This window comes from Neofelis nebulosa, chromosome 5, assembly GCF_028018385.1.
Source record: "Neofelis nebulosa isolate mNeoNeb1 chromosome 5, mNeoNeb1.pri, whole genome shotgun sequence".
NCBI classification, from domain to species: Eukaryota; Metazoa; Chordata; class Mammalia; order Carnivora; family Felidae; genus Neofelis; species Neofelis nebulosa.
Genome location: NC_080786.1, coordinates 96425905 through 97544642, shown reverse-complemented (window position 1 = coordinate 97544642; position 1118738 = coordinate 96425905). Strand labels below are relative to the sequence as shown.

At 37.4% G+C, this 1118738-nt stretch overlaps 5 protein-coding genes, 1 long non-coding RNA gene and 2 pseudogenes across 11 annotated transcripts in view; 7 read left to right on the top strand and 1 right to left on the bottom strand.

Moving 5' to 3' along the window:
- Positions 1–89805, top strand: part of GAP43 (growth associated protein 43) — a 127179-nt gene extending 37374 nt beyond the window's left edge. For both annotated transcript variants that reach the window (XM_058732466.1, XM_058732465.1), the window contains exons 2-3: positions 45208–45817; positions 89098–89805. In XM_058732466.1, coding sequence (XP_058588449.1) covers positions 45208–45817; positions 89098–89186 — 699 coding nt within the window. In that variant the 3' untranslated portion in view covers positions 89187–89805. The remainder of the gene's footprint in view (positions 1–45207; positions 45818–89097) is intronic.
- Positions 89806–93064: 3259 nt separating this feature from the next.
- LOC131511404 (large ribosomal subunit protein eL33-like) lies at positions 93065–93469 on the top strand (annotated as a pseudogene).
- Positions 93470–152026: 58557 nt separating this feature from the next.
- On the bottom strand, positions 152027–805873 carry LSAMP (limbic system associated membrane protein). 5 transcript variants are annotated; one of them, XM_058731340.1, is made up of 9 exons: positions 805279–805873; positions 462276–462508; positions 389264–389389; positions 202423–202557; positions 191938–192058; positions 191300–191448; positions 184235–184270; positions 166051–166083; positions 152027–159934 (listed from the first exon to the last, which is right to left on the bottom strand). In XM_058731340.1, the coding sequence occupies exons 1-9, from the start codon at positions 805431–805433 to the stop codon at positions 159837–159839; spliced, it is 1086 nt and encodes a 361-aa protein (XP_058587323.1). In that variant the 5' UTR covers positions 805434–805873; the 3' UTR covers positions 152027–159836. The 5 variants fall into 5 exon arrangements, with proteins under 5 accessions (XP_058587323.1, XP_058587324.1, XP_058587326.1 ...); XM_058731341.1 differs by lacking the exon at positions 166051–166083; XM_058731342.1 differs by lacking the exons at positions 152027–159934; positions 166051–166083 and adding an exon at positions 180741–181257.
- LOC131512521 (uncharacterized) lies at positions 174010–176456 on the top strand. Its single transcript, XR_009262165.1, has 2 exons — positions 174010–174043; positions 176324–176456. It is a non-coding gene; the product is annotated as an uncharacterized LOC131512521 (long non-coding RNA).
- On the top strand, positions 365381–366485 carry LOC131512519 (heterogeneous nuclear ribonucleoprotein A1-like). The gene has a single exon (XM_058731345.1). It carries the CDS (start codon positions 365435–365437, stop codon positions 366395–366397), a length of 963 nt encoding a protein of 320 aa, XP_058587328.1. The 5' UTR covers positions 365381–365434; the 3' UTR covers positions 366398–366485.
- On the top strand, positions 403189–404259 carry LOC131512520 (glyceraldehyde-3-phosphate dehydrogenase-like; annotated as a pseudogene).
- A 33466-nt stretch (positions 805874–839339) lies between the features above and the next one.
- LOC131513159 (small ubiquitin-related modifier 2-like) lies at positions 839340–906187 on the top strand. The gene is made up of 3 exons (XM_058732527.1): positions 839340–839490; positions 839572–839684; positions 906035–906187. Exons 1-3 carry the CDS (start codon positions 839340–839342, stop codon positions 906185–906187), a joined length of 417 nt encoding a protein of 138 aa, XP_058588510.1.
- A 182656-nt stretch (positions 906188–1088843) lies between these two features.
- LOC131512517 (polyadenylate-binding protein 2) lies at positions 1088844–1089862 on the top strand. The gene has a single exon (XM_058731339.1). It carries the CDS (start codon positions 1088851–1088853, stop codon positions 1089769–1089771), a length of 921 nt encoding a protein of 306 aa, XP_058587322.1. The 5' UTR covers positions 1088844–1088850; the 3' UTR covers positions 1089772–1089862.
- The last annotated feature ends 28876 nt before the right edge of the window (positions 1089863–1118738 follow it).

Sequence of the window (1118738 nt, the reverse complement as noted above, 5' to 3'; positions counted from 1 at the left end):
CTCAGTTTGGCTATCCAGACTCTTACATAAATAGGTATTGGGTATTATTTGGTGGACATTGCACTTGCAAATTCTTTCTCTTCAAATCATGTTTAAAAAGGTATTATTTTATTTGATAGATGTAAAGCAGTAGTGAGACTTTCTAAGTAGTCCATTGTAAACCTACCCCATTTCTAGGCATTTGGAGAATTTTTCTTCTAAAGTTTTATCTGACTAATATTTCTAAGAACTTCAGAGATTTTCAAAAGGAAGGAGAGAATTATATTATCTCACTTAAAAAATGTTGGCTTTTTCTTTAGTCAGATCTGACCTGGGGTTTTGATATATTCAAACTTTTTTTTTTTTTTTTTCTGAAGAGTACCTTTTGCAATCTTTCATTAACTCTTGAATCTCAAGGACTTGTTTACTCTGATCACCTGGGAAAGCTACTCTGGAGAAATCAGGTTGGTATTTAGTATTCATTTGAATAAGTCTTTAATGTTAATATAAATTCAATGTTCCTCTACACTTTGATTGCTTTTGATTGAAAGATACAGGGTGGGGGTGCCTGGGTGGCTCAGTTGGTTGAACATCAGACTCTTGATTTTGACTCAGGTCTTGATCCATGATTGTGGGATGGAGCCCCTTATTGGGCTCTGCACTGAGTGTGGAGCCTGTTTAAGATTCTCTCTCCCTCCTTCTGCCGCCACCCCCCACCCCCAGCTTGCACTCTCTCGAAAGAAAGAAAGAAAGAAAGAAAGAAAGAGAAAGAAAGACACAGGGTGGTAGCTTTTGATAACTCAGCCAGATTTGTGTTCAATACTGAGAGCTGTATGGAAAACATGAAGACCTAGTTTCTTGCATGTTCTTTCTTCCATTTTGAACTTCACACCTTACACCTCTGGGGTGAAACCAGTATAGAAGAGGAAATGAAGATGACTATAAATGAAAAGGGAGGAGGAGTTGTAAAATAGAATTACTCAGTTTGGAATTGGGCCATAACCTTCTAGTAAAAACTGTCATGGGAACTTTAATGACCACAGATGGCTCTGACTTCACTTCTGAACATCAGCTGAAAGATGCAGTAAGCCCATAATAAGCCCAAGAATATGTGTATTCAGGAAAGAATCTAAGAAGTTTGGGCTCTAGTATACTTTAAGTATACTCAAGCATCCTCATGACCAAATTCAGGTTTATCCTCACTTAAGTGTGAAGAAATTATCAATCCTTGGCTTAAAAAAGAAATGCAGTTTTGTCATCACACATATTGTCCCATTTTATGTAAGACTATATCTTTCAATACTTAAGCGTTTTTCTGCAGGCCTCTACAATTCTGCATTACCATTCTAGCAACATTGGAATCTGGCCCAGGTACAAACCAAAGTTTATTTTATTAAATATATTTTATCAATATTGTTACTTTTACTGAATCTGGGTATACTGTAAAAATCCATCCATAAAGATCCAAACTGCAAGAACTATAGGTAAACCGAAAGAAAATTTAATTTTCCCATAATCCAAGATTTCCAGGTACTAAAAATATTTTTTTCCTTTTATTTTTTGTTGGTACCTCAGAAAGTCCCGTGTTAAACTAATTATCTTCTCCCTAGATTAGAACTCCAACTCCTTTACTATATATTTTAGTGATACCAGAACATTCCCAGTTTCCCAGCTCATAACATGGGAATATTCTTCTTTCCCTCACAAAGGCCATATCAGTTACCAAATTCTATTTGCAGTATCCTTCACATCTGTCCTTTCCTTCTTCTGCCAGCCTTTTTCAACCAACCATCTAAAAGACAACCAAGCCCTAAGACCTATGATTGTACATAATGAATTAACCTCTTTCCTGTGCATCTGGACTGACACAAGTTACATACCATCCTTGTGAGAATGGAGAAAATCATCACTCAGATCATTTATTTGTGTTCTGTGGTTCAGATGAGAAGATCCAGGTGAGAGGCTGGAGAGTCACCAAAATTCCTTGCATTTGGCATTGCCTTTGCACTCTGCCTGTTGGTTAATCTTACATTTCACACACCCCCCCCCCTTTTTCTCAAAATGTCAATGGTATTTCTTTGTTTACAGGGTTAATTCCAATTTATTTATTTATGATTGTTTTTTGGGGCTCCTCAGAATCTGGTACCAATCTCCTATTCTTGCCTTGCCTTTTAAAGGCTCTGCCATTGACTAGGCTTGTGAATTTATTTTTTTTATTTATTTTTTTTATTTATTTATTTTTGGGACAGAGAGAGACAGAGCATGAACGGGGGAGGGGCAGAGAGAGAGGGAGACACAGAATCGGAAACAGGCTCCAGGCTCCGAGCCATCAGCCCAGAGCCTGACGCGGGGCTCGAACTCACGGACCGCGAGATCGTGACCTGGCTGAAGTCGGATGCTCAACCGACTGCGCCACCCAGGCGCCCCTAGGCTTGTGAATTTAAACAAATTTAATCTCTCTGGGTTGTCATCTCCTTTATAAAACAAGAGTATTAGACTAAGTTGTGTCTAAGGCCTTCCGGCTTAGGAAGTAACATGTTCCATAGCTAAGCTCCTCCTCCACTTTTGCATCCTAGCCCAGCCAGACTTAATATGAATTTAAGTGTTACTTCCCCTATACTTTTGTTCATTGTCGTTCCCACTATTTGCAAAGTCCTCTTTCTGCCTAGCTCAGTCTCTCACCCAACCTGAGTCCTGAACCAAGAGTTCTCTTATTTGTGAAGACTTTTCTGACTACTACAGTTCTCTGTGACTTCTTCCCTGCTTAGATCTTCAGTAGCATATATTACCTGTCCCATTTCTTCAGCATTCATTTAAACAGAGTCTTACTTAATTGACCATGTATATTTATATGTACCTGATTTCTCCAAACTGGTTGTAAACTGTTTGAAGTTATCACATCCAGTGGCTGGCTCAAGAAACACATATTGATTGATATCTGGGTATCTATTCTGTAATAGCTCTGCATTCGACTCTGAGGTAATATATAATTCAAATAGAAGTCTCAGTAAACTCTCAGAAAGACAAGTATAGCTATCTTGAGTGAACTCTCTGGGACATTTGAAACCATGAAATATATCTTCTGTCTTGAATCTCTTTACTTTCTTGGCTTCCATAACACCTATTTTAGCTGATTTTTCTCTACTGCATCTCTGGTTACATACTCTTTCCCCCCCTCCTCTGAGTACCTTTTTCTCTACTGACTGAAAATTTGATATTACCCAGGTGTTTACCCTTATTCTTGCATGTTCTTCCTCAGCAGAAACTCCAGCAGTTTCTAATTCATCCCCACAACTCCTACATGGACTAGTGGGTCTCAAATTCTCCACGCTTTCTAGCCAAAACTACCTCATGTGCCCTAGAGCTTTATAAATCTAACTGTCCACTGAAAATCTTTGTCTCATGACCAACAGGATCCCCGATCTCCACATACCTTAAAAATCGGTCATTTCTTGTTCCAATGTCTTCTTTCTTATCCCGTCATTTAAATGGAAACAGAATCCTGCTTCATTCCCCCCATCTTTCTTGTATCACTAGATACTACTACTTTTCCCAGTTTCTATAAGTAAAAAGCAAAATATCCTTTCATTCCTCCTTTCCCTCACTCTCTACCTCAAAAATATGTCTTGGCTCTTTCCGCTTTTCTCCATCTCCTCTGTCATCTCTAACACACTCCTCTTTCATGGAGACAAGTGCAATAACTTTCCTTTCTAATTTCTTTTCTTTTAACCTCAGTACCTTATAATTTTCTCCCCTCAATAGCCAGAGTAGTCGTTTTTAAAGTGCCTATAAGATCATGTGACTCTCCCACTTAAAAACTTTTCATAGCTTTCCATTCCATTTAGAATCAAAACCAAATTCATTATCACCAAGACTTATAAAATATACGCTTCGTTGCCAAGACTATTGGCCTTTTAGTTTTTTAAAACTTTCCCCTATGTTCATCTGTTGTGTTTCTTAAATTCCACATATGAGGGAAATCATATGATATTTGTGCTTCTCTGACTGACTTATTTTGCTTAGCATAATATACTCTAGTTCCATCCACATTGTTGCAAATGGCAAGATTTCATTCTTTTTGATTGCCGAGTAGTATTCCATTGTGTGTGTGTGTGTGTGTGTGTGTGTGTGTGTGTGTGTGCATCTCACATCTTCTTAATCCATTCATCAGCCAATGGACATTTGATAAAAAACAGAGATGGAGACAAACCATAAGAGACTCTAAATACAGAGAACAAACTGAAGGTTGCCAGAGGTAGGTGGTAGGGGGATGGGCTAAATGGGTGATGGGCATTAAGAAGGGCACTTGTTGGGATGAGTGTTATATGTAAGTGATGAATCACAGGATTCTACTCCTGAAACCAATACTATACTGTATGTTAACTAACTTGAATTTAAATAAATACATTTAAATTAAAAAAAAAAATTCATCATGCATATTCCTTTTTCAAGGCCTTTCTCTGGCCTTCACTTGAGAGGCCTTCTGTGGCAAATCCATCTGAGTGGTGTCTGGAAAATCACTTTCTCTCTTGCTTTTTTTTTTTAATGTTTATTTTATTTTTGAGAGAGAGAGACAGAGTGGTGGAGGGGCAGAGAGAGAGGGAGACACAGAATCCAAAGCAGACTCTAGGCTCTAAGCTGCCAGCACAGAGCCCAATGCGGGGCTAGAACTCATGAACTGTGAGATCATGACCTGAGCCTAAGTCAGATGCTTAACTGACTGAGCCACCCAGACATCCCTCGGAAAGTCACCTTCTAACACATCACCCCACCTCTTTTATTTTCTTTTAGTATTGCTCTTAATTTGATTCTTTTAAAAATATTTGTTAAGTTTCTGGTTCTTGTGTATCTCTTTGAACTTCAACATCCACCCCTCTTCACAACCTACACTCCATTGCAGTTGTATAATTTCATGGAATAACCTATATTGTTTCGTCTTTCCCTCCCTTCTAAACACCGTTCCTTTTGTCTGGAATGTCTTCCTTTCTCTTCTTTTTATATAACACATTTCTAATTTATTTACATAATGTGGCTAGAGTGGTTTTGTGGAGATTCCCTCATCCTCCAGGCAGATATGATGATCTTCTCCTTTCTGCATTATTATGTTAGTATATACCTCTGCTACAACTTTCAACAGATTCTATTATAAATATTCATTTACATGAATATCTGGCTCTTTTGCTATATGAGGAGCTCCATTAAAGTAGTAATCATGTTTCATTTATTGCCTATGTGTAGCTGTAGTTCAATGCTTTGCACATACTAGGCTCCCATTAAATAAAAGTTGAGTAAATGGAGCCTACACAAATGAGCAAATATCAGGGTCTAGTGAGTAGTAAGTGAGAGCAAAATTTGGTTAGATCTAAGGCAAAAGTCACCCAGTTTCACTGATCAATCATGGAATCTGCTCACTCTGGCACAGTTTATAATTGGGCACCTAATAGATATCTCACAGAGCTAAGACTACACAGACTTGGATTTCACCCAAGTGGTGCCAGCTGGTTGCTTCAGCAAATAACAGTCACCATTTTGTAGAGAGATACTTCAACATAGACAGAAAGATAACCATACTTGACACTATGAACTTCTTATGATCTGGGCTAAGGGTAAGTAGCCATTTAAAATATACTGCTGTAGTCTTTTTAACCCATTCATCTGCCTCCTAAGCCTAGTGCTAAACATCCAGCCCTTTCCTAGTACCTAAAACTGATGTCTTCTGGTACTGTACCCACAGGAATCTTGGTGAGGTTTTATATCCTTCGTCTTTGTTAATGATATGACCTATATCTGTATATTCATGTAGGCCCTCTCCCTCTCCTTTCATTCTTTTAAATTTCTAGTTAGAGGGGCATCTGGGTGACTCTGTCAATTAAGAGTCCTACTTTTGGTTTCTGCTCAGATCATAATGATCTTGCAGTTCATGGGTTTGAGACCCACACTGGGCTGACAGTATAGAGCCTGCTTGGGATTTTCTCTCTTCTTCTCTCTCTGCCTCTACTCCACTTAAGCAGTCATGTACACTCTCTCTAAATAAACAAACAAACAAACAAATAAATAAATATATTAAAAATAAATTTCTAGTTAGAAAAAATGTGCATGTTTAATTGTTGTTTTTCCTGGTCCCTGTATGTGTGCTATAGAAGCATCCATCTGTCTGATGTTGCTGTACCTATCCCCAAACTGATAAACAAACAGAAAGATACTAGTAGATTTACTTACAGGGGAATGAAGAAACAAATGGCCAGGTAATCATTGAGTTATCAACATCTAACTTACATCTCTTACACACAAAAATAGGATTCCTTCTGGGGAATGAAACTGAGAAGGAATGGGCTCTTCTTTAGAATTCTGGAGAGGGAGAAATATTCTTCAATTTAGTCTGCCTCCTTTGTAAGTATACTTATGAGATTCAAGAAGGGAGAAGAATGAACCATGGTCATTAGTAGCCAAGTCCCTTTAAACCAAAGCTAAATAACATAGAGAGATTAAATATACATTTTTGGTCTGGAAAACTTAAACGCTCTTTCAAACGCTCTTTCAATATCAGGAAATGATATTCTAAGTTTCAAGCTGCTAACTTGCAAAACAAACTTTGGAAACACATCTCATTTATAGTTTGGGGTAATGCTCACTCTAAAATCAAAATTGGGAAGGACCAAAGAAATATAATTTGTCTGCTTAGGGAATGGATGAACATAAGGAAGGCAAGATGAAGCAGACTTCAGCTGAAAAAAAAAAAAATGAGTCACTTTTCTCAGTTGTACATTTTTTATTTCGGTAATGATGTGGGAGGTGGAGAAGATTCATGCGTAGTTTGGGTGGCTGAGAGAGTAGATGAGAGAAGCAAGTATTCAACATAAGAGAGGTTGGTTTGGTGGGATATGGTGTAACATTGGAAGACCCACCAGACATAGGTGGAACCACTTGGAACCATTTTTAGATGAGGATTTGCATTCCATCCCAGTGATCTAGCCATATAGTTTTTGCTTCCACTTTCCACAGACTTTTCCATAGGCTGCTCGAGAGAGAGAACCCTCAACAGGGTGGAAAACCATTTGTGCATCAAGGCTCTGGGTTCTCGATTGATATATACCCAGAAACCTGCAGTGTCAGGCCACTGTAAATTTTTAAGTTGCCAATAACTTATTTTATCATACTCCAGGAAGAGCTAATCAATCTGGGTTGTTCGATTAAACCAATTTCAGCCAAATTCTCTGAAACTAAGGGAATTTCTCTGGATTCCAGTGGGGGGTCCACAGGTCAGGCCTATGTAGGTACAAGAAGATTAGAGGATAGAATAGATGAGGGGCTAACAAAATATTCTAGGCATTCTACACACACAAGCTTTTATTACCTCCTAACCATAAGTGGTGCTATTTTTTCCACCTGAAATGCTTTCTTTCTCCTCCATTCTGCCAAACCATGTTTTGCTTCCAAAAATTCTTTTGAAAATCCCCTCCTTAATAAATCATTTCAGACTTTTCTTCATTCCCCATCTGGTCCCATACTGCAATCACTATAGTAACCTCCCTAATAATTCCTCCTCCCCCAGGTTGTTTGTGTGTATGGGTATATGTCGCATATATATACATATGCACACATACATAGTCAGAGAAAGAGAGCATTCATATATGTTTTATAAGTGTACTTGTGTATTGTCCTTTCCTATTTCCCTAGATGCTGCTTCAATGCCATTCATGAGTGCTCTTCTTCGATTTCACAAGGCACTGTCCAGTGCTTGCACATCCTGGGTCTGCAGTTTACCTTACTACCTTTTTATTTAATCTCCCAGGGAAAAGTTTTCATCCTTTTTCATGCTATGCCTGATGGTGATAATTATCATTGACTAGAGGGCTAAGGGGATTTTACAATTTTTGTAGCCTTTTTGTTTATTTAATTTCTCTTTAGCCACAGAAACTTTTTGTCCCAGGTATTTCTTGGAATCCCAAATATATAAAACAGATGAAGTTGCCATTGTGGCCAAACAGCTTGGAGGCTCAGAGATCTGTCTGGTCAACGACGTCCTCCTTCCCCAGAGGCCCCTCTGAGGAAGCCTAGGGAGCAGAGTTTTGGCAACACTGATCTACATCCAGTCTTTCATGGTGCCAGTGTTGGCATTTGTGTGATCAAGGTCATTCAGTGCAGGAAGGGCTGACCAGGAAGGAACTGGTCATCAGTACTACTTCTTTCAGAGGATGAGAGAGCATCATACTCTCAATTTCCAGATGTACAAATTCCTAAATATTGTAAACCTGTGATGTCAGCATTTATGTGGTTCAGCAGTAGACAGGACTCTTTTACAAATGAAGACTAAAAGTTATTTTTCCTTTTTCTACCTTTTGACTCATTCATCTTATTTTTCAATTAGTCTTTTTTACCAGAATGAATTTGGGGAGATATTTTCTTCAAATATTATATGGAAGTCATTTATTCATTCAACAGACATTTGTTAATCATGTCCTATGCCAGAAACTATGTAAGATACAGGAAACATAGAAGTAATTTTTAAAAAAGAAACACTCTTGGGGGTTCCAGTGTGGCTCAGTCAATTAAGTGTCCGACTCTTCATTTCAGCTCAGGTCATGGTCTCACAGTTTGTGGGATTGAGCCTCACATTGGACTCTGCACTGATAACGTGGAGCCTGTGTGGGATTCTCTCCCTTTCCCTCTCTCTCTGCCCCTCCCCTGCGCTCTCTCTTTCTCAAAATAAATGAGTAAACTTTTTTTTTTAATTTAGAAAAAAAAACAAAACACTCTTCACCCTTTAGTATGGCAGACCTATGTGTGACTATTTTAAAGTCTGTGTTCTAGAAACTGCTCCTAGATAATTATTAATTTCAGTTGTATTTTCCTAATTGTTCAAGGAAGCTTCCCATTATAGGAATAAACAAGTGTTTTTTTTTTCTCATTATGTATAACTACCCAACTTGCCTTGGAGGCCTGGAGGTTGAGTTTTGTGAATATAAGAACATTCACAAGTATTAAGGCTTAAATGCCATGACTCTAAAAGATTTTTAAGGATTAAATGTGTTAATATGTATAAAATACTTAGAACTATATATAAGCACTGGCATATATAAGGACTTAATGTTAGCTATGGCTTTTTATAGTTGATGCTGTTGATAATGGTGTTGTATCTATGTTAAATGAATCTTATGTCTAGGTATCTTTTTGTAGGAATCCTTCAAGGATTAGTTTCTGGACTTTGGTGCGTGTGTGTGTGTGTGTGTGTGTACGTGTATGCATGTCTGAGGTTTAGTGAACATACAACTAGCTAACTGAAAAATGAGTTATTAATGTCATTGATTTAGATTTTGTACACCTTGCACTCTCAATGCTCTTTAGGGCTAATCTGTATTGGTTCTTAGAGTCTAGAACCCAGAGATATAATTAGCTATCTTGCAGATGTGGCCAATAAGATAGGAATAGAACTTTGAGCCTGGCATACAGTTAGAAGCTAAAGCAGCCCATCATTTCCAGGTGACTGGAATGTGAGCATCTCAGGATCTAGACTCAGCCATTTTGAATCTTCAAGGAGCAATGCAAACATGCAGTGACAATTAGAAATTATCCTCAGCAGTGGGGGCATCCAGGATCTGGTGGTGGTGGTGTCCACAGACTGATGTCCTAACCAATTGGTGGTCTTGGCTTGCCTGTGTTTCCTGGGTTCAGGTTGCTTTTCTTGCTTCCTGCCTGTTTTTCCAGCCACATTCCTGGCTTTCCCATTAACACTGTGAGCTCTGATATTGTCCTAATGCAGTCTAGCTTCTATTGCTTGCAGCCAAGAATTTGACTGATGCAACCCAATACTCAAGAAATCAGGCCCAAGCTACTCTTTTTCACCTGGATTACTGCAACAGCCTCAGGACTTTGCACTTGCTGTTCCTTCTGCCTGAAATGCTTTGTTTACACCTATTCTCTTGACTCGCTTCCTGACTTTCTTAGGGCTCTGCTAGAATCTCAGCTGTGTAGATCTCATCAAGGAGGCTTTCTCTCCTCACTCCATATAAAGCAACTCCCACCCCTATACTCCCTTTCTGGCCCCTTTTATTCTTTTCATTTTTCTCTCTAGACTTTATATCCACCCAAGATATTTATTTATTATTATCTGTTCACACCAGTGGCATGTAAACTTCCTGACTCTTAGCTACTGATATTTTCTGACACCTCGTACAGGGCCTGGCACTTATTAGATGCTCAATGAATCTTTCTTGAATGAATAATGAATTTAAATTCTGCTCAGATGCAGTAACAACAATAAGCTAAAAATGTGCTATAGCTAATACACCCATTCCTCTGTCCTCCACGTCTTTCTTGAGTTCTATCCCTTACTCTTGACCAGTAGCATTCTGTATATTTCTTTCTGCTGATTTGTCAGTCCCAGATACATGGTTAGATTACCTAAGAATAATTAAAGAGAAATTTTGCCCTGCCTACCACTACAAAATGCTTACTCATTTCTTCTTTTACATTTTAATTGTTTAAATATTTGGGGAGGATTTTCCTGCTGTGGTAAATTTATACTCATTAAGTTGTCAAATGTGACGGTATTAGTTATTTATGTATGGTGGGTGCTGTAAGGGGAAATGCTTGCTTTTGCCACTGGCACCATCTGGCTTTGACTGATTATTGTATTTTACCTGATAGTCTTTGGACAGGACTATCAGGGTGATGAATGGGTGAGAGTGGGAGGGGTTCAAACACTGGTTGAGAAAGGATAACAAACCTGTAGCAGAACGTCAGACACCATGAGGCATTCTAAACACTGAGTAAGATAGAACACCCATCGCATGTCCTATTTGCATTCCAGGTTAATCTTCCAAGAGCCAACATGGCAAAAACATTCCAAGATAAAAATAGCAAGATCTTCTAGAAAAGATTCAAGTGGCAAAGAAAAAGAAAAATCCTTTATGGTTGCTGAGTATGCCATGACTCCACATGATTGTGGTTGCAGCTAGAATTCTGTGTATATCTTTTAACAGCATTAGTGACTTATAAATGGATATATATATTTTTTTAAATGAATCTTTTAATGACATCCCAAGACTTTGTAAGAAGAAATTTGATTCGTAGGAATTGAAGATTAAAATGTATAATGGCAAATGGCACCATGTCAGGCACTGAATTCTGTGGTTATAAGCTGATCTTGAATCAAAATCTAGTCCCCCACTGGCATTCTCAAAGTCCAATTTTCATCAGAGGCTTTATTCTAGGCAGAAGTGTGATGATAACTCTGCTAATGTAAGGTGTGTTCAGCATGCCTAGGTCCATCTGACAGTCTTGTTGGAGCAGGAAGCCTAATGAAGCTATTATTCAATCTTATATCTTTCCCCAGAGAAAGATAACTTTAAGGTACATGTGTGGCTGGCCCTTACATTATTTTAGTTTATCAGTAGATCACTTACCTCTTTCATAGTATCTCAATGCTAGAAGAGATTTTAGAAGTCAACTAAACCATGCATCATTCATTTATTCATCAGGAAATGTTTATTGAGTACCTACTATAAACTAAAAGATGTAGGCTAAAAATATGAATCAGATATGGTTGTCCCCTCTACAGGATTCATTAATTCCTTTTCATGATATCCTTGTGAGGCTGGAGTTCGGCGTTTGCTGGAGTATCTCTGATATTTCATGTGTTGCTATATATTTACAACATTCTTCAAATGAGAGAAATTAGATTAACCTCACTCACAAGGGTACAGAGGCCCAAACAAAATTTTGCTTACCCGTCATCATTCAAAAAGTCAGATACAGAGACCAAAGTAGAGTCCTTGAAGCTCTGAGCAGTTAATTTAGTGACCCCTTTTGCCTTTGTATTCTTGTCTTGATCCTGTCAACTGTCACTGTGCCTGACCATTCTCTATGCTTACCAAGAGATGGGAGCTAAATACTCAATTTGGATATTTGTAATCCAATGAGTATTAGTCCCTTGTTGCCACAAAGAATGTCCCCAACCCCCTTAATGTATTTCAGACACTTTCTCTTATTGAATGAAGCCTCAGTAATTCAATTTAGTTTTATTCCTCTCAAGTCATGATCTCATGGTTTGTGAGTTTGAGCCCTGCGTCGGGGTCTCCACTGACAGTGTGGAGCCTGCTTGGAATTTTCTCTTTCTCCTTCTCTCTCTGCACCTCCCAAGTGCACTCTCTCTCTCTCTCTCTCTCTCAATGAATAAATACTTAAGAAAAAGAGTTCCCAAAAAATGAAAAATAAAATGGCATGCAAACACATACATAAACACACCAACCCAAACTATGGAATTTTACTGAGAATTTACTGAGAATTACTGAGATTTCTAGTTTGTGTCTAAGGCTATGGTCAATTATCACTTGTCAGCATTCTGGTTTAACAATAATTTAGAAAAATTAAGCATTGGACTAACTTTTAAGGTTTAAAATTTGATACTAAAACTAAAGATATTAGATTATGTTTCTTGATGAGCTTAAGCCATGATTTCAGATTCTCCTAATATTTCCTCACTGTCAGGGTCCAGAAACTCAGGGCCAAGGGTAAGTCAGCCTTAGATAAACAGATTGTCTGGCCTAGGCCACCAATCTGTCCAACATTTGTGACCTATAAAGATTTTTCCTGCAAGCAGCTCTGCTTATGCCAACTGTTTATAGGCACAGTGGAAACTTCCAAAACTGTCATTCCCAGGTTTGCTTTGCTTATACAACTAATTACTACTGTGCTGGGTCATTCTTTCTGTCTTGTCTTTCTTTCTTTACCTTTTTTTTTTTTTTTTTCCTATGTATTGGAGCCAAGAAGGGCTCAGTTAACCCATGCATTTTGGTCAAGGATAGAAGTCAAAGAAGCCATCAAGATTATAGTGTTCAATGGGGCACTCAGGTGGCTCAGTTGGTTAAGTGTCTGACTTTGGCTCAGGTCATGTTCTCTCTGTTCGTGGGTTCGAGCCCCGCATCAGGCTCTGTGCTGACAGCTCAGAGCCTGGAGCCTGCTTCGGATTCTGTGTCTTCCTCTCTCTCTGCCCCTCCCCCACTCATGTTCTGTCTCTTTCTGTCTCTCAAAAATAAATAAACATTAAAAAAATCTTTTTTAAAGATTATAGTGTTCAAGCTTTGTATCATGTGCCTTGATCATGTAGCAAGGACTTAGGGATGGTTGCTGCCAATGGAGGTTCAGAAAGGGTATAATGAGAGAGGGAAAGAGAGTGAGCACATGCTTCAAATCATTCTGCAGAAATGGAAAACACTAGAAATAATTCAAGACAAAGGAGGGAAAGCTCAATAGGTATCCTGAATTAAACATAAGCCCTCAGAAATATTTGCAGTGCCCTAACTAGATTATCATTTCTTACAGTGAAGATATAATCAGGAAATATCCCAATCACAGAGACCCCTCCACTGGGACTTATTGCCATTTGATACTATATTATATTTTAGAAATCCACTTCTCATATTTTTTTTATATATCAAGTATCTTTTTCCAGGAAAATAGCAACCAGCTTGTATTTCCTGAGCTTGTACTGTGGGGCTAACTCTGAGGACATATTGTGACAACTGCGAGAATGTAAACCCCACCATTTAGGAGAGAAAAGACTTATGTTTAAGGAATCCGCACAAACTGTGGAATGGCACTCATGAAAATAATGAAATAAGGTAGTCTGTAATAAAAGGATACAGGGGCCATGACAGATGTGCACTGGAGGAGGCAGGGAAGCATGAGGACTTTAGGGATGAGAAAAGTAGAATGTGGTCAAGAGGAGAGGAGAAGTGGCATTCTGGCTACACGGAGTGATAAAGAACAAATTGTGCAGCTTTGAGGGGAACATCCTGAGAAAAGTGCAGAGTGTTTAATGGTGAGAATTAGGGAGGAAATCGGTGTGTAGATGAGGCCTAGCCAAAAAAAACCCCCAAAAAACAAAAAACAAAAAAAACAAAACTGGTTTGCCCTGGTAAGAAATTTGTGTCATTAGCAGCTTTTGGCTAAAGGTGTGACATGATAGAAGAGGTATTTAGGGCACATATGCATGAGAGGGATTGCCTAGGGAGACTGGAGACTGGAAGATGAGTTAAGAGGTTATTGTTACTTGGGGCGTCTGGGTGGCTCAGTTGGTTAAGCATCATACTCTTGATATCAGCTGAGATCATGATCCCAGGGTCATGGGACTGAGCCCATGTCAGGCCATGTGCTGACAGAGCCTACTTAGGATTCTCTCTCTCTCTCTCTCTCTCTCTCTCTGCCCCTCCCCCTAACATGTGCACTCTCTCTCTCTCTCTCCCTCACTCTCAAAACTAAATAAATAAACACATTTTTAAAAAGAAGTTATTATTACTTTTGTAAATATGAGTGATGAAATGGTGTTCACAACTAGAGGAATTGAAATATAAAGCTAGTTGTGGCCCTTTTGAGGAAAATGGACCAATTTCAGAGGCTAGAGGGCATGAAGCAAAGTCTCTGTCAATACATGTGGCCTGTGATTCTTCCCATTCTTCGGACCAGGTGACATGTGGCATAGGTTGTATGACAAAGCAAGTTATAAGAACAGCCCTTGTTTTAGGCATTTACTCTTCTACAGATAGACCTTTCTACAGATGTACTTGCTCCCCATTTTCAATTCCCTAGTTCTTGGATTGCTAGCTCTACTTCCCACACTTTCTGATTCTGACTCCTTCATGTGGACTCTATCAGGAATTCCTTCCCTTGCCTGAGACTGGGGATTCTCTTCTACTGGCCTCTTAGTCCTGCTGTCTTCTCTAGCCTTGGACAATATTTCTAACGTTGAACTGCATCGCCCATTTCAAACCCACTGAACCCGATAAGCCATGCCAATGCCCCTAAGTTGTCCTGGGATGGGTAGAGAAATAAAATATGATTGTAAGATTTCCAGCTTAGATAAATAGAGTTGAAATACTATTGGCAAAATTGATAAACTTGAAAGTAAGAGCTAGTTTGGTAAGGAAGATCATGGTTTTGATTTCCAGCATGGGTTATATGAGTGAGGTGTCCAGAAAACAATGCTTAGTTGAAGATTCGGAAGTGGTGGGGAAGGAGTCAGGAGCGAGTGACTCAAAGGGTGATTGAAAGTGTATTCATTTCCATAGGCTTCAGATAAGGGAGAGTTAGAAAAAGAAGAGCTGAGGGAAAGGCTTACTCTCCCTTCAGTGGCAGAAAATATTTCATTGAAAGAAAAGAAACATTGGTCAATAAAAATCTAGCATACAGAATCAAAGAAGCCAGTAAGGAGAAAACTCCAAAACAGAAAGGTCAACACTATTAAATCCGAGTGATCAAGAAGGGATTAAAATGGAGAATAGATCATTGCATGTGGGAGGACCATTGATAGCCTCCAAGCGGGTGATTTAGTAGAATGATGAAGACGAAAGCCAGATTGTAGGGGTGTAGGAGGGGACTGAGGTGGAAGAAATACAGGCAACTGGCAGAGACCACACATTCAAGAAATTTGGCACTGAAAAGAGGGAGAGAAATGAGATTGTAGTAAAAGGGTGCTATTTTTAGCTAGGGAGAGACCTATGGTAAAGCAGAGAAAATAGGGAAGGAGAGACAGAAAGGCTAAGTAAAGCGGGAAACAAATGTGATATCAATGACCAGATGGGTCCAAGTTCCTAAATTTTACGAGAGGTTCTTTGTGGAGAAATTTCCTTTGAAATAAAAAGGAGAAAGAAGAGGATGAGAGATTTGTTGGACTGGGTGGGTGTGTATTCAGCAGATCCTGTCAAGATTCTAATGCTCCTTCTTTTTTTTCCTGGTGAAAAACTGGTCAGTGGCTCAGAGTGAAAAGGAGAAACACTGCCAGAAGAGCTTACTAAGCAACAAGAGTGAGTTAAGCAGCACGCTCCCCAGTGACTTACAGATCACCTGACTTTGCCTCACCTAGAGATTTTTAAAATGAAGTTTTCTGGAGGGAGAGAGACTTCATTTATGAGCTCCTCAGATGATGTTTAATGCATGAGAATTCAGGAGCCGTCCCTTACCGAGAGGTGAAGCCATCTTGAAAGCACTATGAATTTAGGAAGCTACAATGTCTCTTACCCTGTGGCCATTTTAATCTTCACATCCTTTAGAATGCTTCCTTCCCTAGGTGTATTTCCATGAGAAAGAGAGTGAAACTCATCCCAGCATAAACTGGCAAGAGCTCTTGGTTAGGTCCATAATATCTGGGAGAGTGCTAAGGTATCTCTACAACCAAGAAGAAAACCTAATATCAATTACGAACACATCTATGGTTTAGAGGGTGATGTAAACCACTTATTTTTTCCATTGAATTTCCTTTTAGTTCATTAGGAGTTTATTTCAGGTAGGCTTCTGGGAGTCCCTTTCTCTCTCTAGCCTCCCTTATTTATTTATTTTTTTTTCTTTCACTCATTCCCATTTTCTAGCCCTTTGTCCCTCCTCCTCCCCCACCCCAGTTCCATCCCAGACTTGAGGTGCCTGTTCTGTGCCTGTTCTATTCTAGGGGGTGAGCATTAGAATCTTCAGACATTTGGTCCCTAAAATTTTCGAAGCTGCACATGTAGATCAACTGACATTTGCTTTGGTAACCTTGATCCTTTCTCTGTAGCATAACTCTGATGTATTATTTCATGTTTAAGAAGTCAGTGTTTCTTAATCTAGCCTTAACTCCTCATAAACTGTAAAAAAAAAGAAAAAGTGGGTGGAAGAAAGTAAAATTCAATTCTGCCACACTGGGATACCTTTAATTATGTGGAACCCATATGCCAGGAGGCCCACAAAAGGAGGAGCATAGGATTTGTGGTGGAGTTCTGTGAGTTGTAGCATTATTAGTTTCTTAGCAAGTGAAGTCTTAGTCACTCTCTCTCTCTCTCTCTCTCTCTCTCTCTCCCTCTCCCTCTCCTCTCCCTCTCCTCTCCCTCTCCTCTCCCTCTCCTCTCCCTCTTTCTCTTTCTCACACACACCATGCACATGAGCTGTGATTTTATTTTGCTTGAAAATTTAGGCTTAGTGTTTGAAGATTATCTCATTTGTTTTTAGTTTGGTTGGTTGGTTGGCTGGGTTTTTTATTTATTTGGTAGAAAAAAATTTACTACTGGGGTGCCTGGGTGGCTCAGTGGGTTGAGCGTCAGACTTCAACTCAGGTCTCATGGTTCATGGATTCAAGCCTTGCATGGGCTTCCTGCTGTCAGTGTGGAGCCTGTGTCGGATCATCTGTCCCTGCCTCTCTCTGCCCCTCCCTCGCTAGTGTGCTCTTTCTCTCCCTGTCTCTCTCTCTCTCAAAAACAAATAAACATAGAAAGAGAAGAAAAGAAAAGAAAAGAAAAGAAAAGAAAAGAAAAGAAAAGAAAAGAAAAGAAGAAAAGAAAAGAAGAAAAGAAAGAAAAGAAGAAAGAAAAGAAAAGAAAAAAGAAAAGAAAAGAAAAGAGAAAAGAAATTACTACCAATTACCTAGGGTGAGAGAACATCAACACTGAATGCTGGAAAATTGAATTGGACCCTGTCATCAAGAGTAAACATATCCTACATTCATTTCATATGTAAATTCTATATTTCCTTACAATGCATTCCATTTTACTTACCAACGCAGAAATGGGAAGTTTTAGTTTCTCAATTTTCTTCAACCCATATACCCATATCCTTAAAAGAGTATAGTAATTTCCTCCATTTTTATCTGGCCCATGCTTCTCTTAAACACATGTAATTGCCACCCTCTTCCCCTGTTCTAAAATCCCTTTCCGAGGTCCTTAGTGGCCTCTGCATTCCCATTTCCGAAGACTTTTTCTCAGGCTTCACTTAACATTTTCATTACATTAGACTCTTCTGGACACTCCTTTTTAGGATTCTCTCTTGGCTCCTATTCTGGTTCCTTTCAATGCTTAATGAGACTGACTTTCACTGGATCAACTTTCTCCTTCTGTCTTCTATATACAGATATCCCCCCAGAACAAGATCTTAGTCTTTCTAACCTTTAATCTCTAATTTCTTTGTTAGAAATCTCATTCACCTTTTTAGCTTCATTGACTACCTTTTCATAAAGGGCTCTCAAGTTTATATTTCCTGTATTAAAATGCTTCTTATCTCTAGGTATCTCTGGGTATCTCTAGTTGAACTCCCCTTCCAAATCTTTATGATTGAAACTGAATCCATCATCTTTCTCCAAAACCCATTTTCCCCTTTGAATTCCCCCCTATCTGTTGTTATTTCTTGCAGACTCAGTGATGATTTTCTCATCTGAATTTCTAAAGCACAAACTAACTGTGCCACCCACTTAATTCTGAGTGTATGCTACTTTGTGTTATTTAATTCTTTCATTTTATTTCTTGTTAGCATTTTATTGCTTGTTTACATAAATAGTAAATATTTTGAGGGCAAGAATTGCATTTTCTACATCTCTATATTCCTGATTCTAATCTAGTGTTCAATAAATAATTTTTATTGTTGACATGTTTCAGCTAAGTTGCTAATATTTTGTATATATCTCTTTCATTGTGGTCACTTTTGAAAGGTTAATAGATTTTGATAAAAATTAGTAGACATAAAGATGCAATTATGGTTCAGACCACCATCTTGAGACAAAATGGCAGCTAATAAATTTACTTAGAGGAGAATTTCTGTAACATTATTAACAGTGGATTCGTTACAATTTTATACATGTTTACAGTGACTGTGTCCTGCGGTTCATAACCTCTGATAGAGGGAAGCTATGAGTCAAAACATTAATGAGTCAAGTTGAAGGATCTAGAGTTAGGTTAGGTTAAGCAGATAGCCAAATGAGAGGTGAAGCTGAACTAAAAACTGGCGACTGGATTTCTATACCTCATGTGAAAAAATACTGACATCAGGTATGCATTTTCTTATTTTTTTCCTTGACCAAATTATGGTATCGTTTTTCCAGTGTCAAAGGAGGCTAAGAAGGTTTTGAGGAATGGTTTCTGTTCTTACTTTGTGTCTACCCCTTAAACTCCTATTTCTCACAGGGGTAGGTTTAGAGATTCTTTAGAATTATCGAGCTGGAAAAAACTTGACCGTCTACTTCAAATCCCTTTTTTACAGATATGCAACCTGTTTCTTCTGGGCCTCATCTCTGAAGCCCCAACTTTGTACTAGTCCTAGAGTGTGGGTAATTCCATCCAAAATATTGCTATTATATTAAAAACAGCATTTAAAATTTTAAATGCCCTGTTTGTGTTTAATGGATTTTTCCATGAAAAAGTAGATCCCCTCCTCACTTCAGATACTTAACATTTGAAATTTAAAAAGTACTCCTAAAAAATATTTCCCCAAATATATGGAACAACAGTAGGAAGGAAATACTACTCTCTGTCTTTCTCTTGTCCACTCCTCCCTCTACCCCAAATCCACTGTATATAAGCATTTATGCATCACCTCTGTGTTAAGATAATTCTGCCATTCTTAAAGCTGGGAAACTTAGCTCAGTTGACTCTCACTGGTTTGAAGTTTTCTGCTCTCTTGTGAAATAGCTTATATTTCAAGTTTTCCATTGTTTTCATTTTAATTTTTCAGTTGGCCACTATATGTATGAAACAGAATCGGTACTCAGAGGAAAGAACCAAGTGATTCAAATATTGACTATTCTATCTACTTTCAGTATGACTGTAAGCAAATCACAAACTTGTCCGCTTAGCCACCTACAGTGAATGAAACAGCAAATTACACAAGTTTACCTGAAAAGTTCTTCTCTGGAGAAAGAGACTTAGGAAATACAAACTGTCTCTTTATTGAAGAGCTCAGCTCTTCCCAGGAAAATCTGAGGAAATGGTGAGCAAACCCAGTACTACTTCAGCACACCTCTCTCACAGTCTTTTTTTAAAAGCCCTATTTCATTTGAACACTGTGTTCCTGAGCCAAAAGAGTGCTTCAGCAAAGTCTGCCTTCCTGGGGGCAAAGCAATATCACACAGTAACACTCCCAGGAAAACAGATACTGCTGAACATAGACTGAACAAAAGAAATTTTTTTGTTTTTTTATCTCCAGCAAAAATTACTCAAATTGCTTGAGAGTGAGACACAATATGATGTTTATCCCTGTTTACAGATGTTTAACCAGTGCCCCTTCAGAGGGTCATGTGCCTACAAACAGCATTGTGGTAATTATATCCGTTGCTGCAAAGAACAGATGTGTGAATTGGTGGTTTCTTGGGGGAAAATAATACCAAGTCCACTTTCCAGAAATGTACATAGTGCAGTGCAGCTGTAACACTCTGTATGGAGGTCTCTTTAGTGTCTATTACTGAATGTGCCTAAAGAGTAGGAAATTTCAGTGGGGCATCTAGCAGGGAAGTCCAGGAGCATCCAGAAAATGGTTCAGATTATTTGGTGTGTTTAAAAATTCCTAGTGATATTGGACAAATTTCCACATCCAGAGAAGGTAATAACACATCTCGGATTCTAAAGTTTTCAGGCAAGAAATATGTATTGAATAGAAAGTGGAATTAGGAAACCTCTGTGCATTTAAGATATAAAAACCAGATGTCAGTGAGGCCAGATTGCATTAAGGTGATCATACTTTTGACCTGTGAACACCAGAATATTCCTAAACTTACCACTGCAGGGGCTGGCAAGGATTGGGGGTCCCCAGATCCTCCCCTGAAAACTAGGATTCTATGGTTCCTTATTTTAAAAGCCTATGTTACCTTGGATATAACAAGAAGAATTCGATGAAACTATTTCTACTAATGAATTCATTGTATTGAAAATACTTTCTTTCCCTAAGGATGTATATTTATGTTATTATATGAAAATTAGTGTTATCCCTAAAAATTAAAACAAAACACTAACCAAACAAGGTAAGCTTATTGCACTGGTAGAGCTTACTGAACAGGTCTGTTATCACAGATATGTATATTACTATAAGCTTTGCTACCTTCTTTCTGTATAAATTCTCTTTTCCTTTTAAACTATGTCAAATTTTGTGTGTAGAATGTTATACAGTGATTCAGTGTGTACCTAAAGTATGAGCTTTCTCTTGAATGCAGGCTATCTGTACCTTTGCATGTACCAAAATTTTGCAGAAGATCACTATGTATCCCATGATTTAGTAAATGTGCTAAAACATTGTTAGTTAATTTGCTCACGTTACAAACTATAATATGCAAAGATATCACGCCTACCTTTGGGAATTTTGCTTCTGGGGCAGAAGCATAATCTTTTTTTTCAGGCTATGCTTTTCTGCATTCATGATTCCATACTAACTACCCAGCAGCCCCAAACCATGGCTCTGTGATTGAAATGTAACAGGAACAATCTAGTCTGCTAATCTGGATCATTCAGGCCCAGAATGAAAGGATTATAAAGAGACCTGCCAGTTGCCTTAGGCCAAAGCATGCCTTTTGACAGCAATGATCTAATTCAATTCTCTACTTTGTCCCAAATTCAGCCTTCTCATTCTCTGTGACCTTGGGGACTCAAAACAAAAACACAGGAGGTGATGAAGGTTAGCCCCAGCTCTACCAGTGACTGCTTCACCTCTAGGCCTCAGTTCCTATGGCTGTGAAATGACATGGTTTGATGACCTCTTCTAGGTTTCATGTCTGTGTTCAGTGTGTCCGTGATGCTGGAATTTAGAATAGGAATTCCTGGTCATGTGTGTGGGTGAGTGCCAATTGTCTCCCAAATCAGCAGGCAATGGGAGTAGGAATAGAAAATTCTGACTGTCGCTTACTACCGACATTTTCAATAAAATCAAGGGAACTATTTCCAAACAGGAGTGTGGTCAGATTATAGTCCTTATTGTGGTCAAAGCCCACTAGGGGACTTATTAAAATGCATTTCAGGTGCTCTACAGCTGGTTCTACACCAGACTCCCTCTGTGAGCATGGTGGGAGGTGGGGCCATGAATCTGATTTACACAAACATCCTGCTGGTAATATGTATGCTGAGATTTGGAAACCCTAATCTCGATGAAAGAGCACTTTTTTGGGGGTAATCTGACATTGTCTTTGGGGCAAAATCATTGAATTTACCCTAAACCCCAGTTTTGTAATAATGGAAACAGTATCAGTCTTTCCCAACTCCCCAAAAAGTAAAAGTATTAGTGTCTTAGTGGAAAGCCTTTTGGATAACGGCTTCTTGGAAAAAGCAAGCAATTTCCTAGTTACAAATGGAGAATATTCCTGGGGCACCTGGGTGGCTCAGTCGGTTGAGCGTGACTTCGGCTCAGGTCATGATCTCGCGGTCTGTGAGTTCGAGCCCCGCGTGGGGCTCTGCGCTGACAGCTCAGAGCCTGGAGCCTGTTTCAGATTCTGTGTCTCCCTCTCTCTCTGCCCTTCCCCCGCTCATGTCTCTCTCTCTCTGTCAAAAATAAACATTAAAAAAAATGTCCTTAAAAAAAAAAACAAATGGAGTATATTCCAAAAATACAATGTTGAATTTGAAACTTAAAATGCTTTTGCACAGAAATAAAATCATCTGAAGATTTCTAGACCTGTCTATAAAATTCAGGTTAAGCCAATGTAGCTGAGATTCTGTACATGTGTAATGGAAGCAGAGGAGAAAACAATAATGTTACTGCATTTTGGAAGGGAACAGAAACAGTTTTTATATTTAATTTCATTTAAAAAAAAACATGTACAAACACACAACTTTTCTGGTAAGGTGTTTTGCTACCCCACTCAACAGTCGTGAGAATGAAAATTATAGCAAAATTCTTGTTTATCAAACAACTTTGGGTCATAGTGGGATTCTCTTGAGGAATGAGAAGAGGGGTGGATAAAAAGGATATTTCTCATGCTGATTGGGCAAAAACTAGAAGAAATGCCGTTGGGGGCGGGGAGAGTTTAGGGCAGGGACAAACAGCGAAAAAGAAGCTCAAGGAGGAAATGAGTGGTTTATGTGAGCAGATGGTGACCTGAAGTGAAAGCATAGGAAAGGTGAGTTACTTAGGTCTACGGAGAAACACTTACCGGGTGTCTGTTCACCAACCCCAGACAAAAGGAACAGGGGGTAAGAGATTTTGTCAATTACCCAGATTTACCACCAGATGGCAAAATTGATCCAAGGCCTCTTGGGTACTGGTCAGTTTGTAGGGAAGAGGGGAGATTATGTGGTATGATTGTGGCAATTCATTTATTTACTTCACAAATATTTATGGAGCTCCCACTATGTCCTATCAACTATGCTAGGAACTGATGTTGAAGTGGCCAACCAAAGCCCCTGCCCTCAGTGAACTTACTGTTGGGTATCAGGTTAACCAAGTGCAAGAGTGGCCTAGAATGGTAGTTGGTACATAATGAGGTGCACACTTGCTCCTTTGATGACCTGCCTCAATGTTAGCCCAGACAAAACCAAAGATAGGTCAATAATTCTTCTCCACTCAGCTCCCCACACCTGGGTGGCAATGCCTCCTGAGAGTTCTGTTCCAACCCCATCTCTTGGTCGTTCAGAACCACGCCTTCAGCCTTCTTTTAAAAAAATCTTACTAACCTTTTGCCTCTTGTCTTCAAAATATTTATCCTGGCTAGAGTGATGGGTATTAACCTGATTAACGAAAGAGAAGAGGTGTTACAGAATTCCTCAACCGTGGCACCATTTGCATGTTAGGTGTTTCTTTTCTTTCTCTTTTTTTCCTACAATGCCGCAGTCTAGTAACATTTAATCTCTTGCAGGGTAATGGTCACCTCTTACATTCTTAGTAAAGCTATGGACATTTAACAGAATAATCATATAAACATAATCATATAAACAAACTGCATTGCATACTGCTTCAGATTCAGGAATCCATCCTTAGAGCACCCCAGGCTTTTTCTAATTATTTTATTTTTTAATATTTATTTTTGGGGGGAGCGCAAGCGGGGAAGGGACAGAGAAAGGGGGACAGATGATTTGAAGCGGGCTCCCCGCTAACAGGCTGAAGGCAGTGATCCCCATGAGGGGCTCGAACTCACAAACCCAGAGATCCGGACCTGAGCCGAGGTGGGGTGCTCAACATACTCAACCGACTGAGCCACCCAGGTGCCCCACCCCAGACTTAAAAAAATATCATGCAATTCAAAGAACTGGCAAAAATCGTGGGAATTTGCGGAACAGCAGAGTGGGGAGCACCGGGCAGGGTTTAAGCAAACTTTTAAAATTTTTCCTCAGGAGAGCTGCTCCTATCTGGTCTCTCGGCACTCCGTTTCTCCCAGCACCTACAACCGTGCGCCGGTTCTCCCTTCCCCAAGTGGGGCGTCGTAGCTCAGCCTTTGTCTTCCGGCCCCTCCCCCCAGCACTTGGACTCGGGTTTCCGTCCCACGGCCTTGCTCCGCTACTCCTCCTCCGCACCCTTTAGGCGTTCCCTCCGGCCTCTGTTCAGGGTGACCTCATCCCTTTGTTTCTCCCCGGCTACCGCCGCCGGCCCCACCCCGCGCCCCCGCCCTGAGCCTCCGCCTTCGGGCAGGGCTGCGGGCGCGGCGGGCGGGGCCTGGCTACGGGGCGTGGCTAGGACCGCACCACCTCTCCCCAACGCCCCGCCCTCGGGGGAGGTGTACTGCTCCTGGCTTCGCCGCGGATCGCTGTTCTAACCAACCTCCGCAAACTCCTGTTTGCGCGGTAATTGCTTCTTTCGGTGGCTCGGAGAACAAAAGCCCCGGGCCTGTCCACGGTGGAGGAGCAGCCAGGGGCGCCGCGTGGGCTCCCTCCCTCGCCCTTCATTAGTCTGTTGGCCTCCACTCCCGCCTGCCGCAGGAGCGGCAGCAGCCTGCTTGCGGGGACTGGGCCCTCTGTCACGTCAAGGTTACTCAGTGGGTGGGGAAGGACGGGAGAGAAAGCTGGGTCAACTGGAAGGCATTCTTGTCCCTCCCAGTTTTTCCTTGCTTGGAGGCAGCCAAGAGCATATTAGCATTCCTCGGGCGCGCAGCACCGGAAGAGGAGGAAGGCTTGTCAGCAGGCAAAGACCTTTGGAAAGTAAATAGGAATGCCTTGATTGGAGTGTAGCAGACGTGAGAAAACCAGCTAGGTCAGGGCCAGAGACGATGATCCTAAATTATTAAAAAAGAAAAAAAAAGTGTCTTAGGCTTCTTCATTTGAACTTTCCATTTCAGACCGCGATGAAATGCGGACTCCGTAGACAATTAAGGGAAGGAGGGTACCTGAAGCAGGTGGGAGGAAATGAGATGACTTCTGGAGGTGTGGCCAAGTTTAGACTTGGTGTGAGATTTTGTCTTAACCTGGAAATGCATGGTGCCGGCCGGTATTCATTCATTCATTCATTCATTCATTCAATAATACTGTTAAAAATGGTTGAAGAAGTCATTTAGGTGTTACAAACAGACTTTATTGAACCCTTCATGAGGCCAGCAGTCTCTGGTCTCAAGGATTCCAGGTAACTGCAAAATGGGGAGGAAAGCGGGAAGCTTTTACAGGATAAGGAATGAGGAACAAGGAAATAGACATGGATACCAGGCTTCGCTTTACGTTCGGAGATGGGCTGACTGGATACACTGTTTCTGGTCAAGTGGAGCGTTTACAGGGCCATGAAAACTGTTTGCTGACATGGCTCCAAGGGCAGGAGCGCCGCCATCTTGAGCCTAGAAATTTACTTTAACAATATGTATTGAACATTGAACACTTACTCTGTGATGGACTTTGTCTTTGGCTGTAAGTGACCACAGATCCACTTGACTCGAGAGCTGCAGGGAAGAGAAAGGGAGAGCTGAGGTGGTTATTAGCTACTCTAGGGCCTGAATGGGCCCCGCCCTGGAGTCAGAGACTGTGAAGGGACCTGGAGAATAGAAGAGCTGCAGAAGACGAGCTGCACTAGTGAGGAGTGTAGGAAGCTGATGGGACTTAGAGTTCTCTCTTTCTCTGTTTTTCTGACCTCTTTTTCTTGGTTAAAAAGGTTGAACCCACTGTGGCAGAGGATGAGTAAACTGCATTTGTTTATTTTTAGCAGCGTTGGTTCCCCTCCACCCCACTAGTAAATTTCATTCAGATTTTCCACACGGACTGACAATGAGGCTTTGAAAATTGTAAAGTAAGGTGTTCCTTTAGAATGGCTTCACTCTCCTGCAAAAAGGCTTTAGGGAAGGTGGGGAAGAGGCAGTTTTTTGCTGACTGAGGAATGATATGTTCCTGCATTCTCAAAGGGTTGGAATTCGGTGCCTAAAGGAAGGTGGTGTCTGTTTTGATGAGGTGCATTGTTACTAGTTCGTAGAAGCATGTAAGGAAAGTCATCCTGAATTGTACAGTTAAGAGTCTTGGTGCATGGGAGACTGGTCAGTGGACAAACTCTGTGCTCCCCTAGGTTGGTGATCCCCTCTGGGGATTAGCACATTTGAGAATGAACTTAGTCTCATGATATGTTCAATGTATATAACTAACTTTAGAAAGTAAGTGACAGTGTGTGGTGGAGACCTTGTCCATTGCAGGTAGTAGGATTGGATGATAGTCAATTCTCTGAAGGCTTTCTTTTCTAGGGAAATAGGAAAATGGAACATGTATACATGTGTACACAACTAGGACGCTGAGACTTTGAATGTTTGAGTCTTAAATCTCCCTGTCAACTCCCTTAATGTACAGACACAGAAACTGAGGTCCAGAGAAGTGAAAAGACTTCCAGGAGGTTGCAAGGTTGCGATGTATCATGTTTATAGTCCTTGTCTCCTGATAGCTAAGCCATGGCTTCTGCTGCTCTACCTGCTGCTTCTTATTTCTATGGGCTTCATAATAGAAGCACCTCTGAAATTATACTTTTGTGTAAAGAAATATTCAAAAGGAACTGTGGATTTCCTGGGACAGGTACGTTTAGTCTGGATGTCGTAGGCCAGTACCTTTCACACTGTGATGCGCAGAGAATTGGTGAAAATGCAGATCCTGATTGGCAGGTCTGGGGCGGGGATGAACACTGCCACCCAGCTCTTGGTGGTCAAAGTTGAGCAGCAGAACTGAGAACAGCATTTCCTCCTTGTCTTTTCTTTCTCACTGATAGAACAGCCCTGGGGATTTAAAGAGCCCTTTCCCCTCCCCCTACCAAGTCGCAGTGTTCCCTCAGCTAATCCAGATGTCTTTCACTTCCTTGTCCTCACTGAGACCTGAGACTTGTTAGAAACAGTCCCTGGAGGCAGGTATCTCGAGCTGGAGGGTGTGATCTTTTGTCTAGTGACTTAGCACCTTCTTACTTGGTTCCACAAAAGCTTTCACACATAAGCAACCTGCTCAGTTCTGATGGTTAAAAAAAAAAAGTCTTTTTTTCTCTCCCACAAATGTCCTCCCAGCTGTAGCTCATTTCTCTTCTTCTGGGAGTGCAGCTGGTTTGCTGCTGGCTCCCAGGCGAGGCCCTTCCCCTGGGGCTCAGCAGTTCTCCGTGCAGTGCATTTGCCCACCGCTCACTTCTGCCCTGTATTTCTGCTCAAGCCGCGTGTGATACCTGGATTCAGGTCTGAGTGTCTTTGTGCACCCTTTGAGTTGAGCAGGCAGCTATGGGATAGCAGGACAGAAACCCTTCTAAGGTAGGCAAGCTTCAGTGCCACACATTTCTCAGTTCTCTGAAACTCACCTGCCCAGGAAGTGCCTCTGCCTTTGCGCTCTAAGTTGCCCTGTGAGCTCATTTTCAGTCTATGATTTTCCTCACTGTGAAAATAATACTATAGTGTCCTCACTAAAAAGTAATAAAACCTGCCTTATCAAATTATTATGGTATTTTCCAGGTAAAACATTTGGCTCAGTGCCTGCAACAAAGTGACCAATAAATATTAGCCTCTTAAAGGGTCTTGAACCCAATTCCACTGTGGGGGTGGGGCTTCCCTATTGCAACCCCAGTTCTCTGGACACCAGCTGAGCGTCCTACAATTCAACTCAATTCTGACACTATGTATCCGGAGAGAGCATGGATTCCACAGGTAAAAGTTTCAGTCCCAAGAAATTGGCTCCCACTTCAGACACCAATGACAAGCTCAGGTTGTTACCTGCACTTCTCACCAGCTGCCTGCAAGTCAGAGGTTCCCTGACCCCCTCCTTGGGTTCAATTAATTTGCTAGAGTGGCTGGTAGAACTCAAGAAAACTGTTTACTCACTGGATCATTGGTTTATTATAAAAGGATGTAACTCAGGAACAGCCAGAAGGAAGAAACCCACAAGGCAAGGTTTGGGGAAAGGGCACAGGGCTTCCATGCCCTTTCTTAATGTGCCTCTCTCTGCAAACCTCCACACACTCAGCAACCTAGAAGAAACTCTTGAAACTCTGATCTTTTGCATTTTTATGGAGGCCTCATTCCCTAAGCACAATTGATCAAATCTTTGGCCATTGGTGCTGGATTCAACCTCCAGCCTTGCCTCTTCTCCCCAGAGGTCAGGGGGCATGGAACTCAAAGTTCCAACCCTCAAATCACTTGGTGGTTCTCCAGGCAACCAGCCCCATCTTTAGGTGCTCTCCAAAAGTCATCTCTGTAACATAACAAAAAGACACCTTTATTGCAGTCATTGCAGGAAATTTACAAGGTTTTAGGAACTCAGTGCCAGAAATGGGACAAAGACCAAATATATATTTCTTAATTTTTTTTTTAACGTTTATTTATTTTTGAGACAGAGAGAGACAGAGCGTGAACAGAGGAGGAGCAGAGAGAGAGGGAGACAGAGAATCCAAAACAGGCTCCAGGCTCTGAGCTGTCAGCACAGAGCCCGACACGGGGCTCGAACCCACAGACCGCGAGATCATGACCTGAGCCGAAGTCGGACGCTTAACCGACCGAGCCACCCAGGCGCCCCTATATTTCTTAATAGAAGTCACCATATCACAGCCTCTACTAATAAGACAATCTTCCTGCCCTCGAAAAGCTTATAAAATAATGGAGTTTGGGGAACAAGTACTCCAATAACTGCAATACAAAAAAAAAAAAAAAAATAATAATAATAATAAAAATACAACCAAGGATGATGTGGGAGCTTAATGTAATGGTATATCTTGCCCCAGAGATTGGCAAACTACAGCTTATGGGCTAAGAGTGTGTTTTTCCTACATTTTTAAGTGGTTGAGAGAAAATCAAGAGTAACATTTTGTGACACTTTAAAATTATATGCAATTCAAATTCCAGTGTCCATAAATAAAGTTTTATTGGAGCACAGCCATGCTCATTCATTTACGTAGCACCTATTGTTTTTTCACACTACAATGACAGACTGAAGAGTTGAGACAGACTCAACTGTCTCAGAAAGCCAAAAAAAAAAAAAAAGAAAAGAAAGAAAAAAATTACTATCTGTCCCTTTGCAGAAAAAGATCTGGACTGTTCATTTAGGATGGTGCAAGGAAATTCTCCTCCTGCCAAGGAGGTGAGGATTGGGATGAGTCATGAAGGGTGTGCAAGGTTTCAGCAGACACAGGACAGAAATGTTTGAGGGGGGCTACATCATATGTGAAGTCAGGGAACTCAGGGAGTGAGGTGAGTGTTCAGTAAGCAGCATGTGAATTAATTGGCTAAAGTAAAGGGTGTATTCATGGGAGAAGCTGGAAGGGCAGACTGGGTCCATTGCACAAATTTCTTATGCTATAACAATGCATGACTTTCTAGTGTGATAAGCAACAGGAATAGTTAATGTGTTTTGGGAGGGGCATAGGGAGGTTCAGACTGGTGGAAGTGGGCAAATGGTAAGACCTAATTCTATTTCTGCTTAATCTGCTAAAAGGTGTGGTAGAGAGTGGAAGGCAGACCAGTTAAGAGGGTGTCTATAGTGTTAGCTTTCAGCGCATAATAATAAGGGAATAAGGGAATAATGTTTCAAGGTGGAATTTCAGACTTTCGATAAAAGGAGAATCTTTGTCTAGGTTCTCCTTGGGTACCCCCTCTGCTCCTGCTGCCAGCACCCCCATCGTTACCTTAATTCTCCACAGGCTGATGACAACACACAGAGGCTGCAGAGGTACTAGCATTACCGTTTTGAGCTCAACGGGCTTTCTTTTCCCTTAAGATTTTATTTTTAATTGATCTCTACACCCAACGCGGGGCTCAAATTTACAACCCTGAGAACAAGAGTCTCACACTCTACTGACTGAGCCAGCCGGGGTCCCCAAGATCACTGGGCTTTTATATGTGACTTAACTGTGAGTTCAGCCTGGATAGAAAGTAGGGAATTGTTCTAGCCTGGAGCTATTGAGCTGCCCCAGCCACAAGGGAAAGATGCTTACTGGACTGCCCTGGAATATTTTATTCCTAGTCTTGGGTCTTGTCCTGAGCAGACACAGGAATATGGGGAATCACTGACTTCCGATGGGTCTATGGGAACTGAGGGAAGAGTGGTGACATCCCCCTTCCTTCCGGGGAGCCTCAAGCTCAGGACCTTCTCCAAGGCTGCTCCAGGTTGTGACACATCTGTAAAGCTCTCTGTTTTAAAGCTCTCAGTTTCACACTGCCAGGCAGACCTGTTGCCCTGGGTGGCTCTTTGGGTCATGTGATATCACTTATGAGAGGATTATGGCACATCTCATCATTGTCTATGCCTCAAAAGGAAAGTAATTTTCATATACCTCAAGATCAGAGTCAGACTTAATATTTCCTTATTTTTACCCAAGTCAGCCTAATTATTCTGGCTCGAAGATCAGATTATCATAAATCCCCAGACAGCTCATACAGATTAATTCAGAAGTTGTAGAATTTGCCTGCTCAGTTTCAAAAACAAAGAGGGAACTTTCTTTCTTTGGTGGCTCCAAATGGTGCAGTGTTTCACCCTTCAGAACCACAAAGCGGGAGGTGTGCTGGTTCTTTGTACCATGATGAGCACTGTCACTAAATTCCTCCAGTGAACTACGTGGCATAAATAGTATGACATGTTTTTAGAATATAACCAAAACAACTAGTATGACATCCATGGAACATTCTAGATGGATTTCCCTGTTTCCCTACAATTGTGAGAAAAATAACAAGAATAGTTGGTTTGAGGAAAAGGCAATGTCCAATTCAGGAATGCTGGCTGGATTAAATCCTTAGATTTGGGAATAAGTCATAGAACCTGCTCTTTACCACCTGTTCAAGCCCTTCCTCCTGACAAGAATGCATATGGTTACTAGTTCATTCATCTGCTTTTCTTATGTCATTAAATAGCCCTAATTTATCCTAACCTGGGGCCCTCCCTTGCCACTTTCCCCAGTATTTCTTTCTCTGATCTCTGATATTTTCCCTCTCCTGTTTTCAGAATTAATATGGAACCTAGTCTCTGGGCTGTTCTCAAAATCTCAAGTGTGAATCTTCCCTGTCAACATCTTCACAAGGAAAATGAGTCATGGCATCACCTGGTGATGAGGTCATGATACCACAGCCCCTGCTTTGAAAATGTATTTGTACTTTTCTACTGTAAAGGAAATCTGAAAGGGGAAGATGAAATTGTAGTACAAGCTCTAAACCCTGGTCCTTTAGACACTAGGAGCTATAGCCCAGCCCTAACAGGCACTGGCCCTGAGAAAGTCCTGCTGTGGGTTTTTCCATCTCCCTCTCCACGTTTCACTTTGCCTGGGAGCCTAAAGGGAAAACCTGTAGAGAGTAGATCAGCCCTGTCTCCCTGGGATGATCTTATCTCACATGCAACCTATGTAAGTAGTTTGAGTTCAAATCCTGGCTCTGTCGCTTACTAGCTATGTGATTTTGAGCAGTTATTTAATGTCCTTGTGCCTCAGTTCCTTTATCTGTAAAATAATAGTACCCATTGTATAGCCTTGTTAGAATTAAACTAGTTAATATATATATTTAATAAATATATTTGTATGTTTCTTTATAAAATATATATAAAGTACTTGGAAGAGTACTAGGCACATAGTAATATATACTTTTTTCAATTTATTATTAGTATTATTTCCTCCAAGGATCTGATGGTATTTTATAGTCTTTACCTTTATTATTTATTTATTTATTTATTAATTATGTGTGTATAGTCTTTACCTTAAAGGGTTTTCTTTGTTCAGAGGGGGTATATTTTTATGAAATGTGCATAGCCCTGAAAAAAAATTCCTTCATGAGATATCAAAGAGAAAATCGTAAAATGTTTGTCAAATAATATACTCAATCCCTAGTCTCCAGAAAGTAGTAATTTTCACTTCACTCATATTGTTTTCTTCCAAACAATTATTTATTGAGTTCTCAAGTATCAGGCACTTTGTGAATACCATTTTCTTTCATCCTAAAGAAAATTCTGCACAGTAGGTATTAATATTCCAATCTGAAGTTTAAGAAACTGTATTCTAAAGAAATTAGGTAGTTTACTCCAGGTCATGTATTTAACTAGTGGCCAAGGCAGGATTTGAACTCAAATCACTCGCCCCCAAAACCACACCAGGGAACATGTAATCAGTGAGTGTCAGTGACTGACAATCAAGAGAGAACAGGATGCCAAAAACAGAGCAAATGATAGGAAGAATGAGAAAGACAAAAAAAACATCATGAGCAAATTTTGACTCAGTTATGATTTACAGATTTTTCTAGGGTCTATATATTTGTTCTTAAACTGTCTAGTAGCTTGGGAATAGAAACCCTTTAAAAAAATTTTTTTTTAATGTTTATTTTTGAGAGAGAGAGAGAGAAAAAGTGCGAGTAGAGTAGGGGCAGAGAGAGAGGGAGACACAAAATCCGAAGCAGGCTCCAGGCTCTGAGCTGTCAGCTAGAACCCACGAACTGCGAGATCATGACCTGAGCCGAAGTCAGATGCTTAACCAACTGAGCCACCCAGGTGCCTCTAGAAACCCTGTTAAATGGAAGTCTATTTGTCCTCAAACTGTATGCCCTTTACCTGACATCCCTGCTCCACCCCTAACAAAAACACTCCATCATTTTTTCCACACATGGAAGAACACAACAACATATCTTCTAGAATCAGAGAGAAAACATACTAGGCTTTTTAAAAGATTTCTCAGGTACTGCTGTAAATGTGCAATCACTTATGTGGTGATTGATAATAGTACATCAAGTCATGTGCAAATTATTGCTGATAGATAGTAGTGTCTGCAAAATCATCCCACCAGCCTCCGCAGATAAATAAGACTACTGTAAGAAGCTTGCCATGTTGGTGCAGTTTCTGGCAAAATCACCTAGCTCCCCCTTCCAAACATATCTCTGCCCCTAATCCCTCCTACATAGAGATTCCGGAGCCACCTCCCTTTTAAGATCTGAAATACAGACCAATTCTGTTAAGTAAAAAGTATTTCAGGTAGTCTTGGTGCTCATTGAGGATTGCTACTTATTTGATGATACCTTCTGAGTGTCTAGTGTTAAATTCTTAGATTGAATTCTTGGTTAAGTTCCTTGAAATGTGGGAGATTGGAGGCCTAGGGTTAAGACCCATTCTACCATTTGTGGGGCTTTCCATTTGGTTTTAATTTCTTTATTTTGCAAAAGGGATAGCACATTTACTCAGCCTATAGGAACAGTTTTATGAAGTTGAAAGTACTTCATAACCTGTAATATGAAAATTCAAGCTATTGTCTTTTTTTTTTTTTTCTTAGCAAATGGAATCCCAGTTTTTTTCCATCTCCCATCAGCGAGGCTTTATAATGACATGCACTCTGACACATTCTGTACCCTCACTAGGTATTAAATACAGTGACATTCAGGAGGAGTTTTACTAACTATCCAGTGGGGGTGTGTTGGATAGAGTTGGAAATCCCAAATCATGAAGCCCTCCCTCCTCAGGACCAGAGGTTCCTAAGCTAACCCCCCACAAAATGTCTGGCAGCTGCATCCACAGTTTTACCAGGTATGAGTATTACCAAACACGAGTAACCAGAGTACTCTCAGAACCTATACAGACAGTTGTGTTCTCTGGATGTATACGGTCTATCGCTTGATCCATGGGGTAGGGGTAAGTGAAATAGTAGCTGAATGAGATTTTTGTGTGTGTGTGGGAGGGCTGGTGTCAAGTGAAGGCTATATGTTTTGAAAATGAGTAGACGTGTAGTTTAAGTGAACTTTCATCACCAGATGCTGGACCATGTGGAGGTTTAGGGCTGGATATGGTTAGGAAGGATTGGTTCATGTTAGTTGGCAGAGGAGAGGGATTATGGTTCATTCTTGACACTATGAACAGATCCTCCCCCTTCCCTAGGATGGAAAGAAGTGGATTGACTATTGTATACATTTTAGACAGACTTCTGCTTATCTCTTTGAGGATAGATAGCTCTGTAACACTGTAAAGTTAAGGAAATGGATTCTTCCCCTCCCTGGGTAGGGATACCAGCAATTGTGGAGATGAATAAGGTCTTAGGGTCAAACCTCATTTGTACTATAGGGAGGGAAAAATTCTTCCTCTACCCTTCAAGGTCTGCCAGCTGGACTAAGCATTAAATTTACATGAGACTGGAGAAAAAAAAAAAAAAGGTTTAGTACATGTGCATGGAGGCCCAATAATGAAACCGAGATCCAAAGAAATGACCAGGGCAGGAAGTTTTCATTACATTTTAAACAAAAAGACAATAAATTTGTGATTAATTGACAGGAAAAAGAAAACAAGCACTTGGAAACTTTAATTAATAAGGAATTCTAAGCAGAATTGAGGCTGACAAATTGAAAAAAAAAAAACAACAAGATTTGTTTCTATAGCTTTCTCAATTTTAAAGTCACTATGGTGATAAGGATATCATTTTACTTCTTAATGCAGGGAAGGCATTTCTTATTTTTTAAATGTTATTTTTGAGAGAGAGAATGCACAAAAGCAGGGGAGGCTCAGAAAAGAGGGAGACAGAGAGAATCCCAAGCAGGCTCCATATTCAGCACAAAGCCTAACACAGGGCTTGGGGCTCGATCTCAGGATCTCACCACCATGAGATCATCGTCTGAGCTGAAATCAAGTGAGATGCTTAGCCAACGGAGAGATGCTCCGGGAGGGTATTTCTCATATGGGAAATTTGTTTCCCACTTTTAAGGGGACAGAGTGTCCTTGAATTGGTTGTTTCCCAAGTAGCTTCAATTCAAAATAATATGCCAATGTGCTATGTTTTGGGGTGACCTGTCCTTGGCCCCTACAGATTCTATCTTATTAATATGTCTAAACTTAGTCTAATGATAATGTATAAGTTACTCTGGGATGATAGTGATGAGGACAGTGATTAAGATGAGAAAAAGTGGCAGCTAGCCCTTTTTGAACATGTGTACCACGACAGGGACTGTGCTAAGAACTCTATAGACACTCACTCATATAATCCTCATGATAATCTAGTGCGAGAGCCTTGTTCTCCCCCTGTCCTATAGGTAAGGAAACTGAAGCTGACTAGCCAAATTCGAGAGCTGGTGATTCAGTGGCAGGGTCTAGGTCCAGCCCAGCTATCTAACTCCATAGCCCATGCTCTTAAATGTCAGGGAATACTGACTTGTTGCGTTCTTTAAAATGCATTGGGTGGGAAGTAGGATTGAGAAAGGGTCCTGCCATCTAGAAGCTGGATAACACGGGCCACTTTCTGTTTTCTCAGTTACCTAGATTATAAAACAGGCACAGTGATGTGTTCCTCACATGGTCCTGATGAGGACTGAATTGAAATACCACCTGTACATGCTATAAACTCATTATACATGTAAGAGGATAGATACACCCTGAGCATTCATTTCCCAGAGTGGAGAGAGGACATCTGGCCAGTTAGCTGGCTGCTGCTTACTGACATGCCGTCTGGTCACTGACACAGTGTGGCAGAGTCATTTGACAACAACTACAAATACATGTTTTTGGAGCATCAACTATGAACCAGCACTATTTTAGCTATGGAGGTTTTGAGGGTTGTATAAAACTGACAAGGTCCTGCTCTCAGAAAGTTTATAGTCCAAGGAAAGATTTAGTTAATAATGAAATAAAAATATGTCAGGTAACCATAAGCGCAAAGAAGGAAAAGCAAGTTAGGTAGACCAAGAGGAAGGGTGCGTATTACAGTGGATGAGGAAGGTCTTTCTCATTTATGTATTCATCGAACAAAACACATCAAGTACTGCTGACTTAGAAAGTAATTTATGAAAGAGCCTCAATCAAGAAATAAATCAATAATCACTATTCAGTGTAATAGGAAGAATATTTATTTAAATACTTATTGTGTCTTGTGCTCCTGAGTGTCCAACAAGAGACATTTTGTAGTATCTTCTTCAGCAGCTTGGGCTGTGATTTGCTCTTGGGAAATCACACCTGGGAGGAATTCACCTGTGATGGTGGTACAAGGGACTGTCTGCTGGGAGACTGCTTTTCTATCTTTTCCCAGATGGATCGGCTGCGTGCTGTTCTCCTTCTTTGTCCAGTTGTTAGCAGAAGCCTCACAGTCCCTCTCACAGTCTCCTGTGTGATTCCAGCCTTTTCATCACTTGATGGGGAGTCCCTCCCTTTTGTTTCCTGCTCAGTGGCCTCTCCAAGATCAGAATATAGTGTCTCCCTCACCTTTCCTCCATTCAGTGTGTGCCACTTGTAGAGGCAGTGAGCACTTGTAGAGACAGTGAACTGCATTGGACAACACTTATCAGAGGGGCTGGTCCCATTGCTCAAGAATGGCACCCCTTTTCCCCAGACCTGACTCTTAGTAAGTACTTGCTTGGGCATCAATGACTTCAACCCTTGATTCAGTCAGGCGACTTACACTCAAAGGTTTTCTAAAAGAGTTTTGTCAAATTCTGGCCAGCACATGCGCTGATAGATGGACCAGCATAAGTATGTGCTTCATCTCAACTTTAGGCTCTCCCCAGCTCCATTGTGTGGAGGCAGAACTTTCTTCTTTGAGTAACTAAAGGACTAGTTATCCCCAGCTCAAAATCATAAGCCCTAGGGCTCAGTATACAGATTAAGTATAAATGGAGGGATGTGGGAGGGGTCTCCAACAATCCTCAATAAATATTTTCACCTGTTTTACAAATGGAGAAGCAGAGATTTGTATTTGAAAAATAATTTGATTGATATGACTTTAGCCAATTCATAGATAAGATAAATATAAGTCAGTTGTCTACCTTAGATTTATTTCCATTTTCAAGTGCCTTTTGAAATTATCAATGCCATTCTATAGGTTTGTGACTTCTCTTGTCTGATTTCTCCTCTTCCATTTCTGATTGGTTTTTGTGTTCAACCTCACCATATGAGGTCAGTCACTTAGGTATTGGGGAATATATATATACCAGTTTTAGTCAGAAACTATTGAATTCCGTCCCTGGGAAAGGAAATATTTTTTAAAAAATTTTTTTTAATGTTTATTTTTGAGAGAAACAGAGCATGAGCAGGGGAGGGGCAGAGAGAGGGAGACACAGAATCTGAAGCAGGCTCCAGGCTCTGAGCTGTCAGTACAGAGCCCAAAGTGGGGATTGAACTCATGAACCATGAGATCATAACTTGAGCAAAAAGTCAGACCCTCAACCAACTGAGCCACCCAGGCACCCTGGGAAAGGAAAGATTTTAATGAAAGTTGATAAAATGGAATGCTGGACTTCCTTGTCTGTCATCATCTTTCTGAAATGACACTAATAGATATGTTCAAAGTTTGGATTTTTTCAATAAGCATTAATCAAACATCTATCATGTGCCAGACACCATTCTAGAAACTGGAAATTCAGCTGTAAGCAAAATGGACAAAGTCTTTCATATGCCGATTTAGGTCTGTTAGAAGCCACCAAGTACCATATGCCCTTTACCTCTTCTCTGTGTCTTTGTGGGACAAAAATAGTTACAAATATATAATACAAAATGGAAGGTAACTCTTTTGAAAGGAAACTGTGTCCTCTTCCACTAGGATACATATGCCACCTTGTATTCTTTTGGAAGCAGGTGGGCTGTACATGTTAAATAAATAATATATGAAAGTGGGCTAAAGACCCATATTTTGATAACCAGCTCTTATCTGAAAAGTTAACATTACTATTCCAGTTTCCAAAATGGGATATTTGGTTTTCTTATGTAGTCTGTCAACCAATGGACATGTCTTTCTCCTTCTCCTTCTCCTTCTCCTTCTCCTTCTCCTTCTCCTTCTCCTTCTCCTTCTCCTTCTCCTTCTCCTTCCCCTTCCCCTTCCCCTTCCCCTTCCCCTTCCCCTTCCCCTTCCCCTTCCCCTTCTTCTTCTTCTTCTTCTTCTTCTTCTTCTTCTTCTTCTTCTTCTTCTTTTAATATAATTTATTGTCAAGTTGGCTATCGTATAGTGTGTACCGTGTGCTCTTGGTTTTGGGGGTAGATTCCCATGATTCATCGCTTATTCGTTTAGTATAACTCTGAAGTTGCAGCAATATGCTGCATCGTTTACTTGAAGGGAGAAAGAGAGTTGCCTCACTACCACTCTTCCAGGCTTTGCAAAATCACTCAATGTCCCACATTCCCCTGGAGATGTTCTTGGTCATTATATATTTGCTGTGCTCCCACCTGACCAGGAACTAAAAAAGGATTTTGTACTGGACTGAAAATCAGAGTTTAAAAGTGTGATGTCAGGGGCACCTGGGTGGTTCAGTCAGTTAATCATTCGACTCTTGATTTCAGCTCCGGTCATCATCTCAGGGTCCTGAGATTGAGCCCTGCCTCTGGCTCCATGCAGGGCGTGGAGCCTGTTCAAGACTTTTTCTCTCTTCCTCTCTCTGCCCCTCCCCTGTTCGTGCATGTGCTCTCTCTCTCAAAAAAATAAAAATTTTTAAGTTAAAAGAAATTAAAATGTGATGACACTTGTTGGCAAAGGCACAGTTTCACTGCTTTCACCTCCATCTTGCTCCACCCCACCCACACCCTTAGTTAGATCTTCAAACCAGATTGAGTGTTGAGGGAACCATGTGTAGCATAGCTGTGTCAATTCATCCTTTATTATTATTATTTTCTTTACATTTATTCATTTTTGAGAGACAGAGCACAAGCGGGGGAGGGGCAGAGAGAAAGGGAGACACAGAATGAGAAGCAGGCTCTAGGCTCTGAGCTGTGGGCACAGAGCCCAACCCAGGGCTCCAACTGACGAGCTGTGAGATCATGACCTGAGCCGAAGTCCGATGCCTAACTGACTGAGCCACCCAGGTGCCCCTTCCTTTATTAATTTTTGCATTTGTTTATTTATTTTGAGGGAGAGAGAGAGAGAGATCAGGGGAGGGGCAAAGAGAGAGGGACAGAAAGAGTCCCAAGCAGTCTCCACATGTCGAACCCCATACCGCGCTTAATCTCATGAACCTGGAGACCATGACCGGAGCCAAGATCAAGAAGCAGAGGCTTGATGCACTGAGCCACCCAGGCACGCCATTCATCTTTTAAAAAAGACACTTTCTTCCTTATAACTGCCCAGAAAGAAACCCGAAGACATTTTATCTTCAGAACTGGAGGAGGTTGGTGCATCCTCCTTTTTTTCCTCCATAAGGGGCATTTCACTGAATTTCTGATCTTTTTTTTTTTTAATTTTTTTTAACGTTTATTTATTTTTGAGATAGAGACAGAGCATGAATGGGGGGAGGGTGAGAGAGAGAGGGAGACACAGAATCGGAAGCAGGCTCCAGGCTCCGAGCTGTCAGCACAGAGCCCGACGCGGGGCTCGAACTCGTGAACCACGAGATCATGACCTGAGCCAAAGTCAGACACTTAACGGACTGAGCCACCCAGGCGTCCCTGAATTTCTGATCTTTGACTGGGTTTAAAGAAATACAGAAGCTTCAGTATGACATCCTTTAATGCTTGGACATTTTTTCTAAAGTATATGCTATCAATATATTTAAAATAAACTGCTTAAAAATAGAGTGAAATTTTCTATGTGAATTTTACCTCAATAAATTATTAATAAAACTAGAGTGAGCCATAGGTAGATGTCTGCCAAATTTTATATATATCATCACTACTTTATTTTGGTTCCTTTATGGATTGCATAAGATCCTGATAGGCATGAAAACTAGTATGAGAAAGAAAGGGTGGCTTAAGATATTTCTGGTCCTTCAATTTTGCTTCTCAGAAATATCTTTTGCTCAATCAGAAAATATTTTGATTAACTAAAGATGTTCTTAGAAGAATTGGTCACACCAATGAATTTTTAAAAGCATTTATAGTTCAATCTTGTTTAAGAGAAAATTTGAAATATTATAATAGTAGTATTTATGGCTGGCAGAAGTAGATATAGGGCCAAGTTTTTTGTGTTTGGAAGGTTGAGGCAGTCCTATGATAATTGGAAAACATTGAATGAATTGTGGTGTCCCAGTTGAACAGATGATGTTATTTTAGTTCTGGAAGTCAGGCATTCATAGAGTTTTGCCTAAAGTTTTTTTGTGACATAATTAATGCAAATGTTTGGACATCTTAGACTGGCTCCTAAGTTATACACTCCCCCTTCCCCAGAAGGAAAGGAAAATATTAACCAGAGCAACAATGTTGGATATTAAATAGCTACATCTTATATTTGGCTTTCTTACTTGTGATTTTTAAATACTGTTGAAAATTATTCCCCTTTCATCTAATCCATTTAGAAATTTGACTAGTTTCTAACAAGTTAGCAAAGTGGTATCCATCTTTTTCAGACCAGTATTCATCCAAGGTTTTAGCATTGGTTGAAAAGTAAAGATTTCACATACTTTGGATTCCTTTAAGACTTTAGAGCTCCCGAACAAATTTGTCAATAAAGACAATAAGCTATAGAAGTGAAGATTCCTGAAAAAGTGATTGTAACTTATAATGAGATTCTTCCTACATGTAAGGCACTGCATTGGAATGTCCTCCTCAATTAATTCACAGATAGCAACAATCCCATGTAAAAATTTAAGAGTTTTGAAATGATCTCAGAAAACATCAGAGGTCAGCCCAAAGCTTATTTGTTATAGGACTGAGCTGAAAAAGTAATTTTTTTTTTTTAATTAAAAAAAAAATTTAAGTAATCTCCACACCCAATGTGGGGCTTGAACTCAAGACTCTGAAATCAAGAGTCACATGCTCTTCCAACTAAGCCAGCCAGGTATCCCAAAAGTAAATCTTTTTTTTTTTTTTTTTTTAAGAATTTTAATTAGGGGCGCCTGGGTGGCGCAGTCGGTTAAGCGTCCGACTTCAGCCAGGTCACGATCTCGCGGTCCGTGAGTTCGAGCCCCGCGTCAGGCTCTGGGCTGATGGCTCGGAGCCTGGAGCCTGTTTCCACTTCTGTGCCTCCCTCTCTCTCTGTCCCTCCCCCGTTCATGCTCTGTCTCTCTCTGTCCCAAAAATAAATAAAAAACGTTGAAAAAAAAAAAAAAATTAAAAAAAGAATTTTAATTAAAAAAAATTTTTTAATGTTTATTTTTGAGAGAGAGCACACGCAGGGAGGGGGCAAAGAGAGAGGGAGACACAGAATGCGAAGCAGGCTCCAGGTTCTGAGCTGTCAATGCAGAGCTGGATGCAGGGCTCGATGCAGGGCTCAAACTCATGAACCACGAGATCATGACCTGAGCTGAAGTCAGACGCTTAACTGACTGAGCCACCCAGGCACCCTAAAAGTAAATCTATCTTGATGAGACTTATGAACTGACTCTTTAGCTATTAAATACCAAGATCCCCTTTTTCCAGACCTTCTGCACCTGTAACACTACATAGATTGTTGGCCTAACTTCTTTACAAAATGGGTGTAAGATCCGGCATCTACTGTGAATTCCTGAGAAATTAATGGTTGTTAAAGCACCATGAGGTTTTTTTCTCTCCCAAAAGCATACTTACAAAAGAATTTTATGGGGGCACCTGGGTGGCTCAGTCGGTTAAGTGTTCGACTTTGGCTCAGGTCATGATCTCACGGTTTGTGAGTTTGAGCCCCGCGTTGGGCTCTGTGCTGACAGCTCAGAGCCTGGAGCCTGCCTCAGATTCTGTGTCTCCTTCTCTCTCTGACCCTACCCCACTTGTGCTCTCTCTCTCTCTCTTAAAAATAAATAAGTGTAAAAAAGAAAAAAAAAAAAAAAAGAATCTTATGTGGGTAGATACAGTACCATCTGTTCAGTAGTGTGTCTGTAGTACCTAGCATAGGCACTCTGTATTGTTAAATGAATAAATGAATGAGAATGTTGACGTGATGCTTAATGGATTATCTGCCAGAAGAAAGGCTAAGATATTGCAAGTCACTAATGCAATAAAATTGGACTTGGGGTTGGGTGGGAGGAAAGAGGACCTGAGTCAAGTATAACCTGGGCCACTGACTTAATCACTCTATAAATTTAGGCAAGTCACTTAACTTCTCGGGGCCATTTTTAGAAACTGAAGGAGCCGTGCTGCTTTTACTGAGTGATCTCTGGTTTCTCTGGGCTCAAATAGCCTTTGTCTTGGGTAAGTTATTATATTTCCAATTAGGAAAAGGTCTATGTGGCTTGACACATTAGGTTACCCCGTAGCCGGTCTTGGGAAACGTCCTCTTCTTGTTTTCTCTCTCACCAAAATGTACTTCTAGTCCAATTACCTCTAGTACTGTGAAAGGAATTTTACCAGAAAATAACCTGTAGTTTAAGCCATATTAATAGAATCAATTAAAGGTACAAAAAAAAAAAAAAAAGGATATACACACTTACAATCCAACACTGTCTAGCATAAGACCCAGTTTTTACTTAAAATATTTTTGTCTTTGGATGTTTCTATTCAGTCATTTAAGTCTGACCTTATGTTAGGCTCGTTTTTTTCCCTTGCCTCCCTTCCTTCCTCCCCTTCCCTTATTCCCCTCTCCTTTCATCTCAATCTGTCTCTTTCCCTCTATCTGAAACATATATTAGTTGTCTTTTTTCAACCAATCTCTAAAATCCAGTTTCCCTAAATTTCTAATGATGTTAAGTGGTCCAGCAGTTTCTCCAGAATGTGCTGCATGCCCATGGAACACTTTGATTATCTCTTTAGGTACACCTGCCTATTTGTTTGCCTAGCTCTTACAAGATTGCCTTCATCTCTCTCCCCTAACTTTGGTCTTACATGATTCTCTCCCTTCCTAGTACCCCTTCTTCTCTTGTGTGCCTTATACTCTTGGATTGTTCAGTTGAGGCTGGTCCCACAATCTTGGCACTCAAGCCCAGTCTGAGCCCTCTAAATAGATATTGTAACATAGATGCTATGTATAGAAACTTAAGTCCTGATCATTTGGAAAGCTAAAGTGGCAGATAATCTGAAAAATTGGAAGAGAGAGAGAGAAAGGGGGAGAAAGAGAAAGAGAGATGGGTGGGGTGGGGGGGAGAGTACAGAGGAGCCTTGATTTATCCATGTAAAGTTTCTTTCTTTATAGCATGCAGAGTCTCAGCTTTCTTCTTTTTATGTTTTCCAGATTTTTAAAAGAAGTTTCATCCCCTTTGCTTTGTGTTCTTGAAGAGAAAAGGGAGGCTGTAAAATTGTAGTTTTTTTGAATCATCAGAGGGTATTTTCTGCACACCTGCCCACTCTGAAATAATTGGTTTGTCTACTTTCACAAGAAGCAGTATTTGTATTAAAGGATCACTTGGCATCAATGCCCAAGTACAGATGTCCTATCATATAAGACTGTGCCTCATTCAGAAAACTCAAGATAGAGTAAAATAAATTAACAACATCTTGGCTCTGTGCTCCATTCACAACTGTTAATTTAACAGGGTTATGCTTCCATCTCTGAGCAGAGAGTTCCTGGCAGGGACAGCTGCTCCCGTGCCCCAGATTGTGCTGTGTGCATCCCAGTAGGAGTTATCAAGGGCAGCAGGATGGAGGGAAGGTGGTATTGCCTTAGAGAACTGAACAGTGTCGCAGCATGGCATTGGGGGGAGGGAGCCCAATGGGCTCTCCAAAGTGCTTTTCATCCACTCTTTTGTTCTTTGTGTGGATACATGCACAGTTAACTGAGGAAGAAGAACTTGTCTTAAAAATTTTAATGGAAAATTGTTAACCCTGCTTTTACTCTCACATGTAGTTAATTTTCAAAACTACCATCCACTAGCATGTTGATGAACCTACATAGCAACAGGCCCATATGCCTGTCCAAAGAATGTCAAATAGACCTACATTATGATTAGCAAGATCTGGGTCACTGGGACAGAGCTGGTATGACAGATAGAAAATATACTCCTGTGTTGGTCTGCTGTGGTTTACCTCCTAAACTGGAGTAGAGGCCAAGATCAGGCCAAAGTCAAGATTGGGCCAAACACAGGATGTAGTATATGATAAGCACTCTTCTATTATTAGTCTTTAGAAGGACATTGGCTGCATTGTTCACTGTTGTATTTCCCCATTGCCTAGAACAGTGTTCACAAAAGTGAACAAAAGTTAAATGTTCAAAAGTTAAAGGAAGAATGAATGGAGACTATATCTAACCATATGAGGGCACATTGGCGAGCAATGGAGCTATGTAGAATTTTGTGTACTTGCTTATACATTTCTTTTCATGACTATACTTTTTTTGCCTATCTTATGATTTAATTTCCTTATGGGAAAAAAGTTATTTGCAGCATATTTTATTCTATAAATGTTACAACCAAATGGTAAAAAAAAATTTTTTCTGTTCTAGTCTCTTGCCTTCAGTACCAGGATGACTCTATTAATGATAATATCAAACTAATTTTAGTTTTAAATTGCTTTGGGAATAAGAAATTGTGATTTAGTGAATATATGCTACTCTTTCAAAAGTGGAAACAGTGTTTTCCATTCTTTTTTTGTTTTTCACTAAAAAAAAAAAAAGGCCATTTTCAGTATTCAAATATTGAAGGTCTCTGTGTTGACTATTGATATTAGACCACATACAGATCAAAGTAGACATCATTTTGTGACCAGCATTCTGAGTTGTCACGTTCCGAACAAATCCCTCGAAGCCCTGAAACTCATCTGCATTTTGCACTAAGCTCTGATGGATTTGTTGTCTAAACCTGATACTCTTTGCCTCAGTCCTACTGGTTTCCTGACCAGACTTGAAATCTTGGGGAAACAAATAGACTTTTCCATGATATGTGTGTGTATCTATCTATCTATCTATCTATCTATCTATAATGAAATTTATTGTCAAATTGGTTTCCATATAACACCCAGTGCTCATCCATGATATTTTTTTAAGCCATCACGTTTTTCACAGAGTCCCCTTTCCGGAACTTTGAAAAACCAGTATCTTTCCCAGCTGTTTGATGAAAACCTAGGATGAATGTAATTTGAATTATCAAGGGACATCTTTAAAAAGGCTGGTTTAAGTTTGGTAATGAAGAGACATTGATCTGGGGAAAGAAATACATATAAAATAATGCCAGTCATTCTGGAAGGTCAAAAGGACATTGGTTTTCCCATCGGATAATGTGTTCTCTACTTAATTCTCCATCATGGAGAGAAAAAAGGCTTGATTTGAATTTCCAGGGTATTGTTGACCTCTTCACTTCAACTATGGAGCCTGAGTGAAACTAAATCATTTGATGAATATTTGTTGAATGCTGTGATTTGAAGGAAAAGAATATCACTCCATCTCTTCTGTTTTTTTTTAAACCCCCTTTTCTCCACAAAGGTTGAAAAAAATGATGAGGACCAAAAGATCGAACAAGATGGCATCAAACCAGAAGATAAAGCTCATAAGGCCGCGACCAAAATTCAGGCTAGCTTCCGTGGACACATAACAAGGAAAAAGCTCAAAGGAGAGAAGAAGGGTGATGCCCAAGCTGCTGAGGCTGAAGGGAATGAGAAGGATGAAGCCCCTGTTGCTGACGGTGTGGAGAAGAAGGAGGGAGAAGGTCCCACTCCCACTGACGGGGCCCCTGCCTCTGGCCCCAAGCCTGAGGAAACCGGCAAGGCAGGCGAAACTCCTTCCGAGGAGAAGAAGGGGGAGGGTACCCCTGATGCTGCCACAGAGCAGGCAGCCCCCCAGGCTCCTGTCCCCTCAGAGGAGAAGGCCGGCTCTGCTGAGACAGAAAGTGCCACTAAAGCTTCCACTGACAACTCGCCGTCCTCCAAGGCCGAAGACGCCCCAGCCAAGGAGGAGCCTAAACAAGCCGACGTGCCTGCTGCTGTCACTGCTGCTGCTGCCGCCACCACCCCTGCTGCAGAGGATGCTGCTGCCAAGGCAACAGCCCAGCCTCCAACGGATGCTGTGGAGAGCAGCCAAGCCGAGGAGAAGATAGGTGAGCAACCTCGAGGGTCCCACGCCACGGGTGGGTGGGCCAGAGGGGGCCTACTGGAAAGGCCAGGCCACCAGGGTCATTGAGGGAGAGGGGAAAAGTCTAGAAGGGTTTTCAAGAAATGAAGGGAAGCTGTGCTTAATTCCCCAAAGTGGCAAGACTACGAGCTAAGTCTGGCCACTTACATTCCCAAGTATCTCCAAGCCTTCGAGAGAACGCTGGCAGGTCTGTGTAGCTGCTGGTACTAGCGAGATGTGGCAATTATCTTGTTAACTGCATTGACATAAATAGTAAAACTAGGTAATCCTGGTTTAAAAAAAAAAAAGATTCTGTGTGCTGGATACACTTAGTTTAATAAGTAATTACTGAGGCTACATATATTTTATAGATGGGAATTAGCTAATGTGATTATTTGGCTCTAGGAAGTGCCTGGTTATAAGTACAGCCAACTCCCTATTGATCCAAATGATCTAGTTTGTGAACTGCTGGCAGCAAAAACATAATCTCAGACCACCTTTGCCTATCCCACAGTATGTTTCTGGGCATTCTCCCCACCATCAATTGGTGAGTAGCGTGAGTATGTGTGTGTACGCTCAGAGAATGTTAATTGTAACATTGAATCAGGGTCAAACTAATTAGGAAAATAAGTCTGTTGACGTTGCCAAAAACAAAAGAAAAACCCCAAATATAGAACATGGCTGTGAAGTCAAACATAAATTATCATTTTATTATTGAAGATGCGACTTTCTACCATATGCATAAATAATTGAGGATTGACTGTGATTATAAAAAGGAACTGGATTCTCTTTGGTTTGGAGCTCTTACTTGAAAGCTGGAGTGTTTTCACTATTATGGCCCAAAAAGCCTGTGCAGAATTGGAGTAGAGCATTCTCAGAGCAAGATCGATTTAACAGAACTTCACCTCTGGAGACTAGACCCATCTCTCACCCTAACCATCTGTAGTGGTGAAGGAGGTCAACAGTCTCCAAGATTTTTCTCTAGCCTAATATGACCCATGAATACCTTTCAGCCTCAAAGATTTTAAAGATAAAGTTGCTTCTGTGCCAATTTAAAAGTTTGGGTTTACTTCTTTCAAACTTTGTGAACTTAACCCATGATGTGTCCAAGGACCCACATTTGGACCGGACCACATTGTGCCCTTGAGAAAGGACCTCCTCCAAGAGGGAAATATCTTGGCATCTGACGATTATATTGAGAAAGTAATCATTGGACATTCGCCTTGATATTCATTTTAGATACAAAATTAGATACTACAATATGGCAGATGTTTATTTTAGATATTTTCAAGTCAACTTCTTTCACCTTAACCCCTAAATTCTGTAAGAAGCCAGACTATATTAATTATTATTGTTATTAGCATTCCCTAGCCCCAGACAGATCACACAACTCTTTTTACCAGTGACTCATTTTAAATCTTTATTCTAACTACATACCTGCCCCAGGGGTCAGACCTTGTGGTTAAGAAGATGGGGATATTTCCCTAGAAAAGGTAAGGCACATGATGAAGAATGGTGTGTTGATTTTAATTTACTCAGCAGAACAAACCTCGTTAACTACTTTTTTGGTTGTTTTGTTTTGTTTTGTTTTGTTTTTTATTGTAATTGCAGTCAGTTAACATATAGTGTTATATTAGTTTCAGGTGTACAATATAGTGATTCAACAATTCCATATGTCACCTGGTGCTCATCATGATAATAATAAATGTCTGCTGTTTATAAGCCACCTGGACTATGGTATTTTCTTAATCCCCATCACCTATTACACCCATCCCCCCCACTCACCTCCCCTCTGATAGCCATCAGTTTGTTCCTTATAATTAAGAGAGTTAACTGTTTTTCTTTAGGTTTAAGGTTATAGTCTCAGATATGATGGCTGGAAATCACTTTATGTATGACGCACCACCTATTATGTTATTTTCGTAAATTTAAAAATTAATCATGATTTTAAAAACAAAATATTTGACATTGCCAAAGTCATATTTTTTAAGTTGCAATTTCTAACATTATGAGAATAAACACAGATGTGATGTGATTTTAGGTTTGTGCTCATGATTTGGATCAATAGAAAGAGGGACTGCTTGAATCAATGAGAAGTCTAAAATTTTTAAGGAAATTCGGTTTCATTATTTTGCACATTATGGTGATTCCAAATGAATTAATAAAGTATTTTATCTAGTACGTGCTCAGTAAATGTCTAGTGATGGATGAATGAATGAAATTGACTAGGTTTAATTTGTAGATAATAATTTGTTCACTCACTCTTATTCCTCCTGCAACCTGGCTTACTCTATTCACTATATTTGATTAAAAATGTGTTGGGTTTTTGTAAGCAAACAAAAACCTCAATTTTACAAATTCCAACTGAAAAATGTCTCAATTAGTCTGAGTTTAAAATGTACATTGAAAGGTAATTGAAACTGTGGATGAAGTACTTGAAAGTAATTACAAAGGACACTTTATTTTACACTGCTTCTGAGTTTGGGGTAGGCATTGTCATTTTGGTTACATTCTGAAATGCTGCCTGTAGTTTCTATCCCGACTGATGTGTCTATTAGCCTTGCCTGCTGTTTGTGACAAGCACAAATTACCCAGATATGTGAATCTCAAGAATCACGGAAACTAGAGGTGACAGGGAGATCTATCACGGCATAGCAGGCCTCAATTCCCAGGAGCCCTGTACCACGTTTTCCTCTATCTCCCATTGGATTTCATTCTAATCCAGGTTAAAATAACAGTATTTCCAATTGAGCTCCACTGTCTGGAAACAGATGGCTACCCTGGGTTGCTGTAGGATTCCACGGTTGTCTGGATGGGTATAGAGAGACAAACAGAGAGGGTGGAGTGGGGTTCGGGGCAGAACAAGTCACTCAGTAGAATTCAGGACAATAATTTCTGTCAACAAGAGAGTCAAACAATTTGGACTAAATCTCATCACTGCTTTAATACAAATGGAAATGCTTTGTAAATTATAAATATGTTGTTTCACTTCTTTTACTATTTATGGGTTTATTACAGGTGGATGCTGTTTACATTAACCTTTGGAGTTGGTTAGGTTTTTTTTTCTTTCCTTTTTTTTTTTTTTTTTTAAATCACCCAACTATATCTCCCTGTCTCTGCTTTGCCACTCTCCCTGCCCATCTCTTGATATGCCTATGACCAAGAGACTTCAGTGCTTTTCTGATGATGATTCTTTTATAGGAGGAGTATTTAGGCATATCTAGGACCCTGCTCCCCTTTAGCCATGAGGAGAGAACTTTCAAGCTGCCTTTAATGATAATGTTCTTGGTGTCTCCTGCTGAGCAATGTCACACTGTGTTCATTGGGCTCTCAGTGAAAGAATTTTGCTGTGTCTCTTCTCCATGATATCGTATTGACTTTCCCCAATAGGGGACTCCAGAATTTCTACGTGGCCATATGCAGTGATGCAACACTACCAGAGTAACCCATCCAGGTGGCTGGAAATCAGAGAGCTTGACTAGGTGGTTGCCACAGGGTACTTGACTGATACTACTAACAGGTATAACTCTGAGTTACCCTAGGTTTTCTTTAGGTTGAACTTGGCTGCATTTTATTTTCATAATCTCATTGCCTCTTTCTATCTGGGATCGTCAATAATGATCTTAGAAACAGGGGAGTTTTATTTGTCTGAACAGAAAAATTAACTACCTCTTTTTTCTTCCCTTTTTTGCTTCCTTCCTCCTTCCCCCTCTCCCTCTTTCTTTTTCTTCCTTCTTTCTTTTTTTTTCTTCCATTTATGTCAACTTTTTACTGTGTGTGGCGTTAGGATCACAAAGACGAGTAGATATGGCCACTGATCTTAAAGAGTCCTGATCCAGTAGTGGGTGTGGGATGAAATTCAGAGAATGGTGTTGAAAACAATCACAGTAATAATATCGACTCCATTAAATTCTGCAAGAGGTATGGAGGATGCCAAAGGTATGGCAAGGCACTGTGGAGCAAAATATGAATGAGACAGTGCTTCGTGCAGTTTGAAGCATGATAAAAAAAAGTTTTTATGTAATGTGTGTCTCAATTGCCAAACTGTTAGCAAAAATAATGGATGCAAAAGTTATAGTTTCTGGAATCATAATTAAGTGTAAGAAAATGAAATACCCAGCCTGTGTTTCTGGATTTGGGGCAATTCTTTATGTTCTTCCAAACAAAATTTTCCTAAGGCCCAGGGTAACCATCCATAATATTTTTAGCTCTCCAAAAGACAGATCCTCATCCACGAAGCTCTGTGTTAGATGTGAGATTTCCAGAGGATATTTACACTTACTTGGCAGGGCAACTCATAAGCAGTTCTGATTTGAGATGTGGTTTCAACCACGTCCCAAATTTATACACAACTCATAAAGAGTGAAAATTTGGGTTGTGAAAGCCCATAAATGTTGTCTATAAAACGTGGGCACTCCGTCAGATACTCAGTGGCATCCTGCTTAAAAACTGTTGATTATTAAGTTTTTATGGAGCATTTTTATACTGCTAGAGTAATCATTTTTATTGGCTTTTCTTGACAGCAATCCACTGACGTTCAGTAATATTTTCCTTTCTGCCTTTACATTCTGAGAATAGAGGCAAAGTAAATGCATATTCTGCCCACAGACACATTCAGTGACAAACCAAGGGGTCAAACTGATAGAACTCTAAATCCTCACCTTAGTTTTAGCCCTGGAGTTCTTTACATCTCTTTCAAGGTGCTGTTGTATCTCAGTTCCTGCATTTTCTCTTTTGCTTAGCAGTTGCAACCACTTTCTGATTATTGTTGGGCAATCCCAACCAGGACTTTCCTGGGCCATCCTATATCCTGTGTGCCCAGTAAGGTAATGTGGAGGAAAGAACTCTGGACTGGGATAAGGACACCAGGGTTCTATGTCAATGTTTCTACTAACCAGCTGTTAGATTTTAGGCAAGTCATTGCTTTTTGCCTGGCTTGAGTTGGCTCATCTTTGAAAGGAGGGTCTGGGAGAGTTGGTTTTTAAGGTTTTTTTTCGAGATTTGAAATACATAGTTTTTATCATGGGTAGCACTTAATGAGGATTTATCAAGTGCCTGACCATATGCTGAGTGCTGTCTGTGGATTATCCCATTTAGCCATCAGAAACACTCTGTGTGTAAGTACTTTTACAGATGAGGAATCTGAAGTTCAGAGAGATTGCAGCACCTGATGGTTGTCAACAGCCAGCAAGTGGCTGAACCAGGGGCTGAGCCCTGACGGCCTGATTACAGAGGTCATGCGTTGAACCCTGACACTCCTGCAAGTATTATTCTGAAAGAAACGAAGATGAGAGGGATATCTAAGAGCCGCCTTCTCATTTGTATAATTAGACCTATAAGACCCTTGTCTAGGAATCATGAGTGATTACTTTTACAGATGAGTAACCAATAATTAACCATACTACCTGATCATAATTCCCTCACAGCTCCATCACCCCCCAAATTATTGGGAATAGTAAACTAGTTCTGAATCTTGGGTTCCTAGTGTGAAAATCCTTCAAGTACTGTTTTATTAGGCCCAAGAGAGCTATAAAGATCAGTCAAAATTGGCTATTCTTGACAGAAGTGCTACTAACTCCATTTCATATGCTGGGAGAGCTGAACATTGGAAAGTGAAATTTTCAGATCTCAATCAGACAGAAGCGATTTCATGTGTTCCAGGTGATCCCTCCTCTGAATTTGGCTTATCAAAATTAGTATCTTTTAAAATTCTTATTTACATCTTTTTCCTCCCTTTTGGCAAGTACATTTCTAAAGGACCCTGATACCTTTCTATTTATGATTAAAATAATATAAAGAACTTAATGGAGATTAATAGATTGAAGAGCCATCACTCTCTCTTCATTTAAAAAAAATGTAAGCTGACAAAAGACAAGACATGCTTTAGAGTCAAGAAACTCATACTACGAAGGCTTTTACGTATTCTATGACCTATTTTATTAGCTCGTATCAAATAGCTACTATTGCCTCATAAACAAAGCTAATAATCAGAAAGGCATGTAAGTAACTCTGCTAATTTTAAAGTGATAAAACTATATTTGGAGCTGAAAATGAAGCCGTATTTCTTAAAATACAGAATATTTTCAGATGCTAATGTATATTCATCAAATATATTTTCTTTTGTCTGCACATATACCCATGCACACAGATTCCCAGAAGGATTAAAAGGAGGAGGAGACAGAACTAAAAGCCCCAAGGCTTACACAGTCAGTCCATTTGGCTAAACATGGAGAGAAAGCAGAGCACTCAATCTAATGGACTAGAAAGCACTGAGTGGTCATTACTCTTATTTCCTTTTCACAATCATAGCTTCGTTAAATAAAGAAAGGAAGGCTTTCTATAACCAGACATAAAAGGGAAGAAAGAAGGAAACCAATGGTGCTCCTTCAAGCTACAGGACCTGAGCCCTTAAAGATCCCCCAAGATGATGTTTTTGCAACATGCATAAAGAGGAGGGAGAGGTTTGAAAGGATGTGTAAGTTTTGCCAGCCCTCTTAGTCCTGGGTGAATTTTGCGTCATAACAAAATGACTGAATCAGGTGCTGAACCTCGTATCAATACCTATCATCAGGAAAACTTGAATGTCTGCCTTCTTCTAAATAGCTTTAGTCAGTTACTGATCTCACAGCAATAAAGCTTGGCTCCCTAAGCTAATAATTTATTTCTGGGCTTATTTAAAAGAATTGCCCATAAATTTTTTTCATAAGGCTGATGAATAGAATCCATGTTTTTAATAGATCTAATATCTTATAGGAAGTATCTGGTGCCAACGCTCTGTATTTTCAGCATAATAGGCTAAACACCCCCTAAAATCAAGGGACCTGGGTTTGTGTTCAGGTCCTGCTGTGCTTCCAGGCCAGCCCTTCTACCCGCTGGGCTTAGTTCCAACACCCACAAAGTAAGTGTTGCTCAACTAGGTTTTCTCTGCCTCTTAGCTCCCAAAGGCAAGTATGCAATGATTGACTAAAGAGGAATCTTTGAAGTGTGGGCACATGACCTCTTATTCAACCACGCTTGATTTCCTGCAGGGCCTTATTTTCTAAACTATTAGCCAAGTGGGTTTAGGGGACAGAGCAGTAATAAACAGCTCTAAAAAGAGGGGCAAAGAATCCAGGAAGAGTCAACTCTAAGAAAGCTTATGGTTATACTGGAGGCCCAGGAGACTGCAAAACAAACTCAGTGAAATTTTCTAACCCACCTTATACTTGAGATTGAAAATGAGGAGTTGACAATGATGTTTTCTGACATGGTTAGACTCTTGCTTATACCCCTACTGACTCTGTCTCTGAGATGAAAATCTACAGCTATCGTGGCCATAATTTACTGTCAGTAGTTTCACTGTCTTCTTAGACGTAATTCACTATTTATTTTGATACCCATCTTATTTATTAAAATAATTAAAACCACTTCAAGAGTATGTAAAGCCTTGGATTCCTGTGTACAGCAATGGTTGCATCTGATAGGCAATTGTGGTTGATAATTTTAAAAATTTTGTCTGTAGAGTGTCACTAAAACATAAGAATTATATGGATGGGCCTAATACAACTTTCCTCCAATTCTTTTATGTATTCTACAATCACAGTAATTGGATCTTACACCATTAGTGAAATTAGCTAACAGGCCTAAGTGGTTAGAATTGGGCTATCATATATTCCAAGAAAAAAACAGTTTAGATGACACACAACTTAGTTGTGATTACTTAGCAGTTCTCACACATATTTTCAATCCTCAGATCACAAATTATAGGAATGTAGAAGATAAAACATTCCAGTTTGATCATCTCATACTATTCTATTTGGAATAGAGACTACCATTCCTAAATATCTTCAAGGGGAAAAAATACCGTAGGAAGGCTAGGTGCCTTTTCTTGTAAGTCATGTATAGTATTCTTTCCTGGAAGTGTCTATATAGTCAAGTAAGTCCTGAGGCTAGCTTTTTTTTTTTTTTAATATATTTTTTCCAGTATTACATAGTAGAATAGTTTGGATTTTGTAATAGAAACCAGAAACCATTCACCTAAAGTGATCCCTTCTTGCTGGTGCATGGTGGATGTGTGCATTTCTCAGATAGAGTGGGGATGAACATTTTTATAGCCCTGCCAGAATATTCTCTTTGGGATATGAAAAGGTGAAAGATTTAACTTATATATGCTTAAGCATTGTATCTATGCTTGTAGCATACTCTTCTGCCAACGCACTAGCACATGTGTGTACACTCATGCACACACACACACACACACACACACACACACACACACAGATCTGACATGTAGGGAAGGCCTGCCGGTGAGTTCAGGCTGTCAGAGAAAATCTGGAAAAATAATAAACTACATACATGTGTTTTCACTCTTATGACCATCAAGAAGTCAGGGGTGAGGGGAGGAGGTAGATGGATGGCTCCTGGAACACTGTCTTTCCGAAGATATGTGTAGAGAGCACCTCTCCTTTCTCTGCCGGTTGTGTTATTGGAATGTACAGAGAGGTGGGGAGAGCTAGGAGTCAGGACTAAGGCTATCTATGATGAAATTTATAGTGTGTGAAAATTAAACTTCTGTATAAGCTAAATAGGAGGAAATAGTCCAGGAAGACTTCTTGGTGTAGAGGTTACCTCTGCTGAGTCTTGAAGGACAACATGTATCTACTAAAAAGGGGGTATTTTTTATTTAAAAAAAAAAAAGCAACTTGAGAAACTACCTTTCATTCAAACTCACACAAAAATCACAATAACTTAATTCAAGTCATAATTCAGCAGCAGCTATTGAAGATTAATCCTTAGTGGGAAAGGTAGCTCCATGGTATGTTCTGTTTATTGTCGAGTCCCTGACACCTATAACAATGATTGGGAAATAGAAGGCAGCCAGTAAATACTTGATGAATGAGCTAAGAATGAGTGAACAATGTTATTACAGTAGAGAAAGTCCTAAACTGCCCTAAGAGACTGGATTCTAACCTTAACACTCTGGGCAGGCAAATTCCTTGCATTCTTTGGGAGTAAGTTTACCCTTTCCTAGAACAAAAGTGTTGGACAGAGGATCTCAGGATCACCACTATTTCTAAAATAGCTCAACAGTGCCCATGTTATGACACATCCCAACCTCTATGCAGATTCTAAGTGACAAGGGGAGGCAGACACTGGCTTAAACAGAAAGCTGTGCTGCTGTCAACCTTTCTTGCTATTTTGGAAGCTGAATACAGAGCTTGCTGGAAATTTCGCTGTTACTCAGAGGCATACGTCATCCCTGAGGTAGCTAGATTTCAAACTGTTCAGAGACCAGAGTGAGCATTTTGCATTGTGTTCAGAAGCATATTGAGAACTAGAGGAAACCAAAGTGGCTCCCTTCTGAAAGCAGGTGATTAATTTCGTTCCAGCCCCATGAGTGACCTGTGTGGGGCTTGTGCCAGCGTGTGACAGGTACAGCCGGAGAAGGAGTGATCTGCCAGGTTCTTTGGCTCCTTTTCTTCATCTGACATGTTTAAGTAATTTTCACAGGGTGTTAAGAGTCTCCTGAACCTGCTGTGCCCCCACGATAGGATGAATTGTTAATATGTTCCCAAACCCACAGTGTTGGGACAGAGACCAGAAGACAGGCTTCCGCACTCCTGTTGCTTCTTTTCCTTCCCCACGGTGCTATAAACATAATTATGTATAGCTTGTGAGCCATTCAGGCTATAGGCCATGAAGGATGTTGGAGTGGGAGTCTGAATAGATTTTTTCCCCACATATAAACTCAAACTTGAAGTAACTGTCATGTATTTGATAAAAAGAAGGCAGGCCCCCACTGTATGAAACTGTCTCTAGTCCATTCGAAAGGGCTGAGAAAGCCCAGAGTTTAGCCATGAGTTTGCAGTATTTTCCCACTGGTGTAATTAGATTGTTTTGGAAAGAAAAGCAGCAGTGGAAGATGTTTGTTTCCCTCCTTCCTTCTCTTTGAACATGGAGGGCTTACCTATACTCGGTGGAGAACAGAACCTGGCTTCTGTTAGAAAATACACGTCAGTTTCCTCTTTCTTACCAGTTTTTAAAAAAGGAAAAGCAGAGGGTAAAAATGAAGCAAAATCTTGTCACTTTCTGGTTTGCTATTTATGCATGTTTTTCACCCCAGCAGAAAGGTAGACCTTTAAGATGTAACACTATTTGGGGGCTATGCTGAGAGCCGTCTGGATACAAGGTTCATGCAGTTGTCAGATTACACATTGCTTTTGAACTTCTTTAAAGGGAAAGCCTTCTCTACTTCCCTAACATCCTGATAAAGCAGGCTTTTGCAAGAGTACCTCACAATAAATGAAGAAATTGGTTTTCATGTTCAAAAGTCTGGAACTCTGGGTGTGTCTATCACATCAGAAGTCACCATCATAGGATTTGTTTGGTATATGAGCTAGAATGAGCATTTATCATATTTTAAGGTATTAAAGAATAATCTTTCTCCTTCCCACTCTCTCTCTATCTGCATTTTAGTCACTGTCTGGCCATTGCCATCTGAGTTTCCTGCTGATTGTGCATGGATATATATATAACAGTGTAAAAAACAAACAAACAAAACAAAACAAACCCAAAACATGTATCATTCGGGATTCACGGCTCTATCAGATATCTGCAGTGATATGCTGGTCAGCTGGCTCTCCAAAACAAAACAAAACAAAAACAAAAACCCAAACTCAAAAAGCCTTGATTTGTAGTATTTGCCAATTTCTGTGGTACAAATACCCTGATTGTAGCTGATTTCAGGCTACCAATGTGTTGTCATTGAACACACAAATGGGCAGCGATGCTAACAGCTTACTTTCAGTAGCCAATGTGAGCCAGCTCTATCATACCCCAAATCAATATATTCTAATAATGTAATAAACTTTACTTTTGGTGACTCTAAAATACTGGGACAGTAGTTATCAGCTCCCAGAGAATGTGTCAGTATAGAAGCACATAAATATCTGTTTATAACACTCACAAACATATATAGGTATGCATATATATATGTGTGTGTGTATGTGTATATATATATATATATATATATATACACACACACACACACACATACATACATACACATATATATGTATATATATATCACATACATGGATGCCTTGAGAACTAGTTTTAACATTTGCAGTAATTTCTGTTATGCATTGTACATTTATCAAAGGTTAAGGAAAAGGGTAAAGTTTAGAATTGTACCTGCTATACAGCTAGAAAAATAGTTGTTACTGAAAAGATAGATATATTGCCCTCAAAAGTGTGATCTGAGCTGCATCCTTTTAATGAATTGAGAGATTTTTATCTTTTCAGAGGTGAATTCGCGGTTTGGATTGAGTTGTGATCATTGCTGACATTTCCAGCCCTTAATGGAGAGGAGGGGTTGCCTCTTTCCTTTTTAGTGAGCATGATGCTTTTAATTCTAGGCAAAGCTCTGTGAAACAGTGAAGTCATAGAAGGTAGGATCAGATTAGTGAGTAATTATTGAAGACAGATGTTTTCAAAATTTTTAGCCAGGGTATCATTTGTTCAAATGAGTTTCAAATATATCTGTAGGAAACCCCCACACAGAGCTGAGCCAGTTGACAATGGCAGGGGGAAATGATGGCTGGAGAGACCCAGGGCTCCTTTTACTTTGCATCTTTCCTTCCCCTCTAAATAGACCTCCGGGCTCTGAAGTGTAAGTTTGAAAAATACATGAAGAAATCTCTCTCTTATTGGCTTTCTACACATGTCCAGCAAAATGGTCGATGTCAGGTTCAAAACTGTTGATCTCACTCATGGCAGCTGGTCTTCACAAGTATGGATAACTGGAGCCATATTGATTAAGTAGTAGATTATGTGTATTATTTAGAAGGTCAACATAACTCTCCCCATTCCCACCCCCCATATTATAGTCCAATTGTTTAGGCACAGATAGAATTGGTCTGAGTAACCTCTCAGCATGGTGTTGGGTACATTAAACAATGTCCTATTTTATTTTGATTCCAAACAGTGTTGAAGTCATTCAAAACTTATTTTATAAATAACAAACCCAAGGAGAATTTATTTTCTAAAATCTTGTTTTAAAACCTTAAATCGGTGAATTTTGAATTGTGTTCTTTGGAGCCCTGAAATTCCATGGAGTAGCACCTCAGAAATGGTTTCTGAAAATTGGGTTGTTTTGCGGGGCCAGGCTGGCACAAAGATCTGGGTCCTCCACTATTCCATAATCTCCTTTACCTCCACTAATGGTCTCTGGATCTTGGTAAAATTTTGACATTCTAACTAATAATACCTGAAAATTACTGGTCTAAACTTAGGGCCAATTTCAAAAGTCTTTGAATTTTGGCATGATTCAAACTCAGTTGATTTTAATCAGAACTCCTCTTTTCAGTCAGGCACCCACTCTATATGTAGCCTGAATTCTTTATTTTACCAACATATGATCTTCCCAGATATATTATGGGAATTGCTCAAATTCTAATTGTTCACATTCAAATAGGAGTTGTTGAGATTGTTCAAATTCTATAAGAATTTGCTCACGTTGCAAATTCTACACAAATGGAAGTTAGGTGACTCACCTAGGGTTACTAACCAAGGCTAAGTAAAATTACTGCATCTATAACTTCTGGATCTTATTTAAGGGGACAGACTAACAATGCTGTAATATTTTTTCGTTCTTCAATTTATAACATAATTTTATAAACAAAACATTCTCTCTGGTGAGAAACCACTTAAGGAACTCCATATATGTAGTTTTGAAATATCTACCAAAAAAAAGATTTCTAGAAAGCCAAAGTCTGTCTCAAAAATTCTAAAACAATCTGCCACCCTTCTTTCTTCCACTTCTCAGCCCTAGTGTATAATAACTGTTTGTGCCTCTGTCTAAAAGGATGCCTGAAATGGAAAACACCCATGGGTAGTCAGGCCAGTTCTTATTTTACTCCAGAGATTAACGTCCTAAATGTCACCTGAATGATGAAAATCACAATGTGAAATAACCCACCTGGATAAAAGGAGTAGATCCAATCATGGAATGATAATCTTAGGCTTAGGGTTTCAGGGTTTGATTTCTTCTTAGAATTTCTAATAGATTACTCTGAAAACCACTCGTACAAAGCTACAAATGTATACCTATCCATATAAATACCCTATAGAAAGCCTTCCAGTGTGTACCTTTAGAATGAAATCTAAAGGATTACCATGGCCTACAAGGCCCCGTATGATTTGACTTCCGCTTATTTCACTGATCTGATGTCTTTCTACTCTGCCCTTCTTCACTCTTCTTTAGCCACACTACATTTTTAATGTCTCTAGGACACACTTCTTGTTCCTATGTCAGGGACTTTGCACTTGCTTTCTCCTTTGATCTTCCCTAGCTGTCTCTTAGCACTTAAGTCTCCATTTGGATAACCCTTGCTCAGAGAAGACTTCCCTGACCATTTGACCAGAGCAGCACCACCCTGGCCAGCCCCATCAATTCTACCACATTACCCAATTTGTTTTTTCCATATCACTTTCAGTGCCTAATAAGATGTATTTATCTATCTAAAATGAGTTATTTAACTCTCTCTAGACTTCCTATTCCTTGAAAGCAGGGACTTGGCATTTTTCAACACTGTAGTCCCAGTACTCAGGATGGAGCCTGGCACATAGATAGCCCTTGATGGACATCACTGATGAACTAATAAGACAAATTTCACCTATGGAGGGATTTCTCTTTGTAAACAGCTTGAGAAAGAGAAAGAATTATTTCAGTTTTCAAATTTGAAGACCCACAATAAAAGTTAAGAATTTTTAAGGCAAGAGTCCAGTTGTATTGCCTATAGGCCGACTTGTTTAGGCTTTATAAATCAGGAACCTCCTTTTGATGACCTATTTCTGAATATCAGCCAGTCACCCAAGCAGTTTGCATCTGGATGAGGGTGTTTGGCTCAGAAGGGAAATTGATTCAAGTATGAGAAGAAGTTTGGGCCCCAGAAAAACCAGATGAGGTGTGGGTGACGATCCTTCATGGAACAAAGAAGAAGAGGCAGAAGGGATGAATAGGAGAGGCTAGAAAATAGGAGAGGAGAAAAGAATAAGAAAAGTCAATGAGGACCAGAAATGGAAGTATCAGGGGACCAGAAAGAATAAGAAAGGAACTAGAGGAAGAAGAGAAGGTGGAAAAGAGAAAGAGGAAAGTTTGAAGCATGGTAGATGCAGGACTTGGGCAGAGAAGAGCAGAGGAAGGGCACTGAGCTAAGGCACAAGAGATGGGGGTCCTGTAGCAATGGACTGAACATGTTTGCTGAATAGGCAGGCCACATTTACCTTCCTCTCTGATAAAAGGATATGGTTTTGAAGGTGTCTTCCATCTCTAGCTCTCTCTATTCCGATGTCACAAATAACAGGCCTAAAGAGCTCCTTAGCAAATGGATTTTCTGTCTCTGAGCAGATCTAAGTGGCAGATGGGGCCAGCTCCCCAAGGAGAACCCGCCCCCACCCAGCCTGGGCTCACTATTGTTAGAGCCCTTCTACGGCAGAGTCAGTCCCCAGCCAGTGCAGGCTCCGCCACCAAGAAACACTGCCTCCACTTGCTGCCAGGCAGCAGAAGGAAAGAGGAGTTGAGAGCTTCATTACTCCGCAAGTTTAAATGGATGGCTACTTTCATACTGACCCATTATGGTTTCCAAGGCATATTTCTGAAAAATTTTTTATGTAGAATGCCCCATAGGCAAACAGTATTGAGTCCTGGGTTCATTTCCAGGTTTCTCACAATGTGGCTTTCATGATTTGTTTAACCCCCAGTCTATTCATTCATAAGATGGAGATAATGCTACCCTCAAACCATTGTTGTGAGGATTTGGTAATGTAACATATTTAAAGAACCTGGTAGAGTGTAAGTCCTCAGTGAACATCGCTTTGCCTTCCCTCTCTTCTGATAATCTGAAATAAATCGTTCTCATGCTCCCCTCTCCCCATAGGGACATCCCCTGGGCAGATCTTCAAATAGAAGCAAGGATTGTCTGTCATCTGTCCATAGGTAAAATAGTGGAAGAGATTCTTTCATCCAGAAAATAAAATCTTTTTTTTTTTTTGGCAACCCGAAATAAATTATCTCAGAGTATAAAGTACTACAAAAAAGTGTACTGCTTCATAGATACTGCAACAGTAGACAGACAATTGCAACAGCCATGAATTTAGCCAACTCTCTTCCTTAGAGACTTGGCAGTGCAAGGGAAAATCACAGGTGTTAGAATTGGACTTGAATGAAAGGCCCAGTCTCTAACTCGCTTTATGCCACTAGCTCAGTATCAGTTTTGTCAGCTCCAAAATAATATAATACCCTCATTGCTGAACTTTGTGGTTGTTAACATTAAATAGATCACATGTAAAGTGCCTATTATGGTATTTTATTGAACACATAGTAAGTACCTAATGGAAAGTCACCATCGTTTGCTTTCAGCTAAAGCTATCAGGAAACTTTTTTTTCCCATGGCATTACATTTCCGATTTTATAAAGGAAATTAATGGACAAATAGGACATGTTTTATGGCCAGCAAGAGAGACACATAATGATTTGCAGTCTCTTCTGGGAGTCAGAGACTATTCTATTTGGTCTACCTTTTAGCTCAGCAAGATTACTGAGTCCTTACATTATCAGTAATGATTGAGCCTGGAAGTCAGCCAAGGCCACAGGTAGTGATGTTAGGATTAATTTAGGCTCTATGTAATTGGTCCCTTAGAAACTGTGATCTAGGGATTCAATAGAAACTGTTGGGGTCCCTTAAGGGAAATCGCTAATACACTCTTTCTAGGTAGATACCAGCTATAAACTGTGACATCTTGGATTTCAGTCTTATAATAATTCTTAGACCTAAAAGGAAACTTAAAAAATCGCCTAGACCTGGCAAATGAGTGGGCTTCATGAGGGTCTTTTAATCCCCTGAAATCATTTGCAACATGTTATATTAAGTGTATATATGGATGACATTCTTGTGTCCTTGTCTTTCATCAGATACTCAGCTGGGACCATCACACAAAAACATTAAGATCCACTGTACTCAAACAATCTTCAGGAGAGGTTGTGTAGATGTGTGTTTTAATGAAAGATGAAACATGCTAAGGGATTCAGATTGCATGGTCTACCCACGGTCACAAAATGAGTATCAGAATAGAGGCTATAAACACAGATGTCCCAACAATTGAATTTCCCTGTCATTCAATTAATTTTTATTTTTAGTATGTATAATTTCCATACTGCACTAGGCACAATGGGGGATATAAGTGTATAAAGGGAATAGTTGCTGTCAAAGAAAGTTACAGTCTGATTGAAAAAAAAGGTAAGGATCAGTAAAGAGCAATGTGTCTGCCTGCAAGCTGCAGTCTGTAATTGAAGAGAAGGAATTCAGAGGTCAGATTGGTGAGTAGGGTCCAAAGGAAAGAAATGAACGTCACTATGGAGTATTGGTGAGGATATTGTCCCTAGTAGTTTGTGTCCGTGTGGGGAAGGTGGATATGCTGGACCTGCTTATTAAAAAACCTTAAAGTGCTCAAAGGACTTGACAGTGCAAATGAATGGAGGGTGCATTGAAGGTTCCGTCTTACTATTATTATTTTTCACCAAGAATGACCCTGATGTTTCTCTACAAGAGCATCTACACAAAGCACAATCTACACTTACTAGTTCACTTCAAAGACTAGTAATAATTTTAGTTTATTCCTTAAAGCAGGTTAAATGAACAGTCTTTAGTCTGAGTGTTTAATCATTAAAGAAGGACTGAAAAATAAAAATTAATTCAGGACAGCTTAAAAGTAGGACCCAGTCACAATAGGTTGTACCCACCCTACTGACAGCATTGCTGTCACTTGCCGGGAGTCATTTCTTCCTGGAGAGGAACTCCTGACTTAGCATTCCACCCAGGCTCCAAGTCTGGTAACGGAATTACACTGGTGCCCTCTGCTGGGCAGAGATGGGAAGTTCAGCAGGAAACAATGGTGTCCTGGTCTTTGCAGTGTAGAGACTGAGTCCCTGATTCTGAGCCCAAGGCAGCCTCCCGGCTGGACCCATTTAGTGTTCCTTACAGCCATCCCAGTCAGGTATGCTCTGGCATCATGCCTGAATTCATTAACCAAAAACAGTAATCGGATTTTTATTGTAAGGAGGTTGTCAGCTAATTTTTAAAAGTAGTCCAAGAAAACTGTCCCCTTTTCCTTGATAGTTTGAGAGCTGGACTCTCCTTTCATTGCACACAATACCATGACTCATTGTGGGTGGTGGCCATCTTGCTACAGAACAATACCTCCTGAGAGGCCAGTGAGAGACTCTGAGGCCATTTTTTTTTTTATCCTGTTCAATTATTGTGTTTTTGTTTTGTTTTGTTTTGTTTTGTTTGTTTTTTTAACGGTGGGTAAAGCACATTGATATTCATCACTGATTTCTTGGCTCAAATAATTAGAATTAATGCCATGGTGTTAAATTAAATTTAGAGTGTCTACTCTGGTGTTCCTGTAGTACCCTGCTCAGCTGATTTTTCGCTAGAGGTGAAAACACATTCAGTTGTAATTAAGAAAGGGGTGGGGAAGTGCTGAGAAGGGAAGCAAAAGAGAGAAGAGTTGTGAATTCTCATGTGTGCAAATTGGAGGTGAACTTCTAAAATAACACGATGGGGGGAGTGGAATGAAATGATCACTTCTAACCCTCCACTTTTATTTTATTTTATTTAGGATCAATAGCAGGGACATGGAGGCCTGCCTCCGGTTTCCATAACAACCTGGCTATTGAAAGACTGCAGGCTCCACAAATCCCCAATTATCAGCCTTGCAGGGCTTATTAATGGAGCTGAGGATCTCAGTGAGGCAGGCAGCTCATTGCTGGCACGTGCCTGGTGGGCTGGCGGGAGGGTGGAGGCGATAGGAAGGGGAGATGTGTGGTGAGACAGCAGCCATTTGTCCCCCTGTCACTTGGGGGGGGGGGGGCAGTCATTCAGGAGGCTGTGTGAGCATCCCTGATGCCTTGAGTGGCCGAGGCTGCTGCTGCAGGCAGCCCAGAAATCAAAGTGGAGACAGTTTTTTTTCCAGCCCCACCCTGAAAGCCATCCATCTGGAGTAAATCCATATGAATATATCATATGCCCCGTATGTTTATTGAGCTCCTATAATTAATTGAGGCTTCCTCAATGGTGACTCTATTTTTCTAATATTAATACAAGCCTTAATTAGCATGTGAAGCCAATGTGTATTTGCTTCGAATGCATATTTGGTAGCTCTGAATTACTCAATCTTTGGTCTGACGCTCGCTTATTAGGCCCTCACCAAAGAACAACTGCGATAGCAACAATAATAGTGACAGCAATAACAGTGTAGATAACATTTATGTGTTTTGTACCAGGCTGTCTGCTGTGACCCTCTGATGAGCGGTATCACTGTCCCTTTTTAGGAAGAGAATTTAAACATCTCATCTCAGACACATGGCTAGTGAGTGTGAATACATCAGGGTCTCATTTCTGCTTTCTCTATATAATTACTTTTATTTTCCCCTTACTGTTAAACTTGGGTGTCCTCAAGATAGAAAAGGAACAACACGTTTATAGTAAATTCTGTGTTCTCCATTGTGATTGGGGAATGGAACATTCTGATTAATCAAATGTTTTGATTAATAATTGCCATCTGAGTCATAATTGGATTTTCAATTGGGAAAGGTTTGGGACATAATAAAATACACACAACATTAGAAGTGTAGTAATTATAGTCATAAAATGCTTCAGGATCATTATACAAATGTCAATTTTTATTGTAATGCAGAAGTCTTAGTTGATAAAGATGTCTATTTGACAGAATACCAGATGAGCTGTTTTTGTAGCATAGACATATCAATGCCTCAACACTTTTGAGTTTTATATATTTAGAAGTACTTTATGAGAATCACCACTGAAGCCTAATGTGATCAGAAAAAAAAATATTTGGGGATCTTTCAAAGTTAAAGAGTAGTAGTGCTTGGAAAAGCTCAAACTCATTAAACATTCTGGATCACTGTGTATTTTATTAAACTGTTTTTATTGCACCAAAACGTTACACTATGTGTATGACACATATAAAATATGTGACACATATGAAATATGACATTCCCTTGAGGTAGTTTGATCCAAATCTGTCATAAAGCACTATAAGTAGATCAAGGTTAGCAGAGTTTCCCTCATAGCTGCTCAAACAACAATTTTTATTATTTTAGGTTCCAGAACTGATGATAGAACAAGGACCCTATCTTACTGAGAATTGTAAGAAGTGACGATAAGGACTATTTTAATTAATACTTAGTATATCATCTATGCATTTTATATGTCTCATACACTTTACAGCAACCCTATGAGGTAGGTACCGTATCCCCATTTTATAGACAGAGAAATCAAGGCACAGAATGGTTGGGAAGCAGTAGTTACCAAGGGCTGTTTATCCCTTGAGTCTGTATTCTTAACCAGAGTTATCTATACTGACTGTCTACAAATTTCTTCTTAATCTCTCTTGAGTGCACAACAACCACACCTACCCTCCCACCCTCCACTGAAACAACTTTTACCAAAGTCACGAATGACCTCTACTTTGCTAAAATCCAGTGGTGAATTCTAAGGCCTCACCTTCTTTGGCCTACCAAAAGCATTTGGTAGTTGATCACTCTCTACTCTTTGAAGTAAGTACTTCATTTGTTATTTCTCTTCCAGCATATTACCTCTTCCCAATTTTTCTCCTAACACGTTGTCTATTCCCTTCCAGTTTCCTTTGCCTTCCTTCTTCGTCCCCTGGCTTCTAAATGTTGGAGTACCCCACAACTCAGTCTTGGACCTCCTCTTCTCCATTCACATTTAGTCCTTTGGTCATCTCTCCTGGTTCATGGCTGTAAATACTGTCTATAATCTAATAAATCCCAGTGTTCCATCTGCAGCCCAGACCTCTGTCCCCACTCCAGATAATCGCTTACTCTACATCTCAACTTGTATATCTAATAGACACCCCAAACTAAACATTTCTGAAAACCAAACCCTTGCCTTTTCTCCCTGAACCTACTCTTTCTCAAGTCTTCCCCATCTCAGGAAATGGCAGGCCCATCTTTTCCTGAGGCTCAGACCATGTATCTTGGAATTATCCCTGATTTTTTTTTTTTTATGACATTAAATCTGCCACCAAATCTTCTTGGCTCCACGTTCAGAATATGTCTAGAAACTGAGCCCATCTCAATTTCTCTAACACAAATCTGGCTTCAACAAAAGCCCACTGTCTTAAAATGGCCTCAAAGCCCTTGACAATTAACATCCCCTTAGGTCACTGCTCGGATTTCCTGTTCTTTTACTCTCCCTTTCTTGCTCTATTCTAGCAATACTAATGCCCTTGCCACATCTCCAGCAGCTTCATGTGCCCATAGCTAGGGGATGGGTGCACCTCCTGTTCCCTCTGCCTGGAAATCTCCCTCCTCTAGACGCTCATATAGTTCACTCCCTAACTTTCCTTGGCTTCTGTTAACATGTCACCTCCTCAGAGAGACTTTCCTTGTTTGATATTGTCACCTCACCCTCATCCCAGCATACTGTATTCTTACCCTCTTTATTGCCTCTCACTGCCACCTGACATGCTATACATTTAACTTATTTATTTGTAGTATAATATAAGCTCCATTGGGGGGGGGGATTGTTTGTCTCATTATTGTTTTGTATACTACTGTATCTCCAGCAACTGGAGCAGGTTGTGAGTGCTCAATAGGTGTGCTTAATTCAACAAGTGGGGAAGAAGATACCTACTTAGTAGGAAAGAGTAGCTGAGTAATCCCGATGGTCAGTGCATAGGTAACAAAGGTGACCCCAAATCACTCTCTTATTCAGTTGGTTCACTCCTTATTGCCACTAAAGAAACTTTTCTTCTGCCACCTGGGCAGATGCTCCCCCATCTTCCTTTGTTCCTAAAAGTTCTTTGGTGGCTCAAATAGTTCTGACGTGCGATGTCATCCCTCCTATTGACAGCTGGACAGCGGACTATAACTGGGCTGTGCTAGAGGTAGCAGAGGACCAGCCCCAAGTCCTAGTCTCACTGCTTCTGTCACTGCCTACATGGTGCACAGGTCACAGGGAATAAACTGGTTTTATCTCCCCATGCAAAGTACATCTCTAAAAGCAGAGGAACCATTTTAGCAATTCAAAACCATTGGAAATTCTGCCCTGACTGGAAATAGATGACAAAAACACACCTTTACTTAGGAGTGAGCTGCCTTTTCTCATAGGACATCATCCAATCAAATCCAGGGAAGCTTTTATGTCTAATAAAGAGTCCCTGGTGGATTAAAATGTTCTACTTGTCATAAATTATAGTTAAGTAAGCATTTACCTCTTAGTGGCCCTTTTCCGAGTATGTTGAATTTGCCTAATGTTGATTACAGCTCAATATGATAATGAATGGGGCATTTCTTTTTCACTTGGGAGCATTTCTCCAGAATAACCACTGCATAAAAACCTGCAGACTGTATCTTGTATATGTATATATGTATATAGTTTAGGTATCTCTATTAGTTTTGATTAAAGTGACAAGGATTAATTCTCATAACATCTATTATCTTTGCAAAATTGGAAAACAGTATTGTGACCTGATAACTCTACTAAAACCAGCAGGTCTTATATTAGATTCTAACTATAGTGGGTAAGGATGCCTGAGTAAAGGAAAACCCTGGGAGACAAGAAAATCGAGTCTGTATAGTCTCAATGAACTTTGGTGAGAAAGGACTGTTCTGTACTAGCAAAAAGCCTGGAGGTCCCCAGGGGTATGTTTGTATGTGGTGGCACTCAGTCAAGGAAGTGAAGTGGAGACATGTGGGTAGAGGGTGGCACTGGGAAAAAATTAGGTGATGAGACTTGTTGGGGATATTGCTGCCTAAGAATCCCAATCCAAAAGGAATGTGTGGTAGATGGGACCAGTATTATAGCATACAACTGCAAAGCTTTAAAATCTATGGATTGGAAACCTCTGATGATAGGAATCTGTTTATGAAGAAAAGAACAAAATATATTTGTATGATTGATGATTTTGTCCCAGACTGGTAGCTCTTCATTTCTTACTCATTCCTTCAAGATCCTTCTTTATTTGAACAGCAGCCCAACCCTTGCATATAACAAGGCAAAATGGGGCAGCAAAAAAGGAGGACAGTTCAGGTATAAAAAGCTGTGATCAATCTTCGTTGCTGAGTGCTTATAAAAGCGGCATCTAGTCTTGGGGATTGGAATTTCCTACTCCTGAGACTCCCACTGGCAATTGTTGATCATGTCTGTTTACTGTGGAAAGCTTTAGTTTACTGAGGAAGTACTTTGGCATGACAGGAGATTGATGGGAATATAATCATTCCAGCTCAGCTATTCATCTTTAGCAACCTGTGTCCTGACACCTGCTGGGTATGGCAGATTTCTACTTGTCGCCATGTGTGGAATGCACATGAGAAAAACGGTAACAAGGTTAATGCCACCCTTTCTCAAAGAGAGTTTTGTTTGCTCTTGCTTTCTCTGATATTACTCTCACTCTCTGCCATTACTCCCACCTTCCTTCTTCCACTCCCACCACCATGTTCTCACTGGGTCTCCTGAGAGCTGTTACTCCTCAGCCCATCAGCCAAAGTTAGTGGGTTTCCATGGATACTAGGCAGCTGGTGTCTAGACACTGAGAGATGCCTTGCAATTGAGCTGCAAATGTAGCTTCTATCATACACACCCCTCTCTTCCCTCCTCCTCTTTCCTCCCATTTCTTCTGTATTTACAGCAGGCATTAACGCCAACACAGGATGGAAGTTCCTCTTGACAGGCCATTAAAGGAAGGAGGAGAAGAGAGAGAGGGTGGTAAAGCCAAACTTGCTGTCTTATCATATCAGTGATGTGAGAGAACACTGAGGTGACAGATCCTGATCTGACTCTTCTTTCTTCCTCACCAAGGATTTTATATAGTTAAAATATTTTAATTTAGAAAACAGTGCCATTAGTCCACTGGGAGCCATAAGCATCTTTAAGAGCCAGTAAAAGCATTTCAGGATCAGCATCAGCTGATGGCACTGGACCGAGGTAGAATCTTTCACTGTTTCTGGACAATCAATGTTATTTCTCTTTCTCTGATTCTTGAGGGAATCATACGTCCCTAAGTATTACCAGATGGACAACTTTGGAGTGGGATACGGGCAAATACAAGGAAGGGCCTTAACAGCTACACATCAGATCTGGAAATGTCAAATTTAATCTCCCTTATTTCTTGTTAGAAAGAGAAACCAGCTCCTGACAATCAGGTGCTGGCCTGGCACTCACAGGTGGGCCTTGGTATTCTCTTGCTGACATAATCAATTTTATAGAACACCAATATCAGACTTTGTGTGATGGCTCAAGACAAGACCACCATAATTGTGTCTGAATGCACATTAATTGTGGGCATTATCTAAGCCATAAAATGGCCAGATATTTCCCCAGCCTGGCTAATGTGAGTGCTGATACTTACCTCATTCTTTCTTCCTCCTAGATAATGTTTGTTGAGATGACCAGTCATAAAATGACCCCTGTCTCATGTAAGCATTCGATTCAGACCAAAGCTCTGATTCCTTGAATCCTACTCCAAATTGACTAGCACAGGCCCAGATAAGTCTTTTCTAACCCTGTCTTACTGCAATGCCACATGGCTATGTTCTCTCTAGGAGCAACATGTCAATAAATCCAACTTTGTTTAACTGCAGGTGTGTTCCTGGTAGTCCTTGGCTAGAAGTGTTGATAATTCATAGAATTTCTATATTACAATTTATAGTAAAATTGAGTTAAAAATCTTTTTTTTCATTTTCTCCCATATCTTCTGAATATTTTCAATGCTATCTTTATCCCCAAATTATTGCTACATCTCCATGAGTTCACCAATTCTTCTAAGGTCTCATAAAAATCTAACTTAAAAAACAAAATTAACTCCTAATTTATTTTTCCTATCCCTAATATTTTCTTGCTTTTGGTCTCAACATGAGACATGATGGCCTGGGCCGCTGGATGAGTTTAAAAACCTCTTTGGAAATTTTGTAACCTGAGTCAGTAGTGATGGCAAAGACATGTGGGTCAGACAGAGTGCAAACATCAAACATGTCTAAGCAAAATTATAGTGAGACTGTGACAAAAAAAAAAAAAATGTGATTTTAGTACATTCTCATTAAAACATGAGGAAAGTCATGTCCCCTACTTTAAACTCCATGATGTCGAGAATTTGTTGCGGTATGATTCTGGAATCGATGTTGTTCTCATTCCTAGGCTAGGTAAATTTAAAGAGCACTATACACAATTAACTCGGCATCAAGTCAAGTTTGCCCAAACACCAATAATTGATCTCCTAGTTAGGAACAGTGCCACTAACTAGACTTCTGCTTCGTTTGCTTTACCTAGGTCCCTGTCTCATTCATCTCATTTGTACACTGGTTTCCTGAGACTAAGTCTCTGCCTTATTCTCATTCATTCTGTTAGAGATGAGAATCTTGTTCTTGGATCTATGATTGGAGGGCCTATTTCTGGCTAATAAACTTCCCCAAATGTCCATGGTCTATCTATACTGGCCTCCAACACTTGTTGACTACTCCTGTTGTTGACCTTCTACTGACTATTGCCCTTAACCATTTACTCTACATACCGTGTTATTCTTACCTACTTATACTCCCTTTCATTGCTTACTACTGGATCCATGCCAAGGCAGTAGTAGTATGGCTAGCCTCTATTCCCTTTGAGTTTGGCACATATTTCAACAAGAGAATCAATACAATTCTTTATTTTTTCTTTCCATTTCATGGTCTCAGAGAGATGTGTTGCTGAGAAAGAAGAATCAACAGATTATTTATATCTGTATATTTGGAGAGAGAGGATTTTAAGGAATGATAAGGCCAACGTGGTTATATTTGTAGTGATAGTGATTGTATGATGTCCAGTAGAGATTGAGATATAAGATTGGAGCCAGGAGTAGAGTCAAGGATATAGAGAAATATTTGGCTGTAGAAATTGGAATTTAATGTGTATGAGGGCAGGAGTCATTAAAGTTTTGTGATAAAGAAAGTAATATGCTTACAATAATGTATAAGTATTAACAATAAGACAGTGATGATATAGATAGGGTGGTTACCTGGTTATGAGGTCAGGATTGAAGTCATTAGAGAGAATGCATTTTCTGTTGCAGGGTCTACAAAAAATGTAGAATTGAGTCTTGGATTACAGTCATGTTAGGGGACAGGGAATAAAAACTAGACCCATAATGGCAAGAGAAAATCTGGGAAACAGCAGAAATAAATCCAGAACATAGTTTCCATTAAAATTAGGAAAGAAGGAATATTTTAAGAAACAAAAATGCACCAACAATTAAAGAGATTATTTTATTCAAGCTATTGCAATAGAGACCCCCAGCTCCCAAGATTATGGTGTCTTGGTAGGGGGGGTTTCCTTTAGATTTATGGGGAGGAATGGTCAAGCTATATGTGGGGTGACTTACAACCAGGGTTGTTGTGTAGTCAGAGGAGGAAGTGTAGTCAGTTATCTGAACAGGATTTGTTTATCTCCATGTCTAGCTTGTTTCAAAGGGATAAACAATTGTAATCTCAGCTACTCAATTATGAGACAAAGAATGGGAAATTTGAGGGTCTGTGTCTGGCTTTGTCAACAGGTGCAGGCAAAGTGGGGAAAGAACCAGGTTTGGCCTTGTTACAGGTAAACAAGGAATCACCCACAAGTCTGGGTATCATGAGAAAGAGTGGATAGCGAATCATGTGAAGAGTGTTTTGCAGTAAGACATTTTCTGGAGCACAAAAAAGGTGCAGAGACTTCAGAAAACAAAAGATTGGGGAAATTCCTTAACTGACACTGTATTCTGGAGCATAAAGCTCAATACTGTCAAAAGAAGTTGTCAAAAAAAGATCAAGAACAATGGTAAATGATAAAAGGCCTTACCATTTGGATTTTTTTCTTTTTTGGTGAATTTGACGAGAATACTGTTAGAAAAATAACAGTTAAAGTCAGCTTATAGAGAAATAAAAGAGGTGAAGAAACGATAGCATAGCTACAATTTAGCTTTTCATGCAGTTTGAAGAAGAAAAGAACAGATTTGTAAACTTCTTGAAGAAAGAGTCTGTTATCTTTGTGTTTAGGGATTTCTTGTACAAAAAAATACATATTTAGGATATAGTTTGTTCCATGTTATTCTAGAAAAAGCTCCATGAAAGCTTAGAGGAGATAGATTTTGACTAAATATTAGGAATAAGTTACTGTTAAAATTGGAATGGCCCATTGAAACAGAGGCTGTCCATCCGCTAGGAGTGTTCTAGGGGAATCCAGTATATAAGGTGAGGCATTGCTGGAGGGTCTCCAAAACCCCTTTCTACTCGAAGGTTTCTGTATGTATATAGTTTGATTATTTTCAAATAAATAGGGGTTTGAAAGAAGGAAGATAGTAGAATGTAGATTTTAGACAGAAAATGTGCCTTGAAAAATGACTTTATTAGAGAATGACACTGGGTGGAGAAAAGAGAGAAAGCCTTCAGTGGGATGATCTTTCAAGTGGGAGTATTATACGACAGGCAGAACATATATGATTCTATAGTTCTATCCCAGGCAAGCTTCAGACTCACTGTGAATCTTTATTCTTTAATTGCTTATTGTCCCAATGTCCTCAAGAGCCAAAGCTATTACATTCTTTGCCACTAAGTAAAGAACTTTCATCTCTTTGACTAAAGAGAAAAATCAGTACAAATACAAATACTACTTTTTCGATACAGTTCTGGTTGTGTTCCAGTGAGTGCTATTGATTTTTAAAGCAATTTTTTCATTCAAAGACAGTGCCATAATGTGACAGGCTCCAGGAAGCCAAAACACACAATGAGTGCAAAATGAATTGTCCCGGTAAGAGATGGGGATTGCATTTATTTATCCACATGCAAGCATATAACACAAACATCTTTTGTAGGACTTTCTTATTACAATAATATTTTTAAAATTAATTTCAAAATTGAGTTAAACCTTCTCAGTTGGCTTGTTAACACTCTGCTTCCATTGGGAAGTGAAGGAGGTGGTCAATGGGGAACTGGCATGCATTTTCATTCTCTCTTCTTCAGGACATAGTAATGGTCTTTTACAGATTCCTAGATATGACAGCACTTGTAGTAACTTTAGCAATTCTGGACTTTCATTATCTGGTAGCTAGTCATTTAGTTTATGAAGCCTACCCTAGTTGACTATAACTTTTCAACCCAAGTTACTAATTTTAGATGTCCTCATTTTCCCCCTGTCTGCGTAGAATTTCTGCTTCACCCCTCACAATGTGCACAATATATTGAAGTTTGATGCAACAATAATCCATAGCCTGGTTCTGAAAACATCCAGAGTATCTAAAAGTACTTCTGTTAACCCTTAAAGCAAAATTATGTTAGGTTTACCTTTCATTTCACAAAGGAAAGAAGGAATGGGGGGAGGGAAGGAGTGGAGGAGGGAGGTTAGAGAGAGTAAAGGGGGAAAGGATGAGGGAAAGAGACTTATGCAGTACACTTAGGACCACTGGAGAGAGATGCAAGTTAAAATCAAGCAGTAGAATCCACTCATCCCCAAAGGCTATGGGAGGTATTATGGTATTGTGGGAGCTCTGAATTCTTTTTTTTTTTTTTTTAAGTTTATTTATTTATTTATTTATTTATTTATTTATTTATTTAGAGCACTAGCAGGGGAGGGGCAGAGAGAGAGGGAGGAGAAAGAATCCCAAGCAGGCTCCACACTGTCAGAGCAGAGACCAATACAGGGATTGATCTCATGGTGCTTGGCTCCATTTCCACTGTGGGATCATGATCTGAGCCAAAATCAAGAGTCAGGCATTCAACCGTCTGAGCCACCCAGGTGCCCCAGGAGGATCTGAATTATCTGTTGTGACTTTGGGCAAGTCATGGAGACTCTCCATCCTCAGTTTTTGTGGGAAGGAATGAGGGGCTGAGATCTGATAATTTCTAAGACCTCCTTCAGCTTCCACTATGCTGTATTTTTATAGTCATAAGCCAACTCTATGACCATATATACAAATTTTGTATTTTTGTCCTGACTCATGTGTTTTATCCATTTGCATTGATAAAATTAGCAAGACAACTGCCACATCTTTAGTTTTCTTTGTGCTGTATAGATATAGCCATAAGGGAAAAATTAAACAACAAAGATAAATAATAGACAAGTACCACCCAAACACATCATAACGAGTCATGGCAAGGCACAAGCTGAACATGATTCATAAGTGTAGTGCTTTTATTTAAAAATCTGAATGTTACCTAAACAATAGATATTCACAAGTAGGAAGCATTTTTAGGCAGCCATAGTCATTATTGGAGTGACTCTTATAGAGTTACAGTTATGTCTAATTTGGGTTTCTGTATTTTAATCCTGGAGTCAGATAATCAAATCATTTACTCAAATATCAGATCTTGGGATTTGACAACCCAGGATCTGTTTTTGCCTTTAAAAAAATTTTTTTTTAATGTTTATTTATTTTTGAGAGAAAGAGAGAGACAGAGCACAAGTGGGGGAGGGGCAGAAAGAGAAGGAGACACGGAATCCGAAGCAGGTTCTATGCTCTGAGCTGTCAGCACAGATCCTGACTCAGGGCTTGAGCCTGTGAACTGTGAGATCATGACCTGAGCCGAAGTCAGATGCTTAACTGACTAAGCCACCCAGGCGCCCCTGTTTTTGCCTTTAAAGACAAATGTTGAAAATATGTAATAAGCATATTAACTGACTCTGTATTAAAACATTACTGATGATTAGTTGAAATTTTTTATTTCTTTTTTTATTTTTTTTGAATGTCTACTTATTTTTGAGAGAGAGTGAGAGAGATGGATGGACAGAGAAAGGGAAACAGGATGTGAAGCGGGCTCTAAGCCTACAGCAGAAACCTGATGGAGGGCTCAACCTCACAAACCATGAGATCATTACCTGAGCCAAAGTCAGACATTTAACCCATTGAGCCACCCAGGCACTATGATTAGCTGAATTTTTAAATGAAAACCAGTATAGCTTAGAAGATTGTTCTTTAGATTTCTTAAGGTCTGAGAGACATTGATCATTAAACGGGACTTAGGGTGACTACAATAGAAACACCTAAGGAAAAGGCTGGTATAATGCCTAAGCAGCTTGTTTGAATGAAATTGGAAAATTGCAATAAAGGAAAGCTAAAAAGTAGTCTCAATGAAAAATGAGCAACAAACATAACAAGCCTGTTTAATTTTTCCCATTTCCTAAATACAGACCTCATTAATTAATATCAAATACCTAAGGTCTGATTTTGTTTTTTGGGTTTTTTTTTTTTTTTGAAAATTATTAACTTCCTCCAAAATACAGCAGGAGAAACTATAGGCAAATTTTGGGGGTGGGGAATGCTAATTTAACAATATTAACAAGATTCCAAAAAGTATGGTATTTCTTTGCCTGGAATTTTTAAAAGAGAACAGTCCTTCTTACTCCATCTTTATACTATCCTTCAAAGTCTGTTGGAATTCCTTTCTTCAGGAGGCCCAGAAATGAGAGAGTGTTGTGTACAGGTAAGAAAAATAAGCCATCAGAGCAGTCCTCGACACAGCTCCAAGGACTTCTCCCCCAACATATGCCCTGTCCCCAGATGACAGCAAGTCTACTTGGAAATGAAAAGATCTTTCTCATAATGAAGTTGAAAATTTTCAGTGTATCTACTTGTTTTCCTTAAGGTTAAAGGATGGGAAGTCTTAGGTCTCTTTCAAGTCTTGGATTTGGTGATTATCAAATAAGGAAATTTTTCTTAAAATTGGAAATAATTCCTTTTTTTTAAAGTGTATTTATATGTTTAGAGAGAGAGAGAGAGAGAGAGAGAGAGAGAGAGAGGAGAAGGGGAAAGGAAAAAGAAAGAGGGAAAGAGAAAATCCCAAGCAGGCTCTGCACTGTCAGCATGGAACCCAACATGGGGCTTGATTCCATGACTGAAAGATCTTGACCTGAGCTGAAATCAAGAGTCCAGTGCTCAACCAAATGAGCTATGCAGGCGCCCCAGATATGATGTCTTATGCCTGGAGAATTGCCATCCCCTCTGTAACTTGCCTACTGGATGCAAGATTTACTATACATCTGGGATGGGGGTGACTTAGTTCTTGTTCATTCAGTGTGGTACATTTTTGCTACAACATTTATGGAATCAAATGACCAAAGATAAAGGACGAAGATAAAGTTATTTCCTTTTGAAACCAATAGGCTGCTATTCTTTGGGTATAAAATAGAGGAGATTGTTCTGTTCTTAAGTAGAGGCAATAGCAGAGAAGCTCCTGCCTTTTGAAATATTACTGTTTAGCAGCCTTGATTTTTGCATCCTACATCATAGAATCATGCCCCTTAAGTTTGGCCAGTTATCATCTTTGCTGATGTCATTTCTGGACTTTGGCCTTTGACTTCAAAGCCTTTTTCAAAGAATGATGTTTTTTTTCCATTTTATAAGCAAAAAACTAAATAAGTCACAGGTTTTTCTCTCTCCGTTTCTTGGGATATTGAAAAAAAAAGGGAGGGCTGTGCATTAAGATTGGATAAGCATGAATGTATCATTTATTAGATACACAGGCAAGCAAGGTAGTGGCAGGGAGTTAGGTTTTGTTTCCTCTCATTTAATGCTCTTTACAAATCTATGAGATAGATATTATTATTATTTCCACTGATGGAGAAATAGAAAAACAAGGAAGATGCATATTGAATGCCTTTATCTGAATCTCCTTAATACAATGCTTGACACATAGTAAACATTAAGCCAGTATTAGTTCCAATTCAGTCACTAATACTATAGCCAACACTTAATGAGCACTTACTGAAATATACCATTCAGTATTAAATATCTTAAATAATTAACATACTTAAATCTTATAACCACTCCATAAGGTGAGTAACAATACTGCCATCAATTACAGATAAGGAAAATGAAGCAGTAGGAATTTAAGTAACTCACTCAAAGTCATGGTAAGTGTCAGAGATAGAATTTAAATGCAAATAGTCTGACTCTAGAACCAGCTTTCTTATTCATTACTCTACGCCATCTAAAAATAGTTATGCTTTTAGTAAATATCTATTTTTTACATTTGTTTTTTTTAATCTGAGTAATTTGTTATAAACTTAGAAGATAGACATAAAATTCAAATCAGCCAAAAGAAAAAAAAAAGAAAAAAAAAAAGGAGGGTGATGGCATAATGCTTTCCATGGCTCTGAGCCAGAATAATGTTTCGGTTCCTTTTTATTATCCAACATTTTGAAATTCAGAACATCATTACAAGTTCACCATTCATCATTACAAGTTTTTCTGCTTGAGGTTTAAAATTAAGGTTTTATCTACATGTCACAAAGCATTTTTGGGATTTTCCATTTTTCCATACTTTCTTTCCCTTAAAAATACCAAATGCTCATCTTGTGATAAGCATGATACTAGGAGTTGGGGTTAATATAAATGCATTGAGGGGAGCCTGGGTGGCTCAGTCGGTTGAGCGTCCGACTTTGGCTCAGGTCATGATCTCATGGTCTGTGGGTCTGAGCCCCGTGTCAGGCTCTGTGCTGACAGATTAGAGCCTGGAGCCTGCTTCTGATCCTGTGTCTCCATCTCTCTCTGCCCCTCCCCCACTCTCACTTTGTCTTGCTCTGTCTCTCAAAAATACATAAGTGTAAAAAAATAAATAAATAAATAAATGAATTGATTCATGAAAGTAATAAATTCGTATGAATATGAATATGAATATAAATATGAATATACATATAAATATTTGCCAGGCACTTTTCTAGGCATTTGGGATTTATTAGTGAACAAAATAAATTTAAAATAATCTCTGCCTGAGGATCATGATGGAGGAACTGGTCTAAAGGATCATGGATGACTTTCTTGAGAAATTAACCTGGATGCTAAAACCTACAAGCAGTAGCATACTAAGAATGATGTGGGTGGGTGGGTGTGCACTTCCCTGATGGTGGGGAAATGCTTTATTACTTACATTATCTATGATTGTCAGTGCATGGTTTTAATAAAAGGTAGACCAACTTAAAAAAAAAAAGTCTCTTCCTTAGAGAAGTTTGAAATCTAGCAAATGGATCCTTTTCCTTTGAAAAGTTAGTTTACAGTCAAGAAGACACAAAAGGATACCACAAACTAATGTATAATGCAAGAGATATAATTTCCATATAAACAAAAAGGAACTGACTAATTATGCCTGGGATAGCTTTGGAGGTATGGAAACAATATTTGAGCTGCGTCATGAGAGACAATTAAGCAGCAAACCCAAATGATTCAAACCCTGAAGATTTGTTACACACATTGACTGAGGTAATTGAGTGGCCTCCCTTCCAACTCCAGTCCTTAATTTTTGGTTAAAGGAATAACTTTGGTCCCATTCTCTAAAATCTGAACCTGAGATGAGACCCTTACGTGAATACTTTATTGGTGGAAATCTGTAAGGGGTGAGAAAGAGGACAGACCAGGGGAAAAAGACAGTCCAAGATGTGGGTTCTGGAAAAGTGAAGTCTCAACCTGATCCCACAGAGAACTTTGAAGTACAAACTGCACCACCAATAGACGGTTTTGCCCAAAAACAAGGGCCCTGGAGTCTTGTGGGGCAGGCAACGCATCACTTTTCAGACACTTCTGGTTGAGGTAATTCACAATTCACATCCCCATTCCAGGGGCAGAAGTGGGCCATTGGCAGCCAACACCTCCGGTGGCTGGAAGATGGCAATGGGGACCTGAGTGGGTACCAACAGCATCTGAGACAAAGAACGTAGGACATCTCATCTGCAAGGCATAAGTAGGGATGTAGAGATGTAGTGAAAACTTGACTGACGAGCAAAGGGAGAGCCAATATTGTGAACTAATTTTTTTGCTACCTCTTTTTGCTTTGGTAGGCCATGTATAAAATCTGAAATAGATATCACTTTTTTTTACTTCATTCACTAAAAAAATCTTGAAATATGAATACAGATGATGCCTGACTTAATAATGATTTGGCTTACTATTTTTTGACTTTATAATGGTGTGAAGGCGATATGCATTCAGTAGAAACTGTAATTTGAAGTTTGATCTCTCCTTAGGCTAGCAGTATGTGGTACGATCCTCTCATGATGCTGGGCAGTGGCAGAGAGCTGAAGTTCCCAGTCAGCCAGACGATCACAGAGGTGAACAACCGATACACCTGAGACAATTCTGCACCCATACAGTCATCTGTATTCATACAAGCATTCTGTTTGTCACTTTCAGGACAGCATCCAATAAATTACATGAGATATCCAACACTTTTATTATAAAATAGACTTTGCATGAGATGATTTTTGCCCAACTACAGGCTAGTGTAAGTATTCTGAGCACGTTTTAGATAGGCAAGACTGATTTATGATGTTCAGTAGGTTAGATGTATTACATGCATTTTGACTTATGATTCTTTTTTTTTTTTTTAATTTTTTAAACGTTTATTTATTATTGAGAGACAGAGAGACACAGAGCATGAGCAGGGGAGGGGCCGAGAGATGGAGAGACACAGAATCTGAAGCAGGCTCCAGACTCTGAGCTGTCAGCACAGAGCCTGACGCGGAGCTCAAACCCACAAACCGCGAGATCACCGACTGAGCCACCCAGGCGCCCCAACTTATGATACTTTAAAATTACAATGGGGTTTCGGGGATATAACCCCATTGTAAGTTGAGGAAGATCTGTAATATAAAATTAGCAAAATGGAAAAGGCAATACTATTATTCAGGGCTCCTGATTTGAAGTTGGTTCTTGAAGATGAATATGACTTTTATTCTGATTAAAAGGAACCTCTTCCATTTTGAAATCAGAGTCCACAAATGTATCTTCTCAGTACAATTAAAGAGTCTTACTCCAGATATCATGCTCCCTTTTATTTTTCCAGTGAGAGTGTTTTAACATTTTTAAAATGCCTTTTGACCTTACCACTGGTTTTATCTATTGTCAGATTGTTCACATTAATGTTATCTTCTTAGCCTCTAAGACAATGGAGTTTATAAAGGCTAGAGACATGCAGCTAAGCCTTTCTCCCAGCTAGGATTCTCCTCACCTGAAAAGGGGGCAATGCAGAGTTGAACTCCTATTAGATGGCATTTTGAACTATTTAAAAAATTCCCCACAAAAAAAAGGGGAAAAACTTAATTTCTAGGCTGAACTGTTTCTGATCATCATTATTAGCAACACTCAATATCACAGCATCACTTTTCTATCCCTAATGTGACCTTTCTCCATATTTCTCAGTGTCTGAGGAGCCACAGATTGTTCATGCTGACTCCCAATCTTCTATTCCTCCTGCAGACTAACAGAAAGCTGTGTCTCACTAGATCTCCAGCTTCCACTGCCCACTTGGCACGTAGTTTAGCTGAGGGGAAGAATGAGGTGGTGAATTGCCTTGACTGTTATGCTAGAGTAAAACTCCTCCAATTTTGTTGTCATTTTTAACCTTTAAAAGTTGACTTATTCATTATGAGAATGGTAAGAAATGCTAACACTGTTTAATTTTATTCATTTATACCATCTTTTTCCAAAAATGATTTAGGGCAACTATGCAAGACACATAAATTGCAATTTTTAAAATCTTTCTGCATGTTTTTTTTTTTAATTTTTTTTAATGTTTTTTATTTATTTTTGAGACAGAGAGAGACAGAGCATGAACAGGGGAGGGTCAGCGAGAGGGAGACACAGAATCTGAAACAGGCTCCAGGCTCTGAGCTGTCAGCACAGAGCCCGACGCGGGGCTTGAACTCACGGACCGCGAGATCATGACCTGAGCCGAAGTCGGCCGCCTAACCGACTGAGCCACCCAGGCGCCCCTCTTTCTGCATGTTTCTAATGGGGGCAGAAGCTAGAACACTAATTTTTGATGGTTTGGCAGACATTTTCCTTTTTTTCAAATTTTTTAACTTTTTAAATTTACATCCAAGTTAGTTAGCATATAGTGCAACAATAATTTCAGGAGTAGATTCCTTAATGCCCTTTACCCATTTAGCCCATCCTCCTTACCACAACCCCTCCAGTTTAAGAGTCTCTTAGGTTGTGTCCCCTCCCTATTTTTATATTATTTTTGTTTCCCTTCCCTTACGTTCATCTGTTTTGTCTCTTAAATTCCTCATATGAGTGAAGTCGTATGATTTTTGTCTTTCTCTGACTAATTTCACTCAGCATAATACCCTCTAGTTCCATCCACGTAATTGCAAATGGCAAGATTTCATTCTTTTTGATTTGGCAGACATTTTCTACTGAGATTGTTTAAGAAGTTTTCAAGGCCAGTCAACTTGTATGTTCTTTGGCTTTTGTTTTAATTTTTTCAAAACAAAAATCTCTGGGTCATTTTTCTTTCAGAAAAGAAAGAACGCAGGGAAGAAAGGAAGGAAGGAAGGAAGGAAGGAAGGAAGGAAGGAAGGAAGGAAGGAAAGAGAGAGACCAAAAAAACACTGACTTTCATTTCAAACGTTAGAGATCCTAGATTCTTTCCCAACTTCTGTAACTGAGTTTATTATTATTTATTAACACATCTAATAAATTTAACTAAATGTATTATTATTTATTAACACATCACGTGTATCCTTATTTTCTGATCAGAGTCAGAGACTACAGGAATATTCTAGTGGAGAAGTCCTCTTAATCAATTATCTGAGAAAGAAGTTTTGTTTTTTGTTTTCCTTTGGGAAATGGTTCTTATCTTCCTGGGATAAGAATATTAAACTTGATGGGTCTTTTTTACCCAAATCTCACAGGTTGGATTTAAGTCTCAATGTACTTCATTCTGCATTTAAAATTTTATGAAGTCCTTTCAGATTTCTTGTTTCAACCTCCAAACAATCTGCAATAAGATGGAATAGTCACTATTCATGTTTTTATAGAATTTGTATAGATTTTATAGAAAGGAAAAATAACTTCTCTGAGATCATATGACTAACTGGTGACAAAGTCAAGGCTAGAATACAAATCAGCTTGGTTCTAGGCCTAAACTTTTAAGAAAAGTAAACATGTGTATGTAGTTTCAGATATCATTGGGACCCCACCATCATGCTGCCTTTGAGTTTTCTCTTTGGTTAAATTTTTGCTTGCTACTCTTTAAAATCCTCAAGTGAATAGTGTTAGAAGCAATAGAATTATTCTGTCTTTCGAAGGCTCAAAAAGCAAGAGGTGGGGGGCATAGGTAATATTTGCATCATTCTGCTGACATGATAATGGTGTATCCTGGCTCAATGCTTTGAAAGAAATTTAAAATGTAAAACAAGATTTAAAAAGTGGCCAAAAGTGGAGGTCAAAATGTGGATCCCAGTGCCCACCAAAAGCCATGATCCAGGCTCCAGATTGACATCTGGCACACAGCTCCAGCGGAAGACCATGTAAGTGACAAAGGGATATGTTTGAGTTAGCTTCAGAATTTTTTTGTTACTTTCCTTCGAGCCTTTGAGGTGATAACGTTTAATATTTAAGAAAAGTGAAAATAAAAAGGGAAAGCAAACACCCCAGCCTGGAGTGGTTGGTAGAGTAATTGTAGGCATGGCCCCAGGATGATAGCAGCTTCTATTTAATCAATGTTGACAAGGCTGGGGAGAGCTGGGCAGGTCCCAAGAGATAATGTTTTACTCGGAAATCCACTCAACCTAATTTCAGTAATGTAGGGCTGAGGAGGGGCCTGGACTGGAGCCAGTAAACAGGGCCATTAGAGCTCAGGGTAGGCGATAGCAGCTGGGAACACCGCCATCCCTCCAGCAGCACTGCAGCCGAACTGCCCGACTGAGCACGCGAGCAGCCGCTGCTGCATATGCTCCTGGTATCTGCTCCCGACAGAATGTGCAGACGTGCTATTCTCACCCTTTCGAGGAAATGAATGGGATGCATCAAGTCAAGAGCTGCTTCTAGACTCTATTTCAGTAAGGATCAGAGAGCCAATTTACATACATCTTTCAAGCACCACTGTGAAATCATCCACCTGGGTCCCCTTACTGTTTTAAGGCTACCACCACAGTATTTCAAATACATAAAGAAATGACTTCCATCTTTATTGCTGTTTTTTTTTTTTAATGTTTATTTATTTTAGGGAGAGAGAGTGGGAGGAGGAGCAGAAAGAGAGAGGGAGACAGAGGGTCTGAAGTGGGCTCTGCACTAAGAGCAAAGAGCCTGATGCAGGGGTCAAACTCATGAGATCATGACCTGAGCTGGAGTCAGATGGTCAACCACCTAAGCCACCCAGGTGCCCCTTTATTGCTGTTTTAATGTGGTCTTGATCTTCCTTAGGAATGATGGTTGTGGATTGAGAATGTGAAAGTTACCAGGGTTTTCCGTATTTAGAAACTTATTAAAGATACTCAACTTTACAAATCCAGGAGAAATTATGCCCCTTTGGGCTGAGTGCTTCTTGTCCAGCTACCACTTTTTCCTTTACCACTCCTTCTCCAACAAACAATACACTGCCATATAAATGTGCTAGTGATTAACTGGTGTATAATTTCCACGAAGGTAGGGATTCTTATCTTACTTGGTGTTTTCATTGCTATAGCACCACTGCTGTATTTGAAACATGTAGAATGCACATTGGCTCAGGACCTTTCACTGAATAAATAAATGAATAAATGAGCAGCACACTTTTTCTTCCCTTTTTTAGTGTGTTTAACTCCAGAACATTAAGAATACATAACTTTACTTTCTATGATGCTAACTTTCTTTTTAAGTTAACACAGAAATGATAAAATTCATGGAGACTTCTAATGAACATGGTCGTTTCTAAGAGGTCTTTGGGTCTGAAAGAAGTAATGTTTTTGTCAAGGTTAAAATGCTAGTGCCAGAGAATTTTATAGGTCTTTACCAGAAGCTAACATCACCTGTTCAAAGTGACTGTATATAGTTTTTGAGAATTTAAGTATTTAATAATTAAATATATATAATTATAAAACACTGCCCAATTTCATTAAAAAAAAAATACTCCCTCCCCCCCCCCCCCCCCTTTAGACCAAACTACTAAAATGCATCATCAGTTTTTGGATTTGGGTGTTTTGGTTTTTTTATTTGTTTGGGAGGATACATTATGCCTCATAATAAAACTGGATTTGTGGGGCTGATTTCCCTTGGTGAAGACTGATTTGGGGGGGAGAAACCATTACAGGTATTGAATAGTAATGACTGTTAATGAAAATACGTTCACTGGTCATCTGGTACCTGCATAACCTATGATTCATTTAATCTTGCCTTTCTTGTAATGTCTTAATAATATTAGGTTTCCATGTTTAATATGAGCAAAATTGCTATTCAGAGCTAAACTGAAAAAGAAAAAGCACTTTCTACTCTTTAACTTGCTGACTTTCAACAATCACATCAATGACTTCAGGCTTACCCCTTTTGCCAGTTCTGGGCCCATTTACTTGCACTCACTTGTTCTGTGTCACTTGGTCTGAAAATCTCATTCAGTCTTTAGCTTCCACCGCCTCTTCGCCTCTTCGTAAGCAATAACTGTCTCAGAGGGAGGTTGATCCTCTAGATGGGGAATGTGATTATTTACCCTAATTGGATCATGATAATTGGAGTGACCAGCTGGCCTCAGCCATTCATTTATCTCTGACACTCACCATGGTGATCAAAGTTTTTGCACAAAATACTAAAGATTACATATTAACTCATCTCTAGCATTTATAATTATGTAATTAGTGCCAGAGAGTGCCAAGACCAGATTTCATATTGTTCAAGACTAATCAAGATTCTTCCCTCCATTCTGAGCTGCTTGTATTAAGACCAGTTTTTGAACTGTGTGGGCTGCAGGCCTAGGCACCTGTGGACCCCCTGCTCTGGTTCCCTCTCTGAGCCCATCCTTCTTGGGCAAAGATAAGGGCAGGGAGAGGAATCTAAATTAGAAGCTGCCTAGATGTCTCTGTCCTAGTTTGAAATTCACTGCTGCCATTTACAAACAGTACAGACTTAGGTAAGTAACTTCATCTCACTAAGTACCTCAGCTTCCCCAACTGTAAAATGGACTGATTAAAGAGCTGTAAGGATTAAATGAAATGACACAAATACATGTAGAATTGTTGTGAGCTTATAGGAGGTGGTCAACTATGTTAGCTATAGCTAAACACTTTATACAAAGGGCCAGGAAAGTTGTCATTTGTGATTCTTTCCAGGGAGTGAGGTTGCTGAATAGAACAGGTAAGAAATTGTAGATATATAAGTATATGGTCAACATCATTTATTAACTACAGTGACTTGTTTAGAATTGGCATTCGAGGGAGAAGGAACAAGTTAGCAATATCCAGAAGTTCTCTCTGGCATTCACGCTCAAATGGACCCATTTATACATAACTTGGATTCTGTTTCCAATAACTTCACTTTGTCTAAGGTTAAAACTTTTCACAAACTCATACACAGTCTCCCTTCCAAGTGGATCTGGTTAGAGCAGGCATGTGCTTCATATTTGATCGCCATTTCCTTCACTTGCATGTAGGTTTATTGTTGTTTGCTTGTTTCTGTTTTTGTGTATGTTTTAAAAAATATATCATTATGAGTTCTTGTTCTGCTTTTGTGGTTGTGGAAGATTCTTACTTTATATTGTTTTCTTCCTCCATATTTTTCTCTCCATAATTTCCTGGTGGCCTATAAAAATGTAGCTGAATCCACTGACTTGACACATATTATTTCTACCAGCTAGTCATCCCTACATCTAACACAGAGATGACTCCTTTGTTCAGTATTCAGTAATATCAAGTAAATAAAAAACTAATCTTACCTCGTATAAAATATAATGTGTATATAATTATATGTATTCAGTTGAGTTCCAGCTAGTTGACTGACATGGTCCCTTTTGTAGTCAACTAATTGAACTTCATCAGTTTTAATCTTATGTTTTTTACTTTAAATTTTGGAGCCAACAGTTTGTTTTTAATCTCAGAAGTTTTTTAGATCACTAAAAGCCTGTGGGCCCTAGCTACCTGTTTTTAGTGCTGAATAAAACTGATTTGATCTTGACCCTCTCTGGTCGAGTTTGACCACCTGATGTAATGGGAAACTGAGACTAGTAGAAGTTCTAGGTTTTTGTTCTGGCTAGGTCATGAGAAAACCGTATGATTTAGGGAAACATCTGGACTTTTGCTTCTTCATCTATGAAGTGAGGATGTCTATCCATTCTTTCATTCAACAAATGTTTATTGAGGGCCTTCCCTGCACTAGGTTCTGTGCTAGACACAGGGGGTTCAAAGTTGAGCAAAATGAAATTGCTGTTACCCTTAAAGAGTTGTGTCTGGTGACTGGATGTTCTTTGAGGCCTCTCTCCCTACCATTCTATGATTATGGATTTCCTTGTCTGTTAAAGGTATATTGTGAAAGACTTAAATGAGTCTTAAATGTTTTTTCCACCTCTTCTCAATATCTAGAAAAATGTCTGGCACATTACAGGTGTTCAATAACAACTTATTGAACAAGTAAATGAATAAATAAGTATATTTCAAATATTTTGAAGCATTTAAAGGAAAGAATATATAGATATTGAAGCTCTCTTAACAGGGAGTGGACAGCAGCACTTCCTGCCAGAATAAAGAGATGGGTGCCATTTTCACTCTTTCCCCCAGGCCCAGGCAAAGGATGACAAGAGAAAGTACAGGCATTTGGGAGAATTTAACCTGATTCCACTCTGACAGAAGACAGAAAGTGTGGCTGCTTTTCAGAATTACCTGAATCTTTGTTCTTTTGTTTTTCCTTTTGGAATGTTCTTTCCTTTTCTACAAACAGACATTCTGCTTCCACCTTTTCTCTCAAGTTCCCCAGCCTCCCTTAAATCTACCTCATAGCTCCCAAGTTTTTACTTCAGGTAGAAAGGCTTAAAGTCTTGTCTTGTTCCTACACCTGAAACTTCTATATGCTTCAGGCCAGTTTAAATTAATGTTCTGTTTTTTTTGCAGTTTGAAGAGGGCACTAAATTCATTGTTTCCTGGGTGATACGGATAGTAAACCACCTTGGGGATACCTGTAGTATCCAAAAGTTTGAGTAGAGCTAAGGAACTAAGTAAATTCTCTGAGCAAATTCCAGATTGCTATAAAAAACAAACAAACAAAAAACCAAAACCAAAAACAAAAAACTCACTGAAATAAACCTGAAAGCTTTCTTCTGGCAGAAAATTAGCTGATTCATTAGTTCACCAGAGTTCTATAATCCACAAGGGACAATGCTGGTACATAGAGTATTACAATGATCAGAACTGAGTTAGTTTTATACAAAAATTTTTCCTGAAAAATATGATTGGTATCCCAGTTCTTTAAGAGTAATAATGGTCACTTAAGAAGGCTAGGCCCAATAAAATGGCTTTATGAGTAATAGTAGGTAGCCTTACTATAATAATTACATTTGGAAAGTGACTGATAGTCAGCTACAAATTCCCAAAATAAATCAGACTTAAAAATTTTGGTCAAAAATTAGTCGTCGTAACATTAAAATGAACCATCATAGCTGCTACCTTATTTACCAGTCCAGCCTCATTTGATTCTAAAACTCAAATTTATTTTCAAGGAGATAAACATTTTCTGCTACTGACAGATTTAAAAGAATATTATTAGATGGTTGTTCCAAAGAAAGAATTCCAAAAATATATTTCCAGCAGTTGTCTTATTTGTATGTAGATGTTGAACTTCATCTGAATATAAATATAGAGTTGACTGATTTGAAAGAAACATACACTTATGTGAACTGTTCTATCGGTCTCCTAAAAGGCCTCGATTTCTTTAGTCTCAACATCTCTCACTTCTTAGGATGCCTGTAAAGTTGATCCTTGGCTGGAATCTAGGAACTTGAATTTTGAGAAGGGTCTCACCATTTCCTAACTAAGAGTCTTTATTGTGCCTAAACACTTGTTGCAAACAACGTGGTTTATGCTGGACATCCATTTTCCTTCTGGGAGTCTGGAATTGGTACATGCTAGGCAGAGGGTGCCTACATGACCAGCCCCCAGTAAGAACTCTGGACTTGTGAGCTCAGATGAGCTTCCCTGGTGGCTGACATCTCATACATGTTGCAGTTTATTGCCGGAGGAATTAAGCACATTCTGTATGACTCCATAGGGAAAGGGCTCTTGGAAGTTTGTGCATGGTTTCCTCCAAACTTCACCCCATACAACTTTCCCTTTGATGATTTTGTTTTGTGTCCTTTCACTGTAGCAAATTATAGCCATGAATAGGACTATATACTGAGTCTTGTGTGTCCTTCTAGCAAATTATTGAAACCAGGGATAATCTGGGGGACACCCAACACAAGGAATTTAGGTTAGCAATATGGGTGATTTCAGGGCAAAGGAATTCTCTTTCCACTAGCTGGCGTCTTAGTGAACCATCTGTCACATGAAATCAATTGACTGAGTTCTATCAGGAAACCAGGCAGAAAAGTTAGAAAATTTACCTGCTTCCTGAGGAAGAAACTATCCTTTAAAAAGACACAGTCTTCCATGTTAAACAAAGCACACTGCCTTATGGATAAGTATATTCAGTTGGAATATTCTTGACTACAAGAAACTAAAAGCTACTATAATGGTTTAGTTTAAAGTTTATTTATCTCACATAACAAGAAAAAGTCTGAGGTAAAGTTGTCTGAGACTGATAGGTCACTCAATGATAGTTTTTTCTCCTTTCTGCTCCACCATCCTTAGTGTATAGTCTTTGTCCTCATGGTCACAAGATAGCTGCTATACTACCAGGTATCGTTTGACGTCTCAGTTATCAGGAATAACAGAAAGTAAAGCAAAGACCTTCTCTGGGGTCCTCCTCAAGGAATTCTGTCTCTATCTAATTGGCCATCACTGTGTTACACGGATACCTCTAGCTTCAAGGGGATCTGGAAACGCAATTATTTTACTTTCCAGCCTTTATGACACCACTAATAAGAGGTGAGAGAGTTGGAATGGCTGTTCAACGATCCACAGAAACTATCTGTCACAATCAGTTTGCCATGGATTGAAAAGAGATACAAGCTTGTTGTCAATTCCTTATTTGAAGAGCCTGTGTATGGATATCTTGATTGCAAGGCTGAGAGATTAAAGACTGTGGTAATTTCTGTTTAGTGGCTCCTTCCCCCAATATCACAGCTTTGTTCCTGAGCTCTTCCATACATGTCACTGAAGAGCCTCCTGGAGGTAAACCCTTCTGAACTTGGAAATTGTATTACTGAGATAACAATAATCTCTTTTTATCTTAAATCTCTTATGAAATAGTATGAAAAAGAGACATGCATTGCACTATCATATGAAGAGATGAGACAAAATACTAACCCCTTTCTCCCCTCCCCGCTCTTGTTTTCTTCCTCAGAAGCTGTAGATGAAACCAAACCTAAGGAAAGTGCCCGGCAGGATGAGGGTAAAGGAGAAGAACGTGAGGCGGACCAAGAACATGCCTGAACTTTAAGAAATGGCTTTCCACGTCCCCACTCTCCCCTCTCCTGAACCCTGTCTCTCCCCATCCCTCTTCTCAACTCCACTCTGAAGTTCCCCTTCCTGTCCTGCTCACGTCCGTGAGTCTGTCCTCTCCTACCCACTAGCCCTCTTTCTCTCTGTGTGGCAAACATTTAAAAAAAAAAAAAAGCAGGAAAGATCCCAAGTCAAACAGTGTGGCTTAAACATTTTTTGTTTCTTGGTGTTGTTATGGCGAGTTTTTGGTAATGATGATCCAATCATTTCGGGAAATTCTTGCACTGTATCCAAGTTTTTTGATCTGGTGCGTGTGGCCCTGTGGGAGTCCACTTTCCTCTCTATCTCTCTCTGTTCCAAGTGTGTGTGCAATGTTCCGTTCATCTGAGGAGTCCAAAATATCGAGTGAATTCAAAACCATTTTTCTTTTCCTCCTTTTAATGTGATGGAATGAACAAAAAGGAAAAAAATCAAAAACCCAGTTTGTTTTGAAAATAAATAAATAAATAAATACATAAATAAAATAAAGCAAATGTGCCAATTAGCGTAACTTGCGGCTCTAAGGCTCCTTTTTCAATCTGAATATTAATAAATCATGAGAGTAATCAAACTCCAGTGGCTCTGTGTTTCTTTTCCTCATTAGTTGATTTGACATAGTGCCGTCTCACATTTCATCTCTCTGGCTTCCCAGTCTGACATCAGTGACCCTGATAAGGGAAAGAAGGATGAAGCCTAAGCCTCCAGTCAGGACCAATTGCTTTGGTCCTTGATGGGATTGTTGTGTGCTGTATTAGTTTGCTGAGGCATTATAGCGAAGTACCACAGCCTGGGTAGCTTAACCAACACAAATTTATTTTCTCACAGTTTTGGAAGCCAGAAGTCCGAAATCAAGGTGTTGGCAGAGTGGGTTCCTTCTGAGGGCTGGGAGGGAAGGATCTGTTTCACACCTCTCTCCTCAATGTGTAAATGACCACCTTCTCCCTGTGTCTCTTTACATCACCAGTGGATATCTCTATGTTCAAAGTCCATCCCCTCCTCTGCCTTTTTTAAACACTTTATTTATTTATTTTGAAAGAGAGAAAGCACAAGTTGGGGAAAGGCAGAGAGAGGGAGAGAGAATCCTAAACAGTTTCCTTGCTGTCAGTGCAGAGCCCGGTGTGGGGCTCAAGGTCACAAACTGAGATTGGTAAAGATTCCAATCTTATTGAGTTCGACCCCATAATGACCTCATCTTAACTTTATTAACTCTGTCAAAAGCCTATCTCCAAATAAGGTCACATATGCATTTGGGGAGGAGGGGCACAATTCAACTCATAACAGGCACTAAGACTTAAATCACCTCAGAATATTTTCATGACTCTGGAGAAGTATCCAATGGAAAGCTATTCTGGGTTTTGCTAAGTTAAATATTATAGAGACATACATAATTCCTAGAAACTGCTGGCTTTTTTTTATGTTTATTTATTCTTAGAGAGAGACAGACAGACAGACAGACAGAATATGAGTGGGGGAGGGACAGAGCAAGAGAGGGACACAGTATCTGAAACAGGCTCCAGGCTCTGAGCTGTCAGTACAGAGCCTGATGCAGGACTTGAACTCATGAGCCATGAGATCATGACCTGAGCCAAAGTCGGATGCTTAACCTTAACTGACTGAGCCACCAGGCACCCTGTCCCTGGCTTTTATTTTAATACATGTATTGATGCAGTACATTCTATCTTTTTCAGTTTTAATAAGTTAATATTTCTATTGGATGTATCTCCACACAAGTCAGCTATCAGATTCTTGATTATTCATAATCATTGTTCCTGCAATGGTGATACTATATTTTAAAAAGTTGTACATTAGCACCCATCCTTTTCAAATTTCCTTCTAATTCCATTTTCTAAGTACCCTGTATTAGAAGGTAAACAGCTCCCATGAGAAACAGCAATGTTCTTAAATCCTGAAGTGTCTGATTCTGTTCTTTTTTACTCTAAATTTCCTAGATCAATCCTGGTGCAAATTCCTAACAAGTCATACTTTGCCCTGACCCTGAGTCCCCACCATAGACAAACATGGCCAGTGGACTCCCTTCAGCTTCTGACACTCATCTGCACATAGAATTCCCTAGCAAGGAAAAGAAAATTATGTCAAAGCCTTCATGATAATGAAGATCATGGAAATAAGTGATCTGAGGAGGAACAACTTATACCTTAGGAACTCTACTCGGCTCTGTGTGGAGCTGGTGCCTATTTAACGTTTTGAAGAAAGCTGATGTCACATAAGGATGAGTCCTTACCGAATCAAAGGGTCTTTCCTTGCCACTGACACTGAGTGAAACTTTTAATTGGGAGAAAAAAACACACAGAAAAGGGTCAGGAAGCATCATTAATATAACCAATTTAAAAGAGTTTTTTACTTCATTCTGAGTTGGTGTGATTTCCACAGAAGACTTTGGAGTAAGTATCCGGGACTTAACCATATTCCGATTAGGGTCTCAACAGGTGTGGGATATGATGTTGATAAAGGTCTTTCATGGGTTGGAGCCATATTGGCAGTATATTGTTTAGGCATTCTTTTACCTTAAAGTTTTTTTTGGTAGGATAAATGCTTTTACTTACCTCCCAAATCTATACCTCAAAATAACATCCTTGTAACTTAGCACAGAGGCAAACCATAGGAAATTCCTAAATACAGAGAAACAAACTGAGGGTTGCCGGAGGAGTGTTAAGTCAGGGGATGGGCTAAATGGGTGATGGGCACTGAGGAGGGCACTTGTTGGGATAAGCACTGGGTGTTATATTTAAGGGATAAATCACTAAATTCTACTCAAACGATTCTTATACTATGTTAACTAACTTGGATTTAAATAAAAGTAAAACAAAAATTAAAAAATCACTTCTTTTTCAAATGATAATTCTAAACTTCTTCCACTGAATTCATGGTCACACTGAAAACAATAGCATTGTAAGTCTATATTAATATACACTGTTTAGTGGTCTTCCTGGTCAAAGTTGGGATTCTGGTTTTTTTACATGTGAATATCTGTTTGTTTTTTTAATTTTTTTTTTTACATTTTATTTATTTTTGATAGAAAGATACAGAACACAAGTGGGGGAGGGGCAGACAGAGACGGAGACACAGAATCCAAAGCAGTTTCCAGGCTCTGAGCTGTCAGCACAGAGCCCGACATGGGGCTCGAACTCACAAATCAAGAGATCATGACCTGAGCCGAAGTTGGACACTTAACCAACTGAGCCACCCAGGTGCCCCTGTGAATATCTGTTTTTATTTGCTTTGTAAACTCTTGGCTCCTTAATAGAATTTTTAAGGTGGAGAAGGACACATCAGAGAAGCTCATAATAATCCTAAAAGACATCTAAGGCTAATTGCAGCTTCACATTGATACAAAACAGTGTGATTCTAACTTATACATAACACACACAAAGTCAATGTGATACTAGGAAGTATAGACCATTCAAGATATGGAAATAAATAGATTCTAAATTCTGTGCAGAAAGCAACATAATTTGTTGATTCTAAAATATCTACATCTGGGGGAGCCTGGGTGGCTCAGTCAGTTAAGCAGATGACTCTTGATTTCAGCTCAGGTCATGATCTCAAGGTTCATGAGTTTGAGTCCTGTGATGAGCTCCATGAGAGTATGGAGTGTGTTTGACATTTTCTCCCTCTCCCTCTCTCTATGCCCTTCCCTGACTCTCTCCCTCTCTCAAAAATAAATAGTATATTAAAAAAAAAAAAAAAAGAGCAGAAATCTTTAAAACATCTACATCTGGAGTACTTTAATAAAAATTAAAACTAAGGTGGTCTTTCTCTTTCCACCATCTTGGAGCCTGTGGATGCCTTTTGGGAACAGGACCCCTAAAATGACAAATATGTTTGGAAGGCTGTGGTCCAAGGCCACTTTTGTTGGCCATAAGCAGGGTCTCTGGAACCAGAGGGAGTGCACACAGTTCTTCTTAAAATTGAAGGTGTTTATGCTGTAGATGAAACTGAATTCTGTCTAGGCAGGAGATGTGCCTATGTGTACAAAGCAAGGAACAACACAGTGACTCCTGGTGGCAAACTGAACAAAACCAGAGTAATCTGGGGAAAAGTAACTCATGCTCATGGAAACAGTGGCATGGTTCATGCCAAATTCCAAAGCAAGCTTCCTGCTAAAGCCATTGGCCACAGAACCTGTGAGATGCTGTATCCCTCAAGGATTTAAACTTACTGAAAAGTAAATAAGTAAAGGTGTAGATTTGTTCTCTTGTATTTCTGTTAAAAAAAAAAAATTAAAACTACATTGAGGACAAGTAAAAAAGGCCTCAACACCAACAGGTGAATCTTTCAAATGGTAATAAAATCATATTCTGGGCACTATTCCTGATATTCTATTGATAGAAAAACTATGGCCATGTCTGCATGAAGTAGTCTTTTGGGTCTAAAATGTTCAGTTATGACATAATACAATTCCTATCATTCTGCTCACACTCTGCTCATCCTTCAATCTTTTCCACCATCATCCATCCAGTGACTCAGTTCAGAAACTTGGAAAGTAGGCTGTTTCTCTTTCCTCATAAAACATTTAATTATAAGCAAACATGCTAATGTGGATTCCAGAAGAAAATTAAGATAAACTTGTGCCTGCTGCTCTGACCAAACCTTCACTTCCCTTGGTCAGTTTGAGAGGTGCTATGGGTCTTTCACAGAGGTACCTGCCCATATTCAGCTCATAGAGAGATCAGGGAGGGATTATCAAACTCTCCTTCTCAACTCCTCAGGAAAAAGGCACAGTGAAGCTCTCAGAAATGCATTATTTCCAACATCAGTCAGCCCCAGAAAATCCAGTTCTGCAGTTGGCAGGGAAGCCTGAGAAATAGGAAAATCAAATTAATGAGTGATTTCCATAGAGCATTACTGAGATCACCACAAATCCCATTAACTTTTTTTTAACCTTTCCATACATTGTCTGTTGTCATGGAAACACAGCTTCTGCTAAGCTGCCTATAAAAATAATTTAACGATTGGTGACCCTTCCAGCTAAATGTTAGCTAATAAGCATTAGAAATGTGGGCTTGCTTTATTTAACAACAACTCACCTAACTTTTTTCCTAGGGGATTAAAACTCATGCCTGCCTATCATGTAGGTAAGGCTGGCATCCACACCCACTACCTCTTTCAGTCACATATTTACTCCTGTGTAATTGCAGTTTTGTTCTGTTTTCCTGGAAACAAATTTGTAGTCATCAGGAAGGAGGGCAAGGTTATAGCTATGAGATGACGAGTTAGTAAATGCTCTTGGAGAATTCTATTAAAGTGGCAAACACATGTTGAATGTACATTTTCCAGCAGACTGGCTATTTGATTTGTTTTTTTTTTACAGGTATGTGTTATTGGTAATTACAGTATATTTAGTGTTTCCGAGATGGCACCAAACCAAGAAAAACGTCTCTGGTTAACATCTTATCGCATGTGATCAGGCTATGAAAGCACATAGGGTTGTCAAAAGAATCTTAAAATAACTTTATTGTTTAATTACCCAAATAATGTGGGTTCATTGTAGAGAGGTAAACAATATAAATAAGAAAAGGAAGATAAAAATAATCCACAATTTGCTACCCACAATTGAACATTTTAACATTTAGAGATACAGTTTTTTATAGTTTGTCTGCTTGTTTATCTGCCTTCTTCTCTTCCTAAAGGCCATCTGCTTATCTATTTATCTACATCTGTATCAATATATAGGTAGATATTTAAAATGGGCTCATGCTGAATATATTTTGTAAACTATTCCACACAAGACAGACATTTTCATACAGACTGCTAAATTATAGACAGAAGACTTTAAATTTGCTTCCCTGGGGGGTGCCAGGGTGGTTCAATCGGTTAAGCATTCAACTCTTTTTGGCTCATGTCATGATCTCATGGTCGGTGAGTTCGAGCCCCACATCAGGCTCTGCGCTGACAGTGTGGAGCCTACTTGGGATTCTTTCTCTTTCCCTCTCTCTGCCCCTTCCGCATACTCTCTCTCAAAATAAATAAATAAACTTAAAGAAAAAATAAAACTTCTTCCCTGTGCCTTAGTGAAGCCTGAGGTAAAGGGGAAAGTGTGCAATTTTATGCATATATACTTACTTAAACATTATCCTACATCCTGAACCAAGTGGGAAGGTTAATGAAAGGTCTAGACATGAGTCTATAGAAAGCCCCACGTTCGTTGCCCAACCTGTTGGCACACCATTGTCACCCATCATAAACCTGCCTGTTGGTGGCCATGGGTTTCTTTGCCTTGTTGGGTCAGGGAATGGAGGCTGATTGAAAAGGACTGATGTTATTGTGCAGTAATGCAGAGTCACAGACATGCAGACAGAAACCTGTCTTTATTTGAAATTTTGATATTTTGATTATCACAGATATTTTTGCATTAACTTTGATTTTGCAAGTACTGCATTACTATTTATCTCAGGGTGCCTGGGTGGCTCAGTTAAGCATCTGACTCTTGATTTTGGCTCACAGGTCATGACCTCACAGTTTGTGAGGTGTGCACGTTGGGCTCTGCACAGACAGCTTGGAGCCTGCTTGGGATTTCCTCTCTCTCACTTCCTCTCTGCCCCTCCCCCACTTGCGTTTTGTCTCTTTCTCTCAAAAATAAATAAATAAACTTTTAAAAAAATATGTCGTTTGTCTCAATTACTGATTTTTTTTGATGTGACCTTAAATTTCACCCTTGAGGCGAGCACCCACCCTAATCCTGTCCTTGAGACTCCCAAAGAGAATGCTAGAATTGTTGTTTTCTAGGCAGACATTTTCTGATGACTGGCAAAACTGTCACTATCTGGGCTCTTAGTGATACCCAGGGACTATAAGGCTTGAGAGCATGCGGGCCCATGAGGACTTCAGAATTAAATGTCTAATATTCCTAGGAAGTTAATAGAATTACGATAAGATGTTTCCCTGCTTTCAAGAGAAGGTACAGATGGTGAGACATGTGGATATAGACAATAGGGAGTGGTTCAAAACTGGTCCGTGCTGTGGCAAACTGAAAGATTCATGCCCTACCTAGACACTCTGGAAATAAACTGAAGAGTAAAGGAGAATAACACTGGCCTGCCAAATCAAACCACCAATTTGTGATGCCCCCTGGGCTTTCACTACTCCTCACGGCTATGTTTGCCCGGGAAGCCTACAGCCCTGAAACTACTTTGGTCACTTCAAAACTCATGTTCGTGAAAAAGCTGATCAACCAGGGCCTCTTATAACCTGGAGCTAATGGTTACTAAGTGCTATGAGAACCAAGCATTCATTTAATTCATCATGAGTGCAAATTTATGTTTAAACTATAGATAAGATGAATATTTCATTTTATACTTGGGGTAAAAAAGAAGGTATCTTTCTTGCATCGAATTTTATAAGCAAAAGAGGTAGAATTATGTTTTCTAAAAATTTCTTTTCCAACATGTTGGGAAAAGAAGATGCAGGGTGGAAACAAAAGGAGACATTTTGTGTCCAACTGTCTTTGTTTTCTACCCTCTATAGCCCTCCTCCGCCACCTTTAGTAAGTAGAGGCAGGGAAGAGCCTGGAGACCTTGGGATGTTTCATCAACAAGGGGAAATGCCAAGCGGCAGCCAGAGGGAGGCAACGCCTGTGTGCCGACCTCAGCAGTGGCAAGAGTCATCTCCCACCCTCACAGGGTAGGCAGCCTCTGTCTTCGCATGGGAGGTCACTGACATTGCTCCCCTTGCTGACTTTCTGACCTCCTACCGGCCTAGGCCTATGAATCCTGCCTCCTTCCCACTCCTCCTGCCAGTGTAGCCCACCCAGTCTTGTTAGATGACTCCTGCTAGACTGTAAAACCACTTAGGTGAGCAAGTTTTGTCCTACTGTTTCGTGCTCTGGTTACCTGAGTGTTTGAAAATAGCAAGTGGATATCAAATAACACTTCAAGAATGCACGAATGGATGAAGGAATAAATGAATGATGGACTTTGATTCTTGACTGTCAGTCTCTACCTCCTTTTCCCTTCCTTTGGCTTTGTAAACTACCCACGGGAGCTCCAAGTTACAACTCAGGCTCCTATCCAAGAAGAGGGAGAATTCAGCACTCTCACATATCATACCTGGTGATGAACTTGGGGCAGCAATGGCCTTGTGACTCTCACAGGTTGTGATTCAGTCACTAAATGATGGCTAAGAGATTCCAGCAATGGCCTCCTCATCATCCCTGCTTGCTCACACCTGACGGCATCTTGGCCCTCGGTTACTTCATTGTCTCCTTTGCATGTGCCGTTCCCTCTGCTTGGAATGCTCTTCTCCTAAATACCTCCGTGGCTCTTTCAGGTCTTTTCTCAAACAGCATCTTCTCACCAAAGCCTTGCATGCCCAGCTGACTCAGTATTTTCTATCACAACAGCAAGTGAATGAATCCCTCTCAAAACTGCAACCACAAATTTTACTTAAGTCTTTTATTTGCTCCTTAAATTTAGCACATACTTTTTGACCTTCTCACTTTTAAAACTGGTTTCTCCTAACTATAGCATTCATCCATGAGCTACTTTCTCACAACGTTACTTAGCAGTGGACATGTGTTCACTGCATCTTTTCACAGTCCACTGGTAATAGACTACCTCTTTCTTGTGTTGACTCTATGCCATTTAATTTGAATACAGCTGACTCTGAATCTTTTTTCTTCTCAACAGAGACTAGATGTAGGAACCAGGCCTGGCCCGTCAGCCCAATACATGTCCTGGCTTTGGCAATTAGCTTAGGCACCAGTAAGTGACTAAACCAGGTCCTTCCCTGGAATTTTCTTCTATAATGGCTGCTCACCATCTGGAAAGAGCCTGCCCAAGAAACGGCAAGAGACAGAGTCCTGGTAACATTGTCTGGTCACCTAGTTCCAGCAATGCTTGAAACAAGTACTGTTCTTGGACTTTTCAATTCTCTGTGTCAATACCTTTCGTTGCCTAAGCAAGTTTGAATTGTATTTCTGCCATGTGCAACTTAAAAAACTCCTGATATATCATCCCCTCCATGCTTGCCCCAGCCCCAGTAACCTCCTACACATAAGTAAGCCCCTGGGTGATGCTTCCACCCTACTGGTCCTGGTTTTTGGCCCCTGGACATTTTCACAACATGTGTGGCATACATTTTCACAACATGTGTGGCATAAGCATGGCGATTTGTTATCCACTGTATATAGCATATCTCTTTGCCCACATGTTGATCGCATATTTTCAAGATTTAATGCCTAAACTAAAAATACTGAGAGATAACACCATTATGTCTACGGAGGAGGAAAACATGAGGTTGGAAGGTTGGAAGTGGGGTTGTGGGTTGTGATGCCAATAACACTTTTCCCATCCCCAAACTCTGAGTGAAAGTCATAAAGCATGTTATATGCTTACAAGAAAAGGTTATTGAGTGTGATCTAATCTTGGAATCATAGGTGTCTCTTTCAAATATCAAACCTTAATTTATATCAGAACAGCATATGGTATGAAAGTAATTATACATCTTAATGAACATGAATCCTTTGCAATTGGCAAACTATGTTGAACAAATATTTAAAAATATTTACTCTGGGTATATTACTGTTATGCTACAATAGAGTGGGTGTTGAATGAAATAAAAATTATATAGTTTTGTTACCTAGGGTAGAAAACACTGCATATGTGTTAGTATGTATGTATGTATATACACACAAACATATAATATGAATGTGTGTATATATATACATGTATATGATAATTTGATAAGATGCAGAAAGTGGGACAAGAAATAAAAAATTGAAAACAAAAATAAAACAAAAACAGGAAACTCACCTTAATAGCTATAACATAGAATCAATTGTCACTACTGTCTATCCTGGAACTCTTCTGAAGATATTAGGAAATAAAAAAGAGCTCATTTTGCCAAAGTTTCACCTAAAACAGGGATAATTAGCCAGCACCCTGGAAGGGGATTTATTATATATATTTTTAAGTTTATTCATTTATTTTGAGAGAGAGAGAGAGAGAGAGCATGCATGAATGAGGGAGGGGAAGAGAGAGAGGGAGAGACAGAATGAGAGAGAGGGAGAAAGAATCCAGAGCAGGGTCCACACCATCAGCACAGAGCCCGATGTAGGGCCTGAACCATGAACCGTGAGATCATGACCTGAGCTGAAACCAAGAGTTGGACTCTTAACTGACTGAGACACCCGGGCACCCCTATTCTATTTTTGAACAAAGTCAAGTTTCTTTCTTTTTCCCCTTTGCTTACCTTCTCTTCAAATAGTCTTTGTGAGGCTCAAGTTGGAGTTACTACATCATGTTGTGTATTATTAAGCAAGTCCTCATCTGCTACTTTAAAGCTGTTACCAGGGCAATTCACATGGGATGATTTCTTCTATTTATCCATGCTCAGTCTTTGTTTTCTGACTATTCCACAGGAGCCTCGAAGCTACCCTGGGTTCAAGTCATTATCAGTTGATTACACAGAAATGTATTAAACACTTGTGCCCTAAGCACAGGAGATAACACAAGAAATAAGAAGCCATCCAGATAATTAAAGGTTGCCAACATAAAACAAGAGTCGTGCATTGTTGTGATGGCTGCTGTATAGGAATGTTTCTGTGAGAACCAGGTGGAGGTATACTCGAACTGTTCAGAGAATAGGGAAGGCTTCCTGGAGGAGGGGGAGAAATTAGAGACACTTAGTCTTTAGTAACGTGAAAGTTTGTTGGGTGAAGAAGTAGGAGAAAGAAATCCCACACAGAGAGACATTTACAGACCTAAACATACAAGAGAGCTGGAAATGGCAAAAAGTCTGCACATCTATAGAGTGCAAAGGGATGCACGGTTTTTGTACACATAAAAGGCTTGGAAAAGTGTTGGAGATAGTTGTAAAGAGTTTAGAAAACTAAGGAGTTTGGACTCTTGTATAAATTATAGTATATAAGCACTCAACCACTAGAATTCGTCTGGGATAGAATTGAATGGGTTTGTAAACTTAGATGAAAAATACAATAAATCTTTATTTTTGCTGATCATGTAAAACATAGTGTCTCCTTCTGTCTTAGTTGGCTTGGATTGCTATAACAAAATACCATGGACTGTGTGGCTTCAAAAACAACATTTATTTCTCCTAGGTCTGGAGGTTGAGAAGTCCCAGATGAGAGCAGATTATTTGATTCTTAGTGAAGGCTCTCTTCCTTGCTTTAGATGGCCACCTTTTTGCTGTATCCTCACCTGGCAGTGAGAGAAGGCACTCTGCTGTCTCTTCCTCTTCTTATGAGGGCACTGATCCTATCATGGGGTCCACCTTCATGACCACATCCAAATCTACTTGCTTCTCAACCCCCACCCCTCTTAACACCATAATGTTGAGGGTTAGGGCTTCAGCATAAGAATTTTGGAAGGAGACAAGGATTCAGTTATAACACCTTCAGTTATGAAGGTAGCTAGCAAAACATTATATTATTATTTTCAGACAGTATTCTGAGAAGGATAATGGATGTATATGTTTAGTCAGCTGTCAAAGGATCTAGGGAACAAAAAAGGTTAAGAACCTTATATTACAGAAATTTTAGAGACTGGATTTGTGATTTAAAAATAAACTGCCGATAATGCAGAGTACGAAGAAGTTGTAAAGGTGAAGATTGGTCAGGAGGCTAAAGTTACTGTTTAGATGGGAGATGAAGAGGAATAAGCAGAAACACTGGAAAAAGGAGTTGAGGAAAAGGGAGCTGTGGGAAGAAGGGAGGAGAAGATGAGGCAGCAGAAACAACAAGTTCAAGCCCAGTGGGTAAGAGCTGGCTGTGTTCCAGCAAACAAATGAGTGGCTGGGAGGTGGTAAGTAAGGGAAAGTGGGACAGTTTGAGACTGTCAAGTAGAAGGGCCACGTCATTAAGTCACTGTAGCCTTGATAAGGAGATTGTACCATCTGTACAATGTGAAGCCATTTAAGAACTTTAAGCAAGAGAGTCAATGTATTTGATATATCTTATAAAAAGGGAACTCTGATTTTCTGCAAAGTCAGGATAGAGGGCAAAAATAGACAGAAGTGGGAGACCACTGAGTGGCTGGGACAGGAGAAATGGTGGTGAAGGAGGGGAGAGATTTAATATGGTATAGTGGTTAATTTAATTTGTCAACTTGGCTGGGCCATGGTGTCTGGATAATTGATCAAACGTTACGGTTTCTGTGAGGGTATTTTTGGATCAGATTAACACATAAATTGGAAGACTTTGAATAAAGCAGATCAATTTGAATAACAAGGTTGGGTTTCATCCAAACACTTGAAGGTCTAAAAGCATAAACCATCCCCAAGTAAGAGCGAATTCTCCAGTAGACAGACTGGACTCAAACTGGAAAATTGGCTCTTCCTTGTTCTCCAGCCTGATGGCTCTCAGACTCAAACTAGAATACTGGCCATTTGGAGTCTCCAGGCTGCCAGCCCACCCTGCAGATTTTGGACTGGTCAGCCTCCACAATCATGCGAGTCAATTCTTTATAATCAATCTCTTCCTCTCTATGTACATACCCTATTGGTTCTACTTCTCTGGAGAACAGTGACTAATATGTAAGATATGTTTAAGTGTTGATTCAACAAAACTTACTGACAGACTAGCTGGAGAGTGAGGAAAAGGAAGATATAAAATATATTTCTCAAACTTTTGTCATGAACAACTGGGCATACAATGATACCATTTAATTCATTTTCTTGGAAAGCAAAGAGTGAGGGAGGAGCAGGTTTGAAAGTAAATGAGTTTAGCTTGCATTGGTTAATTTTGAGATGCCTATGATACATTTAATTGGAGATGTCAAGTAGGAAGATGCATTTACGAGTCTCCAACACAAAAGAAAGAGCTAAGCTGGTGGTATTAAAGTTAAATATTATAGAGACTATTTCTGAGAGAGAGAAGAGAGAGAAAGGCTGAGGATCAAGCCTCAGGACACTCACAGGAACCAATAAAGGAAACTAAGAGGCAGCAACCAGAAAGGCAGGGGAAAGACCATAAAAGTGTAAAATTCTTGAGAAAGAAAAGTGTTTCAAGAAGGAAATAGGAATCAACTTTATTAACTATAAAATCAATTTTATGTATTTATTTATTTATTTATTTAGAGAATCTTAAGCAGACTCTATGCCCAGCATGGAGCCCTACTCAGGGCTCCATCTTACAACTGTGAGATCATGACCTGAGCCGAAATTGAGAGTCAGATGCTTGACTGAGCCACCTAGGTGCCCCTAAAATCAATTTTATTGATGTATACTATACATGTAATTAAATGAACATATTTTAACTGTGCTGTTCAATAGGCTCTGGAAAATGCATACGTTTGTGTAACCCTCATCACAAGGTATAGAACATCTCCATTATTCCCCAAAAGATTCCTTTTTTGTATTTTCCCAGTCTAGTTCCAACCTTACCCCAACTCTCCACCACCAATGAATCTTCCTTCTATCACTACATATTTGATCTTTTCTAGATTTTCATATAAACTGCATTGCATGGTGTCTGGCTTCTTTCAAGAAGCATCTTTTAAAAATTCATCTACGTTGTTTAATGTACCAAATGTACCAGTAGTTCAGGCTTTTCTGTTGCTGAATATTATTCCACTGTATGGATACAGTATAATTTGTTTATCCACTCACCTGTTATTGGACATTTGGGTTATTTCCTATTTGAGGCTATTATGAATTAAATTGCTATTAACATTTATGTACATATCTTTGTGTTAACATATGTTTTTATTTCTCTTGAGCAAATAACTAAGAGTAAGATGGCTGGGTCACATAGTAAGTGGATATTTCATTTCTTAAGAAGCTGCTGACCTGTTTTCTAAAGTGGTTATACCATTTTTCATTCTAATCAGCAACACAGCAGAGTTCCATTTGTTCCCTCACCAGCACCAGGTGTTGTCAGTTTTTATAATTTTAGCCATTTTAGTGGATATGTAGAGGTATCTTATTGTGCTTTTAATTTACCTTTCACAGATTATTAATGATTAAAATTCCAGCAAGCTTTTTCCTTTTTTGGAAAAATTGGCAAGCTGATTTTAAAATTTATTGGAAAGGCAAAGGACCTAAAACAGGCAATGTAATTTTGAGAAAGAACTAGCTTGTACTATTTGATTTTAAAATTCACTATAAAGCTATAGTAATAAAGGCAGTATGGTGTTGCCACATCTCAAAGGAAAAGAATAGAGAGTTTAGAAATACACCTACGGTTATATATTTAATAGAGTTTTGATAAAAAGCCAAGGTCATTCAATGCAGAAAAGATAGTTGTTTCAAAAAAGGGCACTAGACCAATGGATATCTATATAGAATAAAATAAACCTCAACTCTTACATCCAATTATATACAAAATTTAATTCAGACTGCATCATAGACTTAAATGTAAAAACTAAAACTATAATATGCCTAAAAATATAGGAGAAAATCTTTGTAATCATAGGATAGGCAAAGATTTCTTATATAAGATAAAAGCATGATTTATAAAAGAAAAAAAATCAATAAATGAATGCCAACAAAACATTTGATCTTTGAAAGACAATATAAAGAAAATGAATACACATGCTACATATTGTGAAACAGTTTATATATATATTTATATATTTCATATGTATACACTTCTATTGAGTTGTAAGAATTCTTTGATATATTCTGGACATACACAAATATAATCTGATAAAAGACTGTATCCAGAATATATGAAAAAATTCTTACAACTCAACAGTAAGAATATATATATGTATATATACATATATATGTAATATTATATATAATATATATGTGATTCAATTAAACATTGGCCAAAAGATTTGAACAGGCATTTCACACAAATGGCTAATAAAATAGTTATAAACAATTGCTCCTTTTAGAAAAAAATAATAAAATTAACTTTATCATATTAAGTATATACATCATTGAAGATGAATCTCATTTTAGAAATATTAACATATGAAAAAATCCACATTTTAAGATTCAGGAAACATATACTATGTTCCTGCCAAATTCTCTACCTCCAGAGTACTACTGTCCTACTACTCAAGGATCCCCAATCCTCAGTTTCTCCATAAATCTTTTAAAAATAAAAGAGGACCTTTTTTCCTCACTAGCTATGTGGATTCAGAATCAATAATATTCCTTCCCTTAAGACTTTTCCAAATCTCATATTGGAGAATCTTCCAAACATCTCCAACACAATTTAGAGGCCATCTTTCAGTTTTATTATAACTACTTTATAGTCAGTTAAAATGAAATTGCTTAGAAATTTTAAATAAGTATAATGCTACCTGCAGAATGTCACCTCCCTCCACATCTTTGGCCTCCTGCTGGCTAAATCTTAACATAGTAAGCCCTTTTTGAAGAGATTTTCAAGTCATACAAAGTACTAGCAAACTAAACAATGCATCATTGACAAATTTCCAGATCATTTCTAATTGTTTGTTTAGTCCATATTTCATCATAAGTAAAAGAAAGAATCGTTGGATTTTCTGTTGATGATAAAATTTATAATGCTGACCCCTGGGAAAAAGAAAAGAAGATGTCCTGATTTGGTATAACCAGGTAAAATAGTTAAGAGACTGAGTAGTATAGGGGTGCCTTGGTGGCTCAGTCGGTTAAGCGTCTGACTTCAGGTCATGGTCTCACAGTTTGAGAATTCAAGCCCCATGTCAGGATCTGTGCTAACAGCTCAGAGCCTGGAGCCTGCTTCAGATTCTGTGTCTCTCTCTCTCTCTCTTTCTCTGCCCCCCACCCCCCAGCTCGTGCTCTGCTCTCTCTTTCTCAAAAATAAATAAAAAACATTTTAAAAAGAGAGGCTGAGTAGAACATAAATCCAGAGTCTTCAAAATATATATTAATATTCTTCACTTATTCTTTCTCATTCTCTTCTATATTAAGTTGGCTCATTTAGCAAATGAAAATGGAATTTTCTTAAAAACCAGAAAACTCTTCTCTTACATTTTTGTAAGGAGCTAAAAGAGGGAAACATCTGCAGGGAAAATCTGAAGTAGGGTTCCCTTTACTATTACTCCAGCTTTAGCTTACACCTTCAGAAACAATCACATTTCACTCTTCCTTCTTCCTTTGCCAGCACCAGGCAGAGCTAAACTGGCACTTGCTGAAGCTGGGTGAGAAAAATGGCTTTGCCCTATTCCCACGACATTGACTTCAGATTTGCTGACAGTGGAGAAACATGTCTATTTCAGCAATGTAAGCAGATAGGAGATCTGTGATTACACCAGGAAACATTCCTGTCCTCCAGACAGCCACCCTCTTGGAGATTTGGTTATTTAGTGCACTCTTCGGAAATAACACAAGGAAGAATTTGTCAGAAGTTGGTGATAGATTGCCAATGGGATGGAAAGGGTGAAAAAGAGAGGGAAATGGAGGGTGGCTGTAGGGTTATGAATCTGACAATTTAGAAGGATGCTGGTGGCAAGGAAGACAGATGGAAATGTGTGATCATGGGGACATTTGACGTTAGATAAACAACTTGGCTGTTTGCCTCTTTAAGCCCCATTTATTACTACTTAGACTGAATTGATTTCTGCATGGCAAATATTGACTCATCTTTCAAAAGCCCCAGCTAAAATGTCACCTCCGTGGAGAAGCCTTTCAGATACTCCCCAGGCATTTAGTTGCCTCTCCAGGGTGCACAGAATACACACTGAACACACTGTTCATGCTGTTATATTTCCCATGCTGTAATTTGCTGCATATACATTTTCTCTCTCTGACCAAAGAGTTGGCATGCCATGGTAAAAGAGCACTGCTTTTGGAACAGACAGATCTGGTTCCAATTCCAGCTCCATCACCATAACATAGGGACCTTGGAGATGATCGGGTTTCATGTAACATGGGGACACTGGCAATTTTGTAGAATTGTAATGAGGATTAAATACATCCCTGAGCTTGGCACAAGGGTGACAATTCATGCTCTTCTTTTCTCTTTCTTTATTTCATCAAGGCCATGTGATCCTTGAAAGCAGGAATTGGGTTCTTGGGATCCCTGGTTCCTAGCATAATATAGGTGTTCAATAAGTGTTTCTTGAATGAATGAATGAGTCTACTATTTATGTCCCTTAGCTCCATGAGGTCACCTTTTCTTATAGTCACTCTGCAGTTTTTATTTGTCCATCTTCTTTACTCCACTGTGAGCTACTCAAAGGCAGCAGACCATTAATACCCAGTACCACCAGAACGCTCCTGCTGTTCATCAACTCCCTAGGACTCTATGGATTGCACGTCTTATGGCTGTGTGTGTATCATACGACTATCTCTAGTTATTGAGTTGTAAACAGTAGTGACCTCCTGGCAGAAGCATGTGTGTGCTCATGTGAGATTCTCAAATTCTTTCTTTCTGTCTTTGCAACTGGGAGTACTAAAGAAGGTATTTGGCCACTTCCTTGTGTCCCTGAGTGACTATAAGAGCAGATATCCCATCCTCCACACATTAGGGGGACAAGTTAAATAACTAAGGATACACCTTAGTTGATTTCAGTCACTGAGATTTGAGGGATGTTCATTACTGCAGCCTAATCTCACCTATCCTGACTGATGCAGATACCAAAGTACAGAATGTCCAGCATTATATTCAGTAAAAGGCAATTATCAGGGGGTATATTCAGTAAACTAATTTTAGAGTATTTTAAGAAGTATTTACAAGAAGCATTTTAGAAGTATTCTATCATTAACATCATATCATCCCATGTAATGACTGAAAGAGGGATATTATCCCTACTTTATGGATTGGGCAATTGAAATTAGGAATTGTTATTCATGAAAACTTCAGCAAATCATGCAAACAGTTTCAGAGTCAGGAGTAGAATCCATGGTCTTTGTCTTCGATAGATGACCTTTGACAAAACCTCACATGAAATATTGGAAATGTAAAATTCACATTGCTAAAACCGTTACCGTCAAGAAGCCTACAATTTTGCTGGGAGTGAGACTTGAAATAGTTGTAAAACAGTTTAAATTCTAAATTACAGATATAAGTGGGTCAGCTATAGAAGATAAAAAATAGGTGAGATTAATTTTCAGTAGAATAGCTGGGGGGAGTCATCACAAAAAAGATGAGATATGAGATCAAGTATGTGGCATTTTATTTGAATTTTCTCTAGTTTCATACCAGAAAATTGTGTCTTGTGCCAAGCAATTGGTTAATTCTTACACTTCAGGACTCAATTCACCCACCACCACCTTCGAGAGGTCTTTCTTGATTTCCCCACCACCCCCCCCCACCGACTCCCGCAGCCATCCACTTATAGGCGTCCTCCCACATGTGTCTTGCTATGGAGTTTAACTTCTATGTTAGACATCCACTGCATTATATTCACCTATTTAGTTGTCTACCCAATTAGTTGCCTATTTAATGCAAATTCAGTTGTCTATTAGACTCTAAGACACTAAGGGCAGGGACCACTAAAATGTTCTTTGCATTGCCAGCTTCTAATACTGAGACTGACTATTAAGTAGTCATGCAATAATTATTTATACTGTGGACTGTGTTTGTGCCCCCCTCTCCCCACCACAAAAAAATTCACATATTGAAATCCTAACCCCTTATGTTATGGAATTAGGAGGTAGGGCCTTCGGGAGTTGGTTAGGTCATGATGGTAGAGCCCTTATGAATGGGATCAGCGCTATTACAAAAAAGGCCCCGCAGAGCTCCCCTGCCACATGAGGACACAACAAGAAGTCAACAGTCTTAAACCTGGAAGAGCATCTTCTCCAGAATCTTATACTGCTGGTGCCTTGACCTTGAACTTGACCTTGAACAGCCTCCAGAACTGTGAGAAACAAATTTCTGTTGTTCATAAGCCACCCAGGCTATGGTATTCTGGTATAGAAAACTGAACAGAGACAGTTTGTGAGCAGAAACTGCAGTATTTTTCAATGACTCAGAGAATTCTGTAATCTTTAGGAGGATGCTTTACTGATGAACTGATTCCAAAACATCTTGGTCAGTGTCTCCACCATCTCTGCCCTCAGGGAGTTTACACAGAGCTCATCACTGGGAAAATAGTTCCCGTTCCTCCTACTCTAGCAATGCCAGAGTTCAAGAGATACCTGCTTGGGCTCTGAGTTGATAGTGGCAAATATGGAAGGTTGGACAATTCAAAAGTGATTTTTATATTGTGCGGACGTAGCTAAAGAAAGGGAACGAAAAGAGGCATACTTTCCTGCCAGACTAGAAAGCAGAAGGTATTGCCTTACTGACTTAACTGATCTTGACAGCACAGGGGCCATTAAGGAAGGCTTTCTAGCCTGTTGCATGCCTGTGTGGGCTTAAAAGCCTTGTTCCCCCAGGGCCATTAGACAGAGGACTGAGTCTGCTGCGTCTGTCAGGCAGATGGGCTGCTTGCCCTGGAAATGCCAGAACCAGCTGCTGACCCGCAACGGGTAGAGGCCTTGCACAGCTGTGGTCTGGTGAGAAGCTGGAAGAAGATAGTTTCCAGGCATGTAAGAAAAGAATGTGGAGGAGGAATACATAAAAAAAGGAACATTTCCTAGGCAAGTAATCTGCTCTGAGATTTATGTGTTTTGCCACACTTGATTCTCATCACACTATTCTAATGTGGGCACTGTATCATTAGCTCCCCGATCCTGAATTTCTTCATCTTGACATGTAGGTAAAGTACCTTCCAGAGTAATGCAGCCAGTCCCTATGAGAAACCAGATTCCAACTGGGACTCTTGGACTGGGAAGACTTGTGTTTAGCCATTGTGCTATTTGGCCTCCCATGCCCTTTTGTGGCGATAGGCACAAAAATGTTGGAGGTTTGAAAAGAACTGGCTGAGGGAGAAGGCTGGAGAGGAAATGGAGTTTTTATCATGGTGAGAAGCATTTTATTTTATATCTGCCTGTTTTGCTCTGGCATTGCCTTAGCAGCTCTGAGCATTTCATTATTCAGTCTCTTTCCCCATTTACGGAAGAGTGTACGAGGTTTAATGGAGTCCCTTGGCTTTTCCCTTTGAAATATTCATGGGCCTTTAGCAGTTTCTTTCATGCTCACCTTCTCCTCAATTAGGGAAGAGACGTTGAGGAGACAAGGAGAGGAAGAGAGTCTGGAAGACATGGGCGGGTATGGTGGGTACGGCGGGTGCTTACTCCCAGCTTCAGGGGGGGGAGGGGAAGTGCTCATCTCCCAGGAAGCATGCCTGTTCTCCCCAGATCTGAAAGAAAGGAAGTGTAGAAACAATCCATTCTGGGACACGGGATTTGACTGTGTCATTTCTCTGCCTGTGTCTGCTGTCTCCACTAGATAAGAGTTTTCCAAGGCTCAAAAGAACATTGAGAAACCGCCTCCGTGGAACGACTTGGTGAAGGGTGGCAAACAAGAATAAAGCATGAACTGACTTCACACTTCTCACAATAGCACCTTCACCTGTGGCCTCAGGGCTCCTGCTCAACCATCACACCCACGCACCCAGATCCCTTCTCTGCTTCTATCCATCTGCCCTTCTCAGTCACAGAAGTGATATAGCAATCACAAAGGAGCATATCAGGGCCACCAATGATCTTTAAAAAAAAAAGGTTTATTTATTTATTTTGAGAGAAAGAGAGCACAATCAGGGGAGGAGCAGAGAGAGAAGGGGAGAGAGACAGAATCCCAAGTAGGCTGTGCGCTGTCAGCACAGACCCTGATTCGGGGCTCAAACTAGCCAGTGGTGAGATCATGATCTGAGCCAAAATCAAGAGTTGGCACTTAACTGACTGAGCCACCCAGGTGCCCTGGTACCTCAATGGTTTTAATCCTGGTTTATGAAAGTGGAAACAGAAAAAAAAAGATAGCTAGATCTATATTGATACAAAGATTGATTTATAATGCTTTTAGTTAACAATTACTGCCTCTCTACCAAACCCGACTCCCTTTTTAGACCAAAGGCTACCCCCCTTAATAGGTATCCTTTACAAAGTATCTATTATGTGCCAGGTACCATAACAGTCTTGAGATTGTCAAGTATATACAACCCCCTTTAGACAGAAGGAGATGGAGGCTCAGAGAAATCAAATAATTTTAAGCCTCTCCTGGAAGAGCTGAGATTTGAACCCTATTCTCATTCCAAAGCCCAAGCTCTTTTTATTTTTCTGCCCCTTTGCTAAAGGTGGTTTCAGAGTTCCAGCGCTTAATATCACTTTTTAAAAAAATAAACCAAAAAAAGTGTATTGCAAGCAGAACATAGATACTCTGATATTAAGCTTGGAGAATCCACAAATAGCCCCCAATTACATGAGTACATTAAAAATAAATTAAAAGCATAAATTAGGTAAAAACTATAATAATTGCTCACTGTAAGCTTATATAAATATCATGTAATCAGACTATAAATCATATGATATGGGAGAATTTCTGTGGGAAAGAAAGGAACTGAAACCGGATTTATGTGCACAAAGGGAAATCTACATAAAATGTAAAGTTGCAGTACTAGGAAAGATAGAAAAACAATATCTAGTAAAAAAAAAAAAAACTAGATTATTTGTTTAATTGTTTTTTTTAGTTTACTTTTTAGAGAGAGAGATAGTGCATGCAAGCATGCACACATGTGCACTGGAGAGGGGCGGGAGAGAGGGAGAGAGAGAATCCCAAGCAGGCTCTGCTCTGTCAGCATAGAGCCTGACATGGGGCTCGAAACCATGAACTGTGAGATCATGCCCTGAGCCGAAACCAAGAGCCGGATGCTCAACCGACTGAGCCACCCAGGTGTCCATAAATTATTAATACTGTTTCTTTAGGTCCTAAAAATTATACTCCTTTTCCCTAGGAATTCTTCCATTTAATATAATCTATAGTCAGATTATATAATACTAATATAACATTTCTTTCTACTTACTGAATGTATATTTATTAAGGAATGATAATATTTGTTAAGTACCTAGGGCACTCATTTCAGTCTTTTATGTGTATTGCCAAATTTAATCCTCATTATGATATAATGATATGAAATAGACATTACTTGTGTCGCCATTTAGAGATGAATACACAGAGGCACAGAGATGTTATGTAACTTGCCTGAAGTCCTCAGCATGTGGCAGATACGAAAAACAAACTCAGGAAGTCCATGCTCAGATGCCAGTCTCCGATCTCCTGTCCTACACTTCTCGCCTAAGTGTCAGGCACTGAACTAGGCCACAGGATGACAAAGGGAAACACAGCTCTTTTTTAAGGCTCGCACACTCTCATAGGTGATAAATCCTGCCACCAGGCCTCTCACCTATGACCTCTGACCCAAGCCCCCCAAATATCCAGTGCTCTGTTGATACGTCACTGAAAGCAGGCCCAGAAGCCCAGGAAAAAAAATAAGTTCACTCCCCAATAAGAAGCTAACACGGAGTTGCTACAAAATTGTGTAAGAGATGTCAAATAAGTACAAAAGAACATTAAATTATCTTACTCCATTCTCCTGTAACGTATCTCCCAAGGTAGAAAAGTAAAAATTGACATTAGGCCTAAAAATGAGCTGTGATTTTATCTGAGAAACCATTTTGTTCGCTTGCCCTGATATGCTGAAAAGGCAGTTCTACTTGGCCACATAAAAATAGAGCTTTCCCCTGTCTGTCCTGTAAGGAGGGGGTAGAGCTCCTGCTTTAACCACTGAGATAAGAGAGGCAGATGAGAAATAGCACAGCAGGTTAAATGGGGCTGGTGCAGGGCCAGAAGCATAGTTCTTGTCCCTCATTGCTATGCATTCCGTTCCCTTTATACAAGTTAACTTTTCTTGCAGAGCTTTTAAAACACAAAACGATATTACATAATCATCCCAGCTGGGATAGAGGTTTGATAGTTTTCCTTGCAACCTCAATTAACTAGATCACCAGGCAATTTCTCCCCAAAGGTCAAATGAATATAATCCTCCAGTTTCCCATTGCTGAGGCCTGAGATGGAGCTGAATGTAAGTGCCAGCCATCGCTGCATCAACTGCATATGCCCCACTGTGTCAGAATCTGATAAAATAAATCAGGATTAGGGTTCAAAAGAGAGCCGTGAAATCTAAATGAAACAGAATCTTGAATGCCACCACTTCTTTCATAAAATACCTCCATCTCACAATATCAGCACATTTGTACTTTAATCCAGTATGCCTGCCAAACTGGTAATGATCTCATCTTCTGCTGCTCATTTAAGTTAAAATATTTATCTGCAAATTGTACCTGAAACCTGTCCCTACACATCATTAGCAATTGTTTTATCATCCCCTGGGATCCCTATGGTCCCTTGTTTTCAGCAAAACTTGGCTAATACTACACATTTCATCAGATTATTGTGACAATTTTATGAAATACCATATGTAATAATGATAAAGAAATAGATGCCTGGATTTGTTCTGTCTGTTGCAAAAATGGCTGCAGTTCTTGACCTCTTTTCGTGTCCATGTTCTTTGTAAAATGACTTTAGAACTGCTTCTTATAAGAGGTAGAGTCTATTTTCCAATCTGGGCATCTGGACTGGCCTTGTACTTGCTTTGGCTAACAGAATATGAGAAAAGAGATGGTATGTCTTGTAGGCTTCTGCTTTCTCTATTGCTCTGTCTCTGGGCCATGAGAAAACCTGGGCCAGCCTCATAGAGAGACGTGAGGGAAACATGGAGAAGACCCAAGGCTGTCTCAAACCGAGTAACAGAAAGCCAGCCCCCAACACTTGACAGACTCCAGCCAACTTCAGCAAAGCCAATACTCAGATCACCACAGATGCATGAGTGAGGCCAGTTGTGACCAGAAGAAGCATCCCTACACTTGTGAACAACAATAAATGGCTGCTGTTTCAAGCCATTATGTTTTCAGGTAATTTGCTATGAAGCAAGAACTTAACAATATATTAAGCCTTACCTAGATTCTCTGGATCAGAAAACCCAGGAATGGAGCTCAGGCCTCTGTAAATTTATAATATCCCAACCCCAAACCTGTCATGTTGGTTAAAAAATGCACATTTCTAGGAGCTATCCCAGGCAAGAATCAGAAATTAGGGATAAAGGAACCTGGAATTGGCCTATTTAACAAGCTCATCAAATGATTTTTTTTAAAATTCTTAATGTTTATTTATTTTTGAGAGAGAGAGAGACAGAGTATGAGAGGGAGAGGGGCGGAGAGAGAGGGAGACATAGAATCCGAAGGAGGATCCAGGCTCTGAGCTGTGAGCACAGAGCCCAATGCAGGGCTCAAACTCACAAATGGTGAGATCATGACCTGAGCCAGCCAGGCGCCCCTCAAATGATTCTTAATTACTAGTAGCCAAAGCCCTAAGGCAGCCCTTTCATCTTGGAAGTACATACCACACTTTGAGTGAACTCATCTCTATTTAGCTAGGGTCATGGAACTTAGAGTTTCAAACTTAAAAACATGGTCCCTTTTAATTGAGTTTGGAAGAAAAAACTTTACAGCTAAAACTATGCCATAGTTCACGAACCTATGCCTTTACATAAAAAAATTGATGAATCCAATTTGGCAAGCTTGAGTAGCAGTGTTGGAAGGCCCTGGTTCTGAAGCGTGGCTGCACATTACATCATTTGGGTGGCCTTAAAAACTATTGAGCTTGAGTCCAAACTCCAGAAATTCTCATGTAATTGGCATATGGAATGGCCTGGGCACATCATATTTTAAAAACATCCCCAGATGCTTTTAATGTGCAGCCAAGTTTGAGAACCACAACTCATAATTTTTCTCTGCAGTACAATTTCCAGTTAAATGAGAAAAAAATATAAAAATAAATTAAACGAAATTGGTGTATATGATGTGGTCATTAAGATTCCCTGTGATGGTCCAAATGGCCTACTCTTCAGGAAGCCTGTAGCTCAGCTGACATCATTTATTAGCAGCCTGCCTTTATCCTACTACAGATTTAGATTGGAAAGGATCATGGGACACAGAAATCCGGGCAGATCCTTCTTACATTACAAACACATTAAATTCTCCCTCCAGGTTGGATGATTTGGTGTTTGGATATTCTACACATATTTTTTAAAAACATGCAGTTATCCTGGAAGTAGTTTTCACAGTACAGGTGCTTCACATTAAGCTTACGGTTCAATAACTGGAGCACATATTTGATGACAAACCTTTGATTGAACAAAGAGCAACCTTGCCATAGCCTTGAATGGTTTTAGCCAGGGTTGACAATGGCCCAACTTTACAAACATCATGATGAGTAGAAGCCTTGATCAAAGTGTCAACACTGTCACTGGTACAGTATGTTGATGTAATGCACTGGCCTTTACTACCTCCTTTTCTTATTACTTGAAATCCAGATTAATTCCTCAACAAAAGCAAGGATAGGAAAAGAAGGAACATGGCACAAAAGTTGATGCTTAAAAATTTTGCCTATTCATTGGCTCTTAACTAAGCAGTTTTAAAGCTATGATTTTAATTACTCAATCAAGCACAGTCTGAAGCAGCTCTTCTTCTACTGGACTGGCTCTTTCCTGCTGAGTCCTGATTGTGAAATCAGAATCTAAAGATATCAATGCTCATAATTGCCTTATCTGTGATGATTATGATAATATCACCTTCAACAAATACAAAAACAATTATTGAGCACTTACAATGTTCTAGGAACTGTGCTAAGTTCTTGATAAGCATCAGCTTCTTTAATTCTTCCAATTGCCTTGTAAGGCTGGAGATATTATTATCCGTATTTTATACATGAACATACTAAAAGCACAGAAAAGTTTGATAATCTCCATAAGGCCCTTCAACAAATAAGTAAATAAATGCACTGGAGTCTGGATTGGATCTTTTGCTGATGAATTCATTAACCACTAGACTATATTTCTGTGTGTAGCATGCAATGTTCTATAAGGGCACTTAACCGAATCAATGTACATAGAGTTGGGTAGAAACCTAGAGATATTTCCAAACCCTCTGTTTTATTTTATGGATGACAAAATAAAATCCCCACGAAGATGAAGTGCTTTGTTCCAGGTCATTGTACAAGTTTCTGGCAGCAATAAATTAAGGGCCACAATTCCTCAGGAAATGTACATTTAGCTCCACATTTCCATAAAGAGCTCAAATCTTGAATTATTATCCATAAAACCCAAATTCAGGAATGTTTTCATGTTCCAACACATATGCAAAATGATTACCTCAGTGCCTGGTACACAGGGAGTACTCAAAAAATATTAGTATCTCCCTTGGCATTTTTATTGAGATGCTTTTTTCTCTTTATTAATTATTTAGAAGAATAAAAAATATATTTGCTCTCTACCATGCACCCTCTTAACACCCTATCTATTTTGGCTTCTCCTGATTATGTCTCACCTCCAAAAAGATCATTTCAGTGATATTGCCTTCCTGGTCTGTACATCCTCCCTAGGCATCTTCCTCTTTTTCTATTGCTTCATCTATTTCCTGTGTGCCAATGAGTTCAAAAACTGTAACTTGAGGTTAGATAACTGCCTAATATATGCCTAAATGTCATCCTTGCTGATGATTAGGGACAATATGACTTAACACAGAATACTTGAGGGGATGGTGATGGTGACAGATATTTGTTTGGGACAACTAAAGTTCCCATCCAGTTGTCTGAAATGGATCACCTGTTCTCCATGACATTTATCAGCAAAAGCAGAATAATTCTAATCTGCAGAGATGTCTAGTGGGTAGGCCTGCCCTGCTTGCAGGTTGCGTCCAGAACTCACCATTTCACATATTTATCTCAAAGCCTCTATTTTAAGATATAAAAGTTTCTTTTTTTTCTTCATTTTTTTCTTAGGCACAACTATATATTTTTACATATGTGGAAGTGTGTGCATATTAACATGCATATCTGTATACACACATATACATTTATATGCATATGCAAGCATATATAAATACATATATACAAACCTATGTATTTCCCCCTCCCTTTCTCTTAGTATGGTTGAAAGGGAGTGGGGTGGTAGGCGGAAGAAGCCATAGCACTCACACATTTATTTGTAGCATGAAAATATTCATCGGACCTCCTACACACTCTCCAGGAGTGAAATTTTCATCAAAATGTTCACAGATTGTGCCATGCTGCCATGAAATCATACTAATGTGCCCAGAATTGTCCCAATTACCAGGTATTCATATGCTTCCCACAGATCTTTCTACAGGGGCATGTCATTGACTTAGGCATGTTGTTTCTGTCCGCTTGCCTTCCACAGACACAGAGCCAACCAGAAGCCAAATCATGTGAGCAGTTATCCAGAGAAGTGGTAATCAGGCGGAAGGATGCATTTTCCTGGTGAAGGCTGGAGTAAACTCCCACCTGCTGCCATAGTGCCTTAGTTCACAGAGATGGAAATGGCCACTTGCGGGTGGCATCTAGTACCTATCTTATAAAGGTATGATTTCTCAGTTAGGTTTTCATTTTCACTCTGTGGTGACACACATTCCTAAATTCAATTTCCTATAGGCATAAGATACATTACCTTTGTTTTACCATACTCTGGATATGGAAACACATACAGAGAAGGGAGACATGTTTTATTTCTACTTACTACCTCAGTTTATCAACCAGCTATCCCACCCTAAAATAGAATTGTCTTAATATTAGTATTATTTCAAATTCCCCCTGAATATGGATCATTACCTATACAATTGAGTGCTTAATTAGCACTATTATTTCGTAAAATTGAGAAAACTCCACGTATAAATTCTATAATTAAAGATCTCCGTGAATTAGCATTTGTTATATGTATATAATTAAAACTTATCCCTTCATCAGGTTTTCAATTTTTACATATAAAATTTTACATTAATTTTAAAAGCTTGAAATCAGTGTAGCATAGTAGAAAGGGTATGAATCATGCACGGCCTGGATATTAAGCTTCTTTCCCATTCAGGAGCTGTGTAACCTTGGCCAAGTTACTTTCCAACTTTTAACTTTATTCCCGTCTGTAAATTGGTAAGAACAATGCCTACATCTCAGGTTGTTTCTAAGATTACCTTAAACGTCTCTCAGAGGTTAGTTCAGAGCCTAAAGTTAGTTCACTTTCCCCAGGACATGGGAGAAAGGGTAAAGGGAATCCTCACTGTGTTGTGCACAAATAGACGTTAGAGGCAGACACGGACAGCTGAGGGACAGAGATGGCTTTTGTGCCCATGCGCCAGGACCTCTGCCAGTAACAGTAAGAGTCATTTGCTTCATCCTCAATTGTTCATGTGCTCGCAGCACTCAGAATCTCTCCTTTGCTAATCTCTGGAGCTCTCACGTGGGCTGACCCCTTCATCACGGTACCTGGCTAATTTCTATGAATGGCTCTGGATGGTGGTGCAGAACCACCTCTTTACTTTTTCTCCATCCCCCACACCAGGAGGATGTGATGATACAGGGAAACGCAATTGGTAAGAAACTCTTCAAAACACTGGTGTTGTTTTCTTACAAAAGAATTTTGTTAATGTGGACACTTTGGAAGCAAACATGCTCTTAGACTATAGCAAGAACAGGGGGACCGGGAGTCACCTCAGGTTTTGCTCTTGTCAGGTAGAGTTGGAGGGTGATTTACATGGGAGCAAGATGGAAGAAGTGTAAAGAGCTCAGCTTATGGCTTAGCTCATCTCTCCTTCTTGTCCACAGGGCACAAAAACAGTAGATTCTTCAAAGAGTTAGAAGGACCAGACAAGGAAAATATGCAAAGGAAAGTCTTCAAAAAGGATTTGGCATAGTAACGGGCTGTACAAAGCTGATTGTCCCTGGTTTAAAATATCCTCGTGGCACAAGGCTTTTTATTCTGGATAAAGTGGGCTCTAGAGAAGCTGATGTATGATTCACCCACCCTGACAGATTGGAGCTGATGACGATACCCTGAAGTAAACCAGAAAAGATAAAAAGATGGGAAAAGGTGTGGCCACTGTTAATTCACTGCAGGGGCTTAGGGAGAGGATGGAAGGGGCCAAGGTCTCAGTGAATTCTTTTTCTCACGGTAACCACTGGTGTTCACATTGAGCCCCAAGAGCGAGAAGCAGACAGATCAGAAAAGTGATTTCTCATCCCACTCTATTCAGCATTAATGGCATAAAATCCCATTAGTGCACTCTAGGGGTTCATTTCAAAAACAGACAATGGCCTCTGAATCAGCCTGCCATGCATAATCATCTGGCAATAGGGAAATTACACAATCAAAAATTTAGCGAGAGACCATGAAAGGCAGCTATGTGAGGTCATGCCCATTCCTTCCTCTTTTGTGCAGAGGAGAGGAATCATTTTTAAGGCCAGCAAGACAGAGTTCTTTTTCCCAGTCCTAGCTGAAATCTCATGATCAGGCCAGCAAAGGTACCCTATACTCTTTCGGAAGAGAAAGTAAGAAGAAGGAGTCTTATAATTATATGTTTTAAATTAATATGTGAAAATAAATTTTCCCACCTTAGACATTCCTATGTTCCCTACCAGTTTTTAAAGGAAACTCACTCTCATTCCCTTTTATTATGATCCAGTCCGGGAGGACTACCCTTTGTCCCTGTCTTTGGCTTGTACTCTCCCCTGAGCTCCAGATCGGCTTTTCCACTAGTTTGTCAGACTTTTTCACATGGATTTCCTGCAAAGGCAAATCTGGTATCAAAATAGCATCATCATGCTTCTCATTCTTTATTTTCAGACATGTTTGTTGCTACATTTATACAGTTCCTTTCTGTTCTTAACATGCATCCATACACATTATCTTGGTTCCCACAACTAGGGTGTAACAAATTCTGTCAGGATTCTCTCAAATCCTTCTCTCTGTTTCTATTTTCACTGCCATCAGCCAGCTTAAAATCTTATTGTGCCAAGCAAAGGTTATTGCCATCTTTACTCTGGTCTTTGTCTCTTCAATCATTCCCTTCTTCAGTTTCTCCTGCTGCTGGAGTAATTGTATAATAGCAATTCTTTGTTTAATTCTCTTTGCTTAAATGGCTTAAAGGATGGTTTAAATAAATGCATTAAATTATTTGCCATATAAGAATAAAAACCCTTCAGTCTAACATTTAAGGCCTTCATTGAGAAAGAACTTACTTTTTTTTCTTTTTTAACTTTAATTTTGTTCACCATTTCCTACCTGCTTCTATACTCCCTTCTGTAAAAGGTCTTTAAAGAGTTCACTGTGCCAGATCTTCCTGATTAGCCCTGCGGTCCCACCCGTCTGACCACAGATTATTGAACAAGGGGTGGACCACTGACTCAGCTGGACCAATCACATCTTCTGTTTAAGGAATTTGGATTTGGTAACCAACAGCTCAGTTGGTTACCTAATATTACCGGGCTTGGATGGTAATGTTGACCAAGGCTGTGTGGCTATCATTTCACCTCAGCTCTATAGGGCTCATGGGTGCTGAGCATTGGACAACAGGAGCACTCTGCACAGAGGAGCAGAGAGAAGCAGGCAAATGGAACCAATGTGCAGAAAAGTGCTTTAGGCACAGCCGGATCAGCCTTCTTGCCAGGCCTGAAATACATCCTGCCATTTCTCACACCATCTGTCAGAAAGGCCCTAGACTTTGATTTTCTCAACATTCTTCAGCATTCACTTCAATGCCATTTCTTTTATCCTCACTTTTATAACCACCCTCCTCCCAAAGATAAAACAACTTTCAGCAATTCTGTGATCTGAAAGTGCCAACAGAATTTCAGGAATTGACTTCTGATCTATTGGATCTTTTCATACATTCTTCAGGAGAAAAAAATGAGTATAATCCTGTTTTGTTTCAGAAGAAGAAGGAAAATCCTCTTTCACTTACACTGAGGGGCAAACCAACTTAAGTTAAGAGACTTTGGGGCCGTTGAGCAAAATCTTCTGTCTTCAGTCCCCAATTGCTGATGCCTTGCCTGTACCCACTGTCTCTAGACCAGAATTTTAATGAGGTAATTCCATGATCTCACTTCAGTGGTATTAAAGGTCTGGTGAGAGTACACTTTCCCAAATACAACCTCCCAGGGTTGACTGGAAGGAGCCACACGGTTCCCTCACCTCTCCAGTTATGCAGCCCAAACTGGCTACTTTTGATTGTCGACTCACACTTCACACCTCACACTGAATTTGCTGTCCACTGTCACCTTAAGGTTTCTTTCATTATTATCATTGTTACATGTGCTCCTGATCATTGACTATGTGGTGCTTTGGATATTTCCCCCAGATAATTTAGTTAGCATTCATTCAAACTGAAACTCATTTTCCTCCTATTTTCACGGATCTTGTTTCATACTGTACAACGATTTCTTTGTATTTTTCTTTATACCTTTTATCTTGTGTGTTAGAGAAGCCTACTGAATTATGTGCATAAAGGTTTTGGCCCTAGCTTTGCCCTGACAGATTTGCAGTTATAATCTGAACCAGTTTGAAACTGATTGTTGTAATTTCTCCTTTACTGGGGGACTCCACTGAAGAAATTTTTTTTAATTAATTAATTAATTAATTTAAATTTACATCCAAGTTAGTTAGTATATAGTGCAATAATGATTTCAGGAGTAGATTCCAGTGATTCATCCCCTATGTTAACACCCACCATTCATGCCAACAAGTGTCTTCCTTAATGCCCCTTACCCATTTAAGCCATCCCTCCACCCACAGTCCCTCCAGAAACCCTCAGTTTGTTCTCTATATTTAAAAGTCTCTTATGTTTTGTCCCCCTCCTTGTTTTTATATTATTTTTTCTTCCCTTTCCATATGTTCATCTATTTTTTATCTTAAATTCCTCATATGAGTGAAGTCATATGATATTTGTCTTTCTCTGACTGGCTAATTTTGCTTAGCATAATACCTTCTAGTTCCATCCACGTAGTTGCAAATGGCAAGATTTCACTCTTTTTGATTGCCGAGTAATATTCCATTGTATATATATACCACATCTTCTTTATCCATTCATCCATTGGTGGACATTTGGGCTCTTTCTATACTTTGGCTATTGTTGATAGTGCTGCTATAAACATTGGGGTGCATGTGTCCCTTCAAAACAGCACAACTCTATCCATTGGTAAAATACCTAGTAGTGCAATTGCTGCGTTGTTGGGTAGTTCTATTTTTATTTTGTTGAGGAACCTCCATACCCTTTTCTAAAATGGCTGCACCAGTTTGCATCAGCACCAGCAGTGCAAAAGAGATCCTCTTTCTCCACATCCTCGCCAACATCTGTTGTTGCCTGAGTTGTTAATTTTAGCCATTCTGACTGGTGTGAGGTGGTATCTCATTGTGATTTTAATTTGTATTTCCCTGATGATGAGTGATGTTGAGCATTTTTTTCCTGTGTCGGTTGGCCATCTGGAAGTCTTCTTTGGAGAAGTGTCTATTCATGTCTTTTGCCTGTTTCTTCACTGGATTATTTGTTTTTGGGTGTTGAGTTTGTTAAGTTCTTTATAGATTTTGGATACTAACCCTTTATCTGATATGTCATTTACAAATATCTTCTCCCATTCCATCAGTTGCCTTTTAGTTTTGCTGATTACACTGAAGAAATCTTATTTGATAGCTAAAATTATTCTAAGATTCATGATGTTTAGAACTTACTTTTAAAGATTTCTTTTTATCTTTCTTTTCCAGCTAAGTCTTTCATTCTATAAAAATCCTATTAAAGATTTCCAATACGATTCTACCACATGTTCTGTTTGGGGGTTGTTCCTGACCCTCACAGATCCTGACTTTTGCCAATCAGAGTTGATATGTCTTTCCTAAACACTTCTCTTTGATTCTCTGGACTTGAGAACCTACATTTCTAGCCCTGTGGTACCCTTGTTTTTATCGAAGCTCCCCTTTCTGCTTCTTCCTAGTCATCCTGTTTCTGAAACTTCCCATACTTTGTTAAGTTGAATTCTTTCTGAAAAGTAGTCATGTAATACATGTAGGAATGGCATGTAAGCACACTTTTTTCCCTAGTCTTCTGGAAGCCATATTTTTATTCTGTGACCTTGTTCCTTTCACCATAGCAGAGACAATCAGTCCAAGCTCAACCATTTATTTTTGTTCTTTTGGGAGTTTGAACTGAGAGACACAGGAGAAGGAGCATCGTGTTTATATGGCTATGGGAACAATTCAGAAGAGACCAAATACTTGATGAATTAAGAGAGGAAAGAGGACTTACTAGATCAATGTCTTGAGTAGACAAGAGTGAATAGAATCCAGTCCACAGAAAGGAGACATTAGCTTTGTATAAGAGTATGGACATGCCATCCACTGTAACAGGAAGGGAAGTGGTATATGTAGGTACATATGCTGGTAGATGGGTATGTGATAGTGTACTGGGAATGTTTGGATATTTCTCTATTGATTCAACTTTTTCAGAAAAATGGGAAATTAAATAACCAGTTAAGGGTAAGTATGAGAGAGGGGATGTTGGAAGTTAGAGAAGAAAAAATCTGAATAGTTGTGCATGAGATTGGGAAAGAGATGTGAATCATACAGTTTGACTGCCTGCCAGTAGTAGGGGCCCACTTGGGATTTGAGATCATAAATTTTAAGTTAATGAGGTTTTGTGTTTTTCCCTAATTATGTTCAGGGGCACAGGTGCAGTTTGGAGTAAGCAAAGAGTTAGAGTCCAGCATGGAATTTAGCTAAGCATGTACAAGGAAGCAAAAAAGTGAAGATTTAAGAGGGTGATTTTAGTGAAGTGACTGACTACAGAACTTAGCTGGGTAAGGAGAAGAGTGAGGGTATCAATGGAGCAAGAAACAATAGCAGGGTAGTAGGATCAAAGTTTGGAGATCCCCCTAGAGTCAAAACATAGTGCAGATTGACCCAGAAATTAATAAAATGATGCACCATGGGAGGCAAGGAGATAAGATTATAGAAGGTCTGTAGTTATTGGTAATGTAATGTAGGAGTAAGTGACTGAGGCTGGGTAAGAACAGGATATCTGGAAGAAAGGAGCTAAAAAAGCTGAGAGGTGAAGGTATTGGAAGGATCATTTCATGTATATAAAAATCATAAAGAATAAAGGCAATCAGGTTATCAGAGAGGATTATGATGTAAAAAGTGTAAATCATTGAGAAACGAGGAAAAATGGCTTAGGTGTTGGTAGAAGGGATGTAATCTAGTATCATGGGATTCAAAGTTGTGTGAGTTTCAGGGAGGATAGTCTAAAAATAGCAACAGGGAGCAGCTACTCAGATTCAGCTCAGTGGTACCAGCTCTGTGAGGAAACGAACAATTTATCACCTGACAGTGCAGCAGAGGAAGCAGAATCCTTGAGAAAGGTTTACATCAGAGGAGAAAGGGAAGGGATCATTCACAGAACAGGTTTATGGTAAGGAGACTTCTGTTAACTTAACCAGCATTTCCAGAAGACCTGTGAGAGGATTTCAGAAGTTAGAGGGGTGGTATAATGATTAATTTTGTGTCAATTTGAAGGTATTCTTGGACAAGATTAATATTTATATCTGAACTTTAAGTAAAGTAGATTGCCCTCCATATGGGTGGGCCTCATCTAATCAGCTGAAGACCTGAATAGAACAAAAAGACTGACCTTCTCCAGCAAGAGGGAATTTTCTAGCAGACTCCCTTCAGTTTTCATTGGACCTATTGGTACTTTTGGGTCTCTAGGTACATCTCCTAGATAGATAGATAGATAGATAGATTGTTTGATAGATATCTCCTATGTCTGTTTCCCTGAAGAAAGCTGACTACTACAGGTGGGGAGAGTCAAGGGAATAAGTACAGAGTCTAATATGGATTAGTGTTCAGGAGATGAGGAGTGACCTGAATGTCTGGAAATTTCTTGTTCTCACAGACATAAAGAAACATGAAGGGCCTAAGGAGATTAACCCCAGAGGTGACAAGCCTCTCTGTGTGTGTGGAGTAGGGAAGAATATGTTTCTGGGGTCCATTCTTCCCCCTGTGATGATGGGATTAGAAGATCTAAAACGGTCATGAGTTTAGTTTGAATTCACATTTCTCCAGATGCTGGGATGGAGAGTTCAGGGAAGTTTTGATTGTAGACCTCCTGTTTAAATTCACTGTTGATTCCTTGTTGGTGGAGAGATTAATTTTCTCTGAGTGTATGTGTCCAGTTATGAACTCTGTTGATAGGAACTCTGTGGAAGCTGAGTGCAACCTCAAGAGCAAGAGACCCTCCTCCACCTTTAATGATATAGGGAAAGGGCCAGGGAAGGCTTGGTCTCAGACTTGGTACACAACTACCATTCTAAGGTCCCAGGGGAAAATATGGTAGGCAAGACCTTTGCCTTCATAAAGCTTACATTTTAGTGGAGGGAGATAGAAAATAAGTAAGCATACCAAATTTTAACACTTTTGGATAACATTAAAAACTATGAAGTAAATAAAATAGGTAGATTTTCTAGTCAAAGGGTAGTTAAGAAAAGACCTTTGAAAATCCTATATTTGATCCAAGATAATTGGGATGTTCAAATATGCATTATACCTCTTTTTGTGGAGATATGTGAATGTTAAGAAGAAGAAAAATGCAATGAAATTGAGAATTTTATTCACTAGGTATTTCTTGTGAAATATCACCCAGAGAAACTAAATGCATCAAGGGTACTGGTAGCCTTTTTTGTCAAGAAGCAAGGGAGGAATGGGTGCAGGCAGAGGTTGTGTCCTCCAGATTCTCTAGGCTGGCTTGATACAGGTCAGGGCAGAAGTCTCTGCAGCAACTCCTCGCAGGGACTGGTGGTAGCAGAGTGCAGGGGATGGGTGTGTGTGGGGGGGAGGGGGGTAAAAGGAGCATGGCGGGGAGAGGCAGCTGACCAAGAGTAAGAGGCTTCTATCAGTTTGGAGACTTGGGGAAAGGAAAACATGACTAAATGGAACATTTGAGAAGGGGTCTCTGTGTTAGATGCCATAAAGCTAGGATGACCATCTATCTAGGTTTGCTTGAGTTAGTCATGGTTTATGCCTGTTGACCCAACATGATTTTTAAGAGAAGTTTCTCTCTTTCAAAAGCATCCCAGTTTGGACAGTAGTTTACATGGTCATGGTATTATATAAAACTCTTCACTGGGCCCTATATGAAAACCCATAGTAAAAATCTGCCTCATTTTTCAAGACTTGTAGAGTTAGATTTATGGTTCTTTTGAATACCACTCCACATAAGGCTGAATTCGGGGCCCTGATTCATATGTGGATTATAAAAGCACTTACTGTAACATTTTAAAATTGGAATTTGTCAATCTTTATATGATTTTTATAGAAGTAGTTTATGATCTTCCTGCAATAGAGTAAAGGTGAAACAGGTCTAGACACAAAATAAATGCATTTTTATGCTATACTGAAAGTTGGATATTTAAGGAAAGCTATTACTTGAACTTTTATCTTAGTCTGGGATATTAGGTTAGAAAGAATTGAAGCTCACTCAAACCAGCTTAAGGAAAAGGAAAGAATGTATTGGATTTCCTTATATTTCCCTATGTCCTAACAAGGCAGAATGTGAAGCCAGGCTTTTCCCTGCATATGTAGAACTATAACGTCTCAGGGACCAAAAAAGTGATGCTTGCTTTCTCTCTCTCTTTTTTGCTGGGGACTCAGTCTCTCACTTCTACTGCACTCTTCTGTTCCTGCAGACTGGCTCTTCTCTGCTCTATTTATGATTTATGATCACTGTTCTAAAAAGGGGCTCTCAGTCTGAGTAACACTGTACTCCAGATCCAGCTTCTAGAGTTAATTGACCCAATCTCTTTATTTCCATATTGTAAATTATTGCAAGAGCTTGTGTGACGGCCCCATCTTAGCCTTGGCATTGCCTTCCCCTCTATTAATGTAGAACCATAACTTGGAGGGGGTGAAAATCATATTGTTGGTAGAGCTGAAACCTTTGGGACTGTGGGCCACATTCCCGGAAAAAAAAAAAAAAGCATAGGTTTAGCGATCAAATACAACTTCTGGTATACTTACTCATTTTAAAAAGAATGAATTTAACATTTACTATGTACGTACTGTTGTGCTAGTCAATGTGTGTGTGTGTGTGTGTGTGTGTGTGTGTCTGTGTGTGTTATCTATATATGAGTGTATGGTACGTCTGTGTGTTTGTGTGTGTATCAGAAGTGAAGGTTCTAGGGTGAGTGAGGCCTGTCAAGACACAATAAGATATATTAATAGCTTAATAGAAGGAGGGGAAGTAGAAATATAGCTAACATGTATTAAATGCCTTCTATGAGTCAGTGGGCTTTGCTAGACACTTCAAGTGCATTATATCACAATCTCACAAAGCCATATGAACATTGTATTAATATCCATTTTTATATGCAACTTGCCTAAACTCATGTTCAAGCATAAAGCTGAACTCAGGTAAGCTTGTTTCTAAAAACTAGGATGAATCTTCAATGTAAGGCCAACTATGTGTTAAATGATCTTATAAAGACAGGAAGCATGATGGAAGCATGAAGGAAGGCAGATATAATAGAGGAAAATGATAAAAATAACTAGTGCTTATTGAGTTTATTAAGTACCAGGCACTGTCTTAAGGCACTAATATGTTTTTTTAATTAAAAAAATTTTTTTTGGCATTTATTTATTTTGAGAGACAGAGAGAAACAGCATGAGCAGGGGAGGGGCAGAGAGAGAGGAAGACACAGAATCAGAAGCAGGCTCCAGGCTCCGTGCTGTTGGCACAGAGCCCGACACGGGGCTCGAACCCATGAACCGTGAGTTCATGACCTGAGCCGAAGTCGGACACTTAGCCGACTGAGCCACCCAGGCGCTCCATTAAGGCACTAATATGTTTTCACTCATTTAATCCTCATAAGCATTCAATAAGGTAAGTACTATTATTATCCCTGTTTTAAGTGTAAGAAAAACGAGACATAGAAATATAACTTGCCCAAAGTCATACACTTAATAAATGGTAAACCAGGATTTAGGTCCAGGCCGACTGACCCCAGGAGATGTGCTTTCTGTGTTTTTTTCCCTTAAAAAAAATTTTAAAAACCTTTTCACTTATGAATAATTTTAGACTTACAGAAAAGATGCAAAAATAGTACAAAGCGTCCCCATATTCACCTCACTCAGCTTATTCTGATGTTAACATCTTGCATAACCACAGTGCTCTTATGAGAAACCAGGACATGGATGTTGGTGCAATATTATTAACTAAACTACAGATTTCATTAGAACTTCTCCAGTTTTAACCTAATGTCTTTTTCTGGTCCAGGATTGAATCTGTTTAGTTTTTGTGTTTCCTTAGTCTCCCCCAGTTTGTGAGAGATCCTCATTCTTTTTTTTCATGAACTTAACACTTTTAAAGAGTACTGGTACTTTTTGGTACTTTTGCAAGATGCCTCCCAATTTTGGTCTATCTGATGTTTCCTCACAATTAGATGGAAGTGATGCATTTTTGACATGAATATCACACAAGTGATTGTGTGTCCTTCTCCGTGCCTCACTTCAAGGGGTTTACAATGCCAACATGTCTTATTATTGTGAACACTCGCACCTTGAACACTTGGTTAAGGTGGTGCCTTAGAATTACTATATATTTCCTTTATAATTAATTAAGTAATTAATACACTGGGACATATACTTTAAGGGTATAAAAATATCCCATTTCCTCTCAACAAAGGATCTGGTCTTACCTACCGTTCTATGTTTTCCTTAATCTGAATAATCTTATTGGGAAATCAAGGATGTGTCTATAGGGGAGAAAAAAAAGACATTTCTTCTGGATCAAAAACTAGATTTTAATAGGCAGAAATGAGAGGAAAGAATGTTCCCAGATAAAGGAACAGAATCAGCAAAGTCTCAGAAGTCCGAATATGCATACTACATTCAGTGAGACTGTGTGTGGAGAAAGTGATAAATAAAGTTTAGAAGATACAGGAGAATAGATCATCCATGCCTAGAATTCTATGCTCAAGTGCTTGGGCCTTTTCCCACGTGGCTCATATTCCTCAGTTTCCAGCAAATTGTGTGTATGGGGGGAGGGGTTACCCCATGTCTTAGAGTCTGTATCTGAATCTGTAAAAGGACATAAGTAGTCTCTAATGTCCCTCTCTTTCAGGAAGATTTATGAATTGGTAATATATATATTCTTTCCATGCCCTTGTATATAGAAGACTCAAACATTCATAACTTAGTGGTTTTTAAAAATCTATCCCATGAGGCCAATTTCTCTTTTCCTCTCAGGAAATCATACTCATAATCTGAGCTGCCTCTGTTGAAGAAGATGCAGGAACTTACTGCCCAGACTCTCCTTCCACCCTCCCTCATTGTCTCTGATCAAAAATAGGGAAAGAGAAGGAAGGGAGTTGTTATATCAGAGAAAATGATGGGCTCAAATTTGGACATAGTTGCATTGAAGGGATAACAGAGTTTGTTCTTTAATCAGATGCACAATGAAAGATTAGTCAGGATCCATCACCTTACAGTCTGCCATGCGTAGTTGACAATAAAGCTAGAGGCCAGGAACAGCTTCCTTTTCCTTGTCCCATGAACTGAAATAACTCAAAGATAGTTGTAGACAGAAAAATGAGAAAAATTCAGATAGGAAAATTGGAAAAGCACAGGAGGATGTTAATTAATTGATAGGAAATATAAAAAGTATTGATTCTGCCATGAATTTAGAGAGCCTTCAGAAAGGTCACCTTGACCCTTCCCTTAGGCATTGGAAAGAAAAATAAAAGGGTGTTCACATTAGCATTTAACAAGGCTTCCTAAATTCACTCAATTCTATTAGCAAATATGGCTTTGTAGCAGACCATATTGATAAAGATAATTTTACATTGTCTTCCTTATAGTATTGAATGTCACCCTGGTTTTTAAGAGAGTCCCAGACCTATGTTAAAATTGCAGGTCAATGAGACACAAACTATGATGCATTGTCACTGGGTTCTTGATGTTCTCCATGAGTTTATTCTGTAATGACTCTCTGTGTACTGGATGGTGCCTTTGATAGCACTCTGATGTAGAAATAAAAAATTCTGAAACCTAGCCAACTCATGGGACTGGTTACCTTAGATGATCATCTCATTTTAAGAATTATTTAATAGTTCGTGTGATGTTAACCATTCTAGTTTTTTCAAGTGCATTATCATAAATAATATCACAGGTTTTGCTTTCTGGGTTATTAGTATTGGGGATATTTTATTTTATATCTCCATTACTCCAAAAAAGATTTAAGATGGCTTCATGAATACATGCCATACATCAAGATAACATAAATTAGAAGCAAATGAGAAAGAAAAAAGTTAAGCAGTGGGTCAAGACATAAATCAGAATTAGAAATGAAACTAATGCAAAAATAGATTCCTATTCTAAGCTTTCCAGCATCAATTTATATAAATTCTAGGACTTTAAGGTCTTAGCAAACAAGTTTTTCTCAGCAAGGAACAGATTTATTTCTTAGACTATAAAGACATTTTTCCTGAGGGCTTTTATAAAAAAGATATAGAGTCATGAACAAATTCCTCAACAACATCGTATGTTTGAAGTAATGCATTTCTTAGGGCTGCTTCTTGAAGAGTCCTTCAAAAAAATGGCCAGTGGTATTACACCAGACATGACTCAGAAAACACTATTCTACAGGGCTTGGAAGGGTTTGACAATGCAAAACCTGTCCAGTTAGCAGCATTCTGCTGGCTTGACTTAATCCAGAGGCAGATTTCTACAGTATCTGGAGAAATGAACGTACTGAAAACCTATCAGGCTTCACTTGTTCTCTGAGCCAAGCTTATGACAGATACTAGGTAGCAACCATGCTTTAGTCAAGGGCATTGTTCATTGGAACAAACAGACAACCACATATATTGGTAAAAGAAAAAAGATGTAGGGGTACAGAGAGGACTCCCATAATTAAAATATGAGAAATAAAGAATAGCTGAGCTTTTTGGGAAATGTGTCTGGAAACTGCAAAGAAACAAAGGCAACTGATTTATCTGTCGCTCTCTGGGCTTACCCTGGTGTCTCTACACCTCTCTCACTTTGTGTCTGCATTTTTCTTCTCCCTCTAGAGGCTTTGCCACCATGGCATCCACTTTAGCCCTCAGGATTAACAACTAAGCACTCACAGACGATAAACATCATTCATTTAAATTGCCCAAACCGAAATTTCCAGGAAAGGAACCTGACCCAGCTTTTCTTTTTGATCTGCCTTAGGCAGCTGTCCAGTCAGTGTTGGAGAAATGGCCTTTGAATCAAAAGTGCCCTTTGGTCCAAAGAGTATGGCTAGAGGTGTGGGGACACTTGATACAGATCTTAGGTGGGATGCTTCAGCATAAGAGCTGTAAGTGAGGGGAAGTCCAGATCATCACTCCAAATTGGCATGTTACTGAGCTAGCCACACTGCTTAAGAATAGACACTTTTCCAAAGAAGACATCCAGATGGCCGACATGTGAAAAGATGCTCAACATTACTCATCATCAGGGAAATACAAATCAAAACCACATTGAGATACCACCTCACACTGGTCAGAGTGGCTAAAATCAACAGCCCAGGAAGCAACAGATGTTGGCGAGGATGTGGAGAAATGGGAACCCTCTTGCACTGTTGGTGGGAATGAAAACTGGTACATTGCTCTGGAAAAGTGTGGATGTTCCTAAAAAAATTAAAAACAGAATTACCCTACAATCCAGTAATAGCACTACTAGGAATTTATCCAAAGGATACAGGAGTGCTGATTCATAGAAACACCTGCACCCCAATGTTTATAGCAACACCATCAACAATAGCCAAATTATGGAAAGAGCCCCAAGGTCCATCAACTGATGAATGGATAAAGAAGATGTAGTTTATAAATACAATGGAATACTACTTGGCAATGAGAAAGAATGAAATCTTGCCATTTGCGACAATGTGGGTGGAGCTGGAGGGTATTATGCTAAATGAAATAAGTCAGAGACAGATACCATGTTTTCACTCATATGTGAAATTTGAGAAACGTAACAGAGGACCATGGGGAAGGGAAGGGGAGAAAATAGTTTCAAACAGAGAGGGAGGCAAACCATAAGAGACTCTTAAATACAAAGAATAAACTGAAGATTGATGGGGGTGGGGGGAGGGAGGAAGGGATAATGGGTGATGGGCATTGAGGAGGGCACTTGTTGGGATGAGCACTGGGTGTTATATGTAAGTGATGAATCATGGGGATCTACTCCTGAAGCCAAGAGCACACCGTATACACTATATGTCAGCTAACTTGACGATAAATTGTATTTAAAAATAATAAAATAGAATTTCTTATTAAAAAAAAGATCCCTGCAGATTTTTGTACAACTTATATTTTAGTGGTTTCACTAGTGCTGAATTCTATTTCTACTAAAATGCTTCTCAGTCTCCCCTCCTAAAAAAAAAAAAAAAGAAAGAAAAGGAAAGGAAAGGAAAAAAAAAAAGAAAACAGCCTATTGCTTGGTTGTGTGGGATGTCTTCTAGACAGGGCAGATTGGTCCAAACGAATTCAGAATAGTCTTTTTAGGGGAAGAAAAGAGATTTACCTACTGGCACCTTTCCATCTTCTGAGTGTCCTTCGTCAAAATTAGCCCCATAGAGTATTAATTACCCCACACTTCCAATTCATGTTACTCAGGTGTTTGGTGTGGCTGCTGGAAACCGGATCGCATGCTCTGTGGCTTCACATAAGCCCAAAAGCGATGAGAGTAGTCATAGTCCTAACTGATAACAGCTTTTTATCATAACTCAGTCCTTAGCCCTTTTTCCAAACTTGGAATCCCTTTTCATTGTATACTTATGTAAAGAGGAAATGCCTTATATCCAAAAGGAATTAGTGTACCGTTTTGCAGTCTTTTTTTGTGGGGTAGAGGAGAGGGGCGGGGAGAGTGCAAGCTGGGGTGGGGCAGAGAAAGGGGAATAGGGCATTGTAGTGGGCTCCAACTCCCAAATCGAGATCATGACCTGAGCTGAAGTCAGTTGCTCAACTGACTGAGCCACCCAGGTGCCCCAAGTGATTTTTAATGTGATCTATGGGTCTACAACGAGACACAATTTTCATTGTTTGTAGTCATATGAGGATATATAATACCTTTTTGCAGGACTTTCCAAACCCCCCCCCCCCCCCCATTAACTAGAGCGGGTAATTGGAGCAGGGGTGGGGTGAAAGGTCACACATCCACTGTTCCTTTCTCATCCTTTCTCCTTGGTCATACCAGAATCCAAGATAAGTTACTTGTTTAATTGCATAATTTGTAACATTTAGGGTTAATCTATCTATTAAAATATTAAAAAAAATAAATAGGTCTGTTCATTTAATCAGTGGTCTCTAAAGTAGGCCATGTGTAAGCTGATCCAACAGAGTGCAAAAGGAAAATATTAGAATTTTTATGTATATGTTTTTATTTCACCCTTTAAAATATTTGTTATTTGTGTATGTTTTTAAATATATATAGCACATTCATATAGAAATGGAACTATATACTTTGCAAATAAGTCTACATGTTTGAGGGTCCATGCTCAAATGATTTTTTCAAGATTGGGTATGTGATCTCAAGTTTGGGGCCCATTGGTACTGACGTCTCAATGAATGGATATAATAGTTTTCATATCTATAGAAAGATTAATAGTTCCCATTTTGGGCCTGTAGCCAGTTCTGACTCTTGACTTCCTCGTGAGGACCTGGTCCCCTAACACATTACATTATTCAGCATGTTATGCTTTCAAACCACTCACTCTTTATTTAATCATTTATTTAGTATGAAACCTAGCAGACAGATTGGACTGTGGTATTTTATTTATGCGTTTAATTTTGAATCAGCAAATTTGAAGTAAGTCCATGATCACCACAGAGGGAGCATCAGCTTATATCAAGTTAGAGTTCTCTGAGATCCTTATCAAAACAGTGAAGTTTTGACCAGGGAGACAGAAATACAGGCATCTGTTCCTTGGGACTGTTCTATTAGCTAATATGTGTTCCATGACCTGGAATTTTAGCATATAGGTCCTCCATGTGTATTACATTTCCTAGGACATGTAGATAGTCAAGGATTGTTGAACTGTGTGGGGCTGAAGATCAAAGAGTACTCAAGGAATGACTCTTCTCATGGTTAGTGAGGGGAATGGAAGGTAGAGAGCAATGGATATGGGAAGAAGAGAAGGGCACTAACCTTTGGGTAAGTACTTTGCATTTTATTCTTACAAAAATCCTAGAAGACTGGTGTTATTTATTGTCCACATTAGACAAGTTGCCCTTCTCTAAGACCTTAAGATTTCTTGTCTTTTTCAGGTCACTCTGCAATTAAGTGGTAGATGTACAATTTGAACCCATGACTCTGACTCCAAAGCCCATGCACTTTCCACTATGGCTCCTTTCTCCTCTGATACTTTAGCTCTGCCCCAGAAATGTCATGTTGACATCCAGGATAATAGTAATAAATATAGATATTATAAGCTTAATATGTAGTATGTTTCATTTTTATTAGCATTCTGGATATTGTATGGAGAATGGATTAGAAAAGGAAAAATGGAAGCAAGAAACCAATGAGAAAGTTATAGCAGTAGATTAGGCTTGTATTATGATGGTGGCAGTAGAATTGAAAATATTCACAATGTATTTTGGTGATTGAGTTGACAAAGGTAGTTGGTGGGTTGAGGGAAAGAAAGGAGTCAGCGTTGACGCCTAGATTTTTGCCTTAACAAATTGGGTACATGGTGGCTCAGTGGGTTGAGTGTCCAACTCTTGATTTCAGCTTGGGTCATGATCCCAGGGTTGAGGGATTGAGCCCCATGTCAGGCTCCTCACTGAATGTGGAGCCTGCTTAAGATTCTCTCTCTCTCTCTCTCTCTCTCTCTCTATCTTTCTGCCCACTCTCCCACCCTCTCTCTCTCTCTCTCTGTCTCTCAAATAAATAAAATGAAAAAAAAATTAAATAAGAAATAAATAGAGGGGCACCTGGGTGCCTCAGTCAGTTGAGTGTCGACTTTGCTTCAGGTCATTATCTCATGGTTTGTGAGTTCGAGACCCACGAGGTACTCTGAGCTGACGGTACAGAGCCTGGAGCCTGCTTCGGATTCTGTGTCTCCCTTCCTCTCTGCCCTTCCCCTCCTCGCCCTCTCTCTCTCTCTCTCTCTCTCTGTCCCTCTGTCTCTCTTAAAAATAAACATTAGAAAATTTTTTTAAAAAAGAAAGAGAGACATTTGGAGGAAAGGCAAGCTGGGAAGGTCAGAATTGAAAGTATAGTTTTCAACATGTTAAGTATCATCCAGCATCACTGTTGGTGGCTGTCCTTTTCTGTATTGCCACTTATGCCAAACAGATGGGAATAGGTATTTTTACTCGTCTTTATTTATTTTTTTGTAACTCCTGAAGCTGCTTTTTTTTATTTATCCTTTAGGACCTTGCTGAATCCCTTTATCTTAATTTTTGTAAAAAGGTCTGGACTATGTGGTTGTATCCAAGGTGACCTATCACCTCCTCTGGAATCTGTGCTCTAGAATCACCCACAGGACCTTCCTCCTTCCTGATCATGATCCTATTGAATTTCCATGGCCCCAAAATTGGCAAAGTAATCTGATAAGTATCCAAGAAGATATTATTGGGTTCTATAGACCTGTAATTTATTTTTTAATATTCAAAGGACACTGTGTTCTCTTACATAATACAGTGACCTTTACGCTACATTCATAAAGATTCCTGTATACGTGTGGTGACTTTGTGCTATGTCTACTTAGCTAAACTGAAACCACATTTCTAAGAATTCCCTTTGCTTCCAGACTAGGGCTGGCCACCAGAGAAGTGTGTATGAGATCTGGAAAGCAGAAGAGAAGCACCAGCCATCTTTATGCTTTGAAGGTGGGTGTGGAACCAAATGTTCCTGAATGGCTACAGTCCATTCAGGTTGTTGCTGATCTTCTGACTCACCTTGTTATCCTAGAACTCCAGCAGCTCCTGCCAGCAACCTGAGCTAAGTGAAACAGAGCAGCTTATCCTGCAGGTCACTCCATGTAGGCCATAAGAAACAGGCAAGAGTCCCAGCTTGTCCTTGTCCACCCATTTAATATCCACCATCCCTTCTTCACTACTGGTCCTGCTGACTCAAACCCAAGTGCACACCCAGAGGCGGTGGACTTATATAGACTACTTAGCCCCTGCACATAATTGAATACATGGGAGTAATAACAATTACTCCTAAAGTAACTCCTAAATGATTCTGCATCATTCACAGTGGTTCTGCTTCTCTGATACAACCATAACCTACAAATATGCAATGCACAGTACATAGCTAGGGTTTTCTTTTTTTTTTTTTTTTAAGTTTTTATTTATTTTGAGAAAGACAGACCAAGCAGAGAAGGGGCAAAAAGAGAGGAAGAGAGAGAATCCCTAGCAGGCTTCTCGCTGTCAACACAGAGCCGATGCAGGGCTCAATCTCACGAACTGTGAGATCATGACTTGAGCCAAAACCGAGAGACTGAGCCACCAGGCACTCCAGGGGTTTCTACATAGTATAAAAGAATATTAATTTTTTTACACTACCGTTTTGATTCATATATCAGATCTCATTTTTTTTTCAACTCTATGGCTAGGCCTAAATTTTTCTAGGGATTTAAATAATTATAAAAGGGGTATTTCTCAGATTATTACTATGTCTGATTACCAAGAAATAAAATGTTTACTTTTATAATTAAGTACACATACATTAATCTTGTTGTATGTTTTATTTGCTTTCATCATCTGATTCTGTTATACCTGTGTGCCTGCATAGTACAGACGGTATGCTTTGTATTAATGTTTCCTTAACCCTTAAAAAATAATAAAGCCAATCTTTGTGGTAGTCTGACACTTGAAATAATACCCCACTGCCCATTTCACTCAGTACATTTCCATTTGACAGTATTTACTGAATTACTACATATGTCTGGATTTATGAATTTCTAAGAAGGATTCAAAAGACGTATAAGGTATAATGCTTATTCTTATGTAATTTATAACCTGTTACTTTTCTTTTAATGATTAATATGCATATTCAATTTTTAAACAATTTTAAGTTTCCACAAAGTGTGAGAGTTCATTACAGATATTTTTTTCCTCCTGAGCCATTTGAGAACAATGCTTCATCATCCCTGAGTGCTTTATTGTGTACTGTATTCCCCAATCCCCCCAAAAGTCACAACAATCATCAAAATTAGGAATTCACATTGATAATTTACTTCTATTCTGTTTCCAGATACTCATCATTTCACCAATTATCCCGATGATGGTTTTTATAGAAAAGGATTTAGTTCAGAACATGAGTTGCATTTAGTAGTCATGTCCCATCAAGTTTCCTTCAATCTGGAAGAGTTCATTTCAGAAGTAATGCTGTGCTTCCCTCACTGTGTTCTCTCAGGTGCCCATGATTTTGATTTGCCCCATTACTTATGATGCTCACTTTGATCCCTTGGTTAAAGTAGTGTCTTCTAGACTTCTCCACTGCATCTCTCTCTCTTTCCCCTGTAAATAACGAGCATTCACTGCGTGAGTGTGTGTGTGTGTGAGTGTGTGTGTGTGTGTGTGTGTGTGGGGTGGGGTGGGTGGGGGTTATTCGGAAACTGTGTAAATATCTCCTTCATTAAACTTTCCATTCATTCATTCACTTATTTATATCAATATGGATTCACTTATTCAACAATTTGTAATCTATTGCTATTATGATTTATTTATTTTTTAATTTTTAAAAAATGTTTATTTATTCATTTAAGAGAAAGAGAGAGAGTGCGAGAGACTGAAGAAGGAGAGAGAGAGAATCCCAAACAGGCTCCATGCTGACAGTGCAGAGCCCCACGTGGGGCTAAATCTCACCAACTGTGAGATCATGACCTGAGCCAAAATCAAGAGTCAGATGCTTAACTGACTGAGCCACCCAGATGCCCAATATTGCTATCATGATTTAGTTTAATGTTTAAATTATCTCAGATTTGGCCAGTTAAACTCTTTTAAGCTTGCTTCTGTGTCCTTTTCACATCTCTCTCTCTCTCATTCTTTGAGCTTTTTATTATTTTTTAAAACTTTTGACACAATAAGATGTTCCAGACTTATTTATACTTTCTTTTTCCCAGCCCTGGAATCAGTTATTTTTCCAAGGACCCTGGTTTCTTTTGGTGGAAATAAACCAAGTTAGATATTTTAAAAAAGAAGATCTGGGAACTAAGTGTGCTCATTACTTTTGGGTTATTGCTGTTCTTAGTGGATAGTACTAAGATTATGTATGTGTGCACACACATATATGTGCATCCAGTGACATCTATATTTATCTACTGTCATTTATCTATCACCTCTTTGTATTTGTCTGTATTAAAAATTATGAGTTCGCACTAATACCTCTTATTTTACCCCACACTATCGAGTTCATTCTTTTCTTTTTTTTTTTTTTTTGATGTTTCTCCCTCCCTTCTCTGACAATAAGAAACATAGTTCCAATTTTCTTTAATATATGTATTTATTTTATCAATTCCCCTCTGTGTTACCACTTTGCCACTCTGCTGCCACACTGTGACACTAAACTTCAGGGCCCTTGACTTGCATGGACCCCTGTGAATGCTCTGAGTTGCTGGGAGTTCTAGCATGTCCTTGATGAGGAAGAAAAGCCAGGTCATAAACAGGATGATTTTGCAGGTAAGCATTTTTGGTAAACTTCCTGGAGAAATATTATAAGAAAACTACCTGAATTTCTAAGGCTCCAATATTTGTTGGGATTTTTTTTCTCATTCTAAATAAATGCTTACTTTCAGCAGTTAGTCTTTAATAGAAATTTTGTATTCTTTTTCTTAAGTAGGGTCCCCTAAATTGAATAAATTTTAGGCATCCAAATTCTGAATTTGTCTGTCTATGCTATATATTTTACGTGCTTTGCTTGATCTAATGCCATAGTTAACCTTTGAGGTAAGCACTGTGATTAATAAATGAAGACACTGAACCACTGACAACCTAGGTCATGTGCTCAAAATCACACAGTTTGGAATTTGAAGCCAATTTTTCTAAGGTCAAGCCCACTGATCTTCTAATACATCATACTCTCTCATGGAATATAACCTTGATGTAATCATGACTTGGTGTTCAAGATCTACCTCTTTAGGAAGTGGATAGTTTTTTAAGCTTCTTGAAACATTAGTAGGCAAAATGTCTTTGATTTTTTTTTCTACTAGGGCTGGCTAGTTTAGCTCCAGAGGCAGGAAGTACCTACCTGCGTACCTACAAAGCGTACAGATTAGTGTAGACACTAAAGCAGGAGTTGACAAACTATCACCCACAAGTGAAATCTGGTCCTTCGCATGTAGTTTTTTTTTTTTTTTTCTGCCTGTTTTTTTTACAGCCTGTGAGCTAAGAATGGCTTTTACATTTTTAAATTTGTTGAAAAAAATTTAAAGAATAATATTTTGTGACACGTAGAAATTACAAAAATTTCACCCTTTGCTATTCAAAAATAAAGTTTTATTTGGACACATATATGCTCTTTTATTTATGTATTGCTTTATACAATAATAGAGTTGAGTAGGTGCAACAGAGACTATACGGCCAACAAAGCCTAAAGTAGATTTACTATTTGGCTCTTTCCAGAAAAAGTTTGTTGACCTCTGAACTGGAGTCACACACATACTTGCATTTGAACCTTGGCTCCACCATTGGCTAGTTATATGATTGTAAGCATTGTATCTAAGTCTTATTTTCCTCAGATAGAGTGGAGATAACAACGGTGTCCACTTTTTAGCTTATGAAGCTTTCTATAAATGTTTGTGTGACAAATATTTGTATGCTAAAAAAAATTGCATTTCTTAACTTGTCTAAAACAAAACAAATGATGGTTCAGCTCTTATATATCAGGATTGGCAGGTAAACTTACCTCTGTCATAGTTGGGGGTGGGGGGTCCCTCCCACCTCCGTTAGGATCATACACAATTCTAAGGGTTCAGGAGTACCCCTAAAGAAGTTTTTTGTAGGCGATCCCTGTTTGTCTCCTTGACCAGATCTGCGTAGGTTGCAGGCAGTTAATTTCTCAAGCAACATTACTTTCGCACATCGCTATTATTATTGTTTTACTACTGATCATGTAAAAACAGTACATGTCTGGCCCATAGCACTCAATAAACGTTTATTAGTGTTATTATCCCTCTCCACCCTATTCTGGAATATGTTAGAAAGAGTGGATCCTAGGGGACACCAGGACCCTGACTGTGCGTGCGCACGCGCGGTGTGTAGGTGTGTTCCTTGGGGCCTCCAGGGAGCTGGCCTATGACAAACATTCGCAGAGCTCCATTCCAGCTACGAGGAGGTTGCAGGTTGACAGGTAGCGTTACCGCCATCTGCCGCCGGGTCCGCCAAACTGTCACTTGGTACAGTAGCACCCGCAGGGGAGGGCTGCTCGCCGGGCTGACCCTTTGAGCTGCAAATCAACCTTCTTCCCGCAACAAGCACACACTCTGCGGGCCGTCTCCATTATTGCCGGTTCCCCACGTGACCAAAAGACTCTGCCTTTTAGATGTCCCCAGATCTGGCGATAGGGGGGACCGGTCCAGCTCCCAGGGGAGGGGGACTAGGATGATCGCGAGCGGGCGCGGGAGCGGGTGCAGTGCCGGGCTGTGCAGACCACGGGGGCCAAGACTGGGGGCAGTGAGCCAGAGCGTCGGGAAAACGCAAGGCTGCAGGGGACCCAGCGGGCTCGCCCAGCTTTGCCTCTTTTCCTTCCCTAATCAGAGGCAGCATGACTCACTCCTTTGTTTCTGGAAAAGATGTATCTGTACTAGCCGGAGGCGGAATTCACCCTCCCGCACTCACCAGGAATTGCTTGCTTATTCGCCGCGCCCCTTCGCTCCCGCCCAGGACGCGGGCAGAATCCTTACACGGGCTGTCAGTGGCTGTGATGGGTGACAGCCAACCAGCAACCTTGCGATCCCGCCTTCTGAGCGCTGGAGATGTGCTTTGCCGGCGCGCTCGCCCGCCAGCGCGCACCTCTGCCCCCTCGCGGCGGGTGCGGGCATCACAGCGGCCCCCAAGCCACCGCCCACCCCCCCTCCCCCGCAGCATCACTTCTGGGTGTTTTCCAAAGAGAGCATTTTTACGGCTCCATTCAACTGCTGGGGGGTAGATGTGGTTCTCAGGTTAATTACTAATGAATGAAGTGTGTGTGCTCGCGCGCGCGCGCGCGCGCGCGCGCGCGTGTGTGTGTGTGTGTGTGTGTGTGAGAGAGAGAGAGAAAGAGAGGGAGAGAGAGAAAGAGACAGAGAAAGAGTAGGGGGAGAATAGCTATAAGAGCATGTTTGTGACATGATAATGGAGAGGAGAGAAAGGAATAGGAGAAATGAAGGAAATTCAGAAGCAAGAGAGGCAAAATGACAGTGATGAGAGAATACAGTGACAGCAAAGGATGCAGAAAGAAGGCAGAGAGCAACAGTTTGATGGGAAATGGGAGGGGACTTATTCGTGAAAGAGAGGGTTGGATTTGACATCCGACATCCACGAGAGGTAAAGTTTCATTTCGGTGAAGTGAACCTTGTGAACATTTCAATATACGCTCTCCTATTTTGCATCCCATTGTGTTTGGCAGCTGCTAGAAATGAGTTTCCATTCTTCTGTCTTGTTTTAATATTCTCATGTCTCCCACATCACTAGATCATTAGAGGCAGAAACAATTATGCCATGCATTCCGAGTGTCTGACAGAACCCTGGCTGATTACCTTCCCCTCGCCTGGGGCCATCAGCTGAATCTGCTTTCCTTATCTGATCCAAGTTTTACACTGGCTCTCTCTCCACTGACCTCTGCGGGCTAGCTTGTCCTTTGAGAAACAGACCAGGAGCTGCTCAGAATCCCAATGTATGTGACAAACACTCTCACAAAGGCTTCTGCCACCTACTCATCAACAAACAAACAAAGCAAAGCCTAACAGCAACATATAGCCTCAAAAATGGGTTCTTTTGAATCACATTTGTAGCTCCTGACCTAATCTCTTTCACCTCTAGAAGAACAAAAGCCAGGGAGATTTTGCAAGGTCTCCGTTAGCTATAGCTGGGTACAAACGGTGAAAAGGTTGAAAGGGATTTTCTATATCTCAGTCTCAGCTACTATTTTGCCAACACTACCCAATCTTGTTCCAAATTTGAAGGAGGGGGGTCACATTTAGAAAGCCTGGACAAGATGATAAAAACTGTTTTGGCAGGAGATAAATCAATGCATATGGGCGTGGGCAGTAATGCCCAAGCTCACTTACCACAACAAATGGTTTTATGAAAATGTTTTGGCCAATACAGTTTATTTTGCCAATGAGGAGTGGTTGCCTATCTGTGTGATTGGATGGAGGGGATGAGCATCTGATGGGTCACTCAGAGGGAGCTCTCAGATTAGTGGACATCCTTGGTGTCTGACTTTTATTCTGGTAGTTGCCAAGGATATTCAAAGAATGCAGTTTGGAAAGAAACCATTTCCCATTGTGGTTAATGGACTATGACTCAGATAGTAATAAGAAGAGAAAAATACATTGGTTCCTCAAAATGCAAAATCTTTTTGTAACATGGTTATTATCAAATAAGGAGAGTTACGTTTTTCTTGTCTCAATACGTTGTTGTGAGGTTAAAAAGATAATGTATGTGGACATGTTTTGCAAAGTCGGAGGAAGCTCCCCAGAGCCAGGGAGGAACAATGCTTGGGGGAAAAGCATGTTTGCCACAGGTTTTCAAAACCAATTAACGCTGTATCTCCAAATCATTAAATAATTGTTTAATTAATCCCCTAACATTCAAGCACTTACATTTTATTTCCTGTTTCCTTTTCACTCTGATTATCTCTTTCTGCTTGGATCTGTTTCGTGCATTTTCTTAAGCTCCTCCACGAGGGTTTCAGCCAAGGAAACCCTCGTTTTCCTGTGCAAAGGTTAGTCTCCTATAGTGGTCAGTGAGTGCGTCTCAGTTCCACACTCCACATCTGTGCCCTAAAGAGAGCTCATGACAGAGAATTCAGATGAACCCCTGAATCTATACTGCAGAGTGGGGTGGGAAACTCTCTAACTGTATTTTCTTTTTCTTTTTTATTTTTTTCAATGTTTATTCATTTTTGAGAGACAGAGAGAGACAGAGCATGAGTGGGGAAAGGGCAGAGAGAGAGGGAGACACAGAATTTGAAGCAGGCTCCAGGCTCCGAACTGTCAGCACAGAGTGGGGCTCAAACTCACGAACTGCGAGATCATGACCTGAGCCGAAGTCAGACGCTCAACCGACTGAGCCACCCAGGCACCCCTCTAAATGTATTTTCTGTTGTATGTATTTCTATTTTCTATTTTCTCTCTCTCTCTGTCTCTCTCTCTCTAAAATCTTTACCTTTTACGTATAATACCTTCCCCTCCCACATACATACACACATCTATTTTTTTCACCCCTACCCACAAGATTTACTACTTTATGGGACTCAGTGGTTTGCCTTTAGATGTGGAGTGAAAGTAGAAATACATGTCCCTATATACTAACTTCACCCTAAGTTTGAAAAGTAAAAACATTTAGCAAAACTTGATACGGGCCAATGAATTTGCTCTGTATTACAGTGTTGGGACTGCTATAAAACAGCACACACTTGTGGCTCAATTAACAGAAATTAATTTTCTCACAGTTCTAGAGGCTGTAGGTACAAGATCAAGATGCTGGCAAAGTTGATTTCTCCTGAGCTCTCTCTTTTTGTCTCACAAATGACCTCTAAATGGGAGTGTGATGCCCAGTTTCCAATGTGTGTGTGTGTGTGTGTGTGTGTGTGTGTGTGAGAGAGAGAGAGAGAGAGAGAGAGAGGGAGAGGAGAGCATTCCCATACCAACAAGCAATTCTTGGACACCAGCTGGAAGTCTTACAATTCAATTCAATTCCGACATGATCTACCTGGAGATAGTGTCAAGATCCCACAGGTTAAAGGCACAGGTCCACAGACTGCCTCTCCTTTTCAGGTGCCAATCACGAGCCCAGGTTTTTACTGATGCTTCTGAGCAACAAGCTACAGATCCGAAGTTCCTACGACTCCTCCCAACCTTGGGTTCAATTAATTTGCTAGATCAGCTCACAGAACCCGGAGAAACATTTTACTTACTAGATCATCCATTTATTATAAAAGGACTTAACTCAGGAACAGCCAGATGGGAGATGCATGGGGCAAGGTGTGGAGAAAGGGCACAGAGCTTTTTCATGCTCTCTCAGAGAGCACAAATCTCCGTATGTTCACCAACCCAAAATCTTTCTGAACCCAGGCCTTTAGGGTTTTTGTGGAGGCCTCATTACATAGGCATAATTGATTAAATCACTGGCCCTTGGTGATCAATTCAACCTTCAGCCCTTCTCCCATACCCAGAAATCAGGGGATGTGACCAATTGATACCCCACTCTGGCAACCAGTCCCCTCCTTAGGCGCTCTCCAAATTACCTTATTAAAATAAACCCAGTTGTGGTGTGAAGAGACTAGTTATGAATAACGAGACACCCATTTCACCTTTATGGCCCTGAAGCCATTTTAGGAAAGGAGGACAAGAAACTGAATGTTATGACAAAAGATATTTACTCAGTAAATTCCAAGGGCTTTGAGAGCTGTGAGCCAAGAACCATGAGCAAAGACCAAATATGTATGTATGAGAAATATATTTTAGTCATCTGAATGAGAAAATACATGTTCTAATAAATTACAATATTACAGCCACCTTCTTGCTGTGTCCTCACATGGTCTTGTCTCTGTATAAAACCCTTCCTGGTGTCTTTTCCCCTTCTTATAAGGATGCCGGTCATACTGGATCAGGGCCCCACCTTTATGACCTTGTTTAACCTTGAGTATGTCTTTGTAGGCTCCATCTCCCTATTCAGTCACATTCTAAAGCACTAGGGGCTTAGAGCCTCAACTGTGAATTTTGAGGGGATACAATTCAGCCCATAACCCTCTCCCAGCATATTCACATGGGCTACTGAAGCTGACAACTGAGCGTTCTTTTTTGGGTTCCACAAAGAAAGAGATCTGTGGTGGAAACTACCGTAACGTTAGACCAAAAAGGCCCAGAAATGGGGTTCTGGGGCCCCACTCTTCAGCTGGATGTGTGACCCTGAGACAGGCAGCTAATTTTTTGAAGCCCAGTTACCTTATCTATGAAACATGTACTGTTAGTTCTTCACCACTATTACTGCATGCATTATTATGTGGTGCTTTATTGTAATATTTTGATGGTACATCTTTGGACAGGTGGTTCTTTGCACTAGAAGGTAGTACAGTGGTTAAGAGCAAAGCCTGTGGAAACATAGAGATCTGAATTTAGATTCCAGTCTCTTTACTTTCTTCGGGCCATCATTTAACTTTGAAAGATTCAGTTTCTTCCTATGTAAAATGGGACTCATAATATTAACAATCATACAAATTCATGTAAAGGTTAGCAAAAATAGTACATATAAAATTTGAGGACTTGAAAATAGTTTATCCTCATCATCAATAGTTTATTTCTAGGGCACCTGGGTGGCTCAGTTGGTTGGGCATCCAAACCTCAGCTCAGGTCATGATCTCACAGTTCACGGGTTTGAGTCCCATATCGGGCTCTGTGCTGACAGCTCAGAGCCTGGAGCCTGCTTTGGATTCTGTGTGTGTCTCTCTCTCTCTGCCCCTCCGCCCCACTCTCTCTCTTTCTCTCAAAAATAAATAAACACTTAAAAAATAGTTTATTTCTATAAAGTCTTTCTCTTGCCCTTTCCCACACGACCTTAACCTCCAAATGGAGTTCAGCCCTACTTCTGATCTGGGCTACCTGAATAATCTTTGTGATATTCTTTTGTGCTAATGACTACTTATTCTTCAGGAGGTTCTCTCTTTTCTTCCTCCTTTTCCCACACCAGCCTTCAGTGGTGTGCACCTCTGCACAGCGTTCATGTATTCCCATCATCTCATCTCTGTGAAAGCAAGCCCTTGACAATCACACACACAAGTGTCACAGCCATCTTTCAATGTGCAATGCTGATGTGCTGCCACAATTTCACTTCACTCAAAATATTCTTCTCAACTTGAAGCTTGAGTAAGCAGGTAGAGGTAAGGATCAAAATACAGCATTCATCTTCACTTGCAAGGGCATCCCGGCTCCTCGCACAGAGCCCGGCAAATAGTCAGGACCCACAAATATCTGGGTAATGGATGAATAAATGCATCGTGCGTTGACAAGAGTGTAGCCAAAACACTAAACTTGTTTTTCAGTGATAGATCATAAATGGGGAAAAGTCCAGACGGGATAATGGTGCAGGACAGATGTGAAGCTTAAAGTTGAAGAAATATTGATATGGAGGCAGGTGTGCGAGTGTGTGTGTGTGTGTGTGTGTGTGTGTGACATATTCTGACAGAAGTAAGTTCAGAATCAAATAGTTTAAAGGAAAAGGAGGAATTAGGACATTGCATATGGTCAAGAGTTCTGAAAAGTCACCCCTTCCATTCATAAAGAGTGTTCACAGCCCCATTTTTAGTGATCCCAATTTCACCTAGACACAGATCTAGGCATACATAGTCTGTTTGACCAAATGGCAAGACAGTGAAAGGGTTATTAAAATATTTTATTTGTATCATGAAAGGATTGACTTATAAATCTTTGTTAAATGTCTGTCTCCCTGGGGGAACCCGGCTGGCTCAGTTGGTAGAGCATGCAACTTTTAATCTTGGGGTTGTGGGTTCGAGCCCCACGCTGCGTGTAGAGATTACTTAAAAATAAGATCCTAAAACAAAACAAAAGAAAACAAAACAAGAAAAACAAAGAACAAAGTCTGTCTTCCCAGCTAGACATAGACTTCAGAGGACAGGAGCTTGCCCTCAGGGAACAGGTGAATAATTACACAGGTGCCTGGCTCACACTAGTCTCTTCATGGAGATTTGTGAATGAACAAGTGAATGAATGAATGCACAAACCTTGGCATCTGTGTATTCACACCACTCTAGAGGATTTTTCCACCACTACCATTGAACAATTTGTTAAATAGTGAGTAGTGACCTTATATTTGCAGTTGCTGTATCCCTCTATGTGAACCCTTTGCAGGTTGACCTTGTCAGGCCATGTCATCAGTGTCAGGTCACAGAGGTATCGTTAGCTCTCCTTTCTTCTCATCATTACATTGCCCATGCTGATTTTGAATTAGCTTCCTTGTTATTTATGTGATAATATTTTAGGGCATATTTATTTCGAGAAGAATAACGTATTTAGCAAATGCTATATATACAGGAGGTTTTAAGTGAGACAAAATGCAGCAATTAATGCTAATGAGTCTGCTGTTAGCATGTAATATTCCTGGTGTTATAATCATGCATCACCGAACATGGGCCTCAGTTTGTTCAACAGATGCCAATCTTAATGGCCACATTCTCTTCCCATGGATAAGTTAGCTTTAGTTAAATGTACCATTAAAAATAACCATTTAAAATGTTAATGAAAACGGTGACTGTATCCACCAGGAATTTTTGTTTTAACCTCTGCTCTATTCTTATTTTCAAAGGGCTTTTGGGAAGATGAAGACCCTATTGCCTATTTACAGTGCTTTACACAGGAAAAGAGAGAGAGAGAGAGAGAGAGAGCAGCTCAGTTCATTACAATTAAGATCTAATGTGACCCTTTGCAGCAGCTGCAGGCTGCAGGCCTGCGTCCTTAACGCTAACCACAACGGGAAACTACTGTGTTTTCATCTCTTGTTTCTTCTCAATATTAATTTAGAATGTGAGGCAGAATTAGGTAATTGGGGTCCTTGCTAGTCCAAGTAGTTAATATCCAAATATCTTGTCTTCCTGGAAGTACCATTATTTTATCACAAATTAGTATTAAAGAAGGGAAAGTACCAAAATATTGCTACTTAGGTATAAGGATATGATCCTTCCAGAACAAAAGAAAGCCTAAGGCAGGCTTTTTTTTTTTTTTAATTGAAATATAGAGTTTGTAAAACAAAGGTTTAATAGATGCAGAGGGAGAGCTGTGCATCTTTCCACATTTTGCCACTGGTCATGCATGCCCTGAGACAGATTCTTTAGGTCCTAGAATGTGTCTACATGGTATGTGAGCATAGGGCAGAGAAATGTATATGTGTATGCCTATGTGTATTTAATTGGCATGACCCAGGCCTCCTCTGGGCTCATTTCTTTCTGGCTGGGCTACATAAGCCTTTAGGCCTGGCTAAATTGGTCCAGGGCAGTGTAGATGGGCCAGGCTGCTGAGAGGCAAAGAAGGGAAGGGTCAGCCAGACCTGAGGAACATGTTTCTTAAGAGCTTTTTCAAATACACAACCCAACTGTCTTGCGAGTAGGAAGTGTCTCCATTCAGGTGCTCCCAATCCTTTCTTTGGTGAGTCCTCTTGGTTCTGGGAGGTTTTGTTTTCTTCTTTCTTTCAGAATTTACTGAAGTATTTATGTATCTGGGTGAATTGATGCTACTTAAAGGCTTTTCCATCTCAAGACTTGCTGATGATATAGAGCCTGGGAGTTCACATATTAAGAATAAGGCAAAAACTCAGCAATGCAAGTTACACTAATTATCTAGGACCCAGGAAAGACTAAAAGGACAGAGAGGTTTATTTAAAATCCAGGGATTTGGAATCAAAATGTTATTGCAGTAGAGGCCTGTGGATGGGGTGGAGAGGGTCCACCGACAACTGCCTGGGATCTTCTAAAGATTCTTTAGCTGGAGCTTCATGGGGCCATAACCACACCATTTCTCTTGACGTGACCAGTGTCCTTCCCCATTCCTGAGTTTCTGATCAGGGTCTGTAACCAGAGTTCACTCCTTATTGATTACACGTAGACACTACACCAGGGGGAGTTATCACACAGAGTAATCTTTATTTGCGTCAAATAAGGAGATGGTGAAGAAGAACTTCCAAAGTGGTGACTCCCCGAGCAAGGTGAGTAGATTCTTTTTATTTAGGGTTTCATATGCGGTACCCAGAAAGGAGAGTTTTGTCATCTTGTATAAAGGCAGGCATATTTGGAAAGCTTGCCTGCAAGAGCACCCTATGTGGTGTTAATGAAGCTTGGGCTCCTCCTCAGGAAGAGACTTTCACAGTATGATGAAGCAGAGATAACTGCCAGATGAGAAGGGGCTATGGGCATGCTCCAAGAACCCTTATAAATGGGATGGGGTTTGGGGCTTATTATCTCTGGTAAGAAATACAGGGTTTAGCTTGTTCATAGGCTGGAATCATTTCAGTTGACCTTGAGTCCAGGCTTCTGTTAAAACAGCTAGTGTAGGGGCGCCTGGGTGGCGCAGTCGGTTAAGCGTCCGACTTCAGCCAGGTCACGATCTCGCGGTCCGTGAGTTCGAGCCCCGCGTCAGGCTCTGGGCTGATGGCTCGGAGCCTGGAGCCTGTTTCCGATTCTGTGTCTCCCTCTCTCTCTGCCCCTCCCCCGTTCATGCTCTGTCTCTCTCTGTCCCAAAAAAAATAAATAAAATCTTTAAAAAAAAAAAAACAGCTAGTGTATATTTGTTAGTAGTGTTTGAAGACCCAATAGCTGATGAGGGAGAAACTGTTCTCTGAAAAAAATAAGGTTTAAATTTTTTGCTAGTGTTAACTTATTAACCCTATGTGTCACGATTTTAATCCTACAAAAACAATTCAAGAATGTACATTGGGTAAATCTTTACTTTTGAAACAGCGCTAGGAGTTTTACCATTGATTTATTATCTCTGATATGGTTAGCTATTTCCTGGCTTGGTAGAGACTGCTAGTTTTTGCATTCCATTTGTTCTTTTAAATCCTTAACTGTTGAGGTTTTTGCATTTCTTTGTAATTCTAACACTTCCTAGGAAATTCTGTGAGAAGTGTGCTTGGGCAAGAAGACCTGGTAGGGCTCTTCTCTGGTGTCCTGAAAGTTTTGTCTTGTCTTTCTTTTTTCCAGGGATCCTGACTCTTTCTGCTGACAGGTCCATTTCTGGTGTTTGCTTGCACTGTTAGGAGCATCCTCTCCATGCAGACAGACTGGAGGTGGAAGTTCTTTGGACCAGTATGTCTCTAATTGGATCTGGGAGGCCAGACAGGGGCAGGCAGGGTGAGCAGGTAGAATGACACAAAGTAAAGATAACATGGCCAGTCCCAATTTCACACTACCTTATACTACAAATTGTCTTGTTTTAAAAGCCCTTGAGAAGTCACCCAGCACCTTCTCATTGAGAATGTTTGGGTCTGTAAGAAGTGACTAAGTTAGAATACTTCCCCTCTCCAGTGTTCTCAAACACAGTTCCCAAGGTTTGCTAAAGATCCTCAACAGTTTGAGATTTTGGGGCCAGGAAGTAGAGCTGACTAATGAAAGTCTACCCCAATGTGCCAGTCCAGGGAGTAGAAGAGAGTAAGTTAGCAGGGAGAGTGGAGAAAGGGCCTTTTCCTCTTCATACTGAAGACCCTTAATTCTCCAGTCTTGGGCTTACAGGCAGCCAAGTGTTCCATGTTTGTGTAACAATTGTGTGTGTGTGTGTGTGTGTGTGTGTGGGAGGGTTCTGCCTTTTGTTCCATAGACTTGAGTTTAGAAATCTTCCACCAGTGTCATGAGATTACAGTGATTGGTAGAAAAAAATCCCACATGTAGTGTATTGTTATTTGCATTGAACATAATTCAATTCTATTTTGACAAATGTTGATAAATTATCAGCCTTTCACTGTGCTAGGTCTGAAAAGATCACAAGGCTGAAAAAGTCATGGCCCTTTAATTAAGAGGTTAACCTGGGTGGCTCAAGTCGGTTGAGCATCCCACTCTTGATTTCAGCTCAGGTCATGATCCCAGGGTCATGGGATCAAGCCCTGTGTTGGGCTCCATGCTGAGTGTGGAGCCTGCTTAAGATTCTCTCTCCTCTCTCCCTCTGCCCATTTCCCCTGCTGGTGCTTCTCTCGCTCCCTAAAATAAATTAAAAAAAAAATAAATAAAATAATTAAAAAAAAAAGGAGTTTAGATTCACAGACTCACCTTCTTCCCAGCTCTCAGGTGTTGCTTTGAACATGTTTTTAAATAAATGGATATAAAGGGAGTAGAAAATGGGGTATACAACAAAGAATTTCTTCTGAAGCACTCAGAAGGCAAAGCCTCCAGGTGGTATTAACTTTCTAACCCTGTAGCTTTCGTGGCTAAAAGGAAATAAAATCTCAAGCCAGTTAAGGACAATGCTATTAAAGACTCCAAATAGTTTTTTTTATAAGATTGGAATTGGGAGGCATATGATAAAGACTGGCTATCCTTTGCCCCAGGTTCCTGAGAGGTAACCTTTAGTTCCTTAAAATTTTCCAAGTGGTAGGAGAGTTTCTTTGTTATTCATGTTGGGTCCCTGGAGCCACACCTGATATTTCATGCTAATGAGGTAAATTATGATGGGCCCCTAGACAGTTTATGCCAATGAGGGATGGGGGCTGGCCATGCCACAAAGACCAGTCCTGTAGTTAGAGTACAGGGGCTTTGAGTCTTGTGGTCGTGACATCAGTCTGACCTCCTGGCAAGAGAGGGGTCCTGGAGATGGAGTTTGGCTGTTCATACAATAATTCAATCAATCGTGCCTAAGTAATGAAGCTCTAATAAAAACTCTGTGCACCAAAGCTTGGATGAGCTTATCTGGTTGGCCACACTCTGGGCATTGTCACACATCAGTATGCTGGGAGGGTAACGTGTCCTGATTCCAGAGGGGAGAGGACAAAAGAAACTTCACGTTTGGGATTCTCTCAGACTTTGCCTGAAGTGTCTCTCCTATTGGCTGGTTCCAATTTACATCCTTTTGCTATGATAAAACTGTAATCATAAAGGTAATACTTCCCTGAGTTCTGTGTCATTCTAGAAATTATTAAATACAAGAGGATAGTGGGAACTGAATTTGAGGCGAGCTGATCAGAAATAAAGGTGGCTTGAGGTCCCTGAACTTGTGGCTCGCATCTGATGTGAGAGCTATTTTGTTTGAGAACTGTGTCTTTAACTTCGAGTTTGGCAAACTCATTGAAGAAGGGCATTTTTAGAGTTTTACATAAAATCAGTGGTGCCTGGGTGGCTCCGTTGGTTATGTGTCCAACTTTGGTTCAGGTCATGATCTTGTGGTCCGTGGGTTCAAGCCCCACATCGGGCTCTGTGCTGACAGCTCAGAGCCTGGAGCCTGCTTCGGATTCTGTGTCTCCCTCTCTCTCTCTGCCCCTCCCTCCCTCCCTCTCTGTCTTTCTCAAAAAATAAACGCTAAAAATTGTTTTAAGTTTATTAAAAAAATAATTTTATATAAAATTCAAATTTGGGGAGATTAGGCCCTTAAACTGTCTCTTTAAAACAGAGGGGTTGCAGGGGTTTTGTTTCTGTCTGAGACCCGTTGCTGATTATTGAAGCTGATCACTAATGCTTACTCACCCTCTCCCCAGCCACCCGCCCTGATTCTTGTTTTTTCTGACCTATTTTGCCTACTAAGAGTCAAACTTCAGACCCTCCCCATCACCTTCCCCATGTATACAATTAGCCAATCTCACCTCTTTGGATTGTGGATTGCTTATTTCACATTTTCTCTTGCCATCTCCTGTCTGTCCTGTGCAATGCTATAGGAATTCTATGGAGATTTGGAAGCATTTTGTGAAGGGAATAGCTCTCAGTAGGAATAGAAAACAAACTTTCTTTTTCATAAGTAGAAAAAGATAGGTGACTTTAAAAGTAATTTTATGCCTTCCACTGTTATCAGGTAGGATCTTATTAAAGTGAATCCTTAAAGATACCCCCTGCTATGGAGACTTTAAAGAAAGAATATAAACTCCCTAATGGTTTTTGGGGACCATGTCCTAAGATCTCTTTCAAATCTAACAATCTGGAACTTCTTAATGCTTTGTCTGTAGCTTCCCAATGGTAATTTATATTCATTCTTATGATCCCTTAAGGGAGAAAGAGAAACCCGCAGAGAATCTCTTTGCTTAGATGAGGACAATTTTTGTAAATACCACATTCCTATCTGTGATAAAAGAGATTTGATAGCCTTCCAGTGATTCTTCAGTATTTTGTCCACCCCTTCCTCACATGACTTGCACCATCATTGGCTTCATTTCCTGTCTTATTCATGAAAACCTCCAAGGGGCAGTGCAGTCAACCACAAGATCACTGACTCAGTTCAATGAAGACACATCTCCTTTTCACGTTTATTTCATTTTGCTTTAAGATCACAGAAGAGCAGAGCATTCATACGTGTAAAGTAACAGAAGAGAGAAACAGAATTTAAATACATTTTAAAAGAAAGGAAAAAAAAGCTTTTTTTAATTTTAATTTTTTTTTTTTTTACACACACTGCGCTTTTTATTTTCCTTCACAGAGCTAGTATCCAGGGAAAAAATCCATCCAATAAACAAAAATAAACTTTGAACAACAAAAAGCCCAAATAAAAAATGGCCATGTGTTTGTATCATCAAGGAAAATTTCTGTTTATGTCTACAGGGCTGAAAAAAAGGAATATATTTATATATATATATATATATTTATATGTATATAACATTGTTAATAAGGAGAATTCTAACCAAGAGCAGGATTTATACACCCTTCAGTAGAGCAGTGAGAAGGAAGGGGTGGAGGAGTGTGGGGGGAGAGAAGGTGGAGGTTTTGTCCCGTGCTTCTCTCCCCCTACATTTTTTTTCCCTTTAACCTTCCCCAATCCCAGTGAATACTTAGGGAGCAGGACCTGGCCATAATCACCAGGATGAACCATTTACATTCTCTGGTGAAGAGCAAAGACTTAGGGAAGTGGGTCCAGAAAAGGCTACAGATAGCTTAGAATTACTGCCACGTGCCATGAAGCTAACAGTTTCGTATATTTTCTTCATTTTGCAAGAAGCAGATTTTTACTCTGTGCCTGGCTTTACATAGAGAAGGCTTGTGCAGAGAAGAATGTAGCTGTAAGAGTAGATCCAGGAGCACCACTCAAATAGACACCTCTGAAACAACCATGGAAATGGGGAGTTGTCCTATGGGCAGGCCATTCATCCATTTTAAAAAAGCTTCCTAAGTAGTCTAAGCACATCACATACCCTCATCTACATCAAGTGATATTAATGCTGGGAAGTCATGGATAATCCCTGGTCCTCAGTACATAAGAGACTCAGAGTCTTTCTGTTCTCCTAGGCAATGAATGAAAAGCTACCATTGGACAGATGCTAAGTTGAGCCTCCAGGATAGTGTGGGGCTACACTTTGATGGGTTAAAACAAGTGGGCTTGTGCTGAATCCATCCAGAACATGGCACAAGAAAGCAATTCCTCATTAACCGCCTGAGAAACATCATTTCTGTATGCCTTCTTCTCAGAGAACCTTAACAGAGAACTTGCACATTTGATTCTGGCCTTCACAACAACTCTTACTATATTCAATTCTGTAACCTCCTCAAGTGTGTTTATTTTTGTCCTATTTTCAACTTGTCATCTTTAAATGGTATCGACTTGTACTTTTTAAAAATGAGGCTTATTTTCTCTCCATCTTCTTGCTTGACTTCATAGGCTATAAAGTCAAGTTTAGGGAAAACTTTTGCCATAAGAAATTCCTTCCAAAAACAAAATGTATTGTCTTGCCTGTTTCTCACAGAACAGCCTTTTAAACCTGCCTGAGACCACATGCTTACTACCATCAGCACAAGCAAAAAGTTTTCAACGACACACATTTACTGTAATGAGGCACTTGGCCCAGGATGAGAAAAAAAACTGACGTTTCCTGTCATATGCACAACATCCTCACTTGTTCCACGCATAACACTCAATCTGGTTATTTTCCTTCCTCTGAAAGGTTATTAGAAGAGAATTCAAACGTTAGATTATATATTATAAGGAAACAACTCCAGCTATTTCAGTGCCTTCAGTATAATCTGGATGTGTCCTTTCTCTACATTGCTAAGAAGTTTTGATCAGAGGAGAATTTTAGAACCAGTCCAGGGACCCTGTATTCTAGAAGGTTTGGCTTTTGAAATGGAGATGATGGAATGATGGTTCTGAGAAAGGAAGCTGGTATAGAGGCCTACGTGGAGGTGATACACAGCTGCTTGGAATAATCAGCTGAATGATTATTAAATTCTTATATGATTATTAAATTCTTATTCAGGATCAGAGTTTAGAGATGACAGAGGTCTTAGAGATGTCATCCAAATTCCTTACTTTCGGGATGAGAACACCAAGTCTCAGGAAGGCAAAATGGCTTGCTTGAGGTCACCTAAGCTTGTTTGTGGCCAGACCCAAGGCTACAGTCCAATTCTTTTAACTTTCTGCTTGACCTTAAAGTTGCCATTTATCTTGGGTAGAGGAGTGTAATGTTTAAGTGTAATGTTAATTTGACCTAAATTTCTTTCTATAACTGTCCATGCAGAAAGTTCATGTGATCCCCAAAGTCATCTCTTTGATGACTTTTTGTGGTTGCTCAAATTGTAGAAACTCTCTCTCTCTCTCTCTTAAACACATCAGACCCTTCAGAAAGACCCTTCAGAATAGGTAGGTCTATTAGATTAAGTAAAAGTAGTTATTTCCTAGGGTAACTTGGCAAGATGTTTCTCAAGGATAGAACATATTTCTCATATCCCACGATTTCTTAGAATCAAGATGGCAAAGAAGATTTCCCAATGTCTTTGCTCGATGAGAAATAAAAACAGTAATATTTTGCTCACCACGCTGTGGGTGACTTGGACTTATTTAAAGAAGCCATCTTAGATGATCGGTAAGAAGTAACAAGAAGACACTGGGAATCAATGCAACAGACACATGAGCCCTTAAAACTCCTTCCTCTTTATTTCCTCATTTCCCTTGCTTTGGGGTCAGGTGAGACAACTATGGCTGCAGTTGGGGGAAACTCCACTTAGTTCCTGTAGGAACAAAGAGGTGGCTTCCTGAGGCTTGAGCAGGATGTGAACCTTTAATAGTTCCTGTGGGTCTACTTCCTTTCGCTGAGGCAACCTTCTTGTTTGGGACATTAGTCATCCTCCTTCCCATTCTGACCTGTGAAATGCTTCAGTTTTTATTTATTTTTATTTGATTTTTTTTCTTTAAGATTCACAGATTTAGCTGAACTTGGGCACTGCATGAAAAATGAAGTTTACATCGTTTATATTATGTACATAAACTAGTGATTTACATTGATTTACACATGATTGGTGCCTAATTTATTAATCAGCACACAGTATGTAAATGCACTGAAAGGAAATCAAGATTTTAAAATAAGTTTTCCATAATATCCATAAACATTTGCACTGGTGTAAATGTTAAACCTAAACCTAACGTTAACACCAGCTTCCTTGCCAAGAGGAAAGTGATGTACGTTGCTGCGTGAAAACAAATTCTCTCTTGAATTTCAGTTGGCCACATTTGACAACACAGCTACATGCAAATGAGAATAGTTTACTTCTCTTCTGCTAGTATGCACATAAATGTAAACTCCATTTTGCATTTAGTGAGATGTTTACAGATATAATGTCAACTATGACGGAAAATTTACATCACTGGGGCAAATGTAGTCTTTGGAAGAGAAATATTTTAAGTATGTAAGAAAGAAGAAGGCTTCCTGAACTGAATTTACATTTCTTAATTTAGGGTCCTATCTCACTATTTTTGTGGTATGTTTCACATTTGTCTTCAAAATATTAATAATTTTCATAGGTCAGATATAGCACTGCACTTATATTTCTATAAAAAACGATAGTTATTGGTGACCAAGACTAAATCCAGGCAAATAAGTTATGAAGATGAAGAGAAAAATAAGGCCATGGTTAATCCCATGGAACTTGGTCCACAAACAAATTCCTTTTAAACAAATAATTACAAAGTGGAAAAAAAATGGGGCTCTCTATCTTTCTAAATGAAGCATAGCTCTCTTTTTTTGACCAGATTCAGTTCTTTTCTTCCTTTTAAGTTTAAACCATCATTCTAGATTTGTCTTATAATACATACAATATTGTAAATATAGCATCTGTAAAGATAAGATTAAAAAAAATACATACACATATATATTATTTTTCCACAAATAATTCAAGGCCTGCAAAAAACAAAAGGAGGGATTCTGGGAGACAAGTCAATAGAAACAGTCAAACCACAACCAACCTGGGGATGGAAAATGTGACTCTGGAGTAGTTAAGAAGCTAACAACTTGGTAGGTAATAACTCAAATAATTTCATGCTGAGGAGTTTAGTTTTTGTGTGCAAAGGAGGTAAGTCCATTTTTGGAGGAGAAACAGATTTTTGTTTCTCTCCCCAAGAACATGAAAATCACGAGTACTTTTACAAGGTCTCTATGAATAGCCCCAGTTGACTGAATATGTAGTAAAAAATGCCCATGGCAAGGGAGAAGTCTGTCTGACTTGGAAGAGAAGGCAAAGGTCAATAGGACATTTCTTCCCCATGAGAAAGCACAATGTTTTCCCTAAGCCTTAGTTCTTTTAAGGGCAGAGGGATTTGATGTCTCAAAACAAGTAAGACTTTCCTCCAACAAGGCAACACCTTCTGATGAACGATTGCACAGAGGATATAATTCTGCAGTTGTAAAACCTAGGATAGTTCTCATTCTTCAGGAAGTGCCCTTGGTCAAGGTCATTTCTGCATTTGTTAACTGAAGGTCAGATCTAAGGATTTTAAGAATGGTGGAGTGTCGTTTTGCATACAAAGGACATGAAAGATATTAGTCATTCAGATTAATTGATGAATTTCGCTCCTCTCATGGTATTGTTTTCAACCAGTTGGTTCTTTTCAGTGCAGGGTTTCAAGTTTTGACTACCAACGGATAAGATTCTTGAAGGGATTTATAGCAATATGATGAACTAAATTCCAAGAAGTCCCACGTTCAGACTCAATTTCTTGGTGTCAGTCCTCTGGCTCCTGCCTTTTTTCTGACCTTCCTCCAAACTATGTTCTCCATTCTTCACATTGCTTAGAGACATTCTCAAACCTAGGAGATTTCTGGGGCCAATGTTTGCTCTGAAACAGGAGCCAGGACAAATGTTTTTAAATTCCCAGATCCTGCCAGAGATATATGCAAACACCACAATATTCAATAAATGTTTAATTATGTTTAATATATGTTCCATTATATTAAAACTCAGGGAACAAATGGTGCTGACAAGGCAGACATTCCTTTCAGTGGAGAATCTCCTTCCATAAAACCAAGACCTTGTCCTTATGATAGGGTGGAGACAATAAGAAATCTAGGTATATGATTAAAATGTGTCACATGCCACAAGGATCTGTTCCTGAAACTGATACTAAACTGAACTCCTACTACTTTTCTTTTCTTGTATAACTTTAAATTAGCGTGAGTTCCTCTTAAGCTTCCACTTAGGGATGTGACTGGCTTTTCAATATATGGGGAACATTTATCATCAAGGATGATAAACTTATATTCCTGTACTAAGACCAAAATGTTAGAGAAATCTCCGATTGTCAATAAATTGATGCTGGATAGGAATATGGCTCACCTTCCCTATATTTTAGTAGCTACTTTCTTGGATAAGAATTTCTGTCCTATGCCAGGATCTTCCACAAATACTCTTATCCATCCTCAAGCCCAATTTGTTTGCCCTTCTGTTTCATGTCTAAGCTGCAAAATCACAAAAGAAGCCTGGTAATAAGCTTTCTAAAACAAACAATAGAATCCCCTAGAACAGATTTAAAATGTTGCTCATCAAAGAGATCATTACCTTCAAAGACAAGGCTCATTGCCAAGAGCCTTTAATTAATAAATTCTATCAGAAATTTCAAATCCTCCCATTTCTTTCCTTCCCTCTTTCCTGTCTCCTGTCTTTGCCTCTCCCTTCCTCCCTTCCTTTCTCTTTCTCTTCCTTTTTCTATTTGCAGTTAGGAAGTTTCCTGTTTTATAACATGTGACAGCTATTTTTCAGGTTCCAAAACTAGGTGAGGTACCATATTTGGCTTTTCTGAAATACATTCAGTTATGACCTCAGCAATAATCTTCTGTCTTTTCATAAGTTGAGCCACTTCCAATGCCTCCTATAGTCTAAGCGAAAGCAATGGTTGGTTTCCTGACAAAGATATTTACAGCCAGCTCTCTCTGCAAACCTTTCCTAAGAACATCCTGGTGCTGCAGTGATACCAAACTTTGTGGTATGCATACAGTTTCTGCCTAAATTATTACAGGTTTCCCAGATCTTTTGATTAAGGAACTAACATTTCAGATGACTCTTGCTGATGTAAACTTAGACATCATATCCCCCATAGTATCTTTCAGGAACTAGAAGCCAAAAGTGAGCAGGGAAGGTGGAATATATCCCAGTGGCCTGGCCTAGGATAATGATGGACCAGTATGAACAATGGTACTGCAAACATTACCAGTGGGGCAGAAGGGAGATCGTGCAAGCCACCAAGTAAAGTATTAGCTTGCAACATCAGGACAAAAATCTGCAAAGGAGCACAAGGAATGGATTCTTTCTTGTTATGGTCAATGCTCTGTACAGAGCTCTGCCCACATCTCCGCAAGATGAGTAGGGATGTGGGCATCTGTCTACTTTTCGTGCCTTGCTCACTCTCCATATAGGAAACAATCTCTGCTCAGGGGAATCCATGGGCCAAATGCAGTGTTAGGTGAAGCTCAGGGAGGGGGCAAAACAGAGCTGCTTAGTATCTCCATGTGGCTCATCATCCTTTCATTGGGAGTTAACACTTGGAGACCTTTCTGCTTCTTGGGATTTACTCAACACATGCTACTCACTCCTGCAGCAAAGCAGGTCCAAGCCTGCAAAAAGCCAGGAAATATATGAATTCCTCAGACTCATGAAACAAGAGTGAAATCAGAAACCTTCTCTCCTAGGTCACCTCATTGACGTCACTGATTCTTTCTACTGTTTGCTCACCCCATCAATAGTAGGCACTTTCATTTACAGTGATATTCTGAGTGACTCTCGACTGGGTTCTGATGATTAGACTAGGAGGAATATGAGGTTCTGCCCTTAAAAGGGGCACAGCTTGGTGTGAATACACACTGATGTCATGTGACAGCCATGGGGGGGTGCTGGGGGGCTCTGCTCCATGCCTTCTTCTCCACCATGTCCCCCAGCAACTTGTCACAGCCGCGTCTCACAATTACAATGCGGGACAGTATCTACAGCACAATGAGTCTATGTACACATGGACCATTCCCTTGGCATGCTTTAGAGAGAGACACACACGCTCACATACTTGTATACCCACGTGAGAGCGAGAGGCTTGAGCACGCACGCACAGTGGAGAAAATTAAAATGGCACTTCCTAGCATTTGCGGCATGACTAGTGCTGGGGGGGCTGTGAAAAGAAGCAGCAGCCAGGGGGTTCGGGGGAGGGAATAAAACGGAGTATCTGGGATGGATGTGGAGGAGATAGAACACACTGAAGGGGGAGGAAATGGTCTTAAAAGTTGGGGAGATAGTGGAGGCAGGAAAGCCAGATAAAGGCTCAACACGGATTCCAGCATGGATTCCACTGATAGTCTGAAATGGCTACAAGTCAGCTCAAATGAAAAACAGAATAAAAAGATGATGGAAATATAGACACCAAAGGCAAGACCTTAGTTTTTCTTTCCCCACAGATGAAAAAGAATGAAGGAAGGATAAAGTGTGTGTGTGTGTGTGTAGAGGGCGGTTAACATCCATCTGATACTTCTTCACTTGTCTTATTTTTACAACATCCGGGTGTCCTTAGCATGATGTAGTCTTTATGTAGAATACATTTGCATCGATATACACATATCCTTGTAGAACTTTTCCCACCCTGATTTACTGAAATTTTTATTGATGGACTTAAAATGGTTTTAAATGTATTTTCTTCTTCGTTTTCTTATTTCCCCCTCCATTTATAAACACACAAAGTTGTGAAATAAACAGTCTCCCCCCATCTTGCTCTCTCTCTCTCTCTCTCTCTCTGTATCCTGTGTAACGCATTTTTGTGTGTTTTTTAAATTATTTTAAAATTTTTATTCTATTAACATTTGCTGAGAAGGCAGAGCAGAGATGCTGCCAGCAGCCACAGTGGTACGGCCAGACTGATGGATCCATTTATTCCTCTCACCGACCCAGGCCCTGCAGTGCAAAAGAGAAAGAAAAGAGAAGTTACATTCAGCCCGCTCTATGTTACAGCTGACTGCTGACAGTATCAGAGGTAAGAATGGGCTGCGCCTCAAAGTCAGTGCTTGTGTACAGGCCAGGAAGGGCTCACAGTCTTTCCTAAATCCTTCTCCTTGAGTTCTAAGTATCTCAAGGGGTATCAGTGGTTGAAATACATTTGAATACAAACTACTCTTGCTGGAGAAGGCTATCGCTGATGTGTCTGCTGGTGCAGCGGGCTCCTCTTCACCCAACCTCTTCTTGCATGCTGTGCCCTGCATAGCACTGTGATGCCAGAACTCATTAAGATTCCAAGCACTGGTGAGGGTCCTTCAGCAGCCAGACACGGGCTCCTCCAGCTGATTCATCACAGGATCTCCATCAATAAAACATACAGCCAATCCGAAACTCTCATTTCTCAGGGGGAAGCAGTAATTATTTATTTGTTAATGGGGAGGGGAACTGTTTCCAAGGAACATTTATGGCTGGATGGCACCTTAGCTGTATGCTAGAAAATAAGTCAACTCCTTGTAGAGTCTTAAGAGGTTGCAGGAGATCATCTGGTCCAAATTCTTCATGTGACACTTTAAAAACTCAAAAGCAAAAGCAACCACAAAAACCACCACCACCACCAGCAGCAAACCTAGAGAGGTTGAGAGGCAAGTCCAAACCAGAAGCAGAACTGAGATTTGAACGTGCCCAGAATTCACCCTGGAATGGCAGTCTATGTTGTTTCCCACTGTCACCCAAGTTTTCCCAACATGGATACGATTTTGGGGACGTGGGTCTGGATCTAAGAGGGAGATGGGAATGGAGAGGAAAGTGGAGAAGGGATTTGTATAGACAGAGAGAAGAGAATTGGGGCAGAAAATGTGGGTCCCATGAGCTTGTCCCCTATGCTTTGCTTGCTCCATTTTCTCCTTTTGTATAGTTCTGTTTGTATAGATCCATTACAAGAAGAAAATCTCGGTGTTTTTCACAACAGAGATTTTTAGATTTAAGGTTGTATGCTTAGACAATGATGTTCAAAAGAGAAATCAACGTGACTAATTATGGGTCACTTTGCAGTTCTGAGGTCACATATGCAGATCAGTGTGTGTGAATGAAGGTGCATGTGAGTGTGCTGTGTGCCCATGCGTGTTTAAACCTATGATGGTTTTCAAGTGCAATAGAAGCATCCTCTGGTGTGCACATGTTTCCAAAATTGTCTACAACTATATCAGATCAGATGTAAGATAACAGGGAAAATGTTGAATTCAAGAATGTTCTAATCTGTGTTCTATATAAATAATAGCAACATCAACCGAACAAAACCAACAATTACACAGCACTTGTTACCAGGTACTGTCAGAAATGCTCTACCAATCTAAGCATATAACCATGCTACGAGGTAGGTATTATAATGGACCCTTTTTCACAGTGAGATAATAAGAGGCACAGAGAGGTTAAATCTACTGCACAAATTCACACAGCTGGTGAGCAGAGGAGCTGAGGCTTTTACCCGGGCAGCTGGCTCCCGTCTTTGCCCATCACCACTACAGAGTGGTTACACGGGGAAGGAGTGCCAGTGAGTCTCCTGTCAAATCAATTTTGGGTTCGTTTAAAACAAGAGCCAGAACAAACAAAACAACACGGAGCAACCATTATCTTGGAACAAGTGATTTTCGATAGAATATTTTTTACTAGAATGTCTTCTTGAGAATATTAAAGACATTACTTAATATAAATATATGAAGATATACAAACTGTGAACAGCATAGTTATAAAGTAAGTATAAAATAAGTATAAAATATAAAGTATAAAACATAGTATAAAATAAGCTTTATTATCTGGAAAGCTATGGAAATGCAGAGTAAACAATTTAAATATTCAATCAGTCAATTCTGCAGTTTTCTGAATGGCTGTAGGATCATATTAAGAAAAGACACTTTTGCTACCTTCATGTTTTTCATGAGGAATTTAGGCTCAAGAAGATTATGTGCGTGCATAAAGTACCTGATGGTAATTGTTGCCCGGGCACTGGAATACAAACATTTGGAGTCTCAGCTCAATGCCTTTCCTTAACCTACCCTCCATGCCCTTCACCACCACCATTTTTGGCCTTTGTGACCTTTAAGCTCTCTCAGTGGGCACTCTCCAGGCCTTCTGGCCAGATGGCAATGCATTTCCCCATCATTTTAATTCCTCTGTATGCTTTAAATGACATGAACTCTATGGCACATTTGTTTGGATTAGTGTTGTCAGTACAGCTTCCAAAACAGAGAAAGACTATACACAAATTGAGGCCATACGGGACTAAACAAAAATGATTTTTGTTTTGCCTTAGGGATAGGGTGAAACAGAAGGATTTTACAAAGAGTTTAATTTTGCTTATTTCCTTAATCTCATTTTTAGTGCTGCGACAGGCCAGATTATCTCTCAGACATGGAGATACAGACAACTTGGAGTTGAGTAGTAACTGGGGAAGTCTAAAAACCCTAGTCTTAACACTTTATTTGAAGGGCAGTAAATATTTGAGAAAGCAAAAATTCCACCATTGAAAAACATGATATATACATATATGGACCTAAATGAACATGGTCACATATAACATTCTTGCTAATGTATGTACACACATATATATGCAGATACAAAGAGAAGTATATATGTTATGTGCGTACTCATATATACACATATGATATAATGTACACGCGTATTATTGGTCTTTTAATACATGTAATTGAGAATTGGCTGTTACTTTCACATGCTAGTCTATGATATATATAGGAATCCCAGTATGACTGTGTTAATCATCTTTAATTTTATCCTTAGTAGAATTATTATTATATATTTGAAATGCATTTTGTGGATCTATTAAAGATATCTTCATCTCTATCAATTATTATTTACTAAGTGCTCTCATATAGCTGTTTGATGTGCTTATATGACATGCTCTTTTCATAATTGGTTTTGAGAGTAAATAAATAGCTTGAAAAAAATGCACGGGTAAATGAATGAGAGTTGGAGAACCATCACAAGTGTGTATGCAATTATAGATATATATGACTGCATAGGAGACTACTTCAGTTAATGGCTATTTCAGGGAAGAATAATCAGCAAAATCATTAATTACATTTTAGTTCATAGTTATGAAATTTCTGCTTATTTGTGAAAATGCAAATGATAAATCTTATTTCCCACACCAGATGGCCAGGCTCAGCAAGTGCTTTTATATACTGACAGATATAATGAAAGCAAGAGTCTGTAAACATAAATTAGCCTTAAGAATAGATGAGCAAATAGAACCACAATTCAAAAATTGCTACATGTTTTTCATACAACAGACAAAAATCATGTCTTGGCAGTTAGGCACATTCTATATGTGTTTATGTATGTGTGCATACACTTATATGCGTGGTATCCCGTAAACATGCAATAAATGGTAGCATCATCATTATTGCTATTAACTGTAGAAGGTTGGATTACAGAAAGGCATGAAATACCTCTGAACCAAAGGTATTGGTTTGTGAATTGGGTCAAGGCTTTTAAAGTTTGACCTGATGGGGCAAAATTCAGCTATAGCAAGATTGAGAATCTTGAGTCAACACACCAGGTCAAGGTTCTTGACCCCAGGACAGGATGATAAGTGAGACTCTGTATCAGCGTGAATGCTGGACTGCACTTTGTCACAGCAATATTTTTAAAAGGGAATTTGTGATTAAGGATAAGGTTGATAAAACATCCTGAAATTGCAGGATATGTGGATTTTTGGCAAGTCTCTACGATACAGATCTGATGCAGGATACTCTGCCAATTGATTTGTCTTTCAGTAAAATCTCAAAGAAAGTACAAGGTGATTTTCCAACACCTGCTTTAGAGGGCATACACTTGGAGACACTTTATGATTCAAATCTAGCCAGTGCATTTCTGTTGCTTCTCCTGAGTACTTAGGGCTCATTTTCCTGAATGTAGGACTAGATTTATTCAAAATAATCATTCTTAAAAAATTAATCATTAATCACAGCCTCAGTGATCCTTGGGCATTCCTTTCAGCCACTAAGGCATCAAGGTCTATAATGATTTTATTCCTGTTTTCAGCCACACAAGAAAAGAAGAAAGAAGACTAGGTGAGTTTAAGTTTGAATTCTACTTAGAATTATTAAGGGCTGACCGAGTGACTGAGAATAAAACAAAAACTCAGACAAAATACAAGACAACTGTTAAGCAAAGGAGAAAAATAATCTACATCTCTCTTAGATATTATCCGGATATGCAGGCTAAGGCACTTCCCCGTCCTGGGAAGCCATGTTTAAAGGAAAGCCTGATAAGATTGACTCTGGCGCCACCTGCTCTCCACGTTCAGCCAGTACAGCTTCCTCTGGGTGAATGAATTGGGGGATTAAAGTTTATAATCTCCAGGCTGGAGACTTGAAGAGGGGATATACTGATGTTTAATTTGAACAGTGTACCTTAGAATTAAATTTGGGCTTCTCCTACAAATGAGTCTTGGATAAGCCTGAAGTATTTTCACAGTAACGTCCATCACATCTTTTCCATCACAACAGCATCAAATATTTTGGCATGCAAAATTTTGAAATTTTAGGCTAATGCTTAGAATCCCTTTGGGTGACACTAGGAATTTATCTCAATGGTCTTTGAAATAAAACCCTATGCCCAATTTCTCCATCCATACCAACCCCCTGAGGAATCATATGTTCATTCCATTAACACTAACCACTTAAAATTCAAATGTAATTGATAATCATGGCATTGGGGAAAGAATAAGGTCTGAAGGGGACAGGAGTTTACACTTTCTTGCACCAAATGATCTTGGTACAATGTATGTACTTCTGATGTCCTCTTCCCTGCTGCCTTCTGTGAAGATTTGTTAGAGCTGGCCATACACAAGGTGCTGAACCTTTCCTGGGAGTAAGCAACAAAGGCTCCATAATTTTTAATGTTTATTTATTTTTGAGAGAGAGAGAGACAGAGACAGAGAGAGAGAGAGAGAGAGAGAGAGAGAGAGAGACAGAGTGTGAGCAGGGGAGGGGCAGAGAGAGAGGGAGACACAGAATCCAAAGCAGGCTCTGGGCTCTGAGCTGTCAGCACAGAGTCCAATTCAGGGCTCGAACTCACAAACCATGAGATCATGACCTGAGCCAAAGTCAGACGCTCAGCTGACTGAGCCACTCAAGTTCCCCAAAGGGCCCATAATTTCTGTGGCTGTTGGTCACTAGTAGGGTCTAAGTCCCACAATAATAGGCTTTCACTATTGAGAAGGACCTTGGCTATCTCATAGCCTTTGAGACTCAGAGAAGAAAACATTTTCGGGTGAGACAATTACCAATCCAAGTGAGTGGTCATGAGAACTTAAGAAGGGTAATGTCTGGCCATGCAGCTTTCTCTGTGACTCTGGTCTGAGGATAGACTCTGTAAGGATTTCTGTTGGATTTCTAAGGAGGGTGCCTCAGAATTGGTAGTTGTTTGCATTTCATGAAGCTTTAACTTGATTGCATTGTCTTTGTAGGGAGACCTGGGTGATTTTTGTGCCACGAGGCTGGCTGATGGAGGCATGTGGAGTAGTTCCTGGGAGACTGCAGCAGTCTGGGTGTACTGAAGAAAGGGGAGGTTATCTGAAGACCTGGGAGAACACTGAGGCAGGAGAGAATATTAAGTGTTCAAGAGCTTCATATTAGGAAACACTACTCTATTTCCTTTAGCAATGTATCCATTTTAATAGCCAACAAGACACAGTAAAGTAGGCTCTATATTTTTTCTGAGAGCCCAGTCATTGGACAGTGAACATTGCCAAAAGTGCAGATCTGCAAGAATTAACCACGGCCACACATGGAAAGTGGGAGAGGGAATAACTTGTTCAGTTCCAGAGATTTAAAAATGAATAGCTATCAAGAGCAATATATGGGTTATGGGTTTTTTGTGAACGAGAAAGTTTGCAATTTGGGAAACATAGTGGCAAATACGTTATGAAAATTATTATCACAAATTATTGAGATGAAATGAATTCAAGTGTATAAGACCCCAATATATGGCTATGAAATCTTAATTTTAACATATAGAAGATAGTCTTTAACATATAGAAATAAGAGCCATACCTTTTTGCTTGAAGTGCACGGTGGTGCCAATTTCTAAAAAAGAAACATTTAACAAAACAAAAAACAGATAAAAAAAATTTTTTTTTATCAACTGAAAATAAGCACAAAGGTAATCTGGTACTCTCCACTGAAAGGAGAATGGGACAAAAGGTAGAAAGAACATTCTAATAGAAACACATACTGGTAGAGATTGAAAGAAAGGCTCATGGAAAGAGATTGTTTTGTTGGAACAAATGTGCAGTTGGAGGTGGCAAAAACAATTTCCAACTACAAATATTTGATGTTACATGTTATGTGTATAGACAAGTACAAGAACTCTGACAATGGCAGGTAAAAGTACTCTTGACTGCAACTTAATGGAACGATGGAATGTGTCCAGCCTCCAATCCCATCCTGGCATTTTGTCCCTGGTTGGTTCCTCTCAGGCCAATTGACCTTCATATTTTTCTTCTAACTAAATCCATTCCAACTTTAGAACTTGTGCACATGCTGTTTCTTCTGCTTGGAATGTTTCTCCCTCAGATCTCTGCATCGCCCAGGCAGTCACTTCAGATTTCTGCTGAAATGACCCAACTCGGGAAGGACTTCTCCCATCACCTTATCAAAATGGTACCCTCCGTCACTTTCCATTCTTTTACCCTGATTTATTAGTGTTATTAACACTTATCCCTACTTGGTATCATTGTATACATTTCCTTATTTGCTTGGTTAGAGTTTATCTCCTCCACTAGAATATATGTTCCATGAACGCAGAAGCAGTGTATGTCTTGTCAATTATTGTCTCCCTGTGCCTGCATTAGAGTCTGACATGCAGTATGTGTGCAATAAATACTTGTTGAATGTGTAAATCTCAGGGTTGGAAGAGCTCATACAAGTCAAATACTTGAATTCCCTTTTGACTATCTTTATCAACTAAACTAGAATACTGTTTGATCTTTAGAAGTAAATATGGAAAATTTCCATAGGATACCACATTGACTCACAGGACCAACTGAATGGTTAATTAGATACAGGAGTCCAAACCATGGCTGTGGGATATGGATTGTCTTCTCTGAAGATCAGGATGTAGCCCTGCACCCCTCAATGACACACTTTCATGAAGGAAGTAAATTGACTGAACTCTGAAGCTAAAGAGAGCCTTTTGAACTGGACATCCATTTACCTCATTTTCCTGCTTAAAACTTTTTCATGCTTTCTTGTGTCTTCCAGGATAAGGACCCACATCCTTAGCATGGCATCTAGGACTCTACCCCTTCATCTCTCCAGCCTCATCGATGTCTGTCATCTCTGGATCCTAGCCCACATGCCTTCCTTCATCCTCCAGGGTATAATGTTTTTTTCTGTTGTAGGGCTGATGGCCCAATGTTATCACTACTAGAAATCCCACTTCTCCTGTAGAATTCATTTATAACTTCCATAGGGAAGGCTTCCTTAGTCCCCTTAGTAAAATTCAGTCCCTTTTTTTATAAGCTCTGCTCTCCTTCATCACACTCATCTCAGTTTTAATTTTAAATACATTTGTCTGAGGTTTTGAGTAATGCTTGTCTTCATCACTGGACTGTGAGTTCCATGGAGCAGGGGCTGTCTCTGCTACTGTCCCTTGTTGTAGTTTAGCCGATGCATGAAGGCACTCTGCATGCACAATGGGCCAAAACAGATTTAGAATTACTGAAATATGAGAAAAATAAATATATGCCAGGCAACCTCCTAACAGAGTCTCTGTTAAAACAACAGAGAGTCTGAGTAGCTAAATTATTACCCGATTTAACACAAAGGGGTCAGAACTTTAGAATTAGGTCTTCACAGTTCCTTGGGGTTCAGTGCAGTCTATTTCCTTCACAGATTTTCCATTTGTTTATCCAAAGGAGGTCATAAGGAGAAGTCCTCAAACAGCATACTGTTTTCTGGTTTTCTTATGATGGCTATAAGAAGGGCACAATTTTCCTAGAGTCTGAGATCTTGAAAGTGTTTGGCTACAATTCAGCATTAGTGAAACTAGTATAAGCCAGGCTGCTCCTAACAGCAAGCTATGTCTACGTGTAAGAACGGCTTTCCTAAACTCATCAGATGTGGGTGGAGGGATCCTAGTGTGAATGTTCTTTTGTATTATGATCGCTGGTGGACCTCCAGATGTACTTCTGAAGATGCTCAAAGCTATTGGCGCCTGTCTTTCTGTCTTTGAAGAGTTAGTCTATTACTTGCACAAGTAATTGAAGTCTTCTGTATGGAAGCCCATACAGAAGGATGTAGAGAGAATTCTGCCCCTCTCCTAGCAGAATCCAGGAACTGTTGTCATTTTTACTCCAGAAGTGAAGCTAGATTTCATCAAGATATTAAGACAGTAGTCTCTACCTGTTGACCACACTGATCATCTGACCACTGATGTTTCAATTGTGTATTAAACATACTGCCACCAATTTTTCTAATATTCTTTGAAATAAATGCTTTGGCTTAAAAATTGTTGAAGAGGCACTGTAGAGAATGTACTTAATATAATGTGAGAAAACTGAGGCCCAGAGAGGCTAATTGGTTACCAAGGCTCACACAGAACAGAGCTGAGACTGAAATCCAGGGCTCCCACTTCTCCAGCCATAACCCTGTCCCTTATTCTACAATTTCCCTCTGGTACTTTTGTGAAGGCAAGGCTATGTAACTATATAGCCTATATAACTCTAGGTTTATCATAGGATATTTACATGACTCACTCCCGACTGGGGACAGTTTGGCTCTGCTCTTGTGCAAAGTGAACTTCCCTTCTTTCTTTGGTCAAGCCTTCTAGTTTCTCATTCTTTAGAATTTGTAAGTATGCTGCAAGGTCATAGAGTGATTGCTTCTTGCCCAAAGAGGCCTAGATCCTTAATGGAGCCATCTTTATATAAAGAACACTTGGTTCCCCCTGCTCTATCCCTGATCCACAGGCCTTCTGGGATAATTCCAAGCAACTGTTCAGGAGCCTGGGTGGGCAGGAAGACCAACAGTCCTGCTCAAGCTAGAAAATATCACTAAACCTCTCTGTGCCTCAGTTTCATTATCTGTAAAATAAATTTAATTAACATGCTCCTTATAAATTTGTGCTATGGGTTAGATAAATTAATTATCATACTGTACTTGGAATGCTGCCAGATACATAGTAAGAGTTATTGTTATCAGATTTGTGGTAAAATCCCTTCTAGGGAGGACTTTCAGTGAAAGTTTGGTGGAAAAGAGAGAAATATATCTTAACAAGTAGGCCATGCCAGTGCAGATTCAAAGAACAACAACAACAAAAGTCTACTGCACCAATACGGATGAACAAAACATTAACAGGTGTTAGCACACTGCAGTGATAGGGAAGCAGAATGACTAGGCAGCGTGTTGGTCTGGAGAACTCCAGCAATATGCCTGGTTAACCAGTCAGTGACTCAGGCCTGGATAAGAGTCTACATGTCCTAAATATTTCTCTTAGGGATCAGAAACTCCCCTACTAATTGAAAAGAGTTATTAAAAGAAGGATTTGAAAACGTTGCTCCAATATTATACTCTATGAAGAAAAGCTCACAAAAAAATCAGATAAAAAATATGCATTTGCTTGAAACACCTTTAAAAAGCAAACCAGCTTAACAATTAAATTTTAGGAAGCACTCCCTATTGCAATAGATAAACTGGTTTGTGAAATGCTAATGATCTTAAGACTTGGAATTCCATTTATCTTTAGGAAAAGAGAACAGAGTGCTTATTCTGTACTATTATTTCTTATTCACTCTCTTCTGTTGGAATAGAACCTTCCTTTTTGAGGAGCAAAACCCTGCACGTTTTGAGCCTGGCACTTTGAAATCCTAGTTGTGTGCTGCCATCTTGTGGTAATATAAAGACATATTCCTATGTTCTGCCTAAAGGCATTGCCTTTGTCCACCAGGTGGCAGTAGTGGGAAAAAATAAAAACTTTATCACTCAGAGCCAGCATGAAAGGTTACATTTCAAAAAGGAGTATTTCTTATTCTTACGGAAGAGAAAAAAATATATTTTTTTTTGTTGTCCTTAACAACTGAAAATGATTCTTCTTTTTGTAGTGCTAAGGTGATTCCAAATTCTTAAGTAAAACTGCCTTGACGGGCATATTATTTCTGTAGGGATTCCCTGGAGACACTCATTAGAATACACTTGAAACCTATGATTTTTATACCTTTCAGGAAAACATCTTACCACACATCGACCCTGCTTTAGCAAATACACTTAACAAGTAAGCATGACAACGCAGGTACAAAGAATAAAATAAAAAGATAAATCTACTGCAGCAATACAATGGACAAAACTTTGGGGGAGTTTAGTACAGAGAAAGTTCTAGAATTCTCTGGAAGCATTATTGCTACATGCTTAGACTTTAGCTCTGGCTGATGGAGTACAAGGAGACCGTGGGGGGAAAGAATTTAATACTAGAGAAGGCAAGTGTTATGACACATTTATTTATGCTCATCCGTCTTTGACTTTTAATTTTCAGATTTTTAAAAAGTTTATTTATTTATTTTGAGAGAAAGAAAGAGAGATCAAGCAGGGGAAGGGCAGAGACGGAGGGAGAGAGAGAATCCCAAGCAGTCTGTGTGCTGTCAGTGCAGAGGCCAACATAGGACTCGAACTCACGTGGGGCTTGAACTCATGAACCCTGAGTTCATGAGCTGAAACCAAGAGTCTGACACTTAACCAACTGAGCCACCCAGATGCCCCTAACTTTACACCTAGCCATGTTAGACAAGCCTGCAACATTGGAAAGAGCCGATTCAGTCTCTCTAATTGGCATAGACCATGTCTTCCTTGTTTACTACTGTAGTCTCAGCTCACTATTTCTCTAGCATGGAGTAGTGTCCAACAGATTTGCTGAATAAATGCCCATGCATAAATGAATGGATAGATGAATGAACAAATGAATGAGTGATTCAATCAATTAATACCTGAAGATCTATCCTAGCTGGGATTCTAGGTAAAGGAAGATTCTATTCTGCTTTAGGAACCATCATGCCCTAGTGGCAAGGCAAAATTATTGCTGAGAATTCAGGCATTTGAAGAGCCAGATGGGGCCAGGAGTTACTTTCATCAGTCCCCAAATTCAGGCAGGTAGAAAAATTTTTGGAGTGTTGAACTTTATTTAAGAGTATCTTCCCAACTAATGAAAATTTAAATCTTGGAAGATAAAAACCCAGGCTTCTTTTTTTGTCCAAAGGCCAGAAGACTTATTCTTACCTCTTACCTTCTCATCTTCCATTATGTGGTAGGATTCATTTATTCATTCTCTCTCTCTCTCTTTTTCCCTTTTTCTCTCCCTTTCTTTCTCTCTCATTCTCTTCAGGAATTGAAGTCAGTGATATGAAGGTGAGAGAGATGTGTCATTGGAAACTCTAGAGTTTATACTTTGGAAAAATCCCTTATTGTCCTAGGTAACGTACAAGTCTGTGTTTATGAACAACTTTGGCATTTTTCCTTCTTTGAGTTCTATCTGGAAGAGAAGATGAGGGTACAACCAATCCATAAAGGGAAGAATTGATTTTCAGTGCTTTGACTCTCTGGACTCTTTTTTTTTTTTTTTTAAATTTTTTTTTCAACGTTTTTTATTTATTTTTGGGACAGAGAGAGACAGAGCATGAACGGGGGAGGGGCAGAGAGAGAGGGAGACACAGAATCGGAAACAGGCTCCAGGCTCCGAGCCATCAGCCCAGAGCCTGACGCGGGGCTCGAACTCACGGACCGCGAGATCGTGACCTGGCTGAAGTCGGACGCTTAACCGACTGCGCCACCCAGGCGCCCCTTGACTCTCTGGACTCTTAACCACTTACCTCGAACCCGCTGCTTCTAAGCACTCATTCATTCCCAGCCATGTGTAGGATATACAGAACTTTGGGAGGTCTATGTTGTTTGTGCGGTTGTTCTAATTCCATGATTACTTGAACATAAATGGCTCACTTTTTAACCTGCCACAGCCATTTGAACAAGGAAACATTCTCTCCTCTGCTGTGCACAACTCTTTGTAGAAGGCCAGTCATCTGATATGCCTTAGGTTTTGAAAATGACATATGAGTTTGAAGATGTAAAATGATTAATTGCCCTCCCCCACCCCTGGTTCCCCACCATTCTGGGCCATCTAGTAAGACTGTATGTTCAGGAGACAGGGAAGGTCCAAATTCAATGGGGATCTTGCCCTCCAGTTGCCTGGAGAAAGTGAGAGAGACATGGGGTTAAAATCCTTAAGGGATTTAATAAAAGAAATGAAGAAGATTCGATGCACTGTCTCATCTTCCTTCACTGATGCTGAACACCTGAAGCATAACATTTATAAGGTTCCTCGATGGGCACTTATGCTTTATGTGCTCTTTTACTTTTTGTCACTGTTTTGAAAAACAAAACCCTTATTATTATAGTGGCTTAAAAGGGGGATGTTTATTAATTCAATTTTCAAATACACTTTCAAGCTTAGACAGTTATTAATTTCTTTCTCGCAGGTTTCTCCACTCAGAGGCTTTAGGCAACAGCAGCATCTACTTGCAAGTATTATTATTATTGGTTTTTTTTGACATAGAAAAAGATATGTCTGTGATTTCTGTTTAGGTTGTTGGAGTTTTTGATTATTTCCCACTTACTGAATTCATGTTGTACAACCCTTCATGCTTAATACCTCTGGAGTGATGTTCTCTGAGAACCACAGCAATGATTCTGGGTGTAGTTCAGGGGGAAAGGCCAAAATAGAGAAACAGGGCTAAACCTCAACCTTAAGGCTATTCCCATTTTTTTAAATTTGTTCATTTTTTAAGTAAGCTCTACACCCAATGTGGGGCTTGAACTCATGATCCTGAGATCAAGAGTCATATACTGTACTGACTGAGCCAGCCAGGCATCCTGATTCCTGTTTTCTTAGTTCATAGGTGGACTATTATCCTAACTACTAAGAGAACATATCAAACTACCTGGAAACTAGGGAGTTTTAGTATGTCATCAGTATTTGAGAAAGGAAGATGGCTTCCCTTAACTAGCTTCAGGTCATGAAAGGAATCCTACACTTTACTTTCAAATACTTGTAAGGGCTTTCCTCTTCACATTTGAACAGAAATGGACCTCACATGTTTCGTGCTATTTAGGAGTGAGTCGGAGCCCTAAATGTTTGAGCAGAATATTTGCCACCCTGGACATAGGGTAATAACTCCTTGTTAAATGAATACGTAAACGCAAACCAAATTAAGGCTGATGTAATTTCTAATTGTATAATGTGAATAAAATATTTGAGAGTCATTTTTTATTCTCATCAATTAGTGAACAATTCTCTATAACCAAATGTTCTACAGTAAAGAGGATCAGAAAAATTTTTTAAAGGTTATTACATTAAAAAAGACAAATTTATAAAAGGGGAATATTACTACACCAATTTAGAGAGAGAATTGGTAAGCGCTCCCATATCTGAAAGGGGGGGGCTATTACTGGAAATCCTGGAGGTGACACAAAGGAAATTTCTTATAGGATGAGTCAGGGTGGACTTGGATCTGGAAGAGATGTGAGTGAGCTGGCAGCTGTGGAGACAGCCCTGGCCCTGGGCAGGAGGGCTGGTCCTGAGCCTGCCCACGCTGTGAGCTTGAGCAAGTCAAGAAACACACTCAGCCTCAGAAAGGGCAGAAAACAGAGAATGGCCTAGGTGTTTTAACTTAAACATATTATAGTCTACTGACAGCTCACACCTCAGATGAAACATTTGTCTGTATCATATTAATGATATTATCTCTGAGGAGAGAGATATATGTGATCTTTATTTTCTTCTCTATAGTTTCATATATTTTCAAAACCTTCCATAATGAGAATGCATAACACTTATTATCAGAATAGAAAATTATTTATAAAAACAAAGAATTGCATGAAAAGAGAAACCTCGAAATCTGGGGAAAAGACAATAATAGTTGGCTTTGGGTTGACATAACAAGGAGATTGAATTCTTTTTCTCTTTTTTAGTTGGCTGGCATCATAGAGCAAAACCAAACAGAAGGTAAGATAGGTAATGTCTAATTTCTATAAGGAATATAGTCTTAACAACATGAAATGACAAGGCAATAAAAAATGCTTTTATGGGTTTATGAGGTCCTTCTGACTGTAGGCTTGATATAATTGCTCTGTAGAGTAGTATACGTGCGCGATTTGACTCTAACTGCTATGGACCCTGCTCAATGGCAATATGGATTGTTATAGAAAGTGCAGATTGGCCAAGCATTCCCACCACAAAGAGAGGGCTTCATTAAGTCTGTTATAGCAAGTCAGCTTTCTCAAATCCTACAGGTTTCTTATATAGCCTGAGAAATTTAAATTTTAATAATCAATGAATTAAAATGTTAGAGAATGCCCAAGGGTCTAAGTTTAATAAAGGGGTTTCCCAGGGCCACTCCACCTAAAAAACATATGAGATTAAAAAACTCCACAAGTAAATGTATTTGAATCAGCTGTCAGTAACGTATTGGGGCCAGACAGGCAGCTTCTGCCTTCTAGAAGAAACAACTGCTTCTGCCCTTGTATCTAGAATGCACCTGTTGTACCTGTGGGTACAATTCTGGCCTTTTGCCCTTGTTAGAATTTAAAGACCAGTCATCTCATTTAATAAAGAACTACCTCCCAACCCCAAATCTGCTTAGTTGTTGGTACAAAATAGATTATATTTTCCATGTTTAAAAACATACGTTTTATGTATATTTTAAAGCCTTTTGTGCCTTCATTTATTTGACTTGCTAAAAAGGGTTAAAAGCACAGGTTTGTGTAGGTCTCTAGAGATTGTCATTCTTTCTGGTTTTCTTCCTCTCTTTTCATTTCCCAGACCTAAATTGTGAACTGCAGATCCATTTTAGAATACATTTTAGATTTAAATTCTAAGATTCAAGACTGTCTTTAATCCATGTAATGTGTGTTTTCATTTTGTATGTTTCAAAATAAAAAAAAAACATTCAAATACCATAAAACAAAGTAACTGGCCTGCAGAATTGAATGTTGAGATAACAAATGAATTTGTGAGGTTTTGGGGACCAAAGCTCTTGGAACTAAGATAAGGGATTAAAGAACGTGGTACGCTCTGGACCTATATCCCTTGGACCTGTGTCTACGGCACTAAGCATCACAGTTCAGGACTTGGTAAAGGCAGTCGTGCTTTGGACCTTTGCCAAGTGACTTTATTACTCACAGTGCCAGGATGCCTCAGTGATTCATACTCCTGCTGCGTCACTGGCTCCAAATATAACATCACCACCAGGTTCTGGAGCAGATCCTTGAAAATATTGATGGCCCCTTACAACCTGACCCTTCCTACAACTAAAATTGAAATTCACCATCAAACCTCCCTGTTGAGAGGCTCAAAGTTTTCCCTAGATGTTCTGCCAAATAGGCTCTCAGTATTTTTTTTTCCCAAAAACCTCACCCAGCACAGTGCTACCTACCATACAGACAGTATACAGTATTGGTACATGTCTGTACAAATAAGCCAACAGATATTTCTTGTCTCCAAAGTATAACAGAGGTATAAATGCAAATTCCCTTGCCTTTAAACCCCACTGGTTTGTCACATGTCTTTTCTTTTTAAAACAGGCCAGATGCAAATGAGAAGGAATAAGAAACTATTAGGGAAACGTCATTTTTCAGATTTTAAGAATTAATTAGACTTAATATTGTTTAACTCTCTCCGGATTCTAAACTTTTGTATGTACTGGAATGTTTGCTCCTCTCTTTCCTCATTTCTGCCTTTTAAACTTCATTTTCACCTGGAAGCCTTCTCTGACCAGTCCAGGCTCCCTTTTCTGTGCTCTATACAGGTATACAGGTATCCTAAACTTAGTAACCTTTCTTATGATTGCTTAACTCCTCATCCACTGTCCCATCTGGTCTGTAAGCTCTGTTAGTGCAGAGGCTGTGTCCTGCTTATTTTCCACAGTCATTCTCAAGACCAAGCTCAGAGTTTGCCCTAGTACTAGGGTAGGTTTTTTGCTTTGTTTTGTGTGAATGAATGGTGTGGTCCACATATTGTCCATTGTCAGATAAGCTGGGCCAGAAATTACTTGCACTGGCCATCAAGAATGAAGTCTCTTTCTTGTGTTCCTAATGGTTAGAAATCTCAAGAAAAAGAAAACATGAACTCTAAAAGAAACCGTAAAAAGCACAAGAAAGTGGAGAGTACATCCAAGTGGAGAACAACAAGTCACACTATTAATTGAATGACTTAGGATGGGAGGGTTGATACTCTAAGGGAAGACCAACCTCCAATGAGTGAGATTGTTCTGTTTTTTTCTTTTAGCACTGCAACACTGAGCACCTTTCAACGATGAACTTACCTGTGTTCTGGAGCTCCGGCGAGGAAAACAGAACACATCTCCCAAGTTATTTTCTAACTTGCAGTTCAACAAAGAGAACTGCAAGCTACTGCTTGATTTTTCTTTCTTTCTCTCTTTTTCTTTCTTTTTTTCTCTTTATTTTTATAGTTGTTTCTGTGCTCCAAACATCCCTTGCTTCCAAGTCATACAAACTCCACACACATAATCGAGAAAAACACTTTAGAATGGCCAAGCAACTTTCCGACAGAGAACATGGCTGGGAAGGCCTGGTGCTGTGTGGCCGAAAGAGGACTGAATGGTACACAGGATGGACAGTTAACCAGGACACAGCTATTTCATTTTTTTTTTAAACCACAGGATGCTACTCTTGCCCCAAACAATGTCTCTTAGGCAGTTAAAAAAGTCCCACTGGAACTGCAAAGTTTGGAAGGTGAGTGGTTAATTTAGAACCATTGTTACAAGTGTAGGGCAGAGAAAATAGAATGGACTGACAGCTGTGATATATAGTAAAGATACTCTGTTAGTGGTAATGCCTAGGTGTTAAAACATACATATGTGTTACAGAGATGTGGGAAGCATTTTCTTTTACAATCAGCATGGTAATAAGCAAAACAGTGCCATAAACTATGGTGGTGCTGGGCTCCCCAGGGTCCAATTAGGAAGCATGATAAATGACTTGTAAAGTCTCTCCCCCCCACTGATTTGTGGTGGATATAAGCTGACAATTCTCAGTGGAGTCCTAGTGAGTGGTCTGCCTACTCCCATCATACATCTGGGTACATAGGAACACCTTAAATTGGAATTCCAAACTCATTATGTCATGCTGTGTTCTTACTTGGCAGGTGTGTTTCCTCACAGCAGTAGACAAGGGGAGATATAAGGTGGGACCACTTAAGCTGATTTTTTCCCCCTGACTGAGGTGCTTGTTTAATTTAATACCTAAAAATGACTTGTGATGATGAAAGACCACTGTGAGGAAAGAGTGACTATATACAGGAAGTTGTTACTAAGGTTAATTTGTATCTTGCCTCTTCAGAAGTAGATGCATCCTCCAGATAGATGAGATAATGGCTTTGGTTGCATGGCTGCTAACCAGTGTTTACAAGTGAATGCTAATACTATCAAAACATTTTCTTTGGTTTTATTTGAAGGATGTCAAAGAAAAAGTATATATGTAAAGTGAGGTGACTATGGTATAAAATATAGAGAGAAAGAAAACCACGAAATACAGGTAGCAGGAATACAAATTTCAGGTAAAGAAGAATGAAAGAGCCAAGGACCAGACAAAAATTCATGTTTATACTTTGGGGGGCTATCACAGGACACTTGTCAGGAGCTGAGACTCTATTGATGATTGAACTCCAGAAGGAGTATGTATTCTTTCTTTTTAAGCAGTGCCACTTCTTCCTTCAAGGACTCTTGCTCCATATAATGTCTCTGAACCTAGAGCAGAGCTCCCAGGGCAAGAACCTTCTTCCTGGCTACACCCAGAAATGCTCCTCACAACACAATGCTACCCTCCTGCTAAATGGCACACTGATGCAGACGCCAGGGCATGCTCTGTTGGGGATGCACTCTAAAGACCAGGGAGACCTGCATCAGCATTTTCTGTCCATTCCAGATCCTGGTCTTCTCACCCTTTGGGGCATCATGCCAACATTTTCCGCTGCAAATCTCACTGAGCTCTTCTCAGGGAGCTTTATTCCTTTTAATTAAAAAGACAAGACTGTCAATTACTTAAACTTAATCCCCAAATGTAATTGTTACTTTGAAAGATTTTTTCCCCCATAAAGCTCATAGAAGAGAAATATTTCCATCAAATTAAAATTTAGTGGGAGCTGGGATTTTCAAAAAAAAATTTTCATCTTCAAATCCCTGCTGGCTCTAGAAATCTACATAGCACAGCAAAGCCTAAGTACAGGAAGATCACCAGGCAAGGCTGACTGGTGTAGGCAGAAACAGACTAGGGAAGTAGGAAAAAGCATTAGAAAAGAGTCCCAGCACTAAAATTTCTCCTACCTTTAAACTGACGCCGTAGGATTTTTAGCCATTTAGCTTGAAGCTAAATGTAAATTCTGAGACAGGTAACACTTCCAAGCCACCGTTGGACATTTAAATAATAGTGTGAATACATTTCAGGTTTATTCTCGCTGGCAAATTTTAACAGGGAGAGAACCAGTATTGTTTAGGAATCAGAACAGAAGCAAGAACGCAGAGCTGAGAAGAATAAGGCACCGAAATGGATTCGACAAAGAGAAGCGCCTGGTACAGCTGGGTCTGAATCACTGGGTTGGCAAGAGAAGTACTGATTCTAGGTGAGGTTTCAGCACAGCTATCCCACTTGGTTCCCAGCCACTGAAGAAAATCAGCCTGTTGCTTCCAGTAAGGGAATCAGACATGGTCATCAGGTATTAGTGTCAGTTCTTAATTATCTTCGTGTGTATTAGTCAGGACCCATGATTTTGCTGTAAACTTGTGTTACCCCTTATCAAGTACTATCAGTAACAGCAAGGCCTTTTCCCCACCAGCTAATGGGAAAGGAGAGATGTATGAGATGTATTTAAAAATTAAAACCCTCCTTGGGACATGCTTGACATTTTTTTTTTTTTAATTTTTTTTCAACGTTTTTTATTTATTTTTGGGACAGAGAGAGACAGAGCATGAACGGGGGAGGGGCAGAGAGAGAGGGAGACACAGAATCGGAAACAGGCTTCAGGCTCCGAGCCATCAGCCCAGAGCCTGACGCGGGCTCGAACTCATGGACCGCGAGATCGTGACCTGGCTGAAGTCAGATGCTTAACCGACTGCGCCACCCAGGCGCCCCCATGCTTGACATTTTTTACCAGAAAAAAGGATAGGTTCTTTAGAGTGATGACTTTGGATCAGTCTGACAGGTGGTAACATGCATGATGGGCGCTCACTGAAAGTTTAAGAGTGTGTGTGTGTGTGTGTGTGCGCGTGTGTGTGCACGCATGTGTGTCAGACAATAGAGAACCGTGCAGTGTGAAGCTTCTCTAAGTGTACTATGATATTGGTGAAAAATAATAATGTTTGTTATTTGGCCTTGGGTTACTTCCATATTTAAACTTGTTAGCAGTGGGCATTTCAGAAATCTCTAGAATTTGTAATATGTCAAACTGTAATGAAGCCACAATGAACTTGTAGCTAGCTAATATCCAGGCAATCTGATACAAGTATGTCTTTAAATATAGTACTTCTAGAAATTATAAGAAGTATGTGCATCTGAGTATGATTATTTTAAATTCAATATGCTTGCTTTCTGGGAACTTGAAGCTCTCCTTTATTTATTATTTAAAAAACCACTCTGAGCTTGTAGGCATGAAAGATATAATTTCTTTCCCATTTCACAGTTGGAAAAACTGAATTAAAGAGAACAATGCTAGTAATTATCCATGATTAATAGAGGTGTGTATGTAAATCAGCCTGAATAAGTGTGTGAAATTAGATGTGCTGATGCCAGATAGCTCTGCTCATGTTTTTTAAAGATGAATGCTTTCATATAAATCTCTGTGTGAGTTGGGCATACATCTCTGTGTTGAGTATATCTCGAAATAGACTTTGTAAAAGTGTATGGATATTAAGGTAACAGCATTATGTATTACAACCATTATAATACATATTATAATACATATAATTATTCATATAATTATAATACATGTATTATAATACATAAAATAAACTAGATGAGTGTTTAAAATTCATTAGACAGATACATACCTAATGAACACAAATGCATACATAGTGGTTATTTATAATGTACTATAGATTTATATATGTGCCTGGATGCTGTGAGGCATAGACTGGAATTTGGGTGTACTTTGATGATTAAAAATTCCGGGAGATGGTGCATGTTAGTTTTTTAGGATTGTGGGGATTAATTGAGTTAATACATGCCACAGCCTTCAGAACTCTATCGGTATATGAGAAGCCCACTTTCTATGTTAGTTGTTGTTATTATTATTATTATTACTAGAGATGAAACTGCTATTATAATGAAGAGCTAAAAAGAGACATTTCTCATTGATACCTGGGATAATATCCCACAGAAGATACATAAAGCTATAGGGATTGTCCAGTTATCTTTATAGCATGGTGTGGTTTTAGGATTTTTCTCCCAGTTTTCCTTCCATCCCAGTGGCATCTGATCTTGAGAACCCATTTCTGGGAGTGCCAGGTGAGGGCAGGTATGTCGCCTCCTCCTACTGGAGATGGAATCTGGCTGTTCTGATGCCAGGCCTGCCCAGAACAACACCAGTTGCCCTTCGGGAGAAAACATGCCAGGTGGACTTCAGATTTCTGCAAGCCTGGTTTGTTTGTGGGTTGGATTTTAATTTTTTTTTAAACTTTAATTTTGGGGGGTTTTGTTTTGTTTTCTGAGAAAGCTTTAGACAGCTGTATTAATCATGCAAACCCAGCCATGTGCAATGTGTTTTATCAATGGAAAAACAGGAACTGAATGGCAAGCAGCTGTGAACAAACCCAGTGCAAAGCCTGAACCTGGAAGATAATCTTGACATTTCCCAAACCCGCTAGCCACACGGGGTTAGTGAATGGAAAGGCTGTTCACTTGGGATAAATAATCAGATGGGAGGCAAGCAAGTGAGACACATTCCAGGGTTATTAATTTTTTTTTAAAGTACCAGTGATGGAAGAAGGAGGGGCTGATTGAGCCCAGAGAGTCCCACACTCAAGGGGATTCCTCACTTGAGGGTGATAAAAGTAAAACAATGGTAGTTTGTCCTTGTCCTTTTTCTTCTTGTACTTCACTTTAACTTTCGGAAGCTGGTTTTGTCACTTTATTTTGAAACTGCAGTCCTTCTAAGTGTGAGGGCATCTCTAGGTGAGCTTCCATCTTGAGAGGTTATGCACAAGAAAGCTTATGGGGAGGAGACGAGCAGTATTATCATTTCCCAGTATTCAGAATCCTCAGGAAATGATCTGAGCCTAACAAAGTGAGAAAAGTTCCCTCAGACATTTAGAGCCGACTCTTCCCTCATTTTACAATTCAGTGGATTTTCTGCAGTGATATAGTCAGGAGTAGTTATGCAAATATATGCAATTCAGGACTCATTTCAGAATAAATAAACCTAAATTAAAATTAATGGGAAAAAACACCTATCAGAAACAGATCAAGGATGGAACACTTATTTATTTATATATATCTTCTAAATTAAGAAGCAGGGAAGCACACTGATTTTTTTGTTTTGTTTTGTTTGTGGCAGAATAGGAAAGGACATTTGAAAATTCCTGATTGGCCACAGACAATACAAATTATCCTTTGGTGTAATTCCAGTATTATTATTATCACTGCAGAAAATCAAGCAATATGATGAAGGAAACCCAAGAGAAATACATTTGATTTATTGAGCCTTGTTTTTGTTTAATCACAGCTTGAAGGGGTTTAGGACTGCATTCCTGCTGCGACTCTGATGTTTATCCCCCGTCAGCTTGATGAGCCATGTAGAGTGGGGGTGGGGGAGACCCTCCAATGAAAAACATTAACAACGAAGCAGCTAAAATTAAACATGTATTTCTGTTATCGGAAAATAGGAGAGAAAGTTCTCTTTTTTTGTGATGGGCGGACAAAAAAGGACCTTTGGAACTTTCTCATATTTTCAAAACCCCTGAAGGAAACTGATTGGTTTCATATCCTTCTGGCCATTTGTATCAACAAACTGCTAATAGATACATTAACACTTTAGGGCTGAAATGTAGGATTGTACCTAGATGATGACAATATACAGTATTTAATTAAACAAAGGTATTTTGTGTTATAGATATGACCAACCTGAGGTAGGTAGGCTTTTCATAGATATTTTGGTACTTAAGTGGCACTATAAAAAAGAGTTAAGGATCCTATACATCAATATTTTTTTTCCCATGGGATACTGCATTTCACATGGGTTGCCATCTTGCCTGGGCAGAAGAGGAGAAAAGGGGCTGATTTCTACAAGTTAAAGCCCTTGTAAGAGACAGGGAACTTAAAGGGCATTATCTTTCCATACCCACCTCACACATCAGCTATCCCAAGTCTCGATGAACAGCTTTTCAATTTCTACCAGCAGAAGCCCAAAGTATTAGTAGTAAAATAAACTATATTCTCTAGAACTATTGGATCTAAAGAAGCTATCTATTGTCTATCTACAACGTAAAATCAAACTAGGGTCATTCTCCAATCAACAGTTCAGTTTGTGGGAAAATATCAAGTTCAACTTGCTTCATTCCTGGCCCAAACTGTTTTTCAATATCCAACAGCTGTCTTTTGTGAATCGTGTCTGACTTTCATTTTGTTCCATGTTATATACATCATAAAGCATGATCAGATAAAATATTTGAGTCTGTGGCTGCAGAACCGCTCCTAGAGAGGATACCTAGAGGCTTAGTGACAGTTTACAAAGCTCATCTTGGATGTAGCATGACCTCTTTGAAGATATTATCCATTGGGACAAATGTGTATGTATGTGTTTGTCACATCAAGATATTTGCAAGATGTCAACATGATAAAATGGTGTCAGTCTCTGCAGCAACACTCGAAGATAAATGTCTTAAAATAATTGTGTCATGTCAGGAATTCAAAATGGGATATTTTCCATGAACACTAAGTTTCATGTCAAGTCTAAAAAACAGGCACATTTTAAGTCTTATCTTTAGTAGTTGGGATAAGAAACAGATTTCATTAATGTTTTAAGGAAGGATTTTATTCAACAGAGTTCTTCTATAAATAGTCTGGACCCTTCTTAAAATTTAAGAGCAACTTTTTTATTAAGCTGTCTAGTTGATCCTTGAAACCCTGCAATTCTCATTGCAAATATAATTAAAATAAGTTTGCATATATGTGAATACATACATATGCAAAACATAACATTATTGACACTCTGAATATCCTCACCCAATTTTGGCCTAATTTTTAGTTTGGATGAGTGTTAATGAAACATGATCTGTCTTCAAACTTATAAAACAGCAGCTTTCTACCTTTAATTCTGAGCACATTTCTTTTATAGTGTATACAATAATCTTGTTTAATTGGATTTATTTTTTCCACACGAGGCCCCGCATGGCCTACTTTCCATTTTTTCTCAGGTCTTTGAGTGTTATTTGCAAATCACTTTTCTGGAATTTAATTTCAATGGTAGGTTGGTTTCATTTCAGATTTTTTTGTATTGTTTTAATTTTATTTGCCAATTTGCCTTTAAATAGCCTTAAGCTAGAAGGCTGGGGCTGCAACTTGCATCTAAATGTGATGTAGGAGGCAAAATTTAATTTGGGTGTGGAGAAAGTTTTATGAAAAGGAATACAGAATGACTACCTTATTTTTTCATTTGTGCTTTCTAAAATAGTTATGTTTAAAAGGAAAAGTCCCCGCACTGGCCACAATTTTAAGAAAAGTTAATGTCCTTGTAATCTGGTTGAGTTCAAACTTTGGCAGTAGTAGATAAATTCATTTTTTAAGTAATACCAATGACTTGAGATTCGGATTGTATAAGCCTCTAAATGTGTGGGTGGTCAGTTAGAGGATTCATATTTTTATGAGCTACAGAACTTAACTGGCTGTGTTCCAAATATGTGAGTTCATAGTTACCTGTAATACATATTAATTGAAGAGAGAATTGCTTTCTGAGCTTAGCATCTCCCTAGCTACTCACCTACTTAAGTCAGATAAAGAATCTGTTACATGTCTATCAACTGGCATGGGGACAATTGATCAACTTTCTTTTGAAGGTTTAAAGAAAAAAAAAAAGGTTTCTATTGTATGTGAATGTTGTGAATATGTATCCCCCTTTGTGTGTTTTGCACATTATGGATGATGGAGAATGACCCAGCAACAGAACTACAGTCATAAAAATCATACTGACCTTGAATGGGATGGGGGATTGTGGGTGAAACACGCTCTAAAGGGGAAAAAATAGTAAGCATCATGGAGAGTTTATAGAGATTTATCATGGAGTTTATAGAGATCTATCTGTATATTTATATCTTACTCATGCTTAGCTACTCAGATAACTATAGAGCAGATAAATTTCCATGCCTATAGGATAGTATCTCCTATAAAGCATTTGTCTGTTCTTCCTGCCAACACTAAATTATCAGAAAGTTATTGCTAAAATTTTAAATCCAAAGCTTTAAAAAAATTAGAGTAGGAAACGACATCTTACTGTGGTAACCCTACAAACAGGATCCTACCCTACACTGAAAAAAAACTCACTACCAAAATTACAATTTTTCTGGAGGGCTGGGTTGAAGGTATTTAAATTAGCAGTGATCACAGTCAGTCATGCATCTTCACGTCCTGGTTCTGGTCTCTTTAACTCAGGACAGATGGACCCATGATAGCTAAGAACTCCTTTCCTCTCCCTAAGCCCTACAGCTCATATCAGCTTTAGCCAAGTATGTGGAAAATTTATTTGGGAAATACTAATTCAACTTTTCCCTCAGGTTTTTATTTCCACACTTCTAATACCAGTGCACAAGTAATGCCAAGGAAATAAGCAAATTGGCATGGTATTATTTCATTCTGTCTTTTCTTTAATACCACTCTCTTGCAATAATACAATCTCACCTGAAATTTGATCAACCAATCAAATTTACTTGATGATACATCCCGTGGAGTAAGAAAAGTGTTCTTTTGGACACATAGGTTTGAGCTTATGTGTCCCTCACAGTCCCATCCCCAAGCTGCTGATCATAAGTTGAATGTGCTGACAGAGCTCAGGCTTTAGGCATCCTGTATTTGTCTTATCAAAACCCCAGGTTTAACTCTAAATCCTCCTCTCAGGCTCTTTCAGAAAGGTAGAATGGTGTATTAGGACTAGGATGCATTACTACTGCCCCTAAACCCTATAATGCAACATAATTAGCACACACTTTACATTCCTCCTAGCCATTTGGTTAAATAAAGACTAATGATAAATTGAAGTAAACAAAAACCAAAACCATAAAGAGAAAAGCATATGTGCATATTCAAACTTGACCTGACTGCCATCTTGTACCATATGTCTAGAAAGAGTAGATTTTGCCTGGAATTTGGACACGCAATACATCTGGATGCCAAGAAAACCCTGACTCCCTGTAGAGTGAGCCTTTCTCTAGCTTGCCTGAAAGTTGTAACTTAAATGCCAAAGTTTGCTAAGTGCATTAAGATAGAACAGGTCAATAGTAGCGCGGCAAACAACTGTGCCTTAGTTACACAAGTGTCAAGTAGAAAAATGGTTTAAACCTCCACTGGTTATTTGGTATTAAGTTTTCAGCTTTGAAATTAAATAGCTAAACTGCTTTCCGCATTTATGTAGCAGTTGGAGACTACTGTCCCATACTATACTCTATCCACTGTACTTTATTTTTTATTATCACTATTATTATTCAGACTGTTTAAATGACTCAGCTTAATATTTTCTCATCACACTGTTCACAGCTGGGTAAATGCACTCTGCCCTCCTTTCCACAAGACCATTTGTATTGCTAAAATCATCTCACCCACCCTCCTTGGTTCCCAGCTTATTATCATCTTAGCTCCACCCTGTTATCATCATCTTATCCCTATCACGCCCCATTAGTTACTCTTATTCTTGAATTCCACCCTACTGACTTATTCTTTAGATGCTTCCCAGTCCCAGCTTTTTATCCTTATTCCTCCCCCATCACTCTGCTGCATTTTATAATTTTGCCATGGTTTGTAGGCTCTTGTTCGAGTGTAAAGTGAAGCGACATCACTTAAAATGAAGAAGAAATTCTTTGACTTTTGATAATCAAAAGTAGGGGAGGACAGAAACTTTGGTGCTATGTGCATTGTCTTTTGGTTGCTAATATTTGGGGGAGGTCAGCATCGCTAAGCAGCTATTTTGGAAGGTTTGAGGAACAGAGCCCTAAGGCTGACCCCAGAACTAGAGGCTGTGGCTCTTAGTAAGTCCCTTAACTCTGATCCTTGGGTTCTTATCTGCCAAATGTACGTGTGTGTGCATATGTGTGTGTATGTATGTGTGTGTTATTGGTCGATTCTGTTGGGACACCAATGAGAAACTGTTAAGTGGGGGCATTACACTTCACAAGGAAAACCTTTGATATAAAAGCACTTAAATGGCAAAGGCTAGAGCTGATTGTAAGGTGTATATAGAGTGGTAATTTGTTAACCCAAATATGATTTTCTTTTCTTTTCCAATGGGTATTGCAGATGTTCAGTAAACTTTCTGGAAGTCAGCATATGCCATGCCTATTCTTGAAACTAAATCTAGTCCCAGTGCCCATCTATTTCCTATAGTAGCCACAGAGAGCCCTTTTAAAGTTTGCAGCCGGTGTTTCAAACTACATGAGGGTAGTGCTCAAATGGCTGCTCACACTGTTTTATTATGTGGCATCTAGAAGTAGCTGCTTAAGAGGCTTTGCCAAGTCTTAACTAACTTCATCAAGTGGTATATATTTAAACTCCAGGCCCCCAAGATAACAACTTAAAATGGTTTCTAAACAAGCGGGGGAGGCGCTCATTTTAAGGGCTCTCTCCAGTGCTGGGTTGCTTAGGTAATACTTGGGATTTAATCAAGTATAGGTTTACAAGTTAATTATCTTTTAAAATAAAAAGAGAATTTGAAAACCTCCTACACACTGATGTGGTATGGCTCAATGTAGATTTCTTTGCATTTTTAATTTTTTTTGTACTTAATAGCTTCAATACTTTACCAATCGATACATTTCTCTAAAATAGAAGGTAATTGATCAGTACAGTAGGAGTATTCTTTAACATGTGGGAATATTCCTAGGGTCAAAAGCTGACCACGAGGCTGGAATATGAGTTAGGAATCTCACTGTGACAAAGATTAACCAATGATCTAACTACTCCAGTGGACCCATTCCATGGGGGTCAATGGAAATGGAAATGAGAGGTGGCAGAAACAGTGAGGTGGGAAGGGATATGACAATATCTAGTCATGGAGAGACCTCATTAAGTGAAAAAAGGAGAAAGAAATTAGATGTCTCCTCACTTCCAGACTACAAAAGATACATCTCCTAACATTTTCTCCACATACACCAATCTAGGTAACACATTGATCTAGAGCCTGGATTTGAGAGTTAAATGAGATCATGTATGTTAAGGGTTTAGCACATGTTCAGAGTACCTTGTTAAGCATTCACTTCATCAGAAGTGATGACATTAAAATCATCACCCCATCCTCCCTCCCCATCCATTGCTTTAAAAGTAACTCAACATAAACACGGAAACAAGATAGGTTTCCCTTGTGGGTGCATTGTAGTCATCAGTGTGGAAATACAGAATCTGCTATGTTACATATGCTGACAATGGACGTTCTCTTGGCATCAATAGAAGCCAAAGTCTTCCTCTAGGCGCTGCATGTCCCCATAGCTGATGAGGACTAAGAGGCTGAATCTTTGCCTGTACACACTGTCCCATGGGATGAATGTGTTCAGAAAAAAATATACAATGTAACGCTTTGCCCAGGATGAAGAAAAACATCTAAGCTTGGATATAATATAGGCTGAGGTGGTACAGATCCTTGACAAACAATGCTAGAATGTGTGGAGAACAGAACAAATGAGAAAAGAATGCTTCCACTAGCTTAGGAAAAACTTACTAGGCATACAATGTATTCTTGCACTTTCCTTCAATTATTTTGACCCCCTTGGAGATCAATATTTGAATAAAGTGGAGAAGTATATGTACGCATGTGGTGGAGGACAAGATGGATCAGTGACCGCAAATTGACACTGCGCAAAGAGTCAGCACGTGTCACTGTGGTGGACACTGAAAATGTGCTGACGCACCAATGAAGACCGATCATCGCGAACTCTTCAGGGGCTCCAGTTGTACGTGCTGCCTCTTTCTGGCGGGCAGTAGCTCACCACCTGCCTGGTCTGCTCTGGACTGGCTGGTCAGCACAGCACCCCGCTGCCCACACAGTGCTCTCTGTCAGGGTTGCGGCAGCCGCCCCCCCTCCCCTCCCAGGCCTCGCTCCCCTCCTCCCCTCCCAGGCCTCGGCCCCCTCCTGACCCTGTTCCGTGCAAAAGTGCCACTGCCAGCGGCGTCTTCCTTCTACCCATTAAACCCATCTACCTTGAGTCTAAGTAATGAGCAGTCTGTTCACATAGGTACTTTTTTTTTTTTCCCCTTTCCCCACCTCCTCCCTCTCTCTCTCTTGCTTGTGTGAAATAGGCTGCGGTACAGCTGTATTCCCAAGGAATGAAGGATGTAGCAATGCGCCTCCCAAAGCTAAATGGTCATGGAGGGGTGGCCAAGGCAGAAGTGCCCTTCCCGTATGTAAGAAGCACAGCTTCCCCTTTGGAATGTCCACACTTAGGGGCGCCTGGGTGGCTCAGCCGGTTAAGCATTCGACTTCCGTTCAGATCATGATCTCCTGGCTTATGGCTCCTGAGTTCGAGCCCCCCACGGGGCTCTGTGTCTGTACTGACGGCGCTGAGCCTGGAGCCTGCTTCGAATTCCGTGTCTCCCTCTCTCTCTTCTTCTCCCCTGCTTGAGCTTTCTCTCTCTCTCTCTCTCTCTCTCTCTCTCTCTCTCTCTCTCAACTCTCTCTTTCTCTCTCTCTCAAAAATAAAATGAACATTAAAACAAACCCGAAATGTCCACATTTAGGCCTTGGGTCTAAGAAAGCGGGCAGTAGGTTCACTAATTTTTAGCATTATGCCTCCTAACTTCCCCATTAGGTGGGAGATCAGCTCTGAACTCCACGCTGATGCACATGCTGCTAAATGCAGAGCTAGTGCCTGGGGGTAGGGGGGGGGGTGCGGTGTTCTGTGGAGGGCAGTGTGGGCCCGCGGGGAAGTAGAGCCCCGTTAATCACTGTGCTGTGCACTTCTCAAACGTGTAATTGAAAGTGACTTCTGTGAAGTCATCGGGACAATATGATTATGATACACATGCATAATTAGGCGATTCCAGCTTACAAACAGAAATTCTCTAAGATTCTTGTCTTGGCATTTCTTAATTTTACTGGGTTGAGTCCTTTAAATGGACTTTGATGCATAGGGCAAGGGTATGAAAGGCCTTGAGGTTACCATGGGCACCAGCAGACAAACAGTATCTCCATTATCTCTGACCTAGTCCATGCCTCCTGGAGTATTCCACCCTTCCATCCTCTTTACCCTCCTCTCTCTCAGTCAGTAGGTGTCATTTTATTTATCATTTGAAATATATCATTAGCACATTTCTTCCTCTGGATGGGATACAACGAGAAGATGCTTTAATGCAAATTATAGTTGCTTACTTTCTCTAACTAATCCAGTTGTCCCACTTTCTCTTTTCGAACCCCTATAAAACTTATTAAGTGTATGCTGTTCTACTTAACCAGGTTACCTTAGATATGTCAGAATCCCAAATTCATGGTTGAGGCTGTTTGCACCACCACCCCCACTTACGGAATCCCTGATGTCAAGAGTGAAACAGGTAACTACATTTCTTAATAATTGTCTTCTCAAGTGTTTTGAGATATTGGTGCCTCTAGCTGAAGTAAAGAACACTGATGTTTGGTCCTTGGAGACAAGTAAACAGCAATATGAATTTTAAACTTCATATTAAAATTCATATGAATTTTAAACTTAAGCACTTGTATAGCTGTATCCCATCAAACTGTTATAGACTGAAGTCAATGGCAGTTATGGGTGAGAAATTGAAGGCCAAATTTATCATAGTTTGTGGTGTTTTTTTTTTTTTAAAGAGTTGGGTCTTGAGCAGTTAGAAAATGGCTTTAATACTGCATCATAAGAGAACTCTCACTTAAATTGATTTTTCTCATATATATATTATATATATATTATACATATAATATATATATATTTTTTTCCTTGAAGGCTCATCTAAGATAAAGAAAGATAGAGACATCTCTCTTAGTCATAATATTTCTAGATTTTCCAACTGAATCTGTGCGGAAGAAAAATTCCTAGTGGATTGTTATTCCAAAATCATACTAGTAAAGTTTTTGGACTTTGTCTTTTAGTCCAAATAAACTTTCTGGTCCAGCATGTGCTAACTAACTCTTGTGTTTGTTTTACTTATCCTTATAAACATCTCTCTAATCCAAATGTATCGTCTTCTCCTAATTTCACCCATCCGTTTCTCAGGGGCCTTTGTGTCTATGCTTGTAGCCATCAGGCAGGGGGTCAGATACCCGAAGGTTAACAGCTGCTAAAGGGCAAGGGTCCAAGGTGCGCTCTCCTAGTAACACCAGTAAGCTAAAACAACTGAGTCCTCCTCAGTCAGCCTGAGGATCTTCTCTGCTCTGTGGATGCTCCTCTCTCCCACCATTTTATCTCTTCCAAAAATATGTGAGACAAGTAATGTTTCCTGCTGTCATATGGAAACTTTTTGCAACCATTTTTCCTCTTTTAGATTTTATATGATGTTTTAATCATTCATTCCACCTTTCTCTTGTGTTGTTAAAAATACGCTTCCTTTTCCCAGCCTCTCCCTTCCCCCAGCACCTTATCCATCCTCACGGACTATATCTTCTTCAATCACTCTCACCAGTGCCATTTTTTAACTGCCATCTATTTTCCAGGATCTTACATCACCTCTGTTCCTTAAAAGATCATCACCAAAGAGATTTCTGTTCTCTGAGTATTCTTACAGTTAAATCAACCAGGCAAAAACAAAACTAAAAAACAAACAAAAAACAAAATAAACAAAAACCCCCAAAAACCAGCAACAACAAAAAAAACCACAAGGCAGTTATCAAAAGGAAGCCAGGAAATAGAAACGTTATTTGATTTGTAAATCTTGCCCTATGCATAGGGATTGAAGTCCTGTGTTTTTGTTTCAGTGACTGGATTCTTATTTTTGTGTATGTTTACCTTTAATAGGTAAGGTTGAAGGTGAGGTAAAGGAATGCTTTTCAAGCTTTCCACGGGAGCACTCACTTGACTGAATTCTCCCGAGTCAGGCCCTACTTTGGCATACTTACTGAAAAGGACTAGGCTGGCATTGGTGACCCCCAGATTGTTGGCAGCCACGCAGGTATAGTTGCCATAGTGCTCCTCAGTGACGTTGGTCACCGTCAGGGAGGACTGGCCCTCCGTGCTCTTAATCTCAAGGCCATTAGCACTGTTTATCCTAAGAGTTCAAAAACAGAAGAGTAAAAAGAAACACTGATGAAGACTTGGTGTAGCAATCCCTTTTTCATCATGATATTGGAGGACATGGAGAGAAATGTAATAACAGCTTGTTCCCTGCTCAATTTCTCATTTTAATCGTGCAACTCCGTATTATCAGAACCGATGTCTACCGACAGAGAAGACTTAAGAATGGATGAGTTTCACTGAGCTTTGGCTTCTGCTCCAGGCAAGAAAGACATACAGGTGGAGACATACAGAAAGACATACAGGTGGCTTAATACCCATTAAGCCAGCTACTTCATTCTTTGCATGTAACTTGAATGCTCTGGGGCTTCAGGTTAAGAACTACAGGCCTCTAAGCACTTGATAAACAGATTTAGAAAATGAAGACTCTAATAGTATAGACTCACATAATTACAGCGGGGCTAGGTTCTGTCCCTAGGACCACCTAGTGGAACAACGGGGGCATGGCACGTTTGGCACATACCTGGTGTCATCCCGGTACCACTCAAAGTCAGGCGCAGGCACTGCTGAGGCCTCGCATTTGAGTGAAGCTTTCCGTCCTGTGGTGGCTTCATTGCTCTTGGATTCTGTGATAGTAGGAGGATCTGGAGAAAAGACGGGCACACAGTTTACATGAAAGAGGGTGCTGTGGAATTTCCATGCAAGAAGGAATCAGAAAGGACAATGTGATTGGAGAGCTGCACAAAAGGAAGTCTTAAAATCCTCATTTACAAGAATTTTGTGATCACCTGAATGAATGGGACTGATCACTAGAAAACTAAATAAAATGAGAGATGATTAATGAAACTGTGGACTTGCTTTTCCTAAATGGGATGCTTAACAGGGTTTTATGGCAATGGAATAGGATTTCTGTCTCCCTCCTTCAATAGACCAACAATTATTTCAACCATGGATTATAATACATCATTTTTTTCTTTTCATAAGTTAAGTGGTAATACTAAAGGTCTTGGGATTTCAAACATATAATTTGAGTGTTTTTCTTGTTCATCATCATTATTATTGTCATTATTGTCACAGTTTGAGATGGTGGTAAGAAGTTTGGTGAAAGTAATAGGGGGCTAAAATTCTCCCAACCCAAGCTTAGCCTGATAATCATTGCAGGAATTCAGAAAAACAAACACACGAATGAACAAATTTGTGTTAGATGATTACCTTTTTTTCTCCTAAGAGTTCCCTTATCGCCATGACCCAAGTAAATTGTGCTTTTGTGTGTGAGTGTGCAGTTTGAGGTCTACCCTGCCGCATGTCCGTTTTCTGTGCTCTCTGGCAGTTGTACACTTGATATGTGCTGCTTCGAACTGGGTCTGCAAAACGTGTAGCGGGCTTGAAATAAACTCAGAAGCACATCTGATATCCTAATTTGCCACGATTCTTTCAAACAGTCCTTCAGAGGGCGGAATGAGTGTTTACAGGGATGTGTGACCGAGCTGGGATGGTAGGCTCAAGCTCCGGGCTTGATGACGTTGTATTTGTGCAGGTTATGGACCTTCAAGGAGAAAAGTAGTTTTCGGTCCAAAGGTCATCTGCCAGAAAATGGTAGGCTGGCTGTGCACACAAGTCAAAAATAGAGCCGAACAATCTGTTTAGACTTTGTAGAGGAAAAAGCTTACTTAGGGAAATTAGCAAAGAAAACTCTAGTAACACAAAATTCATTTAAATTTCTGCTCTTTAGCACTTGGTTCAGCTTGCTCATTTCTGAATTTTGTCTTCATATTCAAAATTATTTTCCAAGTTTCCCGTCTATGGAAGACTCTGCTCTTCTTAGTTAAAAAGGATGCACAAAAGCATCAGGTTAGTGTGCAGTTTTCTCTCCCAGTTCATTTTTACATCAGCTTGGACATCTTTAAATCACTGCCAGAGAGAGGAGGAGTTAAAGCATGGTTAGACAAGCACCTCCAGCCCATGTGCAGACAGGTGTGCCAGAGTGGCTGGTAGTGGCTGTTCTGTTTTAGACTTACCTGCTCAATTTTGTTTGGCACAAAAAAGCAGTCTGATGAGCAGAAAAGAACCTTGGATTGGAAACTAGGGGTCCTGGAATTTAATTTCAGTTTGGTTGTGTGGCCCTCCCATCACACAATTTATCTTACTGAGCCTTGGTTTTATTACCTATAAAATGAGGGAACCACACTTTAATGACCTATAGTATCCCTTCCAGCTTAAAAACAAAAACAAAAACAAAAACAAAAACAAAAAACCCCAATTCTAGTGAAAACTGCCTATCCTTCACAAATGGGCAGTTGGTATCATTACGACCTAAGTCTATTTTCCTACCCATAACTCATTTAGCCCTTAAATTACTAACTTTCAAAATTGTAACTCATTTATCTGTTCCATGGGTTAGGAGTCAGGATGAACAGTCAGAAACAGGAAACCTGAGGTCTGATTTTGACTCTTCTCTTAAATAGAACTGTGGTCTGGACAAGTGTCTGCACCAGTTTGAGCTTTTTCTTTCTCATCTTTTAAAAGAAGGAGTTAGCTTAAAAGGATCCCCAAGATTCCACTTACAATTCTTTCATTCTATGTTTGGTTATATAGATCATTAGAGTCCATTAGTTCAAAAGAAAATGGAGGGACGCCTGGGTGGCTCAGTGGGTTAAGTAAGCATCTGACTTTAGCTCAGGTCATGATCTCGTGGTCTGTGGGTTTGAACCCCACGTTGGGCTCTGTGCTGACAGCTTACAGCCTGCTTTGGATTCTGTGTCTCCCTCTCTGTCTGCCCCTCCCCCACTGGCTCTCTCTCTCTCTCTCAAAAATAAATAAACATTTAAAAAAGACAATGGAATAATTAGTGGTAGTTGTATTGGTGGGGGAGGTATTTGTATAGAGATGGGGCATAGAATAGAGGTTAAGAGTTTAGATTTAGAGTTTGATAGATGTGAGCCCAAATCCAGGTTCTATCCCTCACTGTCCTTCCTCCTTATAGAAGATAGTACTTTATCTAGAGTTACATTTCTTCAATTTCCTCATCTATATAATGCTGGAACCAGAGGCAGGGAGGTCCACTTCGAGATTACTGAAGGAAGCCAAGATAGCCTGCGCTAGGTTTGTGATAAAGGGGCTGGACGAGAATGGGCAGATTTGCGATGGAAAGGTATGGAGCCTCAGAACTTACAAGAATAGGGGTGCCTGGGTGGCTCAGTCAGTTAAGTGTCTGACTCTTGATTTCGGCTCAGGTCGTGATCTCATGGTTGTGAGATCACGCCCTACGTCAGGCTCTGTGCTGAACCTACAGCCTGTTTAAAATTTTTTTTTTTTTTTTTTACATTTATTTATTTTTGAGAGACAGAGAGAGACACAGCACAAGTTGGCGGAGGGGCAGAGAGAGAAGGAGACACAGAAGCCGAAGCAGGCTCCAGGCTCTGAGCCATCAGCACAGAGCCCGATGGCATGGCTCGAACCCACAAACTGTGAGATCAGGACCTGAGCAGAAGTCGGATGCTTATCCGACTGAGCCACCCAGGCACCCCATGTACAGCCTGTTTAAAATTCTCTTCCTCTGGCCCTCCTTCCCCTCCCAAAAAAAAAAAAAATGACAAGAACCTATGTAAAGGAGGAGTGTCAAAGGTAACACCCAAGTTTCTGGCTTGGGCATCTAAGTGATGCCATTTTCTGAGAAAGGATATGTCAGAAGAGACATAGATGGCCACGAATGAATGCTAGTTTCTCATCCTCACCTCTTCACGGAAGCAGGTTGTTAAGCTGCCAGTGACTCCCTCCACAGTTTGCAGCATGCTGGCCAGAGAGATAATCTTGCTTGTAATTCTACTGCTTTAATTTCTCAGTTTGTAAAATGAGTTTGAACCAGTGTTTGTGAGTTTCTGGAGCCACATTGCTATGAGTGACAAACCCTTGATGATGACTACCTTTTTGCTAAACCAGCATAATCTGGGCCCGATTACATGCTGTCCATCCCCTCCGCCTCTGGCACTCATAGCTGTGGCACCTCAATGTAATAATGCCATGATAAATGGCTTCCAGACCTTCCACCATGGGACCAGGGATGCAGGTCCCAGCTGTACAGTTTTGTGGGAGAGTTCTTCCTTGCTCTGGATGTTTCCTTCTGTGTGGTGGGAGCTTATTTCACTTCTTGCTCTGGGACCCAGAAGGAAGAAATGATTCTGAGTGAAAAATTTGGGAAGAATAAATGAGGTTTCTTTAGCTCCTCTCCTTCCTTGCTTCCTTTGCAACCAAGCTTCTGGCAGGGAACAGGGCTTCCCCTCTGCTTCTCCACAAGAAAGTCTTACCAGGACTGTATCCTTCCCACTCTCAGGTGAGTAAGCCTGCACCATTCCAGGGCTGCTGCCATGACTGGGGAAATAAGTTGTCCACACTAAGTACTACATCTTCCCATCTTGATCTCTAACAATGGGGGCCATTGAGTCTTCCATACATCTTTACTTATTTCTCAATTTGTTCAGAAACTGAATAACTAAGTAGTAAGTTATTTATTAGCCCCTCAGAGATGCCAGCATGGGAAAAGTGGCAGCAAATTAAGGTTGAACACTTTTAAGTGCACTAATTTTGGGATAGGATGACATTGGTCAATTACAAAGGCCGAACACTCGCTTCTCTCCTTGAAAATCTAGGAAATTTCTCCTACCAAGAAAACTTCACAGATAATGATAAATGTATGAAGAACTCATTGTTCCTAATATTTCTCAGATGACACAATGGTACAGGTCTGTTCACTCACGGCTTATTGGAATGAACATTTCAAATTCATTTGTAATGAATCCTGTATAGGTGAGACTAAGAAAAATTGTTATAAATCACATTGCAGCATGCCTGGTGTAGTTAAAATAATAGATGTCCATGCTCAAAATATCATTATAATAAAAATTAAATGTGGCTTAATAAAAATGCTGCACAGAGGTCCATTGTAATCCTTTATGTGATTTTAGAGTAGCCTACAATTTTCAAAGGACTCTTCCAGTTTTCATTACTTAAAAATTCTGGGTTCTGAATATATTAATAAGGACTTTCTTTTTCTTTTTTTAATGTTTATTTATTTTGAGAGAAAGAGAGAGCACACGTGCAAGTGTGAAAGGGGCAGGGAGAGAGGGAGAGAGAGAATCCTAGGCAGGTTCTATGCTGTCAGCACAGAGCCAGACATGGGGCTCGATCTCATGAACTATGAGATCATGACCTGAGTTGACACCAAGAGTTGACACTTAACTGACTGAGCCACCCAGGTGCCCCAGGACTTTCTTCTTCTTATATCACTAATAACAAGAGTCTTTCGATTAGAATGATAGGATGACAATGACAATGGCTTGGCAAACAGAGTATCATTTATTTAATCATCCTAAATTTTGGAATAATAATATAAAAAGAACAAAATTCTTAGTAAAGATCTCAATTTGTGGGCATTTACCATGTGTTAGCACTTTCTAGGCTTTAGATGTTCTTTTTATCCAAATAGTAGCTGTTGGAAGTAAGGATTATTAACCCTAGTTTATAAATGAGAAGACAGATATACAGAGGGTTAATAACTTGTCCAAATTCACATAGCCAGAATTTGATGGAGTCTAGATTTGAACCAACGTTTTGAAGCTCATGCTTTGACCTCTCTGGGCTTCCATTTGAATGAGTTCCTTTAAAAAGAAATGACTTCCTGGGGCACCTGGGTGGCTCAGTCAGTTAAGTGTCTGACTTTGGCTCAGGTCATGATCTCATGGTTTGTGAGTTTGAGCCCCGCATAAGGCTTTCTGCTGTCAGTGCAGAGCCTGCTTTGGATCTTCTGTCCCCCTGTTTCTCTGCCCCCTCCCCGCTCATGTGCTCATTAGCTCTTTCAAAAACAAATAAACATTAAAAAAAAGAAAACACTGATTAAAAAAATAAATAAATAAATAAAAAGAAATGAATTCCTAATAAGGAAAAATACCACTTAGGGGAGCATAATGGTAGCTTAAAAAGTAAATGTTCTATATCTGCTTAATATTAAAGGGTACCAAAAATAGCAGAACATGCAGTACATAGTAGGTATAAACCTGCATTAGAAATTAGGAGTTGTGGGCTCAATTTCTGCCTGTGCCACTTAGGTTGTCATCTCCTAGAGATGACATATTGATCTCGTGGAGCCCCTTACCTCTGAATGTAGATGATGGCCCCTGTGATCTGTCTCACAGGTTTGACATAAAGATCAAATGAAATCATGTATATGAGAGCATGCTTAATACTTGAGGTGATTACATTTATTATTATTATTATTATTATTATTATTGAGAGAGAGAGGGTGCAAGTGAGTGAAGGGCAGAGAGAGAGAGAGAAGTGGGGCTCACCTAAAGTGGGGCTCGTGTTCACTCAGTGTGGGGCTCCTGTTCACCCAAAGTGGGGTTGCGTGACTTGAACTCACAATCTGTGAGATCATGACCTGAGCCGAAGTCAGTTGTTTAACCAACTGAGCCACCCAGGGGCCCTACATTTATTATTTTTATTACTATTATTCACATGGTAGTTTGGAAGGAAAGAGGGCTTTGGAGTTAGATCTTGGTTAGAATCCCAACTCTATCTACTATTCACAAGTTCTTTGATTTTGTGGCCAAGAATGCTTATATTCTCTAAACTCTGTTTTTGTCCTCTCTGCAGAGGGATAATCTGATTGTCTTCCCGGGTTGGTGGGCAATGGTAGACCAAGGGGGGAGGAGCAGAAAATGTAGGCAATAAGAAAGGTACTGTCTCCAAAGAATTTAGAAACAATAATAGAACTAACCAAAAGTTGTCTTTTTTTGTTGTTGTTAAATCACCTTGATCCAGTAATACTAAACCAAACATACTAAACAATGTCAGTGATAAAGTAAATACTCCTCTTTGCTGGGGCAGGTCAGGCCCAATATACCTCCCTCCTTGGTTAGCCACTGTTTATGTGATGATTACAGTGAATCATACAAAATTTCTAACAGTCTTGGTACACTGAAGGAATTCAGAAAATTATGATTCCTGTTCACATTGCAAAATTATGGTGGAAGATTGCAGTACTCTGGATTCTTACTGAATATTTCCTCTGAAGGTCCCATAATAGAGTCATGAACATTAGGACACGTGCTTACTGAAACTATCCCAAATATAAGAATAAACATTTCCATTGGCATGGAAAATGAATAGCTGTAGCTATGAATATGCAGAGAAAGTAGCCAGTCTGGTTCCATGTTGAGCAGTTATTTTCCTAAAGTCTCATCATTAGGTGATTTTTGAATCAAAGCACTGAAGAGTTCAGTTAAAATACATATATATTACCTGGAGACAATGGATGTCTGCAATCCCAACTGTGGGCTCTATGGTAGATAACCTCTGCCCCTCTAATAAATGGCTATCAAACATAAGGGTGAGCTTTAGAAATGCCAGCATCCATGTCCCCCAGCATCTGTGTTGGGTAGCTCTGGATACCAGTGTGGAGGCAGAGCTGAGTTCAAAGAGAAGTAAGTAGAGGAAAAAGAAGTTATAGCATGATAGTGTGAACCTGATTGGAGACATAGTTGTGGGAAAGTGGAAAGTAGGAATATTAGCTGGTTAATGGGATGGAAGGAAGGTTTGAGAGCTAGGGGCAGCTTTGGAGAAGAATTTCTGCAGAAGTAGGAAAAGATTTCAGTACAAGAAAAGTCCAATAAACTTAACAGTCTGCATTTATTGAACATTTACTATGCACAAGATGTTATCCTCAGGACATTGGGCACTAAGATGAGGTAAACCCATAAGTAGGTACTTTTAATACACTGTGAGAACTGATATTGAAGGCTTACACATAGAATCTGTTAGGAGAGGCTAGTTGTCCCTAGGGCTGGTGTCTGGAAGAAATTGCAGCTGTACTGTGAGTAAGATACAAGAAGCCAGAAGTCCTGTCTATTGTACTAGTAATAAGCCTATTTAGTTGAAGAGATTTCAGGTCAATAATTTAGCTGCTGAAACTCCAGGACCTCTTACTACTTAGAAAATAGATTTTGCATGTCAAATGGCTATATGTAATGCTATAAACCAACTGTGGAGAAGGATTATCCAAGAGAAGGAAAAAGGAAAGACGGCAGAATCCAGCTTATGAGGTAAACAGAACAAACTGTTGTTGTCTACAGCTCTTGTTTAGTGCTCTAGGATTTCAGTGCCCTGCAACAAATATCTGTTGGCAACTGAGTAAATGAATCAATGAAATGCTCATAGAAGAAAATTGTCAACATTGGGATTTTTTTTTGCAGTGGTACTCAGGGTCTGTTTCATTACAATAATCTATTCAGCCACTATTTATCTTAGCCGTCCTGATCCCCTGAACTAATTCCAAGCCCTGTGTTTTGAAAAGGAAGAGGAATCCATTTAAATAATGGGACACTTTCATACTAGGTAGGCTCAGATCAAGTGATGAAGGTAAACACTGGATTTTTCACAGTAGGAACAAGTTCTGCTAGCCAGACCTGATTCTGTAATTTAATCTTGGGAGTCTTCATCTACTTAATACAACTACATTTAAATAGGACAAATTGTATGAACAGACCAACAGGTACAATGGCTAGTTGTTTTAATGTAATATAAACATAGCTTATGAAGTGTTGGTAAAAAGGTGATCACAAAGGAAATCGATACTAAATATATTTTCTAATATGTGACTGATATCATTCGCAAAGTTTGGAGAAATGTGACAAAAGCAGAGTTTACCTATGAGTTTTTTACCTACTCACTCAGTAAACGTTCACTTAGCAATTTTTATAAGGTCAGGCATGTGCCAGGTGCTGCTGGTTAGGACATACAGGATGTTTAAGCTCATTATAAATCTCCGTGTGATTTGTTATTAGGTATATTTTCAGAATCTTAAGGTTCTGCCTATATTCTTCCATGGTTCACTCAACACTAGGAAAAGCTCACATCTTCATAAAAGCCTTTCTTGAAAATTATCCGTATTTTCTGCTGCTCTAAGTTACACTATGGGGACAGTCAAAAAGGAGCAATGTCAGACTAATTGCGCTAATAATAATAGGGCCCAGGCGGCTGGCTTTGATCTTGGGAACCATCTGCAATGCAGACCACTTTGATGTTTCACACAATGGAAGCATAAATATTTTCTATGTACTCCATGATTGGACTTTCAGAAATCTAATTAAGATGAAGGTCAATTAAGAGAAAATGAAATCTTAACTCTAAAAGTCAGAGAAGAGGTGGAAGATGATGGCACGGCTATGTGTACATAAAAGAACCTAACTAACCTAATTATAAACTTATATAAACACCCAGAGAAATTGCCTTTCATGTGAAAAAAAGGTCCTAAAGCATTTTATAACATTGAGATCATTAATGCGTCTTTGAAACACACCCAGCACTGAAAAAGAATGGTAACACTGGCATTTCAAAACTCTATTACTAAAAAAAATCGCAGACAGCTACAGGATAAAAGCACTTCAGAGCTCATCAGATGTACCCCTTGCTTCTTGGAAATGATTTCCATAAGTGTCTATGGCAGAGTCCTAGGTATTGGATTCTTCTAGGTATGGTGTGAAGGAGATTTCACTGTCTGTCTCAGAAGGCTGCAAGGTTAAAACGGGGCATTGGGAAATGGTGCAGCCCAGTGTGGACCAGGTCACCTTAGGCAAGTTTCCTCACCTCTTTATGCCTCAGTTCCCAGAATTTTAAAGTCAACCTAATGATATTTTTCTCAGGAGTTTACTGTGTGAATTAAATGACAAATGTAAACCCATTAGTCCAGTGCTGCACGTGGTAGGTATTAAGAATTGAAAACTCCTTCTCTTCCTCTTTCTCCTGAGAGCATGAGCTTTAGAATCAAATGGGCCAGAGTCTGAATCCCTTTTCTTACACTTGCTTTCACACTGGAAAGGCAATTTTTACCTCCTGGGGCTTCTGTGTCTCAAACCCTAAAATGGAGTCTATTATGTACACCATGACAGGGACTTAATTTGGATCACTGGTATATAGGTAACTGCAAGGAGGACTTAAGATAATGGAAGGTAACTTGTCATGGTCTGAAGTGTATCTTCAAATGTGGGTCAGTGTGATTGTGCATGTGTCTCTGTATGCCTTTGTGCCTGCATGTGCATGTATGTGTGTTATATGTGGATATGTATATATGGGTGTGTAGGGTATGTATTTGTGTGTGTGTGTGTGTGTGTGTGTGTGTGTGTGTGTGTGTAAGTATGCTAAATGCATAGGAGGGAAGAAATGTTAGGACATCCCTTTGTTCCTGTCACTAGCCACAATTGTGTGATGTGGGAACTTGAATTTGAGTGATGTGAAAAGTCACTCTTAACTGAACAGGGTAAACGAATTCTCTTTATTCCTTTGCTGGGTGACACACATCATATGGATCCACCCCCACCCCCTGTCTTTTGAACTACATCTAAGGATCCTTTCATCTGAGAAGTTCAAAGTATGCCCATTACCTATGCATCTTAGTGAAATCTTCGTTTCTAATGCCCATACTTTGGGACAAATAGATAACCAAATTAATTTATCAGGTATCCCTAGTAGCCATCAGGGACACGTGATATCTGACCAGTGACTTGAATTTATTCTCAAGGCCAATTAGCTAAACAGCAGAGGATAGGTTATTCCCTTCTGACAAACAATGCAATAAGATAGAAATTCCAGTTTAAGCAGATATGAATTGTTTCTTTTTCCAAGGTGGTATGACCTTGTTCTCCACAAAGACCAGAATAGTGATTGCCAGATATGCTAGTGCTGTCTGATCATGTTTTCTTAATTCTGTAGTCTGAGTAAAAGACAGACTGCATTGTTAAATGCATTATGGGTTATATTTAGAGTTGGTAGAGTTGATTTATCAAATTCAAAGGCCACGTCCTGCCCTTGGATATGTCCAATGTATAAATGTGTATCCCTGACCAGAGGCGCGTCTGCTTGAAATGCAATGTTCTTTTGCTAATGGGATCTTTAGAGCTTGCTAGTGGTGGAGGTGGGCCCTGGGCACACTGCACCTGCTGGCTTTTGCCATACTCACAGTTCACAGTGACCTTGACTTGTTTGACATCCGCTGAAGAGACTTCATTGGCAGCTTTGCACTCATATTTGCCTGACTGCTCCCTGGTGATACCGAGGATCTCCAGATATTCTTCTTCTCCTTCAAATTCTCTCCCTGAAAAACAGAGATTAGCATGACTGTTTTTTAGGTTTACAATGTGCAGCAGAACACCTATTTTTTTTTCCAGAAACAGAAAATACACATGGATTTTTAATACTTTGACAGTGTATTTGTCGGAGGTAACGTTCCACAGAAGCAGACCCTACCCAAGACAAAGAGTCACATGAAAGTGATTCTGGAGGAAGTGTTCTCAGGAAAAACCAGTAGGGAAGTAGGAAAATGGGACCTGGATGAGAAAGAAGCCACGAGAGGGTAGAGGTCACATCCCATACAGAACAACTTGGCTTAATCCCTCAGGGAGCTCTGGGGAGAGCACAAGCCCCACTTAAAGTTGTCCTGACCAAAAGTCAAGAAGCTGGAGTGTTAGTGCATCTACACCCATGAGAGTGACAGACATCCACCCATCAGTCATTGGTTAAGGGCTCAGAACAAAGTGGGAGTTGGGGCAGGTGCACATGGTTGTAAGGGCTCAGAGGCACTACTGTTGAAGCACTGATATCATCAATTACACCATGCAGCAAAGCACTCTTCCCACCAGTTGTTATTAGGACAAGTGGCTTCCTTTTGAGAAACTGTCACTCTTCTCCCTTAGATTATGAGGAATTCTGTTCACAAAGGTCATGTTCAAAACCCTGTCTTGCAGTTATGGTTTCCTTGCTCAGTATCAAACTACAACATTACTGAGGCTTTCAGGCTATGGACCAGATCCATAAGAATACACTGCTGATGCTGTGCTTTGTGACAGACTGTGTCACATGGGCGTGAGTTGTACGGAGCTCAATATCGTTGGCTTAATCAGTTAGGATTAGGGGTCTGGAGGCCTTTTTGGACAGTCCCACAAAGTTAGATGTGTCCATTTAGTAATGAAATTTCAAGATAGGCAGCCTTCTTTAACTCCCCTTATTTGGAGCATAATTGATTAAATGAGTTTCTTCCTGGAGAGGGATGGGGTGGGGAGAAGAGGAAGGGGAGGGGAGGAAAGGGAAAGGGAGGAAAAGAAGGTGAAGAAGAAAGGGGATTGAGCAGGGAAAGAGGTTGGCCAAAAAAGCCAATGGACTTTAACTCTGGCTAAATTGAACCCTCCTCACCCTAGATTACAAATCCCACTGCTGTTGGGTTAAGATGGAACACCCTGGGAGCCTGCTAAAGGACACCGTCCTGCCCCTGTGAAGAAATCTTGCTCCCGGTCATCCTACACTAAATGGTACCAATTAATAGCTTTGCACAAATGCCACAAGCTGTTTTCCTTTTCTGGAAATTCCCCAATGGCCAAATCAACATAACAGACAGCTAGCACAGAGACAAATTCACTGTCTAAATATGTCAGCCAAACCTGTTAACTACACTCCCAATAGAACATAGGGCTTCTTTGATAACATCCTATAACACAACTGTCAGCCAAGCTTCGAGTCTTCTGTCAATTGTCATTATCACTAGTACTGAGGAAACTATGCAATCTCAACAATAAAGGACAGTAGTTATATAGAAATATCTGGTTCTGGTCCTGCACATTATCTAGCACATGTTTCTACTGAAAATGTTTTAGAATTAGTCTATTAAGTAAATAGCTGCGTATTATCTGTAAAAGATTTTTTTCCTCTGTGTTTTCACCTTTCTTCTTCTCCACATTCAGGCAAGCAGTCAGATGTGACTTCACATGCTACAGAAGTAGAATATGGTAGGAAAGAAAACAGAAATCTTAGGAAGGGTAATAGTCCACTCTATTGGATAAGCCAGTAAGAATTTGGACTTGGAGGAAAAAAAATTCATTTCTACGTACTTGCAACTATGGACTTGAGAGTCACGCCAGCTAATTGATGCTAAAATCTTGTAGCCAAATACAAATACCCTGAAGACAAATGGTAATGTTGACAACTGCAGGCCAAAATAGGTGTAAACTCATTAAAAAATCTGGAGTGCAGAAGTGGGATTGACAGTAAGACAACATTACTGATTTTGAGAATCATGGTGGATCGTAATGAAAGGAGGGTTCAAAACGATATCGGAATGGTGTAGGATTTCTCCCATGCCCTGCCCCCACACCCATCAACCTCATCCCTGAGTAGGTACTGAGCTGTCAGTGAAAGAGAGAACAAGTACAGTCTTCTTAGAGATGGCTAACAACACTGAAGTCTTTTTTGATTCCCATGAAATACCTAGAAATGGTGGGTAGTGAATCCCTACCTTGCAGTTTGAATTTCTGAAAGATATAAACCTGTTCCAGGAGAGGGAAAGATGACTTTTAGCAGTACAAACGAAGGCCCTACAGGTTTGGGAAGGTGGCACCTGTGAGAGTAAACATTAAGATGAACCAGAGAAAATAAAGTGGTGTTTATTGGGTTTTGGACCTGGGATTCTTACATGCCAATGTAGGTATTAATAATCCAGTTTTTCCAGGTAAGTGGATAATAAAACAGATCCTCACCAGATGAATTTTCAATCCCACATCTCCAGGAAGACTTACCCCCAATACCACCTGAAGATGAAAGGGAGTTTCTCTTATGGGCCCCAACCATAAGGCAGGATGATCATTTGCTTCTCCCATGATAGCTCTGCTCCACTCTGATGACTGCCTCATTCCCCAGCACACACATACACAGCTGCTTCACTAGAGTGGGGAGTCTCAGTGTGCAAACCAAATACAGGCAAGAGAAACTGGCTGTTCTTCCTTCATTTAACAAGCTTGATAAGAATTTAAAATATTAAACAACACCTCTGGAAACTTCTTGTCATTCTTCCTTGACGCCTTGGATCCTTCAGCTGAAACTTTTATATTGCCTACCACCCCTTGCTCGTCTATTTTTCTTACACCCACAGGAGACTTTGCCCACAACACATTATCTGTCCTACTTCACTTGAACACTTCGTATTAATCCATAGTGATCTGAGAGGAAATGGGAGCTTTTCTGTTGCACAGAATTTGGCTCAGATTAGTTGGTGGAGTTAGCTGAGCTGAATTAAGAAACACAAGCAGAAACTAAGCAGAGTCAATAAATCATATAGCTTAAGAGAATTAAGTATCGAAAGGTAGCTCAGTATGTCTATAGGAGAAGCTAGTATATCAATCCACTCCTTTGAATGATCCTCACAGAGTACTCTTTTACTGGGGAAGAAAAGGTATGCTGAATCTTCTGCTGTTGAAAAGCCGGATGGGGCATCTCTGGCCATGTCCTAAGGATGTATTTGCTGTGTGGAGTTATTGCTTCAAAAGAAGGTATGGCAATACTAACAGAGCCCCCAGGTGGAAACAGTCACCATGACCAACTGCAGTTTTTTGTTCAAAGCATGGAGTACATGTTGTTAATCTCGAGTCAGAATTCTAAAATGCCCTTGGATTCTCTTGCTCCTCTCCCTTTGCCCTTGTGTGTCTGTCCCCCTCAGGCCACCTTTCCCCTCCATGTTTCAGTTCACTCTGACTAGCTGCTCTCAACCCAAGGGTGCTGTCCCCATTTCCCCTTTACTCTCTCAACCTTAAGAAGGCTCTGAGAATGGAGTGTGACACTTAACCTGTTGTTGAGTTCTCTGCTGGAATAAAGCCCTCTGGCTACAACGTGGGCCTTCCTCTTGTTCCTATCTATTACTTTCTGCCCTTGTATAAATGTTTACTTGAAATGCAAATTTCAATATTCTGGTATTTTAAACATCTCAACCTATTTCCACAAGCTTGCTCACGTCGCCGAGTGTTATATTTATTCTGGGATCTGGTGTTTAGTTTAAATCTCCCTTTGCTTAATGTGCTTTTGTGTCTCCTGGCAATATTCAGCTACCAGGCTAAATAACTTCTCGTCCTCCTCAGTGTATGCACCTTTCAAACTCTTGCACATAATTAGCATATCCCCTCTTAGTCACTGTTTACTCAAATTGTACATATTAGTTCTTTTAATATTTCTTCATAAGTCAGAAAGAAGGGCCTAGAGCTAATGGCAAGAGGAAAGTGTTCTCTTCTGTGCTCCCTAAAGCAGAGGCAAATCAGCCAGGAATAATGCCAATTAAAGTATGCCAGGTGCCACCTTCTGAGTATAGCAGCTTTAGAGTTCTGTGCTTTGGTGAATCATGGGGACTTCAGTGTTGACTGAATAAGTCATTTAGATTCCCAAGGTCAATCAGGCCTTTGTAAGCAAGCAGCCATTTAAAATTAAATATATTTCCATGGCACTGCTCTCTCTCCCTTTCTCTCCTTCCTCTCTCTCTCTCCCATTCCTCTCCTTCTCCTTCCCACATACACAGACGCATATAGACATACAACTGTTTATTTACATATAACCATTCACTTGAACTTTTAGAAAACAGCATACAAATTCACTAACCCCCAAATATTTGCTTACTAAACAGAGCAGGCCTATTCTTGAAAAATCTGCAGAGATGACAAGTGGCCTATTTGAAATTTAAAAAACAGAAAGACTACTACCCTAATAATCATTATGATATTTTTCTTTTCCTTTATTAGAGATACAGGAAATACAATTTAGAAAACTTGTTAAAATTTGAGCATTTTAGGACTTTAAAAATGTAGAATTCCAAGGGTTTATACATGTTAGGAAATAGACAAATCATTTTTTCCCCACTATTCTGAGAAGAATCTTAGTATAACATCCCTGTAGATCATTCTTTCACAGAAGGGAAGATGGGTTTGAAATGGGGTTGACATCTTCTTCGGCTCTTCTAAATTTGAATATTTACAAGTTGCTGTAAACACATTACCTTTAACATAAACACACATACAGATGAAGGAAAAGCAAAGAAGTGGAACGTGTCTTGCAAGGCATGTGTGTGTTTGTGTGGGCCTGTGGCTGGAAAGAAGAGTGAACAGGATGAGCGAAAGCAAGCTATGAACTTCCACCTCTAAAAATAAAAGAAAAAAAGGATTGCAAATCAATGATGCCATTTGAAGTTTCCTGTGCTAACTTCAAATGCTGTAACAAGTTTCTGTTCTTACAGTACGTTTCATGTTTTCTTTTCTTTTTTTTTTTCCTGAGGACATACTCACCTGTTTCTGTGTTTGCTTCCTTCCCTACTTTTTTTTTTTTTTTTTTTTTTTTTTGCACATCACGTTCTACACAAACATGCTAAAAAAACGGGAGCGAGAAACCCTGGAAATATGCCTATGATGGGGTTCTGTTTATATTTCCAGCCATGTCTCTCTCTAGGTCCTTTGAAGTTTGGTTGCTCAGCCTCACATCCCACCTGAGAGATCCTTTAGTATTTGACAGTGTTTCTGTCCAAAGGGTGAAACCACTTCTCATCCCACTTCTTACCGCCCACTCATCATGAGAGGGTTGAAGGGAGTGGTAAATGATCTGTGTCTGAAAGAAGACAGGGGTGGGGGCAGACACAGTCCTCAGAAGCAGCAATCATAGGAGAATAAGGAGACATAGGGAGGAACACTACATTGAAGAGACACAATGGTGACACAATAGGCATGATTTTAAAGAAGAGTTTGAGGATTGGAAATGAAAGAAGAAAGAGTTCTCTAGAGAATGAGGCATTTAACTATTGAGATATTGAGCTATAAGGAAAGGAAGGGGTTGGTTACTCTGCTGGAGAAATGTTCCTCATTTGAATAGGAAGACACAACAGGGTGTGGATTATGCAAATTGGCCCCATGCCTTCTGCAGCCCCAAAGGGTGTAGTTAGTACCCAGAAACCAGAGGCATGCACAATGCCAGGAAAGATTCACAACTGGCTTTGGCTCTATGAATGAGCATAAGCCAAATGAAGAAGAACGCCCTGGCATCATTTTTCTTGGCATCCAGAGAGATCCAATTCATTATGGTTTGTATTTTTGCTTTCACATACAAAAAATCAGCTAGCTGACAGTTTGAGCTCAGCATCCAGCCGGAAGCTGCCATCTACACATCCTTTTTATTCCTGGGGCATGACATTCTGTTATTGTACTCATACTTAACCATTACTTACCTCCTATTTGGTGTCAGTTTTTAGAAACGGTCCTGCCTTTCTAAATGCTAGGCTTGGAATCAGGATTCCCTACATTCTGTTTTTTTCAAGGGAAATTGTATTGATAATAGCTAATCTTCCATTGTAGGGACCACATCTGGTTTTGCTCATCATTGTACCCCTCCCTATCGTGCAGCATGATGCTGGATGCTGGAGTGCTTCAGAAATATTGCAGAGTGACTGTTGAAGAAGCTGCTATTTAATAAACACACACTAGGCACTGTGCTAGGTGACTCAGATATTATCTCATTTAATTCACAATACTGTGTTAGAGTGCTTACAGATGGAAATCCAGGTTTAGAGAAGACCCTAGAGGAAATTGCCCAGGTACATAATGTGATTAAGGAGAGCTGAGGTTCGAACCGGTCTGTGGGCTTCTGGAGCCCATGTTTCTGACTAGGCGTATCTACTTTTGTCAGTAGGCTGCCATGAGATGCTATAGTTAGCTGGACTCTTAGCTCTCATAAGCCACTCTATTTCTGTCTACTGAGTATCAAATGGGAGTTTGAGAATGAGAAACTCAGGGAGTTTCCAAAGCAATGCAACTCAGTTACAGATAAAAAAAGTAAAAGATAGCCTTCAGTTTTTATAAGGGCTGTCCACTTAACTCCTTAATGAAAGAATCAAATGAAGCAATATATGAGAAAACAAGTTGGTAATTTAGAAGTTTAGCACCACCTACTTATTTATAGAGGTCCCACCAAAGCCACTGGTGCACACAAATGCCAGCAGCTAGCAAAGGAGCTACAGTGTAGAATGGACATCTGGTATTAGGAAAGACTTAACTGGGAGAAGTGAGTTTGTAGGAAGCTGAAAAACACAAGTGCAGAAAACCAGAGCTGGCAAATTGTGAAAGGGTGTGGCAGTCTGGTTAGTCTACTTGAAATAGAGTTTTCCATGCAAGAGAAATGAGCATCATGCTGTGATAGCAAGACATATGCTAGGTTGTGTGGGGTGGTGTGCAGACTCTGGATTTACTGTTTGGTACCCCTGCATCTCAATGAAGGCTCAATGGAGCCTTCTGGCACCCTCAAGGTACTGATTAAAATGCCATTTTTTATCATTTGTTTTTTCCTTCCTTCTCTCTCTCCCTCTTCCCTTCTTTCCTCCCTTCCTTCCTCCCTTCCTTCCTTCCTTCCTTCCTTCCTTCCTTCCTTCCCTACCCCCTGCTCCTTCTTTCTTTCATTTTTGGAGAAAACATGGCATATAGGCATGGAATCCCATGGAAATTCTATTTATTTAAAGTCCTTTTTATACTTTTTATATCAATACCACTTACACTTACTATCAGTTCCTTGGTGCTGAATCCTAAAATGTTTTGTGATAAGCTGCCCTGTGAATTGCTATTGAGAGACAGGGGAGCCTGGGTGGCGCAGTCGGTTAAGCGTCCGACTTCAGCCAGGTCACGATCTCGCGGTCCGTGAGTTCGAGCCCCGCGTCAGGCTCTGGGCTGATGGCTCGGAGCCTGGAGCCTGTTTCCGATTCTGTGTCTCCCTCTCTCTCTGCCCCTCCCCCATTCATGCTCTGTCTCTCTCTGTCCCAAAAATAAATAAAAAAGCGTTGAGAGTGAAGATGGTTCCTCAGGGATGACAAATAGTCATCATCAATCCTGACTAATAGGCAGTGGCTTCCTGGAGCATGATGTTGAGAAAGATTTTGAGGCAGCGTCTGGGCTCAATGGGAAAGAGTGACAACGTCTGTGAGGGCAGAAGAAAGGAATGTGTGACACATACTTGGACCTTTGCTTGCCCCAGGGTCTCTTGTAGTCCATTTGAGTTTTCTTAAGTACGAACAGTATTCTAATGCAGTGTGTATGTTGAAAGCTAATGATTTCCTGGGTTTGAATGCAATTGGCACCACTTGGGAAATTAGGAAGGAGTGCTTAACCTGGAGTGAAGATAATGAGTTACATTCTTCATGTGGTTGGTATCAGGTTTTCTTGGAACATCCTGGAGAGTACGTTCCTTAGGCACCCAGAAATACGGAGTTGCTAAGAGCCTGGGGCTACATGTGGATTAAATGTGTAATATATACATTGGTGGTAATTCAAACCCCTGTAGTAGAGGCTGCAGAAAGTTAGTATGATACAGCACGATGTCATAAAGCAAGACTCACTGTCTTCATTTTTATTTTTCTAAGGGTGCAAGAAAGAATAGGCAAGGAGGTAAAACCAGAAAAAAAGACCTCAGAAGAGTCCTTTGGAATAAAAAAAAAAAAAAAAAATTCCGCAGGCGTCTGTTTTCTGGATGATTCCATAAGAAGTGGATGAGGAACACCTTAGAATTGGTAGCCAGAGGCAGCAACGCCCAAGATCTCTCAGCATTGTCGTCAGAACTGTGGGTGTTACAGGACCTGTCATTAGCGATTCTGCCATGGCTGAGGATTAAATATCAGAAGAGATGAGAACAGCGGTTGCTGTTTTCAAAAGTCACATAAATCAATTGGCATTTTGTAAGTGAATGTGTTAAACTCAGCAGGGCAACTGCACTGTGGAAGGATTGCTAGGCAGAGTTTGCGGCTGCCACAGAAGCCTTAGAAAGGTAATTAAAACAAAGCAGGCAATAACCCCATCTGGCCCTCTGCCCTTTCATTACAGGCCTCCATGTTGCAGTGACCTCATTTGGGCTCACCCCCAAATCCTAGCCTCACTTCTTCAGCTAGCCTCACTGCTGAATGAGCTGGTCGATCCAATTTAGAGAACTCTTCTTGCTTAAAGTCAATAAATAAGTAATGAAGAGAAAAGTGGAGTGAGAAGTGGGGGTGGGTCAGAAAAGGAAACGGTATAAGCGTGAACTAAATGGATGTTCTTAGAATATTCCCATTTAACATAAGGCGGGAGGCTCAGGGCTCCACACAAATAATCGTAAGGAGTCTGGCAATTTGCTTCTTGTTTTTAGACCAAAACGTATGAACTAGGAATTACCCCCATCAGCACTCCATTTGGGTTGAAGCCCTGTGTGTGTATCAGCACCCGCCCACCCCCGGCCCCCCAATCCTGGCCCGGGCTTTTGGCCTTTCAGGGAAGCAGATGGATCTCTGTGCGAATGGGGGGCCCAGCTGCAGTGTTGGGAGCACACACACTTAGAGGCGGCGTGGGTGAGCCTAGGGGCCAGCCGGTGCCTGCTCTGGAAAGCGGTGGCTCTCCAGGGCTGGGCCCACGTGCTCCTGGAAGGCTCCGAGGCTAGTGGGCCAAAGCTTAATAGGAAAACAGCAGCGATTTGTCTCCACTGCTATTTATGTTTCAAGCGCGTGACAGGCTGTCAGTGCAAGTGAGGGTCGCTGAATTTGCTGCCTTTCAGATTACTGCCACAGTCTCCGACTTGACAAGTCACTTCATTTAAAAAGCACTGCGTGAGGATGTTTCCTCTACTTCTTTTTAAATAAAAACAAAGGCACAGAGAAAGGCCACCACGGAGGTTTAAACAGATGAAATGAGGAAAGTCCACCAGACTGTCTTAGCCTGATGGGAAGGCGCTACTTTCACAAATTCCCCTTAATTCAAGTGGCAAGTTGAAGGAAAGGGGTGACCCGGAACTTCTTGGTTTGACTGATTTGTGGACTGGATGATATTTTTATGATGGTTAATAAAATGAATTTTTATACCTGTTGCATTTGAATGCCTAAAGAATATTCAAGTGCAGATCCTTTCCAAACAACTGGATATAAATGAAGAATAAAACTACTTTTTTTTCCCCTACACTTCATTTCTTTATTCATTTATTTTCTCAGGTTTTTATAAACCAAAGAAGATAACTCTAGACAAAAATAAAGAACTAACCATCAAGGGGGCAAAATAAGATGGGTACCTCCAAATGCTGAATAAGATTAATGATTCAAAATATAAATTTTTAGTAATAAAAGACCTAAATACCAAAAAATATATATGCAAGTGGGTTGTGTGTCTGAATAGCAAAATGTGGCTTCTGAAGTACGATTATAAATGGCAATTATAAGAACTAGGAAGTAGAAGAAAGAAAGTTATTCTCTCATGGAACTTACATTCTCATCAGGGATAAATACAATTGAACAGCTCTGGAAGGCCTTGACTTTATTTCACATGAACGGAAAATGGATTAAAGGCTTTGCAAATTATATGTGAACTAGTTTCTGTTAAAAACTATTAATCATATTTTCATCAATGATTTTAAATGCTGCTTCTATTTACATTTTGGTTTATTTCTTGATTCTTTTCTGTTTCTTGCTTCTTTCTGTCTATGCTTGGGCTAGGCGCCTACTATTTTTATTTTTTAATTTTTAATCTATGTTGGGGGAGAGTGGGAGTTTTTATACCTGTTGAATTGCCATAACTTTTTTTTCTAAGTAAACTCTACACCCAACGTGAAGCTTGAACTCATGACTCTGAGATCAAGAATCACATGCTCTACCAACTGAACCCCAGGTACCCCGTACCATAGCTTTCAATACATTTTAATTAAAGCTATGCATAGTCATTTCTCAGAATTTTCATGATTGGTTCCATATATTTTTTTCAGACGAACTTTAGAATTATCTTTTAAATCAAACAAAAAATAAATATTCGGTTTTTTGATTGGGTTTATATCAGATTTATAGGTTCACTCACAGAGATATAGCTTTATAATCTTAATTCTGTCTATCCAAGAATAAGATATCATATTTAAGTCTTTATTAATCCATCAATTGTTTTTTTCTTCCTAAGTCATGAGAATTTTGCATTAAGCTTATTCTAATATATTTTATATTTTATTATTCTTTTTTACTATTATGTAACTGGTATCAATCATATTTCCTTAAAAAAACCCATAGTTTTATATGTCAATACTGTAACCAAATACCTAATGAATGATCTTTCTCTTTTATTATTGCTAAAATGGTGTTGAAGCAACAGGCTATCGCTTGTTGAGAAAAAAAAAAAATCATTCTCATATTATTCACCAAAACAAATTCAGATGTGTCGCATAATTTAAAATTAAAATGTAAACTGTAAGGATACTAAAAGAATAGACAATAATTTGATAAAACTGAAGAAGGTAATATCTTTGTAAGCAAGTTAGGAAACACAGAAGCCATAAAAAAAAAGAGATTAGTTTACATAAAAAGTCAAAATTTTTCCATAGTACAAAGCCTTCATCAACAAAGTAGATACAGAAATGACAAGATGAAAAATTTATAATATAAATGACATAAAAGGGCCACATTTCTTCCAAAGTCGGAATTTTCAAAATCAGTGGGCTGGTTTGGTTATTTTGGGAGACAGTTTGACAATAGCGACTAAAGCCGAGGACATGCATACGATCCAGCAATTCCACTACTATGTTCAGTGATGTTCCCAGAAGCATTGGAAACACCCACATTGTGTAGAAAGTACATAAATTGTTACATATTCACATAATAAAATACCATACAGCAAAGAAAATGAATGGATGACAGCTGTAAGTGGCAATATGGACAATCTCCCAAACATAATGTTATGTGAAATGAATAAATAGAGTATAAATCTCCTCTTATGAAAATTGCAGACAAGGAAAACTAATCTATTTTTTTCAGAAATGTTGTATAGTTGTAGAATTATAAAAGTAAGCTAGGAAAGGATTATCACAACATATTTGCATTATTATATCCAGTATTTATTAAATGCTTACTATTAAATGTCATGCTTTTCATAGATATGTATTCAGCTACTTAAGAAAATTTCATTCATGTAATGCCCTCTAGTCACTAAAAAGATATATTGACTATAGAATGCTAGTTATGGTTTATCTCTTTTGTGTTAAAAAAGTTGTATTCACACATAAATACATATATTCATATATATGCTTTTTAACACAGTTGATTGTATATATACAGTGTCTATATAATATTAGGGTAGTCTTCTGGATTATGGAATCAGAAGGGCCAGGAGTGTGTTGTCAGGGAATTTCTCTTCATTTTTTGTCCTCCTATATTGCTTAAATTTTTGACATAAATCATATGTTACTTTTATATTAAGAGTTTTTTTTAAAAAAATGGAATTGGATTTAATAACTTCAGTATAGAGGAAAGACATATTCACCCTTTTGGCTGTCTCCTCAGGGTAGGTTTCTCATAATGAAAAAGAAAATCTCTGAGATTTTTCTATTTCTGGCATAAGGAGAGAAGAATTAATACAGAAATAAGACACCGATACCAAATGACAGGAGGAATTACCAGCCAGGAGGTTGATTTATATAAAAAACAGAACAATTCTCTAATTTGCTGGACAATAAAGAACTTTAGTGACTGTATGTGTGAACTGTCTGTTCTTTCCTAGCCTCTGTGCTGGCTGACTGTTGCTATTGAGGAATTGTGACCTGCGGGCCCAGCCCACTCTGCCTAGGAGCACTGAGACGCAAGCCTGGCCTTCCTTAGAAGTTCTTTCCTCACTATTGAGAAGGGTTTGGCCCTCAGCACTGACCCTGAAGGCAGAAGGTATCTATATGCACACTCAGATACATTTTCTTTACCTGTTCTTCACTCTGCACAACAGTTTGCTTGATTACCCTTCCATACTTGTCACTGGCACTGAGATTGCACTCCAGTCCCCAGGTGGGGCTAACATTGGTCTAAACCATAAATTTGGCCCATCATGATCTAGTTGTCAATGTCTCCTTTGCTCCAAGGCTGGATTCTCCTACTTGTATTTCTGTCACTGACCACCTGTTAGCCTAGATACAGCACAATTACCCAGCAATCTCAGCACCTTGCTCTAGTCGTAGGCCTTGGACTTGGATATTCTGAGAATAATCCCAACTTGAGCTTCCTTAATGGTATGAACTATAAGTCTTCCTGGAAAGGAAAAGAGGTCTGAGATGTGGGTAAAAAGAATTCATTCTCTGTCTTAGTTTGTTACTTTAGCCCAAGCAAAACTCAGCTATCTTCCTTTCTCATTGGGAACTTTTAAGTTTGCTAGTGGCTTAGGCCCTGCAGTGCTTTTAAGGCAAAAACTACGCAATTATTTACTTAAAAGTATAATATTTATAGGGTCCATATGGAGACCTTTTATAGATAGAGAGAGCACGTGATAACCAATAGCTGTCTTGCAAAAATATCAGACTCAGTATTTTTTTCCACATTATATAGCACAGTTTTTATATCTCAACCAAGCACTCACATGTTCTCAAGCATTTGTTTATAACTGACAACTTCCCAGCCCCGTGTTGAAGTCATTTCATCTTACTCTATAATGGTTGCCCACCTTACGTCTCACACCTACCTTATAAGGATCTCACACAGAATAACTATTCAGAGATTCAATTGCTAATGGTTTCAACCTAGAATATGGTATTTTGACCCTTGATAAGGGTGAAGCATATTGTTATGGACTGAAGGTGCCTGCCTCCTCCCATTCCCAAAGTGATAGTATTAAGATGTGGGGCCTTTGGGAGGTGATTAAGTCATGAGGGTGGAGTTCTCCTGAATGAAAGTAGTGCCCTTTGGGAAGAACTCCTGAGAGCTCTGGTGCCTCTTCTGCAATGTAAGGATATATGAAGAAGACACCCATCTATGAACCAAGAAATGGGTTCTCACCAGATACTGAACCTGCCAGTGCTTTGATTTTGGACTTCTCAGCCTCTAGAACTGTGAGAAATAAATGTTTGTTGTTTAAGCCACCTAGTCTATGGTACTTTGTTATAGTGGCCCGAACTGACTGAGACAGCATATCTACTCAGTATGCTACCATCCATTTATTTAAGAGCCTCTGGAGTCTATCCAAGGATCACGTATTTAGAAAGCAACCCACTTGGACCATGATTATTTATGCACTTCCTAGAAATGGCTTCACTGAAGTGAAACCACAAGCTTTTCTATAAAGACTATAAAAAATTACCCTTTTGGACACATTTTCTATGTATTTCATAAACTTCAGTCAAATATATTGTCTAATACATTACTCAATACTCTTTATAAATGCCCTCCATGTATCAAAATATTTGCAGAAAATATTCCCTTATGGATTTTTAAACTCTTGCCACTGTGTTTAAAATAACAAAATAGATATGTGAATCAGTATATTTTTTCTTTTGCTTTCATTTTAGAAAAATTATGCAGATTTCATGCCCAGATATAGTAATCAGCTTATCTCAGGTTCCTGTCACAATCTACTCCATTGTTTCTCAAAGTGTGATTCATGGACCACCTATATAAGAATCCCACTAGAAGCTTTTTATACATGTGGATCATCAGATCCTTTCACAGATTTATTGAATCAGAACCATCAGGAATTCATGTGTTTATAAAGTTCCACAGGTGATCCCTGGGCACACCTACATGTGGGAACCCTCCATCTGATTTTAGTAGTCTGTCATTCAGGGGCACAACCCTTTTTTTCTCTCTCAAAGGGTTTCAATTAACTTTAACTTAAGAGTTTAACCTTGGCCTGTGATCAGGGATCAATCTAATTTTTAGGTCCAGGAAGACTGAAAGAGAAAAGTTAAATTCTCATAAGAAGAATGAACATTCTGCATTGAATACAACACCTAATTCTTCCTGAGCTAACAATTCAAACCTCCATGTGTTGGTTTGAACATGACACTTTGTGTCACACAGAACTGCTTGCATTGTTATCTCATTTATCCACATAGGCATATCTGTCTTTACAAATGACGCTGCTTAAGTTTAGCAAAGTTAAAGAATTTTCCCAACATCAGACAGATAGTAAATGGCAAAACCACCATGTCTGTGTGACTCTAGTGTTTTAACCATTATAACATATTATAAAAGTTTCAGCTCTACTCCTGGTACTAATTTCCCTTGTCTACCAGTTCCAGACACTAGCTTCCTAACAAAATCCAGTGCTAACTACCTGCTGTGCTGGCTTGTCTAGAACTCAAAATAAAGCCTAGATCTCAATTCCCAATTGTCTACTATCCTTTCTGTCCAGCAATCACTGTGTTTTGCTGGGCACGGTCACTAGATTTTCAAATTATAAAAATAACCAAGAATAGGTTATTACATGCAAAGTTGAACAAAAAAATGCAAATTGCTTTTCCTATCTCCATTATGTGTGAATTTTATTATAAAATCCTCTTTGATCAGTGGATAAACTGTGAACTTGCAGAATAACAGATGGATGGCTGCTGACCTTATCAAGTATTGGAAGATCCTCTAAGAGTAAATTAATTTATAAACAGATGAGAGATTTAATTTCTTTGGATCATGTTACACAGGATTCCGAGCTCTCCCAACCCACACTCTAATAGTCTGGTTGCAGAGTTACATTGAAATTACATGTGGCCAGCATGAGGTGCAGGCAGATAAGGTGATGCAAAGCGGGGTCTGCCTGCCTGGCAAGATTTGACAGGTTGCCAGGCAGGATAAATTGCCTCAAAGAAATCAAACTTTAAAGCTTAATTATTTTCCCATTAAGACTCTTTTTGCAATGCAAATATTAATGCAAGTGGTTCTACCTTTTATCAGTTAACGTCTTAATTCTCAATTAACACCTAAGGGACTTGTCAGCCTGCAGGCAATCAGGATAGGTACTTGTGGGAATAGGTTCTGGGGAACTACAAGGACTAGAATGGAAGAAGAGGGCACTGCTAGGGATGCGGGTGGGTCACAGTTCAGATAGCACATTTTACACATCTAATGTTCGAGGCAACTAAATCTAAATGTTCGAGACAACTACGAAGGAAGTAGTAAATACTGATACAAAATCATTCTCTTTAATATCTAAGTCTTGATGTGAAATTAGTTGTAGATACGGATAAAGAGGACGGTCTTTACATGCCATATATACACACACAAATAAGTCAGTCCTGGACTAGGTATAAAACACACTAAAAGTCTTTCGGTCTGTTTGAGGTCATACTAGGTGGTCTTTTAAGCTTGCTGATTCATATCTCTGAGAACAATAGCCAGTTCTTCAGAAGATAGTTGAGTAAATTCTGACTAGGAGGTATTGGAATATTTTTAATAAATCACTAGGTTTTTAAATTTCCTCAGTATTCCCTTCCTTGCAAGGATTCTATACTATATGATCAAGGCTAAACTTGATTATAACAATATCTCAAGATATAACATTTACTGATGAAATTTTAGGTTCCTGGCCTAAAAATCCCTTGCAATTTCAAGGTGAAAAAAGTTAAGCACCTCAAATCACCCTCTTTAGACAGATGGTTTTACCTGAAGGCTAACTTAGCAGTGGCTTTCGGGCCACTGACTGACTTGCTGTGGTCAGCAGCAGAGGAGACTATAGGGAAGATGTGAAGGCAGAAAAGTGTGAGGGAAAGGTCCTACAGCAAATAAGAAGGTAATAGAGTGGGGCACAAAGAGGTCATAGAAAGAAATCAAGCAAAGTGGACCATGGGGAAACATAAGAGCAGGAAAAAAAATACTACCATATTGCAACATCCTAGAACAGACTCACAGATACCTACAAAATCAGCCTGTTGACAGTAAAGGCAGACTGAGGTTTATTGACAGGTTGGTTGAGCCTAAACCTATTCACAAAAAGACTTCATTTGGATATGGCATAAAGTAGTCATGCGAAGAAATGGTCACCTGTCATCTACACATCTGAGAGTAAGTGAATATGTAAGCACATGATTGCAAAGGTGGCTGGGTATAGGAAAGCTTAAGAGTCACAAAAGTTTTCAGTGGTCATTCTTGACAACATAGTGATAACCTTTAGTCACCTTTATAGGACTGGAGGCTTAAATAATTTCTTACAACTGATATCCCTGGTCTTGATATCATTCCAGGTAGTACAAGGACTTTAGGTTCAGGTTTGGGTAGGTTATCAAGGCTTTGCACATGAGGGATAATGAAAATGTTTTGTCCCTATATTCAGTTCTTATCTAATGGAATGTCTACCTAGAGAGCTGTTGAGTGCTGTCATGCATGAATACTATTGGCCGTTGCCATGGGAAATGGGGATGCTGGTTACATATGATCTATATGAACTCTAGTGGGGCTAGTTAAACCCAGTTAGAGCATGTCTAGGTTGGATTCACATTAATGAAAAGAAGATGCAATTCCAAAATAGTCAGATGTTTGACCTTCCCCTTTCCCAATCCAAGCACTGGCCATTGAGAAATATATCCTTTCCTCAAGAAGTCAAAGTTGGAATATCAGAAAGCGACTTAAGGATGAGAGATATTTGGAAGAAAAGAGGAGTGTGTGTGTGTGTGTGTGTGTGTGTGTGTAAAATATGTTTGGGGAGGGGTACCTGGGTGGCTCAGTCAGTTCGGTATCTGACTCTTGATTTTGGCTTAGGTCACAATCTCACAGTTTGTGAATTCAAGCCCCATGCTGTCAGAACAGAGCCTGCTTAGGATTCTCTCTCTCTCTCTCTCTCTCTCTCTCTCTCTTTCTCTCTCTCTCTCTCTTCCTCCTTCTCTCAAAAATAAAATAAAAAAAATTAAAAAATATGTATGTTTAGGGAAATCTGGAGAAAGGTAAGTGACAGAATTTGTGTCAGCAGGAATTTGGAATTATTCTCCAAACTAGCAAGAATATAGTCAAAGAGCCAAAAATACTAAACTTGAGACACATTTAAAATGAAGTTTGGTAGAAGGAAAGTTTAAAAGTAATTTCACAAAATTTAATCATATAGATTTAATCTCCATTTGTTGGAAGATACTTTTTTGTAACTCTTCTAAATTACAATTCAGGATACAGTTTCTCAAAATTTTTTAGGTAGCAGAACACCCCCCAAAATCACAGTACTTACTTTAACAACAAATACAAATGCAAAAAGCTAAATATTTGAACATGTTTTGTGTTTATCCTGTTTCGACTGTTAGATTTTAATTAAAAAAATGCTGTAGATGCCAAAATATGTAAGGACTTCTTGAGACAACCTTCAATCAATAAAATGAATCAGTAAAAGAATGCCAATATTCCATTTGAGCAGCAGAACCACTCGTTTTGGTTTCTGGAACACCAGTGTTCCTTAGCAAATAGTTTGAAAACCATTGAAATAGTTCCCGAAGGACAAATCAATGCAATTATCTCAAAGGATAAACTAAAATCAAGCAATGTAAAGGGATGGTATGTCAACTGCCAATTATCAAACTTTGATAGCCATAAGTGAAAAACCAAATGTGGCCAGGAGATTGACATCCTTGGGTTCTTCATAAAGATGAACCCTGTATCTCATGCTAAGAAGAGAGAGAGAGAATTGTGTGTGTGTGGGGGGCTGTGTACAAATACAGGAGGGGTAGCTCTCCCTTTGTAATGAGTACCAGTCCTTAGAATAGAAAGCATGTTAGAGAATTTAATTTGACAATTATTATACACCCAAACACCCAGTACTATGCTGCGAAGACACAACAAAGTATAATAAGACAACACTAAAACAGAATGGGGGCATAAAACTATTTAGGAAACCATTTTATTGATAACATGTCATCAATAACTTGAACTTGCTTTTACTGCCAATATTCATTACTTTTAAATGTTCCAGTTCCTTACTTTTGAATATGATTGCCCAGACAACAGATACTCATTCAATGTTAGTTTATTTTTAGCCTCTTTCTTTTTCTTCTATAACTGTCTCTCAGAGTTTTTACCTCTTAGATTCTGAATACCCTGCTCTATATTCGGTGAACCACTTAAAAAATGTAAGATTGGAGATTTAACATAGATGTCTTTTCTAAACAAAACCTTTTTATTGCTGAAATACAGATATACATGTCCTATTATTTTACTGATAACCAAATATATATTTTTGAAAAAAATTATTTCCTAAGATTGTGACTTATTTTGTTCCAAATTTGTCTTAAGTTGGAACCAACAGAGGTACAGAGGGGGCATTAACAAACTATGGCCCATAGGCCAAATTTGACCTGCTGCCTACTCCACAGCTAAGAATGGCTTTTGCACTTATAAATGATTTAAAAAAACTAAAACAAAAACAATATTTTTTAAGTTTATTTATTTATTTTGAGAGAGAGAGAGCGCATGAGTGGGGTAGAGAGAGAGAGAGAGAGAGAGAGAGAGAGAGAGAGAATCCTAAGCATGCTCTGCACTGTCACTGCAGAGCCTAATGTGGGTGTTGAACTCACACGTTGGGAGATCATGATCTGAGCCAAAATTAAGAGTCAGACTCTTAACCGACTAACCCACCCAGGTGCCCAAGAACAATATTTTGTGGCACATTAAAATTACATGAAATTCAAAGACCAGTATTCATAAATAAAGTTTCATTGGGATACAGCCATGCCCATGAATTTATTTATTGCGTAAGACTACCTTCAGAGTTTAGCTGCAACATAGATTGTACAGCTTGCAAAGTTTAAAATATTTACTACTTGGCCTTTTATGAAAAAATCTGGCAACCACTGGTATAAAGGAATAGATCCTACCATGCAAGTCTGAAGACCCGCATTTTTCACTGGGCTGTTGTGTTTAAATCAGGTAATACTAAATAACAACAAAACTGAATTTCAGAGATATTATTCTAAGATAGGCAATTATTTTCAAATAATTACAGTGTCAATACCTATGATTCCACTTTCATTTAGGTCATCCTAAATATCATGCTAACGCAGTGTCTCTCAACCTAGGAAAAACCATCTAGGGAATGCCTTAAAAAAGAAGACTGTTAGGCTCAACTCCAGAAGTTCTAATCTAGCAGGTCGACTGTGAGCCCTAGGAATCTGCATTTTAACATGTAGGGGGATGCAGATGCACATTTGACTACAAAAGCTTCACAAAGGCATTGATTCACCCACCAGCTCCTCTGCTCTGGGTCTCAATGAACCATGTCAAGCAAGCTTTCAAAACTCTGGCTGTGGGTATGAACTGAACTATTTTCTAGGGAAGAGACTGCTACACTTGCTGTGGGGCTGCTCCCAGGAGAAAGGCAGTAAAAGTTAGAATCAGACTAATAGCCTTATACTTGTTTCTTTCTAAAAAAGCCAAAAAGGCCCCAGGCATTTCTTTTGCCTGCTGGAGACATGGTGATCACAAACCCATAAGGTGCACAGAATTTGGTTCCCACAGCAGAGAAAAGCCGTTAATGAAATCACATGCAAACACTCACAAGATGGGAGAGAAATGAACAAGAATCAGTCATGGAGCTTTCACATTATAAAACTAAAAATCATATTTCCAAGAGCTGAAAAGTTTTCCCCTCTGAGAGTAGTAGTATACCAAATTCATATTAAAACTCTTTCTTATTTTATGCTGCCTGGGAGTTCTTAAAATTGATGGACCATAGGAAAAATGGCATGACATTCTCATAGGGACTGGCAGCTTGGAATGGCCATACAGTTTAGACCCTGAAACACAGAGATACACTCCCCTAACTACCCCCGACTCCTCCTCCCCCCGCTCTGACACACACACTTATTTAAAATTTCCTCTTTGGGGCGCCTGGGTGGCTCAGTTGGTTGAGCGTCCGACTTCGGCTCAGGTCATGATCTGTGAGGTCATGATCAGGTCATGATCGGCTCAGTCTGTGTGTTTGAGCCCCGCATTGGGCTCTGTGCTGATGGCTCAGAGCCTGGAGCCTGCTCCCGATTCTGTGTCTCCCTCTCTCTCTGCCTCTTCCCTGCTCATGCTCTGTCTCTCTCTGTCTCAAAAATAAATAAAAACATTAAGAAAAAAAAATTTAAAAAAAATTTCCTCTTTGCCCTGGGTCAATGCTGAAGACTAAGAGTAAGTCTATTTAGCAGGGTCAGAGAAAAAATGGCTACAGGAATCTGAAGACAATCATCCTTGGAAAGGTGTAGCCTTGGGAAATCAACCTCACCATTGAAGACTCCAAAGGCCCTGGAAGGTCTCAGGAAAGGCAGAGGCTTAAAGGAAAACAATATCAGCAGTGTAGTGCTTGGATAAAAGGGATACCAAACACTGGATACCCCTGCTTAAGTTCATCCAGTGTACAAAGAGCAAATCCACCCAAGATAAACCCACCTGAAAGTAGAGTGTGTGTCTGTGGGTCTGTGTGTGTGTGTGTGTGTGTGTGTGTGTGAGAGAGAGAGAGAGAGAGAGAGCGAGAATCTCCAAATTCCTACATCCTTACATTTTTCTTTCTATATGTCACCTGAAGGTGCCCTATTGCCTGACTTTCCAGGGGTACTGTTGAAGTTCTGTAAGATTCTGGATGCTAGGAAAATTTAAACACTGATGTGAACGAGCAGAGTAGAAATAGCATCTGCTTTATACAAGCTAAATAAAAGTATGGCACATACCATCAATCCTTTTGCCTCAGGACATAAAGTGATCACCAGCTGGACTCAGAAACATCCCTATACCATGTAGCAGAGGGCCTTGTGAGAAAGAAGAGAGTTACAAGCTGCTCAGAACAAGTGTACAGCTTGGCTGGTAGTGTTAAAAGGATGCTGCTGGTTCTAAAAGAATTAAAATGTTCCTGCCTAGTTGTCATTCATATCTCAGCATCTCCCTTTTTATGTCCTTTTTTCTTTATTCTTAGATTTTTATTGATTTACATACTCTAAACATGAGTGAAGGAAAAAATAAATATAAATACAAAGATAAAAGGACTCAAAAGGATGAGTGAGGAAGTGATCACATGCATAATTTTTGGCAGGCTGGTGTGTGTGTGTGTACAGGCAAATGGGGAAGACAAGGAGTCAAGAACATCTCTACTATTTAATACATTTTGTTGTCTCTCTACTCCCAAATCAAAGGCATTTAAATCATTTATCCTTCAGTACTTGGATCAGCTTGAAATGTCCTCTGGGCAGGTGAGATTTCTCCATTTGCCACCTTTAGACGTCACCTGGATTCTATGTTAGCTCTCGAAGAGTTGACAAAGGCAAGAGGAAAAGCATCAGCGATGAAGAAGGGGGTACTAGTGAGGGGAGTATAGGAGAAAATAGGAAGTAGAATCTGGAAAAGAGGAGGAGTATGAGTGCCAGGAGAAGGAGAGAAACAGGAGGTGGGAAAGGAAACAGACCTGAAATCCTGGAAGAGGGAAAATGGAGAGAAGAGTTTAAATGGTGTGCAGAATGAAGGTAAGAAAAGGAAGAGAAAGAACCACAAGCATTTATTGAGTGAAAATTATGTGCTAAGAATATCACATGAATTATATTACTCAACCTTCTTGAAAGCTCTGTCATACAAGCATCATTATCTCTACAGATGAGGAAACTGAAGCACAGAGCTATTAAGTATCTGCCCTAAGATCACACAGGTAGTGGGGAAGGAGAAGAGGACTGAACACTGATTCACCAAATAGGTATTTATTGAGAGCTTATTGTCAATCAGACATGTGCTAAGCAATTCCACACAAACTTGTTGATTTGGGAAATAAAACATCACAATATAGTTATACTGTGGGTGAGGACCAGAGATTGGAATTTCTTTTTCAGGATTATAAGGCTGGTAAGTGGCAGAATGAAGATTTACATTCCACTCTGTCTAGCTCTAAAGTCCATGTTCCTTAAACTAGAACAGAAATTCTATTTCAGAAATAGGGAGAAGGGACCAAAATGAAAGGAGCTGTGTGGCTTGAGATGAAAGAAATCTAGAAAACACAGAAAAGAGAGGTATGTATCCTAAAATATGAGATATTTGGTGATTAAAGTCTGATTAGATTAGATATGAAAACTTTTTGATGTAGCAAGAAATTCAGAAAATTTATTTTAGCATTTACATTTGATTTTCCTGATCATTCTACTTTATTTTATTGTTTTGTTTCATTTTATTTTACAAAATAAGTAAGCTTGTATAGTATAACAGCCTTGAAACTGGACTTAGGGAAACTGGGTTTATAGTTTTGTCACTAACTTTAGGCAAGTCATTAAAAATTCCCAAAATTCACTTTCCTCGTCTGTAAAATAGAGGTTATAATACATTTCTTGATAGCCTTATCATATAGGTAAGAAGTTCAAAAAAGATAAGGTGTGCAAATTAGCAGGCACTATCTATTTGTGAGTAAATGCACACGATTAAACTTCATAGCACTCTTGTCTTAGGCTGTAGAGAGCGTCTGGCTTGCTCGTCCTTTGTCCCCCTCTGCAGATTCCCCTGGGATTTGATCTTCCACTAGGAGTTAGTCATGAAGATGCATGGGCCACTGCCCACTTGCAAAGTGCCAGAGTATCCAGGCACTTAGGAATATTTTGCACACGGAGCTTTTGCCATCTCATAGGTTCATTCTTCCCTCTTGGAGCCTTTGCAGAGTTTTTATTGCATATTTAAATCTAATCAAGCCTTGAATATTGCCTGTGACTATTGTAAAATATCCATTTGGGTTTTTTTTTTTTTTGACATGATGGATTTGGAGCTTTTTGATTTCAGTGTACAGATTGATGTAAACAATACCTGCTGTTTATCTTCCTCCTGGAAAACCTTCCTCTCCTTCCTGGGCTTCTTTCTACTCAGTCTTCAAAAACCAGTGCAAGTGACATCTCTTTTATGAAGTCTTTCTCAACATCTTCCCTTCTGCTTCTCCTCTTAATCCCTACTCGAAACTACCCCTATGCTAGTCTCCAGTGCTTGTTAGTCTCTACGCTCCATAAATTTTGTTCATACAATTATGGTGGCCTAGGTCAGGCTGCACTGACATCATTTGTATACATTTCTGTCTCCCCAGCTAGACTATGAGATTCATGAAGCTAGGTCTCTAGGCCTATTTATCTTTATATTATCCTGTTCATTTATTGACTTGCATATTTATTTATACATTCAACTAAATATATGATTGTCTACTACATGCTAGGTGCTGAAGATGCAGGGTAAATAAAATCAGCCAATTTTCACTTTTATGAAGCTTGCCATCTCAAACATGTAGGTATGTGTAGAGGGTAGAAGGTGTGGTGTGTGTGTGTGTGTGTGTGTGTGCATGATAATCTGGTTAAGTCTAATTTACAACCCTATCTGGTGCTCAGAAGGCAAGATCACCTAAGAAAAAGCCATGTAAATTGAGATCTCAAGGATAGGTATTTTATTAACAAGCAAGGAGTTCACAGAAAATAGTAGGTATTTAAACAAAACAAAACAAATGAAGGATTTCCTCAAATAGAAGAGAAAAATGTTATAACAGAAAAAGCTATTATTTATTTAGGTCTTTCTATACACATCTATATTGTTTCAGGTAATTCTTATAACCACCATATGAGAACACATTGTTTCTCTTATTTTTTACAACAGCTTCAAAAAACATTGGAAATTAGACAGTGAGTGAAATGTAACACAAACCGTCTACTTTCAGTCCAAATCACAAATTATTCTAGAGATCCTCACTCAAGGAGGTTTCATCTTTTTTTTTTTTAACCAGAGAAAGCAAACCAAGTAACCTTAATCTATCATTTGAATTTATTTGTTCCAATTATATTCTTCATCTTTACTTCCCAAATGAGAGTTTTTAAATACCCTCACTCATTTCTGTACTGAAATATTTAATTGAGTGAGAGATTAGAGTAGGGGTTTTATAAGTGGTTATCATATTTCATTTTAACAAATGTGATGGGTTACCAAAATTGCTGCATATAGCCAGATCTCTATAAATAGAAACCTATTACTAGAGGGTACAGAATAATTATATTATCCCAAATACTACTCTGCACTGTCCCTGTCACATAGTAGATACTCAATAAATGATTAGTTTTTAATGATGAATCTGAAATGATTTTTTTTTGACAGCCAATGCTGTTGTGAATATTCATTTGAGGGGTCACTGCCAGGGTGAAAGACTGTGGTCAAAGGACAAAGTAAAGCTCGCTAGATTATGGGGACTGTCCTTGTTGATCTGACCTCATTAGCATCATTCCCAGGGTTCTTGAACTCAATACCAAAAAAAGGCCTTATGACTGCATTAAGGAAAACCACAGTTCCTCTCCCAGGAGATAATCATGGAAGAGTGCAAATGGGCATATATTTTTAAATAAATTACAAAATGTGACAGTGGATAAGCTTCACACACGATGTTTTTCTTCTGAAGTTTAGGAACAGTATTCCTAATTCTGTAAGTAGCATAACAGCAGGCTGATGGTGTATGTATATAAGGTAAAATCCTTTCCCAACGTCCACAAACTGGGGATTAATTTTTTTCCCTTTCATTTTAATTCTTAGAGCACTGAGGAATTCCTTTCTGTTCCGGACTATAATGAGGGCTCTGTTTGGGAGATTTGTCTCTGTAGCTAATTTTTATGCTAATCAGTCATATGGTTATCTCCACTTTAACGCCCCTACTGATCCAGATCTTTTGCGTGAACTATCTGCCTTAGATCTGTAGCGGATTTCAAACTTACTCAGTAATGCCTCGAGTTCTGCATTCACTTTTGTTAAAAAAAAAAAAAAAGGTTCTGATAAACAAAACAAATCCTTTTTTGAAGCAATAAATCATACCCATAGTTTGCATAGCACTCATTATTTTAACCTTGATGAAGGTCTAATTACGTCGGGTATTTTACACATACTGACCAATGTTTTCAGACCCAGCAATCAGTACAGTTAAGGAATGAGAGCATGTGTCTGTAGTGTTTATCTGTCAGAAGCCAAGTGCTTTCTGTCACAGAGTATGAAGTTACTATTGATTTCCCTCCTACCCCTTTACTCTGTTGATTTATTTCTGTTGTAATCTTGCCACAGATTCATTCTTTGGACCAAGACTCTTTCATCATAATCATGTGTGGGGTTACTCCACCCAGATTTCTGTTATCGTGATCTCAAGTTGAAGATCTCTCTCAGGACTTCCCAGTTACCCTGTGCTGCTCATTTCAACCACCTGCTAGCAGTTTTGCTTATCCTCTTTCCAGTCCATTTTTTTCTTCCCTTACTTTTTTTCTTCTATTGTGACCATAAACATGTGAAGAACAGCATGTTGGGATTCCATGATACCATATAAGTCCTTGAGTTATGATTCCGACAAGACATGACTAATTCCCCACTATAAGGAGAGCAATTTTAATTAGCTTTTTCTTCTTACGGTTTTCCCCATTCTGTACATACTCTCTCCCCTCTCTAATTCAACCCTTCCTTTTTGGAAGCCTTCCAGCAATAAAGCAGAAGGAGGCAGTCTGAGAAAGGTTAGGCAAACACAACAATATTACCGGAATAAGTAACATATTGCTCATTAAACATTTAAAATCAACAGTTGCTTGCTCGATCTGCCAATATTTTGAGAAATGCCAGTTTTACTGCTAGGTGCCACTTGGCTTAAGCTGCTTAATTCATGATTTGTGAACTGACATCCGGGATAACAAAACCATATTCCAGTTAGGATTTTGCCATCAAGAGGAAAGCTGAAATATCAAAACACAAAGCTCCCTGACTGTTTTCTTCTCCTTCCTGCCTCCCTCCCACCCTCCCTTCCTCCCATCCTCATGTCTCTGCCTTCATTCCAGAAACAAATGGATGTGTTAAAACACTGAAATGTGTTTGTGGAAGATAAATAGTTTATCTTAAATATACTGTTGTAGTGTCAAACCGAGTCTCAAATACATGTACATATTTTATTCACAGACATAACATTTCAAAATGAGTAGTTTTTTCAAACATTTATACATGAATGCAATGTCTATAAAAAATAAGAAATGAATGACAATATAGCTCAGATCTTATCAGTATTATGTGCCGATCTCATCAAGAACACAAGCCCAGAGTGTAGTAGTTTGTGCCATAAAAGGCATCAATTCCTGACTGGCAGCAGAGGGAAGTCTCAGATTTTTAACGCATCCTTCTCCTTTCCCTCATTTTGAAGTTTTGTTGTATTTTTGCTTTGCTGCCACAAACATGTGACTTTGTGTTTAAGGTTTCCAATCATCTGGTCATGTTCTGTGCGTACTTCAGCAAAGGAATCCTTTGGTCAGTTGAACCATCACTATCACCAGGCCTGTGCTATTTTGGGAAGGGGGCTACAAGAAGAAATAAAATGTGGTTCCCACTCTTAGGCAGATCAGAGGCTACTGGAAAGATAGCTAAGCAAACGAATGATGAGGCCATCCAGTAATAAGTGCTGAGAGAGAAGTTTTGATCTTTTGCTACAATTCAGGTATTTAGACACAGTGGGGTAAGATGTGTGCCATCAGGCCAATGAGCTCCATCTCCCCGAGCCATACCCAGAGGCACCACTTTCCTACCGCAGATACTACCCGTGTAGCTACCAATGCTGAGGTACTAAAATGACAGTCTCAGCATCCACAGAGTCATGGAGAGATAATCATGACTTAGGAGAGAGAATTTCACAGGGCAATAAGACTCTTCATGAGTGTCCTCTCAAAAACTGTAGTGTGTTTCAGCATGAGATGATCTAGATGGAAGAGAAACAGGGAAAGGTGATGGAGGGCACTTTGCACCAAACCTATTACTAGTGGTCATGGCATGCAACTTTGTATTTAAACAACAAATGATGAAGTATTTTTATTCCAGTTATGAAGAAAGACAAGGTAAAAGAGCGCATCTGCCCTAGATATTCTTTTTTAAAATTTTTTAACGTTTTTATTTTTATTTTTTGAAAGACAGAGGCAACAGAGCCCTAGCTGGGGAGGGGAAGAGAAAGAAGAATACACAGAATCCGAAGCAGGCTCCAGGCTCTGAGCTGTCAGCACAAAGCCTGATGTGAGGCTCAAACCCACAAACCATGAGATCACGACCTGAGCTGAAGTTGGACGCTTAACTGACTGAGCCACCCAGGCGCCCCTGCCTTAGATATTCTTTTTTTTTTTTTTATAATTTTTTTTTTTTTCAACGTTTTTATTTTTGGACAGAGAGAGACACAGCATGAACGGGGGAGGGGCAGAGAGAGAGGGAGACACAGAATCGGAAACAGGCTCCAGGCTCCGAGCCATCAGCCCAGAGCCTGACGCGGGGCTCGAACTCACGGACTGCGAGATCGTGACCTGGCTGAAGTCGGACGCTTAACCGACTGCGCCACCCAGGCGCCCCCCTGCCTTAGATATTCTTAACCAATAAAAGATTCACCTGGTATTTTGAGGACATGCTATTCTATAATAGCAGTGTAATAATAATAACAATGACTGCACATGTCAACCACTCCAGAAAAAAGTGAGAATTACTTGGGAATATATCTCCATGTGTGGCAGCTAAAAAGGATTTGGTGAATCTAATTAGTTTTGGTGACTTATGAGGTCAAGTTGAGTAGTAGAGTCTGATGTTTCTGAAGCCCTGTTATTTGCACCATCTGCCAGTTGAATCCATTACTCCATTCTGAGCATTCGTATCACAAAATTTTGATGAAAGTTACATGGCAGTGAATTTATGATAGGTCCTAAATAACCACTTCTATGCCATTGGGGCTGCAAGTTCAGTCAAGTTTGCATCATTATTACCATTCCTTGGGCTTACAGAGGGCAAATTTTATGATCCAAGAAGTACAAGTCCAGCCAAGCAGGAAAATGGGTTTAGATTTATTGTGAAGAGGCACTCTTCTACCCATGACACAGGTCCATATTGTGTGGATTTAATAAAATTAATGGAAATTGTCAATTTTAAATGACTTAAGCTATTGGATACTTGGAGTATCATAAATGAGTAAATGGAACCCAAAGATAAACCTCAAACTTTAGACTGCTAAAGAATTTCAAATTCCACCTCCATCACTGAAGCGTTTATTAGTTACTATCGGGTGTAAGCTCTGACCAATCTGGGTTTTATGTGTCTCTTTACAGTTTGTATACACTAGTTTATGTTGTTAATAATAAATAAAAAGCTGATGTTAGAAGGTAGGAAGAGGTCATATAGTCAGTCATTCTCTCACCCATTCAATAAACATGTCATTAGTCCCTGTAATATACTCCACTAAGCATGGGGCTATATAACGTTTATTTATTTTTGAGAAGAGAGAGACAGAGCATGAGCAGGGGAGGAGAGAGGAAGAGGGAGACACAGAATCTGAAACAGGCTCCAGGCTCCAAGCCGTCAGCACAGAGCCTGACGCAGGGCTCAAACTCATGGATCGCAAGACCATGACCTGAGCTGAAGTCAGAAGCTTAACGGACTGAACAACCCAGGTGCCCCAGCATGGGGCTATATAAATGGAAGGCTCTTTGGGGCTCACATCTGAGTGACAATTTTAAAACTAGACAGCAAGTCTTGATCAATTGAGAATTGGCTGATTAGGTAAGCCAATGTGTAGATGAGAAATAATGGCATCTCATCAAGATTTTCAAAAATAAAGTCCAGGTAAAACTAACAGCCATACATATGAGCACTGGGTACCACAAATACGGCCTTTTTTCCCCCTAATTTGTCATTAAAAAAAAAAAGTTTTATGGCAACCCCTGTATCACACAGATCAAATGTTTAATTTGGTTTTAAAATGCTAACATTAAACATAATCTTGGTACCTGTGAATCTAAATTCCTTTAATTCAACATTAAAGATGTTCTGATTATTTATCAACCTTAAGATCCATTAGGGGCACATGGGTGGTTCAGTCAGTTAAGTGTACGACTTCAGCTCAGGACATGATCTCGCAGCCCATGAGTTCAAGCCCCGCATCGGGCTCTGTGCTGACAACTCCGAGCCTGGAGCCTGCTTCGGATTCTGTGTCTCCCTCTCTCTCTGCCGCTCCCCCACTCACGCTCTGTCTCGCTCTGTCTCTCAAAAATAAATAAACGTTAAAAAAAAAGACCCATTAAAGAAACACATAAATAAAAATTAAACTAAAAAGCTCTCATGGGTTTGAACACACTCATGATCACAGACATCAAGGGACAAACACTAATGCTTAAGCCAACATAAAACGAAAAGATACTTGGACATCAGAGGTTTCTCTGGTGAACATTTCTGTGTTATTAGCCTCTGGACAGGCTAGCTGATTCCAGGGGACAAACAACTTAGGCTACACTAATGAAAGTCTCTTCTGGAAATGTGAAACTTGAATGGGCAGTCTCAGATTTAGGTGAGTTTTGTTAATAGTATCATGCAACAGAGAGAGTCCCCAAATGTCTCTTGCTTAAGAGTTGCTTTATTTTTGCCTTATCAAAGACATATTGTTCAGCTTTTCCTTCAAGTCTAGGATTCATTCTTGCAAATTTCTAATAAATTCTCTGCTTTTCCCTATGTTAGGTCAGTTAGTTTCTGTTGCTTACTACCAAAGGATATTGACAGAGATAAATACTTGACAACCAACTTTTTCTTCTTGAGATACTCAATCTCTAAAATAAAGGGCCACACTGAAAATTCTGTTCACTTACCAAGACTTCTAAATCACTGAGAAAATCTAAGGTCAGGATTATGAGTAAAATTTATGTGATCATTTAGTAGCAAATAGAGAATATTTTTAATGAATTAGAAAATCAGATTAAAAGATCATGGTTAGATGGAAGCCTAAACATTTGAAATCTGCTGTGTCCAAATAATGTACACAGCACTTTAGGTACCATTTCTAGGGAGATTATATCATCCTTACACCTAACATTATTATTATCCTAAAAGAACAAGTAGCATTTTAATAGTCTTACCATTTGCATTCACAGATGTTGCTACTAAAAATGGCTATAAACCTGTGTTCAGGTAAAGAGTTAACACATAACTGTTGCTCTTTGTCAGTCTGTGCATCCTTGAAAACTTCCCCAGGATCAGTAAATTAAGTCATTCCTGTGCCTTCTACAATTTGAAGTCCTATGTTATGCCTATTTAGAAAGAAAAGTTTATGTTTGGGAGTCACTTGCCTACCCTGCATTTCCAATTATTCTTTTTGCCCAGTATTATAGAGTCATTCTGCATTGTTTGGGTTCTTGCTTTAATGTGCTCTGCTAGTGTATGTTCTGCTCACCTTATTTATGGTCTTACCCATTCAGTTGCTTATAAATCTTTTTGCTTTTACCCTGCCAATGAGAGCTATATTAAGAGCAAACATTCTTTTATTGCTTCTTGACTGCTTGTGTTCTTGGACTTGGTTGCTGTTTATATTCACTTGCTACTTAAATGAGGGTTCCAAAATGACACTGATTAAGCCAGATAGGATATGTATAGTATGCTGAATTAGATTCATGGTCAAAACAAAAAATCAGAAAGTACACAATTCCCATAAAATGTGAAGTTGGTTTAGAGTCAGATTAGGCCATACTTATCTCGATTCATCTAATAAATACTTATGGATAACTGCAGTTGATGCTTTAGGTAGCCAGTCCAGATTCCCTTTCCCATTACAGATTCCCTTTCCAGGAAATAGGTACACCTATTTCTTAGGTTATGTGAAAACTATACCTGTGACCTTCTCTGGAGAATTTCTGGTGGATGGGAGGCAAGATGGCCATAAACTTCTGGGTTACAACTTACCTATTCCCAAGTGAATAATGGTAGACTGATTCAGGATTCAAAAAGTCTAGCTCTCTGTCTCATGATGGGATAATGCTACAGTGCTATGTATAATCCAGAGCCTTACTACAGACTAGAACAAGGTGAGAATTTTCTTGAGGTACTATTTCTTTTGGCCCTTTCCCCTTCCTTATCCCACTTCTTTCCCACTTGAAATTTTTTCCTGAGGAACACTCCTCAATAAATCACAAACCCCTAAATCCCTGTTTCAGGCTCTGTGTCTAAGGAACCTGCCTTCAGACAGTCATCTACTCTGTGTCAAGTACTAAGGGTAAAATTTTGAGTAAGGTATTAGCTTTTCCCCCCTAAGTTCTTGAGGTTTATTACCTTTTTATTTTCTGGATTTCTCCAGACACATTCTGGTCCAATAGTTGCTGGTTCAATAAATAATTTTCTGGACTCACAATTTCCTGTTTTTTTTCTAAATCCAGATATTCTTGATATACCTTACTCAAGAGCCACTTTCCTAAAAAATTATGTAATAAAGTTTCTATAAGTCGAGTCATGTTTGAAATAGCACAGGGGAATATGCTATTAAAAACATTATTGTTAATCCTTTCATAAACTGAATAATCATTAAATTACTATACTTTGAAATTTGAATTTTTAAATATCACTTTAACATAAGGAAGGTACTGCTTTACTGGGCAATGTATTAATACCAAAAAGATTTGTTGGTGGCTTCTTCCCAATCCCCTGCCCTCCCTGACTCTCCATTCTTACTTTTGTATTCCCATTTCTGTTTTTATAGTTGCGATATTCTGGCCACAGTGTTCTCATCCTGCTGATTTACCTTATGCTGATCAAATCCATCTCTTTCATTCCTTCCTCATGCTGGGTATGTGGGTGGATGGCTATATGAAAGAATTTGTACATGATATAGGGAGACTAAGGCAGATAGACTGAATGACAAATAAACTCTTATTACACTAAATTCCAAAGAACTATTTACATTTTTTTTCCGGTTCCTAAAGTCCTCTTTCATCAGTTGCCACTGGAAACAAGTAGACCACTGAATGGCGCTTGGGAATACTTGAATAAACAGAAGATTTTGTGACACTGTAGTCTGTTAGAACACATTTGGGTAAGAAAAACGGTAAGTGATTTAAAAGGATGAAAAATTTGAAGATCAGAAGGCAAGAAGGTAATTAGTGAGGTAAATGGAAGAGGTGCCTGTTTGGCTCGCTTGGTTTAGCATCTGACTCTTGATTTCAGCTCAGGTCATAATCTCACATTTAGTGGGACCGAACCCTCATCTGCCTCTGTGCTGACCGCGTGGAGCCTGCTTGGGATTCTTTCTCTCCCTCTCTCTCTGCCCCTCCCCTGCTCCCTCCTTCTCTCTCTCCCTCCTTCTCTCTCTCTCAAAATAAATAAATAAGTAAATAAACACTTAAGGGGGGAAAAAGAAAAGTAAATGGAAGAAAAAGTGGTCGGGATAAGAGATTCCTGGTGTTCCTGTACTTTGGTGGAAATAGAGCTGGAAAATACTGGAAATAACAAGATTGTGTGGGTACTCCATGGGCTGGAGGGCGTGGGTATATGATTGGGCCTACAGTGCACATCACATAGGCAGTGTATGCAGATAGTGAATGCATAGAAATCAACCCCAAGTGTACCTGATGCAGCTCCTGAGAGCACTGAGTCCTCATAGGAGGCTTTGTAGGAATCTTAGATCTGAACCAAGTGTGGGGTAGTAATCCTGGCTGTGTTTATTTATTCACCATTAAGACACTGTTGCCATAAAGAAATAGTAGGGCATTTTAACTTAGAAGAAGTGAAAAAAAAGAAGACTACAAAAGAAGAATGATCTAGGGTTGGCACAAATGGTTAAAACTGAAAAGAAGTATTTTTAAAACATCATAAGAAGATATGAGGAGGGAGAACATCACTGAGTGAATGGAATCAAAAATAAATGAGGGACATGACATTAATGATAAGTCCAAATGGCTGACAGACTCAACTAATTTCTTAAATCTTGTTTTAATAAGAAAACAATTACTGTGTATGATTAGGATATAATTAAGTTTCTGCAAAAAATGGCTCCTAAAAGCAGAGAATGGAGTAATTGGAAAATTTGGACATTAACAAATCAGTGACTCTGGGTATATGATGCCTACAGTTGACTTGATAGTTGGATGTCACAGTGATTGAATTTGATTTTTGCAAAGTCATGAAAAAAAGAGAGACCTCTGTGTATATCCAAAAGAGGTAGTAATAATGGGTGAATGGAAATAATTTTCATTTAGATAAAGAGAATGACTTTGGAGGCTGACTAAAGCAGTTTTAAAAAGGAACAGATGTTCATACAGAACACACTTAAATATCAAGATGACAGGTAAGCAATATTATCTCAAGAAGAACAAATGGTGGACATCATTTCTGATAGCTTTATGGTGGACAAAATTATAAACAAGTAATAAAAGTCAACCCGGGATAACTCATATAGTTGAGTTTCAATAAATATGAAATAGATAATAAATATTCTAGTTAGATTCAAAGTCAATCTGAAATTAATCCTATTAGGTTGCTAATTCATAAAGGGGCACTGGGATGGCTCAGTTGGTTAAGTGTCTGACTCTTGATTTCAGCTCAGGTCACGATCCCGGTTTCAAGCCCCACATCAGAGTCTTCACTGACAGTGGAGCCTGCTTGGGATTCCCTCTCTCCTTCTCTCTGCCCCTCCCCTGCCCCAAGGAAATAAATAACCTTAAAAAAAAAGATTTATTATGAATGGCTAGAGAGGTAGTTCTGGTGGTCTCTTTAGGGGGAGTACTATAAGGTTCATCATTGTTTACCAGAATGACTATAAAGAAGTTGAAGGTGGCACTTGATTTAAAGATACTGCAAATGTCAGAGAACAGGAAATAATGAAGGAATGCTAACACATTTACAAATAGGAACCAAAGCATCTAAAATAAGATCAAGCTTGGAAAAAATAAATGCTCTAGCATAGGAGAAAACAATCTAACAGACACACACATTCAGTAAGAAGACGAACCTGGAAATCAGCAACATTGAAAAAAGAACAAGCATGAATGATTATAAGAAACACAAGTATATTCTGAGGACAGCAAATATAAACAAAAGAACTGTTCCTTTAGATGCTGAGTGTAAAGAAGCACTCTTCAAAGGTCAGAGAGAGGCCTATAGATATAACACAGATGAATTGAATAAACAAGAAGTGTTATTTAACACATAGTATGTGCAAAATACTAAGCAAGATTCTCACTGAAGAAAGTATACTAAACATGCAAAATTGAATTGAATGTCTTTATGACCCAAATATAAAAATCGAGGAAGCTTACAGAAGAGAAGGGGAAAAACTAATGAGATAGAGAGGATGTAAGAATTCAACAAGTACTGAAATTTAACAGCTGGTATGTGCAGTGCAATGTGCTTGGTGTTCCAGGGGGAAAAAAAAGGCTAGATTTGCATTTGCATGTTCTGTCCTACAGTGATTTAGCCTTATTTGGGAGAGAGATTTATATACAACAGAACCTGCTTTATATTTAAGAATTTTGACAGTTTGTGGTACAGTGAAAAGGACAGTGGAGTGAACGAAGATTCATGATCCATTATGATTATGAGATTAAGTAGTTAGATGAGATATTTTCAATTCCTTACTGTGTGTTATAATTCTATGATTTTCAGGTCTCAGGAAAAGATTAGAAGACTAGAGGGAAAGTGAGGTTATATCAACCAAGAAAAGAATAAGGTGACTGAAGAAGATATGTTTAATATTAGCTACAGGCATGATCAAGGCTGGACTCATAAAGGAGTCATGCTAAGAACAACACAGGTCAAATTTGGAAGGTAAAGCATTTTGGGGGAAGGAACAATTTTCTTCCACTTAATGTGTCTTATTTAGCTACTCTTTATCAAACAGGGTATTGGAAGGAAGCAACTTAGAAAAGCAAGACTCTAGAACCAGGAATCATGCAGGCTGATGCTGTCAGGATCATAGCTTTCACTATGCCAGAGGGCCTGAAGACAAGGTTGCCCTGTTATTCCCATATACTTCTCCATCAACTATAAAGTAAACACTTAAATTATTAAAGCACCCAATAAAGAGCAAGTTTGGAGTTTTCATCAGTAACAGGACTTTTTCTACCCAAACATGACTTTTCATGCAGGATTGTTTCTTTAAATCTTTGGGAGAGATTTATTCTTTAAGTCTGTTGGTCTTCGGTGGAGATTTATTCATTGAGAGCACAGATTCTTTCTAAATCTTTGACTCAGTCCCTCTTGGTAGAGGAACTATTTAAGAAGACTACAGAGTTACTGTTACTGAACATGAATAGCAGGATGAATGTATAAGATCAATCCATTCCTTCATCATTTTTATTGCATATTTTATAATTTTACTATGTCCATATATAGAAATATTAAAATGAAAACATATAAGATAACTTGATAATTTTTACACTTTTATAAAACAAAATAAGTTAAGAGGGAGTCTTATTTTAACAAGTTCTAGGCAAAATGTTGATGATTCAGATGTTTGTTGTCTATGATATGGTATTTTGTGATTTCTTGCAGGCATCAATTTTAAAGGTTAGTAAGGATATGTGAATGAGGAAAAGTTAAGGTGAAATATTACAAAAGTATATTCAAAAGTCAAAAGCTTATTAAATAGAATCCTAGAATGTTAATTATGGAAGAAACCTTGGAGATTTAATTTAATTCCTCATTTTACATTTGAGGTAACTGAGACCAGAAAGGTGAAGTTAGTAGTTGACAGTGGTTCCAATTAAAATTTAAATCTTCTGACACCTATTCGTTTTCAGTCTTTTTCTTCAATTACGTGCTAATCATCACTATTATTCAAAAAGTGGTCTGTGAACTGTTTTACTGGTTCACTAGGTAAATATGGTTATCCAAATATTTACTGTTAATTTCTACATTTATGTCATAAATATATACATATGTATAATACATACTCATAAACAGTTAACATTTTACCAACTAGCACCAGTCTGGAGACCACACTTTGAGTAGCGGTGATGTAAATGACAACAGGCACTATTTGAAATTTGAGCAGCCAGAGATGGTTATAGAATGGAAAGTGCTACGTCCAAGGAATAAAGGTCCAAAATTCAACCCTAATTCTGCATTTTTTCCCCTTGATTTGAAATACTAGTGGTATTTTGTTGCTGGATTTTCCCTAAATAAATTTGTTAATACTGCTTTCAGTTCTGACTTTTAGTGTCTCTAGTTAATCTATTCCTGATCCCTTTTTGAGTGGTTGTCAGAAACAAAGTGGGCAAATGGGGCTGTCTGAACAGGCTAGAGCTTTATCTCCACAAACCACTTCACTTGTGACCCAAGATGAAATGAAGTAGTTGTCTCTGAGGATGGGATGTCATTTGCAGGTTAACAATGTGTTGTCCTTTCTTATGTATTTTGGAAATTGGAAACTACCTTTAAATAGTAAGTCAACTTTTTTGCTCAAACTGCTGAATGTTTCATTGCCGTCTATGTAAACAGAGTTCAGCAATAATGTTCCCTAGGATAAATATGCTCAACTTTAATCATTTTTTAAAAACCATTCTCCCGTGACAGAGGCCTAATACAAATGCCATGCCAGCATCAGCAATAATTAACATACAAGGAATTTTATATGTTCTTGATATTAGAACAACAGGTTTTCTTTGAACCATTTTGACCTTAAAACATGGGGCAAAGTAATAGCTTACATAAACAGGAATGGCTTTCATAGGAATCCAAATAATTTTTTTATAAAACTTTCAGCAAATTCAATTAGGTTGTAACTGGTTGTTAATACTTTCTAATACCAAGTAAATACTCTAAGTTAGACCTGTCTTCTGATTAGAGGACTATATGAGAGCTGCCTTTCTCCTTACTTTTGTATATACTATTTGTATAATTTTATTATGTCCACATATTGATGCAAGCATCAGAAACTATAAAAACAGCTTGCTGATTTTTATCTTAGAATATAAATCAAAGTAAAAAATACAAATCAATGTAAAGATGGGTTTTATTTTAATAAATAGCAAAAAACAAAGTTATGCATATATTAAGACCACTGCACTGCTGTTGATAAAATGAATGAAATGTTTTAACAACTATCTGCCATTTAATAATTTCATTCAACTCAGATATTGTTCTTTTGGTTTTCCATAAAGTAGAACAATTATATTAAATGAATTTGTGTAGAAAGATAAATATTTCAACTATGTTTAACCCATTTCTCCAAACTGCAGTCAATTTTGGGGGACAAGAATAGGATGTATTGGGTTTTTCTTAGCCACAGGAAGAAGCTGGGATCACCTTGTCATTTAATGAATTATCAAGTCAGCAGGCACTTGGTATCTACACATATCCATGATATTTTAAGTGACAAAGGACAGAGTGGGTAGGAAATAGGTAGGAATTTAGAGTAGGTGATGTCAGGGAGATGATCGGATTACATACTGACTTTGTGAATCATAGGTAAACTAGAATCTGCTTCACTTGGCTACAGTGAACATAATCATGCTCAGAAACCAGAGTGAAGTATCGATTGATATTTCAGTTGGTAATAAGTATCATAAGATACGCTTTTGCCACTGAATCTAAAATTTTGACCTATATCATGGGCAGTAAGGGAATCTTCATCTCCTATGTCTCAAGGCTCTTCGCTTTATGGGGGGACAGGGCAATGCCTGAGGTCTCAAGGTCCCATGGATGAGAATTTTTCTGGAATCCTTTTCACTTCAGCTGTGGCCATCTGATGCTAAAGGGGCTGTGGTGAGGCAAAAGATCTTGACTGCTCCTCATAATGGCTAAAAATTGTATCTGAGGTGAAAGGCCATGAATCCTCATGGTTTGTTAGACGAATGTACCAATCCCAAAGAAAATCATAGCAGATTGGAAATCAGTATGGTGATTATTAATTAGTTTTTTGGATAAAAGAAATTCTATATTCCTATATTCATATTGGAAGTGTAAATATGAAAAACATATAGTGAATCTTATTAAGAATTTAAAGTAAGTACCAAACCCTATACTTATAAAGAGCCCTTGCTCTGCTTAATCTATGCTGTGAAGTACTCTGAGCACCTTTATTCATGTAGTCTTTATGTATTTCAGCTTACTTTCTTGGGCTCCTTTATCTTGCTATGAAGATAGCATGTATTGCTCTTGAAGCCTGGACTCCAGCATGAACACATGTAAAATCAACCTGAATCCAAATTGCACCTTGAGGCCAAGTCCAACTGACTTGCAGTCTAAGGTATAGTCACACAGCTGAGCCCAACATAAATCAGTTGGGACACAGGTAACTTGAAAATTGATGAATAGGAGGATGGGTGCTTATTTCTGAGAGTACAGTTTGAAGGTGATTTGTTACACAGCATGATTGTGACAAGAACTGACTGATACAAGTATTATGCCCGACTAGCCTGAAGCAATCATTAGCTAAATGGACATTCTTTTAGGAAAGTGAAGTGACATCCATTTTGTCATTTGATTGGATTTAGGTCAGGCAATGATGAATAAGAAAGGAAAAAAATTATCCTTTCATATTCTCATTTAGAATACATATGTATGTAGGAATGTGTGTATGGCTATTTATACACACAATTCTGTTGATTTAGAAAGCAGCATAAAAATTGCTTTTCCATTTTTTCCTCATAAACCATAAAAAAAAAACCACAGCAAGACTTAAAAGAAGGAAAAGCTCTTAAGTGCCAGTTAATTATCCTGTCGTTGACTTAGCTGTACTAAAAGCTACTTTGAATACATTTGTGTTTATCTTTCCATTACCACCCCAGGCCTTTACTGCAGCTTCTAGTCCCATCTGTTCCCAAACCTAGCTTTTATTTAGAATATAGTTGTTAATTACCTCTTTAACACCTCTCTGCTACTCTATACTTCATCTGACCCCACATCACATTCAGTGTCTTCTGGTATAAATTAGCCCTTCTGTTGTTCAGAGTTCCAAGTCTCCCCCCATTTTCTCTCTGAAATCATTCTCTTCCTAATACATTTAAAGAGAAGAGGGGGATATACCCAAATGAACCCTAGTTCAATCCAATCCATGTTCCATTGTTTCACTGAAACCCTATTGTCCTTGAAAATCAGACTTCTGTGCTTACTGCCTGGTTTCTTGAAGCTCATAACATTTCTTTTTAGTGTTTTGAAAAATTCAGATAAAGAATATACTGGTTGAACAGATATCTATTTCGTCACAGTCCCTTCCCCCCTACTACCTTTATATCACACTGTTTGGAAATATGATAAGTTTAGAAAAGACAAACATCAACTATGTGGCAAAATGGGATTGTTGAGATTTTTTATAATGGAAACCCCGCATATGTTAAGTCTGTGGTTGGGAGAAGTAAATTCAGAAGAATAAGAGATAGCTACCCCATACAAGCCTTCTGAGCACTAAAGATCTGAGTTTCTCTCAGGGCTAGGCTCTCCCCTCTAGCACAAAGAAGGAATAAACAGGGAGGGATAGGAAGGCAACAAAATAAGATCAGGCCTATTTACATCCTCTGTTGAGCCTCTGAATGTTCTCACTCCCCACAAAACACTCTCATAACACACATGGTACAGTTGGGTTTTGCCAGGGTCCTTCTCTCCACTCTGGCTGCAGCAAGCTGGAATTCAAAGGTTGAGCCTAAGGGTGAGCAAGCTTCCTTGTGATCAAAAATGAATGTAGTTATCTGTCATTCTACTTAATGGAAATATTGCTTTCTTAGAATTGAGTGCAAATTCTGAACTTGAATATTTGCATATATCTCTATCTATCTCTATCTCTATCTCTGTCTATATATAATTATTCTTAATCCCAGATGTTGTGTTGGTGAGCTTTCAGAGTCCTAAGCACTAGTAGGGGTGTGTGTGGGAGGTGGGGCAAGGAAAGGGGTTCACTAAGGAATGAGACTTGGAATTTGGTACCCAAATTCGGGTTATATTTAGATGACATCTAGGAACTTTGGAGGGAGTCAAGCTCTAAAGTTTGGGGGTAGATCCAAGTCCAAACAAGACTGATGTTGCTAATATGAACACATCATTGAATTAAGTCTCACAGGGCCTAGTTTTCAGCTCTGATTTGGCCTCTAATTAGGTGTAATTCATAAATGAAGAAGGTGGCATTCAAATGTCCATGAAATGGCCTTAAAGAGTGAAACAAGAGTGAAAATTGGCAATGGCTTTACAGATTAATATTTTATACCTCCATATGATAATCCCACAAAAATAATTTACTTCCTTATTATGTTTGAACTGTTCATAGACAGTAACACACTAGTCATTCTGTTCAGGCATCTCTACCAGGTTATTGTCTATGACATGGAGCCCTAAAATTTGAATAGTATAAAAGAAACTTTGTCCATACTTCCATCTCTTCTAAAACAATGTGAAAAACATATAAATCATATTAAAAGCATGTTATATCGTATTTAAATATAGTTACAGCAGAAGAGATAATTTTAGGTACTCCCTCAGAATCGGCAAAAACATCCTCTTTTTCATCTCTCCCATTTGTTATTGTTTGCAGACACAGTGCATACCTAACACTTGTTTTATGTAAACGAATAAAAAACTCAATAAACAGTATATCCCTTCTTACTCTGGAGCAGTAAACTCCCATTTTAATGAGATCTGGATCTAACACAGTAGTTTTGATTTCTCTTCAAGTTGGTTAAAATAAGATTCTATCTGAATTCCTAAATCTAAACAGCATCCATAGATTTATAGACAAGTTTCAGTACAGAAAATGTTAATGTGCTGTCTCTGGGACATTTCACAAATAATTCCCTAAACTTCTCTTTCTCTTTCTCTTTCTTTCTTTCTTTCTTTCTTTCTTTCTTTCTTTCGAGAGGGAGCGAAGACAGAGAGAGGGAGGGAGGGAGAGAAAGAGAGAGAGAAGTGGGGCTCACCCAAAGTAGGGCTCATGCTCACCCAAAGTAGGGCTCATGTTTACCCAAAGCAGGGCTTGTACTCACCTGAAGTGGGGTACGAGCTCACCCCAGTGGGCCTCAAACTCATGAACTGTGAGATCATGACCTGAGCTGAAGTCATATGCTTAACTGACTGCACCACCCATGCACCCAAATTCCCTGAACTTAGACAGTGGGTACTGGAGCAATAACTAGGTAAAATCTTTAATGATGTTACAGACTAATAGTCATATAATTTTACATGATAATCCAACAAGAACAATTTACTTCCTTACTATACCTAAACTCTCTATGAAACAATATGGCACTAGTAGTTCAGGTTAAGCATCTTTTCCAGGGCACATTAGGCATGAGGATACTCCTCACTTTTCCAGTCAAAGATAAGATATTTTCACAGGTAGTGAAGTTTGAACCTGAATTTTGAGAAAAGTTTACATTTTTAAGCCTTTTCACTTACTATCTACTCTTTTTTTTTTTTTAACATTTCCAAAGTCTACCTCCTGTTCTTTCCTGTGTAAAGCCTTCTCATGTCCAGTTTTTCTCTTCTTCAGAAAACAAAACAATTGGAAATGAAATCTCAGTAAAAGATATAGTGATTAAGCCTTTATGTACTCATGTGTAAATGACGGATGAGGCTTACTATATTACATGCCCCCAGTGGTACTTCCATATGGAAATGGTTTCACACATCAAAAGGATGGGTATCTAGTGGTAAAAGCCTGAGTAGCCTCAGTTCTCCAATGAAGACCTTCCCAACTAGTGTGCTGGATTACACAGATGTGACAGGAATTGGTTCCATGTGTGCAAAGATATTGAGCCCTCATCCCTTAGAGGATCCAATAATTTGCCCTCATTATGAATATCCCAGTCCATTATGCTGTGAAGATATCATCAGTTTCCATGCATTATTGGATGTGAAAAGAGTTTGTGGAAAGCTCATTTAGGAAGAAGGTAGATTTTTTTGGATGAGGAAGTAGTGTTTCCATTGTGACACAAACTACCACAGGGGTGCTCTCCATATACTTGATTTAGCCAAATTTAGCTTACTCCAAAAGATAATCCTAGCTGTATGTATAGGAAAGGCTGGGAACCAGAGGTAGATTTACTAAATTCCTTTATGTAAAATATAAAAGCAGGCAAAACGTGGCTACTCTTGTGGAAGGTAGTAGCTGGAAGAAGGCCAGAGGTGGGCTTCCATGGGTTGTTAATAGTGCTTTTTCTTGATTTGAAGACCTATTTCATAGAAGTGTATTTGTGAAACTTCATTAAGCCATACAATGGCTCAATGGGCACTTGTCAATATGTATATACGTCAATAAAATATTTGAAAATTATAAACAGAGGATCCAGCTATTATCAAAACAGAAAAACCTTTCCTTTCATGAATATATTTGATGACACGGTGTATATAATTATACAATTATATATAAACACTATATAACATATAGTATAAACTGTGTAAAATGGCATTTATCAGCATTCCTCTTTTTAGGGAAATAATATTCGGTATGGCAGTATAAGAATTTGTATGTAAACCCCACTCCCATATCATTGAATTAAGAAATATTAAATTTGTTGTCAACTTTACCCAAAGATAAAACCAACAAAGATAATATAGGAAACTTTTAGTTTTCCATTAGAATGAAAACATAGGCAAAACACTGTTTAAAGGCTGTTGTCAACTTAAAAAGTAGTCACTGTATGAGAAAACAGAATGTCCTTATATCTTATACTTCAAAATGAAAGAATTCCAATATTTTCTGACAATATTCTGACAATGTCCCTAAACATTTGCATGATATTGCCAAGAATAGTTGTGAATCTCAAAAAAACATTTTTCAACCATCAATACGATAATCCAAACTAATTATCTGAAGTAGGGAAAATATTGAACTGTATCCACTTATTCTACAGAAAATATTACAAAAGCATACTCTTATAAGACTCCATCAAAATATATAGCCAAAACAAAAGTAGGGATAAAAGTATTATATGTGTATCAGTAATTAATTCATAAATGATAATTTTCTCTCAATTTTGTTTATGGTACCAGTTTTTATAGTTTATAATTTATTGTGACTTTTATTTTTACTTTAAATAAAAATTAACTTTTTTATACCAAATTTATATTTGGTATAAATATACCAATAATATACCAAAATTATAATCAAATTCTTTTTTTTCAAGAGGACTCCCAAAATATAGAGGTTTCAGGCCCCACAGAGCTAAGATGCCCATGCTGGGAATCACCATGCATGTATTCCACAGCTAGAATGTGCCCTAACTGCAGAGCTGTCTCCTGCTAGGCAGGCTAGTCATCTGCTCAAATGCCCTTCCATCTTCTGACTCTTCTATGCTGTAGGTCAGGCCTTCTTTTCTACGTTCCTACTTCTACTTCCTCTTATTTATTCTTTCTTACTCTTAATTTTGACAGTCCTATTGTACTCTGTAATCTGAATTAAAGAAGTATAAGTGGATGCCTCTTCATTGCAACAGCCCTAACCCATGAATTTAGACGTCTTTCTTCTAGTATAAGTGGACAAAGGTCTATGATGCACCTATTTCAGCTAGGGCAATCTTGCCTAGATCTCTAATTCATCCAGCAGAGTCCTAACATTTTCCTCACTACCTACAATTTCTTGCCTCTCGACACTGCCTGTGCCTTTATAACTCCTTCCATACTCCTACTCTGTCCCTATTTTCATACAGAACCTAAGGGCAGAGTGAGAAGTGGAGAAATAAAGTATGTGCTAACCATACATGAGCTTGTCCAAGACCCTCTCTGCTTCCTGGATGAAGGAATACCCTCACATTGAAATTCTATGTGAATAAGAAGAATAAATAAATTCTATGTGAAAGCTCATTCTGAGCTTTCAACCTTTATGCAGGAAATTGGGGAGATAGAGAACACAATATAGTAGAAATAAAAGGCTTCTTTAGCAGACCATCTTATTTAACACTACCATATTGAGTTAGGACCACTAACTCAGCATTCAGATTTAAGTCAATGTTCATGAAAAATGAAAACCACTGATATGTATTTTTTTTTCTCCAAGGGGTTCAGATAAAACTCTCAGGCCACTGAAATAAGGATTAATTTGCCTGTAATGAAAGTGACATGAAGGAAAAATTTAAAATCAATCTCATGCTTAAAAGCAGAACACTGATGGTGCCTCCATATTTCCTCCCTCTTCCCACTGCTAGCTTGTTGCCAGTGAACACACATTATGCATATTACCCACAAATCTTTCCTCTATTTAAATTTTAAAAAGAAACACCATGTTTTTAATCAATCTATTTGCACTTGGCTGTCAAAATTCACAAAGGCACTTTGATTTCCTTTCATTACTCTCAAGAGAACTAAATGCAGATGAATAAAAAAGAGAAGGAAAAGGAGGGCAAATTAAGGGTTAATACACCTTGTTAAATTCAGACAAATGTTAAAAAAAAAAGAGAACTGTGTTTATTCATAGATTTAAAAAAATCTATGCTATGCTTCCTTCCCAATGACAATTAGCAGAATCATCAGGTACAAACACAGGTTTTTGTTTTTCATCAGATTGTACTTCCATGTCTTTTTTCTACTTTACAAACCCAGTTCTTGACATTAGAACATTTCCATCTCTTGATTGAATTACAAGGTCCTAGGGGCCAGGTAGACCATCCCTAAGAACATCAGGCATGCATCATTTTGATGTTGTTGGTCAAAGCTCTTCTACTGACAGTTGAGAGACCAAATACTGATCAAAGGACCAGGCAGATAGAGTCAGATGACTCCCAGCAAGTTCCAGTACTGGGTACTGGTATCTCTCCAGAGATAGCAGAACCATCACTGGTTACACAAACTGGCTGATCGTTAGAACTTCCTGAGGGCATTTTTCAGATTTAGCAAATAAAAATACAAGATGCCCAGATAAATTTACCTTCCAGATAAACAAAAAAATATTTTTAATATAAAACCCCTTTTCTGGGAGTAGAGGAAGAGGGAATGCATTTATCTGAGTGGGTCCCTGAAATGTGATAGCAGCAGGTGAATGCAAGTAGCTTGAGGGATGCATGTGTTTGATACATAATAGGACATATGACAAATTTGTGATTCCTTTTCAGTATACTTATTCCTAGCAGAATAAAAATATATCTGTAAGACCATATTTATCCAAGACTCTTTGGAAATGATTCATTCTGAAGAGCCAAGTTTTTTGTTTGTTTGTTTCTTAATAGCTGAGGGGTTCTGTCTTTAAGCAGTAAGACATTTTACATTTTAACTTCTTCGAATGGAAATCTTTCTTAAACGTGTCACACATATATTCTTGCATTTTAAACAGAAAACACTGTTATTAATTCAACCTCTCCCCGTGAAGAGCCAAGGTTATAAGTATGACCATCTAATATTGAAACAGAATTTGATGTCTTTAAAATTCATTGAAAGATCTGTTGGACTATTTGCCCTTTCACTAAATATCCCTATTCTTCCTTGAGTTTTAAATTTTTGCATCTGCTTTTGTTGTTTTTCTGTCTTCTCTTGGTCAGTCTATTAACTGTTATTCTTGCTCTTTTCTAATTTCTCCAAAATTCTCTATCCCTTGAATTTGTTTCTCCTTATCTCCTAAGGTTTAAAAATAAGATAGCAAAGCATTAAATTGAGTTCCTAGGACTGTGAAATTTAAAAGAGCCCCATATTAAGGTCCTAATGAGGTCTCCTACAAAGAAAGTACATTAATAGCTAAAAAAAGTGACCATAAGACATCAATATAGTTGCCACATAGATATTATACTCAAATTGACCGATAGCTAGTTCCAGGTAGGTGTGGTTATAAGGTGGGCACTTAGTCTCTCCCAGGTAGATAAGTGAGATGTAATATACTTCCACTGCATACACACAGTGGTGCCTGAGGTAAAAATTACACGAACATAGCAAAAAAAATGGGAGCAGTAGCTGCAAACCTGGTGGTTTAGGGTCTAAGACACACTGGACACTGGCCATCCTGCTCTGTCAGAAACTGTATAAAGAGATCATCTGGTCTGCCACTCACTGGCTTATGTAACTTCATACTATTCATTTCATCACCTTACGTCTTGGTTTTCTCATTTGTAAAGTGATGTTGATAATGAATACTACTTAGGGGAAGTGAGGAATATTTCTGTTGTTCTCTTCACTTTTTAAAACTAGTCATATGGGATGCAGCATTTTTCCATGTAATCCACACTTCATCATCCTCACTGGAAGAATATTTTATTTTATTTTATTTTATTTTATTTTATTATTTTAAGTGGTTTCCATTCCCAATGGGGGCTTGAACTCATGACCCTGAGATCAAGAGTCACATGATTGGGGCGCTTGGGTGGCTCAGTCAACTGAGCATCTGACTCTTGATTTCGGCTAAGTTCACGATGCTAGGGTTGTGGGATCGAGCTCCAGGTTGGGCTCTGTGCTAAGCATGGGGCCTGCTTAAGATTCTCCCTCTCTCTCCCTCTGCTCTCTTCCCTCACTTCTGCTTGCTCATGCTTGCTCTTTTTCTCTCTCTCTCTAAAAAAAAAAAAAAAGAGTCACATGCTCTACCGACTGAGCCAGCCAAATACTCCCTCAATGGAAGAACTTTCTAATTTGATAAAACAGAATCTTAATTCTTTATGGTCATGATTTACAAATGCAGTTTCCATGTCTCAAACGTAGGTTTCTAAGTTCCACTTGGCACTTCTGTGTTCACGCATGGGGGAGAGGGGTGCGTCTTGCATTCCCGAGAAAGACATTCTGAGCAAGGCCTGTCCTTGGGGTTGGATCTCCATGTCCACTTCTATTCCCACTCCTTGCTTCTGCCACTGGTTGGGTAAATGCAGACCTAGGCTTTTAGATGTGGAGGGTAGGGCAGGGAGGGAATAAATTAAAGTTCTCATTTATGATTCCAAGACTAAATTTCCCACCGGTACCTCTTACCAGACAAACCCTGAACTGAATAGGGTTGGGCTGTGGTTGGTGTGGCAGGGACAAGAGGAAGTGGAGAGGTATTCCTCAGATGTGTGTCCAGCCAGTAATAAAGCCAATAATTTGTCACCCCCATTTGGCCAGTATAATTGCATATAATTTTCTTTACAGAGAACTTGGAGGGGGGAGGTAAAGCAGCATGAATCTAACTAAATTCCATCTAGAAATGTTATTACTCTTAGAGGATTATAGTGATTACATGATAAAAGAAGCTTGACACATAGTAGGTCCTGAGTTATTTACCTCTCCCTTTTCTCCCTGAAGAAAAGAGGGGAGGGACTGAGTAGAGAGAAATGAAGTGGTAAAAGTGGTAAATCATACCATTCTACCTAAAAGGGAAGCTGTGAGGAATAACTAATGAATGATTGTAAAGCCTTTTGGAAAGATAAAGTCTATAGAAATGCAAAATAATAATATCTGGGAAGTAAGATGTCAGTTGAATATAAAGGAGACAGCTTTTATTCCCATACAAATATCTTGGTCACCATCAGCAGCAGTGGAGAAGAAAACAGAAAGAAGGGTATGTGACAGTTTAATAGTGTTTTGTTAAAAATAGAACACATTTTAAGAGTGTCTGGACTTTCTTTAAAATGAAAAGATGAGCACTGATTCACTGCCTGCTAGAATAGATTCAGAAGTGCCTCTGGCAAAAATCACTGGCTTTTCCACCTCCAATTTCTTATGTTAATTAAATTGGGAGGACAAATCTGGTTTATGAGAAGAATAATGTCAGGAAGTGATGCTGGTAGGCAAAATGCCACTTTGTGTAGGAGCAGTGTCTGAGTGTCCAACTCTGAGCAGTTTGACCTTCCACCCTAGACTGAATCTCACTCCAGATACAAATCTCTGGTCCAACATATTCCTCCTGAGGATGTCCTAGGGGTTTAGATACACTTAAGGAAGACCACCAGCTTAAGGACTTAAATTCAAGAACCTGGAACAAGAGATAGCTCTTGACTCTGTGAGTGGTTAGGGTTGTTCAGAGGCAGTTTTGCCCCAAATTTTGGATGATGAGAAATGCTTTGCAAAAACAAACATACAATCAAAAAGGCTTCTATGGCAAAATAAGTGTGGGAAATACTGGAATAAAAAAAATTAACAGACTATTTTTAATTGTAGGAGTTCCTAAAACATTTAATGTTAAAATGCACTGTAAATGTCCAAAACACAAAAGGCAGTGCGTTCCCCAAATTTATTTGACCATGTAATTGTTTTCCAGAGTTTCTAGCAGGGCAAGCCTTGAGGCACTTTGGGAAATACTGTTCTGAGGTCACCTACAGACTTTTGTTTTTGACTTGGGCTTCTTAAGGATTTTCTAGAGGGAGTTGAATTCCCAGATGAGCCAAGAAAATGGAATTGGAGATTCTGTTGCAGTCTGAATAAGCTATTTAAATTGCATCTCAGACCACTTTAGTACCAATACATGATTCTCTAAATGTGTCCTGGAGTCTGCAGGTTGATGAACATATTCAGGCATCCAAAAGAGATTTCTTTGAGCTTAACAGGGTCCATTTAGACTGAGACCAACCTAGTGACTGGACAATAATCCATCCTTCCTTGGTGTGATTATCAGGCAGACCTCAGTTAGTATAAAACTCAAAGACATGGGGAACAGGTTTTTTCCTTGTTTGAATATTGTGGGAAATCTGTAGTGGTGATCACTCCACTTAATTGCCATAAAGGAAGCTTGAGCAAGGCAAGAGAGGAACTAGTGTGTGTGAAATTCTCTTTGTTCACTCTGACTGTGGGCTTCAGATGTCAAGGGCTGTCAGGCAATGGTCATTTGAAGCCCCACATCAATGCAGATAGCCATGGGCATCTCATATGGCACAACAGTATAAATATAGACAAATTATTTCAGTATCTAGAACCCAAAGGAAAGAATTGTGCTGAAATCATAGAAAAAGATAAAAGAAGCCTCATTTTAATATGTAAAACACACACACACTCACACACACACACACACACACACACACACACACAACTAAGGCAGCCAATCTGAAGCAGAAGCAGATGTATTCAGGGTACAAAGAATAACATTTTTAGCTAGCTCGGCTTCCTTTCAAATGGTTTTTCTCAACAGTGAGAACTTTCTGAGAAATACATTTATATAGGTACAAAGCATGTGTCTCTGTGACAGCAGGAGTCCTTATTTGCATCAGATTTACTTCAACACCTGTTTGTTTCAGAGGGCACTGCCTTCCTAGGAAACACTCCAGAAAATGAATTACATAAAGGAAGGATGCCTTACTTTGGAAAGAAGAGGCAGAGCAGAGCATTCACAGTTCCTATAAATCACTGAGTCTACTTTCCTTGGTGAATAAGAGAGAGGTAATTTTTAAAGATTATTATGAGGAGAGCTGTGATTACCCTTGCATGCATAACTGTCTGATGTCTATTTTTAAACCATGTCCTTGGAACACAATGAGTATTCAATAAAAGGTGTAGACAGAGCTATTTCAATAACTCAATCCTGCACATCCACTAAATCTTATTTGTCAAAGTGCCATGAAATCTAAATGTTATACGGTTTTACTCTGTTGATTAGAATGATTTGGTATCTATCTCTATACATAGTCCAAACATCAACTTTGTACAGTCAGCAACAATCTAGATTCTTAAAACATCCTGAAAAGGGGACATGGCATCTGGCTCCACTTTAAGTTGTGCTTACTATTGACAACAGAATTCTCTAAAAATAGCATCAGTCTATATTTATTCACATCTAATTTACTTCAGAGGGAGAGGCCCAGCTCCCACACTGAAATATGGTCTTTCTGATGACCATTAGGAATGTCCTATTTTCTTAAGATGTGAAAGGCAGAACAAAGGATAAAGGACCTCTACAGATTACAATTTTTATTTCCTCACAGTGGTGCTCTACGCATGATAAATAACCTGGATATAGAATCCTATTTAACCAATTTATTCCTAGGATATCTGTTTCATTACTAGTCTTCCCTAAATCCAACAGATTAGAGAATTACAGATGCTACTTACTAAGCCTAAATTCTATAGATGAGAAAACTGAGTCAGGACAAGAGTAACAGCTTCACCTAAGGGGTGAAGGGGTTTGAGGATCATCTACATTTGCTCCTTTTCTGTATGGCGATAGGATGGAAGAATAAATGAGCAGGCACAAAACCAAAAAAAAGAAGTTTGCGGCCCCATTGATTTGATTCCTCTTCTTTGTCTTCAGCATAGAGGGAAAAGCTGAAAGTGAAATAACAATGGTGGATTGGAGAAAACTGTGATTCTCTTTTTGGGTGCTTTCCTGAGCCCATGACACTAACATAGTGGATTTTTCATCAAGATGAAAACAGTTGATTTTGGCTTATGGCAATAGATCCCTGACTCACAAATGTGTAGTGTAAACTATTTTCTTATTTACTTGGAATCTTCCTTGCTGAGATTTTTACCTTCCCTCCTCCCAATTTTACAAGGCAAAAGAGCATTCTATTTCTCAACCCACACATATTTTCTCCACCCCTCTGTGTTCAACTTCAGTTGAGTTGTGAGTAGCAGGCCCATCTATACAGACTTAGCAAGAGAAGCTGAAGCAGCAGGAGCACATTTATCCAATGTATTCACTGCTTTTAGCTACTCTGGACAAACCTTTGGCGGCTCTGCCACTAGAAACATTCCAGGTTTGGGTTTGAACTGTCAGTAATGGCAGCCAACAGCAACGTACATAATTGCTGCCTTTAGCCAATTTAGCTGCAAAATAATAGGAAAGCATATGTATAATAATACATTTTTATGGGTTTCAAAGTGTGTCCTTGGCTGCCTTCTCTTCTCATTCTACTTACTTTACTTGGGCTGCAATTACCCCCTTGATATGGATGCTTCCCAAAATAGTGTTTCAAGGCCAGGGCTCTCTCTGAGCTATGGATACCTATTTCCCACTATTTCCTACATGTATACTGGATGTCATGCCGGCATTTCAAAAGCAATACCTCAAAGCCTAACTTCTCATCCCATTCCCACAAAACCAGTTTATCCTCCTATGTCTTCTATCTCCATGTACAACATCTAAGTCCACTAAATAATAGAAGTAAAACTATTGTTAAGTCACCCTAGATTTTAAATTACATAATATCAACATCCAGTTAATTACCAAATAAAATTTATTAAATACATCTCCAATACATCCTCTTCCTTTCTCCATTATCGTGGTCTGTGTTCAACACATTGTCTTATCTCCATGAGGCAACTAAAATTAATTCCTGGGCATATACAGAACATCCTACCTAACAAGTGGAGAATGGAAATTCTCCTAAAAGCATTAAATTGTTACAAAAATTGAGCATATTCAAGAATGAAAAGGCAAATCTCAGTGAACAGGACTGGTATCCACAGATCAGTCACAATCTCCAGTCAAAATGCCATTAAATTAGAAATTAGTGACAAAATTTAACTAGGAAAAAAACGCTCTCCATTTAGAAATTATAAGTAAATCAAATACAACAGTATAATTATTAATAAAATAAAAATGAACAATAATAACTAATACCATAAAGCAACTCCAATGGGTTTCATTTATAGCAATTCTTAGAGGGTAACTATAACACTAGGTGTTTATTTTATAAAGAAATAAACTATAAAAATGGACTCAGTATGTATTTTTAGAAGTTAAAAAAGGATAATAAACTTGGAAAGTAAAAAGAAAATGATAATAGAAATAAAAGTCCAAATTATTGGAAAAGGACATGATAGGAAACAAATAATAGAAAAGATCAAGAGGACTAAAAATTTGTTCTTTAAAAAGACTGAAAATTATCTGTTAAGAGTGGTGAAAAAGATAAAAGAAAAACAAATAAATAATAGGAATAAAAAGTGGTTATGACTACAGATGCTAGTCAAAAATCATATGTCACCATAGATTAAAAAGATGAGGAAGTATTATATTTATTTTAGGAACTATTTATTGGGAAATTAGAAAACATTATATAAAATACTTAAAAAATTTAGATAAAAATTTCAAATTCTTAAAACAACATAACTTTGCAAAACTGATTCAAGAAGAAATAGTAAAAATATTTATAGTTTGGGGCACCTTGGTGGCTCAGCTGGTTAAACATCTGACTCTTGATTTCAGCTCAGAGCATGATCTCACAGTCGTGAGATTGAGTCTCACATCAGGTTCCATGCTAGGCATGGAGCCTGCTTAAGACTGACTCTTTCTTTCTTTCTTTCTTTCTTTTTTTCTTTCTTTCTTTCTTTCTTTCTTTCTTTCTTTCTTTCTTTCTTTCTTTCTTTCTTTCTTTCTTTTTCTCTCTCTCTCTTTCTCTCTCTCTCTCCCTCTCTCTTCCCCCTTCCTTCCCTACTTGCACGCATACTCTCTCTCGTTCTCTAAAATAAAAAGAAAAAAAGAGAAAAGATTGATAATTTATAACCATTTTAGAAATTTATCTGGTAGATTTCAATTTTTGCATAAAGAAAACACCAGGCTCAGGTGAAATTGTAGGAGAGTTCCGTTCAACATTTAAGAAATGAAATAATAAAAACAATTCAAATTTACCATATTACCCCTGCATTTATATTTTCACTATTTATATTTATATTATTTCCTGCACAGGAACTACCTTACAATTCACTTTATTAGGCTAGCAAAACTTTGAAACACTTCTTAATCTGTGCCCTGTTCTCCTCTCTCTTCTCTCCCAGATCTACCCTTCATATCACTGTGATCTTTCTAAAATGCAAATCTCATCATTCCAGTCCATTGGAGACACTCTTTCAATGGTTCCTCATTACCACCAGGATAAACCTCTCCTCATCCATCTCATCTCTGCCCTGCCTACCTTGCCACCCTTGTCATTCACCACTCCCCAGGTGTTATTGCACTTTTCCAAATATGCCATGCTACTGCACTTCTCTACTTCTGCACTCACACATGCTCTGACTTCATATTCTTGTCTTTCAAAACTAGATTTAGTTGGTCCCTTCCTTGGACTTCTAGGGCATTTTTGCAAATCTTTTTCATAGCATCTACCCCCGCCCCCCATATTGAATCCTGCTTACTCTTAACAATTTATCTTTCTCACAATAATGTGAAATCCTCGAAGAAATTTTTTGTGGGTCTTCAGGGCCCAGCTCTTACCTAGCACATAGTGGATACATAGTATACTTCAAGCATATCACAGAAGAAGTGCTTTTTTTGTATGGCTTTCCTGGTAATTTAATCATCAAGTAGAATCTTACTTTTGTGAGAAAATACATTCGAGGGTACAAAGAACAACCAAAAATGCACTTTTGGAATACAACCTATTTCTAGGTTGGGATCTATCTCTATTAGCTTTAAAAAGTTTCTCAAAAGTTTGGGATATGGGGAGACAATAAAAGCATCATCTTTTTCTCCCAGGTACTTCAAAAGACAGGAAACTCACAGTTGCTCTAATATGAGATAGTGATGATATTGGGAAGCATTCTTTAGCGCACAGACACACGGCATCCTGAAAAAAATCAATGTTTTACTTTCCTCCCTGCTGGGCTTCATTTCACAACACAGAGCTATCATTACAAGCCTCCAAAATATACCTGTTCGGGTTTTCATCTGTGAACAACATTACACTTATTTCAATTAAATTTTAAAATAGATACCCCAGAGTCCTCCCTAGAATTTTTAATATTTGGTCTTTAATATAAATTGATGCTTTGCTATTGAGTCAGTAACACAAAACCAGGAAAAGGGTTTGAGAGTTATTAAAGTCACATGCAGTGCCACTGTATAGAGCATACTTGGGAACATGTGCTATAGAAAATACAGTCTTACACAGAGAAGTCACATATTTATAATAGATTGGAAGCTCAGCATTGAGAACACAGCAAAAGATGTCAAGATGTTCAATGCTTCATTTGAATTGGCATTTGCAGTTCCCAAGGAAAGAACTCATCCTGGTGGTTCCACAGGACCATCTCCCACTCTAGGGTGACAGGAAATCAAAAGCCTGAAGGATACTTTGAGGGAGCTCTGGAAGTGGGAAAATACTAGGAATGCTTGATTTACAGAATGCTGGGGAGGTGGGATAAGGTCAGGGAGAGCCATAATGCCCAGGTCACGAGGTGATGGCAGAACTAGAAATAGCAAACACGACTTTTGGCATTCCGTCTGTTCATCTGACCACTGGACCCTGGAAACAGGTGCTGGGACCTTATGGAAAGCAATTAGAGCTCCCATCCAGATTACAGGCTTTTGCCAATGCCAAAAGGAAGAAAGAGCTGATGAGGTTACCAGCCCAGGGAATGTTACTCTGTGATTCTCTCCTTCAGTATTATGCCAGAAATGCATTCGATGATGGAGCTCTGCCATTTATAACATGTGTCACTTTGTCTTTGGGAGAGCAGAGGTAACTAAGTGAAGTTACTTTCATTTATTCCAGTTCATCTATCTGCGACCAGCATTTATTAAGCATGGTGCTGAGATTACACTTGATTTCCCCTCAGTTTTCTTTTATTGTTTTTGCATGTAAGTCTTGAGGAAAATAATATTGCTCTGGAGAGCAAATGACTTAAATGAATCAGATGTTGTCTGGGTGTAGGATTGCTATGAGACCAACTTTATTATTAGTTGTTATCATAGTTATTGCAACATGTAGCTATCTAAAAAGTAAACTTCAAAGAGCAGGCAGTTCACAGCTCTGTGATCCAAAGAGGGAGAAGCATGGAAGAGCAGAAAGAGTGTTAACTTTGGAATCCCATTTCTCTCCCTTCCTAGCTGTGTATCCAGGAGCAAGTTACTGCAACCATCAAAGCCTTAATTTATTCATCTGTAAAGTAAAGCTAATAGCTTTGCTTGCTGAAGGCTTTAAATAAATTACTATGTATAAAGAGTTTGGCACAGGGGCGCCTGGTGGCTCAGTCGGTTAAGCGTCCAACTTCGGCTCAGGTCATGATCTCACGGTTCGTGGGTTTGAGCCTTGCATCAGGCTCTGTGCTGACAGCTCAGAGCCTGGAGCCTGCTTCAGATTCTGTCTCCCTTGCTTTCTGTCCCTCCCCCAGTCATGCTCGGCCTCTCTCTCTCTCTCTCTCTCTCTCTCTCTCTCTCTCTCTCAAAAATAAATAAATATTAAAAAATTAAAAAAAAAGAGTTTGGGACAGTTTTTGGCACACAGCAGGTGCTCATTGCATGTTAAGTTCTGTTCCTTGTTTTAGACATGCTTTTCCAAGAGAGCTCAGACATAACATGTGGTCCAATAATCAGGTATTACATATTAAACTACATTAGAGGAAGTAAGCTATGTCTTTGTTAGTTTGACTTCAAAGAATGAGCAAAATAACTTTTTGAGGCTTATAAATTATTAGCTAGGTTCTATGTAGAAGAACCTAAGTAAAGAGGTAAACAATAATCCTGATAATTTAATGTTAGCACAATATCAGAATAATTTGAATATGAAAAACAAAACCCTTTCTTACAAAAACTGCACCAATGGGTTGGTTTCCTATAATGTTAAGCGACTCCAACACTCAATGCTATTTGCTACAGTCACCCTTTCAAGTCTTGTTGCTCCCAGTTGAATATAGTTTCTTTTTAGTTTTGACATCAGCTCCAATTTCCATTCCTAATCTTCCTTATCCATCTTCTGTCTTTCTGGTCTCCCTTAAGCTCACCGCAGTCTACTTCCCCTGTCAGATCTGCCCGACCACATGAAAGAAAATTCACTTAGGAACACTAAAACAGCAAAAGGTAGTTCCCTAGTAATTGGTAACTGGTTTTTGAGTACAGTATAAACTCAATAGTGAAAAGTTTTTTGATGAAATGATTTAGCTTCCAATCAAAGCAAAATTACAGATTTGTGTCCAAAGCATTTTGCGGAGGACAAAGAAAGGTATGTGCACCAGCTACTGCTGAATAGGACATGGCACCATTTGGGGACTATTCAAAGTCTTCTTATACTGAAGATCACCATGACATTTGCTGGGTAGTTTCGAATCAGACAATATAGCCTTGTCCCATGTCACTGCTGACTTCGACTGCCTATACATGGATCTTGAATTTTAAAAGGGTGTTAGCGACCTGCACTTAATTCATGGGGAGATTTGAGGCCAGCATATGTAACCATGAGGAGAAGATAAGGAAGCATTCCTTACATATTCTTAGGGAAAAGATCACCTAACCAGCATTATACACCCACCCCCCAACATCCAATGGAATGATTTTAGTTTACTCCATACTCCAAACAAAATCATGTTTCACCAAGCTTATTCAAGTGTAGACTTATCATCTCTTATGTTACTATTACCTTGCTAACATGAAACTGCTAATATAATCTATCTGTAAGGCTCAGAATAAAACATTGCAAATAGCCATATTGGCAAAAACCCAAATGCATGAACCTACCTTGGTATTTAACAAAGTGGAGGATGAGGTGGACTCTTGTTCAGATCCTCCATAAGCCTATTTTGACGTTGCTCATAGCTTGACCTTATATTTACATAGACCTTATTTCTACTATGACCATAGCACCAAAAAGAAACGTAAAAATAAAGGACAAGAAGTAGTAATTTTACTCTGATTACTGTTAATATTGCATCTCTTCTAGCAAAAAAAGTATTAATTTAGAGTCATCTTAGATATGGGATTTGCAGGAAATAAATTTACATCAGAGCCTTTATAAGTTCCTTTCTTTTTTTTTTTTTTTTTTTTTTTAATTTTAATTTTTGGGACAGAGAGAGACAGAGCATGAACGGGGGAGGGGCAGAGAGAGAGGGAGACACAGAATCGGAAACAGGCTCCAGGCCCCGAGCCATCAGCCCAGAGCCTGACGCGGGGCTCGAACTCACGGACCGCGAGATCGTGACCTGGCTGAAGTCGGACACTTAACCGACTGCGCCACCCAGGCGCCCCTATAAGTTCCTTTCTGAAGTTCCTTCCACTTATGGCTTGCCTGTCTTCAGGTCCCACCTACCTGAATGATCAACCTTGCCCCAGGCATCGAATTCCTCCTACCCCCAGTGGAGTGACAGAAGGTGCTCTAGTTCCTTCTTCAGGATTGCAACCCATGTCATCCTTGCTGTTTGTTTTGTCTCCCATGACCTTGTACTTAAATTTAAATAGTATAACTTTTTCCCAGAGTCTTAGCTTAGACCCTAATTCTGGGAACAACTGGATTCCTGTGTTCCTATACATATTTTTCCCTGTCCTGATGGCCTGTCTAGGTTCAACATCTGTCTAGGACTGAGGAGTGAACTTTTTCTACACAGTCTTTTCTCTTCATCCTCCCTTAGTCTTGATCTCTCTTTCATCATCCCAATGACATAGATTTCTTACGCCAAATGCCTTCCAGACTTCCAAATTTTGGTTATAGATTTCTGATTTTCTGCCCACCTGGCAGATCCCGCATTTCTGCTAGTTCTCCATCTTGGCCTCTCTGAGTCTACACAATCATGCAAGTGATCCTTTCTTTGCTTGATTCTGTCATGAATTATGAGCCTAATAAGAACAAGTTGAAAGATCTCATTAAATGAATAATTCCAGTGTCAAATGCCCAGGTGTTTATTCTTGCTCATTTGGTAATCATTAGACTTGTAACCTACACATTAACACTTGTCTTTTTTTTTTTTTTTTTTTTTTTTTTTTTTTTTGTGGGAGCAATAGAAGATTCCCACCACCTCCACATTCCCCATAAATATGCCTTGGACACTCCTATTTCTATGTGTTGGTTCAATCTGTAGGTTTCTATTCACTATTTTTTTTAAATCAAGAAGTACATCATTTTTTAGAATGAGCAGTAGCAGTTTAATAGGCTGAAGGCCTCCTCTATTGGTTTTTTTTGGGAGATGGTGCCATAAAGACAAAACTGAAAATGTTCTAAAAAACTAAAGAGATCATCTGCATTCCATCAGTTTTGGCTGAAAATTAGTGATTCTGGTAAAGATCAATATACTTTATGGGATGTTTATTAGAGAGGAGGTAATTTTTCTTTAGCCTACTCTTTCTACATAAATTTACAGCACCTGTGTTTCACTCTTCTAAAAAGCTAATACAAATATATTTATCCTACTCTTTGCCCTAATATGTTTAGGTTGGCTATTTTTTGCTTGTTAACATATATCGAAATCCTAGATACAGTGTGCTCATATTAGTATTTACCTTAATAATAACAACACTTTCTCAGGTTACAGATACATTTTCTCTCATTTGATCCTTATAATAACCCTGGGAAGGAAGGAAGAACACATTTTTAGTATTCTCAGTTTGCAGAGGAAGGGACAGAAGCCCAAAGAAATTAAGTAAAATATTGAAAGTCCCCTTGTTAATAAAAAGTAGAATCCAAGTATTTCTCTAAATCCTCCCTTCTTTCCACCTAGCACTCCTGAAGGCTTTTCACCCAGTACACTGGGAAACAGTCACACAAATGCTTTCCTGGGGTCTGCAATACAATTTCAAATGTAAAATGTTTTTGATGTCCATGTTTTATTAAAAATTCAGGGAAAATTTGCATTCTAGCCTTATATAAATCAGTGTGTTTTAATGCAAGCAATGTCTCCTCTAACTTTTCCACCCTCCCACTTGAGTTTTTAAATTATTTTCTTAAATGTTGAGTTCATTATAAATTCACCAGTAGTTGTAAGAAATTATACAGAAATCCCTGTGAAACTTCCACCCAGTTTCGTCCAGTGGTAAAACTATAGCATAATAACACAATCAGGACAATCAACATTGATACAGTTAAACTACAAAACATTTCCATCACTTCAAGGACCCTCATGTTGCTCTTTTATAGCCACCTACCACCCTCCTATTTCCACCCCTTCTTTACCTCTGGGAACCACTAGTATGTTCTCCATTTCTATAATTTTGTCCTTTTAAGAGTGTTACATAAACAGAATTACACAGTATATAACTTTTGATATTGGCTTTTGTCATTCAGCTTAAGTCACTGAAGAATCACCCAGGTTGCTGTGTATATCAGTTTATTCCTTTCTTTGCTGAATAGGTATTCCATGGAATAAATATACCACAGTTTAACTATTCACCCACTGAAAAGTTTTGGTTTTTGGCTATTGTGAATGAAGCTGCTGTAAACATTTGTGAACAGGTTTATATATGAACATAACTTTTCATTTCTCGGGGATAAATGCCCAGGAGGACAATCACTAGGGCATATGGTATCTGTATGTTTAATTTTTTTTAAAGAAAATGCAAAACGTTTTCCCATAGTGGCGACATTAATTTAGTATTCCCACCAGCAATCTATGAGTAAATAGTTTCTCCACAACCTGGCCAACATTTGGTGTTGCAATAGCTTTTTTATTTGTTTTGATTGATGTGTACTGATACCTCATTGTGGCTTAAATGTGCATTTCCCTAATGACTAATGATACAGAACATCTTTTCATGCTTATTTGCCATCTATATATCCTATTCACTGAAATGTCTGTCAATTTCTTTGTCCATTTAATTGTAGTTTTTGTTTGCTTGTCTTTTACAGTTCAGTATTCAGAGTCAGTTGTATATTCTAGATTTCAGTCCTTTGCTAAATAAGTGGTTTTTTTCACTTTCTAATTTGTCTCTTAATCTTTTTCATGGGATCTTTCACAAAGTGGAAGTTGTTAATTTTGACAAAGTCGGATTTATGCATTTTTTTTCTTTTTATGGACCATGCTTTTGGTGTCAAATCTAAGAACACTTTGCTGAGACCCTAGATCATGAAGACTTTTTTTTCCTAAAAGTTTTATAGTTTTAGATATTACATTTAAGTCTGTGATCTATTTTGAATTAATTTTTGTACAATATGTTAGACTTAGTTCGTGCTCAGTTCTTTTTTACCTGTGGATGTCCAATAGTTATAGTACCACCTGCCCTATTTGTTTGACACCAACCCAGCTGTGGAGGTGAGGGGGGTCTCATTACTATGGAGTGAGTGTGGAAGTCCAGGCTCTCCACATGGACTCCACTTACACACAGGGAGTGGGGTGGGGGGCACATTACTGATCAGTGGGGATGAAAATCTCACTTCCCTACTTGGCCTTCTTTGACAACAGGTTGGCAGGGATATTGTGGCATCTCATTACAGCCACATGAATGCTGGAGGTTCTGTACTTGGCCTTTGCTGGCATGAGTGGGTTGGAACCAGTTTTTCCTGTGGTATTTAGCTGGAGTAAAACAGTTATTGTCTAAAAGTGTTTTGTCTTGAGATTCTACCTCTTTCTTGGTCTTTTGGTTAGAGAGAGCAGGCTTTTGTTGGGGCTTCTTTTGTCTATATCCATTGGCCTTTCCAGTTTACAGCTTTGAAACTCCAAGTCTAGGATATATAAAAAGCAAAAACAAGCAAACAAAATATCTCTTAAGAAACAAAATGAAAACCAAAACCCAGGGAATTTATGACGTTTTTCTCCATATCCTGAAGTCCCCACCTAGAATGTCTGTTATGTCCAACTTTTAGAGTTTATTTTATATATAGCATATTGGGTTTTATAATAGCATTTTTCTTGAAAAATAGGGATAAATCTGTCTACTCCATCTTTCCAGAAGTGGATGCTCCCCAATTTGATTTTTAAGTAAAACTTTATGGTCTAGAAAACATGTCATGTTTATTCTGTCAGGCAAGCTATAGTATTTTAATATGTTCTTCAAAGTCCATAGCACAAGGCTATAAGGAGGACAGATGCTTCAATAAATTACAGGATCCTCATGTTGATGATTTAAAAAAGAGGAAAACTCATTTTCATCAGTTGTGTAATCTGTCCACTTAATGACCTTTATTAAGGTAGAAAATATAATTGATACCATTTAGACTTGTACCAACTTATTTTCCAGAGATTCCTCTCCATTCCATTCACTTGTTGTATTGACATCTCCAGCTCACCTGGATGCATGACAAAGCCACATCCTTACTGACCTGCAGATTTCTGTCAGTCCACAAATATTTACTGAATGCCCCCAGGGGCAGAGGCTTGTGCTGGGTGCTTAGCAGGCTAGCAGCAGTCAGTGTCCTTTGGCCTTCAGCTTCCCCAGGGCAAGGGCTGTCAGACAGCTGAAGGGTACACAGGTGTTTTGGCTTAAAAAAATACAAAACTGCCCTGAAAATGCCTTTCTTCAACAAAGCCTTTTGAGTATTATCTTGAAAAAAGAAAAAATAAATAAATAAATTCCCTTTCCATTGATGAAGAATCTCTCTGACATGGAAATTGAAGAGAAAACAGAGTAATGCATTTATGTGGACTCTTCCACAAAACATCAGTTTTTCCATAAGGGGAAAAAAGATTTTTTTCATAAGGACAGGAGCTGTGTCTTTTTCATGTATGTCTTCTAGCATGGTGTCTGGCACAGAGTAAAAGGCCAAATTTCTTCTATGTCACACATAGAATGTGTAAACTCCAAGTGCACCTTGAGAAGAGGATGCCCAGAGAACTAAACTCCACAAATCCAAAGCATAAACACTTGAAAGAAAGAAAGAAAGAGCCATTAAGTCAATAAGTTTCATAAGATTACTGTGTGACTATGGCAGCTCTGAAAACATAAGAGTTTGAGTGATGATGATGATGATAATGAAGAAGAAGAAGAAGAAGAAGAAGAAGAAGAAGAAGAAGAAGAAGAAGAAAGAGGAGGGAAAGGAGAAGGAGGAAGAGTAGTGGAAGGGGGGGAGGGGGGAAAAGAAGGAGAAGGAGGGGAAGGGGAAGAAGGAGAGTAGGGAGAAGGGGAAGAAGGAGAAGAAGAAGGAGAGGAAGCAAGAGAAGGAGGAGGTGGAGGAGGAGGAGGATGAGGAGTGGGAGGGGGAAGGGGAGGAGAAGAAGGAGAAGGAGGGGAAGGAGAAGGAGAAGGAGAGCGAGAAGGAGAAAGTCGTCCCCAAAGATATGGAAGATTTAGAGAATTGGAAGACTTGTTAATGAAAAAATTCTTCATGACACATGTTAGGCCAATTTTTCTCAAGACCATCAAGATAGGTAAAGAAACCATGGCAATGAGATTTTACAGTAAGGGGAAGAGATTGGGCTCAACTCTGAATACAACAAAGAAAAGTGGGAATTTATAGACAAGGAAGGAGTAGTTGGGGGTCAGTGGATGGAAAATTACTAAAAGGAAACATTAGGGATAAGGGGGGGAATTCTGGCTACCAACCTAACAGGATTCTTGCTGAAGGCAAGCCAGGGTAATTGGACATCACCTGAGGGATGGTAGAGGATGTTCATCTATTGAAGGTGACCAGATATCAAGGGTAAGGGATTCTGGCTAAAGAATCCTGATTTAGCAGGATTCTTGCCAAAATTGAACAATACAGGGACAAACATGGAAACCCGAAGTTAAAACCTTGTCAAAAAGAGAGCTCAGATGAGCTTGAACAAGCTTGATTAAGGAGGAGAGAATCTTTGTCACTCCCTCCTTGACCAAACTTTAAGTCAGGCTCCCCTGAGTGATCTTTTTGACTAGACCTCAATATTGGCCACTGCCCTTGCTATAAATGCATAGCCTGGTTTTCACCAAAATCTTGCTAAGTCAGTTTAGAGAGAATTCCCCTACCCTGATCACCCTCAATATCTGATCAAATTCCTTATCCTCTATTATCCCACTTTGATATCTGATTGTCATGGACTGCCTTTACCAAGAATCCTGTTAGGTCAGTTCAGCAAGAAATCCTACTTAATATTTGATGTCTTTTCTTAGTAATTTTGAGCTGCTGACAACCTCCCCTGCAACCCAATCTCCTGTCTCAACCTGATTACTGGCTATAAATTCTCACTTGTTCTTATATTTGGAGTTGAGTTCAATCTCACTTCTGTATTGGGATGGTCTCGTATAGCAACAGTTCTGAATAAAGTTTTTCTTACCATTTTATTAAATTTAAGAGTAATTTTTTCTTTAACAGAATCCAAATCTAGAGGAAGAATTGATGGGCAGCTTTTCTCCTCCTCTCTCTTATTTTTTCCTTCCTCTCTCTTATTATATTTCCTTCTATTACCTCTAAGAGTTAGAAAAACTAGAGAGATAAGAATCTCTCTTATAGGCAGACAGAGCTGCTCACTGCTACTTCTAGATGTGTCTGTTTTTGCTGTATACCACACAAAACCAGATCTATTGTGTTAGGAAGAATGCCTAAGCACTCTCAGGCACATAGGTTTTAGAAACTTCATTCTTCTTAACCTCTTAGGATTCTTCTGCACTGCTGGGAAGTTGGGACTTGGAAGTATATTTTTATACTTGAAAGGCCTGTATCCTGGATTGGACTCCAAAGGGGGTGAGAAAACAATCACCTTAAAAGGGTTTGGGGTTGGGGAGGGGTGCAGAAGATGGGGGCTGTTTACTTCTTTTATTTACTGGGCAGCCAGAAGGCAGTAAGGGGCTGGAGCCTTGCTGCGATATAGAAACTGTCGGAAAAAGGACGCCCTCTTACCCTTTCCTTGCTCTTATGCAAGGTAAGCTGAAATTGGGACACTCAGGATTTGCTGCACCCCTCCATTCTCTTTGCTTTTCTTCAACTGTGACCAAATACCTGAGTGTAAGTCTGACATTCCTAACTTGGCTGAGACAACTCACATGCTATTAAATATGCCTAACTCAGCTCCCTTATGTTGGGCAATGTCTTGTTGATGACTGAAGTGATAAATTTAGAAGTGGAGAGATAATACGGGGTTTCTCTAGTGTCTGCTTGCCCAGTTGTAAGACATTTTGCTGACTATAGAATTTTGCTGCTGGAAAAGACCTTTGAGATCAACTAGGTCAACTCCTCCTATTTTATGGATGAGGAAAAAGAATTTTAGAGAGGTGAAATAATATGACTTAGATTATCCAGCTAAGTAGTAGCTGGGGTGGATCTTGAGTCTACATTTTCTCATTTTAGCTTTTTCTTCTCCCATCACTGTATATAAAATCTCTGAGCTCACCTTTCTGCAGCCTTTAAATGTTAGTTTGGGAAAGTGATCTGGGTATAATAATACCTTCTACTACATACAACCTCAGAATATTATGCTAACACTAGCCCAGAAAGGAAGGCTATAGGAGTACTGGCAACACGGATTCCATCTTTGGCCCTCCATCTTATTAATGTCAGTGCAATGACTTCCCTCAGGGTTGCGTGTTCCAGGCCCTTTGGAGGTTAATGTATGTCCTTACCAGAACGTGGGGAAGCTTGCTCTGGTCTTCTCTGAATATGGTTAGGTAACCAATACTAATACGGTTTCCCTCCATCACCTGGAACACAGATAGTGCCACAAGGTCTGTTAAGTGTTGACTATCAATTACATGTATGCAGACCCTTTGACCTCACCCCAATGCTCTTTGTACATTTCCTCACTCTATAAAGTCTGTACACTAAGGTCCAGACTTAGCAGAGAATAGCTGCACAGCATCTAGATCCTTTCCTGTCCAATTCTCCCTGTCATTAAGTTACCCTGAATAAAACTCTGTGTAAACTGTGTGGAGCTGCCTGCTTCATTTTTTGGTCTCAAAGCGCCTTCTCAGTTTGGATGATACTTTACAAATTCCCTTCTACCTTCTGACAATTGGTGAGCCAGCCAGATGAGACTGAAAATGAAATAAGCAATGGTAGAGGGGCCATGACAGAAGAAAGCCTGTTGTCCATGGGGGAAAAGTCATTGTTTGCAGGGTAATTCCAGGCTGGCCAGCCACCTTCATGTGGGGAGACTTGGCCAGGTTTTTTGAGCATTTCAGACCAGCAATAGAGTGGGGACACCTTGAAAATACCAAAGGGATTGTTAGATATCCTATCCAAAAGTCAAGTAAGAGAAAATGGAAAAGGAAAAGTGAATAAGCTATTGCTGCAGTCGTTTGGCTATGGCTCTGTGCATTACAAGATATAGCGGAAAGGGAATTACAAGTAAGGAAATAATTAGAATAGACTAGAGAAGCATTGACTTCAGAAAAGATGTAAGAGTTGAACGTTCCTCTCTTGCAGACATTATGTCCAAAAGAATCCAACAGCAGGAGGAAGGTTTGGAAATTATGGCATATAAGATGCCAAAGATGCACCAGTGCCAACTACTGTGTGGTAAGGTAAGAACTATTATATCTCAAGAGAATTGGGACCCTAAAGAATGGGATCCCTGGAATACTAACTTCTCTGATGAGGATATTATCATAGAAGAAGGAAATTATTTACAAGCATGACCTTTGACTCAAACAAAGACCCAGGACACTCATAAGCCTGGGAGTGACTGCAAACAAATTCTCACTAGTCAGAAAATGACTATGAGGAAATATTCTGTCACTGAATTGGTACAGCTAATAAGCCACTTTAAGCAAAAGGAATGAGAAATTGTGGCAGTTTAGGTCTTATGACTGTGGGATATTGGGGGAGATGGTATTATGTTAAATGAGTCTGAGATGTCAAAAATGGCCTCAGCCGCATTGCTTAACCTGCCTTTTGACAAAGATTATATGCCACAGACATGGGTGAGAATGGTGGGCACTTAGCTAAACTGATTGATTGGCATTAAGATGACCTGGCCTAATGAAGGAAATGTTACCTCCCTTTCATTATGCTGAAACTTTATGGAAAAAATACAAAAAATCATACATGAACTGGGAATAAAACATGCCATTTACACCCAGCATTTTAAAGACCTAGATGAAGAAATATTTACCACTGGTATGAAATACTGTATCTTACGGTCAGCCTCAGGGCATGGTATGGAACTTTAGACTCCATCTTTGTGTCTATGGTTGATTGACCCATTGCTTCAATAGCTGCCATGGTGGCTGACATAAGTGAGACTGAAAGAATCTGTCATAAGGGAAATAAACAGGTTGAAAAACAGACAAAGGATCCTGCCAACAATAAGATTGCAGAAAGGGTGACCATCCTGTAAACAGTTATGGCAAGATTTGATATTATCTGGGACCCCAAGAGAAAATATAGACAAACAACTCAGTTTGGTCTTCTTGAGCTTGAGGGAGGCACTACCTGAATAAAAGTGGTTTACTTCCTTGAAGGAAGGCTCAAAAAGGCCAGATATGTCACCATATACCTCTGCTAACAAAGGAATTTCAGAGGTTGATATCAACTACCTCTAGAGACCAGGAATTAGGCCAACATTGCCCACTAGTGTGTGTGCAATAGGGGGTGACTGGAGGTCCCATGTTGAAATAATCATTTATTGGTTTTGTATTAACAAACAGACTGTACCAACTCCAATAGACACTGGAACAGAATGCACACTTATATATGTTAACCCCTCTATAAATTTGGGGGAACAATAAAGGCTACTGATGGTTATGAGCGACAAATGATCAAGGTCAGAAAAACTAGTCTCTGCTTACATATTGACAGGTTCCCTCCCTGCTGTTTTCTACTCCATATTTACCCCATTCCTGGGTATATTTTGGGCATAGATATTTTAAAGGATATGGACCTAACTACAATGACAGGTGAATTCAGATTGTGCATCCAGGTAGTAAAACTTGTTGTTGTGGGTCATGCAAAATGGGAACCAATACAACTACTGGTTCTTGGGAGAGTAATAAACATAAAACAATATAAGTTACGGGGGTGGGGCATAATGAGATTACCACCACCATTAAAGAATCAGAGAATGCAGGGGTAATCAGTCCTGCTCAAAGCCCATTTAATAGTTTGGCTTGGCCTGTAAAGAAATTTAATGGGACCTGCGAATGACAATGAATTATAGGGAACTCAGTAAAGTTACTCTGCTCATTCATGACATGGTGCCTAATATAGCCTTATTGTTTGAGAAAATCATGGAACCCATTAAGATATATCATTGGGTACTAGACCTGTCTAATGCACTTTTCAGCATTCCATGTGGGCCTGAATCCCAAGACCGATTCACCTTCATGTGGAATGGGAGAAAATGGAGCCTCCAGGCACCGCCCCAAGGATATCTCCATAGTCTAACAATTTGTCATGGGATGGTGGCCAGAGATTTGGAAAAATGGATACTGCCAGAGGAAATACTGTTTTATCATTATATAGATGATGTTATGTTAACTTGGGATGATTTATTCTCTCTGTATCAAGTAGCTGCGTCATTACAAAAGCACTTAAAGTCATGAAGATGGGAGGTAAATACTGACAAGATCCAATAACCAGGTCAATCAGTAAAGTGCCTGGGCAGCACATGGTCAGTAAGACAAAAGTGATGCTAGAGGGGGTCATGGATAAAATATAAGCCTTCCCAATCACTAAAATAGTAAAAGAATTACAAGCTTTGTTGGTTTATTGGGTTACTGGAGATCTTTTATTCTCCATCCAGCACAGATATTAAGACCTTCATACACCTTGGTTAAGAAGAGGAGTCGATGGGATTGCAATGCTAACCAACTACTGGCATTCTTAAAGGCAAAAGTATCAGTAAAATAAGTGCTAGCCCTGGGGGCATTAATGCCAGATACAAGTTGTGAATTAGATATAAGGTTATATCCAGAAGGATTTGGCTGGGACTTGTGGCAATAACATAATGGGAAATAAATCCTATTAGGATTCTGGTCTCAGTTATGGAAGGGAACAGAAATCAGGTATAGTCCCATCGAAAAACAATGATATTAGCTGTATATCTTGCATTAGACAGAAGGACTAATCTCTCTGTCAGTCGGAGGATGGATTAAAGACATGTTCAACAAACCTTAAGAGTGTCTGTGCTGGAGGAAGCACCTTACAGAAAAGGCATGCTTTCCTAGAGCAAAGGAGCACTTATAATACTGGCCCACTGTCTCATGAATTGCACTTGTTACTAGGGCTGGTCACCTATGTCTGCCTAGTCTAACTTCCAGAGGTCTGCCTCAGGCCGACACATGAGACCTTATGGCAGTTGCTAGGGAAGCCCACCTATTTAACCTTTCTCTGGCATCCAACTGGATTATGATGTATTTTGGTTCAAACAAGGAACTAAATAAAATAGTCACTGGGCAAAACTGAGAGTAGTATGGATTGCATTGATGTATGAACCCATGTCCATCAATTTTGTCACTCAGAGCTGAGCAGTGTGGAAAGGGTTAACAACATGGGTGCCACAATGGCAGAAAGAAAACAAAGCTATATTAAATAGCCCCTTGTGGGGAGTGCAACTATGGAAACGTTTCTGGGGAGTACACACTAAACCTGGTACAGGCATCCATGTATGACATGTGTGTGCTCACTCCCTGTGCACATTGCCAGGCAATGACGACACAGATGCTCTAGCTCTGGTGGGAGCCCTTCTACTGAAGGAAATGCTAACCTAATGTAGTAGAATGGGTCCACTGTAAATTGGGATACTGAGGTCACCAAACTACTTGGGAAATAGTAAAAAAAGATTACATTTACTTTAAAATGATCTATGAGTTGCTGAGAAGAAGTGCTTCCAATGCCACCTCAGGCAATGGCTGTTGCACCACACACTGGGACATACAAGGTGGACTCTATGCCCTGTTTTTCATTGCCAACTATATAGGCCTTTTGCTGGTATCAAAAGGACACAAATATGCAGTGACCTATGCAGGCATTTCCATAGGACTTGTTACAAGCCTTTGCCTGTAAAAGAACCAATCAAGCTACAACTATAAAAGGATTAACAAAACCAGAGGGCATGTACAAACGCCGCCTCAGATAGATAGTGATCAAGGAATACATTATCTGCTATAAAGTCCAAGAATGGGCAGAGGACTGGGATATATTATGGACTTTTCACCTGCCATATAATCCTACTGCTGCAGGCCTAATTGAAAGGATGAATGGACTAATAAAAAACACATTAAAGACACTGTCACCAGCCAACTCCCTCAAAGGATGGCCTCCACAACTAATAGAAGAGATGCAACTCATTAATGCATGCCCACAGTTGGACAGACATCACACACGAACACCTAACAGACAACACCCCAGCTCCAGTGCTCCAGATGCAGGTATTGTCAGGAGGTCTGAGGCCTATAAGGACTCATTTTTGTTTTCACTGTCCTCCAACCTGATAAGACTTTAGTTCACTGGAAATGGGCTTGGAGTGCCCCCCCCCCCCCCCCACTCCACACAAGGTTGTCTGTTGTCCTTATCCCTTGGGGCCATGGGCTCACTTCTGGTACTGTCTTTAACTCCTTGTTCCATATACATCAGGCCCCAACACACACACTCAGGCTACCCTCCTAGACCTCTGATGTTTGCTCCTCAAGTGCCTTTATTAGGGATGCCAACCTAAAAAACACCAATGTACAATACATGCACACCCTCTGATGGTATTAAGGGACAAAATTTATGGTATCATTCCTCCAGGAAAAAAAATCTAAGCCAGGGTGGTATTGGCTTGTGGGGACCAAAAAGCTACTAGGTTGTTGGTAAATAGAGATTTGCCATATTTATTGCCTGTAAAACATTTGTCTTATTGCCTCTAGACTCACACTGTGGCTGTCCCTCCCTGTTGTCATGGGAAACACCTTCCTATCATGGGCCACTACTTATGCTGAAGTTCACAATTGCTCCAACTGCTGGATTTGTGGAATGCTGTCACTATGAAGCTCAGAAGGGATTGCACAGGCATTGATACCTTTTGATATCATCAATGAGAATGGTGGCTAAGTCTAGTAACCCTCCCATGATATGCTAGGTGCCCTGCAGAGAAAAAGTCAGACATCTCTTACTTTTAACTTACCATCCACTAAGGCATAGAAATATAGTTATAATTTAGCAGGGAACTAATGATTTCAAGATTATGAATAACTACCACATTTGGGATGGCGGGGGATGAGTATGTGCAGAACATGGTATATTAAGACTAACAGCGCCTCTATGTATTGGCAGGATTAATTATACCTCTGCCATCCCTTGATGTATGGGATGGTTGCCCTACTATTCCTATCAAAAGTATATAAAATATTAGATACAGATTGGATGGGATGAGAAAATAAATCCATAAAAGCTGGGGCTTTCTCTGTCCCTTAAAACAGAATTTGGATATGTGGAAGTAACTTATGGCCATATCTACCTAATGGATGGACAGGGCGATGCACCCCAGGTTTCTCCCACTTACCTGGGCGCAAATATGACACTCTTTCTGGGATGCCCATAACTTACCAGCCCTAAGGTCCCAGTGGAGCCAAACTCTGGCCTGGTGGGAATGACTAGCATCTATTTCCCTATATGAATATGCCAGTCTTAGAGCAAAATTAGAAATTCAGGCCTTGGCTAAATTTGCATCAATTGTGTTAAATGATTCTCACCAAAGCATTTCTCTACTCAATCAAGGAACTGCTCAAATGAGAAGGTGGTTTTATAATGGCATGGCTCTAGATATTTTAACTGCCACCTAAAGAGGGACCTATGTCCTCAGAGGACATAAATGTTGTTCATATACATCATCCTATGACAGTAATGTCACTGACTTCACATCCCATATGCAGAAAGGGAACCTCTTGCTTATGCCTTCACTACATGGCTTTTTTTTTTTTAAAGGATGCTCCTTGCCCAATGTGGAGCTTGAACTCATGACCCTGAGATCAAGAGCCAGACGTTCTACCAACTGAGCTACCCAGGCACCCCTAGATGACTGACTTCTTTACTGGGTTGCTAGGAGACTATAGTTCTAAGTTTTTTTTTTTTTAATTTAAATTCAATTTAATTAACATAAAGTGTAGTCTTGGCTTCAGGAGTAGAACCCAGTGACTCATCTCTTACATATGACACCCAGTGCTCATCCCCAAAATGCCCATCACTTATTTAACCCATCCTCCCACCTACCACCCCTCCAGCAACCCTCAGTTTGTTCTCTGTATTTAAGAGTCTCTTATGGTTTGCCAACCTGTTTTTATCTTATTTCTCCTTTCCTTCGTGTATATTCACCTATTGTGTTTCTCAAATTCCACATATGAGTGAAATCATATTATACCTGTTTTTCTTGAACTGACTTATTTCACTTAGCATAATATTCTCTAATTCCATCCACATTGTTTCAAATGGCAAGATTTCATTATTTTTCATTGCTGAGTAGCATTCCATTTTGTGTGTATATTCCATTTTATATATATATGTATACACACACATACATACATATATATATATATATATATATATATATGTATGTGTATATATATATCACATATTCTTTATCCATTCATCAGTTGATGGACATTTGGGCTCTTTGCATACTTGGGCTATTGTTGATAGCGCTGCTATACATATTGGGGTACATGGGCCTCTTCAAATCCGCATTTTTGTATGCTTTGGATAAATACCTAGTAATGCAATTGCTGGGTCGCTGGGTAGTTGTATTTTTAATTTTTTCAGGAACCTCCATACTGGTCTCCAGAGTGGCTGTACCAGTTTGCATTCCCACTAACAGTGCAAAAGTGTTCCCCTTTCTCTGCATCCCCACCAACATCTGTTATTTCCTGAGTTGTTAATGTTAGCCATTCAAACAGGTGTGAGGTTGTATCTCAGTGTGGTTTTGATTTGTATTTCCCTGATTATGAGTGATGTTGACTCATCATCATCAAAAGATGAAAAGACACATCTTTTCATGTGTCTATTTGCCATCTGGATGTCTTCTCTGGAAAAGTATCTATTCATGTCTTCTGCCTATTGCTTCACTGGATTATTTATTTATTTATTTATTTATTTATTTTGGGTGTTGAGTTTGGTAAGTTCTTTATAGATTTTGGATACTAACCCTTTATCCGATACATAATTTGCAAATATCTTCTCCCATTCTGTTGGTTGTCTTTTAGTTTTGTTTCCTTTTCTATGCAGAAGATTTTTATCTTCATGAGGTCCCAATTGTTCATTCTGGCTTTTATTTCCTTTCCCTTTAGAGACATGTCAAGTAAGAAGTTGGCTACAGCTGAGGTCAAAGAGGTTGCTCCCTCCCTGTTTTCTCCTGTAGGATTTTCTTTTGTCTTCTAGGTATATTAATCTCATGTTGCTGTTTATATTGCTGCTGTGGCATAGGAATGCAAGTCACTTGCCAGCCAGTATCTGGCTCTATAGCCATCACAGAAGAATGATGTGTGAAGAATGATGTGTAAAGAATGTATAGGCAATGGAAATGTTGGGGATGGAGAGTAAGTGTGGTAACAATATTGACTCCATCTCTGGCCCTCCCTCTTGTTCATGTCAGTGCAATGACCTCCGTCATGGGCACTGTGCTCCAGGTTCAATGGAGGTTAATGTATGTCCTGACTAGAATGTGGAGAGGCTTGTTCTGGTCTTCCCTAAATTTGTTTAGATAACTAGCACAGATAACATAGTTTCCCCTCTATCTCCTAAAACACAGATAGTGCCAGGAGGTCTATTAAGTGTTATCAATTACGTGTATGCAGACCCTTTGACTTCACCACAGTGCCCTCTGCACATTTCCTCACTCTATAAAATCTGTATGCTAAGGTCCAGACGTAGCGGAGAATAGCTGCACAGCATCCAGATCCTTCTCTGCCCAGTATTCCCTGTCAGTAAGTTACCCTGAATAAAACTGTATAAGATGTGTGTGGCTGCTTGCTTCATATTTGGTCTCAAAGTGTTTTCTCAATTTGGAGGATATTTTACACTCCCCCCTCTACCTTCTAACAAGGGCAGTCGATGTACAAATAAGTCACCAGAAATGCCTTGGATGGACCACTGTGTTTTCAGTTATACACATGTGGCAGAGCATGAATGAGATTGCTTTGTTTGTTTGTTTGTTTGTTCACTTTATAGAGGAATGAAACACATCTGAAATGCAGAATATTAAAGTTTAAGGTCCATCACCAATTATCCAAGAGAGAAGTAGATGCAAAAGACACAGGAGGCCATGGAGGATGCTTGGCCTTCCTTCAGGGGATGCCTCCCACTTGCCTCTTCCCTTCAAAGCCCACTGTTTAACCAGCTGGGGCATGAACTATGAGGGATTCAGAATGGGAAAAAATGGGGAGTTTTGAGGGGCTCAGGAGCCAAGATACAAAGTAAACAGATGTTTACACTATGGGATATTAAAGTCAAAACATCTGAAATATAAGCAAGCAAAAATTTAACTTTCTATAACATACTTGTCAAATATTAACTCTTCCTGTAAAGTGTAAATTATCATCACCTAACAAATCTTAATTGTTGTGTACAGTTCAGCTCAAGAGCATAAAAACCATTCAATCATGTCTAATATTGGAGTATAAGATGTATTAAACTAAAGAAAATCTCTATTGCGTTTAGTCGTAATCTCCTTTACCTTCTCTTACACTAATTTTTTTAATGTGTCTTCCTTCTCCCCCCCGCCCCAGCTTTATAGAGATATAATCAACATTTTGTAAGTTTAAGGTGTACATTGTGATAATACCATACACATATATTGTAAAATGATTACCACAATAAGGTGAGTTAACACATACTTCATATCACATAATTACCATTTTGTTGTTGCTGTTATGGTGAGAACATTTAAGATCTAGTCTCCTAGCAGCTTTTATTCTTTTACACTAATTTCTCTCATTCATTCATTCCTTTAAAATCCAACTTTCCAGGCATTTTAGTTGATATCAGAACCTTTAATATATTTCTAGGTTGAGGAAACAGAAGAATGTAATTCATTATACTCTTCATGACAACACTCTGATGAAACAAACACTATTCTCATATTATAGATGTGAAAACTAAAGCTCTGAGACTGTAAGTTGCTTGCCCTAGGTCAAAAACTACATCCAGGTCTGTCTGTCTGTCTGTCATCAAAACATCATACACATTACATAAATGCCTTCATATTTCTGGAGACCTGGGGAAGATAGAAAGTAGGGGGATAGAAAAGAAGTGGTAATATTCTCTTTATAAAGGGTAGCTTCACTTTACTATGAACGAGATGCCCAATGTGTATATTATTCAAGAAGTCTGTGTAAGAGACCCATAGTTCTGCAAAATACTGAGTAGAGGAACAAGGGCCTCTGCTAATGATTTCTTGAAACTTGCCTCAGGCTTGCAGCTGGGAAGAAGAAAATGATTGCATCCCAAGGCACACAGTAACTTATGTGGATGGTTGCAGATATTTCCTAGGTTGGGAAACTTAAGGGAAAAATAAAATATTAAGGTGAGTGTTGAAATGGGATATTAAAAAATACTCAATAGCCTTGGGCAATCCCTGGATGTTTGCTTCCATACTTCTAACTTCAACCAACCCTTCAGTCCCACCAGTTTAACTGATTGTTTATTACTTGCCTTTGCTCATATATTGTTGCTGCCTTCTGAAATAAAATGCTCCAATCCAAAGATCATAGAACCTCTATATAAACAGGACTAGTCCCTTGGTGATTTCTTATCACTTTTCCATAGGTAGCTCTCAAAGTATTGTTATTACCACCCTCTCTTCTTCGCTGATACTTCTAAAACACATTTCCTTTTATTTTACCCATACTCAAGAACTGTGTAACCCATTTCTGTTTTGTGCCATCATGACAGGTCATTAAACTTTTTTCATGTTCTCTTTTCCGTTTATTCCATTCCTTCTCATCCAAACAAATACTCTTTTAGGTTAATTAACACCTATTTCAAGTTCTTTATAACTTCTAGATATCCAAAAGCTTGCTTTGGGTAAGAATAGTATCCCTCAGTAGGAAGAAGGGTTAATTTGGCATCTATTGGATATTCAAAATGGAATAGAATGTCCTTCAGTTTTCTCATTTTTACTGTTTTCCTAAAAAATTACAAAATAGGGGAGGGGCCAAGATGGTAAAGGAGCATGGAAGTTTTATTCATCTCTCATCCCTAAAATGCAGCTAGATCAGCACCAAACCATTTTGCACACCTAGAAAATTGATCTGAAAATTAACACAACAATCTGCATAACTTGAGCCACAGAACTCAACAGGTATGCTGCATGGAGAGATTAACTGGGGAAGAGAGAAGCTGCAGAAGATAGGGAGCTGTTTTGGCTTGTGGAGAGAGGACAGAGATGGGGGGGAGTGTACTGGGAAAGTACTCTCCCTGAAAGCAGCTGGAGAGAAAGAGAAAGAGTGGAAACACCCACAAGGGACTGAACAAGAAAGGGAGAAAAGAGAAAGGAGAAAGGAGAGGGTTTCAATACCATTAAGACTCTATAAATAGGGGAGTGCAGAATCAAAAACTCCATAGCTCAATACTTGGTGGAGCTCTTGTGGGAAGGGTGAATACACAGGAGCAGACAGTGAGGTATGAGAGGTCCTTGGGCCACATGGGGAGAGGCTGTTCACTTGCTAAAAGGACATTTGGTATAGGTCGTGTGGCCTCTCCCCAGGTAAAGGTTCCAGTGGACACTGGAGAACAGCCACATTTGCTGGTGTTGGAACAAGGACATTAGAGGCAGTAAAGCCTGGCACCAGATATGTGTTGTGATTTGCCATAATCCTTGAAATGCTGCTTCTGCACAATTGTGCAAACTTTTGCTGGGGTGGGCTAGCACCTAGCTGTAGTTTCTGGGCCTCTGCAGTGGTGCAGTCACATGAATGTTCTGGGCCAGCACCTGGACATTGCTTGGCCAGACCCTCTACTGGAGTGTTGGAGAGGATACAAGCCTCAGGGCCCTCAGAAGTGAGGGGTTTAGAAACATAGCCCTATCTGAGATAAAATTTGGGAGGGAGCCACCAGGCTGATGGCTTGGTTGTAGACAGTGTTGAAGCGAGGAGTAGACAAAAACTGGAGACAAAGGAGGCGTGCTTGATTGCCAGTAGGTGAGAGCACAGAGTTCTGATGCTATAGACTGGGAAGCTGGGTGATACCGTTTTCATCTCTCCTGTGCATGTGCATACACGCCTATGTGCACCATTATGATATGATCCACCCCCGTAGACTAAGCAGCACCATCTAGTGTTGAACAGATCCATTACACTAAGCCCCATCCAACTGTGCCAACCAAGCTCTAGAGGAACACCACAAGTCTCTCTGCCTGCTTAGTTTATGGACTATAAAGTGCTTCCTAGTTTGACTTCTAGGGGAAACTGGATGTAATTTTATTCATATTTAATTGTTTGCTGTTCCCTCTATTCATTTTTTTCTTTTTCTTTTCTTATTCTTGAATAGAGAAAGAGAAAAAAATTGTTTTTATTTTCCATTTTTATATAAAAGATTTTTCTTAATTTTTTCTACTATATATTTTATATATTTTGTAATTTTTAAAATCTATTTTACTTTCTTCATTTAATTTTATTGTATTCACTTTTTAAAATTTTTAAATATTTTCCTACTTTTTTTCCTTTTCTTTTATTTCCCTTTTTTCTCTAATCTATCAAGCTTCCTTTAACAACCAGACAAAACACACCTAGGATCTAGCTTCCTTTAATTGATTTTTTGTGTTGTTTTTAATTTTTTAATTTAATTTTTTAATTTTATTAATTCTCTTTTCTTCCTCCAAAATGACAAAATGAAGGAATTTACCCCAAAAGAAAGAAGAGGAAGAAATGATAGCCAGGGACTTAATCAACACAGATATAATCAAGATGACTGAACTAGAATTTAGAATCACGATAATGAGATTACTAGCTGGGGTTGAAAAAAACATAGAATCCCTTTCTGCAGAAATAAAAGAAGCAAAATCTAGTCAGGATGAAATTAAAAAGTTTATAACTGAGATGCAATCTCAAATGCGTGCTATAGTGGCAAGGATGGATGAAGCAGAGCAGCGGATCAGCAATATACAAGACAAACTTATGGAGAATAATATAACAGGAAATAAGAGGGGAAACTAAGGCAAAAGAGCATGATATAAGAATTGGAGAATTCAGTGACTCATCAAAAAAGAATAACACCTGAATCATAGGAGCCCCAGAAGATGAAGAGAGAGAAAAAGGGGTAGAAGGTTTATGGGAGCAAATCATAGCAGAAAGCTTTCCTAACCTGGGGAAGGACACAGACATCAAAATCCAGGAGAGCACAGAGAACTCCCATTAGATTCAACAAAAACCGACCATCAATAAGGCATATCATGGTCAAAATTGCAAAATACTCAGGCAAGGAAAGAATCATGAAAGTAGCAAGGGAAAAAAGTCCTTAACCTACAAGGGAAGACAGACAGATCAGGTTCTCAGCAGACCTATCCACAGAAACTTGGCAGGCCAGAAAGAAAGAATTGGCAGGATATATTCAATGTGCTGAATTGGAAAATTATGCAGCCAAGAATTCTTTATCCAGCAAGGCTGTCATTCAAAATAGAAGGAGAGAAAAAGTTTCCCAGACAAACAAAAACTAAAGGAGGTTGTGACTACTAAACCAGCCCTGAAAGAAATTTTAAGGGGGACTCTCTGAGGGGAGAAAAGATGAAACAAAACAAAAGAAAACAAAAGACCTAAAGCAACAAAGACTTAAAAGGGCCAGAGAACATCAGCAGAAACTCCAACTCTACAGGCAATTCAAGGGCAATAAATTCATATCTTTTAGTACTCACTCTAAATGCCAATGCACTAAACACTCCCATCAAAAGATACAGGATAACAGAATAGACAAGAAAACAAGATCCACTCGTATGCTGTTTACAAGAGACCCATTTTAGACTTAAAGACACCTTCAGATTGAAAGTAAGGGGACAGAGATCAATCTATCATGCTAATAGACTCCAAAAAAAAAAAAAGCTGGAGTAGCCATACTTATATCAGACAATCTAGATTTTAAAACAAAGACTGTAACAAGAGATGAAGAAGGGCATTATATCATAATTAAGGGAGTCTATCCACCAAGAAAACCTAACAATTGTAAACATTTATGCCCCCAACATGGTAAGCCCAAATATATAAATCAGTTAATCACAAACATAAAGAAACTAATTGACAATAATACCATAATTGTAGGGGATTTCAACATCCCCCTTGCAGCAATGGACAGATCATCTAAGCAGAAAATCAACAAGGAAACAGTGGCTTTGAATGACACACTGGACTGGGTGTACTTACAGATATATTTAGAACATTTCATCCTAAAGCAGCGGAATACACATTCTTCTTGAGTGCACATTGAACATTTTCCAGAATAGATCACATACTGTGACACAAACCATCCCTCAATAAGTACAAAAAGATGGAGATTATACCATGCATATTTTCAGACCACAACACTACGAAACTTGAAATTAGCTACAAGAAACAATTTGGAAAGAACAAATACTTAGAGACTAAAGAACATCCTACTAAAGAATGCATGGGTTAACCAAGAAGTTAAAGAGGAAATTAAAAAGTACCTGGAAGCCAATGAAAATGATAACACCACAGCACAAAACCTCTGGGATGCAGCAAAGGCAGTCATAAGAGGGAAGTATATAGTAATCCAGGCCTTCCTAAAGAAGCACGAAAGGTCTCAGATACACAACCTAACCTTATACCTTAAAGAGCTGGGAAAAGAAAAGTAAATAAAACCCCAAATCAGCAGAAGATGGGAAATAATAAAGATTAGAGCTGAAATCAATGCTCTCGAAAAAAGAAAACAGTATAATACATTAATGAAACCAGGAGCTGGTTCTTTGAAAGAATTAACAAATTTGATAACCTCCTAGCCAGACTGATCAAAAAGAGAAAGGAAAGGACCCAAGTAAATAAAACCAAGAATGAAGGAGGAGAGATCACAAGCAACATTGCAGGAATACAAACAATAATAAGAGAATATCATGAGCAATTATATGCCAATGAATTGGGCAATCTGGAAGAAATGGACAAATTCCTAGAAACATATAAACTACCAAAACAGAAACAAGAATAAATAGATAATTTTAACAGTCCCATAACCAGTAAAGAAATTGAATTAGTAATCAAAAATCTCCCAAAAAACAAGAGTCTAGAAACAGATGGCTTTCCAGGGGAATTCTACCAAACTATTTATTTATTTATTTATTTATTTATTTATTATGAAATTTATTGTCAAATTGGTTTCCATACAACACCCAGTGCTCATCCCAACAGGTGCCCTCTTCAATGCCCATCACCCACTTTCCCCTCTCTCTCACCCCCATCAACCCTCTCAGTTTATTCTCGGTTTTTAAGAGTCTCTTATGGTTTGCTCCATCCCTCTCTAACTTGTTTTTTTCCCCTCTTTCGTTTCCCCCATGGTCTTCTGTTAAGAAGAGTTTAAAGAAGAGTTAACACCTTTCTTTTGAAACTGTTCCAAAAAATAGAAATGGAAGGAAACCTTCCAAAATCATTCTATGAGGTCAGTATTACCTTGATTCCAAAACCAGACAAGGACCCCACTAAAAAGGAGAACTACAGACCAATTTTCCTGCTGAACTTGGATGCAACAATTCTCAACAGGATACTACCAGATCCAACAATACATTAAAGGAATTATTCACCACAACCAAGTGGGATTTACACCTGGGATGCCTGGGATTTATACCTGGGATCCAAGGAAATTGGCAATTTCCAAGTAAAAGGCAACCAACAGAATGGGAGACGATAATTGCAAATGACATATCAGATAAAGGGTTAATATCCAAAATCTACAAAGAACTTATCAAACTCAACACCCAAAAAACAAATAATCCAGTGAAGAAATGGGCAAATGACAGGAATAGACAGTTTCCAAAAGAAGGCATTCAGATGGCAAATAGATACATGAAAAAAAATGCTCAACATCACTCATCATCAGGGAAATACAAATCAAAACCACAATAAGATACCACCTTACACCTGTCAGAATGGCTAACATTAACAATTCAGGAAACAACAGATGTTGGTAGGGATGAAGAGAAAGAGGATCTCTTTTGCACTGCTGTTGGGAATGCAAACTGGTGCAGCCACTCTGGAAAACAGTATGGAGGCTCCTTGAAAAATTAAAAATAGAATTACCCCATGACCCAACAATTGCATTACTAGATATTTATCCAAAGAATAAAAAAATGCTGATTCGAAGGGGCACATGCACCCCAATGTGTACAGCAGTGCTATCAACAATAGCCTAAGTATGGGAAGAGCCCAAAGGTCCATTGACAGATGAATGGATAAAGAATGGATACACACACACACACACACACACACAACGGAGTATTATTTGGCAATCAAAAAGAATGAAATCTTGCCATTTGCAACAATGTAGATGGAACTAGAAGGTATTATTCAAAGTGAAATTAGTCTGTCAGAGAAAGACAAATGTCATATGACTTCACTCATATGTGGAATATAAGACACAAAACAGATGAACATAAGGGAAGGGAAGCAAAAATAACATAAAAATGGGGAGGGGGACAAAACATAAGAAACTTAAATATAGAGAACAAACTGAGGGTTGCTGGAGAGGTTCTGGGTGGGGGGATGCGCTAAATGGACAAGGGGCATTAAGGAAGACACTTGCTGGGATGAGCACTGGGTGTTATACATAGGGAATGAATCACTGGTTTCTACTCCTGAAATCATTATTGTACTATATGATAACTAACGTGGATGTAAATTGAAAAATAAATAATAAATAAATAAATAAATATTTTATTGACTTTATTAATTAAAGTACCTTAACCTTGCAAATATACTAATGACTAAAAATCTGCTGCGTCAGCAACTTTCCTGAATATAAAAATTATTTTTGCTTATCAGACATATTTTAATTATATAGTATTATTTCTTAAGTGCAACTCCTGTTCTAAATTGATGCAGTCTTCAAAATGCAAGTACTCTTCAATAAAAGCTGCAAGAGAAACAAAGTAGAACCCAGAGCCAATGCTGTGGCTGTGGGCAGTGGTCAGGTTCAACTGTACATTTCTATCTATTGATCTCTCTGGCTCTCTGATCGTTCGAGTCAGTGGTCACTGACTTTTAGCAAAGACAAAGGAAGTGGTTTTATTCTTTGAGTGCCATTAAGTCCCCAGGTCCACTGGTGGATTCTTATGTAGGAAGATTAGTAGCATAAGTCTAGGATAAGATCATGTTATTCCAAGCAATGCAGAGGTTAAGAATTATTCTTCATGGCTATAGTAAAAAAACCACCAAGTGAAATCAAATGCTCAAAGATTTCTCTCAAAGCTGAGAAATAATGATGTTATCTGGCATGACGCTGTGTTCCTTCAGTAAAACAAATTCAGATTCATTTATTCAAGCAACACTTTCTGAGATCATGATGACCTCTTAGGATAGCCTGCTAAGTTTTGAGGTGTGGGTGGGAGGGCTTTTTATTTTATCTGTAGCCAAGACTTATACCTTAGTCTCCTAATGGCATGGCTGTGATGGAAGGTACAAAACAGCCCCCAGTCAGCTCGATTATTCTGACCCTGACTGTACCTTTTGCCTGGTGATGATGAACTTCTGCTCTCGGTGGATGCTTTGCTCCGAGTAAATCCTCAGATGACTTTATTTTTAGATAAAAGACAAAATCCAAAAAGACGTCATTTTGTCTCTTTCCACCATGCTTATAACTCAAAGGGTTGGGGGGCGGGTAAGTCTTAACTGCTTCACACTAGTTTGGAATAAATTAAATTTGACTAGATTAATAACAGCTACCGAGTATTTAGTGTTTTCAATATGCCAACTATTGTATTAACTCTTTACATGCACTCATTTAATCTATAATCTTAACATGATCTGCACTGTCTCTGGGATAGGTGAAGACACATTAGTTATCTGCTTTTAGAGGAATTGATGCTTCTCTACTTCCTGTAGGAGAGTCCACACAATACTTGAAAAATTCTGCCTTCTCCCTCCCCCCCCCCCCCACTGACTTTCCTGCCCGATGCTGGATTGTCAATAGGACATTCTAAATTTAGCTTTTTGAATCTAGAAATTAAATGCCAACATGATCCATTCAGAGTCCTGTTTCTATACACCTCGGTTTGTTTAGCCCTGAGGGAAAAAGTTGCAGGTGACCTTTCTTTCTTGTCCTTACTAGACTTAAAAATACATATAGTTAAAGTAGCTCAATCAGACCATCTGAGAGGCTATAACTGCCTCACAACAGGACAGAGTTCTGCTGGCTAACACTTTGTTTTCCACTAGGAATCTACAGGGCTATTTTGGGTTGGGTATGCATGTGAGAATGTGAATGTGAAATCTAAAGGGTTATGTGAGTGTGTATGCAGAATGTATATCCTACATGGAGTATTAATGTAATATAAATGGGGTGTTAGAGATGTGAAGAGTTAGCATCCCCATTGTTTACTTCTTCCTTTCCCATATCTGAAAATGCTGCAAAACATGTTTTGCTACTTTTTTCCCTAATTGCTCAATTTCAACAGAAACCCCAGGTTGCAAGAGACAGGTAGGCTCCGATATAGATTACAGTTGGTGGATTCTCTGGAGTGGCCAAATCTGAGATTAAAAAACTAAGTGTATTATAATCATTTATCCATGAAAAGGAAAAATGTTTCTCATATATTATGCATAATATACTGTACTTCATTTAAAGGAAAAGAAGATAATGACATGATGCTAGAGCAACTTGAGACTAACTGGGTTTAGATGTCAACTTTATCACTTGCTAGCTGTGAGACCCTTTAAAAAGGTGGAATAAGCTTCAAAATTCCCATATTCAAAATTAGATAGTAATAGTTATTTGTAGGGCCATTGTAAGTCTTTTTTTTTATTGGTGGTAAAATACACATAAAATGATATCTACCCTCTTTATAAATTTTTAAAAATGTTTTTAAATGTTTATTTATTTTTAAAAGAGACAGAGACAGAATGCGAGTGCGTTAGGGGCAGGGAGAGAGAGGGAGACACAGAATCTGAAAGAGGTCCAGCCTCCCAGCTGTCAGCACAGAGCCTGACGCCGGGCTCGAACTCGCGAGCCGCGAGATCATGACCTGAGCCGAAGTCGGCCACTCAACTGATTGAGCCACCCAGGCGCCCCTATAAATTTTTAAGTGTATGGTAAAGTATTAACTGTAAGCACACTGTTGTATAGCAGATCTCTAGAACACTTCCATTTACATGACTGAAACTCTATGTTCATTGAACAGCAATTCCCTGTTTCTCCCCTTCCCCAGCCACTGGCAACCATCATTCTGTTTTCTGTTTCTATGGATTTGACTGCTTTAAATACCTCATTTAGGTGGAGTCATGCAGTATTTGTCCTCTGGGACTGGCCTATTTCACTTAGCATAATATCCTCAAGGTTCTAGCAGGTTGCAGCATATGATGAGATTTTCTTATTTTTTGTGGCTGAATAATATTCCATTGCATATATTACATTTTTAAAATGCATCCAACCATTAATGGACATTTATGTTATTTCCATCTCTTGTCTATTATGGGTATTGCTGCAATGAATGTAGGAGTAGAAAGATCTTGATCTTGATTCTTTTGGATAAATACACAGAAGTAGTATTACTGGATCATATGCTGGTTCAATTTTTAGTTTTTTGAGGAACTTCCAAACTGTATTCCATGGTGGCTATGCCATTTCACATTCCCACCAATCGTGCACAGAAGTTACCTTCCCATTTATTCACATCCTAACACTTTCTATTTTCTGTTTTGTCTAGTTTTGTGTGTAGTAGCCAGCCTAATGGGTGTGAAGTGATATCTCATTGTGGTTTTGATTTGCATTTCCCTGGTACTTAATGATATCGAACATCTTTTCATATGCCTGTAGGCCATTTGTATGTCTTCTTTGGAGATATGCTCATTTTTAATTGGGCTATTTATTTATTTATTTATTGCTATTTGGTGCAGTCTTCTTAAGTTTGTTAAGACTTGTTTTGTAATCTAATATGTAAACTATCCTGGAGAATGTTTCTTGTGCACATGAGAAGAATGTGTATTCTGCTGCTGTTAGGTGAAATGTTCTATAAATGTCTGTTAGATCATTTGATCTATAATGTTGTTCAACTCTTCTGTTTCCCTACTCATCTTTTTTTCTGGATATTTTATCTATTATTGAAAATGTGGGATTAAAATTTTCTACTATTTTTATGTTGCTGTCTATTCCTCTGCTCAGTTCTGTCAATGTCTGCTTCACATATTTGAGTGTTCTGATGTTGGATACTTATGTACTTATAATAATTACATCTTCCTAGAGAAATGACTCTTTTATCATTATATAATGTTTTTCTTTGTCTCTTTGATAGTTTTTTACTTAAAGTCTATTTTGTCTGATGTAACTTTTGCTCTCTAGTTACCATTTGCATGAAATATCTTTCCCATACTTTCACTTTCAGCCTATATGTGTACTTAAATCTAAAGTGAATCTCCCTTAGATAGCAGATAGGTGTATCTTGCTTTTTTATCCATTCAGCTATTCTATATCTTTTAATTGCAGAACTTTATTCACATTTAAAATAGTCATTGATAGGGAAGAACTTACTATTGCTATTTTGTTCATTGTTTTGTCTTGTGACTTTTTTTTGCCCTCTTTTACTCTCTTGTCTTCCTTGTTGTTTCATTTGTTACTTATTTTTGTAGTGATATACTTTGATTAGTATCTCATTTCTTTTTGTGTATCTTCCACAGGTATCTTCCTTGTGGTTACCATGAAGTTTGCATAAAATATCATATAGTTATAACAATCTATTTTAGTTGATAACAATTTAACTTCAATTGCATATAAATCCTCCACATCTTTGCTTCTCCCCCTCCACATAAATGTTATCTAGTTGATGTCATAATTTCAAATCATCTATGAGTTCACTGATTCTTTCTTCTGCTTGATCAAATTTGCTGTTGAACTCCTCTAGTGAATATTCACTTCAATTATTCTTCAGATCCAAAATTTGTATTTGTTTCTTTTTTATGTTTGTATCTCTTTGTTGATATTCTCATATTGTTCATGTTTTCTTGAGCCTGTAGAGCATCTTTATAGTGGATGTTTTGAATTCTTTATGAGAAACCCCATTTCTTTAGGACCATTTTCTAGAAATTCATTTTGTTCTTTTATTTGGGGGCATGTTTTCCTGTTTCTTTGTGTGTCCCATAACTTTGTGTTGGGATATGCATATTTGAAAACAAAATCTACCTCCTTGAGTCTTTATGAACTGGCTTTGTATAATGGAAGACCCTCACCAATCAGCTTGGAGGCTTCTGAACACTTTTTTTGGATGATGAAATTTTTCTGAGTTTGTGCATTCAATTCTCAATTAGAGAGCCATGCTGGTTTCTTTTTTGGGACTTCATAATTTCTTGCTCCCTCTGGTGTCTACCCATGGCACCGTAAATTATCTTGTTCTACAGAATCAAGTTGTCCTGTTCTTTGTTTTCAGCAGCCACCAGGCATCCAACATCAGCTGGTTCCCATTCAGCAACCAGAATCAGGAGAGACAAATATCAGTTCCATGAGGAGCCCTCTGAAAAGTTGGAATGCTTGACATGTACCCTACTCCTCTCCTTCCCTCTCATAGGAGAAGGCTCAAGTTGTATGCTTTTTACTGATCATGATGAACTTTGCCAGCCACAGAAAGCCATCCCCCTAACTATTCTTTATTCTTAGCATCCTGCAGACATCCAAACTATGTCCCATCAGCACTCTAGGTGAAGCAAGACAAAAACCAGTCCCTTAGGCAGTCCTCCAAAAAGCTGGAACAATGGACACACACTCCACTCTTCTCTTTCTCCTGAGGGAGAAGTTGTGAGGTGGTGCATTTCTCTCAGTTCTGAGCTGTGTCCGCTTGGGGAATAAGCTGATGCAGAAAATGTGAAATTGTTCTTCTACCTGTTTCAGCACAACTGTTCTTGGCTTTATGCTCACCTGAGCTACTGAAACCTCCTAAATGGATTCTGGAATTCTCATAAAGGTATTCTGGACCATATATCATTTTTAAATTGGGTGTTTCTATGGGGCAACACAGGATGGACATTCTTACTTCACTATCTTGTTGATGTGTCTCCTCTAGAAGTCTTAACTGAGATAATCTGTGTAAAGTGCTGGGCATATTTCCTAGTATATAGTATATGCTCAATATATTATATTACAATCTTGTATTATAATAATCTCCTCCTTTACTGAAAAGTTATATTATTTCCTGAACATAGCATGCTTCAATGTCTTACATTGTCTCTTCTGCCTAGAATGGCTTTTTCTTCCTTTTCCACTCAGCGAACTTTGACTTAGCTTTCTAGAAGCCTGAGTGTCATGTTCACTGTGAGTCTCCAGAGAAATATTCCCCCTCTAAACCAGTCATAGCATTTTCCCCCTTTATCAGAACCCATATCACATTGTATTATAATAGGTTTCAGTATTATGTGTCTCTAAACTTCTTCATGTGAGGGGAACTACCTAAAATGATCTGTGTTTCTATTCCTGATAGTATTCCTGATAGTTTCTATTTCTATCTAGTACCTAGCAAGGTGACTGGCATGAGGTGGTTATTAAATGTTTACCAATTGAATTGTATAGGGTAGCCATGCTGCTTTCTCTGAATCCCCAAACACCTAATTCAGTTTTACATTAGCATAAGATAATAAAGTTTTGCTTTTTCCTAATTTGACTTTTTTGGCCTTGACTAAATTTCTCAGCCAAAATGAAATGTCAATGGTCTTGTTCTGTATGGCTCTAGAACAGTGAATGCATAAGCACGGAAGAGACAATGTTGAGATTGAAAGGAACTTTACAGATTGCTCAAACATTGCCCTCTCATTTGCTAGAGGGGTAAATCAACTTATCTAAAGTCACTTAGCCTTTTAGGAACAGTGAAGACATTGCCCCATTTTGGGTTTGGGTAAAAGGAAATTTTGAACAATGATTATGAATGATGATTTCGTTAAACATCACGTTCATTGAACATTGCATAGGCTGATGAAAGAGGACAAATTTTTGTTGTTGTTGTTGTCTTGCAGAATTCTTTACTGAGTCTCTTAGAAAGGTACTATAGGGGTATATAATATCACCTTTAAAAATTACATTAAATTTCACCAAAAAATTAAATTTCACTAAAAAATTTCACCAAAATAGATTTTTGGTGAAATTGATGTTAATGAGAAACTCATTTTACTTTAGTCTTTGCAACTAAAATTCTTCAAAACATCAAGACTTACTTTTTCTCTTAGTACTGTACTGTGCTTAGACTCAGGCTAGGGAATTCCCTGATGTGTTTCCTACATAGCAGGCCCCATTTTTCCCTTTCTTCTGTCATTATTCTCTTCATGAGACAAGAAATTCATGGGATTGATGGAATACGTCCTCCCATAGCCAGCATCTATCCCAAAACCTTCTAGACCATGCTCTAGGTATATAGAATCCCCAAATCCTTTGCCCAAATGACAATTGGTCTGCTCTCAGGCTCTGCCTGGGATTCTTTCCCAGTTCATTCTTCCGAGGGTAAGCCATATCCCAGGTGTGTGAATTCCCAGGCGTAGAGGGTAGACAAGAGTGTGTATGAATCTTAAATACAGGGGCCAGAGTGTCCACCCATGTATTCAGAAAGCTGCTTGTGCTTGAGACAAAATCAAGTGTGGAAAGAGGAGAGGGATGAGCTCAAGCCAGGATCCGAGATTCATCTCTTAACACCATCACATTTTGGCATAGAACTCTAACGTATTCAAGAATTTTCATTCAAACTTGGCTTCCATGCCATTTGAAAAAAAAATTTATAAACTATAGGATATAAATTTTTAAAGCTTTATTTGTAGCTCTCTATGTATATATCTATATCTATATCTGTATCTATATCTATCTATATCTATATCTATATCTATCTATATATTAGGTTATGGGCTTCCATTTGCACTTTAGTTCTAGGACCCACAAACATTCTGGGAGGGCCTGCCTACTTGGTAAGTATTATCATGAGAAAACTGGATTTGTTTTGATAATTGCAACCCGTACAACAATTTGGGTCAGAGACATTACAAACAGTTTTCGAATGTAGCTAATATGAACTGACTCTAAAACATACTTTGAAATTTCTTCTTAATTAAACTCTCAGTTATTGGCTCATTTATTTAAAATTTCCCTTTATATTCTAAAAATGGAATGCTACTAATTGAGTGTTTCAGTAAATTGGATCAATCAACATTTTCTGAATAATATTATTTATGAATGGATAGAAGATATTGTTGTGTGTAGTGCAGGAAAACAAGAAAAAGAGGCTTAATCAAAGGGAGGGGTTTTATAAGGCAAATAAGATGCATTTAGCCATGTTATCTGAGAAAAAATTTTGGGTCCGTAGGGAAAATTGTGAAAGAGAACTGAACAACATAAATATTAAATACATAAGATAAAAAAGAAAATAACAGAGAAGCATTACAGTACATCCGAGGAAGTATGTTGGAACTATTATGTGAGATGTATGAGGAAATGTGGAAAACAGTGCCTGGAGATGAGCAGATGTTGCCTCCATGATCATGGGCAATGCTGTGTTAATTCTGGGCATTGCACTTAAAAAGAAATGTGTGTGTGTTTAGGGGAAATTTAAAAAAAGGGGGGTGCCTGGGTGGCTCAGTCAGTTAAATGCCAGACTTTGGCTCAGGTCATGATCTCACGGTCTGTGAGTTGGAGCCCTGTGTCAGGCTCTGTGCTGACAGGTCAGAGCCTGGAGCTTGTTTCAGATTCTGTGTCTCCCCCTCTCTGCCCCTCCTCCACTTGCACTCTGTCTCTCTCCCTCTCTCAAAAATAAACTTTAAAAAAAAAATGAAAAAAAAGAAATGTGGGGACTTGGAGCATGTGTACATGAGAGTGACTGTGATGGTAAAGGATCTGACATCAAGGGAACATCATTAGAAAAAGTGCTGTCTTCAAACATGTGAAGAACTGCTACATGCAAGTTCAAGTGACATTCTTTATAGTCCTAGAGGACATAGGGCAAAGGATAGAGGAAGTTACAGGCAAATGGGTTTTGAATGAATATATCCATAAACAAGCTTCCGGCATTGTGAGCTCACCTACACAGGTCCATGTGGACAGAGAAAATATTTGCTGCATTTATGGCTATCTTACTAGTGTAATGGTTCTCAAACCTGGCTGAACATCTGGTGGAGTCTTTTGAAAAAGTAGGCATATTTAGCAACTATCACGAGAGATTTGGATTTAGGAGGTCTTACGGGGGCCTGCTCCTCTGGAGTCCTGAGCTATTTTATAGGGGTGCTGATGTGCATCAGGAGTCGAGACCCATTGTCCTACTGTGAAATACAGGCCTGACACATGCTAAAAGCTTATTAATTTATTGACTCTGGACCTTCACATTTGCTGCCCTCTGCCTGGAACATTATTCTCTAGACTTATGAAAATTTTGCCCACTCACTTCACTCAGATTTAAAATAGGTCCATCTCCCATCACTTCTCTTTGCTTTTCCTTCTTTCTCTTCTTTGTACTTATCCCTTATCTGAAATTCTATTTTTCTGTTTATTGGTATCTTTGCCACTACAATATAGGTTCCATGAGGACAGTGAGTTTATCTTAATTTCTGCTGCATATTGCTTAGAATAAAGCCTTGGAAAAGATAAATACTCAAACATCTGTTAAATTAATGTGCAGATAAACATATGAATGAGTGTTTATTGATTTGTAAGTGGCAGATTGAATGTCTTCCACCCCATAAACATCTTATAGGGAAGATGTTTACGCAGAGGCTAGCTGACCACATTATTTGAGGGTGCTTCAGGGGAAATCATGCATCATATGGAAGATTGATGTTCAAAGTCTCCTCTCAGCCACAGAGAACAGATAGGGATGGTGAAGAAGACATGGGGAGAGTTGGCATAAAAGACAGCAGAATTAAGAAGGTACTAGAGAGCACTGGAGTGAAACAGCTTGCTGAGAAGTTGGCTATGGTAGCTGACTTGTTGAAATATTCACCACATTCTGAAATAACAGATGTGCATTGAGGGATCTGTGCGAGCATTTGTAATCTGCTGCTTTCTATGTCTTTCTCCTCCTACCTGCCTCCCACACACAGCAGCTTGCTGCCTGGCCATCCACTCCCAGAAAGTCTTTCTTCTTTTTTTTTCCCCAGAGAACCAGCACCCCCCCCACCCAATCTAACCATGGTCATATTTCACTTCATTCCAGAACAGGATCTGCATTCTTCCTTCCTTTAATTCTCTGTCCTCCCCTTTCTTGTCCCCTGCTACTCTTGCCCTTGCTACTCTACTTTAGTCATGCTGACCTTCCTGCTTTTCTTTATGCACAACAGGCATGCCCCCATCTCAAGGTTTTGCACGGGCTGTACTCTCTGACCAGAAAGGTCTTCCTCCAGAAGTCCACTTGATTTCATCCCTCCCTTAAAGTCTTTGCTCAAATCTACCTTCTTAGTGAGTCTTACTGTGACAACCCTATTTAAAACAGCAACCTCGTCCTTTCCATATACTTCTGAGACAAATATCTTGCTCCATGATTTCTATTATTCCATGTATTCATTATTTGATAATGTGCTTTTAAATTTTATTTTATTTTATATTTTTTTTGGGAGAAAGCATGAGTGAGGAAGGGGCAGGGAGAGAGGGGAACGAGGATCTGAAGCAGGCTCCACGCTGACAACAGCAGGCCTGATGCAGGGCTTGAATTCCTGAACTACGAGATCATGATCTGAGCCAAAGTTGGATGCTCAACCGACTGAGCCACACAGGCACCCCTAAATTTTATTTACTATGTTTGATGATCTATCTTCCCACAACACATCCTCATACTAGTGGATGAAGGCAGTGAAGAATTCTTGTTTTGTTTGAAATTGTATTCCCCATGAGCAGAAAAGTACCTTGCATATAGTATCTTCAATGACAAAATAAATGAAAATAAAATTTTTAAAAGTCCAGGAAAAAGTTCACTAAATAATTCTAATTCCAATGAAAGAACCTGGGACACCCTGGTCCTTTGACTTCAGACTCCACTTTGCATTCACATTTGTTTCTCTTCTTCAATGATTACTTTATTAAAAAAAAAATTACATAACGTCACTGTGTATAGAACACCTCACCAGGCTCTTAAAGGAGGCAGAAGGAAGAGAAGACAGTTCCAAGTAGCTCACAATGCAAACATGAAGAAAACACATTGATAAAAATGTCCTCTGCCCAACGACTGGCTTATGAAAAATGCTTATACCACATTTCCTTTGCTACCATGTAGATGTGAAACATGTAATTGCTTTAATTACTTAACAGAAATCAAGGATTTGGGGGGAAGAGAGGGAACTGCCTTTAAAATATTAAGTGCATATTGTGAATCATTGGATTTGTTTTACAAGATTTGCTGAATTTATCCAAGTGAGATGACCCCTGGCAAGAAAGGCAGAGTGCAACAAAGTGACTATGATGGGGGGGGGGGCAGGGAGAGGTTGGAGGTATTGGTGAAGAAGAGGCACACAGGGTAAGAATGAAAGGCAGAAGATCATGAGTCCAGAATATTCAGGATACTTGATCCCAACATGGGGAAATTATGCATGTAACCATGCATCTCAGGTCACAGGCCAAAGAAAGCAAATGGTGAGGAAAATGAGAATCCTGGGAGATGGTTAAGCTATTTTCATTTGAGATGTTAAGGGCAGAAATAGGAATACAGAGGCAAGGATTTATATGAAAGAAGATTAGAGTCACAAATGCTGGGTTGGTAATGTGCCTTTTGTTCCTTATTTGACTTACTATTTATTGTGTGTGTACACTATAAGAAGTTGAACATAGCTGGTTAGGTACCCCTTAGCTATAATAATATTCATGGCAATCTTGGCTGATTATTGTGGACCATGAATGTAACTAGATAAAGAGGTGTCCTAGCCCCCACCTGTAAAGCAATACCCTACGGGGAGAAATTAAGGTGATCAATTGATTAACTTAGGAATAAAGACTAGAATGCATGGCAAAGTAGTAAAAAAAACAAAACCACCTTAATCTGCAAGAGTCAGGAGGAGGAGACATAGAGCTTTTAAAAGGCAGGAAGGGCCTATAAGAATGGGTGAAGGTCACAAATCTGGACAAAGCTAAATAGGCCATGTAGGACTCTATGTGTGACATTATCTCAAATGCCAGGCTTCAATCCTCAAGTTGGTAGTATTTGAACAAATTATATATTCTAAATAGTAGTGGAGTGGGTGAGCATATGAAGAAATCTTCTCCTTTAGTTTCTTGGCGGTGGCTCTGAAGAGAAAATATCCTGGATCTACTGAGCAGGTAGGTTGAATATGCACCCTGATCTTTGAGCATAGTGGATTTTATAAAATATCTTGGCAGAGAGTCAAGAATTTGCTGTTCGGCAGAAGCTTAGCCATTAATCAGTTGTGTAATCTTAGATTAGTAACTTTTACCAGTTAAATAGGTGGATAACAAATTCCTCTCCTACTCAAAAATGCTATGAAATTATGCATTTGTTGTATAAAGAAAAATAATGTCACAAAAACAAAAAAGAGCCCTTCGTAAGATATACAAGCCTGAGTCTATGATGTGGTCATAAAAGTAGCAAGCTTCAAGGTAACTTGAAAGGGCTAAGTGGTTCCCTTCCACTTCTGCATCTTTTAATTCATTGAAGTTCTTCTTTTGTTTTCAGTCCTTAGTGGTTAAGTGTAGTTTTATTGCAGTGGTCATCTAAAAAGCACCAGCATTCCTGAAATAAATAGTGCCTGACATATAATAGGTACACACAATGAATGTTTATACATCAGAGCTATGAGTTTACCAGATCCTTTTTTGAGTGACATGTAAAATAGGTCTTGTGAAGTATTGAGACTGATGGGTACAGAATTCAGAATGGAACAAAGGGTCAGTTATGTAGTTAACTACATAACCAGTGGCTTGGTGTACGACTCGAACACCAGCTCCATCCATTTTAAGGTTGGGTCTGATGCATGCTGAATTAAGAAAAAGACTCATTCAGTTAAAGTTACAGATTTATTTTTTGAGGGTCAGAATGCAGCCTTTGTTCCTTGTGGCATTACATCTAAAAGAAAAGAGTAAGCGTCTAATAGGCAACTATTATGGGTCTAGCAGTGTTGGGAGTTTTGTTTTCGCTTTAATATTTAAGCACCTCTTCCAGGAGGGATACTGAGAGATTCAAAAGTAACAATATGGCTTTCACGTGGCTAATTTGCTACTAGGAAAAGTTATTAGGTAGGACAGTCTCCTCCTCAGTATATCCTTGGAGAGATCTGGCTGGGAAACCCAGTCTATAGTAAGTAAAAGGAGAGGGATATGTAAGAAAAAAATCCACTGAATGGGACTTGCATTTTTTATCTTTACTTCTTTACTTTGTGTCACTGAATAGCCCATAATCCAATGAACTTTTATGAATCTTTCAGTTTGAAGGGCTTTAAAGTGTAGCAAGGTATTTCATTGGCAGCTTACGTGCTAACCTTTGCTTTTCCCAATTTGAAAGATGAGAGGAGATTAACAGTGATATCTATCTTTGCAAGTTTCTGTCTCTAAACACCCTAATACCATGGGGCCTTTTTCCTGGCTTGTTTTGGGGAGGTCATCTGGTCCTCCATGTCTGGATACATGAGGTGAGGATGTGAGCCTGAAAATCTTAATGGCATATTCTATTGCCTTTTATTATTATTTTCTACTACATTTTATAAAGGTAACATGATAAAAAATTATATACATTAATTAAAAAGAAATTGTCTTAAACGGAAGATAGTCCTAGGTTCGTTAATGAATATTTCTGTTCTTACAAAAAATATGATAAGGTCAATGTTGACTGAAGATGATGAGCAACCCAGTCGGGTGTTTATTCTAAATATATCGCTGCCAATATCACCCTTGGCAGCACCCTGCTTCCTTCTTCCATCCGGGATTTCCCGCCAGATGGGGAGAGAGCTCATTACTAACCTGGAGGGGAGAACTGAAGCTAACACACACAGCAGCGCTTCAGTCAACCCCTTCATTACATTTCCTTCTGCCCAAACTCCCAGCGGCCTCTGGTGAAAACCTTGGCCATGGCACGCTGCAAATCCCAGGGCTCCTCACTAACACTTCACTTTTCATGGAGGTCATGACTAAGCCGAGCAAACTTTCTTTGCCTGCCCCCAGCTGAGTGACCTGCTTTCTCAGCAGCACGATTTCTCTAATGAGATTGTTTCACAAAGAGAAGAATGAAATCAAGTGTCAAGGGTTTGGATCAAAGTAATTCTTATGCTCTGAGGCATAGGGTCAGACTGTAGGTACAAATGAGCTCTTGGACCAGAGAGGGTCCTGTTGAGAGCACCCTCCCTGCACCACATCTCTCCTTTCTCCTTGTCATGACCCACCTTTAAAATTGTGGAAAAGCTCTCCCATGAAAATATCTGCACAGATTTCAAGATTAATGGAATGTCTACCATATAGCTATTCTTCTGAGCACCTAACTCATCCTACACAAATTCCTGTATCAGTCATCATTACCTTATTTAGTAACAAATCCATGAGGTAGAAAGTATTATTACTCCAAGTTTAAGGAGTAACTGAGGCTCAGAAATTGTTGAGTAACTTGCCCCAAAATAGAGTGCTAGTAACAAAGTGGAGATTTTAACCCAGTTTTATCTGTCTCCAAAATTTATGAGTTTAAACCTTAAGACATAGCAAATAATATAAACTTAGCACTGACCTGGGCACTGTGGGGGATGCAAAGATGAAACAGACATTAACTTAAATTATAGAAAGACAGTATAAGGAAGACTGTGAAAATTGTGTCATGACAGGGATACAAAGGAAATGCTTTGGTGACATTAAGGTATGAGTAAGACGATGATTATACAGTTATCATTTATTATGTTATTTAAAATGTGACAACAACTGGGGCGCCTGGGTGGCGCAGTCGGTTAAGCGTCCGACTTCAGCCAGGTCACGATCTCGCGGTCCGTGAGTTCGAGCCCCGCGTCAGGCTCTGGGCTGATGGCTCGGAGCCTGGAGCCTGTTTCCGATTCTGTGTCTCCCTCTCTCTCTGCCCCTCCCCCGTTCATGCTGTGTCTCTCTCTGTCCAAAAATAAATAAAAAACGTTGAAAAAAAAATTAAAAAAAAAATAAAATAAAATGTGACAACAACTTATGAGGAACATACTATGATATTCCCACTTTTTAAAAACTTTGTTTTAGGGGCGCCTGGGTGGCGCAGTGGGTTAAGCGTCCGACTTCAGCCAGGTCACGATCTCGCGGTCCGTGAGTTCGAGCCCCGCGTCAGGCTCTGGGTTGATGGCTCGGAGCCTGGAGCCTGTTTCCGATTCTGTGTCTCCCTCTCTCTCTGCCCCTCCCCCATTCATGCTCTGTCTCTCTCTGTCCCAAAAATAAATAAAAAACGTTGAAAAAAAATTAAATAAAAATAAAATTAAAAAAAAAATAAAAACTTTGTTTTACCTTAAATCACTGAGGAAATAAAAGAACCAGAATTTGGGCCTAGGTTTTCTGACCACAGTGACCACACTCTTGACTTCTATGTAATTCTAAATGACTGACAGGGAAAAACTTTACAGAAAAATTGTATATTCAGCTGGGCCAAATGGATACATTTTTTTTTTTTTTTTACTAAGAAAACTTTTTTTGGGGAAGGGAGCTCAGGTCATTCCAGGTAATGGGGAAAATGTGCACAAGAGCTCAGACATGTGGGACTGTGGTGTGGCTCAGTCAGTTAAACAAATGTCAGCTCTTGGTTTCGGCTCAGGTCATGATCTTACAATTCCTGAGTTTGAACCCTACATTAGGCTCTGTGCTGACAGTGTGGAGCCTGCTTGGAATTCTCCCTCTCTCTCTGCCCTTCCCCCAGTTGCTCTCTTTCTGAAAATAAATAAATAAATAAACTTAAAAACAATGTCCAGATGTATAATAAGATAGGAAGATGGATTCCGGAATTGCTGAATAGTCAATTATGGATATAGAGGAGAGATGGTTCACTGCTAAAGCTAAAGCCTAAAAAATTATTACCTAAATCTTATTTTGCACAAATAGCATAACTTATATGCTAGAAAAGTTATAGAGTGGTCAGTTTTGAAGAAAAATTAAAACACATGGAATAGTTCTATACATCATATCTAGGTATTTTATTTTATCAATTTTAAGTATTTCTAACATGGTAATCATTTAAAAAATATCCATCTCATGACTCTATTTACTAGGGAAATATTAATTTAACTAAAAATGTTTTCTGATGACTAACCATGTGGAAATCACTGTATAAATAAGAGAGTAATGGCCAAGGAATGCATATTAAATTGAAGAGATATAATCCAATTCAAATGAAGACATAAAACACTGGCACAAATAACTCTCCATGTTGAATAGCAGGCATGTGACAGAGATAGGAGGTGACATGTTAGAGGCTGTTAGAGAAGGAGGTGGGACAGAGCTAGTCCTTGAGCTTTCTCTCAATTGATAATGATTCAGGGGAAGAAAGAGAAAATAAAGCAGGGGAATTGGAGTGAACACACTGAGAACTAGCAGCCAAGGAGGGCTGGAACATAGAACTCACAAAAGGAAGTTTTCCAAGTCTAGACAAGTATAAGCAGGCTCTGTCGTGGCCATGCATGCCAAGTTGAGTTTGGACTCAACTATGATAGCAATGGGAAACCACTGAAGGGTGTTCATAGTGTAGTGACAGCTGCAGAGCAGCAGAGCATTAGAAAATTTGACTCTGCAGTGGTAATTTTGAATGGTTTGGAGTAAGAGAGGTTGAAGGTAGGAAATACCTGTCAGAATTCTGTATTTTTTGCTCAGGTAAGTGGTGAGGTTGAAGGTAGGAAATACCTGTTAGAATTCTGTATTTTTTGCTCAGGTAAGTGGTAATGAAAAGGATAAGATGGGTTGGGAGATGTTACAGAGAGAAGATCAATAGGCTTTGCGAATGACTAAATTTAGGAAGCAAAAGAGAAAGAAGATAGAGCTATATAAATACGGAAAGAATTATCAACATTAAGAGAAACAAACTAGTTGTCATTAAAAAGATCTATTGGCCATGTTGAAAAGGAAGTATCTAAGACATCCAAATAAAATTACCAGCAGGCATGGAAATTCAGGCCAAGAGTTCATTACAGCCTGCTTTTAAGCTCTGGTCTATATAGGCAGAAGATCAGCCCTGAAAGAGTGTGTAGAGAGAGAAGACCAGTGGCAGAAAAATGAGGATAATTTCTAGATTCAGGTGGCAAGGAGATGAATAGCCATCCAAAGAGTTAGTGCTGGTAACCTTGGTAAAGTGTTATGGGACAAGGAGAGGAGAGTGAACTGTATCAAAAGCTGCAGTGCTATAAATGAAGATGTGCCATTTGGTGTTGTTAACTGCTGTAGGAGAAAATAGTAGAGTGTCTAGGACAGAAGTCAGCAAGTAGAATTAATATAGGCCAAGATGTCAGAGGCAATAACTGTAATACAAATACACTTTTCTTACAATGTTGGCACTGAGAGGAAAGAAGAAAGATGGAGCCGTGGCTTGAGGAATTAGGGAAGATTGTACAATGGAAAACAGAATTCTATCAATATCTTTTAGGTATGGCCTTTGAACTCAAGAGCTTAAATTTATTTACCTTAAAACATTTTGTTCCCTCAGATTGTTTCCTTATATGTATAGTTTATACTGTGTTTTAAAAGTATTATTGAATTGAATAAAAGTCCTGTGTAAAATATAAGTATACTATGTTTTATTTGAACATTTGGATCATGACCAATTGGGTACTGTATTATGTAAGATAGGAGTACTTGATGAACTAATGGTTTAAGCAGATAAAATGTATTTTCTCAAGTCAGACAATTTATTTTCTTTTTTAATGTTTACTTATTTGAGAGAGAGGGAGAGAGAGAGAGAGAGAAAGGCAGAGTGTGAACGGGGTGGGGGAGAGAGAGGGAGACACAGAATCTGAAGCAGACTCTAGGCTCTGAGCTGTCAGCACAGAGCCCAATGCGGGACTCAAATTCATGAACTGTGAGATCATGACCTGAGCTTTAGTCAGATGCTTAACCAACTGAGCCACTCAGGTGCTCCAGACAATTTATTTTCTTTTCTGCACAGATTACTTACATCTGGCTCTGTTTCCCTATGTAGAGGACTTGTGCATGTAATGGTCCTGGCTGTGTCACTGACCAGCTCTGCAGTCTAGGACAAATTAATTGGCTTGTCTGGGCTTCCACACCATTTTCTAACAATAAAGATTCCAGACTTAGTACCTTGGATGGATTCCAGCTAGAAAATATTATATATATTTCCTTTCTTATTCCAGCTGTATCTTTGGGAGGGTTTTAAAATCATTACATACATGTAATGAGTAGGATTAGGAAATTGGTCAAGCTTTAAGAAAAATGTCTCAAGAAGTGAGCATTGAATTATTTTATTTAGAAAAAGGGTAAAACATGAATGAGATCAAACACGAAAAATTCACCAGGTGCGGGGAGGGGGTAGAATGATAGCTTCTAGAATGTTAAATATAATCTTGAAAAAGAAAAGGAAAGGAAAGATTGACTTCATAAACAAAATATGTAAATACAATTTTTTATGTGATCATATTGTACTCCCAGACACAGGTTTTCTTTTGGTTTAATGAATAAAGAATGTGCTGTTCTTTCAACCCTTATTCACTGTGCCAGACACTTGACAATCTCTTTGGCTGCATCCTGTTTGGGAAATGAGAAAGGAAAGAAGAGGAGAGAAGGAGGAAGGGAACGGAGGCAGTAAAGCTCACTTAATGCAGGCGATTTTGTACAATGTTCACTGTAAGATGGCAGTCTTGATTCCAAGGTGATGAGCGAAATGGGAGACATGAGAGGCCTAAGAGACATGACTTCTCCATTTTCTGAGAAAGTGATGTAGGATAAAGAGCCTCTTGAGAAAGTTAAGTGATAAGAATCCATATTATGGCAAACCACAATCTTGCCTCATAGTCCTCGGGGATGTAGACAGAGTGTGAGCTGCACTTCACATGATGCTGGTTCCAGCAGAATGGAAGTCCATAAGGCATGGGTGGTACTATGAGCTGAATGTTTGTATAAGCCCCCGAGCCAATTCATACGTTAAAATCCTAATCCGCAAGGTGATAGTATTTGGAGGCGGGAATTTTGGGAGGTGGTTAGGGCATGAATCTGCCCTAATTAATGTGATTAGTATGCTCATAAAAGAGGTCCAACAGAATTCCCTTGCCCCTCTGTCATATAAGATTGTGGTGAAGACAGCCATGTAGGAAATGAGTTCTTATCAGATGCTGAATCTACCGGAGCCTTGATCTTGGATTCCCAGCCTCTAGAACTGTGAGAAATAAATGTTCTGATTTCTTTTTTCTTTTCTTTTTTCTTTTTTTTTCTCGCTTTTTGAGTTTTATTTTAACTCCAGTTAGTTAACATATAGTTTTATATTAGTTTCAGGTGTACAATATAGTCATTCAACAATTCCATATATCACTTGGTGCTCATCACAACAAATGCACTCCTTAATAAATAATAATAAATGTCTGTTATTTATAAGCCACCTGGACCATGGTATTTGGTTACAGCAGCCTGAATGGACTAACACAGGTGGCTCTGCTGTTTTCTACCGAGTTATCTCTTCATCTCCTTCTCTGCTGCATTAGGACATGATTTCAAAAGGTCTACTTTACGGGGGACTGGCTGGGTAGTTGCCACTTTATTTCTTTCAGATTTGGAGACACAGCTCTGCACCTGCTGTATTTTATGAGAATACTCCTATCTCAGAGTGGCAGGATGAGGGTTGTCTTTGGGGGAGTAAGAAAAGAAAAGACAAGGATTTTTCACATCATGACAATTTCAAGAAATAGCAAAATGTTTTAGTATCTGTAAAAGCTAGCAAGGTGTCATGACACCTCTTGGCTGTAAATAGCACTCTTTCAGAACCCAAAACGTAATTTGAGGTGTCCTGCCAGTCTCCTCTCTTTTCTTCCCACCGCACATGCTGTTAATACCTGTCCCAGGCAATCCCATCACTTGTGACTTTGTGATCTGACCAAACTTTCACTATTTTGGTATTAAATTGGATTTGAACTTGGGTCTCAATTCAATTCAGTTCAATTAACATTTATTGAACACCCACCAGGCAAGGTCTTTAACCTTCTCTATAAGTCACATCTAAACCTCTCTAAACAAGCAAATTGAACTGGAAGTCTGAAAGAGCCATACTTTCTTACACTTCCAGTATCTTTCAGTGCTTTGCTACTTAAAATATCTTGTTTGCTTTAGAGAGCAATACTACTTAGTAGCTGGGAAAGCTAAGAGACTCGATTCCATATGGATTTTTACTCTAGTGAGGAGAGTGGGTCCTGCCAAAGATTGTGTTGGTCTCATTTAAATTGCAAGGAGGGGTGCCTGGGTGGCTCAGTCGGTTAAGTGTCTGACTTCTGGTTTCAGCTCAGGTCATGACCTCGTTGTTTCATGGGTTCAAGCCCTGAGTCCGGCTCTGTGCTGACACCACGGAGCCTGCTTGAAATTCTCTTTCTTCCTCTCTGTGCTCCTCCCCTGCCCATGCTGTCTCTGTTCTCTCAAAATAAATAAATAAACTTAAAAAAAATTGCATTAAAGATCAGCATGGCATAGATCTGAGTTGCTGCTACTAGCATTTCAGAAATCAGAACAAACGAAGTCCTTCACTCTGAGCACATCAAGCTTTTATTTATTGGATTTTTTCCTCTTTACTATTTGTTAATCCATTTTGAAAACACAGAAAGACTGAATTCTCATGGAAAGAGAATCCTGGATTGGCCATATAATGGTTGTGGGACTCTGGACAAATTACTTGATCCTACATGGGTTCCTCCTCATTTCAGTAATGTCTCTTATCATCTGCACACAATACCTGGCACATTACATGATCAATTCTCCTTTTTATAATTATATATTGGTCATTAAGGGATGTCCTACTATGAGAAAATCATAAAATGTAAAACTGATTTTGTTCTCTCTACTCAAGCCTGTTTTAAATGTTTAGTTTGCTTGAGACAGGGACAATATTATAACCATAATAATATTATTGCCAAAATAATAATATTTTCTTGATAGAGGATAAGTAGTCAGAAAATTGACAAGTGATATGTTTGACAGACTCCTTTTGATTTCAGTCTTGACAGAAAATTGGAAGTGATGATAGAAGGTCATTTTTATTCTGGCCTTTCAGGGAATTGACAAAGACCTATAACTATCATCCAGAGTTAAGGAGGAAAAGTGAGACTTCTAGGTGATAATGGAAAGGAGCAATGTAAAAAACTAGCTTTTGGAGATCTTTAACTCAGGGGAAAAAGTCATGTCCAAAGTTAAGTTATTCAACTCCTTCATTTAAAAGTATTAGATTAGGGGCACCTGGGTGGCTCAGTCGGTTAAGCATCCGACTTCGGCTCAGGTCACGATCTCACAGTCCGTGAGTTCTAGCCCCACATCGGGCTCTGGGTTGATGGCTCAGAGCCTGGAGCCTGCTTCCGATTCTGTATCTCCTTCTCTCTCTGCCCCTCCCCCATTCATGCTCTGTCTCTCTCTGTCTCAAAAATAAATAAACGTTAAAAAATTTTTTTAAAGTATTAGATTAAGCACTTATAATATTTTGGGTATAGCTCTAGATGCAGGAAATACATTTAACAGAGCATATAATAGAATTGCCACACTGAATTTAAGCAAAATTAAAGGAATTCTTACCTCAGGAAAAAAGTTTGGGAAAATGTGCAAATTAAATCTGAGAAACTTGTCTGAGATAAGCTGCAATCAACAGTTGTTGTCATTTGGTTAAGTACATAAACTATATTCAGATATTTTAAATAATTTTAACTTTTCTCCACGTTTTATCTCTTTCATATAGTCATGAATTATATACTAAGTATTCCATTAAAATAATATTCATCTTTAGGAATTTTTAGATCACAAAGCATTGTTTAACCTGAAAACCTGCATCCTATTGATCTACTTCCTTTTCGTGTTTTCTAATATAAAATTTTTCTTTGAGGAGAACCTACCACTGTATCATCCAAATCATCAGCAGCAGCACCTGATGTCAGTTTCTGGAATTTTAGGTACAATGTGTAGGAAATATAGCTCAATGCAATAGTGTTATAATTTTATCTTTTTTCCTTTTTATTTTCATTTTTAAATGTTTATTTATTTTAAGTTTTAAAATGTTTATTAATTTTTGAGAGAGAGAAAGAGAGAGTGGGTGAGGGGCAGAGAGACAGGGAGACAGAGAATTCCAAGCAGGGTCTGTGCTCTCAGTGCAAAGCCTAACATAAGGCTTGAATTCCTGAACCATGAGATCATGACCTGAGCTGAAATCCAGAGTCAGACACTTAACTGACTGAACCACCCAGGTGTCCCATGAATTGCAATTTTAAAAAATGAAGTATGGTGACATAAAAATGAAATGTCTTGTGTTATACATAAATTTTTAAACATAGTTCTTAATCTTCATAAGCCTTCACTTTACCACAACTGCCTTACTTAACACTCTATTCCTCTGACTTACCTAATACTCCATCCCCTGTGGATGCCCACGGCATGTTGAATGGTATGGGCTAATTCTGTATGGCTACATACTTCTTCCACAGTTAAGCTGTTAACTATGATATGGTTGTGTATTTTCAAACCTGTTTGTCACAGTTGGACTATTAATTGTAATTAAGTAATTTAATGTAATGTGGTATAAATTGCTGAAATATATGTGTGAAAGAAAAGGTTTTTATCTGAACTATATTCAAGACATTGGAAATATTCACTACAGAAAAGTTGCTTAAACATTACTATCATGCTGGATGTGTGTAAGACAAGTGTAAAGGAAAGAAAGCAACTGCAAAAATACTGCACTCAGGTTGTTTTACAAAGGGCTTTCGGCTTTCACTGCACTTAAAAAATATATAAAACAGGAAACTGAAGATTATTATGGACATAGTTTATGAGAGAAAAATGACACTGAACTCTAATGAGCAGACTCACAAAAATTACTAAAATCCTAAGTCAAGAGAAGAGGATATGAATGTACACTCATTCGTGTACACTGCAATATTGAAATGCCTATGGGATGTGTATATTTTATGATTCCCACATTTGAACTGACTTTTCCAATACCTAACCATTTGGATTTCCTATTATATCAGTTTCCTTCCACAATGAGTATTTCCCAAAATGTTTAACAGAAAGTCAACAACGATATTTTATCAGAGATGGCATGTTGAATAAACCGTAAACTATATGTATGCTTTTCCCAAATAGAGGTACCGCCTTAGCTAAGCAAAACATCAATCCACACCACCTTTGGTAGAATTAGTCCTGAATAATGTGAGTTTTGAATTATAGAAAGTTTTAAGAAATATTTACATAAGGGGAACCTGGGTGGCTCAGCCAGTTAAGCATTCAACTCTTAGTTTCGGCTCAGGTCATGATCTCATGGTTCGTGCATTTGAGCCCCACGTCACACTCTGATGGTGGCAAGGAGTCTGCTTGAGATTTTCTCTCTTTTTCCCTCTGCCCCTCTCCCATTCACACTGTCTCTGTCTCTCTCAAAATGAATAAATAAACTTAAAAAAAGAGAAATATTTACATAAAATGGATGCAAAAAAAAAGACTCATTACAGACAAAAACTTAATTGTCTAGGTGCGTCTTATTAAATGGTGACACATCAATATGAATGACTAATAGTGATTTTCAGTATGGGAACAACTGCAGTCCTCTAAGGCTACCAAAACAAACATTCATGCAAACCTCCAAACTGAAAAATATGCTTTGCTTCTGTGAGTATCTTCCTTATGAGACACTGGATTCATCCATTTCAGTATTTTGTCTAATTTTCCTTTGAATGAATAGCACCACTATAGCAGGTATTCAATAAATATTAATTTAAGAACATAGAATTTGATAGTTTTTATTCCATCTTCCTCATTGATTTTTCAGATTCTGAATCTATGCCTTTTCATATATATATATATATATATATATATATAGGAACAAAATAACAAAAGGAATGCTCTTTGACCTTAAAAGCAAATATTGGAGGTCATGAAATGACTTAATGCCTGCCACAGAATTAGGTTGTTGTATGTGAATAGAGATGTTCCATTAATGAAAATTTGGGTTCTCACAAATGATGAAACAAATTTAACACTGAGGTCTTAAGAGTCTCTATCTTAAGAAGACATATAATACAAAAAAGTGAAGGGGAAATGTGTAATCTAAAATTGAACAAAACAAGTAGGCACTGACTTTATCTAAGGATTTAGCATTATGCTTGTTTCACTACACCAGATTGTTTCCGGAAGGATAATGTCTTATTTCTTTTAAAAAAACTATTGTTATTTTTCCATTATGTTTTACCTATTAGTTATATAATAACTTAAATAAAGTTATATATTTAACTTTATAATAAAATCTATTGAAATGGATATTCTGCAAAAGAGAACCAATAATCTGGCTAGTTGATAAAGGAAGAAATAGTAGAGTCATGCTATACAAAGACAGAAAAGGAAGGCTAGGTTAAGGAAAGAAAACAAATAAGGAAATAGGTTTGCAAACAAATTTAGTGTCTCTTTTGAGTTCCGTCATAAATGTGGTCCAGTATCAAGTGTGTGTTATTACTTTCTTCTTTATATGAAAACCTGGCACTCTTGTAAAAGTGCAAGTATTTCCTATCTTCAAAGGTAATGATTTTATAGGTATATGAAGGAGCAAAACGGTCTGCTTGTAAAAACTCAGACAAAGCTAAACCATGATGATTGAGTCCACTTTTCCTCTCTAAGCTGATAATTAGGTCACACTATTACAAAACAATTGGGCCCTGGAGAATAAGTACTTTAAAAAAGTGCAACCTGAAGAAAAGTGGTCCAGTCCCTTGTCTGCAAAATTTGAACTGCAGTGTTTCTAGTTTCACTCACATCGTTTGTTTTTCCTTCATCTAATAACCATAAACACGGTGATTCCCTCCTCTAAAGTTTCAGTATGTACTAAAAACTCTTGATAGGCTTGTTAGAATGCATATTTCCAGATCCCCCACCAATGATTCTGATTCAGTAGATCTGTGGTAAAGCCTAGGAATTAGTATTTCTAAGGCACTCCAATATGCATTCATGCAGGTGAAATGTACATTTTGGAAACACTGGATAAAGACCAATCTTGAACTTTTGGGTTTATGTTAAAGGTGAAAATAGAAGCAAACTAGCATCCGTGGATTTAACAGACGTCTTGTATATAGTTGTCAACATTAGTGCTTTCACAGATTGATTTCATAGTCTAGTGAAAGGAGATGAGCCTACATTCAAATAAGCATAATGCAATGCAATAAAAAAGTACTCAGTGAATTGCATGGATGAACAACAGAAGAGCTCAGAAGAAGAGAATATCATTTTCAGTTGTAAGGTTCAAGAGATGAATACATTTGAAATGAGATTTGAAAGGTGAGCATTTACGATAGAGAGAATAGCATTTCAGTAATGGAACAAGTCATGAAAAACCACTTGGAAGAAGTTTCCACCTCTGGTGCAGCAAGTGAACCAGTGAGGCAGGAACATTGCATGCACATCAGAGCGCACTAGGAAGAGTTCAGGGACATCCACTGGGCTAAGATAGATTCGGGGTTCATTCTCATTCTTCCTTGATTTGGCTCTGACTTCCCTTCAGAATACTTCATCCAGATTGGCTCTTCCTGGTCTTCCTAGACCAGCTGTACCCACCTGTCTATAAAGTTTGGGAGCTGGCAGTTCCTCCCTTTTTCAATGGAAGACAAAATGAGCTGCACTCACCGCAGTTGTGGTGTTCACCCTCAAAGAAAGAGTAAGTTGAATGCTGCTTTCTTTCTGTTCTGCTTCTATTGTTAGACTGATTATTATCCCCTAAAATCAGCAGACAGGTTGTCTGCTTCTAACCCCTTGGGATTTTACCTCCTTAAGCTTCCACAGAGGAGATTTTCCTTAAGTAATAGACGGGTGCATATTTTGATCAAGCTGTTCTCACTTAAATGGGCATTTGCCAGCGAGATGCTACTTTACCTTCTCAGGTCTAATCTGAAACAGGAACTAAACTACACATATGGAGATTAGAGTTTCTGGCTCTTCATCTGCCCTCACTATTGCCCAGGGAAGGCTTTTAGCAGGATCTGTGGGTAGTTCTTAGAGGATCCTACTTGGCCAAGAATGTTTGAATCAGTCCTCAAACAAGCCTTTGGGGAAATTCCCAACTGATTGTAACTGCTTCTCTCCCTCCCTAAGGGAGAATGCATCTCCTTGTAACAGGCTATTTAGGAACAAGTTCCCTGAAGCTATCCTTCTGGTGGCTCAAAATCTAGGGATTCCTTAGGAGGAAAATGGTACATAAACAGATCCACAGATTTCCAGTCTAGTATTAAAAACAATCATTAATGTAGCTTTCCCACAGTACTTAATGAGGATGATGGCTGGTGGTAATGATAAATTTCTCCTTGTTTCCTCTTTTCAGGGGCCCTCTTGGGAAGGAAGCTGCTGCCAGATGAAGCATTCAGAATTTGTGTTAAACTCTTCTCAGTGGGAATGTCCTTGCTAGTGTTGCTGAGGAGATGAAGAACTGAAGGTGAGGTATTAGTTCTCATTGAAAGCAAGAGCATATCGACCCTAGGCTATTAAAGACAATCTCTTTGGATACATGCATTGTTATCAATAACATGACAGCTTTGCCTATTTGAAATTCAGCCCCATGTTTCACACTGAACCCTTGGGCCACTGTCAATTTGAAACTTTACAGAGGACTGCATCAGCCAAGTTTCAGCAACTTGCAACTCCACCTCCCAACTCCACCTCTAGACAGTTTAATTGTTCCTGATGGAAACACCAACAACAAAATGATAGGTCCCAAGGGCTCAGAGACCCCAGTGGGCCTTGTTCTGCCAATACTGAAGTAATGTTAGCTACCACTCATGGAATACTTGACACTGTGGCAAATACTTTACAAATTATTCCAGTTAATAATTGCAATAGCTCTTTATGTTACTATCATTACCGACATCTTGCAGTTAAGGAAATTGAGACCCAGAATTAAGATATTGCTCAAGGTCACATCTCTTACAAGTGCCAGAATTTGAACCCAAGACTATCTGACTCCATAACCAGAGCTTTTTAACCTCCCTAGTCTACTGGGCCATCCATGTCCCTCCCACTATGCATTTGCTCATAGTATTTGTGCCACCTGAATAGTTTCTGTATCTGCATTCCTTTCCTTTCCTATATCTATCAAAAGTCTATGTATTTCTTCAATGCTGATCCAAGTATTATCTTCTCTGTGAAGCCTATCCTAATTTTCTTTTTCTCTTTGTTACACTCCTCTAAACAGATATGGGCTCCAGTTTTTAGTATTCTCTGCAGCTCCCTTACAACTGTTATCATTCTTATTTTGCCTGGTCTATTTGGTGATTTAGTTGTAAACCCTCAAATTATGGCTCACATACATCCCTAAAAGTCTTAATCAAATATTTTCCATAATGTAGGTGCCCAATAAAACACTTATAAACTGTTACTTGCTAAAAATATTTCTAGGATTAATCTGAATCAAGGCTCAGGCTAAGGACTTCTCCTATTAGGTATTCACATATGGGGATCTGGGATCATGGGTCTCTGTCTGTCAAGTAGAAGACTAAGGGTTACAATATAAGTGTATAGCCTGTACCAGGCTTCAGAAATTGGGAGGGATGAGAGGCAGAAGAAAGTACTCACCAAATGTCACACAACTTTTGAAACTTCAGAGCCACTGAACTGTGATTCATATTACCTTCATACTAGTGCAACATTCTTTTTACTCATCATGCTGACACAAACAGAACCACCAGTGACATTTCAAATATCTCCCCATCAATTTTTCTGGTCTTAGAGTCCAACAACCTTTCCTTTACAATGTAGCTGGAAACATTAGAAGAAATCAGAACTTAGCTTTTAGAACTAAAATTATTTAACAGCTTTTTAAAAATGATTTCAATTTAATAGAGTTTTCACTGTCATAGAAACTCTTTGCTCAAGTAGACACCTCTCAATTATTCACAGATGGATCATCAAGAACAAATTTTGCTTTTGAGTTTATTTACATTATCATCTACTCAAGTCAGTTAAATCCTTTGTTAAGCCATCTTTAGTGTATTCTTCTTCTGAAGTTTTTAAACACAAAAAGAATTTTAAGGAAAGATTTTAAAGTCAAACTCTCAAATAGAACATTCTCTGAAAAATCTACTTACATATTTAATACAGTTTGGTTGAACAAATCATCACAGTCAATATAAAAATTAATGTCATAGGACTTCCCATTGACAAATATGACAAAGCAATTGGTATTACATTAACTCTTCTTTTGAGAAAAATTATAAAAGTTGGATTAAAACAACCCCCACAAAGCTCTTCAAATTCATCAGAAAGCAACTAATACTGCTGGATTTGGGGGACCAAAATCCCCAAAAGGAGGGTAACCACTGAGGTAAGTCTCATATTTGCAGCTGTTTTGTTTGTTTTCCTTTGGAACATTTGTTGACTCAAAGTATGCAAAAAGAGAAGAAAAGAAAACAAAACAAAAAACAAAGTATAGGCAAAAAGGTGAAAAGAAAGCAGCAGTCCTTGAACTGGGGAGACATACATACATACATACATAGTGCTACCAAAGCAGCTAGGACAAGAGGGGCCACGATCCTGGGATCTACAAGGTATATCCCTTAATGCTGTGTGTCAAATTCCAAGATGTATATATGCATGGGGCAAGATGCCAAGAAGCCAGGAAGAAAACAGCTGCTAAGAGGCTAGAAAATTTAAGCAGAAATGTTGCCATTCTCATAGTACTGAGCAATAAAAACTGAAGTTAAAGTTGCTTAGAGGCTTGGTTAAATAGCACAAGATTTCAACTGAGACCTTTGAAAGACTAATCTCAAACTGTAATAAGACTAAAATAGACCAGCTTTGACTGGGTCAAGTTGATCTGCTCATGCTCTAAATGCCTAACAATGGGAAAACAAATCTTCTTGGAGAAAAACAGAATCACCTGGGTCTCTAACTAATATTGTTTAATACAATTTCTTTTCATTTTAATTTAATTTAATTTTTTTTAAAAGTAGGTTTCATGACCACTGTGGAGCCCAATGCAGGGCTTGAATTCACAACCCTGAGATCAAGACTTGAGTTGAGATCAAGAGTTGCACACTTAACCAACTGAGCCACCCAGGTGCCCCTGATGCAATTTCTGGTATTCAATAAAACATCACCTTCCCTGTCCAGATATAGGATTCAATAACCAGAGACTAAGAGAAAATAAATTTAAAAAACCCAGACCCCTAGATGATCCAGGTATTGATGCTACCAAATGCAGACTTTAAGATCTTATAATTAATACATTTAAGAAAATAGAGGATTACTTGGACAACTTAAAAATGGAATCTCTAAAAACAGTACTAGGAATCTCAGAATTTGAAATAATGCTCAAAAGATAAATTTAACAGTAAGTAGGATCATCAGAAGACACTTTGATCCAGAGTTAAGCATAGAGAATTTTTTTTTCAGTAAAAGGAAATACAGCAATGAGTATATGAGATATATGGAACATAACAGAAAGTTTGCAACAAGTGTAATTGGAGCTTTAGAAGCAGAGAAGAGAGGTAAAATTGTGCAGAAGCAATATTTAAAGAGATACTTACCAAGAAATTCCCCAAGCTAACATAAGATATTGAATTATAAATCCAAGAAGCTCTATAAACATTAAGAAGGGTGTATTTAAGAAAACCACACCTAGGCATATCATGTTATAACCACTGAACATCAAAGGGAAATTGAAAGTTTTAAAACATTTTGTAGGGTAAGACATATTGCCTCAGAGGAGCAACAATGAGATTGACAGATGAATTATAAACAGAAAGTGTGGAAGCAAAAGACAATGGGATGGCATCTTTAAAACACTGATGAAAAATAATCTGTCAATCTGGAATTCTATAGCAGTAAGACACCTATTAAAAAATGAAGGGAAAATAATGTTTTTTCAAAATAAACAGATAACATTTATTAGCAGGAGAACTACACTAAACTCTAAAAGAGAAACAAACAGGAGTTCTTCAGTCAGAAGGCAAATGATTCCACAAAGAAACACAGTAATGCAGAATAAATGAGTACCCTAAAGGACAAACGTGTGTTCTAACTGAATATCTACAATTTATTTTTATTATTTTTATTTGAGAGAGAGAGAGAGAGAGAGAGAGAGAGAGAGAATCCCAAGTAGGCTCCACATTGAGAGTAGAACCCACTACAGGGATCGATCTCACTACCATGAGATCATGACCTGAGCCAAAATGAAGAATCAGATGATTAAATGATTGAGTCACCCAGGCACCCCTAATATCTATAGTTTAAGACAAGAATAATATCTTGCAGTGGTTAAGACAGATGCATTAAAATATGCTATAGAATAGAAGTGAGAGTTTGGTAGGTGTATTTTAAAGGTTTCTTCATCTGGGAAGTGGTGAAAGTACCAATTTAAACTCTAATAAGTCAAGGATGCAAGTCACAATCTTCCTGGTAACTATTAAAAAATAATATTTAAGAGTGTATAATGAACAGAACAGAAAATGGGGAATAATTTTTGAAGTATATGATTAACCCAAATGAAGGTATGGATGAAAAAAAAAGATACAAAAATAGATGGGACCAAGAGAAAAGTAATAATATCATGATATAAAAATGTCAATAATTGTAGTAAGTATAAATACATGAAATATTGCAATTAAAAATATACATTGTCAGACTGAATACCAAACCACATTCTGCTTCAGAGAGATACACCTTAAATTTAAAAACACGAAAAGGCTGAAAGTTAAAAAAAAAGAGTCCTACAATTCAAACCCTAAATAAAAGTATAAAGTTTATAATTATTATGAAATAATATGTATAATTCTATATTTTAGACATACCCAATTGCAAAGTCTTAAAATATATACAGCAAAAATCATCAGACCCAAAAGGAAAATAGAAAAATCCATAAAGTACAATATTTCAACATATGTTTTTCAGTAGCTATAAATGAACAGACCAAAAAATAAGCTAAGTCTATGGAAGATTTAAAAACTTAATTTAATAGTGACCTAACTGATCTATAAAAAACACCCCACACTCCACACAAACACAGCATGAAACATGTTTTTTTTTTTCAAGTGCACCTGAACATTGACCAAAATTTACCATATCCTGTGCCATAAAGCAAAACTCAATAACTGCCAAAGGATTAAAATCCTTCAAACAGTATGTTTTTTGATCACAGTGAAATTAAGCTAAGAACAGACAATGGAAAAACAACTAGAAAAGCGCCAGATACATCAAATTAAGCAACACTTCTATAAATAAGGCACAGGTCAAGAAAATAAATTATAATGGAAATTGGAAATATTCTAAATAATATAACAATGAAAACAACACATATCAAAACTTGAGGGATGCAGTTAAATTAGAATTTGAAGTAAATTTTTATCTTTAAATATAGTAGAAAATAGAAAAGGCTGGAAACGATAGTATAAGAATTTATTTCAAGAAACTATAAAATGAATGACAAATTAAACCCCAATAGACTAAAGAAAATAAATTTAAAAAATAGGAATTAATAAAGTGGAAGGCAGATATACTATTAAAAAAATAAAGCCAAATATTAGTTTCTGAAGAGACTAATTAAATTGATAAAACTTATGTGAGATTATTAGCAAAATGAAGCCCACCCAAACTCCTGAACATACCACAAATGAGAGATGTACAATACTACAGAATTTACAACATTAAAAATATAAAAATTACATATAGACAAGTTAGTAGCAATGAATTTAAAAACTTAGAGGAAAATAATATATCTCTTGAAAAACAATTTACCAAAATTGGTACAAGATGTATTGAGAATCTAAGTAGCCTAATATCTAAGAAGAAATTTAATGAACAATTAAAATATTCCCACAGAGTAAACTGCAGGTGCTTCACTGAAGAATTCTTATAAACTTCAAGAGTGATGCAATAAGGCAAGAAAGCTAATGAAAGTTATGAGAACTATAAAGTAAGAATAAAGTTGTTATTAATTGCCAATGACAAGATCGTAAAGATGGCATATACACACAATAGTAAGAGATGCCAAAAATCAGAGAGAACATATTATGGGACCCTATTTATATTAAAAAAAAAAAAAGGAAAACTTGTCTCCAGTAAAAGAAGTAGTCATGATAGTAGTTATTTTTGGGAAAGGTAATATCAGGAAAGGCACAAGGCACAATTAACAATTCTGGTAATATTTCATTTCTTAACATGAGATATGGTAATACTAGTATTTTCGCTTTGTGGAAAGTCATCAAAAGGTATAAAATTTTTAATTTCTACTGTATGCACATTATAATTTAAAAGTTTATAAAAATAATTTTTAAAAAATTGCCTAATAACCCATGCCTATAATAGGCTTAGATTCAAATCAACAAGTTGGCAATTAAGTGTGATACAAGCCTGTGTATGAACTGGTGGGATAGTAGAATAAACTGGCAAAGTAATAAACATGGAAAGAGCCAGCCCCACAGGTGACCTATTACCAGCTATGTTTCTGTGCATTCTTGTCGTGTAACAGCTTACTTAGGCATCTTTCTGCCTGACAGGAGGGCCACTTTCTGCAATCTGTTCCAGGACTGCACATTTAGGAGAGTGTTAAGATTAGAAAGCTCAGATAGAAAGTACATCTATGCATAGGTGGAGTTTTGACTGTGCTAGGCAAAAAAAGTGCTATCCACTTTACTGCAGCACTGAGTATGAAATAGAGAAAATCTTGGGGCCACATGGTCAAATCCAAGAGAATTTCAGTCTCTTCTGAATCAGGTCTTAATAAAAACACCACAGATGAAATGTGAATTTTCAAATACACTTATCCTCATAAGTAACAAGTCATATTAGAAAGATGAGATTTTATTGAATGTAGATTTCATTCATTTGGTTTCCAGTTCATTTCTGCCTCCCTTCTTCCTTGTTTATTAAAAAAGTCCTAGTGTTCTCTCAGGCTTAATAAACTTGTTCAGGGCCTGATCTCTCGTGGACCAGATTTAGGAAGAAGATAAGGTGACAGCAAGATAGATAAAAGCGAAGAACAGATTAAATAAATTTGAGATATAAAGAAAATTATTGAAATAGTAAAAGCCATCACTGAATGCTTATCATATCACTTTAATCTTGACAAAAACACCATACAAAACGCACTGTTAACTCCATGTTAGTGAGAAAAGTGAGGTTTAGAGAATTGAAGTAGTTTACCCAAAGTCATAGGAATATCTAACAGTTGGTAGAGCTGGGATCTGATCTTCCTTCAGTCAGTTTCAGAGCCACTTCTCAGCCACTGGCATCTCACCCATCCTCTAGGAGAGATGGTCCTAGGGGCATGTTCTTTGTGATTGCATCTCAAATCCTGTCCTCCAATTCTTGACCATTTTTTCCCCTCTACACACATGTTTTGTATTATTTTATTTTTGGAGAAGTAGTACAATCAATTTTTGATTACTGGGTTGATCTTCCATGGCAAATTTTCATCCTGAGCCATTTTCTACACATCCCAGTCACACATGTATGTATTAGACCAATGCTAATTAGCAAAACTGATCAGTGATCCAAACTTAATAGAGTGAAACAATAATGTTGCTTATTTTTATATATTATACATGAATCTATGATAAACCAAATATAAATTTCTTTTAAATCAGCAATTTTTGGAGTTTCCTGCAATACTATCTCCAGTCATGCTTTCCCTTTTCTCAATTTTTCCCTTGTCAGGATAACTAAGATCAGCAATCTAGCTAGTAAAACCCTTGTATTGAGAGAAGAGATACCATAAGCATGACCTGAAGAAAACTTAGAAATTGAAAGAGTAAGGTTTTAAGGAATCCTAGTAAAATAGGAAGGCCTGGAAATAAGCAGATTTCCTTACCTTGGCCATCAAATCCCTGCAGAATGTAGCCTGTGCCCAACTCTAATGTCTCATGACAAGGTGTCTTTCTCTTACGGTGCTTTATCCACACAGTCCAGCTTTCTATTCCTTTAGTCTTTGCTTGCGTTAGGGCCTTTGGTCCTCTTTAATCCCTCTGCCTGGAATGCCCTTTGCCCATTTCTTCCATGATTGATTCCTTCTTATCTTTTAGGTCTCTTAAAAGGCTCCTTCTCTGAAATGGCTCCTTCTCTGACAGGCCATTCCTGTGCCCCTTTGCTAAAGCAATTGCCTGTGAGCCCTTGATCTCCTTTTACATTACCTAATGATTTTACTTCTTTTGTACAATATTTAATAATGTAAGAATATATTTTTCATTTGCTTTTTAATTGTTTATTTTCTGCCTTATTCTCTAATCCTTGCTCTTTGTCCCAGCTGGCATGCTATATTCATAAGGCACTTGATGAATATTTGTTGAAGGTTTATTTGTTTGTTTGCTTGTTTACTTACCTTATTTTCTGAGCGTGCCTCTTTGCAGGATCTTCAACTTTCCCCCAACCATCTGTGGCATCTGGGTTGCCAGATAGGAATATACTTTTATCGCAGACAGTCCACATTGGGCCTTTCCTAAAAAACAGTGCCCTGCCTCCACTTCCCCACCTTCATGCATTCTTGAAGCTCTGCGAGCTCATACTGATGGGATGAAATTGACCCACCTGCTCCGCTAGATATACAGGTACAGGGATACCACCACAAAGAGCAAGAAAAACTAAGTTCTGAATGTGTAAAAGTAACCAAGCTGCTATTTTAGTAAGGGGCCAGAGAAGTTGACACTAACATGACAAATACAGAGAGAAAGAGGACTGGAAAAATGTAAAGGTCTAATACATTCCTTTTGGGTGCATCAGCTATGACACTGACATAGAACACTTAGCTGCACTGTGGCCAAGCTCTCTCCATGTCAGGGCCAAATATAGACTAGAATAAAAGAACAATGAGTTTTCAAACAAACATATGGTTTTAGATGGCTGGCAAAGAAAAAAAAATATTCCCTTTCTAGAGGCCAGCATTTAGCAGATCTACCATTAGGATAGGCTTTGAGCAAAGAACAAGACACTGGGCCAGTCTCTTAAAGTAGCTCCATAGTTATTTTCTCTTAAAGGCACCATATCCTTTTACCAGATTGGTTTCTCCTGGTTCCTGATCCTTAAGTCCATTTAGTCCATGATAATCTATGCTAGTTCTTATGTACCTTGGCATCATCCTTCCAAGGTTTTTCTTCCTAATGTTTCGGCTATTTTATCTTATAACTTGGTACATCTTCACCTCATGTTCAGCCCTTGCATCCTGAATAGGATTTCTCTGTTTTCTTGTTGCTTCTCTAAAATTATAATTGTTCTACCTATGCTGCTGGTTTAGTCCTGATAACCTCTTTATGAAAATTTCTCAGCACACCATGCTCAGATACCATGAAAATAGAGGTGGTATCAGACTTTACTCATTCCTTTATTCATTCATTTACAAATATTTATCAAGCATCTACTATATGTTAGACACTGTGCTAAGTGCTAAAGATACACCAGTAAATAAAATCAGCCTGGTACTTGCTCTCAAAGAACTCACAGTTTGATGCGGGAGCTGGGTATTTAAACAACTCACTGTAATGACTACCAATGGGGAAAGAAGGGGTGCTAACCCAGCAGATAGCTTTGTGTTTATGTGCGTGCATGTTACTGGATAAAAACTTTCTGGATGAAATGCAATCTAAGTTGAAACTGATGTGTCTTTGGAGTTGCCTCCAACCAAAATTTCCAACAAGAATGCTGCTGATCCTGGGAAGGTCAATAGTTTCCTTCAGGTGGAAACTGAAGGAAACCATTTGGGCAGGTGAAAGGGGTGAGGTTCTGTGCATAAACAACCCTAAAGCTCTCTTAGGCCTGTATCAGATCTTTTTTCCAAGTTGTATTAAAAAGATTCAAGCTACTGTCAAAGAAAAAAAAAACCCTTAAAACTGAGCCAAATAACAGGGTTTCCAGGGGTATAACCTAGTTCAAATGTAGGCTACATGATACACCTCGCCCAGAGCTTTACCTGGAGACACACTACCCTCCATGAGAACTTTTAGCTTGTGACATCTTCTTCCCTGATTATTATCTCCATATAGTTATATTGGAAAACTTACAATCTGACTGGAGGGGAAGACTTGGCAAAGCACTGAGTTGAGTACCAGATCAGGGGGTTGGGTCTGAACCTGCACATAGAGTTCTATAAGACAGATCTCATCTAGTAAGCTTCTCATCCGAGTATGAGAGACTGTGAATAATTCTGGAAAAACAGCCTAAAAGAGAGAAGTTCAACTATTGTAGTTCAACTAGTCACTTCCACATGACCTTAATACACAGATGAGAAATGCTGTGGCTTGCTACATTGACACAATTGAGTATCAACTCCATTAAATCACTATTTCTTTTTTTTTTTAAGTTTATTTATTTTGGGAGAGAGAAAGAGCATGCACACATGAGCAGGGGAGAGGAAGAGAGAGGGAGAGACAGAATCCCAGGCAAGTTCTGCGCTGTTAGCACAGAGCCCAACACGGGGCTCTATCTCACACATGGTGATATCATGACCTGAGCTGAAATCAGGAGTCTGACACCCAACCAACTGAGCCACCCAGGCATCCCTAAACCCACTATTTCTGAGCCATGGACTTCAATTTACTCTTGACATCCAGCTGGTTGCCCACCTCTATTCCTAGATAGAACTTATCTTTTGGTAGAAGATATCCATGTTCTAAAGATATCTTCCATGAAGGCTGAGACAAATATACTTATCACCCAGAAACTAATTCACTGAAGATTGGGATTTAGGTTCACATCAGTTTGCTTCCGTGATGAAGTAAGTCCAAAAGGCAAAAAAGGGAAATAAAAAGTTGGGGACTTATAGTTTTAACTATATTTACAATTTTTTAACTACTTCCCTATAAAAGATATCAGTCTAGATTCAACAGTAGCACATTAAGCAGATTCAAGGGTTTCTTAGATTTAAGGTATTCATCCCTTCAGCCCTTATCTCCTTTTATCAACTTCTTGAAGATCACTCCAGTATTCTTCAAATGCCATAAGCCATCTAAAGCTTGAAAGCCTACTTTTATTCAGCTTTTTTTTTTTTTTTTAAATTTTTTTTTTCAACGTTTTTTATTTATTTTTGGGACAGAGAGAGACAGAGCATGAACGGGGGAGGGGCAGAGAGAGAGGGAGACACAGAATCGGAAACAGGCTCCAGGCTCCGAGCCATCAGCCCAGAGCCCGACGCGGGGCTCGAACTCACGGACCGCGAGATCGTGACCTGGCTGAAGTCGGACGCTTAACCGACTGCGCCACCCAGGCGCCCCTTATTCAGCTTTTTGAGAAGCCCAGTCCAAATGTTCCCTCACAACCAATTGTAGTCAAAATGAATACCTCAAACATTTTCATTTGCCTGATTTTGTTTTGAGAGTACTGTGGTGTCATTTCTGTTCTTCATTGTGAGTATCTTAGAGAAGTTTAGCTTAAATTTGCTGAATAATTTATGTTGGGTAAAGATACCCATGAGAGGCATGAGAAGCCTGATCTTTATGTGAAGAATTCTGGTACCCATAGAGGTCAAAAATTCATATCAGACAACCAGAAAGCTCCAGTGATGATAGATGCAGGACTCCGTTCCATATCACATCTGTTCCCAAGGGCTACAACCACTATACAAATGTGTTATGTTGGAAAACAGAACCTATTTGTTTAGGAAACTAACCCTGAGCACTTTTGGCCATAGACCAATCTAATATTCAGTGTCAATTCTATCCTGGCCCCAAATTGTATCCTGAGCATCTGGATACCTCACTACCAATATATTTACTTTTTATTTTTAATCTCTTTTTTGGGAAGGTCTAAACCCCAATATATCTGTGGAAACTGGATAGAACCACCTAAGCCTCAAAGAGGCTCTGGGGACAGTGACTAATTTACAAGGTTTCCTGCTATTACATAACAAGTATGTCATCACTATGAGTTCTGTGCCAGGACAAAGGAGCTGAGAAATTTGCATTTTCCATGTCAGCCTCAAATGCCTGTGCAGTGTAATTTCAATGAACTTAATGATTCATTTGCTTCTATTTCAAAGCTCTGGTATCATCTTGTAGTTTTGGTGTAATACAGCAAGACCATTGTGTAGCCTTTTCTGGAAGGCATGGTGACCTGCTTATGCAGAATAGCTTTCAAAAACATACTCTCCTAAACTATACGATTTCCAGTTGTAACTGAATTATCACCTCGTTATGGAAGGTCCTTGTCTACAACCTTTATGTCTCCTTCATCTTTTGTCCAACGTTTTCAGGTGTGTGCTGCTCAGGTTTTCCAAGAGGGGACTGAGAGAGGCAGGAGGCTCCTCTGGTCCCTGAAGGGGGTAGGAAAAATTCTGATTGCCTTGACTGTAGTAATAACTGTTCCTGAGTCTATTATACTTTCTGAGATGAAAGTAATTATTTTTTTCTTTCTTTATTTATACATATATGTACACATATATATTTTGGCTCATTTTATGAGGGATTGAGGTGTTGCATAAATACATTATTCTAGGAGTTATGTAATGTCCTAATAAAACTTTAATTTTTGAGAGGAAAAATGAGTATCTGTAAATATTGAGATGTTGAATGTAACAAATCTTATAAATACATATTTTATTTTCTATCTAGATTACAAGTGACAAGGATAGGGAATCATTTCCTTAAGGAGCTCTGATAAGATCAGAACAGTATTTTTAAATGGTAGGTATTTAAAATCTTCGAAGATGTTTGTGAAATTCTATGCCGACAGTGTTGGTATTTCTCTTCAATTTGCTCAGACATTGTAAATCATGTGTGATAAGTGAGGAGAAAATGGAGGGCAATGTGAGGTTGATATAACTTCTCTGAAGGTCAGCCAGCAAGCTGGGGGAAGGACGGAATTAGAACTCACACCCCTCGATTTTCTAGGCTGTTGCTTAGCCCACTGAACCCCACTGTCTCTGACTCAGTGCATTAATATAGACTGTGAAACACAGATTGCCTGAACATATGGCAGAGAGGATGAGAAGATAATATTCCATGGCAGGATTCGTTCCTACAGATGGGTGGCTGCAAAGGCTGTTTTTTTCTTTTTGTTTTTTTTGTTTTTTTTTTTCCAGAGGATTCAGTAAGTGAAGCGTTAAGCACTTTTCTTATTTTTGTCTCCAAATGATACGACTTTTCCCCTTGAATGGGATCAATTTCAGGGTGTTCCTATTGTCAGGGGAAGTTAGTGGAAGTGAGGTCAGGAGGTGTGCAGATCTCCCCACAGGCTGTGATGAGGAATAAATGATAAGGCCCATGCAGAGCACTCAGCATTATACCTGGAGGGGTGCCTATAATTGCCATTCCCTCTCTTTCCTCAGGAAAGCACATCCTGCATTTAGGACACAGATTCTAGAAATGTCTCCTGGACTAGATGCTTCCACTCTCCTTAGCAATAATCCATATTTTATACCATTAATATGGCCTATCTATTTCTTTATCAATATAAATGACTAGATGCCACTAACATTCTAATTCAAAGCTTCATATAATACATTGGACAAGTTATTGTACATTTTGGCTCTAGATTATTTCTCGAGCAGGAGACAGAAATATACAGGTTCCAAGTGGGAGAGGGAAATCAGAGCAAGGGACTCAGAGTTCAAGGCTTCCAAGGCAGAGTCCAAAAGTGCAAGGACTTTAGGCATACTTTAGGGCTGTGGTTTTAAAGTAGGTACATAGTCCAATGAGAGTAACTGGGGAGACTGCGTGGGCAGGGTTCTATACTCCTCAATTTATATATTATATATCTGTTCTGTATAATAAAGTTTAATGTAAGAGTTTGGTTGGAAAAATAGAAGGTTTTGTAACTAAAAGATAGTTTTTAAAGCCCGATTTAGGAAATGGTTGGTTCTATACAAAAAATTATAGTAGTTAAAAGTATGGACATTGGCTGTAGTCGAACATAGCTCTGCATCTAACTAATCCTTTGAACTTGGACCAGCTGCTTAGCTTCCCTGTGCCTTAGAATCCTCACCTGTAATAATAGGGTAATAATTGTGTCTAACTCATAGGTTTGTAATGAGGTCTAAATAAGATAATACATGGGAGTACTTGACATTGAGACTGGCACACAGTAAACACGCACTAAGAGGTAGCAGCTGTTATCACTTTATCATTGATATTACCATGACTTTTGTTACTATTAGATCTATTAAAAAAATGGAATCATTGACTTATTCTATTTTGGAATTTATGGAGAATGCTGTGGTACTCTAATAATCTAACTGTGCATGATAGGTCCCCCCACTCATGAAAAGAGCATGAATGCTCTGGTGGGAACAGAATGAGAAAGAGATTCCGAGGGAAGGTGGTATGTCAGGATTAGGCATGCTGACTGGCTGGGAACATGTCCATGACAAACTGAAGATTTGTGTCTCTTTAAAAAAATAATAAAGTTTATTTACTTTTGAGAGACAGAGAGCATGAGTAGGGGAGGGGCAGAGAGAGAGGGAGACACAGAAGCCAAAGCAGGCTCCAGGCTCTGAGCTGTTAGCACAGAGCCCAACATGGGGCTGGAACTCACAAACTGTGAGATCATGACCTGAGCCAAAACCAGATGCTTAACTGACTGAGCCACCCAGGTATCCCTGAAGATCTGTGCCTCTTATTATGTCCCTTGTTATGTACTGAATTGTGTCATTCTTCCACCACCACCACCAAATTCATGTGTTGAAGCTCTAGTCCCTAGTGACTCAAAATGTGACTCTATTTGGAAAAAGCGTCCTTACAGAGCTAATTCAGCTAAAATGATGTCATTAGGATGGGCCCTCATCTAGTACAACTGATGTCCTTCTAAGAAGAGAAAATCTGGACACAGAATATACAGAGGGAAGACAATGTGAGGTCACAGGGAGAAGATGACTCTCTAAAACCAAGGAGAGAGGCCTGGAACAGACTCTTCTCTCACAGCCCTCAAAAGGAACCAGCACTTCGACACCTTGATCTCAGATATCCAACCTCCAGAACTGCGAGAAAATAAACTTCTGTTGTTGAAGCCACGTCTGTGGCACTTTGTCATCGCAGCCCTAGCAAGTCTTGGAGATTTCATAGTGTGGTTTAATTCTGAAAGGTAGCTTTCTTTTAGCAATCCAAGTGCAGAGAAAACTAGCTAAGGACTAGCACTCCCCTGAAAATCCAGTTCTACTCTTCCTTTTTCCTAAGTAAAATGCTGCTGGTTCATGTCAGGATCTTTAAGGCACCCCTCCCAAATCAGCATTTAATTTTTTCAGCCAACATATTTCAGCCAGCTTTTCATCTGGTATTCTCTGCCACTGCTACCCTTTCAGAGTCATTAATGACATCTCCAGCACACGGCTGGCATCTCAGCTGCAGCCTGGGGCCTGGCATATTCACCACCTAGAGGAAGGCCTTCTAGATTTATCAGTGGAGATTTTCACCAGACAATATAATGCTTGCCAAGATAATGACTCTGGAATATCCTGAAATCAACTATTAACAAAAGGCAAACAAGTAAAAAAAAAATCATTAAAATTTTTTCCCCGCCAAAAACAAACAAACAAAAAAAAACCACGCTTTTTTTTATATCCAGCTGCACCCAAAATAAAACAGCTATCAAAAAAAAAAGTTCCCCCATTAGCTGTCAGTTCACAGCAACTTCAATCAGCTGGTGTGCCTGAGCCTGCAGTAACATCTCCCCAGCAGCCTCCCACATGCCAAACTTGACTGCTCTGTGTGAGCCACATTAAACTTGTCTGCCATCAATCCTTGGTCTCCTTTGCAGCAGCAGCTTAACGAGGTGAGGAAGCTGGCATCACCAAGAGGCAAATGCTGTTTTAGGAGGACCGAGGGGAGCTGAGGGAGGAGACGCTGTGGAGAAAAGCTGGATATAGGCCATTGAGCAATGGAGTTTTTCTCCTAAGATCTTCTCATATTGTCATTTCCACACAGATATGTTGTTTTCAAATCTCCTAATGTCAGAATAGGCAGTGGAAGATGAGTCAGGAAGCACCAAACCACAGCAAGCTGGCTACCTTCACATAATTTTATCTTATGGAGAATTAGAGAATACTATGCCACTTTCTCTCCATGCAGCTCTTAGAGACCGGGGATGTATCTCCTCCCAAGACGGACCACAGATTCAGGTCCGGGGCTTCCTTTGGAATTCACAGCAAGAAACACTAAGAAAAGTATTCAGTGTCTTTCTGCCCTATCAGATGAGTCTGGGTTTGAAGCATGTTCACAGTGTATATCATCACCAGGGGAGGTAATCTAGCATTCTCCCCCGAACTGACATTGAAGGAGGCCTCACCTCTGGCAGTGGGAACAAAATGACAAGCGACCCATTAACTACGCACAGAAAGAGCCTGCTAGCCAATTCCCTGTGCTAGCAAGGAGAATGCCATGTGGGGCAGCTCAGCCTTCGCCCTCACTCCTTTCCTGGGGCCAGTTTCACAGATTGCTTACAGACCACAGCAGTGCTGAATCTGGAGGGCCTTCTTGGAATAGAAGCTGAACTTCTATTTGAAATGCCTCCCTCCTGCTGTTCTTAAATAACACTGACAACAATAATAGGCATTTATACCAATAGGGTCCTTCAGAACCTTTATTAAATCCTTCCAAATATACTCTTTTGCTTCTATCCAGCAAAGAAAATATGCTTTCTACATGTGCCCAGAAGATGGCTGCATAGCTTTTGGCTACTGGAACTACCCGCTGTCTAAAATAACTCCCTTATTTGTGTCCAGGTTCTGACAAATGCCCAGCATAGGTATAGGCCTGCAAATTTCTTTGACCCGGTAATGTGGTGTGCTTTTTTTTTTTTTTTTTAACCACAGAAACTTAGCAAAGTGACCTTAATGATCCACTTGCTCAACCACACAGCTGACATTTAAATTAGAATTGCAACCAAGTGGCCATCCAGTCTTGGCTTGAAATCCTGGGATGAAGAGTATAGAAGTTACTACCTTCTGCACAGTGGTTCTCATTGAACACCATTTTTCCCATTAGTATGCTTAAACTCTCTTTTACTAATTCCATTTAGCCTACCCCTTTCCCCAAAGACTGTGAGTATAATGGTAGTTTGTACTGAACATGACCAGTGTTTGAAGAGTAACATTTTCTTCATGTCTTTTATTATACAATTTTGAATAATTCTCTAATGATGCAACACGGCTTAATGAAAATAGCTGTGACCTTGGAGTAAGAAGATACAGGTGTGAGTCCCAGCTTGATCAATTACTACCTTGTAAATTGGGAGGCCTATCAATCCCACTGTTTATTAAATGGGAATAAAGCTGGATGTCCTCAAGAGGGTTGCTAACAGAGTTCAATGGGATAATATATATGAAAGAAATTTGTAAATGGCAAATTGCTATATACACATAAATCGTTTATTCGTTTTTTTTTTTTTTTTTTAACTTTTAGGTTACTCCTTGGAAAATTATGCTAAAGTGGGTAAAAGAGGGAAAAGGGCAAACACATAGCAATTTAATTAGATCCGCAGGACATTGCCTTCATATGGGTAGAAGGAGCCCCCAGCCCTTTGGATTTCAGCACATAGATATGTGGTAACTTAATATGCAAATGAAAGGCCTCAGAGGGCACCCAGTCTCCACATGTGCCAATTAATCAAAAGAAACAGTATCATCCTCTAATTCCACTAATTAGAGAATCATCCATAAGCTACTAGGTTTCTGAGCTACTGAGGTTTAATAAATTTGCAATAAATTACCAGTAATACATTAGCCAGGGACCGAATGCTACTGAGCGATACGCTGAGGGGAGGGCTCAGGTTATCTATGTATTGAAAGGTTTCTTTTCTTAATTTTCTTATTGTTTTCCATTCTAAAAAGATTCTGTACCCCTTGGTTGTAAAGGGCCATAGATCCCTATGGTTGATTATGACAACAGGTCCAGAAATAATACATAGATATAACTATTAAATGATGTGATTGGAATTTTCACAAATGTATAATTCATACAAGTGGTTGTTTGCTTTAAAACACTTTGTGAATTTTTATACTTGTTTAATAATACTAACATTGCTAAAAATTAGGGAAATCCTATACGAATTGCTCTCACATACTCATATATTCATTTGAACCTCCCCATGGGGTAGCAAATTATCATCTGAGGGTATATTTTAATTTGGAGGCAACTAAAAGATATTTGGATCTACTCTGGTTATGAAGGTAGTTGATCAAGCAGAATAATCCTATTTGTCACCACTTGAAGGACCCATCTCATCACCTATGTGCTCGTATAAGAGGATTGATAGTGTCAGAACAAAACTCTTGGTTTAGAGCATAAGATTGGACTGGCTTGAGGGTACACTGTATATATGTAGTTTGAATCTGTTTATGAGGCATTTGGCTTTTAACTTCACTCAAAGTACAGGTGGAAGAGATGGAGGCCTTTGTCCATGTTGTTCCTTAACCTAGAATGTTTTTTTTGCAATTCAAGGGTTTGCAATTCAAAACTACCCCTCCTTTAACGTTCAACTTATATGCCATCTCAGTTGCAAAGATTTTCCTGAGCAGTCTCCAACAGGTAGTTTTGCTGTGCTCTTTGAGCTTTCATTGTACCTGACTGGAACCTCTTTTATGGAACCTATTACTTTCTTGGTTTAATGTGTTTGGTTTTATATACTTCTTATCACTTTTTATAGGTAGTAAACCTTTTGGAGGTAGGATTTGTGTCTGACTCTTCTTTGAATCTCACATAACTAGATTAAGCTTTGTACATTATATTTCCTCAATTAATAGTAACTTAATGAGTTGTGAAGCAATCTGGTATATACATGTGTACACACACACACACACACACACACACACACAGAGTAAACATACATACAGAAGGATGTTCAAGTAAGTACCTAATTTACTTACATAAAATATCACTCTTAACTGTGAAATATTAAAAAGTATTTTCCTTAAGAAAGGAAATGCGATATATACACATATATCATTCAGCCATAAAAATGAATGAAATCTTGCCATTTTCAATGACATGGATGGAGCTGAGAGTATAATTCCAAGCAAATTAAGTCAGAGAAAGACAAATACCATATGAGTTCACTTATATGTGAAATTTAAGAAACAAAACAAATGAGGAAAGAGAGAGAGAGAAACAAAGAAACAGACTCTTAATTATAGTGAAAAAACTGATGACTACTAGAGGAGAGGTGAGTGGGGAGATGGGTGAAATAGGAGATGGGGATTTAGGAGTGCACTCGTCATGATGAGCACTGGGTGATGTATGGAATTACTGAATCACTACATTGTACACCTGAAACTAATATAACATGTATGTTAACTATACTGGAATTAAAATAAAAACAAAGAGCATTTCTTTTAAAATTAGAAAACAAAAATGACTTCTATCACCACTTCTGTTCAGCATCATGATGGAGATCCCAGTCAGTATCATAAGACAAGAAGTATAAGGACTAGAAGGAAATAAACACTATCTATTATGCACAGATGATAAAATTGTTTATATAACGATGCACACAGACAATGAGAAAGGTTCTAACTTCACTCCTCACAAGAAGAACAACTAACATCTATTAAGGAACAAGACACCACTGAGAATCCTAGAACATGGGAGTGAGGCTGAAGCACCCCCCTATACCACAGAGACCGAGACAGATGGCTTTAGAAGGGTAAGAGAAGTGGCTACATGTTGCACTAGGCTAATGCACCATCACATGGAAAGATCTCTTCTGAGCCCCCACTTCCTCCAATGGGAAAAGAGAACCCAGCATTGGGGATGCTTTGTTGGAGTCCCATTCTGATCTCATACCATGGGGATTGTAGGGGAATCTGCAGGGCTTAGCCACTGAGAATCTGACTGTAATGTAGAAGGAGGCACACATATCTTGGCAGACTGAGTTCATACCTGCAGTCCCCACATAGTAATTCTAACTAGCAGCTTTTCTTATCCAAATAACTAAGTTGGGGGTGCGCTCTAACCAGGGAACCCAGTGGGGTGTGGATTTGTCTGATTCAGATTCTCAAATGAAAAGTTCTGCCAGACTTAGAGCCTTGTCTGCCCATGCCTGGGCAAGGAACAGAATCACAGCCCCACCCACTGTGGAGAGTGTCTTCTGGCCCCATCTGACCAGTAGGGCTGGTAAAAACTCCAAGAAGCTGAGTGGCTCAGTGGCACTGGAGACTAGAGAGGGGTGGGCAGTGCTGATTGCCTCCAGAGCAAAGTCAGTATCAGGCATGGAGGGTTCCAGTGCTACCCAAAACCAGAGGTTAAATTCACAGTTAAGGCTGATGGTAGTGCTGGGGCCCTCCCAACTGAACAGCCTATTTGAGAAATTGAGGGTAGTGTGGAGGGGCTCCTTATACTACCTCCCCAGGCAAAGGACCTGAGACATAGCTCCCACCTATTGTGAAGAGTGTCTTCTGGCTCCATCTGACCAGAAGTGCTGGCAACAACTCCTGGAAGCTGTGCAGCTCAGTGGTGCTTTAGCTGAGAGAAAGGCAGGCAGAGGTGACAGTTTGCAAAGCAAAGCTAGTGGTCCTGTTTGGCTAGGAAACTTGAGGAGTGGGTTGGCTTGAATTAAGACAACAAAGAGCTTTACTGGCTTTAGAGTTGCTTTTCCACTGTGTCCAGACAGGCAATCTCATCTGTAGCCCTTCTCATCGCTGAATACAGCATTCAGCCTGTCCGGCTACAGAACCTAATAAGAGTGCACATGAGAAGCTTTATAGCCCATTCAACAACCCTGTACACAATGGCACTTGAATAGACAGCATGTTTGTGATTTCCCCTATCTACAGGGCAAACCTGGTAGCCTAACCTGGCCAGGGAATTCAGTGCACACTCTAGTCTGATTTGGGTCCTTAAATACGTTGCATAGGTCCTGGGCCCCATCCTGCTGTCCCACTAGAGCAAGGAACCTAATTCATAGCCCCAGATACTATTGAACATAGTACCCAATCTCAACCATCTAGTAAGTCTCACCCAAGAATCCAGGTAACCATGGAGCCCATTCTACAACCTCATTTGTGTAAGGAACAAACCCAGCAGTCTGATCCAACTATTTCCATCCCCATCCTCAGAGGTCAAACATAAGAAAAGGCCTCACCTACCCAAAGACTTTACCAGCAAACACATCCAGAAATCCAAACTGAGCCAACTGATAAGAACTGTCTCTACCTAAGCAAACCTGTAACGTCTGGAAGAAGAACCCAATTACTCAAATATACAGATACCAATGTAAGGAATCAAGGATCACAAAAAAATTAGGTAAATATGGTACTGCCAAAAGAAACTAATTAAACTTCAATAACTGACTCTCTAAAGAACTGAAAATCTATGAAATGTCAGACAAATAATTCAGAAGAATTCTCCTAAGGAAGTTTAGTGGAGAAGAAAACCCAGACAAAAAAACTAAACAAAATTACAAAAACAATGCATGAACAAAATGAGTGTTAACAACAAAATAGCAACCATAAAAAAAAAAAATCTTAGGCTTTAAAATACAATATTGAGCTAAGAATTCAACATAGAGTGTAAAAAGTAGATTTGAGTGTGTAGGAGGAAGAATCAGTAACCTAGAGGATAGAATATTAGAAATCACATAGTTAAAAGACAATAAAGAAAACAAAAAGAAAAGAATGAAGAAAGCTTACAGGAATTATGAGAATGTAAAAAAAACAAAAAACAAAACAACAAACAAAAAAACAAACAAAAAGGCACTATGGGAATTCCAGAAGAAGACACAGAAAGTGGGACATGGGACAGAAAGTATCTTTAAAGCAATCATGGCTGAGAACTTCCCAAACACAGGAAGAGAAATGGACATCCACATCCATGAGGTCTAGAGAATCTCAAATAGATTGAACCATCAAATAGACTACACCAAGACACATTATAATTAAATTGTCAAAAGTCAAAAGTAAGGAAAGAATTTTAAGAGCAACAAGAGACAACCGAGATTATATAGAAGGTACCCTCCCCTGCCCCAGCCTCATACCATCAGTGGATTTCTGAACAGAAACATTTCAGGCTGGGAGAGAATGGAATCTCATATTCAAAATATTAAAAGACAGTAACTGTCAATGGAGAATTCTATACCTGGTGAAGCTGTCTTTCAGAAACAAACAGCTTAGGGAGTTCATTATCATTGGAAGTGCCTTACAAGACATGTTAAAGCGAATTCTTTGAGTGGAAGTAAAATAATTCTCATTAACATTATAAAAACATAAAAAGCATAAATCTCACTAATAATAGTAAATGTATAGTCACAGTTAGAGTCCACAATATGGTAACAGTGGCACATAATTCATTTACAACTCTAGTTTAAAAGCTAAAAAAGAATGAATGTAGCAAAACTAACCATAATTACAATAATCTGTTATTACACAACATAAAAAAAAAAACATGGAAATTGTAGTAGCAATAATCTAAAATGTGAGGGGGAAGAAGTAAAAGTGTAAAGTTTACAAATTCTATTGATGTTGTTATCAGTTTAAAATAGGGTGTTATAAGTTTAAGATACCTATGTGAGCCTTATGGTAACCAAAAGGGAAAATCTTATAGTAATTATACAGTAGAACATGATGAAGAAGTCAAAGCATACTCATACCAGAAGACATCAAAACATAACAAAAGGCAGCAGATAAGGAGCAAGGAAAAACAGATCTACAAAACAACCAGAAAAAAATTGAACTGGCAATATTAAGTCCTTATCTATCAATGATTACTTTAAATATAAATGGATTAAATTCTCTAATTAAAAGAATATTGAATGGATTAATAAAACATGAGATCCAACAATATGCTGCCAATAAGACACTCATTTTAGCTTCAAAAACACAAATAGACTGAGAATGAAGGTATGGAAAAAGACATTTCAAGTGAATGGTCACAAAAAAAATCAGGAATAATTTTTTTTTTTTAATTTTAATCAGACAAATCAGACTTTAAACGAAAAATGGTAAAAAGAGACAAAGAAAGTTCTTATATAATTATAAAGGGGTTAATACATCAAGAAGTTATAACAATTGTAAGCATTTATGCACCCAACATTGGAGCACCTAAATATATAAAACAAAACCTAAGAGAGCTAAAAGGAGAAATAAGTAGTTGTACAAAAATAGTTGGGGACTTTTATATCCCACTCTTAACAATAAATACATCATCCATACAGAGAATCAATAAGGAAAAAGCAGACCTGAACACTATAGATCAAATAGATCTAACAAATATATAAAGAACATTCTATCCTACAACAGCAAAATACACATTTTTCTAAAACACATATGGAACATTTGCTAGGATAAGCCATATGCCACAAAAAAAGTCTTAGAAAATTCAGGAAGATTGAAATAATTCCAAATATCTTTTTTGACCACAATGGTATGAAATTAGGAATCAACAAGAGGAAAATAGGAAATTCATGAAAATATGGAAATAAAACAATACTCTCCTAAAAACTATTGGAACAAAAAATAAAGAGGAAACAAAAAAGTGCCTTGAGACAAATGAAAATGGAAACACAACCTACTAGAACTATGGGATGCAGCAAAAACAGTTCTAAGAGGAAGTTCATAGCAATGAATGCCTACATTTATAATCAAGAAAGATCCCAAACAAACAACCTAACTCTACTCCTTAAGGAATTAGGATACAAACAAACTGAGCCCAAAGTTACCAGAATAAGGGAAATAATAAATATAAGAGCAGAAATAAATGAAATAGAGAACAGAAAAACAATAGAAAAGATTAACAAAAGAAGTGGTTCTGTGAAAAGAAGCAATATTGACAAATCCTTAGCTAGACTAATCAAGGAAAGAAGACAAATAACCCAAATCAAGAAAATTATAAATGAAAAAGACATTACAATGGACACACAGAAATTCAAAGGATCATACGAGGCTACTATGAACAACTTTATTCCAAAAAACTGGATACCCTAGAAGAAATGAAAAAAAAAAAATCTTAGAAACATTCAACTTACCATGACAGAATCAGAAGAAATAGAAAATCTCAAGATCAGTTACACATAAGAAGTTTGAATCAGTAATCAAAAATTCTCCCAACAAAGAAAAACCCAGGATCAGATCGTTTCACTGGTGAATTTTACTAAACATTTAAAGAAGAATTAACACCAGTCCTTCCCACATGCTTCCAAATATCCAAGAGGATGGAATAGTCCTAAACTCATTTTATGAGATCAGCATAATCCTGACACATAACCCAGAAAAGGACACTACTAGAAAAAGAAAAATGACAGGCTAATATCCCTGATAAATATAGATGCAAAAATTGATTGATTGATTGACTGATTGTCTGAGAGAGAGGGTGAGACAGAGAATCCCAAACAGGCTCCCCCACTGTCAGCACATAGCCTGACACAAGGCTCAATCTCATGAACCAAAAGTTCTTGAGCTAAAATCAAGAGTCAGATGCTTAACTGACTGAGGCCCCCAGGTGCCCCTAGATGCAAATATCCTTAATAAAATACTAGCAAAGTAAAGTCAGCAGCACATTAAAAGGATCATTCACACATAATCAAATGGGTTTATCCCTGGGATGGTCCAAAATATGGAAATCTGCATGATACATCACATTAATAAAATGAAAGAAAAGAATTATATGATTATTTCAATAGATGCACAAAAAGCATTTAACAAACTTCAACATCTATTTATGATAAAAACAAACTAGGCATAGAAGAAACATATCTCAACATAATAAAGGCCATATACTTTAAGCCCACAGCTAAAATACTCAGTGGTGAAAGATTGAAAGCTTTCCTCTAAGATCAGGAGCAGCACAAGGGTGCCCACTCTCCCACTCCTATTAAACATAGAAATGGAAGCTCTTGCTATAGCAATCAGGTAAGAAAAAGAAATAAAAAGCATCAGAATTGGAAAAGAACAAGTAAAATTGTCTTTATAATCAGGTGACATGATTTTATACACATAAAATCCTACACTCAACCGACAACCTGTTAGATTTAGTCAAGGAATTCAGTAAAGTTGCAGGATATAAAATTAACATAAAAAAATCATAAGAATTTCTATACAGCAACAACAAATTTTCTAAAAAAAGAAATAAACTATCGCATTTTTAATAGCATCCAAACAATAAAATATTTAAGAATAAATTTATCTAAGAAGTTGAAAAATCTCCAATCTTAAAATTACAAGGCACTGATGAAAGAAATCAAAGTCACAAATACATGGAAAGGTGTCCTGTGTTCATGGATTAGAAAAATTAATATTGCTAAAATCTCAGTACTACCAGAAAACATCCATAAATTTAGTGTGATCTCTTTCAAGATTCCAATGTACATTTTAAAGGAGTAGAGAAAACATTACTAAAATTTATATGGAACCATAAAAGACCACAAATTGTCACAGGAATTCTGAGAAAGCAGAATAAAGCAGGGGGTACCACACTCCTGATTTTAAGCTATACTATAAAGCTACAGTCATCAAAACTGTATTGCATTGGCATAAAAACAGAACCAAATAGGCCAACAGAACCAAATCAAGAGCCCAGAAGTAAACCCAAGCATATACAGTCAATTAATTTTGACAAAGGAGCCAAGAATACTCAATGGATAAAGGACAGTCTTTTCCAATAAACAGTGCTGTGACAATTTAAAACAGAAAAATAAAACTGGACCCATATCTTACGTCACTCACAAAAATTAAATAAAATAGATTAAAGACTTAAATGTAAGACTTGAAACCATGAAACTCTTAGAAAAAAATACAGGCATAAAAATCCTTGACATGGGTCTTTGTAAAGATTTTTTGGATATGACACCTATAGCACAAACAACAAGACAAAAAATAAATAAGTGGGTTTACATCAAAATTAAAAAAAAAGTTTTTTCACAGCAAAAGAAACCAGTAAGGTGAAAACACAACCCACAAAATGGGAAAATAATATTTGCAAATAATATATCTGATAAGGAGTTAATACACAAAATATATAAAGGACTCATAAACCTGAATAAGAAAAAACAAACAAACAAGAAAAAAAATTTAAAAAATAAATAAAAAACCCTCAACAAACAACAATAAAAAATGCCCGCACACAATAAACAAATGATCCACTTTAAAAACGGGGAAAGTATCTAAATAGGCATTTCTTCAAAGCAGATATACAATAGGCCAACATGTACATGTAAAGATGCACAACATCACTAGTCATTAGGGAAATGCAAATTAAAACCACAATGAGATATCCCTTCCTGGCTATTACAATGCCAACAGATAACATGTACTGGCGTAGATGTAAAGAAAAGGGAACGCTTGTTCTCTGTTGGTGGAATTATAAATTTGTACAGTCATTATGGAAAACAGTATGGAGGGTCATCAAAAAATTAAAAACGAACTACCATATGATCCAGAAATTCCACTTCTGGGACTATATCCAAAGGAAATGAAAACACTAACTTGAAGAGGTATCTGTACCCTCATATACATTGTAGCATTATTTACAATAATCAAGACATGGAAACAATCAAAGTGTCCATCAATGGATGAATGTATAAAGAATTTGTGAATATACATACACACATACACATACACACACACACACACCTACATACATACACACATAATTGAATATTATTCAGCCATAAGAAGTGAGGAAATCTATCATTTGCAACAACATGGATGGTCCTTGAACACATGTTAAGTGATATAAGTCAGACAGAGAAAGACAAATACTGCATGATCTCATTCATATGTGGAATCTGAAACAAAACCAAAAACAAAACCCCCTAAAGGCAAACATAAAAAACTCATAGGAAAAGAGATAACTTGTAGTTACCAGAGAGATGGGGGAGGGGGAATTAGAGGAAGGTGATCAAAAGGTACAACCTTCCAGTTATAAAAAAAAAATAAGTACTAAGGATATAATGTCTAAAATAATAACTATAGTGAACACAGCTATATGACATATAAGAGTTTTTAAGATAGTAAATTCTCAGAGTTCTCATCACAAGAAATACTTTTCTTTTTTTACTTTTTTCTCTTTCTTTGTTTTCTTTTTATTGTATCTATATGAGAAGATAGATATTAGTTGAACCTACTGTGGTAAACATTTTACAATATATGTAAAGCAAACCATCTGCTGTACACCTGAAACTTATACAGTGATGTATGTCAATTATTTCACAATAAAATAGAAAAAAATTGTCAATATAGAAACCCAATAGAATGTATTCAATTTTGGAATTAAGAGAATTTAGAAATTGGATGGCTATACAATAAAGAAACAAAAGTCAACTGCATTTCCAGATACCATTCAAAAATCAGATTGAGGAGAGCCTGAGTGGCTCAGTCGGTTGAACATCTGATTCTTGATTTTGGCTCAGGTCATGATCTCAGAGTCATGAGATCAAGCTCTATGTAGGGTTTGTGTGGAGCCTCCTTAAGATTCTCTCTCTCTCTCTCTCTCTCTCTCTCTCTCTCTCCCTACCTTTCTCCCTTTGCCCCTCTTCTCCTGCTCATGCTCTCTCTAAAAAAAAAAATTAAAAATCTGCTTGAAAAAGGATATATATAATACCCAATATTATAAAGATGTCAGTTCTTCTTAAATCGACAAATTAGATTTACTGTAAGACTATCAAGTGTGAACTGTATTTTATTGTTGTTGTTGAACTTGACAAACTGGTTCTAAAATTTATGTGCAAGGACAAAGAGCCTAGAGCAATTAAGAAATACCTAAACAGGGGTGCCTGGCTGGCTCAATCAGTAGAGCACACAACTCTTGATCTCAGGGTAAGGAGTTAAAGTCTCACGTTGGGTGTAGAGTTTACTTAATAGTAAACAAAAATACATAAAAAAGAAATATTTAAACAAAAAATAAGATGTGAAGAGGGTCCTTTTTTATTAAATAGCAAGTCTACTATAGCTGGATATAGGAATAGAGAACTAACTATCAGAAACTGATCTCTGTTTATAAGAGAAATGGGATAAGATTAAGCTGGCATTTCTGATCAGTGGGAAAAAGTTAAACTCTTAAATTCATGCTAAGACTATTTTATTTATGCAGATGGAAATAAATGAAATTATAGTTCTACCCAGCAACGCACAAAAAAATGTCAATTCTAATCCATTGAAATACATACATGCAAAGATAAAAACTTCAAAACTTTTAGAAAATAAAGTAGAAATATCTTATACCCAGTAAAATGAGGAAAGATATCTCAAACAAGATATAGGGGCACCTGGGTGGCTCAGTTGGTTGGGCAGCCGACTTGGCTCAGGGCATGATCTTGCAGTCTGTAAGTTTGAGCCCCGCCTCAGGCTATGTGCTGACTACTCAGAGCCTGGAGCCTGCTTCAGATTCTGTTCCCCCCGCCCCGTGCCTCCCCCACTTGTGCTCCGTCTCATTCTGTTTCTCAAAGATAAATGTAAAAAAAAAAAAGATTTCTCAAACAAGATATAGAAAGTTTACTTAAAATTTTTTAAAGACTTTTTTATTTTTAAGTAATCGCTACACCCAACATGGGGCTCAAACTCCCAACTACAAGATCAAGAGTTGTAAGCTCCACTGACTGAGCAAGCCAGGTACTCCTCAAGACATAGAAAGTTTAAATGATAATGGAAAAGACTGATAAATTGAACTAGATTAAACTTTTAAAAAAGAACTTCACATCAGTTTGAAGAAATAATAAGCTGAGGCACTAACAAGATATTTTTCCTGCAATTGCAATTTATGTAACTGATAAAGGGTTATTATTCAGAATAAACACAAAATTCATAAAATCACTAAGAATAAGATAAACTACACAAATACGGGAAAGAGAGGAATAGGCAGTTCATAGACAAGGAAATACAAATAATAAGCATATGAATAAATGAAACTTTAGTATCAATCACATACAATTTTTAAATGGTATAATATTTAATATAATCTTTAAACATTTTAAAGTCTGATAATTTTAAGTGTGGCAACTGTGCAGGGAAACAAAACTGCCTTAGTCTTCAGGTGAATGTATAAATTAATATGGGTAGGGGCTGTTGGTTATCTTCCAATATTTGTCTTTCTTCTCTTTCTCATTAGTAATTCTATTTTTAAATGGATCCATGGCCAGGTAGAATAAAGACTTGATTTCCAAGTTTCCCTTGCAGTCAGACATGGCCATGTAAGTTATGGCCAAGGGGGTATAAGAAAAAGTACTGTGTGTATCTTTGGGGAAGAGGCTATGCACTTCTTGTGTGTGTGTGTATGTGTGTGTGTGTGTGTGTATGGGTATGTGTGTGTATGGGTGTGTGTGTGTGTGTGTGTGTTTTCCTTCTCCTTGCCAGCCAAAATAGGATATACTGGCTGAAGCTTCAGAAACCATTTTAGACTTGTTGATGAAAACTGTATATTCGAGGTGACCTACACAATAGGAGGACCCTGAGTCTTTGACTCTGTGAAGTGTCTTATCATTTCTGGACTGTACACCTCCAAATATCTTGAACTTGAGATAAAAATGCATGACTTTAAACTATTATGATTCTTGATTTTTTATATTCACCGCACCTTAACCTAAACCTAATCCTAACCAATGCGACCTCATTAGAAAAAGGGTTGGCAGGGGCGCCTGGGTGGCGCAGTCGGTTAAGCGTCCGACTTCAGCCAGGTCACGATCTCGCGGTCCGTGAGTTCGAGCCCCGCGTCAGGCTCTGGGCTGATGGCTCAGAGCCTGGAGCCTGTTTCCGATTCTGTGTCTCCTTCTCTCTCTGCCCCTCCCCCGTTCATGCTCTGTCTCTCTCTGTCCCAAAAATAAATAAAAAAAAAAAAAAAAAAAAAAAAAAAAAAAGAAAAAGGGTTGGCATTATCCCATAAAGTTGAAGACATACATAGCCTACATTCTCCTAAGTATATGCTTTGAAGTTACACATTCTTATGTGCACCAGGAAGCATGTACAAAAATATTCATAATAACATGATTCTTTTTTTTTCAATGTTTATTTCTTTAATTATTTTGAGAGAGAGAGAGAGAGAGAGCATGGCAGAGGAGGGACAGAGAGAAACACACACACAGAACCCAAAGCAGGCTCCAGGCTCCAGGCTCCAAGCTGTCAGCACAGAGCCCAACGCAGGGTTTGAACTCATGAATTACAAGACCATGACCTGAGCCAAAGTTGGATGCTTAACCAACTGAGCCACCCAAACGCCCCATAATAACATGATTCTAAGGCCAAATATTGAAAATAATCCAAAAGACCATAGGTAGGAGAATGGCTATTTCATTATAGTGTTTTCACTCAATGTTTGCTTCCAACACACAGCCTGGAATAAACTCAATCTCTAAAGAATCTATCAGCATGATACAATTTATAAAAATTCAACGATAAGGAAATTTAAACAATATATTATTTAGGGATACATCCTACCATTTATAAGTTAATGCAGCAGAATGACAAATTCAAATTTAGGATTGTCATTACCTCTGGTATGGGCAGGAGAGAGGCAGCAATCAGAGAGTGCTATGGGAGAGCTTCAAAATATGAATAACCTTCTCTATTTTTTTTATGCTAGGTGCCAGGTACAAGGATATTAATATCATTCTATTTGTTTAAAACTTACATTTATGTCTTACATAGTTTTTTGAACGTGTGAAAATTTTTTACAATAACAGTGGGAAAACCAGTGGGGAGGACAAAGCAGTGTGTGTGATTTTGAGGTGTGTGTGTGAAGTAACTCTATCTCTGGAAATGTGAAAAGACATAAACCTGACCATAACACTTAGGCTTAAGCACGACTGCTATGGCAGAGTACCTCTTTCTCAGCTTTTAAATATGCAAATGATTACCAAGGACTTGCAATTCAAATGGACAGAGGGGACTGCCTCTTCTGACAGAGACTCTGAAAACCCAGTCTATAATCATCATATCACAACTGTCTGTACCACTGCTGTCATGTTCACCACCATCTCAATGTTGTTACTTTGTCTATTGTCTCTTAGGTTCCTGACAATTTACGAAAGTCTTTGTATTATTATCTCAACACTCCTCAACAATCCCGTGAACTAGATATTATTAATTCTTTATAAGATCTGCTTGAAGTCAAGCTCAGAGTAGGGAATGAATAAACTGGCCTTGTCATAGCTAGTAAACAGCAGTGTGTGCGTTCAAACCCAAGCACACTTGTTTCCAAAATGTGTGATCTTAACCATCATACTGCTTCTCCACAGCCCTCATTTCAAATATGCCTATTTTTACTGTCGCCCCTTCAGGCACAATAATGAGTACCATGGTCTTTCTGAAGCAATATTCATGCCTTAAAGAGGTGACAAAAAACAAAGAATGTAGGAAAGATATAACTGATTACTGACAATACTTCTGAGAGTTTGGAAGATGAGACACAGAGAGAAAAGATCCAGGATATTCTGAAAAATTGAGGGCAAAAGGATAGAAATGGAGTAAGACAAATTAAAATCAGGGAAATAAGCAGGGGGAAAAAAAGGATCAGGAGAATGAACAGAAAATAACAAGACCATCCTAAAGAATTTATTTTTTTCTTTTCCCCAGAAGCCTCTTTCCTCACCTTGGAATAGGTGTTTCATCTTCTGAAATGAGTTGGATAAATAAGAAGAAAAGGTTGAAAAGTAATTTCAAGTCCACAGAGCAAACCCTTGGATAGATTGTTTTTCCCTCAAAAGCCTTTCATCCAGGAAGCTTTAAGTTCTCATGGTTTTGGCAATAATTATGGCAGTGGTAATAATAATGCTGCTTACCTGGGATTTTCCCCTTGGCCGCGTGTGTATACCAATCAGTTTGTCACAATAATATCTTCAAGTTCTCATACTAATTTGCATAAATCCATTTGTTAGTCTACAGAAGTAAGGACGCTTTCATGCCCTTGGACCTCAGCGTATTTGGGGCTGTCTATCTTGGACATCTTCACTAATGAGGTACTTTTAGGTCAGAACAAAGAAGTTCTTGCTTTGACTTACTTTGTATATTTGAATATTTTAGCTGTGCATTTGAATGTATATATCACAAATATATGTAGAAATTTCTATGGGGTGTGAAAACTCAGATTGTTTGGTGGGAATACGACACTCCGTACTTGCAAACATTCCTTAAAAATAGGATATTTACCTACTTATTAAAAGAGATAATTTTGGCACTGCTGGTTTGCAGGTGCGGTATGTGAGAGAACCCTTCCTCCCCTAAATTCAGTGATATATGTGTTGTCATGAGCCCTCTTATTTAACATCTATATGCATTCTATGACTTTTATAGCAATCACTCTATATTATAAATCATTTAATCCATCTTCTTATTTTAACCATGTGATGAGAGTTGCAAATAGGAGACAGAAAGGAGGCAACAGTTCATTCAACCTCTCTAAGGCCTGCCAGCACCAGGAAATGCAAGGGTAGGCTCAGATAATTCTGAGGCATGAGACAGATAGACAGTGGATATCACCGGAGGGGAAGCTGCAGGCCAGTGGTCCTGGAGGCAGAAAAGGGATGCAAAACGGGTTCCTTAAATCTTCATTTTAAGCATTCAGAATTATGCCTGTACAATGTTGATGAGAAATATGTTATGATGAATTATGCCTGTTCATGTGTTTGTTTGTTTTTTCCAAAATTTCACAATAAACAGAGAGGCCAAAACCCAAGATGAATTTCTAAACTAGGGCAATGATGTGTTTAGACTATAAGGGCAGGACAGCTATTGTTAAAACTTCATGATAAAGCTCTTTAAAGGGGCTTTATCTTATCTTCAAAGCCCTATAGGGGAATGCTTTCTTATTTGCTTTCACAGTACTACAAGGACACTTGTTTTTATACGAAGAAAACTAGTTCTCTTATTTCTGATGCACTGGTGGACCTAATACTATGAAGCTTTAAAACCATTCTTGCATCAAGTCTTCTTTTCCTAATTATTATGATTTCATTGCTGCTGAGCAGAATAATATGCTAGATATTATCTTCTTAGCTCGTTTCAAAAGTTAATAAAAAAACAAAGTTTCTCTATCCTTTTGGTGACTACAACACTTAATTAACTTAGCCATTAATTCTTGTCAGTCATTATCACATACTGTATATGATTTCCTCTACACACTACATATGAAAGCAGTCAATTAGAATACCTATTAGTTGTTAGGCTACTGCATAAGGGAAAATTTCATACTATTTCACATAGAAGGTGCTTAATAGATGCTTATTTAATAAAAAATGCATGGACCAATCATTTGTATAGATTTAGCAGAAATGTAGCTTTTGGAAAAAATGGATTCTATGCTTGTATTTCCCCCTCTGATTTCTTTTAAAAAAAAAATTTTAACGTTTATTTATTTTTGAGACAGAGACAGAGCATGAATGGGGGAGGGTCAGAGAGAGGGAGACACAGAATCTGAAACAGGCTCCAGGCTCTGAGCTGTCAGCACAGAGCCTGACGCGGGACTTGAACTCATGGACCACGAGATCATGACCTGAGCCGAAGTCGGCCGCTTAACCGACTGAGCCACCCAGGTGCCCCCCCCCACCATGATTTCTTTCTAAAGCACATGGAACTATCATTTGATAAGGTACATTGTCTAGATACTGTGTGGCTATATAACAATACAAATCCTACAAATCCTATACATCCCTTAGATAAAGAAGAAGAAAATAATTTTCAAGAGTACAAATTTTATGAGGTGTAGAACATTAATAGGAAAGACCTAATGGGAGAAAACCCTGAATTCTGGCTATGATTATTTAGTACTTAGCTTCTCATTTTATGAACAGATTCGAGCAGTTCATAAAGAAGTGTTTGATGAGTTGCTAGAAACAATGTTGACAACATCCAGCATGTCCAAAGAAATGTAGGCAAAAAAGAAAGCCAAAAGTTGTTGAAACTAAATCAAACTACTAAGGCAAACTGCAAAACTAAATCACCTGATTCTAAAAGGAGAACGTTGGAAAAATAAAGGTAGAAATTCCACATTGATAGAACTGTACACTAATAAGGGTGAGTTGTACTATATGTAAATCATACTCTGATAAACCAGACTAATAAAAAGCCATTTTTATAACTATATAATATGTCATTATTAACATTTTTCTCCCATTACTATGACTTCAGTGAGACTATGACTTCCATGAGACTCATAACCGTACCAGAAGGGATGATGCTAAAATTAAAAATACTTGGATTAAGGTTAAGAGTACTGATTTTGATGTAGACAAATGTGGAAAACTGAGTTATGTTATGTTGTGTTACTTTGGGCTAATTTAACAAAACCCATATAAGCACCAACGGCATCAATGGCAAAATTAAGAAAAGAGTAAATGTATGACAGGGTTATTGTGAGAATTTATTATTGTAATGCCTATCACACACTTACCATAAAGCCCCAAACATTTGAATCATATATTACTTTCTACTGGGGCAACTGAAAAGGCTTCACAGACAAGGGTGAGTAGAAGGGACATTACTGGCAAGGAAAATAGAATGAACAAAAGGACTGAGACAAATAGGAAAAGGACATGTAGTTTGAATGCAGTACTGAATCTCTGAAAGGGAGAAAATGAAGATGCATCTAGAAATGTGGGATATCACCAGATGGTGGATGGTGTTAAATGTTATTTTAAGGAGTTTGGATTTTATTCAATGAGTAATAAAAACCACTTAAACATTTTTGATTAGTAGAACGACATGATTTAAGTGGTACTTTACAAAGATTAATTTGGCAGCAATCGATAAGGACACAGTAGAGGGGAGAATGGCTAGATATGGAAAGTTCGTGTAGGAGATTAATATCACATATAAGTGACAATGAGGTCTTGAAGAAGAACAGTGGCGATGGTGACAGTAATAACAGAAAATGCATGAATATGGAGGATGTTTTGTAGGTAGAATTGATAGGATTTGGCTTGGAATTGGAGGATAGTAAGGGGTAAGATAGGAAAACAAATCAAAGTTGTTTTTGAGGTTTAGAACTTGGGCATCTTGGAATGTTCCTGAGCCATTGTAGAGATTTTTATTGGATTTTATTGGTTCTATTTAAGATACTTTGTGTTTGAGATATAAACATGAAGGCTATCCAAATGGGGTTTCTGGCCAGTTTATTGTAAATGCAGCTCTGAAACTAATGAAAGCAATTGGGATATAGTTTTGCATTTTTCTGATTTATAGAGATGACTGAAGTAGAGAAGTGAGGACAGAGCTTTGAGGATTCTTGCATTTACAAGACAAAATGAGAAAGCCAATGGGACACAGAATATAATGTTTCTGAGAAACCAACTTGAGTAAATGTATAAAGTCAGGAGCTTGATTAATGAAAGTTCAAGAGAGTAAGGGGGGTTAGTGATAGTGTAGAGACAGTGAAGAGAGATGACTTATTTAAGAATAACTATTCTTAGGGTGCCTGGGTGGCTCATTGGTTAAACATCCAACTTTGGCTCAGGTCATGATCTCGTGGTTTGTGAGTTTGAGCTCCGAGTCAGGCTCTCTACTAACAGCTCAGAGCCAGGAGCCTGCTTCAGATTCTGTGTCTCCCTCTCTGTCTTCCTCTCCCCTTCTCATGCTCTGGCTCTGCCTCTGTCTCTGTCTCTCTCTCAAAAATAAATAAACATTAACAACAACAACAACAACAAAAAAAAAATAGCTATTCTCTTGGCTTTTGTACTTTGGTGCCCAACCAATTATCCTCCTACTTTTCTGACCAAAGAGATTTCTTAACCACCAAACTGTTGACTTTTTCTTGGTCATCATTGTAAGTCATCGCTACGTTACTGACTTCTTGAAAGTCCTTCACTAATACCATTTATGTAAATAAGCACAAATCTGTATTTCAAATCCTTATCTCTTTCTTGAGTCCTAACTTGTCATTTATAACCATCTATATAGTCATCTTCACATGTCATCACAAACTCAAACTGGGCATGTACTAATAGTACCTTCTTGCCTAAAGAACATCTCTTCTGGATTCATCATTTCACTATTCCCTCAGTGTTAATGCTAAGTTTATGTGTCAACTTGACTGGGCAAGACTTTTGACCAAATGTTATTCTTGGTGTCTCTGTAAGAGTGATTCTGGATGAGATTAACATTTACATTGCTAGACTGCATAAAGCAGATCATCCTCCCTAATGAAGACGGACCTCAACTGAAGATCTCAGTAGAACAAAAACATGGGGTAAGAGAGAACTTGTTTTTCCAGAGCTGGAACATCAGTTTTTTCCTTTCCTCCAAGTGAGATTTACAACATACACTCTCTTGGTATACAAGGCCTTCAGGCTCAGACTGGAACTACATCACTGGTCCTCCTGGATCTCCAGTCTTACTGACGGTAGATGTTGGGACTTAGCCTCTATACTGTATAAGTTAATTCTTTACATAAATCCAATTCTTTGGCTCTGTTTTTCTGGAGAACCCTAACTAATATACCCAATCACTCCAGTTTCAAATCTTACAAGGAACTTTGATTTCCCCCTCCTTGACTTTAATCATTTTTAAGTTCTGCAGCTTCTGTCGCCATGCCTAATTCTCTTTTCTCTTTCCATTGACACCACTTGAGGGAGCAATAATGAAGTCTTGTCCAGTCTATACTCCTGTTTCACCTCATTTCAATGAGTTCTACTTGTAGCTGCCAGATTAGTCTACTTAAAAAACAAAACAAAACAACACATTTTTTTGGATCAAAAAACTTCAGTGACTTCTGTATATTTAATTCAAATTTATTAGTCTTTCAACGTTTTTTTTTTTTTTTTTTTTTTTTTTTTTTATTTATTTTTGGGACAGAGAGAGACAGAGCATGAACGGGGGAGGGGCAGAGAGAGAGGGAGACACAGAATCGGAAACAGGCTCCAGGCTCCGAGCCATCGCCCAGAGCCCGACGCGGGGCTCGAACTCACGGACCGCGAGATCGTGACCTGGCTGAAGTCGGACGCTTAACCGACTGCGCCACCCAGGCGCCCCAAATTTATTAGTCTTTCAATAAATATACTTCATGAAATAGCTCCAGTTTTTCAGAGGGAACAAAAACTCTTTTATTTTGGCTTGAAACAATTAAGCACCCAAGGACAAGATAAGAGGAGATGGTAAGGAGAAGGGAGTTGAAGGAAGAAACTGGTTTAGCAGCTGTAAAACTAAGTCAACTAATTTTATTGAAGACATAATATGTACAAGAAAAAAAACTCAATCTGGTCAAAAGTGGCCGAGCAAATTCAACGAACAAGAAAGATCATTACTATTGAAGAGACTTCTCTTTGAAGAAAAAGATTTCAGAAGCTACTAGAGAAAGATGATCTCTAGAAGATGTATAATACAATGTTATTTATCCTATTTGATTGGAATTCATGGTAAAATTTCAGTACTAGGTATGACCCTACAGGATGGACATAGAAAAATTAGATAATGCGTATGCTTAGGAGAGTGAGCATAATGTTGAATAAAGGATATGGATTTCATGTTATTAAAGTCCACGCTATATTTCATATTATATGAAATATTATTTCATGTTATGTGAAATGTTAGTGAAGGAGCTGTTAATGTTTTGCTTGGAAATGAAAAGATTTAGCAGGACCTAATGATTTCAAATATATAAAGGATAATCAAGAAGACAGGCAATTTAACTTGTATAGTATGGCCCAGACAAGCACATTAGGACCTGTGGATTAAAAGAAGATAGATTTATGCTCACGGAAGTGTCTCAAGTGCTATCAAAAGGTGGATTAGGTTGCTTCAGAAAAGACTGAGTTTTTTTGTCATTGTAATTTTTACATTTATTCTGAGTGAATACCACTCAGAAGAAATATTATAGGATTAATTCAAACCTCAAGAAGAGTGTTGAGACACATGATATCTAGAATGTCTTCCAAACCATGGTAACCAGGATCCAGTCTTTCTAAAGCAGATTCAGCCCAATCCCTTTAACATTACCATAGGTTCCTGCCAGACATGACTACTCAGATTCCCTTAGTTTTACACACCAGCTCAATTTGCTGTTTTTGTCCTTTCCTTGAAATGTTTTTGACTGACAAACTCTACCAGTTGGAATTGTACCTACTAATTAAGATCCAATCTAGATTATTCCACCTTATTACATGTCTCCCAACTTAAATATCTTCTCCTTGTTATCCAAACTAAATATGATGTTTTCTTATCTATCTATCTATCTATCTATCAATCATATAATTTATTGTCAAGTTAGCTAACATACAGTGTATACAGTGTGCACTTGTCTTCGGGAGCAGATTCCCATGATTCATCTGCTTACATGTAACACCCAGTGCTTATCCCAACAAGGGCCCTCCTCAATGCCCATCACCCATTTTCCCTTCTCCCTCACCCCCCAAATTAACCCTCAGTTTGTTTTCTCTACTTAAGAGTCTCTTACAGTTTGCCTCCCTCTCTGAAACTATTTTTTCCCCTTCCTCTCCCCCATGGTCTTCTGTTAAGTTTCTCAAATTCCACATATGAGTGAAATTGTCCATTCATCAACTGCTGGACATTTGGGCTTTTTCTGTAATTTGGCTATTATTGACAGTGCTGCTATAAACATTGGGGTACATGTGTCCCAATGAATCAGCACTCCTGTACCCGTTATGTAAATTCTTAGTAGTGCTATTGCTGGGTTGTAGGGTAATTCTATTTTTGATTTTTCCAGAAACAAATTAGGTATGATATTTTTAAATAACAGAACACCAGTGAACATGATAGAATACTGAAAAATCTTTGTCTTATAACCTTTCTTCTCTGTCTCCCTTTCTTTTCTTTTTCCCTTCCTTCATCTTCCTTCCTTCCTTGCTTCCTTCCTTCCTTTGTTCCCTCTCTCTCTCTCTCTCCTCCCTCCTCCCTCCCCTGTCACGTTTGAATATGAATAGTTGACTGGCGCAAGTTCTAGTGGTTTCAGTTATGAAAGAAGAAAAGAAGACCAAACTAAAATGGAAAGAAGGTATTGTTTCATAGCCTTGAAGTGTTGAATGAATTAAATTCACCGTAGGTTATTTAAGGAATTGGTATGTTATATTATGACAGAGTCAACATCTATTGTTTTTGAATGGACATGGAAGGTAAAATAACCAAGAACACAGCTCTGGGAGTTAGAAGGGATTTGAAGGGATATAATCTTCTGTCTTAAGGCAAGAAATGTAATCATTTCCTTCATACAACAGAGGCAGAAGCTAAGCCCCCTATAAAAGAGAAAAGTATAGGACAACTTGGTAATATATGGATTCATTTAACATCAGAGGGTGCCTGTCTGACTCAGTCAGAACATATGACTCTTGATTTCAGGGTCATGTGTGCACTTGAGTGCCACATTGGGTGTAGAGGTTACATAAACAAACAAACAAACAAACAAACAAACATTTAATATTGGATCCCAATAAGAGTATATGATGGATCAAAATAGTGCTTTCATATTTACAAGATGCTTTTATGTACAATGTGTCATCTGTTACCACAACAGTGATGTAGACAGACATTGTAATCCTCATTTGCAGATAAGAAAACTCAGAGTCAATGAGGCTGTTACTAAGAACTTGAACATTCTAATCCAGTAATTTTTCTACCATATCAAAAAAGATTCACCAGGGGGGCACCTGGGTGGCTCAGTTGGTTAAGCATTTGACTTTAGCTCAGGTCATGATCTCATGGTTTGTGAGTTCGAGCCCCATGTCGGGCTTTGTGCTGACAGCTCAGCACCTGGAGCCTGCTTCAGATTCTGTGTCTCCCTCTCTTTCAGTCCCTCTCCTGCTCTTGCTCTGTCTCTCTCTCTCTCAAAAGTAAATAAACATAAATTTTTTTTTTTAAATGATTCATCAGTAACTTAAAATGAAAGTTTATTTACTTTTCATTTTTGAGAAGCAATGACACTAAGCAGAAATTTGTTCCCTTTATGATTGTGACAAATTACAAGGGGGAATAGGCTTAGAAATACAGTATTATTAATAGTATTACTACTAAGTAATACTATTCATTAATGATCTCATCCAAGGTAACAAACAATCTCATCCCATTTCACAGATGGGCAAATGAAAATAAGTGTACAATAAAAAAAAAAAAAAAAAGGAGGGGTCACAAAAGAAAAAGAAAAAGAGAAAAGAAAAAGAAAAGAAAAAATAAAGAAATAGGGCCTAGCAGTTGCTTTAGTGATGAAGGCGTAGGTTTTAAGAAAGAAGTAATTGTTGAGACTGAGTGCTACCATGAAACAAGGAGCATTAAGATGATGCAAAGATCATTTGATTTTGCAATCAGGAAGAAACTGGTGATGGCCAAATTTAGTCAAAAGTAAAGGAGGTGACCACAAAGATGAATTCTGTTTTCAGAAATTTGGCCCAAATGAAGAAGAAACTTACTTATTGGTAGTGGGATGACACTGTAAAATAGAAAAAAAAAAATCAATAAAATGAAGCCTTATGCATTTAAGGCAGAGAGCAAAGAATGAACAGAGAGGTAGTGAAATGGCAAAATAAGATCGATACATCAGGGCTGATAAAGTAGAATATTTAAAAAATAGGAAAAAGAGCACACAGATGGAGAGAGAGGAAAGAAAAGACTGGGGTAGTCGGTGTTATTGGAGCTTCTCCATAGATCTAGAATAATGTTTAGCTTGAACTAGTATTTGTTTTAGGAGGGACAGTGTGAAGAGGAGAAAAAGGAAGATGAAAATGCTGATGCCTAAGGGTTCTAGTTTATCTGGCAGAAGAAAGTGAGAAGAAGCTAAAAATATCGTGAGACTTAAAAACTTGAAAAGAATGGAAAACTCTTTTCATATGTATTATGGAATGTATATGAGTTATTCAGAAAGAATTTGATACAAATATTTCCCAGCAGCACCAAGGACTGAGTTGATATTAGAAAGCATGGCTCTGATGGTCTATGATTTTCTTTACAAGTAGCTTGGGGCCTGGGAATATAAACAGGAATTAGACCATGCCTATTATCCTGATTACAGGTTTAGTACATAGTTTTTTGATATAACCTTGGAAAGAGCTTCCAAGGGAGATTAACAAATCTCTATTTCCTCAAATCTCCAAGGATAGAATGAACAATTAAGTTCTTTTGAGTACAGTCAATCTATGAATAATTTCAATCACCATATAACAGATTTTTCTCCTTTAAATAGACAAAGAAGAGATTATTCCTTCTAACCATGCTGTATTTTCCATTAGTTCAAATATTAATCTCTGCATGCAATAGGTGCTTAATAAATGTTTGCTAAATAATTCTAATTGCAAATAAGCTTTGGAGAGATCGAAGGACCTTTAGTGAGGCTTATGATTTTCTGCTAAAGACTGCCTTTTCATCATTAGTATATTTGTTTCACTATTTTTCTTACATATTCTATTAATTTAAATTCACATATTCCTTGGCTCTAAAATCAACTTGTATTTCAACTTCAGTAAGATTAATACCTAGAATTCACTGCACCTTATTTTAAGTTAAGTTTGTCATACAAAATATATGACTCCATGTTAGACTCCAAGACTTAGAATTGGGAGAGATTTTGCTATGTAGAAAAATATTCTTTTAAATTTTCACATTATTCATCTTTTGCCAATTGACTTACCTTTAAAGACATTATCATTTCATTTAAGCTGTACATTTGTTATTATTTGGAGTTTCATCATGATACTAAAAAATGTAGACTGCAACTCTTTTTCTCCTATTGAATCTAGCTACTAAAATCATCTCTTTGTAATTTGGAAAATTTCCACAGTTCTCTGACCTTCTGAATAGATAATGTTTGCAATTCTTCATTTTTTTTCCATATCAAAGAAAAATAAGCCCTACAGATATCCCTCAGTTTGGAGTTTGTCTCTCACTTAGTGTAAAAAGAATTGTTTTAACTTTTACTTTGAGACTACAGAGAGTAGAAAACATTTTCATATTAATTTTTACATCTACTGCCTTCAATCCTGATTTTATAAAAGCATAATGGAAAATACTGGAATATAGCAGGTTAACGGACCCATTTTGGAGCACTTAGTTACCTTGAATAATTATTGAGACCTTTGGTTATTATCTGTATCAACTCTTTTGAGGTTCATCCACCTCTCTTTTCCGTCTAAAGGAGACCTTGGTCCTTGTGACTTCAGAAAGGACAAGCCCAAAGGTCCCAGCTGCGTCCCCCTTTCATTCCCTAATCTGAGTCATCTCACTCACCTCCTAAGGCCACATATCTCTTGCTGTTCTCTGTTGCATGAAGTGGCCTTTATGCTTCAGAAAATTTAAAGGTCATTTTCCTTTCTTTGAAACCTCACTACATTTTGTTACTTACAGTGTCAGTTTCAGTAAAAGAAAACAGAGAGGTGAATTGTTATTTCACTGGTGATAACCAGAGCTTTGGGGAGTACCTCTGAGAGTTGTTTTCAACCCTGGGTCAAATGCCATTGTCCTAGACTGAGTTCTCTTCCCATTTTAACTCCATAAACTAAAACCCAACAGTGGTATGGTATTCCGGGGGAGAAATGAAAGTTGTTCCATATGAATTTTTTTCATCACAGAAAATATTTAAAAAGAAGAAAAGAAGTGAGCTTACTGATCAAACAGAATTAAAATTAGGATCGGGCTAAAAGATTCTGACCTTTGAAACAGAGTTCTTAGAAGAATATTGGGAAATTAACACCCACCACAGCTTGACAGAAATGTTCTTTCTTAGAAAAGTCATTAGATATTTATCTAAAGTTGAGGTTTTTGGTTTTATTTTGTTTTGTTTTTTGCAATAAATAGAAAGCAACAGGTATTATGTTATATATTGTTTTTTGTTTGTTTTGGGCTTCTATTCTTTTCTACTATTGATAGTAAGATCATATAAAAAATATGGCATCTTTTCTAACCCTGCAAAATACATTTTCCAAGCCTGTTAACGCTGTAGCTTTATAGAATTACATTCTGATCTATTATTGTATAATCATTACATACCTGAATGCTGCCTTTCTTTCATTTTCTCACATCAGCTGGTTACTAATCGCATGAAATGAATACTGATTGGATGGTATCTGCTTGCTGTGAATTCTGATTGGCTAGATGCTTAGAAGCATGAAGGTCACTTGCTGAATTGTTTTGTAGTTTTAGTCAATATTATCCCTTGTTCTCTTGCAGACCTGATTTTTGAGAGCGGTATTTAACAACAAAAAACCCTCAAATCTGAAAATCAGAATTCTAACCAAGAGCCCTTGTTTCCTTCCAATCTCCAAAGCAGAACTCCAAGTACAGAAATTACATTATTCTTTTTATGGCACTTTCTTTTAAATAGTCACACAAGACAACTTTCACATAGATAGGTAAGGAAACCCACCTATATGTGACGAGGTGTCTAAAGGTGAAGATGTCACTAACGATGGAAAAGTGTGAACTGGAGGTCTAAAGTGTACCCATCTTAACCACTTGTAGACTCTTGGTAAAAAAATTTTTCTCTAGAAAAGAAAGGCAATTTGGACACATTAATGACTTCACATTGTATTCATCATTAAAGGAGGGAGGAGCTATAGAATAAAACTGAATCATCACTCTATCCATTCCGCAGCTAAAGAAGGGAGAGAGTTGGAACATTCTCAGCCTCTCAGAGACAGTAACATCTCATGCAACTGGTACGTGTGGAAGGATGAACTGTATAAAGAAGAAAACATTTATAGACAGACAGGGATGGGAGGCAAATGTAGGAAATTCAGACAGTATGACTCTTGTTCAGAGGTATACCCGCCAAGTTCCCTAACTTCCTATTTTAGGAACTGAACTTCAAAATCATCAGAATGCATCTTGTTAGTTCACCCTGATTTTGAACTCTGTCTCATAAGGCAGACGTTCCTTATTTATGTACTTATGTATTCATTCATTCATGTATTTATTTATGCATTTATTTAAAATGAAAGGAGGGAAAATCCTCCAAATTACACAATTCTTGTGGTACATATGAAACAACAGAAAAGGGAGACCCCAGAGGTTCCCATTTTCTACCCTCTTTGACTGGTTTCTCATTTCTTCAATCACTCCCTGTGTTCCTTTCCCCATCATTGCTCATTCTCTCTCTTTGCTCTTCTTTCCCCCTCTGAGCCTCCACCTCTCATTCCTCCAGCCTCTCCAATTACCAGCAGTGCTGACTGTATTTCTCCTTCTTCTCTTTTTATCTTTCCTACTGTCTCTGCCAAGGCTTTTGAAGTACTCAGGATTTTTTTTTTTTGTTTTTTAACGGCTTCCTCCTTTTCTGTTTATCTTCTTGTCACTGTCTTTGCTTGCCTTAGCCTCCTCCCGTGGGCGAATTGTTATCTTTTTTCTCTGTCTTAACCAATCATTGCTCATGGAGGCATTTTTTTAATCTAGTCTAAGAGAGTATGAATAGTATCCAGGAAGGTCATTTGAGATTCTATTTAAAAGTGAAGCAATGGAAAATCAAACTTTTCAATATCATTTTCTTGTTGCTCTTGCTAAAACCAAAATACAACAGAAAATGAAATCCAAACTAAAAACCTGGCTTCCTGGGTCACAAAAAGGAAAACAGAGGTGGATCACCTTAGCCATTATAGGCCAATCCCAACATCTAAGGTGATATTTAGCAGCATAAGTAAATTAATTGATGGGCAAATTACAAAATATATTTTGATTTTAGGTTTTGTGCTCTTCAGTGTTAAGATTTCTAATAACCATGTCTTCAGCCAACACAGATTTACAGAGAAGGCTGCCTACAGGGACAGTTGTCCAGAATAAGTAGCTAACGTTTAGTCAGAGAAAGAGTCATGTAGAGGGAATAGCCTTCGTCATGTGAAGACAGTATCTTCTAAGGACAATAAATTATTAGGTTAGCTGGGTATGGTTCCCACATTTGGTGCCTGCAGGGAGAAGAAGGACAGGCAAGACATGTGTCTCCAGATAGTCAAGGGTAGAGCCAGAGTGTTATCTGTGTCAGCACAAAGGTAGTAATATTAACATAAAGGTAATGAGAAACTATTGATGGCGTTCAAACAGAATAGGCACAGGCCTAATTTATGTTGTAAAATAATTGTTTTTACAACAGTGTAGAAAATTAACTGGAGGAATGTCAGGCAGGAAGTAGGGAAACTAGTTTTGAGGCTCTTGTGGCATCCTGCATAAAACAGTATAAGAAGTTGAGATATTTGAGAGATATTTAACTCACAAACTTAGTGACAAATTGGGTATGGAGAACAACTAGACAAGGACGACATTCAAGCTTCTGGCTTGCGTGAATGGTTGTGCCACTCAGAAAAAAAGAAAATTCAAGAGTAAAATTTTGTGAATAAAAAGCATGATGAACTTCATTTTGTACATACTGAATTAAAGTTAATTTTGGGAAATGCAAATGGAGATTTTTTTATCAAATAGTTACCTATATGGGCCTACCACTCAGGGTAGGGATATAGACTGGAGTTAATTTTTTTGGAAAGTATAGAATGTAAATAGAGATGTAAATAATTTGAATCATTCAGGGAGAACAGGTACAATTAGAAGAATCAGCCATTTTCATCCGTTTTACAATTGTTGAACATTTAATGAGTGTCTACTATAGGTACAGTGAGATAAGAGAGCTTAGTTTTGTGGTAAGGACAGAAAAAAGAAGGAACCATGCTAGCCAATTCATTCACATATTTCCTTATGCATTTAATAAATATTTATTACATGATTATTACTCAGAATCCAGTAAGTCAGGAAGTAAGATTAGTAAAGCCTCTATGGTAATGAAAAGTAATTTCCAGTGTAGCTCTTTTTAGGAATAAATATTGTAGTTCGGGAGACAATGAAATAAAAACATGTTAGAGTGCTATAATAAAGGCATGTGTACACTGAAATAGTAGCATAAATGAAGAGTGACCTGAGGGATCTATACAGGTTCTAGGGGAAGGTAGGTAATCTCAGGTAAAGTACTTGGCATGTACAAAACATAGAGGAGTAGAACTGCTTATGGTATTCCATAGCTAGTGAGCAGTCTTGTGATTAAAGTATATGTGGGGATTAGTTGGAGATTAAGATGGAAATACAGACTAAATTGGAATATAAAGAGCCTTGTAAGCATCAGTGAGGAAATGAACTGTAAGGAAGTGCCTGAAGGCACTTGAGCCAAAGAGTTTTCACTAATAGACTGATATGTTCAAACACGTATTTTACAGAAGATATTCTGGTCACTTTAGGGAGTATGGATTGGTTATGACAGAACCTGGAAATAAAACACTTAAGATAATTTAGAATTTTCTTTTCTTTTTTCTTCCTTCCTTCCTTCCTTCCTTCCTTCCTTCCTTCCTTCCTTCCTTCCTTCCTCCCTTCCTTCCTCCCTCCCTCCCTTCCTCCCTTCCTCTCTTCCTCCCTGCTCACTTGCTTGTTTGCTTCGTGGTAGCTATTATTTAACTATCTTGGCTTAAAAAAATCAGTACCAAGAATAAAGTGCTACTGTAACAAAAAATACACAATGTAATATTGACTTAGTGGTTAACTGGTGAACAAACTGAAAGTTTGGTGGCCAGTTAAGGACTAGATGTATGACCTCTGACAGGAATTAGCAGCAAAAGAGTTGGTAAAACTGTCACCTGTGTTAGCTTGTGAGGTAGGTAGGCTACATGCGTATGGAATGAACAGATTGAAAAGGTGTTCAAAATCTTTGTGTTTGCTACTACTGTTGCCTGTGGTAACCATCCTCTAACATGGTTCTCAATGATCCCCATATCCTGGTATTCATAGGTTGTACCCGTGTCATACTAAGGCTGTAATGTGTGACCAAAAGCATATGGTAGAAGTGACTGCATGTCACTTCTAAGATTAGGTTATAAAAGGCTATGGCTTCAGTCTTGGGTGCTCTCTTGCTTACTCACTCTCTTTCACTTTATTTGAACCATGCATTCATGAAGAAGCTAAGTCATGAGTAACCCAATGGAAAGTCCCAAGTAGTGAAGAACTGAAGCTTCCTGCCAAACAGCCTTGTGGATGAGTTTGATAGTCAACTCTTAGTCAATTCTCTAGAGACTGTAGCCTCAGTGGACAGTTTGGCTACAATCTCATGAATTATCCTGAGAAAGGAGTACCCACTTAAGCCGCTCCTGGATTCCAAATCTACATGAGATGATAAATGTTTGCTATTTTCAGCCAATTAAAAAGAATAGATTTGGGGTCAATTTTTTATTCAGCAATATGTAACTAATACAGTTGCCTTGGGAAAAGATGAGCAAAAGAGAGAATAGGCAAGTCTGCAAGCAGAAACAAAAGAAAACAGAGTCCAGAAATTTGGAGCTTTGAAGGTTTGGAAGATTCAACTGCTTCTTGATCCATAATAGTAGGAGATGGGATTTTAAAAGACTTTGAGTAATAAAGGACCAATAAAACCTTTCAGTTGATTAAAGAGACTCAGGAGAAAAGTCTAACTAAGGGTGGGGCCTCAAGGTAACTACCATTAAGTTGTTGGGGAAAGGATGTAGAGCCTCAGAAAGGAAAAGAAGCAAAACATGTTTGAGGAATATGTCCCAAAAGAACATTGAGCATAGTTATTAGCACATGTTGCTGACTAGAAGCAAACAGATCAGAAGCCTACTAAGATGATGCAGAAACTATATCACCAAATAATGAACTTAGGCCGAAAAATTCAGAATTTCTCAAAAAAAGTAATTCTTGAATTTGTAACTGAGAAATTGGATGAAGAATTCAAGTCAGATTTTTAAAAAATCTTTGAGCTACCATGAGAAGATGCTGAGCTGCAAAAGTTGTGCAGTCTCCAAGGTAAACATATTTCCAAATTCCCACTTCAGATGACGTCATGGAAATGGAGCTTGAAGTGATAGCCTCCTTTCCCCCTACAGAGGGTAGAACTAGGAGCCACTGAGAAAAAGTGGGCAAGAACACAAAACCGGAAGCTCAATAACCACCATGTTGGGGCAGGGGAATTTTACAGCATAACATACAGGGAAGTTTTGGAATTGCTTTGGACCTGTAACCAGTATGTGTCTCCCATTCATCCCTTTCCCCAGTGAAAGAATTTATTGAGAGTATACCTACTCTGATCCATCATTGTGTATTAAGTATACATATGATGGGATAGGTGAGAAGACAGACAAGTTATTTTTTTATTTCCTCATTTGTTGGGCTGGAAGGAACAATATCTGGTCCTCATGGGTAAGACTGGAATTTTAGGTGCATGCAGTGTCTGGGTTGCCTCACCGAGGGAAGAGGTGATGGTATTAAGTGTGAAGTATAGGACCAACTGGATGGAAGGGCTAACTGAAGCACAGAAAATGCTTTGTGTTTACCATATTTCATTTCATTTCCTCTTCAGCCTTCCCTGCAGAGTCAGTTCTGGCCAACGAATTGTGAGTGCAAGTGAAGTGTGGTTCTTCTGGGCTGAGGTAGTTATCAGCCAGTGGCTTTCCCTGTACTCCGCATCTTCCCACTTTATGGTGACCTTGAAGGCCACTTTTTAGGATGGTAGAGCTACAAAGCAGAGGAAAATGATACACATAAGACTGTAATGTGAGGGAGGAATAGTTTTATTGTGTTAAGCCACTGAGATTCCAGGGACTGAAGTGGCAGGTAAGGCTAATTTCTCCTGGCTGACTTAGATTCCTTTCTCTTAGCTTCTCCACCTCACATAAGAATAGTATATATATATGTACATATATATATATATATATATATATATATATCTACTAAAGAAATAATGTTATTAGAATTAATATCCTCAAAGTTTGGAAAACATTTAACCAGATATAGCTTTACATTGTTTAATTTATAAAGAAATTTCTTAGATGAGTTGTGAATTTATGTTTATGTTATGCTATGATTATTTATCAGGACTTACTTTATGTATACACTGAGTTCTGCACCAAACCTACAAATGACACTTCTGATATGGGACCTTTAACACAGGTATATTTTGCAACCAGGAGAAAATGTTTAAGTATACAACTTCTTTCTATTTAAACCATTGAATGGAATGCCTTTCCTATCACTGTATACATGAAAATATTCAAACTCTTCAAATTCTTCTAGCTTGCCAGACTTCTATTTTCCTTCTAGACTTTTCTGTACAGAGATCCAATAAGAAATTGTATGTGTGTGATTTTTCTAAAGCCAAATATGTATTTCCTCTGTAATCAATCTAGATGAATTTCTATTCTGATAATATCTACATTGTCCTTTCTCCTCTACAAATATGAGAAGACCCATCTCATCCAAAAGCTTTCTAACTACATGGAGAGAAGATAAATGTAAACCACTATAAATGGGTGACTTATTTATTCCTTAATTAATGATAACAAAATCACCTAAAATTTTTCACCTCAAATGACCCCAAATATTCTATGGATAACTTATTTAAATTATGAGCTACTATATTTCCCTTAAAATGAGACAGTAAATTCTCTTTATATAGCACTTAATTTGGTTCCCTGTGTACATGGAAACAAGCATATGTAAAGAGTAGTAGCAGGGCACAAGTGCTTTTCCCAACTTGCTTCTGGGACAAGTAAAACGTTGGCCATCAAAGCAGAGAACAGAATGGCACCAGGGTAAGGAATCCTTGATAATGATTAAGTGTGGGTGGATTTTGCATGAACTCTTTAGAAAGAGTAAAATTTTGAAAATTAGAGAATATAAATTTAACAGTCACATAGTGACTTCTTCATGTACTTTTATGATTTCCTTCATTTTTACTTCATTTCCTTCATTTTTCCTTCATTTTTACATTTTACATTTATTTTACTTCAATTATCAACATGGCTGATATTTTGTAAGATCTGAGTTGATAAAGGTTCTTACAGTTGAGTCATCCAGATGCTCTTGCTTGTTTTCATCAACATCATCTATTTTGTTCTCTTACCTATGTTCTTATGACTGTCTAAAAATGTATCTGAAAACAATTAAAACTCTTTCACCCTTCTGGATGTTTTGATTCCCTTTCTCTCGTAGTGTTCCCTTCTCTCCAATAAAACCATAGCTTTTCTTAAATGGGAGAAACACAGTGATATCAAATACTGACAATTCATTTCTTAAAGGATATTCAATTTTCACACTAAATGAGTTGTTCTGAGGATGAGACTACAGTTCAAGATATGTGGTAAATATAACTGAAGAAAATGAAAGAAATTCACAGGTGGAGAAGAGAAGGAAAAAAGTGGGGGAAGTGAATAATTTATGTTCTGTATATAATACAAATGAACAAAGAATAAATCTTGGTTACATTCCTGGTGACTTTCTGTTTCAAGAAACACCAACCACCACGATTACAGGTTGCACCATATTTCAGTTAGTGTTGTATTTAGAAGGGACTTCTTCCCAAGAAGCCATAAGTAATCTGACAAATATCACTATTCAATAAATACTATTTTCAGTTTGTACTAATGACAAGTCTTCTTGAAAACTCAGCTTGATACTGGACACTACATTGGTATTATATCTGGCTACTAAATCCACAATTTCATGTGAATCTTCTTGTTTGAATTCTTTTTCCATGTTATCTTTGTCCATTTATCAATAATTAAAAAGTAATCTATCAACACACTGGGTTCATATGATTAGTCTTCTCCATAGTGAGAAAGAAAAAAAAATCTTTGTGTGCTAGAATTTCTGACTACAACCTGGTATATCCTTATTGTCAGTGATCCAGGCACGTGTTGTAAGGGTTTGTGCTATGTCTATTTCCAGGAGGGAATCCTTTTTTTTTTTTTTTTTTTTGTACGGTATTTTGTCACTAACTTTTTTCTTTGATTCTTAGATGAAAACACTGGACAAAACCAGCTTGTTTTGTAGTACTGGTTTTTAGCCATCACTATTGATAATGAAAAGTGGATCGAATCTAGGCTAAGGACTTGACTTACAGCAAGTTAGAGGGACTCTGGATAAATACAAGATCTTGTTAGGGGCATCTGTTACTCAGTAAAATTATCAAAAAGAGCATTCCATGTATATTTCAGGATTTAATGTATTTATATATATTTATATACATATATATACATATATTTAATGTAAATGGAGACCAGTTGTTGTATAGAATGGGCATTTAGGATCAGCATTAAGATCTGGAGAGGTTTCGGAACTGTGTTAAGATGACTCACAAAGAGGTTTCCGTGAAGATCAAATCCACTTCCTAAACAGCTTCCATGCAGTGGACAGAGATTTAAAAAAAACATTCCTTCATTGATTCCTCCTTGAAATGTAATCCAGTCAGTGAGATAAAAATCTCCTTGCACTTGAGTCTTATTTGTCATAATTATGCATCTTTAGGGTTTCATAATGACCAATTTAATCACTTTGCTGTTTAGAGGGCTATAACAGCCAATCATGATAATAGGTTTGGTATTTGGTAGGAACCATTTAACACCCAAGAGCCCTTATTCTGAGCCTCTTGATGCTACTTCAACTTGACAGGCAGCTTCTGATTAGCACACGTTGCAAAACCTTTGGTAAAATGCTCATTTCTTTTAAATAAGCTCTGTGACCTACTAGTAGGCATGTTGGCTTGAAAACAAGGTCACCATGTGAGAGAAGTTTTCTCCAAAATGCTTATTCTTTTCCTAGTCATCCATTGTAAGAGCCTGAACGCACCAATGGGTTTCCAGTTCCGAAGTAGTTCCAAATGTAGGTTAGATCTAATTGGCTGGTGATAATGCACCAGAACTTCCAAAACAAGCTCTGCCACTGTGATTAAGTGATAATGGGAAAGTCACGAGAAGTCCTAGTAAAACGTACCATTTTTCTATCATCAACAGCATTCTCCAGTAACTAGTCACACTAACATGATGAGAAACAGCAAAAAGATCTTAGGGCATTTGTTTTCAATCTTTGGTGGACATTAATACCACCAGGAGAGTTATGTTTTAAATGTAAATTCTTGGGGCTTATGCATAGAGGCTCTTACTTATGTCTTCAGTGGCTCCAGGAAACACCATTTAACAAGAATCCTAAGCGATTTCGTAGCTGTATTCTTTTTTTTTTTCCTTAAGTTTATTTGTTTTGAGAGAGACAGAGTGTGTGCCTGTGAGAAAGGGACAGGCAGAGAGAGAGGGAGAGAAAGAATCTCAAGCAGACTTCATGCTGTCAGGCATAGCCCTATGTGGGGCTCAATGCCACAACTGAGAGGTTATGACCTACCTGAGAGTCAGATGCTTAACTGACTGAGCCACCCAGGTGCCCCTGATTTAGATATAAGTAACCCTGGACCACATTTTTAAAAATATTGTATAAGGCCAATTACTAGATTGGTTACTAGTGGTAAAGGCGTCTCAGCATTTTATCAAAATGCATTGATAAAATGATTTTCCTTCTCTTTTTTTCTTTTGTTTTGTTTTGGCTATGCCTCCATTTCTTTTAAAAAACTGCTTTTCTAAAGTATTTTGTAAATGAATGCTTGAGTGCATTTCTTTCCTTGAAAAAAAAAAAAAAGAAGGCCAAAAATTCAGTTTTGTGTTTGCATAGCCTGATTTTTAAAATGAAGAGAGATTAGACTTTGGAAAGCTTTGCCAGGGTCATAGCTCATGTAGTTGTTTGATCATGTGATGTGGGATCAAGTACCATCCATCGCACTTCCTAGACTTTAGTTACTTAACCCTCTAATCCTCAGTATCATCTGTAAAATAGGGATAGTTATATATATATGTCACAAGATGCCATAAAAATTACACACAGTCATTTACATGCATATATGCACACACACACATATACACCTATGTATGTATACATATATATATATATATATATATGCAGTCTTATATGTTGTACTCATCAAGGGACTAGAGGAAAATGTTAACATCTTCAAATATCTTTATCTGGGAAAAGAAAAATGTCGCTTCTAGCCACTCTCCCAACATAGTCTTCCTTATAGGTAGAATAAAGTTAGCAGTCAACCAGAGAAAGAAAGAATGCCATTTAAAGATAGGCAGGCTGCTCTGGAAAGCAGTGTGGAGGTTCCTCAGAAAATTAAAAATAGACCTACCCTATGACCCAGCAATAGCACTGCTAGGAATTTACCCAAGGGATACAGGAGTACTGATGCATAGGGGCACTTGTACCCCAATGTTTATAGCAGCAATCTCAACAATAGCCAAATTATGGAAAGAGCCTAAATGTCCATCAACTGATGAATGGATAAAGAAATTGTGGTTTATATACACAACGGAATACTACGTGGCAATGAGAAAGAATGAAATATGGCCTTTTGTAGCAACGTGGATGGAACTGGAGAGTGTGATGCTAAGTGAAATAAGCCATACAGAGAAAGACAGATACTATATGGTTTCACTCTTATGTGGATCCTGAGAAACTTAACAGAAACCCATGGGGGAGGGGAAAGAAAAAAAAAAAAGAAGTTAGAGTGGGAGAGAGCCAAAGCATAAGAGACTGTTAAAACTGAGAACAAACTGAGGGTTGATGGGGGGTGGGAGGGAGGGGAGGGTGGGTGATGGGTATTGAGGAGGGCACCTTTTGGGATGAGCACTGGGTGTTGTATGGAAACCATTTTGACAATAAATTTCATATATTAAAAAAAAAAATAAAGATAGGCAGGCTGCAACACTGGAAAGAATGCCACGGGATTGCACTGCAGGTGGGTAAATGTGCTGAGGTTAGCTCCTCCCAGTAATACCTTTGTGAGATCAGATGGCAGGAATAAGACAATGCCATGCTCTGGGGTAAAGCAGATCATCTGGAACTGTTTCCTTTTCCCCACTCATGTTTGCTTGTGCATATGCTACAATTTTTTTCCCCCACAAATAACCCATTGTCTTGTTCTGAAAGGGAACAGGTGGATAGCATGACTGCAGGAACTAAGTAGTTTCTTTGACATCAGTACAGTTTGAGAAGAAAATGTGCAACACACATAATTTTCTTATTGCACAATTTACAAAGTGTATACGCTAGCTGAAGAATAACATTTCAAGTTCTTCTTCCCAGGTTAGATGTCCTCAGCCCCCATCTCCAGCTTTGCACCAGCATCAGCCGAGTGTGACACACACAGATGGGGACCCAATCAAAATGGCTACCTAAGCCCTCATTTGCAGTGACAGCCATAGTTAATGAGGGCCAGAGGGTGAGTGAGGGCGATGTAGTCATGATTCACAGAATTCCAACTCTTCCCAGGGTCAAAAATCTATTTTTGCTGCTGTAGCTGCTGGTCTCCTTGCTTTATAGTTTAAAAAATACACGTTTGGCCTCCTCCACATAGGTGAGATGATCAAGGCCACCCTCCTTCCTCTATTATCAGGATTAAAGTCAGCATGCAAATCAGTTGATACGGCTGAGTCTGATCATTTGAAACCTCAGAGATGAGTCTTCTCATATATGGCAAATAAATAGAAAAGATTTATTTTGTAAATTGTTTTCTTTATAAAAAATTTTCAAAAATGCATTTATTTTTTGTATTGATAGCCTTTCTTCCTCTGTGGAGGTGTATGACATGATGTTGACAGAGTTCATAAACATGACTATAGAGTAACAATGGAATAGATTGAAGGAAGTGTAAATTTATGACAAATCAAAGCTATCTTGAGATGGATAATTAAGAAGTTGCCTTGACATGACTACTCATAAATTTATCTGCTGCCCAGACTAATGCTATGTGTTGGGATAACACTGACCTCCCTGAGGGCTGAGTCTCCACAGTCACAGGACTTTGAGAAGTTGGTAGAGTCTTCTCTGCTGCTTCTTCTCTACCTGGCTGATACTGGTGTACGGATAGTGGAAATTTCTCCAGCACCTGTTTTCAGGTTTCTAAAGCTTCATAGCACATGCAGATATCTGGCCTCAAAGCTATGTATATGCCTCAGCATTTTACCCTGTAATCAGGGAATAATTTTAAATTTCCCTTACATGCTATATAAGGTTATTTTTATTATTTATAAGTGAATATTTGTAAAGCACAAAGATCTTGACACAGAGTGATAAACAAATGCTTAGAAAAACAAACAAACAAAAAACTCCTTAAAGTTTTCCCGTGCAGTGTGAATATGACATAGACCCAAGCTCAGCTGCATTGTAAAATACAACACTTCCTTTTGACAGCTTTGAGGATGTTAGGAAAAACTCATCTTTTGGCCTTCATTCCAACTGCTGTGTTACCTATGGCCCTGGTTTCCTCTGATCTGTAGTGCATCTAGGAGATGCAAGAAATTTAGTATTCCATAAAGGAATTAATTCCTCAAAGTTTCTGACTATATTACACAGGTTCAGATAATCCTATTAACATTTAATGATTATGTAAACTAAACTCACTTATTCCTCTTTTTGAAATTTGTTAAGAACTTGTCTCTTGAAAGTTTTCTAAGTCTTGACACTTCATGCTAATTTGATTTTTTTATTTGCATGATTGTTTCCCCAATGTTCTTAAAGGAACAAGTCTTATTTTTCATTGTCCATATGAACATGCATTCTTCATATTTTGCCCTGAAAACTGTGACACTTTCACAACGGTAGTATTTGTAAATTTTTTAATGTAAAAAATGCAGTACTTTTGTAAAATGCAAAATTATCATGTTTCTCCCATCCCTTTCCCTTTCTTATTGGTATGCAATATTTTTACTCCTGACAAATAAATGACTCAAGATGCAAATGCTGATGTATCTCAGCACAGGCACATTATATAGGAGAAGAATGGGGCTGATGGGTCCTTGGGGATGCATACTCTTAGGTAAAAAGGCAAAGACTGTTTTCCAGGTTGGAGCTCTGTTTTGAGAGTCTAAAAATTCGGAGTTCAAGTACGGGATCTTCTATATGGTGGCAGTTGGGACAAATAAACTTATTATACTCCCCCTACTCCTGTGATTTGAACCTGACCTTTGGAAATGAGCAGTGGCAACCAGCATTGCAGCAACTGACTTTCTGGAACATCAGATCTCCTGCTCTTAATGGTGGCATATTCAGAAAAACAAACAATCTGCTTCAGGGCAAGAGAGAGGAACCAGGATGGAATTTCATGAGTTTACCTCCTGGGGCTTGTGAGGAGTGACTCTAAAGAGGATAAAAGATAGATACTCTCACTGCAGACAAGAAGGGAGTGTTAGTCATTTATGATAAAAACAACTGCCACCACCTAAAGTGCAACTTAATCTGGTAACCCAACTTGGGAGTAAATCCTATCAGTTACACAATTATTTAATTGTAAAAATGTCAGGATCCTGTCACCCTTTCATAAGGCTTACTTTCTCTTAATATTTTTTTAGTCCTTGTCGGTTGTGTTGTGCTGTTGAATAATCATTGTAGTGGCGAGGCTTAACCGCTGAAAGGCAGCTTCATTTCAGCACAGAGTAAGTGATCCCTACATACAGGTAGTGAAATGTTTTAGGATTTCTATGGATAAGAAAAACAATGTCAACTTAGTCATTAAGATTGAATTCTCTGGGCGCCTCGGTGGCTCAGTCAGTTAAGCATCTGACTCTTAATTTCGGCTAAAGTCACGATCTCATGGTAGTGAGATGGAACCCCGCAGCCAGCTCTGCTTAAGATCCTCTCTCTCCCTCTCCCTCTCCCTCTCCCTCTCCCTCTACCCTGCTCCCGTGCATGTGCTCTCTCTCTCTTGATTTCTCTCTCTCTCTCTCAAAAAAAAAAAAAAAAAAAAAAAAAAAAAAAGATTGAATTCTCCTTTTGAAAGTCTTGTTTATACTAGAATATCAAATGAAATTTGGCCAGAGGTTACCCCACACCTCTTTGGCTTCGATCTGTGGTCCCGCAGGGAACTGCAGTCAACTTTAGGTATTAAATCTGTGCAGTCTACATTGATTGGGATCTGGTTAATAATAGGCATTTTCATGGAGAGGCTGAAGTGATCATCTACTAGAAAAAAAATCTTTCCTCCCACCTCTCCTCAAAACAGAGGTACCAGGTATGATACAGGTGTAAGAGAGAATGTAGATGCCTGGGCATGGCATAATGTCCATATTTCCCAAAACAGGTACAAATAAAGTTTATGTAAACATTCCTAGAAACCTCCTTTGTTTCTTACCTTTGTTGGTCTTGCTGGTTTAAGCTTGTTAGCTTTCCCCACATAGAATTCATTACAGGACGTTTTCATAAATTATTTTTAAAAAATAAGGGAAGAAGCCTGTCCTGTCCCCCCAAGAGCTATCCATTTTTTGTGTGATGTCACCATGATTCCTGTCAATAACCATACACATGATCAATAGCTTGCCTCTTCCAGAGCTTTGTTATCCACTTCACCCCAAAGTGCCTGTTCATAGTGGAGGTCAGTACTGATCCCACATAAAGGGGCCTTGTTCCTTTTGTTTAATTTAGTGCCCCTCCTCCACACAGTATTCAGGACCTACCTGACTGCTTGGTACATGATATAGGCAGGCTACTCAAGAAATATTTGTTGCTCCTTTCTGCCCGTGGACGCCAACGAGTAAGCATCGTGAAAGTCTCCCCTCCCACCGCCGTCATGTCTAAGTCAGAGTCTCCCAAAGAGCCTGAACAGCTGCGGAAGCTTTTCATTGGAGGTTTGAACTTTGAAACAACCGATGAGAGTCTGAGGAGCCATTTTGAGCAATGGGGAACGCTTACGGACTGTGTGGTAATGAGAGATCCAAACACCAAGCGCTCCAGAGGCTTTGGGTTTGTCACCTATGCCACTGTGAAAGAGGTGGATGCAGCCATGAATGCAAGGCCACACAAGGTGGATGGAAGAGTTGTGGAACCAAAGAGGGCTGTCTCGAGAGAAGATTCTCAAAGACCTGGTGCCCACTTAATTGTGAAAAAGATTTTTGTCGGTGGCATTAAAGAAGACACTGAAGAACATCATCTAAGAGATTATTTTGAACAGTATGGGAAAATTGAAGTGATTGAAATCATGACTGACCGAGGCAGTGGCAAAAAGAGAGGCTTTGCTTTTGTGACCTTTGATGACCATGACTCTGTAGACAAGATTGTCATTCAAAAATACCATACTGTGAACGGCCACAACTGTGAAGTAAGGAAAGCTTTATCTAAGCAAGAGATGGCTAGTGCTTCTTCCAGCCAAAGAGGTCGAAGTGGTTCTGGGAACTTCGGTGGTGGTCGTGGAGGTGGTTTTGATGGGAATGACAACTTTGGCCGTGGAGGAAACTTCAGTGGGCGAGGTGGCTTTGGCGGCAGTCGAGGTGGTGGTGGATATGGTGGCAGTGGGGATGGCTATAACGGATTTGGTAACGATGGAAGCAACTTTGGAGGTGGTGGAAGCTATAATGATTTCGGCAATTACAACAATCAATCTTCAAATTTTGGACCCATGAAAGGAGGAAATTTTGGAGGCAGAAGCTCTGGCCCCTATGGTGGTGGAGGCCAATACTTTGCCAAACCACGAAACCAAGGTGGCTGTGGCGGTTCCAGCAGCAGCAGTAGCTATGGCAGTGGCAGAAGGTTTTAATTACTGCCAGGAAACAAAGCTTAGCAGGAGAGGAGAGCCAGAGAAGTGACAGGGAAGCTACAGGTTACAACAGATTTGTGAACTCAGCCAAACACAGTGGTGGCAGGGCCTAGCTGCTACAAAGAAGACATGTTTTAGACAATACTCATGTGTATGGGCAAAAAACTCGAGGACTGTATTTGTGACTAATTGTATAACAGGTTATTTTAGTTTCTGTTCTGTGGAAAGTGTAAGCATTCCAACAAAGGGTTTTAATGTAGATTTTTTTTTTTTTTGCACCATGCTGTTGATTGCTAAATGTAATAGTCTGATCATGACGCTGAATAAATGTGTCTTTAAAAAAAAAAAAAAAAAAAAAAAAAAGAAATATTTGTTAATGATGATGGTGATAATTACTCCATATCACAGGCAATTAGGGTCTTCTCTGTTTAAAAGACACCAAAATTCTTAATCATTTGTCTTATGTTTTTATTGTTAGTGAATTAAAGGAACTATAGGGGCACCTGGGTGGCTCAGTAGGTTGAGCATCCAACATTGGCTCAGGTCATGATCTAACTGTTTGTGGGTCTAAACCCCTCATCGGACTCTGTGCTGACAGTGCAGAGCTTGCTTTGGATTCTGTTTCCCTCTCTCTCTACTCCTCCCCTGCTCGCACTCTGTCTTTCTCAAAAATAAATAAATAAACTTTGAAAAGATAAAGGAACTATATATTACAGGGGGTGTTCAGAATATAGTTTTAGGAACAGATTCAGACTTTTTTTTTTCTATCACCTATTTAGTGACCAATATTGTACTAGGTTGATGGAGGTGAGGACAAAGTAATAAAATAGGAAAGTATATTAATTCACTTGACTTTACATGTTACTCTTAGGGCAGAAGAGTCATTCAATAAAAAATGGAGAAAAGTGATAAATTATAGTCAATCATCAATGACTTACTCCAAGATCAAAATTTCCCATAAAATTAATAGGAATTTATTAGAATCTGGTGCAAAAACCTGTACATTTTAAAATTTTCCAGGAAGCACTGGTGATCTGTCTCTGGGGACATATGAGTGGTCATCACAGAAAGCTTAGCTTGAGACACAATATATTAACAATCAAACTTAAGATTGAATAAATACCTAGGTTATAATTACCAAACAAATGGTTAAAGGAATACTGTGAGAAATATTAGAATTTAAACCAAATGTTTGTTAGAACCTATTTTTATAAGCAACATGGAATGTGTGGACTGGATTATGGCAAAGTGGATTCATAACTGATTGAAAACTTTCCCCAGAGAATTAGAAGGATTGACATCAACTTGAAGCATCTGGAAAAGAACATGATAGTCAACTTTACTGATTATAACAAGTTAAACAGATCAACATGGCTAGATTACAGAATAACAGTAATGATAATGATCATACACTGAATTTTTCTACATGTTATATATAGTTAGATGGTAGAATAGTATCCGAATGGTAAACTCCACTTCTGAACTGACATATGCAGATAATCCCGCATCATCTTTTATTTCAAGGAAAGTCTTCAGGAAACTGATGTTTTGTTTGGACTATTCTAGCAAGAATTTCAAGATCATTGCCTTGTTATAATACTTCAACAATAAAACAAATCTATCTACTAAGATTGCACGTAACAGGAATAAATATAATCCTTTGTTTCCATTAAAAAGGATGATGTAAATTTGAGATGGGAAATAGATGGCTCATTAGCCTTATGTGTGAAATCACTTACAAGCTTTTTGGTTGTCTGTGATCGCATAGGCACTGGTATGGCTGTGGGCAAAAACATTCTTACCAATTTTCTAAAGTCCTCATGATACTCATTATTACAAGGTTAAAATAATATTTTTTGTTTGACTTTTATTCATTTTTCACTTTTTCACTATTTTATCAGGAAATGTTATCTCCATCCCTCCCCTCACTATCCTTTAAACTTTCAAGGAAAATAAACAAGATTTATTCAATCTCAAGGTAAGGATGGATGGGGTTCCAGGTCAGTCATGCTCTGGAGTTTCCTTTCCATCTCTCACTCAGAGATAAAACCAAAGACAGGATTCCTGGCCTTTTTCTAGCAGGACAGAAGAGAAGTGGGTCTGCTGGCAAGATCCATGTGCAAGCTGGCATGTGAGCACCTCTCTGTGAGTCATAAAAGTTAGTTATTTGTTATATCTAGCCCAGTAGAACTCACACTCCAGTGTGTACGGAAATCACAAGGGAAGTTTGTCTCAGTGCAGACTGCTGGAACCTACACCTAAGACATTGTGTTTCAGTAAGTCTGCAGTAGGGTTTAGAATTCTACATTTTTAAAAATATACACGCAAACAGATTTAGTTGTATATTCATTCATTTGGCAATTTTAATTCTACATATATTTTTGAGCAATAAATACATCCTGGGCACCTTTCTAGGGTACAGCAGGGTCACCAAGGATTAGGCATTGTATAAGATGAAAAAAGCACACACTGTTGTGGGACTTGTATTCTGTTGTGGGGTTACAGATTTAAAAAAATCTCATAAATAAGCAAAAACAAACTTTCAAGGGCACCTGGGAGGCTCAGTCAGTTAAGTGCCTGACTTCAGCTCAGGTCATGATCTCGCAGTTCATGAGTTCAAGCCCTGCGTCAGGCTCTGTGCTGACAGCTCAGAGCCTGGAGCCTGCTTCAGATTCTGTATCTCCCTCTTTCTCTGCTCCTTCCCTGCTTCTGCTCTCTCTCTCTCTCAGAAATAAATAAAGATCAAAGAACTAAAAAAAAAAATCAACAAACTTTCAAATAGTGACAGTGCTATAAAGAAACAAAAGAGCACAGTGACAAAAAACTATCAGGGAGAGTGTGCTTTTTTTTTTTAGCTAAGGGCATTAGGGGTGGTCTTCCTTAGATGCTGTATTCAAGCTGAGGCTTTAATGAAAAAAAAAAGATTCTGTGTGTGTGTGTGTATGCATATGTGTGCATTGATGTATATGTACATGTGTATGTACATATAGTCGGAGGCATAAGATGTACAGTAAATGCAAAAGCTCTGAGGTAAGAGGAAGCTTGGTAATCTTGAGTAATAGAAAGCAGGGCAGTGTGGTTAGATCAGGGTTTCTCAATAGCACAACTATTGATATTTTGAGTTAAATAATTGTTTGTTATGTGAGGCTTTCCTGTACATTGTAGGATTTCAGTAGCTTCCCTGGCCTCTACCCACTAGATGCTGGTTACACCCAAACAGCTGTGACAATCAAAAATGTCTCCATGCCATGCAAAACTGCCCCTAGTTGAGAACCACTAGGATAGAGCTAGTGAGAGAAAGAGAATAGTAGGAGATGGGGTAATAGACAGTGGCTAAATCATGTAGGGCCACAATAATCCTTGAATTTTCTTCCAAGAGGTTCTGAAATTCATTGGAGGGTTTTAATTGGGACTGAAGGAGGGATATAATATAATTTATGTCTTTCAAAGAATGCACTGATGGCTGGTTAAGGAGCAGAGGGGGTGTAAAGTAGAAGTTGGGACTACTGGAATAGTCCAGTAGAGACATAATGGGATTGAAATAGTGTTTAGTCAGAGGACGCTGGAGTCAGAAAATATATAGGAAGGTGCTGTGGCAGGACTTTGGGTGGTCAGTAGACCACACTTGGAGCAACAACATTTTCAAGACTTGCTACTCAAAATGGATCCGTGGACCGCAGCATGGTCATCACCAGGGAGCTTAGGTGCACCAGCCGAGGTCCCTAGGGGACATACTGAATCAGAATCTGTATTTTAATGAAATTGCCCAGGTGGTCACTATGTAGAAGTCTGAGATGCTCTGAGAGGAGCAGTAGTCTGTCTGAGGTCACAGAGCGTTGGGGCAGTCAGAATTGGAATTCAGTATTCCATGCCCTGGTTCCAGATCCTCTCCAGCAGCTGCATAGTAGGATAATGTGCATCTTCTGTTAGAGTCCTTTCTTAACCAGAAATGGCAAGTCCGTCCCTTAATTCTCATAGAGCAAGTAAAAGTCACCTTTCAAAAAATAAAAGATTGAAATTCCTCCAGGGAGGAAGAATGAAAGATCCATGGTATCAATTTAAAGCAAAAAAGCATTTAAAAACCAATTACCAAGCTGTGTTGTTGCGCTCACAGGGCTGGCATCCTTCCCCTGCTCAGAGTGTTAACATTGCAAATACAAAACAAATCCCTTGCAAAGTGATGCCAGGATTGGGGTGTGGGCAATGATGAGGAGGCTTTGAGATCAGCCCCTGCGTAGAGAGCTGTTTGGCTGCACATTCAGTGACAGGAATCTTCCAGATCACAGGCAGCAGGATTTGCAACTTGAACCATGTTTCTTTTCCCACCATGTAAAGAGACTTTGGAAAACTGAATACAGGTCTGCGTTCTCCTTGTCTTTATCATTCTCTTCTCTGGCTAGCCAACTTGCCGCTTTCTCATCCTCCAGGGAGATGGACCATTTGTCAAATTCTCTTCTCCTCAAAACCTAAGTCGTGAAATAGCTACTGTCCTATTTGGCAGCTCCTGTGGAGCTAATATGCTGTGCTTATCCCAATATGTGGTCCCCATCATATCATAAATTAGAGAGCCTGCTTTGGAGGATGAGCTTGAGGGGAGAGAAGGATAAGAAAAGTGATTCAAATCCTCAAGGCTGCCTTTCATTTGACAAGATACCAATCTTCATCTCTAAGGCTTGGAAGTGAGAGGGAAGCCTTGCCTCCTTCATAGCCGGGAGTAATTTGGTGAGCCCCTTCTGCCAAGGGGGGTTTCTGATTTCCTGGAGTTAGCAGGGTTTATAAAGGGCAGGTAAGCCAACCGCTGTATGAGCACAGTGGTTGGTGGGCAGGGAGATGGCCACAGGCTCACACAGAAGAAGGATAAAGCTGACTGCCTTTTTAGGGCTGGATGTGAAACCACTCCTCTCTGCAGGGGACTGGCCCCTGAAGCACACAGCTTCTGTCATTGCACAGCTGTCATCTGCCATTAGCAGGTTCCTGACAGGGACATGTGGAGTTCCCCAGTGCTTCTCCACAGCAATCGAAGCTAGTGTGCAGGGGTGTGTGTGTGTGTGTGTGTGTGTGTGTACAGAGAGACAGAGGGAAAGAATGTGTGTTCTGGCAAAAGACCACAAAGTAAAAAGAAGAGAGGTTAAAAAACAGATTCTGAACACTCAGATATTTATACATTATAGAAGGGAGAAAATAGAGTTTGAGCCAGTTTTTCCATTTTGTTATTAGGGACTTTGGGTAAGTCATTTATGCCTTTGGTTGTCCTTTTCCTTCTCCACCAACTGAGAATAGAAGCAATCTATGACTTATAGAATCCCTAGTAAGTGTCGGGTCTCAGCTTAGGGCATGTTGTAGGCACTGCCTCCCTTAATCTTCATAAGAACCCAGTGAGATGGGATCTATTCTTATTATTTTATTTTATTTTATTATTTTATTTTTTTGCAGATGAGGAAACTGAGGTTTGAGGAGCTGATGTAAATTTCCTCCACAATCCCCGAGTCGAGGGATGATGGAGCCCAGATTCCACCCAGCTGTCCAACTTCGGAGGCATCATATATCAACACTGTGCCTTCTCAGATGAAGATGCCCACCTCATTATGCATCTGGGTCACCAACTGAAACATAGGTAGGAAAGCGTGGGTGGAGAGGCATCTGTACACTGAGTGCCACACCAGTGTCAGCTGCTGTTATTTCAGAAATTCCGTATCAGCTTATTTACTCATTGAGTACTTGCTGAGAACCTGGTTTTAGTCTACAAAGTATCATTAGGTATAACATACTGGGAAGGGGAGTGAAAAAAACAAGATACTGCCTCTTCCATCAAGCAAGTCACATCTTTCCAAGTGTTGGGGAAAAAAATAACCTGTATAGCAGGTTCATAACACCAGGAATCAAGGGCATCCCATGTGCTCATCACATGATACTGAAACGAAACAACTGCTTACTAACCCCTGTTCTAGAAGACGGTGACTTCTAGTTTCGGTATTTTAAAAGTTGCTCTTAGTAGTAAGTATGAGACCTCCTTTTGTCTCCCATCTTATCACTCTCCAGGAAATTTCAAGGGAAATAACTAAATTCAGTAAATTTTAATTCTGAAACAGGTAGTATTCCCAAAGCTGTAGTTAACAGACATAGTCCAGGCACTGTATCATAATAAGTGATGGTTTGTCTCCTGTTCATCACCTGGAAATGTTACTACCAGCAGGTGCTTCTGTGCCTCGATGGAACAATGATAATTGATGATCACAAAGATTAACTTGAGGCAGCACCCTTTGTCGATCATTAAAAAAAAAAGGAAGAGAAAGAAAAAAAGTTTCCTTTAGCATATTTTTGTATTATATTTTATCCAAATATAATTCTTTGAATATTAGTCACCAGTAATAAAACATGTGATGATATCATTGATCAGAGCATTTCAATTACCCAGTATGCCAAAGCAAGTAACCCTGTACAGACATGTTCATTATCTTCTTTCCCCTGCAAAAACTTAAACTAATTTTACATAATTACGTATCTGGCTATGAACAGCTGTAAGGGGCCATTCCCTGCATTAGTTTCATATTACTGCTATAACAAACTGCTCTAAATGTAGTGGCTTAAAACAATAACCACTGACAGTTCTGAAGGTGGAAAATCCAAAATGGGTCTTATGGGGCTTAAAATCGAACCATCAATGGAGCTGCATTCTGTCTAGAGGTTTTAGGTGAGAATCTATTCCCTTACCTTTTCCAGCTTCTAGAAGCTGCCTGCAGACTCTGGCTCGTGACCCCTCCTCCATCTTCATTGCCAGTGTGGCATCTCCAAATCACTTTGTGATTGTAACTTCTGCCTTTGTGATCATATTTCCTTCCTCACTCTGATCCTCTTGCATTCCTCTGTTAGGACCTTTTTGATTATACTGGGCTCACCCAGATAACCCAGAATATTCTCCCCATCTCTAAAATCTTAATCGCATCTGCAAAGTCCCTTTTGCCATATAAGGTAACATATTACCAGGTTCTGCATATCAGAATGTAAACATCTCAGGTGAATATTTTTCTGTCTACCACATTCCCTTCACAGTAACACATTCATCATAATATTCTCCTTCTCTGACTTTTTTCTTTGGCTTCCAGTTTTTGGAAACAATTGTCCGTTTTCATACATGATGGGTAGGGTGATTCTGAAATGAAAACTACCATAGTTCATGAGATTAAAGGAAGTAATTTCGTACAGAACCTCTACCAGTATTGAACCAAGGGGTCAAGCCAGTGAGAAAAAGGCTCAGCTGGCAGTTGCCCACAGCACTGGTACTTATGCCCCAGTGATGGGAGTTACTTACATTTCTATTTCTTAAAGCCTTGACTTAAAGTATTAGAACAACTTGAAGTTAGAACATAATAGAAAGAAAGAAAGTGATGGAGAATATTTTCCCAGTTCCAGACAATGGAGAACACAAAAGGAAATTAGGAAGGAAAAATGAAGAGGCAGAAAGCCAGACTGGAAGAAACTTTGGATGCCATCTGACAGGCCTTTTGAATGTGCACATTTGGCTGACTGCCCAGCTACACCATGTACCCTACATCTCTCTGTGCACTGCTACAGAAACAGGAAAGCATCCCTTGGAAAAAATATCCCAGGGCACCTAGTGAATAAGGGAAAGTCTGACTAAGGTCAGGAAAGAGATATTGGCCAAGAGGTACTGGAGGTTTCAGTTGTGTGGACAGGATGTTCAGACAGAAAGAAAGTTCAACCAGGTCGAACAGATGGGGCTTCTGTTTCTCAGCTGTAGACAAATGTCCTCTCTGCTGAGCTTTTACCCTAAACTCGCATTGACTGCTTGGCTCTGAATTATGTTGGATATTTCCTTTTTACCTCAAATTTGAGTGTTTCATAAGCCTTGCTATTTGCAAAACCATTAGGGTTTAAATAGGACACCTGACAGATCTATTATAAGCAATGTTTGAAGGAACAAGATCCATCATTTCACTGTGTGCAAGCCCAGTTAAGACATGGAAAAATTCCTCTCCAGCTAGAGCACTGGTGTGAAGGAAAGATGAAAATGTGTCATTGTTAGCTGGCTTATTTTTATTTTTTTTTTTTTTTTGGTCCTTTGTATAGTGGGGCCACTTGCAGATTGGTGCCCTTGCACATAGACCATACCTATTGCCATTAGAAATTTTAATGGAACAACAATAACAGCAACTCTTCTTATTAAGGGCTTAATAGGTCAGGTACTGTGGGAAGTGCTTCAGGAACACTGTCTCTTTAACTCCCACAACAATAATGAGAATGTTCTATTCCCCTCCCCCTTATTTTGTAGGTCATCATGTGGCTGAAGGAAGTGATTTTTGCATGGCCACACAGCAGATCATATCTAAAACTCAAAACCAGGTTGTCCTACTTCCTAATTTTATCCTCTTAGCAACAATGTGTACTTCCTTTACATTTTTCTATAAAGACTTTCATCTTTATAGGCAAACTCAGAGAACTGAGTGGTATATAAAATATCTTCTCCTCAGATCACTTGATAATAAAGGCAAGATCTAATTACATTTGATTTGAATATGGCAATACCCAGAGCTTCCCACACCTTGCCTTTCAAAAGTCATTTGGGTTTGTTCCCAAATGTTCTCGAATCTCATTATTCTCTAAGATTTTTTTTTTTCTTTTCAGAGCAGCTTGTAGTAGATTGAACAGTGTTCCCCAACAAGACTTGTCCAAGTCCTAACCCTCAGAACCAGTAAGTGTGAACTGATTTGGAAAAAGAGTCTTCACAGAGGTATTTAATTTAAGCATTTGAAATGAGATCATCCTGGATTTAGGATGAAACTCAAATCCAGAGACTGGTGCCCTTGTAAGAGAAAGGAAGGGAGAGCTGAGACACCCAGATACAAAGACACAGAGGAAAAGACCATATGAAAACACAGAAAGAGATTGGAGCTATGCTGCAGTAAACCAAGGAACACCAGGAGCCATAAGAAGCTGGAAGAGGTGAGGAAGGATCCTCCCCTAGAGCCTTTAGAGGGAGTGTTGCCCTGCTGACACCTTGACTACACGTCTGGCCTCCAGAACAATCAGAGAATATATTTCTGTTGTTTTAAGCCACTATGTTGGTAATAATTTGCTATGGCAGCCCTAAAAAACTAATACATGGATGTATTTTGATGGTGCAGACATCAAAATAGTTTGACAAACCTTACTAAGGGAAACTGTGATTTGTGACTATAACTGGGTCTTAGGAATGCAGCTTTGCATCTTAGTTTCTTACTGATGTAAGGTGAGAAATCGCAAGATATTGGAATATTTATTTTTAAAAACCTACAGGTAAATAATATAAGCAAATATGTGTATATAAATATATATGAATAAATGTATAAGTAATCTCTGTGTCACTTGTTGTATGTTTGATTGGTTTCCTATGAAAGAACAACAGGGAGACAAATTCATACAAGGAACCTATTGATATCTTGTAGATTTTTCTTTGTTCTTGATCAAAGCTAGGAATGCCCCTTGGCAATGGGTTCTGAATATTCATGGAATTATTCATGGATAATTGGCCAGTAGCTCCCATAAAAGTTAGCAATTACAGGGCTGCCTGGGTGGCTCTGTTGGTTAGGCGTCCAACTCTTGATTTTGGCTTAGGTCATGATCTCAGGGTTTGTGGGTTTGAGCCCCACATCGGGCTCTGCTGTGACAGTATGGAGCCTGCTTGGGATCCTCTCTCTCTCTCTCTCTCTCTCTCTCTCTCTCTCTCTCAGTAAATAAATAAATAATAAATAAATAAGCAAACTTAAATTTTTAAAAAAAAATTAGCAATTACAAATGCAGAATGTGAACATGACTGGCATGTAGGCACTCCATCACTGACAATGGCAGTTGAAACTTAGAAGGTCATTACTAGTTGTGGTAGAAGTAGTAATAATGGTAACAACAAAGGTACATGTGGTGAGAAAAGACCCGAGTAATCATTTTTGTTTATACAAATCTCACGGAACTCACTCATATAAGATAAAAGCTCCAAAGAAAAATAAGGCACAAGCTCTTTATCTTGATGTTTCAGTGGATATTGAGAATCTGTTTGAATTCAGAAAGGTACCACCTTAACCAGCTAAGATCACAGATAGATTTTTCTGGATCTGCTAAAACAACTCTTAGCTTATCTCTATTAAGAAGGTGCTATTAGGGGCGCCTGGGTGGCTCAGTCGGTTAAGCGGCCGACTTCGGCTCAGGTCATGATCTCGTGGTCCGCAAGTTCAAGCCCCGCGTCAGGCTCTGTGCTGACAGCTCAGAGCCTGGAGCCTGTTTCAGATTCTGTGTCTCCCTCTCTCTGACCCTCCCCCATTCATGCTCTGTCTCTCTCTGTCTCAAAAATAAATAAATGTTAAAAAAAAAAATTAAAAAAAAAAAAAAAGAAGGTGCTATTAGATCAGGTTAGAAGCAAGATGTGATGCTGATAGGCTGGCCATGGTAGCAGCCTTTCACACCTTCTGTAGTCACCCAATCGCCCACGCTTACACAGCCTGATAAATAAGATTATGGGTTACTGACACTGCCGGGCACTTTCTTGGCAGAGCGACACCATGGAAAAGCTGAGGAATCACGTAAGTTCTTACAGGCTTAGCAACATTGCACACTAGCCACAGCACAGCCCCTGATCCACTCTGACACCCAGCTGCAGAGTCAGCCTCTTGTGGGGACCTCAGAGTGCTTAATGTTCTGTGGGAATCACCTCTTCTACCAACAATCAGCAATAGAACTGCCAATAGTAGAGAGTTACAGCTACTCACATTGTTAAAACAAATTTTCCTTTCAGCCAGGCCTGGGGGTGTTATAGGAATAACTGAATGGGACATGCTTTGGGTCTCCTAGGGTTCTTTGGCATTCTCCATAAGGAGGAGACACCTGGGGTTTCCTCTGTTGACAGAATATCAGCGAGGGGAGCAAGCAATAGAGTGGTAATGCCATTCCCATCTGGTCTCTGGATTATGGCTGAATATCCTGCGTTTAAGAGAAGATTTAACTCTGTGATCTATCTAGTCTTAAACGTGAGAATAGAGCTGTTGCAAATCTCAGGTGCTCAGGATGACAGACAAAGACAGATAGCTGGAAGTCCAGGTGGTCAGCATCATGAGATCAGATACTACATGCTATGGATTAAACTGTGTTACCTCAAAATTCACATGTTAAAACCCTAACCCCCAATGTAATAATATTTGGAAATGGGGCCTTTGGGAAGTAATTAATTTTAGAGGAGGTCATGAGGGTGGGGCTCTCATGGTAGACTAGGGTCCTTATAATAGGAGGTACCAGAGAGTATGCTTACTCTTCCTCTCTGTGGGAAGAGGTCTGGTGAGCACACAATGAGATGCTGGCCATCTGCCAGCTAGGAAGAGAGCTCTCACCAGAACCTGACCACGCTGCACCCTAATCATGGACTTCTAGCATCCAGAGTTGTGAGAAAAGAAATCTCTGTTGTCTAGTCTATGGTATTTTGTGATGGCAGCCCATGCCAGCTAATACACCATAGTGACAGTTTAAAAAAAAACATAAGTGAGCTTATTTAATTATTTTAAGTAAGTGGGCTTATAGAAGTCATTACAGGTGCAACAAGAATAGTCATCAAAATTAATTGCTTTGCTAGAAAATAAAAGATGTCTGCCTCTTTTCCCATTAAAGAACATCTGTCTTCTTCCAGTTGCCTACTAAAGTAAGCTCTCTAAAGCCCAGAGTTACCCAAAGAATTGCCCATCTCTGTCTCCATACCAAGTAAGCGACTCTAAACTATGGGCAGCCAGGTCTTCAGTACCGTATGTTATATTTGGAATGACTTTTTTTCTAAGCTGAAATTCTGGAATACACAATTTGTTGCACTGAAGCAGTTTTCCCATGGCTTGTTCTATCTATCTACCTATTTATTGGGTGGTGGGAATTAAAAAAATTTTTTTTTAATGTTTTTATTTATTTTTGAGACAGAGAGAGACAGAGCATGAGCAGGGGAGGGGCAGAGAGAAAGGGAGACACAGAATCCAAAGCAGGCTCCAGGCTCTGAGCTGTCAGCACAGAGTCTGACACGGGGCCTGAACCCACAGACTGTGAGATCCTGACCTAAGCTGAAGTCAGTTGCTCAACCAACTAAACCATCCAGGCTCCCCTGGTGGTAGGAATTTTTTAAATGCAGAATATCTCCTCATTGCTTTATAAAGACTAACTTTCAGTAACTGTTTTCCTGACTGCCTTTCAAATCCCTCATTCCCCAATCCGGATCTGTCTTTCCACAGTCAAAACAGCATAAAACCTCAGTGACCAGGCCAAAAAAAAAAAAAAAAAAAAATTAAAAAAAAAAGAGGACTGATGTCATTCAAAGACTGACATTTCAGTTTTTATTACCGGAATACCTTGAAGAATTAGATCTGATTTGCATTGATATTTGCCAACTGAATTATTAAAGTTTTTTTTCCTCTTTTCTCTTTCCTTCATCAGAGTTTAACACTTTCGTCAACTGCACACTAAGTCACAATTTGACAACGATGTTATTTCACAAAGCGTTCTGGGCTTTTGAATTGTTGACCAACTTGAGAAAAACACCAGATTTGATCCATAAAGTGAAAGTAGGTGACAACACATAAGAGAAATGGCAAGGGAGTTTTTATAAAGGAGTCTGCTTCTTACTAATGTTTCTTAAATGACATGGGGTAATTTTGCTGGCATGTCTTCCATAGGCAGGGCCACCCCATTTGAGTTACCTATTGAGATTTCTTTGTTTTATTAGAATCAATTGCAACCTCAGTGCACTGAGAGATCTGAAAATGAATATTCCTAAAGAAGGATAAGGATTTCAGAAATGTGTGAATATTTTAAGTGGTATGTTAGTCTCCAACATCATCAGACTGTAGATGGAAAAAGACAAAGTGGAAATTTCTGTGCAAGTTGTTAAACTTTTAAACCTCTTCATCTAAAATGACAAAAAAGTCTAACCACAGAGTTGTGATAGTGCATTTGTATATCAAATAGTTTTTAAAATTTATTTAATTTTTTTTTTTTTTTTAGAAAGAGAGAGTGCAAGCAGGGTAGAGGGGCAGAGAGTGAGGGGGAGGGAGAGAGAATCCCAAGTAGGTGCCATGCTCAGTGTCGAGCCCAACATAGGGCTCGATCCCACGACCCTGGGATTATGACCTAAGCTGAACTCAAGAGTCCAATGCTCAACCAACTGAGCCACCCAGGTCCCCCTCAAATGATTTTAAACATGCACACCATACTTACAACACACACACAGACACACACACACACACACACACACACACACACACCCCAGGTAGTCAAAACATTCCTTATTGATTTATTATCACACAGAAAGAATCTCAAGTTACTCATGCTTGGTAAAAAATAGCATACAGTCCTATCTCAAAAAAGGCATATTTTTAGTGTAGGAGTTCTCAAAGTTTATTGTGCATCAGAATCACCTGGAGGGCTTGTTAAGCTACAAATCACTAGGGTTAGATTTTCTGATTCATGTAGGTCTGGTGTTGTGGGGGGGTGGTCTGATAATTTGCAGTTCTAACAAGTTCCTAGGTGACGGTGATGCTGCTGGTTTAGGGACCACAGTCTGAGAACCATTGCTTTAGACTATCTAGAGACTCCGGTTTTATTGCATATTTCCGTCAAATAGAGTGCTTCATATTCTTGCAGTTAGTCCTTTCTACTATCCAAATAATAACAAAAATGACTACTGTAATTTAAAGTCAGTATTTTGCCTTGCAGAATCTACAACAGTCATAACAACCAGCAGTTGAATAATGCTTTATCATTAATAAATCATTTCAATATACATTATATCACTGGAGACAACATATGAATTCTGGCAGGTGAGCAAGCATTATATTTATATTTTATGGATGGAAAGCAGAGAGCTTAAATGACTTACCTAACAACCCCCCAAAAAGTAAATGGTAGAGAGCAGAGACCTGAACCAGGATTTTCTGACTCTAAATTCTGTATTCATTCTTTCCACCACTTCACTCTTTCTCTTAATTGCTTACATTTGTGGAGAAACTTACACTTTTCAAACGACTTTCATATTCATGATCTCATTTGATCCCCCAAAGCAACAGCAGGAGGCGGGCAGGGCACATAATATTGTCCACATTTTGCAGATAAAGCCATTATAAAAAATGATAAGAAAAGCGGCTCCTGTCATTCAGGCAGTATTTCTTCATCTACCAGGCTACATTTTCCTGCAATATTTAGCAGCATCAGATAGGGTAGGTAAAGCATCAGATACTCTCCTTTACAAGTGATAAATATTCAATGGCTCAGTATTGTTAATACCACCCTTGCTCCTACATCATTTTTTCCCCTGGTTTCTTGGTAGAAATACATTTGGAGAGAAGAAAGAAATGGGTGAAATTTAGGGTTACTAATTTGTAGGAAAGTAGGGAAAGTTCTTTCATTTCTACACTTTATGTATTTAGGAAAGAAGCTTTTTCTGCATACAAAGAAAGACTCTTCACCACTAGTCTAGGGCTTTTCAAAGTTTAATGTGCACACAAACCACCAGGGGATCTTGATAAAATGCAGATCCTGATTCAGTGGGTCTGGAATAGGGCCCAATATTCTACATTTCTATAAAGCTCCAATATAATGCTGATCATGGTCCAATCTTGATAGGCAAGGATCAATCCTATTTCTCAAGACTACAGAGATTTTTATTATTCTCTGAATCATGTCTGAATTTCTGGGGTGGAACAGAGAACTTAAAATATAAAACATTGTAACAATATTTGGTGAATAGTGCATACATTGTGGGACTTACCTAGGTGTTTCTCTGTGCTAGGCTATTATACATTCCAGTATCTTCCAATTTATTTTGATCTCAAAATCCAAGATGATGCTTAACACGGGGTGCATGGACTTGCAGCAACGATATTACACCTGGGTGTTTGTTAGATAGGCAGAATTTCAGGCCCCATCCTAGTCATAGGAGAAATTGGATGAAGGGCTTTAAGGCTACGCTAAGTAGTTTGAACTTTATCCCAAAGGCGTTGGAATATTTGGAAATTAGGTAGGAAAACTAACTTGACCAATTTTACATTTAGGAATAGTGTTTTAGGGGGAAATGTCTAGTAGCAAGGGGTCCAACTGGAAAACTACTGAAATTCCGGTAAGAAAAATGTTGGCTTATCTATATTGTGACAATGACAATGGGGAAAGAGGAATGGATTGATAGCCAATAAGGAGGTAGAATCAAAACAATGTGTCAAATGAGTTATTGATGGGGAAAAGAAAGAGAAAGAGTCTAGGATCACTCTCAAGTTTCTGGCTTAGACAATTTGTATCTCTTACCTTTAGCATCTCTTTGAACTTGTCCTCTGACCTCTCTGCTTCTGACCACCTGGGGTAAATGCCTTGATTCTTGGGACCCAGGATTGCCAGTCTTGGCAAGGACCTAAATCAGTCAGACTCTGACACTTCGTGAGGGATCTTAGGATAGACTCTAGCTGACATTCACAGTCAAGATTCCAAAGTTAATTATACAACTTACCCTGACTTTTTCTTGGATAAGTAAGCCTTATCAAATACAATGCCAGTCCTATTGTCTGCTCTTCTATAGCAGTTTGTTTGGCTCCCAAGTAAATCAACCTACACTTATCCTGATGAATTTCACCATACTAATATCTGCCCATTTCAACAATTTTATGATTACTCTGATCATTTTAATATGCTTCCCCCAACTATAATTTACTGTTTTCTTTTGTTTTGTTTTTATTGTGCAGCCTTGCTGTTACTTTCAATAGCTTAATCCTGAACACTGTAGATCTTTTTCTTTTCTTTTTTTTTTTCTGGTGTTATGGTATAATCATCACCTGTAACAAGAGTTTTGTAAAAAAAAAATAATAAGCATTGTAATTCACAAAGTATAGGTTCTATATAGCTACAGCAAATAAGGTATTTGCCATTATATAGCCAGACCCTAGGAAAACTGTCCCCAGGAGAAGAATGAAGACATCAATAAGGCATGCTAGAAAATCTTTCCCTAATAAGATATGGTCATGTCCTTTTGAAAAAAGGAACACCACAACTGGTATGTTGATGCAATGTAATGTAACACAATATGAGATATAAAATATTAAGACCAATTTTGAAGAGAAAGAGCATTTAAAAAAAATCTCAATTGTTGTGTTTGAATGGATCAAGATGGGATTGAGGTTGTGTTCAAATTGCCAGTCTCCCTCCAAATTACCACTACATAAAGCTGATATATATAGATAACTAATAATTAAAATAAACAAAAATAATACCAGTAATATCTGACACTGTACTAAGAACTTTACTTACATGTTCTCTTAATTCTCATAATAACTTTGGACAAATTCTATATTTTTATATCTATTAAATTGTAAAACAGACTGTTTGGAATAATGGCAACAAATATATGAAATGGCGAGAGTTTGAGAGATGTGGACTATATTTCTGTTCTCCTAGATCATGTGCAAAGTTTGTGGTTAAGCTACCTATCCCTTCATAACCCATGCTTCCAAAATGTCCTGGAGCATTCAAATCCAAGCCAGTCCTCCAAGAACACATCTAGGGTGGTTCATTTCTCTTCAGGAAGAGTACACTGGGCATCTGATGACAAATCCAGGTAGGGTAAGACTGGGGTGCTGAGGTGGTAGTACAGCATTTGTCCAACACTATCAGAATGGCCAGCATATCTGATTGTAGAGATCTTCCCATGGTTTAAAGGTTGCCAGTGTCAGTTATTATGAGTCTTTCCAGTTATTACTGGAGGCCAGTGATCATGTGGTTACATTTTAGAGCCTTCATTTTCTAAATTACCCAATTGTTTTAAGGCTACTGAGAAAGAATTTGTATTTACTTGATTAGGCTATTACAGAATCACCTGCATGGGCAAAGAATTTGTTTCTTACCTAAATTTAAGACATTCACACACATAAATAACTGCTTGTATACCTGCTACACTGGGAACATGTATATACACCAGTATATACTACTTTGTATATTTAAAACCAATGCACAAGTAAGGTACTGGAAATAAAATATAGGAAGATTTCTGTTTATTTTTTCTGCTCTTTGAAAGAGAAAACAGGAATAGTTTTAAAAGTAAAAAAATATATATATGCTTAAAGAAAAAACATTAGTATAAAAAAAACTAACATCATGGTTTCACATAAATATGCTTGCCTGGATTCCTAAATGAATTATTATATATGCTCTCTTCTCTGCCTGGGATATTTGTCACCCCCTTTTTTTCTTGGTCAGGTTGTATTCACCCTTAAGGTCTCAGCATAAGCTCCCCTGAGGGGAGCTTTGCTGGCTTTGCAGATTTTGCTATATGGCCCTGTTTTATAGTCTTATTGAATGCTATAATTTTTCTTTATATTGCAAAAATCTAATTAAGTGGTTATTCATGCAATTATTAGTTTAGTGCTCTGCTTTCTTGTTGAACTATAAACTCCATTTGTGCACGGACCATGTCTATCTCTCTCTTCATTTTGTCCTTTTACAAAGTGAGCGTTTTATGAATATTTTTTGCCAAAAGTACAAATTGTGAGATGGATATCAAGATTAATCTAGATATTCTGTGTTGATGGGTAACATACTTTAAAACTGATATACAAGTAAGATATTGAAAAGAAAACAGAGAAATATTTTTTATTTATTTTTCTGCTCTTTGTAAAGAGAAAATTGACTGTTTAAATGCAAGAAACAAATGAATACAATCAAAATAATAGGTTGAATCATTATTTTCACTTAAATTATCACTATCTGGTCAAGAGCAAAGTCACTGGTTTGATTCTTCCACATCCATATACTACCAAGATTAACTCAAAGAATCTTTTGGAAGGTCCATACAAGAAAACCCCAGAGAAAGAATTTCCTCAAACTTGAACTGTAGATATGTTCTCTGTGTGAAATATGAAGTCATGCTAATTCTGGTGTGCTAACTAAAAAGAGCTGATGTTACTTGTAACATGTACTTCTGGAAATCAGCTTAAAGAAATGAGTTTAGTTAAACATTGCATAGTACTCTCAAACCCATGAGGGCAGGGTCTAAGCTACATATATTAATAATTGGTTAACCTATAATATTAGAAGACAGACAGAGCTAGAGCATTAATGGAGTTCAAGAGTATCACCAGGCAAGGATTCAAATTTGGGAATCTCTGACCAAGTGTAAAAACCAACATCCAATAAGAAATGGGATTCCAGACTCCCTGCAGGTCTCTTATCGGCTTCCAGTACAAATTTTCCCACCTACCCTATCAAAAAACAAAATATTTCTTAAGCAAGATTTTTATATTCTGTATTAATGTCAAATCTGGCTTTTGGCTTGGACAAGAGAATTTTTACAGCACCTGCTAATTTGTTCTCAGCCTGAAGGACTAAGTCCTCAGTGTGGCTGAGTTTGGCGGGTATAGAAAGCTATTGAGGATGCAAAAAAAAACCTTTGTAGAAACAAAATGCATAGAAACTCCTTCTGTAACCCTGGGCAACCCTGATACCACATGAGGTACAGTTGAGAAAGGGACTTCCTCTGGAATGTGAGAAGAAAGATGTAGAAACAAAGTTAAATGAAGATGGGAACAGCATTACTCACAGAAGGGAGATCAAACACTCCATAGAAAATACATGTTACGGTGCAATTGCCCTCTGGGAGTTACAGGATTATGAAAGTCTAACTTAATTAAGGGAGAAAATAGGTCACATTTAACAACCACATACGTGGCGTATCATTTTGACTATACAGAATAACTGGAGAGAATGGAAAAATTAAGAAGTCGGAAGCATAAGAAAGGCAACCATGGAATTCATCAACCACTTTCTCATCCTTCTAAGTCAGGTATATGTTTTCATTCTGTATATATAAAAAGATTTACCATTCTTTAAACTTCCCTCTTTAAAAACACTTGCAGCATATTTGAAAAATAAATTTCAAATGTCAGAATAAAGAGAAACAAAATGGTGTGACCAAATTTAAAAAAAAAAAAACTAAATTAAGAGGCAATAAATAGTCTTCATAAAAATACACCTTTCACCCTCTTCCTTTTCTCCCCCTTATGTCATCAAATGACAGGCCATCAGGTACATGTGAACCCTGCTTGGATTCTTCCCCCTTTCATAGCTCGATGCCCCTATGGGGTCGAGCTAATTACAGGTACATTTCCTCTGCAAGGCAGTCACACTCTATACTGTTGAAGGTACAATTAATAATTGAACAAAGCTACTAGATTTTTTTTGCTCACACGGCCACGGGTTGCAGACAGTTTTACTGTCACACAGGGCAGAGCTTCTTCCTTGAGTGTCTCCAAGAAAGGTTTCATGTTATAGACTGAAAAGGATCACTGCCTGTTTCCAAATTTTGGAAAGTAGGGGAAAACCCACGTAAAACCAAAAAAATCCAACCCCCCACAAAAAAAAACCTAGTTTCCTTTGTAGAACAGTAAAGGAAAATTTTCTCTCCTGTTAGCAGGAATATGATTATGATCAGGTGGTTATTTAGGTCAGATGTAAAGAGATGAAAGAGTGGGCCTACAAATTAATACTCTTTAGAAGGGAAATTGGAGTTTGCCCTTGAGTCTGTGAATGCAGCAGGGAGCTAGTTTTGCATGTGACATAAGAGAATTTGACCTACAGACAGGGCCTAGATAAAGGCTTAGAGAAGAATAAGTTTCTTTCCCTTGAGATGTATTTAGGAACTTAATAGAGGATATCCCCAGAGCGTCATGGGGTCATAAATTGGTGCAGAAAATCCTTGTCCTATGCCCCAAGCAATAGTCTTGAGCAACAGTCTGCAAACTTTTGTAAAGGGCCAGATAGAAAATATTTTAGGGTTTGTAAGCCCAGCCATCTTTGTTATAACTACTCAACTATTCCGTTTTTGAACAAAAGCAGCCATAGACAAGAAGAAAATGAATAAGCATGGGTGTATTTCAATAAAACTTTATGGATGCCCAAATATGAATATTAAATTTTTGCATGTCAGAAAACAGAATTATTCTTTTTATATTTTTCCAACATTTAATCATCTAAAACCTATTTTTAGCTCTAGGCAGTACAAAAGTGGGGCAGGCTGTATTTGGCCCACAGACTGTAGTTTGCTGATCCCCTGGCCTTACTATTGGAAATCCCTATGAGTATACCTATTTTTCAAGCTGATTTTGAAATCTCTAGGGATCTCTGAGTGTATGTAAATGCTATATTTACATGGGAAGATATGGTGTTTTGTTGACTTTTAAACACCATGGATAACCATGGTTATTCAGGATTCAAATCAGATATTCACTATCATTAAAAAGGTTACTAGAGTTAGAGATGAAGATCTAAACTGCTAGGCCCAGCACGGAAAAATCTTGAAACTCTGATTCTATCTCATTATTTTTCTGAGCTCAAAGGATAAAAAAGAATACATCTTTGGGTTCTGATCATGAATAGCATTTCTCCCCAAAGACAAAATAAAAATAAAAATGAAAAAACCCAACTACTTCATAGTCAGTAGTACACAAAAAAGCAATAGTCTTTTTATTAATGTAATTCATTTCTTGATTATAAGTTGAATATAATCTATCTTCCTTCACTTCTTCTTTCTACCACTTGTTCCACAAAAAAAATAGGAGGGTATAAGTAATATATTTATATAGATATTTAAATTAGGGGCGCCTGGGTGGCGCAGTCGGTTAAGCGTCCGACTTCAGCCAGGTCACGATCTCGCGGTCCGTGAGTTCGAGCCCCGCGTCAGGCTCTGGGCTGATGGCTCGGAGCCTGGAGCCTGTTTCCGATTCTGTGTCTCCCTCTCTCTCTGCCCCTCCCCCGTTCATGCTTTGTCTCTCTCTGTCCCAAAAATAAAAAAAAAAAAAAAAAAAAAAAAAAACGTTGAATAAATTAATTAGAAAAGGTGAGACAATAAAACGAGACGAAAGCAAGAGAATGGTCTGTACATGAATTTGATACCATAAAATCCCACACAGTTTGTTTAGAATCCTCTTCATTAACATGCAATTTATATATGATTTCCTATATTCTTTTACAAATGGGCAAAATAAATTTGGCTCTAAGTTTAGTAACAGTCAATTCCATGAACTCTTAATCATTTATAAAAATTTAGGGAGTTCATTCATAGAAAACCAACCATTGCTTAGAAAAAAGGCAATAGAAATACGTAAGAGGAATTTCCTCATGGGATATTTTCCAAAAGGAAAACTATGTAATAAAATGAACAATCTCTCAAAATAACATTATAGTAAATTCAATGATTTCAATTGATACCTTGTATAACATCTTTAAATATGGGCCAATAGTTTTATACCAAATTGTCATTCAGTCAAAGCAATTCTATACCAGAAAGGACCAAATTGCCATTCAGTCAAAGCAATTCTATACCGGAAAGGAGTAGGTGGTGTGGGATTGGGGCATAAGATACTTCAGTCCAGGCCGAATGTGCTCTGGATGTTTAATTTAACCCAAGGGAAAGGTGTGTGATATCCAGAGGTTCACCCTTAAGACAATCTTCCATATGCATTTTTTCCATGTGAAGTATAAAATGGGTCTGAACGGAAATGAGTTTGATCTTCCAAATAAATGCCTCATTTATTGCTCTTATATATTGTCAATAAATGACAAGTTGCATGCATTAACAATTAAGGTGGGTTTTGAGTGACGTTCCCTTAATAGAAGCAAGCCTTTGATAAGAATAGCTGTCAAAAAAGGAGACCATTCCATAGGCTAGTCCAAATTCACTTGAAAAATTAGTTTGAGACCTAACATGACATGGAGGCCTGTATTCTCAACCACAAAATACAGTTTTCAAAGATGCTTTAGACGAACACTATCCTGGCCTTTTAGAAATACCTCAGGATAGTTTCCATGTATGTCTTGCTTTGCACAATTTTTTAGAGTTTTTCATTCCAAAATGACTTTGTTGTGAACTCTAAATACTTATATGAGGAAATTTTAAGAGAATGTCAGATATAAATCAATTAAAATTAAGGACTATCTATCAAAATAAATTACATTTTATAAGAATAATTTATCCATAGCCCCTCTTTCTGAGAAATTAAATAGCAGGCTTTATTCTACAAAGACTGTGTCATTTACAAAACCATGGCATTGCATATAAGAAAATGTAATCTGTAGAGCCGGAAAGTATGCATGCAGTGGACCCAAGTAATTTGATATAATATTTAAGTGAAGTTCAAGAAGCAGCAGAGACCGAAAATTCAGTTATGGTGATGGTGATGGTGCTGGAACGGGAAGGGAGGATGCAGAAGACATTCCTGGGAAATAATTTTTCTGACTTTGACTGAATTTGCATTAATAGGTAGGGACCCATAATGAGCTCATGCAGCTTAGTCCATGCCTGATGCCCCTCACAGAACCAGATGCCAGGGAGACGACATCAGAAGTCACTAACAATTTTGTATTATTCCTGAAAGGTTTCTTCACAAGGTGCTACATATTAGGAAACCATAGTTAAGGTTTAGGAACCTTAGTTAAGGAAACCATAGTTAACAGCGAAACAAACAAACAAACATGCAAAGGACTAGTTAAATCTAATTCATACAAAACATTGCCCCAAGACACTCAAGCACAAAATTGGCCTACATTTTAGACATAATACTAAGTCATTTAATGCATTTAATTCTTCTGTATTTGTTGCCTTGAGGTGATGTTCTATTAAAAATGAAATAAGAAATGGTTGTAGACTTTATAGAGATGAACACATTAGCAAAGACCAGGGAGGACCCTATATAAGTCCTATTGCAATTCTACTAGTGCTTTAATAACCAGATACATGCTTGCCTTTCTGATCCAATGGAATCTCAGAAGCCCAAAGATATGTTAAATAATGTGTGGTATCTTGAAGGCTAGGTGGCTGCTTACCAGTTGGTGTAAGGTGTCTCCAGGTGATCACAGGTTCAGGACGGCCATTGGCCATGCAGACCAGGGTCACATTGCTGCCCTCATTCACAGTGACATCTGAAGAGATGTTGGAGATCTTTGGTGGAACTGCAAAGACAAAAGCAAATGGAATATGTAACCATGCCAGTAAAACCCCATGTTTGAAGCACTGGTCCATGCCACTGGAAATAACAAACTTGAGCTAGATGCTTTTATGACTTGAACCATTTGAATTTTTATGTTAAGAAGCCAGGATGCTTTATGACCTCTTTAGAGACTCAGCAGATGAAAAGCATGGGTCTTACTACTAGAAGAATCTCTCCACTATGACCAAGTATTGTAGGAATTTCACAGAGGAGTATAGTGAAAATGTATTATCTCTTTTTTCATTAGAATAGACTTTATTTAATTATTAGTGTGCACATTTTTAGCATATTAATAATTTTTTCTTATCACTGAATGGTGCCTGCCTACATTTATTTCCTTATGTATATCAAATGAATATAGTGCATTCTTACCTCTAAATGTCAGGAAAAGGAAAAGTGTTATTTAGTATGAGTTGCATCGTTGTGTTATTACGATGTGGCAACACCTGTTTACTTACAACCTAGCCACATGAGGAAACCAACATTTAATCACAATAGAAAGTGTCTAAATATCACCTTGGTATGTGAACAGGCTAGATAACGCACATTAGAGCCTAAAAACTGAATTAATAAGGCCTATGTCACAGATACTACAAAAAATAATATTACCCCTAATACTTTCACCACCACTATTACTAACAATTTAATAATAGGTAACTTTAAGCATTTACTATATGTAAGGCTCTATGTAGAGTACTTTTCAAGTATTATATTGGTAACTCATTATAATAAAGAAATGATATCCTATGAGCACTTTATTTACAGGTGAGAAACTGAAATATAGATGGAGCCAGGTGAGAAGCAGAAAACAGATTTGAATCTAAGAAGACTCCAGGGCCCACACTCTTAAGCAATACTTGAATGAAACTTCAACTTCACAATCCAGGCTACCAGATGGCTGAAAATGACGGAAATTACTTTTTGGTGGTGTGAGAAATGAGTCCCCGAGGGCTAGCTGTACTGCCGTCTGACTTCCTTCATTAGTGTTCAGGGCGGCAACATTAGATCTCATATTGGTAGGCTTAAGTGGAAAGTGAATTACTCACAAATTTCATCACAGAGGTTATGCACTGATTACAAATAGCAGAGTTTATGGTTTGACTGTGATTTTCCTTTTTTTTTTTTTTTTTTACTCTTAGTTGCTTATGCAGTCCCTAAGAAAGTATGTGTCAGAGGGAGGGAGGAGAACAAGACAGCATTAAGGGGTTCAATAATAAAAGAATCTTATTTTCTCTCTCTTCCTGCCCTGTGGTGACAAATAAAACAGTAACATTTTCTGCCTGTAGAGACTGCTGTCTGACAACCATGTGATTGCTGCAGATCTCTGTTAGGAGACACTGATGGGACTTGGGCAACTGACCAGGTCACAGAGCCACAAGGAGGAAGTGGGAGGAGGACTCATGACCTTAGCATTTCTCCCACAATGGCATCTTACAGGGCTTCTGGGTAGAAACCAGTAGTTCTAAATCAAACCCAATGGCAGAAATGGAATGTAGTTGATTCCCATTATTTAGCAGTATGTATTTATAGGATTTCTATTTCTCTTTTATCTACTGGGGTTAATGGATCTTTCTCTTGTATTCACACATTGACTTGCAATATACCTTCCCAGACTTTTACAATGAGGACCTAAAAGGTTATACCCAGTTTTTAAGGAAGAAGATGAGGCACAGAGAGAAATAATGACTTGTCAAGGGCAATCCCATCAAGAAATATGGCTGGGCTTAGAACTTGGGGCTCCTGAATGTCCAATTGTGTTGTTGTTTAATATTTATAGTTTTTAATTCCCAGCTGAATAAGCCAGTGTTCTGAACATTTTCAGAAAAAGTACAATGAACTATAAATCAATGATGGTGTTCAAGAATACAATTTAGACATCGTAGGAATCTTCCTCTACAATCTAAAATCTGCAATAGGAAGCTATGTAATAATTATATGAGCTCATATTACTCAATTTGTGGTTAATTCTGAATTGCAAGACAGGCCACAGAATAGAAAGAAGAAATACAAATGTGTTTTCATAAGAAAAATGTAGAGGGGAGACTTTATATTCCTAATATAAAAACATGCAAATTTACAGAACAGAAAAGATCTCCAGTGGTCAGGTTCCCAGAGAATTATTACCTATGATAAAATTTACTCATAATTTTCTCTCATTTTGTAAGAGGAATATATATCCAAGGACTTTGTTTTTTTATGGCACCCAGGATCCTCTGTTTCTTTTAACTAAGGGCAATATGTTCAGGTCCTAGATCTCAGATCCTGGAGACTCAGAAAGTGTTTGTGTTCAATAGTCAGAAATGTAATCACGTTGACATTGAATTTCACTTTCCTCGGGGTCACTACCAATGGGTTTCACTCCATTGCTTATCTTCCACTTCTTTGTACATTGTACCAGCTTCTTCCCATAGCATTTATATCTGATGTAGTCATTTGTTCCAGAAATAAATACCTCCCTAAATTCTATGTTACCATCTTACTTTCAAACTCTCTGTCTCCAAATATCTTGAAAGAATTGTTCTACATTACATCTTCATCTCCCATTCACACTTCAACCTACGGTGCAATCTGGATTCTTTAACCTCCAAAAAAAACTGCTCTCAGGAAGCTCACCAATTTGAACCACGGAGTTTCTAGGTCCTATGAACAATTTTGTTATTATCCTATTTTTCTCAGGAGTATTTGATTTTGTTGACCATAACTACCTTCTTCCATTCTTTTATTTTCTAAGATGCCAGATTCAACTGTTTTTCATCTTACCTCTCTGGCCAACCTTTCCAGTTTAGCTTTTGGACTTACTTTGTCCTGTTCCTTAAATATCTGTATTTCTAAAGTTTGATCACTGTTCTCTTCCTTCATATAACGCACTGTGAATGATATTATCTATTGTCTAAGTTCAGAAACTAAGGCCATAGTATGTATGACTCCCAAATCAGTATCTGCGGCTCAGATTTTTCTCATAACTTTTACACTTACGTTCCAATGGACCATTCTAAATTTTCATCAAATACATCACAGATACTCAAGATTCAACATACTCAGAACCAAAATTATCATCTTCCTTCCTACGTGACACTTGTAGTCTTGTTCACTATCTCGGGGAATGGTGTCATCATGCAAACAGTTGCCCAAGCAAAAAAAGTGTTATCTTCCTTGACTGCTCTCTTTCCTTTACTACCCCATATAAAAAGGATCCTGAGTTCTGTGACTTATGCCTTTTAAATCTCTCTCAGATTCACTCATTATTCCCAATCCCTATTCCCAGAGCCATAAACTTTTTTTTTTTTTTTTTGGTTAGATTCTGCAAGAGCATTATAATGAATTTCTTTGCCTCTAGCCTTCCTTTCCTCAGGCTCACTGTCATTCATTCATCACACTGAAATAAGTTTTTTTTTTTTTCATAAATTGCAAATGTGAGTATAATATTCTCTGATTAATCTCATTGCCCTCAAGATAAATCCAAACTTCCTAACATGAATTCACAAGCCATGGTTGGCCCCCGGTTAGCTCTCTAGACTTATGTATTAGCCCCTTTTCATTGTATCATCCAGTCAGATCAAATAATTTTGGTTCCTAGAATATACTATGCTTATTTACCCCAAGGCATTTAACATTCTATTTTTTCTACATGGAATATTCTTCTTCCAGCCCTTCATGAGGTCAGCCCCTTTCTTCCTTCAGGTTTCAACTTGTCATCCTGTTTTCTCGCTTTTTCCAGGAAGACTATTCTGTCATTTACCACCATTCCTACCCCTACCCCACTCCTGACTTCTTATTGAGTGAAGCATCACTCCTATGTTCTCACATTGTGCCCTATATTTCTCTACCATGGCCCTGAATCGTCATTGCTGGATTACTTACCTGTACCTGTCACTAAACTGAAAGACGCAGATGAGAAGTCCTTGGTTTTCCTGACCAGTGAATTGTATAGACCATGGCACTTAGAACATGGTAGGCACTCACAGGGTGTTTGAAAAAAGAAATTAATGAAAATCCCTGCCTGCCCCCAAACTTTTCTGAGCTCAAGTAAGTCATCTCATTGAATTTTTATCAGAAAGGAGCAACCTTTTATCTTGAGCCAGTAAAATACAGCTTTTATCAGTATTTCTTTAGCTACCCCTCTAATGACCTTGTTCACTATCAACTTTTTTGACTCTTAATTAAAAAACAAAATTAACCATGGGGCACAGGCACAGAAACATTTGTGTATGTTAGACATATAGGAAGTGAGATAAATTTGGTGTCCAGCTTCTTGAATTATAGATGTATTCAGGGTTTAACTTCCTTTTTTCTTTTCTACGAGGAATCATTCATATATATTTGTATGGATGTATATAATTTTTTTTTTCTAATGTTTATTTATTTTTGAGACAGAGACAGAGCATGAACGGGGGAGGGTCAGAGAGAGAGACACAGAATCTTAAAAAGGCTCCAGGCTCTGAGCTGTCAGCACAGAGCCCGATGCGGGGATCGAACTCACAGAGCTCGAGATCATGACCTGAGCCAAAGTCGGTCGCTTAACCGACTGAGCCACCCAGGCGCCCCTGTGTGGATATATATAAATACATATAACTTTTTTTAGTTTAATGGTTTAATAGTTCCTTTCTAGTTTCCCATAGCCATTCATGCAGTCTGCATTTACACCATTACTGATAATATAAGATTAAAGGAGCAATGCAAGGTCTTTATTCTATTACCTCCTAACATCTTTATAAAGATCCTGGGAAATAAGATGTATTCTCTTTTTATCGCCATTTCATAGATGCAGACACCAGGGACAAAATGGGTAAAACTCACACAGCTAAGTAATTATAGAGTTAGGATCAAAACCTAAGGTTTATAGATTTCCTAAACTTAAGTCTTCTTCTAGATCATATTCACTTTGCAATAGTGGTTCCAAATAGTATTTTTTGCTCTATTTTAATTCTCAGTAAGGACAACTGTAGGAAATACTGTTTAACAAGATAATCTTATCTTCATTGGTAAACATAAGTTGTTTATTTATCAAAACCACTGTAATATTGATTTATGCTCATGGGCCTTCACATATTCTGCATAGTTATTTTATTTTCTTCTGGAGTATTCCCTAACATTTCTTTTTTTGACAGAGAGCAAGCAGGGGAGGGGCAGAGGGAAAGAGAGAGAGGGAATCTTAAACGGGGTCCATGCACAAAGTGGGGCTGAATCCCACAACCATGAGATCATGACCCGAGCCAAGATCAAGAGTCGGACGTTCAACTGACTGACTCACGCATCACCCCCAACAATATTTATTCATAGGATATTAGTGTCTTTTATTATATTTTCCTAAATGTAATGTCATGAACCATTTATTTGATGTTTTCAACCTATTCGGTTTCAGGGATCTCTCTAATTTTTCTGGATTATTTTGTTTTCTTACTGATTAATGACAGCCTGTATACCTTAGGGAAATGATCTTTTGTTGTCATATTGTTTGCAGTTTCCACAATTCATTCTTAACTTCTTAATTTTATGAACATTTTTGTCTTGTAAAAGGTTTAAATTTCTTTGGTGAGCTTTTTTTTTTATGATTTCTTCTAGTGTTTTTGCGCATAGACATTTCTTTCTTAACATAAAATCAGTTAAATACTTCTGTCTATTTGTTATTTCTCTTTCAATGGTTTATTTCTTTTTTTATTGCACTCTTTAAATCATCTGGAGTTGATTTATGGTGTGAGCTTTAACTAGGTTTTTTAATCCTCCGTGGTTTTTTAGTCAATTTCCGCAATACCTCTGGTTAAATTATATAAAATGTATATATTGTTTTGGCTTTCAGAATTAGCCTACATGTGCTACCAAGCTGGCAAGAGCAATATTTCTGGGAAATATATAAATATAAACCTACTTATAATGCCAAGAAATTTTATGAAAGTGCATTAAAATATGTCATTAATCTTTTGGACACCACACTATTATTATGTGTTGCTAGTTCCAAAATTAATTGTTTATTAGACAAACATCTCCTAAAATGTTGAGTAAAAAACATAATTTAGATACCCTGCTTTCAGGACACTAGTGAAATTCATTATTCAAAGGAATTCTCAAGGTTTCCACTGCAAAAAATAATAAATAAATAAATATGCCACACCTAATAGTTGTAACTTTAAATCTGAATTATTAAATAGGTGATATTCTTTCACTGAAATCTATATAAGTTCTGTGTTAAAGAAATGTACATTTTTTCCATGCACTGCAAATTAAGTGACAGTTTCTAAAATAATACTAACATCTAGGTACACGTGTACACATGGATTCCTTCAGCTGTGCAATGAAACAGCATTAAGTAGGATTATGACACAGTCAATCTGCCTCTGCCACTCATGATTTTATTGCCCTTCCTCATTCTTCTTGTAATTTCCTTACCCACTTTACCATATCTCCAGGGCTCCAGGGTCTGCCTTGGCTTTTGCGAACCAAGACATGCCTGTACATAATTTATACGATTCTCTAGGTTCCAATGCATCCCTTCTCCTCTTTTGTGTAAGTCTCACATCTCTTATGTTTGGTCCAACGTGGAAATGCAGGCAAAGTCAGGGACATAGTGGAGTGGACATATATCATGTGATCTGCCAAAATCCATGCCCTCTTCTGTCTGGAAAGACAACCCTGGTATTCCTTTGCAGAAAACACCTCCCACCAACTGCCATTGGTTTGTTGGGACTGTCAGTCAAGTGACCTATTCTCCTTTGGCCAAGGAGTGGGCATGTGACCAAAGCTGGGCCACTTAGACTCTCCCTCCCTGGAACTTGGTTTTTATAAGGAATGACTCAAGAGAGGTTGAAACTGATTCAACTTGTGGTAGACTCTGTTAATGTCCCCAATTCTCAATCTTTCCTGTATCCAAATCTTTTGCCATGCCTATCCCCTCCTTCAGTGGGTAGCAGACACTTTTCCATCCTGGACCATGCTGCTTGTTTTGGCCAAGGATACAAGCATAGGGAATACAAGTAGAGTCTTGAGAAGTGTTGGCACGACTGGACTCACTTGGTCTTGTGCCTCTGCCATTTGCATGAGAAGAATGTACCCATCTGAGCCTGGTGGCCCTAGGAGAAGGAGGATGAGAGATGGCAAATGGGATTGCCAAATAAAATACAGGGCATCCTGTTAAGTACGAATTTTATATAAACAGCAGATACTTTTTTAGTATAATTGCTCCAAACATTGCATGGGACATACTTACACTAATAATTATTTGTTATGTAAACTACAAATGTAACTGGGCATCCCATATTTTTATTTTGTGAACCTGACAACTCAAGGTACATTGTCACATGTAGTGAAACCCAGTCTGGATCTGCTGACTTGCACACTTGTGAGAAATAAAAAATAACTATTGTTTTATGTCCCTGAATTTTTGACTGGTTTGTTCAGCAGCAATAGTTAGCTAATACATATCATGAAAGGGCAGCCACCTGAAAGGACTATTATTTTTCACTACTGTCTGCAACTTGCATCCCTGGAGATGCATGGCTTCTGTGCCTTCCAAGGTGATATTTTCTGCTTTTCTTTTGAGCCTGGGAACTATTCCATATTCTTCCAAAGAATCACCACTTTTTACATCAAATTAGCCAGTCAATTTCTGTTGCTTACGCCAAAGAATCCTAATTGTTACAAATTGGGAAGTAGTCATAATAAGGGGAAATTTTGAAGAGGGACATTTTCATAGAGGTAAATTGTCATTTATGCTTGGGTACTCCTTTGGGTTTCCACAAAACGAACTGAGTTGCATGTATAGCATTGGCTCTTATCTGTCATTACACATTGCTTTAAAAATAATTGTAGGTTTGAAAGAACATCTAATTCTAGCTGTGAGTGTTTCAATACCTTTGTCTTTAGTCCCTAACTGACCAGCCAGAAGAAGGACAATAAATCAATTCCAGAGGAAGGGATAAAAGTGGTCAGTTGGTTCATTTATCTAACCTCAAATAATTAGCATTTATAACTTGTATTCAATTTAAAATGTTATCCCTAATGGTGCAAATTCTTAAGTTTGTCTCATCAGTTATTGCTTATTTGAAGTTTGGGAAAGGTGCATGTATTACTGTGTGTATGGTGGTAAAGGGGTGTTAAAAACATAACACTATCAACTTCTCAATTTCTAACCTTCTTTGGTGTGGCTAGAGAAGCTTACACCCTATTTTTTGCACATGTAACACACTGGAAACCTATAGTGTATCTATATAAGAATTGCGTTCAGAAATCTACAGGATGTTTTTTAAGCAGCACTTGGTTTTAATCGCATGATCCAAAAATTCAACAATAAGAATAAAAATATACAATATAACATATTAATAACATCTTGTGAAACATCAAACATCCATCTAGTCTGGCATTTTGCTTCTGAAAATGCCAGTGAAGCATGTTGTGCTTCATGGTGTGGTAGGTTCCAGAATGGATGATAGGATTGGAAAATGTAGCACAGTTTGAGAGCCAGGGATTTTGATCCTGCTCTGACACTGGCTCATAAGGCAACCACATATTCTCTGATATTTGTTTTTGAATTTTCCTCATGAGGTACACTGTATGTGCTTAACAAGTTTTGAACGAATGAACACACAAATTAATGACAAGTTATTTAAATCTCCCTGAGACTTAGTTTCCTCATCTGGTAATTGAAAGTAATGTGCAAAGTTGATAATAGTTAATATTACAGGATTGTTGTTAGGGACAAATAAAATAATTCATGTAAACTTGTTTTTTAAACCGTAAGGGACTCTATAAGTGTAGCTATCTATTATACAGCTAATAAAGCAGTGTTGGCTTAACTCTTCCTAAGATAACATGATAACACATTTCATGCATTTCTATGGCTAATGGCATTCTAGTTATATTTTTGCAGACACCATTATTGCCAGAAGGTGTAGGTAATTACTATAATTCATAATTAATCATTAATATTGGCTTTAACAGAAAGTCACCCCAAAGTTATGTATCCAGTTCTTATCTACTAATGGGCAGAGCTATGCCAATATGTTCAGCTCTTTAGTCAATGTCTAGACATTTTATACCTGTAATAAAAAGCGACACAAAGATGTGAAAGTGTACAATCATAAACAAAAAAAGGTTTTAGAAGCTTAACTCTTGGGCTCCTAAGGAAAAGCTCTCGAAATCAAATGTTATCACTGTTACATAATTTGTAATGTAAGCCTCAGTAAAAGAGAGGTCTTCTTTTATTTGTTGTTCTTATAGACAACAGATGTTGCCAGGTGTTTTGTGTCTGTAATTTGAGTCTCTAAAGCCTTAACTCTGGCCAAATAAAACAACCAGCAATGATAGTTTCTTTTCCACTGGTATTAGTTCTCACTGTTACTAGAATCCATTTATAAAGCAAGGAACATTCAGCCGCAGAAGTAGGTATTTGAAAAGGAGCGCTCTACAGGAACATGATTCCTTTTAAACACAAATTTCATGGGTGAGTAGGGAAAATGTGGAAACTATAGCTTCTTTGAGTATCAGATGAATATTAAAGTAGAAGAAACTCATTACACATATCAGTTACTCAAATTTCTTTGCCAGGAGTGATTACAAATGCTGCACTTATGCTTACATTAGAAGATGAACAAAGTAACTTAAGGAAAGGGGGATAATATGCTAAAAATCTAGAGGAAAAGATAAAATGTATATATAAAACAAAGCCAAGTACCATATGAGTGGTAATGTGGTAAAGTCAGAGAAATAGGAGCAAGGAAGCTTGTGAAAATGACATATTGAAACAATGTGCAGTCAAGAAAAAGCCATCCTCCTGTAATCAGGCAGGAGCAATTCTTGAATTATACATGTAACTTAAAGTTAAAGCCTGAAGTCTCACTTAACATACTTCTCTGAGATGCGGCTGCCATCTTACTGTGTTGGCCAAAGGAATAAGCTGGATACGACCTCCTCTTTGGCCTTTGAACCCTGAATGATCACATTCTCAAGGGGCCGTATGAGTTGCTGTCACTGTCTCAGGTAGTGAGACTTACACCAAAATAGTCCCTATGACACATCCAGACAGTAGCCAACATCACAAGGGAGTGTTAATTTGGGTCAGACTGCTCTAAATAACTCAAACACAGTAGCCGTTATACAAAGAAATACCATGAGCTCATTTATACACCACCTAGTGGTGGATGTGTACCCACGGTGATACATGGGTGGCATGGGTATCTACATCTGATTGAGGCTCCCAGTAGACCTAAATAGAAAGTACGTTACATTGGAATTTTTCTATATTTATTAAAAGTTCAGAATTACCCTGGAATCTAAGTGTGTGGGCTGGTTTCGAAAGGGGACAAAATATTCAGGCACCAGCATTTGCATTCATGACCAGCTAAGGGCATCCATTATTGCTGCTTCAGCAATATGTATACTCTGTGGGATGTCAAATGGCTGTTCTCGTGTACAGGTCATTGCCTTGCTAAATAAGAGCAAATGGAACTATCCTGATTCTGTTCACTGAGGCTGCAGTTACTCAACAAGTCAGCAGCTCCTCCAAAATTTCATATTCCCAGACCCTGATTCCAGCTGTTTGGATATTTATTTTTGCTAATCTGGGAAAACATCCAGACGCTGATTTAATCAGTCGATGGGAGGAATGAATCTGCTTTCTTCCCTTTACCTCACAAAAGAGCTTTATCATTTCTGGTACTTACAGAATAGTCTTTAGATACTGTCCAACCACAGCAGATGGTTTTGTTATCTGGCAGAAATGGGGGTATCGAGCAGAGGGAAGTTCAAAAATATCAGGCTACCTAGGGTGGGTAGCAAATAGCAACTGGGTGAATTCCAAGGGCTCAGAAATGGCACCCACAGACTCTAGCAGAGAAAAAAGAAGTGCATCTTTTCTCTCTTTGCACTCAAAACTCAGGTGGTATTCCTGGCATCTACTAAAGAACCCTCTCTGTATTCCATGAAAAGCCTGTAAAGATTCAGCCCTAAACCATGACATATCCTAAAAGCTACAAAATACATCATGTGCAGCCAATATATATATATTTTTTCTGTGTTCTATTAGTGTTCTTTAAAAAATGTGGGAAAAAAATTGCCTGTACCTTATGGATGAATTCTTTTTTTTTTTTTTTTAACGTTTATTTATTTTTGAGACAGAGAGAGACAGAGCATGAACGGGGGAGGGTCAGAGAGAGAGGGAGACACAGAATCCGAAACAGGCTCCAGGCTCTGAGCGGTCAGCACAGAGCCTGACGTGGGGCTTGAACTCACGGACCGCGAGATCGTGACCTGAGCTGAAGTCGGCCGCTTAACCGACTGAGCCACCCAGGCGCCCCTATGGATGAATTCTTTAGTCAATAAGACAATATTAGAGATAAGTCCGTATATTAAAAGAGGACAGGGGGCACGTGGGTGGCTCAGTATTAAGTATCTGACTTCAGCTCAGGTCATGATCTCACGGTTCATGGGTTACTGCCCCGTGTTGGTCTCTGTTCTGACAGCTCGGAGCCTGGAGTCTGCTTCAGATTCTGTGTCTCCCTGTCTCTCTGCCCCTCCCCTGCTCACACTCCATCTCTCTCTCTCTCAAAATAAATAAGCATAAAAAGAAAGATCACAGGATTTTAAACTTTTTTTTTTTTTTTTTTTTTTTAGTAATCTCTATGCCCAATGTGGGGCTTGAACTCATGACCCTGAGATCAAGAGTTGCATGCTCTTACAACTGAGCCAGCCAGGTGCCCCAAAAGAGGAATTTTAAATGAGAGAGAAATAAACTATAAGTTAAAAGAACATAGAAGTATAAAGAGTTCAGAGACCAATCTTATGTCTATTATGTTTAGGAATAATACAAATCAACATTTATTGAGAGACGATAACATATGAAGGCACTGTGCTAGGCATGACTAGAGGTGAGGAGAGGATAAAACAATGACAATTATGACCTAGATCAGCCAGTTTTTATTATTTCAACAAAAGTGCCAGTAAAAGGTTACTGAAAAAATAATAATACTTAACACTAACATTTTTTAAATGGTTTACTGTTCATCTCATTTCTTCATTCCATTTTGAGAATTAGAAATGTGTAGAAATAAATATGGTGCTTGTAAGAATCCCTTAAACTTAAAGATTCCATGCCCATATTACTAGCCTAAATTCTATTTTTTTTAGTTGCTTAAGGCATATAGTGTTCTTTTCGTGTAGGGAAGGAGGTAGATTCTAATAGAAACCAACTAGGGTGAACTAAAGCATGCCTTGAATACAATGAAAATAATAAAAGTTGTTTCCTGCCACTGCTCAAGGGCCCAGAAGATAGAATATTTAGAGAAAGAATAGGATTGACAGGAGGTTTTCAGAATTTCTTTCTTTGAATTGCCCTTGTTCAAAGCTTACCATGAACAATTATGAACTGAATATGGAGTATTCACATTATTTCCTTCTAAACAAACAGAGTTACCATTGTGAATTAATTAATACATTCATGCCAATTATAATTTTTCAAAAATTATATATAATGGTAGGAAATACAGTAATTATCAAAAATGTTAAATATAACTAGGAGAAACAGAATACTTCCTGCCGTTCTAAGTAGGCTTAAAAATTCCAGAGGGGTAAATAGGTATGCAGCATTTGGGGGAGGAAGGAAATACAAAGCCTGGAGTTGATGAATATGAGTTAGGTCTCCATTTTATCTTTCCTTGACCTCTGTTTGAGGGACAAAGGAACATTAAATAATGAAAAAAGACATAAGCAAGCAGAAAAGTGAAGAGAAATAATAAAAATAATAAAGATAATTAATAAAAATAATATGAAGTAGTATAACATTATATAATTAATGAAACTCTGATATATGTCTTGCCTTATTTGATCTACACCTATCCCAATGCGATGGCTTGGACAAGTTTTATTACTACCACCCCCCCACCCATATATTGGTTGAATAACTGAGACTCAGTAAGGTTCATTCTTTTGGACAAGGTCACAAAGCTAGAAAGTACCAAGTTCATAACCAGTTCATCTGATCAAGAAGATCTAGGAAGATCTTGGTATTTCAAGACTAGATTAACTACTGCTGAGATACCAGATGCTAGTATATTGATTGAATTAAACAGCTGCAAAGATGACCAGGGCACAACTACAGATAGAAAAGTCTGGATAGGTGGGTACTTGTGTTCAGTACAGTGATGGAAATGTCACTGATTATGTTGAGATCCCGGAAGTCTGGTTTACCAAAGTTTGTTGTCTCTGCATTACTCAGTTCAGTTTTTTAGCTCAATTATTATGATTGAGCTAAAATTATGGTTAAAAATTTGGCTTTTTGGGGGTGCCTGGGTAGCTAGTTGGTTTAGCGTCTGACTCTTGATTTCTGCTCAGGTCGCAGGGTCGTGGGATTGAGCTCTGCTGGCCATGGAGCCTGCTTAAGATTTTCTTGCCCTCTCCCTCTGCCCCTCTTTCCCCTGCTTATTCTCTCTTTCTCTCTCTAAAGCTAATAATTAATAATAATAATAATAATAATAAAGAATTTGGCTTTCTGGTTTTGAGGTATTTTTAAAAATAATGCATCTAAAGGATACAAAAATGCTGACTTGAAGGGGCACATGCACCCCAACGTTTATAGCAGTGCTATCAACAATAGCCAAATTACTCTGCTCCTCCCTGTTTGACAGACAGCCGTATCTTCTGGTGCGGTGCCAACCGCGTCCTCAAGACATGGTGGTGAAGGCTTGAGTCAATGGATTTGGCTGTATTGGGAGCCTAGTCACCAAGACTGCTTTTAATTCTGGCAAAGTAGACACTGTTGCCATCAATGACCCCATCATTGATCTCAACTACATGGTTTCCATGTTCCAGTGTGATTTCACCCCCAGCAAATTCCATGGAACAATCAAGGTTGAGAACAGGAAACTTGTCATCAATGGAAAGCCCTTCACTATCTTCTAGCAGTGAGATCTTGCCAATATCAAATGGAGTGATGCTCGTGCTGAGTATGTTGTGGAGTCCACTGGGGTCATCACCACCATGGACAAGGCTGGGGCTCACTTGAAGGGTGAAGCCAAGAGGGTCATCATCTCTGCCCCTTCTGCTGATGCCCCCATGTTTCTAATGGGTGTGAACCAGGAGAAGTGTGACAACTCCCTCAGGATTGTCAGCAATGCTTCCTGCACCACCAACTGCCTGGCCCCTCTGGCCATGGTCATCCATGACAACTTTGGCATCATGGAGGGATTCATGACCACAGTCCATGACATCATCACCACCCAGAAGACTGTGAATGGCCCCTCTGGGAAGCTGTGGCATGAGGGCTGAGAGGCTGCCCAGAACATCATCCCTCTTTCTACTGGCGCTTCCAAGGCTGTGGGCAAGGTCATCCTTGTGCTGAATGGGAAGCTCACGGACATGGCCTTCTGTGTCCCCACCCCCAACATATCTGTCATGGATCTGACCTGCTGCCTGGAGAAAGCTGCCAAATATGATGATATCAAGAAGGTAGTGAAGCAGGCATCATAGGGTCCCCTCAAGGGCATCTTGGGCTATGTAACACCCCCACTCTTCCACCTTCAACATGGGCTAGCATTGCTCTCAATGACCACTTCATCAAGCTCATTTCCTGGTATGACAATGAATTTGGCTACAGCAGCCAGGTGGTGGACTTTATGGTCCACATGGCTTCCAAGGAGTAAGAGCCCCCTGGTCCACCAGCCAGCAAGAGCAAGAGGAAGAGAGAGGCCTCTAGCTGCTGGGGACTCCTCGCCCCAACTCATTCCCCAATACACTCTCCTGACCTCCAGTTTCCATCCCAGAGACCCTTGAACAAGGGAAGGGCCTTGAGGAGCCCTACCTTACCATGTGCCATCAATAAAGTATACTGTATCCAGCCAAAAAAAAAAATAGCCAAATTATGGAACGAGCCCAAATGTACATTGGCTGATGAGTGGACAAAGAAGATGTGGTATACATATGTGTGTGTGTGTGTGTGTGTGTGTGCATGCATATATATATTCATATATAATACACTAGAAAATATTATACTAAGTAAGTCAGTCAGATAAAGACAAATATATGATTACACTCATACGTGGAATTTAAGAAATAAAACAGATGAACATAGGGGAAGGGAAGGAAAAATAAGATAAAAAGCAGAAGGAGACAAACCGTAAGAGACCCTTAAATATAGAGAACAAATTCAGGGTTGCTGGAGGGGAGATGGGGGTGGGCTAAATGGGAGAGGGTCATTAGGAAGGGCACTTGTTGGGATTGAGCACTGGGTATTATAAGTAAATGTTGAATCACTGGGCTCTACTCCTGAAACCAATACTATACTGTATGTTAACTAACTTGAATTTAAATACATAATTAAAAAAAATGTTTAATGTTTATTTATTTTTGAGACAGAGAGGGAGACACAGAGTGTGAGCAGGGGAAGAACAGAAAGACAGGGAGACACAGAATCTGAAGCAGGCTCCAGGCTCTGAGCTGTCAGCACAGAGTCTGATGCAGGGCTCGATCCCATGAACTGCGAGATCATGACCTGAGGCGAAGTTGGACACCCAACCGACCAAGCCACCCAGGCGCCCCATGTATATATTTGTTTTTAAAAAAGAGAGAAAAACAATATACATTTAAAAGCAAGTTGACTTTGTCACAGCTAGCATAAACTTCAAGCCAGCGAGTCCATTTTATTTTCTTGTTCATGGTAGTGTATTTCAATGGATGTGGATAATATTCTACACAATTTCATTATATATAATATATATATAATATATATCCATTATATATATGTATATACACATATATATCCGTTTTATATATATATATGTGTATATATACACACACACACACATATATATATATATATATATATATATATATATAAAATGGATATATTTGCCATTAATGCAGTTATGGGATATTTTGACCATGTTGATGATCCATTAAAAGTGCTATAAGGATATAATGAAAAAAATGCTGGTAATATTTATATCTGTAATTACAAAAGCATGAACACTTTTACAGTGGAAAGTAGAGACATCTTCACAGGCCTCATTTACCGCCTGTATTGCAGATAAATTTGACCAATCTCCCTCAATTTGGCCAATGCAAAATGGGGTCTCTCTTCACTCTCCCTTCTCTTAAAACTGAAGAGGGGGCAGGTGGTGGTGGTGAGAAGGAATGCTCTGTCCCTGCTTCCACAAATAAATCCTGAATGGGGTGAGTCTCATTAATCTTGAGCTAAATGTGAAGTTAGACATGGAGGCATCTCGGGTCCCCGCTGTTTGTTCAGAGCCCTAGGCATGTTATGGAGAAAATGTCAAAGATTTCTGCTTTGGCTTCTGCACCCTGCCATGATGTTTTATTCAAACTTCCATGTCCTAAGGAAATAAACACTGGCTATCAAAATCCTCCACCTGACTTCCAGTCTCACACATAAACATGCACAACACCTCTGTTTAGGAGCACAGATCAATCCTCCCTCCCCAAGAGCAGTCTCCAGGGAACGTGCTGTGAGGCTGGAGCTCTCAGGCCAGGGATTTCTGAGGCAGCACGGCCATCTTTGACTCTGTTCGTCTCCCTCTCACAACGCGCGTGCTTATACAACACAGCGTGTCTGCTGACCCTGTCTTCCAACAAGGGGTGCTTTTAACCATGAGTTAAACTCTGGGTTCTTATCAAGAAAAAATGCTGGGCAAAGAGGGCCAGGCTGGGAAGAAAAGACTATACACATCACTGACAATGGATACAAATCAGCCACAGTCAGTGAGGGGGGCAGGAGGAATCTCTCCTATTTGGCTCTGCATCAGCTCTGAATTTCATATTGCCCGGGGAGCCAGCAGGGCTAGCATCTTACCCATAGAGCCTGGGTCAGACAACACTATGAAGTGGTCACGGTGGCCGTGCAGTTGGAGGCACACTGGCCTGGTCAGTCCTCTTGTCCACCACCGTTCAATTGTCTGGAGGCAGCTGACTTTATGGCTGTTTTGTTCTTAACAAACCATAGGCCACACGAGGCAGAGACTCGTGCTGCAGCAGTGAGTGGGATTCTTGGGTTTTTATCAGCTCCAAACAGCTCCAGATGGACTGAGAATAAGGCCTGTTGGCCATCAGAAGTATTCTTGATTCTCAGTCCACATTGCCCCCTTTTTATTCCACGGGGAAAGGGAAAGTGCACCCTCTGTTACTCTACCTGTCCTCCCTTTGGCTTCAGGCAAGTCACTTAACCTCATTTGGCAATGATTTGGGCCTAAGAGACTGTCCTTAAGGATCTCTGATTTCCACGAGTCAGACTCACTCACACCTGTCACACTGGCCTGAAAACACAGTGCCTAGCCTGATGTGGCTTCTCACTAAGTGTATGCTAAGGGAGTGAATGCATAACTTAACTGAATCTTCAATATGTTGTGTAAAATTACATGGAGACAATTAATACTCAGAGCCACTTGTGATTACTTTGCTCTCTTTGCCTTTTGCTAATGCTTTTTTCCATTAATTATACCTTCATCACATTTCTCTTGATGGTAAAATAGCCCAAGCAGCTGAAGCCAAAACTGCAAATTTTTAGCTTCCTTCCTTTAATGCTTAGAGGTTATATGAGAGAAGGTAATGTTATCCTCTTTCCATGTCCTGTAAATTGAATGTATCCCCAGAGTAGCTGAGCTTCAAAATCTCCAATATATTTAACCTACATATGTGTGCATACATACACATATAGTGTATATAGTATATATATATATATATATATATATATATATAGTGTGTACATATATATAGTATATAGTACATAACATGTGGATACACATATATGTGTTAGTAGAAATATAAAAGAGTATAAAGATTATAAAACATCTCCCTCTGTTAACTTTTCATGAAGCTCCAGAACATATCAGGCTTTCCCTTATGCTGGCCCCTCTGATAGTTTTGAGAGTCAGATCAGGTTTCAGCTATAAGCCAGCTGGTGCCATTCATTTAAAGGAAAACAGCTATGTAAGTGAGCAAGATTCTAATCACTAAATCTAATTACAAAGTAGAGTAAATTATTACAAATGTTTCTGGAGTGTCTTAAAACACTGTAAAAAAGAAAAATTATCAGCCCAACAGAAATCTGCTATGCTGGTAGTTGATAGCATCGTTAGGGATTAGGACATTCATGTGTATAACTGTTACATACTCTGTTTCTGACACCTGAATCTAGTATTCACACATTAAAAACTTTATAACCTTCCTCTGTCATTCAATCAGATGCTAAACTGTTCGACTCAAAGTAAACCTTGGTTTATAGATCCTAATGAGAGTAATAGGAACATTTCACTTATACTAGAATGAAGGGAACTTCAAACTGCTTCATTAAAATGGTAGCAATTAGTCAAGGGAAGGAAAAAGCAGCAGGGAAATGAAGAGATACTTTACACGGATGTGTGTATTTCCCCATGCAGATTGACCCTCTTCTATTTAACATCCTTTATTAAAATATTTGAAATGCCACACATTCTCCATATCACAATGTAAAACTAAAAGACAAACACATCAACATTTACTCCTTGGCTTCCAAACTAGCCGTCTGCTCAGACATGTCTTACATCAGTTGCATTTGCATGTTGTCAGGGCATCATGGATCTCATCCTTTACTCCATGCTTCCTGGAGGCATGAATGTGTGTGCTCATAGCATTCAGAGCTCTTTAGAATGGGATTCCCTAATCATTGTCTAGTACGTCATTGGAGGTTGTGGAAGAGGCTATTGATGCTCAGCAAGTGTCTGTGTTTCTCCACATTTTCCAAGCTCCCGTGGTTAGTTTAGGACCATAAAACTAGGTTTGGGCCAATAAAATGCTGAATAAAGTGAGGTAAGCCACATCTAGGCCTGGCCGTCAAGAAATGTTTGCATGTTGCTCCAGCTCTTTCCTATTTTGTGATGGCAACTGTGGTGATATGTGTCCAGATGGCATAGCTGCTATGTAGCAGGGGCTATGAACTGGGCTTCATAAGGAAGAAATAAGCCACAAGAGTCCTCAATATCTAAGGCAGCTAGCATTGATTACTCTGATCAAAACATCATTAAGAAGAGTAAACAATATGACCTTTATTTAGAAGCGTACTGTCCTAAAGTTGGAAATGGGATGATGTTCTCTCGAGGTCTTTCACATTTTGTGAATTATGGCTATTGAATGAACATCCTCTCCTTTTCCATTCAGTGAAGACTTTGTCAATGTCTAATGACTACACAATTAATCTTGCAGTCTACTCATCCATTTGTTTTTTCTAAATTTTCTGACCAGCTGTAGCCTTCCCTGTCTGACACTGGCCCTCATCTATAAGACACATATAAGTCTCTCTTCTGCTCTGTGGTACTGAAGCCATACTGCAGAGTCAGAAATGGATGCCGGCCTAATTCTGTACCTTATTTTTGTCTTTGCCACCTTTCAGAAAGTTTCCTACCTGCACACCTACTTCTGATTGTAAGCCTTTAGTGTTAAGAACCTGGAGGTACTTGCTTCCAGACCCCTGACCCATAAATCATATATCCTAGAAATGTGGCACTCTCAAGTTTGAATTTTATAATCATATATAAGATTCACTGTGTGAAAAGCAAATGCTCTGTAAAATCTAAGCAAATACAGTGTAAAGGAATATTATTTGAATTAGCAAAATGGCATTTCCTATCAAGAGAGTCACAACCTCTATTCACAACTATAGAGATAATGAAACAGTATAAGATATTTCTAGAAATTGCCTGAGGAAATATTGTACTAAAAATGCTTATTTTGTACTCCAGGTACTATAACCAAATTTCTCTCCATTTGCATATGCTTGCTAGTAAATAGCACAGCTGCCTGGAACTACATGAGTCTTAGGTTATATTTTTGGCTTTCCCTCTGTCTTGGTATCTTTTATACCTGCAGGGTTTTTTTTCTTTCCCCCTCCCCCCAGCTAGAGGAGGAGGACAATGCCTCAAGAATTATTTAAGGAAACTGTGTTACATAATCAATGCAAGGACTCAGAGCCCTCTGTTTTATTCCCTTACTTAAATACAAAATCATACTTTATCAGGACAAATAAGGTTTCTAACAAGGGTGGGGTCTGTCCTTAGCTTTCCCATAGTGAAAGGGTTCTATATTTAGCATTATGCAGGCCTCATTATTATACAATCATTCCTTCATAAGAAAAACATAAAGGAATTTCACTGAAAATATTTCCAGTACATGAGTTATTTTTAAGGCCAACCAGGGAGAATTTCAGGATAATAGTGAGGGGAACATACTGAAAATGTGTGACTCTGAATAGAGAATAAGATCTGACCCACATAAGTAAACAGAGTTATCTAAAAGCAGCCCATTCACTAAATATAAGGCTTCAAGGGGACCTAGATTTTGAGCTCCCTACTTCCTCTCATTCCCAGTAGGGCTCCTTCGGGCCACAAAAATCTCTCTATACCTCGGTGTATTCATCTCTAAAAATAACAGATGCCAATTTTCTAGATTCCAGGATAAATGTAAGGATTAACTTAATCATTTAGGGTAAGTATATTGGGTATATATGCTTAGGATATTTTCTTTTAAGTAATTTTTTTCAGACAGCAAAAAAGGAAGGTAAAATTGACTCAGGACTGTATGGTAACAGGACTGATTTTCATGTGAGGCTCTAGACAATGTCCCATGATTTTGTAATTATATGTGGTCTAGCACATGTTGTAACACTAACTGGAGACTTAAGGATTAATCTTGTATATAGGTCAATAGTATCTCATATAAAAAGATTCTGCCCAACTTCCATGGTTTAAGCTTATTCTATGGGAGATACAGCTTTAGAAATCAATAAGGAGGGCTGCTCCTTGAGTTCAGTAACACAGCTCAATAGCTAATGCTTCTCAGTACCCATGAATATAAAGGTCAAGGGTCTAAGGTCAAAGATGTCAGAGTGACAAATGCTCTGATGAAACAAATAAGTCAGAAATGTCTGAAGACATATAAAAGTAAGAACCATCTCTTTATATATATATATATATATACACATATATATGTGTATATATGTGTATATATATATGTGTATATATATATATATATATACACATATATATATACACATATATACGTATATATATACATATATATATATAATAATTTAGTGATTAGACACTGGGTTTTGAACCTTGGCCAGTATCCAATCCCAGTTCCTCAACTTACTAGCTGTTAAGTCTTGGGAAAAACTTTGACTCAGTTTTCTCATCTTCAGAATGAGACATTTAACCTATTTCATAAGACTGTCAAGTATTAAACAACATAATTAATGTTTGTGAAATATTTAACTAGATCCCTGGAATATATAGTATATGCTTATAATAAATGTTGTTGATCATTGAACATGTTAGTGCCACCTGACTGGAATGTTGGGGACAGTGGTTTAAAATATTTTTTTGGAATGCAAGAGGGAATAAGTGAATGAATGAATGAATGAATGAGAGGAAGACAGAAGACTTCTCTCTGGAAATATATTTTTAGGAGGTAATGATGATCAGTAACTTCTATCTACTTTAATCTGTGATTTCTCTAAAGAGTAGACTAAAGCATCTCGATGGTGTTTATTTCTTCAATAGTGTGATAACACTAAACGCTTTCTTTCTATTTCTAATGTGTTTGCTCTCAGATGAGTTAAAGGCCAGCTCCCCTTCTGAGATGTATACTACAATTGCTCAGCACTGCTAATTTTAATTGAAGGCAATTCATTTGGTAGGTCTAAAGTAAGATACAGAAGCATAAGTCACAAAGGCAAGGGAGGGGAGGGCACCAGAACAGAACTTTTACACAAATGCTTTTCATTTTCCCCATAAGACTAATGATCGAGATCTTCCCTTATATTGGGTTAGAGTTATAGTTGATTGGAAAAACCATAATTGAATAATTTCTCTTTTATGCAATTAAAATACCAACCTTAAGGCAGCATTAGAATATTTCACATATTACTTCAGGTTTTCATGCAAGAGTGGAAAAAAAAAAGTTTAATTTGATGCAGTTCCAAGGTCTTTCTTTATTTCCTGTCAGGGTATGAAATGGCCTATATTTAAATGTATAGAGGTGCCTTCAGAGAACCAGTTGTAGAGAATTAGAAGGCTGTAACTGGAAGCACCTTTTGGGGTTGAGCAATGTAAGCTATTGTGAAAACTGAACAATACATGTTGAAATAATTAAATCTTTTGGAAATGATTGAACTGGATGTTTTCAAATAAGCAAATCTACATTTGTCACTCTGAATCCTTTTTATGGAAAGATGGTATTTCTTCCTCCTGTTTAGGTAATTAAAAAGAGTCACCTGAGGATCATTCATTATCAAACATTTCCGCACATGGAAAAAATGTTTTGAGGATGAGACCTTGCTTGTGAAATTTCACTCTTCAAACGAAGTCTTTCTCCAGAAACTATTATTCACAATTGGAGAATGGGATTAAGAGCATTACTTCATGCCTAAGTAATGTGTTCACAGCACAGAGCATCTCTTCCTTGGTGTCTAGGTTCCAGTGTCTGCATTTTATGTAGACGCCATGCACCATCCTGAAAAGCTGGACAGTTTCCAGTAGCATTAGAGTTTGGAGGAAGAGCTGTTGCTCCTTAGAACTTTACTTCTTTTATGAATATTACTGTCTCAATTTATTTTAACGCAATGAGTGGGAGAGAAGGTGGGAATAAAATGCTTTCACAGAAGCCTCTATCTAACAGTCCTGATGGTATGGGCATCACAAAAAGAGGCACAAGAAAACCTTTGAGAGTTTGGAGCCTGCTGCATGAGAGAGATAAAAGTAGAAGCAGCAAATTGGCTGCATTACGAACGGCAGGTGCATTTGTTCACTGGAGGCAAGTTGGCAATTTAGTTTTCAATGACCAGCTTGTCTCTGTAAGGTTCACCTTTCAAAGTCCTCCCTTTTGCCCTCAATGTACATCACCAACGCTCTGCCTCATCTTGAGTCACTATGCTCCAGGTAATAGCAACTCTTTACCCTGCTTCTTTTTGGAAAAAAAATTGTCCTGGTGCCCTTCTCTGCTCATTGGGAGTGGAATTAAAAAGAAGGAAATGGAAATTGCTGAAGCTAGTGCAGTGGAACAACATACCCGAAGAGAAAGCAAATGTGTGTTGGGTATGGATGGTTTTGTTTTACCTTTGGAAACTTAAACTGAGGGGAGGGGAACTCTGGCAAAACACTGTGATTCTGACCTCACTCCAGCATTTCTACAAATAGCACAGAATTCAAAGCCTTTTTCTTGCTGCCAGGATGGGACTTAAGAGATGCAGATCAGAGAAGAAGAATTTAGAAGAGAGAGGTTGATGAGAGCAATTTGTCTTCCAACTCTCTGCTTCAGATAAGCAAGGAGAAATGACTGCTTCCTGGGTGCAGCTCATCTGGACAAAAATCCATCCATTCATTTCCCCTTCACATTAAAGCACACATAACCTTGAAATGTACATGACATACATGCCAACACTTGTTTATTTTTGTATCCACTGTTCTTATTATATTGATTGGTCCTTTGAAGACCTGTGTTTCCATCGTTATTACCTATCTTAGCAATTCCTCAAAAGGCCATGAAAGCACTCAAATCAGCTATTATTATTATTATTAATAACATAATACTAATAATACTCTTTAGAACACTTATGGTACAGATGGAGAACATCATAGTAGGATCTCCCATGAGATAATTTTGGAGACTCTAAAGTGTCTGGAGTAAAGTAGGTCACATGGTGTGTGTGTATGTATGTCTTTTGACATTTCAATGAATTTATTCAGTTTCTAGCACTGTCCTATTCAGATCATAGCAAAAGAGATGTCAGTTCTATTTTTAATTATTTGAGGAACTTCTATACTCTTTTCCATTATGACTGTACCATTTATAATCTGCTAACAGTGCACATGAGTTTCTTTTTCCTCATATCAGGGTCAGAACTTGTTATTTCTTGTCTTTTTGATGTTCACATGGTATTTAAGGCCTTTGCTACTCAACAAAATGGTAAACTGATCCTAAAAAAATAATCAAAGGTAGAGCGTATAACAATAAGAGATTTTTTAATTGCACAGTTGCCTGGCGATAAACATCAATGTATCAAACATGCTTGTCCTAGGTTTAGCTGCAAATGGATAAAATACCTCTATCTCCAATTTGTCTCTTCTTTTTGTGAAATCAAGGGCCTCAGAGTTTCACTCAGCATAATATACTCTAGATCCATCCATGTTGTCTCAGATGGCACAGCCTCACCCTTTTCATGGTTGTGTAATAATCCATTGTGTGTGAATCACATTTTCCTTATTGATTAATCTATTGATAGGCACATAGGTTGCCTTCGTGTCTTGGCTATTGTAAATAATGCTGCAAAGAGCATAGGAATGTATATATCCTTTTGAGTGAGTGTTTTCCCTGGATAAATACCCGATGGAATTATTGGATCATATGGTATTTCTATTTTTAAGTTTTTGAGGAACTTGTATATTGTTTTCTACAGTGGCTGTACTAATCACATCCTCACCAATAGTGCACAAGGCATCATTTTTCTCCACATCTTTGCCAATACTTTTTGTTTCTTGTCTTCTTGATTCTAGCTATTCTGACAGATTTGAGGTGATATCTACTGTGGTTTTTATTTGTATTTCCCTGATTATGAGTGATGTTGAACATCTTTTCATGTGTCTCTTGGCCATCAGTAGGTCTTCTTTGGAAAAATGTCTATTCAAGTCCTCTGTGCATTTTTTAAGCAAATTGTTTGCTTTTTTGGTGTTGAGGTACATACATCCTGTAGTTATTTTGGATATTAACCCCTTATCAGATATATCATTTGCAAATAACTTCTCCCATTCAGTAGGTTGCCTTTTTGTTTTGTTGATGATTTCCTTCGCTGTGCAAAAGCTTTTAATTTTGATGTAGTCCCAATAGTTTGTTATTGTCTTTGTTTCTTTTGCCTTAGGAGATATATCTGAAAAATATTGTTATGACTGATCTCAGAGAAATTACTGCTTGTGTTTTCTTCTAGGATTTTTACGGTTTCAGGTCTCATTAGGATCACCTATTCTCATGTTCCTGCTATGAGAAAATGTTAAGTAATATGAACAATATCTAATATTTATCAAGCACTTACTAAGTATTTTGCACATATTAATTCATTGAATCCTCTTTACCCTTCTAGGAGATAAGTACCATTAACATTTCCATTTTATAGATGAGGAAACTGTGTTACATAGTTAACCTGGGTTAGACTCCTAGGTCTGCTAATTTCTATTTTAAGACTCTGTCCTCTTAACCCCTACTTTTTATTCCTTATAGGCATTTGGCAGTCTATTAATAAACTTTGAGTCAATTGACCTGACAATATGTTCCTTTCTCTCTTATCCAGTCTGTCTGTCTCTCAGAGATGAATGCTTGTTACCAAAGGATGATCTTATAGAACAAGGAAGGTAATCCTTCTGTTAGTGTTACAGAAATAGCTATGTTCCCCTGCTAGAAGCTCCAGGAGGGTAATGATCCAATGTCTCAGTCTATTCCTGATATGTTTGGAAATTTTATACCTTTATAAACATCTTTCTAGTGCATGGCTTCTCAATATTGGCACTACTGATATTACGGGCTGGATAAATGTTTTTTTATGAGAGTTGTCTTATGTATATATAGAATATTAAGAAACACCCCTAGCCACTAGCCACCACATACCAGTAGCTCTTCCTTCCCCCATCCTATGGCCAGTTGTAACAATCAAAAATATCTTCAGATGTTGCCAAATATCCCTTGGGGGCAAAAACACCTTCGGTTGAGAATAACTGCTGTAGACGGTTGTGTTGGATAGACTAAAGAAGGACAATGACTTACCATGTTACTGGTAAATATAGATGGCATGACCCATTTTTCTCAAAGACAATGGCAGCTTCCCCAATAGAGAGTTTGACCATGAAATCAAATTACTCTTGTGTCTCTAGTCTGAGAGTAAAATTAACTATGGGATCAGGTTCTTAAACAGCTCCATAAGGCAGATTAATTTCATTCCTTGGGATGTTGCTCCAGTTAATTAAAAAACAATAAGGGATAATTTTACCTATTACCATTACTTTTTAAACATCCATATCTAGATACTGTTTTCCTTTTAAAAAAATTAATTAATTAAAAAAATTCTAATTCAGGTTCTTGCAGAAGGTTACCTTTCTCCATGTAGAATGTGAACCATGATGGTTCTGGCAGGCCAAAACACATAATTATTAAGGTCAGTTTAATGCCAACAGACATGAAAAGGTGGCTTCTGATTCTCTACTCTGCTTGAGGGAGGAGTGATGCCACTATCTACCTAACTCAAAGCAGATGTCATCTCAGCACCAGGCAACAAAATGGCATTTCCTGGCATTGAAGCAGCATCACAACGTGAAATACTATCCAACAAAACTTACCAGGAACACCACTATGTTAGCTTGCTGCTATGCAAAGCAGACCTGCCAATAACAGCTGGCCTGTGTGCAAATGGCACTGTATGATTGGAGACAAAATGGAAATAATCCATTCTTAATGTTTTTCCACCCACCCTTTCATAGATTCCTCTACTTTATTTCCCCGATCCTTCTTTACTAACTTAGGGCAAAGGTAACATTATTCCCCATATATTTCAGTATTACAAAGTAAGAATTCTTTACATACATGGACAGACAAAGTGTTCTCAGGGGAAATACTCCAGGCTGATTACCTGGCAGTGTGTTGTGTACTGAGAGAAATGCTGTATGCTTTCTGGATGGAAAGCAATGGGAATAATAATATGTAAATTGATGTATCAAGATTTCTGAAAGCTCAGCGTTATTTCCCCTTGCCCAAAGATTTCACCTCGCCTTATTAACTATTCTAACAACCCTGCCTTTTTTGTTGTTGTTGTTTGTGTAATTCTTGTTTCCTCCCATTTAGCACATAGAAAAAGGCATTAGTAACACTCTTGGTTTTAAATGAACCCTATTAATATTCGCCTCTGCAAGGGACTCTGGGATAATTTTGATAAATGTGGCCATGAAGCTGATCTGACAGAGCTGAGTGTGATATTTGTGTGTTCATGGGGAACTGCTTCATGCACAAAATGGGGACAGACTGAGATGGGGAGTCTGGCAGCTCCCTATTTCTGAGCCACAGCTAGTAACCCAAAGTAGAAACGTAATTCTACTTAAAAAACAACAACAAAAACTCCAAACCCTAATCCAAAACAAAACAAGCAATTTTTAAAAGATAAAACAAACCCACTACTTTCTGATCGAGAGGTTATTCACTTATCAAAATCCTCAACTCTCATGACACTGGTTGGCCAGATCCAGAGAGAAGCACTGGAGGGTCATGAGAAGAAAACCTGTGTGTATAGGACAGGAGGTGAGCCTGCAAGGCTCAGACTGCATTTCTTTCTGTTTCCCCTAAACAATGGAAATTGCCCCTGAAAGAGTAAATGCCCTGTAGTGATTACATGCCCAGATGGAAGAAAAAAAAAAAGACAGGCTGCCAATTCTGAAAAAGCTTTAGCGTAAATGTCAGAGGTTCTTGGATATAGGATCATTCCATATACAGAGATTGCCTGAAGAGGGCTTCACAAAGGTTCCTAGTTTTAAAATGGAATACATAATAAGTGATGGAATATAGAAAGATTATGCACAGCATAAAGGCAGTTATTAATTATGTTAAAGAATTTTCTAGCCTAAGCAAGATGAAACTCCAAATGTGAACACATACAATAATAGAAAATTGAACTTCTTTCTACAACTGCCTCCAAATATTGCCCTTCATTCTCTTTAGCATTTCTTTATTAATTTGTATTATTACTGTTGATTCTATTTTGGGAACCAGTGTCTATTTTCACAATACAGAAGTACATAGACAATGACAGCGAGTGTGTCCTGCGCACTGGCGGAAAACAATTACAGAATGAAGGCAGTAGCGGTAGGGGTTTGGTGACCACAGTTCGGGAAGAGATGGCGTACCTGGGAGAATATGAGAAGAGAGTAACACAAGAGAAAAAAAGTGTAAAGCCACAGACAGTTCAGAATGCTTGTTCTTGGGGAGGAGGTTTTTAAAAAGTACAAAAGGTAGGAATTCTGCACAAATTGAATATTGCTTCAGAGTTTCTGAGAAGCATAATGGAAAAGATGATGCTCACATGGCTATCATTTATCAAGCATGCATATAAGAGCAAGCCTTGTTCTAAGAATGTCTTATTTAATTACCAGGTTGTTCTTGCAATGTAGGTTATTATTATTATACCCACTTCACACAAAATTAAACTGAGGTTCAGAGAGATTAACCATGCTGCAAAGTAAACAGCATCACTCTCAGGAGGAGAAAAACAAAAACAAACAAACAAACAAACAAAAACCAAGGCTCAAGTTTAGGGCTTCCCAAAGTCCCACAGGATACAGAGTCAGAGTCTAGGCCTGTCTAACTTCAGAGGAGAGCTCTTTTTCTCCACTTACTCATACTCTTGATGGATTTGACCCTTGTATAAGGAAATGGGAAAGAGAAACCCCTTTTGATGGACTAAGTAGGTGTGTTTGCTACTCAAGCCATTCTTCATCCATATGGAGTCTTTCTCTAAAGAGTCGTATAAGGAAACCCCACTAACATAACATTTCTTAGAATTTAAAACACATTCCAAAGCTGTATTTTTGAAGCTCGTATGGCTCTTATTCTGGGCTGCATTGCCTTTGGGGCAAATACAGCCCTCCTATTCTTAACTTGGTTGCTGGGAGCCTGCACCTGGTAGAGGCATCTCCATCTGGTTGTCCAATCAGAACCCATTAAGCACTGAGGTAGACTGCCTGGAAGTGGAAAATAGGGAGCAGGGAATCTCAGCTTGGGGTACATGACTTCACCTTTGGAAAATAAGAAACAGGAAAAAAAATACAGCCCACACAGCCTACAGAGCAATTGTTCCTACACAGCAACTCTGGTCTAATTGATTTGGACACCACGGCTAATTTTCCCTCAGACATCTGTTAGCGCACATTAGTGGATGTCGTTAGGTAGGGAGGCGCAGACTAGATGAGGAGCAGAGCTCAAAGGCCCTGGTTTGGGAGACGGGAGCAGACGGAGGAATGACAACAGATAGAGTCTGCCAGCACCCCAGCAACGTCAGATACTTCTCCCGCAGCAACCCTGAAAAGAAATGGTAATGGCTGGGAAGCCAAGGAGTGTTTTCTGAACTTCCAAGGGCAGAACAAAGGTGCTTCAGACATGAGGAGAGACAAAGACATATGAAATAAAGACAAGAACAATCAATGCTCCTCCTCTGTCTCCGCAAGTCTCATTCCTTCTCATATTCCAGACATTACCATGCAGTGACAATTCCAGGGCTCACTCATACACCAGTCAGGCAGGTGACAGAATGCTGCTCAGGTCGGAGTTGTCCAAATCATCTTCCATTGGAAAAGGCTGAGAAATAAGTCCTGATTTATTTATTCTTTCTTATGCAGCCATTCTCAAATACTTAACTGATGCCAGAATGCAGTTCCTATACTCTGGGACATGTTTTCCAGTTGAGCAAGTTAAAAAAAAATCATCTGATGCCCTCAAGGAAATCCTCTATGCACTGCTCTATACTGATGACTACTCTCCCAACAAATACATTTAAAAGATTATGATCCTTTTTCAGAAACAGCACAATGTTATGCATTACAAATAAACTAGAGAAAGAAAATGCTGCCATCTCAGTCCAAAACAAAAAAATCTTACATACAGGCAAATATTTCTATCAGTGATATAGACTCAATCTTTTCGTCACTGCACCTGGCATCCTTTATAAAATATCCCTCTAATCATTTCACCCCCCTCCAAAAATCCTTACTTACCCAACCCCACATCTAAAGTCAAATATTCTTTGCAAGGTATTCAAAGCGCATCATATTCTTGTGTCAAGTGATTATCCAAGCTTCATTTCCTCAAATTCCTCTGGTTCCTTAATTTAAAACAGGTTACTTTTTACTTGCTGAACATTCTAGCCAATCCTCTACCTCTCCATGTCTTTCTTTTGACTCCCATCTCCCTTTGACTACCTGCAAAATTCTGACTTATCTTTCCAAGCCTTGTCCCACATCCCCTCCACAGTGAAACCCTTCTTCTATTCCAGAGAGTCATTCCCATTCTGTGTGTGAAATAGACTTTGTTCATGTTTCCACAGATTTTATAAAACATAATTTTTTTGGCATTTTTATTCTTCCTTCTTAACTTACCACCTTGGCATCCAGCCATATTTATTTATTTATTTATTAAAAAAATTTAAATGTTTATTTATTTTTGAGAAAGAGAGAAACAGAGCATGAGTGGGGGAGGGGCAGAGAGAGGAGACGCAGAATCTGAAGCAGGCTCCAGGCTCTGAGCTGAGCCGAAGTTGAATGCTTAACCGACTGAGCCACCCAGGTGCTCCCTTTTTTTTTTTAACTTAAAAAAATTTTTAATGTTTATTTATCCAAACATATTTGGACCTTAATGGCAGGACTGTGTTATTAGTCATCTTTGAATTCCCATAATCTGGCACAGTGCATGGCATATGATAGGCCCTCAACAAATGTTTGTCAAAGGGATGAATTTATGAATCAACTGTGCCATTGAATGTACTGATCTTGATAGCAGATGGTGGAGTGATTCATTGTTAGAGAAAAGTATCAATGATAGGATTTCTGAATGAGCAGGTATCTTTCACTTGGTAGAGATGACAAATGAATTTATCTTAAAAATATCTGTAATGCCTGCACATTCTTCACATAAAATGGCGAAGAAAGAGTTGCCAAACACAATGTCCTAGAATGTCACCAGTCTACCAAAGAAGGAATATTTTGTACGCTACAGTTCTGAAGGTAAGTTATGGTGAATTATATCTAAGACCTTGAAAACTGATGAATTAGAGTGGGGTGACAAAAGATAATGCACAAAGTTCCCACAAAAGCATATCTCAGAATAGTGTGATTTAGCTATGGACTATTAATTATGTCCACCAGAAGAAATATAACAGAGTCACATAACTCACATTGTGATTAGATAAACAAATATAAATGTAAAAACAATCTTTCCTGTGAGCTTCTTTTTCTTCTATACTACCTTAATAACTGGAGAGGGGTGAATTAAATTGAAGTATTTATTTAGCACTTCTTATATTTTACACAGTATATCAAGTCATTTTGTGGTTATTTTAGACAAAGTATTATCGTCCTCATTTGAAAGGTTAGGAACTGTGGTTAATGAAATTATATAATCGATCTAAGTCACAGATCCAAAGCTGTAGTACCAAAGTCAAGCAAGAGCTCTGGTCTCAAGGCCATGAGTCCTTTCACTATGCAATAACTTTCTGTTTCTTTTCTCTATTTGGTATGGGACAAAATAAAATATGATGCAAAGAAGACACAGGAATTGAAAATAAAGAGGGCTAAGGGACTACTGAAATAGAAGAGGTGAAAGGCAGTGCAGGAATGGATAAGTTGGGGTTCACTGCTGTAACTCTTACAGGAGCTGATGCTATAGAAGTTCAGCTGAGCACAGAACCTCTCCTTGGTTCACTCTCACATAATGATTAATAGATGATAAATACAGTGTTTGTGTTATAGAGGCTTGCAGTGCCCTGTTAGAGCTTGAAGCCAGGGGTGTCCATCTGTCCTAGCTTTAATGGGATTGATCAGGCTTTGCTATCTCTGCTTTCTGCCAAACAGAATCAGAAGGCATCAGTGTTAGTAATTTGGGAGCAGTTTTTGGCTACCTAAGTGGCTGTTAGTAGAATTTATGGACAGTAAAGCTCGATTCAGGGCCAGCCTGCAGCAAGACCAGGAAGTAGGCCATTCATCTTCTCTATGTTCGTAAGCGCTCCATTCTTCCCAGTGACCATTAGCCAGGAAAGAAAGTATTTGATACATTCTAGTAATTTATAGCAAGGTGTTGGTGGTATCTGCCACCTTCTCCTCCACCTGCACTCAGAGACAGCTATTTGCCTTTTAAACTCAGTCTTAAGTTCTATGACTATACAGTAGTTGCATTAGAAATTATAATAGGATGGTTCTGATATAAACACCTTCGCTGACCACTCATAAAGTTGCCTTCCCCCTTTTTTTGATTGGATATGAGGGGTCTTTGGGTGCTTCATGCATTTCCTAACTTTTATTTTCATGAATCAAATAATCATTTTTTTCTTGAGGAGGGTAATAATGAATGCATAAAAATACATTTTTAACATCACTGCTCAGCCTTCAGAAATTGAACTTAAAAACACGAGTGTTACTCTTATGTGGATCCTGAGAAACTTAACAGAAGACCATAGGGGAGGGGAAGGGGAAAAAAAGTTAGAGAGGGAAGGACCCAAACCATAAGAGACTCTTAAAAACTGAGAATAAACTGAGGGTTGATGGGGGGGTGTTGCGTGATGGGAATTAAGGAGGGCACTTGTTGGGAGGGCACTGGGTGTTGTATGGGAACCAATTTGACAATACATTTCATATTAAAAAAATAAATAAAAACCCCAGTGTTTTCACTTTATATTTCTACTTCATGTATATTTTAACCATCATTAATTGCTGGGCCAAAACAGAGAGCAAGGTAGAACTAGGTTCTATATATGTTTTTTTATTTGAAGAAAAATCAAAGTTCTGCTTATTTATCTTATTTAGCGGAGAATCTGTCTCTTTAAAGAAAAACTAATGAGTTCCACGCAGCCCTGGGATTATTCTTTTGCTGGATAGCTTCCATTTGTACATTGCCTCCCTTCCCAGATTCCCCCTGCTCTGTGCCCTGGAAGGCTGACCATATGAATTATGTCAATGGCATCCTTGCCTCTGGCTTCCAGTTGAGATCCTCCCGTGAGGAACATTGCAGAGAGATTTGAAGGACGGGGCAGAGTGTGGTCTAGGCATTCATTGCCCTGGCTCCAGCACCAGTCTCCATGGGCTGGAGACAGTCTCCCAGTATAGACCCAGCTCTTGTCAGAAGCACTATGCACACAGTTCTCTCTTTTTCTGGCTTCTAGTCACTGTTCCCTCCCTTTACCCCTTCAGACCTAGAGGTGATAACAGCTCCCTGGAGTTACTAGCCCCAAGGCTCTGAACTATCTCCTGTGATTTCCTTACCCCCTGCCTCTTGCCCAAATATTTGTAAAAATATTCCCAATTAAACTCCTTTGAAATTATCCAATTTGAGTGTGCCATCTGTTTCCTGCAGGGACCTTTAGTGATAAAGCCCTGTAACTCAGATTTACCTTTATTCTGAAGCCTGGATACGGTTCTTGGGAAAATTAGAAAAAAAAAATGCATCCACTAAGTCACAGGGTCAAAAATGGGTGGTTTAGCCTAGAAAAGCACCAGGAAATCAGATGAATTTCCTATGCCAGATACTGGCCGTTATAATGTGGCTCACATTCACCCACTGAAACATGCTTCCCAGCCAAGGTTTTAATAGCAAAATAAAAGGTTTGGAGTCAGCAATGCTCTCCCCAGGCCAAAGGCATATTTCCTAGTTACTTCTAAACAACTTCTTTTTTAAAAGATCCAAAATATGAGTTGCTATGAAATGCTGTCTTTTTTTTCTAACAGCCATAAAATTCATTTATATTAGCAGTGTGATTCAATGATGTCTTGTGAAAAATAAATTTTGCTTTAAAAGGACACAATGCAGGGCACATTGGAGTCTGAAATTCTAACATGACTCCTTGCAACAATTCCAGATTTCCAGGGAAGTGTTAAATAATAATAACAATAATAATAAATAATAATAATAGAATGAAATATTTGAACTGGTGATGTAATGAAACCTTCTTCCACAGCTGCCTCCAGTAGAAACCTGTGAGAGTAGCATGAGGGACATACTTGGAAACCTCATTGTCCCCTCCAGAGGTATGAAATCTGCAGTTGAAAAAAAAAAATGAAAGAGCTTGGGCACCTGGCACAGCTAAGGGCTGTGAATCATCAAGGCCAGCCCAGGAGCAGCAAGGTGAATGACGGTGACCTCCCTTGTCAGGTTTTAGCCTCCTATCCATTTGGCACGAAAAACGAGGGTTTTAAAATAGCTTTCCTGCAGGTTCCATGTGACTCGTCACTGGACCCAGACAGCACAAAAGGGTTGATTAGTGAGGCAAAAAAAAGAGGATCTTCTCCTGAGATGACTTCCAAAAGCTGCTTCTTGCAGCACAAATCTCCCTTTGAAAATGCGGAACTTTCTGGGAAAGGCAGCAGCATCCTCTCCTTCAAGTGACTGAAATTTGCTTGGGAATCCTTTTTTTTTTTTTTTTTTTTTTTTTAAATGAATATCACCTTCTAGCTTTAACAGTCTTTACTTGAGGAAGAAAAGAAAATTCAAAGGACAATCTCTCATGAAATCCTCTAACCTAGTCTTCTTTCCCACTGGCCTTTAGCAAAGAATCCAGCCTCTTTTTCATAGAGAGTTGTGAATAATCGCTTCTTGACCAGCTCTGGCTGTCAGCAGAGGCACAGGGATGTCAATTCTAATTCAGATGCCTACACAGAACTCGAGGAAGTCCCCACTCAGGGCTGCCAGTTGAGAGGCACTGGCAGGTGTTGATCACCGAAATGGTGCAGGGGGCTGGGGAAGGGGGCAATTCAATTTTCCTCTCCTCATGGAGTAAAATTGCTCCCTGAGGGAATACAAGTGGAACAGCTGTCATCCTACCATCAACTGCTTCAGAACTTCCTTGCACCCATTTAATCTTTAAATATTGAGCAAAGCACAGAAAAACAAGAAGTGCTAAGATGTGAAGTAAGATAAAGAAAAGAGAGGATGTTGGATTGAAAAGAAGAAAAAAAGAGTGGTAGGAAAAGGAACCATGGGGTGAAGAATTGTCATGCTGGGATGGTCAGTGATCCAAGTACCTCGGGACTGGTCAACAATGGATGATAGCTTCTGATTGCAGACAAAATCCACTGTGCATAGAGCTTGCAATGAAGAGAAAGGAAAGGAAGAAGAAGGATAATGAAAGAAGAACAAAAAGACAGAGAAGCAAGAGAGGGAGGTAGACAGAAAGAGGGAGAGGGAGGGTGGGGACAGAGAGAATGTAACAGAAAATACAAGAAATGTTACATGTGGCTTTTATTTCCCTCTTGATGCATTAAACATCTTGGGTTGAACTTTTGCAAATAAAAACTTATTTTAAATTAAAATAATCATAGAATTTATGCTTTCTATATAAATTTATTATAAGAATTGCTTCCTCCCAAAATGTTGTACAGACTACTCATGGCTGGCATTATGCTTCTAGGTCCCTGATAGGTGGACACTGTGTCAGTGAGGCCAAGAAGTTCAATGTTAAAGGATGAGGGGCAACAAGGCAAGACATTCTGCAAAAGAGTTCTGGTGTTGAAATTCCCATTAAGAAGAAATTATTCACCAGCTACTAGTTCCCAGGCATTTGGGGTCCACTACCCAGGACACTTCCTGCCCTCGTGCATTCTGGTAGCAAACAAGTCAGTGTGGTGTCATTCAAGGTGCTCAGCTGCTCCCAAACCCATTTCACATTTCATTGCTTAGCTGGATGGGATGTGATTGTACGTGCTCTTTGGCCTCTCTAACCTGGTAGGGAGAGTCAACCAGTTCTGAATCAAAACTCAGTTTCATGAAAGGAAACAGACTGGAATGCAGACTGAAAAGACCGGAAATGAGATCAGGGTAAAGTATCTCTATTTATAAGTCAGCCTCGCTCTTGGCATAAAGGAAAGGAGAACCCTGAAGCCCAGTGGAACCCATCACCAGTTGCTTACTGTTACCAAAAGTAAAAATTCGTAATTTATAACTTTAAGCATTTATCTCCATTTTTATTTGAGAACTAGATATCCCATTCCTAGATGTATAGCCCTGGCTGCAAATATTGTCAGCTCAATTCAATTAGATTAGGTTATTGAGCTCCTAGCTCAAGGCACTTTGCAGAAAACAATGGGTAATTTACTAATAATTTTTTTTCCTACCCTCACTGTTCTTACAATTCAGAGGAGACAGACAGATGGACAACCATAGCACAATGGTATGGGTGACACTGTGGAATGAAAACAAGAGTTTTGAGGAAAGAGAGATCATGTATGGATTCTGGAAAAGTCTCTGTGAGAGGACAGCATTTAAGATGAACAGGAATAATGCAGAATACTGAAGAGGTAAAGAAGAAATTCTAGCCTGAGGAACATTTTGTGTAAAGGTTCAAAGGTAGTGAAATTCTTGAGTTTTCCCGGAATTGACAAGTAATTTGATATGACTGAAACATGGGAAATGTAAGTCATTATAAAAAGACACATGGTTTGAATGTAAGTTTATAAAAAATTCATGGGAATGACGAATGTCAAGCTAAAGTGTGGTACTTTATTAGTAGCTGTTGGTATACAATGTGGAGCCATTCAAGTGATTTTACACAGAAGAGTTTCAGACACTGGTGTGTTTTTGAAAGGCAACTCAAATAATGGAGGGTTTTAGATTGGAGACAACTGCTAAATCTGCTTTTCTTTCAATCCTATACACTTACTATTTCATTTTTTAACATTGTGTTGCTTTTCTATTGCCACTATTACAAATTACCACAGACTTGGTGGTTTAGAGTAGTACAAACACATTATCTTACAGTTTTAGAGATCAGAACTCCAAACTGCGTCTCACTGGACTAAAATGAAGGTGTTGGCAAGGTTGTGGTCCTTCTGGAGGCTCTAGAAGATAATCCATTCCTTGCCTTTTCCAGTTTCTAGAGGCTGCCTGCATTCCTGGGCTCCTGGACCCCCTCCATCTTCAATGCCAGCAGCATAGCATCATCAAAATCTCTCTTCTTGGACACTCTGCTTTCATCATCACATCTCCTTCTTGGACTCATTTAAGGACCCTTGTGATTACACTGGACTGACTTGGATAATCCACAATAATCTTATCTCAAAGTCTTTAACTGAAATATCTGAAAAGTCCTTTTTGCTACGTAAGATAACATATCACATGATCCAGGGATCAAAATGTGAACACTGTCAGACTGGAGGCATTATTCTGCCTGCCACAGACATACTTAGGTCAGAGTATAAAGTTTAAAAGGAGAGGGTGGAGTGTGATGCTCTAAGCATAGACTCCTAAAGACCTGTACTGGATTTCAAACAGTGAAACTGGCCCCATTTGGAGTTTCTCACAGGCAAATCAAAATAGTCCAAGAGGAAAATGCTTCAATTAAGATTTGGTTCCCCATCTACATATTGAAACCATTTGCATGGACACTTCTGATCAATACTGAATAAAGATTTAACAAGAATACAAATAATTATATCCACTTAATGTTAAAGGAAAATAAGAAAAATACTTTTTGCAAAAAAAAAATGGATTAAACATTCGGAAAACTGAGATTATTCTTTTTCTTTTGTACGAAAAATTAGCAACAAAGAGCCTGACGTTTATAGTCACATTTACCACCATGTGGTAATGTCCCATTGCAAGATCAAAGAATAATAGTGCCTTGTGTTTGGGATATTCCTTCTATGGTTTAAGGTGTTGAAAGATCTAGTTATTTTTTTCTTATTCTCTATTATATTTTTCATGCTCCAGGTACATGAAAATATACTCTAAAATATAAGTATAGATGATATAAGAATGTAGTACAAAGATTCTTAGCCTTGAAATCACGGAAACATTGTGACTGTCCCTAATTTGTAATATGATTAGGACCAGACTAATGAACACTATAATGCCTTAATTTTCCTGCATGTTACTGAAGTGCTAAAAAAATTGGCTTGAGATATGCTATGGAGATGTCATGGGATGAAAAGAGATAGTGTATGTGAAAGTCCTTTGAATAACGTTCAAAAAATAGGTTACGATCCATTCATTGACCATGTGCTATTTGTCATGTGTGGTGCTATACTGGGGATCCCGTGAAAATAACACGTGTCCTGAAGCCAAGTGTGGGTGAAAATTACTTGGAATCGAGTACAGGGAGATGTGATCATTGCCATAAAAGAAGTACAGAAATTGTGTTTTAACTAATCTTATTTCGTAGTTGAATAATGATTTGAACAGTCTATTTAGAATGATGTAGGCAAGCATTCTCTGGAAGTCAAGGTTCAGAGGTGAGGTCCCTTCCCCAACATTTGAAGGGCACTGATCTACTTCACACAAATGACAATGACTACAATTGGCAATGCCTTCAGCTCATAGGTAACCCAATGGAGAGGGACAGGGTTTTTGGAGCTCATCGCAGACCATGTTTCTTAGTCCTGGATCACCCTGGAATCAGCCATATAGTTCTCTCTTCAAAAGTATGTGGAAGAAGTAACGAGTGATTCGAGAAAAGTGACAGTGAATTCCATATGCTTCTTTTTAAAATCACTTATATAGCAAATCCCCTTAGTCTACATGTCAGAGAGGATTTTTCAAGCTAAGGTTGCAAATTCCATATAGGTTCTGAAATTCTGTCTGTTCTTACATCATCACTATTTTCAGAGTTTGCAGTTGGAGTAAAAGATGGAAAAGGGTCCCTGTTTTATGTGTGTGTGTGTGTGTGTGTGTGTGTGTGTGTGTGTGTTTTCACAGCTCTTCTGATTTCACAGGACTATGAGGCAGCAGCCACATTAAGTTTGGAGACTGTCTTTTATAAAATAATATTTCTTATTCCATGATTACATGAGTTCTCAATATTTACACTGATGCTAATATTATTTATTTATTTCATCTCTGGAATGTATACCTGCCACAAGAAAGAGTACAACTAAGGGGATGGAACTGTCAGATAATAATAGTATAATGTTTTGCATATTAACACAGATTGTCTCCTTGAATGAATGACAGTCGGTAGGTTTTGTCTTCTTCTGATTGGGTATGGATCAAATTGATCATTCACACTTCTGTCCATTCTCTTCCATGATCAAATATACATATTGAACTAGTTTGGGCTATAGTAAAATCTGGTAATAGAGCTAACTAGTTCATATTGGAATATAATCCATAACTAAAAATATGATTCCAATAGATAAACTGACCTAACTAACCCAGATATGTCATAAGTGTACTTATTATTAATAAAAGAAAAGAATACAACATGTTATATCAGTGGTATTAGTCAGAAATAAGAATTCTTGAAAAAATTGTTTTAATTAACTCTCGGAGCATAAAAATTATTTTTTAAATAGCATATTCATTTTCAAGTTCAGAGAGGCAACTAAAAAAAAATATGATTCAGTGCCCCTTGCCTCCACTTTCCATATTTTCTCTGTTGTCAACGTCTCCTTCATCTGCCAGAGATTCCAACTACTTCCGACAGACCTCTCTTTTCTGTTATTAGAGGAAAGGTAACCAAGAAACAAATCCTCAGCAAGGCACTGGGGTTCTAGACACACCATTCCTTGAGAAGTTTTTATTTACTGTTTTGTGGATTCACTAAATAAATCTTTAGTGAGTACTTACTATGTACTGAGTAGTATGCCCAGTATGCATTCATAAATTGAATGACAGAAACAGTCTGATGTGCAATATAAAGGAATACATAATAAAAATGAGCTATGAAGAATTCTGGGTGCAACCTCTATAAAGTTAGCAGACATGATTCACACTAAAGCCTAACCTGCTGAGATCTCTTCTGAACGGATTTCCCACTGAAAGTCAAGATCCATTGACACACTGTTTTATTTGTGAATGCTGCAGACTCACTGGTTCCTAGAAACTCACTCTGAACATTGCTTTGCTTATTGGTGTCTTTACCAAGAAATCAAAGATGAAACAGATAAGAAACACAAATCAGTTAACCAGGTAACTAGACTACAGGTGAGAAAAACCTCAGTACATAAAAGTCTCTTTGGTCATTTTCACTATACATGCACATGTGATTTATTTTCATGTAGAGTGGTTTGTTTCTTTTTCCCTACCTAGCATCTTTTCTTGAAAGAATGGTACTCACCTGGTGGGGCTATCATACAACTGGTACAGAGCTAATCATCTGACTGAAGCTTCCCTGGTATAGCTGGTCATCTGGCTTATGCTAGCCAAACCGAGTACTGTTCCCCTTAGAAGGAGTGGTTAATGAATGAGCATGTGACTGAAGCAGGGCCAATCAGAGTCTTTCTTTTCATAGGCTAAAATGGCTGGGGGAAGAAAAGGGAGTAAGGGAGGAGTGGAAGAAGAGATTGATTTATTCTCCCGGTCACGTTTACCATTGTATGTAGAAATCCCGATTGAGAATAAGGCTAACATAGAAGAAATTATAGCCAAGAGATACAGAGAAAAATGGAATACTTATGACATCATTTGAACTGCTGGATCCAACCATGCCTGAAATTAAACCACCCTTGTATTTTCTAGTTACATGAGCCATACCTTCTCCTTTCTATTTAACCTATTTTGATGAGTTTTGAGTTTTTGCTGTTGATTTATTCACATTAAAAAGTTAGAAAGACTGGAGTATGGCTATGGTTTGAACACACATGCACACATGCACATATACATACACATATACACATATGAGCTGAGTTAAATAAAATAAGCTTGAGTTGGCAAAATTAATCTCCTTTGGTGAAAAGGGAATAGCATATGTAACATGCCTATGCCTTCCATGTCATGCGTTAACATAGGTATTTGAAAATGAATGACATTTATTCCAGTGAAACTGTAATAAGGTAGGAAGAATATTCTAGGGGAGTTAGAAGGGACAACTCTGCTGAATTATCTATAGGGAATATGTTTTAGTTTTATTATTTTTTTAATGTTTATTTTTGAGAGAGAGAGAGAGACAGAATGAGTGGGGGAGGGGCAGAGAGAGAAGGAGGCAGAATCTGAAGCAGACTCTAAGCTCTGAGCTGTCAGCACAGAGCCCTATGCAGGGCTCCAACTTGCAAGCTATGAGATCATGACCTTGGCCGAAGTCGGACACTTAACCAACTGAACCACCCAGGTGCCCGAATATGTTTTACTTTTAAAATCAGAAAAGGAACGAGGCAGCTCATACCATCTTCCATAATTGGTTCTATTTAATCCAAGCTGTTGGTCACATTTGAATATTCAGAGTCTTTACTTTTGTGAAGTACATATGTAACAGCTAAAAAAGAAAACTTAGTTTGCAACTTCAAATTAGTGCTTTCGAAACTCAGGTTCAGAACACTTAAGGAACAGAGAAAACATGAGCCCAATTTATAGCACTAGGACATAAAAGATAAACTAAGAATCCTGATAAAGATGACTAAAGATCAATGATTTATGTGTTTCCAAGACACATGCAAGTCTTCAGCCTTTTAGCCACTAGGAAAGAAACCAAACACAGGAATGGTGTTCATAAACTAGTAACAATGTTTTTGTTTATTTACTTCCATAGCTCTGTGTCTATCTGTCCTGGACACCATGGCAGACCTCTGTACATGTTTCCCATCTAGTTAAGAACAGACCCAAGCTTTAACACAAATACAGCTGCAAATGCTAAGTGCCAGAGATTAAACTTGCTACGTCTGAACAAGAATGCAGCTCTTTTAGCACCTGTTTAGCTAAGTGCTAGCGAGCTCGCACCTGGTTAGCTAATTTTAAGCGATTTAGGTTTCACCCTAAAATCTTATTTTACTTTTTGGCTGGATAAAAGAGGTGAACTATTTCTACGAGAGGGTGTTTAGCATCCTGCAGAGAAAAGGCATCTGAGGAAGTACTAGCCTTTTGCCTTACCCAACTCTCTTCAGCTACATTTTTGAAGGGACTAAACGTAAGAAAAATAAAATTTGGAAAATATGTGTTTCTTCAATTCTTCTTACTTTGGATCACTCTTGGTATGTTGCTTATCAAAGAGTTGTAGGAGAAGACATCTAGCGCCTGAGAATTCTGACAATGAAGGAATTAGCACCTTTGTTCTACTTTTCTGAACTATTTTCCTTCTACCTCCAGCGTTTCTTATCAAACATTACAGTTCCCCTGGGGAAAGGCACAGCATAGTTTCTGAGGAGTCAATGGGCTGAGCTGGTCTCCTCTAACAGGAATTTTCATTTGAATCTCAGCTGTGATAACCTAAAGGTCTTATACACACAAGTTGCCAAACAGACGTAAATGAGGTCTTTTAATTAGGTGTCTAGATTTCCATGGGCTGACTTGGCTGCAATTCAGTTTTAGAGGATAAAAAATCACCTGAAACCTCTCTGATGAAACACCCTTGCTCTAGCATGAGGGGGCTGGTGTGAATCACAAGGAAGGGTAATAAGGAGTCCTCACTGATCCCACAGAGCAAGCAGCCCTCCTGCTGGGGTGATGGATGGATGCCACACCACTTGGAGTTCTCCCTGAGTCGGCTCTCCTGGCTAAGCACAGCCATCCATGATTTCTGTTACAAAGCAATGCCTTAAGGCAGAAAATGCTGTTGATGAGAACCAGGACTGTGAAAATGTATAGGCTTTCTTTGGGTTTCTCTCTGCCTCTTTTCCCTTCCCTTCCCTCTACTTTCATCACTTCCTCTCTTTCTTCTGTCCCCTTCTTTGCTGCTTAACTCTTTCTAGCAATACACTTCTGTACTAGCAGAGCTATGAAGGTAGCAAAATAAAAGTTGATTGTGAATTCTTCTCTTTTCCTTCCTCTCAAATCAAAGCACAAAGGTGGAAAGACACTCAAATAACATCAAATCCTCTTTAAAGAGGCAAATACTCTCAACTTTTCATAGCTAAGAAATCTCAAGTGTTACTAAATTGGTGGTTTCAAAATCTGAGAGATGGAAACTTTAAAAAGTAGTTGTTAAAAAAAAGTCCATTCATTCATTTTACACAATTTTAATGCCTTTAATATCCAAGGCACTAGACTTTGAGATATACCAAAAAAATAAAAATAAAATGCCACAGAGAAAAATTTGAAAAAATAATAAATTTCTACCATTTAGACTTTTACTTCTAGTAGACAGTGATATATAGAAGGAATGACTTGTCAATCACAAGTTGTAAAGAAACTGTAAGAGAATAGAGTAGAGCCAGGGACTAGGAGAGGGCCTGGGTACTTAACAGACTTCACTGTAGTAGTAATGCTTATGACATTCTCACAAGAACTTTTTAATATTAATATTTCTTTAAAAATTTTTCTTAATGTTTATTATTTTTTTTATTTTTGAGCAAGAAAGAGAGACAGAGCATGAGTGGGGGAGGGGCAGAGAGAGAGGGAGACACAGAATCCAAAGCAGGCTCCAGGCTCTGAGCTGTCAGCACAGAGCCCTATACAGGGCTCGAACCCACAAACCGTGAAATCATGACCTGAGCCTAAGTCAGACGCTGAACCTACTGAGCCACCAAATTGCCCCTAAGCCTTTTTAAAATATTTCTAATATTTGAGTCACCTGTGAGTTTGTTTCTATTGCCTATATTTTCTCTTAATGATGAACTCTATTTTCCTGTTTATATAGCCTTATAATATTTTATCACATGCCAAAAATTCTGCATAATAGAATAGACTGAGATAAATTGTAGATGGCCAATAATTTACAATCTGTAAAGGCTAAAGTGTAGAAGGATTTGTTTGTCAGCTTGGCTTCTTCCTCAGACACAGACCGGCCCTGTGCAAGTGCCCGAAACTTTTGCTGTTGCTACTTCCTCAGGGGTAGACTATAGCCATCTGGTGTGTGTGTGAAGCCTTCAGGCCAAGCCTCTTCCCAAACAACTCAAGTACCTTAGATTGCTTTAACTAACATCTCCTCATCCTTTTATCTTCTTTGATGTTGTATTGTATTATAGTTAGCTCTTATTTTTAATTTCCAAATTAGCCGTCACTTTTATTTTTTTATTTTTGTGAATCTCAAGATATTTTTTTATTTCTTTAAATTTTTTTTTCAACGTTTTTTATTTATTTTTGGGACAGAGAGAGACAGAGCATGAACGGGGGAGGGGCAGAGAGAGAGGGAGACACAGAATCGGAAACAGGCTCCAGGCTCTGAGCCATCAGCCCAGAGCCTGACGCGGGGCTCGAACTCACGGACCGCGAGATGGTGACCTGGCTGAAGTCGGACTCTTAACCGACTGCGCCACCCAGGCGCCCCGATATTTTTTTATTTCTTAAAAAAATGTGGTAAAATATACATAACATACAATTTACCACTTTATTTTTAGGTGTTCTGTGGTAGACGTAGAGACCCTTCCTAAGGAATGTGGTGGAGGCCTTCTCAGAACAAAGGAAGGCGAAGTGGACCATTCAACTCCTATACATGAATGCATAGTCTGACATGACTCTGTAACTTGGACTGTGTCTAATCAGACTACCTGTGTCACCATATAAGGGACACAAAGAAGTGGACATTGCATAAAAGGAGCCCCACTGAGCTCAGCATTTTGGGTCTTAGCCCATGGAGCCCGTGCTAGCATGAATAAAGTTGCTTCCTGGAAAGAAAGGCCTCAGTGTCCTGTCCTTCTGTGAGAGAATCCTGCTATAGTCCAATTTAGTGATATTAAGTACATTCACGGAATTGTACAACCATCACTGCTATCTATTTCCAGAGCTTTCCCCTCATCCTGCACTGAAAACTTGGAAAGAAATTCCCCAAGGGCTCCTGGGTGGCTCAGTAGGTTAATCGTCCGACTGTGGCTCAGGTTCTTGGGTTTGGTTCGATGCTGGCAGCTCAGAGCCTGGAGACTGTTTCGGATTTTGTGTCTCCCTCTCTCTCTATTTCTCCCCTGCTCACACTTTGTCTCTCTCTGTCTTTCTCTCACTCAAAAATAAATAAAAGATTAAAAAAATTAAAAAACAAAACAAAACAACTCCATTCCTCCCTGTCCCCATCCTATGGTAACCACTATTTTACATTGTGTCTATGACTTTGACTATCCTAGGTACCACATATAAGTGGAATCATACAATACCAGTCGTTTTGTGACCAGTTTAGTTCACTTAGCATACCCATAGCATCTTCAAGGCTCATCTTTCTTTGTAGCATCAGAATTTCCTTCCTTTTAAAGGCAGATGATATTCCACTGTATGAATATACTGCATTTTGTTTATCCATTCATCCACTGATGAACACTTCGGTTGTTTCCACCTTTGGCTATGGTGAATAATGCTGCTATAAACATGGGTTTACTAATATCTGAGTAACTGTTCTTAATTCTTTGGGTTTTGAATCTTGAGGTTGGAGATACAAATGCAAAGTATGATTCTCATAAAGCTTTTATTTTCCTTCTTAGACTCTTTTATGTCTTCCTACTTGCCATGACCCACACAGCAGTTCATTTTCTCTTTGGGGTCATTTTCTACCAAGAAAAACAGCTTTATATCCATTCACGAGGCAAAGGTAAATCAAAACCAGCAAAATGACATTGATGCTCCCTTTCACCTGTTTTCACATATGCAGTAAGTCTGGAAAAAGAAAAGTTTTGCTATAGGGGCAGAAAAAGTTTCAATCTACTCTTCTAGGTTTTTGGGCTGCTCTAATCAAATTGACATAAGGCAGATTAACAGGAGAAAAGCAAACAACATTATGTATGCAGAGGAGCACAATAAAGATATAAAAACTCAAAAGTTGGGGCGCCTGGGTGGCTCAGTTGGTTGAGTAACCGACTTCGGCTCAGGTCATGATCTCAAGGTTTGTGAGTTCTAGCCTCGCGTCGGGCTCTGTGCTGACAGCTCAGAGCCTGAGGCCTACTTTGGATTCTGTGTCTCCCTCTCTCTCTGCCCCTTCCCCACTCATGTTCTGTCCCTCTCTGTCTCAGAAATAAATAAACATTAAAAAAAAACAAACTCAAAAGGCAGTTAGGTAATAGATGCTTATATAACACCCTGAGCTAAGAAAAAGGGTTGGGGTCTAGGGAGAAAAAGGGGAATAAAACCATTCACAGGAAGACAGAGGAGAGCTTTGGAAAATAGAGGTTGCCCTGTTATGCAGATAAGTTTCTTAGGTAAAAATTTACCTCTGTGAATAGCTCTCTTCCTGGTACAGGTCCCCTCTCCAATGTAAATTTAGGCAGTTGAGGGGGAGGGAAAGAGCTTTTCTTAAGTCTGCTGGGTTTTGATTGCCTTTAGCTCAAAATAATTCTTTTACAAGGAAACACATTTTGTGGTGGCAAAATCTGCTCCCCTTCAGCCCTACCTTTGAAACTTCAAATAAGAGGTTTCACGATTCAGTAGCTAAACTGATAGGTTGCTCCATATCTACTTGGGTCAGCCTTGGTCTTGGAATAGGCCAGTGTAGTTTAAATAGCTGTGTCTCCTTTCAGGAGGTGGGTGATGCAGGTGAGCCCCCACAGTTAGGCCTATATTGTGTATGCAAGCAATCAAGTATTTCATTAAAGCACATCTATGGAAATAATAGAAAAACAATGGTTCATGGTTGGAGCAGACTATAATCTCAGTCTCTGAGTTCTGAGGGCAGCCAGTCAAGAAGAATTCTAGATGTCAGGCACAAAGCATCTTCACATTGGGTGAGGGCAGGCAGTGGCAATCTCACAGATTTTCCTGGTTTGCAGTTTGGATGTCTCTGGTGATGTGACTGCAAAATAGCCATTATATTTAATTCAATGTCTATATATAATTACCAAAAAGTTTGCTAATATCTTTGCTCACTATTTCTTCTTGTATTTTACTCTTTTTTTCTACATTTACCTTTTCTCTTATTGAAAGACATTTTTACCCCCAAGGAGATGTATCAGTGAGGTCTGCGAATGTTATAACCTTGCAGAATTTATTGGCTTAAGAATGTTTTTATTTTGCCCTCAATCTTGAATAATGTTTTTCCTCAGTTGATTTTTAGGTAGCTGACAGTTATTTCCCCTCAAGTCTTTAAAACAATTATTCCATTATTTCCTGGAATCTACTGTTACTGAAGGATGGTCTTCAATCAGTTGTTTTTCCTTCATAGGCAATCTGTTTTTATTATGAATGTTTGAGATTTTTCTTCTTAGCCTTCAATGTGTTTCACCTGTATCATAATATGTCTCAACTTGTAAATATTTTTATTCTTTGTGTTGACTGCATATGATTCTTTAATCTATGATTCATGTTTTAAGTTTTGGAAAGTTTTTTTCAGACCGAATTCAATTAATACCTGTCTTCAATTCTTCCTATTCTCTTTCAAACTTCTGTTAAATGTATTTTGCAATTAATCATTTTTTCATATGTCATAACATTTTATTTTTCAGATGTTCCATATGTTTATCAACATGAGATTCACCCTGGGTGATTTATTTTGATCTATCTTCCAATTTCTTAACATCCTACTCTGTATAACCCAGAGCTTAACTCTTTCATGGAAGGTTTTGTTTTTGTTTTTGTTTTTGTTTTTAACACTCCTGTTCCTTTCTCATGACATTCTGTTTTTGCCTAATGGATACCTTGTTGAACAATTTAAGCATACTAATTTTAAAGTTCTTTTTAGATCTTCCTACAATTAGCAAGTAATCCTCTAATATACTGGACTTTGACAATATGTATAATGGCATCAAATTTTCTCAAGAGCTTTATATATTTTAAATGTGTAAACCCATCTTGAATGGAAATTATTACCTGAAAGAAGAAGCACTAGGTCGAAGATATCTCCTATGGGGTAGTCTCATGATTGTTTTTGCTGGAGATGTATAATAATCATTAGTCTTGAATGTCTATTTGTTATGTGGATTTGAATAAACTATGATAGAATATGGTAATCCTGGGCCCAATATCTATTCATTTTTAAATTATTTGAGTTTGAAAGTAAGAAAGACCTATGCAGGTATGGGTAGATTTCTAGTCTCAGCTCTAGTAGTTATTCAGAACTATATCTATTCTAGGTCCTTGTACCGGAAGGTGGGATTACTTCCCAGCTAGTTCTCTTAGTGACAGATCTTTCATGACTCCTAGCTTGAAGGGTACAGACCAGTCCCATCAACCCCACTCTTCGTAGGGTATCTTTGCAATTGATCAGTTGTGCTACTACTGTGCACTTCTACTTTCAACTTCACTTAAGTATGTTTTCCCTTAGTTTTTGGCATCTGGAGATTACCCTGTTAGTTATGACTCTCGAACATACCCTGTCCCGATGAATGGCTCGGATTACCTTGAAAAACTCCATCTTGGACATATGTGTTCAGCTTTGTGCCATTTATGGGGAACTGCTAAAGAATAAGAATATTCAGCCCAAAGAAGGAGACAGGATGTATAACATCAAGAATGGTTTTATAGCGGGGTACTTGGGTGGCTCAGTTGGTTAAGGGTCCGACTCGTGATTTCAGCTCAGGTCATGATCCCAACCAAGGTCATGTGGGACTGAGCCCAGTGTCAGGACCGGTGCTGAGCCTAACACCTGCTTAAGATTCTCCTGTCTCTCTGCCCTTCTCCCCCGCCCCCCCCCCCAAAAAATAAATAAACATTTAAAAAGTGGTTTTATAGCTCCATTAACAGCCACTATTTTCACTTCTCTTATCTAATTGAATTGAAATGATAGAATATCATCAATAATATTATCTTACTTTTAATATAGAGATCATATAATGGGATTCATTCCATTATGGTGCATGGATATAATCTCTGTGTGTGTATATGAGTTTACACTATGTAACACTGTGTATGTCTAGTATGTTTACATTATGCCAACAAAACTATTTTCTTCTTTTAACTACTTTTATTTTTTAATAAAATATAAGTATAGCATAGTTACCTATGAGCTAGTAAGGAATTTTATTTTAGAAAAATATATTCTTATTTCAATAATGTAATTTTTGTTCAAATTATTTCTAGAAATTATTTTTAGAAGTGATTCCTAAGATCATGGTGCCCTAGTATTAAGGCAACAACTGTTTATCCACCAAGAATAAATCCAAACACTAATAATTAAAGTGTGTGATTGAGCTGGGTAACACTGTGCTCGGTAAAGAAATTAAAACAACAACAACACCAACAACAACAACACCAAAAACAAGTATTTATAAAGTAGCAAATATTCTTCTTTTTTATTTAATTTTTTAAAAATAATCTCTACAGCTGATGTGGGCCTTGAACTAATGATCCTGGGACCAAGAGTCTCATGTTCTACCAACTGAACCAGCCAGGCACCCCAACAAAAAGTTTTGTATTGTTCATAAATATATCAGTAAATAAGTTCTCCAAAAAGATGAACAGATTATACTTTCAAAGAAGAGTATACTACTAAAATAGAGTGAACTAGTCTGAAGGATAAAAATAATTTAAATTTATAAACAAATTTTATATTGTTTATAAATTAATTTTGTTATTTTTATAACAAACACTCCTTGTGTCTGTACATTTTTATATTTGCTGTGTGTGTGTGTGCATGTGTGTACAAATAATCACCTTAAAATTAGAGTAAATTTGTCTAATTTAATCTAAACATTAAATCTGGATATCTGTTTATAGTGTCCTGATCTTTGGATTTGACAAACCTCCTTAAGCATTTTACAACTGAAATTGCTATACAGTTTTCAGTACTTTTTCTGAACTACATAGTACATTTTTTTAATCCATTAAGCTGCTAGAACATACTGATGTGGCAAAACACATAAAACCTAACATAAACCACTTTTCTTTTAAGTAGTGGGAAATTTATTAATTTATATCGCCTTTCCAAAGGATTGACTCATCGATCCTACAAGAAAAATAAGCAGAATAGTAGTGTATCCTGCTGTGTGAAAGCCCAACATGGCACTGAATATATGAATGCAAAATCAAAGATCAATTAGGAAATGAAAACTTTTTAAATAATGTAAGTATATTAAAAAATCAAATAACTATTAATTTTAACACAGACCTTCTAGAAGTGTCTATTGCAAAAAAATTTGAGAATAACCTTTTTCTTCAGAAGCGATGGCATCCTATAAAACTCTTGTGTTTCTTCTAACTCCCCCTTCCCTATACCCATATAATTTTTCCCCCATACTTTGAAGCATACTTTAATCTACTGTTATTTACTTTGCTGTTTGATGTTTCTTCATCTGAATTCTAGGTAAATGCAATAATGAATGCTAATGTAGAAGAGTAAGCTAATGGATTATAGTCATATTTTCTTCCTTTTTAGGGTTGGTTTTAGATGAAAAGGGTTCTAATAAAAATCAGTAATTTGGTAAAGCAAACTTCATACATAATTCCTAAAGGGATAATTTCATCTTCTTTAATATCGTAATTGATCACCTACTATATGTCAGATAATGTGAAAAAGACTTTAGATTACACTTTCTCTAAATGTTCATACACACACACACATACACAAAACTATAGGAGTGTAACAATCACTTTTTACAGAAAAGGGAACTCAGTCACAAAGGAGAACATAATTTGTACCAAGTCATATGACTAGCAAATGAATCAGACTGACTTTAGTACCTATGCTTTTTTTTTTTTTTATAAATTAAAAAAAAAAATTTTTAACGTTTATTTATTTTTGAGACAGAGAGAGACAGAGCAGAACGGGGCAGGGTCAGAGAGAGGGAGCCACAGAATACGAAACAGGCTCCAGGTTCTGAGCTGTCAGCACAGAGCCCGACGCGGGGCTCGAACTCACGGACCGCGAGATCATGACCCGAGCCGAAGTCGGCCGCTTAACTGACTGAGCCGCCCAGGTGCCCCAGTACATATGCTTTTAAGCCACTACATACTAAATCTTCATGGCTATGTTTGGCATTTTGGTAGGTCTTTAGTCCAATATTATAAATGTCTTAAGATAGTATAAAATAATTATAAAAATAAAATATTTTTTAAAAAATTACCACGTATGAGCTGGTTTTCAGATAAACTTTTACCTGATGCACAAGAACAGGATTCAGCAGCAGTACTTTGAAAGATACTTCTTAAAAGACAACACATCCAGAAAAAAAGTTTCCTGTAGATGGGTGGATAGCATTCAGTTTGCAGCTTGTGGCTAAGCGAGCAAAGGATTCTGTGAACAGCTGTTCACTTGGATTATCAGACAAGCATGCTGAAAGTAGGTCCAAACTATACCCATGCCAAACCAAATAAAAAGAGAAATAATAATGATTGAAAATAATTAGATCAATACACTTGAAACTATTACTATACTGTATGTTAACTGGAATTTAAATACAAACTTAAAAAACTGTATTTATTATTTCATGACATAATAATACCTCAAAAACAGCTATATCTCTGGTTTTCTTAGAATGATATACTCTGTTTTCTATATTTGGTTGATAGTTGTGGTAACTGTTGGTTGCTGTAGCCGTATAGGCAATCAAAATCCTGTTTGAATGTACTAGTAAGTATAAATGGAGATAAGGCATGTGGATCATACTTTCAGCAACACTGTTGACATAAACTAGTTTTCTTATCATAATCAAGTTGTTTATCCATAGTTCACAGGTATGCATAGAACAAACCCAGCAAGCGCCGTGTATAAGCAGCATCTCCAGATGGCCATTTCCCTGCTCGCTCAGATTAAATACTCCCTAGAGAACTGTTCACTCTCTTTTCTTTATATCCCTCCTCTGTGTCCAAGGAAGCAGAATGTTAGGAAAGTAAGCAAACAAACAAATAAGCAAAATGACTTCTGGAATCAGACATACCCAAATTTGAATCATAGAAGTACCACACATTAATTGTGTGAAACGGGGTAAGTTATTTAATCTTTTCTGTCTCATCTTTAATAAGGATCATAATATTCACTCTAAAAGTTTTGTGTGGGGTTTGTACGTATGAGTGTCTGACACATACATAGTAAGTTCTTCAAAATAGGAACTACTGCATTATCATGACACTCCATGCCGCTCTACTGAAATCATGCTTCAATAAACCTTAAGTTAACTTTTAAACCCTTTATTGTTTTTCTGACACAATTTGAATATTTTTGCCAGATATCATAATCTTCCTTGTTTAAAAAAATTTCCCCATTCTCTTCATGCATTAGAACTGTCATCTGGATACCCTCTTTGTGATGCTACTATTTTCCAGAAACTGACTTCAAAATCATCATACTTCAGATTATCTTTCCATCATTGAAGATCCCACCCATCATTTTGTACCAAATTAACACCTTTTCACCGTAAGAGACTTTAAATCTCACAGGGAGCAAAGACTAATCCTCTTATCAGCTACTTTCAAAATTGTTTATATGACACCCTCTACCCTAATGTATTTCTTCCTAATCACCTACCACTCCCTCTGCTCCTAAAATCACATCATTTCCACATATTCATTGTCTGTTTTATCCAACTCCTGTTTTCTTCACACTTGTATATTCTTTTCCTCCAGAGCTCTTCCTGGTTTTTTTCTGCATTCCATAAGTGATTTTCCAAATAACTATGGAAGTCCCACCTATTGCAGGAACTCTGTGGTATTACAATGTAGAAAGTCAAGCCTTAGCTGGGTTCATATCTTCTTTATACAGCAATTCTTACCTTCTTAAATCAACTTAAGGAAAAGCATCAGTAAACCCCTTCAGTGTGCAAATCCCACAATTCCCTCTTTAGGCTTCAACTCGACTAAATATATTCCTTCGATGTCATCCTTTCTATCTGTGCACGATGTCTTAATATCTGAGCTTGTACCCTCCTAGAGAGCATATAATGTGTCTGCCTCAAATGGTAGCCCATGCAGAGAATCTTCAAAAGTATTACTGAAAGTTGATGAAGAGGGAGATGAACAAAAATGTGGTATTACTGGCTAACTTGAAAAACACAAAACCTTAAAATTCTAATTTTACCCAAACCAATTCTACCATCTCATGCCCAGAGGCACTCAAGCAGGAAGGCTGCACAGCTTACACACACTGCTGTGAAATGCAGACCTCATACAGCAGCCGAGGTATATAAATATGCAAATCATAGATGTATACAGACATGGCTTTCCAATAGAGAACACCAGCTGTCACAGGCAGCAAAATCACTCTGAGGACTTGGCAATGGTGAATTGGCAAATACCCCCCGGTTGTTGTTGCCCCATCAATCAAGGGCCATTTGGCCAGGCTGCATTCTTGAATAGGTTTTCTCCCTCTTTTAACTCAGTTTAATTCAAATAACTTTTTTTTTAAGGTGATGAAACAAACTGCTCTGAAATTTGATCTGCATCAGATATGGGGAGTTTGTTGTTCTCTGGGCATATCCTTTCCTGTACCATGGTATTTAAAAAATCTGAAAAAATAAGCTCTCCCCTCCATCCCCTGTCAAACAAAACAAACAAAAACATCAAGCTAATGTCTTGTTTCTCTCTATTAAAGAACTTTTAGGAAACATTCTGCTGGGATATGGGTAATGGACCATGTGCTGAGTTTACTCACTTATTCATCTTTTTTTCAGAGACTTTTGAAGACTCCTGTCCAAGAAAACTCTACACTCTTAAGTTATCATGTGTGATTACAAAATGGAAGTGAAATGGAGAGAACTATGAAAAAATAGAGTGACACTGATGAACTGTGGTATCCTCAAAGTCTATGAAAACTCATTTAATGGGGCGGGGGGTGAATAAGAGATTTACTTCTCAACAAACAACAAGGAATGTTTACAACCATAGAGGCATTTTGAGAGAAGTTAATATGTCATCGATTTTAAAACAGCAATATTATCCAGCAGAGAGCAGATCAATGAAAGTTGCATGGGTTTTAGATGCTTCAGGATGTTAAAGAACAATACCATGTTACCCTTCCATAAACTATTCCATCCAGAAGAGTAATTTAAAATGTGCCACAAATCATTATCTGTTCAGCAGCCAATCAGCATTCAGGAAAGTTAGCTCTACCTCTCTTTTCTGCTTTGGAGCCTTTTAAAATGCTCTCATTTTTGTTAATTCATAGGCCTGGTCCAGCTCTTGTGACTGGATATTTAGTAGAAAATGGTAATTTATCTTTCAGATTTAATAATTTCTCATTGTAGCAAATATTAAAAGAGAAAACTGATAATTTTCTTTGGAAAACTTAAAATATTCAATAATTATTAGTTGGGTGATGCTTGATATACCATTATAAAGAAGTTCATGACATTTATTGCTGTTTGAAAGACAGAGGGAATAGGGTACAGATAATTACAAAGGTTTGCTCCTTCCATACAAAGGTAGGGTCACGATGAATCACAATGAATAAAGACTAAGATTTTCTTCAACTGTTGGGGCACCTGGAAGTCTGATTCTTGTGACTCTTGACAGTGCACATGTATTCTCTCTCAAAAAAATAAAAAACTAAAAAAAAAAAAAAAGATTTTCATCAACTGAGAATATTCCTTATATGATTTCAGCCTTCACTACGAATCTGGATATTACTGTCAGAAAGTAAGACTATTAATTCATTCAGAGTATTTTCTGAACTTACTATTTTCTGAAGGTCTGTGTGTTTTCAAACAGAAACAAGACATAGTCTGTACATATTGGGAGCTTCCATTAGAAGAGATAAGATGTGTATTCAAATAGGCATGTTATAAAGAGGAACGTGATATGTGTTCAGAGAGAGATAAAGTGCTTCTAGTGTTACAGAAGAGAGAGCTTGCTTGTGGATGGTATAATTAAATAAGCCATGGCAGAGAAACCACTCTATATAGAGTGTATAGGGTGATTTTTTCAAAACCTCAATGGGGACATGTTACTCCCCTGCTTAGAATCTTCGGTTGCTTTTCGTTGCATTTGGAATACCCAAACATACCCCCCTCCAAAACAAACCAAAATAAAACCCTAACATACCTTGCAAGACTCTCTGTATCTTTGCAACCTCCTCTTTTCTCCCACCTCTCCTTGCTCGCCATGTTCCAGCTTACTGCTACATACCCTAATTCTACCTGGAATCTTCTTCCTCAGACTCCATGCCTGGCTAACTCTACTTTCACAATTTTGGAGAAGAGTTTAATTATCTAGAATACAGAGTATGCACATGAGAAGTTAGTTTTTGAACAACATATTGAGGAAAAATCACTCAGAACTAGACTATTCTGTATACAATTATGAGAAGATCAAAGTTTTCAGACAAGGAATGTTAATACCAGAGCTATATTTCACAGTATCTGGAAGTGATGTTCAGGGCAAATTAGAATACAAAAAGATGAGAGCAAGAGATACCACTTTTCTTGGGAAAAAAATATGAGAAAGAGGTAATGAGGGACTAAATCAGATGATGTAAACGTGATTCACAAAAACGTGTAACTGACTGATAGAATGGGAGAGATGGACGGGGTAGATGGGGGCAGAGAAGTTGGAAATAACCCTGCTTTCAGGGAGATCAACTGTGCCATTATTGAAAATAAGGAAATCAGAAGGAAGAGGAAGAGATGCTTTGGAGGGAGTGGTTAATTTTACTTGAGCATAATAAACACGGAGTGGCTGGTAGATAGAAAAAAAAAATGCTCATGAAATATTTCTGGACTATATTCTCTATTCCCCCTCCCCCCTCCCCTCCCCTCCCTCCAAGTGCCAAGCCTGGCAACGAGGACTTGGAATAAAACCGTACAGATGTTACATTAAAGATGAGGTCATCAATGGACAGAATTTGAAAAGGAAAGAGAGGCACGGACGGCTCTGATGAAACACAGAAATAAGATCATATAACTAAAAAATTTCAAGTTGACACAGTCTGATAGAACACTAAGGAATTATTTCAGTACATAAGAAGGAAAGGAATTGTAAGAAAAAAGAGAACTGTCAGAAGCATATCTAATAGAAATTTTGTTTACTAAAGAGCACAAATAGTTTTTTTTTAAAAAAAGACTGTCACTTTAAAATGGAAGGAAAAGCAGAAGGTTGCAAATATAAAATAAAGATTAGAAAAAAATGTTTTACACCATCGAGCTAAAAATCAGCCAGTGATGAATGGAGATTTCTGTAAAGCATGAGGACTCAGTTGAGATTAGTATGACTTTGTAGGATACTCAGTAAAATGCTATGATATACTATTTCTTAGCAACCTTTATAAAAGATGGAGAAAAGGAAAATGGAGTTACCCCAAGGCCAGGGACTGAAGAGGTCAAAACAAGATAAGATCAAATAGACTTGAATTTAGGATTCCAGTAAGAAGGCCACTGAAATGTCAGACTGAGGGCTCCAGCTTGGGTAGACAGGCAAATGAAACCAATATTAAAGCAGCATCCAAAAAAATCTAGAAAGGTTTTGTTTTTATTCTGTTTCATTTGTTTTGAAATCAGGGGGGAGCTTAGAATTTATGGAAAAATTGTTTATTCTACAATTGTACTTGATATGTGGAGACTAACAAAGTCTTTTTCTAATTTTTTTCCCATTTATTTTTGAGAGACAGAAAAAGACAAGGTACAAGTGGGGGAGGGGCAGAGGGAGAATGAGACACAGAATCTAAAGCTCCAGGCTCTGAGCTGTCAGCACAGAGCCTGACATGGGGCTCACACTCATAAACCATGAGACCATAACCTGAGCCAAAGTTGGACACTTAGCTGACTGAGCCACCCAGATGCCCCAACAAAGTCTTTTTTACATGATGTCTGTTTTTTTTCCTTCTCCCAAAGACATTGTAATTGTAAGTGGGTATGTGTGTGTGTTTAGCATTATCTTTAAAATATCTCTTTTAAAAAGAATATATCTTTGCAAAACATAAGAAATTAAGGCCTCATCATTTTTCAAATAGACAATTTTATGAATTTGCTTCCACTATGGAAAAAACAAAAGATATAAAAACACTTAGGAAAGGGAATGATGGAAGGTTAGAGAAAAAACAAAAAAAATTCGAGGTAGAAGGCACCAAAGAGAAATTTCACTCTGAAATTCTGTCCTTTCAATAATCACTATTATTTTTTTTTTAATTTTTTTTCAACGTTTTTTATTTATTTTTGGGACAGAGAGAGACAGAGCATGAAGGGGGAGGGGCAGAGAGAGGGAGACACAGAATCGGAAACAGGCTCCAGGCCCCGAGCCATCAGCCCAGAGCCTGACGCGGGGCTCGAACTCACGGACCGCGAGATCGTGACCTGGCTGAAGTCGGACGCTTAACCGACTGCGCCACCCAGGCGCCCCAATCACTATTATTTTAACAAGTTTTAAGCTATTCTCCAAAGATAATGCAAACACACACACAAATTTGGAAACTAAATGACATAAAAATTGACTATAAACACAACATTAAAAAAAAACTATTGGGGTGCCTGGGTGGCTCAGTCGCTTAAGTGATAGAATCTTGATTTTGGCTCAGGTCACAATCTCATGGTCACAGGAATTGAGCCCAATGCCAGGCTCTGTGCTGAGCTTGCAGCCTGCCTGGGATTCTCTCTCTCCCTGTCTCTCTCTACCCCTCCGCTGCTTTCTCTCCCTTTCTCAAAATAAATACATGCATTTAAGAACACTACTGTAAAAATGATTTTGGTATATTACATTCTATCTTTTTTTTCCAGTGGATGTATGAGTGCCTATGATGTGTATATTTATTACACTTCACAAAATCAAGGTTATGGATGATACTTTTTTGTAACCTGCCACTTCACTTAACTATATGTAGCAAACATTTATCATGTACTAAATTGTTTTATAAAGCATGATAGTTAATGATTGCTTTGTTGTATAACTCAGAGTTTTTAGTTAAAGAAAGAGAGGGGCACCTGGGTGGCTCAGTCAGTTAAGCCTCGAACTTCAGCTCAGATGATCTCACAGTTTGTGGGTTCAAGCCCTGAGACAGGCTCTGTGCTGACAGCTCAGAGCCTGGAGTCTGCTTCGGATTTTGTGTCTCCCTCTCTGCCCCTCCCCCGCTCCTGCTCAGTCTCTCAAAAATACACAAACGTTAAAATTTTTTTTTTTTAATTTTTTTTTTCAACGTTTTTTATTTATTTTTGGGACAGAGACAGAGCATGAACGGGGGAGGGGCAGAGAGAGAGGGAGACACAGAATCGGAAACAGGCTCCAGGCTCCGAGCCATCAGCCCAGAGCCTGACGCGGGGCTCGAACTCACAGACAGCGGATCGTGACCTGGTTGAAGTCGGACGCTTAACCGACTGCGCCACCCAGGCGCCCCTAAAATTTTTTTTAAAGAAAGAGAAAACATCTCTGGTTATCTTGTACACAGAAGGAACTCACTGCAACTCACAATACCACTAGGAAGCCTGCAAACCCAGAACAGTGCCAAAAAAAAAATCATGAGGGAAGCATGACTGCTGATGAATCTGAACAGGAAATGCCATGGCTTTCGTCATTACCAACATGGCTCTCAGTCTTAGTGAGACATCAGTGATATAAGTGTTGCCAGATATAAACTCACTTCTACAGGTGCTACCAATTACCTAAATAGATTTTTTTTGGTCTCCAGTTTCTTGTATCAGTTATGTCTATTAATAACTCCAAGTCTGTGGCAGGTGCACGTTTGAAGACCTGGATCTCATGTCTAAGCCATACTTTTGAGAATGTTTGTATTTTATTTCTGCTATTACACTGGGTGGTAATGTCTGCATCCCAATACTGAAAGGACAAAAGTTCTAGACATAGCCAAGAGGTTTGAGTGCTGGCAGCTACTCTAATGTCTATTCTAATGGTATTTCTACTTAGGAAATGACCTCAGTTTAACTTCCTCATTTCTTATTCTGATTATTTTGGGCGTTTTCATAATTTTCTTTAAAAATAATTCAGTGATGACCACGTTGTTCGAAAATCTGTTTGCATTCCAGAGGATTTTCATGGAAGCAGAATTACTGGGTCAAATGATACAAATGTGTTTTAAAACTTTGATCAACATTCCTACAATACCCTAGCAAAGTTTCCACTAATTTTCACTCTCCACAGGGAGATATAAAATCATCAATTGTCATACTGATTGCCAATTCAGGCTAGCCACATTTTTTTAACCCTTTCCCAGTATTAACAGACTAAAAATTAACAATTTGTTGTTTTACTTTGCATTTCCTTCTTTATTAGTGAGATTTTAACAGTTTTTCATCTGTTTGCTATTTCCATGGGTCCTTTTATAAACTGGTGATTTTATGCTCGTAGACAAATTTTAGACATATTGTATTGATCTTTTTCTCTCTTTATTGACCTGTTGAAATCTAGTCATGTACCAATGACATTACAGTTTTATTTTTTTTGCATATTTCATTTTTAAGTCACTTTATCATTTTTCTTAATTGTATAAATTTATATATACATAGTCAAATTTATCCATTTTCTTTATAATTTTTTCACTCGTTTTTATGTTAAGAAAGCCTTCCTCATTTTGTTGAGATACTTATTTGTTGATGGCTCCTTCAGCCTTTTCCTTTATTTTCTACTTTTAAATCTTTAAGACATCTGGTACTAACTGTCATGAGTGGTTGTTCAGTAAAAATATAATTCTATATTAACTTTAAATAGTTATTCAGAATCATCTGTTAAATAATAATTTCTCCATGATCTTAAATAATTCAAGATCATGTGTGTTCTAATTATATGTGATAGTGTTTTACAATTCATTTATATCCGTGGACTTGGTCATCCTTTACTCAAAAATACAGTGTTGTGAAATTTTATCTTTATAAAACATGTTAGTATCTAGCAGTACAAAATTTTCCTGTCCCAATAAAACAACTTAAAACATATTGCTATTTGTGCCCACCTATTCATAATTATCTTGATAAGTTTAGTATAATTTCAATCCAAAATTTCTCCACGTAAATTTTAGATACATAAAAATATTCTATATTTAACTTAGGGAACACTGCCATCTTACATTATTTGTGTCCATTCAAGAATTAAGTATTTCTCTTCCATTAAGAAACAAATAAGAAACAGAAAAAAAACCCACATTTATTCTCTTTGGTAGTAATATTGATTTCTGCATTAGGTTCTCTATGTTGTTTATTTAATTTATTCTTCAATGTTTTTATATTATTGAAGCTTCATGAATGGCTTTTTTATTTTATTTATTTATTTTTTTTGGAGAGACAGAAAGAGAGAGAGAGAGAAAGAGAGAGGGAGAGAGAGAGAGAGAGAGAATCCCAAGCATGCTTTGTGCTGTCAGCACAGAGCCTGATGTGGGGCTCAAACTCACAAACCATGTGATCATGACCTGAGCCCAAATTAAGAGTCAGATGCTTAACCAACTGAGCCACATAAGCACCCTATTATTCTTGATAATGCTGCTATAAACATTGGGGTACACGCACACCTTCAAATCTGTATTTTTGTGTCCTTTGGGTAAATACCTACTAGTGCAATTGCAGGGTCATAGGGTAGTTCTATTTTTCACCTGTTGAGGAATCTCCATACTGTTTTCCAGAGAGACTGTACCACTGCGCATTCCCACCAGTGTATGAGGGTTCTCCTTTCTCCTAGCCAACAACTGTTGTTTCTTCTGTTGTTAATTTCAGCCATTCTGGAAGGTGTAAGGTGGTATCTCATCATGGTTTTAGTTTATATTTCCCTGATGATGAGTGATGTTGAGCATGTTTTCAGGGATCTGTTAGTCATCTGGATGTCTTCTTTAGGAAAAAAAAATGTTTGTTTACGGCTTCTGTACATTTCTTAACTACACTGTTTTTCAGGGGGTGTTGAGTTTGATAAGTTCTTTATATATCTTAGTTATTAACCCTTTATCAGAAATGTTATTCACAAATATATTCTCCTATTCCATAGGCTCCCTTTCAGTTTTGTTGATTGTTTCTTCCATTGTGCAGAAGTTTTTGTCTTGAAGTCCCAATAGTTCATTTTTTCCTTTGTTTCCCTACCTTCCAGACACATGCCTAGAAAGAAGCTGTTTCAGCTGAGGCCAAAGAAGTTGCTGACTATGTGCTCCTCTAGGATTTTGAAGGATTTAGGTCTTTCAACCATTTTGAATTTATTTTTGTATATGGTGAAAGAAAGTGGTCCAGTTTCATTCTTCTGCATATTCTTGTCCAGTTTCCTAACACCATTTGTTGAAGAGACCGTCTTTTTTCCTTTGGATATTTTTTCCTACTTTGTTGAAAATTAGTTGACCATATAGTTGTGGGTCCATTTCTGGGTTTTCTATTCCGTTGCATTGATCTACTTGTCTGTTTTTGTGCTAGTACCATACTGTCTTGATGATTATAGCTTTGTACTATAGCTTGAAGTCCAGAAATGTGATGCCTCTGGCTTTGTTTTTTCTTTTTCAGCATTGCTTTGGCTATTCAGGCTATTTTGTGAGCTATTCTAGCTCTGTAAAAAATGCTGGTGGTATTTTGATAGTGATTGCATTAAAAATGTGGATTGCTTTGGGTAGTATAGACATTTTAATAATGTTTATTCTCCCAATCCGTGAGCAGAAAATGTTTTTCCATTTCTTTGTGACCTCTTCAATTTCTTTCATAAGTTTCTTATAGTTTTCAGAGTACAGATCTTTTACCTCTTTGGTTAGGTTTATCCTTTGGTATGTTAGTTTTTGATGCAATTGTAAATGGGATCAATTCCTTCATTCCTTTTTCTGCTGCTTCATTACTGGTGTATAGAAATACAACAGATTTCAGCACATTGATTTTATATCCTGTGACTTTGCAGAATTTGTGTATCAGTTCTAGTAATTTTTTGGTGGAGTCTTTTGGGTTTTCTAGATAGAGTATCATGTCATCTGCAAATAGTGAAAGTTTGACGTCTTCACTACAGATTTGGATGTGTTTTATTTCTTTTTGTTGTCTGATTCTGAGGCTAGGACTTCCAGTACTATGGTATATAACAATGGTATGAGTGGACATCCCTGTCTTGTTCCTGATCTTAGGTGGGAAGCTCTCAGTTTTTCCCATTGAGGATGATATTAGTTGTGGGTCTTTTGTATATGGCCATTATGAGGTTGAGGTATGTTCCATATATACCTACTTTGTTGAGGGTTTTTATCAAGAATGGATGCTGTATTTTGTCAAATGCATTTTCTGCATCTATTGAGGATCATATGATTCTTATCATTTCATTTATTAATGTGTTGTATAACATTGATTGATTTGTAAATATTGATCCACCCCTAGGCCAAGAAATAAATCCCACTTAATTGTGGTAATTCTTTTAATGTAAAATTTGGATTCAACATTATGTTGAATATGTTTTGGATTCAACATGGTAGTATCTTGTTGAAAATAGTAGTAGGCATAATGTTTTGGATTCAACATGGTAGTATCTTGTTGACAATATTTGCATTGATGTTCTTCAGGGATACTGGCCAACCCTTTATAGACCTTTATAGAGGGGTCTCTGTCTAGTTTTGGAACCAAAGTAATACTGGCCTTGGAAGTTTTCCTTCCATTTCTATTTATTTAGAATAATTTGAGAAGAACAGGTATTACTCTACTTTAAATGTCTGATAGAATTCACCTGGAAAGCCATCTGGCTCTGAACTCTTGTTTGCTGGGAGATTTTTGATTATTGATTCAATTTCTTTGTTGATTATGAATGTGTTCAAATTTTCCATTTCTTCATGTTTCAGTTATTGTAGTTTGTATGTTTCTCGGAATTTATCCACTTCTTTCAGATTGTCCCATTCGTTGGCACATAATTTTTCTTAATATTCTCTTAAAATTGTTTGTATTTCTGTAGTGTTGGTTGTATTCTCTCCTCTTTCCTCTTTTCCCACAGGAGCACCACTAAGCCTGCCAGGTATGACCCCACCAATGGCATGAATTTCTAAAACTTTAGACTTTGAGCTCCACTGCTTATAAAAACTTATGATAGCTTCTCTCCTTCTCCCAGTCAATGTTTGTGGGGAAAAGTTTTTCATGTGCAGTCCTCTGTGCACTGCGTTCTCTCTCTCTGTCTCTCTATCTGTCTGTCTGTCTGTCTCTCTCTCTCCCTTCCTCCATCCCTCCTTCCCTCTCTCTCTCTCTCTGTGATCAGGGCTCCCTCCCCTTCACAGCACCTGCAATTCTTTTCTCCCCCAGGTCTACTCTCAGCACCTCCTACCTACACGATGTGGCTGTTTTTCTCTATCTAGATGTGGAATTTGATCTCTCAGTCCTCAGGTCGATTTTTTGGATGCTCAGAATATTTTGATATTTATCTGGCTGTGTTTGAGGGACAAGAAAGCATAGGGTCCCTTTACTACTCCTCCATCTTAACTCCTGCTTGGTCTTTCTATTTTTAGTTTTTGAAAGAACCTCTTTACTGTTTTCCACAGTGGCTGTACCAATTTACACTCCCACTAACAGCACATGGGAGGTCCTTTTTCTCTACATCCTCACAAACACTTGTTATTTCTTGTCTTTTTGATAATAGACATTCTGACAAATATAAAGTCATATCATATTGTGTTTTTGATTTGCATTTCCCTGATGATGAATGATGTTGAGCATCTTTTCACGGGTCTGTGGCCATCTTCCTTACAAGAATGTCTATTCACGTTCTCTGCCTGTTTTTAATCAGATTTTTTTGTGTTTTTTTGGTGTTGCATTGCATATGTTCTTCATATATTTTAGATATTAACCCCCTTTTGGATGTGACATTTGCCGATATCTTCTCCCATTCATTAGGCTACCTTTTTGATTTGTTGATGGCTTCCTTTGCTGTGCAAAAGCTTTTTATTTTGATGTAGTCCCAATAGTTTATTTTTGCTTTCATTCCCCTGCCTTAAAAGATATATCTTGAAAAATGTTGATATGGCTGATGTCAAAGAAATTACTGCCTATGTTAGGGTGATATTCTAAAACCAACAACTGGATGCTAGGTATGTTCACTGATACTGGAGTATAAGTGCTCCAAGGTTCTCTCAATTGACTAGGATAAAAAATACACACACACACATATACATATATATTTCTATCTATCTACCTATCCTACCTATTTATTCCATTAAAACTCATGAATAAACACTAGTAACTCCAATTTTAATCCAACACTACTCTGTTCATTTAGGCTTTTCCTTTTGCATATTTATACTTCTCTTCACCATGAAAAACTGGTTATCATTATCCTCAAGATATTTACTAACTTTTTCAATTCTCTTGCATGTAACTAGGGTCCTAATCCTCCATGATTGCCTCCCCATGCATATGTCCATCATTCATGAGCCCTGTGACCTCTGGTGTTTGTACCCCACTTGGGTGGGCCCTGGCACAGGTTGAGTATGGCTGCTTTCCCACCACACTCCAGCTTGCCTAGTAGCTTTTTGATTCAAAATAAGGTAAAGGACCTTATTGTATTTTGTTATTGTTTTTTTGTTTGTTTGTTTGTTTTGTTTCTTACTTTGTCACTGAAGCAGACCTAGGACTTGACAAATTTTAAAGACAATGCATGAGGTGCCTGGGTGGCTTGGTTAGTTAAGTGTCTGACTCTTGATTTCAGCTCAGGTCATGATCTCATGGCTCATGAGTGAGCCCTGCTTTGGGCTCTGTGCTGACAGCATGGAGCCTCCTTGGGATTCTCTCTTTCCCTCTTTCTCTCTGCCCCTCCCCTGCTCATTCTCTCTCTCTCTCTCTCTCTCTCTCTCTCACTCTCTCTCTCAAAAAAAAAAAAAAAAAAAGACAACGAAATCAGGACACCTGTGTGGCTCAGTCTGTTAAGCATCGGATTTGGGGTCAGGTCATGGTCTCATGGTTTGTAAGTTCAAGCCCTACAACTCACTCTGTGTGTACAGCTTGGAGCCTGGAGGCTGCTTCAGATTCTGTGTCTCCCTCTGTATCTCTCTGCCCCTTCCCACTCATGCTCTGTCTCTCTCTCTTTCTCAAAAATGAATAAACATTAAATAAATGAACACAGATCTTAAAAAAAAAGATAACCCAAATCATCTCAATGTGCAAAAAATAAATGTTACCTAATAGAGCAAGCTTAAAACAATGAAAGTACCTCTGTCTTAAAATATATATAAATATATATATGCCATTTTTCTTGACTGTTAAATATATTAATTCAAAAAGTTGCCTTTATTATTTTTAAAAGTACACAGGTTTTTTTGTTTTGTTTTGTTTTTGGTAATGTATAGAAAACATAAGTTTAGGGTAGCTTACAGTACTATTTAGGATATTTGTAAAGGTAGCTATCCTTATCTTAATAGGTAAAATATCTGTGTAAAAACTAGCACATCTGTAAATTGTCCCATGTGATATTATGTAAATGTAAGGAAAATAACTTGTAGTATACATTGGATGTATCTAAACTAGCATATGCAGTTCCAAAATGGAATGAATCTCCACTCCCAAAATCATCCTAATCAACATTAAATTCTGACCATAATGCATTAAAATTAGTATAATTGTATAATGATTCAAGATTTGAATATAGCTGATCATTTATTGGCATCTGTCTTCAGGTGGCTTTCTTCTTTTCATGGAGTTTGGGTTTTTACATGGAGCCAACTCTGGGTTCTAAAATAACTTTGTCTCTATTCCCGTATTGTTTTGTCATCTTCAGGAAGGACAAATGCAGGTTAGAACAGAAAGCATGTGGATGTAAATAGTTGATTTAATTTCATGTCTAAAAGGTGGACTGCAGATACATATAGAGAACTTGGGAATAGTAATTAATTTTGAGTGGATGGGCTTGACTTAAATGAAATTTGAATCCTTCCCACAGGTGGAATATCAACTTAAAACCACAAACAAAATAGAAGCTCTGAAAACTGAGTAGAAGTTATCTTTTTGTAAGAGACATTTACATACAAAAAGGAAAATCTCCATTTTTATGGGTGTCTCCTTTGATGTACCAGGAAGAGGGGGGTGATTCTAAATCTCTAGAAACTCTTATTACTAGAGAAGGCATGACTTAGATCTGCACAGCAATCTTAACTCTGGTTTACTGTGCTTTTCCTGGTAACCTTCCACAACTGGCTCCCCACTGACAACACCTTTTGTCATAAGCCGAGGATGGCATTCAATGTGATAGCTTTGGGCATTTTGGGGAGTTACTCAGTATTATTGGGTCTCTTGCATGTATACAGAAGGTATACATGTTGTTAAACATTTGTTTTTCTCTTGCTAATTTGTTTCATTCAATATGATTCTTAGATTAACTAGAAGAACTTTGAAAGGTAAATAAAAATTTCTACTCCCCAATAAAGTACTATTCACAAATATTTTAGCCCCAAACTTTCACTTCTTCCTATATTACATTACCTTTCTGATGGCTAATGTAGATACTGATGTCCTAATAGTCAGAACCTGGCCTTTTAATAGCCAATCAAGAGGCTATATTGTCTAAAAAATTAAGCTGAGGAGTAGGAAAAATAGCACACTTCAGCATAGAAACTCCAAATGAGAATTCCAGTTAATCATCAAGATTCTCAATAACCAACAGAATTAACCCTAGATCAAATCCAACTGAAGAAGATTTAAAATTCTTTATTAGATTGCTTTAAAAATGTAAAGAGCTCCAGGCTAAGTTCAATTGGAATGCAGTAGCAAATATTTTACATGAATTTTTGTAGGCAATGTTAAGTTACTGAAAAAATAATCAATGCAACATAATGCTAATTAAAGAAAGGAAAGAAGAAAGATGGAAGGGAAAGGAGAATAAAGTAAGTACAGTAGTCCCCTTCTTAATTTGCAGGAGATACATTCCAAGACCCCTAGTGGATGCCTGAAATCATGGATAGTACCAAACCTTACATGCATTATGTTTTTTCTTATACATACATACATATATACATACACACTTATGATAAAGTTTAATTTATAAATTAGGCACAGGAAGAGATTAAAACAATAGCTAATAATAAAATAGAACTATAACAATATACTATAATAAAAGTTATGAGAATGTGGTCTCTCTCTCTCTCCCTCATAATAAATTATTCTCTTATACTTATCCTTTTTGTGATAATATGAGATGATAAAATACCTATGTGATGACATGAAGTGAGGTGAATTACACATGCATTGTGATGTAGTGTTAGGCTACTATTGACCTTCTGACTATGTGTCAGAAGGAGGATCATCTGTTTCCAAACCACAGTTGACTGTGGGTAAATAAAACTATGGGAAAAAAAAAAAAAAACTTGGGATAAAAGGGAAACACTGTAATGAAAGAAGGGAAAAAAAGATAGATTATGAGATATAAAAAGGACACTTGCTTGGAGTTCTGGGTAATACATTTAGATCAGAATTAGAATGTTTAATAGGATTTAAAATGTTTCTAAGAATTTAAATCTTAGAAACAATAAGTTCTAGACTAATATTCATGAAAAAAATAAGTTTGTGTTTCTAATATTTGAATTTTTAATTATTAAATTAAAAGGGAATCTATGGACATTACAGTTGGAAGTCAATATAGATATTCTAAAATTAATGAGGTACAAGAAATTGGGCTTTTTAAGTGTGTGGATTCGAAAAAGGAAAAAAAAAAAAGGCCAAACATGGTCTTAAAAGAAAGTCCCACCTTCATATTTTTCCCATAATTATATTGGTTTAATTAAGGTAATTATGCAATAAATTTCCTTACAAGTAATAGATTCTCAGAATCAATGTATATGACTTGAGTCACAGTGGTGAGAAAAATGTCTGACGTTGTATTTAATATTACAGTGAAATTTAAATATTAACTTAGAAATACATTTCAAAAACCAATTAAAAAAACATATCCTCAATGTTATTATATGCAGATGAGGCCATTTCTAAAACACCAGTAATCAAATTAGAATAGCATGAAAAGAAAGCAAAAGATACAACATGGAAATTACCATTCTTGTATGGATAGCTGGCTCAAGAATAATGTAATAAAAATTTGAAAATATGATTAATGTAGTAAGGGATGGTGAATGGGATATTTAAAAATAAGTCTCACATTTTAAAAATCCTGTCATGTTAGGGTATCCTTTGCATTTACATATACATGGAGATTCTTAATGTTATAGTTAAAAAAAATTTGCACTCTGGGGGCGACTATTCCCAGCACTCAAGGACATCTGTTTTCTAGAAGTACATAGGTTATTTTACTTTATTTTATTTTATTTTATTTTATTTTATTTTATTTTATTTTATTTTTCTATTATAAGGCTCTAGTACCTGCTCCACAGAACTTTAGACACAATTTGATGCTGTGTTATATAGGAAAATGAGCAAGCAGGCAGTAGCAAATTCCTCTCATTAATTGCTTAGATCCCTAGCATAGTAGATCTTGGTTTTTCACAAATATCTGAATCATCTGCAGAACGCAGTGTATTTGCAAATTTTGGCTGTATTCCCAGGGATTCTGGTTCAATTGTTCTGGGAATGGTTCACAGGAATCTATATTTTGACTAGTATAATAAACCAAAATGTTGACTTTATTGTAGGTTAAGTGAGGATCACACAAAGAGAAACGTTGTAAATGCAAGTGCCTTCATCTGTGGCATGATCAGATAAAACACACCATAGGTGGATAAACTTTCTAGAAGAAAAATACATTATTAATAGGAAATGTGTCAAAGTGCTCTGTTTATTTTATTAACGTTAATAGTGATGTTTTCTTTCTTAATCTTTTGTCTCAGAATCTGTAAAGAAAGTGGTGTGGAAACCAAAATATCTGTCTTTAGATATGAGTCCCACCATTCATTAAGTATCTCAAATGTATGTTCATATTTGAATGTTCATTGCTTCCACAGATGCAACATTTAATATCACTAATCACAAGTCAACCCAGAGATCATTACTGATTTGTATATTTGCTGATGCAAAACTTTCACCTGTATATCTCATGAGGAAGGTGTGTAGAGATGTCATTTAGCTGAATATTGAGTTTAGTGAACCATGCAGCATATTTATTTCAACACTGGATATTTTATGTGTAATGACCCTCATGAACTGATAAAAACTTAGAGAAAAATGTGGGAGATGTTAAATAGTCACTAATATGGTGCTGATACATAGAAAAGGAATTGAGAAAACAAAACCTGAGAAACATAAAGTATAAATACTTAAAAATTTATAAAGTTGAGATTTTTGAAATCTAGAGTGGTTTTTATGTCTCAACATTTTCTTTTTAGCCTCGATACCTGAAAATGGACAGTTTTGGAAGAGAGGAGAATTTCTTTCGACAAAACTAAGCTAGGTAAGCAGTTTTGGAGGGCCTAAGATATTACCATGAAATGTGAGGTTTTTGTCAATCTACCTATCATCTATCTTATGCCCAGGGATATCATTGCAGTATCTTAGGAGTATTTGGGGGGGGGGGTGTAACACTTTAGGAGTATTTGGGGGTACAACACTATCTGAAATTAAATGAAATTACGAATGAATATTTCCCCAGATGTTCTTAAGGTATACAATTCTTCTAAATTAGTGGTTCTCAAAGTGTGGTCCTTATACCAGCATCATCATTATTATCTGAGAATACGTTAGAAATGCATATTAGCCCCTGTCCCCAGAACTACTTAATCAGAAATTCTGGGGAGTTTCACCAATCTAAAATTTAGCAAACACTCCAAGTGTTGCTGAAGCATGCTGAATTTTCTCCTTAAATATTCTTAATAAATGTAACTAAGAATTTAAAAGTGATGTTGGTTTAAGAAGCCTTTTAGAATCCTAAATAAGTAAAGCCAAAGACTGAATGCTAAGGAAAAGGACAACTCAGGAAAATGGATGGGAGGGATCTAAAATAAAAGCTGAAATAGCCTATCACAAGGGTAACAGGCAATACATGGAAGCAGCTGTTAGATTCTGGGTAGTACCCCCAGGGCAAAAGTGAGCCTTCTGACAAATACTGGAGCAGCAGCAGCAACATGGTTATCATAACACCATCATCACCATCATCACCATCATCACCGTCACCAGTCACCATTATTATCATCTTAATGGGTGAAAGAAAACACACGATATCCAGACACAGGGCTAGGCACTTACATAGATCATCTAATTTAATCCTTACAATAGGCTTAGGCAGACTTAAAATTTGAATTTTATCTCTATTTTACACATGACAAAACTGAGCCTTAGAGAAAGAAAGTAGTTTATCACCAAAATTATTTAAGTAGAAAGAAAGAAAACTGAGATACGAAGCAGGAAGTATGACTTCAAGGCCCACATTCTTGACTGCTATTCTTTACTGATATCTCATAGCAACTTAGAGCTAAAGGTGGCCTCACCATTAAGCAAGGAAAAAGAATGCAGTATTTATTTAATGGGTAGTTAAATTGGATTCACAGAAACTATGGAGAGTGAGCAAGGCAGAATTTGAAAAATTCAAAAGACTCTTACATTTTGAAGGAAGGTGCGATGGGGTTGGAGGGAAGAAGAGTGGCAGCTATACCTAGAAACAGATTCTTTGATGTGATGAACACATAGGGTTGAGGCACAGAGTAGGAAGCAGAGGAAACAGTACGAACAAGCAGCACGGGAGATGGAACCACTGATATAATCACCACATTTAATGCCCTAAGGGTAAGTGGATCAGCCATCTGGTGCAAGATATAAAATGGCAACGTCCATATAGTTTGTCAGAAAAATCCCCCTTCATGACTCAGTCTCAAGGAGGAGAAGATCCATTCTTCATATTTCTTATAAGTATAGGCTTTGTTGCTCCTTATTTTTTCCACAGCAATGTGATTTAAAAAAATACAATAATATCTTAAATCACATAGATACGGGTTTGAAACCCTGTCCTAAGAGAACAGGCAGCCTTGGGCAGACTCCTTATTGTCTCTGAAGTTTAAGCTTTTGCACATTTTTAATAAAGTTATTAACATCTAATTAATAATAATTTTATTAGAATCAAATGGGACAAAGAACTACAGCTTTCATAAAGAATTGCACCAAAATGTGTACCTTTGGCATGCAGATTATTGGAATTAAAAATAATACAGACCTAAAGACTTGGGAAGAAATGTTGACCTTCCCCTTAATTGCTTAAAAAAAATTAGGTGGAGGATCTGCTCCAGCAAGAGAGCTATCACCATAAATAACTACAGTATAATATGAACTAGGTGTGGTCAATAAGGAGGAACCTTGTAAGCACTGTTGATCAACGACCTCTCTATGTCCCATTGTTTCTGAATGGCCCAGTAATATTTGCTACCAAACATTGACTCTTTTTCATTTTCCTGTGAATTGCTTTCCTTCCATTTTCTTCTCAGTCCAGCAGCCCATTCTCTTTAGTTCTGGGATATATGTATATATATATATATATATATATATATATATATATATATATATACTCATTTTACCTGGCTGTCTTTGTACTCTCATGTTTATGTGGATTTCCCATACATATGAAATTAAATTTTATTTTTTCTGTTAATCTATTTCATGTCAATTTAATTCTTAGACCATTAGAAGAATGGTAAAGGGTAGACAAAAATTTCTCCTACACAACAGAATAAAAGTACAATGCACTTAGTAGATTCTTTTCCATCACTTAATATTAAGATAATTTAAGTTAATTTCACTTATGCTGCACCTCCAACCCTCTCAGGATTAGCACATTTAGTTCATAACTAAAATGTATGCAGATAAGTAAGAAAAAAATGGGGGGGGGGGAAGGACATGGGGCATTTGGTGCTAACAGCGGATTTAAACACAAATCTATTAGTTCTTAAAGCTATCAAAAAAATTCCCTTCCAGTAGAAAGTGCTTCAGATTTGATTCCTGGCCTGCTTGGCTCCAACTTACTCCCTGAATTCTCTATGTGACCTGGAGCAAGTAACTTAAATTTAAGGAAAGTCTGTTTCCTCACCTAGAATCCAAGGAATATAATACTCAAATTGCCCAATTTTACTTAGTATAATACACATACACATTTTCCAGTTGTGGTGTCTAGGGCTTTCCAATGACATTAAAGGCTATAAAGGTATTAAAATTGTGTAGGAATCTCATAATGTAATATGGAGCTGGCCATAAAACTAGCTATCTAGGCTTCCTCTGCCATTGCATATGGTAGAACTATTTTTATTTTGAGGTAGGTGTGTGTGTGTGCATGAGAGAAAGAGTCAGAAAGACAGAGACAGAGAGACACAGAGAGAGAATATATGTGTGCTTGTCGTTTTGAGGGAGCTGGTAAATTAACCCATTTACGTATTTACACATCTCTGGTTATGTTTACACGTTTAAATGGGCTGCCTGAGATCCAAGCCCTGATGTACCATGTTATGGAGCTCGAGCACTCTGTACCAAACCACGAGGAAAACATTCTATGTTTTGACTATGATAGGAAATTTGCAAGTCCATAGACATGTTTTTTACAAGCAATAAAATGAAGCTGTCAGCCATCGCAAATGGACCAAGATAGAGGTCACATGACTAAACCACCTCTGGACCAGGCAGTCTCTGATGTATTTTACTCCAGTTTCAATCTATTAATCAGAGGAGTTGGGAGAGCAATAATTTAAACGCTGCAATAATCAATTCCATAACACATTAATAGAAGCTACAGTCAAACTTTCCCACACCACTGACTGCACTGGAATCCTGACAGGAGCCCTAGGGCCATGCCTAATTTGCATTAAATTTACATAAAATTGTAAATCAAGAATACATGAACACAGCCCTAATATTTGTTAGTGCTTAGATCTTTTCTGATAGATGGATTGGAACTGCTAGTGGTTTGACTTCGCTTGCAATAAAACTGTGCAGCTGATCAGCTTTGTTCTCATTCTGCAATTATGAGAAAGGGACCCATGAGAGCTATAGTTTGGGGGCATGTGTATGCCACTTACGGTTTTTGTCCTATAAAACCATGACTCAGATGTGCCCTTAGGAACCCCAGTCTAGAAGCAGATTGTCCCCAATAACTTTGTAAATCCTTGTCATTAGATTTGCTCACAAATAACTTACCATTAAATGGAGATATAAATTACAAAGAAAGCTGGCCAGCTGAGAGGATATCAGGCCCCTGAAAATTTTTATTTCCAAATTATACTTACTATCACAAGAACAGATAATTAGTAATATTCTTTATGCTGAAGATAAAAACCAAGCCTTCAGCAAGAGTCATCCAGTACCTAAAAGTTGATGAAGTGGACTTCACATGGTTCTAAGCATTGTCTGTGTTCTTGTTACTTTGTTCCAAATTATTTCAACAGCCATAGCCTTTGCTATGTGCTTTTATACTCAGGGCTGGAAGAAAATATTCTTACCAAGAGTACTGGCTCACAGTGGCAAGATTCCTCTTTCTCCTTAGTCCTTTCATTTTAAGTCTATCCTTTTAGAGAAAAAATAGATACTTAAACACAAAATTGCATGTGAAAGGTTTTTTCAGAAAGGGTTTTGCAAATATTTTACACATCATGTTAATTTTTTTCTCTCACCTCTCCCTTACCACCTACCTATCCCACCTTTTCTTACCTTGCACGATCAAGTAAACTTGGGAGGTCTTGGGCTCATGCTGTGTCTGAACCGAGCAAGTATAGGAGCCCTCATCATAGACATCCACCTTCTGGATTCGGAGGCTGTATTCCAGAGAATGGCGTTTCTCCAGCTCAACCCGAGGGTCCAGAGACCATTTGTCATGCCCAGCAAAAATGATGCCAGAACGGTTCAACCAGGCCACCTTTGAGTTCTTGTCTTCTACAACGCACCTGGTAGAGCAGAATAACAACATTAGAAACTTAGCCATACCTGCATCTGCATTCATTGTCCACATTGCCTTCAATAAGACCAATGAAGAACGATAATTATATACAGGATGAATTATTGCCATGCCATTTCTTAGGGTCCTATGTATTGTCACTATTTATCCTAAGATCTATCTACCATTCAGTGGATGGATATAATTATATTAGACTCAGTTTAGCCATAAACAATCAGTATGAAAAATGCAGGCAAATAAATTTAGATAGGTATTGACTTCCCACTGGATTTTCTTCTTCTTGTCTAGGAGAAGGTCATTCACGCAAAACTCCATCTGTTTTAGTAACTGAGAATTTGACAAGTGATAATGTGGCACATTTCCTGAGTTTTGAATTGTATGAATTCTTTCATAAGTATTTCCTAAATTTCCACAAGAGTGTGATGGTAGATTTAAATCATGCCCCACTGCTATAGAAATTAGACTAGATTTCAGAATTTGCTTTGGATTCTTACAGGTTTGGAATGCCCTCTCCCAGGAGTGAGAAGTGTGTGAACAGGTCCAAAGGTAAGAAGAAAGGTATTGTGTCAGGGAAATCAAAGCTAGCATCTTCTTGCCTATGTCTGGTTCCAGCTGCTGAGGGCAGCAGGTTGTCTGCTGGCAAAACAGCTTGCTACCAGCATTTCCGACACATCAGAATGAGTTCAATATTTTATGGGAGATGAATAAACCAGTTCCATGGTTCCTACTCTATGAAAGATGAAGGGGAAAAAAATGTTTATTTTAATAAATACTTATTTTTAAAAGCCTAACAGGATCTCTTTCTGAAACTTTCGAGAAAGAGGCAAAGAATCTGGAGAATCAATGGATTCTCCATTGAGAAGGGGTAAATGCTTCATGGGGAGGGGCACCTGGGTGGCTCAGTTGGTTGGGCGTCTGATTTCACCCCAGGTCATGATCTCGTGGCTTGTGAGTTCGAGCCCCAAGTCGGGCTCTGTGCTGACAGCTCAGAGCCTGAAGCCCACTTCGGATTCTGTGTCTCCCTCTCTCTGACCCTTCCCCAGCTCACACTCTGTCTTTGTCTCTCTCTTTCTCTCTCTCAAAAATAAATAAACATTAAAAAAAATTTTAAAAAATGCTTCATGGGGAATATAGTTTTCCCCTTCAATTTCAGCAAGAATCAGGAAATGGAAAAATTGAGCAACAATCTTCTCTCTGTATCCCTTTGGCAAGATTTATGTCTGCCCCACAGGGAGATTGTCCCAGACCCTGTTCACAACTGTAGAGCCATCTGCTCAGCACTCTGAGGCATGAGGGATAGAGAAGAAGCCAGGAGCACGACAGCAGAACAATTAAAATACCATGTTCTTTATTTTCCGAGCTGAGCCCAATCCAGGTTTTCTCTTAGGTCAAAAAAGCCAGTTGTAGAGATTCTGTACCTATGCATAGATAGGAAATTAATGCCTTATCTACAGGCTGTCTACAGTACCTATACAGAGGCCAACCCATCTTGCTTAAAAGCAGAAATGCTGAATCCTTTTAAAATACCTCACCTATCGTTCAAAAGACCCCCTTATCCCATCATTTTTAAGTGAATTTAATATTTTATTTAACACGAGAATTTTATTTAATGACTTGAATTCCATGATATGCAGGTGTCTCTTTTCTTCTGCATTTATTTATTTTCATAAACATAAGTAGATGAAATCATCATTTGGTATCTCTGTTACCCAATATGGGTCTCTGCCATGAAGATATTGTTGGGATTAGTTAGAAGTGCTTGATAATTTAGAATTTCTCCATGATGGAGTACAAAGCTAACTTCATGGATGCTTGATGCTTCTTTCCAGACCTGACTGTACTTTTCCTGTTCTACTATTTTGTGTCATCATTTCTCTGCCCTTCATGGTATTTGTGGCACTTCTTAAATGAGAATCATTTATGAGTTAATAGGCTGCTTTGCTGCATTTCTATATCATAAATGAAGTTATTGATATGGATTTACTGTGTTCTTCTTTCCTACTGAGAAGAATGGAAATTGACCTCTGTAAATGCATTTTAAACCTTTATCATGTATCTCCTTGCACTTTTCTCATCTAGGCAGCTCAACACACCAGGAAACAGATATGCTACATCATAGGGAGGTACTCTGAATAATGTCTAGCCCCAAATATGGCCCTAATATGTTCAATTTGGAAAAAAAAGATGATACAACATATTTTACATAGAGATGGCCTACAAATCAATTAAAGATAGATATTTTGCCCTATTCATTTAGGTGCTTCCAAAAATTTATGTTATGTAATCTTAGGTATTGATAAATGCCTCTTGTTAAAGTGACAGCATCACACGCACAGGGAGGAGGACAGACGATTACCTCTTTTACACTTCCCTCTCCCAAACCCTACGGCATCCACAAATGAATTGGACAAATTTCCTTATGAGCACAAGGTAGAGTTTCTAAGTCAGGTGTTTAGGGTCCTCTGGACATTTTAGCAATTTTTATCCATGGGAAAGTTAAAATTATCACATAGATCATTATTCCAAACTATTCTCTGACAATATTCAGATCTATCTTACCTAAAGAAGTAATTGACTATTTCAGCAAAATTGCCAGACCCATAAAAGTGCATCTACCAAAACAATACATTATATGAAAATTTGCTATGACAATCTATATAACGTCTTATTTTTACATTATGTTTCTTCTTACATTTGTTTTTAAAATTTACCTTTTACTTACAAATAAACACACACACATATATGTATATATACACACATATATACACTCACACTTTTTATTAACTTAGTATGGTTACCCAAGATACTAATGTACATCTTGGCTATGTAGTATTTGTTTTTAATTTTTATTTTATGTAAGCTCCACACCCAGTGGGGAGCTTGAACTCACAACCCTGAGGTCAAGCAAGAGTCATATGCTCCATTCCCTGAGCCAGTCAGGTTTCCCAACAATGTAGTATTTTTAAAAGGTAAACGACTCCTCCAGATATTTAAGGTTTTTTTTTTTTTTTAATGTAGCCAGTGGTTTCAAAGTAAATATATTGACTCTCTAAAGTAGAAAATAATCTTTTTACAACATTACAAAACTTTCATACTGAAAAACGGCAAACATAATAGTTTCAGAACCAATTTAACTTTTCAGAATTTTAATATTTTGATTTAAGGTGGTAACTATTTCAAACCATAAGAAGTGCACAAGAGGAAAAGACTGAAAAAGTCAAAATAATCTCAACATGTAGAACTTATCTTTGTTCAGTGAAAATAACTAGTGACACACAGTAGTCACAGAGCACCTAGTTATTCAAAAATGGTTAAATGCCAATTTAATGCAGACCCACGTTCCCAGCATGCACTGACTGGCCAGAAAGCATCATGTGCTCCCATATAGGAAGTGAGTTGGCTTAGCTGTGCATTAGGCATTCCTCTAGAGTAAATGAGAATTCTCATGCCATGCCATCATGACATAATAATGAGTTACCCCCCCCACCCCGCCCCACCTAGAATGCTGCTTCAATACCAGATAATCTAGTTCAGAAATGGATACTTAATGACTTTATCTTCAAAATCAGCCATGGCTACAGCTGGAAATGTGTGAAGAGATGTATTTTAAAAATCTATACGTGTTATGTATTGTTTAGATTTAATAGAGTGTTTCTTCCAGGAGTTTACAACGCTGCAAATCATTCCAGGATTTAGAAAGGACTGCTCCTTTAAAAGAGTGGGTGTTGGTGCCAAGAAGAGAGGGGCAGAGAATGTCCCTCCACTTCAGGTGGGATTTTTTTGGCAGGCAACTGAGAACATGGGGATATAATACATCTCTCTAGGAAATCTTCTATTATTAGTATCCCATCCTTTTATTTGGCTCTCCTTATGACCTCACTGTACTCCACATTGCATTAGAATTATTTGCATTTATCTTTCCTTGTATGCTTATTAATGACAGTGACCCTCCTGAATTCACCTATGGAGCTCTCAAGGGACCTAACAGCATACACCACCATGTGCACAGTAGGCGCTCACTGAAATGTAGAATAAATAAACTGAATTTAACAAACTGGTACTTAACAAGTATCAAATATGTATTAATTACCTAAGAAGTGCAGATGAATGGGTAATTATTTTAACATTTCTTAAGAAATAATTAAAAGTATCAGATACAGGGGTGCCTGAGTGGCTCAGTCGGTCAGACTCAGTTGTGTCAGACTCTTGATTTCAGATCAGATCATGACCTCACAGTTTGTGGAATTGAGTTTTGCAATAAGCTCTGCACTGAACGTGTGGAGCCTGCTAGGAATTCTCTCTCTCTCTGTCTCTTTCTCTCTCCCACCCCTCTCAAAATATTTTTTTTTTTAAAGTATCAGATCCAAAGGTAAATTTACAGAGAATTATTGAGTGTGGTATTAACATAAAAGTGAAGGACAGAAACGTGTATGCTCATTGTTTCCATTATGAAGAAACATCATCCCTGGGAATTACATACTCTATGTCACATGTGAAAAAGTAAAAAGAAACATAAAGCAGTAGATAAATGTTTACTGGCTTGCCCACTTTAACCATGAATCTGCAAATATCACGTGGGTTACTTACCTTACCTATGGGCCTGTGATTTTTGTTTTTTAAATCAGCTTTGAAAAAATTACAGGAAGGGCAAACAAACACATTTTTATGTTCCTCGTTCTGTATATCTGCAGCCATAAAACTGTCACAAAAAAATCAATGCACCCATAAAAATCTCAAGCATCGGATCTCTGAAAACACTTTATACCAAGCATATTATGTACATTTATACAAACAGGTACATCAACAGCTCTACTCATACTGTATAAGCCTGCTTCTAAAACGATGACTATAATTGGAGGCAGAAAAGAAATGCTAAATTCAATCTGTAGCAATAGATTTCTTAATAGCATATTTACTGACAGTATATCCATGATATAAGTGATACAGATCTACCAGATTTTAAGCCTGTTCAATTGCCTCTGGGCACATCTATTCATATTTAACAAACATTACTGCTAAAAATGTACCAATTTACCATTAGAACTTATCCAAACGTTCCTTTCTTTCTGAAGAATATAATCTTGTATTTATCCGTTGATCATAAGTGAGAACATTTTCTCAATCTTTTACCAGTTATTGATCCTCATACTTAATTGTAAGGATCAGGGCAGTGGAACTGGATAGGTAAGAGATTTATTTTAAAAATTAAGAAAGAATAGTGAGATGAGTGGTTCTCAAGTGGGGGTAAATCGTGCTTGCAGATGATATTTGGAAATAATCTGGAGACATTTTTTGGTTGTCACAACCTGAAGTGGGGAGGTTGCTAGTGGCATTGAGTGGGTAGAGGCTAAGGATGCTGCTAAAGATCCTCCAACATAAAGGACAACCTCTACAATAAAGATACCCCAAATGTCTACAGGCCTGAAGCTGACAAACCCTGAGTTAGACCACTGTCTCTTGGCTTAAATATCTGGTAGCATATGGCAAACGTCTACAGTGTAATGGTGTTTTTTTCATAAGCATATGCATCTTAATTTATAGACACTTAACTGCCACCAGCAAAGTCCCTGAATCGTAAGTCATGCTCATGACAGAAACACCACAATGAAGTCTAGTCATGCTGTGGTTATAAGTTAGTAGTAAATGAAACATGCCCCTTTGCTGTGTTACTTTATATATATTTTTTAACGTTTATTCATTTTTGAGAGACAGAGAGAGACAGGGCATGAGTGGGGAAGGGGCAGAGAGAGAGGGAGACACAGAATCTGAAGCAGGATCCAGGCTCTGGGCTGTCAGTACAGAGCCCGACACGGGGCTCGAACTCACGAACTGCGAGATCGTGACCTGAGCCAAGGTCGGGCGCTCAACCGACTGAGCCACCCAGGCACCCCACTGTGTTACTTTAGTACCATAATTATACATCAAGATAATCTTGCACAGACAGTCCCCAGATTACAATGCTTTGACTTAAAATTTCTTGACTTTACAACAGTGTGAAAGCAATACACTTTTAGTAGAAATCATACTTTGAATATTGAATATAAATCTTATCCCCAGCTACTGATATATGGTCAGTTACTTTCTCAAGATGCAGGGCAGTGGCAGTGAGCTGTAGCTCCTAATCAGCCATGCCATCACGAGGGTGGACAACCGATATGCTTACAACCATTCTGTTTTTCATTTTTGGTACAGCATTCAATATATTATATAAGACATTAATACTTTATTATAAAATAGGCATTGTGTTAGGTGAATTTGCCCAACTGTAGGCTAATGTGAGTGTTTTGAGTACACTTAAAGTAGGATAGGCTAGGTAAGATGTACGGTAGGTGAGGCACTTTTGATTTAAGATATTTTCAACTTATGTTGGGTTTACTGGGAGGTAACCACACCATGAGTCAAGGAAGATCTGTACACAAATGATGGTGAATGGGGAAGCTATAACCTGGTTGCTTCCTAATTTAATGCTGGAGAAATCATTTAACCTTAGTCTTTTTCTTTTTTTCTCTACAGAAATGGGTCTGTAACATCCAGAACAGATAAGGAAGAATCAACTCAATTGGGGCAATTTGAGATTTAAGAAAATTATTAACCTTTATTAATTGGAAAGCTACTTTTTAATTAACTTTTATTATTTTTCACATTTGTGACTCTCCCTTACATGACATGTAAGACATGTAATGACTCAAGATGTGGATGGGAAAGAAGTCTTCAACAATGTGCTGGCCCTTTATTTTGATGCTGTTTGCTGTGTAAACTTAACCCTACAAACAAAATCCTTACTGAATCCACCACACTATCATGAAATGTAGAAGGAAATATTCTTGGAATAAGACCTAAAGTTGTCCATTCCCAGCATTAGTGTGTGAAATCAAGAATTGCAAAGGATGGAATAATGTAGGCTCTCTGGAGTCAGAAGTTCTTAGTCTGACTTTATCATATTATTTTAAGTATAAGGAATTCCAGGAACACTATGCAAACACATTAAAAACAATATATGCCAAATTAGTTAACAAATTTAAATATTTTTATTTTTTACTATTTATTTATTTACTTATTTTTAAAAATTTTTTTTAACGTTTATTTATTTTTGAGACAGACAGAGACAGAGCATGAACGGGGGAGGGTCAGAGAGAGAGAGAGAGAGAGAGACACAGAATCCGAAACAGGCTCCAGGCTCTGAGCAGTCAGCACAGAGTCCGACACGGGGCTCGAACTCACGGACCGTGAGATCATGACCTGAGCCGAAGTCGGCCGCTCAACCGACTGAGCCACCCAGGCGCCCCAAATTTAAATATTTTTAAATTACTAACCATTTTGGGTCATCTCTGCTTCATTACCATGTTCTGAGATTAAACTCAGAAATTAAGATTATTGTGGGGATTCATTGCTGACCCTTAGGTGTACCTGCTAGTCTTGTCTGTGGCAAGTAGCTTCAGCTCTTTCGCTGCCTTGCTCCATCTCTACCTCCTTCTAGACTTGATTTCTGGCTTTTAACCCTGCCTACGCTCTTGGTCTCAATCTCTTGTTCATTTTTAAAAAATGTTTATTTATTTTTGAGAAAGAGACAAAGAGAGGCAGACCATGAGTGAGAGAGGGGTAGAGAGAGAGGAGACACAGAATCTGAAGCAGGCTTCAGGCTCCATGCAGTCAGCACAGAGCCCAACGTGGGGATTGAACCCACAAACTGCAAGATCATGACCTTAGCCGAAGTCGGACGCTTAACTGACTGAGCCACCCAGGCACCCCTCATTCTCTTGTTCTTATGCATATATGCTCCCTTAGTTTTGATCCTCTTGGACCAGAAACTGATCTTAGTTTGATAATAATTTATTCTTCTAGATTCCTACTGAATTTTAGTCAGTTATCACCAACAGAGTATCTACATGGTATGATAATCTCTCCTCACCCTAGCTGCTTTGCACACATTCATGTACAAGTACCTGCATGCACCCATGCATATGAACACACACAGACAAGTAGCAACATATATTCCAGAGTGGGTGAGAACAGAGAGGCAGCAAACCACAGGAACCAGATTCAAGTGAATCTATTACTGTCCTGACGATTTAGGAATCTTTACACTTCTGTTGGAATGTTAGGGTAAAAGGTATACTGTTTAGTTCCTGCAGGATAACTGATTTTAGTTCTCACTTTCAGAACACAGGTAATTCATCTACCCTTTTTGTATCTTAGTTTTCCATAAGTAAAATAAAGCTAATGATACTTGATCCAACCCCCTAGAACTACTCTTAGGGTAGTTCCATGGATAAAATGAAGTGATGTACGTGGATGTACATAAATCATGATGTACATGATTTACATCTTTTATAAGATATAAAATAATTTCTATGGTCATATTCATATTCTATCATGATGAGAGTATGGTAGATAAGAAGAAAATAGTTATACATAGCAGTGGCTATAAAGGAAAACCATCGATTTCCCTAGACCATTCAAAAAGTTTCTCTCTTCAGAGAGTCTGATGACACCCACTAAATATATTATTACCCAGACTTTCTGATCAATCATGTAATTCTTTAAATATTCAGTTTGCACCAGTTATTTGCATTTGCTATGTTGACAAAGCACCCTCTCTGTGTTTGGGTTATTATCTACTAGAATGATTCATCACCTATAAGAGCAAAAAAGAATCCACAATGGCAAATCATAAAGCCAGGACAGTCTGTCATTTCTAAAGCAATGAAAAGTCCTCCCTAGACATGTTTTTTATCTCTTACTATCAGTAGTGAGCACTTGTCCAGTCATACATGCATCCTTAGATAAGCATATATATAATACATGTATTGCTATATCTTCAGGTTCATTTTCTTTAAGAAGCATTAACCCATATCCATGCAGGTGGTACAGGTGAGGAAAGCAAGTAGAGAAAGAGCAGAAATCAACCACCAAATTAAGTTCTGAGTCTATCTCAGCAAACTGTCAATTCTAGGACAGTCTGTGTTCCTCTTGTTTTCACATCAATTGTGTCATCTCTCCATTCACACAGAAGAAATGAATGGAAAACAGTAAGATAGAAATTAAGAAAAAAAAATAACGTTTCTTTATTTTTGAGAGAGACAGAGACAGAATGAGAATGGGTTGGGGCAGAGAGAGAGAGGGAGACACAGAATCCGAAGGAGGCTCCAGGCTCTGAGCTGTCAGCACAGAGTCCGACTCAGGGCTAGAACTCATGAGCTGTGAGATCATGACCTGAGCCAAAGTTGGACACTCAACCAACTGAGCCACCCAGGTGTCCCAGAAGATAGAAATTTTAAAAAGTGGTCAGAATTGAGGCTAAGACCAGGGAAGAACTGAGTTCTATCTCAGTCACAGCTAGGATCAATCCCAGGAACGTTTATAAGTGGTTGAAAATAACTCTTCTAGGTTCTTTCCAGAGTTTCCATTGGTTTAGAAAATAAATCATGATTTTCTTAATTGCACCATAATTCAAGATTCTCCATTTCCTTGTCAGTAGTGAAATGGAAAAGTCATGGGTTCCATAGTTTAGCAGCTTCTGCAAGTTACCTAGTGGAGGAAAGGCAGCACTGGGCATATTTACGGGTTCAGGCTGAGGAGCTAGAGTCAGCTTCCTGCTCTGCATTCACTCTAGCTCCATCAGATCCTTGCTCTGTACTCTCAGGATATTTGCCTGTGCCTGAGTTTCTTCATCTGTACAGTGAAGACTATAAAATTTTCTACTTCAATGGGTAGTTGTAATGTTTAAATGCGTGAATTTTAAATATACAGAGCAGTGTCTGGCCCTGAAAGGGTTCACTATTAACAAAGAGCTTCCAGGGGCGCCTGGGTGGCTCAGTCGGTTGGGCAGCCGACTTCGGCTCAGGTCATGATCTCGCGGTCCGTGAGTTCAAGCCCCGCGCCGGGCTCTGTGCTGACAGCTCAGAGCCTGGAGCCTGTTTCGGATTCTGTATCTCCCTCTCTCTGACCCTCCCCTGTTCATGCTTTGTCTCTCTCTGTCTCAAAAATAAAATAAACGTTAAAAAAAAAATTAAAAAAAAAAAAAAAAAAAAACCAAAGAGCTTCCATATGTTTCTTCAGTAAAACAAGGATAAGGACTATCTTCTCATACAATTGTGATTATTAAACGGACTAAAGTATTTAGAATACCCAGTAAGCTTTGGGAGAGCCTAGTAAAACCTTTTCCCCATCACATTTCATAATTTTAATTTTGGGCATTTCATTCTGTATAAATCCCATTGTTAGGCGAAATCCAGCAACCTCCAGAAACGGTTTAATCCAATTCCTTGCTTATTAACAGGTATTTCTGGGGCAAACTCCTTTTACAGGCCTGGATTCTCTTGCATCTGACACCCCTCTGGTCTCTCTAGTCAGTAGTTGGTCCCCTAAAACCCACAGGTGTTAAATTGAAAGCAAGATGATGCAGTATTATTATGGTACAACAGTGTAAATCGAGGTACTAATGCCATCTGTGAACACTTGTAAGGTTTTTGTTTTGTTTTGTTTTTGTTTTTGTTTTTTGGAACACCTGTGCACAGGCAGCTTAGGTCTTAAATGCCTCAGCACTTTCTATCAGATCCAGTTAGAGCCGAGGGCAGCCTGGACAGAGGATAACAACTGGTCCATGCTGTACATTGTGATCTACTACAATCCGCTTGGCAGAATTGGGGTTCCTCTTGGACTGGATGAGTCACTGTCTACGCTTTATAAACCCTCAGGTTGCAAGAACAAGGTTCATCTTTTCTTCTTCTCAGTATGTGACTGGCAATTATCCTCTAGCTGAAGTACACGCATCTATAACTCGTTCCCCTCTTTTAAACTACAGATTCTCCTCTTTCCTCACCACTTGGTTGAGTGAGGATGAGAAGCAATCTTAAATTTTGCTTTTGTTTGGATTCTTGCTATGCGTCTCTGTTATTTCTGAAAAACCCCTCTCATTTAGAAGGGGAAAATAAAGCTACCTTTAGGTATACCTTTGAAAGAATAAAATTAGTCTGAGAATCCTGGCTCAGAATTATAGCTAAAATTTTTACTCGCTATGCAATTAAAAACAATTGCACAGCTAATTAAAGAAAATTTTGTTACCTTCTGAATCATTACAAAGTAAATATCAAATGTATGCTAACTTCTAGAAGTAAAAAATGTGCTCTATAGTTTGCAGAGTTTACTCTTTATCTCGTTCTAGCAGTAGAGGGAAATAGAAGTGCTCATAATAAATTATAATGCAGTTAGGATGAATATTCTATTGCATGAGACATGGCTGTAAAGTCAGGAGACTATTTTCCATAAGTCTTACTTGAAAACCCAGCCCCTTACTTTATAGTCTTATCATACACAGCATTATGTAAATGTTATCACTGGAGCAGAACCACGTTATAATACAATTCCTCATTACATGCATTTAGATATAATTTGGATCAAATTATGCCCTCTAAGACATGGCAATTAATAAATACAGCATGTATGATATAACAGAGTTAACACACAGTAAGTACATAAGTAAATATGTAAGTATTGGGACTGTCTATCAGAGCTACCATTAGAAAAGGGCTCTGCAGGGGCACCTGGGTGGCTCAGTGGGTTAAGAAAAGGGCTCTGCTGTCTAGTTTGTCTTTATGGGTAGAGGTAAAAGAAATTAAGGCAGATGAAAATAAAGAGCAAAAGAAGTCTATTTTTTTAAATGTCCTTTGTGGATACAGATGTGAAATAGGGGCTTCTGGTAGCTGCAAATTGAAGGAGCACATATTATCAAACAGATCCATCTTAGCTGAAGGAAATATAGTAGTCCCCTCCCCCCACTGACAAGAAGCCAATAGATCACTGATGAATGCTTATAAATCACACGGACAGTTCTCACATGGAGAATTATAATCATTGGGCTTTTTCTGACTTCAACGTTTGCTTTGCCATCACCCACATTCTACCCCACCTTGACTCCTTTGTTTCCTAACTCCAAAAGTACTTTGCCCCCCCACCCCCCACCCACCTCAGGACTTTCTTTTGAAGGACAATGATGTAAGAAGGTCTTCATCCTTGTATAATATCCAATTCTTATGGCTTTTCTCCTTTCTCTTCACATCATTTTCCCCCCTCACCTAAACCTTTCCTTGAAGGCCTGTCTTGACCATAATAACAATCAGGATGTGAATGGGACTAGGGCTCAAGTCATTAAAAATAGCTTCAGAAGTTACCGAGAAAATGGGCATGAAGGCAAGACTTGATGAATTTGAGATGAAAATCCATCTGTGAAATACTGTAATGAACTCAGCCTACTCCAACTGGAGATTGGTACCTGACACTGAAATCCCCAAACTACATAGAGCCCTGACCTGGGAGGGGGCTGGAGGGACAGGAAGTAACTGGTGTCTGGACCTGGAAGACAGAGGAAGTTAAAGGCCATTACCTTTGGTACTACAACTTCCACCACGTAATTTAATTCTAAAATTTCACAGCCAGCCTCAGTTAGAGAGACACGCAGATATTTCAAGGTGAAGGTCACACAGTGAGTTCTAGGAAGAGTCACATGATTCAAAAGCACCATCTCTACAGCCTGAGAGAATCTGTATTTCATTTTCCCACCCCTCTCTGTCCCTAGGGCATTCTACCTTTGAGATTGTATTACAAAAGAGGCATCTTCTCTCACAGTGACTCTCAAAATATGGCTGTTAAATGATACGACAGGGAAAGAGAGAGAGAGAGAGAGAGAAAGAGAGAGAGAGAGAGAGAGAGAGAGAGAGAGAGAGGAAGAGCTAAATCTAAGTGAAGATTAATAAGACATTGTTTTGAAATCATTCTTCTATTTCTTCTGGATTACTTATACTACCATTTATGGTCAAGATCTATTGACATGGCACCAGGTACTCTGTTGAAATCTCTATATGTGCTCAGGAACTAGATCTGAGTAGCAGCAAGAATGGCAGGGACTAATTAACAGTCAACATAATGTTAGTGTTATGTTATTAATCATAATGTTGATAGTAGTAGTCAATATTACATTGACTAATGTCCACTCTCCCCTAAGGACAAGTCGCCTCCACCTGGCTCAATTAAGACCACTTTTAGAAGGATGTTGGTAATCCACTCATAGCCAAATCCCATGTATTTATTTTTTAAGTATTTGTCCTACTTAATCTCTGTATAGCTTTCAACACAATATGCCACTCATTCTTCATTTCCTTGTCTGTCATCCTAACTCCTACCGTTTCTTAATATCCATAATCTGCTCCTCTTTCTCCACTCACCTCCAGGATTGTATTTCTTTTCTCTCCTTGCTTCACAGAGTTGTCTTCATACATTTCATTTGTTTTTTATTGCTGTTTGTTTTTGCTTTAATTATATTTCATCATTTTGATATCTAAAACAGCATACTCAGCTATTCCACATAGATATCTGAAGGCACCTTAAAGTCAGCTTATTTTGAACCAAACTCATCTTCCATCTTATTATTTTCCTCTTTCTCAACCTCCAGTTTCAGTTAATAGGATCATAATCCATCTATTAATACAAACTAGTAGCCACAGAGCCATCCTTGCTGCCTTCTTCTCCATGTAATTTATATAATCAAATATATTTTTACATATCCCCCCCAAAGACTGACTCCTAGTCTCCATCCATACTATCACTATCATTGTTTGGGATCTTCTCATCTGTTGTCAATACCGCTTCTAGCTAGCGTTATAGCCTCTGATAACTAACTGGTATTCTGACTTCCGATATTTCATCCCTCGCTAACAGTTACAAAATTCATCCTTTATACAGAACATACATGAAGCTGATCATGTAATCCTCTTGTTTTTTTTTTTTTTTAATTTTTTTTTTAAACGTTTATTTATTTTTGAGACAGAGAGAGACACAGCATGAACGGCGGAGGGGCAGAGAGAGAGGGAAACACAGAATCGGAAGCAGGCTCCAGGCTCTGAGCCATCAGCCCAGAGCCGGACGCGGGGCTCGAACTCACAGACCGCGAGATCGTGACCTGAGCTGAAGTCCGACGCTTAACCGACTGAGCCACCCAGGTGCCCCAATCCTCTTGTTTAAATGCACTTGGTCTTTTTACTTTTCACAGTTCAAATAGATTAGTATAACCTATGTCAGTGCAACCTACCTTTCCAGCTTGATCTCTTGACATTACAACTCCCTCTCTGCTAGGAACTTTATTTTTTCATTTGGCAATTTCCTACTTACTACACAATCCATCTCAGGTATGCCTTCCCTTGTGATGCATGCTTTAATTCTGTAGCTGCTTTCTTGATTGCCCTAGCATTTTAATTCTTTTTCCGTCTCATCACTATTTTAAAAATGAAGGACAACCATATCTTCTCCATCTTTGGGTGTCTATTGCCTCACAAAATGCCTGACACAAAATTCCTTAATAATTGTTCAATGGATGAGTGAATATGTCAGAATCTTTCTCTTTTCATTTCAAATTCTTAGAGATTTCTGCTTCCAAATACAATCTTGAAGGTAGAAGAGTCTTACTATTCTCAATGGTTTCAAAAGAGGAGTGTGGCAGGAGAAGACCCTTTTGTCTTTTCTAACCCAACCATTTTATTTTCCTTCACTTGTTGCTATCATTTTCTCTGTCTCTTTCTGCCTAGAAGAGATGATACTATCTTTTTAAGGATGTATCTATGATGCACTCTAATATATATGTAAAAACAATTTTTTTAAAAAAGAAATACAATATGCAGTGGAAACTTAACTCAAAGAATTTCTAAAAATATGTTGTATGGTGAAAACATAAGATGTTTTCAAATTCACCATTGCCCCTTTTCTTGTCTAGTGGACTTGAATACTATCCTTGATATTATCTTACTGGTGTCTCCTGCCCTAGAGGTTCATATTTATAGATAGAAATTAATATTTTTATTAATATTTAGATGTCACACCAAGGACAACATAACCTAATCTTTGTGAACTTATGGAGGGTCTGTGACTAAGTCATACCCAATAATTTCACTGTTCATCTCTAGTGAAATAGGCCAGTTTGATCTCAAAAACTTTAAAAAATTTTTCATTACCCACTATATTTCACTGTGAAATCACCAATTATTTTTTATTTCAAAATAATAATATGACCATGATGCCTGGGTGGCTCAGTTGGTTAAGCAAACGACTGTTGATTTCAGCTCAGGTCATGATCTCACAGGTTCATGAGTTCAAGTCCCGCATGAGGCTCCATGCTGAGAGTATGGAGCCTGCTTGGGATTTTCTCTTTCCCTCTTTCTCTGCCCCTCCACCCCCCCCCCATCGTCTCTCTTTCTCTCTCTCTCAGAATAAATAAACTTAAAAAAAGATAATAATATGACCAAGAAAACAACCAAGAAGGTCGATAAAGAGGTAGATAAAGTGAAATTTTCTTCACTGATACTTTGTTGTCTGGGAAGCTACTGAATTTAGACTTTCTAGAGGCTTCCAGTCAATATTGGACACTCTAGATATTCGAGATTATCTCCAGTCTTTAATATCAGTAAATTTTGTACACTTCTTTTCTCTGATTATTACATGATATAATCTTTTCTTTCTGGATGGCAGTCTACAGTCATGAGGAACATGAAAAACTTCCCCAAAATACAGAATGAGAAAAGTGTACGCATTAACACAATGTTTTTTAATGATTTATATCTTGCTTTTTATTGTCCTCGAAGGAAAGATTTCTTAGAGTTCCTGTTGTTACCCTCAATCAAGGTATTCTCCCAAAGAATTCTATTAAAGGAATTACTATAGCTCAAGATATCACCTTGTATTCAATCTTAAGGAATCGTGGTGTGGATGGCCTTATTCAGAAGTGGAATATATATATTTTTCTACTAATTATTAAGTATTAATCAGTATATTTATTCTGGCTTGAGTCTAGAATACAGTGATTTAATAGACATGGTATAAATCATACATTTTTGTTCATTTTTTATGTGTCACTTCCGCTCATTCCATTTATTTTCTGCCATCCTCTTCACAAACTGAGACCATGAATCAAAGAAATAAAAATTATTTATATGTCTTTAACTTTTGCTCTTAAGTAATATGAATCCCTTAATCTTTGTGAACATTCTTTTCTCTAGACAAGACCTACTGCCATGTCACATGATGCTTCACATTAAAATTATACCTTTGTTAAAGTATAAAATTAAGGAAGTCAGAGTCCCTCATTTCTTTAAGTATATCAGTTCAGAAATGATTTGAGCACATAAAAATCTGCGGGCATTCAATAAAAAATTCTCTAACAATGAAGGAAATTTCAAATATACAATTTCCTGTGCACTATTCTACCTCTGTATAACACCTGAATCACAGAATACTGTGATTGAGGGTAACAAAATAGGAATTTAAGAAAAATCTGCACTTAGAGGCCAGAATCAGAGCACAAAAGAGCAAAGAATGTACTGTTCATTAAGGAGATGCTTTCTCTAAGTGAGCCTAAGCTGATTTTCTTTCCCAATCACTGACTTCTACACAGGGCCCCTGTGGCCCCCACAGAACTCATTGTGAGCACTGTCCACTGAGTCCAATCTCATCATTTCAAACCCCTTTGGCAGTTTTCACTTAGGGATTTCTCCTAATCATCAGCTCTTAGCAGCAACAAAATAGCAAGAGGAAAATAAAGCAAGATCAAAAGATACATATTCAATGCAAAACAGCTCAGCCTTTTAGCCCCAAGCAACAAATAAGTGGAGAGCATTCTCCACAGTGTAGTAAAGTCTATTTCTGGGAGGCTGATACCAGATGCAAATTTGCCTGAGGCAGTGTTAAAAAAAAATCAACAAGCCAAGAACAAAAAGCAAATGAGACCTGCTTGTGTTTCTTTCCCATATAGTTCACCCAATCTTTGTCCATCATGTAGGAATATCAAGTATTATTTTACATGTAAGATTAGAAGACATTAAGAATATTACATGAGCTATTAACCCTTTCTATGATATTATTTTTGTCTAAATCCTTCATTTTTAAATAGTGTAGAAGATCAGATACCAGAGTGGCACAGGACAAAGGCGTTGTAGAAAACATGTTTGTTGCAGGGTGATCCTTTGCAGACCACACACAAGTGAAGTAGGGCAAACTTCTCTAAAATCGGAAGACACAACTCTTTCATGGTACTTTAAAATACTAAACCTATTCACCCTACCTCTCCAGTTGGCGATGCTGGGTGTGAGAGCATGCCAAAATCTCCCCAAAAGACCTCATGGCTATACCACTCCTTCTCAATGTCAGATGAAAAGCAAGAAGAAGATGCTATAGGCGAGAATGACACTTGACTTAATGCACTTTTACTTGCCATCCTTCTGAAACACACCACAGCTGAAGTGGAAGCTTAGAATTACAGCTGTTCCTTGGGTATCCCAGGTGCTTTCACAGCAGACTCCAGAATTGTAAACAGTGCACGTCTGGACCTTGAGGATCAACACACACAAACCTAGAAGAGCCATCAACTCTCTGAAAGCCTTTTGAAAGTTTGGAGGGTGGGATCGTTAGCATGTTGAAGACATTTACAGGGCTCTTGGCTACTTTAAGAGGTATTTTACAGTTTGCCTAAATATTTTTTCCCTTTTTTTTGCCATAGCTGGTGATACACAGTATAAGATAAGGAAATAAATGATGCCAGCCAGTCCTTTGAGACTCTTCTAGCCACTGTTGAAGCACGTTGTGACTGTACCAACTGCTACAAAGACCTTCCAGCTTCTCATGCAGTCTCAGACTGCCAGGCACATCTTCTCAATAGAAAGAGTTTGGGAGCTGACTGGAGGCCAGCTGGCTGTGGGCTGTGTGAAGGCAATCAGGCACTGTGGCTGAGAAACAGTTACATAGTGTCTTCCTTTGATCCATAAGAAGTTTACTCCCTCTGACCGGTGCCTAACAAAAAGCAATTCTTGACACATGTGGGTTCATGAATTTACACTGACACAGGAGTAAATTCTTTATTTTCATCAATGCCATTAGAGTGTCCAAAGAGCTTATTTAGAATCACTTAATAAATACTGATTTCAAAATGTCCCAACTTTGCAAGTTCAGCCTGTAACACCCTTTGTAAAAACAGATCTTCACAAAGTAATACAGTCCTTTCTCTTTTCCTTCCTTCTCTCCCTTTCACACTCACTTTTTTATCATAGGTTATGAAAAATTTGTGAAGTATGTTATTTGCACAGATTTGTAAGACTGTTATTATTTTATTCTGTTTCATTAATTCTGATAATTTATCAATTAATTTGGGTAATGACATTCATTCCCTTTTTACTCTTCTTCTAATAGGAGTCTTCTAATGAGGGCCGTTATTGGCTGCCTATTTTAAAATGTGATTTCAGTGAGGTTGAGCTGGTCTCGGTAAAGGATGTTTTGAAAAATCAAGTGAACTCCGGCAACCAGTTGGCAACACGGGAAAGCCCCTCTGCTTCTGCTACCTACACTGAATTTTCAAAGGCAAGGATGGGGAGAGGAATAGAAGGGTTTGGAGTGTAGAAGACAGCTTCTCCTCCACTATGTGAAAGATAATTACTCAGTGGGATTTACCTGGACGGAAGCCATGTGCTCTAGATGAGGCCTGCTTTCTTGCAAAGATAAGACTTTCTACCTGGATTACAAAACAGAAAGTTACGTTTTAACCTGGGATACTGAATAGCTGTGCCAGAGAAATTGGAGCTCTGCAGATGTTTTTAACAAGGGAGTTGAAGGTCAGGAGAGGGACACCCCTCAAAAATGTGGATCCTGGGTCTACAGCCAATCAAAACCAATCACTTCTTTAGTGATAGACAGTATGCAGGTGTGTGCACCTTCACAAATAGGCTCAAATATATGATGAAGGGCAGAATGGGAGAGAACAGAATTCAGCCTGACTACATGGTCTAAAACAGCTAGTACATTCTTCCCTTAGAACTCAAAGGAGAGGTATGGGGATGGGCATGAGCTTCCAAATGACTATGATAAGAAAACTAATAAAAAGTTTAGGAACTAGAATGGCTCATAACCTATAAAATAGTCATTCATTTAATAGTTAAATGTTACAATCTTTACTCAACCTTTTAGTATTTATAGATAGATCTTTTGATCCATAGCTTATAATATCTTGCGTTTTGTTTTGTTTTTTCAACGTCTAAACCAGCCCAGGAATCTGCAGTTGGAATCACAGGATCTGGTAGAATGTACAAGGCAGGTTCAGGAACTCCTGGTAATTGTACTTGGAGAAGGAAGATAGGAAAGAGTTTGCTTTGAAAAGAGAACTATCAGAGGAGCTAACTGTGCTGTCTCTCCAGGGAATCTTCTTTCAACCTCCTAAGCTAATTCACCCCACAATATCTACACCAATATTGAGATCTTTATTTCTCTTGTAGCCCACACTAGGACATCTTAATAATAGGAATTTGCAATATGTTGTATTTACTAATAGTTAATTCAAGTAACATATTCTTTTTATAGTTTTTTAAATTTAATTTTTTAAATTTATTTTTGAGAGAGAGAGAGAGACAGAGCATGAGCAGGGGAGGGCCAGAGAGAGAAAGACACAGAATCTGAAGCAGGCTCAAGGCTCTGAGCTGTTAGTGCAGAGCCCTACGCGGGCCTCAAACTTGTGAATCATGAGATCATGACCTGGGCGAAAGTCAAATGCTTAACCTACTGAGCCACTCAGGCACTCCTGAACTCTGCTTTTAAAAATGATTGTAGGGGCGCCTGGGTGGCTCAGTTGGTTAAGCGTCCGACTTCAGCTCAGGTCACGATCTTGCGGTCCGTGAGTTCGAGCCCCGCGTCGGGCTCTGGGCTGATGGCTCAGAGCCTGGAGCCTGCTTCCTATTCTGTGTCTCCCTCTCTCTCTGCCCCTCCCCCGTTCATGCTCTGTCTCTCTCTGTCTCAAAAATAAATAAACGTTAAAAAAAATTAAAAAATAAATAAATAAAAATGATTGTATTAGACAAGTAGTATGTGCTAATCATTGAATAATATAATTTCCTCTCACCTACTTACTAGTAGTTCTAGACAGTGTTCCCATAGAACAGAAATTCTGGGACAACCAACATGAATATCTGTGTAATATGTCAGGTCTGAGACTAGACTATAATGTTAACTCACTGTGCTCAGTAAAATACACCTTAGTTGGGGAAGTTGTTTCCCTAAGCCACAAAGACCCTCCCTCACTAAGACTCTCAGGATTTGTAAGTGATTCTAACACTGGGCTGTGTCCCCACGTGCATTTGTTGCTTTGTGCTGTGGGATTCTGACATTAGAGTAGTGTAATTGGAGCAGGCTGACTGAAGAAGATCAAATCTCAGCTGTACCACACATCAGATGTAATAATCTAGGCAAATTATTTCACGTCTCTCAGTCTCTGTTTCTTCACTGGATTATTTCTGGGTTTAATAAATCACTATATGTAAAGACCTTAGAGTAGTACCTGGCATGTGGAAAATGATCGATAATTGTTACTAAATAACTGTGGATATTGTCATTGTTGTTTTTATCATTACTATTGCTTTTATTTACTAGCCACAAAAATGGAATGAAGAAAGATGACATGTGAGACATTTTTTAAAATGAATCAAGGGGGTCAATGATTGCAAGATACAAAGCACAATGAGGAAGGAGGTTCCCAAAAATGTCCACACTGAGGAAAACACTGATTGAGATATAATTTAGTAAGCTGACATTCTGAGTGGGAAGAAAGGAAATAGTACCAGACCACGTGGGGAAAAAAGAACTTTATCTAAAGCCTGCATTCCGGGAAAGCAAGAATGGTTAGAAATCTCCCCGCTCTGTGTTCCTGGAAATGGCTAGCTGCAAAGAACCCCAGTGCCCTCACATAATAGGAGGTAAGACTCATCCCCATCCTTCCTCATGATTCCATAAGAGTCTGATAACTCCCTGCCCTTAAACCCCATGCTTCCTTCCTTCTTACTGCAACAGTCTGAATAACATAATTGTAAATTGTCTGGTGCCTTTTGTTTTTTGAATCTGTCACAGTGTTCTCTGTGCTGGGTTGCTCTTTGGAAACATGGGCTGGGAGCAGTGCCCAGAGCAATCCTGGACAGTGCATGCGATGGTAGGATGAAGGTAGAAAGGGAAGTTGTTATTCCTATTTGGTTGTGAATGTGTTCATTATATTATCCCTTATTTCACAAAATATGTGCATTCCAGAACTACATTTTTTTCTGGTGCCTTAGGGTCTGCTATTAGAAAACCTGAGATCCCTGGGCATAATGAAATCCTGCGATGTAATAAAATCAGACACTTAATAAAGCAGTAGTGACACTTTTTACACTCACATATTTAAAAGAAACAGTAACTTTGCTTTTACAAAACATTAACAGTAATGCTATCAACATTTATTATCTTAATATATCCACCAAATAAGTCACACAATGAAAATACAGAAAGTGAACCCCTCAGGTAAATTTCAGACTCCGATGATCTGCATATGCTTGGGAACATCCCTCCATGTGGGTCATAAAGTTAGGAATTTGGCATTCTTTGTCTGGTTTTGTTATTATGCCAGCAGGGTGCAGAGTCCCTACATGGTATTACATTTTGTTTTATTTTATGCCACTGGGTTAACAGTCGAGTATCACCATTTTTAGTATCCAGGATAACTTGCAAATGTAGATGCTTTTCAATAGTATTTTATGAAGTGGAAGGAATTGTTTTGCTTATTATTCATATCTTTATAATTGTTTGCAGGTTTTAAAGGTTTTTGGAAACACTTTAAATGGAATCTTTAGTCTAGCTCAGATTTTATGGCCTGATAAAATGGGAACAATGTAGCATGCATTTGGGGTAAGAACTGATTTTTTTTCCTTAAAATTTTAAGCCAATATATTTATGTTACTTTTTAAAAATGTTTATTTATTTATTCTCGAGAGAGCGAGATATAGAGAGCAAGCAGGGGAAGGACAGAGAGAGACAGGGAGACAGAATCCCATGCAGGCTTCATGCTGTCAGCACAGGGCCCAATGCAGGGCTTGAACTCATGAGCCATGAGATCATGACCTGAGCTAAAACCAAGAGTCAGATGCTTAACTGACTCAGCCACCCAGGCACTCCTTTTTATGTGACTTTTAATAGAGACTGAATGGGGGACAAAGCAAGGACGGGCCTTAATAATAAATGGTAAAGGCCTATATTTGCTAAACATTTGTTCTGTGCCAGGCATTGCTCAAATATATATTATTAGTCTAAATTCTCACAACAATCTGCATAAGGTAGGTAGTCTATCCCCATTTTACAAAAGAAGGAAAGTGAATCACAAATAGGTCAATTACATTGCATAAGGAATCTTAGCTAGTAAGCGGGGAGCTTGGAATAGAATCTGGTCTCCTCTCAACTGTTTTCTTCCTACATTTCTTACGGGGCTACAATTCTGTTCTTTCTCTTTGCCTCTGTTCTGGCTACAGTCTCCTATTGTCTCCAGTTCGTATCTTTCTCTTTTTCTATTTATTTAGTAATTTTGTTGTAACACAGCCTTTAGTAATTTCTTGATTAAGATGTATGACATGTAAATTATTTGATGAATTTGATGTCTTTCAACCAGGTGTAAGGGTAAAAAAAAAACAACAAAAAACATCGTTTGTTGAATATAGAATGCTAGATTGGAAATAAATTTCCTCCCAAATTTTGAATATGTTTTCCACTGAATTCTAACCTCCAGTTTTGCTATTAAGAAGTCCCAAATCTCCTGATATCTGATCATTTGAATGTGACTTACTTTTCCATTCTTTTTTCCCACTGGGATGTGTACTGGTTCCTGTGTTTGTCCCAGTGTTCTGAAATTTCAAGATAAGGTGCCTTATGGTGGATCTATTTTCCATGTGCTTTTAATCATTTCAACCCGGGTTGAAATTCATATTTTTCACTTCAGGAAGATTTTATTGAACTATTTCATTAATGATTTCCTCACTTCCTTTATTTCAACTTTCTTTGTTTATGATTATTATCATTTGGATGGTAGGTCTCCTAGACTTTTCTTATAATACAATCTTTTTTTTCCCCTTTTGTTTGCCATCTTTTTTTTGTCTTTTGCCTCCACTTCTTAAGAGATTTTCTCAGTTTTTATTGTCAACATATCTAGTGAGTTTTCCTTTCTAACCTCACATTTTAAATTTCCAAGACCTCTTTTCAATCTACAATATTTTCTCTTAAAAATATTAATGATATTTCAAAGTTTTCTCTGTTCAAATCCTCTCTATCCTTCAAGCAGCGTTTTTCTGTTCACTTTGGCTCCTTTCTTTCATATTCTTTCCAGCATTTGTTAGGTATCTGATAATGTTCATATGCTATTCATCATATTTAAAATCGGAAATAAAATGTGAGTTATTTGAAGACTGTCTCTAGGAGCCATGTCAGAAGTTTGACCTTCATGAGGCTGCCATGCTGGAAAGTCCATGTATATTAAATACTCTGGACAAGAATTCTGGGTGAGCCCACCCATTCAGGCATCCTACCAGTGTGACAATTGAGTGAAGCCCATATGAACCCTCTAGACCAGTCCAACTGTGGGCTGAATAGCACAGAACAACTTCTATCAACACCACATCAGCTAGTCAAGCCCTATCTAAATTCCTGGATCTTGAGAAAAAAATAAAATCGTTTTTGTTTTAAGCTACTAAAATCTAGGTAATTTTTACTGCAGCAAGGACTAATAAAAACACTAGATTTATATGTACTAATATGGAAAAGTGGTATCTGAAGTACTGGTAAATTAAAATAAATTCACCTTATATAATGATCAAAGAAATGGTGACTCAAAATTCTAATGTTATGAGTAGGACTCCTTGACTGGGAACCAACTTGAAGAACAATCAGGCTGTGCTGTTCCTGTAAGATGTTTCATTTTTCCCCTGTTATTTATTTATTTTTAAAATAAATTTTAGTTTTGGAAGAGTTTTAGACTTTTAGCAAAATTGCAAAGTTAGGACAAACTTAACATAAATCCCACACAATTTCCCCCTATTATTAACATCTTATATTAGTATGGCACATTTATCACAATTCATGGGCTAATGTTGATACATAAGTATTATTCACTAAAGTGCATCCCATTATTCATATTTCCTTAGTTTTTGCCTAATGTCTTTTTTCTTTCCCAGGATCACATCAAGGATTCCATACGTCTCTTAGGCCTGTTTTGACTATGACACTTTCTCAGACTTTCCTTGTTTTTATTATTTTTTTAAGTTTATGTATTTATTTTGTAAGGGAGAGCAAGTGGGATAGGGGCAGAGAGAGACAGAGAGAGAGAGAGAGAGCTAGGAGAGAGAATCCCAAGCAGGCACCACACCATGAGTATAGAGCTTGATGTGGGGCTCAAACCCATGAACCATAAGATCATGACCCGAGTTGAAATTAAGCATCAGATGCTTAACCGAGTCACCCAGGCACCCCAGACTTTTCTTGTTTTCAATGACTTTGATAGTTTTGAGTAGTGGTCAGGTATTTTGTAAGATGTCTCTCTAATAATATTTGTCTGATGTTTTTCTTATAATTAGGCTGGAGTTACGGGTTTGGGGGAGGAAACCACAGGACTAAATGTCATTTTCATTACCCTTATTATGAAGAGTACGTATTATCAGTATGACTTGTCTCTGTTGATGCCAACCTCAATCATCTGCCTAAAACATTGTTTGTCAGGATTCTCTCCTGTACAGTTACTTTTTTTCTTCTCCCTCTTCATACTGTCCTCTTTGGAAGGAAGTTACTATGAACAGACTACATTTAAAGAGTAGGGAGTTATGCTCCACTTCGTGGAAGGCATAGTATCTACATAGATTATTTGGAATTATTCTGCATGGGAGATTTGTCTCTTCCCACATCAATTTATTTGCTCAGTATTATTTATATCAGTATGGACCAACAGATATTTATTTTATGATGCCTCCCCTCTTTTTTCTAGTTTTTTTCTTTTGAATTGGTTATATTCCCGAGAAAAGGGTTGCATATAAGGTAAAATCTGGCTGCCAATATTTGGGAGTCTCAGTGGAAAATTAGTGCTGGGGTGGGGGACCTCATATTTACTATACAAATGTCATGTACCCCACTCTTAACTGTATCTGGCATCTCCAGTATAGAGATTCTGTTTTACTTTCTTCAGGAGAATGAACCTAAATGACATTGTTTAGTTTAGCGAGTAAGAATCAGCCACGGGCAGGGAGAGAAGAAGAGATCTAGGGATTTAATTCATTTTTAAGCATCATACAAACAACTTCTATTATATTAGTTGTCCCCCCACCCCTAGCTTGATATTTCCCCAACTTTCAATGGTGGATAGTGCTGCCAATTCCTAAAGAGTTTTTAGGGAGAAATAGCTTGGTTTTCAGCTCTCCTCGTTACTTCAGCATTTTCATGTCTGCTAAATCAGTTTCACTCATCCATCTGCTTTACAGCTTCCAAAATTGCTTTTGCTGTGCTCTCTTGTCTTGTTTTCTCTACCTCCCCTTGTATGTATGTCTTTAGGGAAACAAAATCCCTTTTTAGCAGGTATAGTAGAGTTTCGGGAGAGCAAAAGTGGATATGTGTTCAATCCACCATCTTTTTACAGATTTGTTTAGGATTACAGAGTTAGCTCTGTGAGACCAGAGGCTCTGTCTTAGTTATCTTTGTATCCCCATCACCCACACACATGCGTGATAAAGAGTAGGAGGTAATTTGAGTTTCTATAAATGAAAATAGGAAGTAGAGTCAAGACTCAAATACGAATCTAAATCCAAGTCAATTTTTAGTTTTTACATTACACTAAACTTCTACTACCCATCAATTACAAAGTTTGTACTTTCAATATTTAACGTGGAATTTTTCATCCATAAGATCATGTAGATCAGTGCATTTCAAATTTTTACGTGCATACAAATGCTCTGGGGATCTCTTAAAATGCAGATTCTGATTCAGTAAGTCTGGGTAGGGCTGAGTCTCGGCTGGTAAAGGACCACAAACTTGTGTAGCAAGGATGTTTAGTAATGGATTATAGCATTATATATTCTGGCATTGCAAAATGCTATTCCACATTTTATTTCTATTGTAGAGATACTATTTGCATAACAATTTTGTCAAAGTCAGGACTTGGTAGCAATAAGTTGTGTTGTCCTGGGTAAAGAAAGAACTAGGAGCTTACGTCAATCTATCAGCTGAAAAAAGACAAAGGATGTAATGTGAGAGTGCAGCCAGCTTTTAAGAAAACAAAACAAATAAACTGTGTGTGTGTGTGTGTGTGTGTGTGTATGTGTGTGGGTGGGTGTGTATTCATTTCAGTGGGAACTAGATTCCATCCATAAGATAAATGGCTGGGACTAGAAATCATTAAATGACTACATACATGTGTGTGTTATCATACTTAATAAACTATACCAAACTGATTTAAAATGGCTTAACTATGCATGAAAGTTATATTTATTAAAAGAGGCAAGGGAATTAAAGCAAATGGAAAATGATAATAAGAAAGATAAAACAAATGTCGACGTTAGAACACAATATGTGCTGTGATTTCTGCAAGCTAATGACAGGGGTATTATAAATATGGTTCTTGATAGCAAAAAACAAAAAACAAAAACCATGGATAGATACACAATCATTTACATAAGTCACTTTGGCTAAAACGACAATTTCTTTAGTTTACTTTTACAAATAGGAGGCCACGTAATGTTCCATAGAATACTGTCAAGGATACCCTTATAGTATCCATCTTAGAAGACAATCAAGATAATACAGAGTTGTTCAGACATGACTTTGGGTGCTAGTGATAGAATAAATGACAAACTTTTTAAAGGAGCTCATGGTTCAAGGGATAGATTAAGAAATTTCAAATAAGATGTGTTATAATAGAAGTACAAGGTATGCTGGTAGGCCAAATGAGGAAGAAATTAATAGTAAGAGGAGTAGTAGAAGATGTGGACTTGTTTATAGAGTAAGAAATAAAAAACATGTCTTAACTAATGTATGTAACATGTTGCCCACTCTCTAAGAATACATAATCTTTATCTAAGTAAGTTCTGCACTGTGGTCAGCAGAAGTGAAAACAAGCAGAAAAGAAAAGAAATGAAATGAAAAGAAAAAATAAAAGAAGGAAAAGAAAATTTTGCAATTAGAAAATTCTGGCAGCCAATGTGTAGAAACCAGTTTCTGGAAGAGGAGTGAGACTCAGAGACAGTATAGGAGCCCAGTAACTCTTTACCTGAAGCAGAAGTCAGGGACACAAGCTTCTGGGAAGCACTGTAAGGACAGTCACCAAAACAAAGTTCACAGGAGGCTGAGCCCAGCTTTTGGAGCAATCCAGCAGGTTAGATGAATGGCCCTTAACCAACTTTGGTTCTCAGACACCTTGGAAAATTGACTAACACTGTTTAACTTGTACTTAAAAAAGCTCAAAATATACACATATGCAAAGTTTTGGTTTGGGTTCAGGGGTTTTAAGAATATCACAGATCTTTTTCAGCTTTCCCTTAGACCCTGAGTTTAAAAAACAGAAAACAAACAAACAAACAACAACAACAACCACAAAGCTAAATTTGATGGATGCATCAGGCTATCATCATAACTTGAGGTTGGGAGCCATTTAGGTATTCTTGTTAACTCCCTTCACTTTAATTGTATGCTCATCAAATGACCTTCTGATTTCAAAATATCAACAATTTGAGGTGGATGACAGATTCGAAGAAGCCCATTACAGGAACTTTAGGTTAAGAACACTCAAGCTAGGGGCAATGTGATGACCTAGAGACATGAAGGTCACAACATGTTCAAATTTTTCATCCCAATCACGTTTCATTTGTTTGCACTTTTCTCATTACTTGAACTCACTGGCCTTTCTGCAGACCTTTTCACTCAATAATAGTTGCTTACAGTAAGACCCAAAGCTAAAAACTGAAATATTGCATTCTTGTTTAGTATTGAGACCTCAGTGAGTAAGATAAGTACTTTGTCAATGTATAAATATTGAACCCAGCAACAAGTTTGCCACTTTTCTGACCTTCCCAGGAAAAACAACCACAAACATCACAGATCATGAAAATTTATTTATTCTTGAGTCAGTTCCTGGTGGGCATGATGAACTATTGTTTTAATCCACACCATGTTGAATTTACCTAAACTTTCTTACAGAGTTTTAAAAATGAATCACAAACTTCTCCCACAATTAGAATAACTGACAAAAATTGGTTGGTACAGTATATTTCATTCTCCAACAAGTTCTCTAGAACCTATAAATTATAGCTCACATTTAATGAGATTCTCAGGTGGTGTCAAACACTCCTCTATACACAATCTGAGTATTATCTCAATGAAACTTTCTATCAGCAATGCTATGAGGTAGGTACTTTTATTATGACCATTTTAGAGATGATAAAACTGATAGGTTAGGCAATATGCCTAACCTGTATGATCTTACGTGGCAGAGCCAAGTCAAAATTCAGGCAGGCTGCCTTCAAAGCCTGCACTTTTCATTATTTCAATATACCCCTTTCTCAACTGTGCGAATATAAGAACAAAAATCTCAAAACATTGGAAATAAGATAAATGTCGAAATAAAAGAGGAAGCTGATTAAATATTATTACTTGTTTCAGTTGAATTCTATGCTGCCATTAAGATATATAGACTGTAGAAATAAATTTAGTGGGCTGGAAAAAATATCACAATATATTCTTGAATGAATGAAGCAAATATACCCTATAGTAAAACTCATGTATATGCATATACATATATATACATACAAAGACAGACACACACACATATATATACATATGTATATACATATGTATATACACATATATGTATATGTATGTATATATACACATATATATGTGTATATATATGTATATATGTGTGTATATATATGTATATATATATATATATATATATATACATATATATATATACACAAAGACACACAGATAAAAGATATATCTCAAAATGTTAGTTATGATAATTACCAAGTAGTGGGTAAATAGGTAGTTTTCACTTATTTTCTCAAGAAGCTCTTCTCCTGATCTTTGCACTGCTGGCTCCTTTTTGTTTTTTAGAGCTTAGTTCAAATGTCACCTTAGGAGACACTTAGGTCCTCTTTTTATATCTCTTTTTAAAAATTGTTTTAAAATTTTATTTTATTTTAGAGACAGAGAGAGCAAGGAAGAGGGGTAGAGGGAGAGAAAGAGAGAGAGAGAGAATCTGAAGCAGGCTTCAAACCCAACGTGGGGCTCAATGCCACAACCCTGGGCCATGACCTGAGCTAAAATCAAGTGTCAGATGCTCAACTGACTGAACCACCCAGGTGCCACTCTTTATATGTCTTTTTGATAAGAACTATATTATCACACTTCAATATTTATTATATTTTATTAGTAATTCTTATAGGCTTTTACTTTTCTATCATTTCCACTATAAGTAATATCCAACTATGAATACCACATTCCTCTTGTTTACTTCTATATACTCCCATGATTTAGAAAGATGTATAAATGCTCTGTAAATATTCCCTGAATAATGAGTGAACCAGTAATAAGTGAATAAATGATATATATACCATTTAAAATACTTTTAAAACCTGTCATTTTACTATGGCACATCTCAACCTCAGATTTAACCAAAGGAAGCTCACAGATATTCTCCTTCCACCCAACCCCATATGTAACTGGTTCACACTGACCTATAATAACCAGAGGAGACATGGAAGAGATGTTCCCTGCCCTTTAGAAGGTTACATCCAGTGGGTCTGAAAGACGTTTACACAAATAACAAAGGATACATAAGAGCTAATATCAAATATAGGCACTCAGAAGAAAGGCTAACTTTTCTTGAGTTTCCAAACAGGAGAAGCCAAAATAGCCCACTTGTTTTTAAAATTTATCAAAAAAGAACAAAAACAAGTCCCATGGAGAAATCAGTAATAGGAAAACAGCAATAAATTGTTATTGTTTGATCAGGTCTCCTCTGCCCATTTATACACAGATATAACCAAAGGTAGAGGGAGCCACCTTCTCATTTGTATATGAGTGATGGTGTCTTAATAGGAGATTTGAGAAACTGGCTCAGACACATCCTTCAGTCATGGGCCACCACTGAAGGATTTTTCTGAGATATAGTTTATCCTCTGCATATATTCTAATTTTAACTTGTAAATCTGACAAAGCATATGGACAGAAATAGCGAGGAAAGTCTAGATTTTTCAACTTCAATGATATTCTAATAATGGACAATGCTATAACACATGGGAAATATTATGATGTAGAAGAAAATTAAAAGAGTAATAACAATTATTACTTTACCATGGAACTTGAAGAACAAAAGCCATTCTGCTTTAATTGCTACACTCTCTTCTTTACCTCTCATTAAAACCATTGTGAATCAAAAATATTTTCTTGGATTACATTTTTATTTTAAATGAATAAGTGTACCTAGGATACTAGGCCTGATTAATGGGAAAAAAAAAAATCTCTATTTGCCCTGAAACTCTTAGCATAGCAGATATTAGTCAGGTTTACCCAAACCATCTTTGGAGTATGTCCTAAGTGCCTTGCCTTTGGTGCTGTACAATAGTCCCATAAATTTTGAGATGACTTACATCAGATAATATAAGGCATGATTTGGCAAAAAGATCTATTTATTAAGGAACTGCAGGAATACTCTCTGGAACAAGTGTCACATGCCCTCCTTTCAGCAAGATATGATTTGGAGAATAAGACCTATACACCCAGAAACTGTAAGAATGTAACTATAGGTTCAGTCACTAGAGGAGAGGTGGGAGGGGGGTGAAATAGGTGATAGGGATTAAAGAGTACAATTATCATGATAAGCACTGAGTAATGTATAGGATTGTTGAATCACTATATCATACACCTGAAACTAATAGTGTATTCTAATAATATTGTAAGTGAAATAAAAAACTTAATAAAGAATATATTGGGGTGCCTGGGTGGCTCAGTTGGTTGAGTGTCTGGCTCAGGTCAAGATCCCAAGGTTGTGGGATAAAGCCTCACATCAGGCTCATTGTTGAATGTGGAACCAGCTTAAGATTCTCTCTCTCTTTCTTTCCCTCTCCCCACATGTGCTATCTCTCTTTCTATAAACTAAAAATAAGAAAAAAGAATATAACTATGGGACAAAGACTTCCTTACTACCTAACATGGTTGGACCACCCAACATGAAATTAAAAAAATTGAAATTTTTCATATATGTGGTGGAAGACTAACTTCTCAGAAAGAACAATGGTACCACTCAGCATTGTCCACTGATGTTCAAAAAGAAGTAACTGAGCGACTTGAATGGAGAAAGACCCCAAAAGCTTGTAAATCTTTATCCACTGAAACTTTTACAGTTTGAATAGAAGGCCTACCACTCCCATAAGTCTGAGATAATCAAAGACATCATTGCTTCTCACTTATGAGAATTATTTCTGGGCTCTGAAGCCTTCTGAGTTGCTCCAGAGTTATACCAGAGTATTATACACTTAATACTTAAGATTTCCAGTCTTAAGGAAATCGTTCAGGTGTACTTTTTGTCTCAAACCTTGAAAAGTTTATTCAAATTGAATCAATTGGGGAAAAAAAAACAAATCTAAATATATATCCTTTACATTTAAGCATTTTAAGTTAATTAAATATAAATAACTTAGAAACATTTTAGAGTTTATTTACCACTAACCATATTTATAAAAGCAGATTACATTTGTGTACAAGTTTCTGGCCAGGAGAGACCTAAAAACAAAATGAAAATGCAAAAATGTGAGAAAATAAAAAAAAGATAGTAAATAGTCTCCATTCAGCTTTAAAACTACAGAATGCATGGAGTTAGGAGCTAAGTAAAGAAATGAAAGTCTTTATAACAGAGACTGCTTGTAGACATGGAGATAGTCATGCATATACTCAAAGAAGAAACTATAATTGGGGTCACAAATATTTGGAAGTTTTACAAAAACATTCATTTTACACATGTGAAAAGTTGTTTTCATTTGAAAAGTCCACTCTGAATTTTGCACAGAAAAAAACTGACTGGCTTTTGCTAATGTGGTTGGGAGGGGGTACAAATCAGATAGTAGTATGTGCAAGGATGCTGATTTGGGGGGTTTCAAAAGGAGAGAGTTAGAAAAAGAAATTCTTCCCTGTAGCACTTCAGGGTCATTTCCCAGGGACCTCTGGCTGAGCCTGATGTGCTCCCATTGTGTCTGATGTCCTACCTCCTGTTGCCTCTCTTTCAACTTGAAAGCAGAGAATGGCTTCTGTTATGGGGAGTAAGACAGTGACAAACGCATTTCCATATCTAAAGCCAGCTCTGAAATATCATCATATAATGAAGCTTTTATTAGAACAAAATAAGACTTCATTTGTTTCATACGTTATTTTTCCTGAACAATAATCAAGAGAGACCGTTTTTTGGGATATTCTGTTTGCTTTCCCTTTCTCTATTTCTCTCCCTTTCCTAATTGTTAGTTACTCACTGCAGGGTTTTTTTTCCTCTCCTCCTACTTTTTCGTCTTTTTTTTTCAGCACATTCCTTTATCTTTTTTTGGTGTGTATGTTCCTTTCTTATGATCCTTCTTTCTTGGTTGAATTTTCATCTGAGGGCCTTCTTCCCTACATTTATCCTTCTTCATTGCCTTGACTGTCTTCTCTGCTTTTCCAACACCCTCCCAAACCCTTTTCTTTAACTTTCCTCAACTAGACTGTCCTATACTCAACAGGAATTGGTTTTCCACGGATTGATTGCATTTATTTGCTGCACTATTTCAGCTGGAAAAAACAGTGAAATGGAGAAGAATTCTGTATGTGAGTTCCTAGGAGTTGTGCTCTAAACCCACCTTCAATCCACTACTCATAATGGGCTGTATAAAGTAGGGCAGTCTAATAAATAAATAGAAGAAAAAAAAACTTGGAACAGTGTACTTGATGGTATTTTTTTTCTGACAACAATGAAAACTGGATTTATAATTAGTAACCAAAACAGAAAAGACAGTAAGGGTTAGAGAATTAGCATCTACAGTTGTACATGAGCTCATTGCTCTTTCAAGGTAAATGATATTCTTTCACACACTAAGAGATGTATAACTGTGGGGAAAATGTGGATAATAGAATCTGAAGTCTGACTCTTTTAACTCCATGTTACGGCATTTTATATCCACTTGCAGGCAGGTTTCTTCTGCAGATACCACTAATGAAGAAAGAGGGTATTTTTTTTGGGGGGGAGGGTTGGGGGTTGGAAGATTGAGAGACTAAAATTAACATGGCTTTGAACATTGGTATATTGATCTGAAGCTTCTATATTAAATGGAAAATCATAACAAAAACAAGGAAACTCAAACATGGAGCTAATGCATCTGGATGTTTTTTTTGGCAATGTGAATCTGAGCCAATCAATATGAGTCATGACCCATCTAGCTGCCTCAATGGAACTAGTGAGATTTGAGGATCTTTGGAGGCAGAACATTCAGAAGACAAGTCCTTCTCAAGGGCACTATCAATGGGACATGCCCAAAGGACATCAATGCCTCTGTCAAATTTCTCTTGGAAGTAAGACAGAGTTGATTCAAAGTCTGATGAATAATCAAAAAAAGTATCATGGATTATGTCCTTCATTTATATTTGTTAAGCATCCAAGTCAAGAGGCAGAGTGCTGTGGTGGGTGCTTGCAGATATGAATAAAATTTTGATCCATCCCTTAACAGGTTAAGAGTCTAGCTGAAGAGATGACAAAAATCTGCCAATAAATTCTACTGCTTGCACATGAGATTTGTCTGGATCCTCTTTCTTGCTCTGGAGAAATTCAAGGCATTCTGTGAAAAAGAAATCTAGGTAGAATGAGAATTGCTGGTTTAGGTCTTAACTGATCATTTCTGTAAATTTCCCAGATGTCTAGATTCATGTAGTGTGATTCATTTATAGAGAATAACTCAAATGATATATAGTAAGCATCTCCAAGATTTGCCAGGAATTGTCTAATAAAATGAAAACTTCATATACTTTTATTATTTAGTTTATACATGAAAGTTCAATTAATCTGGATACCAAATTTTGTTTATATGTTGAATTATATAGTGACTGATATGACAGTTTGAAAAATTTTCTATGGATATTGATAATGACATCCAAGTGACACATATGTGCATTGGTCAAAAGATATAGACATATCCTTCCCACTCCTTTGCATCTATGGACCCCACCTTATTCAAATAGGATTCAACTTATGTTCTTTTTTCCAACAAGTGGAAAAAAAGGCAAAAAAGAAGAAAAACACATGCTCAAATTAATACTATCAGAGTACATTTGTGAGTCTTAAATCATTTTCAGGAGATGTGGAAATTCACAAGTACAAAAATACTCATATATAAAAATAAAAGTTAAAGGAAAAAAGTTCCTTTAATACATCTTCTTGCAAAGTGGGAGTTAGTCTCTAGATAGGCTAAAAGCTGAGTAGGCAAATATTTTCTTTTCAGTGTTTGTGGATATTTTGTGTAGAGACACTCACACATGAGGCAAACAGTAAAACCATTGGAATTTATGATGACTATAAACCATTGGAACCATTGGAATTTATGATGACTCAACTATAAAATGAGTATTTATCAAAGAGTTTATTTATTTATTTTGATATAGAGCGTGGTGGAAAGGCAGAGAGAGGGAGAGAGAGAAACCCAAGCAGGCTCTGTGCTATCACCAGAGAGCCCAACACAGGACAGGGTTCAATCTCATGAACCGTGAGATCATGACCTGAGCCTAAATCAAGAGTCGGACACTTAACTGACTGTGCCACCCAGGTGCCCCCAAAATGAAACATTTCTTTGTTGCTATTTTTTATTCATTAGGAGAATTAATTTAAGTAACATGTATTCCTTCTAAAACTACTATTGTGAAGGGTCAACTTCATATATCACACTGCTTAACATTTTAGAAAGAAGTTTTTGAAGTTTCACTGTCAATCGTTCAACAGGTTTCTCAAGTCTTACTTTTATCTTCATTCTTACAACTAGGCCTGGTACTCTCACCACAAAGCACTAGGTGATCCAGGCCCTTAGAGTACTTTTATTGGCTCATTTTAGTTTTTAATTAGAATCTCTGGTGTGGTTGTTTGCATCTGTCAAATGTTAACATTCACTCACTCATTGAATAATCATTTATGGAATGTTTTCTATGTTTCAGAAATGTCCTAAGTTTGGGGGATATCAGGGGCAAAGATATAATAATTGCCCTGACAATACCATACCATAGCAGAGGAAGAGTCATAGTGATTGAATAACTATGATCAAACAGGCCCCTTTGTATAGATATCTCTTCATTTATTTCTCCTATTAAAACAATGAAGATGCTTAGAGAACTTGGCCAAGTTCATACAGCTGGATAGAAGAAGCAGGAGTTTCTGACTCCAACACCATGCTTTTTTCTAAAAAAAATGATGTTTCTGAACTAAAACTAAATGATGTTTCTAAAAATTGGTAGAGCAGTTTCTCCCCACTATGCTTTAGTGAATTCCCACATGTCCATGGGTGAGAGGTTAACTGGATTCGTTCATGTTATTTACCCTCAAAACAAATTCTCACAGCCGTAGCTCCCATAATTGCACTGTGGTCTGTATCACATGACATAATGGACAAAGTTTAGAAAACAGCTGTGCTGCCACATATTTGGATTGCACAATGGGACACCATTTCAATATTCCAAAGAACGATATCACTTAAGTGATCATTATCACTATATGTGAGGTCTGTCCCATCACTATAATTGAGTAAGACAATACTGACACTGTTTGGTAAAAAAAAAAAAAAAAAAAGTAGAGAAAAGATCCAGACAATGTATTTCCTTAACTAAGATTAATAAGTGGAATAAGAACACAATGCAGAAAAGAGGGAAAATTTTAATTCTCACTTGCATGTGACCTCCACAAAGAAAAAGAACATTAAAACAAGTCACTAATATTTTTGCTCAATGCCAATCATCTGTCGCCTGAGTTAACTAAAAACCTTTCAGCAATGTGACAACATTCTTGGGCACTTGTCAAAAACAAATGTTGAGGCTACTGCAAAATAGAAAATCACAACGAGATTAGTTTCAATAAGTTCACAGATGCCTGTGGTACAACAAGAGTGTGAAAGACTATGTGATTATATTACATCCATGATATCCCTTGAGAAAGTTCACAAAATGTGGAATCATAAGACCTTGATAGTTGGCAATGTGAAATATTGATAAAAATTTACTTGGCAATATAAAGGAGTGTCAGATAACAAACTAGTTACACAAAATAATTAAAAATACTGAACTTTTCTTTTGCATACACAACAGCTTATGGCAAAGCTCTGAGTAAATCATGAACGTAAGACTGGAACTGCATTGCACTTCATAGAACATCCTCAGGCCAAAAAAGACAAATAAGAGAGGTTCTTATTAAATATTTGCTCAGAAAATACCCTCTGATAATATACTGCCAATTTCCTACCTTGGGTAAATAGCATCCCCCTTTCCCAAGGTAAGTAGGTCTCTGATATATTGGATTTTATTTATGAAAAGGAACTCTGGCCACAAAGCACACAGCAGTTATGTGAAGGGTATGGCCCGCCTTGTCTCAAAACATAGTCAGTACGACCTTTGGCAAGGACCCAGTAGAAAATCACTTTCCCTAAAGGAAGCCAAAACCCCTTTCCCTGTAATCCTGCTAACACGATATGATGTTAATGGAGCAAGTCCTGCTTCCAGTGGCCATAGCACAAATTGCCTCATTTGGCTTGGTCACTGAAACGACAAATGCCAGGTGGGGATGTGTACATGTGAGCCTATGCAAGGTTTCCATGGAAATGCTACTTTTTCTGCCTGAATGGCCCTGGAGATGCATAGAGCCCTGCAGGGATGTGATATCTCTCTCTTGAGGACAGCCCAGTAGAAAGTAAAGCCTTAAGAGATGCACTGGACTTTGGATTCTTTGTGTTCATCTGGAGGGTGATGATTAGAGGAATGGGGTTATCAATCTCACATTCAGTATTCACTGTATTCTGGTCACCAACCCAAAACCAGCAGCCTGATATTCTTTTATTAGAGAATCCAAACATAAAGATGAACAAGCTTTCCCAAGCATATCAGGGAATACTCCTGGTAGTGGTTTTGAGGACAATATTTTAAGGAGACAAATACTCTGGGTAATTGTTCCAAAAAGCATGCTTTCTAGCCCATCTCATGGCTGGTCTATCTAGCCAACATTATTTTTTTTCATCATTTCATATATCTGCCACTGCCTCCTCCCCACCTTGTTACATGTTTCTCTTATTTATAAAACTTTTGGTCTATGATCCATGGAGTCCCTTGGAAGGTTATTTGGTTGATCAAGATTCCTATAAGCTGCTAGGGTGATTTACTATACAAAAACCAAGATTATTGGCATATGGATGGAATACTTTGGCTAAGTAAATCTCAACTGTGTAGGTACAAATGCAGTAGTGGAAGTTCTTACTTGAGCTGGGTTGGCCTTGTAAACATAGTTCAGTCATCTAATGCCTGACTGAAAACAATAATAGGTATCTAATACTAAAACATGGACTAAAAATGTTGCCCTCTTAACGATAAGGCTTCAGAGCTGTGAAAAGAGATACTTGTATTTTTTCTATACATTGTTGAGTGAGTATATTGGAAATATGATGTTAACAGGGTGATCCTTTTGATAATAATGATGAAACTCAAATTATTTTATTCTTACTTTTATTTCCACTCTCCCCCTTTTTAAACATTTTGTTAATATAAGTTTTTAAATAAAATACGCATAGTATAGTTTTTTATATATAGTCACAGATTCTTCCATATAAATTCAAAAAATTTTTGAATTTTTTCTAGGTACATACCTACCTAGAAATTCGAAACATATTTTTAAGTACAGATCATGTCTGTGTCAATACTTTCCCCTCTCCTTTCTTCTTCTCTGTCATCTTTCTCTTTCCTCTACAAGATGGAACTTCTTGTAGTTCTTCTTCTACTTCTACTTCTTTTAGTAAGTGTTGCTCTAATGAACATGTATTGCTCTTTTTTGATGTTTATTTATTTTGAGAGAGTATGTGTGCATGCACATGAGTGGGGGAGGGGCAGAGAGAGCGGGAGAGAGAATACCAAGTAGGCTTCACGTTGCCAGTGCAGAGCCCTATGTGGAGCTCTATCTCACGAACCATAAGATCACCACTTGAGCCAAAATCAAGAGTGGGATGCTTAACCAACTGAGCCACCCAGGTGCCCCAAATATGTATTGTTCTTCAGCCACTCAGGCTTCATTCACTTTACTTAAGGATCATTTAAGGATACTCACTTTCATCTCCCACCTTTGTAGTTTGGCTGAGACCCACTTGCTGACTGTAGGGATGGTACTGAGGGCTAAGTCAAGCACTGGATCTGTTACTGGTTCATAGACAGGAACGTGACCCAATCACAGCCCGTAAAATAGAATGAGGTGGTTGAAGATTTTTATCGACTTCTGGGAAAGAGAGGCTTGCTCTTCCCCAAGAAATTCAATGCGCAGAGGATACAAGGTCTGGAGTTGCTACAGCTCTCTTATGACCATGAGAAGAGAACCTATTCAGGAATACAGTTAACATGGAACTAAGTAAAGCAAGGCATAGAGAAAGTCGACTGATAATTGCAACTAGCCCTTCCACAGTGTTTTTCTTTTTTGTGAACGCATAAACTCCCTCATTGCTTAAGCTAGTTTAAGTCAAGTATTCTGTGTCTTGTAACCAAAAAGTCCTTAATGATAAACCTACTCTATAAACAATGCCAAACGGGCAGAGACTGAGTCTTACACAAGTAGCTCCCACAGTTTCAAGTCAAAGAACCCCTTTGAACAACTGCTTCTCATACATTGAAAACTACTGCTCTAATCCTTTGCAGCTCCATAGCAAGTTACCAATAGAGATACATAATAAAGAAAATAGTCTAAATATCCCTTGGGACCTTGACAGGCAAGCATCTTTAACCTGGTAACATATATCATTCCCCACAGGACACCCAGCAACTATGATAAGCCTTAACCAGAACCACTTGGCAATAAGAACCAGGATAAAGCAAATGCAAAAGGTCACACTGTCTTCACCTCGCTGCTGCACACCTGATGGATTGTCGTAAGACAGTTGTTCAGGGGCGCCTGGGTGGCTCATTCGGTTAAAGCGTCCGACTTCAGCTCAGGTCATGATCTCGCCATTCGTGAGTTCAAGCCCCACGTCGGGCTCTGTGCTGACAGCTCAGAGCCTGGAGCCTGTTTCAGATTCTGTGTCTCCCTCTCTCTCTCTGACCATCCCCCATTCATGATCTGTCTTTCTCTGTCTCAAAAATAAATAAATGTTAAAAAAAAAAAAAGACACAGTTGTTCATATTTCCTTTGTGAAACAGGGACTATAAGGACTTGAACAAAAATGAACAGTATAATCTTCCAGTACATAAGGTGTTTCTCATGAACTTCTCAGGACTGAAAAAGTCCCCAAATTTTTAACAGAAAAAAATCCTCAGGCAATATTTTTTATTATTTGGTTATGTCTACAACTGTCTCCTTTTCTTCCTCTTTCCTTTCTCCCTTTAGTTCTCTGCCTTACTTATATTACCGAAGTTTAGCACTTCTATTTCTCTAGAATTACAACAACAACAAAATTTCGGTTAAGTAATAATGATTTGATATAGCTTAGTGAATTATCTCATAGTTTATTGTGGCCTTGGGATATATGCCTCTCCAAATATACCTTTTGAATTATCCTGTTCCTTTGGCTTAAAACGTGTTCATCTTCCCCTCCTATATTTGCACTGCTTACTCTTTCCTAGTTCAAACGCATCATTTCATAGGGGCTAACTGGTGCTGATCAATAACCTTTCCCTATCCTCCACTCACTTTCTTTCGCAACACCCTCTGTTAGTTACTTTATAGGGGTACAAGTCTATCTTTCCCATGCAGATTATAAGATCCATGAGCAGAGAGTTTACTGTCTTGTTCTCCTCTGTATCTCCATTGTCTAGTTGTAGGCGGTACTCAATAAATATTTGTTAAGCAAATGTCTAAAATCTATGAAATTAAATAATTCTCTGGGCATGCACATAGGTATTTCTTTCTAAAAATTTGCAGGCTCTCAATAATCATATAAAAATGTTATTCATGGAATGCTTATGATATCTGAGGCACCATAGGCATGTAGAAAGTACTCAACATATATTACCAGCATGCATTTTTCATTTGGTCTTCAAAACAACTTTGACAGTCTAAACCTAGAGAAATTAAGCTTATTAGTCTCATATATGGGGGAGCTAGCATTCAAATTGAACTCAGAAATTAGAACTGGTGCTCTTAATCTCATAAACATCACCACCAATCATATCTTTTCATACCTGTCCTAGATACCCAAATATAAGTGAGAACCTGTCAAAAGGAATAATATTACTAGAGAGCATTTCCTGACTGCTTACCCAGAGTATTATCTATGTTGATTCCTAAACCAACCCTAAGGTGCAGGTCCCTTGTTTATCAGGTGAAAAAAATTCAGCTCAAGTAGGTCAGATGGAATTTGAACCCAATCTTGTCTGACTCCTGAGACTGGATTGTTAACTATTCTGGGGCAGCCTTTCCCTGACCCAGTGAAAGACAGTATTACTTGCCAAGTCACGGATGACAGGAGCTACCAGTCTAGGCCTGTGCTGCAAGCTGGAGGCAGCCCTACTGCATGGCCAGTACATTCATCTTGGTCAAATGACAGATGCATTGTGTCTCTAACTATAGAAACCAGGAATCACTCTGCTGGCTGACCACCAACCCTCTGTCAAGTAGAAGAAAAACAACCACAAGCCTAAACTTTCATTATTACAATAGTGGTACCTCCTTCACTTATTTTATATGCAATAAACTGTGCTCGTCCATTGTTTCAATTAGGATGTTTCAAATGAGATTGAAGATAATGCATCCCATAATTTCTCACCCTTCCCTGTTCCGCAGGCTCAGGCAGAGCTGATTTCCAGGGTGGAATTTGCACTCTCCTGATTGATGAGGCTAATAAAGCGCCTTTATTGTGATATAAATAGCCTTAAACATGTCCTAGAGAGTCAATATCAGTGTTTGATGGCCTCACACAGGCAAGGTCCTTGTCTTAAGTAGCACTAAAGCTTAATGAGTTATGTTTTTGAAAGAGTTTGTCATTGAATTTGGATATTGATTTGTGATGCTACAAGGTGGCAAGACTCACATTAGTGACACAGATGCAGCAAACTATTTAAAAACCACCCATTTCTTTCAAACACCTAATATATCAATACTTCTAATACCCTACTGGATCATGCATTTTTGGCAAGGGATTGGAGCATGAGTAGAATAAACCACACAGGTATTCATTCAACCAGATCAATTACCATTGCCTACCCACACTTTAGTTGTGAAAGTGCACAGGGGACACTTCCTAGAAGGTATGAAGGTGTGTTTTCAAACCCCACCTCTTAGTCACACACATGAATGCAATGCACTCACACACACATACATACACACAGGTCAATCCAGAGATAATAACAGAATACAATGTTATAACTGTAATAACTTCAAAGTCCCCCCCCCCCCCCCCGTTTAACTGTAGTTGTTGAATTAGAGGGTAAAGGCTATTTAGTAATTTCTTTATGTAATGGGAATGTCATGAGCCAAAGGTTATAGCTCTTTATAAATGCAGTTATTCTAGATCTTTGTTTCTTTTAAATCTCTGCCTTACAGTTTCAAAAGTTGCTTTAAAAATCTTACTCTGTCTTTCTCATTTCCTGTCAATTTTCCCATTCTTTACACTATCATTTTTTCTTTTTATTATTTTCTCAATGTTTATGCATTTGTGCATGTGTCTTGCCTTTTGCGCACATGTGTGTACCTATACACATGCAGAAACAGAATCACAAGAGGATACAAAAGTAAGCGTGTGATGACATTGGGGTAGGGGGGCTATAATGTCAAAGCCACTCATTTAGTATATCACCAATTTATTTAGCCTATTATATCAATTTCCCATGGTTCCTGTAACATTTATCACAAACTTGGTAGCTTAAAACAACATAAATTTATTTTCTCACATTTCTGGAGGTAAGAAGTCCAAAATCATGGTGCCAGAAAAGCTCCAAAGGGTTTAGGAGAATTCCTTACAGCTTCTTTCAATTTCTGGTAATCACTGGCAATCGTTGGTATCCTTTGCTTTTACAGAGACATTGCTCCAATCTCTGCTTCCTTCTTCACACTGCCTTCTTCCCTTGTCTCTCACTGTTTTCTCTTCTTCTGTCTTTTATAGAGATATCCTTCATTAGATTCAGGGCCCTCCCTAATCTGAAATAATCATATTTGGGGACCCTTATCTTAAATATATCTACAAAGGTCTTAATTCCAAACAGTTTTGAGATTTTAGACATATCTTTGGACAGGTCACCACTCAACTCACTACATCCATTTATAGATATTCAATTTAATTAGTTAATATACTAATGGTATCGCTTTCTTTTTTTTAACAAGTAATGTACATTTTATTTAGCAATAATATATGTTCTAAGACTAACCACAAGTATAAAAAATTGGCCAGTAACACAGAAATCAAGAAACTATGGGCCCTAATTTTTTTTTTTAATTTTATTTATTATTAAGAGACAGAGAGAGACAGAGCATGAGCATGGGAGGGGTAGAGAAAGAGGGAAACACAGAATCGAATGCAGGCTCCAGGCTCTCAGCTGTCAGCACAGACCCCGATGGGGGCTCAAACCCACAAACTGTGAGATCATGACCTGAGCTGAAGTCGGATGCTTAACTGACTGAGCCATCCAGGCTCCCCAGGCACTAATTACTTTTATCTTTATCTTTCCAATGAGATATATATACATCCTTTAAGAAATAGTTCTTGGGCACCTGGGTGACTCAGATAAGTGTCTGACTTCAACTCAGGTCATGATCTCACGGTCCATGGTTTGAGCCCCACATCAGGCTCACTGCTGCCAAACTGTCAGTGCAGAGCCTGGAGCCTGCTTCAGATTCTATGTCTGCCTCTCTCTCTGCCCCTCCACTACTCATGCTCTGTCTCTCAAAAATAAATACATTTTAAAAAATAATAAAAAAAGAAATAGTTCTCTATCCAAATATGTATATATATGTGTATATACCTATGTGTATATGTGTGTGTATGCTAATTTTTATAGCTGCCCCAGCTAATCAATGTATAATTTATTTTGGAATTACTGATTAATCTTCAGAAGAATGTGAAACAAGACAGAAAAATCTTGTGAATGCTTATAAAAGAGTCTACATTCTACAGAGGAGACCACTGTGTTTCATGTTAAAGAAGATCACTCTCATATTAACCTAGATAATGATGCCCTTATAAAGGATAAAGAATACTCACAAGAGTGGGGGTATGTTTGCGTCTATAGGCAATAGATATAAAGAGATCTTCTCTGCCCTTTTCAATGAAAAATCCCACAAGAATCAAGAAAGAACTGAGAAGTACATTCATAAGGCAACAGTTTAGGAAAACAAAGCCTGACCATCCTAATAAAGGAATAGACATATAGAGAAACAATGCTTTCCCATATGAAAAACGTGGGGCACCTGTTAGAATGCAGATTCTAGTGTGTTAGGTCAGTTGTAGGTCTTGAGAGTCTATATTTCTAACAAGCTCTCAAATAATGACCAAGGACCACACTTGGAGTACCAAGTTTATAGGGGATCAAGTTATAACAGGGCTTGCAAATAATTATTATGTCACATAAGCTAAAGATTATAAGACTTTAAGTCATTCATCAGGCATTCACTGGGCTCCTATTCTGCACTAGTCATTTCGGGTAAATATAAAGATAAAGGAAATATAATCCATATCCTCAAGAGTTTCTTGGTTAATTGTGGAATATTTTTTAGGTATAACATTGGACATCTACCCTCATTTTCTTTTTTTTTTTTTAATTTTTTAATCTATATTTATTTTTGAGAGAGAGAGAGAGGCAGACTGCAAGCAGAGGGAGGAGCAGAGAAAGAGGAAGACACAGAATCAGAAGCAGGCTCCAGGCTCCGAATTGTCAGCACAGAGCCCGACCCAGGGCTTGAACCCACAAACCGCGAGATCATGACCTGAGCCGAAGTTGGATACTTAACCAACGGACCCACCCAGGTGCCCCTCTACCTTCATTTTCAAATAATATTAGGGAAATAATAAAAATAAAATATTTTTTTAAATAGGCAAAAAATTAACCTACATTTACTAATTTCCTAAAAATTGATGTAGTTAGTCTCTATTCTAAAAGATATGGCCTCTCAACAACGAGGGCAGCATCTTTCCTGAGGACCATTTTCAGGGAGATACCATAACCACTCTTACTCAAATTTTGAGAGCAACAATCAGAACTGTGCTGTCCATGGGTTCCAGGCTAGAAGCAGATGCAGCAATGAGCAGGAATGACTCACAAAGAGATAATAAAACATTCACAGAAGAAAGTATTTAATTTACAAGCAAATCAATAGGCTCTTGTTTTTTTTATTTAATTCTATGCCTTGCTAAAGAGATGTGCCAGAGAGTAATGGCCCTGGATGCTGGAGACTTATGCAATTGTCTCCTTTTTCATGTCAGTTTGGGTTAAAATTGGGGAGTTTATGGGCAGGTAGCAGCCAAACCAATTTGTTATCAGTTTAAATGAGAATCCACCAAAGACTATTCTGATCATAACAGGGGTTTAGATGTTTACACGGTCAACCTAAAATATATGTTAATCACTGTGCATGCACACACATGCGTGTGTGTATAATATACATTTTCAGGAGGGTCTTTAAAGTCCTGGGATACTTGCCCTATGAGGAATCTGCTCATACTTCTGCTGTGGAAGGTAGCATTGACTTTCCGATCTTCTTCAGGCCTGAAGACTCAGAGGAAGTTGCAGTATGTTGAGTTTGACCCAGTAAATTCTCACAAAAAAGCACCTACTATGCTGCCGCCATCAAAACATGGCCTGATATCAGGGACTTATTTTGAAAGGATAACTGTCCATGTTGAAGCTTATTTTGATCAGAAGCATTCAAGACCACAAAAAGTTTAGTTCTGATATTAGACATGCCTTCTCCAATTTGTGGACAGAAAGTTCTGAGGCCAAACTTGAGTCCTTTGTCATGATATCAAAGAAGATGGCAAATAGCTATTCTAACTGTCATAACCAAATCTCATAGCATAAGGTAAAGGTAAGTCTATCTTAAAAGTTTAACTACCCCTTCATCCTCAAAGCAGACAAGATGAAATATTTGGTTTTGCTACATTCATTGATCAAACAAACTAACTGCCAAATGTATGCCACAGGATTTTATGTAAAGCTATATTGCTTTCACTGTCAACCTATGCACCTTTATATTGCTCCTTAACGGTCTATACAGACCAATATATTACAGCACATATTAGACATTATTTTTAGGCCAGTAATGCTTCTTATGGTTTCTATAGTTGGAAGAATGGGAAAGATACAGCAAGAGACAACTGTTTTCTGTTTTCTCACCAGCTGTGCATTGTATGACTCATTTCAGTATAGAGAGAGGAGCATTATGCCTGCAGACAAAGATTTCTTTGGGTTACAGTATCTTGGTTCTCATGGAATATATGTCTTACTTTTCACAAACAAACAAAGGGGCAAAGTAGAAGAGAGATGATTTTATCAGTCCAAAATGTTACCAAGATTTCTTCACGTTTCTACAAGTTCCAAATGCATGTGATTAAAGACACAGGAGGGGAGACACAAAAGATCCCTGAACACTAGGATGGATTTTTCAGAATGTGGAATGGTCTTAGGTCTTAGAATTAAAGTCTTATAGCATGATGGAAAGGGTCTGTATAGTCTCACTCTGAACTACATTTGGTAAATTAAAATGGTTTGTTTAGTGTTTTAGAGGTCAATTCATTTCTCCTGTAGACATGGACACTGAAAAAAGAGGAAAAGCCAAGCGCAATAACTTGAATGTACCACCAGGTGACAGTGTTTCTAAAATTAATCTGATTCTAGAGCATCCAGACCTGTTTTTGCAGAAGGGACCACATTTTAGCAGACAGGTAAATGAAAAATCACGTGATTGATTTTTAATAGTAAGTCAATCACTAACTAAATTTTTTCCTAATTACAATTATATTAATGTGATGAGGTAACACACCCAAATGACAGTGATGCAAGGTTACTCTAGTATTGAATAGGTCAGAATGACTGGATCATCTTAGAAAAGTGGTAAGCAGTTTGAAAAGCTAATTTTCAGCAATTCCTCTAAAGATCAGATCAGCTATATTAAACTAAAGGAGGTCTGAAACGTAATTCATATTTGTTACATATTGGCAACAAAACACAGTAACATTGAGACTTTAAGGCAATAGAGAGCAATAGATTCAGAGCAAAATAATATTCATGTAATTTTGTTCAAAAGATATATCTTGAGAACTTGTATTAACCAATGTAGATAAAATGTGTATTTGGGATTCATTTGCTAAAATGGTCATAATTTTTAAAAAGTGAAACTATAGAGGGAAAAAGTTTAACTCAAATAAAGTGGGAAATTCACATTACTGGAAAAGAAACATAGGAAGAAAAGGAAAGGAGAAGGGAAAAATGATCAATGGTTTTCTCCATAGACTTGGACTTTAATAACTAAAGGGTTTTACCTTGGCCTGAATAGGTCACAAAAATAAAAGCCAGTAGACCTAGATCAATCAATAAGCTATTCATATAATTAAGAGCATGCCATTGCCCACCTGGTTAGAGTTGATGGCTTAAGTTCCATTCATTTCTAATAAAATGTCTCAAATACACTCATTGCCAGCTGACTGAAACTTTATTTAAAGTTTACGTGATTATTTGCTAAATTTGATAAAATTTTGCTAAACGTATTTGATCACTTGTTATATTTTATATTAAAATTTATTTACTATAAGTGGCAAAGCTATGACATACATCTAGATCCCCTCATTATAAACAGAATTTTCCCCATTACATGCTATTCAATTGTTTCTACTTTTTCCACTTATGGGCAGGTTGTAGATAGTCGAATAGAAGGGGTTAGGAGAACGGTGAGAAGAAATGGAGGTAGGGATGCTTCAGAAAGTTGTGTATTAGTAAAGAAAAGGGCAAAAATAATTATAGTTGGCAAAAGAAGTAGCACACACTTAGTCTTCTATTTCACCTTCTCTTCCCTTCTTCCATTTCCATTCCACCCCCTATTCTCATCACTATTTCTATACCTTCTTACTCTCATCAATACTTCCCCAAATCCCAAGTTAAATTACAACAAGGCAGGGAAAGGAATGACTCCTTAACATTGCTCATCAACTTAGTCATTCTCTTTAGAACATACACAGTCCTCCTCACTAAAGGGAATGAAAAAAAAAGGTAGAACATTAATTTTTCATTTCCCCTAGAATAAATTTTATCATTTTTTTCTGAAAATATCCATTTTGCCCAAGTTTTCAAATGTGTTACCTTAAAGTTGTTTATTTATTGCTCATATTATATAAACATTTCTACTATATTTTAATTATGTCCCCTTTTATACATATCACTGATTTTTCTGCCTTTTTTTTTAATTGATCAACCATTGCATAGATTTTCCTACTTTACTAGCCTTTTCAAATTAATTAGCTTTTGAATTTATTCACCTATTCTATTACCCCTTGGAATATTTCTTCCTTCCCATTTTATATATAGGAATACCTTATTTTAATCCCATTGCACTTTATTGAGCCTTACAGATTGCATTTTATACAAACTGAAGGTTTGTGGTAACTCCCCAATCAGCAAGTCTACAGGTATATTTACTTATTTTTTCTAACAGCATTTGCTCACTTTTGTCTCTCTGTCACATCTTGGTAATTCTCACAATATTTCAAACTTTTCAGTATTATTATATTTGTTACTGTGACCTGTAATCAGTGATTTTTGATGTTGCTATTCTAGATGTTTTGTTGTGTCATAGCCACACCCTATAAGGTGATGAACTTAATCAATGAATGTGTGTATTCTGACTGCTCCGGCAACTGGCTGTTCCCCATCTCTTTCCCTCTCCTCCGGTCCCTTGTTTCCTGAGACATAACGATATTGAGATTCAGCCAATTAGTAATCTTAAACAATGGTTTCTAAGTGTTCAAGTGAAAGGAAGAGTCACACATGTCTACTTTAAATCAAAAGCTAGAAATGATTAAGTTTAGTGAGGAAGGCATTTCAAAAGCTGAGACACGCTAAAAGTCACGCCTCTTGCACAAAAAGATTGGCCAAGTTGTAAATGCCAAAGAAAAAGTGCTTGAAGGAAATCAGAAGTGCTACTCCAGAAAACACACAAATGATGAAAAAAAAAAAAAAGCTAAACAGGCTTATTGCTGATATTGAGAAATTTTTTGTGGTCTATATAGAAGATCAAATCAGCTACAACATTCTCTTAAGCCAAAGCCTAATCCAGAGCAAGACCCTAACTCTCTTCAATTCTGTGAAGGCTGAGGAAGTGAGGAAGCTGCAGAAGAAAAGTTGAAGCTGGCAAAGGTTGGTTCATGAGGTTTAAGGAAAGAAGCCGTCTCCATAACATAAACGTACATGGTGAAGTAGTAAGTTCGGATGTGAAAGCCATCCAGAAGATCTAGCTAAGATAATACATAAGGGTGGCTACACTAAACAAGGGATTTTCAATGTAGATGAAACAGTCTTCTATTGGAAGAAGTCTCTAGGACTTTCATAGAGGAGAAGTCAATGCCTGGCTTCAAAGCTTCCAAGGACCGGCTGACTCTCTTATTCGGGACTAATGCAGCTAGTGACTTTAAATTGAAGCCAATGTTCACGTACCATTTCAAAAAATTGTAGGGCACTTAAGAATTGTGCCAAATCTACTTTGTGCTCTATAAAAGGAACAACAAAGCGTGGATGACAGCATATGTGTTTACAACATGGTTTACTGAATATTTTAAGCCCACTGTTGAGACCTACTGCTCAGAAAAAAGATTCCTTTTAAAATCTTACTGCTCATTGATAATACAATTGGTCACCCGGGAGCTCTGACGGAGATGTACAATGACATTAATGTTGTTTTCCTGCCTGCTGTCACAACATCCATCCTGCAGCCCATAGATTGAGGAGTAATTTCAATTTTTAAGTCTTTTTATTTAAGAAATACATTTTGTAAAGCTATAAGTGCTATGGACAGTGATATCTCTGATATATCTGGGTAAAGTAAATTTAAAACCTTCTGGAAAGGATTCCCCATTTTGGATGCCATTAATAGCTTTCATGATTCATGGGAAGAGGTCAAAATATCAACATTAACAGCATTTTGAAAGAAGTTCATTGCAACTGTCATGTATGACTTTGAGACTTCAAGACTCCAGTGGAGTAAGTAACTGTAGATGTGGTGGAAATAGCAAGAAAATTTGAATTAGGAGTGGAGCCTGAAGATGTGACTGAATGGCTGTAATCTCATGATAAAATTTTCACGGATGAACAGTTGGCTCTTATGGATGAGCAAAAAAAGAAAGAGTTTCCTGAGATGAAATCTATGCCTGGTAAAGATATTGTGAAGATTGTTGAAATGACAACAAAAGATTTAGAGTATGACATAAACTTAGTTGATAAGCAGTGGCAGGGCTTGAGAGGATTGACTCCTATTTTGAAAGAAGTTCCACTGTATACAAAATGCAATCAAACAGAATCTCATACTACAAAGAAATCTTTCATGAAAGGAAGAATCGACTGATGGGGCAAACTTCATTGTTTTCTTCTTTTAAGAAATTGCCACAGCCACCCCAATCTTCAGGAGCTACCACCCTGATCAGTCAGCAGGCATCAACATCGAGGCAAGACCCTCTACCAGCAAAGATTACAACTTGCTGAAAGCTCAGATGATGGTTAGCATTTATAGCAATAAGATATTTATAATTAGCATATATATATATGTCTCTATAAATACAGACATAATGCTATTGCATACTTAATAAATTACAGTATGGTGTAAACATAACTTATATACAAGGGGAAAACAAAAATTTCCCTTGACTTGCTTTATTGTGACATTTGCTTTATTGCGGTGGTCTGACATCAAACGTGCAATATCTCTGAGGAATCCCTCTACTTTCATTTTCTGAAATTCCAGTTAGGCCTATTTTGGAATTCTCATTTTGTATGAGTCAGGTTTCTTCAGAGAATTAGAGTCAAACATCTATATCTATATCTGTATCTATATCTATATCATCTATATCTATATCTATACATTAGGTTTTCAATTATTTGAAAGATAGCACTCATACCTTCTTCAAGTCTTCCCCAGGTAAATAGCTTCAGTTCTTAAAAAATAAAACCTCATATGCCAACTGTTTTTTTTAAGTGCCATATGGGCAATTGTGAATGAATCTTTTTCACTGAAAAAGCAAACAGCAAAATAATTTCTGCTTTTTCTTCTGCATTACAGTACCGTCCATTACATATCTCTGTTCTAAAACATATAACCATGTAATGTGATCTTGGTTTACATTCCTTCATCTACCACTAGACTGGTGATTGTAAGAGTAGGAGTTGTACTTGGAATATAATTGATCCCTATATAAGTTGGTTGCTTTGGGTTTACAAATTTAAGAAAATTTAAAATTGCCAGTCCATGAAGCATGATGGGCTTTTTCCAGTGGGCCTGGAGCTGAATTATTTGCATGAGTAAAATAGGTGAGACATGACTTAATAGCTGCTTTTATTTGTAGAAACAAAAGAAGACTTGGAGATCTTAGGTTACAAACAGCCCAATATAAGTCAATAGTATGTTGTTCCTTCTTAGACAAAATGCCTCCTTGAGTGCAGAGAAAAAGTCTCATTTTTTCTTTCCATCACCAATACTAGCACATCAATTGGAGCAGTAACTATGTGTTGTATGAATGAATGGCAATACTAACAAAAGAGGAAATCTTGACATGATAGTGTATATATTTCAAAAGGGAAATACAGTCTGACAAGGGTAATGAAAGAAATTCTTAGATACCTAAAGAGTTGTCAGATAGAAGATGGATTAAGACTTTTCTGTGTGATTCAAGTGAACAGAATTATATCTATTTTATAAAAGTTACAGGCAAATCAATTTGGGCCTAAAAGAAGACACTTACGACAATTTTAACTATATAAAAATAGAATGCCCTGTTTTTGTGGTACAAAGAACCTGGAACACAACTTATTAGAAGTATTGTTGAAGGAATTAATGTGAATCATTAAAAAATTGAGCAAGACAGTTTTTCAAAGTCCTACCAAGCTGTGAAATTAGTATCTCATGGTTAGAGGTAAATGTGGATCATTAATACCATTAATTCTAAGGTAACCTAAATTTCTCTTTATTTTTGGTATAACTTTTTAGACTATTGATGTGAATTGAAATTGAAGTCAACTTGATAGCAAAGGTTTTTTCCTTTTTCCCCTACATATCTAAATGTTAAACTTAACATATATTCTTATGGTCTTATCTTCTGAGATTTGTATCATTGTTCCAAATTCCTGAAAACATTTAAAATTCCAGGTCTGCTCTTGAGCTGTTATATGTTCATCCACATTCCTGTTACATACCCAATCTCTTTGCTCATATAATCCATTGAAAGAAACATTGATCCTCACCTTAAGAAATTCCCTCCAGGTTAACTCAACTTTGTAAAAATTCTACTCATTGTTCTCCATTCTGTCACCAATGGTATCATGGCATATATTCCCTGATGTTTTGCTAAAAGTTATCCATGCTACATATACTCCATTCTTCTAATAGTTTTGTAAGATGGTAATAAAAAGGACAGAAGGTCAATCTGACACAACCCGATTTTTCAGTGACCCTGTCCCTGCTTATAGTAATAGAATTTTCTTTCCTCACAATTAACTTTAGTAATCTGTCTGTAATGTTTTTCAAGAGTTGGTAACTGGCCCTATGTTATATGGTTTAGGACCTCTATCTTCTCACTCTTCAAAAAAATGGGATGCAGCTTTTCCCATCTCTAGTCTTCTCGTTCCTTACCCTTGAGTTTTCAAAAACCCGAAATCAGTTATCTAGATTTTATCAGCAGGGACTGGGGCATATTTCATATGACCAAGACAACAGAACTCACTTAGATGCTCTCTGTATTTCTGCATGTTTTGAGCTTCATTTTTTCCAGTTTAAAAGTCTTTCTTCATTACCTAAATGACAATTCAAAATTGGAAAAAAGTGATTCTATTCTTTCCTTTTTATCTGAATCTAGCTCTTCTTTATTCTTTCCCTTAATGTGAATGAAACTAACACACATTTTTTTGTCCTACAACATTTTTCCCACAATTCACCTAATTCTAATTTTAAGATTTCCAAACACTATTCTTGGAGGTTTGTGGAATTTTTTTTTTTTAGTATTTTTTTCTTTGTCATGTCCTAATCCTTGAGATTTTTTTTTCTATAAACATGTATGCTTCTTCTATTCATGAGGAATGGTGTGAAATTTGCATGTGTATCCTCAGAGCTAAACAGGAACATCACCAAAAACAAAGAATAAAGAATTGTGTTTGATTCGTTAATTATTTACTCACACAAATCGACCATTTAGCCAATATCCTTTTATGTAGAACAAGAGTCCCTTTGCAGACCTGGATTAATGCTTAGAAAGTGTCACATAGGTTTTTTCTGCTCATTTTCTCTGGATAATGATCATTAGGAAGACCTCAGGTTAGTCCAGTGAAAAGCAATGCAAGAAATTTACCTTCTCCTATATTTTGAAGCCAAAAACTTGTATGTTGCTACAATATAAAGGACTTTGGTCATTTTGCCTTTATAGTTACACCTGATTCCAAAGAAAATAAGTCATTTGGAGCACAAACCAGTGTTCAAGAAGTAGATATGGAGCGCCTGGTAAGTCAAGGCAGTTTCTAGCCATGTGGGAAATTCATGGATACATCAGTCCTAGTGAGTTAATGACATCAGAAGATAATGACAAGCCATCCAACATCTTTGTTCCATTGAATCTTAGAGACTGAATTTACTTGTCTTTAAAAATACATCTGTCAAAGTAATTTAACATGAGACTGGTAAACAGAAAGAGGTCTATTCCAGACTCAGAATAAATGAGTAACTGATATTGGACAATAGTCTTCAGTATGTTTCAAAAGAACGTCAGTAGTTTGCAGTAGTATATGCATATAGCAAACTACTGATTTTGGACAACAGCACCTACTTTCCTCTATCTGCAATCACAGAAGTCAATAGAGAAAATGGCACAGGCTATGAAAAGACTAGTTATAATAGGGGCCCACTGCTATGCTAAAGCACAGCCACAGAGCAACTGATTGCATAAGATCATCTATTCAGCCCCTAATGAGCTGTTGTTGTTAGAGCTGTGTTCAACCTTCCACTAGGCACCAATTATGTTTACGGTTAGCAGTTCGGGTACGTATTGACTTCTCTGGAGAGTGGGTTTATGTGCAGAATTGTGGTGAATGGATCATAATCTGGCCTTCACGCCCTCAAAGTGCAGACTCCAGGAGAACCTGCAATATAGTTAGAAATGCACTGGAAGAAAGAAAAAAGAAAGAGGAAGAGAAAACAGTATGGCGTAGGGGGCTGGAGAATCGGGTGGGGTAGGAGTGGAGGTTGTGTTTGCCGCCCCTAACAGGAAATTACAACGAATCCACAAAACTTGGCCTGTGACTAAAGAAGCATTTGTTCCCGACCATTAAACCTGGCTTGCTCACCAGAAGGATTTTAACAGTCCCTTTGACCATGTTGAAAATTTGAGGATGGAGATAATCCTTTTCACTCCTGTTTTTTGTTGGTCTGCAAAACTGTTTGAGAGATTGAACCTTGGGCATTTGTCAGTGAGGTCTAATGCACATTTTGCTCTCTTTCAATGGGCATTCAGCAGACTTCAGATCTATAAAAATTCGACTTAGTTGTTGCCTATTTTCTCATCTATGGGGGCTGGGCAACTCAGCGTTATCTGAGAGGTGCCAGCTGTTGCTATTACAGACAGCATTCAATGGTTCACTTATCTGAATATGTACTGTTACTCTGCAAGATCTCAGGGAAGGAGACTTTGCTGTAATGGTGATGTGCTTCTTTTTTGATGGAGCTCTTGAATAAATATAATTTTTGAAAAAGGGGGTTCTGAGTGACTGGAAGCATTTCTCATACACATACTGACTTCAGCAGCTGAGAGATATACAAACACACCTTATATATCCACAGCTCTACCAAAAATATATATATTGTTGAAACAGCAAATATCTTTCTAATTATACCACTGCATGTTATTCATGGTATGTATGAAAAAGCAATAATGACCTTCATTAATCTGATTGTAACTAACATGTTCAATATTAGATGATTATAAAATGTTGAACTGAATGTGCAAAGCTGATTCAAAAGTATATGGACTTTATTAAAGTCATTTAGTGTGCTTTAATTAGTAAATTATACCCTTCTGACCCCATGAGTGTGTTAGAATTTCACACACTTGCTTTTCACAGCAAAGGCCTGAGCTTAGTCATCACTTTCAATTAAACCAACACAAGGAATCAAGGCCTAGAGGTTAAGTGAACAAAATATTTTTTTAATTCCCAATGTATAAATAGATCTCTAATTTGTAAAATAGCTAATTACTCTCCACCATAGTGGACTCTAGCTATTGTTTGATAATTGAACCTAACGTCTGCACCTGTCAACTTAAACATCCTTAGACATTTAAAGGACCTTTTGAAAGCCTCAAGAATAAGGAAGTATTTTTTAGCAGGACTATTGTGACTTTTAAAATTGCAAATGGATGCTTTAGCTGAAATAATTCACATACCAGCTACATGGTAGCAGAAAGAAAATGAAAAAAAAAATGGTGTTTCTATTACCAATAAAAAAGACTGGAGATGGAAAAAAGCTAGAGATGGAAAGAAAGGGTTGAAGACCGCATGGGGCTGTGGGCCAAGAAAAGGAGTTTGATGCTGAGTGATGCATGGTTCCAGAAGTCATAATGGTTAAGGATGTGATGAAAAAAGGCACGTAGCTATCTACCTTAAGGGCTAGAAAATGTCCTGAGAGGGAACAAGCAGTTTTAATTTGACCTAAAAATGTTAGAAGCAAGTTTTAAAATATAAAGAAAAATATGAGGATGTATTTATATAATACAAACTACTAATTTGGAGAAGAGAAACCTGCTGAACAGGTAGAAATCTAAATTGCTAAATGTATTAAAGAAATGCAATTTCCCTATTTTAGCATATGTAAACTATTTTTTGCCTCATAAAGTATTTCCAGGTAGTATCCTACTGGATCCCCTTCAAGGATTGCAAGAGTCCTTCCACATACTCTCAGATAAGGGAGTGAATCATCCATAGCCTCTATTCCACCCTTAACTAGTATAGAGCTTCTGTTTGATACAGCTGTTTTAAACCATATCATTTCAAAAACCCTTCCTTAAATTGAGGAAAGGAAGGCCATGAGAAAACTGAGCTGAAATTCAAAGTCACTGGCATCAAGAACCTTGCAATTTAGAGGAAGAAGACAGAAAAGTCATAGTAGAAGTTATGAATGTTGCATTAGACTATGAGAGAAACATGCATATGCATAGGGTGTCACTGGGTTACAAAAGAGAGCATTTATTTCTCTCAGCCTGAACTGAAGTGCAGAGGACCTAGTAAGAAGGGGTTTCCTAAGGATGGTCACATGTCAGTTGAGTTTTTAAGGATGTGTGGGAGTTAACCAAGTATAAGTAGCAAGAATGGGCATTCCAAGGGTAGGTAAGGGTATTTCAGGGGTCTAGAGACCTGAGGGAGATTGGTTTGCTTAGGGACCACATAAAATTCACTATAACTAAGTACAGAAGCCAGTGTCTTCTCCATCTTTAAATACCTCTTTTTTTTAAATAAAAAAAAAAAATCTGCTATGCCTCGTCTGTGTATCAGTTCAGTTTTTTCCCTCAAGTCGTTTAGTTAAGGTAGAGGGGAGGGACAGGAAAATCTTACTTTTCCATTAAACTGCAGATTGTATATAGTGCCTGTCATGTGCCAGGACTTGCCCATGGAGACCAAACTCCAGAAACTTGATCAACTCTGCTGAAAAGGAGCAGGTCGCTCAACTTCATCTATTCTCTAAAACTCAGAACTCCCTCCACCTTCCCACACTGCAAACTCTGCTAGCCACTTGCTTCTAGATACATGGAGAGGGCTGAAGAGACACATATTTCTTGTTAAATGAGACACTCAGAAATGACACAGACTCTATCCATAAGGCCAGAATCAGTTGGGAACAAAGGAATAAGAATTTACGTATATTTCTGCTCAACGTTTTCTTCTTTTTAGTTGATCTGACTATTCTGGATCTGACCTGAGGCCTGCTTAACCATCCTTTACTTCTAGTGTAAACAAAATTGTTGTACTATTCTTCTTCAGCAAGCTTGTTTAGTTCCTGCCCCAGATTGGGTATGATATAACCTTTGGGTACTAAAATTATTTTCATTTTATTATGTTTAAAAAATTTTCAACACCAAGACATTCTATGGGCTTATTCTCGTTCTCTAGAACTTGCAAAACACTGTGATTCATAGCAAACATCTATTGAGGGCTTTACTATGTGTCAGATACCCTTCTAACTGCTTTCCATGTATAAAATAATTTATTCCTAATAATCAGTCTATAATTTATATGTAACTGTTACTCACATTCTATGATTCAACCAATAACTTTAAAGCTAAGGAACTGGCAGAAGGTCATAGCTGGTAAATGGAAGAGCTGGTGTGTACATGCAGGCATCGTGCCTTCAGAGTTTGCCTTTTAGCCATGACATTGGACTGCTGAACCACTTTGTTAAAGGTACAACCTCAGTTGTACCATGCTAAGTTTGTATAACTTAGAAAAGCTATTGATTGCATCTCCACTTAGATCCTTTATTGTAACAATTAATAGATCAACAGATATTGAATGAGCAACATTTATGTTCCAGGCTCGCTGTTTTAGGCATCTAGATACACAGGAGGAGAAATCATGTGGTCAATAATCTTATATAAATTCTCATAGTGGTAATGGAAATTACAGATCATGTGAAGCAGAACCTGTAGAAGATCCAAAAATCAAGTCCAATTTACTTATTTAGCAAAACAGAAAAATAAGATCCTAGATAAAATTCATTGTAAGCACACACACACACACACCTTACCTAAAATTATAAACATATTAGAAAAGTGTGGACACTGCATTCCATCCTATGTGTTTTGTCAATTATACACTATGAAGCACATAAACATGGACTATTTTAAAGGAAATCCTCTGAGCATGGTCTCACCTCTACAAATAATTAAATGCTTGAAAAACAACTAGAAGTAAATTTGCCAAAATATTATCAGTGTTTACTTTTCCATGATAGTATGGATAATTTTTTAAACTATTTTGTTACTTAAAAAAAGACCTACATTGGGGTGCCTGGGTGGCTCAGTCGGATAAGCAACTGACTTTGGCTCAGGTCATTATCTCACAGTTTGTGCATTTGAGCCCTGCATGTCAGGCTCTGTACTGACAGCTCAGAGCCAGAAGCCTGCTTTGGATTCTGTGTCTCCCTCTCTCTTTACCCCTCTCCCTCCCCTGCTCATGCTCTGTCTCTCTGTCTCTCTCAAAAATAAATACTAAAAAAAAATTAAAAAGAAAAGACCTACATTAAAGATATACAAATAGAAAAAAAATGTTTAAAATGAAAAAAACAAAAGTCTCCTCCTCTCAAAACAAAACAAAAAAAGTCTGAATGTTTAGAACCACTACATGTGCTGGTCCAAAATTCCTTGGAGTTTGATTTCATGCTCTATTGAAGTTCATCTAAAGCTGAAGCCCCTCTGTTATCTTTTGACTACTCTAGATCATCTGAGAACACAAAGGGATTTCTCAGACTGTACCTACTTGACTTAGCTAATGATGCAACTCAACTATAGGAAAATGAGAGCAATTCCATATTTAGGAGCTATGCTCTGCAGGTTTCTCCTGAATAATGACTCTAGATTATGCCACGTGCTATGGAGAGCTTGCTTTCTCCTACGAAAAGATGACTTATCAAACTGTGCTATCTCTTTACAAAATTGACTCGGCAAAAGAACTTAACAAAAATGAAAACAGTTTTGGTGCTGGAAAGGCCACACATATTTCCCAACAATGATTCCAGTAATTAAGGAAGAAAATAAAGCAAATTGTCCCATTTTGTTAAATGGACTACAGACTGTCATTCCAACTTTAATATAGCAGTGTGTATAAAATTATTTTTCATTTTTGTATAGAATTATGGTAGTAATAAAACCAATAGTGGATTTAATTCAGAATAATAAGAGCTTTTATAAGATGATAATCATAACATTGTTACAAATTCATAGAAAACCATGGGTGGGCTGTCATATTATTTAGAGGAGAATTGGCATTGGGTCAATTAGATCATCTATCTCTCAGCCTTTGCTTACGGCTGAGAACAAGTTCCAGGGGGAAAGTGGTACTCGATCTAAAAACCTCCTCATTCAATCTCATGAGATTTCTTTAGGAATAAATAGTTTTAACACTTTGCCTTTAACTAAAGCCTACTCTAAACTGTAACACTTACAGCGGCTAGCAACTACTCATTCATTACATTAGCTAATGAGATCTGGTAGATTTACTCTATAAATAAGAAAAGGGAAACTTAAGATAAATTTTATATAAAATTATTGTCCAGTCCTTGTTTTTAGAACATCAAAACCAATCAACCATAAAGAGCTCTTGCAAGCTAAGTATTCTTAATTTGACACATCTCCCCAAATAGCTAATGTCATAGAATAACCTACAATGAGAACATTTAACATGATTTTCCTAGTGATTTCCTCATCGTAGTGAGGAAGCCTAGTGATTTTCCTGGGCCTATCTACCTCATAGTGTGTTTGTGAGGATTCACAAAGTTAATGCAAGTAAAGCACTTCCTTGCTGTTCTAGTATATGTTTTCAGACAATAAAGGAATATGTCAAAGGAAACTGTGATTCAGAACAATGACGATGATAAGCATTGTCATGATAATTATCAATTGTAAATATATATTGGCTTACCTTGAGGAACCATGAGATCAAAGATTCAATTATATTTGTTATTCCACTTGGTATATGATGTACCTTGACTAATTTATAAAGGCAGTTTTAATAACAAAGCTTGGTACACAAAGAGTATTCTCATAAACTTTCATTTGTCTTAAGCAACATGATCACGGATGGAATCAGTGGCTTGTGGTTTAATATGCTCTGGTAAAACTCCTTCTCCACAATTAGTCAACATGATCATTTCAAAATTCAAATGGAATCTTCTCACCCAGTGATGAAACTGTTCACAGCTTCCCAATGGTCTTAACTTGGTGACCTAAACATCACTGGGTTTGACAAAGCCCTGCCTGGTGTGGAAACTAAGGTCTTCTTGAGGTTTATCTAACTGCCTCTCCTCTCTCCCATCCATACTGGGCCCCTTTCAGCTCTTCCAGTGTAGACTACTCCCCACTTCTTCGAGGCCTTGACACACAGTCTTCACCATCCCTACTCATTTTGATTAGTCAGCTTAATGACATCCTCAAAGAGGTCTCCAAAGTGGAATGTGTGTACCCTATGAGGCATGCAAGATAGTCCTCTGGGCACTGGAAAGGGGATGGTGGTGGGAAGCTTATATTTCTGTTTATTTTTACTTAAACTGAAAGGTAAGTTACACTTTGAAAATATTGAAATATCCATAGGCAGAAACATATACAGGTAATTTACACATAACAAATGCATATTTGGAGCATATGATATTAAAAAAATGTGTGCAAGCCACTGCCTCAACTGTTATCTCATTATGTTACCTAATCATGAGTATGTTAATTGCTCAACTGTTTACGTCATCATGAATGTCTTCCTTGATCAATCACACTAAGACAAAAAAATTCTCCCTGTAGACTCATAGTATGATACACTTCTGTGAAGCATAACTGCAGTTGTAATTTTACATTTATTTCTGAGATGATTTAATTAATGTCTCTTTTCAATCACTGGACCCTCTAATGAGGGCAGGCACTGAGGTCTATTTTTGACCACCTTTTTTTCTTTCATAATGCTTAGCATGTTGTCTAACTTATATAAGTGCTTAATTAATATTTAATGAACATAGAGGGGTGTGTGTGTGTGTGTGTGTGTGTGTATGTGTGTGTGTAGCATATAAATGTATATGTATTTGAAATGTATAGTATACATTTGAAACATACCTATGTATATGTATGTATTTGACACACTCACATCTGTGTGTACATATATTAGCCAAAATAAAAGCTCTTCAAAGGGAGAGCAGATTTTTTTCCTTCTCTATTTGAAACCAATAAAACCTTTCTCCATTTCTCTAGTTCCTTTTGCCATTGATTTCAGTGGATTATTTTTGTGTCATATGTTTATTTGCTATAGACTTGTCAGGACAAAGCTCAAATATCAGCTGGGTCCATGATGCCCTCAGTAATTGCAAAACTGTTTGCTGTAAAACAGATTAAGAGGCCCTACTCAGCAAGCATTGAGCCAAGTTCTTCCCTGGCTGCTTCAGGAACATGTGGCAGGGCTCTGTAATGTGATGGATAACATATGAAGTGTAGAGGGCTGCCCATATGCTGCTGCAATTTTCCTGTACAGGATGTGCTCTTTGGACTTAATGATGGTGATTTAGGATACTGGTGAAAATTCCAGTCCTCTTTAGGTCTCATTCAGAGTTCCCAGGCAGGGGGTGGCAAACCTATAATCCTACACTGCAGGAAAGAAAATGAAAGAAGGGAAAAGAGACCTCTATACTTGTATTAGAACTGATCAGATCAGTTTGTACTACCTGCCACAGAAAGAAACAGATATCACTGCTTGAAAACCTAAAAATTGAGTAAAGGAATGCATGAGGTCACATAAAACCCTTCTAATCTGGGTTGGGGTTGGAGGAAGGAATGCTGGTTATCCTTATCTTTGTTTATCTTATTTCATCTGATATATAAACATATAAAACCAGTGGTGAGATTAGCAGAACACATGTTTGGGTTTTGGGAGGAGTGACATGATGAACAGCAGTGCCCATGAAGGAGTGCTCAGGTTTTGGTGGGCAGGAATGGGGATATGGGGAATGGGGAATGGGGATATGATGGGGATATGACTGTTAAATATTATGAAAAAAGTCAGGCTTTACTCATGAAAACAAATAGTTCAGAATGCTGAATTTTACAGGATATAATCAAACTGGAAATCTTTTGGGGCACAGGGGTTGCTCAGTTGGTTAAGCCTCCAATTTGATTTTGCTCAGGCCATGATCTCAGGGTTTGTGAGTTTGAGCCCCACGTCAGGCTCTGTGCTGACAGTGCACAGCCTGCTTGGGATTCTCTCCCTCCTTCTCTCTGCCCTCCCCCCGCCTTAAAATAAATAAACTTAAAAAAATTTAATGTTTATTCACTTTTTGAGAGACAGAGAGAGAGAGAGAGAGAGCAAGCATAAGAGGGTCAGAAAGAGATGGGAGACACAGAATACAAAGCAGGCTCAGGGCTCTGAACTGTCAGCACAGAGCCTGACACGGGGCTTGAACTCATGAACCGTGAGATCATGACCCGGGCCAAAGGCAGATGCTTAAGCGACTGAGCCACCCAGGCACCCCAATAAATAAACCTAAAAAAAACTGGAATAACTTTTAGGAGAGAGACTAGTACCATGAGATGGCACAATACCATATCTAAAATAGAATGGTTACAAAAAGCAAGTCATAATCAGCATGGAACCAGGGGAAAGGAAAGCTCTGGAGGAATGTGACTGGTAGCATCAAGTAGAAAAGCATGTTCTGTGGAAGGAATATTAGGTGGCAAATTAAGCATATCCTAGACAGCCTTAACCAGCACTGAGACCTGTGGGTAGTAGCTTCAGACACTTTCAACTCCATTTAAGGAAGGGTATTCTTTGGACTCTGTGATGACTGGGTAGGCAAACTAAGGAAGGAGGGTGAGTGTGGACTGTTGGAGGTGACCAGTCATAGTCCAGATTACTAGTTTCCAAAGATGCCAGATTACCAGAAACACCTGGGGGAACTACCTAACCATAACCAACCCAAGGCAAGTGATTCCTATGACTTAGGCAAAGTGTAGGATGATATAGACATAATTCAAACAGGCTGGGAAGATTATTTCTAAGAGTCTCTTCATCTTGGAGATCTTGAATCTACTTTTTTGTATAACTTCTAGAGATGGTAATAATCAAAGAATTGGCAAAAGGAAAAAGGCATCATTGAAGATTTGAAAAAAACTTAATGGTTTATGAGGTTTTCAGTGAGATTTTTTAGTTTCCTTAGGTGCTCCTATGTTCTATACTTTATTCTCTGGTTATGTTTGCCAATGTGGTCACTGGCAAAGAGAAGATATAAAGATTTTTGGTGGTCACGTCAACCATGCCACTTAGGAATTACTAAATTCCAGAAAGGAATTATATTATGACCCAAAATATATGGGGAGAAAATATCTCAATGAAAGGGGAATGGGAGGGGAGAAGAGAGAAGATACATAGAAACCAGCAAGGGAGAATCAAATGAAATATATTTGGCAACACTTTTGGTGAATACATAATGGTTGTGAGGACATACAGTATGAAATGTTCTCAAACTTCACTGCAGATAGAGAATATTTGAGAAGTTTCTTAACATGCAGATTTGAAGACTGTACCCAAGAGATTCTAATTTAGTAGGTCTTGGATAGTGCCATAAATGTGTGTTTTTAATAAGCAGAAGGAACAAATACATAGACCACATTTAGAGAAATTACAGTCCTCTCCCATAGAACTTTCCACAATGAGGGAAATACTCTCTATATGTGCTTTTCAATGAGATAGTACCTAGCCACATGTGCTTGTTGATTATTTAAAAAGTAGTTACTGTAGGTAAGCAACTGAATTTTCAATTTTACTTAATTTTGAATATTTTAAATTTAAATAGTCACAAGTGGCTAGTAGCTGCCATACCAGAGAGCTGAGCTTTAGAATAAACTTAGTTGGGGGACAAGGAACATCACTTTTCTTTTGCATTGTACCCACCATAGTGAGGAAGCAAAAGATACTAGATCTCAGTAAGAATAGCACAGAATAACATTTTTTTGCGGATGCTTCCGTTCAATCCACCAGTGCCTATAGCAGTGTGATTTTATATTATCAGAATAAACATTTTTATTCCTATCCCAGTCTGTAAATAGGAAGTCATGCCATATTCATAGAGTGAACTAAATGAACAATCTGTGGTTATCTCCATTTATTTGCATTTAAAATGAATGAGCACAGAACATTGGGTGTGTTGTTGGGCCTTGTGGTGATCCCATCAGTTAGCTTCAGGACTATTCTGCCTGTGGCTAATTAGGTCAGTCACCTTAGCCTTGGTTAGGTATTAGAAAGGGCTACACCAAGGCCTTGAGAAGCTCCCTAAATCCATAGATCTCCCATTCCTAAGTGAACACGAGGAATGCTGACTGCCAAGAAAGTCACAACAGAACAAATGGAGATTCCAAGCTATCTCCTAGATGGGTTTAGTGCCAATAAATATTCTAAATTAAAGAGCATCACGGTCTAGTATTCATGCAACAAAAAGAGGTGACATAGCAGATTTTCCTTCAAAATTTAGTCGAATTTCTACGCCAGGTTTACTAGGGCTGTGAAGCTTTATCTCTATTGGACCTGTTCTGAGAAAATCATTTAGTTAAAAAAGCGAAAAAATGCACGCGTGCGCGCGCGCACACACACACACACACGCACACACACACGCATACACACAGGCTAAATAGATGGAGTTTGGCAGGCGAGTGTGTGGCACAGTGGATTTGGAGGCTGGAATGAGAGTGCATAATCATGTCAAAATAACTCACCCCCAAACAGAGAATAAAATAAAAGGGAAGTAGGGCAGAAAAAAAGAACATTAATGGATCCACCTCCCTTGCCCCCAGAGACAAAGGTTCTTTCTCTACCCTTCACATTAGCATTTTGGCATATGAAAATGAATTCTGATGCTAGTCAATAACAAATTACTGCTCTCCTAACTCAAATCTTAGACAACTTCAGGTGGCTGGCAATAAGAGGTCTTAGAGAATTGTTTCCAGAAATTCTGTGATTGACAGTACACATATTTTGTGAGAGTTGGTTTTGGCAATATTTCATGACCTGCACAGCTTGGTGAAGTGGCCTGGTTCCTGGGAGAATCTTCCCTAGAAAAAGAGGGAGGGATGGATTCGGTAGCCGATGTCTCTAAATCTTTCCCCAATGAAGTCAGGATATAGTGAGGGCTCAGTGAGTTCATAAATTCATTCTTTAAGACTCCTTTTGTAATCAGTGCTGGGAAATGATTCCCCAGTGTAATGTTTTAAAAGGAGCTCCTCTACATAGTGCATCTCGGTTTCCCTTTGTGAGTAACCCTTTGTGGGCTCAACTCCTTTGTCACAACTTTATAGACACAAGAATGGGAGCTCATAAGATAAGGTCATATACTAAGTCAGTGGTTCATTTAGGATTTAAATTATGGTTTTTTGATGCTTACTGTCAGGCACATTTTATAATACTGCACTACGCCCTATCTTAAATTCCACGTTTCTAAGGAATTCAGCAAAAGAAGTTTACAGAATTGATTTAAAAGAAATAAAAACATTGGCATTACCTGGTTATGTGTGTTACTGTTACAACTCTGTCTTTTTGTCTACACAGGTGTGTAGGCATTTATGTGTGTGTGTACACACACAGACACACACAGACACACATACACTTTGCATTTCTAAAGCTTTAATTTCACAAGATGTCCCAGCCTTGATAAATCTCTGTGACCTATTGTTCTGGCAGCAATTCTAGGCTTTGTTCTTCTTCTCACAATGCCTACTGCACAGTTACTTTATGCTTGTCATGGCTTGGCTGTCAGCCTACCTGTCCCCTATGCCTAGACTCCTTGCACACTGACCCCACTAGGATCAACAGGTCATTGGAAGTTCCTGGGTCTGCGCAAAAAGGGAAGGAGCTTGGAGAAGAGTGAAAACAACCTGAAAAGAAAAGAAAAAGGCAGAAAGCCACACATATATAGTTTACAGTTTTCAAAAGCTTTCCATTTGGGAATAAGAATCACACATGCATCCTGGGGAGTCTGGGTTGTCTAAACAGATTCATAGTTGAGGCTAAAGTTTGCCAGAAAAGGTTTTTAAGTATTACTGACTTTTGTTTTGCATTTTAACATTGTTCCCACAAAATTCTCAGCTTGAGTTTGGTTCTTTGAATCATGAATATGGTGAATATTTGAACAAATGTTGGATAATAGTCCTTTTTAACTCAACCACTCATCTTGCCTCCTAAATTCCTGTTCTGTTTACTTATGCGAAATGCAGTTAACAACAAGCATCTGGTTTCCATTGTCAGATTTAACACCCAACCCTGCCCTATTAGGATGGATGGAGCAACAGACAGCATGGTTAAATCTGCTGAAACTCTAGCCCATTCTCCTTCCCTTTCATTCCTGATTTCACCTCCTAAGAATTGTGCCAGATAGTAAAGAAAATGAGTGAGGACAAGGAAGAGGTTTTGAGGTGAAGATCGTGTGGAGAGAATGTTTTATTGTAATTAATCTTGTCTCATTTGAAATCAACATGGGCTTGCTAATTCAACTAATGGATACAGAGTACCTTTATGTTTCATCACTTCAGATATAAGCATGCACATAATGCATTCTCTGCACTGAGCCTGGAGCTTAGTGAAGACAGTAACAGGAAACAGTATAATTGCCATGTATATAGTGTTAGGGGACCACGAACTGTCCCTGTCTAGTACTGAGGTATCAATGAAGGTTTCCTGTAGGAAGACAACCAGGTCTGCCATTTAAAAGTGGATGGTCAGGGTGCCTGGGTGGTTCAGTTTGTTAAGTGCCCAACTTGAGCTCAGGTCATGATCTCACAGTTTGTGGTTTTGAGCCCCATGTTGGGCTCTAGGCTGTCAGCGCAGAGCCCGCTTTGGATCCTCTGTCCCCCTCCCTTTCTATCACTCCCCTGCTTGTTTGTCCTCTCCCTCTCTCCCTCTCAAAAAAAATAAAAATAAAAATAAAAAAAATGTGGGTGGTCTTTATCAACTATTGCCTCTCTATCTGAGCCTGACTCCTAACTTGCCCCTTTTAAAAAATATCCCATGTAGCTCTAACATACCAGGGATAGTAGGTGGAAACATTCACTGAATCTAATTTTCCCATACTGATCACTATTGCTTTGTCCGGACATAAAGTTAGTATTTCTTTTTTTTTAATGTTTATATTTATTTTTGAGAGAGAGAGAGCGTGAGAGGGCATGAGCCGGTGGGGGGCGGGGGGAGGCGCAGAGAGAGAGTGGGAGACAGAGACAATCCAAAGTGGGGTCTGCACTGACAGCAGTGAGCCTTATTTGGGGCTTGAATTCATCAATGATGAGATCATGCCAAAACCAAAGTCAGACACAACTCTCTGAGCCACTCAGGCACCCCATAAAGTTAGTATTCCTGAACAGGGAATGATCCTACGATGAAATTCTGTATGTTCAGCATATAAACCAAGTCTACCTACCTTTCTCCCTTTGGCTGGGGACAAGAGGTGGTCTCAGAAGCTAGAGCCTTATCTGCAGTCACATCTCCTTGGCCAGAACCTGGCTTTACCCTGCTTTTGTGCCCCATCATTGGGCTCCCTCCTCTTGTATTAAATCAATAGTTTATGACACGTACAAGGGAAAGCTGTAAATTTAATTTTGTCCCCTGCAGTGCGATTCCTATCTTGTTTGCTGGGAATATAATGAATGTGCTTGCCCTCCAGACCCCCCACCCAGTGGAGCAATTGGAGGATAAAGAAAGAGAAAATAGCAAAGCACAATTAGGTAGATGGATTAAAACTGGATTAATCAGAAGCCTGAATAAAGATAGGCATATGGCTTTTGTGTGTGTGACTGTGTATGTGTGTATGCATTTGTGTATTTTTCTGCCCAGAAATCCACTAGATAGGCGATGATATTTAAAGAAAATTTGGGCTCTATCTGTGCCTTGGAAACTTAAGAGTAGTCCAGATAGCTTATTTTCAGTTATGAGGGAAATGTGAGCAGAACAGGCTAGCTGTAATTGACCCCATAGGCCTAATCTACTGTAACCCCTCTCCCTGCTTTGCTTCTATGCAGCAAAAATGCCCAAGCTCCTCATCACAAGGGGCCCTGCATTGCTGATCCCTTGAATGTCTTCTCCCACTCTATATATGATTAGCTTCCTCCCATTGGTCCTCAGCTCCCTTTGCACCCCACCCAGGCTCTCCTGATCCCTTTAGCCCTGTTGCATAATCTTTAAAGCCTTTATCATCTGAAATCCTCTTGTAGCTAGCTAGCTAGCTAGATCGATAGACAGATAGAGATATCTTTATCTAGATATAGCTACATCTATATATATGTATGCATTTTCTTCTTTTAAAAATTTGTTTCTCCACTAGGATAAGTTCAGTGGGGGCAGAGAACTTCTCTGTTTTATTCCCTATGCAGTCCCAGAGACTACCATAATACCCATCATATACCATTCTTCACTGACCTGCTGAATCAGTGAATGAATAATACATTGAGGTAACAGCTACTCAGGAAAAAAAAAACAAACACATTTCAGCAGTTTTTCTATTGTAACAATACTCCAATTGATCTCATCACAGCTGCCCTTTATATAGCACTTGCAACATGCCAGGCCCTGTTCTAAGTTCTTTACATACTAATCTATTTAATCCTTACAAAAAATTTAGGAGGCAAGCACTATTATTATCCCTAGTTTTTAGATGAGGAAACTGAAACACAGAGAATGCAGAGTGCTTCAGTGACTTTGCCATGTTCACAGAGTTACCAGGAGGCAGAAGTAGCATTTAGACTTATGGCAGAGAATGGCTCCTAGGGTCTGTACTGTATCATCTCTTAACTCATATCATTATCATGAGCAACGGCAGGCACTCAGCACAAATAAGACAACAATAACACCAAAGGGCCCAATGTGTGTGTGTGTGTGTGTGTGTGTGTGTGTGTGTGTTTGGTGATTGCATTGGACCACAGGCTCCCAGAACACATAGTCATTGCTTTCAGAAAAAAATCTAGTGTAGAAGCTTAGAGTCCATCTGCAGAGTCCTATGACCTGAAGTTGCATCATCAAACGTAGTCAGCCAGTCAGCATAGACCTGTTTTTGTTTTGTTTTGTTTTGTTTTTACTGTTTATTTGTTTATTTTAAGAGAGAGAAAAAGGGAGAGAGAGAGAATACCAAGCAGGGTCTGTGCTGTTAGTGCAGAGCCCGACACAGGGCTTGATTTCACAAAACATGAGATCATGACCTGAGCTGAAATCAAGAGTCAGATACTTAACCAACTGAGCCAACCACACACCCCTAGATTGTTTAGATCTTAAGCAATTTATGCGGCTGCACTGCATGTCAGTGAAGACATTTCTTCACAGCATCATTTGGCCTGAGAGACTGTTACACAAATCTACTCTTCAAAAAGGTGAAGAGAAAGATGTTTGTGTGTGTGCATGTGTGTGTGTAAAACTATGAAAGTAAGTTGAAATGAGAATGACCTCAGGATCTTATGAAGCATATATAGCCTTTGTACCTGGTCCATATGTCTCTCTATCCATCGACCCATCCATTCATCAAATACCTGCCCATCACCGTGTAAGTGATGGAAGCAGTGGATGTAAACAGAGGCCAAGGCAGACACTGCGCCTGCTCCCATGGAGATGCATTCTGGTATATATTGTTCTCAACACTTCCTGGCCCTCATCCCATATGTGAAGTTTTTATGCAGTGCCAATTTGTAAACAGGACAGAGAAAAATCTGTGTGTGAGTGTGAAGACCGAAAGGGAGAGCAGGAACAGAGGCACAACCATCAGAAAGAGAAGCCCTGGGTAATTGGTAAAGGAGTGGTGAGAGGAGAGTGGGGGTATGAAGCCATCGGTGGAAGTAGGGGACCTGGGGAAGGAACAAAATCACAGAAGTAATGACAGCTTTGTCCCGACAGACTCAGCAGGTGAATCCCATATGCCCAGGACAAGTGGGACTGTTCATCTTGAAGCATTTTTGGAAGTATTTTAAGATATATTAGTGGCAATGAACAAATTGTTCAAAGTGTATCTTTTTCTAATGAAAACAAAAGCTCCACTAGCCCATCACCCACCCCTGTGCTTGTTCTGGGGAAGATACCCTGGGAGTTTTTCTTTCTTTATAAACCAATGGGTCTGTTAGGGTGTAGGAGATGATATCCTCGGAGGGCGGCTGTCTCTGTGCCATGGTGAGTGGCAGAACTATGGCTGCATTTCCCAAGAATCAAAGGACATTAATTTACATTTGAAATGAGGAGGAAAAAAATCCATCATTTTATTGTCAGTTTTGTTCCAATCAATCCACCCCTCACCAGGACTGCCAAGTAGACCTTTGATAGAAATTCATCCAAGAAATAAGATGTAAAATCTTAATGAGATTGTTTTGATGTTTACAACCTCTAAGAATGTCCCCCAAATGTCATGTGCAGGGAGGTATTTTCTTCTGCATATACCTGATCCCTGAGCATTAACTTACTGAATCCTGACAAGGCTCATGGGAATACCCTTGGCTATGCAATATGTCCTCACCCCTGCAGTGTGAGTTGACAGGGCAGAGGACAACCTCGATGACCTGAACATCTCCCCCACTGATGACTAAAATTCCACTACTATTGATCAATATTTAGGGGAAATCAAGGAGCCATTATGGATTAGATATTTATATGTTCAGTTTCTCAATTTAATTACCAAAAAGCACAGTACAATTCATTATATACTTATAAATACTAAATCTAATTCTGCTGTCTTACTGGTACCTTTTTATAAAATGGAAATCTCCCAAAAGGAACAGGTACAGAAGACTTTAAAACTGATTTGTTGATCAAATGGTTTTACCCCATATACTTACAAGTCAGGAAAAGGCATTTAAGAAAAATGGAAAAGGCAAGAAACATTCAAACTTGAATTGCTTTTTTCCCTAAACTGCCTCTAGTGAATTTAGTAGTGGAACAATTGTTCCTGAAGACCCTTTGCTATTTTCCAGTTTACATCCTTACCAGAAAACAGAATGAGAAAGACAGGCTTAGGCAAGTGCTGTGCACAGAGCCCAAGGCGTTTGCCATATATTAACCTTCCAGAGCCTGCATTCTTTCCAGTGCACACCCTTCTCTTTCTCTGCCTCCTACCACGAAAGGTGTAGTGTTGAACAATACAGTCCTTTCGCGTGTTTCCAGGAAGTATGGAGTCCAACAATGCCAACAGAAAGCTCTCTACTCACCACAGAGAAAGCTATCACTGTTTAGGAAAAAGGCCCTCCAGAAATGAAAGTTATTTTTATAGCCTTGTTCTTCATTTTAAAAGAAGGCCCCCAAACGATAACTCTGTTTCTTTAAACTCATTCCATTATTTGTAGAATCAGAAGAATCATTGATGATTTCAGCTGAAAGGTATTAAAAATCTAATTTGTTTTTCTCCCTACACATTCTGTTGATTACTGTCAATGGGTCTTGTGGAACTAGACTCATCTACTTTTAATGCTTGCCACTCAGTACATTTTTAAGACAAATGGCTATGAGTTTGAGTAAAGCTTGGGCCTCTTGTTATAGGCTGTAAACACCAATGGTGGGCATGGACAATTTACTTAGCCAAAGCCCACAGCTATTGATAATTGGTGAGCTTAAACTTCATCTATGAGAAATCATGATCATACAGCCACCTCTCCTGTTAGATGTTAATCCATTTCTTATGTTTTTTGTATTTGTGTGTTTTAACCATAAAATTTACATTTTTCAGACACCAACATTTTTCTTGTTCCTCTTCAATAAGGCAGTACAATAAAACACACACACACACACACACACACACACACATATTTAAGACTAGCCATATGGGTAAGCATAACTAAGTAAAATTCAATTTGGAAATTCTTTCAACTTGCATTAAAAGCAAGACAATGTAAGAAAAATGTCAACATTTTTGCTTTTAATTAGCTTAACTTGTTGTATAAATCAATCAGAGGAGACCATTATTTTTTATTCAATCTAGTTGCTTAGTGGCATTAGATAGATGGTGAAATGCACTTGCTATATGGCTGTTCTTTGACTTAAGGAATGATAGAGATAGAACTATCTGTATCTATATGTTGTTTTTATTGTAAAAGGTAAAACTTGCTTTGTGTTACAGGCATTGGATAAGCAGGTAATTTTTCAACAAGCATTTATTTATTTATTTATTTTGAGAGAGCGAGAGAGAGGGAGAGAGAGAGGGGGTGGGACAGAGAGAGAAACCCAAGCAGGCTAGTGCTGTCTGCCCAGACCCAATGTGGGCCTCGATTTCACAAATAGTAAGATCATGACCTGATCTGAAATCAAGAGTTGGACACTTAACTGAGTCACCCAGGTAACCCTAGGCAGGTTATTGTTAGGTAATATTTTTATGATTGGGAAAGACAGTTGTGCAGGGTGTTTAAGAACATGGTCTTCAGAGTCTCGTATACTGGCTTCTGCCTCTTATGTGCTATATGACTGTGGCAAATTAGTCTCTCTGACCTTAGTCTAGATAGGGGTATAATAAAACCTACTTTAGGTTGTGAGGGTTACATAAGATAATATGCAACACACTCTCTATGTGATGAGGAGTTGGATTAGCATTCAATATACCAATCAGTGCTTGGATACTTTTGACTGTAAAACAAGAGAAAATCCTGACATAGGATTTAGGTAAAAATGATATTTCTTCTCTCTCATAAGGAGTGTAGAGGTGGGGCACGCTCCATAGGGGCCTGTCAGATTTTTGGCTTTGCTTCCCTGTGGTTCCCAGCAATTTCTTCTTTTCTGTGTTAGTTCAATACTCAAATATAAGAATGGTCTCTAAAATATTCCCAGCAATTTTTTTTTTTCTCACATCTCATTGGCCAGAACTGGGTCATGTGCAGAATAAAATAGTGGTTAAGAATATGAAAACTGGCATAAGGGGCTTGAATTTTTGAATTCAGTGTTGCAATTCATAGCTGTTTATCTCTGGGAAAACTGCTTCATTTCTGTGTCTCAGATTCTTTACCTATAAAATTCGGATGTCAATATTACCTTCCTCATTGGATTGTTGCGATGATTACATGGGTTAATACAGAGCAAACAATTTGAACTCTACCTGGTATGTAACAAATGTTTAATAAGTATTTGCTATTTTAAATTCTAAATAAATCACTGAGAAGAATTGGTTGATTTAATCACAGTTTAAGGATCACTTAACCGTGCTCAAGTAGGGATCACTTTTTACTGAATCATATAGGTGAATGGAAATTTTAACAAAACTTAATTACACTAGGTAGGAAATCAAGTCTGATCACCACATTCAAAGCACTAATAATCTTATTATTCCTATTTTATTTAATAACATCACCACATTACCCATTTCCCCAAATAAAGATCTATTGACTGAACTATGGGTAAGCCCTACCTGAAGATTTTATTTTTCATCTATTATTTTGAACGTGAAACATACTTTAGTCAGCAAGTATTTTTTTTAAAATACATGTGCATGACTACTTGTCACCAATGACATCACTGAAATAGGACTAGATTCTAGTCTTGAGTTGTTTTAAGTCTGCTGTAGCCACTGAGCCCAGCGATCCAGAATATCTGAGCCCTCATATCCTCTAAGGAACCAAGATCTACGGGCTCTGGTAAGGTAAGGTTAACAACAAAATGGAACTATGAGAGGGAGGAGTGTAAAACATAGGTGGAGAAGCAGACAAACTCCTGGGATGAAGGAAAGAGATTATTTATCTATATCTAGAGTTGAACATGGTGCCCAGTACATGGTGGTTTCTCAAAAAATGGCTGAAGAATAAAGTAGGGAGTGAATGAACAAGCAAGGATCCTTTAAGAGGGGAGCATGTATTCATTCAAAAACATTTTATTTGCATGCAACAAAATAAATTAATTTGGTGCACAGTGCTACTAATTTTGACAAACTCATTCAGTTATTGACCACCAACAGAATAAAGATTACATCCTCCCTCCAAATTTATTCAATAAGTATCAATTAATCTATATCCTCTCAGATACCAGGCAAGTATCTAGTTACAGGTTAATGAATAAAGAAGATAGGACCTCTGAGGATACAGTGATGGTAACTGCCTGTTTGTATGTTCACAATTCTCTGTAACTTGATGGAAAAAAAGAATTAAAATCTGACCAGCCAGAATAGGTGAGAAGTAAAACTGGATATTTAGCAATTCCATGGTTTTAAGGGTTTTCTTTAAAATTTTATCAAAAACCTTTAACTAGAAGAAACTTAATTATCAGCATCTCAGATTTTTGTAGAAATAAATATTTCCATAGGAACTAGATGCATATATCTGGAATTTGCTACTGAGGCTTACCAAACATCTGATATTTTTTGTTTAAACTTGTACTAGAGAAGAGAGAACATAGTGAAGATAAAGAAGGCTTCAAACCTAGGTTGAAGAGCATTTGAAAACTCCCCAGGGAGATGCAAGCAATATTGTAGAGAGGATATGGGATTGAAATGTAAGCACCTAGTTGTTCTCAAATATTCTCTCAAGAAGGCTTGCTTTCAGAATGATTAGTGCTATCGATATTGTGTGTCATGATTGAAGCTTTGCTCTATAACCTAAAAGTGAGGATCAGTTTACTCACATTGACATTACTGAGTGAAGTGCTTTCCCCTAACCCCCATACAGGAGACAGAATAAAGTCTCCACACTTACAGTGACTACCGGAAAATAGAAAGAGAAATGACTGAAAGGAGAGACGAGAATTTTATCTTCTCAAGTAAGACACAGAATCAAGTAAATTATCAAAAATGCCATTTATTAAATTCTCAAAATTCTTAATATCGACTTATTTTAACATGCATGAATTTTGTTAGTTAAGAGCCACATTAGCTGTCCTAAACACCAGTTAAGCAGAGGAAGCCCTTATTTGCAGTAAATCCTACTATATTTTTCTTAACTGCTCTTCCCAAACTTTGAAATTATAGAGCATGATATGTACTGTGACGTTTTCAGTATGTCAATTAAGTGGCTATACACTGATCAACTTGTAGATAACAAAGTTCTGTCAGAATAACATTCATGGTGACTCTAGAACTTACAATCCAGTGGCATATGTCCACTAATAATTCAAGACTTAAACAATATATAAATTATTCACCATTACCTCCTATTAGTACTTTCTTTATAGCAGGAATAGAAATATTTAAACTTAAAGATGAAATCTCTCTCTGTCTGTCTCTATCTTTTTATGGTGTGCATAACATATTTTTGATTGCCCATCAAATATTTTTAAAACCCAGAAAATTGTCTTACTGGATTATAAAAGAATTTTAAGGGCAAGTGTTTTCCTTGAAGGTAAAGATCGAGTTTATTTAACATTTCATTTGATGTCTGGCATAATAGAATAAAAAGAGAAAAAAACATTTTATTTTTCTTAAGCATTGGAAAAGCAATCTTCTGTTTCTTTACCCTTCTTCCTCTTCTTCCATCTCTTCTTGCTCAGAAGATGCATTTCACACAGTTACATTGTTAGTGGACAATCTATTTCCTACCCTTTTTGAAAAAGTATCTAGCACTTTGATTAAACAGTTTTTGGTCCCCACATTCCCATACTTTTCAAATCTGACAGTTTAATTTCCAGACTCGGAACTTCTCCAAATCAGAAAATGCCAGATTTGTGCATTGTCACAGGTAAAAATCAAAGCAGTCTCATTTATTTCCAAAGGCTGTTTAGCTGCCTCTGGAAATATTTAATATTATGACTCAAAAGATTATTTGTTACAGCTTATGGCTGCTGTATGAGCAACCATTGCAATTAGTTCTTATAAACTTTCCAAGACAACATAACAACCAACACTATTATGACTACTGGTAATGACACCTTGCATTTATATGGTGCCTTTTATTTGAACTGATCCCTACATATTCGACAAGCTATATTCTTGGGTATCACTTCACCCATCTTCAGTATGCAGCCACCTTAGGGTAAAAAGTAATAGCTGTTTAACATAGCACAGGCCCACAAAACACCACATTAAGACTATCATTCTCTCTTCAAATCTTCAAGGGGATTTTATAATAATAGCAATCATAATGGCTATGCCTTTTATTATGCTCATTCTTTTGCCCTACTCATAGACCAGAGGCAGCATTCAGTAAGAAAACACAACCTCACTAAAAAGCACCAAAAGAATTAGCTTATAAAATTATTGGTCATCAAATCCAGTCATATCTCATATTTATCCCTTCTTCAGTTTCACAACCATGATAATGAGCAACTTACTACATTACAAGGGGATTTTTGGTTCCAACTTTCAGATTGCTTTCTTATCTTTCTGTTGTTCCTATACAAGCTAACTCTATCTCAAAATACAATATTCACTTAACCTATATCATGTAGAGTGGTTCCCCATTGTCTACCACATCATATACAAGCTCTACTAATTTCCTTTCAAAATCGCTTTAATCCTGCCCATATTCTGTCTCTTTTCCATTCTTGTCTTTTAACTTGAGTATGTAAACTTGACTAGTTATCCTTTGCTTCAACCCATTTGCCATCACCTGGTCTTATTCTTTTGGTATCTCACCTTTTTTCATTGGCCATTGCCATTCCCCTGCTACCTACCTTTATAAATGGCCTCTCCATGAATATAATGACAAGCCTAGATGCCAAAAACTCTTCCTTAATAAATAATTCACTACTGAAATGATCCTTTAGTCTATGTGGTGATCCTTTCTCATGGTATATCAAACTGTATCAAGACATCTGAGATTATCATTCTCTAGTATTTCTTAGGTCTCCCCAATTAGATTATGCTCTGCAAAGCCTAGGGCATGTCCTCTTATTTCTTTGACTTTATCAAAGCACCTAGAGCAATATGGGAATCCATAAAGGTCTAAATAAACACTAATTAAATGACTATATAAAAGGCATATGCCTGAAGAATATGAAGAGGAAACACACCTGTGGCAGAACATGTGCATACGCAAATAGAATCACATATGCACACATCTTAGAATAATTCCTTTTTTTTTCTTTTCGGAAAACAAAACAAAAACAAAAATATTGGGTCAAAGTGGGTGTCATAGAGGTACAGGCATCTTTGCAGGGTGGCTCACAATGAAAAAATTACTTTGTTAAGAAGGACAGCCAAGTTTCCTGACTTTCAGGACAATGCAAAGAACACTGTGATAATGGTTATAGTAAATCCAATGAAAACTCAAATTGAAGGATGTGAAAGCCTAACACCCAAAGGCAAACTTATTTTTCTGTTTATAAAATTGCACCTTTGTGCAATAACACAGAATCATAAAAATTAAGAGGTGGAAGAAATTTTGGAGGTCACTCAGTTTAACCCTTCTCTTGATGCAGGAATTCATGATATAATATTCCTGCTAAAAATAATCCCCCACCTTGATAGAGCTCGGCATGAAGCTCAAAAAAAACCTGCAATATTTCAATCATTTTCCTCAATGGTACAGTCAGAAATGCAGACATATAACAACTGGTATTTTCAGACATATCATTGAGTACCCTATATGTGCAAATAATTGCACTAGAAACAGTGGGAAATGGAGCAATTCACAGATTGATGAGAAATAATTTTGGCCCTCAAAAGAGGCAAGAAGGTACAAGTCTGCAGAAAAAAAAAGACACAAAAGAAAAATGAAAAGGCAATGCTAAGTTTAGGACTACCATTAGAAGTAACTGTTTTATGTTAAAATTGGAACACAGTACATTACTGTCAGAGTATTGAATATCTAAGAACAATTAGCAGCATTTCATGATCTTGCCCAGTCTCAATGTAACCACTGACACAGTCTTGTCAAATGAAAGATGCACCGACCAACCAAACCACCAACAACTAACCTATCAACCAAGTAACCTAAGGCTTTTCCTTAGTATCAGAGATAATGGATATCAAAAAGTAATACTCACTAAGGTATGCGTAGTTAGGTAACTGCCTTAGTCCATTTAGGTTCAAGCTGCTATAACAAAATGCCAGAAACTTGGTGGCATATAAACAACAGAAATTTATTTCTCATGGTTCTAGAGGCTGAGTCCAAGATCATGGTGCCAGGATGGTTGGTTGAGGGCCCTCTTCCATATTGCAGACTTCTTGTATCCCCAGAATATGGAAGGGACAAAGGATCTGTCTCAGGCCTCTTTTAGAAAGGCACTAATCCCATTCATGAGGGCTGTGTCTCAGTCACCTCATCACCTCCCAAAGGCCCCATCTACTAATACAATCACATTTGTGAATTCAAATTTCACATATGAATTTTGGGGAGACACGATTATTGTGACTATAGCAGGGACCATATCCAACTTTTGTTTGTTTGTTTGACTAGTTATAACTAGCAATATATCTAATATCTGGCACATAGAGGGACTCAGTAAATACTCATAGAATCTTGAACCGTATTATGAGTGGAAGTGGGTGTGAAAGAAAGCAATAACATTTTACCTCCATAAGTGACTTTCATGTGGGATGGTCATCAAGAAAAATTAGAAATGAGTGTTAAAAAGCCTCTACTATTTGAAGGATTGCTTAAGGTTAGTATCAGTCCATAACTTTCTATTTATTCTCTAATATAGTTGATTAAACTTTTTTTTTTTTTTTTTTAAGCTTTGGAAATGTTGTTGTACGTGCTGTTTTCCAAAGTAAAATCTTTTTTTTTTTTTTTTTTTTTTTTTTTTTTTTTCAACGTTTTTTATTTATTTTTGGGACAGAGAGAGAGACAGAGCATGAACGGGGGAGGGGCAGAGAGAGAGGGAGACACAGAATCGGAAACAGGCTCCAGGCTCCGAGCCATCAGCCCAGAGCCTGACGCGGGGCTCGAACTCACGGACCGCGAGATCGTGACCTGGCTGAAGTCGGACGCTCAACCGACTGCGCCACCCAGGCGCCCCCCAAAGTAAAATCTTATTTGGAACCCAAGTTTTATAAGATAGATAAAAACAAAACTGGCAAAAATTGCAGCTCTTCTCATAGGTAACATCTTGAGAAGACTTTTAAGAATGTTAACAGTCCTGGGACTAACAGTTTAAAACCCACTACTCTGGAAGACTCAAGAAGTGCACTGCAGTTCTAAGGTGCAGCGTTTGTGAACTTGGGTTGCAGCTTTGTATGTGACACTGACGATACAAAGGAACAGTAATTCCCAAGGCTGACATTTCTGAGTTGTAGTATGTCTCAGAGATTTAGAATAAGGAATTTGTTTGGATTCTACATTTTATAAGTGACAAGGGAAACTAGTCCAGAATCAAAGGGGGGAGCACTTCACTCTGATCAAAGTAAATAAGGATCCATGTACTACGGGGGATATGAATATGCTACATAAGAAATCTTCCACAAGGCAGGCATGATGTAGCCTTCTTGAAATTCAGTAATTATAAAATGGGTCTGAAAGTTTTATAATGTAGACAAAAGGGTTTTGTGTGCATTTTACAGGGTGAAATGTCAGAATGTGAGCCTGATCAGGAGAGAGTATAAATAGAAAAAAATTAATAAATAAAGACAGTTCCTTAAGAATTGCCAAGGGATGAGAACTAACAAATCTTGTTGAAGGTTTTAATAAAAATAGATCTCACAGGGAAAAAAGAGGGGTAATTTTATCAGATTCTTCTAATGGCCTAGATGAGATCACCTTCAAAAATCACTAAAAACAGTCACCCATATATTGAACACCTACTATGTGAAAATAGAGATGCAGAAATCAATAAAACTTTGTCTCCGTCTTGTGGGAATTCACAATTTAGAAAGGAGAGGATAATGCTTCCATAATAAGCTGCTAGGATATGTGGCAGATCACGTTAAATTCGATCAGAGTACTCTATACTAGAAGTAAAATCAATGGAGAGTCTCAAAAGTAGGAGAGGAGTTTAGATTTTAAATGAAAAAATGAGAAGATACTGAAAGCAAGGGACATACATAATAACATCTGTCTTTAAGAGCAGTCATACTGATATTCCTGTGTGTATGTGTATGTGAATGTGGGCACACACACTTGTAGATGCTTGTGCACGCACACACATGCATGCAAAAAGTCAGGCGTCCATCTTCGGCTCAGGTCATGATCTCATGGTTCATGAGTTCGAGCTCTACGACTGGCTCTGTGCTGACAGCTCATAGCCTGGAGCCTGCTTCAGAATCTGTCTCCCTCTCTCTCTGCCCCTCCCCCACTTGTGCTCTATCTCTCTCTGTCTTTTGAAAATAAAAGCATTAAAAAAAATTCAAAAAGGAAGAGACTTAAAGCAGACAGGTCAGATAAGAGGCAATTATAGAGTTAGGCCTTATTACCTAAACCAGGGAGATGGTAGAGAGAGTAGGAAGGGCAGGATGGATGAGGGGGTGTTTGCTATAAATGCTAAGAAGATGTAGGATGATTTAAGACATGTAAGTAACAGGTATGTTACGCCCCTAAAAAAGACTACCAATGAGAAAGGAACACATTCTTGGCACTTGGGAGCCCAAGATAAACCAATCCATTTCTCACCTGACTATTTTAGCTTCTAAAATGGATAATAATAAAAGAGTCAAATCTTAAAATTAAACAAATAAAGAAGATATTAAGGGGGCATTTTTGGATAAAACTATCAGTTCTTTCTTGGTAGAAAACCCCCTACATCAGTCTGCTTTAAGTGATATATGGTCTCATGGTCTTTTCTCTCCACCCCCGCCCCCTCCTGAAGCAGTGTGAATCCTTGGAATTCTATCAGATTGAGCTTTAATTACTTATACTTCATGAAGAGGTGTTATATTCTGGTGCCCATGCAAGGGTCTCAGCTACTCAATTTTTAATACTTAAAAAAAAAGCCTCTTGACAGTGGTGGTCTCCTGAAGAATGGCCCCTATGATTGCACCATAGTTTAAATTTCTCCAAGAATACAAACAGGTTGAAAACAAGGACTTCTAGACCAAGGCTATTTCCTGCCTGCTCTTGCTGCCCTAGGCTGCCACCACAGTTCCCACAAACCACAAAAACATTTGAAGGTATCTCCTGGAAACAGTTTCATCTACAGTAACTGCCTCATATCCTTTTCCTCAACTTCTCAAACAAATATACTAGTAAGATCACTGGGGTGCATAACTCCAGCACTCACGTACCTTCCATGAGAAATCCTGTCCATGCTTTATACCTGAGCACTGGAAGATGAATTTCAGTAGATGGAGATGGTTAGAAAGGGGACAAATGATTAATGATCATGCTTGACAGTCCCCAAGGATATTAATATCAGAAAAATGTAATAAAATTGTACCTAGTCAATTGCTGTTAGAAAGAAATACATTTGACTTCCAAGTCTCTTTAGTGATTGTTCTTTTTTTTTTTTAATAGCATGCTTGTACTTGGCCAAATAATTAGTACTTTTTCTAAGTATGTCTATCATATTTACAATAGCATTATAACAAACAGCTTGGGCTCCGTTCTAGAAATGTTTATTCATTTTCAGTCCATAATTTTTTCATATGACTATTTTTAAGATTATATCCATATACTTAGTCTCCAGGACATCAGAGGGTTATGTACAATGAACAAATAGCAGGTATCATGATTTGTGTTGGGGGCGTAACCCTGGATTAGATGGACATAGTCCCTGACCTTGAGGAACTTAGAGCTCACTTGGGGCAGCTGACAGATACTTCAAAAATAACTGCTCAAATGAACATGTGATTACAATTGTGATAAGGGAAAGACAGGCAAAATACATGATGCTTTTGAGAATGCATTACCAGAACTTGAAGATATGAAGGTCTGAAGGTTTAGATTTCTTGTTCCAAATGTTTTCGTAAACATTTTTTCTGAAAACCCAAAGCATTACAGATGGTACTAAATTAGTTAATTACCTGTCATGGCTGAGAAAAGAGCTGTTCTATTGAGAAGACTTCTGGGAAGATGAAGAACATGGACAGCATCACTTGAAACTACTTTTGGCTATTATAGAAGGAAAATGATCCCAATTTCCCCATAGGTGTAATAAATTACTCATCTTCACGGTTGAGGAAGTTAAGCTGGAGTAAATATGAGATATGACTGGATTGATGATCAATAGTTTTATGGGATAATTCTTTTGGTACTTAAAAAGTTGTATTTTTGTTACCGAATCATGCCTCTAGTCTGTAAGTAGGGCAAAGCAACAGCATAATAAAATGCATAGCTATCATTTTTTGCCATTATTACAAATCCCTTTAACCCTGTGAGGAGAGAATAACATCTTGATGTGGTGTTTCATGGGCCAGCTATTACTCTTTGCTCCAATGTGAAGGCATCTGAAGGTGGGTGAAGGGATTCATAAATAGAGTTTGTAGAATACTGAGATCTGCTTAAGAAAACGGCAGCACATGGGTGCTATTAAAAACAAGCCAAGAACGGTCCACAATGATTTTCATAGGGTTTTGTACTTCAAATAATTATTTAAGTCTTTAGTCTCTAATTAATGCAGAAGTTTCCTAGTTAGCCTACTTCATCCAGTTATAATGATCTTTAAAAATTAGTACATTGCACAATAATTCAAGTAGTCTTATCTGACTCATTATTTTAACTTTCTGATTCTTCTCTTCATTAGAATTGTACTAACATTTTAACAAAGGACAGATTTCCAACCCATAGTGAAAGACGCTATTCAATACCTAGTTCACCCAGTTGTCACACTCAAATATAAAAGTTGATGTAATGGACATTGGTAATGAGTTTTGAACTGGTGTAATTGTTGTACAAATATTTGATTTCATATCTACACAGAAAGTTTCTGTCTGAAATGACTTAACATCCCAAATGCACCTCAGTTCCCTAAGAATGCCTATCATTCACAGTATCAAAAACCCTTGCAAATATTCCATGATAACTTCAGTATAACCGATGCAAAACAAAACCATTAACATACTCCTACATTCTTGGCATTTGTATGCCCCTTTACTTTTACAAAGCATTTTTTGTAAATATAATTTATTGTCAAGTTGGCTAACATACAGTGTATACAGTGTGCTCTTAGTTTGGGGGGTAGATTCCCGTGATTCATCTGCTTACATATAACACACAGTGCTCTTCCCAACAAATGCCCTCCTCAATTCCCATCACCCATTTTCCCCTCTCCCACACCTCCCTCCCTGTTTTTACCATTCATCACAATATCATGGGGCAGAGAGCCATTGTTATTAAAACACCAGACCCCAACCTCATAGCTACTTTGACCCAAGACTGCGATTTTCTGTCTATGCCCCTGCTTTCCTTAGAAGGAGGTCTAAAAATTTACACTTACATATCTTACCTTTACAAATCCTATCTACAATTTACCAAATGGAAACCTCCTTATGCAGAACCCAGGAATCTGTATTGGTGTAAGGTTTCTCCAGACTGCATTTCAATCTATGTAATGATTCCATTTAAGAACCATTGTAATAGAACACTCGCAGAAGAAAATTTAAAGATGATTAGACATAAACTTGATTAAAAATTAGTAGAACATATTATATTTCAGCTTCAATGAGAATTGCCAGCCTACTCTGTACAGGTAGGCACTGAATGTTGCATGTTCGGAAGTTATTTTAAATTAAAGGAGCCAGGGGCACCTGGGTGGCTCAATCAGTTAAGCGAAAGACTCTTGATCTGGGCTGGGGTCATGATCTCACAGTTTGTGTGATCTAGCCCTGCATGGGGCTCTATGCTGACAGTTCAGAGTCTGCTTGGGATTCAGATTCTCTCTCCTCTCTATGTGCCCCTCTCTTGCACGTTCTTTGTCTCTCCCTCCCTCCCTCTCTTTCTCTCCCCAAAAATAAATTAAAAAAAAATAAATTAAAGGAGCTGGAAATCATTTTCCCATTGCAATAACCTAGTAGATTCTGGCCAACTTCAAGAATATTCATGAAACCTCTGTAGTCAATGATAGAGCCAAATAACCAGTGCCATGAGTTACTACTTCACCTATTCCAAAGGTTCTTTTCATAAAATATATATTCTATAGGAAACTAGATACCACATTCTAGGAATTAATTAACTCATTTATTTGTTCATTAAAATATTCTATTTTATATTAAATATATATTGGACTTCATGAATGTTAGGTGGTGTGTAGGGCAACAAAGATAAGATATTGAAAAAAAATGAAAATAGTCTTTGCCCTCATGAACCTTGTAGTCTATTGGAAGGGTGTGTCAATTAAAATCAGCAATTAGAGAAAAGTAGTTAAGTGCTATGATAGGATGTTATGGAAATGCCTACTGATGGCACCTGATTCTTTCTGGGTAGGGGTATATGTATATGCAAAGAAGGAGTAGAGGAAAGGTTAGAGAACACAAGAAGACTGGCTACAGTAAATCTTGCCTACTATCATTTCTAAATAAAATGAGACTAAAGAGTCACCTGGGTTTTTGATGTTGTTTGTTGTTGTTGTTGTTTTTTAAAAAAAATAATGTTTATTTTTGAGAAACATAGAGCAAGCAGGGGAGAGGCAGAGAGAGAGGGAGACACTGACTCTGAAACAGGCATCAGGCTCTGAGTTGTCAGCACAGATCCTGACACAGAGCCCGACACGGGGCTCGATTCCATAAACCGTGAGATCATGACCTGAGCTAAAGTCAGATGCTTAACCTACTGAGCCACCCAGGTGCCCCATTGTTTGTTTGGTTTTTTTATTTTTTTATTTTTTTTTAAACATTTATTTATTTTTGAGACAGAGAGAGACAGAGCATGAATGGGGGAGGGGCAGAGAGAGAGGGAGACACAGAATTGGAAGCAGGCTCCAGGTTCTGAGCCGTCAGCCCAGAGCCTGATGCAGGGCTCGAACTCACGGACCGCGAGATCGTGACCTGAGCCGAAGTCGGACGCTCAACAGACTGAGCCACCCAGGCGCCCCCATTGTTTGTTTTTTTAAGAGTGATCCTTGAGCCCTATGCTAGACTCCTGAATCTGAGTTTGGGGAGGGGGACTTCAACATGGTAATGGATGTTTCTACATATTTTAATTGAAAAATATATCTCTTAAGTTTTTAATTATATACCAGGCATTGTGCTATACATTGGTAAGACAAAGAGGAAGAGACTTAGACCTTGTTGTCACAATGACTTTAGACTATTTAGTGAGATCTATAGCAGATGAGGAACACGGGGTGGGGTGGGCCAACAGTCAATATTGTGTGATTGCTGGTCTCTGAATGCTTATACCTGCATAAAATGCAGCACCTCTTTTGAGTATCTTCCTTAGGTTTCCAAATTTGACTCCATGACTGAACTTAAGACTAAGGTAGATGTGGGCTGTTAGTTTTGATATATTTTCAAGTCAGGATTTTCTATATGTGACCTCTAGGGACAGAATGATTGAGGTCGGGCAGGGTGGTGGCAAAGCTAATATAACATCCCACACCTCTGTCATGGCCATACCCATTTTTGGCTGCACCAGGGAAAGCCAGTTCAATTAACTATGATTGCTTGTTTATTATGCTGAAAGCATAGCATGGGTCTAGAATATGTCCAGGTAAAACATTAATCTTGGCAAGATTTTCAATTTGGGGAAACAGAGGAGAGTGTTGAATGGGAAATAAACACATGCACAGGTGTCAGGGCAGTGTGATTGGTTGGTAAGAGCATATGGGCTCTGGACTCAGAAGAAATCAAGTCTTCCCAACTTTCTGGTTGGGTTATTTGGACTAAGTACTTTACATTGTCAAATATAACTTTCCTTATCTCTAAAATGGAGATGCTAGTGCTTAGGATAGATAGTAATAGGATAGAATTCCTGGTACACTGTTAACATTCAATTAATAAATTATAATTGCTGATTTTAATATTAATACTTAGTAATATTTAGTATTAATATTTGGATGTCAGGAATAGACAAAACCTTCAATCTGAAGATATGGAAAGGATTATAATAGGGAAAGAGTGGATAGAAAAATACCCCTTATAATAAAAATAGCAAGACGAAAAATAAATAGATATCATTACTTAGGACACATTTGGGAAAGAACATTATAGCATGTGGCTGGGGGAGGAAAATGGGCATATGAGCAAAAGAAAATTGTAGTAGTATACTAAGTTGATTGAGTCATAGTAAAATAGAACCTCAAATACGATGTTAATAGGCATGGAAGCCATTCTATAAGCAATAAGACTTTGAGCGCAAGGAAAAACATTATTAGATGTGCTGTAGGATTCCAACTCTGATAGAAGCATGAAGGCCAAACTTGAGGGAACAAAAAGTGGAATCTGAGAGACACATTAGGAAATGGGTTTTGTGAAAGATTAGATGGTTCTGAAATCATAATTATCTTCATAATCATTATCATCATCATCACCACAACCACGATCACCATAATTATAACTAAATTTATCAAGCACTGCATGTATTAACTAATTTAAACTTGAAAACAATCCTATGATATGGCTTATTACTATATTTTTAGTTTACATTTGAGACAACTGAGGCACAATGTTCAGCAACTTGCCCAAGATCACATACACAGAAAGTGTAAAGATCAGGCTATGAGATATAAGGATATGTAAGCAATCAACTCTAGAGCTTGTATTCTCGATCATTATATTATACTGAATCTGAAAGGAAAGTGGAAAGAGACATAAAGAGTAGTTTCAAGATGATAGAATCAATATTACTAGGTAAGTGAATGGAATATGGAAACTAGTAAAAAGGGGAAGTCAAAAATATCCCAGACACTCTGAATTGGGATAATTGGGAATTGGGGCAAGAGTTTGTTTATTGGCAGGAAGGTTTGAGGAATGTGTTGTGGATATGTGCAGGGACATCTATGTAGATGTAAATGTACAGCACTTGGAAATATTTTGAAATATGGATCTATGTGTTAGAAAACAGGGAGGAAGTGAACGACAGAGGCAGGAATATGGTGGGAGAGAAATTGATTAGAGATATGGACTATGAACATACTAATCCAAAAAATAAACTTGCAGAGGTGAATCAATAGCCTTTCGGTTCCCAAATACTTTTTTCTGTTAGCCTTATATATTACTGGGAACACCACCTTTTAACCACATACCCTTATGATAGATCTATCATCTCCCTCTCCCTTTCTTCCTCTTCTTCTTCCCTCCCTTCCTTCTTTCCTTCCTTCCTTCCATCTCTGTCCTTCTTTCCTTCCTTCCTCCCTTTTCTTCCTTCCTCCCTCTTCTTTCTTTCTTTCTTTCTTTCTTTCTTTCTTTCTTTCTTTCTTTCTTTCTTTCTTTCTTTCTTTCTTTCTTTCTTTCTTTCTTTTCTTTTCTTTCTTCTTTGTCTTCTTTCTTTCTTTCTTTCTTCTTTCTTTTTCTTTCTTTCTTTCTTTCTTTCTTTCTTTCTTTCTTTCTTTCTTTCTTTCTTTCCTTTTCTTTTCTTTCTTCTTTCTTCCATGTTCTATCAAATATACACTTCACTATCACATGCATTAAGTTATGGGAAAATTGTAACTTTTTTTGTTTTGGTTGGCTCTCCTGTCATTAAACAGCTAGGGAGATGTGTAAAATCATTGTCTACTTTCTAACATAATTTAAAGGGTGGAGACTGGAAAAGGGTCTGCTATAGAACAGGAGGAAGTACATAAAATATTCTCATTTGCTAATGGTGTCCCACATCACCTTCATCAAATAGTGTATTTGAAGATTCATAGTGTTGGTCATATGACCTCTTGATATTTTCGCCCTACTCCTTTAGGAATTCAAGTCTTCAGACAACAAACCAAAAGTAAAATCCCAATCCAGTAGAGAATATTTTTCCACGGAAAGAGGTGCCAAAGAATCAAATGTGAAAGGGCGTTGTTTTCAACTTTAAAATTTGAACATTCACATTTTCCCACTTACCACCACTAAAACCCATTTTGGAGCCAGCATCCTTGAAATCATACGCATCCTTTATTATGCTATTCATATATTCAGCATTTACCATTTCTAGATTTAAAAATTCTACAAATGTAAAATATATCAGACAAAATGCAGCTTCTTTTTACTTGTCCTGAAATTACCTTTTCATATTTTCAGGGGTGCCCCATGATGCTGGTATATCATGCTCTGTAAAAAGTGGTGTTCTCACTAAATACTTCCTTTATGTTCCATCTCAGCTCAGCTTTCCCCTGTTCTAAAGTAATGGGTCCCATTCTCTCCATGTGGTCAGTCTCAACACAGCTGGGCTCCCATCCCTTTGGCCCTTTAACTTACTTACTCTCCACTTTCTGTATAGCTCTATTTTGTCATGTGCAGTTCAGCTGAACAAGAGCAGAGTTATGTTGTGTTTAGTTTTGAATTCCCATCTGATGATACCCAAATTTGGATAACTTTACTGGTATCACATCCAGATGGTATCAGTAGAAAATAACATGTAACAGCTTCCAGATCCATTGTTATACTTTTGTTGACCCCTTAGGCTTGCCTGTATTGGGTCTAACCTACTCCTTCAATGCTCAGTTACAGTCTGTCTTAGGAGCTTATTTAATTTATTCCCATTGAGCTGGCACTTCACAATCCCAAAAGTGCTGGCACCATTTTGGAGACATTACTATCTATTCTCTTCTTTGGATTTTTTACAAAAACTATAATATGTATACATGTGTATTGGGGCAATATTTTATGTTATCTTTACGTTTGATTTCCTATTATAAAGTTAAGATCCTTCCCCCTATTAAATGAGTAAAATATTTCCAAATATGGCTTTTTAAAAAATAACTTTTAAATGTGGTAAATTTAGAGGAGTCTTAATAGTTTTGTTATAAGTTACTTCTATTTATAAGAGCTGTGCTATCAACAAAGGAGGATTTGTAAGCATTGGTTGAGTCTTCTTTTCGTTATGCAGGCCACCAGTAGGACCAGTATGGAAGTAGGATAGTCAATGATTTTGTCATTATTTTATCTCATTATTCTGAATGTGATACTGGCTATCAGAAACTTTATTTATAAAATAAATATTTTTATTTATATTTATAAAATAAATATATTTTATTTATAAAATAGGTCAATATTTAATTTTTTTTAATATTTATTTTTGAGAGAGAGAGAGACAGAGCATGAGTCGGGGGGCGGGGGGCAGGGCAGAGAGAGAGGGAGACACAGAATCTGAAGAAGGCTCCAGGCTCTGAGCTGTCAGCATAGAGCCCAATTCAGGGATTGAACTCATGAACTGTGAGATCATGACCTGAGCTGAAGTTGGAGGCTTAACCAACTGAGCCACCCAGGCACTCCAAAATAAGTCAATATTTAAATAACCTTCTCTGATTTTCCTTTTTTCTCCTAAGCTCATTGTTCACATACAAACTATCAAACGATACCTCAAACCTCCCAAGGAATTCTGTCTCTTGAAGTGTGGGCCTAGTTGAGCTTCAGGCAGGCTCTTAACAAAGACATGGCTACCTGACTGAAAGCCGCTTTTCGTATTATATTTTGAGTACCTCTCAGGGAATCCTCCCATGTTGATTTCTTGTGGGCTTAGTGTTTGTTGGTTGATTTTGCAGTTCTTCTTAATTGTTTTTCTCTCTTCCAAAGATGCTTTCTTTTGTTTCTTCCAATTGCAGATTCTTTAACTTTGTTGGTTATTCAGACAGTTTTGTTTTCTTTCACCAGCCTTCAGTCTGTGTGATCCTCATTATGCATTTACACCCTGAATTTCCAATGAGGTATGTTAATGTTTCCAGGTTTCTTGCGGTTTACTTAACTTTGCAGGTCTTCCTTTTATTTTTATTGTTTTCAATTCCCACTTTTTGGCACAATTTCCTCTCTTGGAGTTTAATAGGTGGGTGAAAGATTTCTTCATTGTTTTCTCTCCCTCTAGAATTGATTGACTTTGTTTTGTTTGTACACATTTACACCTATCTTTAGCATCAGTTCATGTTCAAATCTAAGGATCACCTCAACATTTACTTTTCATCTGGGTTCTAAATGCCTATTGTAGAAGTAGTCATTTGTCCTATCTAGAAATCTTGTCATTTCCTATTTTTCCCCATGTGTGTCACTCCATTTCTGGCCAACTCTCATCCCTTAGTATTACTACTTGTCCCTTTCTTATAGATTTTCTGGGTCTCTCTATGTTTTAAAATTATGCTCATTATTTTGGAGAGAGAATCTACCTGTGTAGCCCTATGACCACATTTTATTATTTAAGGGAGTATTACCGCACACAGGAATATAGTGTCTCCTTCTGCTATAAGGTTTTTACTGTTTACACTCCTTCATATACAATGCTTCAGAGATCTCTATATACTCTTCAAATAGATACCAAAGGCTATAAGCATTATACTCTATTGGTTACCTTGCCTCCTCAACACCACCTAGTCTTAAAAACAGCTATTTCAACCAATGTTTAACAGATGTTGAATATAGCTCAGTGCTTTCAAACATTCTAATTATCTTTTGTCATTGTTTAGCAGTAAATGAATGTTCAGGCTTTTTTATTCACTGTAGTGGCTTAAATGCGTTCCAAGAGACATTCATTTTCCTACCCTTTCCTGTACTATACTCAGTGCTATGTCTTAATGTTAAAAATGAAAGATTTGGGGTGAAGGGTGAAAAGGGGGAAAAGAAAGCAGAAAAATGTCTCTAGTTTCTCCTTAAAGTAACAATTTTGTCCTAGAAAAAAATCAAAGGCTGCATGAATGTCTACCCCTTTAAAAAATGTAAGCTGATTTTTTTAATGCTAGCCACTTTTATCCTTATAGCTTAAAGGCAAAGAATGAATGAAATATAGAAAATGAAGGACATGTGACAGCATCAAAGAAGCAAAGCAAAGCTGGAGAGTGTGTGTCTGGCTATGTCAGGCCAGGGTGGGCCTTTTTAGGGAGACCATTAAGGCAATCTGGCTGCCAGATGAAGTCTTTATTAAAGGGCAGAAAAGATGTATAAAATCTTTTTGATGTTTTAAAGGACCTCTCCTTTATACCTCCCCCTCCCTTTTTTCCCCTCATCATCTTATCTCCACCAATGCCATCCCACTTGCAAGGCAAACCACACCATCTGTGCAAGTGTTTTATGTTTTAAAGCATTTGGATCTTGGCTTGATCTCTATCATGAGGTATACTGGGGCATTTTTCATTTCTGCTGGGAGAAAAAAATGAGTTGCTTGGTAGAATGGGTAGAAGCCTCTAGGACATTTTGAGAAGCAATGGTTAATCAGAGTGGAATTAATCAAGTCCTATTTACCTAATCAAGATAAGGATTATTTCTTAAATAGACTTAATTACATCACATTGGCACCATAAGGACATCATGACAAATCCCCTCATCTTTTAAAGAGGAAATGGAGCTTCAAGAACTCACAATTAGCCCAATGAGATTACAGGACTACAATCCATTTCTTCACACTCTTGCTTTGTATACCATATAATCTCTCTTTTTACTCTCAGAAGACCTCAATTACCATCTTTACCCCTACTTGCCTTTTCTTGGTGTTTGGCTTCACCACTCTGTCTGGAAAAACTAATTGACCAGCAGGGTTTACTTGATGTATTCAAGCCTATTGGTTTGGAGGGAGCTGGATTAGTTTAGGAGAAACAACCTGCAATCCATGAGATTGCTTGGGGGGCGGAGGGCACCCTGGTGGTCAGGGTTGCAGGTAATACTGACTATGTTCCCTGAGACAAAAAAAAAAAAAAAAAAAAAAAAAAAAACACACACAACAGAGAGTACATCATGCCCTTACCCTGACCTCTCTGATTTTCATAGTTCTTCTTAATGTTTTCAGCTATCTCATCTTCTAGATCTGCATCAACTCATTAGTTCATTTTACATTTTTTCCATATTGCATTTAGCTAGTTTAACTGGATGTGCTAGTGAACTACAGCACAAAAGTAGACTGTCTTAAGCGGAAACTGAAGACCTCTTGGATTCAATCCCTAACTATCAGTGTCCATCTGTGCAGCTTTAAGCAAATTACAGATGGTAAACCTGGACCAAAAAAATGAAGTAAAATGAGGAGGTCAGATTACAGAAATTTTAAAGTGATTTTCAGTACTAACTTTCTGTAAGAATCGGGGGTGTGTGGGGGGAAGCAGCCTTTCCTTCCTTCTTTGTCTACTCCTTTGCCTTACCCCTGAGTCCTCCTTCTCAAATGCTGTGATCTTTCTATTGCCTCAGAACATCAGCAGTATATTCTTCAAAGTATCATGTACTTAGCACAACAGGAAAGTTTTGTATTCTTCCTATTCCTTTACCATCTTGAGGGGACATCTCTTCCTCCATAGTTATTATACACTAAGTTACTGAGTGATAAAACTTCCCTCTGACTCATTCAGCATCCTTATTTTTCCAGCACACGGCTTCTCCTCAATACTCACTCGCCCATACCAAAGATACAACACACCGGAATTTTTTTTTACATAATAACAGAAGGCATATTTTACCTTTGTACACATTTTTTTTTTTAATGAAAATCATCCTAACACACAAAAACAATAGGCTGTTTATAACTCTGTTGGATCTCCTTGCTGATGTCAAACACCATACCTACCTGTCCTTAAATGTCTGCCATATCCTGAACACTTGTTAGGAAGAGTTTTTTGCCTCATTTATTGATCCACCTAAGTACAAGGAAAAGGAAAATCCACTGCCTCGGTAGGGCCTTCTGTAATGTCTTTTTCTGTCAGACTCCCTGGGAACAGTTAACTTTGAGAGCATCATAGGAGGTTCAGTTGATTAGAGGTCTAATATGACATTTTATAACATATTTAGGAATGTCTGGTACCAGGAGATTTCCTGGGTCTCCCATGGAAACCATTAATCTGTTTAGCCTCAGGGCTTCTTCTTCTTGTCCTGAGACACTGGTGATTTTAGCTCCTTCTCACTGGCAGCTGCCAAAACTCACTACATCCCCAGATGTCTTCACCTTCCTTCAGCCTTTCCGTGGAGCAAATGAGAGTCTCTTTATTGCTCTCGAGTTTGCTGGCCCTAATAGATACACACGGTCCCCTTTTATTCTAACTTATGGATTTCTCACTGACCATCCCTTAAACATAGAAAATAAGGAAAATAGAAAATGTGGCAGGTTCATCCTTAGTCTCCCTGTACTTATTGAGTTTCTACTATATTCCAGGCATGAGGAACTTAAGAGTAAATGAGAAATGATGTTTTCCTCCAAGAGGCTCCTAGTCTAACAGGCAAAATCCATATATACTCAGCAGATACTATGACAGGAAGATGAATGGGGAGTACAGAAGGCATAGTAGAATAGATAGTTCTTGGTATATTGAAAGCTGAAAATATTCCAAAATTATAAAAGTCTTTGTAGTCTTCATCTCATGGCTATTGATTAATCATATATTTTATTTCTTAATTCAGTAGTTATTTCTGAGTATCTACTAAATGCCAGCTTTATTCTAGGTACTGGAGAAACAATAATGATGAAAAACAACTAATTTTCTAGTTTATATTCTAGATGAGGAAACTAATAATAAACATGTAAACATACAGGTTTGAGGTCATAATAAATTCTATAAGGAAAAAGTAGATAAAAATTAATGTATGGTCAGTGAAGGTGTCTCAGGAGATGACATAACAGAGAAGGCCTAAATTAAGTCAGGTAGAGAGAGCTAGGTGATGGTCTAAAGGAAGAATTTTCCTGGTATAAGGAGTAACTATAGTAAAAGTTCTGAGTTATGAATGATTTTGAAAGTTTGAGAAGCATGAAGAAACTCTGAACAGATGCAACAGAGCCCTTCAATTGGCCATAATGGGAGTGTTTACATCATGGAAATTAGCAAATACTACAAATCAGGGTTTACCTGGTCTGGATTCAGGAAATACACTATCTGGGCATTTCCACAGATCCAGAAAAAAAGCCTACTTCTCAAACCTCCAAAACTATCTTTGTTCCAAATGCGATCTCTAACAGAGACAGACAGTCACAGGTCTTCAACCCTGTAACCACAGTGCTTGGAAACTTCTACAGCTGTTTAGGTCCAAGGTAAGAAGATCTTCATGGTTTAAATGGCCTATACTGTTTTGTAAGGAGCCATGAACCTCACCTCCCACCTTTTTATCGATGCAGAACCCCATCTGGCCTGCTCTACTTTTTGTTCTGTGGGGTTACATCAGATACACCACATGTAAATGCAAAATACAAGAGACACTGGCCAGTACAAGAGAGGGGACAAAAAGAAGCTGAACAGAGGAGGAAATAATTACTTCACCATTTAAAAATATTGAGAAGGGTTCCCAGAGGAAATGTAAATGAATATCAAACAACATGAGACTCAAAAACCAAACACCAGGATGAGCCTCAGATGTAGTAGAAGTATACACATGCACACAGGATGCATTACAAAATTTCTATTTTGTGAATCCTCATACATTTGCTAGATGATCATCCCATCCCCACACTCCATTCCTGGACTGTCCAACGGTCACACAAGGGACTGAAACAATTATATGGTATACTTAATTAAACATCTATACTGCCAGTGAGTGACAGATATGCCTTCCCCCACTCCCACCCCCTTTATTAGAGGCAGCCCAGAGATAAAACCTTCAAGTTATGAGTAATTACACCCTGCTGAGAAAAGTGATGGAGTACCCCACTCAGAAGGACTTATCAAGCCCTGAAAATGTGGAGTCAACACTTAAGACTTTTTTTTTTATTATTATTATTTTCCCCAACACTAACAGTTTCCCAGCTTCTTCCCAGAGGGAGATAAACAAACAGCATGTACCTGCATTTTAATGGAAATAAACAGACTGGCTCATTTCCCGCCCCCCCCCCTTTTTTTTTTTACTATACTGGCTTCATATTCCAAACCAGAGGGATATAGTAAAACGTTCATGTTTCATGGTCAGTGGAAAACTACAAGGAAGTAATAATTGCTGTTATTATGGGTGGAGTTTGGTATAAAAGGTTTCAAAACATTTTGTAAAGAGAACTTAGCAGCTTAGAATACTCATTCAATGAATCTGGTTTTCTATGCTGTCTCATTGGCCCTAGATTCCTTCAATTAGCCAATGACACAGTTCATGGCATTTAATGGGCCTCTAAAGCCATGTTTTCTAAACTATAAAAGTTTTAGAAAGAATGGCAAATGTTAAAAATGTCCAAATAACTTCTCTAGTTGCTGTTCAACCATATCCTGATTATCTGGTTCAGGAATCAGATTTAACTCCTGTATCACTTAGATATACATTGTTAGCTTGATGCGTGATATCCAATAGGTTACTTAATATCCATAGGTGTCAGCTTTTTCATCTGTAAAACACTGTTAAAAATATCTGACTAGCGGCACCTGGATGGTCCAGATGGTTAAGCCCCCGACTCTTGATTTCAGTTCAGGTCATGATCTTGAGGTTTGTGGAATTGAGCCCGGTGTTGGGCTCTGTACTGACAGCATGGATGGAGCCTGCTTGGGATTCTCTGTCTCTTCCCCTCCCTCGCCATGCACACACACTCGCCCTCTTTCTCTCTCTCAAAAAAAGTATAAATTTCTGAATTACCATAACGAAAAATGAGATAACATAAAGTAACTTTTAAAAATTGTTTAAAATGCTTAGTTCTTGCTTTTGCTACTGTGGTTTGAATCTGGTTTTCTATGCTGTCTCATTGGCCCTAAATTCCTTCAATTACAGCAAGGCATTTTTGCAACACAAGTCAATGTGGCTTCTGTGGCCTGATGATTGTTAAACCCATGAGGACAGAGGACCATCATAGTAGGTATTAAGACAATAACTCATGCGCCAAATACAAGCTTTAACAGAGACTTTCTGATTGTTCCCATCAGTGAGTAGTGGCTTGAGAACCATCATATGCTGTGGTGGTGGCACAGGAGCAAAGGTGATCTAGAAGGAAATGGAACAAGAGCAGGAAATATCAGACATCAGTTCTAAACCCTAGCCCTCCATATACTTCTTTTTTTGTTGTTGTTGTTGTTGTTTAAGATTTAGTTACTTATTTTGAGATGCAGGGCCCGAACTCACAAAGTGTGAGATCATGACCAGGGTCGAAAACCAATAGTCAGATGTTTAACTGACTAAGCCACCCAGGCAACCCCATCTACTTCTTTTTAATCACTTGTCTATCTGCCTAACCATCATCATCACCTTTTGGCACTCCACTTCCCTAAGTTTTTCCAACTTCTCCAGTAAACCATTCCTTTCTTTTCCTTCTCTCTGCCTGTGTCTCTTTCCAAATCCAACTTTTCCCCCTTTATTTCCCAATGTGCTAGGGAAATGGAATTCAAAAGAACCGTTGGAGAATATGAAGGCACTTCAAAATATTATCTGTAAATGATACTTGGAAAAATGGAAAATTACAGGATTAAATGGATGAGTCAGCAAATATAGGCAAATGGATAGAGTTTCTGACCCCCTTCCCCACCATTACTGCTACAACTTTGATAATGGTTAGTGCTATACAATCTCTCTTGGTTTTTGGTGGCTTTTCTTATGAAGCAATTAAGATATGGGAATAGACGATCACTAAAGAAGCTCTTCAGCTCTGAAAGGCTGGCTGATGAACAGGGAGCTGTCCAAGCCAGAGATTAAATTTTCAGTCTAATTTCTTTTACCTGGTAAATGTAATTGGATTACATAGGTACCAGAGGTGCTTCCACTAGCATTTAATTAGATAACTTTTGTAATGATATGCTAACCACTGCACTGTGACAGAACAACCCCACGGTAGATGATTAGTTTCTTGTGCAATTAGAAATGAGGATGAGGGTGATATTAATTGATATCCTTCATTTTTATAATGCTTTAGTGTTCATAAAACACCTTCACACACATGAACTCACTAAGTCCTCACTAAAATCATGAGCTACAGGCTATTACCACATTTTACAAATGAGAGTACTGATCTGGAAACCATTTGATTTGTTTACATGGCTGTCTCCTATCTCCAGTAAAAAAAGGTGAATGGACCTTTGATTGTTTCTATTTTTCCTCTGTTGCTCAGATAACTGGATCTGAGACAGTCTTCCTATCAAAGTTTCCATCCATAGTGATATTTGTCAAAAATGGCATGGCCTATAGCCCTAGAAATCATTAATTCATGGTAGAGAAGGGGTTCATTAAGGCATTTATTTTTGGAAAAGCAGGGTATCATTTGTTTTGTAATGTAATGATTTCTCAGGTTTAAACAAAATGTCTCTCATTTGAAAGCCTTGAACCTTGTAAAAAAAACAGATTTATTTGCAAAAACAAAATAAAATATTACTACAAGCCAGACACTGCACTAGACAACATCTGATCCCCTCCTCAAATTCATATTAAGAATTGAAGCTGGAGAAGACTTGAAAGTCTAGCCATCAGAATGTAGGAAAATACAACTAAACCTTCCCACACTTTGGCCCACACCATCCATCTTCACTTTAGTGAAATGAAGAATACAAAACCATGAAAGCAAAACATTAAAACCCTGGCCACACAATAAAATATTAACTGTAATACTCTTTAGGACTGAATTAAATGCCACACTGTACCCAGTTCCAGTCTTCTCTTTGCTGACCCCAGTTCAATCCTATATTCACTATTTCAGTACATGCACAGTGTTGCCTTTTATAGCTAAGTCATCCTGCGTTTCAGTCAGAGAGCTGAAAACCTTCTGTAGCTGCATTCAAGTTGCAGTCAGAACTGGCCAATCCTAAAGCTTACAAGCTAAAGCAAGCCCCTTCCCACAAGAAAGAAAGAAGTCAGCATAAAAACACACACACACACACACACACACACACACACACACACCACACATCACACTAGGAAGCAGTGGAGGAAGCAAGAGAGATCGGGATGAGAAGTGATGATAGCTGTTAGGAAATGTCTATAAGATCTTTCTGTATAAATCAGAATATATCATGTTGAAGACAGCCAAATGCACATGGCTGCCACATGAGACCCTAGAGAGAAATGCAGAGAGCCATCTAGGAACAACGTCAGCAATGGATGGCACATGCAGAGAAAAACCATTTTCTTTTCAACTTCTGGGGATCTCAAGCACTACACTCCCAAGGAAGCAAACTGTAGTGGTGATATGGAGCATTCTTAAATGACCCCTCCAGTCACCCATCTCCACCTTGCCTATGCTCGGCTAAGTCACTGTTTAAGGTTCAGGTTTGGTATAATACACAAAGGGACTTACAAAGAATATCACAGACAAAGTTCTCGGGATTAAAGTAGATTGGGGAGAAATATTAAGGTAAATTTGGGGATATATTCACCTCTCTGCTGGCCCTTGGCTCTATTATTTTGATGTATTAATTAGACAAGGAAGCCATTAGACTGAGGTGGCTCTGATGCCCTGACATTAGAGTTTGGTTTGCTTGCAAACCAAATCTAAGTCTGTAAATACCTCAAGGTCACAAAACTGAAAACTAAGTATAACCAATCACAAACAGAAACTAGGTTTTAAGCTATAACCAATCAATAATTTCCTTGCTTTGCTTCCCCTTTCTCTTTAAGTTTTTCCCAGCTGCATTAGACAGAATGCTTCTAACCACTTCTGGTTTGTCACTGCCTGATTCCAATTGATTTTTGCTCAAATAAGTTCTTAAATTTTTAATATGCCTCAGTTTATCTTTCAACAACTCTAGGAGCCATTCCTCACTTCCCCTTTCTCTCTTGAGTCACTGTGGAGCTGACTGGTACACACTTCATCGCACAGGCTCCCCTGTCAACTGAGTTTATTCAGTAAGAAGAAGAACTGGCAGAAAATTTGATGATGGGGGCATGAGGAAAGCCAGAGTATTTCTTTCCCTTTGTTTCTGCTTTGATCACCATTTTTTGACTGTAGCTGTATCTCTTCTGGAGATGAATCCCTTGGTTCTGGTAATCCTAATCCTTCCCGCTGTCTCTGTACTTGATGCTAATCTCGGGTTTCCCTGGGTGCTCTCCAATTAGATTCTCACAATTCCATTTCTGGTGTAAAAATTTGTTTAATTTCATTTATTTAAGTACTCTGTAATTTATATTTTCCTGGTTATACTGTCACGGACTCAACAATAATTTTTCAGACTTTCTAATATTAAAATCTATCTTAATATTTCTGATTAAATCATGTCATATTAATATTCATTAATATAACACAAATATAATTAAATTAAGTAGCCAATATATACAATCCAACTATATCTCTAAACAGTTTTGCTAAATTTTCTCCTAAATTGGCATGACAATGAATCAACATCAGGATGTAATCTCCCACAATCACTATCCTCTAGAGCATGAACAAGGAGCAAAATAAATTAGCAGGAAGAAAGCTGAAATAGTATACCATCGAATACTACTTTTTGTATAGATGGAAGTCCAAAAATAAATAAATTTATTTTTAAAAACCTGTTCCAGGAGAAAGATCTTATAGGGAAAATAAAATGTAGACAATTTTTCAAAGAAAGGTCTCTCCATAAAGCAATGTTTCTCAAAGTATTGTTCATAGACCAACTATATCAGAGTCATTCAGGCTGCTTGTTAACAGTAAATTGTTCCTGGTCCCTTCCTAGATCGATAGATTAGAATCTTTGGTGGCTGGAATCCAGAAATCTATTTTTAAAACACATTTAGTAAAAAAAAATAGTGATTTTTCTTTTATGTGCATAAAATTTTGTGAGTTATTGCCCTAAAAGGAAAATAGAATACTAGTGGTGATTAGAAATGACTGAGGCAGTAATAATTTGACAGTTGGAACAAAGCCCATATTTCAGAAATGTAAACTCTTTTTTTTTTCCCATAACAAACATCGAGATGATGGTCTGTTCCCTTCACCACATCTTTGGACTGATCTTCTTAAGGACTGCTGGTGATCTTCAGCTGAATTTTGAAATCCAGGGATCGTTAGCTGAGTTTTGTTATGATTTTGACTAAGGCTATGATTAAGTACTTAAGGGGACAAAGTTTGATCTATAGTTAAGGTTGTGTTAGGCTCCATCTTATAACACCAACTAGAATAGTTTCCGGATCGATTAAGGCCTCTGTGAACATTTGGTTATGATATTGTTTTATCATCTCCTTATTCACAAAACCTAATACAGTGTCCAACTTATCAGTAAGCATTTGTTGAAATGAATTGAATTAATACCAATTCCCCTAAACCCATTCATTTCACACAAATTGACCAGTGGGCAGATGAAGACACTTGAGTCCTGTCTCAAGTAGGTCATAATTAATAAGAGTATTGATTTTACTTTTCCCCAATATACTACCTGAGCCATCATGTTCATTTTCAGGGATTTTCATTTCAGCTATTGTTGCTAAGATAAAATTTCAATTTCTGTGAAGACTGTATTGTGGGGGAGGGGGGGGGGAAATTTAAGAAAAAAAAAGAGCAGGAATTTTCTTTCTTAAAAATCTGCTTTATTGTGTAGTCAAAACAAAAGCCAGTGGTGAAACCTATCTTTCCTTTATACTCTCACCTCCCTCTCCCTTCTCTCTTTCCTTCTTTCCAGCACTCTTCTTTGGATCGATCACCTTCTTTCCTAGCACTCCTTCATTCAAGATCTCACCTCTAACTTGTAGTCCCTCATTCTTTGTGGCCACATCCCTGCTAATGCTGATTAACCATTGCACTCCCCAAAACCTCCCCATGCCTAAGTTTTTGTCATTGCCATTGTGTCTCAATCTGTTACTCTATTCACCCCACGGGCCAAATGTTCTGCATCTCCTAAAAGGTCCAGTAAATTAAGGGGAGATTAGAGGCCATTCAAAATTTCTCCCTTCCAAATAGCAAGAGTTTTTAAGCACCAGTCTCTGATAAAATGGGTTCTCTGATCAGCCCTGAAACAAAAGAAACTACCTCTCTGACACACACACACACACACACACACACACACACACACTCTTTATCTGGGTTCCATCTTCTACCTTTTGATGCTAACTTTGTTGTGTTTGCCCTTTTTATCCTGGAAAGACCAGGATGGGTTTGGGAGAGGTGCAGAAGGACGGACTGAATGCAGACTCTAGGTATGCAATTTAAAACTGCGTCCTTGTCACTCCTCCTTCCAAACATCTCACCTTCAATATTCACATACAGCCAGCTGCTTCAAGATGCAGACAACATCATTTTTTTTAAACTACAGTGCCAGGCAATCATGGTTTACAAACTAGTATGAAGTATACAAACTCACCTTACTCAGCTAGATTGGATAAGTTACAACTCTACAGACTCAGCGTATTAAGTTAAAGATTGCTTAAAACTCTGAGCCACCGCTTCAAAGCCTTCCTTATTTCACTTTCAAGGCAGGACAGCAGATTTTGTAACCCAATCATTTGGATTGTTCTCCTTTCTCCTCAGTAAAATCTTAATTCCCCCTTCCAGTATTAAGTCATCTGTTTTGAATTATTCTTGATAATAAGAACCTCTATTTCTTCAGAAGAATACTGGGAAACTGAGTCTGGGGAACCATACTTTAATTCCATAAAGATGTTTTCTGGGCATCTACTGAACACTAGTACAAGACCCAGTCCTTGTTGCCAAGTAGATATAGCCTAGTGGGTAGACACATGTATAGTCAGCTTTACTATAACATGATGCAAGTTATTGTTCATATATATGTGTGTATGTGTGTGTGTGTATATATATATATATATATATATATATATATATATATATATACTGTAGCTTAAAAGAGAAAAACGAGAACCTCACATATCATGGTTCTTAGCACAGAGAGATCTGTCTACCTATCTATTATCTATCTATCTATCTATCTATCTATCTATCTATCTATCTATGAGTGAGAGAGATGGATAGATAGATATACCTAAATACCTGTCTGCCTAGAAAGTAACTAATTCTTCCCACAGAATTACAAAAAAGTGGCATTTAAACTGAGATGTGAAGAGTAAATTAAATTTCACCAGTCAGCAAAAGGGGAGAGGTTCCTGCACAATAAGGAACACTGTGAGAAATGGCACAGAGATACAGACAAAAATGACTTACTCCAGTAAATAGGAACAACATGGTTTGGGTGAAGTACAAGGCAGGAATAAAAGAATAAGGAAAGATGGTGTTGAAAAGGTAAGGGTACAGAATAAAATGTTTAAAAAAATGCATGGGCTTTCTTTTTGTTACAGTTTATTTATTTTGAGAGAAAGAGAGAGAAGGGGGAGGGGCAGGTAGAGAGGGGTGAGAGAATCACAAGCAGGGTCCAGGCTGTCAGCACGGAGCTGCATGGACTTTCTTTTGTAAGTATTTCTGTGAGACTAAATTCAGGAAGATCAGGAAGTTGTCACTATTCATAATGAGACATGATGAAGATAATGGCTTCAGAACTAGGAAGGAAAAAGTAGATCTGATGCTCCTTTGGGAGGTGGAATTTCCAGGAGTTGGTGACCAATGTGTCCCATGGGTGAAAGGAGGAAAATGAGAACCTCAATATATCAGGGTTCGTAGGACAGAGAAGTCTATTGCATAATTATGAGAATAAATGAATGAAGGAATGAGTGAATTAATTAATAGATTGAATAAGGTGAGATAGAGATAACAAAAAGATGGGTTCAAGGCAAGTCCAAATTTCAAGGAGGCTAGCTGTGAAATGCTCTAGAGCAATCAAGTAGAGTGAGGTAAGAAGAAGGACTTGATTCGGTTAAGTAAATGATACTTAATTGTATTTAGTAAAAAGAAAAGCAGAGGTCAGAATTCACTTCTTTGGTGAATTTATGAAAGGAGGGAGGTGGTTCTACCAACCATTGACTATGTCAAAAACTTTAGAGAGCTAAGAGAAAGGGAAAGTATAGATGTTGATGTTGGGAGAAAAAGACTGTATTTTGGGAAAGGGGAAGGTTGGCAAATGATAAAGATTTGCATTTGAGGTAAACTGAAAGGGTGTGTATAAGGAACCAGAGTGAGGAATTTGGTAATAAAATACTCAGGGACAAGGAGAAAGACAATTTATACTTTTCCTGCTGTCTTCATTCTCACTTTCCATATCTCTCTCTGTCTCTCTGTCTCTCTTTCTCTGTCTCACACACAGACACACACACACACACATACATGCACACATGGCTAAATGCATAGCAGGTATTTTCTGACTATTTGTTGATAGCCTAATGAGAGTTTGAACAGTTAAAAAATGCCAGTCATAAGAGAGGGCACAATATTCTACCGATACTCTGACATTTCAGGAAGCTGCAACAAACTACTGGAGGAAGAGGAATATTCAGTCATATATTGGGACTTTAGTAAACACTATTTTAAAAATGATTTCTGGCAAACTATAAGAGAAATTTTTTGGCCACATGCTCAAGTGGAGGACAGCATCATTTGGGTATTGATCCCCTAAGCATAGAAATGTGGTACGTGCCATTTCCAATTAAGAGTCTGATATATCATATCTGGTTTCCTAATGACAGTGGATTTTTCAAAGGAAGGTAAATGTGACATTCTCATTTACTGTGCAATTTGAAGACAAAGTCTAGTTTTCTGGACTTGCTTTTCTCCAGATGGAAGACAATCAGCTCATGACCCCAAACAGAGGAGACACAACCCTAGTGGCTCCATATGTTATTTGTCATGAAATCACCCAGTCTTCTTTAAAATCCAGCCATAACACTTGATTTGCTCGGTGTCCTTCTATAAGGGTGAATTCAACAGGTTAAAGTTGCATCGTGTGAAAAGTGTTTATTTGTTCTAAGTTTACCACCCACTAATACCGTGCAGTGACCCTTTGTTCTCCTATGAAGCAATCCAGGAAAAGCAAGAAAATCAAGATCGCCAGCACAGCTCAGAGAAGCCTGGTGCCGCAGTGTTTTCCCTTTTCTTGTTCCTCTTCTATTTGTAGGTAAATAAGCATCCAAGCTCCTGTCTGCAAAATTCAGTCCTAGCTCCCACCACCTTGTCAAACTCTTCAAGGGAAACATTATTGCCTTAATTGCTTAAACCCAATTTGCATAATATGGAGTTCTGACAGCCACAAAAACAGGGATGCAAAAAGGAGATTAACAAGTGAGGTGTACGCTCAGCCAAGCCTGTGCAGTTTGGAAACGAGAGCAGAGAAGAATTCATCGGATGGGTGGGTTCGCTGTTTTCATCTGCTCTCTGTCCCTCCCCCCTGCACCTCCTTCTCTCCATCCCACCTTCCGGTTTGTTTGTTTCTCATTTGCATGCATTGGCTCCTAGCATGTGCTTAGACTGTTAATGGCCATTCCCAGCAGAGCCTCCTTCAGGCCCGGGTAAAGCACAGGCGGCACCAGCCAGTACAGATTTTAAAACAGCCTTGCCTCTTTACACCAAGCTCTTTCAAACCTTCAAAATGTTAACACTTCTCAGGAAGGCAGGGACTGTGTCTTCCTCATCTTTGTGCTTTACCGTTTTTTCATAAAACTAAATTGATTTCTCTTTGGAAGAGTCATGGGCAGTCAACTCTCTGTGATTCCCATTGGGAGCCTCCTCTGCACAGCTGCCAGTGCCCCCCAGTCCCCCAGGCAGAAGTCTGTCTGTGCCATTCTGTTCTTGGATCACTTCAGTGGCTTCCTGTTGCCTACAGGTTAACAGACCCCTTAAAATGGCCTCTAATCTATATCCAGTCACCCCACATTACTTTTGTAAAAGGAAAACGTTCCGTTTACTAAGGCATTTGCCCAGGAGATATAGAAACTAAATACTGTTTCATTGCAATGCGTCTAGCCAATGTAAGCTGTTAAAGTGCCATGAATTTTGAGGGACTCCTTTCCCTCCATCCTCAGACCTTTATTGAAGATTCTTTACCAACCAATGAAGAGTGGGACTTGCTTTAACCAACTGTATGGAGACCAACTGAGTCATTCTGTCCTATTCAGGTAGCTTTTCATCCTTAATTGGTATAAACATCAAGAATTCTCACCTTCCATTGCTTAAAAACCCCTGAAAATTCCCCTTCCTTGAACTACTCGATGAATTTCTTAATTGGTATTGCCTAGAAAGATGATAAACTCACCTCCTCCTCTGAGGTCTTTGATTTATTCTCTGATGCTTGCAATCCTGTGTTTGCCCTAGCCTCCATCACCATATTGCCTATCACTGCAGCCATGACAACCCTGGGGCCACCCATCCACATCCTTTCCTCATTCCTTCCCACATTGAATAGTAGTTCCAGTAACTTCTGCTCCAGAAAACCTTCCTACTGCTAAATAAACTCCCCTAGGGGCACCTGTGTGGCTCAGTCGGTGAAGCGTCCGGCTCGGCTCAGGTCATGATCTCCTAGTCCATGTGCTCAAGCCCTGCACTGGGCTCTGTACTGACAGCTCTGAGTCTGGAGCATACTTCACATCCTGTGTCTCTCTCTGTCTGTCCCTCCCCCATTCAAACTCTGTCTCTATCTCTCTCAAAAATAAACATTAAAAAAAAAAAACAAACATAAAAATAAAAACTCCCCTAGGATCTGTTACTTCTGCTTTTTTCCCTGGAAGTCCCCATCTTTTTGCAAGTTAAGCATCCAGGCCGCAATCACTATATGTTGATATCACTAAAGTTACCTGAGAAGGAGAAATATAGAGATGTGTTCTTTGTTGCTAAAGTGTATAAACACAATTGATTTTTGTATATTGATTTTGTATCCAACCACTTTCCTAAACTATTTTATAGTTCTAATAGTGTATAAATCTTCTTGTTTTATGTAGACAAGCATACTTTCTACAAATAATAAGAACTTTATTTCTTGCTTTCCAATCTTCAAGTCTTTTATTCTCTTTCTTGTCTTGCTTCACTGGCTATGAGGCTTCAGTGTGATGCTGTGATAGTGAGCATCTTTGTCTCATTATTTATTTTCAAAGCAATACTTACTTTCACCATTAAGTATTTTGTTATATTTTTTTAGATCTCCTTTATGAGGAGATTGTATTAAACTAACTTGTATTGTATTAAACTAACCAAGATTGTATTAAACTAGACAGTCTTTATACTTTACCAAACCAGAAATATGCGGAAGTCAAAGTTTTTAATGTATTTAGAATAAACACTGAGAATCTAAAGAGAAGACTGTCTAATCTAAATAATGGAATAGTCCATTATTTACACCTTAAATATGGTGGTGGACAGCAACATGTTGACTTTATGTGTATACAAGTGAGTTCTTATTAGATGTCCCAGATTTGGGTGTTGGACTTAAAAGAAGTAGTCAGTCTAGCAAAGAGATGATAAGTAGTTTCAGATCATCATTTATGTTAAAGGAAGAGGCTCAAATTACTTCCTGTTTAATGAGGACTCTCCTATCTACCAGCCTTTATTTTCAGATATACACAAAAAATGAGGGAGAAGCAGAAGAGAGATTGTAGCTGGAGACCTTGGTGTTATGGGTTAAAGCTTGTGTCAGCATTCTGATTGTGCTTCCATACATGTAATAGAAGAGAGAAGTCAGGTTACAGTTGAATTCTGATTGTGATACAGGCTATGAAAACAATGCTAAGGGAAGAAGGCTTCTACTTAATCCAGTGAGATTAGGGTTTTATTGCTTGGCACAGTGTGTTGAGCAGCCATGAGGCAATTCACAACCTGGTACTTCTAAAAAATAATGAACCATGTATACTGTGATATCAACTAAATGGAGGTTGGAATTGAGAAAATGCTTATCATCAGCCACTTGAAAAAAATGCACAAAGTTTAGTTCAAGGTGCAAAATGATTCACTAGTGTTCAAAAAGTTACCCTCTAAGCAAATTTTAAAGATGCTAAAGGTGGGGGTGCCTGGGTGGCTCAGTTGGTTAAGCATCTGACTTCTGCTCAAGTCAGGATCTCACAGTTTTGTTCGTGAGTTTCAGCCCCACAACGCGCTCACCGTGGTCAGCATGGAGCCTGCTTCGGATCCTCTGCTACTCTCTCTCTGCCCCTCCTCCTCCTCCTCCTCTCTCTCAAATAAGTAAATAGACATTAAAAATATGCTGAAGATGAAGCTTTTTCCATTTATGGAAGTACCATAGCTCCTGATAAGCATCAAAAGGAAAAGCCAATTTTAAATAGCCCAGAGACAGAAGTAATTGAGAAATGAATCTATACAGACTGACATTCTTCTGAGCATATTTACTATACAACCTCATTGTTAGCATTTATCCTATTAAGGCAGAGATTTAGAAAATTTTGTTTAGAGACAAAATAAAACTTCAAAGAAACTACAGAAGTAAAATTAACTTCAAAGACACCCTTCTGAGTTGACAAGATACAACAAATGTTTATTTAAGCATTTAATGACCATCTAACTAATGTTTAAAGCTTACAAATATCATGGAAACAGGTTTTGGAGTTGTACATTTATGGAAGCGTTACTTCCTTGTAGCATGTTTTTCTCTTCATCAGGTGGGGGAGGGTAACCCTGTGTAACAGATCTTGGGGAGCAGCAGGTTGAAGGGAACCTGACCTCTTCCTGTCTTTAAGCAACAAGTTGCCCTGCACTAGTGTAACCTGTGTGAAAACACAGAATTTAAGCCTCATCAGTAAATGAAAAGTTCCAGTAATATGAGAATTTTCACGGTATCACTTTGTAATTTGTGCATTTTAAAACTAGATTCAGGGGCACCTGGGTGGATCAGTTGGTTAAGCATCAGACTTCGGCTCAAGTCATGATCTCATGGTTTGTGAATTCGAGCCCTGCATTGGGCTCTGTGCTTACAGCTCAGAGCCTGGAGCCTGCTTTGGATTCTGTGTCTCCCTCTTTCTCTGTCCTTCTCCCGCTTGTGCTCTCTCTCTCAAAAATAAACAAACATTAAAAAAAAAAACTAGATTCAAAAATTCTGAAATTTCACTCTTGCCAATTCTCCTTTTAGAAGAACTGGGGACATTTATTTATTTACTTAATTTTTTAAATCTTTACTTTTGAGAGAGAGACAGAGTGCAAGCAGGGGAGCAACAAAGAGAAAGGGAGACAGAGAATCTGAAGCAGGCTCTGGGCCCTGAACTGTCAGCACAGAGCCTGATGCAGGGCTCAGACTCACGAACTACAAGTTCATGACATGAGCCAATGTTGGATGCTTAACCAACTGAGCCACCCAAGTGCCCCAGGGAGACATTTATTTTTAAGCACAGAGACTTTATACTGAAAAAAGACAATGGTAACATTATAGATCAAGGGTTACACATTTTAAACATACAAATTCATCCTTAAACTTTAATGGATGTTAGAGGCAAATTATGATTCAAAACAAAGCTATCTGCTTTCTGCAAAGGGAGAACTTACTGTCATTAAAAGGAAAAATAATAAAGCAACAAACCTCCAGGTAAATAATTGCTAAGGGGTTGCTGTGATCAACTGTAAGATGTTCTCCAACATTCATTCTCCCTTTCAACCATAATCAAGTTTCAGCTGGTAGCTCAAGGAAGACTCAATTCCCCAGTCTTCCTTACACTTGTGTGTGACCATGAGACCAAGTTCTGGTCAATGCAATGCGAGTGAAGGTGATATGTGCCACTTCCAAGTTTTCACTTTAAATTATTGAACATGCACTGCCTTGGCACCTTTCCAGGAGCTTGCTGCTGCAAGAAGATGAGAAGGGGAAAATGCCTGAGTCGGGGATATGGAGGCCACTTACTGAAGATGTAAAAGCACTCTCATCAAGAATACTACTTCTGAGCTGTTAACACACAGAGAAACGACCTATTGCATTTCTGTCACTGTCTTTTTTGTTTTTGCCTCATTTATTTGTGATAGGCTTTTAACTTGAACCCTAATTACTTCAGCTGCTGCACACTCAGAGAGGTATGTTTAATTAGAGGAGACCCCTTCTGTGGACTTTAAGGAAGATGATTGGCATGAGATTTCTAGAAGTTGGGTGTGTGTGTGTGTGTATATATATATATATATATATATATGCAGTGTACAATGATCAGGATAATCCATAATAGATGGGATAATTAAGTTGATTAAATAAAAAAGCGTTCACGAAGAAAGTGATAAAAAGCAACCAATTTGTTCTTCAGTAGGTGAATGGATAAATAAACTGGGGTACATCCCGACAATGGAATATTATTCAGCATTAGAAAGAAATGAGCTTTCAAGCATGAAAAGACATAGAAGAATCTTAAATGAATACTATTAAGTGAAAGAAGCAAATAAGAAAAGGCTACTACTGAATGGGTCCAAAAATATGACATTCTGCAAAAAGGAAAACCATGGAGATGGTAAAACTATCAGTTGCCAGGACTGGCAGGTGAGAATGGACAGGCAGAGCACAGAGGAGTTTTAAGACGCTGAAAATGCTATCTTTGATCCTATAATGATGGGTACAAGTCATTATATATTTGTCTAAATGCATAGAAAGTACACCGCCAAGAGTGAATGCTAAGGTAAACTCTGCACTTTGGGTGATTATGATGTGTCAATGCAGATTCATCAACTGTGGCAAATGTACCATTCTTTTGAGGGATGCTGATAAAGTCATGCAAGAATGGGGGCAGTGGGTATACGGGAAATCTCTGTACTTCCTCTCAATTTTGGTGTGAACCTAAAACTGCTCTAAAAAATAAAAGAAAAGCCAATTTTAAATAGCCCAGAGACAGAAGTAATTGAGAAATGAATCTATACAGACTGACATTCTTCTGAGCATATTTACTATACAACCTCATTGTTAGCATTTATGCTATTAAGGCAGAGATTTAGAATATTTTGTTTAGAGACAAAATAAAACTTCAAAGCAACTACAGAAGTAAAATTAACTTCAAAGACAACCTTCTGAGTTGAGCTTAAGAAGCTCGAAATGTTGGGGTGTTTGGGTGGCTCAGTCAGTTGAGTGTGAGACTTTGACTCAGATCATGCTCTCAGAGTTCATGAGTTCGAGGCCCACAGAGCCTGCTTTGCATCATCTGTCCTCTCTCTCTCTGCCCCTCCCCCACTCACACTTGCTCACAGGGAGCTCTCTGTCTCCCTCTCTCTCTCAAAATAAAATTAAATAAATAAATAAATAAATAAAACATTTAAAAACCGTCAAAATGCTCATTTAAATTGAGCCAATTTAAATTGGCTTTTGTATGTAAGTTACACTTCAATAAAGCTGTTTAAAACAAAGAAACAACGAAAAAAGGACAATGATGAATAGAAAGTCTCAAATGATTGAAGATTCACAGTCATTCAGTATTGAAGACAGTTTAAGAGGTCATGTGGTCTATTTCCTGTCTCTATACATGAATATTTCCTACAAAATTTGGAATAAGTAGACATGCAACAGCTTTCTGTACAGGAAAGTCACTACCTCACAAAGGTGGTCTTTTTTTTTAGTTAAAAAAAATTTAATGTTTATTTTTGAGACAGAGAGAGAATGAATGGGAGGGGGAGGGGCAGAGAGAGAGGGAGACGCAGAATCCTAAGCGGGCTCCAGGCTCTGAGCCTTCAGCACAGAGCCCAGAGTGGGACTCGAACTCACAAACTGTGAGATCATGTCCTGAGCCGAAGTTGGATGCTTAACAGACTAAGCCACCTATGTGCCCCACAAAGGTGCTCTTTTTATTAAGCTTAATTAATTAATTAGGCTAAAGTGAGAAAAGATAAGTTTAATCCTTTTACTATATAATATCCCTTTAAATCTTAGTTTGTCATGCCTCCCTTTAATCTCTTTATTTTCAAATACACTTCCTTGGGGTTTTGAACTTGCCCCTTACCCCCCAAGACTTTCAGGCCCACTGCCATCTAGATCACTCTGTAATGGCTCTTCTTCAAATGTGCACAGAACTGAATGTGCTACTCTAGGTATGCCCTGATGAGGACAGAGAAGAAAACTAACATTCACTGTTCTTGTTCTGGGGACTGTATATTTTATACTACAGAACAAGATCAAATTAATTTTTTAGATTTTTTGTTTATTTTATCTGGTAGCCCTCCTTTATTATCTAAATTACCCTTATATCTTGTTTGAGATGGTATGAGCATGGGAGATTCTAGAAGCAGAAGAACAGAAAAAAAGATTTTGGTAATAATCTAATATATGAAGTGAAGAGGAAGAAAGAGATACAAGAAACTGTTCAGGAAAAAAAATAGTAGGCATAGTAATGAACTGGATGTGAATAGTAAAAAAAAAAAAAGAAATTTAAAAAAATAGAAAACTTCACTTAAATAATTATGAGTTTAAAACAGGAGATTTGGGAAGGAGTGTTAGGGAGGAGGTATTAGGAAAAGATAGAGATTTTTTTCAGTTCTGCTGACATGTTCACAGCTAGTTTCTGCTGTACTTGATGGGGAAAGGAGAGAAATAAACCATTTTGGAAAGAGATCATGTTCAGATGCAAAGTAGGACAGAGAGAGGAACGTTTGTTTCTACGTACTGTTCAGAACCATGATGGGAGAAGAACAGATGGTTTGGTGGTTCAGATAAGCACTTAAAGTGAGGCTGTTCTTATCCTAAGCTTATTCCAAACACCCAAGTTCCTTGAATCTGTGATGTGACATTGGAAATATCACAATCAGGAAGCTTTCAAATGAGATTTCTGGCACTTCCTGAGGCAGTTGTATTCTCCAAAGACTGTTTTAATTAAGACTCAGGAGATTAATTCTCACTGCTGATGGCTGTTATGGTATGAGCCCACACCTTCACCAAATAGATAAATTCATGCAGGTAATTGAGCCAAAACATTTTAGTATCAAGTCCCAAGGATTTATGGCTGTTTTCATCACCAAGCCTGTACAGTTCATGTAACTGTGTTTGAAAAAGCAAGAGCTAACCCTCCACAAAGTGAAGAAACTAAAGAAAGCATTTATGTTACAGAAGACTGGCAGCATATAATAAAATATATCTGGCCTCAAATTCCATCTCTTCTAACAATGGATGACTTTGGGCAAGTTATTTAATCTTCTGAGCTCTTGTTTTATACTTTCTTCAGAAATGCATGCATTCTTACACTCGTTACGTCCAAATTAACAAAGTGCCTACTATGTTCTGCAGAGCTATAAAGACACGGTCTTGGCTCCAGAGTTTACAGTCCAGTGAGAAGAAGCAAAATGGATTACAGTTTTCTCCTTACTTGTTTTAAAGTGCTTCCATGTGCCAAGCACCATACTAAATATTTGACACAGTATTTGCTTATTTATTTTGCACGAAAGCTCTATGAAGTTATTAGTATCTTCGATTACGCATGAGACAGCTGAGGACCAGAAACCTTAAGTAATGTGCCCAGGTTACCACTTGAGATCAGGTATTTCTAATCCTGGTGTTTCTGTTCCCAACCTCTGTCCCACATTACCTGTATCTCTCCAAGTACTGGGAGGGGGGAGGGGAGAAGGGACTGGAGGAACCCCTGAGAGGCTCCCACACCAGTACATAACCTAGGTCAGTTCATACGGTTTGCAACAGGCTTTTATTTCCATAATGGTGCAGATGAAAGGAGACCACACTTTAAAACTGGGTGCAAAGCATGTCTAGTGTCTAGTCTTGAACTATTTCAGCACATAAGATGCTACTGAGCAATCTAACACCTCGAGGACAAATAGGGGATAGGAATTGAGTGGTCCTGGAACTCAGGAGTGGGAGTCAAATATGGGGGATTGATGAGGGAATGAGCACGAGGAGTGGGAATCCTTCCTTCCATATAGTCACCTTCCAAGAGTAGTAAAGCCCATTAGATATTAGAAAAGCAGACTTCTGGACTGGATTTAGGAGAAAGATGATGCAGATTAATGATGTAATTGATCCCAGAAGAAAATAACAGGGACCCAATGTCAATATAGTACTTATAAAGTGTAATAGATCATAATAAACTTTATCTGATGAATTCTGCTTTAGAAGGTACAGAAACAGTAAATCCTCTTGGTTATTAGTTACCAGAATACACTCACAATTTTGCTGTTTAACTTAAAACTCGCCTTGCCACACTGCACTTTCACCATCCCCTCTCCTGCCAACATTTCACCAAGCAATGTTCCAGCACTGAGGTCTTCTCTGTGCCCAGCAGTACTTGCATGGACATAACTGATAACCTCCCATGACCAGCACTTCTCTCCAAAATGGGCTGCAGTTCTCCCCCTTCTGCTTTCATTTTTCATACCGTGTAATCAGTCCTCTGCTTTTTAACTTTATTCTAAGTGGACTCAAATTTTTTATTGGTAACAGTTTATGCTTCTGCCCTTGAGCCCTAAGTAGCAAAAGAACTACATACATTTTAATAAAGTGTCTTGCCATTTTTCTCTGTCATTTGCATATATGCACACACATGTGTATATGTATGTGCGTAGGTGTATGAATAATGTGTATATACAGTATGCATTATGTGTATCACACACACACACACACACACACACACACACACACACACACACAGAAGGTAGTTCTAAAATGAACAAAGAACCAAAGAGGGACAATGACAAGAGATGGAGCAGATACTGGAACAGAAGCTAAATGTAGGGAAATGTATAATAATGCATAATTTATCAGTGACTGAATAAGAGAGTATTGGGACTTTGGGGACATTTTGTGCTACCAAGCATTAGAGAAGGTGGACAGTTCAAAACACCAATTTCTTATTCCTATCAGGTATCAGGATTTGTTGTGTTATGGAGCAACCATTATGGATTCCCAGGCATCGTATCTTTAAGAGTTTCAGGATTTGTATTTATCAAACTGCAACTGAAGAATGAGAGAAGGGATTTGGGGGCCACTTATCTTCTGCCATAATCAAGCACAATGTATAGGAAAACAAATCTGACATGGGGACAGAAGCAGCCATTCTGTATTCAAAAGTGTACTAAATGGGAATCAGGAAGCATGGTCCCAGTCCTGACCCTGAGATGAAGAAAAAGTGAAACAAACAAACACACAAAAAAATCCAAACATATATTTGAAATACTGAAAACTACTTTACACAGACTGCTTCATTATATAAAAATGTAATTATCCTATTTTATACATATGAAAATTAAGGTTCAGCAAGTCAACTTACCCGAGTCAACAGATATGAGAAACTAACACAGATAGGTTTAGGACCAAGAACCTCAGGATTCTGATAGAGTGGGTAGTTAGTTAGACCCAAGCTGGAGGCAAAGGCAGTGATAAGTAGGTGACACATTAGAAGCCCACAACATCCTGACTTGATGGCTTTTCATATCCTGGCCTTAGGGCTTCCAGCACCCTTGGGCTGACAGACCAGGAGCTACAGGTGCAGAACAAGTGCTCTCCTCTGGCCCTGACAGTTCCAGCAAGAACTCTGTAGAGCCAAAAACTCCCTCCCCCCCCCCCCAACTAGTAGGAGTGGTCCCTTAAAGGATTGGAAGCAGTTCAGTCAGAGACCACCCTAGCAATGACCCATGACCTCTGCAAACATAAAAAAAAAAATACACCTCTAACTCCTGTTCCACCTCGGGGACTGCCCACTCTCCTACCTTGAGGGTGCCCTGTCCATAATTAACTTCTTTGTGCTTGCTACTTTCCTTCTCCCTGTCTTTATTGAGCACAGATCATCAGGTAAATCTTTCCTGAGGAATCCAAGAACTGAGAAGTCCAGTCACAAACACACTCCCACTGGTAGCAATTCCAAATTACAGCTTTTTCCACTCTCACACCTCATCTCCTCAATAGCTGGGGAGGTCACTCAGCCTTTCAACCTGTTTGAGCCTCCACAGATTTGCCTATAAAATGAGATAGCTCATCTAGGTCAGTGCTTTCCAAATGTGTGTGTGCGTGCGTGTCTGTGTGTGTGTGTGTGTGTGTGTGTATGTGTGCACGTGTGTGTGTGGAGGCAGAACCATCATCACAAAATAGCACACAGATATTTCCTTTATGTAACAGATACCTGACAGAGTTGTGCTGATTAAGGTACCAGTAAAGGCCTTGGTATCTCACTACATCCCCACTGTGATCCTAAAAAGATGCCAAGGGTCACTTGTCACTACAGAGAACAGTTTCAAAAACCTCTGTGTAACACTGTGGAAACAACTACATGATTCTGTAGGGCTGGTGGGGTGGGGGGGAATAAACACAATGACAATGCCTTCTACTACTCTTTCTCAAATGACATTTTGTTCAAAGATTCACAGTGTGGGGGATTCATTCAAATGATAATTATTAAGCATCTATCATGAGGGGTGTCTGAGGAGCCAGTCTCACCTCATTGGGCTCACGTCTATCACATGAATTGGAGACTGCGTCCTCTTTCTGAAAGAAAGACCCCTAGGGGCGCCTGGGTGGCTCGGTCAGTTAAGTGTCAGACTCTCGATTTCTGCTCATAACATGATCTCACGGTTTGTGGGTTCAAGCCCACCGTTGGGCTCTGTGCTGATAGCACAGAGCCTGCTTGGGATTCTTTCTCTCTCTACCTCTCTCTCTCTGTCTCACCACTGCTTGTGCACACACTCTCTCTTTCATAATAAAAATTAAACATTAAAAAAATGTAAAAAAAGAAAGAACCCTAAAAATGGGGTTGCATTAAATCACTGAGATGGGTTTTAGTTCCAGCTCCAATATTAAACTGTGGGGTTTTGGAATCCTTGTCACTCTCTTGTCATTTATAGAACAAAGGTGATCCCTAAGACCCCTTCCAGTTCTGACATTCTATGATGTTTTGCCTATTTAATGAGTTCCAAAAAAATTAGATACTTTTCTATTTCCACAGTGCTGCATCCTCTGGGCTGACAGTTGCCTGCCATGGATGAAATTACTTTTTAATAACTACTAACCGGGTGTTTGTTTTAAAATTTTAAAGTATCTGCTTCAAGGCATAAACACATTTCTGTATCTAGCTATTTAAATGTGAAGTAGGGAAAGGCTCAGCTAATAATTTTCATTCTAATTGTATTGGTGGACTTCAGGTCTGGGTGAGAAGCCTGTGCAGTAAGCACTATATTTGAGAGTTTTGTTCTGTGACTAGTGTGTACTGGGGCATGAGTCAAGAAACAGAAGGCCAATGTGCATCATTTTATAGAAGCCAGGTGTGGACTCTGTGGAAGAATTTAACATCTCCCTTACCTTTGTTGCTCTTTTTTTTCTTCACCTTTCATTTTCCACCCATTTTTGAATAGACTTCTGTAGCTAAAAATCCTCTTTTCAGAATACATAAGCTGCATAAAGGGTACAAGTTTTCTTAAGAAGACCCCATAGTTTTCTTTAATAGACCCAATTAAATGCACACAAATTAAATGAACTATCAACCTAGATTTGTTTTAAAATGTGTAACAGATAACAAATACTGGATAGGTTGAGAGTAAAAGGTCTTCATACAATCTGGTGACATTTTAGAATATACAACCCTTTAGATAAGTAATAGAAATTCCAAAATCAGAATGACACTCCTAGTAACACTAGCCAAGAAAGGAAAAAATAAATTATTGGATTCATCCCTTCACCAAATATTTATTAAGCACTCTCATTATAGCAAGAACTGTTTAAATCAGTCAAAAGTTAATTGAAATTTATCTATAGTAATCGGAAATTACAACTAAATATCCAAAAACAAAAGACTGAACTAGAGATCATGATATGAGCAGAAACCAGGAGTCTGACACTTGAGTGTGGCATATAAATTTGTTCAAATACTATAAAGGCAATTATCATTAAAATACATAAAAAATATGAAAACTACTGAAAATGTTTAGGCAATCATGTTAAATAAAAAAGCAAACTACAGGGACACCTGGCTGTCTTAGTCAGTAGCACATGTGACTCTTGATCTCAGGGTTGTGAGTTTGAGCCCTATGTTGAGTGTGGAGATTATTAAAAAAAAAATCAAACTTTAAAATTGTCCACTAGTAGTATCTCAACTGTGTAAAATATATATTCACATGGACATTGATCTAAAGGAAATATTTTAGAAAGTGACAGATTTTATTAAGGTAGTGATATTGTGCATTTTGAAGATGGTATTTAATGTTGACAATACAGTACCTTTGTTCAACAAGAAAAAAGGGGCCCCATTCCCTAATTACACTTTGTGTGAATGTGGTGGCATTTAACTACATAAGAGACTTCTTAAGGTTCACAGTGATTCCAGTCCCACAATGTGGCTGCCTAAGGTCTGATCTTATGTGCATACCAACTGCACAGAAGATTGTATAAACCTTTGGAAACTGCTGATACTTTCAGCTCTAATTCTTTCTCCAGGGGAATATCTGAAAGTGGCTCCTTTGCTGATTTCATAAATTTTCATTTTCAAACTTTTCCCCTCAGTCTCTTTCTAATGAACTTTCTTAAAAGGAAAATCCTTCCTGAAGTTTCATGCTGTAGTACTACCTGTGAGTATGATTCCCCATGTGAGGATGTCAAATTTAATTAGATTGTTCTCTCTGATACTTAATGAATCACCTAGGCTTACAAGCCCAAGATCATAACCTCCCTACTAGGCTGTTGAGTTAGCTTTTTCAAGGAACTACAATTCATGTTATCCAATCAACATTATTTTAAACCATACCCAAAAAATAATAAAAATAGCAACGCTCACTTAATTAGACCCTTCACCCAAGGATATTCATGCATTTTACAAGACTTCTTTATGTCATTTGCATAACACATCCAAGAAACAGGTGAGCAATATTCAAAACCATACTTCTAAGTGTTCTTAAAAGAAAAACAAAAGTATAGATCATCTTTGGTTCCTTCCTTTTCATCTTATACTAACTTTTTAACTCATTTGAAGATTCCAAAGGAATATGACAAAAGGATACAGAATCCAGAACTAAATAAGACAATAAACATTTCTTTAGCGGGGGAAAAAGGCAAACAGATAAAGAGGATATATTTTTCTGGATCCAAAAAAGTGTTCCTTTTCTTCTGAAAATCTTCACAGCCTATATACTTTCTTCTTCCTCATTGATCATCTTGATCTGTAAAGTACCTACAAACATGTAACCAATGAAGCAACATATGACAAAAATTCTGAGAGCTAAGAAAAAGCCTTGTCACCTTACATAAGTCAAAAGTCACAAAGAAAAAGGCAACCTTCTATCCCCACATGAGAGCCATAATCCTTCAGCCTGTTTGGCCTGAAATAACACTTCTCAGGTGGTGATGTTGGTGATAGTGCTGCCAGCCCTAGTATGACTGATTCCTGGAAACTCTATTTTGTTTACCACCACATACCTTGCACCAACAATGGTATGTCTTGCTTATAGTAAGTGCTTAGTATTAACTCATATTTGTTAAACGAATGAATCTGTAGTACTTTTGATTTATGGATCAAAACCAGATTTTTCTCAGCTTGTAATTTACATACTTTGCACAATGAATAGACTTTGATAGTAATTTGAACAAATCGGCTATAAAGAGTATTTTAGAAAATATTCAGGGTAAACTTGAATATGGACGTGTAGTGAATATACTAATGGCTCCCAAAAAGATATGTCCAAGTCCTAAATCCCAGGATCTATGAATGTGATCTTATATGGAAATAGGTTCTTTGCAGATATAATTAAGAATCTCAAGATGAGATCATCCTAGATTTAGGATGGCCCCTAAATCCAGTGACTAATGTTGTTAAAATACAAGACACATGGGCACCTGGGTGGCTGAGCTGGTTAGCGTCCAACTCTTGGTTTTGGCTCAGGTCATGATCTCACAGTTCATGAGTCCGAGCCCCACATCAGGCTCTGTTGACAGCATGGAGCCTACTTGGGATACTCTCTTTCCCTCTCTCTGTGCCCCTCCCCCTCACACTTGTGCACAGGTGTGCGGGCTCTCTTTCTCTCAAAATAAATAAGTAAACATTAAAAAAGAAGATGACACAGAGAGATAAATAAACCACACAGTTGAGAAGACCATCTGCAGGCATAGACAGATTGGAGCTAAGTTGTCACAAGCCAAGGGACTCCTCAAGCTACCAGAAGCTGGAAGACACAAAGGAGAATTTTCCTTTAGAGCCATCAGAGGAAGTGCATCCCTGCCACATCTTGATTTTGGACTTCTGGTCTCCAGAAGTGTGAGAGAATAAATTTCTATTGTCTTAAGCTACCTAGTTTATGGCAATTTGTTATGGCAGCGCTAGAAAACTAACATAGACTTTAAGATAGATGGTATTTAGAAAGAAAGGAATTACTGATATTTGTGTTAGGTGTAATAATGGTACTGAGGTTATGTAGGGACAGATGTTGAAGTTAAAAACTTCATTATTTAGTAGTGAAGTATATGTGATCTTTAACTGACTTTTAAATACATCATCCAAATATAGGTGATGTGACAAATTGATAATAATTAGAGAATATTAGAATTTGAATATTTGAGCATTTATTATATTATTCTATTATTTCCTGTGTTTTTGAAAACAATAAATAAAATGCTGGAAAAAAAGAGTTCCTCAAACTGTCTTATATTATGATGTTTAGTTCTTTAAAATAATAATCATTTCTCCAAAATAAACACTCAATTTTACAAATCATCTTCCAATGTTTAAAAGAGAAGCTCTAATCTCCATATTTTTTTCTTCTATGCTGTGTGACTGGATTATTTAATCTTTTCACAACTCTGCTCTATGCATCTAGCTGTCCAGCTTTCAAAACAAAATTGAACGCTCTTCATGGTGCCTCTTCAAATTTTTTTTCATTTTGTCAGGTTAAAATCATTGATTTAACGACTGAACAATCAATAGGTTTCTCCTGAATTCCATCTCTAATTCTCCCCCAAAAGTTCATAAACTGCTATCTGGAACACCACAAAACTCCACACACCTCCCCAACACCCTCCTCCTGAACATTAGGTGCTAAGCTTGGAATTGTTCTCATGCTTCAGTCAAGTCCCCTCTTTATTTATTTTTTTTTTCAACATTTTTTATTTATTTTTGGGACAGAGAGAGACAGAGCATGAACGGGGGAGGGGCAGAGACAGAGGGAGACACAGAATCAGAAACAGGCTCCAGGCTCTGAGCCATCAGCCCAGAGCCTGACGCGGGGCTCAAACTCACGGACCGCGAGATCGTGACCTGGCTGAAGTCGGACGCTTAACCGACTGCGCCACCCAGGCGCCCCTCAAGTCCCCTCTTTAGATGATAGCCTGTCTCCTCAGCTTCTGAAAAGAGCTGATTGTCTAACCCAGAAGCATGAGATCAAAGTTTGACAAATTGCCACTTACTTCACTTCTACTACAAGTGGATCCCAGAAAATGAATTTCCTTTCTAGCATTCTTTGGTTCTCTCTCGTCTTGTTGCTGATCTTGGCTAGAAGGACAGAGCAGTTCATTTGCGTTATTTTTATCACCAGAAACTTTTCTCGTAAGTGTCTTTCAGTGACACTATCCTCTAGCCAACAGAACATATCTTTTCATCACTCAAGGACTCAGTTACATAACAGGCACCCCCTTGTCTACAGAGAGTGACATCTTGTATCAGCTGTTCTTCATCCTTTCATGGCCCATATCCTTGCAGAACTATATATTAGATGGTTTTATCTAAGGGTTAATGTTCTCTCTCTTTAGTGTGTGTAATGTAGACATATCACAGAGGGCTTAATAAAGTGCATGGCTGGTATTATTATAATAGGAAGACTACTTCTTCTAACGTTATGCAGTGGGTGCTGAGGACTCAGGATCCACAAATTCCCCCTCCCACCTTAACCCCTATCCCATCCCACATACCACCACTGATTTGTCTTCTGCAGCCATTCCTTCCTTCTCCTTCCATACTGTAACAAATTTAAGTCATGGACTTTTTTTTTTTTCGAGAAATATGCAACCAATGTTTTATCCTGATAACTTCTATCGCTATTACAAATGAATTAAAAGGATCCTCCTTGAGAATTTGGCAAACTTGGGTTTGCCGTTCTGCTTCAAGTTTGTCTAAAACCAATCCCCCTTCATAGTGAGGCAAATAAATAATAACAGAATCAGTGGTTCAGGATTCATGAAATTACTTTACATTATGAATGTCTTCAGGTATAACCTATACACCTGCTTGTAAATTTATGTATCTACTCCTGCACTGCTCTTCACATAGGTAGAGTCTTCTCATCTTTGTGGTCTCAATTTAACCACTCCATGGAGTGGTCTTATGTGACCACACAATCTATGGCACATCTACCAGATATATTGTCATCATAGCACTAATCAGAATATGCATTGATATAGCATTTGGGGGTTGAAATTTACTTTCCTTACTTGGTTCAAAGCTCCATGTCTATTTTTTTCATTACCATAAGCCAAGCACAGCACCAGATACACCAAATACATAGGGTTAATAAGCATGTGTTAAATGAATGAGTATAGCAAATATTCAAAATCCAGCTTTACCCGACTTAACTGATGTCTGATATATGTATTTTAGGCCCGAACTATTTTCCTTCCATAGCAAGGTTTTCCCCCCTCTTTTTCTCTATTTTTATTTCTCTTTTCCTATCTCTCCTCTTATTTCTCTTGTTTTATCATCTTGCCTCTCCTTTCTTCTTTTTTTCTTTCCTCTGCCATCTTATTTGAGAATTTTATGGGTGACAACACACATATGGAAGAGATAACCTCGTTTTGTATCTATTGAGTATTGAACAATGGAACTGTTGATTCATATTTTGTTTTCATGTTTACTTATTTTTGACAGAGAGAGACAGAGTGTGAATGGGGGAGGGGCAGAGAGAGAGAGGGAGACACAGAATCTGAAACAAGCTACAGGCTCTGAGCTGTCAGCACAGAGCCTGACGCGGGGCTCAAACTCAGGAACTACAAGATCATGACCTAGGCTGAAGTTGGACACTTAGCCAACTGAACCACCCAGGCACCCCTGTTGATTCACATTTTAAAGGGTCATAACTTTCAACAACAAAATTTTGCCTAGCATCCCAATACTTGTGCTTGTTAAACTCTTACCAAAATTCAATCATGTTGGTACTGGTTCAAAGGAGACTGTACATAAAGCATCCTGCATTCTATTAATTCATATTAATTATATATGAGTGTAGTTATGTTTGTACATAGTAAGCACAAGCTAATTTTTGTTTGTTTGTTTGTTTGTTTGTTTTTGGAAAAAAGTAACATAAGCCAGTTCCAAATTGTAAATAATAGGATGCACAAGTTCAGTAGAGTTCACTTTCAAAAGGGTGAGAATATCGTTCCTGCTGGTTTCTCTAAATGTGGTTGTTGTTGTTTTTTAAACCTCTTTTTAAAATCCTCTTTATTGCATATGGGGCATAGTTCTTCCTACTCAACAAAACTGTTCTTGAAAAGGTTGTGAAGTACTAGAGAAGACATCCCTTCAGAAAAGCATCCTGTGATGTTATCTGATGATGAATCAGTGTTACCAATGCTAATATACTTTAATTATTACTATCACTAGAATACTTACAGCTCAGGTTCTGGAATCAGACAGATCTTGTTTGAATGAAGTTTTCACCCTACTAATCATGTCAGTTTGAGCAAAGTACTGAGCTTTCCAAGCCTCACTTTCCTTATACGTAAAATGAGGGTAATGATGCTGTCTACCCGATGTGGTGATTGAATGAGCCTGAAAACTGATTAGTGCAATACAGTGTAAGTATAAAGAGTGAGCATTCAATTAAATGATAGCTATTAATATCACTATGATTCTCATGTGTATAGCTATGTTGTTGTGGCAACAGTGGTGATCATCTTGTTATTTTTTAAAAATATTTATTTATTTTGAGAGAGAGAGAGGATAAGTGGATGAGCGCTAGAGAGAGAGGGGGAGGGAGAATCCCAAGCAGGTTCGACACTATCAGCACAGAGCCCTATGACGGGCTTGATCTCATAAACTATGAGATCATGACCTAAGCTGAAATCAAGAGTTGGGAGCTTAACCAATGAGCCACCCAGGCACCGCTGCTTTGCTCTTGTAAAGTGTGAAAAGAATGTGGCAAAATAAGGGAGGTCAATTCTACATGCTGTCATAAGGAAAACATATCATTGAAAGTAAATGTAGGTACTATAAGAAAACTAGTCTAGCCTCTCAAAAGGAGATTAACATTAATTCCTCCTCTACTCATGAAGGAAGCTGGGGGCATTTGGGCAAGCAGCTATTCAATAGCTCATCTAGTATTTCCTATAGACTCTTTCAAATGAGAACTGAGAAGCAACCACTTGGGGAGTATCAGCTTCATCATGCTGCTCCCGGGATCAATGAAACCATCTGGATTAAGAAAGTAATAAAACTATTTGACAAATTTAAATCCAAATAAACATCATGTTTCATAAAAATTTGAATAAATTCAGCAATTAATTTTCTCTAAATTTTAATTATGTTTTGAAAGCTTTTATTATGGAAATTTCAAAAACAAAGGATATCAAATCTTTTGAGTGTTTTCTGGGGGGGGGGTGTCACAGTCTTATTCTGCAACATTAAGATATTCAGAGAAAAATCAGCAGACACATTTGCCTTTTTCTCATATCCTCAAATAACACAATAATCATTTATTTATTTAAGGAATCAAAAGAAAATCTAAAAGTTAAAACATATTCTGAGTAGTTACAAATAAAATCTAAATTCAGATCTATGTTAACACCAGAGAGGTAACATTAGCTGGAAATTCCTGCTTATTTTAAATTTTGTTAGCTAGAAATAAATTTGCTATATGCATATCACTGAGTTACACTCCTGATTACCAATAATTATTAGCAATGGCCAGTATACAAAGCACACATTTCAAAATTTCATTTATAATTCAGTCATTGAGAATTGGCCACATACCGTTCCCATAGAAACATATTTATAATTTGTGGTTGAGTTCACAGGTAAGCTACAAGTGATAATTTTATATAAAATCATGTTGAAGTACTTTGCATCTACAAAAAGAAGCTAATAAATATATAATTTTTCAATAATTAAATTTAAAATAAAATTTAAAAAAATAAAAACCTAAATTGGAATAAAAAGTATTATTTTATATTTACTTGAAATTTTATGTATTGGAGAAAACGACAGCAAAACTTAAAAAGGAAGAGAGGTGTGATGTCTTTGGTAGAGTTTCCAAGGAAGGTGTAAAAGCTGGTCTTCCAAGACTTTAGGAGTTATTGGGCAAGATTCTCTTCTTCTCTAAATAATTTCAGATCTTACAGGTGGTATAGGTAGGTTTTCAGAACCATATTTAAGTATTACAATGTATTCACTAAAAAATGTAATGGAGAAAGAAAAAGAGAGGGTAACAGATTTACAAGGAAATGAAGGTGTGGTGGTGGGGGGGGTGGCTAGATTTTAAATAAGCATGGAGAAATGTCTGGAATCAAAGGAGATTGCCTAGGAGGAAAGTTTTCAGCTGCATGCATTCAGAATAGTCTATAATCCTTTGGCAGCCAATTAAGGAAGTGTTGGGGCAGAAATAGGGGCCTACTTGTTCTATGAGCTGTCTACAAAGTGGCAGAGATGTTTCTTCATGACATTTTGGTTGACAAACAGAGAATGCACACATTGCATGAAGAAAAAAAAACACTTAAAAGGCTCTGCTCTGATGTACTTATTGAGTCTTTCAAGCTTGTGGGTAAAATACTTTCGCTTATCTTTATCAGGTTAACATGCAAACCTTCTGATCTTACAAACACTCCCTATTAGCCAGTCCTCTCTAGCTATGGATTAGTTATTGGGTTTTAGCTTGTTAGGACATCATGAGACTGCTTCTTAAGTAATAGAGCAAAAACTAAATTGGTGGGGGACAATACATTTGATATTACATTCACACATACTGAAGTGCTATGCTACTGCAGCCATTCTCATATATTTCAAAATTTGTTTGGTTTCTGAGTTTGCTATCAGACAGTAGACCTAGTGGGAAGTCCAGAGAGACTCTACGAAAACCTTTTCCCTGTAATGCAATAGTGTTGTCCCTAGTCTGCCGGCTATGTCACCTTCAATTAAACAGTGGCTCAATCAGTGTGAAGACAGCCTTCGTATTGTTACCATAGAAAGGTTTCTCCTTTGTGACTAAGCCTTTTCCAGCTGTTGAGATGTTCACCAATTGCTGCCTCAGCTCCTTGGAAGCCACTCGGCTTGCGTGCGCCGATGCATTCACTGTACTAGTAATTAATGCCGTTAGCTTTGTAATTAAAAAAAAAAAACTTTTTGCCTTTATACTCAGGGTGATAATGCTTCAAGTAAAAATTAATTAAAATGAGATGAATTGCCTTCAGTTAAACGAAACGGAAAGAGAAAGGGAGGGGTAAAGGGAGGAGGAACCTGACAAAGAGTTTGTAGCCTTATTAATGAAGCAAACTGAGGAGGTTGGGCTTGAAATTTTTTCCTGATTCTTTTTCCTTTGCATTACAGTCTGGGTTAATGGAGCCAAAAAACTATCAGTTGGGGAGGGAATGAAAGGAAGTTCCACTTCTCCTGGACTTGATGATGGGTCACTCTGAAGACCACAAATATGAACGCCCATATTTGTTTAAGTCCCCCTCAATTTTCCCATATTGGTCTGGTGAAGTAATGGGCTGTGAAATTGACTTTTATATTATTATTAATTAGATCTGATGCCTGTTTTTTTTAACACTTGATGCAGTGAAAAGGTCTGGTTCTTCTTACAGGACAAGGTCCGGACAAATTCAATCACTGATTAGAGCAGAGCATGAGTGAATAACTGGGACTCCTTTCCATTCTGAAGCATAGGCCTGGTAAGAGACAAGTTGTGTATCTTCCACTCTCCTGGAACAGGGGATGCATAAACAGGGAAAAGCATAACCCTTGTCTTTCAAGAACTGATACACACACTAGAAAAAAAGCAAACACTAACTTGCATAAACTACTTATGAGTGTGCACTATTAAAGTCTACAGGTTCTGACACTTCTGAATGAAATGCAAGTCTATATACAGAGAAGGGGAACTTTGGTCTGGAGAAGTCAGTAGTGACTTCATGGAGAGAATGAACCCAAGGGGGAAAAACATGAAAAAAAAAACATAAAAAGAACACAGTTAAGGAGGAAAGAAATTTCACCACACCTTAGAACATATAATTTCTATATATCTCAGTTGTAAGTCTAGAGAGGAAAAACACATCAGCAGGTAAATAATTGTGGAATTTCTCAAGCACCCTAGGAAGTTTTTGTATCCTAACAATATGTAAAAGACTCCTTTGGTTCTGCTTGGTGTTCTATATCGATGTCACACCTTGAACCTCTATCCTTCTAAACATTGAGTTTCTGATATGCCTTCCTTACATTATCAGCCAGAAACACATCCCCACAGTTTGTAGATGAAAATCATTATATGGTTCATCTTTAAAAGTTAGGGCCCTAGTCATGGTGCATGAACTAAGCACATTTATACATATATGCATAGAATGCTCCACATGAGTTTTGAAATTGGTACAAGAAGAGCTGCTGGAGAGCCTTCAGATCATCTCTTGTAAGTACTAAATATAGTCCTCCGATTCCACAGTCATGCCATGTTTGGGCCATTTCACTAGCATCGCCAGGTAACAGCTTTCCAAGACATTGGTAGTAAACGTGACCATATGACTTACTTTTCCAACGTCTGTTCTCAGATGTTACAGATTGTAAAATTAGATTCCTTAGATTTAAGAACGAAGTTGATATTCTCTTAGTGAAGCCATCTGTATTTGTGCAAAGGGAATTTGTAAAAGTCCCTTCAACCGAAGATGTTTAGAGAAAAATGTTCACTTGGTCCATTGAGTATCTAGATGGAAAGCCTACTGACAATCTATTCAGTCCTTTAGAAGCTATCCAGATGCTTGGTAGAGCATCTGTAGTTTCCAAGTGAAAAAAATCAATCGTAGCCCCAGCTACCTTAGCTTGAGAAAAAAGATGGTTTGAAGGCTGGTTTTTTGTCTTGTCTTTTCCTTTTCTTTCTTTTCCTCCCTTTCTCTTTCTTCCTTCCTTCCTTCTTTCCTTCCTTCCTTCTTTCCTTCCTTCCTTTCTTTCTTCCTCTATCTTCCTTCCTTCCTTCGCTTTCTTTCTTTTTCTTTCTTTCTTTTCTTTCTTTCTTTCTTTCTTTCTTTCTTTCTTTCTTTCTTTCTTTCTTTCTTTCTTTCTTTCTTTCTTTTTCCTTCCTTCCTTCCTTCCTTCCTTCCTTCCTTCCTTCCTTCCTTCTTTCTTTCTTTTTTTCTTTCTTTCTTTCTTTCTTTCTTTCTTTCTTTCTTTCTTTCATTCAGCAAGGAACGTCCTGAGTCTCAGATGAGCACAGTTCTTAACACCAAGAAAGTAGATATGTGTAATGATAGATGAGTTAAACGAACGAGCTGGTCTTGTGATGGATGTCAGATGGGCTTCACAGCACCTGCCGAACTACTCAAACTAGGGAGAGGCCTGTACTATTTGGAAGCATCCTCTTGCTATATTAGTAAGAAATTAGAAAGCAAAGGACATTTATTTACCCCACACTACAAGGTTCTTAGAACCCTGTAGAAAAGAAAACTGCCATTTAGAACATCTGAGAGTTTGCAAGAAAAAAAAATGTGCAGGCACATTTTACTTAAGAAATTTTGGACTAGATTATATTTATGATAAGAAAAGATGGACCTTGAAGTAATGAAGTGTTGTGGGGGAAAATGGGCCAGAACAGAAATTATAATAAAGTACTAGCTTAAGGTGAATTACTGATATACTGTGGCCTCTATGAATTCCATGTTGCATTTCAATTTGCAATGGTCACATGGTATACTTGATTCTCCTCTCCTAGTTCCAGAAGGCATAGCAACATGCTCTGTGAGCAGCAGAAAATTCTCCTGCTGACTGTTTGTAGACGCTCCACTTGAAATGCTGGACTTACAATCTGGTTCGAGCAAAGAACTGCTGACTGGCAGCTGGCACCTGCACAACTCCTGGCTGGGATACTTTAGGGCTTGGCTCTTAGAAACAAATACAGTGAGATCAGAGATCTTGGCGTTGGATGCAACGGACACAAACCAGTATATACTCTGTGCATACTCTGCCTATGATAGCTGAGTCTTCTGCTGTGTATGATGAACAGGGGCTTTTTTTAAAGGTTTTTACAGGTCTGATTACAGATCCCATGGATTGGAGAATATAGGCTCATTCATTTTTCATTTTGACTTCTCTCAGGACATGAATGTTAGAAGAAGGAGGAAAGACTGAAAGGGCTTTACACAGAGAATAATACATGACATGACCAAATGCTTCCTGATAAGATAAAAAGGTGGAACTTGTCAAAAACAACAACAACAACAACAACAACAACAACGACGACAACAACAACAAAACCAAAACATGGTGAAGGACGTTGTAGCCATCTATAGGACTTCATTCATTCATTTAAATAAGAAATCCCATTCCCTCAAAAGGAAATTATTTCTTGTTTAAAACTCAACCACAAAATTACCATCAAAGCTGACTGCATTAGTCCTGATAGAGTAGGTTATTAGGAAAGAAAGAAATTTTCTTCTGTGTTAACTGGAAGATAACAAAACCAAGGCCTCTTCTGAAAAGTGAAATATATCACTTTTCTACATCCCAATTTTTAATTCTCTACTCTTGAATTGAGGGTATGAGTACTTGGATTGCTTGATAGTAAAATGGAAACAGCTATTTTTACAGTATTTTTTCTATCACTTTCAACTCTGAAGTGTAATACACATCCCAAAATAATGTTTCATGGAAAATGTGGGTTCTTTGGGAAATGTTTGGATTAATACACTTTTTGGAAATTCAAAGTCTATGCAAACATACTAAAGGCTCTGAAATGTCCTGTAGAAAAAAAAGCTTTATTTTTTTAATTTTTTTTTTTTAATTTTTAAAAAATGTTTATTCTTGAGAGAGACAGAGTGTGTGTGGTAGCAAGGGAGGGGCAGAGAGAGAGGGAGACACAGAATCCAAAGCAGGCTACAGATGACCTGAGCCGAAGTTGGATGCTTAACTTACTGAACCACCCAGGTGTCCCTAGGAAAAAAGCTTTAAATTGGTATCTACAAAACTTTTTGACCATGCATGTGTGTGTGTGTGTGTGTAACACAATTATATTTCCGCAATACAAATATTCTAAGAGGCATGTGGTGGGATATGCCATTACAGTAGAAGAAAACAGACTGACCGCTTAATAGACCAACGTTCAAATATTTGTTTTCCTGCCAAAGTATGACCTTATTAACTTTAAAAATCATACATGCATGTGCATGAATGCACAGGGAGGAAAAGGTGGAAGGTGAAAGGGAGGGGGAGGGTGGGAATGAGGAAGAGAGAGAGAGACAGAGAGAGAGAAAGGGACTCAGAAACAGAGACAGAAATCGATTTTTCCATAAGTCTTAAATAACTCAGTCTCCATATCTTTGTTGTATAATATAACAGTAATGTTGTATACTGGTAAAGAAAAAGGAAATGACATTTGAATATTTACTGTGTGTCACTAACTTTTAAAAAGTACATTATATATGTTATTTCATGAGGCTATTGGAATATTTATTACAAAATCATCTTTTCTCTGAAGAGATCAGAGTAAACCCAAGATGCGACCTTACTATGTAGGCAGTAGTATACCTCCATATTAACTGTGACTTCAATATTGTTTTTACATTTAAATTAAATAAAGGACTGAAGAATAAATACCATATGAATTATTTTAATCCAGATATTGTAATAGAATTTAGACTAAAATAAGTCTTCCTTTCCAGCTTTTAGATCTTACTTCCAAACACTACTCTTTTACATATGAGTCAACATACGTGAAAATGCCAATAGGCACACAATAGCTATTCAGTAAATGTTGTGGTGCATTTCATTATCAACATTATTAGTGTATCTGCACACTGCTTGCATTTCTCCACTCTATACTAATTATCATCAAAAAACTAAGTACAAGACAAGTGGGACCCGATTCACTGGTAACTGGAAAAAAGGAAGGCTTGCTTTGTAGTGAAACATTACTTTTTTTTGCATTTCATTTTTCTAAAAAATTCTATTATTTTTCTAGAGATGTTATTGGTGTAGAATTATGTTTTTTGAATGTTATTAATTTCTGATTTTAAATCTGCTGTGCATTTTATTTTTTTTTTCAACGTTTTTTTTTTTTATTTATTTTTGGGACAGAGAGAGACAGAGCATGAACGGGGGAGGGGCAGAGAGAGAGGGAGACACAGAATCGGAAACAGGCTCCAGGCTCCGAGCCATCAGCCCAGAGCCTGACGCGGGGCTCGAACTCACGGACCGCGAGATCGTGACCTGGCTGAAGTCGGACGCTTAACCGACTGCGCCACCCAGGCGCCCCAATCTGCTGTGCATTTTAACACATGAAACGAAAATGACTCAAGTTATACTAGTCAGAAGGTTGGGAAATGATTCATTCCCAGCCCATTACTGTATACTATAAAGGCTAAATTCTATTATTCCCAATATCTGTATTTTAAGATTCATCTAAACTCTAAAAGAAGAGAATACTATATGCTAAACAAAAATGTTTCTCCGTGTGCCTCACTTCCAAACCTGACTCTCATCTTGCCTATCTTGATTTCACCTGTGAAATGTTAAACCACATAATATTAAGTAATGGCTTTTTTTTATAGCACCCAGTTATGAAATTGGTAATATAAAAAGCATCCCATAAGTTCATAATATAATAACAGCAAATTCATGATTATGTTTGAACAAGCTACTGAATGCTATTTAAATCCTTAGTTTGAGCCCACACATTGTCTTAATGTTATAGTATTTTCAAAAGGTCAATTGTTTAGTTTTTTATCTTGTGATATTTGAATGCAAAACAATATATAAATTCAAAAAACTATTCAGAAAAAAATTTTCTATACTTGAGCATGTTACTACAAGGTGCTTAGAGTCTTTACATGCCCTTACATTCTTTATCTGTAAAGCAAAAGAGCAGTGCTAGATGATCTACATGGTCATTTCCTACTCCAAAAATGCCCCTAGAATCTAAATAATCTGTTTTCAGACATAATATTTGCCATTGCAAAAATGGAATGTAAAAACTGAGGACACTAAAACTACTTTTTGATGGTAACGTCAAAAGCATGCCTGTATGAAAAAAATTCAGTGGGAATACAAGGCCTACTCCTATCTTAACATGTTATTAAATCCACTTTCCACTCTTGCTCACAAAGACTCAAGCAAAGATGAGCCTAATAGCAGAATAAGTAACAACATATAAATCCTATAAGTAGTATATTCCTTTTTCTTTATATGTGTAACTCATTTTTCAGTGTGCTGAAAAGTACAGGCAACAACCAAATCAGTAGTGGTTTGGTAAATTTTACTCTTTGTTTTCTCTCCTCTTTTGCTTAGCCTCTATGGTGGCAATGTTAATAATTGTTGATAAGTGAGCAAAGGAGGAAAAATAAAAGGAGAGCAAGAAGCTTTGCCATTTATACAAGGCAATGAAGTATGGAATGGAACACTTAGAATAGTGCCAAGTACATGAGCTTCATACATGTCTCATGACCCAATTAATAAAGAGGTATTGTAATTACAGAATATCTACTTCCATTCCCTTCATTTATTTGCACTATCATTTACTAAATACACTGGCATTTAGTCCTCACAGGAAACTTTAGAGACCGGTCAGCCCTGAGGTTGAGAGAGGAGAGGAAATGGCCAGGAGTTACACAATTCACTGACAAGGACTCAAACCCTCAGACTCTGAAGCTCATGCTTTTATCACTACATAATTCAACAATACACTAGACCAAGTTCAGGGGCGCCTGGGTGGCGCAGTCGGTTAAGCGTCCGACTTCAGCCAGGTCACGATCTCGCGGTCCGTGAGTTCGAGCCCCGCATCAGGCTCTGGGCTGATGGCTCGGAGCCTGGAGCCTGTTTCCGATTCTGTGTCTCCCTCTCTCTCTGCCCCTCCCCCGTTCATGCTCTGTCTCTCTCTGTCCCAAAAATAAATAAAAAATGTTGAAAAAAAAAATACACTAGACCAAGTTCTCATGTGTGTCTTAGAACTGATGAAGAGAGAGAGTTATCAGGTGGCTGATATTTAAAGGCCAGTCCAAATAGATACCTTGAGCAGGGATTCTCAGCCTTGACACTACTGAGATTTTAGAATGAATAATACTTTCTTGTGAAGGACAGCTCTGTACATTATAGGATAATTAACAGCATCTCGAGCTTCTACTCAGTAGATGTCTTAGCATCCATCCCTTCCCCCACCAAGAGGCAAGGACCACAATTGACTCTAGACATCACCAACTATTTCCTGGGGGGCAAAACAGCCCCACATTGAAAGGCTCTGTTCTAGAGAAATGATGCCTTTATCATTTGTAAGTGATCCCCACAAGGGAGTAAGTGATCCCCACAAGGGAACGATATTTATCACAGGCCTTCTGGAGCGAGGATGTCCCTGGTTCGCTTCTACCAAGGGATTGGATCCCTCAAAAGTTCACTAAACAACATGATCTTTTTGACCTGCACGAAGCTAATCAAGCTCATTTGATCATTGCAGCATGATTTTAATCTTACCTGACATTTGTGAAATATGGTTAAGATTATATAACAGAAGCATAAAATAGCACTAATTTTGAAAAATAAAAATCTGAACTTTTTACTATTCCTGCATGTTTGGGATCTGCTTAAACACAGATGGGCCCTGACAGAGGATGGTCTGACTTCCAAATTTTTGATTTTATGATCGTACAAAAGCATTACACATTGATTAAAAACCATACTTTCAAGTATGAATTTTGATCCTTCCCTGGGTTAGTGATATATGGTAGGATACTCTCTGACGCTAGGCAACAGTAGTGAGCTGCAGCTCCCAGTCAGCCAGGTGATTATGAGGGTGAACAACAAATAGATACACTTATAACCATTCTGTTTTTCATATTCTGTATAGTATTCAATAAATTACATGAGATATTCAACAATTTGTCATAAAATAGGCTTTGTTTATATGATTTTGCCCAATAGTTTGGTTATGGAAGTGTTCTGAGCACACTTAAGATAGGATAGGCTAAGCGATGATGTTCAGTAGCTTAGACATACACATGTATCTCCAACTTAAAAATATTTTCAACCTATGATGGGTTTATCAGTATGTAACCCCATTGCAAGTTGAGGGAAATCTGTACTTGTCCTGACTGCTGCATGGAGCTACTCACATATGGGTCCCTGGCTAAACAGACAATGTTTTCTAAGTCTATCTTCTGGGGTGCTCCATGGCTCACAGCTTAGATGCAAGTTATCCAGGAAGGGAAGGATGAGAAAGAGGACAAAGATAACTGTGTCTAATGCCTTTATACAACAATATTTAATGGATGGTAGTAGAGACCCTTCCTTATGTTGTTATATCAGTTTCATCATCAGTTATACGTCACATCAGTCATCTTTCCTCCTTGTGCCCAATACAATCAGCCCATGAGATTCCAGTCTACCTGCCTGCCCTCTAAAATTAGCAAAGAAAATATAAACCTGATCTCAACGCAGTCCCTATGTATTGGTATTTGCTGACTTAAGTGGAAAATGTGCTCAATATAAAAATGAAATGTGACATGGTTATCCTTTGTTTTGTTTTCAGAAGTAGCAGTGCTAAGCCCATCTGCCTGCAGCCTCAAAACCAGATGGAGTTTTGTGCTTTTATTTTTCCCCTCACCTCATGCATCATCAACGCCACATCCTATAGCTATAACCCAACTGGCAGAGTTTTGATGATTCACAAGGTGAGAGTGAATTCAACTTAGGTCTCCCTATGTGGCTGAGTATAGCTCTGCTTTTAGAAACTATGAGTAGTAGACTTGCATTTGTGTTATGTCACCTGTGATAGTCTAAGTCTAGAATAAAGGGAATCTATTCCAACTCTTCTTCTGTGAGGGTTGCTGACCTCACCACAGGACTGTGAAATATATATATAGTTCTCCACTGGGAAAATAAAGTGGATGACTTAGGGTCCCAATATACTGCCAAATGAATGTTCAAGTGGAAACACACATGCACACACACAGCCATATGTCTCTGTCTTGATAAAGTTCACTTGCTAAACTATAGAAAACTAAAGTGACTTTCTGGCTCACTAAGTCTTGGAATTACAACTTGAGTCCCACAAATCCTAGAATACATGATCCAGAACATATGTTTAAAGAAAAAGAAAAAGAAAAAGAAAAAAAAAAGATTGGTGAAATCAAGATCTATTGAAAGCCAGGAATTCTATTCTTAAAATCTTAATTAAATTTAAGACAAAATACTATATTAAGAAATATGTTATTTCATTTATTGAATAAATTAACAGTACCTAAATAAAAATGATTTAAACTTTTAAATGATTGAAACAGAGAAGATAAATTAACTTGCAAAACAATCCATAGGCACCTAAGTGTATACATATATGCATACATATGTATATATATATATATATATAGATAGACATTCCAATTAGTGGTGGAACACAAGTATGTAAGAGTTATATGAAAGTCATACATTTTAGATTTAGAATTATTTTAAAAATATAATTCTTAGAATACACTTAACAGGCTTCCTGATGAGTGGTTATCTAACCTGTACTTGAACTCTTCCAGGGATCGAGAGCTCATGATTTAAAAGATCCAATATTCTTCTGTTGGATGGATCTATTTGCTTTAAGTCATCTTGATATTAATCTAGTATATTTTTACCTCATCCTCTCTACCTCATACCCACTAGCCTAGTTCTGACACTTAGATTAATTAAGAATAACTATACTCCTTCCTTATGCTAGTCATGCATGAATTTGAAGATCATCATGTCCACCTTCTCTAGGTTAAATTTAATCAGTTAGGTTACATTGCATGCTTCCTTGTATTGACAAGTTTATCATCTATAAATTCTACCCTCAATTGAACATAATCTAACTGCTATTGCTTTTTTCCTTTTTTTTTTCACTTTTTAACATAGTGTATATATATATTTCGTCATTTATAAGCCATTTAGTATTAGATAAATAATTCTTTATTTTTAGAGACTTACTGTTTTAGAGTAGTTTTAGGTTTACGACAAAACAGAGAGAATAGATGGATTTCCTATATACTACCCCTACTCCCACAAATGCATAGCCTCCTCCATTATCAACATCACTCACTAGGATGGAACTTTTTTTAACCAAGGATGAATCGACAGTGACATATTATAATCATTGAATGTTCATACTTTACCTTAGAGTCCTTGCTTGGTGTTATACTTTCTATAGTCTGGGACAAATGTATGATGACATGTATCCATCATTATTATATTAACATACAGAGTATTTGTACTGCCCTAAACATCTTCTGTTCTCTGCCTATTCATTTCCCCATCGTCCTCTGATAACCACTGGTCTTTTTTATTGCCCCTATAGTGTTGCCTTTTCTAGAGTGTCATAGCTGGAATCATATAGTATGTACCCTGCTCAGATTGGCTTCTTTCACTTAGCAATGTGAATTTAAGTTTCCTTCAAGTCTTTCTGTGGCTTGATAGATAAATTCTTTTTAGCACTGAAAATTATTACACTGTCTGGATGTACCACAGTTTATTTATCCATTCACTTTTCTTGGTCATTTCCAAATTGTGACAATTATGGAGAAAGTTGCTATAAATCTGTGTGTGGGTTTTTAGTGGGAATGAGTTTTCAAGTCCTTTGGGTAAATATCAAAGAGTGCAATAACTAGATCTTATGTTTAGTTTTGTAAGAAAGTGCCAAACTGTCAAAAAGTTACTCCACATCCATGGCAGCATTTGGTGTTGTCCACATTCTGGACTTTGGCCATTCTAATAGGGGTGTATTGGTATATCATTGTTTTAATTTGAATTTCTCTGATGACTTATGGTGTGGAGCATCTTTTATATATTTATTTGCCAACTGTACATCTTCTTTGGTGAAGTATATATTAAGGTCTTTGGCCCATTGTTTAATTGGTTTGTCTGTTTTATTATACGTGGGTTTTAAGAGTTCTTTGTATAGAAGGATAAAAGTCCTTTATGAGAAGTGCCTTTTGCAAATATTTTCTCCCAGTATGTGGCATATCTTCTAAGTATCTTTGCATTATGTTTGGCAAAGCAGAAGTTTTTCATTTTTTTTAAGTTTTATATTTTAATTATCAATTATTTTTTTCATAGGTTGTGTCATTTGAGTAAAAAGGCATCACCATACCCAAGTCTATCTAGGTTTTCTACTACATTATTTTCCAGGAGTTTTATAGTTTGCATTTTACACTTAGATCCATGATCCATTTTGAGTTAATTTTTGTGAAGGATGTAAGGTCTATAAATAGATTTTTTTTTTTTTTGCATGTGGATATCCAGTTGATCCATCACCTTTTGTTGAAAGGACTTTTTTCATTGTATTGATTTGCCCCTCAAAGATCAGTTGACTTTATTTATGTGGGTCTACTTCCACTCTGTTCCATTGATCTATTTGTCTATTCTTTTGCCAATATCACATTGTTCTGATTACTGTAGCTTCATAGTAAGTTTTGAAGCTGAGCAGTGTCAGTACTCCAAATCTGTTCTTCTCCTTCAATAGTGTATTGGCTATTCTAGGACCATTTGTTTCTTCATATAAACTTTAGAATCAGTGTGTTAATATACATCAATTAAGTTGATGGGATTATTTCTTCATGTTTTTGCAAAATCTTCATACTATACAAAATATCCTCAAATTATGTAATTAATGGCTATTATAATGAAGTGTGGTTCTGAGAACAAGTCATGAAGCTTTGTAAAAACAAATATCCTTTAATCTTCCCTTTACAAAGAAGATATTCATGATATGAATGTTTGATTGGCCTAAACAATACTTCTCATGAATGTGACTTATAAGATATGTGGAGGCCACTTCTCTTGGAGTTTCCATAAAAGACATAAAATTCCATAAGTTCTTCTATAAGCTTTTATTGAGAAAACTACATCATTGGACCTGGATCTGCTGCTTTTTGAGCATCAAAGGAAAACGTTGTCACTTAGACAGTAGTTAAAAAGGTTCAGAGGGACAATCCACAGAAGCAAGGTTTTAAAAGAATGTGTATTAAGCAATAATGCTATTAATTTTTATTGATGAATATGTCTGCCAAGTGAAGGAAAACATCTATACTAGATCTAGTTGGCACAATCTCTCCCCTACAGAAAACACTATAGAAGAACGAAACTTGAAATTAGAAGTTCACTTGATGAGGATGAGATAGGGTAAAGCCAAACTGGAAAATGACCTATATAGCTAGCAGCGCCAATTACAGAAGTTACATCAAGTATTCTTAACTCATATACATGGACTCTTGGGCTTTAAGGCATCTGTGAAATTCAAACTATAGCAAAAAAATAAGAGTGTATTTGTATGCAAATGTTTGCTTTTTGAGAATGAGAAGGCAACCGTTTCATCAGATTCTCAAGAGGGTCCATAAAACAAACAGTGGTAAGCATTAAATAATATGCCATGCCAAGTGAACAAGAAATCCGATGTCATTAATACAGAAAGTTTGCTTCCTTTAACAACTCGCAGACATACACATTTTTCTCTTTCATTCCCTTTGTTCCATGTTTCTTACAGACCACCCATTCTGTTCATTTATTCTTTATGAAGGCGGTTTTTAAATGCACTTTTCTGTATATTAAAAACTTCTTCTCATAAACATATATAAAGTTCTGACACCAATCACACCATTTGGGGTCTAATCACTTTCCACGTTCCCGAATCACATATTGAAGGACCATGTCTGAGGTGGATGCATCCATAATCAGTGAAAATCATCCATTGAATATCCCCATGTTCTAGGGTTATCATGAGGAAGCTTACAAATATATACTCTCAACACTATCACTATGCAAGAAGCAAATTTCCAAGGGCACATCTATTGATATTGGGGATACAATCTTTTGCAAACAATAGCAGATTTGGAATCGTCACCCTTCACCATTACGAATCACTTTTGACAACTCATGATCTTGGACATTTGACACAACTATAAAACCACCATAAAAGCAGGACTTTCTCTTTAGACTCAACTGCATTAGCTGTGTCTTCAGTACTCTCTCAGATATTCATACTGCACATTGCCTCCCCTGTGTTATTTTGTTCAGTAGCTTCTATTTCTGTGGAATACAGGAGCAGAAAACTACCAAAAGAAAGAAAAGTAAAATAAAGCAAATTTCCAATGAAAAATATCCAAAAACTCATCACAGAAAGAAGGGAAAAATCGAGGTCTCCACAGATGAGTGCTTTTAATTAGGAAGAGGGCTGAACGGCAAAGAGCTTATGCTAATAAGCAGCCTCTTTTAATCAGCTTATTAAAAAGAAACATTTTTAACAGCCAAAATAGTTTCAAAAATGGTAATTATTAGAAAAGCATTAGCAGGTTGATGGTAGGGGAAGGAAAGGGCTGGTCATGAGCTGAAATTAAAAAGCTTCTTGGATAATCTAGGCAGGCCCGGTGATCCAGAAGAAATGGGACAGCATCCGTGTGGGCATGTTCTGTGTCAGCTTCATCTCTGTTCTTCCATAAAAAACTGTCTTTTTCTTTGCTTCATATCCTCTGGTTTCCTACTTTTCCTTCTGTCTTTTGGACTTTTTTTTTCCTTTTTCTCTGCTGCCCCAATATTATTTCTAACCTGTTTTCCCAAATACTTTTTTCTCTTATTGCATTTTTTGTTCCAAGGGTTTGGTTTTACTTATAAATATGCTTTCTTTATGTACTGCTCCTTGCAGCCTAAACATGTTCAACCTATCTAACTTGAATTTTAACATTAAAAAAATCCATTGAGATTTGGTTTCTAAGGGATATTTTAAGCATTTTGCTTTGTTCTGCATCACAGTTAAAAAAAAAACCCTTCAGATAATTATTGAATTCTTTTCCATTATGAATTAAAATATCAGGATCTCTTGCCCTGGAGTAAGCTCCTAATTTTACTGTGTTAGTAAAGGTATAAGCAAAAAACACAACCTTCTATAAGCCTTTAAAAGGAAAGGAAATAAATATAGGAACTTGATAAATAGATGATGGAAGAGAATGAGAAACCAATCAGGTGACACTGAGGCCCAAAAGTGATTAGCAGCAGCAGAGAGCTACTCCTTCCTTCTAGTAGAGACAGAGGAAGTGGTAGTGCTTGAATCCAGGAGCAAAAACTGGAACTATGAAGGTCAGTCCTGAGGATCTGGAGTCACAAAAGAAAGTCAGTAGCCTGTCCAAGATACCAACTGGAAAAGAGAAAGAGAAATACTCTAGCTGTTTTCTTTCTACTGCTTTCCAGTTTCCCACCATGCCTGCTAATGTCTGAGACCAGCAAGAGGATCAGCAGAACAGGAGAGCCTTGGAACCAAAAAACCTTTGGAGGTCAGACTCCTGCTACAAAGACAGGCGTAGAGCAGTTTGAGGACTGGATCCAAGAAGCAACTGCTATAGGTCCAGGACAGTCTAGCTCTTTAGCATAGAAAGGAAATAGATTCTTCTTCTTCTTCTTTTTTTTTTTTTTTCATTTTTCATCTCCTATATGTTAGCAAATTGTCAATACCTAAGTCAAAAGATAATTCAAATACCCATAGGAGACCTAAAATCTGGACTATTTTGAAATTTCTAAGTTCCAAAAATCTAAACTATTCAATGCATGTTTTAACGTTGAGCTCTGAAACAGTGAGGGTTGAAGAACTCCTATGCTTCTACACAAAATTTTCCCTCTGTATCCATGCAATTTGGGGAGAATCAGGAATAGGAAAATATACAATTTCTGAACAGTTGCAACTTTTTTTTCATAAACCATTTGCTGCTAGCAAACCAAATGTATACAGGAACGTAGTAATAAGATAAGGAGGAGTAAATGAAAATAAAATTTACAGCAAGTAATTTTTTTATTTAAAGGTCATATTTAAGTGTGCCTGGGTGGCTCAGTTGGCTAAGCATCCAACTCCTGATTGCAGCTCAGGTCATGATCTCATGGTTTGTGTGATCGAACCCTGCGTCAGGCTCTGTGCTGACAGCACAGAGCCTGCTTGGGAATCTCTCTCTCTCTCTTTCTCTCTCTCTCTCTCTCTCTGTCCCTCCACTCCTCTCTAAACAAACACAAAAACAAACAAACATTTTAAAAATATCATACTTAGTCTATCATAAATGGTCTGAAAACTAACAATTATGAAATTTGTTTCTGTATTATAAATCTGGTAAGTGGCAGAAGGAACAGAATAGGGTAGTCTAATTTCAGCAGAGTATTCTATGCTGTTTGGCAAATTTTTATTTGTACTCAGTAAGTTCTCTTATGTGCTCCTTATGGTAGATTCCATAAACTTTTACCACTCTGCTTTAAAGTCCACATCCCAAATACAATCAAAACAAGATCTAGGTTACATCTTCCTCAATTTCCCTTCCTACTACGTTAACACTTGTGTGTCTATTGACCTTTACTTAATCCGTATTGTAGAGGCAATACTCTGCCCCTTATCACTGGAGAACTATGCCACCCTGGGTCTTAGCAAACCTTCTCTCAACTCCTTTGGCATTTGTATAAGTTAGGGTCTTCTTGGCAATGTGTTACTTTATCCCTTTCTCAACCACAATCATAATTTCAAATGCCCTTTAAATTTATTTATTCCCAAATTTATTTCCATTGATCTAATCTTATCATATAGCCAGATACATATTCGACTTCCTACCAAGCAAATCCACGTACTCATACCTAACATGTCTTTACCTTCTCTTTCAAACATCCTCTGCTTGCTTAATTCTAGTGTATTTAAATTCCAGAACAAGAATCCATCCCTGGGTGTAGAATATTCTTCCTCCTACTAATCTTTGTGTATCTAGACTTTTGCTGTCATTTTATCCTCTTTGCCTCAGTAAGACTTACGTAACCACACTAACTTAAAACAGCTACCCTTTGGCAAGAGGAACAAAAGCAATATTAACCCATTGGGACTGCACCTAAATAAAAACAGCTTTCTACCGCAAAGTAAACCACTAACAAAGCAAAAAGACAACCCACCAAATGGGAAAAGATTTGCAAACAATATATCTTATAAGGAGTTAATATCCAAAATATTTATCTAAAAGAATTTATACAACTCAGCACCAAAAACCAAAAAATAACCAAATTAAAAATGGGCAGAAGAAATGAAGACATTTTTTTTCAAAGAAGACATACAAATGGCCAACAGACACATTAAAAGATACTAACTAATTATCAGGGAAATGCAAATCAAAACTACAATAAGATATCACCTCACACCTGTCAGAATGGCTATTATCAAAAAAGACAAGAAATTACAGGTGTTTGCCAGGATATAGAGAAAGGGGAGCCCTTGGACACTACTGAAGGGAATGTAAATTGGTACAGCCATTACGCAAAACAGTGTGGAGGTACCTCAAAAAATTAAAAATAGAACTGCCCTATGATCCAGAAGTTCCACTTCTAGGTATTTAACCAAAGAAAATAAAAATACTAACTTGAAAAGACCCTATGTCCATTGCAATATTATTTACAATTGCTTAGATGTGGCAGCAACCTAAATGCCCATTGATAGCTCAATGGATAAAGAGGATATTGTATATATACAGTGGAATGTTATTCAGCCATAAAAAGAGTAAGAGCTTGCCATGTGTGACAACAGGGACGGACCTAAAAGGTATCACAGGAAGTGAAACAAGTCAGACAGATAAAGAAAACACCATGTGAACATTTGTATATGGAATCTAAAACAAAACAAAACAAAACAAAACAAAACAAAACAAAACAGAAACAGACTTCCAGATACAGAGCACAAACTGATGATTGCCAGAGGGGAAGAGAGTCGGCAGATAGATGAAATAAATGAAGTGGATTAAGCGATACAATCTTCTAGCTATAGAACAAATAAGACATTGGATACAATGTATAGCATAAGGAATACAGTCAGTAATATTCTAACAACTTTATATGGTAACAGATGGTAACTAGACTTATGATGGTGACCATTTTGTGCAAATATTGAATCACTGTCTTGTACACCTGAAACTAATACAATATTGTATGTCAGTTTTCTTTCAATTAAAAAAAAAAACAAACCACTCTGCTGTTTTCTTATTTCCTTATAAGGTCAAATACAAACGTCTTAGGAAAACAAAGCCCTTCAAAATCTGGCCCGAAGTTTCTTCTCAGCCTTTGATTCTTACCTTTTTCATCTATACCCTGTTTCAAGGTGTATATAATTTCTTACTTTTCTCCAAATATATCAGACTCTTTGTTCCAATATATACTGCTCCTTCTGCATAAAGTGTTTGTTTTTTCCTTTTCCATCATAATAATTCCTCCAAAACCCAGTGTAACCCCTTCTGAGACATTTTTCCCATATCTTAACAAAATCGGTTTTGTCTCTTGTGTTTTACTTTGGCACTTACTACATCGCACTATGTATATATGTAGGTAGTATGCCTCCCGCTGGACGGCCAATTCCTGTAAGGCAGGGAACATATCTTAACCATCACTGTATTCCTAAAGCCTAACACCTGCCTGCAATGGAATTTGCTGAATGGATGAATACATATATTTGTTAATTCAAACACATGAGAGCCTATAGCCATTTTCTTGGAGTTTTCTATTTTCTCAAAGAAAATCATAATGGAGGCAAAAAGTACTGATTCTAAGGGAAGAGAGAAGGAACACAGGGAAAAATGTGGACTATACTTCATAAATGAAATGCATACTTTCCATGCTTCATAAGGAGAAAAAGGAAGAGGAGGAGGAGGAGGAAAGAAAAAACAAAGGAACACACACACACACACACACACGAAAAGGTAGGTAGTCTGTATTATTGTTTCATTAATTCTCATAGAAATATCAAATCAAAGAAAATTAGAAGAAATCTTAGCAATCGTCCAGTCCAAACTGTTTCCTTTCCCACTGAGAAAACCTGTACATCAAAGGGTTAGATTTGCTTAAAATCACTCAGTTAATAAGTAGTAGAACCTTAATTTGAGTTGTCTAAACCAAAGATTAATGATTCCTTCACAAATAAAAATTTTCTTGTACACATTTACTAGTTTCCAGAATTAAAACACATTCTTATTCTTTATACTACCATTTTTATTTCGACTTCCCAAACACACTCTGCAAGCTTAAATGCAATTTTCTGATATATCGCTGCCTAAGTACATTTAGGGGACTACATAGAAAGATAAATACAAAAAGAAAAAACCTTCATATACAAAATTTCACTTGATAAAAGAATGTTAGGAGGGCAAACATGTTGTATGCATACAACAGGAGCCTAAGATGCTTAAACACATACAACTTCAAATCTCTGGGAAAAAAATCTTTAAAACCTTTCCTGCAAAAGTACCTTATTTTCATTGTTATGTTTTGATATGAATGACTATAGCAGGCAAATGCCAGTATTCGCAGCCCTAGTCCTGGTTTGTCTGAGAAAATGATGCCAAGCGTGCAGTGCCATCTGCTCCTGGAGCGATGCCATGCGTGGTGATAAACAACCCAACCGCACATCATTTTCTGAGTTCCACAAGCACCTCAGGGCAGGAGAGGGGAGGGGATGTGTTTGCCCTATGTCACATCCAAAGAGATGCATACAGTAGGGTGTGGGAAGGGAGAATCAGTAAGTGAAAAATGGGAGGACAATCCTGGAAACACCAAAATAGCCACAGGACAGGTTGTCTCCTACTTTGCAAGTGTCCTGGTAGTGGTGATAATAGGGCAGAGGTAGAATAGGTATGGGGGTGATGTTCATTTCAGAACATCTGAAATCAACAAGCCTCATAGTAGCTTTTCTATCCTCATTTTTTTGGTGACTATGGTTATCTTCTCACGAATAAATACATGGTCAGAAAATGGACATGTAATTAGAAAGCAAGCTGGGAAGATATATAGAAACATGTGGTATTAATTCATGCAAAGCTTATATATCATTGTCAGTATGATACAGAAGTAAGGTCATGGAACTCTAATCTCAACAAAGTGATGTGAAAGTTGAGCCAATTATAAATTTGGGAGTGACCATTATCTAATATTAAATTGCTCCTGTAATTTCCCTACCTCTGTATTTTTTTAAAAAAATTTTTTTTAACGTTTATTTATTTTTGAGACAGAGAGAGACAGAGCATGAACGGGGGAGGGTCAGAGAGAGAGGGAGACACAGAATCTGAAACAGGCTCCAGGCTCTGAGCAGTCAGCACAGAGCCTGATGCGGGGCTTGAACCCACGGACCACGAGATCATGACCTGAGCCGAAGTCAGATGCTTAACCGACTGAGCCACCCAGGCGCCCCTCCCTACCTCTGTATTTAAGCTAGTTTCTGTTTGTCCATAATCAGTGATAGGAAGCTCACTAACTTATTGTATCAGACAAAGACCTTTCTATATATATTTCAGACTTCCTAGATGTTTTAGATATGTATCTGTCACACAGTTTCTTAGTTGATAAATAAAACCATCATTTTATGACACCAGTGTTATCCTCTAAGACCCTAGGACACAGGTTGAATAAGTATGTAAGGAAGTTAACAGGTCAAGATATTTGTTGCTGATTTGAGAAGAAAAAACCTTCAAATATGATATAGAAAAATAAAATTATGGAGATATTTGGAGGTATTACTGGAGAAATTGAGGGAGCAATGTATATAATAACATTTTGGTAAAGAAGAAGTTTTAGGACTAGGGTAAGCTTATGGTAACACTCAGAGAAGAGTTTCTGTAGAAAGCAGGAGGGAATATCAAGCTGGATTGTGGCCTTGAATCAAATATGTAATCCATAAGAGACTTTAGCAATTGAGGTCTTTCTCTAGTCTTTGACTACTTAAAATACAGGTGAAATATGTAATTAAACATAAAGCAATAATGAAAATCAGCCAATAGGAACCTTTGCCTGGACAAATTGACTCATCTGAGAGGATTAATATAATCACTTATTACTTCTCTCAAATGGTAATTAAACATCATGTGTCCACCTAGAGAACCATAGAGGATGGTGGTGGGTTTGAGTCCACACACTATAGAGGAAAAATCACAGGAGGGTAACAGAAGAGTTGTGACCTTGAGGACATATTCTCAAGGACATATTCTTTAAAACTGAAACTATTAATCACCTGGGTAGTGACAGTTACTAAATTCTGTTCCAGGTAATGCTTGGTTCTAGAGATACAAAAATAAAGCAGACAGATGTCCTACCTCTAGAAGTTCAAATAATGGAAGAAAAGACTGATGCACATGTAACTAATTTACTTCGAAGCAAGGATGTAGACCTGCCTTCTGGAGTAAGTTAGAAATGACTCCAGAAAGGAAATATGATTTTAAATTCCAGAGCTTGCTTTGAAAGATGAATGGGATTTTGACAGCTAGAAAAGGAGAATGGGGCATTCCAAGCAGCTATGATGTTTAGACAAGACCTCTGGGACAGAATAAACCATTTAGTTCATCCTGCATCCTGCAAATATTACCTTATCTTGGCAAAAAGTCAGGCAAACGGGGCTATCTTCTATGTTGTGTACAAACTGCTCAATTTTCAGGTCAGCTCCTTTGGACCCTTTTGGTCTTGAGCTCTCTACCCTACCCTGCTCGTGCCTCATTGTGGTTTCTTGAGCAAGATGCCAGGCCAAAGATGCCTGTGCATACATGTTAGATATGAGGACATCCACATGTCTATATGCACTTATGTGTGAAACACTGGCATTTGTTCTTCAAACTGATACAATCCCCATGATAAGAGACTTTCAAATGCACTAAAGTTTATTAACACTATTGAAATAGTGAGAGTCAGGGTATATGTCGATCTAAGGTGTGTCCAGAATAATATATATTTCCTGATTTCAGGATTAGGAAGTCATCTAGTCCCTTTGTCTGATATTCTTTTTGCCTTGGTGCCTGGAAAAGTTGTCTGCTTAATCCTGGGAGCCAGTGGTTCTCAGATTGTGGAAACTAGAGAAGATGCTTTAATATCTAGTCTTTTGGGAACTGCACACCCAGGAAAGTCCCCGAAAATACTGCTCTAGCAAGCCCCTTTAGATAATACTTAGGCAAAGTTATAAACAATACTCCTTTGTAGCATATTATTGTTACAGTTTCACCAGTGACAATATCATACTGTCAACAATCAAACTACTAAAATCATCATTTATAATGTACAAAGTACTTCCAAGTGCATTATCTCCTTAAAGCCTCCCATGAACCCTAAAACAAACATTACTATGAACCCCATTTTATACATAAGGGGACTGAGATCCAGAGAAATAACTGACTTGCCCTGAATCTCTCAGTTATTTGGTATCAGTGCCAAAGAAAAACCCAGATCTTCTGAATCCTATGCCTTTTTTTTTTTTTTTTGCCCCAGAACAATGATCTGTGCCAAACAGACTCAAATTCAATAAAATGAATAGCAGAGTGCTTGACAATAACACCCATATTCTATTACCTAGCTAATTTTAGTTTAAAGACAGTATTCACCTGGGTGGCTCAGTTGGCTGAGTGTCTGATTTCTGCCTCAGGTCATGATCTCATGGTCCATGAGTTTGAGCCCTGCATCAGGCTGTGTGCTGATACCTCAGAACCTGGAGCCTGCTTCAGATTCGGTGTTTCCCTCTCTCTCTCTGCATTTCCCCCACTTACACTCTGTCTCTCTCACTCAAAAATTAAAACATTTAAAAAAAAGATGGTATTGATATTTTCCCTATAAATACTTAATTCAAGTGAGAAGATATCTTCTTTACAGCCTGAGACACACTGTCAAATCTAGATTGTCAGGAGTTTCTAGAACTTGTTATCTAATCTAAAAAAAAAAAAATCACACTACTATTGGCTATGCATTTGGTAACCCTTGCCTTATTAAAGAGCTGTTGCCTTCACCCTGACTTCCATTCATTTTTCAATTCATCCTTACAAAAACAAATATTCAAGAAACCCATATCTGTATACAAATTAAACGTAAATAGGAGCGCCTGGATGGCTTAGTCAGTTAAGCGTCCAACTCTCGATTTCAGCTCAGGTCATGATCTCACAGTTCATGGGATCAATCATGACTTGATGTGTGCTGACAGTGTGGAGTCTGCTTGGGGTTCTCTCTCTCCCTTTATCTGCCCTTCCTCCCACAAAAAAAAACCCTTTAAAAAACAAATTAAACATAAATTATTACCAACAGTAGAACAGCTATTTTCTACCTCCTCTTTCAGATGCTCAAAACTGTGATGAATAAAAAGGGGAAAAAAAGGAAAGCTATAAAAGGAAAGAGAAGGAAAAGGAATCCATTGTTTCCCATGTGCCCACGTCCTTCTTACAGGTGGAATGAAATATGGAAGCAGAGAGTTGATAAATGGATCATCCTTTAGGTGGGATTCCTCCAAGGGACACAAGGTTAGCTGTCCATGTGCCCACCTTCGTCTTGTTCCCTTGTGTTCAGACCCCTACTTGCTAGGACATATTGCCCCCTTATAAAGACAAGTGGCCCCAAGCAACAGTTTGTGTTGTTTTTTTTACATTTTTTTTATTTTATAAAATTTTTTATTTTTATTTATTTTTATTTTTTTCACATTTATTTATTTTTGAGAGACAGAGAGAGACAGAGCGTGAGCAGGGCAGGAGCAGAAAGAGAGGGAGACACAGAATCAGAAGCAGGCTCCAGGCTCTGAGCTGTCAGCACAGATCCTGACGAGGGGCTCGAACCCATGAACCTTGAGATCATGACCTAAGTCAAATTCGGATGCTTAATTGACTGAGTCACCCAGGCACCCCACAGTTTGTGTTTTTATAAACCATGTCCCTGAAAAAATAAATTAGTGTAACATGTTATTGTTAATTTAAGGTAGAAACATCTAACTTCAGCCTCTATTTGACTCATGATTTTTCTGATGAAATCTTCATTAGAATTTCATAAGCTCTAGAATCTAACATTACTAATTCAACCACAAGGCATAGTGTTAATATTTTGCAGATGGCATGGTTAGTACAAAAGGTAGAGATAGGAAAGAGGCAGTAAAAACCTTAATACCAAGAAAACCTTTAGAACAGAAGCCGGTCATGCGGGCCACAACCACCCAGCAGGTGCTTTACCCATAAGGTTAATCACACTGAAAGAAGGTGAATTCATTAGCAAAAGAGGAGTCACAAATACATATGCAGGCAGGTGAGGGAAGATAGTTCAAGTCTAGTGGGTCACTCCTTTCATCTTAAGACTCTACAGGGCAGGGGTGCTTGGGTGGCTCAGTAGGTTAAGTATCTGACTTCGGCTCAGGTCATGATCTCACAGTTTGTGGGTTCATGCCCCACATCGGGCTCTGTACTGACAGCTCAGAGCCTGTAGCCTATTTCGGATTCTTTGTCTCCCTCTATCTCTGCCCCTCCCCTACTCGCACTGTCTGTCTCTCTCAAAAATAAAGAGTAAAAAAATTAAAAAAAAAAAAAGACTGTAGAGGGCAGATCCTTTAAAGAAACTAAACCAGGCAAAGCAAAGTATTAAAGCAAGAATAGATAGCTGATCCATTTCTCAGGAGGGATTCCTGTAATGGGATAGGAGCTTAGGTTGAATGACATCTAAAAACAGTTCCAGTGCTAAGATTCTATAAAATATTTCAATTTGCAAATACCTTAATTACATCTTAATTTCACATGCAGAAGTCTTACCTTTTAGAGATATCAAAATTCAGTGCTTATCACTTGAATCATGTTGTGTCCTCAAAACAAATGGATGGTAAAAAGCATTATTTGTTAAGCCTCAAAGCTGAAAAACTCATTCTGCTTCTCACACATTTGACCAATAGTGACAAATCACAGGGGGTAGGCAGCCCAAGCGGCCAATGTTTATTAAATGTCTCACTCAACCCCAAACCTCATGAATTAACATACAAGAGAGACAGAAAGCCAGTATTTCTCTTTGTGTCAGCTCTTGTTAGGAGTGTCTCTGCTCCTCTCACTCCTGGCTAGGAACAACATTAACATTCATTGTTCTTGAAACACAGGGGAATTTGGGGAGCCCTTATAACCACAACCAATCCTGTGCCATGTGGCTACGAATACACACCCAGTCTATAAGCACCAAGAGTCAAATGTGAAGGACACACCAAATAGTACACACTTAGAAGGCTATGGCAGTTGTCACTGTTCGGCCTCCATTGGCAACAATTTGAATATGCTAGGGAGAGAAAGAATCCAGTAGTCTCACACCAAGAAACCCCCATGAATTCAATACTGAAAAAATGAGACTTTTCAAATCACCCATTTAAAAGTTAGCCATAAGGAAATTGGCTTTAGGTAGCTTGTGACCTGCAAGATGAAGATTCTTATCCAGTCTTTGGAGTAATTAGAGAATTTCATCACTGTTAGTGGTTTTCCATGCTGCTTTCCTCACTATTTTGTGGCAAAAACCAGAGGGCATAGCTAGGGGGAGTAGGTGGTTGGTTCATTTGAAAAATATCTAAAGGTACTTGTAATCATGAGTCCCTGTGACTCTATGTAGATACACATTTTTTAATAACTATCTTGGATTTTCCTATGAGAATAAAACATTTTAGCATTATGAATGTGAATAATTCAAGGAAAACTTACTGCAATAAATATCTACTTAGGCATACAACACTACCATTTCTGTAATTTTTATCGTTTCAGTTGTCCTCACAAATGTGACCCTAAAGTTAACTTTAAGGGATCTTTCTGATTTGCACCAACCTCCAGGAAGGCCAATTCCATAACACCCATCATTAAGAATTAGGAGATGATTCCAGTTTGATTTGGAGACATAAGTCCCAATCAAAGATTGAGGCCTCTTTGGTCTACGATGCCCTGACCAATGGGAAAACAAAAACAAAAACAAAACACCAAATATTGAGTAAGTCTATCCCTTTCTAGAATTTTTTGATCAATATGATCTTGAGCTAAATCAGTAGTCCCAGAGCTATTCCAAATTTGGAGAATTATCAGGTCTCTGGAGCATAGCACCTGGCCTCACTCTTTGACTACTCTTTCTTCCTAAAGAGAGAGCTAGGGATTGTCTTGATATGTTACTATTGCAAAGGAATCTAAAAAACGGATACGTTTTCCAAATTGAATAAATACAGAAATAAAATACCCTTCACCATCTGCACATACCAACCAGCCATATAACATGATTTTCAGTAATCAGATGTCATCCACGGAAAGACAAAAAATGGGAGGTGGTATTTTCCAGTAGGAAGATCCAATTTCTAAACAAAGTTTTCTGTGGTGGTTGTAAACATCAGCTATACTCCATGGAGAAACACATTTTTCTAGAACATTGTATATATGTAATACATAAAGCATGTTTTTATTACTAGTATTTGTCTTCTATCTTTCACATATCTTTGCAAATGACAATTCACAGCAAACCACAATAAGACTGCAAAGGCAAGGGGAAAAGAGAGCATGAGATAACATTAAATGTAATAAACCTTAAGATTTCTCTTTGTTGTTCACATAGTTGAAGCTAGTCTGCAGGAAGACTTATGTAGATTCCTCTCAGAAGGATGGAGATTTGTTATTTGTACATTGGATATTAGCAGCTGCTAATATCAGTGAACTCAAAGTTTTATAGTGGAAAAATAAAATGGATAAAACCAACAGAATTTGAAATTTAAGAGTGGGGGACAATGTCAAGACACCAAGTTAGTGATAGGATTCAAGCTGCTGTAAGGGTCACAGTGACAACTCTTCCTTCTCAAAAAAGCCCAGCAAGATCATTCTCATTTTCTGAGAATCATAACATTTTGTAAGTACATACTGATTTTCAGATCATCAAGTTCTTCCCAATTTAAACACCATATGCTTCTTCCAATTCCTGCCTTTCCCTAGAGTTCCACAATGGGACCAAATCCTCTAAAGTCCAGCAGCACTGACTATACACATCCTTCATTGGGAACATTTAATATAATAACCCCTAGAAGAGTTTCTCTGTTAATATACTTTATACATATATGGAATATTCCTTAAGGACAAGGACTGTGATATATCTCATAGTATCCAAAATCCCTTTACCATCTAACACAGAGAAGAAGGAATAAACTTATCTGTTGAGGATGAAAGTCTCTGTATCCATTTTATAGCTAGAAGTCTGTCCATAAATTGTATCGGGATTTGACAGTTCTTATATTAAATTATGCAACAAATAGATTCATACAGATTTCACTCACCAGTACCTACCTCCTTTACAGAAAAGGACAATGGCATAATGTGGCCGGACCAAGAAGGGAATAGACTTTTAAAAACAGACAGAAATTAAAAGAAGGGGCCCCAACATGTCATGATAAAGATGACTTGTAGCCTGGTTTACTCCATTTCTGCCTCTCATGAATAGACAAAATTAGTTCCTCTATTACACCTTCTTATTTCAGTGATATCCTAGACAGATCCTGCTGGGACTCAGACTTGAAGAGAGTGCCATTACTTAACCAGAACTAGAAAAAGCTAGCATGGGGCTTTATACAAAACTATGGCTTTATAAAAACTCTTACTACAATCTGTTTAGTGGTTGAACATGTTAGTTTCAATGTCTTTGGAAAAACTCAAACGATTGGAACTATTTCCAGGAAATTTCCCAGAACCCAAAAATCTTCCCATAATGTATTTTTCCACAAACCTCCCTGGTTAAAAACTTACAAATTTGCCAAGAATAGTCACTTTTGTTCTGGGTGTTGGCCAATCTCTCAATCTCTCTGCTGTTTCCCTGGAGAGGATTTCTGATAAGAAATTGATTCTCATCATTCTTCAGATTGGATGGGGGCTCTTTACCAATTACTGAAGCTGGACATCAGGAAAGCACCTGTGCTCTGTGTGACATGACATTGTATCTACACTTCCATCTCATTTCAAAGAACAGTTCCTTCTCCTGACATGCCCATCATCATTGATGGTGACATTAATTTCAGTAACATGGTTATGTACTGATATAACAATTATGAAACTAAAGTGAAAAAAAAAGAACAATTGAGTGCATCCGAGGTTAGAAGAAAATCTAAAAGCATAATTATATTTTAGCTCACAAGTTAAGAAAAGGAAGATTGGCCAGAGAGATGCAAAAGAGTATATCAGAGAGAAAGAGTATAATGCTTTAAACATGAATTTACTGACAAGTTTGCTACAGGGTAAAAGTCTTTGGTTGGAGCAGACACAGTTTAGAAGTCCAGATGCTAGAACTTGATCCTTGCCAGAAATCTCTTTCAACAGCCACTTTGAAACATGTATATTTATAGACAAAGAGAGCCATAAAAATTGCATATGGTCTTTTGACTGCTTGAGCACTTAGCCTTAACTAGAGAAGTGAAGTGGAAGCCAACTTAATCTTTCTCCTAGGTTTTAATACTTTGGTGCTACAACAGTACACTTACTGTTAGGATTTGCTACTCTTAGTTAAATCTCTGAAGGCCATGCTCTGAGATTCCTAACACTAGAGGCTGAAGGATCTAAGGGGAAGGATTGAGCTTCCATGACAACTAGATGAGAAGTCCCTTTAGGGATCCAAATCAGCTTGGGCTTTAGGGGTTAAAAAATATATGCTTTCAAGAAAAAGTAGAAGAAACCTGTATTATTAACGTGGTCTAGAGGTGAAACCATACTTAAACAGGAGGTGCCATTCAGGAAGGGGGTGTGTTTATTTTATATTTTAAATGACACATTGAGTCATAATGGAAATAGTCAGACACCAATGAATTATTTATATTGTGACCATTTTCCTTCTCTCCCAGTTTTCCTTTTTCTTCCTGGTGCTTCCCTGTTTATCCAACCTAATGCAATAAAATGCATAATTAATTTCTAAACGCTTCTGTTGAGCGGTGCAATTTGTCAAGTCGAGTTGTTAATAGAATTAAGCTTTTTATCAGCGATTAGCAAAAGAAGGTAAAAAAAATTAATTACAGAATTGTATGCCTCCCTGGTTCAAAGCCAGGTTTTGGATTAAATGTTCGATAAAGGTTTCTTGACACGTTATAAAACATTTAGCAAGAGCCGCTTTCCCCTAGTGCATTTAAAACCTGTCTCTGTGCAAACCCAACCTGCAAGGCATGTGCATTTGGGTAGACCTTTGTGCACGCCAGCGTGGGGAGCTACAAAATCATTTTACAAAATCCTGAGGAAAATGTTGGTTTTCCTTACACTGCTCAAGACAAGGGATAAGCTATGACCTCACAGGTGTTTTCCATCTTTAATTTTTGATAGTGTGATTTACAGCTTGAGTGAAGTTGAAGAATTGGTTGGAGGGAATAATAGAACAGTATACTGGTAACATGATTAACAGTTAATAGGCCTTCATCTATAATTGTATATAAGATACCTACACAGGTTAGTATGTAAGGGCTGCTCAAAATATTTGACTTTACCTAAATCTCTCATATAATTTATCCACTTCTTCTAAGCTTGATCCTTTCTTTCTTCTCTGTCCTGTGTCCTCATCACCTCATTCTCTTATGAAGCAGAGTAATTCAACCAATTTCGTGCCCTCACTTTTTCCAGTCCAGGTGAGGAGGAAGGAAAGAAAAAACGAATCTGACACAGAAGATCCTGATACCCATTGGGCCACGTTTTATGCGTGGCACAAATGACTGTTCTTCAATGGCAGGAAACATTTTACCTTTTTTCAATTGCTTGTACTAAGACACTCAGATGCAGCAAGCACTTCTTGCCTGCTCTTCCACATCTGGAGGACCCATGCTTTCGGCCATCTGTTTCTGAATCCCACTGGCGAGACCCCTTTGAGCAAAGCCCAGGGCATAGTTTCCAGAGTGAAGTTGTGCTCTTCCAAGAAGGCATACTTGGTATGTAGGTCCTAAGTTCTAAACTTAGGATGGGAGGCCAGAGTTTGCCCTTCAGTTTCAGAGGCATGTTTTCTCATATCCCCTGTAGCAGAGAACCAAGCACTAGAATTACAGGGAACTTCTGCAGACTAAACAAATTGGTACACATTTACAACTGTAGTAGATCCAATCTATGCACATATACTCTATCCCTCTGAAACTTGGGAGAAGAAGGGGAAATGGGCCCTAAAAAGACAGTATATAAAGCATCCGTCTGTCATGAACACTGTCTCAGTCTGAGCTGCTATTACAAAAGACAACAGATTGGGTGGATTAAACAACAACCACTTGTTTCTCATACTTCTAGAGGAAGGGAAGTCTAAGATCAAGGCAACAGCAGATATAGTGTCTGATAAGAGCCTGCTTCCTGGTTCAAAGATGGCCATCTTCTCACTGTGTCCTCATATGACAGAAGGGGCAAGAAAGCTCTCCAAGGTCTCTTTTATAAGAAAACTAATTCCATTCAAGAGGGCTCCAGCCTCATGACCTCATCATCTCATAAAGGTCCCACCTCCTAATAATACCAATGCATTGAGGGTTAGGATCACAACAAATAAATTTGAGGAGGACACAAACATTTAGTTCAGAACAGAAGCTCAATCTTTCTTTTTGTTTTCTTGGTCCTCATTTTTCTTTTCACTCTATCTTTTATGCTTTCCAATGAACTTTGGATAATACGTTAAGTAGTCACACATAATTCAATTTTAAGTACTCAAAGAGTAGTACAGTATGACTATTTTATGTAACAAAATTAGATTATATAAAATAATGCTGTTATTGCATATCCCATATAAAATTATAGATTTGTTCTAAATATTTTCTCTTAATTACAAAATAAACAAAACCAATAACAAAACATAACATAGAATCAGCTTACACATCTGGTTGAGAATTATAACGAGCAATGTAATTTTTCTGATCGTTTGAATTTAAGTTCCATGATCTCTAGGGACACTTGGTTTTGCTTATTGTCACTGTAACCTCATTACCTTGAATTTCTGATACATAGTAGGTACTCCATAAATATTAGTTACATCAATGAATAGTTAAGTGAAGGTTATTTATCCTGGGTTTTTTTGTTCCAAGTATTTTATTGATTTTTTTAAAGTATTTCTTTGCTTCCTCAGTAAACACAGAAACATACTTTGACTTTCCTTAATGGCTCAGAATTTTGCAGCGCCTCATTAAGTATAAGTAATATTAATTAGCACTATAAAATTAATAACCTGACAATTATCAGGTAAAATGGGAGGAATCAAAGCTGATTCTCATTGACCCTAATTGTCACCCACTTTGCTTTTGACTGATTCTTTGATTGTAGCTTGTTTTCTTGTCCTTAATCTCATTCTCATAAAAGAATGAAGAAATGTGCAATTCTATGGCCTCCTAAATGAAATTAAATACGGCTGCCTTTCTACAAAATTAATGAGTAATCTAAGGATGAATCTATCTTCTCCAAAATTGTTTTCCAACCCTCATTATAATCTTTCTTATCATTTGTATATTTCTCCTTTGAATTTTCAGTAGCTTTTAAAATACCTTTTCTTAGCTGAGCATTAACAATAACTTAGTTACTATGGAAGGTTTACACCATTCTTTTATTTTTTTTCAATTAAGAATCTTTTCCATTTTAAAGATTAGTATATTTGAAAACCTTAATCTTTAAAGTACTCAACAGAGTGTCAGGGACAAATTTTGTGAAGGTTTTCCTTTTTACTAAAATTTAACAGAATTCTACACAAAGCAATGTTAAAAAAATCTTGTACTATACTTAGGTGATGGCACTGTTTTATTGAAATGTATCATATTCTAAGTAATACCTAGGTACATGGTTTGAATTAAGGAAGCAAAAATCACCAATAGGAAAATAATACCATTACATATTAACTCTGCCTCCGGAAGGTGAACACACCTGCCTAACATTAAAACAGAGTTGTTACGGGGCGCCTGGGTGGCTCAGTCGGTTGGGCGTCGGACTTCGGCTCAGGTCATGATCTTGCGGTCCATGAGTTCAAGCCCCGCATCGGGCTCTGGGCTGACAGCTCAGAGCCTGGAGCCTGTTTCGGATTCTGTGTCTCCCTCTCTCTCTGACCCTCCCCTGCTCATGCTCTGTCTCTCTGTCTCAAAAATAAATAAATGTTTAAAAAAATTAAAAAAAAAAAGAGTTGTTACTTTCAGGTAAGCATATGCTTCTAGAGTGATCACTTTGTGCATGTACAATAATGCGAAGTGACTGCTCAAATGGAAAATGAAAGAGACACACATTATGCACAAATTTGCACTTTCTTAGCAAATGGTTTATGTGTAACACTCTTGAAAATTATTGGAATGATACTTTCCATCATTTTTTAAAAAAATCTTACTAATATACTACTTGTTTGTCTTCCTTCTGTCAAACCCTGAGCCAATCACATTCCCAAGGCTGTCTGAGGAATTAGAGGAAAAGGAACATAACAGGGCAGACAAAACACAGGAGAAAGACCTATGTATGGAAGAGGGATATGACTCCTTCACACAGCAGAGGATGAGAAAGGCCACTATCAAGCAAAAGAACCCCCTGACCTCTGAGAAGGCAAAGTCCAGACTGGTGTAGGAGAAGAGCTGTTGCTTCAGAGAAGGGTTCCTGGTATAACCAATGATGAAGCTCCCAAACATAATACCGATTTCAGTCTCAGTGCCAGCCACGTCTGCCTGTGGCAGTCCCAGCCCCAGCGAACTTGGCTATTGTATTGATGTTCCTTGAAACTTTCCTTGAAATGGAAGCTGCAGATAGGAACAAGTGATGTCAGGGGACAGGGCTGCCACACTGCTGAGACTCTCACCTGCTGGTCACCTGTCGGTGTCTATGGTTGTTTTAGCACCACTCCAGACAGTGATAGGCTCAACAACTGACAGGTACTCCTGACCAAGAAGCGGGTGGAGATGAACTCTGAGCAGGTATAAATTTTCAGGACAAGAGGTAGTGTGGCAGGAGAGCTGCTCCCAGCAGAGAGAAGCAATTTCATTAAAAAAAAGAAAAACCCACACACAGGGGTGCCTGGGTGGCTCAGTAGGTTAAGCATCTGACTCTTGTTTTCAGCTCAGGACATGATCTCATGGTTTGTGGGATTGAGCCCCATGTCTGGCTCTGCGCTGACAATGTGGAGCCTGATTAGGATTCTCTCTCTCCCTCTCTGTCTCTCTCTCTCTGTCCCTCCGCTGCTCTCTCTCTCTCTCAAAATAACTAAACATTTAAAACAAAGTAAAAACAAAAATCCCACACACAAATGTAGTCATTCTGCCCTCACTTCAACAAATCTGTATACTTTTGGATTTGGCTTGACCCTACACAAGAATTGTCTTTTTTTTTTTTTAATACCAAAACATATCAACATATCAGTTCCTTGGTGCTCTAACACTGTTCAACATGTTTCGTAATTACAACAACAGAAATTTACAATTCTGCAGAATTACTCAGTGGCTATACATTTAACTGATAAATTTTCACAATATACATTTAGCTATCCAATAACATGACAACCTTAAAATGTCAGTGATCTCATGCCAACAGTGCACAGGCCTCAATCACTTGTTTGTACTGAAAAACCTTTATCTTTGCTTATTCATGATACATCGGTCATAGGTAGTAGTTAAAAACACCCATACAAAAAGTGACTTCTATGTTCTAATATAGTCCTATGAGCATACGACAGTATTCAATAGCCATATTTTGCTCACAAGTGAAGAATTTAGACTGGTTCATTTTCAGTCCTGACACTTTCTCATTCATAGATGAAAACTGGAAAATTTTGCAGAAGCTCTTTCTCATGTTCATTGTTCCTTGTAATTATACATGTGTTTTCCTATTTTAAGGCTTATAAATGCTTTCATAGATTACTTCTCTGCCTATCACAACTAGAAGCCAATATGATAGTGAAGTGCATGGAACTAGTTTTTTATTTAGAAAGCAGTACACGTAAATACTGGTGGTGTTGGTTTGCAATAATGTGATCCGGTTGCTTGCAAGAATATGTTTATCTCCTATTGGTCAAGTGTGTAAATGAATGTAAGATTCTTTTGGTAACAAATACCCTCAGATGTAAGACAGTGATTCTCTTACTTCTTCACTCCCTGCCATAAAGACAACCAGCCTTAACCTCTGCCAAATCATTGCTATGCACTGTCTCCTCTTTGTTCTCATTTTATTTAATCTCATAACACTTCTGTTTTTCCTACAGTTTTTCTCCTCAATTTTCTACCTGCAATTTTCCCACGTATGGTTTGTTGCTTAAAAGGGTACATTTCCAAGTATAAGTATTTGTCTGACAAATAGGGTCAAATCTCTGGTTTGTATTCAGGAAGAGGTTCTCTTTCTCTTAAGGGAAGGGATGCTAAACTTTTCTTCCTTTCAATATTTTAAAATATTTCTCATTTGTATAAGTACATTTAACTCTCCAGGGGGTTTAAATAAATATTTTACTTCATTTGACATTACTGAGGTCCTAGAGGTACATAAAACACTTTAACCTCTGGGAGTCTCTCTCCTATCTAGTAATATACAATACTTTTAAAAGTTGTATTAAAGTATATGACCTCAGTCTACATATATGTACTTATTTTTAAATAATGAACTGCCTTACTAATATATTATAAGCCATACTAATATATTAAAAAAATAATATATAAAAAAATAAAAATGAGATCCAAATATAGAGTTTATAATCGTTTCTTCAAGACCTCAGTGCACACTTTTCGGACCCCTTTTGAGACCACAGCATGATCTGCCAAGTCATTAGCTATTACACTTGGACACCTAGAGGGAGTGCTAATCACCTAGGGAAACTTCCAGGTGGGGGTGGGGTGAAACATCAGTATTGTTAAGTAGCATAACTTTTAGCTTCGAAATTCTGGTCCCATTTTCTCTGGTCAGAGCCAGATCAATATTTTTGTGAGGCTTAGAGAAATAGAAGCCAATTAGTGTGCATCTGTGCCTTGGGGAGGGAGAATCTGGGCCCAAGGCCCAAAGTCCAAGACAACATTTCCTGTGGGAGATACGGCCTTCAGTGAAGTGCTTTTCCTTGAGTATTTGTTGATGGGGGTAGAGGTGTAGGCAAAGAGGAGCATCACCAGGGGGAGGATGCAGTTCATTAACATTCTGAGCATGTGAAACAGTTTGTGCACAATTAACTTTTCTGAAGTGTATTCCAGTGCTTTCAAATTATGTTTTGCATAGTGTAATTCTATCCTATTACCCTTAGCCACATACACCTTGGTATCAGAGTATTATCAATTATTTCTCTGCCTCCTTAGTGTTTACAACTTTCTGATATAGCACTTGTAGATAGTGATCATGCATATTCCTTCCTAGTTATCACAGTGAAACTAGGGCTATTTTATTCTTGTAATCTTTCTTCATTCGTCCTAAAGTTCTTTAATCATTTTTGTTGTTGGTTTCTTCTTTCATTTCCAGTTATCAGTATCTTTCTGATCCTGGGGCGCTCAGACTTAGAAGGGGAATGCCAGATATACTCTCACCTTACTGAATAAATAGGAGCTATAGGCTACAGCTTTCCTGTCCTGTGATAGCGTGTGTCTGTTTATGAAGCCAGTGCTCTCATGAATTTTTATTATCTTAGCATCACATTGAATTATCAGCATGTCACCTTGCTATTTAGAAAGCTGTCATCTGATTCTTTCTTCATCATGGCATCCTTCCACTTGAGCTCAGTCTTTCTCATAGCTTTGAATTTCTTTTTTTTTTTTTTTTCCCTCCAGATTTGCTTTGTTTGAAATGATCTGTGGTTTGCACCATTTCCTGTTTAGGAAACAACTGCCTATCTAGGAAATTAGCACAGTCAATTAGAATCCAAGCTTTCTGAAGACTAGCTTCTTCAGAAAAGTCTTAGCCAACTGTGGGCAGGTTTGCAGAATGTACTGATCTTGGAATTCTCCTTTCTAAAATGCTCTAATTTTGATCAGTTTCTTTGCAACTGGAATGTGTACATTTCGCTATCTGGGTATACATATCTGCATTCACACCTTTTTCCTAAATTAAAGTAAGACATGATTGAGCAAATATTTTAATATTCTATGTGGCTGATGTATACAATAGAAGAATAATTTGAAATATAATAAATACTACATTATTCCCTAATGAGCCTGATGGAACGTCTTCCTTACCATTTTCTTATTATATTTCTGACCCAAATTGAGGTTGACATACACTACCCACATTTTATTTGCCATTTTAGGTGTTTTTCATCTAAGTGTAGGGACTGTTGTGTGGAAAAAAGCAGTTCTCCCATGGGAAATAAAAAAACCAGAATTAATAGTTACAACCTGTTGAGTCTTTGTCTTATTGATGTAAAACTTGAAATTTAATTTTAACTATCTAGGAAGTAGAAATCACAAACTATCGATCCTAGATTGTGGTGTGAGAATTTAGTCTTCTTAGGCTTAGATTTTAGGGTATAAGTGATACAAATGCTGATAAATTTCCTCTCTGACTCCATATTGAAGTCTTGAATCTGCCCATAAGTGAATTTTTTTAATGTTGATGTTTTAAACATTTTTGACTCATCACAATATTCAAGGTCCTCTCTGAGATTCTGACTTTTTAGGCTGTAGGCATGTGACTCTCTATTCACTCTGATATTCTCTAGGATTATAAGATAGATGTGAGCACTTTTTGGTACATACAAAATAGAACTACTAAAACTTCTTTAGATTACAGACTACTGTATCTGTAAAGCTATCACTGCACAGAAAAGAATGCAATAAATTTCTAGTCATAAATCACTTAGCACATCTTGCTAAGGGAGCAGGTAAAATGTTCAAAAGGATATGTTCTAAGGAGGCAGCAAGAAGAAGGAAACAGACATTTAGTGGGGAAGCAAAAAATCATCAAAGTCGAAACAAACCATATAACATCCAGTTTTCTGAGCTTGGAACTCTCATCTAGGTCCCTCAAGAGGTAGGTGCACAGACTCAGGGGTTCAGATGGACTCAAAGAAACTAGTTTGATGGGTGCCTAGTGAGTAGAAAGCACAGTGATCTTGTTTTGTAGGTTCCTAAAGCAATGATTTGGTTAGGAAGATACTCTATTGGTTGGGCTCTATCATTCTATCCATTCTCACTGGGAAAACCTGTATGCTCTCCAACAGAGAAGATAACACTCTGTAGAAGAGGAAGAAAAGAAAAAAAAAAACCGTAAAAGATCCATTTGTTTAATATATGAATGACAAAGATAATAAGGAATGTGATCAGGACAAAGATAGAAAGATGATCATAATTAACTATATATATTCTCAATTGTAAGAATTAATTAATCTACTATATAAAAGGATGGGCATTTTTACAGTCATGTATTTGGTAAGAAACTGTACCATGTTTCAGTATTTTCAGCTTCACGTCTATGAAGTCAGGCATACTTCCATAAGCACTTACCAAGATTATAGTTTTTATATTATTTCTTATTATATCAACAGCTTTATGTACTTAAATACAGAGTTCTAGAAATATCACTGGGTATTTACAAGACTCTGTTCTAACAACTAATGACTGGATCCACTAATATTACTAATGTTAATTTACATAAAAAAACATATTCTCTTTGTTGCATCTTTTGACTTTTAAGGAAATATGGCAGCGTGGTTTGGAGGCCAAGATTTTTACTCAGAGTGGAAGAAAGTCATTTGTGGCTCCTTCACTCAGATGGCAATAAGACACACTCAGCCTCTTGGGAGCCTGAGAAGTAAGTACAGGTCAGTTTTGAGAAACTCCTTATGAAAATGATGGTGTGTTACTACCATGCAGGATGGCAATGGAACATGTCTATACATATCACCTTGCACTTTTCTGTTACCACACACTTGTCTCATTAAAGGGAAATATCAATTTTTAATATTAAGTCATCTGCCAGGAGCTAAAGGAGATTGTTCAATGTTTCTGCTTTGTGGTGAATACCAAGGGAACAAGAGAGGGGAGGGAAAAAGAACAAATAGAGAAGTGGACATAAACTCATCAACCCTATTCTATTTTTAATCCACTCACTTTCCAAGTCTCTATGTTAGAATCGTCTTTTTCTTTGACAACCTCCCTAGTGATTTGGCAACCATTTTCTAAAGTCAGTGCACTACTGTGTATTATTACTTCTCTTTATATTAACGTTCAGTTGAAGGAGGTTGCTTAGAGATTAGTGTCTAATTCAAAACAAGTTTACAATTCTGCCCATATTTTACTGAAAATCATCTTTGGCATGAAAAAGTATATGCTCAAGAGCACCAGAACTGTCAATTTTTCCTGTCTTGAGGAAGGGTCACCTGGAGAAAAGCTAAAGTTCATGTTAGAATTTTTCAAATTGGAAATTTGGCACTTGTTTCAGGTATACACATTTTCCAAGAAATTACAGGACTGTATTTCTATTAAGGCTCAATGTGGAACTGCATTTGGTACTTTATATCATAACAGGTTTACATCTGACCTTTTGATGATATGGTAACTTTTCAAATCCACATATAGAGGGCTCATAGTCCTGCCATCTGCTTCCGTGTTAGAAGAAACCCAATAGTTAATACTCTGACAGAATATAGCTTTAGTTTATATGTCCTGTTGCTCTGGCCATAGAAATCTAAATAATTGTTTCAAAGTGATGGAGTTTTTAAGAAGATAAATTTCTCCCCCAAAAAGTGCTTTGCCTCACACCAATTCCATGACAACCATCTAGAGGAAAGATGCATCATCTTTCCCAGAGGTGACAAAAAATTATATTCAACAGTGTAATTAGCTTGGTCATTCTTTGGTGCTCATATACAGGCTTCCTGAAGTGTTTCTGGTGCTGAACAATCAAGGCCTCAGTAGGGTTCCTCAGTTAATGTATGATTTGGGCTGTTGTCTTCCCCTTGTCCTCTTCTCCTGACCTGGGCTAGCACTATAACACAAGTTTTGCTCTCCTATCAAAATCAAACACAGTATATGTTTCTATCTTTGGCTTAAAATTTTAAAAAGCTTTTCCTTCAAATAACTACCAGCAAGAATGAAAACAGGGAGATTGTTATCTCATTTTTTTTCAAACACAAAGGAAGTATTTTATTTTCTCCCCTTGAGAGTTTGCTAGCTGTTTTGTCTCCAGGGTCACAATTATTTAAAACTTTATACTTAGCTTTAAGACCCCTTTCCACTGCTAGCCAACCTCTTCCCTCTCCCTTTTCCCCCACATGAGGGGAAATTGCAGAGAAATACTACTTAATTATCACACCACGTAACTAATTAAAAGCAGGATGCTTGTGTATGGTATGCTAATGAGCTATTAGAGATCCAGCAAGCTTTAGTGACAAGACATGGGTTCCTATTCTACCCTTCACCTGGCTGTGGATTTCCAGTTGACAGTTAATGATGATGAGATAGGAATTTATTACGCACTTACAAGCCAAGAACTTTAGGAGAGGGCAGAAAGGTTAAGCAACAAAATCACTCAGAGGAAGCAACACCTGAGCTGAAACCAAGAGACAAAGAAATGTGAGGATCTGGTTTATAGGAAACCATGGGATGTATAGAGCACATGGCAGAGAGTGTACAATAAATAGGGAAGTCTCATTATTATTTATTATGGACCCAGTGATGGAAGATGAACATATTGAAAGCAAACTATTGATTAACTACTGGTATGTATGTCATCTGTCCACAGATTTGAGTATAGCAATTTAAAAGTCCATCCAAACAGCCTAAAAAATATTCGCATTTCATGCAGAGGTAAGGTTTCAGGCATGCAGAGATGCAGATAGAGGAAACAAAGAGGATATGAGAAGAAAGGGAAAATGGAAAGAATAAACATACATAATCACTTTTGTCTAATTGTGAGAAGAGTATTACAAATGGAATAAGCAGGAATGTCAGCAAGGAGCAGGAAGATAGTAACCTTAATGTTAACAATAATGATAACCCACACTTATTGGGTATTCCCTTTCTGGGAGGCAGGCACCAGCTGAGCACTTTACATGCACTATTTTGTAGATATTCCATCCTAGAGAAGACTATGATAAGGTCATTGTAGGGTTCTAAAGCAGTGTCTCTGACCATTATCTCTAAATAGAGATTCAAAACTTAAGAGCTGTTGCAATACATAAGGAAGAATGAATTCCCACAGTTTATAATAAAATGGAATAAAGTCAGGTGCTTCATTTTTTTGTGTCCATACCCCCTTCTTCCATAATACAATGGTTACTCATTTAAGTGGAAATTAACCATGGGAGGTTAACAATGTATGTGACTTTTGAAAAGATACATCCCTTTTTGTTAACAAATACTTATGGAGGTCAGAGAAGAAGAAAAGGCTTTCATGAGTTGATGGTGCCACTACCATGTATTTTGGATCTGTTACTTAAACTCTATTAAGGGGCATGCTTTGAAGCAATAAAATGATCATCAATACTTTTACTTTGCCGGTCCCCCAATGTATTTGCACAACACCCTTGATATGCTTCGGCTGGTATTTCCCTTAAGTCAGGAAGTACTACTCCGTTTCTCCTCAAGGCTAATTATCAACTGAAACGAGAAAAGTAGCAGTTGGAATTTAGAGGGAAGTCCCTTACGTTCACAGGGGAGAAGACACTATGCCAGGCCCATCTCTGCCCCTTTGGGAATCTGAGAGTTAAGTTGGCAGAGATACTGTCACTAGAACAGCAACTCCCTTAGTGGACAGCTCATTAGGTTAGGAACCTCTGTTTTCCTGCCATCATGTGCATATCATGTACATTTCAATATAAAAACACAATCTCCATCTGGGTTGACCCCAATATTTATTCTTCACTTTTCCATCCATAAGAGAATATCTATATTATTGGCAATAAGCCCAGCTAAAAACCTCCATTTTGCAGCCTCTCCTGTAGACAGACTAACGATGAAATGGATGAATGTCAATGGACAAAGGCTCCAGCGATGTTTTCTGAAGGAGAGATAAAAATGTAAAGCGTGGACCTCCAAAAACTTCCTTGAATCTTGAGGATGGAAGCCACTCATTAAAGAGTGAGGGGCACTTGGGGGACTTATTCAGTTAAGCATCCATCTCTTGCTTTTGGCTCAGGTCATGATCTCATGGCACTGAGAGCTACAGAGCCTCATTGGGATTCTCTGTCACTATCTGCCCCTCCCCTGCTCTCCTGTGTTCTCACTCTCAAAATAAATTATCAGAGAAAAAAAAAATATAAATAAAGATGGCAAAGTCAAACTATAGGCTTAGGGCAGTTGTGACATAATTTCATTCCTGGATATCACTTCTGGACTATCTTACCTTAAAGAAACTGAAAACCCTCATTTGTTTAAGCGACTTTGTTTGGACTTTCTGTAATATGCAACTAAATCTAACTCCAACTAACACATCCTTTCCCCAGTTGCTTCTTACTACTGCTAGACTAATGAGAATGGTCATTTAATTTTTCTCTTTGTGGTAGATAAAACACAAATACCTGTTGTTTATATTAAGGGGTACTCCTTTTGGTAAGCACAGTGTCACATCAGCTACAAATGCCTCTCTTTTCTAGCTGATCAAAACTCTCTTTCCTTACTATAATTCAAAGTTTAGTTGGAACTCCATACTCCATCCTTCATGTAAGGCATAGCTTCTTTATCTACCTCTTCTCTCTTTCTTAGCTATATCTGAGGATTTGTGTGGGTAGGTGGAGGTTTGGAAGTGGACAATGAGCTTCTTGATAGTGTGCTGCTGGATAGGAGCCTAGGGGTTCATGTCACCTCCTTAACGTCCTTTAGGTATTATGATCTGTGAGGGCATCAGAAAAAAAATATTGCTTGGGGCATCTGGGTGGCTTGGGTAGTTGGGCATCTGACTCTTTATTTTGACTCAGGTCACGATTTCACTGTTTGTCAGATTGAGCCCAGGAGTTTGCTCTGTGTTGACATCATGGAGCCTGTTTGCGATTCTCTCTCTCCCTCTTTTTCTGCCCCTTCCCTTCTTGTGCTCTCTCTCTCTCTCTCTCGCTTTCAAAAATAAAATAAAACTTCAAAAAATTTCAAAAACAAGATAAAATCACTTTTTAGAAAAACTTAAGCATAGAATCCTTCCATTTTTTAATTTTACCTCAAGATTTTGTGTGTGTTTCAGGATTTCTAAAGTTCTTTCATTTCTTCTTTCTCAAACACACTCTCTCACCCTGTCTCTTTCTCTCTTCTATTTTATTTCTTTCACTTTTGTTTCTTGTAGACTTTACTCTTAACTTTAGAAACTGTTGCACACCTAAAGCAATATTTTTCTTTTGAAGGACAAACACATTGAAGACAGGGCTGGAAAGGGGGCAGAAATGTCTGTGGTCTAAAAAAAAAAAAAAGAAAAGAAAATAACTTTTATTGGGATTTGAATAGCAAATGAGGGGTGCCTGGGTGGCTTAGTTGGTTGAGCATCTGACTTTGGCTCAGGTCATGATTTCACAGCTCGTGAGTTTGAGCCCTGCATCAGGCTTTGTGCTGACAGCACAGAGCCTGGAACCTGCTTCAGAATCTGTTTCTGTCTCTCTTTACCCTTCCCCAGCTAATGCTCGCTCTATCCCTCTCTCTCTCTCAAATATAAATAAACATTACATAGGAAATGAAATGGTAGTCCAACCAGATAGAAGAATCTATATAACATCAGATCATTCAATGCGCTGGATAGCTGTGCTGTCCCTGTTAGTGTATCCACATGATTTGGTAGGGCCTAGATAAGCTCTCCTAATGATTAGACCCTATAGCTCAGAAAGCTGAGTGCTGAGTAGTGCTCTACCCATTCCTTTTTCATCATTACATCTGTCCATTCCCTCCCATTGACTATGCACAAGGTTCTTTAATGCCTCTCTCAATTAAGCCTAAAAGGTGAAATGATGGAGGGTAAGTACAAAATTTGAATAATGAGTAGTTACAAATTTGACTTTTCTGTGTATGAGCTGTGGAATAATAAGGTATGAAACCTCTGCAACCCTATTTCCTCAGTTATACAATGTGGATTGGAACCTTTCTTATTAGATGTTAAGTGACATATATAACACATCTATTACGTATTTTATTGATTTATAGTTTACATTTGAATCTCTAGCATCCCACACACATTTGCAATAAGCTGCTCATTGAGCGTGTTCAATGCTCAATAAATTGCTCTAAAATATTTATTGACACATAATGCTCAATAAATATTCACTAAAGTTTGAATAATATATAATGAAGTAATGAATAAATGTCCTAATGGCAATGCTCTGAGTCCTTGCTAAATTTTATTTGTGTAATGCTATTATATATCCAAGATAACAATGAGCTTATTCCATTATGCAGCAACCCTATCAATAAGATGACACATAATTCCAACCAGGGCACTTTTTAGAATAAAAGGGAGCACTATTAGTTATTACTACAGGACATGGGTGCCTGGGTGGCTCGGTCGGTTAAGCATCCAACTTTTGATTTCGGCCCAGGTCATGATCTCACGGTTCACGGGATCGAGCCCCATTTTGGGCTCTGTGCTGGCATTGAGCCTGCTTGGGATTCTCTCACCCCCTCTTTGCCCCTCCTCCATTTGAGCTCTTTCTCTCTAAATAAATAAATAGACATTTAAAAAAATAAATGTAAGTACATATACATTTCTATGGGGGCACTCAGTAAAGAATCTCAGTTAAAGAAATAAATTCTTAAATTTGAATAATCAACCCTCCCACTATGAACACTGATATCTAATATATTTTCTTGTAACTTAAAGTTTGTTTTCTTTAGTTTTATATTGAAAAGCATGATACACTTTTACACCACAGTCATGAATGAAAAATGTCCTAACAATATGTGAATGGTCAATTAGTCATTTAGGAGCCTTTCAGTCATTCAAAACCTTTAACGTGATAAAAATTGTCATCTTACTGGTGTGATAGACAGAAACGGTAAAGGACTGTCATTAAACAATGCGAAAGGTCAATTTCCCTTCAAGTAGCACAACCATTTCCCTGGATGGCCAAAGCCTTAATATCCTTCTGCCCCATGAAACTCAAGTAGAGTTGCCGGGTAAGATGGACCACAAAGATTCTTTGTTGTATTTGAGATCTAGATTGTGACTGTCTTAGCAGCTGAGTTTGTCAGCATACCAGCATTAGCAGCCTTGGTCCTTCAGTGGCCAATAAGGACTAATCATGAAATGAAACACTGGTCAAGTTGTTCTCAATTAGGTCCAAGAAAATGTACTCCTGAAAGCACATGGGCACTCTAATTGCTAACCCCTGGATAATTTTGACTTGCTGAGGGAGTTTTAATGTTTAACATATGTTAGAAGGTTACAGAAAACACTTTCAGCTGTGACTTTTATGAGGACTCCCTGTTTATCCTGTTTGAGCTGTGAACACAGAATGTCACTTCACAGAAGATGTTAAGTAACATCTTAAAATGTTTCTTAGCCCTTCCATACCCACCCAAACATCCCACTTAAATAGTTATATATAGCAAGCAGTAACAATACCATAACTTAAAGTCAGGAAAGTTTAAAGTGCAATCCAGGTTGTTCAGTCACTAGTTCTGAGATCTTGACAAACCCTATTTACTTCTACAGACTTTAATTACTTCGTATGTAATGGTAGACGATTATACCATATATACTATAGATTCCTTTCATAATTAACATTTTAGAAGTGATTCTTTGAGGGGCACCTGAGTGGCTCAGTCGGTTAAGCATCCGACTTCAGCTCAGGTCACGATCTCACGGTCCATGAGTTCGAGCCCTGCATCGGGCTCTGGGCTGATGGCTCAGAGCCTGGAGCCTGCTTCTGATTCTGTGTCTCCCTCTCTCTCTGCCCCTCCCCCATTCATGCTCTGTCTCTCTCTGTCTCAAAAATAAATAAACGTTAAAAAAATTAAAAAAAAAAGAAGTGATTCTTTGAAGCCTTAAATAGTAACATAGGCTGTTATAGTATGAGATAATGTTTCATGGCTCCACTGTAAAGAATTGATGGCCAAGAAGAGAATTAACTAAACAGTTAAGCTAATATGGGGTGCTTGGGTCACTCAGTTGGTAAAGCATCGAAATTTGGCTCAGGTCCTGATTCCATCGTTCATGAGTTTGAGCCCCACGTCAGGCTCTGTGCTGACAGTTCTGAGCCTGGAGCCTGCTTCAGATTCAGTGTCTCCCTCTTTCTCTGCCCCTCCCCACTCACACTGTCTCTCCCTTAAAAATAAAATTAAAAAAATTTAAAATAAGATTTAATAAAATAAAAACAGAATTCAAGCTTTCTAATATGCTATAATTTATTTTCAGTATCTATACATAAGGTACCATGTTATTACCATAACATGATTTTCAGTGTAAACATCCAATCTCAAATACACAACTTAATTGAATTTATCTTACAGAAGAGGAAACAGAACTAGAGAAGTTAAATATCTTCCCTGAGGTTGCAAATCTTGAAAGAGTCCAGATTTGCTTACTCCCTGTTAGTTTTTTTCATATTTTAAGTTTCTTCAGGTGGAAATAATAACAAAACTGGATTGTTTTAAAAAACACTTGGGGCTCGGTACTCTAGGAATATTGAACAAGAACATTCTACTTTACTAACAGTATGAAAACAATGGAAACATTTTTCTTGTAAAATTCCCATCTTAAATCGTAGCAGTATAATCTACTTTGTGGATAGAGTATAAAATACAATTTGCTGAGGGATAATGAGCCAAGTTGTAGTTAGTGAAAAGAGAAGCTGCACTTTTATTATTGTTTTATAGGAGGAGTAATCCAATAATGATACCCAAACTCATTTTGGGGCTCTTTTCTGCCACAGAGAAGGACAACTAGAAACACCAAGGAAAGAAGTAAAAAAGTACCATGAGTGTATTCTTAGATATTCTATCTGAATTCAGTATGGGGGAATAAATATGGGTTAGGATGCAATTGTGAAAAGAGAAAAAATAAAAACAGTGATGAAACGGAAATGGGACTTTAGAAAAGAAAGCAGAAGGGTACCTGGGTGGCTCAGTCAGCTGAGCATCCAACTTTGGATCAGGTCATGATTTTGCAGTTCGTTTGTTGAAGCCTCACATCAAGCTCACTGTTGTCAGTGAGGAGCCCGCTTCAGACCCTCTATCTGTCCCCTGCTCTCTGCGACAACCCCAATTCACACTGTCTCAAAAATAAATAAATATTGAAAAAAATAGAAAAGAAAGCAGAGTGAAAGTGGAGATGGATGTAAACATGAGAAGTTACTGAAACAGTTTTTCTTTCTTTGTGACAGCATTGAAGACTTATTTATGCATATGTCTTATGAGTCACAGACCTACAAACAAACAAACATGGATGTAACAAAACAAATACAGGGACCATATATGTTTTAATAAAACTTCTGTCCAATGATGGATTTGAGCATGGACAAAACTTATCATGATGTCTGTTATATCATGGAACTGAATCCACTAATAAAGTCTGCATTAAGTGGAGAAAGGCAAAAATAACACTAGAAAACAAAAAGGGGAAATCTATAACAACAAAACTTTGAAACAGCATTCTTTCACCTGGCAAGATAAGTCTCATTGTTTGATACAAACACACTTTGAAGTGGTCTTATTGCATTGAATGAAGTCCTCCCAAGCTCACTATTTGATAATGGTTAGAGGTAGCAGTTCAGTACATATCCTCAAATTTGTCATATCACTAATGAGGAGATATATTTTCTTGATAAAATATTAACGTACTTTACCTTGGTTCTATATTTTTTTTTTATTTTTTTAAAAATTTTTTTTCTCAACGTTTTTTATTTATTTTTGGGACAGAGAGAGACAGAGCATGAACGGGGGAGGGGCAGAGAGAGAGGGAGACACAGAATCGGAAACAGGCCCCAGGCTCCGAGCCATCAGCCCAGAGCCCGACGCGGGGCTCGAACTCACGGACCGCGAGATCGTGACCTGGCTGAAGTCGGACGCTTAACCGACTGCGCCACCCAGGCGCCCCACCTTGGTTCTATATTTTGAAGCAAAGACTGAACTACATTGATGTTCTATCTTTCTATCAGTCATGGTGTTTTCTTGTTTTTGCTTTGTTTTGATTCAAAGACAATAGAGATAACTATTCATCTACTGGTGATTCCATTATTTTTTGCATGATTTTGACTTCCACAGATTCAAGCCACATGTAAATACGGTGATCCTTTATGTGTACAAATCTGTTCTAAGTATACAGTAGAAAAGTCCATTAACATGAAAAACTAATCCAGAAATTTTGGGTGCTGTTTGTTTTAAATGTCTTAGCTTTAACAAGCTAACTTTATTGTTGTTTAATTTTCTACTCTTCCATGGAAGCAAAACTTTGAGTATAAATAACCTCTCAGAATCAGGTAAATTATTTCTAGGACTTTATAACATGCTAATGTGTTCCCTTGGATTTCCTGAGTCCTTCTGGTGTTATTAAGTGCTGTCATTCATTGTTTGAACACTACTTAGAATTGCTCACTGTTCCCCGAAAGGTCATCAAAGCACTTAATAATTTCAGAAAAAGATAAGCAGGACAGAAGACCTTATCTGTATATCAAATGTGAGTTCATGTGTGACCTGCTACACCAGCCAAACTTCTGTCCCTATCAATCCTATCTCTACCTCACCCTATCCTTAACTAACACAGCACTGGATAAGGACTCCTTGATTTTCCATTCTCATCCTGGCTTCTAAATTGATTCTCTTTGTAACCTCTGACCTCCAGGCACAAATGGAAACCTAGCCCATATTAATATAAAAAGGCAACTGACAGAAGTAGAATATTCATTTAAATGTATTCCAGGAGCCATAACAGGCCATCTGGTCTATAATAGAGAAAATATTGGGTTTGTACTTTCAGTCCCAGATAGAAATTAATCACTATTATCTTGGAGGAGTCTATTTCAAAATTATAATTCTGAATTCAATATGTGTTTAATGTGATTTTTCTATTTCTCTTTGTCTCTCTCTGACTCTGTGTGTGTGTGTGTGTGTGTGTGTGTGTGTGTGTGTGTGTCCAGAAGAGTCTGGATGGTGGGTGGCAACATATCACTTCTGTAAAAAGGTGTTTTATCATGGACCAGAACACTAGCCCCAGATGCCCACTAAGATTCCTCCTAAGTCTAAGTTTCTCCTCTGGCTCCAATCTGTTGTTTTCTATCTACATCCTTTCTGTTTTCCCACTAAACTATACCTCTTCATTGTGTATCACCTCAGTAGTTTTCCTTTCCGATGCGTCTCACACTTAGTAAGTTATTTTCAAAATTTGCATTTCCCCTTCGTCACGCTTTGAACATCTCTCTCTGAGTTTCCATGGGTTAGAGTCCATGTATTAGAATTTGGAAGACATGTACTTTGTATTGGACTATGATTAAGAATAAGTTGTCATTGTATTCTGTATTTTTTACCTCTGTTGTTTTTTTCATATTATCTTGATACTCCTAATACTAGGATTTCATTAATAGAAGAATAAATAAATGTCAAGAGTTGTTAGGAACTATGAATATAAAGGGAACAAGGTCCATATAGTATTTCCAAAATTGATAATAGTAGCATCAAGTGGTAACATGCAAAATACTGTTACTCACAGAACAGGCCTTTCTTTTTAAACTTTTTAAAACATTTGTTGGGTTTCTTATAAACATAGTCACAAAGCAATTTTTTTCCCTCTCTTCTTCCATAAAGTAATATCTAAAAAACATCTATGTTTAACAATCTCGGACATTTTTGAAGAAAAATACAATGTGTCTGTAGGTGGTGGTGATGGGGATGGGTGGTTTACAACTTAAATGTTGTTTACCTAACTATTACAGTTTACAACAACAGGAAAAAAAAACACAGGGCAATTGCATTTTCTTTTTTTTTAACCTCATTTTTAGGCTTTCAGACTAATGTAGAAATATCATCAAGGAAAAAGAATAGTCTTACCTGATTTTTGAAAGAGTGATTATGATAAAATGTTCAAAATCTGCTTCTTAAAAATATTAAACATCACTAGTAATAATGAGGTTGTATGAGGTAGCCCTCCTTCACCCTCACTTCCCCTGTATTTACATCTTCTAATCCTCCCTGCATTCTTCCAATCTGAGACCTATATTCTAATTAATTTTATTTCCATAATGGACAAACAGGAGAAAGCTTTAATAAATGGTACAACCATTCTACACTTAACTGAGTAAGACCAAATCAGGGAAAATCAAAAGGGTGAAAATATGTGATTGTTAAGTTCCTGACTGTAAAAGCACTCACACAAGGAGACTAAAAAATAAACAGACAGACAAATAAAAAACCTCAAGACTATATATTTTAAGGGCAATCACATTTAGAAGGAACTGTGTTTTAATACCAGAGCTAATTTATTTGATGGATTCAAAAGTCTATTCCTTGGAAGTATAAATGATGGATATCCACAGGAAAATATTTGTTTAAATATCCTGAGTGCTCCATAGTTTAGAATTCTTTGGGGAAAAAAAGGTCTTTCTTAGTTCAAAGAAAGCATTATCTATAACTAGGAAATATTTGGATTAGAAAGAAAGTGAATGCATCCACCTGCTTCATTTATGTTAGAGTTGGATGCACCTCTTTAAGCTCTCAAAAAGATATATATGAAATACAAAAATATCATTTTATGCATGATTAGTCAACAAGGGATGTAAGGATTATTTAAGAGTTAGTTTAGGCTAAAAATAAGTGTTCCAAAAAAGAATAAAGGAGTATCATGGTATACACGTTATTATTAAGAGAAGAGTGTCTTTGTGGTAGATATTAAGCTTAAATAAGATTGAAGTCTGTAAAAAACTCCCATGAAGAACAGAATATAAGTACAAACACACAGAGGTGGCCCAGTGGAGAAATTCTTACTGAGAACATTCTATAAAACCTGCTGAGAGAGTAGACCAAACAGTGTCCATCAATGAATGAGCTGACCACCAATGGTCACCAAGGATAAACTCTGGAATGAAAAGGACTCCAGTGCATTCATCTTCCTCACATTTGTTCATAGTCATGGTTGTGGCAGATGCTGACACCCACAGGTTACTACACATGGAGCAGGAGAAAAATGATTTGAAATGAAAGGCAATAGTAGCAGTAGGGATTGCAGTTTTGAACACTTGGTCTACACATCGGTGAACACTTGAATGATCATCAAACAGTGTGCAATAGAATATGGTCCTTAACAAGAGAGATCAAGCAGTATTAGGTCTATAAACAGAAATGAATCATAATGTCCAGTAGGAAGTGAAATGTGGTTAGCATGTGGCTAATATTCATGTGGCTAATATCAATAGCTCACACTTGTTTATTCAGATAATACACAGGACTTTGCAAGTACACAGCATTCCTCTAGATACGAGAATTTCTAGGGCTATTTTTTTTTTCCTGACACTCGTTGAACATTTGTATTTAACATAACAATTCATCTTTTCTTCTTGTGCAGGTTTTAACACATCTGCAAAAGAGTGTAGATCACAATCTGCTTACCCATGTCTACATATGTCAGAGTTTTTTTTGTTTTTTTTTTAATTTTTTTTTTAACGTTTTTTATTTATTTTTGAGACAGAGAGAGACAGAGCATGAATGGGGGAGGGTCAGAGAGAGGGAGACACAGAATCTGAAACAGGCTCCGGGCTCTGAGCTGTCAGCACAGGGGCCCGATGCCGGGCTTGAACTCACGGACCGCGAGATCGTGACCTGAGCCGAAGTCGGCGCTCAACCGACTGAGCCACCCAGGCACCCCCATATGTCAGAGTTTTAAGTCACCTGGTATAAAGGATGTAAATGCCCCAGGATAAATACACCAAATGTTTAGAGAGACATGATGGACTTAACCTATTCTTACTTTCATCATAGAAAAGAAGGAATTTATGTTTGTTGCTCATTGTAAGAAGATATCCTATCTTTTGGACACTCACTCAATATTAGTACTATGATGTATAAGATGTCACTGTAATGTTTCTTAATTACTGTAACCCTATTCAATGCTATTTATCTGTATGAGATACTGTGCTGACAAAATGGCACATTCAGGATAGGGGGTGAAAGTAATAATCCTATAATAAAAGTGAAGTATATTAAAGACGGAAAGCACTATTACCCACAGGTAAAATCCTTTGAGGGCTGAACACTTCTCTTATTTATAATTTAGTCCCAGCAGGACAACTTTTCTGTGTGCTGATTATCAGAGCAACTCTAGCTTTGGGGAGCAAAAAAATAGTCACACACACACCCAGAAGCTGAAATAAGCTTTTCCCTTCATGTGATTTAGGAGCTATTGTCACTCTGTGGAACTCTGAAAATTATTCCATTTGAAAATAATTCAGCTCCTAGATTATATATTGTCTAGGTTTCCTCTTCCTGCTCTTTACTACTGAGGACATTTAAATGAAACTATTAGCTGATTTTTTTTTACTACTTATTCTCCACCTGAAGTTATTATACTTAATTCATATGATACTCATCTGCAAAGCAACCAAACAGGAACATGAATTCAGTAGGGGGAAATAAACAGGAATGGAAGGATTTGTAAAGTATAAAGAGCCAGGAAGAGAGGAGTCTCTGCGGAGACAGGAGCACATGTGTTCGGCTCTTTCACCTCTAAGTTGATGACTTAACTTTACCTATGTTTGAAGTACTTGAGAATGGCTTCTATTGTGACATAACCGTGGCTGTGGATAAATTAAGAAACTCTTTCTGTTGGACACATAACTACCAAAATCAGGGCCTAGGATGACAAAGTTATTTACACATGATGCAAATGAGGTTACAGCTCAACACCCAACACCTAGCCTAGCTCATGGTTGTTGTGCAATACATTTTTGTTGAATAGACATTTGAAAAATACATATTTATTGAATTAGAATGTATATCTCCAAAATTGAATGCTTTGTCAATCCTTTTGTATTAACTCATATGCCTCACAGAAGATGGGTGGCTCGTCTAGCCTATGGTCACCCTCGAGGGACAACCAAGAAAATCTTTATTCTGCCAGTACCCTGGGAAAGTATCCATGATGCTTCACTCTACAAAACTGTTAGCAAGTCTTTGTACCTGGTGTTTGCTTTTATTGTAGGTGAGTTTTCATTAAGAATCTTTTTGCTAGTACTTGCCACTTGAATACATTTTGGACATAAGTCACAGGAATGCATTCACCATTTTTGTCTTATATTTTAAAATTATATTTTACATGTCCCTGCGAAAAGAGATGTACAAAAGGACAGCCTTCTGTTTTGCTCTCAAACATATACATGTAACCCTTTAGTAAATCAATAGTCCCAAGAAGTCAGCATTCTAGAGGAGAAAGATTCATACATGAGCACTGCCTGAAGCTCCTTCTCACAAAAGGTGTGATTTCTAGCAGGGTCTTTCCACAATGATGGCATCCCTGATACTAGCTTTCTGGCTGCCCAGAAAAGTATACTTCTCTTTCCAAATAAATATCTCTTCTTTAGTTTAACTGTAGTCTCCGACAAAAGCCAGCTTTAGAAGAAACAGGAAGCCCGTTAATAATCATGACTGTGTCATGTGAAAGATTCTCTGTGCTGATTTTTGCTTGTGTTAGTCTCAAATCTTAGAGAATAGTATAAATTTTTCACATTTTTAAAAAGAATTATGTGCTTGCCTCAAGAAAAGATACTCTTGGTTATTGTATTTTATTGCTTGTAATTATTGAAGAAATAAAATTATTTTCAATAACACTGTTACTTGTATATTGTTGGCTGCTAAGCATATATTATCTGTATTGAACTTGGAAATCTGTTATATAGTACATGAAAAATTCATCTGAATTGTTAAGCATTTCTGGAGACACTTTTCCCCCAAATTCCATAAGTTAATGATTATTGAACACTGTTGTAAGTGAGTTTTGCATATACTATGATAGATTAGCTACATTTACACGTTTTTTCCAGTATCATCCATTTTGGTATATATAAGAAATTGTAGGGCCACATTCCAAATATTTACCATTATTTATGGCCAGTCCTGATTAGGAAAACAATAATTCAGAAATCAGAGTTCATATTTACAAGGCATCCTTTATATTTAAAGAACAAAACACTACTGGCTCCAATTACTGATGGCCTTTGTAAACTTTTTGTTTTGGTGTAACCTAAGACAAAACAAAATTTCACCAGAAATATTTACACCATAGACAAAATAATAAAAACTAATAATAGTATTAAATCAATGTATGACAACTTCTTAACCTTGACTTATTTCACCTAAATCATATGGCTCCCCATCATGACAAGGAGTAAAGAAAGCATGGCAGAAATTTTTGCCTTAGAGATGAAGACACTCACCATAGAGATACTCTGAGGAGTGAAACATCTCGGGACCACAGAGACAGTAAGTAGCCCTGAAGGAAACTGGACCTAGGTTCCTGAGCCCCAGTCCTCTGCTTTATTCCCTATACTAAACAGGAAAGAGGGGATTTTCAGGGACTTGGTGACTGGACCTTCTAATTTATATGTGCTGTATTGTTATCTTATCTTAAAGTAGCTTGGCTATGCATCAGGATTCAATTGACTAAAGAAACAGACCTAGTACTGGCATCCATTTCCATTGTGCTGGCCAGAAAGTTTTAAAATGTGTTATTGGATGATGCTTACTGACTGGGGCTTCTAACCAAACTTGTATACCTGGAAATAAGCATCTTTTGAGAGTCTGGTTCACTTACAGGAGGGGATAACTGACAGCATTCCCTGGACTTTCGTCCTGTAGCTCCTATTTCTTTCCAATAGTCTTGCCTCTCTTCTTCATGATTCTGTTTACTTCTTCCTAGCCAGAGGAAGGGATCACTCAGAACAAATTTAGAGAGTAGAATTAGAATGACATGCTGTCTCTTGTGAAAACCCAAGAAATGTGATTTTTTTTCCTAACAAATACCTATAAGTAAAATCAATTATCCTATCCTCAAGAAACTGGAGGACATTGAACACACAAATGAAAACTAAAGGGGAAGGAAAGGGAAGACAAGGGAAATGAAGAAAAAACAGCAGCCACAAGCTTTGAAACCATGCAGGCCTACGATGTATGGGAGTCTTGAATCAAGGAAAGACAGGAAGTATAGGAAGTTAGCCCGAAGAGATTTGTGGAGGATAATTTTGAGGAGGTTTGAAAAGAGGGGGACAAAAAGGACATTGAAGATACATGGAAACATAGAAGAGAAGCAGGGGAGGACATCCTCTACTTCTTTTGAAACTCTTATACTCTATTTTTCCAGCTTCACATGAACTGACATCTTGCTGTTTTCAAATAGAAGTACTTATTAGGAAAGGTGGTGAGATAGCCCATTTCCTCGAGTGTTCACGGTAATTACTCATTTTGTAATTAGATGAGACAGAATGACAGCTAGCATAACTGATAAATGCAAACAGAAAACTCATACTTTATCTTGTACTACAATGGCCAGATTCACACTTGGCAGAGGATGCATTAAACCACCATATGAAAAGCAGGCACAATAATGCTATCTTATAGGTAATAATAGGACTCCTGCGAGGACTAAATTTGAACATGAAACCATTTTGTAAAATACAAAACACTATACAAATAATAACATGATATATAACATTATTTTTAGCATGAATGCAAATCCAAGTACCTATGTCTTTATGTTGGGTAGATTCACTGTGAAGTCTGAAGACACTAGTTACATCTTTTGAGAGGAAGATTATTTCATTTAGAGTACCACTGCAATCTGGATCATATTTCCCCCCAGGATTTGACATTGAATTTTCTATGGCTATTGGGTGTTTCCTCACATTGTCTATCTCATCTTTTAGTACTAATCAATAAATGTTAGTTATACTTATGTCTTGAGAGGTGTTGATCTGAAACGAAAACATCCTTCTTCACATTAATAGCCTCCTTAATTAACCTTCTGACACTACCAACATGGAAAGGGATGCTATGTAAGTTGTGATTATGGAAAGGGATGCTATGTAAGTGATTATGTATGTGCTGCTGTATTATTTATTTTCTATAAGAAAATCAAGATGCTTTTTAAAAACATCTTCACTCTTTATTAAAAATGAGGATAATTTTGATAAATTTCCATGCTCAGAACACAGACTAGGCTCATGCTGTGCAGGACTTAATTGAAATAGTGACAATTTGGTTTGATATACCTAGGGACAAGATATAGACAAAAGGGGTTAGAGGTGAAGGTCAGAGCCAATTGTCTCTGGTTTATCCAATCCATGATTTACAAGAGCAAGAACACCATGTAATATACAAAATATTTCTTGGAGAGTCAGTCCCTGGAAACAACCTATAGTTTGGGGATTTGCATTCATGTGCATGCACGTGCATGTGCGCGCGCGCGTGCGCATACACACACACACACACACACACACACACACACACACACACACACACAAATCTCTGTTGTTTTAGCCAGTGGTAGACAAGCTCTTCTTGGCATCAGTATGTCATTGTAATGCTTTTTTCTTTTAATATGTCCTTTCCTTATGGGAACTTCCTTATGTAATAGAAATTTACAGTACAACTTCCTTAAAAGGCTACAGTAGAGCAGGGGTGAGGGTTTTATCTTACATATATCTAGATTATGAACCCTGTCCCCATACTCCTTAATCTGTTCATATGTATGCCTCCAGTCTCTGAAACTTAGCATTTTCTGGTATATGAATTTTAACTGCATGCTTATCAGACCATGCAGAACACCACCAACAAAAGTATTCTGGAATGTAACTAAGCCAAGGATGTTGTGATGCATCTTTTTGCAGAAGAGAAGATCTCCCACTAACTCAGGAACTGCGATAATATTCTTATGAAGGAAACATGAGAAGTATATATGTATGGTCCACTTCACAGTCAACATTGAGACCTAAACTGAAGTCAGTGTCTTTTTCCATGCAAAACAAACCTGAGACAAACTCCTGGAAATGTTTGGTTAGGACCCTTTGTCAGTTACCTTTTCAATGCCTCTTGCTCTCTCTTCCCCTTCCCTTCCCCTTCCCCTTCCCCTTCCCCTCCCCCTCCCCTTCCTCCTCCTCCTCCTCCTCCTCCTCTTCCTTCTTCTTCTTCTTCTTCTTCTTCTTCTTCTTCTTCTTCTTCTTCTTCTTCTTCTTCTTCTTCTTCTTCCTCTTCTCTTCTAACAAGCTGTCTATTGCCTTCATCCTGCTTTTGACCACCATGGCCCCATCAATACTATTTAACAATTTCTCATTCCACTGATAGTTGGCTTTCTTTGGATGCATCTCTCTGCTCTCCTTCTCATAAGAGGAGTGTAGCAGTAGCAGCTACAGTAGTAAGAACAGCAGTAGCAGAAGAAGTCACAATAAATTACATTTGGTTAATACTTTAATTCTGCATTGTCCTTAAATGTTCATCATCTTATTTAATCAATATGACAGGACTGGGTAAAGAGGTATTTCTGACCACATTTCACAAATGAGTAAATTAAAATTCAGAAAACTGTATCTTGTACTACCTGCAATAAAATCTTATAGGTGGTAAGTAGGGAAATGAAATGATTTAAAATCAGGTTTTCTGACTCTAACTCAGAGTGTTGGAATTCCAAACACCCTACATGTTATTGATAGAGATGGAGATAGAGGAAGACAGTTATTAAAAGGCATAAAGTTCTCCTGAACCATTAAATTATACCACAGAGACAAGCTGCCTATTGATAAAGCCATGCACACTGAGTTTACTCATCCAGTAGACTGGGTGAAATAAAATATAAGTATACACTTTGGTAAAACTTAAGCCTATATTGGAACATAAGCAAGACTCCTAAATAAATGAAGCAATAAGAAGGACAATTACCTAGGAGATTTTAATGAACATACAGCCTGCCACTTATATGAGACAATGAAAATGTTACAGTGTAAGCTTTACTGGAGAGAAATATCAAATACCAAAGGGAGTTGTTAGATTCATTAAAAAAAAAAACAATGGTAGGCTAGAAGAATTTTAAACCTCTCACCAACTGAAAAAAAAGGTTTGAAAACTAAAGAATATAAAAAGAGAAACTCCTTGGAATAAGCTGTGCTAGAGCCCTTTGCCCAAATGACTGACAGTTCCCCAATCACCTCAAGAGGGTTTGAACAAGACTCTCCAAGAGATTTATAGGCAGTAAGGGTTTACAGCGGCATTGTATCTGACTTCCACCTGAGCATTCAGAAAGGCAAGAGATGGGCTGAAAGCAGAGCTAAGATATAGTGATCATATTCTATGGTCTTCACTCCCCAATATATCCAAGAATCTTTAGGTATTTCCTTTGTATTAGATATATGCCCTGCATGGCAGGGAGCCTAGATAAAATCCTCTTAGGTCCTTTTCAGTAGGGCAACCTATAATGAAAAGATCAATTTAAGCAAAGGTCAATCTAAGTTATATAACATGATTCCTATAGGGTTTAGAAGGAGCCAGTCATCCCTGGAAGATGGACACATTTCAGTCTGGCCAAAAGGGCTACAGGTGAGTGCTTTCCAGAGATAAATGGGGTCTCCTAAGAATCATTGAAGGTTTTCACTAGAAAAGGAGTTAGCGTAAGCTTTTTCCAGGATTAGAGAATGTAAAACTGTCTTATGATAGTCCCAATAAGGTAACATGTTTCCTGTTCTTCTTATCCTTTCTCCCTCCCGTGAAGCCCAACTCCAAACAAATTCAAAAAAGTAAAAAAAAAAAAAAAAAAAAAAAAAAAAAAAAAGGATTAAAAAAGGAATAGTTACTAAGAGTAAGGAAAGAGAAAAAAAGCTGGTATCTTCTTTTCCAGACTGAAGTAGACCTCATCTTGAGATGATGTATAAACCTTGGAATAAAGATAAAACTGTTGACTATTGGGGCTTGACAACTTAATTTTTGATCAAATATATGATCTGTACTTAAAGCTTAGGGCTTTGCATTACCTGAGTGATCAGCAAGGTCCTGGTCAAAGATGGGAGAAAAATTTTCCACTGAATAAATCTTAAAGAGATACTGAGAAAAAAATAAAGACAATTTATAGTGAAACCCATAACCCTCACTTTCTCAAAGCCCAGATAGAGTGTGTGATGGTCTAAGGAGTCTACCCAATGGGGAAAAAAATCACATGTCTCTCTCCTCAGTCTTCTATAGTTTTTATTTTGCTTCTCATTAGGATGGTCCCAACTTATTCAAGACATTTATATATATATATAAGTTTCTGACTTTATGTGTGGTCAGAATAGGTTAGAATAATAAATGAGACAAGTGTGTGGAAAATACTTTCATTACTTATGTCTTCTAAAAATAAATATGGAAAACCACTATAAATACTATTTTGTTTCATGCCTGCAATTGGTTCTCTATTGTTGTGCTTCTTCTTGTGGAGTAATTCACTACCTGGCTTCTTTAATTCAGGTTTCTGTGACCCTGAAACGATCATTTGTTATGTAGTCATCTTCCTAAGCTATCAGTATATAATTTTAAGATTTTAAAAAATATTTTTACTAGGGGAAAACATAAACATTCTTTATTACTCAAAAGGACCAGAAAACATGCAGTTAACAAATAATGCATTTGCATGTTTCTGTTCAAATTTAAAATTAAATTTTATCTACTTTGAGGCTAATATATCACAGAAACTGTGGACCATTTCTGAGATATTCAGCCTATCTTTTTTTTTCCTACCACCAAGTGAGATACTTATATTTCATTCTTGTCTCCAGCACAGGGCATTGCTACTTTGATACTGAAGAAAGGGTAACTGGGGCACCTGGGTGGCGCAGTCGGTTAAGCGTCCGACTTCAGCCAGGTCACGATCTTGCGGTCCGTGAGTTCGAGCCCCGCGTCAGGCTCTGGCCTGATGGCTCGGAGCCTGGAGCCTGTTTCCGATTCTGTGTCTCCCTCTCTCTCTGCCCCTCCCCCGTTCATGCTATGTCTCTCTCTGTCCCAAAAATAAATAAAAAACGTTGAAAAAAAAATTTAAAAAAAAAAAAAAAAAAAGAAAGGGTAACTACTGAGCTGTAGTGACATGGGTGTCACCCTGCTGTATATAGGAGAGCCCATCAGCAACATCCCTTCTATCTCATGGACTCCCAATCCAAAGAACCATAGGGCAGTTGGCAAACTTCAGAATCTCCCTAAAATGTTCAATTTCATCTGAAATTAAAATGCTTGCTTTCTGAAATGACCAAGTTTACCCATAATTCTAACCCATCTGCTCCTCAATGTTATTTGAAGAAACATAAAATATGATACAATTATGAAAGCAAAATAAACCAGGGCAGATAAATATATCCCAAGAATTCCTCACACTGTAGTAAAGTATCGTTGCTTAGCAAATAGTGAAGTGACCTAGATACTTTCAAGGATAACTACATGGAGGAACAAAGAGAGTAAAGGTCTTGATCCCAAAGCTGACACTAAAATCCTTGATACCTGAGTATGGCTTATTTGAAGCTTGAACTTTAGGGTTGGCTCAGTCTCAAATCAACTGAGTGTTTGGGGAACTCCCTTCAATCTACTGAACTGTAGTTGTACCATGTAAATCATCTCATACCAACGTCCCACAGTGACTTTCCATCACATATGTGACACAATTCCAACTTCTTACTGATGTAGAGGTGATCCTCATCTGCCACCAATCTGCTTTACTCTTCCTCCTCCAGATACATCGGCAACCCTGTCAAACTTCAAGCAGTCCAAACTTACTGGTGCCATTCCCATTTCTTCTTTCTGGAATGCTATGCCTCCATACTTTTGTATGGCTCATTCCCTCTTTTAGGACTCTGCTTTAATGTAACTGCTTCTGATACATGTATATTTTTAAACAAGTAGAATACACTTTCCAAAATATCTCCTAACCCTAAAACCCTACCCTGCTACAGTTTACCCATCGCGATAATTTATATAAAAGTAAGGTCATGGTATTTATTATCTTCTCTCACTAGAATATAAGAGTCATGAAAATAGTGACATTTATTCTATACTATGGCATTCCCTGTACCTAAAATAAAGCCAAGTGTGTAGTAGGTGTTCATTAAATGTCAATAGAAGGTAAAGATGAATGTCCTCTCTATCCAACACTCCCTTCCCAACACTAGTATTAGCTATAAAATTCTTAAAAGAGAAATGGCTTGCACATATTCCATGGGTATCTGAGCAAGAGGAAAGTTCTGTGCCACTCCAGAGTCCTTCCGTTAGAGAAAGGGAAGAGAGCTAGAAGGGGCAGAGCTCTTTTAAATTTTTATTTTAATTCCAGTTACTTTACCTATAGTGGGGATAGACCTCTTTTAAAAGAAAAGGAAAATGGGCTTCATCTCTAGGGCTTAAAACAGGAGGGCAAAGACTGTGGGGGAGCCAGCCTAGACCTGACACATGACCTAGAGGGCTTACCTGTAGCAATTGTCCTGTGAGGTTCCCAGCAGTCTTAGACTACACTTTGAAATTCCAAGAGAAAAAGACACTCAAGGCAATGTCCTCTTTATGTCCTAGGAAACTGGGGAGCTTTACAATGCATATGGAATATACTCTGCAGCCCTGGCAGACATCCTGCCTTGGGATGACTTTCTTACTAAAGCCAAAGACCTTGAAATGGAGACCTCATGTGCAAATATGTGCAAATGTTGAACTAAATTTATCCCATAAAATTTTTAGGAAACAACCTTGCCATGGATACAAGCTGTTGAATACATTATCTGCTGGGGTTAACAGGGTTTCCTTCTGCAGAAATAAATAAATTAAAAGAAAGCACTGAAGGGTTCACTACTCCAGATTTGTCTTTAATAACATTCCATTAAAAATGACAGAAAGGAACAGCTCTCATAGTAAGTCAGGCTCAGAGCAATGCTGTTCTCTTTCAGGCTCATGTCCTCAGAAGAGGCTGCTATGGTTTTCATCAGTTCTCTTCCTCTAACTCACCCCCTTCAGCTCTTTTTTTTTTCTTCCATTTTTTTTTTTTTGGTGGTCTTTCTTTCCATCCATCTGACTATGGCTCATTTACCTTGATTAGCAGAGGAATTGCTGTCATATTTTTCAATGAGGACTAGTGATTTTTAAACTATTTAGACCAAAATTTACATACATTATCTGTATCATGCAAAAACAGGTTGGGGGGGGATGGTATGAAAGAAAGTGTGTTTAGCATTTAGCTAAGTTTTTAGCAGTACAAGAACCTAATGCTGAATATTAATGCCAGAGTATCTTTTCAGTTCCCAGTTCTGCTTTTCCTATTTTGCTACCATATCTGTCATCTCTAAAGTTAAAAAATTAAGGGTAACTAGGGTCTGATAAGTATATAAAAAGACAGTAGCATCACTAGCTGTGACTACTTCATTCCTTTATATCTACACCCATCTAGATAAACAGAATACTCCTCTCTAGTCTCTCATGGATTGCCTCACAATAGCCACTTACAGATAAAACCAAAATTGGCTAAAGTTTCTAATATTTTCTTAGATGCTTAGTTAACATTGTAAAAATGTTAACTCTTTATGTATTGATGTGACTGTGTTTGTGCATGTGTGTATGTGCAAGCCTGCAAAGGGAAAGCAGAGATGGTGTCACATGCAGAGTCATAGATTTACCTTTGCAGAGAAGACATAAGTGTGCTGTCGTTTGCCTTGTGGAAGAGAGGCCACAACAGCTGAGCACTGCTGTATGATTTTCTCACCTACAGGTCTCACAATTTAACCTGTAATATGAGAAGATGTACTCCCAAGCACACAGCCTTAATTTGTGATGCACATAAATCCCTGTCGAAGTGGGTTGAGGGTATAATCATCAGGCTCTTGTACAGTACCTGTGTGCTTGTGCACAATGATGAAAAGAGGCTTCCTGTGATATGATTATTCCTTTTTTGTGTATTGTATGTGGTGCCATCACTTACTGCAGCTTGATGAATTTAGCATTTCCAAAAGACAAAAAGGTGAAGATTTAAAATATTAAGGACTCTGAAAGCAAAATCCACTAGAAAAATAAATCTGAAAAAATGAATGTTGGAAAGGGAATAAATTTTGAAACATTTCTTTCTTATCAGACAAAAAAGATAGAAACCAAAAGTAATGAATGGCCATTTATCTAACTTTACCATTCCCATCGCCAGCATGTCCCAAAGCCCCACCTCCAGTCTGATTATTTCATGCCCCAATCACGAACCCCAAAGTACAGATTTCTCTTCCTGCTCTTATAGAGCTCTGAGTTTGTCCTCAACCACAGGCATTAATGAGCAGCCTGCCTGGCTAAGAATGCTGCATAAGTCTCAGACTTCATGTAATTCCAAACCAGCTGGCTTAGACTCAGGAAGCATGATACTTCCTCTTCATTTCTAATAACTTTGACCTTGAAAGGGAACAGACAGTGCTGCCTCCCCAGAAGAGAAGCAGAAAAAAAATTGTAGAATACTGTTACCATGTATAAGAGAACAGGATAGGTTTCTTTCCTTTATTTTATGGGGAAGAAGGCAGAGCTTAATATCCTGGTGTCTATGGTGCTACTGTCTAAATGAAGTGGAGATGATGAGGGAAGGAACAAGAAAAAAAAAATGCAAACAAAGGCAGAACTGCCATTTAGCCTATGCCCTCCTCCACACCATTGACAATTACAAGCAGTGAGTTAAAATATGTGTCCACTGGTGCCCATGGGATTACTCTCACTTTGTTGATACTTCACTGGGGACCTGTAGAGTGAAGGTTTGTGAAATTTCTAACTCTTTAAAAATTAAAAAGCCGTTTGAAAACGTCACTCCATTTTGTCGTGCTCTCTCTCACAAAGTCTGAAGGTATTCTGTGATAAGCCCCTAAAACATACCGAGAGTTTAAATTTACCAACTTCCTCGTAACATACACTAGCTGAATTTTTTTCAACCCACTCTGATCTCTTGGGTCTTCAACATAACACTATTCATTTTCCTGGCATAAGGCAGTGAGAAATTTCTTTTGCTCCCAAATCACCTGGTAGAATATTTTTCTTTTTTTTTTTTTTTTTCTTTTTTTTTCAACGTTTTTTATTTATTTTTGGGACAGAGAGAGACAGAGCATGAACGGGGGAGGGGCAGAGAGAGAGGGAGACACAGAATCGGAAACAGGCTCCAGGCTCCGAGCCATCAGCCCAGAGCCTGACGCGGGGCTCGAACTCACAGACCGCGAGATTGTGACCTGGCTGAAGTCGGACGCTTAACCGACTGCGCCACCCAGGCCCCCCTAGAATATTTTTCATAAGGGGACCTCAAACAAGAGCTGGGCTCTTGCATTAGCTGCCCTAGTATTGAAGGCATGTCAAGACAAGGAAGAGACAAACACAAACAGTAGGCCAATTCATTTGAAAATAAATGATGTAAAGTTCAATTCTTTATAAATGTTTTGGCCATTCCACACCCAGTAAAAACAGACCCGTGCTTTTTCAGTCTTAAATCCCATGGGTTTATTAGGTTGTCTTGAAATGATTTATTTTAAAATACAGTGCAAGCTTAGAGATGGAAGCTAAAATCATAAAACCCAGAGTTTCTGTTTATCTGTTTTATGAAATTTCATGAAAGAAACAATCAGCAGCATCGACAGCTATCAGAGAAGGCCTAACACAAAAGAGGACACACCAGTTTATAATAGAGAGAGGCAAATCAAGACTGGTATGCTCCTACAATATGAATAAACATTTCTCAGAAGTTGAAGATAGGGGCTTTTCTTGTCAAACATTTGAAAACACTACATGTTGTACCACTTTTTAGTTATTCACAATGCACCATAACATAGAAGAGGCTCTGAAAATCCCTGTTTCCCCAAACCTGTTTAATTTGGTTAATCGGTTTAAACAGCAATCCCTGCCTGTATTTAACTCAGAACAGACTTTTTTCCAGGAAAAAAAAAAAATGGAATTCTACTCTGTTTCTTTTATACATGCCATTTCCCAGCTGTAGGTTCAGAAAAAAATCTTCTATATGACTTTTTCAAATTCAAAGTAGCTCAATAATAATATCCTTTGAAGTCAAATACACCATCTGGTAGTCACTTGGTGGCATAGTCTAATGGAAATCTTAGTCCACTGCCTGCAACACAAACTTCACTCATTAAGGTTTTAATTATCAACTGGCAATATCAAAAATTAGCTCAAGATATTTATGTTTGCTACAAAGAACAAAGACTTAGACCCACCGTAAGAAAATAGGATTGATTGTGAAAACATACAGTCCAAAGCTAAACCGGGACTACAAATCTATCACAGCACAAGGTGACCACATCAACTAGTTACTTTCCCTATCTCTCTCTCTCTCTCTCTTTAGATTTCTTTTGTATTTTCTTTTCATTACATGCTGGTCCATCCTCTCATGTTTCCTAGGACAAATGCCAGAGGCAGATACTCTTACTGATTGGCAAATCATTAATTATCACATATGCAGAGCTCTTTCTATCGGTTGATTTCATGCACTCTAGAATGGCATCTTTGGGTTGGGTGTACAACTCCCTCTTACAGTCAAAAAGGGCCCTGCCTGAGCAGCCTATAATGATTTTCATGAAAAGGCATGGGTTAGTGGCATTTCAGATCATAAGAGACATTGTATGTGGCAGTTTCCTTATATGATGTGCCCCTGTACCCTGCCACTCTGCTACACTAATGTAGGAAAAATATTAAACTTCACTATCTGTGCTGTACCACATTCAAGAATAAGTGGACATTAAAAATTAGAATCTATATATTTAAGAATTTCCTTCCACATTCCCCAAGAAATATGCAAAAATATCTAGACATAAAAAATACTTTCTTACTTGTTCTTTATGTCTCTAAATTCTCCCTGATGTAATCAAATCTACTTCCTGCTGTTGCATTAATCTAACTGAGAATGGCTAGGACAAGTCACTGTTCTTGTAAAAAATCTCTAGTATCTCTCCTTGCACCTGAGATCCCATCCAAACTCTAAAATTTCACTGAAGAGTCTATATATCTTGGCCTTGAACTACATCTTTAAATTTATGTACCCCTTCTGTCCAACAGAAAACTGTTAGTCTTTGCACTAGTTGCTAAGGATACCAGCCAAATTCTCATATTTATGTCTTTTCTCAGGTTATTCTCATTGCTTGACATTTTCATCTTTCCTTCCTTACTCTAATCTAACCTGTCTACTTGTCTGCACATAAATGCTCTAAATTATAAATTTGTGCCTTACTAGTGTTGACACATATGGGTAGGTGAATTGGAAACAGAATTAAAAAGAAAACAATGACCAGCTTAGATTTTCTGTGGCAGAACTAGGTCTTTGAGGACTTTGCCACATAGACTTAGAAGGCTTGGCCTTATGGACAGATGATATTGAAATTAACCAAAAGCACTGGCTAAGGAGTCATGAGATTTGGTCTCTAATCTCAGATACACTTACTAACAAACTATTTAACCTTGGGCAAAACCCTTAACCTCTTTGAGTTTCAGTTTCTTCATCTGCAAACTGAGTGCTTTGACCTAAATGATATCTGGAGTGTTTTCAATACCTTGCATTCTATGATGCCATGATGAATGTTTTCATTCAAATATGAGTTGGCTTCACTGGTTTGCCACAACTAACATTAGGTTGGGAAATGACCTGAGCAACAATTAGGGGATAGGATTTATCCAAGGCTCATTTCAGATACACAATCAAGCTTTGGTGGTTTCTTTCTTTTCTCCTCCAAAGCCTAGGGATTTCTTCTGCTCCACTACAACTTGCTGTGTTCACCATGGCTTCAGACAGACTTTTGATACTTGAAATTTTGGCAGAATTCCCCAGTTGTGAAATAGACATATCCGCTTACAAACCAGACTTCATAAGTTGCATTTAATCTACACTTTTCTTGGGAAAAACAGTCCTTGACTCACGCATGAAAGTGCCTGGCAGAACTCCCATTGTTATGGAACAATCTGCCAGGCAACAATTCTTTGGGTTTTTTTTTTTTTCTCTTTATCTCTCTTCTTACTCTCTTCATACTATATCCTTACAAATTTCCACAGCTAAGGTCACCACTTAGCAATCTTTTTCAAAGTAAATTGTGTAACCACAATTCTAGCAAAAAAAATCTGGAAAGACTTATAGTTTGTCATCTTTTGAAAGATACTCTTTCTGGGAACACCATCCATGTAAAATGACACCCTTCACAAAAGATGTACAGAAGAAGATATTTTCTATCTTCCCTTAGACTGAGTTAATTTAAAATTTACCCTTTATAATCTCCCGTACTTGTTTTATTTATTTCATATCTGCAGCGTGGATGGAATACACACTTTATAATTAATTGCAAATAGGAAATAGTATCACAGTGACAAGGCTCCTAATATCCCCCAAGATATTAACAGTCAGTGAGTCAATTCACATATAATCTTGGGTCTCACTATGAAAAAGCAGCATACAAGAATAAAAAGAAAATGAGGTCAACCATGGCTTCTCAAATGGTGACTACAAAACAATTGTGTGTATGTGGTGGACATAAATTGCGAATCGGGTTAAAAGACATTATGTGTTACCTACCTCACAAGGTAAAGGGAAATCAGGTTTGTAATCTCAATGTAGCTATCATTTAACTGTGAGATCTTAGGCAAATGCACCCAATGCACATCCCAGAATTGTCCTGAGAAATCAATAGGGCAAGGTGAACATTTGAGTTTACAACTTGGAGTGTGCTTTACAAATATTAAGATATAGTTCATAGATCTTTTACTCAACCTCGGTGTATCTTGGTCTAGCCTTCTGACTTCTGATCCATAATATAAAATTCAACACCAAAAAATGACTTCATAAATGATCTTGTTCCCCACTTTCATTTTCCAGGGAAGATAACTGAAGCTCACAAGGTTAAATGGTTTGCTCACATACTGTCTCTGTTGTCCTGAAAGTGTTCACTTACAAGATAGTGAACCTAAGAACGAGGAAGGGTAAAGCTCAGAATAATATCAATGTACAATAACCCAAAGGCTATCGCATTAACCTTTTTAAGTCTGAATCCTGTGGAGAATTACCTCTTGAACAGTCTTATGTCAACCTTAACAAAAGGAAGTAAAAACTATTTCTTTCTCCATTTATTTTCTTTCTTTGTTATGAATGAATACCAACTCAAAGGCCTTCAATTGTAATACCTTCATTTTCTTATACTCACCACCATTTTCTTCAACGATTGATCATCTTATATCTTTTTGCTTTTTTCCTGTGAGGCCACAATACCTCTTCTGAATGTATGCTCCTTGTTACTGGCACTGCCACCAAGATGATTTCTCTTTCAAAGAACTCAATACACAATAAGATATGTAGATAGCAATCATATCAGGGAATCTTATGAAGGATGTGGCTAATATCTACATATGCATACTCCTTCATTTTAAATTCTAATCGAGGCTTTCAGTAGCCCTAGCGATTACCCCCCAAATCTGAAACTTTTGTAAACTAGGAAGGGCTATACAAATATAGAATAATAACATGTTATTTCCTACTTTCATTCATTTTTTTGGAGGTAGGAAACAAGCTTGAGGAACAGGTAGAAATGTAAATGTTCTTACTTACAAGATAGGGATTAAGAAATATTATCCATGATTCATGGGAAAAAATGGTAGTAACTAGAAAAAAAAATGAGAATATATTTATAGTCATATTGGGTTGTGAAAATGAGTAGACGTTTGAATGGGCAAAATTGTTACCATACCATAAAGTCAACAGACAATATCTAAAACTGATAAATCTAGTAACATTATTGTAAGTGTTATAGTGAAATATATGGAGCTAATCAACGTAACAAAGGAAATGATAAATTGGGAAGTAGGATTTGGGGATGGGAAATGTAGAAGACTTTGTTATACTTTGTTTCTAGCTTTGTGCATGTATTGTTTTAAACATACATACACACTAGAATACACATTTTTTCTACTTTCAGGTGATCTACAATCAGAAACACAGAAATAATGCTATACACAACGTCTTCAGTAGATGTTGGTTGGCTACTTCTTTGGATGTTTAGTTATCTAGCTGAAGGGTTGAATGAATGAGTAATTGAACACATGACAGACGGAATCATCATCATCGCTATCATTTTAGATCTATACCTCCTGCAGAAGTACTTACAAACAGCAGAGTATAAGAATCCAGATCCATCGTAAATAGCTGCAGAAAAACCATTTGATATCGAACACTGGTTATAATCAGTCTATATAGTAGATTCTTCAGTGAACATTATCCACAATTAATGGTTGAATTTCATACAATAGGCCGGAAGGACAATGCTTTGGGAACAATATTTTTATGTGAATTTGAGTCCTGATTTTACTGTAATTATTTCAAATGTTGATTGCTGAGTCTTACTATAGTCTACTAAAGTGTTTGAATATTCTACGATTCAAAAATAAGAAGCAAAACAAATAATCACTTCTATTTCAGAAAAGTCATTTTACATGAAATGAATAAAAGTATGTGGAAATCAATCTGAGGTAAAAAGAAAACATTTAACAGACTATAATAAAGAATGAGGATTTTTTTTCTTTGGTTACCATAGCGGCAGTGATTTTTAAATACTATTCATACATTCAGCATTATAGTAATCAGCATTTCCTATTGTGCTTCAAGGTATTAAATGCAGCATACAATGTTACAAGCTTAGATAGTTATTTAAATTTAAATATTGAGAAATGTTATGAATCAAAAGTTAATTTATATGTTGTGTGGATAAAACCTGATGTGGGATATTATAGGGTCAGCCATTTCACCATTAACATCAAGTAACAAAAGTAACCTGCACTTAACTTTCAAGCCTACAGTGACTGGACATAGCAGGTAGTGAGGGAGGTTGCCAAAGGGTGTAGAAATTCAATTTGTTGCCAGTAGAACTTACAGAGTATTTATGCTGACAACAGGCCAGATGAGAGGAGCTGTAACTGTTGTGGTTCTTCCTGCAATCTTTTCCCAAAGCTTAATTAAAACTCATTGGCAAGGGAACAAGAAATAGGAAACTAATGGTATGAGTATTACCTCCTGGCCTTAGGTGGTATAGAAATGGCCCTGTGTGGAACACCCACGACTGAGGCGATAGTAGAGGGAAGGGAGACATGAGAATCATATCTTAATAGTTGAGGGAAAAAGAAAGACTGTCCATAATTGACATCATGCATTTGTCTTATTCTTGGGGAGTCATACACATCTGGCCAACACTAAAGAAATTTTGAATTCTGAATAAAATTAATGCTGGCAGGAGCATCCTTTTCCTGGCTTCTATTTTCAACCTTGAAGGACTTTCAATACAGTAATATTGACCTCCTGAGTCTCTAAGATGGAGTTATTTAGGTCTCAGGTGAAATCCATGGATCCACATTCTTGGCTAGTGGCAACCACATTTAACAGTTGCAAGCTAAAGGAATTTACTTATTCTTTCACCATCTTGAAAACAATAAAGCTATAATTCTAGGTAAATGTGACTATTCTGTAGAGTTAAACTCTTTTTTGTGGTCAGTTCCAAGGTCTCAACACCGGGGAAAAAGGAAGTTGGAGAGAGACAGAGGGGACAGAAAATGTTAGCACACCATTTTAATTATAGTTCTATAGCCTTAGCTCCAGTTAGCATTATCAGTAATAAAGAAATCTCCATCTCATCATATCAGAAGAGATACTGTCACGTGTGTCTTATTTCTTAATTGGATCACAACTCCAAAATGCAACAAACAGGTACTGTATACTGATTCCCCCCTTAAACCTGAAAAAGGAAGATTCTATGAGTATTTTGCTATGAAAACTATTGAATTAATGAGACACTATGTGAAGAAATTTACTCCCAAAGTTTCAAACCTCAGATTAACAAGGGGGATAAAGCATTTTTCATGCCTTTAGAATAGCACATTAGAAAACCTACATACTCGCTTACATGTACATGGAAAAGACATTAACGTATAGTTTAAAATTAAGCACCCATTTCTACTGAGTATACAAGATCCATATGTGCGTGTGCTTGTATTGTACCTTGCTGGATACATAATGCAATAAGTATGAGTGTGAGTATAGCCACTTCAGCCAAATCTCATATAGACAAATCTAATAAATTGCTAAAGAGCATGAGATAAAAATATATTGCAGCTGCTGTCAACTCCCTTTGTTAATTTCCTACTGAACTTTGAATATAAAAAAGACTTTTTTCTATAGTATTGGACAAGGCAAAACTGATACGTTTTGTGGAATAATTAAACCATAAAAGATTTACCAATTGTAAGAAATATCCTACAAACAACCTACACTAAAAAGGGATTTCGTGAGAATAGCCTAAAACTATACTGTTTGACTAGAGCAGCGTTTGCTGTGTCCAATTGAGATAGTTTCATGTCCAGAGAGTTCTTCAGGTGTCAGGCTTATACCAGAATAAGGATTTCTTTTTTTTTTTTAATAGAAATTCTAAATATCTACTAAGAATCCATTCTAATGGGTAATACATCAGACCAAGCATTATGGGAAATTCAAAGAAGTTGAAGACATAGCTCTTATGCCATGGAGGTCCTTGGAATCTATAACTATGAAATCACCTAGGAAAATAGTTCAAGTTCCTCATTTTACAGAGAAGAAACTCATATGACAAGAGTCCAGAGAACTTAAATGATAAACCCCCAATCACACAGTCAGTAGAGGCATGAACTGAAAGCCACATGTCCTTGAACTGAAAGCCACATGTCCTGAATGCTCTCAAATAATTATTTTCCTGGTATCTGTTGCCTCCGTTTGTGGAGGTAAAAAGCACAGCAAGAAAGCTGTCAGGACTCCAAGCACCACATAGTATGTACTTTCCAATTTTCTTCAAGGTCTACAAACAAAACAAAATGCTATAACTGATTTTTTTTTCTTTTGGCATCCTAGTGAAGTGACTACTGTATTTAAATTGAAAATAGGTTAAAGAGATGTGAGATACACAGGTAGAAGATGCAGAGGCAAAGAAAACTGGAAGACTAAAGTCCATAGGGGTTATTAATACTCTTCTAATCAGAATTAGTAAAATCCTGGGGATACCATGAACCTCCCAAGGATCTGACATCATTGGTGTCCTCAAAGAAATTTGCTCTAGGTAACAAAGGGCAATGAGACCACTAGCTGAGAACAGAGTCACCATTCTGCCTGCTTAAAAAAGATACTGCCTAATATTTAAAACAAAACAAAACAAAACAAAAACTCTTTTTGTTAAAAGAAACTATCATGTTATTCTTTGGTGGGACAAAAATAAGAATGCTTCCGGTATAAGTAATGATATACAATATGATATTCTCTACTGATTAATTTGAAATTGAAATGCTACATTTCATAATGATCATACAGCATGCTACATTTCAATACCTTTACCTTATTCTTCTCATTCTCAATCCTCAGAAATGTCTTTCTGGATAGACTAAGAGTAGAAACCTCAAGATTATTGTAAGACACACTAAGCAAACTGATAAAGTCCACTAAATTCTTTGTACATTGGCTTCTTCATACATGATAAGAATAAACTAGCTGAAAATTATCTTTTTCAGAAAACGTAATTGTTTATCCTTGGAGTTCACAGGAGGAGGGAAAAAAGCATAGTATTTTGGTTTTGCTCATGTTTTCTAATTTTATCTTCATTATTCTTCAGTGATACTCCCACCACCACCCCTTCTCTTCTTCCAGAATCCAGCAACTCTCCAGTCATAATAGATTTCCTGCTTATTGGCTCTCCTTTATCTTCTTTATGTGTGGCATCTCTGGCAGCCAAATAATCTTCCAAAAGGTATTTTGTGACACAATTCTTCAACACATGTTCTATTTCTCTTTATCACCCATCTAGGTATCTATCTATAAATCCATCTAGCTATCCATTGTGCTTTTGTTGCAGACACAGATACCTAAAATATAATGCAACAATTGACTTACTATCTCTTGGAAGCTAAAGAAACCTTCTGTTTGATTCTTCTCTTCTGGTTCCAACAGAAATCCCTGCAGAGCCATGGACAGAAGGGAGAAACCCTCCTTCTGTTCCCCTTTCTAATTTTCTGCCCAAAATCATGCCCAGTTTTAGCAAATAAATTATGGACTTAAAATCAGCAGCTTTATATCTTCTGGCTCCAACATGTTTAAATGTGTTTAAAAGATGTATGTGTTCAGCAGTGGAAAAAAATGGAAGTTAGAAAGCTTTTCTCTCATTTCTGGAGTTCAGTGGAGAAGGGAGGGAATATGGGGAAAGCACAGAGCCACAGATTAATCGGAGCCATATTGTTCAATAGAAAATGTAGGTAAGGGGTGCCTGGGTGGCTTAGTCAGTTAAGCGTCCAGCTCTCGGTTTTGGCTCAGGTCTTGATCTCACCACTCTTGAATTCTAGCCCCATGTCAGTCTCTCTGTTGTCAGTGCAGAGCCTGCTTTGGATCCTCTGTACTCCTCTCTCTCTGCCCCTCCCTCTTTCAAAAATAAAAACAAAATAAACATTAAAAAAAAATAAATGTATTTAAGTGCTCTCCTCTTGATCTGTAAAAATGTAGTTATTAACCTGTGGCTTTGGGAGAAAAATAGCTCCATAAAATTATTTCCATATCTATCAATTTAAGTATGTTACATATGTCTTGAGAATTAATTTCAAGGGACAGTTTCACTTTATTTTCTATTCCTTATCCTGGTGATGGAAACGATTTTCAAGTCAGGCTTAACTAAGCATTTATGACTTTTAAACATGCAAGAGACTGTCTAGTAATATTGGTTAATTTCCTGGTACATTCTAGTTTTCCCTCCTGTGCCATGTTCTTGGTGCAAGAATCAGAAACAGGTACAACCTGCCTTTGTAGGGGTTTTTAAAATTGAACAAAGCCTACCCTGATGTATGGTGTATATATGTCAATTACTTAAAGACTTTGGAAGAAAGGTGTGAAGAGAGTGGGGAGAGAATGAAACCAAAACTAAAAACAACAACAGCAACAACAACAAACAAGCAGGAGTGACATAGGAGTGCAGACTAATGCAAATAATGGAGTATAGACTTGCTAAGTAAAAGACTACAGATTGCCTTTTGTTTTTACTATCTAAGTATTCTGCCCTTTCAACATCCAGAGGGAATGACCACCCATAGCGCCCTGAACTGGCAGACTGGGAGAAGTAGAAACACAATGACTGGATTCTTCCAAAACAAGTTCTGGATGTGGAAGGAATACTACTGACCTGCTAAAAGGTCACTGATGTATAATATGTGACAGGTAGACCCTCCAGGAGACAGCAAGTCACATACTGGAAACAATATTGATGAAGAACAAATTCTTAGCAAATATTATGAAAAAAAAATTGTAAAAGAACTGTGTAGAACCACACAGAAACATGCTCATTCTTTCAATATCCAATGGATTGAGAAAGTGAATAGTGATGAGAAGCTGTTATAAATTCAGAAATACATTAAATGCATTTGAATCTTACTCACCATAATATGTATTTACATTGGGTAATAATGGCGATGAGTTAGGATTACTCTTTATCTTACATACAGATGTTTCCTGATGTGTATATGATTTTTGAGATTCTACAATATTTCCCTGGCTCTCCAGGTATCTGGAACTACTGGGCCATTGCACCAGCTCAGAACAGGACCCAAGCTTAGGGGTAGGGATTCAGAGATCTCCACCTGTGGCTGGTTGTACATGAGGCACACAGAGTTATGAGGCAGCTTAGAGTTCAGATAAGAAACAAATGGTCTGTGAAGAAGTCCTGTTCAGCTCTAGGAAGACCTAGAGACAGGGCCTTTGCAGCACATCCCAGGAAACCAAAAACCCAGTAGAGAAACCCACGGCTTGCTACAGCTACAGCCACAAGTCAAGTAAGCACCGAGCCTGACAGCTCAGGAAAATGACCCACTTCTTGCCGACTCAGACAAAAAGGCTTCACTTAGGCCTAGGGAAAGTGTCTCTAATAAGGCCATCCGTTAACCGCGTCGCCTGAGTCCCTCTCAGCAATTCTTCACTCCCTCCCTTCTTACCTCCCACCCTGAAGCCAGCCATTAATGCAGCAGAAACCAAGGAAAATGAAGCTGTTGGGCTCAGTAAATATTACTGAGCTCCACAAGGAAACGCAGCTCCATTATTTAGGCTCCTGCGTCTAAGGCACATTTTGATCACATCCATTTAGCAGAGAGGTGAAGGGAGGAAGCAGGCTGGCTATGCAGCAGCACTCAGTCATCCATCCCCTTTGCTCAGGCAAAGCCATCTTAGAAAGCAAAGGAAACAGCTTGGCATCCGATCCCAAGGGTTTGAACCCAGAGCACACAGGATATGAGAAAGCACATAGTCACATGCAAGGAGCTCTGGGCAAGTACTCGGGGGTCTTGGAATTCTTTACTCTCACATTGACTTGATTCATATCATAAATAGAGTCACTTAAACTTGTAGCAATGATTTGCCTTGTCTACCTCTATCTCATAACATAAGATTGCAGATGATACTCAAAGATAACCAATCTAACTTATGGAAACAAGGTACTCATTTTGGAGAAATGGCTTAACTCTTTCACATCATCTGTGTCTGTCTTAATAAAAACAAAAAAAGAACAAAACAACAAGTAACCTTTTAATACGTGGTTACTGTCTTAATGCTTAAAATTTTATTTCACTCAAAAACAACAAAAGTTGATATACTGAGCACACTTTTCACATATTTGAAGAATTAAGACAATATCTTTGGTATTTAGAAATGAAAAGGAAAAACTTTGGAATTAGCCATAACTAGGATCCCATCAGTTTAAATGTTCATTGAAATGAAAATGAGGAATGGAACTATGTAATTAAAAAGCCACACTTACATGCTTGAGACTTAAAGTATTTCATCAAGGCCAAAAGACACACTATCAAATTACTTGTAGGCTATAGCTGAAAATATGACCTTATAACAAACAAACTGATTTTGATGACAATTGAGAGGGAACTCAGGAAAAGATTAACTCAACCTCCTAGACCTGAGGTCAAAACAAACAAACAAAAAAAATGGAACCAACAAGGGAGACCATAACGAACAAAATCCATCGATGCAGTTGAAGGAGGATGATGGAAGATTAATGTTCTCTTGGTAAACTGCTGATTTCCAAGACTATATCTCTTCCTCAAAATGGTTTCTTGAGAAAATTGTCCACCCTGAAGGGATTTGAGGTATTTCCAATAATGGCCTGAGACTTACGCATTTCATTAGATGAGTCACTGGAGATATGACTGAGCCTCATTCCACAAGCATATATTCTTAGTAAAAAGTATTCCTACTGAACCATGAACTTCAGGCAATTATGGTAAATGAAAAAAAAACATTAATGAAAGTCTAAAATTCTGATTTTAGATATTATTAAGACAGATAGCAAGCAAGATATTTCCTTGACACAAAACCATCAAGATAGAACTGGCACTTTGATCCTAATTGGTGGTTCTTCCCTCCACCCCAATGAAAAGGCCTCCTAAAGAAAAATGGTTCATTGAAGCTGTGTGAACACAAAATTCACCAATATTTCCACCATCCTGAGCAACTCTGCTTGGTAAGGAAAAGTAGATTCTCTAGATCAGGTCTCCTCTTTGCAGCAGACAGCACTACTCAGTGGCTCCAAATATTAGACTACACTCATTTACTGTAGCGATCATGGCATTCTGTCAAGAAGGAAAAATGTGTTCCAAAATAAAAGCAATGGTAATTGTGACCCAATAATGCAACAGACAGTGTCAATGTGTTATGTAATTGTCAGTAGCATTCTACATGATGTGCTCATTTTGTTTACCATGGTACATTTCAGAAAATATTCCTTTCCAGATATGCATGCCTATGGTACCCCTAGGCAAAACTCCATATAAGTAAACGTTTTCCCTATAATTCCCTCTCACTCTGTAAGTATGCTCATTTATACTAGCTCCTCCTTCCATTACCTAGTCCTTAGCCTTCATCTTTCTAAGCCAACAAAGTAACCTTTTTTCCCATTACAATACAGTAGTTGCAAAAAATAATCTTACAAGTCTGTCATATATATATTTGTCATTCTTCCAAATTAATACAATTTTTCTATGACAGGGAATCTAAAATTTTAAACTATTTTGACATTTGGCTGTAAGTGGCTCACAGTTCTAAATTACATACATCCTGAGTTTGTTTTTGTTTTTATTTTTTTTTCACAAAATCTGAAATTAACGTGTGCCCATGAACATTGGAAAATGAAAGAACTAAAGAGGCCTTCTCAATCTCTTTCAAATGCCTAGCTTCATCTTGAAAGAGGGTAAATAGTAACTGAAATGTCAAGTTGTCTCTGATTTGAATTAAGCAAACTACAGAAGTCTTACCTCCTGTAGAAGATATTTGGGAGAAATAAAGACTTTGAGAAAACTACCATATGTCATTAAAGCTTAGAAAATATATGAAAGATATGCATCATTCTGCTTATTTCAAAGTAAAAGCATTGAAGAATTGAATGTGTGTCTATGAATACACAAGTTTTGGTATGGAGGCATAATGTAAGTAATCTGTAATAGATTTTTTTTCTTTCTTTTCTTCTTCTCCTTGTCCTCCTCCTCCTTCTCCTTTTCCTTCTCCTTCTTCTTAATTAGCAATCCAATGTCCATTATGTCTGAGATGGACACAAATAAAACTAGAAAATATGCTATGTTGACTCTCCTTATATTTGAGGAACACTGAATTATTCCACACTGGCAAAAACTATGTCAATAGATATTCAGCAACATATCAGTGATTCAGGGCATCTTTATGATCTGAACATGGCCCAGAGTAAGCGCTTGTGAAATATACAGAGAGGTTAATCAAAAATGTTACAGTCACTAACCCTGCGAGCAAATAATCTGTATGTGCAGACTGTCACGAGCATACCCAGAGCACAACAGATTTAACAACTGGATGCACAGAGCAATCTTTTACATGGTGGGTGATATTTGGGTTGCTATCTCTTATATCATTGTGAAAAGCAAGTGTGAACTGATGAAAGTGTTAGAACAGTCAAACAAATCTAAGGGAGAGCATCACCTGAAGGTGGGTAAAATGGTTTTAAATGACAGGGCTGGGGTAATACCTATGAAGGAGTGAGATTAGGGGCAAAGCATTATAAAACCTCTAAAGAATAGTCATGAATAGGTCACAAATAATTTTTACTTTACTAAATGGAGCATGGCTAATAATACATATGTTCTCTCATTGGCTGTGCTAACTCAGCTCCTTCTGCATATCTGGTAAAATGTTCTAAGCATTTCAACAAATATATTGAGCACGATGTGACACATCCCAAGAACCTGAAGACCAATAAGAGATTGTCCTTCCCTTGGAAAGTCAAGAGTTAATTGGAAGGAAGGCACATGCAAATAGTTAATTCCAATATACTTATCATAGAAAACCAGGTAAGTTACAGGAATAGGCAGAGGAAAGGGTAAGTGATAACATGGGGCGTGGGGTTGAAAGGAACATTCATAATCAGTGAAGCTTCTCTTATTAGGTGAAAGCCAGTTGTACATTCAGACATGAAGGAGTTGTTACAGACAAAAGAAACTACAGGGCCAATGCTGTGAAACAACGTGAAGTCAGTCCATGAGGAAACATGAGACACATTTGTTAAAGTTCAAAGCAAGAAGGATGAATGTGGAGTAGGGGACAGAGATATGGCAGAGGAAACTGAGCAAAAAGGCATGGGTCTGTATGACATGCTTGTAATCATCTAAAATAAAGACAAAACAAAGAATTTTAAGCAGGTGAATTAGAAGGTCAGATGTAGATTTTAGAAAGAGTTCTGTAGCAACAGTTAGGGAAAATGAATTTTGGTATGAGTCTCGGGTATGGAGACCATTAGGGACCCTATTATAATAGTCCTGGTGATTGCTAATAAGGACTTACAGTAAGGTAATGGTGTTGATGATACCTAAAGGGGATGTGCATGTGATGCTGAAGTAGAATGAACAGAAAGTTATGTAAGTATGTTACTGTTTGTGCTTCTGAATGATCTTCTTATAGAGATGAGGAACAAAATCACGAGCTAAGTTACAGAATCCAAGATGAAGATCAGGGAGAGAAGTTAAAGTGCTCAACTTCAGTTGTTATTAAGATTTCAAGATGGTACCAGATATCTAAAGCTAATTTTTTATAACAACTTTGTCTTTTAAATAAAGATCAAGGACAGGACAGCATCCTTTCGCTTTAGCACATACTTAAACGTTTTTCCATATTTCTGTGGAAAGGCTAAAGATTTACAGATGGTGATACAGCTTTGTACATAAGCACATTATAGTTCCCTCAAAGTCATAATATATCCCAATTATAGTTTAAAGTTTTTTTTGTAACACCAGAAAGATTTAATTTTAGGATGAGCTCTTTTGCAGAAATAACCCAAAAAAAGAAAACAGAATTCTTGGGTTAAGAAAAGAGGTAAGAGGGAGAGGAAAGCCATGATGGACTACAGTATTAATTGATCTATGCTCAGCCAAATCATTTTGTCTTGAAAAAAGAAGTACTAGAAAACCCCAAAGCCTGAGCCAAGATGCCCTTAAATAAAAAAGAATTGGACTTAACCAAAGAGGTGAAAGACCTATACTCTGAAAACTATAAAACACTGATGAAAGAAATTGAAGATGATGCAAAGAAATAGAAAGACATCCCATGTTCATGGCTTAAAAGAACAACTATTACTAAAGTGTCCCTACTATCCAGTGCAATCTATAGATGTAGTGCTATCCCTATCAAAATACCAACAGCATTTTTCACAGAACTAGAACAAACAATCCTACAATTTGTATGGAATCACAAAAGACCCAAAATAGCCAAACAATCTTCAAAAAGAAAAACAAAGCTGGAAGTAACAAAATTTCAGACTTAAAGTTACATTATAAAACTGTAGTAATCAAAACAGCATATATAGATTAATGGAACAGAACAGGAAACCCCAGAAATAAACCCAAAGCTATATGGTCAATTAATTTTCTACAAAGGAGGAAAGAATATACAATGTGAAAAACACAGTCTCTTCAATAAAAAGTGTTGGGAAAATTGAACAGCTACATGCAAAAGAATGAATTAGACCACTTTCATACATTATACACAAAAATAAACTCAAAGTGGATTAAAGATCTAAATGTAAGACCTGAAACCATAAAAATCCTATAAAAGAGCACAGCAGTAATTTCTCTAACATGGGCCACAGCAACATTTTTCTAGATATGCCTCAAGGCAAGGGAAATAAAAGCAAAATTAAACTATTAGGACTACATCAAAATAAAAAGCTTCTATACAGCAAAGGAAACAATCAACAAAACCAACAGTCAACTTATTGAATAGGGGAATATATTTGGAAATGACACAACTGATAAAGGGTTAGTATCCAAAATACACAAAGAACTGACACAACCCAACATCCCAAATCTAAAAAATCCAATTAAAAAAGAACAGGAGGCACCTGGGTGGATCAGCGGTCAAGCATCTGACTCTTGATTTGGAGTCAGGTTATAATCTCATGGTTCGAGGAATTGAGCCCCACATTGGTCTTTGCCCTAACATCAAAGAGCCTGCTTGGGATTTTCTCTCTCCTTCTCTCTGGCCACCCCCCCAACTCTCACATGTGCTCTCCTTGCTCTCGTTCTCTCTCAAAATAAATAAACATGAAAACAAAATAGGCCGAAGATATGAACAGACGTTTTTCCAAAGAAGATATCTAGATGGCAAACATACACATGAAAAGATGCTCAACATCATCAGGGAAATACAAATCAAAACTACAATGAGATACTGCCTTACACCTGTCAGAATGGCTAAAATCAACAACACAACAAACAGCAGGTGTTGGTAAGGATATGGAGAAAAGGGAACCCTCGTGCACTGTTGGTGGGAATGCAAAATGATACAACCACTGTGGAAAACAGTATGGAGGTTCCCCTAAAATCAAAAACAGAACTACCAGTAATTGCACTACTTGGTATTTACCCCCAAAATACAAAAACACTAATTCAAAGACATATGTGCACCCCTATGTTTATGGTAGCACTGTTTACAATAGCCAAATTATGGAAGCAGCCCAAGTGTCCATCCACAGACGAATGGATAAAGAAAATGTCGTTTGTATGTAGATATATGTATGTGTGTGTGTGTGTGTGTGTATGTGTGTGTTTGTATAATATTATTCAGCCATAAAAAATCTTATTTTCAACAACATGGATGAAGCTAGAAAGTATAATGCTAAGCAAAATATGCCTGTCAGAGAAAGACAAATACCATATGGTTTCATTCATATGTGGAATTTAAGAAACAAAACAAATGATCAAAGGGTAAAAGACACAGAGAGAGATAGAGAGAAATCAAGAAACAGACTCAACTATAAAGACCATACTTACTGGTGGTTATCAGAGGGGACGTGGTTACCAGAGGGGGCAATGGTTGAAACAGGTGAAGGGAATTAAAGAGCATACTTAGCATGATGAGCACTGACTAATGAATGTACAGAATTGTCGAGGTGCTATATAGTACACCTGAAACTAATATAACACTGTGTTAGCTATACTGGAATTAAAATTAAAAACTTAATAAAAGAATCTGACTCAAGCACAATCTTGCACCTCTCATTTCATTTCTAATTCCTTCTACTTTATTTTCTTCAGGTTAAAATAATATATGGGCTAGCTCAAAAGAAAAAAAAAAGAAGGGGATGGTAAAGAAGAATATAACATTGTTATGAAAGTACAAACATCAAAACCCAGGGATAAAATGCTCCTTAATTTTACTAAAATAATTATTTATATTCATCATAGTTCTGTGTGCATTTTCAGAATGTCCTCCTAAGACTCATTTTGCAATAGGATACTGAAAAATGAAATTATCTAACCTAGTGAATATAATAGAAGAAAATGGCTTTCTGTGAGAAACCAAAACTAGAATAGTTTGAAGTGTGACCTCAAATAAAAAACTACTCTCATCTCCCAGCTTGAGGAAATCTGAACTTCTGAAGAATATTTCCCTCTGTCTCTCATTTTGAACATATTTCTTCAAGTGTTTTTAATCATATATTTATTTTTATTGACTCAATGAGTTTAGTTTTTATTTTGTACCCAGCACATGTCTAAACTCCCATATTAGGCTATGAGGCTTTTAGAGTAAAATTCATTCATTCATTCATTCATTCATTCATTCAATGAATATGTATTAAAAGAATATCATATACCCAGAACTGTGCTAGACCCTGATAAAACAATGATCTATAAATGTAGTTACCATCCTTAACCCCAAAAGAGTTTGAAAAGGGGGGAGGGACATAGTGAAGGAATTCTCCTTAGATAGAAGGCAGCATACCACTCCTTCCCCCTCCCCCACTCCACTGTAACAAGAGGTGGGTGGCTGAAGGGATGGATGAAGGTGTAGTCACATTCTTATGTTTAAAGTCAGGAAGTGAAGAATGTTCTCCTATACAAAAATCTAAACGGTATGATCATTTGCTGAGAGAGATGGAAAGGGAAGGGTCAGAATCTTCTATTCATGTGTATATTCTTGGCAATATGCAGAATAATTCTTACCACAAATCTAGGGTTTCTCAAATGTTGATTGTATACATGGATTTTCAGTGGGAATGAAGGAATGAAAAATGAATGATTCTGCTGTAGTTGTACTCAGAGGGCCTGACTGGTCAAAAGTTAGTAAAAGCTAAAGAAGTGTCTTTCAAAGCAGGTCATACTAGTCTATAATGTGGGATTCATCCCTGGGCTTAGTGGAGAAATGTGTAGAAGATTCTCCTGTCCGGATTCCATAGCTACAGGGCAGAGATGAGTTGCAGAAAAGAACTATAAAACAAAAGTTATAATACACGATAATAGAATCATTGTTTTCTGCATGTCTCTTATTCTATTTTCTGAAAGCAGGCACATTTTGAGTGAAAACAGGTTTTATATCTCAGCAATAAAGAGGTATAACTATAAAAATATGTGTCATATCAGCAGGCATGTCTCTAAATAGAATGTTTTACCAAGTTTCCCATGAGGCGTTGAAGGCCCTCTAAATTATAGGTTATATGAGCTTCCCTGCAGGGCAGCCTTTGAACTACAACTCACTGTCAGTCTAAAGCAGGAGTGGGAAATGAACCTCTTGGAAATGAAGGGTGTGTTCTTCGCTCAGAATTTCTAGGTTTCTCTCTTAAAATGGATGCCATCGCCAAGCAAGAAAAGAGATATACAATCAGTATGGGTCAAGTGAAGTTTAGTAATTTTAATTGCATTCATTAAGGGAAAAAAAATCTCACATCTTAACCTAAACCTTCACATTTCTCTCTGCCAAATGTGACTTAGGACAAAGCAATCAAAAACTGCCAGTGCTCACTTAAATGGACACAGCAATGTAATAAATAAGTAATTCAGAAGAGCAGATAATCCAAAAATCACCTCTATCTGGGCTTGTAATAACTGATTTGCTTTCTTAATTATATATTTCTTAGGTTAATGTTAAAACCAATTTGTAATCATTCAGAATATCCTAACTAGGTAGTAGAGGTCTGGAAATATCCAGGTCTTTAGAAGTAGCAGCTTGGAGTCTCCTGGGTGGCTCAGTTGGTTGAGTGTCTGACTTCAGCTAGGTCATGATCTCACAGTCTGTGAGTTTGAGCCCCGCGTCGGGCTCTGTGCTGACAGTTCAGAGCCTGGAGCTTACTTCGGATTCTGTGTCTCCCTCTCTCTCTCTGCCCCTCTCCTGCTCATGCTCTGTCTCTCTCTATCAAAAATAAATAAATATTAAAAAAAATTTTATATAAAAAAAAAGAAGTAACAGCTTTGGTTGTTCAATACTCCGGCGATAATTCCTGAAGAGAATAACCCAAAAAAAAAGCACATTTAGTATGACATTAGTACCAGGGAAACCCCTGGGGCTTGCTTCTTTAGGTTGAATCTGTGAAGAAAATCCTGAATCACAAAAATAGTCATACACTGTTATTCCAAATGGAAAAAAAAAAAAAAAAAAAAAAAAAAAAAAAAAAAGACATCTTAATGTCCAACAATAAAGGACTAGTTAAACAAATTATAATACATCAGTAAGATGGGTTCTTATACTATTAAAATAGCATTTATAAAGAATTCTAATGACTTGGGAAACAGCTTATGATATGCCATAAAAGGGAAGAAAAAATCATGTTATAAAACTGACTAAACAATATTATCACCACTATGTGCTTAGGAGCACAATTACTGGAATCTGGATGAGTACATCTGATTCCTGATTGTACCAGTTAGTAGACATTTGACGTAGATTAAATTACTTCACCTGCCTGAGCCTCAGTTTCTTTATTTGTAAAATGCAGATAATAGCAGTACCTATCTCATAGTTTGTTATGAGGAAGAAGAGGATGTTTAATGTATTTACAAAATGCCAGAAACAAAATGTAGGAACAAATACAAAACACTGTTTTTCTTTGTTCTACATCAACCTAATCTTGCTCATGGCGCTTATTCTACTTAGAAATGCTGTCCCTTTTAAATTTTACCTATTAGCTCCCACTTTCCCTTTGAGGTCCAGCTCACACATCCCCTAAAAAGAATATGGAGTTTTCATCTCATGACCACCTACCTCTAAACAGAATTAATCACCCCTTCCTTTGTACTAGCATCGATGCTACAAGATGGTAATCAAAATGTACCCATTTCCTCTTCAGAACGTGGGCCTCTCAATATTAGAGGCATGTCTCTTGTTCCTCTTCGTATTCCCCGCAGTTTAGCAAATGCCTGGCATAGGAAAAGTGCTCCTCCACGTTGGATTAATGAATGAAATGAACACAAGCCAAGTTCCATGAGGGAAGCAGGTAGAAAGTAAAGATGAAAAACAGTTTCTTTTCCTGTGACTCCCAAAGGCTCAGGGGTGTGTAATTCTTTGGCCCAGCGGAAGAATGTGGAATATTTTCAGCCCATAGTTCATGACTCCAAATCCTCAACATTTCTATTCTCTTTCTATTGTTGCCCTTCCTAAAATATAACACTTGTTCTGATAACTGAACAGGGTGGTAAAACAGAATCAAAAATGAACTTAGGAGTTAAAAGTTCTACTGTGGCACTGAAACCATATGACCTTGAGCAAGTAACTTAACTTCTTTGAACATGTAAAATAGGGATGAAAATACACACCCTGCCTCCTATCTACTTCATAGGGTTATTTTAAGTGTCAGTTAAGGAATGTATGTGAGAGATTGGGGGAGGGCAGCATACAATTATAAAGAATCATCATTAGTTGTTTTTTTTTTTTTTTTTTTTTTGCTGGTAAACCTTTGCTCATTCAAAGTTCACATTTAGTATCAGACATTTTACAAATTTACAGTAACTTATAACTCTTTGGCATTATTAAGAACAATCAGTATTTCCCACTGCCTCATTTTACAGAGAAGTTGTTGGAAAATGGAGAAGTTTAAAACTGTTAGAGTTTCTATGGAACACAGTGAAAGAGAGGAATGTTATTCACATTAATATTTAAATATACAAACACTTTTCTTTGTTCTATTTATAAAGAATCAATTAGAAATTACATTAAATATGCCCACATAATTCGTATTTGGCAGACAGCAGCCTCCTTCTGATTCAAAGGCAAACTGAGGCACAACTAGGTCTGCATGTGTTAATGCCTATTACCAAATAGGATCTGGCAAAGGAACTGAGAATGCCTTTCTACCTAGTTTTTTAAGTGTATTTATTTATTTTGAGAGAAAGAGCTCTACATGAGCATGGGCAGGGCAGAGACAGAGGAGAGAGAGAATTGCAATCAGGCTCCATACATAGCACAATGCCTGGCCTGGGGCTTGAACTCGTGAATTGTGAGATCACGACCTGAGCCAAAATCAAGAGTTGGTCACTCAACCAACTGAACCACCCAGGCACCCCAAGAATGCCTTTCTAATACAGAACTGCACAATAGAACTTCCTGTGATAATGGAAATGTTTGATAATCTGTACTATTCAGTATAGTAGCCACAATCCATATGTGACTTTGAGTACTTGAAAGGTAGTTTGTATGACTAAGGAGCTTAATTTTTTATGTAATTTAATTTTAATTAATTTAAATTTAAATAGTTATATTTGGCTAGTGGCTACTTACTGTATTAAACAGTGCAGTTTTAACCAGTCACTGGATTTAGTATGAGTGCTTGTTCACTAGCCAAATGAACACTTAAACACTTAAAAAAGAATGGCAGTTTATTATTTTATAACATGAAATAAAATTTCCACAGAGTTTCAGCATGGTGTCTTTTCCTCATTGGAAAAACATTATAATCAGAGGTTGGTTTAGAGGGCACAGAATCAGAAAAAGGAGAATGACTAAATGAGTCAAACATTTCATGGCATCTAGTTATGATAATCTGGCCAACAAAACAAACTGGTCTTGTTGCTAGAATACTTAGTCTGCCAGTCAAGACTTTCCTTGGCTATTGCATTGGTGAACACTACTGCCCTTGTTTCAGTGACTCTCCTTTTCCTGGGCAATGCCCTTTCTGATTGACAAGTACTTTGGTTTCTTTTGCTGCAAACTCACACTTCACATGCACTGGCAATCAGAAAAGCTCGTCCCATCTCTTTAGATTTGCTTCCCCATAACTCTCAGTCCAACACACAGATCTCCCCTTTTATCAGCCAGAGAAATACTGGGAAGGCACAGAAGGGAAAGAATATTTATTTTAACCCTTCTGATAAGGAAAGAACTCAACCTGTCTGGGAACAGCCGTTCCTTCTTTTTTCTTCAGACATACCATCAAGAGCATCTTAAGGTCAGACTGTAAATCATGTAAAATATCTTTATCTTTTCAAGGCAGTTTTTCGCCTATATTATAATCAAGGACAAGAGAGGTCGCAGAAATGCTGCAATACAAGTCCTCACGGCGACTAGTGGGAGTGGAACTTTTAGCTACAAAAACTGTATCACCGAACTAAACCAGGTTCTGGGAGGGGCTTATTCTCAGCTAAGATGAGGTCCTTGGCTTCTCAATTTGGTGTGTGGGTGATTCTGATATTCATTAAAATGACAAGCTGACAGTGAGGCACAGGCAACCTTTACCCACTCATCAGCTGTCCAGTCCTGAAATGTTCTGGACTATTTCGATCCTCTAGGCTTTCTGTATATATAGCTTTTCAGACACAAGTCTTAAATCTGCCCAGCATGATTCCTAGTTATTCCAGAGCTGGCCTTTGAAACAGTTATTCCGTATTTATTGAATTATGAAGTTTCCCAATTGGAAAGAAGAATGTCTTGAGATAATAAAGTACTGATGGACAATGGCCCAAGATCTTAATTCCATGTATTTTCACAACTTTATTTAGTTCAACTTCCTCATTACAAAGATGGAAATCTAGGCCTACAGAGGTGAGGGGCCTTTATCAAGAACATGCAAATAATGTCTAAGCAAAAATGTTGACAGTTCTAACTTGATAATGATGATAATGATGATAATGATGATGATGATGATGATGATGATGATGAAGATGACGATGACAATGACTATGATGATGATAAATCCTTTTGTTTTCATGTATGGTAACTAGATTACTAGAATAAGTAAACTGGAAGGTTAGAAAATCAAATTAGGGTAGTGATGTGAAACAATTTAAGTGTACTTTAAAACATAAGATCTATTCAAGCCAGCAAGGGTTAAGGATAATCATTTACAGAATTGGTAGACGCTGGTCTAAAGCTACTGACAACTATTTTCCCAAAATCATAATGGGTTTCTAAGACTTAGATAACCTGGAAATTATAAAGTCGACTAAACAACCTCAAAGAGGCTTCCACAATCTCACCTCTTGTTGGATCTATTTTACCCTTTATCCCCTCATATTAGAAGGGGTAATATATTGCCCTCACTATTAAGGATTAATGACACTTTTCAAAGTTGGCTGGGTTTGGGAGTCAGTGGAGATTTTCACATGTTTTTCTTTTTAAATTGTACATTCCTTAGTCCCAATCCAAGGTTTTTTGGTTGCAGTCTGGAATCTACATTTTTAATAAATTACCCCCAAGCGATCCTGATGGATGATTTCAGAATCACTGTTGAAAACATTCAACAGTGTTTGCAATGAATTATAGTTATTGATATATCCATCTTTGCATCCTGTACATTTTAAATTAGAGGACGGGGCTTTATTTATTTTTGTTTTGTTTTCTTTACTTATTCGTGTTACTATTTTTTTTTTTGTATGGGCCCACCCCTATTTCTCAGTTTAGAGCCAGACACGTCTCACTTTGAATTCTGGCCCTGCCAATACTAACTACATGACTTGAGCAATTTATACAACTTATGTGAGCTCTGGTGTCTCATGTTAATTGTCTATACATCAAAGGTTGTAAAATATAAATAAGGCGATGTGTCAAGCAGGTAAACCATAATAATATCTTGGTTTTTTTTTTTTAATAAATTGTAACTAGTGGCTATAGTGGTAGAGATAGTGGTATCAACCACAGTTGTAGTGGTCATATTAGTAATGCATGCTCAATAAATACCTTTAAAAAAATAAGTTTATTTTGAAAGAGAGACAGTGTGAGTGGGGGTGGGGCAGAGACACCGGGAGAGAGACAATCCCAAGTAGGCTCTGTGCTGCTAGTGCAGAGTCTGACACAGGGCTAGAAGTCACCAAACCACGAGATCATGACCTGAGCCTAGACCAAGAGTTGGAGACTTAACTGACTGAGCCATCCAGACACCCCAATAAATACCTTTTGATTTAACTGAGCAACAAACTAAAACAATCTATTTCATCCAGAAGAAATAAAGCTCTGAGCATCACCTAATACCTGTATGAGTAGTAAATGGGCTCAAGTCATGTTATCTTCATCTCAAAGAGTGGCCATGCAGGAAAGGGAAACAACAGGTGCAGTCTATCAACAAATCGTAACTTTGATTAGGATGCATCTTCATCCGTCAGCAGGTAAAAGGTGGTCTAGATCTGGGTATCTAAACCCTTTTGTTACATCACTCAAGATGACCCTATACATTTCCATTTCTCTCTTCTCAGCAGCTTCCCCCAAAAGGCAAAAATTAAAACAAAAATAAAAACATTGTGCCAGATCATGAACAATGTACTTATATGGGTATTGGGTACAGATGGCAATGAAGGGAGTAGGTCAGGCAAAAGTCCTCCCTGAAAATGTTGGCTCAGCCACCCTGATGGTCTCTGGACTTCTCTTTGACCTCTTTAGAGAATATGACATAAAACCTGAGCATTAATATTCTAAGATTAACCATAGGAATCCTTGACAGAGTCAGTTACTATGTAACACCAAAGATGACTGCCAGCAGCACATCCCCCTCCTGACCACGCTCACCTCATTCTCCTTCCCTCTTTTCCATTCTGAGTTATTTGCTGTCTCCCCTTTTCCTCCTATGTTTTTTCATGATCCATTTCATTTCTCTTTTTCATTATTTTCTTTTTTTTTTTTTTCCACTTTCTATGCCTTTGAACCTATGTACAATTCTCACAAGCAGTTCTTAGGTGCCAAACATCACCCAGGACTTAGCAGCTAGAGGATTCCTGTTAGGATCTTGAGAACAACTGGGAGGATACAGGAAGTAAAAACAACGTGACAATAAGAGAATAATAACATTTTTATTCAAATGATTTTTTAAAAGTGTCTTTGCAAACATGTATATATGTGTTTCTTTTGCTCTGTAGGCATGTAACAGAATATGTGCATTTCACTCTTGCCATTGCTCCCCCAAAAAATTTTATCTAAAATGTGATTTCTTACCTTATTTTATAGTGACAGTTTTAGTCAATAGTAAGGACTCAGTAACAAAAATACAGACTCTGAACTCTTTGGAAGAAAAGCATATCCTAGGAAGGACCCCATAGCTAAAAAATGATTTTTGGGATATCTTTTTTTCTGACAGGCTCAGGTATATTCCTTAACTTCCGCTTTACTTAACCCATGGAGGCCTGGCCATGGGGACAACATATTATTCCATGACTGTCTAACTTGTCCTTCAATTAATCACCACAGCTTTATAACATTTGGCAGTGCTGTGCTGGAGTCACATGAAACAAAATATGCCCTTCTGTTGATAAAACTTTGCTATCTGTGGAGATATTTTAGCCTGATGCCTGGATAATTACATGTGTAACTCACATTAGTGATTCACAGTGACTTGAGGGGACTGCACCCAGCATGGACACATAGGGCCTGCATTGATGTTGTGGCCCCTTGCCATCATCGGTCATTGAAGTGGAAGCTGCAATAACCTCAGTGAGTTCTGCTCTCTCAATAATCATCTGGTGCTGCCCATGTTCTCCCTCCATCAAGTGAGGGCAAAGACCTTCTGGCCCATGGGGGTTGGGCATAGACTGAAACAGGATGTCAAGTGCTTTACAAAAGCCAAGGTTGGTTCACAGGTCTCTCAGGGCAAAGAAGGGTAAGAAAGAGAAAAACTAGCATTTATAAAAACTTAGAATGTACCAGGCTTTGTGCTAAACACTTTCACACATGTCATATAACTTAATTCTCACAATAATCCTGTAAAGAAGTTAAGATAATCACCAGAGGTCACCCAGCAAGTTTGAAGTTGACTAGAGATTAGGTTTCCTAGTTTCCTAAGAAAGTTGGTAGAAAATAGGATAGGGACGTATGGGAAGTTCTTTCTACAAAAATGTGCATAACAACATTTGTTCCATTTATTCACACATTCAACTGACAGATATTCATTTCTGCATGGTGTGATATTTAAGAGCCAGGCTCTGGAATTACACTGAGTTCAAATCTTACCCATAACATCTACTAATTATGTAAGCTGGATAATCTTACTCTCTATATACATCAGTTCTCTATTTGTAAAATGAGATTAACAATAGTATCCCACTTATAGAATTGTTATGAAGGTGAATAAGTTATCCATGTAAAGCCCTTAAGTACAATACCTGAAACATGGCAAAGATTTCAAGAAACTCTGATAGAGCTCACAGGCTACTGGGTAAGACAGGCACATAAACAGATAAATTACAACACAACATGCCAGATACTAAAATAAAGTTAAAAAGGAAATTCAGTGGGAGCTCAGAAGAGAATCCCTACCTAGCACTTCCCATCCTATAAAATGTGAAATGAGTCCACGTTTATAAAAGGAAAACAAAACTCACAATGGTATCTATGGAAACTGGCTGTGTCAGAAAATAGTTATGGGTTTAACTGGTAAAGACAGATAAGGTAGTTCCAGGGGCCATTTTTTTACTCAGAACCCCCCTGCCTGCTTCTGGAAGCCCTCTGGGGTTGCTGTATGGAAAGCTTAGCCTGACCATTAGTGCTGCTGTTTTTAGAGCTGTCAACATTTATATAAAACTGAACTCCTCTTATTCAAATATGCCGCATATGAGACCTAAGAATGAATCATTTTCCCTTAAAAAAAAAAAAAAACTATCACAGTTCTCAGAAAAAAAAAGGAAAGCCAATTTCTAGTTTTTTGTTTAATCTACTAAGTGATGATATTTAAAATACATAAATCAGATAAAAAAATATCATTTGAGCTTAAAAAGTACACTTGAACACTTTTAGACTGACTCTAAAATTCAGTATTTCACCCCAATGTCTTATTTTTTTTTTCCTCCGGTACTGTGCTTTACCCACTAAACTGAATGATTTGCAATTTCTCTAAACATGTCTCCATGTTTTCTGGACATCCAGACCTTGCTCATTCCAGGCCCTCCATCTCGGTTGATTTTACCCATATTCTAATCCCTATGTCTCAAATTCTATTTACCAAGTCTCCAGGATTCACTCAGATGCTTACTCCTTCCTGAAGCAATTTTAAGGAATCAAAAATTTCCCTGATGTAAAAGGGTCCCAGTCCCATCTACACTTTCTTTTTCTAGTCCTATACTAGTTTTAGAAAGCTTCGTAAACTGAGATCCATAGCATATGGTATACATTTTTTAAAAATTAGAGAAGGGAAATCTATGAATCTGTGTTGGAGGCAGAGAATGAGCCAAAGGGGGAAAAATACCACAATCAGTCATTTTAGTATCTGTTACATGACAAGCACTATAGGCAGTTCTTCATTGGCTACAGAAGAAATAAAATATAGTAACTCTACCTTTAAAGATGTAATGCTTACAGATATAAGGCATATACTCAGAAAATATTTACAAATGTAAATACAAAATAATAATAGCATCTGACATTTTGCTGAATGTTTACTGTTTCAAGAACTGTTCTAAGTGATGAAGTAATATCTCTATCTCCTATCATCTATCTACCTACCTACATATTTCCTCATTTGAACCTCTCCAGAACTCTAGGGATGGGAACTATTATTATGTCCATTTTTACAGAGAAGAAAATAGAAGCATGGAACCATCACTCAATTAGGAAATGATGAAATGATGAGTCCAGAAATCATCTCCTTGATGGGTCTGTCATATATGATAAATAGCTAAATTTTGGAATATCAAAGACATGTTCAGAAACTAATGGTGTTCTGAGGGGGGAAGTCAGTGTATTCGAATAAGAATCCAAGTGTTCATAGAGAAGGGGGTTAGAAAAGAAATTACTGTTTGAGCAGTTAGATGAGATCATGTGTAATATCTGGGATAGATAAACTTTAACAACGTTATAGAGATGACAGCAACTATGGTTTCTGTGGAGAGACCTTGTGAACGATAAGGACTAACAGATGAAAAAATTATAGTTGATACAAGACATTGGCCATAGTTGAAAGAGTTGAGATGTGATAATTCAAGCAATATGGAGCCATCATATGTCCCAGTGAAGCAGTAGGATGCTGGATTAAAACCACTGATCACTGGGAATTACTTGTGAGAAGGATTTCACACTGTATCACACAATCCTATAGTCTCTACTAAATTTTCCCCTTGTTATATTTCTTAGGTTGTTTTAGGTTTTATTATTCATCACATACCCTCCATGCCCAGCAAAATCCCTGGTAAATGATAGATGACCATAAACAGCTGTTGAATGAATGAATGTAGGAAGAGAAATTTGGGTGAAAATAGGATAGGACAGTATAGGAAGGGAAATAAAATAGGTGCTCTTCAAAAATGAGGTGGTATGAGTTAATAAGAATTAATATCAAAATGAAGTGAAGGAGAATGAAAGTAGAGAAGAGTGATACTCAATTTAGCTGGAAGGATGTTTGAGTGATTTTTATGAGTACTGTTCTTGCAATGAAAAGAGCCCATCTAGTCTGCATGACTCTAAAGGAGAAAATGAAGCCAGAAGATATAGCCTATGATTTTTGTTTTTAATTAGTGGCAGGAAAAGAGGTTTGCAATAAGCAACTGGATCAAAAATCCATTTATTTTAAGAAGCCACAAGTCTCTTCATTTAAACTGTTAATCCAAGTGTCTTCCGTAAACTCAGTAATAAAACAGTCACACTTACTGCTTGCGGCAGCAAAGTTGCATCAAATGCTTTGAGTATCTTGGACAACGTACATGGCACTAATCAAAACCTGGGGTTTGAATAATAGATTGTATGAACTAAACATTGAGAAATTAAATTATTCATCTAAAGGATTTATAGCAAGTCACAGGCAGATGTAGAACCCTGTTTCTGATTAATCTCTATCCCAGGAGAAGGAAGGGATTCGGCATGACCATCTCTGAGGGTCTGACAGTGTGAGGTTCTCTAACTCTATGATGACTGTCTCCCTACTGCTATTCTCTATCCAGTGAGCACCCTGACTCTCCCAAGCCAACTGCCAGCCTGACCTTTATAAATGATCCTTAGCTGTCTAATTAGCTCCAAGAAAGTTTTCTATTATCACCTGGTATAATTTTAGCTAACTTAAAATTGTAAGAAAAGTTAAACAAAAAAAGTAATTAAACATAATGCACTTAGCATTCAATGTACACATCTAATTAATGCCAAAATCTACATGAAGGCAAAATTCACACACACACACACACACACACACACACACACACACACACACACACAAACTAAGTGCAATATATTATGTTTGGATACTCTAACAAGTACTTCATCAAATATTTTCTCTGAAAGTGAAGCATTTGGGGATGATAAAGATAGCTACATGCTATAAGAGTAGTGATCTATTTGACAGAGAGAATTAAAGCTCTGAATGATTTTGAATAGAAATCCAAATTCCTAATTTTTACTCTACCAGGCTGAGGCTCTTTCCACAAGACACAGGAGAAATGGAGACTGGGGAAAGCAAAAGAAGTAGAAGGCCAAGTTTGAGGTTCAACATTTTATGTCCTAAGCTAGTTAGAGGTGAGTTCCTTTGCCTGGACAAAACAGTGCTGCATAAAATTGGTGGTGGGGGAGGACTGAAGAATAATGCAAACAGTAACTTGTAAACTGAATTCATGGATCATAGCCCATTTTTCTTTAAAGAGTGGTATTCATTTAATGTCACAAGAATACACTTGTTTTACAGAAAAGTCATATGCAAATTAGACTAGATTTACTATGCTTCCTTTTTTCTATAAAAAAAAGTGAACAGATTAAAGAATGAGATATGAGATTTCCCTGCAATTTGGGTATACATATTCCCAGTTGCAAGTAGTATTTTGTCAGCCGTGTTGGAGCGATTAGTTTCCCTATGTCATGCATCACCCCAGATTCTCCATTCAGTAGAGTCTTGTACAGAGATGGATATGTGATTTCTCCTATTCTAGATCTTGCCACCACCATCACCATTCATTTCCTATTATATATGAAAATCCAACCATACCAGCAGGCATAGCACTTGGAAGGATTTGCATCCACTTAGCCAATTCATGAAACACAAACATTAGTGAACAAAGATTTTTTAAAAATCAAATGATTTCTCCCATTTAAATAAATATAAAAAGACGAATATTAGCTGGAGAGTGTGTACATGAGAAAGAAAAGGGATGTGTGTTAAATTTCTCATCTCCCTCTGGATCGGTACCCCTCTAAAGGTCAGCTCACTAGCCTCAGGTTTAATTCCCTTTCTTGCTGCTACTGTTCAGAGGTAAATGCTTGCTTTTTATTAAAAATCAAAAGCACAGGAGCTTGTAATCCTCTAGACTCAAAGTTTTTTTTTTTTTTTAATAAAAATGGAAAGTTTAGCTCAAAGCAATAGCAGCTAAAATTAGAGTGAAATCAGCAGCTGCTCCCCAGGGAAGATAGAAAACCAAACAACAGTTTGTTTTTTTTCTTTGACTACAATTTATGTTGTATTTTTTTTCTCTTTTAAAATTGGAAGACTTTCCAAACATTTGCATATGTCAGCAAAACAACACATTATGTTTATAACCCCCAACCTCTACTCTGAAATGATGTCAGACACAAGCCTTTCAGGTAAATGTGTAAGAAAACTGCTGTTGTGTTTCCAATGTGGCAGCCCTTGGAAACAATGGCAGAAATTAAGAGCACTGTTGAGGCATTAATCTGTGCCACCAGTTAAACTTACCTCCATTTTTCGCTTTGTATAGCTCTGTCAGCACACATGACACTTGTCACAAGCCAGAAGTACTAGATTCTCTGAGGGTTCCATGGCATCTAGCTGATTGTGTTGCTCAGAAATCATGGTCAGAATGGGTCAGGAATCAAATATGAAGACAAAGCTTAAATGTCATTTATCCTCACTCTTACTGGCTTCTCTCTACCCTGTTTTCTGACCTTTTGTCCACTGTCCTTTTGATACTGAATGGTAACTAAGCTTAGTGCGGCCATCATCTTGCAACATATACATATATCAAATCATTATGTCCTACACTCAAAACTAAGACAATACCATATATAGATTATGTCTCAATGAAAAAAAAAAGGATGGTTTTTCTCTCCCTCTCAACATTTACTATCCCAAACCCAACACTCATTACAGGTGCAGCACTAGCACATGACAGGAATACCATAAGCCAGCTGATTTCTCTTCCTGCCTTCAGGATCATTGTGAGGGCATCTGGGCTATGCATTTTTCTTCTAACTGCCTTTTATGCAAGAGCTTCCTGAGCCAAATATTCCCCTTACCTCTCTCAATGATTTATTTGTGAGGATATCTTTCTATGAGACATTACAAAAGGAAATCCCTATTTCTGCATACAGAAACAAGTTACATAAGGAATAGCTATGGTCAGTATTATCAGTTCATCTTTACTAAGTGCTTACTATGTGCCATGGACCACATGAGGGGCTTTTCAGGTTCTTTCTCACTGAACCTTGACAATTCTTATGAGGGAGCTGCTATTATTGATATTTTACTAAGAAAATGGACTTAAAGGATTAATAACCTAAGATCATACAGCTGGTAAGTGATGGAATCTGGGTTCAAATCTAATTACCTTGACTTTCATTCTTTAGTATTAGTGTTACTGTTTCAGAGCTGTTCTCCTTCTTACACACACACACACACACACACACACACACACACACAGCCTTAGATGCTGAAGAAAAAGGAGTAAATGGCTTCTCAACCTCTCCTTTTCTTCCAAAACCAACTAATTGGGTCAAATATGGGGCTGGTGCTGACAGGGGGTTTGAAATTTAAATTTGGTCCCAGTTATTTTCAATCAACTTCCATGTTCTGAAGCCTAAGTCATTTTCAACAGTTCTTTTCCAAAATTCATCTATTCTACGTTGGGCTTAGTGATGTTCAATTAATATGTGAAATAATGACACGAGAAAATAATTTGAGGAAGACATATGATGAATGCAATACTTTTTCAAGGGAAGACAGAGTATTTATGGGACAATAAAAGAGATCTGTAGTTACATTATCCACTGAAGCAAAACTATGTTGTAAGAGTCATCAACCCATATGTTTTATAACATAAACTGATCAACAGAAAGGGTTAGGAGACTATTTCCCTTGGGCGCACAGTTTGGGATAATTAGACACATTTGACAGATTTTACACCTTTTTCAGTTGCATCCTACACTTGCCATTTTGAGAACTGATAAACTGTTGGCCACTTGTGGTATACTAATTTTATGATCCAATATAAAAATAAATTTTATTGTGTTATATTATTGAAGTGGCTATAACTATTCCATTGAGTTGTTATATGGAAATATGCCTGCCTCCTTATGTGAATTCAACCAGGGACATCCAGACACTTTTCTTCAATATATTTTTGGGCTCTGTAAGTAGGCTTAATTTTTTTAAGAAAATATTACTAGATGTATTCTTGATACACAATTCACATGCAAACACTACCCCTCCCTTAACATTATTTGAGTCTACTTATTTTATGCTTTACTTGGAGGCATATTGTTTACCCAGAAGATTTAGAACTTATGTATTTGGGGATGCAAAATTTTCAGAATTGACAATCTTATTCCTTTTGACAGATGCCAACTTTAAAAGACTTATTATAGGTGGACAAATCTTCTTAAACTTCAAACCCACTTAAGGGAATTTACTAACCACTTATTGGATAATATTCTTCCTATCCAAATTTTTCAATCTTTTTATTCCCTATATCTTTCAGTCTTCTTTTTTCCACCCTTTTCTCTTTCTATCCCTACCACCCCCTCCTCTATTTCCCACCCTTCTTTCCTTCTTCCTTCTTTCTCCCCTTTCCACTACTCCGCAAACTATATTAGCCTAACAGGAATACAACATTTACATTTTGTCAAACCATTAACAGAACAAACTTTATTAGTTTTGTGTGAAGATCCGGTCAGAATATATAAAATTGAGAATGTGTCAAGGAAAACTGGTTGCTTAGTCATCACACAAGTTTCAATTTGAATAGTTTGGTTACAAAGTAGATTTACCACAAAGAATAGGGTCTTACTGTGAACATATACTGTCCAGTGAGACAGGAAAAAAAACAACTCCAAACTCAGTAAGAGCAGGGATTATAAAAGAGCAAGGATGCAGGAAGAACAGGATTTGGTTAATATCTGTCTATCATAAATATGACCCAGGTGCTTTTTACAGATCTCCATCTCTGGATGCACATTTCTCTTCCTAGTGCCGCCTGCACTGTGAATCCCTTCTTCTTACCTTTGCATACCTTTTTTCAACTTCATAAGTTCTAGTTAGTCACAGTGTGTTTTCTCACAACTCACACTTTTTAAGACAATTAACTCATGGGTTCACTGCATCATTCAGCTTCAATTTCCTTTACGAGTTAAGCCATTTTGTAGTAGTATCTCCAATTCAAAGTCCAGAATCAATTTCTTTAGCCCATTTTACCATTTTACATTGGCCACTTTATAGATTCAATTCCCAGTTATCAGATACCCATTCCTGCCCAGCGAATTGTGGTAGTATTGAAGTGAGAATAGTTTGGGCTGGAGGAGGCAGAATGGCAAAAGCATAATGCAGATAGTTTCTCAGCAGAGGCTATAGGTAAAGGGTGGGACACTTTCCTTCAGAAGGGGCTGTGTTCACTGTAGGTACCATAATAGAAATGTCTAATAGAGACATTATAAGCAGTATTCTTTATACCAGCCTATTCTTAAGATTATCTAGTCCAGATATTTCTGTACCTAAATTCTCTTCCTCCTTGGTAACTTTCCTTATTTCTACCATCACTCTCAAACAGCTGTTTATCTCAGATTCTCAGGTTCTTGGAAAAGCAGAATACTTTTCTACTTACGGTCTAATTCCACCATCTCTTTATGTTGAGACTAACTCTTCCAACAGATATGTAGGCTAACTGGCAAACTGTGACCATGGCCCTCAGAAATTCTTAGGACATACTGTCCTGCTTTCTAAGCACAGAGACAACTGCCTCATTTAGAGCATTCTCTTAGCTTCATCAGACTTTTTCACTTATTGCCCATGAAGATTTAAGAACTAAACACCCTAAACAATCTTCAACTCTTCTTCCCTGGGTCACATTGTCATTGTTCAAAGAATCATTGCATGGTCCTGCAAATAACATCTGAGGAAGTGTTTTGTTTTTGTTTGTTTGATTAAGTTTTCTATAGGTTTGACCTGTGGGGAATTGCTTTAGGAAAGTAAGTATAATTGAAAATCCTTCTTTTGAAGTTCTTTATGAATAAAAGGGATAGTTTTCTGTCTACAGATAATGTTTAAGAGTATTCCTCCTAAGGGCAATAAGAAATTTGTAGGTGTCATGATATCTAATAAAATCTTTAAATTCTTTAATTCTCTGTATTTCACACTTTCTCACCCCTCTCAAATCATCAAGCATAATACTCATTTATTCACTCAGTAAATACCTGTTGACTATCTACTCCAAAGAACCAATAATTTTGGATACAGAAAGATACAGTTTTCATTCCAGCCCTTACAGAACTTAATAGCACAGTCTGCCTGTTTTTCATCTTGTTTTAAAATATTAATAACTGTCCCATGGTTATATTGCCTAAAGTATCACCAGTCTCAAAATCAACCTTGAAAGGTAGTGGGATCTCTATCCTGTAGGTGAAAAAAGTAAAGCTCAGTTGACCTATCAATTAGCTCAACTTCATAGAGCTGGCACTTTGCAGAGCCAGATTCAAAACAATCTGTCTCTAAGGACAGTTTTGGCAGTTCACCACACAGCCCTAAAGATTAGTTAACATCTATCATTTGTATATGCTAGGAATTAGAGTTCTAAAGAGGTATAAATAACTGTCTCCTATCTCAATGTATTTTACAATCTAGTTAGAAAAAAATAAGATACAAAACATATGTTCCCACTTCTTTTTTTAGTCAAAGACTTCAAAGCACATTATTTATTTATTTATTTATTTATTTATTTATTTATTTATTTATATCTGCATATATTTGACACACAATGTTACATTAGTTTCAAGTGTACAACATAGTGATAAAACTTCTCTATATGTTATGCTATGCTCAAAGCAATTGTAGCTACCATCTATAAATGTACTGACCATAGAACCCTATTACAATATCATTGACTATATTCTCTATGCTGTCCCTTTTATCCCCCTGACGTATTCATTCCATAACTTGAAGCCTATATCTCCCACTCGCCTTCATCAATTTTGCCTATTCCTCTACTGCCCAGCCCTCTGGTAACTATCAGTTTGTTTTCTGTATTTGTACTTCTGATTCTGCTTTTTAATTTCTTTATTGATTTGTTTTGTTTATTAGATTCTACATGTGAGTTAACTCAAATGGTATTTGTCTTTCTCATTCTGACTTACATGGCATAATACTCTCCAGGCATAATATTTGGCATATTACTTGGCATAATACTCTCCAGGTTCATCCATATTGTCACAAATGGCAAGATCTCACCCTTTTTCATGGCTGTATAATAATCCACAGTGTATATACACCACATCTTCCTTATACATTCATCTGTTTATGGGCACTTAGGTTGCTTCCATATCTTGGACATTGTGCATACATAATGCTAAAATAAACATAAGGATGTATATACGTTTTCAAATTAGTGTTTTTGTTCTCTTCCAATAAATGTCCAGTAATGAAATTATTAGATCATATGGCATTTTTATTTTTAATTTTTGGAGGAAATTTCATGTTGTTTTCTATAGTGGCTATAACAATTTACATTCCCATCAACAGTTGCATGAAAGTTCCACTTTCTCCAGATTCTCTCCAACATTTGTTATTTCTTGTGTTTTGGTTTTTTTGTTTTGTTTTGTTTTGTTTTAGCTATTCTTATAGGTGTAAAGTGATATCTCTTGTAGGCGTAAACTGAAACCAGTTTTTTTAAGAACTATAAATTCTATGCATGCTTTTTCTTGTGCTTAAGAACTGCATGGACAAATAAAGAGTTGCTAGTTTTCACTTTTGAGGCAAATAAAGAAATAGAAATAATTAGAAAGAGAAAGAGAGAAAGACATTCTTCTCCTTAAAATAATCAAGGATTTCCCATCTTAGCAAATTATTCTTTAATCTCTCATCTGTAGATTCTGAAATAAATTAGATACTGTTTGTACTCCCCTAAATGTATGAATATTGATGATGTAGTCTGGTTTCTTTTGACCATGGGCCTCTATTTAAATGACACCTAAAAGCACACTTCCCAGATCACCCTATATAAGTAGTCTATCCTCTTTATCTTATTTAAGCAATGAATCTCCATAATGACATCTATTCTCTTCCTTCATAATAATTCTGTCATTTGATATTATCTTGTTTAGAATTTGTTTTTGCCTTTATCTATCTTACCCTACTGGTCTATAAGCTCTGTGAGCATGAGGATGAAGTCTATGTGGTGACAACTGTAGCTCTAGCACTCATAATATTCCCTGATACTTTACTAGGCACTCAAGGGTTATTTATAGAATGAGTGAACATATGAATGAATGAATGAATGAATGAATAAAGGGAATGATCAACAAATTGACACCACAGCTCACATTGCAAAGCTTTTATTGCATTTTTTTTTGTAATTGTTATACATGACTAAAAGTATAAGATTCAACTGATTTAGTCTATTTGTCTGCTAAAGTTGTAATGGAGGTCAATGCACCACATATTCATAGCTCTGAGCTGAAGCAGAATTTCCTCCTTAATTCTGTCTGTGTAAAATTCAGGCTATAGAAGCTCTTTCTAAACCTTGAGTTTTGCTTTTGGGATTAAGCAGAAGAAGTATTCCACAAATTATCCATCTTTGTTTTTACTTGAGAATTAGACCCCAGAAATCTGACTATTTTAGATTACATAGTCAGATCTATAAAAGTATCTACACAGTATGTAGTCAATAAAACTTTTCTTTTCATTAATAATAATAGTGTATAGTCTATTCATTCTGAGCTCTTAGACATCTGAGCCACAACAAACAAGGCTTTCTTTTCCCCCTGGATGCTCTTCTCTTCATTTCCTTACATTCCTCTTTTTACAAGTGTGTTGGATGCTCATCGCTCCTGTGAGAAAAACATTTTCTCTTGAGTTGAGAGAAATTATTTTTCTTTTCTGCAGTTTATCTTCTCTAAGCTGGCCCACAACAACCAGTGTGCCTTGACATTATCCATAGTATTTAAGACTTTATAGTTATTTACATTCCATCTTAACTGGCTCTTTTTCTCACAAGCAACATGGACTGTAATTTAATTTTTTGCCCTTTCAGGGTTGGATAATGTGAGTATAGAGGCATGTGTGGTCATATCTTCCAGAGATGGCTAGGAAACATTAAACAAAAAATGCTTATCATCTTGGAATATGGTATGTGAGAGGGATGTGAAAGGCTGAAGCACCCAACCCAACCCTGGAAGGGCAAAAAATGAAATTGCAGTCCATGCAGCCTGCAAGAAAAATATCCAGTTAAGATAGACTGTAAATGACTGTAAAGTCTTAAATACTATGGATAATGCCAAGGCATACTGGTTATTGTGGGCCAGCTTAGAGAAGACAAACTTCAGAAAAGAAAAATAATTTCTCTCAACTCAAGAGAAAATACTTTTCTCACAGGAGCTATGGGCATCCAACACGACTTGTAAAAAGAGGAATGTAAGGAAATGAAGAGAAGAGCATCCAGGGGGAAAAGAAAGCTTTTGTTGTGGCTCAGGTGCCTAAGAGCTCAGAATGAATATATTTAATACATATTTAAAATAAGATATATATTTTAAAATTTGAATTATATATATTGTATATTTTATAAAATTTTATATTCTTAAATACATATATGTATATATATATATGTATATATATATACATATACATATATATATATATATATATATATATTTTTTTTTTTTTTTTTTTTTTTTACAAGAAGTCAGTACTTTTCTCTTACAGCTGTCCTCTGTTCTGATCCAATCTCCTTATCACACACTCCTACCTTACTGCTGTTCCTGTTCTTGTGAAGTAAATGACAAGGGGAAGTCACATATTGCCCTTAAAAGCTAACATCCATGATTTCAGTAAAGACATAGAAGTCCGTCAAATCTTGAGATAATTCAAGATTTTTATTTCCAGTAGGAGGTGGAATTTCCAAAGCAAGAAAAGATATCTAATATACAATAGGAACAAACATATCTAAGCAAATAGATCATACTTCCACTTTCTTAACTTGATCTCTCAAATATTACCCATTTTCTCTGTGATTTCTATTCTCTGAATTTATGATGGTATGCAGAGTTTTAGGGATTAGGGCTTAAGCAACACTATTTGCCTCTGAGCTAAAATTTCAAAAACAAAACAAAACAAAACAAAACCAAACAAAAAAACCTGAATATAGAGCTATTTTGAGCCTTCAATGACCAAAGTATTATTTGGGAACCACCATAGCAGACAAAAGCACTCCTATTTTGATAATGAAAAAGTTCGACTTTCTCTCCATCAGCCAAAGAAATGTTGAGGACCCCAAACCCTGAAAGAAAATATAATGAAGAGAGAACAATCATATCTAAACATATTCATGATTTTTCCATAGGTCCTTTATCAACATTTTCAACTTATGATCAACGGCTAAATAATTAAGGACTGGGAAAAATTTACTGTACTCATATTTTCAAGTCAGACATTTCTCATTGGAATCTTTATTTCCAACTTAACTATATAAGTAATAACCAGTTTCAGTTTAATCAATCAAATTATGTATGTGGACATTTTAATTCAATCACTAAGATGACTTCTAACCCTGAGATTGGCCATGATTCAGTGGACTGAAGTCATGGTCTTTTATACTTGAGCAGTGAAATAGGAAAGCAAGGAGACTTTCATCAGGATTTGATCCCTATTCTTATTTAGAGTTAATCTAAAGTTAATTTAAATTTTTATCTTGGTTCTGTTCTGCCACCCTTGTAACTGCTTAAAAAGTAAAAAGAATTATATTGCTTTATATTTCACTGAATATCAATTCCTTGAACAGGTAAACACAGTCATCCTCTAGTGGACCTCTGCTCTGAATGTCTCCCAACTCCTGTGCCCTTAAATCCTCTGTTCCAACATGACGTTAGAATACAACGCAGTAACAAGGACTATCCAGGTCAGGGCTCCATGAACTCATGAACTAGGAGGGCAACATAAAGAGGAAGCAACATTGAACTTCATTAGTTTCTTTCTTTCTTTCTTTCTTTCTTTCTTTCTTTCTTTCTTTCTTTCTTTCTTTCTTTCTTTCTTTCTTTCTTTCTTATTCATCCTCAGCCATGTGACTTTCAACAACTGACATTACCTGTACTAATTATTTCATGTGTAAAATGAGGAGGCTGATTATGATCTCACAGAGCTGAAGTAAGGAAAGATATGTGAAAAACTGACACTCATTATGCCGTAGAAAGATATTAAGTTGTTAACATTAGCCTCCAAGATTTCTTCAACGTATCCCTGCCACCTTCCTTTTAACCTCATATAACTAAGGCTTTCCATGCCAGGTTTACGATGGTATGGAGTTGGGGCGGGGGGGGGGGGGGGCGAGGAGCAGTGGTAGGTGTCACTGAAATCAAGCAGCAGAAAGGAGAAGTAAAAGGCCCAAATTAAACCTGAAGTTACTCTTAGGAGTCCATGCTTGGTGAGGAAGGAAAAGAGAAAGGTAGAGACTGACTGAGAAAAACTTCTGGTCCCTCAGCTTCCAATTAAGTCTTCCTCAGATCTGTCCAACTAGACTCTACCAGTACTTTTTGTGCTTTACTGTGCAAACAAATCACCTGGGGATCTTGTTAAAATCCAAATTCTGATGTAGAAAATCTGGCCAGAGAAGTTGCATTTCCAAGTTCCAGCCAAGACCAATGCTGACGGTTGTGGATAACACTTTGAGTAACAAGGTCCTACATGACCCTCTATGATTTGTTGCCTGCCTCTCCTACCATACATCCTACCAGCATTCCTACACTTTCCCTTGTACTGAGACCAAACTGTGTTCCAGAAACACTCTAGGAGTTTTCTTCCTCTATACCTTAGCTCATCTTAGTTTCTATGCTTAGGATATTCTTTTTTACATCTCTTTTGGACACTGCCAAAAGATTATTTTCTCCAAGATTTTATCCTGGAAACCCCCAATCTTAGTTGCTGTACTGTTCTTTCTATAATACATTCATATCAAGGTTTAAACTTATGTGGTGATTACTTCTTATTACATCCTCAAGTTATCAAGGACCAAAAACTCCATCTGATTTGCTATTTCCCCAGCTTCTAACACTCTTTGTGGCATACTAGAGCACTTTGTAAATATTTGTTCGACTAAGTAGTGTATAAAGAGCACAGTGAATTTTAAACGCATACCTGGCTGATTAGGCAGTTTAGGATCAGGTAGAATGTCAGTTGCTAATAACAACTTATTATGCTTTTTACTAAGAAATAGCACTTAGTCAGCAAAGAGTGTGACTATGATCAATGTTTAAAAATAATAAAAATATTTTTTTTTAAAAATAAATTGAATCTTTAAAAAAATATTAACAGGCAGGAGTGGGTTAGGTTGGAGTATGTGTGACATGTGCCTTAAGGACATCAGTGAGTCTGTCTTACACCCATCCTAATTTCTGTTGAGACATTACAAAGGTCAGGGCACTTGAGTGTCCCCCATCAGTGACTCAGTTCTGTTCCCTGTTTCTGAGGCAATGACTCCCTCAACTCCCTTCCTCTTGTATTTTCCTTTGCAATGTTTTGTCTATGGTCCTCTTGTTACTCATTAGCTGTGTACCCAAGGGTCTAAGCTTGCTTCTTTGCTTTCAGCCTCCTTTCCCAACACTGGATAGAAATAAGAGTGGTAATCCATCACGCAAAGGAAATGGTCTCCCATAGTCACCAAGGCACTAAAGAGATATCAGGCCAAGAATATTTCCCTTCATCACATTCAATCTGTTTCCATTATGAATTTCAGCCATTCTTCTCTGGGCCTCAGAGATCTTCCCTGCAAGCCTGACATTGCTAATGGAAAATTAGGTTTAGAATTCTTCACTGACTTAAATTAATAGGCACAAGATTAAGAAGAAGAGGTATAGAGGTACATTTGTGTTCCAGCTATGACCTCTAAAAAGCATATTCTATTCCCAATATATGAAAGGAACTCAAATTAGAGATCAACATTACAGGTAATATATTTTGGCATTATGTGTCTAATGTGTTTCTATAATCATTAATTATTAGAATTGTCATGTAAAATGAGAACCATTTGTTAACATTTAATATACTGAACATGAGGGAATCAGTAATAATAAATGAAGGTGTTTAGGTGCTAATGAGAAGAACTGAAGAGTGATAGGGACATTGTCATTACTACCTTGTCACCAAAGAAGACTCTTCTGTACGCTGACATTTACCAATGCAAAATGGGAAAAGGCTGGTGCTATTATACATAGCCAATGAAAATAAGTTAATTATCTGTCTTCAAAGATGGCCCATTTCTATCTGATTAAGTTATTTAAAGAACATATATATTTTTCTATATGCTTATTATAGAAAATTAAGTGTATACAATTTTTACTATTTAACATTGAAATAAACCTCCATGACTCTACAATGTAAGACTACAACTAGATGTATGTAGAAATAGAAACAAATGAGTTAGAATTTCCCGACGTTTATAATGTAGAGTTTCATTGTCATCAAGAATGTTTCCTAATTATGAACAATGTAAAATGTCATCCAATTCAGACTTATGCACAGTAAGGCACTTTTGGCTTACCAAAATGTACGAATTATAGGTTAGTTTCTAATAAGAATAGACTACTGCATGTAGGTAGAATTTAATACATGTTATAAACTTACCTATTGAAATAACTGGAAACATGTATCGAACTTTAAGAAGCTCTATGCTAAGCACTGATTGTACATTTTCTAATTCAATTCTTACAGCAGTCCAATGAACTTGGTTCATCTTTTATCCCCATTTTAGGGTTAAAGAAACCAAACCCCAGTCACCCACAGCACATCAGCTAAAAGTGGAGAAATTCACACACAATGTATTTTAACATTCAGTTATTTTTTTTCTATGAAAATTGTTAAACCAAAAGGTTTCTATTTATTTGTTTATGCTTTTATGAAATTCTTTAAAATTACAGCAGATTTCCCCTATTAAGAATGAGACAGAAAATTGTTAGCAGGAAAAAATAACTTAATAAATACAATTTTTGTACTTTGGCTTCTTCATGTAAAGAATAAATATTTTAGCCAAATCTAAAATTCTTTGCTGCTATATATGCAAATCCTTAGCTATCAAAAAAATCTCAAATGGAGGGATATCCAAATTTTCAAAATTCAACAGTAATTCTGCCAACAGCAAGTGTTCATACTGTTTCCAAATATTATGGAGGAGGACTTTATTATATAATGGAAAATACTGGACTAGAACAAATGTACCATTTAACTTCACTTCAAATATTAGATGGCATTATATTTAAGTCTTGTTTTACCAATCAGTTATTTTATTTCCAATCCATTTTATTTTTAGTGATTTATTATCAGTGGGATGTGAGAGGCCAACTAGTGCCATACATAATAAATAAGCAATAAGAATCTTAACTTGTATTTTAAAAGAATCTTGTCGTGCCTGTGTTGCTCAGTTAGTTAAGTGGCTGACTCTTGGTCTTTGCTCAGGTCATGATCTCATGGTTTCGTGAGATCAGGCCACATGACAGGATCTATATTGACAGTGGGGAGCTTGCTTGGGATTTTTTCTTTCCCTCTCTCTCTGCCCAACCCCTGCTCTCTGTCTCTCCTCTTTCTCTCCCTCTCAGAATAAATAAATAAACTTAAATACACAAAAAGTCTTAACTTATTTAAAATAATACTTTTCTATATATGAATACAAAGCCCACTTGCATTAAGTTAAATGAAATTTTGGATATCAAAGACAACACAGCACAGGGCACATATGAGTTGCTGAATAATTACTACTTTCCATTTCTCTTTTCTGCATCACTCTTCCAAGAAATTCAGTCAAATAGAGCAATGAACTCACACGATCTTTGTATAGTGTTCATTTATTAAAGCACACTGATATTGCTAATTTGGTATCTGTTGGGACTTTACTTTGATACGAATGTTAACACAGTCTCAAGTAGCTCTTCCAGGGCTGAGGAAAATCCGTAGTCATTTGGACAAGCAATTTTACCGGGTTCGAACATAGAAAATAATCTTGAACTTTTATTCAAGAACCAAAGAGTCATTTTTAGGGTATTCTGCACTGTAGGTAGTCCTGTCCTTTAGATGTTTGCTGACCTAATGACTAATTAATATCAAACAAGACTCTAACAACTTCATAAAGGTCAACCACTTAACACCATCAAACTTCAAAAGACCCTCCTAGTGCCTATGGGTCCCCCTGAGGGACAAGGACAAAGAAAAGGTGCATTCAGGTTAATAGAGACCTTTAGGAACACTATTCCTGGCACCACTAACACGGGCAAGACAGGATCTAGGTTAATGCTTCTTCAATTTCAGTGTGTTTCAGAGTCACTGGGAAACTCATCATTAATTTTGATTCTATGGTTCCATCTCCAGAGTTGCTGATGAAGTAGATCCAAGGTTGGGTTCCAGACATCTTCATTTTTCACAAAACTCCTAAGAGATTCTGATTCAGACTGTTCAAGAAATACACTTTTGTAGATAGACATAGCTAGATCCAGTCTGAAATCATCGAAGAGGAGAGAAAAGCAGAGAAAATATTACCTTCTTGCTTCCTTGCCCTATACAATCTTACTCCAAAATCCTACAAATGATATATGGTTTTCATTGGGTTTTGCTTGTTCTATCTCTTTTTCCAGAGACTCTTGAGGATTTGGAGAACATGATTCTTACTCACAGCCATCTCTTTAGCCTCCAACAAATACAGTGATATGCCACTGGCTGAGATTTGGGAGAACTGTAGTCCAGTAAGTTTGGCAAGTCAAGTTTGACTTTCCTATCCAGTGTATAAATGCAATAGAGTTCTCTTTACAGCCTCTTATTGAATTGCAGGACAACCTCCTTAGTAACCTGTCCATTGGTCACCAGCCTCAAAACTAGAGGAAGTTCATCTTGCAAACATTTTCCTCAAACCACTTCATTCCTCAGCAGATGGTCCTTTAAAGTCTCTTCTCTCCTGCAACAGGCATGGATACTGGGACTTGTGAAACTCTTGGTAATCTGAAGACTGAAAGCCAGGCAGGCAAATTAGAAGCATTCTTTTTCTTGTATTTTTAATTTTAGCAGTGCTCCAATTCCCACTGAGGGGACTGACTGCTGATGCAAATGTGAGAGAAAATATCTAAGAGGAGAAAAGAGTTAATAGATTTTATCAGCCATTCCTCCAGGGGTGTGGACTGCCACCCTCCTCTGGTTCTAAGCCTTCAGAAAAAATGCTGAAGGAAGCTGACAAGGCTCTTTGAAGATGTCTTCACTGGAGTGCGGATGCAGGGGCACCCTAAAGTGGCACTTCTGTGTACACATCAAGTTATAAATATGCAATTGAATCACTGGGTGCCACTAGTCCAACCATTCACAGTAGAGTGATTATCAACTGACAGCTTTAAGATGGTTTACCCCTGCTGTGATAGCTTCAGCAGATATTTTGCTTAAAGTCCTGTCATCCATCCATGATGTGATAGGGAATGGAGCTCCCAGGATTCCTCTTGCACATGTAGAGGTAGTATTTTGTAAATCTTCCCGTGCTTCTCCAAGGCAGGGAGAAGAGGTGGAAATGACAGACAGGCAGCCTTAATTACAGAGGCCAAGAAGTTTATCAGGTTGGGGCAATCGTACCAAGAGTGGGCCTAGCTATAGGCTTTTTTAGAACATCTCTACCTATAGAAGCAGTGTAAGTAAAATTTGGTGTTTCAGTTAGACTGGCTGTTTCGGAATCACCAGGAGTTTGATAAAACTACGAATTCCCAAACTCCTTCCTGTCAATTTTGTTTACGAATATTTGGAGTGGAGTCCAGAACTTGATAGGTTTATCATGCTCCCCAGTGGTAATGAGTTGCAGTAATGGTTGAGAACCATAGTAAGTAAATCAAAGCCATAGAGACTTCTTCTAGAACCCACATCGATACTTGAATTACAGAGGTTTTAAACGCATCTAAAAATTGACATTTTCCCATGAAGAAGTGGGAAATTCCCTCTTATTGAACCTGGGCTAAATTTAGGGAACACAAACAGCTGACCAGATGGAGTACTGAGGAAGAAACACAAAATGATTTCTAAGTGTAGGTCATAAAAGAATTATACAGCTTCTGCCTGATTCTCTAAAGACACTTGTCTTCAGAGCCCCGATTCACCAGGTGAGAAGTCTTGGGCTACCATGCTCCACAAAAAGGCATTACTAACTACAGGTGTTTTGGCTAACTGTCCCAGCTGAGGAACCAGGCAACAAACACCATTGATGGCCATATATCTAAGTAAAGATTCCTATAGACATTACTAGCCCCTTAGTTTGGACCCCCAAGCCATCAAGTCACTCCCATCTTTGGGTCTTCCCAGTATGAAGTCCCAGATATTGTGAAGAAAAATCAAGATATCTTTATGAGACCCTGCCCAAATTCCTGATCCACAGAATCTTCCACATAATGGTTATTTAACACTGCCAAGTTGTGTAGTAGAACATATCTCATGGCTAGAAATCATTCAAGGCACTGTGGGCAGAGCAAGGATTATAGAATCTGAGAGCCCTAGCTTTGTCTTTCAATTATCATTGGCATTCATTTAAAGCCTCTGTAAAACCTCATGCTTTCAGAAGATCAGATTCCTAATATGTAAGCTGGAGAGAAAAGTGTATCTCAGGACTATAAAGATGAAAAGAGACAATGTATAAGACTGTGCCTGGCACAGTGACTGTAACATTATGAGAATTTGATAATTATCACTATTATCTTTTTATTGCTATTGTTGACATTGTTCTAAGTATTTATCAAAGATCTCTAGATATCTCAGTGAAGATCAAAGCCATTAACCCTTATGATTGAGGGAAAAAATATAGAACATGTCTGAGTCATCGCAAATAAATCTTATGATAAAAAGTGGATTTCAGAATATGTGCTTTGCAACATAAACATTATACAGATAAGACACCATGTTGAAATATGTTTTCCAGAACCATGAACCCAATATTTTCAAACATAAGGACTTTTTTTTTTAATGTTAGGAAAGCAAACAAAAATGACACTCATATGTTTATGTTAGGGAAAAATTTATGTTAGGGAAAAAAAAAGACATGTTTTGTTACTAACCATAACTCCTATATACATATTTTAATAGCAGTGTATATTTGTCACACAGCTTGCAGACAATACTTTGCAAATACAGATCTAAATCTCTATTAGAATAAATGTCTTCATTGCCTAGTAAACCTTACAACTTTGGAATTCTTATGACAAATCGGAGTTTCTCACCAACTCCCCATATCTAGACTCTCCAAAAGTGATACTATATGACCACACTCAATTAGAAACATGTTTTGTAATTTTCTTTGGCTCTTAATGGAAGGGAAATATTTCTGATAAGCTCTATACACATCATTGTCAGTGTTCCTATAAGACAAGCTACTATGACTATTTGTGTGGCATATGGAGGAAAGAGATACTAAATGATCCTTTTAGGGATCCAGATGGCCTCCAAGTAACTGAGCTAATGACATTTAAACACATTCAACAGTGATTTTTATTTCAACAACTCCAAATTATGCATAGGTAAAATGTAGTCTATATGAAAATATGTAAGTATTAGAAAGCTCTCAAAAATTTCTATTAACAAAATAATTCCAATCAATTCACCTAATTCAAAATGGAAAGGAGTATGGGGCACCTGGGTGGCTCAGTCGGTTGAGCGTCCGACATCGGCTCAGGTCATGACCTCACCATTTGTGAGTTTGAGCCCTGCATTAGGCTCTGTGCTGACAGCTCAGAGCCTGGAGCCTGCTTTGGATTCTGTGTCTCCCTCTCTCTCTCTGCCCCTCCCCCGCTGATGCTCTGTCTCTCTCTCTCTCTCTCTCTCTCTGGCAAAAATAAATAAACATGAAAAAAAATTTTAAAAAAAATGGAAGCGAGTAGAAATAATATTTTTGTTATGTATGAAAATAGTGCTAAGCAATATTTTTCTTCTTGGGGTATTCTTAGCTGAGGTTCTAATAAATCTCTTTAAAAATGACCTGGAAAAAGGGTTATTTCCATTATGTTAATGATCCCCTAGGTAAGGAAAGAGTGGAAGTGGCTCATTAATGGAACTTGCAGGTGATAAGTTAAGATGGATGGCAGGCACCAGTGAAGCTCCTAAGATGTTATATAAATGGACCCGGAGAGGGTAGTGATATGAGTCAAAAATAACAAAATGAGATTCAGCTTAGAAAAATGAAAACCAATACATCTTCAGCAAAATAATTCAATGGGTAGGAGAAACCTGGAGAGTAGTGACACTGACAGGGACCTGGAGCTGATAATGGAGGACAAATTAGATATCAGTTTGCAATGTAATATGGCTGCCAAAGGGGCTGATGCTATTTTGAACTGAATACAGTGATCCATTATGTTGGGACAGAGCAAAAATATAGAGAAATGACTCCCACTTTCCTTGACTCTGGTTAGGCTAAACTACTGTCAGGCTTCCCGACACCTGAAATGTGTTGAGAAATTGAACTGAGTGGATAGCACTGAAATGATTAAAGAAATGGAAAGATGTATTTATGGGAAAAGATTAAAGAAGCTAAATATGTATTGCGCGGATAAGCAATGACAAACAGGGCTAGGGTAGCACTAAGTCACCATTTGAAAGTTGTAATTTTCCTCAGGATAAAGGGCTATATAAATGTAAAATAATAGCAACAGTATTAAAATGATACAGGAAAGCGTGTAAGAGGGGATGGTATGGCCTTAGTACATGGCTAATATTTGAGATCACTTCCTGACATCAGCTTTTCATTAAATAGTCCTTTTGGTTGCTGGGCTATTGATGGAAAGTACTGGACAGCTCCCCTTCTCCATCTCATGGTGGAGAAAAGAACCAAATTGTTATTGGGAACAAGTAAATTTTGTGGACATATTTTTAGTGCTTTTCTTAACACTAGCCTTCATTACCATATTCTTCAATCAAAATTTAATCTACTTATCCTTGTTTCCAGAATCCATATCAAATCTTGCTTTTGCTTATCTATCTCTAGGAACTCAATAGTTTTTTTTTTCTTTGAAATGCTTATTTATTTATGAAGCAGGGCTGTGGGAGGATGGAGGAGGGAGGGGCAGAGAGAGATGGAGATAGAGAATCCCAAGCAGACTCTGTCCTATCAGGGCAGAGTCTGATGCATGGCTCTATCTCATGAGCTGTGAGATCATGACCTGAGTCGAAATAAAGAGTCAGAAGTGTAACCCACTGAGTCACCCAGGGGTGCCCTCTAGGAACTCTTTCCTAAGTCAAACAACCAAGAAAATGGAAGATATGAACCAATTTATAGTAAGATGCTCATCTGTGAGAGAACAGGTTAATATACTTCCCAAAATACACAAAATGACATATTTTGTACTATGAAAAGCTCTCTGTCCAATAGATGAGGAATATGTTTTGATATGGACCATTCCTACGTCCTTCAAATCACATTCCCTAAGCTTTTAAGTGGAAAACGCTGATGTTTGAAGGTGCCCCTGCACCATTTCAAGCTGCTAAAGAGCTGCAGCATAGTCTTAGAGATGGAATGGGCTCGATTTAATAGATGTTTGGGGTTTTGCATTAAAACTCCAAACATCAAGCGCATGTGACATGCTTTATGACATACGAAGCTATGTGGGGGAAATTGTCATGCAGCTACAACAAGCCAGGACATGCTCTATTGGAAGCATGGTTGTAAGAGAAATATAACTTAGCTCCCTTCCAGCTCTAACATTCTATGACTCTATAATTCAATGACTGAGGATCATTTTCATGATTCAAGAGTCAATATTAATGAATTCTTTCCAAAATGAAAATGTGAAAAAGAAAGTGAAAGATGAAAAGTTGTTCCATTATGTGTTAAGTATTTAGGATACCAGAGAGATACAATTTGGGAACAAAGTGAGTGATAAAGTATATAGGGTTAGCAAACACAAGGGGGAGGGGGATTAAAAAAAAAAAAAAAAAAGACTGCAGTGACCATTCATCACTGATCCCTGGAGTGGAAAGGAGGCAAATGTGAAATTTCTGCACCTACTTGTGATATATTTGGAAAGACAGGATATCTTGCTCAGGGGAAACTTTAAGGAGTCAGACATCTGCTTTTGAGCAAACACAGTGAAACATGGGTCACTAAAGAGCCCCTAAGTTACAAGGAGGACAGGTTTGTGACCCTGAAAGTAGGCAATGCAGACAGAGAAAAAAACCTAGTCTAGATCTGCCACTGACTGGCCTGAGGGATTGGTGGGGAATGGGAAAGCAATGTAATAATCACCAGGGTCCACTTGTTATTTATATTCTAATAGTAAAGAAAATAGCTTCTTAGGTTTCAGGTAATTTCCTAATACAAGTGCTTTAATGGAAACAAAGATAGTCACCTAAGGCATCCAGTTTAGCCAAACACGGTCAGTAAAATATATTGTGCTATGTATAAAACGGCCTGTTCTGTTGGCCAAAGGCAGTCTTTATGATAGATTCAGGTCACTCAGGGTTTACCGATAGCATGGCTCTCTATGTTGATTATTAGTAGCCAAACACAAAAGCTGTTTTAGCCATGTCTCATAAATTAGTTTTGCTTCCAAGAGGTGCAGCCTAAGTCAACACCACAGAAGTCAAAGACAGGATGCAGGTCACACTGAAATACAGAGATAGGCAAAATTAGCAAGCCTGTAGAGTCTGTTTCGGTTTCAACTGTACGTAGCTAGGGATTATTCATCCATCTGATTTCTCCAAATAAACTTGCATAGTTTGAAATTATACCATCACTGTATAGACACTATGAGAGTGTAAATTTACTATTCATGAGTGAGTAAGAATTTACATAATACATTGTATTATACACTATATGTAGTATATATACTATATAACATATGAAAATAAGTAATAGATGTGCAACAAAGTAACATTTCAAAAACTACAAGGATTTGAACTATAGAAAGATAACCTCATTATGTAGATACTAAAAATAAACAAACAAAAAGTAGAGGATCCTATGACCACATTTAACTAATGGTACCACCATCCGGCATTCAATGCCTGGTAGGTTTTTTTTTTTTTTTATTTAAAAAATTTTTTTAATGTTTATTTCTTTTAGAGACAGAGCATGAGCAGGGGAGGGGCAGAGAGAAAGAGGGAGACAAAGAATCTGAAGCAGGGTCCAGACTGAGCTGTCAGCACAGAGCCCAACACGGGGCTCGAAATCATGAGCCGAGAGATCATGAGCTGAGCCGAAGTTGGATGTTCAACCCAGGTGCCCCATTGTCAGGTAGTTTTGCCACATGGATTGGCTAGGAGTATTTGGCCATAAGTGCACTGCACATTTTGTCCAAGTCATCTGTGATTTCATAGATAACAGACAAGAGACATGTATAAAGATTTGAGTGAAAGAAAGATTGTAAAAATATAAAAGGAAAACCAAACAACCCAGAATTCCCCCAGTCACATATGACTTGTGGGACAAGATAAGTCCAAAAGCAAAGTATAACTGATTGATACCCAAAGTGGAGTAGAGGGGGAAACATACTGCAACTCATTATAGACTTGCAGAGAGATTTAAGAATCCCTTTGACAGAGAAGATTACTATACCTATAAACCTAAATTAACCATACCATATTTACTAAAGAAACCTCTACCTCCAGCCTCTTCCATTCCACCTGCTATAATTGTCACATCTGAAACGCATCTAATGCTAACATCTATAAAATCCACCCCAGATGACTCCAAATTTAAATTTCATGAAATTGAATAATGACTGTTTACCTAGAAGTAAAATGTGTCAAGGGCTTCATAAGCACATGTAACCTATATACAGCTCTAAGAAACAAGTATTATCTTGATGTTAAAGAAGAAACTGGAAGGATAAATATTTATATAGTCAGTTTAGCAATCAACATTCAAAGCCAAGTCTAGCTAACTCTCAAGTTTCCAGCAGAGAAACAATGACAAGACATAGAGTTCCTTAAAAGCAACTTAGAACTCACTCTTTGATTTGTATATCATTCACTGTAGGTGTTCCTTGAAACTTGGTTTAATTTCTTTAAGGCTATAAGCAAAGAGATTGTGATACCTATATCTGTGTGTGTTCACACATGTATGTATGTATTTTATTTGTTCAACAGATATCTACTTAACACAAAATTCTGTGCTCAGCACTGTACCAAGTACTATGGATAAAACCATAGGCACGGTCTTTCCTTGAATGGAGATTACCATCTATCTGCCTGCTCTGTTTGAAGAGGTAAGATTATTTGAAACCAACTCGTACCAAAAAAAAAAAAAAAAAAAAAAAAAAGCAGCCAATACATGAAAATATGGAGAAGGATGGGATTTATTAAGAGAAATATGTAGCTATGAAAGGGATCAACCACTTTTGAGAGATCAACCTCCTAATACTATTGTTGTCACCATCATTACTACTATAGATATGAAGTAATTTTTATCATTGTAAAATTGAAGAAATTAGAATTCTGCAGGACTGTCAACCATCAGAGCAGGGGTCACCTGGAGAAATGAGAATAAATAGACACCTGCCTCAAGGTTCAAGATTCAGGGTACATCAATCTTCTCTTTTCTGTAAATGAACAGAGAAATAACTACCTTATGTGAATGACAATCATTGAAATAGGATGTCTCCTGTGACCTGAAGGAACAGGCAAACTGGGATGGATATTCAGTTACACTGCATAATAAAACTATGCTCACAATTTCATTAATTTCCATAATTTTAGTTTTAGATCTTTATCACCCACCCAACATTTCTAAATAATGCTACCTTTCAGAAATTCTTTTCTATTTAATTTATTTTTTCTCTTTTGATTGATCCAAGGGAGAAGAAATAGTGTTTTGTTAACACATAAGTACCTAGCCCAGGAAAACCAGAGAGTGTTCTCTAAAAAGAGGCATGGTAATAGTCAGATGCTGATCCACAACTGATCCTGAAGGAGCTAGTATAACTATGTGATGAAAAAGCAAAATAAAACAGAGAAGGAAGAAACAGAATTGGGGATAGTAATAACTACTAATTGCTTCCTACTGAAGTGTTCCTTTACTATGCATATCATACATGGTGAATAAATAATTATGATATGCCATGTACATAATCAAAAGGAAGAATGAATTTTGAAGTGAAATGAAGGGAGAAACCAGGAAATGTTCTATGAATTAAAAGGTCTGGGGAAGGAGCCAAGATGGCAGAACAGCATGGAAGTTTTTTTTGTGTCTCGTGTCTATGAAATACAGCCAGACCAACAGTAAATAATCCTGAAAACCTAGAAATCTGATCTCAGGATTAACACAACAATCTGCGCAACCTGAACCACAGAACTCAGCAGGTACATGGCACGGAGAGGTAAACTGGGGGAGAGAAGCTCAAGAGGGCAGGGAGGTATTTTTGGTTGTGGAAAGAGGACCGAGATTGGGGGGTAGATGTTGGGGGAGAGAAAATGGGAAAAGCACCACCCCCCCAAAAGCAGCTGGAGAGAAAGTGGAGAAGTGTAAATAGCTGCAGAGAATGAACTAAAATGGGAAAAAGGAAAAAGGACAGGGTTTAAATTCCATTAAGACTCTATAAACGGGGGAGCGCAGAGTCTGAAACTCCTGGCGGTGCTCTGGTGGGAAGGGCGAATCCCCAGGAGCAGAGTGAAGTCTGATGGTCTTCAGGCCACATAAGGAGAGGAAGTTCCCCTGCTGGGAGGATATCTGGTATAGGCTGTGTGGCTCTCCAATAGGCAAAGGCCCCAGTGGACCCTGGAGAACAACCACATTTGCTGGAGCTGGAACAAGGTCAATGGGGGTGAAGCCTGGTGCCAGATGTGTTTTGGGATTTTCCATAATCCCTGAAATGCTGCTGCTACATGATTGCATGATCTTTTTATGGGGCAGGCTGGCACCAAGCTGCAGTCTCTGGGTGTCAACAGCAGCACGGTACCGTGAAAGTTTCTGGGTGTGGCCAGCACCCAGCCATTGCTCAGTGAGAGCTTCCTGCAGAGGGGCAGAACGGTTCAAAGCTTCAGTCCCTCAAAAATAAGGGATTTGGGAAAAACAGCCGCATCTGAAATAAAACTCAGGAGGGAAGTGCTACTTCGGGCTTAATCATGGACAGTGTGAAAGCAGGCAGTAGATGGAAGCGGAAGACAAAGGACAGGTGTGCAATTGTTGCTTGGGGAGAAAAGAGTTCCAATACTAGAGACTGGCTAGCTGTGTGACACCATTTCCACCACTTCCATGCATGCACATACACACCTATAAGCACAACAATCCACCCCAGTAAGCTAAGCAGCGCCAAATAGTGGAGAACAGAGCCTTTACACTAAGCGCCACCCAACTAGTCCAACCTCGCTCTTCGGTAACATAAATCTCTCTGCCTGGTTAGTTTACAGAGTATAAAGCACTTCATAGATTGACTTCTAGGAGACAACAAAGTAATGTCAATCATATCAGTCTGCTGGTCCACCTATTCAATTTTCTTTTATTTCCCCTCTTTTTCATTTATTTTCTTTTTCTTGACTACAGAAAGAGAAAAAAATATTTTTATTTTCAATTTTTATTAAAATATGTTGATTTAATTTTTATTCTCTGATATTTTTTGCTTCTGTGTAAATTTTTCAACTTCTATCTAACTTCCATCATTTCATTTTATTCTATTTCAGTGTATTCACTTTTTCAAATTTTCAAATGATTTCCTTTTTTTTCTTTCTTTCCCCTTTTTCTCTAATCTATCAAGCCCCTTTCAACACCCAGGCCAAAAAACACCTAGGATCTATTTGATGTGTGTGTGTGTGTGTGTGTGTGTGTGTGTGTGTGTGTTGTTTTTAATTTTTTTAATTTTTTAATTTTAATTTTTGACCTCATTATTTCCTTTTCTCCCTTCAAAATGACAAAACGAAGGAACTCACTCCAAAAGAAAGAGCAGGAAGAAAGGATAGCCAGGATCTTAACCAACACAGATACAAGCAAGATGTCTGCATCAGAATTTAGAATCACAATAATAAGAATACTAGCTGGAGTCGAAAATATATTAGAATCCCTTTCTGTTACGATAAAAGAAGTAAAAGCTAGTCAAGATGAAATAAAAAATGCTATAAGTAAGCTGTAATCTTGAATGGATGCCGTGGCAGCAAGGATGGATGAGGCAGAACAGAGAATCAGTGATACAGAGGACAAACATATGGAGAAAAATGAAGCAGAAAAAAAGAGGGAGACTAAGGCAAAAGAGCACGATTTAAGAATTAAAGAACTCCGTGACTCATTGAAAAGGAACAACATCAGAATAATAAGGGTTCCAGAAGAGAAAGAGAGACAAATTGGGGTAGAAGCGTTATGTGAGCAAATCATAGCAAAAAACTTTCCTAACCTGGCAAAAGACACAGACATCAAAAACCAGGAAGCACAGAGGACTTCCATTAGATTCGACAAAAATCGAAAATCAACAAAGCATATCATGATCAAATTCACAAGATACTCAAGGAGAGACTCATGAAAGCAGCAAGAGGAAAAAGTCCTTAACCTACAAGAGAAGACAGATCTGGTTTGCAGCAGACCTATCCACAGAAACTTGGCAGACAACAAAGGAGTGCCAGCATATATTCAATGTGCTGAATTGGAAAACTATAAAGCGAAGAAGTCTTTATCCAGCAAGACTGTCATTAAAAATAGAAAGAGAGATTAAAAGTTTCCCAGGCAATCACAAATTAAAGGAGTTTGTGACCACCAAACCAGCACTGCAAGAAATTTTAAGGGGGACTCTCTGAGGGGAGAAAAGATGAAAAACACATACATACATACATACATACATACATACATACATACATACCAAAAGCACAAAGACTAGAAAGAACCAGAGAACACCACCAGAAACTCCAACTCTACAAGCAACATCATGGCAATAAATTCATATCTTTCAGTACTCATTCTAAACGTCAATGAACCAAATGCTCCAATCAACAGACATAGGATAACAGAAAGGATAAGAAAAGAATCTCCATCTATATGCTGCTTACAAGAGACCCACGTTAGACCTAACGACACCTACAGGTTGAAAGTAAGGGGATGGAGAACCATCTATCATGCTAAAGGTCAACAAAAGAAAGCCAGAGTAGCCATATTTATATCAGACAATCTAGACTTTAAATACAGACTGTATCGAGAGATGAAGAGGGGCATTATATCATAATTAACAGGTCTATCCACTAAGACCTAACAATTGTAAACATTAATGCTCCAAATGTGGCAGCACCCAAATATATAAATCAATTAATCACAAACATAAAGAAACTCATCGATAGTAATACCATAATAGTGGGGGACTTCAACACCCCACTTACAACAATGGACAGATCATCTAATCAGAAAATCAACAAGGAAACTGGCTTTGAATGGCACACTGTACCAGATGGACTTAACAGATATATTCAGAACATTTCATCCTAAAGCAGCAGAATATAATTCTTCTGCAATGCACATTCTCCAGGATAATCCACATACTGGGACACAAATCAGCCCTCAACAAGTACCAGAAGATCGAGATCATCTCGTGCATATTTTCAGACCACAACACTATGAAACTTGAAATCAACCACAAGAAAAAATTTGGAAAGGTAATAAATAGTGGAAACTAAAGACCATCCTACTAAAGAATGAATGGGGTAACCAAGAAGTTAAAGAGGACTTTAAAAAGTACATGGAAGCCAATGAAAATGATAACACCACAACCCAAAACCTCTGGAACACAGCAAAAGTGGTGATAAGAGGAAAGTATATAAGAGACTCTTATATGGAGAACAAACAGAAGGTTACTGGAGGGGTTGTGGGAGGGGGGATGGGCTAAATGGGTAAGGGGCATTATGGAATCTATTCCTAAAATCATTGTTGCACTATATGCTAACTAAATTGGATGTAAATTAAAAATATAAAATTTAAAAAAGTAAAAATAAAAATAAAAATCTGAGTATATTATAAAAATTAATACACACCCTAGTAGGGTTAGACTCTGGAACCTTAGCCAAAATTTTTCAAAAAGAAAATTACCTTTTAATTGCAAATAACCATATCTCCATAGATAAGCATTTCATGGAGATAGGTACTACTTTGCATTGTTAGATGTTTCTATTAATGAGATTTTAAAATTTCATGAGCACATGTATGCCAAATGAGATCCCCCCACCCAAAAAAACCAGAATAGATTATTTCCTAAGGGTTAGTTACATCTTAATAGAGTTCTAGTAACTGTCTATAGTTTGCATGAATATCTGTGGGCCTTTGGAGATAGTTTCCACTATTATTTGATTTTTATTAATAATCATTATGAAACACACAATTTTAGGGCTGAAATGATCCTTCCAAATGATCGTCCAACACCTTCATTCTGCAGAGGAGGGTAGTGAGAACCAGAGAGTTTATATGTGTTAACACATGTCACAGATGTATTTCAAGCATGTCTGGGAATTTATTCATTCAACAGACATTCATTAAGTAGCTAATATGTATTGGTTTTGGTTGTACACATATCCTACAACAGTAGTCTCCTAATGCATTCTCAAGTATCTCTTTCTTTCACAATACTTTTATTTATTTTTTAAAAAGTTTTTTAGTTAGTTAGTTTGTTTGTTTGTTTATTTATTTATTTATTTATTTATTTATTTATTTATTTATTTATTTTCACCACAAGAAAGAGAGAGAGCAGGGTAGGAGCAAAGAGACAGGAAGAGAAAGAATCTCAACCAGGCCCCTCACTCTCAGTGCAGATCCCAACATGGGGCTCGAACTCATGAACCGTGAGATCATGACCTGAGCTGAAATCAAGAGTTGGAACTTAACTGATTGAGTCACCTAGGTTCCCCATTCCAAATACTTTTAAATCTATATGTTCATTTTACTCACCAGAGTAGATTAAGGTATATAAAAAGTCCCTGTATAGCCAAGATCAGCTCCTGAATGTGATAAGAAAACTAATAAGGATAATTGATTTATATACAGTTTTGAAAAATAGCCAAGTGATGCTCTTAATTTATGTTGAAACTATGACATAGAAAATCAGCTTTCCACAAAGGAAGGTACAATCCAGACTACTTCTAGAATAATACAGGATATAAGTACATTTTCTATTTAAAAATTTTTTTAATGTTTATTTATTTTTGAGAGAGACACAGACACAGAGTTTGAGCGGGGGAGGGGCAGAGAGATAGGGAGATACAGAATCTGAGAGCTGGATATGGGGCTTGAACTCATGAACTGCGAGATCATGACCTGAGCCGAAGTCGAACGCTCAACTGACTGAGCCACCCAGATGTCCCAGGATAAATACAATTTCTAATTTTGTTTAGAGCTATGCGCTGAGCACTAAAGTGCTGATGATTTTATACACACAAGATAGAACAAAGTCACGGTAAGAACAGTTTTTCCTTCTATTCATTCTTCATGAAATGAGCTCTGATAATGAAGGCCAATCTTCGGATGTTGTATATAGAACTTGCCTCTTCTTCCCTAAGCTTGCCCTTAACTTGAAGAAACATTTTCACAGTTGGTATGTCAGACAACTAATTGTTTGAGAAAACAAATACTGGCTCTCTTTAGGCTTATAGGCAGATTCATTTAGGTGGAAGTTAACATAGGCAGTAACAATTTGTGTGCAGAGAATGGACACTAACTATAGTCGAAGTATTTGATCCCTTTTATTCAGGATACCCTTTCACCCTTTCTCCTTTTCATTATATATTTCAGTCTCTTTCTCCCTCTTTCTCTCTCTCTACCTATCTCTGTCTCTGTCTGTCTCTTTCTCTCTGCCTTTAAAATATTGGGATATGTTTATTTGCATGGATTAGAAAATTTTCTATTATAGAAATAATGTAAACAATGGATATATGAATAAAAATTGAAGGTAGTAGAGGGGTGCCTGGGTGGCTCAGTCAGTTAAGCATCCAAATTTAGCTCAGGGCATGATCTTGAGGTTTGTGAATTCAAGCCCCACGTCAGGCTCTGTGCTGACAGTTCAGAGCCTGCAGCCTGCTTCGGATTCTGTGTCTCCCTCTCTCTCTCCCCTCCCCCACTCGTGCTGTCTCTCTCATGAATAAATAACCTTAAAAAAAAAAGAAATTGCAGGTGGTGACACAGTACAAAAAGGGCAAGCAAAGTCCAAACCAAGAGAACAAGTCATTGCTCCATCTTCCATTCATACTAGAACCCAAGCAACTCATGGCAGACTTCAGGTCTTAGTCTCCCATTTATAATCTTAACAATTAGAAGATGAAACACTGCATTTTGAGGATAGAGGAATATGGCATTGTGGAAAAATGGAAAAATAAGAAATGGGAGAAGGAAAGAGGGACAGAAAATGGCAGATATGAAGTAAATGAGATGGAAAATGCTACTGTCCATCACTTTTACAATATTTTTCACAAGCAGACTTTGAAGCATATATGTAAGAAAAGTAAACAATGCAAGTCTGGGATATGTAGAATGGTCATTACATCTCAGCTTACATAGAAATGTTCTTGGTGTAAACCTATTACCCAGAATAATTATTGGTAGCACACTGTGCATTCTCAAAAGTTTCACAGTTTGAAAAAATTATATTGTTACTCAAAGGACAGAAACTTCTCATAATAAGTTGGCAATATGACAAGTGAATAAATTTTATTTCATTTCTCATTTATAGTCCACTGTTTATACTATAAACCATTTACTAAAGGATCATATTCTCTTCATGCATGAATAAAATGAATTTGATCCCAGTTAGAATAAATTCAGCCAAATTCCATTCCTGGAAACTTCTCAGTGGTGGACTAAGTTAATCCCTAGTCCAGTACCAACACACCAACAGCCCAAGTATACTTAGCATTATGACTCAACTGCCATGTGTTAAACTTCATTTCTGTTTAATAAGGCACCTGACATTCAAGGTTTAGTACTTCCTATCCTATGTAAAGGAAAGGGCAGTGGCAGTTAGAAATAGCTCTGTTGCTAGGAATAGGAATTCCCTAATCCCTGTATCCCTAGTAGTAAATTAAAGGTACATAACTGTGTAACCAGTAGCAATTAGCCTTCACTCCCATTCCATTGAAGGCATTTGCTGCAGGCAGTTTCACTAGAAGAACAATATTCATTCCTAACCACTAGAAGCTATTTTCAAAAGCTTTTCTTTTAATCCATTACTTCTGTAAAATTTTAAAAATTAATAAAATGACATGAAAACAAAAATTTATTGATGAGGATAAAGGGAAACAGACACATTTCCTGTGACAGTATGAACTCTAAAACATGTTTGGCAATTAATTGGTAATAACTATTACATTTAAAACATGTTTACTTTTAACACACCCATCCCACTTTTGTAATCAGCATAATGGTTGAGAGAGCAGGTTCTGGATGCAGACTGCTAAGGTCTGAATCTTAGCTCAACCTCTTAGCAGAAGTATGGCTTTGGGCAAGTAACTCCCTGTATCTCAGTCCCCTCCATTGTGTCCACTGTATAGAGATAAAAACTAAACCTATTATACAGGATGGTGGGAAAAAGTAAATCAATCGATGCATGTAACAGGCTCAGAAAAGTTCAAGCCTAAAAGCAATCAATAACTTAGCTGTTACTATTATGCATTACAAGTGAAAACACCAGCTTTCATAAAGATAATATTGGAGAATATTGAAAATAAATTATTTAACAATGTAAAAACTCTATATTCATTGATATGAGAAAGGTTACATATACTGTACAATCCACAATATAGTACTGTGGAATATTATATACATTAGAAAAACTTTAAGTGAGTTAGTTATGTATTTATTGTCTTTCCTGGATTGCTCAGCACAAAAGCAAATTGCAGACCTTATTCGATCAGTATCATCGTTTTTTAAGTTTATTTATTTATTTTGAAAGAGAAAGAGCGAGAGTGAACAGGGAATAAGTAGAGAAAAAGGGAGAGAGAGAATCCCAAGAAAGCTCTGGGCTTTCAGCTCAGACCCCTACTCGGTGCTCGATCCGATCCCACAAAGCATGACATCATGACCCGAGCCAAAATCAAGAGTCTGACGCTTAACCGTCTGAGCCATCCAGGCATTTCATTATTCCAATTTTAAAATGCAAAATTACCATCCCCAAAGAAATGCTCTCTTTAGTTATATTTATATTCACCCTACAATTAGGATGCACTGAATACTAATACTATCAAACAGTACTATAGCACTGAATAACAGTAATAATAAAAACAGACACAAAATTTGGCCCTCAAGGAGGTTATATGCTAGGTGTCAGGGACCCACAAAAAAAAAAAAAAACAAAGAAGTAAAATACACAGTATAGCCAATAGTAGTAAGTGATATAGAAGAAAAAAACATTAAGCAGTACAGTTGCACATAGAGAGTACCTGAGGAGGTAATGGTGGTTGGTGGGATCAAAACTTTAAATGGGGTAGTCAGGACAGGTCTCTCAGGGGAAAAAAAAAAGACTAATCCTAATAAGGCAGACTCCTACGATAGGTAAAATGGTAAAGTATACTTCTATGTTTTCTGAACATGTGCATGTATTTATATGTTTTTATGAACATGAAGGAATGTAAAAAGGAGAATATACCAAGGTGATATAGTTAAATACCTCAGGAAAGATAGAGACTGGAAGGAAACAAAATTGATGAGGCTATTATTGTCTTCTTTATACATTTTTATTGGTGCAAATGTTATTTTTGACATTAAAATAACTGATTAAGAAAATTACAGTAAATAAGTAAAAACAGTAAGTAAGTAAAAATCACAAAAAATCAAATTAATAAATTTCCTTTCAAAGCACATAGTTGGTGCTCAGTAAATACTGGTGGACCTGAAATATTATTTATGTCTTTGTATCACTTAAGTACTCTCCAGGGCTTGGCAGATAAGGAAACTGAGGCCTACAGAGGTTAGATGTTGGTTAAAGAAACAAAAGATTTTATTAATGCGTTACGTATTCTATGCTGCCTTATCTGTATGGTTTGTAGGTATAGATTTAGCTCAGTATTTTTTGCAAAGAAGATTCCTCTTATAACTAAAGACTGCCTGAGACTCTTTTCAAACAGTCTGCATAAAGGAAGGAGGGATGTGGAGTTTGGGTCTGGGGGAGGAGAATATAAGGACTGCATTGTTGACAATGAAGGCAGCATACCTGCTGTGTCCTACACACAATACAACAGATTTGTTTGAATTTTGCCTTTGTCTCTTGCCTACACCCTACTTTCCATTGGACATGCTGTTAAACAACAACAAAAAATGATCAAAAGCTAAACATCTGAAGGAAGAAAAAAAAGAATGAGAACACCTCAGCAGTATCAATACCTGAATAATGGAAAGATGGCTTCAGCATCTGACAGGGAAATTGCAGAGAGGGTTGGCCTTTGCTCTGTTAGGAAAGGATTCTGAAGAATTTTCCAGAGTCAGCAGCATATTCACATATGTAGCCACCCATCCTTAGCTCTCACATTATTTGTAATTATGTTCTTTCTCAGCTGAATAAGGTCAGAACATGTCAGCCTGGACTAAACACTTTCTAATGATTAGAAGAATACTCCAACTACAGACTAAATGGTGGTGATGAACTAATTAAATAAATAAAAACATAGCCCCCAAAGTTGTTGTCTGTTTATCTAGATTGCTGCTGAAAATGGGAAAGTTGTTATTGCGATACAGTCCCATTCCCTTCAACCTAGCTATTCTGGCTTACACATAATTTGGGTAAATACATTTGAAACTCTTGAAATGTTTAAGAACAGTATTAACTAGAAGCCCAAGGTGTTACCATATTTCTTCTCAGAGACAAACACCAACTAGCTCCATATTTAAATAAATCAATATCAGCCACGTGCAAATATTATCTTCTTTCAGGTACCCGTGTGTGAAAATGTGGCTAATGATGTCAGAGGTAATTTTAGCTTCAGATGTTGTGACACGATTTTTCATCAGCTCTGTAATTGGGCTACAAGGTTAATCAGGCTTCACCGTATGTAGAAATAGAAGCAGACATCTACTCCTGGTATTTAAGCAGGAAATACAGCCTGAGTTCTCTGACATTTCCAGCACTAAGGTAAATTGCCAACTGAAAGGATCCTTTAAAAACCACACATCAGTCCATGAATACCTCTGCAACATTAATGTGCAATTGGTTATCAAGGCATGCGGGTTCTGAGATGTATATGAAGAGAGAGCTGGGATGGAAAAGAAAAAGATGAGACAGATCCAATGTCTGGAACTTGCCAGTGGAGGCCAACTGGAATGGGAGAATTTTAGTGGGGAATAAGGGACCTCACATAGGGAGCAGTATAAAGAGAATTTGAAGAGTAACAAGAAATTACAGGTGGAAATAGGGGTGAGAAAACACAAAACAGCCTTGTTTACAGTGTCAACTAGAGACAGTTCTGAGACTAACGATGCATCATTAAATAAATCTCCTTTCAAGTTTTGAGCTCTAATATGGAAATAGTCTGTTAGCTACAGATGCCGTAATGGTGGCTTTACATTGTTCTCTACAGAAAATTCGCTGTGCTTCAAACTAAAACGTTCAAATAACTGAAAGCTATCTCTTTAATCACTAAAACATGCTTTCATTTTAACAGTTTTTCCTGTAACTAATTATAAAATACATCAAACACTTCTCTTATTTAATTCACTCGTATTCCATTCCAACAAGCATCAATTATTTTACTATATTATATAATGCAGTAAAAGGACTTTTTGGGATCTCTTAGGGTACTTAGGTTATTGGCCCTAATGTGGTATGGCTCAGATCCTGTCCTAAGTTCATAGATGTTAAGATTTTCCCCTTCGTCATTAGTTTCCTGTACACAGAAGAGCTTACTTTTTTTTTTTTTACATGATTTGAATTTCATATCCAATCTGATTAAGAACACAAGTACTGTTCACCTTCTTTCAAAACTCATTCAGCTGGAATCTGTACCCTCAGAGTCATCTCTGCTTGTTTCACTGTTCAGAATACATGCTGGATGGTAGTGATTTGCTATAGTCTAATCTCTAGTCAATTTGAGTATTATACATAAGGGAAAACATAAGGATCACTAGACAGAAATGCAGCTGCAGGCAAGCCAAGAGGAAATAAGGGTTACTAATGTCACATGCCTGGGAATATGACTAAGTGATAAAAAGGGTTGGGTGACCTAACTGGGAAAATTAAGACAAAGATAAATTACAGCCCTTACTCTTGCTGAATTATTCAAAATGATCAATTAACTCTGGCAAGTTCTGCTTACAAGAGTTACAGTTTGAACCATATAATTATGGTGCTTCATGATATTAATGTAACACTGTATTATAAACTGGCTTGGTATTGTTATTTAATTGCTTCAAGTTCACAAGTTTTATTTCCTTAACAGGACTGTGCATGCCTTGAAGGCAGGGATCAAGTCTTCCCACCTAATTTGGTTTCCCCACAGCTCCATGGATAATCCAGTGCAAGTAGAGAATACTGTATAATTCTGTACTGAATTGAATTGTTCTATATGAATCTTTATTAATTAAGCTCAAATTAGGATAGTATATTTCTGCTACTATCTGACCAAGTGATAAAACAAAAATGGGAAAAGAGGAAAAATGTTTAGTTATGAGTATTGAGAAGATATGTAACATAACAATTTATATATAGTCATATAATTATATAATTTGTTCTCCATATCATATTGTAATATAATGGAATACCTTAGTCGTGTACACTTAAAGTGTACAGGTATAAGCACATTCACACAAACGCTTGATTATACATTATTAGATCCACTTCAGGAGATAGTCACTTGAATCTATTAACTAAATGATTCAATTAAGAGAAAGTTCATGAAAATCATTGTAGAAGAGTTTCTGAGATAGCTGCATATCCATTCAATGTCATTTAATGTGTGGGTGCGTGTTTTTGTTTATTTGTTTTTGGTACTTGACAGCTAGAGTATCACTAATAGAATTTGTCTGAAGAGAATATTATCAGGATCTGTTAGAAAACTTTTCACCTTTTTCTTTTAACCTTTGAAAATAGAGCCACTCACCACCAACATATACATTTAACCCTGATCAGAAAAAATTGAAATAAATGGAATAATTACTTTTGTTTTATCTTCATACACAAATCCTGAATACTCCTATCCCTTCCAGCCACATATCCCTGACCCTTTCTAAGACCATCGCGAAATCAAAATCCAAAGCAGGCATTTCCAAGATCAGATACTTTGATGCAAATTATTTGCTGTTTACTTCTCTGCCTGTATCCTGTTTAAACCACCTTCTTAGAAATACCTTGAACACCAGGCAGCCATTCCAGGCTTTTCTGTCTCTACTACTGTCTGAGCCATGGCTTTGACAATTATCAAAACTCTTGGTTTGTCTTCACTGAATTTGTAGAATCACAGCTCTGGTGGCTTTCCCGTGGCAATGAGGGAGCTTAAATATTTTCTTGTACTCAGAATCACGGAATCATAAAAATTTTAGAGCTCAGAGGGACTGAAGAGATCCTTCAATTTTAAAGCTGAATTGGGCATCGCATGTAAACGCAGCATTTCCTGATAAGTTGCCTTAAGTCTGTCAGTGGAAAGACTAACATGTATCTGCTACCTATGTATTCTCAAAGGAAATAGAAACCAGGATAAATGGGGGCAGGCATCACCAATGTTTTCTAGTTCCATAAGGGAAGAAGGAGAAAGCCATCCAAGACATCTAAGGCTGCAGAAAAAGGGCCGTGTGTGTGTGTGTGTGTGTGTGTGTGTGTGTGGGTGTGTGTGGGTGTGGGTGTGGGTGTGTGTGGGTGTGTGTGTGGGTGTGCATGTGCACATATGTGTCCTTTTTCCTTGAGGAAGAGAATAGTCAGAAGATTGGATAAATGCACACAACACTGACATCTAAATGGGATGACTAATTCCCCACCATTCCACTAACGATGTTGCTTGGTCCTTATATAATAATATACAATTGCTTTTATATATTAATTCAAATAAGTAGCTGACTCTATTAAGCTATTGATTCTATAAAATGAAATCTACTACATAAAGATAACTTGGACTCAGAACATATATTTGATTTTCACATTTATATGTGCATATATATTCTGAATTTTAAGATGTGAGTAATAATTGCAATAAGGAGACAACAAGAAAATTCATATAGTCTGCTTTGGATTTTCTTTTAGGATAATTTTCTCTTTAAAAAAATGAGCATTCCTGCTGATTAAGAATTACTATATGAAAATATCTTTTTAATTTTTTCCCATTAGAAGTCAGTTTCTCATAATTATAGACCTAATCAAGAGTTAACCTTATTTAACCTTACAGCAAGATCATAAAATTGCCAAACAAGATCACTAGGTCTGACTCCCAACATTACTTTGAAAAATCAATCCAAAAAACTATCTTACAATAAGATAAAAGCAGGTTTCACTCATTTAATCTCTATGTAATTAAATGGAAAAAATGTTATATTCATCAAAAAGTAATTATTTTCAACATTTGCCCTGAGAAAAAAAATTATCAGAATTTCTTTGATAAATATGAATCTTTTGTGAAATCACTGAAGACTTTATGGAAGTCAAGTCTCTTCAAGTTCAAAAAAGACAATGAATATACTGCTGGGATTATCCCAAATATTGACAGTAGATGACACCTATAGGTTTAAAGATTAATGTAGATAATCCCAAATCATGCACAGTGGTAACTAAATCATTCTCAAAAGACTGGATCTAGGAGATTGAATCCATAATTCACCTAGTACATTATAAGACAATAAAAAGAAATGTTCATATATAGAGAACAATCCTCAAAGAGATGGTCAAGCATACAAAATGAATGGTTTGTCTTAAGGCCAATTTTATGTATATCCTACATGGATTTTTGGGACGATTTACAACCATTGGGCCCAATTATCTTGTTCCAAAGCTAATAATAATAAATAATAAATAAGCCCTGAAAACAGAGTCTAAAAAAAATTTCTGTCAGTTCATGTTCTTCATTGGAAAAAAAAGAAAATTTCCACAGAGACTAACATAAGGAAAAAAACCAATGCGTTGATTGGCTTCACAAGGTAAGACACAGAATCAAATAAATAAATAAATAAATAGTTGAATACATACAGCCTAATAAACTAAAACTCCAGGGAAACTTCAGAAGGCTTAGATGTAAGAACTTACTAAGAGATTACTTAGTTTTCATCTTTAAGATGCATGAGTTCTAATCACTTTCCATCCTCACATGAGCATAATCCATATTAAAACTAATTAGAAGAGCTATTCAGTCTAGTTGCCCTAATCAAGGTAGAGAAGGCTTCATGGTTGACAACCCAAATAGCACCAGGTGGAATGCAAGAATGGCAGTTCCCAAAAGGAAAAGCTAGTTGCCGTTACAGGAATAAAGGAAAAGGGATTCTGGCGAGCCAAATCCCTTCAGTCAATGTAGGCCTTCATTCAAGTAGGCCTTCATTCTATGTAGGCATTCATTACACTTCAGTAGTGAGTTAATGTGCGAGGATATATGAATACAGAGAAGCTGTTGGATGGCAACAGTCTAGACACCTTGAGAATTAGGCACTAACCTCAACTGCATAGACACACGAGAGGGAATGGCACAAAAGTCTAAGGGTCTCCTCACATTTGTTAGAAAGAAAAGCGTTGTTATGCCAAGTTACATCTGATGGAAATAATTTTTTTAAAAAGCTCATTAGATACGCTTGCTCATTACTGGAATACAATAATAAATTCACCAGTTGGACGGTGTTTTTAAAACTTTGATATGAATGATGTATTAGATGAAAGACATTCGATCCTTATGCACACCTGTTTCTATATACAAATGTTAATTAAATCAAAGTCCCTACTATGAAATAAAAATGTGAGATGTTCAAACGTTATACTTTAATGATAGGTGCTAACTGGTTTAATTATTTTTTAAATAGTAATATGTACAAATAAAAAGTTAAGAATTATTAACAGAACAAATATAAATTTGGATAATGTATTTGGTAATTATTCTTCTCCACTAAAGATCATTTTTGTAGTTATGTAGGATGCAAATAAGTAGTACAGATATAAATTTTGGACTACATTTAAATATCTTCCTGTCTTTGATATCTTTACCATGTATAAAATTGCTTTTGCCATATGAAATTAAAGGAAGGAAAAGCTAGCTTCCATGCAAGAAATTTTGGTTTACTTGAGGGTTTAATATTGACTAGTGTTAAATATCATAAAATTCAGTCTATATTTTATTTTTTTTTCAGTATATGAAGTTTATTGTCAAATTGGTTTCCATACAACACCCAGTGCTCATCCCAAAAGGTGCCCTCCTCAATACCCATCACCCACCCTCCCCACCGTCCCACCCCCATCAACCCTCAGTTTCTTCTCAGTTTTTAAGAGTCTCTTATGCTTTGGCTCTCTTCCGTTCTAACCTCTTTTTTTTGTTTTTTCCTTCCCCTCCCCCATGGGTTTCTGTTAGTTTCTCAGGATCCACATAAGAATGAAACCATATGGTATCTGTCTTTCTCTGTATGGCTTATTTCACTTAGCATCACACTCTCCAGTTCCATCCACGTTGCTACAAAAGGCCATATTTCATTCTTTCTCATTGCCACGTAGTATTATGTTGTGTATATAAACCACAATTTCTTTATCCATTCATCAGCTGATGGACATTTAGGCTCTTTCAATAATTTGGCTATTGTTGAGAGTGCTGCTATAAACATTGGGGTACAAGTGCCCCTATGCATCAGTACTCCTGTATTCCTTGGATTAATTCCTAGCAGTGCTATTGCTGGGTCATAGGGTAGGTCTATTTTTAATTTTTTGAGGAACCTCCACACTGTTTTCCAGAGCGGCTGCACCAGTTTGCATTCCCACCAACAGTGCAAGAGGGTTCCCGTTTCTCCACATCCTCTCCAGCATCTATAGTCTCCTGATTTGTTCATTTTGCCCACTCTGACTGGCGTGAGGTGATATCTGAGTGTGGTTTTGATTTGCATTTCCCTGATGAGGAGCGATGTTGAGCATCTTTTCATGTGCCTGTTGGCCATGTGGATGTCTTCTTTAGAGAAGTGTCTATTCATGTTTTCTGCCCATTTCTTCACTGGGTTATTTGTTTTTCGGGTGTGGAGTTTGGTGAGCTCTTTATAGATTTTGGATACTAGCCCTTTGTCCGATGTGTCATTTGCAAATATCTTTTCCCATTCCGTTGGTTGCCTTTTAGTTTTGTTGGTTGTTTCCTTTGCTGTGCAGAAGCTTTTTATCTTCATAATGTCCCAGTAATTCATTTTTGCTTTTAATTCCCTTGCCTTTGGGGATGTGTCAAGTAAGACATTGCTACGGCTGAGGTCACAGAGGTCTTTTCCTGCTTTCTCCTCTAGGGTTTTGATGGTTTCCTGTCTCACATTCAGGTCCTGTATCCATTTTGAGTTTATTTTTGTGAATGGTGTGAGAAAGTGGTCTAGTTTCAATCTTCTGCATGTTGCTGTCCAGTTCTCCCAGCACCATTTGTTAAAGAGACTGTCTTTTTTCCATTGGATAGTCTTTCCTGCTTTGTCAAAGATTAGATGGCCACACATTTGTGGGTCTAGTTCTGGGGTTTCTATTCTATTCCATTGGTCTATGTGTCTGTTTTTGTGCCAATACCATGCTGTCTTGATGATGACAGCTTTGTAGTAGAGGCTAAAGTCTGGGATTGTGATGCCTCCTGCTTTGGTTTTCTTCTTCAAAATTACTTTGGCTATTCGGGGCCTTTTGTGGTTCCATATGAATTTTAGGATTGCTTGTTCTAGTTTTGAGAAGAATGCTCGTGCAATTTTGATTGGGATTGCATTGAATGTGTAGATAGCTTTGGGCCGTATTGACATTTTGACAATATTGATTCTTCCAATCCATGAGCAGGGAATGTTTTTCCATTTCTTTATGTCTTCTTCAATTTCCTTCATAAACTTTCTATAGTTTTCAGCATACAGGTCTTGTACATCTTTGGTTAGATTTATTCCTAGGTATTTTATGTTTCTTGGTGCAATTGTGAATGGGATCAGTTTCTTTATTTGTCTTTCTGTTACTTCATTATTAGTATATAAGAATGCAACTGATTTCTGTACATTGATTTTGTATCCTGCAACTTTGCTAAATTCATGTAGCAGTACTAGCAGTCAGTCTATATCTTAAACACTGAGAACACAGACTATGAAATATATCACTCTGAGTTTAGCTCTCTTCTAAGCTGAGGTACATTTATACTATGTGTATATTTTTAACTAATTAATCCAACTATAAATGTGTAAAGATCATTTTCCCTTGAATAAGTAGGTGCTGAAATAATAAAAAAATTTTGGTGTGATTCAAACAAATAGGATCAAGATACTGAAGCTTTTCAAATGGCAAAATCAATAAAGGCATAGACTTGGCCTCTCTTCAATGTAGCACTATGGAATCACACTATATCATACTAATCATATCATCTTGGTAACACAGAATAGTTATCAAAGGTCAGCCCAGCTCTAAGTACCTATACTGTGTAAATATTGTGTATACTGTATAAACAGTCTATGCCCTTAAGCAGCTTTTTTTTTTGGGGGGGGGGGATTTTCTACTCAGGCCTTAGGCAAATAAAACACCAAGGAAAAGAGCTTGAATACAGGAACTCAAGAATGTCCTCAGTTTAATTTTTAGGATGATGAGTTCCAAAACAATTCCCTGGATAATAAACTGCAGTTAATTTGCAGTAAACATTTATCTTCTTCTAGTGAAATGGGCCAGGAGAGACTGGATTTCCTTGAGGCCAATACCTTACTTCTATCAAAAGTATCTCCTCCCAAGACTTACCAACTTTTCATAAAAATGAAGACCAGGATTGATAAGCAATGAGAATCAGTGTGTTTTTACATCCACAACATCCACAGTTTTTGGCATTAACTATTCAGACTATTTATCACTGTTTGTGTCTTTATATAGCCATTCATATGTCATTAAACTGTCATTCGAGGTCCTCCCCACAAATATTTTTATATAAGTTAATCAAAAGTTTTAAGGAACATGAAAAGTTTCAAAGGACCAAAGAAGTCCCAGGGATATAGTCCTCAAAGAAATATGGAGGAAGTACCTGAGAAGTAATGCGTATTTCTTCATTTATTGATTTAAAAAATCATTTACTGAATAAGTGTTGGGAATTCAGAAAAGATCAATTCTGTGCTTTTCAGTGTATTCCTCTCTACGTTGCCTTAATAAGGAGACCAGGGAATGATTCTAGATACCAAAACCAAAAACCTATTGATTTTGTCATATCATAATCTTTGTAAAATTTCCTTATCAAACACAAACTCATACACACACACACTCACACACATACTTCACCTCTCCTCCCAAATCACTTTCCTGCTATCTTCACTGCCTGGGGCTTCACAAAAGATGAGTGATAGGGGAGGGGTGGATTGATTTGATTTGCCAGACTTTGGGAATAAGTCACCTGGCATATCTTCTAACTGAAACAATTACTCTACACCTTGTTAAATACTTCCAATAAACACATTAGACATTAACAACCCATACAATAGCAGTTTTCATTGAGAAGAGTCAAAGGTATGGATATAGCCTACATTTTTTGAATATGTGTATCTCAGACTAGAGATACACATAAACTAGAGAAATCAAAACTGACTGCCATCTTCAAAACAGTGTCACTAATCTATTTCTTAAGCTGGCCATGTAGTATGTGTGTGCCAAATACTTCATAAAACACATAAAAAAGGATAAGGCAGCTGTCCGTTATTAAGACATTATGATGCAAATATATCTTATATTTACATTCCTTTTATTTTCTTACTTCCTATTAAATGCACTTCTTTACGACCTAAGTTGCTTCATCTCTGAACAGGGTATTTCTTTCTCTTTGTACATTTATTCATTTTCTTGTCTTTCTTTTTATTCCATATGAAACCCACTGCCTACAAGCAAGAGTAATTATTCACCGTTATTCTTATCTTTGTTTCCCCACACATTCCTTCCAGGCATAATGACTGTGACTATATGCCATCTCTGAATATGCTGGTCTGCAAGTCCAAACAAATATTCTCTTAATCTAAGGACATGAGTGGTAGGTGAGTGAGTGGGAGCAAAACTGCTTCTGGTAAATGCGGGTGGATGGAAAATGTTAGCTGCTTCATAGGTTCTTTTAAATGTTGTAATAATATTTCTCTTTTAATTAATAGTGTGAGAAGAGCACTGGTAAAGGCTCGGAAGGATGACCACGATGCTTGAAGGCAGCTGTGCACAGAGTAGGTGGTAAACATCACCTGATATGTTAAAACCATTCAAATCTACAGTGAAACAGGACTGAAAAAAACCTTGCACTCATAACTCCAAAAAAGATAATTGCCAAGAGAAGGGCAGGAGTCCTGTTAATTCTTCCATAAGCCCTCCAAAACCCATTTGTTAATACCTATGTAGTTTACTTGTATGTCAGAAGACATACATATTTTTAAATACAGAAAAAGATCAAGTGAAAAGTTCTAATTAATCTCCATACTTGACAGTGATTATCCAGATTCTGTACAAAGATTCTGATCAACTGAAGAAAAAGGAATTTAGATTTGTTCAATAAAACATGCCCAAGGTTAAGTGACAGTATTTGGAGACGCCTGGCTTTGAATGTACTTTATAAGCTTCCTAAAAGATGGCTAGCTTGAAGAAACTGACTCCAGCAAAATAGGTTTCTTAGCTTCCAACCCAAAAGAAAAGTAATGTCTACAATTATGTTGAACACTTATGTTATGATTTACTATGAATATGATGTGGTAAAGGAAGAATTAGTGACTGAATGTTGCATCAAGACATACTATAAGAGAGGTCAGTACTTCTAATTCTGGAGTTATTTTTCAGAGAAATGACAAATGCCTTTATCATCACAGACAGAATTCAGAATATAAGAATTGCAATTACTCTATTTTTATTCTTAAGACTTATATGAGCGCCTGTGTGGCTTAGTTGGCTAAGTATCCAATTTTGGCTCAGGTCATGATCTCACGGTTTGTGAGTTCCAGCCCCACCTCAGGTTCTCTGCTATCAGCTCAGAGCCCTTTTCAGAACCTCTATCTCCCTCTCTCAGTGCCCCTCCCTTGCTCATTGTCTTTGTCTCTGTCTCTGTCTCTGTCTCTCTCTCAAAATAAACTTAAAAAAAAATGATCTAATGTTCATGTATAATTATACATACATATATACACATATACACATGTAGATACACATACATACCTGTGTGTATATATGTGCAGAGATATATGTGTCAGAATATATATGATTTAATTGAAGAAAAATCCAAAATTGGCTGTAAATCCTCCCTAAATAAAATTTGAAAAACACACAGCATTTTAAAAGATGAAACGTAAATTCATGTCCAATAAACTAGCATTTTACTTCATCAGAAAAGAATGCTTCTTTTTGATAAACCTAGTTCTGAGATTAACAAACAAACAGTCTGGATCTGGTACAAGGTAATTTGTACTAATTGAAGTACAAAGGTAGGGTGTAAGGACAAGTTCAAAAACAAAACTCAAGACCTAATGTGTGAAAGATTAGCCTAAAATTTGAAAGAAGAAATAATTTTATTAAGTGCATAACATTGAAAGAAATTCACAGCTTTTCCATGAGCATAAAGAAGAAAGCTAGTAAAAAGATCCTATAATGTAAAGGTCTTCAGACAGAGGTTGTGAGCAATACAATAATAAATAAGACATAGCCTCTGCCTACAAAGACCTTACAACCTATAGGTTGAGGCAGACAGATGCTGCAAATGGTTTTAATAAAAGACTGAATGTGATACACATAGAGTAGTCAGAAGAAAAATGTTATTTACAACACTGGTTGTAATCTGAGCCACAATGATGGAAGCATTCATTCCAAGGAGAGAATTACACTCATCTTCTGGAAAACATGCTTTCAGAACTCTTTGGTTGTGTTCCCTCTACCCACCCCAGTAGATCTATCATAGAAAAGGGAGACCAGGAAGTAACAAAGGAAAAGGAAGGTGGGTTTTCCTCCTTGTAGGTCAAGAATGAAGAATTGTTTTATGGATTGGCATAGGAATTTGGAGAAGAGGAGGAGAAGGGTTACCTGACGAACATGGGGTCTTAAGGGAAATACATTGTTATAGGTTTAATTTGGTCGAATCAAAATCCATAGGTTAATCCAGGACATCAGAATGTAATCATTTTTGGAGACAAGACCCTTAAACAGGTGCTCATTTCAAAATGAGACATTTAGAGCAGGTTCTTAAACTAATATGATTAGCATCCTTATATAAGGAAGGGCCAACACCTTGATCTTGGACTTCCAGAATTGTTAGATAATAAATTTTAATTGTTTAAGCCACCTAAGTCTATGGTATTTTGTTATGGTAGCTCTAGCAAACTAATACATAGAACTAGTGAAGTTAGGATGAAAGAATAATATTAAAATAGAATAACTATAATTTTAAATGGTTTTATTATATGCTATATTCTATGACCCTTATTATCATCAAGACTTTAAAAAAACTCTATTCACATAACAATTTTGTGGTTCGTGTTTTGGGGAATAGAAGAGAATTGGTGTAGGAGGGAATTCAAGGCAGAGACAAGACATCAGCTAAAATAAGGGAGGCTATAAACACACAATTAAGAATTCAACAAAAGCAGGAGTTTAGCATAAAAGTTACCTGAAAACCAGGAAAATTGTGGGAAGATGATGGAGTAGAACATCAGAAATCTGTCTTCCTGACCTAGACAACAATTGTACTGGCAGTACCTAGCTGCTGTAACTATTTTGGAACTCTGGAGTCTGTTGCAAACTTGCAATTTTCATGGGAAGGTTTGGATGGTAAATTTTGATCAATTTCAGCTGTTAACAAAGCAGCAGCTACCCATTCCCTCCATCTCAACCCCATGGCATGCAGCTGTATACATCATGGAGCAGCTTGCATATAGCGTGCAGGATCCAAGGTGGGCCAAAAAGACCTTCTCCTCCAAGGATCAGAAATCTGTGTTCTGATTGCTGCTTATAATCATAGATGTGAAGAAAAAGAGGAGGAGGCTATGGTTCTTAAAACTCCTCCCATTATGACAAACTGTTGCCCTTTGGGCTAAAGTAAATTCCAGAGGATTAATGCATTGACAACTTCTTTCCCTTCATTTTCTTCTTCTTTTAGGAGCCAGATATTGACGACTAAAATATTTTATACCAACCATATAAACAAGGAAATCCCAAAGGAAGACACAGGCTCAGAAAAGACCTCAGAACAATGTAAGTTTTTCCCTCAGGCTCATACTTTGGCACAGAGACAGTCTAAAATAATCATTAAAAACTCTCTAATCAAAAGACAAAGCTTAGTAAAATGGGTTAAAAAAAAAAACCATGATTCAACTATAAGCTATTTACGATGGACTCAACTTGGATTGAAAGACACAAACAGATTAAAGTAAAAGGATGGAAAGTGATATTCCATGCAAATAGTAACCAAAGGATAGCAGAGGGAGCTATGCTAACATCAAAAAAATAATAATAATAAAATTCAACTCAACATTTCTGTAAGACAAAAAAACACATTATATATTAATAACAAATTCAATATAGCAAGAATATATAACAATTATCAACATTACCTGATAATAGACCATCAAAACATAAGGCAAAAATTGACCAAATTGGAGGCGGGAAAGCCAGTTCTACAAATACAGTTGGAGACTTCAATATCTCACTCTTAATAATGAATAGAAAAACCAACAGTCAATAAGTAATGATAAAGAAGACATGAACAACACAACAAAGCAATTAGATCTAACAGACATAAATAGATAACTTTACCCACCAACAACTGAACACGTATCTTTCGAGTGCACATTTTTCAGGAAAGATAATATATGTTACGTCACAAATTAAGTCTCAATTGTTAGATATTATACGCAGAACCTTCTCTGATCACAACAGGATGAAATTAGAAATCAATAACAGAAATAAAGCTAAAAATAAAATTCAAATTTGTGGAAATTAAAGAACACATTCTTAGTCAATGGATTGAAGAAGAAACCACAAGGGACATTACAGAATACATAGAGATGAATGAAAATGAAAACAGTATATCAATACTTATAAAATACAGTAAAAGCAGAACAAAGGGGGAAATTTGAGCTAAAAAAAAGGTTACATAAAACAAATAAACAAATAAAAGAAATCTCAAACCAACAACTTAATTTTATCACCTACGGAACTAGAAGAACCCAAAGCTTTCAAAAGGAAATAATAAAGATTAGTACACAGATAAGTAAAACGAAGGCTAGAAAAATATTAGAGAAAATTAAAAACACAGACTTTGGTTATCAAAATGTTCAACAAAACTAACAAACCTTTAAGAAAAAAAGAGAAGAATCAAATCAATAAAACCTGAAATAGAAGTGGTGATATTACCACCAAACCTATAAATTAAATAAAAAAAAGATTATAACAATTGAACAATTGTTCACCATGAACACTATTGTGAACCATGAACCATGAACCATGAATTGTTCACTATGAACAATTGTACACCAACAAATTGGATAACGTAGATGAAATGAACACATTCCTAGAAACACAAAACCTACCTAGGAAGAAATAGAAAATGTAAAGAGACCTATAAATACCAAAGGTATTGAATCAATAATCAAAATATCCCTGGCAAAGAGAAGCCCTAGACCTGATGGCTTCATCACTAAAATCTACTAGACATTTAAGGGGAATTGACACCAACTCTTCTCAAACTTCCCCCCAAATTAAGAGAAAGGTGCACCCTCTAACTCATTGTATGAGGACAGCATTACCCTGATCCAAAGTCAGACAAAGATACCACAAGAAAACTACAGAGCAATAACTCTTATGGATACTGATGCAAAAATACTCAACAAAACATCAACAAATTCGGTATCACATTAAAAAGATTACACACAATGGCAAATGTAGAATTTATTCCTGAATTCCAAGGATAGTTCAACACACAAAATTCAATCACTCTAATATACTACATTAACAGAATGAAAGATAAAAAGAAAAAAAACATATTAAATATCAGTTGATGCAGAAAAAAGATTTTGACAAAATACAACACCCTTTCATGATAAAAACACTCAAAAATTAGGAATAGAAGGAAACTACTGAAACATAATAAATCCATTTATGAAAACCCTACCTTAAATATCATATTCAGGGGTGAAAGATTGAAAGTGTTTCCTCTAGAATCAGGAAGATAGCAAAGGTACCTGCTTTCACCACTACTACTCAACATAGTACTGGAAGTTGTAGCCAGAGAAATTGTCAAGAAAAAAATACACAAAAGACATCCAAAACAAAAGGAAGCAATATAATTATCTTTATTTGTAGATGATATGATCTTTTATATAAAAATCCTGAAGATGGCACACACACACACACACACACACACAGACACACAATGTTAGAACTAATAAATGAATTCAGCAAAGTAGGAGGACACAAAGTCAACAAAAAATCACTTGCATTTCTATACCCTAACAATGATCAGTCCAAAAAGAAAATTAAAAAAAAAAAAAAAACCATTTGCAGTAGCATCTAAAAAAGTAAAATGCTTAGGAATAAACCAAGGAGGTAAAAGCCTTGTGCAATGAAAACTACAAAACATTTCTGAAAGAAATTTAAAAAGACAAACAGAAATGGAAAGACATTGTTGTTTGGGTATTAGAAGCCTTAATATTGTTAAGATGTCAGCACTATCAAAAACAATCTACAGATTTATACGATCCCTACCAAAACCCTAATTATTATTTTTGCAGATGTAGAAAAACCCATCCTAAAATGCAGATGGAATCTCAAGAGATCATGAATAGTCAGAAAAAAACATCTGGAAAGCAAAAATAGAGCTGAAGAATTTAAATGTTTTGATTTCAAAACCTGCTACAAAGATACAATAATCAAAACAGCATGGTACTAGCACAAAGACAAACATACAGCTCAAAAGAATAGACAGTAGAATAGAGAGTCCAGAAATAAAAACTTATATGCATGACCAAATGATTTTTTAGAAGGATTCCAAGACCATTCAATGGGGAAATGACCATTTGAACAAATGGTTCTGGGAAGATTGGGTATCCACATTCAAAATAATTAACTTGGGCCTCTCCCTAACACCACCTACAAAAAAAAAATTGACTTAAAATAGATGTGTGACCTAAATGTGAGACTTAAAATTGTAAAACTCTTCAAAGAAAACTTTAGCCAAAAACTTCACCACATTGGATTTGGTAATGATTTCTTGGATGTTACAGCAAAAGCATAGGTAAAAGGAAAAAAAAAAAGTAGACAAACTGAACTGCATTACAAATGTTAAAGATTCAGATATCAAAAGATTCCATCAACATAGTAAAAACCAACTCAAAGAATTGGATAAAATATTTCTAAATCACAGATCTAGTAAGAGATAAATCTACAGAATATGTAGAGAACTCCTAAAACTTGAGAACAAAAACAAGCCAATTCAAAAATGGACAAATGACTTAAAATAGACATCTCTGTATATACAAATGGCCAATAAGTATATGAAAAGATGCTTAAGATCACTAATCCTTACGGAAATTCAAAAATTGAAACTACAATGAGACACCACTTACCTCATGCCCATTAGGATGGCTATTATCAACAGAACAGAAAATAATACTGGCTGGTGAGGATATGGAGAAATTGAATGCCCTCACATTTTATTGGTGAGAATGTAAAAGGGTATAGCCACTGTGGAAAGTAGTATGCCAGTTCATCAAAAAATTAAAAATAGATTTACTATAAAGTCTAATAATCCTACTTCTGAGCATATATACAAAATAATTGAAAGCAGGGACTTAAATAGATATTTGTATACTCACATTCCTGGTGGCATTACTCATAATAGCTAAAATGTAGAAGAAACCCAAGTGTCCACTGACAGATGAAGGAATAAACAAAATGTGATATACACATGCAATGGAGTATTATTCAGCTTTAAAATGGAAGTAAGTTCTGGAATATCCTAAAACATGGATGACCCTTGAAGACATTATGCTAAGTGAAATAAGCCAGTCACGAGAAGAAAAATACTATACGATTCAACTTAACATAAGGCACTGAGAGTAGTCAAAATCAGAGACAGAACATAGAATGGTGGTTTTCAAGAGGTGGGAGAGAAGGAATGAGGAATAATTGTTTAATGTATATAGAGTTTCAGTTTTAAAAGGTAAAAGAGTTCCGGAGACAGATGATGGCAATGGTTGAACAACAATATGAGTATACTTATTATCACTCAACTGTACACTTAAAAATGGTTAAGACATGAAATTTTATGCTACGTGTATTTTGCCAAAATAAAAAGTTACGAAACAAGTTACTGAAGTTTACATGATCTCCCCTTCACCATACCTTCCCCAAATAAAACCATAGATATTTTCAGAAGGGTGTGAGGAAGACGTCTGAACTTATTTCATTAATTTGTATTTGTATTGGATAATTTTGCATGTTGAAGAAAAATGGATTCCAATAATCTGGATAAAATAGGGAGCATCTAGATTATCACATGTGGTAACATGAGGTTCTATAATTAATACTGAGGTCTCATGAAGTAGTGGGCTTTGGAATGGTGTTGGGGGAGGTCATCAAGAAGACATGACCACCCGTTGACCCATGAGCTCAACTCTGCAGAGGCTCCTTATACCCTCCTCCATACTTGGAATGTGCATTCCGCTTGCCTTCCTCACCCCCAGAGTGTGTTTCAAGGACACGACTTTGAGATAGTGACATGGTGTTGAGATCATCTGACAGTACACATGACTGAGCTCAGTTAAAGCCTCCATATACACTCCATATACACATTTGGTGGGCAGGTGCAGAGACCTACCTGTCTAGCAGCTATCCCAGGCAATTGTCCTATGTTAATTCCCTTGAGAATTAACTCATTCTCAAGGTCATGGAGAGACTCATTCTTCAGTCTCTCCATGACCTCCACATACAGGAGCCAGTTTCAGTTTACACCTGGCATGTTTATAAACCAACAAATGGTTTCTCATATATCAAAGGTGATGAAGAACGTTCTAGGGTGAGTAGACCAACATGATTAAAGACAATCTACAAACCTCTTAAAAATCCTAGACTCTGGTGACAAAAAGCAGACAAGAACTCTCACATTTTATTATAGTAACCTATTTAAGTTCCTCTACTTAATATATAGTTCCATCATTAATGTCATATACAAAAGAAAATGTCATCTACATAGTACTCAGATTATATGGTAAGACAGATCAACAGTAAAGAGATTGGACTCTAGTATTCATTTATGATCATGTAAGAATAAAATGTGATTAATACGTTGCAGGACAATGAAAATTTCTCTATTTGGCTGAGGAGAGCAATGGTCCCCTAGTCATTTTCAATAAAATTATGTAAACTCATAATACAATAAGAAGCTGGTTTATAACGCATTCAAGAAGATACAAATTTTTTTGCGTGGAGACATTTGATTTTCATGAAAAGTTTTGAGAAAACTGGAAAGCATTTGTCACTGTATGGGTATAATGCCACTTGACACTTAGTACCTAACTTCTAAAATTATCATAAGCTTGACAAACATTATTACAACATTAAATATATTTTACTAGAAATGAAATGAGGTATGAATAAGTTAGATATCTGGTCCCATGTCACTAAAGAAGTCAACTGTAGCAATGAAAACCAACCTCTGCTCATATATACCTTAGCTATTAAATATTTGGTTATATCTTGCTCTATTATTTGCTTAAATCTTGCTCCATTAATTTCAACAACAGAATACAACATAGAATGATCAGAAAGATCTCTGTTATTGGCACTTTTGGCTCTGTAAGCCACTATAACTGTTAACACTTCATTTACTGATGCATTTTTGTTGCCACCCAAACTGCAATTAGCATACAGATATTTCTTTTTCTTTTTTTAAAATATTTTTAATGCTTATTTATTTTTCAGAGAGAAAGAGAGACAGAATGAGAGTGGGGGAGAGGCAGAAAGAAGCAGACACAGAGTCTGAAGCAGGCTCCAGGCTCCGAGTTGTCAGCAGAGAATATGACATGGGGCTCAAACCCACGAAACTTAAGATCATGACCAGATCAGATGCTTAACGGAACCACCCAGGTGCTCCTACAGATCTTTCTACAAGCTATGAATCTAAATCTACACTTAAGAACTGGAGGTCACAAGTTCTCCTAGGACCTCAGAATATGAATTGCTACCAATGCAGATTCTGAGAATGAAGAAGTGGTGATGAAAATACTCCCTTGGTAAATAAATAACAGCTCAGTCAAGCCTCCCCTGCCAACAGTATGGCTCCTTTAATCATTCTGCCTTGGACCCAGCCAAAAAAACCAAAAACCAAAAAACAAACAAACAAAAAAAGGAATGATTCCCCTTGATAAATAAGTCATTTACTTCACAGAGTTGGTATCATGAGAAACAAATGAGTAAATCTATGTGTAAATTGCTTTGAAATGCATATTATGCTTTTCAAATAAATGCTTTGTCTTCTTTGTCTATCATCCTTATGATGATCATCATTATATTATTACTGAGAGAAGAAAAAGAGGCTATTTTAACCACTGTTAGGGAAAAGGACTCTAAGCTGTGTTCCACGTTAAATGGTTTTGAACTGCTGTTTGTTGCTGAGACAGTATTTGAAAAATTAATCTTTAAATTAAAGATTTAAATTAAATCTTTAAATTAAAACTTTCATCATTAAATATAAATCATTTTTTAAATGTTTTTAGAAGAAAATTCATTCATCAAATTTAGGAAATTTGTAATACACCTAAAAATAAAAAAGATAAAAATAAACTCCCTTAGTCCTATCATCTAGTGCTAAACAGTACTAACATTTAGTATTTTTACTAAAACATTTTTTTTTACTCACTAGTTTGGTTTTTGTTTTATATTATGGATATCACGGTATACATAAAATGCTGCATCTTTCCTTTTTCCTCTTCATTTTTCAATAAAATATATTTTGTTATTTATAATAATAACTCTACTTAATGGTAGATTTCATTTATAATATCTATAATGAATTGTCTTGACTCTTAGAGTTGAGACTCAAACAAAAGTCCTGAAATTAAGTATTGTAAAGAAACTGCATATAATTAACACATTCACTTTAAGAGCATTCTAGATTTTCACTTTAGCCATTGAATACTCTAGTATTTTCAGGATTAAAATCCCAACATACTTTTCTACACACTCAAGTCTCATTTTGTATAAACATACTGTAAAATGTAGACATTTACATGAACTGTTTATCATTTATGAGTACTTTTTTGATACGATAATAACTATTGTGCATATTTTTACTATGTATATAATTTACTTTTATTATTTTTATTTGACTCCAACCATACACTAAATTCATTAATATTCAGGAAGTTTTGCTATTAATATAGAAATACTCACTCTTCAGAACTTTAAAATAATTACTGAGAATAATGCTTGCCCAGAAAATTTTGGAACACAATCTGTAGGTTGGAGAGGTGCTACAGTTAAATGTTATATGTCTTATCAATTCCTTACAAGGTATACTCTTTGAAAAAAAAAAAAAAGGAATACTCTTTGAATTCTGATGAATATGGTAATAATAAGGTAAAACAAACAGTAGGAGGGTTAATTTTAAATAATAATGATGAGGTATTCTTGCATCTAATTACTTATTTCTCAAATAGAAAAACTTGTGTCTCTCATTTTGGATAAAATGTATGATGAAAAAGAATTCCTTCTTATTACAGTAACAAAATGTTTTATCTTCACAAGTCAAACTGGAGCTTGACCTGATGTTTCCAAAACAAAACGTAAAATAGTAACAACACTTCTGATATCAGGCAATTATAAGGGGATTAGAGTTTTATCCTTGAAACTATACAAACACTTAATGAAAGCCATAGTTTAATTTTTGTTATTAATGGTTCTTTGGGTTCAGCCAGAGAAAGAACATTTCTGTACTATTTGCCAATCTGTCTTTCAGCATTTTTTCTTAGAACAGTTTCTACATGTAACTAGTAAGAGCACTATTTGGATTTACATGCTGGATACCCACAGACTACATATTTTTACTAATGCCAAGACAAAATTTAAAGGAAGTTGAAGAAGGAAAACACATTTCAAAGATGCCCCTGTGAGGTCAATTAGCACCTATAAATATTTATATAATCCATTACTTAATGCCAAATCAATATTTCTAAAACTTTGTCAATCAGCTCCATATTCAATAATCTCTTCACAGATATTAAGTAAAATCCAAATCTTTAGCTCCATATTGTAAGACACAGAACTTGTCTTATCAATTTTAACTCTTTCTAAGACAAACAACTTCAAACCTTTTCCTTTGTATTCCCTCCTTTCTTCACCCTATCAGTTCAAATATTATTTTCCCATCACACAAAAACTCACTATTTAATTTATTGACCAATATCCTACACTTTCTTGAAAGTCATAGTCTATTCACCTTTTATTTCGATGTCTGCTAATAATATTTAAATTCTATAGAATCCTTTCTTTTTTCATAAAGAATATGTGTGTCTATGACACACACAAAATATACACATAGATTATTGAGAGATAGAATAGAAAAACATCATTGGTCCCCTTCAACTAATAAGGAAACAGAGAGTGCAGCTGTCTTGAAAGTAACCAGTTAACTGGAGCCCAGAATTAGAGCCAACAAATCAGTTGAAAACATCTCTTTGAGCGAACCAAGCCCCAGGTGTCTACTACGCCCTCTTCTACCCCAGACACAAGATGGAAAAGTCATGACCTTATTCCTGTCCCTCCAGGGTACCTAAACTTTGGGATGCCTTAATCGAAATTTCTGTTTCCCTCTAGATCCTAAAACCAGGTGCATCTATTTCTTCTTTTTGCAGTGCCCTCCAAAACTCTTTTCTGTGTGAGGACACTCTGTCCTCCAGAGTGTGCCAAGGCTCGTGACTTGAGTCAAGCCTGAGGTTCCGTGGCAAGGCCCAATTCCCTGTGGGTGGCCTAGCTAGTACATTGCTCCTAGTGGCTGATACCATATTTCTTTCAAGGGTTCACAAGACATTGGGCTAACAGAAGGTTGCAGACATACTAATTTGGGAACATTTTAAAATTCACATAGAGGTCTCTACAAAAGATACTTTCTGGAAACCCACTCACCTCAAGGGTGGTCTTCCTTCTGTGGTATGAAAAAGAATGAGAAGCAGTAACATTAGTGGAGAGAATAATTTACTACTATATATTTGTAGTGTCTTTTAGAATTCATAAAAAACCACCCCACATATCATCTTATTTGATCCTCATAAGAACTAAAGTAATTAATTATTTGAATAAATATTTATTGAGAGTCTTCTATGTTTTGGCACTGAATTAGATGCTGATGATTTACAGACTTGCAATATACATACTATCTCTGATATCATGAGAGTCTAGTGGTGCAAACAACAAATAAACTAATTACACAAATAAATAATTGTCATTTGTGACTGTAAACACTGCAATAAGGTTGATATGAGAACACCCACCCCATTAGAAAACCACATCACCTAGTTGGAATGGTAGATAGTGGCTATAAGATAAATAGTATCAATTTAAGTTTACAGCTGATTGAAACTTGACAAAGTTAAATTGGTCAAGTTAAGATTTTCAACTTTAGCATTAACACACTCCTAGGTGGCAGAAGTAACAAATAAAACAAGACTTATACTTGATCTGTTCTTTTACTATCAGTAACTGCTTAGAAAAAAAATAGTGAGTCCTACCATGATATAAACAAGTTCTTTCTTATTAAGAAGAGCAATTCTGTGTTTGCAGGCATTCTGAATGTTGTTATCACTTAAGGTAAATTTTAAAGACATAAAAGCATCAGTAGACAATTTGATTGTATTACTGACTATAAATTTTATTGCTATAGTAATTACAAACAAAGATGATCATTTTACACTGATAGAACCAAGAATATATCCTTACATGTTCTCAATGTTGTGCTGAGAATTAAAACAGTCTGCTGATATAGAAAGTGTTTAGGTGGCCAGAGCAACTTCTCTGAGGTTGAGAAAGACAACAAAGACCCTAATTCAGAGATTCAGGGCTGGGCATTTCAACAAAAGAGTATAGCTAGCCTGAGTCATGAAGAGTAGAGTACATGTTATTGGAAGTTAGAAAAAAGCCAAACGACGTATGGCCTTTGTAGGCTGGGGGAGGAACTTGGATTTTATTTGTATAGCTCTGGAAAGATTTTTGAGGGTTCTACACAAATAAATGACAACATGCAACTTACATTGTTGGAAAACTATTCAAATCAAAATCTCTTGGGATTAGGTGGGCAAGAGGAATAGAAGTAAAAGTTGGTCAAACTGAAAATGATATTGAAGAATACTTTATAGGTAATTAGAGGGTTTAAAAGGGAAAAAAAAATGTCTGACAAGAGGTAGAAACCATAAGAACCAGCACAGAAAGATTTGTGATAAATAGAGGAAGCAGGAGTAGAAGAAATATTTTGGCAAGAAAGGAAATTTGTTTAACATGGATAACCATAGACAATGTCATAATGGAAAAGACCCACCTGCCAATAAATATAGAATTGAAGGATGGAAACTTTGTCATTGTCATAAACTATGAATCTTGCCCAAGTTCCTTTCTATGTTCAGAATTTCTGATTCAGCATTGTGTAATCATTGGCTTTCCATGTGTAAAACTCTATATACCTGGAGCCTTTTTAGGACACTACCCTATATATTGTGTGATTACAACACTTTGATGATAACAATGGCTTTACATTTAGGGAAATTGGTATATAAAATCCAATGCAACCTATTTCAGGCCATATGAGCATGAACAAATGATTAAACCACATTCTTCTCATGTGTTGTGGACATTCTTCCGCATCGAATAGATTCAGAAATAACTCATTTTTATCAATTTCAAATTTTTCAAATTTTTATCATTTCATAATATGAATATACCATGATAGCTTCAAGCACTCTCTTATTGATGACTATTTGGATTATAAGGTTTTTTAAAGCTTATTCATTTATTTTGAGAGAGAGACTGCAGGGAAGGGATAGAGAGAGAGGGAGAGAGAGAATCCCAAGCAGGCTCTGTGCTGTCAGTGTGGAGCCTGGCATGGGGCTCAATCCCACAAACCACAAGATCATGACCTGAGCCAAAATCAAGAGTCCAGTGCTCAACCAACCAAGCCACCCAAGTGCCCCAGATTGATTATAGTTTTCTGCTTTTTGTTTTTATCGATTATTACTATTGCAATAGTAAAAGTAGTGTGGAATTATCATCTTATTACTAATAAAATTATTTCAGGAAATTCAGAATGCTGAAAGAAACACTGCTTCTTATATTCTTTATTGTACAGGATATAACCATCCACATTGAACTGAATTCTGACAAAATGTACTTAGGTTTTTAGACTTCACTGGCACTCATATAGGAAGAAATGCTTGATTTATTTTACAAAACCTATTTACTCTTTGTTTTCTACTCTTTTTTCTTTTATCAGATCCAAACAAGTGAAGAATATTAATAAATTGGTGGGTTCTCTACTGGAGCATTTCCACTCGTCTCTCTCAACTAAGGACCCTCTATTGAAGATACACAAGATTTAAGGGTTATTTGGACTGCCCAATTATACAGGTATTAACCGGTTGACATATCTAGCACTGTGTGGGCATGCAGATATATGCATGTATGCCTTATAGTGTATGAAGGATCATGCATATTGGTTATATCTTGACTAATTTTTCTTATTGAGGACTGTATAAGAGAATGAAGTGAATATGAATTGTTCATCACCAAAAATTAAGACAGTATTAGCATTGTAAAAGATACATTCTTCATTATGTCTCACAGTATGTATGTGTATGTGTGTGTGTGTGTGTGTACATATACATATATACATGAGAATGACTGAATATATACTTCATATACACTTCAACTTTTCCCTCAGGGAAAGTCACAATTGAAGTGTATATGGGAAAGAAAAGAAAAAAAAATCATTTTTTAGATTTTCAACTTTAGCATTATTTTGCAGAAACACATCACTTGCATGAGCTGGACATAGCCTAGACAACAACCTATATCTGGAGTCCAATGAGCTTTGGACAACATTGGGAAATCTTCTATTCAAGACTTCAGGTTACTTATTGGAAATTTTATCCCTTCCAGAAGTGGGTCTTGCTTTCAATGATTGTCAAGTTGAATAGCACAGATATCACCTCTTAGATGCCAATTTAATGCATCTTGATATGTTAATATCCCTTGTTAAGAGCACCTGAATGTGAACATCAGTATTCCTTTTGGGCTAAGTGTCTCAGGACCATACAATATGGACATGACTGTAAGGCAAGGGTTGACAATGGGCCAAATCTTGCTTCCTACCTAAAATAAAAAATAAAAATAAAGGATAATTACTAGCTGCCCCTAGTATCTCTTAGGGAAGTCATAAACTGAGATAAGAGATCTAATCTCTTCCCTAGATGCTATACAGATCCAAGTCATTGCTACAATAATTTATTTAAGAGATTATTAATGAAAAATTATTCCATAATAATATCTATCCTAGGAGAAAATTTGAATGTGGTAGTGTCACCGTGCAATGTACTTAGAAGTATGTTTTCATATTTGAAGGTTATTTTCTCCCTCATCTACATCTCTGTAGCAGAGGAACTTCATTTCCTGTGCCACTGACTACTAATAGTAGGCACTTTGTTTGCTACAACCTATGGTTCAAAATGAGTACTCATGGTGATAAATGAAGTTTATAAAAATGAAGTAATGGATACCACCATAGAGCAGACATGCAAGGGAAATCTAGAAGTCTACTATTTTGAAGAAGGACATTAGTGTTTATCTAGTTTCTTTATACCTATACTTAAGGAAAAAGGCTCAAAGAGATGAAATGACTTGCCATTACAGTAGAACCAAGATTAGATCGTAGGGCTATTGAGTCTGAAATAAAAAGTAAAAGGAAATAGGAGAAAAAGATGAAACACAGACCTTGGAAAACAAGAAAATAAAAGGAAAATGAAGTATATAAGTGCATATTTAGAAACATATACAAAATGACATATAGCATGTGCACATGAAGAGAAAAAGGAAAAAAGACTCAAAGTGTATAGCAAACTGGCAACACATATTCTTGTTCACCAATGCCAGGATCATCCCAGTGATGTTGGGCCAAATTGCCATGACAATAATTAGCTCTAGTACTTAGACAGATCATTATGAAAACATTAGCAAGGCATTAGTGACAATTACCCATTTTTCACCCATTTTTCACACATAGTTTGCTCATTAGTATATTTGTGCATAATAGCTGTATTCTAACCAGCATTTTCCTCTGTCATCTGACATACAAACCTACTAACCTCAGACCAAGCCATATAAAAAGGCTTTGTTAAATTAAATAAGTACAATTCTATTTCACTTGTTTAGGATGAAATTCATTCACGAAGGCAGAGAATTATTTGACCCATCTCTACTTGGCAATGCACAGTAACCTGTCATCTTCTTCTGATAAAAATGATGTGCCATATGTTTTGGGGAAGAACAAAAGATTAAAAAGGCATCCTCCAGACTTTCTCTGGTTACTTCCTAGGCTTCTTCTGCTATCTCAGATCTCAACTCAGGAAGAGGGTGGCTCTCACTTTATCATCTTTATTCTGAGGAATATTAATATATTTCAAACATCTCACACATCAACTGCCTTGGCTTACAGAATCACTAAATCAGTTGACCTCAACGATCTGTACATTAGAATCACATGGAAAGATTTCAAAGAAGTAACTGCCATATGATCCACATCTCAGACCAAATGACTCAGAATTTCTGAAAGTGGGACATGGGTATCTATGTTAATTTGTTTCAGATAAGACCACAAGGTGGGTCTGATGCACAGTGCGGGTTGGGAGTTATTGCATCTTGAAATATATATTTAGGCCCATTAACATGGAATATTAGGTAATATGGGATCTATAAAGTGATAAACGTAATGAATCACTTGGATTATCCCCAATATTGATGACAGATGGTGCATTGTTCTCAGTATATGTGAACAATCTAAAAATCCTAGGCAGAGAAAAGGTAATTTTCAAGGGTTGTTTTGTGATTTTTTCACCTTTTCTTGCATATCATCACCTGTCCTCCCACACAGAAAATGCATCTAATTTTAGAAGGCACAATTCTCTCACACTATTTTATGAATGATTATGTTTTCCTAATTCAAAGAAGTCCAGCATGGATACCTGGGGCAAAGCTCCCTTTACCCTCCCTCTCCTTCCCCTCACTTGCAAAAGCTGTATGTCAAAACAATACCAACCAGAATGTGTGAAATGAATTACTGAGATACTAGGAGCTAAGCAGGCTCTGAAGCTGGTTGTATTATAGGACAAGCAGGGGTACACATAAGTCATTGAGCTCTGCTAAGTCACAGGGTAAGAATCTAGCTTCTTTTATTCCCACAGGAATATCAAGAAGGAGGAAATCAAAGAAAAAACCCATCAGACTCTCTCCAAGAGTCTAAAATGGAAGATTGAAGTAAGGGAGAACTGAAATTATCTGCACAACCTTGGCCAAGATATTTCCCATCTTCTGAATTCAGTTCCCATATTTGTCACATGACAAAACTGATTAAAATCCTTTTAATTCTCAGCAAGCAGTAAAATGCTATGATTCTATGAAATAACTTGTTAGAGTCCCAAATAGAAGAGTGCACATAAGCTGACTTCATCAATGTAAGACAGATCTTTGGCATTCAAACATTTATTTTTATAGTTACCATTACTTGAGAGCACTCCTAGAGGTGCAAGGAATGCAATAAAATGCATCTTGGCTAGGGCCAAGTTGAATCTTAAGGGCAAAGAGGATGCACTGTAGGCAAACTATAAACCTATCCAGTCTGAACATCAGTGGGGCATTTCCATTCTCTAGTCATCTTTACAAATTAATTATTCACAAGGATTTGAAGCTATGTATCCTATGATTGTTAAGAGATTTTCGTAAGTCTACATTTTATATGAATGCTTTACTTAATATGGTTGCCATCCTATTTAAAAATTTTTACCCTATCTAGTTATCATTTGGGGCACTGAATGGAGCAAGTAATTTAAAAGATAATGAATGCGTTGGGAAATGTTTGGGGGTATAAATTAGTTTACTAGGGCTGCTGTAACAAAGTACCACAAACTATTTGACTTAAGCAACAGAATCTTGCTCACTGTTCTTGAGGATAAAAGTCTGAGATTAAGGTATCTGCAGAATCGGTTCCTCTGAAGGCCCTGAGGGAAGAATCTGTTCTAGGTCTGTGTACTTGGCTTGTAAATGGCCATTTTCTCCCTGTGACTTCACATCATCTTCTCTCTGTACATATCTATATCCAAATTTCCTCCGCTAATGAGGATACTTTTCATACCAGATTAGAGTCCACCCTAAAGATCACATTTTAACTTGACTATCTCTGTAAAAGCCCTATATCTATCTAAATAAGGTCTCATCCCAAAGTACTGAGGGTTAGGACTTCAACATAGGTTTTCTTTTTTTTTTTGGGGGGGAGGTGGCATTAGGACACAGTTTAGCCCAGAACAAGGAACATTTTATCTAGATGAAGAGAGCTTTAGCCATGGATGATTTAATAGGTATGTGTACAATGGTCTTGTTGAAATGTGATTTAAAGAAATCAAGCACGGAATAGTTATTATTATTTATATTAATACTAACACTACCAATTATTGAATACTTACTATAAACTGGAAATAGTACTAATTACCTTACATCTATTATTTACTTTAATCCTCAAAACAACTTTGTGAAATTTTAAATATTATTTTCCTAATTTTATAGATAAGGAAATTAAATCTCAGATTGGCTCAGGGTTACATGGTTAGTAAAGCAGTAGTGAAAGTTTTATAATCTAAATCTGTTCGAATATACTAAAGTCACGAGCACACAGTAAATGCCAATAACATACAAATTAGTATGACACAATGGTTAAGATAGAACTTGGAGTAAACAGAATTTCTGAGAGGCTTTTGTCCAATAAATCTTCTATTCGGTCATAGAGTTAATTTTCTTGATGTTCTGTTTTGATACATAAAAATCTTTATAACTTTACATTTCCTATCTCTAATATTCAACTATTTGCATAGACATTCAAGGTGATCTGCCATCTGGTTATAAACTATGTTGTCACTCTTAATGACCACATATCTTCCGTAGTATTCTTAATACAGTCATATGATAATACTCTTTTCCATTTATCTAAAATAACATCCTCTGTCCTGGGGCCTCCAGATAATGCAATCAGGGAAGTTATAATGGAAGAAATAACATTTTTACTGGATCTTGAAGGATAACTAGAATTTTGACAGGTGGAAGTTGGACCTTTGGAGGAAGGGAGATGAACATATGAGAAGAATGGATATGAAAAAGAAGATATTGTAGCAGAGCAAATGTTGTAGAAGTATTGAGGAAACAAGTCAGGCCACTTGACTAACGAATTAGGAAATCATTAGGAAGATACATACAATGACCCTACTTTTCAGAATTTCAAGTAACTGTTCAGTCAGTTCACCTGAAGGTAAAGGTGAACAGACAGATGTTGAGTATTTTTGCATTCACCTTTTCATTCTCAATGACTCTTGCCTTTTTACACCTCTGGACAATTTATACCAACAGGCTTCTCCAGTGCCCAAAAGGTACATAACTCTGCAATTGGCTGGATTTAACAAAAGGACAATTTCTACTTTTATAAATCCTTTTTAAAATAAAAATAAGGGCCCTGAGATATGGAAAAATCTTTCACTAGATGCCAACAGAAAGCACGGTAGAAGGGAGAAGAAGAGGCAGAAAGAATATACATATGTATCTTTTTATCTCTCTTTCAAACTGATGGCCTAGCAATCTGGGGAAGATTTTAATTTTCAGCTCCAGTGTCTTGTGTTTCTCTGATCCTGGGAACTAATAAACAAAGTAAAGAGACAGAAAATACAAAATTTTCTTTTGAACATGATGCCAAAGTGATTTGGCAAAAGACAACAGTAGATCTTTTCACAGGCCCTAATATATATTGGGACCACAGCTCTGAACATTCTAGGCATAAGGACATCTGAAGGTAAATCAAGGATGACAGCAGGCATCTTAAAATTTAAAAAACAGAGCCTAATAGAAAACACATTGAAATGAAGAAATAGGAGGTGAGGCCAGAGAAGGAAAAAGTGTTTTTGTGAATTTCCAGTTGAAAGTTGCTAAGCAATATCCAGAGGAACCAGTCAAGGGACCCAAGTTCTAATTGCAGATGTTACATTCCTGTCTTGTAGGGATGGGGAAGAGGTTTACAGCAATCAAACAGGATGCTGAGACTTCTCTCCTGACCTTGGGCCAAGACAATCTGCTTTTTAACTGGAGGCAACTGTAATCCATTCTGTGAACAGATGGTGGGTAGGAAAAAATGCAAACACGGGCTCTCTAGTGTCTATTCCAAAACCTAGCCAACTTCCAGCTGTGGTACATAGGCAGGGGATGATAAAGGTCCTAATGGGTAGGGAAGAGTTGTGTAAAAAGCAGAAAAGATACTTTCTAATAGTGAAAAATAACAGGCAAAAAGGGATTTCTTTGGTTACAGTGATGCTGCATAAATTCACATTGCAATCACTTTTATATCACTTATACCTAATAACACTCCTGGATCACCCATGATTTCTGCCTCTATAATAGGCTTGTATCTTGTCTCAATTCTATATTCTTTGTCCCTTTGATGATGACAAAACATTGTTCAGTTATTATTTATATTTCATTTCCTCTTCACATTGACCAACTTGAAAGCCATAAACTGCATTGCTAGTTTGGTTACAAGATTTACAAATGTATGGCAGGATCATAGAAAAAGACTCAGCAAAAGGAGACCCTTCCAGTGACACAATCAGGGGAAAACATACAAGCAATGTCCATGAATGTCTACGAAATATCCAGGGATGGGAAAGTGTCACTTTTGAACATGATATTAACATGCATTGATATATAATCAGCATTGGTATTCTCTACTGACTTCTCAACTTAGAAAGTGTTGACTGTGAATACACTCTTACTATCTCTGGGAAATGTTTGTTTAAAATATTAAAAAGGAATTTTAGGCAAAATATAAATTATAATTACTAAGAGAAGAGTGTGGAGATTTAGGCTCCAAGGAGCAAACACTCCCACCATTGATTATTACTACTCAACGCCGTTTGGTTAAACTAAAGATGACAGTTTGGGCTGGAAAATTATTTAAAATACACAGACCAAATCTCCCACTGGTTGTGGATGCAATAGACAGAGATTTCTACACTGAGTGATAGTTTAAACTTCATTAACTCAAAAGGATCCTCCAAGTAAAAACCTCAATGTCCCCTACATTCAAATTCTTTTCTATACATTCAGTTACATTCAGCAAAATTCACTGATACTGTCCAAATGCCAGACATGGATCATGGGTTCTAGGTTTTCAAAGATAAATAAAAACATAGACACTATAACCAAAGTAAGCAGAAAGAGAAATTAAAAATTATACTTCAGTGTGATTATCCTATGTTAGCAACTAAAGGTGTCATAGTTTTATGATGGAACAAGTGTCAATTATTCCAGATTTGGGTAAAGAAAATTTCACATAGAAGGTAAAGCTTGAGTAGCACAACCAGGTTGGGGCAAGAGTTCATTAGCCAATCAAAGGGAAGAGGTTGGGGGCACATGGTGTCTAAGTTGGTTAAGTGTTTGACTGTTGGTGTTGGGTCAGGTCATGATCTCATGGTTTGTGAGATCAAGCTCTGCATGGAGTTCCAGGCTGATGGTGTGGAGCTTGCTTGAGACTCTCTCTCCCTCTCTCTCTGCCCCTACCCCACTCGCTCGCTCTCTCTCAAAATAAATACATGAACTTAAAAAGTGAGAGAGAGTGAGTGAGAGAGAGAGAGAGAGAGAGAGAGAGAGAGAGAGAGAGAGAAGGGGTTAGTTAAGGGCCTTCCAGAGAAGGAAAGGTATGTACAAAGGCAAGGAAACACATAATAGCATGGTATACTTCAAAAGCTAGAAGTAATGGGAGGTGGAGGGACGAGGAAGAAAAACCAAGGACTATACAAAGAAGTAATGACAATAACCGTATTTTGCAGGCAATATGGAGCCTCTGAAGTGCCACACCCTCGGCAGTAGATTGGGTCAGCGTTCTCCTGTATCTCCTCAAATCCTCTGCCATTTTCGTATACCTTGTCCCCCACTGAGATTCAACAGAAAAGCCAGCAACTGAGTCTTTTTGTCAGTGGTCTGCCTCAGACTCCTAGAGTTTGTTTTGCCTCAACATATGGAGTACTAAAAGTGCCCCCAAATTTGTGTTCTTCCAATTAAGCCCCTAACCAATGATTCAAGGTGCTGGGATAATTGGGCCTTCTTGTTTCAGTTAGGATAACTTTGAAGTATGCCTTATTTTCTGTGGTAGTCTGCCTGATATTTTACTCTCAATTTTGACTTTTCTCCTCCAATACCCATTGTCCTACCATCAACTGATTTTTCCTTGGAATGGAAAAATCAATAAATCAGTTTGACACAACTCCTCATTTCAGGGTCCAATTTTTTTTGGAAGTCCAATCTAAGATATCTTTTTTACTTATAGCTGTGATCTAGTGAAGTGAATCTTAGAGAAAATGTTTCATAGATAGACTGAATAGAAAGCCATGATGAAATTAGAAATGTCTCTAATTAGTTCTTAGTGTATTGCAATGTTGTAGGCATTAAAATTAGATGAAATTGTATATTTATACATTTATCTGGAACAGTAAGAAAGCAAGGCTTTAATTATTTCATTTGCATTGGGGCACCATTTCATGGGCATCCCCCTAGGTTGGAACTGATATTATGGCTGGAGGATTACTGACTCTGGTCTTTTGACTCCAGGTGTATGTATCTAAGGCACCCATTATGCAAATATTTTTTAACCTTTCTACATTTCTCTCTTTATTAGAGAAAACTCGTTTCATTTCCACATACATCAGGTTACAGGACAATCAAATAAGAGGGAACCTTATTACAGTGGCAAATATCGACATTCTGTGTACATCAGAAACATCTTTGTAGTCCCAACCCACTCTATATCTTATGGTTATTTCACTGTAAGCCAGAAAAGGCTCAAGTTCATCAAGCATGATAAGCAACTAAATTATAATTAATTTTTGATAAATGTATACATTATCCATGATTATAACAACATTGAGAATAACAATCATAGACTCCATTAATGCACCTAAAACCCCATGCTCCCTCTGCTACTCCTAGCCCAGGCCCATGACAAATTCTGTTAATGCACCTTGAGCCTTAGTAATTTTCTCCCCTGAAAAATGACACCTTGCTCCCCCAACCCCCTGCTACACACTCAAGTGTTTCCATGTAATGGATGCTGGCCTGCTGAAATCTTGACTCATTAAAGCATGACTCAGACCAGCCCCTTCATTATGCTCAATTTCTAATTACCAGGACTGGACAATTTTAGACAGAAAAACAAACCACACACTGAGATATCTGATGCTTGATGTTGAGTGACATTTTATTGTGGTTGTGACTCTTTCTTCCTCACAATTACTCACTCTGTTCTAGCTTCCTCAGTTTTGTTTTTTTTTTTTTTGATATGTGGTTTTCCTCTGAAATCTATCACAACAGGACATAATTCCTCAGAAAGTTTTAATACACAAAATCTTTCCCCCTTTCTCCTCATCCCTTCCTTCATCATTAGCTCTTATAAGCCCAGTGGATGCCAACATACAGTTGTATTTATATTAACTGACAAAGAATCTGTGAAGAGATCTCAAATCCATTTATTTCCAAATATTATTGAGAGCTCTGCACCAGCTTCCTACCAGGCAGGCCAGCTCTGTCCAATGTTCTCATTTCTACAGTTCCTTTCCACTTTGTAATCACTATTCCCCTCTATTTTCTATTCCTTCTGTTATTCTGTTCCTTTTTTTCCCCTTTTTACTATCACTATCTACCCTGCTTCACATGTAGTGTAGTACATTCATTTCCTTTCCTGAAAATAAACTAGCACTTCAAAGAGGTATGAATGATCTCTCCTGTTTTAATAATTAAAGACGAATCCACCACAAAGCTCACTCTGCTGTTCCCTGTGTTCACATTAGATCATAAATGGCATTTTTTAGCCCCAAAAGAAATATATCAGAGAAGTTCCCACCCTGAAATACATGGCACAAAGCCCAGCTTTCCCCTGGAACCAGCATGCTACCAATGGGTCTGTTTCAAAGTAAGTGTATTCACAATATGGGAAGGAGGATTTGATAGTGTTTGATAATTCACAATTTAACAGCTAAGGAAAGGCAGCTTATTATTAAATGCAAATAAAATGAAATGAAGTCCGGCTGTCTGGGTGCAGATAGAAATTACACAAAGCCCATAAGCCACTCTGGAGATCTTAACTACCAGACAGAACAGAGCTCCAGGAGCTGCCAGCAAGCACAAATCCTTTCTTTGAAGGGGCTTGCTCCCTGTATTATCTCCAGAGAAAGACTTAGATTATACAGTCTGCTTGGAAAACTAAGGTGTGACTAGAAATAGAGCAAGTACAGCCACTTCATGGAAGGCAAACACATTTTGAGATTTAAAGTATTTCAACATCTTTAATTCCCATTGTTGCTTTCCTCTTCTACAGGATGGTTTTTAATGGTCACTGAAAAATTGACAAAGACAGTGTGCCTAGAGCAAAAGGATATATATTGCTCCAGGCATCCAAATTTACAACATTAACATGACTGTTTCCTAAACGTCACAAGTATGAACTTGAAAACATAACAATAATTTCATGTAAACAGTATTTTTATAAATGTGTTACATCTATTTATATTTTAAAATAGTAGAAGTATTTCAAAGATATGGAATTAGGCATTTTTTCCTGTATTAATTAATTAGACTTCAGGGCTCTGCTGGACAATATTTTGGAGGAAGTGATGAAACTGGATTTGCAAAACTGAATAAAATTCAACGTGGCCATCAGATTCCTTTATAGGAAACAATGCATCATATATGTTATTGACTAACTAAAAAATCATTAAGGATACTTTTTTACCAGATTAATTTCACATCATTTCTTTAAAAAAATTTTTTATTTTTTTTAAAATGGGTTGAACCCATTTTTGAGAGACAGAGCATGAGCGGGGAACGGGAAGAGAGAGGAAGACAAAGAATCTGAAACAGGCTCCAGGCTCTGGGCTATCAGCACAGAGCCCGAGGTGGGGCTCAAACTCACAAACTGCAAGATCCTGACCTGAGCCGAAGTCATACGCTCAACTGACTGAGCCACCCAGGCACCCCGTATTCACATCATTTCTTAAGCAATCCTACCATTTATAATCTTATTGGGAACTTCCATACAAACTTTCCTAGACAGATGGAAGATCTCATCTGTGTTTCAAGAGTTTTGTATTCTCATTCCCTAAAGCCTAGGCCTGAGATACCTCTCCCCTTTGCAAGTACTGAAATTCAACATGTACTTCTAGGCTATTTCAAATCGTGTCTTCTCTTTTCACCCTTTCCTGAAAGTACATCTCCCTTCTCTGAGGTGTCACTGCACCTATGTTTTTTCATCATCCATTTTGGTACTCAAATACTTTGTAAATATACTACATCTACCACTTTGCATTTCTTATTAGTTTTATGTGTCTATCATGTCCAGTCAGATTATACATTTCTAAAAATCACAGATGGTATTTTAGAGTTACCATTTATTTCCTATAGGATTTATCACTACATCCAACATATCTCCATCCTGGATATTTCCCTTGGACTCTAGGCTTCTTTATCCATCTGTCTATTCAATATCACCCTTTGGAAGTCTAATAGGCAAACTTACTACATACAAAACAAACCTCTCAACCTTTTCCCTCTATAATCTGCACCTCACATTGTTTTCACTATCTCAATTTTTGGAAGTACCATCTTTCCAGTTGTTCATGTCAAAATACCTTGGATTCATCTTTCTGTTATACTCCATGTGTCATTTATTATGAAATTATCTCACTTCTCTCAGAACAAATCCAAAATAAGAACACTTCTTCTACTTCCATTGATAACACTTTTGCCAAGCCATCATTATCTCTCTCCTATAATACTATTAAATTTGATAGTGAGTCTCCCTGCTTCCATCCTGCACCCTGCAATCCATTTTCAACGTAGGAGCCAAGAGGTCCTTTGAAAACAAGTCAGACGATGTCACTTACCTCCCTAAAACCCTTCAGTGGCCTCACATTTTAGAGTTAATGTTAAAGTTTAATCAGGATAGTGTTAACATCTTAACAGTGATCTATAAAACCGTACAAACATTCCATTATTTCTTTGACCTCATCTCCTTCCCTTTCCACCATTCACTCCACTCCTCCATACCAGCCTCCTGCCTGCCTATTCCTAAATGTTTACTTATTTATTTCTATTATTATATGTTTCCCACCACTAGAATATATTAACTTCTTGTGGGCAGGGAATTTTGTATATTTTGTTCACATCTCTATTGCCCAGTGCTAGAATATCACAAGGCAAGAAGTATATGCTCAATAATTATTTTGATGATACATAAATGAATGAATAAACAGTCAGGCAAGATAGTCCTACCAAATGCCTGAGTTCTTACAGTATAAAATAAACTGGAATTGCTCTGAACAATATCTCACAGAAAGGGACTACTCAGAGAAACCACACATTTCTCCTTTATCATGGACAGTTGTATGTTTCCACCATGGTTAGAAATAGTAGGCTACAGGCCAAACTCAGACACTGGTTACCTGCATAACCCCAGGAAAGGCATAATACTCTCCTTGACTTGGAGAGTAAATTTGTTATGATGCCTGCCTTTGACCTGAGGAATTTGTATATTGTTTTATAATTTCTTCTCATGCTGTCTTCTCTGTGAATAGAGCTAAAATAGAGCTAAATATCTCTTGTACATAGTATTCTATATCCAGAAGCAGACTTATGATACAGAATTGGTAAATAAAATAGTATTTATCATCCCAAAGTTTATACTCAATGTAGAAAAATGAGTAAAGAACTATGAACCATAAATTTAAAACATAAAATAAAGACATAATTAGCCTTTATAATACTGCATTTTAATCTTGAGATTACAATTATATCCTCAATATACTAACACTAGTTCACAGTATTTGCTCAGTAGATAGTCACTGATCAAAAAGATAGTTAAAAAAAAACATAAATAACTTACTGTTGAGAGTGAGTGCTCATTGACGAGGGGGGTAGAAATTAGGAGACAGAAGATAGTATGAGACAACCAAGTGTGATCAAAAATGTTGTCTTTCTTATTAATTTGACTCTATTATCTCAAACGCTCAATGAGACAGAGAGTTTTAATAATATTTGTTTATTATTTTAACTTTTTGATGTTTATTTATTTATTTGGAGAGAGAAAGAGACACAGAGAAGAGTAAAGAAGGGGCAGAGAGAGAGGGAGAGAGAAACTACCAACCAGGCTCCACTCTGCCAGCACAGAGCCCAATGCAGGGCTCAATCTCATGAATCGCAAAATGAGGACCTGAGCTGAAACCAAGAGTTGGATGCTTACTGACTGAGCCACCCAAGCACCCCAGAATTTTTTATTATTTTAATGAATAAAGAAATAGATGGCTCTTGTGCCATGTAATCCTTGGACAACATGGAAAAATTACTCAAATATGCCTGTGTTTGGAGAAACTTCAGAAATGAGTATTCAAAGAGGGTGAAGAATATTTGATAATTACTAGAATCACAGACAAGGTGATTTAGAAGGTAAGCATCATGAATAATACCTCAGCATAAAAGGACTCTTCATGTTTTAAATACCTAACCAAGACCCAGGTAGGTTGGGGAGGCCTCCCAGAAGGAGTGAAAATTGAGATAAAGACTAAAGGAAGAGTTGGAGTTAGAAGAAGTATTAGAAAAAGAACTGTGAAAGAGAAAATGGCACATTGGAAGACACATAAGGTCAGTGTAGTTCAATTTAAAATGGACTGAAAAGCCAAAGGAAGGCAGAGGTCGGAGATGGTAGGCAGGAATACTTCTAAATGAAAGTAGGGAAGTTGATAAGTAGGGGCAAGATTACAAAGAATTTGTTTGCTTTTGGAAGAAATTTTTAATTTTATTCTAAAAATAATGAACAGCAACTGAAGTATTATAAGAAAGGCAATGACTTAATTAACGTAGAATCATATTTAGTAAACTCTGCCTACAATCTACAGAATAGATTGGACATGCAACACTGAGCACTGAAGCAAGTGGGAGGTTCCTTCAATGATACAAGCAAGAGATAATATAGGCCTGACTATGAGTAGTGATGATAAAGGAGAAAAATAAGGAGATAAAATAGAGAAATGTTGAAGGAGTGAAATTGGCAGGAACTCCCTGAAGAAAACACTAAAAAAGGGAAGAAACATAATGAGGCAAATTGGTTAGGATCAGACAGAGGAGTGGCACTAGAAATGGGCAATCTACAAAACTCCAATTGAGTACTGGTGAAAAATCAGAGACTTTGTTATTACGGAGGGGAAAAAAAATTACCAAGAAATGATAAGAAATGCGGTGGCATTGTCACTAAGCTTCCCAAAAGTTGGGTGCTCTTCCACACCTCACTTGCCAACATCAGTACCATTTCAAGCCACTTCTGATCTTGTTCCTTGTAAATAACACTTTTCTTTTTCCTGAGTGCATATTTTTTCATACTCCACTTTGATTCATTTAGTAATTTGATTCACTTTTCTTCAGGTCTCTGTAATGGTTTGATCCTTCTGTTTTGCCCCCTGTGTATATGCACTAAGTGCCATGGGATGGACCTATAAGCAAATTCTGTCTCTTCATCCTCACCTTTAGAAAGGAATCACTTACGTACAGATGCCCTGAAAGAAGGCCCACTGATGTCAGTGATATAGTTCTGCTTTAGCTTTATTTTTTCTGTGCCAACCCTGGCTTCCAGGATACCTGAGACATAAACAAGGTAAAGGCTTCTCATAAATTATTGGTTACTTAATATCCCTCTGTTTTTTTGCCATATATGTAATATCTCAGAACTTCCATATAACATCCAGGAAAGATTGGTTAGGTAAAGGCTTTTTGCATTGTACTCTACATCAAAAGTGATTTCTTTATGTCACTCTACACCCTCCCTTGATGACTTGATCATCCCTTAGAATCCTTCAAGATTCATGTGTAGTCATCTCTTGCAAACATACCTAACATGCCCTTCTTCTTTTATGCAAAATGAAGTTTTTCTTCCTCTGAATAGCTTAGAGCATAGCAGTTCATACTAATAATTACTTCACTATTCGTGGAAAAAAGACCGGGTAAAGGCTACATATGTTCTGCTAAATAATACCTTATATATACATATAGAGATATATGCACATTTGTTACATACATTTATTAAGTTGCACAAGTCTGTTCACTCTGTAGATTGTAATCCTGAGATCAGAGGCTTGGTCTCATTATTTTTGCATCCTCACTGTCTAGAACGATATCTCATGTATAGTAGGTAGTTAATTTTTTTTTTATGAAAAGAACTAAACTACTTGCTACTCCATGAAGAATCTTACTTCATGCTTTCATTGCCCAATATAGAAAGCCAAAGTAGAAAATTCAACCACTGTCATTTTTCAATAATACACTTCACTCTCTCATTGAAGAAAACATTTGGTGACTCATAGCCTAAAAATACTGTAAAAACAGCTGATATGATTCTATTTTAAAGTGACAATTATGTATTTTATTTGTGATTTCACATGTTAGAACTAAAAAACAAATTTAGGCTAATATGTCTAAGGAACAAACAGACACATAGACTCATTAAGGTACTATTTGTAAGGTACTGTTCGTAATTCTATTAGGAATAATAGAATTTCATTTTTCATTTCACTTTTCATTTAAGAAAGATCTTGACTCTCCCTGAAAATGGTCATCCTATAAAACTGCTGACTGAGGTTAGGCCTGGCTAGGAAAAGCAGAATGTGTACACGTTACTTACACAACTCAAGTGTAAAATCAGCTTGTTTCAATATCTGAATGATTAGAAGAAAAGAAATTGAAACACACACACACACACACACACACACACACACACACATTCCAACATCTTGGTTTAAACAAAAAACTCATTTTGGTCGTTTATACAAAAATCAACTTGATCATGTTACTAAATTAGTTTTCTAATAACTAAAATACTATTTATGGACATTAAGTGAAATTAAAGCTGAATATATATATGAATATATATACATAATTAGACATATATATGTACAATTTAGCTGATTTATTTACAATATACACTACGATTACCTCCAATTTCAAAACATTAAATCTGCTATGTGTAATCCTAGATGCTATAAAACCCCATCTAATGCTGATTATACCTCTATTCAGCAATCTTTGCGTATATGTTGTACTCAGTCATGATACAATAGACATATGTGTGCTTCACCTATGCAGTAAGTACATCTTTATACTTTTCATCTGGTTGAAACCACTCTTATCTACTAGGACTGCTCCCTTATCATCCACCCATGTTTTCACTGTAAGCTGACAATCTCATTGCCCCAAGTCTCTTGTCTCAACTGTTAGCTTATGATCCAGATAAGGACAATCACTGTATCTCATTCTAATGATCACAGTGATTACTACAGAGAAGGCATAAAACCTAAACCAAGTTAATTAGTCTTCTCCAAGGTAGGATGATTAAATAATTTATTGCCCAAACTAGATTTTTTTAGTATAAAAGAATGTTATTAATAGGTATGCTGAGAAATAAGGCTTACAGTCTCCTGGACAATACACAAAGACTAATGATAACCTTCCCAGAGATTTCCTACATGGTGTTGGCATGGAAAGTTTCTTTTCCGTTATGGTTATAAGTCTGTAATTATAGGTGTAAGCCTAGTGCTCCCAGCAACCCTGCAGTCCTCTAATATATGGAAAAGTCAATAAGCAGCACAGAAGAAAGAAGCCGGAAATGAGAAAACATGGAAATAGGAGGTGGATAAAGAAAAAAACAAGAGTGTACAAAAATTAGAAACTTAGATTCCACTGCATCCTGAAGCAATTTTCATTCATATCTGTAGGGACAATTACTTTTTCTAAAGTTAGTAAGAGTTGGGTTTTCTTACATGCAAATCTCTGAATAAATGAGGCATTGTAGGTGATCTACCTCAAGTCCCTTTATTTTACAGATAGGAGACTGAGCCCACACAGGTTAAATTACTTGTCCAACAGTCCAAAATATTTACAAGTAAGCATATAATTCAGGTAATTGTCTTTCCTTCCATTTCTCTTTCTGTATATATGGCTATACACATATATGTCTATATACATATATATACATATACATACATATGCATACTTTGTCTATATATATGTATATATGTATACATACACATACTTTATATATATGCTTATACATATACAGACATATACATGCTTTACATATATATGACTATACATATATGTGGCTCTACATATATAGCCATATATATAACATCTCTCCTATATTACTCTAAATTATTATTTTATTCTTTGTAATGTAAAAGAAATGTATATCTCCTTTAAAGAAAGCTTCATTAACTTCCTATATCCTTTATCCAATGAAAATTTAATAAATGCTTCTAAAATTAACATATAAATAAATATAATGCAGCACTTAACAGTCTACCTCTAATGAGTTTCCTTTGCAATGACAAAAATGGACAGGAACCCAATATTTTCTATACATGTGTACCAATGGGTGAATGTTCCTTATAAAATTTTAATGTCTCCAAACATCCATACTTCTAAAGGCATTAACTATATGCATATGTGAATTACTACAAAACTAGAACAAGAACAACCAGTCAGTTAGAGGTAATTATGCTCATTTGAAAGATGAAAGATATTTCATCTAAGGAACAGCATTTTAAGAAAGTTTTAGAAACATAAAACATCTAGTAGAATGTAATCTCCATGATGACAGACACCATTTCCATCTTAACAACTGCTGTCAAAAAAGATAGAACTAAGGACTGGAGAACTCTCCTTGCATGAATAGTAACAACAGGGGAAGCCAAGTGGGTTAAACATGTGGAGCAAATTCTTGTTTAAAAGGGAGTATATACGTAAAACAGAGTCAGGACAGCGACTTAAGAGGCAGAGGGCAGTGGGGTTGAGATGGAGGATTCGTAAAAAAGATGCTGAGGAGTTGGAGTATGAATAATGGATTTCTACTTCCATAAAAATCACTATAAATACACTGAGTCACCTAAATATGCACCATAGAATTTCCTTTTACAATACATGTTTATTGAATAAATATCTACCATTAATTTTAAATTAATCTGGGAAGTATTAATCCATATATATAAGTATTAAAAAAATTCTTTGATACAAATCATCTCAATTTACAACCTGGAGGACATGCATTAACCAAGTCTACATTAATGAAATTTAGCTAAAAGTCTAATTGAAATGAGTCTATGTGTTCTCAAAAATTTATGGATTGAATATATATACTCTTACTATTTTACATATTTTCTCAAGATTGACATAAATGTCTCTCATACACGATTAGTTAACAACACAAAAACTGTCAAAATTTAAGTTTGGTTTAGAATCATTTACATGTTAAAAATAAGAGATTTATGAAAAAAATATTTTTCACTTAATTTTTATTCACAGTTCAATAAACAAATGGTAAAAGAGTTCACTCTTTGAAATTTTACTGTAGATTTTTAAAAGCAAGAATGAATATTAATATTCTATGAGTTCCATGATTACATTGATTGTAAGTTTATTTTTTCAAATTTTTTTTTAACGTTTATTTATTTTTGAGACAGAGAGAGACAGAGCATGAGAGGGGGAGGGGCAGAGAGAGAGGGAGAAACAGAATCTGAAACAGGCTCCAGGCTCTGAGCTGTCAGCACAGAGCCTGACGCGGGGCTCAAACTCACGGACAGTGAGATCATGACCTCAGCCGAAGTCGAACGATCAACCGACTGAGCCACCCAGGCGCCCCTGATTATAAGTTTTAGATTCAGTTCCTACAAAGTCAAATTTAAGTATCTGGTACTTACGATGTAATAGTGAAAGCTGAAATTCTATTTTTAATTTTTCAGACAATATTAATTTCTGCCTGCCCTACTGAAGATTCTAATAAAGTAAAAATATGCCCAATTATTACTAGGATTAATTGGCCTGAATAGATAGTCATTGTAAATAGCTTGAGGACAGTTCCTGGTTCCTTGCACTGTTCCTTACACAATGTATGCATGGAAAACATGTAACATTCATTGATGGATGAATGCATGGATGGATGGATAATGGGTGGGTAAAAACACATAAGTTGTATAGGTGAAGGAAGACATACTTTCATTATTTTTACAATGATAACAATAATGATAAGAAACTGATGACAAGCAAACTGTATCTTTATAGATCACAAAAGAAATACTCTAATTTCATTGAGTAAAATAAACTTTTTTTCTTCTCATCAACCGACCTCAGATCACATGATTCCAAGCATGAAACAAAATTATCTTTTTTAGATTAAATATCAAAAGTCATGCTTAAAATTAAAGGAGAAATATAGATCATACTTTTACCTAGATTTTTTTTTCTTCTTCTCTTGTATATAGTTTTCAAATATATGCGACATCTATTTCTCTCCCTTTAAAATGTCTCATTCTCTTGTATCCGAGGTGGGTATAATAACGCAACTCATGACTTTAGATAGAACATCGTACAAAAAAAAGGCTTATTAAAAAGAGATGAATCAATGGGAAATAGCAATTAAACACAGATCCAGATCATTTAATTCAGAAGCAGGAGTTTTATATTCAAATAAACGTCGACTATGTCAACGACATAGGTAGACAAATAAATGTTGACTATGTCAACGACATAGGTATTCAAATAAATGTTGACTGTCAACGACATAGGTAGAAAACAAAAAGGAATGTATTTACTTCTTAGAGGTAGGCAGCTCAAAAAGACTCAATGAACAAGCATAGATGAGTGGTGCTGACCACAGTATTTTTATGAGTGGGAGCCCAGAGTAATTTCCCACTCTTAACAACAGGGCTGTCTGCGTTGCAGTTTGGGGGTGTCTTATATCCTGTTATATTACACTATCAAAGTTGCAGGAATTGCGGATGCTATGCTATTACCTTCTAGACAGACAGGCTACTAAATTATTTGTATGGGGAAGATGAACCATTCACTTATCTTCCTGATATGGGCAGATGATAGGTGGGCACTGTCTAGGAGACAGACAGTGGTGGGGACTTCTCTATCTAGATTGCAAAAATGCTACCCTTTGAGATGTTTTATCTAACACACTGATGGTAATAAATACATCAGGAATATGAAATGTTTCCAATATGATAAATAATTAGAGAGGAGGTGTTACATCTTAACTTTAAATGAACAAGTAAATAACATGCAAAGCTCCCTTAAAATGAGCACTTTTATGATGAACAAGAATGATAATAATAAAATAAGAAAAAGGAGAATTTTTAATAAGTCTCAAATATTTAGATCTATAAGGCTCATAAGAGGTGGTATAGATTAATCATTTTCACCCCCCTCAGGTGAAGATACTGAACCCACAGATATTAAAAATGTACTTAATAAATGACTGAGAAGTAGAATCCACCCTTCTGATCTGTCAAGAAGGATGTATGTAAATCATAGTAAGGAGAACAGAAAAAAAAAAACTATATAAAGTTGGATAAACTAGAAAAAAAATTAAAATTTGTTATTACTGTTCTTGCCCAGAAAATTATCTGGCAAAAGCTTTATGAGACTTCTGGGTTTTCCCTACATTCACTTTGTGGCAAACCCAAATAGGATTTTCTCATGGCAGTTAAATATCTCTTTTTATACAGTAAAATGTTGGCTTAAGAGTAACTTGTTCTGCGAGTGTTCTGCAATACGAGGAAACATTTCTACTAAATTTTTACTTGATAAACTAGTGATGTCTTGCAATTTGAGTAGTATATGATGCTGAACATCACATGATCACAACTGAGCCAATGCTTCTTAAAATTCACTTTGATCTACGAGTGCTTTGGATTAGAAGAAGCATGTTTCTGGAATGAGTTATGCCTGCAAACCAAGGTTTTACTGTACTTTCTTTTAGTTCTGGCTAAGACCCATAAATATACATCTGCAAAACAAAAACAAAAACAAAAACAAAGTCAACAAAGGACATAGTATCCAAAATTCCTTCCTTCTTGGAATAATGATTTACTTAAGGTTTAGGGGATTCTGGGAATATACAACATGAATGAAGGAATACAGGCCATGAATCCCAATAATGAATAAATTAACATACAGAGAGATATATCCAAACAGCCAAATTTTTCTATGCCTTGTCACACTATACACACAAGTTAAAGTCAATAATATAAAGTATAGCCTATAATCAGTAAGTGGCATCAAAGGGTTATTAGGTTTAAATTCTTGAAGGCATGACTTTCTTTCAGGAGGAATGGTATCATTATGAATACATTTTTGGCTATGTCCTTCTTGATCATGCCTCACTAAACCCCCTGTATTATAGTACTGGCATAAATTCACTTCTTCCCTTTCCTATTTTTATTGATATTTGCACATCTTTATCTTCCCATTTCTTTGCATCTTCTTCCCATTCTTTGATTAGGGGTTGGGTAGAAAATGTTTACTACTACAAGAGCAAAAATGGCAAATTTAAAAAGTATTCATTTTTCTTCTCAAATGGTGTACCTCCTCCTGTTTCCTTCTACTCTGCACCTTATAGTAAAAGGCAAAAACTAAAATAAGTGGTCATATTTGGACATACATTAGGAAGACAAAATAGAGAAAACCACTGAGATTGACAGTAAAGATTAGTAAACAGTGAAGTAGAATATATACATATAAAGAAAAGCAAGATGAAGATTCAAAAGGTAAAAACGTGAAAAACAGTTATAAGAAATTGTGGGGGGGGAAAGGATATACAGAAAGAAAAAGACAAGTGATGGCTCTTTTTAGCAATTCTTAAGCCACCTGTCTTTGCTTCTCACAGCAGCTGCTGTAAGATTTTGAAAAGAATTAACTTTCTGCCTTAACTAATTGAGATTTTATTTAAATTTCAAGTTCTTTAAAAAGACTGATAAAAAAAAAAATAGCCAGGCATATCTGCCTGTAAAGGGAACTCACAGTACATTCCCATCAGTTCATCATCCATTCATGTATCCCTCTCTCTATTCATCTTCCATCCAACTTGTCTATACCAATACATTATTTATGTATGTGTCTTTCCAACCATGCATCCATCAAACACCTATGTGAAGCAGATACAGGGAGACCATTCTCAACAAAGCAGAAACAGCTTTGCCATTTGATGCAGAAATGTGAAGGTAATTAAAATTAAAGCCAAATTTAAAACGCCCTAGTATACAACAACTGATGACCCTTAGTTGAATCTTAATATGATTATTGTAAATCTTAAATAATGCTGATTCTCAATGGTAGCAAGCCTTTGAGGGATATCCATGCAACTTAGTTGTTTTGTTTTATTTATTTATTTTTTTTAATTTTTTTTTCAACGTTTTTTTATTATTTACTTTTGGGACAGAGAGAGACAGAGCATGAACGGGGGAGGGGCAGAGAGAGAGAGGGAGACACAGAATCGGAAACAGGCTCCAGGCTCCGAGCCATCAGCCCAGAGCCTGACGCGGGGCTCGAACTCACGGACCGCGAGATCGTGACCTGGCTGAAGTCGGACGCTTAACCGACTGCGCCACCCAGGCGCCCCGTTTTGTTTTATTTTGTTTTGTTTTGCTTCATTTTCCCAGGAAGGATACAACAAGACTATATTCTCTATATTCAAGTTTTTGTCTGAATGCTTACATTATGAGAAAGCTGTAAGTATAGGCCAAGGATTTGCACAAAAGCAAATGGTCACTTATGAAGGCAAGTTTGGGCTTGTTCCATCTTAGGATACTGTTATTTATTGTTCATGCAGTACTCTTACTACTATGGTACATGATTTGCATGCTTGATTTGCCCTGTCATATAATTTGATGAATTTACATGGTAGCATCTATAAATTGAGCATGACAAGAGCAATCCAGAAGACAGTGACTATTAAGCCCTGCTTCCCAGGTGGACACCAATGGTATGAACTCCAGATCCACCGATCATTCAACAGGGAAACTCATTCTAGTGACAGTCTCCTAAACCATAAACGTCTAGGAAAACAATTAAACTGTAAACAAGTTTAATTAAAAAATATTAAAACAAACTATTATATATATGAACCATGGGAGATAAGAAGGTAAATATTGGAGTCTGATGGAAATTCATTGAAGAGTAGCCTTTGAGGTAACCATTACACAAACTTCTTGCTATAATACTTCTCATACACTAATTAGAGACAAAACATGTACTCTGAGAAATATATTCTTGGGAGAAATCTTAAAGAAAAACACACCAAATAATATTCATGTTTTCCTTTTTACACATATCTGTGTCATTTAACTTTTATATACTAAGTATATAGTTTATAATTGGAAAATGTGATTTATATAAAAAGTTACACTTATAAAATGGTAAAAGATAATGTAAGTTGATAAATGGATGGATGAGGCATTTATGAATACTATGTGAATGTTATAGAAATGCAGAAAGAATGTTTTCTTCCTTTGGAGAAATTCACTAAACTAGAGGATTTACTTAGCATAGACAAACCTACAATGTGTAACTTCCAAAATGAAATCTGAATGGGGAGGGATATTTAACATCTTTTTATTTTTGGCATTTTATGCTGAGAAAAAACAGTGGGTATTGAGTTTCTTCTGCCTATGAATTTAATGACACCTGAAGGACTAATGCAGAGTTTACATTAATGTTTAACATAGTGAGAAACATCCTATCTTGACTATGGGCATTGCAAAGATAGGCGTAGCAAAAATAGTTGTGTAATCCTCACAGCCATGATGCATGATAAATATCATTTTACCAAGTTTACGGTCTCAGAGAGGTTAGAGAGATTGCACAACATCTAACAGCTAGTAAAGTGGTTGAGTCAATCTGACTCCAAAGTCAATGGTCTTTGCATCACACCAGGAGCATAACTGTATAAAGGCAATAACAACGGGCAATTGGAAAATAAATTTGTTTACTGATTCTCACTTAAGTAATGTCTATTAAAGCATGAATTATTCTTTGCTATGGTTGTAAATAGTCTTTTTCTGGAGAGTGTTCCTCCTTAAGTATGTGCTCCAAGGCCTACCCAGAGAGACCATAGTCAGAAGACATACATTCTATTCCCAGGACTGCTGCTGAGTCCTTTGCATTGCAGAAATGGGGGGAGGGGGAAGTGTTTTACCATTCTTATACATTGGTTTCTCCATATGCACACCAGAGATCATATCTGCCTCCTACTTCCCTCAGAGATGTGTTGGGAGCTCTACTGAGTTATCATGTGTAAAGCTCTTCAGGTTTCTTGGATGAGAGATGCTTTTAAGTACAAAGCTTTAAGTTATCATTGACATTGTTACGAGACACAGTAAAAGCTTAACAACCAGCTGTTTGTTTAAGCATTTTCCCTCTAGTTCCTTCAGGCACAATGTAAAACAGGTGTGGACAAAGCATAGTTTTTCAGGCCAAATTTGGTGTAAAGGCACTTTACAGTGACCTCGGTCATCTTCCTCTTTACTGATGAGGAATATCTCAGGGAGATGAAACAACTCATTAAGTAGTTGTTTTGCTTTGTTTTGTTTTGTTTTATCAGCACTAGGAAGCTGCTTTGCATGCTGGGGTCTGTAATTTTCACTCATCATTCCTCTCTTTTAAAGATGAAAGTTAAAATTCTCTGCTCCAATTTAAACCTATGGGAAACTGCTCTGGTAATCTGGAAAAATAAAGACAACAAGTAGAATCAGCCCCCTCCATTTGTTCCTTTAGAAAGGGCACTACTTAAGACTGGGAGGATGAGCAATACATCCATTGTTATGCTGATGTCAGGTCTGAAGCACTTTTCCTGCCATCATTTAATTACTCTATATCAATATATAAATACAAGGAGACAACCAAAGATGAGGTAGGTAGAGAGAAAAAAAAAACTCTGCTTATTTAGTTAATTATTAATTACTAGGAATTATCAACAGTGGAACATTAACATCTTGCCCTTTTAAATGGTAATAAATAGCAGACACATGTCTAATTTGGAGCTGTAAATGCTCTGAAGGAACTGAATGGGAAGAGAAAGACAATTATTACAGATCTGTACTGAGTAAAAGAGTTACTGGTGTGTTTAAAGTCAGCTCTCAAGTAGGATCTGCTCAGATCGCCAGTTCTCTGTTTTCTCTGGCAGGAAACTTCTCACTGAGACTGCTGCCAAGGGGAAGAGGACTCATAGATTCTTTAAGTGGTCTCTTTCCAGAACAGTGTCTCAGTGGACCTCAGGTGAATCTCACTTTCTGATCGTTCCTGAGTTTTCATTATCAGGACACAATTTTTATCACATTGAGACAATTTCTTCTGCTTCTGTTACTAAATATCCATATACCACCAAAATCATAACTTGAAACAGTAGGATTATTACCACTCTTCATAGACTGTTATAGTGAAGAGAAAGAAAAGATTTTTCTTAAATAAGACACTTCACTCTTAGCCCCCACCAATAGAGGCTACCTTAAATATTTCATTACCAAGTGGAGATTATAAATGGAGTTTCACACAAAAACTTCCAGTGTCATGTTATTCCAGTGGACTCTGACAAAACTGAAGGACACTGCAGGGCAGAAGAATTAGTGTTAGGGGAAGCTTCTTGAACCTTTTTCTGTCACCTGCTGGAATTCACCTTTGAAAATACTAGTATGTACAATCTTTGTAGGATTACCGAATTGGTCTTTCTTATCGTGGCAAAAACTTCCTTTGCTTTCTTCTATTCCTAGCTTCTGTTTTGAAAACAATCTCCTTAACTGGTTAGACCACACAAACACTTAGAGCAAAATTCATGTCACAGGAAAATAAAATGGGGTCAGACAAGTGTACAACCATTGTCCTTTGGTCCATCTGAGGGATTCTGTGCCAATACCCTGTCCACATCCACACTCCTCTCTTTACTCTGTATGCTACAAGATTGGTCACCCTGCCAGGGTTTTTTCAAGTGGTCTCTTCTATGTTCTAATCTATACTTCTGAAATGTGAGCATCAAATGTTTTATAATGAGTTTCTCAATTTATCACCTTCCTTCTTGCAGTGGTTCCCCCACAGGCCCATAGCAGCTTTATCCCTATAGTCCATAGGTGTCTGCCTGTAAGGTTTTATTACTGAAAATGTTATTACCACTTAAATCTGCTCCCCTGGAACTATTCCCTCAGAAGTACTTGTATGGACACACCTAGAGGTCCTAATTGTTCATACCTGATTATACTACCCAACAGCCAGAATGGAGATGAAATCATGAAGTGAACTGGGAAGCAACGTGATAGATTATTTTAAGTGAAAAAGATCCACTCTCTAGGAAGAGCTGCACACGATCCTCTTGGCTCTGCCTGCCTAGAATTCCCAAAGGACATACAATCCTAATATTTCATTCTCCCACATGAAGGGCATTGCAAATGCTTGCTTTAGTGATGACTATTTCTATACCTCTCATAACTCACTTGAATGTTCATTCTGCTTTATAGGAAATATTTTGAGAAACCAAGACTTGTCTCAATAAGAAACAGATTATAATGAGAAAATAACCTAAGCAAGACTTAAACAGGCGCTGACAGTTCCTAATTTAGCAGCATCTTTAAAAATCACTAATTACATCACGATTTTGGCTTAGATCAAAACAAGCAGTCCTATCATTAAGAATCTAAGGGAGGGAGGAGCCAACATGGCGGAACAGCATGGAAGTTTTTTGTCTGTCTCACATCCATGGAATACAGCCAGACCAACACTAAACCATCCTGCATACCTAGAAAACTGATCTGAGGATTAACACAATAATCTGCACAACCTGAACCACACAATTCAGCAGGTACACAGCACAGACAGGTGAACTTGGGGAGAGAGAAACCGCAGATGACAGGAAGCTGCTTTTGTGTGGGGAGAGAGGATGGAGACGTGAGGGGTGGAGAATACAGGAAAAGCACCCCCCCAAAAAGCAACTGGATAGAAAGTGGAAAATTGGAAACAGCCACAGGGACTGAACTAACAAGGGAGAAAGGAGAAAGGAGATGGTTTAAATTCCATTAAGACCATAAATGGGGATTACAGAGTATGAAACTCCACAGCTCGATACCTGGAAGGGCAAATCCCCAGGAGCAGAGTGGGGTCCAGGAGGTTCTCGGGCCACATGGAGAGAAACAGTTCCACTGCTGGAAGAACTTTGCTAGAGGCTGTGAGGTGACCCGGTACCAGCAGACCCGAGAGAACAACCTTATTTGTTGGTGCTGGAACAAGGTTGTTAAGGGTGAAGCCTGGTACCAGATGTGTGTTGTGATTTTCCATAATCGACCAAACGCTACTGCTACACTGTCTCGTGAACTTTTTCTGGGGCAGGCTGGCACCTGGCCACAGTCTCTGGGCATCAACAGCAGCACGGTCCCATGAACATTCCTGGGTGCAGTTGGCACCCAGCCATTGCTCGGTGAGGCCCTCCGCAGAGGGGCAGAATGTCTCAAAGCCACAGTTGCGCAGAAGTAAGGGGCCGGGAAAAACAGCCGCATCTGAGACAAAACTCAGGAGGGAGGTATTGTCTGGGACTTGGTCATGGACTGTGTAGAAGTGAGGAGTGGACAGGAATGGAAGACAAAGGACGGGACTGTAATTGCTGATCGGGAAGAACAGAGTTCCAATACTAGAGACTGAGTGGCTGTGTGATGCCATTTTCACCACTAACCCACATAAACATAGGCACCTAGGAGCGCTACAACAATCCACCCCAGTAAGCTAAGGAGTGCCATCTGGTGGAGAACAGAGCCGTTACACTAAGCCCCACCCAAATGGACCAACCTTGCTCTTCAAGAACACAAGTCTCACAGCCTGCTTAGTTTATGAACTACATAGTAGTTCATAGTTTGACTTCTAGGGGAAAACAAAGTAATTTCACTTGTATTTCAGTCTGTTAGCTGGTCCATCTATTCAATTTTCTTTTTTCTTTCTTTTTTCTCTTTTTCATTTCTTTTCTTTTTCTTTAATACAGAAAGAGAAAAAATTCATTTTTATTTTCAATTTTTGTTAAAAATATTTTTCTTTAATTTTTTACTATATTTTTTACTTTTGTGTAAATTATTTCAAATTCTATTTTACTTCCATCATTTCATTTTAGTATACTTAAGTGTATTCATTTTTTCAAATTTTCAAAAGATTTCACTTTTTTTTTCCTTTTTTTCTCTAATCTATCAAGCCACTTTCAACACCCACACCAAACCAAACCTAAGATCTAGCATCATTTATTCGATTGCATTTGTGTGTGTGTGTTTAATTTTAATTTTTTAATTTTAATTTTTTTAATTTTAATTTTTTTACCTCGTTACTTCCTTTTCTCTATTCAAAATGATAAAAAATGAAGGAATTCATCCCAAAGGAAAGAGCAAGAAGAAACAACAGCCAGTGACTTACCCAACACAGATACAAGCAAGATATATGAACCAGAATTTAGAATCACGAGCTGGAGTCAAAAATATATTAGAATCCCTTTCTGTGGAAACAAAAGAAGTAAAAGCTGGTCAGGATGAAATAAAAAATGCTATAAGTGAGCTGCAATCTCAAATAGATGTCATGGCAGCAAGGGTGGATGAGGCAGAACAGAGAATAAGTGATACAGAGGACAAAATTATATAGAATAATGAAGCAAAAAAAAGAGGGAGACTAAGGCAAAAGAGCCCAATTTAAGAATTAGAGAAATCAGTGACTCCTTGAAAAGGAAAAACATCAGAATCATAGGGGTCCCAGAAGAGAAAGAGAGACAAATTGGGGTAGAAGGGTTATGTGAGCAAATCATAGCAGAAAACTTTCCTAACCTGGGGAAAGACACAGACATCAAAATTCAGGAAGCACAGAGGACTCCCATTAGATTCAACAAAAATCAACCATCAACAAGGCATATCATAGTCAAATTCACAAAATACTCACTCAGTCAAGAACCGAGCAAGGAGCAAGGCGAAAAAAGTCCTTAACCTACAAGAGAAGACAGATCAGGTTTGCAGCAGACCTATCCACAGAAACTTGGCAGGCCAGAAAGGAGTGGCAGGATATATTCAATGTGCTGAATCAGAAAAATATGCAGCCAAGAATTCTTTATACAGCAAGGTTGTCATTCAAAATAGAAGGAGAGATAAAAAGTTTCCCAGAGAAACCAACATTAAAGGAGTTTGCGACCACTAAACAAGCCCTGCAAGAAATTTTAAGGGGGATGCTCTGAGGGGAGAAAAGATGAAAAAATAAATTAAAAAAAAAAAAAAGAAAGAAAGAAACAAAGGCCAAAAGCAACAAAGGCCAGAAAGGACCAGAGAACATGAACAGAAGCTCCAACTCTATGAGCAACATAATGGCAATAAATTCATATCTTTCAGGACTCAGTCCAAACGTCAATGGACTCACTGCTCCAATCAAACCACATAGGGTAACAGAATCGATACGAAAACAAGATCCATCTATATCCTGTTTACAAAAGACCAACTGTAGACCTAAAGACACTTTCAGATTGAAAGTAAGGGGATGGAGAACCATCTATCATGCTAATGGTCAAGAAAAGAAAGCTGGAGAAGCCATACTTATATCAGAAAATCTATACTTTAAAATAAAGACTATCAAGAGATGAAGAAGGGCATTATATTGTAATTAAGGTGTCTACCCACCAAGACTTAATAATTGTAAATATTTATGCACCAAATGTGGAGGAACCCAAATATATAAGTCAGTTAATCACAAACAAAAAGAAACTCATTGATAGTAATACCATAAAAGTAGGGAACTTCAACACCCTATTCATAACAATGAACAGATGATATAATCAAAAAATCAACAAGGAAACAATGAAATTGAATGACACACTCAATGAGATGGACTTAACAGATATATTCAGAACATTTCATCCTAAAGCAGCAGAATATACATTCTTCTCCAGCACACATGTAAAGTTCTCCAAAAAAGACCACATACTGGGGAAAAAACAGCCCTCAACAAGTACCAGAAGATGGACATCATATCATGTATATTTTCAGACCACAACTCTAAGAAACTTGAAATCAACCACAAGAAAAATTTGGAAAGGTAACAAATACTTGGAGACTGAAGAATATCCTACTCAAGAATGAATGGGCTAACCAAGAAGTTAAAGAGAAAATTAAAAAGTTCATGGAAGCCAATGAAAATGATAACACCACAACCCAAAACCTCTGGGATGCAAGAAAGGTGGTCACAAGAGGAAAGCATAGAGCAATTCAGGCCTTCCTAAAGAAGGAAAAAAGATCTCATATACACAACCTAACCTTAGGCCTTAAAGATCTGGAAAAAGAACAGCAAATAAAACCCAAAAACAGCAAAAGACAGGAAATAATAAAGACCAGAGCAGAAATCAATGCATTCGAAACCAAAGAAACCAGTAGGACAGTTCAATGAAACCAGAAGCCGGTTCTTTGAAAGAATTAACAAAATTGATAACCCATCAGCCAGTTAGATCAAAAAGAAAAAGGCAAGGACCCAAATAAAGAAAATCAAGAATGAAAGAGGAGAGATCACAACTAACACAGCAGAAATAAAAAACAATAATAGGAGGATATTATGAGCAATCATATGCCAATAAAATGGGCAATCTGGAAGAAATGGACAAATTCCTAGAAACATACAGTACCAAAACTGAAAGAGGAAGAAATAGAAAATTAGAACAGACCCATAACCAGGAAGAAATTGAACTAGTAATCAAAAATCTCCCAAAGAACAAGAATCCAGGGCCAGATGGCTTTCCAGGGGAATTCTCCCAAACATTTAAGGAAGAGATAACATCTATTCTCTTGAAGCTGTTCCAAAAAATAGAAATGGAAGGAAAATTTTCAAACTCTTTCTATGAAGCCAGCATTACCTTGATTCCAAAACCAGAGACCCCACTAAAATGGAGAACTATAGACCAATTTCCCTGATGAACATGGATGCAAAAATCCTCAATAAGATATTCGCCAACCAGATCCAACAGTACATTAAAAATATTATTCAACACGCACAAGTGGGATTTATAACTGGGAGGTAAGGCTAGTTCAATATTCACAAAACAATTAATGTAATTCATCACATCAAAAAAGGACAAGAACCATATGATCTTCTCAATAGATGCAGAGAAAGCATTTGACAAAATACAGCATCCTTTCTTAATAAAAACCCTAAAGAAAGTAAGAATAGAAGGGTAATGCCTTGAGATCATAATAGACATATATGAAAGACCCAACACTAATATCATCCTCAATAGGGAAAAACAGAAGAGAATCTTAAATATGGAGAACAAACAGAGGGTTACTGGAGTGGTTGTGGAGGCAGGATGGGCTAAAAGGGTAAGGGGCATTAAGGAACCTACTCATGAAATCATTGTTGCACTATACGCTAAATAATTTGGATGTACATTAAAAAAAATTAAAAAAAGATGAACTGGTAATATTAAGTCTTTCTACCTATGAACAAGCTATCATTCTCCAGTTATTTACATATTTCTTTAATTTATCAATGTCTTGAAATTATTAGGGTAAAAGTTACATACATATTTTGTTTGATTTATTAGTAAGTAGTTTACTATTTTGATTCTATTGCAAAAGATACTTGTAATTTAAGAAATGTACAAATAAATAATTTAATACCCAAAAAAAGGATTTAAGGGATAACTAAGTTCCATATTTAAAAAAATAGGGAATTTCATTGTTTAATGTTATTTTTTGTCCAGTTTTACTAATATAACCAACATCTGACAGTATTTAACATTGTTATGAGTTAGTAACTCTAAACATTACACAAAACGAAATAAACCTAAGAGAAAAATGAGAGCCCCTTATTTTACGCAGCATAAATAAAACAAACCAGGAAATAAATCAGAATTGCAGGCACTAATAAAGTGTTGGTGCGGAAGTAGAAATTCATTCCTTAAAGATAATACTACAAATTTTTCAGTGAAAACTAGCTGAATACTCAGGGGTTGTTCTAACATTTGACTATAGCTGTGACTCACAAAATATGGTTGCCTAGATCAGCCCTTTAAACTTCACTGAGGAAGTTATGAGAAAACAAATTATTGGGCCCCACCCAGAATTACTGATCAGAAACACTGGTGGTGTAGCCCAGAAATCTGTGTTGTAAGACATTCTCCAGGTGATTCTGATGTAGGCTGAAGTTTAGGAACCCTGATTGTCAGTAATTTCAATGACCTTAGCACTATGCCATTATAACAACTAATTACAAGAAAAGCTATAAATGATCTCAAATTAATCATGCTTTGGGGCAAAAAGCACTCTTTTCATGGCATGCATATATACATATATATGGGTATATACATAAATACATATGGGTATATACATAAATACATACATATATACACACACATATAAACATTATATGATGTGACACGTACCTAAAATCATATTTCTACATTTCATTTACAATAAATTAGGTTCTTCCATAAAAATTAATAACTTGCTTAAAAATCCTGAAAAACGCTTTAACACTTAATAAAAGATCATGAAAAAACAAAGAAACACCTCCTTATTTACTAGGCACATATTTTATGTTAGGCATTATTCTAGTCTTTACAGACTAGTTAGAATTAACTAATCCTTAAAATATTCATACAAGATATTCAAATACCCTCTCCATGTGTTTATGTGTCCTCTTACTGGCTTGCATGAAGGATGGACAGGTTTAATCTGTTTATACATTAGATATGCATTGAACCAATACAATACCATGAGCAAGATCATCATACTTTAAAGTGGATCAACACAGATACCCACACTTTCTTCTCCCTGCTTCCTAAATCCATGTAAGAAGTAAGAGACTGCTCTGTAATGAAAAGTATAGGTACAAATTAGCCACATAAGTTTCAGACATCAGTTGTTGTTGAACATATCCTGGGTAAGTAAACAGAAAAATTCAAGAGAAAGGATGCCCATTTAAAGTGGCCAAGGTCTTCCTAGCAAACTGGTAGCTCCCGTCAGCATAGGGCTGATTCCTGAAAACAGTAACTTGCTTAATCTCACATAAAAATCTTTAAAAAATGAAAAGAAAAAAAAAACATAGGAAACAGATTTTGGAAATTATACAACATGTTTGTCACTAATATTATACAAAATGGATGTCACTTTTTGTGCCTTTATACAACATATGTCATAATTATTTAATCAATTCTAAAAGAAGTGAAAAAGAAAGTATGTAGGGAAGGAAGGTGGGGTAAGAAAATGATGCAAAAAACAGAATGTACATTATTATTTTAAAGATAACGTTCTCACTTTTTAACATAATTAACTGAAAAAATATTCCCTTTTTTTGGTTTGATTTACATATATTATGAAATGATTAACAACAGGTTCAGCTAACATTCATCTATTCAGATACAATAAAAAGAAAAGAAAAAAAAGAAAAAAATTGTCTTCTGATGAAAACTCATAGGATTTCCTCTCTTAACAACTTTCTTATATATCATACAGCAATGTTAGTTAGTCATTGTGTTGTGCTTTATAACCCTAGTACTCATTTACCGTATAACTGGAAGATTATACCTTTGACCACCTACCTCTAATATCCCCTCCCACAACCCATCACTTCTGATTACCCCAAGCCTGATTTATTTTTCTATGAGTTTATTTTATTTGTTTTTTTTATTCCACATGTAAGTGAGATCATGCTGTATTTGACTTATTTGCTTTCTCTGACTTATTTCACCTAGCATAATACTTTCAAAGTCCATTCATCTCACAAATAGTAAGATTTTCTTTTTTTTTAAGGTTGAATGCTATACCACAACTTCTTTATCCATGCATCCATTGATAGATACTTAGGCTGCTTCCATGTCTTGGCTATGGTAAATAGATGCTGTGAAGTTGGGGGTGCAGATATATTTTTGAGTTAGAGTTTTGATTTCCGTTGGGTATATTCACAGAAATAGGATGGCTGGAGCATATATATTGTTAATTTTTGAAGACATTCCATACTGTTTTCCATAGTGGTTGTGCCAATAAATCATAAACAATTCCAGAAACAGTGCACAAATTTCCCTTTTCTCCACATCCATGCCAAAATTTATTTCTTGTGTTTTTGATGATGAGACCATTCTCTAACAGACATGAGGCATTATCTCATTGTGGTTTTAACTTTCATTTACTAATGACAAGTGATCCTCAGCATATTCTCATGTACCTGTTCGTCTTTCACGAATCGTCCTTGGAAAATTTCTATTGAGGTCCTTTGTCCATTTTTCTTTTGGGCTATTTTTTTTTTTTTTCATTTGTTTGGTTTTTTTTGTTTTGTTTTGTTTTTGTTTCTGTTTTGCTGTTGAATTGTATGAATTCTTCATATATTTAGGATATTAACCCCTTCATAGATAATATGGTTTGCAAATATGTTTTCCCATTTTGTAAGTTGTCTTTTCTCCTTATTGATAATTTATTTTGCTGTGCAGAAGCTTTTTAGTTGGATGTAATCCCACTTGTTCATTTTTTATTTTGTTGCTTGTGCTTTAGGTGTCCTACACAAAAACTCATTACCAAGGCCCATGTTAAGGAGGTTTATTCCTATGTTTTCTTCTTAAAGTTTCATAATTTCAGGCCTTACATTTAAGTCTAATCCATTTCCAGTTAGTTTTTTTGTGTGTGCTATGGGTTGTTTCATTCTGTTACATGTAAATATACAATTACCCTCACATCATTTATTGAAAAGATTATCTTTTCTCTAATTAGTATTATTAAATCCCTCATCAAATATTAGTAGACTGTGTATGCTTAGGTTTATTTTTTGACTTTGATTCTGTTCCTTTGGTCTGTCTGTTTTTATGTCAGTATTACAAACTCTTAATGACTATAGCTTTATAGCATAGCTTGAAATCAGAAAGTATGAGGCCCTTGGATCGCCTTGGTGGCTCACTCAGTTAAGCCTCTGACTTCAGGTCATGCCAGGATATCACAGTTCATGGGTTTGAGCCCTGCATCAGTCTCTGTTCTGACAGTTTGGAGCCTGGATCTTGCTTCAGGTTCTGTGTCTCCCTCTCTCTCTGCCCCTCCCCTGCTTGTGCTCTCTCTCTCTCAAAAATAATAAACATTGGGGAAAAAAAAGAAAGTATGAGACTCCCTGCTTTGTTATTCTTTCTCAGGAGTTCTTGGGCAATTCAAAGTCTTTTGTGGTTCCATATAAAATGTAGAAGTACTTTTAACACTTCTGTAAAAAAAAAAAAAAATACCTTTGGGATCTTGATAGGGATTGCACTGAATCTGTGTATGGCTTTGGTAGTACTGACCTTTAAACAATATTAACTCTTCCAATCCATAAACACAGAATACCATTCCATTTGCTGACGTTTTCATCAATCTCTTTCATTAATATAATGTATTTCCAGAGTAGAGATCTTCAACTTCCTTAGTAAAATTTATTCTTAAGTATTTTATTGTTTTTGATGCCATTATAAATGGGATAGATTTCTCTTTTTCAAGAAGTTTGTTGTTAGTGTATGGAAACTACCAATTTTTGTATGTTAGTTTTGTATCCTGCAAACTTACTGAATTCAGTAATTAGATGTAACAATTTTTACTTGAGTCTTTTAGATTTTCTGTATATGACAATTTTTACTTGAGTCTTTTAGATTTTCTGTATATGAAATCATGTCATCTCAGAGACAATTTTACTTTCTTTTTCTTTAAATTCTGATACCTATTATTTTTTTTTTCTTGTCTGATTGCTCTAGTTAGTAATTATAGTACCATGTTGAATAGGAGTAGAATAGGCACCCCTGTCTTGTTCCTGATCTTAGAGAAAAAGCTTTCAGACTTTCAACATTGAGTATGCTGTTACCTGTGGGCTTAAAATATATGGCCTTTAATATGTTGAGATATGTTCCTTCAATGCATAATTTCTTAAAAATTTTTTATCATGAATGGATGGATGTTGATTTTGTCGAATACTTTCTGTGTGCCTATTGAGACGATCATATTCTTTTCTTTCATACTTTTAACGTGATGCATCACACTAATTGATTTGCATATGTTGAGCCACCTTGCATCTTAAGGATAACTCCCACTTGATCATGGAATAAGATCCTTTTAATGTGCTGGTGAATTTTGTCTGTTACAATTTTATTGAGAATTTTTATATCTATAATCATAAGTGATACTGGCCTGTAGTCTTTTCTAGTAGTTTCCTTTTCTAGTTTTGGTATCAGAATACTGCTGGCACTGTACACTGAATTTGGGAGTGTTCCCTCTTGTTAGATCTTTTGGAAGAGTTGAGGGTTGGTGTTAATTCTTTAAATGTTTGGTAAACTTCACCAGTGAGGCCATCTGGTCCTGGGATTTTCTCCCGTGGCAGATTTTGATTACTGATTCAATGTCCTTACTAGTAATTGACCTATTCAGATTTTCTATTTCTTCCTGATTCAGTGTTGGTAAGTCATATGTTTCTGATAATTTGTTTTTCTGCCTCTTCTACGTTATCCACTTTGTTGGCATATAGTTTTTTATAGTAGCCTTATATGAGCCATTAAATTTCTTTGATATTCTTTGATATCCATTGTCCTTCTCAATTTTGTTGATTTGGTTACCTTCCTCTTTCTTTGGTTAGTATACCTCTGGGTTTGTCAGTTTTGTTTATCTTTTCATACATACATTTCTTAGTTTGGTTAATCTTTTCTACCGCTTTTTTGTTCTTTATCTCATTTATGTCTTTTCTAATCTTTTTTATTTCCTTTCTTCTCCTAACTTTGGGTTCAACTTGATCTTCTTCTGGTTTCTTAACACATAGTGTTGTTTCTTTGGGATATGTCTTGCTTTTTAATGTAGGCATTTGTGCCTATGAATTTACCTCTTAAAACTATTTTTACTGCATCTCATAAGTTCTGGTATATTGTTTCCCCATTTTCATTTATCTCAATAAATCTTTTTTATTTCCCCTGTAAGTTCTTTTTTGACTCCCTGCTTGTTAGAGAGTGTTTTCAATTTCCATCTGTTAGTGAATTTTCCAATTTTCTTCCTGTTAATTTCCACTTTCATACCATTGTGGTCAGAGAAGATAATGGGTATGATTTCAATCTCCTTGAATTTATAAAGACTTCTTCTGTGGCGAAATATATGATATATCCTAAAAACTTTTCCTTGGGGCGCCTGGGTGGCTCAGTTGGTTGAATGTACAACTTCGGCTCAGGTCATGATCTCATGGTTCATGGGTTCGAGCCCTGCATCGGGGTCTGTGCTGACAGCATGGAGCCTGGAGCCTGTTTCAGATTCTGTGTCTTCCCCTCTCTCTGCTCCTAACCCACTCGCATTCTGTCTCTGTCTCTCTCAAAAAATAAATAAATATTTAAAAAAATTTTTCCTTACGCATTTGAGAAGAATCTATATTCTGCTATTGTTGGAGATGATTTTCTGTTTATGTATGTTCAGTCTATTGTTCAAATGGGCTGTTTCCTTATTTATGCTCTGCCTGGATGATCTATCTATTAGTGACAATGAGGTTTTAAAGTACCCAACTATTATTATATTACTGTTTTTTTCTTTTTAGCTTTGTTAATTTTTGTTTTATATATTTATTATTTTTAAAGCTTCTTTATTCATTTGAGAGAGAGATTGCATGCATGCACACACATGAGCAAGGAAGGGGCAGAAAGCAAGGGAGAAAAAGAATCCCAAGCAGGCTCCATGCTGTCAGTGCAAAGCCTAACAAGGGGATCAATCTCACAAACCAGAAAATCATGACCTGAACTGAAATTGAGAGTCATACATTTAACCGACAAAGCGACCCATGTGCCCCAACTTTTTTTATATATATGGTACTCCAATGTTGGCTGCATATTTGCAATTGTTATATCTTATTGATTTATTGACTCCTTTATTACTATATAATGACTTTCTCTGTCCCTTATTTACCATTTTTAGTTTATAGTCTATTTTGCCTGATATAAGTACCCCTTCATTTATTTGGTTACTGTTTGCATGAAATGTCTTTTTCCATCTCCTCATTCTCAGTCTGTGTGTGTATTTAAGACTAAAGTAAGTATCCTGAAGGCAGCATATTGTTAGTTTTTTTTTCCAATTCATTCAGCCATTTTGTGCCTTTGAATTAGAGAATTTAACCAATTTACATTTAAAATAATTTACATACAGGCCTACTATTGCCATTTTGTTAATTATTTCCTGGTTGTACTATAGCTCCCTAGTCCCATGATTCTTATCTTACTATATTGTATGCGTGTGTGTGTGTGTGTGTGTGTGTGTGTGTGTGTGTATGATAAGATGTCTTTGATATTGGTATCTTTGACTTCTTTATCATATACTTTTGTGTAACTACTGTAGAATATTTCATTGTTTTCACCATGAGCCTTATACAAAATATTTTAAATTTGTAGGGTACCTAGGTGGCTCGGTCAGTTGAGTGTCTGAATTTGGCTCAGGTTATGATCTCATGGTTTGTAGGTTTGAGGCCCACAACAGTCTCTGTGCTGACAGCTCACAGCCTGGAGCTCACTTCAGATTTTGTGTTTCCCTCTTTCTCTGCCCCTCCCCCTCTCATGCTGTGTCTCTCTCTGTCTCAAAAATAAATACAACTTTAAAAAACTTTTTTAGTATTTTTAACACCATATTTTAAGCTGATAACGTCAAGAGAATTTACAACCTTTACACTTTTACTTCTCTTTCTCCTCACATTTTATTTCTATTATAATGTACATGTTTTTATATTCTTTAACTAATAACAGGTTATTGCAGATATGATTATTTTTGCTACATTCATTTTTAACTTTCTAATTACAGTTGTAAATGAATTATGCATCACCATTACCATGTTGCAAAATCGAACTATGGCTATATACTTACCATTGCTAGTGACATCTATACTATCTTTTTGTTTTTATGAAGTTAATGAGCATTCTTTCCCTCCTACTCAAAAACAAACAAAAAAACAAGGCAAATCAAAAAACCTTTAGCATTTCTTGTAAGATAGGTCTGGTGGTAATGAAATCTCTCAGTTTTGTTTGGGAAAGTCTTTATAACTTGTTTCCAAAGGCCAGTTTTATTGAGTATGTCACTGGTTGGCAAGTATTTTCTTTCAATATTTCGAATATGCCATCTCATTCTTTCCTGACCTGAAAACTATTTGTTGAAAACTCTGCCTAAAGTTTTTCGTTGTTTGTCTGTTTTAATTTTTTTAATGCTTATGTTTGAGAGAGAGAGAGAGAGAGAGTGCAAGCATGGTAGAGGCAGAGAGAGAGAGAGAGAGAGAGAGAGAGAGAGAGAGAGAGAGAGAAACACAGAATCTGAAGCAGGCTCCAGGCTCCAAGCTGTCAGGATAGAGCCAGATGCAGGACTTGAGCTCATGAACCATGAAATCATGAACTGAGCTGAAGTCAGATGCTCAACCAACTAAGCCACCCAGTCACCCCAAAATCTGCCCAGAGTTTATGGAGTTTCCCTTGTATAGAACTTCTCTGTTTCCTCTCACTGCTCTTAAAATTCCTTTGATATTGAATTTTGACAATTTAATCATAATGTGTCTCTCTGTAGTCCTGTTCAGGTTTAACCTATTTGGGTTTCTTTGGACCCATGCATTTGGAAGTCCCTTTCCCTTCTAGGCTCAGAAAGTTTTCTGCCATTATTACTTGAAATACTCTCTGTTCCTTTCTCTCTCTCTTCTCCTGCTGAAATTCCCATAATATGAATATTGTTTCTTTTTATTGTGTTCTATAATTCATATAAGCTTTCTTCATTCTTTTTTATTCTTTCTTTCTTTTCTTTTTTTTTTTTTTTCCTGTTTGCTTCTCTGAGTATGTATTTTCTAATGTCCTACCCTCCAGGTCACTAATTCTTTCTTCTTCATGGTTGAGTCCACTTTTGAAAACTCTCTATTGAATTCTTCAGTTCAGTTATTGTACTTTTCATTTATAGGATTTCTGGGTTTTCTGTTTGTTTTTCTATTGTTTTGTTTTGTTACTATTTCCTTGCCAAACTTCTTGTTTTCTTTCTAATGCATTATTTTCCTAATTTTGTTTAGTTGTCTGTTTTTTCTTGTAGTTCACTAAACTTTTTTGTTTTAATGAATTCTTTGACAGTTCATATATCTCCGTTTCCTTAAGGCCAATTGATGGAGCTTTATTAGGTTCTTTTGTTGGTATCATATTTACATGATTTTTTGTGATCCTTGATTCCTTACAATGGAATCTGAGCATTTGAGTAATTGGGTTCATCTTCCAGAATTTCTATGTTTATTTTGGTGGAGTCAATTCTTTACCCAAATCCCAGGTTGGATTTCTGGGTATGTCCGTTGGCAATGTCCTCGGACAATTAGGGCCTGTACTATTGTCTATTTTGGGGTGAGACCAATTGTTCTACCTCTGAGGAGAGGAATGGGTGGGTGTGCTATTGGCTTCTGAGAACAGCTGGATAGGATTACTGGGGGTTCCCTACCCAAATGAAGTTGGAGTACTGGCTCCACAGTTGCCTGGATTCTCCAGTAAGACTTACTACATGGTAGGGACTGAATTACTAAATTCAGTAGCAGATGAGGCTATGAATTAGCTTCTCTGTCCTGGCAGGGCATCAGGATGGGACACAGAGCCTATGCAGCTCATTGTTTGGGGCCCCAAATCAGACCAGAGTATGCACTGAGTTCCCCGGTCAGGTGAGGCCATGGGGTTTGCTCAGCAAATGGGTGAAGCCACAGGCTATGCTCTCTTCAAGTGCCACTGCACATAAGGCTATTGATTGGGTTATGCAGCTTCCCATGTGCTCTGGTTAAGTTTCCTGCTCCAACAGGCTGAAGGCTGTATTCAGCAATTAGTGGGATATGAGTTAGATTCCCTACCCAGGTACAGCAAGAAAAGCAGCTCTAAAGTCAGTAAAGCTCTTTGTTTGTTGTATTAACTCAGGCCGACCCACAACCTAAGTGCTCGGACTGAAAAGGGCCATTGGCTTTTCTACATGGTGTTTTCTACACCTTCAACTCTGACAATCTGCCTTCCAAGTCAAGTGCTGGTGGACCACACAGCCTCCAAAAGTTCTCTCTAGCCCTCCTGGTCAGATGGAGCCAGAAGACACTCTCCAGAGTGGGCAAGGTGGTCTCAGCTCCCTTGCCTGGGAAGATGAGAGAGGGACCACTTCAGGCTAATCTCAATTTCCCAAACAGGTTCTCTGGTTGGTAGGTCAGGAGCTACCCTCAGCCTTGGCTATGATTTAATTCTCCCTGCTTATAGCACAGGAACTCTCCCTACCCTGAAGTGGCTTTGCTATGGGGGCAATCACCTCTGTCTACCTGCCTCTTGGCTCAAGTGTCACTGGGCCACACTGCACTGGGAGTTTTTGCCAGCCCTTCTGGTCCAATGGGGCCAGAAGATGTTCTCAACAGTGAGACAGGCAGTGATTTAGCTCCTTGATTGGGCATGGACAAACAGACCCTGTGGCCCATAAAACTTCTCCTTTGAAAATTTGAATCAGGTAGATCTGCACCCCACTGAGTTCTCTGGTCAAAGTAAGCCCTCTACTTGGTTCTACAGATGGGAAAAGTTTCTGGTTGGAATTAATACTTAGGCACTACAAGTATGAACTTGGTCTTCCAGGATATGTGTGCTGATTGTTGTAAGTCCTCCCCTTTCTCCATCCTAGTCAGAGTTCCAGTGGTTCAGCTTCAGTTTCCACTTCAACCCTTGTGGTATGAGGTCAGATTAGGGGCTCCCACAAAGCAACCCACAATGCTGGGGGGCAGACGGCTGTCCCTCCTGGATTCTTTTATCCTGTAGAAGGACCCAAGATTCAGAGAAGACCTTTCTGCATGGTGCTATGCTGGCTTGGGGAAAGGTCAATGCAGTCAACGCATAGTCTCTTCTCTTATTCTTCTAATGCATTGTTTTTCTCTCTGTGGTGCAGACAGGGGCGGGGGACGCTTCAGCCTCACCCCCCATATTATAGGATTCTCTCAGAGATGTCTTGTTCTTAAATAGTTGTTAGTTCTTCTTGCTATGATTAGAAGTGAAGTCAGGAACAAACTATGTACCATCTTGGTGACATTATTCTCCTCCTTCATTTTAAACTAACTGGCTGTTTTACAGTATCAGATCATACCAATTTTCATTTTAGGGAATCTATGTTTTTGGAGGGTAAATTTTATAGCTGATCTAGGGAATGTTATCACTGTTCAATGTACACTATGAAGCAGAAATGGCAAAGTATTCACTACAGAAAACAAAGCCAGTAGAATCTTTATTTTTCCCTAAAACACGCCCTATTTTCTGGTAGCATGTTTCCCAAAAACTTCCATCCTAGAGTACAGTGGATTTCAATAATGCATCCATCCTCTGTGTTTACTATAAAATTCCTTCAGCATGACACAATGCTGCCTTCCCTGTGCCTTCAAGTTAGTTCATTCATTCATTGACTCATTCATTCATTAGACATGTATTAATATAGGGCTGACCTCACCAATCTTACATCTCAGCAATTTGGAGCAGACAGAGCAATCATCTAACCATGGGTTCTTCTCACCACAGTGGGAATTATATTTCAGCTAAAAAGTATCTAATACATAAGAAAGACTGAGTGGACTCTTTAGTGTGCCTTCAAGTGCTAGAAGAAATTAGAGTCAGGGAAGAATCAAACTATTATTGTTGGATGTTATCTTTATTGGCTCACATAACTTCAGCAAGTTCTTTGAGTTCTACTCTGTGGTCTGCTGTAATCATCATGCTTAACTCTTCACATATGCACTGCTACTTAATTTCAACAAACATCTTGAGTAGCAGTGATCAAGTTTTCACAGTTCATAATGACCCATTTTTTTTAACCTGTTTTGTCTTTTTACTGACCAAACGTTAGTCAAGCTTCTGTCTTTCCTACAGGCCCCTGAATTGTGCTTGCCTCCAAGCCTGAGCAAACAGTAAAAAAGTAGACTGTGCCCCCTTATCAGTTTCTCCTTGGAATCAGCTGACCACAGAGAAATATTTTCCTACCAGATCCCAGGGGTCATTCCCCCTTGATTGTCTAACTTGCCCTCCGAGATTCTGCTTATCTCTGCTTACCACTCCTTTACCCTATCAAAGAAAACTTTTTTTCTGTTTGATTTTGAGACACTTGAAGATTTCTGAGTTCACAGTGTCACCCTATTGTGAAAATCTTGCTTTCTAGAGTCTCTCTCTATTTAAGGCCAGATTTATATTTATGTGACACTAGTTATTATTATGAGGCTCATAGAGGTGATTTGAGGTGTTATGAGGTCAACTAATATCATAAATTATAGAAGTAAAAGTTTATAAGGAGATGTGTCCAAGAAACACCTACTTGGCAAAATAGAGACAAACATTTCCTGCCTCACGATATTGCTGAAGGTAGGCTACAGTATAACAACCCAGCATGACAAAGGTCAGAGGATGGAGTTAAATCTGCTATAGTAAATATAGGTAGGTCAATGAGCTTGAAACCAAGAAACAGGTTCCTTGGTGCTTTTCAATATTCATTAACAAAATGATCAGGGTAGGGGACTGTTTTCTGGAACTCTGGCAAGAAGAGTTACCTAGATTGTCTTGATTTTCTTCTTCTATATAGGAGAGAGAGCTGACATGCCCTCAAATTATGTGTATAGATGATTACTGCATACTGGAATGATGCAGGCATTTGAAACTTCCCACAGGTAAAGTGTAAGCTCAAAGCATCATAATAAATAATAATAATGCTTTACCCTGTGCATTGTAATGCCGCTGATGTCAAATTAACATAGGCCCTGGCAGAGAATGCAAATGAAAGCTCTATAATATGTCAACAGGGCTTTGGGCAAAGGATGGAGTGAGAAGCAGCCACAAGGGGAAAGACAAGAGGTCTAGAGGGGGATGGGAATGAAAGGAATAGGGCAAATGTATTCTGTAAATTTTGTATATTTTAAAGTAAAATGTTTATTCCAATTCAAACACTTTCCTTAAAGCGATGACATTCATAAAGGCTTCACTGTATATTCTTGCAGTTCTAAGCACAGAAATCATACATAAATTCAAGGGAGCAGAGTTATCATTCACATGGGTTTTATTTCCACAGAGTAAAACATTACTTCATTCTGTAAAACCAAGGTGGAGTGGGAAATGGTTCTGGGCCACTTGTCTTTAGTCAGCATTATTGAAATAAACGATTCATTAATTGAGAACTTCTATGTGACAGGAGGTGTATCAATACTGGGGCCACGAACCTGGACAGAATGAGTCTCAAGGAACTCATATTCTTGGTTTTTCTATTTATCTTCTCTACTTCTAGGACTTTCTACCCAGCATATTTCTGAGGTCATCCATCTCCTTCTCAAGATCCATCTTGGGCTACTTTCACTACTTTTCCAGACTCACTTTCCTCCATTCCTTGGGGTCTCAGGCCACCTAACTGTTCACTCTCCAAACCATGCAGAGTGCCTCCCTGGTAGGGGCCAACATGTGTTTTGTACCAGGCCTGGAAAGGGGGCATTTTTATTGACATACAACTGCTAAATAGAGGGCTTTAAGGGAACACCAGGATTAGAGCTGGAGGGATTAAACACTACCTTACAAATTTAAGGTACTACATTTGGAAGGACAATGAGGTACAGAAGCAAAATGGGGATAAGAAAACAATGAAGTTAAGTACTGTATCAAGCAGGTGGTGGTAAATCTGCTGCAACTTTCAAGGTGGAATACGTGCTTACTATGAGTCTGCTATTTAGTGGAGCTGGTACATAGTTCACACACTACCTTCAACACATCACGTTCTTTCTACACATGCTTACTTCTCTTTGAAATGCTCCTCTCCTTATCCTTTTAATGAATATCTAGTCATCTTTCAAGACCCAGGACAAATCTGCTTTCTTACATGAAGCCTTCCTCAATCTTCTCTTGCTCGCATAGCACATGGTACTGTTATGGATTTCTCACGTTGCTGTTTTATAATATATCTACCTCCTTCTCCTTGGCTAAGTTGAAGGCATCTCCACCATGACAGAGACTTTTTTTGTGTTGTTTTTGTGATCTCAGCATTTAGAGAGTATCTTAATAATAAATAATGCCTATTGTTAAACAAAATCAAAGAGATTAGAAGAAAGGAAGAGGCAGTCAGGAAAGAAAAGCAACAGTGGGAAGGGAAAAGGCAAATGGAAGGGAAAGAATAAAGCAAGAATAGAAATGAAAGAATGGATGAATCTCTTTTTTCCTCTCTCACATTTCGAAGCAGTCTTATAATTGTTTGCTTTCTTTCACTTTTTTACTCCTATTTGTTCTAATCTCTCATTTTTCCCCCACCACAAAAATGTGCATCCCTCAATTCTTCAAGTTCAAGAAGTAACAATTTTTTTTCTTCTTCTTTTTTTGGCTCAGCTAAAAACTCAGAGGAAAGAGATCTTTATTCCTCTATTGTGAGGACCATTAAGTAAGCCCAGAATCTGGCCTTCCACAATAGTGGATTTGAAAAAAGAGGTAGGCAAGCTGGGGTTTAATTTCCTCCTCCTTAAAAGGAAAGGATTCTATTGCACTCTTAACAGGGCTGTTTCTCTGAGCCAGCCCCAGGATGCAAAACCTATTTGGGATGGCGCCAAAGGGCTGTGCTGTCCATGCTGGAGGATGGCTACACTGAAGTGAAGCAGAGATTAATCAATCCAAGACAACATCTGTCAGGATATTGAGTTTGGCTTTTGTTATCAGCTGCCTGCACTTCAGGGGCTATGTAATATTCAATTTGATTATCTCTCACCTGCAAAGAGTAAGCTTCTCTCTTTGCTTAAAAATCACTGGGACTAGCTGAAGAGGAATCGATCTCTGGAGAAAATGCTGACAGGAAAACAAATCAGAAATATGACAAGGGGATGAGGAAGGAAGGGAAAGAGAGTTTGGCTTATGCCCTGGTCTTTTTTTTTTTTTTTTTTTTTTAGTGAGGGGTGTGTGTGTGTGTAGGGGGCGTGTGTTTTGTTTAATCATTGGCTTAGTTCCCTGTTGCTTTGAGGGAATGAGATTCTTTGTTTCACTTGTCAGTCCTGATTATGATAAATGATGACAACAAGACAACATAACTCTTTTGTACTTCTTTGAGATCCCATTAGTAGAAAAAAAAAAAAAGCTTTACTCTTTGTCTCTAAGGACCAGGACCCAAGTCTCATAGACCTTATGGATTTCCTGCTGGAGAGGACACAGCAAGGATCCATGGCAATTCTGTACATTTGGAGAGGAAAAAAATTACCTCCTACGGAGACAGAAGTGACAGGTTTGAGTCTAATCACAGTTACTCTAATAACCTAAGCTCCCTTGATATATCATAATGTAATCTTCAAAAGTTGTGCCATCTTTAGGGCACTTGTTTCATAAATATGTGTTTATTCTTTCTTGCTCCCTCTCACTGGTACCTGGACTTTCACTTGGTCATTTTCCTATACAACTACAGTGAATACATTTTTATGCCATTTATGTTTATTTTACAGTACTATTCTTTCTTCCACTACACTGTAAAACTTCCCCATCCAATCTTCAGCACTGATCTCACTCCTGAGATTTAGTCATTTATATTAGTTGGCTAGCTTCTAGATGATGCCATTGTTGCCAAACATTTCTCACCTTCAAACTATCTCATAGGCCACAACTATTGCAATGTAAGTTACCAAATCATGTTCCCTTTCCAAAAAGTAAATACAACACATAAAAATTTAAAAACTAAATTCAGACTCCTAAACCTGATATACAAGGTCACTCATAACTGATTCACTCTACATTTCCAGATATGTCTACTTTGATCCTCTTTGTAATCCTCATACTTGCCCAGCAAAGATTCACCATTTTCCTAAATCACCTTGTGCTTCCCTAGTTGTACCTCAAATGCTCATGTTCACATACATTCTATGCTTCAAATATAACAGCGCACTCTCAGTTTCCTGAATTCTTTATACACCTTTAAGTGCCTCTTCCTTTGCACATGCTATTTCCTCATCCTAACACATCTGTTCTTCTTCCTTCTAACCATTATGGATTAACTCTTACTCAAATGTTAAATAGTCAATATTGATGTCATATTTCTAGATTATTTCCTCTTCTCTCCCACTCTATGTAGATGATTCAAATATTCTCCAAAGCAGCCTATGTTTTCTATTCTCTAGCATTATACCTGATAATGAATGGATGGATAGGTGAGTAAACAAATAAAATTATACTGTGTGGAGTTGTCTACTTTTCTATCCTTCCCACACCTGTACAAACTTATTCTTACTATCCTTCAAGGATCTTCAATTGCCATATATGGTTAAAGTTTTCCTTAACCATGCTCATTACAAGTAATTCCTTTCTTTCTAAATTCCCTAAATTCTTATTCAATAAATGGTACTGCTTTTATTTGCAATGCGTAGTAATTACATCATATCCTTTGTTTCTGGAAATTTTGGGGAATAGTTTAATGAGATTTTATATAAAGCTGGTTTTAGGATCATTTAAATTTCTTTTCTAGAAAACTGGTGTTCTGGGGTTTAAATTGAGACAATGGTCCTAGAAAAAATAGAAGAGTAAAGTGGGGGAAAGTGGGGCAAGTTTCAGAGCATGAAGACAAGTAAGATCTCGTAGATAATTATTTGAGAATACAACATTCATCTTTAAACAACCCAAAACACGTATCAATAGGAGCAAGGCACACTGGTAGAAATGCAAGTGTGTAAATTAACAGAATGTACACAAACAACAAAAAGGCAAAATAGACACTGTGGACCAGAAAAGGTAGGATAACTTGATTATTGTTTCACATGGTGATGGATATAATTCTTAGTATTCACCTACTTGTACTGGCCTTTTAGAAACGTAGAGCCAACCATTCTGGATACACAGCCAAACGACCAATAACATATTTATCATAGTATCTTTCATTAAAATGATTCTCATAAGTCAGCTTCTTTTGACTTAAAAATTCTAATTGCTTCATTTTGCTCTTTATCACATTTAAAAGTGATACTGTACTTACTTTTATTATGTATGCTAAAGCATCTATATAAAAATTTTTTGAGAGAAAAAAAGGCTCATATCTCACTGTGCCAAATAGAGTAGGTACTTAATGTCAGAGAAGGTACTTACCTTCTATATCTTTTAGAAAAGTAGGCATTAATACAGATTGGATACTACAAATTTCAGGCATCCTATGGCAATGACTGATCTAAGGACAAAATAACAGATTTCAGTTTCATGGGTCACTATTCTCTTCTGAAATTGAGCAATTAAAAAAAATAAATGTCTTGACAAAGGTACTAAATCAATTCTATAGGGATAGGATAGTCTTTTCAACAAATGGTTCTGAGTCAACTGGATATGCAGATCGAAAGAACATGAATTTAGAATTTACCTCACTCCATACACAGAAATGAATGAAAAGTGACTCAGATACTAAAACGTAAGATATATATATATATATAGATAGATATAGATATAGATATAGATATAGATATAGATATAGATAAGTACTTAGAATGAATCTTTGTAACTTTGGGCTAGGCAAAAAGTTCTTAGATCTGATACCAAAAGCACAATTAATTAGAAAAAAAGTTAATAAACTGGCCTTATGAAAATTAAAATTTTTATACTTTAAAATGAAAAGATGAGCCATTGCCTCTAAGAGATATTTGTAAATTTATATATCTGATAAAGAAACTATATACATAATATATTTAAAAATTCTTACTATTAAATATGATGAACACACCAACTAAAAACAGGCAAAATCTATGAATATCATACTATTAAAAAATATGCAAATGACTAATAGGCACTGGAAAAGATATTCAACATTAGGTATTATGTCAGTACAAATTGAAATGACAGTATAATACCACTACACATCTATGCAAATGGCTATACCAAAAGGAAAGCATCAGTAAAAGTTGGCAAGAATGTAGAGAAACAAATTATCATACATTGCTAGTGAGAATGTAAAATGGTATAGCTACATTGAAAAAGAGTGTGGTGATTTCTTAAAAGTTAAATATATATTTTCTATACAATCTAGCAAATTGCAACCCTAGATAGAAAACAGAAGATAAATGAAAATGTATGCTAACATAAAGAATGGTTCACAAATGTCACAAATATTCATAGCAACATTGTCCATAAAAGCACCAAAGTGTCCATCAACTGATGAATGATTAAACATAATTTGGTATATCCATATAATGGAATATTATTCTGTCATATAAAAAGAAAAACCTACACTTGCATGCTACAATGTGGATGAACCTTCAAAAACATTATGTTAAATGAAAGAAGCTAGATGTAAAAGACCACATATTGTATAATTCCATTTATAGTAAATACATAGAAACAGAATTGGTGAGGCACCAGTGTTTGGGTAGGAATGAGGATTGACTAAAATGGGCTTAAGGAATCATTTGGGGATGATAAAAATCTCAGACTAGATTGTGGTAATAGTAGCACAACTCTGTACATTTAGTAATAATCATTGAATGGAAAAATTTACATAGGTAAATTTTATGATATACGTTATACCTCATTAAAACTACTAAAAGTAAATAGGGGCACCTGGGTGGCTCAGTGCCCCTGAGCAACTTGGGCCCAGGTCATGATCTGACACTCGGTGAGTTGGAGCCCTGCATCAGGCTCTGGGCTGACAGCTCTGACCTCGGAGCCTGCTTTGGATTCTGTGTCTTCCTCTCTCTGCCCTTCCCCTCTCTCTGTCTCTCTGTCTCTCTCAAAAGTAAATAAACATTTTATAAAAATTAAAAAAAAAACTGCTAAAAGTAAATAAACAGTGCTGATAAGCTTACGAAAGCACTGTTATGTCTCAGCTTTAGTATCACCTCTTCAGAGGGGCTATACCTGGAAACTTTATCCCACGTACCCCCTTCATAGGGTCTATTATTATATACTGCTAACTTCCAATTGCAGCACTACCACACGCTATTACTGTTATGCAAGTATTGGAATTTTGTTTATTGTCTTTCTCAATTTGAATGTAAGCCCCATGAGGGAAGGTACTTTATTTCTCTCATTTACCATTGATTCTTACAACTTAGAACAATAGCAGGAACAAAAATATGGTTAGCAGTCATTTGTCAAATGGATGGATGGATAGATAGATGGATATATAGATAGATAAATGGCTGAGTGATTCATATTTTCTAAGCAAATTAGTTGTATGTATTTTTAGGAGATTCAGAAAATAATCTTCCATTTTGAGAGGGGAAAAAATGCAACAGATGGGAAATGGCATTTCCTCATGATCAAGAAAGCAGAACCCCTTCCCCAGATTAGGCATCTGAGACTTTAATTCCCAAAGAAGACAAGTTGCCAGAACTGAGCACAGCCAACTTCCACCTCTCTTTTTCTTTAACCATCCCATTAACAAAGTGATTTTCTCCAGGGTCTAGATCCAATTAAGAGCAAGGGCAGCAGAGAGGAGAACACTGAGTGAAGTAATGTTAAAGACGTTTGCACACATTCCTCTAGGGGATAGAGAAAGCTTTATTGGCATTCCCACCCCTCCTCCTCCTTTTCCCTCTCCATCTCCCCCTCCTAAACTCCTTTCCAGAAGGCATCAGGACAAAGAAGCACCCAGCATTCAGCTCAGGAACAGAAAATAAATACACTGGGAATACCCCATGGTCCCTGGCTGAATACAAAGCAGTGATTCAGCAAAGAAACGGCAGCCTCAGTGAGAACAGAGAGCCTGCACTGAACACAGCACCAGGAACAAGAGGAGAGAGAGGGGGGACAGAGAGAGAACATCTTAATGTCTTCACCATCTATCCCTCTGGTGATGTCTCCCACAATAATGAGTTTAAATGCAATCATAAGTGAAAGAAGAAAGGGAAAAGGGACTAGACTGATAACACTGCACAAAGGGAAGAAGAATATAGCCAAGATAAAAAAATATCCATTTTTCATACCGATTTAAGACAAGAATGAACTAGAATCTAAAACAGGTGGTAGAAATAGATGATTTAAAAAGGGAGAGTGCAGAAAAATAAATGATATAATTTATTGGTTAGTTCAGAATGAACCAGGGAGCTGTGTTCCATTTGTGTCCCGTGGCCACTGACTTCAATTATCTTGTTAAAAAGTCTTAGCTTTATTTCCAGTGTATGTGGTGGGGATAATGTACATGTCCTCCTTTCCTCCTTCACTAGGGTCTGATGAGCACTAATTAGGCTAAGTATGTGACATGTCTTTAGAACTTTAGAGTGCTAGATAAACAGAATGCTTTTTTGAAGTGCCTGTATATTGTTGGTGCTGAATAAACATTAAATCACACTCAAGTTTTGAGGCTGAGCAAGAGAGAGAAGTTTATAGTTCATTGGGGAAAGATTTAAATTTCATTGCAGCATTTCTAAGCTAGTGACAAAACATTACTAATTCTCCATAGCCCTACCTTCTCCAAGGGACAATGGTGGGGGAGGGGAGGAGGAATCAGAGAAAGCTCTTATTAATGAAATCTGAATGTTTATAATCAAGTGAGGGTCATACGATGATGCAGAGTATAGCAGTATATGGATAAAAGGTGGAACTCATTACTACAGGGAAGAAATTATAAGGAATATGTCTAGGTTTTACGTAAAGACTTAGTCTTACACAAGATGACAAAGGAGATATTGTGGATTAAATATCATGCTATTTACCCAATAAAATCTACAAAACCTACTAAGTCAAATGCTTTAATAAGAGTCTTGGAAAGCCAGCTTTTCCATTCTTCTGATTGATGGAGCTCTGTATGCAGCAAATAAGGCTGGGTGCCAGGTTAATACTCTACATATTAAGAAAACTTTGGGGAGTGTGCCATTTTATTATAATTTCATTTCTCCTCTATGCAGAATTCCATTTTTCTTACCCTTCAACTAGATTAAATACTGTAAATCACGGCTTTATTGATAGGAAAGTAGGTATTTGCATTACTCTTAAAAATGCCATCCCCAAGAAGCCAAATTCACTACTGAAAAAAAAAAAAAAGAGTGAAGTTTGCCAAGCCAAATAAATTGCCTACTGTGAGGGGGCTGGGCATTTAGATCTGGTGGTAACACTAGATGTCTAAGTCATAAAGCTTTTGCCACGTCATCCACTATGGGAATGTGATTAACACACAAAATCAGCAAGAAAATAATTTCAAAAGAATTATTCATCTTTGGTATTTTCACTAGCCCAAAAGATTTCATCACCCCATATTCTGATAAAGGAAAAATCAATGTCCTATTATCATTCGGATCATATATAGCCATATATGATCCATAAAATGGAACAGAGCAAGAAACACACTTTGCTCTGTGCCTACCATTAAAAGAAATTATTGAGTACCTGTTATTTATCCAGCTCTGTTCCAAGCAATATGTGGGACACAGAAAACAAGGCGTCATGGAAACAGTCGTGATCTAGACTATGATCTGCTAGTAACTAGTTGTTTGATCATAGGAAACTCATTTATTTTCCCTAGAGTTTTATTTCCTCTTTAAAATGCAGAATATGATATATTTGAATATCAATACTAGCACTGATGGAGAGGTTACCCAGACCAAGGTATTTGTGTGGTCTCCAACCTTCCTTCATTCTATAATTTAGGGAGCTTGCATTCTAGTTGAGGATACAAAGATAAAATACATACTATCCTCTAGTTGAGGATACAAAGCTAAAATACATGAAACTATTAGCAAACCCTGAAGAACTAAAATTTTTGGTATTTCCTAGAAGTCTCCCCACCCAAAACATAATAATAAACAGGCAAAAATAAATAAGGAAAAATAATAAATTGAGGACAGTATAATTAATGATTTCTTATAGGAGGGAGGGCATCAGGTGATTAGAATTTAGGTAAATGGAGGGAGGGAGAATGAACCATACATCCTGAAGAAAGATAAAACTTTAATATCTATCTATCTATCTATTAATTTTACTTATTTTTGAGAGGGACAGTGAGAGAAAGAGAGAGTGGAGGGGCAGGGAAAGAGGAGGACAGAGGATCCAAAGCAGGCTCTGTGCTGACAGCAGACAGCCCGATGTAGGGCTGGAATTCACAAACTGTGAGATCATGATCTGAGCTGAATGAGCTATCCAGGCACACCAAAACACTAATATTTTAAAAAGGGAACTGTGGACATGGGCTATCAAGAAACATTCCTGACAAGAAGAGAAGATGGATAATACAGAGCGACACATTAAGAACTCATGGCGCTTATGGGGTGCCAGGATGGCTCATTCAGTTGAATGTCCAACTTTGGCTCAGGTCATGATATCTCGGTTCACTAGTTCCAGTCCTGTGTCAGACCTTGTGCTGACAGCTCAGAGCCTGGAGCCTGCTTCAGATTCTGCATCTCCCTCTCCCTCTGCCCTCCCCTGCTTGTGCTCTCTCTCTCTCTCTCTGTCTCTCTCTCTCAAAAATAAATAAACATTTTAAAATTTTTGAAAAAAAGAACTGATGATGCTTAGAAATTGAGTCTGATGGGACACAGACTGGAGGCCAATTATAGTTGATTAAGCAAGGAAAGGAATTAATGAAAAGCTGCATTTGCAGAAGAACCTAGAAGTTTAGACTACAATCTCCATATTACTCACTGCTCATTGCCGATACTTGCCCAGTGCCTAGCATAACATACTCAATACATGTACTCAATACATGTAAAGACTGAAGTCAGTCATGCACTGATAAGGGTTTGGAATATAGTGATAGCAGTGGGAATAAAGAAGTTCCATTATTTAGTGACAGCTCATCAAAATTACTAAGTATAAAGAAAAATAAAGGCAAAATAAATAATAATAATAATACCAATAATACAAACTATAACAGCACCATAGCACAATTGAGAAATCAAGTCTGAAATGGAACTGTATATCTGCTGTGACTGCCCTGTGTCTTGCTCTTTATCCTGGACCCTAGAGTCATCATCACCATATTTCCTAACTTTGAAGCAACATAGAACCGTCAACATCAGAGTGAGGCTGTATTCCACGGTAAAGAATGATGAGCCAAAGTAGTCTAAAGTATGGTGAGGTATAATTATAATTACTAATCTACCTCAAGGTAAAGAAGTGTGCCAAGAAGTTTGAAACAAAGACCTCTTGGTGTTTTTCTGGTAGCACACAACCTAAAATTGGGTTACTCTATGTATTATTCCCTCACTTCTTTACTGAAATGCCTCTTTCTACTTTTTCTCTCTATCCCCATTCAAGTTTCACCACAACCCTTAGGACACAGCCTTTCATTAAAAATGTCCATAGTAGGGGCGCCTGGGTGGCGCAGTCGGTTAAGCGTCCGACTTCAGCCAGGTCACGATCTCACGGTCCGTGAGTTCGAGCCCCGCGTCAGGCTCTGGGCTGATGGCTCAGAGCCTGGAGCCTGTTTCAGATTCTGTGTCTCCCTCTCTCTCTGTCCCTCCCCCGTTCATGCTCTGTCTCTCTCTGTCCCAAAAATAAATAAACGTTGAAAAAAAAAATTAAAAAAAAAAAAAATGTCCATAGTAACATATCAACCCACAGCAATTTTTGAAAAGTCATCTGAACCACCATCAAGAATATATTGCTTTCATTGTTACTTAATTTTTCATTTATACAAGTTCCTTGAGGGACTAGAACAAGTATGGAACCAGATTTTTTTAGAGCCTGATATTTATACAGTATAGATTATTTCCTTTAAAAAATACAAAATGGTAAATTAAAAATTAGAGACAAATCTTTGGAATAGCTGGCTCATGCAAGTGAAGAGCCCCAAATCTTAAGCTTCACAGTGAATCTACTTCTATTGGATTTTTACTTAATCCCCATAGAATGTCCAGCACAGGGTTATGCATACTAACTACCCAGGCCACACTCTTTCCCTTAGCGATTTCATCTAAACTATAGTTAAAACTATCTACTAATAAGGAAGCATTTGATGACTCGCACTGATGCAGTTCTTTTTCTGAGTACCAGAGTCCTCAGATTCACTTTTCAATGGGTAATTGTACCTGAATACTTACTGGCCCCTCAAACTCGATTAACTACCCAAATTAATCTTAGTTTCAAAATCTCTTTAATTCCATATATCATTTTGTATTTGTTTCCTATCTTCCCCATATTTGTACTTGCAATAATACTTTACCTTATTTACTTGGGAATCTGCCTCTTTCTCTATCATCCTGCCAGTCTTCCCATTTACGTTTCCAACCAATATTTTAATTGGATCTATCCGTCCCTGGTCTAGGTTTGAAAAACAGTAATTCATTTACATGTGAGATATATAATGTCTACAGATAATACTTAAGGTGTGTACAGATGTTTGGAAATTTTGCAATAATTCTGTAGTTGCCCAAGACACTAGGGCTTAGGACCTGATTGCCTAAACCTTTTCATTTGGGACTAACATTGAATGAAACTGAGACATTATCCACAAGAAATCAACTCTGACATATTTAGGACGTTGTTAGATAATTCTTAGGATTCCTTGTCATTATCTTTTAACAAGTTCTATTTTTATTTTAGCATCCACAGATTTTCCATTGGGAAACTGACATCCATGGGAATATTTTCAGCTTTACATACAGATAACCCACTTTGGAATGGGGTTAAGTGTGTTTTACTGTCATCTGATCATTTCCTAATCTGCTTGGACTTAACCTATCTCTGTCTTTTCATTTCTCCCTTCAAATCCTTACTTTTGTTTGCTCAAATTTTCTGAGCACTTTCAAAATTATTACCCAGAATGCTACATTATGTATTTAAAAGTCACCCGGTTCCACAGGTAAAGCTATGCATCAGTGCTTCTTTTACTATGAACACGGCAAGGCAATGATGAGGTAATTGGCTAAGAACCTGTTAACTCAACAGGAAAGAAACTGGTTTAATACTCTGATAATTGCTATTTACAAATTTTAACACTTGAACTTTTAGGTAAATTAAAGTCTTTTTACAAAAAGAAAAAAAAGAAAATATGCATACAAAAAACAAAAACGCTGAATTTGGTGAAAGAGACTAGTTCAGCAACAGTTGGAAATATGATTTACCTATATATATTGATGTATGGCATTTGTTATTTGACCTCAAATTTAGTGGCAGCAAAGGCTATCTGAATTTAGGAACAGGAAATCAGACATTCAAAAGTTCTTGCTTAATTATTTCTGGGGAAAGTAGCTGAAATGAAAAGTAAGGGGGTGATACAAACAAAGCACTCCTCAATTCAAGAATAGCAGATTTACCCAAAGGCAAATAAAGTCCATGGACACTGCTACCCACTCCCATTTTCCTGAAATGATCTTTGATGATGCTGCATGAGTCAGCAGAGAGAGGGTTCTTGGAGCAAATAGCTGGGGATGTGACTTAGTCCTGTCAGGACTCGGACCCAGGACTGGAGTGGCTCAAGGCCTAGGATACCTAAGTCTTCAGGGTAGAAAGAGAGCCAAGAGGAAGCAAGTATTGGGAGAGAGTATCATGTTTTAACCTTTGCGGGACTAAATGATTTGACAGTTTGAGCCATGTTGAACAATGTAAGAAATGAGGCCCCATTTAACCTGATCAGTCTTATCTATTTTGATGAAGCTGGATGAATATAAAAGTATCTTTCTGAGACCAGATATGTCTTAATATTGATCTGCAAAGAAAAATGAAAGACCTAAATAAATCTTACATTTTAATGAAACATAGTCCCTCTCTCTTAACATACTAGCAAATTCTCCAGTGGGTAGAAAGTTGTAAAGGTATGAATATTAAAACCCACTGAAAATTTATTAGAGAATATATTTCTGAATGAAATTCTTCATAAGCACTCAAAGTGATATTGGATGCCAATAAAAAACACACACAAAAAATAAATTGGATATACAGAATATCACAGAATGATAGAACATTCTGTGGTAGTACATGAAAAATCATCCATTTCAACTTTCTACTACATAAAGGTTTTCGTTTCATGGTCCTTTTTAAATGACATTTTTAATTTTGGTTAGCAGGCCTCTGCTTAAATACAAAGATGACTAAAAATTTACTTCTTTACAAGGAAATCTATTCCATTTGGTAGAACAGCAAATGAGTACACACACACACACACACACACACACACACACACACACATAACAGATCCTTCTTATTAGATTCTTATGTTAAACATCGAAGATAAGAGGGTATTATTATCATTTTCATTTTAGAAATAAAGGACTTGAGGCCCAGCAGAGATAAGTGATTGTCTCTTATTTGTTCTTGCTTACAAAGCTGGAAGTTGGTAGAGGCAAAACTTGGAGCTAGGTCTCCTGGCTCAGAAGCTGTGTTATTTCCATCATGCCATAAAACTATGTGAATGATCATTTATAAAAGAATTCAACCTGGGGATGCCTGGGTAGCTCAGTCAATTGAGAATCCACCTCTTGATTTTGACTCAGGTCATGATCTCATATTTGTGAGATTGAGCCCCCACATCAGGCTCTGTGCTGAGCATGCTGACCTTACTTGGGATTTTCTCTCTCCATCTCTCTAAGGCCCTCCACCACACTTGTACTTGCTCACTTCCTCTCTCTGTCTCACTCTCTCTCTCTCTCAAAATAAATAAACTTAAAAAACATAATTCAACCTGATTTGTTTATTTAAATTATGTTCCATTTAAATTATAAACTACCCCAAATTCTTTCCTTATTTTTTTGAGTGGGATAAAGTATGGTATGAACACATACATATGAACAATATTCTTTTAAATAGAGAGTGATAATTTGCCTCCCTATAAGCTTTCTTCCATTTTTAAATTATAATTCTGTCAAAAAACCAGAATTTCCTTATCTTTCTGCCTTACTTGGTATGACTGATATGACACAAAGCTATCCTCTTATTTTTATGTCAAATATGGTCGCAAGTTTGCTCACCATATTTTTATCCAAATATTGAACATGGCCAAGGACACACTGAGAGAATCCTTTACCACTGTCAATCAATATTTCTTTGGCAAGATTATCCAATCAAATGAAAAAAAAAACCTAGCTCATTATAAACCAATAACCTGTTCATTTATCTGTCAGGAGAAACCTATCAAAATACAGATACTCAGAGTAAATGGTTTTTCCCTGATCTATCAATCTGGAATTTTATTAGTTTTAAAGAAATCCACTTACCAGTTACCGATTGTTCCCAGGGAACCCATGTTGATTCGCAGTAGTCACTGCTTCCTTTTTAAAATGTTCTAGAACTTAGGGCTTTGTTATTGTTGTTATTGACGATATCATTTTCCCATTTTAACTAGGACACTATTTTATGTCACCAATACTGTGAAATGGTTTCTATATTGACAGGGATTCAAATGTTAGCAATAGTATGTCTATAATCATACTACCAAATTGTTTTCAAGCCCTGGATATATAATGCATCTGAGTCTTACACCTGAATTTATTCATATTACTCTAATCATTTCTTCACTTGTATTGGGTCTTTAATATTACAAAGGGTATAAAAGCATAATTATGATAATTTTACTTGATAAACAAATTGAAATTTAAGTAAAATTCTTATTCTACTTCAGCAGCCAGTCTCTCATATTCAGGAGTCATGCTTATTCACAGATCACAAGATCTCAAGGTGACTTAGAATAAAAGAAAAATGGAAATTTTGTCTAAAATTGAGATCAGAAAACGAATCAGTAAACTTTTTTTAAAAATGGGGCATCTAGGTATCTCAGTCAGTGAAGCATGTTGGCACTTGATTTTCACTCAGGTCATGATCTCATGGGTTTCTGAAATCAAGCCCCACCTTGGGCTCTGGGCAGACAGCAAGGAGCCTGCTTTGGATTCTCTCTCTTTCTCTGCCCCTCCCTTGCTTACACATACACATATTTTCTCTCTCTCTCAAATTAAATTTAAAAAAAAGAGAATTGAAATCAGAAATACAAAGAATTGACTTTACATTTTTTAAAATTATTTCTCTTTTAGCCAATACACCATTACTGCGTATCTTATAATACAAATAGGAAAAAAAAATATTATACAATCTTACTTTATTCCTTAGGGACTATAGTGCATGATAAACAAGATGCAATAAAAACAAGAAATATTAAGTCTGGAAAAAAAGAGAAGAAACATTAAGTCTGACCTCTCTTGCAAATAATTTTAGCACTTGCATAATGATTAATTACAAATAGAACTTATTAATCAAAACAAGTTGGGGCGCCTGGGTGGCGCAGTCGGTTAAGCGTCCGACTTCAGCCAGGTCACGATCTCGCGGTCCGTGAGTTCGAGCCCCGCGTCAGGCTCTGGGCTGATGGCTCGGAGCCTGGAGCCTGTTTCCGATTTTGTGTCTCCCTCTCTCTCTGCCCCTCCCCCGTTCATGCTCTGTCTCTCTCTGTCCCAAAAATAAATTTAAAAACGTTGAAAAAAAAAAATTAAAAAAAAAAAAAAACAAATTAAGAAAGCCATTGTATAATGCTTCCTATATATTGTACCAGTTCATATCCTTGATAACCTGGAAAATTCCGTTTTCTGCAATAAACTTCTCCATGATTGGTGCATCAACTTAATTTGAGTTCCTATTAAATAATACTATGACCCAAGTTCACAATAATATTCAGATTCATTTTATGTCTAAATTTATTATGCATATTAATAGCATATGTATGCTTTTGCTTTCTCATATTATTATTAATATATGCAAAAGAAACAAATTTTTTAAATCTTGTATTCAAATACATCCATACAACACAATAAGGTATATTTATGACATTTTTTTTACCTCCTAACAGATTATATAGAAATAAATACTTTTATTTCTAGAGCTAGATTTTGAGTCGTTTTATTTCTACAAGTATCATATACACTTTAATATATATACCTTATATATTAGTATTTATATACAAGTATATATATCTTTAATATAATATTTATATACTATTTTGCATTAATGCAAATATATTTTCAAATTTCCTATAACATGACATTTATAAGCTAATGTCAGAGGTTTATTTGTTATTGTTTTGTTTTCTTTTTTGAGCATATCACCATCCAACTTATAACATCATGCATTTCTTCTAATGAATTCAACCATACTCAAAAACTTAATGTCAGACCAGACCAACATCTTTGTTTTAAAGGGCAAATAGGAATTACACCCATTTCAGAGTTAAAACAATAAAAGCTAATTCCCAACTTTCTAGAGTTAAGGCTTTGTGAAACTAAAACCTGAATCCCTTTATATTCAATCTAGAAGTTTATCTGATCTATAATATCCTGTAGACTTTAGGCATTTCCTTGTGAGGCTGATAATATTAGATATTAGTTCATCATATTAGCATCACAAAAGATAGACAAAAGAACAAAAGTCAGAAAGAAGGTCAAAGAAAAATCCATATGCTAAGTTAATGATTCTGCAATGTAAAATGCTGATCTTAAGATATACTCATACAATTACATCATGAGCATGCATAAGATGACAGCAATCTTGGTTATGTCAAGAAAAAGATCAACCACAAATTGGCAAGCATATGTGACTCAAACCCCATAAAATAAACAGGTCTGATATAGGTGTGCTAGAATGAAGTATAACTGAAGAAGCACAAAAATTAGAAATCAGGAAACCAAGTAATTTTCCCAATTAATATTTTCACATGTATACATTTGGCCATGCATGACTTTGTGTTGACTTTCATTTTTATCTATATTGTTCCTACCACAGAATTGTGGCAAATAACTTGATAACTTGAAAATATAGGAACTCACTATAGAAATGCATCACCAAAAAAGTTATAATAGAATACACAGTAATATATTATTGTATGAGAAGCTGGGTTCTATTTTCCTCAGAGTTACAGGCTTATCCTCTGACCTCATATAAATAATGCCTTTGTGCATTATAGCAAAACATACAGAGAGAATTTGGGATTGTTAAAAAGTCCACTATACATTCAAGTTTGAATTTCTCCAGGAGTCAGTAGAGAGCTCAACACTGCAAAACCCAAGAGACATCATTGTTCAGTATAAATAATCACTTTGAGTTGAATGAGCGCACGTGATCTATACCGTGTCTCATTTCTTAAGAAAGTAGAACAGATGAGGTGAATACACCTGTTCAACAACAATCCTGCCAACCGTAACTCCCAAATCCTCAACTTAGTCCCTCAAAGTTCACAGGCACTTCTAGAGGGAGAAAACCTCAGCAGCTCCCAGAAAGTATATCCCTTCTTGTAAGCTACCTGGGAATCTGAGCTTTTCATAGACATTGGACATGCACTGAGTGACTCCTTTTTGTAAGAATCTCATCTATCAGCATACTTTGTCTGGGCACCTGTGTCTGAAGTTTTGGGTTCCCCTAAAATGCTACTATATGCACTTCTCATTCTCTTGGAAGTGGTGCTTAAAAAGAATAGCTGCAATGGGAAATGTTGAAAGTGTTTCTAGCCAAACCCCTTATCACCCACCAATGACCAGAATATAATCCATCTCTGATTTTATTACTTTATGTTTTTCAACCACACATTTATAATTTCTCCAGTAGTGGTTGGCCATACCATTAAGATCCCTTACTTCATCCCTGCCTCCTTCAAATTTGTCTCCTCTTCCATAAACCAATTTCTGATATGCTTGATTTACAGTATGACTATTCTTATCTGATTAATTCAGTGAGTAAATATTTATCTGAGCACCTGTAGGTACTAAGCTAAACTCTCAGATGGAATGGTAAAGTAGATGAGACACCAGCCTTTGAACGAGTGATAGCACATTTGAGGTAAGACAAGAGAGACTTTAAAATGTAGTAAATGCTGAGGAACCTGGGTGGCTGAGTCGGTTAAGTGCCTAACTTGGGCTCAGTTCATGATCTCATAGTTTATGAGTTCGAGTCCCTCATTAGGCTCTGTGCTGACAACTTGGAGCCTGAAGACTGCTTAGTATTCTGTATCTCCCTCCCTCTATCTGCACCTCCTCTCTCTCTCTCTCTCTCTCTCTCTCTCTCTCTCTCTCTCTCTCTGTCTCTCAAGAATAAATAAATATTAAAAAAAAATTAAAGTGTATACATGCTAAATTGATGTATGTATATGATCCAGAAATTCCACTTCTGGGTACATATCTCAAGGAAATCAGTATCGGAAGGAGGTATCTTCACCCCCATGTTCATTGCAGCATTATCCACAAGAGCCAAGATACACAAACACCCCAACATTCACCGATAAATGAATCAAAAAAGAAAACATGAGATGTATCTCTATCTATATCTGTATCTATATCTACAACTATATCATTTTTATCTATATCATATATCTATATCTATCATTTATATCTATCTCTCTATGTACACACATACACACAATAGAGTATTATGTAGCTATAAAAATTTTTTAATCTTTCCATTTGCAACAACATGGGTGAATCTGGGCAGGGGGGGCATTATGCTAGGTGAAAAAGAGCTAAATAAAGACAAATACCATACAATCTCAATTATGTATGGAATCTTGAAAAAGGTCTATGTCATAAAAACAGAGAACAAGAATGGTAGTTGCCAGGGGCTGAAGGGTGGTGGAAATGGGAAGATGTTGGTCAAAGTGTAGACTCTCAGTTATAACATCATTAAGTTCTGAAGATCTACTGCATGTCATGGTGACGATGGTTCATAATTTTGTGTTTTATACATGAATCTTGCAAGGAGAGTGGATCTTGGGTGGTTTTATCACTACAAGAAAGGTATCTAAGTGAAGTGATAGATGTATTAGTTAACTTGATTGTATAATCATTGTATAATGTATATGTATATCAAGTCATCATACTATACAGCTTAAGTGCTTAAATTTTATTTATCAATTATACCTCAATAAAGCTAGGAGAGAAAAAAAATATATATGCAGAGAAGCTATTACCAATAATAAATAGAGTACTTAGCCTCATCTGAGAGAATTAGAGAAGATTCCTGAATGAGATCACACCAAAACTAGCCTTCAACCTAGAAGAAGCAACAAGGAGGTATCCTATCAAAGAAGTATAGCAGGGAAAAGTGGAGCAGGGAAAAGAAGGTTCCAGGCAGAGAGAGGTTTGTGAACACAGGTAAGAGCTAGCACCGTGTGTACACACAACCATGTGCTCATGAACAGAGAATGTAAGTGGTTCCGAATTAGTAGATGCAATGAGGTAGCAAGGCATGGGGAGTTATCCAAGCTAAGGACCTTTGACTTTATGTTATTGATAATGACAAGGCTTTGAAGGATCTAGTGATATTTCTAGATTGATATTGGAAAACAATCGGCTTGTGATAGGTGAGGTCAGGTCCATGGGGTCTGAAAGCACTAAGTAGAATAAAGATGTAATCTAGCAAAGTTGCCTGAGTCAGGGAGAAACAGGTAGTGTCAGTTCTAATCTCATTCCAGACCTCTGTCTCTATGTTTCCCCTACCTAACTAGACCAGGTTTTATGATCTTGCATGAGTTTTAAAAAATGGAGTTCAGTGCTTTGAGGTTTATCTTTGTGTCACCTCGTAGTTACAAAAGCTTTGATACAGAGCTTCACTTGTATCCTTGACCAGGTTCACTACCTTGGTAATATATCTGGGGTATAAGTCCCTTATTACTGAGGGCTTTGCCCTGTGTAAGCCAGTCTTTATCCCATTGACTCTGTTCTTCTCTGAGCCTCAACCTTGTGACTAATTCTCTATATAAGCTGACACACCTCCCTGTGACACCTACCTGCCTACCTGCAGGGCGCACTCAGAGTGCTGACCTGTTATTTTCCCTTTACTGTGCTCTGTCCCTTTTTTCTGGTGAGACATGTTGGACCTGCCTTGGCTCACTTACTAGAAAGCTTCATGAAAACTTGACACACAAGAAATAGCCTGTGTACTTGTGGTAGGACTTACTATGCAGAGCACCCACCATGCCAGGGGACTGTCTATATCTATGTCCAGTTCCTCTTAGTGACCACATCAGCCCCATCATTAGCCCAAAGTAAATTCTGTACAAATTAGAAAATAAATTCTACCATCCTCAAAGAATTTTAAGTGCAAACTATAGTAAGTACAATGTGTAGAGTCTGGACCACAGTCTCACTGTACAGTCATCCTAGTCAAGGTCTCTAAGAGGGACTTTAACTAGGTAGAAAGTCATAAGTAACAATAATAAGGTAGTAGGGTTAAGGAACCCAAACGAAGTACTGGGGAAAAGAGTTAATAATTCAAATAAGAAATCTGAGTAACAGAGAGAGTGCCAGATGCAAAAAGCAAAAAGGAAAAAAAAAACTTAAAGAAAAAAAGTTACATGTACAGGACTGCCTTTTTGAATATGATAAGACAGATGCTGCAAGCAAAGAAAGAAAGCCTATGTGGTTAAGACAGATAGTGAACATAGAAACAGTAATGCAATTACTGAAAAATTCTTCCTTGACCAGCACTAGCTGCATGATTATCCATAGAAGGCTCAGCTTTGACTTGATTTGGAGGGATTAGAAGGAGAAAAGAGGAGAGGGACAAGAGGGGAGAGGAGGAGGAGGAATGAGAGACAGGAATAGAAAGAAGGGAAGAGAAGCATAGAAAAAGGAAGAGATAGAGAGGAGGCAAGTAGAATGGAGGGGGAGGATCAGGAGGGGAGAAGAAAAAGAAAAGAAAGGGAAAGACACTTCTCGCATAATTTTAAACAGCATATCCTATGATAGCATGAAAACCAAGAAGGTAACTTCAGTGCTCCTATGGAATAAAGATCTCTGAAGGAGCATTACGAGGCATGAATTCTAGTTCTAAAAGTCACTCAAATCTTTAGACAAACAACTACATTTTTCTTTTTCTTTTCTGTATTTTTTAGTAGGCTCTAACCCCAACATGGGGCTTGAAATCACAAATCCTACTTCAAGAGCCACATGTTCTATTGACTAAGCTAGCCAGGCACCCCTAAATATTTTTCTTCTCACTTAAATCATTTTAAAATGACACAGTGGACTACATAATCTCCAGGCCTTTCCTACTCTAGATTTCTACAAGTTTATCCTATGGTACTTCACAAAATCTGAAGCAATGTGTTTTCTTTTATGAAGGTTAATGACTAATTAACTTGAGATGATGTTTTGATTACAAGTGACTACAAAAAAGTGTTCATTCACCCTGTACTCCTGAAAAGAAATTCAACTATATTCTAAGATACATGTAACTTTAAAGTGAAAAAAAGTGATACAAACATAAATGACCATCCTTGATCATAGAAATAAAAACAAAACTCTCATTTTATCAAATTTTCTAATGTTGTAGAGGTTATTTCCTACTCTGAATATAATGACAATAATCTTATTAAGAGGTTATATTTTATGCCTTTTCATAACTTATAAAGCATTCCAATACATAGTATCTCATTTGATCATCATAAAAATAGGTTGTGTAGGCCAAGCAATTGTCAATTATTCTCATTTAATAGATCAAACTATTTCAAACTATTTCGACCTAGGTCTTCTGACTACGTGTTAAGCATTGTGAACTTATGACATCCTTGACAAAATCTTTACCTATGAAACAAAGACTTGATCCTACGTTTTAGCTAAAGATTGGTCACCGTGTAAAGTTGAGATGAATGTCACAAACATGTAACCACGATCTTATATTTATGTATAGGCAGTGTAAGTGCACATAATTAAGCCTGTTTGAATACATTATCACTGAAGACATTTCCCTTGCCTAAATATTATGTTTTCTCTAAGAGATAGTACTGCAAAAGAAAATACTAGAACCGCTTTGTGTCTTGCCTAATGTAAATGAAAGTGAGAATACAAGACAATCATCTTTAAGAAGCCAAACTTTAATGCCGTTTCAATAGATATTATGTAAATTGGATCCATATTAAAATAGTCACTCCATTTTCCATGACATTGTAGTTATGAGATCGTGTGTTAAAGAAATGAATCTATGATGATCTCATTCTTCTCTCCCAATTGAATTTGTACATCTTTGCTGTTGACATATTTTCTAAGCCATACAACATGACTTTAATTTTTTACTACATATCTATTAAGTATTGCCTCAAAAATGGTTTGTAAAAGAGATTCTTCAACAAGTAAAGCAGTGGTTCTCAACTTTGTGTACATATCGGAATCATTTTTAAAAATTACCTATGCCAGGCTGTACCCCAAACTAACTAAATATAAATTTCTGGAAGTAGAGAATATGTGGCTTCAATATTTTTTAAAAGGTTTCCAGTTGATTGTCATGTGCAGCCATGGTTGTGAACCATGGAAAGCAGTACTTCTCCAACTTTAAGGTATTTATGAATCATTTGGGGATCTTCTTAAAATACAGATTCTGACTTATTAGGCTTGGGATAGACCTGAGATTTTGGATTTTAACAAACGACTATGTGATACCTAAAATGCTCATCTGCAGAACAGACTTGTATTAGCAAGAGTCAGTGGTTCTCAAAGTGTGGCCCAGTCCTGAAGCATTAGCATCAAGATCTTAGACCCTACCAGAGACCTACTAAATCAGAAACTCTGAAGGTAGAAAGCAAGTAATCTGTGTTATAACAAGCACTCCTGGTACACATTCTGATACACCTTCAAGTGTGAGAAACACTGGTCTGAGCAAAAGAGCTCCCTAAAGCCAGAATAATGGGGAATGTGGTTGGAAATGACTAATATTTTTATGCTTACATAAGAGTTAACAATCAAACAAACGTTCCTACTTTACCACATCTGAGCTTCTTAAAACAACAGTACAGTACCTAGAGTAACTAAAATAGGCAGTTTCAGCATTTTATAAATGAAACTGAAGCTCAGATATTTAAGGGATTTGTTCAAAGTCATGAAGCATGCAAGGATGGGTCCAAAATTAGAGTCCAGGTCTTCTGAGTCTTATACACTAATGAGCAGGACATTCTGAAAACAGGGCAAATGGCTGTAAGCCATAAGTAATGCCCTAAAGAGAAGTGCAGGGGGTGACAGCAAGGGGGACCAGCACCAGCAAGGGGGACATTCTGAAAACAGGGTAAATGGCTGTAAGCCATTAGTAATGCCCTAAAGAGAAGTGCTGGGGCTGACAGCAAGGGGGACCAGCACACATTTAGGTAATGTCCTATCCCATGAGTCACAGATATCTGTACCTGGAATTTTCAAAGATTACAGCAAAATATGTACTTATTCTCTTTTTGCCTGAGTTTGTTGTTATGTATAAGCAGCTTTAAGAAACACAAATGTTTAACCCTCATCAACTTATTTAGTGGAAGAGTCAAAAAACCTTTGGTTGTTCACTGCACAACTCTACAAATAATTTATTCAAAGACAGATGACATAGAACATAAAAATCACCTTAATATGTGGGGTTTATGTGAATACATACTTACATGCTCATACTTATAGAAGCACAAATTATCACAATTTGCATTTGTCACATGAGACTTAGCTACTTTGTTCCTCTGTCCATAAGTAACAACAAATAATAGAATTTACTGGTATATCAACATTAATAAATGTATCTAATATGCCATATTCCTAGACAATATGTAGTGTGCTATACTCTATTATTTACCAAATATATTCGATAAAGGATTTAATGAACAATGAAGGGTTCTTAAAGTATCAGTAAGAACCAATAAATTTTGATTACCTTTAGTAAGTTAGCCACAGAGAAAGAAAACTTCAAAATTGTCACAAATTTTCCCAAAAGACCCATGCCCACAAAGTTTCTTTTCAAATAGTGAATTTCAAGTGATAGAAAAATCACATATTGTGTCAGGAGTATGTTTGAGTGTTGATACTTTCTTTGTGAATGTAGGCGTTCCAGATGCCTTATAGAAGAGAAGCCATTTTTCCCTTGAAATTTGCACAAAAGTTTCACATTGAATGGTCAAATAATTATATCTTTTCTGTTGTATCCTCTTTTTCCCCTAGTACAGAAACAAATAATGAAATAAAGACCAAGAATTTTGAAAAATTAAAAATTAATTAATTAAACTTAGATATTTGGTTTCTTGCAGTTAACATTTATTAGGCACATTTAATTTAAATGGGGAAAATGTCATCACCATGAAAAGCATTATAATATTTTGCAAACACCAAATAGGGTCAGAATTATGAAATAAATAAAACTGTAATACCTCAAATTTAAAATATTTACAATCACAATAGTTTGAAACCTTTGCATTTCATCATATATACATTTACATAATATGTCCAAAATATGTATTTTTATGTAATTTTCACAAAGTTATCTTGTGAATAGATATATTGGGATCAAATATTTTATTATCTTTCTAGACATATGCTACTGTTACTAAAAGTATGCAAATTTAAAGGCTGGATTAGAACACTTTCTATTTCCATTTTTCCTTTGGCTTATCAGGAGAGCTGCATGGTTTCAACCTACCAAGATTAACCTGGGAGAGAATCTCTATAGGAGCCTGTGTGCAAGGGTAGAAAGTTAGAAAAAACAGTGCTAGAAACTTGTCCAGTAATTGATGAACTCTTACACTCATTGGGGGTGACAGTGGGGCAGGTGGACGCTGTTCAGAAAAATACCTGAGATGTTCTCACAAGTCCCATGGGTATGTCATACACATTACTGTGCAGACAAATAATGCAGTTTCTGGTTCAATATCTAGGAAGGAACTCAATGTACTGTTGCTGCCACCACTGGTGTGCGGATACTTTGATTCTATTCCTTTAAGATAAAAGAGGGTGTGTGGTTTCTTTCAGCTCTTAAAGGATCTCATAAAGGACCTCATGAATCTAGACTCTCATCTGGGAAACAATAAGGTTGGGTAGGTATATGTGAGAATATAGCTCTTTCCACCTAGTTTCGTCACCTTCATTCTATAGTCTTTTATTGTGTTTTTTTTTTTCAAATGATAGAAATTACAGAGCAAGACCCCCAAGACTAGTATACATCTCCTATTTTGTATAATTATACAAAAAATGAACATCAATTCCCCAAAGAGACACTGTTTTTTTTCATGGAAGTAAGGCAGTAAAGGTAAATGTTTTAGGGACAAGCAGCCAAACTCCTTTCACTGGACCACCAGAATTACAAACCTTCCTTGTGTCCTGTTGCCATTTCAGATTATTCAGGGCCACAGATTCACTGAGAGAGGTTTTTTTTGTTCTGTTCTGTTTTGTTTTTTCTCCTTGCCTTTTCAGTTTCTCAGTGCCAAACATCTACTGTGGCTTCCAATGAATCAAGTTCTCCTTCCTCTCCTCCCCTAAAAGCTCATGCTCCCAGTAAAATGTCACAAATAAAGTAGAAGCAAGCCTTTCCCAGGCTAGACTTGTAAACAGAACGCAAGAAAACCATTCTTCACCAGGAAACTGACCCACAAAGCTTACTGGGCTCAGTTAAAGAGATTGAGAAGAAGGTCACCTAAGAAAACAAAGGAAACTCTCTTCATAGTTACTTCTGATAGAGCTCCACCAACCCAGAAATAAAAGGCTTGTCCAAGGCAAAAGAAAGAAAAAAGAGGGCATATTAGGTGAGGTCTGGAAAAGCAATTGACTCTCACAGGTGACTTCTCTGCATGCTCTGTTTGTCTATCTTCTCTCTCCCAGTGAATAACTGTTTCTATATTTATTCTCATTTCTCACCACCCCATTTCCAATGCTATAATGTCTACTAAAGTGTAATACTTAAAAACTCCATTTCTTTTAATCCATAGACTCACAGAAACACATCGATATCGTATGCAGATATTTAGGTAGTAAGATGCCTCTCAAAAACACAGACTTCTATGCCTAGGCTTATATGAAAATATAAGAATATCTTTTTACTTCTGAATTAACATTTACATGTTTACTCTTTGATAACTATAGTTTAACTGTAGTTAACTATAGATAACTATAGATAACTCTTTGATAACTATAGTTTAAGATATAGGTGATGCTGACTTAACAAAGTTCATGGACATTTAAGTAAAAACTTAGACATCCAGGATATTCACTTTTCCCATATTCAGTCTTATAATCAGCAAAAGCAAATCCTTCAGGGGATAGCACAAATTTATATAGAATGCTTCCCTGGTAAAGAGTCTATGACGTTAGGGAGTATCAACGTTAGCAGTTGAGATGGCATGCTTATGTGTTTGCAAAAAACATCTTCTGCATCATGTCCAAATCCCTTTGCAAACAGATAAATTACTCTATAAATCTTATTACTCCATGTGGATAAATCACACAGGCAGGTTTGCAGGGCTGGAAAGCTGGTAGGGAAAATCTGCTTTGGATAGTAGGATCTCTGGGATTCATAATCATCCAATACTCAGGAAACGAAGAAAGCAGCACTCACACATTAGGATTTTCTTAGTTTTTACAATCTGCAGCAACACACACACACACACACACACAACACAACACAATGCACACAACACATACACATTCCTCTGTAACAAGGCTGGAGATCCCAAAGCAGGACACTGTGACAGCCAACCAAATTTATTTCTGAGAAATGGAAAGAAAACTTTGCTGCTCTAGGCAGCTCTGCTGGAGAACTGCTCCCTGATGCCCCAGGGTTTATGCACTATCAGCTCCTTGCACACAGATTATAGGTTTATTTTCTATTGTGTACTGGTTTTTATTGCCACAACAAGCAATATTAACTGTATGGACAGACTGACACTGGGGCATTTCATTTGGACAAAATGAGATTTTAAAGGGTCTCCAAGGAAAACGTTTTTGTCTTTCTTTCTTTCTTTCTTTCTTTCTTTCTTTCTTTCTTTCTTTCTTTCTTTCTTTCTTTCTTTCTTAAAAGAAATTTAAGAAAGCTAGGAAAAAGGACAAGGGGTATGTGCAGGGGGTAGAGGAGGGGCAGAGAGAACAGAAACATAGGAAAAGAAGCTTGATGCTTTTTTAGAAATAGAATGATGGCTAGGCTCCATTTGAGTGTCTCTAGCTTGCTATCCCTTATAGGGGTCAAACTCCCAAGGACTGGGACTCTTCCTTTCCAAATTTCAATCCTAAATTATATTTCAGAGTTTGGCACAGCTGCACAGAGATAGAACTGGAAGGTCAATAATCAATCTGAAATACCCATTTTACACCAGGTTAATTCCTGCCTAACCTTTGTGCTTCATACTCCAATTCTTAAATATCAGCAATTTGGCAAGTTCCTTTTTCTTTTTCTTCTCTTCATTCATGTGTTGATTTCTATCCACATTCCAGAAAAGGCTCAGTAACCAACCAAAGTTCTAATATTGATTTATTGCTCTCGGTGTCAATTAGAAGATCCTTACAGAAAGTCTCCAGTCCAGACTACTGCTGGGGTAAAGGGAGAGCCTTGATGTGCATATTCTCTCTCTCTCTCTCTCCCTCTCTCTCTCTCTCTCTCTCTCTCTCTCTCTGTCTTCCACACACACACACATACACAGAACACAGCACAGAGAATGCAGTAGTGTGTACCACTCTCTGAGAGCCATAATTCAACAACTCCTCTTTCCTGGTTAAAGAACCCCAACAAAACTCTTAAGTGCAAAGCATCTAAAATTACAAAAGCAAGAACACTGCCCAAGCGTCACTAACACCACAGGCGAAGTTAGACTCTCTTGGTAAGAGAACTGAGGTCCTGAGAAACCAAACACATTTAAGCAACATTGCTGGTCCTTGACGGGAAGCAGAATTCCTCTGAAATTTGTTGGCAGATACCTGGGCCACGCAGTAAAAGGCGCGTGTGCATGCACATGCACACTCACACACACACACACACACACACACACGCAAGCCTGCAGCATCAGAAGCTAGAGTTGAAACACACACACACACACACACACACACACACACACACACACACACACACACACACTCGCGTGCGCACACAGCCTAAAAGTTGCCCGAAAGCCCTACCTGAGGATGGCCGTGTCCCCCTGCCTCACGGTGATGTTGTCCGTGCCTCGGTTAAAATCCACGCTGCGAACAGGCAGTCCTGTGGGAAGAAGGCAGAGCAATCTCAGTAGGACCAGCGGCAACTGTTTCCGATCAGGCTGAACTCTGCCGACCATGGTGGCCACGCCGAGGTGCAGGTCCCCGCGTACTCTGGAGGGTGTGTGCGTGCTGCTCACGCCGAGGGGGCTTTACAAACACGGGGCTTTCATCAACGGCCAGGGCGGAACGGGCTTGGCCAGTCTGAGCTCCTCGCCACTTTCCCTCTCTCTTTGCCTGGCTCAGGGTGTCCTCCCTCTAAGACTTAACAAAGCCCTCGTAAAACCCCAGCGGAAGGGGGAAAAGTCAAAGGAACAAAATTTAAAAGGAGAGAGTGCAAATATAAACCCCTCCAGGAAAGATGAGGAGAAAGCCGCCCAAGGAAGTGCTCTTCTCGGGCCTGCCCGGGGCTGGATGCTCCTTTGCCAGCGTCTGAGCTGAGCTCCTGCCCTCCCTAACCCACTTTCCCAGGCGGGCGGCCGAGGGAGCCGGCACCCAGCCTGCCAGCGAGTGTAAAGAAACCCACACAGCGGCGGCAGCAGCCCGGAGTCTCCCTCCACCCCCCCTCCTCCCTTTCCTGTTTCTCCCTCCAGTCCCTCCCCTCTGCTCGCACCTCCCCCGCCCCCCGCGGATTTCAACAGCCCCTCCACGTCATCCCCTCCGCCCTCCCTCCGGCCTGGCCCCTCGCTTTGCACAACTGCCCCCTTCAGCAGCAGCCAGCCTCGGTGAAAGCCCGATGCGCCTTTAGGTTGTCAGGACAACAGCTCCATCTGAGGCCTGGCTGATTTCCTTAAGAAGAGGGAATGGAGCTTGGATGTACTGTGCTAGAGAAAGGGGAGAAGGAGAGGGACTCAGGCTGTGAAAGCACGGGAGAAAGAGTGTGGGAAAGAACAGGGAAACGGGAGAGATGGACGGGAAAGGAGCCCGGGAAAGAGAAGGCAAGCAGAAGGCAAGCCTTGACAGACAAGGGAGTGAGGCAGAGAGGGATAAGAAAGCACGGGGAGTGGAGGGGGACCCGTGCCCAAAGATGAGATGGGCAATGTAAAACAGAGGAGGAACTTGCCAGGGGAGGCAAAGATTAGAAGCCAAAGTTGGTTTCAAAACTTAATATTCCTGGCCACTGGCTTCTTATACTCACATATTTTCCATTCTTTCCTCTCTCCTGCACTTTGTCTTACAGGATTAAAAAGGTTTATTTTCTCTCCTTCCTTTACCCCCCCCCTCCCCTTCTTGGAGCCCCCTTATGAAAGATGGATTGGAGACAATGCTGGTATTGAGTGGTCTGGAGTGTGAATGCCTGGTTTGTCTTTTCCAAGTGCCAGCCTCAGCAGCTGATCCCCAATCCCTAAATCAACCTCACTCTCCAGGAAACCCTCACTCAGTCCCACGCATGACAAATGGTACTAAGGATTACTGTCTAGATGTCATGCTGCTCTTGCTACCTGGCTTGCTACAGGCACCTGCTTCTCAAAATGTTCATATGTAGGGAAAGAGATTTGTATATCAGAGAGCTTGTCATTTGCGGACCACACTGAGGCTACGGACAACACTCCTATGAATGGCAGACAGGATACCATCATTTGTCATTCCTTCCACTCAGGGAGTCAAGCCAAGTGATAAGGACCTTAGGGGCTAACACTGTTAGTCACTCATGTGACACCCTCAAACTGTTAGCTATCTCTCTCAGTGCTGATGCTGAGGATAAAAGATAGGAGTGGACCAGCCAAGGACTTTTTCTTTTTCTTTTTTTTTTCTATTTAAATTTTATTTATTTGAATCATGAAGTCATTCACATGATGCAAAAATTGAGCTGTAGAAAATACTGCAGAGCCAATTGTGGTTACCATTCCTACTCCCGTCTTGAGGGTACCATTTCTCTTGTGTGAAAGCAACAAGTATTTCCAGATTCTTATACATCTTTCTCTAAATATTCCAGATATATTAAGTATATATACACACATATAAGTCCACCTTCTTAGTTACACAAAGGATTAGACAAGGGCATGGGGTGGATGCAAGAATATGTTTAGGAATTCTTATCAAGTCCCACCAGAGTACTAGCCTTAACGAGGCACTTACCGGGCTGACACCTTCCTTGTACCTCCAGAATTCAAGGAATTAATCTGCTGAATTTTATCACTTTGAAAGGTAGATACACTCTAAGAGATTATGTGAGGAAAGTAAGGAAAATTTTGTGTTTTTTGAGTGTTTCCTACTACAATGGCGCCTAGGTAATAAGGCAGTGATGTTCCACCACTAATTTGTAACTCAGCTGTTTAAAACTTGGAATGCATTTTGCCACAAAAAATTATTAACCCAAGTGATCAGATGAATTGCAAAACCCAAAACTCTGTGGTTCCCAGTATCAATGGCAAAATGAACTTCAAGTGCCAAATGGAAATGCATGGATTACACAACTCTCGGCAAAGATTGCAGGGAAAAGAGCACCAACAATCCCTTTAACCCCACCAATAGGTTTAACACATCCCCAATGGGTTTCTTCTGAGCATTTAGAGATGAAGGATAGGCTTAGGTAGAACATCTTATTATGGGAATTGGTGTTTCTCCAATGTCAGGAGGAAGACAAGAAACACCCAAAGGACTGGGGCCACTAGAACATCTATTTCCATTGATGATGCCAGGTAAATGGTGTGCTACCCCCACCATGAGAACTAGAAACTCTGAGCAGAAGGATCAGATATATCAAGAGTATCAATATCCTTTTGAATCAGTAGGTTACACTTTGAATTAAGAAACAAAGAGGTTTTTCCAGGGCTAGCAGGAAGTATGGTGGGGTGGGAGCATAAGCTTTGCAGGAGATGCCTTACAGGGGTTGCTGACTAACATCTATACAAGTAATCTCAAATTACCAGTAGGACTCATCTGATCCTAACATGGGACATAGAGATTAACATACTGGGTTTCAAAATCTTCCACACCAAAGTGACAGGAATATGGAATTTATAGCAAATCAGTCAAATCTGCAGTTTTTCACTACAATCACTCTGAGGAAAGAACGTAAGTTAATCATGATTATAATCAGAAATGGAATGCACATGTCTAACCTAAGAGGATAAAATTGTAAGTACATTTTTATATCAAAATAAATGATATAATGCAATAAATATTTTAAAAAATATTTTCCTTGAAATCCATTTATTGGCTACTTTTGTTAAACTAAAGTGACTTACTGTGTTCACTGGAATTAACACACAAAAAGAATACTGTATTTTAAAAATTCTCTAATTTAGATTTATAGCTTATACTGGATTTCTGAAGAATTTCAAAAACATGAAGTTTATTATATAAGTTAATTGTTTCATATTTATCATTTACATCCAGGAGGCACTTCAAATACAACTTTCTGCCCGAACTTTTGGCACAGGGGCAACACTCTGTAAGAGATGAATGTGAACATAGAGGAATTACTGGTTGCCCAAGCCCATGCACGTGGCTTATCCCATGATTTACAAAATAATAAATCTATTTGTGGCTGTGCCATTGACTTCCATTTCAACTTTATCTTCTCTCTGAGTTTTTCCCCTTTTTACTCTGTTGTGGATTCCTCCTGGTTTTCTGACCTCCAGGATCTCTCATTGAGATCTAATAAATTCTAATAAACCCAATATTTTATGTACACACACACACACATACACACACACACACACACTATAGTAACATATCTCATCCTAATGGTCACTCCACCAAATCTATTCCAATATTAACTACTCTGTTTGCTTTCCTAAGAAATGTGAAGAAAGAAACAAATAGATGAGTTACTGAAATTTATTCAGGCTATTTTTCTGTATACCACTATATGCATTCTTCCAAGAGGTCTGGCAAAAATGAACATACTTTCAGGTTATTTGTGAGGCAAGTATGGCTGTTAGCCATGTGAAACAGCCATCATCACCCAAGTAAGATGATCTTAACTACTACTTTAAAATAACATACTGCCATCTAAAAGAGGCTTTAGAAGATTCTGGCATTCTCCAGGGACAAATGCTGCAGGAAAAACAAAAACTGGCTATCATCTGAACACCCTAAGAAGCATGAAAGGTTTATTCTTCTGTTTAGCTTTGTAAAGTAACAGGCTCACAGGAAATCCAGATGCAGCCTAGAATGTACACCTTATTTAGTTACATTGCTTACATTTTATGCTAAACATGTCTATAATATTATTAATATACCACTCTACATTTCTACAGTTGTAAGGTCTTAATCATAATAATGCCATGCCTGTACTTCACTTTCATAACTGGAATTAGCATTTCCATATGAACTAGAAATGCAGAACCGTTAATACTTCTCCTTAGGATTCTTGCTATGACATTTTCAATGATTTCATCGTAATTTAGCAATATTCAAGTATCTCAGTTTATGTTCATAAGCATGACACTATCTCGTGTGAATTTCCTTTGGAATCTGGCTCCTTTGAATATGGTAGCGTCATCCACATGTGTCTCACTGCCTAACAAAATCAATCAGCTTCAAGTCAGTTAAATACTGTTCAATCCTTACTACAGAACCCTCAGTGATGTAAAGTGCTCTATTTGTACTCTGCATAATTAAAATTGCTCTTTAATGGTTTGCTTTTTGTTCATGCCTATATTGTTACCATATTGGTCTTCTTTGCTCATTCATTCTGTTTTGGTAGGTATCAATGCTTTATCTTTCCAAGTTTTCCTAACGTCTTTTAGGTTCTTGAGCTGCTGCTTGGGTCCTCCCATACCAGCAAACTTACTCTCACATGTATGCCTTATTATTTCACAGACATGTACTATCCCTTAGAACCTCCTCTTTTCTAAGTTGTCCACTCTGTCACCATGTCCAAGGAGGTGGCAATTGCCAAGCAATGCTGCATCAGCATTACTATTATTCTTTTACCTATCCTTCACATACGGGAAGAACACTGCGACATCTGGAAAGATAGGGGTCGCAGCATCCTTGGTATACAAAGATGTTAGTACAGGCAGATAGTCAGACAACCATATACTCTATTTGTGGTTACTGTGGTGACTTGTATTTCTACAATCAGGAAATAGGCCAAGAAGAAATGAGGAAGACTGGAGGCAGGTGTGTAGTTATGTACTCTGACATGCCCAGTAGCTTTATGATTCATTCATTCATTCATTCATTCATATGGTGTTTATTTATATGATAGTAAAGCAAGACAGACCAAGACTCTGATCTCATAGTGCTTACATCCTTGATGGAGAAATAGACACACTAAACAAATAAATACATACTAAGATTACTGTGGAGACTAAATGCTATGGAGAAAAGTATGTATGATACAGAGAAAGTGGCCTAAAGACATGGTGAGGAGAACGTATATCCTAAATCCAAGGAAGCAGACAAGCAAATATCTGCAAGAAGACTTTTCTAGGTAAAAGAAAGGGCATGTGCAGAGGTTCTGAGGCAGAGATGGGTATACCATGCATGAGGAAACAAAACAAGAATAACAAACCAGAAATGTAGTTTATGTGTATGTTGTAGGAGGTAGCCAGAGAAAACAATGAGATTAGAAATTGAGGAGAGGTCATAATGGAAAGATTTCAAAGTAAGAATTTAGATTTTATTCTAGTGACGTGAATGATCAGTAAAAGATTTAAAGCAAGGGATTGACATAATCTGATTTATATTTTAGGAAATGCTCCAAATGCCATATGAAGAATGGATTCTAGAAGTGTAATAGTGGAAGCAAGGAGACAAATGAAGACAAACGTTTGTCATCTAGTGGCAACTGGCTTGGCCTGGGGGGTCGCAACAGAAATAGAGGAAAGATTGAGTTAACTACACCTGCTCATAATGGGAAGACCCTTCCCCAAAAGGCTATGTTCTATCACAAGTCATCAGTATTTCCCACCTGCCAGCATTCTCCCTTGCTGTACTAGTTCAATTCTGGTGTTCCCTTGCAGGAAGTCCCCACTCATCAAATAAGAACAGACAGAATGCCAAGCAGACGGTCATTTATACCAGCTAGTCAAGAAAAAAAGAAAAAACAAAACAAAACAAAACAAAACAAAACTGTGTCCCAGTTGGTGCTTTTCTTCAGGTATAAACTGCTCACCCTTAATATGTTTATTATATGTTAATTAAATGTCAGTATGAGAAAATGTTTTGCTACAGATTAAGAAGTACCAAACAAGATGAACAGATGCCATTTAATTGCTAAACTTTGCTAAATATTTTCTTACATATCTATATTTATTTAGCAGGCAATAGTTATCCTGCTAAATCTAAATGAAATGCCTAGTTAAATATCTTGAGGCTATAAATCATGTAAATAACACTAATATGTTTTCTCAAGAGTTTACTGACAATATTGAGCTGCAGGGCAAGTCTAGTGTTAGGTCATTATATTATTCAAAATGTCCCAGAAGTTTGGCTTCTTACAAGTATCTTCCTTTCCTATCTGTAAATCATATTCTCAGAACTCTTCTGTTAGTAATAAACATAGGAGCACTGCCTGAGTGAGAGGAAGAGAATTCCTGAGATGTGTCTCATCAGTGGTGTTGCTATCTATGTAAAAAAGCAATTCCCTAAAATAAGCAATTTTTTTGAGACCTACCGTATAACAGGTACTAAGCTTTTGAAAAACACTAATGTACAAAACTGACACTCTGCCCCAAGGAATATAATGAGGAGAATGCCATTCAAAGCTCCTCCTAAAGAAGGACCAAACATCATTATTATACAATATACAATTGTTATACACTATACAATATAAGGTAAGCCTCTCAAAGCTGCTCTCCATTACAGAGGGGGACCAAAGTTAATCAACATATATGCCCAATCTCCTCTGTTGCTGAGCAGTACTGCAAAATAATAAAATTCAGGGACTCAAAACCCAGATAGAGAAGACAGGTAAACATATAAGAAACAGAATAAGATAGCCAGTGAAAAACTGGGTAATAAACTATGAGGAACAAAATCAAAACACAATGGTAGTTCGGAAAAGATAATCAAGAAAGAGGCTTCTTGGAGACAATGGTATTGTAAGTAACCCTTGGAAGATATAGAAGATGAGACTGGAGGAAGGCAATGGATGGAGGATGGCAAAGGATGCAAAAGATGGCCATGAGAACCAGCCTGAAATAAAGAATGGAAATGTAGGAAGACTTACCTGACTAGCAGGCAGGAGGAGATAAAGAAAGCTGAAGAGAAAAGCTACATGATGGGGAATTGTACATGCTTGAATGTAAAATCCCACTTCACCTCATCATCTCCTGTTTGGAAAGCTACTTTAGATTGTGAAGGAGTGAGATGAGATACGAACAGTTTAGGGACATTATTCTGGCAAGGAGAAATTAGAGGTTAGGAGGAAGATGAAGGAGAGTGACTAATTAGAAGACTAACAAAGTTGCTGGAAACAGTTGAGAAAGGGATAAGCATTATTCATTATATACATTGTTGCTTTCTAACAATGATGAGGCATGAAGACCTTCCTTCAGAGACTTTACATTAGTGGGGAAGGTGTGTTGTAGGAACGGATGTGTAAGTAGACATGGATAAAGTCAGAATAAAAAATGATTTTTTTTTTGTTTTGTCTTTTGTAAGTTGGGGTCAATGAGGGTCTTAGCAGGCAAGCTAATGAGTTTGGCTTTATTCTATATGCAAAAAGGAGCCATTAAAGAAAGGCTTTGCGTAATCAAATGACATAATCAGACTTGTGTTTTAAGAAGATAGCTAACTGGCAGTGTAGTGGAAGATAGACTGTGGCAAGTCAAAGTCAGGGAAGACCAGTTATAATGTTTCTGAAATAGAACAGGCAAGAAATGATAAAAGCAGGTCACAAGACAAGGACAGTGGAAAGAAAAAAAGAGGTGGAGACTTTTAGAGGAAATTCAGAGAGGGACTGATAGGACTTGTCAACTAATTTGATATGGAAAATTCATTCTTCCCCCAACCCTTGTATGAGTGTATGTATATGTGTGTGTGTGTGTATTTTTTTTCCTCCTCCAAGTCCAGGCTGATAAAATGAGAAAGTTGAGTTAAGAAACTAGTTTCAGAGGAAATTTGGAAATTCTACTTTTAGAATTCTGAACTGGTTCCTAAATTGGTACTCAAATAGTCTGTACCTCCAGATGGACATGTTTAGGAAGTTGTCACAGGAATATGACATGTTTCATGGGAGTACTATCTCTGAGTTCTGCAATAAAGTAAGCCCAGAAATCAAAATTCCCCCCCCCATATTTTTCTTGTGTTTTATCTTTCTTTCTCTCATTTGATTTTGTAACTTCAATATGAAACTATAGCACTATGTTAGTGACATATTTGCCAATAATATGAACTTCATTTTAATTTTTAAAAGTGCATGTGCACATAACAACTCATTTTGTGTTTCAAGAAGAAATATAATCTGAACTTGTCTCCCTCTGCTGGTTGCACACTGAAGTATCTTGGGTCTTTCAAAGCAGAGTAATAGTAGAGATGGAAATGTACAATATTAAATGTTATACACAAGTATGGAAACTTGCATTTCATAATGCTTAGTGACATACACAATTTCATATTTTATCTGCAGTATAACACTTTGAGATAAACGATGCAAGTATTATCACCCCACTTATCAGAAAAACACTTCGACTCCAACCTATTAAGCTCTCATAAGAAATTAAACAAATTAGAGGAAAATCAGGAAACATATCTAATTAACAGCATTGCACACTGAAAGCTAGCCCCAAAAGGTCTCCTTGTTCAATCCCTCCATTTTATAGCTAAAACATGGAAACCTAGAATTTAAGTTATTTAGGATCACTGACAATATTCAGAGAGGAAAACTCTCAAGACAGTACTCTGTCTTTTGTACGATTCTGCTTGCTTAATAGTGTCAGGGTATTAATCCTCTACACCACAGATGAAACATTTACATAAGTATGCTGGGCTGGGGATTAGAAATGCCTATTTCTCTAGAACTAGATCCACATTGCACTGCATCAGAACAGTCCATAGGTATGTTAATCTGACAAACAAGTAAGAAACAAAAAATAAAAGGCAGGTACATCAATTGAACAAATAGATCATAAGGCAAAAACCAACCCCTAATTACCTAATAGATTTGTGATCTGTCTAGCCTTCAGGCTCTAGAACCATAGGCAAGATTTAAGATGATTTTCAGAGATTCCAGGGCATTATACATTGTGTCAGCAGAAGAATTGGTGTGGAATTCCTCACCCAGTAACTGCATGGGACACTCTTTTTTTTTTTCCCTATATGCTCTCCATAGACTGTGTGCTACAGTTCTCTGGCTACTCACTCAATATCCTACTCTCCAAAGTTATCTCCATTCTTAATGGGGAGTCCCACTCTCTTGAAAGAAAAAACATAGCAATAAATATAATTGATATTTGTGTGTGACTGGTAAATTCCAACTTCTGAAAGGAAGTTTCCTAAACCCAGTATATCTCTATTTGGCAAAATATAAAGAGAAGATTTTTTGCTTCTTTTCATTTTTGTTTTGTTTTGTGTTTTTTTTTTCTCAAATTGAAGAATCCTTTATTAACTCTTGTTTTTTACTGACAAAAGATAAGGGCCATCCAGTCAACAACTGCAAAAGTAAATTAAGAGATCTAAAATTAAAATTAAAAAAGTAATTTACATAATCTTAATCCATTAAATCATCTCATCACACAGAAGAAAACGTAGCTTACACCATCAACATAATGTACTTCTTAAAAAAAAGTTTTTATACATGTGCTAGATATGGGTCAGGAATAGAGAAATACCAGAGAAATAACAGAAATTTTGTATAATACATATATACAGACATAAACAAATATAGGCAATACAGACAATTCCAAAACATAGACAACATCCAATACACTTGGTAAATATTTCCAATACCTATATCCAACAACAATTTATCAGTTAAATTTTTCACACAGGATTTTTTTTTTCAGTAGCAAAATCTAAATTAAAGTCCTTTTCTTCAGTGGTGTTCTCTTTTTCTATTGCAAGAAAGCATGACAGAGTATTGATCTTAGACTAGAAATCAGGTTGGTAACTGGTTTTAGAAGCCTTTTGTGATGTTTGGAAACAAAGAGAACGAGCTGATGTGAGGAATACTTGCTGTTTCAGGAAAAATAGGTTATAGTTAGGGCTTATTGTAGAAAATATCTAGTGTGGATATAAGGACTAGGTAATTTGGGGAAGTAGGAAGATAGAAAAACCAATATGAAGATATAAAGATGAGGATCTGACAGTACTAAGTGAACAAGAAGGAGTATAAGACAACATGTGCAATGAGAGAGGAAGACAATAAGGAAATGAAAGGAAACTTGGGATCAATTATTTCTTAAAATACATAATTTTTGTTCATCAGCTAATGTGAGACAGCCTAATTCTCATACCTATTTTAATGCATATAGCAAATGAGTGAAATTATTTTTGGGGGACAAAAACAATGACCTTGTTATTAAGAAACAATACTAAATGATGATTTGCAACTTCCTTCCACTCCTACCAATTTGGTTTTTGTTATTTTTGGTTTATGATATTATTAACAATAGTTTGGTTATTTAATTAAATAACAAGAATTTACTGATCACTTCTCTGTAAGTAGCTATTCTGAAAGATCTGTGGGAACCATTCACTATGGACTCTATTATAAGCTTCCTCAGTAATAAAAAAAAAAAATAACCTTCTTAGGAAAAGAAGATCAGCAAATAGATTGGACAATGATGAAAAAATAGTAAACAACTCTGAAATTTGGAGAAAATTGCTCTAAATGCAAAGAAATTCAAACATGTGGAGAACACTTCAACCTTCTACTTGTCAGTCAGGATACTAGGCACAGAAGTCACAAAGAAGTACAGGGAGAGATCCCTTCTCTCAGCTCTGAAAAGAGATACAAATGGTTAGACAATAACAATAAGTATGAACTGGGAAAATGCTCTCATGGTACTGTGTCCCATAAAGGAGATTACCTAGTCTCGATTTGAGGGAATGTTTTCTGAAAGAGATGGTAATGAGGTCTATCCTAAAAAAGAATTCATCTGAGAACGAAGTACTTGGGGATTTGGGTCCTTAAGGAAGTTTGGGATGTTAATGATTGGAAAGGAGTGTGGAATAAAGTTCAGGAGGGCAAACAAGAGGGAAGAATGTCAAATTAGGAGCCAACATCTTGGAGTAAGCCAGTGGGGAAGGGAAGAAATTACCGCTGACCAGTAAGGATCCCTTCTGGGGAGCAGTATGAAGCTCACTTGGATGAAGATAGAGGAGATGGATGATAAAGAGTCTTAGAAGACAGGATGAATGAAATCTAAACTTGATATGTTAGCAAACGAGAAGCGTTTTATTTTCTTGAGCAAGGTCTTAAAAGTGGCATTCAGTGTAATACTTGTATATAATGGAGGGATACTGCCCAGTTAGGGTACTGTCTCAGTAACTCAGGCTTTAAAGGTAATGATTTTAACGTGAGGGTGGAGGGGCACCTGGATGACTCACTTGGTTGAACCTCTGACTTCAGCTCAGGTCATGATCTCACGGTTTCTGGGTTCATGGGTTTGGGTTCAAGCACCATGTCAGCCTTTGCATTGACAGCATGGAGCCTGCTTTGGATTCTGTCTCCCTTTCTCTTTGCCCCTGCCCTACTCATGCTCTCTATCACAAATAAAAGTAAAAAAAAAAAAAATAAAAAAAAAAATAATAAAGTGAGGGTGGAGAAAAAGGATAAACTTCTGAGATATAAAGGAAGAGTCCAAAGGAATTGTTGAGTAACTGGATACATGAAATGGGTAAGAAGAAGGCATCCAAGATGAGTCCCATGAATCCCCTCTGGGTTTCTGGAGAATGGGATCATTACTGCTAGAGATCAGGGAGTTGAAAAAGCAGACTGGAATGTTCTGGGGGTAGGGGAGATAAAAAAGTAACCCCTGCTAAGCAGCAGCACTACCATTTGGTTAGCTACACTTACTGGAGGGAGTGTTCTTGTTAATGGATGTGGCTGCATTAGCTCAATTGGTATAAATTTCCCAGATATGCATAATTAAGAAAGAAAAAAAATTCCAAAAAGAAACCATATGATCCTTTCAGTATTCATGCTTATATTTATAATTACTCATAAAATAGCATTAGTTATATTCTAATATCCACTTACTAAAAATATGATACACATAAAACATATCTAAAACATATATAAAACCTGGGCTAAACTGAACCTTACACACTAAAGTTTGTTATCCTAAATTTGTGTTTAATATAATACTAGATTTTTTTTTTCTAATCGCATCTTTTTTTAGATCTCATCTTCAAACTCCAAGTCCAAAATATTCCAGGCTATGCTCACTGAACTTGTTTATTATAATCCTCTACCCTTGAGCTTCTTATAACTTTCTTTATTATAATCTATTTCTAACTGGGACCAGGCCATTTTTTTTTAATTCTGTGCATTTCAAAATGCATTTGGAATATCAAATAAAGTTATAAGATCGTTTTTCTAATGATAAATAAATAATGAGCTTTATGCTGGGAATGGTAGATTTGTTTAAATATTAAAGAAAAAATTTACAAAAGATAGTTATAAATATGAGGCAGGGTTTTAAGAAAGGATCCAGTAGTGAAATACAGATTGGGGAATCATCAGGATAAAACCGAGAGTTAAAATGTGTGTGTGTGTGTGTGTGTGTGTGTGTGTGTGTCCGCACGCGCATGCACATGTGTATGTTTGAAACATTAAAAGAAGAAAAAGAAGAAAAAGAGTCTAAGAACCACACCATGAGTAGGGTTTGCCATTTTGGAGCAAGAAAGCAAGAAAGAAGAAGGGAAAGATGTTCTTGGAAAGCAGGAGACCCAGAGTAAATCTCCTTTTATCTGTAGAGTACAAAGTGCCCCTGCATTCATTTGTCTTCACTTGGCACCATATTGCACTCCAGAGAGCTCTTTAGAAGAAAGATGTTATAAATGTCAGGTATTAAGATAATAAACATAAAAACAATAATAGATATTCAAGACTTTTAAATAGAAAGAGAGTGCTGCCTGAATTCATCACTAAGTGGTTTGGATCAATATCAAAGGACAATGAGAACCTAGGATAGAGAAAACTTAGGACATTCCTGTGTGTGCAATAGTGATAAACTTACTGAAGAAAAGGAATGGTCTCCTCTCCAAATGTGCCTTTCTATCTCATCCAAAGTTCCATCAGACCTGCCGCTAATTCAACAGTTGATTAGAGATTCATCAACAGATGAATACACAGATGATTGCCACATGTATAATGGGACTTCCATGTTTCCAAGAGAAATTCTAACATCACAGGCTATAACTTCATCATTAGCAGAAGATGGACCTTTAAGAAGAGAGTGGCTTAAATATGTGTTTAATGTGGGTTTTTTTTTTTGGTAAACAACTGAAATGAAATCAGTTCCCTAAAATGACATTTTACAACAGTTATCCCAATTTGTAAATACAGTGTGAGATTCTGATGTTATCCAAGCATTTACAAATGAAAAGAATTATCTTTGGTAATCAGCACTAAATTGTCATTTTTCCCAACTAATATTTTAGGTCTAATTTGAAAAAATATAGAACATCATGCACACACCCCACACACACAAACACACAGAGGTCCATCTGCAAAAATGTGTGTAACACAAATATATGAAAACCAGGACAATTGGTGACATACTAATCAGCTAACTTTTATCCATTAACTCATTACTAATTCATCTAAATTCAAAGCAATTGGCAGAGTTTAAATTTCAAGTTTGCTTCTTGGTTGTGCTCATGTTGCTTCCAGATGGGGTAAAAGAAGTACCAGAGAGCTGAGGATGAAACCTTGAGCTCCAAATCTTGGAGAGATGTTTGCAGAGGAAGGATAATATGTCTGGTGCTATCTTTGGTATTATATGTAGTTTCTGAGCTCAAGTTTTCACATTTGACAAATGCAAATCCTACAGATATTCAGATATGAGCATAAGATTTGGTACATCCCCTCTGTATTTCCAGCCATTCAATTCTCGCTGTCACCTGGAACTTGAAGCTGTGCACAGCTCTGATTCTTTATCATCTCTACTTGCCTAGGCAGAGCCAGACAGAGTGTTATAATGCACTATATGTCAATGTCCTAAGTTTTAGCAGTGCCTTTTCTTATCTGAAATTTAAAGGAAAAAAGTATCCTTAATTTCCATATAAAACTGTTAAATATCCTGAAATATCTGGGTCACCAAATAATAAAGAAATTTAGAGTGAAGAAATATTAAATTTTGAATTATTTTTCTACTAATGAGAGTCAAAAATGTTTTCCCTTGGGGCGCCTGGGTGGCTCAGTCGGTTGAGAGACCGATTTCAGCTCAGGTCCCGATCTTACGGTTTGTGAGTTCGAGCCCCGCATCGGGCTCTGTGCTGACAGCTCAGAGCCTGGAGCCTACTTCGGATTCTGTGTCTCCCTCTCTCTCTACCCCTCCCCTACTCATGCTCTGTCTCTCTCTATCTCAGAAATAAATAAACAGTTAAAAAAATGTTTTCCCTTATATGGAATTTAAAAACGCAGCTTAGATCACTCCTCATAAACTATTCTTATATCTCCTAAATCACTAGTTTCAGATCAAACAGGTTTTAACGATATCTCCCAGGTTTTTGTTTTCCATTGGATGAAACCCTAGTCATCATAGAATCTAGCCTTTTCATTTTACAAATCGAATAACTGAGATCTGGAGACTACAAAAATCTTGATCAAGGTCATACAATGGATTCTACAAATGCAGGCTGTGAAAGCATTTCTTATACACAATTCAGAACTCTGATTGAAAGATGCTGACTGCCAGGCAAAGAGGAACACAAATGAGTGTGTACATAAGTGTGTATTTGTGTATGAGTGTGCGTGTCCCTTTGCGTGGTCTGCTTTCTTGGATAGAATATCCCTACCTCCTCCCCTCACTCCCTCACTCCAAATTTCTTTAAGCAGCAAACTCTAACTCCATAATAAAAACCCAGTTCAAACACCATCTCTTCCTGCCTTACTGCCTTCCTGTTCATCTCAGGCAGAGATGCCCACTGCTTTAACCCCCTAGAAAGTACTTGAATCATTTTCATAGCACAATTGTCAAACAAACCAAAGTTATGTGCAAACATTTCTGTCTACTTCATTGAAGTGGCTTATAAACTAGTATCACTACATCATGACCTCTTTAAGGATAGGAACCATGGCCTACTTGCCTTTGAATGCATGATGTGCATGGTGCTGGTGATGGTTGAGTGCTCCAAAGGGATTTCTAGAAATAGCTCAATTTCATTTACACAAACTGAGCAAAAACCTTACTATTCAGAGGAAACAGAGTAAAAATTATACCTTTATTACAATAAAGACATCATACTGCACTTCATTTCGATTCTTCTGAAATGTTTAGAAAGTATAATAAGGACCTAACTTTAATGAGTACTTTGTGGGATGTGTAGGGTGGGCACCAAGTATTGTTTTTCAGAAGCAATGCTGGTTTCTGCCCACAAATTTAATAACTTAGATGAAATGGACCACATCTTTGAAAAACAGAAACAACACTGATACCTACATTTCTCATTTAGTCTTATTCTAAAGAAATATTACCTGTAACTTCTTAAGATCTATTGAAATCTTCTGCTATCTCCTTGCGTGATATTTTTCAGCCATTTATAGCTATTTGGTTGAAGTCATCAGAGATAACCTAACACATCAGGCCTCACCTTAAGTGGGTGGTGCTTCAGTTGACTAGCCTGAAGATTTGCTATTGGGGAATATCTAAACTATCACATCTATCCCTATAAGACTAAAAATAGATTATTTACAGAAGGCTATAATTTCACAATGTGTGAATTAGACCATTGTGGACAAGACAAAGAAGGGCAAACATCTAATTCAGCTATGTCTGCAGTGACAGATTGTGAAAGATCATTTAACCTCTGCTATATGTCCAGATCCTGCCAGGTTAAAATATGACAGATTTTCATCAGTGGGGAAATTAGAAGGGGTCACTCACACAGTGTTTGCCCTGTTTTAGCATGTAACATCATTGCCCTTGCCCACTGCTTCTGTATTCACTTTTTCTCCCAACTTTCCCAATCTTCAGATTCATATTTAGTTTAGTTCCAATTGCTAAAATTTCCCTTCTTTGCACCCCTTTGTCATTTTTAGAACTATCGCATTTTTTCCCTTAACTTCACCATTTATCTCATGTCCCATACAGGGCCATAAGAAAAGTTGGAGGGGGAGTTGCAAGTATAAAAATGATCTAATACATGTACTGATAACATTTATTTTTCTGTTCTTAGTTTCATACATGGTTTTCAGTTACCAAGCATTCTTGATTAGGAGTATTTGAAGATGAAAACAGTGAACTCACCCTGAATATTTACATTTGATAAAAGAAACAAGAAAGGAGATAAGTACTATCCAAAGTGTTGGGGAAATTTTTTGAAACAGCAAAGTCCTTGCCCTCAAGAACATCATACTCTAGTGGGTAAGGCAGACACACAAATTACTTTCTCGCTATGTGTGACCTGAGACTAAATTTCAAATTTTTGTTCTGGAAGTCATTGGTTCACAGAAATTCAAGAATTCTTGCTCTGCATTTTGATATATTAAGTCAGACAAAGAATGGAATATTAAATAGAAATACTAAATTGGGAACATAAGGTAATCCTTCTAGACCTTTATTAAAATTGGCATAGACTTTGAAGACTTGAGACTTTAGTGAGAAGGAGGAGATTTGGAGAGGTTCTAAAGCAGAGTACCAAAAATGATTAAAGCAGTTAGAAAAATTAGCAGATGCCCATCAGTTTGGAGCCAAGCAGATATTATTGCTGGATCAAATTAGAATCTGCCCAAAGGCGTTAGGAAAATAGTCCTGTAAAGTTAATGTTTTTAAACCATGAACGTCACCACAACTTCATTATCTTGACACTGCTTTAATCAGCCCTGGGCATTTCAATCCTTTCTAAAATTTCAGGCTTTCTTCATTCCTGACACCATCTCAGCAGAGGCAGGATGTGATCAGTGGTCTTTACTGCTATTCCTTCACCCACTAGACTCAGTACCCCAGCCACAGGTTCTGGTGTCCTACAAGGCTCTCTCCTTTCTCAGCTTTGTTCTTCCAGAAGTAGTCTTCATGCCAGGCAGTCCTAAATCCAGCATATCAGCAACAGAATTCCAATAAATGGCAAGTAACTAGATGCTATGAGCCTTTTGCAAGGATGAGATTTCTCATGATATTGTGTGTGTGTGTGTGTGTGTGTATGTAGTAGACATAACTGTATTACTATGCATATAATTATATATATAGTTATATTATGTATACATATCTATATTATTATGATATACTATATACAATATTATATGAAATATTAATTATATGTTTTAATTATATAATTATATACTGGTTATAATATATATTAATTATAGAGTATTATGTATAACATAGTATATTAAGTAATATTTCTATAGTATTATATAATATATGCATATAAATAACTTGTAGGTGCCAGATACTTTGTCAGATGCTGGGAATACAAGGAAAAATTACAACTACTGTACTTTCATATATTAGTAGAAACGGAAATATCATCCAAACTAACAGATTAGCATACTAGAAATATGAGATGTTGGGATAGACATCTGCAAGAGGAAGAGTGCAGGCACAAAGGTCAGAAGGATTTAATATTCTCAAGATTCTGGAACACAATGAATAATTTCAAGGAAAGTTCTATGGCTAAAGGGATACTAAAGCTAAATACATTTCTTTTAATAGAGAAGAGGGAGGAGTGGGAAAAAATTACATATTATATTACTCAATTGGTACTATAAGCTGTTTAGTATGTCTAGAAGAAGACTATTAGTAGGAGTTCTAGAGAGACACACAGGAGTCAAGCCACAGAGAAGTTGCACTGATACTTATCAGCAAGCAAAGAGAAAGGGAGTGAAGATGCTAGAGGATAACGTATACAATCATATAGCCATACTTCCCCGTAGCTTCACAATGATTTATTGCACACACTCTTCACATACTATACACCCCATTTTCTTTCCAGATTAGTGAGGTATCATATCACTTATTTGTCCAAATTAAATATTCATTTTAGAGTCTGGCTCAGTTCTGGCCATAAAAAGGACCTGAAATAATGAAAAATATAATTTAAATGCTTCCTTCTCTTTTCTCCCCAAACTGGTAAGCATAATGCAGGGAGGATTTGGAAAGTTAGAGAGAGACCAAACAACAACAACAACAACAACAACAACAACAAAAACGGGAGGACAGAAAAAAATGGGAAAAGATTAGAAATGAAGTCTTCAACTGCTTGGACAAGAAAGGACTGAAACATACTAGAATGCCAGTTTGAGAAACCCACAAGATGGCAGTGTAGGAAGATCCCAAACTCACCTCCTCCCATGGACATACCAAATCTACACCTACATATGGATGAATTCCCCCTGAAAAATATTGGATAACTAGAAGAACTGCTTCTGTACAACAAAAAATAAAAGGATCCACAACAAGATGGGTAGGAGAGGCAGAGATACAGTCTCACCAAAAACACCAAACCTGGTATAGAAACACACAACAGGAAGAGATCTCACCAGTATGACACTTGTCCTGGAGTAGCAAGTGATGGGTATCTCACATCAAGTAACCCAACCCATGGGATCTCCACTAGAGAGACAAGCCCCCCTATGTCTGAGTTAAAAAACCAATGGGGCCAATGTCCAAATGACCTAAAGTGCTATAGAAAGTGGACATTCTTCTTTTAAATAGCTAGTATATGCTCCCACTTGCCTCAAGACCTAGTGAAGAAATAGCAGTGTGAAAAGCACCTGGACTGTATGTGAAGGAAGTTCATTTTCTAATCTAAAAGCATATGCTAGAGGGCCAGAGGACAGTTCAAACTCCTCAGAGAAGGCAATGGTGGAGGCCATTTTTACACTCTCCACCCACCCAAGGAGCAGATGGCCAGTCTCTGATGTAGCACTCTTCCGCCACCTAGCAAGGATAGGTAGGAGCAAGTGGTTGTGACTCTCTCCTGGTGCCTTGCTTAAGCAAGAATGCAGTGATTACAATACTCCTTCACTTCCTGGCTGGGGATGTACAATCATAGCATTTTCCATCACTTAGCCTAAAGATGGCACACATAAACAGAGAAGACACTCTCGTGTTGTACTTCTTACACCTGTGGGCACACCAGATCAAGACATTTTCCCTCTGCTTGTCTTTCTGAAGCCAGCAAGCATGCACCACCCACTATATTCTACAGCAGTCCTGCTAAAGCCATTGGGCGTATGCAATTCACACAGGGGATGCTCCTTGATTACTTAGCCCTTGAGGCCAAGGGGGCTGGGATTTCTGCATTCCATGGAAATGTAACAATCAAAAAGACAAGTTCCTGGCAGGCTACCAGACCCAGGGACTGCACAGAAAGCCTACTGAAACACCATCCAATCCTCCTCCAAACAAAAACCTATTTACTTATCCTGAAGCTTCAGCCTCAGGGACAGATTTCAGATTTCCCCTACATCTAGAGGCTAAGGAGAAGGTGCTAGGGAACATAATCAGAGAGACACCATCGTTCCACAAAACCTAGGTCTTGCTACAGCTCCACAAGACCTCCCAGAAAGAATCTTATATACTAGTCTGGAGTCCTGATTTTTACAATTGTTACCCAAAGAACTCCTACAGATCTAGACTAGGGACCAGCAGGGATTATAATTGCAGCCCTATAGGAGAGTATATATTTGCATATTTTAAAAGCTGCTGCTGGAGGTCTTTCCAATCAGCCTAAAACCAGGTGCTGAATGAGATTTCCCCTCTTGGAACACTGACAGGTCTTGGCACACCCTCAACAATGCAGATATATAAAGAATAAAGAAGGCTGTTTAGACAATCACAGTTTCAAAGAAAACAAAGAGCTAGGGAAAGATTGAATAAGAAGGTTCATCACTACACAAAGCCACTTCTCCAACACTGGGAGAGGTAGCAGTTCTGACGAATATATAGAAACAACCACAAAGAGTCAAGAAAAAATAGAAAACAGAGAAATATGTTCCAAATTAAAAAAAAACACAAACAAATAAACAAAAAAGGGAAACCTTAGAAAAAAGACCTTAATGATATAAATAATCTACCTGATAAAAATTCAAACTAATGGTCATAGGGATGGATGCTCACCAAAATTAGTAGAAAAATAAATGAGCACAGGTAGAACTTCAATAAAGAGACAGAAACAATAAAGTACCAAACATAAGTCACAGAACCAAAGAAAACAATGACTGAACTAAAAGAAAATACACTTGAGGTATTCAACAGCAGACTGGGTGAAGTAGAAAAATGAATCAGCAGGCTGGAAGACAAAGCAATAAAATTCACCCTAAAGAGCAGTAGAAAGAAACAAACATATTAAAAAATGAACATAACTTGAAGGACCTATGGGACAACATCAAATGGAAAAACATTTCCATTATAAGGGTTCCAGAAAGAGAAGTGATAGAGAGAAAGCAAAAAATCATTTGCCAAAATAATGCCTAAAAACTTTCTTAACCTACGAGGGAAGGAAAAAGTTATCCAAGTACAGGAAGCCCAGAGAGTTTTAAATAAGGTGAACCCAAAGAGATGTACATCAAGACACAATAATTAAGATGTCAAAAGTTAAAGATGAAAAGAAAATCTTAAAAGCACAAGAGGAAAACAAATTATTACACAGGAAGGAAACCCCACAGGGCTATGAGAAGATTTCTCAGCAGAAACTCTGTAGGACAGAAGGGAGTGACAATCGAATTGTTGAATATTTGAAATGTTGAAAGGAAAAAAATAAAAGAAAAAAGAAGGAAAAACAAAAACAAAAACAACTTCTAATGAGGAATACTCTACCCAGCAAGGTTTTCTTTCAGATTTGAAGGAAAAATAAAGTTTTCCAGACAAGCAAAACCTAAAAGATTCATCACTACTAAACTACCATTACAAGAAATATTAAAGGTATTTCTTTAAATTGAAAAAAAAGGTAGTAATTAATTATAAGAAAAATATGGAAAAGTAAAACTCTCATTAGAAACGGTAAATATGTAGAAGTGGTAGATTAATAAGTTAATTATAAAGCTATTATGAAGACTAAACAAGGAAAGTAGTACAATTACTAAAAACAAAATAATTAGTTAAGGGATACATAAAAAGATGCAAAATATGATATCAAAATATAAAACAGGAAGAGTAAAAATGTAGAGTTTTGGAATGTGTTCAAATATAAGTTGCTATCAACTTAAAACAGGCTGATATACATAGATTAGATATAGATGGATACATAGAGGTAGAGATAGGGATAGAGATAGAGGATATAAATAGATATAAATACAGATATAGACATAGATATATGTAACCCTCATGGTGACTCAAAGCAAAAATGTAGAGCAAATACACAGAGGAAAAATGGGAAGGTTATCTAAACATAAGAAATGAACAAAGAGAAGCTATAAAAACTATGAAAACAGCCAGCAAGCAATTAACAAAATTGCAATAAATACATACCTATCAATAATTACTTTATATGTAAATAAACCGAATTCCCCAGTCAAAAGACATAAAGTGGCTGACTGGATTGAAAAAACAAAACATGTAAAACCTTGGATTGCGAGGAACATGTTCCGCAAGCATTCTGCAAGACGAGTGTTTTAGATAAATGAGTGATGCCTTGCAATATGAATAGTACATGATGCTGAATATCACATGATCACAACTGAGCCAATGGTTCTTGATATTCGCTTTGATATACAAGTGCTTTGGATTAAAAGCATGTTTCCGGGATAGATCACAAGCATGTTTCTAGAATGAATTATTCTTGCAAACCAAGGTTTTATTGTACATCTATATACTGTCTGCTACAATTGACTCACTTGAAAAGTAAGGACACAAACATAATGAAAGTAATCGGATCGAAAAAGATATTGCATCCAAATGGAAACAAACAAATAATAAAAGCTGGTAATGCTATACTCACATCCAGCAAAATAGATTTTAAAATGGTCTATAATAAAAGACAAGGAGAAGCACTTCATAGAGATAAAGGGGTCAAGCCAGCATGAAGATATAACATTTATAAATATATATGCATCCAATATAAGAACACCAAAATATCTAAAGCAAATATTAGTGGACATAAAAGGAGGAGTTGACAGCAATACAATAACAGTAGGGGACTTTGACACCCACTTACATCAAAAAAACCCAGATCATCTAGACAGAAAACATTGGCTTTAAACAACATTAAAGATGAATTAAATAGATATACACTGGACATTCAATCCAAAAGCAGAACACACAGTCTTTTCAGATACACATGGAGCATTCTGCAATATAGATCACGAGTTAGGTCATAAAACAAATCTTAATAAATTGAAGAAGTTTGAAATAATATCAAACATCTCTTCCAACCACAATGATGTGAAATCAAAAAACAATTACAAGAAGAAAACTGGAGAACCTACAAATATGTGGAGAATAAATAATACGTTACTAAACAGCTAGTGAGTCATGGAAGAAATCAAAGAATAAATCAAAATATACCTATAGGCAAATGAAAACACAAATATGACATATCAAAATCTGTGGGATTAAGCAAAAACAGTTCTAAAATGGAAGTTCATAGTGATATAGACTGACGTCAAGAAACGAGAAAAATCTCAAAGTTTGATTTTACACATACCTGTGAATCTACTAGTATAGGAAACGTAGTAGAGGGAAGTAATAAAGATCAAAGCAGAAATAAATGAAGTAGAGGCTAAAAAGATAACAGAAAAGTACAATGAAACATAATACTTTCTTTTTGAAAAGTAAACAAAATTTTGAAATCTTTAACTAGACACGTAAAGAATTAGAGAGGGCTGAAATAAGTAAAATCAGAAATTAGATAGAAGTTGTAACCAATACCAAAGAAAGATATACAAAGGATCATGAGACAATACTTCAAACAACAAGTTAGATAACCTAGAATAAATTTATAATTTTACAAAACTGAATAATGAAGAACTGCAAAATCTGAATAGACAAATTAATAACAAGGAGATTGAATCAATAACCAAAACTCTACAAACAAACAAAAGTCCAGGGCCAGTTTCACTGGTATATTCTAGGAAACATTCCGAGAAGATTTCCTACCTATTGTTCTCAAAAGCTCCCAAAAACTTGAAGAGGGAATGTTACTAAATTCATTATGAGGCCAATACTACCCTGATACCCAAATCACATAAGGATACCACACACACACACACAAAATTCCATGCAATATCCTTGATGAATATAGGTGCGAAAATCCTCAACACAAAATAATAGCAAGCCAAATTAAACAATACTTTAGAAGTATCATGCATATGATCAAATAGAATTTGTTCCAGGGAGGCAAGGATTGTTCAACATTCACAAATTAATCAACAAATACACCACATTAACTAAATGGTAAATGAAAATCGTATGTTCATCCTAAATTGGAGAAAAAGCATTTGGCAAAATTTGACATCCAATTAGAATAAATAATCTCAACAAAGTACATATAGAGGGATTGTGCCTCAATATACTATAAGTCATATATGACAAACCCACAGCTAATATCATACTCAATGCTAAAAAGATAAAAGCTTTTCCTGTAAGATCAGTAAGAAGATAAGGATGCCCATTGTTGTCACTGTTACTCAATATAGTACTGGAAGTGCTAGCAACACCAATTATGCAAGAAAAGGAAATAAAAAGGATAGAAATTAGAAAGAAAGAAGTCAACCTGTCACAATTTATAGATGACAGGATGCTATACACAAAACAGGAAACATTTCACACACACACACACACACACACACACACACACACACACAAATGTCAGAACTAATAAATGAACTCAGTGACGTATCAGAATAACAAATTACTATATAAAAATTTCTTGCATTTCTATACCCTAATATAAAACTATCAGAAATATAAATTACAAAAAAAATCCCATTTACAATTGCATTAAAAAATACCCAGTAATAAATTTAACCAAGGAAGTGAAATATCTATACACTGAAAACTATAAGACACTGATGAAAGAAATTGAAGAAGACACACAAACAACTCCAAAGATATTCTGAATTCATGCATTGAAAGAATTAATATTATTAAAATGTCTACATTACCCAAAGAATTTACATATTCAACAAAATTGTTATCAAAACTCCAATGGTATTTTTTACAGAACTAGAGCAAGTAATTGTAATCTTTATATGAAACTACAAAAGGCCTCAAACAGCCAAAATAATCTTGAGAAAGAAGAACAAATTCAGAGTATTATACTACCTGATTGCAAATTATGTTATAGTAATGACGACACTATGGTATTGGTATTGAAACAAACATATAAATCAATGAAACAATATAGAAAACATGGAAAAAAATCTATGCATATATGGTCAATTATTTACAACAAAGTTGGTAAGAATATACAGTGGGGAAAAGATAGTCTTTTCAATAAATGGTGCCAGGAAAACTGGAGAGTCACATGCAAAAGAATTACTCTGTATTACTATCTTATACCATCTACAAAAAATAAAATGTATTAAAGACTTGAATGTAACACCAAAACCCACAAACCCCTAGAAGAAAACATAGATAGTAAGCTCCTTAGCATCAGTGTTAGCAATTATTTTTTGTTGTTGTTATATTATTTGTTTTTGTTTTTTTCATCTGATTCCAAAGGCAAGGGAATAAAAGCAAAAATAAACTAATGGGACTACATCAAACTAAAAACCTTTTTCACAGTAAAGGAAACCATTAACAAAATGAAAAGGCAACTTTATGGATTATGGATGGAAGGAGATATCTGCAAATCATATTTCCAATAAGGAGTTAATATCAAAAAATTATAAAAAAAAACATGTAACTCAATAACACTAACAAAAAATAACCCAATTTAAAATGGCCAGAGGATATGAATACACGTTTTGCCGAAGAAGACATACTATGGCCAACTGGCAAAGGAAAAGATGCTCAATATCACTAGTCATTACAAACCACTAGTCAAATGCAAATCAAAACTACAATGAGATATAAAGTTAAACATGTCAGAATAGCTACTAGAAAAAAAAGGACAAGAAATAACAAATGCTGGTGAGGATGTGGTAAAGAGGGAAACTTTGTGCACTGTTAGTAGTATTATAAACTGGTACAGCCACTATACAAAACACTTTGGAAGTTCCTCATAAAAATTAAAAATAGAACTACCATGTTATGTAGCAATTGCACTACTGGGTACCTATCTGAAGAAAATGAAAACATTAATTTGAAGAGGTATATGTACCGTTATATATATATATAAATGTGGCTATATATATATATATATATATGTATATATATGTATGTGTGTGTATATATATATATATATGTGGCTATATATATATACATGTGTGTGTGTATATATATATATATATATATATATATATATATATGTATAATGGAATACTGCTCAGCCATAAAAATAATGAAATCTTGACATTTGAGAGAATATGGTTGGAACTTGAGGGTATTACACTAAGTGAAATAACTCAGAGAAAGACAAATACTGCATGATTTCCCTTACATGTGGAATGTAAAAATCAAAATAAAATAAAACCCAGATTCATGAACACAGAGAATATATTGGTGGTTGCCAGAGGGAAGCAGGTAGGAGAAGGTGAAATGGGTGAACCGGCAGCACAGAGCCTGCCTGGGATCCTCTCTCTGCCCCTCCCCTACTTGTGAGAGCATGCTCTTTCAAAAAAAAAAAAAAAAAGTACAAACTACCAATTATAAAATCAGTAAGTCATGGGAATGTTACGAACAGCATGAGGAATTGTCAGTAACATTATATTAACTTTGTATGGTGACAGATGGTAACTACACTTACTGTGGTGATCATTTTAAAATGTATAAAAATGTTGAATCACTATGTTGTGTACCTGAAACTCATATAATATTGTATGCCAATGATACCTCAATAAAGACAGAAAATGCCAGTTCCTTTTACTCATTGACCCCTTCAGATAACAGCCATAAAATAAACTGACTTTCCAAGATCAGGACAAAAGGGTATAACAAAGGGAGATTTCAGCCAAATTATCTGATTTATAATCCTTACTGAAAGCATCTGATCTGAAAACCAACAAAACAGGGTGTTACAGAAACTTAAATTTTTGAGTAGACTTCTAAAATTCAGAGGATTTAAAATACCTCTCAAGATTAAAATACATATATTTTAACATCTAGTTTCATGGGCTTGTTACTGCATCAACAATATACAGATGAGACCTGTCACAAGACTATCATATAAATGTGTTTTCCCAGCCAAAACTTATTTCTCCATTTCCTCTCGCAACTATGTAGCCCATCTGGAACTGTATAGACCACTGGGTGAATTGAAACCTGGAAATTGAAATTTCAGCCTTAGAGAAAAGGTAAAAATATTTAGAATTTCCCAATACCTTTGAAACCCCCAAACAGTAGCAATGCTATTCTGAAAATCAGAAAAGATCTGTGTGAACTTTTTGTATAAAGCACTGTTGATTAGCATTTTGCAAAAATCTTTGGGAAACGATGATTTCATTGCAAAAGCATGGAGCGCTTGTCCCACCCACCCTCTAAACCCTCCTTTATTTATGGTTGCAAAAGACTGAATGAATCTGGTCAGCTGTCTGTCCAGCTTCCTCTTGCTAGGCATGGGCCACTGCATTCAATATTTCCCTATGGGAACTTCACTGAATTATTAGGCAAAAGGGGAAAGAATGGAACAAAGAAGCCTGATTGAATAAGAACTGGCAAAGATAATATTTCTAACAACATTTTCCTGGGATGTGTTGGGGCATTTCACTCCTCTGAGTTACAAATTTTATCAGACTGCATTGGACATTAATAAATATGCAAAGTTCAGTCTTCTGATCCAAGTTATTCTCAGGAGTATTTTTGGGGCTCTTCTTCCAACTACAGTTGATCCTAATACTGGTGTCAGGGGTATCCCCCAAATAGTTGAAAATCTGTATATAACTTTTGACTCCTCCAAAACTTAACTACTAATAGCATACTGTTGAACAGAAGTCTTACCAATAACATAAACAGTCAATTAACACATATTTTGTATGTTATGTAGATTATATACTATATATATATAGTATATAGATTATATACTATATCCTTATAATAAAGTAAGCCAAGGAAAAAAATGTTATTAAGAAAATCATGAGAGAAGTATATTTATAGCACTGTACTATATTTATCAAAAAAATTTGTGTATAAGGGTATTCGCAAAGTTTAAAGCCTGAGTTGTTCAAGTGTCAACTGTACACTTATATAAAAGTTTGTTAGAAGAGTATTGATTTGGGGGACAATACTTCCCCATGAACTTATCTTTCTTTTATAGCGAATACTGCTTCTAGATGTTTGTTTACAGAACAGTCAGTCAACAATAAGCTTAGTCAACAATCTGCTACCTTTTTCAGTTTATCTTTAACATCCATTTCAACTGCCTTCTTAAGGGATTTCAAACTTTTCTAGGAGTGCTTTAATCCCAAAAGCAACCCATCAGATGCCATCCACTTCCCTGGTTTTCATTGTATGATCCTAAGAAATCTTAGATTTTTAAACAGGTTACCCAAGGCCACAGTTAGAAATGAGGCAGGAGGATGCCAAGAAAGGTTTCAATGAAATTAACAAGACTTTAAGCTGTTTTTTTTTTTGTACACGGAGTTTCCACTTTCAATTTCATGTGAGAATAGATCTTTTAGTGGATGAGAAATTCTAGTCTGAAAGAGATTCAGCAACTTGTTTCAGATTACTCAGCCAGTAACAGAACCAGACTTAGAATCAGGTCTCCAGAATCTTCATGTAGTAAATATTTCTGCCATTCTACGTCCAACTCTTCTAATTCTCTTTCTATCCTGTTAGCATCTAAGAAGTCTCTTCTAAAAATTTTCCTACTCTCCTTTCTTCCTTCAGCACTTTATAATATTGTCTAGAGAATCTTGTTTTAATTTCTCTATGTATTTTATTGAACATGTTTTTCTCATCAATTCTGAGAATATGAAGCCACTGCCAAAAGATAGGAAGGGTCATTATTATCATTAGTAATATTATTGTCTTCCACATAGGCAATATTTTATTTAGAGACATTCCGCTTTCATAAATTTACACATTAATTATATTGGTATGGGCTCATATATCCTTATAAAGTACATAGAGAGGGGCTCAAAATCGAGGAGCCCAAAATGAGAAACAACTTGGCCAATGTCTAAGACCTATTCAGAAACACAAGTAGGGTTGGAGTCCTGTTTTTGTTTCCACCTTTTCCACTCAACCACTCCAAATGAAGAGGAGGCCTGGGGAGTGAGGGTGTTAAATCCCTATCTACATGGGTGATTCGCCTGCTTTCCCTTGGTATTTCAAGTGACTTGGTTCTTCTTAAATCAGTCATGCATACACTTACAAATTACTCCTTCACCTTGCCAACCTCACCACCACCCTGATGGAAAAAGACCAATGGGCCTTAAGTTCCTTTATAAACTTTTCTCTACAATCCACATGGTTGATTGCCCTTTCACCTAGGCATTCTTTGCAGCCTTTAATTTTGACAGCATTTTCAACATAACTTATCCACCCTTGACCTCTCATCTGTCCTACATTTTCTCTCCCGCTGGATTTTTATTCATATAGTCACCCTAGGCATACTACAATATTTCATTTGGTGAACAACTCTCTGTAATATACTACCTAAGATTTGATTTCATCTCTGCACCTTTGTAGAGACTCTAAATCTCTATCTGAATATTCAGTCTAGTGGGCATAGAAGATTGGAAGAAGGACTAGTAGGAGCCAAACATGAAGTAGATGTTATCCCTAGAAAGTAACAGTGGCAGGAGAAGGCAAGTTTCCCATCACTCCATAACTCCAACATAACATATACATACATCCAGTTAGGTATATAAAAGATATATAGATAGATAAAACAAATCTCATGCAGCCTCTGCATCCCTACTCCCTTCATAATAAAAACAATTCAGGGAACACCCAAGATAGAGGGGACAATATATCCCCACCACAGGCAGCATAACTGTCATCAAAATCTAACAACTTGTGAAGACCTACATCCATTTCTTTGATCCTTCAGCTGGGGGAGGCACATAAATGGTAGTGACACTAAGAAATCCTAATCTAAAGCTCATGCTCTTTGCCCTAGAGTAGGCAGCTCGGAGGTTAAAGGTATCAGTTTGAACACCTGCTGAAGGGTAAGGAACTTCTCTGTAGTATGGTCAATTCAATTTTCTATTGAACACTAATATCTCTCAGAAATCATGGTAAAAGCCATTTCTGGGTCAGTCATGGCAAAATGATTACAATCACATTTCTCTATTGCTTGATTAGGTCACTATTCACTAATGCCCTGAAACCATCAGCTTCTTTGAGCTGTCATTTCATACTCCATACCACTTGTGGTGAGCTTCCCTATATCTAGTTTAGAAAAAAACAGTTCAAGGCAGAAGGTGGTTTCTTTCTCTACTATAAAAAGAGCTTTGGGTCATGGGTGGTTGCCTTCTCACTGTGCTTTTAAAAGAAGAGAGAAAGTACCTTCACTTTGCTGTGAGCAAAAATCTGTTCTTTTTCATCTGAAACCATTTCTTGCATCTCACTAAATATTACTGAGCATCCCACAAGTAGCATCTTACCTATTTGCAACAACAAACTGCATTAGGGAAATCTCTTTAGACTGGTGGAACCCAGCAGCCCAGGAAGCTTTGGGAAATAAAATACCTGACAGCGGGTGGCCTAAGTAGACCAGCTGTATGGCTATACATAGGAACTTCCACTTAACAAGTTCGGACAGCTTGCTCCCATAGCTTATGGAGAGTTGGACCCATTCTGTTCCCTTTAGACTCCCTGGGCTGGAGAAGAGAAACAGGCATTTCATCATGTCCTATGCTCCCTTAATCACGTGATTTTTGGTTGTTCTTATACATAATAGCTTCATGTGAAGGAGTAAAAATGGCAATCCTAGGAGATACAGGGCCACTGACCCATTGTCCATATGTCAGTAGTCTCCTTCTCCTTTGTGACATGGTCAGTTACTATGGTAATCAGTAGCGAAGGTTTATTAGGGCTTGTTAATATTTAAAAGGTGATTTATAAGCATACAAATAATTGGCTGCTCACTAACAGGTGGGACTCTTGAACTCAGCTGCCTTTGGCAATTAGCTAAAGAATTTGAGAGTTGTGCTCCTGTCCTCCACAGCTGCCTGCCTGTTTGGCTCAGAGTATCAACCTTGAAAACAAGGCAAAGAGAAAACAATCCATCAGTAGGGTAGGTGGAACAGACCTTATGACCGATATTGGTTGCTCGCCTAGCAGAGTGCAGAGAAGCAGATGGGAAGGAGTACAGGTTGCCCACTTTCAATTTTTCCTTCAGAAAATGTACATACAACATCCTGAAAACCCTTGTTTTCTTGGCAAATTCATTAGGAATGGAGCCAGACTTATATATAAGTTGTTGTTTATACTGGAAGAGTCCCTTGTCTAAAAATATCTCCCTGAACCAGCAGTCACAGGATCTAAAAGTGCATCAGAATAGATGTATTGCATTATTTTCAGCATTGGGTGTGTGTTTCTTTGAAAGAGACAGAGAGTGCTAGGCAGAGTTGTATATTGTTTAGGGGTGTTAGAGGAGAATGAGGCTGAGAGAAAGAGTGTTTCAATACTCCCAATGGTAGTAAACATGCTAACGTTGCTGCTGATCACATTTTTGGTAATTGGAGAGACCCAGTGTAGCCTGAGAAGACCTAAGAAAACAGAGCTGAGACTGTCTCTCAAGAGTTTGTGGATCAGAGTCACGGTTTTTCCAGATTGCAATTTTGACAGGTTAGACCTAATTTAGATGATTCTGTGGTTTTTGTTTTGTTTTGTTTTTAATTTTCAAAACCACTTTTCATTATCGACATGTTTCCACAGTTGTGGAGTTTTGAATAATTATTAATAAAATAATTATTAATAAAAAGACATACTTACTGGGTTTGATCCATGTACAGCCACCCAACCACCCCCAAAACAGAAAGCAACAAAAAAGATATACTTAGCAAAGAATATCGTGCATTGATCTCCCTAATCTACAAGAGATATTATATGGCATACTATTATTATTATTATTATTATTATCATTATTATTACTATTTTTTGTTATTTTGGCTTGAGTTACATGAGATGAACGAAGAGGAGGAAAATAGGAAGGTAACTGGAAGATATCACAAAGGTAATGAGACATAAGAGGAGAGATTTTGAAGAGGCAAATACTTTAGAGAGAGAGAGAGATTAAAAAGAGAGAAAAATTGGAGGCTAAAAAAGATGTTCCATCTGGTCTCCGAAGCTTATTTCTTTCATTTATAGACAATCTCAGGAGCTGAGAACAAGGCATAGTCGGCCAGTGCTTCTTGAGGGGGGACATAAAAAAAGGTAAGAGAATCCACTGTGCATTGACTGTAGGGTATTTCATCAACTCCAGGAGGTATACAGACCAGCAATGATTGTGTATATCTAAATGCCAAAGGGGATGATTACCCCTCCAATTATTTTAATTTATGTAACAGCATATTTTCTTCCCCACTCAACTAAGTGCCTGATTCCACTGATAAAGCACGTAACTCACCAGTAACTTGAAAATGTTATTCAGGTTGATTACACGCTACTCTATGGAGTTATCTTTTGTTTTAATAATTGGTGGTAGTTTTTAATTCCATCTTCTACAAAATGTGTGTGAGGGGTTATCTTGATCCTTTCTCTATTTTGCTGAGATTTTTGAACACATTCTATGCTTTCTGAAGAAAACTCTATTCCAATTAAAAATATAAACTGGCATTCATATAATTTTTACTATGTTTCAGGCGTCATTCTAAGTTTTTTATATATAACTCATTTAATCCTCACCAAAAAATTATAAATTGGGTCTTATTACTCTTCCATTTTTAAGAGTGAGGAAACAGACATGGTTAAAAAAAATTAAAAACAAAACAACTTTCTTAAGAATATAGAAAGGAGCAAATTAGGAAAAGATCTAGAATTTGAAAACTTAACACAGGAGAGCCGGCTCTTCTACTTCCTTCATTACATTAGCAAATATGTTGACTGATGGTTCCACCTCTGGTTGTGAACTAGGAAATTATAAGAGAGTAAAACTCTCACCATACCAAGCAAAACAAATCATGTGAGGTACAGAATATTTTCCTGAACTCCTAAGAAAAGTGACATTGAAATAATCTTTATTTTTTATTTATTATTATTTCTTTTTTCTACTTTGAGAGAGAGAGCGTGCGTAAGCAGGAGAGGGGGCAGAGAAAGAATAAGAATCCCAAGCAGGCTCCACACTCAGCACAGAGCCCTAGATGGGGCTCAGTTCCACAACCAGCTGAGAGATCATGACCTGAGCTGAAATCAAGAGTCAGTCACTCAATCAACTGAGCCACCCAGGCACCCTTGAAAGAAAATGACATATAAATCTACTCTCCTCCCTGGTTGACTAGCTGGAAAAGAAAAAATTCCCCATAGACAGGAAATCAGCAGACTCTTTAACAATACTAACAAAAGAAGAAAGTTAGATTTTTTTAAGTTTATTTATTTAAGCAATCTCTACATCCAATGTGGGGTTCATTTCATGACTCTGAGATCAAGAATTGAATGCTCCACCAACTGAGCCAGTCAGGCGTTCCTTCTTAACAAAATTTTAAGGCCTCTATGTGGGCTACCAAGAAACATTTGACTTCTGAGACTTTAGGGTAGTTGTAGAGTGAATGTGCACTCACTCACTAATTCTACTGCCTGGGTCTTTACTGACTGCTCAGGGGCAGCTCTCCACAGGCTTGAAGGCAGGAGTGGAGAGCAGAGAGGGATGAATTCCAACTCCAGATTTCAGCTTTTAAGAGCTGCAGACAAACAGGGTTCTGAGTGGGACTTCTCTAAGGCATTCTGCAGAGGAAAGATCTTCCTGGGCATACAAAGTCTTAGTAGGCCTGAAGGAGAGCAAAGAAAACTCCTTAGAAATATGAAGAGCTGAAAGTGCTGTATAAGCAGAGATCTTCATGTTTTAAAAAGCTAGGACTTGGGCAGAGAAGCATTGAGATCTATGGATATCACTAGCGCTCAACCCCAAATCTGCAGGGTTTCATTTTAATTCCACTTTCAAACATTTAAAGCCTGTGGTCAAACTAAAGCTGCAACAAAGACCAAACACATCTCAACTAGAGACCAAATTTATTTAGCTCTCTAGCATAGACTTTTGTTTTCTAGACATATATGCGATTTATATGCATTTCTACTGTTTTCTTACACAAAATATCTTTAGTGCCATAAAATTTACATGACAAATAGAATATGTAAATCACAGCAAAAAGAGAATACATGGAGAGAAGCAGACCCAGAAATGGCCCAGATGTTGAAATTAACAGAGATTTAAAATTTTTTTACTGTTTATTTATTTTTGAGAGAGAGAGAGAGAGAAAGAGACAGACCCAGAGACAGTCTGAGTGGGGGAGGGGCAGAGAGAGAGGGAGACACAGAATCCGAAGCAGGCTCCAAGTTCTCAGCTATCAGGACAAAGCCCACCTAGGGGCTTGAATTCACTAATGGTGAGATCATGACCTGAGCTGAAGTCAGACACTTAACTGACTAAGCCTCCCAGGAACCCCAAAATTATCAGAGATTTTAAATAAAATAACAAAAAAATCTAAAGGAGCAAGTAGAAAAGGTGACCAATATGAATAAAGAGATGGTGGATTTTAGCAGAAACATGATTATATTAAAGAAAAATGTATTGAACTCTCTATTAAAAAATGCAATATCATAGATTAAGCACTTATTAGACAAATTGAAGACCAGACGGGAATCTGAAAAGAATTAGTATCCTTGAAGACAGGTCAATAGCGCTCCTGGTACTCCTTGTGTGTGCTCGTTCAAGTGAAGTCCTGGTACCTCTGTGAAGCAGCAGCTGAGGGGAATGTGGCACACACCATGGCAGATGAAAAGCCCATGGAAGGAGGCAAGAGTGGGAACAATGATCATGTTCATTTGAAGGTGGTGGGTCAGGATGGTTCTGTGGTGCTATTTAAGATTAAGAGGCACAGTGCATTTAGTAAACTAATGAAAGCCTGTTGTGAACAGGATTGTCAATGAGCTTTGTCAATGAGGCAGATCAGATGCCAAAGGGATGAGCAGCCAATCAATGAAACAAACACTCCTGCACAGTTAGAGATGGAACATAAAGATATAATTGATGTGTTCCTGCTGCAGACAGGAGGTGTTTACGAAAAAATGGAATCTGCCACTTTATTCCAGAACTCTTCCTCCAGACCAAGAGTACAACCTCAACTAGAAAACTGCAGTTTTGGGGCACCTGGGTGGCTCAGTTCGTTAAATGTCCAACTTCAGCTCAGGTCCTGATCTCACAGCTCGTGAGTTCAAGCCCTGTGTTGGGCTCTGTGCTGACACCTCAGAGCTCAGAGCATGCTTCAGATTCTGTGTCTTCCTCTCTCTGCCCCTTTCCTACTCTCTCTGCTTCTATCTCAAAAACAAATAAACATCTTTTCATGTGCCTGTTAGCCATCCGGATGACTTCTTTAGAGAAGTGTCTATTCATGTTTTCTGCCCATTTCTTCACTGGGTTATTTGTTTTTTGGGTGTGGAGTTTGGTGAGCTCTTTATAGATTCTGGATACTAGCCCTTTGTCCGATATGTCATTTGGAACTATCTTTTCCCATTCCGTTGGTTGCCTTTTAGTTTTGTTGGTTGTTTCCTTTGCTGTGCAGAAGCTTTTTATCTTCATAAGGTCCCAGTAATTCACTTTTGCTTTTAATTCCCTTGCCTTTGGGGATGTGTCCAGTAAGAGATTGCTACGGCTGAGGTCAGAGAGGTCTTTTCCTGCTTTCTCCTCTAAGGTTTTGATGGTTTCCTGTCTCACATTCAGGTCCTTTACCCATTTTGAGTTTATTTTGGTGAATGGTGTGAGAACGTCGCTCCTTATCAGGGAAATATAAATCAAAACCACACTCAGATATCACCTCACGCCAGTCAGAGTGGCCAAAATGAACAAATCAGGAGACTATAGATGCTGGAGAGGATGTGGAGAAACAGGAACCCTCTTGCACTGTTGGTGGGAATGCAAACTGATACAGCCACTCTGGAAAACAGTGTGGAGGTTCCTCAGAAAATTAAAAATAGACCTACCCTATGACCCAGCAATAGCACTACTAGGAATTTATCCAAGGGATACAGGAGTACTGATGCATAGGGGCACTTGTACCCCAATGTTTATAGCAGCAATCTCAACAATAGCCAAATTATGGAAAGAGCCTAAATGTCCATCAACTGATGAATGGATAAAGAAATTGTGGTTTATATACACAATGGAATACTACGTGGCAATGAGAAAAAATGAAATATGTCCTTTTGTAGCAACGTGGATGGAACTGGAGAGTGTGATGCTAAGTGAAATAAGCCATACAGAGAAAGACAGATACCATATGGTTTCACTCTTATGTGGATCCTGAGAAACGTAACAGAAACCCATGGGGGAGGGGAAGGAAAAAAAAAAAAAACAACAGAGGTTAGAGTGGGAGAGAGCCAAAGCATAAGAGACTGTTAAAAACTGAGAACAAACTGAGGGTTGATGGGGGGTGGGAGGGAGGGGAGGGTGGGTGATGGGTATTGAGGAGGGCACCTTTTGGGATGAGCACTGGGTGTTGTATGGAAACCAATTTGACAATAAATTTCATATATTAAAAAAATAAAATAAAATAAATGTTTAGTAGAACTCAAAAAAAAACAAATAAAAACATTTTTAAAAAATAAAAAAAGAAAGAAAGAAAGAAAATCACTGTCTGGTTCCACCACATCCTGATGACTAAAGTGTAGTTTTCTCTATTCTTTCATTTTCCCCTTCCCCATTCCTTTGCTGCACATAAAGTAACTTGTGTGTATGTACATGAGCATATTGGAGTTTTTAACTTAATGACCAACGATATATTTTGATCAATACCAAATTGAGATGGGATGGGGGAAAATATTGGGGAAATGCCACGGATATGGAAAAAATCTCCATCCATGACATGCTCATTCAGCTCCTATTTTCATGTGTTAGTAAGCTATTTTTGCTCTCATAAGAAAACAAAAAAGAACAATATAAAAACTTGCATACTCTGTTTGATTAGAGAATTTTAATGCTTTACATTTATCATTATAAACCCAAGGAATATTTCATAACATTTTTGTACATAGCTGTAACATGTAGGGTGATCTATCTTAAATAGGAACAAATTACTCTAAAGGAAATAAATCCTAGATAGTTTTCCACTCAAGTCAAACATTTTGTTGTTTAAATAAATTTCATGTTTAAAATAAACAAATCAATAGAAGATATCAAAACTAAAGCCATATATATATATATATATATATATATAGGGTGTTGTATAGAAACTAATTTGACAATAATTTTCATATATTAAAAAAAAGAGCTGAAAAAATAAGTATACATATATAGTAAAATAAATAAATAATTTTTAAAAATAGAGAAGTGTTTGAGATCTGAAGGACAATATCAAACCCACGATTACTGTAGAAAAAGAAGATAGAGAAAAGGATAAAAAAAGTATTTAAAGAAACAGAGCAGAGAATGATTCAAAATGACTGAAAGGTGTTAACACATATCTGATACTCAGTGGACCCCATGCAGAATACGACAAAGCAAAACACACCTCGTCATAGTTAAATTGCTGAAAACAAATTTTAATAATTTAAAATGAGTCCATAAAAAATAGACTATCTTCAATGGAGCAACGTGCATGATGGTTTATTTTCCACTAAAAATAATTGCACAATGTATTATTGCACAAGGCAATAATATAAAGTGCAAAACACCAGAAGTCAACCTACGAGTGTTATATATAGATCTATCTCTTCTTCCAAAAAAGGGGGAAAATAAAGTAATTTCAGAGAACAAAACCTTAGGGAATTTACCTCAGCAGCAATGTACTACAAGACACTCAGCTAAAGAGAACTGATACCAAATGGAACCCCAGATCTGTAAGAATGAATGAAAGGCATAAAATATAGTAAATACCTGGGAAAATATAAAAGACCTTTCAGTCTATATCTGTATTTAAGTCTATGTATATTTTTGAAAGGTTGCAGAGCATTTAAAATAAAAGCAATAAACGGGGCACCTGGGTGGCTCAGTCAGTTAAGTGTTAGACTCTTGATTGTTGCTCAGGTCATGATCTCTCAGTTCAAGCCCTCCTTGGGCTTCAGGCTGACTCTTTGGAGCCTGCTTGAGATTCTGTCTCCCTCCCTCTCTTCCCCTCCCCCACCTTTTCTCTCTCTCCTTCGCCCTCTGCCTCTCCACTCTCTCTCACTCTCTCAAAATAAATACACTTTAAAAAACAGAAAAGTAACAATAATACCGAATGTATTTAGAGATTGTTAGCATATGTAGTATAGAACTAAAATATACAAAATCAAGAGCACAAAGGGGAGGAAGAGAGCAAAAAACCCCCACTAAACTGCGTGTGTTATAGCATAACATTATTTGAGTCTACACTGCAATGAGTCTAACATTCATATTGTAAACTCTAAGCCTATACTTCCCACAAGGGTAGTCAGTGGCTACATGTTGATATTTAAATTTAGGTAGAAATTAATAAAAATTGAATAAAATTAAAAATTCAGCTCCTAAAGTCACACTAGCCACATTTCAAGTGCGAAGTAACTACATATCCCTGGTGGCCACCATGTTTGGTTGAACAGATATAGGAGATTTCCATCAGTTAAGTTATTTTAGGCATCACTGCTCTATATAAACCATAAAATTACAACACAAAGCTATAAATCTAAATACCAAAAGTAGGAGTGAAAATGAAATTTAAGAAAATGTGATATAACTCAAAGATGGAAGGAAAGAAAAACAGAGATATGTTATTAAATGAGATAAAGAAAAACCAAACATGAAGACAGGAGATTAAAACAAAACTATATTAATAATTATACATTAAATGGTAATAAACAAAACATCCCATGTAAAAGTCAGTGATAATAAGATTATATTAAAAAGACACAATTCTATGCATTTTATGTGTAAAGGGAGAGAAGTTGAAAGTAAATGTGTAAAAACAATACCACTAAAATACTAAGATTAAGACATAATTTTATGATTAAGATATATTGTGTTAAAGATACTATTTAAACACTAAAATTGAGAAATTGGTTGGACATCTTAATTTCAGACGAAGGTGATTTCAAGGGAAAGAATATTACTGGAGAAATAAAGAAATATTTCCTAATTGTAAAGAGGTTGATTCATCAAGAAGTCATAAAAATTCCAAAAGTGAATGTACCCAATAAAAGAGATTTGAAAATACACGAAGCAAAACTTGACAGATTATATGGAGATGACAAGTCCACCTTTGTGTCCAGAGTTTTTATATAACTATCACCCAACAACTGTATATATATAGGTCTATCCCAACAGCTGTACAGTCTTTGCAGGTACGCATGAATTATCCACCAAAACAGACTAACCTACTACTTATAAAAAAAGTCTCAAACATGCTTAATAATTAAAATCATATGGAATATATCCTATGGATACAATGGTATCAAATTAGAAAATAATTTTTAAAAGCTATATTTAATAACAAATTTTTAAATAACCTATAGGACGAAAAAGAAATCAAACAGAAAATTATAAAAGAGTACAAGATGAATTACAATAAAAACATAGTACATAAAAATCTGTGTGGTTCACTAAAACTGCACCGGGGGTATTTATAGCTTAAATGTTTATAGCAGAAAAGAAGAATTATTTTTAAATAAATAACCAACACTTCAACTTTATTTTATTTAAAAAAATTTTTTTTGGTTTATTTATTTTTTGAGAGAGAAAGAGGGAGAGCAGGGGAAGGGCAGAGAGGAAGACAGACAGAGACTTCTAAGCAGGCTCTGCACCATCAGCACAAAGTCCAATGTGGCGCTCTAACCCACAAACTGAGAGGTCATGACCCGAGCCAAACCAAGAGTCAGATGCCCAAATGACTGAGCCACCCAGGCACCCCCAAAATTTCTACTTTAGAAGCTAGACAAAACAACAAATTCAGCCCAAATAAATACAAAAAAATAATGAAGACAAAAACAGAAAACAACAAAATATAAAACAAACAACAGGTATCAAAATTTTGAAAGTGGAATCATTAAAAAGATGAATACACTTGACAAATTTCTAAACAAGGCTTATCACGAAAAAAGAGAAAATACAAATGACATCAAGAATGAAAAGGGACATTACTAGAGATTGTACAAAAAAATAAAAGGATTTATACCAATACATTCTACAAGTCAGATAAAACGGACACATTCCCTGAACAATATACTTATCTGAACTGATATCATAAGAAACAGGAAAACTAAATAGCCCATAACTGCAACATAAATTGAGTTCATAATCAAAAACTTTCCTACAAAGTTATTATGGGCTTAAATGTTTTTATTGAAATTTTATCAAATGTTTAAGTAAGGTATAATACCAATTCTACATAAGTTCTTTCAGATACTGAAGGAGGAAGAAACACTTTTTAACTAATATAGTCAATACCAAAGCTTGGCAAATATAAGAAAAAAACTAAAGACCAAGATCTAATGTGATCACAGATGCAAAATCTTAAAAACAGAAAGACACTGAGTACAAATACACATACACACACACACAGTGATACATCATGAACAGATGGATTTTATCTCAGGTATGTAAATGTGGTTCAACATTTTTTTAAAAATATATTAACATATTTCACCATACTAACAAAATAATTCAAAACAGCATATAATCATCTCAGTAGATGTAGAAATACGGCCTTTCCACAACTCTCCCAAAGAAGAATGTCCTCTCTCATCATTTCTATTTTGTATTTTCCTAGAGTTTCCCTTCTGTACAATGAGGTAGGGAAAATAAATAAAAGCTTAATGTTATAAAAGAATTAAAACTGTGTAATTTGCAAGCAAAATAATTATATATAGAGAGAACCTTCATAGAATCTACAAAAAGGCCAGAACTAAGTAAATTCAGTCACACTGTAGAATTCAAACTCACAAAAAATCAGAAGTGTTTCTATACACGAGCAATAATATTAGGAAAAAGTAAAATAGTTCACATCATTAGAAATACTAAATACATAAACAATCTACTAAAAATATGCAACATCTCCACAATGAAATGATAAAACATTGTTGAGAAATGTAACAGACTCCAATAAATGAAGAGCTGTGCCTGTGTTTTAATACATTAAGGATGTTTTTTCTCTTTTAATTTAATGTAATACCTATCAGGCTATTTTTGAAGATAATTGACAAGCTCATTCTAAAATTTGGATCAAAATAAGGATTTAGGATAGTCAAAACAATCTTTTAAAGAAAGTTAAATGACTTAACACTATCTACTTCAAAGATTTATTACAAAGCTACAGTAAACAACAGAGTATAATAATTTACTTAAAGAATAAACATATAGATCATTAGAAAATAACAAAGTCCAGAAATAATCCCACACATATAAAGTCAATTAATCTTCAGATAAGGTACCACGTTCATTCAATAGAGGAAAGAAAAGTCTTTTAATAAGCGGAACAACTCAACTCTTATACTCCATAAATAAAATATTTAATTTGAGATGAATCTTAGACTTAAATTCGGAAAGCACAGAAGAAAAATAAGAATATTTCTGTAACCTAGGGAGTAGACAAAGATGATTTCCACAGTGCACAAATCAGTAACTCTAAAAGAAAACATATGATCAGTTAAACTTCATCAAAATTAAAATTTGTATCTCATTAAAGTAAACATTAAGAAATACTCAAAAAACAGACTGCAAGGAAGTTTTCATAACATATCCATTTGAGGGGCACTTGGGTGGCTCAGTCGGTTAAGTGTCCAACTCTTGATTTTGACTCACATCATGATCTCACAGTCATGAGAACAAGCCCCATGTCAGGCTCTGTTCTCAGAGTGTAGCCTGTTTAGGATTCTCTCTCTCTCTCTCTCTCTCTCTCTCTCTCTCTCTCTCTCTCTCTCTTTCTCTCTTTCTCTTTCTCTAACTCTGTCCTTCCCCCTGTCTCAGTGTCTCTTTCTCTCTCTCAGAATAAATAAATAAACATCAGAAAAATAATATATCTATTTGACAAAGAACTTACATGCAGAATATTAGAGAAATCCTATAATGCAATAAGAAAAGGACAAATAATAAAAAAACAAACCCAATGACAAAATGGTTAATGACTTCAATATATACTTCACAAAGAAGAAATACAAATGGCAACAAATACGTGAAAATGTGTTCAGAATATCCAAAAGAACTGTAAAAGGATGTTCATAGCAACTTCCATATTCATAATTACACAAATGCCCAACAACAGGAGAATGAATAAACAAAATGTGTTATAGTCATGCAATAAACACTACTATATAATATAAAAGAAGAAACTATTGATACAGGCAAAATCATAAATAAATTTTGGAAACATTATGAGGAGTGAAAAACCAACCACAAATATATGACTTAATTATTTATATTATTCCAAGAATATACAAAACTAATCTACAGTGATAGAAATTTAAGAGCGATCACATCTGCGGGTGGAGAGAATGAAGAGGAGATTGACCATAAATAACATGAGGGAACTTTCTGGGATAGGGTAGATGACATTGTGAAGAAAAAGTATAGGCAAGACACAGACTGAGAAAACGTTTTCATAGTGCATATATCTGACAAAGGACTCATATATAGAATATTTGTATTCTATACACGGTTACATGTACATGGTAATGTTCTGTACATGGGTGCATAAAATAGCTAAAATTCATTAAACTGAGTGTGTAAATCTGTGCAAATTATTATATGTAAATCACATCTGAAAATTTATATGGTGATGACCCACCAAGTGCCAGATTCTCTGCAACTCATTGAAGATATAGTGATAATCAGGACTGTTCTCATAAAATTACAATTTCCACTAAATGGCCTGATTTAAACCTATTTCAAGACTTACCTCAACTAAATCCTTGTCTTTTTGTCCCCATATGCAACTTTTTGTTTGTTTCTTTTTTGTATATAATATAGTAAAAGTGTGCTAACATAAAGAAATCAGGAACCCTAAATTTTATTCACATTTCTGTCCTGGACCAGCTTTGTGACCTTGAATAAGACATTTATCCTTCTTATACTTATCTGCAAAACAAAAGTATCAATCCAATATTCTTCAAAGCCCCACATCTTTATGGTTTTTATTCTTATTACATATACTAATGATGATATTATCTATTTACTGTGAAGCTGCAAACTTGAGGTGAAAACTATTCATCGTGGAAGGAAACAGCCCCAATTTCTTGACCATAATATAACTGTTGTCACTTGCCAGTCTGTGGTATTGCCACTGAGTCATTTCCAGTGAGTTAAGTCTAGAGTGTAGAGAAATTGAGATCTGACTAGTCTTGCCTTTAGTTGAGTTCTAATTGCTTTCTCTTAATGGCTTTTTCAGTTATGTTAATTTTAAAAATGACCAACCCAGAACTCAAATCTCCCAATCATAAGACCCCCGCGGCAGAAAAGACTTTTTAGTTTGCCAGGTATACAAAGCTTTCTTGTTTTTTAAGTGAATTAATTAAGATTCAGAGATGGGAAAGAATCTAAAATCTGTCTGCCCATAAAACATTCTCTTTTACAAACATTTAGAGAACATGCAAGAGTAAATTGCTCTTTTATGAGGTCTGCAGAGGAACATAATACATAACTTGCTTTCGCCGTGATTTTTAAATTTTCCCTTTCTCCCAAATTGCTTAAACACTTTTTGGTTAGAAAAAATGAGCCTCAATATGGACAAACGTTTAGCTAAAGACCGCTTTCCATACCCAATGCTGCTCACTTACCCTTGGAATCTGTAACCTTTTACTCTTCCTTCATATCCACCCAGCGCCTTTCATATCTTTCTGTGCACAAACTTGAATTTACTAATATCAATCCTTTTTTCTATCAGCCTATAGACTCCTAACTCCTTAACCTTTTGCAATATCATTAATTAATTCATTAGGTCATTCAACAAAAACCGAAGTAATAAAAAAAATACACGCAGGATGCTATGTAGCGGCCAAGATCAGAAGGGTGAAGAATGTCTCTGCCATCCTAGGGATTATATTCTAAGATTTATATATGTAGTCTATATTTTTAACATATAGTCTAATATTTTTTAAGAAATAATTAAATGTGTGTTTTCTTTTTATTGAGTCCTCTTACAGCCTTTTGATTTGCTCTGTGACTGTGGGCTTAGATTTGCTTTTCAGAACCCTTTGATTCAAAGTATCAAAGTACACCAGGCTTCTAAGCTGCCAAATATCACTATACTCTTCAGTGTGACATGTTTTGTGCTTACAAAACAGTTTCTCAGAATTCTAAAAATACATCACCCCAAGATCTCCCTGTCAAAGTAGTAAAAAGAAAAACAATTGGTGGGAAAGTTAGGATATGTACTGTTCTCTTCTTTGCTAGCTTTTTGCTTTTAATTCTTCTATTCATGTACCAATTGATTGATTCATTGATTGATTGATTGATTGATTGATACTGTATTTAGTGCCTACTATGAGCCAGGGAATATTCTAGATGAGTAACATCTAATCCTTATCCTAGAGAAGCTCAGAATTAAAAATTCTACTTCAAACTTTTTTGGCACAACAAACATGACTGCCTTTACCAATGAATTTTTACCACTATTCAAATAGTTGTTTTAAAAATAGACTAAAAAAATATTTAAAGGTAAAAAGACGTTAGTGGAGAGATTTTTTAGTAGTTTCTTGTGTGTGTGTGTGTGTGTGTGTGTGTGTGTGTGCATTTGTGTGTATATGTGTGTGCATATTTATATATTTCCTTACATTTCTCTCACTATCATATTCCTACAGAGGCCTTTTCAAACTACCTTTGATATACACTGCATTGTAAAACAGCCTTTAAAATACACAAAAGATGACAGAAAAACATTTTTAGACGAGATACTGCATTAAAATTTTAAAGTACAGGTTTAAAATGTCTTTACTACATCCTCAAACAACCCAAAATACAAATGATGCTCTCACATACACACAAACTATCATTCAATTTAGAACAAGGTGGCAATATTTTCTGTTCATTTAATTCATACAAAAATTACTTCATTGTTATGGATAGCAATAGCGAACACACATTCCTCAATGAGTATTTATTGTGTTGAAGCTTCTTTAAGTTAACAATCCAATCAACACTAACAGGTATAAATGTATTACCTACACTTATAGGTGAGAAATCTAAGGAAAATCTATGTTAAAGAATTTGCTTTTTAAATACTGAGTACAGAATATACTACAAGATAATAAAATTTGATAGAAAGGATACAAAACATGCCCCAAAGAACCTTTAATAGCTAACAATTATTTTTAAATCATGAATTATAATAAAAAATCATGAAAAGTTGTTTAAAGGACATGACTTTTTTCCCTGACTAAAACATGCCTTTGGGAAATTTTTGTCTCCCTGTCTTCATCTTCCTCATGACATTTTATCAATTCTGAATTTCTCCTTGTTTTCTCCCCTCTCTTCTGCAATTGAAAAGTTTTAAATGACTGCTGAACAGCCCATTTATATTCTGAAGAGACCCTTTGCAACTTGGGAGAAATTTGGTATCTTGCACTCATTTCAATAACAATGGAAAAAAAAAAGGACTACTTATTTACTTTTCTATAATTATAAACAGTACTTAAATCTTTTCATTATTAATTGAATGTATGAAAACTTTTAAAATTATAATAATCTCAGACATTGTTTTTCATAAAGTCACATGATATGTCATTTTGCATTCCTCTAAGACTTCTGTCCTGTCTTGTTCTGTGGAAGTTCCCTCAGCCCTTTGTAATTTTTCCAGGGTGTCCTTATCTACTTATGCTATGATCTCCTTTCCCCTAATCCTCTTCTCATACCCATTATTTTCCAATATTATTAGCTTGGTTTCTTTTGACACAAAAGCTTAAAAGCCACTGCCTATTTCTGTCTGTGTTGCCAACTTTTCATGTCCCTGTCATAGTGACACCTTAAATCTCTGACAGCAAATGTCAAAATCTCCCAAACTGCTCTGTAGACCAACTTCAGCTAAATTTAATAAAGTATTGGGAAGCTCTGATTAAAACAATTGGCACTCATGGGAATAAATGGTATTCGTGGAACCTAAATCGAAGATACTGATATTTCAAAATATAAGCTTGACTTTTTAAATTATGTTTAAAACAAGGTAGTTAGTCCTTAGTATTTTGACCAACAATTTCAGTGATTTTCTACAGGTGAGTGGGGGACTGGATTGATTCAGCACACCTAAAAGTTCAAATACTTTCCATAGTTCCATAGCAAATAACAGAACAAGGAAATAAAATACAAAAGGTTAAAATTAAAGGTAGTTAAAAGTCTATTTAGTCCTCATTCTCTACCAATTACCTACAAACTTTGGACTTTTACTTTATAATCTTAATATACTTACTCTAAAGACAAAACTCTCATTCTCTCCTGTTTTTTATTCTTTTGGCATTTTAAAATATTATATATTTCTAATTACTAGTAAATACTGAACGAGATTCCATTGGATTTGGAATCAGAGCAGATTTGTACAATTTAGCTAAAAAAACCTCAAAACAATCTTAAAATGTTTTCTGAATGTTGGCTCAAAAACAGGTTTTTCTCTACTTAACCTTTAAAAATGGTTTGAAATGTAAAAGGACAAAGCGATTCTTATACACAGTCACAGTGACATCCCACAAAAGCTAAAAATATCTCATTGGTTTAACAGGCCAAATTTTATAGTCCCTACAAAGTCCTAATGTTATTGTGAATGCCCTGTGATGGGTTATGTGGGTAAAGTGTTGTGTTTGTAGAATTACATGGTAACTCAAAGAGACACTGATAAGCTATATTTTGCACTTTTGTTCCAGATGCAGGAAGGAAACATTTAATCCATCTAATTTGATCCAAAAAACTGTCTTGATGACATTTGGAAGGATTTAATGACATTTTCCTTGGTTCCAGCTCTACTATTCAGCCATACTTCATCTTATATGATTAGGCTGTAACTCTGCAGACAGTTTAGAGCCCAATGCATCAAGTTCATAATTAAGATGCAAAAAAAAAAACAGCATGAAAAAAGAATTTTGCAAAGTATCCCTTTCTAATAATTGTAACTTGGAACGTTCTTTGTTTTCAACTGAGCCTTGAGCTGTGAAGCAGTTGCTTGGATGTGGGCTAAAAGACTTGACTCACCCTAGGATCGGATCTAACTGTTTTCTTCTCCCAAATGCCTACCATGATTCAGAGGTTCCCAGATGTTGCCCACAGTAACAAAGGTATAAAAATGTAGAAATCAGTGGTTCCAAAGTAAATCAGAGGGAGCCATAAGAGATCACTACACAAATAAAGGGGCAGTGCCATGAGTAGAAATGTGTCCCCCAAAATTCATTTGTTGAAGTCGTAACCCCCAGTACATTAAATGTAACTTTATGTGTGAATAGGGTCATTGAAGATGTATTTAGTTAAAATAAAGTCATCAGGGTGAATCCTAATCTAACATGACTAGTTATTAGAAGATGGAGGAGGGACAGTAAATTATACTCTAGACTGAGAAGGCACTTTGAGATCAAAAAACAACACAAGCCACTCCATACTGTTTGTAGAGTTTTATTCAAGACAACTTACTGACAGGCAGAACTGGCAGAGGACTATCCATGGCAGCTGTGGGCTTCCTTTCTGCCCCCATTCTCTGCCCTGCCCAGACCGTAAAAGAACGAGGGGGATGACAGTGAGGTCAAAGGGTAGTTATCCAAAGTGGCACCAACTATGAGACAGAGATCTTTACTAGTTATCTAAGGTAGAGGCTTCCATGTGCCACTTTAGGGGAGAGTAGAACAAACCTTCCCTCAATCAGGTCACGACATATGTTAACCTCCTGGAGGCCTGGAACAGGTAACCACCAGGGAGGTCATTTCTTGGGCATGAGTCAGATGGAGGGTCAAAGATGGAGTCAGTGTTTTCAGCACTCCTACACAGGTATCCTTATCAAAAGAGGGAGTTTCATTCACACATACACACGAGGGTATCATCATGTGAAGATGAAAGCAGTGATCAAGGTGATGCCTCTATAAGCCAAGGAAAACCAAAGACTTCCAGCACACAACCAGAAGCTAGAGAAGAGACATGGAACAGCCTCTCCCATACAGTCGTTGTAAGGAGCCAACCCTGCTGACATCTTGACCTCATACTTCCGTCCTCCAGATCTGTAAGGCAGTATATTCATGTTGTCTAAGCCACTCCATTTGTAGCACATTGTGATGGCACCCGTAAAAAATTAACATAGACAGCCAACTTGAGAAGATGGCGTGTGGTGCAGGAAAAGATGTCGGAAAAGGACACCCTGATATAAAAGCTGAACAAATGGCAGATGCCATGGCAGAGACATAGCCATGCTGACTGACCTTTCCTCCCTGTGGAAGTGGGAAGACTAGACCCCAATTCCACAGAAACCAAGGAATTCACAAGGTGGGAGCAAAGGCTCAGACACCTGAAAGTTTAAGTTATATGGAGAAACAGCAATAGAAGGCGGCAAAACCTGTTGGTTCCTGTGAGAAAGTAGGGGCCAATAACACAGCAAAGTAGGACTATGACACTAGGGTCTCAGATCCATAACAGCTGGAGATGAGTGGGAAAGTCAGTAAGGACTTAAATCCAGATCAAAGCAGTATTAAGAAGGTTTCTGTGACAAATGTGTGCACAACACGTAAAAGTTAGAAGACATTATATGGAGAAAATATATGACATTGTGCTCATTACTTCAGCTTCCTTACCTGCAAAATGGAACCTAGTATATAATCATCTCACTGGATTTTTGTAAGAATGAAATGAGATAATCCAGGCACAGTGTCTCATATAGTAGGCCCTTGGATAAATGTCAGAGGCTGAGTCAGATATATACACAACCGTAACTCACATATTCCTTCAAATTAAATGTGGACATTAAAATTTCTCCTTGTCCCTTCCTGACTGCCAGCTCCTTGAAAGCAGTACCTGTAACTCAGGCTTGATTTTATCCCAGACAACACTTACCCAGTATTATGTATAATGAAAAGACAGACATCTGAAGCACGGGTGAATTATAAATGATGTATAAGAAGGAGAGGGTGCATGCTGATTCCCCTTTGCCATTCCCCAGCCCTGACCTCTATCATCCTGCCAACCTAAAGCAGAGCTCCAGGCTGAATCCATCACTAAAGAGTCAAAACATGCTTGTAAATTTGGGTCTGATTTGCTCTAATGAGTTCTTGCTTCTCCTCCATTTCTAGGGGAACATAAAGCAGTGAATGACATGATTCATAGGGCAGATAACACCTCCTTAATATCTCTCCACATGCTGACCTATTTCATTACTGTGCACTTCTCAGGGATGAGAAGCTATGCAAAAACTAGAAGAAAAATACCTGAGAATCTGCCTCCTCCTGGGAATGTTTTAGCTTTTCAAGATTCTAGGTCATCCCTCTCCCTGATATTTGGAGTTCATTCCCACTGGGAGAGCAATCTGTTCATACAGCTTTTTTTTTTAAGAGTTATTGTTTATTGACAGTCTAATATAAGCCATATTCAAAAGTGAAATCTTCATAAATAAAACCTTCATATGAAGTGTTTTCTTTTTAAATTTCATCAAGTATAAGAGTAAGGTGCATTCACTTACAGTAATTCATTTATCAGTTAAATAATTGAGCCACCTCCTGAGAAAGGTATAATTTAATGCTTTACAAATGGCCAAATAGAGAAACTGAATGTTGTTGATAACATTGGTTCAGGATGGGTAAGTCTGTTTTAGGGACTGAAAGGTGTCCTGTGGTGAAAGGGAGACTGGCCAGGAAGCATTCCTAGCCTCTGGTGGCACAGTAGCTTCCTGTAACAGAATGTTGCTTCTGCACCAAATGTACAAGTTTCCTAGAATGAAAGACTACGTTCTCCAAGCTGTTGCCTCAATGAAAATTACCACAAAGGAGATATCTGCCCAATTTGAACATGTGGAAAAATGAAGCAGCTCCAGAATATACCCTCAGAATTACCCTTGAAGACCTCTTCCTCTAATTTTCTTTCCAATTTTTTTTTTTCTAGTTGGGGGAAAAAAAAAGATGTGGGGTGTGTCTTTCTATGCAGGTATCTTTGTATCCAGGTGTGTATATGTTGAGTTTGTATATATGTTCTATATGTTTGTGTATGCACCTGTCTTTATGCATATCATTGGATCATTCCAGACAGAATTTCTTATGAATTTACTGCTTTTTATTCCCTAAACTACAATGTGACAAGAGACCATTCCTGAGAGCTGTCTACAACTGCCATTTAAAAAAAAAATTAATAACAAGCTTCTCACCTTCTGTTTCCTCATCACAAAGCATAACAAATAGGATTGCTTTAGAAATTTAGGTTATGACTCCATTTTAAAAACAGTTCAAACAGGTACCATCCTGGCCATCTGGTTTTTTGGAAGGCCTAGAGTTCTTTTAAAACAAGGGAGACTTGACTTTAGTGCATTTACAAAACAAGTATCAATCAGCAAGTGCAGATGCACACAAATGAGAAAGCTAGTTTGCAAGTCCACAGCAATTGCTGTGATCATTTGCATATTCCCACTGCTGTGCATTAGTGGAGGTACAATCACTGTTGATGTGAATATAAACCTTTACTAATAAATTTGACAGAATTTTCCATTAAAATAGAAAAACTAACTCACTGAAAGATAAAAGATTAAAGGAAGAAGGGAAATGTCAGCAGGATCAAACCAGGGAACTTGTTGCTTCAAAAACTACCTTATTTATTATATCCAAACATAGATATTGAGGAGAATGGAACTGCGACAAGGTGGATGAATACTAAAAAACACCCCTGAAGTAGAATTCTTGAAAGGTGAAAGGGATTTGATAGAACAAATTTATATGTAAGTGATATCAAGGGACCCTAGATATGAAATATTCTGCAAACAAAAAGTGGAGAAGAAAATGTTTAAATAGAAGAAAATGACAACATAACCTTCATCACTACTTCCTCATGATGTCTGTGCAGTCCAGAGACATTTATCATGTGCATCTGAAGAATGGCATCATGGGCAACTGCACCTGAGCCCATGAAAAACTCTGCACTAAGTAGCCCTCAGAGGACCTCATGATCCTGGAGTTCTCCAAGATGGGCTTCATCAAGAAGATGGTCAAGTAGCTGGACCTGAGACTGATTATGGAACTCATCTTCATGCTCTACGTGGACAAACCAATCCACTGGCTCCCAGATCATATTCTGTGGATTAAGGTCACAACCCTAAAAGGATGCAAAGCACTGGGACCAGCAGAATACCACCTGAGAATTAGCATCTAACCATCCCTCTTGACTACATGGGCAATCCTCGCAGGTTAAGAAAAATCCAGAAACAGAAGGACAAGGTCTTTGGCAGTTAGGCACTGTGGAAGGTGCACATGACCCGCAGACCAAGGTGAGCATGAGCCTCAACCCACACCAGTGCTTGAGCAGGAATAAGGCCCACCTGCATGAGGATTTCTTCTGGACATTTGCATTATTATTATTTTTTTAATAACACTAATTTGCCATACAACATGTGTCAAATGCGGCAGGTAATTTTAGGATTACAGTATTTCAGGGACAGAGTTCATCATTAACCTCAACTTATTTGGTCAGAAAGTTGTGTGTGTTTGTGTGTATGACTTTTTTCTTTCCCAAAGAGATTGGAGAGGAGGTCGGGAAGATAAGAAAAATTTTAATTGGTGCATTCAGCCAAGCAGTTCAGCAACAGAACATTAATTTTTATTTTAATAATGTGTTTTTAATTGAATACTTTGCTGGTGCTGTACTAAATTGGATCTGTTATTTAAAATTACATTAAGAAAGATCATCCCCCTTCTACAACTCATGCCACCCACACTCCCAAATAACATGTTATCCATTGGGAAACGGGCAGAATAAATCACTATTCCTCAAGGGACGCCTCAGCCAAAAGGGGTAAGTATCAGAAGACTAGCAACTTGTTTTAGAGTAAACAAAAATATGGTTGAAATACAGCCTCTCTTTCATACACTATGTCTCTGAACTCTCACTGTTCGCTGAATTCTATTCTGCTTTCTCCTCCAGTAATAGGATGGTAACTAGGCACCTCCCTTGTAGCTAGGTGTGTCTATATGACTATGTGTTGTGGTCACTGTCAGACAAAGGGTATTATAAAATGTTGTGTATCTCCTCCATGATTGCTTTGTACTACTTCTCTGGCTGGGTATCCATTATGACATGGCTCTGTGAGATGGTGAAACAGTAAGATGGATCCTGGTCCCTTAATGACCGCTAGATGTAAAATTTTTCTGTTCACCTGAATACTTATCCAAGCATGTCTGTTTGGGTTAAGCTATTGAGATTTAGCTATCTGCTTGACTAGTCTAACGTGCCCGACCTATTAGATATGCCACTTTAGTTGGATGATCTAAATATACAAAGCAGAAAATAGCCATTGGTGGGTTGACAGCTTCATCTGACATTTTCAAGAAGGGTCAGCTTCCTAATTTTTTTTTTTTAGTGTTTATTTATTTTTGAGACAGAGAGTGAGAGTGAGAGTGAGAGAGAGAGAGAGAGAGAGAGAGAGAGCACGAGTGGGGGAGGGGCAGAGAGAGACAGGGAGACACAGAATCTAACACAGGCTCCAGGTTTTGAACTGTCAGCACACAGCCCGATGCGGGGCTCGAATTCACAAACCACGAGATCATGACCTGTGGCTGAAGTCGGACACTTAAACGATTGAGCCACTCAGGTGCCTCAAGAAGGGCCAGCTTTCTATAGGGGAGTGGGTAGTAGCAGCCAAATATTTTGGTGGTGATTAGAAGCCCAACATTTGAAATTCAATCTTTTTATGTTCATATATATATATATATATATATATATATATATATATATATATATACACACACATATATATATATATATTTAGTTTTTTATAAACACTTTCTAAAACTGCTTAGTATTTTGACTGAAAAGAAAAAAGCTGAAGAAGGAAGGATGTAATGCAGTTTGGTAAATAGGAAATTAATAAATTGATGAAGAGTAAATAGAATGGATGGATGGATGGATAAACAGAGAAAAGGAGAAAGTCCCGAATTTAGGTGAGAAAGCAAGAGGACAGGCTCTTTTTTTCAATTTACAGGTACAAATGATGCAGTAATGGCATGTCTTCCCAAGGGAGAGCAACAGGAGTATGAAATTTAGTGTCAGAGAAACCGGCATTTGCTGAACAAGCACAATATGTCATGCACCGTGTTACATATTTCTACATGCAATCTTGTACTTCCATATGCATGGTTTCATAAAACCCTGCAAAGGAAAAAATGATGCTATCAACTTTTAACAGTGAGAGACTGCTGAGGCTCAGTTTCACCATTTGCCTGAGGGAGAATTAGAGTTAAGTACTTCTTTCTCTCTTTCTTTCTTCCATTCTTTATTTATTGTTGAGGTGAGGGAGAAGTAGAGAGGGAGGGGGACAGAGGATATGAAGCAGGCTTTGCACTGTCAGCACAGAGCCTGTTGTGGGCTCAAACTCATAAACTGTGAGATCATGACCTGAGCCAAAATTGGATGCTTAACTAAGTGAGCCACCCAGGAGCCCCTAGCGTTAAGGTTTTCTAATTTTAGGGCCTATGTTATTGCTTATGGGAACTTGGTAGGTAATCCTTTGAGCTTATCTATAAAATGAAAATAATATTTATTAATTTTAACATAATAATGTATACATATTTACATGTATTTTTAAAATTTAAAGCGATTATTGTCATCAATATTCTGACTAAATTTTACTATAATTTGGGAATATCATCCTCCTGGGTTTCATATGGGCATATTTTGGATTACGTGATACTATTTGGATTTCAGGAGAAGTAGAGGGAGTAGAAAATAAGAAGAAAAGTAAATCTGCATTGCAGGTACCCTGACCACTGCTGGTGTTCCAGAACTTAATTCCTATCCTGCCTCCAAGTCCTATTCTCTTCCATCCTCACTTGATGTTCTAGACTTTCTACACCCTTCACTTTCATCTTTTTATCGAACTGTTTCTGTGCTTTTTGTTATTATTTTCCAGCCATGTTTAAAAGTGAGTAAAATTTGATTTAATAACAACTTAAACCAAACTAATTGGGTGAGGTTGCATTACTCTTCAGTGCCTTTTGAGAGATAGTGTCTTAAAACTATGAGTTATTATACAGGAGATACTTTAGGTAGTAAGAAGAGCTGAGGGGAGTATGTTTTGAGACTATGATTCTTGCTAATATTAGCAATAAGTATAGTTATTTTTTTACGCAACAATGTGAATATATTTAATAATACTGAACTGTATGTAAATATATAAGCTGGTAAATTTTATGGTTTGTGCTTTATACCAAAATTAAAAATTGAAAAAAACTCGTTAAAAATTGTAAGTAATACATGTTCACAGTAAAAGAATTACAAAGATAAAAGAAGCTTAGAAGTAAATGTCCACCTTCCCTTGTTCCAAGGTCTGCTATGGAAAAGTCTCTCAGTTTTTACCCATTGAGGATGATATTAGCTGTGGGTCGTACATATATGGCCTTTATGATGTTGCACTATATTCCATCTACCCTACTTTGTTGAGGGATTTTATCAAAAATAGATGCTGTATTTTGTCAAATGCTTTTTCTGTATCTGCTGACAGGATCATATGGTTTTTATCTTTCCTTTATTAATGTGGTGTATCACATTGATTGATTTGTGAATACTGAACCAGCTCTGCAGCCCAGGAATAAATCCCACTTGATCACAGTGAATAATTCTTTTAATGTGCTGCTGAATTCGATTTGCTAGTATCTTGTTGAGAATTTTGCATCCACTTGCATCACGGATATTGGACTATAATTCTCCTTTTTAGTCGGGTCTTTGTCTGGTTTTGAAATTAAGGCAATACTGGGTTCACGTAATGAGTTTGGAAGCCGTCCTTCCATTTCTATTTTTTGGAACAGTTTGAGAAGAATAGGTTTGATCTCTTCTGTAAATGTCTGCTAGAATTCCCCTGGGAAGCAATGTGACCCAGGACTCTAGTTTGTTGGGGGATGTTTGATAACTGATTCAATTTCTTTGTTGGTTATTGGTCTATTCAAATTTTCTATATTTTCTTGTTTCAGTTTTTGTAGTTTGTGAGTTTCTAGGAATTTATCCATTTCTTCCAGATTGTCCAGTTTGTTGGCATGTAATTTTTCATAGTATTCTCTTATAATTGTTTGAATTTCTGTACTGTGGGTTGTGAGATCTCCTCTTAAATTCATGTCTTTATCTATTTGGGACTTTCTACTGTTAAAAGTCTAGCTAGGGGTTTATCAATTTTGTTTATTCTTTCAAAGAACCAGCTCTTAGTTCTGTTGATATGTCCTACTGTTGTTGTTGTTGTTGTTGTTTCTGTATCATTTGTTTCTGCTCTAATTTTTATTATTTTCCTTCTTCTGTTGGCTTTAGGCTTTATTTGCTGTTCCTTTTTAGCTCCTTTAGGTGTAAAGTTGGATTGTGTATTTGGGACCTTTCTTGCATCTTGAGATATTCTTGAATTGCAATATATTTCCTGTTAGGACTACTTCTGCTGCATCCCAAAGGGTTTGGGCTATTGTGTTTTCACTTTCATTTGCATACATGTCTTTTTTTACTTCTTTAATTCCTGGTTAACACATTCTTTCTTTACTAGGATGTTCCTTAACCTCCATATGTTTCAGGGCTTTCCAATTTTTCTCCTGTGGTTGACTTCAAGTTTCATAGAGTTGTATCTGAAAATATGCATGGTATGATCTCAGTCTTTTCTACCTGTTGAGTGCTGATTTGTGACCCACTATATAATCTATTCTGGAAAATGTTGAACTTGTACTACATTACTTGTACAGTACAGTACTTGTACTACAGCAGAATGTATGCTGCTTTAGGATGAAATACTGAATATATCTGTTAATCTATCCAGTCCACTGTGTCATTCAAAGCCACTACTTCCTTGTTGATTTTCTGCTTAGATGATCTGTCCATTGTTGTAAGTGGAGTATTAAAGTCCCCTACTATCATTGTATTATTATCAATGGTTATCAATAATTATTACCAATTATTCCTCATATTTGTTATAAATTGATTTATATATTTGGATGACACAAGCTGAGGGCATAGATATCTACAATTGTTACATCTTCTTGATGGATAGACCCCTTAATTTTGATATGATGCCCTTCTTCATCTTTTGTTATAGTATCTGTTTTAAAATGTAGTTTTTCTGATATAAGTATGTCTACTCTGGGTTTCTTATGAACATCCATTAGTATGATAGGTGGTTCTCCATCCACTTTCAATCAGCACGTGTCTTTAGGTCTAAAATGAGTCTCCTGTAGGTGACACACAGATGAATCTTGTTTTTTGTTTTGTTTTGTTTATTTTGGTTTTTTAATCCATTCTGACACCCTATGACTTTGATTGGAGGAGAATTTAGTTCATTTACATTCAAAGTATTGAAAGGTGTGAATGTAGTGCCATTGTGTTACCTGTAGAGTTGGTGTTTCTGGTGATGTTCTCTGGTGTTTGTAGTCTTTCTGCTTTGATCTTTTTTTACCTCCACTCACAGAGTCCACCTTAAAGTTTCTTACTGGGCTGGATGGGTGTTCAGGAACTCCTTTAGTTTCTGTTTCTCTGGAAAATTCTATCTCTCCTATTCTGAATGACAGCTTTGATGGATAAAGAATTATTGGCTGTATATTTTCCCTATTCAGCACATTGAATATTTCCTGCCACTACCTTCTGGTGTGCCAACTTTCAGTGGATGGGTCTGTTGCTAAACTTACGTGTCTATCCTTGTACGTTAAGGACCTTTGTCCCTAGCTTCTTCCAGAATTCTCTCTTTACCTTTGTATTTTTCAAGTTTCACTGTATCTCATGGTGTTGACCTGTTTTTGTTTATTTTGAGGGGAGTTTTCTGTGCCTCTTGGACTTGAATGCCTGTTTTTTTCCCAAAAGTAGGTAAGTTCTCAGGTATAATTTGCTCAAATAACCTTCCGCCCTTTTTCCCACTTGACATCTACTGGGACTCCTATGAAATGGATATTGTTTTGTTTTATACAATCACTAAGTTCTCCAAGTCTCCCCTTGAGACGAAAAGTTTTCTTTCCCTCTTCTTTTCAGCTTCATTATTTTCCATAATCTTTTCTTCTGTATCACCTATTCTCTCCTCTGCTCCTTCAGGCCTCATTGTGACTGTATACAGTTAGTTTTGCATCTCAGTTATACCAATTTTTTATTTCAGCCTGAGTAGTAATTAGTTTTTTCATCTCTGCAGCAAGGGTTACTCTCGTGTCTTGTATCCTATTTTCAAACCCGGCTAGTAGTCTTATGACTATTGTTCTGAATTCTTGTTCAGATATATTTTTACATCTGTTTTAAGCAAGACCCTATCTGAGATTTCCTATTGATATTTGGGGAGACTTTTTCTGTCTTGTCATTTTGACTAAGTTTCTGTCTTATGTGTGTTTTGAAAGGTTGTTATATTTCCTGCGCCTTAAAGTAATGCTATATTAAAAAGGGGTCATACACTGTCCACAGACAGGCACTTCAAGAAGTATTTCTGGTGTATGCTGTGTTCACTCTGCTGTTGCATTTTGGCTCCTTCCCAATGGTCAGGTCTCTGTAGAGATCCTCCTTGTCTGCAATGGGAGGTGAGGGTGGTGTTTGACTAGGTGTGCTTTGATTTGTTTGTTGCAATAATCCTGGAAAAGGGGGGGACTAGATCCCAAAAAAAGAGAAAAGGAAAGGGCACCAAAAAAATTAAGAGAATATAAAAATACTATAAGGCTGATTTCAAAGAAAAAGAAGGAAAAGAAAAAAGAAAATAAAAGAGAAGAAAAGAAAAGGAGGAGGAGAAGGAGGAGAAGAAAAAGAAGAGGAAGAAGGAGGAGGAGAAGGGAAAAAATAAAGAAAGAAACGGGGTGGGGGGGAGCAAGCCTGGTCCTATTTCAGCAAGAACTGCAGAAGTGGTTCTGAAGCACTCGATTTTCAGTACATTTGGTGGATGGTCTTCTGGAAGAGAAGCTTGTTTTGTCAGCTTAGAGTCATTCCTTCGCCAGTAAATAAGCAGTTGCCGCCAGTAAATAAGCAGTTGCCATGTGGTGCCTATGGTGTAAGTGGTTCCTGCCTCCATAGGGGGCCACTGTACTACTCTCTTAAATTCCACCCTGTTTTTGCTGGGGGTAAAAATGGCACCACCCCAATCTCTCATCCCTGGACAGGGGATCGCCCACCCACCCTGTTCAGGCAACCCTCACAGAATAGCAAGGGCAGTCAGCAAGCCCTGCACCACAGCATGCCTGTGCTTTTTTTTTTTTTTTTTTCTTTGGCACATGACTAGGATTCAAAATTCAAAGTCTTAAAGGACCAGGCACCAAGCGGAGCCTCTGGATGCCGTGTCTGATGTTCTTGGTCACAGAAAAATAGTTCCACACCAGTGCAGTGCACAGAATCTATGGTGTACCACTGCTAAAAACAGCAACACCGTTATATTCCCTCTGGGTATATCTCTGTCCCCTGCTGATGAAAGTCCTCCTGCTGGCACCTACAGGATTTTTTATTCTTGAAGAGGCAAAATACTTTCTTCCAAAAGTACTCCAGGAAGTGGGATGTTCTCTCCTAGTGCGCCCTAGAGATCCCTACACCACGCTATGCGTTCATAGGGCCAGATTGCTCCTTTTCCCCAGGAGCAGGGGCCACAGCTTTGCTCTGCAGAAATTCAAAATTCGAATTCTCCTAAACCTCAGAGTCTTAGTTCTAAATCCTGTTGGGAAACAAATGAACAAAAAACTAAACTACAACAATACTTCTCACTCTAGAGAGGTTTTCCTCTAGTGCGAACCTGATGCTGCACTCTTTCAACCCATCTCTCATTCTCTCCCTTTGTCTCTACTCAAAATGGGTTCTCTCCCCTCTGTGTCACCACAGTTTCTATCGCCCCAATCACCTCCATGCACATCACACCTGCCACACTGTCTCCCTCCAACCATGGAGATCCTTCTGCCACTTGGCAGATGAATTTCCTGGGTGTTTTAAGTGATCTGACCTCAATACAGCTGTGTTTGAGGGACAAGGAAAGCCCAGGATTACCCTACTTCTCTGCCATCTGAACTTCTTTTATAAGTATAATTATTATGTATTGAGCACCTAACATGTACCAAGCCCTGTCTAAGTGTTTCACAATCATCATTTTCTTTAATGTAAATAATAAACATGTAAGATGGTGTTATCAGTGAAGAAACTGGAGAGGTCAGTTGGCTTGCCGAAAATCACATATTTTGGAAAGAAGAGTGGTAAATTTTCAATCCAATCTATCTGTATCCCAAACCCACACTCTTGACCACCATGCTTTATTGTATAACTCCTATCTAGGAGTTATATTCTACGTGTTGGGATTAAAAGTAAGCCTTTAAAATACTTTGAGCGTAGAGAAGCAGTAATTATGGGTGGGAAAAGGGGTGGGGACTTAGCTACAGAATCTTAAATCTCATACGAATCCTAAATAGTAATAAAATGTTGGTGCTAACCAATCTGCATATTAGAACTAATGTGAAATTCAGTAAGATGTCCAAATAGACAATAATAAAAAACCCTTGTGTTGATTCCTTAATATAACCAAGGACATACCAAATCTTCAAAATATAGGGTCCAAAATGTAGGAGCAATACTAGGTTCTGAGAAAATGGCACCCTGTGTTTAGTTATTGTTACACATAATTAAAAAAAGATAGGTGGCCTCTGCCTTTTAAAGGAAAAAAAGATGCCCTCTGGAGTTAGGATGCCAAGGCAAAGAATTGCACTTTTCAAGCATTTACATGTGCAGACTGCAGCAGGGAGCACATGTGAATCAACTTTTGAAAATAAAAACCAAACACCCTGTACATTTTTATTTGATTTGCATAAAAGGTGTTGGTGCCTCATGACCTCTCAAAATATGTATGGAATGGAAATATAATAGTGAGATTAAAACAGAAAATAAAAGCAGTCCTTGGAAGGCTAGGACAAAGAATGGCCAACCTCTGGGCTAGAAATGACAAAATGACACTTCATATCTTTAAGACTATTTTGATGGGCAATAAAGTAAAAATTTTGACTGTTGCAGAAAGGGAATGATATTTTAAAACTATCAGGAATAACAATGCCTTTTTATTAGTGGTTCAATTTCATATTACGACATTTTTCCTCTCCCTGTGCAAAGGTGGCTAATATTTACTTTAAAATATAAGCAGATCAAAGTTTCATCAGTAATTCCAGGATTCTGTTTTATGACCTTTCTTTTCTTCCCATGAAAAAATTTGACTCATTAATCCTCAAGGACCTAGAGTTTAGGTGTAAAATCATTTTGATACTGTTCATATATAGTTACGGGATGCTGGACAGTTATACCACTAGAGATAATTGAGCTGATTCAGAAAAAAAATGTTTGCTGAGAAGTATGAGGAGTGGGATACTGGGCCAAGAAAGACCTAAATGATTAATTGGACAAAAATGTCAATCATTTCCGCTTTGCGGGTGAAGAAAGATATAGCAGCTATTCAGATACGACACTAAAACGTGATGGTCAGAAAGATATCAAATTGGTAATTTTAACTACACAGTGACCAACCCCCCAACCAAGATTGTAAGCACTCCGAGGGCAGGTGTCATACATTAATTATGCGTGTGATCCAAATATCTGGTTCCTAGGAGTCAAATTCTTGTATTGGATAGGAACTTAGTAACACGAGGTGGGGAGGGAATATAAGATGATGGAGGTGGATTTACCCTCAAGAAAGGAAGATGATCCATCTTGAAAGCCACAGGGCTCTGACAAAGCAGAGGTAATTGCACCTGGTTATTCATAGAGTAAAACCAATCCCACCCAAGGTTTGGTAAATCAAATAAGTAAAAGCACAAGGAGACAGGGATCCAAGTGTAGTATAGAGAAACACTGAAGAGTTGATAGATTGGTGTTAAATAAATAAAGATCACTAGGGTCAAGGCCATGCCAAGTACAAACTTCCACCTAACCTGGAGTGAAAAGAACCCTGAGATCTCTGCCTGTAGATAAAAATCTAACATAGGTGATGAGAGAGCTGCAAGACCAGAATCCTTATTGTTAAATGAAAGAGACCTTATGGGTGCTGTTTGAGTGTCTTGGTCAACTGTGTATTCCTCTGCATTAAATTCTTTGATGTATTTTTTTAAAGTTTTTTTGAATTTATTTTGAGAGAGGCAGAGACAGTGTGAGTGGGGGAGGGGCAGAGAGAGGGAGTGAGAGAGAATCCCAAGCAGGCTCTGCACTTAAAGCTGCACAGAGACCAATGTGGGGTTTGAACTCATGAAACTGTGAGGTCATGAATTGAGACAAAGAACAAAAGTCAGAAGCTTAATCAATTGAGCCACCCACGTGCCCCAAATTCTTTGGTATTTGAGGGCAGGCCTGAGTGGCTCAGTCAATTCAGGCTTCACTTTTGATTTCAGCTCAGGTTATGATCTCACAGTCATGGGATAGAGCCCTGTGTAGGTCCCACACTAAGCATATAGCCTGTTTAAGATACTCTCTTTCTTCTCCCTCTACTAATGTCTCTCATTCTTTCTGTAAATTAAAAAAAATAATTAAAAATAAGTTCTTTGATATTTGAGATGAAGGAAATCAACAACTTTCTAAGCCAACTTAAGTCTATTTTTAGTTAATAATTCAGATTTGAAATCTATGCTCCTTAAATCTATTCATTGCCCTTATATTTTGTTTTTATTAAAACTTAATTTTTAATTCAAATAAAGTGTAAAAAATATTTAAATGGTAAGAAAACTTTATTTTTACACACAATTTAAGATGTGTAAGTGGATTAATGGGCCACTAAAAATCATATATGGCAGAATCTACGGGAAGAAACGGACATTTAATCTGGGCAGAGAGTGCCCATAGAACCAAGAAAGGGAGATGTTTCTGAACATTTCCAAAACTTTCTGAAGATAAATAGAAGTCACCCAAAAGCAGGGTAAAAAGTCACTGTGATGAAGAGTACCGGGGCAATAGTGAGATATTGTTGAGAACAAAGACATAGGAAAAGGAAGCAATCTCCGTTTTTTCTGCAGTTAAAACCTGAGTACTGTAGACTGACACCTTCTGTTTATATCACACATTAGAATATGCTGCAAATGAACTGATGGTGTTTAGACAAAGGGGCAAAGATGGATTATGCTCCAAAGGAGGAAAAATTCATTAAGACTTCTATAGGTGGTGATTCACAAACATCAGCTAGAACTGTGCTTTTGTTGAAGAACTAATGTGGGGCAAACAGTCAAGGCTGATTAATAAGCTGCTTAATGAAGTCTAACACATAGGTAACAAACACAGGTACATAGACTTTCAATGACTTCTTATTTAAATTGATTATCAGGTCACCCTAATAGGTGATGGGTAATAAGTATTAACCAAACACATTTGGTTACTGAAAACAAGTACTTGATTATTTTCTTAACGCAGATATGGACTAAATGCTTGTGCCCAGCTCAAACTCATATGTTGAAATCCTAACCCCCGCTGTGATGCCATTAGGGGGTGGAGCCTCTGGGAAGTAATTAGATAATGCTTGGAGAGCCCTCATGAGTGAGATTATAAAAGGGATCCCATAAAGCTCTCTGGCCCTCTTTCTACAATGTGAGGATGCACGGAGAAGTCACCAGGCTGCAGCCCAAAAGAGGGCTCTCACCAGACTCCAACTATGCTGCCTCTCTGATCTAGGACTTCCAGCACTCAGAAGTGCAAGAAATAAATTTCAATCGTTTATAAGCAACCGGGTCAGTCATAGTTTGGTATAAACCCTAAACTACACCCTAAACAGTAACTTAATACAAAAATTTTAGTACAGGCAAATTTATTACACTCCCAGATTATATGTGTGTTGTATAATATATATACACATGAATATTTGTATGTATATATTATATGTACATTGTATACATGTCTATATATAATGATATTTAATTCAACAACTATTATATCAAAAGCCATTTTAAAATTTAGGAAAATGACAATTTCTTCTTGGCAAAACATTTTGTAGCCAACCAAAAATTCCCTGTCATCCTTGAAAAAGTTCTTTCTTATCTCATGAGCTCTCTTAACACATTTTTTTCTACCTCTCCTCACACTTGTCAGCACATTTAAATGAATGTAAAATGGATGAAATGAGGGCTCTTAGATTCACTTACTTGAACCAACTTCTTTTTTGAGTTTCTCTTACAGTCTATCCACCGTGCTGGCTTGATATTATTAGCTCTGTTCTTCACTACTCTGTTAACATAGCAGCCAGGCCTCTCATAGCATCTCGTTTCCCCTGACTCTCTCTCCTAACTAGTGCTGCCAAAATAACTTATGAAGTTAAATCCCTTGCTTAAAATGCTTCCATTCCCTCAGGAAGACCAAACACCTAAGACTGCTATTCAAGGTCCTCCGTTATTTGGCCCTACCTTAAATGTTTCTATTTAATTTCTTACCTCACCTGTACCCTTTCCCTGCATACAGACCAACTTATTAATACTCTTTCTCCTTTGCCACATTTTCTTAATACATTTTGTTCCAATAATGCACATTCACATTTTATACCTTCAAGTCCTTGCTTATGCCATTCTCTTTACCTGGAATGCAGTTTCCATTCCTCACATCTATATCTGTTAAATTTCTTACAGGCACAGTTTTAAGAGGCATGTCCTTCAGAATTGTCTCTTGTCCCTACAACTACAGGTAATTTCTTTCAAGTTTTTTTTTTTTAATTTACCAATTATAATATTTGAATAATGTTTGTGATTGTTGCCTTGTACCATAATTTTTAATGCATTTATTTCTTCAACTCGATTTATAAGCTACTTGAGAGTTCTGACTATCATTTCTCATATGTAACCCTGGCAAATTATAATGAGATACTTAGAGATTTATTGAATGAAAGAATGGATTTTTGTGATCTCTAATTGTGCCTAAGATATGGTGTTTGACAGCTGATAGTAATTAAGAATTTAATTGAAAGTTGGAACTCTCCAGAAAACAAAAGTCTGTGTTTGTTTCTCTGTTGAAGTAAGGACTATGGGAACAGAGGCTAAAACGAACCTATGGAGAGTGGATACTAAAACTATTGTATACAAACATACCATCTATTTCTCATGTTGCCCTAATGATTTAACTTTGGATGTCCATGAGATGTCCACTATATATAACTTGTGTGATGATGCAATAAGGTATGTTAGACTGGTGGCCAAATAGAACTTTATATTTCTACTCTTTACATATTCATTATGATTTTAAATATATTTCATATTCTCATCCGTGTTTCTTGCTCCATAATGACTTTTACCTAAAATGCTATACTCTTCTATAAAAAGGTGAATTTAAGATTGTTCCATTTCTCAAAATTTGCATCATTAAAGACAAGAAAAAACAATGATCATTTACTTTTTTCTTATATTTAAATAGACAAGACACTCATAGTGGTGGGAAAGGGAATGAGTGATCTTTCAATAACACTTGTAAATGACTTGAAACAATACTTTTAATTTTTCTTGTTTAGCTAAGGAGAAAGACCAAATATCCTACAGGATTACCATCAGTCAACTCTTAACATTTGCTGCATTCTTAGTAAGGGAACTCAGATCACTACTAAGAGAATCAGAAGGAATTGGTATACTAAATTTATTCCCTCAAGAAGCTTATACTCTTATATTTGGGACATTTGTAAGTGTGTTTCCCTAATTACTGTTATAGATTATGATACCTCTTTTACCATGTATCAGATTCAACAAGATTTCTTTGATGTAGGTGATGACTCCCTATTTACCTACAACATTTCTTAGCTTATCATTAGTTTTTGATTATCCAGGGACAGATCCAGTTGGAACTGGCTTGATATTTACAAATATTAACACTATTGAAGGGACCAATACGGTATTTTATTTCTTGGTGTCTTTTCCATAGAAAAAGGTTTGTTTCAAATAGTTAATGAAAGTCAAAGCTCCAGAGACCAATTAAGAGAATTTTTTTTTTCTGAAGTCCAGGAGAACGGCAAGAAAATTTGCTCACACACCTGGACTGCTTTGTTTTATCTCTTCTACTCAAATGGAATTAACTATGCAAAGGATAAACATCACTGTATTGGGGAAAACCATGTATGACATAGAAAAAGAAAGTGACTGTGAATTAAAGAGTGTAACAGAAGATAACACAAAGTAATAACACTGAAATCTTGAATGATGTCCTATTAAAGTGTGATGCTATGGATTAAAAACAGGGATAATTTTCAGGGTAAGCAAAGAGACCAATACATTAAAAATTAATCAAGAAAATAGCATTTTTCATCTTACAGACACATTTTCTATCTCACATACACATAAATAACTTGTGTAAATGCTATGGCAGGAATAGAAAGGATGGCAGAAAAAACAACGACAAGTAAATGACATATCCTCATGGAAATGAAGATAAAATTCACATTAAATCTTTTTTTAAAGATGTGCAAGCTTACTGTGCATAATAATGTTGGATTCAAGAAAGAAAATTTCTCTACATATATCATGGCCTTTGAAAGTTTGATTGGGACCTCAGATCCTTCTGTTTGTGAAATATCAAGAATGACATTTTTTTTTTTTTTTTGACCAGCATAAGTGACCACAAAATACTAGGGGATTTATAGAAGCTAATTTTCCATTGAATCCCAGCTTGAGGCTATATGGGGGAAACTTTTTTGTAAAAGTTCATAAAGTAAATATTTTGACTTTGCAGGACATAAGGTCTCAGTTCTTACTATTCAGCTCTGCTGTGGGAGAACACACTTAGCCATGCACAATATATAAATGAATGAACACAGCTGCATTCCAATAAAACTTTATTTACAAAAACAGATGGTAGACTAGATATGGCCCATGGTCTCCAGTTTTCCTTCCCCTCTCTAAAGCAAATAATAGTGGATGAAACATAATAACAATATCAAACATTTTTATTTAAAAAAGGAAATATGAAAATTAATTTTCTATTTTTTAGCACAATGAATAAATAATTTAGCACAGACACACTCATTATGCATACAGAAATGTGTCACGGTATTTTGTTTTACAGCTCACCTGAAAGAAAGCACTTTAAGTGACCCATGGTCATGAAACTGTTAGCTAACTTTAAAAAATTTGGCACGGAAAGCAATAATGAATAGTATTTCCTAAAGACATTTGAACTTTTTGCCAAGATTGACTCCTTGGGAATTAGTGATAAAATTACTTTATAATAAACAAAAAATGTTGGCAAGGATACAAAGAAACAGGAATCCTCATGCACTGTTGGTGGGAATGCAAACTGGTGTAGCCACTGTGGAAAACAATATGGAGCTTCCTCAGAAAATTAAAACCAGAATTACCATATAATTCAGTAATCACACTACTGGGTATTTATCCAAAAACTACAAACAAAAACACTAAATCCAAAGGATATAATGCACCCCTATGCTTACTGAAGCCTTATTTAGGCCACATTATGGAAGCAGCCCAAGTGTCTATTGACAGATGAATGCATACAGAACACACACACACACAGACACACAGACATACACACACACACACACACACACACACACACACACACACACACACACACGAATATTATTCAGCCATAAAAAAGAGTTAAATCTTGTCATTTACATCAACATGGATAGATCTAGAGATTCTAAGGTTAAGTGAAATAAGTCAGATAAAGACAAACACCATATGATTTCACTCATATGTGGAATTTAAGAAACAAAAGAAACAAAGGGGGGGAAAAGACCAAAAATCAGACTTTTAATAATAGAAAACAGATGGTTACCAGAAGGAGGGCAGGAAGGGGAAGTGGATGAAATGGTGGAAGAGAATTAAACAATATACTTATCTTTATGAGCACTGAGTAATGTAAAGAATTGTTGAATCACTATTTTGTACACCTGACACTGATTTAACACTGTATGTGAACTAGACTGGAATTAAAATAAAATCTAACAGAAATAGTTCATAAGACTCAACAAAATTATAAACTCAAATGTGTTCACAATTGACATAATAGGCTTTCCTATCCATCAAATATTTTACAAGGAAAAGGCTGTGAGATTATAAATAATGGCAGATTGTTGTGTCCACTAGTTGGTAAAAAACAGGAACGTTTTAAATTTAAAACCTCAAAATTGGTGGAAGTAAGGGTCCTATCTTAAGTGGAATTACACAGTGAACATATTCTATGCATTGGAAGTGTCCTTAGTAAAAGAAACTGAGGTGCCTTGTCTAGAAATCTCTTTTCTACAACTAGTTTCATCAAAGTTTATTTTGTTTTATGTATGAGGGGGTGGGCCCACATGTGCCTTAAGTACCTCCCTGGGAGTATTGAGGCTGCATATCTGCTTGATGCTTTGTGAAACAACTTGCTCCACAGGCCCATAAGGAATCATGGGCATGCTGAGACATGGCCCCTGTGAGGTTCCCATGCTACTACAGTTTGGGATCTAGGGAGGAAGCTTCTCACTATTTTATAAAAAACAGTTATTCCACAGTCATGACCCAAAGATCAGCTATATGTCAGGCACTCTACTGGCACCTCAGAAAGCATTTTAACCTTGTCTATAAAGTGACATATATAGATGCAAAAATGGTGACATCTGTTTCATTAACAGGAAACTTTCTGTTTAGTACAAATTAATGTAAATACCATTTGTTCAATACTGTGGAAAAACCTGGGGCTTTTTCCTGGGTGGCTCAGTTGCTTAACTGACTTTGGTTCAGGTCATGATCTTGAGATCCACGGGTTTGAGACCTGCATGGGGCTCTGTGCTAACAGCTCAGAGCCTGGAGCCTTCTTTGGAGTCTGTGTCTCCCTCTCTCTCTACCCCTCCCCTGCTCCTGCTCTGTCTTTCTCAATCTCTCTCTCAAAAATAAACATTAAAAAAAACCCACATCCTCCTATGGCTATTCAAAGGTCAACACACCAATGGTAGTCATATTACATGTGTTATAGAATTAATCTTAACTCATTAGGTGACTTTCTTAACTAGTTTTCAAAGGACTTTCAACCTATTTTGAAAATATCCTACCGTGATAGGCAGTATATCCTATCACTGTTGATAAGTAAGTTTAATTAATCCTACCAAATGTGTATGTTTACCTTGCTTTTCTTCATAAAAGAGTTAAAAATGTTAAAGATGTAAAAAATAAAAACCTGGTAACTTTTAAAGTTTACTTGTACTTGCCCTTCATCTTTCCTCCCTTTTAATATTTCTGCACTTTATAGTCATTCATATTTGATTTATGTTTCTCTTAATAGAGGAAGAACTTTTTAGATTTAAGCTAGGGTGGAGGTAAAGGATTGTGATTGATTGAAAGATCAAGGAGTGTGCATATAAGGTGCAAGCTCGGCTATTAATGGGTAGTGTCACCTGAACTATCCGGGTCCTGAAACCTTTTCCCTTTAAAAGGAAGTCTGTTGATGACTTCTGGGAAGGCCTACACCTCAGAGTTGGGTGAAGTACCTTTGATATGGAAATCCCCAAGGCCTCACATGAAGTCAAAATGCTAAAGAAATGCTATAGTACTCACTCGGTCTCTCTCTCACACACACACACACACTCAAACACACAAGGTTCAATCTTCAGGGATTCAGTTGCCTTACCTCTGTACATCCTGTATCAGAGACAATGCCAAATTTGTTGGGTTCCCAGACTTACTTACATAGTGCACATTCCACAGAATAGAAAGATTATAGATAGATATACAAATAAATCATAGAAGGAAAGGAAATACAAGAAGAAAACAGATGGAAAACAGGGAAGGTAAAAGAGACTGGTGAACCTTTTAAGCTATGAGACCTCTACTCCCCATGATGTTGCACAAACAGCAATCTCTCTGTGACTCTTCTGTGATTCCAAGAGATTCTGCTGCTTCAAATTTAGTACCTCAGGACTTATGCAAGAGTACATAGATGAATCTAGAAAGCTAATCTATAACTTATACTTTAAACAGCTTCACTATATGTCCTGAATACTCTCTGAAGATGCTATGTATACATAGAGAAGTTAATTCCTATTCCCTTCTGTCAGTTAATGCCAATGATTAATTGGAGGACAAGCACAGAATCCCTTGGCAAACGTTGCAAAACCTGACATGTTGGCCAGAACACCTGGAGACTGGGATGACGCACCAAAAAACTGGATGAAAACTAAAACAGGAATGAGGTGCAACAAACATAGTAAATACTAATTATTAGTAAGTTCTTAGGGAAACTTGGATTCAGTAAGTAATGAGGCAGAAAGAAAAAAAAAACCTTAGATAAACTGGCAAAAAGAATCTTTAAAAGGAAAAGAGAAAGGCACAAGTCTTATTTTTAACAAAGCCATATACAACGAGGGTGAGCAACAGTGGCTATCTGCCTTAGTGAATGGTTATTTAACTTTCTTATTTAAAAAAAAAATGCGTTTATTTTTGAGAGAGAGAGAGAGAGAGACCAAACATGAGTGGGTAAGGGGTAGAGAGAGAGGGACACACAGAAACCGAAGCAGGCTCTAGGCTACCATCTCTCTGCACAGAGCCTGACGGGGGGCTTGAACCCACAAACCAGGATATCATGACCAGAGCTGAAGTCAGATGCTTAACTGATTGAACCCACCAGGTGCCACTGAATGTTTCTTTTAAAAGTAAATTTCACAAACTTGCGTTGGGTTCAAAGTATTTGAATTCCTGGAAGACAGTCCTTGTTTAGCCATTTCAATTCACAAGTAATGAAATACTTTTTCCATAAGATACATCTTTTTGACTAGCCATGCTTTTATGATTCACTATCATATAAAGCAGCACTGTTATTTAATGAATGATGTACTGTGAGTTATTCTACATTCTGAGTATATTTCCGAGGTTTAAATCTGTAATATTTGCAGAGTTTGTGTCCTAAGTACCTCAGTAATTATAATTTCGTTGTCCTTTTACATTGTAACAAAAGAACAAAAACATATAACTGATTATATCTAGATTTAGAAGATCAGGAGACATAATTTTCCAAAGAAATCCCTAGCCTCCTCACCTACTATGATAAAGACACAGTGGTTTGATTTTCATACCATGAAACCAACCCTATTTGTTTAACTTAGTGTATTCTCTTGTGGACTTTCTTTTCTGTGTTTTCTTCTTCTTCTTCTTCCTTATTCTTTATACTATGCATCTCTCTAATGGCTGCACAGTCATCTGGAAAATACGATGAAAAGGGGAAAAAGCTTCTGCCACATCAAAGGTAAATGAGGTTAAACTGCCCAAGGAAACAAAATAATAAAATCATGTACTAGATGAGACCTTGGAAGATATTAATTTAAAATGGCCACTGCCCTTCAATCCAAATTACACCTAAAACATTTCTTGACTTACAAACACTTAGTGATTTTGAAAGTCTTGTAGAAAGAAAAATGGAAGCCTACAACCTCTTCAAATGTTTAACATTTTTAGAAAATGATAATGTATTTCAGCAGGGTAACAACCCTTGTTGTCAGGCAGTCTTCCGTATGTTCATCTCAATTCTGACAGCCTATTTTTTCATGTCCTTTCTTAGTAAAGCCAAATTATACTTAGAATTAATATTTTTGGCTATATGTAATTTTCACAGTGAATCCCATCCTATGGGAGAGTAGAAAAGTCTGAGAGCCTTATTTCTCCCTTTTAAGTATACAAAGGAAAGCATATACCTATGAAGGAGACGTAGAGTATAGGGTTCCTTGACTGTCAGCAATCAAGACATACATTCTTAACAGGCTGCGTTAAGAACTACCCCACACCTGATTGTAGATCCGGTCTCATCCGTAGCTTCAATATCTCAAGAAGAGCCGGTATTTTAGCTTTTAATGATTCCTAGGACTCACCTGCAGGGTGAATATTAGAAAGATGCTGTATAGGGGTGCTTGGGTGGCTCACTCAGTTAAACGTATGACTTCGGCTCAGGTCATGATCTCGCAGTTCACGAGTTCTGGCCCCATGTCTGGCTCTATACTCACAGCTAGGAGGCTGGAGCCTACTTTGGATTCTGTGTCTCCTTCTCTCTCTGCTTCTCCCCTGCTTGCACTCTGTCTCTTTCTCTGTCTCTCTCTCTCAAAAATATACAAAATATTTTTTTAAAAAGGTGCTGTATAGGCAGAAATTCCAAGGAAATCAGCATAATTGGCTGGGTCAGTTCTCAAAAGATGATCCCAATGCCTTCCTTTGGGGCAAAAATTATTCCATGGGGTTGATTGTGTCTTAGTTCTTAAAATATAAAATTTATATTTTGTTTCTCTAGTATTAACTGCTTTTGGTATAGTTCTAATTATTTCATGTATGTAATTGTTTCATCATTCTACGTGATCTAGGACATGGTATTGCACTACTTCTCTCTTATACCCTTTTTAAAAAATGTTTATGTATTTTGAGAGATGGAGGGGGAGAGAGAGAGAGAGAGAGAGAGAAAGAATGAGCAGGGAAGGAGGAGCCAGAGGGAGAGATAATCCTAAGCAGGCTCTGTGCTGTCAGTGCAGAGCCCAACATGGGGCTCAGTCTCATGAACCATGAGATCATGACCTGAACCAAAATCAAGAGTCAGATGCTTGACAGTCTGAGACACCCACGTGCCCCTCTTCTATCTATTCTTAATTGTCAAGTAATCTCTTCTAGTCTTTAGGCTTTAAATGTTACCTATTGCACCCCAAAATGTGTATGTCCACACAATACTTCATCTTTCATCCAGAACCCTATAGCTGCCTAACTGGCATTTCTATGCTGTTGTCTAACAGGCATTTCAAAAGTAACATGTCCTAAACAGAACTCCTCCTGTCAACCTCTGCCACCACTCAACGTGTTCCCATCACAGTTTCAACATTTCCATTCTTCTAGTTGCTTTTCCCAAACACCATGCAGTGACTCTAGAGTCATCTATATCATTTATACCTATACTGAAGCCATAAACAGATCTTGTCTCTTCTCTCAAAATATATCCCCAAACTCACCTTGTGACCACCATAGCTGGTCCCAGACATGATCTTATTTGGATTACAACCTGGATTACTGAAATAATTCCAACTAGCATTTCGTTTCCTATCATATACTCTAGGGTATACCATATACTCATTTCGTTTCCTATCATATACTCGAGACTATACCATATACTTTAGCACAGACACTACTGTCCACTTAAACAGAGCAAATCCTTTGAATATATGTCATATCTCCTCATTCTGTTTACAACTACCCACTTTATAAAGGAGTTTCCTATTTCAAAGTCCCACATAATCTACTTCCTGCTACCTTTCTGTGACCTTATTTCCTATTAATATTTATTATTCCTTTTACTGCCTTCCATACACAATGCTCCTTTAATAGTCATTACCTTCTATCTCAAGGCAATTTTACCTACTAACTACTATTTTCTCTCCCTAGAAAACTATTCCTGGGTATCTTTTATAGCTTGCTTCTTTACTTTCTTCAGATCTCAACTCATATAATCTATGGAAATGTCCTTTCCTGAACATCTCATTTTAAATATAATTAAATATCAATTGAATTTAATAACTAAAAAACATATCTTAAATACGCTTCATTATTGGAGGGAGCCAAGATGGCTGAACAGCATGGAAGTTTTTTATGTGTCATGTGTCCATGAAATACAGCCAGACCAACACTACACCATCATTCAAACCTAGAAAACTGACCTGAGGATTAACACAACAATCTGTACAACCTGAACCACAGAAGTCAGCAGGTATGCGGTGCAGACATGAACTTGGGGAGAGAGAAGACATAGAGGGCAGAGAGGTGACTTTGTGTGCAGAGAGAGGACAGAGAATATGAGGAGAATAGGGGAAAAGCACCCCTCCCCAAGCAGATTGAAAGAAATTAGAAAATTAGAAACACCCACAGGAACTGAAAAAGGGAGAAAGGAGTAAGGAAAAGGTTTAAATTCCACTAAGACTGTAAACAGGGGGAGAATAGACTCTGGAACTCTGCAGCTTGATAACTGATGGTGCTCTGGTGGGAAGAGTGAATCCCCAGGAGCAGAATGGGGTCCGGAAGTTTCTCGGGCCACACAGGGAGAAGCGATTCCACTACTGGAAGTACATTTGGTAGAGGCTGTGAGGCAACCTGGGCCCAGCAAAACCCAGAGAATGGCCACATTCGCTGCTGCTGGAACAAGGTTGTTAAGGGGTGAAGCCTAGTGGCAGATGTGTGTTGTGATTTTCCATAATCCCTGAAATACTGATGCTACACTTAATCTCACAAACTTTTTCTGGGGTAGGCTGGCAGCTGGCCGCAGTCTCTGAACATCGAAAACAACATGGTCCTGGAAATTTTCCTGTGTGAGGCAGGCACCCGGCCACTGCTCAGTGAGACCCTCCACATAGGGGCAGAACGGGTCAAAGCAACAATCCCTCAGAAGTAAGGGGCCAGGGAGAATAGCCGTATCTGAGACAAAACTCAGGAGAGAGGTACTACCTGGGGCTTGTTCACAGACAGTGTAAAAGTGGGGAGTGGACGAAAGCTGAAGACCAAGGATGGGTGCGTGATTGCTAATCAGGAAGAACAGAATTCCAATACTAGAGACTGGGTACCTGGGTGACGCCATTTTCACTGCTTCCACGCATACGCATGCGCACCTAAAAGCACCACAACAAACCACTCCAGTTGGCTATCAGCACAATCGAGTGGAGAATGGAGCTATTACACTGAGCCCCGCACAACTGGGCCAACCTTGCTCTTCAAGAACTGAACTCTCACTGTCTGCTTAGTTTATGGACTATAAAGCACTTCATAGTCTGATTTCTAGGGGAAAATAAATTTTACTCATATTTCAGTCTGTTAGCAGGACCATCTATTCATTTTTTTTTCTTTCTTCCTTTTTTCTCTTTTTAATTTCTTTTCTTTTTCTTGAATACAGAAATAAAAAAAATATTTTATTTTCAATTTTTATTACAAATATTTCTCTTTATATTTTTTAATATTTTTTTACTTTTGTGTAAATTTTGTTTCAAACTGTAGTTTACTTCCATCATTTCATTTTGGTCTGTGTCAGTGTATTCATTTTTTTCAAATTTTCAAGTGAGTTCCATTTTTTTCTTCTTCCCCCTTTTTTCTGAACTATCAAGCCACTATCCACACCCAGACCAAAACACACCTAGAATCAAGCATCATTCATTTGATTTTTGTGTGTGTGTTTTTAATTTTTGAATTTTAATGTATTTTTAATTTTAATTTTTTTATTTTAATTTTTCCTACCTCTTTAATTCCTTTTCTCCCTTCAAAGTTACAAAATGAAGGAATTCACCCCAAAAGAAACAGCACGAAGAAATGATAGCCAGGAACTTATCCAACACAGATACAAATAAGATATTTGAACCAGAATTTAGAAACGCAATAATAAGAATACTAGCTGGAGTTGAAAATAGATTAGAATCCCCTTCTGCAGAGATAAAAGAAGTAAAAACTAGTCAGGATGAAATAAAAAATGCTATAACTGAGCTACAATCACAAATAGATGCTGCAGCAACAAGGATGGATGAGGCAGAAGAGAGAATCAGCAATATAGAGGACAAACTTATGGAGAATAAAGAAGCAAAAAAAAAAAAAGAGGGAGATTAAGGCAAAAGAACACAATTTAAGAATTAGAGAAATTAGTGACTCATTAAAAAGGAACAACATCAGAATCATAGGGGTCCCAGAAGATGAAGATATAGAAATAGGGTAGAGCAATAATAGCAGAAAACTTTATTAACCAAGGGAAAGACAAATCCCTTGTCAAAATCCAGGAAGCACAGAGGGCCCCCATTAGATTGAACAAACCCCAACCATCAACAAGGCATATCATAGTCAAATTCACAAAATAGTCAGGCAAGGAGAGAATCATGCATGCAGCAAGTGGAAAAAAGTCCTTAACCTACAATGGATGACAGATCAGGTTTACAGCAGACTTATCCACAGAAACTTGGAAGGCCAGAAAGGAGTGGCAGGATATATTCAATGTGCTGAATCAGAAAAATATGCAACCAAGAATTCTTTATCCAGCAAATCTGTGATTCAAAATAGGAGAGATACAAAGTTTCCCAGACAAAAAAACATTAAAGGACTTTGTGACCACTAAACCAGCCCTGCAAGAAATTGTAAGGGGGACTGTCTAAGGGGAGTAAAGATGAAAATGTAAATAAATACATACGTAAATATGTTAATAAATAAATAAATACCAAAAACAACATAGAAAGGACAAAAGAACATGACCAGAAACTCCAACTCCACAAGTAACATCATGGCAATAAATTCATATCTTTCAGTACTCACTCTAAACTTCAATGGACTACATGCTCCAACCAAAAGACATAGGGTAACAAAATAGATAAGACAACAAGATCCATCTATATGCTGTTTACAAGAGACCCCCTTTAGACCTAAAGAAACTTCAGATAGAAAGTAAGGGGATGGAGAACCATCCATCATGCTAATGGTCAACAAAAGAAAGCCAGAGTAGCCATACTTATATCACCCAATCCAGTCTTTAAAATAAAGACTGTATCAAGAGATGAAGAAGGGCATTATATCACAATTAAGGGGTCTATCCATCAAGAAACCTTAACAATTGTAAACATTTATTCACCAAATGTGGAGGCACTCAAATATATAAATCAATTACTCACAAACATAAAGAAATTCATTGATAGTAATTACCATAATAGTAGGAGACTTCAACAACCCACTCACAGCAATAGACGGATCATCTAATCAAAAAATCTACAAGGCAACAATGGCTTTGAATGAAACTCTGGACCAAATGGACTTAACAGATATATTCACAACATTTCATCCAAAAGCAGCAAAATATACATTCTTCTCCAGTGCACATGGAACATTCTCCAGAATAGACCACATACTGGGACACAAATCAGCCCTGAGCAAGCACAAAAAGATCAAGATCATACCGTGCAAATATTCAGACCACAATGCTGTGAAACTTGAAATCAACCAAAAGAAAAAATTTGGAAAGGTAACGAATACTTGGAGACAAAAGAACATCCTACTAAAGAATGAATGGGCTAACCAAGAAGTTAAAGAGGAAATTAAAAAGTTCAAGGAAGCCAATGAAAATGATAATACCACAACCCACACCACTGGGACACAGCAAAGGCGGTCATAAGAGGAAAGTATATAACAATTCACACCTTCCGAAAGATGAAAGAAAGGTCATCGATACACAACCCAACTTTATGCCTTAAGGATCTGGAAAAAGAACAGCAAATCAAACCCAAAACCGGCAAAGGACAGGAAATAATAAAGATTAGAGAACAAATGAATTCTATTGAAACCAAAAAAAAAACAAAAAAAAAAAACAAAAAAAACAGTAAAACGGATCAATGAAACCAAAAGCTGGTTCTTTGAAAGAATTAACAAAATTGATAAACCACTAGCCAGTTGATCAAAAAGAAAAAGGAAAGGAACCAAATAAATAAAATCAAGAATGAAAGAGGAGAGATCACAACCAACACAGCAGAAGTAAAAACAATAATAGTAGAATATTATGAGCAATCATATGCCAAGAAACTGGACAATCTGGAAGAAATGGACAAATTCCTAGAAACATATGCACTACCAAAACTGAAAAAGGAGAAGTAGAAAATTTGAACAGACCAATAACCAGTAAGGAAATTGAATCAGTAATTAAAAATCGGCCAAAAACAAGAGTCCAGGTTCAGATGGCTTTCCAGGGGCATTCTCCCAAACAATGAAGGAAGAGTTAACACCTGTTCTCTAGAAGTTGTTCTAAAAAATAGAAATGGAAAGAAAACTTCCAAACTCATTCTATGAAGCCAGCATTACCTTGATTCCAAAACCAGACACAGACCCACTAAAAAGGAGAACTATAGGCCAATTTCCCTGATGAACATGGATGGAATAATCCTCAACAAGATATCAACCAACCAGATCCAACAATACATTAAAAAAAAATTATTCACCAAGACCAAGTGGGATTCATACCTGGGATGCAGGGCAGGTTCAATATCCATAAAACAATAAACATGATTCATCACATCAATAAAAAAAAAGGACAAGAACCACATGATCCTCTCAATAGATGCAGAGAAAGCATTTGACAAAATACAGCATCCTTTCTTGATAAACACCCTCAACAAGGTAGGGATAGAAGGAGCATACCTCGAGATCATAAAAGCCATATATGAACGACCCAACACTAATATCATCCTCAATGGTGAAAAACTGAGAGGTTTCCCCTAAAGTCAGGAACAAGACAGGGATGTCCACTGTCACCACAGTTATTCTACATAGTATTGGAAGTCTTAGCCTATGCAATCAAACACAAAGAAATAAAAGGCATCCGAATTGGCCAGGAGGAGGTCAAACTTTCATGCTTGGAGGATGACATGATACACTAAATGGGAAACCCAAAAGATTCCACAAAAAAACTGCTAGAACTGATTCATGCATGAATTCAGCAAAATTACAGCATATACAATCAATGCACAGATATCGGTTGCATTCCTAAACACCAACAATGAAGCAAAAGAAAGAAAAATCAAGGAATCAAACCCATTTACAATTGCACCAAAAACCATAAAATACTTAGGAATAAATCAAACCAAAGAAGCCAAAAATCTATACACTGACAACTATAGATACCTTATGACAGAAATTGAAGAAGACACAAAAAAAAATGGAAAAAGATCCCATGCTCCTGGATAGGAAGAAAAAAATATTGTTAAAATGTCAATAATACCCAAAGCAATCTACATATTCAATGCAATCCCTATCAAAAATAACACCAACATTCTTCATAGAGCTAGAACAAATAGTCCTAAAATTTGTATGGAACCAGAAAAGACCCTGAATAGCCAAAGCAATCTTGAAAAAGAAAACCAAAGCAGGAGGTATCACAATCCCGGACTTCAAGCTATCCTACAAAGCTGTAATAATCAAGACAGTATGGTACTGGCACAGGAACAGACACTCAGATCAATGGAACAAAATAGAGAACCCAGAAATGGACCCACAAACATATGACCAACTAATCTTTCACAAAGCAGGAAAGAATATCCAATGGAATAAAGACAGCCTCTTCAGCAAGTGGTGCTGGGAAAACTGGACAGCGACATGCACAAGAATGAACCTGGACCACTTTCTTACACCATACACAAAAACAAACTTAAAATGGATGACAGACCTCAATGTAAGACAGGAAGCCATCAAAATCCTTGAGGAGAAAGCAGGCAAAAACCTCTTTGATCTTGCCCGCAGAAACGTCTTGCTCAACACGTCTCAAGAGGCAAGGGAAACAAAAACAAAAATGAACTACTGGGACTTCATCAAAATAAAAAGCTTCTGCACAGCAAAGGAAACAATCAGCAAAACTAAAAGGCAACCGACTGAATAGAAGAGGTTATTTGCAAACGACGTATCAGATAAAGGGTTAGTATCCAAAATCTATAAAGAACTTACCAAATTCAACACCCAAAGAACAAATAATCCACTGAAGAAATGGGCAAAAGACATGAATAGACACTTCTCCAAACGAGACATCCAGATGGCCAACCGACACATGAAAAATATGCTCAACATCACTCATCATCAGGGAAAAACAAATCAAAATCACAAGTAGATGCCACCTTACACCTGTCAGAATGGCTAACATTAACAACACAGGCAACAAAAGATGTTGTTGAGGATGCAGAGAAAGAGGATCTCTTTTGCATTATTGGAGGCAATACAAGGTGGTGCAGCCACTCTGGAAAACCGAATGAAGGGTCCTCAAAAAACTAAAAATAGAACTACCCTACGACCCAGCCAATTGCACTACTACGTATTTATTCAAGGGATGCATGTGTCGTGTTGTGAAGGGATACATGCACCCCAATGTTTATAGCAGCACTATCAACAATAGCCAAAGTATTGTAAGAGGCCAAATTTCCATCGATGGATGAATGGATAAAGAAGATATGGAATATATATACAGTGTAGTATTACTCAGCAATCAAAAAGAATGAAATCTTGGGGCGCCTGGGTGGCGCAGTCGGTTGGGCGTCCGACTTCAGCCAGGTCACGATCTCGCAGTCCGTGAGTTCGAGCCCCGCGTCAGGCTCTGGGCTGATGGCTCAGAGCCTGGAGCCTGTTTCCGATTCTGTGTCTCCCTCTCTCTCTGCCCCTCCCCCGTTCATGCTCTGTCTCTCTCTGTCCCAAAAATAAATAAATGTTGAAAAAAAAAAAAAAAGAATGAAATCTTGCCATTTGGAACTATGTGGATGGAAATAGAGAGTATTATGCTAAGTGAAATTAGAGAAAGCCAAATATCATATGACTTCACTCATATTAGGACTTTAAGAGACAAAACAGATTAACATAAGGGATGGGAAACAAAAATATAAAAGCAGGGAGGGGGACAAAAAATAAAAGACTCATAAATATGGAGAACAGAGGGTTACTGGAGGGGGTGTGGGAGGTTGGATGGGCTAAATGGGTAAGGGGCATTAAGGAATCTACACCTGAAATCATTGTTTCACTATATGCTAACTAATTTGGATGTAAATTTCAAAAATTAAAATAATTAAAAATTTAAAAAAGTATGCTTCACTATCTCCCTTATTCAACTTTATTTTTATCCTTATTTTTTACCACATGAAATTTCATTTAAATTCTACAAATTGTTTAAGGAAGGATTTTTTTTTTTTTTACAATAGCCACAATGCCTAGAACAATACTTGAATGAATGAAATGATATTTGTAAGTTCTCAGGCATTGTCTCTGAAAATGAAACGGCTATTTTCCTGGCGATACTTATTGCAATGTGTTCCTCCATATCATTAGCTACTTTCATTTATACCAAGCAATTCAAGTAGTGAATGAATCCCATATCCTAAACTTAATTCTGAACTTTGTAAATGTGTAATTCTGGAACTTTGAAGAAGTGTTATTAAAGATGGCCAGGATGCACTATTGCATTCATTGATTAAACAATTCATTTACCCATTCATTCACTCATTTGGCAAATATTTAATAAATCCCTTCTTACAAATTGATTGGCTCTGGAAGAATGTAAAGTTGATTCAAAATTTGTCCTTGGAGAGTTTATTCATCTAATGCAAAGTCTGTGGTTGAGAATAATCTGGTTTCACTTCACAATGACCACTCATCTACTCATTTCCTAATATTCCTAACATATAAGTGTTCCAGAAATAATTAACACCCAACATATTTCATTATAAAAGAACAAAATTGTCAACCAGAATGGAATTCAAACATACCCCAGAATCCCAAAACCTTAAAATGCTCTTTTTGCTTAGACTCCAAGAATGATGACAGTCTGAAATTTAGTATTTTCATTTGCATTTACTAATTAAAACCTGAGAATTGTATCAAAAACATTATAGAAAATATTTCTGTTGATTATATTTCTTTCTGAGTGATTATGTTATATACATTTTTTTTAATTTGGCGGCATAACTCCCATTAAATCATTTCACCTTTAAAAACATTTTTTATTAAACTGTAATTAATAAAGTGTTATATTCCTTTAGGTATGCAATATAACAATTTAAGAATTCTATACATTAATCAGTGCTAGTCATTATAAGTGTACTCTTGATCCCCTTTACCTATTTCATCCATCCTCCAGGCAACCACCAGTTTGTTTCCTACACTTAAGAGTCTATTTTTGGGGTGCCTGGGTGACTCAGTCAGTTGAGCATCTGACTCTTCATTTTGGCTTAGGTCATGATCTCAAGGTCATGGGATCAAGTGGCTCTGCACTGAGTGTGGAGCCTCATTAAGATTCTTTCCCTCTCTCTTTGCCCCTATCCCCAAATTGTGTTCTCTCTCTCTCTCTCTAAAATAAAAGTACGTTCTTGCTTTTTTTTCTTTGTTTTATTTCTTAAATTCCATAAATGAGTGAGATATATGGTATTTGTCTTTTGCTTACTGATTTATTTCATTTAGCGTTGTACTCTCTAGATACATCCATACTGTAGATAGCAAAATTTCATTATTTTCATGGCTAATAGCCCATTGTGTTCATATACCACATTTTCTTTATCCATTCATCTATAGATGGATACTTCAATGGCATCCATATCTTTCCTATTGTATATAATGCTGCAATAAACCTAGGTGTACATGTATCTTTTTGAATTAGTGTTTTCATATTCTTTGGGTAAATACCCTGTAGCACAATTACTGGATCATATGGTAGTTCTGTTTTTAATTTTTTGAGAAACTTCCATACTGTTTTCCACCTTGGTTGCTCCAGGTTGCATTACAACCAATGGTGCATGAAGGTTTCCTTTATCTCGGTGTCCTCGACAAGACTTAAACATTTTCTGTGTTTTTATTTTAGCCATTGTGACAGACGTGAGGTGATATTTCATTGTTTTGATTTGTATATCCCTGATGATTAGTGATGTTGAGCACCTGCTCATCTGTCTGTTGGTCATCTGTATATCTTCCATGGAAAACTGTCTGTTCATAACCTCTGCCCATTTTTATTTGGATTCTTTAATTTTTGGAAGGGAATGAGTTGTATAAGTTCTTTATATTTTGGATATTAACCCGTTATAGGATATATCATTTGCAAATGTCTTGTCCCACTCAATAGGTTGACCTTTTGTTTTTGGATGACTTCTTTGCTGAGCAAAACCTTTTTATTTTGGTGCAGTGCCAATAGTATAATTTTGCTTTTGTTTCCCTTACCAGAGGAGACATATCTAGAAAAATATTTCTACAGCCAATGTCAAAGGAATTACACCCTATGTTTCCTTCTACGAATTGCATGGTTTCAGATCTCACCTTTTGGTGTTTATCCATTTTGAGTTTAACTTTGTGTATGGTTTAAGAAAGGGATCCAGTTTCATTCTTTTGCATGTAGCTGTCCAGTATTCCCAACATCATTTGTTGACTGTTTTCCCCCCATTGTATACTCTTGCCTTCTTTGTTGGAGATTAATTAACCATAAAAGTGTGAGTTTATTTTTGGCTTCTCTATTATTTGCCATTGCACTATGTGTCTATTTTTGTCTCAGTACCATACTATTTTAACTAACGAAAACTTTGTAATCTGGGATTTTAATAACCTCTAATTTTGCTCTTCTTCTTCAAGATTACTTTGGCTAGTCAGGGTCTTTTATGGTTCCATACAAATTTTTGGATTATTTGGTCTAGATCTGTGAAAAAAATGCTGTTGGTTTTTTCACAAGGATTGCTTTAAAGCTATAGACTGTTGTGGGGAGTATGGACATTTTAACAATATCTGTTTTTCCCATCCATGAACATGGAATTTCTTTACATTTGTTTGTGTCATCTTCAATTGCTTTCATCAGTATTTTATCCTTTTCAAAGAACAGGTCTTTCACCTCCTTGGTTAATTTTATTCCTAGGTATTTTTTTATTTTGGTGCAATTGTAAATGGGATTGTTTTCGTAATATCTCATTCTGCTAGTTCATTATTAAGGTATAGAAATTCAACATGTTTCTGTATATTAATTTTATGCCATGTGAATTTACAGATTTAGCAGTTCTAATAGTTTTTCAGTGGAGTCTTTAGGGTTTGCTATAATAGTATCATGTCATCTGCAAATACTGAAAGGTTTTCTTCATCCTTTCCACTTTGGATGCCTTTTTTTGGTTCTTTTTGTTGTATGACTGCTATGGCTAGGAGTACAGTACTATCTTGAATAAAAATGGTGAGCATAGACATCCGTATCTTATTTCTGATCGTAGAGCAAAAGCTCTGTTTTTCACCAGTAAGTATGATGTCAGCTTTGTTTTTTCATACACAGCCTATATTATGTTATGTTCCCTCTACACCTACTTTGTTGAGAGTTTCTATCATGAATCGATGTAGTACTTTTCTGATGCTTTCTCTACATCTATTGAGATGATCATATGGTGTTTATCCTTTCTCTTATTAATGCAATATATCATGTTGACTGATTTGTGAATGTTGAACCACTCTTGCATAACTGGAATAAATCCCACTTGATTGTAGTGAATGATTTTTGAATGTATCATTGGGTTTGGTTTGCTAATATAATAGCAAATATTGGCCTGTAGTTGATTTTCTTCTTATGGTTTTCGTATCACGGTAATGATGGCTTCATACAATGAATTTGGAAGCTATCCTTCCTCTCCTATCTATTGAAATAGTTCGAGACGAATAGGTATTAATGGTTCTTTAAATGTGAAGCCATCTAGTCCTGGACTTTTGTTTGTTGGAAGTTTTTTGATTACTAATTCAATTTCATTGCTGGTAATCAGACTGTTCAAATTTTCTATTTTTTCCTCATTTAATTTTGGAAAGTTATATATTTCTAGCAATTTATGCATTTCTTCTAGGTTGTCCAGTTTGTTGGTATGTAATTTTTCATACTCTTCTCTTAAACTCCTTTGTATTTCATTATTATTTCTTCTCCATTTCTGATTTTGAGTCTTTTTTTATGAGTGAGTCTGGCTAAAGGCTTACCAATTTTATCTTTTCAAACAACCAGCTCCTGGTTTCATTGATCAATTCTCTTGTTTTCTTAGTCTCTATTTCATTTATTTCTACTATAAGTTTAGGTTGCTTAAAATTTTCTTGCTTCTTGAGTAATCTTTCCTGTTAGAAAAGCGTTTGTTGCATTCCAAATATTTTGGACCATCATGTATTCATTTTCATTTGTAGCCATGTATTTTTTTTTTAATTTCCTCTGATTTCTTGGTTGATCCATTCATTGTTTAGTAGCACCTCATTTAGCTTCCATGTATTTGTGTACCATATTTTTTTCTTGTGATTGATTTCTAGTTTCATAACATTGTGGTCAGAAAAAAATGCATGGTATGACTCAGTCTTTTTTAATTCATTGAGGCTTGTTCTGTGGCCTAATATGTACTCTATTCTGGAGAATGTTCCATGTGCACTTGAAAAGAACGTATTCCATTGTTTTAGGATGGAATGTTTTGACTGTTAGATTCATCTGGTCCAATGTGTCATTCAAAGCCACTGTTTCCTTGTTGATTTTCTATCTGAATGATGTACCCATTGATGTAAGTGGGGTGTTAAAGTTCTCTACTATTTTTTTTATTACTACAGATTTATTCCTTCATGTCTGTTAACAGATGCTTTATGTATTTTGGTACTCCTATGATTCGGTGTATACACATTTACAATTATTATATCTTCTTATAGGATTGTTCCCATTATATAATGTAGTGTCCTTCTTTGTCTCCTATGACAGTCTTTGTTTTAAAGTTTATTTTGTCCAATTTAAGTGGTGCTAACCCAGCTTTCTTCTTCTGTTTGAATGATAAATGTTTTTCCATCACTTCATTTTAAATCTGCCAGTGTCTTTAGATCTTAGATGAGTTTCTTATAAGCAGCATATACATGGGCCTTGCTTTTTTATCTCTTGATTGCAGCATTTAGTCCATTTACATTCAAAGTAATTATGATAGGTATATATGTACTGCCATTTTGTTACTTGTTTTACAGTTGTTTTTGTAGTTAGTCTGTTTCTTCCCTTATTGTCTTCCCTTCTGGTTTGATGCCTTTCTTTAGTGATATGCTTGGATTCATTTCTCTTATCTTTTGCATATATATTACAGGTTTTTGATCTGTGGTTACAGTTAGGTTGATATATCACACTTATACATATACCAGTCTATTAAGTTGATGGTTGCTTAAGTTTGAATCCATTCTAAAAGCACTAGATTTTTACCCCTCTCTCCGTGTTTTATGTGCATGATATCATACTTTATATTCGTTTATTTTGTGAATTCCTGGACTTTTGTAGATATAATTTATTTTACTGTTTTTATGCTTTAACCTCTGTACTGGTTTCATAAGTGATTAATCTATTTTTATTGTTTTTATTTAACTGTGATTTTTCCCCCTTTTCTAATTTTCTTACTCCTGGTTTTAGCCTTTACTTTATACTCAAATAATTCTCTTTAATGTTTCTTGTAAGGCTGCCTTTGTGGTGATAAACTAAAGTTTTTGATATTTTGTTTCTATTTGGAAAACTATCTCTCCTTTTCTGAAAGTTAGCCTTGCTGGATAGAGTATTCTAGATGCAGGGGTTTTATTGTTGTTGTTGTTGCTTGTTTGTTTTTGTTTTTCATTTCAGCACCATGAATACATACTTCTTTTGGCCTGAAGTTTTTGCTGTAAAACCAGCTGACAACCTTATGAAGTTCCCCTTATATATGATTGTTTTGTCTTGCTGCTTTTATAATTCTCTCTTCATCATTGCTTTCTGCCATATTAATTATCATTTGTCTGGGTGTGAACCTCATGGGTTTGATTTTGCTGGGGACTCTGTACTTTTTGGAAATGGATGTCTGTGTCCTTCACCGGATAAGGGAAGTTTTCAGTTATTATGCAAATAAAATTTCTACCCCCTTTTCTCTCTCTTCTTCCTCTGAGATACCTATAATGGGAATGTTATTACACTTGACGGTGTTGTTGATGTCCCTTAACCTTTTCTCATTATCTCTCACTTTTTTTCTTTTTTAAAAGTGTATTTATTTTGAGAGAGGGAGGGAGGGAGGGAGGGAGGGAGGGAGGGAGGGAGGGAGAGAGAGAGAGAGAGAATGATCAGAGAAGGGGAAGAGAGAGAGGGAGAGAGAGAATCCCAACCAGGATCCATACTGTCAGAGTGGAACCTGCTGTGGGGCTCGATATTGTGAAACCGGAAGATCATGACCTGAGCCAAACCAACAGACACTTAACCAACTGAGCTGCCCAGGCTCTCCTATTATTCTTTTCTTTCCTTTTTGTTGTTCAGCTTGGTTGCTTTCCATTATACTCTCTTCCAGCTCAGGGATCCATTCTTTCTTTAAACTATTGATTGCCTCTAGTGTTCTGTGTGTTTTTTGTTGTTTTGTTTTGTTTTGTTTTTAGTTTCAGTTATTGAGTTCTTCATGCCTGATTTTTTTCTGTCTCTCTTTGTTGGAAGTCTGAGAACCTCCACTCTTTTCTAAAGTCCAGGAAGTATCTTTATGACCATTACTTTGAATTCTCTGTCAGACATATTGCTTATTATATCCATTTCACTAAGCTATTTTGCTGTGATTTTGTCCTGTTCTATCATTTGTGAGATATTCCTCTGTCTCCTCATTTTTTGTAAACTTTGTGTCTGTTTCTGTGTGTTAGGAAAGTCAACTGTGACTCCTGATCTTGAAAATAGTGGTCTTAAGAAGAGGTCCGGTGGTGCCCTAAAGTGTAATGTTCCCTGTTTGCCAGAACCAGGCACTTCAGGAGTGTCTCCTGTGTATTGTGTGCACACTACTATTATGGCTGAGCTGTGTTTGCCATTAGTCCAGTAAGCTGCAATGGCACAATTTGCCTGTTGTGGGCAGGGTTTACTCCCTGTGCCATGAAGGGGCCATTCTGGGGCTGCCATTGGCTTGTAGTTGGGTTAAACCAGATGCCTGCCCTCCTCCCAGTTGCTGACACTGTGGTTGCAGCAAACTACAGGATATTCTGCCTGCGTATCCTTTGAGAACCTTTTGTTGGTAGGAAGGACCTGCAGTCAGAGCAGGTGTCTACCCCAGTCCATTTGTTGGAGTTGCAATGACCATGAACTGCAGGGCTGTCTACTTGTGCTGCCCTCTGGGAGGTGTCTGTGGGAGGATAGGCTAGCAATCAGAGCAAATGTCTACCCCAGCCCACTGCTGGAGCTGCAGTCAAACTGGTATGTGCGGTTATCTTCCCCTCTCTCCAGGATAGGAGTTAGCCCAGGGCACTGCCTGGACTGCTTATAGAATGAGATGTGTCAGGAGCTGCTTTGGAGGAACTTCCACTGAGTGAGTGTAGTTGCATGGGGCAGATCTACAGGAGAATGTGGGGGCAAGGCATACAGTGTTAGCAAGTTAAGAGGAGAATGTTTGAGCTGGTTCCTGAAAGTATCTGGGTATCGAGACTGGGGGCGGGGAGGAGAATTATGTCACTTGGTATGATTTAATTGTGAAAATGTAGGAATTAATATTTGAAAATGACGGATCAAAACATAATCTTTAAATCTTGCAGAAGTAGGTAAAGTGTATTTCAATTCTAAAAATAAAATCGAAAAGTACAGATTAGTTTAGAAATGAAAATCATATCTAGTAAATAATTAAGTGAATTGGAGAGATGAGGCCACTGAAACACACAAAGTGGCAATTAAAACAAAATACATATGTATTAAATGTGACTGATTATTAGGCTATATTGGATTACTTAAATGTAACTTGATATATCTGGTTCATATCTCATTCTAATACATCCTTAATAAAATCTGAAGTCTCAGATTTTAAGAGATATCATATGTTCGCTTCAGTTTTTAACCTCTATGAAATATCAGTTTGATTTGTGGGAATGCTCTGAAAATCACAAACTGAAGTTTCTTTTTTTATATATATTTTATTTATTTTTGAGAGAGAGAGACAGAGACAGAGACAGAGACAGAGACAGAGACAGAGACAGAGTGGTGGAGGGGCAAAGAGTGAGGGAGACACAGAATCTGACACAGAGCCCAATGCGGGGCTCAAACCCACAAAATGTGAGATCGTGACCTGAGCTGAAGTCAGAGGCTTAACCAACTGAGCCACCCAGCTGCTCCATAAATGGAAGTTTCTTATCAATGAGATTGCTCTGTTCTAAAGAAGACAACTTGTCACAGGCAATATTAAATTCTATAAAAGGGAAGGGATCTTTGTCATTACCAATGACCTGGAATATGTGTTTGACATATGGTAAGGACTCAACAAATGCTATATTTTTATATACATACCAAATAAATTACCTCTTAATTTATATCCTATCTAAAATGAAGTGATTTAACCACAGAAATTTTTCCCAAAATTGAGTCTAAGATTCACCAGTTAGATGTTAAAAGTTATTCTCTGAAAAAATAAATTCTTTAGGTGAAATATGTTTGGGAAACAGAGTTAAACAAAATTAGTAGGACTTCTTTACTGAAGGAGTTTTCAGGAGTTTTCAAATGTAGTCATACAATGAAAATAAGTAAGAGAAGAAAACCACATGCAACATTTCTAAAACCTTTCTTTTTCATATAAAGCATCTGTAAAAGTTACAATACATACATTAACCTCTTTTAATCCCATCCATTAATTTATAATGATGGCCTCTGCTCATTTTTCAGTATCACTCCATTTGAAAATACTAATCCTATTCGTCCTCACCTACTCTACAACTACCTGGATTATGTGGCAAAAGAAACTTTTGTTATTGTTCTGTTCTTACCAACATGAGCAATTGAAGTTGAGATTTGAAACAATCTTTGAAGTAACTTTAATGTAAAACCTGGTGAATAGCAATTGGCTTGCTGCCCCATCCTGCATAATCGTGCTCTGGATGGCTAGCCTCCTCCTCAGTTTCGTATCTTCCTAGAAGTGAGTCCATGACTCAGAAACAACTGTTAGGGAAGGCAACACACCCTGTCTCAATGAAGGACCTATTCTTAAGTTGCTAATGACATCTAAGAAATCTATTCATAAGCAAGTTTATACACACATTATGTTTTTTACTTACTTGATAAAAATATTTTCTTGAATATCTGACTTTGATGCCTAGACCCAAGCCATTTCTGATCCAATATTCATTGTCCTTGGGTTCCCAAGAAATCTCCTCTCTGGTATTACTGGAATTTCTGGAAGTGCGAAAACCTAATATTTTTCCTTTCATACCCAGCTACTGAAGATTTCTAGATTCTTCTTCTCTTCTCTCATTTCTTTTTTCTTCTCTCATCATGTAATAAGCTATCCATCAGCTACAGTCACCTGGCTCCATGAGTATTGGGGTTCATTTGAGCCTGTTGGTTCTGGAATCAGTCTAACTAAAAATGCCGACTCTACCATTTACCCTTAGACAACTAATCTCTCTGGCTCAATTTCTTCATGTGCTAAGGGGCACCATTACAGTTCTTAAGTCAAAGTTACTGTCAGGATTAAACACAGAAAGGCATAAAGTGGGTTTAGTAGTGAGTTTAGCACTAAATGAGGTTTCAGCAAATGTTTATTATTAATAAAATCCTCTATAATAGTCCTTCTACTCTCTAATTCTATGCTGACGTCCAATTCAGGGACCTGTATTCTTTTAATCTGTTTTCTAATATTCAGACTGATATTGCCTTACCTAAATTAGACACATGCAAGTGTTGTTTCTCCATTAACATTTAGCTATAGTGTTTACCATATATAAACAAACTGACAGCTTTGGTACCTACCAAAGATACCACATATTCAGACGTGTGAAAAGGAGGGTTGTTTGGGAAGGGTGAGCAGAGAGGGTGACAGGTGTTGAGAAATGAGGAATTTTCCATACTGGTGGTTTGTACTGACTACTCATCATTTAATTGTTCACCAATATATTTCATTTTGAGTCTATAAACCCAGTTTTTTGCTATGTCTATGTGACATGCCTCATCTTCAAGAACATAGTTTTTTTCCCCTTTTTTTACTATGCCATATTAACAAGTGATAGCCAAACAATTAATCACAGCTAGACTATGATGTTCTGAACAAGCTGTCAAAGAAGCTAAAAAACTAGACCAACTATGGCACGATCTGCTTGTTTTAAGTTATCTAACCATGGCCTGAATCTCTCCATTCAATTCTTTGTTAACTCTTACTTTCCTGGAATTTTGTTTTCCTGCTTTTATTGAAATAGGGGGTGGCAAAAGAAACAAAGTTATAACAAAAGTCAAGCACACTTACTTTCCAGAACTGTATTACAGATGCTTAAGAGACATGACAACTAGTTGCGTCCAAGAGCAGGAAGCAGGAGACAGACTACCATTGCCCATCAGACTCCTGATAAAAAATGTATAGGTACATTAATGAACGGTTTGGCTTAAGTATTTGAGGTGTCAGCATATCATATTTTCCATATTCTTTCCCTGGGAGAAAAAAAAAAAGCCTGCTCATCTCCATAAGGATCATGCATGACAACTTTTATTCTGAAAGGTAAATTCACAAGGAAAAAGTGTGACACTAGATGTGTGGAGAGACTTGGAAAGTGAGCAGTGTGTCAGCCCAAACTGTAACAAGTAGCTAATGAATAGTAGCCTTCAAATGAGTAAAACCAAAGTGACAAACGTAGATGATGACTGGGCTGAAATGCAATGGTAGTCAAGTCAGCAAAGAAAGAACAACCCTAATACTAGTTTATGGAGAATCCAGAAGAGGAGCCAACAGTGCTTTCTGCAGCTGGATTAAATGCTCTTTCTCCTTCCTCAAATTCTTCTCATAGTGAGAAGTTATCATGATCATAGGAGAGAGAGATATTGCCTGATCAAGGTCATCAAAAATGTTGTTTTAAACATCAGCCATTATCCACTCTAAGAGTGTCCATGGAGCAGCTTTTTTTTCAGAAAAGTGTGCTTCCTCTCAATACGGCTTATTTTACCCTACTCACTTTTGGAATATAATTTTTATTGACATGTCTTATTTTGGCTTTAACAAGAAACACACTCTAAGACAAAGATTAGATTTAAGGCAGTTTATTTGGAAAGAGCAGGGAACACTGGCAAAGAAGTGGTGAGGCAATATAGAGAAGGGAAGGAAATGAAAAAGATACCAGAGTGGGCTACTGAAGCTTAATCCTTCAGATAGATGGTGGGGAATGATTTAAAACAACAAGAAAACATGTGCCTTAAAAGGGTCACTCCTAACTAATAAGGGGATAGGGATATTCTTATCCCAACTATTGCTAGTCTTAAGTTGAAGCTGCTCAACTCAGCACTTGCATCGGCTTCCTCAAGTTCTAGGGTATAGAGTCCTAGGCACAGATGCAGGAATAGCCACCTGAATGCTAGTTGGAACACACCGAGAGGTTTAGCAGAGCACTGACAGCATATGGTATGGTGTTACTGGTTTGGATATTTTCTTTTGGTTTTTTTGACATCTGTAAAGTAAATATAACACACACACACACACACACACACACACACACACCTACACAAGATTATATTTCATATTTGTCATTGATTTCTCTTACCCCTTCAACTTACTTTTTCTACCAATTTTCCCTTTATCCCAATTTTTATACATCTTTTTTCTACGTGTATCTATTTATGTTAGGTTTCCCCTATCATTTTTAGAATGAGACAAGGTGTAGATCAACAAAACTGCTCAGTGATAATTCAACAATTATATATTAAGTACCTATTACCTGTCAGGCCCTATTGTTGGCACTACAGATAAACTGATTGGCAAAATATGCATGGCATCAAACTTTATTGAGGTTACAGTTTATTTGGAGTTTTCCCCAAAGAGACTATAGTAGACGACATAATTTACTAAAACATAATCTGTGAAAGATCTACATGATCTTCCCAATATCTAACAAAGAACACTAAAACTTTCATTTCCTCCTTCATATTTTCAACCAGTTGGTATATAGAATCATGTCCATATTTTAAACATGAACAATAAATCATTTATCCATAGCCCATCCAGACTCGCTATAGGAAGTACTAGCTAATCGTTCTTTACTTATAGCCTTTTAATACAGTTTTTCAATTCATTAAAATATATATATATATATTTTATATATCATATATCATATATATATATATATGAGAGTCTACTCTGTGTCAGGCATTCAGTTACACACTGGGGATGCAAAGATGAACAATACATGATCTGATCCTCAAGATGCTTACATACTACCAGGGAGAATGACAAGCAAAGAGACACCAATAATAAGAATAATGCGAGAGCTAGGATGTGTAATAAAATGGTCATGCCCTACGTTATTATTTACACAGCATCAGGTATTATTTCTGTAACCCCAAAATGTGGGGATACAATATTTTAAAAACCAGAAATATTTACTACCTAACTGTGGTTGAGCTAGGCTAGCTATGTCTGTGCTCAAAATGATATAGTCCTGTCAGAATAGTAATTGATAACTCCCTTTCAACATCTATCTGGCTGGTACACATATAACAACTTGTCCCACCCTGTTTGCACAATAATGAATTCAAAACTACCACAAGCCCTGCAGCCTTACAACAAATCATTCTCCCTAACAAGTTTCTGACATTGCACTTAGATGTACAAAGATTGGGTAAACCTGTCTATTATATATTCAGCCAAAACTACATTATAGTCTTCATTTAGAGAGTCTTACCTGGGGTCCAAGAAAGATAGTGTCAGGAACTCAAATCATAGCACAGCATTTTAATTAGAAAGAGATCTGTTCCACCAATGTTATTTCTGACTATCTAGGAAAGGATCAGATCCTCCCCATAAAAGTAGGGTTTTCTATGTTTCAAGAAGATAAATACATACTCTAAAACCATTGTATTTCAAAGTATGTATGGAGTCAGTTTTTAGACTTGTTTTAAGGAATTATTTGACTACTTATTGGGTATACACTTTGGGCAAAACACTTACCCTGGTTTTTCACATTTGTTTACTTCTGAGGTCTCTGTATAAAATTTAAGAGTTCTTAATATTTATACAGACCTGAAGCAGAATTGCTTATCTCCCTTCAAGATCTTAAAATAAGTATATAAATAATAGTTTTCAAACAACGGAGTGTGAATAACAAGGAGAAGTATATCAGAGTGATGTCAGCATCATGGCAGCATGTGTTGTTTTCTCTTTCTCTCCCTTTTGACTTACAACTAATGACACATCCCAAACCAGATAGATAGATGGATAGATAGATAGATAGATAGATAGATAGGACTAATTTTTAAAAAGCCTGTGCAGGGCATACCAGGATACCTTAGAGATCCATCCATCTGTGCACCTGAAAGAGGGTAGATGGGGCTGTAGAGGTGGTAGAGGAAGGGAAAGGGCAGTAGGGCTGGTGGCAGCAGAGTTGATGATCACAAAGAAAACACTGACAGGTCCATCAACAAGCCAGCATGAATTTTCTGGTAGAAGTGGAAAGTAAATGTGATGAGGGGAGATATGCCCAACCAAGTGTGCTGAAGCTGGAGGACCAGTTGCTCTCTGCCCTCTCAAAAGAGAGACCCCAAAGCCTGGCTGGGGGGGGGGGGGGGGGGGGGGGAGGGGCAGAGTAAGGGAAAGGGAAAGGAAGTAGGCAAAGATAACTATAGGAAAGTGTCTCCCTAGGAGGTATTGGGGACTGCCCATGGATCTCTGGAGTTCCTCACCCACTTGTGGATTTCCCCACAAGCCCATGGGCATATCTAGAACCCAAAGTCCAAACCACACACTGCCCCCCACTTTTTTTTAAACATATATGTACAAGGTCCCAGCCTTAGGGGTAGGTCAGGTCAGTTAAGGGAAACCAAAAACTTGTGCTATAGCACCACCTTCTGGAAGACAAAGGGAAGGCTCCTACTACCAACTTGTTGCATCAAAGTACACAAAGCATTGCCTAAATGAGAAAGGTCTTTGCTACTTCAAATGCAGAGGCACATCTCATCAAACACCATGAAAAATCATAGTAATATGGTATCATAAAAAAATGACAATTTTCCAGCAATTGAACCAAAAGATGTGGAAGAATGTGATCTGATAAAGATTTTAAAATAGCCATTATGAAGAAAACCAAAGAGCCACAAGAAAGCTCAGGCAATACAATAAATTCAGGAATAAAATTAATGAACAGAAAGAGTACTTTACCAAAAATTTTGAAATTCTAAAAAAGAAACAAACAAATTCTAGAGCTAAAGAACTCAATAAATGAGACGAAGAATGCGTTATAATGCATTGGGAATGGAGCAGATCATATGGAAGAGAGAATGAGCAAGCTCAGTGATAGAAATATATGAATGAATAAGGGGGAGGAAGAGAAAAACCTGAGATACTTAAAATGTGAAAAAACTCTGTGAAAACTGCCTGACTCCATTAGAAACGCCAACATAAGAATAGTGGATGTCCTAGAAAGAGAGGAGAAGGAGAAGGAAGAAGAAATCATATTTAAAGAAATAAGAGCTGAGAACTTCCCAAACCTGGGGAAGAAATTGCATTTAAAAGTCCACAAAGCAAATAAAACACCTTATTACTTCAATGCCAAATCACCTTCTCCAAGACACATGATCTTAAAGCTGTCAAATGTAACAATAAAAAAACTTGAAAAGCATCCGCGGGAGGGGGGGAAGACAGTAACCTGCTAAATTATTCCCTTTATGCTAATCAGCAGATTTCTTAGCAGAAAATCTACAGGCCAGGAGAGAATGGAATGACATATTCAAATTTTGAAAGATAAAAACTGCTAGCCAAAACACTCAATCCAGCAGTTATCTTTCAGATATAGAGGAGAAATAAGGGCTTTCCAAAACAAAATTTGAGAGGGTTCACCACATCTATACCTGGCATACAAAAAATGATGAAACAAATTCTTCAAGCTGAAATGAAAAGATGAGAGGACACAAAACTCCAACAAGTAGACGGAATACTTTAACTTTTTAAAGAATAATATAGTAAGCTCTTCACTATAGCATAAAGGTTACAGCTTAACCTTAGTAAAAATCACAGCATTAAAAGAGGTTATTTGTAATATCAAAAATGTAAAAGGGGAAGACAAAAAGAATGCAACCTTTACAGGAAAATGTAGATAAACTGATACTGTCAGAGAAAGGACTATTTTATCTATGAGATGTTTTATGTAAACCATAAAGCAACAATCTAGAACAGAGACACCAAGCAAAAACAAAAAAAACAAAAACAAAAATAGGAGACTGAGCAAATGCCATGGAAAATCACCAGCTTAGAAACAAAGATAGAGGTGCCAGGTGGCTCATTTGGCTAAGCCTCTGACTCTTGGCTTCAGCTTAGGTCATAATCTCACAGTTTGTAGGATCAAGCCCTGTGTCAGGATCTGTGCTGACAGTGTGGAGACTGCTTGGGATTCTCTCTCTCTCCCTCTCTTTCTGTACTTTCCCCACTTGCACTATCACTGTCTCTCTCTAAAATAAATAAATAAACTTAAAAAAAAAGGTAGAGAAAAACAGAAGTAAAAAGAAACAATGGAGAAACAAAATAACCAAAAGTCAAAAGATAAAATGGCAATAGTAAATCTTTATATGTCAGTAATCACCCTAAACGTAAATGATTTCAACTCACAATCAAGAGGCACAGAGGGGCTGGATGGATTTAAAAACAAAACAAAACACGACAGACACCTACATGTTGCTTATAAGACATACATAGGCTCAAAATTGAGTGGATGGAGGATGATACTCAAAGCAAAAGAAACCAAAAGGAAGTGGGTGTAGTACCCATACTTATATCATGTAAAACAGAAATAAAGCCAAAAAGGGTAACAGGGACAAAGAATATAATGATAAAGAGAAAAAATGTATCAGGAAGACTTAACACATAAATATATACACTCCCAAGTGAGCAGTTAACTACATTATGCAATTAATAATATATCTTAAGGGAGAAATAACAATACAATAATTGAAGGGTATTTCAGTACTCTACTATAAGCAATGGATAAATCATCCAGACAGAATCAACAAGGGAATGTCAGAACTGAACCACACTTTAGAATAAATGATTTTAACGGACATATACAGAATATTCCATCCAACAGCAATAAAATAGACATTCTTCTCAGGTACAATGGAACATTTTCTAGGATAGATACTATGATAGGCCACAAACATGTCATAGCAAATTTAAGATTGAAATCATATCACCTATCTTCTTTGACCACAATGCTATGAAACTAGAAATCAGTATAAGAGAGAAGTTCTACAAATGTGTTGAAATTAAACTGCACACTTCTAAATAACCATTGGGTCAAAACAAAACTCAAAAGGAAAATTTTTTAAAAATCTCAAAACAAATAAAAATGAAAACACAACTTACCAAATATTGTAGGATCCAGCAAAAGCAATACTGAGAGGAAATTTGATAGCCCTAAACCCTTACACTAAGAAATTAGAAATATCTCAAACCACCTAACTTTACACTTTAAGGAAATAGAAAAAGAAACCCAAGGGGCACCTGGGTGGTTCGGTCACCTGAGCATCCGACTTTGGCTCAGGTCATGATCTTGCTCGTGGGTTCGAGCCCTGTGTCAGGCTTTGTGCTGATGGCTCAGAGCCTGGAGCCTGCTTTGGATTTTGTCTCCCTCTCTTTCTGCCCTTCCCCTGCTCACACTCTGTCTCTCTCAAAAATGAATAAACATTTAAAAAATTAAAAAAAAAGAAAAGAACAACAAAGTTAGCAGAAGGAGGGAAATATAGATCCTTTACAGATATAAATGAAACAGAGACTAGAAAAATAATAAAAACGATCAATGAAACTAAGGGTTCATTTTGAAAATGATTAAATTCACAGAACTTTAGCTAGACTAAGAAACAAAAAGACAAATAAAAAAAGGAGACATTACAATTAGTACGACAGAAATACATAAAATTATGAGATTACTGTGAATAATTATACTTATTCCAGCAAATTACACAACCTAGAAGAAATGGATATATTTCTAGAAACACATAAGTTACCAAGACTGAATCAAGAAGAAATAGAAAATCCAAATAGACCAATAACAAGTCAATATAATGAATTAGTAATCAAAAAACTCTCAACACAGAAAACTCCAGGACTAGACATCTTCACTGGAGAATTTTCCAAATATTTATACAAGTAGCACCAATTTTCGTTAAACTCTTTCAAAATATCAAGGAGAAGAAAATACTTCCAAACTCATTCTATGAGGCTGGCATTACTTTGATACCAAAACCAGATAAGGATACCAGAAGAAAACCATAGACCAATATCATTAATTATTTGAATATTGACATGAAAATTCTCAGGGCACCTGGGTGACTCAGTTGGTTAAGTATCTACCTTGATTTCAGCTTAGGCCATGGTTTGTGAAATGGAGCCCCAAGCCAGGCTCTGCACTGACAGCATGGAGCCTGGTTGGGATTTTATCCCTCTCTCTCTGCCCTTCTCCTGCTTTCTCTCTCTCTCTCTCTCAAAATAAATAAATAAACATTAAAAAAATTCTCAACAAAATATTAGCAAACCAAATCCTAGAACAAATAAGACTACTCACCATGACTAAGTGGGATTTATATTAGGCATGCAAGCATGAATAAAAATATGCAAAGTTAATAAATATAATGCAATAATATAAAATATGCAAGTTAATAAATATAATGCACCCATCAATAAAATTAAAGATAAAAATTACATCTCAAAGGATGCAGTAAAGGTATTTGACAACATTCTTTTATGATGAAAACCCTTAACAGCGTAGATATAGAAGGAATATAACTCAACATAATAAAACCCATATATGACAGTTCTACAGTTAACATGACACTCAAAGAGGAGAAAACTGTTTCTCCTAAGAGCAGAAACAATGTAAAGATACCCACCCTTACCACTACTATTCAATATAGTATTGGACGTTTTAGCTAGAATAACAATAGGGCAAATCAGAAAGGAGGATGTAAAATTGTTACTTGTGTATGATATCTTATACATAGAAAATCCCAAGGAATTAGTAAAGCAAAAAAAAAAAAAAAAAAAAAAAAAAGAGTTGGGATTAATAACCATCTCAGTAATAACCATTTCCGTAATGGCAAGATACAAAACATGCAGACTATAGGATATCAACATACAGCAATCATTGCATTCCTTAACACTAGTGATGAAACATCTGAAAAAGAAATAAAATCATCCCATTAACAACAGCATCAAAAACAATAAAATAGTAAGAATCGATTTAGCCAAGGAAGTGAACAATCTATACAATGAAAATTATGAAACTTTGCTGAAAAAAAAAATTAAAGATGACACAAACAAATGGAAAGACAACCCATGTTCATGGGTTAGAAAAATTAATATTGTTAAAATGGCTGTACTATCCAAAATCATCTAAAGATTCAAAGCAGTCCCCATCAAAATGCCTAAGTTATTCACAGAAATAGAAGAAACAATATTAAAACTTGTGTGGAACCACAAAGGACCCCAAATAGCCAAAACAATAGAGAAAAATAAAAGAACAAAGCTGGAGGTAACAGACCTCCAGATTTCAGTCTATATTATGAAGCCATAGTAATAACAACAGTATGGTACTGGCACAAAAGCAGATGCATCAAACAATGGTAGAGAATAGAGATCCCAGAACTAAACCCCAGCATATACTGTCAACTAATACTTGATAAGGGAAACAAGAACTCACTGGGGAAAGGATTGTATCTTCACTGAATGGTTCGGGGACAACTGTAGGAACACATGTGGTACAACAAAATTGGATCGCTCTAACTCACACCAGTCACAAAAATTAACTCAAAATGGATCAAAAACTTAAACATAAGACCTGGAAGAAAATGTAGAGAAGAAGCTCATCAATTTTAGCCTTGGTGATAATTTGGGGGACATGATGGCAAAAGCACAAACAACAAAAGAAAAAAAAAATATTTAGGCCAGGTCAACTTCAAGAGCTTCTACACAGCAAAATAAACAATTGAAAAAATTAAAAGACAAACTACAGAATGGGCAAACAATTGAAAACATATTATCAGATATGGGGTTAACATCCAAAATATATAAATAACCCAGTCATTTCAGTAATAACAAGAAAAAATAATCTAGTGAAAATAAATTGGCAAAAGAACTAAATAAACATTTCTCCAAGGAGGACATTAAAATGGCCAACCATGAAAAGATGCTGAATATCACTAATCATCAGGGAGGTGTAAATCCAAATCATAATGAGATATCACTAGATAACTCTTAGAATGGCTATCATCAAGAAGTCAAGAGACAACAGGTGCTGGTGAGGATGTGGTGAAGAGGAAACTTGGTATATTGTTGATAGGAATGGTCCAACCAATATGGCATTTCCTCAAAAAATTAAATCTTATAATCCAGCAATTACACTTCTGGCTATATACTCAAAGGAAATGAAAATAAAATTTACATGAGATATATGCACTCCCATGTTTATCACAGCATTATTCATAACAGTGAAGATATGGAACAAACCAAATACCCATTGGTGGATGAATGGATATAAACGATGTTGTACTTATATACAATGAAATATTATTCAGCCATGAAAAATGAAGCTATCCCCCCATTTGTGAAAATATGGATAAATCTTGAAACTATTATGCTAAGCAAGATAATTGAAAGAAAGACAAGTACACTATGACATCACTTATATGCAATATCTACAAAAAGTTAAACCTGCAAAAAACAATAAAATAGTGGTTACCAGGAGATGGGGTGGGGATGGGGGAGAAGAGTAATGGTGTTTAAGCGGACATACTTGCAATGAGTAGCAAATAAGCCATAGAGGTATAATGCACAGCAGAATAGACAATAAAATTGTGCCCTAATGTGTAAATATAATGACATTGCAATCATATTACATTACATAAATGTATCAAGTAAACGCTATACATCTTACACAATGTTACACATCAAATTTATTCAATAAAAAATGAGTGTGCATTTTTGTTTGTTTTCAGAGGGAGAGACTGAATTTTAGCTCTACCTATCAATTTGTGACTTTGACTAAGTTAAAAATCTCCTCTATGAGTACTAGACTAAATGGTTCCTAACAACTGTCTCAATTGTAATAAAATATTTTATTTTATGCTGCACTTCAATACACAGATACATAAATGAAGATTAAGTATGTTTGTGTAGAAGGGAGAGAGCAGATAGTTTTCCTCGTGTATAGTGGAGTGCAAACAAGTCCTAACTTAGAAAGTTGAAGGATGATTAGGAAGTGTTGGAAGCAGTACATCTCTCCGAAGGATCCAGTTAAGAATTTCAGTTTAACTCAAGGAAATAACCTTTTATAGGCCTAATAATTGAAGATTAAAAATAAGAAAACTATGTGCCACACTGCGAGGTAATTATACATAGTGTCTCATTTGATCCTCAGAATATTGAATTGGTCATCTCCAGTTTACATGTGATAAAATCAAGACTCAAAAAAGTTATAGGTAATTTACTCAATACTACCAACTAATGAACTGTAAAACAGATTTAACAATAGTACTCATGATCCCACTTGTTACAACTAAAACAAAACAAAACAGAAACTAGGTGATATACCTGAATAGTTATTTCTCCATAGAAGATATACAAAAGGCAAACACTTACATGAAAAGCTGCTAAACATCACTAGGCATTAGAGAAGTACAAATTAAAACACAGTGAGATATCACTTCATGCCTGGTAGAATGGCTGTCATCAAAAAGACAAGAGATAACAAATGCCAGCATGGATGTGAAGAGAAGGGAATCCTTGTGCACTGTTGCTGGGATTGTAAATTGATGCAGCTAGTACTGAAAAAAAGTATAAAGGATCCTTGAAAAATTAAAATAGAACTACTACATGATCCAGCAATTCTACTTCTGGGACTATATCCAAATAAATGAAAACACAAACTCAAAAAGATATCTGCACCTTCATGTTCATAGCAACAATATTTGTAAAAGCCTAGACATGGAAACAAGCTGTGTCCATCAATGAATGAATGGATAAAGAAGTTGTGGTATATGTATACAACAAGATACTATTCAGCCATAAAAATAAAAATGAGGAATTCCTATTTACAACAACATGGATTCACCTTGAAGGCATTATGCTAGATGAAATAAGTCAGTGAAAGACAAATACTGTATGTTCTCACTTATATGTGAAATGTGAAGGCAAACAAAATGAGAGACTTCTGGTTAAGATGGCAGAGGACCCTAAGCTCACCTCATCCCAAGGATACAACTAGATAACACTCTCATCAGTGTAAATAACACAGAAAATGATGTAAATGCTGGGAAAAAAAAAACAGAACTTCATAACTAAATGTAGAGATGAGACCATATTGAAGTGGGCAGGAAGTGAGGTTATGCCAGGGGGAGATAAACTCCAGGGATCTGCTTCCAGAGTGAAGGAGTCACTTTTGTGTAAATGGGTGAGAAACACACTATCACACCAGGAAGCTTGTTGGGGGAAGACAAATTTTACAGCATTTGGGTTTGAAAGTCAGAGTGGTCAAATTTTATGAGTTCTTAACAGCCAGCAGGACTAAAAGCCTGGAATGTTAAAAATCAGTGGGCTAGCTCTGGGACAGCTGGGAGAGCCATGGGAAGTCTAGTACCTGCTCTTAAAGACATGCACAACAAACAACCCAAGGAGATACAGCATAAAAAAGGCAGTGTGAAAAAATGCCTGCTGCAGACAGGAGAGAGAGTGGTTTGCTAATCTCAGAGTTCACTGAGGGACTTCTCCAGGAACAAAGGAGCTTACTGGTACCATTTCCCTTCCCTGACCCCTAGCATAAACACAAGCTCAGCTTCAGGGATTAGTTGCCACTGGCATTCACTACCTAACTGTCTTATACCACACCCCATCCCATAAAGCAGGACTTGCCTCATTCTTGGCACTGAAGGTCCCCTCCCCCAGAAGGCCTGTACAAATGTTACCAACATTGTGACTCCTGACTGTACACTTTGTGGGACCTTGGTCCCGGTAGCATCTGGTCACTTCCCATGAAGGATACATACACCTTGTTAAAAGTGCATAAACCACCCACATGGTTTGCAGGTGGCCCTGGCCAGCCTTGCCTCTGCAGTGGCTGTGAATCCCCTGTGGAAGAATACCGGCATCGCCTTGTTAAAAGTGCATACCCTGCCCATGCACACTACTCTCAAGAGCAACAACATATCTGACTTTCATACCACACAGAAACAGATATAGAGAGTTAAGCAAAGTGAGGAGACAGAGGAATATGTCCCACATCAATAGGACAAAATCACAACAAGAGACCTAAGCAAAATGCAGACAAGAAGTATTCCTGATAGAAAATTTAAAGTAATGATCATAAAGGACTTCACTGGATTTGGGAATAGAGGACATCAGTGGGGTGATTAACAGAGAATGAAAAATAACCATTCACAGAAAAATAAAACAACTGAAATAAAAAATACACTAGATTGAATTAAATAGAATGAATCAGTGACCTGGAGGACAGGGTAATAGAAAGTAACCAAGCTGAGCAAGTAAGAGGGGAAAAAAAAAAAAAAAAAAAAAAAAATATATATATATATATATATATATATATATATATATATATATATATATATATATGTAAAATGGGAATAGACCTAGGGAACACAATGACTCCATCAAACATAAATAACATTTGCATTTTAGGAACCCAAGAATGAGAGAGAGAAAAAGGGGCAGAAAATATATTTGAAGAAATAATAGCCAAAATATTCCCAAACTTGAGGAAGGAAATGGAAATATCAAGGCGATATACAGATCCCTCAACAAAATCAACCCGAGGAAGTCTGTACCAAGACACATAATAATGAAAATGTTAAAAAACAGTGATAAAGAAGAATTTTAACAGCAGCAACACAAAAGAAAACAATGATTTACAAGGGGAACTCCATAAGACTATTAGATTTTTGTATAGAAACTTGGCAGGCTACAAAGGAAGGGGCACAATATATTCAAGGTGCTGAAAGGGAAAAAAAAAGAAGCTAAGAATATACTGTTAATGAAGGCTATCATTCAGAATAGAAGGAGAGAGAAAGAGTTTCAAAGACAAACAAAAGTTAAAGGAGTTCATGACCACTAAACCAGCCCTACAATAAAAGGATGAAGTGCACTTTTTTGAGGGGAAAGGAAAGACAATAAATTAAAGTAAGAAAAGTAAAAAGCACAAAAATCAGTAAAAATAAGTATATCTGTAAAAATCAGTCAAGGGACTCATGAAATAAAAGGAAGCAAAGTATGGCACCATTTACCTAAAATGTGAGAAGAGGAACAAAGGATGGGTACAAACATAAGCAATCATCAACCTAAGTTAAACTGTTACGTGCAGAAGATGCTATATACAAATCTAATGGTAACCATAAATCAGAAACCAGTAATAGAGATGCAAAAACCAAACAGAAAGGAATCCAAGTGTATCATTAAAGAAACCCAATGTACAGTGAGAGAAGAGAACAAAGTAAGAAAGGAACAAAGAAGATCCACAAAAAAAAAAAACATAAATCAAATAACAAAATGGTAATAAATATATACTTATCAAAAATTACTTTGAATGTAAATGGACTAAATGCTCCAATCAAAAAACAAGACTCATCTATGCTGCCTGCACTAGATACACTTCAGACCTAAAGACACTTGCAGATTGAAAGAGAAGGGCTGAAGAGATACTTATCATGCAAATGGATGCAAAAAGAAAGCCAGGGTAGCAATGCTTATATCAAACAAAATTGACATTAAAACCAAGACTGGAAAAAGAGTCAAAGAAGAAAACTATATACTCACTTAGGGAACAATTCAACAAGAAGACATAACAACTGTAAATATCTATGTACCCAACATGGAACACCAAAATATATAAAACAATTAACAAACATAAAGGAAGTAATTTATAGTAATATAATAATAGTAGCTGACTTTATTACCTCACTTGTATCAATGGACAGATCATCTAAACAGAAAATCAACAAGGAAAAGGTGATTTTGAGTAACACACTGGACCAGATGGATTTAGTAGATATATTCATAACATTCCATCCTAAAACGATAGAATATACATTCTTTCCAACTGTACCTAAACATTCCCCAGAAGAGACCTCATATTACATCACAAAACAAGTCTCAACAATTTCAAAAGGATCAAGATCATACCATGCATCTTTTCTGACAGCAATGTAATAAAACTAGAAATCAATCATAAGAGAAAAAAAATCTGGAAAGAAGACAAATAAATGGAAGTTAACATACTACTAAACAATGAGTGAGTCCACCAAGAAATTAAAGAGTAAATAAAAAAAAAATACCTGGCTATAAATGAAAATGAAAATATGAAGTTCCAAAATGTTTGGGATATAGCAGAAGCAGTTCTAAAAGGTAAGTTTATGACAATAATGGCCTACTTGAATAAGCAAGACTTATCTCAAATAAACAACAGAACCTTACACTTAAAGAAACTACAAAAAGAACAAACAAAATTAAAATCCAGCAGAAGGAATGGAATAATAAAGACTGGAGCAGAAATAAATGAGATAGAAATTAAAAACAAACAGAAACTCCAAACAAATGCAAACACACACCCTCCCCACCCACAACTCCCCCCCACACATAAACAGATCAGTGAAACAAATATCTCGTTCTTCCAAAACATGAACAAAACTGATAAACCTCTGGCCTGACTCTTAAAAAAAGCTCAAGTAAACAAAATGAGAAACAAAATAACATTCACAGAAATGCAAACGATTATGAGAATATTATGAAAAATTATATGCCAACAAACTGGACAACCTAGAAGAAATGGGTAAATTCTTAGGAACATCTAAGCTACCAAAAATGAAATAGGAAAATATTGAAAAATTGAACACACTGATTACCAGCAATGAAATTGAATTAGCAATTAAAAACTCCTAACCAAAAAAAAAAAAAAAAATCGAGGACCAAATGGTTTCACAGGTGTTTTCTAGCAAACGTTTGAGGAATAGTTAATACCTAATTCTTCTCAAACTATTCCAAAGAATAGAAGAGGAAGGAAACTTCCAAATTCATTCTATGATGCTAGCATTACCCTGATTCCAAAACAAGACAAAGACAGAACAAAAAAAGAGAACTACAAGTCAATATTTGTGATGAACATAGATGCAAAAATCCTCAACAACATATTAGCTAACCAAATCCAATGATACATTAAAAGAATCATTCAATATGTTCAAGTGGGATTTATTTCAGGGATGCAAGTGTGGTTCAATATTCACAAATCAGTCAACGTGATACAACACATCAATAAGAGAAAGGATAAAAACCATATGATCATTTCAGTAGATGCAGGAAAAGCATTTGGCAAAGTACGGCTTCCATTCATGATAAAAACCCTCAACAATGTAGGTTGAGAAGGAGCATACCTCAACAAAATAAAGGGTTATATGAATAATAATAACCCATAATCTGTGGGTTATATGAAAAAAAACACATATAACATCATACTCAATGGTGAAAACCTGAGTTTTTCCTCTAAGGTCAGGAACAAGACAAAGATGTCCACTCTCATCACTTTTATTAAACATAGTACGGTAAGTCTGAGTCACAGAAATCAGAGAAGAAAGAGAAATAAAAGGCATTCAAATTGGTAAGGAAGAAGAAAATTTTTCACTGTTTGCAGATAACAAGATACCATTATAGAAAACCCTAAAGACAACCAACAAACTATTAGAACTGATAAATTATTTCAGCAATATCACAAGATACAAAGTCAATGTACAGAAATCCATTGCATTTCACTATATTAATAAGGAGCTAGCAGAAAGAGAAATTAAGAAAAACAATCCCATTTACAATTGCACCAAAAATAATAAAAATTCTAAAAGTAAACTGAACCAAAGAGGTGAAAAGATTTGTATTCTCAAAACTATAAAACACCGATGAAAGCAATTGAAGATGACACAAAAAATGGGAGAGACATTCCATGATCATGGATTGGAAGAATAAATATTGTTGAAATGTGAATAATACCCAAAGGAATCCACAGATTTCATGTAATCCCTCTCAAAATGCCAACACCATTTTCATAGGAGTAGAGCAAATAATTCTAAATTTTTTATAGAACTACAGAAGACCCTAAATAGCCAAAGAAATCTTTAAAAAGAAGAAAAAACTGGAGATATTAAAATTCCCATTTCAATATATATTACAAAACTGTGGTAGTCAAAACACTATGGTACAAGACAAAAACAGACACATGGAACAAGAGAATAGAAAGCCCAGAAATAAACCCACAATTCTATGATCAATTAATTTTCAATGAAAGAGGGATGAATATACAATGGGAAAGACAGTCTCTTCAACAAATGATGTTGGGAAAACCAGACAGCTACATTAAAAAAAAAAAAAATGAACTGGACCACTTTATCACACCATGCACAAGAAAAAACTTAAAATGGATTAAGGATCTAAATGTGAGACCTGAAACCATAAAAATCCTAGAATACAGCACAGGCAATACTTTCTCTAACAGTGGCCATAACAACATCTCTCTCTATGTGCCTACTGAGGCAAGGGAAACGAAAGGAAAAATAAGCTATTGGCATAAATTATATAAAGAAGTTACAAAACTCAAAAAAACAAATAATCCAATTAAAAAATGGGCAGAAGTTATGAACAGACATTTCTCCAAAGAGGACATACAGATGGCCAACAGACACATGAAAAGATGCTCAACATCACTCATCATCAGGGAAATGTGATTCAAAACGACAGTGAGATATCACTTCATACCTGTAAGAATAACAAAAATCAAAAACTCATTAAACAAGTGTTGATAAAGATGTGGAGGAAAACGAACCCTAGTGCACTGTTGGTGGGAATGCAAACTGGTGCAGACACTGTGGAAGACGGTATCTTCCTTAAAAAAGGAGGTTTTAAGAGGTTCCTTAAAAAAATTATAAATATAATTACCATATGATCCAGTAAGTAATTGCACTACTAGCTATTTACCCAAAGAATATGAAAACAATAATTAGAAGGTATATATGCAACCCTATGCTTATTCCAGAATTATTTCCAATAGCCTAACCAAGGAAACAGCTCAAGTGTCCATTGATAGCAGAATGGATAAAGAAGATGTGGCATATATACAATGAAATATTATTCAGGCACAAAAAGAATGAAATCTTTACATTTGCAATGAGAGATGGAACTGGAGAGTATTATGCTAAGTGAAATAAGTCAGTCCGAGAAAGACAAATGCCATAAAATTTCATGCATATGTGGGATTCAAGAAACAAAACAAAGGACAAACAGACCCTCCACTACAGACAACAAAGAGATGGTTACCAGAGTGGGGTAGACTGGTTGGATGGTGAAACAGGTGATGGAGATTAAGAGTACACTCATCATGATGAGCACTGAGTAATATATGAAATTATTGAATCACTATACTCTACACCTAAAGCTAATATAGAACTGCACGGTTAACAAGAGTGAAATTTAAAAAATAAATAAAAACAAAAAAAAAGAAAGAGTATCAAAATAAACAACTCATACAAAAGAGCTGAGACTTCTGAATACCAGAAGTGGAGTGAGGAGGAGTAGAAATTGGAGGAAGATGGTCAAAAATATAAACTTGCGGTTATAAGATAAATAGGTATGAGGGATATAATGTACTACATGATGGCTCTAGCTAACACTGATGTATTTTATATGAGAAGATTGTGAAAAGAGTAAATTCTATGGCTTCTCATCATATGGAGACTTAGTGTTTCTTTCTTTTTGTTATATCTATAAGATAAGATGGATGTTAGTTGAACCTGTTGCAGTAATTATTTTACACTACATGTAAATGAAACCATCATGCTGTATGCCTTAAACTTTTACAGTGCTGTATGTCAATTATTTTTCAGTAAAACTGAAAAAAAGCAACCTTCAAGAGGAAAAAAGTATATAACATAGTCTGGTGGTATTTTCAATGTATATACATATAATACACATGAGAAATGTAACATAAAAGATAGCAACAGGCAAACACAGGATATTTATCCATTATGCTTGCAACATTTCTACATTTTATGTTAAGTAGTACAATATTAACTCTGGACAGATACACATATATACACATACACACACATATATATTCTCCTATACTCTCATATATGTACCTGAGGAAGAAATTCCTGCCTCATCAGTTTTGTAGTAGTTATACATATTCTACATAATACAAAGACATAGCGAAAAGGGAATAATTCAATTATCACATAATGCTAAAAATATTTATACCATCCAAAGAAAGTTAGCAAAGGAAAAAGGGAGAACAAAAATAGACAGGATGGCTCAAACATGAAACCAGTAACAAAATATATGGGCTAAATTCACTATTCTTAGTTAATGATCTAAATGCTGCAATTGAGAGCAACAGATTATGAGAATAAATAAAAACACAATAACCAACTAGATGTTGCCTATAAACAACATATTTTACATATATACAAATAGGTTAAAAGAAAATGGTTGAAAAAAATATATACCATGTAAGCAATAAGCAAGTAAGGCTGAAGTGGCAACATAAATATCAGGATAGATTTTAATACAAAGAATATTATAAGAGGTAAAAAGGGGCATATAATTGCTAAAGGGGCCATTCATCAAGAAGACAATAATCGTAAAAACATATACACCTAATGATAGAGTCTCAAAATCAGTTTTACAAAAATAAAAAGAACTGAGTAATACAATAGATAACATCACAATCATAGCAAATGATTTTTAAGACCCTTCTGTAAGCAATTCATAAGACAACTATTCAAAATTACTAACTGCATAGAAATACATGCATGAAAAATGAGTACATATGTAAAAGATCTGAATAATACTATGAACCATCTTTTTCTAAGTGACATGTATAGTACAGTATATATAAGACCTTTGGAATACACATATTTTTTCAAGTCTATGCTGCACTTTCACTAAGACAGCCACATCCTGGACCATAAAACAAATTTCAATACATTAAAAGAATCAGATGCACACCAAGAATGTTCTCTGGCCGAACTCTGAATTCAGCTGAAAATCAATAATAAGAAATCTAACAAACCTGAACTATCTGCAAATTAATAATACTATAAGTTAAAGAAGAAATTATAAGATAAATGGGAATATTTTGCTAAAGCAATATACCAATATATTGTTAAAGCAATACTTGGAAATATTTTCAAAGACAGCTAAACCAGTACTTATATGGATATTTATAATGTGAATACATATTTAGAGAAAAAGAATGATACAAAATAACTGACCTGCATATCTACATAAAGAAGTTAGAAGAGTAAATTAGGCCAAGATAAGTAAAATTAAAAACAAATAAGCAAAAAAAAAACCCTAAACAAACAAAAATAACCAAAACAAACAAACAAAACAAAACCCAGAAATTGTTGGAAGAGAAAACATATAATACAGAGAGTTTCTAAAAGTCAAAAGTTGATTCTTTGAAAATATCATCAAAATCAGCATATCCTTAGTTGGAATGAACAAGAAAAAAGATAACCCAAATCACCAGTACTATCAGCACTAAAAAAGAGGTTGTCACCAAAAAGCATACACATAAAAATGATAGAGCATATGAACAACAAACTCAATAACTTAGATGAAATGTACATATGTATTAAAAAGTATAATTCATTTAAATTAACACAAAGAAATAGAAAATTTGTCTAGCTCTACAACTATTAAGTCTTTTCTTTTTTGTCAAAAATCTTTTCTAAAGGAAACCTCCACACCCAAGTAGTTTCAGTAGTGAATTCTATCAGTCCTTCCCACCCCCCCACCAGAAAATAGAGATGGAATAGACACTACCACCTTGTTTTCTGAGGATATCAACCTAATACCAAAACATTACAAAGACGTAATGAGTAAATAAATAAATAAATAAATAGATAGATAAGTAACTATCAATATCACTCATAAATATTCATATAAAAATCCTTAATAGAATATTAACAGGTTAAATCATATATATAACATATCATGACTGAGGATTATTCCAGAAACATTTAAAAAATCAGAACAATCCACCACATTAACCATAACCATTAATTAACACCCATTATTAAGCCATTAACCACATTAACAATATTAAAACAGCAAGATCATAAAGAAGAAAGTAATACTATATTATATGTGCTTGATAGGATTCTTTACTTTCTTTAATTCTTTTTTTTAATGTTTATTTATTTGTGAGAGAGAGAGAGAGGGTGAGTATGAGTAGGGGAGGGCAGAGAGAGAAGGAAGCACAAAATCTAAAGCAGGCTCTAGGTTCCTAGCTGTCAGCACAGAGCCCAACACAGGCCCCAAACCCACAAACCCAAAAATCATGACCTGTGCTGAACTTCGTCGCTTAACCAACTGAGCAACTCAGGCACCCCTGGATTGGATTAGTTTCATGCAAACAACCCCCCTCCCCCCAAAAAATCTACAAAATAATTTCTACAGAAAATAAATGAATTTAGCAGTATTACAAGATTCAAAATTAATATAAAAATCATACCCTTATAAATTAGGGACAGAAGATGGGAAAGCAACTTTTTAAAATCCCATTCATAATGGCATAAAAACTTAGCATCCTTAGGTGTCCAACCTTTCTCTGCATAGAAAAGTATATACAATTTCTTGGGGAAATTGTAGATACAAATAGCAGATATACCACCTACTGAATTGGCCAATGTTTTTAAAATGTTGGTTTTCTCCACATGTACCTTTAGAGTGAACACAGTCTCAGTGAAAATTCGAGTAGATTTTTTTTTTGGTAGAAATTAACGGTTTAATTCTAAAATTTACATGGAAATGCAATAGGTCTAGAAGAACCAGAACAATTCTTAAAAAGAAGAACTTACCCTACATGATTTCAAAAACTAATTTTAAGGTTAATGGTAATTAACATAGGTTGATATTTGTGAAAAGATACATATCAATGGAATAGAATAGGGCCCAGAAATGAACCCATATATATCATAAAATGATTTTCCACAATAGGGAAAGAAACATCTCTTCAAAAAATATTTATGGGGACGCCTGGGTGGCTCAGTCAGCTAAGCGTCTGACTTCAGCTCAGTTCATGATCTCACAGTTCATGAGTTGGAGCCCTTTGTCGGGTTCTGTGCTTGCAGCAGGAAGACTGGAGCCTGCTTCAGATTCTGTCTCTTTCCCTCTGCCCCTCCCCCACTTCTGCTCTGTCTCTCTATCTCTCAAAAATAAATAAATGTAAAAACACGACAGAGATGTCCACTCTCTCCACTGTTGTTTAACATAGTGTTGGAAGTTCTACCATCAGCAATCAGACAACAAAAGGAAATCAAAGGCATCAAAATTGGCAACGATGAAGTCAAGCTTTCACTTTTTGCAGATGACATGATATTAGACATGGAAAATCTGATGGACTCCACCAAAAGTCTGCTAGAACTGATACATGAATTCAGCAAAGTCGCAGGATACAAAATAAATGCACAGAAATCAGTTGCATTCTTATACACTAATTATGAAGCAACAGAAAGACAAATAAAGAAACTGATCCCATTCACAATTGCACCAAGAAGCACAAAATACCTAGGAATAAACCTAACCAAAGGTGTAAAACATCTGTATGCTGAAAACTATAGAAAGCTTATGAAGGTAATTGAAGAAGATATAAATAAATGGAAAGACATTCCCTCCTCATGGATTGGAAGAATAAATATTGCCAAAATGTCAACACTACCCAAAGCTATCTACACATTCAATGCAATCCCAATTAAAATTGCACCAGCATCCTTCTAGAAGCTAGAACAAGCAATCCTAAAATTTATATGGAACCACAAAAGGCCCCGAATAGCCAACGTAATTTTGAAGAAGACCAAAGTGGAAGGCATCACAATCCCAGACTTTAGCCTCTACTACAAAGCTGTCATCATCAAGACAGCATGGTATTGGCACAAAAATAGACACATACACCAATGGAATAGGATAGAAACCCCAGAACTAGACCCACAAAAGTATGGCCAACTCATCTTTGACAAAGCAGGAAAGAATATCCAATGGAAAAAAGACACTCTAACAAATGGAGCTGGGAGAACTAGACAGCAACTTACAGAAGGATGAAACTAGACCACTTTCTTACACCATTCACAAAAACAAACTCGAAATGGATAAAGGAACTGAATGTGAGACAGGAAACCATCAAAACCCTAGAGGAGAAAGCAGGAAAAGACCTCTCTGACCTCAGCCGCAGAAATTTCTTACTTGACACATCCCCAAAGGCAAGGGAATTAAAAGCAAAAATGAACTATTGGGACCTCATGAAGATAAAAAGCTTCTGTACAGCAAAGGAAACAATCAACAAAACTAAAAGGCAACCAACGGAATGGGAAAAGATAGTTCCAAATGACATATCGGACAAAGGGCTGGTATCCAAAATCTATAAAGAGCTCGCCAAACTCCACACCTGAAAAACAAATAACCCAGTGAAGAAATGGGCAGAAAACATGAATAGAAACTTCTCTAAAGAAGACATCCACATGGCCAACAGGCACATGAAAAGATGCTCAACGTCACTCCTCATCAGGGAAATACAAATCAAAACCACACTCAGATGTCACCTCACACCAGTCACAGTGGCCAAAATGAACAAATCAGGAGACTATAGATGCTGGAGAGGATGTGGAGAAACGGGAAACCTCTTGCACTGTTGGTGGGAATGCAAACTGGTGCAGCTGCTCTGGAAAGCTGTGTGGAGTTTCTGAAAAAATTAAAAATAGACCTACCCTATGACCCAGCAGTAGCACTGCTAGGAATTTACCCAAGGGATACAGGAGTGCTGATGTACAGGGCACTTGTACCCCAATGTTTATAACAGCACTCTCAACAATAGCCAAATTATGGAAAGAAGCTAAATGTCCATCAACTGACAAATGGATAAAGAAATTGTGGTTTATTTTTTTTATTATTTTTTTTAACGTTTATTTATTTTTGAGACAGACAGAGACAGAGCATAAGCAGGGGAGGGTCAGAGAGAGAGGGAGACACAGAATCTGAAACAGGCTCCAGGCTCTGAGCGGTCAGCACAGAGCCCGACGCGGGGCTCGAACTCAGGGACCGTGAAATCATGAACTGAGCAGAAGTTGGCTGCTTAACCGACTGAGCCACCCAGGCGCCCCTGAAATTGTGGTTTATATACACAATGGAGTACTATGTGGCAATGAGGAAGAATGAAATATGGTCCTTTGTAGCAACGTGGATGGAACTGGAAAGTGTGATACTAAGTGAAATAAGCCATACAGAGAAAGACAGATACCATATGTTTTCACTCTTATGTGGATCCTGAGAAACTTAACAGAAGTCCATGGGGGAGGGGAAGAAAAAAAAAAAGAGGTTAGAGAGGGAGAGAGCTAACATATAAGAGACACTTAAAAACTGAGAACAAACTGAGGGTTGATGGGAGGTGGGAGGGTGGGGAGGGTGGGTGATGGGTATTGAGGAGGGCACCTTTTGGGATGAGCACTGGGTGTTGTATGGAAACCAACCTGACAATAAATTTCATATTTAAAAAAATGTAAAAAAAAAGTTATATAAATACTTTCCATATGATCCTCCTGTTCTATACATAGGTATTTTACACAACAGGAATAAAAATCTATCTCGACATGAATAGACATAGTACATGAATGTTCATAGCAGTTTTATTTATAATAACTTAAAATAGTAAAAAACAAAATTTCAATTCATAGGTGACCAAATAAAAAATTATGGTATATGTATACATATAATGCTCAGCAATAAAAAGGAAGAAGTTATTTATATATCCAAGACATGATAAATCTCAGAATCATTATGACAAGAAGGAAAGTGATGTAAAAAAGGATCCATGATGATGAGGACATTCAGATAAATATCTAAAAACTACAAATTAATCTATAGTGATGGAAGGCAAACCAGTGGTTGCCTAAGGATGAGGGTGGAAAGAAGAATGCATCACAAAGAGGAAGAAGGAAACTTTTGATGGATGGAAATGTTTGTTACCTTGATTGTACTTATGGTTTTGTGGATATATTTACATATGTCAAACACCAGTTAATTGTGCACTTTAAATATGTACAATTTATTTTAAAAATTCTATCTCCTTAAAGTTTTCCATATTAATTCTGAATCAATATTTTCTTTGTATATATAATTTTTTACTGAAGTTAAAATACACTCTTACCATTTTCTGAATACACTTCATGTTCTCAAGAAATAATTCAAACAGAAGCTCAACCAAATGATATGGCATTATTTCCATTTTTAGAAATCATACATATGTATATATATATATATATATATATATATATATGTATATCTATATACACACATACATATATACATACACACATTTATGTATGTATACATATGTGGGTATATATATGTGTGTGTATATATATGTGTGTATGTGTATGTACTCTCTCTCATATATATATATATATATATATATATACACTATATACTATATACACTATATATACTATATACTATGTACACTATATATATATATATATACATATATATATATATACATATATGTAGTGTGTATATATATATATATATATATATACACACTATATATATGTACACACTATATATATATTAGAGTGTGTGTGCATGGAAACTGGGAAGGACAGAGAGAGAGAATCCCAAGCAGACTCTGTGCTATCAGAGCAGAAGCTGACACGGGGCTTGATCCTACGAACCGTTAGATCACAACCTCAGTCAAGAATTGGATGCTCAACCAATTGAGTCATCCAGGTTCCCCTTAAATATATATTTTACTAAAAAAAATTAAAATGAGAGCTAAATGTAAGGTTCTAAGCAGAGAATTCTTTATAGCTAGCCTCTTAAAAAGAATAATATATGTGTATTTCTTTTCACTAATTCTTAAAAATTTCTTTTAACACTGGCCATACATCAGCTCAAAAACAGACATTATTGACGATACTATCCTTCATAATTTATCTAGAAATGAGCAATGACATCAATCCCTAGCTCTCTCAACTTCAAGGTTACAGACATCCAAACCTCAAGTGCTTCTCTACTAACTGTTGAGTTTTATTTTCTTCTTATAGGGGATTTTTCTGCTTATCCTCTGATCCGTTAAGAGCCAGGTAAGAATACCAGTCCACAAGAAACATAGAAGTTGGAAAAATATGAAGACACTAAGAAAATTATTTAGGAAGAACTGGCAAATATAAAAGAACTGTAAATCTTAGGTATTTTTGACAGGTGCTTCTGAGATTTTATGGTGTTTTCTTTAGTACACACTGGAGACGCTCACAGTATTACCCAAGTTATGTCCACTATAGCCAATAGCTTTAAAGATTCCTTAGGTCTGGGTTTCTACTCTTTTTCCTTTGTTGACTCTGTAGTTTTCCAAAAATACATATCTATTTTTCTGATTATAAAAACCATATATATATATAATATGGATATATGTTTTACATATATGCCTTTATTATTAGAAGTAAGATAAAGAAATATATAATGGGTCAACTTAAATCCCCTCTAATAATTATTATTCACTAATAATTATTTCATAAATACCTGTTTTTTTTTAAATTTAAAATCCATTTTCTGCTTTTGTAAAACAATACACACACATTTTGTATTTTTTTAATTTTATAAGATGAGACAAGATTATACCTCCTGTCCTTGGCTGGCTTTTTTTCACTTGACAATATGTCACGGATATTTATCTATATCTGGACATAGGTCTGTCATATTTTTTATATTAACTGTTTATTAGACTAGTGTATGTATCTTACAAAATTTACATAATTAATATATTTTTAATAACTTTTAGTGTTTATTTTTGAGAGAGGGGGGGGAGGGGCAGAGAAAGAGACACACAGAATCTCAAGCAGGCTCCAGGCTGAGATATCAGCACATAGCCTGATGCCAGGCTCAAACTCACAAACCACAAGATCATGACCTGAGCCTAAGTCAGAAGCTTAATCAACTGAGCCACCCAGGCTCCCCTAATTAATCTTTTATTGAGATTGTGTACAATTTCTCTTTTTTGCCATTATGATGAATACTGGAATGAGTGTGTGTATGTGTGTATGTATATCTTTGTGTACTTGTATGACTATTTCTGTGTGAATGTTAAATAATAGGATTTCATCAATAAATACCCTTTAAAATTTAATAAGTATATTTAACTTGCTTTCAAACATAAGATTGTACCAAATTACATTTCCATCAATATAAAAGAAACTTCCCATTTCTCCATATCTAAAGTGCTTAGATACATATTGGACAATCAATAGATCTCAATGACTATCTTCTTTTATGCCTTTCATACAAAGTTTAAATTAAAGCCAAATCTTAAGATAAAAATGTCTATAGTATTGCATACTTGAACACTACAAAATCCACAGGTGGTTGTGTTAATTTTCAATGGATACCACACATGGCCTGAGATATAAATGGATCACCCCAGTACACATAGCTCTAGAATACCAAATGACCTTCATCTTTTTCTTGCTTCTTAAAGTCTATTTCATGTACCAATATATAGAAGCAACACCAAATTCCATATTTCACATAAAAGTACATGGGACCATTAAATCGTGCCTTAAACTTTATCCTTCCACCTTCTGACACACACAAAAGAGGATTAAAGTAGTGTTATTTCATCAGCTTCACTGCTGGACAAAAATGTCTTTGCTGATGGAGCAGAAATGTTTTGCCAGCCCATAGCCTATTGTCTTCAGAGGGTATTCTGAATGGGAGCCACTGCCATTATGTGAATAAGTCATGCATGATCCCTTGGTATATTATCAGCCCCTTGTGAAACATTTTTACCAATGATGAAATGTTATTGTTGTCAGTGTCAGACATTCAGTCTTTATCAGTCTCCTTCATGACAGCCCTCGTTACTCAGGCAGACTTGGGACAACTTCAAGGTAAGAACTTTCAATACAAGGTCAAATGGACCAAATTTCTTTCCTATCCACTGCTCAACCATTTCCTTTCCCTTTCATCATCACTCACAGACCAACACCTCTTTCTTGAAGACTGCAGTGGGAAGAGTAAGCTCATTCTGCTGAGGTCCTAGAACCATATAAATAATAGAAATTTATAATTTCTCACTGTATCTTCCCTGAAAACTTTAATTATATCCTTAACTAATGACACATAACCTTATCCACAAAGTTCCTGTAGAAGCAGTTCTATGCATTGAAAGCTAAATGTAGGCCTTAGAATCAGATATTTTACCCAGATTTTAACTATAAGAACAACTACTTAACATCTCTGAGTCAGAATTCTCATCTCCAAAATGGATTAAATGCTATTTTCCTTCTAGAATAGTGGGAAATTTAAATGTAATAATGTATATAGAAATATCTTGCTCATTATCTGGATTATTATACGAGTACAGCAAATGTCTGATTTTGGCTTCCACTCTATTCTTGTAATGCTTTGTGGGAAATACTGCCTCAATATCTTTATGATTATTTTGACCCAAAAATCAGTGATATGTTTGGGAATGGAAAATGCATAATCTTTATCCAGGTATTTTTTGCAATTTCCTGAAATTGAAGCCTTGTCAGAATTAAGACCCAGTGTAAGTGTTCCTTTTTCCCATACCCCTACTTCTCTTACCCATCTAATTTTGACTCACAGCTCTTTATGGATTCCTCAATAGTTGTGCTGAGAGGTGCCCACAGAATTTAGAGGACTGGCTGGAATACACACATGAACATGCTAGAATGTTAGCTCTCCAGATTCAGAATGGCAGATTGGACATGCATTATGTGTAATTATCCAAGTATTAGAACGATGATGGCAGCCCTTCAATCTCAGAGGAGCAAGGCAAAATTGGTGGGGTTCACAAAGAGTGTGGGAATGAATGGGAACAGATAGATCCTCTATGACAACAGATCCTTCATGGGAAAACACAGGACCAAGGAAAACATTCATTTTCTCATACAGTGTACATATTCTACCATTTTCTATTTTTAACCATAAAAAATAAACACATGCATTATAAACTTAATGGTACCCAGAACTATATTCTCTGCAAGACACTTCTGGTCAATGAACTGATGCATAACAAAAGTCTCTATCAGGGAAAATACTTACGATTAACACTAGGCAAATTCAGTTAACAGAAATATATTTTAAGAGCATACAAACTCTGAAAACAATACCCAACAGTATCTGAAAGCAGTTATTGTTACTAATGTTCAAGAGTAGTTATATACTATTCATATCACACCAACTATGTGTGGGTAGTGTATTGTGCACCGCCTGTGGACTATCTCATTTAATTCTCACCTCTTTGAAGTAACTATTATGACTATTCATGAAGGGAAGATGAGGAAACTGAGTCTGCTAGAATTTAATCATCCACTGTTACCCAGCTGGCAGCCAGGAGTTTTGAATCTGCATCTATCTGATTATAAAGGATGTTTTCTAAAGTTTTATTGAACTAAATGTACGAAGTGGATATAATCAACATTGCAACAACAGTTGTGTTATCTCAGGGGGCAAAGGAGATAGATATCACTACGTAAAATGTAAGAATTTATCTGTCACTCATGAAATTCATTTATTCCTAACAATATTCTTGAATACCTGCTATATAAAAAAGACTCTGATAGGCATCTCTGAATTAGGGTCAAAAAAAATCTAAGAGTAATAATTATGAAGATCCAGAAAAAAGCATAATCAAAATACTCTTCACGTTCAGGTTTTTTGGTTTTGCCATGTGCTCTTCACTGAAAAACAAAAATCTGTTATGGAAAATATTGCATGGTGATAACTACTTTATAAATGGAACCCTTAGAGGTTGATCCAATAGAAACATTCTTCCTGGGAATCAACAAGCTAGCAACAAGGTTAGAAACAGTATTCAGGGATTCACTTCTCACCAGGTAGGAAAAAAAAAATTGGATTCTTCTTATAATACTCAAATACATATATATGTAGAGTTTTGTCTCAGGTCCACCACAAGAAAATGAGTTGAGAGCCAGGGTCATCAAATGGTTAAAAGGCCAGGCTCTAAATCCATGCACCCTGGATTTGAATCCTGGACTACTATTAACTACTTGTGAGACCCTGGGCATGTTATTCAACCTCTCTGGGCTTCAGTGAAGGTTGTTGAGAGGATTAACTGATTTAGCATATTTAAAGTGCTTAGAAAACCCTTTAATTGATGGAATCATAGGAAACACATAATACATGCTAGCTGTTTTTCTTTTAAAATTATTTCCTTTGGAGCACCTGGGTGGCTCAGGCGGTTAAGCGCTGACTTCGGCTCAGGTCATATCTACCATGGTTTGTGAGTTTGAGCCCCGCATCAGGCTCTGTGCTTACAGGTCAAAGACAGGAGCCTGCTTTGGATTTTGTGTCTTCCTCTGTCTCTGCCCCTCTTCAGCCTGAACTCTCTCTCTCTTCAAAAATAAATAAGCATTAAAATATTTTTAAAAAAATATTTCCTTGGCTAGGAGTCATATTACTACTCTTCTCTCTAAAATATTCCTCTGGTTCTAATTAAAAAGAGACAGGGAAAACTAAAAACATATCCAAAATACAGTACATACTAAAGTGTAGGCCTGTGTTCCTTAATTAGCTAGGGTTCCCAAAAGAAGGTGAATATTATGTGATTAAAGAAAAATCGGTAACAATTATTTCTATACATTTTCCTAAAGCTTCTTATAAATGAAGGTTGTTAACTAACACAACACACAACAAAATGGAATAATGATGAAAGGAGGCAGGTATGGGTACAATAGCAAACAAATTAATCAGTATACATTTGGGTAAAAAAGCATAGTGGACATACCCAGATATCTTTGTTGTTTCTTGTTATAAACTACTGTTATTATAAATCCTGAAGTACAGGAAAATTTTAGGTTTATAGGCTACTCTATGTTCTTTAATGTATGTTAAAATGCAAAATGACCTTAAAGGCTCTGTTAATTTTACACAGGCATATGTGCTTTTGCGCGCGCGCGCATGCACACACGCGCTAATAACTAACTTCTATTTGATCATGTTCAAATACCTTTAAAGAAATGTTCAGAAGGACAGTGTGGCCCTTTCTTTAAGTGCAGGCATAATAGATATAACCCAGAAAGGGATGTTAGAAGCTGTCCTGATTAATCCTTGAAAAATCTGGGCTAGTGTTCCTGTAGGATAAAAAGATAAGCACCAGGAGACTGTTCTTCATTAGGAAAGGGATTAGAAATAAAATCTAAACTATAATTGTACTTAAAAGAAAATAATACTTCTTCCTATTTGACATGGCATACATAATTTTTATCACCTTTTTTCAAAAAATAAAACACACAGCTGGGTGTTTAGAATTGCCAAGGGAATGGACACAAGTAGTGATGTGTGTGTTGTGATGGTAGACCCAAACTCTAAGAATTCTTCATACTGTCAAGATGAGGTTGCTGAGGAATATGAGCCCTAAACCATTGAAAGTTATGGATAGGATGAAAGTGACCTTATCCACAAAATCTAGTATAATAAAACAGAACATCTCCTTTGAGGCTTAAAGTAATTTATCTTTGAACTAGTCAAATGAAGCACTATTTTACAATAGTAAAAGTAAACATACCAATATATTTTCCTACAAGACACAGGATGGAGAAAAAGTTTAGATAAATAATGAATGGCATATTCCTAAAGTGATTTGATTTTTATTTGAGAAGGAGAGAGAGCATGAGTACAAGTAGAGGAGGGACAGAGGAAGGGAGAGCAAGAACCTCAAATAGGCTCCATGCTCAGCATGGGGCTCCAAGCCCACGTGGGGCTTGATCCCACAGCCTTGGTATCATGACCTAAGCCGAAAACAAAAGTCAGTCAGCTGCTATGGCTCAACTGACTGAGCCACCCAGGTGCCCCCAAAGAGTGATTTTAAGTGGGTGTTAGAGGCATTTAGAACAAATTTTTCATACTTTGAAGCAAACATAAATAAAGACAATAATTATATACTTCTACCTAAGTCCATGCCTCCTAGCTTTTCTAAAACTACCATTCAAAACATCCACTGTAGCATTTGCTATATTACATGCCTTGCTTGTTCACTCCACTCATACACTAACCTATTTTTAAAATACTCACAATGCATAAGCCACCATTCTAGCCACAGAGATGGCAACATGACTTGGACAAGCATTTATTTGCTAGAGTCATATGTATTATGGTGGGAGATAAATAGTAAAATAAGTTGCAAATTAATAAGTAGCAACAGAAGAATGGCAAATATAGTATATATATGTAAAATATATATATTTACTTTGCCTTTTTCTAATGAGTGTGTAAATAGATGTTCTCAAAACATAATGTGTAATCAAACTAGGGTTAATGAGGCTGAAACATGGAAGAAGCCTCTAGAAGTGCCTGTATGCAATGGCAAGAGAATTGGATGACTGGTAGGCCAAGACTTTGCCAATATTGTTACTTAGCATGAGAAAAGGGGCAATATAACTCAGAGTTATTTTGTAAGATCTCAGTGGAGAGCCTATTTTAAGGTGGTAATTGAATTCAGGTGTAAATTACTAGACTATAATTTAAGTACAGGGTAAATGGCATCCATATTCATGACCAGTAAGTAGGAAGCAAATGAATGATATAGTACAACATTTTCATACCATAAGTTCTAGCTATGACAATATCTATTTAAAACACAAAAATAAACCAAGGGAACTATGAAAAGCCCAACACTCATAGCATCTTTTCTTCTATGTTTGCTGTTCTTTTTGGTTATTATGGTGTTTTCTCCAACGTCAGTTGTTCACTTCTCTCCAAGTACCTATTGAATTCTCATAAGTCTTCATGTCTCAAAAAAAAGTGTGCCTGATAAACTTGAGAATTTTTTTTTTCCCAAAATGTCTTTTGATGACTTACTCCTTTGACATCAGAATTCAAAAGACCAAATCCACATCTCTGAAGTGGAGTGAAAAGACAGTAAATTAAAGAAGGCCCAAATTTTATTCAGGGCATTTTATTATTCAAAATAAGATGGCTTTATACAAAACTTTTACTATATCATCTTAAATATTAGTAGAAATAAACATGAACGCAGAGTTGATATTCCACAAGCAAACCAATACAGTCCTAGTGGTTGTTAAAATATCATGATACTACCATATAGGTGGGTAAATAACCACTGTTCTAAGGTTCTTAAATGCCATATCCCAGCTCAGGAGTCCTATGAGTACACCTCCTATGAGCCACACCATTGTTTGTAAATCCCTCCTGCCAGCCAGTTGCGGATGGGTGCAACCACACTCCTGTGGGTGGTTAGCGTCCTGGTGGGCAAATGTTTGATGCTCATCTTGTTCACTTTGGAAGGACCTGGCCTCTGAAAAAGCCAAGAAACAAGGGAGAAGAGGGAAAAAAAAAAAAAAGAATATCTGGAATGGCTGTAGGCAGTGACCTGCCTACACTGATGAGCAGCATTCCAAAGACAGAAGGGAAGGTTAAGGGATAGGTGGGACCAACAAGAGTCTATTCCACTGGGGACCAGTGGACCTTTCATGTTGGAGTATTGTTTTCATCATCCCTGTTGAATATAATATTCACTTTATACGTAAGAAAACTGAGACAAAGAGAATTATTTAAAAACTTAAATAACAGGGGCACCTGGCTGGCTCAGTCGGTTAGCATCCGACTTCAGCTCAGGTCATGATCTCACAGTCTGTGAGTTCGAGCCCCGTGTTGGGCTCTGTGCTGACAGCTCAGAGCCTGGAGCCTGCTTCAGATTCTGTGTCTCTCTCTCTCTCTGCGCCTCCCCTGCTCATGCTCTCTCTCTGTCTCAAAAATAAAAAACATTAAAAAAAAAACTTAAATAGCAGAGTAAGAATTTTAGTACAAGAAAGCTAGCAACAGATCTCAGTTCTTACTGCCCCACTGCACCACTTACCTAGATTGAAAGAATAGGTTCCATCTATTCAAATATAACTATCCAATAAATGATGCTTATGATTGAGTGAATAATAAAGGCATTTACTATATTTTTTAACACAACAAGCTATGTTAAAGGACAGAATATTTTTTATGCGATTTCTGCAGAAACTGTAAGTAGATTAAGTGCTATTGACAGGATAATCAATGTTAAGAGAAACGCTTCAATTATTGGAACTCCAATCACCCAATGATTATCACTTCACTGAAAACATCACTAGGATAATTTGACAGGGTTTGCTACGAAAAGTCATAATGCAAATTGGAGCATCACTTCCTTGTTGGCAGTACTATCAAATAAAAGATCATAGGTGGGAGAGCAGAGGGGACCAAGCACCTCTAAAAGGAAACTGATTTTGAAACTATTAGAATGAGTTGATGAAAAAATTACACCACAGTTTGTAACACTTGCAAATTACAAACTAATTTGTAATACATGAATTGGATATGTGTAGAAAGTACAGTGGACTTTAAAATTTGGGGATTTATCTATTGATGTATATATTAATTTACATTGCCACAGTGATTGTTAAATGATACTAATATCGCTGATGCATATATTCAAAGAAACTATGCACCAAAATGTTAATATTAGTTATATCTGATTGCTGAGATTAGATGCATATTTTACATATACATCAATGAACATGAATTACTAGCATAAGCAGAAAAAATACACAAGTTATATTTTTAAAATGCTGCTTCTATCTAGTCTATCATTCTTTTTTTCCTATAACTAAAAACTCATTAATGCCTTAATATTAATTTAAGCTCATTATGAAATAGCTCACAGGTCAGACAATAACTTTTTTTGACTTTTCTGTAAACAAGTGCTTCAAGCCACTACTTTGCTAACCTCCTTCACCCAATACTGACTTCAGGGGTCTCAGTCTCACCTGGAATTCTAACACAAACATAGAACAATTGAGGTGACTTTTTCAGAACACTTTTAATTGTCCCATTTTCTCTCTTACTCTACAAACCTGTAGTTTTCCCAAAACATCCACCCATACACACCAATCAAGAAGGACAAAAAGGAAGAGGTTCTGTTTTAAAGTTCCTTCTCACCTTGATGAGCAAAATATTCCACAATGTGATAAGCCATAGAAGGACAAAATTGCAACTCTTGAAGAGGCTCCTTTTATAAGACTGCACTTAATGGGTCACCTTGGATTTCGTTTTATATCTGACTAGTAGCATGTTCTCATTGCCTCCAATTAGAATCATAAGATATTCAAATAGCCTGGATTGTCATCCCTGTTTTCTCTAGACAATTGTGAACTGACTTGAGAAGGCAAGAATGGAGAGGCAAGGTTGTATCTTATCTCTCCATCCCAATTTAACAGCCCAGGATCCTCCCTTGCACTGTCTAAAGGTCCCTGCTTACTCCCAATGGAGAAAATCTTGAAGTCTAAATTCACTCAGGATACCGTAAGAATGCAGGTGATTCAAATGACTAACACTTACATAGCAAAGTATGCCAGGCACTGCTTTAAGTACCACATGCCTATTCACTCATGTAATCTTCACAACAAACCAATGACATGGTTACTATCTCTCTTTCCACCTGAGCAACTTGCTCAAGGCCATGTTTTAATAAATGGCATAACTAGAATTTAACCCCAAACGGTCTGGTTCCAGTCTTCAACCACTATGCTATACTGAAGTGTGCCTGGGAAGGGGTCCAGTTCACATAGCAGAACTTGGATCCAGTCTGAACCCGCTGGATAGTACTTTCATTGCTAGACTGTTCCCAGAAGCTTCTAGTCGAGAGAACTGTAGTAAAGCATGCAATACTCTCAGGTAATTGTTGGTTTTGGTGAGCCAAAGCCTCATTCTCTCTTATTTCAATTTTGGGAAATTCCTTACAAATTTAGCAATCAAACTTTTCCCCACATTTTCAACAGCTGTAAAAAAGGGGATATAATAATAATAATAATAATAATAATAATAATATTATTATTATTATTATTCTTGGGGCACCTAGATGACTCAGGCAGTTTAAACATTTGACTCTTGATTTCAGCTCAGGTCATGATCTCCTGGTTCATGAGAACGAACGCCACGTCGGGCTTTGCACTAACACCATGGAACCTACTTGGGATTCTCTCTCTTCCTCTCTCTCTCTGCCCTTCCCCCACTCGCACGTGGCCTCTCTCTTTATCTCTTTCAAAACAAATAAACCTTTAAAAAATAATAAAAATTCTTCAAGGTGTTATAAGAATTCACTAAGATCTTGTAGATAGATAGATAGATAGATAGATAGCATGATGGCTGAAATGTAATTAAGGGTCCATAAATGGTTATTTGATATACACAAATACTAATGAGTATAGATGATGGCACAAAGTTGAGCATATAAGAGCTGCAGAAAGACAAGTATGGCTTCTGTCCTTAAGAAATTCATACTCTCACAAATCTGAATACAGTCAGGCAGAGAACTAAACTTTTGAAAGCTAGAAATAATTGTCAAATAGAATCAGAACTACGGAGCAGCTATCTTGAGCTCAGGCTACTAACCACACCTCTATATTATCTCTCCTCTGTATTGTTTATAGACAAGGTTTACATTATCCTATTGATTCTTCATAGGTTACCATGGCATCCAGATGCCATTTTCAGACTTCTCTCCTTGGTGCGTATTCCATATCATTGTTGTGAGAGCTCTCAGATTAGTCCAGAGTCATTTTCAGATATATTTCTTATTCCCAAAGAGCTGAATATCATTTAATTATGCTTTATTCACATTTATATAGAGCCTGTTGTAAAACTGTATAATACAATGATAATTACTACTAGTAGCAATTATAAGTATTAAACTCTAAAAATTCCAAATGGTTTATATTTATAAATTCATTCATTACATTTATCAGTGTAAATATAATAGTGTGTTACATATATGTATTTTATTTTCTAGATATTTTCCATTCCTTAATTATTTTTTCATTGTATATTCTTCTTAGATTTCTGATTTGTTTTTCTTCAAGTATTTTGCACATGTATGAAACACTAGGATATTGAGTGTGAGAAAAAAAGAAACTTTACATGATTGATGATGAATAATTCCTGGCTACTAGCACACTCAAGTTTTGGGGGAGGGCAAAACAAAAATGATACTATATCATTTGGGTCTTTAACACCTAAGAAATTTGCTAGAGAATTAGGTGCTCATCTCATTACTTCCAATGAAAATCTATTTTCTTCCTCCAGGGCTTTTCTGTGGATTTTGTAAAATAGGGGGTTGTAGTCATTCCTATTTGTGAAAGATACTGTACCAATAGATATCCATGATGAATTTTCCCACTTCTGAGTTTTGAATGATTTTTAACACCCTGATATGGAAACAAAGAAAGCAAGTAAGGAAGAATTTTGAAGAAAGGATATGGAAATAACTGGGAGTCTTCCTGCTGAGCCATCCCAGAACTAGAGTTTTGAATAATGCATGTTCCATAAATCTAAGTGTCCCACTATGCCACATTTTAGAACAGGGAGAGAAAATAATAGCTACTGTCCACACTTATCACCAATAATAAATTGCAGGGCTCCTATGTGTGGTGACGATTAATGCAAAATGCAACCCAAAACACATAACTAAATAAATAGATAGTTTGACTTTCTTGGGGGTTATCTCTCTTCTTCCTTCTTTCTCTCTCTCCTCTTTAAATAGAAAATACATTTTTTTAAAAATCTCTAGAACACCTACCCTATTGTCTTTTAGACAGACAAATGGGCTCTTCCCCCACCCCGCCCTAGGCAAAGACAGGTGTAGGGATGTGTGTGTGTGTGTGTGTGTGTGTGTGTGTGTGTGTGTGTGTGTTAGTGCTACAAAAAGAAAGGGATAAACAGAGACACCGACAAAGAAGCAGATAATGAGAACCCAACGGCAGGAGTTGCAATATTGAAGAATTCATATACACTGATAGGATATAAAGGGAGAGTGGTAATTGTTAGAGTGGCTGTACAACTTTGGGGATCAAACAAGCATGCAATAAACAAATTTTTAGAGGATTAATTTGGAAAGGAAAGTTGGCACTAAATGCTTTCAGTTACTGTTTGAAATATTTTATATAAAAAAATAACTCCCGAAAATCTTTCAGAATTTTTTAAACACTTGAAGTTTACATGGAAATTATATATTGATTATTCATCTAGACAGTGAAAACCTTTCAGAAGGTGAAAAACTAAACTCCATCATCAATAACTATTATTAGTTTTTATAGTACCCCCGGAATGCTGCTATGCCCCAGGTAGAGCCATCATTTATTGAGATTTCAATTTGCAGGCTTCTCCTACAGAGTTCATGTATTCACTTATTTAATCTTCTCACCAACCCTTTGATAGATTTACTATTATCTCTGTGTTCAAAGAAAGAGACAGGTTGAGAGACACTAAGTAAATTCCCTTAAAGCACACATCTGCTAGGTAGCAGCACTGGAATTTGATTTCCTATTCTGTTAAACACCAAATCCCATTCTGTTAAATACCAAGGCCTATGTATGTAATCTGCCATATATATGGTTGCCAGATAAAATACAAGCCATTCCATTAAATTTGCATTTCAGATACTAAATATTTTTAGCATAAGTGTATCCCAAGTAGTGCATGGGATGTACTTATACCAAAAATGCATCATTATTCATCCAACATTCAAATTTAACATTCTTTATTTTTATTTGCTAAGCTTGGTAACCCTTGTTGCATTTCTTCTCTGGATCCAGCTGTCTATCCTTGAGAGGGGACAAAGCAATGAAAAGGAAAGCCATTCTTTATGAAAGAGAAGAGGGAGTATTGAGGTACCTGACCCACTAGCGTCAGCATGTTCTTGCAGGGTGCATTGTACTCCTGAGAAGATCATAAAACTTTTCAAAACAATGTCTGGCATCAAGAGCAGAAAACGTGTGACAGTTACACCTTGAACTGAGGGATGACTAAACTGACAAGAGTAACCCTGGATTTCAGACATGACATTCGCCAGAGAGAATTGGATACTCTCTAAACACTATTTTCTTACCTTCTCTACTATACATATAATCAGCCAAGGAAGAAATTTTTATCCAAAGACTGCTTTGTTTCTTCATATTCCATAGCATCAGATGAATACTGCAGCTCCCCATACATATGAAATGAAAAAAAAATGCCCTTTCTTCCTGGAACTGAGTTTTGAAGGTAAACGCTCCTGGGCATTTGAGTGTAACATTTGGCTATACAACTCAGACTTCAGTATTGCCTTTACCCACACTCCCCTTCCCTGGTCAACACTGTCTGTCTGGACCTGCTAAAGCCCCTAAAGCCTAGACCATCCTTTCCAGTTTTCTTCCCGTCTCTGAATTCTCGAATCCCACCAGTCATATCCTGTTTGTCCTCTACTTCACTTGCCTACTGTTCAAGCTTTTTCCTGCCTGCTAGGGAGCTGATAAACATAACGTGAGCTAATGTGTTAATGACCACCAAAGGGCTTATCCCTTCTAGATAGCATCTGCTGCCTTAAATACTGTATCACCAAAGCATAAGAAGTGGAAATATTTTAGATCACGTGGATGTTTTTCTTATCGCTTCTATTTTGCATCAAATCAAACGATGCCCTCCCTCCCTCCACCTCTTGTACTTGATCAACCAGGGTATCTATTTTTTCACTCCATCACACTACTGAATTCATTTAAGCATGGTATATTAGAAAAACCAGTTTAACCCCCTTATTCTTAATGGAAGTTTAGTTGACTGAAAGGAAGTAGCCTTGTTTAGTAATGTACAGAATCTTGGTTAGTGAAATGAGAAATCATTAACAAAAATGATACTACCAGGAAAGCACATTCTTGGCTTTTCCCTCACTTCCTTACCCTCATCCTTGCATATTTTTTGAAAAATCAATTTAAGGTTATCTCTCTCTAGGACACCTTTTCTGCCCCTGAGCAACTTTCCTCATTTATATCCCTTATGTTTTTTCCATCATAGCACTATGGTTACAATTATAAACTCAGGAGCTCTACTGCCTATGTGCAAATACTGACTCTACCATTTAATAGCTGTGTGACCTTGGACAAGTTAACTGAATCTCTCTATGCCTAAATTTCTTAACTGTGAAATGGGATAATCATATTGCTGTCCTCACAAAGCTGCTCTGAGGACTGAATAAGTACATACATATATAGAAGGGGTGAGGGAAATATATAGATAAATAGTATATAAAACAGTATCTGGCACACAGCAAGTGATGCATAGATGCTTACAGCTATTATTTATTTTACATATATGTTTGCACATAAGCATTCGAATACTAGGAAGTTTTGGATGGCAGGAAATTTTTGCAATTAATGTGCACATTTGCAGCATTCAGTGCCTAGCCCACAGTAGGCACTCAATAAATGCTTTTGTAACAAATCTGTCCCCATATATGGTTCTAATGAACAATATAAAATTAAGCTTGGGCTCTTATTCTGAGATTAGAATGTCAAGTATTTGGCATCAGAACTCAAAAATAACATTGTTTTTAGTTTTTGTGGAGTCACAAGGTTTTTTGAGAACTCCAAACTCCAAGGATGAAAGATAGTTGTTTGGTTAATTGATTCACTTATTTATCCATGTTTATGTAGCCACAGGCCTGAAATTGCTGATTTTGATTGTGAATCACTTTGCTTCTACATGGAAAATCTATGTTTAATCAAGAATTGTTTCTCTTTTACCATTTATTTTCAGTCAAAGCCTTACCTATTCAAAGAAAAACATGTTTGAACCACCTAATGCATGTATACCTATGCATATATACCTAGGCATGTGTGTATATATAAAATATATGTGCCTCTGTATACATATATGTTGCATACATGTGACATTATATATATAATATATATAATATATAGTAATATATATATTATAACATATATAATATAACAAATATATAATATATTTGTTTCTGATATACATATATATATATATATATATATATATATATATATACACACATATATTTAAAGCCAGTCTTTCTTTGACTCATGTTTTTTTCCCAATATTTACTGTAAAAACTTTATAATAAAAGTTTCAAGTTTCTAAATTTCTCAAAACTAAGTCCCAAGGATGCCTGCCTGAGGTATAATTAAAAAGTAGGTCACATCTGTTTCCTCTGCTCCCTTTGCAGCCAGGCTTTGTACCAATGGGCATCCAAGGCCTTCATATTTTCTTTTTTTTCCCTCAACCCCTTTGTCTGCCAGCTGCCTCAGCCACTGCTGCAGTAGTCCAAGATCATTATCTTTTTTCTCCACTCTTTGGGGGCACTCTTTTTATCAGAAATCTAATCCACTATTGTGAACTAATGTGTTTATGGCTGACACTAACTTAGTCTTCCCAGATAAGGGACACATTAAAGTTTACATAACACCCAATCACATTTCCATCATAAAATGGCAATACAATTTCACCCTGAGGTGGGAGAGAAAATCAGGATAAGGAAGGGGAATGAAAAACCTCTTAAATTCCCTTAAATTTCATCAGTTCAGCATAAATTTAAAATATATGTTTGTATTCTGCATGATGGGAAGCAAAATATAGTTCCCTGTTCTCCAGGAGTTGAGCAGAGTGGGAATCCACAGCCCTGACCCGATCTACTCAGGAAGGGATTTAGCTCTAACTAGAATTAATAACACCATATAAATGTCTGACACCCAGGAATTCACATTCATATCTAAATATTCTACTGTAGCTGCTACTTTTCACTGGAGAGAGTGGAAGAGGGCAATGAGAGAAGTGTTGGGCAACATGTCTACAACATGAAATCATGGGATATTTCTTTTGTGAATATCAAGTCTGCTCTACATCACTATTTCCTAGGTTTAAGTCAATCCTCCAAGTCCAGAAAATTGAAAAAAAAAAATACATCCATGTACTTATATAACCCCTCCAGGAAGGTATCCTCTGAATTTTTAATAAAGACCTAATATGTATGCTCAACATGGTAGTGTCATTCATACTTCATCTGAGCCTTTCCTGACCCTAGGACATTCCTCACTGTAGGACACAATGATGCACAGTATCCTAATGGTTACCACTACAGACAAAGATTTTGTTTTTTGTTTTTTGGGTTTTTTTTATAAAAAACACAGTGGACATTATACTCTCTTTTCTTTTACAGTGAACAGGGATGAAGAGTTAATTCACTCTTTGAGACTTTTGTGGGTTGGGGGATTTAGTAAAATAAAATGAATATGAATTTCTCTTATTATAAGGGACTAGCAACAGTTTACTCTTGGGAAAAAAAAAACCAAAACAGTGGGCAAGGAAATATATAAACTTCCAAATGCTAACAATGAAAAAAAGGATAAAATGAGAAAAGGGTCAATATAAAGCAGATAGCAAGTAACTCTCAGACTGGCAAATTTCTCAGTGAGCTGACTGTGGGTATTTTACTGTTCATTTAATCTCGATCTGGGCAAACTTCAACAGTTTTACCTGTCAGGATTCCAGAAACCTGGTATTCCCGAATTCATACCTTGGAAAGCACAGGAGAAACATTCCACATTCCTTTTAATATTGAGGTACTTTGAGCCATTTCCAGGTAAGTGAGCAAACAATGCTTGAGTTATCAATGAGATTTTCTTCTCTTCAGCAAGAGCCCATTCTTCTTTTTTGGTTCATGTACTCTAATCAAAGACACCATTCAATAGTGCACGGTGTGTGGAGGAGACAGAAGATGGAAGGAGCATGAATGTGAGCACGTTTCTGTGTTGTTTTTATTTTTCTTTTAATTTTTCCCAAGAGAAATATAAAGTCATTTGTCAGACCAGCAATTTTGCACTGTCATATGTTGACTACCAAGATACACACACACACACACACACACACACACACACATTCCATAATGGAGTGTGTAGGAGTAGCAGGAGGGGCGTGATTGAACAACCGTGGCTAATCACGAGCATTTGTAAGCATAACATTTACATTTACACTAGAATATCAACATTAGATTAAGTATACCATGAGTAGAAGGGGTGGTGGAAACTTACAGATGGGATTGAAAGAGGAGGAGAGAGATCTGAAAATTTGTACTACATACATGTACATATGTGGATCTGATTTTTAAAAATCTGACTACAAACTCCATTTATGAGCAGGTAAGTGCTTTTCACCAACTTCCCTGTGTATATATTTGTCCCTATTTTTCCTTTGGAAGATGCAGACCTATATAGATGCTATCAATGCACTTAGCTATATAACCTTAATATATCATTCATGTGACATAATTTGGTTGCACTATTAAATTATTTAGTTTTTAACACTGGAAAGGGCAGAACAATAACATTTTTTATACTTACTCAGAAAACCTTCTGTGGTGTATTAATATTTTATTCTAATTTGGGGTGGGGGGGTGAAAAGAAAAGGAAAGTCACGTCACTTGTGACCTATAGTCTATTAAAGTCCTCAGAAAGCTTCATTAGCCTTTATATTAGTAATCTCACTCATTGAACAATGGTGAGGAATCAACAAAGCAAATCAGAATCTAGAGCTACTTAATATTACCCTTAACTATTTCTTTTAATTAAAAAAAAAAGGTATAATATGTGGAATTTGTGTTTTCAGAAAAAAAAGTCTCTTGTGGGAGGGAAAGATTTGCAACTGATGACAGGTGGTGTTTACATTTATAATTTCCTTGTTTTTTTTTTTTTTTATGTTTTGGACCAGAATAAAAGGGAAGAAAGATTAGGAACAGTTACAACCCCAAATATCATTAATGGCATCTTCCCTTGACATGTGAGATATACTTGGGAAGCACAGAAGAAACATTCCACATTCCTTTTCATATTGAGGTACTTTGAGCCATTTCCAGGTAAGTGAACAACCCAAGAGTTACCAAGGAAAAACCATCCTGCACACTGGTTAAATGAGACCATTCAGGGGCAGAAACTAGAAGGGTGGGGCAATAGCAAAATGCTTTCGTCAATAGTCCCTGAACTGGCCTACCCTATGGCTTCTTCCTCTTAAGTAAATGCCACGTGTAATGTGACTTTGTTAATCACAGATCATTCTGTGAAATAAAGGCTATAAATCCTATATATAAAGCTGGCTGGAGGAATATCATATGGAGGAGAAAATAAATTTTTTGAATGCAGTAACTTGAATTTAGGCCCTAACTATGTAGTTGAAAACACTAGTGAGGGTTTTTATTTGTTTTGTTTCTGTGTTTTGTTCTGTTTTACTTAAGATTCTATAACCTTCAGAGTTCTGAGCCTCCTGTACCTCTGAACAGCTGGTCAACCTTCAAGTCACTAAGTTGTTTGACACTCAAGTGCTATGCTATGCTAATCTTATAAAAAATGGAGATTAGATAGATTCTCTTCAATATAACTTGAGGTAAATAGATAAACACTTAGACCATGCTACTGCTACTCTATCTGCTTGGGACCTTACAGACTTCCTGCCTTTCCTCTGACTTGTGGTCAAGGGATATAACTCTCTGATGACTCTTGGCTTCCTTAACATTAGCACGTGCTTCCCTAGACTCGAAAGAAATTATAACACTTAGCATGATTTAAGGTAAGGATTCTTCCACTTCCTTTCCAATGGGATTAGGATGTCAGGAGGCAGCACTGAAATTTGCTTGTGTATTTTTACTGCTCCAATATTTGTGAGGAAATGCCTCAATGTAAATAGCTATTTATCTAAAAAGAAAGCAATTCGTTCTAAGCTCCATTTTTAATGTGTTTTTATATACCATACAATATATGTTATATAATCCAATAATTTAAAATATAAATTTAAGGGGCGCCTGGGTGGCGCAGTCGGTTAAGCGTCCGACTTCAGCCAGGTCACGATCTCGCGGTCCGTGAGTTCGAGCCCCGCGTCAGGCTCTGGGCTGATGGCTCGGAGCCTGGAGCCTGCTTCCGATTCTGTGTCTCCCTCTCTCTCTGCCCCTCCCCCGTTCATGCTCTGTCTCTCTCTGTCCCAAAAATAAATAAAAAACGTTGAAAAAAAAAATAAAAAAAAAAATAAATAAAATAAAATAAAATAAAATATAAATTTAATAGGTTTTAGTATATGCATAGATGTATGCACCCATAACCACAATTTTAGAACACTTGCATCACCACAAAGAGAAACCCTGTACCTTCAGCTATCACCCTTCTGTCTCCCAATTTCTTACCACAAGCATTAAGCAATCACTAACCAACTTTCTGTTCCTATATTAGTGCCTATTCTGGATATTCCGTATAAATGGAATCACATAATATGTGTTATTTTGTGACTTGCTTTTTTTCACTTAGCATGTTTGGAAAGTTCATCTGTGTTGTAGCATATTATCAATAAGTATTTCCTTCCTTTATATGGAGCAGTAATATTCATTGTATGGGTAAATGACACCTTGTTTAGCCATTCATCCACTGATGAATATCTGGGTTGTTTCCATCTTTGGATATTAAAAATAGTGCTGCTATGAACATTCACATACAATGATTTGTTTGAATACTTGTTTTCAATTCTTTTGGGTATATACCTAGGACTGCAATTATTGATCATATATACTTCTATATTTAGCTTTTTGAGGAGCCACAAAAATGTTTTCCAGAGCAGCTATACCATTGTACATTCCTATCGTAAGCTCCATTTAATAACTGGAATATTAGTCTTTATTCATAATAATACAGGTAGGTTTAAAATAACTGGCTCCTCACTTTTCCAATATAGACATTAGTAAGAAAGTGGTTTTCATGGATTCTGTTGTCTTTTATGACAAGGAAAATATTTATCTTTACATAGAAAGGTTAAGTTATATGTTTGAGGACCAAGGAAGGGTCTAGGACTTGCAGGCTATAAAATGGAATGGAAAATACGGCTAGAACAGTTATGGATGTGGAGCCCAAAGTGATCAGACAAAAGTAATTTATTACAACTATACCTTGAAATGATCCACAAATAGTACGAAGGAAAGAAATCATAGCAAACAGTAATTATAGGAATAGGACAAGGGACATTTAAACAATGTCACAATTTATTAAATGATGCATTTAATAAGAAAAATGCACACATATGAACCATTATCACTTTTTGTTACCTTAAAACTACAAATGACCAGATGTTTACCCCTGATACTGATACATTGTTTTGAATGTTTAACATCTGAAGAATCAATGTAGTTCATTGGGACTAAAATACAGTTTTGATGGAAATCAGATTATCTCATTATGAAATATTTTAAATAATATGTTTCATCTAAGCATTCACTCTATTACCCCTTAAAATTTTGCTAGGTGATTTGGGAATTCAAGGAAAAGGGAAATAATAGGGAGTTTTTAGTTTAGACGGTATACAGGGTAAATACATAATAACCTGTTAATAATAATTAACAGACTCAGTGAATGCTAAAGCATGAGTTATGGGATTACTCTGAGAAGTTCTGGTAGAGTAGGCTTCAGGGAAGAGGAGGAGGGGCTTATGTTCAATGTTTGCAAACAAAAAGGCAGGGGATTTAGACTCTGAGCACACTATGAACAGAATCCAAAAGGCAAGGGTTGAGGATGGAATGTTCAGTAGACAGTTCAAACAACACTCTATCCAGAAAAAAATGACTCACATGGAAAATTAATAGGATGAAATATTGGGAAAACCGGCTATGGTCAATAAATTTTGGCCTTAACTGTCAGGGTAAAGAATTTCACTAAAAGAAAGGATCTCCTGAAAAGCTTTAGAGGGTGAATAATCATCAAAATATCTTTTTAAAATGCCACTTAACTGTGGAGAGCAGGGCAGATTGAAAACCACAAAGAAAACAGAAAGAGGTGGGTTTAGGGGCCACTGTAATAATTTAGGTGTCTGAAAGTGAGGCCTTTTTTTGTAGAGATAGAAATGAAAAGGATGGAGGAGGCAGAAAAATGGCAGCAGTGGGTCAGTAGATTAGACATAGTGGGTTGAAAAATGAGTCAAAATAACTCAAATTTCAGTGATGATTAAGATGAGCAGTATTATAATAATTTTGAAATAGACAGTAGAATAAAATTGATCACAAGTCATCTAAGAGATAACATCACTGAAAATGTGTTTCATAAACTAATAGCATTAAAAATAGTTTTTAAAAGCATTTCTCTCATATTTATGTTTGAAATGCATAAGCACAAAAACCCAAAGGAGGCAGGATGGAGTGCAAACCACCCAGATCAAATTTTGTTGCCATAAAAGATGATTTTCACTTTACATCCTGAATATGTAAAGTATATGTACATTTCTCTAAGATGTAAGGCAGATAATGACTTCAAAGTCCTGAAATTCTCAAACAAGCCACATAATAATTCTCTATTGATCTATTTAAAATAATAGCAATGTCCCCCATAAGTTCTTTGGTGATGTATTCATTTTTCCTTTCAAATCTTTTGGAGATTCTTCAGGAAATACTATGACATTCCTGGGAGGCTGGAATTTTTTCATAATGGCCAAAGAGTGTCTGGAACCCTTCTTCCTTTCCAACATTGGCAATGGGCTTTAGTGATGTAGAGAAGCCTTGTGCTCTAATCCACTTTACCTCTGAAGCTAAAAGAAGGGCTATGGCTAAGAAGGAGTAAGTACCTTCCTTTCCTTTCCTTTCCTTTCCTTTCCTTTCCTTTCCTTTCCTTTCCTTTCCTTCCCTTCCCTTCCCTTCCCTTCCCTTCCCTTCCCTTCCCTTCCCTTCCCTTCCCTTTCCTTTTTCCTTTCCTTTTTCCTTTCCTTTCCTTTCCTTTCCTTTCCTTTCCTTTCCTTTCCTTTCCTTTCCTTTCCTTTCCTTTCCTTTCCTTTCCTTTCCCTTCCCTTCCCTTCCCTTCCCTTCCCTTCCCTTCCCTTCCCTTCCCTTCCCTTTCCTTTCCTTTCCTTCCCTCCCCTCTCCTTTCCTTCCTTGCTTCCTCCCTCCCTCTTCTTTCTTTCTTTCTTTCTTTCTTTCTTTCTTTCTTTCTTTCTTTCTTTCTTTCTTTCTTTCTTTTTCTTTTTCTTTTTCTTTTTCTTTTTCTTTTTCTTTTTCTTTTTCTTTTTCTTTTTCTTTCTTTTTCTTTCATTTAAAAGTTCCTAGAGGGGCATTCACCACTTTCTCAGCTCTAACATAGGCACTTCTTGTGTATTTGCCTACATTCATTCTTTGATAAGCCAAGAGAAAGGGCAGTAGTAGTTGGGTTTCAAGGGAAGAGAAGGAGGTGAATTTAAAGAGATGTCTTGGAAAGCCTCACAGTGGGGAGTACAATTTTAGTCAGTGTCCTGGTTCAATTAAAGACTAAGCAGGTACAATCTCAACTTCATTGCTATACCTGACAGGGGGTGGAAGGATGTACATTTCTTTTTAGCAGCACCCTGGGAAATGATTCTATTTTCCCTTCCCATAAAGGACGGAACTGATTTAAATTGATACATTAAACATTTCTATGGCAGAATCAATGAATCCCTACCAATGCTACAGAGCTTGTGATCACTTGAATACCTTGAATTAAGTTTCATAATCCAAATGTTACTTAACATTATGAATGCAATATAAAATATCAACTCTTTCTTTTGTTCTGAATTAAAACTGATAAAGTAAAATCTGTATACTTCAATGAATAAACTTCTCTGATTTTCCGACTGTTGTAGTTTGAGACTTAGGTAATATTTGCACTACCTGTTACCTTTTTTCACTTTAAAAATAATTTTATAATTGTAGAAACTAACACTATATGGTATATTCAACCGAGCACCACCTTTAAGTGCATGTCAAGTTAACCTTCCAAATGAACTTCTACTGCATTTTTATCTACTTTTCTTTCCCATTCTGTTAGGCATTTCTCAACTAAATAGTTGTCACATTCCGTTATGAAATAGACAAATGCAAACCTTTTTGTGTGGTATATGACTATTTTTGCTTCAAGAATGAGGACGTAGATACATTGCTGTCATACCTAGGTATTCTGGACAGTGAGAATCTCAGAAGTGCTTCCATGCTGGTGTGGATTTGGCATAGTGACAAAATGAAGTGAACAATGCCCCAGTTTTTCTTCATTCCTGAAATCTCTGCTACTCAGAAGTAAAGACTATATGAAAACAATCTTAAAATGAACCAGTCTATTATAAGAACTCTGATATCTATTTTGGTCCACTGAGGATATAGAAACACACATTACAAATTTAGGAGGAGTTATTAATATTACTATTACTTCTTGCTGGATCTGAAAGCACAGTTCATGCTAAATCCAATGGTCCACCCAAATCCTATGCTGCAAGAATCTCCCTGTCCACAACTCCCCCTATCATAAAGGCAGTCTGTTTTTATGGCCTTTAGTTTGGGACATCTCTGGCAGATTACATCCAGCTCCAAGATATCCAAGACAAATTTGGGGCTTCAAGATCCCCATGGATATGGGAGAAAGTTGGAGCCTTAAGAGATGTCTTTCATAAGTTCTCCTGGGAAAATTTATTTTTGCTCTTAAAGAAGGGAAATTGTCCCTGGTGAGATTTAAAGTGAGGGGGAACCAATCTTAAGAAAACCATAATAGGAAACATAAGAACTAGCTCTAGTTCAGAATCCCATAGTGATCATCATATATAATGGTTATGTAGAAAAGGACGGATGAGAAATACTATTTATTTTTTTAAATCATTAAACTTCTTTGGATTATTTCAACACAAACACTGTATTAGATAGAAAAGGCATTACTGTGATATAACACTTTAAGAAACTTTTATTATTTTTTACGCCAGTAGGAAAGCTTATTTAGTTGGAAATCTGAGCTTATTCTATTCACAAATGAGGGAGGGAGGAGTAAATGCAAATGAAGTATTAATCTACTAAAATAATTATAATTTTTTGTCTTATGCCAACTGAAAAAGCCTTTGTGTCAGTGCCAGGAGGCGCCTGGTAATGATTAACTAATGTATCGGTCAAACTAAGGAGGCAGTGTGAGTATAAGCAGAATAGTGTGAGGGGCACAGGCCCTGTTTTTATGGGGATACTTTGTTTGGAGTCCCTTTGTAATAAAGAAAGGGTGGGGGAGGATGAAGAAGGAGCTATAACGTACAAATAAATTTGTCCACAAAGAAATACATTATTAAGGAGGTTTCAAGTTTCCAAATATCTCCTAATCCTTATACATGTGGGCACAAATTTCTCTTATCTTTTAAGGATTATCTCTCAACTAATTACTAGAAAACTTACAATGTGTAAGTTTACATTCTGACTCTTTTCCATTGAATTTTTCTCTGCCTTGACTCTCTTGTGACTTTGGGAAAGTTATTAAGTTTGCTATATTCTAATTTTTCTGAAAATGGAAGTGAAACCTATCACAGAGGGAGTGTTGAAGAAACACACTAGCAATAATCAGATGCAAAAATAATATGCATTCATGCTAAAGTGGGGAATGTGTGAGATTTTATTCTCACACTAGGTGAAGGAAGATCTCCATAATAGATATAAACTGTTTCAATCAGGTATTGATCCACAATACATCAGGCTTGGAGTTGCCCAACCTTCTTGGTCTAATGGATATTTATAATGATGGAAGAGGTAAACATTTTATTCCAGTTTTGCTAGGTTGCCAGTCCCTTGAACTTATTGATAAGATTGCAAATGAAACCATGTTACTTACGAACTAAATTTTCTTCCCTTAAAAATTATATTGTTATTAAAAGTTGAAATGCAAATTCTATTTTTCCTAATATGTTGAAACCTTTGGACACTTCAAAAACACCATGCTTATTTCTTTACTTTCTAGGGGCCAGAGGAGGGCAATGGAAGAAACAAACAAATCTTTCGTCTAATGTTTTTTAAATCTATAGTCGTAAGTCAGGAGTCCTATTAACATAAGGAGAAGCATTCAAAGGGGTCAGAGTCTTGATAGAGTTCAAACTTTTAATTGTATATGTAACCAGGTCAAGTTTCATGTGTCTGTGTTCACATGGAATTTAGTTCACTTTATTTATCCACTGGCAATTAATTAAAGGAATGATGCTACTAGAATTTAACCTTTTCTTTTAACATATTGATGAGCGATGAATCTAGAATATGATCAAATACTTAATCATTTAAAACTTAAAACAGAAAACATCTATTTCTTATATTTAATTTCATTGAGAAGACAGTTCATCATTTACTGTACCATTAACTCACTGTACCTGATTAAATTTTTCTATACTAAAAATGCTACTTAAAAAAAAAACAAAAAAACAGCTTGGGGCACCTGGATGGCTCAGTCAGTTAAGCGTACAACTCTTGATTATTGCTCAAGTCATAATCTCACAGTTGTGGTACTAGTCCAGTGTGCAACATGAAGTCTGCTTAACTCTCTCTCTGCCTCTCTCTCTCTCTCTCTCTCTCTCCCCCTCTGTCATTCTCTCTCCCCCTCTCCCTCTGTCTCTCTCTTTCTGCCTCTCTACCCCACTCATGCTCTGTCTCAAAAAAAAAAAATTGTATGTAATAATAAATTGGCCTGATAATGAAGGTATACGTATATGGATACCAATTGTGTAAATATATGAATATCAGATATACTACCTTGGCTCGCAAGCATAATTCATTCCAGAAATGTGCTTTCAATCCAAACCACTTGAATATTAAAGCAAATTTCAAGAACCATTGGCTCAGTTGTGATCACGTGATGTTGGGCGTCAATACTACTCGAATTTCAAGACATAGCTCATTTATGAAGTTAAAATTTATTTGAAATGTTTACTCATCTTGTGTGACACTTGCAGAACAAGTTACTTGCAATCCAGGGTTTTTTGTACTAACATTTCTAACAGCATCTCTATGTGAGTCTTTTTAAACAAAGTTCTATGAATGTATTCCTCAAGAAGTTTGCTAAATTAAACAAAGATGGCAGTCATATTACATTTCTTCCACTAATAATCTTGGATCTTATCTATACTAATGATGATAATAGTTGACCTTAACTCAGCAGTGGCTTAAGCCATGCATCTGAGCTTGGGGATATTTAAGCCTTACAGCAGCCCTCAGAGGTAGGTTTCATTTTCTACTTCATTTTCCACATTAAAACAACAACAACAACAACAACAACAACAACAACAACAACAACAACAAAACACCTTGGATAAGAAAGGGTACTTAATTTCCAAAAGTCACATGACAAGTTGCTGACCTGGAGTTAGAAACCAAATCCATCCGACCCTAAAGCTCATTCCTATACTGCCTTCTGCCCCAGACACCTTCAAATTTAACCCTCTGTGACATCTTTATTTAAGTCTCTAGTTTTCTGTGAGCACACATAGCTGAAGATTTTTCTGCTTTGTGCCATTCCAACTCTGAGAATAGACCTTTACTAGACAGTTTTCCATGTCTCTTCCAGGATACATTCTTCATTGAAGGATCTTTGCTTTATGTGTTTCCTTTTCATTTTTTTTTTTTCCTTTCTAACTTGCTGTTAGCGTTTTTTTTCTTGTCAATACTGGATTTATGCTCTTGTTTCTACTTTTGATTCCCCATTCAGAAAATCCACAGCATTGTTATACAGGATTTTAAAAATTGATAAAACTAATAAACAAAAACTTTGGATAGTTAAAGTGTACTAGAAACTAGGCTGGTAACTCAGGACAGAGGGCTTTCCAAAGTCCAGTCCACAAAGTAACTAAGCCACAAGAAGACATACATGTAAACAAATACATTAGAATATAGGTAATAAATATAATGACAGGAACATGAGTAAGTTATGGAAGAAGCTTTGGGAACTCATCGATTTTATGGCAGTGGAGGTACAAAGAATCAGAAAATGAGACATGACTTAAGTTCTGAAATATTAATAAGAGTTTGCCTGGTGTGTATAGTGGCCCAACATGGTTATAAGAGAAGGAAGGAATTCTGGGCTGAGGATAGATATATCATGAGTGACCTAGCTATCCTGAGTGTAAATTCAAATTACAATTTTCTAAGCACCTCTCTCCAAAGCCACCATCCCGAAAACACTAATGCCTATTTATATACATCCTTCTCATCAAAAGCTTTGAATACTGCACTGGAAATTTAAACATGAGTTTCACTTTCACTTTGCAGATATATTCTGTATGTTCCCTGAAGATCTTATATGACTTTACTATTCACTTTTTGTTACTGTATGGAGTAGCATTTCTGAATCTGCTTATATTAATAAGATCAATCCTTAATACCATTGTATACAAAAAGGATCATGAGACTTGTTGAGTATTATTATTTCTTTACAATATTTACTCATCAGGAAATCTCCACAACAGAGTCTGATTGTCCTACTCATCAAAGATTAAAGGCACGTTGAAAACTATCTACTGGACGATCATGCCTGAGGGCAAGATACAATAGCAAATACTTTTTTGCAATTATTAGTGCACACCAGCCTTTTATCTAATAAGTGTTTTACATGCAATAGTTCAATATAATCTTCAAAACATCTTTGTTGAACAGGATATTTTATAATTTCCATTTAAAAACATGTGAACTAAGGCACAGAGAAGTTTAGTAACTTAGCCAAGTCACAGAGCTTTTAAGGATGGAGTTCAGATTCAGACTCAAGCATTTGGCTCTAAAGTCCATGTTCATAACTACTGACTATGTTAGGCTGTTTACTGAATAGAACAAGAATAATCACCAAATTAATACTTAGTACCTACTACTTCTTCAGCTCAGCTTTTTTAAGGTTGTGTGCTATAAAGTCATAGGCGCAGAAGTCAGTCTTGCCATCAAGGAACTAACAACTTTCTTTTAAAGATAATATTAATAGCAAAAACAGTTGGAAAGAATAGCAATATGAATTACAGAAACATTAACAAAAAGAATAAAAGATAAACCTTTTTATAAATAATGGAAGAAACAATTTCATTATCTTATATGGTATGTCAAGACAGTTTTGATTACCCACTGAGTGTAGAGCTCTATAAAAGATTTTTAAATGTACAATTTCAGGGGATTTATAATCTAGTGAGGGAGTTTTTTTTTTTTACACCTACGTGAAAAGAAACAGTGGCACAAGGAATATATCATTAAGGATGTAAGAGAAGAATAGTTAAGGCACATTAATGTGGTTCTTATTATGTACATAATTCTATACCAGGCAGAGCAAAATGTAAAACATTTTGTAAACAAGGTCAGTGATAAACATTATTTGTAATTTCACAGGAGAAAAAGAAAATGCACTTTTAGAATTCCTTGAGATAGGCTTTTAGGTAACAGTACAACAAATGAAAGCTCGGTGCCAGCAATGTTAATGCTTAAAGTACAATGATGCAAAGTAGAAGAACATACGTAAAGATATATGACAATCTCCAGAAACACTTGCCGGAAGGTGAGAGCTTTTAGCTGCTCATAAGGGTATGATTCCCATGCCTTGGCAGGGTGCTGGCAAGACAATCTGTGCAAGAACTCCAAGACACAATGAAGGAAATGTGTCAGTAGGGTGAACGGGGGTGGGGCACCTGGACTTGGCTGGAATAAGGGCAGACCGAAGCAAGGGTAACAAGTGATGTCACTGTGGACAAATGGGATGGGCAGGTGACAGAGGGTCTCGAGGTCTGGACTTGGAGCAAAAATGTCACTCAGGCATTCAGGAACCATACTGGTGAGTTGGGGTAGGGAGGGAAAGAAAAGATCATCCAGAAGCTTATGAAAGATGAATGGTATATAGGAGAGGCTGAGGTCAAGAACTCAAAGTGAACAAAGCCGAAAGGTAGAGGCTGTGGGATTAGAGATGAGATTAAAGGTGGAGATGAATTTGAGAGAAATGGAGGAAGACTTGAAGCAAGGGACTGATTGGAAGTTATTATGACAATCCCAAGTTTGCTATTTGAAATAACTTAATGTGAAAGAAACATTAGAGGACCAAGAGAAAAGATAGCTGTTAGAAAAGGAGGTGAAGGTGTGTTAGAAGGAAGAGGGAGGGGATTAAGAGGTAGAGGAAGAGAGTCAGGTAGAAAAGGAAAAGGATTGTGCCTGTGTGTGTGTGTGTGTGTGTGTGTGTGTGTGTGTGTGTGTATGTGTGTGACAATTCATCTAGAAGAATCCACATACTCATAAATAGTGGCAGTAAATCAATTCTACCACATTTTCTTTTATATTTCAATTACTTCAGTAGTAGTGGCTTAATATGTATTGTACCTCCACAGTATACTGGGTACTGGTAGGCAAACTGTCTTTCTCATTGTTGGTAGTATATTAGGGTGTATGTTGTTGAGGCAGAACAAGCAGGTGCCAATCAATTCTTGGCCTTTATGGACAAGATAACGTTTTTACTGTGCATAATTGCTTACATAATATCAAGAAAATGCAGATTTTGCCCCCAAAAGTATTGCAGAGATCTTTTTTTGAAATACGTGTTGCCTAGCCTGCACTTAGCAGTTCTCGTGAATATTTCTAATGTGCATTCACAATGCATACAGGTGTTAACTATAGACTAACAAATGCACAGGTGGGTATGAACACACTGTTTGTAAATTGTAGCCTTTGTGGAATGCCTACATTTTTCAGGGCCCTGTAGCATTAAATGTGAGGCAGGGCCCGCTCCGCTCTATCCATCTCTTGACAATACATCCAAGGAAAATAGAAAATGACGGCCTTCCAAATCTGCACATTAGTGAACACAAACTCACACACAGTGACATCTTTCTCCTTAAAAATAATGATGCAGGCTGTCTCTGTTACTTAAGGGAGCCAGAGCTCACACTGAAAGGTGTCAAAAAACACTGTATTATCCCACTTTGCCTGGAGCTGCCTTGACAGTACCTTTCCTGCCATAAGAGTGGATTACAGGCAGGGTGGTAATCAGCCAAGAAGTTAGTAAAAATAGGTTCTTTTAAGAGCAGGGTGTGAACCTGTGAACATCATGAAGAGTTTACCACCACAAGGACTAAGGAAACAATTAGCTCCCTGCTGTCTTGAACTAACCAGGAACAGCATGGCCCCTTGCTACAGGTTGGTGATAGGCAGCAGGGAGTTAATCTGTCCTTTGATGAACACAATGATGAATGCTCTATAATACCTACTAAGTAACAACTATGCTGAACTCTGCAGATCTTTGGTGAAAGGTGCCATAGGAATGTGTAGAGACAAACTGATATGGAGAAAAGTGAGAGACAAACAGATGGAAAATGAAAAGGAGAGAGGCAGGAGAGGAAGCAGATGATGCTTCAGGCAGGCAACAGAAGGAAGAAAGCAAGAGTCAAAGACAGAACAAGAGAGACACCAAACTGAATGCAAGGAGTTTAAATCAACAAATTCAACACAGCCCAGTTCAGCAGGGCTTCTCTGAGATGTCCAACAATGGTGCACAATTATGACAAAGGATGATCCCCCAGTCACCACTAAAGAGCCCCTCGAAGGGCCCCACAATAGCAAATCGTCTAATGTTTCTCTAGGTTTTCCACCGGCTTCCATAAATAACTAACCCAGTGATTCTCAGCAGCCAACACTGAAATTCCAAAGAGACAAAGAACTCAGGAAGACACTAGATTAAGGAGAACCAAAGTTGCCATGTAAATCACAGCGTTGTGAGAGGTTAAGAAAACCCAGGCAAGAGAAGAGCCACAATTCAAATTCATCTTTGTCTTTTCCCCTTTAAACTTTGATCTGTCTGTCTGTAAGAACATCCTCCAACTGGAAGGATGACTGTTGTCACCATGTTGGTTTCCTGTGAATTATGTTGTTCTTTTTATTCTTATGCTTTAGTAGCACAAATAATGATGATAGCTAATTACTGAGAACTTACTGTGTCCCACTAATTGTGCTAGATGCCAAACCTACATGCTCTCCTTTAATCCTCACAGCAATCACATGAGGAAGGTATTATTACGAGCCTCATTTTTCAGAAGTTGGCACTGAGAGCTCAGAGAAGTGAAGTAAATTTCCTATGACCAGGTACACAAGAGGTTGTGGCCTGACATTCAGGCTCAGGTATGTGGACCCCGATGTTAAGTTTACTTTACTTCTCTACCATTACCCCTTACTTTTCAGTAATAATAAGTTGGAATGTTACTAAGTAGCTGACTCTTTTTTTAAATTTTTAAATGTTTTTTTTTTCATTTTTGAGAGAGAGAGGGACAGAGTGTGAATGGGGGAGGGGCAGAGAGAGAGAGAGAGACAAAGAATTTGAAGCAGGCTCCAGGCTCCAGCCTCCGCGCTGTCAGCACAGAGCTTGATGCAGGGCTCCAACCCATGAACTGTGAGATCATGACTTGAGCTGAAATCAGAAACTTAACTGACTGAGCCACCCAGGTGTTCCAGCAGCTTACTCTTTAAAACTAACATTAAAATAGATACAGAAAAAAAAAAAAAAAGATTGATTTGCCCGGCAAAGCTTTCTTGAACCAGTGTGGACTACGATCATCAACTGGACTCGAAAAGTCTCAGGACTCTTCTTCACCCAATCTCAACAGGTTCTATTTTTGTGCTGTGCATTCACTACTTAGGCACACAGGCTATTCTCACTCTCCAGAGAAATTCTGCTTCTGAATCCATAGTTTTAAGTTATATCTATGACCAGCGGGGGAAGCCCTCAGAACTTCTCTATCAGATGTTATGGACATCAACATTTTCTAGTTTCTAAATTCTACTACTTCAGAATTTTATCTTTTGAAGAAATACCCTTCGATATCAGTTCAACTGTATAACAAACATGACTGTCATCCCTAGACAATAGAATAGCCTTTTAAAATTGGATCATATACAGCTTCCTGCTCTCAAAGACTGTAACTCTGAAATGCACTAAGAATCTGATCACTTATAACTTCATGTTAATACCCCACCCATTAGTCAAAGCTATCATTATCTTATGTATGGATGATTTCAACAGCTTCCTACCGTTGTTGCTCTGCTTTCACCATTTTTTCCCTACTGCCTGTTATCCACAGGGTGGAGAGCAGCTAGAGTAATGCTTTCGCATCCTAAACCAGATTGTGTCCTCATCTGCTCAAAACCTCTTCTTGCTTTCCTTCTCACTCAGAGTAATATCTAACTTTCTTACTCTGGCCTAGAAGGCCCTATGGATTCCACTCCTTGCCTATTTCTCTGCAGGCAGCCAGACCAGCTTGCTGTTATACCTCAAATGTGAGGATTCACAGCAGGCCACACCTCAGGGACTTTGTACCTGCTGGTCTCTGTTTAAATGCTCTCCCTCTAATAGTCATACATGAATCACCCTCTATTCCCTGGGGTCTCTGCTGAAATATTACTTTATCAGTAAAACCTTTCCTGACAACCCACTACACATATTATTTATTTAAGATAACCCTTTCTCTTTTTAAGTTGAGTATCTCTGAGAATTGGATGCATCTTACAAATGATGGCATCTTACAATTATAACTGGAAACTTTCTTTCTGTTTTATTGGCAGATAAATACAGGTGCATATTAGCAATTGCTCATGTTTTTGGTTTGACAAAATATAGTAATTTAACCCTAGCTGTTCTCTTTCCTCTCATCACTTTTTATGGTCAGTTTTTTTTTCCTCCATATCACCCAGTGGTATACTATATATTTATTAGTTTAACTGCTTATTTTCTTTCTACTTCAACTAGAATGTAAGCCCCATTAGAGAGGGCTTTGCTGCTTTGGGTGACAGTTGTACCTCCATAACTAGAACTGTGCTTGGTGTCTATTAGACACTCAGAAAAAGGTTCTCTCTGATACGTTATTCAAATATGAGCCCTGGCATTCTACCCATTACCACTGTATCCCTAGCATTAAGAGATAGCTAATAGAAAGACACCAGATTCCTATAGATAGTAACAGAGGGATCTAGTTTCTACCAAAGCCACATGCATAGAATCTGGAAACAAACCACGAAACTACCCAGTAAAAAATCATGTCCTATCTTAAAATCATAAAACCTTAAAATGCCTCTATGGCTCAAATGGGGAAAAAGTAAACATCAAACATCCTAATAACACCATAAGCTGATGAACTTGGGCTAGACAAGGGGCTCTGTCAGATTATGGAAAATGTTCTTCTAGAACAATTCCTAAGCTTCTTCAGTCAGAAATTTGAAAAACAATTTCATTTTAATAATTGATTTCCATTTTCAATGTGTTCCTGAAGATTTCCTGACTGAACACAACTAGCTGTGATAGAGAATACTTCCTCCTATGTATAAACACCTAGCAAGAAGGAGGAGGAGCTGCTAAAACCTTAAAGCTGCCCAAATGCATCCATTAGCAGAGACTCAAGTGTATGTGTAGATTTCCAAAAGGTGTGAAATATTTTATGCTATTTATATTTTATGGGTTTTTAAGGGTTTTTTGTAGTAAGCCTCTGTAAATAAATGATTTAATAGTGTAGCCTCTGAACCACAAGATCATTACCTTTGTTTTTGTAACTCAGTGAAAACGTTAAAATGCTATGAGTGGGGTCCCAGGGGAGCAGCTCCCAATTTGTTCAAACAAAGAAATCTATAGCAAATTCCATGAACTCATCTCCTAACAGTTGCCAGAATTTGATGTTTCATGTGTTCATCTACAGACATGAGCATTTCAGTGCTTTAAGGATGATATACTTGCCCATGGAAATATATATGCTTTGAGTGGCAGATGTCCCTGTGAATGTATCTCCCTCACAAAGGTTATATTTTCTGTCTTCTAGCTTAATGGCAAGACCAATTTTGAGGAAAATTGGGTTGAGAGAAATATTCTGAGACTGAAGCTTTCTGTGTCAAATACTGCACCCTGGGGCCAATTTATACAGCTGGGAGAGAATGGGCATGGAATATGATGACTGGCAGACCCTTGGGAATGAGAATGCTTTCAAGTATTACAATCAACCTTATATATTTTGTCTTGGTTTCAGAAACCCTTGAATAGAAACTATCTCCACTTAAAATAATGTATGCATGGTGATTCCAGAAGACACTATCCTTCTTTGAAAATAAAAACAAAAAACATGCTCTTTTTTTTTCAACTCTGGGTCCTAACTTTTGGGCATTTGCATTTGAAAAATTTTCAATACCTTTGAAGTGAGAGAATTCAGATTTTTCAAGCTGCTTAGAGTACATGGTTTGGTAGGCCTCAATGTTCCTAGGGCGGTTGATTTTTTTTTTTTTTTCCCTGTCCTATCAGTCACAGGAAAAGTTCCTCTGTTACAATACAGTACTGCGTCAGAGAGAGACTGCTTCATTGGCCCCTTTCCTCCTGCTCATTGGCTGTTTGGAAGCTTGTCAGACCCAGAGGAAGGTTTCTTTCATCTCTTGTCTCTTATATGGCACATAGGAGGGACATTGGAAAAGTCACTCTTTAAAATAAATATCTCTGCATATTTACTCATTTTTTCTCATGGAAAATGAAAATCATTTGAAACAAAGTTGTACATGAATCAACTAGCCGTCAAAAAAATAATAATGAAGCTAAGTAGAGCAGCTGGGTTTGTTTGCATTACTGGTCGATTCCAGGAAAGGCATTATGTAAACCAAGAAAATGTTTGACCATTGACTAGGAAAAGATCCCTTTTATATATTTATTTATATTTTAGAGAGGACGGACACACACACACACACACACACACACACACACGAAGAGAGAGACGACAGAGAGACAGACAGATTCTTAACCAGGCTCCATGCTCAGCCCAGAGCCCAACACGTGGCTCTATCCAACAACCCAGAGCTGAAGTCAAGAATCAGACTCTCAAGTGATGGAGCTGCCCAGCCACTCCCTAGAAGATACCCCTTTAATGAATAAATCACTCTATATGTTTTACAACTCATCTATTCCTTTATGTAACCTGCACACAGACTTTTTCGAGTTGATGTTATGCTGATCTTTGATATTCAACACTCTTCTGAATAAACTGTCCCTGATACCACTTATGGGAAATACCTACTAGTGTATAAAATTATCTGTAAGGCATTATAGAATAGGAGCTATAATTGGCTGTAGAGCAATGGAATATCAAACTCTAGTATGTTTTTTTCTTTGATGTTTAAATGAATGTTTAATGTTAAATGTTTAAATAAATCAGAATCTCTCAATGAGGCCTGGGAGTCTGATTATATAGGCCTGATGATTCAGATGTAAGTGGTCTGTAGGCCATACCCTGGGAAGTCCTGTCTTACAAAGCTGACTTCTCTATAGGAAGTTTATGGAAGAACTCCACTAACTTGAAGCTATCTTCCCCCTTACTTAGGCTTATCATGTTATGTAATAGAAAACCACTTTTATAGTATTGAGTGAAGGGCACTATGAGACACTATCTATTAAAATATAAATATTAACCTGAAAAATAAATATACTTAATACATCAGGGACTGTCAGTATACTGAGCATAGAGAACACGTAGCTAGACTTCAAATAGGAGCAGAACTGTGAGAGACTGGAACAGGGAAGAACTAACAGGAGGCAGAAACATCTGGAATTGAGTCACTGCAATAGGAACTTTAGCCCACTGGGAAACAGCAGGAGATCAGTGAGGAGTAGGAGGAGTGAGACTTCTAGATTTGACTAAAAATAACATGTTGGCCAAATCTATTCATTGCCTTCCAATTTATAAAATGTTCTCATATGTACTTTTAATTTCATGCTTATGACCACTCTCATAAAGAAATTAGTAATATTAGAAGTAGTGTACAAGAATTAGCAAAAATGTCTCTAGAGACAGATTTTCCCTGTTTCACCACTGTGTATATTTGTGAATGGAGACAGAAAAATGTAACCTCTGTGTCCCAGTGTCCTCACCTGTGTAGTGGGAACAATGATATTGCCTACCTCATGGGCCATAATGAAATAAGGTAAACAGAAGATTTAGTTGATCAAATGGAAACTTTTCTTATTTTTTCATTTGAAAGGAAAACTAAGACTCAGAAAAAACATAACTGGGTCATTGCACCCAGTGATTAAGTTCACAGGGACTGAATGCAATGATTCTGGCTCCTGATCCCACATCCTGACTCTTTCTTCAGCACCACCTTTCTTCCAAAGGTTAAGGTGGAGATCAAGAAATAAACCCTCACTTTCTTCACGGTTGCTCTAGAAAGCACATTTATAATTTATACTTGGCTTACTGTGACAAAGGCCTCTGTGAAACTGGACTAGTAGATTGTCTGAAATGTGTCCAAATAATTCTGATTCACAGAGTTGGCAAAACACCCAGATCTGCCGGACTTTACAATTGTCGTTTTAAATGCAAGCTCTCAAACTAATCCTTGAGCATTACTACACTCATCCGGAGCTCTGAGATCCTGAAGAGGTCAAACTGGAATATAGTCTAAACAGAAAATGAGTTCTCCTCATACCTGTGGGGCTTGATTTTGTGCTGAGATACCCCTTTTTGATACCTGAATCCCTGGCTTCCTGTTTCCTTAGAGCTGCCCTAGAGATAAGAGCCCCCTGGAATGCAAATTGAGCCACACTAAGCATGCGGTGGCTTCACGAGTAGTACCACCTGCTTTGAGAGTCTTTGAGAGACACCCCCCCCCCCCACCGCCACTGCCTCCTCACCAAATAAGGTAGACAAAGCTTTGACTCTTGGAAGCAATCAGGTGATCCCCTAAAGCAAGAGACTCACTTCAAATAAAGGACTGCTAGATTTGCAGTCTCCTAATTGAACCCGAGTACTTGTGCAGTGTTGAACAAAGTACCGTTATGAACATAACTTGCTAAATAGTCTAAGTCCTTTCTGCTATGCATACAGAGAATATATGTGTATACATATTATGATTAAAAGAAGAAAAACAGGGACAAAATGATCTGTGGATGCCAAATCAGAATGTATAGCCCCTATAGCAGTTTTGTGACTAAGAATGCCACAGACCAACAGGCACCCTCTATCCCTACCACCACTAGCTGCACAACAATCATGTAGAGTATGACACTTCCTAATGCATTTACCAATGACATCTACTACTTTTTCCTAGGGGAGTAAGTTATAATGAAAATAAAGCACTTCTAGCAACTGCTGCAAAAGTAAAATGCACCAAAGGTGTGATTGCCGTAAAGCTTTTGATCTGTTAAGCAGCAATGGTTATAAAGTATAACGTGAGATTTTCCATCTCTCACTTTCCTGAGTATTGAACTCTGAATTACCCAGTTAGCACTTGGAGCATGTGCTGTCCATTATGTATGGAGGAGAAATATTGACAGTGAGTGCACTTAACTAAGTCCACCCCATGTTCTGAGGTTAAAACCAGAGAGTATCTGTGATCAATTCCCTCATGGAGCTGTTAAAAAGCCAATGTGTACAAGACTCTCGTTTCCAGATGACCCCTACAACATGCTTATTAAGTAGAAAAACCACTGGACTAATGTATATCAAGTGGCTATGTACAAAGGGAAACTGATCTGGAAAGGATTTTAACCTCTGGTCTACAGTGTCCCTTTCCTTTTTGTCCTGTGGCTTTTTAGTTAAAAGCTTTGAGACATAAGGGCTCCAAGTCATCTTTTTTTTTTTTTTTTTTTCCAACAAACTAGATATTTTGTTTTTCCTTAGACTTTGTTTTATATTCACAATTCAGGATTCCCATTTATCTCATGCTACTTATGTAGAAGCCCTTACACCCAGTACTGCTTATGGTTAAATGGTTGGGAGTAGAGAAGTGATGAGCCCCTGAACGTTATGTCTCTAAGCACCACTCTGCAAAAGAACTACTTGCCCTAATCTGTAGTTCTCAGGATAAACACACAACCATTTCCTGCCCTAGATCAGGAGATATTGCAAAATTTTAGTGCAGCATATTAATCGAGAGCACTAAATTCATGCTCAGTGATTTTTTTTTTAATGACAGTAAGTTCAATTCTCGCTCTTTCTACCAAAAGTAATTCTATCTTCCAGCTACATTGTACTGCTCACTTCTATTGAGTGTTCCCCTCGTAAATGTTACCACTGCTCTGGGCTTTGAGTTCAAATCACTGTAATGAGTGTGCTGTCAGTCATCTTAGAGCATGGGGCCAATCAAGTCAGAAACTACAGGCTTGACATGGGATAATGTGATGAGATCACTTAAAGAGCTAGGTGGGATAGGATGAGCAGGTCCAGATTCCATATGCCACATAGCCATGCCACAGCTAAGCCAGACTCTTGTTTGGCATGCTATATGATGATATTTGGATATTCTAAAAACCTCTTCAATCTACAAGCTACTTTCTGGAATTCATTGTAATTTCAATTTTGTGTATTTGACAGTTTACACTCAAAACTTCAAGTGAGAGACTCTCAATTCAAACTAGATTAACAACAACAAAACAATCTTGGCAATAAAAAATCTAAAAATAGATTTAGGATCTACCACAGCTGGGTCCAGCTCCACAAATTATTAATAACCAGTCTCTCTCCCTGTCTGTTTCTGTCTCTCTCCTTCCCTCTCTCCCTCCCTTCATCTCTCAGCTTTGTTTTTCTCACTACTGTTTTCATTCTCAGGCACATTTTCTTTCCATAGAGAGGAAAAAATTGTTACACACAACTCCAAGAAGCATTTCACTCCTGTAGCTTTCATAAATGGCCTGGAGAGAGGACATCAAGGCTGGGTCACATGACCACTCCTGAAGCAGACTGTGGTCAGGGTGGGGAGTGAGGTGCTCTAACTGCCCAGGACTGAGTCAGGTACTTTCTCCTGGGTAAGCAGAGCTATAAGAGAATAAGACATGCTTATTCCTCAAATAAAGAGATGGTTGACAGGCAAAAAATACATTATATTTCACTTTACTGATCATGGTCAATCAATTTATCACTGTCCAGCACCCAGTCTGGTTTATATCTCAAATAGAAACTATGCTTTGTATTGGCTTTCTCTTTAGCCGGTTAGTGTACAACCTCCATTTTCTTCAGTTATGCATTGAAGTAGTCGGTTTGTTTTCATGTTATGGTGCAGAGACAATACTAAAGAGGTTTATTAAACTAGAGTCCCCGGGTGAAATGTCTTAGGGTTTATACTGCTTTTTCATAATCTTATTGAGCTGAAAAGGTTTCCAACTGCACAGGGGATGTATTCTGGTGTTGTCCTCCAAGCTTCTTGTGGCTTGCAGTGCAGTGGGATAAGTACTAGCATACTAATGGGTCTATTGTGTCAGTGTCCCACTTTACTAATTATAGGGACAAGGCAGGCTGGTCTATACAAAATACTATCAAGTAGCCTTGGCGAGTTTCTTGAGGCAACTAAGCTTGTAGGGGAGCTATAGTGTTCCAGATCTTCTAGAAGTCTCTGGATTTTTAAAAGTAAACTAACAAAGTGGATTAGTCCTATTTCGCTGCAGTTAGAATTTAGGAATAAAATCAAAGTAAACTGTAGCCAAAACCATTCTGTTATTTCATGGGTTTCTGATAAATGATATCCTACAAAAGTCTATAAGGATGCTGACCAGGATTTCCCATAACATCCAATAAAGGACATGATTTCCACCAAATCAACGCACTAGACTAAGACAGACACATGTTGCTTTGGTGTTAGTGATTAAAATGAAAAGGTAAAGTTGTTTAGGATTAGGTGTCTTTAGCTTTGAGAAATTTTTGACATTCTTCTTATTTATAAATGAAATTACTGGAAGATAGTTCAGTTTTCATAGGGATAAATGTCAAAATATTTTCAGACAAGTAGGAACATACATGTCTATACTCCCTACCAAGAACTCTAAAAGTGTGCATGTCATAATCTAATTTCTTTGTAATTCAAAAGCTCAACCTGCAATCAATGTTACTCATGTTTCTATACCTATGTAGAAGCCTGATAAAGGAAACTAAATTAATACATTGTAGACCTTTGGGTGATATAGAGAGATGATTTTTCCTTTTCCAAATGTATCTCCCAACTTTCTTTTTCCTCACAGACTGTCCTCCCCTTTGAATACTTGCTCTTGCTTGAAGTCACCTTTTAAAGCATGTGACTAGTACAGAATCCTTATCACACAAGTACCATATACTGACCACATAGATGCTGCTGCATTAGTCTCTATGGATACTGATAGGAACTGTAACACACATGGGTAAACACAGTGAGATATGAAGGTCATGATTCTATTACCTTCATCAACTGTCCAGAAAGTTTTTATGCACACGTTAGCATGAATCTTTCTCTTCAAGCTTCTAAGAAGCATACTACTGGTTCTTGCCATATTTATAGATGCAACTAAACTCAGTTGCCTGCATGGGAGTCACAGTTGCTAATTTGTCATGTTTTTACCATTTTTCATTTATCCAGATACAACTGCTAATTAGCTACTGTTGGTAAACTTAGATGTGTGCACAAGTCAATGCCTTGCTGATCTGGTTCCGCCTTTTTCCTGATTTCTGTAGTTACAGACATATCAGAAAACAACATGGTTTGGAGGGTTTCTGTTCCAAGAAGCTAAATGTTCCTCAATTAGAGTAACTAATTAGAAAAGCAAGTTTAACACCAAATGTAGTCATCCTGCTTGAGAGCTGGCATATTTGGATCATTGAATGTTGGTGACTTAAGTCTTAATGTAAAGAAAATATTGGCCTGATTGGGGAAATTAATTCAATTTATACATTCCTTTTTTTTTTTTTCAATGTTCATTTTTATTTTTGACAGAGAGAAACTGAGTGCAAGCTGGGGAGGGGCAGAGAGAGAGGAAGACACAGAATCTGAAGCAAGCTCCATGCTCTAAGCTTGTCAGCACAGAGCTTAACGTGGGGATCAAACTCATCAACTGGGAGACCATGACCTGAGCCAAAGTTGGACGCTTAACCAACTGAGCCACCCAGGTGACCCTCAATTTTAAATTGTTTCATTCAAGTTTTATTTTGCGACAGATACTATGAGTCAACTGTCCAATTTCTTTTACCATCCCTTCCTTGTTAGAAAGCCCACATAAGGTTCAGAACAGCATCGTGCATAGGAGAAAACTTACTCCTATCAGTCCCCTTTGAACAAAGTGGTAACAATTAGTATCTTCTTTATAGTCAATGAGTGGAAATGGATATCTGCTGGAGGTTCCTAGGAAAGCGTTTTTTTTTTTTTTTTTTTTTTTTTTTGTTTGTTTTGTTTGTTTGTTTTTTTACCTATGAAAGAGAATATTTGTGGCTGGCATACCTCCACTCTTCTTTCTGCCTTGAATAGAACCTAGTATCCAGAGTTGAGGTCAACATGCTACAATCATAAAGAAAAGCCCAAGAGTACTGTTACATAAGCTTTAGCAACAATAAGATATTGAACTAAAAGTTCCAGCCCCCTTCATCTGGCCTTGGTTGATTTATGAGAAAAATAAACCCTTATTTTAAAAATCAGGGGCACCTGGGTGGCTCAGTCAGGTGACCACCGGACTCTCAATTTTGGCTCAGCTCATGATCCCAGGGTTGCGGGATCAGGATCCAATTGGGATCCTCACTGAGTCTGGAGCCTGCTTAGGATTCTCTCTCTCTGTTCCTTCCCCACCTCATGCACACATAGGCAAGTGCGCTCTCTCTCTCTCTCTCTCTCTCTCTCTCTCTTTCACTAAAATTAAAAAACAAAAAAACAAACAAACAAAAAAACCTGTATAAAATGTGTTGTTACTTGCAAGTGACCATATTGAACTGACACATGGACTTCATTTTCTCTCATACCATTCAATCACTCTAATTGCCAGGTGAAAAGATTAAACACCAGCCAAGAGAGTCACAAAAACAGCCTCTGAATTCCATTCAACTTAAACCCATTACAATTACATGAACATTTGAATTGTAATTTACAAGGAATTTTTTGATATGCATTATATACTTGGAGATTGCTTATTTAATATTTGCAAGCTATAATTAGCCTCTTTTTCTAAGTAAAATATACTAAGTGTCAGAGGGCACAAGTAATGTTTTAAAGGACACAGAGATAAGAAATGGCCAAGTCAAGACTAAAGCTCATGATTTCTGGCTCTAGGTCTGGTTTTTCACTAGAATGCACTGCACCTGGGTCAAAAAGGAATGGAAACAAGAATGTAAACAAGACTGTAGTCCAGACTTCAATACTAGCAGCAGAAAATTTTGCCTACTCCAAACCTGTAGGCAATGCAAACTGTATGTAAGACAGACTAAAAGAAGAGGATTGGAATCTAGGTAGGGGGTGCAAGTGTATGTGTATGAATGCTGGGAGACACTGTCTATGAGTCCTAGTGGTTTTCTGCTCTTACTTTTCAGCAGTGTGAGCTCTTCCATGTGTGAACCTGCTATTCATTGGAGCAGTACGGAAAACACTATTGACTGTACATCTCATTTATAACTAGAATTGAAAAATATGTTCCATATTTCTCAGTTTCCTTTTCTTTTTGGCCATTATTTGTTATTGGGGAAGTTAACATTATTGAATTCTGGGAAGCAGCTCAGGAAGCCAGTTTACATAAATGTATAAATAAATCAAACTGAGGTATAGCAAATGATGTTAGAATTTTCTAGTATTTGTGACCAAAATCATAAACACGTATTACAGAGCATTTATTTTGAACAGCAGCCAGGTGCTAGAAGCTAGGTAATTCTGTCATGCCTATGGGGTTTTTAAGTCATGATTGTTGATTTATAATACCTGTGTTTTACCCCAGAGACAAGTAAGTAATTGTCTACGGATATTCAATATAAGTTAACCCAGTGGTCTTCCAAAGACAAATCACCATAGGCCATGTCATTTCTGGTCATTTCCTTATCTCGTTCATAGGCAGGCTTGGTGGTCCTCAGCTGCATATAATTTGGGAAATCCTCTCCTCTTGCAAGCAGGTCCTCCTGCACCAAGCCAGAAATGGTAGTGAGGGAGGAAAACTAAAGGGACCTTGTGAAAAACTGCTTTCTCTCCTTTTCCCGGTTCTGTTCTTGCTAAGACCTACACCCCTGCCTTACACAGGCCTTCTAGAAGCTTATAATGTATGTCTTCCTTGTAAAGGTCAGGGACTTAATGACCTCTTTGGAGTCTTCCAGAATGATTGATAACATCTAAAGAGTGACTGGGCAGGTCATCCTGACCAAGGTCTCATCAAGACCCCTGGCTGCAGGGCATAAGTGACTTATGGAGAACACTTACACACTCCTCTTCGTTCCTGGATTACTGAGAAGACACATGAACTAGACCACAGTCCTCAATAAAACCCCAGGCTCCAAGCAGAGATAAAACTTATTCTTTCCTTTCTGAGGCTCCTGGACACTCTGTCCATATCTATAATCTCTCTATGTCTTGAATAAACTCTACTCTCACTTCTCCTTGTCTTGGGTTTGATTTCTATCCTGCACAAAGCCCAGGATTGTCTTGGCTGGTCCAGTGGGACTCCCTCTGGGTCCTTGGACCCAGCCAGCCTCCATCAATAGAACCATTAGCTATTTCAGTCACAAAAGTTTTTTTTTGGAGAAGGGCTGTGCTTTTAACTTTCTATAAATGGTATAACCTCCCCCACAGTCTCTTGAAGTGTAGGTCCTAGGTCACAGGAGAAACCCTAAACAAGAGGAATGAGATATAGAAAGGTAGACACCAAAGATCAAGTTCAGACTTGAATGTGATTTTACAGTCTTGCCTAAGGTTAAGTCAGGATAAGGTAGCTTACTGAGACATTCCAGCCCTGTATTTTGCCTGAGGCAAAGCAAGATGTGGTTCTTCCCTTTTTAAGTCAGTGACCCTTGAATGTCTGGTGTTGACCTGAAGGCAAAACAAGGCGGTTAAAGATGGTTTCTCTCTTGTTCCTTGAATAAAAGAGAGAAAATGCCCGAAGGTAGGGTGATGAGAGTAAAGACAACAAAGCTGCAACACACAGGAAAATATCTCTGCCACAAACATTTCTCTATCAGTCTATTTAGTGCCACTTCTGGTCCACTTGGCTCCATGCCTATACTAAAAGAGAAAACAGTTGTGCTGGAGGAGGGGTGTTCCAGAGCTTTAGCCAAATCCCAGTTTGAATGCTTAACAACTCACAGGGTTTATTAAGAGTACTCCAAGCACTACACAGAAGCACATTAATTATACATTTCTGCTGGTGATGTCATTCCAAGTCTCTGTGCCATTTGAAGTGGGCATTAGACCCTTCTTCCATTCCTGTGTGAAGCATTTAAGTAGCTGTATATCTGTTGAAGAGGGGCCATGTTGTTTCCTAGAACTGGCTGGGTGTCAGAAAAATAAGTCTAAAATAGAAGACACCATATCATCTGCAGCACTTAATGAATGGTGTGTGAATATAATGTGGAACACAATTTGGCTATGAATCTTTAACATGATTTTTCTAACAGAATGAAAGGTATTACATTAATGACATTTAATTAATACACAAAATAGAGTGGCTTTTTCTTACCAATACATGAAACATTATTTTTTAGATTATCTATAAAAGAATGTTAAACCTAGGCTGAAGCCTTAGTTAGCCTCTAGGTCAGTATGTATTCCTGCCTTCCCTTGTCTCTTTCCTCTTAATAAATGTCTACTTCTCAGATATAGGGATTTATTTTAAAATCAGCTTTGAACCACATAAAAGTGTATGAACTTGAGCAAAAATTGTAGCCTCAGAGTTATTGTGAGCATCCAATGGTATAACGTATGTGAAGATGTCTTATAAAATTTAAGCATTATGCAAATGTAAATGGTCACTATTATTGCTAACTTCTTTAACTGTGTGAAGTGGTCATTAGGTAAAAGGCATTGTGTTGAGAGCTCTTCAAATATTATCTCACTTAATGTAATTCTCACAACAATCCTGTCCAGTAAGTACTGTTATTACTCTAGTTATACGGAAGAGGAAAATGAGACTTGGGGAGATAAAGTAACTTGGCTAGTAATGATACAGCTACTATATCATGAAGAGGTAAAAACTGATGCCAAACCAAAATAACACAATAAGAACCAAATACAGATTAAATTGTTCATTAGTTGCTGTTAGGGATTATAACTACTGTAGAGGCCAAGGGCCACCACCCCAAAATATGCCACTTTGGGGTACTGATGTTCATTTATTTATTTATTTAGGAACACTGATTATTTTTTTTTTTTTAGCTTCATTTATTTACTTTTTTTTTTTTTAATTTTTTTTTTCAACGTTTTTTATTTATTTTTGGACAGAGAGAGACACAGCATGAACGGGGGAGGGGCAGAGAGAGAGGGAGACACAGAATTGGAAACAGGCTCCAGGCTGGGAGCCATCAGCCCAGAGCCTGACGCGGGGCTCGAACTCACGGACCGCGAGATCGTGACCTGGCTGAAGTCGGACGCTTAACCGACTGCGCCACCCAGGCGCCCCATTCATTTATTTACTTTTTAGAGAGACAGCACAAGTTGGGGAGGGAGGGAGGGAGAGAGAGAGAGAGAGAGAGAGAGAGAGAGAGAGAGAGAGAGAGAGAGAATCCCAAGTAGGCTCCACACTGTCAGCAGCACAGAGCCCAACAAGAGCTCTAACTTCCAAACTGAGAGATCATGACCTGGGCAGAAACCAAGAACCGGAAGCTTAACCGGCTGAGCCATCCAGGCAGTCCGCATACTTATTATTTTAAATAAAATTTTCTTAAGAAACATTCAGTTCAAGGACACTCAGACACTCTTCTAGCCCGCAAAAACAGGAAACAAATCTCCCATATGAGAAATTACCCTACTGTCCTAAGAACTAAAAAAGACATGCGTAACACCAGAGATAAGGATTATAAAGTTAAGAAAGCTATAAAAACAAACCTGGTTACTTTTTCACTAATCTACTACCTCAACCCAAACTTTGCTTAGAATTTCTTACTGATTAACGCTCCAAACACTTTTTTTTTTTTTTTTTTTTATCCTGTCAATTCCTCATAAACATATTGTCTCTTTGTCTACAACATATAAAAACTGCCTGCCCTGGTCATTTCGTTGGCTCTCAATTTTATTACTGGGACTCTGTGAGCATGTAGGAAAACTGAGTTTCTTTCTCCTGTTAATCTGTCTCATGTAAATTTAATTCTCAGTCTAGTTAGAAGACCTCAAAGGGTAGAGGAAGGATTTTTCCTTCCTGATACTACTACTGGTCCCTTCCAAAAGCAGGGTAAATAGAGTTTTATTTAAGTAAACTGTTCTTACTCTGAAAAATCTTCAGGAAAACACATTCTGTGCTATGCTAATCAAGAAATGGAGAGTAGATCTGTTTTCTGGTCTTTGTGTAAAATTGGAGTCTACCCACTACCAGCATATACTCCATGAGAGTAAGGGTATGGTAGCCTGTTGGACCTTAGCCTGTTGAAAGACCATCAGAGCTGGAAATGGTGACACAACATCTTCAAACCCAGTCCAACCCCCCCTGAAAATGATGCCACGATTCCTCCTTCAGTGGCTCTACAGGTTTTAGCTAAAGGGCCGGAGTAAAAATTCATGTTGCCCAAGGCTAAATGGCACAGCTATGTTCTTAGATCAATAACTTACCTTCCTCATTCACTCTCTATAATTACTTCCTTTTTTTTCCAATGTATTTGCTTGTCATAGACACAAAATAAGGATCACAAATGGCAGGAGTCCTCATGTCATGTCTAACACCTGTTGATCCTTCCAACCTTTCTGACATAATCCTGTACCTCTCTTACTGCTGCCTTTGGTATACTGGCCTTCTCTCTGTTCTTGAAATGCACTGCCATCTTTCCAGTTTTAGGACATTTGTATCTATAGTCTCCATGGCAATCCTCTTACTATCCAGGTCTCAATTCAGATTATACTTTCTCTGGGAGACCTTTCCTGAATAACCAATCTAAGATTCCCCTTAGTCCCTCACCTTCTTACACAAAACATCCCTGTTTTGGTTGTTTTTCTTCATAGACTTTATTACAACCTGAAGCTGCCCTATTAATTGTCTGTTCATCAGTGTATTATTATTATTATTATTTTGTATCATATAGGTAAAAGGCACTATGTCTTGAGAGAAGTATTTCATCTTTTTAAGTTTATTTATTTTGAGAGACAGAGAGCGAGTTTAAGTGGGGGAGGGGCAGAGAGAGAGAGGCAGAGAGAGAATCCCAAGCAGGCTCTGTCACAGGGCTCTGTTGCACAAACCAAGAGATCATGACCTGAGCTCAAATTAAGAGTCAGACATTAATTGACTGAGCCATCCAGGTACCCCCAGAGCAGTGTTTCATCCACTGCATCCCTCACATCTAGTTTCTAGCTAAAACAATGCTCATACTTTTAATGTTCAGTACATATTTGTCAAATAAATTAATAAACACAATGAGTTGTTGTATGAGGTTGGCCACATGCAATATTACATTATGTGGGGTAAAGTTAAGGGTGGAATCATACCAAAACCTGTATCAATTATTTTTGCCCACCAAAACCCAGAGATCACACTCCAGCATTCACTTGGTGGAGGTGCCCATTAACAGATATCTCATAATTGCTCCTTCAATATTATTTCAATTTAAAAATCATGCGGCACAAAACAAGAAATGAATCCACAAGATACTCTGCAAGGGAAAACTGCTTAAGGACTACAGTGTTAAAGCCCTATTAAAATAACTTTTATAAACAACTTGCAAATACCCCTGAAGTCACTCTGAGATCACAGCATCCTTGTTATATCTAGTAGCTGTTAGTTGAGAAAGAAACACTAGATCCTAGGGCCAGATTTGAAGATTCAGTCTTATGTCTGAAGGAGGAAAGGCAGATACAGAGGAAAATACAGGAAGATACAGAGGCTCAAACAACATTCAAAGGGTTTTACAAGAAAACTGTGTGCCAACCAAACGAGACTGAAGAAAGGGAGAAAGAAGGAAGTGAAGTCAAGAGGGCACAGAGAAAATCAACATGATTAATAAGTCATGAACAAAAAGAAGCATCAAAAAATGTGAGTTAACAGTGCTCAAGACTTCCAGTGATATATATAGCAAAAAATAATTTGTTATTACTAAACATACTGAATTGGTGATGAACCCCTTTTCTACATTTGTTCCTTTGTCCCTTCAACCTCTAGTATTATGGGGAAAAATATAATATTCTTGTAAAAAGGATCATTCTAGAAAGAAAGCTGGGGCTGAGAGGAACTTGAGACACTGCTACATTGAATACATTTTATTGTAGCAGGGCAATTGAAACATGCCCCCAGCATCACACCCTGGGGGGTCACATATGTACACATGGCGACTCTGATTCATACTCGATTCCATCGACAGTGACCTGAGTTTGATGCATTATAATAATACTTTTAATTGTTTCCTTTTAATTCATATTTTATCTTATAACTTCAAAAGGATTTTTCCAAGCAAAATGTTGTTAAACGGGCAAAAGGTTTCTTTTTTAAAGAGAAGGTTTTGCTGGGCCTATGAATAGTGTACATAACAGATCTGGGCATCGATTCTTTCTTCTGAAGGATGGGGCATGTGATACTTATTTCTTATCTACTGCTCAAAGACCACAGGAGAGTAAATGAAACGATGTCCCTAAAGTTCTCTAAGCTGCTGGTGGAATCACAAATGTGAGGTAATAAGTAATTTGTCCAGGCAGGATTGTTATTCTCAACAGCTCTACAAGGTGTAAAGCAAGTTCCTATTACATGGGGCCTGTTGGAGGCTGAAAGAGCCATCTGGTTGCTTACCTTGAGTGAAAAATTTGATTTGGAGCTGAAAGAGAAGAGGGTCCCTGATGGAAGGAATGACCTGGGAACCTGCCCAAGTCTCTTGAGGCATTTATACACATGCCCACTTGTGCTCTTGTGGGGGCCTCCTTGGGTTATAACAATGCAAGGAGGCAAATTACCCATGGGAACACTATACTAGAAGGAAAGAATAAATTAAGAGACAAGATTCATGAAAGGCAGCTGGGCTGACATGAAAAGGAAAGATTTTTAAAGGGGTTTATTCAAAAAGGGATTTTAAGGTAATAAAAGAAGAAACTCCCTGCCTACTTTGCCATAGCCAAGAATTTAGGCATTCATTCCTTAGAAATTTAGCCCTTCTATTCCTTTTTAAAATTTTATTTTAAAATAATCTCATGCTTACAAAAGTTTGCAAAATTAGTAGAGAGAACATCTGTATACCCTTTCCTAGTTTTACCACTTTGTACTAATTTCCAACTTTTGTTCTCTCTCTCATTACATTAAATATTTTAATGTTGATACATATTATATATGCATGTTATACATTTGTATATAAATATATATGTATATTTCAAGTTTAACAATAATGTAATACTTATCTATTCTACAGACTATATTCCAATTTTATCAAATGACTCAGTTATGCCCTTTATAGCATTTTTCCCCTTCAGCGAAGATCCAGCAGTTCATGGTTATTTATTGCATTTAGTTGTCACATCTGATATTTCCTCTTAATTTCAATTTAGGTAATATATGCCCAGTTGGATTATTATTTAAGTGATGTGTCCTTCTTATGGTACCCTATTTGGAGGTACCTAATCCATCTGCCACTCATTAGTGATATTAATTTTGATCACCAGTTCAAAGTGTTATCTAATTTCTCTACTATATAGTAGCTATTTTTCCCCTTGCAGCTAATAAGAAATCTGTAGGGAAATAGTTTGGGATTATGCAAATATTATGATTCTCTAGATTTAGTATCCATTCATAACTCTTGCCTCAAACTATTTTTCCTGTGATTGTTGCAAACAATGTTTTCCCAGATTCACTATTCTCTTCACTTTGGTCAGTTGACACCAGTCAGGAAGAGTCTTCCTTTCCTCCCCATTTATTTGTTTACCTATTATTTATCAATACGCACTTATAGATTCCTATTTTATTCAGTGCACTATAATCCATTGTGCTTCACAATTTTGGACACTGAAATTGCCCCAGATGCATACAAGTTGCTTCAAGCTGGCTTCCCTGTCCTTTTATTTATTTATTTATTTTTTTACAGCACCTCTTAAATAATAAAATGATATGGGTTCATTTTATACTTCCCCTGCCCCAGTCCTGAACTCAGCCATATCTTCCATTAGACATGGTTCCTTTTAGTGGACAATTACACTTAGAAACCAACATTTAGGCTTTGAGTATGCTCATTGTTTCTGAGCTGTCATTATTTCTTGAAATTTGAACAGACACAGGAAATATGTATCTGCAATTCTTTTTTAATTTTTTTAAAAATATTTTTGAGAGGGAGAGAGACAGAGTGTGAGCAGGGGAAGGGCAGAGAGAGAGGAAGACACATAATCTGAAGGAGGCTCTAGGCTTTAGCACAGAGCCCGACATGGGGCTCAAACTCACGGACCACAAGATCATGACCTGAGCTGAAGTCAGACGCTTAACCAACTGAGCCACCCAGGGACCCCTATAGCTGCAATTCTAATCTAACCCTGTGAGGTTTTTCTCCACATTCCTTCATTCCATGTTCCATATTCTCTGGCTTTCCTGATGTCACCACATGTACTCATTTGTTTAGTCTTACAATGCACACAAAGTACTTTCAGAATTGTTTCACCCACATTATAGCCAAAAACAAACAAACAAGCAAAGGATAAACAAGAGTTTAAGATTTTTTGCGATTTTTCCTTCTAGGTTGAGGGTATGCAGTCAAGGTACTGTGATCAAAAGAAAGTTGTAGATACTTTAAACTGGTGAACTTTATTGAATGTAAGTTATATCTTAATAAGTATATAATTACATTAAAATATTTAGGTTAGTTTTTTTGTTTGGTTTTTTTTTTTTTTTTTGGTTTTTAGCCTTCACCAAACAATGCCATCCTGGATTGTTACTCTTGAGTCTCAAAGCAAAAGGCCCCTACCTGCTATAGAACCTTCTCTCCATTCTTTACCCCTTTCTCTTTACTAACAGAGTTGTCTTGATTTATTAGGTTCCTATTCTCACTTGGAGGTCAGAGTATGCAAATTAAACCTTCAAGTCTAAAATCAATAACTGCCCCTCCATTGTCTTACCATTTATCATTTTTCAAGATATTTTCCTGCAAATGCTGCTACTTGGTAGATTTCATATTCTAGTACATGTTTGTGGTAGTATGGAAGAAAATTCTACCCAAGGAGCCAGGAAATCTCTCCCTGATACCCAGTTCATTCCTCTCACGTACTTGAACCTCCTTAAGTCAAATCAGCAATCTGCGATTTGTATGTTTCAGTGGTAAGCTACTTGTCTTCACCTAAAGAGAGATTTAGCCATTGTCATAGGCCCTGGGAGGCAACCTCTACATCCCTGGACTTTGTTGCATGACAGGTGAGTTTTGTTATTAAAGGTGGGCTCCTCAAACACACCTGATAATGTATGCTAACAAGGTGACTCATTAGTGGGTCCCTAGATAGTCTATGCTAAGAAGATGACTCAGGATGGAGGCAAGCCATTCTAGAAAGGCTGACCACATGATTAATGGGTTGGTGCTCAGAAGGTGAGGGTGGGAGGCTAGAGACTGAATGCTATCAATAGGCAATAATTCAGTTAATCATGCCTATGCAAGAAAATGTTAGTAAAAACTCTGGACATCAGAAATCAGGTGAACATCCTTGGTGGGCTGTACTCCATGTATTGCTATATGTTGATGCTGGAAGGGTAACATGTCCCTGAGGATGATGAAAATTTCATATGTTGAAACCTCCCAGATTCCTCCCTATGCATCTCTCCCTTTGGGTGGTTCTAACATTAAAATAAAATGTTTGGGTTGTTCTTGCATTAAAATAAAACCACAATTATAACACTTCTTTGAGTTCTGTGAGTCATTCTAGCAAGTTAACAAACTTAAGGTTGGTCATGGGAATCCCTGACCTTTTAGCCAACAATGAGAATAACCCTGAGGACCCTTGAACTGTGGCTGATATCTTCAGTGACGGCAGTGTCATGAGGACCGTTTCCTCACACTGTGAAGTTTGCCTGACTCTTGCAGTGTATAGTTTGTATATAAAAGGAATTAAAATATGTTCTTTAAACTTCTGTATCCCTCTATAATTCCAATTCCATGAGTCCATAATACTTTGCATTTAGATTCCCATTTTCCCAATTTCTTGGTTCATTTGTAAACTGAGGAAAACAACCTATTGGAATATATACAAATATACATTTATAAATAAACAAAATCAATAGAATTCAATGAATCATAGTCTTTCTCATGGAGACAGAAATGCATCACCAACAAGAGGACAGAGAGGGAAAGTAAGCTTTGCTTCCAAATTATGTTGACAGTTTATGAATGATCTAAAGTGGAAAAACACATGACTTTCAAGCCTGCAATTCCTCGCAAGTGTGTGTCTATTAAATGACATCACCACTGCTCTTCCAAAATTATGAACCTTTAATTATTCCTATCCTAAAAGCAGGTGCCCATTTTCTGTCTAGTTATGACCTGCCTATGTTAAACATCACCCAGGACCATACTCTGTTCTGCATAATTACCTCACAGTGAAAAGTTAGTAGATGAAAACAGAGAGACCTGCTTTTCTCCAGGCAATTCAAAACCTGAAAATTAGATGTCAGTGTTCGCTCAGACCCAGCTCTGTTTGCTGCAGTGCAGTAATTACTAAATGAAAAAAGAAAATAATTCAATGTTGTTGTTGTTTTTTTTTTAATTCACTGCCTCATACCTTTTCTAAACTAGTCCATCACTCAGGCAAAGAAATGAAACACAAAGTAGAAATTTATACTCAATTGTGGGTACTTGCTATATTAGAAAAGAACTCCCCATTGGTAATCCCAGCCCCTGCCACAAAGCAAGCCTTGCTGAGATAGATATTTTGAGGTGCTAGGTTAAATGGGTCACATGTCTGGGTTTCTAGGAATGGCAACCTCCTCTTCCTCCTCTAGGCTGAGGAAAGGAAGCAGCATGATGTGGAAGAGACAGCCTACTGAATATTGTAGGAAAAAAAAAAAAAAAACTCCAGAAACAATTTTTCTTTAACAATACTATAACTACAGCAAGGTTCATGCAAATCAGTACAAATCACAAACCCTTTTCAGGTTAACGGCAGTTCTAGGAATGAGAAAGAAAAATGATTAGCCAGCATACAACCAGCACTTTTCTGAAGCTCATTTCACTTATTCAGCAATATTTCTTGAATATTTACTATGTTCCAGGCACTGTTTTAGGTACTATGGATGCACAGTGTTTACCTCAGTAGACATGTTACTACCTACAGCCCATGTAACTAGAGTTATGGCTTATTGAATGTATAAGTACACCACAAGTGAACAGGTCTAGGGGGAAAAAACAAGCAAACAATTGACTTTTACAATTCACACTGGTAATTTTTAGGGCAAAGAACATTGGTTTAATATGTGATCTCAGGGAATGCACAAAGAATTTATCATTTCAGTGTCTTAGAAGGTCTCTGTCACATTGGTTTTCTTGTATTTGATGTCCTAATTATGCATGGACATAGTAAAAAAGCTTGAGGAGTAAAAAAGCTTCTACCCTCCCATTTATTAAAAAAAAAAGTTTCCTAGGAGAAACAATACAGGTGGAAACTCAAATAATATTGCTAGACAGGTCTGAAAGCAGAGACATAAGGGCAGAGGCCACGTCTATTTTACTCACTGTTTTATGCCCAATGCCAAATAAAATGGCAGAAATGCATTAGGAGCTCAATGATCTCTTGTGGAATGATGAATTAATGGATAAAGGAGATTCAGAGTGTTTCAGAGGAAGGACATGACACAGACAATATGGAGAAAAAAATCTGTATTACCTAAAATAAAGCTATTATATGTCTCTTCTCAAAGCAACTGAAGAAGTACCTACTTCCCATGAGCCACATTATATTAAAGAAGATTTATTGGTGCTAATAAATTCAAGGCATCTTATCACAGACCTTAGGAGGAAGACACTCGCACAATCACTTACAGAATTGTCTACATTGACAAGGCTGATTGAGAGGTTTATTATTTTCCCAAAGCACTTATCCGAGGGGTGATGCTGTGCCTCCCAAGACTCATCAAACCCAACAATCACTACCCACTCTGTTGATTCAACGGGAACAAATGGTTGAGCCAGAAGAAACATGGAATGTGTCTTTAGTGACTTTGACCTTGGATGAGTCATTTCCTATTTCCAGGCTTCTCTTTTCTCTTATTCTCAAAATAAAAGCATTGATACCAATGATATGATAGTGGCTGTCTCTTCAAGAACCTCAGTTCTATGATTTAAAAATCTGAGTACTAATTATTGGGAACAAATGGATCTTCATCTACATTTAAAGGTTAGCAAATTGGAAGAGATTTTTGAATGCACCTATTGAAAGTGGAGATTAATCTATGAGTGTTTCAAAACAAAAAATGTCAAGAAGCAACTTTTGATACCAAAAAGGGTGATTTCTAGAAACTACACAATACTTGTTACACAGTGGGGAAGAATGCTTGGCAGAAGACATGAAATCTGAATAGAATGAAGAAGAATGCTCATACAACATCAGATATAGAGAACTGCAGAGTTGATAGAGAAAGTAGAATAGAGGGAGTGATTTTCACTGTGATTCTCCAACAATAAAAATTGAGAAATAGTTACAATGTAAGACACTATAATCCATACACAAAGGGTAGAAAATTAAAAGCAGTCTTGGACTTTTAATAGAAAGATATAAATATAACCTTAGTTTTCAGGGAATAAAACTTGTGGTGAGAATGTGAAAATGCAAGAGAAATTTTCTCATTGGACACATGATAGAAAGTATCATGGAAAAAACAAGATTGTTAACTGAAGTGATGTTGCTATATATACGTTATCTGTGATACGGTATATAATACACTACACTGTAGTAAGTATTCAAATGTTAGTTTCCTTCACTAGATTGTGAGTTCCATGAGAGCTGGAATTTATTTCTTTAGGACTCACTATAGTTGCTAGAACAGAGTAACACAATCTGTGTAGAATTAATACTAAGCCCGTGTTAATTATATACCAACTACTTGAATAAAAACACAAAACACAGACAAATACATGATTCCACTTACCTGAGGTTTGGAAACTAGTCAAACTCATGGAAAGAAAATAAAATGGTGGCTGCCAGGAACTGGAGGTGGAGGGAAAAGGGAAGTTGTTCAGTGGGTATAGAGTTTAAATTTTGGAAGATAAAAAAGTTCTAGAGATCTGTTACATAACAACATGAATATATGTAACAGTACTGAACTGTACATTTAAAAATGGTTAAGGGGCAGGGTACCTGGATGGTTCAGTCCTTTGAGCATCTGACTCTTGGTTTTGGTTCAGGTCATAATTTCATGGCTGGTGGGATTGAGCCCACACTGGGGTACCTACTGATACTGCGGAGCTTCCTTAGGCATCTTTCCCTTGCTCTCCCTCTGCCCCTCCACCACTTGTACACGTGCACATGTGCGAGTGCATGCTCTCTCTCTCTCAAAAAAATATAAAAAACTTACAATTTAAATTTATTTTTTATGTTTGTTTATTATTTTTGAGAGACAGGGTGTGAGTGGGGGGAGGAGCAGAAAGAGAGGGAGACACAGAACCTGAAGCAGGATACAGGCACTGAGCTGTCAGCACAGAGTCCCCCATGGCACTGGAACCCACTGACTTCTCAGATCATGACCTGAAGCGAAGTTGGTCATTTAACCCACTGAGCCACCCAGGCGGCTGAAATTAAAAAAAAATAATAAAAATAAAAATGGTTAAAATGGTGAATTCTATGTTGTATATTTTTTACCATAGTTAAATTTTTTAAATTATTTTTAAAATGTTTAAGTTTTTAAAAATGTTAATTATTATTATCTTTTAGAGAAAGAGTGCAAGCATGGGAGATGGGGAGAGGGACAATGAGAGGGAGAGGGAGAAAGGGAGAATGAGAGGGAGAGAAGGGGAGAGAGGGAGCGAGAGAGAGAGAGGGAGAGAGGGAGAGAGAGAGAGAGGATCTCAAGCAGGCTCCTGCTCCGTGCAGAGCCAGATGTGGGGCTCATCCCACCACCCTGGGACAAAGATCTGAGCAGAAAATGGATGCTCAACCGACTGAGCCACCCAGGTACCCCTAAGTTACTTAAACACATACACACAAAATATAATGTATAATAAAATTACTTGACCAGAGATGTCTAAATATGTTAAAGATACTGAAGGATAGCTGGTTACAAGCTAGGGAAGACATTATTTACTCAGAATGTCCATACACTTACTATACTTATCACATACCATACCGTACACATACTACAATCGTGAGGGGTGCAGTGTTTTTCATTTTGTTTTGCTTTTAAAGGTTACTTATTTATTTTGAGAGAGCGAGAGCATGAGCAAGTGGGGGAGGTGGGGGAGAGAGAAAGAGAGAGAGAATGAATCCCGAGCAGACTCCATGCTCAGCTCAGAGCCTGATGCAGGGCTAAATCTCACTACCTAGAGATCATGACATGAGCTGATATCAAGAGGTGGAGGCTTAACTAACTGAGCCTCTCAGGCGCCCTGGGGTGCCACGTTTAAAGAATGAGTAGTGTTTGGCTGTCTAGGCTCTCAAATGCAGCCAGGAAGCACAGCTCCAGTGTCTCACTGCTCAAGGACTCCAAGCCATCTGACCCCTTCTAAGGAGGCATGGACAATATCCGTGAATAATGCTCCTCTCATCCTCCACTCCACTGGCCTCCATAGCCATGAAGGACAATGTGTTCATTTATAATTCCCTTGTGACAACTGGACTCCCATGTGTGAAACAAGCTGAAATTCAATTAAAGAGGATGTGGTGCCTGCAATCTTTCATTAAGTCCCTTGGCAGCAAACACAGCTGTAGATATTCCTTCTTTTCTTTTCCCTGAGAACTACCTTCTGGGTTTTAATTCTAAATGAGGAGGGATGTAGGGGCTTCTCCAGAATTCTGTCTTGAAAAATAACATCTCAGATTGAAATTTAGAGACTGTCAATAAACAACCTCATGCTCCTGCAGGAAGATGAAGAATGGATCTGATTGCATTTCCTATCAATACCATAAAGAAGAAGGGGTGGAAAGGAGGTGGTAAGTTTGACAGTAATAGTTTTCAGCAGCTCTGACAAGCCAAGAAACTTCATCCGTTCATCACACTTTTCCCTCTCTGCTGATTTTAAATGCAAGCCCCTTACTTCAAGCCTGACTGACTTCTCTCTTGATTCAGAGTAATTGGGATCCTCAGAGGCTTCCCAGAGGAAGCATTTGCTGGTGTATCATCTCTGGGTGTTAACACTAGATAGTGGTTTGGCTTATGTTTAGTATCTTTGGGTATCACATTGGGGCCTGAGAGTGTTGGGCTGCTGGAACCCAAAAAGCCCACAATGGGGGGGGGAAAGTCACAACAGCAGCTTCTCTCCTCTTACCTAGATCATCACCCGTTTCAATTATGTTGTGTAATAGAAACCATGATATAGTCTGAAATCTTGAGAGCAAAGCAGTCTTGAAATACTACCAACCTCTCTGAACCATGCTACATGTATGCACGTGTTGATATAGGAAAACCTTAAAGTACACATTGCAATCACATTGATTACTGCTTGTCATCATTACAGATGGGTCTGTAGAAGCTTAGGATTTTAATGAGCCAGTATGGATTTCGTGTTCTACTTTTGATCTGAGAGACAGCGGTAGCTCCTTTCAGTGCAGATTGATTCCAACAAGCCAGAAATTTTTAAGGTCAGCTTGTTTCCCTTCGAATGAGATGCTTATCTTATTAAATGGACAAAACACAAGAATCAGATCTTTAGAGTAAAGTAGAAGAAAGAAAAGAATGATTTTGCAGGGAATCTGATTCATTAGCAAGTTAGCATGGACAATTCAGAGCTTTTTCATCAACAGCTTTCAATACCCAGCTACTTCAGCTCTTCTCCTCACTTTGCCAGGACCAAGTATTAGAAGAAACGTTATTTATCCTCCAGTCTCTGGAACACATTTTCTTTGATCTTAGCAGAATGTTTTTATTTTTTCTTTACTTAACTGATCACATATTTCAGCATTAATATTCATAGGGATATTATAAATATATATATTTGATGGGAGAAAATTTTGAAGAAACTTTTGTGTCTGTCCAGTAACTCTAAAAGTCAAGCCTCTGAGCACTGCCAGCTTGGTATAATTACACTCTCTCACAACTTCCTTCCCTTTTGTGTGTGTGTCTGTGTGTATGTGTGTGTAGGTAGTTTAGTAGAACTGAGTAATACATTCCTGTCCCTTCAATGTTACTATAAGCCTGGATCTTAGAAATGTTTGAGTTGAGAAGGGACTACATGATAAAGCTAATCATAGGTTATAGATCATGTAAGCACATAGACACAGAATTATACATCTTTTATCAAAAACTGAGTGTACAGATCAGATGGTATAAGTTTCCATTTTTAGGATCCTGGGAAATTTAACTTTGACTGAGAGCCAGTGATCCTCAATTATTTGCATCTCCATGGCCCTAGAATGCTCAAATTTGGGGAAAAAGAATTTTGTATTATGTGTGCAAATGGCCCAGCAACAATCCATCAAAAAGCTGTTCTTTTTCTTTTCTTTTTTAAGATTATCTATTTATTTTGAGAGAGACCATGAGAGCGCATGTGCATGTGCACATGTGCAGAGGTGGTGTAGACAGAGGGAGAGAGAGAATCCCAAGCAGGCTCTGCACTGTCAGCGTGGAGCCTGATGCAGGGCTCAAACTCAAACCATGGAATCATGATCTGAGTCTAAATCAAGAGTTGGATGCTTAACCAACTGAGCCACCCAGGTGCCCCGAGAGACAGTTATTTTTCTTTAGAGGAGTAAAAAATATATATGAACCTTCTGAATGAATGTAGGAGCAGCTGAGAACATAAACACAGAAAACCTGCATCAGTCAGATTTGTCCTGGAGCTTTTGGCCAAAGCTTATATACCTTATTCTATTTCCTTCTGGCTTTCTCAATCACCATGAGTTCTGATTTTTGCCTCTCCTGCCAAGTCAATTTGTTTCCTTTTGAAAAAATTATTTTCTGATTAAAATGAACTTTCCTTACCTTTTCCATACTCCCCTCCCCATTTGTTAAGCACTGTTTCAGTTAGAGTGCAAATATATAGAAATATCCTATTTCTTATAGAAACAATGGAAAGAGAGGATGCAAAATAAAAGCCCTCAAAACCAAGTATTCTTGCCAATATGCTTCAGAGACTGTAAGATAAAAATATGATTTAAAGAAACAGATTGCTTCTGTTTCCTATTTCACCTTTGGTTCAAAATAGGAGACAAAGATTCCATTTAATAGAAGAAGAATATTTTCCCTCCAGACTGAGAATCTGGCTTTTGGAATAGCGTTTTTAATAAAAGGTCAACAGAAGACTTTGGGGAGAGGGGTGGTGAAAAGATAAGAGTAGCAATAAGGTTTATTTTGTCTCTAATCATAAAGGAAAGAGGATGTATGCTTTTCTGTGAGCATGTGTGGGTGTGTCTGTGATTGCGTGCATGCTCAGTGTGTGTGGTATGTGTGTCTGTACCTGAGACACAAGAGAGGAATGGATAAAACTGCGAGCTGTGGAAACATCTCAATAAGTGTTGACTTCCAACCATGAATATGCTTATGATTTCTCATTCTAATATCGTTTCAGAACTCCAAAGTAGGGATATTTCTCCTTGCATTACTGTCATAACCTCCATAGACACATTGTTCCTCCCCTCATTGTTCACATAGCCCCCATTTCAGCTTCTCACTCTGATCCAATCGTTCCTAGCTATGCTGAACACTTTACAGAGTTCTGAACTTTTGCATGAACATTAGTATTTCCATTGTCTCATCTTTGGGGTTTCTATCTTGTCAGGCAACCTTGTCCCATAAAATAAACAGGATTACCAAGTACAAAATATTGCAAAGAAATTAAATAGATGTACATGGAATTGCTTAAATAGGTATAATTTTCACCACCTGCCTAGATCATCACCAGAATTTTATGTGAAATACTGTGGAATCTGTTCTCCACAACAGCAACCCTGATGGTAAGTTGAATACAGTGAATGTACAAATAGGCCAAGAATGTGTCGGGGCTTGCTCTGAAGTGCAATATTACTAATTTGCATATTTTGCAAGTTATCACGGAGATTTGATGATTTGTCCAAGTAAAGTGCATAAAAATACAAAAGTTTAATGGGTTCATAGTCCACTGCACTTTCTGACATTGCCTGTTGACATATTCTAGTATATTTTAATGCTTTTTCACACTTGACATGGCACTACTGTATGGTAATTACGTTCCCATAAATATGTCCAGTAATGATTGCCATTTGAACCGATTAGCCATTGATCCATTCATATCAATTCAACGACAACTTTGCTTCTAAAATTAAACAAGTCAACAAGATTATGACAATCTTAAATTACATCATTTAATCTCAAATCAAAGAATAATAGTATGCTAGGACAATATGCTGGGCACTGATCACGGTCAATTCATTTTTGATAATGGTTGAGTTTTATACAACGTATGTACTTAAGATTTCTTACATTGCAAAGATGAAAAACCAGGATTCATGTGAAAAATATTCAATTTACAAGATGTCCCTAGGAATTCAGAAATAAATTGTAAAATAAATGTAAGGAGCTATCACACAGATTTACTTCATCTCAGCATACTTACCCAGGGTAAGCAGATGAGTTTACGCTGTTTCACATGTACAAACCCTTAAGATTAAAAAAAAACTAACTATTCTGTCTGAAAGCATCCCCTAACTGCTTCCCTTCACTGTGAATTCTTCTGAAAATGTTCCTGTCCCTCAAGTGTCTATATAGCCTATGGGATAATATCCAAACTATGGAATCTGGCATTTGGAGATCCACATATTTGGTTTTCTGACCTTGTCATCTACTTCTAACATGAGCTTTCTTTCAGGGGATGTTGTCTACTTATTCTCCTCCAAACAAAAATGTCCAAGAATCTCCTGCACAACTCTCTGTCACTGATTCCTTTGCCTGATCTTTCTGTGAAATCAGTATTTTGGGATTTCCCATCAGCTCTGTGTGTGTGTGTGTGTGTATGTGTGTGTGTGTGTGTGTGTCTTTCTTTCTGCCTGCCCTTTCTCCACAATACAGTTAAATCATTCAGAGATTATTTCCTTCCATCCTAAGCTCTCATAAATGGTCACACACATTTTATGCTGCGCAACCCAAAGGGATCCTATCCACAATGATCACAACATAAACAGTGAGCCCTAATGATCTGTCTTCTTTCACCAATTTATAACTCATAATCAATAAGTGACTAAGCAAACAATGGACATGCATGAAAAATTAGGAAATAACACACTGGCATCATTTCAAAAAGTCAGAAATGAGAACAAAATGAATGAAGACAATATTGACTCTGCCCACGCATCTGCCCAGGTCAGAAAATTTTCTTATCAACATGTCAAATTACTTTGTTTCCAACCGTAAAGTCGTAATCTAAGTTAATGAGCTAAAACACAGTTTACTCATTTGATCTTCCCCTTGATCCAGAAGAGGTATCTTGCAAGTAGGAATTTACCCTCAGCTATCCTTCTAGACTGCTCTTTTGTAATGCTGACAACCTCATGCCAACTTACTCTTTGTTATTGTTGTTCCTATTGAAACAACAAAATTTCTCTTTTCTAATACTCCTGATAAGAACTCAGGAAATTGTTTTGAACTCTTTCCTATTTTGGCAGATCTGACATTTTATGACATTTTCCCCCACCCCTTCTCCCCAAACCTTTGACCACTCCTCCCTCTTTTTTTTTTTTTTTTTAATAATCTTTTTCTGATTTCTTTTCTGTTGTTCTCCTCCAGTGTTCATCTCCACACTGTTTTTCTCTCTGTATTCTGTCTTGGGCACTTCATCCAGTTTTTACATTTTCTAATCATCCCTATGTGGAAGATAAACAATAATATCTATTTATTCCTATATTCCTGACTCTTTCTCAAGCTTCGCACTCATATTTCCAATGCTCCACTGAACATAATCAATGAGAGATGCTCCCGTCCACTAAAATTTAATGTATCTGAACAAATTTACTCCAGTGAATTCTCCCTTCCTTTCCTGTACCTGTTAATATATAACCAATCTTCCTCTCATCAAGGATTGAAGCTTTGAAGGTATCTTTTTCTTTCTAATTTCCTTCTACTTCTCTCCCCTAACCTCCAAATCCACTAGTAATCAAGGCATGCTAATAACTCATTCAAAATTGCTTCTCACATCTGGCACTTTCATTACATTCATACCATTACTACAGTGCATGTCCTTATTCACATCTGGATTCAGATTAAGATGTTGTGATCATGTACTAAGCAACTGATAGGTGTCAGATACTGCTAGCTTCTTTCATAAACATTGAATGCTTTCCTAAATTCTCTCTCTTCCAGACTATCCACTACCCAACTTTCAGATTAATATTCATAAAATGTTAATTTAGTCAACTCTTCTTTCTCCTGGCAATAGCCCAGCAGTGGCTCATTCAAGGGCAAACCACTGTGTTTCTTCACTTCTTTTTAACATTAACTCTACTCCACTGAAGTTACATCTCTGTTAAATGTTGTATATACTGTGGTATATTGAAAAAAAGGCCATAGACTTTTCCCATCCTCACATGAATACCACTTTGCAAAGTGAATTTATAATTCCTTCAATCAAAATGTGTCATCTATTTCTCCACTTTGTCTTGTGACTAGCTTTGACCAATGAGACAATACCAAACATGACTCAACCAGAGACTTGAAAAGTGGTTTGCATTAGGGCTTTCCCACTCTTGTTGCACTGGGAACCTTGAACTCATCATGTTAATGAGCCAAAGCTAGCATGATGGAGGAAAACTTTGGCTGACAGTATAAAATCAATGGACATGGGAATGAGGCCATCCTGAATTACAGCCATCAGACAACTCACTAGCTGCCCATGTATGCATGAAAACCTCTATGGAAATCAGCAAAGCCAGCCTGGACTAGAACAATCACCTGCCATCCAAAGAATCATGAACTAAATAAATTCGTTGTTTTAAACCACTAAGTTTTGTTGGACTTTGTTATGAATCATAATCTGATAAATACCTTGGTTTAGTTGCCTTCATTTTGAGGTCTTCCTTCCTTCTTTCCTTCCTTCCTTCCTTCCTTCCTTCCTTCCTTCCTTCCTTCCTTCCTTCCTTCCTTCCTTCCTTCCTTTCAGTTTATTTACTTATTGAGAGAGAGAGAGAGGGCATGCAGGGAAGGGGGCAGAAGGAAGGGGTGGGGGGAGAAGAGAATCCCAAGCAGGCTTCGTACTGTCGGCACAGAGCCTGGTGCAAGGCTCAGTCTCACAAACCATGAGATCATGACCTGAGCTGAAATCAAGAGTCAGACCATTAACCAACTGAGCCACTCAGGTGCCCCTGATATCTTTCTTAAGTACTCTGGTCCATGATGTTGCTCTATTTTCTGAGGTTTTGTTTGTTTGTTTGGTTTTCTGAGTTTTAATGACATTCTGACTGTACCAATAGTTCCAGAAGATCCTGTTATTTCTCATGCAGTTTTACCACTGCCCCTTTCATGGGAACAACTGGTCTTTACCACTTATCGGACACTTAATCATATCTTGTCTCATGGTTAACATCTTATAAGTCTCTTTTCTCCACGTAGGTAATACAAGTGGCCTATCTACCTAGAATTTTTGTGTCTGTTCAGAATTTATCAGCATTCCATGGCCAAAGTAGGCTTTTTAAAATTTTATTTTATTTTTGAAGATTTTATTTTTTTCAAAGTAATCTCTACACCCAGTGTGGGACTTGAACTCACAACCCTGAGATCAAGATTCACAAGTCACATGCTCTATAGACTGAGCCAGCCAGCACTCCCAAAGCAGGCTTGCAATAAACAATTGTTATCAATGAAAGTACTTTCCACAATTAAAAAAAAAAAACGGTATTAAACCACTTTAGTATAAAAGTGTGTTGAAAGTTTATATAACTAAAAAAGATACATTCAACCAGGTTGTACATTTGAGCACAGTTCTTTTCTCTGCCCTCCTCCTGTGCTCATCTCAGAAATCTGACTTAAGAACTCCCTGCCCAGAGAGATACACAAGAGCAAGACCGTAGAAAGAGTAAGACCCTGGCTTACCCTTGATATATTTTTTCAAATCCTTCATAATAAGTAGTATGATGAAAGTGGTTTATCTTATTTATCTTTCAGCTTTATGTCAAATGTACATTTTGAAATGAATAGGATACACAATGAAGCTGATGTTTTTCTTCTGCAGGAGCATCAAGTTAGAAATTCCTGGCTTTTATTTTCTGGAGTGCCTACAGCACTTTTACTTCAATGCTGCATTAAAGTAATTTTTACATTTAATATGGAATCAAGGCAAAGCTGTCTCACAATGTTAACCATAGGTATGTGGGCGAACAGTTGTCTACAGATTATAGCTTGGAAACAGATTCAAAGGAAAGCTAAGAAAGGCAAAACAACTCAATTTGGAATGTGAATCAGCCTTGGAATTGGCATGCTTCAGTGAGGATGGTGTGTTTTTCTCCCTGCTTCAGAGATGGTGCCCCAGTACAAATTCTGCTTCCAGTATATAAGGGGTATTGCCTTCTAATCTGGGAAGATTCTAAGGCTCTCAGCACAGAATTAAAAAACAAAATAAACCAAAACCAAAACCAAGTAACACATAACATATGTATTTTTCATGAATTTTCTATTAAAGATAAATGCTGACATATACTTATCATCTTCAGGGATTTTATCTCCTGTCCATCTATATCAACTTTTATATTTTAAAGTCCTGGTCTGTGAGAGTCCAGAAATGGGGAACTTTAATTGCAACACCTGGCAATACAACAGTTGTAATCTTTTTGTAATTATTCATGCTGGCTATTACTGGTTTGTTTTTTTCTGTTCTATGTCAATGGGCTCTGTCCATACATTCTTCAGTGCAAAGGGTATGATAATGCACCTTTCTTTGTTCTTGAATTTCTAATTAATTTCAAGCTATGTATAATAATTCTACAAAATTTTCTTTTAGCTTCAAAAGCTGCATCCCTCATAAATAAACAGTTGGAGATAAGTTCTCAGTTAAGTAGGCATGGTAATGGCAAGGAGCGAATAGGAATGAAAGACGTTGAGGTTGAAATAAATAAAAGAAGTTAGGTTCTTCCCCTTTTCTATATCTTAAAGTCTAAAGACATTGTTTTGCTCACTCAATCCCACACACCATTCTTTTATTGATCAAATGTTACTATGCCAAAAACTAGAAGAACAAGATGTTTCTTCAATAGGTGAATAGGTTTGAAAAAAAACCTATACTATAGTTACATAGGGCATATTATTGAGCAATAAAAAGTAATGCATGGGGATTCCTGGGTGGCTTAGGTGTTTAAGCGTCCAACTTCAACTCAGGTCATGATCTCATGGTTCAAGAATTGGATCCCCTGTCAGAACAGAGCCTGCTTAGGATTCTCTCTTTCCCTCTCTTTCTCTCTGCCACCCCCTAAATAAATACATACATACATACATGCATACATACATACATACATACATACATACATACATAAAAAGTAATGCATGATCAAGCCACAAAAAGAAATGGATGTATGTTAAATGCATATTGCTAATTGAAAGAAGCATATCTGAAAGGTTACATAATGTATAATTCCAGTTATGTAACATTCTGGAAAAGGCAAAACTATATAGACAGTAAAAAGATCAGTGGTTCCCAGGGATTCCAGGATGCAACAGGGAGGTGAACAGGTGAAGCATGGATTTTTCTTTTTTTAGGGTAATGAAACTATTCAGTATGATACTATAAATGAACACATGACACTATGAATTTATTAAAACTCAGACAACTTTATAGAATAAATAGTAAACCTGAATGTATGTAAATTTAAAAACATCATTTAAGGATCCCAGATGGAATACAGAATGTGGAAAACAAAAAATTGAGCTGTATCACAAATGTATAAAACAACCTCACTGAAGAGAGTTGGGGAAAGATGATGACCTTACTTTGGAAGTTGATAAAGTTGCTTCCTATGGGGGTACGTGTTAACAATTTTCAAACTACTATATAAGAAAATTGAATTGAAACTAGTAAATAGATGGTAGCTTGTGGAAGCCAGCTTCATTACTGTTGGGTTGGGGGTCTCCAGAGAATCTAGGAATAGAAGCTAGGATGATCCATGTAGTAATGGATTAAAATGGAGACATATAGACATATCTAAAGGTACATCTGTATAAAAATGGGTTAGTAGATACACATATATTTCCTTTTTCTGTGAGTTGAGATGGTTAGAAGCAATACGTTCCAAAAACAATAGGCACATCTAACACTTAAATATGGTTTTTAATATCACTTTTCAACAAAAGGAAGCAGGGTTCCTTGGATAAATGGCTAATCTTAGGACTGGAACAGGAAACATGTAAGATAAGCATCTTTAGGTGTGAGAAAGTAAGAAGGTGCTAAACACACACACATATGAGCACATTCACAAAATGGTCAGATTATGTCCAAAGAACACAGTAGCATACTGAAACAGCTACCAAGGGCCAAAGCTGGAACAATTTGAGCAACAGCATAAACAAAATAGTTTTGGATTATAATCAGATGTATAAAACAAATGCCCATGAGTCCATGCTGATATAAATAAATAATTCAATAAATGAATAAATGGGATGATTGTGATGACAAATTTTATATGTCACCTTGGCTGACCCACATTGCCCAGTTATTCAATTGAACACTAAAGTAGGTCCCGCTGTGAAGATATTTTATAAAGTTAACATCTACAATCAGTTGGCTTTAAGCAAAAGAGATTCTTACTGATAATATGATCCAATGAATATAATGGATTGGATGATAATAATCCAATCAGGTGAAGTACCTGAAGAGCAAAACCAGCATTTCCAGGAAGAAGAAGATCTACTTCTGTATTCTCTGGATTGCGGCATCAGTTATTGCTTAAAACTTTCTCGTGTGTCAACCTACCCTACATAGATTTTAGATTTGCCAGCCTCCAGAACCATGCAAGTCCTCTCTCTCTCTCTCTCTGTCTCCATCTATCTACCTACCTACTTATGTATCTGCATATATCCTACTGGTTCCACCTTTCTTGTATAGCCCTGAAATCTCCCATGCAGAAAAATTCCAAATAATGTTTAGATACATTACTCTTAAGGATGGTAACTCCCCACTTTTTAGATGTGTCTGTACATTGTGACTTCCTTCAAAAAGAGTGAAGTATGGTGTGCTACTGATGTTCAAGGAGGGGGAGAGCTACTGGGCTTCGTGGCAGAATTAGCTTTTGAGTTGGATACTAAAAGGCAAGTGGTGTTTTGATGGAGGAGGAGACAGGAAAGTAATTTCATGAGGAAGGAACAGAAGGAGCCAGTCTATCAAGAGATAGACTTTGGCAATTAAAGTCCGTCTGGTTTAGAGAAGGATAGTGTTTATTTATGAGAATATGGGGACAGAACCAATGAAAGAAAGTGTATTTTCTTTCATTGTCTTATCTCCCTAAAATTTATACTGAGCCTCAGTAGAGGTTTAAAACATGGTGATCCTGGGGGAACCTGGGTGGCTCAGTCGGTCAAGCATCGGACTTTGGCTCAGGTCATGATGGACTTCGTCTCAGGTCATGAGGTCACGGTTTGTGAGTTCAAATCCTGTATTGGGCTCTCTGCTGTCAGTGTGGAGCCTGATTCAGATGCTCTGAACCCCCCTTTTTGTTCTCTTCTTCTGCTCACATTCTCTCTCTCTCTCTCTCTCTCAAAAATAAATAATAAAAACATTAAAAAAACAACAATAACAACCAAACAACAAAAAAAGACATGGTGATGCATTAGTTCCTCAGTAAACATAGCCAAGTACTTTAGGAAAGACCTACTAGACATGCTAAGAATATATACACAAAAAGCTTATACACAGAGAGCTCTCACCCATTAGGAGGAAAGTGAAAGTGGGCATTTACCGAACTCCATTATTGTCACACTTATACCAGAGGCTTTCAATTTCATCTAGCCAGTACCGGCTCTAAACCAGGCACTATTATACGCAATAAGAACCCAATGACACAGTCTCTTATCTTTCTCATTGTATTATGGTTATTTGTTTATGTCTATCTTTACTGCTAAATAATGAATTCTTGGCATGCAATAGATCACTGAGAAAGACAGCTTCTAGTCTGAAACTTAAAATAACACCTTCTATTGCTTAGATGTGAACAATTAGACTGAAAAGTAATTATTTTATAGAGAATTAAAATTATTTTTTCTTTTCTGACTTAAAACAAAATCTTTAAGTCTTGGACTAATTATACTACACACAAATTACTCCTGTGGGCTGTTGTTGGATTAGAAGATTTTGGAAGACAAAAGAAAGTATTTGTTATCTTCACATTTCATCATCTTTAAAATTGCAGAGAATCTGAATAGTTTTTCATTTTCTGAAAAATAATATTATGATCCATCTACCATAAGTCAGGCACTGTGCTTCATGTTGTTGCCTCACTGATGGAAAGTTAGTTGGTTTGCCCTCAGTGAGAGTACAATACAGTTGGAGAAACAGACACATGAATATTCAAATACATGAAAATCAATCAACTTTTCCATTGACCATCTGCTACGTATTAGCACTAGCCCAGGCAGTGGGAACATACTGGTAAACAAAATCAACTCAGCCTTTCCTTATGGAGGATATAGTCTAGTGGGGAAGAGATATGTAAAGCAAGGAAGTATGTCTTAACAAATATAACTACAGGTCTATACTAGGGTTTAATAACTTTGACACAATTAGCATTCTGAGCTGAATAATTATTTGCATATTATAAAATATTGAACAGTAACTTTGGTCTCTACACTCACTGATGCCAGTAGTAGTCCCTTCTCTTCATTCCTGCAACTGTACAATTAAATATGGGTCCAACATTGCCTAATGCCCCTGGGAGGAATGCTGCCCTAGAATGGGAACCATAGCTCCTAACTTAATCTATGAGATCATTGTCAACATTATCTTCACTTTACAAAGACAGTTCCTAATTTTCCTGAGGGTCATATAGCTAGGAAGAGGTAGAACAATAATTCTTACCAAGGCCTGATTCTAAATCAGGCCACCAATTATGTGTTATATTTACTACTCTTCAGCAAAGCCAGACTTTCTTAGTGAGTAAAACCAAGGGGGTAGAAATTAGTGGGTATTTTTATGAATGTGGTCTCAAAAATTCTTAGATAAGACCTATAAAGGAGATATAAACAAAGGTTACATTTTTTGCATATATTTTTAATATATGTTTCTAGGGCTTAGATATAAAGATAAGACTTAGATATAAAAATACGGTAGAGGAAAGCATCTGAAATCATTCCAGTTTTTGCTTGACTTAAACATCATCCAGCCATTAAAAAAAAAGTTATAGAGAGCAAAGGTGAGGTTACTTGTTAAGTCTATCTTTAAACATAGGGTTCTTGAGCTACTTGAGTGCATTTCAGATAAAAATACCTAGTAGGCAGTTGGATATAAGAATCTAGATTACCATAAAGATTCCTAAGGAAATGTAAAAAAGAAAAAAATGTGCCTAATGATCAAATCACAAATGGTTTAAAACAGTTATAATGAAAAAAAAGTTATAGTAACTACTATTTACATCTATGAACATCTCCACTTGAAATCAAGACAGGTATATGTTTATTTCCAGATTTTGCCAATGCACAGTCTATCTCATATTACTACACAGCAACTTTATGTCTCCATATTTTTACTATTTATTTTTCCAAGTTCAAAAACGTGCAGCCATCTCCTCTCACAAACTACATCAAATCTGTTAACAAATTGTTTTGTATTGCCTTCAAAACATGTCCAAAATTAAACCTACTGCCAATGTTGTCCAAGCCTATCTCTTGGATTATTTCAATAGTCTTTTACGAGTTAACTTTGTTTCTTCCCTTCCTGAATCTCCCATACTGCCAACACAGGAACCAGTGATCTTTTTAAAATGTAATGCATATAAGGGGCGCCTGGGTGGCTTGGTCGGTTAAGCGTCCAACTTCGGCTCAGGTCATGATCTCACGGTCCATGAGTTGGAGCCCTGCGTCGGGCTCTGTGCTGACAGCTCAGAGCCTGGAGCCTGTTTAGGATTCTGTGTATCCCTGTCTCTCTGCTCCTCCCCTGTTCATGCTCTGTCTCTCTCTGTCTCAAAAAAATAAATAAATGTTAAAAAAAAAATTAAAAAAAAATGTAATGCATATATGATCAATTGATGTTGAAACAACCCAGTGAGCTAACAAAATGTGGAAAGGAAAGTCTTTCAACGTATGGACCTCTATGAAAAACAAAAACAAGAACAAAATCCCTCCTCAATCCGTACTGCACTTTACATACAAAAATGTATTTGAAATACATCACAAACCTAAATGCAAAAGCTAATATTAAAAAACTTTTAGGTGAAAGTATAAAATAGCACTGAGAACTTGTGAAAACATGTTAAACAAGACATACAAAGTATTGATCTGAAAAGAAAAAAAAAACATTAATGGATTTCATCAAAAGTAAAAATTTACGCTCATCAAAAGATCCCATTAAGACAATGAAATAGGCAAACTGCACCCTGGTAAAAATATTTAGAATGCATATATCTAAAAACAGTACTTTTGTGAGGTTATATACAGAACTTCCACAAACCAACAATACAAAGACAAGAGACTCATTTATAAAATAGACAAAGCCCATGAACTAGCATGTCACAAAGAAAATATAGAAATGGCCAGTAAGTGCAGGCATTGATGTTCATCATCATTAACCAACAGAAAAATGCAAATTAAAACAACAAAGACCATTTCACACCCACTTTTATGAATACAGTTTGAAAAAAATATTACTAATATCAATGGAGAACAAACACAATCCTAAAACAATGCTGGTGGGAGTATAAAATGATAACCACTTTGGAGAACTATTTGGAAGTTTACTATAAAGTTGAATATGTGTCTACCCTTTGGCCCAGCTCCCCAGCTAGGTATATACTCCAAACAAATAAAAACATATGGTCTCAAAAATACATTATAGCAACCTTACTAATAAGAAGTGAAAACTGGAAACAGCCCAAATATCCATCAACAGGAAAAGGGATACATACAAAATATAAACAAATAAACATTAGAATGCTGTGCAGCAATAAAAACAAATGGACTATTAATTTATGTAACAACAAAGATGTCTCTCATAGACATTGAGTTGAGCAAGAGATGCCAGACAAAAAAAGAGGACATACTAAATGATTCCATTAATGTAGCTTTAAGAACAGAAAAAGGGAAGAATTGAATGGAAATGGAATGAGGGTACTTTCTTGTGTGATAAGAATGTTCACTATTTTATTCTGAGCAGTGGTTATGTGGATATATACAAATAAATAATTGTCAAGATTCTTAGAGCTGAAAATTTAAGACCAGTGCATTTTATTGTGGTAAATTTTGTTTCATTAAGTTAAAGGAAAGAAAATAAAAATAATTAAAAACAACGGAGAGTATGCAGTTCTATAAGTCAGTCAACATTTTCACAAAAGCCTTAGAGGTCTGAACATAATCTTCCTTCCCTCAGACCCACCCTGTTACTTTCAGCCCTCATCTCTTACCATACTCCCTTCCTTCATTCAGTTCCAGCCACTCTGGCCTCCTTGCTGTTCCTTGAACATACCAAGCAGAGCCAGCCTAAGGGCCTTCATACCTGCTGTTCCCTTCTTGTGAAAAACCCTTATCCAGAGCTCACAGTTTCTTCCACTGCTTCCAGATGTCTGCCCAAATGACATCTTATCATAAGACCTTTCCTGCCAACCCTAGTAAAAATAACTTCACACACACACACACACACACACACACACACACCCCTATATACTACCACCATTAACAGAATCCCCTTTCATCTTAACTGCTTTATTTTTTCTCTGCAGCAGTTAACACTGTCCTACTTATAAAATTTACTTATTTTGTTTTCACCAATTATCTCCCCTAAGTAGATAGAGGAAGTGTTCATTAGAGCCGGGACTTTTTATGTATACTTCTTCATCTTCATATATCTAGAACTATGCATTATATAATAAACTCTTGAAATATATTTGCTGAGTAACTATTACTTCAACATAGCTAATTTCTTTTAAACCGTAAATAAGTCATAAAATCTGAAAAAAAAAAAGAATGCATGGCCAAGGAACAGAAGGGATGAATGGAAATATATGTAACTATGTAAAGGTGAAAATAATAATGGGGCACCTAGAGTTTTGAAAAGTTTGAGTCAGGAAGTAGTCAAAGTCTACAAGTTTGAATATGTGCTTAACTTCATTCACATCTGCAAGTATTCTGGTTGTAAAGACACACTGCTTCATCATAGTACTGCATGTGATGGTATTCAGCGTTGTAAGAGACCTGTTAATCGTGTCTGAATGAATTAGGAAGCTGTGAAGCATGTGGGGCTATGAGAAAAGGTGTTGTTTTTTTAAATCCATCCAAGTTGTATTTATGTTCATAAAATAAAAGTATAACAATGCCAATTTTAGTGAAATAAAACATTTTGGATCTTAATAGAAAGTACACGGAAGTCTATTTAGAGCTTTCCTTTGTAAATAATTATGTATTATTTTAATTCTCTAAATTAAATTCTGGAGTGTAGCTAATCCATCTTTTTTCTTTGAGAACTTAGCAAGAAGTGTGCTCCTGTCATCTCAGTTCCACTTCAAAAAATTTTTTCTTAATGTTTATTTATTTTTGAGAGAGAGAAAGAGAGAGAGAGAGAGAGAGAGAGAGAGAGCGCATGAGCGAGGATGGGGAAGAGAGATAGGGAGGCACAGAATCCAAAGCAAGTTCCAGGCTCTGAGCTGTCAGCACAGAGCCTGATGCAGGGCTCGAACCTACCGACCAGCAGATCATGACCTGAACTGAAGTCAGACGCTCAACTGACTGAGCCACCCAGGTGCCCCACCTCAGTTCTACTTCATAATGAGCAAAATAAATGGGCAAAACAAATATAGAAATTAAAATAAAGGAAAGGGCCCTTAGAAAGATGATAGATCTCAAAGATGAAGACATGAATCTGGAATCTGAGAAAGTAGGTAAAGGATATTATGACATTTCATAGAAATGCTGTGAAAGCATCTAAACAAAAGCAATTATTTCATATCCTTCTAGTTTATTCAACAACCAAAAATAAATGTTAGCCTAGAAGTTGTAAGGATTAAATTAGAAACTCTGTAAATATAGTAGGAGACAAGAAGTAGTCACTGAAACACACAATTTTGAACAGCTTAAAATTAGAAGGAAGCTTACCAAAGAGAGGACTGGGATGGGTGACTTGCCAAGTGTGGTGCTAATGTAAGTTCTATCTGTGGCTGTCCTTAATTCTAAAGTCCAAAGTATGTAGAAGAAAGGTCTCTATCTACTACCTTCTAAGTCAGAATTTTTACTGGAAATTATTGTGCATTATAGGAACTGAATGTCTGAACCTTTTCACTCCCCGTTTCATCATGAAATCTAGGTCATAATGTACTGATCTGCACCTCTAAGTTTGAAATTCATAAAATCATACCATATGCCATATGCCATATTGTCATATTTCAAGAAAAATAATTGATACGTCACAAACAAATACTTAGGTACATTTTAAATACACACACACACACACACACACACACACACAGAGAACACTGAGGGTGTAGAAAAAAAAATGGGAAACTTACATTATTATATTTTATTATTATTATTATTATATTATTATATTTTAATAATCTACTTTAGCTAGCGTCAAAGATTGATCTTTAATGCCAGGTTATTTTCATTGAGAACTGTGATGCAAAGTTCTAGCACATACATTATAAGCACATCAACAATGTCCTGGATGGCATCTTCTCATGTGACAGAATTCTTCTAAGAAATTCACACTCTTTCCAAGCCTTTATCCTTAGGAACAGTAGTACTCTTAGGAAAAAAAAAAAAAATCTGACACAGGATATATCTTTTTACACAAAGTAAGAAAGTAGAACAGAAAGTTATCTGGTGGGTAGCTTTTCCTTTTCTCTACTCTCAAGCAAGAATCAATGAACTGTCAACTAACACTTGGCTTACGGATTTGGGAAAGAAAGTAGATTTAAGGATTTAGGAAGCAGAGGAATTCTTGTAAAATTCATGCCTGAAGAATTTAATTTAAAATAAATGGGGGGAAAAAAGTACAGCCCAATCAAAGACACAGGGATGACAAAAGATTTAAAATAGGAACTCCTAACCTTATAGACTTCTTAGTCTAGAGCTTAGATGTCATTAATGAAATGATAGAACCCTGGGAACATTAGCCAGGAAAGATCTAAATAAATAAAAGGAAATAAAAATATGTGTTTGGGCATGGGGGAAATAAAATAATACTGAGTGGAGGGTGGCAGGTGGGTTAAGGAGACAGGACTAGTCATGAAAAATCTGAGTGATAATGGCCTGATTGTGTTAAAAGCATTGTATGCATTCAGGATACTGAAAAATATAAGGAAACTCTTAGGGTAAAAGTAGAAAGTAATTGCAGGACCAAAAAAGCGGAAGTGAGCTATGCAAGAGAATCATCACACCATTACCAAGGACTATCATTGGTACTCTAATGATGAATTGCTTAATAGAGCTCTTCTCCTCTAGAGTCAACCTATATTTATTACAAAATAAATAGACTTCTTTGGCTTCGCTTTTTGCCTACTTAAAGCTGGTAAACCACCAAGTGTTATGGTTTAGCCAATGCCCAGGTATGCACTAGGTGCTCAAAAAATTCCTGTAATTTGATATCTAGGTTATGACAAAAGTTCTATAATAAAGTAAAATTATTCTTACTTAACATGGTTTAAAAGGCTTCGTTATTTTAGGTGGGTAGAAAATATTAAGAAAAATCACCCGAAATGGAAAAGAGTACTATGTTTATTCCAATTAAGGAACCATTAAATATTAGCAAAGATCTCAAAAGTTTCAGAAGTCCTGCTCTATTGGATTCTACCTTTGCAAAGAGTGCTATGTATACTCTTAGAGACAGAAAGGGAAGATTATCTGTCATGTAGGATACAAATCATGCTTACTCAGAAATGCTGTCTTAATAGTAAATCAGTAGAAATTACTGCCTAGAAGAAGATATTATTCATTTTCAACAAGCTATCATTTGCAGGTGAGAACATATTTATCTTATTAATATGTACAATACAAGTATAATTCACCTGACTGAAGTGTTTATGTTCAGCCCCAGGCAAAATGGGTATCTTCATGGCTCCCTCTTACTTTTTGGAATAACATTCCATGCCTTCTAAACTTTTTAGCCCACCAAACCCACCATCTTCTGTCCTAACCAACTCGGAGTATGCATTTCAACATCTAGGCCTGCCTTCAAGTCTGATACTCTGGTCCATTTATACTTAAATACATAACCAGTACCTGTTTTTCATATGTCTACCCACTAAAGTGTGTCCTGTCTCCTCTAGTTGGAAGGAAATCCCAGGTTATTCTGAATAGAGCCAAGCTAAGCTGTTAAGACCTGATCATAGGAGCTACTGCTGCTCCTCTTAATATTTTGATCAGGGGATAATTCCTTAACTGAAAGGTGGAATTGCAACTGTCTGTGGCAAACTAGTACAGGAAACTTTCTGTTGCAGAACTTTATGAACCAATACAGTCTTTCTCAGAAAGGGTACCTAGAGAGATGAGGATGCATCTCAAAGGGATACATATATTATATAGATATAGATATAGATATAGATATAGATATAGATATAGATATAGATATATACACGCAGTGGTAGTTGTGCTTCAACTATAAAGCTGTATTCTATAATCATTTGTAAAGTAAATTCAATGGTCATTAGTTTATTCATTTTGTCCTGAAATTGTGGGTTTCTTCCTAAGTCTGTACTAGCAAACTTAATAATGCATTAATGAAAATAACTTAGAAGTATTTTCTTTTTTTAATTTTTTTAATGTTTATTTCTTCTTGAGAGAGAGAGAGAGAGCATGAGGGGGGGAAGGGCAGAGAGAGAGGGAGACACAAAATCTGAAGCAGGCTCTAGGCTCTGAGCTGTCAGCATAGAGTCTGACAAGGGACTCAAACTCACAAACCATGAGATCATGACCTGAGCCGAAGTTGGATGCCCAACCAACTGAGCGGCGCAGGCACCCCAACTTAGAAGTGTTTTCAAGACACATATCCTCCAGAAAAAGTTATCGTTATATAGTGTACGTAAAGGATATAACAAGACCAGAGAATCTATTATAATTCCACTTTCCATAGGTCTCAGCATCCCTCGCTATTAATTTTCACTTTCATTCATTCATTTATTCATTTAATCAACAATGAGGTCTCATTATATGTCCAATGCTGAGTTTGATGCTGAATATGGAGATTTTTCTTCTAGAGCTCCTTTACTAAAGTAAAAGGCTAAAGTTCCGTTAAGGAATAAGATGTGTGCTTGGGGTGGAGTATTCATACATATGGAGAAGAACTTGTACATGATAACCAAAAAATGAATCAATTTTTAGAGTATGGCAAGAATATATATATTCTAAAAGATACACATAGGAGCAAGGAAATATTGGAAAAGGAAAGGGACAACATCTGTCTCCTAAGATAATACCTGATTAGAGTTTTATTCCAAAATCCAAATACAAATGTTGGAGAGAATGGATTTTGCCATGATTGATTATAGAATTTCTAAATATTCTATCAACACAAACATTTTTAGTAGTAATCCAATGATATTTTGTTTAGTGCAGGCTGTCCTAAGTACCCTGTTTATGCTTTGCATCATATAAGGTATCCAGTTCAACATAATACTATTATGTGCTGTTGACATTTTACATACAGGTGCAAAAATATTATTTATTTGGCTTTAGGGAATAGAATGAAGGAGAGGCCGAAGGTGGGTGATAGGATAGTCTGGGTAAATTGGCAGCCAGTCAGATGGATAAAGTAAATTCTAGAAGAGGAAAATATAAAGAGTGATTTCTCAAGTGTAAGTTAAGTTCAAGCTGAAACTGAGGCGAAAAGACCAATAGGATTTATATGTAATGACAAGTGATAAGTGATCACCATAATGCTTTTCCTGGAATGGAGTCCTGCTAATCTCCCCTCTCTCACACCAACTGCTGTGGCTGTTCTAATGCTGTTTGAAATGGTATGTATGTAAGCACAAGCAACTGTATTGTCAAGAAGGGATTTTTTTCTTATTTCTGTCTTTAAAAAACCAAAACGTCTTTTGGTTAGTCGTCTTTAATACTTGGAAAGAAGAATGTTAATGCTTTCATTGTTATTTTTATTTATGATTCAACAAGTGGATTGAATGTGGATAGATTTATTTGTGTGGTGGAGAACTGGGATGTGGTGCCTTGAAAATAAGACTGCAAACCACCTTATCTTTGGATCAGAAAAATGTGCCTCGAGAGAAAAATCCATTTCATTACAGATTTTACAAATGCCTTAAAACAAAAACAAAAATATGAATTTAACTGCTAGCTTTCTGCTTGCTCACCTTGCAGTGTCTTCCAGAGTCAAGAGAGGAACAGTAAATGAATATGTAACCAAAATGTTCTGAACAAATGCTTTCCTTATATACATAGTCTCAGTACACAGTCGCTGCTTTGCTGACCTCACTCTTACTACCTGACAAGTTATGGCACGTCAATTATATTTGACAGAGATCACATTTTGTCTTTCTCTCTTTCCTTTATTCTATATCATTAAGCACTCAGATTTAGTCATTCAAGAGTCAGCTCAAACGTTACCTGCAGTGTGAAACCTTTTGGATATGTCCCTCCCTAGTCAGAATCAGTTTCTCCTTCTTAAGAATACCCATAGTAACTTGTTTATACTTCTCTTCTTTCTACCCCTGACACCTTTCTACCCCTAACAGCTAGAAGGCAGAGATGTTACCGTACTCTATTTCTCTATCCCAAAGAGCCTAGAAGATGGAGAGACAGGTTGAAGAAGGGACTAAAAGAAAAAGGCCTAAAAAGCACATATTTAGTGATAGCTCAGATATACTGAGTGCCCATCCATGCCAAAATATTAGATTAAATATGTTGCATATTCATCTCATATAATCAAACAATTGCTAGCTAGTGCCAAGCACTTTACATAAACCATTGTTTTCAGTGCTCACAGAAACTCCTTAAATTGTAGTTCTTAATATCACCATGTTACAAGCAGTGAAAGGAAGGCTCAGAGAGGTTAAATAATCTGCCCAATGTCAACCAACCAGCAAATTACAGAAGGGATATGAAGCCTAGTTGGAATGATTCCAAAGTCCATGATCTAAATAGCCATGAAACACAATTAATTTGTGGAGAGCTAAGGACTCTGGCAGATGTAATCTAACTGTTAACAATATACACTCTTAGGACAGATGATGACGGTAGCTGGTCTGCAGCTAGTTTGGAGACTGGAGAGATGAACTGCAGTCATGAGAAAAATTGGAGAAAATGCTGCAAAGGCAGTGACAAGATGGAAAACTTATTCCCATGTGTGATAATAGATAACAACCCTGGGCTTATGGAATATGGCTCAGAGTTCATTCTGGTACAAAGCTTAGCTTCAGACCAGATATAATTTCAGTTTCTCTAGGCATCAATCAGAACAGCGGTTAACTTGAGATACGGGCCCAATTTCATGTGGACCTGAAGCTATGAGACAGTTCCAGAATCTCCAGGGCCAGCTTGTGGGAGTCCTCTAGGCTTCATTAAGCCAAAGGAAAAGTTCCAGGTGACAGTCATTGGTAACCTGGACTCTCCAAATCCTGCGAATAACTGGCCAGACTAAAAATGCACCCTCCATGGAGAGTTCTTATTCAAAGATCACTAGAGAGCCATACATATTGGCTCACATTCTGAATGGCCCACAGCTCCTTCCCAGGAGACAGACAGAGAAATAGAGCTGCCAATCATGAAGGAACCTTCTAGAGTGGAAGATGCCAGTGTTTTTGAAGTGAGAAGAAGCACTGCAGTCCGGGTAAGAGTTAGTTAGGATGTCTGTTGGTATGTGACACACCAGTCTGAGTTGCTAATCATACAGGTGGTCTTCGAATTGGGGTTCACACCTCTCCGTGAAGGTTTTTATGTCACATAACAACTACAACACAACGACAAGTGAAACAAAAGTAACAGCACCAACAGTGACAATGACAGTTACAGAATAGTTACCACAAGCCAGGGACTCTTATGTACTTTACTTCTATTAACTCCTATAAGAAAGATAAATATAGAGAGATGTGTATATAGATAAAATAGACATAAGCCATACATAACCCCAACTCATGTTAATTCTCACATATAACCTATGACCAAATCATCCAATTATCAGACAAAATCCAGAAAGCCTCAACACTGGAGTCCACACATTCCAGGTTTGGGGATATTCATGTCAGTAATCATGTGACAAAACTTAGTGTAAGAATGGAAGCAAACCTTTTAGGATTTTTCTAGCATTAGATGAGGGCAGGAATCAGTTCAACTTAGAGAATAGCATTCCACATATAGAATTTGAGATCATAAAATCTGAGATCATTGTTTAACCGAAAGTAAATTTTGAGGGATATTATTATTGGTAGAGAGATATCAGGTAATAGTAACATTTTATGCTGGAAGGATACTTGGGAAGACTTAAAAATCAAGAAAAGAAATCTAATAAATAGATGTGTATGAATAGGAAATAAATTGTTCCAATTATCTGACAAGCATGAAGAGTGTTCTGGCAGCTAAATAAAATGTTCTATTGGCCTCTTACAACTTGCCAACCAGTATCTCTTCTGCTTAATGTCACCCATTTCCATCTAAAAATAATGTTTGATTCACATCCAGGTAGGAAAACATGTCCCTTGGATTCAGAGACAAAAGATCTAATGGTCTAGGATATGGCTCGGGAGGAAATGAGGTACCACTTGCATGTTGCATTGGCAAAGTTTCTTTGCAATCCCACCAAATATTTGTGCCAATTGTAGTCTTTTATTCTTTTGTTAAGATCTTTTTTTTTTAAGTTTATTTATTTATTTGGGGAGAGAGAGTGTGTGAGCTTGAGAGGGGCAGAGAGAAAGGGGGAGAGAGAGAATCCCAAGCAGGCTCTGAACTGTCAGCGCAGAGCCCAATGTGGGGTTTGAATTCATGAACCATTAGATCATGACTTGAGCCAAAATCAAGACTCCAAAGCTTAACTAACTGAGACACTCAGGAGCCCCCAATGGTAGTCTTTAATTTCCCTATCTATATACAATCAAACATATCTCAGGTTCGTACTCTCACTTTCCAAATATCTACTCAGACATCTCCTAATAGCATATCTATTTACTTCATGCCTATAAAAATCTTAAAAAAATTCTTATCACCTCTTACCTATTCTAAGATCAGTCTCATTCTTTAGACATACTTTCTAGTCTATGTATATCTACTTACAGTTTGGGCTCTGAAGCACCTCTTGCTAAATAATCTTTGAGGGTAAAATCTAATAAGGTAATGCTGAGATGAAGTTAGACTATGAGATGGTGAGTATAGATGTTATGTCTTCTTGCTTTACCAAAACTCTAAATATAGACAAGCTTTTAGAAATAAGAAGGCAGTACTAGAAATATATTGACACATGGTTGCATCACACATAAGAAATTTTCATTTACTTGTTCCTTACATCAAGATCTTAAGTTTGTCTTATTTTCTGTGTGTATATATTTATTTACATGATATACATGAATACATATGATATGTAAATATACATATATGTACCCATATATATACACATACCTATACTTACATGTTTGTGTGCATGCACATCTATATTATTTTAAGCTTACAAAATGTAATCCAATTTGTAGATGTCTCGAAATTGCTAAAGAAGTAAGGAATAATTTCACAATCAGTGATCAGTAATCAACAGTCCATGATTTAAAATAAAAATGACTTCTGTAAGAAAGAAATATCTTAAAGCATGACCTGGGAGGATGCCACAACTCTACAATGATATTTTTAGGTGTTATATATTATTTGGAGGAAAAAAAGATCTTCAGTGTCTGAATTCACAATGGCAACCTGTCTTCCTACATGTATAATAATTCAAGAAGTGTAGGATATCAAATGAGTTCAAGGACTAGGGGATTGGGTTGACAGCTGTCATTTCCAGTTGTTTCAACCAAAACCCTATTTAAATCCCCCAATGTAGCTTAGCTTTTCCACATTCTAGTTTTTAATTTGTAAATCGGGATTTAAAGTGTTTAACCTCTTTGGAGCATATTTAACAATTTCCAGTGACATTAGATCACAGTAATTAGTATTTGTAAAGAGATTTGGGATTCTGGATGAAAGCAGTTATAAAAATGCAGAATAGTAGCATGTCTGTATATCATGAGACAATCTTAAGCAAAACAGATATAGAAAAACGTGGTAATCAAAGATAAATCAAGGAATCAAGTACATTAAGCCTTCCCCTTAACAACAACAGTAGTATTTTTTCCTTGGTTTTCAGAGTTTACTTTAGCAAATATATTTTTAAAAATGTCAAATATATTAAGTCAACATTTTTGTAGATAGACACATGTGGGCTTTTTCTTTTTTCTTCCCTGAAAGATGGGATTAGGCAAAGCGGCGGTAGCTGTCGGAAGCTCAAACTCCCTGCCTCCCAGAATGGGTACTTGTAATTAAAAGCTTAGCTCACCTTATCCTTCCAGTTTCCCAGGCGAAAAGTCAAAGTCTGCATTTAATTGCATATATATATATGTGCATGTTTCTAAAACCAAAGCTCCAAAGAGAGTCAGTACTTAGGAGGCAAGAAGGCGATGCACAGACAGATATTTGACACAGAATCAAAAATAAAGAAAAATAGAGAAAACGGGATGATGAGACAACAGAAGTCTGGCACTTCCCTTTTGGCTTGTTACCAGCTAGAATGGGGAGTGCTTGTTGTTTGGCATTTCTATATAGATAAGCAGCAATAATAAACTGACCCAAGTATGCTCTATTGCCTGAAGATTTGCAATAAGCATTTTCCATCTTTTGGTTGGTATATTTAATCAGAGTGCTGTCAGAACCCGGATTAGAAAGTGGCAGAATCATTCTGTTGAGGGAAATCCAGTACCAAGTAAGACCACTGGAGCCTATCTGTGACATGACAGTAAAGCTGGGTGAATTACTGGGAGAATGGTAATTCAGGGATCAGCACTCTGACCAACCTAAAGGGAAGAAAAAATGTGCAAATCTCAAGAACTTTGGGCCAGATGCCAAAGTATCTTTTTAAACAGAAAAAGGACAACAAGATAAGAGCTTCCAACAGTTGCTAATAAGCAAGGGCTAGAAGGTAGGAGTATGGTGGTAATGATCATAGGGGGACTGGAGATTAAACAGAGAACATCCAGCCTTTGAGAAGGTTGGATATAGAACCTCAAATACTCACTTGGAAATAAAGAATATTTTAACCGGAAATAAAGACCATATCATGATCAGCAACAGCAAATTGGACTCAGTGATGAGACCTGCTATGGGCTAAAAGACAAAGCCTGAGGATCATAGATCCAAAAGGAAGTTAAGGGTTATCTACATTCACACATGTTAATGTTAAGGGTTAAGGGTTATCTACATGCCCAGCACACAGTAGGTTCTTAATAAAAATGAATGCATCTTCCTTGTACAAATGGAGTAACTTAGTCCCAGACCAGGGAAGTGACCTGCCAAACTTAAAATATTAGTGCAGCATCACAGTTAGAATCCAGCTCTCTTCCAAGCCTGCAACATTTAACACTAAACTCTGCTACCTAACTCTGGGGAGCAATACGGAGATTTCCTGTTGCTGAGGGTTAAGTAAGTCCTGGAGCTGAGGTAAATGGGAATCAGCAAGCCCAGGCAGGCTTTTATGAACTGACACTAAAACTTTAGAAAAGACAAATCATCTTTGTATCAAGATGATTGTGACAAATGCTATGGTCATTACTATTTGTATGGTGATGGGGTTTTCTACAGTGTGGTTTTGGAAAAGATGCTATTCAAGAGCTTAAACTAGTGAAAAAGCATAGAGTTTTTAAAACGTTAGTAACTAGGGGGTCACTGAGGTGAAATGTGCCTGTCGGGACCAGAGCTACAGAGCACTAATTCTGTACTGGAATAAGTGAACAGCCTAAATTGGCCTCACAAGTTGGATATTTTAATTTCCTTTCTGGCCTCTCTGAGTTCCTATGATCCTTAGAGGTCTGGCCTGATTGACCTCTGGTGAAACTGCTGAAGTAAGTAACCTATTTCCCCTCTCAGGGTCTCAACCCTCATCCAAACATTCATCTTGCTGAGGATCCTGCTCAACTATAGCAATTAATTTCTCTAAGGTATTTGCTGATAAAACTGCAGTATTGTCTTTTAGCAGGTCTTCCTTCCTTCCTTCCTTCCTTCCTTCCTTCCTTCCTTCCTTCCTTCCTTCCTTTCCTTCCTTCCTTCCTTCCTTCCTAACAGCATGTGCTTAATATGGCACAATCTTTTTTTTTTTTTAAGAGAAAGCAGGCACACAAGCAGGGGAGGGGCAGAAAGAGAGGGAGACACAGAATCCAAAGCAGACTCCAGGCTCAGAGCTGTCAGCACAGAGCCTGACACGGGGTTTGAACCCATGAACCGGGAGACCACGACCTGAGTTGAAGTAGGATGCTTAATTGACTGAGCTAGCCAGGCACCCCTGTCACAGTCTTTTAATAGGCAGGGAAATAAATCCATTATTGAGTAAACTCACTCATAGACAGGATGAGTGAATAAAAAAAAAAAATGAGGAGCAGTATTATCTTTTTATTCCTACCCAAATCACACAATAAAGCAAAACCCTATTATAGCTTAGCCCTAGAAACTATGAAGGACTAAAAAGGGAGCCCATGCTACATGCCCCAGTAGACATGGTTTATTTTTTGAGTGGGGGTGGGGAAGATGAGCAAACTCACTGGACTTAACCATAGAGAAAATGGAGAAAACTGTTTTGTTAAATTGCCAAATGAGACAGAGACACTCCTTTCTTCACAGTACTACAATCTGGGCTGCAAAGCAACTTGGTAAGATGCTCTAAACTGAAAACCTCACTCATCCCCTTGTGAAATTTTACATGGCTTTAGAGAAAGCAATTTCTTTCTTTTAATAACAACTCTCATCTTAAGTTGTGCCTCAAATCCCAGTTTTCTATTTCATTTCAGAAGTTCCTTCTTTAGAAAATCATCTTTGTTATTCTGTTCTCTCAATCTCTGCTAAGAAGGAGATCTTGTCTCTGAGTAGTTTGCTCAGCAATCTCTAGTATATCCTCTCCTACAAAGGGACACACTATCCCTCTACTTCCAGAAAACATAAGACCACAGGCTTATTGATTTATAGCTGGTTTAGCTGGTGTCTCCTAGCAACTGTTTAAGATACAGAGAGGAAGAGTTTTTCAAGTCATAGAATCCCTTAGAACACAATAACATGGAACTTTAAATTCTTTCAGCAAATAAAAAGGAAACAACAGCAAACATTAGAAAGAGGTTGAAGAAAACAGAAAACCAGAGTAGGGACAGAAGGTCTTCTTCACCTAAGTAAGCTCTGTATGGATTTATCTCTTTTTGTTGTACTTGTGTTATAATGGTTATATTAAATAGAAACATGGCTATTCCTCTGAAGTCTGTGTAGAACCAAGGGCACTGTATGACGGGTGAGGCCAGGGAAGAAACTGTCAACTGTTGGAGAGAAGGCTTCAATTTAGTTCATAATACGTGTTGGCCTCTCTTGATCTATACTTTAGATAGTCTGGTACAAAGCAATATAGTGTTAGGTGCTGGCTACTATGAAACACTCAAGAAATAACAAACTTTTATGAAGAAATCAGCAGTAACCCAAGAAAGTAAGATATGGTTTTTCAAATCAGATGATATCCAAAAAAGATTCTCAGATTATTCTTTGTGGCCCATTTATGGACACTAAAGAATCCATGAGTTTTATTAATTATATACAGACATGTTGCATGAGTATTTATCTGTAGTTTAATCAGTAAGAAAATCTATGATTTACATTAGATACTCAAATGTCTATAAAAGCACAACAAGAAGACTTTTATCCTCTGTTGACTTTCCTTTACTAGTATGTTGCCTGAATATACTGGACTTGTCTCAGCTATGGTAGGGATATTAGGTGAAGAGTTATTTATACAGGCTAAGACCAGAGTATTTACAGAGAAATCAAGTCGTATAGGCACTTTTGAGCTAGTGGCATCATTAGTAAGAAAATCCATGGGGAAAGTGGCCTGCAGAGGCAAAGTGGTATTGCATGGTTCAGGTCCTCTTTTTTTTTTTCTTTATTATTTAAGTATAGTTGACATACGGTGTTATATTAGTTTCAGTTGCACAGCATAGTGATTTTACAATTCTATACATTACACAATATTCACCAAGATAAGTATATTACCATCTGTCACCATACAACATTATTACATAATTTTTTACTATACTCTCTATGCTGTATTTTCATCTCTGTGATTTATTTTAGAATGAATGAATTCAGTAAAGTTGCAGGAGAAAAAATTAATACACCCAAACCTGTTGCATTTCTATGTAGCAGGAAGAGAAATTAAAAAAGCAATCCCGTTTACAGTTGGACCAAAAAGAATAACATACGAGGAATAAATCTAACCAGGAAGGTCCCGCCCCTTTTTTTCTCAGTAATTAAGAATATCAACAGCATGGGTCCGTAAATTTTGAGTGTTACTTTTACCCCCCAAATTTTTTTTTCTGATAAGAACCAAGAGGATTTCTGTAAAAATGACATCTAATGCAGTCAGTAGATGCAAATGATATGCAAATGAAAGGCCAATTGGCACCTGCTATTTTCTTTTAGCAGAAATCACAGATTTTAAATAATAGATCTGAACTATAAATATACTAAACTATCATTCTATTTCCATGAAGAGATGGTAATGAAAGGCAAACTTCAATCAGTATTTACTGGACCATCAAGGAAGCACACATACTAGCTTGCCTCAGTTTACTTAAGTGTATATTGTAGCTGCCCTGCCTACCTCACAGGATAGTCATAAGGGTCAGAAGGGCCAAGTGGTTCAATGAATATGAAAGCATTTTACAAACACCAAAGAGTGGTTCATTATTGCCATGTATATATGTTAGCACCTGGATCTCTTAGGCATTCCCCTGGTGGAAAGGAAAAATGGCTCAAACATCAGACAGTCTGGAAAAATGAATCATAATTCAAAATTTGTACTCTCTTACACTCAACAATTCAACTAGGAATGTAACCCAAAATTATATAACAATATATAATCATATTAATATCAACATTGTATTTTTAAGGTTCACGAGTATTGTTTACAAGAATGTAAAGATTGAAATAACCAAAATGCTCATTAATAAGCAGATGATCAAACATAATAATTTTAATATATAATGTAGCCATTATATATGTAGGTCTATCCTTGTTGACCTAGAAATCTCTCCATAATATACTTATTTAAAAATGAGACAGTATATGATTTAGTTTTCTTCTATATTAGCAAAGAAAAATATTGAAATGCTATATAAATCAAAAGTTAAAAGTGGATGTCTGAGAAGAGGGGTCTAATAAGAGATTATTTTATCTTTTCTTTCTCTCATACCTAATCCATACTTGTATAATATATGGATGGATTGCCTTAATGATCAGAAAAAGTGAATAAAGCTATTTTCATTTTGTATTTTTCATTTTTTAAATATTTTACCTTTTTCCCTGGATTATGAATTTACATTTTATTTTTTGGTAACCTCTATACCCGACATGGGGCTTGAACTCATGAGATTAAGAGTCATATGCTCTTCCCATTGAGCCAGTCAGGCATCCACCTTTTTTTTCATTTTTAAATGAGAAAGAACAGTCTTCAAAGCTTTTAGCTCCTCAGAGGCCCAAATACGTAGACCCAAAACAGCTCCTACCCACCACTGTCAAAATTCAAGCATGAAGAGGCAAAGTAGTGAGTACTGCAGAAACAAATACCACCTGCTTCACAGCTATGTCTTACATCCACGGTGCTTATCATTGACATTAAAGCAAGCATGGCCAACAACCCATCAAATTTCCAAAGGCCAAATTGATATTTTTCCTTCCTTCTTTCCTTTCTCTTCTCTGCCTACTCACTTTTCCTAATTCTAGGCAAATTCTCTTTATAACTTCATATCAAAGGAAAGAAAGACTGTTTGCTGGAAAGATTGGAGAGCCAACTACAGGTGACCCTTGAACAACATAGGGGTTAGGGATGTCAACCCTCCCCCCACACAACACACACTGTTAACTAGATGCCTTATTGATAACATAAACAGTTGATTAACACATTTTCTACATGTATTATGTATTATACTCTTACAGTAATCACTAAATTTTTCTGTTTTCTTCTCTTCCCTTCTCTTTCTTTTTTTCTTCCTTCCTTTCTTTCTTTCTTTCTTTCTTTCTTTCTTTCTTTCTTTCTTTCTTTCTTTCTTGATATTTTAGGCTATATAGTTTGTCTACAAGTTTCTTCAAATTGTCACAAATATCTAAAAAAAAATCCCAATACATTTATCGAAAAACATCTGTGTAGGGGCGCCTGGGTGGCTCAGTCCGTTGAGCGATCGACTTCAGCTCAGGTCACGATCTCGCGGTCCGGGGGTTCCAGCCCCGCGTCGGGCTCTGGGCTGATGGCTCAGAGCCTGGAGCCTGTTTCCGATTCTGTGTCTCCCTCTCTCTCTGCCCCTCCCCCGTTCATGCTCTGTCTCTCTCTGTCCCAAAAATAAATAAACGTTAAAAAAAATTTTTTTTAAAGAAAAACATCTGTGTTTAAGTGAACCCATAGAGTCCAAATCTTTGTTGTTCCAGGGTCAATTGTATTAGCAAGTTTCTCTTGTTTTAGACTTGAATTCCAATTCCTACCATATCAATATAGAGGGCTGGGAGGAGGGAAAGAAGTAGTATGTTTTGAGCCTTGAAAACATGCCAGTTCTTTTAATGTAAATAACTTTTACTTAAAGTTCAAAATTACCCAAGAAGTAGATCTTTTTTTTTTCTTTTTTCTTTTTTTCAGATACTAAAACCAATGAACAATGAATAATTTGCTCAAGGTCACCTGAGTCCTATATGGCATAACCCATTTCTAATCTTAGATCTGTATGACTCCAAAGCCAAGGAGCGTGCATCCTTTTTTTTTTTTTTTTTTTTTTAATTTTTTTTTTCCAACGTTTTTTATTTATTTTTGGGACAGAGAGAGACAGACAGAGCATGAACGGGGGAGGTGCAGAGAGAGGGAGACACAGAATCGGAAACAGGCTCCAGGCTCCGAGCCATCAGCCCAGAGCCCGACGCGGGGCTCGAACTCACGGACCGCGAGATCGTGACCTGGCTGAAGTCGGACGCTTAACCGACTGCGCCACCCAGGCGCCCCAAGGAGCGTGCATCCTTAATTCAATAAACCTTATTGTCTACTACATGCCAATCACTGCATTAGGTACAGAGACTATGTAGCCGTGGTCTTTGCCTTGGACCTCACAGGCTAAGAGGAGACTCTGGGAAGATAATGAGATGACACAATGATTTAGCCAGCTTCTTTACACAATTTTCTATAATAATATGGGGATAGCAGTTCTTAAGTTGTTATCAGATACTTATTTTACAAACACAAACTCAGAAAACAAAAACTAAAACAAAACTCCTGAGATAAATCTGGCCTGTCCTAGGTAGCACACCCACTCTCTCCATTTCTATGCTATTTGTAATACACAAATTACTAAATACATGTAATCTCTGATTTTATTAACAGTTTTATATTATATATGCAGATTGTGTTGTACTGATTTGGCGTTCAAAGTAAATGTTGACAACTGTTATTAATATTCACTTACCTAAATTTACAAGTTGATCTAAGGAAGTTGGCTTGAAACATATGGTAATTTTTTTAAAGGAACAATTTTTAATTAGGGAAGATTTGAAAATCTAGGGAATGTGTTTTAATTCCTTGAGGAGTTAAAGAAAATAGATATTAAAATAAATAAAGGAAGTAAGCTAAGCATAGTAACCATCAATTAAAAATATATATACAAGTTTCAGGGAGGATCATAGTAACACGGGTCATGCTCATTACTGAATTATAGATTTGTCATACCATGTCTTCGTTGCAAATCTGTAGCTCGAATTTCTCAATGTTCATTCATGACATTCCAGAAAAATGCTATTTATTTATGTATGGCTTCTTAAACAATAGAATAAAATATAAGAAATGAATATTTGTGTCATATTTAGTTAGCTTTTACATATGGTGCTGATTTCTTTCTTTTAGTCCTGTGGTAGCATTTTGCATTTCATACCTGCTATATTAGCAACCTGGGTGAAAAGATATGAGATTTTCAAATGAGAGATGGATATCCATTCCCATTCCTGTAAAAATGAACAAGTATATACGGAAGAGTAAGAAAATGAAAGCCTAGAGATACTTATCATTTTCTCTTTTGTAAGGCTTAATGTACAGAGGCAAAATACAAATGAAGATGGGGACCTGGGTACACCCTCCCCTCTGGAATTTGAGGCTGCCCCACGCAACTGCCTGTCATGTTGACCAGGGGTCCCTATTGTAAAGCTCTGGATTGAATATTAATGGTGCTCAAAATCTAACTCTATTTCCTTCTTTCTTCCTTCTAAGTTGTGAATACATTAGCATCTCTGGCTGAATGAGTACCTAGCAGCAACCTCACAATATATCTAAGGTAAAACAGAAAACATAAAAAAGCTACTTTTGAATGCTAAGTCAACAATGCTGTTCAAATGGATGGAATGTCAGTAATTGCACATAAAAATACTATTCACTATGTTATTTCTCCTTAAAAGGTGCTATGTGTCAAAATGAAAGCTGCTGACTTTGGCTTAGACTTCTACCACTCACCAAGGGCAGCATGGAGCCTGACATAGGAATCAACACAGACCTCAAAAGCACCCGAAAGGGCAAGAGAGCTTCACAGCTGCTCTACGATAAACTCTCTACTTACTTAACAGCACTTTGTAAACCCAAACTACTAGAATGATGTCTCTAACTGTTCAGTGTCAGTACATCGTCAAAATGACTGGTACCACTTGACATCTTTTTAATTTGCAGCTTTCTAGTACTATTTGAGAAATGGAATGTTTTTGATATTATGTAGCCATCACCCCATAACAAACCAGTTTTAATTTCATACAAGGAGCATGCAAAGTGGACACAGGGGAAATGTGCAGTTTGGTGCACACAGGATAGGGAGTAACATCCCACAGGATGGCATTTTAATCACTGCTCCCCAATTCAGGGTTCTAGGAGGCTTGTTATTTTCCAAGTCCAAACTAACCGTTCAACTGCACAACTTTTACAAAGGCAGAAAGGAAAGAGGGGTACAGGCTGCAGAATGATTTATTGGAGTTGTAATGCTAGGACAGCACAAAAACCCCATAAATATTCTTCTTAATGTTTTACTTTATATGACAGCCTTCAAGCAATATATCATCTGACAATTTTCAAGATGGCTATATAAACACATTCTTTGCTGCAGTCTAATATATGATGAAGTCTCTGCAGGCTAATATATGGAACAGAGTGTGTTTTAGTGTGCATAGTCTTGATAATTGAGATTTTTGTACCTAAAAAATCTATCTTGACTTTGCACAGTGGGTTTCTTTTTAACATCTCAAAAGAAAAAAAAAAGTGAAAGCAAAAGCAAAAAACAAACAAACAAACAAACAAAAAACAGTCAAGAGTAGTACCACACCTGTGTTTCCATTCTTACCCAACCAACCCCGAGTATCTGTAATTTTTTGCGTAAGCAGAACTCACAGCACTACAATCTCTTTACTCATCTTTATGGACTCCTATACCAAAACTAAAGTTTGACAGTACCTTTTAAACTACATGTTTAAAATTAGACATACAATATTTTTTTCTTGGTAAGGCAGCCATCAAAGACACTAAAAGTATAATAATGCTGCAGAAAAAATCCTAGTACCCACTGAAATGAGAAACTGTAACACAAACAATTATTTATTATTTTATTTCCAAAAATTGGCCAGGGGGGTGACAGAGTGGCTCAGTCAGTTAAGCATCGGACTCTTGACTTTGGCTCAGGTCATGATCTCGCAGTTCGTTAGATAGAGCTGTGAGCCAGGTTCCACGCTTACAGCATGGAACCTGCTAGGGGTTCTCTCTCCCTCTCTCTCAAAAATAAATAAACATTTAAAAAATTTTTTTAAAAATAATAAAAAATGGCCAGAATTTGATACTCTGAGTAACTTAAGCCTGAGCCATGCTGCTGTACCTTGCAGCAGAGGAGTGGGGAGGAGGAAGCTGTCTAGAAACACAGAAATTTATGTTCTGAAGAGGTATCCTAGGGTAGATGTGAGAATGCCAAGGGAAAAGAGCTGAAGACCAAACTGCTAGATCCAAAATAACACAGTGAATCCTCTAGGTTTAGGCTGGGTTTTCCAAAAGGTCTGATTAAAGAAAGGGAAACAAGGGAGCCCACGGAGGGATTGGCTCGATACCCAGCAGTAGGTGAGGGTACTGAGCCCTGCTGTCATGAGGTGCCACCAGGATTCAAGCAGGACACTGTGACTGAAGGTGCTGGGACTAGGATGTAGACCCTAAAGGCAGATATCTGCAGGAGTGAGAAGGGGGCCAGAGGCCTACACAACTGGGCTTGGGCTTTGGGTTTGTTACAAGGGGCTCAGAAGGGCAGGCAGCTCCGAAGAATGGAATGGAAATGTGGAAACGCACAGGGAAGGGGAGGGGTGGTGATTAGAGAAAGAAAGCTCAGCTTGGTGCTGATGCAGTCCTTGGGAGAAAAGGGACACCTGGCATAGGGCTACAGACTAATTTTCTTATTCCTGCTGGTAGAGAATTAGTTTCTAATATACCACCAGGCCTGAATCTTAATGATTCAGGAATTAGGCAAAGCTGAGCAATCTGTTGGGAGCTCTTCAGTAGCCACAGCTGGGAGTACAGTGGCAGAAACTGACAAAGGAGTCCATACATAGCAGGGATCTTTTTTTATTTTAGGAAATTTAAAATAAATGGGAGAATCCATTTAAAGGGACACATTCGATGCTTCAAGAATACACAACGCTTAACTATTTCGAGGAAGAGAATCTGTCACAGTGACTTTTTTTGTCAGTTGCAAATATATAAGCCACATGTCCAAGAATTATTCTGTAGGGTACATTCAGTCTGGTCTGACCATGCTTTTAAACAAAATGTGTTTCTAGGGAAAGTCTCAATGCTAGTCCTCAGTTCTGTCTTCAGTATCAGAAGAAACGCAGAATTATGGCTACTTCCTCACAAAAGAAGAACTTGGGAGAAGAGGGTGTGGAAGTGTCAATAAGATGATCTTTAAGGTCACTTGTAACTTCAGCATTCAATTATTCTATCACTCATTCATTCATGTAGCACACGGGCAGTACCAGAGGCTGCATCTCTAAGGAAAGGATTCTTCCATCTGCACACGGACTATTTGGAGAGGAGGACACTCTTCGATGCTTATTTGCTTTGAGTGTGGTTAGCCAGGAGTGAGGAGTCTGCAATCTCCCCATCCTCCACTAATCCAAACTATCCACTTGCCAGGGAGGTGCTAGTTTACTGAAAAGAAGAAAAACTGCTCTAAAATCAAATCAGATGAATTCTGTAGTAATGCATACTCATTGAATCAGAATCTCTCCTGGAAAGGCAGAAGTTGGAAAGCCTCGGGTAGAGCAACTGAGCCTGATTTAGTCACAAAGCTTCCTAATCCCATCTATAGAGCACAAATGCACATAGCATCATTTCCCTTCATGAAGATAAACTCACTTTTCCAAATGTCTTTGAAGAGAGAGAAAAAAAAAAAAGACTTTTCTAGCAACAGAGCTGACAAAAACTACATAGACCCTGCTGATTTTTATTTACTGGATCAATTAAGTATTCTTTTAGAAATTCTTGAATGTCCTATGACTACTTTAATAGATGTTTCTCATGCAGTTTTAATTCAACAACCATTGAGGGAACAAAAGAGATTAAAAGTAGAGGCAAGTGGGGGCGGGGGGGGGGGGGGAGGCAGGGAGTTGGGGGAGTGCCCCTGGGTTGGGGGGAGTTAAGCCTCCAGCTCTTGATCTCAGGTCAGGTCATGATCTCATGATCTCATGATAGGACTGAGCCCTGCACTGGGCTTTGCACTGATAGCCTGGAGCCTTTCTGGGATTCTCTCTCTCCCTCTCTCTCTCTCTGCCCCTCCCCCACTTGGGCACTCACATGCTCTCTCTCTCTCAAAATGAAATGAAATAAAATAAAATGAAATAAAGTAAGATTAAAGTAACAGTATCTGCTCTCATGGTACTTACCACCTTTATCTGTACTGTTCGGTACAGTAGTCACTAGCCACATGTGACTACTGAGCACTTGAAAGGTGACTGATCTATATCGAGATTTAATACAATGTTAAATACATGTGAGGTTTCCAATATTTGGTACAAAAAAAAAAAAAACAGAATGAGAGACATTAATTTTTATGTAGATTAAATGCTGATTGATAAATATTCTGTATACATTGGATTAAATAAAACATATTAAAATTAATTGTGTCCTTAGGCCCTAATGTAAATGCTATGGGCTTTGGATGATAATAATATATCAATGTAGGTTCATTAATTATATAACAGAACTACCATTCCAATAGGTGATGTTGATAACAGGGAGGCTGTTTGGGGGCAGGGGATGTATGTGAAATCTTCACATTCTGCTCAATCTTTCTGTGAATCCAAAACTGCTTTAAAAAATAAATAGCATTTTTTCAAAAAGAAAAAAATAATAATTTCCTTTTTTAGCATTTCTTAACCTGGCTACCAGAAAATTTAAAATTACATATGTGGCTCACATTAGTGGCTTGCATTTTATATGTTTTGGACAGCACTGATCTATAATATGGTTGATATAGAGCCAGTAAACCCAAACCTATGAGACAGTGTATCAAGTGCTAGAAAGGGCTACAAGTAAAATATAACGGAAACTTGTAGAGAGTGTACGTTATCAAAAGGAGATTTTCCCAAACTCTCTGCCCCCAAACCTGCACATAATTGGGAATTCACACCTTACTTTCTGTCTTTTCCTGTTGCCACAAATAATTAATTAGCTTCCTGTTTAAGGCTAATTCTTAGTTTGCTTTACTTTCTTCCCTGAGACTTACAAGAATTTTCCCTCTCTTCTACATTTTCAATTTCGATCTTTCTACTGGACCTTTCTCTGTAGTATATAAACATATGATCTTTCATAATGTAAAATATTCCTTTTTCACCCCATATTTACCTTTAGCTTCCAATGTCCTTTTTTTTTCCCACTGTTTCACAATCTTCCTATAATAGCTCTCACTTGGAGTGTCAACATTTTACACTCATTCCCACCTCAATCCAGGGTAGTCTGGCTATACCCCCAGAGTTCCACTGAAGATGTTTTTTCCAGAGCTCCCACTGATTCCTTTTAGGGCAAATTTAATAGGCACTTCTCATTCCTTATCTTACACAACTTCTTAGGAGCATTTAACTCTTGCTTATCTTTAACTTATTTCCTCCTACTGTGGCATCACACCCTCTTGCTTTTTCTCCCTTTGCTTTTCTGGCCATTTCTGCTTAGACTCCTGGACCATTCCTTAAATATTGGTATTCTTCAACTTCATGTTTTAGCTTCACACTCCTGCATACTAATCTTGAGCCATGTCCTACTCCGTTGTTAAGTTAGTGACCACAGCATTCTGAAGATTCTCAGATCTAAATTTTCAAATTATAGGTCTCTCCTTTCTTGTTCTGTATACCCAGGTTCCCACTGGATCAACGTTGCTATTGTAGTTTGATAACAACTATTATAAACTCTACTTCCTCCCTGTATCAGCTTCCATCACTTTTTTAATTTGTTTTATGTTCATATTATTTGGAAATTCTCTCCATTCCTCAAATGTTCTGTGTATTTTGTTTCATTTCATTTTTATTTTTTATTTTTTTTAACGTTTATTTATTTTTGAGACAGAGAGAGACAAAGCATGAATGGGGGAGGGTCAGAGAGAGGGAGACACAGAATCTGAAACAGGCTCCAGGCTCTCAGCTGTCAGCCCAGAGCCCGACACGGGGCTCGAACTCACGGACCGCGAGATCATGACCTGAGCAGAAGTCAGCCGCTTAACCGACTGAGCCACCCAGGCGCCCCTATTTTATTTTATTTTATGTTGGGGACTTAACACATGTTTTCTATCTGCATGGAACCTTTTTCCCTCATCCTTCTTCATCATTCCTACATTTGGTAAACTCTGATCCCAGCCTTGGCATAAATGTCACTTTTTCACAGAATCCTTTCACTGCTCAACACTAGGCCAAGTTCCCTTCGAACCCATAGAACCTTGTGGGTCCTCCCTCATAGTACTCTTTGCACATTGCTATGTTTCTCTTTTGCCTCTCCTTGGGCTTAAAAATCCTGAAGGCAAAAAAAAAAAAAAATACTATCGCTAAATTATTCACAATTGTATTTCTAGTAACTATTGGTCTTACTAGCATATAGTTGGTCATCAGTAAAACTCTACTGGAAAGAAGAAAAGAAGTTCAGATGGACAGAATAAATGATTTTCTGGTACAAATAGCATTTGTGCTGGATCTTGAAAGAGGATGAAATTTTATCAGTTCAGTAGGCATTATTTTATTCAGTGGAAATAAAAGCAATTGTCCAATACCGACAGGAATCCAGGAAACACTTTATAGGCCAGTTTAGAAGCAGATACACATATTTAAAATAGTATAAGATTAGAGAGAAATCTTGTTATGAAAGACCTTGAATGCCAGGCTAAATTTGCCCTTCATTTTCAAGTTATCACAGGGAGGAGTAACATAATTGGTGATATTTATGAAAAAAAAAATAAGTAGCAGGAAGAGTGGTCCAAGATGGCATTGCAGGAAGATTCCAAACTCCCATGGACACACCGAATCTACAGCTACATATGGATCATTTCCCTCTGGAATAGATCTGAAAACTAGGTAAACAGGTTTTCCATAACAAAGGATAAAAGGATCACATCTGGAGAAGTAGGAAAGACAGACACACAGTCTCACCAAAATCCCCACCCCTGGTACAGTGACACACAAAGGGAGGGATCTCACCAGTCTCACCAGATTTTCCTGGAGGAGCAAGGGGTGAATGCCCCACATCAGGACTCCCGACCCTTGAGCTCTGCACCAGAGAAATGAGCTCCTTGGCTTAGAAAAACAATGGAGTTGCTGGCCAAAGTGTTATAAAAAACTGAGATTCTACTTTAAAAGACTTGCATACTATCTCACTTGACCTGGGATACAGTGCAAAGCACCAATTAGAAAAGGACCTGGAATGTATGTGAAGGAGATTCATTTGTTGTTTTGGGGGCATCTGCTGGAGGGGCAGGGGAAACAAGTGAGGCTCTCTGGAGACGAGATGCTGGCAGATGACACTTGTGCCACTCTCCACCTACACTTAGCACAAGCAGACATGCTTGGCATGGTACCCTCCTATTGCTTTGCATGTGAATGGTCATGGCATTTTCCCACTCCCCTGCTCAAGTCAGGAAGCAAGAGCAGTTTTAAACTCCCCAGCACCCTACCAGGGGCCATCAAGTATAGGTGGTTACAGCATTTTCCTGCCCCAACCTGGTCTGCTGGGCATGCACACACAGCACAGTTTCCTGTAGCATCTCTGAAGACCATCAGTACACCCAGACAAGACATTTTTTGGCTGGCTGCCTTTCACAAGCCAGTGAGTATCCCTGTCTCCCACATTCTACAGTGGTCCTGCTAAAGACAGGGTGTCTGTGAAAACCACTTAGGGGATGCGGTTATTTGCCTGGCCATCATGGCCAAAGGGACTAGTGGTACTGAGCTCCAAGGAACTATAATAAACAGAAAGAGAGTTCTTGACAAGCCAACACTCCCAGTGCACTCCACAGACAGCAGACACATGCACCGCTAGTCTTCTTGTGAAAAAGGCCTATTTACTTATCATAGAGCTTCAGCCTGAGTGACAAGCTTCAAGTTTTCCACACATCTAGAGGCAATGGAGGCACTCCTAGGGAATGTAATCAGGGAGACACCATCCTTGCACACTCTCTTGGTTTTACTACAGTTCAAGAAGGCCTCCCTGAGGCTCTTGGTTTGCTCAGTCAGTTAAGCATCTGACTTCATCTCAGATCATGATGCTGTGAATTCATGAGTTTGAACCCCACCTTGGGTTCTCTGCTGTCAGCACAGAGCCTGCTTTGGATCCTCTGTTTCTCTCTCTGCCTCTCCCCTGCCTCATACATGCTCGCTCTCTCTCTCTCTCTCTCAAAAATAAATAAACATTAAATTTTTTTATGTTAAAAAAAAAAGAAGGCCTCCTATAAAGGACCATATCCATTCATCTGCAGCCCCAATTTGTACAACCCTTGCCCAAGTGATACTACTATATCTCCCAAGCTGGAGGTCATCAGAGTATGACTGTGGCCCCATAGGTCTGTATATATTTGCATATTTTAAAAGCTGCTGCCTGACGGTTTTGAATCTGTTTGAAACCAAATGCTAAGTGAGATTCCTCCCAAGGAACGCTGACAGGTCTTGACACACTCTCAACAATGTGGGGACCTATCAAATATAAATCTGGCTGTTTAGACAATCACAAATGTTTGACAGAAAAGAACTAGGACAAGAGTGAATGAGAAGTCTTACTACCTACCCAAGGGCACTCCTTTAAGACTGCAAGAGGTAGCTATTTCACCTAATAAATGAAAATACAGAGAGCCAAGCAAAATGAGGAAACAAAAATAATATCCAAGTGAAGAAACAAAATCAAACCTCAGAAAAAAACCTTAATGATATGAAGATAAATAATCTACTTGATAAAGAATTCAAAGTACTGGTCATAAAGATACACACTAAAGTAAAAAAAAAAAAAAAAAAGAATAGAGCACAATGAGGACTTCAACCAAGAAACGGAAACTAATAAGGTAGCAAAGAGAAGTCAAAGAGTTGAAGAATACAATGACTGAACTAAAAAATACACTGCAAGGTTCAACAGCAGACTAAATGAAACCGAAGAACAGATCAATGAGCTGGAAGACAAAGCATTGGAACTCATCCAGACAGAACAACAACAACAACAACAACAACAACAAAAGGAATTTTGAAAAAGTGAAGATAACTTAAGAGATCAATAGGACAGCATTGAGCAGGATAATATTCACATTGTAAGAGTCCTAGAAGGAGAAAAGAACATGAAGGGGCAGAAAAGTTATGTGAAGAAATTATGGCTAAAAACTCCCCTATCCAGAGAAGGAAACAGACATCCAGGTCCAGGCATCCCAGAGAATTCCAAGTTAGATGAACAAAAGGAGATCCAAACCAAGACATATAAGAATTAAAAGTTAAAAGTTAAAGATAGATGGGGTGCCTGGGTGGCTCAGTTGGTTAAGCGCTGACTTTGGCTCAGGTCATGATCTCACGGTTTGTGAGTTTGAGCCCCGTGTTGGGCTCTGTGCTGACAGCTCAGAGCCTAGAGCCTGCTTCGGATTCTATGTCTCCCTGTCTCTCTCTGCGCCTTCCCCACTCACCCTGTCTCTCTCTCACTCAAGAGTAAATAAAAAACAAAAAACAAAAAACATTTTTTTTAAGTTAAAGATAGAAAGAGAATCTTAAAAGCAGCAAGAGAAAAGCAACTTATGTACAACAGAAACCCCATAGGCTATAAGGAGATTTTTCAGTAGAAGCTTTGCAGGCCAGAAAGGAGTGGCATGACATAATTAAAGTGCTAAAAGAAATGCAACAACAGTAAAACCTTCCAATCAAGAATACTCTACCTGGCAAGGTTATCTATCATTCAGAATTGAAGGAGAGATGGAAGAGTTTTCCAGATAAGCAAAAGCTAAATCACCACTAAAATGGCCCTACCGGAAATGTTAAAAGGACTTTAAATTGAAAAGAAATGGCACTAATAACAAGAAAATAAATGAAAATAAAAATTTCACTGGAAAAGGTAAATATGTAGTAAGGGTAGTAGGTAAATAACTTATAAAGCTAGTACAAAGGTTAAAAGATAAAAAGTAAAATTAACTAAAACTATAGTTAAGGGGTACATAAAATAAAATCTGTAAAATGTGGGAACTAAAACATAAAAAATTAGGGGTGGATAAATTTAAGTTGCTATCCAACCTAAAATAAATACATCGGATGGTATTTGTCAACCTCATGGTAACCACACAGCATAAACTTATGGCAAATGCACAGAGGAAAATGAGAAAGAAATATAAACATAATATTAAAAGAAGACACTATACCACAAGGGAAGGGGGAAGGAAACAAAACAAAAAACAAAGAAAAAACCAAAAATGAAACAAAAACAAAAAAATTGAAAAGAAAAGAAAAACAAAAAGAAAGGAACACAGAAGAACTAAAAAAACAGCCAGAAAACAATTAACAAAATGGCAATAAATATATTCCTATCAATAATTACCTAAAATGTATATAGACTAAATACCCCAAGTAAAAGAAACACAGTGGTTGAATGGATAAATAAACAAAAATCATCTATATATTGTCTATAAAAGACTCACTTCAGAAGCAAGCACACACACTGGCTGAAAGTAAAGGCTGTAATATCTGGAAAAAAGATATTACATCCAAATGGGAGGGGGAAAAAAAAAGCTGGTGTAGGTATACTCCTATCAGACAAAATAGATTTTAAAACAAAGATTGTATTAAAAGACAAAGAAGGACATTTCATAATAATAAGGGGCCAATCCAACAAAAAGATATAACATTTATAAAGATGTTATATCCCAATATAAGAACACAAAAATAAATAAATCTAATATTAACAGACATAAAGGGGAAAATCAAAAGCAATACTGTATGGTAGGGAACTTCAACACCCCACTAGCATCAGTGGATAGATCATCCAGACAGAAAAATCAATAAGAAAACATTGGCCTTAAACAACACATTAAATTAGAAGTACTTAATAGGTATATATAGAACATTCCATTCAAAAGCAAGAGAATACATGTTCTTCTCAGGTGCATATGGGACATTCTCCAGGATGGATCATATGTTAGAACACAAAACAAGTCTCAATAAATTCATAATGAAAACTTTTCAAGCACCTTTTCTGATTACAATGGTATGACACTAAAAATCAACTAAAGAAGAAAACAAACAAACAAATACACAAGTATGTGGAGATTAAACAACATGCTAGTGAACAACCACTAGGCCATCATAGAATCAAAGGGGCAATTTTTCAAAAAACACCCAGAGACAAACAAAAGCAGAAATATGATGTACCAAAATTTATGAGATGTAGCAAAAGTTGTTCCTAAGGAAGCTCATAGCAATGCAGGCCTACTTCAAAGAAACAAGAAAAATCATAAATAAACAATCGAACATTACACCTCAAGGAACTAGAAAAACAACACATAAAGCTGAACATTAGTAGAAGGAAGGAAATAGTAAAGATCAGAGCAGAAGTAAGTGAAATAGAGACAAAAAAAAAAAAGCAATAGAAACAAAATCAATGAAAGTAAGAGCTGTTTCTTTGAAAAGATAAGCAAAATTGCCCAGCCTTTAGCTAGATATGACAAGAAAAAAAAATGTCAGATAAATAAAACCAGAAATTAAAGAAAAGCTGCAACTGATACCACAGAAATACAGTTTTATAAGAGACTACTGTAAATAATCATACACCAACAAATTGTACAACCTAGAAGAAATGAAAAAAAATTCTAGGAACATACAGTCTCCCATGAGAATCAGGAAAAATAGAAAATCTGAAGACCGATTACTAGTAAGAAAATTGAATCAGTAATAAAAAAAAAAAAACACCTTGTTAACAAAAGTCCTGGACTAGATGACTTTACTGATGAATTCTACCAAACATTCAAAAAAGGTTTAATACCTCTTATTTTCAAACTCTTCTAAAAAACTGAAAAGAAGGGAACAATTCCACATTCATTTTGTGAGGCCAGAACTACCCTGATACCAAATCAAGACCTCCCCACGCCCACCCCCCAAAAAAAACTAAAGAAAGAAAATTATGGGCCAGTATTCCTGATGCATATAGGTGCAAAAATCCTCAACCAACTGGTAGCAAATCAAACTCAACAATACGTTAAAAGAGATCACACACCATGATCCAGTGGCATTTATTCTAGGGATAGCAAGGATGGTTCAACATCTGCAAATCAACCAACATGATACATCACATTAACAAAATTAAAGATAGAAATCAAATGATGATTTCAAAGATGCATAAAATACAAATTGACAAAATTCAACATCAATTTAGGATAAAAATTCTTAATTAAGAAGGCAGAGAAGAAATGAACCTCAATATAATAAAGACTACATAGGACAACTCAACAATTTATATTATACTCAATGGTGAAAAGCTAAAAGATTTTCCTTTATGATCAGGAATAAGACAAGGATACCCACTCTCCTTATTTTTATTCAGTAGAGTGTTTTAGTCCTGCCATAGCAATTAGGCCAGAAAAATAAAAGGCATACAAATTGCAAAGGAAGACATAAAACTGCCCCTATTTGCAGATGACATAATAGTGTGTGTGTGTGTGTGTGTGTGTGTGTGTGTGTGTGTGTGTGTGTTTAACCCTAATGACCCCAGCCAAAAATGTTAGAACAAATGAATTCCATAAAGTTGCATGGTACAAAATTAATATGCAAACAATCTGTTGTGTTTCTATACACTAAGAGAAAACTATCAGAAAGTGAAATCAAGACAACAATCCCATTTACAATAGCAACAAAAACAATAAAATATGTAGGAATAAATTTAACCAAGGAAATGAAATACCTCTACACTGAGAACTATAAAGCATCAATGAAAGAAATAGAAGAGAACACAAATAAATGGAAATATATTCTGCGCTCATGGATTGAAAGGATTAATATTGGTAAAATGTCCATACTACCCAAAGCAATTTACATACTCAGTGTAATTTTTATCACAATTCCAATTGGATTTTTTAAACAACTCGAATGAATAATCCTAAAATTCAGATGGAATCACAAAAGACCCTAAAGACCCACAACAATCTTGAGAATGATGGAAAATGTTGGAGGTATCACCTTCTTGGATTTTAAACTATACTACAAAGCTATAGTAATCAAAACAGTACAGTATTGGCATAAAAACAGACAAATAGAAGAAACAGCTCAGAAATAAACCCATGCATATATGGTCAATTAATTAATGACAAAGGAGGCAAGAATATGCAAAAAGGGAAGGATATTACCTTCAATCAGGGTGTTGGTAAAGCTGGACAGCTAAATGCAAAAGAATGAAACTAGGCCACTATCGTACATCACGTACAAAAAATTAACTCAAAATGGATTAAAGACTTGAATGTAAGACCTTAAATTATAAAACTCCTGAAAGAACACAGACAGTAAGCTCCTTGACACCAATCTTATCAATGTTTTGTTTGTTTGCTTGCTTCTTTGTTTTTGGTTCTGCCTCTAAAGGCAAGGACAAAAAAAGCAAAAATAAGTGAAACTACATTAAACTAAAAAGCTTTTGCACAGTGAAAGAAACCATCAACAAAATTAAAAAGCAACCTACTGAATGGGAGAAGATATTTACAAGTAATATGTGATAAGGGGTAATATCAAAAAATCAACTCAATAACAATAACAACAACAAAATAATTGATTAAAAATAGGCAGAGAATTGGAATAGACATTCTGTCTAAATAACACATACAGAGAGCCAAAAGGCACGTGAAAAGATGGTCAACATTACCAATCAGGGAAATGCAAATCAAAACCACAATGAGATACCACTTTTCACCTGTCAGAATGGCTGTCATCAGAAAGACAAGAAATAACCAGTATTGGTGAAGATGTAGAGAAAAAGAAACCCTTGTGCATTGTGTTGGTGGCACTGCAATTGATACAGCCAGTATGGAAAAAAAGTATGGAGTTTCCTAAAAAATTAAAAATAAAACCACCATATGATACAGCAGTTGCACCCTGGGTATCTATCCAAAGAAAACAAAAACACTAGTTTGGAAAGATATATGCAGCACTCATGTTGGTTATTGCAGCATTATTCACAATAACCAAGATATGGAAATAATCTAGATGTCCACTGATTGCTGAATTCACAAAGAAGTTGTGGTATACACACACACATACACACATACACAATGGTACCACTCAGCCATAAAAAAAAAAAAAATCTTGCCATTTGCAACATGGATGGACCTTGAGGATATTATGTTAAATGAAATGAATCCAGTCAGACAGAGAAAAACAAATACTGCATGATTTCAATTAACGGTGGAATCTAAAAAAACTAACTAAACAAGGAAACAAAACAAAATGTACCCAGAGTACATAGGTGACCCAGAGTCATAGGTACATTAAAAAAAAAAAAAAAATTGGTAGTTTCCAGAGGGGGAAATAGGGTGGGGGCAAAATTGGTGAAGGGAATCAAGAAGTACAAACTTCAAGTTGTAAAACAGTAAGTCATTAGATGTAACATACAGTATGGGGAGTATAGTCCATAATATTTTATTACGTTTGTATGGTGATGGATTGTAACTAGAGTTATTGAAGCATCCACTTTGCAATGTATAAAAAGGTCAAATCACTATGCTGTATACATGAAACTAATATGACATTGTATATCAGTTATATTTCAATAAAAGAAAAGTAGCAGTATTACATAGAATGGATAAGAGTGAAGATCTTGACGTTTTAATAATACTGAAAGCTAAAATCTCTCACTATACTTTAAATATTTGGGATGATGGAAATTAGAAGAAAAAGGAAAGATGAATGGGTGATGAAAAGAAATAAGAAGAAAGCTTAGCATCTCAGTGAGGGCAGGCAAGTAGAAACAAGTGACATCAGGCCAAAATAGAAATAGGCCTTGAACATAACCACAGTTTTCTTCAAGCACAAATGGTCACTAGGAACCTCACAATCCTGCTAATGTGTAAATACAGCCACATGTGTTTGTGAAAGCAAATATCAGGTCTGGCTCTTGAAAGTCTCCTGCAGCTGGATCAGCAGAGAGAGAACAAAAATTTGTTTTTTCATTTAGGACAAGAGAAATAAGTTCAGAAAGAACAAGTTAAGTACCATCTCCACCCGGACATTTGGACTAGATTGATGGATTCTCAGAAAATGGAAAGTGCTGGTCTTTCTCCCTTGAAGAATGATAGGTGAGATAAAATGGCTCTAACTAATGTATTATGAAGGACAAGCCATTTTCTCTAGGTCCTCGTGAAAACCAAACCATTATGTAGGATTTTATATAGGAATTACTGGTTTGAATAAAAACATCACAAAATGGAAAATGGAATAAACTGTCAAGGGTCTTTCAAAAACTAACTACTCAGAAAACTTGGCTATACTTTCTAGAAACTTGGGCTACCTTTTCCAGAAAACATGCATCATATCCATTCAATAGCCTTGTTCCCCCTCAAAACATTTACTATCTCTCCATTTTGATGAGGTAAAAGGCTCTTGGCTGTAGCATAGGAAGAGAAAGAGGAAGAGAGAAAACCCTACTGCATGTTGAATTACTTTGAGCTTAATTTCAAATCACCTAGTTCAATATGCATGTGTTACAGATAGTTCTAGGAGGGCATTTTGCTATAAGCTAATGAAATGAGAGACATGGGGAGCAGAGGGCATCACTGGAAGCCACAGACCTCAGTTCTGGGGCACATTTTGTTTCTGCTAAACAACTATTGTAATTAACAGTCAACAAACACTCTTATAATTGTATAATATTTAAGATCTATCTAGACCTAACATTGTTGTATAATAAAAAATTTGTTTGGTCTTTGTTCCAGGTTCCCAGCACAGAGCTTCTGAAACCCTTGGTGTTTCCTGAGTTGTCGGGTGTTTATTATTCATAAAGCCCTTGGCTCATAAATGAGACTACACTAATGAGACTTACATAGGCCTCCAGATAGCTACGGCCTGGGGCATGGTCATCAGCAAGACCAACCCCTTGATCAGAGAGTTGGGACTTTGAGACAGGCTGAACTCTGGAGAGAGGAATGAAGCTAGACATTGAGTTCAACATGCCACCAATGATTTAATCAATTGAACCCCAAGATACCCTCTGGACACAGGCTCAGTAGAACTTCCTGGTTAATGGATGCACTGATGCACCAGGAGGGTGACCCACCCTAATTTCATGAGGGGAAGGCATGGAAGCTCTGAATTTTGAGGCCTCCCAAAGTGTACCTTATGTATCTCTTCATTTGGCTGGCCTAAATTTTTATCCTTTACAATAAAATTTTAATCATAAGTACAACACTTTCCTGAGTTCTTTGTGGTATTATAGCAAATTATTGACCTAAGAGGGTCATAAGAGTCCCTGAATTTGAAGCCCTTCAATCGGAAGTGACAGTGACCAGGAGACTCCCAATACACAGCTGCTATCTGGAGTAAGTGTAGTCCTCATGGGAACCATATCCTTAAACCAGTGGAATTTTACACTAACTCTGACTCTTTAGTGATGGAATTGAATTGCAGTACACCAACTGATGTCACAATAAACAGTATTTGTTTCTGCAAGATCAGAACTAACTAATGCTAAAAGGAGCAGGGAACCAGTCTCTCATTTAACTTTTAGCACATATGCTTGAAGGGAGGTGTGATTGACATAAGACTGGTAAGTCCTCACAAATTTGAGTTAGAGACATGACTACTGATGAATCTGGTGGTTTTTATGACCTGAAGTGAATGGTAAGGACAAAGAGCACGATGGCACCTTGTAACCTTGTTGCTCTTAGAATCCTCAAAATGATGAATCATAATAATACAAGTATTAGAAATATGTTTAGTAGATTCTAGGTCAGTTTGTATACTGAAGCATCTCATTTGTATCTCACAGACAATCTAAAGCCAGTAACATGAAACTATACTTGATAGCTGATGACCACTTCCATTTTCTCTCTCATATGTAACCTGCTGAATCATACTCCAAATTCACAAGATTTCATTTTAATTCTGCCCATAGCATGTGGGTGGAAGAAGGAAAGAAGTGGGACAGGGCTGGTCATGGTATTAGATTTCTGGTTTCATGCTACCTACTTCTCAAAAGGCTCATACATCAAAAGGTAGTGAGTGATGAGAGAAAAAAAAAAAAAACACCATCAGGTCTCTCTCCTTCATAAAGGAGTTTAGACTTTCAACATGATGAATTCTCTTTGATAAAAGAATAAAGAGATGCATTGTCTCTAGAGGAAGCTGCTGGGGTTTCCATGGTCTTCACAACAGGCAAAGTGCCAGCTATCCATACCTCCTGTCTCCTCCTTGTTTTGTCTCTTCCACAAACCAAAATGAAAGACACAGATGTCCAATTCTACTCAAATATTTTCTTTTAAACTAAAGAGATAGACTGCCACCTTCCTCTATTTGAGGGACTGAACTTTTGTGAGAAAAGAAATCACAGAAAGACAGTTTTGTTAGAAGCTGCTGAATAATAAGGCCCAGAGATAGGAACAGGACATGTGGCCCTTTAACCATCATCATAAGTGTCAGTGCTGTAGCCATTCAGTTATTTTCCCAAAGGAGCAAACACACCCGATCCTTTGGCTATACCACATTCTATCTTTCTCCCCCTTCCTCTAAAGTTTTAATTAAATATGTAATGTTTAAGTGTTCTCAGGAATATGAGAAAATGTAATCCTAGGTCAGTTAGTATTAGCTTTTCCAGGGACAAAATGAGTTTCCCTGCTTGAAGGGAGGTGTGATTGTTGTATAATAAAAAATTTGTTTTTTTTTTATTATACTTATACTTTTACTTATACTTTTATTATACTTACTGGTTCTGGATCCAGTAAGGATTGCATGTGACCTCAGAGTTTCACAGGGAAATTGCTTGTATCTCAAGAGCTGAATTATCCTTAGAATCTTAGTGTTACTTAAGACTAAATGCATCCTAAGAATGGAAATTTAGAATTTGAGCAGTCTGAGTGCCTTTCACCTAACAAAATCAGCTATTGTTTGGAAAATTACCCATTCGAGTTTTCCAGTTCTTCCTGCAGCCTATTTGTGCAGAGAAACACACTTCTAGATACATGCAAGAAAATTCACACATCACATCCAGCCAAAGTCTGTAGTAAACTACATTCACACCCTATTCCTTTACCCATTAAGTTTCAAAACATACAAAACATTTGTGAAGCCAGTTCCTAGATTCTTGTTTATACGAGAAAACCCCATCCATGGCCTGTATACATTTTAAAACTTATGACTGCATCGGTTTATCAGGTGACACATTAAATTGACTGTGACTACAAATATATCAGAGTATATGATGGAAATTCAAAGCTCAGATTCGGATTCTATGGCATGGCCACAGAGTCTCTATGCATGCCAGTTAGAAGTTATTCCTACATCCCCTCCAGTTTCTATATGAAATTTGTACATTTTCTCTGGATAGCATCCATGTTGATGATGGGGAATCAATTAAAATAGATATGACATAATTTTTTAGTCTTCAGCTGTGCTCAGACACAGCTAGCTCATACACAAAGACATTGACCATTCTTTAGTTTCCACCCTGTGTGTATCTGTCTGTTTTCCTGTGTAATGAAAATAGTGTATAACTTAAAAGTCAAAGAGATCCAACCCTTCATCTCTCACTTTCTAGTGAGTGATTTTGATATGTTAACGTTGGATACATGATAGCACTGTTTTAGTTCCTTCACATATAAAAATGAGGATAAGGATGCCTATGTTACAGGATTATTTTATGAATTGAATAAAAAGTTATATTAAGCACTCAGCATAAAGGGTGGCCTATAACAGTGCTAAACACCTGTTAGATCCCTGTTCATGCAGAAAAGTCACAGGCCCAAGGCATCATCTGAATACAAAAGGAACACATTAGAATAGATGAGCCAACGTCAGGAATGTTTTCCTTCCCAGGTGGAGAACTAGTGTGCAGTTGTGTATGAACTTTTCCTTAATTGTCAACTCCGCATCCAAGAACTTATACATAATTGTCAACTCCGCATCCAAGAACTTATACATACGCTGTTCCCTAGATAGCCCTACAAAAGAGAAAGAGTGAGGAAAAAAGGTGAAAACATGTGCCCCTCCCTCTTCTACTACACTGTCATTTTGGTTTAAATAACATCATTTGCATATTTTTTATCTGAACTGAGAAAGGCAACCTTCTCACACCTAATCACCAGGAAGCAGCAGGCAGCAGCATTGGAAGCTTTTATCAATACGCCAAATTTTATTTTAGTTTATAATTTAAAAAGTGAGAGTGAGGTGACAGAGATAGTATCCTTTCAAAGGTTTTTCTCTTTTTTTAAAACAAAAAGTTATCTTTCTCTCTTTTGTGAGATGGAGTAGGAAGAGTAAAAACATGGTGATGAAGTGAAAAAATAAAATGAGAAATAATCAAGACCCAGAAAGGAAAAAGTAGAAATATCATGGACCCCACCTCCTCCTTTATATATACAATCAGAATGGCTAAGGAACATAAGGCTAGAGGAAACAAAAAAGATTAGCTGGGGTGGGACATAGATTAGAAGAGAGAACAATATCAACAATCCTCCTTCTTTAGTTAAAAATCATCATTTTTTGAGAAAAAAAATGTTAAGCTTGAGTGCCTATAGAATTAAACTAGAAGTTAAAAAATATATAGATCTGACTTCAATCTATCTTTTGGGAACAAAAATTCCAATGTGACAACTCCTCATTCTCCTCTTCTTCCTATTACTACTACAAATAACAACAAAAATATATTTTCTTTAATATATAACACACAATGTTTACTTAAAAGTCAATTCCAAACAAATAAATAAATTATCAAACAAATAATTAAGTAAACTGCAATTTCAGGCAGGTGCCTGAAAATTTGATGGGATTAGATGGGAGTGTGATAACATCTGTGATCTCTCTTACCCTATGAATAACCAGTAGTTTTTCTACTGTGCTTTTTGCACATCTAACCACAATATCCATTTCCTCTACAATCTCTCCACGTATGTTTAGAATGACAACATAGAAATCCTTATTTCCTTTTGTCCTACCTCTTCACTCCTTGAGGAGCTGGGGTCTTTGCTAAGAGTAGAAATCCAGACATTTTATTTTCATAATAACTTATGAAAGTAATGCTGTATGAGTTGACCAATATCATCAAGAGACAGATGTCTTTGGTCATAGATGCACTACTCTGAGGGTTAGATCTTACAGAAATATCTACTAAAGATGTGCAATAAACCCTTGATACCCCCTTCCAAGACAATCTTATGACCACAAAAACCATTGGGTGTGCTTTGTTGGATGGAGCCAATACCCTTTGGTAGAACTGGGAATAAAATCAAATGACCAAGGAAAACATGAAACAGTATAAAAACAAAGGTAAATCAAAGAAGACACTATAGATGTCATTTGTCTTAATGGGAAAAATTAAAAGAATAGGAAAGGAAGACTTTTCAACATCCTTAGGTCTCTCTATCAAATCTAATGCCACCCTGCATTCCTATCTGGCTCTATGCCTTAGATTGAACCACTCATACTTCCTGGTTTCCATGACATCACCCTTTGTGGATGCTCTTTGTCAATCTCCTGTGCATGCTCTGTTTCCTGTACTTACTATATAAATATTGGTACTTCTCAAAGTGTGGTTCTGATTCTTCCGGTTTTCTCACTCTTAGAAACTTCACAGGACAGTTCTTTCTAGTCCCATGGCATCAATTGCCAAATATATACAGATGACTAACACACACACATACACACATGCACATACCAGATGTCTCCTGAGTTCTACACATGAATATCCAACTATGTAATTATGTGCTTATACACAGGCACTTCTGAAAATCAGCATGTCAAAGCTAAAATTCTCGCCCTTAACAAATTTGCTTCTAACTATCATATCTCCATAGTTGCTCAAGTCTGATATTAAGCTGTCATTCTTGACTCCTTTCATTCTGTCTGCTCCTCAATCCAATCAATAACTGAATCTTATGGAATCTAGCTCATAAATCTCTCAAATCTTTCTATTTCTCTCCATTGTCACTGTCACCACTGTCATTCAAGGCAACATTATATTTCTCTTAGAGCACTAAAATATTCTCCTAATTGGTCTCTTTATCACTGGTGTTACTCTCCTCAAATACATTTTCTACTTGCAGTCAGAGCAGCATTTCAAAAACACACAATTTTACATGGCATCCTTCTTATTATTCTTTAATAGCTTTTCACTTTATTTCAAATGTAGTCAATATCCTCCCACCTTCCACAACACACACACACACTACTCACTTCTGTAGCACCATTTCTAGTTTCTCTTTCACTAACCACACACTCCAGTAGTAATAAATGTACCCCATATCCTCAAAAACACTATATATCCTCTCTCTTTTTACTTGAAACACTCTTCCCCTCTCAGCATCTGAATACTTATGTACTAGTGAATATGATTAAGTTTATCCGAAGAAGACATACAAATGGCCAACAGGTACATGAAAGGTGCTCAACATTACTAATTATTAGTGGAATGCAAATCAAAACCACAATGAGATATCACCTCATATCTGCTAGATTGATCATCATCAAAAAGACAAGATATAACTAATGTTTGTGAGCATGTGGAGAAGAAGGGACCCTTGTGAACTGTTGGCAGGAATATAAATTGGTGCAGCCACTATGGAGAACAGTATGGAAGTTCCTCAAAAACATTAAAAATGGAATTGCCATATGATCCAGCAATCCTACTTCTGGATATTTATCTAAATGACATGAAAACAGGACCTTGTAGAAACACCTAAATTCCCATGTTCACTGAGCATTTATCACAACAGCCAAGTCATGGGAGCAACCTAAGTGTTCATCACTGGATGAATGGATAAAAAAGATATGAGATAGGTAGATGATAGATAGGAAGGTAGATAGATAGATAGATAGATAGGGAGACAGATATTCAGACATGAGAAAGAAAAACATCCTGCCATTTGCAACAACATGGATGGAACTTGAAGGCATAAATGCAGTAAGTCAGATAGACAGATAAATATTATATGATACCAACTACATGTGGAATCTAAAAAATGCTGAGCTCATAGAAACAGAGACTAGAATGGTGGTTACGAGGTGCTAGGGGCTGGGGGAAGGAGAGATACTGGTCAAAGAATACAAACTTCCAATTAGAAGATGACTAAGTTACAGGGGTGCCTGGGTGGCTCAGTTGGTTAAGTGTCTGACTCTTGGTTTTGACTCAGGTCATGGTCTCATAGTATCAGGGGTTCAAGCCCCACATCAGGCTCTGTGCTGACAGTACAGAGCCTGCTTGGGATTCTCTCTCTCCCTCTCTCTGTCTTCCCCTTTCCTTCTCACACTCTTTCTCTTTCTCTCTCTCTCTCTCTCTCTCTCTCTCTCTCTCTCTCTCTCAAAAATAAATAAATAAATAAAACTTAAAACTCAGAAGATGAGTAAGTTCTGGGGATCTAATGTACAACATTGTATTCATAATTGCTAATACTGTATTAAATACTTGAAAGTTACTAAGAGAATAAATCCTAATATCTTTGCACCTATAAATGAAAGACAGTGTTACCTTAGAGAATAGTTGGGATTAGAACACATATGTAAAAGTGTTCTGTAAAATTGATACTTGAAGAAGTCTGGGTGAAGATGGCAAGATAGGGACAATTATCTGCTCCCCATGGAGCCCACTGAAAGCTAGAAGACAAACAAAAAGTGGAGAAAAATATCCCACCTCCTGTGTAACTAGCAGATAACAATTTTGGCTCAAAACTTGTAAAGAACATTTCATTAATGCATAGATCAAAAGCAATGTCTCAGTGGGATCCCTTGCATGGGAGCCACAGTAGCACCCCAAGGACTCTTTCCTTGGGGACGAGGAGAATAGAAAGAGAACAGACAGCACAGAGGAGGTCAGTGTATGCCATCTCTTTAGGGGCAGGTAGGATGGGCTTCAGGGTGGAATGTGGGCAGAGAAGAGATGGATAAGAGATAGGTAAAAATAGGTGGGTAAAAGCTAAACCACCACAGAAAGGCATACATTGCCAAGTTGATGGGGAGCATGTGCAACTCTTGCTGATCAGGAAGGCAGAACCTTAAAGAATGAAGACATGTGACATTGGTAGAGAATTTGTGAATTAAAAGAGAAAAATATTCTGAGACAACTTACTCATGTTAGAGATTTTGCTTTCGTAAATTATTCTGGTCACTATTTTAAACAGATGGTTACTTTTTAAAATAATAATGATGAAAACCTTATGTATCCTACCCAAAGGATATAAAGAAAGCTGTGCTTGAAAGAACATTTATATAATTAAATTCTTATATCTCTTGAAAAGAAACAGCAAAAATACATGGATTAATTATTCAATGAAAGAAATTAGAGCAATACAATACCAATTAACAGAAACAAAAGGAATATATTAATAAAGATAAAAGCCAAATAAAAATTAGCAAATTAAAAACTATAAAACCAGTAATAAATTAATGTACTTTTTTTTGGGGGGGGGGGGAAGAAGACTAATACAGTACTATTTAACCTAGCCAATAAGAGGAAAAAAACCCACAAAAACCCATAAATAAGAATGGGAAACTATTCACAAATACATAAAACACTGAAAAATGCAGAAGAAGCATAGTAAGAGATTTTTTTTCTTCAATCTATACTGATATTTGCAAAACTTGGGTGAAAAGCAAAACTAAGCCAGAATAAAGTTGTAATATATATCGTGCCATCAAAAAGAAGATTAAATAGCAACCCATAGACTAGGAGAAGATATTTGTAAATACATTTATAACAAAGGACTCAGAGATCATGATCATTATATAAAGGTAACTCAAAAAATCAATTAAAAACATAATCCAATAGAGAAGATTTAACCAAATGATTTAACAAAACTTGACAGAAAAGGCAATCCAAATGGCCAATAAACACATCAAAGGTGGTCAATTTCATTAGTCTTCAGAAAAATGGGAATTAAAAACCCCAACACATAGCAATATGCACAAAACAGAGTAACTGAAATTAAACAGAAATTACCAAGGATCGGTAGGGAAATCGGAGCAATCAGAAGCCCCATAAGCTGTTGGCAGAAATATAAATTTGTATATCCATTCGGAAAACTTTTTTGCAGTATCTACTATACCTGAGTACAGTCATTCTACCACTCAATAAGACTACTTCTTGCTATATATTTTATTGATACACACTCATAATTTAAAGAAAAATACTAGAATGTGAAGGACAGAAATATTCATAAAGCCTCTAACTGAAAACTACCCAAAATGTTTATAAACAAAAGAATGAAAACTGCACTGTGGTATTTTCACAATTCACAAAATAGAATACTACACAGTAATAAGAATAAATATACAATGTAGTAATATGAATCTCACAATTATAATGCCAAGAGAAAGAACTCAGACAAAAGGTATTTAGCGTATAATTCCATTTACATGAAGAACAAAAGTAGGCAGAGCCAATGTATGATAATAGAAGTTAGAAAAGAGGTTACCCCTAGGGGTGGGATAGCAACTAGAATGGGTACCAAAGGGCTGCTGGATGCTGGTAAATTTCTGTTCATGATTTCTATGTTGGTTGCAAAGTTATGCTTAGTGAAAATTCATTGAGTGGTTCCTTAAATTAAAAAGCAAAAACAAAAACAAAAGCCTCTGGAGAACCTAGCACGATGTTCAGTATAGAAAAAGGCTAGAAAAGAAGGCCCACTCATCTTTTGGGATGAGGACTGGGTGTTGTATGGAAACTAATTTGACAATACATTTCATATAATAAAAAAAAATAAAAATAAAAATAAAAAAGGCCCACTCTTTTTTTCTTGAACTACCCCCCTTACCCCCCACTATCACAACAAAACAAAACAAGACAAAACAAAACAAAACAAAACCTTCCAGTCTTTGCCAATTATGAAAAATCCTCCTGGTACTATATAATGGTAAAATTCACATGACATATAATTCACCATCTTATACATTTTTTAAGTTTAGTGGCATTTAGTATATTAACAATGAGGGGCAATGAATGCTTTCCTCTATCTGGTTCCAAAATGTTTTCATCACCTCAAAAGAAATCCTATAACCATTAACCAGTCATTTCTCACATCCCCCTCCTGACGTCTGCTGTAACCATTAGTCTCCTGTTTCTATGGATTTGCCTTATTGCGGGTTTTGAATATAAATGGAAACATGCAGTACATGACCCCTTCAGTCTGACTTCTTTCATTTCATGTAATGTTTTCAAGCTTTGTCTATGTTGTAGTATGTAGTATGTAGTACTTTTTCCTTTTATGGCTGAATAATATTCCATTGTATGGAGATACCACATTTCATTTATCCACTTATTATTTGGTAGACATTTGTGTTGTTTCTACAGTTTGGCTCTTGTGAGTACTGCTGCTATAAAATACTATGTACAAGTCTTTGTTTACACATCTATATTAGTCTGCTAAGACTGCCATAAAAAAATACCATAGGGGGCACCTGGGTGGCTCAGTTGGTTAAGCATCCGACTTCAGCTCAGGTCATGATCTCATGGTTCATGAGTTCAAGCCCCGTGTCAGGCTCTGTGCTGACAGCTCGGAGCCTGGAGCCTGTTTCCGATTCTGTGTCTCCTTCTCTCTCTCTGACCCTCCCCCGTTCATGCTCTGTCTCTCTCTGTCTCAAAAATAAATAAACGTTTAAAAAAAATTTTTTTAAATACCATAGATTGGGTGGCATGAACAGGATTTTTTTTTTTCCTCAGAGTTCTGTAAGCTGGAAGACCAGAATCAAGTTTCCAGCAGGATTGGTTTTCCTTAGATTTTTCTCCTTGAGTTGCAGATAGCTGCCTTCTCACTGTGTCCTCATATGGACTTTCCTCTGTGCATATACAATCTTGGAATCTCTTTATTCTCATAAGAACACCTGTCATATTGGAATAGAGTCATACCATTATGACCTCAGCTAACCTGAATTACCTCTTTGAAGTCCTTATCTCCAAATATAGCTCCAATGTAGTTACATCAGGAGTTAGGGCTTTCATATATGAATTTGCGGGAGTAGAGGGAGGGGGGTAATACAGTCCTTAACAACATCTTCAGGTTGAGGTATACCCAAGAGCAGAATTGTTGGGGAATATGCTAATTTTATATTTAACTTTTTGAGGAACCACTAAAATGTTTTCCAGAGTGGCTGCACCATCTTACATTTCCACCAGCAATGTATGAGGTTTTAATTTTTCCATATCCTCTAGAACACTTCTTATTTTCCATTTTAAAGTGGCTACAGTCATCCCAGCAGTATGAAGCAGTATCTCATTGTGGTTTTGATTTGCATTTCCCTCATGCATTTTTCTAACAATGTTGACAATCTTTTTACTTGTTTATTAGCCATTTATATATCTTTGAAGAATAGTCTATTCAAGTCCTTTGCCCATTTTTTTTAAATTGGGTAGTTTGCATTTTAGTTGTTGAGTTTTAAGAGTTGGATTTTTGTTAATGTTGCACTTTATATGTGCATATATCCTATAAGCTCATATATAATAAACACACACACATAAAATTTCTTTCTCTCAAAATGAACGCCAATATCATGTTTAGATGTAAAACATTTCAATGTATTCCTATTAAAGTTAGTACCAAGAATATTTAGTATCACAAATATTTAACACTGTTCAGTAATTAAGAGATCATTATAAATAGACAAGATAAACAAATAAGGTATGTACTAATAGTAAACCAGAAGCAACATTGTCATTATTTAGAGATAGTATATTTATGGGCCTGTAAAACCAGAGAACAAACTGCAAAAGCATTAAACCAGTAAGAGAAGTTTGACAAGAGTCTGAGTGTAAAGTTAACATATAAAAACCAATAGCTTTTCTACATACAAGCAAATGCCAGTATAAATATAAAGAAAGCAAGCATCCCACTTACAGCAGCATTGTGTTATGCATGCAGTGCAGAATTACACTTAAAAAGCCACTGACCACCTTTCAAGTTCAGTTTTATTATCAATAAAATGGGTATAATGATCTTCAATCTGTCCTACTTCAGAGTTAGAGTAAGGATCAAGTGAGGAAGAGCTTGCTGGGTGAAGTCCAGAGGATTACACGGACACTGCTGCACTAGGGCATGGCAGAACTGGATCGGCTGTGTCCCATACTAATTTCACTGGACAAACTCACATGTATTTGATCTCTTTCAAAGTCTTCGGAAGCTCCTGACTCAAGAGGTATTTTGAACTCTGATTTGTCTCATCAATTAATATGTTGTTTTCTTTCCAGGTGGCTGTGCAGTCATCCAAAAGAACTAAAAGTGGGATTAACTGTTATGACAAGATTTAAAATAGCTGGGAATTATATTAGTTCTTACAAAAGAAGGGAAATGAAGCACAGAAACAACCTAAGAGTACTGATTGTTTTACATATGAAAAGAAGGTAAGAATGCTTCAGAGGAAACAACATTATTGCATGGTTCTGAATTATTAGGTTAGGTTTACTTGTAAAGTTTGCATGTGTTCAGCATTATCTTCTCTAAGGCTAAAGACATAAAATAGGAGATAGATTGTGATAGTCATCATCAAGTCACTTGAGATAGGAATTCTATGAGTGTACCCAGTTCTGAGTATGGACTAGAATCACCTAAGAAGCTATTTTAAATATCCGGGGCGCCTGGGTGGCTTGGTCGGTTAAGCGTCCGACTTTGGCTCAGGTCATGATCTCACGGTCTGTGAGTTTGAGCCCCGTGTCGGGCTCTGTGCTGACCGCTCAGAACCTGCAGCCTGTTTCAGATTCTGTGTCTCCCTCTCTCTCTGCCCCTCCCCTGTTCTTGCTCTGTCTCTCTCTGTCTCAAAAATAAATAAACGTTAAAAAAAATAATAAATAAATAAATACAAATTTAAAAAAATTAAAAAAATAAATATCAATGCTCAGGCTCCACCTACAGAGGTTCTCATTTAAATGGTCTAGATTGTGACCAGGGTATCGGTCTTTTATAAAGTATTGAAGATGATTCTAATGCGCAGCCATAACTGAGAGCCATGTAGTCAATGGGCCTGAATGGAATATTCACTTTACCCCTTCTTCATTTAACTGCCTTCTTCTATCTCTTTTTTTTTTTCTTTTCTTCTAGAAAACTATGAAATGCTGAACTTTCATGCCATCTTTCAATTAAGTGACATGTGACATAACGTCTTTCATTTATTTTTTTCAAATTACAAATTACCCAAGTCTCACATAACTGGTGAGGTAAGTGAAAGATGGTTAGTATCCATAATGTCACATATCAGATAGGCCCTGGCAGATGTTTAACCTCAGTAACAGCACAGCCACCCATCAACAGGGAAGAGTGCTATATTCAAGTGAAATTGTTTAAGGGAATTTAGAGAAACAGATAATAACTAACTTGCATTTGGATTTGGCTAAGGGGCCATGGGTTAAGACCTGAAAATTATATGCCTAAAATAGATCTTTAATATTGGCCAGCCATCTGGATCTTAACTTTATGTATTATCCAAAAATCATTGCAGCCTTAGGAGACCAAATATCTCTGTAAATTAAGGGAATATTCATTTCTTCACATATGGTATAGCCTCAAGTATACTGCTTATGCTGCATAAAATGATAAAAAAATAATCCATTCAGGGAGCAGTTTAATAGTGACACTGATTTCTGGGCAATAAGATATTCTCCAGTCATCTCCCAACCAAATTCAGAAGAATTTCAATTTTACTATAATCAAAAATCGGAACCAAAACCCTCAGCATGAATGCGCGCGCGCGCACACACGCGCGCGCGCACACACACACACACACACCATTGCTTATTTTTTTTTTAATCCAAAAGTTGAGGCTTACCTTAAGAAAATATGTATACTAAGTATTTTAAAGAATTCCTCATGAGGCAAACTGTGCTAGAGAGAAAAGGTAAATAACTTAGAGAATCTTTACCTCTTTACCTGATACCTAGTTGTTAGAACATGTACCTCTGTTTTTCCTTATCAATGAAGACAGCATTGCTGAGGATCAAAGTGGCTCTTAATTAGCAACCATTCTGAGAACTTACTATCTGTTTCAGTTCCTTGAATGCAGGCACCCATGGAGTTGGGAAAACTCAGGGAATACTTATCATTTAGAGCTATCCCTCAGAATCTACTCCAGGTCTAATTTACTGCTGGTTCTGGAGTTCCCTCTAGTGAGCTTTGTGCCAGGTTTATGACCAACTGAGGGATGTCATGTCATGAGTAGGACAGAATATGATACCTCCACACCCAATATAGATGAGACAACCACATAGTTTCATAAGCAAACTATTTGCCTATGATCTTCTCAATTTAGCCATTTTGGCCTCAGAATAGTAGCTACCTTGAATCTTCTCTCACTGAAATACCATGGGAATCAGATTCAAGGGGAATTATAAATTGGGTATTGCATTAGTCAGATTCTCTGGGTTGTGAACAACAAAACTTGACTTCAGTATATTTTAGGGGAAAAGCCTACTTAAGAACAATATATTGAGTGACTGTATAAACACAGTTTAGGAAAGACAGGGACCCAGACATTTCCCAGGATTATGATTTGCAGAAACTTGAAAAACATTTCATCAGGGCCCTTCCATCCAAACAATTGATTTTCAGCCATTTTATGCCTTTGGGTCAATCAGACTGTCATGGACATTTGTAAGCAGTCTCATTTTAATCCTTTCACAACTCGAAGATACTGTAAGTATTATGTCATTTCACTTGAGAGGAATTTGCCTCAGCTAGTTAGTGCCAGAACTATACTCAAAACTGCAGTCAAGACCATATACTCAAAACCAAATTTCCTAAGTCAAAATTTTATGTTCTTTACCTTCTCATATTGCTTTCATGAATTAGAATAAAATTATTGGAAAGACACTGAAGTGAATATTGTCATGTGTTCTCCTTTCCCAGGAGTGTTTGCTGTGAGATGCTGAGATGCTACAAGGAGTTTTAGAAGAAATGAAGGGGATTGGGGGCACTCTTAAGAAGCAGTATCAGATACAGCATGGCCTTTGGAATCCTTTATTACAATTTGAATTCTGGCCTTTCTCCTATTACCTGCATGACCTTGAGCAACCTTACTGCATCTATAATATAGACATATAAATACCTGTCTATAGAGTCTTAAAAGAATTAAATGTGATGATGTAAGTAAATCTCAGTCATAGAGTGAAACTATGTGATTTAAATAGAATAGGGGAAGAAAGAGAAATAGAAAATAATAGAAACTAGTAAAAAAATAGAAATAGGGAAAAACCAAACTGAAATAGAGCTCAGCTAGGGAATATATGTCACTAAACCAGAGTCTGAAGATGATACACAAGAGAGATAATCAACAGGTCTGTTAGGGTTTGATTATAATGCCATATTTTGACTGGCCTTATAAGAAGTATAGGATATGAAACTTAGGGACAACTGCAAGGAGCAAAATATAGCTGATGGGGCATTGTGATTATTTGCCAAGGAGGAGATGAGATTCCATGCTACACCAGAGTTGGAAATATCACCTTAACAAGCATGGACAGCCCCCAATGGACTATAAAATTCATTTGGTGGCTGTGATAATTCAAAAGAGCCAGGTGGCACATCAGTAACAAGGGAAGACATAAATTTTAATTTATGAGGCTCATCAATGTCCTGGTCAGAAAGGGACAAACTCTCTACTCTTCGGCTCAGTAATCCAATCTAATGGGAAGAGAAAGTATTTTGAAGTGACGCTCATCAGTACTAAAGAATCTTTTTAAAAAATGTGTGTGTGTGTGTGTGTGTGTGTGTGTGTGTGTGTGTGTGTGTGTATTTGGTAGCTAAATTGTTGATGGGGTAGTTGGGTGGGAAACAGTCAGTAGAGTTTTTAATTATATATAAGCTAACACTTCTCCTCCTCAAGGCGATTGCTTCTTTATTCAAAGTCTGATGGCTTTATGACTACCTTCAGTAAAAGTATGGCTGACCAGGCTTTGTGTCCTGCCAGGAAAGAAAACTTGCTTATGTAATAAAAACATGACTCCAAAATGGAAATATATTTTCCTTTACTAACATACTTTAAAAAGTAATTATCTTGTTTGAGAAAACACATAAAACATGACAGGCACAATTCATGGAATTGCTAAGTATTCTCTGTGGCAGACACAGTCCATGTTGCTTCATACAAAGCAGACCTTCCTACATAAAATCTTGTATACTTACACACATAAACCGCATGTCTGACTGTCTAGCGCATTGCCCAGATCAACCAGTTGCTCAATAGAGATTTAAAGAATGAGGCCTACCTAGTATACTTTAAAAACTTATACCCTATATCTATCTTTTATCTACCTATCTTCTATATGAATCCGTATACATACATGTATATGATACATAGGTATATATACATACATACATATATATCCAATACATATATAGACCTATACATTTATATAAACTGTTCTTTACCTCACTGCCACTCCCATCACAGCCATTGCCACCTCAGCATGGCACTATTACAATGATACCTAACCACCAGCCCCCATTTCTCACCACTGTCCAAACTGGCCCTCACATTTGTCAATAGAGCTATCTTTCTCAAGTACAAAACCACCCCTAAAAATAAAATCACCATTTGTTTCCTCTTGGATTCATCTCCATACCCTCACTTCATTCCACTTCCCTGGCTTTATTTTCTACTGTAGCACTTGCTAGCATCTGATGATATTTGTATGTTTTTATTTTAGTTTACTTGCTTATTGTCATTCTCTGTTCATATTACATGAGCTCAGCAGAAGCTGATACTTTGATGTATTCAGTTCTCTGTCATTAGTGTTTGGAACAGGGCCTGGCACTAATAGGGGCTTAAAACATATTTTTCCAATAGTGAATGGATTCCTCTACTGCTTAGGTAGAGCACAGTGCCTGATACAGAGCAAGCAATCCAAGATGTTTGTTGAATAAATGAATGAACACATGAACATACCAAAATTGAAAATCTGTCTAAGAGATGTCTAAAGACTAGGGACACCTGAGTGGCTCAGTGGGGCGCCTGGATAGCTCAGTTGGTTAGGCGTCCAACTTCAGCTTAGGTCACGATCTCACAGTTCGTGGTTTCAAGCCCAGCAGTGAGGCACTGGGCTGACAGATTGGAGCCTGGAGCCTGCTTCAGATTCTGTGTCTCCCTCGTTGCCCCTCCCTGACTTAAGCGCGTGCGCTCTTCCTCTCTCTCTCTGTCTCTGTTTCTCAAAAATAAACAAACGTTAAGAAATTCAAAAAATAATGAAGACTAATTCTCCTCCTCTCTCTATTCTCTCTCTCCTTCCCTCATTCAGCCTTATGGTTTTGCAGTTAATGATAAAGTCTATGTGAATTCTCAGGTTGAACAAGACACAGTAGGGGGAGCAGAGGCCCTCTTCTGCCTATTTAACCAACCCATCCAGGTCCCAGCATGCCTTTACTCCCCACCCCTTGAAAAACTGGCATGAACCAGAAATTAATAAATTGACAATATTCTGCTTATATATGTAATCAATTATCACTCTGCCTACTCATTCATTTCTTTCTGGGCTTCCTCCAAAAGCTCTAAATCTAACAGACAGTGGGGAACAACTGTGAGGCTATTATCAAAACAATTTAAATGAGAATAAAAGGCTTCCAAAAACAGAAGCAAAATATTCGTAAGATCCACACTCCCTCTCCACTGAACTAAGCCATTATATGCATATTTGCAGAACACACTTTACAAGAAATCTAAAGAATTTTGTTGGAAATCCTTTTAAAATCCATTTTCCTAATGCCAAGAATCATGAGAGTTACATTAAACCTAACCTTTTTGAATCAAATCTCTCCCTTAAAAAAAATTAATGGAGACCTTCTAAGATCAATTACTTAAGGTACTTCTCATCTTTCTTACTACAATAGCCCTTCTATTCACAATTTCATGGTTATATACAAGTTTTAGCTCATTTTTTTTAATGTAAGTAAAAAATGATCACAAATTTCGTTGAAAAAAATGTTAAAAGGTGCAAATAACTCTAAAACAACTGATCACTCATTCACTAAATATTTATTGAGTGTCCACCATGTGTCAGGTGCTGTTCTAGGGGCTTCAGATATAGCAGTGAACAAAAGAGACACATATTAATGCCTCAAGACACTAAATTCTAGCTGGACAGGGGGGCATGGGTATATTACAAAATTAAAAAGTTAAATATATAATTTGTTAAACAGATGTGCTATGGAGTCACATGAAGCAAGAAAGGAAATGGAGAGGTTGAATGAGTTAGTTTATTTTACTTAATTTTATAAAAATTTTATTTAAATCCAAGTTAGTTAACATATAGTGTAAGAATGGTTTCAGGAGTAGAATTTAGTGATTCATCACTTACATACAATACCCAGTGCTCATCCCCACAAGTTCCCTCCTTAATGCCCATCACCCATTTAGCCCACACCCCTAACCCCCCTCCAGCAACCCTTAGTTTGTATTTAAGACACAGTTTATTTATTTTAAATAAAAGGCCAAGAAAACCTCAATAAGAAGATAGTATCTAAGTAAAGACTGAATGGAGGTAAGGGAGGAGCCAAGTGGTTATCTGGAGAAAAGACTCAGATACAACACCTCATCTTTGATTTCATCTTTGTACTTAAAAAGCACATCTGGGGCTCCTGGGTGGCTCAGTCTGTTGGGAGGCCGACTTCGGCTCAGGTCATGATCTCGCGGTCCTTGAGTTCGAGCCCCGCGTCGGGCTCTGTGCTGACAACTCAGAGCCTGGAGCCTGTTTCAGATTCTGTGTCTCCCTCTCACTGACCCTCCCCTGTTCATGCTCTGTCTCTCTCTGTCTCAAAAATAAAAAAATTAAAAATTAAAAAAAAAAAGCACATCTGTGTGTGCTATGTTACTTATGGAAGAGATTTGTTTTTATTTATTTATTTTTGAGAGAGAGAGAGAGCGAGCAAGGGAGGGGCAGACAGAGAGGGAGACAATTCCAAGCATGCTCCACACTGTCAGCATGGAGCCTGATGTGGGCATGAACTCACACTCATGAACAGTGAGATCATAACCTGAGCTGAAACCAAGAGCCAGAGGGACACTTAACCCACTGAGCCACCTGGTGCCCCTAGAGATTTTGGAGTGAGGAGTAAAATGATCTACCTGAAGGGCATAAGTTGAATTTTAGAAATTTACCTTCTCTTTTCAAATGTGTGGTTCACCTCTTTTCTTTCTAGACAAAATCATTTTTCTTCACTGTATTTCTCTTACTCTCTTTTTTTTAATAATGACAATATTAAAACATTTGGATAGAACTGTCATGGGATTGTTTCCACTGTGCAATGATCAAGGCATTCATTGCATAATTATTAGAAAACCAAGTGGGTTTTGTTGTTGTTGTTGTTTTAAATGTTTTATTTATTTTTGAGACAGAGAGAGACAGAGCATGAACGGGGGAGGGTCAGAGAGAGAGGGAGACACAGAATCTGAAGCAGGCTCCAGGCTCTGAGCTGTCAGCACAGAGCCTGATGCGGGGCTCAAACTCACGGACAGTGAGATCATGACCTCAGCCGAAGTCGAACGATCAACCGACTGAGCCACTCAGGCGCCCCTGTTTTTGTTTTGTTTTGTTTTGTTTTTAGCACAGTCTAGCATGGTCACATTGTTCATGATCCAGAAACAGGTGGGAAACCTGAACATTAACTGTTCTCTCTGCCGAAGGCTCATTTGGTTCCTTGTCTTAAACTTTAAAAAGGAAATACATAAGCAAAATTAGTGGTTAGTTATTAGCTTCGGGCAACTTGTTCAAGCTTAGATACTGCCACCCCTGTTGGACCCTTCCTATAGTCAACTTGATACTGACCAAAGCACATCAAATTATTTGCAAAAAGAAGGTCTGTTATGGATAAACTGCACCCAAGACTCATGGAATAAGAGATTGAATTGGAAGCATGGCAGATAAATCTCTAATGCTAAAATTCAGCCTTGTAACATAGACAGAAACACTAAGACACAACAAGTGGCTTGCCAGAATTACACCAGAAAGGAAAGTAAAAGTGTGGATATCACAAAGAAGGAAAAAAAAAAAAAAAACTGTGATAAGAGGTTCATAACCAAAAAAGGCACAGAAGTTCATCATGTTAATATGGTACAGTTAAAGCATATTGCATTTAGAAAGAGTTGAAAGGTATGGGCTACTAAAGAAAAAGGCAATGCAATGTTGTTTGACAATATTTTATTTATCATGTTATTGTGTGACATCATCCTAACCTCCAAGGCTTTCCTCTTCTCTTACCTCGTTTCCTTCTCTAAGCAGTATTGCTTCCCTTGATCCTTGATTTTTCCCTTTCCTTTGCCTCCCATATCCTTACTCCTTTTCAAGGCTCAGATCGGGAATCCTCTCTTCTGGGAAATCTTTTGTTATTCTCCAGACTACAGAGGGACTATCCTACATTGTCCCACAGCTTTTTCTATGTAGCTCATCATAAAAAAGGGGACAATGATATTTATTTATTTCCAAGCCCTGGAATAGTCCTATAACAGTCATAAATTAATGTTCGCTGAATGCATAATTAAATGCATGCCAGACAATCTATTGGGATCCTGAATAACAAAGAAAAATAAAATGGGATGGCTATAAGAGCTAACAGTTTATTTATATTTGATTGTGGATTTCTCTGATAGTTTATATAATGATATAAATTCCTTGAATAAAGATACTTTTGAATTATGACTTGAACAGCCCTAATGTTTCATTTGTACTTAAATTTGAAGGAGCTTGTTTATTTGAGTTGGATTTGAACACAATTTGATACCATATTACCAAATTCAAGGGATCCAACCCACCTTTCAATTAAGTGAAAGGAGCAGTGACTTACAGGAACTGTAAATGTATTAAAAATGTCACAATCACTTTATTTATAGAGCAACATAAAAATGTAATTCAGGTACTTTAAAAAAACTGACACAGACTAAGCAGAAAGATGAGCCAGAGGGGATTACTTAGTGATCTAAAACTCAGCTCGGCAATATCTCGAACCTCAGCTTCAAATCCAGCCTGGGTCAAGACAACCTGTCATTCTCCAGAGACCGAACACTGCCTATCTCTTAGTTCACTGTGTGTGTTTTCATATTGCTTGAGGACTCCATGTACTCTAAAAACCTCATGGAATTTTCTTATAAATGATAATGCTATCCCTAATAAGCTTAGCCAAATTCAGAGAGCTTCTTGATATATAACTGGCAGTTCTGGATAATGCCCTCGGGTTGTTAGCCATTCTACAAAAATCAAATTCAGTCAACACTTCAAAATTTGAGTTTGCTAGAAAGTTACCTCATGCCACTTTTTCCCCCTCACCCAATGTCCCACCACGTAGTGTCTAATTACTATTAACTGATTCTGCATGAGTAACAATCTGTTCTTAAAACCAGTGAGAAACATGTCTTTGTGTTTTCTAGCATATAGGGGGAGTGACCCAGTAAGGTTTCTCACTTCTATGCTGTCAACATTTTGTGTACTATCCACATGACAGTACAGAGTAGAAGGAGAGACATCTGCATAACTTGGAAATTTTATGATTGGTAGTCACTGTCTTGTCAGTTGAAGACATGTGCATGATGAGTATTTATGATATAAGGAGATTCCTAGTTATAGAGACATAGGTTTATTCTGATAAAGAACTTCCAAGATTCCAAACACCATTTCCTTTAGGGCAAGAAGATTAGTGCTGACATTTCAGAACACAGTCTTATTATATTCTGGATCCAGTTATTAAGTAGGAAAAGAAAAGACATTTGGCTCTCAGTACATGAACACATATGTGTACACATGCACATAAGTGCACAAACACACATTTAGGTAATTCAGAGTCCTGGTGTAGAGAGAGCTGATGCATTCATAGGGGCAGAGAGGGCCACCAGGTCTCAAGGGAATAGAAGCAGAGAAATTAAACAATTGTCTGACTCACAATTATCCCTCAGCCAAGGAAATGAAGGTGTGCAATAGCATCACAGGAGCTTTCAGCCATGAATGAACAAAACTGTAGTTAAAATTAAGCCAAATAACTTGTGACCTTAGAGAAGAGATGGAGAATCTTAAAGGGAGGCATATATCAATGAGCAAATTGAATTTCAGGCCATGAGGATGCTTGGATTCAATTTGACCATTTTCCTGAGGCTTTTCAAAGGAATGACAAAGCAAGTAACTCTTTGTAAAATCATGACCATCTCAAACTAAAGAGAACCACATTCTTCTCTCAAGTGCCCACTTGATTTCTGGAGGTACTTCTGAATAGGACAGAGCTGAGCGTCCCTTGCTGTGTTGAGAAGACTGAAGCAAGCTTGCAGAAATAGAAAATTTTACTAGCCTGAAACCTTTTTAGGTGGGAAGCAGCTGGGGAAAATCACCTCCATTGGACACCATATCACATGTAATCAAGCTAAGGTTCATCTTCAGGAAAAGTTTTAGAAAAAGTGCAAGGACAAAGTGGAGTCCAGGGAGAATAGTGAAAGGACTGAACTTGGAGATGGATCAGGGATGATTTTATGTGTGTCTACAGGCATGTACCCATGCTCACTGTTTATCAGGCATGTACAGGCATGTATATCAGCCCGTAAACTTACCTGTGAACTCTAATTGGTCATTGTTTTTGTTTGTTTGTTTTATTTATAATTTCTTTAGCACCAGCCATCTCCTGCCTGCAAAGTTACTTTCCATCTAACTTTTAGGCAATGGGCCTAGAAACTATATGCAATATCTAAGACATGGCTTAACCCTGGGTATGGTAGGCAGAATGCCACCCCCCACCCCAAATGTCCGCACATCCTAATCCCTGGAATCTGAATTTGTTACTTCACATGGCAATTTTGTAAGTGCGATTAATTAAGGACCTTGAGATGGAGAGATTATCATGAATTACATTGGTGGACCCAACATAATAAAAAAAATTCCACAAAATATAGAAGAGGGTGGTATACCACTTAGAGAAGGAAACAACAGAACAAAGTAGAGGTAACAACAGAAGTAGAGGTCAGCATGATGTGGGGCCAAAGGCCAGTGAAAGCATGCAGCCTCTGGGAGCTGGAAAAATCAAGGAAAGATTCTCCTCTGGAACCTCTAGGAAAGATGAAGCCTTGTTGGACCATTTGAGACTTCTGACATCCAAAACTCTAAGATAATATACTCGTGTTATTTTAAGCCACACAGTTTGCGCAATAGGAAAGAGGAAACTAATATACTAGGTGAGCCTCTTCTCAGATATTCTTCTGCAGGAATATCATATTTTGACCATTCATTTAGTTACCACTCATTTGTCATTCATTCTCTCATTTGCCTTATGGTGACACTGTTATATTCTTCTAATTCCTCTAGGTTCTGGCAAGACAAACATCTAAAGCCTATCTTAAAATTGACTGGGAAGATATAGTAGGAATAAGGGTAGAAATGTGCCCAGCCTATGGGTGGGGTCCAAATGACAGGAAAGTCAGTTCTGCTTTGGAAAATGATTAGAAGATACTTTCTCAAATGGAAATTTGAAAGGTGTTTTGTTAGCTGTCAAGAAAAAAAAAAAAATGAGAATAAAGATCACTCTAGGAAGGGGAGTAGGATGAGAAAAACTCCAGATGCTGAAGGAGCTAAATATGTTTTGGTGGGAATGTATAGTGTTAGTTTCCATGTTGATGGAGACAAAACTGAAGGTCTAAGTCTAGAATACAGGCTCTGAATTTTACCTTGTAAGTGGTGGGGAATATTAATAACAGCAGTAGCAATTCTAAATATATGTTTTAGGAAGTTACTTAGGTGGTAAGCCAGAGTCAGAGAGACCAGTTAAAAAGTTAAAAGGTTATTGCAATGGCCCAAGGCAAAGGTAATGCAGACCAATCTAAAGTAGCAGCATTAAGCGATAGAAAGAATGACACTGAATCAAGAAATATTAAGAAGGTAGAATCGACTGGACTTGATGGTTAGTGAGATAGAGCAAGAAGAGAAAGGACAGAATTCAGGTGAAATCTGAGTTTGAGGCTTGGGTAGCTTGGGTACTGTTTTGCAAAAGAGGACATGAAGAAGGAGAGCCAGCTCGCTGGAAAGAGATAACAACTTAATCTCTATTTACAAGTCTTGGTTTTATGTATTCTTTCAGATTCTCTCTAATTACTTTATGAAATAATAACATGTTTCTTGAGAGGAGGGATCATATTTTCCATCTTTAGCATTCTCTTTGCCTACCATAATGGTGGACACATGATAAATTCTTGTTCAATTGAAAAGAATATTGTGCTCAGTAAGAAAGATGTGTGTTTTGAATCCAATTCAAATATGGTGCTTGGGGTTTAAAATTACCCTGAAGGTCAATCAACATAGCTCTAGGCAAAGACAGATCTCTTAGAAATGGATTAATCAACTATTGATGTTAGAATTTTTCTTCTAGCGTGATGCATTATCTTTAATGTTAAGGAAAAGAAACAACTCCCATGTATTCTATCACTTTGATTTTAGGCATAACTACTGAACAGGGTGGAATTTCATTCTCTTTTTTGATAATCCAAGAAATAGAACAAGTATTTTTGCATACCTATTGTGTTCATTGAGTTCCCCTGACATACAGAAAGATGTATTTTTTTTTGTTTGTTTTTATTCTATTAAAAATCAAATCAGGGGCACCTGGGTGGCTCAGTCAGTTAAGCATCCAACTTCAGCTCAGGTCATGATCTCATGGTTCATGAGTTTGAGCCCCCCCCCCCCCCCCCCATCAGGCTCTGTGCTAATAGCTCAGAGTGTGGAGTCTGCTTCAGATTCTGTGTCTCCCTCTCTCTGTCCCTTCCCTGCTCACCCTCTGTCTCTCTCTCTATCTATCAAAAATAAATAAACATTAAAAAAATCAAATCAAATTTCTGCTAGGTTGATCAAATCCTCTGCTGTACAATTAATGACTAAAAGTTTAAAACACTGAACTATGAACACCACAGCTAATCCAGTCACAGTGGCAGACATGGCACAATGAAAGAAATTTTAATTCTCCCAGAGTTGAACCTACTTAACCAAAGAGGTTTTTATTTTTATTTCAATTGTACACAATCCTAATTTACCAGTTAATATATCAGTTATTCTTTCTATGGAGGAAAAGCATCCTAAATTTTTCTTATTCTAATATTACATGGGAGTTAAGACCTTGAACAAACAGCCCCTAGAACTGAATACTGAGTGTAATACTCTAGAAAGACAGCAACACGCTCAGTGGCCAAACAGGTTACAGTCTTAATTATATGGTAATATGCAGAACAAACATGGTGTCATGGCACTTGGGGAAAACAGCTGGTGAGAATTTTCTGGATGCTTTCATTGTATTTTCCTGGCCTAAGCAATAACAAACAATAGGTCAGGTTGTAAGAGTTCATTGTTAGCCCATGGTACCCAGCAAAGAAAATGGTGATATTTCCTGGCAAAGAATGTATCAGCAAGTATCATTTTGAAGATTTAATCTTATGACCAGAGTTAACAATTGTCTCACTATTTCTTGAGCATGGAGATCTCAGAGAGTAAATGGTTTATTGTTCTGACAATATAGAGCAGATTTTAATGTTTGAAAAAAAAAAAATTGGACCCATTAATCCTGCTGTGTGTTACTCTTAAATCCAAGGAAATGAAGAAACATTGATATAATTTCTGCCTTTCAAGAATGAAAATATCTATTAACCACAGAGTACCCAGCAGCATACACAACCAGCACCCCTAGAGATACTTAGCCTGACATAAGAATTGTGTTTTGCTAGCTAAATGCTGATTCCCTCTTGGTATTATGCAATTTATTTCAAACAGACTGCTTGATCCAGCAGCTAAGAAGTCAGATGAAAATCTTCAGTAAGGACGTACTGAAATAAAAGAGCAGATAGAGGTAAAAAAGCCAGGAACAAAAAGGCAGAAACAGGAAGAATAAGTACCAACTGCTTTTAGCAGTGCTTAAAAGTTACTGGGCTTTTTGGTCAAATGCATATTCTGATTCAGAAGATCTGAGATGGGGCATTGTAACAAGTTCCCAGGACATGCTGCTTATCCCAGGAACACATTCTAAGTACCAAGAGTAGCACTTTTCTAGTGCTTGAGAAAACAAACCACCAAAATAATACCTGCCCCCAATCATTCCTTCATGTTCTCTTTTATGGGATACAGTTGTTTTTTTTTTTTCTCTCTAATATCATTTCATTTGTTCTTTTTTTAGTGCCTTATTATGTGTGCTATCTCATGTACTGGCCTGGGGTTTGGACAAAGAATAAACTCAATGTCCTGATACCATCTTTTCCTTTACCACTATTTCCCAATTAGACGATGGAGTAGGCATTGTATCTTTTGGCCACCTGCCTGATAACCTAAGAGTAGAACTTCCTACTTACCTTCGAAAATGGCAAAAGGAAGAATAAATGACAGAATTCTCAAAAATTAAGCCAGTGAAGAGAAAAAATGCAAACACACAAACTAAAAAACAAACCAAAACCAAAACCAAAACTGCCAGCCTCCAAGAAGGATAGTGCTGTGATCATTAAAAGTAATTTTAGGGGTTCCTGGGTGGCTTAGTCAGTTGAACGTCTGCCTTTGGCTCGGGTCAAAATCTCAGTTTGCATTGGGCTCTCTGCTGTCAGCACAGAGACTGCTTCGGATCCTCTGTCCCCTCTCTCCCTGCTCCCCCCAATCACCTTAAAAATACATAAGCATTTTAAAAAAAGGTAATTTTAAAACTTCTGAGAAACATCCTTCATGCTTCAGTTCTCTTGTGAGAAAGACTGGATTGGACCAGAAGGTCTGCTGTTGGTGGGACATTCAAGTCTGTCTCTGTTGCTGTTTGAATATTTCTTCAGCTGAGGAAGAAATATTTCCTGTAAATCTTATGCATAAAAGCCAGACTCTCTTGCCAACTAGGAAGACAGGGGGAAAATAAAGAGCAGGGTAAGGGTAAGGAAAATAAGAGGCACTTTCAACACCTGTTTCCTCTCTTAAGACATACTCCTCCTACTAGAAGGAAAACATCCAAACCAGCTCTTTACTTTCCCCTTACACCATTTCTGCCAGAGAAGGGGTAAAAAAAGGAAGAAGTTAAAAAAAGTAAAGGAATTAAATAAATATCATATTACACAGAAGGCAAGAGTTGTACAACACCATGTCAGTTTACGCAGATTTGTAGAGTGATATTATAAACCTTTGGCATTTAGTCCTAGGAAAATATTGCTGCAGCTTACATGAGGGGTCCACATTTGCAAAATAGAGTGTGATATGCGTTGTAAAGGGCCTCAGTCTTCACCCTTTTGACCAGGGTAGTACAGGAAGAAGTGGTTTGCCCCTGTCTGCTTTATGGTCAGCATCCGTCAAATGGCAATCCTAACAGGAAAAGCATGCATAGCTCTCATGCAGGAATTAAGATTGACGGAGTTTGTGAACAACAAGCAAACTGTTGTCACCATCATTACAACTGCTACCAATCTAGAGGCACGATGGACAATGACCTAGGAAAAGGAGATGAGTGGAAGAAAAGCAGAGGGGAAATAAGCACTAGGCATGAGAAAGCCAAAGACCTGGGAAGGAATACAATCAAACCACAGGCAGCTGACCTCATTCTCAAAGAAGTGAATAATACATTTCATGTAAGTGGGTGAATGCAGGTAGTCAGCAACGGACGCAAGATCCTCTGCTGTTTTCCTACTCTTATGTTGTCAGGCTCGCCCATCATACATCCCATAAGCTGACAGAAAGCAAAACAAAATCAAACAAGGCAGGAGAAAAGAGAAAAAAAAAAAAAAAAGAAAAAGAAAAAGCCTTACTCTCAGTACTTTAATACAAGGGAAAACAGAGGAGGGGCACAGAGGAAGAAGAGATTAGAAAATGCATTAAATTCTCCCCCTCGCCTCAGATATGGTGTTTCTGCACATTACTAGACTTGCTCCTGAGCAAGAGAATATAATTTACCCCATGGCCACAAGCATGGCCTGGATAATAGGAATACTCGGGGGTAGCAATTCTGTAGATGTAAAAGGTACAAATTCAAAAGAAGAAATAAGAGAAAACATGGGAATGAAGAATAAAATAAAAGACTAGCAAGAGCCAGAGAAAGATAAAAGAAAGTGCAAGAGAAAAATGGTTCATTTGTAGAACTGATACATTAAAATAAACTCTAAAACATTGTCCCAGGTTTCAAAGACATCAAGGGGATTTTAAAAGAGGACAGACCTACCAGGGAACTGAGTAAATTATGTAATATGTAAAGCTAACTTACAGAATAAGAATAAGAAGATCTACCATTTGTTAAACTCCTACTATGTGCCAGGCATTCTCTTGGGGCTTTATATTCATTAAATCCATGAATGTTTGCCACTGTCAACTGATAGAGGCTGCCCAGAAAGCTCAAATTCACTGAACTTTCCTCCCCATCCCTGCCACAGCCCTCGCTTTCATTACAGCTTGAAATTGCAATTGAAAGTTAGTCCTTGATTTCTACTATTACAATATAAGAATGTAAAGGATAATGCCACATTTTTCAGAAAAAATTTAGCCTGGGTTAGCCATCAGGTAGCTGAGAGAAGGTAAGGTTAGTCATGAAGAGGAGATGAGAATAAAGAAGACAAGGGAATAGAATGCGTTCTCATCACTGAGGATCCAGGGTTCTGAAAAAAGAGATTTGTAACTATAGGCACCTGTTTCCTAGTCCATCATTTTACCTGGAGCTGGTGCCAGTGGTATGTGGGGGGCGGGGATAGAATGAGTACATGAATAATAAATATGTATCTCTGAGGAGAGAGGAGAACCTTGCTTTTGTGACAATCAGAATATTCCCAATATTCTGAAAGAGTGGGGAAGTTACATAGCTTTAAATAAAACTAATTTAAACACACACGCAAACACACACACATACACACACACCTTGAGGATCTATCTGGCTTCATTGAGATGAAAAGCTGTTATAGGTAATCTATTCTAATCTCATCTCATTTCGTAGGTGGGGAAACCATGGCCCAGTGAGATCAAGTGGCTTGCTCACCCCATTCCATGTAGCAGTCAGCAGCAGGCCTAAAATAGATGTCTGGTGACATTCACCCAGTATCTTCAATATTACTCCCCACATCAAACAGCTCTACACAACACTAAAGAAAGTATACTTTGGATCAAAATAAGACAGAGCTTAGGCAAACACTTCCAGACCTATATAACAATGGTTACTGGGCCACTGTGAATCTTACTTATGAGACAGTGGAGGAAAATGGGCTTCCTAATCAAACGGGGGCAAAACACGCATAACCCAAAACCATACTAAAATTGTGGGTGCTTTTTTTTGCCAACTGTATTATCATTTATATTTTATATTATTAGATTGCATATTGTGAGAATTAAATGAAATAATATATGTAAGAGGCCTAGCAAAGTATTGATTCTCATTTCTTCCCCCAATTATCAACAGATCATTTTGGGGGGAGGGGAATACAAATGATTCACTCAGTCTTCTTGGACGCCTTCAAGATCTCCTCTGAGCATCCTAATTCTGTTTAAACTCTTATTCTCTTTTTTACAGATGGTAAAAAAAATAGAAGATATAAGATTTTTTTTCTTGATTAATCACCCACCCCCAACCTTAGAGGCGTGAGACGCTTACTCTGCCTTATTACTGTCATGCAAAGAAACAATGGCAACGCAAAATATCTGTGACATTTCTCTACGAACAACAGAAAAATTCTGAAATACAAGTAATATTGGTGTTGCATCTATATTTTATAAGGAAGAGACCACACATATTGCCTTGGGGAAGTACGTAGTCAGAGGTATTTGTGCACTTATCCTTATTGTTTTACATCACGTACCTCGTTCTGGGTGGGCACACAGAGGAAAAAAAAAAATTAGATTCTGTCTGGCTTCCACAAAGTCCTTTCTCTGGCAATTTATATGCTTTCCTTTTCCAGTCTATACTGATTCTCAGAAGCAAAGATTCTCCTGATTCTAGGCCTCGGTTTTGAAGAAAATAGGATAGAGAATGAAAAATGTGTATTATTGAGCATGGCCTTTGTTCCAGGAACCATTGCTGATATTTATTTAATTCATATACCTATCTTTCCCTCTGGAAGGTAAGGCAGAACATTTGTATTGTGGCTCACTACTAGTACTAAGAAGAATGCCTGACCCATAGTAGGTGTTTAATACATACTTATTCAATGAATAAATGAGTAGTCCACCAAGCTGGGTAGCATTCTCTTCATCGTACTGTTAAATTGACTACAATTCAGAAAGATTAAATTTCCTTGATGTGGTTCTAAAGTTAAACACTAAGAAGAGCCTGAACTTAAATCTAAGTGGGACCAGGTCTCTAGTTTCTCTACTATATTGCATTGGTAAAAGGACAAATGGATTATACACAGTTCAGTAGTCTCTTATCTTAACAAGTTCAGAAGTAAAAGCATTCTATAGTAATAAAAATTATGTGAATATGATTCTCCTCAGTCTTTGATGTTACTGACCATCTTCCTTGCCCTCTGAGGAACTTAAGTCTTATTGAAACAACAACAACAACAAAAAGTCTATCTTGTAGTCTGCAGACATAAAAGATCAATGTCAACTCTATATATGGAGATAATTTTTTTCAAGATTTATTTTATTTTTTTTTTTTAGAGAGAGAGAGAGAGAGAGAGAGAGAGAGAGAGAGAAAGTGGAGGAGAGGTTCAGAAGGGAAAAGAATCTTAAGCAGGCTACATCCACAGAGCCCAAAGTGGGGCTCAATGTGGGGCTCCATCCCATGACCTTAGAATCATGATCTGAGCCAGAATTAAGAGTCAGACCCTCAACTGACTGAGCCACCTAGGCACCCCCCGTACTGGAATAATTTCTAATGATCAAGGGCAATACCATCTTTGGCCAAAGATCTTGTGTCCCCGACCTTGCAAAAGATGAGTAGTGTGACTATAGACCAGTCATTCATTTCTGATTCTCACTTTTTTCATCTGTAAATATTAAGGTGTGGAAGAAGATAAATGTTAGTAGGAACAATTGCATCTCTAATATTCTGTGATTTCTTCTCCCTCAACCAGACAGCTCATATTTTAAGAATTGAGAAAATGTGAATTTTACCTTGCTTCTTCTCTCCTCAAGGAATCTCATGCATTTTTATAATTGTTACATAATTGTCTACATAGTCCACTCAAGGACAAAGACATTATGAATTGGGGAAAAAATGGAGTACATTTGTCCTTGCCTAGTCACATGAACATTTAAGATTGCTTTCAGTGGTGGTCCCTTATCCATTAGATAGATTTTTTTTACATATTTACCCCTTCTTTATTTTTAAAATTATTATTTTGATCAGGTAGATTTTTATAATTTTATTTATTTATTTCTACTTTACGTTTCAAAAATATGTTTGCTACAGATTTAGGTTGGTTATGGATGAAAACATGACAAATTTGAACTGTAGTGACTGCCACTAAACAGGTTTAACCAGCAGTTAGATCATTTTACTGATTTTCCATTACTCAGAATTATGGGCTTTGACCATGGGCTATAACAGAGAGGCAACAAATGTCAATAAGTGAAGTGGATCAGGCAAAACAACAACAACAACAACAACAACAACAACAAAATAATGAATAACAACTAGCATGGCCTCCATTTTGGGGGTGGTAACAGGAACTGACAGAGACCATGGTTAAATGAAGACCATAGATCCTGTCTAAAGGAGTCAGCCCCAGCTGAGTTTAGCCAAATTTTGTCATGTATACTTACTAGTCTAGTGTATCTAAATGTTATTATGTTTCTTAAGTCATAAATCTTAAGCCTTCCATGAAATGTTCCAGGTTTGTTTTTTGGGTTTTTTTTGTTTTTGTTTTTTTAGTGTTTTAAGTTTATTTATTCATTTTGAGAGAGACAGAGACAGTGTGAGTGGGAGAGGCGCAGAGAGAGAAGAATCCCAAGCAGGCTCTGTACTGCCAGCACAGAGACCAATGCGGGACTTGAACCCACGAAATTGTGAGATCATGGCCTGAGCCGAAACCAAGAGTCAGATGCTCAACCAACTTAGTCACCCAGGCAGCCCAAATGTTCCATTTTTAATATTGGCTCCATTTCTAAAAATAAAAACTGTATAGGCCAGATAAAATACATGGAATGAATTTGGATTTAAGTACTCTCACTTAGAGAAATCTTTTTCTGAGAATTAGTGTTTCCTTCCTGAGTAAGCAGAGTGTGTATCTGTGTGTATGTTTGTGTGTATCTGATTTAGCAAGTAGCTATTAGACACTAAAAAAAAGGGGGGGGGGTGGTGCTGGGGGAGCATCTTGATAAAATAACCTGTAACCTCATGGGAAACACAAATGGAGTTCCCAAGACACCCTAGATTGTTCTGTTAGACAAAAGCTATCCCAGTCTATTCTGGGCAGTTTCTCTAGAAATAGGCTCCACATTAAAGACTTTGGGAAATATCCTGCTAGGAGTAGGAAGATGGCTAAGATTAGCTCCTGTGGATAAAGGATGAAGTGCCCTGATATGTGATGGAGGTGTATGACAATGGATTACACAAGAAAAGCCCCTCCTAAAGGTAGAAAGATCAAGGAATAAGACGGTAATGTTATAAATCAGCCTTTACACACAGATATATCTCCAAGCCAATACTAACTTCTAGAGCACATTTCTCTTAAACAATGAACACTCTAGTATACAAGTTAAAAGTCTCTACCTATTTTCAATTTTAAAATAGTTTCTCAGTGTTTTAGTGGTATGATGTATATGCACATATAGTTTTTTCAAGTACTATTGTATGGCGAAGTAATTGACAAGGCCATAATGAAAGAAGACCTACCCTGCGTTCCTCTCCTTCTTTGTGGAGGCCACTTTAAGGGTCTCAGCTTTACACAAAAGGGTCTGCCACCCAGGACCTATATGCCACACCAGCAACAAGGGTGCAGTGGGCCATGGCAAAGCAAAATATGACAGAAGAGAGAAAATACTAAGCAGAAGAGACAGCTGAAACGAAGAAGCAGGAGGGGGGTGGCACAAATGTCTCCTATCCCAGGTGTATTAAGTGATCAGAGAAGGGACAGTCACCATACAGTTGGGTTACAGCCATGAAATGAGACAACTGAGCCCCATCTGGGGTGAGATTAATTTTCTGTTTTATCCCCTAATTTTTAAAAATTCCAAATATCACATCTACTATGAAAGAAGATTCCAAACATAAGTACTACTTTTCCTGCAATACAAACAAATTTCCCGTTATCTCTTCTAAATCTTACTAGCAACACTGTCGTGTTCACAGAGTCGAATCCTTTTTTCTAAAGCAACATATTATAGGAATGAACTTTAAAGATGAAATAAGTGTAAGAGATATGATTATCTCTGCCACGCAATGAGAAACAATAATGAGGTAGTGTGGTTTTCTGTATAGCACTTCCCTTACTATCATCCCATGCTATACTCTCCTTGGTTATTCTCATATTCCCATCTACCCTGAGAGTTAAAGAGAACATGGATAATTACTCCATCTACAGACTCAAAGGCATTCCCAAGTTCCCATTGTTGGGTGAACTGAACTCAGACCTTGATTCCTAGGATTCCAATTACGGAGCTTTGTTAATTTCCCTATAAATCTTGACTTTGCATTCCCATCTCTCAAACTATCATTTTAGCATAAAAATATCAAAGGGAAGATATGAACTAATAATTAGCATATCAAGTTAACAAGGCCTACATCTAAGAATCACCATGGTAAATGTGGGTAGTATGTAGGACACAACCTCAGAAATATTCTCAGAATTCCAAGAAGTAAGAACACGCATACTTACTTTCGTGGCAGCTTTAACACTAGACAATGCATGTGCTATGAAGTAACCATTTCTCTCTTCCTCCTCCTTACAGCACAAAGTAACAGATGGGCTATCTCAACTAAAAATGTCAGCACTTTATTGACCAAGCTTCTCCTAGATTCCATAATAGCAATATGTGAATTATGATTTCTCTTTTCAGGGACTAAGGGGGCATAATTATTATTCAGGAAAACTTGCTTCCCTTTTTTCACGCTGCCATGTCAAATGTTACTCCATTTTTAAGACACTTGTATTTTTCTCATTCTACAATATTGTCCTATATAAGAAGTATTTCCTTCCTGACTCATAATTCAATGCTTAGACTATTAGACCATACCACCTGCTATAGGGTGACATGCATCTCATTAAAGATAGCTGCCGTTATTAATGATCAAGCACAGTTCAATGAGTACAGTAAAAACTTTAAACATAAGCATAAAGCAAAACGCTAAAGATAAATTAGGGCTGCAAGGAAACTCAGCTTCAATAAAGCATCTGGCTGAAATATCTATATTCAGCTTCAGTCTAATACACCAGAAAATACTGGCTTTTGAGTATTAACTACAGGCTTTCTACATAACAAATATTCATATTTTTACTTCCCATCCATCCTACAAGTAAACCTAAACCCAAATCTTAAAGCATACCTAAAAACTTTAATAGGAACTCTATATAAATTCAAAGAAATCATCTCTTTTGTTGGGCATATTTTATGAATTGGTTATTATCTGCATTAGCATGGTACAAGAAATATGTTAAATATTTTAAATGACTTGATTCAAATTTCCATTGTGCCTTCATATTGAGTAAAATAACAAAAAGCATTTCTCAAGATAGTATTGTTCATAGTTTACCATTGTTTCCTCCAAATGTGAGAAAGGGTCTAATTTATGACATTATGCTATGGTGTTTCCTTATCTTGTTAAATGATGCCATTTACTGCCTTTCTCACCCAAACAGCATCTGCTAGTCACAAAACTAGAAACACATCTTTTAATTAAATGCTTATTTTATTTTCCCTAGGGACGATGGATTGTAGAATTACTTTCTCAAGATTTACTGTTTCCTTTCCCTTTATCTCAAGCCTGGATATACATTCAACATGTCCTCTGAAGTAACAACCGTCCCATCTGGCTGAGAGGTGATGGACACCGTTCCTTAATCACACCGTACACTCCGTTCTTGGCACCTCCATGCCCAAAAGATATCAACAAATTGGATGGAATTCAGAGAACAGCAAGAAAAATGATTAAAGAGATGGAGGCACTGACTATGAGTAAAGATGAAAGGACAAAATCTGTATAGCTTGGCAAAGCAACAACTGAGGTACCATATGATAACTGGCTACAAGTGTTTGAAGAAATGTAAACACCAAGAGAGGAGAGGGAACTTTTTAGGATGATCTACAGAATAAGCATAGCAAAAGAACAGAATTGAAGAAATGGGAGAAATTTCCTAAAGAGGGGATGTTTGCTCATCTGTTGCAGATGCTGATAAATACCAGAGTGAAGTCTAAAGAAAACAATGTGTATCTCATGCTTTTAGGTGGCAATCACGGTTGACCTACACCAATAAAGTGGCAATCTGTTTGTATGCACACATATAATATTTGTGCTGTCTTTTTCAGTTTACTAAGTGCTTCCACACACATCATGTCATTAAATTAACAGAATGAACTTATGCCATTACTAATTAATCTTAAATAAGAAAAAGCAGAAGTTTCCTTCTGCCTAGGTATTGAGGCAAACAGGTAAATCACAAGCGAAACATATGCGACTCTGAATTTATAATCTGTTTGCTTTCTCAACACTCTATCTTCCAGAATTCCAGTACAATTTAGACTATGCTCACTCACAATCTAGAAAAAGTATTTAAAGTTATGTCTAAAGCAACAGTCCTCATTCTACCTGTTCTCTTGCTGCTCTTTGCTGGAGGAGATTAGACATGAAGTATTACCTGGGCAAAATTTTGTGAGTAATCTTTTAATTCTATTGATGACCCAGTGGGAAAATGACTCCTGTTTGGCTACTCTCTTCCCTTGGGTGATGGGTTCCATGATGGCTTACTGCCTAATTCTGTCAGCTGCAGCCCTCAGATCATTCATTAATGCAAAGTGTTAAGATTCACTTAATATTATACCCCACCCCATGTAAGAATAACCTGAATAAAATTTTTTAAAGAGTTGCAGCTCAGGGGCGCCTGGGTGGCGCAGTCGGTTAAGCGTCCGACTTCAGCCAGGTCACGATCTCGCGGTCCGTGAGTTCGAGCCCCGCGTCGGGCTCTGGGCTGATGGCTCAGAGCCTGGAGCCTGTTTCCGATTCTGTGTCTCCCTCTCTCTCTGCCCCTCCCCCGTTCATGCTCTGTCTCTCTCTGTCCCAAAAATAAATAAAAAACGTTGAAAAAAAAAAAAAAATTAAAGAGTTGCAGCTCAAATGTGCTAAGAGATGTTATGTGTGTATTGTTCACTGGCTTCAGGTTGTGAATCCTTTCCAACCATCTACCTACCACATGTTAGGTTTCTGATGGAGATATACTTGTAAAGTAATTCAGTTATAAATATTATTGTTTCTAACTAGAGCATTGGGTCCAAATCCCCTAAAGATTTCTAACATTGATGAATTGGTCTGGAGTATGTATGAGTTACAAAGGCACTTCTGTATAGATAAGAGTCTGAAGTATATTCTCTGTTTCATGCTTCCTTTCCCTGGTCCACATAATGATTTCCTATTAGCTTTCTCTATTGCTGGAAAGGAAAGAAAGACACATTTCCTACCCATTAGGAAACTCCAAAGTACCTATACCATAAAATATATTGGAAAAAAAGTGAAAGGATCAATGTCAAAGTAAATAGTGTAATGAGAACATAAAATCTCCCCCAAATCAGGAGAATCTTCCTTGTAGAACTAAGAACTTTTAGAAAATTTTCTCTTCATCCTGAAATTTGTGGACCTTTGCACAAAATGTGTGTCCTTGATCTAGAACATATAAAAACCTCTTGGGAAGTATAAAGAAGTTGGAAGTGGTGAAACATTGGCCTTTACTCTAAAAAAAAAAAAAAAACTACAGGATTTATCTTAAATACAAAGAGCTTAGCAAGCGATGTTTTGGCATGACAACCCTTCGGAAATATTATTAAAATAGTGACATCTACTGTAAAGCTGGATCTGTCCGTTAGATGTTAGATGATGGCAAGATTTTGAGTGTATATATTCTAGAGCAGTAGGTCTCAAATTTCGATGTATATATCAATCACTGGGGAAACTGGTTAAAGTGCAGGTTTGTATATAAGAGGTCTGGACTAGGGTCTGAGATCTTGAATTTCTAATAAGTTCCCAGATGATGTTGACGTTACTGGTCCATGTACTGTATTCAGAATAGCAAGATTCTATAGGACATTTTCATTCTAGCTGTACGGCACAGCAGTAAAAAATGGCTACAGACTAGCCATGTACATTTCAGAGAAAACTCACTTTTGAATTAAATTCATTTCATATAGTATTAACAGAATGCATGCAGGTAGCAGGCTCTTACATTGGTAGCTTTATTTACATTACGATTTTATAACATTTTCCTTCTTTTAATTCAAGTTCAATTTTTAAAAATATGTTTTAAGTCCACACCCTGATAATAATCTTACTTTGGAAAAGGGCCCTGTGGAAGGAAGGAAGGAAGGAAGGAAGGAAGGAAGGAAGGAAGGAAGGAAGGGCAGAAGAGGAGGGAAGGTGGGAGGGAGGGAAGAAGGAAAGAAGAGAAGAAACAAAGAAAAGGAAGAAAAGAAAAGAAAAGAAAAGAAAAGAAAAGAAAAGAAAAGAAAAGAAAAGAAAAGAAAAGAAAAGAAAAGAAAAGAAAAGAAAAGAAAAGAAAAGAAAAGAAAAGCTCCAGTCTGTCTGGACCTCTGAGAGGTATCTTTTGCAAGGAATTTTTAAGTTTGGGCCCAAAAAGTGGTCTTCCGTTCTTCATCCTAGAGGCTATAATGGAAACTAGGATGAAGAACCCAACAGTGGCTGTTTGGGAGTGGAGGAGGGGCCATCCAGACCCAGTGAATCACCAAGGAAACACAAGGCCTATTTTTCTGTGAAGCTAAACTTCAAAAAACAAGCCACGAGTTACAAAGGGAAAAGTGTGATTGCTTTGACAGCAAAAACAAGCAAATATCTCCAGAGGGGATTAGTCCCTCTGCTTCAAAGTAACCAAAACAAAGAGAGCTGAGCCAGCTTCACTGGGAACAACACCTGTCCATCACACAAGGGTGAGCTAATAGAACAGCAAACAGCACCTATGTGCACCACTCAGCAGCGGGGATGGCTAAAATCAATTAATACACTTTCACTATCAAGATTTAACTTTCTAAATTCAATGTTCTTTCATGGAGTCATAGGGATGTTAAAGATCATCCACATCCAGGCCACATTCCCTTGCCCCACCCCCCAACCTCCAAAGCCACTGGGCCCTTCCTGTTCAGCCTACCAGCTTCCCTTCCAGGCTCTGTCCTAGCAGGTGTTCCCTGTTTCATGAAACAGCTTTAATTCTCCAACAACTTTAATTACTGGAAAAAAAAATAACTTACTTAAATTAGAGCCAAAAGCTAAGTCTAATTTATGAAGAAGGTTTTTGGCCTTTGGGCAAAAACTTTAATTTCACTTCCATTCAAAAACTCTTCAAATAAAAGGATGGCTATCATGTCCCCATGAAATATTCATTCTCTCAATGTAGTCACCTCATACGGTGGTATACTGATCTTTTCTTTTAACCATCCAGTTACCACCTAGGTTTCAATGCGTCCTTTAAAATATATTGGCTAAATGTAGGGCTCCAGATGTAATCGAGTTAGTGCACAGTAAGTTTGGATTTTTACTTCCCACAATCTTGGGGTTATATTTCTATGAACTCAGTGTAAGATCACTCTATTCTTTATCATAAGTTGTGTCAAAAGTTGATGTCTGTTTTTATATAAACTGATATTAAGTTACCTTTCCTCCAACCTGTCTTGTGCAATGGAAGTTTTAATCCAAGTGTGGGACTTCAATTGATTCTTGCTGATTTTCAGCTTGTTTTAGCTCACTGTTAAGCTGACAGTCTTGAAGTTTTATTCTGTTATTCAGAATATGAGATATCCCTCACAAATTAGACTTTTGAAAACTTAATAGCAGTCCCTGTGTTTTTTTTTTATCCAACTCACTGCTAAAAATATCAAATACAAAAAGGTCTGAAGCAGATATGAATGTAGGTTGATAGACACTTCCAGCATATTTCTTCAACCAAATACAGATTTGTTTAAATATTCCATGTTTTCTCCCCCGCCATTCCCCTCTCTCTCTCTCTCTCTCTCTCTCTCTCTCTCTCTCTCTCTCTCTAATTCCTCCATTTACTGGCCTCAAGCAAGGGTCTTATGTTTAGGAGAATACATCAGACCTAAAAGAATCCTCACTTTCACTATTAGCTTCTCACCCTTCCTTCAAGTTTCGTTCTTCCTAAAGATAAAATAATAAACAAGACTTGAGATAACACTCAAGTATAATTTCAAGTCAAATTAAGACTTGCTCTAAACCTCATAAGTCTTGAACTGCAATGTACTGCTTCCCAGAATACAGACAAATTCAATAGACATCCAAGGAAGTCAGACTGGGGAGTTAGGTGACTCTTACTTGGGAGAATTTAAATAATTTGTGACCCGCTATTACAGTAAGAAACGATCCTCATAGATACACTTAGAGGTGTAATCCCTACATTCAAATAAAATAAAATTTAGAGAGTTGGTAAGTTTACTATAAGAAACAATGTGGATTGCAGTAAGTCAGCAATTTAGGCTTTCAATCAGCCCACAGTTAGATTTTGTTGAAGGCAAAATGCTCAGCATGGTAACTAATCAACACACTCTCTCCAAACATCCCCTGCCTTTATTTTCAGTTGCTTGTTACTTCAATTCACACCGATTTATCCTCCCTCACAACCCAACCCACAACTCTCTCACTGCCTGACCTGAGGCATGGATAGCAATTTTCAGTGTAATCAGCCAGAGGATGTAATCAGTGCAATTACCAGATGGATTGGGAATATTACATGAAACCTAAATTAAAATCCCACTAAAATTACTGTACTGTATCTGCAAATACTCACACTAAACAAATATTTCTTGTGATAAGTTTCTGGCAGTGGGATAATTATTTTAATGTAAAACTTTTGATAAGTTGAGCCCCCCATCCTCAATTTACTGATTCAATATACTTTATTGAGCACCTACCATACACCTATTCTCATGAAGAAACAAAAGTAAAATAGGAGGTGGTATTTTCTTCAAGAAGAACATTGTGTTGAAAAAATAAGTCTGAAAGTCATTAAAAACTTCTGAAAACAGCAAAAAATAGTAACAAAAAAACCCCAAATATAGTGGTAGTATTAAGGAGGCAAATAAAGATTAGACTGGGAACAGGGGCTCTATGTTTGTCTGGGCCAGTAATCTGTCTTGAATTCTGTGGGTCATCATTACGATAAGACTTAACTCCTTTATCTCTCTTCCTCTCCATCTCACTTGATGTACCTCCCCACCACACTCTAACCTTGCTGAACCCATCCATCTCCTTTGTCGTGCTTGGGCAGGAACAGCTAAATGGTGTTGGGGGAATGGGGAAAACAAGAACATACAACCAACCTCACTGATTTCACTTTAATTCATGACCATAAACTCATTTGGACCCTGACCACTGCCAAAATCCTATTACATTCTTCGAGAAATATGCTTCCCTCTTTTCTGAATATATTATTTCATAACTCTTAACTTTCTTCAAATCTCATATTCCCATCCCCTCCTCACTCTAAGTTAATAATCTTATAATTTGTTAATAAAATGAACTGTTAGAGGGAATTTTTTTTACACTCCTAGTAACAAAGTAAAGAAACCAAGTTGCATCTTTAGCCTTCCTAATTAATTGTAAAATCATTCTTTCTCCTAGAAAAGGAAAAAATCTCTCCACCTGCAGATTGAGTTCCATCTTCAAATAATTCCTCAAGGAGTTTACGCCTTCATTTATTCTTTCTCAACTGCTTGACAAATCTTCCCTTTACTACTAAATCATTCCCATTTGAAGTTCAAACATATTTACATTCAAATATTGTCAGTATTTCTGACAATGTAAGAAGAAAGAAAGAAAGAAAGAAAGAAAGAAAGAAAGAAAGAAAGAAAGAAAGAAAGAAAGAAAGAGAGAAAAGGAGGAGGAAAGAAGGAAGGAAGGGAAAAAAAGAAAGAAAATGAAAGAGGGAAGAGAGGGAGAGAGAGAGGAGAAAAAAAGAGGGGAGGGGAGGGGAGGGGAGGGGAGGGGAAGGAAGGAAGGAAGGAAGGAAGGAAGGAAGGAAGGAAGGAAGGAAGGAAGAAATATTGGGAGGAAGGAAGGGATAAAAGAAGGGAAAAGAAGGAAGAAAGGAAGGAAAATAGCTCCCCTAACATATCATTTCCCTGAACTCCCTCACTATTTTTGTTCTCTTTCATACTCTAACTTCCACATCATTTATTCCTCTTTTTACTCAGTCTAATCTGGTTTCTAACTTCATATTCCAAGAAATATTTTTTCTTTTGTTTCTTTCTCTCTTTTTATTTTTTACTAATAACTTCCATGTTCCATATTCCAGGAATAAGTTCTTATTCTATCACACACAGCAGAAAGCATTCCACACAGTAGATTATGCTCTTCCTCCTCAAACACTTTTCTATTGACTTCCATGATGCTACACACCCTCCTAGGGTCTTCCCTTCTCATTGTTCACTTCTCAAACATCTTGGATGGCTTCTTCTCCATCAGACTAAAAAAATATATAAAGTATTTCAGTATTCCTTCCAAGTCCATTTTCTTTATCAACTCTTCTCCCTGCTGATCTCATCCAGACCTATGTCTTTGAATTTCATCCCTATGCTGAATATTCCCAAACTATCCTGTGATTTATCCCAAGATTTTGGGATATCCCAAATATCCCAGATTTATCTTGTGAGCTCTGAACTGTCTATGTGTGTGTGTGTGTGTGTGTGTGTGTGTGTGTGTGTACTTGGATTTTTACCAGGAATCCTCCCAGTCTTAATATGCTTACATCGGAATTCTTAATTCCTCATTCCATCTCTAAAATAGGAGATCCATAGAGAGAATTGGAGAAGTTAAGGGACCATAAGGTAAAATGACATCAAAGATAACATAGTTAGAGTAAGGGAATGAGAAAGTTGAGGAATTTTAATTGTTGTTGTGGTTAGGAAATGAAATTTGAAATTTAATATGTGAGAAATGAACATTTTCAGAGATGACAAAATTGAATCCATTATTAATGTGAATACTGAGAACTGCAATGGAGTTGAAACTTTACAAGAGTCAAAAAAGCCAAAGAATTATTATGTCCTCTGACAACATAGGCCATAGGAAATTAGGAAATAGAAAAACAGGAAAAATAGGAAAATAGGAAATTAGAATGTTGTACTGGCCAGCCACATAGAACATGAAAAAATATAGAATGATGACAGGATTTAAGTAGAACAATGGGAAAGAAACTAGCTGGAAGGATAGAGGACAAGAATGGTAGAAAATAGATGGCATGAGAACAGAAGGACAATCTGTTTTGTTTTGTTTTGTTGTCATTGTTTGTAAATGTTGTCATTTTGGTTTTTAGGTTTTGTTTTTGTTTTTTTGAGATCAGAGAGTTTTGGTTGAGAATAACCAATAGTAGTCAAAGATAATCTGAACCCATGGGCAAAATGCTCATTCTTTACTTCTTATAGGGTTTCCTAGGTAAGCAGTATCCTTGGGAGTGAGTCAAGCTTTAATTAGAGCAAGTGTTAAAGGGAAGGAGTTGAGGATGTTTGGAAGTTAAATGATCATTGGTCAAACATTCTCAAATACACAGAGGAACAAAGGTTGACAGTGCTGGAAAGATAGATTAGGTGAGAGGAAGTAAATGGTAAGAACAAGAATACAAGTATGGGGGAGAACAAATGACATAAGGACTTGGCCCACAGTGATTTAAGGTGGCAAGAATATGAGACAAAGTGCATCAAATTCACTTAAAGTTTACAAATGGAATTTCAAGTTTACTGACTCCTCTGAGGTAGGTCTAGCACTTTCCAATAGTTGTGTGACTAAGGTGCTCAGATCTCAGCAATGAAATTTGTGTAATTAATTTGTTTTTTTTACTGAACTTTATAAAAGATTTTAAACAATACATACATGGGGTAGATAACTGTGGTAGATTCTACTCTCAGTTTATTTTTCTTGGTAGCCATGTTGTCGCCCATGGTATCAGTAGTCAAAGTTATGGGAACTATAGATGGAAAAGATATACATAGGATGTGTGACATTTGATTCATTATTTGTCATCTAGAGTAACATTCAAACTGGTTTACTAAATGAATGTAATTGTTTCAAAATATCCTCATTCCTATTCCCATATTATTACCTTTTAAATAATCAATGTAAAAACATAATTAAGCATTTATGCAGTTGATTTGGAACATATGAAACACTTTTCAGATGAAAAAATGAAAATTCTTAGAATTTATTTGAGAATGTAATTTCTATGAAGATTAAGTTGAGTTAATGCTTCTAATTATATCCAGTGAAGTTAATTCTCAATAGAATGGAATAAAAGAGATGAAATATTTCGATATAATATAGAGGCAGCTTTTGAGATTTCTTCCTGGGTGTCATTACTTAAAGTTCATTCAAGAAACTTGATTAAATGATGTCTCAACTCAGCTCCCTAGCATCTAACCCTCCATCTCCTGATTTCTCTGCTCTTTTCCCAATGCCATATGACTCCCTGCTCTCCAAAATCTTTAGAAGATTGAGCTGTCATTGGATGGTTAACTTCATTATGTGCTCTGACAACATAGATTTGTTTTGCCTGTTTTTGAACATGGAAAATTAAATCATATGGGTTTTATACACATTGAGTGTTTAGTTTTAGTGAAGCTGACAAATTAAATTTAAAGTTTATTATTTACTTTGAGAGAGAGAGAGAGAGAGAGCATGCATGTGAGTAGAGGAAGAGCAGAAACACAGGGAGAGAGAATCCCAAGCAGGATCCACATTGTCAGCACAGAGCCCAACGCAGGGCTATGCTGGCAAATATAAATTTAGAAATGTAAGAATATTCTAGTCAAAATTCATTAGGAAAAATACCCCCCACAATGGTCATTTTTTCTTGCAATGAATTTTTTTCAAATAAACTGATGATCAGTGCACTAGAAATAGAGAAAAATACAGTGATATGTACACAACAGAGTTTGTTTCTCACAAAAAAAGTTCAGGTAGATGATTTGGGTATGATATGGTGGCTTGACAGTGTTGGGTCTTGTCAGTCTGCAGTTTTCAAAATATGGCTTCCATCTCATAGTCCAAGATGTTCTTTATGTTCCATCATTATGACCACATTTCTTTTTTTAATTAATTTTTTAAAAATATTTATTTATTTTTGAGAGAGAGAGAGAGAATGGAACAGAGAGAGAGGGACACACAGAATCCAAAGCAGGTTACAGGCTCCAAGTTGTCAGCACAGAGCTCAAGGCGGGGCTCAAGCTCACGAACTGAGCCAAAGTCTGATACTTAATCTACTGAGCCACCCAGGCACCCCACACACATTTCCATCAGAGGAAAGAAGAAAAAGAAGGAGAGGTTATGTCTCTTCCTCTTAAGGAAATAGCCCAAAACTTGAATACAACGTTCCTACTCACATTCTATTAGCCAGAACTTAGTCACTGGGCCAGACCTTTCTGAAAGGAAGACTTGGAAATGTATTCTTTATCTGGGTGGCCACATGCCCAGGGAAAACCTCTATTACTGAAAAAGAAGGGGAGAATAGACAATGAAAAACAACTAGCAGTTAATGCTACACATATCCTTTTTTTTTTTTTTTTTTTTTTTTTTCTCTAAAAAAATGGTTGGATTTGTCCTGTGGTATCTTACAAAATTGTATTATTATGCAATTGATACAAATGTATACTTTATACAATTAATATAATTGGCATTACATACTTATTTTTTGTGCTGGTTTGTTGAATGTCTACCTCTTTGACTAGATTCTAAACTCAAGGAGACTAAGAATCCTGTTTTTTCAACCATTTTGTAATCTGCTTTCTATTACAAATAGTTATTTGTTGAATAAATGGATACATGAAAGACTCCACGTTGAACAGTGTTTACCCTTAGCTTCTTCGCCAGGATCTATGGACTCTGAAAGCTGGTGATTAAATCAAGGAATAAAATCAGTATTCTAACAAAGTTTTCGCTTTCCAAGATCTATAGCTGACCAAGAGTTACAGGCCCATAGCACACTCAGAGGAAAGGTAGATTCAGCAGATCATAAGGAAGCTTGTGACTTAGTCTGCTCCCTCACCTGGAAGCTTGGTTCTTGTGTCCTGTTCCTACTGAACATTTATTTCTACCAATTTCAGGTTCCCTTTTCAAATGAATATGTACATGTGCTTCTGTATCAACTTCTGAAAGTGGAGATATTTCTGTCAGCATTTGCAAGCTACAATGCTTTGAGTATGAGTTTTCTTTTTTTAAATGTTTATTTATTTTTGAGAGAGAGAGAGAGAGAGAGAGAGAGAGAGAGAGAGAGAATGTGTGTGCAAGCAAGAGAGGGGCAGACAGAGAGGGAGACACAGAATACCAAGCAGACTCCATGCTCTGAGGGGTCAGCATAGAGCCTGCTGCGGGCCTGAACCCAGGAACTGCAAGATCATGACCTGAGCTGAAGTTGGACGCTTAACTGACTAAGCCACCCAGGTGTGCCTCTATGAGTTTTCCTTCAAAGCAGAAGGTAAACCAATAGCTTTGTGCACATTGGAATTGTTTCTTTAAAATGTGTCAAAACATTCAAGCACCTAAGCTTAAAGTGAATAATAGAGATAGGGTCATCTTTTGTAATAATTTTGTCCTAATTTTCCGGAAAATACATCAAGTGTTCACTACATGGGTGAGGAAGACCACATGAGAATTCTGTCTAGTGTGCTCACTTCTGTTACTTCTAGCCACAGGATTTTCTGGTTTAGCTTAGCAATCATTCTTGCACTTCATCCAGACAGAGGCCGAAGCACTGCCAAATAGAAGACAGGGAGAGTAAAAGGATGCAAGGATAACTATCTTGCTACATGCCACTGGCCAGAGTCAGACAAAGTCCATTTGTACACGGAGACATGAAGTCTGTTCCTCAACCATTTCAGTGCTGTGTGACTTGGAGAGGTGAAGCAGCAGGACTCTAGGAAGCTATAACTGGGCAGTGTTTCAGCCCCTTTGTTTTACTTGTTTGTTTGTTTGATCTAGATAGTTTCCTATTCTGTTGCAATGTCTATGAAACATGATACATTTCCCAGTCCCCAGCATCCATTTGATCCCCTTTCTGAGAGCCCAGGTAAGATGGTGGAAGCACTTCACATCTGTAGCCACAGCTGGCAGCTTGGTTTCTGGATCCATAATCACACCAATCAGTGCTTCCTACACAAAACCTTTTCAACAACCCCAAAACCAAAGGCCCCAGTTGATACCACCAGATTTCTCTTTCAACTCAAGTCTTACAATTAGGCGGCTTTGTGTTTTTTTACACTTATGCATTATGATGGTTATTTAGGCTGTGCACAATAGTCTCCAAGAATATGCTTCTCCAATCCATGTCTTCCTCCTACTCAGCAATGTTGCTAAAAAATGCAGAGATGTTCAATGAAGGTCACAAGCAATGCTGGTCGTTAAGGCAACAGGCAATGGTTTATTTTTTTCCAGCTCTCCAATGGAAGAAAGCACAATATAGAAACTTCCATGGAGCTTCATGACCTGCCTGCCTTTATAGCCTGGCCCCTCATCCTGATATACAAAAATCCAAGTATTTTGCTCATGTAGCTGTGCCTTCAGAGTCATTGTGTTATCAAACCCACCCATAACAAGACATATATCCCACCCACTCTATGTAATTAAAAAAAGTCTCACTAAAAGGAAGTGGTCATTTCTGTTGCAACTGCAAAAATAGAAGCCTTATTATAGTATTTGACAGCTATACAATAAATAGGTAAGAATATTTCTGAAATAAGTAAAAGCTGTGATCATCTTTTTCCTTATACAGCGCAGTTCTTAAAAGCACCAAATACCCAGCAGTCAAAGTGAAAATAAAAACTCAGAATTGAGCATGAAATTATAAATCTCTCACCCCTGATGGAAGAATGACACTTAAAGATTTAACACAGGAATTATCATGGTATCCATATTTCTTCTCTGTGGGGATGGGTTAGAGCAGCAAGGGAAGGAATTGTATTTATTTTGCATTCCAATTAAGAAATTAAAAGATTTTGCTTTGGTAGCAAAGCAAAGTAGAAACATTGATAAGAAGGAATGACAAAGTTTGCTAGGGATCTTTAGGGAAATTAGGGAAAAGTAAGTAAAAACAAGTTATTCTTAGGATGTTAAGTAATGCAGACAATCAGCATTTTGCAGAATATTGCACAGTGCAAACATCCAGAAGAATCAATAGAGAACAATTCCATTTAAAGTGAACTTTCAGCATTTGAAGACACAATGGTTAAGAATTTCCTTCAAATTATTAAAGTAGATGTAGACTGAGTCCATCCCTGTATGTAAAGACAGGACAATACTGGATGTATAGGAGGGTATCAGAAGATTCCGTGTTGGACCAGAATAGATTATTCTTTTGCATATGCTAATGAACAGTGCTGTCTCCAACTTTGGGAAGCCCACTGCCTAATTTTCATATTTTATTCTTCATATAATCCAGTATTGAATTTGTAATCCAAATAACGTTGGATTTGTTATCCTATCCTATCCTGTATGAAAAGTTCAACTGATACTTTTTTAAGATTCCTGTGAATCCATAGACATTCTATTCTCATGATCAAAACCCTCTACCCCTATGTCCTGCTTCCTCAGTCCTCTTGCTCACCTTGCTTCCTTTGACTCTTATCTCTTTGTCCTGCACGGACTTCACTATGAAACATAGACCATTTTCTATGATACCCAAGACTTTACTTTCACAAGTTAGTAGGATACTAGCTCCAGGGGGTAGCAACCAAGATGGGAGATATCACTTTGCTACACATTAGAGCATATAACTTAACTCTTTCTGAAACGTTTCTTAGGTAATAACCACTACATTTAATTTCTCACTGGTTGATTTTCATTCTAAACTCATTTGACCCTACCATGTGGCTGAGTTCCTAAACCTACCTTTTAAATTCCCCTCATATATTTCCATTTCATGTCCTTAGAAAAAGAAAATAGGAAAGTAGCAATGACTACAAAGTGTTGCTTATATCTGTCTGGGTGGCCATATGATGCCAGCACAGAGCCATAGTTTATACTTTAGCTGTACCTGCTGAAGACAGGGAGAACAGGCATGGAGACAGAAAATGTTCATGTCAGGGCTCATACCAACACTGGAAGTAAAAGTTGTCTTTCTGTATCTTTGATCTGTCCTGTATTGGAAATTTGGGCACCCATATTTAAGAGTATCTTTGAACTTTTCAAATAACTCCTGCACTTTCTTCTGGAGTAGATAATAAAAGGCCAATTCTGACTATGTTCACATGCACTATTATGGACTCAGAAATTAAATAAACTATCTTTAAAAATCCTTCTGACAGAGTTGATCCTCTCAAGAGTTTAGTAAGTAGATAGAGGTAATGTAAAGTGCTTCCAAGAATATGGAAATCGGTTTACCCACTGAGAGTGAAATTAGCAAGAAGCAACACAGACTGGAAGAGATTAGTCATCTGTAGAAGTGCCAGAGAGAGTTTATAAAATGTGAAGCTAAGCAGATTTGGAAATACCCAAGTTTAAGTAAGATGACTTGGGCAAAAGCTTACAGAAGCAGGACTGGAAAATGAAAGGTAAAACTCAATCACATTATTTAACCAACCTGAAGAAAAGAAGAGAATGGTTTGCATAGGTTCATAAAGGGAGCCAAGGGGCTAGTAAATGATGTCAGTGTATCTTCAGCATTATTTAGGCTGGAAAGTTCCTTGATGAGCAAATATAGATCTCCAGCTGGCACATATGTGTCTATTGATGGAATGGAGTGCAGATTATACCACTATATCTTGATGTATTTCACCACTAAGAAAATCTACCTAAACTGCATTCCTCTTGATCTGTGCTCACCAAGCAACCTTCCAATTGAAATAACTGGCTCTCCATGTAGATTTTCTAACAGAAGAGGAAATGCAGTGGCAAGCTGACATGAATTTTTGGTCGGCGTAGAACTTCCATTAACTTCTCTATGTCTTAATTTCCACTTTATAAAGTGGAGTTAATAACAGTGTGTAAGAGAATTAAATTAATTGATATATGTAAAGTATTTAGATAAGTGCTAGAAATACACTTGAATTCTAAGTAGATGTTAAATCATCACTGTTCTTATAAATTATTATGCTGTTAAAAAGCTGAGTTAGAGGTGTAGGAGTTAGTCTCCAAGATTTGATCACCTTTGAATAGACTGGCAAAGCCAAGTATGGACCTGAGATGGTAATGTTTGGGGACCTGAGACAGTAACTTTGGCAGTTACTTCCATTTTGTGAAGGCCTGAGCCAAGGTGCCTCCTTCTTATATTTGTTTCTCTTCTATATCCCTTCAAAAGAATATGTAGTTTGTAGGATGCCATTTTGTTTAAAAAATTTTTTTTATGTTTATTTTTGAGAGAGAGAGAGAGAGAGAGAGAGCGTGAGTGGGGGAGGGGCAGAGAGAGAGGGAGACACAGGATCCAAAGCAGGCTCCAGTTTCTGAACTGTCAGCACAGAGCCCGACACAGGGCTCTAAATCATAAACTGCGAGATCATGACCTGAGCTGAAGTCAGCGCTCAACCAACTGAGCCACACAGGAGTCCCCTTTGGGGGACTGTCTCTCTGTCTGTATATATATACATATATACATGTCTGTCTCTCTGTCTCTTTCAAAAATAAAATATATATATATATATATATATATATATATATATATACACACATATATATACACATACATATATACATATATATATGTATGTATTTTATTTTTGAAAGAGACAGAGAGACACAGAAGGATGCCATTTTGTTTTTAAATGGTGGGGTACATTTCTTCTACAGCCAGGCTTTGTACTCAAAGCATATATGACACTTATCCTGAATAATTTTTAATTTCAAATGAGATTAAAATGAGTTGAGGGAAACCATGGATTAGGAGTCAGCAAACTTTCTGTCCAGGGACAGACAGTGAAAACTTTGAGCTTTGTGGACTATACAATCTTAGTCACTACTACTCAACACTGAAGTTTTATCATGAAAACAGCCATAGAAAACATGTAACTGGGGCGCCTGGGTGGCGCAGTCGGTTAAGCGTCCGACTTCAGCCAGGTCACGATCTCGCGGTCCGTGAGTTGGAGCCCCGCGTCAGGCTCTGGGCTGATGGCTCAGAGCCTGGAGCCTGTTTCCGATTCTGTGTCTCCCTCTCTCTCTGCCCCTCCCCAGTTCATGCTATGTCTCTCTCTGTCCCAAAAATAAATAAAAAACGTTGAAAAAAAAATTAAAAAAAAAAAAAAGAAAACATGTAACTAATGAACATGGTTGAATGTCAATAAGCCTTTATTTATACAAGCGAGGTGTAAGTTGCACTTGGTTCACAGAATATCGTTTACTGATGCCAATGATGATTAAAATAGATGAAGAGATGTCAATAACCTAGCACAACGGAAACTAAAATGACTTAGAACTTGATTCAGACAAACTAACTGTGATCTTCTATCTACCTACCTACCTATGTACATATTAGAGGAATGTAAATACTAATGGAATATTTGACATTAAGGAATTATTGTTAATTTACAGAATGACAAGTGTATTGTGCCTATGTTTTAAAATTTTTTTTTTCAACGTTTTTTATTTATTTTTGGGACAGAGAGAGACAGAGCATGAACGGGGGAGGGGCAGAGAGAGAGGGAGACACAGAATCGGAAACAACGTTTTTTATTTATTTTTGGGACAGAGAGAGACAGAGCATGAACGGGGGAGGGGCAGAGAGAGAGGGAGACACAGAATCGGAAACAGGCTCCAGGCTCTGAGCCATCAGCCCAGAGCCTGACGTGGGGCTCAAACTCACGGACCGTGAGATCGTGACCTGGCTGAAGTCGGACGTGCCTATGTTTTAAAACACTCCTATCTTTTAGAGATATGTACTAAAATATCTTCAAATGAACTGATATGATGAAGATTTACTTCAAAATTATTAGAAGAGAGATGGGGTGGGAATATAGATGAAACATTATTCATGAATTGATAATTATTTAATTTGTTGATAAATATATAGTGTTATTTATAGAATTCTATCTTTTTAGTACATTTGAAATTTTCTATAACAAAATGCTTATTTGAAGTATAAAAATACATAACACAGAATCTCTTATACACACACACACGCACACATACACAACTATGCAATAAGATGGAGGCTGCCAACTCAAAGAAAGGAGGCAAAAAAGTTCAAGATAGAGCTAAAGAGATGGCGTTTATGACATAGGATTCCTTGTGTTGACTTCAAAATTATTCTCTTAAATGACATAAAATTATAGTTTAAGGAGAGGTGCAGTGGAATGTAATTCTATAAAAAATGAAGATTCTGATCATAGACCTACTACATGGAGTACCACTTTCTAATTTAGGGAAAAATGAATCAAGAGAATATAGGTCTCCTCAGACACCTTCAGTATTGGAATCCAGTCCATACAAGGAAAACAAACAATGTCAGTTGGATGTGAGATGCACATCAAATCATGATTTACAAAGCAAAACTCCAGGCCTTTCCACATACTGTTCTCTCACCCTAGAATGTTTTCCTTCACTTGCCAAACTCTCCCTCATCAGTTTAAGGCTTGTTCAAATGTCACCTTTAGGCAGAATTTTACTCCCTAATGCTCTGACTGTGCTTATCAGTCAGATCTGGTTGTATCATGATTTATCTTTTACTGGTCTATTATCTAACTCCAACCATGCTCAGAACCCTTTAAAACAGAGACAGCATCTTCTCTGTGTCTTCAGTGGCCTGACTCATTATTGATTATCAGAAAGAAAGAAAAAAAAAACACATTTTGAATGACTCCATGTTTGTTGACAGAAGGCAAGCAGTACTAGGTGCAGTTGATCCTGTTATCACACCTGGTCACACCTGGTCCTTAACAGGTGGCACTAGACTCTTCCTTTTTCCCTGGTGAAATTATACCTACCAGGTGAGTTCAATGTTACCTCTGTGTTTAAGACTTTCCCAACCATCTTTTATCTTTTCTTCTGCAATATCCTTTTGGCAGTGTGTGTGTGTGTGTGTGTGTGTGTGTGTGTGTGTGTTGTCACATAGGAATTTTAGAATGCTGCTAGTTGAGGCTATTTCTCTTGCCTTCACTAAATTTTGATCTATGGAGAGTAGGGTCTGTGCTTAGCATATCATCTTATGTGGTATTAATTCTCAATAAACGTGTTTGAGTGAATGCAGGAATGAGTTGGATTGCTTTATCTGTATACCTCAAGCTTAAAATTGGTGTCAAGAGTTTCCTAGCACAACTTGTAATCAATTTATCAAGTCTATTTTCTAGGACCTGTCTGACCTGGAAAAAAAGTCCCTTTAAGAGGCATCTCTCCACTTTCAAGATGTATCAATTTACCAGTTAATTTCATCCTTTCTTGCTTTCTCAATAATAATTCCATTGTTCATTTCCAAATTTCCCATGCTTCCTAATGTTCTGCTTTTCTAGTAACTAGTATTTTTTTAAATTCCTTCTTTATGCTTTCACCCCCCTGAGCACACTTCTCTACTTGTCACCTCAGCCTTGGATAAAGCCAGTCCACCATGACCCAGTATATATGTTCGTGTTCTTAAAGTCAAATGTGCTTTATTATTAGACTTGACAAAAGCAGATGTGAAAGAACAAATTCATTTGAAAGATACTTTTCTTTTCCTGCTACTGATAAAACTGTTTTTGTTTTTAGCTTTCATTTCTAGTGCCTCCATTCCCACAGTTTACCTTCCTTTTCTCCATTAGTTATTTTAATATGTTCCAGGATTTCTGTGACATTTCCATATCAAATTTCTTCTCAAGTCTTTTCAAATATGATGTTGCTTTTCCATTTTGGATTTCTGCCTTTTTAAGGCTGGGGAAGGAAATTCCTAATGTCTAGAGTTCAACTTTGTTGTTTTTATAGTCTAAGAATGATGATTTTTTATTGATTAAAAAAAAAAGAAAAGGAGAAGACAAAAAGAGGAAGCAGGCAATTGATAGATTCAGCTGCACAGTCATACTGCCAGTAAATTACCTGATAGCCCAGACAGTAAATTACCAATGAGTTGTACTGCCACCTATTTATCCCCTGATCTATTCTGTCATAGCACACAGCAGTGTTAGTTGGGTCCAAACCACTATGTAATAAAATTTAGGTTCTAAGATGCTCCTGCACAGTTGCACAAATGAGAGCTATGCAAAAGCTTTGGCAGAAAGAACATGACTTCTGAGATTGAATACAGTTGAGTTGCAACATACCATTACAATCAATAATACAGCTTCAAGCAGGGCTCATTTTAGTCTTTCAGGAGAGACTTCTATAGCATAGTGTTTAGAAGCATAAAGTTAGTTGTCAGACTGCCTGGGTTGAAAAGGCAGTTTTGCCACTTAGTAGACATGAGCCAGTTACTTCAAAGGATCCATGCTCAGTTTCCTCAACTACAAAATGGGGCAATTAAAGTATGTGTCTTAGGAAGTTATTGTGAATATCAACTGAGTTAATATCAGCAAAACACTTATGATAGAGCCTGCCACATAGCAAGTGTTAGCTATTGTTCCTGTATAATATGGACATCGGCAGATCCACGTATTTGAATCATGTGCAAACCAAGGGGATCAGGTAGCTTATTGCCTAAGGAGGCTTCCATATGAGCTGCTGAGGGTGCATGCTGCAATCAGTAATAATTGTCAATCGCAGGTCTCGTGATCAAATTATTCCTTCCAAGGCAAGACTCTGTATAATTCACTGTAATTCAGTTGCATGACGATCCCTCCCTAGCCAGCTATTGTTCTCAAATTATTCTCATATTGGTTTAGAATAATCCGATTTGACCCTTACTTACTGTTGCCAGGAAGATTAAACTAAAGTCTTTGGCAGCCAAAAATGCAAGAGCTCAGACCAATAGTCCTGGACTAATCCCTGTCATTCATGGCTTTAGGGCAGATTTGTACCCTGCCCAAGGAACACCCGGGTAGGCACTTGGCCCAACTTCTTGAATGCACCGTGACAGTGCTGTTAAAGGTCTCACTCAGGAGCAGAGAAGCTGAATGTGCCACTAAAGCTTCACTTCAAAACAAATATTTGGCAAGAGGAGTTTATTTCTGGTTTAACCTCCCAAAATGGTGCACGCTAGTAACTCTGAAAACCATAGTTACTAAAGCAAAGCTTTGTAACCATTGAAACCTAGGTGGTATATTCCTAAATGTCTCCCAAGCCAACATGCAGCCATGGTAGTTTAAGAAAAATTTGAGATTATAGAAATTTGTGCAAAATGTGGGAAAAAAGAAAATGCTAGAAACTTTACGGTTTGATACTTTAGGGCAAGCGTTTAACAAACATGCACACCTGTGAACTCTGAAGTATTCCATACTGCACATAATGTTTGATTAATCACCAAAGTGATTACGCTAAGTGGCATCCACAGTAATTTAAACAGATATATAAATGGTTTGTAATTACAGGATATTGGGCTCTATAATTCATTGCTTAGCAAAGAGGTATTTGTTGGGTAATTACTGTATCTTTGTGAGATATTTGCTGTGCATTTATGGTGTAGTTTATCCTGAGCTAGCAGGCTATGGACTATCTTTAGTGCCCTCATGCCTAAACTGAAGACGTCTTTAATAAATGGCAAAGCCACGATAACTTTGCCAGATGAAGAATTTTATACTACTTGAGAAGGCCAGGAATGTGGAGAGATTTATGATAACAATATTCAAAAAGCAAATACAGTTAACACTTGATTTTTCCACACCATTGAAGGGTAGCATTGCTGTGGCTAATAGTGTAGCTCAAAAACTCTGTGCAGCTTAACTCAAGTCATGGCCCACAATGAACTCATTTTGGGGACTCCAGGAGTGTCCATCTTATACGGCTTGCTAGCAAACAACTATGCCCAGTATGCACTGGAAAATATATAAGTGCCCCCTACATGGATAATAATTCAGGGTTTTGAACTGAAGGGAAAAGCTAACAGGAAAGAATGAAAAAGTTTAAGAAATCAAATTTTTCCCTATACCCTATAAGTATAATTGGGTGTATCCTGTAAGTATAGTAGGCATGAATAGATTTATTCATGCCTGTGAAACTGGTTGTTATGTAACTGTGTCCAATCGTCCATTTCCACTAAGTAGAGACCAAAACACAAAAGTGCTATGTGAAAAAAGAGAGAAAAACGGCAAAGGGAAATTTAGTTTAAACATAAGGACACCTTCAGATGGGTATCTTAGAATTATTTTCTTAATAAGAAGTAACAATAACTGAGATCCTTACACAAATAATCCAGTTAACAGAAAGAAAGAAATAGCTAAGTAAGAGATTTGTATCTGATGGTAATGAAAAATTTGAGATTTCTGGATTTCCATAATAATGACAGTCCTACAGAGAAAGAGCATAATGGGTAGGGTAAACTGGGGTTTAGGGAGCACACTTTCTGGAACAACTTGGGAACATTTGGTACTGTCTCTGAGAGTGATGAAGATGATGAGCTGCTAATCTTTTCTAGATATAAGAATGTATGAAATTCATAATTGTGCTCATGCTCAAAGGTTGCACATAACAAATATTTTGAGGTAATTATGACCTCCAAATCAAATAATAATAAATATCTAGGTATTAGTAAGACAACAATTTAGTCAATAGGAACAAATAACATAATTAATGCCTCAGGCAAGAATGCAAAGATATCCGGAAAAACTTCTCTTACACCTAGAAATTAATTTGTCCAGTTAGGACAAGGGAAAAAGTATCTGGGCTATTAAAATAATGCCAAGTTGGGCATTCATAATCTTACTGTTTTTGTTAGAAAAATGCAAACTAATCTTGCAAATATATAGAAAAAATCAACACTTCCCTCCAGTTCTTTGGAAATTACTGACCATGACCACAAATTTTGTTTTTCTTATTACCAGGAAGAAAATATTAAACTACATCTTTACAGTTCTTAGTAAATGTAAATATATAAAATTAAGGTTTGTGATAAAAAAGACACACATATAGAAATGATTAAGGTGTTAGATATAGATTTTTTAGAAGTTTCTAGGGCAACTCTTCTATGATCTTTTCCATAGGGCTATGATCAGCCCTAGTAGAATAATAGGTTCCCTATTACTACAACCTGACCATGGTGAAGGGTCATTGCAGACTTGTTTAGAGACAAAAAGTATGAACTTCAAGACATGATCCAGCTACTTGAAAATATACATAGAAAGATCTGTATTTAGATATATGATAGAAACCACATACAAGAATGGTCATCTAAAACACCTCACTTCCAAATATCCTTTCTCACTTTTTAAGTAAACCTCCCAAATTTCTGGTAATTTCCTTTATTCAAGCAATTAATCTATAATTTCCTCTTAAGGCATGATTTTTTTTTTCCAGATGACACTTTCATTTTAAAGCTAAAAATGTCACCATAGATTGCAACTACATAAAAAGACTTTGAAGATTTTTTTAAGTTCAAAAGAGATCTGAAAACTCTTATCAATCAGATTTTCCTTACCTTTCTACCCATGACTGTAACAGCTACTATCTCTTTGTCTTTGCTTAAACGCCACCCTCTCAGAGAGGTTCTCTTTGACCTTTCAGAAACCTCACATCTTTCCATGATTACCACCTCTGCGCTCTGAATCCCCTCTCCCATGCTCAATTTATCACCCATTGAAATATTATAGGTTTTACTTATTTACTATTATTTGGCTCTACCTGCAAAAATGCCAGTTCTATAAGAAGTTGGAATTGTATTGTATTTTGCTCTGTTCTAAATCCACATCTAGAAGACTATATGGCCTATAACTAGCTTCCATTAAATATTTGTTAAGTAAATGGATCTACTCCCATGATTTCAGTTGCAATTTTTATATGGTTTCCAATTTGTTTCTCTAGCCTAGGATGCTTTCCTAAGTTTAAAATTTATATATTCAACTGTCTGTTTGAATCACCCCAAAACATCTCAAATTCAGCACACCTATGACTGAATTCATTACATTGCCTCCTCACAACTCCGCATCATCCCCTCTGCCTGCTATAATCTTACATAATCTCTTCTATGGTGATTTTCACCCATCCATCCAGACACCCAATGAAAAATTTTGAAATTATGCCACAGATCCTTCTTGCTATATCCTTAACTGCTCTTGCATCTATGTCCTCCCTTTACTAACTTATCTTAGTAACTTTCCTCTGGTACCTTTGTTTAATTAATACAGTAGGCTCTTGATTGGTCTTATTTCTGGTCTCATCTTTCAGTGATCTCTATTCCACACTGCCCAGAGTCTAGACTAGATTTATCTAGTCATGTCATTCTCTCTGTTAGAAACATTTAGTGGAGATCAGTGGCTACAAACTACTTAGTACAATAGAGACCCTGTCATGATGTAGTTTCTACTCCTCTCCATTGCCTAATTTTCCCATTATCTTCAGCTCAGTCTCAGTGTCAACCTCTGTTTCAATTCACAAGTTGCTTCATTTATCCATGCTCTTACTCGTATTCATCCTTTAGCAAAGAAAGCTGTTGTTTAATTTGTAATTTCCAACTTGATTTTAATATTTAGCTTAATGTAATTGTACTCATTTTTATGTGTTTTTATTATATTACTAGACCATAAGTTCTTAGAGAACAGGGGCCATATCTCACTCATCTTTGCAACCTCATTGCTCCTTATAGTGGGGAGTGGTAAATATTTTAGCTAAATAAATGAACAAATGAAGAACTATGAGTTTGGGTAGAAGTAGAAAACCATGAGGACATGGAAATAACTTAAGAGTAATTAATTAACTAATTAATTGAAATATAGTTATTATAAGTTCATCAATGAGGAAGTGACAGACTTAAATTTCTTTTTTAGAACATTTGAATCTATTATCAGCATTAAGATGCTTCAGATGTAATGAAGGCAAGGCCCAACAATTAGGAAGCCACTGAAGGAACCTAGAAGTATGATAGAGGGGAAAAAATGAAATTAAACTGTCCCAATCCACCAGTTTGAATTAGTTGCTACCATTGCATCTCTGCATGTCATTACACTTATAGTGCTTAAAGAGCACCTATTCACGTCTATAACTCTATCAGACTATAAGCTTCCAAGGTCAGGCCTGTGTATTATTTATCACCAAAATGCAAATATTTGCCCCGATGTCTGACAAATGGTAGATACACAAACTTTTTGCATGTGAGTTAAGAAGAAAAATAACAGCTCATATTAGGGTAATAGCAGTAGGAAGGAAAAAAGGACAGCACGCAAAATTCCAATGGAGGATTTTCTGTTCAGGTGGCTCAGTCTTGCTCTTGGTTTTCTAGGCATGGGCTCAGTGGTCATTCATTATTCTCTCTCTCTCTTCATTTCATCAGAAGGTCTTCCTTTTCTCACTCTTGAATGCTAAATCTCTTCTTCAGCGCTTGGTTGGCTTTTTGGTAAATAAACATTCAATAAATTCTGACTGAACAATAAGTCTAGTCTTTTGACAGCCATTCTTCCTGCTAATCAATCTGAGTTGTAGCTTTAAAATCTATGCTTATTTTCCACCATATACAAGTCCCTCTAAAATGCTCCCCTCAGCTTTCATCTACCCTATCCACTTACACCCGCTTTGTTATTAGCACACACTATCACATTCCCCCACCCCTACATGCTCCTAATGCCCTTTTATTCAAGTTGTGAATAAATACTCGGGCTCTTCTAGGACCCTCTCTACCCAGCCTCCTCTACAAGTGTAACATCTTGAAAATGTGGGCCTTAAGAATATGATCCCTGGATACCTACCCAAGTGACTTTAGGTAGGGTTCTATTTTCACTTGAGGCCAACTAACTATCATGATCTGGTTAGAAAGCAAAGGCTCAAGTGTTGGACTGCATGAGCTCTGCCCATGTCAGAGTCTGTGGCTGCTGTGTATTTGATCTAGCATAGTGAAACACATCAAATTAGGCATATATACCTATGATTACATATTTATGTATTATATATACACATAGATTTATTTTTTTTTGATACTGAAAGTGATATGTTTATTAGAAAAAGTAAAACTATAAAAAAAGTATAAGGAGAAAATAAATATCTTAAATTTCACCATCCAGAGATAATCAGTGTCAACATTTTATAGACATTTTCCAGACATTTTTCAAGTTCTATACAAATGTGAGCATATACATATGATTATATACATATCCATATTCCCAAATTAGATTATATTATGTATTCAGGCTTCAAAATTTGTACTTCTTATTTAACAATGTATTTATGGGACTTTTATCATGACAAATATCATCATTATCTTTGTTAAATAATGGTGATTACAGTGTTGTGTCAATATCTAGTTAACCAGTCTTTATTATTTTATTATAGGGTATTTTGTTCATCTTTTTTTTTTTTCTATTTTTACATTACAGTCTAGGTTGTGATGCTTGCCTATGCACAATACATCTTTGTGTCCTTGTCTGATTAGTTGCTTTGGAGAAATTCCATGAAGCAAAACTTGTGATCCAATGATCCATAAAGTTTTTAGAATCTAAGTACCTGTTTTAGTAACTTCCTTTCCCTCTGGGTCACTGATGGCAAGAGACTATAGCCAGATGTCACTGTGGATTGTTTTCTAGTACCAAAGAACTAATCTGAAGTGACATAATTAAAAAAAATGGAATTATGTAGATTTTTATTGTAACTAATATTCTTTATCATGGCTCTGTTTTTGTTTTTGTTTTGGATTTCAACTGCATGGAATCAGAGGGGAATTAGAAATGAGAGGGGTTGGAAAGCATATCTTAAAGTAATTTAATGCAAAAGGGCTAGTTGTGTCTGTCTTTCTTAATCAAATAAGTACAGTAGGACAGGACATGGACAGTGAATATTAATGATAGAAACTTCAGGGTGAGTTCTTCCAAATATCACTTTCAAACAGAAAAACTGTTGACTGTGGCATTGAACTTAATCAATGTTGATTGATGGTTCTTAAGGACCAAGTAAGAAGTTGCAAACTGCAGAACTTGAGCAATGAGCATAAATTTTCAATTGAAGAGCACAGAATTGGGTTTTGTACATAGTATGTCCCCAGTTCATGCACAAAAATAATTAATTACTGTAGCCTTTCTGACATATCTATTACATCATATACAGAAGCTCAAGGTTGAAGGCAGTGTCATTTTCAGTATTTCAAAAGAGGATTCTTAAAAATAAAACTAATATAAAATAAAATTAAAAAAAGAAGAAAAGAAAAGCACCATGGAAACTTAAATTCATAAGTACACAAATGTCAGGAATTTCACATTTCTGGTGCCCACGGTGACTGTAATTTGGCCCCATTGTGCATATATAATAATTTAGAGTTAAGTGCATATTTGGTAATATGAAATGTTACATATGCTCAAGGGGAGAAAAGTTATGGTTGCTGTGGGAAACAGAACTCTGAATTTCCCGATTTTTGTGTTGTAAAATCTCAGCCATCAGATTGCATTAGCATCATTTTCTACATTTAATAATAGATGGCTCCATTGTTGCTTTCAAGAAAGAAAGCCTTTTCCCCCTTCTCCTAATATATTTAAAGTGATGGGATTTATTTTAAATTGAATTAACCAGAAAACACAGGTTCTTTATCAGATATAAGTGACAAGCAATAAGCCTGCATCCTGCCTCCAATTAAACAATTTAATCAAAATAGTAGTTAAAGGATTCTTAATTTTTTAAATGTGAAATATATATTAACTGGGTTGACAGACATAAAACCTATAAATGATTTTGCTCAAAAGATATTTAAACATATTATTTAATTTTTTTTTCACACAAAACCTTTTTCTTTTTTTTTTTTTTAACGTTTTTTTTTTTTCAACGTTTTTTTTTTTTTTTTTTTTAATTTATTTTTGGGACAGAGAGAGACAGAGCATGAACGGGGGAGGGGCAGAGAGAGAGGGAGACACAGAATCGGAAACAGGCTCCGAGCCATCAGCCCCAGAGCCCGACGCGGGGCTCGAACTCACGGACCGCGAGATCGTGACCTGGCTGAAGTCGGACGCTCAACCGACTGCGCCACCCAGGCGCCCCAAAACCTTTTTCTTTAATGGCTACCTATAATACCTGACTGCAGTAATAAGTAGCATTGTCTGACTTTCCTCTGTAAGGGAGTCTGATATGGCTGTGATTGCATTTTGAATCATCTCCATCGTCCTCTTTATCCTCAAAATAGTTTTTCTGTGTTGAGGAAACTGGGGCTTACAAAGGTTAAATAAATCACTCACAGAGAAAAAAAGCTGCAATTGAACAGAGCCATGTTCAAATGATCCTAAAATCTATGCACTTTCTATTTCACCTTACAGCTCCTGGCCTGCCTTCCTGTACTTGATCTGACTCAATACCCACTAAGGGCAGATAACAGTAATGATGATGATCATCATCATATGCAAAAAGCCTTAGTAACATTGATAACAATGAAGTGGTGTGGCATCAGTATGCAAGAAGGTGGGAAGTTTGGGCGCTTAATTCCTACACTGTAGCAGCATTAAATGAGGAAGAGCCAGTCTATTTTGTACTGTGACAAGAGATTGTCATGGCATAGGCATAGCTTGAATCATAGTGGACTTAACTATGTGCCAGGTGCCATTCCAATCACTTTACAACATTAACCCATCTAATTCTCATGACAATGCAATGATTCAGTGATTATAATTATCCCAACTTCACGTATTAGAACTCTGAAGCACAGAGAAGTTATGTAACATACTTAAGTTCCCACAGCTATTAAGTGGTAGAATTCAAATGTGATCCAGGCTGCTTGGCTTCAAAGTTGGTACTCTCAACCACTAAGGACAAAGATGAGAGTTGTGAAGGGTACAAGTGCATGTCTTCTCTGTTTGTGCTTGATAAGTTATATAACTTACCACAAAGCACTTTGGTACTGCCTCAAGATAACAGAAGATCTTGAAAGAAAAAAATCATGAGCTAATTTTGATCCCCCCATTCCCACCTATAAAGATCAATGTTTAAAATATAAAATTTTGAGTCTTTCTACTGATAGTGACTCCATAAGCTATTGCCAAACACTTTTATAAACACTTGTTGTTACAAGCCTAACAGCTCATCTATTTCTCTCACAGTGAACTTGACTATACAATTTTCGATTCTGCTTTCGTAGAGATTGTGACCATCCTGTCAACATATCATTAAAGCAACCTATTACACCTCTTAATTGGAACACTTTCTCATGCCTCAGCCTTCTCTTCTGCAAGTTTAAATGCTCCCATGGATTTTCTACTTCCTCAATGAGACCTATATTGCAGAGATGTTCAGAGTATTAGAAAAAGATGATGGTAAATCAAGCAATATACTCAAATTCATATTATGATCTTAGTACAAAAGAAGTTATTTTCTCCCTTAAATACACAAATTCATCAAATCCTAGAAAGCAGGAAGGGAGAAATAAGACTTCGGTTTTTTTATCTTAATTTTTAAATTCTGAAAAAGACAGTCCATATCCCCTTCCTTTCACCCTCCCAAAATTTTCAATTCATCACTTGAATTAACCTCCTAAGCACTGAAGCCATCAGATAGCTAAGGCACTATCTGGTCCATCAGTGGAACCCAGCTGCTCCAGTGAGACAGCGCTGAGCCAGAAGCACAGGGCCTCGGCTGTGTGGGCTTTGATAAGCAGAGCAGAGCCTCCCGCAGACACTGCAAAGCAATTAAAACCGCAAAAGGGCTTCTCCCCGCCACCTCTTTTCCTCTTTCTTCTTCCTCAAAAGTTGAATAAAAATGATTTGATAAATTATTCTTTTCAGAGCTAACCACTTGAGAAAGAGAGAAAGAGAGAGAGAGAGAGAGAGAGAGAGAGAGAGAGAGAGAGAAGGAAAAAAATTTAAAAAAAAAGGAAAGTCGCTCTTGAGAACTCATTATTAGCATGAATTCCCAGCACTCCAGCAATTATTACAGATCCACACAAGAGGGAAGGCAATGGGATAAAAGGACAGAAGGGAGTTTTATCTCAAGGCATGCAGGAAAGAGGGAAATGTTCTCCATAGGCTCAGAGCCTGGTCCGCATTGGAGCCCCTGTTAGGCCTGGTGTCTTTGAAAGGCAAACCTCAGACCCTGAGAGTTAAGTCTAATCTTGAATGGAAGAAATAAACCTCTGTAGTCTCCACTAAGATAAGGGGTGTGCCCTGAAACCTGGCTAGGGAGTATCTTCACAGTAAGTGAGACTCACATGTGGAAGTAAAAAAAAAAAAAAAAGAGCCTCCTTATGAGCAAAAGGAAAGAAGGCTCTAGAGAGTTTAGGAGAAATTCTGGGAAGGGCTAGAAACTTCCAGGCAAAAAAGATCAAAACAACAGGAAAATTGGTAAGAGGGAAAATAAGAATTTAGACACTGATCAAGGGACAAATTTAGAAGGTACTCACTCAATACAGATATAGTTGACCATGGAACAATGCAAGGGTTAGGGGTGCTGGCCACCTCACACAGTTGAAAATCTTCATGTAACATTTGCCTCCTCTAAAATTCATTATTCACAGCCTACTGTTGACCAGAAACCTTACTGACAACATAAACAGTTGATTAACACATACTTTGTATGTTTTATGTATTATGTATTGTATTCTTATAATAAAGCAACCTAGAGAAAAGAAAATGGTATTAAGAAAATCACAAGGAAGTGGCACCAGGGTAACTGAGTCAGTTGAGCATCTAACTTTTGGTTCCGGCTCAGGTAATGATCTCAGGGTTGTGGGATCAAGCACTGAGTCAGACTCTGAGTGAGCATGGAACCTGCTTAAGGTTCATTCTCTCTCCCTCTCTTTCTCTCCCTCTCTTTCTCTCTCTCTCTCCCCCTCCCCCGTGTCCCTCCCCCACTTGTGCACACTGTCCCTCTTTCTCTCAAATAAAAATAGAAAAAGGAAGAGAAGATACATTTATACTACTATATTGTATTTATAGAAAAAAATAATCCACATATAAGTGAACTCCTGCAGTTTGAACCCTTGTTGTTCAAGGGTCAACTGATTTTGCATGATTGAGTAGCTTTCTAGCTAAAATGTGGGTACAGTAAAGTTATATTTATCCAGTCTCTATGGCGTGAAGAAGAAGCAGAAGGATGTGAGATTCCAAAACTACTAGAGGTATCATAACAATCACTGAAATCATTGGCCATAGTTGAGGAGATGAAAAACTAAGGATTAAAATTCCCCTGATCTCTAGAAGAGAACATGGAGTACAATTTTTTAGACTCTAATCTTAACTCAGTGGACAGGCAGACTGATGGATTACTGATAGACTTCTAACTGAGTCTGTTAGAAATTTTGATTCCTTTTGATTCATAAATATGACAAAAAAGCAAATGACAACTGTCATGTGAAAACTATGGCATATGACATCATAGCATTGTGCCATAAAAGGAATCTTTTCTCCCAAGCATTTCTTCTGTCCTGTCCTCAGTCATGCTTCATGTCACCAATCCAGTCACTCCTCTGTACTTGAGGCAAATAAAAAATTAGAATCATATTGTTTTCTCTGGCCCAATGGGACTGTGGCAGTTTGTGAAATGGTGTCACCAAATTTTGAAGTGTGAGGGCAGCCTGAATGAAGATAATGCGGGCAAAGAGCAAGACAGAGGTAAGCAATGTGAATTACAGAATGCAATGGGGGAAGTCTAGGGCAGAAAGAAATGGAGATACATAATCAAAGATTCTTCTTTTTTACAATGGAGAGTGATTTATTCTAGATCTCCAAGTTAAGTGGACTTCTGATCCCTATTGAAGAGTGTTATTTTTCCCAGCTCCTTACCACATACATTCAACCAATCATGATTGATTCTGCCACCAGAATACTTGTAATATCAAGGTCAATGCAAGAAGCAGTTAAGTCAAACATCAACTGAATGTCATTCCCCTTGCTAGGCATTAAGGCTATAGACATGGACACAACACAGCTTTCTCAAGGAACCGTTAGCCTAATTAAAAACCTGCATATGCAAATAAGAAATTTTAGTATACATGATATGGTGGAAGCTCACAAGGGTGGCATGTAACCCAGACCAGAAAAGGTATAGAAGAGGAAAACAAAGACTTCTTAGAGGAGATGAAGTTCGAAATGTTGAAAATGATGAAAGGCACAAAGGCACAAAAAAATGATGAAAGGCATATTAGGTGAGCAGAAGGAGTAGAAATTTATACATACACAATAACACAACACAACTGGGAACCACAAAAAGTTTTAGAAAGTTTTAAATATGAGAATAGACAGGTCAACAGTCCAGATTACAGAGTAAAATCTCTGTATTTGAAGATGACCTTGACTTGTAGAAATCACTTCCATTCGTTATCCCATTGCCTGAATAAGAGAAAGACTGATCTTAAGAGCACAATAGGCAGTCTACAACATATTTTATCCTATTGACTATAGATAGCTCTCAAAGGGTCTAAACATGAAATGTTTTAACTATATTTGAAGCCCAGAAAAAATGTTCTTGGAGGAATATAGAGAATGTATTACACAGTACAATGGAATTAGCTAGCAGAACGACTAAGAGGCTGATAGAATTCTGATGGAGGTGGCAAGACTGTGAGTTGGAGTTGAGATTAAGTTGATTTGATGAAAAAAAAGGAGTCATCTTCTGTATGCTTTGTTGACTAACATTTACCCTTGCCATATGTGTCGTGTCTCCATTATTTCAAATTCAATCAGTGAGGGATCCAGGTAAAGGCAACAGCTTACATAAAAACCTAGATACAAGACAGAGAGAATGGTTGGTATCAAAGAAGCAAAAGGTTGCTAGCCTGTGCAGGTAGGGTTTGGTGAGCAAAGGCACAGGAGTGGTAGGGGGTTACAGATTTTGCAGCCTCCCTTAGGCTATGCCAAGGATAAGGGACTTTACTGGGTCATGTACAAACACTGCATAAGCATAAACAAGGAAGTTGCATCACTAACTTTTTTGTTGTTGAAAGAACACCTGGATGCTGAGTAGGAATTGGATGGGAGGTGAGAGGGGTGAACTGGAAGCAGGGAGACTAAAAGCAAGACAGGGTGATGACTGAAATTAGAGTACACGTGAGAAAATTCTCTTCAAACTGAAAATGGGCAGAATTATTGGTCCTATTAGTTTACAGTGAAGTAAGAAGGCAGACAGAAGTTTACTAAAGAAAGCAGATATCCTACAATGACTCAGGAGCCAGCAAAAGGGAAATTATCAGAATACTGCACAAAGGGAGTAGTTAGGAAGGGGCGAGCCAAGGGTACTGTTTTAAAGACAGACTCTGGGAGCGGCGATGGCGGCGGCGGCGGCGGCGGCAGCAGCAGCGGGGGCTGCGGGCGGTCGGGGCTCCGGGCCGGGGCGGCGGCGCCATCTTGTGCCCGGGGCCGGTGGGGAGGCCGGGGAGGGGGCCCCGGGGGGCGCAGGGGACTACGGGAACGGCCTGGAGTCTGAGGAACTGGAGCCTGAGGAGCTGCTGCTGGAGCCCGAGCCGGAGCCCGAGCCCGAAGAGGAGCCGCCCCGGCCCCGCGCCCCCCCGGGAGCTCCGGGCCCTGGGCCTGGCTCGGGAGCCCCCGGCAGCCAGGAGGAGGAGGAGGAGCCGGGACTGGTCGAGGGTGACCCGGGGGACGGCGCCATTGAGGACCCGGAGCTGGAAGCGATCAAAGCTCGAGTCAGGGAGATGGAGGAAGAAGCCGAGAAGCTAAAGGAGCTACAGAACGAGGTAGAGAAACAGATGAATATGAGTCCACCTCCAGGCAATGCTGGCCCAGTGATCATGTCCATTGAAGAGAAGATGGAGGCTGATGCCCGTTCCATTTATGTTGGCAATGTGGACTATGGTGCAACAGCAGAAGAGCTGGAAGCACACTTTCATGGTTGTGGTTCAGTCAACCGTGTTACCATACTTTGTGACAAATTTAGTGGCCATCCTAAAGGGTTTGCATATATAGAGTTCTCAGACAAAGAGTCAGTGAGGACTTCCTTGGCCTTAGATGAGTCCCTATTTAGAGGAAGACAAATCAAGGTGATCCCAAAACGAACCAACAGACCAGGCATCAGCACAACAGACCGGGGTTTCCCACGAGCCCGATACCGTGCCCGGACCACCAACTACAACAGTTCCCGCTCTCGATTCTACAGTGGTTTTAACAGCAGGCCCCGGGGTCGCGTCTACAGGGGCCGGGCTAGAGCGACATCATGGTATTCCCCTTACTAAAAAAAGTGTGTATTAGGAGGAGAGAGAGGAAAAAAAGAGGAAAGAAGGAAAAAAAAAAAAGAATTAAAAAAAAAAAAAAAGAAAAACAGAAGATGACCTTGATGGAAAAAAAAATATTTTTTAAAAAAAAGATATACTGTGGAAAGGGGGGAGAATCCCATAACTAACTGCTGAGGAGGGACCTGCTTTGGGGAGTAGGGGAAGGCCCAGGGAGTGGGGCAGGGGGCTGCTCATTCACTCTGGGGATTCGCCATGGACACGTCTCAACTGCGCAAGCTGCTCCCCTTGTTTCCCTGTCCCACTTCACCACCTTGGGGGCTGCTCAAGGGTAGGTGGGCATGGGTGGTAGGAGGGGTTTTTTTACCCAGGGCTCTGGAAGGACACCAAACTGTTCTGCTTGTTACCTTCCCTCCATCTTCTCCCTAACTTTCACAGTCCCCTCCTGCCTGCTCCTGTCCTGCCAGGTCTACCACCCATCCCACCCCTCTTTTCCGGCTCCCTGCCCCTCCAGATTGCCTGGTGATCTATTTTGTTTCCTTTTGTGTTTCTTTTTCTGTTTTGAGTGTCTTTCTTTGCAGGTTTCTGTAGCCGGAAGATCTCCGTTCCGCTCCCAGCGGCTCCAGTGTAAATTCCCCTACCCCTTGGGGAAATGCACTACCTTGTTTTGGGGGGTTTTGGGGCGTTTTTTTGTTTTTCAGTTTTTTGTTTTGTTTTGTTTTGTTTTCCTTTGCCTTTTTTTCCCTTTTATTTGGAGGGAATGGGAGGAAGTGGGAACAGGGAGGTGGGAGGTGGATTTTCTTTATTTTTTTAGCTCATTTCCAGGGGGTGGGAGTTTTTTTTTTTAATATGTGTCATGAATAAAGTTGTTTTTGAAAATAAAAATTGTTTGGCCTTTTGAAAAAAAAAAAAAAAAAAAAAAAAAAAAAAAAAAAAGACAGACTCTGAAGGGTCATCCATCAAAAGTAGCTCAGCCCTTCAGTCCCACTGCTAACAGGTGATGAAACCTGATTCATAAAACATTTCCAGGGTGTCACTGAAGTGAAGCATTGGAGGGTTTTACTCACCCTGAATAAGAAAACACTTCCAGTGCTTGAATTTTAACAGATGATCTTCTCCTCCCACTTATCTAACACACACACACACACACACACACACACCACCTTTTTAAGTGTATGGCTGCAATAACTATAGACAAGGTGGGAAAGGTGGGAGACCACTAATATATTTGCTGTTATGATTAAACCAATAATTCATTTATTTTACCTTTATTTTCAGTATCTGTAAGAGCTCATTTAAGGAGTTTTAGAAACTGTAGTAGAAACAAGCAATAGGTAATACAGGATCTCTTCTCAATGATCACTGAGCTTAAAATCACAAAATCCCAAGCTTGGAAAGGAACTTTAGATATAATAAAATTCAACCCTTTAAATCATGTGTGATATTTAACACAATTTACCACCAGGTAGCTTATTGAGAGTTATTTGTTTCTTGAATCAAAATTTAGTTTCTGAATTTGATCTAGTAAATTTTTGTCATTTAAAATATGGCCCTTTGTAGCAACATGGATGGAACTGCAGAGTGTGATGCTAAGTGAAATAAGCCACACAGAGAAAGACAGATGCCATATGTGTTCACTCTTATGTGGATCCTGAGAAATTTAATAGGAACCCATGGGGGAGGGGAAGGAAAAAAAAAAAAGAGGTTAGAGTGTGAGAAAGCCAAAGCATAAGAGACTCTTAAAAACTGAGAACAAACTGAGGGTTGATGGGGGGGGGGGGGGGGGGAGGGAGGGGAGGGTAGGTGATGGGCAATGAAAAGGGCATCTTTTGGGATGAGCACTGAGTGTTGTATGGAAACCAATTTAACAATAAATTTCATATATTAAAAAATAAATAAATAAATAAGAAATAAAAAGTTTAAAATAAGAAAAAAAATTTTGTCATTTAGAATATTTTAAAAAATGTAGTCAGTCTCTCTTTCATGCTATAGCACTTTAAGATTTTGAGGACTTCCTCATCCCCTCCTCCATTCTATTCTAGGTTGAATAATCAAGAGTTACTTCAGTATTTCCTCATATGTCATGAATGTCAAACATCCTACCACCCTAATAACTTTTATCATTGTACATCCTACATTTGTTACTCTTTCTTTTAATTATGTAAAGAGAACTGAATATAATACCTCAGGTGTGGCCAGAGTAGCTTCAGTTCAGCTATTCCCTTGCTTCGATTGCTCAAGAAATTTTACTTCTAGTATATCTATTTGGGGCAGTATGGCAGAAAAGGTACTTTGAAAGACCCACCTATTACCTTACAATTACATTCCAGAAAAATTACAAGGGTAATTTTTTTTAAAAATGAGCTAAATGCCCAGTTTAAAGCATAGAGAAACAGCACCAGAATAACCCCCTACAATAAAAAGAAATAGAAAAAGGATATAAAATATAGACTACATTAATAAAAATAGCAAATAGTGCTAAAATAAAGACATTCAACACAGGTAAAATGTACTCCTATGAAAAGACTAAAAATAAATAAAACTTTGCCAGAACTAATCAAGGAAAATAGAGAATATAGACACACAGGGATTTAAATTATAATAACAAAAGTTAGTGAACATTTTTATGACCACAAATTTGAAAACTTAAGAAAAGTGGACACATTCTGCCTAAATACAACATATCAAAACTGATTATGAAGAACTAGAGAGTCTGAAGAGTCCTATAACCAATAATTAAAATATAGAGTGAGCAGTTAAAAATCTTCCTACAAAGAAAAGATTTAGCTTAGTCAGTTTTGCAGAAGGTTGTGTCAAACTTTCAAGAAAAAGGTCATTCTAACCTTATCTTTTTTTTTTTTTTCTTTCTGGAGAATAGAAAAAAAGGAACTTTGCTTGATTGCATAAACTTAGGATAATACTGATACCAAAAAGCAAGAAATGATCATATTCGAAAGGAAAAGTATAAACCAATCTCAATAAACTTAGATTTAAACTTCTGAACCAAGTACTAATAAAAACAATTCAGAAGTATGTGATAAAGGTAATACACTATAACCTAGATGATTCTATCTTAGGTGTCAAAGGGTAATACATTATAAGAAAATCTATAAATTCAATTTACTCCATTCACAGATAAAGGGACAATAAAATGTAATAATCTCAATAAACACAGAAAAAAGAATTATGATAAAATTAAACATTATAACAAAAACTTTGGGCATGTTAGAAAAAGAAGGAAACTTCCTAAGCTTTTGCAAAGATATCTACTCACCTCTCCCCCTACATACTCCAAATATCCAGTGGGCAGCTGGATATGAAGAACTCAAGCTTGTAGAAGAAAGATAAAGATACTGACTTGTAGTCATCTGGGCAGAAGTGATTTTTAACTACACCAAGAATGAATGCATTCCATGACACACCCAACTTCACTCTGATTTCAATATCAATTAAAATCACTAAATGTTCTCCACACCTGATAATTTTTAGCCTTTTCTTTCCTTCCTCCAGATGCATATCCTAAACATCTGACTTTTAGAAAAGAAAACACCAGGGAAAGACATATTTTGAGGGCTACTTCTGATCTCATTGCCACAGACTTCCTTGGAGACGAGAGTACAGAGCCTGACTACTTGCTTTAAAGAGGAAATAGAAAGGTAAGAACATTCTGGGATAAAGAACAAAAATAGTATCTCAGAAAGTTGGCTACATCAAGAATTGGAGTTAGGTACTTTAGGAAATGAGGAGCAATTAAAAAGCTACTTTTTTGAGGGGCACCTGGGTGGCTCAGTCAGTTTAGCACCTGACTCTTGCTTTCAGCTCAGGTCATGATCTGAGGGTCATGGGAATGAGTCCCACATTGGGCTCCATGCTGGGCATGGAACCTGGTTAGGAATCCTTTTTTTCTTGTCTTTTCTTTTCTTGTCTTGTCTTGTCTTTCCTTTCCTTTTTTTTCCTTTTCTTTTCCTTTTTTCTTCTCCTCCTTTATTTCTCTCCTTCTTTCTTTCTTCCCTCTCTTCCTTCCCTTTTCTTTCTTTCTTTCTTTCTTTCTTTCTTTCTTTCTTTCTTTCTTTCTTTCTTTTTCTTTCTTTCTCTTTCTCTCTTTTTCTTTCTTTCTCTTTCTCTCAATCTCTCTCCCTCCCCAGCTCATACTCTTACACACACACTCTCTCTCTCTCTCTCGCTCTCAAAAAAAAAAAAAATCACTTAATTTTTTTTTTAACAAAGTGACATTATTGAAGTGAGATTTTAGGAAAATTCATTTAAAAGAATGGAAGAGGTGGAAACCAGAGGAGATTAGTATATTGTAATAAAGAATTGAATATAAATATAAATATAAATATAAATATAAATATAAATAGGCATTTTCTAACTTTTTTCCTACCTTATAAACATTTTGTGTCTCTAGTCATTCACACTTTTGCAGCTTTTGTCAGAGTATTAAATATAATAGAGGAAGTCAGTTTATCCCAACTCATTGGCTGTGATTGTTAATTTTATGTCAACTTGACTGGCCATGAGGTACCTGGATTAGACGTTATATCTGATTGTGTCTGTGAAGATAATTCCAGCTGAGGTTAGCATTTGAATCAGTGGACTCTGTAGGGTAGATGATTCTACCCAACTTGTCTTGGTACCATCCAATCTGTTGAGGGCTTGAATAGAACAAAAAGGAATTTGTCCTTTTTTTTTTTTTTTTTTTTTTTTTTTGTGCCTTACTGTTGGAGCAGGAACATCTCATCATATCTTCTTCCGCCCTCGGAAGGGGATTTAAACCATTGACTGGGTCCCCTATTTCTTAGGCCTTAGGACTAGTTTTCCTGGGTTGCTAGCTTCCAGACAGAAGATTGTGAGCCTCCATAGTTTTATGAGTGAATTAATCATAACAAATATAAATAAATAGATAAATAAACATAAAAACATGAATGCATGAATATTGTTTCCATTTCTCTGGAGAACTCTAGCTAGACACATTAGCCAATCCTACAGAAATGCAATGGTGATAGATGATGAAGGAAGGCATAGGCATTGCTTGGAGTGGGAATGTGAAAGCTGTAGAGCAGCAATGAGAAAAGAATTTAAGAGAAACTTATACACCTTAGAATTGAATCATACATCCAGAATGTGAAACCTTAGTTTCTGGCTTTTAAAAAGTATTTTTCATTTTTCTGTAAAAGTTTCTCAAATACCAATTTCATATCTGTTAGAAACCTTACCTGTACGAAGCCCATATAATCATTTTATTCTTTAATATTTATTTATTTATTTATTTATTTATTTATTTATTTATTTATTTATATTTTGTAAGTGGTTCTTATTGTGGAAAACAAAGTGGGAAAAGAATGAAAGCAATATCTTGTGTAATGTCTTTCAACTTCACATATGATAGCTTTGGAATGAAGTCTTACATATACTAAAGTCTTAACTATCCTAAAGGAATCTTTCAAATTCCCACATCCTCCAGAACCCTGCAAGGTTCAAAATCCTGCTTGAAATTTATTCTTTCCTATGTGCACCACATGGAATCAGTACACAAATCCTTCCAGGTTTCCCCCATGTTCCTCCAGTTTGTCCATTCTTTTTATTTCCCACGTTTCTTAATTCATGTCTGGATTCCTGAAACCATTCCTGGCTTGTTCTCCCTGGGATCTCTCCATCCTAACCATAGATGACAGAAGGCCAGCTGGAACACATTGTTCAATTTGCTTTTCCAAAAACCAGTCTTCATGCATTCCTATGGACCCAGATCTGAAGCCTTCTAGCAAATGACTCCTTCTTATCTATCCAGAATCGCCCCTGTTCTTCCTCAAAAGAGTCTTTCTATTCCAGGAAATGAAATCCAATCTGCTTGATGCTCTTAACTTGTTAACTCCCACATCTGTGCCTTCTTCCTTCATAACAACACCTTCTTCACTTTCTGACAATATGTTTTTATCTGCCTTCAAAACCCATCTGCAGGAAGACTTTCCTGACTCTTTTTGTGTCAGCTAAACACTCCTGTACTCTGCACCCACTGTGTGTGTGCAAGCATGGACACTCATACTACTATTTATATGTTGCATCACTATTTCCCTCTAGTTGTTTCATTTGGGTCTCAGTGAATCTTAAAAAAAAAAATGTTTTCTTAGTGGTTTTAAGATTTTATTTTTAAATGATCTCATAATCTCTATACCCAACGTGGGGCTCGAACTCACAACTCTATATGCTCTACTGACTGAGCCAGCCAGGTGCCTGCCCCTAGTTAGTATTTTTAGTAGAAGTTTCACTCAATAATAACACAAAGCTGAGATGGATAGTTATTATAATAGATGAAAACTTATGGTTGAATATCATTTCGACAGGATAAAAAAAATGGCAAGGCTTCTAAGAGATTAAGTTAGTGGGAACAGATGGAAGGGCTGCACTTGGGAAGTAGTGGGAACAGCACTGGTGTTGTCAGCAAACACTGTGCAACCTTGGCAGGTCTATTTATCAACTTTCCTTACCTAGAAAATAAAGGGTCAGCCAGGTGATCCCTCAGATTTGTTTCAACTCCAATCTTCGATGTAAAAGGTGAAGAACGTGTCTTCATTGATGTTTTCCATAGGAAAAATTATGGCCCAAATAAGAATCCATACTCTAATCCCTGGGGTTGTGACTAGGTTTCCTTCCATGGCAAAAAGAACTTTGAAAATATAATTAACATTACCAACAAATAGACCTTAAAATAGGGTGATTATTCTGGATTATCTAACTGGGCCCAATGTAGTCACATAAACTTTTAAATGCAGAAGAGGAAGTCAGAGGTTAGAAGCATGGGAAGGATTGTACCTACCATTGCTAGTTCAAAGATTTAGAAGACCACATGGAAAGCATAAAAGGAAATAAATTTTCCATAGACAGTGAACTTGAAAGAATTTCCTAAGCTCCAGATGAGAACCACAGGCCAGCACATACATTGATTACAGTACAATATTACTCTGAGCAATATACTCTCAGCCATGCTGTGCTGAATTTCTTACCTATAGAACTATGAGGTAATAAATTTGTGTAATTTTAAGCTGCTAAGTTTGTTACAGCAGCAAAATGGAAAAATAATGTACTCTCTAAGAACAGAGTAATGCATTTCTTGTTTTCCTAAAACCATACTGTAACCAATATAGAATAATCTTGAAATGTCCAGAGGGCAGCTGGACAGAAAAAACTGGAGCTCATAAGAGAGAAGAAAGCTGGAGATACCGACTTTAAGTCATCTCAACAAAAGCAATTGTCAACTATATAAAAATAGATGCACTTACTGAAACATTTAAGTAAAGCTAGGGGAATAGAAGCACTTAGGAATAAGCCTTTAGGAATGCCCACATTTCAGCAATGGAAAAATAAAAGACACAGGATTAAAGAGACAGAAAACAAATGGTGAGATACTAGGTTGTGAACAGAAAGTATGTGTATATGTATATACATATACATATATGCATGGAACAAAGGTAGAGGATTTTTAGGAAGAAGAGGTAGTCATACCAGATCACTCCCATCACTTCAGTGAAGGGAAGCTAAATCAATTCACAGTGGTGCTTACTGGAACACTGAGAAGAAAGTTCTGCAATACTCTTTGGAGTCAGTGTTCTAGAACATCAATTAGAGATAAAGTAAGGGTGCCTCACCGGCAGCAGGGCCAGAATGATTTCATGGTAAGCCAGGAGTATAATAGTGTTTGCATCTTCCCCAGGATACACTGTGATTTAGAACCGGGAGAGCCATTTGTGACAGGTGATTGTGTTCTGAGCTTGGGCAGTGGTACACTGTGTACAGTAGAAGATCAGTGAAAGAATGTTCAACTAGAACAGTGGCTGGAATAGAGAGGAGGTTTTGAAGAGCTCTCAGTACATTAAGGAGCAGACTGTATGCCTGGGTCAAGTAACTGAGATCCCTACAGGAGGGCTGAAAAGACTTTGCCATGCTGGAGAATAAAAGAGGTGGCAAGCAGCCTGCCTTTCTGACAGCAGCACTTTTCCTCACGGATCATCATATTCAATCTTGTCAACTTTAGAATAGGCACTATTTACGCTCATTCTCCAGATACAGAAATAGAAACTTAAAAGTTTATGTGGCTTATCCAAGATCACATCGCAGGTCAGAAGCTGAACTTGAGTTTGGAAGCTTTGCATCTGCCTCTAAATTCTGCCAGAGGTTACATGTTCAGAAAATGCTACAGCAGGGACCAAAACCTCCCGATTTCAAGGCCTATGCCCTCGCCACGTGATCACATAATCTTTCAAAACCACACTCTTGGCTTGGTTATATCCAGGTTCTTTAATGAGCATTTTTATATGCGTTGGTCATTTTATCCTCATGGAAAACCTGTGGTGGTAGGTGGGTGAAGATTTAATTCCCATTATATAGATAAGGAAACTGAGGCTTACTTAGAGAATGTAAGAGACCTAACCAAAGAGCACAGCTAGTCAAAGAGAGTTAGTACTCTTATATTATCTTTAACCCTACCAGAAATGTTTCACTAAATACCAGATACCTACATTCTTTTCATTTTTTCCCTTAATTGTTTTAGCCTCTCTTCCTGTCCTAGAGGAGATATTTCATATATATTTCACATATATTTCATATATATGTCCTAGAGGAGATATTTCATATATATAGGAAATATTTCATATTTGAAATATATATATATATCATATATATATATTTCATATATATCAAATTTTCATACAATAGGGATGTAACCACATAAACATGCATATTTATTACATATATATAAAATCCCAGCACTACTTTACCCAACCAGAGGGAAGACAAATGACACAACCAGCATCCGGTCTCCTACCTAAGCTCAGAAGGCATTATGCGCTCTCAGAGATGACCTTCTTTGGAATGAAAAGTGGGATTTGGGTGTGTCCTTCCTCATACTATTTCTTTTTGTTTTGTTTTGTTTTGCTTTGCTTTTTATGATGAGAGAGAGAGAGAGAGAGAGAGAGAGGGAGGGAGAGAGAGAGAGAGCTCATGCACACATGGTAAAGAGGAGCAGAGGGAGAGAGAAAGACAAAGAAAGAGAATCCCAAGCAGGCTCCACACTCAGTGCAGAGCCCAATGATTGGCTCGATCCCATGACCCTGGGATCATGACCTGAGCCAAAATTCAAAAGTTGGACGCTCAACCGATAGAGCCACCCAGGCGCCCCACACTATTTCGAATCATATGGAATTGATGCAGGACAGTGGGGATACTTTCAGAAGACTGACAGCTGGTGTAAAAAAGCTAAGTTAATTTGCATGTGAAATGGCAGAATGCCTTAAAGAACATGAAGCAGTTGGAAAAAGAAAATAAGAAATAATAGATGTCTTGGAAAGGAAAAGAAAATGGAAAAGAGAAAATGGGATAAAGAAATGGAGAGAAAACAAAAATAAAATCAGAGGAAAAATGGGAGCATATCACAAGGAAATAAATTCTATGAAAACAGCTACATAATAATAATAGTAATAGCAATCCCTTAAAATTCAGGCTAAAAGGAACATGTGTTGCCCCCCGCTTTCCATTCTCCTATTCCCTCCTTTCACTTAGCAGAGAATTTGTTACAGAAGATGCAACTAAAAAAAAATAAATTAAGGTCTACCTGACTTTAGGATATTTCTTTATTCCCAAATTTTCATACAATAGGGATGTAACCACATAAACATGCATATTTATTACATATTGTATCCTTTCTCCTGATCTGACTTTCTCCTTCAGGAACCTGATGAAATGAGAATATGGGAGGAGACCCATTGAAAGTTAGTTGGTATCATTAGTTCACTATATTAATGAGGACAGGAGATGCTACAGCACAGGCTGGGGTAATAAAAAGCCTCAATAATGTCCAGGACCACACTGGCCATTTCTGGCCTTTGAAAAATACAATGAATCAGAAGCAACATCTAACACTCCATTGGATTTCAGTAACTTTAATTTAGGTAATGAGCAAATAATGTTATGCATTCCTCTGTGCATTTAGTCAGTGAACTGCTTTAAAATAGGAGCAATTCTTCCCCCAAATACATTTAAAGATAATTTGTTTCCCTGGACCGCACTAGATTCCCTCAGAAAAGAGATTTTTCACCTTCTGTGGTAAAAGCCTTAACTGTGAGATGGAGGCTCCCTCTACTGGACCTGTGGTTAATTGCAGATGTAAATTCTAACCTGCTTTGAGTAGCTAATTCCTTGTGACTGGTGTATGATTATGGCTAATGAAGTGAGCACCAAGGATAATGTCTAATTAACATGCACACACACCATTCTTCTCTGAAAGTCTAGAAAGCAACAATCTCTCATGAATAATTTAGTATTTATTCTCTATCTTCTTTGTGCTTGCCACTATAGATGTCTAAGTGTTTTTTTTTTATTTCCATAACCAGATTGTAAAATTTAAGGATTGAGTTTTTTTTGTTATACTGACCCACGTTCAATTACAATTATCCACTTACTATATTGAAAGCATGGTTTGTACACATACTATTTGTATTACCTTGGGTAATTTAATTTCTTAGAACCTTGGTTTCTTGACGTTAAGAAAATAAAGAAAATAATAGGCTTGTCTAGGTTTGTGAGAATGAAAAAGAAATATATATCAATATATAACATTTTTTGGCATGGCAGAACATGATTCTCTGAGTAGTTTATAAATGCTAATTTCATGTTCATTCTCTGACTTCCTCTTGTAGCTAGGTGAATGGATTTAACTAGAAACATGTGACTCACAGTAACTAAAACAGAGTTGATTTTGTCTTAATACTGCTAATTTCTACCCAAATGAACAAATATCTATTGGGTATCTTCTCTGACAAGGCAATATGCTAGGAACATAGGCTGTCAAAATGAATGAGGTAACACTGCAGGTTTCTTTTCCGCAGGAACATACAGAGGAGAAAAGGTCTGTTTCCTGCCTCTGTCTCTGTTCTTGCTCTGAGGCATCCCTAGTAATGCTCATTGTAATTGCTCAATAGATGTTTATTAAAATCATCTTTAGCCATCTATCTTGGTCTCCACCTTCCCTTTTGTGAAGTATAAAATGCACATACTTCCCATCCAGGACGGCCTGCCATTGAACACATGTTTATTTTTCTAGTCCACATCTATTGTTCCCCACTCCCTTCTCTCAAGATTTTGAATACACTATAATGGAGCTGCTTTCTCATTTTTTACCTTTCATGATGAGAGTTCAACATATATTCCACTGTTAATCCATATGCTTTATTGTTAATGTGTCTCCCTTTTGGGGTATCTTATTTTACGACAAAGACCATTACGTGTCAACATAGAGAAGTAAATATGTGAGGCTAACACTCACTTGAACCTAAAGAACACAGTTCATTCTCTTACACCTGGCTTGAACAAATAGCACCAAATACAACTAAATCCATGAGAAAGAAATGAAAAATCTCTGGATTAGTGTGTCACCACTGGGGCTTGGGAGTCTGTAATGTTTGGAGTAATCAAAAGCACGGCATGTAAGTATGAAACACATTTCATTCCTAGTAACTTTCTTGAAGATATAACATAAACTGCACTTAGAAATGCACCCTTTATCAACATATTGTAAAAACAAGACAATAAAAACTAAATAAAAATTAAGATACAGATTCTAAATAACCCTTTATCCGCAAAAGCCCTTAACAAATCAAATATGTTTGTGCTATGGACTCAGTGTTAGCATCCCCCCAAATTCATGTATTGAAATCCTAACCTCCAATGTGATGGTGTTAGGAGGTGGTGTCTTTGGGAGGTGATTAGATCATGAGGGTGGGGCACTCATGAATGGGGTCAGTGCCCTTAAAAAAAGATACCTCAGAGGCTCCCTTGACCCTTTTAACACGTAAGACCCCAGCAAGAAGATAGCCTTATGAGCCAGAAATGAGTCCTCACCAAACACTAACTTGGCCAGCACCTTGATTTGGACTTCCCATTTTCCAGAACTATGAGAAATAAATGATTGCTGTTTAAGCCATCCAGTATATGATAGTTTTGCCATAGCAGCTTAAATGGGCTAAGACAGTTTCTTTCCTTAGAGCTTCAAACATGGTAATATGAATTATGGCTCTCTAGGAGAGGTTAAAGTATATAATAGTTATTAATTTAATAAATCCCAGAGCCATTTTTATTTTACAGTTCATCTCACTTGAGTTGGATTCTCTCCCTTGCTAACGTAAATCTCTCTAGAAATTACATGTGAAATGCTGTCTTGCAGATTGGACCACAAGCTTCATAAGGGTAGGGAAGGTATTAGTTTTGATCTCTAAAGCATCCCTGGAACTTATTACAATGCCTAATATACAGCAGTCACACAATCCGTATTTGTTGAATTTAACTGAACAGAGCATCTTTCCTTAAAATATTTTTTAACCCAGGTACAACTGCATGATTTTGTTAAAAGCAAGAATCTGAAACAAACCAACAGAAGCCCCCTGGGCCGCAAGATAATTTGAATGTATAGAAGTTACTAGGGTTTGGTTTAAAAATGGTGGCACTGGAGGAGGGGTAGGGGAAAGAATCCGCTGCTGTAATGATTTTCTGCCAATCACTCTCTAATATCTTTCTCCTTACAGCTCTTTGAGTTTTTATATTTATTTTTTCTTAGTCACATGTAATAACTAAAAGAGAACAATTGAGTCAGACATCTTCTGTCACAGTTAGAATTTCAGCACAGACATGCTTTATAAATGGATCCCGATAAAGAGGAAAAGGATTCAAGCCCACAGTCACTATTAATATCCATCTAAGTCTTCACCTAGCTGTACTTCTGTAGATTGACTATGTGTCTCTTCTGATGTATCTACCTGGTAACCTTGCTTGACTGGAAACTATTATATTTTCTGGCATTTTATCACTGTACAGAAGTCACAAAGTATCTTCTTCACTTCCTTCTCACCCTAACAAGGATAAGATTTGGAACCCAGAGAATCGAGGAAGGGGACACCCACCCTCCCCCCACAAGAATACCTGCCATGAAAAATTGTGAATAATTCAAAGATCTGGGCAAGATGAGGGACATGGCTGACACAGCAAAACTGAGAACCTGGAGCCAGTCTAAGAGCCATGTGAAGTCCCAAGTTTAGTAGTGACAATGCAGGGTGCAGCAATTTACATGAAAAGATGGTTCTAACCTGGGGCACAGAGAGTAGAATAAAAAGAATGGCATCTCATACCCATTTTGGGATTGACATTGATATTCTATTGGTCTTTTCACTGCTATGCTACTTTCTTGCTCAGGGTTTTTCCCTCCCAAACTTCATTCATTATCTTTTGTATTTTATGTCTGTTTGTCTGTCTCTCATGCATCTGTATGAATAGTGATTAATAAAAATTAATTAGAAGAACTCTTAGATGAGAGCCTCTGCTAATTAGAAAATAAAGAATATGAATATACAAGAGAGGCATCATTATTGATTGTTTTATTAACTATGAGAATTCCTTCAGCCTCATTGCTAAGTAATATGAAATGGAAGAAGGAAAATGGTAGAGTTGCACCAAGGAGAAAAGCATTCTCCCTTTATTTCCTATCAAAGTCAATGTTTGAAAGCATATAATACTCTCAGAATTATACAGAGCATCTAGCCATCTGTCTACAGTGGAAAAATTTTTTTTTTTAAATTTTTTTTTCAACGTTTTTTATTTATTTTTGGGACAGAGAGAGACAGAGCATGAACGGGGGAGGGGCAGAGAGAGAGGGAGACACAGAATCGGAAACAGGCTCCAGGCTCCGAGCCATCAGCCCAGAGCCTGACGCGGGGCTCGAACTCACGGACCGCGAGATCGTGACCTGGCTGAAGTCGGACGCTTAACCGACTGCGCCACCCAGGCGCCCCTACAGTGGAAAATTTTAATCACCCAGCTAGTTCTGAGCACCGAAACTCCTATAGTTTATGTGGTTTGTGATGGGGGTAGATATTAAAGGGGTTTTACCTGTAAATTACAGCTAAGCCTCTGTATCCAAGTGGACATGTCCCATAAAAACTGAAAATATGAATTAGAGCCCAGAAGGGAGCTGAGGGAGAAAATGCAATGTCTTGGCTTACATGTGATCCATAAAACCAGGCAGGTTGGTAAGATGGCCTGAAAATAGGAAAGAGACTCCTAAATTGAGGACTGAGGCGTTCAAACATGTAGACATTAGGAGAAGACAAGGAGCCAGCAAAGGAAACTGACGAACAGACAGAAATGTGGGAATAAAATCATGAGAATCCAGTGTCATGGAATCCAATGGAATACAATCCATGAAACTGCTGAAAACTGCTGGGAGGTAAAACAAAATGAGGTTTGAAAAGTATTGAATCTGGCAACATGTTGGTCACTGGTGCATTTAGCAAGAAACATGCCAGTGGAATGGTGGTGGGTTTAAGCCAGGTTGGAGAGGGACAGAAGAGAGAAGGGAGAAAATCACTCAAAATTTGACTTTAAAATGGTATAAAAACATATTGACAATAAAGGATAGGGAGTGAGAGAGTGGGGGACCACATGGGCTTTTGTGAAGGACAATAAAAAGATGGGACTGAGGGCGTAGTGTTATAGTATCAAGGCTTTTTGTTTATTTGCCTTGTTAGAGTTTAAGTGCTAATGACAAGAATTAATAAAAAGAGAATAAAAGTAAAGTATGGTTAAAAAAAGAGAGTTAGGGGGCATCTGGGTGGCTCAGTATGTTAAAGATCCAATTCTTGATTTCTGCTCAGGTCATGATCTCAAGGTGGTGACATCCAGGCCCCTCTGGGCTCCTCTGTGCTGAGGGTGGACCCTGCTTGGGCTTCTCTCTCTCCTCTCTCTGTCCCTACCCACTCACTCGTGTACTCTCTTTCTCACTAGGTCTCTAAATAAATAAATAAACATAAAAAAATAAAATAAAAAAGAGGTTTAGGAGTGTGTGTGTGTGTTTGTGTGTGTGTGTATGAGTGTGTTTGTGGAATAACATAGAATTGTGTTCCAGAGAAGTGGGAAACATTCAGAAAATTTGGAGAGACTCACCCTTGGTGAGGGGAAGGATGCTAACTTAGTAGTAACCAGAGAGGACAGAAATAATGTAATTGTAGGTGAAGGTACATTTAGATTAGGTAATGGGAAGGCAGACAAGGAAAGTTGTCCCATTTGCTAGTTGGTATTTTCCTTTTGTAAGTAGGAAGAGTGAGGGGTCCCCAGGAAAAAAAGTTGAGACAGCTTTCCTGACATAGAAGTCATTTTAGCCCAAGACCATTTACCCTAATCTATGCCAGATTTGTCCCAGCACACGTCTTGCAGAACTTCCTAGCAGGAGTTAGAACAAAGAAATGCAAAAACCTCAGTAGTTAAGGATTTTAAGGGAACAAAGGGAACACAAAAACTAAGTCTTTCCCAGGTCAGGAAATTGCCTAATCATATCAGAGACAATAAATCAATGCTAAAACTCCCAGTGCTGTTTCAAAAGTAAAGATTGCCCTAACACATGCTCTCGAGTTGTTTTTGCATGTTTGAAACTGTGACCCATAGGGTTAAGGAGCTTAAAACTGTCCCCAAGAAGACCCCCATCAACCCTCCTTCTGCCTCACAGGAATGTTAACACTATCTTTTAGAGGGAAACAACAGGAAGAGCTCCTGGGGACCTAGACCAGTTTGAGTTCTAGCACCAACTCACACCTGTGCAGATGGGCCACAGAGTGTCCTCCTACAGTTACCGCTACCTCATTATAATGTTAAATTCTCTGCCCAGGGAGGAACACATGCTTCATCAACATAACACACCATGCATGCTTAAGTATGTTTCCTAAGTACACATGCATGGCCTTATGCCCACCTCTACAGGAATGGACAGAACTCCCCTTTCTGAATATTCATCCTAACCCTAAATAAAAGAAACCCCCAGCTGGGGAGTCATGGCTCTGGAAGTTATTCTCCGAGATCTCCCTATTGGCTACAAATTTCCCTTTGTGAGACAACTCTACTTGGGTGTGGTCTGTATCTGTAACTCAGCAAGGAACTAGCTTACTTGTAGTCCCTTACACTTACAGAGAACACTGCTTGGAACAGTGCTTTTTTTGCCCGTGAAAGCCCATACTGATACCTCCAGTATTCAATGTCGTATGAACAAACAAAATAAACATACTGGAAATGTTAAGTGTCTGGGATGTGTGTCATTTCAGAACTTTGGTTTTATCATGTTATCAAAAGATACAGCACTGAAAAGAAAAAAAATAATACATGTTATAAAATATTTAACAGCTACAATGCAGAAAAATTTTCTGAGCTTTTCATAATATTTATCTTTGAGTTCAGTCTATCCCCTGAACGGTTTTCCAGCACTATGTCAGGGTCTCTTTCAGTAGTATTATTAGATTCTATTTAGAGTAGGCACCAGTGGACCATACTTTTCCTTGGTTTAAGCACAACAATAGCATACAGTGAGTGCGTGCGTGCGTGTGTGTGTGTGTGTGTGTGTGTGTATAAAATCATGTCCTGATATGTCAGAAAACAAAATTTCAGTACCCAGAAAATGTAATCATAATGTAATAATTTCTGCTTACAGAGTGTATTAATGAACGGACAAATACTTTTTTTTTCAGCTTTGATTAATTTTTAACTTGTGGCTACCATCCATTTATTCAAAAAGAACAAAGTCATGCTATTGCTTGTAACGTTTACAGTGTGGCAGAGGACTGGGTCATTGTTAAAGATTTTTACATTTTTATGTTTGATAATATCGTCTCCTTGAATTAATCAGAGGTCCAAGGTGTCGTTCAAAATATTTAATATTTTTATAAATAAAATTTCACAATGCAAGAGTTGTGGTATCATTGAAGATTCAACTTTGAGTGTTTCTTCATGTCTAGAATCCTATTTAAAGTTGAATATTAAGGATCGGTTCAGGAATAGAAAAACTATCTAAATCTCATGTTTATAGATAATTCTGATAAGGGTGGTAATAATTATGATGCTGAATATCTACTGTTAGTGATGATCAAAAATATTATATAAGCTCAGAATAAAAAGTTTTTCCAAACACTCTAAAAAAATGACCATTTTTTTTTCACATCCAATATACTGAAGAGCACTTTTCTTTCACATCCAATCTACAATCTCCAAGCAAATGAGACAAAAAAAAAGGAGGTGAAGCCCCTTCCTCTGCTCTGCAGATTTATAGATAATAAGATATTTCCATACTGCTGACAAAGGACTATCACTGGCCCAACCAGTAAAGATACTTTTTCTAGATCACAAACACATCTCTTGAAAGAAAGATGCTTTGGCCTTTGATTTAATACATCATTCTCTAGAAAGGCTGCCCTGTGTACCACTAAGGGCGTAGGATCGCCGGCCTTTCTTTATTGTGAAAATATGGGAAATAAGTGAATGACAGAAAAATCAGCTAATGACAGAAATATTGCCAGGAAGGATATTAATAGGTCAAAACTTAGAATAAGTCCTGAGATAAACAGTGTCAATATCTATACCTATAGAGACTAGACTGAGAGTCTAGACACTGCCATTTTAGATGAAATGAGAATAATGAATTATCTGCAAAAATAGAATTAAGACATTTTTATAACATTTATATTGGAGACATTAGAATTTTAATGTCCAGTGACCAAAAAAAAAGGGGGGGGGGGGTGGATAAGGAAATTGTAGACTATTTGCTCTATGGAAAGTTATACACTGATAAGAAATGAACAAATATAATGCTGAGTGAAAAGAGAAAGTCCTATAAAATAACATATATTTAATATTATTTAATAAAGCATAAGGACAAGTAAAAAATAACTTTTTATTTCAGCATATATATGTATACATGTTATGTATGTATGCATGTATATTGCTATTTTACATATACCTGATATGTGTATACCCATTTAATCAAAAAGTAAATACAAAATTTAGAATAATGGTTATCTACTTCTGAGGAAAAAAAAGAGGATGAAATTGTAAAGGAGCATATTGATAGATGCAAATTTGGGCAATATCCCAATCATTAGGTTGGTTATTCATTATAAATTTTTACTTTGTCATATTATATGTGTGTGATATGTGTATATAAATACAAATGTGCATATATCCATAAATTATTATTTAAGCAAAAATTAAAACAAAGGTAAAGTCTCAGCATTAAAATGTATTATCTCTCCAAAATATGAAAACGAGGTATGTTTATAGTCATTTATCACCAATGATTGATGATCTATAGTATAGGGAGTAATCAATCAATAAGCACATTGTATCTGACAGATAGTATTCGTGCTCCAATCTGTGTTTTGTATTGCTCACTTGACATCTTTTCCTGAATGTCTATAGTATCCAATATGCAACACTTAGTACAATACCAAAGAAATATTCAGTTCACTTTTTTTTTTCCTGATTAAGGATCAGGCAATCTAGATGTTGACATAAAACATTCCTATCACAAACCATTTATGTAGCAATATTACATATTTCAGATTAAGTCATCATACTGTTGTGAAGCTGTTGACTTTCTTTACTATTTTCTAAAACAAAACAAAAAAAATCTGGTTCCTGACAAGTAAAAAAATATATAGAAGTGTAGAACATAGTCCAATAATCTAAATTAAGAGTTAAGATAAACTGGACCCTGCTGCTATTGTAACTCAGAAATTCCAGCTACTCCTAATAACACCAAGGGAGGCTAACCAAATGTGCATTTTTCAATGCTTTCTCACCACCACCAAAAATTCTATCTGTAAAATTTTATAAATTGTTACACAAATTCTGCTGGGAGACTCATGGTAATTACCATTGCTTCTGCAGTCACAAATCAACTACATCGATTTCAACCAAAATATACAGGCCTCAAAAAACCATTTCTCTTCTATGAAAACCCCTGACCTAATTATCCAGGAAGACTAGGTATCCCTAAGTGGCGCGTTAGGCATAAAAGAAACTACCTCAAGTCTTTCAAGCTCCTAGTGTAGTAGTTGTTAAAAATGGCAGGGTGGGTGGGGGGCGGGGTGTGTCACGCTATATCTGAGAATATGCTATATTTATCTTCTCAGTAAAATGTATATATCCATATGTACCAAATAAGTCTTCACTTTCAGGGGCTTGTGCGTTTCTGAAACTCATTCATAGACTAAGGATCTGTACCTTTAAATAGTTGTGGATAGCATGCCTGATGTCCATATTTTCTTTGAGCCAACATGAGTAATAAAGGTGAAATATGGATTGAGTGTTTACCATCACTTGTTTGGATTACTAAAACAATGTCCTATCTGGTCTCTCTGCCTGGATTCCCAACAAACTCTGTCTTCTACACTGCCTCAGTAATAATCTCTTGAAAACAAAGATTGAATCATTTAACACCCACCATTCCCTACTGAAAAAAAATTAAGGGCGCCTGGGTGGCTCAGCTGATTGAATATCAACTTCAGCTCAGGTCACGATCTTGCAGTTCATGAGTTCAAGGCCTGCATAGGGCTATCGGCTGTCAAAACAGAGCCTACTGCTTTGGATCCTCTGTTCCCCCTTGCTCATGTTCTCTCTCTCCCTCTCTCTCTCAAAGAAATATTTTTAAAAGTTAGAAAAACTTTTTATCATCATTAAGAAAAACCAACAGAAAACAACTTATGTAAGACCCTTGGTGATATAGCCCCCACTTATCTTTTGTATTTTTTCTTTCCCTATGCCCATCAGACCCTGTGCGCTCTGCACTTTGCCAGGTGATCTTATACTCCAAGCCTTCATATATCTGTTCTCTCTGCCTAGAATATCATCCTATGGCTTTATTCTCAAGGAAATAATTATAATTTATCCACCTTTTCTGAGACTTGGTGTGGGTTTCACTTCTTTCTCAGAGCCTTCTCTAGCCATCCCCCAAGCTCTATCCAAAGCTGTTCTATGTATATGGTGCCCAAATAAACCTATGCAATCTGCCATTATAACATTTATCAAACTGCCTTATTACACTAGTTTCCCTCTTCAGGCTGAGAGGTTCTTAATAGCATGGACTGGATTTTTGTTACTTAATCTACAATGGCTTCAAAGGAATGCTAGACACATTAGAAAAACAATGCTTATATGGAATGAATAAATTAAAAAAATAGCTTTCTTTCAGGAACAATGTAGTTTTTATAGGAAAATGAATTGAACTGGTTATCTGAAGACTTTTTCTGGTATGGTATTTGCTCCCAATTCACTGAAAACCCTTGAGGAAGTCCTTTTTTTTTTTCCCCTGAGTTTTCTTTTCCTTTATGGAAAAATGATATGGTTTGACTACATGCTCTCAAAACCCCTCTCAAATCTAAATTTCAATTTTTATAAAGCTTTCTGCTTAGTTTCTTCTCCTATCTAGGATATGCATTATTGGGGTGTTATACGATTCGAAGAGAGAAGGAAGAAGAAGAAAAATTGAATTACATGTACTCAACCAGAAGACACACAGCAATGTCCTCTGGTAACATTGATAATAAGCTTTTTTTTCCCCAGTTATTTTTTTCCTGCTGTGAAGCAAAAGTGAAAATAAAACTTCATTACATGGTCTTGGTCATTTTTTAAGTTAAAAGAAAGTAGGCAGAGGAGGGAAATGTTCTAACAAGCTTACATTCATCATTTTTTTTTCTTAAACAACGATTTAGATTCCTAAGTTGATATTTCTGACAGATAACAAAATAGAAAGGCATATTCCTGTTATAAGGCTTAAAATGGAGACAAGCACCTTGTCTGTTTTGCTAACCACCATTTCCCTAGTGCCAGACATGTATTGGTTGCTCAGTAAATACTTATTGAATGACAAGTATCTATCTCACCACGCTTCTATTCAAGTGTATGAAGGAGACCCCAGTTCTGGTGGGATAAGTAATACGGAAGGATTTCATCAATTTGTTATCCAATATTTCAAAATATGTGTTTGGATATGGGCTGGGTGGGTGTTTATAAAGAAAGGATTTGCTAAGCTTACCTGACTACTCTTAATAAGTCTCAGAATGCAAGTTGAAAACCAATCAAGAAAATTCCAATTGTTATTTTAAAAAGTAGCTATTTCCATATAAGCAATCAGTATATATCAATCAAACTACATTTGATTTTAACCTGTTCTCTGAAGCAATCACCCTAAAGAACTGTATTAGAGCACTCTTTAAAACCCATATTTCTATAAGATGCTAGTGTATTTTTTTCTTTTAGCAAGGTGTTTACCTGAAACTCTTGATTTATAGAAAAGAAACATTAGAGCACAGACATTTTCTCTGTAAGTGCATTTTTCTCCTAAAAACATATGCTCAAATTACAAACGGAAACAGTTATTTCAGATTTACAGAACGCTCAATGTTTAAATGTTTGATAGAATATAAAGATGAATGAGTCATCGCCTCTGACCTAAAACAACATAAAACCTAGGAAAATAAGTGAGAGTTAGGTTCAAAGGATAAAATGTACCATTTGTGTGGTATGCCAAATGCTACCTTTTTTTTTAATTACATTTTATTGTATTATTTATTTTGTATACGAGCCTTGATGAGGTACACATGGGATTTCTTTCTTGGCATGGTATTCAGAGCAGTTATCAGAAGTGAGGTAGGATGTAAGCTCATTCTTGAAAGAGGGATATAGTATTGGTAAGTGAAAGGAAGGGGAAAGGCATTTCTGGTAGAGAGAACTACGCAGCAAAAGTCTAGAATCCAGGTAACACGGAACAGACACGAGGGACAGGCTCACACACAGGAGAGATCGTGGAGGTGAAGCCTCAGCAGCAAAGACCAGAGTTACAAATCTAGGCCACACCGAAGGCCATATTAAGAATAGTGACTCTCTTTTAGCATGCAGTGAACCACCAGCAAGAATGCAGACACCAAAGCTGCAGACTTAACTGCAGTGTTATTGCACACCCAGTTACGAGTCTGGACAGAGTTTGGGGGAGGGGGTGTGAATCAAGAAGATGAAAGGAATAAAATTTGAGAAGAGTCAGTGTAGCATACTGATACAGTATCTGGAGAAGGATGCTAGAAGAGAGAAGAGAAAAATGAATGGGAAAAACATGATGCCATCAGAGAGAAAGAACACAAGTCAGCAGGGAAAGTGAATTTGCTAGGAAGACAATGAGGGGTAAGGAATAAGGCTATGCCATTCATTTTTTTTAAATGTTTATTTAAATATTTGTTTAATCTTTATTTATTTTTGAAAGAGAGACAACGTGTAAGCAGGGAAGGAGCAGAGAGAGAGGGAGATACAGAATCTGAACCAGGCTCCAGGCTCTGAGTTGTCAGCACAGAGCCTGACGCGGGGCTCGAACTCAGGAACTGTGAGATCATGACCTGAGCCGAAGTTGGACGCTTAACCGACTGAGCCACCCAGGTGCCCCTTAATGTTTATTTTTAAAGTGTTGAATTTCAGGTAAAAGAGGGTAAAAAAACAAACAAAAACAAACAAACAAAAAAAACCTGTCCAGGTGGAGGTTGTGAGTTTGAGCCTAGGTCAGGGCTGGATGACTACCTCTCCAGAGATTTCTGACAACATGCTTCTAATCAAAGCCGCAGGACCAATGACATAGTGCCAACATAACTATTCATTTTGCTGATAGGTCCCATCTCTAATTTGGGACCTCTCTCTCTTTACCATCACATTTCTCCTTTGGTCACTAGATTTGCAACTAAATTAGTTGAAAACATTGTAAGCATCAAAATTTGGCAGTTTGAATTAAGGTTTCAGTGCAACATTTGAAAGCTAAAATTGTCAATGGCTTTTGGAAAGCAAAAATAGCAAATGATAGACTACTTGAGTCATTGAGACTCTGAATATCAGGCTGCTCTTAATGACAGCCCATTTACACCCAGTTAGCCCATAAAGAATGTGTCCGTAATTCCCTTTCCAAAGCAGCCTGAGTCCACAGGCAGAGATCTGGTCGCTAGCACAGTTACCACACATTCTGAGTCCTCTTGGGAATAATGCTGTTCATCTCAGTGGAAGGGCTGGCTTGGTTGCTTGGGATCCCTTAGGCTCAGAACCCCCACCTTCAGTACCCACGGCCAGTGTGCTTAGCATCTTTGTTGGGTAGTGGGAAATTATTTCCTTTCTTTCCCTTCGGTCAGAGGATGTCACTAAGCATCAAATGCTTATTTCCATCTTTAGATTTAGAAAGCACTAAATCAGTTTAATGCTGATTCCCGCCACCCCCCCTAAAAAGCAGACAGGTGAATTAGAGAGACAAATGAAAAATAGTTGAGTCATTCACTTATCCTTTCCAGAGATTTTTATCATGGGCCTGCAACATGCCTATTAAGAACTTAAACCTCTGTTGACTCCATTTAGCTGGCAGTCTGGAAAATGCCAGTGATAAGTTGTAGTCCTTGTGGAGCTCAGCCTGTATTCTTCATCTCTTCCTTGATAATTCCAGAAATACCATGGAAGGGGTAATAATATCTACAGTAATGAGTGTGCCTTGGGAAATTGCTAAACTTCTGAATTCACAAGAAAGCACATCTTCATATCTCAAAATAGATTCTCACTTGTAGCCTCTCTCGTCTGCTATGCTTAAGCACAGGGAATATCAAAATGTAACCACTTCTCTGGCCAGCTGAGGGCGCGATTGATCTGCTTTTGCAGATACAGCCCTCCTAATGCACAGACAACAGCCCTTCTAATGCCTTTGGATAAAAGAGTCCACTAAGCCATCTGCAGAGAGAGGACACTCAGATAAAAACCTGGTCTGGAGGCAGGGGAGAGTGGGCAAGAAAATCTAAATGCCGCAACACAGAGAAGCCCCAGAGAGTTTTGAGAAGCATGGAGAAATGATATTTCATGCATAAGACTCAAGAGCTTTTGTTTAATGAAGTGTATTTGGTTTACAGAACAAACAGGATAAGTTTTCCATTTTGTTAGTGTGTGTGGGTGGGTTTAATAAACATTTATTTTCTACACTTTTTAATGCCTACCTAACTTCCACACATCTGCATCGATTAAAAAACAAAACAAAACTAGAATACCAATTTTGAGTTTCTCAGCCTACTAATACATTGACAGGAACTGTACTGGTTTTATGTTTAATTCATCTCATTTAGGACACAATAATGCTGAAAGTAAAATTATAGTGTCTTCTAAGAAGACTTACTTTCTCTCATCTTGAATGTATACCCTGACCATTCAGAATTCATTAATATGAAGCTAAAACAGCAATTTGCCAAAACTCACTAATAACTTTATCATGCAAAACACCTAAAATATGTAGTGCTATAGGAAATTTAAAGGTCATTTGTAGGATGTCAGTATTTACCTAGTGAATATATCCAGACTACAGCTTGGGCTTGATAAAAGTCACCTCTGCTACCTGCAACGATGTGTTTGCATTGCTGACACATCTTGATTTTTCTCTTTAAATACTTTTTGAAAGTCTGTATATGCCCCTTGAGTCAATAAGGTATACGTACAACTGAGGCACAGAAGGTTCATCTATTTCTTTCAGGAATCTTGTCTATTCAATCTATTTTGCAACCCTCTAGACAAGTCCTTTTGCTAAGGTGGTCATGGATCTACGGCCATCTCTTACTGAGGAAAAGCAACACAGCCCAAGAAATTCCTGCAAGTCTCAAGATCTGGAAGGGATCTGATCAATATGATCGAGGGACTGATTAATCAAAATAATAGATAGGAGACCAGAAGTGAGATTATAGACAATTCCATTTACACTCTATTGCCAGACTAATTTCATTAAAGCACAGATGGATTCATTCACTTTCCCCCTCCCATCATGCATAGCAAAACCCTATTCTCTCTGGCCTAACATCCAGAGTGCTCCTTGAACTGGCAACAGCCAACTCTTCCAACCTTCTTGCTGCTGCCCCTTGAGCTCCGACAAAACTGAACATGGGGTTTCATCATTTACATCCCTCCACTTGACCCCTAGGCAGGTCTGTCTCTCTAGAATTCAACTGGAGCGAAGAGTGACCAGGTTTAAAAGGCAGTTCATGTCCACACAGTTAAGGAGTTCTAACTTCATACATCTACGTACATCCTTGCTGACCCAACCTAAACAGGTTTTCTGCCGTCAAATTTCCCTAATGTCCTCTAGAGAGTCTGTACTCTTTTCAACATGCATCACATCTAAGCTTTCTTAAGCCACTTAATTCTTGGAGCATCTGGATGGTTCAGTCAGTTAAGTATCCAACTTTGGACTTCAGCTCAGGTAGTGACCTCACAGTTTGGGAGTTCAAGCCCTGCGTGGGTCTCTGTGCTGACAGCTCAGAGTCCGGAGTCTGCTTCAGATTCTGTGTCTTCTCTCTCTGCCCCTACCCACTCCGTCTTCCTCAAAAAAATAAACATTAAAAAAAAAGACACTTAGTTCTTTCTACCTTAAAATGTGGTCTTTATGAACATATATTTTGTCTAAGCCGACTGCAAGTAGAATCCGTATCTGACACATCTTTTTATCCTCCAAAATATTTAATACGATGCTCAGCACCAATAGACACTCAGTAAATGTTTACTGAATGAATTAATAAATGAATTAACTTACAGTTTCTGCTAAACCGAAGTTACTTTCTAGAGAGGTATCTAATAAGCTTACTGTTGCTTAGCTAATTCCCTTCTATATAAAATCAACTACAAGTCAACCACTTAAATGCAGAGGAGTTACCATGTTGCTGATGAGCAATGACTTAATTCAAGGGGTAATTGCTCGTGTGGCTCTTTTGAAAGGAGAAGGTTCAAATATGAGCAAAAGGTTGATAAGTCTCTTAACTAGAAACTCTCAGCATTCTTGAAAAAAAAAAAACATTGATAACTTTATAAAAAACTATTTGGTGCTCACAAATCCTAACACTACTGCTCACAATCCTCAGTCATGGAAGCAATAATAGTCGCCTCCTTGAAATTGCCTTTCTCAGCAGTCTTTGCTTGATTTTGATAGTGAGGTACAGATATGGAATTCAAGGGAAGCAAACAGAGCCCCTATAACATTTAAATCACTTTTACTTATTATCACTAACATTATATTGCATGCAGTATACGCACTTATGTTAAATATTTACAATGAAGACAACAGGTTCAGCTATACAGTGGGATTTAAAATGCAAAACACTCAAACTTTACAATAAGAAAGAAGTGAAAGGTAGATTTTAATTTGACAAGAGAGTTTTTAAGTCTTTTTTTAGTACTTTAAGAGGCATTAAATAATTTTTACCCTCACCCTCTATTTTCTCATTAGACGAATATGGTTTTACCAGTTTCTTTGGGACCTAGATACAAAGCAGATGCATATTTCAGTACCTAAAAGCAAATAATACATCCTGTCCATTCAATGGTTCCTTGGGACACTGATGGGGTAGAAACATGTGCCAGATATAGCCTCAGCCTCCTCATTTGATAAAAAAAAAAATTACCGAGGACACAAATTTAGGACACATTTATGCCAATATGTGATACTAAATTAAATAAATAACATAAATCAATGTATATTCAGGAAAGAAAAAGTTAGTGATGACTTCAAAGTTTTAAACAAAATTGATTGGGGTTTTACCTGATGGATCCCACAGTAGGCAAAGATTTAGTGAAAATAGCCTATTTATAAAGTGTAGGCAACTAAACAAAGACAGGATTGAAAATGGCTTATTTATTGGATAGTAGGAAAATTGAACTGGTATATAGTAAGAATTTATTGAGTATTTACAATGTGGCAGGCATTGTACAAAAACATCTGAATGAACAGGTTGTATTAGGGTTAGTGGTACTAAAAGCGTGGTGTCCCCAGGCCAGCAGCATCAGTAGACCTGGAAATTATTACAAATGCAAATTCGTAGCCCCCACTCCAGAACTAGTCAGAAAATCTGTATTTTAATTTGTATTTTAACCAACTTTCTGGGTGATCCTGATGCTCACTCAGGTTTGAGAACTGCTCGGTTAGAGGAAATAACCCTGACCAGGTGGCATAAGACCTAAAATTACAAGCAGAATTGCATTAGATGAATTAGAAACAGGAAGTCACAGACAGATTTTAATAAGACCAGTAACATGAAGAAAGTGATGTGTATTTTGTTCAGGTCACTCAGAAGAAATATGAGCAGTGGCTAAAAGTATAAAAAGAATTATTATCGGGATATCTGAAATCTTTATAAAAGTCCCCTTAAGCCATACAGCTACTAGAAAACAGAGACAAGTTTAATGAAACAATTCCATCTTTTGAGAAGAAATGAGTCACTCTTCTTAAAGAAGTTTCAGTAAGATACTTAATTTCTTCCCTTTGTTCTCTCTGCCTTCTCTAGAGTGCAATTCAGCAGGGTCATGAAGAACTCTACTTTACCTAAGAACTACTGGGACGAACCCTAGTCTATCACCTTTTTTTAGTGTTCTTGATTTTTTTAACATCAATTTCAGATACTAACATGAGGAAAAAGAACTTAAATTACACAGCCTGAATCTTATGTTTTCTTATTTTAAAATTGAATATTGAAGTAAATTTAAATCTTACAGCTATTATAAGGATAACTCTCCTCTTCATTATATATATATATATATATATATATATATATATATACACACACACACACACACACACACACACATATGCTTATGAAGTGTGTGTGTGTGTATGTGTGTGTGCACTTATAAAGTATTTTTCCACTTTAAAATACCTTGTGAAAAAGTGAAGCTCTGGGGTGCCTGAGTGGCTCATTCAATTAAACATCCGATTCTGGACTTCCACTCAGGTCAAGATCACAGAGTTTGTGGGATCAAGCTCTGAGTCGAGCCTTATGTTGACAGCATGAAGGCTGCTTGGGATTCTCTCTCTCTGTCTCTCTCTCTCTGCCCCACCCCCACCTCAAAAATAAATACATAAACTTAAAAAAAAAAAAAAAAGTAAAGCTCTGTACTTGGCTTAGGTAGCTCGGAAGAGTACCCTTCTAGAGGGTCACAAAGAATGAGGTGGTTATTGATTATTTCAGGTAGGAAGGAAAAGTAGGTGTAAGACAGAAATAGGCAACATCTGAAATGCAATGATAAGCAAAATTTTAGATATTTAAGTAGGAAAAAATAATTTTAAAAAGCTAAAATCTGAATGTTACAAGAATTAGGTTTAATGGAAAGCATCTACAGAGTGTTATGGGTAGTTACAGGTACACTGCTATCTGTACTACTTGATGAATTTTATTTATCAGCCCAGAGCTATCTGGAGAAGCCTATGTTCCAGGGAAGGGCTTTCTGGAAGATAAAGGAAATCAATCAGATCATGGAGGTCTTTGGGTTGGGAATTGTTTATTCTCCAGGAACATGCACTGTCTGGCTCTTCAGTCTCAATTGTAAGTTACAGTTTTTCCTCATCATTTGGGGATTCCAATATTTGTGAATAAGCCTACTCATCAGAATTTATCCCCAATTCAACACTCACTATACTTCATAGTCATTTGTAGACATGTGCTGAATGGTGAAAAATTTGAGAAGACCAACACATATGCATGCTCCCAGCTGAGCTGCCTGTTGATTCAGCACTCATCCTATAAACAAAAGTCTTTTTTGTGGTCTGCTTAGTGTTGCATTTTCCACATTTTTCTGTTTTGTCTTGGTGATTTTACTGTTGACAAAGGCTCCCATGTGTAGTGCTGAAGGGTCACCTATTGTTCCTAACTGCAAGAAGGTGTGACCTGCCTTCAGAATTTGAGTAAGATAAACTTCATTTGTGTGTGAGTTATAGTGTTGTTGGAGTAAATTTAGTGTTAGTGAATCAACCACCAAAGAATTCAGCTTACAGGTTAACATTTAACAACATATACACAATAAGGGGTCTTTAAACAGAAACACACATAAAACAAGGTTATGTATTCATCATTGTGACCTAAGGCTTGCAGGAACCTAATCCTATATTTACCCTAGGAGCAATAGTTCAGTATTTGGGAACTCAGTGTTCACAGGAATTTTACAGAATATAACGAATGCAAATAATGAGAACCAACTGTACGTTGCATGTAATTTGGAGTATTACCTCAAGCAAGCAGTCCCCCAACTTTATTTGCCCTCAATCCTATATATGTTTGCTATTACAGTCCACAGCTCTTTGGTGG

Excerpts from the sequence above, each read along its gene's own strand:
- LOC131512519 (XM_058731345.1), top strand. The coding sequence starts at position 365,435 with ATGTCTAAGTCAGAGTCTCCCAAAGAGCCTGAACAGCTGCGGAAGCTT.
- LSAMP (XM_058731340.1), bottom strand. The coding sequence starts at position 805,433 with ATGGTCGGCAGAGTTCAGCCTGATCGGAAACAGTTGCCGCTGGTCCTA. Across the intron at positions 192,059-202,422 it reads AGTCAAGGTCACTGTGAACT|ATCCTCCTACTATCACAGAA; the intron begins GTGAGTATGGCA and ends TCTTTTCTCCAG. Across the intron at positions 191,449-191,937 it reads TGGTACCGGGATGACACCAG|GATAAACAGTGCTAATGGCC; the intron begins GTATGTGCCAAA and ends TTGAACTCTTAG.
- LOC131513159 (XM_058732527.1), top strand. The coding sequence starts at position 839,340 with ATGGCAGATGAAAAGCCCATGGAAGGAGGCAAGAGTGGGAACAATGAT. Across the intron at positions 839,491-839,571 it reads GAAAGCCTGTTGTGAACAGG|AGTTAGAGATGGAACATAAA; the intron begins ATTGTCAATGAG and ends ACACTCCTGCAC. Across the intron at positions 839,685-906,034 it reads ACTCTTCCTCCAGACCAAGA|GTGGCCCTGGCCAGCCTTGC; the intron begins GTACAACCTCAA and ends CATGGTTTGCAG.
- LOC131512517 (XM_058731339.1), top strand. The coding sequence starts at position 1,088,851 with ATGGCGGCGGCGGCGGCGGCGGCAGCAGCAGCGGGGGCTGCGGGCGGT.